Source organism: Mastigoproctus giganteus, chromosome 2 (genome assembly GCF_048544385.1).
Source record: "Mastigoproctus giganteus isolate SK-2022 chromosome 2, ASM4854438v1, whole genome shotgun sequence".
In the NCBI taxonomy this organism is placed as follows: domain Eukaryota; kingdom Metazoa; phylum Arthropoda; class Arachnida; order Uropygi; family Thelyphonidae; genus Mastigoproctus; species Mastigoproctus giganteus.
In genome coordinates, this window is record NC_143576.1 from 150294946 (window position 1) to 151337175 (window position 1042230).

At 38.1% G+C, this 1042230-nt stretch overlaps 3 protein-coding genes and 1 long non-coding RNA gene across 5 annotated transcripts; 2 read left to right on the forward strand and 2 right to left on the reverse strand.

Moving 5' to 3' along the window:
- Nucleotides 1-22344: 22344 nt before the first annotated feature.
- On the forward strand, nt 22345-110825 carry Got1 (Glutamate oxaloacetate transaminase 1). The gene is made up of 9 exons (XM_090368716.1): nt 22345-22596; nt 27535-27716; nt 36896-37004; nt 55042-55154; nt 62693-62797; nt 73553-73703; nt 86402-86567; nt 100853-100995; nt 109943-110825. The coding sequence occupies exons 1-9, from the start codon at nt 22488-22490 to the stop codon at nt 110080-110082; spliced, it is 1218 nt and encodes a 405-aa protein (XP_090224842.1). The 5' UTR covers nt 22345-22487; the 3' UTR covers nt 110083-110825.
- Nucleotides 110826-121767: 10942 nt separating this feature from the next.
- Nucleotides 121768-164264, reverse strand: LOC150089660 (uncharacterized). The gene is made up of 3 exons (XR_016546678.1): nt 164189-164264; nt 133185-133354; nt 121768-121880 (listed from the first exon to the last, which is right to left on the reverse strand). It is a non-coding gene; the product is annotated as an uncharacterized LOC150089660 (long non-coding RNA).
- A 124783-nt stretch (nt 164265-289047) lies between these two features.
- On the forward strand, nt 289048-794170 carry LOC150089661 (uncharacterized protein ZK1073.1-like). The gene is made up of 13 exons (XM_090389582.1): nt 289048-289233; nt 414278-414328; nt 507655-507718; nt 542275-542392; nt 605039-605101; nt 639538-639598; nt 652766-652852; nt 676973-677050; nt 737798-737907; nt 738216-738254; nt 752481-752616; nt 769108-769159; nt 792991-794170. The coding sequence occupies exons 1-13, from the start codon at nt 289186-289188 to the stop codon at nt 793146-793148; spliced, it is 1065 nt and encodes a 354-aa protein (XP_090245708.1). The 5' UTR covers nt 289048-289185; the 3' UTR covers nt 793149-794170.
- A 33179-nt stretch (nt 794171-827349) lies between these two features.
- On the reverse strand, nt 827350-990190 carry LOC150089662 (ADP-ribosylhydrolase ARH3-like). 2 transcript variants are annotated; one of them, XM_090389584.1, is made up of 8 exons: nt 989813-990190; nt 974133-974238; nt 912946-913159; nt 891772-891956; nt 887781-887881; nt 845809-845891; nt 829427-829629; nt 828007-828078 (listed from the first exon to the last, which is right to left on the reverse strand). In XM_090389584.1, the coding sequence occupies exons 1-8, from the start codon at nt 989976-989978 to the stop codon at nt 828075-828077; spliced, it is 1062 nt and encodes a 353-aa protein (XP_090245710.1). In that variant the 5' UTR covers nt 989979-990190; the 3' UTR covers nt 828007-828074. The 2 variants fall into 2 exon arrangements, with proteins under 2 accessions (XP_090245711.1, XP_090245710.1); XM_090389585.1 differs by lacking the exon at nt 829427-829629 and having other exon boundaries at nt 827350-828078.
- Between the last annotated feature and the right edge of the window lie 52040 nt (nt 990191-1042230).

The following is a 1042230-nucleotide window of genomic DNA, read 5'->3' on the forward strand; positions in this document are numbered from 1 at the left end:
CCCAGCGATCACCTACGGATCGCCAATCTGGTTCAGGAAGGCCGGAATCGAGGTCAACAGAAGACTGCTGGACATTATCTAAAGAAACAGCTTCACCAGACTAACGAAAGGATGAAGATTGCAACTTGGACTCGGACCTCCACTGGACTAACACAAAAGTAAAGATTGCATTTTATGATGCCATACAGCAATATGGCGCACCGGCTAGACACTCTGCCTAGCGTGCTTTTTACTCCTCTTTCCCTGGCAGGGGGGAGGGGATGGCCTGCTGTCTCCTCCCCCTCCTGCCACCCCTCTTTCTCCTCTGGTGGGTCATGGGCATGCCTCACTATTTCAATAGGGGTCATCTTCCCTATCGACCCCTTACTTCCAATTTCCAAACCCCCAGGCTTCCGCCTCCCCTCCCATCTCTTTCCCCTTACACAGTGCCTGCCTGCCCCACACGTCTAAATTTAAAACACCAAAATTCATGCCAGACCTATTAGGAAATCTTATCACTTCCAGCGCATATCCATTATAGCTCCTCTAAACAGCATATAATATACCATCTATGCCCAAAAGAAAAGAAGAATTTTTTTTAGCTCCTAGCCACTGAAATCTCAGGAAAGTAGTTAGCAGGACCTGCCAGACCAAACTCCTCCAAGTGGCAGAGTACGTAAATGTCAGGTGTCATCAGGGGCCTGGCGGCTAACAAGCCAGATGAACAAGGGGCACAACATATTACACAACACATGACCCATACACTTTTAAACCTCTGGCCTTGACAGCGTACTGTCCTCGATACAAAGAACATACGAGGGGACAGGGTAAATCCCTGGTGCCGTTAGACCCGAAAATACTCTGTACTGTGTATTTTTCATACGGTGAGCACCCACGCTCTGCAGGTCCTCGCGGGAGCTCTTCCGCTGGACGTCGAGTTGATTAGATGCAGACTCATGTATTTACTATCCAGGGATATGCCCTCCTCAATCTATGACTTTACCTTGGACCTAACCAACAGCTGGACGACAGAGAAACAAAGAATAGCGGCTCACATGTTAAAGATTTGGCAGCACAAATGGGAGATGTCGGCAAAGGGTCAGGTTACAAGAAGCTTCATACGGTTAGTCGCAAGAAAGTACCCAAAAACCCCCTCGTGGTTCTACTCAGTCTTAATACAACCTTCCTACTGAGAGCCCAAGGCCCATTTAATGCGAAACTGAACCAACTCGGAATAATAGAAGAGTTCGCATGTACCTGAGGAGAACCTGAAGCCTGGCAGCATATTATGCACGATTGTGAATGCTACGAAAAACACAGAAGTAGACTTATAACTGAGATCCAATACTTGCCAAAAAATCAAGAGCACCATCTGATTTGCACTTGACATCTTCAACAGACGACGAACAGAAATAGCCATCCACAATGAATAGATAAACAAAATAAATAATAAATAAATTCAAACTGGTAATGAACATCAACACGGAGAAAATTAAGGCAAAGTACTAAGGACAAACGCACAAAGAGTATTATTTTTATTTATTTTTTTTATTTATTAACACACAACTGTATATACATTCTCAAGTTATCTTAATCAATTTACATACAATATTAATCAATTTATATACAATATTTATATACAGATTTATATACATGCTCTTATATATACTGTAGTCTTTCTGTACATTGATTGTGTGTGTCCTGATATGAAGGGTGGCTCCTAGACACAAGCCCATCTCCACCTTTTACTCCTGAGAAAGCTCAGAACGTCTGCAAGACAGGCCTGAAAAAAAGAGCATTATGTCAGGCCATTTCGCCACCAGGGATTAACTAACACCTGGATCCACCATTCTCTATGTGTGCTGTAATGCACAAATCCTGCACCTACCGGAAGTAGTGCTATACTGGTAGGTGCCAGCAATCCCGCCCCCAAGGCTGCCCAAACTTGGAGGCCAGCGAAAAAAAAAATAAAATAAAAAAAAATAAAAATAAAAATAAAATAAAAAATAAAAATAAAAATTTTCCAACTAAGAACAATGTACACTTGTTGAAAAAAAAAGCAACATTATACGATTATTTACATGCAAATAGCAAATACATACACTTACATTAACTTAACACTTAGAAACATTAACATTAACATTATCTCCACTTTAGAGTCCATCCACAAATGCAAGCCTGAATTGGGTGTCCAGGAGCAGAAGATCATCTCGCTGTAGACAAGAAACATCCTATAAAGATGACATTACACGAAGTGTTCTGTCGTCAAATGTGCAGCACTTCCCTTAATTGGTATCCTGCAATAGATTTCTTAGCTCCTGTCTTCTTTTAAAAACTTTGGCCGAGAATTCCTGAAGCAAAGCAAAGATGTCCCACCTCTGAACCAAGAGAGGTAAATTATTCTCCGTGAGGTTTGGCAACCTATTTAGTAATTCCTGCCTGTCTGAAGTATACAGTCCGCATTCAAGGATGACATGTCTCCAAGATTCCACCTCACCGCACGAACAGTAGGGGTCAGGTTCTAATCCTCTTTCAAATAGTTTGGCCCTTAAGCCATGTCCAGTGATTAAGTAACTCGTTGTCATGGTGGGAGCAAACCAAGACGACACCCTCCTGTCCATTGCAAAGCTTACGGCTGGAATGAAGCCTCTTGTAATGGTTCCATACTCACTCAAATCCCAACGTTGCTGCCAGCAATTCACAAGCTCGCCCCAAATTCTACGTTTTTCCTCCTTTATGTTGTTATTTGGATTAGAGGTGATATTCAATATTTGTAACGCCCTTCCCTTCTTTAAGTTATATACAATACCTCGGAAAATAATGTGTAAATCCAAGGGGATGGTACCTGCAATAACCTGTAAGGCATTTGTCGACACTGTCCTTGGAGCGCGTATAACTGTAAGCAACATTGTACGTTGCAGGGACAGAAGCTTGGCTTTAGTTGTAACCTTGGTAGCAGCCGCAAACCAAATACCAGCACCATAATCTACAATGGGAAGAAATATCGTCTTGTAGTACAATACCAGAGTTTTTTTGGATAAACCCCATTCCTTGCGGGAAATTCTAACAACTGCAGCTACGAACCTTTTGATTTTTTCATTGATTTTAGTGACATGTACATGAAACCTGAGACGATCATCTAAAGTTAAACCCAGATATTTGGTGTTCTGTACATATGGAATTTGAGTACCATATAGGGTTACCTTTGGCGGCCTTCCATAATCGAAGTGGTGTTTAAACACCATGAAATTGGTCTTGGTGACAGAAATCTTTAGTTTATTCAAACCCGCCCATGCCACTAAATTATTCAAAACTGACTGAATTTTTTGTTCGAGAATTTGTCTTGATCCTCCCTGCACCGCCACCACCAAATCATCTGCATATGCAACTTCGATGAACTCATCGCTATCCTTCGTGAGCCACTGGTCTAGCACTGCATTCCAAAAGAGAGGTCCCAAGACTGAACCCTGAGGGCATCCTCTTGAAACGGTAGTCGTGTATGATAAATGCTTTGCACATACTCTAATTTGTCGATCCTTAAAGTAAGATCTGAGGACTCTGAACAGGTAGTCATCACACTTTGCCAGTTGCAGTGACCTGAGAGCACTCTCCCACCAAAGGGAATCGAAAGCGCCCTCAAAGTCAATAAAAACAGCAAGAACATATTTGCTGTTTGCCTCCTGAATGTAAGTCAGCAGGGTTGAGATTGCGTCCTCAGTGGAACGTCCTTTTTTGAATCCAAACTGGCAATCAGAGGAGAGATTATGTTCTGTAAATAATTTAAAAATCCTTGGGGCAATCATCCTTTCAAATAATTTGCCAAGATTTGCCAATAAAGAGATTGGCCTGTATGCTCTGGGGTTTGTTTTTGGCTTTCCCGGTTTATGCAAGATTTTTAAGAGCGCAAGCTTCCATTCGAGAGGGAAAAGCCCTTCTAGCAGGCATTTATTAAATAAGTTTAATAAAATCTCAGGGAAGAATTCATAAAATTTTCCAATTACTTGATTCTCAATGAGGTCAATGCCAGGACATTTTTTATGGTTCAATTTAGCTACTGCAGCACCTAGCTCAAGCATATTAAAAATGGCAGTTTCGGTTGTCCCCTTATATTCACGATTAATGCGTCTAATTTCCGCTTGATCAGGGCTGTCCATAAACGGCAAATCTTCCGGAAATAGGCTACTCACTATCCCTTCGACTGTAGATTCCCAGTCCGAAGTTTCTTGATTCTCTCTAATTATCGTGTTGTAAATTTCACCACACAAAAGTTTATTTCTTGAAAGCTTATAGATTATACCCCAAGGGTCAGCATTTCCTGTTTCCTTCACCAGACGTTGCCAACAATTTTGCCTGCTATCAGCAATTGCTTTATGGTACCTCTTCCTCAAGTCTCTGTAATCATTTTTCAAAGCCTGAGTGTCTGCGTCCGATAGATGCCTATTCCTTTGGTATGCTTTTCGTGCTTGTTGAGTTTGTTGTCTCAATTCAGCTAGTGTCGAAGACCACCATGGGACAGAAGTTCTTCCTGTCTGTTTTCTTTTCGTCGAGTAGGCCATCGCTTGATATAAATGATATTGAACCAGAAAAACATATTCTTTTGCTGTTAAGGTGTTAATGATTACTTTGTTATCTCCATTAAAAATTGTATTCAGATATTCACGAAACTTGGTCCAGTTCACCCTGTCCATCCGAAAACGCCTTAAATCCCTTATTGTTATATTCACTTGCCTATCCTCCGGTAAAATCGAGAAGGTGATTGCTCGATGGTCACTATTAATTAGATACGGATTGACGTCCCAATTTTGTACCCTATCCACCAGATTAATGGAGGTTAAAGTAGCATCTATATTAGATTCACCATTTGTCGTCGAGAATGTATATGGTTTATTTGGCAAGTTCTTTACACAGAGATTATGATCCAAGATCAGATCAACCAACTGCTCGCCTCGAGCATCAGAAAAGCCGCTGTTCCAAAGTGTAGACTTAGCGTTGAAATCTGCTGTAATTAGTAAGTTTTTAGCTGAAAATCTGCTACATACCCTGTCAAGTCTGTGCAAGGCTGGCTGAATATCTTCTGAGGGAGGAAAATACTGGGAAACCAGATAAAACGAGTGGTCCCTGGAGGAAACCAGGATACAAACTGTGGTAGCAGAACATTCACTTGAGATAGTTGTTATTACTAGTTCACTGTTAAAGATAATTATGGCGGCCTTGGGTCGATCGTCACTTGAGGCAATAATCCTTGCCGAAATTGGATATCCTATAACTTTATACGCTGAACCCCCTACCTGAGAAGAGTAATACGGTTCTTGCAAGCATACAATATCAAACCCCAGATCATCAGCAGCTTTCCTAATCTCGTCCGCCGCTGCACGAGATCTTTGCCCATTAATCTGAAGAATTTTTATTTCGCCGTATTGCAGGTTAACACTTGTTGAATCAATTACCGTTGTATTATTCATGTCTGGTTCTTCGGTCTGTCAATTCAACAGCTTTAAGATACTCAGGGCATTTATTATCCCTGACCGAGTGATTACAATCCCTACCTCTACGTTTACAATTAACACACTGTGGTGGTTCCTCCTTGTGAATACAGTCAGAAAAACATGGCCTCCACCCCCGCAGTGGCCACAAGATACAGCTTTATGGGAACAGAACTGCGCACTGTGACCATATCCTAGACATCTGAAGCATTTGCTTACAAGTGTAAACTTACGAAATCTATGTGACGTGAAACCTAGATAAATTTTGTCACTCTGAATCACGTGTCCCATAAGGCGTGGGCTGAAACCAATAACCCAATTGGTCACTCTGGTTTCGGTGCCAGAGTTAAATCTGAATGTAATCTCATTCTTAACTTCCTCCTGGCTAAAACCAAAGTCTTTTAAATTTTTATTAATTAAATCCTCCAAAATATCCTCCTTAGAATATTCCTTCGGGACACCGTAGATCAAAATTGTAGGATCGGACAATCTGGGTTTTTCTATTGATAATCCTGCTTTTTTTAATGCAGAAGCACTTGAGATCTTCTTGGCATCATCAGGATTTGTTGTCTCTAACAACACACCTTTATTTCTCAAACGACGTACACCCTTGATTTTCATGTCCTTGTGATCTTTTTTAATCACTTCAGTAACTGCCTTCCTGATATCCTGGCTAGACGCCAGGGAAGATTCTGCTGAGGGCCTAAGTATTAGTATGTTTTCGGAATCAGAGATCCCACTTCCGGAATCCATCCTATCTTCACCAGCAATTGGTCTGCCCGAAGAAGCTGCCACCTCCACTGAAGACGTTAGCAGAGGAATCTCTGTTATTTCAGGAGTCTGTCTATTTCGCTTTGTCCCACCACGAACAACTTCCGTAAAAGTCTTATGAGGATGTAGATCACGTTGGATCTGTATCATCTTGTCCAAAAGACCTGCTCTGATTTCCAATTCAGATGCTTTGGTCTTAAGTCGTTCATTGTCAATTAAGATTGCGGTGGTAACTGCCTCTAGATCCGCCCATAGACTATGAATGCGGTTAGAGGCAGACTTAGTTATCTTGCTAGAATCCTTTGATAGAAACTCTCCCAGAGCTTTCCTGATTTTGGCAACCGTCGCATATACAATTGAAGCATTCAAAGACCCACCCAGGTCCAATCCCTCTGTTAGAGAAAGATCTTCAGAAGATTCTGTTGGAATCGAGTTACTATCGACAATGACCATCGGCGGCTCAGAAGCCAACGAAACAGAGGGACTCTCCACCACAATGTTTTTATCTCCTCGAGCTTGAGTAATTCTAGGAGTTTTGGGAGTTTTCTTCCCCCTGCATCCCTTTTTTTTCTTAGATGAATCCGTAGACTCTGATCCAGAAGAATTCTCAATGTCAATATCTTGTGTCAGTATCCTAACTTGGTCATGGTCCAAGTCAGTATCCATGTCAGATAAGTGTAGGCAAAAAAAAAAAAAAAAAACCACACGACTATTGTCTATCCTCTTGTTCTAAACTTGTCTTCTCAATCCTAATAGGATACTCATTAGTACCCTAAAGACAGAGTTATATCAATATGTCTATGTTCAATATGTATTTCACTTATCCAGCTGGATGGAAAGTGGAAGGAAAGTTCTGAAATCTTCGAAAAGCAGTGTCTAGATCTCAGTCCCTAATAGCCTGAGGGCGCCAGAAAAATTCTTGAAATTAAGTATTTTTATAAGATCCTCACCTACCAATAACGGGGTCCCAAGGACCAATAGATGAGGAGAAATATCAACTTTAAGATTGAGAAATGATAGCCCAAGCAAGCCCACAATGTTATCCAGCAGAAGGCTTAAGTAAACTAATGAACAAACGATATTAAGTCAAAATACTGCGATGGCGCTAGTAAATGTTTTCCGTCTCCATGACTAATTTCAAAAAATGGAATATTTCAAGTCGCCATTATCATCCATACAAAGTCTATGGGATAATGGTATCTCTATGGGAGATTTCAGTGATATATGTATAAGCACTATGCAATGCAATGTACGACTATGAAATCAATTACTCAGTTTGTAATATAATCTCATGCAAATAATTCCACAACCCCACGGTCCCAACAACCAAAAAATCACCTATGAACTCACCACAACTTTAACTTCTAGGAAAACATATTTACACATAAGGGGGTTGTCAATGAACGCATTAAATATCTCAAAAAGCAGGAGCACATTCAGAACACATGAGCCACACTGGACGATACAGCGCCCTCCCACGCACAAAGAGTAGACCACGGCGTAATATGCAGCAGAATAAATGGAGCACCAAAATTATTAATGAAACAGCATTGACCTAGAAACCAATGGGAGTGGCGCCAGTCAGGATGTGGTCGCTCCCAGGTCGCACACCAGATAGGACCCACACACAAAGAAGAAGACTAGGCCCCACCAACGAGTCAGGATCGGACTACACTTGATTGCGACTGAAAATTGCCGCTGTGGCGAACTGGGTGGGGCTCCCTTGCCTGGCCCACTTTCTTTCGCCATTCCTGGTGGGGTGAGGGGACGGTCTGTCTCTCCCCTCCCCTTCACCTTTTCTTTTTCCCTCTGGCAGGGCATGGGCATGCCCTACTGATATACGTGAGGTCGCCTTCCCTATTGACCCCATATTTCTGTCTTTTCCCCCCAGCCTTTCATCTCTCTCCCCTACTCTACCTATATATACCCAGCGAAAAACAAATGCCCCACACAACGAGAATTTAAAATGCCAAATTCGACACACTTGGAACCTTTTTCGGCCTAACTAGATTCTAGCGTTTATCCCCCCCCCCCTTTTTTCTTTATATACAGGGTGTCTCAAAAATATTGGTACAAACGTTTATGGGAGGTAGGTAACTTCTAAAGGATTGTGAATCGCATAGGAACCCATAACCGGAAATAACCCCGTAATAACCCCGTAAGTCGGTAGACGGCGCTGTTCATCAGTTTGCGAGAGAGAGAAAATTTCTGGTTTATTAATTCAAGCAGTAGTCGCCGCACAAAGAGCATGCATCGATATACGAACTGTGAGCTGGCAGACATGCACCTAGAGTATGGATTATCAGAGGGCAATGGACGAGCCGCTCAACAAATTTATGGAGAACGCTTCCCAGACAGACATGTAACGGACCACCGTTTGTTTGGGCGTGTGCATCAAAATTTGTGCGCTTATGGGTTTATTTAGAGGTAACAGAAGTAGTGTGGGCAGACCACGTTCGACGTGAACTCCCGTCATGAAAATGCCATCCAGAATAATCCTACTACCAGCACACATGCCGTTGCCTCTGCCTTAGGAGTGTCTCGTTGCTGTGTACAGCGTGTCTAGCACGACGATTCCTTACCCCCTTTCATCTCCAAAGGGTTCAGTTACTGCTCCCCCAAGATCATCCTGCACGTGTGGCTTTTGCGCAGTGGTTTCTCCAAGAAAGTGTTCAAGACTCGAATTTTCCAGCCTATGTTTTGTTCACGGATGAGGCTTATTTCACTCAGCAAGGCTTATTCAATCAGCACAATACTTATGTGTGGGTCCACGACAACCCACAAGGTGCGCGCCCCCATGCGGCACAACATCGTTTCGCAATAAATGTGTGAGCAGGTATGGTCGGTGACTGCTTCGTCGGCCCATACCTCTTACCATCCCGCATGAACTCCGCTAAATATCGGATCTTTCTTGAACAAGTTCTACCAGGGTTACTTGACGATGTTCCAGCAAATGTGAGATGCAACGTTTGGTTTCAACATGACGGGGCGCCTTCCCATTATGGAAGGTGTGTTCGTGACCATTTGAACAGGCGTTTTGGGCGTCGATGGAGTGGCCGTGGTGGACCCGTTGCCTGGCCCCACGCTCACCTGATTTATCGAGCCTTGATTTCTTTCTGAGGGGGGCCCTCAAATCTATCGTGTATGAATCGCCCGTGGAGCCGGAAATGGATCTCTTGGCGAGACTCGTCTGCGCTGCTGCTACTATCAAAGAAACTCCAGGTGTGTTCGAACATGTCCGCCAATGCATGCTGCGTCGGTGTCACGCATGCATCGCGTCTCATGATGGAACCTTCGAGCATCTGTTGTAACATCATGAAATGCATCCATCTCGTACTCCATTGTTAATATTATGTCAAATAAATGTTTGCCACTAATTACTGTCTTATATCATTTCTGCTTCTTGTGCCTCTGCTACTACTTTCCCGCGACGTTTCTGGTTATGGATTCGATTAAGGTATGCGATTCACATTCCTTTAGATGTTACCTACCTCCCCTAAACGTTTGTACCAATATTTTTGAGACACCCTGTATAGGTGGCAGGGCTTGCCAGAGTACTACACTAAAAATACTGGTGTACCTGGTCTGCCTCCACGGGGCCAAGTGTGGGCAACGTTGGGCCTCAACAGGGGTCAAGTGGCTAAACGGCCAGATGAACAACAGAACATAACGCTACACATATCCATTATCCATACACTTTGAAATATCTGGCCTTCCCAGTGAACTGGTACACCCACAATGAAAGCAACGTGGAGATGGGGGAAACCCCTGGTACCCTTAGACACTAAATATACTTTACACTTGCTCGCCCACCCCGGCGGAAGATCTTCTACATAAAATGTAGAGGTATACGGAGTAAGTCAAATCTTTTCTACACACTTGGTGATTCGCACTGATCGATATCTAATCAGAAAATGACCTATGTAATTAACTTCTTGTGAATTTGTAGTGCTCGGCATTCTCAATGTTGAATAAATATCGCTATGTAATGATTCACCTGCGTTTACATAGATCACTTAGGAAAAGGCCTATTGCTTGGGGTTTCATAATGCGTGAGGAATATGGAGGCAATTATCAATAATAAATTGCATTGGTAGTGATGTAATTGCCTCGCCCTCTTCTCCCATTGGCTCGAATAAATATTACTACGAGGGGAAAACGCTTTTAATGTATAGAGAGATAATGCAGTTTAAATTTCGAATCGTCAGAAAAGAGGACGGTGTCCCATTCCTCTTTGGTCCATGGAACATGCATTTTAGCCCAAGCAAGTCGCTTCTTCCTCATTTGTTGGGTCAACAAAGGCGTCTCCTTGGGCCGATAGGCATGCAGACCACATTCCGAAAGCCGTCTTTGGATAGTTCGTGCACTTGTTTCAACACCAGAGGCCATCTCAAAGTCTAGTTTTAGATCAGTAGCACTAGCATGGCGATTACGAAGGCATAGCCGTTTCAAATATCGATCTTGGGAAGGCGTAGTCACTCTCTTCCGGCCTGATCCAGGTTTTCTCTTCACATCGCCGGTTTCAAGCTTTAATTTCAGCAGCCGAGATACTTTTGACTGGTAGCAGCCTATTTTATCAGCGATAGCACGCATAGAAAGCACTTCCTAGGACAGATCCACAGCTACACTTTTTTTCTTGATGTCAACTGACAATATTGAGCCAATGCTATATTTATCGAAACGACTGACGCAATACCTTTCAATTAATGTCTGATGAAATAGAAGCGTTATCTGATGCAATACCTTCGCTTTGCAACAAACAAAATCACTGCAATCAAACAATATCTTATACGTTTCATTACAAATGTTACTTTTTTTAAGGCGATGCAGTATTTTTGTCTGCCACTATATATCATCCACAAAGCTACATGAGCTGTTTTAGTTGTATGCTCTGGTTCCTCCCAGGACTGAACACAGCCTCAGTCCTGGGAGAAACCAGGGAGTAACCAGGACTGAACACAACCTATCTGATAACAGGACATGGCCCTTTCAATGCCAAATTGACAGTCTTTGGTCTGGTAGTTAGCCCTCTCTGCTTCTTTGGAGAGGCAGAGACCTGGCATCATTTGATGCATAGATGCGAACACTATGAGGATCTACGATGCCACCTAATTACCAGGACTAGACAAACACTGCAGGACCAGAAGCTATATCTCCTAGACACGGAGGAGGAATATAGAGCACTTTCGCGATTTGCCCAGGACTTGTTCTCCAGAAGAAGAACACTACTAGCGATTCACTGACCAGACTAATTAAAACAAGATGATGAACACCTCATAACTTGTATGCAAGGCTGACTTCATCCTCAGACCTCCCACGACTTGACTAAGACCGCAGCTTGCTACTACCACCAAAGAACCAAGAACATCATCTCCTGGACACAGAAGATGAGCATACACCCTTCAGCCGATATGCGCAAAATGCCTGAAGAAAACTGAATTTGCCTTCCACAACGACTGACAAACCAGCGCATTTACTTGACCTAACCAAAACTTAAAGGAACAGGAGAATTAATGAGGAAAAAATACCCACTTAAATGGACCAAGAACGAGTGAGAGTGAAACCCACTAGGACAACAGTGAACGGAGGATATCCCCAAATGATGATGGACGGAGTGCAAACTCCAACCCTCCAACACAGGGTTCGACTCGGACTCATATCTAGAACTGAGATAACCAGACTTGATCCTGAAACTAACTGAAAGAACCTTTGAGTTATTTCAGTTAGTTTCAGTTATTTCAGTTATTTCAGAAAACGAAACATAAGTCAACAAAGTGGACTGGAAACCCAAAAATCACAAGTGAATTGAACAGCAGCAATTGCTGCCACATACCCTATTGGCGACCTGTGCTGGGCTCTAACCCAACATACTGTCATTCCCTTCACTGGTGGAGGGAAACGACAGTGCTCCTGTCCTCTTCTCTCTCTGCTACCCCTATTTCTTTTCTTGGTGGGGCTGGGCATGCCCCACTGTTCCGCTTGCGATCGCCTTCTCTATCGTCCCCATTCTTCCGTCTTTTCCGCCAGCCTCCAGCGTACCTTCCTACTCTGCCTATATCGCCAGCAAACGCCCCGCACTGAAATTTTTTTAAAAGTGTCCACATTCTCACCGCATACGTGAACCTTTTTCGGTCCAACTAGATTCTAATGTCCATCACCCCCTCCCCTTTTTTTTTCTTCTTCCATAGGCCCTAGCCACTGAAATCTCAGGAAACTAGGTGGCAGGGCCTGCCAGAGTAAATAATTTCTCATTTCTTAATACTGATGTACCTGGCGTGCCTCCACGGGGACATGTGTGGGCAACGTTGGGCTCCAGCTGGGGTCTAGTGGCTAAATGTCCAGTAGAACAACAATACACAACACTAGACTCATACGATATCCATAAAATTTTAAACTTTAAACTCGCTGGCCTTCCCAGTGAACTGGTACACCTACAATGAAAGAAATGCAGAGATGGGAGGAAACCCCTGGTGCCGTTTGACACTGAATACACTTTACACTCACTTTATCTATAGACGGCTTCATGTGTGGCGCAAGCAACACGAGTCCATGGATTAATCATGCATGGTGCCCACTGTCCAAGGAGATGGCAGTGGTTGCTTAATATGAGGCATGTTTTGCTAGCAAGAACAAAAACTTTGGAGCGTATGGACCAACGTTTCACTGTTGAGGTCTAACGGTAGCGCTTATGAGACTATGTGCACCCTGCCATGTTGCATTTTTTTCCCTGACAAAAAGGGATCTTCTAAGACGGTAATACGCCATGTCATCTGTCCAACGTTGTGCACGAGTCGTTCGAGAATGCAGTTAACGATATCAGCCATCTTGACTGGACTCAAAATTCGCTTGACCTCAATCCAATTGAACACATGTGGGATGTTTGAAACAGGAAGTGAGGCTTATGGATAACCAACTATCATCTGTTTCGACCCTGGAAAGCCTTGCAGGCAGCAGCAGGACTACAGGTCGCTATTGACACCTTCAGATATCTAGTAGAGTCAGTGCATAGGCGGATAGCGGCTTATCCTTGAGAATGGTAGCCCAACACGATATTAGTTAGGTGGCTATATTTCAGTAACTACTGAGCGTATATTATGTCTGTAAATTTCGTGTCGATTTGCCTGTTTGCGGAATGAAAAACCCGAATTCCTTGCTATCCTCGCCTGATGCTGACTTAACGATTCTTTTTGTGAAAAACGCACATGAAAATTCCTCACATTATTATTATTATTATTATTATTATTATTATTATTATTAATATCCATATGATGCAAGGAAGCCTGAGGCTTATACTGCACCAGGAAAAAAAAAAAAAAAAAAGTTCCCAAGTAACCCTGAGAGAGAGAGAGAGAGAGAGAGAGTCAAGAGTAGAAGGGAATCACCAAGAAAGAGAAGAATGATGATATCCAGCTCAGGACCCTGGGTGTGCCAAGCCCATACTCACCAGATGTGAGCCCCCGGGGTTAATTGATGGGATTCGGCCTGGGGTATTTTCAACCCGGTGTTAGTACGAAAGTGATTATATCTATTGCGTATCCCCGAGGGAGAGCAGGGCAGTAATATCGACTATATAGGCCATGACCTGAAAAGAAGCGTAAAAACATCGCGTGGAAGAACAGTGATCGTTAAGCGTATTTAATGATTATATTTGCTTATTTGTTGATTTTCATTTATATTCTGATTATATCACACTGTATGGCTCCATATTACAAGTGCTGTAGGACAGTTTTACATCATTTCACTATATTCCAGACCAGGTGAAGATATAAATCCAACTATTGAATACCTACAAGTAGTCACAAACTTGCTACCTACTGCAAATATCATAGTGTGTGCTGATGTCAACTGCCGGTCAGCCTTATGGCATAGCCGTACAGAAGACAGAGCAGGCACACACAACGGCCAGATACTTTCAGACTATATAGCCACCTCACCCTTTCAAGTGCTAAACCAACCAAATAACCTCCCAACTTTTAGCAGTACCATGTGGGAGAGTGACATTGATATCACTCTTGCCACCAATTCAATAGCTTATAAAATCACAGACTGGTGTGTCCAGCCAGCCTGGACCACATCAGATCACAGAGCCATTTCCTTCAAACTAAACAGGCAATTACAAACAACCCAACACTCTCTGTTGGATATCAAAAGGTATAACCTTAAAAAGGCAAACTGGCAGATTTTTGCAGAACATACAGCAGCTGAGCTGCAAAAACAGGAAAATGAGTGGTCTAGATCAGGCAACTGTAGCCCGGACGAGCAAGCACTGACTATGACAAACATTTTAACAAAAACAGCAACCCTGTCTATCCCACGGAAAAAACCGAGGAAGCAGACAGTTCCCTGGTGGTGTCCCGAACTGACTATACTCAGAAGTAGGGTACACCAGGCACGGAGACATTTTCAAAGAGCCAGAACATCTTGGTCACAAAATGAGGTGGATGCACTGAGAGATTCTTATAAAACTCTCAGGAATCAGTATACAGCCCTCATAAGAGATAAGAAAAAGGAATGCTGGAAGCACTTGGTGGGAACTACTGGAAACAATAACCCTTGGGGAGTTGTCTACAGAATAGTGACCAACAAGCTGCCAAGAGGAGATGTCTTAGAAACTACTGTCAAACCAGATGGAACCCCAACCCTGTGTTGGGTGGATTCTGTAAATAACATCCTAGACAGTATCATTCAGACTGAAACTGGAAATCATTCCCCCACCCAACTCGACATTATAAAAGAAAACACTGAATATGACAATGCCAATATTGAACCTCTGTTCACTATACAAGACTTAGAAATAGCACTATCTAAAACCAAAAACAATAAATGCCCAGGTTTTGACCTCTTAGAGGTTGAGATTATCAAAAAATTAGCAGAAATAGCACCAGATAAATTAATAGCACTATATAATAACTGTATGACAGAAGGTATATTCCCAAAAATATGGAAACAAGCTGTGTTAAGGTTAATCCTGAAAAACCCTGAAAAACTCCCTACTGATCCCAAATCATATAGACCAATAGCCCTACTCCCTGTACTAGGGAAAATATACGAAAGATTAATATACAGCAGATTAGCTCAATATTACACAGAAGCAGGCTTGCATTCCAACAATCAGTATGGTTTTAAGCAGGGCAATTCTACGGAGGATGCCATGCACCACCTACTGACAGCAGTTAAAAACACAGAGGAGAAATATATGCTGGCAATCTCCATTGACTTTGCTGGGGCATTTGACTCACTGTGGTGGCCTAGTGTCCTTAGGAGACTTCGCCAGGCAAATGCCCCACAAAACCTCTATAAGGTAATAAACAGCTACCTTACAGACAGAAGTGTCTCAGTACGCACAAGGTTCCAGGAATTGACACGCCCTGTGAATAAAGGCTGCCCGCAGGGATCAATCCTTGGCCCTTTCTTTTGGAACATTGTTCTGGATGAATTTCTGGCCTTGGATCTGGGCCCCGTGGAAAGCCTGGCCTTTGCAGATGACATAATTTTCCTTGTAAAAGGCAACTCACGAGTGGTTGTAGAGCAAAGATCAAATGCCGCTCTCTTGCAGCTGCAGGAGTGGGCACAAATGCACATGCTCAAAATATCGCCTGAAAAAACCAAACAAATACTTCTAAAAGGTAATTTGGACATAAGAAGACGTCCACAAATCAAAATTAACACAATCACTATAAAAATGGTAACAGAACTAAAATATCTTGGAGTGGTCTTTGATTCAAAATTAACTTTTTACTCCCATTTGATCTACTTGGCGAAGAAAGTGCGAAATTATGCAGGTATGATTGCCAGGATCAGTCGAGCAGACTGGGGACTCAAAAGAAAGACCTTGGCAATCATATACCGTGCAATGTTCCTACCTGTTATCACCTATGGAGCCGGTGCGTGGTTCATCCGCTCGGCCATAGTAAGAAATAGGAATAAATTAGAATCGATACAAAGGACAATACTACTCACTATTACCAGAGCATGTCGCACAGTAAGCACACCTGCACTACAGTTGGTGGCCGGAACTCTCCCACTTTACCTGGAAGTAGCCAAAAGAGGCTTATATTATAGATTTAAAAAGGGCATACCCACAGAATTTCTGGGGATAGCCCTTGATACAACCAATACCTTCAATGATGAAAGAAAAAGAATAGCCACAAAGCTCCACGAGCTATGGCAAACAAAGTGGGAGCAGGAAACCAGAGGTCTGGTCACCAAACGGTTTCTGCCACTGGTGTCAATGGTCAGCCCAAAGCCACCTAAGTGGTATGCCCCTGGACTTTTTACATCATTTATATTGACAGGGCACGGCTCCCTAAAGGCGAAACTAACCTCCTTAGGCCTGACCGATGACCCAAACTGCACCTGTGGCGAAAGTGAAGACTGGGCACACATTCTCTATGAATGTATAATATATGACATCCCCAGAACAGAGCTAATAGCACAGATTGGTCCCCTTCCCAGGGGAGAAGAACATCTCTTCATCACAGAAGAGCAAAATTATAAAGCTTTTACATCTTTCACACAGAAAGTTTTCGAAATGCGCAGAGCAATGCAAAGAATGGCAATTCAGCCCCCCAGCAATTAAACAATAATCAATAGTAAAATTGCCCAAGTTTCCCACCACGCCCAGATGATGACTTAAAAACTGTTAGGGTAGCAGTATTCTGCACCCTGACAGAAACTTGACATAACAAAACTCCCCATGACTACCATGCCATGTGTAGGAACCTGGGGCCCCAAACCAGTGTGGGGGAGGGGGATGGGAATGCATGCAGAGAAAGTGAATGGGAATGAGCAGAAGAGCAAATGTAATTGGCCGAAAGAATACAAAGTTAAAAATAACTTACATTACTTTATATATACTGTACCAACAAACATTTACAAACCACATAAACACTATCACTACATTCTCCCCTGGCCTGCAAAAACAAAAAAAAAAAAAAAAAAAACCTTGCAGCTAGGCCTGCACCACAACTGAAGAATAACAGTAAGTTGCGGTGCCCAGAGAGTGCAGTGCAGAAAGAAAGAGTCGAATAAATGAGATGAGAGCTAGAAGAATGAATAAAAGTGCAAGCGTGAGAGAAAAGAACACAAACCACAAATGCTAAGTTAAGTACACACTAACCCTGGTTTTAATTAGTATTTAAATTTACGCTACCCATCATTGCATCCCCTCCTGGTGTGTGAGAAAAAGATGAATGAGTTGAGTGAAATAATAAAAAAAAAAAAAATAAAAAAAAAAAAAATAAATAAATAAATAAAAAAAAAAAAAAAAATATATATATATATATATAAAAAAAAAATTATAAAATAAGAAAAAAGTATAAAAAAAAAAAAAAAAAAAAGAATGCAAGTAGAGTGAGAATGCACATTACGAATGAAGTAAATGTGTGTGTCCCCCCCTCACCTGGTAGGTTCCCCACTGCCAGCTAACATATCCCACCCCCAGAGCGGGATGGGCAGCTGGACCTTCATACCGGATTCGACACTCCTTGGACATGACACCGACGAAGACATTCTGCGGCTTTGCTGCCAACACGCCATTGGCGATCCGAACTGGGTACTCTAACCTGGTTCCCTTTAAAACCCCATCCCCAGGCAGGGAATGGAGGAGACGGATCTCTGTCTCCTCTCCTCCCTGCCTACCCCCCATATTTCGCCTGGTGGGGCTCGTCTCCACTGACCTCCTTGGGGATGCCTACTCTATCCGTCCCTATTCTTCTATCTGTTTCCTCCCCAGTCTTCAATCTCCCCCCCCTCTCTCTCTCTCTCTCTCACTAAATCGACCTAGTACACCCCCTAACAATGCCGCCAAATTATAACCAACGTCTAAATTCTACCGGTTTTGTGCAAATCTCTAAGATATCTAACACTATCAGCTTTTATCTAGCGTTACATGTCTAAATTTAATAACATCAAAATTTTGCCCGACCTATTTGGCCTTTAACACATCTCTTTAGTGTTCAACTCTAACCAGCGATTTCCTAACAGCAATCCCATTAAGCATTAATGTCAAATGCATAAATTTTTTTTTTTTTTTTTTTAAATAGGCCCTAGCCACTGAAATCCCAGGAAACTAGGTGGCAGGACCTGCCAGAGCAAATTGTTGTGATACTGGATACACCCGGCTAACCTCCACGTGGCAGGGTATGGGCAACGTCGGGCCCCACTAGGGGCCTGGCGGCCAATTAGCCGGATAAACAATGGGCACAACATATCACACTGCACAGACACGACCCACACACTTCAAGTCTCTGGCTTGACAGTGTACTGTCCTCGATACAGTGAAACACACGCGGAGATGGGAGAAATCCCAGGTGCCGTCTGACACGAACATACCTTATACCTTATACCTTATGTATGGCTCCAGCTCCTTGTGCTCAATTACCTAAAGTTCTGTGAAATCGTGGAGGCTTGAGTCTGCTATATCCACTGCAACTCCAGCTCCTTGTGCTGGCATTTCTGTTCTCGGCAGCTCCTCGTGCTGGAATTTCTGCTCTCGGCAGCTCCTTGTGCTGGAATTTCTCTTCACGGCAGCTTCTAGCGCTGCTGGCTTTCCTACAGACTGTGAACAGATGCAGATCTTTCCAATGAGGTTTGGACTTTGTCTGAACTTTAATTATATGTATATTTTATTTTTTATGTAATTTGATTATTTTTCAATTTGTTCATATCAATCTTTTTTGGTCATGGCAGGTTTTTTCCCTCCCTGTACTTGGGCAAACAGGAGAGGGAGTATATAAGAGTACTGCTAAATTATTTGTAACTGACAGCGGGGTTGCCATTGGGTTGGCTGGACCGCTTTAAGTAATAAATATGAAATAAATATCAATGTATGGGTTTAGTTGGCTATTCCGAGGCTGAATCTGTGCTTTGATTAATTAATTAAATTCTGTTTATTAGCTCTTGGTTAGGCGCCCAACAATACATCGAGGCAACAGTTACAAACAGGCCAGTGGTTGCAAGTTTGTCCAGAGGCCTTTTGGACAAAATGACCAGCCAGCTTGGCGTGTCGAGATTCAGCATTCATATTATACAGAAATATACTGACAATGCTGAGCTTTCCCCGAGACAACTAATAAGACAGCTATAGGGGCTGACAGTGGAACTTAAAGAACCATACGTTTAGAAAATTGTATCACTAATAGGAAACTGACATTATTGAGATAAGTAGTAAAAAATAGGTACAAACAACTGGTACAGCACTAAATTCGCGAGCTGTACACATAGTTAATGCACTTCATGAGTACATGAAAACCGGAGTTACCGGATATGTGGAAGATGTGTAATCACACGGCCATCTAAACTGTAAAGTCAGGGTGAAAGGAGAGGAAAGATGTAACATTGTGGTTATTTTTAGTTTGGTTGAGATTTCTTAATATAAGTTTAGCCGTTTGAACAGGAGAGTTTCGTTTTTAGCTATTAAGACAGGGTCTAGATTCAGTACGTTAATAGAGAAGAAAGTGTTGAATAGAAAATGTTTGGCTATTAAACTGATTCATGTTAGTAGAGGGACCAGCATTGGGTTGGATCTTGCAGCTTTCCTAGGAATTCTCCTAGCTATGAGTTCCCACATCTCTGGGCAATCGATATCCGAGTTGTATAGTTTAGTTTTACAAAGAAAGAAAGAAAGGTTGTCGTACCAAATTGAAAGTGAAAAATCCGAGTAGTTTAGACAAGCAACCATGAAAGTCCAGGAAGAGACAGATTCGTACTTGGACTTAAAAAATACTGGTTTTTGAAGAACGTTCAATGAACAATTTAATTAATTTCTTAAATGTACAAGTTAGTGCAACTGCATCATATTATTACACAGCCCATTCTAGATTAGCAAATAATTTGCTAATCTAGAATGGGCTGTGTACTAATATGATGCAGTTGTACTAACTTGTACATGGTCTAATTCTCTCGCCGCCTGAGGCGTAAACCCTTAATGCATTATAGTCTTAATTTCTTAAATATATTATTAAATGTAAGTTAATAATACATTTAAGAAACCAGTATTCAAGAGAAGAGATATTTTTGAAATTTGTGTTGGCCACACCAGTCCAAACAGGTGAAGCATAAAGAATTTTCGCTTAATGAATTCGGAGAAGAATTGGATTATAATATGGGAAGAGTGGATAAGTTGAAGTTTTGTTTTGCCAGCCAAATGGCTCTTGTGAGTTTTTTGGCCAGGTAGTTTAGTTGAGTAGAAAAATTGAATTTGGAGTCGTAGAAAATTCCCAGATCCATATTGTCCGATACAATAGGAATTGTATGTGCATTCGGCGAGGTAGTTATCGGAAAGACGCTCTTTTTAGGCGAAATTTGGAGGTGACTAGATTTTGAGGGGCTGACTGAGAGATTGAAGGATTTGAGGTACGAGGCGAATCCTTGGAGGGTGTTACAGATCAGCCCTTGAGTGCAGGTAGCTGATTGACTTGACTCTGAGGTGGCAATGATTTTAATGTCGTCCGCACAAGATATTACATGCTTATGGGTTAGTAAGAACGGTTGGAGGATTGCAGAGAATATTAATGCCGATAGTGTTCCACCCTGGGGAATTCCAGATGAGCAAATGGAACGATATAATTTGTTTTTGAAGTTTGCTACAAGGACCCTTTCTTTGAGGAGGTTGGCAAAGAGATTTGATAGGTTACCATTCATGGGGTAAAACTGTTCGAGGAGATTTAGGAGAAAGTATGTTACGAGTGCATCGAACACGGAGCTGATGTATGCGTAAATTATGTCGATTCGATTTTTAGAATTAAGGGCCTTCAGAATTATTTGGTTTGTTGCGAGAAGGCTGGTCGATTTATATCTGCTGATAATTCCGTAGTGGATCTGATTGTGATGTATTGGGTAGAGTTCTTTTCTAATTGTTGGGAAGATAGATCTTTCTAGTAGTTATAGGACAGAGGATGAGATTGATATTGGTCAGATATCTTTATTGCTTTTAATGTTTTTGCATTTCGATAGTGGAAAAATTTTGTAGTAAGCCCATTCGGAGGGGAAAAAGTTATTATTTATGGCCTGATAGAAAAATAAGACAAGAAGGTCTAGAATTCAGGCACTAGCAATTTTGATCGTGAAGATCGGTATATTGTCGTGTCCACGGTACCTTTGAAGGGAAGATTTTTGATCGCATCTTTCATCACCTATTCCTATTTCGAAATAGAAATACAGTGTACTGCTTAATTTTTTAATGGATGGTATACATTCTTTAAATTCTGGGCAAGGATTTGTTTCGTTGCTGAAGCGAGTTATGTGTTCCAACCAGCAGTTGAAATCTGACAGTAATGAGTGGGATATTTTGGGGTATATTGTAGAGTCTTTTCTTAATCCTATTAGATATGAATTGCTGGATTTCTTTCCTCTTTAGTTTGTTAAACTTATTACGGTGAGCTAAGAAATTTAGATAGTCATTTTCCGAGTTAGATTTTTTTTACTTTAAAGTTCCTGAAAGTCTTTTGTTTTAATTTGAAAAGGGACTCAAGTTGTGGCGTCCACCAAACATTTGAGTTGAAAGAGGGGTCGGTGATTATTGATGCCGCGATTTTTGAGATTGAGGCCAATCAGGTCGAGAAGAAAGTATATGCCAATTCTGTAGGACAGTTGGCAAAACTATCCCCGGGGTACAGGCTTGAGCTGATATTCATAAACGGATATTCTTTTGTTCAGTATATCATTAACTGGCGGGCTGCCGGTGTTTCCAAATTATGTGCAAAAATTAAAGTGCTATTTCAGAAGTTTTAAATATTGTAAAAATGTTGAAATATTTTTAAAATATAAAAAATACAGAATTTCAAGAATTTTACAGTCTTTCATAGAAATTCGACTGTAGTGTCAACACGTATCTTTTGTCTTCTCAGCGTTCAACACATTTAAGGTACTAGGTACTATAGGTCTGAAACATTTTGTGTTAAGGGTTTTTATTAAAAAATATTTTAAAAAACTGAATTACAGAGGGGAAAAAAGGGATAATACTGCTTTTACCCATAGAGCGTGCTTTGCTGTCAAGCAAATTGCACATGCGTTTTAAGAAACACGCCCACATTAAGTCGTCATAAAAAACAATAAAATAAGAATTTTAACGGAACAGGAAATACGTTTCAAAAAGCGCACATGTAGTAAGTCGTGCTTCGAAGGTCGTAAGAAGGTGAAAATCTGGGAGCTTTAAATTCTCATTCTCCCTACTAAGAAACATCATTGCAAAGGAGCGGGTTGTACTGTGCATAGGTGTAATTTAATTGCCATCTAATTGTAACATACAGCAATATGTCTAGATTCGCATGTGTTGAAGCCGCACCTCCCGTTGAAATTTTTGCCTTAAATAAAGCTTATAAAGAAGACTCTTTTCAGGACAAGGTAGATTTAGGAATTGGAGGTAGGGTTTTAACTTATGAAAAATTTATTGATCATTATTAGCTGAATAGTTGGTTCGTTTTCAGTTATCCGATCGCAAGTTGCATTATATACGAATACTTGTATAGAGTTGTGCTTATGTGTGGTAATTTACATCAATTGGCATAAATCGTCTGAATAGCGTTCGGGAACCATGTAACCACATACGTTTCATTGCTACATCCATAAATTTGTGCAGCAATGCTTTTTTTCTTATTTTTCTTCTTATTTTTTTAAATTAGAAGTAATTTGCGTTTTAAGTAATGAATTAATTAAGTGCCATGTAGTGCCTTTATTTCAATGTAGATGTAATTATTTCGACATTAAAAAAACATCGTGATGATGATGTTGCTCAGAAATGCAAAGAGAAACACACACGCAAATGCACTTTTGGTAATGTTGATCTTATAGTCGGATGAAAACGCATTAATAAATAGTCAAGCAGCAAATCACCTTATCCTGTATATCAAAACTTTGATATAGGATAATATGGTATACTGCCTGCCTTCACAACTCCCCTACCCAACAAAAAAAATCTAGATGTATTCATGAACGAGAGTAATTACACTACCCTTAAAGGAATAATAAAAAATAGAGCCATGAACCCTCATACCCCTTCCCATGTAAGAATGGGAAGGGGTATGAGGATTCATGAAAAATTTATTAAATTTTAAAATTTATTGTATTACCCCTTCCCATGTAAGCATGGGAAGGGGTAATACAATAAAAAGTATTTATACTAAATAATATGATTTCCATCTGAACCATGAATCTCTTTTGGCAGACCGAGCATAACTCTTATTCTCCCCCCCCCAATACATACATTTAAATTATTTACCGTATGTATTTTAATTTTCATATTTTCTTATTACAAAAAAAAAAAAAAAAAAAAAAAAACAGACTTTTTTAACATTGATGTGCTTTCCAAACAATCTGTTTTTTGGAAAGTATATCAATTTGATTTGTTTAGGTCTGCACAAAGAAATCATATTTTCTAATAGTATTAGTAGTAGCAAATGATGCATTCTTATGCAGCATCAGCCAAAAAAAAAAATCCATCACCACCTGTCAACTCCCCCCCCATAGTTTTTCTAGTTCTTTCTTGAAATTTCCCAGACTACCCACTTCCATAACAACCACAGATAGAAGTTTGTTTCAACAGTCAACTACTTAGGAGCTGAAAGCAGACCTCTACACATGTATCCCACAATAATGCTTCCTCAGTTTGAATCTCGGCCCCCTCATTGTATGCAATCTGAGCAAGAGGAAAAATATCATCAACATTGTTTTCTCAGATCATCTTGCTAGTACCTAGTCTCAGATGCTGGGATTTGCAGAACTAAGCCTTTCTTGGTATGAACAACCTTTCTTCTCTACACCAATCTGATTGCCCTTCTCTGCACCCATTCCAGTAGATCCACATACTTCCTAAAATGAGGCTTCCAGTCTTGTACATAGTACTCAAGATGCAGCTTAACCATTGCTTTATACAATGGGATAATCACCTCCTTATCCCTACCACCAAAATTCCTGTATATCATTAGGTACAAAATCCCATGAGCTGTCCCAGAAGCCTGTCTGCACTGCCCAGAAAACTTCATAATTGACTGCACAATTACCCTCAGGCCTTTTTCATTTTCCAGTAATCTAAGTGTACTACACAGTTCATATGTAAACCTAGAAATACTGCTGCCCTTATGCAGTACCACCCATTTGTCAGTGTTATACCTTGATTGCTATTTCCCAGCCCCTCTGCTTAATTTTTCTAGATTTATTGTAGTAGCATACCTTGATTATTGTAATTACTTTGCCAGCCATTGTATAATCTGCAAACTTAGACTTCAAGCCTGATATACCTTCATCAGTATCAATAATAAATATATAAAACAAGAATGGTCCTAGCACTGAACCCTGGGGGATGCCACTAATAACATTAGTTCACAAAGGGTGGTATCCATTGATAACCACTCTCTTTCTTTGTCCACTTGACTATCACTTTATCCATAGCAGTGACCTACCCTTACTGCCACACTGCCCAATTTGTACAGCAGTATCTTCAAACAGGCCTATGGGGCTGGGACAGAGGTATACATTTTCACCCCCTGTTTGAGGCGGTTGTCCTCAGACGGGATGACCAGTTCCGTTTGACACACTCCTGAGCCACTTCCGTTTCCGATGCGCATGTGGGGAATGCCGACCATGTGCCTGGTGAATCACGTGTTTGAGTGCCATGGGCCTGCTACTTAAGGATGTGTCTCTGCAGTAATAGTACACTGTTGAAGAAGGAGACAGCAGTCTCTGAAAGCTTCGGTATTTTAGTAAATTTTAACGATTTTAGCATTGTTTTTAATTGTTTTATCGTAACTTATTTTATTGTAATAGTTAAGGCTCACGATATTTGTATCATAGTATTTTATTATATTTTATTTTATTTTATAGTAAAATCTTTTAATCGCTTGGCTGGTGTTTGAGTGTAATTATTGCAGTTTATACAGCAGTGTTTTATGTGCAACAGCATCAATTTCCTGAAATTCAAGTATGTGATATCAAAATTATTTTCTGCATTCAGTTCCTTTGTTACTGCATTGTGGTATCCAATCAAATTGGGCAGATAAGATCACCCATTAACAAATTCATGTTCTTAATGCAGTAGAACTGCACTCCTGTCTACATGATCATGCATTACTGTTTTAACTAGTGATTCCATTATTGTTCCTGGAACAGGAGTCAAGATAACAGGTCTATAATTGCTCATGTCAACCTTTGTTTGATCCTCCACACTTTGTGAATTAGGGATACATTTGCACGTCTGCAGTCCACAAGAATCCCCCCCCCCCCCTGAATCTAAAGATGCTCTCATAATTATGACTGAGGACTTGCTTGCTTCCTTTGCTGCCTCCCTTTAATATAATTGGATAGATCCCATCCACCCCAGGTGCCTTTTTTGTTAACTTCAAAAATTTCTCTTCCACTTTCCTCTCAATTATCACAAAATCATTTAGCTCTATGTTAGAATTTGATAAACTACTGGCATCCCCTTCCCTAAAGAATTCCTCATGTGTGAACATAGTTGAAAAATACCTATTTAGTCTGTCAATAAGTGGGCAGGATCAAATCATTAACAGTTAAACCATTGAAATCAAGTGGACCAATATGATTCATCTCATTTCTTCTAGTGTTTACATAAGTAAAAAAAGTCTACTGGTTTTCTTTGCATCCTTTGCCAAAGACTTTTCATGATCTGCCTTGGCTTGCCTAATTGTCTTTGAATTTATTGGAAACTCATTTATATTTCTGTAGGCTTCTGTATCACCTGATAATTTATATGCATCCTATATGTTTTCCTTCTCTGCCATGTGTCTCATTAGTTCATCTGATATCCATCTAGGTCTAATCCATGAACAGCATTTCTTAGTTGGTATAAAATGCCTAGTAGCATCTATAATTACTTCCTTGAATGCTTCTAATTTAGAATTTGCTGTTGGTAATGTTGTAGTAGTAGTAGTGGCATGTGATGCAAGAAAGCAAGTGTATGAGCTTATGCAGCATCAACCAAAAAAAAAAAAAAAAAAAAATCACACCATTCCCTCTAAATGCCTGTCCAGTTCCTCCTTAAATTTATTTAACCTATCAACTTCCACAATGACAAATGGAAGTTTGTTCCAGCAATTAACCACTGCTGGCTAAAGGCAAATTTCGGCACATCTATTTTACATCTGTCTTTTCTTAATTTGAATTTATGCCCCCTTAGGTTTGTAATCTGAACAAGTGGAAGTTGAAGGATCCACTTGTTCAGATTATCTGAGACATTTTATTTGCAGATTCTTTGTGCATACGGAATCGCTGACAATAACCAGATCGACAGTATTGTTTTCTTTTGTTGCTCTTTAACATGCTGCTATAGAAAACAGTCGTGCAATAAATTCAGAAAAGTCTTGCAGGTGTGTGAATGAACCATCTATAAGTTTCAGTCAATATACAGAAAATTAAAATTCCCCATTATAAGACATTCTGTATGGCCCTCTCTGTTTCTTTGTATAGTTGTTCATTATACTAATCATCACATTCATTAGGCATATAACATACTGCCACTCTCATTTTTGTTTTCCCCATACACATTATTATTTGGCACATAAAATATAAGTAGACACTGGAAGGTTACTTTCTCCTTTATGTCATTGCCTTCACACAGAGTGATGGCTGTGCTTTATGGTTGTTGCAATTTATTCTTCTCTTTCACAATTCTTATTAGTTCATCTGACATTCATTTAGGTATAATCCATGGACAGTATTTCTTAGTTGGTATAAAAAGCCTAATAGCTTTTCATACCAACTATTAAATTTATATTTAATATTTCAGAAACTATATATCTAATTATTCATTACTATACATTATGAAACACATGAACTCTAATGGCCTTTTACTTTCCCAACAGTGTGAAAGAACTGATCATGACATAAATGATATCAAATATACACGAATATCAGTGAATTGCAGTGTCCATTATATCAGCAACAGTATATCTGGCTAAGCAACCCAATGGTGGGTTACTGTAATTATTGCTTATTTAGGGTAGAAATTAACTCTAATTAGGTACAAAATCACATTAACTCTCATTTTTTCTGTTTAACTCATTAAATAAAAAAAAAAAAACTTCAAACCGGAATACTCTAATTTTGTCAAATGTAACCCACACACAGGAATTCCTCTGACTGTGTGGTCATCCTGGAGTATAAACAGAAAATTTATTTTATTTATATTCATGCAATTTGCAGTCCAGTGTGAACATGTTAAGACTTATTTTATAAAAATTTTGACTAATGAATTTTTTCATTTATTAAATTTATAAAGTGTATGTGTTAAATTTTGTTGATTTATTTCTTCTGTGAAATAAAATATTTCTGTTCTGTTCATGACAAGCTTACCGTACTGATGATGGAAAACCATGGGTATTACCAGTGGTGCACAAGGTAGAGGAGCAAATTGCTGCAGATGAAACCCTAAATCATGAATATTTAGGACAGCTGGGTTATGATGATTTTTCAAAAGCTGCTACAAAATTATTACTTGGAGAAGACAGTCCAGCATTAAAGGAATCCAGGGTAAGACACTACTTCATTTCTTTTGCTTTGCTCTAGTTATCTTCATTCTGCTCTTACTTGGAGGATTACTACCAGAATTGTTCTATGCAAGTGCATGCACAAATTGAAGTGTAACAAGCACACAACTGTATGTTTGTCAAATCCATGCTGTGATTGCCTTATAGCCCCATTCCTGTTCAGTTGATCCCACATTAACTATGCTTATGATCTTTCATTAACTTTTAATGTCTAGTTGAACCTCCCAAATCTATCAATCCATTATCTGGCACCACCCATTTTTTGGTTATCCTTAGGAAAATGGGTAGATCCACCATGAGAATTGGCAAATTTATTTCACAGGTTGGTTTTACTGTTCTCTAACCATATTTAGAAATGGATTAGAATGCCATGAATTGTATACTACTATTTGTGAACAAGGTTTTTGACTGATTGGTAAATAGTAATGGATTACTCAGTTTCTGGGTCTCATGATTTGTACATGAAGCATTACACTGATGCAAAACATTCATTAACCAATTTTTAAATTGTTAACAGTATTGATCAATTTGTATTTGTCTGTATGCCACTTAACAGAAAAGCAAGTGGTGGCCTAGGGAATTGTGGTGGTCGAAAATGAAAATGGCCAGTGTCTGTTGTGGAAAACATTATATTGTTAAAGAAATTCAACAGTCAGATTTATATTGCGTGATTGTATGAAATTTCTGCTATTGTTTCATCAATTTTCCCTTCATCTCCTTCCAAATGTATAGAGTACATTTGGAAATGGAAACAGTTTTATATATATAAAAGTGCTTGGGCAAATTTTTCCACTTGTGTGTTATTTTGGCTAGCATGGTTTAATGTTGTTGTTGTTATTTGGTTTTTAGGAGCATTAGCAACTAAGACCATATTGCTCCAGGGATATGCGATGATCCTCCCACTGTGGTTAAGGTGTGCAAAGAATGGTGTTGAACGAATTGAACCACCTCCTGCCCACAGAACTGTAAAGATTACACAAGGTGGATGTTCATTGTGAATGAAGGGTACAGCCCATTGTACAGGCTTGATGGCAGGTCGCTATGCAATAGTTCACATTGCAATACATTATGGGGAAATGCAAGAACAATATCCAAAAATGACGACATTCTGCACACTCAGACATATGGAGTTCAACAGCAGACAACCCAAGAGACACCCTCTCCTCACTGCTGATCATCATCAATGGTGAATGCTGTGGTGTCAGCAATGCACCAGTTGGACACTGGAAGACTGGAAATGAGTGTTGGTTGGATGAGTCCAAATACTTGGTGCAACACACCAATGGATGTCTTCTTGTGTGGTGCAAGCTATGCGAGTCCATGGACCCATTGTGCATGGTGCCCACTACACAGGCAGGTGGACATTGTTGCTTAATATGGGGCATGTTTTTCTGGCAAGAACTAGGACCCCTGGTGCATATGGACCAGTGTTTCACTGGTGATGTCTACTGACAGCTTTCAGGAGACCATGTGCACCCCTGCCATGTTGCTTTTTCAGACACAGAAACATGATCTTCCAAGATCATAATGCACCATGTCATCTGGCCCACACTGTGCACGAGTGGTTTGAGGAACACAGTATCACTCATGTTGATTGGCCTCCATATTTGCCTGACCTCAGCCTAATTGAATACCTGTGGGATGTTTTGGAATGGGAAGTAAGGTGTATGGACACGCAACCATCATCTGTTCCAACACTGTGGAAAGCTTTGCACACAGCATGACTGCAGATCCCTATAGACATCTTCAGACGTCTAGTGGAGTAAATGCCTCCACTAGTCATTCCCATGGCTCCCAAATCCTTCCCCTCTGTGGTCAGCCAGCACGAAATGACTGCACTAGTAAACAGCTTTTTATTCAGAAGTTGTTTCAAACCAAGTCTGCTCCCTGAATTCACACCCACCAGGGTTGTACTTATGAACAGACACTAGCCTCAGGCCTCTCCATAGAGGGGGGGGGTGCCTCCGTAGCCAGGTGGGCAGGAGCAGCAGTGCATAGCACACGCTTCTTGATTAGACAGGGATTCGAGCCCATGCCCACCAAATACGGAGGATGTGGAAAGGTCAGGGAATGACCACCGCATATCTCCGGAGCAATATGGCCTTAGTTGCTAATGCTCCTAAAAACCAAATAACAAACAAACCGTAGAGGTGGGGGCTCTGTAATCTCGGTTTTTTAAAGCGATTTCTTTTTTAACACCCTGGGCCAAACTAGGGCCCACTTGTAACCAGTGACTGGTGAAATTTACTTAAAGTGTGAATGTCTTATATCTGCAAAACAACAGATGAATTTCCAAGATAAAGGAAAATCATTCTCTCGTATTTCTCTATAAGTACTTGCAGAAGAACACAGCTTGACCAGTACATATTGTCTGCTTTGGGAATATGCCTTAATCTTTTCAACTGGCTGTGGATACAAGAAAACAATTGACCACAGAGAGGTGATTGTAAATGTGTTACGGACACCAATAAATTGTGGAATGTTGGTCCCTTTAGCTCTTAATTTTTTCTTTCTACAGCAGCAGCAGCAGCTCTATTGCCTAAAGGCCAGTGGTGCAAACACTGTGTACCCGGGTCTCTTGAAATTCATTTGTCATATGGAAATTTTATTCGTTTTATGGAAACTAGTTTGAACAACCCATGGATTTGAGAATCAATATAAGCTGAGACCTGGAATGTGGTTGTGTTTTTTTTTTTTTTTTTTGGAGCATTAGCAACTAAGGCCATATTGCTCCGGGGATATACGGTGGTCATTCCCTGACCTTTCCGTATTTGGTGGTCACGGGCTCGAACACTGGTCTAATCAAGAAGCAGTGTGCTACACACTGCTGCTCCTACCCACCTGGCTACGGAGGCACCTCCTGGGACCTGGAAACTAAAATTTAGTTTAATTTAGCAGTTGACGTGTAAAGTTAGTGCGATACGTAAGAGTGCACACATTTGAAGTAAATATAAGTACATATCTATATCTTTGAAAGTAGTGTTATATTTTAATAAATTTTGATTCTGTTGCAACAGCAAATTTAAATATCATTACCTATGTAATGTTTCGTTATGTATTGTGGCTGTGGTATACGTTTCCTTTATTGAAAGCTTTTTGCTTTCTCGCTCTTAAAATATGAATCGATTCAAGTGTACTTTCTTTAATTATTTATAGTACTCTTAAGTATTACTTATAGTAATATAAGCTATATTACTATAATCTCTTTTAAATTTAAAATTGTCAATAAACAATGAATTAAATGAAGCAGTAATTAAAACAATGAAATATTAATATTTAAAAACTCATTAATCATAATAGCAGCAAATTTTGTTGAATCCAGAACATGGTTTATTATTTGTTATTTGGTTTTTTTTTTTTTTAGGAGCATTAGCAACTAAGGCCATATTGTTCCGGGATATGCAGTGGTCATTCCCTGACCTTTCTGCATCCTCCGTATTTGGTGGTGACGGTCTCGAACCCTGGTCTAATCAAGAAGCGTGTGCTACGCACTGCTGCTCCTTCCCACCTGGCTATGGAGGCGCCACAGAACATGGGTACCCTCCCACATGATTGTTGGGCCGAGTTCTGTGATTGGCTAATTATTAGGAATGCATAATTTACCTCATTTTGCATTTCTGGTTGTTTGATTGGATGGAAATTTGCTTCTGATTTTAGCGGGAAATGCAAAATTATCATTTGCTTTATTTGTTGTTGTGCATTGTGCTGCTGGAATTTTACTAATTTGGCTGAATTCCAGAACATGGGTACCCCACTCCCATGTGATTTTCCAGTTTGTACAACAAAATAAGAGACAATTGTACAACAAAACAATGGACAATAATGTACTTTTTAACTGGCAGAAAATTATTCATTATTAACACTGCTAATGTTATTTGTGATGCACTTTTTGCTGAATTAAATCGCTGATCTGAAGTATACACCGAGAGATTAAATATGTTTAGTGTTTTTTTAAATGATACTGTGGAGGAAAATGAGTTTGATTTGTGTATTGACACATTAGTGGATGTTTATAAAAATGACATTAATATCAAACAATTTAAATCGGAAATAATGCAATTTTTAAATTATGCCAAAGAAGAAAATGTTTCAAATATTGAATATACGAGGGAGTATCAAAAAGTTACATAGGTAAAGTAGCCTAGATTAAACATCAGTAGGAAGATGTCGTTTTAATATAAGTTGTCTACATATTCAATAACTAACATGTGAAATTTCATTCCCTTAAGTGATCGTACACCAGATGTGGAGCCCGGAATCAATGGAAGGACACTATGGTTGACAAAGTGATGTATCGCGGAGTGATCAGATTTTTGCATTGGCAGGGCAAGAAAGCTCAGGAAATTGATGAAGAAGTGAAAGCTGTGTACAGGCAGAATTGTCCATCCTATAACACTGTAAAAAAGTGGAAACGGGAGTTCCAGTGCAGTCATGCAAGTGTTTTTGACGAGCCAAGAGAAGGAAGGCCATCAACATCCACAGACAGTGAGACAGTTGCAAAGGTTGAGCAGCTGGTGCTGAGTGACAGACATGTGACAATTCATTTCATCGCAGATGCAATGGGAATTATTTATAGGTCTGCCCACAGCATTTTACTTGACCATCTGCACATGTATAAGGTCTCTGCACAATGGGTTCCAAGATTGCTGATGCCTTTGCAGAAGTAATGTCGAATGCAATGTTCTCGCCAACTGTTGGATTTGTGTAATGCAAATGTTGAACTTTTTTACGGTGAACCCACCCTATTCTTCTGACCTAGCACTGTCAGACTTCTTCTTGTTTCGATAAATGAAGAAACCATTCCATGGACGCTGCTTTGATTCATCTCAGAAAGTCATCAATGAGGTGGAATCGTTGTTTCAGTCAAAAAGTGCAGACTTTTATCATCAATCATTAAACAAGTGATCCATAGATGTGATAAATGTGTTACTATACATGGAGAATACATAGAAAAGGATTAAAGTTCCTGTGAAGTTTCACCTTTCTAGGGCTATTATTTCTATTTAAGGGTACAAACCTTTTGATACCTCCTTGTATCTACAATATTATTAATGATGGACTTAGAACATTTCCAAATGTTGAAACAATTCTGATAATATTTCTCACAATGCCTGTGACAAACACTAGTGGTGAATGGTCTTTTTTTCAGCACTAAAAAGAATAAAAAAACTATTTACGTAATAATTTAATGCAGGACAAAATGTCTGATTTATCATTATTATTTATCATTATTATTCCTAGGTAACAAACTCTATAAATTACAACAACATAATTAATAAATTTACAAAATTAAGAGCGAGAGAAAAAAAACATTTTAACCGAATAGTAACCAGTGTTAGATTCTTGTGAAGTATAAAAAAGTCCTGTCTGCATATGGGTTGCAGATAGTCTGGGGTTTTTTATAAGGCTGGACAGAATATATTAAATATTCTTATGATATTAGTTCTAATTTAATAATGTGTTAATATTTGGTCCCCTACAGGTATTTTTAAAACTATTATTCTGTTAAACTCTTGTATTTTATATATTTCTATTTAATTATTATACTATATAAATAGATTATTTTGGCAATTCCAAATTTTTACTGTCATACTTTATCAATAAAAAAGTTCAGGGGCCTTAAAATAATTTTGTGCCTTGGGCTGCTCAAAACTTGTACGTATGGCCTTGATACCCACTCATGCAAGTCATCCCAACCATCACTGCAATTTTCCACCCAAACTGGGCCTTCAGAGTGGCCAACTCATCAAAATTCACTCAACCAAATCCTGTAGTTACCACTTATAAGAGAACTAAGCAAAGTATGAGACCTGAAAAAACACAGAAATAGAATCTTGGGTACTAGATTGCATCACTCTAGATGAAACTAAGGACTTATCTCAGAACTAGGCTCCTCGCCTAAAGGAGAAAAAATTTTTTTTCTCTTTTAGGCAAGGAAAAAAGAGTTCTTTGAGGTTAAATGTGGTGTTAATGTAGCAGCAATGTGTGCATACTTCATTCTATCCTGTTCAGCTGCAGAAGTAAACATGATTTCACACCATTCTCATTGTCTCCTGTGACTCTCGTAAAACCATTCATTGAGGTGAAACAACTTATCCAACAGTAACCTGATCAATGACAGTGCAATAAACAATCAGATGCTCTGAGTGTCACAGATCTTGAAACCCTGTACATTTGCTTCATTCAGAATGTTAGAAACATAGTCAACAACTTCACACCTTCCAATTTCTTCTTTTCCTAGATGAGCCTCATATCTTGTGCCTGACAGAAACACGAAGGTCAAGCAGTGGACTGTGTTCCACTATCTCTGAAATTTCAGCCTTTCAACAAATGATGCTACTTCAAATCAGACCACATGCATAACAGAAAATTTTAAAATCCTAGTTAACATTGCTCTCTTTCCTATCACCCACACTGAACAATTTACTAGTAAGAGATCTTCCATAAAACTTATTGAGCTCCTGGAACAGTCTTTATGGACTGTTCTAGGAAACTTGGGGCTTCAGTATACAAGATGGACTTAAAATGGAACAGTCTTATAGGAAAATTAGTAGATGAAGATACAACATGTCTAGTAAAAGGACTCATAGTGATCACCACAATCAGAAATAAATAAAAAAAAATGTGTGAATTATGCAAAGATTGATTGATTTAAGAATTCTTGGCACAAGAGCTACTGTGGCTAAAATTCCTGGAAGGTTTTATGCAACAGTTTTGTTCTTATTCGTATTTTGCTGCTAATAGTTTCCAAGAGTCATAGAGTGACTATACCTTGCTTCAGGATAATATTTGGTTTCATATTTGATTGTAGTAATTTATTTTCTTGAGGAACTGAAAAACATCTGCTATATTTTTCCTATCTTTCAGTATGATTTTGAGGGTGAAGAAGTGATGTTTGATTAACTCTTTGAAGCAACTTCAGCACTCATCTGCAAAAGCTGGACAAGTAACCAGTACATGTTCTACTGTTTGTTGTGTGTGACAGATAGGACGTAGAGGGGATTATGCAAAAAACATCACTGTTATTCAACAGTGGCATAAAGTTCTTCATTGCTAGAAATGGCCTACACAGAATGTAGGCCATTTCTATGGTGATAAAAATCCAGTCAGCAGGATGATTATATCAAATACTGTAAGTGAGTCGAATGAAAATAAATTATTTTTATTTTTTTTTTACCAATAACAGTATTTTCAAAAAAATCTTTGCCACAGTTAAGGCATTTATCCCATCTATATATGAGATATTTTATACCTTGTAAAAAACTTTTACTGCAACCAAAAAACTTTTAGAAAAAGTTTTTGGTTGCAGTTGGTACCATTGTTTGACAACCATTTTCAATTCATTAACCGCTTGCTGCTAGATCATTTAGCCTAATATGAATTAATTAGATATAAAAATTATCAGTGTCAGGAAACTTAACACCTTAGAGGTCATTAAAATTACAAAAACATGATGTTATGCTTGCTCACTTCCCACACTACACCAGGTTTCAATCATCTCAAAAATTATTTAATTTTATTTATTGATTTTTTTTTTTTTAAATTTTAAGTTTCCTAATTTAGAGGCCCTTAAAATTTGGAGGACTAGGACATATTTCCCCTGTACCCCTGTGTGAATCTATACCTGGCAGATTTATGCAGAGGCACATGGTTCAAACACATAACACATGTAATGAAAATGTTGACTTCAGTTTACAAGAATTACATAGTATTTTTTTTAGATATTTCATTAATATCAGCTATTTTTGAACTTTTTTTAGAAAGGAGAGCATTGCAAAAATAAATATGAATTGTTGTATGTGCATATTATACCCATACAAATGTTCATGAGTCTATTGATGTGTTGAAGTGTGGACTGAAAAACCTAGAATAACTCAACTGGAAAAACCCTAATCCATCTTCCTAAGACTGGCTAACAACTATCTCAGTTGAAGAGGCCTTCAAGAATTCCTTCATTTCTTCAGTAGGATCGAAGTCCAGACTTCTCCAAGTGAGTGAAGTACTCTCATGAAGAACATAAATACAACTTACTCATAGTTATTAAGCAGACATTAAATTTGTATTCTTTCTGGTGCAGGCTGTAAGTGAAGCATTTACAATACTACCTTTTAATTATTGTCCCAAGGGAGAAATCAGAGACAGGTGTTTTGAAGCTAGTGAGCATCTGAAAAATTCTTTATCCTGAAGGGTTAGATCTGATCTTTGCTTTTAGCAGTGACTGGAAGGGATAGTTCTAGGCCAACTAGTCAGGAGTGCAATTGCAGTAGCACATCCCACTTTGAGTGGGCCATGGTTCAAGCCTCTGACTGCTAAACACAATTAATAAACATATTCGTGATTTATTGTAAACTCCTCTGATCTGGTAGTCATGCCCAAGTATAAACAAGAATATATTATTTTTTACTAGTAACATAATATATAAGAATGTGCATGTTGCTATTTTTAAAATGTATATCAGTTAGTTTTGAAATTATTTTACAAACTATTTCCAAAGTTTAATAGGTTATGCTTTTTTGACCATAAAAGAGTTAGCAAAAGCTTAAGATACTGAAGTTCATGACAAGAAATATGCATTTAGTCAAAGCTTAATAAATAGATGGTACTCACCTCAATAATCCTTTGTGGTTATAAGAATCAAAAAGTGTGAGAAATCATTGGTTACACAAAAACGGTGTTTAAAAATCACGATAAGGAAGCGTGGTTTAAAAAGAGTAATTGAAAAACTTAGCCTAGAGGAGGAGGGGTGCGCCATATCGTCCTCTAGTTGTCTGAAATTAAAATTAAAAAAAGAATTAAGGCCAATAGTCAAGAACGACGGACTTTCGATGGTTCATCTTCAGTTGGCGATAAAAAGAAGAGCGAAAGGGTTGCTGTAGATCTTAATTACCCGAAATGTTGTGCTGGACATGTGGTAATTTAATTCGCATGAGATTCCAAATAGTAGACAAGGTAACCGGAAGTTTTGTGTTTAAGACATCAAGATCAGTGTTGAGACTATGCTATTCTATTACAAGGGTTTCATATAGAAGGAGTACGAAACCCTCTTAATAGAATGTTATAACATAATTTTATAATGTTATATTCATTATATGAATATAACATAATTTTATAATGTTATATTCATTATATGAATATCACATTATTTTTCCATGCTTCTTTCAGGTTATTGGAGTACAGACCCTTAGTGGAACAGGAGCTCTAAAAGTTGGGGCAGATTTCTTGGCAAAATGTTGTGGCTTTAAAGTGTTCTATATGTCTTCTCCTACATGGCGTAAGTTTACTAAATCTTTTTCTAATATAATTAGGAAAGGACATTATGTAATTATTTTCCCATGAAATTTTCTCTCTAAATAACCACTCTTATACCATGAGGGGTGTTTTAGTTAGTTTATTTAGCCTATTGACTAAATGTACTTTCGTTCCGAAAATGTTACCTAATTCTATAGTACATTTAGTCAATAAGCTAAATAAATTAACTAAATCCAGGTTATTTAGAGAGAAAATTTTATGAAACTGTTTCATATTGACTTTTTTTTTAAAAAGACTGATTTTAACAGAATCTCACTGATGTGAACACTTGTTATATCAGAGTTGAGAAAAATGGAATGTATATATTAGCTTACTGTCTTCTCAACCAGTTAGTTAAAAAAAAAAAAAAAAACTTAAGGTGCTAAAAAAAAACTTTAATTAAGGTGAAATTTTATTTGTTTCACTTTCTTATCAGCAGATTGCACTTTGATCAAACATTTACAAATACAGGTGATCAAGAACAATATTCCTCCCTATGAAACTGCAGGAGCTTGTTATTGAGTTAGTAATAAAGAAGAAAATAACTTCTGAACATGAGTCCAGAACTGCTTTCATGCTGAGTTAAGGAATCTTGAAATTTTGCTAGTCGAATAACCACTCAGTTTTTCATTTATTTCATTTCATTTTTTTTTTTTTTCTGTGAAATATTTAACTTCAGAGTGAAAATGTGCCCTGCATCAATGAATGAGTGGGACAGCTGCAATGGTATATACTGTATGAGGTGTGATCAAAAAGTTTATGGAGTGAACTTTTTGGGATTTATGAAATAATGAAGCTTACCATTTATTAGATAATTTTTTTGGATGGATTTTCAAAACCCATCCAAATTAATTATTTGTGTGGGCTGAGAAATGGCAGCTGATTTAATGTTGCCATTTTAATTTAATGAAGTAAAATTTAATGCAAAAAGGACAGTCTGGGTAGCAATAATCCTAGAGTAACATATCTCTGGAGTAGTGGTTCCCAGTCTTTTGTCACTGAAATCACGCTTTAAGTTAAAAAATGAATATTAACAGCACACTGAAATAGTGATTGCCGCCGAACTCAATAGAATTTTCCTAATCTTGCGGCATATGTGAAAAGGATTGTGGCATATCAGTTGAGAACCATTGCTCTAGAGTACCACTGAACTCGATATTATAGATTATGAAAAGGACTTGTGAGTAACAATACAATCAGATATGAAGTTTTCTGATTAGTGTAGACAGGCTGTTTGAATGGTTAATGATGTATAGGAACTTTGACAGCAGAGATAAAGGTGATTATTCTATTATATAAAGGAAAGGTTAGGCCTCGTCTTGAACATTAGCATTAGTAGAGGCATACGATGCAAGAAAGCAAGCATCAGCCAAAAAAAAAAAACCCTCCCATTTCACCCCTCCATTCGTTCCAAATGCCTGTCCAGCTCAGCCTTAAATTTATTTAGGCTATCAACTTCTACAACAAAAGATGGAAGTCTGTTCCACCAATCAACTACCCACTGGCTAAAGGCAAATTTCTGCACATCTATTGTACAACTGTCTTTCCTCAATTTGAATCTGTGTTCCCCTCAGGTTCTTAATCTGAGCAAGAGGAAGAATCCGTTAACGCATTCAGTTGCTCATCCCATTCAAGGTCTTATACATGTCAATCAGATCACCTCACAGGTGCCTACTCTGCAGTTGCTGCAATTTGCAGAACTTAAACCTTTCTTGGTAAGAGCACGCCTTTGTTCACCTCACCAATCTTGTTGCCCTTTTTTTTCTTCTTTGTTTGTACTTCTCTGTACTTGTTCTAGCAACTCTACATCCTTCCTAAAATGAGGCCTCCAGACCTGTACACAGTATTCTAGGTGTGGCCTGACAATTGCCTTGTATAACGGGATAATCACCTCCCTGTCCCTGCTAGCAAAATTCTTATGTCTCATTGACAAGACTCCACGACCTGTCCTGGCAGCCCGTCTGCACTGTCAGCGAACTTCATATTTGACAGCACAATTACCCCCAGGTCTTTTTCACTTTCCACTTCCCTGAGTGTAGTACCGCACGGTTGGTACGTTACTCTGCTACCCGTATGCAGTACTTTGCATTTGTCAATGTTAAACTTCAGTTGCCACTTCTCAGCCCATTTGCCTAACTTATCTAGATCCAGTTAGAGTAGCATACTGTCTTTATTGTCGTTAACAATCCTGCCAACCTTTGTATCATCTGTAAACTTGAACATTAAGCCTGATATACCTTCATCAGTATCATTGATAAATATAGAAAACAACAATGGGCTCAGCACAGAACCCTGGAGAACTCCACTAATAACATTTGTCCATGAAGAGCAGTGTCCATTGATTACCACTCTCTGTCAGCTCCCACTCAACCATCCCTTTATCCATTGTAGCAACTTACCCTTAATGCCATACCTCTCCAATTTGTACAGCAGTCTTCCATGTGCAACAGTATCAAAAGCTTTCCTGAAATCCAAATATATGATATAAAAATTATTTTTTGCATCCATTTCCTTTGCGACCACATCGTAGTATCCAATCAAGTTGTTCAGACAAGACTTCCCCTTAACAAACCCATGCTGTATCTGAACTATTACTGCAGTCTTGTCTAGGTGAACTTGTATCTCCTCTTTAACCAGTGACTCCATTATTTTCCCGGGAACAGAAGTTAAACTAACAGGTCTATAGTTACTTGTGTCACCTTTTGAACCCCCTTTGTGAATTGGTGATACATTTGCACATCTCCAGTCCATGGGGACCTCCCCTGAGTTCAAGGAAGCTCTCATAATTATGGCTAAGGATTTTTCTTACTTCCTTTGCTGCCTCCTTTAATATAACTGCATAGATCCTGTCCATCCCAGATGCCTTTATTATGTTTAACTTCAACAATTTCTCCTTCACTTTGCTCTCAGTTTTTACAAAATCACTTAGCTCTCTGTTATTTTGATAAACTTCTGGCACTCCCCTCATTGAATAACTCCTCATGTGTGAATGAAGGTGTAAAATACTCATTTAGTTTATCAGCTACCTGAGCATGATCATCAATAGTCAACCCATCTATGTTAAGTGGTCCGATCTTATTCATCCCTTTCCTTCTAGAGTTTACATAAGTAAAGAACTCTTTGCTGTTTTTCTTTGCATCCTTTGCCAAAGATTTTTCATAATCTGCCTTCGCCTGCCTAACCTCCTTTGTGACTTGATTACAGACTAGCTTACATCTGCCATAGGCTTCTGTGTCACCTGATACTTTATATGCATCCTATACATTTTTTCTTCTCTGCCATGAGCCTCATTAATTCATCTGACATCCATTTAGGCCTAAACCTTGAACAGTATTTCTTAGTTGGAATGAAAAGCCTAGTAGCCTCCATAAATTAAGTCCATGAAGGCTTCCCATTTAGAATTCAATGTTGGCAACATCATCAGTTGATCCCACCGTACAGAATTTAAAAACTGTCTGAGATCCCTGTAGTTACCTTTACGAAAGCAAAAGCCCTTCCCTTTAGACTCGATGGTAGTTACATCTTTAAGTAATTCCCACATTAGTACATTATGATCACTGTCACCCAGTGGTTCCTTTATCTGCAAATTCTTAATGCATGAATAATCACTGCTGATAATCAGATCAAGAATATTACTTCCTCTGGTTGCCTCTCGAACATGTTGCTGTAGAAAACAGTTATCCAATAAATCCACAAAAGTCTTGCTAGTGTGCGAGTTACCAACCCACAAGTTCTAGTCAATATCTGAAAAGTTAAAATCCCCCATTATAAGACATTCTGATTTACTGGCCCACTCTATTTCTCTGCACAATTGCTCATTATACTCATCAGATTCATTAGGCCTATAACACACAGCTACTCTCATTTTTCCTTTCCAAGTGCTTATGTCACACCAAACAGACTCAACATTGCATTATCCACCTACATCAACTGGATGCACTTCCTTAGATTTTGTGTTTTTTAACTAACAGCATACCCCTCCTCCCTTCCTGTCCTGTCCTGTCTATCTTTTCTGTACACATTGTACTCCCCAAATTCCAATTCTGCACTGCTTATGTCTGTGTGACACTTCATCTCTGGTATCCCAACAATTTGTCTTTGATATCTTGACTAGCACTTCAAGCTTATCAAATTTATTAACTATAATACTAGCATTGGCATACCTGCAAGTATACATGCACCTGTTTCTACTCTTAGTTACCCTAACACAGTCCATGTAATTACTTGTTCCACTATGACAACCAGTAGTCCTTGAAATCCCCATTGCCTTGCTTTCCAGGCTGCTGCTCATTCTAATAGAAGCAGTTCAAGAATCACTTTTGCCTCTGCCTGCAGGCACTATTAACCTTTTAGTCTGTGTATCCCTCCAAGCTAGCAGTTTTCTGACCCACATAACACTGCCTCGATACCATCAGAAAATATTCCTGCACCCTTTCTATTTAAGTGTATCCCATCTCTGTAGAAGCAGTCTCTCCTGTCAACAAGCACAGACCAGGCTGAAAAAAATTCTACCCCTTGAGCCTTGCACAATCTCTCCAGGACTGAGTTAATCGACAAGGCTCTCATCATATACTCCCTCCTATAGTGTCTGGGCAGAATTGCAGTCACTTTCACATTCAACCCTAACTCATGACTTTTTTTCAACATTGACCTGTATTTGTTGAGTAAATCTGCAGATCTCTTACTCTTAATGTCATCAGTTCCAACTTGTACAACAATATCACCTTTTGTGCCCTTAAAAGATGATATCTGCTGTACAACATCAACTTTTGCCCCTGGCAGACATGCCCTGGTCCTGTTCCACCTATCCTTCTTGCATAGTATATTCCCCGTCTCCCTGACAATAGAGTCACCAACAATAACTAGTTCCTGTGGGACCAGCGCATTCTGCCTTGGAGATTGCCTCTGTGTTGCCTGATGCACAGGAGTGAACTCTGCTGTTGAGCTGGGCAGCTGAGAGCCTGATGGGCCCCTCATATTAATTTCTTCGAGCGCATTTATCCTACACCTCAAGCTCTCATAGACGCCCATCAGAATGCTTAGTTGGGACCTAATTTCTTGACACTTTAAACACCTTGCACACACACACACACACACACACACACACACACACACACACACACACACACACACACACACACACACACACACACACACACACACAAAGGCATCCCTCTTGGCTAGATGATGTATAGGAACTTTGATAGCAGAGATAAAGGTGATTATTCTATTATATAAAGGAAAGGTTAGACCTCATCTTGAATATTGCACACAGGCTTGGAGATACCATTTTAAGAAAAAAGATCAATGAAATTGGTAAGGGCACACAGAGCCTCTGCAGGGTGACTTGATCAAGATTTTAAGGCCTTGAACTATATGACAAGGGAATTATTGTGCCTAATCACATGACTATACAAGCGGAACTAAGTTTAAATTGAGAGGGGATAATTGTAGTCTGGAATTGTAACTATTGGAATAAACTTCCATCTATTTTTGTGAACTTTGGAAGTTTATCTAAATTTAAGGAGGAATTGGATAAATACTTGAAAGAAATAAGTGACATTGGTTAGTTTATTTTATTGTTTATTTAATTTAAATTAGTTTATTTTATTTATATATTTTTGGCTGGTGGTATATGGGCTTGATTTCTTGCATCATTATGCTAATACTAATAGCATTAGCATTAGTAGAGGCATTTGATGCAAGAAAGCAAGCTTATGCAGCATCAGCCAAAAAAAAAAAAAAAAAAAGTAACATAAATAAATAAAAATAACCACTTCCACTTCACCCCTCTGTTCGTTCGAAATACCTGTCCAGCTGAGCCTTAAACTTATTTAGGCTATCAACTTCCACGACAAGGGATGGAAGTCTGTTCCACCTACCAACCACCCGCTGGCTAAAGGCAAATTTCCGCACATCTATCCTACATCTGTCTATCCTCAATTTGAATTTATGCCCTCTGGGGTGATTATTCTGAGCAAGAGGAGGAACCTATCAGCATTGAGCATGCTCAAACCATTCAAGGCTTTGTACACCTCTATCAGATCACCTCGCTGGTGCCTAGTTTCCAGACACTGTAATTCGCAAAACTTAAGCCTTTCTTTGTAAGAGCACCCCTTTGTCCCATTCACCAATCTAGTTGCCCTTCTCTGTACTCGTTCCAGCAGCTCTACATCCTTCTTGAAATGAGGCCTCCAGGCCTGTATACAGTACTCTAGGTGTGGCCTGACCATTGCCTTATACAAGGGAATAATCACCTCCTTATCCCTGCTAGAAAAATTCCTATATATCATTGACAATACACCATGAGCTACTCTTGCAGCCCATCTGCACTGCTCAGAGAACTTCATATCTGCCTGCACAACCACCCCCAGGTCCCTTTCATTCTCTACCACTGTCAGTGTAGTACCACACAGTTGATACGTTGCTCTGGGATTGCTGTTTCCCATATGTAGTACTTTACATTTGTCAATGTTAAACTTCATTTGCCACCTCTCAGCCCATCTGCTCAACCTTTCCAGATCCTGTTGCAGCAGCATAGTGTCAGTAGTGTCCTTGACAACCCTGCCAACCTTCGTATCGTCTGCAAACTTGGACATTAAGCCTGATATACCATCATCAATATCATTTATAAATACAGAAAACAATAAAGGACCCAACACTGAACCCTGAGGGACTCCACTAATAACATTAGTCCACGATGAGCAGTGTCCATTGATTACCACTCTCTGTCTTCTCCCCCTCAACCACCCCTTTATCCATAACAGCAATTTGCCTCCAATGCCACACTGCTCCAATTTGTGCAGCAGTCTTCCATGTGCAACAGTATCAAAAGCCTTTCTAAGATCCAAGTATATAATATCAAAGTTATTCCCTGCATCCAGTTCTTTTGTGACTGCATCATAGTATCCAATCAAATTGGTCAGGCAAGACTTACCCTTAACAAAACCATGCTGTGTCCTAGCTATAACTGAAGTCTTGTCTAGATGATCCTGAAGTGCTTCTTTAACCAGTGCCTCCATTAATTTTCCGGGAACAGAAGTTAAACTCACAGGTCTATAATTACTTGTGTCAGCCTTTGATCCCCCTTTGTGAATTGGGGTCACATTTGCACATCTCCAGTCCATGGGTACCTCCCCTGAGTCCAAGGAAGCTCTCATAATTATGGCTAAGGGTTTGCTTACTTCCTTTGCTGCCTCCTTTAATATAACTGGATAGATCCCATCCACCCCAGGTGCCTTTCTTGTGTTTATCTTCAACAATTTCTCCTCCACTTTGCTCTCAGTTATTACAAGATTCTCTAGCTTACTGCTAGAGTTGAATACACCTCTGGCATTCCCCTCACTGAATAACTCCTCATGTGTGAATGTCGATGCAAAATATTCATTTAGTTTGTTAGCTACCTGAGCAGGGTCATCAACAGTTGACCCATCGATCTCAAGTGGACCAATCTGATTCATCCCCTTCCTTCTAGAGTTTACATAAGTAAAGAACTCTTTGCTGTTTTTCTTCGCATCCCTTGCCAAGGATCTCTCGTAATCTGCCTTCGCCTGCCTAACCTCCTTTGTAACTTGGTTACAGATCAACTTGTATCTATCATAGGCGTCTGTGTCACGTGTTAATTTGTATGTATCCCATGCATTTTTCTTCTCTGCCATATGCCTCATTAGTTCATCTGACATCCATTTAGGCTTAAACCTTGAACAATATTTCTTAGTTGGTATGTAAAGCTTAGTAGCTTCCAAGATAAGTTCTTTGAATGCTTCCCATTTTGAATTTGCTGTTGGCAATATCATCAGTTGATTCCACTGTATAGAATTTAAATACTGTCTCAGTCTATTGTAGTCGCCTTTACGAAAGCAATACCCCTTCCCTTTACCCCTAATGGTAGTTACCTCTTTGAGTAACTCCCACTTCAGCACACTGTGATCACTGCCACCTAGTGGTTCATTTATCTGCAGATTCTTAATGCATGAAGAATCACTACTGATAATCAAATCAAGAGTATTACTCCCTCTAGTTGGCTCCCGAACATGCTGATGTAGAAAACAATCATCCAATAAATCCACAAAAGCCTTGCTACTGTGTGAGTGACCAGCCCCCAAATTCCAGTCAATATCTGGGAAATTAAAATCCCCCATTATAAGACTCTCTGATTTACTGGTCCACTCTATTTCTCCGAACAGTTTCTTATTATACTCATCAGAGTCATTAGGCCTATAGCACACTCCTACTCTCAATTTTGATCTCCCAATGCTTATGTCACACCAAACTGACTCGACACTGCACTGTCCAGCGATGTCGACTGGCTTCACTTCCTTGGATTTTATGTGTTTTTTAACTAATAGCATAACCCCTCCTCCCTTCCTATCCTGTCTATCCTTTCTGTAGACATTGTACTCCCCAAATTCCAGTTCTGCATTCCTTATATCTGTGTGACACCACGTCTCTGAAATCCCCACAATATCTGCCTTTGATGTTTTGAGCAATACCTCAAATTCATCAAATTTATTTACTAAACTCCTAGCATTGGTGTACACACAAGTATACATGCACCTGTTCTTTTTCTTAGCTACCCTAACACAACCCATGTGTTTACTTGTACCCCAATGATTCCCAGCAGTCTCTGAAATATCCTGCAACTTATTTTCCAGGCTTCTGCTCATTCCAATAGAAGCAGTGCAAGAATCACTTTCACCTCTGCCAGTGGCTACTGTTAATCTATTAGTCCTTGTATCCCCCCAATCTAGCAGTTTTCCGACCCACCTACCACCTAATAATCTTGATCTCTGTGTGTGTGTGTGTGCCATGACAAAAAATTTCATCATTCATGCTGACAGTGCACGTTGTTTTTTGCTGTGCAAATTATCATTTGTTTCTTTGGATTATCATAAGTTATGTGCAAAATTTGGTATCTGCAGATCCAGCCTAATATGAAGAATCGTTTGTGAAAGTTTTATGTTGCGTGTGTAGGGATTCTTGCTTGGTGTTTGTGCATTATTAGTTAGTGGCTTTGTGTTCAAGTTGGACTGTATCGGCCACCATAAACAGGGCATTAGCAAGAGTGACCAACTTTATTCTGTAGTCACCAAACCTCAAATTTTGCTTTTCTTGACTGGGATTGGGTTTCCCCTGATGTAACTTTGAGTACTGAATGTGTCCTAACCAATGGAACTCTACTATTGTAGATATTTGTGCTGTTTTAAATATGCTGTGCCTCCACTCATCTCCATAGACTCTGCGTGGAAGACATACATCTTTTAAACTGTTTGTCCCAACTGAGAACTGACTTCACCATTGAGTTCAGTGACATTGAAAACCCCTGACCTCAAGTTGTCCAGGTTCGAGAGGATGTTTTTAACTTGGCTGACTTTCCTCCCCCACTGCATCTGTCCTTGCAAAATAGTCCAGAACTAACTTTGCACACTGATTGCATGACCCCATTTTTCAGACTATAGCATGCGACCACTCATTCTCCAGCTTTTGCAGCCCTCATGAGTAAATGGCTAACCAATCATCCGGATTGTAGCTAATCTGAACTTTGGCCTGGCTCCTTATTTCCCACTAATCCAAATTTTGATCTTCTATCAAGACTTGATAATGATCTGCCAACCCTGATAGACATTTCTGAAGACTGAGAAGCCCCTAAGCTTGATGCTGATATGTCACAGCTCTTCAAAGGAACCATCATGAAGTCCTCTCCCTCCAACTAGACCCCCCTTGACATGTGCACCTGTATATGTTGAAGGGACCTCCCAGTGAGGCTGCTGAACCGCCATATTAGCATCACTGAAATGCAATGACCACTGCCTAGGTTCCAGGCTAACATCATAGGAATCTGGCATGTTTGCTGTGCGCCGTGACCTGTGGAAACTCGGAAAGGGGGGCTACTGGTGGTTGAAGAGCCTAGCTTTAACACACCACTTTGGCTCTCTGCTTCGACAAGATGAGTGGTCCTAGATGGCTCGGCTAGTGGGTTTTCCTGCAAGGGTCAACCACATCAATGCCATGCCCCTATAAAGCAGGACAAAAACATAAATTTGCTAGATCCGACTCTCCCAGAGGGGACAGTACTGGAAAAGACCCTCTCCCTCAGAACAACATTAGAGAACCTCCTGAAAGATACCAGCAACAGAATAACTACTGGACTTCGAGGAAAAATAGTGTCCATCTGGACAAAGCTGGAGACAGTCCTACTACAAACCAACCTAGAGTGCGAAACAGCTAAAGCGAAACTGGAGGCACTCCAATCCGTGGGAGCAGACCAAATGCCACAGTGCGCTCCCTCATATGCACAAGCTCTGAGGACCCGACCGATTGCTGACCCAACTCCAACTGCGACTACAGCGATGAAACGCAGGACCCTCCTGTCAACACCACATTTGGTAATACTGCACCCGACCTCCACAGACGAAAACAGTACCAACGAGCAGGTCAAAAATCTAGTGGTCACAAAGTTGGCAGATGACTTCAGAGATACCAAAATAAAATCGGTAAGGAAGACCCGAAATGTAGGGATTATCATTGAAACTCAAACAAAAGAGGACGCAACAAAAATCCTACAAAATGAGAAGATTCAAACACTGACTTGAATCCCTACACCCTAGATGCAAAGGACCTAGCATAAGGATATATAACCTCGACAGTGATCTGACACCAACTGCTCTCCAGGAGGAGCTGTATCACAGAAACCTCCAGCACACACATCCGGAAGTAGAACCCGCCAACTTGATCATTCCCAAGTTCAAGACGAAAGGCAGAACAGCAAATATTTACCACTGGGTCGTGGAGTTGTCACCAGCGGCCTGGGGCACGCTTAGCCAGATGACAGAGTGTTTATAAACTGGGGTAGTCACCGCTTTAGGGAGCACGTAGCTGTCCCTAAGTTTTTCAGATGTTGCTTTGGCCATACCACTCATACCTATGCCCAAACCCAACCCACTTGTGGCCACTGTGCAGAACATAGCCACAACTTCAACACGTGTCCGAATAAAGACAAGCCGCCGACCTGTGTAAATTGCAAATTCCATAAACTACCAGCAGAGTACTCCATTAGGGACAGCGAATGTCCAGTGTACTGTAAAGCAAAGAGCACTCTCCAAATGAGACTAGATTATGGCCACGCGTCCTAAATCCTATAACATCAACAGGGTAAAATTCATACAACTGAATGCACAATGATCCAAAATAGTAGCGGGGCAGCTCGCAAAGAAGGCGAACGAGGCAAATCTCGACATATTCCTCATCCAGGAGCCATATACATATTGCAAGGAGGTCAGGGATTACCCCCTGGTCTATAAGATAGTGCAGGATACCAGAGAAACACCCTGGGCCTGCATATTGATTTGGAATCCAACTTGCAACAATCTGGCAACATTCTCTAGTTCGATGGGGGAGGCCACAATCGATGTCTCTCTGGCTACCAGATCCCTCGCTGGCCACCTAACGTCGTGGACCATCCAAGAAAGCTGGACCACAGGGCCATCACGTTTGAGCTCCAATGCTCCCTTAGTCGACACCAAGCAGTGAGGCAGGCACAGCCAAGATATGCCATAGAGAAGGCGGATTGGCCACTTTGGCAATGGAAGTGGAGGCACTAAGACAGAACTTCCGAGATACGAGGAACTGTACACTGCAACCATACACTGGCGTAAGATGTGCAGTTGGGAACACCTTGTTTCTACCACTGGGAATGATAACCCCTGGGATGTGGTATACAGAGTAACCACAAACAAACTCCCCAGGGGTGAAACCATACCAGCGACGAGAACACGGCAGGGTACTTATACCCGGACCTGGCAGGAAACAATTATTAACATCGTGGATACCATGTTTCAAGACCATCTTGCCCCCTCTACTGCAGAGCAGATAACCCTCTGTGCGGACAATGAAACCTACTGCACGACTTCAGCAGAAAACCCTTTCACCAAACTTGAACTGGAAACAGCTGTCATGAGGATTAGAAACAAGAAGTCTCCTGGCTCTGATCTTTTGGAGTCAGAGATTGTCAAGAAAGCAGTCGAAACCATTCCAGAGGTGCTTCTTAACTTATACAACCACTGCCTCAAAGAAGGCCTGTTCCCCCAGGCCTGGAAAACTGCAAACTTGTGCCTCATTCCCAAAAGTCCCAACAAACAACTGTACCTTCCAGGGTCATACAGATCCATAGCACTCTTATCAGTCCTGAGCAAGCTCTTTGAGTAGCTATTAAGAAACAGAATAGGGGTCCACTACACTGTAGCTAGCCTGCAGTCACCCCAACAATATGGATTTAGGAAGGGATGCTCAACCCTGGATTCCTGGAAAATATTACTAATGCTACAACTACCTCAGATCAGAAATACTTTCTGGTCATAGCAATAGACTTTGCTGGGGCGTTTGACACTTTATGGTGGCCAAGCGTCCTGGCCTGACTCCGGAAGGCGAACCTATGATCAAATCTGTATCAAGTCATCAAATCCTACCTATCGAATAGGTTCATGACAGTCAGCACACCATATTCTTCAGTAACAAGAGAAGTATTCAGAGGATGCCCACAGTGCTCAATCCTGGGTCCACTCCTATGGAACCTGGTTTTAGATGGGTTTTTGAACCTGGAACTCGGCGACATCATCCCCCTAGCCTATGTGGATGATGTAGTTCTGTTGCTGCCTGGGGGGGTCTATGGCATAACTGGAGAACACCGCCAACAGAGCAATAGAAACTCTAGAGAACTGAGCTAACAACAATAACTTGAAGATCTCAATAACTCGAAGACAAGATCTATATTATTAAAAGGAGCCCTAGATACCAGACGACCCCCTCAAATCAAGATACAAGGTAACACAATTAAGCTTACCACCGAATTAAAGCAACTTGAAGTTGTACTAGACAAGAACCCGAGCTGTCCACCGCATATAGTGCACTTACGGAAAAAACTTAGACGATACTCCGCACTTTTTGCGCGAATCACACGCAGGGAATGGGGTTTGAGGAGAACAACCCTCAGCCTCTACTATAAAGCTATTTTCCTGCCAGCGATTACATATGATGCTGGAATATGGTATCGCAAGGCTACCACTGCAGTGAACCAGAAAAAATTGGAGACTACACAGTGACGCCTGGTCTGTACTTGTTAACAAGAGACTCTGCTTCTACAGGGATGGGATACACTTAAATAGAAAGGGTGCAAGAATATTTGCTGATGCTATCGAGGCAGTGGTAGGTGGGTCGGAAAACGGCTAGCTTGGGGGGGGATACAAGGACTAATAGATTAACAGTAGCCACTGGCAGAGGTGAAAGTGATTCTTGCACTGCTTCTATTGGAATGAGCAGAAGCCTGGAAAACAAGATGCAGGATATTTCAGAGACTGCCGGAAGTCATTGCGGTACAAGTAAACACATGTGTTAGGGTAGCTAAGAATAGGAACAGGTGCATGTATACTTGCATATACACCAATGCTAGGAGTTTGGTAAATAAATTTGATGAATTTGAGGTATTGCTCAAAACATCAAAGGCAGATATTGTTGGAATATCAGAGACGTGGTGTCACACAGATATAAGGAATGCAGAACTGGAATTTGGGGAGTACAATGTGCACAGAAAGGATAGACAGGATAGGAAGGGAGGATGGGTTATGCTATTAGTTAAGAAACACATAAAATCCAAGGAAGTGAAGCCAGTCGACATCGCTGGACAGTGCAGTGTCGAGTCAGTTTGGTGTGACATAAGCATTGGGAGATCAAAATTGAGTAGGAGTGTGCTATAGACCTAATGACTCTGATGAGTATAATAAGACACTGTACAGGGAAATAGAGTGGGCCAGTAAATCAGATATTTTTATAACGGGGGATTTTAATTTCCCAGATATTGACTGGAATTTGTGGGTTGGTCACTCACACACTAGCAAGGCTTTTGTGGATTTATTGGATGATTGTTTTCTACATCAGCATGTTCGGGAGGCAACTAGAGGGAGTAATACTCTTGATTTGGTTATCAGTAGGGATTCTTCATGCATTAAGAATCTACAGATAAAGGAACCACTAGGTGGCAGTGATCAGTGTGCTGAAGTGCGATTTACTCAAAGAGGTAACTACCATCAGGGGTAAAGAGAAGGGTTTTTGCTTTCGCAAAGGTGACTACGATGGTCTGAGATAGTATTTAAATTCTGTACAGTGGGACCAACTGATGATGTTACCAACAGCAAATTCAAAATAGGAAGCATTCAAAGAACTTATCTTGGAAGCTACTAAGCTTTACATACCAACTAAGAAATATTGTTCAGGGTTTAGGCCTAAATGGATGTCAGATTGAACTAATGAGACATATGGCAGAGAAGAAAAATGCATGGGATACATATAAAATAACATGTGACACAGAAGCCTATGATAGATATAAGTTGATCTGTAACCAAGTTACAAAGGAGGTTAGGCAGGCGAAGGCAGATTACGAGAAATCTTTGGCAAAGGATGCAAAGAAAAACAGCAAAGAGTTCTTTACTTATGTAAACTCTAGAAGGAAGGGGGATGAATCAGAATGGCCCACTTGATATCGATGGCTCAACTGTTTATGATCCTGCTCAGGTAGCTAACAAACTAAATGAATATTTTGCATTGACATTCACACATGAGGGGTTATTCAGCGAGGGGAATGCCAGAGGTGTATTCAACTCTAGCAGTAAGCTAGATAATCTTGTAATACCTGAGAGTAAAGTGGAGGAGAAATTGTTCTAGTTAAACACAAGAAAGGCACCTGGGGTGGATGGGATCTATTCAAATATATTAAAGGAGGCAGCAAAGGAAGTAAGCAAACCCTTAGCCTTAATTATGAGAGCTTCCTTGGACTCAGGGGAGGTACCCATAGACTGGAGATGTGCAAGTGTGACCCCAACATTCTCAATGCTCTCTCCTCTACATCTTGGGGTGCACACTGATGCACCTTACTATGCATCTACCTTGAACTTGTGCAATCTAAACTTGATTACAGGTCCCAGGTATATGCCTCTGCCAGAAACGGCATACTTCGATCTATCATCAGGCTGTTCATATTGCTACTGGAACATTTTGAACATCTCTGTCCAATGCAAAAAAAGCACATTGAAGCAAATGAACCACCTTTATTTCTCCAACATAAGTAGTCATCTCTGAAGTTCAGTTTACTATTTTCTGGAAAACTGTCATCTTCATAATAGTGTTATCAGAACTAGGTTTGTAGTGTATACAAAAAAATAAAACAACATAGTTTCCATATGTGTGCTCTTGTTGAAATATTATGCACAAGGTTTGTAACAAAAATAATGAGCAGCAAACAATTACACACATTTATGCAAAATAGTAGCATACTATAGTTACCTATCCACCAGAACCACCAGTCCTTTCCATTAAGAATGCTGTGCTGTCACCTGCATATCTCTTGCATTCTCATTGTATAGCCAGAGAAAAATGGCTGCTAATGATGCATCATTCTTCATTGTGCAGTAATTGAATTTCTTGTGGCAGTGAGAAATTCAGCAGTAGGTATCTGTGGATTAATCCATAATGCATATGTCCACTCCACCTGCACAAGTGCCGGTGTCAGAAAATGGGTGAAACAATGCTTGATCTGTTATTAATTCTTTCACATATGAGTTATTAGAAAGCACATGTGCTCATGGCAGTCAGACAAATGCACATGGTAACATAGATGAGTTTTCTATGGCAGCAGGCTCTGTGGAGTGAGTTCCTTCATAAAATTTTTAAAAGTTTAGTAAAAATGAAGTTTGTGCATAAATCCCTTTTAAATATTACTTTGTTCACAGCTTGTCTTTGCCACTCAGCAAGAGTGAAATTATTGTCAAAAATCTAATCAGAATTAAAAAATAATAATAATGAAAAGTTTTTTCCTTTTTTTTTTTTATGCAGCAGTATCATCTACATTTAGTTATGTATCACTTGATTCATTTTCAACTTCTAGATGAGAATTCCTGAGAAATTTATTCAGTTTCAGCTTTGTGAGCCAAAATTTGAAAGTTGAAGCTAACCGATACCTTTCTTTGATTTCAATGCTATTTTTGTACTCCTTTCTATTATAAACTGTCTACAATTAGTTGGAAACAGATAAGATATGACAGCACATTATGGACACATTTCATAATGTGTTCATTTATGTAAAGATTATCTAGAAATATTCAGGTGAAATAACATGTAAGAGTTATCTTGATATATTCAGTTCAGTTGAAATGACTTTCAAAATGTATATGGTGCATACATGTAGTCTTTATGTTCTTTCATTTAACTATTCCTTTATAGCAACCTCATGCAGTTGCACTCTTTTTTTTTCCATTTGATGCCCAAGACATTTATGTGGGACTACATCAGAAGCCTTTCTAAAACTGAAACAAATTATATCAGAGTTATTTCTTGTATGCTTCTTCATGTCGTTATTGTTGTTTCTGTTTTGGATGGTTACTGGCACATCAGCTGTTATGACCATGATGTTCCACAGTACCTTAATTCATGACCACCTTATAATACTAATGGAAATATTCATCCGCATGCTATAATTATCTTGAAACAAGAACTGTAGATAGTAACAGTAAATTGATAGTTGTATGTATATATATAATTTTTTTAATATGTTGATAAAATTCCAAGATAGCTAGAGAAATTTTTTGTTCTTTGGCAGCCAGTATACCACTGCCTCAGTTATCAATGGGCTCTCCATGTTTCAAAACCCATTGTTTTGAACAAACATACATGTTTGCTGATAAATATTAGTATTAGTAGTGGCAAACAATGCAAGAAAGCAAGCTTATATAGCATTAGCCAAACAAAAAAAAAAAAAAAACACTTCCCATATCACCTGCCTACCCCTCTAATAGTTTGTCTAGCTCTTCCTTATTGAAAACGCTAAAGGACTTAGCACTAAACTCTGAGAGACTTGACTAATAACATTAGTACATGAAGAGCAGTGGCCATTAATAACCATTTTATCTCCTGTCAATCAACCATCCCATTACCCGTAGCAACAACCTGCCCCACTGCTCCATTTCATGCAGCAGTCTTTTGTGTAGAACAGTATCAAAAGTGGTGAAGGTAAAGGACAAAACCTATCTGTAAACTACTTTCTGATAAGTGCTAATTGATCAGAATAATTTTGTCAGTCAATCACTTAAACCTATGATGTTATAGTCTGTTATGCCCACGCACACACGCCAATCATTTTATCACATGTCACTCAATTACTCATTTAGATAACTCTTATTCACTGTTACAATATACAATGTTAAGTTTATGCAGCTTACCATGAACTGTGTATATTTCCGAAACAATTAAGTTTATACGCTTTTCCACTCTTGTTAACAGTGACAGTTTTTCCCGTCAACATTTTCAATCCAAAATTGAAAACCACAGGATTGAGTCAATCTGGATTGGAAAGGGCAGAAATGTTTCTGGGCTTTCTTCTCACTATGACTGATTTAATCAGCCTCTGGTAAAGGTTGCTTGACAAGAATATCCAGTTTTTCTCCTGTCAAATTGGAAGAAAAAGTTCTAATATTAGGATGATTTCCCCTCCAAGTAGATTAAAATCCAAAGTCACATATTTTGTTCAGGAAGCAGTGAACATGTTAATCAAGTCCTTTAATTGGAAAATACTTTGGGCAGAGATATGAGTATAAATCAGTATCAAATTCTGATATTGATTTGTACTCTTAAAAATAGTAGCTTGGTCAACTTTTTTCTAACTCTTGCTGTATAAACATTGATTCTCTAACTATAAAAAGTGCTGTAATATTATTTGAAATATATAATTCCTTAGTTTCTCTAATTTCCTAATGAATGAAGGTGGCTAAGACAATTTAGTTTTATTCTAAATATATCTGAATAAAAAAAAAACAGCTGCTCCAGTTCACTTTGAATTTCAGTTCCAAAAAAGGATTTTTCAAGGTTTCAACTTGAAAAATTGTGAAGTCTTAAAAGGTTCATGATGCTCTGTGAAATTACAAGTATAGCAAATTAACTTAAAAGATATGATGATATGCTCTTGAATTCTTTCTTTTCAGCAAACCACAGGCTTGTATTTAAAAATGCTGGGTTTGAAGATGCACAAATTTATCATTACTGGGATGCAGAAAAACGTTGTTTAAATTTTGATGGAATGCTTGAAGATTTAAAAGTAAGTAGAATACAAATGTAATGTTTTTTCCTAATTCATTCATTCTGTATAAATGTTGATTATTCTTTAGTTTTGTTCCAAAAATCAGTAACTTATATACCAGAGTCTGACCAAACCCAAGTGGATGTGGAATCAGTATAATGTAAGTTGTCTGATAAAGTTGATAGTCAGGTATGCTACAGGCATAATTATTGTAGTAATAACAGTATAAAAAATAAAAATGAATATGGTAAAAATCTCTTTAGGCAGTGTCAATGGGCAAGCATCATTATTGGTGACTTGCTTAACCTTTATTGATTTTAATTCATAGTCAAGCAAGCATATTTTTTTTTTTTTTTTTTCTGAATCGCCTGTCTTCTTAGCTATTAGCAGGTAATGATCATAGTGTCATAAAATGGGTAGTGTATGAAAAAATTTCTTTAGAAGAGAACTTCAATTTTAAGAAGGGAACTATAGAGAGTTAAGGAACCTCTTAGGCCCCATCAATTTGGGTGGCAATTACAAGTGGTTTCTGGTTTTTTTTGCTAATGGAATAAGTTCACTTCCTTGCATCATATGGCCTGATTAATACTGTAGTGTTAGTGCAACAATGATTGGTTATATACGTGAATGCATTCATATATATAACCAGAATTATGTAATTAATATTTTGCCTGTTAGTTTGGTGCCGTGTACAGCAGTTGTTGCCATTCATTAAAATTATATAAATTGTTTTGATAGTTGTCTATTATTGTTATTGCTGTGCTGCAAATGAAACCACTGCCATTTTTAACCTCTCTCTCTTCCCCCCTTTGCCATTACCACTGGAAAGCATTAAGTTAGAATTGAAAGATATGCATGGTATGTTGTTGACAACTTAAACAAGGAATGCAAAGTTAGGATGGAGAGCATTGAAAAAGGGAAATTATGAGAACTGGTGGTAGTAGTATTATAGTGGTGATTGAAGATATTGGTTTAGTGCATATATCTCAACTTCTCAAAGGTTTTAGAAATTATTAGTTTGTTTCCCAGTAATTATTATTTTTCTAGTGATCTACAGTTTGAGAAAATTGACTTAATTTCTTACGTGAAAATTCTTTTATATTATATAAATGATTGCCTGTTATTATGATGCATTTGTATATACAGGCAGTTCCCGCTTTACAAGTTCCCAGGTTTACAAGTTATTTTTTTCAAATATCAACAAAATTGAAAATATGAACATTAATTTCAATAAATAAATGCCAAACATTCATAAATACAGCATTTCAAACCATGCGTGTAGCTATATAATACGGTACTACTTCGTGTGCATTTGTCTGTTCAGGCAGTGATAAGGAGGGAGGCCCAACTCTTAAAGAATATTTGAAAGAATTCCATATTTTAGATGCAATCAGAATAACAAAACAAGCACAGGACAAAATTACAGAGAAGAACATGAAGTGTGTTTAGAATAAACTCTGTTATCACTTTATTGATAACTTTGAAGGATTTCATTAACCAACAGAGATCATACAAAATGAAACAAGTGATCGTAAATGTTGCTAACCAAATGCAGCTTGAGATTTCTACAACTGATGTCACTGATCTGCATCAAATACACAATGGAGAGTTCACAAATGAAGACCTCATTGAAATGGCAAAATGTAAAGAAGCTGAGGAAGAAGAAGGTTTAACAGCTGAAACTCCTGTTCATTCTCTCACTCTCAAGAGGATTGATGAAGCTTTTCAACACAGAAAAAGCAATTGAGATTTTTGAGTCACAAGATTCAAATTTTGAGCACACTAGAAAAGTTGCTACAGATTTAAAAAATGCTTATGTATGCTATCGTGAAATTTATAAAGAAAAGAAAAGACTGTCTTGGAAATAAACAACTCTTGAAGCATTTCTGAAGAAGACAACTCCTTGTGCTTCCAACAAACCAACAAGTGTCGAACCAACAATGAATGATGAACCATCAAGTGACGAACCATCAGTAAGTGTGCATTTAGTCAATGATGAAGAATAAACATTCTTTAACATTTGTATGACATAAATAATTTATTTATTATTATAATTTGCTTGATTTTAAAGGCTATGTTTTCATTTCTTTGGATAAATAAATCATTGTTTTTGCTTAAGCTGTTGTTTTGTTGACCTTTACTTAACATTATATTATAATATTAGTATTAGCAATGGCCACATGATGCAAAGAAGCCTATGACTTATGCTGCACCAACCAAAAAAAAAAATAATAATAATAATAATATTTAAATAATAAAATAAAATAACATAATTGCTCTTGAGTGACCCTGTCAAAATAGCTAACCAGATTAGTTAAACATAATTTTCCCTTTACAAAATCATGCTGAGTATCCTTCAGAATTCCATTTCTATTTAAATGATCCTGAATTCCACCTTTGATCATTGTCTCCATACTGCTGAAGTTTGATTTTCCATACTGCTGAAGTTAGACTAACCGGCCGGTAATTTCTTACTTCACTCTTAGAACCGCCCTTATATATTGGAGACACATTGGCACTTTTCCAATCCAACACAATCACTCCTAACTCCAATGATGCTCTCATAATTAGCCTCAATGGTTCAATGCACTCACTTGCTGCCTGGGCGCCTCCGTAGCCAGGTGGGAAGGAGCAGCAGTGCGTAGCACACGCTTCTTGATTAGACCGGGGTTCGAGCCCGTCACCACTAAATACGGAGGATGCGAAAACGTCAGGGAATGACCACCGCATATCCCGGAGCAATATGGCCTTAGTTGCTAATGCTCCTAAAAACCAAATAACAAACAAATAAATAATAAATAACTTGCTGCCTCCCTTAAGATTATAGGGTATATGCCATCAACCCCAGCAGCAGTGCTGTTGTCATAAAATTAGCAGAAGGTATACTCTATGAATATTATGAAAAGCAGAGAGTATACTGTGCATATTAATCAAATTCCATAGGGTATACGGTGTATACCCATATATGCCATATTTCAATCTTTCAAAAGCCAGAAGGTATACACTATTCACCTTAAATCCAGAGGTTATACAGCATATACCCTCCACTACAGCCCTGCCCAGGAGCCTTACTGGCCTGTAGGCTCAAGTTTTTCATTAAATAAATGTGAAATTTCAACATCATTAATTACATTTTTTTTTCAACTTCACTCCCATAATTTCTCATTGACGTAAAGGGTTTTTCATTTGCAAATATCAATGCAAAATAACTGTTGAGTTCATCTGTAACTTCAGCTGGGGTACCAGTTTTGTTGTCCCATGTCCATTACATAAGGGTCTGATCTGGTTTGTTCTCCTCTTCTATGCTTTTATATATGTGAAGAATTACTTATCCCCCCTTAGCTTTCTTTGCCAGCAATTTCTCATAATCTGCCTTTGCCAGCCTAACCTTTTCTGTGGCACTATTACAGATCAATTTGTAGCTGTTATAGGCTTCAGTGCTTTTTATTGCTCTGTAACTTTTCCATGCTGTCTTTTTCTGCTCAAATAATATGGCAACTTCCTTAATCATCCAACTTGGAATCCTCCTTGTGGAGTTTTTTTTTAATGGTATATAAGCATTCAAGGCTTCTGTGATTAACGTTTTTAAGGTATACCATAATTCAATTGTATTTTCTCTCTGTGAGATATTTACCCAGTTAATAGAGGCCGTGTAGCATCTCAATCCATCATAATTTCCTTTCCTGAAATTATAAATTACTGTTACCTCTAGTCAAATTACTTTGGTCAACTTTCATTTTGAGAACGTAATCCTTGTTTTTAACATTATGCGTTACATCTATGGGAAATAAATTCCTGCTTTAAGCGTTTTTGCTTTACGAGCGCACGCTAGAAATGAATTAACTCGTAAAGTCAGGAACTACCTGTACTTGCCTTGTTTTGGGAATCTAATATTTCTTAATCACTGTGAGCCAATCTAGTTATTAGTAATATAGTATTCTGTTATTAAATCAACACTTAATTGCCTTAAGTTTTCCTTTGGAATACATTGTTTATTAGAACCAGTGCATTCCACTTGGAAAGGAAAATCTCAACTTGAGAAGTGATTCACAGTAGAGATAACACACTCCATAACATCTATGGGTCAAAATGTAATTATGATTATTTAATTATTATCACTGAATTATAAATGATTATTGAATAATAATTATTATTGAAATGTATAATTCTGAATTCTGTGTAATTATATGCAATAATTATGTTTACAGCTCAATTGAAATGCTTAAAACCTTTGTTGTGCATATAAGAGTGTTTCACATCCGTGCATATTTCTCAGCCAATTTTTATATAACAGTGTTTATTAGAGTTATATAGAACATGGCCAATGTTATGTGGATATCACAGAAATCTTGTGCACCTTCACTATTGATATCTGTTTTTGTAACAGTACAATATTTCTACTTGCTATTAGTGGTTTAGAAAATCATGATAAAAAAAAAAAAAAAAAATATATATATATATATATATATATATATATAATAATAATAAAAGTAATAACACAGTTTTTGGTTAGTTCCAGAAATGCAAAACTTCATTACTCCTGCAATTATTTGAAAGCCAATGATGCAAATAATGGAAGTTGTGTAGAAAAAAAAAACCCTGTTATTATTTTACCCAGCTGGCAGGTAGTAGCCATTCTCTTTTTCTCTACAGAAATGGTACATCTCAGATGCGCATTGATGGATTGTAAGGAAATCCATAGGTACTGCCTAGACTAGGGTGATTAGACTTCCCGTTTTTAACAGGATTGTCCCCCCTTTCAGCCCCTGATCTCATTGTCCCGAGAAAATGTAAACGGGACACCAAATGCCCCCTTTTTTTTAAAAAAAATTTTTTCCCATTTTTCTTATTTTTCCTCTTTTTCATAAACTCTGACCTAACTATGCAATTTTTTGCAAATTAGTAAAGAGGCTTACTCTATTTCCAGTAGATGGCACTATAATCCAGTAAGATATGATTCAGATGGCTTTCACATAGTTTCCCCAGGTGGCATTATAATAATGCATATGGCAGTCAACTTTTGTTTGTAGCATGGCCAATGCGATAGACATATGCAAATGAATTCTGGTATTTTCTCTGGTGTTTTTTACAGTATTGATATGTTGGTGGTGATGTAAAACATTATTTGAAGGGTCTAGTAATTAATTATAAATTCAGTTTGTTGACAAAAGGTCATGAGATGCCCATACGAAAGTGTAGTTTCACGGACACGTTGAAACAATTCCCTTTCCTAACCAAAAGTCATAATGTTAACGATAAAGTTTTATGCACTGTTTGTACAGCCGAATTTGCTATTGAATATGGTGGTCATTCAGATATTACATAGCACACTGCTAAAAAGAAGAATAAAGAAGCAGTTGCAGCAAAAGTGCAAGCCATAAACTAACCTATAAAAACCTATAAAAATGGTGAACGAAAACTTTGGATCAGTGGCTTGCACATCTACCATCATATGAAACTTATTCTCAAAAAGTTTTACATGTGCAAGAACAAAATATGAAAGTATAGTTGTGAATGTACTGGTTCCATTTGTATTTCGTGAAGTGATGAGTGACTTACGTGATGCAAAATATGTATCTGTTATGGTAGATTCATCAAATCACTCAAGCCTGAAGTTGATCCCAGCTTTGTACCTACGAAAGGAATACAAGTGAAATTGTTGGAAATCCAACATCTCCTAGGAGAAACGTCCGAGATATTAATGGATCACATTCTGTCCTTATTGAAGAAATATAAGTTAACCAGCAAGATAATAGCATTTTGTGGTGACAACTGCAACACCAATTTCCGAGGCATTACGAGAAAAGGCAAGAATAATGTCTTTCATAAGTTATGCAAGAACCTGAAAATGAACATCTTAGGAGTAGGCTGTGCTGCACATATCATGCAGCACAGCCTAATCCCTTTGCAAACAAGTGCTGATATGTTGTCAGTTGATGCGGAATCAATTATTAACAAAGTGTTTCGACATTTTCATGTTTTCACTATTAGAGATGAGGCACCGAAATCCTTCTGCAATTTTGTTGAAGTGGAATACAAGCAACTTTTAGGAAGTGTGAAAATGAGATGGCTTTCCTTGCTACCTGCAGTGTAAAGAATAATCAATGTTTGATGGTCTCAAGTCATATTTTCTATCACAAGATAAATGCCCCAAACTCTTGAGGGATTTTTTTAATAATCCACAGTCCCTTCTCTGGTTTAAGTTCATTCACAGTCAACTTAAAATGTGTAAATAACACTATCAAAAAGATTGAACGAGGGGACATTTGTGGCAGTGAAGTGACACAAGAACTGATTTTTCTGACAGAACAAATGCTCAATAGAAAGGAGCAACTTTTTTTTTTTTTTTTTTTTTTTCTTTTTTACATCTGCTGTCCAGGACCTCAAAAACCAACTGATAGAGGATGGTGTCATCAGAGATGTTGAGTTTGCTGAAACTGTCACTACTTTCTATGATACTTTCCTAGAATATGTGGAAAACTGGGCCAAGCCTTTTGCAGAGCTGTGTGACTTTAAATGGGTTTTGTTAAATATCCCTCCATCTTGGTGTGTTGTTCAACAGTGTGTCCAAAATTGACACCAATATACTAAAAGTAATAGATGAAGACTAACTATTCAATGAAGTGAATCATGTGAAGAATATATGTGAATCTAAGATTGATCATTGGAAGAAATGTGGTGTGGTGTAACGACTAAGGACAGGTGGACTGAGACAATTCAGACAATGAAAAATGAAGATATTAGATTTGAGAACATAATACACATTGAGTTTTATGTTAGGAATACTGGGCACAAATGCATCATTAGAGAGGTTGTTTTCTTTAACGAACACATTTTGGACTGATGAAAGGAACCAGTTGTCCGTTGAAACTGTACAGGCAATACTAATAACAAAAACACATTTTAAAGACATTTTTTGTATGGACTTTTACAATTTCATAAAGGAGCAGCCAAACCTTTTGGAAGAAATCCAGTCATCTAAAAATATGACAAAAATACTAATAGTGTATATTAATCTGCTCAATAAAGATTTGTGTAATTTGACAATGTTAATGTGAGACTAAGACAGTAATAAATATGTAAATAACCTATATTAATTTTAATCAAGCTAAACAGTTATGGCTAGTTGGCATGAAAAGAGTACAAGAGAATCATTTTAACTAGTATGACAATCGAATCATGTCAACCCATCATGAATGTCCTGTTTTTTTGTTTTTTAATCTGGTCCTCCTAGCCTAGATAGAAAACATACATACATGTACTAACTGTAGGTAAAAAAATTCAATGAGAGTTGCAATGAAAGAAATGTTCAATCCTGGCTCTGCTATAGCATTTTGAGAGTGTCAATGAAAAATTGACTTAGGTTTGAAAATTGTCTTTTTAAAAAAGATAACTACTAACAATGCACAAATGAAATTTTATTTTAGTCCTTATCATATTATTCATCATTAAAATAAACACTAGTTAGAAATATTCAAAAACAGCTGCAATGGTTATGGGCTCTGTCTCATCCCCAGATGCCTTTTCATTTTGTCTTGTTTTTTTCCTTTTTCCAGAATGCTCCAGAAGATTCTGTGATTATACTCCATGCTTGTGCACATAATCCAACTGGCATAGATCCTACACAAGACCAGTGGAAACAGATAGCAGATGTTATGGAAGTAAGCACCAGTGAAATATTAAAAAACTTATATGTGTATATGTTTGTATAACGTAGATAAAAATTTATAATTTTATTATATAACTATCTGTCTTTCATCAGATTGCCCATGACTGAAGCTTCTCTAGCTTTTTCTGTATATATATGGTATGATTTATATAAGCATTTATTTTAAGAATATACATTATTTGGGCTATAACACTGGTGGTATAATATTGATATAATTATAGTTGGCTGTATAAAGGCCTCCCTAGCCGAGTGGTCAGGAGCGGGAGTGCAATAGCACACACTCTTTGAGTAGACCGGGGTTCAAGCCCCTGAATACGGTCGATCTGCCAACCCGCACTGGACCAGCATGGCGGATTATGGTCCATTTCCCTCAGCATGAATTGTTGAGGAGGCTTCCATCCTGCAGTGGGTTGATAATGGCTGCACTTTACCTTTTTTTTTTATACCCAGCCAGTCCAAGGGAAAACAGAGGCAGTGTTTTTCTCCCTATTGCAAAACAGATGTTAAATGTCCATTAAAAAAAAAAAAAAAAAACAGTAGTGGAACAAGAGTATAAAAAAAGATAACATGAAATTTCAGAAAATTTGAATTTATTTGGACTGGCTGTAGTTGGTTATCATTGCTGCAAGTAAAGAGGTAACTGGTTTGAGTCTGTTCATTATTATGAAAATTGCATCACCCATTGTGAACTGTGGTTGATGAAAAATCTATTCTTTGGTAATTTGTGATGTGTACAGCTACAATGATAAACTCTTGTGACCTTGACTAATTTCAGAAAATAGAAATTTTTTTTTTTTACTATTTTTAGAATGTCTAGAGAAATGTTATTAGAATCTGAAAACTTGCTGGAATCAATTATTCAAATTTATTTTGATGTAATGGAAAAAAATAAAAGATGGCAATTGATATTATTTGCTGTGATAATGTTCCAAATGATTAAACTTTTATTAATATTAGAAGTGGTGAATAATGCAAGGAAGCTTGCATTATTCACTTATACAGCATCAGCCCAAAAAAAACTACCACCCACACCATCTGCCTATCCCCTCTAATAATTTCTCTAATCCTTCCTTAAATTTATTCAAACTATCCACTTCAACAATATCAGATAGAAGTTTGCTCCAATAATCAGTTACTCTGTGGCTTTTTGAAAGCAAATATTTGCATAGCTATCCTGCAGCCATCTTTTCTTTTATTTAAATTTATGTCTCCTTATGTGCATCATCTGAAAAAGAGTAATATATATTTCTCAATTAGAAATATAAATCCATAGATACTTTTTTTAATCCTGCAGATGTCATGAGTGGTTAAAGTACTGTCATCTTCCTCCTCCATTTTCACTGCTTGCATTAGAGGAAGAAATATCCAATACAAACAGTAAAGGTGAAAGATGAGCTGGTTGTATATTGCTTAGTACATGATAAGCTGTTGTTTATTTGTAGGCTTTACGGTGCAAGGGCAGCAAGGCCATAATGCACCTTACGTGATAAGCCTCGCTCTGACTGAAGCCACATTAGCGACACTTGTAAGTTTTCTTTTTCTGCCTCTATAATAATTCAGAATGCGATGAACAGGACACAGATATACCCATAGAACAGTTATTGGAGAGAAGCAAGCCAGAAAATAATGCATCAATATGTTTGTTTTTGGGACTCGGACATGTTTGGCTAGAACAACTTTCAGCCTTGCTGTTCACTAAAGAACCAGTTACAGACCTACCAACTCTTCCAATTTAAGCAGGAAACTCACTTTTTTTGGTTCTTACTCACAGACAGTTTTCTCTTGATTTGCAAAGAAATCAGGAGGAGAAATATTGAAATTTCATTTGTGCGATTAAATACTAATTATCTTTTCAAAAATATAATATGGAAATAAATATGAAAGTTCATATATTTATTCCTGAGAGCTGGGGGAGCATTCTGTTTAACTGCAGATGAACACAAAATAATTTTACTCCTAATTCAGAGCCTTGAACAGCAGTATCTTTAATCAGAGTTCAGTGCTGGGTCCCTTATTGTTTTCAACATTGATGAAAGCATGTCAGATTTAATGTCTGAGTTTGCTGATGGTACAAAGGTTGATAGAGTGGTTATGGCAGAGAACTAAACAAACACTTGGAGTGAACGGATGGGTGAAATGGGAAAGTTTTATATTTTATTTATTTTATTTATTTTTTTTTGGCTAATTAGAGAAATTAAGCAGGTCTGAGAGATAGTGAGGTTTAACATTGATAAATGCAAGGTTTTGCATTTTGGTTGCAGTAATCCCACAATAACATACTAATTAGGCTATTACTCTCAAAGTAGTGGAGGTAAAAAAAAGACCTGGGAATAATTGTACAGTGTGACATGAGGTTCTCTGAGCAGTGCAGACAAGCTGCTATGACAGCTCATGAAGTTCTGTCAATGATTTATAGGGATTTTGCCAGCAGGAACAAGGTAATAATTATGCTATTATATAAGGCAGTGGTTATACTGCACCTTGAGTACTGCATACATATCTCGAAACCTCATTTTTGGAAGGACGTGGAACTGTTGAAAAAGATTTCTTGAAGAGCAACAAGATTAGTTAGGGGCACAAAGGAATACTCTTACTAGGAAAGATGTTAGTTCTGTGACTTAGAGTCTGGAAGCTATGCCTCTGTAAGGAGAACTGATGAAAGTGTTTAAATGTTGATAAATGTTGATGAATGGTAAATTTTGATGACATCCTTTCTCAGACAATACATATAAGGGGATATTCAATTGAAAGGGATAGTTAGAGGATAAATGTGTGAAAATTTACTTTCAGCCAGAAAGTGAGCGTTGGAGCAAATTTCCATCTGTTGTTGTAGAAGTGGATAGTTTGATTAAATTTAAGGAACAATTAGGCAACTTATTAGAGAGGATGGACAGATGATGGGAGTAAGGTTTTTTTTTTTTTTTTTCGACTGATACCATCAAGAAGAAGTTATGTTTATACTTTGGCACAATTAAATGGATCAATGGAGTATAAAACTAGTTATTTGACAGGAATTGTCATTTACCATGTTTGGCAGTCAGGTGGGCTCAAACCTGGTCAACTAAAATGCACATATATGACTGCACTCTTGCATTAACAACTTGGCTATGTCTGGAAAAAAAATATATATATATATTTTAATTATTTCAGTTATTGGTTATAACTTCATCACTGTTTTCTGTTTAGTTTATACAGATTTATATACTACTCTTAGTGAAAACATTTATTACATTTATTTTTGAAGAACTTCCTTAAGTAGAATACTGCAAAAAAATCAGTATAGTTTTCAAGAAATTATTGAACAGTTTTCTCTCAGTATTTAATCAAGGAGGGGAAACTATTTTGCTTTTTCACTCCATGTGCTGATGTGCTTTCTTGGTGTCGGTAGTGAGAAAGGTGATATTGTCAAACATATGCAAACAAAGGTAAGTGTGCCCTGTACAGATGGGGAATCAGAAACTAGATTTTAGTGGGCAAGGTGAACAAAATAAAAAAAAAAAACAAAAAGATGATCGTTGGCCATTTTCAATAGCCCTTTGAGGAGTACCTGTGTAAATTTACTTTTATTATATGCATATACTTTATACATCACCATCATTCATCATCAGCCATTTTCAGTTCACTGCAGGATGAAGACTTCTCCCACAACTTTCTAGTTCCTTCTGTTTTGAGCAATGGCCATCCATTTGCTGCCCACAAACTCTTGAATTTCATCTGTCCATCTTCGTTGTCTTCCAGGTTTTCTTTTAGCCCTTTTTGGGTACCATTCTGTTATTTTCTTAGTCCATCTGTCATCATGTCTTCGAGCTATGTGTCCTGCCCAAGTTAATTTCACTTCTTTAGTTTTGATAAGAATGTTCTTTACATGAATTTGCTGCCTAATCCATGTAAGCAAAGGTAAGTGTGCCCTGTACAGATGGGAATCAAACTAGATTTTAGTAGGCTAAGATCAGGCTGTTGGATAAGAAGTGTTTCTTCTTATCCAACAGCCTGATTCCTAATATAATTCGTTCCATTATTTACTGTGTAGTTTTCAGCTTCTCTTCTATTCTTTTAGTGATTGCCCAAGTTTCACTTCCATAAGTCATGGTGGGTAGTATACATTGGTTCATTATTTTATGTTTCAGACAAATTGGGATATTGTTCCTCAGTATGTGACTATTTCCCTGAATGCTATCCATCCAAAATTTATTCTTCTCTTGACTTCCAGCCATTTATCATTATTACAGCTTATGACTTGTCCAAGATAAGTATATGAATCTACTTTTCAATTTCTGCTCCTTTAATGATTATATCCCTTCCTGTGGCATACTTGTTTATCATTACTTTTGTTTTAGCCATCTCCTTACTAAATCTGCATAATGGATTAAGATTTTACTCTAATTCTTTGGGGGTCATGGCTTTTAATCACAATGTCATCTGCAAATCGTAAATGGTTTAGGTACTCTCCATTCAAATTGGACTCCTTTCTGCGACCAGTCGAATCTTCTGAAAGCTTCTTCAAGTTTTATTCAACTTAGGAGATATTGTTTCCTTGTTGAACTCGTCTCAGTTTTAAATTTGCTACTGTCTTTGTCTAGTCTGATAAAGGAGATAGTGTTCTCATATATTTTCTTCAAAATCCTAATGTATGGAATGTTTGTGCCTTGTCTTTCCAGTGCATGAAACATTGCCTTGTGCTGTTTGGGGTGAAATGCCTTTTCATAATCCAGAAATACCAGACATAATGGTGTTTTTTATTCATTTGCTTTCTCCATTAGCTGTGATATTACATGAAGGTAATCCCTAGTTGAGAATCCTCTCCTAAAGCTATCTTGCTCATTTGGTTGATTCTCATCAAGTATTTTTTCTAATCTGTTAGTAATGACCCTTGTGAGCAACTTGTAGATGTGGGACAACACGCTAATTGGTCTATAATTTTCAATTTATCTCCTTTCTTATACAGCAAAATTATGATTTTATTATTCCACTCCTTGGGCATCATGCCTTTTCTAATGTATTTTGTCAAGGGTCTTGCCAGTTTCTGTGTCATGTCTCTTTCTCCTAATTTTAACAACTCTACAGTAACTTCATCTTCACCTAGGGCTTTTTAATTCTCTACTTTCTTCAGTGCATGGTCTACCACATCAAGGTTGATACAGTTACCACACAATTTTCCAATAATTGGATTCGTTCTTATTCATACAATAGTGGTCCAGACTCATGGACAAATCTTTGTATCTCAACTGGAAGCAACTATTAAACCAGGCAGCATTAAGGCCATGTTTGCACAGGTACATGAAATAAATATTGATGTGAGGCAAAGAAGAACCAGGTACCCAACCTACTCCTCTTTCATCCTCACCTGCCACTCAGAGAAGATATGCTTCGTGCTGAATCTCAGGCTTTGGCCTGGAACCCTTATCAAACCCTTCCTGGATAAGAACCCATGAACTGCAATAAACTACCAACAGCATCATCAACCTCAATGTCAATTAAAGCTTCCAATCCAACCAAATAGGCGCCTCCATAGCCAGGTGGGAAGGAGCAGCAGTGCGTAGCACACGCTTCTTGATTAGACCGGGGTTCGAGCCCGTCACCACCAAATACGGAGGATGCGGAAAGGTCAGGGAATGACCACTGCATATTCCCAGAGCAATATGGCCTTAGTTGCTAATGCTCCTAAAAACCAAATAACTAACCAAAAAAAAAATCCAACCAAATACATGAGAAATCAATAACTCTACCAAGAACAAACTTGCTATCCTTACTATAACTACCCACATACCAATCAATCCAACTTTCAGCCCAGGTGGGAAGGAGCAGCAGTGCGTAGCACACGCTTCTTGATTAGACCGGGGTTCAAGCCCGTCACCACCAAATACGGAGGATGCGGAAATGTCAGGGAATGACCACCGCATATCCCCAGAGCAATATGGCCTTAGTTGCTAATGCTCCTAAAAAAACCAAATAACCAACTTTCAGCAGCTGAATATGATGACAATTCCCCAGGGCTCTGGACCTGCGTTGGATATCCCTGTACACACCACAATGCACAGTAGACCAATAATGCAGACCTTAAAAAGAGACTTGCTGCCCATACAAACTACAGTTACTAAGGCTACCACCATGTCTTTCAAAATGCATGAAGTGTTTGTAACAAACTAGACACTGTTGAACAGCTTCTGCTCTTGAAATCCCTTAATATTCTCTGTATTGCTGAAACATGGCTTGGGAATGGACAGGACTCCCTTGCCAGTGTTACCTCACAGAGTGTGAGGGATTGCAGTATTCTACAATGCCACCCTCTTCTCATTGGTACATTCTGTAATACTCCATTCCCTTGCATTTGAGGTTGTCATGGTCTCCCTCAAGCTGAATACCACTCTGATAGACATAATAACAGTATGTATTCCACCAAGCCCAAACAATAACATCATTGAAGATGTAATCTCCACTAGTTGGTAAATCACCTCCATGCCTCTGCTGCGCACATCATTTGTGGAGATTTCAATTTTCCTAGGTATCAGCCTACTTAATTGCTGCTCCACAAGAGCATCTAATCTCTTAGATTTGATATTCTCCTCAGCACCATGTGACCTCAAAGACAGTGCTAACAATCTTTCAATCCAATCATTAACCCATTGCCCTACTCCTGCACTTAGCCACACCTAACTTCAATATCAAAGATTCCAAAAAGATAAAAGAGATCACAGCAGCACCCAAATTCATTGATCCACCATGATGTCTCGAAGCTGCATCCTCGATTCCCTGGGAAGCTCTCAATAATTGCAATCTCGAGCTAACTGTGGCCTGGATTCGAACTATCACAAGTTATGGTGCAACAAAAACAGTCTACATCACTCCCTGGTCAAGAGCTTGGTGGACACCTGCATTGAACAACAGCTTTCATGAAAAACAAAATCTGCATAAGAGATGGAAAGAGTCGGACACTGTACAAGATCAGCAGATTGCCTTCTCCAGAGTCCAGGCAATGTTCGGCTGCCAGAAATTGTCTGAAATTAAAAAAAAACATTTAAATGCAACCCTGCAAAAAGGCAAATCATTTTATTACTCTCAGTACATAGGAATTATTAAAACACTAGACCTTGAATTGTGGATAAATTACACTGCATGGTTCTGAGAAACACTGTGGCCTCAACATATCCAGGTAACTTACCTGTCAACAATGTCCCAACTGATGTGCTTGCTGTCATTCGCATCACCGTGAAGCAGTTTATAACTGCTATAAATGGACTACTGCCCACCACAACTGCAGGCCCCGACCTTGTGCCACAATTCATGATCAAATGCCTCAGCACATTTATCATTGATCTATTACTATCAATTTTTAACTATGTCTTAACACAGCACTACTTTCTGGAACAGATATGCCGTGAGGCCACATCCTGAATGCCAGCCTGTGGCCATAATTAAACAGTTCAGGCCAATCACTCACTCTTCCAACCTCTTGAAACTCATGAAGAAGACATTGCTCTCAACCATCACCAATCCTCACAAACCCCCGCAAATTCACTATGCCATTCCAGGAAGACCCACAGTCACCAATTTAACATCCATAACCAGCTCCATTCTCAGAGCACTGGAAGCTAAAGCAAAGCTTTCCATCATGTATGTCGACCTGGAAGCTGCCTTTGACTCAATCAGCCCCTCACTTGTTCACCTCCTAGAAAATTACTTCCACATAAAAGGTGACATGTGGTTTATCACAACTCTGCTTTCTGACAGAACTATTTTTCTTACAATGGATCAAGATATAATCTCAAGAAAGATTACTGCAGGAGTTCCCCAAGGCAGAGTCCTCTCTGGAGGATTATTTACTGCAGTTATTATTCCATTTGTGCAACAGACAGACAGACAGACAGACGGACGGACGGACGGACAGGACAGGACAGGACATAATCTGCCATGCCGATGATATTAAGCTACACACTCAGATTAACCCCGGCAAACGTACCCTAAACATCAATAAAAGATCGGTGAAAATTTACATGACTTAGGATCCTATCTCTATCAATTTGAACTACTCATTAACCCTGCCAAATCAGCTCAAGCACTAACCCACTATAGTCCATGCTTCTCTAGACTGTATTCTCATTTCTGTGGTCAATATGCACACAGACTTGGGAGTTGTTTGATTATAAGCAGAGCTTCAACCCTGACATTGATAAGCTAATAACGAACTTCTGCCAAATGCACTGGACTACCAAACAACAACTACCTCACGCAAGGGATCTGGATGTGACTCATCGGTGTGTATACACTTCTATATGCTGTCATGTTATATGCTTAAGAAATTTGGGCGTCTTCAGTCTCCACCAACATCACTCACGTGTACTCTGCCGAACACTGGCCCCTTCATTGGAAGGGGCCAGTGTTCGGCAGACATCGTCATACCCAGCAATGATACAAACATCGTCATACCCAGCAAAGAACCACTGCGATGGCTACCTCACTAAACTTTGGTTGACTGCCACTTCTGGTAATGGAAAAACACCTCATCCTAACTGCCAAAATGATTACTGAAATGATCTTATAGCCAAACATCTGGGAACTGTGTGACTAGAGAATCCCTCAAGTTGGACTGGGGTCAGCTCCTACACTTACAGCCCACCCTAACAGACTAGCCTTTATTTTCTCCCTAGGCAAATGTGCACCACAATCCCAGCAATTGATGACAACCTCTACAAATTTATAAAAGATATCGGAGGCAGTTCCGTGATGGCCTAACCTCAGCCAAGCAAACTGCACATTAAATATGGACAGTTTAATAATGTATGTATAATAATGTATAATGTCTGTATGATGTATTGTAAATAATGTGTAAAACTTATTTTATATTTGGCTCTGGGGGGTGAACCTGAATTGTCATTGTGGGCTCTGTCCCCCAAGGCGATTCCACACAAACCAGTGTGACACCCCTGGTTGCTGCTGTGAAGGGTATATTGCCCACATCACTTTTGTGCATATACAGGGTGTCTCAAAAATACGCGGCATAACTTCAGGAATGAGTTCAGGAATGCAGACAATAAAAATATTTTATATCAACATAGTTCTGGAAATGCTTGGTTTCCGAGTTTTGAAGGTCTGTCTATGTCACTTAACTGTTCGCATCACCTTATAGTAATTGTTCAAAACGTCCACCTTTGCCTGAATATACAGGCCTCACATCAATGTCTCATGGACTCATGAAGACAATGCCAAATTCCTGGTATGTTTCGCATTGTCTTACAACCTGCCACAGTTCGATTGCGGAGAGTTTCCACATCAGTTAGCCGACCGGGCTAGCCGAGTGGGTAAAGTACCTGCCCGGCAACCCAAAGGCCGCGGGTTCGATTCCCACCTCGGGCTTGGATCAAAGTACTGCAAAAACCTTGGGAGGTGCAATATGGCCACAGAAGCCGATGCGCCAACAACTACCAAATCAAAAAAAAAAAAATCACATCAGTTACCGGAGTCGAATACATCAATGACTTTAAATGACCCCACAAGAAGAAATCTAGTGGGTTTAAATCAATGAGCATGGAGGCCAGGCAGTTGGTCCACCCCTCTACTTCAGGAGTCGTAGATCTTGGTTGTCCTCTGTCGGCAGCACGAGGTGTTAAAGGTCCCATGTTCACAAAGGCAGCGATGGATACTTTCAAACGTTTTCCTGTCTGGACATCTTCATTCTGGGAACCTTTCGTGGTACAAATGACGAGCCTCCAGAGCATTGCCATCCACCAAATCGTACATAAAGTGCATATCCACTTGCTCCTGATTTGATTAGATGGTCAGAATGGAAAACCACCAGATTCTGTCAGTACTTTGTGATGAAGGAAATCGCCTGCGGGAGATAAGACATTCCGGTTAATAACTCGGGAATCAAGCATTTCCAGAACTATGTTAATATAAAATATTTTTATTATCTACGTATGAGGAACTCATTCCTGAAGTTATGCCATGTATTTTTGAGACACCCTGTATACACTTCACGCAGTGAGCAAAAGTTTGGATGTGATTCATAATTTTAATTTGTTTTAGTTTTGTAATTTATTTTCACCTTTTATTGTTCATATATCTTTCCTGCCTTATAATCATTTTTCTATTTGTTTATTTAATGCAGTATAATTTTCCTGTCTACCTTCCTCCCCATACAGAATCTATAAGTATAAAAACCAAGTATTGTAATCATAAATTGAATAGCAACTGATTTATGATTAATACAGTGCTTACTACACAACAAGATCTACAGTGGCAAGGTATAACATTGTAGACCTTGCCATTAATCAGTAAACTTAAAGTTAATTCACATGTTGTAAAGATAGTGGATTTTTTTTTTGTTCCTGAAAGTTTTGTGATAGTTTCTTGTGTAGTTTGTTTCTAGCAGACATAACCAACTCAAAATAGACTAAGTGGCTAGATGAGGTATCTCTCGGTTTGAGATAAGTTCTTGGCATATCTCAATGTTGCGCATTTAAAAATTCTGCTCATAACTGTCTAAGATATTGAAAGTGATGCTTTTATTGCGAAATCTTATTTTTATTATTTTTTTTTTTTTTCATATGTTTGAAAATTGCTAGGGTGTCTCATCCACTATGTATACTTAATGGAGAGTTAAGGAGCATAAAATAAAAAAACAGCCTAATAAAAATTATTTTCTGCTTAAAAAATATCACTGCTTAAAAATGTATTGATTAAGGAGTAATTGTTGCTTTTACTCTTTATTACATAGTTTGTCTTTGTGTTATTTATTTTTTTTTATTAGAACAAGAAGCTCTTCCCCTTTTTTGATTGTGCTTACCAAGGTTTTGCAACAGGTGATTTAGAGAGGGATAGTTGGGCAGTCCGATATTTTGTATCTCGTGGTTTTGAAATGCTTTGTGCCCAGTCCTTTGCTAAAAATTTTGGATTATATAGTAAGTATACTTTATTTTTCTGAGCAAATAATCCATAGTTATTGAATAGAACTTAAAAATTACATTGTTTTGAAACTTAAAAATTTGATCCAGTTAAAATGCAACATATTAAATTTAAGAAATATAAATATTAAATGACTACTAAATTAAATCTTGGAAATATTTGGAAAATGTTCTAAAACTTTCAAATAGGTTTCTCTGTTCCTTACTGTAATGCATATGAGCAACAACTGAACAGGCTTACAAGTATTGCAGTTCAGGTGAGTTTTAGACAAAAACAGGTTGCTTGAAATTTAGTACTAATTTAACTAAGGAATTAACATTTTTTTTTTTTTTTTTTTTTTTTCCGGATTCAAATGTAGGCAAAAAGAATGATTTTCTGGTTCAAGCATTATTAGAGATCAGTGGTTAAAAGAATCTACATTAGGATTAAGAGTAATCAGCTTTGAAATCAATTGCTAGAGGTCCATTGAGAAGGCAGCTTTCTCAAAGGATCTTTAGCATAACAGCTTAAAAGTTCATTATTAAAGTCAATGAGAAAGAAAACATGGTATCAATTTTTAATTCTTATAAATAATTTGTCATATTTTTACACTCTAACTGCTGTAGTCTGCATTGCCTGGTTGGAGTGTTAATGGGTTGTGATGTTTCTGCATTGCAGGCATTAGTCAGCTGTGGTGTCATTTGACAGTGGCCTGCATTCGCAATCTGTGTCAGATGCTGCATATCCCCATTCCAGCATTCTAGATTTACAACTGCATTTGTCTGTGTTCAAGAGACGTTATGCCTAGATTTGCATAAAGATGCTCCAATGCAAAAGTCCTCGTTGGCCCTAATAAAGTGGATAAGCAGTATACTTTATCCCTGTACCTTAATATTAATTCCAAATAAATATTCTAGAAATAAAAGAGAAATTAACTCTTTCTCATCTATAAGCCAGTGGGGTTTAATCTTTAACTAGTGCAATGCAATTTCTCAAACTGCAAAACATTTAAATTTCCCACTTGTGACAGTTTTTTTTACTAATTGGCATTCAGTCCCTTTCTTCCATCTGTTCAATAGTATTCTTACAAATTTGTGACCTGCTGACACAAATTTGACTTGTTTTTGTGCAATTAATTTTTAAATTCTATTTGCTGTCTGACAGGCTGCACTGTGCTATTTATGTAAGACTTTTCAGTATATATTCAATGTGTAATTAATTTTTTATTTTGTAAATAATTTTTCCTTATTACACTTATTTCCATTTCTATTTTTTACACACTGATATTTGATCTTTTAGGTTTTGATAAAACTAATAAAGTTTCAAAATTTTTAATAATTTAATAATTTTCTATAGCAGTTAATTGTTGTTATAATATGTTGCAAATATATTCTTGTTGTATTGAAACTTTTTTTTTTAAAAATCCTGCATGCATCAATTGAAAAAAACTAGAGGTCTGTGAGATGGCACTGTGCCACTAATGCAACAAAAATCATAATGTGTGAGTTTAAAGTTAAACATCTGGATATACAATTTAACTGACCTGGTTATATTTCCTTAACTTAAAGGTAATAGTTGGTTTTACGTCGCATTTTAGGGCAAAAGCCTCAAGTTGCATAGTGAGTTAACATGCTTCACCATAGGAGAATAGTCTTCTCCTGTGGTCAAGAGTTACTTATTTGAGGTAGTGCGGTATCATGACAACTCATTGTGAAGATATTTACAATATGAAATATTCATAATGATGCCAATCTTATAACTATTTAGTAGTTAGCTGCGAGCAGATCTGATGCATTTGCACTAACTTGTAAGCATGTTAACTCACTATGCAACTTGAGGTTTTTGCCCTAAAATGCCATGTAATTCAAATTACTACACACCATGAGGCATCTCTCATATTTTGGAGTTATACTTCGTAATTGCCTTGCCATCATTGCAACACCAGGGTGCCTGCCCACCCACCGAAGAGGAGCCAATCAGCTCTGAAATGGTGCTATCAGTGGGGCCTGATGGACACTGAGTTTCCTCGAATAGGTAACAGCAGTCTTCTCTACTGGGGAAGCGTTGCCTATTCGAGGAATATATGAGCTTTGTGTGTGAGTTGAAGGAGCTGAGTTTCGTCGAATAGGTAACAACAGTCTTCTCTACTGGGGAAGTGTTGCCTATTCGAGGATTATATGAGCTTTGAGTGTGAGTCGAAGCAGCAACTGTCCCTTTCTTCCTTCTACAGCATTTCCTTCCTCTACCCCTCCTACTATCACCTTCCTACGTCTTTATCTCTTTTCTAAGTCTAATAGGGATAGTATGAGGATAACAGAGAACTTTATCCCATACCATATTTCAAAACGTTGCTATCTGGGTAGTGGCATCTGCTGAGAATAAGTAACAACAGTCTTCTCCTATGGTGAAGAGTTACTTATTTTAGGTAGTGCAATATCATGGCAACTCTTTGTGAAGGTATTCACAATATGAGATATACATAATGATGCGAATCTTATAACTATTTAGTAGTTAGTTGCGAGCAGATCTGATGCATTTGCACTAACTTGTAAGCATAGTTGGTTTTACTTAATAGAAATTTTTAATTTTACCTAAAACTTAGTAAAATTATCATGTCTTATAATTCTGTGTTATTATGGTTGTCTTTGTATTACAGGATCTATGTCACTATGTGTATGATATAGGATCTGCATTTTTCTTGTACAGCTACTAAACTATGCAATCTGCACTGATGCACTTCCATTTTTTATAGAAAACCAACGACATAATACTACAATAAACTGGTAAATGGATGCAAATCAATATTAATTGCATCTTTTAAATGCTTAAAATGTGACAAAATGTTAAGTACAAAAGGGACCTTATTAATAGAAAATTTCTTCTTAGCTTATTTTATCTTTAATAAAAATTTAAGTTCCCTTTTGAAATTAAACTAAAATACTTAAAATATAAGACTGTCATTAATTAACTTGTTAATTAATGAGTATGGAGTGGATAATAAAAGATCACCTTTCTCCTAGGTTTAAAATTTTATTCCTCCTCACAATATGCTCAAGCCTTTTCATTGTTCAGTCAAAGTTACATTGTTCTAAGGAGGTTTGTTTCTCAATAATCAGTATATACTGTTGTCTCAGAATCATAAAAGTCTTAAGAATGCAAAGTAAAATATTAGATTCACTAAATCAAATAAATTATACATGTTTAAAGGAAGAAATTATTGTTTACATAAATATAAACATCAGTTTGTACATGAATATTTATAGCATGATTTGCTAAGCATCCCAATTGAGATATTAAATAGACTTTGGTGGGCCTAGCTAGCCATTAGCATTACAAATGAGTAAATTTAATGAATTTCATATAAATAAATATCAAATTCAGTCTTTGTTCTGCAATATCAACCATGGGTTATAAAAGTCACGGCAAACAAAAGTAATTTTATATATCTCTATGTTTTTTTGACAATCGTTAAGTTTTTCACGGAACAGTTATAATTTTGTTTTGTTTTCTTTTTTTTTTTGATGATGATGCTTTGATTCCATAGCTAGCTTTTCCCCTCAACTAATCTCAGGTGAAAGCCAGCACGAGAATGTACAGGGTGTCTGAAAAGTCTGGAACCAATGGTAAAAATAAACATTATGCAATTGGAGTGCATCATTGGCTTGATGACATGTTTCCTCATCGATGGATTGGGAGGAGAGGACCAGTGGAGTGAGCACCATGACCACCTGACCTTAACCCGCTGGACTTTGCATTTTGGGGATTTCTGAAGGTACTGGTGTATGCTGTAAAAATCCGAGATCTTCATTATCTTAGGGAGAGAATTACCAAGGCTTATTGTTGGCGCCTCCATAGCCAGGTGGGCAGGAGCAGCAGTGCATAGCACATGCTTCTTGATTAGACTGGGGTTCGAGCTCATGACCACCAAATACGGAGCATGCGGAAAGGTCAGGGAATGACCACCGCATATCCTCGGAGAAATATGGCCTTAGTTGCTAATGCTCCTAAAAACCAAATAACAACAACAACCAAGGCTTGTGCTGCTGTAAATCCCAATATGCTGAGAAGAATCCAAACAAACATGGTACACTGGCTGAAAAAATACGTGAAGAATCAGGGTGAACACGTTGAACACATATTGTAATTGTGAGAGTAAACATATGTAGTGTAAATCCCATTGGTTTCATACTTTTCGGGCACTCTATAGAATATATCCTATGGGCTATAGGGTATACTCTAAACTATAAATTTTGGTTATTCCATGTCGCTTCCTCTAATAAAGATAGAAATAGTTTTCTGATAATCACTGACAGACTAGCACAAGAAATTGGCCCTGGTATTTAAAGTAAACTGATCGGTAATGGAAGATAATGTGACCTTAGCTATAATATTTTTTTTTTCATTGGTGAAAAATGCTATTTTTATTTTATTTATTTCTTCTTTTATTTTCTGAATCTTTCCAAATATCTCCCTCTGATAAAGTAGAAGCAGTGGATTTCCATCCAAAAAAGTAGAAACAGTACTCTGTTAAAGCCAAGTTGGAGGGGTTTACATAAATCAAATGATAATAACATATGAAATAAGTAAGTGTGGTTTAACTGTGGAGGAGTAAAATAAGATAAAAATGAAAAAAATTCACTGACACTGGGGATAAAAAGTCTGTAAAAGTTAAGTTCGATGTCAGTGGATCTAAAATAGTTTTTCTATATACTTTGTTGTGATGCCAGACATCGGAGTCAAAATTGAAACAGGGAGCCAGCTTGATGAAGTTGTTGATGAATGAAGAATAAAATCTGTTTATTCTGGATAGTTTATGCTGAAGTATGTGAAAAAAATGTAGCTGTGATAGTTTTTGGGTGGAATTTGCCACCTTGGCCAGTAATCAGAAGTACAAAATACTGAATAGCTTTTGTTACCAGCAAACGGTAAAAAAAAAAAAAGGTAAAGTGCAGCCATTATCACCCCACTGCAGGATGGAAGCCTCCTCAATAATTCATGCTGAGGGAAATGGACCATAATCTGCCATGCTGGTCCAGTGCGGGTTGGCAGATCGACCGTATTCAGCAGTCAGGGGCTTGAACCCCGGTCTACTCAAAGAGCATGTGCTACTGCACTCCCGCTCCTGACCACTCGGCTACGGAAGCCACCAGCAAACAGTAACAGGTATTATTTCGGTTTATTGGTACAGTTGATGTTGAGATGACATCAATGCAATGTCACAAATTCTTCCATTCCTATTCCCCCTCCACATATACAAACACAGCTATATGCTTACAGCTAGCTGTGGTTCACTTTCCTGCATAACAGGTTGGGTTCCAAACATTACAGGGCCCTGATATATACAGAAGGGGTTCAAAAAAAAATTTGTATTCACCCAGAAGTTGTGATAGAAAGATGAAATTTTTTTTCTTTTGTGTGCTACCTCGAAATCTGTATAGCAGCCATACAAATTTTGGTTTTGATCTGAAAGTTCATTTTTTTTTTCTTTGCAGTGCTAAATGAAGTGTCATAATGGATAAACTGGAACACAGATCGGTGATTTAGTTTCCCTTTCTGCAAGAGTAAACTTGCAGAAACCCAAAACACTCAAAACAGTCCATGAAGAAATGGTTGCAGTTTATTGTTGTTGTGGTTTGTTATTTGGTTTAGCTGTTGTTCCGTTTAGTTTGGTTTAGCTGTTGTTGAAAAAAAGTAGGGTAGAGTGGAGTTACTAGCTCCTCTAATCTGGAGTCAATTGCCCTCCTCTGATATCTTCTCATTCCCTTTCTTTCCTCTTATAATTATATATAATCAGTTCTCAATCAGCAAGTTATTTTGAATCTAGGCCTTTTCCACTCAGTGTGGGTAGGATTGTGCTTATTGAGAATGCTCACAGTAGTACAGTGCATATAACCATAATCCTCCTCAAATTGAATGTGAAAAGCCCAGATTCAAATCCTGTCAAGGTCGAAAGGTGGTTGTAATATGACAGCTTTTTTATCCATTGTTGTATAATGATTAAGTAATTTAATGATAAGAAAATAAATTAAAATAAAAAAAGATATTATGTAATTGATTAAAGTTGGGGGAAAGTTGTTCAGATGCATATGTTTATATAATAATAATTACAGAATAATGTTCTGTCCTACTTATTTTTTTAGCAATTATGTTCCTTTTTTCTAAAAAAGAGATCTGGTTTGCAAGCTTTTTTTCATGCAGAAACATTCATTTAGCAGTTATTTCTTGCTGGTTTTTCAAACACATTGAATAACACCAAAATTTATATTGTTTTCTTCAGTATGCAAATAACCAACATTTTACATTCAACATAAATGGGAATGGTAGGATGTGGTTTACCAAGATCATCAATAGAAGAGTTAAAAGAAAAGTAGGATGTTAGAAGGTCAGCTTTATCCTTAGTGAGGTGGCAATGGAACAGCCTGGTTTTGACAAAGGTGGGAATAGAGATGATAAAAAGTTGTGACCAGAACACTTGACTACCATTTGTACAAGAAGCAATTTTTCTACTCTTAGCCTGTTCAAAATCTAGTTTAGACTGATTAATAACCGCTTTGCAATTGTTGCGAGTTTTGGTGTAGGCAGAAAATGATCCTGAATATTTGGATGCAAGCCAATTCCAATGTGCAGCATTCTTATTATGAACAGCTTTAGCACATTTATTGAAAAACCAAGGTTTAGATAAAGGATGAGATTTTAAAGTGGAGTGTGGAATAAAGGATTTCATCCCTGCAAGAATAATATCACTGACATTTTTTTTATTTCACATTTAACTCAAACCTTTGAGGATAGAAATGCTGCTCATTATAGCTCAGTGTTTAGTTATTCATAATTTCATTTGCAAGCTTTCTTCTTCTTTTTTTTTTTTTTTTTATTCAGTGTTATTCATCCTCTTTTCTTTCTGGTTAGAGTAAGTAGTGATTTTTATGTGTGTGCGTGTGTACATTCAACATGGCATCAGTAAATTACATTAGTGACAGTATTGTAACTATTAGGTTAATACTACATTTACCATGTTTATACAGTAATACTCAAGATAAGTTTAGTTTAATTTAACAAAATCTTTTAAAAACATTGCATTCTTTCTAAGCAAAAAAAAAAAAAAAAAAAAAGATTGAAGGTGCCAAAAAAGTAAGAATAATACATTAAGTATGCAGGTTTTAAACTTAGATATACACATTGCAAAAAAAGCACGCTGAAAATATTCGTGTATGTGCTCGTATTACCACCATAAAATCCTTGCATTTCCTGCATTCATATATTATTTCTGATGCTTGGACTCTTAACAGAACTAATGTAATATTGTTAAAATTACTGACAGTTATTCTAATTCTTACTCTTTTCTGCTTAATCCTTCCTCCCCCTTTTCCAACATTCTGACAGCAATGACTTATACCATGTTTACTCTTAGATAATATCCTAATACCCATTCCCAACAGCAATATTATCCTTTGCTGCTTCCCTCACCATTACTGAAAGAAGATAATAGAAAAACTCTGCTTAGCTTTAAAGTGATTAATCATTATTATATAAATAATGAATACTTATATTTTTAATGCATTTCATTTTTTGATATAGCCCAGTGGTCAAGTGCAGAAAAGCCATGAGTTAGGGTTGAATTTGAAAGTGTCTGCAATTCTGCCCAGACACGATAGGAGGGAGAGTATGATGAGAGCCTTGTCAATCAATTTAGCCCTGGAGAGATTGTGCAAGGCTCAAGGGGGATAGAATTTTTCTCAGCCTGCTCTGTGCTTGTTAACAGGAGAGACTGCTTCTACAGGGATGGGATACACTTAAATAGAAAGGGTGCAGGAATATTTGCTGATGCTATTGAGGCAGTGTTAGGTGGGTCGGAAAACTGCTGGCTTGGGGGGGGATACACAGACTAATAGATTAACAGTAGCCGCTGGCAGAGGTGAAAGTGATTCTTGCACTGCTTCTATAGAAATGCAATTGAGTAGTAGCCTGGAAAGCAAGGCAATGGGGATTTCCAGGACTGCTAGGAGTCATAGTGGAACAAGTAAATACATGGGCTGTGTTAGGGTAACTAAGAGTAGAAACAGGTGCATGTATATTTACATGTACGCCAATGCTAGGAGTATAGTTAATAAATTCAATGAGCTTGAGGTGCTAGTCAAGGCATCAAAGTCAGATATTGTTGGGATACCAGAGATGCAGTGTCACACAGACATAAGCAGTGCAGAATTGGAATTTAGGGAGTACAATGTGTACAGAAATGATAGACAGGACAGGAAGGGAGGAGGGGTTATGCTGTTAGTTAAAAAACACATAAAATCTAAGGAAGTGCATTCAGTTGATGTTGGTGGATAATGCAATATTGAGTCTGTTTGGTGTGACATAAGCACTGCGAAAGGAAAAATGAGAGTAGGTGTGTGTTATGAGCCTAATGAATCTGATGAGTATAATGAGCAATTGTGCAGAGAAATAGAGTGGGCCAGTAAATCAGAGTGTCTTATAATGGGGAATTTTAATTTCCCAGAGATTGACTGGAATTTGTGGGTTGGTCACTCACACACTAGCAAGGCTTTTGTGGATTTATTGGATGAATGTTTTCTAAAGCATGTACGCCACTAGGAGGCAACTAGAGGGAGTAATGCTCTTGATCTGATTATCAGTTGTTATTCTTCATGCATTAAGAATCTGCAGATAAAGAAACCACTATGTGGCAGTGATCACAGTGTGCTGAAGTGGGATTTACTCAAAGAGGTAACTACCATTAAGGATAAAGGGAAGGGTTTTTGCTTTCGTAAAGGTGACTACAGTGGTCTGAGACAGTATTTAAATTCTATACGGTGGGACCAACTGAAGATGTTACCAACAGCAAATTCAAAATGGGAAGCATTCAAAAGTTGGTGTGAAAAGTCTAGTAGCTTGGAAGCTACTGGGCTTTTTATACCAACTACGAAATATTGTTCAAGATTTAGGCCTAAATGGATGTCAGATGAACTAATTAGACATGTGACATGAGAAGAAAAATGCATGGGATACATATAAAATAACAGGTGACACAGACACCTATGATAGATATAAGCTGGTCTGTAACCAAGTCACAAAGGAGGTTAGGCAGGCAAAGGCAGATTACGAGAAATATTTGGCAAAGGATGCAAAGAAAAATAGCAAAGGGTTCTTTACTAATATAAACTCTAGAAGGAAGGGCATGAATCAGATTAGTCCACTTGATATCGATGGTTCAACTGTTGATGATCCTGCCCAGGTAGCTAACAAAATAAATTAATATTTTGCATCTACATTCACACATGAGGAGTTATTCAAGGAGGGGAATGCCAGAGGTGTATTCAACTCTGGCAGTAAGCTAGATAATCTTGTAATAACTGAGAGTAAAGTGGGGGAGAAATTGTCAAAGATAAACATAAGAAAGGCACCTGGGGTGGATGGAATCTATCCAGTTATATTAAAGGAGGTGGAAAAGGAAGTAAGCAAACCCTTAGCCATAATTATGAGAGCTTCCCTGGACTCAGGGGAGGTACTCATGGACTGGAGATCTGCAAATGTGACCCCAATCCTCAAAGGAGGATCAAAGGGAGGCACAGGTAATTACAGACCTGTTAGTTTAACTTCTGTTCCAGGGAAATTAATGGAGGCACTGGTTAAAGAAGCATTGCAGGATCATCTAGACAAGACTTCAGTTATAGCTCGGACACAGCATGGGTTTGTTAAGGGGAAGTCTTGTCTCACCAATTTGATTGGATACTATGATGTGGTCACAAAGCAACTGGATGCAAAGAATAACTTTGATATTATATATTTGGATCTTAGAAAGGCCTTTGATACTGTTGCACATGGAAGACTGCTGCACAAATTGGAGCAGTGTAGCATTGGAGGCAAATTGCTGCTATGGATAATGGAATGGTTGAGTGGGACAAGACAGCGAGTGGTAATCAATGGACACTGCTCTTCATGGACTAATGTTATTAGTGGAGTCCCTCAGGGTTCAGTTTTGGGTCCATTACTGTTTTCTGTATTTATAAATGATATTGATGATGTTAAATCAAGCTTAATGTCCAAGTTTGCAGACGATACGAAGGGTGGCAGGGTTGCTAAGGACACTAATGACAGTACGCTGCTGCAACAGGATCTAGAAAAGTTGAGCAGGTGGGCTGTGAGGTGGCAAATGAACTTTAACATTGACAAATGTAAAGTACTACATATGGAAAGCAGTAACCCCTGAATAAAGTATCAACTCTGTGGTACTACACTGACAGTGGTAGAGAATGAAAAGAACCTGGGGGTAATTGTGCAGGCAGATATGAAGTTTTCTGAGCAGTGCAGACAGTTTACATAGTAGCTCATGGTGTCTTGTCAATGATATACAGGAATTTTTCTAGCAGGGATAAGGAGGTGATTATCCCCTTGTATAAGGCAATGGTCAGGCCACACCTTGAGTACTGTATACAGGTCTGGAGGCCTCATTTTAAGAAGGATGTAGGGCTGTTGGAACAAGTACAGAGAAGGGCAACAAGATTAGTGAATGGAACAAAGGGTTGCTCTTACGAAGATAGGCTTAAGTTTTTCAAATTAAGTGTCTGGAGACTAGGCACCTGCGAGGTGATCTGATTGAGGTGTATAAAGCCTTGAATGGTTTGAGCATGCTCAATGCTGATGGGATTCTTCCTCTTGCTCAGAATAATCGCCCTGAGAGGGCATAAATTCAAATTGAGGAAAGACAGTTGTAGGATAGATGTGCGGAAGTTTGCCTTTAGACAGTGGGTGGTTGATTGCTGGAACAAACTTCCATCTGTCATTGTAGAAGTTGATAGTTTAAATAGATTCAAGGCAGAACTAGACAAACATTTGGAGCGAGTGGATGGGTGAAATTAGTTTTTTTTTTTTTTTTTTGGCTGCTGCTATATAAGCTTGCCTTCTTGCAGCATGTGCCTTTGCTAATGTAAGAATGCAAAAGCATGGGAATTTAAATGGATTGTGGTCTGAACCTACATGATTGTTAAATGTGGTTTCTTATTTTATTCATTGTCAAAATGAGTAATTGTAAACTCCTGTGACCTAGAAGTCATTCTAGGCTACAAACAGGTATTTGTGGTCTTAGTTCAAATCTTTTATTTCATCAGTTTTATGTTTTAAGTTTCAGTTCATGATTTCATCAGAACATAAGTAAGTGCATAATGATGAAATATTTATATTGATAAAAATTCTATATAAGTTTTTATATTACTTTTTGATGCCTATAAAAGAAAGCTCCATCTAATAATATGACTACGTTGATACATTTGAAATTTAGCAGTATAACAGAAACTATTAATCAATTACTAGTGTAAGCTGTTTCAAAATTAACTATTTAATAATTTGCACCACAAACTAAAATTACTGATAAAATCTGGCTTACTCCTGATTTCTGTTTTGTGTAATTGACTCCTAAAAGATTACTAGCAACATATTTTTCTAAAGGAATACATATTCTAAACCATGTAACTCCCATTTACATGAAGGTATTACTACTGACATATCTTATGCAGCCATAATAAATATCTAATATTTCCACACCTGTTAAATTTCTATATTTGATTTATTTAATGTAATCTATATAACTTTACCCTCTAGCCCATTTTTCTACCAACTTAGTTTTTTATTTACTATGTCAATTATACACAACTGACTGCTGACAGGTTTACAGACTTTATAATCAAAGCCACAATTATATTTCATCTTTTTTTTTTTCTTCTAAGGCCAAATAACAATTTCACTTCAAAATAAATCAGAGATAAATAAGTTCTCTTTAACGTTAATAAACAGAATCTAATTGCTAATCTTATTAATAGTCATCAGTGGTTAATTTAATCTCCATATTTTACAAGTAGGACTAGCCTTGAGTTGCATGAGTTGCTCTGCACTGTATATACCAAATAAGTAGCCATTATGGAAAATACTTCTCTTCTGGAGCAGCACTTTTTATTTGAAGTGCATAATGCAATACCAAAGCAGTTCATGGTGAAGTGCCTTCACAATAATGTACAATCAGTGTAATAATTTTGTAGCTCCCATATTTTGAGACCTTTTGCTGTAAGTTCATTGAGATGAAATTTCACCAGTAATGGCAGATTATGGGCAAGGGAATTTTATTTTAACTTTAATCTTTTTACAGTATCCTTTCTGAATAAATTAACATGTAATGGTTCAGTCTTAACACAACATTCAGGACAGACTCAACACAGGGAGGTCCCTTTGCTTAATCTGTTTCATCAGTAATATAGTGATGCATATCTGGTACGATATTAAATATTTTGCTAATTCACATAGTATTTTTAGATAACTCTGGAATGTTTAACACATAATATTCTAAAATAAATGTCATTTAGTTATTGAAATGAATAATGCAGATAATTTTGAATGATTTGTTGTATTCAACGATGTTGACATTAATCACTTTGGTTGTGAAAAAGTTTAGAAAAATATTAGAGAAATTAGTCATACCTTTAACTAAATGATTTAGTATAGAATTAATCATGTTAAATGAACAAAAATTTCACACAATATATACACTGTTCTTTATTAAATACAAAAGTTTCTGTAAAGCATTTGACCACTGACTGCAGCAGTTTGGTTAAAATTTTTGATTGCAATTAAAAGTAACAAGCTTATCATATTGGAAATGAAAACTGAATATAAAGAATACTGAAAAATTGTATAAAACGCTGATATAAATTACTGTTTTCCCCCTTAGATGAACGTACTGGCAACTTGACAGTGATATTCAAGGATGGCACACCTATTGTGAATTCTCGTGCCCAGATTACTCTTTTGGTGAGAGGCAATTATTCTAATCCACCTTGCCATGGTGCCCGCATTGTTCAGAGGGTGTTAACTACACCAGATCTGTTTGAAGAATGGTAAAGTGAACAATAATTTTAATATTATGTATTTATAGTTTTAAGTGTTCACATTCAAAGTCTTAGAATCTTAGTTTTCTTATGTTTTTAAATGAGCTTTCAAAGTATAAAACCTTCAGTAAATATAACTTTAAATTTACCTCTTATAAACCTGAATTGTGATTTGTGTGCAAATTAAAGTCCTTTACAGCTTGAGAAATGACACACTACATTCATTTTCTGTCTTTACCCCTGTGTTAATAAACAGAGCTTGGTCATATGGCTCTTTAGAAATTATTACATTATCCACAAGTAAACCTAAAGTAACTAAACGTAATTATTATTATTTTTAACTGATTAAAGTTTTTACATTTTTATTCACACCATCCTTACAGTACAAAAAAAATCAGTCTTCTACAACCAGATTTACAACGCTATGAAATATAGCCACTCACAAGGAGATATAGCAGCAGCATTACAATATTTAACTAAAACCTTTGCCAAAAGAAAATCCCCAACATAATTAATACAAAATACTATATCTGAAGTAAGAAATAAAATAAAATAAATAATCCTCCCATTAATAAAATGAACAATAGCTATGCACAATATACCAAAGTCACACTTCCATATCGTAGCCAGTTTGCTTGACAACTCCATAATGTCTTTTCAGGCACTGATATTACACTAGTATATTCTTCATACAATAAATTAGGGACATTCTTCAATAGTTACAAAGAAACATACAAGTACAATATTCAGGACACAAATGATATAATATATCTTATTAAATGCCAGAAAATCTGCAATGTGTGTTATATATGTAGCACAACCGCCAAATATAGATCATCCAAAATAGCAAACACCAGAGCATATTGTCATAATAAAAGTTTATAATCAAACTACTCCATAACTGAACTTAGCCAGCATGCACAATCTTTCATTCACACCCCATTAATAGATTCAGCAATAACCCTAATCAGATTAAATTACAAATTACTTGAATATGACGCTTTAGTCATAGAATTGTTTCAACAGAACACATCGTATGAAGTTTTAAACGCCAAACTACCAGCAAACCTTTTGCCAATATGGCACTTAACATGGGTTAAGTTGCCCAAACGTGATACAGTAGTGCATCGTTGGAGTTAAAAAATCACTATAAAGTCAGCTACATTCTTCTATTACTACAGTAATCAACTGACAATGATAATGTCAGAAGTCTTGCATCGGGACTTTTGGTTTTTAACATGCAATTTCAAATTCCTCTTTTATAGACGACAACCTGGGAAAACGTTGTGCACTTCTTTCTCCTTAGGGCATGTTTTTAAATAGTTTAATCTTAATTCTTTTTACTTTTTGCCTTCTATGAATGCAAATTTTTAATTACAAATTTTGAGGTAAGTACTGCAACAATAAGCCATTGGTAAATAATTTAATGAGAAACTAACAGCACTTTAAGCCCCTAGCTAATTAACACAATTGTCAGTTTAACTGAGTAACTTCACCCAGTAGGTGAATCTATTGTTTATTGAAAGTTTGCCTACTTTGTGATGATATTCAGTTACAAATGATATCAGTGATTTTAGGTCAACGTGTGAATAATGTAGTTGTTTCTAAAGAGCCACAAGCCCAAACTCTCACTGTTACAGAAGGGCAACATTGTACCATCCCTCTGCAGTAAAGACAGAAAAATGAATGCAGTGTGAGTATTTTCTCTCATATTATTTTAATACCCTCATTGAAACAGTACCTTGCATCTATTTATTTGATTAATGTAGTAGGTCTATTCTGCTTGCAAATAGAGATTTTGTTTTCACATAACAAAAGTTGTATTTACAATCAAAAGTTTTTTTTTCCTTCCAAACAGTGCTTAGTTCCTTGGTACAAGGTCTTTAAATTGAGGCTACCTGTTGTCTTTTGGTGGAACCACATAGTTCTGAAACTAGTCACACCAGTGACTTAGTTCTTAATAAATAATAGATTCACCTGCTGGGTGATATTACCGTATTTCCCCATGTATAAGACGCACCTTTTTTCGAAAAATTTGGGGTCTAAAAACTGGGTGCATCTTATACAGTGGTTGTAGATTTTTTTACCTGCATTTCCCACTTTTTCGCGCTTGTTGTCTTTGCGCTCATTGTTTCACACTTGTTACCGGTATATTAGGTTACGTTTTGCCACGTTCTGCCCAGAAATGGCTCAGAAAAGATTTTCGTACAGTGCTGAATTCAAGTTAAAAGTGATCCAGTTTGCAAAAGTGAATGGAAATCGTGCTGTTGAACATAAGTTTGGTCCTCCTCCAACTGAGAAAACAATCCGAGACTGGCTACGGGAAGAAGAAACCCTACTGAAAACACCACAGCAGAAGAAGGCCATGAGAGGCAAGTCAGCAAAATGGCCTGATTTAGAGAGTGGATTGAAGAGCAAAGGGCAATTGGAATTCCTGTGTTCATAAAGATGGTTCAGCATGAGGCAAGAAGAATTGCTGATGAAAAAGAAGTTACTGATTTCAAAGGAGGACACAATTGATTCTTTGGGTTCATGAAGTGGAATGGACTAAGCATGCGTACATGCACCAGACTTGCCCAAAAGATGCCTGAAAGCTATGAACAGAAGGTCCTTGAATTTCATCGTTTTGTTATTTAATGTCGGAAGACACATCAGTTTGAGTTGGGACAGATTGCAAATATGGACGAAGTCCCCCTTCAATTTGATGTCCCAAGTAACAGAATTGTTGATAAGAAGGAAGTGAAAACTGTAACTGTGAAGACAAGTGGACATGAAAAGAGCCATTATACAGTTGTTCTAGCTTGTTGTGCCGACAGAACCAAGCTGCCTCCTATGCTGATTTTCAAACGCAAAACAATGCCAAAATAAGACATTCCTCGAGGAGTGATTGTCCACGTTCATGACAAGGGTTGGATGGATCAGGATGGGATGAAGATCTGGTTTGAGAAAATTTGGAGCAGGAGACCAGGCTCTTACGCAAACTTGCCCTATTGGTGCTTGATCAGTTCAGGGCACACATAACAAAAAATACAAAGAAGATTGCTGCAGAGCAAAAAACAAAACTTGCCATCATACCTGGAGGCTTGACATCCCAGCTCCAACCACTTAATGTCAGGGCGCCTCCGTAGCCAGGTGGGAAGGAGCAGCAGTGCGTAGCACACGCTTCTTGATTAGCCCGGGGTTCGAGCCCGTCACTACCAAATACGGAGGATGCGGAAAGGTCAGGGAATGACCACCGCATATTCCCGGAGCAATATGGCCTTAGTTGCTAATGCTCCTAAAAACCAAATAACAAACAAACAACAAACTTAATGTCAGCATTAACAAACCCTTCAAAGCTGCCATGAGAGATGAATGGAACCAATGGATGAAGTCTTCTTGGGACAATTTGACACCAGCAGAAAGAGTGAAGAAACCAACTATAGGAGAAGTTTGTGCCTGGGTGAAAAGATCCTGGGATAATATCAAGATTGAGATCGTTGTCAAGTCATTTAAGAAATGTGGCATTTCAAATGCCATAGATGGAACTAAGGACGAGGCAATATATGAAGACAGTGATTCGTCATCAGACACAGATGAGGACAAGCTAATGGATGGGAGTTTTGACAGTGATGAGGAGTTGTATGAATTTTATGATGAATAAAACTTGAGTTCAATAACTTTATGTAATACATTTTTTTCAAATTTCTGGCCCCAAAATTAAGGTGCATCTTATAATGGGGAAATACGGTATTCAACAAAAAATTATGTTAGTTAGTTTACAAGACTCATGGATAACAAAGTCATTTCTAAAGAGCCATAAGCCCAAGCTCTGTCACTATCACAGGCTTGAAAAATGAACACAGCCAGAGCATTTTCTCTCAAACTATTTTCAATGTCTGCATCGAAACAGTAACCTGCTTCTGTATGCTTGATTAAAGTCCTTTTATGGTTAGTTTTAAAATAGTTATGTGTATTATATGTGAGATATGTGTAAACTGTTGGACCAAAACATTTAGTCTTAAATGCTAATTGATACACTTTGTGCACCACAATAGTAACTCTGAATGGAAATAACTCATGAAGTAAACAACTCATTTGAAGTCCTGATTAGGGGAACTAACCATGACTTTAAATGAGTTATTAACAAAAAAGATATCTGCTTCACACTATGTTAAAAAAAAAAAAAAAAAAGAAAAGAAAAAGCACTGAAATCATTCTTACGCAGGTCTGATTTTTCCATGTGATTTTCCTCTTTACTGTAAATACAGGTAAACTCCAATACTGTGCACTTCTTTAGAACACAATATCCACTTTCACTCAGTGGATCTCATTTTAATATTTATAATGCATGCGAGTGCTTGCTATTACACTGTGGCTCCATGCTAATCTAATTTATCTAATGCTCTTAGTTTTAACAAGTACAGTGCTCAAATTTTTGCAAAACGTTTACATTCAACAACACCCACATGTTGGATGTACTGCAAAGCTATGTTTCTTTGTTAGATAAATAACATGTGGTATATGGTATTTACACCACATGGGTAGAGTGGCAAGTTAAAGTTAGTTTTAATTTATTCCACATAACTGACCCTATAATGTCTTTTCAAAATCACACTCTAAACATTTTGTGCAGTTTCTTGACAGATGCAAGACATATTTTTGTGCTGGCTGTCTATTGGAAAACATTGATATTTCAAAAGAGATTAAAATTTCATTTTCATCTCTTTTGAAATTGTGTTTTATCCTCATTGTCAAAATGGAAAAGAGAAAGCAGTTTACCTTTTTTGGGAAAGGTTACTGCATTGGATCATATAAAATCTGGAGTAAGCCAAACGGAAGTAGCTAAGGATCTTGGCATAAATGAATCAAACATCAGAGGGTGTAAAGTAAAGGAAGAACTGAGAAATTTTATGGTTGACTTTGAAGAGCAAGATGGACTTAAGCAAATATGTCTTCATTGAACTAATGACCCAAAATTAGAAAATGTGAACCAGTTATTTACCAAGCTCATTCCAAAGGTTTGCCTGTTTCAAGCCCTGTAATTAAGGCTAAAGCCAAAAAAATTTCATAAAGAATCACTCCACTACAGTTTTCAGAGCTTGAAATGGCTAGCTACAATACTTTAAAAACTGGCATGGTATCACTCAAGCTATCAAAACTGGTGAAGTAAGATCCACTGATAACTTGGATGCTAATTCCTTTACAAAAACATCTAAAAGCCACTATTGAAAAGGAAGGCTATGGTTATTCTCCATCAAAAGGTTTATAATTCTGATGAGACCATCCTATGTTACATGGCAGAACATTGGCTAAAAAAAAAGTAACAATCATAAGAGTGAGATCAGTGAAAGAGTACCCATGCTGTTTTGTGTGGATCAAACTGGTGATTACAAAGTAAAACTGCTCTGTATTTGATAAGTGTGAAAATCCAGGGTATTTCCATCAAGTCATTTATGATGTGCTATAAGCATAGCAGAAATGACTACCTACCTATGTGCTATAAGCATAGCAGAAATGACTGGATGACTGCAACAATTTTTCTGGAACGGTTTCACAAATAATTTTTTCATACAGTCAATAAACATTTGCTTCATAAAAAGCACAGACCAAATGCTATTCCTCTGCTTGACAATTGGCATTCCAATTCTCCTTCAGATTCACTCATTAGCAAAGACAAGATCTACATCTTTTATCTACAAAAGAACACATCAGAAATCTAGCCATTGTACCAGGCTATCATTTCAACCTATAACATGATTACAGGGAAGCTTTAGTCAAAAAGATTGTCAATGATGCCATGCCCCTGATAAAAAGCTTAAAAAACTAAGCTTAAAAGATGTTTTTTTCTTGATGAAACAGCATGAGAAACTCATACCAGCATGCATTGAAAAGTGCTAGTTAAAAGGACTTGATGAAGCTTATTCCAGGTTTGAATTGAATCCAGGTGGAGACACTGGTGATACATGTAGCAGTGATGATGAGGAGGAAAAATTTCAAGACTGTGTGGGAAGAAGCAGAAAAAAGCTTTTCAAGCCCTTCTTGAAAAGCTTTTTGAAGAAGGGCTTGACACTCAATGTGATTTTATTGACTCGGTAATCAATTATGCATGTCCAACGTTCAACTATATGAGTGATGCTGAAAGCCTACTAAACATAACTGCTGGACACTCATTTAGATGATGAAATCCAAGAAAAAGATGCCAATAATGATGATAAATAGCACATGCTACTATCAAGCATATAGGAAGCCATAACCGGACTGGAAGTTGGATTATGCTGGCTTGAAACAACAGATGTCTTGTTTGATGCAGCTACAAAGATTTCTGTTTTGCCTTTACAAAAAGGAAGTATAAAGCAGACAATGCTGATAAACTTCTTTTCTGTAGAATTGGATAGTGCAGAATAAACTGTCACTGACTTTCAAGAATAGTGAAAATCATTTGTTAACCAGCATGTGACCTTTTCACCTTCTAGCATGTGACTTTTCATTTCCTGTAGTTTGTAAATAGTGGTGAAAATCTGTCACCTAAATTCTTGGCTAATAATTGCAAGACATATAATAAAGTACTGTATTTTCATGGCAGTAATAAAAAAAAAAAAAAAAAAAATGGCTTCTGTAATTCTGGAAAAAATGGCTTCTGAAACTATAATGCATATTTGGATATATCAGTCTGGTGTAATGATCCCTAACCACCACATTGTATTGGAGTTTATCTGTACTTGTATTGCCGGATCCCAGTGTAGCAACCCTAAATGCTTCTCTGAGAAGGCTTCTGCTTCTTCCATTTTCCTCTTTTCCATACAATATTATTCCTGATTAATTTATTTATTTTATGAGTCAATTTATTTTTTTTTATTCCTTAATAGACATATATATATATAAAGTAGTTGTGAAAGGCAATGTGCTAACATTACGGTACTAGTAACGCTAAGTATGGAGAACAAAGGACGAACGGAACAGAAATCACTATCACGGTGAACAAAGAAGGGTGCTAAGATAAAGGAGAAGTAATAAAAATTAATAAGAATAACTTAGTGCCATTCATCCTGTGACCTCAGCACCTTTTTCAAGGGCCAGCTGTCAAAATCAAAGGAGGAAGCAGCAGTAAGTGGGTAAAGCCTCTGTTTCTGACATGAAATACATGCCACACATGGTGTACATTAAAAGTAGGTAAAGTTAGTTAAAAATGATAAAAAAAAGAAACAGACAGGAAGAAATGTTTATGCTTAAACTTAAAACACTGTATCCTTATGGCCTAAGCAACGAATTTATCAGTAATATCATTACCAGCTCTATAGAAAGCCACTGTATTTATGAGAAATTTCAAATGGTTAAATGTGTAAGCAAACCAAGATGCCACAAAAAATGCAAACCAAGAAATAATTCAAACAATCACAAACTAGGTAGCTTTGCCCAGATTGTAACCAATTGGGACAACAAGGACATAGAGGTGCAGCAGATACATAACCTACTCTTCAGTATGAAACATAGCATTCTAAAAGCACTATTTAAATTCATCAACAGTTATGAATTCAAAACTAAACACCTATTCCACCTGCTATTCGACATTTGTAAATTTAAACTAAACCCTACAAATAATAATATTAATAATGAGTATTCTACCATTATATTAAAATTTCAGAACACCACTATGGATCACATCAATATAAACCATTGCATTAACTCTCACGCCGACCTCCTTCCAGCCAACTGCCAAAACATCAGAATCAAAGCTAGATACAGATATGATAAACCATTTGGCCTTCTTGCTTGCAATTACAAATTCCTTGCTACCAATATGGACAAAGCAGAATTAGACACCAACACATGCATTTGCCACAAGGCAGAACTACAGCCATATGTTAATCCCTGCCACGGGCATATTATAACTGGTAACCTGGAGATTATACCTCACCAGCAACTGAGAAACAATCTTTCTTATGGATACAAATTCAGGTTGTTTAAAAAACCAGCCTAACCACATTCAAAAAGCAGTTACATCATGACCTCCTTAACTATTGCTTCATGCTTGCCTATAAATAGAACACACCTATTGAAGCTTTCCACATGTGGATAAATACTGTGTCATCAAATCTAATAAATAATTACAAAGCCTTAATGCCTCACGGATATCCACTAACCACTATCAACTGCAATATATCCATAATAAAAAAACAATTATCAGAGCTACATGACCAACTTATTATTATTACCCCCATTGACAAAGCTGTTAGTAACTATGCTTTCATATGTAAAGCTTTTTACTTTCACACATTAAATACTGAACTCAGTTCTAGTGATACATACAAGCCAGTGACAAACAATAGCAATATCATAGCAAAAAAGCTAATAGCCACCAACAAAAAACTAAAACTTACTATTAATAATTATAGTTTTCCATATATATACTGCATATCAAAGGTCCATAAGAATCCAGTAGGCTTCAGATTCATTACTTCATGCAAGAACAGTTATGCATACAAACTGGCAAACCTTAGAGCAATTACTGAAAACCTATCATTAACATCTTGCCTAACAGCAAGATAATCAACAACAATATTCCTATTATAAATGCCTTACATAGTAACAATATATCCCATATACAAACCTTTGACTTCAATAGCCTATTTACAAGCGTAGATCAAGCCAATTTGAAGCTTGTCCTAAACAACCTGTATAATAGATACAAACATATAATAGACTGCAAACTTATATATTGGAATAATCTGCTCAATTTGTGCATTTCCAACAACTACATTTTTCAATGGTAAAACAGTTTACCAACAAACCATAGGTACCCCTACGGGCAGCCCAGTGAGCTGTATCATTGCCAATCTATACCTATACTGGTACAAAACATCAGTACCTCCGGATATCTGCATATTCAGATATATTGATGATTTATTTGTAGCAAATTGCTCCAACGTCATACAAAATCTTGCCAATATATACCCTACCGAGCTCACACTAGAAAAAACCAGTGATAATAACAAGGCTGCTAACTACTTGGATTTAGATATAGACCTCAACAACCCCTACACCACGGTCAATATATATAATAAGTGTGATGCCTTTAACTTTAATGTATTCAGCTTCATGCACTGGCATTTGAATATTTCCAAAAAAGTACGTGCCAACATCATCTTATCTCAAATCATCAGAACAACCACTATATGCAATAGCAAACAACTGATAGTTAGCAACATCAGAAACCTGTACTAGCAAGCTTCTAAGCAACCAGTTTCCAAAGGCCTACTTATATTACCACATCAAAAAGCCCTCAGTATTATCAAATATAAAAAAATTGATTAACTGTACTACTGATATCAATATATCATGGCTAACTGATATTCCATACCTGCTAGGCTTGTATATGTATAGTCAATACTCCCAGCCTCTTTGGGGTCTTATAAGCGTAGAAAGCTTGTACCCTCCGATTGGCTATCTATAGGAGTATTCATTTACCATTTATATATTATTTTATCTATCTATTTATTTATTTACTTTTTATTTTTTATCTTTATACCATACATAAACACCTGAAGGATGCTCACAGAACTATGCAGGGTCCTACTATAGGAATGGGTATAGCAACCCCGAACTGTCCTAGCACCATCTTTTTGTCTTCTTCAGTACTCTTTATGCTTTCCTACCCCCTATATTTTTATTTCTTGTGAGCCATTAGTTTACTGAATGCAATACCCGAGATGCTCATTTTCTGCTTTAAAACACTTTCCTCGCCTATGCAAAGTTCAGCAACTTTTTACCCCTACTTTGCTAGCCTATTATTCCTTTCTATCCGTTTAACCTTAAAAGGGTAACCCTACCACTAACGCCTTTTTACATTCATAACAATTTGGTTTAATTAATTTTAATTTACTAATTTAGTTTACTACTTCGCTAAAGTATTTTAATACATCTCCAACTTGCGATGCAAAGGGTAACTAACCCAACTTATTTAATTCATTTTTTTAATTTTAAAATTTCCCAATTTCTTACACCAGGGGTCGCGAGTTAATACCATATACTGTAGCCCACACTCAGCTTAAACCTTTTATTTCTCCACAGCAGTACAGCTCACCACAACTTACACGACCCCAGTAAGTTATCCCATTTCTTGCTTTTTATTCTTGTTATTCTTTTAATCTTTACTTCCAACCTCTGTCAGGTCAGTCATATGCGCACCTCATGATTAAAATTAAAATTTTTTTTTTTAACCTATTTTTAACTAACTTTACCTACTTTTAATGTACACCACGTGTGGCGTGTATTTCATGTCAGAAACAGAGGCTTTATCCACTTATTGCCGCTTCCTACTTTGATTTTGGCAGCTGGTCCTTGAAAAAGAAAAAAGTGCTTAGGTCACAGGACGAACGGCACTAAGTTATTCTTATTAATTCTTATTACTTCTTATAAATTCTCCTTTATCTTAGCACCCTTCTTTGTTCACTGTGATAGCGATTTCTGTTCCGTTCGCCCTTTGTTCTCCATACTTCGCGTTACTAGCACCGTAACATTACCATATTGCCTTTCACAACTACTAACTTATGTAGCAATTAGCAGTTATGGTCGTTGGGTACTTTCTGCATATAGCAGTGTCCCAGGTCCATAAACCATTATTATTTTATTATTATTTTTAATAATATCTTAAACCATTACTTCCTTTAAAACATATATATTAAATTTAATTTAAAATCAAAGTTACAGTTGATGGAAAAATAAAAATAAAAAAACAAAAAATGAATTAGCAAAGTATGACAAATGCACCAAGATGAGCAAAGCAGCAGTAAAAGATGCAAAAGTGTATAAACATGTAAGAATAGATAAGTCTGATAAAGTTTGCATAGATTAGCATTAGTAAAGGCACATGATGCAAGAAAGCAAGCTTATATAGCATCAGCCAAAAAAAAAAAAAAAAAAAAAATCTAATTTCACCCATCCACTCACTCCAAATGTTTGTCTAGTTCTGCCTTGAATCTATTTAAGCTATCAACTTCTACAATGACAGATGGAAGTTTGTTGCAGCAATCAACCACTTTCTGGCTAAAGGAAAACTTCTGCACATCTATTCTACAATTGCTTTTCCTCAATTTGAATTTATGCCCTCTCAGGCAATTATTCTGAGCAAGAGGAAGAATCCCATCAGCATTGGGCATGTTCAAACCATTCAAGGCTTTATACGCCTCAATCAGATCATCTTGCAGGTGCCTAGTCTCCAGACACTGTAATTTGCAAAACCTAAGCCTTTCTTCGTAAGAGCAAAACTTTGTTCCATTCACTAATTGTGTTGCCCTTCTCTGCACTCACTCCAGCAGCTCTACATCCTTCCGAAAATGAGGCCTCCAGACCTGTATACAGTACTCAAGGTGTGGCATGACCATTGCCCTATACAAGGGGATAATCACCTCCTTATCCCTGCTAGATGGAGGTGAAAATTACACAAAGTGCCAAGGACTAGAAGGGTAGGGATAGTAGAAAAGAGAAGTATGGGATAGTAGAAAAGAGAAGTATGGGATAGTAGAAAAGAGAAGTTAATGACAGTATTGTAGATTTGAAAAAGGTGAAAGAATGTTAATATCCTAAAAGTTGTGATGAATTAAGAAAATTATGGGCTGAATTGCAAAGCCAATTTGGAGCTAGGGAACTGTAAAGTAAAATTATTAATACCAAATGATTAAACAAAATAAAGTAAAATAAAATAAAGATGGTAAAGTTGTCATCAGATATGGGTGGGCAAAATTAGTTACAGGTCGAATACAGGGAAGGTAAAAATGCAAAGTCTGATGTCAGCAGAAGTAAATATTGATACATGGTTAGGTATTACATCAGGGGACTACACCTAACCCTGTATCAGAATTGCATTTCTATACTTTTCCATAATCAGATCATCCTCAATCAGATCACCTTGAAAGTTGCAGCATCTGGAGACTAAGCACCTGCAAGGTGATCTTATTGAGGTGTATAAGGCCTTGAATGGTTTGAGCAAGCTCAATGCTGACAGGATACTTCCATTTGCTCAGACCAAGAATCTGAGGGGGACATAGATTCAAATTGAGGAAATACAGTTGTAGAAAGATATGTGGAAGTTTGCCTTTAGCCAGTGGGTAGTTAATTGCTGGAACAGACTTCCATCTGTTGTTGTGAAAGTTGATAGCTTAAATAGATTTAAGGCTGAACTAGACAAATATTTGGTGACCAGATGGGCGAAATGGGAAGGGTTGTTGTTTTTTTTTTTTTTTTTTGGCTGATTCTGTATAAGCTTGCTTTCTTGCATCATATGCCTCAACTAATTCTAATTACTTATGTAGAGATTCTCATTTGCCCTAAAGTTCATAACTCAGGCAGTCTTCGTACTTCCTATGTGCTGCATGTTACTAAAGTCCATGTTAAAAAATTTGCTGATGATACAAAGGATGGTAGGGTTGTTAATGACAGTAGTCCTTACTGGAGGACAGTATACGCTGCTGCAACAGGAGCTAGGAAAGTTGAGCAGATGGGCTGAGAGGTGGCAACTGAAGTTTAGCATTAACAAATGCAAAGTGTGCATATGGGTAGCAGTAACCCCAGAGTAACATGCTAACTGTGTGGCACTACACTCAGGGTAGTGGAGAAAGAAAAAGACCTGGGGGTAATTGTGCAGTCAGATATGACGTGTTTTGAGCAGTGCAAATGGGCTGCAAGAGTAGCTCATGGGTCTTGTCAATGATATATAGGAATTTTGCTAGCAGGGATAAGAAGGTGATTAAACCCTTGTATAAGGCAACGGTCAGGCCACACCTTGAGTACTGCATACAGGTCTGGAAGCCTCATTTTAGGAAGGATGTAGAGCTGCTGGAACAAGTACAGAGAAGGGCAACATGATTGTAGAGGGGAACGACAGGATCCTCTTACCAAGAAAGGCTTAAGTTCTGCAAATTGCAGAATCTGGAGACAAGGCATGAGGTGATCTAATTGAGGTGTATAAGGCCTTGAATGGTTTGAGCAGGCTCAATACTGGTGGGATTCTTTCTCTTTTTAAGATTAGGAACCTGAGGGGGCATAAATTCAAATTGAGGAAAGACAGTTGTAGAATAGATGTGCACAAATTTGCCTTTAGCCAATGCATGGTTGATTTCTGAAACAAACTTCCATCTTCGTTGTGGAAGTTAACAGCTTAAATAAATTCAAGGCTGAATTAGACAAACTTTTGGAGTTTGTCTAATTCGGCTTTTAAATGGATGGGTGAAACGGGAAGGTTTTTTTTTTTTTTTTTTTGGCTGATGCTATATAAGCTTGTTTTCTTGCATCATATGCCTCTACTAATGCTAATGACAGTAGATAGACGAAAAGTTTAATAGTAATAGAGGCATGTGATGCAAGAAAGCAAGCTTAACTAGCATAAGCCAAAAAAAAAAAAATTCACACAACCATTTCCCCTATAAGTTTGCCCAGTTCCTCCTTGAATTTATTTAAGCTATCAACTTCCACAACGACAGATGGAAGTTTGTTCCAGCAATTAGCCACCTGCTGGCGAAAGGCAAATTTCCGCATAAAATAAAGCCAAAAAGAAAAAAATTAGCACATTCATTTACAGCATGGACAAGGTAGTCTCAATGCAGTGTCAATGAAATGGAAATTATTAAGGTAAAAATAAGGATAGGGCTAAAAAATATTTAATTAAGTGTTTTCAGAGTGGGAAAAAAGGTTTTGAAATAAATGTAGATTTTTTGAGTAAATTTGGAAAAATATTTTAGTGTTGGAATTTTGTGGAGATTAGAAGAATTAAAATAAATAGTAACCAGCACATGGTATAGGGAGAGGTATTAAATTGAAGATGGGGAAGGGATAAAGGCGTAGTTAAACAAAGACGAAAATAGCAATAGAATGAAGATAGTTGGAACGTTCATATCACCCTCGTATTGCACTAATAGCTTTACGAATGGGAAGAAAGGTAAAAAGTATAGAAAAAAGTTATTAAAATAAACTGAGCTAGCTGGGGTTGTAAGGCCCAGCCTTTTGGTAAGGGCTCTGGCTTTGTAAGAGTTAGTACAAAAAGGAGAAGAACACCAAATGCTTGTACTGCAGGGAAAAACAGGCGAAAAAATATGTAGTTCAAAACAGGCCTAGAAACAAACCGAAAGTATAATTAATGAATGAAAATTATTTTTGATAGTTGTATTTGTTTTTCCTTTTCTATCATTAATCTGAATAATCATTTGTTTCCTGTAAATGGAATTAGAATTTGAAAATGTTGAATAAATAAACATTTTATGTGGTGGTACAGTTCTACCAGTATTTACACTGAACTGAATAATATTGTTGCTTAATCTTAGGAAAGGTCATATCAAGGTCATGTCATCTAGAATTAGAAAAATGAGGGAAGCTCTCCAAAATAAGTTAGAAGAATTAGGAACACCAGGAACATGGAATCACATAACTGAACAAATTGGAATGTTCTCATATACAGGACTGACTCGTACGTTAAGATTTTTTGCTACTCAAAAAACTCATAAATATTTGAATGTTCATTCTGTAACATGTTTTATATATGATATCTTGAACATGTCTTTTTCAGGCTCCCAAATCCAGTAGTCTTGGGTGGGTTCATTGCTAGATTTTTGAATACTGTGTGAATTTCAAAATAACTTTATTGAGAGTAATAATTGAGAGTAGTAATAATGATTTATAATATAATAGAATATAGGAATTATCGAGCACTTAATAGCTCTCAATTATCTAAAAAAATAAAGGTAATCCCTGTTGATTTATAATATGAGAGTAATAATGTATAGTTTATCATTCCATAGCATTACTATACCATATTTTAATTTTATTATAGTTCTTTATTTTATGTATTGTGCCATATACGATAAATTTTTGCTATTGAGAAATATCCTATAAGCTCCATGGGACATTTCTGAGGAAATTCCACAGTGGGAAACCTCTATGTTGCCACTACTTCAGTAATGCAGTACAAATGAACTTAAATTGGTCAGTTTGATGTGCAAGTTTGACTGATGCGCTTATTCACCAAATGAACCTCTCAGTTAATCTATATAACACTATAGTATATGTCACTCAAAGATTATAATATTTAATGGAATATTAACGAAACAGTATAGTGATTTACTTCATGTGTAAAATTCGCCTACATATTTTTTAAACAATTTTTTAACTTCATTTTAGTAAAGCATGTGAGGGATTTATCTTAACCACTATAAGTTGTTGGCTAAAAATTGTGAAAGTGAATGATTCAACTTTTTCACATTTTATCTCTCCTCAAGGATCAGTGGCTATATACACTGATGAGCCAAAACGTTATGAACAGCTAGTCGTTATGTAAATCGAAGCAACTGCAGTGCATGTGTGGGTCGGGATACGGTATAAAAAACACCTGATACTGAGCTCCATTAATCAGTGTTACTCTTGTTCTTCAGATGGGAAAGGCGGACTTATGCAAGTTTGACAAAGGCCAAATTGTACTGGCCAGACGACTGTGTCAGAGCATATCCGAAATGACATTGCTGGTGGGATGCTCATGGTCAGCTGTGGTAAGTACCTACCGAAAGTGGTCCAAGGAGGGGGAACCACAAACTGCTGGTGAGGTGTTGGATGATCATCGATGCTTGAGGTGAGCGAAGGCTCTCCTGGATGGAACGTGGCAACAGAGGGGTGACTCTAGTGCAACTCGCCGGTAATTGAAATGCTGGTGATGGGAGTAATGTTGTTTTTGTTGATATGGGGGTTTGATGGCGCATAAGCTACTTTGGCTATAATGTGCCTATTCATTTATAATAAAAGGAAATGAAAAAGTTTCATAAATTCAGAATTGATTAAAAAGTCCAGTTTGCTTTAAGAAGTTGAAAAATTCAGAAATATCAATGATGGGAGTAATGTGCCACAACACACAGTACATCGAACCCTGCTGAAAATTGGGCTGTGTAGCTGGCTGCTCTGAGTGCCCATGCTAACAATGGTTAACCGGTGACAGTGCCTACAATGGGCATGTGAACGTCGAAACTGGACTTTGAGTGATTGGAAGAAGGTCATCTGGTCCAATGAACCATGCTTCCTGTTGCACCATGTGGACGGCTGGGTACATATGTGTGTCGTTTACTTGGGGGAAGTGATGGCACCTGGATGCACCATGGGATGAAAACAAGCCAGTGGCGGAGGTGTCATGCTTTGGGCGATGTTCTGCTGGGATACCATGGGTCCAGTCATCCATGTGCTGGGCACGCTGACATCTACCACCTACCTAAACATCATTGCTGACCGGGTACACCCTTTCGTGGCAACAGTCTTCCTCCCTGGTGGTGCCGTCTTTCAGCAGGATAATGCACACTGCCCGGATTGTTCGAAACTGGTTCACGGAACATGAACCAGTGATGAGAAGAGTGTCCCTTGAGACACAATCTCCTCATCACTGGTCATCGTTGACAGCAAATGCTGTGGTTTCAAGAGTACGCTGGTTAGATATTGGAGGACTGGAAAAGGAGTGTACTGGTTGGATGAGTCCACATGCCAGATTCAACATGCTGATAGATGCCTTCATGTGTGGCACAAGCAACATGAGTCCATGGTTCCATCGTATGTGGTGCCCAGTATCCAGGCAGGTGGCAGTAGTTGCTTAATGTGGGGCATATTTTACTGCAAGGACTGGGATCCCCTCATGTGTATGGACTGATGTTTTTGATGAGATCTACTGGCAGCTCTTAGGAGATCATGTGCACCCTGGCATTGCATTTTTTTCCTGGATAGAATGGAACCTTCTAAGATGATAATGCACCATGTCGGAAAGCCCACACTGCACAAGTGGTTTGCAGAACACAGTGAAGATATCACCCATCTTCATTGGCCTCCAAATTTGCCTCGCTTCAATGAATTGAGCATCTGTTGGTTTTTTTGGAATGGGAAGTGAGGTGTATGGACATGCAGCTGTCATCTGTTCCGACGCTGTAGAAAGCATTGCAGGCAGCATGGCTACAGATCTCTACGACATCTTCAGACATCTAGTGGAGTCATTGCCTAGGTGAATAGTGGCTGTTATCCATGTGAACGGTGGTCCAGTGCTGTATTAGGTAGGTGGTCATAATTTAATGATCACTCAGTGTATATCACACGACTAACTGACAGCATAATCTGCACACTGTCCAACCAGAAATCATGGGATGCTGCTCTGATTGCAATAAATTTTGACTGAAATACGCAAATATTTTGTCCTATAAAGGTGATCAGCACCTAGCCTAGAATTAATTTCGAATGTGTATACCATATGATAAGTTCATGGAAAGGGCTAACAGATTTTCAGAGGGGAATAATAGTTGGATGTCACATGCAGAAAATATCTATGCATGTTATTGCTCAGGATTTAAACATTCCCAGATCAGTAATTATCACACCTAACCTAACTTAATTAACAGTGTGCTGAAGAAATGGAAGTTCAGAGGTGACACTATGTCAAGAAACAACAAAGTACATGTAAAGTACTGACCTAATATGATCCAGTGCACCCTAAGGTAGCTGGTTACTTCATCTCACCATCTGAGTTTAGAGCTACAAATGGCCACAGGTAAGCCTCTAATACACTGGCACACTGGGCATTATGTTAACCATAGGCAAGCCTGTAAGTATTTCTGCAACAAATAGATAGTTGCATGCTATGAATCTTCATGGAAGAGACTACAGACCTTAGATTTAAACCACAAACCTTTGATTTAAAAAAATAATAATAAATATAATAATAAAAAAATTTTTTTTTTAAAAATGCACACCTTCAGTTGGTATCGCGCAAGACCTGAAACCCAAACTGTATGGACAGTCTGGGTTTCAGTGGGCCTTTGCACAATCAATGATAGTAGATCTATGAAAATTTCTCCATTGGAGAAAACACGTTACGTTATGTGCTCTTCCAATGTGTTCAGTTATGGAAGATGCCTGGAGAATGCTTACAGCTTGAGTATGTTTCCCAAACTATAAAATTGGGAGGAGTCATGATCTGGGATGCTTCTCATAATGTGGACCAGGATCATTAGTTGCTGTGATGGCACCATGTGAAAGCTTCATCCTGCATTGATGTTCTGAAGAATTCTGTAATGCCCTACTTGATGACAATTTTATAAAAATGTTCCTTTGGAATGTTTAATTCCAAAGAGCCACTTGCATAAATCATAAATTGTGAAAAGATTGAAAAGAAATTGCAAGGATTGTGAATGCATGGTTTGAAGAGAATAACACCAGAACATTGCATCTGCCAAGTATACAGCTGTCCATCCCCAGTCCAAATGAATACCTTTGGAAAGAATTGGAACACAGAATTAAGGACAGGGTCATAATGTTAGTGCAATCCACAAATGCACACGAGGACGAGAGTTTCCTGTGCGGACGTGCCTTTCTGCCGCTCTTGGAACAGAGAAGTTTTTTCTGATTTATTTTCTGCTTTATTAGTTTAAATTGACATATTAACTTATTTCTAGAGTAGCTTTATATTCCTATTTATGGTACTTAAAGTTAAAGTAACTTAGATAGAGATTTGTAGGTATTACTTAGTATCGGAAAGGGTATCAAATCCACGTGTTTACCGTTCATAAACAGCCGCCATTGTACGTGAAAATTAATCAGTAAAATCTATTAATCTTGTCGAACTTCATTGGCAATTAAATTGTACTTTTAACTATACATATAACCACTTAGGTTACGGAACATAAATAATTAGTAAAAATAAATAATTAATACATAACTTGATATGGAAGTTATATAAAGGAATTTCGTAGATAACACTCATTACTGAAACGCGATACAGCATATCCGGAATTCGATAGCATTAGCTTTGTATAGTATAGTGCATAATATAATATTGTCAATTAATCAGTAGATCTATTAATCTTGTTAAACTTCATTGTCAATTAAATTGTACTTTTAACTATATATATATATATAACGACTTAGAGTACAAACGTAACAAATAATTAATACATACTTGATACGGAAGTTATATAAAGGGAACTCGTAGATAACACTCGATACTGAAAAATAAATATAGCGTTATAACTGTGTTAAGATACAAGTTTAAGGTTTTAATTTTGTTCTGAAATTGTAATTTTATTGACATTTAAATCGATATCATGACTCTGACCAGAGCAGCAAAGCAAAAGGCTCAAGCTAATGGGAGTGCTGTGACTCAGGGGAGAACTGAGGGGGGGCAGTTGCCCTCTGAATCACAGCCTTTTAAGATGCACTGTTTGCTTGATGTTTGCGGAGCAATCGGGTATGGGACATGATACTGCCATGGGGGATGTCTTTGTGTGTGCACGATGCAAGGAGTGCAAGGAAATTAGGCGACAACTCGGCGTTGTTATGGGCCTATATGAGACCTTGAAGGACAGGGTGGATGCCCTCGAAGGAAATAAATTGAGGGGCCCATCAAGCTCTCAGCTGCCCACATCAACGCCAGAGCTTGCACTTGGTCATCTTGCAACACAGAGGCAGCCCCCAAGGAAGAATGCGCTGGTCCCACAGGAACTAGTAGTTGTTGGTGACTCTATTGTCAGGGAAACGGGGAACATGCTTTGTAAAAAGGATAGGTGGAACAGGACCAGGGTATGTCTGCCAGGGGCAAAGGTTGATGACGTTGTAGAGTGGATATCATCTTTTAAGGGCACAAAAGGTGATATAGTTGTACACGTTGGCACTAATGATATTAAGAGTAGGAGTCCAGCGGAATTACTTAACAAGTACAGGTCACTGTTGAAAAAAAGCCGTGAAGTAGGGTTGAATTTGAAAGTGTCTGCAATTCTGCCCAGACACGATAGGAGGGAGTATATGATGAGAGCCTTGTCGATCAATTCGGCCCTGGAAAGATTGTGCAAGGCTCAAGGGGTAGAATTTTTTTCAGCCTGGAATGTAATTGTTAACAGGAGAGATTGCTTCTACAGGGATGGGATACACTTAAATAGAAAGGGTGCAAGAATATTTGCTGATGCTATCGAGGCAGTGTTAGGTGGGTCGGAAAACTGCTAGCTTGGGGGGAGACAAAGACTAATGGATTAACAGTAGCCACTGGCAGAGGTGAAAGAGATTCTTGCACTGCTTCTATTGGAATGAGCAGAAGCCTGAAAAACAAGATGCAGGATATTTCAGAGACTGCTGGAAGTCATTCCGGTACAAGTAAACACATGGGTTGTGTTAGGGTAGCCAAGAATAGAAACAGGTGCATGTATACTTGCGTGTACACCAATGCTAGGAGTTTAGTAAATAAATTTGATGAATTTGAGGTATTGCTCAAAACATCAAAGGCAGATATTGTTGAGACATCAGAGACATGGTGTCACACAGATATAAGGAATGCAGAACTGGAATTTGGGGAGTACAATGTGTATAGAAAGGATAGACAGGACAGGAGGGGAGGAGGGGTTATGCTATTAGTTAAAAAACACATAAAATCCAAGGAAGTGAAGCCAGTCGACATTGATGGACAGGGCAGTGTCGAGTCAGTTTGGTGTGACATAAGCATAGGTAAATCAAAATTGAGAGTAGGAGTGTGCTATAGGCCTAATGACTCTGATGAGTATAATAAGATACTGTACAGGGAAATAGAATGGGCCAGTAAATCAGAGAGTCTTATAATGGGGGATTTTAATTTCCCAGATATTGACTGGAATTTGTGGGTTGGTCACTCACACACTAGCAAGGCTTTTGTGGATTTATTGGATGATTGTTTTCTACACCAGCATGTTCGGGAGGCAACTAGAGGGAGTAATACTCTTGATCTAATTATCAGTAGTGATTCTTCATGCCTTAGGAATCTGCAGATAAAGGAACCACTGGGTGGCAGTGATCACAGTGTGCTGAAGTGGGATTTACTCAAGGAGGTAACTACCATCAGAGGTAAAGGGAAGGGTTTTTGCTTTCGTAAAGGCGACTATGATGGTCTGAGACAGTATTTAAATTCTATACAGTGGGACCAACTGATGATGTTACCAACAGCAAATTCAAAATGGGAAGCATTCAAGGAACTAATCTTGGAAGCTACCAGGCTTTACATACCAACCAAGAAATATTGTTCAAGGTTCAGGCCTAAATGGTTGTCAGATGAACTAATGTGACATATGGCAGAGAAGAAAAATGCATGGGATACATACAAATTAATGGGTGACATGGAAGCCTATGATAGATATAAGTTGGTCTGTAACCAAGTCACAAAGGAGATTAGGCAGGCAAAGGCAGATTATGAGAAATCCTTGGCAAAGGATGCAAAGAAAAACAGAAAAGAGTTCTTTACCTATTTAAACTCAAGAAGGAAAGGGATGAATCAGATTGGTCCACTGGATGTTGATGGTTCAACAGTTGAGGATCCAGCTCAGGTGGCTAACAATCTAAACGAGTATTTTGCATCTACATTCACACATGAGGAGTTATTCAGGAAGGGGAATGTCGTAGGTGAAGTAAACATTGGCAGTGAGCTAGATGATTTTCTAATAACTGAGAGGAAAGTGGAGGAGAAATTGTTGAGGATAAACATAAAAAAGGCACCCGGGGTGTATGGGATCTATCCAGTTATATTAAAGGAGGCAGCAAAGGAAGTAAGCAAACCCCTAGCCATAATTATGAGAGCTTCTTTGGACTCAGGGGAGGTATCCATGGACTGGAGATGTGCAAATGTAACCCCAATTCACAAAGGAGGATCAAAGGCTGACACAAGTAATTATAGACCTGTTAGTTTAACTTCGGTTCCAGGAAAATTAATGGAGGCACTGGTTAAAGAAGCACTGCAGGATCATCTGGACAAGAATTCAGTTATAGCTCCGACACAGCATGGTTTTGTTAAGGGCAGGTCTTGTCTGACTAATTTGATTGGATACTATGATGTAGTCACAAAAGAACTGGATGCAGGGAATAACTTTGATATTATATATTTGGATCTTAGAAAGGCTTTTGATACTGTTGCGCATGGAAGACTGCTGCACAAATTGGAGAAGTGTGGCATTGGAGGCAAATTGCTGCTATGGATAAAGGGATGGTTGAGTGGCAGAAGACAGAGAGTGGTAATCAATGGACACTGCTCAACGTGGACTAATGTTATTAGTGGAGTTCCTCAGGGTTCAGTGTTGGGTCCATTGTTGTTTTCTGTATTTATAAATGATATTGATGATGGTGTATCAGGCTTAATGTCCAAGTTTGCAGATGATACCAAGGTTGGCAGGGTTGTTAAGGACACTACTGATACTATGCTGCTGCAACAGGATCTGGAAAGGTTGAGCAGATGGGCTGAGAGGTGGCAAATGAAGTTTAACATTGACAAATGTAAAGTACTACATATGGGAAACAGTAACCCCAGATCAACGTATCAACTCTGTGGTACTACGCTGACAGTGGTAGAGAATGAAAAGGACCTGGGGGTAATTGTGCAGGCAGATATGAAGTTCTCTGAGCAGTGCAGACGAGCTGCAAGAGTAGCTCATGGTGTCTTGTGAATGATATACAGGAATTTTTCTAGCAGTGACAGGGATGTGATTATTCCCTTGTATAAGGCATTGGTCAGGCCACACCTTGAGTACTGTATACAGGTCTGGAGGCCTCATTTCAAGAAGGATGTAGAGCTGCTGGAACGAGTACAGAGAAGGGCAACAAGATTAGTGAATGGAACAAAGGGTTGCTCTTACGAAGAAAGGCTTAAGTTTTGCAAATTACAGAGCCTGGAGACTAGGCATCGGCGAGGTGATCTGATAGAGGTGTATAAGGCTTTGAATGGCTTGAGCATGCTCAATGCCGATGGGATTCTTCCTCTTGCTCATAATAATCACCTGAGAGGGCATAAATTCAAATTGAGGAAGGACGGATGTCGGATAGATGTGCGGAAATTTGCCTTTAGCCAGCGGGCAGTTGGTTTGTGGAATAAACTCCCATTGCTTGTTGTTGAAGTTGATAGCCTAAACAAATTTAAGGCTCAGCTGGACAGGTATTTCGAACGAACGGAGGGGTGAAATGGGAGTAGTGGTTTTTTTTTTTTTTTTTTTGGCTGATGCTGAATAAGCTTGCTTTCTTGCATCATATGCCTCTACTAATGCTAATGCTAATGCCTTAAGGAGAATTGGAATCCAGTACCATCAGCATGTTGTAGACCCACTAATTTCTACCAGAAATTAGTGGGTCTACAACACTGAAGTATGGCCAAAAATTGGGCCAATATGCTATTAATTTCTCTGAATATGTTTTATTCATAACTGCACCATATGACTAGTGGTAAGATACTATGTGTGACACAAAATGATGCCATATTTTTAAACTCTGAATAGGTTTCTGTTGAATCTCCCTTTATATATTTATAGTGTATATATTATGAAAATTGAATATTTATTTATGATTATTAAATGTTGAATAAATTGAATAATTTTTAAGATAACTCTTCATTTAAAATTTTTTAGAACCTCAAGTGAAATATTTAGTAGAGCAGTATCATATCTATCTTCCAAAGGATGGTCGAATCTCTCTATGTGGACTGAATACCAAAAATGTGGATTATGTGGCCAAGGCTATTAATGATGCTGTTATTAAATTTGCATGAATTAATTTGCATGGTGTAGTCTATTTTCATATTATTTTAGTTGTCAGGCTGTTTTGTTTTCCGTCTGTGCCCTCACTTGAGTAAAGACAATATGATGACTTCCAGTATAATTCTTAAAGGAAGTCATCTCATACGTAGAGAATTAATGAAATTAATAATGACACTAACTATACGTAGAAAAACAAGAGTTTTTATGTTTTCTAGTAAACAGTAACTATAAGAATGCGAAATGTTTCATGCACATTTTGATACTGCACTTTTCTGTGTTAGTACTACAAACATGTAACACTGGGACAAAATCCCTCATTGTGTATATTAAACAATTGCCCAGAATGTTTGCTAATTCTTGTATTAGGGTTTACTAGATACAGATTCAACCTTGTTTTACTATATAGTTAGTTTTATTTATTTAATTAAGAATGGTCTCTTAATTTAGCCAAATCTTATGTATTTCAAATGACTTGTGCTAGCACAAGTCACAAATATTGGAAGTATTTGTAAATATATTTTTGCATAAATTAATAGAAAGGTTACACTATTAAAAAGTTCAAGGAGAGAGCTTCAGAAATATCAAAGAAATAGGTAAATTTAGTGGAAGATAATTTTGCTAAATATTAACGTACTTGTAAATAAGTTTTAATTCATATGTTGCAGCAGGCTCTTGCAAGCAAACTCATATTCACTTCTTAAACCAGTAAGCTTAAGAAGCCAGTGAGTTATGAGTATATTAGTCAATGTTTAATAAAGTTGGCTGAAAATTCTTTGAACTTTTTTATTATTATAATCATTATAATAAAAATATGAATGAAATATTGTAATTAAAGCACAATGGAATACCATACATATGAAATCTGATTTTTACATGGCTAGTAAATATTATAACCAGCCATTACATGATTGAAATGGTTTGTTTAAAACTTTATAGTTTGATTTAGGGTTCCAGAATGAATGATTTAACTGCTCACTTACAAAAGAAAATGGGAAAATTTTTCTTCATCTGGATCATTCCACCCCTATGTTTCAGCACATAAATGTTGCTTTTTAATTTACTATTCTTTAATTGAAATATAGTAAATTAACCATAAAGCAACATTTAATGTTAGATTAAAAAATGTAGAACCATGCTGTATAATTCAAATGCAGTCAGATCCTGTTTTAACAACAATTCAACTGTAACAAAAATATTTCTAGGTCCCAGATAACTTCCCATATTATCAGTGCTTTGCCAGTCTCATTTGAACAAAACAGTTTTGAAGAAAAATTTAATACGATAAATTATTTTCAAAATCCACATGTTTACAATGCAAGAAAAACTTTATTCAAAAACTGATTCCAGTGTGAGCATGTATTATAAGTATGGATGTGGAAGGATTTACTTGAATAAAAAAATTAAAGTTTTAAAAGGTGCAATAGAAAACTTCATATCACGTCCTCTACTATGTTTTCCACATCTCTCAATTATGCTTCTTTTTTTTTATGCTCTCAATTATGATTGTGCTTTTTTTAAGCTCCTATAGTGTGCAATGGAATATGACACTGGCACCATTTCACAAAAAGCTGAAATTGAAGAAAACATACCATAAGAAAATAGGGGATGGAAATGAATGGAGCATCATATTTTTATGGTTTCACATCCTTTATTCTAGGAATGTTTCTTTAAGCAGTTCTGAATGTATTTAATAAGATTCTTTCAAAGTGACACTCTGACACTATAAAGAAATTATTTTTACTCTTGTAATATATGTATTTAGTAATTTTATTTATTTGCAATTGATATTAAGGTTTATATTTAAGTGAAATAAAGCAGAAATTACTGTCTGTATATTAGAAAAGTGTAGCAGAATTCATCTGAAAAAATAATGAATAATGATTCTTTTGAAATGATTTTCAGTGTATTTGCAGTATTATGTATATAAATTTTTACATCATCACAGTCTTACATTTTTGATACCCAAGAATGATTTGTATATTCATTGGTGACTAATATATTTCAAGAAAACAATTTTAAAAGATTTAACTTTTGTTTTAAAATGTGGTATGCCATTTTCAAATTCTGAACTTGACCTTTTTTTCATGATCTGAAACTTCTTAATTAGCTATGTATAATGAGGTGAAAAATAATTGCTTGTCATTTGTGTATTATTTGATAAAATAACCTTATTAATAGTCTGTTGCAGCTAGTGTAAGTGTAAATGTAGTGATAAGTTGAGACTTTTCAGGAGTTTCTTTATCACCATAACCAAATGTAGTGATGACTTAACTTGGGAGCTGTCATTCAGTTCTGTTCACAGGTTTAGTTAGAAGAAGTGAAATATCTTATAAAAATGCGAGACTAAATTTTTCCAATGAAAGGTTTTTTTGAAGGAAAATAAATTATTTTATAATCCAATAATAACTCTCTTAGTTTCACCAAATTTTATGCTGAAGCTGCATTAATTGAGAAATCAAAACATAAATTAAACAAGAGTAGTAAAATTGTTGATCATAAGTAAGGCTGTTATCAAATAATTTCAGTTTTTGTTTTTCATAATGATTAATATGTGAGCTATGTAGAGTATGAATGTATATACAGGGTGATTCACTACCAGTGCGACAAACTTGCAGGAGGTGTAGGGGGCACAAAGACGAATCGGAATCACATAGCATTGCAGGGTCCGAAATGCCTTTGTCATGCGGTAGAGGACGTTGAACGGGAGGTCGCGTGAACAGCAATCCCACTGGAAGTCAGCATTTGCGAACCATTTCTGTTGAAGAAACCAAGTAGCAAAAGTCCTCCGGAGTGGATAATCCGCAGGCTCCAATGATTGGACGTGTTGCAGATGGTATGAACTCATTTGGTTTGTTGACAGTATCCTCCATACAGTGGATTGGGAAATACCCAATCGTTGGCTTATCACTCGAGTACTCTTACTCGGATTGCCTTCTGCAAGACGTAGGACATTCTCTTCATTGTCTGGCATCCTCGTCATTCGCTCTCGATTCATGGTACCTCTCATGAAACAACCAGTCTCACGTAACCTTCTGTGCACACGTGCGAAAATCGTATGATGAGGAGCACGCCTGTGCGGGAAACGTCCCTGGTACAAGCGCAGAGCGGCGCGCCTGTTATAGTCCATAGCGCCATACGCGAGGTGCATGTCGGCCAGTTCAACGTTTGAATGAATACTCGTCCATCCTACTGCCTCGGGAACTGGTTCGCAAATGCTGACTTCCAGCGGGATCGCTGTTCACGCGACTTCCCATTCAACGTCCTCTACCGCATGATGAAGGCATTTCGGACCCTGCAATGCTATGTGATTCCGATTCGTCTTTATGCCCCCTACACCTCCTGCAAGTTTGTCGCACTGGTAGTGAATCACCCTGTATATATAATTTTGAAGGTTGTTTCAAATAATGTCTGCTTATATCCACATTGTCTAGAAATCTACAAATAGGTGCTGCCATGTCTTATCTGTATTTCCAAGTAACTGTAGACACAGTTAGACTGGCATTAAGAAACCAGCTTTGTAAATCAGAAGAGAGCTCACACCTGTTAATGTAGTTGTCCCATTTGGACTTACAAATGACAAAACTGAATAAATTCTCTGAAATTCAATCAGATGATGTATAAATAGATATAAAAGATACTACTTCATCAGAAAAAAAATAATAAAAATAAATAACAATGAGCTTTTTTATTTTTTCATGATTTTTTTTTTTACAACTTCCTGTCACTTTTTTAATATTTTCCTTCTAATGTTCACATTCAAGTCAAAATGAGAACAAATTAATATTTAAAAGCCTTTATGTACAATTTTTATTTTTAAAAAGCTTCAAAACTCCATAAGCCCTGATGCTACAAAAAACTCACTGACACAAACCCGTGTATATTTGGAAAATTCACCAACACAGGCCTATGTGTATTCGGCAAACTCAACAACATGAGTTTGCATGTGTTCTGGGAATGTGCATAAGAAAGGGTTAACTCTCAATTTAACACAGCAGTAGTATCGCCCCATCTTTTTAGCACAAGTGATATATCAAGTAGCCTGACAGGCCTCAGAAATAAAAGTTTGTTAATTATAGTTATTTTTAAAAAAAAAATTTTTTTAATTTATTTATTATTATTTTTTTTATTTTTTTTTTCAGAAGAATGCTGGTAACATAAAGCAGAAACTCTGCAAAATTTAAGTTTGTGGAATCATTAATTGCGCAAAACTTTGGCATTATTCTAACACAACAAACTAAGTCAATATTTATGAAAAATACTTTGAGGTTAATGTATTTCAGTAAAAAACAGTAATGATAAATATCTGTTAATTCTGCTTGTATATGTAACAAATATTATAAACATTAATCATTCATATCATCTTTTTTCTCAAGGTTCTTGTACATTCACTGCATAAAAATTTTGCATGACTGAAATACATAAATGATGGCAACGAAAGATTATAGTGAGACTTAAAGTACTGTCTGAATTTACTGAAATTAATCATATAGTGATAGCTTAACTTTATCAGTACTCACCTCATTATCTGTATATTATCTTTTGAAGTTCATTGGAAAGGTGTAAGCATGAATAAAAAAAAAAAAAAAAAAAAAAAAAAAGTGCAGCCATTATCAACCCACTGCAGGATGGAAGCCTCCTCAACAATTCATGCTGATGGAAATGGACCATAATCTGCCACGCTGGTCCATTGCGGGTTGGCAGATCGACCATATTCAGCAGTCAGGGTCTTGAGCCCCAGTCTATTCAAAGAGCGTGTGCTACTGCACTCCCGCTCCCGACCACTTGGCTATGGAGGCCAGTTCATGAATAAGAATTAATTAAAAATAGAATTTAACTACATTAGTAATTCAAGATTGCACCCGGAAGAAGAAGAAGAAGAAGTGCACCACCCATTCCCCCAGTTGTTGTCTATAAAATCACTGTAAATGTGAACCTAAAATCGTAAAAATTGTAATGCTAAGAGTCTAAAAGGGCTTTCATTTAGACTCTTGGCATTACAATTTTTAGGATTTTAGGTTCACGTTTTCATAGTGATTTTAAAGACAACAACTGGGGGAATGGGTGGTGCACTCTTTCCTCTGGGTGCAATCTTAAATTACTAATGTAGTTAAATTCTATTTTTAATCAATTCTTATTCATGCTTTCACTTTTCCAATGAACTTCAAAAGATAATATATGGATAATGAGGTGAGTACTAATAAAGTTAAGCTACTGTTATATAATTAATTTCAAGAAATGATGACAATAATGTTGCCTCACCTCATATGCTCATCTTTTATCATGATTATTTTTATGAATAGTCTATGAATATTACCACCTGTGTTTACTTGTATTGTTACTAAGCAGTGTCACTTGCAATTTTACTAAATTCATTAGGAAAGGAAAAATTCACCATGAACCAGCATATAGTATTCCATCTAATATAATACTTAGCATATAACACATGATTTTTGGACCTAGACACTTTTCATAAGTGTCACTGTTTGCTGAAATACTTGTTTTGGCTATTCATGTTATTTTGGAGGCCATAATCTCCCACATCCTTATTTTTTTATTTTAAACTTTTATTTTGGAAAGCAGTTGCCTTTAGACATATAGAGATCATTCATGGGGAAGTTATATGGTCCCCTGCCAAATTCAGAGAATTGACAGAAAAGAAAAAAAAAAAAAAAGTCAGACAAGCCATGGAGGATGAAACTTTTTATTGCAAAATGAGAAATAAAACATTACCATTCATTTTTTTCAGCTAGATGCCATGAGTCACTTGAGAAGTGTCAGCCGGCAGGACCCAGTTGGTTCCTGTCATAAAGTATATCAAAATTTCCCTTCCCTCACAACTAGTTAGGCACCTCCGTAGCCAGGAGCAGCAGTGCGTAGCACACGCTTCTTGATTAGACCAGGGTTTGAGCCAGTGACCACCGAATACGGAGGATGCAGAAAGGTCAGAGAATGACCACCACATATCCCCGGAGCAATATGGCCTTAGTTGCTAATGCTCCTAAAAACCAAAAAACTAGTTATTTGCATTACATTACAGTTAATGCAAATAATTTTTTATCCATTATGATTTAATACATTTTTGTGTTGCTTTTACTCATCCATTTGCCATGCTTTTAAAAAAAATATATATTTTTTTAAAATTTATACAAATACTAATTTCAGTAGATATATAATGCTGCCATCAAAAATTGCTATTAAATTTAAAAACTTAAGTTTAATGAGGACATATTTATATCAAACTCTATGTTAAAATATTTGCAATGATTTAGAAATTGCAAAAGTGTAATTTGTTTAAACTGCATGTATTTTTAAGTGTAGCTATTTAGCTTAATTTATTTTATTTACTTTGTTTCTTGAATAAATTGTGCATTCTCATTTTGTAAATTTGGAAACTAATATAGTGAATTATGGATAACTAATATGTTTTGTAGTTTGTAGCAAATTATGTGAATGGCTGTTTCTAATAACACAACAGGAACTTAGATTATTACATTAATGTACCAAAGATAAATAATAATTTGTGGCACTGTTTTGCAGATTTAATTTTTTTTTTTTTTTGTTTTGAATATATACTGCTGAATGTACCCACTGAGTTTTGGTGGTAAAGAATATCATATTCATAAATAAGTATGTATATATTGAAACTTTGAAGTGAAGTATTTCTTTAAAATTTGTCAGCCACACTGGAAAATCATGATTAAACAATTGTAAACAAAAAATATTATTATTTTTTTAATGTTTAATTCTTAGAACTTTGAAAAAGTGTGCTTTTTATGTAGGTATGATTTAAATTATTACAGTGATTGATCATTTAGAAAATTATATAGTGTATTGTACTGTTATTTTGCTAATATATTTAGGTACTGTTATCCAGCATTTTACAGTTCTGTTTATTTATAAGTTTTCTGCATTCTAAGCTGGATGTAAATATATTATTATTTTATTTTATTATTATTTTTATTTTTATTTATTTATTTATTTTTTTTTTTGTGGAACTAGTCTCTGATGTGAGAAGGAATGCCAGACTTCTATCCAGTCATAATCTAAAATTGTAAAAATCATTACTGTTGTGCAGGTTGCTGCTATAAAACATTCTTTAACTCTTAATCAGCATCTGTAGTAGGTGCAACTGGGCCCACAACTAATGGTAGGGAGCACTTGGCAGGCCATCTTTTACACCTGGGTCCACTGAATTTTGAATTTATGCCACTGCTTTCAATGAATATAAATTTATTTACTTCTTTGAATGCTTACGTTGTTGTTGTGAATAGTGTTGAATGAAGCTTATGTTTATACTCTGTTAGATTTTGTAGGGAACAATGTGTTTTTTTTTTAGTGTTCTATATTACAGCAATGGTTGAACTCTGTGTATTGTATTACTTACCAGTGTCTTTCTGAAGAACTGTACTTGTTATAAATTAAACTGGAAATAATAAACATACTTAGTTTGTTTCATATTTCTGTTTGATTCCTGCCAAATTTTTCTCCTGCTTATTTCTCCCAATTATGAATATGAATTTTGATTTAAATCTGTTTAAATGTAACATAATAGATCCTGTTATGTATTATGTTACATTTCCACATTACAGTATCCTCATTTTAAACCACAAAAGTCATATGAGTTTAAAAAAAGTTAAAATATGATAAAAGGGAAGGTTAATATAAAGATATCCTAACATTATTTTACTTAGCATGAATGTGGTACTCTTGCTTTGGTAAGTACAGGGGATTGGAGGGGAGGGTACGTCTCCTTGGAGAGTCATGCATTTGCACTGCTGAAGGTGAGTATTTTGAATGTTAGGGTACCTTGATAATCACATAGAAGAACTGTACTTTACCAAGTACAAGGGAAGGTTAAAAAGTTTCTAGCCTCTCATAGAAGGAAAGCTGGAAAGTTGCAAAAACCCATTTATATTTCAACATAGTCCTCCTTAAGTGAACACACTTTCTGGCACAGTCCACTAGCTTTTGTAACCTGTTCAAATAAAATTCAGCTTTTGTTACCTATTCAAATAAAATTCAGAAGATTTTGACTCAAATCAGTTGTTGACTGCATCCATTACAGCATTGTAACTGTCAAATTTCTATCCTATCAAGTCCTTTTTGAGATTTGGAAATAGAAACTAGTTTGGTGGAGCTAAATCTGGTGAGCAAGGTTTGATAGTGGCACCTCATTCCAGGAAATCAACCATGATCACTCCTACATCCCAGAAGAAGGATGACATGACTTTCCCAGCTGACTTCTGCACTCAACTTTTTAGGAGGGAGGAGAAGAGGGATGCTTCCACTGTTTTGATTGTACTTTTGTTTCAGGATCAAAGTGATATTCCCATGTTTTATTCATAGTAATATACTGCTTCCAGAACTGGGCTTCATTAATTTCTAAATGCTGCACAATCTCATGACAACACCTCACTCTTTCTGCTTCTTATCTGCATTCAGTGCTTTAGGGACCCACCTTGAACAAACCTTCTTCACTTCTAAAACTTTCACCACAATATTGTGAGCGTACATCATGGGAGATGTTGAATGTTATCTCAATGTGCTTCAATGTTATTCTGCAGTGTTGCATGATCAATCATGAATGGCATCCACATGTTCAGGTGTCAACAGGGTAACAGGCCTCCCACTGTAGGGTGCATCTTCAAAACACTTTCTCATCCACACTTAAGTTCTGCAACCTATTTTATGACCATGGCCAGTGAAGGACAAGATTCTCTAATGTTTATTACATGTCTTTTTGAATTTATTTTAGCAGCATTCCCTTTAAATGAAAGTACCTGACGACTGCATGGTGTTTGATTCTCTCAATGGTTGCCATCTTAATTCACCTTCCATACTTCAATAGCCTCTGTAAAGGAGAAGAATATAGTTACAAATCTGAAATTTTTTGTGGACACACAAGAAGAAATATAGCACAGATTGGCAATATTGTCTCTCACGAAAACCTTTGCGATTTATATTGGACTAAAAACTTTTCACCCTCTCCCCCCCATATATCCTTATCTTTGCATTATGCTATATTAGTTTGGTGGTTTGATAATGTTTTCTCTTTTTACATAGTCTTGAAGACATAGCCACATTCTGTTTTTGTAATATAATGGATTAAGAATATTTCTTTTTTGCTTCTGCTCTAAAATGTTACAGAAAGCCATTGAGAAAATCAAATGTTTTTTGTACTGAGCAAACTGCCAATGCATGAGTTTCAATCAATATCCGGAAGATACCCCCACCAAAGACATTCTAATTTGCTAGCCCACTCTATCTGTATAGTTTTTCATTATACTCATCACAGTTATTTGACCTATACCAAACCCCTGCTCTCATAGTCTGAAAAACTGCATCTACTGGTTGTACTATTTTAGAGTTTGTGTCCTCCTTAACCAAAAACAACATTCCTTTCCCCTTCCTGTCATGTCTGTCCTTTCTGTAGCCTAATCACAATATTCAAATTCTGCATCTCCAATATCATTGTGATACCATGTCTCTGTTTTACCTGTAATGTCAGCATTTTACGACTTAACCAATACTTCAAACTCATCAAATTTATTTACTGTTATAGTGTTAGTGGGGTGCCTCCATAGCCAGGTGGACAGGAGCAGCAGTGCATAGCACACACTTCTTGATTAGACCGGGGTTCGAGCCCGTGACCACCAAATATGGAGGATGCGGAAAGGTCAGGGAATGACCACCGCATATCCCCAGAGCAATATGGCCTTAGTTGCTAATGCTCCTAAAAACCAAATAACAACAACAACAATAGTGTTAGTGTAAGAAAGTAAATGTGTGCCTGTTTGTGTTTTTGGTAACTCTTAGATAGCCCATATAATTGCTAGTCCCATATAGACCCTCATACTTTTTGGGCTACACTATTCAGGGATATTTATGTGTTGTTGTTGTGGCAGACCCCAGGGTTTCCCCCATTAGCCGCTATTGTACTCCTTGTGTTGAGGCTCACACCAAAACCGGCCATTTGTATGTAGTGTGTTGGGTGCGTAAATGTTATGATGTGTTCTGTTGTTATGTAGTCAGCCGGTACCTGGCTCTTAGCAAGTGGGAAGCAGCAACACCTGGTCACAGCATCCCACCCCCCATCCCCGCCACGTGGAGGTGGCCAGGATCTACTACCTTCATGCTAGTCTATACCGGAACAAAGTTCGAGGATAGTCAAAGTTATGAGAAAAGGAAAATGGGAATAGCTGGAAAAGTTAGGAGTGGTGGGGAAGGAAAGAAGTGCAGCAGGGGGTCAGAGAAGGGACCCACCATAATAAAAGGAAGTTAAGAGAAATTGAGAAAAGATAAAAGAGAAAAAAAGAAAAGGAGGAGGTGGAGGCAATTTTCAGCCTTACACTATGTCAAAATAAAGACAACCATCTTTTCAGTTCCATTAGTATTAGTAGTGGCAAATGATCTAAGAAAGCAAGCTTAGACAGCATCAGCCAAAAACAAAAAAAAAAAAAAACACTTCCCATATCACTTGATCATCCCTTCTAATAGTTTTTCTAGTTCTTTCTTAAATTTATTCAAACTACCCATCTCTACAACATCTGATGGAAGTTTGTTCTAACAATTGACTACCTACCCACTGGCTGAATGAAAATTACCACACATCTGTTCTGCAAACATCCTTCCTCGACTTGAATTTATAACCTCTCATGTGTAATCTGAGCAAGAGAAAGGATGCCATGCTATCAGCATTGAGCTTATTCAATCTATTCAAAACCTTAAACACCTCAAGTCTCCAGATGCTGCAATTTACAGAACTGACACCTTTCTGAAAGCACCCCTTTTGTTTCCCTCACTAATCTTGTTGCTCTTCTCTACACCCATTACAATGGGCTGTGCAATTTTCATGGCAGCAACTGGACCAGCATTATTATTGTTTTCTAATATAGATATCTGATATAGATAACGTCTACCTGATCATTTAATTTTATCACTTCATAACAGCAGTAAAAGGGCTTCTTCTTTATTTTAATTCTAATAAATTACCTTATTCATTGCAAAATAAACACTAACAAAAGCATATGAGACTAGAAACCAGAACCAGGCCTTCTCTGGCACATTCATCCATTAACTGGTGGAGAAAAATTCAAAAGAATTGCTATGGATACTGCATGGGTTATTAGCTATATGTATGCTATGTAAGCCAGTTTAGAGCAGCATGTTGCTTTTAGACTTAGGAATATTACTGAGTTATAATGTTTAATCATTTATAGCATCAATCATTATAAATAAAAATAAACACAAATCAGTGAGATACAAAATTGTATACAAATGTGGCATTATAAAGTGTCATCGAACCATGGCAGTGCCACGGCTCAATGTCACTGTGTAGTGCCACTGATCATTTTGTCAAATGAATAAATGGTAATTTATCCAAAATAATATGGAAAAATTTGGAAATATTCAAATATATATGTGTTTGTATATTCTAATTTAATAGTTATTAACTCTTATAAATCAAATTTAGTGTTTAGCAGCATAAATTGTTGGTTTTTATTTATTTTTATTTTTTTCTTGGCTTAAGTATTGCAAATAAATTAAACAGACACAACACATTTTTTTTATTGTTATTATTATTTTTTTAAGAATGGCAATCTTAACACATATTTCCAAAATAACATTTTGGATGCAATTTTAGATAAACAGTACAAACTCGATATGTATATAATTTTTGAATCTACATTGAGGAGTCATACTTATGTATATTTAATTTTCAACCTTATATTTAAGGTTATGTATAATTTCTATCTCATCTTCTGTTTCTCTGTCTTCATTAAGTTTATTAGGTTTCCTGTGTCCAGACCTAAAATATGCAGTATAACAATTATCCTTTATATTTGTACATGAAGTATTTGTGCAAAAATACAAATATATGCAAACCCTTCATAAATATTCTGTATATTAAAAATTACATCATATTTTGAGATTGCTATGCATTTTTGTCTTTATGTAAACCACAGAGCTTGACTAGGTCTATAAGCTACTTATAGAAAATAATTTAATATAACAATTAAGTCAATAAAATGACTAAATATAATTAAAAACTTAGCATTCGTGGGAGCTGCAAAACTTGTCCATCACTTGGATTAGATACCCTTACTGATACCAATAACAAGAATGTATTACTTAATGTATTACTTCAAACTGCAGAGGGTGAAATCTGTCTTTAATTTCTCTAAGGAATAAAGATAATTCTCAGATGTTTTGTGGTAGTTCCTGTATCATGAAATCTGAGAATTAATGTTATAATTTGAAGTTACAGAAAATAGCAAAGAGACGTCCATGTGAGGAAGATTACAGAGATGAAGGTTACAAAGTTTGAAAAGTAAGCATCTTAAAGGAGAAACAGATGTGACTGAATGTATGTGGTATTTGGGGGGGACTGTCACAAAATGGATGATAGTGGACTTTTCACATTGAAATGGCCATAAAACTGCCATTGCGTTAGTGACTATAATGGCAGCAGAACAGGTAGCTTGATAATAAAATCATTAATATTTGTAGATAAAATGTTTATAAATAAAAAAAGTAAAATAATAAATACCAATCTATCCAAAAGTGCTGGAGGCTGCCACAGACATTCTCTCAGGTATGACAAGCTGGGCTTGCTACCTGCAAGTCTAAAACACCAATGGAACTGATATTCAGGCGACACCTGAGTCAAGTTTCAGCGAAGTTCAATCATTCTGCAACAACCAAATCTGTTTGCACCCTCATTGATAGGGGAACTGTTAATTGTCCTAGATATAAGCCCCATGTGAGAGTCCTGAAACAGCACCTAGTATACTGGTAGTGAACACCCAAGTGCGAACCAACATAAGCAGGGTTCGAGGTATGGTATCCACAACACAGAGAGGAATGCCACCCCTCTGTGTTACCAGGTAATACTAGGTGATAGATGAGTCTCTTCATCCAGTGCAATAACACCACTTTGCTTATTGGAGACTTGAAATAGTGGAACCCATATTTAGCATCCAGAGCAATGCTCCAGCAATCCCTCCATCTCTTCCATCATGCAATATGATTGATGCCTTTTGAAGTTATGATGGACATCATGACAAGATCCAATCTTCCTTACATTTAGAGGGTACAGCTCTAAAATGATGTTTGCAGGCCAGTCACTAGATAGTCCGCTAGACTGAACCTATTGGTAACTCTCTATGAGGCTTCCAGATCAGCTAGTGTATAATCTCGCTGCCTCTACTCTGCCAGATAGTGATTTTGGAAGTCCAAGCAGTGTGTCCAGGAGGAGGATTGTCAAGGAGCTGGGTAATTCTTTCTGTGTATGCCACCTCCAAAAATTTCAATACTTCATACAACATGTCTTCTCCATCTTTTCTTACTACTGAATACATTATGAATACTCAAACTAATAGAACAAACTTATCTGTGAAAAGATCCAAACCGCTCAAACACTTCCTTGTTCATTTCACAAATATATGTGATGTCAGTTCTAATATCAATGATGTCCATTTCCACTTACAGTTTGCCAAGCCCCACCTACTTTTTCTGACAGAATCCCAGTTATCAGTTGATACAAAAAATCTTCATCTTAGTTGTCCTAATCATTTGGTGCATGATTCCGTTTGCTTCAAAGGCAGTACTTGTGCACTTGTCCACTCTGATATTGCTTGTCAGAGACTTAGTAATTTGGAATCTCCTCTTTTCAGTTTTCTCTGGCTTAAATATCTCTACTCCATTCTGTCAGATTTATCTGTTGCCTCTATCATTCTTCCAATTCTACTAATCACACGGAACTGTTTGACTTCCTTTCTTTGAAACTTGACTTTCTCCAGTCAAATTTTCCTAACTATGGGATAATTTTCCTTTCTGATTTTAATGTCCACAACTCCAGCTGGCTTCTGTTTTCTAGTCGCATGTATCCAGCTGGTCAAGATGCTGAGGCTTTTGCAATTACTAATGATCTTGCACAGATTGTTCATTTATCTATTGGGATACCAGACAATCCTAACCACAGAGCCAACACTCTTAATCTATTTCTCACAAACAACCCTTCCAAATACATAGTCAAGGTGAATGGTTCTCTAGGAACCTCACATCACAACTTGGCAATGGTCTCTTCTCCAATGGAGCCTTTCTCTTGTGGCTCCATTGCAGAGGAGACCTATTGTTGTTTGGGATGATCTGATAGATTTCCTTTTCTTCTTTTCTTTGGTTGGATTACTGCTTTAAACCTTCTGATAGTAACAGTAATAGTATTCACCATATAGTGCAAGGATGCCACAAGCTTTTGCTGCATTGGCAAAAAAAAAAACACCAAGTAGATAAGAAAATACAAAATATATGCTTCCCTCCTCACACAAGTAACTATCTAGATGACCTTTGAATTTATTCAAACTGTCAGCATCAACTATCTGTGAGGGCAACTTGTTCCAGGAATCAAAAACTTGCTGGCTAAAAGAAAACTTCATACACTCTAATCTAAACCCCAACCCTTGTAATTTTAATGTATGGCCCTTAGTTCTGGAATTGTTTATAACAGTGAAAATTCCACCTTCATTCATTTTACTAATTCCTCTCAGAGCCTGGTTGCCAAGCTCTGTAGCCCACATAATTAGTCTTTCCTTTTACAGTCATCCTTTTGCCAATCTCTCCATTTGAGTTGCCCACCTTTGAACTCTTACAAGAAGCTCAATATCTTTTTTCAGATGAGGTCACCATACTTAAACACAGTACAGTATTCCAAATATGGTCTTACAATTGCCTTATACGGTGGAATTGTGACCTCCCTATACCCATAGGATAACTTTCGATAAATCATCGATGGGACACAGTGGGCTTTCCTGGCTGCCTGTTTAAACTGTTCAGAAAACTTCATATATGCATGTGTCATAACTCCCAGATCCCTTTCCTCCTCCACTTGCTGCTTGGCACTGATCATTTATGACTCTACCAATCTTTACATTGTCTGCAAATTTCAATATCACACCTTCTATCCCTTCATCGATGTCATTTATGAAAACGAGAAACAACAGTGGTTCAAGAACTGATCCTTGAGAGACCTCACCCTTGATGTTACACCAATCTGAAGAATATCCATTAATCACAACCTTCGGGCCCTGCAAGCATTTGACTCGGTCCCTCTTATGAGGGACCGAGTCAAATGCTTTGCTAAAATCCAAATTAACTATGTCGAAATTGTTCCCTAAATCCAGCTCGTGAGTAACTGCGCCTAAATAGTCTACTAAGTTAGTTAAACATGATTTTCCCTTAACAAAAGGCATGTTGGTCCTTCAGAATGCCATATCTATTGAAATGTTCCTGGATTGCACTCTTAATCATTGCCTCCAAGATTTTTTCTACCTCTGAAGTCAGACTGACTAACCAGTCTGTAATTACTAACTTCGCTCTTAGAACCAACTTTATGTATTGACAATGTGTTGGCCCTTCTCCAATCCAAAGGAATCTCACCCGAGTCCAAAAGTGCCCTCATAAGTAACCTCAATGGTTCAATACACTCCCTCAAAACTATTGGGTATATGCCATCAACTCTGGGACACTTACTTGCCTTTATACTCAAAAGTTTTTCTAATAAACAATCATATGTAATTACAAAATTGCAAATTTCATATGGCTCAGCCACACTCACACAGTCTTCTCGGCATGAAGATACAAAGTACCTATTCAATTCATCCACATTATCACTGGGTTATCTAAGACTTTCCCATATCCAGTGCATAAGGATTCGATCTGATTAGTTTTTTTCTTATCTATATTCACATAGACGAAAAATTCCTTGTCCCCATTCTTGCTCTCTTAGCCAGTGTTTTCTTATACACAGCCTTGGCCCCCCCTAACCTTATTTGTGGTACTATTACAGATCAACTTGTACCTATTTAGGCTTTCGTATTTTTCATTGTTCTATAACTATCCCATGCTATCTTTTTTCTGCCCTATTTGACTGACTGGCCAGCTCTGCAGGTATTCATTTTGGCATCCTCCTCCTAAAATATTTTCTTAATGGTATGTATGCGTTCATGGCTTCTGTGATTTTTGCTTTAAAAGTATTCCATAATTCAAATGTATTCACCCACCCTCAGCAATCCACCCAATTCATAGATGACAATATATTGCCTTAAACTGTCTAAGTCCCCTCATCTGAAGTTAAAACCAATGCCTTTACCTTTAATTACTGCAATATCTTTCTTCCTCTTCCAATTGACAATTGCATGATCACTTCCTGACAGTGGTTTCTGTACTTTTAGCCCCATGATGTCATGTGATTTGTTAGTAATGATGAGTTAAAGAATATTCTCGTCCCTAGTACTTTCTGTAACATGCTGGTAAAATAATAATCATTTAGTTTATTTAAAAAAAAAAATTTCCCATGGTGAATTTCCCACCCACTTATTCCAATCAATCTAGGGCAATAAAATCGCCCATAATAAGACATTCATGCATGCTTGCCCATTCCATTTGCATGAAAAGACTCTTATCATATTCTTCACAATCTTCTGGTCTGTAAATTACTCCCACTCTCATTATACCTTCACTTCCAACTAACTCGCACCACACAGATTCTATGCTGGCAGACGTAACTTCAGACCCAGCAAAAGCTCTTTTCACGCTCAGGCTGCTTTTGGTAAGAACCTTGGCTCCTCCACCCCTTCTGTCTTCCCTATCTCTCCTAAATACATTATACATACCATAGTGAAACTCATCATTTTAACTTAGGCTGTTAGCCCTATTATATCAGCATTCATTATCTTAACCAAAATTCAAATTCAGCCATTTTATTGATAACATTCCTGACATTACTGTAGACACAGTTAAGGCTAAGTAATCATCTATAGTTTACTACCCTAACACACCCCTTGAAGTTATTTAGGTTTGTATCCCAAACTTTATCTTCCCCTCATTTGAAATGTTGCCACCCTCAGAACACCTTATAAACATCGGATGTTGTGGCAACAAACAAGAATTCTTGAGGTGAGTGCAAGCAATACTTTGACCCATATCATCAGATAAATGCAGATCTAAATTACCCTTCTCCCCCTAACTAGCAGTTTCCCTGAACCCTTAGGAGTATCTCAATAATACTAGCAAAAATCCTTGCACCGCCTTTGTCAAATGAATACAATCTCTATATTTGTTCAGATCATGTTAGTAAAATTATTCTTGTAGGGATGAAATCATTCCACACTCCACTCCACTTTAAAATCTCATTCTTTATCTAAACCTTGGTATACCAGTAAAATAAATATGCCAAGGCTGTACAGGATAAGAATGTTGCATATCTCCAGGTTCATTATCTGCCTACACCAAAGCTCAAAACAATTGTAAAGCAGTTATTAATCAGTCCAAACTAGATTTTCGACTAGCTAAGAATATAAAATTTGCTTCTTGTCCAAATGGTAGTCGAGCATTCTGGTTTCTTGCTAAAGCTATTGGATACAACTTTTGCCTATCTGTACTCCAACCTTAGTTAAAACCTGATGGTTCTATTGTTACGTCAGTTAAAGATAAAGCTGACCTGCTAGCAACCTACTTTTCTTCTTAACTCATGTATTGTTGATCTTAGTAAAGCATCTCCTACCATTCCCAGTACACTCCATTCAATGCTTCCTGCAGTCTTCTGTAGCACACGCTTCTTGATTAGACTGGGGTTCGAGCCCGTAACCACCAAATACGGAGGATGCGGAAAGGTCAGGGAATGAACACCGCATATCCCCGGAGCAATATGGCCTTAGTTGCTAATGCTCCTAAAAAAACAAATAACAACAACAGCAGTCTTCTGTCAAAAGAATGTCAGAAGAATTTTGAACAGTCTTGATGCCAAGGAAGTGCCAGGTCCTGATGATATTTCTCCATTTGTTCTCAAAACCTGGGCTCCTGAGCTTACTCCTGTTCTGTGTCACCTTTTTACACTTTCTTATTCCACTGGTGTTCTTCCTTCTGTTTGGAAAATTGCTCGTATCCAGCCAGTTCCTAAAGTAATAGAGAAATCCATTAACTGCAAACTCCTAAACTATCTAAAAAACCTATCTGATCAATGATTACTAGTATGGATTCCATCAGTGTCAATCCACTGGTGGTATACTGGCTTATGTTACCTATCTATGGACAAATTCAGTGGAAAAGATGATATCTGCTCTACAACTTTGGCAGTTGCTTGAGTTTTAAGTAGCTATTTGAAACTCAAGCAGTTGCTCTTGACATTTCAAAGCCTTTTGATCAAGTTTGGCATAAAGGTCTTCTAAATAAACTTCCATCTTAGGGTTTGCCAACTGTCTTTTGTAATTGGGTGTCCAGTTTTCTTGCTGGCCACTCACTACTGGTGATAGTAGATGGCTCCCTGTCTTCTAATTTCTCCATTAATGCTAGTGTTCTGCAAGGTTCAGTTGTTTCTCCCACTCTTTCTCTTGTATATTAATGACTTTCTTCCTTTAACTGGAAATTTTACCCATAGTTTTGCTGACAATAGCACATTGCATTCTACTTTCCAGTTTGAGAAAACTTGCTTTGCGCAAACAGCTTCAACTTCTCAAATATCCACCACCAATTCCTTAAATGTTGATCTCTAGTAATTCTCCAGTTAGGCAAACTCAGTTCTGTCTATATCTCACAAGGATTCTTTTGCTCCTATGCCTATCCTCAATGGGACTCAAATTTCTAGACAAGATCACATATTTCTGTTAATAAATGGTGTCTAATTTCTCTTGGCATATGTACATCACAAATATTGCTTTCTCTGCATCTAAAAAACTGGGTTTCTCTTTCTCAGCATTACTTTTCTTCCAAACAGTTACTCACTCTGTAGAAATCTCAAATCTGCACTACTATTGAATATTGTTCCCAAAACCTCTCAGGCTTCTAGACTCCATTCAGAAGAGAGCAGTCAGGTTAATTAATGACTCATCTCTAACAAAATCTCTCTGCCTCATAGTATTCTGTTTCTGCTGCTTACCTTTTCTATAGACACTTCCATGGGTGCTGTTCTTTCTCCTTCCTCATTCATTCTTTCAACTTCTGTTTTCTGGAACAACCTCTCTTTATAGTTCCTGAAAATTATAATGTACAAGTCTAATGTCAACAACTATCTTCTTAACCTTCAACCCATGCATGGTACTAAGTGCATGGATTGAATAAGTGCTGGAAGTTTTCATAAAAAAAAAAATAATAATAACCTGAATTGCTGTCCTTATTACACTACCAATTTCACATGAAAAGACTTAGACTGGTTATTAAGCTGTATTTATAGCATGATTTAGTTACTCTAAAACAAATGTCAGGGTTAAAGTGTGGAATCAGTCATATGTCAGGGCCATTAAGAGGTCCTGGTTATGGAGTATTAAGGAGGTTAGTGATTAAGTGATTAGAGATTCGTGGTGTCAATTATAGGATCGGTTTTTGGGCCTGGTTCTAGATAATAAAGGACTAAGGGATTAGCAGTAAAACTTCTGCCCCAAAACCAATCTGTGACTTTACAGGGATGAATGAGGTGACATGTTATTTTCTGAGTGCTAATCTAAACAGTATAATCCAAATAAAAAAAAACTGCACATGTACCCTGTACACATGAAAGATGTTTTATTTTAAGCGAAAACCTCCTTAAGAAACGCACACTTGAGATTGTATTTTCAACACTTTTCACAATTTGATAGTAGATGACAAAATAAAATCAAAACCACTTAAATTTTAAAAATCAAAGAGCTAGAAGCGAAGTTATGAACGATGTAATGTTTTATGCTCATGCCCGCTACTTACTCTACCAAATCAACTTTAGTGACTGAGTTAGCGTCATTTAGGAAGTGACTCCATTTGCGTCTCACATTTTTGTTAGTTCAGTCCGAAATACTTACTATGAACAATGTAATATTTTATGCTCACGCCTGCTACTTACTCTACCGAATCACAACGTTAGTGACTGAGTTAAAATCATCTAGGAAGTGACATCATTTCCATCTCATATTTTGTTACCAATCGATTTTAGTTCAGTCTGAAAAATTTAATAGATGCTGCCAAAGATTAGCATTAGCATTAGTAGAGGCATATGATGCAAGAAAGCAAGCTTATGCAGCATCAGCCAAAAAAAAAAAAAAAAAAAACCTTCCACTTCACCCCTCTGTTCGTTCGAAATACCTGTCCAGCTGAGCCTTAAATTTATTTAGGCTATCAACTTCCACAACAAGGGATGGAAGTCTGTTCCACCAACCAACCACCCGCTGGCTAAAGGCAAATTTCTGCAGATGTTTTCACATCAATAATCCTGTAATAAATACACAACCAATAAGCCCAGCATTTTTTAAAACATCATCAGCAATGGAAAAACCTGAGTATTTTCAGTGCTGATAATAAAGAAATATTTGAAAAGTATGAAAACTATCGGTGAAGGTAAAGAAAGTTCGGTAAACTTATACGGGGCAAACTCGTTTTCCGCTACATGTTTCTCCCTGCATTCTCAAACAGATTGTGCGTGTTATCGGTAGTGGCAGTAGAAATCAATAACAATGTATTGATTAGTTTTTTTTTGTTATTAAAAGCAGATTATTGGAGTTCATGAGTGTGTAATGCCTTTGTGGCTGAAATTTACTTGCGGGTATACCCTCCAGACTTCCTCAGTCTTAGGGTGTTTATCTCCCCTTCCCGCTGTTTTAAAATAAGAAAATGACTTCTACAGACAGTGTATGTTATCTGTAGTGACAGTAGAAGTCATTTTCCTATTGGGTTAAAACAATGGGAAGGGAGGATAAACACCCTAAGACTGAGGCAGTCTGGAGGGTGTACCTGTAAGTAAATTTCAGCCCACTCATGAACTCCAATGATCTGCTTTTAATAATGAGAAAAAAAACTAATCAATACATTGTTGTCGACTTCCACTACCGATAACACACATCATCTGTTTACCGAGAATGCTGGGAAAAACTGCGGTAGCGGGAAATGAGTTTGCCTGTTGTGTTGGCTTTCTTTACCTTACTGAACTATTTTATCCTCTGTTGTGGTTTTGTGGCCAGGATTTAAACTCCTTAGTTTATGCAAAGCTCTTAATTCCCAGAGCAAGAGCTTTGCTTTAAGTATAAGTTTCTTTGTTATTTCACTGCTTTTTACATAGCCAAAAAAAAAAAGTTAAGCTGTCTTCACATATGTAAATGCTGTAAATCTTTTTCAAGAATCATTTAAATCCTGAAACATTTAAATCTACTATTTATTAAAAATTGGTCCCTCACCAGATAGGAGATGTTCTCCAGTTTCAGTTGGTCATTCTGAAAAGAATTTAAAAGCTATATAAGATCATTGTAATCACCTTTATGAAAGCGTAATCATTTCCATTTACTCTTGCCAGGAGTTATATCTTTAAATAAATCCCACATGAATAAGTTATGATCACTGGCAACTAGGGTTCCTTTATGTGGAGATTCTTAATGCATGAAGAATCACCACCTGATAATCAGATCATGAGTAATACTTTCTCTTGTTGTCTTACTAAAGTTCTGCCGTAAAAACATTCATCCAGTAAATCCAGAAAAGTTCTGCTACTGTGCACATAACCAACTCATAAGTTCCAGTCAATATTTGAAAAGTAAAATCCTCTATTATAAGACATTCTGATTTGCTTGCCTACTCTTTTTGTCTGTGTAGCTGTTTGTTATACTCATCACAGTCATTTGGCCTATAACATACATCTTCTCTCATTTTTGTTTTCCCACTGCAGTTGTCACACCAAACTGACATTGCATTGGCCACTCACATCAACTGTGTGCACTGCTTTGAATTCTCTGTGCTTCTTATAAAAGACCATAAAGTTCTCCATCTTCCTATCCCTCCTTTCTGTACACAATGTACTGACCACATTAAAATTCTGCATCCTTTATATCTGAATGGCTCCATGTTTCCAATTCATTTGATGACAATGAATAGTTCAAATTTATCAAAAATGTTTACTCCTAGAATTTGTAAAAGCAATTATATGTGCCCTTGTTTTTGCTCTAAATAACCCTAACACAGCCCATTTTTGCTTGTCTCATGAGAGACTCCAGCAGGCCTTGTAATCCTGGGATCTGTCCATATGAGTATGGAGAGGTCTTGGTATTATAAGACTCTCCAAGCTACTGCATGTCCCAACAGAAGAAGCACAAGAATCTGCTAACAAACACTGGTCATGTTGAAAATAATTCTTCCCCATAAGCCTTTCATAATCTCTCCAAGGCTGCATCATATACTCCATCCTATCATGTCTGGCAGAATTGCAGACACTTTCTAATTTAATCCTAACTCTGCCTTTTTCACAATGCTGCCCTATACCTGTTAAGTAAATCCTCAGATCTTTTATTCTTAATATCATTAGTCCTGTGTACAACAATATCACTTTTTGTGCCCAGTATATATATTGGACATGATCTCTACAATTTTCAAAGTAGTGACACTCTTTGCATTTTTGTTTATGATCTTTGAGAATCTAATTCAATTTATAGATGACTTACATGCTAATTTTAAAAATAATATTCATATTATACATAAATAAATAAAATAATTAATTTATAAATTAATTGAAAGAAACCAATAAAAACAATGTATTCCAACAAGGAAACAAGTGTCTTAGTTATAATATCAAAACAATATTAGTAAGTAATGCATGCATTTAATGCATTTGTTTAAAGCAGTAAAACTTTGATTATTACATTCTCAAATAAATGAAGAATCTGATTATGGATTAGATTATTCATAATTATTTGACTCCTCTTCAAAAAAATATGCTGCTGCACTATATTGCATTTAAGCATTACATATATAATGTAAATGCAGTATGCATTTACTGTACCATTTGTTATTGTTAGGTTTACTGATAATTTTTTAATCTACCCAACCATATATCAGTTGACCAACACAGTACACCTTTTCTATAAAAGGTTTGATTTGATTTGATTTGATTTGGTAGTTGTTGGCGCATCGGCTTCTGTGGCCATATTGCACCTCCCAAGGTTTTTGCAGTACTTTGATCCAAGCCCGAGGCGGGAATCGAACCCGCGACCTTTGTCTATAAAAGGTATACTGTAGGAAACTTATTATCTTCCATCTCAGTAATTTTTATTGAAGTGTTATGTGAAAAAAGGATTACAGTATATTCTATTTAGCTTGCTTCACTTACTTCCTCTCGGAAGGGGACTGTGTTGTTGTGCCATTAGTCATTTCACAAAGTTTAATGCATATTCCTGTCCTAATACACCGAGTTATACATTTCTTGTTCTTCTGTGTTCCCTCAGCAACAAGAAAGACTATAAAAAATAAAATGAAGACTTTTTCCTTCATCTTCCAACCCTAGAAAAACAACATAAAAAACTTAAGTTTTATAGAATGTGTGTTAAGCCAAAGAAAAATATTTGGATACAGTAATGTATCTTATTAATGCAATATTTGAGTACTGTAGATATAGATTCCATTTCCTTTTTTTACCTACTAATATCTGCATAAAGATGCTTTCTCTTAGCATCCTTACTCAATTATTCTCTACTATTTAATGATATAATTTTGCTTACTTAGCAGAAAAATTTACATATGTGTAAGTTCAAGTTTAAACGAAGTCCCAAGTCACATATACCAGACAAATATGACAAATATACTGGACACTGCACAAAATATTAGTCACTTGTGTTATTTAGGGCATATATAGCAGATTGAACATTTGTACCTTCTATGCTTGTTTGCTTACGGCACTGAAATTAGAGTATAAGTTTAACACATTTCCTGTATTTACAGATATATCAGCTGGGACTGATGAAACAAGGGTTTATAAAATGAAAGATGGAGTGCAGAACAGATACTAGTTTGTCAAAAAAAGGAGTGATAGTATTTGGCAGGTCTAAATGACATTCTGTTAAATAAGTAGCTGAATTTTCTAGTGTTTCAGAAAGAATAGTAATAACAGTTTTTGAGGAATGATATAGGTTGAAATCAATCAGAAATCAGTGGCAAAATTGTGGTCAAATTGGTGCATGTGCTAGGATCTGCAGCAAGGCAAGACACTTTTTGTGGATGAAGTTCAGTTCAATCATTGAAAGAAGAAGGAATACTTCCCATCAGGGACAAAAGAAACTTTGGGCATTCATTCCATGGCTGACTTAGTTGGGAGAGAGGATTCATATCCCCCAGAATCTCAAATTTCTTATCTATTAACCTTCTGTCACTCACACCTTCAATTTAACAAAGACACTTGCATGGCAATTGTGAGACACCCCTTTTTGTTTTAATTATAAAAAATTAATTTTTAGCTCTTTTAATTAATTGAAAATGGTGATATTAATTTTGTTCTGCTAAAGCCGATTAAAAAATATTGAATCAAAATAAACAAGAGAAACCAATAATAATAATAATAATAATAAAAGTTTTTATAAAATTTTTCAGAATTGTCAAGGTCACTCATCTCCCAGATTTAAACACAAATGCTGAAATGGCATTTGGCAAACACAACATAACATATGTATTTTTATAGGATGTATGAATATTGCTCTCCATCAGAGGATGGAATAATAATGAAATTGCAGATACAAACAAGGTAGTAATCTTTAATAGAAACTACAGGTACAAAAAATTAAGGTAAACTAAATGAATAGAATAAATTAAATTAAATGGTGATATAATAACTTTGTTCTGCTAAACTCAGAAACTTTTAACTGCAACAAAGGCATGCACATACATCTAATCATTGAGGCAGTTATCCTGCAATGTGATAAATGTTGGTACACGCCCCATGTGCGAACCCTGCATTCGCAGCTACAAGCATCTAGTTGTAACCAGTAATTGTCTCTACTGTTGCTTGCACTTGTGTCATGCTTTGTTTGCCTTACATGACCACTCCCAGGCATTCTTTGTTTCACTAACGCTTATGTTCAAGCTGATGAAGAGTCCCCAAGATGCAAAAGCTACTTTGCTTTATTTAATTTAATTTAATTTATTCCATTCATTTAGTTTACCTTCATTTTTTGTACCTGTAGTTTCTATTAAAGGTTACTACCTTGTTTGTACCTGCAATTTCATTATTATTCCGTTCCTTCAGTGGAGAAAAATATTTGTACTTCCTATACTATGGATCCCGGAGCAAGAGGCCTATTTAATTTTATAGGTATTTTTGTCAGCTGTTCACGTTTAGCTGGTGAAACCAAAGATCTGCAGCAAGGCAAGACACTTTTTGCTGGCATCTCACAGACACCACGTTGGGAATGAGAGTTGCCTGGAAGAAAGATAGATGCCTTTGCTCACCTGGCATCTGCTAAACAGCAAACAAAAATTTAATGTCTCGTAATTCATAGTACAGTATATCGAAATGAAAGCAGAAAATACTATATAATCAGTTAGAGAATACTTGAGCACAGGTACTGGGGTAAATTTGATTCTATTTACAGATTTTTAAAAAAACTGAAATATTTAAAAAGTGATATCTGCAGATGCCATACCAGCAGTGGAAGGTTAATTCCATAGATGTTGCATACAGACAAAATATGCCTTCACGTGTGAACAACAGACAAAATTGTGATGGCATAGTGTAGGATAAGGTTACCATTCTTTCCTATTCAAATACAGCCACAAAATAGCCTAAATTTAAGAATATGGAAAATAAAAATATATTCTAAATGATATACCATAGTAAATTAAATAAATGAAATTATGAGTGTGATTAATAATTAAACAAATTATAGTAGATATTAATTAATAAGTTTAATTATAATATTAATTAAATTATTAGATAATTATTAAAGTATATTAATAATTAGTATTAATGTTAGCCATATTGTGCAAGGAAGCCAGTCATTTGCTGCACCAGCCCTAAGTAAAAAGTAGATAAAAATATACAAATTATGCACTTCCCTCCTCACGCAAATAACTATCCTGTTGACCTTTGAGTTCCTTCAAACTGTCAGCCTCAACTACCTGCAGAGGCAATTTGTTCCAACAATTAACTTCATATGGCTGTCTCTGCTAGTAGCAGAGAGACGGCCATGTGAAGGAATGTTATCTTCCTAATTCTTCTTAGTTATTTTCCTAACCTTTCTCAGGTATTGCCAATTTTCTAGACTTATTCTTTAATAATTCCCTATTCTCTTTCTCCTCTAACTTTAAACCTCTAACCTTTCTAATTTCATTTTAAATTTTACATTTATATATCTCAACTTGATTTCATGCTAATTGTTAACATAGAAAATAGGTGAACCAACAACTCCTAGAACAACAATGGCTAGCCAGTTAGTTAGGCAGGCCTCAATTACCGGTAATGCATCCCACACAAAATAATAAAAATTTACACTACCACTCGCAAAACAAAAATCAATCGGAACTTTGGCCTAATATATATATATATATATATATATATATATATATCTTTTTTTTTAAGCAAATCTAAGGTCAGGTACACCAGTGGACCAAGTGCATTTAATTTTTAGGGCTATGATGAGGAAAAACAGTTTCATGCACATGACTTTACAGAAAACTAAGAACATTATGATTTACCCTCATAATAAATTTTAATTGAAAAGATTTTATTTATACATTATACAAATGTAATAATTACAATAAATAACCGCATACATGAATAATCAGTATTTTTCTTTCTTTAATTAACAAAGAATTATCAAAATATAAATACTGTATTACCAATAAAGCAGGACATTTTTTTTTTTATTTATTAATTACATTCACAAATTTGAAAATTGTACAATGATTATAAATGATTTTATGTTGCAAGTCTGTCATTCCAAAATTACATTAGCAGCTTATGGGCCATCAAACCCCCATAACAACAACAACAACAACAAAAATTGCATTGATAATATCTTAATGCATCCGAAGACCAATTTACTGAGGCACACTGGTGCAGTTGCCCCAGTCTTGCAATGTTATTTTTACAGAGATTTAAAAATATGCAGCCAGGGCCACTGACTGCCTAAATGATGATTATATATCATCATAATGTTGTTGATAAAAAAAAGAGAGTTTTGTAATAATTTTTATATATGTATTTTAAAATGTATCAATGCAAATATGCATGCCATGAATAAATTATAAAATATAATAATGTTCACAATAATTATGTATATTATCGTTTTTTTTTTTATTAGGCTATTGCTATAAATGGACGTATAAAAAATCTATAATTCAAAACTAAATTTGGTGCATTTTAATTATACCATGTAGGAACTTTATATAAAAACTAGCTACTGTATATGCAGAACTGGAATATATCACCGCAGGGTGTGATAGCGCCCCTAGTTGTAATACACAGGGTGATGCAGAACCTGATTGGTGACAACTTCCTTTTTAATTTCTGGAAAACAAAACTTTTTTTATTTATTTTAAATTCTACTTGGAATAAATACCAATATTTTATTTCTCTTTTATTTCTTCTGTCCATGGGAATGGCAACCTAGTGTGTTTCGGCCCAATTGGACCAATGGGTATTTGTGACGTCAAGCTGCGACTCTGATCTTAACAGTTAAGAATATTCTTTAATTAATTAATTCTGGCTTTGTTATTAAATCACCAGCAGTTTATTTCCACATTTGAATATTTGTTATTAGTACTTATTTATAATACAGTAGTTAGTATCAAATCAGAAAACAACTATATGTAGCTACTACAGAAATATCACCTGAGGCAATCGTTTCTCTTATCCCGCTCCACAATAAACGTAAGGTTTCTTTATAAGTTAATTTGTTAATAATAAGTTAATATTTATAAGTTAATTTGTGAATAATGAAGTATAGTTAATTTCCATATACTGTATATATATATATATATATATATATATATATATGTGTGTGATAATCAAACCCTTGATGTAATCAGACGCCATTTTTTATCTTTTAGGATGACTCATGTAGGTTAACCAGACATTCCGATTTTTCAGAATTGGCCCGATTTGGGTGTAATGTACTAGTATTACCAAAAAAAAAAAAAAAAAAAAGTTTTGGAACACTGTATTTGACCCACTTTTCATTAAAGCTATTTTTCCGAATTAAATATATGATGCTAAAATTAATAATAATTTTGTTAATTTATCACATAAATTTAGCATTATCGTAATTCATAGCAACTTCTAAATCTAATACTTAAAAAAACATCGATACAACTTGTATGTTCACTTGCCCATTCACTACTAGTTTATACCTTGTGCTATCATATCTAATATATGCTGTTTTCATGCCTTAAATAAACATAAATTTTTATACTCCGGCACGACAACCAAGTCAGTACAAATATTTATCGTATTTAGTAGTCAGGGGTTTGAACCCCGGTCCACTCAAGAAACGCGTGCTGTGCACTCTCGCTCCTGACCACTGGGCTACGCAACTAAGGGCGAAGAAGCCGTTTATAATTGATAAAATAGAGCATCAAATATTTTATTTTCTCCCCATTTAGTAAAATTCCTATGCGTTTATCAGGAAAAATATTCGAAGGAATAGGCATTTAATGTAATACTGATCCCAACTCTGAAAAACTTGTGTTGGAACTATTTTCTGTCTCAATGGCAACTTTGCTGGACCTCCACTGACAGAGGTTCTCTTACGAAGAAATTTCTGTCCAAGTATCCAGGGCTCTGAACAAAAAACTTCGTAAGTGGTTTAGATGTTTACCTCATACCATGATTCTGCTTACAGATAATGGATCTTTAAATTTAAAGCCATTTAATTTTAAATTATCTGATACAGTATCTTGTTTTTGTAGGTAACGAGAAGACAGCGCTGCGTTTCTATGTGCCGCCAGTAAGCAAAATAACATTTGCCGCCCTAAATGTTGAATATTGATAAGCGTTGACCAATCAGAAAACGATATCGAAAAAAATTTCGGGGACCTCTTGAACTGCCACCCGTAAGCGACACTTACCTCTCTTACCCACTTGCGGCGGCCCTGCCAGAAGACTACACACACACTCCCTTAAATTTTACATGATATATTGATCTCCGGCAGCCTCTCAGTATTCTCTTTGGGCACCTTAAACCTGGGTATATGTGTAATTATAAATCATTTCTGGCTTTACAAAATTTTTCCAAGGCAGACTTTACTCGCAGGAAAATTTTGTTAACAAACCTTACCGGCCCTGCTTTTGACAACTAGTGAACATTACTAAGAACAATCAGTTTATATCAGAGGAGAAATCTACTTTGTGTATACTTTTGCTTCTGCAAGATTTGTATGACTCTTTTTGACTTCTTTCTCGCACAGGAATTCTTACTTTGCGAGATTACTATGTTTCATGTTTGTGCTGTCTGTCCACCCTCCTGCCCTCTTCTGTTTTTTCCCTCCTTTTTTTTTTTTTTTTCTGGTACATCAACTTTTGTTAATGGGTGGGATCCTTGCTGGTGCCTTTGGTTTGGGGCACTGAAAACACAAAATTTTGCTGGCACCAGGACCGTGCAAATGGGGAATGCATTGAATGTGCCGCATAAGGGCACCATAAAAGTCTCAACATAAATAAACGAGGGCCCCTTAACCTCTTTTGCATCCGGAACCCCAACTACCTTTGCACAGCCCTGGCTGGCATCCACTAGTTTTGCACTACATTCACTGGGTGCGTAATTTTCGTCCCCAATGCGGGATAGTATGTGATAGCTGTGGCCCGCATCCTCGTAGCATAGACGGGTGGTGGGCTGGCTTTCCAAGTGATAGCCTTTCTGGTACAAACGTGGCCAGACACTGCACAAATATAACATCGCATGCACTCTTGGCCATTTTACAGAGTTATGTACCACCATAGTGCACCATGGTGGAACTTTCGGGAGCCGCTCTACATAAGATACTATATACATATTTAAGATACTGTATACAGTAGACGTATACTGTAAGATACTATATATATGTCTGCTATAAGATACTGTACATATAGCAGAATATAGAATATTCTGCTATAAGATATGTACTGTATTCCGCTTGCTCAGATTACGCAACTAAGGGGACATAAATTCAAATTGAGGAAAGACAGCTAGAATAGATGTGCGGAAATTTGCCTTTAGCCAGCGGGTGGTTAATTGCTGGAACAAACTTCCATCTGTCTTTGTGGAAGTTGATAGCTTAAATAAATTCAAGGAGGAACTGGACAAACTTTTAGAGGGAATGGTTGTGTGATTTTTTTTTTTTTTTTTTTGGCTGATGCTGCATAAGCTCATAAGCTTGCTTTCTTGCATCACCTGCTTCTATTACTATCTTACAGAGAGAGACAGACAATCTTTATTGCAACAATACTCGTGTGAAAATTGCTTCTTTGATTCGTACTATGTAAACAAAAGCTGATTAGTGTAGAGGGAAAAAACTGCATGGGAAATATTAACTCCAGAAAGCAACTTGATGGCGACAGCTACAAGCCTAAAAGTAGGAGCTACTACATTTCCCTTTCTGTGTATTCCCCTTCTGCGTTTGCAGCTACTATCATCAAATTGCTCTCTGGCAGTACATACGTCCTTTGATGTATTGACTACACAAAATCCTCCAAAACCACTTTCAATGTTGAAAGCCGTACCACACCACGTGGCCGTAAAGTACGGTAATCCCATTACTGTCTTGCTTTATTCTATTTTTAATTACTTTGTGTCAGTCTTTTACTGTTGAGTAAAGATTTGTATTATTATTATTCGACCTGAACTTCAAAGAGCAGTAATTGCCGTTCAATTAATTTTTACTTTAAATTCATGCAGAGTAGTGTTCTACCTTTCACACACACACACACGTGTGTGTAGGAAATGATAGGTCTGATAAAGTTTGATAAAGGTCCATAGATGGAAGTGAAAAATACACAAGGTGCCGAAAACTAAAAGGGTGAGGATAGCAGAAATGTGAAGTATTGTAGGTTTGTAAAAAGAGAGAAAGAATGTGAATATCCTATATGTTATGATGAATTAAGAAAACTATAGGCTGAATCGCAAAGCCAATTAGAGGTGAGCGAACTGTAAAGTAAAATGATTAATACAAAATGATTAAACAAATAAAATAAAAGGCGAGATATATATATTTTTTTTTTTATGAAAACCCCAAACACGAAAGGTATCAAAACATATAGTACTTAGTACCGTCCATGGGTTGAAAAAGAAGTATGGGGGGGGGGGAAATGCCGAAAACTTTGCTCTAGAGACTAAACGTGGGTTTCACCACTTCAAACCTCCAATAAGCAAAGTGGTGGTATTGCACCGGTTGATGAGAGTCATCTACCACCTGTAACTATCATCAGAAATGTGTGGGCAATTTAACTAACATCAGATATCTGATGTTAGCTAGAGTAATTGTTGATACATGGTCAGGTATTTCATCAGGGGACTGCACCTGACCATGTATCAAGAACTGAAAAGAAAGAAAGAAAGGCTTAAGTTACGCAAATTACAGTGTCTGGTGACTAGGCACCTGCGAGGTGAACTGATTGAGGTGTATAATGCCTCGAATGGTTTGAACTAGACAAAACATTTGGAGCAAATGGATGGGTGAAATGAGAGAGGGTTTTTTTTTTTTTTTGGCTGATGCTGTAAAAGCTTGCTTTCTTGCATAATATGCCTCTACTAATGCTAACTGCGTTTCTATACTTGTCCATAACAGTGTAAGAGAAGCGAAAAAAGCATAAGAGAATAAAATTACTAGGGATAAAGCAGCACCACTTTGCTGCTTTAACCTTAGTATTTTTATTCATGGTCAGGTCTAGTTCCCTGATGTAATATCTGACCATGTATCAACATTTATTCTAGCTAACATCAGATTTCTGCTATCCCTCTTTTTTTTTTTTTTCGACTTATTTCTGATGATAGCTATTTCACCTTTTATTTTATTTGTTTAATAATTTTGTATTAATCATTTTACTTTACAGTTCCCTCACCTCTAATTGGCTTTGCAATTCAGCCTTTAATTTTCGTATCGTAACATATAGGATATTCACATTCTTTCTCTCTTTTTACAAACCTACAATACTTCATATTTCTGCTATCCTCACCATTTTAGTTTTCGGGACTTTGTGTATTTTTCATTTCCATCTATGGACCTATAATTTCTTACATACATATATTAGTTTAGAAATGAAAAATTTACTGCTATGATGTCTTGTAGAACACTTCAGTACTTGTTCTACAAGACATCATAGAGGTAAATCTTCAATTTCTAAACTAATTTACTTATAACGCAGAACGTATTGAGCCATTGCTGCTCTGTTAGCTATTAATTAATTTCATACATATACTGTATAAACTCTTGCGTCCTTTACTGCGCTTTTGCGCGTGTCATATCCTACTTATTTATACTTTTATTTTCATCTTTCAACTGATACCACATGTTTAAACTTATGATTATATATTATATTTCATATATATATATATATATATATATATATATATATATATATATATATATTTTTTTTTTTTTTTTTTTTTTTGGCTGATGCTATATAAGCTTGCTTTCTTGCATCACATACTTCAACTAATGCTTGTACGTATATATAAAATTCTGACAACTTCGGAAACTGTGTATACCGTATTTCTTTCTAGTTTAACGAATAATCGAATTTAACGGATAGGTCTTAACCTCAGGTATAGTCCAGTAGTTCTCGACCTTTTTTTGCTCGTAGCCCACTTCTGAGTTTCATTCACCTCTGTGCCCCCCCCCCTCATATTGTTTAATTATAATAAATATGTACTTATCAACTGCACTTTTTATTTATAATATAAGGAATATGAATAATAAAAAAGGATTTATTAACTACACTCTTTATTTATAATAGAATTTTATTCATATATTTTACAAGTATTCACAATATACAATTATGCTCCTAACAAAAAATATTACAGTAATATTATTGTCCCTTAGTTTAGTGTCTCACTAATTTCTTTTTTATATCAGTAATAATTTCATTTTTTGAAGTGAACTTTTCGTGGCCCACTTAAAAGTTTCCATGGCCCCCAATTTTACGACTTTTACCTCTGGCCCCGCAGAAATACGTCATGGCCCCCGTTGAGAGCCACTGGTATAGTCCATTATATCGAGAGGTTTTTTTTTTTTTATGTAAAATTAAATGTTTCATTATCGAACAATATTTTGGAGTAACTTGTAGAAAACAAACTCATATTTAAATTTTTTACAAGGTTGCTTTTTTGTTCCGCGCTAAATATCCATTGATGGTCGTTGAATAAGTATAAATGCAAATAACTTTGTGAATATTATTTCAGTATTTTCGTTGAAGCATAGTGGTTTCTCCACTTATTTTTTGTGTGAAGACGGGGTTCGAGTCTTGTCTTAGACTTCAGTTCATTCGAAGATGAATTGGCGGTTCACAGCTGGAGGGGAAGGGAAAATTTTTTCCCTTCTCTCCAACATGTAAATTGGCCAAGAGCAATAGACGTAATTTTCACCAAGATTGGCAAACTGTAAAGGCTGAGAAAGAGGAGGATATTGTTATATTATCTAGGAACTCACCTTATGATGGTAAACAACCATGTGAAACACCTTCACAAGATTCTTTGTACTTCTGCTTAACCAACCTGTTAGAAAATATTATTAAAGAAGATATCCGGGAAGTACAAAGTTATCTTCTGAAATCCGGAAATGCAGTGGTGCTTCCGTCTTATGGTAGGAAGGAATTTACTCGAATTTTACAGAGAAACAACTCTCTGAATGTTCGTAAATTTACTATAGAACTGTAGATTTATTGTCATTCCATTAATTATTAAAATATTTAACATTAAAAATTAATATTTTAGTTAATTCTAGGACAAAAGCCTCGAGCTATGAAAGTTACCTAGATCTATCTATATAGCCTTCATAGCTTTAGGCTATTGTCCTACACGTAACAACTACATTGCTCGACAGAATTAACAGAACACGTAGAAAACATGGTGTGACACGTGCAGCTTGCACTGAAGCGGAACAAAATTTTGGTATGATGGTGTGCCAGGAATAAGGAGACAGACATAAATTTCGGACAGGTATAAGGGACATTTGTAGGGGTTGTATAAGAATTACAAAACGGTCACATTACGTTAGTCGATACAAGATGCTCGAAAATATGGTTACATGATATCAGTACGACGTATAATCCCATCCAACGGCCAAACAGATCTGACAACGGTGAACCATGTTCGATATAAGGGTGTCTATAAGATTCTGTCGCAAGAAATCCCATTCTTCCACCAGCTCACTAAGTGACCGAGTCACCGAAGAGTTAGCTTTCGGCGTGCAATGCAATGCCCAAGGTCGCCCCACTCGATCGGGTTTAAGTCTGGTGATCGTGCTAGCCAAGGAAGTCATTGGATATTTTCTGTTTCAGGATATTACTCCACCACTTGAGTTCTATATGCAGTGCCGTTGTCGTGCATGAAGAGAAAATCTGGGCCAACCGCACCCTTAAAAAAAATCGCACATAGGGTTCGAGACTCTGTTCTCGGTACCTCTTCGCAATTGCGGTATCCCCATCAAAAACATGGAGGGGTGCGGCCGTTAATCATTATACCGCCCTATTTGAGAACACCGCCTCTACCATAAGTGGCCCTCTCTCAACGCATTCCTCATTATCTCCAGATGAAATAACGAATCTGTTTGTAGGCAAAAACGGGACTCATTAGAGAACAACTGTACCTCATTTGTCAGGATCCCAAGTCACATGTTCGTGGCACCAGTTTCGACGAGAAAGCTCTGCGGTCGTTTGAGGCTAATGGGATTTAAGGTATTTGTGTTTGTATCGCGGTCTCCAGGGTTTCCTCTATACGCCACTGATGCAACTGACAAGACATAGCGCCAAGGCTGGCAAGTTTATGTATGTGTAGGTGTGTTTAGTGTATGTATAGCTTCTGTTGAGTGTTGAATGTTGGCACCTGGAATTTCACAGCCAGAGGGGGGACAGCTGGTTCCTTTCCCTCTGACTCCCATCCCAAGCCACGTGGAGGCAGCCAGGTTCTGCTACCAGGAAAACACTTACTGGAGCTAGGGTTAATGGAATACAAACCACTGGCTTCCTTGTGCAGAGTCCACTTGCATTGAGCCTTCTTAACACTGCCCAATTGGAAATGTTTTCACCTGTAGCTGCAGCAACCTCAAGAGACAGTTGATGACAGGACATCGTAGGGTTCCGTCTTGCTGTTAGAGCCAGATAGCGGTCTGTTCTGGTTGACGTGACCCTCCGGCGACCTTGTCCAGCTCTTCTTGTAATGGTTCCTCTCTCCTGAAACTGCTTTCATAGTGCCCAGACGACACGTGACACATCAAGCCAACATGCCACCTGCGACTGCCCTGCTTCCAGTCGTCCTACAAGGTCCTGCCATCTCAAAGGATAATTTAAACGACGATGACTTGCCATCCTAAGTACTGGAGATGCGACTATCCCAAGCAAGCCATAAAACGAGAATAAAGTGATGCGGTCGCAACTCGTGTTTTTGTAGGGACGAGTAATTTGCATAGTGTACGACTCTGTGAGGTGGTAGATCGATTTTTATTGGTTACTCGGAATTTGCATGCCAGGATATCTGTTATATCAAATATTCGCCTTCTGTGATACTGTTCACAGAAGGCGAATGAAAAACATTGTTCTGTTAATTTTGTTGAGCAGTATGTCATTTTCTTCGTCATCTCACATATTGTCGATATATCTCGGCGCTGAGTTGCTCGGGTCTTCATAATGCCCACCGACTAGACTCCAGTCAGAATTGAAACCCTGGTGTGAGTAGTGGCATACACTTTAAATAAAAAGCAATAACTTTTCCCTTGGAGCAGTGCAATACCAAGGCAACTTGTGGTGAAGTGTCTGTACAATAGGAGATTGATGCACTAAGAAGCAAACCTAGTCTCATGGCTATGTATGGAGAGAGACTATGCTCGACATGTAAAATTAGTATTATTTCATTAGCATTAATCATTATTATACAGGGTGTCTCAAAAATATTGGTACAAACGTTTAGCGGAGGTCGGTAACATCTAAAGGAATGTGAATCGCATAGGAACCCATAACCGGAAACGTCACGGGAAAGTAGTAACAGAGGCACAAGAAGCAGAAATGACACAAGACAGTAATTAGTGGCAAACATTTATTTGACGTAATATTAACAATGGAGTACGAGATGGATGCATTTCATGATGTTACAACAGATACTCGAAGGTTCCACCATGAGACGCAATGCATGCGTGACACCGATGCAGCATGGATTGGCGGACACGGTCGAACACACCTGGAGTTTCTTTGACAGTAGCAGCAGCGCAGATGAGTCTCGCCACGAGATCCATTTCCGTCTCCACAGGCGATTCATACACGATAGATTTGAGGGCCCCCACAGAAAGAAATCAAGGCTCGATAAATCAGGTGAGCGTGGGGGCAAGGCAACGGGTCCACCACGACCAATCCATTGACGTCCAAAACGCCTGTTCAAATGGTCACGAACACACCTTCCATAATGGGCAGGCGCCCCGTCATGTTGAAACCAAATGTTGCGTCTGACATTTGCTGGAACATCGTCAAGTAACCCTGGTAGAACTTGTTCAAGAAAGATCCGACATTTAGCGGAGTTTATGCGGGATGGTAACAGGTATGGGCCGACTAAGCAGTCACCGACCATATCTGCCCACACATTTATTGCGAAGCGATGTTGTGCCGCATGGGGGCGCACAACGTGTGGGTTGTCGCGAGCCCACACATGAGCATTGTGCTGATTGAATAAGCCTTCCAAAGTGAAATAAGCCTCATCCGTGAACAAGACATATGCTGGAAAATTCAAGTCTTGAACACTTTCTTGGAGAAACCACTGCGCACAAGCCACACGTGCAGGATGATCTTGGGGGAGCAGTAACTGAACCCTTTGGAGATGAAAGGGATGTAAGGAATCGTCGTGCCAAACACGCTGTACACTGCAACGAGACACTCCTAAGGCAGAGGCAACGGCACATGTGCTGGTAGTAGGATTATTCTGGACGGCATTCAACACACTTTCTTCCATGGCGGGAGTTCGCGTCGAACGTGGTCTGCCCGCACTATTCCTGTTACCTCTAAATGACCCATAATCGCACAAATTTTGATGCACACGCGCAAACAAATGGTGGTCCGGTACTTGTCTGTCTGGGAAGCGTTATCCATAAATTCGTTGAGCGGCTCGTGCATTGCCCTCTGCTAATCCATACATACACTAGGTGCATGTCTGCCAGCTCACAGTTTGTATATCGATGCATGCTCTTCGTGAGGCGACTACTGCTTGAATGAGTAAACAAGAAATTTTCCCTCTTGTGAACTGATGAACAGCACCGTCTACTGACTTACGGTGACGTTTCCGGTTATGGGTTCCTATGCGATTCACATTCCTTTAGATGTTACCTACCTCCCCTAAACGTTTGTACCAATATTTTTGAGACGCCCTGTATAATTATTATAAACCTTCCTGCAAGAACTTTGTATAGAGATTAAACTGACTAAATAATAATAATAATAAAAATACTGTATTATAATTATGAACGAGGTCGTACTAGAGATTCCAGCCCACAAGCTATACTGTGATCGCGCTATAATAAAGAACAAGACAATCCCGCACAACAGACCAGACATACCCTTGTCGACAAGTAGGAAAAGGCTACCTATCTGATTGACATAACGGTGCTGCCCAACACTGGCAACCTTCAGAAAACTCACGAGGAAAAAATCTGGAAGTACATAAGACAGGAGATCAAAGAGATGTGGTATATACAAATAACGACCATTCCGATCATCGTGTCAATCTTGTATAGCGCAAAGACTATGTTCATGTGTTTACTCTCTCTCTCTCTCTCTCTCTCTCTCTCTCTCTCTCTCTCTCTCAAGGACTGTTTCGAAAGCTGGGTGCTTACTCCATAAAAACACCACCATATGCGGACAAGCAGACCGACAGTAGTTTCCAACAATATTGGTAAGAGGTTTTGGCGCGTTCATCAAATGGTCAGACCTTCTCCCCTCAAACTTCCATATCTCTGGGTCACTAAAGTGATATCAGTCGAGAAAGAAATTTTCAACTGACGAAGATACTTAATGGCCTGGCTATAGCAACTGTGGACAAGTGACTGCAACCAAGAAGATAGAGGTGACAGGAAGATATATGTGATGGCTTAGCTACGGTCGGGATGACTGTGATTTTTTCAGCAAGCAAAGGCACATTTGTAAATTTATGGGGACGAGATATCCATGAGGACAAAATATCCATACACAGATCACAGAAGGTTTGTTGTTCTTGCTAGAATTATAATAGGGGACAGCAAGCTTTCAGGAGTTCACCTCAATGCCAAAGCTTTCCTTGTGCATCAGAAAACACAATCCAAGAAGCAAAATGCGTTGGTTTCACAGGAGGTAGTTATTGTTGGTGGCTGTGTTGTCAGGAACACGGGAAGTATATTGTGCCAAAAGAATAGTTTGCGTGGGTAGCACAGTGGTATCATCACCGTTCTCCCCACACCGGGTGGAAAAGGCCCGGGTTCGAATCCAGTCGATGACGCGAGGAACTTTAGTGGGCTTTTTTCACTCCGTGGCTGAGTTAGACGTAGATAGCAAGGTTTTTTTCCCCCAAAAAGTGGGGTTTTTTCGTCCAGCAAACAGGCAAATCGACCAGAGAATACATGCAATTTACAGACAAAATGAATATATGGGTAGATGTAATCATTTACAGGGTACCCTAATATCATAATTTGGTTTTTTTGTGCCAAAAGGATAAGGAGTAGATATCAAGATTCCCCCCCCCTCCCAGAACTGGGATTTTCCGTCCAGCAAAACAGGCAAATCGACCAGAGAACACACGCAATTTACAGACATAAATACGGGTTTATGTAATGAATTACGGGTGACCGTAATATAATAATTTAATAATTTTGTGCCAAAAGGATAAAGGCGTAGATAGCAAGGTTCATCCCCTCCCCCAGAAACTGAGGTTTTTTCGTCCAGCAAAACAGGCAAATCGACCAGAGAACACCCAATTTACAGACAATAAATATAGGGGTAGATGTAATCATTTACGAGTGATCCTAATGTCATAATTTGTTTTTTGTGCCAAAAAGGATAGGTGGAATAGGACCATGGTAAGCATGGTATGGTGAAGATTGTTGACGTAAAGTAACTATTATCTTTTAAGAGCACTAACAGTGATATTGTTGTACACGTTGATACAAACAATATAAGAGTAGGAGATCTGAGCACTTACTTACTTTACTGGGCAATGTTGAGAAAAATTCGAGAGTTAGGATTAAATTTGAAAGTGTCTTCAATTCTGCCTACACGCCATAGGAGGAAGTACATAGCCTTGTCAATCAATTCGGCCCTGGAGAAACTGTGCAAAGAATTATTTCAACATGGTCAGTGCTTGTTAACAGGAGGGACTGCTTTTACAGGGATGGGATACATAGGTGAATGACATTGAACTGATGAGACTAGTGATAGGCTCCCTTGGGTAGCATAGTTGGTATAACCACCAGCAGTCCCCCCTGCACCTGGCAGAAAAGACCCCTGTGTTCGAATCCCATCAGTGACTCGAGGAATTTTTATGGGCCATTTTTCACAATATGGTTGAGTTAATAGTCTTAGGCGAGGGTGGCATAGTTTTTTCCCAGAAACTCGAGATTTTGGTCCAGCAAGCAGCAAATCGACCACAGAACACGCAATTTGCAAATGTATTATATACGGTGCAATATGGCCTAAGTCGTTCATATGCCTAAACTCTCTAAAAAAACAGAACTAGTGACAGAAAATAAAAATGCACAGGATGATTATTAAATTATCAGATACACAGAAATATACAGCAAGTACAAAATAGTCTGCAAACAGGTCGCAAAGGGAATTAAGGTAGGTTACGAGAAATTTTTCGCTGGTAATGCAAAGACAAGTAGCAAAGGGTTCTTTGTTTATCTTAACACTAAAAGCAAAGGAATGAACCACATTGGTCGCTGAGTATGAATGCCATAACTATTGATGATCCTGTTCTGGTTGCTAATAAAATAAATAAATACTTTGTGTTTATATTTACGGATATACAGCTTATAACTGTAAGCTGAATGATTTTGTGGATACTGAGTGAAAAGTGGAAGAGAAATTGTCAAAGCTAAAAGTAAACATGTCATCTGGGGCTGGTGGAATCCATCCATTTATATTAAAAGAAGCAGCAAAATAGATAAAGAAAACCTTTATTCATAATTATGAGAGCATATGTGGATTCAGAGGATGTCCCTGTTGATAGGTGATATGCAAATGTCTCCTGTTAATAAAGTGGAATCAAAAGAAGTGAGTAAATATAGATCTATTAACTAGACCACCAGAGAAAATAAAGGATTCAATAGATAAAGATTTGCAGGATCATCTTGACAGAATGAAATTATATGAAAGTCACAGCATAGATTTTTTAAGGGAAGATATTAGTATTAGTATTAGAAACGGCCGCATGGTGCAAGAAAGCCTATGGCTTATGCTGCACCGGCCAAAAAAAAAAAAAAAAAAAATCCGAACAAAACATGATAAAACAAAAAAAAAAATAATAAATAAATAAAATAAATAACTAAATTCTTCTTTCTTCTTTGGTCCTTAGCTGGCAGCTGGGGGAGGCGGTTGGCCACGCAACCAGTATGCTGCTGTAGGTGCCGCAGGGTTTCGGACTTGCTCTGTGATGTTCTTCCATACCTTACGATCCATGGCTTCAGTCCTGGCCTGGTTAAGGTCGAGACGTCGGCTCTTCAAGTCATCTTCCACTTGCTTGGCCCACGTTTTCCTAGGCGCAGTCCGTTGGATGCTCCATTGGGTGGGTCGTTGTCTCCAAAGGAGTGTGGATGGTATTCTGTTCGTGCCCATTCTACATACGTGGCCAAACCATCTGAGCCTTCGCTTCTGGATTTGGTCAGCAATGGTTGGTTGCTGTTGGCATCTGGCACGGATGGTATCATTAGTGATGCGGTCGCGAAGAGAGATGCCCAAGATCTGCCGCAGGCATCGCATTTGGAATACCTCAAGTTTGTTCAAATCTAATTTGAGACAAATCCATGTTTCCGATCCGTAAAGAAGAATGGGCAGAATCAAAGTCCGGAAGAGTCGGATTTTAGTCTTTGTGGAAATGTTGGTCCTCTTCCACAGACACCATTTGAGCGAGGCGAACGCAGTGGCCGCCTGTCCAATTCTGCTGTGGATTTCCATGGTGGATGCAACTTTCTTCTCCTGGACCAGCGACCCAAGGTATTTAAAGTCCTGCACTTGCTCGATCTGGACACCTTCGAGATAGATGGTGGCTTGCGACCCATCTGTTGTCAGGGCCTTTGTCTTACCAGCATTGATCTTCAAACCGCATGGCCGGGCAATGCGGGCAATGTCGTAGAGGATGTCCGTGGCTTCAGCGTCGTTACCGGCAAGGATAGCACTATCATCAGCAAACATCAGGTCAGTCACATAGTGATCCTTGTCATATTGTATGCAAATAACTAAATAATAATAATTAATAAATAAAAAAAATATATATATATATAAATAAAATAAAATATAAATAAAAAGGAAATTAAACCTATCATCCTATGCGCTTCCCTTATCCGAAAGTACTATCCAGATGACCTTTGAATTTCCCCAAACTGTCGGCCTCTACCACCCATGAAGGCAACTTATTCCAGTAATTTATAACTCGCTGGCTAAAATAAAACTTCCTGCAGCCCAATCTAAACATTTCCCCCCGTAACTTGAATTTATGTCCCCTAGTTCTAGCATCATTTATAATATCGTCTGAGTAATCCGATCGATTACTCAGAAGTAGTAACAAAGAAAACGTATGCAGAAAATTAGAAAGACCTATACGGAACTGGATGCAGAGGTGTGGCATTAGAAGAAAATTAGTGCTATGAATGAAGGGATGGTCGAGTTGCAGAAGGCCCAGTTATTAATGGGCACTGCCCTTCTTTGGCTAATCTTAATAGTGGAGCCTTTCAAGGTTTAGTGCTGCGCTCTTTATTGTTTCCAATATTTATTAATGATATTGATGAAGATATATCAAGTTAAATGTGCAAATTTTCAGATGATAAGACAAGGTGGTTAATGACAAAAATCGGGGTATGATGCTGCAATAAAACCTAGAAAAATTAGTCAGCTGGACTGAGAAGAGTCAACAGAGGTTTAAATTACAAAATGCAAGGTATTGCATATGGGAAGCAGTAATCCTAGACTAACATACCAATTGGGTGGTACTGCTCTCAAGGTAGTGCAGATAGAAAAAAATTTAGGTGCAAGTTCTACAGTCTGACATAGAATGTAGACAGATTGTTAATACAGCTCATAGGTATCTGTCAATGATATACAGGAATTCTGTCAGCAGGAAGAAGGAGGTTATTATCTCGTTGTATAAAACAATGCTTAAGCCGCATCTTGACACTGCATGTAGCTCTGGATGCCTCATTTTGGGAAGTATGTGAATCTTTTGGAATGAGTAGAAATAAGAGCAACAACATTAGTCATTGACACAAAACGGTACTCATAGCACAAAAGACTTCATTTCTGCAAATTGCAGTTTCTGGAAACTAGGCACCTCACCTCAAATGAAGTGCTTAAGGCTTAAATATAATGAATCACATGCCATTCTAATCGTTGCCCAGACGACACAGATAAGGGGACATAAATGTAAATTTAAAACATATGGTATTAGCCATATAAGTGGAAAGAAGCCACAGAATTTTACTGCACCGGCCAAAAAATAAATAAAGTAAATAACAAAATACAAATTATTCACTTTCCTTCTCAAATAGGTAACTATCCAGTCGACCTTTGAATTTCTTCAAATTGTTAGCCTCAACTACCTGCGAAAGCAACTTGTTCCAGTAAGCAACTTGCTGGCTAAAATAAAACCTTCTACGATCTAGTGTAAATCTGTTCCTCTGCAATTTGAATCTATGGGCCCTAGTTCTGGAATTATTTATAACAGTAAAAATTCTGACTTCATCCATTTTACTAACCCTTCTAAGTGCCTTATAAACCTCAATCTTCTAAGGTGCTTCATTGCCAATGCCATTTGTAAAATCGGAGTCTTTGCTCTTACCGTCGCTCCTTCTCCGATCTCACTAGGACATCAGGGCTTTCCTTCGAGAACTTCATTATCTGCCTGTGTTGCAACTTCCAGTTCATTTTCTTCCTCAACTATTTTAAATTCATTCGCACCAATTGTAAAAGTCAAGTGTAAGACCTTGCATTTTACTGAATTAAAACATAACTGCCACTTTTCTCACCATTCTTGAAGCCTGCTCAATTCATTCTATAGGAGCGTTGCTTGTCACTGACCAGTAATGACTCTTCCAATTTTTATATCGTCTGCAAATTTTGACATCACACCCTTTGTCGATCTTGTTTATGAAAATCAGAAAAAACAGTTGTCTTTCTACTGTTGTTTCTGACGTTACACCAGAAACAGTATAGTAAATATATAGTACTGTATAGTAAAAAGAAATAAAGAAAAATATATAATAAAAAGGAAAAGATTAAAAAAACTGTATATAATAAAAAATAAAAGAAAATTATATACAATAAAAAAGAGAAAAAAAGTACTTAAAATTAAAAAGAAAGAAAGAATGTATATATTTAATAAAAAATTAAAAAATAAAAAAAAAACGAACTGCAAGGATTTCGGACATCGTCAACATAAGTTGGTAACCAGACTAAGAGGTGAAACATACATAGATAGATGAGACCAAATGGGCCATCAGTAGATAGTTATCCAAGATCTAAGAGAACATCAGCAAACGGATTTTAATAAATGGTCGTGCTTAGGCGTGAAACATCCAGTAAACTATGGCACGAAATAAGAGTCACCTGGCAAGAAGTAAATATGAGCATCATAATAACATTGTGAAATAGTTGAGATTTAAAAGTCCAGAGAGGATCCTGTAGTCGTAGCTTGAATTTGTGTGGTAGAAATACCATGAAGCAGTAATTTCCTTGTATTGAAAACTTCAGTAAAGAATTGTTGTAGGGCCCGAAAGTATGCAGCTTTTCAATAAAAAACTGATTCATTACCTTCAGATAACCTATCGCCAAATTCCGTAAACTATGTATATCTTGAATCAGAATAATTGTTGCAGTGATATAATATATGTGGCCATGACACAAGACTTCGTCACAAGAGCATAAATTAGTGTTCATGAGGTCTAATTGAATAACTTAAGAGTTTATGGATCCGTGTCCTGTTAAATGTCTGGTAATTAGATTTAGAGAGAACCAACAGTATACATTTTTCTTTGATGCAAATATGACTTGCGAGATGAATGAGCGTGTAAATAGTATCCCAACTAGTTTGCCAGATGTTTGCTAGTTTTTATTATTTATTATTATCTTTATTTTCTCCTAAGAGACACCCGCTTACGGCTATTAACCAGGGGGTGCACATTCATATATACAAATATAAGTTATATACATAATTATCCATTTATGATTTATACATATCGTTGTCTTAATAAAGTATACAAAATATACATTGTCTAATTATATTATATATATCATTGCTTTATTTTACATGACGGGCAGATAGAAAGAGAGCACAAGCATAATTTGTAATTTTACAAGGAATTAGAGAATGTTCACATCTACACCACTATTTACAGCGAGTTCACAGAAAGATAAGACGTATAATGTAAACATAAGCAGCATAAACAGTCCCGACCAGTTCATTCTTCATTTCCTTCATTCTGTTTTATTTTCATCTGTATGCTTCACTCAACATTTATAGGTGGAGTAATGCATTTTGAAACATTTCAGTCCTGTACTTCTATGTGCAAAGCTTTTCTGGGTCTGCTTGAAGATCGTTGTATATCTTAATGGTGTTAAAAGGAAAAAATCGCTGAAGGTTTCCTAGCTGTGTGTGTGCGCGCTACTGAGTGGAGGGAATGGTATCCTATTCGCCCACCTTTGCGTCATACGGGGCCGAGTCAGCAGGTAGTCAGTTTTCGGCGAGTCGAGTCTCCTGGTCAGCAGTTTTGCAAGCGTGAGAACGTTCTTGGTGACAATTATGTGAGACCAAGGCATGACATCCAAGTTGGCATATAAAATGGATCTTGAGATTGTAAATGGCTCCGTAGTGATCCTGTTTAACCATCTCAGCATCCAATACTCTAAACCCAGGAAAGCCTTGATGGTAGCATCTGGGGCAGAAGACCAAATCTGAGATGCGTAGAGTAGGATGGGGATGACGCATCTTAAAATATATTGTTTTACAAGGTCAGGGTTCCTAATACCTACCAGTTCCTGTCTGGAGGTCCATAGTACTGCATAAATTTTCTTCTTTACATGTCCGAAATGGGTTGTGAAGTCTAAGTTTTCGTCCCATTTCAGACCAAGATCAATATGTGTCCTGACTTTTTGGACCTCGCTGCCATTCACGCTTATTGATATGTGGTTCTTTAATACCTGGTTGGTGAAAACCATTTGTACTGTCTTGTGTTCGTTTAGTCGGAGCCCCATGCAATTAAGGTATTCTTGCAACTCGGCGATTTTGGAGTTTGCTTCGTTGTTGCGTTGTAAGGATGTGGTTTGGTCGTTCGAGGTGATGAAAAATTTCAAGTCGTCTGCATATACGACAAATTATTTTTGATTTTGGGTCAGGAAAGGATGCAGTGCTGTTGCAAAGAGTAACAGAGAGGACACCACCTTGTGGAACTACCCTGTTAACTTGGAAGGTCTCTTCGGAAATCCCATTTATGGCAGTGATGTATTTATGGCAGTAAGAACTCGCTATTATTGCTAATACATGCCCAGTTATATGGAAATATTCCTCCAAGATGGTAGTAATAGCCGAGATGGATATACTGTCGAAAGCGGATGCAACGTCTAAGAAGACAATATATAATTGCTGTCTGAAGTTAAGGGCGTGTTGGATTCGAAATAGTCTCCAATAAGATTCGTGGTAATAGATCTTTGTGGGATCACTGAATGAAGGTACTCCGGTCAATGCCCGAAGCAGTGATGGTTTATGGTATTTAAAATGGATTTCTCAAATATTTTTTGAAACGAACATCCAATTGCAATAGACGTGTAGTCTTTGGCGGATTTAGGATTGTTATTTTTGGGAACAGGTTTAACGAAGTACGTATTCCATATCTTCGGAAAGTGGTTTTCACTTCAAATTTTGGGGAAAATGTGAAGGAGCAGATTTATGATGTATACACTGCTGATCTTAATCATGAAGAGCGGGAATTTATCAGGCCCAATTGTGGCTTTATTCCTGAGGCTATTCACAGCGGCTTTAATGTCATATCTAGCGATATTGATTTGAGACACTTCAGGATAGCCTCTGTCTTCAGTTTGCTGATTGCTTCAAGGATTTTCTCTGTGTTGGCTTCGCTGTCAACTTGATTTTCAGCCAGAGGAGTTCCAAAGGTGGCTTGGGTCCATTCTGAGAATATGTGCTCGGGCATTATATCCGTACGCCTTTTCTTATTAGATATTCTGCTTCCTTTCTTTAAATGTGATCGCACCATGTCATAGTGAGCTTGACGTTTCAATCGAATGAACCGTGCTTTAGCTTCTTTATATCGAATATAATCAGGTGGGTGTTCAGCTTTTTTCCATTTTCTGAACAGTTTTTGCTTGTTCTTGAAAGCATATTTTACTTGTGGACTAAACCATGAATTTGGCCCGATCGGAAATTAATGCGTTTTAATGCCCCCTCAAGAGCAATAAAGTGAAGGATATCCGAAAGTGCTTCTAAGGCATCGTCTACGGGGAGTTGTAAGAGATTTTGCCAGTTGAAATTCACGAGCCGTTTCAAAATTACGTCTAGTTTTATATACTTGGTTGAGAAGATAACATCAGCGTTGTTTTCCCACCCCCAGTTCTCTTTTTGACTACAAACTTGACTTCTCAGGTTGGCTTGGATTGAGAGAGGGATGTGATCAGAAGTGAAGCGAGTCGTACTATCAGTTAATGTGATGTCTACAGTATTGTAGTATACCAAGTCAAGGCACTGTGTGCCTCTTGTGAGTGGCGTTTCCAGTTGTTTCATCGAGAGGGTTTCCATAATACCATCCAATTCGCTCTTTGCGTCTTTGTGCTTAGGAAGAGGCATGTTCAAATCTCCCATCACGATAGATTCTACGTTTGGGTTTAAGTTTGCGAACCACAGCATATAGCATATAGTTCATTCCAAATGCGACGTTTTTGATGTTGAACACGTTTTTACTGGCGTTATTCCAAAAATTTTGTAACGAAAAACCGTCATGCGAAAAGCGTTACGGAAGTGACGTCATGTTCAGCTTCCGCCAGAAGCGAATTATTGTAACTTGTATTGTTGCAATCATACCTGTATGATGGCAACAATAATTTATCTTCTACTGGACCAAATTTAATGAAATTTTGCACGGAGCTTCATCTTAGCTCTATACTAGAGGAAAAACTTTCAAACCTCTGAAAATTGCAGTAGTTTTTCTAGGATAGTGAAAAATATGAACATGTGATCGAGGAAATTTTCTCACGTAATAAACTGGATAATGCGGACGTATATCATATCGTTCGAAAGCTAAGGAATTTAGAAACAGAAATATTAAGGTTTTAAGATACAAAAACCTTTCGGAAACTGGGAAATGCGTTAATTCGAAAACGCATCTGGTTTCAAGTCACCTGGTGTTTTAAGCTTGAATGTAATTATTTTTCTTTACAATTCAACTCTGAGGCTGGAAAAGAATTGTGCACATTTATGAAAACATTCTTCAACTTGGACATGTCATCAGATCTTTCGATAAATACTACACGTAATGGAACAACTATAGATGGTGTATTTAGTCGTGAACTAAAATCTCTTCGATATAATTTTTTTTTTTTTTTATATCCTACTTTAGTCATCACAGACCAATACTTTCAGTAACCGATATGTAATTATTATTAATCAAATAAAAATATTATTTTATTATTATCCATGAATTTTATTAATATCTTAAAATTAAAACTGTTTTTAACGCCTGCCGATGACGTTAAATATGCTAGCAGCAGGACACGTACCTGGTACAGAATTTTCTTTTAATATCGATTGTTTTACTGCAAGCAATGCCTAAAATTTCAGAATGCTTTAATCTGAAGAAAAGGCCTTACATGGAGGTCAAGAAGTAAAACTCGAGGACGAGAGGTAAAATGGAGGCATCAGTTCGTGTCTTAATTGCGTGTAATTATTCTAGATTATTCTAGATTAGTCTGTAATTATTCTAGATTTACCGGATCGAAAAATCCGATTTTCTCGGCCTTGTGAAAAAAATCCCATGCATTCCTCACATCATTGACAGTATTCGAATTCAACGTTTACCACTCGGCTTAGAAGGTCAGTAATTATACAGGCGGGCCTCGATTAACGCGATTAATTGGTCCCGCGACCGCATCGCGCAAAACGGAAACGCGTTAATCGAATATAATAACCAATAGGAAAAAATTATAATTGGTCCTTGACCTTCTGGAATGTCCATAAAGAATTTTAAAAATACCCTTTAAATAACTTTTTAACTGTATACAATGTAAAAGATAATGAAAATAATAATAATAATAATAATTATTATTATTATTATTATTGTTAACAGCTACAAAACAGCAAACAAACGTGCCTGAGGGTGCAGCTACAAAGCATTATTACACAGCTTCAAAGCAAAAGCTTGGAGTATACATTTCCCAAAGTAAAGAAAAAAGTAAATGTACAGATAAAATAAAACTAAGTAAAAGTAGGACTCATCCGTCCTATTTAAGCGAACAGGTAGGAGTAAGGCAGAGCACTGGTATTTCTTCGTACACATTACACAATCAGAGTCTTTGAACTTGCAAGAAGAGTCCATTTTAAGTCAGCTACCGGATGAGATTAGCAATTTCAGTTGCCTCTTGAAGTGTCCGGGGGTGTCAAATATCTCCATATTTGCTTTGTTCATTGATCTTGCAGTCCTGTTGTAGAAGTTGTAGTATCCATAATTTGTTCTCGCATAGGATGGTTTCAGCAGTGGATGGTTTCTTAACGCTCTTGTCGGAGCGTTGAAATTTATTTGTGAGACGAGATGAGGGCAATTCAGGGTACCAATTAACAGCTGGTTAAGAAGGAGTAAGTAGGCTTTATCTCTTCTTTTTTCCAGCGTTTCGAGTCCAAAGAATACACACCACTCTTGGTAGGATTTCTCATCGTATTCAAGGCCACTTTTAAAGCAAACGTATTGGATTGCTCTTTTTTGAATATATTCAATTTCTAATTTTTGATAAGCAACATGTGGGGACCAGACCTGTGAGGCAAATTCTAGGGCTGGCCTAACATAGATTTTGTAAAGAAAGATGAAAAGTGCCAACTGATTGAAGTCTCGGTTGATTCTTTTTAGGAAACCTAGTTTTTTGCTAGCTGCCTTCACAATGTTAGAGACATGGGCATCAAAGGAAAATGATTCTTTAATAAAGATACCTAAATTTTTGGCTGTACTAACTTTGATTGCCTTGTTGTTGATACAATAAGAAAAATTAAGTTTGTTTTTCTTGTGTGCATTAGCAAAGCTCATCAGCTCACACTTGTTTTCATTGACTGCCATTTTGTTCTCCTTCAGCCACTGAATAACTCGTTAAAGAGCTTCGTTTAGGATGATGCAGTCATTGGTACGGCGAATTGCTTTATAGATTTTTATGTCGTCTGCAAATACGTTGATTTTGATTTTGCAGTCTCCAAGGGTGCTTGGCAGGTCATTGATGTAGATAAACAGCAAACAAACTAGCAAACAGAGCAAAGAGGGGGGGATAAAGAATTCTTCACATATATAAATGCCAAGAAGAGCAGGACAAACCAGATCGGACCTTTACGTAAGGGAAAGGGGATAGTAATAAATACACCAGCTGCCGTTGCAGATGAACTCAACAGTTATTTTGCATCGATATTTACAAATGAAAAGCCTTTTCTGGCAATGGGAAATTGTGGGAGCGAAGTTAAAAAATATGTAATTAATGATATTGAAATTTCGCAAGATTATTTAATGAAAAAACTTTCGAGCCTACAGACCAGTAAGGCTCCTGGAGTTGATGGAATATACCCTATAATCTTAAGAGAGGCGACAAGCGAGTGCATTGAACCATTGAGGCTAATTATGCGAGCATTACTAGACTCTGGGGAGATTTCCTTGGATTGGAAAAGTGCAAATGTATCTCCCATACATAAGGGTGGCTCTAAAAGTGAAGTTGGAAATTATCGACCTGTCAGTCTGACTTCAGTAGTAGGGAAAATCATGGAGGCAATGATCAAGGGTGGAATTCAGGATCATTTGGATCGAATTGAAATTCTCAAGGATACTCAGCATGGTTTTGTAAAGGGAAAATCATGTTTAACAAATCTGGTTCGCTATTTCGAAAGGGTCACTCACGAACTGAATTTAGGGAATAATTTCGACATTGTTTATTTAGATTTCAGCAAAGCTTTTGATTCAGTCCCACATGAGCGGTTGCTTTATAAGCTGGAACAGGTTGGAATCACTGGGAAAATCCTTAGATGGATAGAAGGATGGCTTCAGGGCAGGAGGCAGAGGGTTGTGATAAATGGCTATTCCTCAGATTGGGTTGATGTAAGAAGTGGGGTTCCCCAAGGATCAATATTAGGACCACTGTTGTTTTTAATTTTCATAAACGACGTTGATGAAGGGATAGAGGGCGTGATGTCTAAATTTGCAGATGATGTTAAAATTGGTAGAGTAGTTAATGATCACTGTCAAGCTGAGCTTCTTCAGAGAGACCTAGATAGACTTCAGGAATGGTCAGAAAAATGGCAGCTGTGCTTTAATCCAACAAAGTGTAAGGTATTACACCCTGGAAACAGTAATCCCAAAAAAACGTATTCACTTGGTGGAGTTCAACCCAGTACTGGAGGAAAGGGACTTGGGTGTTTTTTTTTTTTTTTTTTGATTTGGTAGTTGTTGGCGCATCGGCTTCTGTGGCCATATTGCACCTCCCAAGGTTTTTGCAGTACTTTGATCCAAGCCCGAGGCGAGAATCGAACCCGCGACCTTTGGGTTGCTGGGCAGGTACTTTACCCACTCGGCTAGCCCGGTCGGCACTTGGGTGTTACGATACGGTCAGACATGAAATTCTCTGAGCATTGTAAACAGGTTGCAAGGAAGGCCCATGGTGTCCTATCGATGATCTATCGAACTTTTGCAAGTAGAGAATAGGGACGTGATAATCCCATTATATAATTCTTATGTTAGACCATACTTGGAATACTGTGTTCAAGTATGGAGACCGCACCTAAAGAAAGACATCGAGCTTCTTGAAAGGGTGCAAAGGAGGGTAACTCGCATGGTGAGATCGGCAAAAGGGTGTCCTTATGAAGAAAGACTTCGAATATGTGGGTTGCAGAGTTTGGAAACTAGACACCTTAGAGGAGATTTGATTGAGGTGTTTAAGGCTCTGAGGGGCATCAGTAAAATGAATGAGGACAAAATTTTCAAGATTATAAATGATGCTAGAACTAGGGGACATAAATTCAAGTTACGGGGGGAAATGTTTAGATTGGACTGCAGGAAGTTTTATTTTAGCCAGTGAGTTATAAATTACTGGAATAAGTTGCCTTCATGGGTGGTAGAGGCCGACAGTTTGGGGAAATTCAAAGGTCATCTGGATAGTACTTTAGGGTAAGGGAAGCGCATAGGATGATAGGTTTAATTTCCTTTTTATTTATTTTTTTTATTTATTAATTATAATTATTTAGTTATTTATTTTATTTATTTATTTATTTTTTGTTTTTATCATTGTTTTGTTCGGATTTTTTTTTTTTTTTGGCTGGTGTAGCATAAGCCATAGGCTTTCTTGCACCATGCGCCCGTTACTAATACTAATAAGAAATAATAGCGGGCCTAAGGATGAACCCTGTGGGACACCAATTTCAGGACTGAAAGGATATGAGGTTTTACCTTTAAATGTCACGGACATTTCTCTACCTAATTAATTAAATGTTTATTGCATAAAACAGCGGTTCCCAAACTGCGCGCCGCGGAATATTTTAAATTTTCGAGGGAAATACAGCGATACTCGACATCTGTCGGACAGTGCGCGAACTACTAGCTCGAGGTAGTTCACAGTTTCAACATTTCTTATTAAGTTGTTTGGACCGAACTACTAAGCGGAACTGTTAGGTATTTCTTTTGGTCTCAGTGCGCCTTGAAAAAATTACTGAGACACTAAGAGCGCCGTGAACCGAGAAAGTTTGGGAACCTCTGACATAAAATACACAATGAAGAAATTACTGTTGCGGAAATATTTGAACAGTGTTGATTTTCTCTTTTCATCAATCAATTTCCGATAGCCGACAACAATCTTCTCTGGGCCCTGGCGAAATAAATATCGCAGAGAACATTAAACCTTTTGTTTGAGGTTCTCTGCGATACGAAAGATTTCATCTAATTCTTTTACCATTATCTCCTTCGCGGTAACATTTTCATCTGGCTCATTTAAAAATTTGAATTTTTAAATGCAAGTCTGCATTGACTTTATTAGCAGGAGACAAACACGTCTTCTTCCGATGGTTGATGGAACACGCCGAGGCAGGCAGCAGGCAAACGTTTGTTTATTGATCGTACGACTCGCGGTAAGCTTAACGCGCGATTCAAACCTTTTTCAACTATCGCATAAAAAAAAAAAAAAAGATCGCGTTAACTGGAAATTTGCATCGTGTAAAGTGGTATCATTTTTCAAATAGCGTTAACTGAATATCGCATTAATCGAATTCGCGGTATGCGAAGCCTAGCTGTAATTACTGTGCTTGCTATACGCGATGGCTCGTGCCAAGAATTTGAGAGCAAATGTCAGTCGAGTTTCGGCATCATCCACTTGCAACGGTCGAATTTGTATTGATGGAACCGCAAGGCCTTACTTCTACAATCTCGTATACCGGAACCAGTATACATATTAACGATTGTGCACTGGTTCTGCTTTCTGGTACACCAATACCGGTACACCACTGTCCAAGAATCTTTCTAGTAGCAGTGTCACATAAGTGTTGTCGCTGTATTAAAGATTGTATAAAAAAATATTTTTGTCGTCGTATATGCCATGTAATTTACAAACTTTTGGTTAACTGGTTTATACCATTTTCCTGGCTTCACTCCCAGATTTTCGGTTTTGTCGAACCCGCGTAATCATTTTGCTCACCTCACATGATGTCATCCGACCTCTTCGCTGGTGCTTGCAACGCCTGTAATCCTCAATCGCTGCTGCTGCATTGCTTCCTTTCTAGTAGCAGAGCTTTATAATCAAAGCCTCCTCTGATAAGGTTAAAGGTGTTGTGCACCTGACGTTCCGTATACTTAACTGCAGAATCTTGAGCCTTCTATTTAGTATTCGGAATTAATTTTGTTTTTTGTGTAATTCTCTTCCGCGTTTTCCGAAGAATATACCTTTTAAATTTGTCTACATTTCTTCCATTAGATTGCACTCAGAAAGACATTGAAATACATTAATTGTGGTCACATGGTATTTCAAAAAATTATCTAAACTGTGCTGTGAGTTGTCGTAGTCCCTTTCAAGTTATTGACTCTAGACAGTTGAGCCATTTGTCAAGGCATAAATTCGGGAGAAAAGATATCCACAGAATAGTATCTGTGGGTGCTCATCTACCAAATAAAACAAATGCCTGAATTTTGTACATGTGATTAAAAATGAAAAAAGTACATATATCCATATATCGTGCACAATGTATTGTATATCTATTGTCTATTAATAAATCAATGTAGTGTAAAAACTGACTCTCAGAGGATTGAAAGAAGAAGAAGAATAGAGAGAGGCTCTGAAATATTCAGGTTTTAATGTTATGATATGCAAAATTGTCAGTTTGTAGAAATTGCTGTGCAAAGATAAAAATTAAATGTTTTGTTGTATTCAATAACTTTCTGTTCATTGATATTGATTTGTACGTACCGAATTTCAATTGATGCTAACATCGAGTTTGTATTTATATCTCAGAAACCATCGGAGAGAGAATGGTTTCTGAGATATAAATGTAAAAGATGTGAAAAAAAAAAAACGTATTTGAAATCAGCGTAACTAATGTCAAAAAAAATAAATTTTACAGGTCACAGACACACTTAGAGATTGTTAAACAAAGAAAATATGAAAAGAGTGAGGGCGTGTTTATGACTTTTGTCGTCGCTGTATTAAAAACACAAGATGTGTATAAAATATTTTTGTTGTCATATATATCATTTAATTAAATTACATACTTTTACCTTAACTCTTATGTATTCCTTTTCCATTATTGTCTTTAAGTATTCAACAAGAGTGACAGCACCTAATAAAGATATGTTTTCCTGCCCACCTTTTTGCTGCTTCCGTCGTAACTAGAAAGGTAAGTTTCTAAAAACCTTGAGACAAAAGTGAGCAGTCTCTTGCGCATTCCAAATGACGACAGATGTTGCTGTGAATGTCAACAGTTCACACGTTGGACTTGCTGCGTAGTTGCAGCACCGAAGGACAAATGCAGGAAACTTTAGTACAAAAACCAAACTAGAAGGCAATGCTTATCTCCGACAAGACGGAAATTGCTGACTACAACCGTAAACAGCGAATGATTTTTGGAAAGAGGAAGACATGACGTATCGTTCAAAATTATCAATAACCATAGTTGATTTTATCGTTTAGCAGTAACCAAAAACCAACACTTGTTCAAAACGTTCTTGCCGATAAAACAAATACAGCCGTTGTGTTTTACATTTTTCCCCCTAGTTCGAAATGATTTAGAAAGCAATGAACTTCAGCCACATACGCCTAGGGGCACCACCTCATTATTAGTTAAAGCCGAGAGATTTTTTTAGGTGATTAAAATCACACACGTGAACAATGAAACTTGTTTTATTTATTGATTAGAAAACATGGTTAGTTAACCCTAATTTGGTTGTTACAATATAGTAAAAGTAGTAATAATAATCTCTTGTTAAAACTGTAGGTAATTTCCTCCCAGAAGAGAGAGGAACATGTCTGCGGTGTATTAATTGCGAGAGGATTCCAGAATTCCGGGAGAAGTAGCAATCCTTATGATATAATGGGTGAATAGAAAAGACATAATTATAGTTTAGGTAACATGAAAAGATAGGCTGATTTTCTTCATGAAAAAAAGAGGCTTGGGCATTTTATCTAGGAATCGAAAATAGCAGGCGTCCTTGGATGCCGAAAGCAGTGCTTCCTGAAACTCCCCAAAATGGCACAACAAGATGATTTCACAAGGAACTCTCACAAAAGCTTATGCAAAGACGGGCGTGTCCATGTTCCAATTTAATTTCAAAGTGAACCCCCCCCCTCCCCTTTTAATGCATTTGAGACCGTACACTCACCTGCATGCATTCAGTTTTTGCAAAGCAATAGCGTGTAAACGAATACTGTATTTAAAAAAAACTCTATATAGCCTATGCAATGGGTTGGAAAATATACCGGCACGCAGCACCAATAAATAGTTTATACTAAGAAAAAAAGTATTATTTAAAAACAAGTCATCTGTTTATACTGCAGGGTTACCACACGGTCAGAGGAGTTCACAAGATAGAGAAAGAATACAAGAAACAGCACCGCATTTACGGATTTGAACCCCTGTCACTCAAGGCTCGCACCTGCCCAATCAGCTACTTTAGTTGTTATATTAAATTAGTATTAATTAAAAGTATTAAATAGCGAATTTAGGACAAAACCGTGTCTTTCTATGTATTTTGTGACCAACACAATTGCAGCTGCTCTAAGTAAGACTACGATATTAGTCTCTAGACAGAATAATTAATGTTCAAGATGAGAGATGGATCTAAGAAATGGGGCTCAGTCAGCAAATACTGTAGGGGCCCATGTTCCGTACCAGCTCATAGTTTATGTTAGAGTAGAGTGTTATGGTGGAGCCTCGGTGACTGTAACCACTGTAGCACAGTGGTTACTCTGATATATGCTGTAGGCCTGACGTAGCCCAGTGGTCAGGAGCGAGAGTACATAGCACGCGTTCCTGAGTGGACCCGGGTTCAAGCCCATGAACATATAAGCCCACAGAAAATTTATTTATTTACTATTTTATTATGAAAGATTCCGTTTCCAACTATTTTAAACGCTATTCAAATATATGTATAATTATATATATATATATATATTTTTTTGATTGCTTAGATTACTTAAATTTTTCTGGTATCTATTTTCTATAGGGTATTAAGGTGTATAATGAACAGGAGATTTAGTTAGCGTTTTTATTCTAACCTATTCCTGGGGATCTGTAATGGTATTAAATTATATAATATATAATGAATTTAGTTTTAATTATAATTATTTTTACATTAATTAATCATCATACAATACTAACTAACTAACTAAATAACTAACTATAGAAAATAGATACCAGAAAAATTTAAGTAATCTAAGCAATCAAAATAAAAAATATACATCAAGCACGTATAATAGTCCAATTGCCACAGGGCATTAACGTAGCAAGCGATAAATTAAAAATAATCAATTAGACATTAACAATAATAATAATAACACAAAGTATATATATATATATAGTTATAAAAAATTGAAAGCATTAAAAGAAATTCAATTCATTATTGGCCTTGTTGTCCTCCGTGGTGATTGTAACCACTGCAGCACAGTGGTTACAATCACCATCCTCCTACACTGAATAGAAAAGGTCTGGGTTCGACCCAGAATACGAGTTAAAGATAATTTGTATTTTGTTTTTTGCCACTGAATGAACATATCTGTCCACTTATATTTTTGATGGGGCTTAAATAGGTTTGTTTACCTATTTCTGATGCTGGCTGGTTCACCTTTTATTTGTTTAATCACTTTATATTAATTATTTTACTTTACAGTTTCCTCCTCTCTAATTGGCTTTTCAATCCAGCCTATAATTCTCTTAATTCATTATAACATATAGGATAAACCGGGGGGGGGGAGGAAGAGAAGGGTAACAAGAGTAAAAATATTGCAGTAGAAACTCTAAAATAATTTAGAAAATCTAAATGAAAGAATAATAATTCATTGAATTTTGAAAGCCAATTAAATAGAAATTTAGCGGTACCCCTCTGATGGGTACCAGGTCCAAATTTATGTCAAATATCACTAACAGAGGTGTTAACCACTACAATAAAATAAAACAAAATAAACCAAAAATAGACTGACCATTATGCCCCATCTCGACATTTTGCTCGCTGCATTTCGATCGCTGGACAAATCGCCGCAAAGGAGAATCGGTCGAAAGATCAGCCCGCCATCCGATCCTCAGATCAAACCGCCAATGCAGAAGATTTGAACAGCGGAAGATTTGTCCAGCGATTGAAATGCAGCGATTCCCTGACCATTATTGGCCTTGTGGTCCTCTGTTGAGATGGGGCATAATGGCCAGTCTATTTTTGGTTTATTTTATTGTAGTGGTTAACACCTCTGTTAGTCATATTTGACATAAATTTGGACCTGGTACCCATCAGAGGGGGTACCGCTAAATTTCTTTTTAATTGGCTTTCAAAATTCAATGAATTATTATTCTTTCATTTAGATTTTCTAAATTATTTTAGAGTTTCTACTGCAATATTTTTACTCTTGTTACCCTTCTCTTCCCCCCTCCCCCACCCGGTTTGATTTAGGTTTAATTTTGATTATTTTCGCTCTTGTCTTACCATACTGCTGGGATTATTTTAACTCTTATTCTTATGGTTATATTTCAAGCATCATGTAGAGGAATATGCTTTTTGCTGCCTCTGATGTATGCTGTACTATTTTATTTTATTTTATTATGAAAGATTCCGTTTCCAACTATTTTAAACGCTATTCAAATATATGTATAATTATATATATATATATATAGTTATAAAAAAATTGAAAGCATTAAAAGAAATTCAATTCATTATTGGCCTTGTTGTCCTCCGTCGAGATTGAGCATATTTTTTATAATTTTATTTGGTTCTGTATTGTAGTCGGTTTTTGATTCATTTTTAAGTGATATTTCATATAATTCGGACCGGGTGCTAGTCAGAGGGCGCCACTAAACTTCTTTTAATTGGCATTCTGAATTATATTTTGTTACTTGTTATTGTAATTTTAAGCTTTTTCTAAATTATTATAGGAACGTTTCCTTCGGAAATACCCCTTAGTTGATCATTCCCCCCTTTGTTTAATCTTATGATCTTAGGAAGCCCAAATCTTGGTACAAGCAGTTTAAAATCCCGTCTGTAATAAACTGGAGACCAGGGAATCCTGCCCCCTAAGGAACTAGCATAAAAAAAAAAAAAAAAACTCTTCCCAAGGGACTAGCATAATTAACAATTTTAGGGAAAAAAAATTTAATGTACAAAATATTACGTTTCAAAAAAAAAAAAAAATAATAATAATAAATTTAATTAGATAAAATGTTAAAATAATAATTATTATTAAAGAAAAAGAAATAAAATAATGAAAAAAAAAAAGTGTAGCAAATTCCTGTAGAGCTGAGAAGGCATTTTGATTTGCAATAAGATATCTTGATATCTTTCATTTCCAGGAGAGAAATTATGCACTGTACTAGATAATGTTTGTCTTAAATCTTGGTAAACTGGGCAGAAGAATAAAACATGACACCAGTCTTCGGAGGCGCCGCAGAAACAGGTATCTGACGTTGCTAGATTGTATTGAAGAAGACGAGCGTTCAAAGAACCGTGACCAGTTAGAATGTATAATGTAAGAAGGCTTGAATAGAACCCAAACTGATTTCTTTTTGGGTAGTGAATTTAATATCAGGTATAAAACATCTGTTCCATTGTTCGAGGAATTCCATCTCACTTGCCATCTTTTATGAAGCTCAGTACAACATTTCGCTTTTTCATTCTTTGGATCGGCAGTGGGATCATAGGTCAAATGGAAAAAGTTAGAGGATATCCTTTTCGAATATAGTAAACAAAACCTTTGTACGTAAGATACAGATCCAGAGATAATAAGCCTGCGATGGCTTGCAAAGATGAGGTTCAAACTGTTCTACAAGTTCTCAGGAGATCTAGCAAAAAGGTCCTTTGGACACTGTCTAGTTTGGTTTGAACTGTAATAAGTTTGGTTCTGTGAAACCATATGCTGGCTGCATATGTAACGATTGGAATAAACACTGTGTAGTATAGAATTCTGAGGGTTCCCTTTTTGAAACCCTCAGTCCTGCCGAGAGATTTTGAATAACATGGGCCGTAAAAGTTTTCACTTTTTTGGGAAGATTCTGGATGTGTGGTAAGAATGACAATTTTTCATCAAAAATAATACCAAGATTCTTGAGTGGTAACAAGTGGCAGAGCTACTCTATTAAACTTGACAACCGGAGGTCTATTATGGTCTAGTTTTCTGTGAAATATCATCATCTTGGTTTTAGATGGTGACACTCTTAATTTATTTTTCAGAGTTCAATCCAGCAAGTTATCGAGTACAGAGTTAGCCCGTTGTCCTAATTGGGACCTGGAGTTACCATGCACTAAGATGGAGAGATCGTCGGCAAAGCCAATCATTTGCGCATCGGCTGTGTCGGAGGGAGAAGAGAGCCAATCATCAAGGACGAGGTTACACACAAGGGGGGGGGGCAAGAATGGAACCCTGGGGACACACTGGAGAAACAGCTTTAGATACCGACTGATATTTGGTTTGGATGGAGACAGTACGTTCAGCAAAGTAACTTTTAAACAAAAGGAAGTCGTATGGTGTAGCAATGCGAGTGCTATTTTCTGTTATTGTTATAATGTCTCACTTGCATCAGGGCCACGATTATTCAAATTAATTGCATCCGCCGATCAATCAGTGTGTTGGTTCGTGTATGCTTGGATTTGTCTAATGTTCGAAATGCAGTGATTCCCTGACCATTATTGGCCTCGTGGTCCTCCGTCAAGATGAGGCATAATAGTCAGTCTTTCAATTTTTTATAATTTTATTTGGTCCTGTATTGTAGTTGGTTTTCGTTTCATAGTTAAGTGATATTTCACATAATTCGGACCAAGTGCTGGTTAGCGGCACCACTAAATTTCTTTTAATTGGCCTTCTAAATTATGTTTTGTTTCTTGTTATATAAGACTAAAATGCAACTGGGCATAATATTTTTAGGTGTTACAATTATCTCTATAATATAGGTGTAAAAACACCATAGACAACTCTTAAAAGAAAAACTACGATAGTTGTGTAAAGGGCATCATTTCAACTGTATCTCATATTGTTGTTATTTAGGAGCATTAGCAACTAAGGCCATATTACTCTGGGAATATGCGGTGGTCATTCCCTGACCTTTCCGCATCCTCCGTATTTGGTGGTCACGGACTCGAACGCCGGTCTAATCAAGAAGCGTGTGCCACATACTGCTGCTCCTGCCCACCTGGCTACGGAGGCGTCGCTCACCTTGTGCTCATCCTTCACAATGAGTTACTATGTATTACACTACTTCGAATAAGTAATGCTTCACTAACCGATAAGACTATTGTTACTTATTCTCAGTAGGCACCACCACCCAGACGGCACCGTTTCAAGACGTGTTTGCATGTGTGGGATAATAACTACTATCCACTTGTCTCTATTAGACTTAGAAAAGCAAAAAGTAGAGGGAAAGTTATAGTAAGAGTGGAAGAAGAAAAGAAACGGCGTAGAAGAATGAAAGGGACTGTAACGCCTTCAACTCAAAAACTCAAATTCCTCCAATAGGCAACGCTTCCCCAGCAGAGAAGACTGTTGTTACCTATTCTCGGAAACTCCGTGAATATCAGGCAACCCCTGGTGGCCGTTTCAAGGCTTGTTGGCCTTTCATCGGTGGGTGGGTGGGCAGGCACCCTGGTATTGCTAACATGACAACCCAGTTGTGAAGATAATCGCACAATATGAGAGATGCCAAAAGGTCTACATGATAATGTTTAAGTAAGACTAAAATGCAGCTGGGCATAATATTTTAAACAGTTATAATTATCTATATAATATAGGTGTAAAAATATCATACACAACTCTTAAAAGAAAAACTACGATAGCATTTGTAAATGGCATCATTTCAATTGCATCTCATGTGCTCCTCCTTCACAATGAGTTACCATGTATTGCACTATCACTGACCGAGAAGACTATTATTGTAGGAACGTTTCCTTCTGCAATACCCTTTACTTTACCTCCCCCTTGTTTAATCTTATGAGGTATGGTTTATTTTATTTTCGCTCATTTGGTTTGCCATGCTACTGATATTTGAATCACTTGTTTTGATATGTACTTTAATTTGTATATTAGCAACATGCGGTGGTTCAAGCATTAATTCTGCCCCGATGTTTGCGATTTCCATTATTTTTTTTTTTAATTTTTCATTATATTATAATTAGTTAATTCAATTAATATATATATATACACACACATGTGAAATAAGTAAATGATAAAATGAGAAGAGTCTCACATCAGATTAATCCATCACATGGGAGAAGTGGGCGGGGCAATTACGTCATTACAAATGCGCAGGTAAATAATTACATTGTCTTTCATTGAAAGACAACTGCCTCCATAACGTTCACTAACCTCGTGCACGTGCTTCACTCTGTTATACGTGATCACGCACGGCATCATTTGATGTTCCATTGTAATGTCAGCTGATGAAGGGACCCCATATATTTTGTAATATTTTAAATATTTGTATAGTTTGTAAATATTTTAGTCCTGATCTTTCGGATGCAATAATATTCCTCATGCATTATGGAACCCGAAGCAAAATGCTTTTTCCTATGTGATCTGTGTGAACGCAGGTAAATAATTACATGGTGATATTTGTTCCACCTTGAGAATGTCGCGTTGGGATTTAGCCATTGGGCAAAAAAGGATGCGGATCACGTGCTGCAAGTGGGTGAGGCAATTACGTCACTACAAATGCGCAGGTAAATAATTACATAAGTCATTTCCTAATTAGATATCGATCAAAGTGGCATAGTGTTTGGATAAGGCGCCACCTGTGGTTTCCCACATCTGTGCCATCAATACTCTTGTGATAAATACAGAACCTCTGTAAAAGCCAGAAAAGTGCTGTGTGTTGCATATGTAATTTAATGTTAGCTTCTGTTTTTTGTGCTGGCTTCTTGGCCGCGGGGCCTCCTAGTGGGACGTTGCCCGCCACCACCACTAGGAGTTGAGCTTCCTGACGGAGAAAAAAAGAAAAAAAGCATGAGCGAGGGAGATAGTTGAAGGATGGGAGTAAAAAGGGTGAAGAAGAACATCAGTGCGTTTCGGCAGGTGTCTTTTACGTAGACAAGATTTGACTTACTCCGTCATACCTCTACATTTTACGTAGAAAAGCGTGCGCGGAGCTTGACGAGCAAGGTTTCAAAATTATACCGTTCCTATATATATATATATGCGAAATGAATTTTATTTCGTTGTTGTGAAAATCTAATGTTAAATATTCTATTATAGTATTTTAAAAAAAAAGTAATCATAGTCTTGAGTCTCACGCAGTTATTTTGCAATCGACCGTAAACCATAGAGCAGATTCGGATTTGACCATAATTTCACAATCTCAGATTGGTTGGTTTTGGAGAGTTCTTGACATATCGATTACCTTGATTCATAGCGCTCCGAACTTCAACCACAGCCTAAATTGAGAAAGCCATTTAGAATTTCTCCTCCGATGGAAGTTGAACCACGGTCTCCCGACTATGACAAGTGCGAACCAACTAGACGATTGGCTGTACTGGAGTGGCACCATATTTGGTTCAATTTTGATTAAATAAATACTATCTTGACTCTACCCCAAAGGGATCTTCTATACACTATTCTGGGATTTCACAATCCCTTTGAAACAATGTGCGAACATTTCTTAAGGTATTCTAATTCATGCAGTTTTTTTTTTTTAATTCTGTGTGTGGGTCGGGAGACAATTTGCATAACTAACTACAGCCCCAACTGAAGATGCCTTTTAAGAATTAGTCTGTTTTCCCCAATTGAAGATTAATTTAAGAAGAGGTCTGGGTTTAAATCCTAAACTTTCTTTTAAAGGATTTGAACCCAGAGCTCTTCAAGAGAGCGACATGGCCAAACTAGAAAGTATGATTTCTATAAATTGAGGGTGCAACAATTCAGTTAATCTGGTTTTAGGCTATATAAAAGGAAACTCTGGGCTCATATACATAATACTAGCTACCATAACCTAGGAAAACTCACGCATATGTCAGATTGTGTATTGCGCATGCCATTCATAAACACATTACTGCCACATTAGTTATTGTATGTTCGCAATGACTATGCTTTGACTTACGTTGCTGCTCTGCGTTACAAACGCGTATGTATTGGGAACAGATGTTGAATAAACATTCTTTTATTATGATCTTTTTTCTTGAAATGCGTACATTTAACCTGAAAGATTAACCATATAATATATCTTACTTATAAAACCCAATGCTATAAATAATAAGACATTAATAGATGTTTTAGACTCAACAGTGCCAGTGATTAATTCCTGCTTGGTCGACATCTAATAAAATTGAAAAGTACCATTTACACCAAATGCAGGTGTAACATAAAATTTTCGCTTGACTTTGAAATAAGACAGAAAAGTTGGTAAGAAAAGGAATTATTTGGAGTCCATCTTGAAATTATTTGGTTTTTATCTTTGGTGAGACAATGGGACCCTTCTTCCTCCTCCAACCCATTGGAAAACGTGACATCTGGTCATCTTATCCTAAAACCTTTCTTAATCTTAGACGCTTCTTTCATAATTATCAATTCGTGAATTTACTGCCCTCAAAGTAGGGAAATTGTCCGTTATTCTTTTTTTTCAGGGAAGAGCTCAATATACAATGAAAGTGAAGCACATTTCTCTACTGAAAAAAGGAAAAGATTTTAAATATACTGTACACTGCTCGTCCACTACTCTTCTCGATGATCAGAATATCCAGATAAGAAAGGAAAGGGAGACTGACTTGTTAAGAGAGTTATTGGCCCCTGATTGGTCAATCAAGGGCCCAGTAACCCCACTCTAAAGATTTTCTTGAAATTATACATAAATTCAAATTCTTTATCCCCAAACAGAAAGAAAAAAACGAATTTTTATATTCTGATAACAAATAAATGTATCCATCATGCATCTGTATATCTCTCCCCATATTTCTGTTTATTATACTATCTTTAATATTATACATTAGCTTCTTTGACTTTTCTTTTGATAAAATCTTCTTCCCCCCCGATTATTTTGAAATTGTTTACATTAACAGAGTAGGGCAATTGTATTCCGATTTATTAGGTGTGTTCCGATTTACTAGTATTTCTCTTTTCTACATGTTTACAATATTTCGCAGTTCTCGTTTTGAATAACCTCCCTGTCTCACCGACCTACATTTTTTTGCATACGTTTTTGTATATAACGTGCCTTGGGGAGAAATGCCAAAAGCAGTGTGTGTGTGTGTGGTAAATTCTGCAGAGTTTAATATAGCTAGACATAGAACAACAAGACAGATGCTTTCATGCATGTGGTGGATGAAAGAAGAGTGAGAAATTGAGCGGAAATTCATCGTTTTGATGGTAATCGTTGAATGCTTGAAAAAAAAATAATGAAAAAAAATTAGAGAGCAGATAGCGCTGCTCCTACAGAGGGTAATTATTCTTGGGATAAAAAATGCAGGGATGATTATAAATTCGCAGGAAGTATAAATCAGTTTGCAATCAAGTTACTCAGGAATTTGGACACGCTACAGTAAATTACGAAAAGTCCTTTGCTAAACCCCCACAGAAAAGTAGCAAAGATGGATCTAACAAAATTGTCACTTTTGTTAGTTTGGCCTTTTTTGTAACGATGTAATAGCAAGATTATAATCGCTGAAAAAGTGGGGGAAGCACCCGAGAAAATGATTTGTAGTCTCTATTAAAAATACGTAAATGTATTCTGAAATTTACACAAGTGAAGTGCTCTTTAACTAAGCTATTTACACTTCATTTCGACTTACAATGTGATAATTTCTTCCTATGCACTGTCTGAGCTAAATATATAAACTCCTGGACAGTCGAATTTTAATAACAAGAATTTCTGGTTTAGGTTTCTTTTCTGTATATATCAACAACTGTGTGGAATTTTAGACTATGCGTAAGTGTCTTCCTTAAGTTCTACTAGATGGCGCCATGGAGATGTTTGAATTAATAGAAATGCCCTTGAGTAAACGTTCAATTTGAGAACTGTTCGGGTTCTCAACCAAACAGTCACATTTTTTTCCATCACGCCCTCCCTTCTTTCGTGGATGAATGCAGTGACTATTGTGTCTGGATCCGTGCCAGCGTAAATCCATCATACTCACTGACAAAAATTCAACAAAATACAGCAACCTTTGCATCACGTTGTGATGTAAAATTCTTTTTGACTATCACATTGCGTGGCGTGCTAGCAGTGTAGAAGGCTAATACTTCTACAGTAAATGTTACTTCTAGAGAACACAACAGTCAGCCAGTTCAGCTATATTAGACGAAAGAAAAGGACTGTACCATATTGGCCTGCTACAGGATAGCCCTAGTGATATTATTGATCACCCTAACAGACAGCCTATGAGCTAATTATATATATTTGTATTAATTAAATGCATGTTGTTACAATAAGCAGTCAACTTCTGGGTATTTAGTTAATGGAAGGCGAAGTTAGGAAGTTACTTAGGATAGTAATAGACACTCCTACCGTCGTATTGCACTAATAGCTCAGAGTGTTGAAGAATTTTAAGGGTAGGAAAGTGAAAAGAATATGATTGAAGATATAAAGCTGGTGCTCAGGTAATCCAGGGGGCGCAAGTTCTCGTCCGCATTAGTAATGGCCCTGGACTGGGTAGGTTACTGCAATTTGGAAGTGGTTGTCTTTGTATATCAACCGAAATGCTAAGTTAATGTCTACTCTTATACTTAAATTAAAACTAAAGTTTTTAACTTTTAAAATAAAATTAAACATTAAGAATTAAAAATTAGAAGGTAACTGGCAGATATGTGAAACGGTATCTCTTCAGGATGCCACACCGTTTCACTATTTCAGCGAATTGTGCTGAAATAGTCCACATATACCGCCGCCATTAACGTTTCAATAGTCTCCTGTGCATATAATTTTGTGAATTGAGGCCACAAATTAAAAAAAAAAATTATCTAATGTACAGGAAACTGTGGCATCTACGTTAAGTTACCTGTACTTTTAAGCTGTTGACAAATGCTGCTAGTTATAAATTAACAATTGCTGATCGAAAACAAATATTATAAAGGTGTTGCAAGGACTTAACGAACAGCACGTGGCCGACAGAACCAAAAAAAAAAAAAAATATATATATATATAATTACTATAGTAAGAGTATATAATATGTACTATATAGGTACTGAAAGTGTATTTAAACATAGGCATAACAGTATACATCGGGCCGTAAGGCCAAAAGAACTTATAAAGACTAAGACAGCCTGTGTTGGTCTACATTGCCATACCCTAGAAATAAACATAATTAGCAATAATATAATAAATATATAATATAGAATACAATAATGATTATGTAGCTAATTATTGATACATAGATACATTGAATGGAACTTCTTCCAAGGGCTAACCCCATTCAATATATCCCATCAATAATTAGCAAAGTTATGTTTCTGATTGCTATCTGCCTGTTTAACTTATCTGCCTTTCAATTAATAAACATAAAGGCAATTTATGCTAAACTTTAAATTTAACAGCAAACAGAAGATAACAGCTAGCCCGACAGATAGCTTTAAAACGAATATAATACAGAAAATTGAGGGCCAGCCATAATTTTCATTTCAGTTGTGGTGATATTATTTAATTTATATTTGTGAAAAAAAAGCTAATGCTGACATAAGGAGAAAAGAAGTAAGAATAAGTATAGTAATATTACCTCAAATTTCCCTCGAATTGCTCTAATAGATCTTGAGGTATAAAAATTTAGGGTTAGATAGCAAAAAGTGAAAAGTAAAGAAAATAGCTTTATATAATGGTACTTGGGATATACAGGGAGCGTAACTGCCCGAACCTTTAGTAAGGGATCCTGGTATGACTACAAGGGGTTAAAGGATGGTATTTAATGGACAAAAAAGGTTTATATATATATATAACTATATAAATTAGAATAAGGATTAAAATAAAAATAAAATAATGCCAGCAGTACGGCAAGACCAGAGCGAAAAAGGCGAAATTAAACCTAAATTAATTCAAATCAAGCAGGAAGGGAAGAGAGGGGTAACAAGAGTAAAAATATTGCAGCAGAAACTCTAAATTAATTTAGAAAATCTAAATGTACGAATAATAATTCTTTGAAATTTAAAAGCCAATTAAACAGAAATTTAACGATGTCCCCCCCCCCTGACGGGCACCAGGTCCAAATTTATGTGAAATATCACCAAACAGAGATATAAACCACTACAATAAAACAAAAGTAAACAAAAATAGACTGACCATTATGCCCCATCTCGACAGAGGACCACAAGGCCAATAATGGTCAGGGAATCGCTGCATTTCGAACGCTTGACAAATCGCCGCAAAGGAGAATCGATCCAAAGATCAGTCCGCCACACCGATCCAAAGATCGAACCGCCAATGCAGGGAATTGAACAGCGGTGGTCCTGATGCAGCGAAAATCAAAAATAGAACAGACACGAGCACTCCAGTGCAAAGCCACACTACTGACAAAAGTAATCTTAACCAGTTTATATAAACGATAAATGAACTATGGATAGCAGCACAGGCGCAGCGTTAGCAATTCGCCCACTACTATCATGTGATATAATTATACAAATATTTAAATAATGTTGAAATAGTTGGAAATGGAATATATCATAAAATAAAAAAGGAGGGTACAGCATAACATCAGAGGCACCCTGCCCTGCTCAATCAGCTTCATCTTCTCGAATATCCGCTACCAATTCCTGAAATGTCGATCTCCAGGTAATTCTCCTGTGGGGCAAAGACAACTTAGTTGATTCCAATCCTTCTAAAACTCAGTGTTGTCTTATATCTCGTAAAAAGGATTCTTCTGCTCTTATGCTTATCTTTAGTGACATTCCGATTTCTAGGCAAGATGCTATATCTCCTTTGGGGATTACTCTGACTTCTAATCTCTCTTGGCACAAGCACATTACAAATATTGCATCCTCTGCATCTAAAAAGCTTAGTTTTCTCTTTTGCTCTCGGCGTTACATTTCTTCCAAACAGATGTTCACTCTGTACAAATCGCAAATCCGCCCTACCATGGAATATTGTTCCCACATCTGGGGCGGTGCCCCCAAAACCTCTCTCGGGCTTCCAGATTCCATTGAGAAGAAAGCAGTTAGGTTAATTAATGACTCATCTCTAATAGTCTCTCCACTCGCTGTTTCATAGACTTACTATTTCTGCTGCATGCCTTTTCTACAGATACTTCCATGGGCACTGTTCTCCTGAATTGGCTTCTATAATTCCCGCTCTCTGTTTCAAAATAGTCCGAACACGTGCCGCCGCCAGCCAACATCCATTTAGTGTCCAACTTCAAACTCACAGAGCCAACTTTTCATCTTCCTCGACAGAGGACCACAGTTTATTCATTCAACTGCCGTTTTCTGGAACAACGTTCCTTCATACGTATTTCCTGAAAATTGCAGTCTACAGAAGTTCAAGTATAATATTAACAAATATCTTATTTCGTCTTCTCAACCTCTAACCCAAGCACGGTACTAAGTACTATAGGTTCTAATACCTCTCATGTTTGGGGTTATCATAAAAAAAAAGAAGAAAAGCTGGGTAATATTTGACAGGTGCTCTCAAAATATTCCAAAATGAGCATTTGCAACCTTTATACAACAGTTTTGGTAAACACGACAATTATGGCTGAAATGTTATCAGAAACCCTCAGTTTGCTTCAGTTTATAATTTTAAATGGAAAACAAAACGAAAAGTTCACCACGTACAAACTAATATTTAGTTAAACCGCCTCTAGTCCTAACGACAGCAGCATACCGTAGAGGCATTGACAAGATCAATTTCTGAATATAATCAACTGATAGTTCGTGGTTCCAAACACGAACTATGGCTTCCTGAAGTTCACGAAGGTCTTTGGTTTCTTTCTGGCAACTGCAGATTTCAGACGGTGCCAACAGTTCTCTATAGGATTCAGGTCCGTGCTGTTTCCTGGCCAGCTAACAGTTGTAATGGACCATTCTTCCAACCAATTTTTCATCTGTAACAAACATCAACACATTACTGTTGAACCTCTAATGCAGAAATGAAGTTAAATAGCTACAGAAGTGCCTACTTACACTTTTCGCCCGATAACAAGGAGCAGAGTCATCCTGAAAGATGCAGTTACTAGGCAGGTTCAAATGGTCTCTAATGGTTGGCAGCAATTTGCCTTCTAATATAGCCAGGTATCCATTGGCATTTACGGAACCTTTTATAAACTGCAGGTGACCCACTCCGCTATACGAAATACACCCCATATCATTTGGCTGGTAGGGAATTTCACTGTACACACCATATAGTATGGATGGTATTCTTCTCCACATCTACGGCGAATCGTCTGTCTCCCATCAGAGCCATGTAGGTTGAATTTCTTCCCATCCGAGAAAATAACTGACTTCCACTGCTCGGGGTTTCATTTTGCATGCTCCTTCCACCAAATTTATTGCGCATTTTTTCATTTTTTGCGTGAGGAGGGGCTTCTTTTTAGGATGACGGGCTACAGTCAGAGGCGTCTTCTGACCGTTTCTGCACTTGCTACCACTCCTGTATGTTCTTCCCATTCTCTTTTCAGCTCAGACGAAGAAGCTTTACGGTTTTTAAGGATATGCGCTTCAAAACGCGGTCCTGTTTTGGCGTAGAGACTCGTTTGCGTCCGGTTCCTTTTTTCCTATCAGCAGAACCAGTATTCTTGAGTTTAGATAAAAATCTACTCACTGGCGAATGATTACAAGACACTGTATAAGCAATATGACGGGAAGAACATCCTTCCTCACGTAAAGCAACAATAGCAATCTTTCTTCGTGGTGTCAAATGCGCGTAACGCGCCATCCTGACACAAGCAAGGAATAACTGTAACTCTTGCAGAGCGTGCTTTTATAGCTGAAAATAACAGCTGATGCAATATTACGTCATCATCGACGAGTGTCAATCTTATCTGATGCAATATGTAAGAAATATTGCCATATACTACGTTATTCGGACAACAATTACAATTTTAAGGGATGATGCACTTCCTTTGAAAACCTCTGTACATTGTTTTGTACATTCACACTTGAGCGTTCTTTCAGACTTTTTTTCTCAGACTATTGGCCTAGATAACACGTATTGGAAATTACACTATTGTGTGATCACTGAAAATGGATTAGAAGCAAAATTACATACTTAAATGTGAAAAAGCCCGAGAAGCTAAACAGAAAGAATAGATACTGTTATGTATTGTAATTGATACATCTCAAACTCAAAAGTGCAAGTCAAACAAATTGGAGATGTGAAAATGTCTCTCCAATTTACAGAGATGGTTCTACAAAACGAAATGGATATTTAGAGACCTACAGGGACTATTTGTAGGGCCGGATTAAGGATGAAATTGGCCCTGGCCTTAATTAAATTTGAGGCCCCTTTAATATATACACTGTGCTGCCACTTTATTAGGTACACCCCTTTATTAGGCACGCCATTTGTACAGTCAGAGGCGTCTTCTGACCGTTTCTGCACTTGCTACCACTCCTGTATGTTCTTCCCATTCTCTTTTCTAATTTCTCACACAAATGGCGTGTCCCACAACATTGCAAGTCACATGACCACAATTGTGGATATAAATGCAGCAGAACAACCTTTCTAGTATCAGTTAAGCGTACAAACCGTAGCAAGAATGGGGAAAGAGTGATCTAACGGACTTCGAACGTGGCGTGGTAGTAGTTGCAAGATGTGCTGGACAAAGCATCTCTGAAACGGCAGTTCTCCTGAACTTTTCACGGGTGTATCACAGTTTCAAGGGTGTATCGAGAATGGTGCAACGAACAGAAAACATCCTCTCAACGGCACTCCTGTGGAAGAAAATCGCTTGTATTGATGAGAGAGGTCAGAGAAGGATGGCTGGAATTGTGCAAGCAAACAGACGGGCCACAATGCCCCACATCACGTCAGAATACAACCTTGGTGCGCAGAACAAAATATCGCAATAGACCACTAGTCGCACTTTGTCGCGAATGGGCTACAACAGCCGATGGCCACATTGCGTACCTTTATCAATGAAGAACAAGAGAACACGCCTCCTGTGGGCGCAGGAACACCAGTACTGGACTATCGAGGATTGGAAAACAGTTGCTTGGTCTGATGAGTCGAAGTTCCTGGTGCATGATGGTGATGTAAGGCTCAGAATTTGGCGAAAACAACATGAATCCATGGACCCGTCATGTCTGACGACTACTGTGCAAGGTGGTGGGGGCAGTGTTATGATGTGGAGAATGTTTTCTTGGCGCACGTTGGGTCCATTGATAGCCATAGATTCATGTCTGAATGCCACATCGTATCTAAACATGGTTGCTGACCAAGTGCATCCGTTCATGTTGACAGTTTATCCTCAGTCAGATGGCTACTTCCAGCAGGATAATGCGCCAGTGCACAAAGCCCAAATCACTATGGAATGGTTCCAGGAACATGACAATGACTTTTCTTTTCTGCAGTGGCCTGCTCAGTCCTTGGATCTCAATCCTATTGAACATATTTGGGATGAGCTGGAAAGGGCTGTTCGCTGCAGGTCTACACCTCCATCGAATCTCAAGAAACTGCGTGACACACTCATGTCTGCATGGTACTCCATTCTACACAACGTTTTCAGCATGTTGTTCAATCCATGCCTAGACGAATTCAGGCTGTTTTGAAGGCTAAAGGAGGCTCAACACGCTACTAGGTAGGTGTACCTAATAAAGTGGCAGCACAATGTATATATATATTGCACATACATATAAATACAATATAGGTTTATATATTTATATTGTGAATAATAATTTCTTAATAAAAATGTAAAAAAGAGGTCAAAAATGTTTTGTTTTTTGACTTGAAAAGTAAAGTAATAATAAAAACAATTTTAATAGAAACTTTTAACTAATTTTTGTAAAAAAAAAAGGTTTAAGAATAAAATTTAAACGCTTAAGTTAAATTTAAGTATTCTTTTATATTACACGTTTTTTGGTTTATTATTATTAGAAATTTTTATCGTTACTTTAGAAAATATTTACTAAAAATGAGGACCCTCTTCGGATGAGGGCCCCGGTCATGGCCTTAGCGTTAACGCGTCCCTCCTTATTTGGGAATGGTGATTTCATCCCCGAGCCATATCTGCTATAAATACCCCCACAATTTATTTATATGGGGGTATTTGGACAAAAAATTACGTATAGCATTAAAACCTGCTCGTATGTATTAGTGCCATATACTAGATTATGTCGATCTGTCGTAGCACCAAATTAAAATAATTCCAAATAATCTAGGGCAGAGGCATCAAAACACTAGTCTGCGCGAAGAAGAATGGTGTGACATCACTGAAAGATGTATTTTTATGTATCATCACTGAAAGATATATTCTTATGTTTTCTCCTTCATAGAACAAATACGCGACCTTATTATTATTATTATTATTAATAGCCATAAGGTGCAAGGAAGCCTGAGGCTTATACTGCACTAGCCAAAAAAAAAATTTGATTTACCTGTGATCCAGAGAGAGAGAGAGAAAGAGGTAAAAATAAATCACCAAGAAAGAGAAGAATGATGATATCCAGCTCAGGAACCTGGGTGTGCCAAGCCCATACTCACCAGATGTGAGCCCCTGGGGTTAAGTTTAAGTTATCAGTATCATAACCCCAGGGGTTATGATACTGATAACCAGTTTGACATGCCTGATATACTTGATATCACATATAGTCTTTTTCTGCCGGGATTACTGGATTTGAGTCATATCTGGCCGCACTGTGGTATGCTGCTACTACTGCTGCGTGCCGCCAAAATAACATGATAGATAAGAGTTGCATGCAATTCCACAGCTGCCAGTTTGACTTACCCGGTCTACTTTATACTACTCTATAAATTTGTACCCAGCAGTATTTCAGCGCCGAAAGTGCTTTAATGGGCCTTACAGATCTCTAAGTTTTGAGGTCTAACGTGAATCTGTTAGAGAACACTCTAACCTCTAAATCTTTAACTTCTTAGCAGGAAAAATTATGCAGCCCATGATTCAGGACGCATTGCAGAAGCATTTCATTAGGAATAAAATTATACAAAAAGTACCAAAAAAAAAAAAAAGGTTGATTAATGATCAAATGACCAAAAGTGGTCATGACTATTGCTCTAAATGAACTGAGGTTATGGTTGGATTCATACACGGTTTCAGTACTGTGCCCCCTAGTTATTTTGATATCTGTTAATGACATTGATAAATTTTCTGTTTATACTCCGGCACGACAACCAAGTCAGTAGAGTTTACAATAAATCGTCAATACAAATATTTATCGTATTTAGATCAAGGTATAACACGTTTGATGTTAAAGTTTGTTGAATGTAAGAGCTTGGAAAGGGGGATGGTAAACGATAGTATAAGGTATGCTATTTCAACAAGACAGACAACTTATTTCGTTGGTAATTAGTTGATAATGAATAATACTTAGGAGCAATCGTAAATTCAACAAGAAATTCTTTCACTGATATATGGGAATTTTGCATTTAGAGAGATGAGAACAAGATCGTTCCATTTTATAAACCAGTGATTAGGCTATATCTTGAGAAAATTGTATATCCTTAAGGTCTCATTTCGGGAATAACATGATTCTGCCGGAAAAGGTGCAATGATGAACAACAAGGTTAATTATTCACAAAAAGAAATGTAGAGAGATATTTCGGTTTTGTGAGTTTCAAAATCCTTCGACCAGACATCTGCGTGGGGACATGATAGAGCTACGGTATTTAAGGTAGTAGTAAATAAAATAATGGGGGACAGTTTTTCCCCCGTCGTAGGTTGCCAAAACTAGGGGAAGGACGCATAGCTGTAATAATAATAATATAATATTTATTAGTCTTCATCAAGTACATTACATAAAGAAAAAACAAATAGTAATAATAAGAAGAATCTTTAATAAGAACTTTTCTTTTCTTTTCTTTCTGCCGAAGGGTTATTTAACTGTTGTGACAACTGGCCACCTAATCTTGTAAGCTGGAGAGTTGTCTAAATTTGAGGAAGGGCAAAGGCATACCTGGATATACCTGGATGAAATCAGGTGACTTTTTTCTTTTTAAGTCTAATGCCAAGTAATTCTGGCTTCCTTTCATAATTTTTTCTTTATTAATATTGTTAATACTGTTTCTAAATTTTTTAACAATGTACACATTTATCCGATTTATGCTGGGTTTTACTGGAAATCCATTCATGAAAGGCAAAATACATGCATAATACTACAGTATTAATACTTATAAATTATAAGTTATACTGAAAATAATTCTTTACGTACCTTCTCCGTTTCAGAGGATGGCGAGTAAATACCATGCGTCTCTGACTGTTTTTTGTGAACTATGTGTTCAGTTCCATCCATTTCTTTTACATCTTTCATCGATCTTCCATCTAGATCTTTTTCCGTTCAGTTTACTTTCCAGCGTTAGTGTATCAGTTCATATTTGGCCTTCTTATGAGGGGTCCACCAGTAGCGTCTAGCTATAAAGTGCCACTGAGCCCCCAGTAATACTAAAAAATGAAAGTAAATACCTTTTTGTATTTATTACTGATTTAGGTTTATTTTGTTTATTGTTGATTTACATATATTGTGTATTTATGATTGGTGTTATAAATGATCAAATATTTTCGTAAGTCAAGAACGAAGCGATGTGCCACTTTAAAGATGGCTCTTATTGTATCCATACAGCAAGTAGCCCACACATGCGCATGGACGTTTTAGCGTTCTCTAGCTGGCGAAGTAGTCGAAGCAAAAAGGCTCCCGTCTCTAGTCTCGTGTGCTTTTGTTAGTTATTTATTCGTAAAGAATAAGGTAAGTAATTTATTTAAAAAAAAAAGAAAACTTTCATCGCTGCCATACAATGCTATACTTGACATTAAACGATTATGCAAACCTAATTTAAATATTAAATATTGTGGAAACTATTGTTTTAACAACAAAAAAAAGAAAAAAAGTTGGCACTGCCTGTTGAAATCACCAGGTGTGGACATCTGTGTTTCTACAGGTTTCCACAGTAGCCTATTTTAAGATTATGTATTTTATTTATTATTTCTCGTTTTGTGTTATTTTGAAAAACTGCTTTGTTTAAAAATAAATAAAAAAGGAACAACCTGCTTCTAATTTACTCTAGGTTTCAATTTACCCCAGAAATTGGCAGCTTTTAAATCTCTCAAGTTCGTATTGGGATGTATGCTGCAACGGTTTGGTTGAACACACGCAACTCTTTGTTTAATTCTGCATGGTTTTTTGAATCCACTGTTAAAGACAGTTACTTTATGTGTAACCAACAACTGATCTCAGCAAGTTTGTTGTTATATAGCAGATTTGCTGTAAATTGACCAAGCAGCGAACTGCTCGTAAAATGGACGGACGACGAGATCAACCTGATCCTCTGGTATTATCGATATCCTATGTGTGTATTGAGTTTGTTGACAAAACAACTTTTATGACCGGATAAGGTAGTGCTTATGCGGCCTCCTGGATTTGAACAATATGTAAATTTTACCTTTATATAATTTTATTATTAATTTAGGTTGAAATTGTCAATGAAATTGTCAAATTGAAATGTCATGTGGCTAGAAAATGCACTTCCCCTCTACTTTTCTGTATATCGTACGGAATAATTTCCTTAAAACATGATATGCCATAATATTTTTAAGGAAATAGGCACTTACATTCTGTCCTCTATAGCATAAATTTATATGTTCATGTTTTTAAGTAGTAATATATAAATTAATTAGAATCGAATTTGATTTTTATAATCAAAAAGGCCTTGAAGTCTTTTGCAAATTTTTTATTTGGAAACAGTTTTCTAAGTACGATGAAAAAGCTTCCTAGATACGCTACTTAACGGTAGCGCTTCTAAAAAAATTGATTAAGAAAGCCCTGAACTCACAAGTGATGTAACTTGCTTTAGTGTCCGGCACGTTTACCAGTGTTAGTATTAGTACCGGTTAGTAAGGCTAAATGATGCAAGGAAGCGAACTATTTCTGCATCAGCCAAAAATAAGTAAATAAATAAAATGATAATAATAAAATTGTTATATAAAATTAATAATAATAAAACAGAATATTCATGCTATTCCCATTCTCACAAAGTAATCATCCAATTCTGCTTTAAACCCAGTCCACTCACCGCCTACACTACGTTGGGAGGCAATTTATTCCAATGTTTGACCACCCAATGCTTATAGGTGAACTTGACGAGATTCGATCTTTTGCTATTCTCCGAGATTTTTTTATATTTGTGTCTGCCCTCTGATTCGTGTGTCACTCACGAGAGAGAACAAGATTTCCCCATTCATTTTATTTAATCCCTCCACTGCTTTATATTCCTCAATTAGATTTCCCTGTAGATATCTGTAATTGTCAAACTTTGTAGTCTACGCTTCTGGGCCGTTCTTCTTTGCACTCATCACCAGTCTGGTCACCCTTCGCTGAATCCTTTCCAGAAGGCCTATGTCTTTTTTTAGGTGCACTCTTCAGATCTGAATACTTTATTCCGAATGCTGTCTAATCATCGACTTGTAAAGAGGGATAATGACGCCCTTCTCCCTACTAGCAAAAGGCGCTATAAATAAGAGTTTCACTGTGCGTCCCGAGTCAGAGATTTAGAAATTGGATAACCTCAGTATATATCTTGGTTCTTAATGATTACTCGAAATTGAATGCAGTCAGGAGTGCATCGGAGTGTTTAATTTTCGTTGGCTTTCCAAGCTCGCAGTTGTATGTGATAATCAGGTGGTCTCAGGTAGTAAGCTCGAGTTAAGAGTAACTGATTGGCAGCGCACCACTGAGTTCATATCTTATATGGAGGAAACGGGAATCAAACTTTTCCAATATTCTTTATGGGAAAAGTTTGATTCCCATCGCTGGGCTCTTTTTATAGTAGTAAAGTAAAGTGTAAAGTGTGTTAGTTGTCTGACGGTACCGGAGGTTCCCCCCATCTCCGCGTTGTATTTTTTTAAGTGACACAGAACTCTGTGGAGACCAGAGATTTAAAAGTGTGTGGGGAGTGGTTTGTTGTTTAGTGTTATGTTCTGTTGTTTCTCTGACCATTTAGCCGCTGGGTCCTTATTGGGACCCACCGTTGCCCACACTTTGCCACGAGGAGGCAGGTCAGGCACCCAGTAGATTATTTAAGTACTCTGGCAGGTCCCACTACCTATTTTCCGAGAATTTCAGTGCCAAGGCCTATATATATATATAAAGAGGGGTGAACACTAGAATTTGGAAAGGCTTTTTTATAGTAGTGGGTGACCGAATTTTTCGGTATCGGGCGTCTAACTCGGTCGCATGTTTTTTCGGTTACGGAATTTTTCGGCGCCTTCGCAGCCGGGTGGGCAGAAGCAGCAGTGCGTAGCACACGCTTCTTGATTAGACTGGGGTTCGAGCCAGTGAGCCACCAAATATGGAGGATGCGGAAAGGTCAGGGAATGACCACGGCATATCCCCGGACCGGAGCAATATGGCTTTAGTTGCTAATGCTCCTAAAAACCAAATAATAATAACAATAACTGAATTTTTCATCCCACGTCAGGTAACCTGACCCTCGATAAAACCGATCAGAGCACCTAAATTCCTTCGTCAGCTCACTTTTGTTAGTCGATTTGTATTATAGACGAACCTTTTTATGAAACATCTTTCACCTTGAAACAATGGCAAAAATATTCGCCGATATGATATACTGACACCTATATGTATAGACACAGATATGACGTACATGCTCAAAGTCGTCTCGGCATACTTTCTAAGTCTACATTGACGGTATATAAAACTAAAGCCTCGATTTTACGGACTATAAGATGTAAGGCCTGTTCCCCTAAATCCGATTGTCCTTTAAACCCAAAAGTAATATATGTATATTTAGTTGTCGAGGCTACTAGAATGCTATGAAAAAGTGCTACACTAGGAAATAAAAATAACAAGTTTATACAGAATCTGAATAGCTCTCGAGTACTCTCGCTAGAGGTTCAAATGATATCTTACTGATATCTGACACCCTCGACGGGCCGATGGAAGTTAATGATGAAGGAAAATCCTGGTTATCTAGAAAAATAAATTTCTTTTTCTAAATAGTCTTGGAGAGATAAGTACGTTTGTCTTTATAATAAAATCCTGGTTCTCCTGACACTTTCTGCGTTGTGAATCTTGTATAGCGCACGGGGCACATGAATTTGATTTTGCTTATAGTTTCTTTATAACAGGAACTGTAATACAACTTACAGTATTTCATCAATAAGTTAATTCGATGGTCACAAGGGAGTACAAAATGCTCCATACAGTATTTCGGTTTTTCTATCTGATTATCTGGTACTGTGTTGATAAACGAAATCAAGGCTAACCTTCTCATTAGCTGTAGGTAAAATTCGCTGTATTTTTAATTAAATTATTTTACCTTTTAAATTAGGATAATGGTTCAATTATTGCTGTCCGATATTTCCGAAGTCAGTGCCAAATTACCCAATAGGAAACGTAGGAAAGTGCCTAGGACTTCCCACACCTCCATAGGTTCATTTTTATAGGCAGTATTATTATTGAAAGCAAAATAAATAAATAAAAATACTAGTTCTTATTCTAAGGAAATGATATATCATAATTAACGCAATAATTTCTGCATATAATTGCCAAATTACAAATACATTAACACGATATTTGCACAAATTCCTTAGACATATTTAATAACCTATGAATCGACCCGTCAATATTTTGCACGCAAAAAGAATACAGGTTACAAATGCCTGAAGATGCCTTTGTGACTATATAATTAGCTACGTTTATAACTCCTTTAATAGCTTTAGATTTGATTTTGTGTTAATTTAAAAGTGAAACTTTCGTTAGCATTAAATGGTTGAATCTGATTTTCCCTTCTAGCATGTTGCTGTCCTAGAGCATGTATGTATATTTTTAAACTGAAATTAATAAATGAATAAATAAATAATTTCGATGCTGATTAACGGCTCCTTTGGTTCATACATTGCTCGATTGTTTCTCGTTTGATTTTGATTTTGTATTAATAATACCTGGAGGCTGATGCATGTAGGTTTCTTTACACATGCATGTCATGCGACCATACCGCCCATGTGATTTATGCAGGCGATACTACCCTAAAGCTTAGTGCCTAGGGCGCATCCCCACAGTTAACTTAATCCGTTACTGTCTAGTCTTTTTTGCCTATCTTTCTGGATGAAGAACCTGTATTTTGGAGGAAATATCGCGCAGCCCTTGTCCGAGATCGACTAACTCAACCACGGCGATAATAAGCCTATAATGATTCCTCCCCTCTTGACGGGGTTAGAATCCAGACCTTTCCATACTGTGTGAGCAGACAGTAATCATAACCATCGTGCTAACCATAAAGGCCTTATGTGGAGGAAATAGGTTCCCACGTTATTTCTGGTTTTTCAAACCGCACGACATATATATATACTGGGACGTATGCCCTTCTTAACCAAAAATTTGAAATAAAGGAAAAAGAACGCAGGAGGCGTTCTAAAAAAAAAAAACTCAAAAGCCTGGTCTCCATGTTCCCCGTTGATATCTGAACCTAGTCGCCATGCCTCCCCTTACGATGATACCTGAATACGCCACTATATATATATCGTCCAATGAACGTTTGTATAAACATAATATAATACATAATAAAAAAACATAAAGATCACAGATAATATCATAGGAACTGGCTCAATATGATCTAAGTAGCGATGTATCAAGTTTGTGCCCATTTTTTTGTTCCTTATGTTCCTTTTCATTACTCATTTCATTTTAAGAATCTATTTCGCTTTAAGTTTAAACCAGAGACTCCTTTTTAAAAAAAAATAGGCGAAACTATTGCAATTTTCAGAAATAAAAGGCAAAAATTACTCATTACTGTGCACCTTTGCACTCTTCTGTAATTTGTTAATCTTCTCTAATATTCACCATATCACCTTAATTAGTTTGCCAACTCACTTTTGCTATAGAACAGTAATGCGCAACCTTTTTAACAGCCATTGATAAAAATAAAAAACCCTTCAACGTAGAAAGATAACAGTTTCAAAAGAAGGGGAATTCCCATTAACATAGAAATAATTAGACCATTTAAACTGGGTAATCGAAAAGCACGTTCTGTGACCATGGTAAATAATTTAAATCTACGTCCAATTGTATTGTAACACTGATATTTTAATAAAATATGAAAATTGTAAACATTTTTGCGTTCGCCAGTTGTAGCGGAAAAAAGATCGAACGGGTCCGACCATTCCTCTCGTGTTCCACTTGTACTATTTAACCCGAAGTTTAAATAGTACAATAGGACATCAAATGACAAACAAATGACGTTAGAGCAGGGATTCTCAACGGGGGCGAAAATTGGTTTTTGGGGGGCAAAAAAATCATGGGTATTAGAATGGTTTGTGGCCCTCCAAAGTTCAAACCTACCCGATGACACCTTATTCCTTAATGTTTAATTTTTGTCATTGGGTTTTCTTTAGTAGTATTAGTATTAGTATTAGTAACGGCCGCATGGTGCAAGAAAGCCTATGGCTTATGCTGCACCAGCCAAAAAAAAAAAAAAAAAAAAATCCGAACAAAACAATGATAAAAACAAAAAAAAAATAAATAAATGAAATAAATAACTAAATAATAATAATTAATAAATAAAAAAAATAAATAAAGTATAAATAAAAAGGAAATTAAACCTATCATCCTATGCGCTTCCCTTACCCGAAAGTACTATCCAGATGACCTTTGAATTTCCCCAAACTGTCGGCCTCTACCACCCATGAAGGCAACTTATTCCAGTAATTTATAACTCGCTGGCTAAAATAAAACTGCCTGCAGTCCAATCTAAACATTTCCTCCCGTAACTTGAATTTATGTCCCCTAGTTCTAGCATCATTTATAATCTTAAATTTTGTCCTCATTCATTTTACTGATGCCTCTCAGAGCCTTAAACACCTCAATCAAATCTCCTCTAAGGTGTCTAGTTTCCAAACTCTGCAACCCACATATTCGAAGTCTTTCTTCATAAGGACGCCCTTTTGCCGATCTCACCAGGCGAGTTACCCTTCTTTGCACCCTTTCAAGAAGCTCGATGTCTTTCTTTAGGTGCGGTCTCCATACTCGAACACAGTATTCCAAGTGTGGTCTAACATAAGCCTTATATAATGGGATTATCACGTCCCTATCTCTACTTGCAAAAGTTCGATAGATCATCGATAGGACACCATGGGCCTTCCTTGCAACCTGTTTACAATGCTCAGAGAATTTCATGTCTGACCGTATCGTAACACCCAAGTCCCTTTCCTCCAGTACTGGGTTTAGTTGAACTCCACCAAGTGAATAAGTTTTTTTGGGATTACTGTTTCCCAGGTGTAATACCTTACACTTTGTTGGATTAAAGCACAGCTGGCAATTTTCTGACCATTCTTGAAGTCTATCTAGGTCTCTCTGAAGAAGCTCAGCTTGACAGTGATCATTAACTACTCTACCAATTTTAACATCATCTGCATATTTAGACATCACGCCCTCTATCCCTTCATCAATGTCGTTTATGAAAATTAAAAACAACAGTGGTCCTAATACTGATCCTTGGGGAACCCCACTTCTTACATCAACCCAATCTGAGGAATAGCCATTTATCACAACCCTCTGCCTCCTGCCCTGAAGCCTTCTATCCTTCTATCCTTAGATGGATAGAAGCCATCCTTCTATCCATCTAAGGATTTTCCCAGTGATTCCAACCTGTTCCAGCTTATAAAGCAACCGCTCATGTGGGACTGAGTCAAAAGCTTTGCAGAAATCTAAATAAACAATGTCGAAATTATTCCCTAAATCCAGCTCGTGAGTGACCCTTTCGAAATAGCGAACCAGATTTGTTAAACGTGATTTTCCCTTTACAAAACCATGCTGAGTATCCTTGAGAATTTCAGTTCGATCCAAATGATCCTGAATTCCACCTTTGATCATTGCCTCCATGATTTTCCCTACTACTGAAGTCAGACTGACAGGTCGATAATTTCCAACTTCACTTTTAGAGCCACCCTTATGTATAGGAGATACATTTGCACTTTTCCAATCCAAGGGAATCTCCCCAGAGTCTAGTGATGCTCGCATAATTAGCCTCAATGGTTCAATGCACTCGCTTGCCGCCTCTCTTAAGATTATAGGGTATATTCCATCAACTCCAGGAGCCTTACTGGTCTGTAGGCTCGAAAGCTTTTTCATTAAATAATCTTGCGAAATTTCAATATCATTAATTACATATTTTTTAACTTCGCTCCCACAATTTCCCATTGCCAGAAAAGGCTTTTCATTTGTAAATATCGATGCAAAATAACTGTTGAGTTCATCTTCAACGGCAGCTGGTGTATTTATTACTATTCCCTTTCCCTTATGTAAAGGTCCAATCTGGTTTGTCCTGCTCTTCTTGACATTTATATATGTGAAGAATTCTTTAACCCTCCTCTTCGCTCTGTTTGCTAGTGATTTCTCATAAACTGCCTTTGCCTGTCGAACCTTTTCTGTGGCTCTATTACAGATCACCTTGTAGTTGTTATAGGCTTCAGTACTTTTTATTGCTATGTAACCTTTCCATGCCACCTTTTTCTGCTCAAGTAATGTGGCAACTTCACTATTCATCCAACTTGGAACCATTCTCGTGGAGTATTTTTTTAATGGTATATACGCATTCAAGGCATCTGTGATTAATGTGTTAAAAGCGTACCACAGTTCAATTGTATTCATTCTCAGCGCGATATCTACCCAGTTAATAGAGGCCGTGTAGTACCTTAAGGCATCGTAATTTCCTTTTCTGAAATTAAAACCCATTCCTTTGCCTTTCACTTCTGCTACCTCTCTCGTCATCATCCACCGTAGAACTCCGTGATCACTTCCTGCTACTGGTTCCTCTACTGTCAGCCCTGTTATGTCATCTGATTCATGTGTGATGATGAGGTCTAGGATATTATTTTCTCTAGTACTTTCCCTGACATGTTGATACAAATAACAGTCATCTAGTTGATTTAAAAATTTTGTTCCCCATGTCGAGTTTCCTTCCCATTTACTCTAATCAATTAGAGGCAAATTGAAATCACCCATAATAAGGCATTGACGCTTACTTGCCCATTCCATTTGCATGTAGAGGCTTTTGTCATAATCTTCACAATCACCTGGTCTGTAGATTACTCCTACTCGCATTATACCTTTGTTTCCAACTATCTCACACCATACAGACTCTATACTAGCATGTGAAATGTCTGAATCCGGGAAAGCTATCGTCGCACTCAGGCTGCTTCTGATAAGAAGCATTACCCCACCACCCCTTCTATCTACTCTATCCTTCCTAAATACATTATACAAGCCGTACTGAAACTCATCATCCCCAATTTCCGGGTGGCACCACGTCTCTGTAAGCCCTATTATGTCCGCGTTACTTGTTTTAACCAGCAGTTCGAATTCGCTCATTTTATTGACGACACTTCTAACGTTACTGTATAAACAATTAAGATTTACTGTTCTTGTATATTTAACAACCCTAACACAACCCTTGAAGTTTTTTTAGGCTCTCTTCCCTGATATTAGCTACCCGCTCACGTGAAACGTTTCTGCCCTAGAACATCTAGATAATACGTCCAGTTGGGGTAACAGATAAGAACTCTTAAGGTATGTGCAAGAGTTACATTGACCAATATTATCAGATAAACGCGTGTCAGTATTACCCACATCCCCCCTAACTAGCAGTTTCCCTGAACCTTTAAGGTATCCTCAATAATACTGGCAAAAACTTTTGCACCACCTTTGTTTAAGTGTATCCCGTCTCTACAAAACAAATTCCTTCTACCTACAAGTGTGGGCCATGCTGATAGAAATTTACCCCCTAAAGCCTTGCAGATTCCTTCAAGTCTTGAGTTAATCCACAAGGCTCTTAACATATAATCCCTCCTATCGTGTCTGGGCAGAATTGCAGACACATAGACATTATGGCCTACCTCGCGACATTTCCTCAGCATGGTCCTGTATTTTTCCAACAAATCGTCAGATCGTGTACGTTTAATATCGTTTGTCCCCACATGAATAATAATATTTTCTTTTACCCCTGAGACAACTGATTTTTAACATGTAGGTGTATTATATTAGGAGTGTGTGAGAAATTTTGATAAAAGGGAGATAGTGGACGTGATTTAATTCAACCACCTTTGTTTTTCATAGGCACTGAATGCCTAAGTGCTTTCAGACGTAATGTCTCCGCAATCCTTGAATCCTTGGCATTTGCGCCTCATCGGGGTATGGTAAGCATGGTTTACTGTATTTATTTATTCTTTTGTTTCATTGGTCAATATATGAGGCATGGATGGGATGAGGAAATGTTTTAGTCTATTGTTTCTAAGCGACAATTAGTATTGATTTATTGTTTCCACGTGGAAATTGTTTATTCTTGATACACAGTACTTTTGTGAGTGACATGGGCTATGAGAGTTAAATAAAAATAGTTTATATTTTATTATTTAATTCTTTGTAGTATTCAGCCCATCATCAGTCATGTCAAGTGCTGAAAAGAAAAAGTGTTGAGAGTATCTGGATGAATATCTGGCTTATGGTTTTATTGAAAACCCATTCAACTTAAGACAGCCTATGTGTTTTATGTGTAATATTCTTTTTCAATTGAGGTCATGAAACCATCAAGACTTTTAGATCACTTAAAAAGGAAACATCCTGATAAAGTTGGTAAACACATCGAATATCTTAAAAATTTAAAACAGAATTTTGAGCAACGTAACACTGTTACTTCCTTATTTAAGAAGAATGCACAAACAAATGACGATGAAATGATTGCGTCTTATAAAATTGCAGAAATCATTACAAAAACTGGTAGTGCTCATACAGTTGCTGAGACTGTGATACGACCGGCATTGGAGCTTATAATTTCAACAGCGATGCATCAAAATCCTTACAGTATTTTAAAAGCATTGTCATTGAGCAACGATTCAATTCGAAGACGAATCGATGGGATATCAGTTAACATTGTTTCCAGAGGCTCCGAAGAGAAGTCCAGGACAAACGAAAAGCATTCCAGAGAGCCAGACGCTCCTGGCCTGCCCCTGAAGTGGATGCACTGCGGGAAATCTACAAGAAGGAGGCCAGAAACCAGTATACCTCGCTCATACGCAAGAGTAAACAACTCTCGTGGGAAAATCTGGTCGCAACCACTGGCAACACTGACCCCCGGGGGGGTGTCTACAAAGAAACCACTAATGAACTCCCCAGGGGAGAGGTAATTTCAACCACCATAACACCACAGGGAGATGTTACCAATTCTTGGGAGGCATCTGTCAACAATATTTTGGCCGTAACCTTCCACCCTCATGTAGACCCGCAGACACCCCAACAAATCAAGATGTATACAGAGAATGACGACTACCGAACAGAAGACAGGGAACCGGATTTCACAATAGAGGAATTACTAGCGGCTGCGCACTTTATTAAAAGTAAGAAATGTCCGGGTCCGGACCTCTTGGAGCCGGAGATAGCCCCCAATATGCTACTGAACCTCTTCAATCTATGTCTCCAAACTAGGACCTATCCGAAGGACTGGAAAAAAGCAAATATTAAACTCATAATTAAAAACCCGACAAAACCACCAGACCAACCGACTTCCTACAGACCAACTAACAATCTGCAGTAAACTCTTGGAACGACTCCTGTTAACCAGAATACAGGCTCACTACCTAGAGGCAAACCTAATATCCCCAAACCAGTACGGCTTTAGACCGGGAACATGGACTGTGGATGCCCTGAAGAACCTCCTTACACGTGCAGCTGCCACAGAAAACAAATACTTCTTGGTATATCTCTATCGACTTCGCTGGGGCGTTCGACACCCTTTGGTGGCCGAGCGTCCTGGCCCGGCTCCGGGGGACTGGGATGCCAGGAAACTTCTATGGAGTAATCCAAAGCCACCTCTCCAGTAGACTCATCATGGTGAATGCTCCATATAAAATACCAGAAAAATCAACAGCGGCTGTCCACAAGGCTCCGTTTTAGGACCCACATTATGGAACATCGTCTTGGATCAATCCCTAAATACCGATATTGGACAGGCGTCTTCACAAGCCTTTGCAGACGACCTCATCCTGATGATAGAGGCAAACAGCAGAATCCAGCTGGAAAGAAAGGCAAATGATGCACTTAAAATTCTACAAGAGTGGACCAATATCCACTTCCTTAGGATCTCTGCAACCAAAACGGACTCCATTCTCCTCAAGAGTGCCCTAGATTACAGGATATCCCTAGAGATTAAGATTAATGGTGTCACACTACGACTTTCCAAGGAACTTAGATACCTGGGAGTAATAGTGTATAGTGTTTTTAGGGTCTAACGGCACCAGGGGTTTACCCCATCTCCGCGTAATATACACTGTGGTGTGATACAGAACACTGTAGAGGCCAGAGTTTTAAAAGTGTATGGATATTGTGGTGTGTAATGTTTTGTACCGTTGTTTATCTGGTCTTTTAGCCGTTGGGTCTCAAATGAGACCCACCGTTGCCCACACTATACCTCGTGGAGGCAGACCAGGTACACCAGTATTTTATAAATTTACTATTTACTCTGGCAGGTCCTGCCACCTAATTTCCTGAGATTTCAGTGGCTAGGACCTAAAAAAAAAAAAGTGGAGTGGGGGGAGAAACGCTAGAAATTGGATCAGGCCGAAAGAGTTGTATAAGTTATACGGGTTATAGTTCATTTTTTATTATTTTTTTTTATTTTTTAAATTTTTGTGTGGGGCTTGTGTAGTGTTGGCAAGGGTCAAACGCTAGTCGCAAGATAGCTAGAGAGGGAAGGGAGACTGAAGACTGGGGGGTGAAAGACAGAAATATGGAGTCAGTAGTGAAGATAACCCCAAAAGTCGGCGGGGCAGGCCCATGCCTCACCAGGTGAAGATAGGGGATGGCAGGGGGGAGGGTACAGAGTAACCATCCCCTGCCAAGGGAAGGGAAAGAAAGTGAACCGAGTGAGGGTACCCGGTTCAGATAGCCTAATGATGTTTCGGCAGCAAACTGCATAATGTCTTTGTCAGGTCTTCGTACGCCATTCCTGGGACATGTTGTCCCATCCGTGTGAGTGGTCAAGTCCAGATAATGACTCCAGTTTAAGCCAGTGATCAGATCCAGGTTAAGTTAATGATTAGTTTTTCAGATTGTAGCTGTTAGGTTTTTGTTTGATTGACACATCTAAGGATCTTTATTATGAATGATGAGTGGTTAGTTTGTGGGAAAATTCCTGCTAAGGTTGTGGGTATGTTCTTCTTCTAGTAAAAAGATCCTGCGCAAACTGCGTTAAGGCTTTATAGTTGTCCTCGCTCTCCAGGAGATATTGTTCTTGGTTTATTGGTGAGAAACGTATTCTAGTTATTAAGAGGCAGCGGAGGTCTTCGTATAGTTGGCAGTGGTGCATGAGGTGCTCCCACGTCTCGGGCTGTCCACAGTGGCAGAGAGGGGTGTCACTCAATCCGAAACTGGAGAGTTTTGCTCTTATTGCGCCATGTCCCGTGAGCAGGTAAGATGTCAGCAGACCCGGTGAAAACCAGTTTGGGCTTTTGGGAAACACTAGTTGATTATCCGGTATGAATCTTCGGGTGACTTTCCCTTTTGTCGAAGTCGTCCATGGTGGGTGGGTGAGAAGGCGTTTTTTCTCTAGTTTACGATCGTTCGCCGGATCAGTTGTGTAGTCTAGGCAGGTGATTGATTTGCCTTTGGATAGTTGATAAAGCAACCCACAGCGCACGATCTCCAGGTCCAGGGGAAGAGCACCCAAGAGGACCTGGAGGGCGTGGGTGCTTACAGTACAGCAGGCTCTGGAGATTGTTAGTAGGACTGAACGTTGAATGGTCTCTAGCTTCCTTTTGTTTACTGCTGTTACCGCCTTGTGGAACCAGACTCCTGATGCGTATGTTATTGGTGGTAAGAAGACTGCCTTATAGAAGAGGGCTAGGGTCCTCTTCTTAAGTCTCCAGTCGCGACGAGTGACTCTAGCTATTTGTGCGGAGTATTTTTTGATTTTGTTTCGGAGGTAAGTAAGATGGGGTGTGAATGACAGATTTTTATCCAGCAGAATACCAAGATATTTAAGTTCGGTGGAAAGCTTAATTGTTGTTTCCTGAATCTTTATCTGGGGAGGCCTTCTGATATTGAGAGAACCTTTAAGTAGGATGGAGCAGGTTTTTGTTGGGGATATCTTTAAGTGGTTTTGGGTGGCCCAGTCTTGTAGGATATTTATAGCATGGTTTTCAGAAATCTCTAGTTGAGTTCTTGAGTCTGCCGCCAGCATTAGGATCAGGTCATCCGCATAGGCCTGCGATCTCACATTACCAAGGACGAGGTTTAGAAAGCTGTCGAGCACCACGTTCCAAGGAAGTGGGCCAAGTACTGAGCCTTGTGGGCATCCTCTATAGACTGGTCGTGTCACTGAACAGTACGGAGCACTGACGGTTACTGTTCTGTTTGCAAGATAGGTTTTTATACAATTGTACAAATTAGCTGGTAGTACCTGGGAGTAATACTGGACCCCCACTCTATCCTTCTAGGCACACTTGAAATACATCCGTAAGAAGATACGGGGCTATACAGCCCTTGTTACCAGAGTCGCAAAAAGGGACTGGGGATTGAAAAAAGAATACCCTCAAACTTTTTTACAAAGCCGCCTTCCTGCCGATGGCTACCTATGCTTCCGGAGCATTGTACCCCGAAAGTTACCATGGCTGTAAATTGCAGAATCCTCGACTCTATCCGTAGAGCCATGCTGCTCGCTATAACCCGGGGCTGCAGCACAGTTAGCACCCACGCGCTGCAGGTGCTGGCGGGAACACTACCTTTAGACCTCGAAGTAGCTAAATGTGAAGTATTATATGAACTCTCCAAGGTACCTTCGCCGGCTTCGACGCAGATTAGCATTAGCATTAGCATTAGTAGAGGCATTTGATGCAAGAAAGCAAGCTTATGCAGCATCAGCCAAAAAAATTAAAGTAAAATAAATGAATAAAAAATAACCACTTCCACTTCACCCCTCTGTTCGTTCGAAATACCTGTCCAGCCGAGCCTTAAACTTATTTAGGCTATCAACTTCCACGACAAGGGATGGAAGTCTGTTCCACCTACCAACCACCCGCTGGCTAAAGGCAAATTTCCGCACATCTATCCTACATCTGTGTTTCCTCAATTTAAATTTATGCCCTCTCAGGTGATTATTCTGAGCAAGAGGAAGAATCCCATCAGCATTGAGCATGCTCAAACCATTCAAGGCTTTGTACACCTCTATCAGATCACTTTGCTGCTGCCTAGTCTCCAGACACTGTAATTCGCAAAACTTAAGCCTTTCTTCGTAAGAGCACCCCTTTGTTCCATTCACTAATCTTGTTGCCCTTCTCTGTACTCGTTCCAGCAGCTCTACATCCTTCTTGAAATGAGGTCTCCAGGCTTGTATACAGTAATCTAGGTGTGGCCTGACAATTGCCTTATACAAGGGAATAATCACCTCCTTATCCCTGCTAGAAAAATTCCTATATATCATTGACAATACACCATGAGCTACTCTTGCAGCCCGTCTGCACTGCTCAGAGAACTTCATATCTGCCTGCACAACCACCCCCAGGTCCCTTTCATTCTCTACCACTGTCAGTGTAGTACCACAGAGTTGATACGTTGCTCTGGGGTTGCTGTTTCCCATATGTAGTACTTTACATTTGTCAATGTTAAACTTCATTTGCCACCTCTCAGCCCATCTGCTCAACCTTTCCAGATCCTGTTGCAGCAGCATAGTGTCAGTAGTGTCCTTGACAACCCTGCCAACCTTCGTATCGTCTGCAAACTTGGACATTAAGCCTGATATACCATCATCAATATCATTTATAAATACAGAAAACAATAAAGGACCCAATACTGAACCCTGAGGGACTCCACTAATAACATTAGTCCACGATGAGCAGTGTCCATTGATTACCACTCTCTGTCTTCTCCCCCTTAACCATCCCTGTATCCATAGCAGCAATTTGCCTCCAATGCCACACTGCTCCAATTTGTGCAGCAGTCTTCCATGTGCAACAGTATCAAAAGCCTTTCTAAGATCCAAGTATATAATATCAAAGTTATTCCCTGCATCCAGTTCTTTTGTGACTGCATCATAGTATCCAATCAAATTGGTCAGGCAAGACTTACCCTTAACAAAACCATGCTGTGTCCTAGCTATAACTGAAGTCTTGTCTAGATGATCCTGCAGTGCTTCTTTAACCAGTGCCTCCATTAATTTTCCGGGAACAGAAGTTAAACTCACAGGTCTATAATTACTTGTGTCAGCCTTTGATCCTCCTTTGTGAATTGGGGTCACATTTGCACATCTCCAGTCCATGGGTACCTCCCCTGAGTCCAAGGAAGCTCTCATAATTATGGCTAAGGGTTTGCTTACTTCCATTGCTGCCTCCTTTAATATAACTGGATAGATCCCATCCACCCCGGGTGCCTTTCTTGTGTTATCTTCAACAATTTCTCATCCACTTTACTCTCAGTTATTACAAGATTCTTTAGCTTACTGCCAGAGTTGAATACACCTCTGGCATTCCCCTCGCTGAATAACTCCTCATGTGTGAATGTGGATGCAAAATATTCATTTAGTTTGTTAGCTACCTGAGCAGGATCATCAACAGTTGACCCATCGATATCAAGTGGAACAATCTGATTCATCCCCTTCCTTCTAGAGTTTACATAAGTAAAGAACTCTTTGCTGTTTTTCTTCGTATCCTTTGCCCAGGATTTCTCGTAATCTGCCTTCGCCTGCCTAACCTCCTTTGTAACTTGGTTACAGATCAACTTGTATCTATCATAGGCCTCTGTGTCACGTGTTAATTTGTATGTATCCCATGCATTTTTCTTCTCTGCCACATGCCTCATTAGTTCATCTGACATCCATTTAGGCCTAAACCTTGAACAATATTTCTTAGTTGGAATGTAAAGCCTAGTAGCTTCCAAGATAAGTTCTTTGAATGCTTCCCATTTTGAATTTGCTGTTGGTAACATCATCAGTTCATCCCACTGTATAGAATTTAAATACTGTCTCAGTCCACCGTAGTCGCCTTTACGAAAGCCATACTCTTTCGCTTTACCCCTAATGGTAGTTACCTCTTTGAGTAACTCCCACTTCAGAACACTGTGATCACTGGCACCTAGTGGTTCATTTATCTGCAGATTCTTAATGCATGAAGAATCATTATTGATAGTCAAATCAAGAGTATTACTCCCTCTAGTGCCTCCCGAACATGCTGATGTAGAAAACAATCATCCAATAAATCCACAAAAGCCTTGCTAGTGTGTGAGTGACCAGTCCTCAAATTCCAGTCAATATCTGGGAAATTAAAATCCCCCATAATAAGACTCTCTGAATTACTGGCCCACTCTATTTCTCTGTACAGTTTCTTATTATACTCATCAGAGTCATTAGGCCTATAGCACACTCCTACTCTCAATTTTGATTTCCCAATGCTTATGTCACACCAAACTGACTTGACACTGCACTGTCCAGCGATGTCGACTGGCTTCACTTCCTTGGATTTTATGTGTTTCTTAACTAATAGCATAAACCCTCCTCCCTTCCTATCCTGTCTGTCCTTTCTGTAGACATTGTACTCCCCTAATTCCAGTTCTGCATTCCTTATATCTGTGTGACACCACGTCTCTGAAATCCCAACAATATCTGCCTTTGATGTTTTGAGCAATACCTCAAATTCATCAAATTTATTTACTAGACTCCTAGCATTGGTGTACACGCAAGTATACATGCACCTGCTCTTCCTCTTAGCCACCCTAACACAACCCATGTGTTTACTTGTACCCCAGTGATTCCCAGCAGTCTCTGAAATATCCTGCATCTTATTTTCCAGGCTGCTGCTCATTCCAATAGAAGCAGTGCAAGAATCACACTCTCCTCTGCCAGTGGCTACTGTTAATCTATTAGTCCTTGTATCCCCACCCAATCTAGCAGTTTTCCGACCCTCCTAACACTGCCTCGATAGCATCAGCAAACATTCTTGCACCCTTTCTATTTAAGTGTATCCCATCCCTGTAGAAGCAGTCTCTCCTGTTAGCAAGTACAGACCAGGCTGAAAAAAATTCTACCCCTTGAGCCCTGCACAATCTTTGCAGGGCCGAATTGATCGACAGGGCTCTCATCATATGTTCCCTCCTATCGTGTCTGGGCAGAATTGCAGACACTTTCAAATTCAACCCTAATTCACGGCTTTTTTTCATCAGTGACCTGTACTTGTTAAGTAAATCCGCCGGTCTCCTACTCTTAATATCATTAGTGCCAACGTGTACAACTGTATCACCTTTTGTGCCCTTAAAAGATGATATCCACTCTACAACGTCATCAACCTTTGCCCCTGGCGGACATACCCTGGTCCTGTTCCACCTATCCTTTTTACAATTCTATCACAAACCATTTGACTGAGAAAAAGAGACTTACAAATCACCTCATGCAGACCTGACAAACCACATCAAAGTATCAAAGTATTTTTGTAGTCTGCAGCCTCCAGGGTTTCCCCTATTGCCGCGATTTTTCCTGTAAGTTTTTAAGCCGGCCTGTGTGTGTATGGGGAGGTTTTTGTCTGAGTGTGTGTTTTGTTGTGTGTGTATGCCGGCACCTGGAGACTTTGCAGCCAGGAGGCAGGAACTCATATATCCTGCATCCTGACTCCCGTCCCTAGCCACGTGGAGGCGCCCCAGGGAGTCTAGCTTTCACTAAAGGAGGTTCTAGGACCTCTTTGGAGTAAAAAAAAAAAAAAAAAAAAAAAAAAACCAACATTGTGCCTCGGTCTCTTGCAGGGCTCAATCCTGTCCAAGAGTGAGGAGCGCGAGAGGAAAAAAAAAAAAAAAAAAAAAAACATTGTGCCTCGGTCTCTTGCAGGGCTCAATCCTGTCCAAGAGTGAGGAGCGCGAGAGGAGGAGAAAAAAAAAATAAAAATAAAAATAAAAAATAAAATAAAAAATAAAAAAAATAAATAAATAAAAAAAAATAAAAATAAAAATAAAATAAAATAAATTTATAGCCAATGGCTTCAACCCAGTCCTTTAGGGCTATAACCAAGTTCAATGTTGTATTCTTACTTCTTGTGTTATTTCTCTGTCTCTTGCAGGGCTCAATCCTGACCAAGAGTGGGTTAGCAGTAACTAAGCACACAACAAAAAAAAAAAAAAAAAAACATAAAATAACAATTCTTATTAAACAGGGTAAGGGTACTGTACTGTACTGTGCATATTTCTCTGCCTCTTGCAGGGCTCAATCCTGACCTGGAGAGAAATGGACGAGAAGCTTTAAAAAAAAAAAAAAAAAAATTTTGCCAATGGCTTCAACCCAGTCCTTTAGGGCTATAACCAAGTTCATGTTGTATTTTTACTTCTTGTGTTATTTCTCTGTCTCTTGCAGGGCTCAATCCTGACCAAGAGTGGATTAGCAGCAACTAAGCACACACACACACAAAAAAAAAAAAAAAAAAAGTGTTCAGTTGTTATACACGTAGGTCCTGAACAGTAGGGTGCATTGTTATATGTTTTCCTAAGTACATGCTGCTCACATTGGGCAGTGGAGAGACTCTCTCTTTACAGCCTCGTGTGTGAAGAGTGATTGGCATTTCCTGCCATTCCCTCTCCATTCACCAGCATAGTATCTATTTCTATGTGCACTAGTAACCGTATCAATCAGAATTTAGGTAGAACTTTAACCAGGTCTTTTATGTCAATAAAGCAACCAAGGTTGCTTGTGTGAATGGCTGCAACCTAGTCTCTTAAGGCTTTAACCAAGTCTTTGTGCCTTTGCATACAAACATGGTTGTTTGTTGACAGTAGTCCGTTCTTTTAATCACGTCCTTGGGTTCCTTGTAGGGTTTTTCTTCTTTTAAATAGCTTCTCAGCGAATGTGGAGAGGAGGTGTAACGAAGCTTTAGAGGCTATGAGCTTTGGAAAGTCAGCTGCATTGTTTACGTTTGCACCTAGGAGTAAGGGTTGCTGGAGGTCTGTGTAGAGATGACAATTGAGGATCAGATGTTCCACCGTCTCCTCCGAGCCACAAAGGCAGAGTGGAGTGGGGGCCAGTCCAAGGTTGTGAAGTCTGGTGTTAATACTACCATGTCCTGTTAAAAGAAATGTTGTGGTCAGACTGTATTTCTTCCACTGTAGATTTTTACTGTGGTTATATACCTCGGGAATGAACTTGTATGTTTCTCGTCCGAAGTGAGAGGTATGCCAGGTATTTTGCCAGTCTGAGGTAAACTGGTTGTATAGACGGGTTTTATCCTCCTTGGGCGAGAGCTCCGGGTTGAAGGTATAGTTCCCGATGGAGGCCTGTCGGCCAATCTTGCGATTAAAGGCCAGGTAGAAGAAGATAGCGTCGTAATACACAGGGAGCCTTCCGCTGATAACCTGTAGAGCTTCTGTGGAGATGGTCCTGCAGGCTCGACAGGTGGCAAGTAGGAAGATTCTTTGCGTCTGTAGCAGATACTTTTTGATTTGGGAGTGTAGAACTCGATGCCCCCAAGCACTGGCACCGTAACAAACAATGGGGATATAAAGGCAGGAATAGTAGAGAGCAAGGGTGGAGGAGTTTATTCCCCATAAAGAGCGTGAAATGTTTAACAGCCAGCCAGCAATTGTTCTGATCTTTTTCACGAGGAACTTGATATGTGGGAGAAAGGACAGCTTGTTGTCAATCCAAATGCCTAGATATTTGTAAGTTGTAACAGAAGTGATGCTCTGGTCCATAAGTTTGATTGTGGGAGGCCTGTTGATATCTAATTTTCCTTTTAGGAGTATTTGCTTGGTCTTGGTTGTAGATATAATGAGTTTATGGTTATGGCTCCAGGATGAAAGGTCCTGGAGTATAGAGTTGGCTTTGTTCTCAAGCTCAGAACGTGAGTTGCCAGGGAGTATCAGGGCAAGATCGTCTGCGTAGGCTATTGGTGTGATATCTCCATGAGGGAGATTTAGCCAGCCGTCCAGGACCGCGTTCCAACAGACAGGACCGAGTACTGATCCTTGAGGGCAGCCTCTGGTGACCTGTCTCTTAACCGAGCAAAAGCCCGATGTGACAACAAGGTACCTATCCTCAAAGTAGCTAGTTAGTAATTTGTAGAGTGGACAAGAGACCCCAGCCTCCCTGAACCTCGCAAGGGCGCTCTGCCACCATAAGGTGTCGAACGCCCCCTTGAAGTCCACGAAGATGCCGAGGACATATTTTGTCCGAGAGCTATTGACCGTGGACAGGAGCAGATTAAGTGCATCAGAGGTACTCTTGCCCTGAGTGAATCCAAACTGAGATGAAGAATTTAGGTTTTTGCCATTATAATATATTTTAAGGCGTGCAGCGAGAAGTTTTTCCAAAATTTTTCCGAGAAAGGGGAGAAGGGCAATTGGCCTATATGATGATGCAAGGTTAAAAGGCTTTTCTGGAGATTTGAGGAGTATTTTTAGATTCGCCGTTTTCCATGAAGTGGGAAAAATTCCCTTAGAGAGACAGGAGTTGAATAGGTTCAGTAGTAGAGGGGGGCACGTTTTCCATACTCTTTTGAGGATGGGGACTTCCAGAAGATCACGTCCAGGGCTTTTACCATCCTTTAAGGTGCGGATTGCATTTTCTATTTCCATGTGGTTAATGGGGTCCTCCGTCGTGGCGCTGGAGTAGTTGAGATGTTGGAACCTGAGATTGGTCTGTTCCGTGCTTTCAGGGACTGTTACGTCCTGATATATGATTTCATCTAGTATAGCCTCAATGGAGGAACCCCAGGAGAGAGTCTCAGTGGTGTTTGAGGTCAAAATTGATGTATTGGGAGTGGATGGATGGAGTTTTCCCGCAAGTAGTTTGTAGGGAATGCCCCATGGATCATTAGCAAGGGAGCGCTGTATGAACCTCTCCCAGGCAAGTTTTTTCTCCTTCTGTATTAGATTGAAGTATTCATTCCTTGTTTCCTTATAATGTAAGTACAGTCTTGAGACCTCCGTGGGTTGGAGGGAGTCCCTTTTGGCTCTTTGAAAGTTTTTCCTATTGTATTTGAGTTCTTTTCTTAGGTTTGTAAGGCTGGGAGTCCACCAGGGGACTGCGCGGGCGTGTCTCTTCTTGATTGGGAAGCAGGCTTTTGATGCCTCAGTGATTATTCCTGTTATTTTGTTTACCATTTCAGGCAAGTCAAGTAGAGGAAGGCTGGAAATGACTTTGTTATTTGCGAGTTGGAGAAGTGTTTTATCGAAGAGGTCCCAGTTGGCGTTTTTTGTTTTGAATCTTGGGAGGTCAAAGTTGTGATGCCTGGAGGGGGTCGTGGGCAGTGTGGATAGCATGAATGTGATTGGGTTGTGGTCACTAGGGGACCAGGAGGGGTGAACCTTCCAGTTAGAGAGATTCAGCGAAAAGGATCTATTGGAGAGCGTGATATCGATGTATGACTGCCCAGTTGAGCTGACAAAGGTAGGAGGATGCCCCCTTGTGTTGTGGACTGTCAGGTTATTTTTAATAATGCACTCCTCTAGAAGATCTCCCTTCGGGTTGGATGTGGGGCTGTTCCACAGTGTGGAGGCTGCGTTTGCATCCGTCATGATTAAGATTGGGAGGTTATGGAGTCGGAAGAGTAGTTGTTCTATGTAATTTAGGTAGGGTTCAATTGGCTGAGAATTCTGACTGCATCTCATGACAAACCACATGGGAGAATTCCCCAAAGGGAGAAGTCACCAAACTATTCTTCTCCAACGTTGGAAAACTCTACCCAATGGCTCCAGCATGGTTCACGCCGGGACTCCACGCGACCTTCCTGCTAATAGGACATGGTGCCTTTAAGGCTAAGCTTACAGCCCTGGACATTACAGATGACACTACTTGCTGCTGTGGAGAGTTGGAGAGCTGGCACCACCTCATGCATGAATGCCAGCTTTATAATGACCTCCGCTGCCAGCTCATCACCCGGATCACCTTTTTGCCCAGAGATAGAGAACAACACCTCCTAGACAGGAGGTAGAAATATATTGCCTTCTCCACGTTCGCTGAAGACGTGTACAGAAGAAGACGGGACCTGAACGCACACTAGCCACATAATGGCTAGAAACCAAAATGTGCACAACACTAAAGATGACCTACCGAGCAACCATGAAAATAGATAAAAAATCTGAATGAAGGACGAATAGCAGCTGTTCTGGCTCTCCTTTAACACCCCTTCTTGGCAGGGGGACGAGACGACCAGTCGCCTCGCCCTCCCCTGCTACCCCACCTTTCCTTCTGGTGAGGCAAGGCATGCCTCACTGACCACCTGGGGGAATCTCCTCTGTGTCCCCATATTTCTGCCTTTAGCCCCAACCTTCTGCCTCCCCTTCCCCACTCTACCTATACACGACGCGAACGCCCTACACACTAAATTTAATCTAGCCCAAAAATAATCTTCGCCCAGTCTCGGCTTAATTGTCCCAAGCACTGCCCTGCTCTTGCCATATGAATGCACGCACACGTGCTGTATGCAAACATCCAAAGTAATTACGACTGCATGGATGCGTGTGTGTGGAGATAATCTGGCCGGCTGGACGGGTGTATGTTGGGAGTTTATACTGTCAGTTCAGGGAAGCCCCGGACTTGTATTTTCGATATATTGATACAGTCTATAGAGAGCTTGTAGATAAGCTAATTATACTGGGAGTGGACTCAAATGCTAGTTCTGTGTTATGGCATAGTCATCAGACTGATGCTAGAGGCACTCAGTTTGAAGAGTGTTTAATTAGTAATGACCTGGAGGTAGCGAATTGTCCGCACAACCCAAGCACCTTTTCCACTGTAAATGGTGAGTCGAATATAGCTATTACTGTATGTAGTATGTCAGCCCTAAATACAATACAGGAATGGTGTGTGAGGGAGGGATGGTCGACGAGCGATCACCGGGTAATAACATTCGAAATTGTAGGGAGGTTGCAGAACCTAATCGAAGAAGCGCCAAGTAGACTGATAAGGGGTTCCGTGGACTGGCAGCGATTTCAAACTTGTATCCACAAACGATTGCAGGAAGGGAGAGCAGTTCTTACTGACGGTAACGCTAATTCTAAAGCAAATTTTTTAACGAAAGTCTTAAGAGGAGCTTCGTGCGAGTCAATGTCCAGGAAAGGAAAATATACCCGATCGGTTCCCTGGTGGGGCGTGGAGTTAAGTCGGATGAGAAGGCAGGTAAATGGAGCTAGGCGCAGGTGGAGCAGGGCAAGATGTTCCAGATCCGAGAGCGTGCCAATATATGTAAGAAATTACAAGGATCTCAAGAATAGATATGTGGGAGAAATAAGAATAGCAAAAAAGAAGTCCTGCGAGGACTTTGTAAGTACAGAAGGAAATCGAGATCCCTGGGGTTTTCCGTATAAGATTGTAATGGAGCGGCTGAGAATAGAATCTGTCACGTTCTCTATCCGTACTGCCGACTTTGAGACTAAGACATGGGAAGAATCTGTAAATGCCATTCTAGATTCCTTGTTCCTCCTGGATAACGAACAGAGCGAAACGCTTAACCAGGCCTGTATTAGGGAAGAAAATGAAAGCTAGCTATTTTAGCCAAGAAATGGAGGAGGAGTTTACGATCGAAGAACTAAATGCTGTAATCAAGGAGGCAAAGAACCGGAAGGCTCCCGGCGAGGATGAGATCTTCGTCGAGGTAGTTAAGAAATTTTCAAAGGATCATGCGCATATATTGTTAACAGTATACAATGCGTGTTTGATAGAAGGAGTGTTTCCAGAATGCTGGAAATTAGCACTCTTACGCATTTTGCTGAAGCATAAAGACAAAGATGCGTCGGACCCTAGTTCTTATAGATCAATAGCGCTTTTGTAGGAACTGGGTAAGGTACTGGAGCGATTGATGATATCTAGAATCAAAAGCGGATATGTAGCCTTGGGACTAGCCTTGCCAAGGCAATATGGTTTCCGTAATGATAAGTCAACGGAAGATGCCATCTCTGAGTCCCTGCAAGAAGTACAGTATAGTGAAAGTAAATATGTTATGGATATGTTTGTGGACTTTAGAGGGGGCCTTCGATTCTTTCTGGTAGGAGAGTATATTGGCAAGATTGAGGAACATGAGTTGCCCACAAAATCTCTATAAACTGATGTGAAGCTATTTTTCAGACAGAAAGGTGGTAATCAAGAATAAGTATACTTCCGTGGAGCGGGAGATAGAAAAAGGAGCGCCACAGGGTTCAATTTTTGGCCCAGTGGTTTGGAATATTGTTCTTAATGAAATCCTTAATGATGATTTGGAAGATACTGTTATTCTAGCTTATGCAGATGATGTGCTTTTGCTTATTCAAGGAAATTCTAGACTGGAATTAGAGAATAAGGCAGACAGGGTAATAGAGAAGTAATTGAGTTTGTGGGCTGATAATAACAAGTTGAGTATATCAACAGAAAAAAACAGTACTTATGCTGTTAAAGGGTAGATTGAGTGCCAATAGAAATCCTGTCGTGAGGTTGAGGGGGTGTAATCTGAAGTAGTATCAGACGCAAGTTAAATACTTAGATGTCGTACTAGATGACAAACTTAGTTTTGTGAAGCATGCAAAGTATGTGCGCGAAAAGGTTAAAAAGATATACGAGCGTGTAAAGAGTGTGGTTCGTCACGAGTAGGGTCTGAGAGGGAAGGCCCTCAGGCTGTTGTACCACTGCGTGTTTGAGCCAATAGTTACGTACGGCTGCGATGCTTGGGGAGAAGCTATTAATCACTGCTTTGTGCGTAGACATCTAAGTGCGGCTCAGAGATTGGCAATATTATCCCTAACTAGGGCTTGTAGAAGAGTGTCCAGCGATGCTCTGCAGGTGTTATCAGGGAAATTACCCATTGATCTGGTGGTGGCCAAGTGTTATATAAGACCAAGAATAATCAGCCAGCAGAGTTTTTTGGTATGAAGTCGTGTCCAGAAGTAGCTCATGATTATAGCAAGATAGACGTAAGGAAAGAAGAAAAACGTTTTCTGAGAGAAATGACCCAGATCTGGCAGACTCGCTGGACAAATTCTGAGGCGGGGCGAGTAACATATGGATTTATTCCATGTGTGAATACCAGGCAAAAACAAGAAAGTTGGCCAATCCTGAGACTATATCAGACCATGGTGGTAACTGGCCATGGGCTTAGGGTACGGCTAAGACAGTTCGGGCTTAGTGAACATGATGTGTTTGCGGACAATTAAAAAACAGTGAGCATGTGGTTATTAGATGCCCTCTGTATGATGGTCCTAGGAATGTGATTCAACACAAGATAGGTGGAACAATTGACCTGCACGAAATCTTCAAAGACTTGAGATTTTATCGTGCATTTTTATTATTTATTACTGAGGTTTTTAGAATTAGAAATGTATAGGTGGAATAGGTAAGGAGTTTGTTAGCATATAGAGTTTTAAAAGAAAATTTTAAAGAATAAAATGTTTTTATGTACAGATGTTTATAGTAAAAGTTTATGGCTTTATGGCATGAATGTCAGAAAAGTTAATCACTTTGGAAGGCTAAGCTAAGATTGTTTTAAAGGTGAGATAGTAGAGGACCCACCTTCACGCGGTAGGGGCGGAAACCCCTGTCACAATAGCTAACTGCGTTAGCTAGTGAAGGGGCCAAGTGGTACAAACATGTAAGCCTAAGAAAAAAGAAATAGTAGTTATTTATGTTGATGAGCTTTTGCTCAGATAACATTTTAGTGATATGATGATGATGATGATGCATGGATGCGTATATATTTATACAGGATGTCTCAAAAATACACGGCATAACTTCAGGAATGAGTTCCTCATATGTAGACAATAAAAATATTTTATATCAACATAGTTCTGGAAATGCTTGGTTTCCGAGTTTTGAAAGTCTGTCTATGACATTTAGCTGTTCGTATCAGCTTATAGTAATTGTTCAAAATGTCCACCTTCTGCCTGAATACAGATCTCACATCGACGTCTCATGGACTTGCGAAAATGATGCCAAATTCGTGGCATGTTTCTTATTGTGTCACAACCTGCCACAATTCGATTGCGGAGAGTTTCCACATCAGCTACCGGAGTCGAATACACCAATGACTTTAAATGGCCCCACAAGAAGAAATCTAGTGGGTGTAAATCAGTGAGCGCGGAGGCCAGGCAGTTGGTCCATCCCTCTACTTCAGGAGTCGTAGATCTTGGTCATCCTCTGTCGGCAGCACGAGGTGTAAAGGTCCCATGTTCACAAAGGCGGCGATGGATACCTTCAAACGTTTTCCTGTCTGGACATCTTCGTTCTGGGAACCTTTCGTGGTACAAACAACGAGCCTCCACAGCATTTCCGTCCGCCAAACCGTACATAAAGTGCATATCAGCTTGCTGCTGATTTGAGTACATGCGGGAGACAAGACATTTCGGTTAATAACTCGGGAACCAAGCATTTCCGGAACTATGTTGATATAAAATATTTTTATTGTCTACATATGAGGAACTCATTCCTGAAGTTATGCCGTGTATTTTTGAGACATCCTGTATATATGTATCACTGTTGTGTATATGTGCATATATATGTAAGTTCTTATATGTGTATGTGAACATAAGTTTTTTTTAGATCCTAGCCGCTGAAATCTCAGGAAATTAAGCGGCAGGACCTGCCAGAGTAACTTAAGTCTACTGGGTTCCTGGTCTGCCTCCACAGGGCAAAGGTGGGGCAACGCTGGGCTCCAGCAGGAGTCCAGCGGCTAAATGACCAGATGAACAACGGTACGCGACATTACACAAGTACAATACCCACACACTTTTAAACCTCTGGCATTCCCAGCAAACTGGTACACCCACAAAGAAAGCAACGCGGAGATGGGGGAAACCCCTGGTTTCCCCCATCTCCGCATGACAACAGTATACCTTACACCTTAACATTGAAAAGCAACTAATTGACAAACTAAAAACGAGAAAATTTTCTGTTCAGATTAATGAATCCACAGTTAATGACAATAAGGCCCTTCTAGTGGCATACGTTCGTTATTTCGATAATGATTGTAAATTGCAAGAAGAGATTTGTTTGTAAAATCTATCGTCTGCACGTGTAGCACAGTGGTATCGTCACCACACCGGGTGGAAAAGGCCCGGGTTCGAATCCCGTTGATGACGCGAGGAACTTTAATGGGCTTTTTTCACTCCATGGCTGAGTTAGTCCTAGACGTAGACCTTGTTATCTACGTCTCAGGCGTAGATAACAAGGTCCCCCCACAGAAAGTGGGGGTTTTCGTCCAGCAAACAGACAAATCGACCATAGAACACACGCAATTAACAGACATAAGACGCAGCACGGCAGATGAATTTAATTATTCATGTGGCCTGAATATAATAGTTTGTACTGGATTATAGCCCACCTAAACAAAGTATGTCCCGAAGTTCTTGCAATACACTGTATTGTGCACCGACATCATCTGATTGCAATAAATATTAGTCCAGTTCTTTATCAATCTCTCAGTATAGTTATTAAAACCTTCAATAAAATAAAGTCACATAGCAAATATGATTGACTTTTTAGAAAATTTTGTGTTGATAATGAAGAACAGTATGCGAGGCTTCTTTTACATAAAGAAGTCAGATGGCTTTCTGAAGGAAACTGTCTAACAAGATTTGTAAACCTTTTTGATACGATAGTGTTTTTTAGAAAGCGAACGGCACACAGATTTTGAATAGGAGATCAGCAAACACAAAAACAACTTATACTATATGGCTTGGATTTTTCGAAAACTTAATGTGATATATGAAGTGATACACTTCAACTTCATGGGAAATTAATTACGGTGACTGACTGCAAACGCGCATTAAAAGCCTTCACTGAAAAACTTGAAATATTTGAAAACAATTTAATGAGAAAACTATTTCATGATATACAAAGAGTTAAAGCTGAAATCAATGAATCTCTCACTGAGAATATTCTTAAGAATTATTCAGATCATTTGTGTTCTTTAAAAGGTGAAATGAAAAATAGATTTACAGATTTATTTTCTTTTGAAGTGAAACCATGGACGTTAGATCCAATTGGATGCGCTGCCGGGTCTTCTAGTGAAGAAATTCAAGGACTCGTTGAATCAAAATGTAACGAAGAATGCAAATATAAATTCGAAAAAGGTGAATGGCCGAGTTGTGGGGATAAAAAACAACTAAACTTCTTTATCCAACAATGTGGTCAGAAATGGGCGAAGTACTGCTTTGTTTTCCAATATCATATATGGTTGTAAGTGGTTTTAGTTCGATAAGTAAAATATTAACAAAGGAAAGAAACAGAATTGATATATGTTCAAGAGGAGACATTAGAATTAAACATGCTAACATCATAACAGAACTCAGAACTTTCAGCTAAGAAGCATCAGGCTCAGGGATCCCACTGAATAAAAAGAGTAAGTATAAAGTATTTTCTTGTTTAAAATTTCATGGGGGTGATTAGGAAAAAAAATTGTCTAAAAATGCCCTTTAGGGGGCGATAATTAAAAGAAGTTTGAGAAACATTGCGTTAGAGCGTTTGTGGCCTGAGTTACTATAGCGAGAAAGAGTCTGTGCACCGGGATACGGTTTCTTGGGCAGAGTAGGTGCTCTTATTTTTCGCACTTCCTCAACTAAGCCTGTTTTAATTATCGTAATTTAATGAGCTCCCAAAGCCTTTGGACTCTGTAATAGCATTTCTTGTTGATATATACGACCCTACTACTTTCAACTACTAATTTTGCTGAAAAATTGTACAGCAATACAGATGTGAAATTTAAACATAGAACGCATCTATAAATTAATAACTGAGAGTGCTTGATCACCTTCAAGTGTGGAAGATGTTGTTTCTTTGTTTTACTATTATTTCCTTTTTTTTTTCTTTACTTATATTTTGTAACCGTAACATCCCTGCCCACATATCTGACTGCTTATATATATATATTTATCTTTTGATAAATACATAGCTTTTGATCATTTGTTTTCTTGGGCAAAATGGATGTGTAACTTGTGAGCAATTTAGAGGACACAAAATAACTAACAAAACATTTATTGAGATAAGAAATGAAGGAATCATTAATTCCTTCATTTCAAAGTTTTCACTAAACAATTAACTCTCCTCATCCACTAATGAAAACTCTTAACTGAATACTGAGCTTGTTCAGTTAATCATAAAATCAGTCAGTCCTTTCTCCATCCAGCTCCTTACAACAAATTAGAAAACTCTATACAGTAGTAGTATTCACATTACTTTTCACATATTCACATACTCACATATCCAATATTCACATATCCAAATTTACTATATGAAATTTTTCTATGTAACGTTTCTAGCTAGGCACCCAACGTCAGTTAACTTTTATCTCCTTAATTACTAGGGAACTACACTCTTCTACTTAATTTTCCTATTTTTTTCTTAAGTTATTTATCATTCTTATAATTCAAGTGTCATACTCATGAGTTGAGCAGATTGCCAAACTGTCATGCACACCTTTCTCAGGTTTTTTTTTTTTATTTTAATAGTAACAGCACAATTCTTCCTTTGGGAAGGGGTTGTTCCTAGCTGGACCATTCCTTTCCTTTCCTTATTATGGCGGAGACGCTTATTACTGGAATGTCCCTCCTAGAATTCTTGCCCTACTCTTTATACGCAGCTTAGGGGAAGATTGCCTTCAAAATGTTGGTTACCAAAGGCCTTAATTTTTCCATTTATTGCTTTTCTCCGACATCGGTTTCCTTCCACAATTTTCGACTTCTCGTTTTTGGACATGCATCCATTACACCACGCTACATCGTTACTTTTCCGATACACTACATCACTTTTACACTGCTTCACCCCTTTTTCCCCTCTTTTCTTTTACTTCCCCAAAATTTTCTTATATATCTTTCTCCCAGTAACCTGGTTAAATCATTCTTCTTACATTCTGTTGCATTCTAAGGGCTGAACGTCACGCGTCCTTTCCTGAGAAGATATTGCTTTTCTCAGAATCGTAGAAATTTAATTTTTCCATTCTTCATTTCAAAACTAGCCTTTACGGTTTTTAACAGCATCCTAACGGAACTAAAGTGTTTCATTCACCCTGACCATAATCCGACTTTGAATTCGAATGGGTACGCAGTCTCTTTCAAATGTTTCTCGATTATATTGCTCTTTGCATTCCAGTTGTCTTTCTTGGAACACAATTAACAAACTTTAAATCTCTTCCCCTAGGCAAACTATAATTTTTTTAAGGCCAGGTGTCTTACACAAATAACGACGAAATTAATTAATTTACTTATATGATTAAGAAAACGCCAGTTAGATACTATAATGACACAATTTCTCTTTAAAAATACAACTTCAATATCCAAAAGAATTTGTGAGATGGTGGATTCTTATACTGAAGAAATAGAAAATTGCATCAATCCAGATTGGCTGCCAGATAACAGTAATTTCCCAAGAGAAATCATATACTTCCTTTTTGTCCGGCAAACCTGTAGTAGGAGACTCTCTAGTTTATAGCTTTCACGAAGTCTATTCGTTCAATGTAAATGTTTTTTTTTTTTTTTTTTTTTCATATGAGGAATACGACCTCCTGGAAAGTAGTGTCTGTTTTTCTTTATCCAAACCCAGCGACAATTTATCCCCTTGGCGTGCTGAGTTCAGAGCAGTCCAAGTGCACCTCGTTTATTAGCCATTCAGACGAATTAATGATATATTTAGACGTGTGTTATTTGCAATTGAGTGATAAACAATCCTTGGATCAAAGTAGTCAATAGTTATCTGCGCCAAGTTTGGTGACCAAGTTTGTTAACTTAGTGGTGCTGGCTTAGATCCAACACACGTGACATTGCCGTTGGGTAAATGTCACGTTCCGCTTTTCTGCACCCTGTTCGATGCAACAGTTTAATAATTATTTCAACTACACTGTCTACAGAAGCCCAACTTTGAAAGCACCCAGTTCATTAGTTATTCACAGAACAACTTGAAATGACGTACCCTATTTCCCTATTTAAAAGCCGACATATCAAAGATCCTAGCATAATGACACAAATTCATAAGAAGAGATTAAAATTGTATATTACCATGGAATCTTCACCGAAATTCTTGCATGCTTCCTTGGGTAAAGTAAAAGTGAATAATAAGTGAAACAAAACACATGGAACAATTTTGACTACTACAGAAATTAAAATACCATCGAGAAATTATTTCTGGCATGGTTATTCGCTCTTACTGGAAGTAAATTATTATGGAGGAAAGAGAGAGAAATGTAAATTGCTGATATAATGGAAGATAAGGAAAGACAGTAAACACTGATGACAGCACAAAATTACGAGAAAAACTCAAACTGTATTGTAATTGTGAAGCGCTAAGTATAGAAAACAAGATACGCGATGGCCCAGTGGTTAAGACACTGAACTACCAGCCTGATGGATCCGGGTTCGAATCCTGCCTTGGTGGAAGCGAACGCGGCTCTATTACGTTGGGAAACCGATATAATAATAATATTATTAAATGGTAAAAAAAAAAAAACATCGCGAAAGTTACCCCATTGGACTTACCTTCCCCAAGGTGACAGCTTAGGCGGATGGTGGCGCCATCTGGTGATCACTCACGATAACTAAAATAAATAAGTAAATAAAATAAACCACTGGACATAAGCCGAAGCTAAACAAGTCCACCTTTATAGATGGATGATGTCGCAAAGAAATATTATTCATACTGCATCGAGTGTGGCGCAAGATAAAGTCACTTGCGTTCAGGCCTTATGCAGAGGGGTCGGTTGGAAAAGTTGGAGTCAGTCTCCCGAGCAAGACAGTGGAGCAAGTGGCGCTGTCCCCTGTAAGGCTACCACAAGAGAAGGGCAAGACCATCCAGCCCCATCAACTCGAAGTGCTTCCTGCGCAACTGCGCTAGTGACCACCCAGGAAGGAAGAAAACGCCAACGCATGAAGTAGGGCATTGAAATGAATACGTACATCATGCGAGCATACTATGAAATAACCAGGCTAGAGACCGATATGACAATGTACAGGTCGCGACTACATACCAAGTGGTTGGAACGATACCCGTATATTCAGGTCACTGAACAGCGATTAGCAGACCAAAGAGGGAACATCATTACGAAGAATCTAATAGCTCCTGCCATCTTGGAAAAAATCAAGCAGGATGTCAGCGATCAACTACAAAGAATATGGTCAATATGGAACCAGAGGAGGAACAGCATACCATGGAACAAGAGGAGGAACGGCAAGAAGAAATACAACCCAGAGTAGCTGAAGTGGAAAGAGACGAAGTCATGATCCAGAACAGAAGACGAGTGGAAGAAGGCCCTAACAGAATTCGAAGGAATGGACCCCACAAGAACCCACGTGATACCTAAGCAGAGACCAAATAAAATCCTGTGGAGAGCAACAGATCACCTCAATCAGTAAATAATGCCACATTACCTTGACAACAATGGTGCAACACTGGAGGCTATCCACACAGCCATTAAGCCGACCGGGCTAGCCGAGTGGGTAAAGTACCTGCCCGGCAACCCAAAGGTCGCGGGTTCGATTCCCGCCTCGGGCTTGGATCAAAGTACTGCAAAAACCTTGGGAGGTGCAATATGGCCACAGAAGCCGATGCGCCAATAACTACCAAATCAAAAAAAAAAAAAAACAAATCCACACAGCCGTATACTGTGCTGCCATAGCAGCCACTAGGATTAATGGAAAAGAAACGAGAGACCAGCAGCAGAAGAACCGGAAACGGAAGGACTTGGGAAAGAAGACTATCAGCAGAAGAATTAAGAGTCAAGATAGGTCAGTTGACCCAGTAACAATAGTGTAAACAATCCTCGGATCAAAGTAATCAATAGTTATCTTGCGCCAAGTTTGGTGACCAAGTTTGTTAACTTAGTGGTACTGGCTTAGATACAACACACGCGACATTCAGTGCCAGCAAACAGACTTTGATGAATTACTGAAGGACCACTGTTGGCCTGCGGGAACTATCATTCGGCCTTTCTATGGACGACCCCCTGTTCCTGGCCCTAGGTTACCAGCTAGTGACTTAGCCATCGAAACAAGTGAGCATGAATGACAATTCGTGCGTTTTTCAGATATTCAGCAATCTCTACAGGAAATAACGTCTACAAATGATTCATCTGTCTCTTCAACCTACCAGAATTTGAATGACACTAACTCTTGTGAAAACATCTTTCTACCCGTCACTTGCCAACAATTAAGCCAAACAACATATGCCTTACTGCAGCATCAAAAGATGCAATTACTGTATTCTATATGAACGCACGCAGTCTTATAAAACATAATGATGAAATCCTCGCTCAACTGACATCGTGGAATCTGCATCCAGACTTGATGGTTTTTACTGAGACCTGGTTCTCTCCTGAGATTTCAATCCAAATTCCAGACTACTCTCATTTTCAAAGTTGCAGAGGTGATTCAAAAGGTGGTGGAGTTGCTATTTATGTTCATAGTCATCTGCGATGCTCTGCCTTTCCTATCTCAAATCTGCCTGATCAAGCTTGTGAACTCACTTTTATCCGCATTGCCTCTTTGGTGATCGGGTGTCTATACCGACCTCCCTCAGCTTCAGTTGACAGCTTCCTTGTAACTCTTGATAACACTCTATCTCATTTCACAAGCAAATCCCTAAGCCTTCTACTGATTGGTGACTTTAATATTAACATTCTTCAAAGCTCTTCCTCTCAGGTGCAAGACCTCCTAGATGTCATTACTTCAAATGGTTTCTCTGTTCTTACTGATGGAGATGTCCCGACTAGAATGGGAGAGTCCCAGAATTCCCTTCTTGACTTCGCAATTGGGGAATGCTCTCTCACGTATGCAATACTTGATACAACTCTTTCGGATCATTGTCCCATCTTAATGGTAATCGAAAATGAAATACAAAAATGAAATACAGAAATGAAAGTAAATGAAGCAGAGATCATGCATACTTTCAAATCTGTCACTCCAGACTCTCTCAATCAGCTTTGTCACGACCTGCAGCAGTCAACGTGGGATGGAGTGCTTGCTACAAGTGATCCTGAAATCGCAACTAACTGCTTTTTTAAGCATATCCTAAATAGCTATGAAAAATACGTGTCATATATTAGGAGCCCAGGGAATAAAAAGGCCACTAGTACAAGAGGGAAAATATGCCCGTTCATCTCAAACAAGATTTTTAATATGTTAAAGAAAAGAGACAACCTTGCAAGGACTGCTAGAGCAACAGGAATCGAGGCAGATAAAATTAAATACACAACATACAGAAACAAAGTCACTGACTGCATTCGGTCAAAGAAAAGAAAATACTATAGTTCTCAATTTACAGTAATCATAACAAGCAAGAAAAAATGGACAGTTTGAACAAACTATTACCTGGAAGGAAACTGAAATCACGGAGCTACGTTGGAGATATAGTTGAAAACGAGGTACTCATTTCAGATGACGAGCTAAAACCTACTGCCTTCTGTAACCACTTTCTTTCAAGTGTGAATAACCTCTTTCAAGAGGAACTTGACTTCGGAGACAATGAAATGAGAGAATCTGCCAAGTACTCAATAAGGAAACTCCTTTTTTCTTGTTCCTCTCTCCGATCAAGAGATATTAGAGACAGCGAATCAATTGAAAGAAAAGGGAGCCCCTGGCTTTTATGAAATATCTCCGTCTCTGCTGAAAAAGGTCCTTAGTTCAATTCTTACGCCACTGACGTATATATTCAATCTCTCCTTTCAATCTGGTAAATTCCCTTCTCAATTCAAAATGCAATAATCATCCCTGTTCCAAAAGAAAACCGTTGTAACTCCATCAACAACATTCGCCCAATAGCTCTACTCTCAGTTTTTGCAAAGTTATTCGAAAAAATTCTCCATAGCAGACTCATGGGTTTTCAGCTCATCCATCAACAACAGTATGCTTATCGCTCTAAAAGATACACTGATCTTGCAATTGTTGACTTCTGCTCAAGGATCATTGATAGTCTTGAAGAGGGTCACTATGCTGTAGCACTGTTTCTTGACTTATCTAAAGCTTTTGATTGCATAAACCATACTATTTTACTTAACAAACTCAATAACCTTGGCTTGAGAAGAAAAATTAACCTTCTCCTTGAAGACTACCTTACCGACCGGCCGTTTGTCGTAAGAACAAATCAATCATACTCCGACATCTATTATTTCTCCAGGGGAGTACTTCAAGGCTCACTTCTTGTACATATCCTATTTGTTCTTTACATCAATGAATTTCTCTCTCTCTTCCATCTTCTCAACTAATAGCGTACGCCGATGATATTTCCATCCTAATCAAAGACCCTAATGAGCTTCAACTCAAAATCTCTGCCTTGCTTTCTGTGATGCATAATTAGCTTCAAAAGAATCAGCTTATAGTGAATCCAGAAAAATCAAAATATATGGTGTTTAGAACGAAAAACAAACAACTAAATATTGATTTAGACGTGACATACAAAGAAAAACAACTTGAAAGGGTGAATGAAACCAAGTTTCTCGGAATCTGGCTAGATGATAAGCTAAGTTAAGCAAAACAAATAAAGAAAAACAACTTGAAAGGGTGAATGAAACCAAGTTTCTCGGAATCTGGCTAGATGATAAGCTAAGTTAAGCAAAACAAATGATAACCCTACGAAAGAAAACTTCGTCACTAGCGGGAATACTCGCCAAGGCCTCTGCTTGGGTGTCTCCTTCTCTTCTCAGACAAGTATTCCTTTCTTTAATTGAGCCGCACCCCACCTATGGAATCATCTCATGGGGTACCACCAGCCAAGAAAACCTTGCGAGAGTCAACTCCATTCTCAATCGATGCGTTCGTTCAATTTTGGGCCTTCCCTGGAACGCATCGGTTAGTTCGAGATACAAGGAAGTGAGACTCCTAAGCATCTACCAGCTATTGCAGAAAGCCGAGGCGATCCTTGTTTACAATGCTATGAAGACAGCAGACTTTCCCCCTCTCTTCAGATCCTTTATCATAACCACAGACGAAGAAGAAATATCATACAATCTAAGAAATGAAACCTATCTGAAGATTCCGCTTTTCAGAAAAGCCATATGCCAGAAAAGTATAAAATACAGAGGTGCTAAAACCTGGAACAAACTTCCTGCAAAAATCAAAAATGTCACTTCACTAAATCAATTCAAGAAACTACTAATTGAACACATCACCAGGGATGTCTGATTCAAATTACCTTCCACTCAGCTCCTGGATTTTAAAAAACACCAACATGGAAATAATGTACAAATGTTAAAGGAAGCAGTTGGCAAATAGTTTGTAAATTTTTGTGCATGTATCTCGTCATTTTTCTTTTCTCTCCTCATTTAATTGTAAAAATGTTCACAATGATGTTATAAGTAGTGATGCTTTTCGAAGTCTTCTGTAAAGAAATGTACAAAAAAACTCCAAGTTATTTATGTCTTTCCTGTTGAACATTACCTGAACAACTTCAGAACTGTACATTTTTCAATTGTATATTTGTATATTCATCATTTTTTCAGCGAACACCCCCTAAAAAGCCATTGGCTTAAGTGTTCTCCCTCCCTTTTGATATTGACCCTATCGAATGAATTTAGCTTATTATCTGATATTAAAAAATATGGTGTTATTATACAGAGTTGAATATACATTACTGTACATCCATATTTCATAATGAATATGTTCCGGGACTGTAGCTTGTGTTAAACACTAGAAGACTAAGTGATTGGAATAATTAACGAAGGCTCTACTCTATAATGCTAACATATTTAGTAAGAAAAAAAGAAAAGAGAATCAAATGCTCACTTCTGCGCTGCAGAGATCAGCTACCATAATTTCATTTCACTTCCATGTGTGTTGAGGAGAGCATGAATCAGGTCAGTGACTTTGTGTCGTGAAGAGAATGTGGTCCATATCACCTTCCAGCAGATACTGCAGTATCAGTAGATAAGTTCAGGGAATCACACCGTAATTGGACGGTGTTTCCACCAAAGAAGCGATGAGAAACGGTAGTCATACATGGCTAGAAGGCGAGTCAGTGAAAGCCTAAGTTTACATCACTCACACATTGCTTGTAGATAGTAAATATAGAATACACGGAACAATAACCTACAGCACACGTAAAAAAAGAGAAAGAAAATAAGAGAACTGCCGGCCGAACATCTTATCGAAAGTTTTAAGATAGCTTACTATATTTAAGGAATAAAGAAATCATAAGATATTTCATCAGCGTTGAAATAGCAACACTGAATTGTGAGTTAATAAGAGCAATACCCACCCCTTTCCTTATACATCAGACACAGTTGAATGTTATCGTAAATCCGACAACTGAATGGCAGGTATGAATCATAACTGCATTCCAAGTTACTGTTAAAAAATTTTCGGGTGAGTTAGGAAGGAACTAAACAAAAAAATATTGACAGACATAAAAATCACTGAAGGATGGGAATACTATGAAATGAAACTAATGGCTTTTCTTACTCATACTACTGGTTATTGACAGTATTGCCACAATTGTGGTTATCACTCTTGCGAGTAATGATATAAGACAAAGATTTTGGAATTTTTCTCTTGTTTACATACCATTTTATATAATTTTGAATAAACTATTAAAAACTTATTGTGTGGTAAAGTAACTCTATAATATCCATCATTAATTACTTCTGCATATAAACGAATGATGTCTTTTACTAGTAGCCTTTCTGCTTTAGAACATGGTGTGGTCACTCATTTCTCTAATAAGCTTAGCTAGATACAGTTACTGGAAGTGACACCTCTTTATTCGTTCTGTTCTTCTGTACGAAAGTTAGATACATCCTCAATGAATTCAGAAAGTAGCAGATCCCCCTTCCCTTTTGGCCACTGTTGATCACGTTGAAGGCAGAATCTCTGTCTGAACCCTCACCCACTAGAAACTCTTTCCGTTGCCTGTCATTCGCATGACCAGGGTTATCGAGAGTAAGTGTGGGGGTCCGGCTGCACGTCAAGAAAATTCAACGAACCTTCAAAATCCCAAAATATCACTGGAGGACTTTCCAACTGCAGTCTTGTAAATAGTGGTTAGATTCTAAGGATCAAGCATCGCCCGATTCATTGGCATGTACACTAAGAGTGATTTTTATAAGGATTGTAGAATTTTCCTGTGCATTTAAGTTCTTGTACAGAAATGACAGACTCTTCTTTATACAACAAATATTCATCCCAGTTTAATGACAGGGATTTTGACCTTATTTCATTAGGATATAACGGTTATACGAAAATCAAAATAGGGCAGCACATTGAATGAGTAATTGGATAATGCACTTCTCTAGCATGATAGGCATGTTGCTGAGAAATTTGGCGGAATTTGATATTGAAACCGAGAAATTTAAAGACATTAGTTGTAATACTATATACAATATGTTATTCGGAAGGAACCGAGCACATGAAATGTATTCTGATAAATTTTCCATTTGCTTCTTCAGATACGGTGATTGATTAGAGACTTACAGTTTATAGTATAGAATTTGAAAGGTTGAATGATTTGAATGATGAATTTGAATTTGAATGATGCAAGAAAGAAAGCTTATATAGCACCAACAAAAAAAAAAAAAAAAACTACACACTTCACTCATTCATACCCCTCCAAGAATTTGTCTAATTCTTCCTTGAATTTATTCAAACCATCAACTTCCACAACAACAAATGGAAGCCTGTTCCAGCAATCAACCACCCTCCTGCTTTGCTGCCTCTCTTAATATGATTGGATAGATCCCATCCACCATGGGTGCCTTTTTTATGTTCAGCTTCAACAATTTCTCCTCTACTTTCCTCTGAATTATCATAAAGTCATTTAGCACCCCATTGGAGTTTGATAAACTTCTGCCATCCCCTCCTCTAAAGCATTCTTCATATGTGAATATAGATGCAAAATACCTGTTCAAGTGTCAGCAACCTGAGCAGGGTCATCAACAGTTAATCCATTCTCATCAAGTGTCCTATTATTATTCAATCCCTTCCTTCTACTGTCAATATAAGCATAGAAGTCTTTGCTGCTTTTCTTTCCCAGAGACTACTCATAATCTGCCTTAGCTTGCCTAACCGCCTTTGCGACATAATTACAGATTAATTTATATCTACAATAGGCTTCTGAATCACCTGATAATTTATATGCATCCCATTTCTTCTCTGCCATTTGTCTTATTAGTTCATCCGACATCCATTTAGGTCTTGAACAGAATTTCTTCGTTGGTATAAAAACGTCATAAACTGAAGCAAATTGTAATCTACCTTTCTTATGAATGATGATGGTTCTGTTCAGGATAATTCCAATATTTAATATTTATCTTATTAATAATCTTTAACAACCCTCATTTAACTATTTTACATGTATAATTATGATAATACCGAGATTTTCAGATAGTTCAGTTTTCGCTATTTGGGGCAACTTTTTTCCTCCTATTTCTTCGCATAACTATTTTAATCTGCCTCCTTAGTATCTAAAAGGGAAGTTTTCTCTTTACCGGATGTTGTTTTTCCTTCTCAACAATAACTAACGTTAAACGAATCTGAAATGTGCCTTTGGAAATATTGTTCCTACATCAGAAATTACTCCCCTCCTCTCAAGTTTTTCTTCGGATTATAATTAAGATTAATTAAATTTTCCACTCTCTTCAACATATACAGTAGTATTTGATTAATCAATTATCAAAAAACAGTTAGTAAAAAATATCAGATGTATGAAGTGACCCTCTTAGACTGGCGTGGATCAAACTCCTGTGGTTAATTTGAAAAGACAGTATTTTCTACAAGTAATAACTTTTAAACGGGTTGTTGTAAATATATCTTACATGCGAACTGAGATATCAAAGAGCAGAAAAACTGATATGCAGTCTTCACGCTGCATACCGATCCTGCATTTTATGATATCGACATAACCATAATGAAACATGATGGTTGTATCGATAATAAACCAATGGTAATCAGCTATAATGAACAGAAGGTATTCGAAAAGTTATATTCCACTAAGGTTCTTTCTCACTCAAATTAATAACGTTTGGCGTATTGTAAGGTGATTTGCTTAAAAATTGTTGGATGATTTATTTAGTGTGCCACATCAGAGAGTGAATATTGTATATGGGCTTCGTTGTTTTATAAAAATTTGTAATTTTGCAGTTGTTCTTTACGTTGTTATCCAACAAATAAGCATAATCCAAAATGTGCGGAAAAGGCAACGCCAGAACTAGCGAGAGTTCTTAGTATTTTTACGAATTTTGCAGAACATTAATTTCATTTAGAAATAGTTTTTTCTGTTACAAAAGTATATTTCTACTATACTTAGTTTGGAAACAAGATATTAACATAGATAACCAGAGCATGTTCAGACAAGAACACAGAATTTAATTTTTGATTTCATGTAATCATAATCATTAATATAATGCTAGGGTTCTTAACACTTTTGCCTAGTCATCTACTGTCCTGTCACCTCACCTCCGTTAATCTATTTTCTAAAGCTGTAAAATGAAATACGTGGTTATAAGTTCAATTTTAAAAAAAAAAAAAAAAAAACCTTTGAAGTCACTTTTCTACGCACTACAGCAATTTAAAAATGAATAAGTGAATAAAAAAAGTAAATAAATATCAGAAAAAAATAAACCACCAGAGAATCGCAAATTTAATTCTCGGTTCGGCCATTCACTGTCACAGCAACGTTACTGCTAACTTTACAGGGTTCAGATTTCATATCAAAGAAATGTTTTTACGATACTCCAACAACATCACGACGTTTGTTAAGTCACGGAATTGTCTAATTATTTGTGAACAAGATTAGCGATGTTTTAATAATAAGCGATTATTCAGTTTCTGAATTTCAAGATTCCTTCCTGAAGTATTTGACTGACGTAACGATTCACAGAAAAAAGTTTACTGTCAGGTGAAGATTTTTATATTTCCGAACGACACAGCAACTTATTTTATCTACTCTACTAGCATATACTGCCGTACCGGGGTGAAGTTTTATACTTCAAATAGAGTAAAAAAATAAATAAACTGTCATACATTTGTATATACTCGTATACTGCTGCATAAATCGATACTCCACATTGGGACTTCGGTGAAGCGACTGCGTGAGACTTTTCGTTTTACCCGTTCCAAAATATATTGTGCGCAGTTCAGTATGTTTTTGAAGGGAAAATAAGTTATTTTATTTTTTCCTAAACTGTACAATATGTACTGTATATTTACTGTACTTTCTGTGTACTGTGCTCTGCCTTTCTCTCGAAAAAAAAAATGCTTCGCTTTCACGGTAATGTGTACAGTAGGTTGCAGCATAGAAATTTTTTCGGAAAAATCTGAACGCTATGACTCCAGTTATTTGCGTTGTGCAATGCTTTTCCCAGTGGCTACTAGATGTCGCCCTAGCGGATGTTGTCAAATGCCCACTTTGAGGTCGGTATCAGTGACCCAACATGAGATGAAAGTCTTCCCACTTATGTCTGGTGACACGTTTCCCGCCTCGGGGGTGTCTGAGAGATGCGGAAGTTTAAAAACGCAGATGGCGGTGATACGAAACAGGAACAACATCGACCATCTCAAAGACGAAGAATTATATTTGTGTTGTGGCTATGAGAGACTGCAAGCCAATATATTTGTGTATGTTTGTGTGTACAAGGATAACCAAAAAAGACGCTTTCTAAATTCCAAAAGTTAAAAAAAAAATAAAGTCTGATTCAGTTCTTGGGTTGTAGGGTTTGCTAGTAAGAAATTCGATATTCGGTTGTGAAATTCATACTTTGATGAATGGAAAATAATGCGAAGACCTATTTAGACGCGTAATCTAAGTTGTGTATCATAAATAGGTAATTTTCGTCTTGGTATTGTAGAAATAGCCGAAAAGTGAAATAGCTGCGTTATCCTAATCGTCAATTTACAGAATTCTCCCTTTACAATTTATTCTTCGATTGAATAATAAATCATAAATTTCTTTTGACATGATATATAAAACGATCCACTGCCGTGATATTGGCTGATATCTGCAAATTATGTTCATTGGTATACCTGGAGTCCTGGTTCGTAACATTTTTTATGGTTTTGATATGTTATGCAAACAGGCAACACAATAAAATATCCATAAAATGTAAAAACATGCAATTTTTTTGTTTTTTAAAACTGAAAGAATATGAATTACCCCGAACATGCTCAGCATGGAATCATGAATCGACTAAGTGGCTCACTCAGCCACTGATTGGACTAGAATACCGTCTCTAAAAATTTTTTATATCAATCCTTACTTCGAATTATTACCAACTAGCCACACCTGTTATTTATAAATTATACTTTTTCAAATTACTAGCGTGAAAAAGGTTCCATATTCTGCCATTAGTTTAAGGACGCCGTTAACAGTGATGTAGTTGTAAAAACTGTAGCGATCGAAATCGCGACATCCCCTTCCCTACGAGTTTTCGAATTTCGGGGTTCTAAACCAAAAATATCTCTACCAATGATCACAAATATAGCATTCACAACTTTGGTAGAACAAGAATTTTTTTCAATATCGATTATGTATTTATTTAAAAATAAATAAAACAATTTAAGTATAGTACGAAGTGTGTGATATTTCAGGCGCGTTAGATTTTATTTCTTATATTGATTGATTATTTTCTTTTCTGTGATTACAATCAAAGTAAAAAGTAAATAGCATATTATATTTTTGCAAACTAATTACTAATGAATTAACTAATAATATATCAAAGTATTCTAATTGTTTTCACTTTATTGCACATACCTCACGACGTAATATTCACTCAACTTTTTGCAATAGTTTATATATTTCCTTGTGAATTTTTAATAAAAATTTAAAAAAATACAACACATATTTCATGGATCTTCTGTGATTTAATAAAGTAAACAAATAGCAACACGTTCCCCAGATCGTAGTATGCAGTCAGCATTTTTATAGTGTACTTTACTTATTTCTTCCTGATTTTGATAAAAAAAATTGAAGCACAGCGCTTATTTCACATTTCTGTTTTGACTGATGTAATAAGCAAATAGTAATTTCGTGATTTATATACTTAGTAAAACTGATAATAACAGAGCTTTTCGAAAAGCAACGCACTGCCTAAACAAAGGACATTTTTCTGCACATCCACCATGTTTCTCATTCGTTCCTCTAATAAGCTCACGGAAACAAACATAATATCCAGTGCTTCGATTACAATATACAGGATATGAGTAACCTGTGACATGTATGGAGGAAAAAAAACAAAATAATTTCCGGATTTCTATTTGTATGATTTTAATGAAATTTGGAACGGTTCAACAAATCTTTTTAAAAGCGAAATCTAAAATTTCATGAAAATCTTGTTGAATTTTCGAGTTTTCGGATTCACATAAACGGACAGATATGGCGATTTTACTCATATTCCAATACGGAGGATGCGGAAAGGTCAAGGAATGACCCCCGCATATCCCGGAGCAATATGGCCTTAGTTGCTAATGCTCCTAAAAACCAAATAACAAACAACAACAAACAACAACAAACAACTCATATTCCAATGTACCTAAAATGCAGACCTATTGCGACCTCATTGTTTTTACTTTGATTTATGTCAACCTACGTGGCGCGTTATATATCTAAGCCTTAAATTTTTTTTTTTTTTTTTTTTTTTTTTATGAGAACCCCAAACACGAAAGGTATCAAAACCTATAGTACTTAGTACCGTGCATGGGTTGAAGGAGAAGTATGGGGAGAGGGGAGGGGGATGCCGGAAACTTTGCTCTAGAGACTAAACATGGGTTTCACCACTTCAAGCCTCCAATAAGCAAAGTGGTGGTATTTCACCGGTTGATGAAAGTCATCTACCACCTATAGACTAAAATACGTTAACACTTAAAGATCGCCACCATTTTCGGTTAAATTCAAGCTCAAACGTGAGTTAGTGTAGACGGCGTCACAGTAAAATGTTATTACCTTGCTTTGAATCAGTTTTTGAGTAAAATCAAAAATTTGGCTTTGAAAAGGGTCATTTTACATTGTTTGTATTATATTTCTTCTTGGGAGGACTTCTTGGGAGAGTTTAATTAGCACCCAGGGAAATAGTGATCCCTGGGGACTTATTTACAAGCTTGTGACCAAAAAGATTCCACCAGGGGAGATTTTCACTTCTGTCACAACAGCAGAAGGTCAAAGTACCCTATCTTGGTCTTCTACTATAGATAGAATATTAGACGTAATTATACATCAAGATTCTGATACTAATATGTCACCGGAACAAATTGACATCGTACATTTAAATTCTAACTACACAGGATTGACTGAAGAACCTCCATTCTCTCTGGAAGAGGTCGAATGCGCAATAAAATCCATGCGCTCAGGTAAATCCCCTGGGTATGATAAAATTGAAGTAGATGTTGTTAAAAGAGTCTGGAAAATTGTACCAGCTTCAATATTAATTTTGTTTAATTCATGCCTACGAAGTGGTGAATTCCCTAGAGTGTGGAAAAGAGCTTTGCTCAAAATCTTGCTTAAGAATCCCAAAAAATCGGCTGAGGATCCATCATCATATAGGCTTATAGCCCTTCTCCCAGTTCTGGGAAAGGCGCTAGAGAAGGTTGTTGCCAGTAGATTAATTGCAGCATATGCCGACAAAAGACTTGCTTCTGGAGACCAGTATGGGTTCACCAAAGGACGAGGGACAGAAGATGCATTAGTTAGACTTCTAGATATTCAGGCTGATACAGATTCCAAGTATTTGCTCGGCCTCTTTGTGGACTTCAAAGGGGCCTTTGACACCCTTTGGTGGCAAAGTGCCCTGGCGAGGTTCCGGGAGGCCGAAGTGTCCATAAATATATATAAGCTTTTAAAGAGCTATTTTTCTGATCGTACCATTTCTGTCAAATGTGGACTGGTGGAGGTCTCTCGCAGAGTTACAAGAGGATGTCCACAGGGGTCAATACTTGGTCCCTTGTGCTGGAATCTGGTTTTTGATTCCTGGTTGGTTAAGAGTTTTCCAGCTATTCATATGATCGCATACGCTGACGATCTTACAATATTAATCCAGGGTAATTCTAGGAAAAGCCTTGAAGAATCAGCAAATGTTGTGCTGTTAGAACTCTCCAACTGGTCTTCGACACATAAATTGCAGGTTTCTATTGCAAAAACGTCTCAGATGTTGCTTAAGGGAAAGCTTGACCATGGAAGACCTCCAGTTATTAAATATAGGGAACGAACCATTAAGTACTTATCGAGGACCAAATACCTAGGCATTTATATTGATGATGCTCTCAGTTTCCTACCACATGTTCAGTATGTGAAAGAAAAGGCTAAATTGTTCCTGAGCCGAATTAAACAGATAACAAGACAAGACTGGGGTCTTAGAGGTCAAACCTTACGACTTCACTATAATTGTGTGTTTTTGTCGATAATTTCTTATGGAGCTGGTGCATGGGACTTTAGAGCTAATAAAGTTGCTGTAGTAAAGCAACTGTTACAAGCACAGAGGGCTGCCCTCCTAACCATGTCAAGAGCTTGTCGAACTACCTCCACGATGGCTCTTCAGGTTTTGCTTGGGAAACTACCTGTCCATTTTGAAGTTCAGTACCGCTACCTTAAGTATCACCTTTTGAAGAAAATACCATTGACCTATGATAACATCCAATTAGATCTAAGTGCTCCCATTAAGACTGAGAAGACAAGATTAAGGCAGGCGCCTCCGTAGCCAGGTGGGAAGGAGCAGCAGTGCGTAGCACATGCTTCTTGATTAGACCGGGGTTCGAGCCCGTCACCACCAAATACGGAGGATGCGGAACGGTCAGGAAATGACCACCGCATATCCCGGAGCAATATGGCCTTAGTTGCTAATGCTCCTAAAAACCAAATAACAACAACAACAACAACAAGATTAAGGCAAATGTTTATTGCAAAATGGCAGCAGGAGTGGTCTTCATCTGATATTGGTGCAGTTACAAGGGACTTTCTGCCTGTAGCAAGGGAAATTAAAAAGGAGGAGTTAAAGTGGTTTTCGCCGCGCTTATATGGTATGTTTATATTAACTGGCTACGGAAGTATAAATACTAAACTTCACAAACTGGGACTTTCACCAACAACATCTTGTTTGTGTGGCCAGGAAGAAACTGTTAACCATATTCTTCATCAATGTCATTATTATAACGATCTTCGACGTGACCTACTTAGTGTAGTTCCTAACTTGGACTCCAGCAACAATAAAATTCTGGTTGAGTCTCAGACAGCTTTTAATGCTATGAATGTGTTTGCTTCTCTTGCATTTAAAAGAAGAACCGAAATTAGGTCCTAGTTTTACTGTTCCTGCGATTTCTTGGATCCTTTATTGGATTAGGAAAGAAATATCTCTCATTTTTGATTGGATTCTATATTTGCAACTGATTAGTATCATTAAGTGCTACACTATACTTTCCTGGATTTTATAATAGACTTGTTCTTGATGTGGAACTGTTTTCAGCAGAATAGGTATTTATTGTATAAGGAATTTTGCTCTACTCATCGAAATATTATTTGGCCTTTAGCGTTTCATAGTTTTTGGAATTAATATTTCTTTGTGAGTGACATGTGACCACTGTGACTTTTCATATTACAGACCTTTCCTAGTAACTCTGTTATTAACTATCTTGGATGATTATCTTAGACTTTTTGGGCTCTCTTAGAGCTTGTATTTAGGAAAAACTTTTTAAAACATAATTTTGAACCCTGCCTAATGTGATCTCATCTAGGATTTGGACATGTATATTACTTTTGCGTTAACCCTGAAACATTTTATTTATTGGGCCAGGTTATGGCATTACCCTGGCATTACATTGGACGAATCTGTACATAGTGTCTATTCTGCTGTGTTCCTGAAGAAGAGGATATTGTACATATTGCACATAGTGTCTTTCTGTGGAGCTTTCCAGATTTCGTGGAATTTGCTTTCACTGTGTTTTTTGTTAGAAGATCAATTATTTCTTCAACAACTGAAGACGTTCTGCCTACATGGGGTTAGGCAAACTGTAAATTAAGATGTTTTGCTGATCCTAGTTCCTAGGATGGGATTTTCCATGAGATAGGTCTCCATGGTTAGAGAAGTTAGTCCACTTCTCCACTTCTCCCTACTTTATTCTTGCTTAACTTCTTCTCACTTCTAACTATTGGAGAGTCCCTCTGTTGATTCTCCTCTATTCTATCCATTTACCTCCCCAGATCCCAAACTTCTCCCTCTGTATTCCTCTTTTTCCACTTCATTCTCTTTTTCGGGCACTCTCAGGTGTTATGCCCTGGGCTTGCCCAGCAGGAGATAATTGATCCTGGCCGCCTCCACGTGGCGGGGATGGGGGGTGAGACGTAGTGACCAGGTGTTACTGCTTCTTACCTGCTAAGAGTCAGGTACCGGCCTATAACATAACAACAGAACACATCATAACACTTACACGTCCAACACACTACATACAATTGGCCGGTTTTGGCATAAGCTTCAACACAAGAAGTACAATAGCGGCTTATGAGGGAAACCCTGGGATCCGCCACAACAACACATGAATATCCCTGAATATCCCCCTGTTTGTATTATATTAATGTGATTTGTAGAAGGATAAGAGAAATTTACCTCAATATGATACGTAGAACACTTCCGTATGATACTTTCCAATATTAAAAAAAGAATAAAAGATAATCTTTTATTCGTTTTAATTTCTGGAGAGTATCATACGCAAGTGTTCCACGTATCATATTGAGATAAACTTCTCTTATTCTTTTACAAATATCGATATCAACGTAGAACGTATTGAGCACCATAGCTCTATTGTATACTATCAAATATATTAATGTGAGTAATTCGCACCCTCTTTTCTTGTACCAAAGAAAAATGTCATCAGCTAAAAAAAAGATATATATATATATATATATATATATATATATATATGTAGATGGCTAAAGCGAAGCTGTTAGTAGTTGTTACTGTTGTGAAACATGACTGAAAACTTAAAATGTTCCTCCACACGGCTTCTTTTAAAGGATGTTTTAATACTTAAACTGGAATCTCCGCCTTTGCTCCTCTGGATGAAAACCTATTTACGCCATTCTCTCAAATTCACTTGTTGTTACTATAGCTCTCCCATCTGGAAAACTCAGAACTTTTTTACATTCATTCTTTGATACTCAGCTTTCTCCAATCTAACTTTCCTAACGAGAGAGAGAGAGAGAGAGAGAGAGAGAGAGAGAGAGAGAGAGCGCTTTTGAACTAGCTATTAGGATCTGTAGTCCACTACTGTTTTCCAAACCAATCCGAAGAGGCGCATCAAATAATGAAATAATGAATAATGAAGTTGCAGTGAACCACTAAGCACACCAACAAATCTTCCTTCGTTTTTCCCAAAAAATACAATCTTAAAAAAATATTCAAGTGCATCATCAACAAATATTTTATTTTTTTCTGTATTTTTTCAATCTTCAACCCATATGATCTACTAGAGTACTATAATTTCAAGTTTGGGGTCACCGTTTATATTTGGGGTAACATAAAAAAATTCAGCTTTATTCCGTTATAAAATAAATACTGCAAAACATTGATTAAATAATACCGATTACTAACTTCACCATAGAAGATGAATAGATATCATATAATCTAAGAAACGAAGCCAACCTGAAGGTTCCGCTTTTCAGAAAAGCCATAGGTCAGAAAAGTATAAAATACAGAGGTGCTAAAACCTGGAACAAACTTCCTGCAAAAATCAAAAATGTCACTTCATTAAATCAATTCAAGAAACTATTAATGGAACACATCACCAGGGATGTCTGATTCAAATTACCTTCCACTCAACTCCTGGATTTTAAAAACACCAACATGGAAATAATGTACAAATTTTAAAGGAAGCAGTTGGCAAATAGTTTGTAAATTTCTGTGCATGCATCTCATCATTTTTCTTTTCTCTCCTCATTTAATTGTAAAAATGTTCACAATGATATTATAAGTAGTGATGCTTTTCGAAGTCTTCTGTAAAGAAATGTACAAAAAACTCCAATTTATTTATGTCTTTCCTGTTGAACATTACCTGTACAATTTCAGAACTGTATATTTTTCAATTGTATATTTGTATATTCATCATTTTTTAAGGGAACACCCCCTAAAAAGCCATTGGCTTATGTGTTCTCCCTCCCTTTTTGCTGTTATCTCCCAAAAAAATGTAACATGAAATAGGGATAAATAAATTATTATTTATTCACTCCTTTCAATAAGAAAAACAAAAAGTACAAGTTGTGAGTATTACCTATGGTGTTCACTATCAATTTTTCATCTAAAAATTCTATTGTCTCCAAAGAACATGGTTCGCAGTGATACTTTTTTTGTTTTGCCAAGTCCTCCATCAAAACGGTTTATCCCTTAGTTGGAGTTTCTCAACACAGCTTATCCAAATAATCGCCATTCACAACCTGAATTCACAATGAACCCTACCGCCTCTCCCATCTTTTATAAATGCGCACATGATTTTTACAGCTACTAATCAACGTCATGCTGAAGCATTCCGTTTTTGTCGTTTTCAAATCACTCAAGAAGCTTTTCCTTCGAAGAGACTGCTATAACTAAAATTACGTGCAAATATACACACACATGACCCACTTCTGTCACAAAGGTTTAAGTCTTAATGCTACCAACTGAAAACTGGCTACGTTCAGTCCTGCACGTTTCTCTGATAATAGTTGTGACGTCAGTTGTCAATGTTTTCGTTTTTCGCTGCGAACTACCTTACTCCATCTCTGAAATAAAACTGGGAGTGGGGAGGACGGTGACGATACCACTGTGCTACTACCCGCGCAGACTAAACTTGATATAATAGACGAAATAGAACGGGGCGTAAGCAGGAGTGTATTAATGGAGAATATAACGTTAAATCGTCAACATGTTTATGTTTTTTATATGCAGTTAATGAAATTGCATTCTTAATCTCTCTATTTCTTATTTAGCCTTATTATTTCTGCATTAAATACAGTATATTAAAAATAAAACTTTCTAAATAACGGAAAATCGAAATAATGGCACCTTGAATCACCTTGAATCACCGAAGGTGCCGTTATTCTGAAATTCTAGTGTATTACAAATAGTTTGTAATACAGTAGAATTATAAATATAAACCTGGAAATAATAATAGTAATTTCCAGGTTTATATTGGGCGATTTTAATGAAATTTAGGATGGCTTGACCAAGTTTTCTGAAAGAGCCAAATATAAAATTTTATGAAAATCTATCCATTAGGAGTCAAGCTTTTACCTGCGGGTGAATGGATGGATAGGATGAAGACAACAACTTACACATATATACTAACGCGCCTAAAAACAAGAGATTACACATTGAAGGACAGATGCCAATTAAGAGAATGAAGTTGCAGAACATCATCAGATACTGAACGTATATAAAGAAATAGATGCAAAGTGCACATCTAGCATATATGTTTCGGGAGAAGAAAATTCGTCTGACAGTTGTTGTGTATGTGCGTGTGTTGAGGGGGGGGATTTATACTGTGTTAAGGATGTCATCAAGCTCTTCTCTGCAATTGGAAATTCAGACCGTAGATCCTTTCATTTAACAGGCACAATTTGCTGCCGACAAAGCCACGCAAGTTAGAAGAGAGAGAGAGAGAGAGGTAGATTGAATTATCTTAATGTATCATTGCGCGCTTTTACAGGTTATACGAGGTATCAGCTGGCTAAAATGTTATCTAGATTGGGAGATGAGAGGATTTAATGTGATATCTGAATGATATATTAACGTGAATTGAATGACGTACGAGTATTAATGCACGGGATATTGTGAGGAAAACACTTGCTCTGAGTTTTAAAAGTTTAAAATAAATATCGTACTGAATGACAGCTGCAAGTAGTTCTAAACATATACTGTATCTGCACTAGCAAAATAGTTTAGAAAAAATGTATTCCTTTCTTAAAGCGGACTTTTTCGTCCATCTAAAATAGTGATACGCCTACACCCTTTTACACATTATATCACGTTGACTTAGTGTACACACTTTCGCCCTCGTGGGTAGAACGATTGGTAGGATCACCGTCCTCCTCACACCGGGTGGAAAAGACCTGAGTTCGAATCCCATCGATGACATGAGGAATTTTTATGGGTCTTTTTCACAACGTGGCTGAGTTAGTCGGTCTCAGGCGTAGATAGCAAGGTTTTTCCCCATAAACTGGGTTTTTCATCCAGAAAAACATGCAAATCAACACAATACACATAGGTATATGAATTAACTTTCTGGGGTGACCCTAATGTAATAGGTTGTTTTATATTAAGTTTGTCACTAAGCTTTAATTTTTTTCTTCTCTGTATGAGGTTTATTAACTTTAGGAGCCATAATTTAGAGGTTTTTAATTTAAAATAAATGCAAAACAGCGGTATAATCCGTGATATCAATAGAGAATTCACTCTCAAAATGGCGAACGTAAACAAAAACAGTAATCACTTGACTTCCCATTTTCTTTTTCGATCTCCATGTGCCGTTATTTCGACAGGCTGCTGTAACTCGATTTCCGGTATATAAATTTTATATTTTGCTATGGTAGAGATACGTATCGAGTAATTCCACATTTAATTAAAATATGACCAATGAGAAATCTGGCAATTATTATTTATTTATCCGTTCATCGCATAACTTGACTCTCAGTGAATCGATTTTCATGAAATTTTATATTTTGCTCTTAATAAATATATTATATATTATAAATATATCTCTCTAAAAAATATATATAATATATTATATATATTATATATATTTTTTATACATTTCTCATAGGCTATCCTTATACCGTATATTTTAGCTGAAGCACTTGATTTGTTTGTTGCCGTACGATGAGGACAGCAAGACAAAATTCTTTTTATCTTGCTGTCCTCTTTGTGTGGACCACTTTGAGTATTAAGATTCCTATTATCCTTATCTTTGCATTTTTATACAGTCTTCTATTATTCTCTCCGACTTCTGTTATCCCCTTTCTTTTTGTAATGATCAGGGTATGCATATATCTTTAGTTTATGATATCATTGGTCTTTCAGGCCCATAAATAAGAACGCTGTAATCTTCACTTCTTTTCTGATTGCCCTTCTCGTATGTGCCCTATAATATAATGTAATGGTTCCTTTGTTTTGACCCTCGACTTGGGCACCTGTGCGCTGTGACGGGACCTCTCAGTGACGGTATTGGTTCTCCAGATTAGCATCACTGGGATCCAACGCCCAGAGCCTAGGTTCCAGACTAACACCATAGGAATCCGAAATGTTTACCGTGTGCCGCGACCCGTGGAAACTCGGAAAGGGGAACCTGGTGTTTGAGGGATCCAGCTTCAATACACTACTTTGTCCCGTATTTTTAAAAGACTGGTGGTTCTGGATGGCTCGGCCAGGATCAATCGGCTAGTGGATTCGCCTGCAAGGCTCAACCGTATCAATGCCAAGCCTCTACTCTTATGGTCCGAGGGACAAGATTAAAGCTGGCAGCGATGCAGGTATAGTGTCTGGATAACCCTGGAAGCGTCCGTAGCCGAGTGGTCAGCAGCGAGAGTGCAGTGGCACACGCTCTTTGAGTAGACTGGGATTCAAGCTCCGGACTGTAAATATGGTTGATCTACCAACTCGCACTGGACCAACGTGGCAGATTTTGGTCCATTTCCCTCAGTATGAATCGTTGTGGAGGCAGTGAATTGACAAGGGCTGCAGTTTACCTTTTTTTTTTTTTTTAACCCTGGCATTCCATTTCCGAGTGCATTTATTTCTTGCCAAGTAGTGGACGCCCCATTTGGGCTTCGTGGTGGGTGTGGAGCCCGAGCGCTGAACAAAAACAAAAAACCCATGAGTCCTGGTTAAAGTTATTTCTTCTGGAGCCCAACATGGCCCCTATCAGAAAAATTAAAAGTTGACCCTGCTGATGTCACTTCAACAAAAAGACAAAAAACAGAAGTTATATCAGGCCAAACACCCCGTTACCTGATAATACACTGTACAAGTGAGAAAGCTATAGGGAAAATGTTACCCTTCTTTATCCAGAAGGGTTTGGATGGATTGACAGGCTCTCCTAAATCAATAAAACGGCTTCACTCAGACGACACCCTTTTAGAGACCAGAAGTGAGTGACATTCAGAACAGCTCCTCCGAGCCACACATATAGAGGGAATGCCTGTCACACTTGCGACCCTTCCCCCACAAGACACTGAATTCATCACGTGGTGTCATTGCAGAATGAGTATCCTTGGAGTGTCTTCTGAAGAGGAAATCTGTTATGAATTAAAATCACAAGGAGTGACAGTTGCGAAAATAATATTCATGCGTAGGGATGGGAAACGTGTTTCCATCCCTACTCATGAATATTGTTTAGGAGACGGTGGTGAATTAAAAGTCAGGAATCATCCTGACTTTTAATTCACCACCGTCTCCTAATGAGATAAAAGCTGGCTATACATTTGTATTAACTCTCCGATGCGTCCATATGTTCCACATCATTTACGGTGTTTTTAAGTGCCAGAAATATGGACACTCGCAAATGGCCTGTCGTGGAGCCCTTGCATGCACTCGATGTGCTGTAAAGGACCACGAAACTACATCATGTTCAGCTACACAACCCACGTGCATTAACTGCCAAAGGAAACACCCTACATACTCACGAACATGCCAGGGGTGGAAGGAAGAAAAAGGAATACAAAGACTTAAGGTAGAGCTGAACATATCATATCAGAAGGCAACAAATGCGGTGAAACCCATAAATACAAACAAACCTACCTACGCTCGGAAGGTAGGAGGGAGATGTTCCATCGGAACTCGGACAGAAGTGACAATCCCACCAAAAGATTCATTCTCTCCTATCGCACGCTACGCTACATGTTAAGTTCAAAAACCCGCAGAGATGGATCAATCAGCTGCCACTCATATATCTATACCTCCTAATGCTCTACCAGTAATAAAGGAAATTGCTGGAGAAAAGAATAAGAAGCCTGAATTACTTTCTAGTTCTCAAAAAAAAAAAAAAAGGATGCCGAGGGGAAGGAGGTACCAGATGATTCTTGGAACTCTTTGCGGAGGAAGAAATAGACATAGGTCAGCGTCTATACTTCCCTAAAAGAAATAAATCCAAGACTAAAAAAGTAAGCCGTCAGCACTTCAGAAGCCTCCTGATGGACCCTTCTTCTTCTTCTTCTTCCAATCACATAGCTCCCTGAGGAGCTGTTGTGGCCACCAACTGATTCCTGCAACTGCATCTATCGTGCTATACGAGCAACATCGCAAAGTGTCATGCCCAGAAGTTCACTGAGCCATCCTCCCACCTAGTTGCGGGTCTTCCTCTGCACCTCTTCCCCACGGTTTTTCCTTCCATTATATTCTTCAACAGAAAATTTTCCTTTCTTACTATATAAAAACTTGAGCTTTCTTTTGTTGAAGCTATGAAGAATTTTAGGGCTGCCAATTTTATTCAATACCCACTCATTTGTTCTTCCATCCAAGTAAGAAATACGCATATTCTCTTGTAACACCACATTTCAAATGCTTCAATTTTCTTCCTGTAAACTCTTTTTCAGATTCCATCTTTCACATCCATAAGTGGCAACTGGAAAAATTAACGAATCAGTGATTCTCAGTTTCGTCTTTAGGGGCATGATCTCTCCATAATTTTATCAGATCAGCGACCAACGTTTTAGCAATTGCCTGTCGTCTCTTTACTTCTTTTGAGCAGTCACTATTTTTATTTATTCTTGGCCCTAAGTAATCAAATTCATCAACTTCTTCGATATCTTGCCCATTAACCTTCACTTTACTGGAATCGAGATTATCACCAATCACCATAATTTTAGTTTTACAAACATTCAGAAGCAATCTTTTTTTTACTTGCTTCACATACTCTCCTCAGAGTTTCTTTAGATGATCCTTAGAATTACAAATTAGCACAGTATCATCTGCATAACGAAGGCTGTTTATCTTCAGTCCTCAAATTTTGATGCCAGTCCCTAAATCTTCCAAAGCTTCACGCGTGATATCTTCGGCATAAACATTAAAAAGGTGCGGTGACAAAATACAGCCCTGCCTGACACCGTTACCTATTGTGAAAAAGTCCGTGTTTCCCATGTTCGTTCTCACAGTTCCTTCCTGTTCCTGGTACAGTAACTTAATCAACTGAATTATGTGGATTGGGAAACCCATAATAGTCATCGTTTCCCATAGTTTCTCATGTTGAACACAATCAAATGCTTTTGCATAATCTATAAAAGAACAAAACGACTGGAACATTGAATTCTTTGCATTTTTCAATAATCAGTCGTAGACTTAAGATCTGATCTCTGATTCCTCTACCCCTTCTGAAACCTGCTTGCTCTTCTGGAATTTCTTCTTCAAGTTTTCTTGAGATTCTGTTTAATATGATTTTTTAATAAGAATCTTGCTAGCGTGAGAAATCAGGCTAATAGTCCTGTAATTTGAGCAAATTTTCAGATCTCCTTTTTTGGTAAGCAGATGAAAATTGATTTCTTCCAATCTGAAGGCCACCGTCCCGTTTCCCAAATTTTTACACTCATTTTATGAAAAAACTCGGCGCCCTTCACACCTACCTAGCTTTAATCAGTTCCACTGGGATTTCATCAATTCCAGATGACTTGCCACACGTTAGTTCTCTGATGGCTTTTTCGACTTCTTCCTTCAGTGGAACTGGTTCATGGTCATACTCTTGAAAAAGGGGGGGGGGGCAGATCATTAGTGCCAGCAGGTGCTCGGAAGAGCTGCTCACAGTATTCTTTCCACCTTCCTGTGATATTGTTCTCCTCTGTTAAAATTTCCCCTTTGTAGTCATTAATTACATTAAGTTTTGGTCGGAACTTTTGTTTTAAGGACTAAATCACATCATACATCTTTTTAGTGTTGTTTCGTTCGTTGTAGTATTTGATTTCTTTACACTTTAGATTGATATAATACTGTTTGACCTGGCTTAAACTGCGATTGATGACTTTGCTTAGTTTCTGATACTCTTAGTTTCCTTATACACCCTGGGCTTTTGCAGTTTTTCTCTGTTTAATAAGTTTAAAAGTGGCTTCTGTAATCCAAGGCTTCCTGATCTTTGACCTTTCTCTAATATGTCTCTTTGCTGAATCCTTAATAATGCTCTTTGTATTTTCTCACATTTCCTCAGGCTGCATATCGTCATATAGACTAATAGAGCTTGAAAACGATTGCCTGTTTCAAGCATATAATCGTTTGGAATATTTTCTACATCCAATAGTCTAGGAAAAACCTTATTCATGATCTCTTTCAGCTTCAGCTTGAGAACGATGTGGAGTAGCTGATGATCACTGCCACAATCTGCCCCATGAAGTGTTTTTGCTGTGATTACACTGGAACGCCACCTTTGCATAAGGATCAGATTGATTATATCCTTCTGCATAAGGATATAATCAATCTGATTCCTTGTTTTATGATCGGGAGATTTCCATGTGTAGCGCCTTCTCGGGTGCTGCTGAAAGCAGGTGTTACATATGACAAAATTCAATTAAACTTTTACCACGCTCATTTCTAGTGTCAAGACCAAACCTACCATATTCCGGACTAGAAGACACTATCTTGCCTACTTTTGTATTAAAATCACCCATGAGTATCAAAACATCCTTTTTTGGGACCAGAACAAGAGCTGACTGGAGATTTTCATAATAAACGTCCATATCTTCGTCTGTGGATGTTGGATGGACCCACTAAGCCATAATAATGGCTAAATTCCTACAGTGGAATTGTCGTGGATTCTGGCGAAATGCTGATGACATCAAGACTCTCCTGCAAAAGCACAAGCCATTTTTACCTTTGCTTGCAGGAGGCATATTTGAAGGCAAATGAAAACCCTTTCTTTCATAACACTACTATCATACGTAATGACAGAACTGGGGATAGACCTGCCCATGGAGGAGTTGCCATCCTTTTCGGCAACTAGACCCCCATTCCTACCTGTGTCGTTTTCCACTAACTTAGAAGAGGTAGCAATTGGCCTTACAGTTGGGTTTTTATTAACATCTGTTCCATTTATTTGCCACCTGGGGATGAAATCTCCCAGGCAGACCTTGATAATCTCATTGTGCAGCTGCCTTCTCTTATCCAACTTCTCCGAGATTTCAATGGACATAACACCCTGTTATGCTTATTATCAGTATGATTACTGACAATAAGCTCTCCCTTCTAATTGTGGGAACGAACACCTTCTTCCACATGCCTACACATTCGTTTTCTGCCATTGATCTTTCTATCTGCTTCCCTTCTCTTTCTTCCCTTCACTTAATTGGGAAGTGGGGGAGAACCTGTATGGCAGTGATTACTTCCTTCTGATAACTCCCACTAATTAGTAGATGACGTCTTCCTTTTAGGTTACCACGATGGAAGATTGATCGGACTGATCGAATGCCTTTTAACATTCAACGTCTGACAGAATTTAACATCACTACAGTCAGTCAGGAGCCTATCAATAATGCAGTAATGTACATCACAGAAAGTATTGTTCATGCAGCTGCATCTGCTATACGAAAAACGTCTATCCAGTTTCCACCTTTCTTCCAACCCATGGTGGAATGCAACAAAAAAAATGGCTGAAAACGAAGCTTAGAGATATTCCGATTATATCCTACCACGGCCTATCTAATAGCCTTTAAACGTCCACCAGTCAAAGCACGCTGCATTCGCCGTTAGAGTCAAAAGAAATCGTGGATCCGTTTCGCATCATTAATTACTCAATCCACTAGTACTAAGCTGGTCTGGGATAAAATTCGGAAAATGAAGGAAAAATATACATCTTACCCTTCACTGATCCTAGAATATAATGTACGTACCGTTACAGAGCCAATTGCAATAGCCAATCCTCTTGGGGAAACATTTTCTAACATCTCTGCGATATCATCCTATTACCCAGTGTTCCTGGTACTGAAACATAAAAATGAAAAACGCACTTTTATCAAAGGGCCTTTATCCCTACAACGGCCCGTTCGCTATACAAGAGCTATAACGAGCTCTCACCCTTTCTAAGGCAAGTGCCAGATGGCATCCGTTTTTAAATGATTAATTACTAATTATCGTCCTATCGCTTTGACTGGCTGTTTATGCAAAATTCTGGGAAAAATGTCAATAGTCGTCTTTTCTTGTATTTAGAATCAAATGACCCCGTCTTCAGCGTGTAATGCAGCTTCCGAAGAAACCAGTCCATTTTGGACCATTTAATTAGACTGGAAATATCCATCTGGGATGCTCACTCACTATGAGGCCATCCCGGAAATATCCATCCGGGATGTCCTCACTTTCCAAAAGCATATCAACAGCTGCAGTGCGATGAGGTGTGGCGTTATCATCCATAAACACGAACTCGGGGCCAATGGCACCTCGGAACAGACGCACATGGGGAACGATTACCCCCAGTACAGTAGCGTGCACCGGTTACAGTACCGCCTTCCAGTATCTGAAGTTGTGTACGTCCATCCAAGATAACGCCTCCCCAGACGAGAACATTTCGACCGCCATATCGATCCCTTTCAGTGGTGTTTGCGGGGTGATACCGTGTGCTAACCTCTCGCCAGATTAGCTGACGTCCAGAATTGCTGCTGAGACTGAATCTACTCTCATCAGTAAAGAGTACTTTAAATTATACGATTTTGTGGTTGTAACCTTTAGAAATAGTGTTCGTCCTTAAGTTTTGTACACCAGTGTAGATGAATACCATAACTTTTCAAGGAAGAGATACAGTACTTTGATAATAAAAAGAAATGCACATTGTGTAAGCCACACCGAATGTGGTCTGTGGACGAATATAAACCGGCATATTGGAGCGACTACATGCCCTTTCAGTCTGATGGACTTGCTTGAGTATGGAAGATGCCTGGAGTACACTTACTACCTGAGTGTGTTGTCTCAATCGTGAAGCTGGGAGGAGGAGGAGGAGGAGGAGGTCTGGGAGTGTTTCTCTTGGTGTAGATTAGATCCAAATATGAATTCTGGGTCCTTCATTTGATGTTCTCGACTATTCTATGTCATAATATGTGGAAATTTTTGTGGAATGTTTGTGGCTTACACTTTACAACACAACAACGCTTCATGTTAAAAAGCAAGGAGTATGAACGCGTTATTTCATGAGAATATTTTCCAATTAATGAAAAGTATACTTGAACAGAAGACTCTGACTGCTTCGATGCGTCCTGGAAAACTTTCTGTTAACTTCTGGTAGAAAGCTGGTGGCATTGTTCTCCATTCCTTTAAAGCAATGGTTTTCAACCGGGATGTTTCAAATTAAAAGTTAGTGTTAATTTTATATACGCTCCACCTGTAGATCCCTATCTTTACCTACTATGATGGGTCCCAGTTGCTTTACTGTATTCTCTAGTAAACAATAAAGAGTTATTTATTTATTTAATATCAAAACCTTGCAGTGGATTGCACAGAGCTTTATCAATCAGCTATGATGAATGGGAACGCTGGATTAGGACAAGGCCACGATGTCTCCCTCTTCGTTAGTGGAACACAGGAACGCTTTAAAGCAGAGGTTCCCAAACTTTCTCGGTTCATGGCGCCCTTAGTGTCCCAGTAATAAAAGAAATATCTAACACAGTGGTTTTCGACCTTTTAATATATACCTATATAATAATTTTATTCCTTATGTAGAGGTGCTAAATAATTATAAATCACCACAAAATTAAAAAGATACGGTACAATGGACACCATACACCTTTTTTAAGTAACTTAAACCGAAATTACACGGCACTCCAAGAATGTTGTTGCGGCACCCCGGTTGAAAACCACTGCTTTAAAGGAATGGAGAACAATGCCACCAGCTTTCTACCAGAAGTTAGCAGAAAGTTTTCCAGGACGCACCGAAGCAGTCATTACAGTCAAAAGTTGAGAGTCAAATCGAAAAGCTTCCCGATTATCCTGCATAATGTTTAGCAAGTGCTAAAGAACTACCAATGCTGAGGAAGGCGCAGTGGTAGTGAACCTGGACCCTCTGCCTTCGCTATATTTTGTTTACCGTTGAGACACTGTGTGAAGTTAGTTGGCTGTTTACCACGTAATGCACCCCTTTTAAGAATTACATTAGGAAAAAATGTAATTCTTAAAAGGCTTTCATTTTCACATCAAATATCTTCCCATAATCCCATAATTCCGCCTTGAAATTTATAGAAAAAAAAGTCAGTTATTAATACCAACTGCAGATGTGGGCTCTATTATCTTTTTAAATCCAAGTTATTCCTTGGAAGACGTAATTGAGGCACCATGGATTGGTGAGCTGTATTACCTGTGTAGTTGACAACTCGCAAATTCAGCCATCGATTTCGTGACTCAATTAACACAAATTCTCAAATTATCTGAGTCTGCTTATTCAGCAGGTTTCCCTACCTATTCACAATTATCTTAATATCCGTAAGATATTTAATGAAAACACTTGGCAGACGTAGCCAGAATAGAAGAATTTCTTGCCTATTTACATAAAAAACCCACACTCTAAATGAAATTTGATTTAAATAAGTCAGTATATGCAGTCAATAATTATTAATAATGAATTTAAATGCATAGAAGCTGATCTGGCTGCTATTAGATATTATCTACATTTTCTGAAATAACAAATATAAGTTTCGCTCTCCTAGTTACGAGTACATTCCATCAAATGCTTTTAAATTTCTCGTTTTGATAACGGCAGTTTGCCTCTTTTATGGAAACGAGAAACGAGTTTGCCGTTCGATTTGAATTATTCTACTAGCTATACCACTGATTTTTTTTATTTTTTTATTTTATTCATTCTCAAGCTACAGGTTGAGAAAAACAGATTCCAAAAATAACCAAAATCTGCTTCAATAAAACTGCTTCCATATAGATAATTTAGAGATGTTTGTTGCAAAGTTCAAATAAATTGGTTGCGTGACTACTGGGAAAATTTGCAGATGTCTTCCTTACCAGTCTAGTAAATTATTACATAGATGTAACAGTAATTTAAGCTATAAATGTTCAAAAATGGTTTCTTTCACGATAAAAGTCGAGTTCATGTGTCCAGCGGAGGTATTCGGTCGTTAAATCATAAATACCGCATCTAATGGCTTATAAATTCTAACCCAAATCGATGCTATCTAAAAGTAGTATCTCAATGTCGAATCTGAACCTGCCTCATCAGAAAGGTGTATAAAACAGGAGGAACAGAGGCTACGAAGTTTTATATAAACACATAGACAGATGGACATATAAGGTGATTTCCAATGATCTTTCTGATTAAAAAAAAGATATATATATAATTTCCATTTCTTATCGCTTTCCCATTTTTGAAAATCGTTCGTCAAGCCAAGAAAGCTTTTTGTGCGCTCTCACAACGAAATCTGTCTGTAATTACTGTTAGATAATTTTGTAATAAGTAAGAAAAAGATCCTACAAGTGAATATTCTATTCGTGAGTAGTATCGAACATTTACTGGCACTGGATGCATCTGCAAAGACCTACTACTAGTACAGAAACAATTTTCAGTGTTCAGATTTGCTTTCTTTGTAAAGAAAGAAAATCTGTATCTGTTTCCATCCTGGACGTAATTTACTCAGCAAACAGCGGGAAAAGTGCGTGAAAGGTTCTGAGTGAAGGTCTTGTCTTTCCCCTCTTACAAACTGCAAGTGTTACAGCACATAACAAAGAAAGAAAAAGTCCAACGTTATGAATTTTGCAGATAGATAATGCACTGGCTTGATGATAATAATGCTCACCTGTCAAAGTTTTGTTTCTTCTCAGGTTAACTGGAATATCGTTTGTATATGGAGAAGTGAAAATCCGCATACCTACATTGAACACCTCATAGATAGCCCCAAAGTTAACGTGCTCTGCGCTGTTACCATTCAGAAAGTGTACAGCTTGCTCTTCTCAGCTGCATCAGCGATTAATACTGCTATGTTCAACGATATATTAGAGCTGTTGCTGGTGCTTCAGTTATAGGAAAAACCAGATACTTTATTTCAAAACTATTACCACTCTTACCCTCCACATTTTCACGATGAGGTTACAACATTCCTGAATGAGCAAGTGCGGAAGCTTCATTTCTTGGTCGACTCATTCGTCGAATCTAACTTTCCGCCCCCTTCCCCAGTTTTTCGTCTGGGGAAATGTAAAAAGTGAAGATTTTATTCCATAAATGCAAAAACTCTGGATTAGTTCGTTAACTTGATTTACTTAGTTAACCTTAGTTAGTTAGTCTACTTAGTTAACTAAGTTAGAATAGAGTGCCTCCAGAATATGAGATCATACTCTGGAGGCACTCTGAAATCATATTCTGGAGGCACTATGCCACGAGTTACCATGGGATAGCAGTATAAATAAAACGCACTGTTCCAATAGAGAAATATACACTGGTGTTCAAAGAAAGTGCATCACCCCTTAAAATTATAATTGTTGTCCGAATAACGTAGGTATATGGCAATATTTCTTACAGATTGCATCAGATAAGATTGGCACGCGCAGGTGATGACGTAATATTGCATCAGCTGTTACTTTCAGCTATATAAGCACGCTCTGCAAGGGTTACAGTTATTCCTTGCTTGTGTCAGGATAGCGCGTTACGTGCAGTTGACGCTACGAAGAAAGAGTGCTATTGTTGCTTTACGTTAAAAAGGGTGTTCTTCCCGTCATATTGATTATAGAGTGCCTTGCAATCAGTCGACAGTGAGTAAATTTCTATCCAAACTCAAGAATACTGGTTCTGCTGATAGGAAAAAAGGAACCGGATGCAAACGAGTCTCTGCGCCAACACAGGACCGCGTTTTGAAGCGCTTATGCCTTAAAAACCCTAAAGCTTCTTCCTCTGAGCTGAAAAGAGAATGGCAAGAACTTACAGGAGTGGTAGCAAGTGCAGTAACAGTGAGAAGACACCTCTTCAAAAATGGACTTGTAGCCCGTCGCCATAAGAAGAAGCCCCTCCTCACACAAAAAATGAAAAAGGCCCGATTAATTTGGTGTAAGGAGCATGTCAAATAGACCCCCCAGCAGTAGAAGTCAGTTATTTTCTCGGAGGAGAAGAAATTCAACCTACATGGCTCTGATGGGAGACAAACGATTCGCCGTAGACGTGGAGAAGAATACCATCCAGATTGTATGGTGTCTACAGTGAAATTCCCTACCAGCCAAATGATATGGGGTGTAAATTGCTGCCAACCATTAGGGACCATTGTCAATACACTGATAGGAGTCTCACTCCTATACCACTATATGCATCTGAAATCTGGTCCTCAGCACCTGCCTCTCTGAGTAACAGATTCTTGTCGACGGAATACTGGATTCTGCGGTGGCTGAACCGTTTGGGAGGGAACCCGTTCACAGTCTCCCAATCTATTCTTCTAGTCAATCTAGGCATGACCCCCTGGAAGCTCACTGTTCTTAAAAAAAATTGTGCACATTCTCTAAGCTGCTAACCCGTCAGATTGATGCCCCATCGATAGAGGATATTATCTCGTTTCCCAAAGCAAGCAATAGAAACTACCAGAGCGGGCAACGTCCACTTAGCATGAAGCTCACTATCCTGAACTTCCTGAAAGGAATCTTCCCGTGTAACATGATTCAACACTTCAACACCTTCTCCATAGATCCAAATAACTTTGAAGAAAATAGAAGATACAGAAGCCAAATTATCGATGAAATCTTGACCAAATCACCAGAATTATTATAAAATGGGAGCTTTATTTCTATGAGAAATGTAAATAATTTAATGCAAAAATAAAAAGCAAAGCAAATTGTAACGACAGAAAAAATATGTAGGAAAAACTGTATTTGTAATTACAATATTAATTTAATATCAATTTTATTTTCAAGTTACCGCTATTAAGTGAATATAATTTTCTAAACAATGTCATTATTTTAAATATCAAAAATTTGTATAAAATTGTACGATGTATTTGAAAAATATATATTTGTACGCCCTTCTAGCCCACTGGCTGTTCAGGGGGTGAACCTAAGGTTAATAAACAGATAATAATAATAATAATAATAACCTACCAGGTAACTGCACCTTTCAGAACGACTCTGCTCCTTGTCATCGAACGAAAAGTGTAAGTAGGTACTTCTGTAGTTACTTTAGCTTCATTTCTGCATTAGAGGTTCAACAGTAATGTATTTACATTTGTTGCAGGTGAAAAAATGGTTGGAAGAATGGTCCATTACAACTGTTAGCTGGCCAGTGTTTCCGGACCTGCCCGGAAACACTGGATAGAAACAGCCCGGACCTGAATCCTATAGAGAACTGTTGGCATCGTGTGAAATCTGCAGTTGCCAGAAAGAAACCAAAGACCGTCATGAACTTCATAATTCGTGTTTCGAACCGTGAACTATCAGTTGATTATCTTCAGAAATTGATCTTATCAATGCCTCAACGGTGTGCGGCTGTCATCAGGGCCAGAGGCGGTTCAACTAAATATTAGTTTCCACCTGGTGAACTTTCCATTTAAAATGATAAACTGAAGAAAATTGAGGGCTTCTGATAACATTTCAGCCATAATCGTCATGTTTACCCAAAACTGTTGTATAAAGGATGCAAATGCTCATTTTGGAATATTTTGAGAGCACCTGTCAAATATTACTTGGTTTTGCCTTAACTATTAATAAATAGCTTTTGTTTATATTTCTATTTGTGATGCTAGTCATTAATGTTACATACCATCGCGAAAAAGGGTTCGAAATCTGAAATTCCTAGGTGATGCACTTTCTTTGAACTCGTGTACTTCTCTAATTGTGAGCGTTAGGTGAACAGTAGCTACTGGCTATCATTAATGTTCCCCTACTATTTTTGGGTTCAGATTGAGTAAGCTCTTCAGGTTCCCACGCAAGAAATTTTTGTTTAACTAAGCCATACCATTTGCAGTTATTGTTATTTGATTTTTTTTTAGGAGCATTAGCAACTAAGACCATATTGCTCCATTGGGATATGCGGTGGTCATTCCCTGACCTTTCCACATCCTACGTACTTGGTGGTCACGGGCTCCAACCCCGGTCTAATCAAGAAGCGTGTGCTACGCACTGCTGCTCCTGCCCACCTGGCTACGGAGGCGCCATACCATTTGCAGTATTTCGAAGTGTAGTATTGGTACAGCTATATGCCACCTTTGTCTTATTACGGAAAGAGAGAGAGAGAGAGAGAGAGAGAGAGAGAGAGGTGGGTGTGTGCGTGTTCTTTGTTCTCTCCGGATGAGAGCATCAAGAATTAATTTCAAGAATGAATCATGAACCATCTGTAAAGAGAATATTGTAGATGATAATGTATATAGTTTGCACCAAATCACATGTTTACGGCAGAAGAGAATAAGGAATAGTGGCATAGTGTTTTGTGGAAGGTGCCACCAGTGGTTTCCCACATCTGTGCCATGTTACTTTGTGAAGATTTACAGAATCTCTGTAAAAGCCAGAAAAGTGTAGTGTCTGGTTTGTGTTAGAATGGTGTTTTCGTCTGTTGTTGTGCCTCTGGCTGCTTGGCCGCAGGGCCCCTACTGGAACCCCACGTTGCCCGCCACCACCACTGGGAGGTTAACCAGGCTTCCCATTACACTCTGGCTGGCCTCTGCTAGGGTCGCCTGAGCTTCCTGACAGAGACCTAAAAAACAAAAAATAAATAAGAAATAAGAAAGAGCAAGGCATGGAGAAGGGGGCATGCTAGAAATGGAAACAGGTAAGAGTGGGGTAGGGAACTGGCCCCAGGGGTAGAAAGTCATAGGAGACAGATGCTCCCATGGGAGTGCCATGTGAAGCCCACATGGCGAGTATCAATCCTAATCCCAGAAGGGGATAGTATGACATCATAAAAATCCCACGACGGAGAGCTCGTCGTCAGCAGATCTTACTGGGGAGAGATGGCCCGAGTTTGCATTTTGCCAAGGTTTGACTGAAAAAAGCAGGCTGGAACTTTATAAGTGACTGGGAGCTGGTTAGTTGATGATTTGTGGAGGGGTTGATGCCAGGATAAGGTGCTTTCGCTTGAAGAGAGAATTAACAAATGTGGAAAAGGCTGTGAAAGCTTGTTTGGAATTGATTAGTGCACTAACAGGTTGCATGGTAGTCAGGTTAAGATCTATGAGTAGTTCTTGCCGAGGTCAAGATAGATAGTGCAAGAAGAGATTAAGTGTTCCCAGTCTTCGGTTACTCCACGAAAACATTGATCATCTTCAAAAAGGCCCAGATCATGCAACTTTTTCTTGGTGGAGCCATGTCCAGTTAAGATGTTTGTTGTTGTTTGTTTGTTATTTGGTTTTTAGGAGCATTCGCAGCTAAGGCCATATTGCTCCGGGATATGCGGTGGTCATTCCCTGACCTTTCCGCATCCTCCGTATTTGGTGGTGACGGGCTCGAACCCCGGTCTAATCAAGAAGCGTGTGCTACGCACTGCTGTTCCTTCCCACCTGGCTACTGAGGCGCCGTCCAGTTAAGAGATATGATGTCCCCAAGCTTGGTGTAAACCGTTGAAGGCACTTCTTATCAATCGACGAGACTAATGGCAGAAAGTTCCTGGTAATGTGACCCTTGTCCCCAGTTGACCAACGAGTCTGCCAGATGGAGATGAGTTCAGCCCAAATATATTTTCTCTCTGCTTTGATGTCAGTGTCAACCTGTGTTTAAATGCCAAGGAAGGAGGCAACTTGATTCTTGCGAACACAGTAAATTAAACCCTGGAAAATGGCACGAAGATCTAAGGCAAGCTTACCAGTGAGTACTTGGAGAGCTGCAGTAGAGGTTGTTCTGCAAGCGTGGGTTATAAGGAGTAGGATGATTCTCTGTCTCTGTTCAAGATGGGCTTGGATGAATCGGCTTCTGGTCCGGTGGTACCAGACTTCTGCACCAAAGTGGACAATTGGAATGAAGATGGTGGAATACGTGAGCTGAAGGGAACTACCCTTCAACCCCCAGTCTCTCGTAGTGATATGTACGAGCATGGCGGTAAACTGCCTTGTCTTGTCTCTGGTTGCCTTCAGTTGAGAGATAAAGGAGTAGTGTTATTGAGGGTGACACCAAGAAATTTCACAGAACGGCGGTTGGTGAGCGACTGCTCGCTGATCCTTATAATTGGAGGGCGACGGATGTCAAGGTTTCCCTTCAGCATGATGGTACTGTCCTTTTTGATGGACATAGTAAGCTTGTGGATTGTCCAGGCAGCCAGATCAGACAAAGCAATGTTGGCCTGGGTTTCCAGTGTTGAGTGTGATGGACTCTCGATGAGGAGAACGAGATCATCTGCATAGGAATGGGTAGAAGTGTGTTGGAACTGCTTCATTAACCATTCATCAAGAACCATATTGTAGACCGCAGGTTCCAGGATGGATTCTTGAGGATATTCCTTTGTAATTTCCTTGGTAATGCAATGATATTTTGTTTTCATAGAGATCTTTCTGTGCTCAGAGTAGTTGGTGAGACACCTGTACAAGCCAATTGAGCACTCTGATTCCCTAGCGAGCTTGAGAACACTAGGCCACCACACGCTATCAAACGCACTATGGAAATCGCCAAAAATAGCAACCACATAAGTAAATTGTGATGACACAACAATGTATGAAATGTTTAAAAGAGCATCCACGGTGGAGCAACCTGGCTTGAACCGATATTGACTTTGAGCATTCATCCGTTTCCTGTCATAGAAGAATCGTAGCCTAGTAAGCAGAAGCCGCTCAAAAACTTTGCCTAAGATGGGAAGCAGGACAATCTGACGGTAGGATTTGGAAAGCTGTGAAGGATTTGCACTTTCTCTGGGATCAGGCGAATGTTGGAATGTTTCCATCTGGTGGGGAAGATGCCATCTCGAATACAGGAATTATACAGTTCGATTAGCAAGTTAGGGTGATTAGCCCACAGACATTGAACAGCTTCACCCTCAATGAGATCAAGGCCTGGGGTTTTGCCAGGTTTAATTTTGGAGATGACATTATCAATTTCAGCATGTGAGAAGTCTTCATTCATAAATGAGAAGTAACTGTCATTCAGATTGATTATGTCTTTTTGGTCTTCAATATTAAGGTCTGGATGATCTTGACTCACTAGGGCATCAAAGATCTTATTCATGGTAGCAGATCGGGTTGTGGTTTCAAGAGACCATTGAGTTGTTATAGAATCAATGATGTCCGCAGTAGAGATCTTGTTATGGACGATCGTATAAATAATGCATCAGGGATTGGTGTTTCCATCCTTTTGGACCAGATTCTTCCAAGCATTTTGCTTTTCATAGTAGATCAGGTTTGTTGTTATGCAGATTTCACGATACAAGGGCAACTATGGCCAATATGTGTCTGTAAGAGTCACTATATTCATTTTAATGATTTATGGATATATCAAAGTGTACTTATTCCAAGATGTTCAATATATATAAAGAGCTGGCTTAGGTTTGTTTTGTCACCAAGTATATGAAAGAGAGTTAGAGGAGCTTGCAGGTTTCCTAATGATTGGAAGGAGGTGGTACGAATGGCTGAATAGGATCGACAATCAATCAGGATGTGCCGTACTGTAAGTTGTGTCTGACAGACAGAGCAGAGCGGGGGACCTTCTCCTAGAAGTAAATGTTGGTTGGTGAGGAAGGTATGTCCAATGCGCAGTCTTACAACTTCATTAGCAGTAATATAACTTCTTCTAATTTATTTGTACGTGAGCTAGAACGCCACGAACATAGATCTTTTTTTATTCTGCGGAGTTTATTGCAATGTTGGTCCCTCCAAAGTTGTTTCCAAATGGAAGTATATTTGATACGAAACACATCCCTATAATCTGTGAATGATACGAAATGAAAGTTATCTTGCATATTAAGGTCTGGATTTTTTGCAGCTTGGTCTGCATGATTATTTTCTGGAATTCCAGCATGATGGGAATCCAACAGATAGAAACTTGTTTTCTTGCATTATGCAAAAGTCTGAGTTGTTTTTTGAGATGTTGAATCAAGGAGTTTGAGGAATATTTTCTATTCTGCAGAGCTGTTACTGCACTAAGGGAGTCAGTATACAGGGTGTTTCAAAAGTGATGATCAATAATTTAAAGGTGAACTGTACACACTACAATATGTAAAAATAGGCTAGTAAACGTGGGTCCTTAAGTCAATCGTTTTAGAGATATTGCACATTTCTAGTTGGGATCCCCCACTGACAGGGTGAACTGTACAGAGTTGGGATCCACCACTGACTTGTTTGTTTAGGTTAGGTTATGCTCATTCTCTCCGTTTCCTTTCTCTCAATGCTCTGAGACGTAGCAGGCATACTAGTACATGCCAAAGGTTAGTCAATATGGAAAGAGGTTACAGCAACGAAGAGTATGTGGACATGCACTTCATGTATTGTAAAGCCAACGGCAGTGCACTCGAGACTGCACGTTTGTACCAAGAAGCATTTCTCCGCCGTAGGCAGCCCAACAGGTGCACATTCATCAGGGTACATCAACGCCTTAGAGCATATGGCGCTTCGCACATGGAGTACGAGCAGGTAGGCCCAGAAGCATAACACCTGATGTTGAGGAAAGGGTGTTAGAAAGAACATCCTGTAACATTTGTAAAATCCTGTGGTGTTGAAACCAAAAATTAAAAATGTATTATCTTATGTTTAATAAAACCACCAATAAAACCGCAAAGGATTCACAGTTTTTTGCTAAACTAGTGCTCCCATAGTCAGTGGCAGGTCTTAACAGAAAATGTGCATTATCTCGAAAACGGTTCATTTGCGGCCCGATGTTCACTGGGACTTTTTTGCTTATTTTAGATTGTACTTTTCATCTTAAATTATTGACCATCATTTTTGAAACACCCTGTAGATTAGAGCAGGTAGAAGCCGGTGCTAGGCAATATCTCCAGTGATATCATCCTTAATAGCATATAATTCTGCTGTGAAAATACTGCAAACATGAGGCAATGAGACAGATATAGTATATTCCGGTAAAACTACTGCGGCACCTACAGAGTTTTTCGATTTTGATCCATCTGTGTAAATCTGATGACTATTTCTATTTTCAAAACTGTGCAATTCGTGGCGCTTCTGTATAACGATTGGAGAGATCTCTTTTTCCTTCCTGTTTGTAAGATATGATATTGACAAAGTAATAGTCGGCATCCAAGGAGTTTCCGAGTTTATATCTACTGCAGAAATGTATTCCCAAACTCGAGCTAAGTGGCTGAGACGCAGTCCTACTGGTTTATTTTCATTTGGCTTGCGATCATAAGTACTCGTCTATAGTGGGTCATGAATAATGGACCAATTTGGATGTGATGGTTGCCTGTATATTTTTGCCGCATACATGCACAAGTAGGTAATCTCGTCGACGGTGCAGCGGTGGTTCTGATACATCTGCATACAAGCTGTAAATCGGTGAAGTTCTAAAGACTAGAGCTATGCGGAGAGCATTATGGTAAATGGTATTTAGGCGATTTAACATGCTCTTAGATCAGGTTTGTATATTGTCTGCGCAATGCCTTGAAGCGGTCAAGAAGGCTGTCCACCAGATGATGTGGGCTAGTCCTCTTCCTTTTCTGTAGGTCCTTCCGTACCTTTATAAGGGCTGATCTGAGTGTGGAATTTCTGTTTCCACCAAAGAATACTCTTTGGGCGACATCAGCGCTTTCTCATAGAAGCATTGGAGGTACACAGGAGGAGTGTTTGAATGTATTCTGCTCTTTGTTTTCCACTCATAAGTTGATAGTGCTCAGGTGGATTTGCATTAATCATAAGGAATATAAAAACATGGGCCACCTTCCGTAGAACTCTCTTTTCTGAGGTCTCCTGTATACAGTTTTTTTTTTGTCGTTCTTGTGTCCACTGAGTTGAAAGCTCGGTATTGATGCTGAGGGCTGATGTTGCCAAAACCTTTTAATTATCATTCTTGGCATACTGAAGGCTGTGGCTAACTCAGGTTGTGGGTGTCCTGCCACCATTCTACCAATAGACATTTGCCGCTCTACAACCTCCGAACGTGTGCACTGCAGTCTACAGAAATGTTATACCTAATTCGATGCATTTTGTACGGCGTTACATTCGGAATATGGAAATCAGGCGGACCATGAAGATCCTTTTATAACCCTCTGATTTGCATATTCCTAAGATTAAAATAATACTCTGACATTGTATTCCATGTACCATATTAAATTATTTTATGGCAACCAATTTCATGTAAAATTTACGCGAATGCGATAAAAATCATGGTTCAACCATAAGTACAAAAATCAATACGAGTAATTTATCTTGTGGATACCAGTGTACTAAAGGTATACTGCAAGGCTTCAGAGGAATTTTCACACATTGGCTCAACTCCTTTGTGGCCGAATGAATTCACCAGACATCTAGGAACTGACAACAAACTCTCGGACTATCCAACGAACCCGGTGCAGTGCAACACCTTGTCCACGATCTTCACTACAAAACCTGCAATACCTAGGGTCAGTGTTTCCGGCAAATACGGTCGGACCGTATAACTCCTTCGGAATCGATGCCTCAGCTTTCTGCAGCTCGAAGTGCTACAGACAAGACACCCTGAAAGAACTGTACAAAGTAGAACTATTGGCTGCACCACCTTCACAGTTTTGAAACTTCAATGTTATTTCATGTCAGCTTACTTGTAAATACAATGTGTGTTCATATATTTTTTAATATTGTTTATCTATCTATTATATAATTTGAATATTTATTATGTACACCCCTCTAGCCGAACCAGGCCGTTCCGGGGGTGCCCACTGATGTGGAAATAAAAAGATGTTAATAATAAATAATAATAATTTTACATAATGATGAGAAATTCTGGATTCGTTTTGGTATGTAAATATGTGTTGTAAACTATCTACTGTTTTACATATCTGAACGCAATTCAATAATGTTCTTTATAACTAAATGAGCTTTCGGATAACGTACCTGATGGCTCATTTAGATTATAATCACCGTCCTCCCACTCTGCTTGGAAAAGTTCTCAGTTCAAATCCCGTCAATGCGAGGAATTTTTTATGAGCATTTATTCATATTATGTCTGAATTAGTTCGTCTCATGCGGCGATTTTTTCCCCTCGGAAACTCGGGGTTTTTTGTCCAGCGAGCTGAAAACTGACCAACGATTTCATGCAATTAAAGAAACGATAAAAATTAATTTTTATCGTTTAAAAAATTTAATTGCATAATTAATCACAGGAAAGTTTGTTATGGACTTATTATGAGTTAATCGGTAATTTCGGTAATGTGAAATTCAAAAATCTTGGTTTGAAATAATTGTTCCTAAGTGTTATTCTCTGAATACTGGGTTGACCTATCAGATGGGGAGCCACATGGTTTATATATAGAAGACTTTGGTTTTTCACTACCCATAATATGTACCCGAAGCACTAGAACACGGGCAATTGAAGGATATATCGGAACTGGATTACCTTCGAAGTAATGGAAACCAAAGTCCTAGAAACATTTCAAAACTTTCCACTCCCCGTTTTGATTTTGGTATTCACGTCACGTGACTTTCGAGTTGTTTTTAACATTTTATTGTTTTAAAAATCTAGGTTTGCTCGTACATTTTTTTGTCTTTGTACTAATCTTAGATTTTTATGTGAACAGGCTAATCCTCTGCAGTATAATCTTCGGAAAATATCCACCCCCCCCCGGATAAACTTCATATATTTATTTCTGCTCATACCAAGTTGGAGTCTATTAAGTCTATTAGATTATATTCTTTGTACGACATTTTCGTGAATTCACTTAAATCTTGGAAGTTATGCAGAATAATTCAGTTAATCAGTGCTAATGAGAGGAGAATCATCCCAAGACAACTGTTCCATCTACTCTTCGGCTATTCCATTCGGGATAGCAAAAAAAAAAACTAGTTACTTAGAGTTGGTGATGTGAGGAGAGTGTTCTCACTTTTTTTTTTTTTTTTTTTTTGATTTTGTAGTTGTTGGCGCATCGGCTTCTGTGGCCATATTGCACCTCCCAAGGTTTTTGCAGTACTTTGATCCAAGCCCGAGGCGAGAATCGAACCCGCGACCTTTGGGTTGCCGGGCAGGTACTTTTACCCACTCGACTAGCCCGGTCGGCGAGTGTTCTCACAATAATCTGTGAAAGATGTCTGAATTAGAATATTATACAGGAAGTGATTCATCATTAACGTTACAAAGAATTAGTGCAACGTTCTTTTCGACCTTAATGTACCGTAATTATCGATAGTCAACGATTACTGAGTGCTTACTCAATAATCGCTGTTTCATACACGAAATTCAAATAGATGTGTTACAAATATCATTCATGTTCTTTTAACGAGGTCACTTTTTCTTATGTAACAACATGTAAAAGTATAAGCAAACCTGATTATCAGCGTAAACAAGAGTTGCAAGTATTCGAAGTAGTCCCCGCTTTGTGTAGTTAGATTTACTCGAGTTGAAGACTTAATGATGTAAAAATGAATTTTAGTTTCCTTCAGACCTGTACAGCGTGTCTTGAATTATCAACATTTCGGCTTTGTTCAGAACTAAATGACATTCTGTAATAATCGGGAATTCTCATGCAATTGTAAAGAATTATTGACTTTGAGGGTATATACAAAGCACTTGTCGTTTTAAAAATACCCTTCCTAATTACGACAGCTGATAAGTAGTTTTCTTTAAACAGGAAAGGTGGGATGGGGAGGGTTACCTAGCCCTGGTTGAAATGACTTTGTTAATTAACCTACATTAGACAACTCAATAAATTTTAGACTTGTTCCCTTTTTTTTTTTTCGAAATTACAATGTAATTTCGAAATACATTTCTACCGCATGCATGGAGCATAATCCTACAACTATCTGAGCTGCCGAAGCAGTTGCATGGCCCCAAGAGCTAATGTGATACAAACCACTGGTATTCTTGCGTAGAGTCCACTTGAGAATGGAACGATTAAACGACACTTCGGAAAACAAAAGACAACTGAAGCAAAATTACGACTGCACAACATCACTTCAAAACCAGCCCTCTTCTATAGCTGTGAGACTTGGGTCATAAATAAGAAATATGCACAAAAACTAGAAGCAGCACAAATGAGATTTTTAAGACCATTATTAGGCTTTACAAGACTAGGCCACCAAAGAAATTTAGATATCCGCGAGAAATTAAAAGTAAATAACATAGTAAATGACATAAAACGGTATCAGAAAAAATGGATCAGCCACATAGAATGAACCCAGACCGGATCCCAAAATTAGCCTTTAACTACAAACCTACAGGCAAGAGAGATGTTGGTCGACCAAGACAACGATGGCGAGATCATGACCACCTCCAAGAGCTACAACGGAACAGGTCTTAAAAGACCTCAGCCGGACCAATTTCATGATGATGATGAAAACCTCTATTGATTTTAGGAAGCAATCTTTAGCGACATAAATACAAACAAGACATCTCAGCAAACTACATACGTTACTGAAATCCAATTGAACTCGCCTCGGTGTGACTAATACCCCCATAGGAATGTACAATATACCCAATGTTACCGCCTTTGCATACGAACAGTATGGATACACTACATCAGAACGTCAATCAAGATTATATTCGCTCCCTACCCACACGGGTACAGTGCAACGTGCCCGCACATGGACAAAATTTCACTGAACACGCTAACAAAAAACGATGATAATTATAAACGGGTGACGAATCTTTCGTCATACAAATTATCGGAACATCAGATGTCACTTTTGGAGAAAGGGTTGAATTACAATTTACCCCCAACGGACATTTCCAAAGAAACAGGTAGTGGTAGAATTGGAATTTTTGTCTGAGGGACACTCCACATAAGGAATTATTAATCTAACTGGTTAACCGAGTATTAACCAATATAAAGGATCCAAAATTACCTAGGTTAAACAAAAATGAAAGCATAGCTTTGTGGAAATTATGGGAAAACAAGGACATTGTAATACAGAGGGCGGACAAGGGAGATACTGTAGTAGTCCTAGACAAGACATAGTACACTAATAAATTGAAGAATATTATATCGGATAGCACCACCTATCAAGAAGTTGATACCACGGTATTTGAGAATCTGGTAAAACAATATAATAAATCCCTGACCGAATACAGGAAAATGGATTATATCTCCATGGCACAACTAAAACATCTTAAGGCGAGAACTAATAACTTACCTATATCAAGTAAAACTTCACAAGATGGTCATCCCATCAGACCTATAGTCTCGTATAGAAACTCGGCGTTTGCACCCTTGGCCACATTTATATTACATAATTAAACTTTTAGACAAATACTGAAATTCAGTATAAAAAACTACTACACTTTATTTATTAACTTAAAGGATCGTATAAAATAGGAGATGGGAATAAACTATTTTCACGGGATGTCGTATCATTATATACTAACGTTAACATAGAATATGAATTGGATACGATGCGGGACTTATTTAATGACAACACAGTTAGTATTAACCAGACCAAGTTTCCGAAAAAAGAAAGTTTTAACTTAGTCAAACTTTTAATCCAAGCGAATTACATCTCCTTCAAGATAAAATCTATAAACAAATTTTCGGTTTGCCCATGAGGCTGAGTCTCAATGGATGAGATTTATTTAAACAAGATTGAACATATATATATATATTTTTTTTTTTTTGGTAGTTGTTGGTGCATCGGCTTCTGTGGCCATAATGCACCTCCCAAAGTTTTTGCAGTACTTTGATCCAAGCCCGAGGCGGGATTCGAACCGGCGACCTTTGGGTTGTTAGACAAGCACTTTACCCACCCGGCTAGCCCGGTCGGCTGAACAGATATATGACACAGTTTCTACCTAGGATTACGTTTTATGGGCGGTACCTGGATGATATCCTCATCATTACGGATGATTATACAACAAATAATGTTTTACAGACTTTTAATAACCTACATACTAGGTTAAAATTTACATTGTAAAATGAGAATGAACAGACTAGAACGATCAATTTCTTAAATTTTACGCTCACAAGAGAGGGGGACAGTATACAGTTCAAGGTCTATCGTAAAGCTACCAATACGGGAATGTTCTTACACGACGACAGTTACCATTCGTTTACCTACAAGCGATCTATTATATTTAATCAGTTTATTAACGCTTATAAATACACCACAACACAGACCGCGTTACATATAGAAATTGAGGAACTAACGAGCAGATTTTTAAACAGGGGATATCCTCTTACCACTATTGATCGTAAAAGACTACAAGCTAAAGACAGGGTGGACAGCAATAAACACAATAACATAAATTAGTAAAAAAAAAAACATTTTATTACAATTCCATATATAGAACAATGGTACAGGCAACTTAATAAATCTCCTCAGGGATACAGAATTTAAAATAATAGCGAAACCAACACAAAAATTGTACTCCATATTGAAAAATCGTTCCGTACGTTCTACCCTCTTCTCCCATAGAAACTCATGACCTGGTATATATTTGCGGGCATTGTGATTCCTCTTATGTGGGATCGACCATATGTCTTTTGAATACGAGAATAAAAAACCATGCTACATCGGTACGAGCGTTATGAGCCACGCCGTCAGAATTGTCCTTTCATGCCATAAATGAGAATCACACTTTCCTGTTCAATGAAGCTAAGGTTTTAAACATACAACACAATTATACAAAACTGCGTATTGCAGAAACCTTAGAAATGAGACTACATAGTAACTCGATGAACATACGGCGTCCGTTTCTCATTTCAGATTCATGGGATTTTGCACGCATGCGTAGTAACGAGTAATCTCCTATTAATATCGTAGAGTACACACACATGCCTCGCATTCTTCCTGTGAAGTAGTATTCTTCCTGCGTAGTAACGAGTAATCTCCTATTAATATCGCAGAGTACACACACATGCCTCGCATTAGTATTCTTCCTGTGAACAAGACGAATGTCGAAAAGCTTGGTCCCCTTAAGGAACGAAAGTTTCATTCTTAATTTTAGCAATTTTTATTCCACGATATAATTTTATCACCGTCAATTTTTTTATATTATATAGTTGACAAAATGTCTTCAACACTCGAGATTTCGTGGAGAGTTTGATGGGTCTGGGGTCGGGTTGGAGCTTTCGACTGTGATCCCGGCGCGTCTGATCGTTCATGTACTAAGAGTGATGAACACATTAAATTATTTTAAAGAAGTTTTTATGCATTTTAAATCGGTCTTGCGTGGAGAGTAGAGCGTGATCCTATGAAGCACTGAGGTAAATTCTTTTTCATTTATATTTTATAGACAAAAGCACGTTACAATTGGCAGTGGAGATCAGTGTTAAGAGATTCTACGAGATTCTACACTGCTCGACAAAATTAACAGAACAAATTGTTTTTCATGAATATTTTATTGTGAACAGTGTCGCTGAAAGGGGAATATTTGATATAAGAGGGGCATCCTGACATTCAAATCTGAGTATCCAATAGAAATTTATCTATCACCTTACAGAACCGCACCATACAAATTATTCATACCTATAAAAACATTGATTGCGACCACATCACTTCATTCCCGTTTTTTGGCCTGCTCAGTGTAATAGCCACATCTTCAGTACTCAGGATGGCAAGTCGTCGTTTAGATGATTTTTTGAGATGGCAGGCCGTCGCAGGCAGATGTGGCACGTTGGCTTAATGTGCCATACAGTGTCGTCTCGGCACTATGCATCACAGAAACCATTACAAGAAGCATCACAGAAACCATTACAAGAAGCATCACAGAAACAATTACAAGAAGAGCTGGCCAAGGTCTTCTGAAGATTACGTCAACCACAACAGAGAGCTATATGGCTCTATCATCAAGATGGAACCATACGATGTCCTGTTATCAACTGTCTCTTGAGGTTGATTTTTTCTGGAGGTGGAGACTCGGCCAGATATATTCATATCCTAACAACAGATCTGCATGTCATTATTTCAATCAGGCCGCCTGAAATTCATATTTTAAGAGGCATAGGCTGCAAGAAGAAGGCTCACGATGCCACAATTGAAGTTATTAAAGTTAAAAGTAACGTGCAAAATAGAAGCAGGAAAACAGATTTCTACACTTCCCGCGGTTCGCGCAGCGTCCCAACATCATTATTATGAAACACGTCTCGGAGCAGACGAACCGTGAACTATGCAGTGGTTGTCCTTGGAAATCGAACTAAAATAATTTACTTTTAAATCATGATTCGCACAGATTTAAAATATCATTAAATTTCGCAGTGATCTAAAATCTAGTAGACTCAGTAGCAGCACTTTGTTTGATTACTTCACTTCAAAAAAGGGCGTGTTGTGAAACACTGAAATCTACAGCTACTTTTTTTGTATTAACTTTTAGAAGTATGTCAAAATAAAACTTATTTTATAATTATTGGTGTTCATTTTATTCTAACCGGTCCCAGTTGATATAAATCAAGGAAATTTTATTGATTATCTATTTTGTTTTGTATGAAAATTAGTATGTATGAAAACATTTGTATGAAAAACATTTGTTTTCATACAAATCAATCAAAGAATGTATTTGATGATGCCTGGATATAAGTTGCACCCATTCCTTGGTTGTTAATCTAGCATAAAATCTTGCAGCTAAAAGTAAAATGTGCAATAATACGATAGTTACATCAATAAACGAACAGCATAAAGAATTATGCGATAAAACCGAGACATCAAAATCCCATAAAATGGAATAAGTGCACAAACTGACATCTTTTACAGAACAGATGTCCTTGCTTAACTGACCATTCAGGAAACAAACTGCACGCACGTGGAGTGAAAACCTTCACTCGCTTCTGAGGTCAGTGGCACAGACCTTGTTTACCCCCTTTAATACGTCACAATTCACTTGTTCCCATGCCTACGAAAACCTTCGTCTATCTAATCATCGTGCCCAGATTATAGAAACCCACCAATTTCCCCAGGCAGTTCCTTCTCTTCGCTCCCTTTCTCCCTCGTTGACGTGCGTGTATTAATATGGTGTCCTTCATTGCTGTGCATGTGTGTCTGTGTGTGTTTACAAGTAAAAAATCTATCCGTGTTGGGAGCTGCAAGGCCAACAGGTAGAAGCTGAGATAACATTGTCAACCTACATTACAGAGTGTCTATTTATGTTATTCTAAGAGGCCCCATGATGTTGTCCTTCCATTCTCTGTCTCACCGCTCAAGAATGTGAAATATGTGTAAAGCATCTGGAAACTGCACTTGACTGTTTCCTTTATGTACCAAAATTGTGTTAACGAGTTGCTAGTATCAGAATCCTACAAAAAGAAATACCATCTGGAGAGTGCAAATTGCAGTGATAGATGGGATTGTAAACAGCTCTGGATCACACAAAGAATCAATGCAAAGAAAAGGAAATTGAAACCTTTATATTTGTATTATTTGTCCTTCTAGCTTTGAATGAAAAAGTAGTTCGTCAGTTTCAAAAACATCTCCGGTAATACTAATGCACCTCCCTTGAAAATAATCAAAATAGGTGTTAGTTAGTAATTGCACCAAGTTACGGAAAAAGAAACCCATAAATACAGCAGAATCTTTTGCTAATTGCTAAGACCATTTTGCAAAAGCTTTAATTATCAGTAAAATATATTTTTAAGTTTCAGATTTTTAAAAAGCTTTTTAGCTTTTTAAAGTGCCTACTTCTTTTGGAGAATTACAACACACACACATTCTCTCCTCCCCTCCTTTCCCATGTACTATTTTTATCACTTTTATAGACCCACGCAGTGGAGTAGCTACTACGGTGCAAGAACTAGCAAATCGTAAGAGCCCATTAATTGGGGAGCCTATAGGTTCTTATAATTTTTTATTAAATGTTATAGAAAGAAAACTATATCAAATTAATAATATTATTATTATATAACAGCAAAGAACCACTACGATTTCTGGTAACCGTGTCTAGTGCTGAAGGTCATTTAGTAAATTAGACACTATAGGGCAAACCAAATTAAATGATCATGCTATACTAGCTATTGAACACAAAAAAAGCCACCAAAATGGACCTTAAAGAATTAGTGATTTTGTGACTGTAAATGCAAGGAAGATGAATTTTTAAATAAGAACCAAATTTATAAATTAGACTAATGAATAAGGTCATAGATTATTAAATTGTTTATGTGCCAACTTTTTTTTACGAATTTGTTGAATATTACTTAAAATGTGCATTATAAATTATATTTTGACGAGTAGGGCATTGGCATTTTTTCATGTTGATAAAAATGGCGAAAGGGAGCCCTTCGGTGATTTCTACATAGGGGCCCAAAAATTCATTCTAGCTTACGCCACTGTACTCACATCCAGAAACTTATAAAAGTACCCAGGTAGGGACACTTTCAATCAGTCAGTATAGTCTCATCCAAAAGAACAACTTTTTTTTTTTTTTGCAATTTCCGCTTCTGAAAGGAGGGTACCATACATCTACAGTATTCCACCTACAGAAGAGCAATATTAACATCACAGAAATCTTTCGATAGAGAAGCGAGCAATAAATCTATAAATAATGTTAAACAGAAATATATTATATTAGATGTAAGACAAGAAAATGCTCATTTAAAAATGTTGGAAATGTAGAAATATAAGAACCCGAAGGGAACCATCTACAATAGGTTGCAGTTACTGAACAAAGTTACTAAGCAAACAGACCACAGAACTTTAAATTCTGTGGTCTGTTTCTGTTCTGTGGCCTGTTTGAAATTCTTTAAACTTTTTACTATGGTAGATGTGTTGTTGTTTTATTTTATTGAATCTACTTGAACAATTGCTTAGTAATCGTCAATTATCAGTTGTCGTTTGAAGTGAGGCTTCAGTTCCTTTTAATTCTTTAAATTCCCAGAAAACAAACAAACTATTACTTAGATGTTAGGAAAAATGGTTATAATCTGCAGCAAAACTCGCAAAAGTCCTACAGTTGCCAGCATTGAGTCGTAACTGTTCGCTATTTATCTGAAACTTTGCCGATATTAATTCCTCCTCTGACACCGCAGAATCGCAGCTTATCTGGAATCGCATATCCCTTTGGTTGAACAAGAATCACTTTTTTAAATCCTTAGAACTTTTCTCTCAAATTAAGATAAAATTCGATAAATCTTATCAACCTGTACAACATAAACCCCCTTTTTGACGAAGTACTTTTTCGTGTTAAAGCTGCTAAATCAGGGTTTTACTATAAAAAAAAATAAAATAAATTGATATGTAGAAGACAATCTCTAGAGATGTGCAGTGTGTGACCGGTTAGTTACATCCTTTTCATGTTATAGCCTCTATTATTATTATTTTGTGGAGCATGAAGTAGGCTTTCAGCATAGGCCACCGAGTTAGGGCATATGATTCTTTGGAAAGAGGCATCATATTTGTGACAGTATCGATTTACTCGAACTTCACAGAAAAGCGTTGCCTCTGTGTTAGGAGAACAAGGACGTTAATGCATGATACTGATGTCAGGATGCATCGATCAATTGAAGGTCGTTTATTGTATTCTTTAGGTTGTTGACCAACGCTGGGCAATGTTCGAAGCATCGATATCCGACAATCCTCCTTACAGTTTCGAACTGCTTCAATGTAATTACAAATGTTATTGGTCGGAGCAAGAAAGATGACTTGGAGAAGAAACGAAAATAATACCATTAAGATACTTAGAAAAGGAGGTAATTTTGAGTATTTTATGTATGAACTGAATGTGACAGGATATAATTCCTAACGATTGTGAGAAAAAAAAATATTAGCAATAAATCCAATGACCCAGTGAATGAGTATTCATGTCTATCATTATGACATGGCTTCTGTAGAAAAATGACGAAATCCCATGAATGAAATCTCTCCTCTCAGCCTAACCGCAGCGAAAGCCACTATTATAAAAAGACAAAAGCGTCTTCTTGGCCTGATGTAGTCACTATAAAGCAATGACCTCTTTTGACAAAATGAGCTCTTTTCTGTCGCAAATGCAATATAAATGCATGACAGAGCGTATACAATAATGTCCTCTACAATTAGCATTAGTAGCTTACTCTGCATTCAGACATCCCCCTCCAGGGTGCTACTTTCCTGTAACACAACACTGACTGTGAACTAGTATAACAATAGTAGGGTGGAGTGCTAATCTGCGATAGTTAATAATTAATGAAAGGCTACGAGAATAAGATGAGAGAGAGAGAGAGAGGATTACTGTTTTAAATATTTCAGAATTTCAGCTGTAGAATTTTCAGCTATTATCTTGTGGGGGAAACAGAACTTTGTTTAAATTATTATTTTTCCTTTATTTAGAAGAAAAACTGAGGTACTCTTCTAAACAAAGAAGAGAAATCAGTTTACAATAGATTTGAACAAAGACTGAACAACATTGCCCACAGCGATATAAAGACACTGAGTTTATTAATTGAGCAGTTAACAGACTCGAAGTATATCAATATCATTACTCTGAATGTGTGGAATTTGGTTGTCACTTAAAGGAGAGTACTTTCCCCTCTCCAACTGACACACAGGTGGATCGAAAAACTGCTAGCTTGGGGGAGATTCACAGAAAAGTTAAAAGTAGCAGCAGGCAGAGGTGAAAGTGATTCTTGCCCTGCTTCTATTAGAATGCGCAGCGGCCTGGAGGGTGGCGTCCTGGGAGTTTCAGGGACTGGTGGGAGTAATGATGAAACAAATAAATACATGGGCTGTGTTAGGGTAACTAAGAAGAATAGGTGCATGTACACTAATGCTAGGAATATTGTAAATAAATTTAATGAATTTGAAGTGATGGGCAAGACATTAAAAGCGGATATTGTTGGGATATAAGAGATCGTGGTGTCACACAGTTATAAGGAATGCAGAATTGGAATTTGGGGAGTACAGTGTGTACAGAAAGGATAGATAGGATAGGAAGGGAGGTGGGGTTATGCTGTTAATTAAGAAAAACAACATCTAAGGAAGTGCATCCAGTTGACAGATGGTCAATGCAATGTTGAGTCAGTTTGGTGTGACATAAGCACTGGGAAAGCAAAAATGAGAGTAGGAGTGTGTTATAGGCCTAATGACTCTAATGAGTACGACGAACAATTGCACAGAGAAATAGGCCAGTAAATCAGATTGTATTATAATAGGGGACTTTAACTTCCAAGATATTAACTGGAACTTGTGATTGGTCACTCGCACATTAGCAAGATTTTGTAGATTCATTGGATGATTGTTTTCTGCAGCAGCATGTTCGAGAGGCAACCAGAGAGGATAATACTCCATCTAGTTATCAGCAGTGATTATTCGAGCATTAAAAATTTGAAGATAAAGGAACCACTAGGTGGCAGTGATCACAGTGTACTGATGTTGGATTTACTTAAAGATATTACTACCATCAGGAGTAAAAGAAAAGTTTCTGATTTCATAAAGGTTGACTACAAGTGGTCTCAGATAGTTTTTAAATTCTGTACAGTGGGACCAGCTGATGATGTTACCAACAGCAAATTCTAAATGGGAAGCATTCAAGAAATTAATCGTTGAAGCTACTAGGCTTTTTACACCGATTAAGAAATACTATTCAAGGTTCAGGCCTAAATGCATATCAGATGAACTAATGAGACATGTGGCAGAGAAGAAAAATGCATGGGATACATATAAATTAACAGGTGACACAGAAGCCTATGGTAGATATAAGCTGGTCTATAATCAAGTCACAAAGGAAGTTAGGCTAGCAGAAATCTTTGGCAAAGGATGCAAAGAAAAACAGCAAAGAGTTCTTTACTTATGTAAACTCTAGAAGGAAGGGTATGAATCAGATTAGTCCACTTGATATCGATGGTTCGACTGTTGATGATCCTACGCAGATAGCTACAAACTGAATGAGTATTTTTCATGAAATCTATATATTATAGTTATATTAAAGGAGGCGGCAAAGGAAGTAAGCAAACCCTTAGCCATAATTTTGAAAGCATCCTTGGACTCAAGAGAAGTCCCCACGGGAAGCCATCCGAAATTTGATCAAAATTAAACAATTAGAAATCCGTAAATATTTCTTTTTTTCCATACAATTTGTACGTCAAAACGAAATTTATAGGTTAAATGTAGTTTAATGCAGTTAGCTTGAGGCAGTCTGTGCACGATTCATGTTTATTGTTATAAAACTCGTGAACGTGGTTGAAAGGTAAGCTCTTCAAACTTTTACGGAAAGCTTTATTAAGCTAAAGGGCTTAGTTTTGGAGAACGTAAAAATATGATTTTATTAAATGTTCTCTAAAGTTATCTTCTTCTTGGATTTCTCCGTTGTATCAACGGTTATTCTCGACATAACTTTTTTTGTTATATTCTAATTTTGTTCCTCCAATCTTTCTGTTCTCCCAGTCCCCGTTCTTCAATTTCTTCTCTTCCATAGCCGCCCTCACTTCCTCCATCCATGTGCTTTTAGGTCTTCTTCTCTTTTTACTTCTAGGGTGGGGCGGTATCCATTCCATTGTTTTTTTTTTTTTTTAGTAGCCTCACTTCCTTCATTCTCATAATATGTCCATACCATTCTAGTCTTTTCTTTTCTATTCTGTCTATGATGTTTTTTGAACGTCCATTGCTTTTCTTATATAAAAAAAAAAACTGCAGCCATTATCAACCCACTGCAGGATGGAAGCCTCCTCAACAGTTCATGGTGAGGGAAATGGACCATAATCTGCCACGCTGGTCCAGTGCGGGTTGGCAGATCGACCATATTTAGCAGTCAGGGGCTTGAACCCCGGTTTACTCAAAGAGCGTGTGCTAGTGCACTCCCTGCTAGTGCACTTGGCTAGGGCTTCGTTCCTAACTCTTTCGAATTTAGATCTTCGGGCGGATCTTCTCCAAAAATCCATTTCGACAGCTAGTAATTTATTCTTTGGCCTTTCCTTTATAGTTCAAACCTCAGATCCATATATACTGGTGTGCAAAACTTAAGGACCAGTCAGATTTTCACCTGTAGCTTCTCATGGGAGTGGCCTGGATATGGGAAAGCATACCAAAGGAACCTCGTGAGGTATAGAAATGATGAAGGAAACAACAACGGAAACAAAACGGTACAGAGGTCATTTATTCAAAAATGGCAACATAGCACTGGCTGCCATGATACAGATGCATCACTGCCAGAGATGGAACAAAGGGAAGAGATGGTCCTCAGTAGCAGATATGGCGGCGCCTCCGTAGCCAGGTGGGAAGGAGCAGCAGTGCGTAGCACACGCTTCTTGATTAGACCGGGGTTCGAGCCCGTCACCACCAAATACGGAGGATGCGGAAAGGTCAAGGGAATGACCACCGCATATCACGGAGCAATATGGCCTTAGTTGCTAATGCTCCTGAAAACCAAACAAAATAACAAATAAAAAATAACAAGCAGATATGGCCACCCCTTATGTCGATGCAGGCTTTGCACCGCCTGTCCATACTTAGAACAATGTTGTTAAGTTCTTACGGTAACATCGTCCATTCCTCTGTCAGAACCATCTTCAACTGAACATATTCTGGTGGGTGTGGACGTGCCGCTAGGCACGTCCACACCCACCAGAAAATGCTCAGTTGAAGAAGCACACCCTCCAGAGCGTCCCATATGTGTTCGATGGGATTTAGATCATTGAATGGGCAGGCCAATCCATACGAACAATGTCCTCACTTTCCAAAAGCATATCAATAGCTGCAGTGCGGTGGGGTGTGGCGTTATCATCCATAAACACAAACTCGGGGCCAATGGCACCTCGGAACAGACGCACATGGGGAACGATTACCTCAGTACAGTAGCGTGAATAAGTCCCGGTTACATACCGCCGTCCAGTATCTGGAATTGTGTACATCCATCCGAGATAACGCGTCCCCAGATGAGAACACCTCGACCGCCATATCCATCCCTTTCAGTGATGTTTGCGGGGTGATACCGTGTGCTAACCTCTTGCCAGATTAGCTGACGTCCAGAATCGCTGCTGAATCTACTCTCATCAGTAAAGAGTACCTTAAGTAAAGATTTTGTGGTTGTAACCTTTAGAAATAGTGATGGTTCTTAAGTTCTGCACACCAATATAGTAGAATACTCTGGAAAATTGGGTTATATATTAATCGTTTGGTTTTTGAAAGAATATTATTGCTCCATAATACTGGGTTCAACATTCCTAAAACCTTTCTTCCCTCATTAATTCTTGCAATCTCATCTTCAGATGACCCTGCCATTTGCATAATAATTCCTAGATATTTAAACTGCTTCGCATTCTTTATCTATGTTCCATTAATATTCAAAATGTCCCCTGTTGAATTAATATATTCTGTCTTACTGACGTTTATTGTCCAACCTCATATTTTATATTATTTCAGTAGCTTTCTACACATATAGTCAGCATCCTGTGCGATCATTACGTGGTAATCTGCAAACAAAATATTTGAAAGGTGAATGTTTTGATCCGCACATAACCCCATTGACGTGCATCTTTGGGACCAAGGCTCCAGAGTTACTCCCAGGTACAACTTGAATAAGGTGGGGGATAAAAATAACACCCCTGTGACAAGCCGTTTGATGTTTTAAATTTTCTTGATATTTCTGACCCACTGAGAAGATAGCTATCAAAAACTATAAAGATAACTATAAAAAATCAATTAATTTTAAGAAAAAAATTAATGCGCCTGAAATGTACGCACTATGTACAAATACCAAATTTGTAATGGAAGTATGTTATCGAATGTTTAGACATTACTTAATAAGAAAAGGTTAAATTGATATTACATTTTCATCGTATGTTTCGTTGTTCCCTGGAAAGGAATAAGATCAATCATACGCCCGACCACACAAATCTATTCATGTAAATTAAAGTATATTTCACGCATTAATGTAGAACGAAAAGCCGGATCGAAGCCAAATTTTCAATCTATGTTCTGTTAGTTCTTTGGAAAACTTCGGGTCCAGTTACGATTTCAGTCCTCGTTCCCTCTCCCACTACAAAAATGAAATGGCATAAATTAAAGCATTTTTTCATTCTATGTTTTTTATGTTTTCACATTCGACAAGAAAAATTAGGATTTCTACCAAATTTTCAAACGATATTATGTTAGTCCCTAGAACGGTTCTAAGTTCAGTTCCGATTTCATAGTATTTCCTCCCCAGCTCCCCCTATAAAAATATTACTATAAATTTGGAACAGGAGCTATGATCCATTTCAAAATTTCAATGCTTATTTAGAATAATTGAGAAATCTTTTTAACAAATTTTCATGTCAGCGTTGACTTATTTTGTTATAAATCGGGAATTGTTACTATTTGCTAATGAGGCTGAAATGTAAAGCACTGCGTACATTAGCTGTTTTGTTTATTTGTTAAAACTTGTTAGTTATGAGCTTTTTTCATTTCCTGCGAATTATATATTTTTGTATTGTGAGTCCAGGAACAATGGTATATTTAGGAGTACGGGATGTCCCCTCCTCTTTCCTTCACAAAGCATTAGCTTTTTAAATATCATATTAATATTATGCTTCAGGTATGGATTAGAATATGTCCAATACATGGATTCGATGCTTAATAGGAGGAGGCAAAGAAATATTGCAATAATAATCTTCAAGAATTTCCCAATAGTATTGTCTTAGAATGGTTGTAAAATTGCGCTTGTTAATTTAATTTAATTTATTAGGTTTTTTTTTTTTTTTTTTTGTATTTAGTCCTTGAGTTTCAGATATATTTGCCATTTGTACCTTTTTGGTTATCTAGTAATGCCTTTAGTAATTCAAACTCATTTTAGTTATCTAAACTGTGGTAGTAAATCCTGCCCTCCATAGGTCAATATACTAACTGCACCGTGATTATCAACTGACCTGAAAATGCAACACCTGAACTACACACTTTATCGTGAACTTCTCAAATTTCCACTTAAGCACTCTAGCCTTGACTTATTTCTCTCCGTACCATATACAACCCAGCCAACAGCTACTCTCTGCTACTGAAAGATTGCAGCTCATTAGCCTTCCTGTACTTCCTCCGTTATCTAGTGAATCTAGTGAATGCGACTCATTTATTTTTACATTTTCACCGGGTTCATCGTTCTCTCTCTCTCTCTCTCTCTCTCTCTCTCTCTCTCTCTCTCTCTCTCTCTCTCTCTCTCTCTCTCTCTCTCTCTCTCTCTGGTATAGGATCATAAAGTTGTTAAAGGATTCATTCATTACTTGTATTATTTTATCATATATTAAAAAAGTATCGTAACCAGTTCTGGCCAGGATGTATTAAATTTTAAAGCGAAGAAAGGGTAATGTAATCATATCAAGGGAAATACAACATCTGGAATTCCTTGTAAGGACACTTACATAAGGAGGACAGGGCATCTTTTCATGAAACATGCGAAGTGAATCGAGATGATTTCCTCGTTCAAGCTTGGTGATATTACGTATAAAATACTTGTCAACGCGGATAAAGCTTTGTAAATTACGTTTCCTCATATCAAAAGGAATACCTACAAGTTGAAAAACTACTGATATGCTGTTATCCTATATAAAGCCATTGTTCTAAAAATCCTTGAATTCAGCTCATTCATCTGGAATCCTCACACAAAGACTTTAATTAACAAACTTGAAGCAGTCCAAAAAATTTTTGTCCGTTCCTTATGTTCCGTAACGCTCTATTTTATCACTCAGTGTACTATGAATCGCTGTGTGATTACTTTCATCTGAGGTCTCTGTACTAGAAGAGTTATTGCTGACATCACCCTTCTAACCAAAGTTTGGAACCTACGAAGTATCTGATATCCTTAGTGAAATCAACTTCCATGCTCCTTGTAGACAAGTCAGGAATCTTACGCTGTTTCGCCTTGACTCTACCATCACGGACCTTATGAAGTTCAGTTCACTAAACAAAAATTAGCAAATCACTCTCTGATTGACTTTTTTGACAATTCCCAATCAGTGGTGAACTCCATTCACAAGTATTCCTCTTCTCATGAACTGCAAAGTGACTAGCTCTCATTTAATTATTATAGTATATTAATTTTTTTATTTTTTTTTCTTATTTAATTAATTTATTTATTATTTGTTTTACCGGTAACTTAATTTAATGCATACTGCTTTTGTACATATGATTGTAATGTTTGAATGTACGGTATATCAATGGTTTATATTACTATTAGATTTCTTCTTATTGTTATCAACTCTGTTCATTGTTCTGCTATCAGATACACACTTGTGGCATTCATACAGCGTCTATATTTCGCCATCAAACTGTGATGAAAGTGTCTTGTATTTTTCTCGCTCTATAAGACAATTATGATAAAAAAAAAGTCGCAATAGAGTCGTAGATAGATTTTTTTTATTATTACTGGGGTTACCGTTTTTTTTTTTATTACGGGTTACCGTTTTTTTTTTTTTTTTTATGAAAACCCCAAACACGAGAGGTATTAGAACCTATAGTACTTAGTACCGTGCTTGGGTTGGAGGTTGAGAAGACGAAAGAAGATATTTGTTGACATTAGACTTGAACTTCTTCAGACTATAATTTTCAGGAAAGTCACATGAAGGAAGGTTGTTCCAGAAAACGGCAGTTGAATGAATAAACGAGGAAAATTAAAAGTTGGTTCTGTGAGTTTGAAGTTGGACAGTAAATGGATGTTGGCTGGTAGCGGCAAGTGTTCGAAATGTTTTGAAACAGAGTGCGAATTATAGAAGCCAATTCAGAAGAACAGTGCCCATGGAAGCATCTGTAGAAAAGGCATGCAGCAGAAACAGAGTACGTCTATGAGACAGCGAGTGGAGAGACTCTGTTAAGAGAGGAGTCATTAATTAACCAAACTGCCCTCTTCTGAATGGAATCTACAATCCTGAGAGAGGTTTTGGTGGCACCATCCCAGATGTGGGAACAATACACCATGGTAGGGCGGATTTGCGATTTGTACAGAATGAACAGCTGTTTGGAAGAAAAGTAACACCCAGAGCGAAAGAGAAAACCAAGTTTTTTAGATGCAGAGGCAGCAATATTTGTAATGTGCTTGTGCCAAGAGAGATTAGAAGTCAGGGTAATCCCCAAAATAGATATATCATCTTGCCTAGAAATCAGAGTATCACCAAAGATAAGCATAGGAGAAGAAGAATCCTTTTTAGACAAGACTGAGTTTTAGAAAGATTGAAATCAACTAAGTTGTCTTTGCCCTACTGGAGATCGGCATTTAAGGAATTGGTAGCGGATATTCGAGAAGTTGAAGCTGATTGAGCAGGGCAAGGTTTCTCAAAATGGAAAGTGGAATGCAATGTGCTATCATTGGCAAAACTATGAATAGGATTTCCAGTCAATTGAAGAAGGTCATTAATATACAAGGGGAAAAGAAGGGGAAGAGATGAGGAAGAGTTGACCGGAACTTAGGTCTGGAGACTGAACATGGGTTCCATCACTTCAATCCTCCAATAAGCAAAGTGGTGGTATTGCTCCGGTTGTATTGCCTTGTAACAAAGAGGGGCGGCATTCGTCCATGTTGTGTGGGCGCCACATCTCGACCACTGCTTACGTTGTTTCACACCTGGGCGGTCATCCACAGTGTGCTTATACATGGAGGTTATACCCAGGATTACTACCAGTCCCACCATCGTGAAGGTGCAAGCAGAGGATTTGGCTGTCGCAGACCGTCCAGACATCTCAGAAATTGGATTCACTTGACTTGAATGTCACCCGAATATCAGTTCCATCAACGCTTTAGACTCCCAGGTAGCAAGTACAGCTTGTCTGGTATATTTGAGAGAATGTCTGTGACAACCTCAAGGAACAATTCATGTTTAACCCGATTAGCGGGTTAAACATGAATTAATCTATTTTCATTCTATGATTGTAAATTAATTAAGAAATCTTTATTGCAATAATAATAGAAATCGATACATTGCAATATTGCCCTTAGCGGCCACCAGACGAGGGCTTAACAGTGATAATGCAATATGATAATAAATAGAGAACACTGATAAATCAAACATAAGGAAATACATACTGTATATGGACGCATAAAAGGAAGTACAGCTCAAGACTCGAATACAGTAAATTGTGATGTACGCATACAGTTATATACGTACATCACAATTTACAAAGAAGATATACAGTATATAATAATATAAAACTGGCAACGATCTTTGCACTGAACAGAAGTAATTAATTCATCATTGCTCACTGGAATATTGAAAAGTTAGTAAGCATCTTCATATCAGATGGTATTGTTGGCTTGCGGCATTAAGACGAGCTTGGAGGAGAAGGATCAGGGACAGGGAAGTGCAATTCAAGGATGCGGCGTCTGTATTCCATGTCACAATCAAAATTATTAAGGTTAGCGTCCAAAGACAGGACACATGATAGGAGCATAAAAGGCAGAAACCTATCGGATTCTGGAATCCTCACTGGAGACGACTAAAATGTGGGCATAGCGTTGGAGTCGCTCTGATGGAACGCTGGGGGACTCTCCAAGAGCACAAATCCCAGAATGATGGTGCCGAAATCTCGCCAACGATCATTGATAGTCGTGATAAGGCGTTTCACCCTAATCAGGGTGGGGAGCCTATGAATTTGTATCAAACTGGCCATTTCAGTTGTCCTTAGCTGTGGAGGAAGTTTTGTTTGTTTATGTCCCATTTTAAGAGCCAAAACTCAGCAGGAAAAAAGTGGCATAATTTTGCTAGGGACAGCGAATGCCCATACCCCTGCAGCATATGAAAGCGGAGAGTGTACTGTGTTTTTTATATATTTTCTAGTAGTTGTGACTTCATTAATATAATATAGATGCTGTTTGGCAATCCATCGGAGTTGAGCTGCCAGGGCGAGCAGCTTGTCTATGTGGTTACTGAAGCAGATCTTAGTATCAAAAACAACCCCGAGCTCAGTATGCTTATTGACGATGGGAATATGAGAGTTACACAGTGTTGGCTGAATATAAGAAGGCATTTTCTTTAAGAAGAATATCATAAATGCAGAATTTTTTCTGGTTTTATTTTTTATTTTTAACCCCACAACTGGTTGTGGTAATTTTCAAATTCCACGAGTGTATTATTCATTGATGCTGTTATCAGAGATCATTATGTGGACAAATCGGTGTAAGAATTAAGATAAAATAAAGGTACAATCTTTATCTATAATCGATATTAAGGTAAAATAAATTAACTTTGGAGAGAACATTTCCACTTTGGGAAATTAAGATAGTTTCTTTTCATTTGATCCAGTCTCTTCTTAAGTTAGTTCACGTTGAAGGTCATTGACTTTTCAGTGATGATGAAGAGGTGACTGGCACTGTTCCATTCGCTGCTTAAATTATCGAAAAATTCAGGTCTGCGATGGTAATTCCAGCAGAATTCTGCTCTGCAACTTTCCCTATAGGCTCCCCTTGAGATGTTGTGTTGATGTGTCAACAGGAGGCACTCTTCGTCCCTGATTCTTCTGTGTTTCAAGTACATTGTAAATGTTGTTAATGATATCCTTCGCAGCAATGAATAAGAAGTTGCACACTGTGTGCTGTTTGTTCAGAGTGAAGCAGGTACCAGTAGTCCTCCCGAGTGTGGGAGTGGTTGCAGGCGAGCCTTGCAGCATCCATGACGTACTCAACCATTTTGTTGTTAATGGGACAGGCCAGGTACGTGTGTTCCAGGGTTCTGGAGTGGCGCAGAAGAGGTAATAATTTGAGGCAAGTAATCCGAAACCGTGTAGCGCTACTGGGGTGGGAAAGATGTTGTGCCGCAGTTTCCACTGGATGTCATAATTTCTAAAGTGCCATCAGTCTCTAAAATACCTCTGCATTATCATTGATCACAAATGGGGCTTTATTCTACCTCTTTACTGCGTCGAGGAGAAGATTAAAGGATATGCCGCATTACTAGCTCGAGTTACCGAAACAGATTGGGATATCAAGGGAAGAGCTCCACTGCTCAGGTATAAATCTGTTTTCCTCCAATTGTCTCTTTTGGGGCCCTAGTCTGGTTTTCCAGAATAGATAAAGTAACAATTGCAAACCAACTTAGTCAGATCCAGACTCTTTCTCCTTAAAATGATTAGGGCCTGCCATACAATCTCTACCGCAGCCCTACAAGTTATCACCGGTATGCTACCTCTGTACCTATATATCGCCTTCTTTGGACTGACACACAGCATACGTCAACATCAATCAGTAGAATTTAGAGGGCCCACTACCATGCCCGATCAGAAAATCAAGGCAGAAAAGAAGCGGCTATGGGTCAAAGTACACAAACTTTGGCAAAATCGGTAGCCTCTTAGTAGTAAAGTGGAAATCACCCGGAACTTCATTCCTGATATAAGCTTCCTCACTCCCAGATATGTGCGTCACACACATATCTGGCCAATTTGTAGTGATACTGTTCTTCACAGAGATACGAGGCGGAGTTGAACAGACGTTCTAGGTGCCGCCCTTTACAAACACATGTCCACATCCCATTAACCCCAAACCACTGCAGAACTCGTCGAAACTGGTACGATGAACATATCACTTAGAGCTGTGACTAATGGGATACAGTTCTGTCCTCTGAGTCCCATTTTAGCCTACAAACAAAGGTGGTGATTGAACGTGACAGTCCATGGAATTATTCTTCTTCAATCATTCTTAAGAGTAATAGACACTGTAGATGAGGGCTTGATTTTATTTGTGTTAATCGTATTTATCCGTCGCTTATTATTCAAAAGCTTGGCATTTATTAGAACATCGCTTATATTTTGATCTTCTTTAACGATAATGTCGATAGATGTGTTCGGTATGTGTATTATGCACCAGTGACCTGTATGAAGATAGAGAAGGACTGCTGAATAAGATATATAAGGATGTGATGGATGGTGAGAGATAAATGATATTCTGAAGAAGTCAATTTTTGAAGATAAGAAACTGTGAAAGAATAAGATTCCTAAGTAGGAGAAAGCGTCAGATTCAAAGAGTTCACAGTTCGCATCATCTATGAGTCCCAGGTCCTCTTCAATACAACATACAGCAACGTGCAATTACAGAATAAGTACAGCGGTGGACAAAGTAATGGATATGAAAGTAATAGTGTTTGTAATGGTTGCATGACGCATTTATGAACATGCAGTGTTTATTTTATTTTTTTGTTTGTTTCTTCCAAGTAATTCTGTGAAGGAAAGATAAATTTTTATTTAGTTGTGAGGAAAAAAGTATGAAGAAAATGGCCAACCTTATCTCAATCGTTTGTTCGTATTTAGCAGGGACATTGGTGACCAAAACTGCTGATTTCTTTAATGTATCCAGAGCAACTTTATCGAAAGCGTTCTTCAGTTACCAAGTATGGAAAAACAAAATCTGATACGACGAATTGTGGCAAAAAATCCAAACTGACTGAAAGAGACCTCCGGACTCTGAAAAGGATTGTAGATGAAAATATAAAACTACTGCCTCAAAATAATTGCAGAACTTAATGTGAGTTTCAGCGAACTAGTTTCTAGCAAAACAGTTCGGTGAGAACTTTATAAAGCTGAAAATTATTGGAGCCACTATTTCTAAGCTACTCGTTACCGATGGAATCGTTACTGATGCTAGAAAGAGGATGCAGTCGTGTGAGGAGCACAAAAACTGGACACTCGATGGTTGGAAACGTCTTGTTTTGTGACGAATCATCATTCACACTTTTTCCAACATTAGGGAGAGTCTAGTGAATGCCAAAGGAAGCACAACATTCTGACCGTCTTGTGCCAACTGTCAAACATAAAGAAGGATCAACAATGGTTTGGGCAACAATATCTTGGTATTCTTTAGGTCGTATCATCACATGAACGGATAAATTAATGCCACTGATTGCCTTGATATTCTGAGTGACTAGGTTCATCCTATGGTTCAAACATTGTCACCCACAAAGTGTCATGTTTTAAGATGGTAATGCTTCAACACACACAGCCAGATGTGCCCAGTCTTGGTTTGAGGAACATAAAACAGACTAAGAATCTCCCATGGCCTGCACAATCACCAGACTTAAACGTTATTGAGCCATTGTGGGCATATTTGGAGAGGCGAATGAGAAGCAGATTTCCTCCAACATCATCACACAATTAGCTTGAAAAGTTCCTCCATGAAGAATGGTTCAGTGTTCCTTTTAAAACATTCCAAGATTTATTTGAATCTGTTCCACGTGGAATAAAAGCGCTTTAAAAGCAAAGGATGGCCCAACACCATATTAGTGCATATCTGATAAAAAAAAAAAAAAGCTCACAGCACTCATATGAGTCAGTGTACTACTTTTCATGAAAAATATTCCTTAAATCATATTTATTACAATGCCTTATCACGTTCTCTGTATCCTCAACCTCTCCACATGAACAAAATGGACTGCTTTCAGTGTTAAATTCTGTCGGTCTACTCTTCTGACTGCCCTGTCATAAGCATAATTACAAAGAGTCCTAGACCCAGCCAGCTTAATTTTCATTACACTGCATTGTCTAACCCTAAAAAAAGGCATATGTGACCCAACCCGATGTTCTTGCCATAATTTTACAATTTAATTTTGGAATCTCGTCCTTTCTATTTTTAAGTCTGATTGCTTGTGTATTTTCGGCAGGGCTGTCCCCAAAATTTGTAGGATCCTGTTCATCAATTATTTGCAGGGCCCTGGAGTCCTGTGAAAAACTTATACGGGGTATTTTTTAATAGTGATTTTTTTATTTTTTCAAATTTCACAGCTCTTAGAGTGACGATAATGTGGGTAAGTAGATATTAAGACGGTGGTAGGCTCGTTGATATAAATGCGAAAAAGGCGCCGATAATATTATTATTTAGACCATTTGAGCGCAGCGTCCTGTTCGACAGAACCGGTTGAACATGCCTGTGGCAGGCGCTGAATTTCTCGAACAAGATTTTATGTCCATTATTTTTCATTGATACTTTATATTTTGTGGCAAATTCCAAAGCTCTTTAAACTACCATCAGATATACTGGCTATTGGCTATACATGCATATATTGGCTATACATGCATATACTGGAAAAATATATATTGGCTATACATGCATATACTGGCTATACATGCATATACTGGCTATTGGCTATACATGCATATACTGGCTATTGGCTATACATGCATATACTGGCTATTGGCTATACACACATTAATGTATATTCGAAAGAAACATAAGATGTACGTATATTTGGAAATGTGTGCCTTTCAGGAATTTTTTTATTTATTTATTTTTGTTTTGGTCACTGGGTAGCTGGTGAGCTAAAATATAATTAATTTTTTTACTTCAAAACATGTCCACCTCCATCAGGAAAAGATGGGACACCCCTTGTATTGATAATTATTACATTTGTGCTGCGCGTTGAGATACGCTTATATTATATAAGTTTATACACATCACCATAACCTTCTGGCTGATGTACGGATATATGTTAAATGCCAATAATCGCTTCAATAATGTTCCAGTACAATACTGCGAGAAGTTCGAATTGTGGTGGTTCGCATAACACCAGGTACATACACACACTTGCGCTGTTATAGAAAGCGTGTTCTTAGTCACGTAGACGCGTTTTCTTTTAATTCATTCAAAGAATGCTCTATTAAAGTGCAACTGGTTTTCGGGTTGTTTTCTCCAAGTTGTCAAGACTATAAAGCCGCCCCCTGTCGAGACCAGTAAGATTCAATAAACTAGTGTCCAGTCACACAGGTTTGTTTTAAAGCCCGTTGAAGCAGAAACTAGTCTAGCAGGCAAACGTAAAAGTTTAATGTACGCACTAATCCAGTATAGATAAAGGTACGTTACCTTTGACAGTAGAGGAGGTCCAAGACTAACACTCGTTAAAGGAGCATTCATTATGAGCACGAGGGGTTATGTTACACTGCGTGGGTTGTGTTACATTAGGGAGGTAAGCTATCCAATTCTGCCACGGCTCAACTGCCTTTAAATTGTGTGGCAGTTATACAAGCATCCTTCTAAACAATGCATAAAATTAGTGCGAGTATATCGTGGAACCAGATATACTCGCACTAACATCATTGGCTGGCACGAGTTCGACTCCCTCTAGTCAATTTATGGGATCATTTCGAATGTATTGTTCAAGATTAAAACATTCATACGTTGAGCATATACGCCGTAGATACGTGTGCATATAATTAATAAAATCATAAGGTGTGCGGGGGGCTTTTATTGGCATTTTTTTTTTTTTTCACAATGTGCCTAGTTAGTCAGTCTCAAGCAAGAACTGTAGGGTGTTATCTCCATGAAACTCGGGTTTTTCTTCCAGTAAACAGGCAAACCGACCGAAAATACACGATAATTGAGACACTATATCGCTTTAGAGCTTAACGCACACTCTACGCTCCCCCACTTAATGAAATGCTATATAAAGTAAGCAAATCGTAGCAAATCTGCCCGAATGCAAAACCATTATGTGCCTCTTCAAATAATAATAAATTCAAGGTTTCAGAAAAGGCTCTTAGATATTCACCCTATAAGTAAACTTTAAAACCAACCCTTTAATTGGCATTTGTTCAGAACACTTAATCACCTCTAATATCCTTTCATAATTAAATCTTTAAAAAACGTTCTATCTCTCTCTTTCTTAATATATGAGGTACAAGTATTTTGAAATGAAGAGCCATCAGTTTGGCAAGCTCGTTCCTAAAATTTGGTACCATTTCAATCTTGCGTTTTAATGAATTAAAATCAAGCTACTGTACTTAACAGACTCACGATTTCTTCCTTATTTCGTAAAATGTCTTATCCTCAAAGCTTGCTTTTTCATACTTACGGGGAAAAAAATACCACCGATAAAAAAATCCCGCTTTCGCAAGAAATTTTAGCTACGCATGCATTAACTCAGCCAAACTATGACTTTGGATGTAATCAGCAAACAGATTTTTCTGCTATGTACGTCTTCTGCGTTTTTCATATTTTGTGATACTATTCGCTTTTGTACTAAATCTAGCTAACTTAGAAGTACAGTAGAGTGTAGAGTGTGTTTAGTGTCAAACGGCACCAGGGGTTCCCCCCATCTCCGCGTGCTATACATTGAGGGTGTGAAACAGAACACTGTCAATGCCAGAGGTTTAAAAGTATATGGATTTTGTATTTGTGTAGTGTCGTGTACCGTTGTTCATCTGGTCATTTAGCCGCTGGGCCCCTAATGGGACCCAACGTTGCCCCACTCCGCCCCGTGGAGGCAGACCAGGTACACTACTGAGTTATTTACTCTGGCAGGTCCTGCCACCTAATTTCCTGAGATTTCAGTGGCAAGGACCTAAAAAAAAAAAAAAAAAAAAAAAAACGCTATAGATAGGGGTCAGCCAAAACAAAGGGAGTACTAGTTGGGCGATTTGATGTTAAGTTTTTGGATGTAGGGCTCAAACAATTTGGGCCCTACATCCAAAAACTTAACAACATAAAATCGCCCAACTAGTACTCCCTTTGTTTTGGCTGACCCCTATCTATAGCGTTTTTTTTTTAGGTCCTTGCCACTGAAATCTCAGGAAATTAGGTGGCAGGTCTGCCAGAGTAAATAACTTAGAAGTACATCCTGTCGGTTCAAGAGACCGATGCTTTCTGCTAGCACACTTTAATTTATCCAGATCAGAGGTTGCCCGACTTTTATACTTTGCGCCCCCTTAAAATATTTCCTAAATTTCACTCGTCCTCCTCATCTTCCAGAACAAGTGCAAATAAACAGGTTTGATATCAAATTTAGATATCAGTATACATACTTTTATAAATTAATATATATTTCAACACGTTTTGCCCTCGTGGGTAGTACATTTGGTAGAATCGTCCTCCTCCCCACACCGGGTGGAAAAGCCTTGAGTTCGAATCCCATCGATGACAGGAGGAATTTTTATCTGTCTTTTTCACAACGTGGTTGAGTTAGTCAATCTCAGGTGAGAGTAGCATCTCTTTTTCTGCCGGAAACTCTGATTTTTCGTCCAACAAACAGAAAATCGACCTCAGAACACATGCAATTTACAGAATATACATGGAGTAACATGGCCTTAGTCGCCGATGCTACTAAAAACCCAATAACAACAATCAACACGTTAATCTCAAAGACGGAAATAAAATTCGCTTCATACCTGGATTTCGTTTAAAAAATACTTCATAAAAATAACACTCGCCCCACATTTTGGGAACCTCTGACCTACATAATAAATACTTTATATTCGTACATTCTACTTAGCTGAAAAAGACGAACTCAGCTAGACTTCATGGGATCAACCAACTAGCCTTTTCCTCCTGTAATGTTACTCATCTATCCAATGGTTGAAACTGATCCTTTCAAAACGTTCAATTACAAAACCGCAACATTTTTTCTCATTATAAGATCGTACATGTTTCTCTGTCAAGATAACCTTCACAACAGTCGACCATCACTGCTGCTTATATTCTTCCATTCCATGCGTTTATGTGTACATGTGCGTTCGCTCGTTATGACTATAACTCTCAATTCAAATAAATAATAGTCAAACATAAACAAATTTACCTGCAAAAAGATCTAAACCTGCCGATCACTTCCTCGTCAATTTAGCAAATATACGTGGTTTCAGTTCCAATCGCGAAGATGTCTGTTTCTACTACAGTTCGCCATGTCCCACTTACTTTTTCTAACATAATCCCAATTATCGGCCCTCGTGGATAGCACAGTCAGTAGGATCACTGTCTTTCCCACAGCGGGTGGAAAAGACCCGAGTTCGAATCCTCTCAATGAAGGACGGAATTTTTATGGGCCTTTTTCACAACGTGGCTGAGTTACTCGGTCTCAAGCGAGGACAGAATGATTTTTTATTCCGGAAACTCTGGTTTTTCGTCTAGCAAAACAGAAAACCGACCTTAAAAGATGTGCAATTCACAGACAATATATACAGTAGAACCCGGATAAGAAGTTTTTCAAGGGACTGGAAGTTTAGAAATCCTTACGCGGGAAAACTTCTTAGAAGGGAAAATGACCTATGAAATATTAACTACACAAAGAAAAATGAAAAGATTCACATACATAAGTTAAAGATCATTTTTAAGTACTATTTCCGAATTTATAAATACATAAGTTAAAGATAATTTTTAAGTACTATTTCCGAATTTATAAATACATAAGTTAAAGATAATTTTTAAGTACTATTTCCCAATTTATAAATATTTTATTCTGCCTATGGGAAACATTTTTAAATTGAGGATTTCTAATTGCCTAACATTCTTCTCATTACCAAGTTGGAAGGATGAGCTCCTTTGGAGTTTCAACATACCTTAAAAGGTCACAATTACAATAAGACACAGCAACAATCCACTAAGCAATTCTGAACTGTTCACAACCATCAGAACTTAATGATTAACGTGATCTACGTATCCAATTATGGATATCGATGAAAACAATTGCAATATGTCACTTCCATTATATCAAAATATTTGTACTAAAAAGGTTTTAGCGCTGAAAGCCTCAGACTAACGAAAATTCACTAATGGAACAAGTTAGTGCCAAGCATCATTTTAGTTCATAGTAAACCACCGAAGTAGGTGAAATGGCATCGTTTTTGTAAAATCTCCTATTTTGAATGCCTTCACAACGAGTTGCCCTGATATTGAACTACCTTGAATAAGCAAAGCTCCGACAATGGCTTCTCGAATAGGCAACACTTCGCAAATAGATTCTCTGCGGATACCATCACCCCACAATACCTGGGTGGTGGTATCCGCCGAGAATAAGTAACATTAGTCTTCTCCATTGGCGAAGCGTTGCTTATTGGATGTAGTGCAATATCAGAGCAACTCGTTGTGAAGGCATTCACAATATGAATTATAACAAAAACGATGCCATTTCACCTAAATGTTATTTTAGTTCGTAGTAAACCACTGAAAGTGGTTTACTACGAACTAAAATGATGCTTGGCACTAACTTGTTAGATTACCAAATGTTTATTTTGTTTAATATTTTTTTAATATTAAAAATAAATTATTTCTATATTTTTAAAAAACGTATTAAGTGGGAAAACGTAATTATAATAATAGAGTGTGTATTCTTTATCACGAACTTTTTATGCGGGAAAACCTTTTACCCGGGAAACTTCTTACGCAGGAAAATAATACATTACAACATATAGAGTTGAAATTAGGACTTAAGAAACCAAACATAGTACAGGGGAAAACTTCTTATGCGGGAATTTCTTATCCGAGTTCTAGTGCATATCGAGCAATATGGCAACCCAATTATCGGTTGATTCAACCACTGCTCATCTAAGTTGTCCTAATTATTCGCTGTACGATTCCTATGGCTTCAAAAGTAATACTTGTCCATATGTGACATGTCCATTCTGAAATTCCTTCTCAGACACTTAATATTTGTAATCTGCTCTTTTCAGTCATCTCTGGCTTAAAATCTCTACTCCGTTCTGTCAAATTCATCCGTTCCTCTATCATCTCCCAACTCCACTCACATGGAACGCGTTGACTTCCTTTCTTTGAAACACAACTTTCTCCATTCCGACTTTCCTAACAGTTAGGTGATTTCTCTTGACGATTTTAATGTTCACAACTCCAGCTGGATTCAGTTTTCTTGTCACACGGGACTTGCTTTTTTTTTTTTTTTTTTTATGAAATCCCCAAACACGAAAGGTATCAAAACCTATAGTACTTAGTACCGTGCATGGATTGAGGGAGAAGTATGGGGAGAGGGCCTGCAGTGGATTGATAATTGCTGCAGTTTACCATTTTATACCAGAAGAACACCATTTGATATAAGCAATGTTCCTAGATAGCTTGCGCAGTTTAAAGGAGTCACTGACATTTGTGACCAGCCAAGAAGCGGACGACAAAAGTCTGTGTTCAATAAAGAAAACCCTAAGATTTTGGATGAATCTTAGGGTTTTCTTTATTGATGAATAACACACATGTAATAATGCAAGCAGTATAACATTCAAAGAAAAGTGTATGAACCATTCTAGAAGCATTAAATTATAGGAAAATATGCTGAAAATAGGTAACCAAGCTGTTGACAAGAGAAATGAAATTCCCTAAACAAGACGCCGACCGGGCTAGCCGAGTGGGTAAAGTACCTGCCCGGCAACCCAACGGTCGCGGGTTCGATTCTCGCCTCGGGCTTGGATCAAAGTACTGCGAAAACCTTGGGAGGTGCAATATGGCCACAGAAGCCGATGCGCCAACAACTACCAAATCAAAAAAAAAAAAAAAAAAACCCTAAACAAGAGATCTGCCAAGACCTGTTTCCAGAGCGCAATAACTTTCAAGGACATTTTTTAAAGGCCTGATAACAGGTGATGAGGTGAATGGACACATCTATCATGTACAGTGAATAAAAAACCTCGAATTGCCAAATCATCACAAAAAATGATGGCCTCAGTGTTTAGGGACAGAGAAGGTCCAATTTTGGTTCACCTTTTAGAGAAAGGTTAGTCTATAAATAAGGAAAGATAACGCCAAAAGCATGATAAGGTTAATAGGGCTATAAAACAAAAAATAAAGCTTCTAACAGCACACTAAATTACATTACATCATGATTATTCCACGCCATATATCCATATGATTCAGATGAAAATTGCAGATCTAGGGTGGAGAGTTCATCCTTCATATAGTACAGACATGGCTCCGTCTTATTTTATTTTTATTTTTTCTATTTGGAGAGATATATTCTTGGAAAGCATTTCTTGATTGATGAGGAGCTGAAAAAGCTAATGCCAGGCTGGCTGAATGACTGCAGAGATGGACTTACTTTCGGGGCCGCCCTACATTAAAGATTTACAGTGATAGGCTGGCTTCAGCAGCAGGGTCCATCCTTTTACCACGGTGCATATGTGATTTGGAAATAACCATGTCAAAAATGTATTGATTTATCAATACATTTACAAGCTGGATTTACAAGGTGGTCATAAAATAATGAATACATGCTTCCCAGTGTTATATAATAAATTATTTGAAAATTAAATGCACTGATGACGAAGCCAAAAAGCTTCGAAACGATCGTCTGGGTGGTGGTACGCTGAAAATAAATAACAGTAGTCTTCTCTACTAGAGAAGCGTTATTTATTTGAAGTAATTCAATAGTAGCTATCTTGTTGTGAAGGCAACCACATTATGAGATACAATTTAAACGATGCCTTCTACGCTACAATCGTAGCTCAAATATATGGGTTAACTATGGTGTATTTACACCGATATTATATAGTTAATTATCAAAACCCATAAGGATTATGCCTAGTGCATTTAATTTTCAAATACATTACCACCACACCCTTCTGGCATCTCTCATAATGTGGATATAACTTCGCAACTGAGATGGCATATTGTATTACCTACCCGCCCACTGATGACGAAGCCAAAAAGCTTCGAAACGATCGTCTGGGTGGTGGTACGCTGAAAATAAATAACAGTAGTCTTCTCTACTAGAGAAGCGTTATTTATTTGAAGTAATTCAATAGTAGCTATCTTGTTGTGAAGGCAACCACATTATGAGATACAATTTAAACGATGCCTTCTACGCTACAATCGTAGCTCAAATATATGGGTTAATTATGGTGTATTTACACCGATATTATATAATAAATTATATAAATTTGAACTTTTATATCTGTTGCCTTTATACTTTTATGGCCAAAGAAGCATATATATATATAGTTATCATACAAGATTATATAGATCGCAATATCAAAAATTCGCTCTGTCCATTGCAAAAATGAGTGAGAATCTTATTGAAAAATTGTACGACATTTTAAACAAAAATACTTTATATGAGAAATTTTCTGTCGATTTGAGCAGACTAATAAAAAAAATCTATTTTATGGGCCGAAAAAGAAGAAATTCAGAATTTTTTTATATTTGAAAAATAATCCTATCTGCTAATAAATTAAAGGTTAAAGTCCGTTTTTGCTTGTGAATCGCGCCAATCTAAGCAATCAATTAATTGATTATTCAACGTGCGTTTCTTCCCACCTTCTTCTATCGACCTCTTTCGGTTCTGTGTAAATTCTACAGTTAGAAAATAAAATTCAATCAGAAACTTAATACAGCTCCACATACAACTACATATGTGCCACAGGTCACGTGCATCTAGACTGGGCTTAAGTATTTATCATCAGTGAGTGGTCTTGATTTCAGCATCTGTCATCATCTCATCAAACACTACTACGTTTACCAAGTAAAATTTAACGCACATCTGCCGATAGGTGGCAGTGGAGGCAACACGATCATTCAGCCAAGGACAGTGATAACCCTATGTACAGTGAGAGGCGCCTGTCAGACGGCGCAGACGCGGAGTGGATTATTTCGCCCTATAGTGCTTATGCTGAGTGCTGCTTGCGTTTGTGAGATTGTTTTTGCTAGCAGTACAGAGACGTTTGTGAAGCGAGATGTCGGAAGTGGAAGATACGTTTCCTGGTGCGGAGGTGGAGGAAAAGGTAAGCAAATATTTTCGAATCTTCTTCTCTTTCTCTCTCTCTAGTTGCTATGGATACAACGCGCTCACTGTTACGGTGATTTTCCGAGAGAGAGCGTCCCTATGAGAAACCTAATTGGATCGGTAGATAGAACACACACAGTTTAAAGCCGATTAGGATATGGTGCACCTTTTTAATCATTCACTACGCGCTTTTACTTTGCTGCTCAATCTCTTATAAAATAGTAAGAAAGCAATGCTCTAAAAATGTGCATTCTCCAATCCGAAAATAGAACTCGCGTTCACGGCGATAAAAAAAAAAAAACACCCATTGTGATGCATATTTTAGGCGAACACGGGTTCGTTTCATTCCCCGAATATCGCTCAGCTTCCACTGAACTGTGCCCCAACTTATTTTTATAACCCCGTCTTTTGATGCAATGACTCAGTTAAATTTGGACTAAAATGGTTATTGGCAGTAAAAAAATCGCTGTTGAGTTGTGCAGCATATTGATCGTGTTCTGCCATGGGTAAGGGGGGAGATAAGGAGAAAATCGCCTATACTGTAATTGTTGCATTGTTCCACAAGATGCTGTGACGTAACATTTTTAGCAATTGCACCCAGTCTTTTCGTTATAAAAGATGGAGAATGCCAAGTTCAGTAGAAGCTAAACCAAAACTTTTTTTTTTTTTATTTAACTATTCGCTTATTCATCTGTTCACTGATAGATGCAGCAATGGGTAAGGGGTAATACTAGCTGTACCAAGGATAGAAATGAATAATATTTTTTTCTTCAGTAAAAGCACTAATGCAAAATTTCTTAAAATAAACAAATTAGTTAAACTAATTACATTTAGTGATTCCTTTTCCGCAATATTTCAGAAGCTCTGTAGTCCGCGAAACAAACTATCTTTTCGCGAATTCCGTTAAACCTATTAGAATCAACTGCGCTCATGGATAGGCAGAAAAGCTCAAGATCGATGACTAATGTAACATACCTCTGTGGTTACATCAGTTCTCCCAACAACTCTCTAGTATAACTGTTCGAGAAATTCTTGATACTAACCACTTTTTGCATCATCTTTAAAATGGTATACATAGTTTTATTAAACTATGCCAGTGAAAGCATAAAGGAAATATATTTTATTTAGGAATATATAACAGTCACTAAATAGTAACAACCGGCGCAATAATCTGAAGCAGTACTAACCGCACTATAGACAACTTCAGCCACTTCAATTTCATTAATCGTTACTTTAAAATATATTTTGAAGGTGATAATTTGAATAAAGCAATGTTTGATCATTGCTTTATTCAAATTATCACTTTCAAAATATATTTTTAGTATCGTACCAGAAACTAATGCATATTGGTTATTGCCACCCACTGCAAATGATTCTTTGCATGCCGCTTGAATAATATAAGAAGCAGCTAACGTATTATATTATGCTCCGAATTATTAAAAAATGAAAAGAAAAAAGTCACAGCATAGTCCCCTACTTCGCCCCCACTTGTAGTTCCTCCACCCACACGTCTGTCCTCTTCCTCCAAACCGGTTCTTAATCTCCCCCATTGCATCTTTTCACAACTGCACAGTACTACGCCATGCAGAACTTCATCGAAGGTCTGAGAAGTCTACGGAAGTGATGTCATTAACAATCTAGTTTTTGGTCGGTCATTAGTGCATGCGGATTGCATGAATTAATGCTGACCTACCCAACTCTTCGAAAACTAACATTGTAAAATTGTAATCAACTAACTCACGAAAAGATATTACAGCATAAGAGGGACGTCCTTTTTAGCAGGGTACTTTTGAAATTAGATGCATGTCTTCAGAACAAGCAACTGAACGCGTAATTTCCTAATACTGTACTGTAATCCAACTGAATACAATCACTTTACATAATATACCGATTTACAGAGTGCCTCTGAGAGAGCTCAGAAAAGTAATTTGATATCATGAAATATTAAGCGAGTCTCGACTGAAACTTTCTCAAGGAAGTAAGCTCTTCAATTCTCATATGTGCCCTCCAATCTGAACATGACCTAACAAGTTATCAGTGTCTTAAATCGGAATTAGTTTTTATTGCCACATTTTTAGTCACCTGGTACTTTTGCATATTGAATAGCATAGCAACGCATCAACTAGAACAATCTTGATACGTTCAATCAACTGCTTATTTTAAGTTTTAGGTTATATCAAAAATCTGCTGCTTCTCCTTTGCAATCATAATCAATAAAGGTTTGGCTGTTTCAGATTATCGCCAAGGCAGCTCGGACTGGAATGTCAGTGTTGCCGGTTTTAAATTGCTTGTTTTCGAAAACCAATTAGTTTGGTCATGTGGACATGTTTATGTAAGGATTGCCTCCTAGAACGTCAGTTCAACTCTACTTGGTATCTGTGTGAAGAACAGTACCACTGCAAAAAGGTCAGATATGTGACCAGTGTATTATGTGTGTTGAGTTGTTCTGGCCACTTGGCTACCCAGAATCATAAGTCACCCAGAGAGATGATTCTGAGTACTCGTCCGCACCACGAGAAGGTGAGCCAGGTCCACTAGATAACTCTTTTATGTCAGATTCTCTTCACCTACAAGAGGTATTGATAAACCAGTGGGTGAAGTAATTCTCTGGAGGCCCACTCCACCCCAATTGTTTGATTCAGCATGAAAAATTCATGCTCTACTTCTTGGAACTTGATGACTCAGTCCTGTTTGACTAGCACTCTGGCGAATAGAGTTCCCTCGTTGATTACACAACTTAAATTAGAATCTCCCAAACCAACTTGTCCCGAAGAGATTCGTGTTTACCACAGAAAACGGAATCTCTGCATTAGTGATGTGTAAAAGAATTATGCGATAAAACTCTCTGGAAACGATGAGTAATGTTTTGGTTAATGCCGTTGTTCAAGTTACGATAATTGCTTTTCTTAAATGTCTGAACTTCTGTACCACAACTAATAATATGCTTTAAAGAATATAACGAGATTTTATAATGCATATGCCCAGCAACGACAGATTGGACGAAAAGAAAGATGTTCCTACTAGGAATGAGATGAAAACAAGATATGCAACTGTATATATAATAGGGGGGGAAAAGTTAAACTTGAACCAACAGAATTAGCCTTTTAGAAACAAAACAAAAAAAAAATACCTAATGAGATGACTAGAATACGTGACATTTTACCTAATAGTATTTGCATGTATAGGATGCCAGACCAGTAAGAAAAGGATATAATGACGCGCAGATATATCTTAAGAAAGAACGATCGATAGCATGCAGAATAAAAGTTTTTTTTTTTTTTTTTTTTTTTAGTTTTACTCTTAGTTTAAAATAATTCAGCAAGAGTTTTTTTTCTTTCTGTTTTTGAGAATTCACGAATAGAATAACTATACCTCTCTCACTATTTAAATAAGAAAAGGCCGTACTAAAAGAACAGAATCTACGAACTCCGAAATATCAATTTGTATATTTTTTTACCTTAAATTATTCGTTGAAGTAACTCTTTCAACCATGCTTAGAAATTTTAAACGATAAAAATAAAAGAAAACTTATTTTTAACAAATTGACCTAGCCAGGCATTGCATATATTTTAAATTATTTTTTTAAGAATACAAAACTTAGTATTATAGTTTAACTCTTAACATTTACTACCACACGTTCTGATAAGTTTCAATAAAGTCAAATTTCTGAAAATATTTTATTACTAAATTAAAGGTATTAATAAATGGTCAAAAATAAGGTTTCAATTTGACGTTCAGTTATTGCTTTATTTAAACGGTAAATTCCCTTCCAGATGATACGCTTTATTTTTTTATTTTTAATTCTCATATAACTTCGTTAAATTCTTCTGTCAAAGTAATCAAGGAATAGTTGGAGGGAAAAAATGCGTTTGGATTTGATCTCATACATCCAGAGTAATAAAACCAAAAATGAAACTTATTTATTACACCAGACTTCCCAACCAGTGTCGCGACACTTCTGTGTGCTGCGAGATTAGGAAAAACTCAACTGAATTCGATGCAATCTCTTTAAGGTAAGGTGCCGCAAATATAACGTCTTTAAACTCCAATTGTGACTCAAGTGACAAAAGGTTGAGAGCCGCTACATTACACTTCTTATTCGACTATTATATCAAAAAAAAGTAGGCGCTTCCGTAGCCAGGTGGGCTGGAGCAGCAGTGCGTAGCACACGCTTCTTGATTAGACCGGGGTTCAAGCCCGTGACCACTAAATACGGAGGATGCGGTAGGTCAGGGAATGACCGCCGCATATCCCCAACCCAGATAAAGGGTGAGGGTTGGCGTCAGGAAGGGCATCCGGCCGTAAAAATTTCATGCCAAAACAGTAAAATCGCTGCCTTATATATATATATATATATATATATAATGGGAAAAAGGCGAGGACAAAAAAAAAATTCGACTATTATATCAAAATATTTATAATAATCTTATTTACAGTGTCAGTTAGTCGCTTGTAATATGCTCAATTGCATTAGTAACATAATTTTGTATTTAAAAATTAACTCATTAAATTCTCTTTTAATGTCAAACTATTTCCGGTTGTGACTTTTCGAATGATTTTTGATTTACCTTTGTAGATGCAAAACTCGAAGCTGGTATCGTGAACATACGCATTCAAGAACAATTTTGATAACGTATAATATATTCTAAATAGGCCGCATACTCTGAGTGTTCTGTAGTAGGTAGTGTAATAAAATGTTGCCTTGCCATGCATAATTACGTAGGGAGTTATTCACAAGTTACATAATGCGATTTTTAACTTTTGGAACACATCATAGCACTTTGTAACAAATAGCTTTGGCTCCTTCCCCATTTATTACGAAACGAAATGCAGTACGCCAATTCAAGTCGCATTATTTTGTGATAAACCTGTTACATGACTTTCGTGTAAACCTCCATCTCGGTACATTCCATCTTAGTCTTTTTATCTAACTTTCCTTGCACTTACGTAATTTGCGAATGGCTCACTCGTTTATCAGTTTTCAACTAATGGTGTCAGACTGATTACAGTGATGTTTTAAATCCACATATAGCGTTTTTTGTATTTCAAAATTGGTGTTTTTTATTATTATATTTTTTTGATATAATTCATACATTTCTAAATAAAACTGTTCAAGATGTCCTGTATGTTGAAACGTGTAAAGAAATTGTCTTGTGCCCTCAAACGTCAGTTACAATGATACTGGGAAATAGAAATTATCATTTTAAATTCACAAATACCTTACGCATCCCCATGAGAAAAATTTACCATTATATCACTCAAATACCACTGAACAACAAATTTTAAACTTTTGATTGTTTTCTTCCTGAAATATCTTACATCTCAAGGATTTTGATGAGATAAATCTAAATTTGAAGTCAGATATTGCCTACCATCCACAGATTTAGAGAGAAATTCAGGTTACACTTAAAATTTTAATTAAATTTTAACAAGTATTACAACAGCATAAAAACAGTCATATTTTTTCTTTCGTTTGCTTTTTTTCCCCCTAATGATGGGAAGCCTGTCTAATCAATATCCTGCAGTAGTCTGCCGTATATTGCCTCACTAGTAGTATGCCGGCAGACTATTGACGGGATTCGAACCCGGGCTTTTTCCACCCCACATCGGATGGAAGAGGCATGGGTTCGAATCCTGTCAATGACGCAAGAAATTTTTGGGAATTTTTCCCTTCCTGTCTTAGTTAGTCGGTCAGAAACTTGTTTTTCATTCCAGCAAAACAGGCAAACCGACCAGAGAACGCGCGCAAATTGTGGACATAAATACAAATGTGTGGTTGACGGTTGTTCTCCGATATGACCCTAATATGACAACTCAAAAAAAAAAAAAAAAAAAAAGTCTGCCGGCATTCTGGGCTTCTACCTTCGTTGGTGACGTTTTTCCATTGTAACAATATCTTGATGAAAGCGTCCAAGGTGACCAGAATTATCTGGGAAAGTATAAATGTTAGTGGAAGAAGCATAGTTTTGAGATATTGCAACCAGAGATTTTCGCAGGCTTGTAATAAATTGGATCTAAAGGCATGGGCAGGTATGTCAAAAACTGGAAACTGGTAAAATAATGAGCACCTGGAATGTAATGTGCCTTTAATAAACCTGCCTGGAATGTGATCTGCCTTTAATTTCTTAAAGAATTGCAGATTACTCTCAGACGTTTCGCGGTACATCCTGTACCACTTCTTCGGTGACTGTAAAGACAGAAGAACTGGTAAATTATGGTGATATAATTTACATAAAGTTGTTTTGTAAATTACACTGATGAAGAATATCAAGATTTCCTAGAAAACCTCTAGTACATCCTAAACTGGGCCAAAAGAAAAGGTATCAATCAATGTGTTATGGTAGATTTCAACGCCAAAGTTGGAACAGGTAGGGTTGGCAACACTGTTGTCCTTTTCGGACTGGGAACAAGAAATGAAAGGGGAGATGCACTGGTTGACTTTTTTTATACGAACACCTGGTTCAAGCTACCACCACGAAGGTTATACACATGGAATGATGCCCAATCAAAGATTAATTTAAATCAGATCGACTACATCATTACCAACCAAAGATTCCGAAACATAATCAAAAGTGTCAAACCTATCCTGGAGCTGTTATCGGCTCAGACCACTGCTCCCTAATAGGGAAGCTGGTTATAAAATTAAAGACAATCAAAAGTAAGGGACAAAGAAAAACTTAGCCAGCCTGTATATGGTTGTACTTTCACAAGTACAACCGATGCCAGTGTACAGATCTAAACTAACTGTACATCTCAAAGCCACCGACTTGGAGCTCAACATGTCCAACTGTGCTCAAATAATCTTCAGGGATAAAATGCAAAGGTTGAATGTCATTATCCTCCTAAATGGTCATCCCATCCACAGAGTCCAGCATCATGATCTTAGAATGATTTAGGATGTTCGGCTTTCCTTCGTCTAACATTTTGCCAGTTCAAAGAGAAAAATCCTCTCTACCCCATGGAGAATTAAACAAGAACTAACTGGTGTCTATCATTGCACGATGAACATTCAATATGTGGTAAGGTGCGCGCTCGCAGTGGCCCTCTATTCCGGTAATTTGAGCCTCTAATATTGGATCCTGCGGTGGCTTAACTGAATTCTGGGAAGGCCTCTTACCATCACCAGGAACATCCTTCACATCTCCTTGGATGGACTCCTGAGATGAAACTGCTAAGTATTCCATCCCCTTAGAATAGACTCCTCGATAGTGTCCTCTGATTCAATTCGGATGTTGTCACTACTCTTTCTAGGCTTCTCTCACATAAAATCGAAGTCCCCAGCATTACAGATACTATCATGCCCAGTGAGTCTTAGATCACTCAGAAGCGTAACTCGTCTCTTCAAGTCCTAAGAAACAAAAATCAAGTTCCTTCAGAGGTTGTACCCTCAGAATTCTTTGTACCCACCATGGAATTCTTTGACAGGCTGAACATTGACTATGAGCGAATGCCCGAAGAGAAGGCCCACCTGAATATATTTATTCAAACAACACGTTCCTTTTTTCCAGTCCCGTTCTAGGTTGGTTCTGTTTCCCACCCCTGATGCTCATAGGTGGTCTTTTTTTTTTTTTTTTTTTTTTTGTGTGTGTGTTTTTTCCCCCTCTTACAAGGTAAGGTGACATTGCCTTATATAACACTTTACTATTCACATTACCTTTCCTCATGTAGATTATTATTATATAAGATACTGTATATTGTATTATATTATCCTCTAAAATATGCTTACATTTCTGGGAGAAGTGTGTACTTCAGATTAATTAAAAAAAAAAAAAAAAACATCCTGGACTCCTATCTCAAAGAGAACAGTCAGGTTTTTCAGTGACCCTTGTCTTACGAACTCTCCATTGTCTATCACACATACGTTTAGTTTCTTCTGCGTGTCTTTTCTGTAGATATTTCCTTAGTCACTGTTATTTTGAATTAACATCAATAATTCCACTATTTTCTTCCAAACCAGTTTAAACACGTGCCAAAACTAGCCAATATCCATTTATAGTGAACGTTAAAGTTATCGAACTGACTTTTTTTTTCACTTCTGTTGTTGGGAACAACATTCCTTGGTATCGCATGTATTTCCTGAAAATTACAGTATACAGAATTCAAACCCAACGGCAAGTATCTTGTTTTCTTAGCTTGCAGCCCACATACACTATTAAAGTACAATACTATAATTTCTCAACAGTTCGAGCAATGCGACACCAATTTAACCATTCAACATATTTTATGTGATTGTACCAGTTTTAGAAATGCTCGTTTTACTGCTTTTACCCATCTTACTGAGCCATATACACTCAGTCAGATTTTAAATGACAATGACAATGTGTCAGCAGTTAAATTTTTCAAATCGATTAATATACAGGGTGTCCCAAAAAGGTGTAACCAATTTTAAATGTTTGTAACAAATGTAATTTGCGCTAAATGTGAGAAAAATAGTTGAATTTTTTACTGACATTCAACATGTGCACCACTTGTCACACGAACAGAAAGGTGTAACCAATTTTAAATGAGCAATATAAACATGTTGGAGAAAATGGAACAAGATGAACGTATAATGACATGGATATGTTTCGGGAAAGGTGAATAAGCAAAATGTCAATTTGGGGGACTGAAAACCCACACTGCGCGCAGGAGTATCAGCGAGATAGCCCAAAGGTGAATGTGTGGTGTGGCATCATGGTTGATCGTGTTATTGGAACCTTTTTCTTTCAAGAAGCGACTGAGAGCGAATAATTACCAGGACATGCTTGAGCTTTATGTGTATCCTCAATTGGATGGACTGCCAAATAGGGTTATTTTCCAACAGGATGGAGCGCCACCACATTGGGCTTTGAGTGTGATGAGGTCTCTTGATGACAAGTTGCCTGGCCGTTGGATTGGGCGTGATGGTCCCATTGCGTGGCCACCACGCTCATCAGATTTATTCCCTTGTGATTTCTTTTTATGGGGATTCATCAAAGACACAGTCTACAAGACCCCTGTTGCAGACTTAAAGCGCAGGATTACAAATGCAATTACCATGATTAAGCGTGACATCCTTGAAAAACATGGGATGAACTTTATTACCGATTAGATATTGTTCGTGTGACAAGTGGTGCGTCAGTAAAAGCTTCAACTGTTTTTCTCACATTTAGCGCAGGTTTTGTGTTTCTATCATTAAAATTACATTTGTTACAAACATTTAAAATTGGTTACACCTTTTTGGGACAATATGTCCCAAAACTATACACATATGTCCCAAAAATATACACATATGAGTGTATATTACTGTATATACACTCATTGAAATATACAATTTGCTTTTATCATTGTACTGATTTTATTTATTGATATGTCTGTGTATATATATATATATATATATATATATATATATATATATATATATATATATATATATATATATATATATATATGCACTTTTCGACGAAGTAACCTTTTTTAAAAGTTACCAGTCTTATCTTTTTTTTTATTTTAATCTTTCCATGGCGCACTATAATCTTGCTGTTTTTGCGCCACAAATATCAATATCAAATCAAACTCAACAGTTCTGGATGGGATTGCTTTGTTTTTTTCATTTATTTATTTTTTTAATGAAATATAAATCAGTCTTGTACTAAAGAAACTTAATACAACTATATTAAAACACTTATAAGAATTTGTTATTTTTTCATAGTTTATCCGTAATTAACATGTTGCATCGTTTCATATTCCAGAACTCTCAATACAGTCTATACATTTGCAGATTTTCAGGTATACTGCATTTACTCTTGTTCAAAGAATGCACAAAATTAATACTGATTTATAATTAATAGCTTATTAATAAAACTTACAAGCTCAAAAACTTAACATTTACATTGCAATAATATTTTTTGCTTATAATGGTTTTTAAGATGATTTGTAAATCGTTTGAGACAATTTCAACCTGCGATTTTCCTGTTCTCTCCCGCCTGTTTCTATATGCCTAACTCCCCATTGCTCCCCTCCCAGTTCCTGGCGGAAAATTTGCTGTATTTATGTAACCTCTTTGAGGAAAAGAATGCGATATGTAGTTTGATTATTTGCGATGAGTAATTCTAACAACGCAATGATTTCGTCCTCTTTTGAAGTGTTTCCAAATTGCTGAGAAAGAGTTCTTCGTTTCAGAAGACAGTAGTCTGAAGAATTCAAAAATACATTCGAAGTGGTATTTTTCATGGGAATGTAAATTGCACATGCTGCATAAAGGAACAGATATTGCGAACATTACACCAGTGTTTCGCAAATTCTGTACGTCACTCAAAGTAAAATCTGTCATCTTAAGATGGGAGATCCGTCTTAAGGTCCATTATCAAAAATAAATTTTATTCCAAGCAGTTCGTTTAAATAATGCAAAACTCATGTTTTGCATTATTTAATACGCAGTTTCTTGTGTATTATAAGTTTAAAGGTGTACACTGTACACCTCGAAATTCAAACACTACCAGAAGTGTGCAGTATTTTATGCCGACCGGGCTAGCCGGGTGGGTAAAGTGCCTGCCTGGCAACCCAAAGGTCGCGGGTTCGAATCCCGCCTCGGGCTTGGATCAAAGTACTGCAAAAACCTTGGAAGGTGCATTATGGCCAGGGAAGCCGATGCGCCAACAACTACCAAAAAAAGAAAAAAAAAAAAAAAAGCAGTATTTTATCATAATCAAGTCAAACAACACCAGAAAGAACACTTCTGGTGGCGTTTGAATTTTAATTGTCTATCATTTTTAATTTCCTTTCAAATCGTACATCTTTTAACATCATTTTAATAAATATCACGCTAGTGTTTTCTTAGAGAATTTGATTGAGATTCCGAAATCTTTTAACCTATTCTTAATTTTCAGTTACTTAATCCGTCTTATAGTTCATAACCAGTTTAGCTACAGAAATTATTTGAAGCTTGTAAAAATGCACGTGCCAGGATTTCGTCTCACTTTTGTACCTGCTTCAGTTGACTTCGTGGTTAACTCAGTAACTACGATTCACTACACATTTGTCCATAAGGGATAATTACTACTTCGAAGAAAAGGAATTTTCTTTTTCTCTCATTTAAATGCAAACTGCCTCTTTATAAGCTATTTTTAATAATTTCAGAAAATACAGGTATTGTATGAATTTCTTACAAAAACAGAACAAGCAAGCTTTAAAAATGGGTTTATATTCCTCTTTTTAACTACAGTGACAATTTTTTGCCTAAGTGGTACCATCGTTAAAAGTGACCATTATTCCAAATCGGTATCATAGCCATTTGTTATATACTTGCGTTTGATTATCTTCCTTTTGTATGTGTAAGGATATTCATATTGCCTAACAACAAGGGAAACAGTAACGCAGTATTGTCATCGATTTTAGGTGTACATCAATACACCTTACAGTCTACAAAGCTGTGTTATTACTTTACTACAAAGCTTATTACTATTATAAAAATATTTCGAGGCTCAGACCATCTTACAGCGAATGCATTTTTTAAAGTGATCTCTAAAAAATGGATGCTTAGAATAATATATTTTGATCGTAAGAATGTTGGTCGCTCAAATATTTTTTCGGCAAAAAAAATATTTTAAAAGGTTGAAATTTGGTGTAAGTGTTTTACGTAAAAGTATTGTATTTACAGAAACTATTTTTACGTAATCTCCGTCTTTTTATAACTTTATTTCACTTAAACACAGGAGATAATATCCCTTGTCAGTAGTTCTCAGCCTCTCAGATCTAAATTTATACTTTACTTCGGCAACAGCTTTGTTACCATCCCTAAACTTCTGTAGATGAACAATCCGTTCAACGGGCGATCAAAAAAAAAAAAAAAAAAAAGATCAAGATCAACAGTATACCACGGATATACTGTTGATCAAAGCAGGTTTGCAATTTCTCTCCTTATTTGCACTGGTCGTGTATTGCCATGCAAGAAACGGACACCTTCCACATCCTTTGCTGAGCAAGCTCGCTGTAAATGGCTATTAAGCTTATTCTGGATAGTGATGTGTGGCTCAGAATGGTTAGTCCCTTGTCTGTAATCTCCGTCAAAATCATACATTTTGGTTTCTGACTCAAAAGTAGCATAATCACGTGTAATACTGGCGACAGTCCATGAAAGTAAGATTTCCTCCATCTGCCTCATTGTGTCAGAAACTTATACTCAGTTTCTTTCCTCAGATCCTTTAGTTTGATGCCACTCGTTGTAAAGTACATCTTGAGAATACCTTCAGGTGGTTAATTACTGCATTCACACTTCTTTTTCGCTAATTTCTGGCTGTGTTGAAAACTTCTTGTATTGAACACGCTGATCATGGAGACCATTTGACTTGAACACGGTGCACACTGTTCCTGTTGAGGTTGGGTGACCACTACGTGGCTAATCATGGAGACCAGCTTATCCATATTCTTGATATTCGCATTTCATTGAGCTTTCAGATGTAATTCTATCGACCGTCATTCCTTTTTTGCGACATTTGTCATTATTATATTATTTATATTCTCCGCCATAAATATTTCTTATTTATTTCTCCCAGATATAAGAAAACCAACACTGAAAAGCATGTAAACCATGGTCAGCTAAGAACGTATTACCTTGGAATTTTTAAACAGATGCTTGGGAAAGGATCTTTTGTCCCTTCTTATTGGAAATACAATATATCCAACAAGTACGATCAGAACAGAATATAATGGAAATGCTTTCCTAAAAATCAGATTCTATCGGCATCATTAATATAATCAACCATGTTTTTACAAAATTGCCATTTTCTCTGCATGCGTACAACTGGTTACACCAGGAAAGTATTCTGAACATTTGACTTTAATTCAAGGAAAATAATACGTGAAATAGTCACGTTACTCGCTATTTTAAATAGCACGCATTAACAGTGTTCGCGTAAAGTATGAAAAGAAATATCGACTACGACTTCGTCGAATATTAATTCGATATAATGTGCAGTGAATTCAAATAATTTTTTATATAAAACATCAAAAAGCATTCTAATATATTGAGTTACAAATCATTATGTGGAGTATTTATAACTTAAATATTAATGAAGGGAGGACGTAATTTTTCCATGTGAAAGAGTTTAGTGATTTTTTGTAGTTTTCAGGCATGCAATACCCCCACGTCTAGCATAATATTTTGCTAAACAAATCATTACAGGCTGCGTTTCTGGATCATGGGTTCATCCAAATCAGCGGTTCCCAAACTGGTCCGTAGACCAATTCCAGAGGTCTGCGATACGATCCTCTGGGAACTGGTCAAATTATTCGTTCTGTGTATAGCAAATTGATAATAGATAAAGTTATTATTATATATTTATGTAAAAATAAGAATAAAGTTGAGTTGTTTTAAACATAAAACTTTGAATTTTCTTTTCAGAAAACCCAGTGTTCACACACACACACACACACACACACACACATATATATATATATATGTATAAGTTCCGGGAACTTTTTTTTTTCATTATTGAAGGAGTCCAGAGATCTCAATAGTTTGGGAACCACTGATCTACATGATTCCATATCAGGCCAAATTTGGGATTTAATTCAAATACTAATATGCGCTACCATAGCTTCAAGTAAAAAAAGATAACAGATAGTATTTATTAAAATTTCGAACTTTCATTATAGGTGTGTTAAGGTTTTGTCGGTAGCACTGATGATTTATGATTCAGTGTTTAAGTTTTGCATGTCCTTATTAATTGTTATTCTATCGGGCTTTTGAAGATGCCAAACTGTCTTCCACCATTATTGTACTTTCTCTCTGTACTTCTGGTCGTTTCTCAGTCGAATGCTGAGGCGGAGTGTATAAATCTAAACTGAACTACACAAAATACTACCAGAAAACGTAGATAAATAAATAATTTACGTTAGTACTCAAGAAATGTATTGTTTTTTGAATTCATTTTTCAGATCATTTCTCTTCCCAATCGGGAAAGAGGAAATCCTTTTTAAAAATCCTTAAAAAGGCAAGTTTCCCTATTTAGCGTGGGTAACGAATTGCAATTTCTAGTTTAGCTGCTCACATAATTTATTTTCCAAGCAAATACCGAACGAGCATCCACATCTTAAAGCGTCAGATAATTACCAAGTGCGGTTTTAGTCACATGAATAGCAGCAATGACAATGCGTTTGTAAACCCGGAAGAGATTACCTGTGAAAAACGATCAGTCAACAAATCCAATATTTGAGAATCTACATGTATTGCCTGTCAGCTGATGATTTTATGTTGCAGGGGGATAACTCAGACTAAAATTATCATGTTAGTGATATAAAAAGAATAGTCCTCATGGCGCCGTGGATACAATTACTGCCCTTCCCACATCGGGTGAGAAATTTTTTTGGGAGAAGCAATTTCCTCGAAATGAGTTTAATTGTAAAGTTGCTTGACATGAATTTAATAAATAACCTTTATTGTAAGGTACATACAGACACTATAACTTACCAAAAATCCCTTCACTGCACCTGTCCAGGTGTTAACAAGTAAGCAGAGGTGTCACCCCACCAGAAGTTTTATATAGAGTAATATATAAAAGCTGTAATAAAATAAAGTATTAATAAAAAAATTAACAGATTAAATTAATTAAAAAGAAAAGAGAAAGAGTCCGAATACATGAGCTTCCTTGAACTGGGTTTTCTTTGCCTAGCTGGTACGATCTGAAATAAGCTGAGGATTGTGGATTATAGATAGAGGATGCGACATGCATACTGTTGTCATCTACAAATTCACAAAAATCAGCATCCTAAGATTGAACTAGCTGGAGCTTTTTATAAGGGAGGAAGCGACGTATTAAATGTAACAGTGAAAGAAAAACAGGAGCTTGAAATTGGAACAAAGAGTTGGTTGAACGATTTTCCAGCACAGGCAGTACCAAATACTGAGTGCTGAGGTTTTCCCGGCGATCATTTGGATGATAAAAATCAGTCTTCTTTCATGCATTGACAATTTCGATGAATTTAATGCTTTGGTGATCGGTGTTGTGTGCCACTATAGTGGTACTATGACGTACTACCCCAAAAAGTTTTGGGACTCTCCTTGCTGGGCCAACACGGATGACAATATGAAGTTCTTCCACGAGATAGTGACAGTATATCCATTTTATTGTGCAGTCCTCAATTGAACTTGACCTCGCCTCTAAGCAAGGTTGACTTACCCTTTATGATTTCTTTTTCACGTGAATAATGCATTTGATAGAACCAGTTCTACAGTGTCAAAAGGTTTAATCCGCACATTGACAAAGAGGTTCTGCAACGGGTTGTAAGGCTCAAGTAATCAGGAAAATGGGGCGAAAATGCGTGGGAAATGGTAGAAACCTTGAAAAACCACACTCACACCTCCCTTTTTGTGCTACAACGATTTCTGGCGAAGTACAACATGGCCCTGTTTCCATATCCCACCTTATTCTTTAGATCTAGCTCCCTGTGATTTCTTTTTTGATTCCAAGACTAAAATTAAACCTAGTGGGGAAGACAGTGGTATATTAGAGATTGAACATGAGGAAAACTGCTAAGGGGAAGTGCCGGTCTTCTAAGAGCCGATTAGTGAAACCATTTTTTTTTTCTGATTATAGTCCAGGATCTTTTAGAATAGCATATTATTATTTGTTTATTACGAGGGTTGTTTAATAAAGAATTTTTTTTTTTTTTTTACAGCATACCTATACTAATCCATAGTTCGATGGTACTTTTCGAAGTAGTCCACATTTGATGAAATGCACTTACTTCAACGTTTCTGCCACTTTTCAAAAACTTGGTGGAAACCATATTTTGACATGCGTTTGAGAATCGCCTCCGATGTCTTTACTTTTTCTGATGATTGGAAATTTTTTTTTTTTTTTTCCTTGCAGCTCCTTCTTTAACTTTGGAAATTTAAAAAAAAAAAAAAAAAAAAAGGTCAGGGCTGTATGGTGGATGAGGACACATCTGACATTTAATGCTAACTAAGTACTCGATACCAATATGAGCAATGTGAGGTCTCGCATTGTCGTGATGAAGCGTAATGTAATCCCGCAAAGTATGCAGTACAGTTTCGTAGTAAGGTCCCGTAACAGTCGTGTGACGTGGCACAACGTGCTGATAAACCATTCCTAGAATGTCCTGCATAAGCCATAACTTTTGCTTTTTTCGGTGTTGGCGATAACGTAACTTACAAAACAGAGCTTTGTTGCTTATTCTCTAGGTCGAATCCGCCGTTATCACTTTGTGCAGAACATCACCATCTTCAGTAACCATCCGTTGCAGCTCCTAACAAACCTCCATACGAACTTGCTATTGCTCATGTGTGAGTAGTTAAGGAACCCAGCATGCACAAACAAGTGTTATGTGTAAATGGTCATGGAGAATACCATGTATGCTTCCTACTGATATTCTCAACATATCTGCCAGTTGCCTTACTGTTATACAAGATCTTCTCTCACGATTACAGAAGCAGTGTGTATGGTTTCTGTGGTGACAGCGGTGGTTGGAACTCCGGAATCGCCGATTTTTATGATTGAATCACGTCCATCTTTAAACGTTTTAAACAATCTGCAAGCCGTGCTATATGGAAGTGTATATGTATTAACCACAAGCCTCTTTTAACATTTCATGCGCTTCAGCTGATGTTTTCTTGAGACGAAAACAAAATTTGAGAGCAGCATACTGTTTCTCGCGTATCACGCCCATTGTTACGTAGCCGAAACTGAACAGGCATAAACTTGACCGCTCGCCAAGGTCACGCCGTGCGCAGTTGCTATGTGATGCAGCTTCGTTTGGTCTGAAATTCCGCAGCTCAGGTAGAAATAGCAAGCGGTATGGTTATTCATGAAAAATTATGATGATTTTTTACTGAACAACTTAAAAATTAGATTCACCCCATATATTTATTTAACATCATCGTGAGAGATAAATTCAGTGGTTTCGCGTACAGTTATGTGGTAATCCTAAAATAGTAGTCTAAATTCATTTGGAATTTGTATTTAACAAACGTTGCTATATTAGCCCAGTGGTCAATCCAAGTAAGGAGATGCATGCTAGATTCCACGTGATACAAAAATAAAATAATGGCAATATTCTTGTAGTTCCTATCTATTGTGATCCATTGTGGGTTTCTCGGAGTATGAACAGCAGAATGTCTTTATGAAAGAAGCAGTTAAACGTTGAGAATTGTTGCATGGGTATATGCACCGATTCTCATGAGCTAAAGCGCACCAAAACGGGAATACATCTTTAAATAAAAATTTTAAATAATTGGAACCAAATGTTCGTCATTTATAAAACAAAACAGTTTATCTGATCCCTTAAAGGAAATAGTTCCCAACGTGTTATAACGTGTAAATCCGATAATCAGATTAAAAAGGCATTAATTTTCTCATAAATTGTATGGAGAGATATCTTAAATTGTGGAGGTGTTGTCTGAAGAATTGGTTCACTTTATCAAATGTATGTATCACACTTATGTACAGAATGCCTTGACAAATTAGTCTTCACGAATGGTCTTCACGAATGAAGATCCTGATTTAATGAAACTGGATGTTACATATAGCATGATAATATAACAGCAATTTACTTGTCGCTGGAACGAAGTATGTGGCTTTAACTCTGTGTTTTGTTCACACTTAAGAATCGAGTATGAACGTTGACACAACTTATAGCTTACCTTCTTAAAAAATAATAATAACAAAGTAACGAGTCCCGCCCTACTCATCTAATCTTGACAGACTAATACAAATTGTGACATCAACTTGTGTATACATGGTTTTTGTATTTTCTTGGCGGAGAAGATTAACTTCTGGAACTGTCTTTTCTTTTAGCATTTCTCTTCAAGAAATACTGTAATATACATCCACACGCATTTCATCCAATTTGATTGCCAAAGTTTTTACAGATTTTCTGATTAAATGCATGAAATTACCATGATAGCCTCTTCCTTTTGTTTTATTACCGGTGCAACGCCATTCTTGTAGCCTACCAATAACAACAGCATTATCCACACAGAATGCTATACACGCGTATCTTATAGCATTCTGATTCTGGAAGCGTCAGAGCCCATATACCGTCATTTGGAGGACCACCTTCTATATACCGCCTTTTGAAGGACTATTTCTACGTACGGCAGGTGATGGTTAGAACTCCATTTGTTGAATGTGAGAAAGCAGTTTTTCGAGGTTGTCCTCAAGGTTCCGTCCTGGAGCCTACACTTTAGAACTGAGTACAGTACTCGACGAGTACCTTGTAATGCACCGTGTGGAAGGCACGGACATCGTGGCTTATGCAGACGATATTGTTATACTGATAAACGGCGATTCACGCCAAGTATTGGAGTGGCGGACAGATGCTTCTCTGACCCAATTGATATGGTTTGCATAAGCTGCAGGTTTCCGAAGAGAAATCCATTGCCGTTCTTCAGCTGGACCAGGCCACCGGTTTGCCGCTCTGGAGATTTTTCTCTTAGAGTGGTAAAAAAGACTACTTACCTGGGTGTGTGTGCCTAGGAGGGCGTATGACCTTCGTAGTGCATGCTACGTACTTAAGAGACAAAGTGAAACTGTTGCATGCCAAGCTCTAGAGTGATTCGCGTAGATTGGGGCATAAAAGGGGGGGCGCCCTTCACCTCCTTTATGATAACATCTTTATCCCAATCTTGACTTACGCGGCTGGGGCTTGGGGAGGGTCAATTGAACATTCACATATCCGAAGGATCTTGTCGTTTGCTCAAAAGTTTCCTTTTCTGGGTATCGCCACAGCCTGTACGATGCCAGGGCTGCCAGGAAAGCTGCTGGGACCGTCTAGTACAATAAATAAAAAATAAAAGAGCCTGTAGGATCCTTGGCCACTGACGTGTTCTGCGTCCTCGCTGAAAAGATGCTAGCTGGGTTAGTGGTGGCGCAGTATGCCCTTAAGAAAGGAATCTCTAGACAGATTTTTGGCGTCTGGTTGTGCCCGGTGGAGCAGGCTGCTGGATTGCTCGATTTAACATCTGAGGAAGACCTAGAAAATATTTCAGTAGCCACCAGACTCAAAACAGCTGGAGTCTCTTCAAGCCTACCAAAATTCATCAACCCATCTATCCTGATCCGTGATGTCCCAAGTAAACTCACTACTGCGGAACTGGCAGAGGAGCTGTATTACAAAATTCTGATGGACCTGGGACACACACTGGAAGAAGTTAGCACTAACATTACCTGTAGGTTTTCTATGGGGACAACTGCTGGGACAACCACGCACCGGGTAATCAGCTTAGCGCCTACACCCTTCAAGAGCATAATGTCCCTTCCGAGGCTATTTATCGGATGTAGCTTGCATAAATTCGAACCGTTCACCGTGGTACCGAAGTGCTTCCTCTGCCTTGGGTATGGTTATATATCCTTGCACTGCTCTCGCAAGTCCCCAACTTGTGGCCAGAGTGGACATTGCATGCTGAGTGTCCAAACAAGGAGGACCCACCCTGCTGCGCCAATTCCAAAAGAAGGCGTGGAGTTTACAACCACTCAGTAAAGGATGCAGCGTGCCCAGAATATCAAAGAGCCTTAGAAATGGCAAGATTAAGGACCGATAATGAGTAAAACTTGTCTCACCCTAACTCAGCTCCCCCCCCCCAGATTGCTTTGACAGTTACTATTCAACAATCCAACCAAACTCGAACTCGCCCACTCAAAATAATGCAAATAAATGGGCATCGCTCGAGAGCCGTTGCTGGTGAAATTCGGAAGGCAGCGGAAGACAACGCAGTGGACGTCATCTGTGTCCAAGAGCCGTTCGCGGCAATCACATGCTGGAAACAGCCACATGATCATGGGATACTCACTAGAAACAAGGCTGATCTAGCCTACCAAAGAGGACTCAAAGACTTCTATTGTTATAGTCAATAGAGAGCTGGACATGCTGGTAATCCACGGACTTTGTACACAGTTTGCGACATGCGTCCAACTCACCAAGAAACAATATTCATTCTACCTTATCTTACTGTACTGTTCACCCTCAAAAGACATTGAAGAGCTGCCGAACTACCTGGAACACGCATTGGATTTCTTAGGTAACAAGAGCACTGTAATTACAGCTGATGTCAATGCTAATGTCCACCTACTGGCATTCTCTCACTCTACTCTTGATCTTAGAGGGCTACTAATTGAGGACCTTATCCTCTGTAACAGTACATAATCAACCCAACTAACTGACCACATACTCCAGCAGGAGTCAATGAAACATAGATGTAACACTCACAACAAATGAACTACGCACCTGGGTAAGCAACTAGGTCACCATCCCAGACTGCACAATGAGTGACCATAGGGTCATACCCTTCCACCTAACATGCCGACTAACCGATCGTCTACGGAATTGAGGGAGTTTGTAAGATTCTCTATCGAATCCATTGATTGGAAAGCCTTCGACGAAACCATCCAGCTGGACTTCCGAGAACTGAACCTCGCAAAAGTTGAATGTCTAATGCCAACTGAACTCATACAGAACTCTCTGACAAAAGCAGCCTACCGCTCAACTAGTAAGAAAAAACCGCACAATAAACCGTGCTCTTGGTGGAACAGGGAACTTGCCAATCTTAGAAAACAAACATCAGGCTAGAAGACAGTATCAAACCCACCGAGATTGGCCTGCTGAAGATGTGGCCCAATTCTATAATGACTACACCCACAAAAAGAATACTCATGCAACAGCTATTGCCACGAGGATGAGAGAAACCTGGACTGCCTTTGTCAAAGAGTTTGTTAATGCAAACCCCTGGGTACTTCTGTACAAAATCATAAGGGAAAAGATTTACACTGCAGACATACACTGATCAATCAGGACTACCCACCAGGAAACAACAAATCGGACAGACTCCACAAATGTTATTCTTGCCAGGCTCTTCCCTAATGGCAACTCTTCTGAACGTTTACTATGCAGGAGCTGGAATCAGTCCTCAAAAGAATCAACACGAATAAATGCCCAGATATTAACTGTATTGAGTATGTCTTCATAATGCGCTTCTGTAGACTTAAACCAGAACACCTACTCCTGCTTTACAACAAGTGTCTCTCTTCCTCGCGCTTCCCCAATGAGTGGAAAGTGGCACTGATTAAACTCATACCCAAGCCCAATTAACCGCTTACCGACCCGAAGTCGTTCAGGCCTGTTAATAGCTAATCTTGGCAAAATACTAGAATGCCTAATGGCCTTAAGGATCACCAATCTCTTCACTGGAAAAGAGCTCATCTCTCCTTCACAGTATGGCTTCATCCCAGGAAGGTCTTGTGAGGAGGCACTTACCGATCTTGTTTTCCACCTAGAAATGTCTCAGTATAAATACTAATTATCGATCTTTATCAATTTAGAGGGGGCCTATGGTGGTAGAGCGCCCTGGACCGCCTCCGGTCGGCTGGATGTTCCCTCAATTTGTACAAACTGTTCAGATCCTATTTCTCCAACAGAAAAATAATAGTAAAGTCAAGAGATCACCAAATGCAGCGGTCCATCTACAGGGGATGCCCCCTGGGTTCCATTCTGGAGCCCCTGATATGGAATATGGTCTTACAAGACTGGCTACATAATACCTTTGACAACACAAAAACTCAAGAAAAGAATCCCCACTTCCATTCTGGATATGCAGATCTCCCTTGAGGAAGATATAACTAAAGAAAAAACAGTGTTTCAACGAGCTCGTCAATTTGTGGCAGACCAGATGGGACACCTCGAACCTCGGAACTGTGACTAAAAGATTCCTCCCAAACGCAACATTTACAATGACAATGGGGAAAGTGGTTCTCACTGAGCCTTTAAATATCTTTCCTGGTAACGGGGCACGGCTCCCTTAATGAGAAGCTATTTCAGCTGGGATTCTCAAACACGGATCGATGCGGATGTGGGGAAAAAGAGAACTTGTTCCATACAATCTTCGACTGCACTCAATATGAAAACTATTGTGACAAACATTGACCAACTTATTACGACGACTGACAACCTGAGGGCTTTCCAAACATTTGCTAAGGAAGTTTTCACCAGACGCAGACACCTAAATCTGACTAAAACTAATGACCATCAACCTAGGACTTGAGCTAACTGTCAAATGATAAATGTCCTATTAAATTTTTATTATTATTTTTTTTCTCTTCACGTTCTGCTCTGGGTCTGGGACTAGTTCCTGGATCCGGAGTAGCAATAAGCACTCTCCTGCTACTCTTTCCCTCTCCGTCCCGCGCGGGATAAAAATCCTTGTGCGGGATGAAATTTTTTTATTATTATTTTTTTTTTTTTCTCTACCTGTTTCTGGCACCCGATCGAAGCTCCCTTCCTTTCCCCGATCGGGATGCGGGATTTAAAGATATATTTTTGTTCTTGCGTTGCTAGCCTCGCCTTTTTTCGTTCTTGTGTTGCCAACCTCTCACCCACTCTCATTTTTGGTTTGTTTTTTTTTTTTTTCCTAACAATTTATCCTGGACTGGGGCTCCCCTGGGCCAGGGAGTCCTTCTCCATCTTCACCTTACTCTAGTTTTATTTTCCTCCCTGGGAAACTCGTTTCCCAAGGGAGGAGGGCGAGCAGATAGTGGGGGAGGCCTTGCCTTCCCGCGGCTAGGGACGAGTACCTGGAAGTCTAGGTGATCACTGCTTCCACGTAGCCAAAAGGCCAATACGCAACACTACAGAACATACACACAATTTTTCTGTACAGACAATACAGACAATTTTCTGTCCTATCACTTTTTCCCGTGCGGGATGAAAAACTTTTATTTTCCCTCTCTGCTTCCTTTCCCCTATCCCAGTTCAACCGGCACAGGACCCTCTGTCCTGTGCGGGATGGATTTTTTTTTTTTTTTTAATTACACGACACACACACTGGCCTTACCGCGACAGAGTTTGTAGAAACTGAACAGAGCAAAGAGGCGGAGATTAATTTCTGTTCTAGGAGCTGCCCATACAAAAATAAAATACACTACAATACAATTAACATCTAAACCAGGGGTGGGCAACTTTTTTCTTCAAAAAAGCGGGCCGAATGAAATTTTCGCATCATGATGCGGGCCGGAATAGATTGAACGATTTAATAAAAAAAATCAGAACTTAAAAAATGTTATATTACTTGAATTACCAAATTATTAATGTATTTTTAAAAAAAAGTAAATACAATATTTAAATTTGTCAGAGCTCTATCTGTTTTGACAAAATTTTCAAAGTATTTTGTTGCTTACGCAAACCACATTTTAAATTTTCTGCTTCAATTTTCATTTGTTCCGGTGAAAATAGCTTATATTTTACGAAATGTTTTTTTTTAAAAATGCCTTTTTAGATTATATTCTTTAAAAACGGAAATAGTTTCGTTACAAACCAAACAAACAGCTTTATCGTCTATATTTGCAATTAAATATCTGAATGTCCAATTATCATTGAAAATGCGGCATTCGGCATCAATTTTTCTTTTTTTTTTAATTGGCTCATTTTATGGGCTATAAATTATATTAAATTAAAAATTGTAATAATTAGAAAAGGCATAAAACATAAAATATCTCGCACCAATATTATTTTTTTCAATAAGAAGTCAAACCCAAAGGAACTTCGTTCAATCGATGCTACAATAATAATTAGGAAATAACTCTTTGACGCTGCGTAGAATCATTTGGTTACTGTTGTACTAGCCGCGATTCCCGATTGAACCGAATTAAGCCGAACGTTTACGGCGAGTGTAGTCAGGTATGGATTTTCTATATTTATGCATTTACCGAGGGGGCCCGGATTCAACATCGTCGCGGGCCGGCTGTTGCCCATCCCTGATCTAAACGAATGCTGATCAATAATGAATTGGAGACCATCTGGCAATTGCAGTGGACCAATTTTGAGAAAGGTCGTCATTTGTGCACCTTCGGTTCATACTGTGAGCCGGGAACGACGTTCTTGGCTCCAGTTCGAGCCTTCGGCGTGTGCTGTTCTCCCTGGACATGGCCTGAAGTCAAGGTTGTTTTGGTTGGGACTGTCCCCAACGGAGCTATGTGCTTGCGGAGTACCGAACACCAGCCTCCACATCGTGCTAGTGTCCGCTTTATGAGCACATTAGAGAAAGGCTGGAACGAGGGACGCTCGCTCTCATTACACGACACACACTGGTGAAGTCCACCTGTGTACTCCGTAATTGATGTAAAACTTCTACAACGGGCCTGAAAAGTGTGAAATGTACTTGTTAGTCAGGCCTCTTCACCACCAGAGAGCAGTCACCATATGGGCAAATGCTCCTTGGTTCCCGACCCTGTCACGAGGAGCCTGGCCTATATCTACTATTCTGTCTGTATGACATGACTAACACACTATACCGCACCCACCAGAAGTGCAAGCCTGGTGGGTGCCAGCTTTCCCGCGCCCAGGTGGCCCAACCTGGATGCCACAAAAAAAAAAAAAAAAAAAAATATATATATATATATATATATATATATATATATATATAAAAATAAATAATAATTTAATCCCAAAAGAAGTAAGGCGATGCCCAGCTAGATGTATCGACCTAACGCCTTGTGGTGTGGAGTGTGATAGGCCCGTCTTTTACAATCACAGAAAGACTGTTATAATAAAAATGAATTAAAGACTGCTTATCTAACGTTTAGATGGTTATTGTTTTAACTTTGAACCAAAAGAAAAACTTAACTTTTTGTTTTGTATTTGGTCTGACGTTGCCTCCGAAATTTGGTAAATTGCTAGCTGCAGTATGGTCTATAGATAGATTTGTTGATTGTATCTGGCTCCGCTTAGATAAAGTGCAGCAAGTACATTCTATCTGCGCTCATGTAATAATAAAGGGATCCTCTAGAGTTTAAATTATTATTTCTTTTGACAGTTTTTTTTTAATTTTATTAAAACTAAAGCTTTTGTTGGATCTTAGTGAAGAATACAAGTATATAATAAATCAGCAGCTTAAGCAGATACCATAGAAAAGTGCATAAAATCCACTTGATAGATGGGAGGCGTAGAAATGCCATTTTTCGCACTAGCATATCGGAAAATTTTATATTAAAAAAAATTACATAAGAAACCTCATATTGCTTAAAGAGTACTTTTGAAAACTTGCTGACACGTATAAGTAAAAATGCATAATTTAAGGATTTGAATCCTTAACCCTTCCCAAGCTACCCATCCATGTTAAATTATACTTCATTAAAATTGTGTTACAATCGTCATTTAATGATAATGAACGTTAAAATGACATTGAAATTCTTGTATAAAGCGTATTGGAACCGTGCGAAACACTTTCTGGGCATTTTGGAGTACGTTTACGCCTACAAAAAAAAAAAAAAAAAAACTAACTAGCCTTCATGATGTAAACCACGAAGTACTTGTTAAGAAAGTGCTGATTTCAGTAGACACAAATAGTATAGAGGACTCTAAAGGAGGTCATGTCTCAACTTCTCTCTCCTTCTGCAGCCAAAGTCAAGTATACGACATTTCGTTTTGGGACGAGAAACATAAAGTTTAGTATTCCGACAAGGGCTCGAGACTATGGATCTCTTTAAACAAGCAAGCTAATTATATTAGCAAATAAAAAAAAAAAAAAAATCGTAACAAAAGTTTCAGATTTTAAAATAAACTGATCTGTTGATTCCAAAAATGCCAAAATTATGTCTCTGTTCCTTTTCCATTCAAAGATATACTGAAATTTCAAAAATTTAATGAACTATCAATTTCAAATATCATATAATAATACATATGTTTGCCTAAAAATAAATATTATTAATTTTAAAGTACTTTAATGAAACATAGTATGTTACTGCATCTATTCTATTTTTTATAGAAATTCTTGCCACTTAGCTTTTTGTTAGTCCATTTTTCTTTCCCTTTTAAGAAATCGGCAGTAATCTCTCGTGGCAGTATCCCAGCGACCGTGGTACCGCTTTTCCACAATCGATATAACCAAATGATGGAGGCATTCCCCTATCTCATCACATTTGTACATCTCTAAAATGTTGAGGGAAAAACTGAGATGGGAATGAAAAAAATTAATTTTCAAAGACATTCGGCAGCCCATATCTTCATATCATTGAAGTAAAATTGACACAAGATTCATAATTATTTTCTTTCCTTCTTCCAAGAAATCCATACACACGATAATTAAGCTGGTAATTTAGTTTAGAAACGCTTCCCTTAGGAAGAATTTACTTCTTTATCCAAAGCCTCCACCTTCATATGTAAAGGTGGTAAAAGAATCTTTCTTTGGTTTAGATAGAACATATTTATATATTACTTGCCCCTGGTAAAAATTTCTCCCTCAGTTCGCACTACTGCATAATACAGGGTGGGCCACACAATATTTTCAGAAATACACTGCTCGACAAAATTTGGAGAACACTTCTTATGCAACCCCTATAAATATCCCTTATACCAGTCCGAAATTTAACAGTCCTGATACACTACCATACCAAATTTTGTCCCGATTCATCGCAAGCTGCACGAGTCACACCACATTTATTACGTGTTCTGTTAATTTTGTCGAGCAGTGTAGCTTTAATACAAATACACGTCATATGAACAAAGATCTGTAATATTTTAAGTATTCAAAGTGGCCACCACCCACGTTGATAGCTTTGCAAGCTGCCCTGGATACTTTAAATTGCTTTATCGCGAAAGTCGTGATCATTGTCAATTTCTTCAAAAGCATCCTCGATGTAACTTTGGAACTTGAATTGTTCTGGGTTTGCGTGCATACACTTTGTTTGAGCACTCCTCAAAAGAAGTCCGTCGCTGTATGGTCAGGCGACCTTGGTAGCCATTCTAATACTGCTCTTCGTCTGATGACACGACCGAAAAAAACTTCATTCAAGTAATTAAGAACGTTAACCGCGTAATGGGGTGGTGCCCCATCATGTTGGAAGTACAGTTCGTTAAAATCTTCATATTCCTGTAGACGTGGTAAAAGATAATTTTGTAACATTTATAGATAGGACATTCCAGTAACAGTGCCTTCGAAGAAGTATGGGCAACTTACCGAAAGAAGTACCTCCCCAAACACACACTCCCGATTGATTTAACTGTTTTTCAATTATGAGGTGGAGATTTTCTGTATCCCAGTACATACGCAGTTGTGCCTGTTAACGTGACCCGATAGCTTGAATTTTCTTTACTCAATCAATACAATTTCATGGAGTATTTGGAGTTCATCTTTCAGTTGATTCAACACACTCTTGCAAAACTCTAATCGTCGGTCATATAGTCTTCGAGCAAGCCGTGATTTAAACCTGGGATATAACATTTAATTTCCTCCAAAATGCGTACCAAGGAACGACATTCAATGCCCAACTCAAGATCCTCTCTGTGCCGATTTTCCAGGACTTTGCACCATTGCTTGCGCCACAGCACGTGTTCAGTGGAGGAGGAAAGTTCAGCTCCTAGAGGAGGGTTCCCTGCACTTACTGCTGGACAGATCTTTCCAAATTATGCCAGAACACTGGGGATTGTCAGTCGCCCAACTGACTACAATGATTAATCCCAATGTGGCGGTATTTGTGGGGTTGATTGAGTGGTGGTTAGCGCATTGGGCTGTCATCGGGCACCCTCACTGACGGTGGTGGCGTTGTCTTGTGGGCTGGGAGATTTCCCTACCCATGCGACCTTATTAGTATGTAATGCGGTATTAGTAGTAGTAGTGATTGGCCCTGCTGCCAGTTAGATCAGTATTGTAATAGAACTGTGAGATCTATTTATAGATGGTAGTGATTTTTCCTACTCCGAGCTTAGACTAATGACTGAAGTGAAGCTCTACATGTAGATTTATACAGCACTGTGCAGACTTTAATTAAACGAGTGATGGTTGTATGGTTAGTTAATTTCTCTAGTTGAACTGTTGATTAAGTCGCCATTTTGTTTTGAATAAGATAGTAGTGACCTACCTCCTCGTGGTGGGGTGTGATGGCCCGGCCCCACCGCGAGATTATGGGGTATATTGCATATAATCCCTTATATTTATTATGCCTTCAATTTAACTGTTTAAAGGAAAAATCCAAAAATTTTTAAATGAAAAATAAACAGTTAAAACGAAATGGTATGACATTTTTCACACGAAAAGTAGATTAGATTAAATATATATGAGCAGCTCTCTCTCTCTCTCACACACACGCAATTTAGATAAATTGTATGTGACAGAGAGAAAAACTCTGTATAATTTAAATCTGCTATATCTTTACATCTCTGTATGTGATGGGCACAAACAAGAGATCAACTTAGAGCAAAGTGAAGATCAGCAATCTTAATTTATTTATGATCTGTTGTAGTGTCGTATCTTCTGTGTTACTTTATTTATAAATTGTGCCCCGAACAACAGAGGTTTCTGTATTGATTCCATTAATTTCAAGGTTGGATTACTGAAAATTTCAAGCAGTATTTTAATTCTAGGACTTCAGTTTGTGACGTTAGAATTATCTGGATTGGAAAAAGAACTGGTAAGCTAAGCTGAACGGATCGCTTCTGAGACGTTACGTGTACAATGACGATCCGATGAGATAATCTCACATACTTTTATAACCAATTACCAGACGCTAATACACGTGATCTTGCCACGCGCTCATGATAATGGCAAGATGCCAAGGGATTTTTAAAAGAGGTTGTTTTGCGGACTAAGTGAGGAGGGAGGGAGGGGGGAACGGATGCTGCCCATCTAGTGTAAGCTACAGGAAACTTATGGATGACCTTCCTGTTTGAAATCGCAAGTACCGTACCAGAACAAAATACTAAGAGTTGAAGCTCACTAGAACATCATGCTAGAATCGAATGTAATATTAGATACATAGGACCGAAAAAGTTATTTTTAACTCTGTTTTTTATCCCCTTATTGTTTATACTCTGCGATAATTTCGAAAAGAGAGGTGTTAAAAACTTCATGTTACGGTAATTACATAATGCAGTCAGTTAAGCTGGATGGATATTTTTGTAACATGTGCACCTTAGAACACACTCGCTACTACACGGTTACCCAGCAATAAGAAATAAATAAAGCAAAAAATAAATAAATAAGTAAATTTTCTGTTTATACTCCGGTACGACCACAGGGTCAAAGGAGTTCGCAAGATAGAAAGAATTAAATCTACGGTCTCCCTACTTTAAACTTTGCATCTTAGTATAGTATCGAATTTGTTTCAAATGTAAAGGTTATAGCTTGAACTTCTCTTCATGTGAAATACGCGCGGTCTATCATTATCCTTTTTATTGAATTTATTTTATTTTTTGCTTTAGGCTATATTTGAAGCATTTCATTCTTAAGACCGACTAATTCTTTTAACGGTAAAAATTTTAACGATCTGTTTTTCCCTTGGTATCGAGTAATAATATTTGTCTTTTATATGTTTTAATTTGGGCATCCGGAGTAGAGATTTGGTTTCTTCATTAACCCTCTACACCAGCCTTCAGTAAATTAGGCTATAAAATTCTAAATGGAAACAAGGCACATTAAGTCAATTAACATTCATTAGCTTTCTAAAAATAATAGATCGTTTCCTCTTCCTCCCGTAATACATGTTGTAATTATGAATATTATAATTCTACAACAGATTAAAATTAAATATCATGCAGAATTTGTAATTAATGCAACTTGTCCTCAGCACAAATACTCCAACACGTAGAAGGGTGCCCTTCATTATTTCTAAAATTAATGCCTGCGTGATGACCTTCAAAGTTGTAAACAAAGTTTGATTGGCGTTTGCAGCATTTCATTCGTCTAAATTAGTAGGAAATCGTTGAATAAGGAGTTTTATCTCCTTATTCATACATTTCCCACTAATTTAGACAAATGATACATTTTTAAAAACAACAGAGATACGTAATGAAAACAACTGAAGCGGAAATAAGTGCTCTACTATTTGTAATTAGTATACGATTAAACGCCAAGTGCATTGTTCACGAGCAGTTTTTCGTGTTAATGTACTTCTTGGCATTATTTGCAAGTCCTGACGTCAGAAAGGAAACATTTTTAAGCGCGCGCAACATAGATGACGTCGAAAGAAGTCGTAATCAATACGCACCGTCGCACTTGACGAAGGTATTGCGCACGAAGGTCCGCCACTGTAGCCAACCCTGTTCGACTTCATCGCTTAAAGATGGAAACTAATGGAGATATTTAGGTTGTTTTATTATCATCTGCTAATTCAGAGTACTGCGATTCCTAAGCAACACCCATTTTAATTGATGACTTCTAGCACTAGGCGTATGAATGTGCCTTATTCATGAGGATTAGAGGGCTATTGAGCTTCTAGAGTTGAATGGATTTAACCCCCTCAATATTTACTGGAGAAATCTGAGCTTCATTTCGTCGATGGCGGCAAGAGTTTGTACAGGCACGTTCAAAGGCAAACCTATCTTTGAATACAAGCAATATACGGATGTAATAACAGTAGAAAGGACTAGGAATTTGGAAATAGGTAACAAAAATAAATGGGGTTTATTAATTTATGGAAACTAATATTGCTCTAAAGGAATATAACCGAAAAATACCTGTATCATTCAAATTGTGTGCGATATAGTAATTAATCTTATTTTTCGATAAAAAAATTTTCAATATTTGAAATGTTCTTAGCTGCAATAGAGAAAGAAGGAAGTTTGTTACCCGGCGAGAGTAAAAAAAATTTAAATGCCTCTGGGAAGAGTAGCATTTTCAACTTGGCAAGGTATTCTTGCCTTGAGCTGAGACAGGCTTCTCACAGATTGTATCCTCAGGTTTTTGGCAAGGAAAACGCTGTTTCTATTTACGGACATCATGATAAAAGGGAAGCATTTGATTCGGCTTCTGGCACGTTATTTCAGCCAAAGACCTGAACTGCGAAGAGTTCAAACTGCAGGTTGAGCTTGACTTTGTGAGATGAAGCGAGAGCCAGTTCACAAACCAAGAAATGGGGCTGTCATTGTTTTTTTTTTTTTTTTCATTCAATTAAAAATCAGACTCTGGTATTAATAATTTTTAAAGTTGTATGGCTTTTGTCCTTCAAAGAAAGTGGAGGAAAACCTACTATATGGAACAAAAAATACCAGAGTAGAAAGTAACACAATACTTCCGAAGCTATTATATAGCTTCGGAAGTTCTCTAATTCTTTGCAAATATTGCAAAGAATTAGTCAGAGAAACTGTGCTCAATATTATGACGGCGTGGTAAAGAAGATAAGAAATCTTTCTAAAGAGATCACGTGAATTTTAAAAAAAAGTATTAGAACAGTATTGCAGTAGTTTAATTTCCCTGAGGTTCATTTTCTGTAAGTTTATATTGTGTACACGGGCCAATATTTTCTCTCATTAATCGACGTCGTTTTGAATTAATTCAAACAACATATCGCCATCGTGCCCACTAGCATTCTCCCTCTTTAGGTGAGTAACAAAGGCATATCTTTTCAGTGTGCCTCTTGAACACAGTTGGCAGAAAAGTGGTGGCATTTAGAGAAAGAAAAAAAAAAAAAGGATGAAGTCATTTGATCTCTCTCTCTCTCTCCCTCCCTCAGTAGCGTTTATGCACTGACAAATAAATTCGACCCTGGTACCGTTGCCAAGGTTTAACTCACGTGTGTGCTAAATATGGATCATTCTGTAGAAAATCTTTTGAATGCATGTTCGGGGGGAAAAATAACGTTACAAAGCATACACAGTAGGTCTTGTAATAGTCTTATATTGGGCGTGATTAGAAAGGAAACCGCTTATGAAACAAGATTTCAATTGTGTTGTGGCTGATGATTTGACTTGGCATTTACTTTTAATTCACAATACTAATAGCAATTTTTTTTAACATTATCTGTAACTTAACTGGTCGAACTATAAGATGGTGTTTATCTTTCAGCCTTCGTATTCCTTGAGGAAGAACATGGAAGTGCATGATTTTGATAAATCAAAATTCCACAGCGGATTTAGATTCTTCATGCTTCAGTTTTTATATGGTTATAAAAACTGAAGCTGGCTTACAGAGCGGATCTTGCATTTCAGTAGAACTAATATTCATTATTCTATTTCAGATGGAAAAATATAAATCAACAACCGTTTGTAAATGAATCCGACTAAGTGATTTCATTATTCCAAACACACAGAAGAAAAGAAGCTGAAAAAACTAGAAATCTTAACGCTGGTAAAATGTGTTGTATAAACGGAAGTTACATCAGAAACTGAAGAAAGAATTAACTTTCAAAGTAATTTTAACCGAAGGACTTTTTGGAATCATTAATGTGACTGCTCCGAAGTATCATAATTTGAAGACTGCATTCCCATAATATTAACAACAAAAAAGCAAAAAAATTAAAAGTACCTGATTGTTTCACAACCTCTCGCAAAACAAAAAAAAAAAAAAAAAAAACACTGTACGATCATTTCAAATATGATGACTCTACTCTACGTCTTTATACACTGAGTTATGACCACCTACCTAATACTTCGTAGGTCCTCCTTTTGCCCTCAGTACAGCAGCTATCCAACGTGGCATTGATTCAAAAAGATGTCGGAAGCGTTCGGGCGGTATGGCCAACCAAGCTGTGTGTAATGCGGTCAGCAATGCAGGTATGGAGATGATTGGTGTATCTAGACGCCTAATATGCCTTTCCATAGCGTCCCACAAGTGCTCTATGGGATTGATATCTGTGGAGTTCGGAGGCCAATCGATATTCTAGAAGTCAGAACTGTTCCTCCAACCATTCTTGCACAACACATGCCCGACACCACATCTTGGAAGACTCCATCGCCAAGTGTAACATAGCGGGGTGTACACAGTCAGCAAGCAATTGACAATAGCAGAGACCACTGATACATTGTTCCACATGCACCAGGGGTCCAAGTTCCTGCCAGTGAAACATGCCCCACACCATACAACCGCATCCACCGGTCTGCACTTTTGATACCATGCATGATGGATCAAGAGCCTCATGTTGTTGATGCCAAATCCGTACACGACCATCCATGGTGTGGAGTAAATAACGTGACTCATCCGACCAGCACACCTTCTTCCAGTCTTCTAACGTCCAACCTGCATGCTCTTTGCACCAAGCGAGTCTTTTACGCCGATGAACCTTGGTTAGGAGAAGATGCCGTAGGCGTCGTCTGTGCTGGTATAGCCCATACGTGCGACACGTGGTCATTCCAGATATTGTTCCTGGTTGGCCCATGTTGTATTGGGTAGCCAACTCTTCAACAGTGCTGTGCCTGTTTGCCTGTATGAGTCATCGTACCCGGTGCTCACCGGCGAAAGGTTGATGTTAGAACATCACCTTTGCAGTTTTGCCGTCAGGTCGTTGTTTGACCATTCTGAAGCCAGTCCTGGTACACTTTAACTACGGCGGCTCTCGAACACCCCACCAGTTCAGCCGTTTGGGAAATCGAGGCAGCAGCTCGTCGAGCTCCCACAATCTGTCCATTATCAAAGTCCGATAAACCCTTCCTTTTACCCATTACGCTTGGAATTTTACTACCTACTGAACCACTGACAGCTTATCTATGCTACGTAGGTCGACTAACTGCCACTCTCGTACCTTACGTGGTCAACGGGTCGCATTCAGTTCTCATAGGGATGGTCATAATTCAGTGATCACTCAGTGTATATAATAATTTGATTTTCAAGAAATTAGGACGCATACTACTTTGAATTGTATGATAAGTAATTAATTTAAAAAGTAGCTTTTTTTTTGTCATACAAAAATTTGCATAACAAAAGAATACTATTTTAAATCTTTAAATTAAAGAAAATTCTAAATTACATGCATAAAAGTTACAATCAGCTAGAACCTTCGATCAGTGAAAGGAAGAAAATTATTTTGTGCCGTTAAGAAACTAAAACACGTGTGGTAGAGTACATGGGAATCAATGCATCAGCCAACCCTGCAATTGTTCTAACGTCTCACTACTACCAAATTTTTCTCGCGGTACAGACGGGCGGAGCTTACAAACTTTGGAAAATTCCCAAGCTAATTAACTGTTATGTCTTACGGAATTTTATGTGAAGGTCATTCTAATCCTGGCTGTCAACCTTGACTAATAAGATGGTTAGGGCATGCACGAATAGGTTGCCGTCACATGTCGACGCCCTGAAATCTGTCAGCCTTACATAAAATCTATGATTTAGCCATCGGTACTCTATTAGTTGCAAGGAATTTGGAAGCCAAACAAAGCTTCCAAGGAGATAATCGCACTTTCTCTTCTGAAATTTGCGCATTTGTGGGCATGGTTAAAGTTGGGGACTACTTTTTATAATTTGTTCTAAAAGAAATAATAAATATAGCAGATGATGGGTTCTCTGTCTCAGTGATCATCGCAATTCTTTCATGAAATTATTTATGGACCATTGTGATATAAAGCAATTTCATAGTTTAACGCATGATTAATAAGTGTGTGTGTGAGCGAATTACTGATTATCATACTCTATTGTATTTAGATTGAAAAAGAAGTGTGCCTCTTTTAAAAAATCATGATCATTTTGTCTTGATTACCCAAAACATTGAGCGATAAGGTTTACATGATTCAGATATTTAATAGGAAATAGATTACTCTTTATAGCCAAACCACTCTCACAACGAGATGTCATGGTGTTTACAAGGCTACTTCGCACAAATTCTTTAATAGCTTGTCCTTAAAATTTAAGTAACACTTGAACCACACAAATAAATACAACAAATTTATTTGTGCTGTATTTATTTTTGTGATTATAGTGATAATTAAATTACCGCTATAATCATAAACACTATAACGCTAATAACAACGTTTTCATTCGCACAATAAATTATTACTTTTAGCTCGTCCCTCAAAGTAACAAAGGGCTCAAAGATCTATTTACTTGATTAACTTCAAACTCACAGAGTTTGAAGTTAAATTCCTTCAGTTTCCATCTTTTGGAAAAACCTCACTTTATACATATTTCCTGAAAATTACAATTTACAGAAATTCAAGTCTAATATTAACAGGTATCTTCTTTCATCTTCTCAAACTTCAATCGATGCACTGTACTATAGGTTTTAATACCTTTCGTGCTTGGGTTTTCATAAAAAAATATATATTTTTATATAAAAATGTGTACAGTATGTACCTATTAGCCCTATTTGGCATCCAGTAATTCTTTTATCTGATTAAGAAAATCTAATCAGATGTTTAATACCGCTTTAAATTAGCAATGTAGTACGCACTTCTGCAAGCTGATCGATTTTTTATGTTCCGGTAATTAGAAATAAACATGGAAAGCTCTTTACGCACATTAGCATTAGTAGAGGCATATGTTGCAAGAAAGCAAGCTTATCTTGTTTCTTGTCAATTAAAAGCATCAGTCAATTAAAAAAAAAAAAAACCTCATTTCACCCATCCTTTAAATCCAAACGCTTGTCTAGTTCTGCCTTGAACTTATTTAAGTTGTCGACCTCCACTACGAAAGATGGAAGATTGTTCCAACTACAATAGACTTTCATAATAGCGGCATCTTTGGGGATTCAAGATGCCTTTATTTCGAATTTTCCGTTATCTAGAAAGTTTTATTTTTAATGTATTTAATGCAGAAATAATGAGGCCAAATAAGAAATAGAGAAATTAAGAATGAAATTTTATTAACTGCACATAAAAAACGTAAACATGTTGGCGATTCAATGTTATTCTGCCATTAATACACTTCTGCTTACATACACTCCTGCTTTAATATTGAAGATGAGGTGTGGGGGGGGGGAAAGAAGTGTCCTGAAAAAATATACATATGCTTTACTCTTCTTTAAATTTTATTTTGAATATGTATAATAATAATGATAATAATTCTTATTTGTTCTGTTCCCTTATAACTATAGACTTCTATTTCTTACACCCCCACTTACACATCTGACCTTGCTTCACAGGAGAATTCCAGATTCAAGGGAACTTCTCAATTATGTATAATTCCCTTCGGAAAGGCTAAGTGTTCAGGAATAACAAACTCACAAATTAATAAACAACAAAGTTTATTTACATATATATATACAACATAATATACAATTGAATAAAAAACTTGTAATGTGCATACAAAGTTAAATCAAGGATACCTTGCAAATATTATTCTTATATTAACAATCAATATGCTACTTTCATCATTATACTCTGTGTTCTCACCATTCTGTTACAATACACTGAAGAACAATCATAACTTTCCTAACGTCTCTATTTGTTATTAGTCTTTCAGATGAACCAACAATTTTTCATTAATACAAACACTATATTCAATTATCTATCCTTAAAACATAATCAGAGATTCTCATAGGATTCAATAATCTGTCCTTAAAACATTCAGAGATTCTCATATAATCCTTACTACCCTTCTAACACATTATACTCATTTGAACAACAATTTAATCTATTACTCATCCTTCGTTTTTCTTGCATTTTACAATAACTTTTTTTAATTAATAACTATACTGTTTCACTAACAGTCCTTGTTAACTTACAGTACTTAATAATATCTCACCTACTTCTATCTTTTTTCTTTCCTTTCCGGGGAGGTTCCAACCTTCCATTTTAGGCTCTCAGGGTACCTTCTGGGGATCTCCTTCATCTGCTATACCTGAATTTGCTACAGATAATTTTTTTAGGAACTCCTGGCTGCATGGGACTGGCGTTCTTTCTCCACCTTATTCGGGCTACTTCTATCTTTTCCATTCGCTGCTTCCTTCCTTCTCATCGAGCTACTAATTCCGCATTTTCGCTCCTTCTCTCGAGCTACTGATTCTGCGGATTTCGCTCCCTTTTCTCTCCACCTTATTAAACCTATCACAAGGAAAAACTCATAGGGCATCTCATACTAACTCCTTCTCCACTCCACTTTATTAAAACTTATCGCAAGGAAAAACTCATAGGGTGCTACCCTCGTTTTTCCGCTCCACCTATTAAGAACTCTTTCAAGAAGAAAACTTCCCAGGGCGCTACCCTCTCTTTTCCCACGACGACCAAACACTCCACTGTTAACTTACACATATTTCCTACCACAACAGAACCCTCAACTGTCCATGTTAACTCATTTTTACTTATATCGACGAAAATCTCGACTACTGTGTCCGCTGACTATTTCATTTTCCCTAGCACAAACAAAAATCTCAACTTTGTCTCCCTCCTAACTCATTTCCATAAAATAAGGAGAGAGTGGAAGTTGATAAAATGAGAAAGATTGGTTAAGACTCAGAACAAGGGGAGATTTAACACAAAGGGGCGGTACGTAATTGAGATGAAAAAAAGCGAGTGAACAGGGAGAGAGACCCACATAACTCAACTCGGGGTTCTGACTGCTCTCTCTCCCTATTCACTCGCTTTTTTTCATCTCAATTACGTACCGCCCCTTTGTGTTAAATCTTCCCTTATTCTGAGTCTTAACCAATCTTTCTCATTTTATCAACTTCCACTCTCTTCTTATTTGCCCGTTTTTTATTTTCTCAAGCTGGTTCCTTATTGCTCGATCTAACTTCTTATTTTAAGAAGTTTGTAAAATTTCTCAGGCTGTCTGTACCTTTTGAAGTCAGCCGCTTATAGTTATACTTTAGCAGACTAATTTCCCACGATCTATAAAACTTGCCATCACCGACAGCCAGACAGACTTAAATCTAATTCCCAGCATTTGTTCCGTATTTACTACCCTGTCTCTTCTCCAGGTGTCACCGATTAAAGAAATGTCCCGACAGCACATGGTCCACCGCGCCATTGTTTTCCAGAGTTAACACCTTCTACTAATAGCAGTAGCTACTCGTTTCTATTGTTTTGTTTGTCTGTGTGAGCTTGGAGTCGAGTGTACCTAGGTTGCTAATAGCTTTTCACTTACCGCTCCCCTTGTATAGACGTTGTCTAATTTAATCTCTTGCGAGTGATCTTAGTAATATTCATGACTTGTAGGGTTTCGCTCCCCCATATTGCCATATTATAAGTTTTACTTTATATTAATCTCACTTTTCTGTAAAATAATATATTTGTAAGATTTTACATCTTACAGAGGAACACTTCAATCTCTAACATGGAACGAACCAATATAGTCTATAACAGGGGTGGCCAACGAGTCGGTCGCGGATTTAATTTCGGTCGATCACGACGAATTTTAAATATACAGTCATCCCTCGATTTGTGCACCTTGTGCAATGAAATTTTTGATATGGTAGATCGCGGCACATTTTGAAGGAAAAAAAGTAGATCGCATCAAAAAATTAAGTTGGCTACTCCTGGTCTATAACATTGCGTGTGGGGAATGTAACTCTTTTTACATCGGTTCTACCCAGAATTATCTTTCTATGCGAATTCAACAACACCAGGCATCTGAATTTCCTTTCACGCCATCCAGGAGAACCATGGTTTTTCTTTTTAAGGAGGCGAGTGTAATTAATATACAAAATAAATTCATAAAACTCTTAATAGCCGAAATACTATAAATGAAATTAAATTCGATAACCGTACGTAGACCATTCACCATTTCGGACTCGTTGACCTTTACGCGCATGTGTGAATAACTCTTATTTGCATTGGTTAACAAAAATAATCTCGTCGCGTGTTCCTTATTTTAATTGAATTCGATTTTATAAGAGTGGATTTTGTTAAGTGTGTTACTTTACTTTTTGTGAGCACGGATCGCAGCCGAAATAATCTGGTCACTTATAAAGAAGTTTAGTCAAAAAGATTTGAATGTAGAATTTAAGAATTGTCTTCGGTTTCCAGTCTGTTAATTGCTCGTTGGTTTAGTTTTGGATGGGTTAGTGTGCATCAGCTACACTTTGCTCTTCCTTCTTGGCAGTGAGTGGATAATGGGAACTGAATACAAGATTAGGTTTTAGAAAATCGGGTTAAATTAACAATATTTTAATAGTTTATATCACGTTTTTAACTTGGGCCTTTTACATACTATATTAACTGGATCAATTGGATGTGAGCGTTGGGTTGAAGAATTTTCTTACAGAAAGGTATGAGATGTTCTCTTATATTTAACAACTTCTGCTTACGTCCGTTCTGTTTCTTTATTATATCAAGTTTAGCCTGCGCGGTAGCACAGCGGTATCGTCACCGTCCTTTCCACACCGGGTGGAAAAGGTTCGGGATCGAATCCCGTCAATGACGCGAGGAACTTTTATAGGCTTTTTTTCACTCCGTGGTTGAGTTAGTCGGTCTCAGGCGTAGATAGCAAGGTCCCCCCCCCCCCAGAAACTGGGGTTTTTCATCCAGCAAATGGAACAGAGAACGCGCGCAATTTTCAGACAAAATACACATGGGTATATGAATTAACTTTCCGGATGGCCCTAATGTAATAATTTCAGTTATATCAAGTTTGTCACTAAGCTTTAATGCTGTTATTTTTTTCTCTGTATGAAGTTTATTAAATTTAGGAGCCATAGTGAAGGAGGGTTTTTGATTTAAACTGAATGTAAAACAGCTGTATAATCCGTGATATCAGTACAGAATTCGCTCTCAAATTGACGAACGTAAACAAATACAACAATACGTAACTTGCTGTTTTCTTTTTTTCGTCACCGCAAGCCATCTGGGCTGTATGTATACATCCGATCTCAATGTGCCGTTATTTCGATAGTCTACTGTATCAACCGCCCGATGCCTAAAGGCAAATTTCCATTGTCTTTCCTCAATTTGAATTTATGTCCCCTCCAGTGAGTAATCTGAGCAAGAGAAAGAATCCCATTAGCTTTGAGCTTGCTCAAACCATTCAAGGCCTTATACACCTCAATCAGATCACCTCGCAAGTGCCTAGTCTCAAGACGCTGCAATTTGAAGCACTTAAGCCTTTCTTTGTAACAGCAACCCAATCTCGTTGGCCTTCTCTGTACTCGTTCAAGCAGCTCTACATACTTCCTAAAATGAGGCCTCCAGACCTGTATGCAGTATTCAAGGTGCGACTTGACTATTGCCTTATACAAGGAGATAATCACCTCCATATCCAGAGCTCCTCTGTAGCCAGGTGGGAAGGAGCAGCAGTGCGTAGCACACGCTTCTTGATTAGACCGGGGTTCGAGCCCGTCACCACCAAATACGGAGGATGCGGAAAGGTCAATGGAATGACCACCGCATATTCCCGGAGCAATATGGCCTTAGTTGCTAATGTTCCTAAAAACCCAACAACAACCTCCATATCCTGCTAGCAAAATTCCTGTATATCATTGACAAGACACCATGAGTTACTCTTGCAGCCTGTCTCATTTTACCATATTTACCCCAGGTCTTTTTTTATTCTCCACTACCCTGAGTGTAGTACCACAGAGTTGTTACGTTATTCTGGAGTTACTGCTACCATGTGCAGTATTTACATTTGTTAATATTAAACTTCAGTTCCCACCTCTCAGCCCATCTGCTCAACTTTTCTAGATCCAGTTGCAGTAGTGCACTGTCACTACTGTTATTAACGACCCTGAAGCCTTCGTATCGTGCAAACTTAGACATTAAGCCTGATATACCTTCATCAGTATCATTAATAAATACAGAAAACAACAATGGATCCAACGCTGAACCCTGGGTGACTCCACTAATAACAAAAGCCCACGAAGAGCAGTGTCCATTGATTACCACTCTGTCTTCTCCCACTCAACCATACCTGTGTCCATAGCAGCAACTTGCCCTTAATGCCATACTGCTTTAATTTGTACAGTAGTCTTCCATGTGCAACAATATCAAAAGCTTTCCTAAAATCCAAGTATATGATATCAAAATTATATTTTGCATCCAGTTTCTTTGTGACTACATCACAGTATCCAATCAAATTTGTCAGGTAAGACTCTCCCTTAGAAAATCCCATGATGTGTCTGAACTACACTATAACTGCGGTCTCGTCTAGATGATCCTGCAGTGCTTCTTTAACCAGTGACTCCATTATTTTCCCCAGAACAGAAGTTAAACTAACAGACCTGCAATTACTCGTGTCACCCTTTGATATCCCTTGTGAATTGGAGACACATTTACACATCTTCTTTTCCTGAGGACCCCCTTCTTTGTCAAAAGAAGCTTTCATAATTATGACTAAGGGTTGCTTACTTCCTCTGCTGCCTCTTTTAATATAACTCAATAGATCCCATCCACGGTCCACTTCAGGCGCCTTTCTTATGTTCAACTTCAACAATATCTCCTTCACTTTGCTCTCAGATATTACAAAATCATTTAGCTCTGCTAGAGTTTGATAAAATTCTGGCCTCCACTTCACTACAGACACTCCTCATGTGTGAATGTAGATGGAAAATAGAAGAAAAAATATCTTTATTGTACAGTAAAAATACAATAATACTCATTCAGTTTTGTAGGAAACCCAACCCGGATTATAAACAATCGAACCATCAATATCATATGGACCAATCTGATTCATCCCCTTCCTTCTAGAGTTTACATAAGTAAAGAAGTCTTTGCTGTTTTTCTTTACACCTTTACAAGTCACTTTTACAAAAGCAAAAACCCTTCCCTTTACCCCTGATGGTAGTTACATCTTTGAGTAAATCCCACGTAAGCACACTGTGATCACTGACACCTAGTGTTTCTTTTATCTGCAGATTCTTAATGCGTGAAGAATCACTACTGGTGATCATATCAAGAGTATTACTCACTGTAGTTGCCTCTCTTGCATGCTGCTGTAGAAAACAATCATCCAATAAATCCATAAAAGTCAATATATGGGAAGTTAAAATCCCCATTATAAGAAAATCTGATTTACTGGCCCACTATTTCTCTGTACAGTTGTTCATTGTACTCATCAAAGTCATTAGGCCTATAACACAGCCCTACTCTCAGATTTTGCTTATGGCACACCAAACTGATTAAAATTGCACTGTCCACCCATTCAAATACACTTCCTTAGATTTTGTGTTTTTTAACTAACGGCATAACCCCTCCTTCCTTCCTATGCTTTCTGTACACATTGTACTCCCCAAATTCCAATTCTGCATACCTTATATCTGTGTGGCACCACAGATATAAGTTCTCTGATATCCCAACGATATCTGCCTTTTGTCTTGACCAGCACCTCAAATTCATTAAACTTATTTACTAACCTCCTAGCATTTATGTACATACAAGTACACATGCACCTGTTCTTATTCTTAGTTATTCTAACACAGCGCATGTATTTACTTGTTCCATGATGACTCCCAGCAGCCCTTGAAATGCCCAGTACCTCGCTTTCCAGGCTGCTGCTCATTCCAATAGAAGCAGTACAAGAATCACTTTCACCTGTGGCTACTATTAATCTATTATTCTGAATCCCCTCGCCCAAGATAGCAGTTTTTCCACGCACCTAACAGTGCCTTGATAGCATCAGCAAATATTCTTGCACCCTTTCTATTTAAGTGTATCCGATCCCTGTAGAAGCAGTCTCTCCTGTTAACAAGTACAGACCGGGCTGAAAAAAAATTCTGCCCCATGTGCCTTGTACAATCTCTCCAGGGCCGAATTGAATGACAAGGATCTCATCATATACTCCCTCCTATCATGTCAGGGTAGAATTGCAGACACTCAACTTTAACCCTAACTAGCGACTTTTTTTCAACATTGCCCTCTACTTGTTAAGTAAGTCTGCAGATCTACTCTTAATGTCATTAGTGCCAATGTGCAGGGCTGTGTGGAGGGTATACGCCGTACACCCTCAGGATTTTTTAGGTGAATAGCGATACCTTCTGTTTTTTACCTCCTGCTAATTTTACGATTACAGCACTGCCACGTGTACAACAATATCACCCTTTGTGCCCTTAAAAGATATCTACTCTACAACGTCATCAACTTTTGCCCCTGACAGACACACCCTGGTCCTGTTCCACCTATTCTTTTTGCACAATATATTTCCCGTCTCCCTGACAATAGTCACCGAAAATAACTAGCTCCTGTGGGACCAGCGCTTTCTGCCCTGAAGATTTCCGCTGTAATTGTTTGTTATTTGGTTTTTTTAGAAGCATTAGCAACTAAGGCCATATTTCTCCGTGGATATGCGGCGGCCATTCCCTGACCTTTCCGCATCCTCCATATTTGGTGATCACGGGCTCTAACCCCGGCTCCGCCGTAATCTTCAGGGCTTTAACGTAGAGTAGGGGTTCTTAACCTGGTTTTCGCGAGCACCACTATGCTGTTTAATAAATAAATTGCTCTCGACCGATCCTAAAATGGGTGCTCGCGAGCAACTTCGCTTAAGCTAATTTATATCAATTTATCTTTTGTATTTAAAAAAGGTGCTTTCTGTTTCTCAACTTTCTGCAATATTCTACAAAAATCTATGCGAATCTTCGCTAGAAACTCCTTTCTTTTGTTGGTGCTGGAGGGAAATTATATATTTAACGATGTTTTAATCTCAAAAACAGTCAAAGTTTGACGGTATTCTTAAAAGTTTTTCTTATTAATTATTGTTAATTTGACATCTAGATGATAATAGTGGAACTGATGTAATTTTCTTATGTCAGCCGTTTGGCTGGCTATCGGAAGTCGAATTGTGAAAGACATTACCAAACATGCCATAGGAATTTTCATGAAGCTTTTCCCAAAATTAGTGATATTGGAAAAGCTAAACCTCAAGAAGAAAAAAAAAAAAACTTGAAAGACAGAAAAATATTTTAAATTCAAGTCAAGCTAATAGTAGTAAAGTGTTAGCGAATGAAGTTACCTTTATTTTATAAAATATAATTGCAAAACATTCTTTGCCTTTCACTAGTAGTTTAATAATAAAAGTTGTGTAGTGTTATCATTAGAAGTGCTTGCTAGCGTCTTACCAGAAAAACAGAAAGCTATCTTGATTAGCTCCACCAAAAATAGTCCTTTAAGTAATGATACAGTTTCAAATCGAGTTCATAAAACGGCAGATATAATATTCAATGAATTATTAGGTAGAATCGAAAGTTGTGTATTTTTTTTCATTGGCACTTGATGAGTCCTCTGTATTTTTCTGGCATATCACAACTCATGTGCTTTGTTCGTTTGATTCAACATGATGGCAGCTGTGAAGAAGATTTTTTGGCTATTTTGCCGCTTACTGGTCATGCAACTGGAAAAGATGTATATGACACACTTATGAAATTCATCACAGTGCAGAAAATACTGAGTAAACTTGACTTGTATCAATTGTTATTGATGGTGTGCCTTCCATGATAGGTAAAAATATAGGCCTTATTGCTTATCTTAATAGAGATGGAAGGATACCTAATTTTGTGCATTATCACTGTTTGATTCATATTGAGGCCTTGTGTTCACGAATTAAAGGACAAAAAGAAATTATAGGATGTCTTGAAGTCTTTGTTAAAGTCATCAACCATTTTATCGCTAAATCCCTAGATAAGCAACTTCTAAAAATATTTTTGGAAGATCTTCAAGCACCGCATTCTGATCTTATTACCTGTACAGAGGTTCGTTGGCTTAGTCGTGGAAAGGTGCTCTCTAGAATTTGGGATGTGTTTGAAGAAGTAAAAGCTTTTCTAATAGAAAGCAATAAAGAAAGCCTTTTTTTAATGAAATTTTTACTGAAGATTTCAAGATTACACTTTCATTCATGGTTGACATCTTCAGCCATTTAAATTAGTGAAATTTGAGGCTACAGCGAAAAGATAAATTTGTGGTAATTTTATAGGAGGAGATTATTGCATTTGAGAAAACTTCAAGTGTTTCAGAATCAAGTTTTTAAAGGAAATTTGCTTCCTTTTCCTACTCTTAAAAATGTCTGGAGGAAACTTCTAGGTAGTACACATCGTTTGTAATGAATGTAATCACAGACCTTAGTGACCAATTCCAAGAAATATTTGAATACTTGAAAGAGCATCTGCCAAAAATTTGAATTAACGATAAATTACAGAAATTTTGAAATCAGTAACTTGGAACAGATTTTCAATCAAAATGAAGTAGCTGCTCAGTTAGAACTTGTTGATATGCACAGTCGTCTTTAGCTCTGAAATGTCTTTTCCAGCACAAAACTATTTTAAAATTCTGTGGTTCTTCTGACTGCAAAAAATTTCTTTTATTGCAAAGAGAAATGTTCAAATTATTTTATATTTGGATCAACATGCACGTGTGAAAGTGCTTTTTCATTAATGAACAATATCAAAAACAAAAAAAGACAAGATTGTTGCCATCACATTTGGAAAATTTGCGATTATCTCTTCATAATAGAGAAATTAATTTCAAAAACTTGGCATCATCTCTTCAAAGTCAAGGTCACACTGATAAGGTAATAAATATATTAGCATCCGAAAAAGTTTAATTGAGAAATATAATTCTTGTATGCGTAATACGGCTAAAAATTAATTAGAAAAATGCATTTTTAATCTTTAAGCAAAAAATTTATATTTTAATATATGGTGCTCGCACGTATTGTAAGCTGCAAAATCTTTTTCGCTTAAAGCAAAAGGTTAAGAGCCCCTGACAGAGTATAGAATACGTGATTATTAGCCTTATTTTGAAACCATTAAATCATTTAAAAAATCCCATGATAAACGATGTAGCTTTACATAATCATAGATTACTGAAGTATAATACGTGCTCCAAAGTTAAAACTGTATAGTACTTTTTCTTCTATTACAGGATCAAAAACTGGCTATTATCACATCAATATAGAGAGAACAATGCTCAATGAACATATTGAATGTTGCATAAAACTACGAATACACCAAGCCCTACAATACTTAATTTTCACATGTTTTGTTACCCAAAACTTTCATTGTTGGAACGCATATCTTAATTAAGGTAAGTCCATTAAAACGGTGCCAAAAGTGCAAGCCTTCTTCTATATTAAGGAGAGTAGTCGAGGGCTTAAGCCATGAAGGCACGCAAGAAATAAGTATGTATATCAAACTTAACTGTAGTTGGTCCATGCTCTGTTCATTGTTGATGGTCATTAATTTGAAATTCGTTAACAGCGCCGTTAATTAATTTATGGAAAAAAAAGCAGTTCGTGCAGCTTCCTCTTTGTCATTTTGAGAACTGAGCTTGTGGAGAAGCTCTTCTGTATTATTAGTCTCTAGTTTTTTTGTTTTTTTTAAATGACAGTCTGCTTCATTCTGCTTTTTTTTTTCTTTCTATACCGTGAAAACCGGCAAGGCGCGGTCATGATTTGAAGCTCTGCAGAGTATTATTTTCCTGAGTTTCTGACCGAATAGGTACAAAAACCAAGTTTAACTAAACCTTTGATTGTAGAAATATATGCTCATTATATATAGTGAAGCTGCTATTGTATTCCTTTTCGAGCTGCTAATTCTAACTGTCATTGACTATTGTGATATTATTTGGTCTCCTTCCCAGAAATAACTTTCTGGCCTACTCGAATGTATTCAAAAATGGATTCATTTCTTGTGTTTCAAGGATCCATCGCAGAGGTTACAATGCTCTATACAAAAGGTATCGTTTAATTCCTCTTAATTTACGACGTAACCTTCAGTCTTTCTGTTTTGTTCATAATTTATTCCACATTTTTTATTAACGCTCCTGCTCTTACTCACTGAGTGATCATTGAATTTGACCACCTACGTAACACCCTACTGGTCCACCGTTCGCACGAATAACAGCCGCTAGACATTGATTCCATTGGATGTCTGAACGCGTCCGTAGAGATCTGCAGCCATGCTGCCTGCAAGGCTTTTCACAGTGTCGGAATAGATAATAGTTGCTCATCCGTACTCTTCACTACCCGTTCCAAAACATCCTGCAAGTGTTGAAATGGATCGAGGTCAGGCGAATTTGGATGTCAATCAAGATGGATGATATCTTCATTGTGTTCTTCGAAACACTCGTGCACAGTGCGGGCCCAATGACACATGACACAGCGCATTATCGTCTTGGAAGTTCCCGTTTCTATCTGAGAAAAAAATTAAACAGTAGGGTGCTCATGGTCTCCTAAGAGCTACTAGTAAACCTCACCAGTGAAACTTTGATTCATAAGCAACAGGGGTTATAATTCTTACCAGAAAACATGGCTCATATTAAACAACCACCGCCAGCTGCTTGGATAGTGGGCACCATGAACGATGGGTGGTTCGTGGACTCGTGTTGCTTTCGCCCGTACACGAAGGCTTCCATCGATGTATTGCACCACGTATTTGGACTCATCCGACCAACACACTCATTTCTGGTCCTCCAATTTGCAACCTACGTGCTGTTGACACCCACTGCATTCGCCGTTGACGATGATCAGTGGCGAGGAGAGGGTCTCTCTTGTCGTCTGCTGTGGAATACCACAGGTCTCAGTTTGCGGCGCACCGTCATTTGGGATATTGTTCTTGCACCCCCATATTGTATTGCGATGTCAACTACAACTGAGCCCTTACAATGCGCGGTTCCTTTTGCTCACTGCGACATCCACATTGAGTTATCTTTTACGGCTTTGTCGGTGGAATATGATTGGACCCGTTCGACAATATTCTTTGTACACAGTGGGCCGTGAGCAACCGACAAGACATGCCTTTTCTGATATGGAAGCACCCAAGACGCACGAGCTCCCCCAATCATGCCCTTCCGATGCATTTACTACGTCCCATAAATGTTACTTTATCATTTTAGCTTGTACGACCCAGATGCAAATTACCACTGCTCTAGCGTACGAAGCTGCTCGGCTTTTTATAGTTCCATTATGGATGGGGTAGTCATAATTCAGTGATCACTGAGCGAACTCTTATTCCTTGCACGTTCCTCACACCTTCAGTACACGTTCTCCTTGCCTCTTCTTCGAACAAACTGTTCAACTATGAGTCCGGTATTTCATGGTAAAAAAAAACTAATTAATAATGATATGATTGATATTTTTGTTCCCTAGAATTTGCATTATTCCAAATAAATAAGTTAATTACCTCTTGTAATCCAATACTTCGAGAAAAAGAAAACTTGGTAAAAAGGTCACCTCTTAATACTATAATGGTCTGGTGGTAAAATATATTGTAAATAAAAAGCTTTGAACTTTTTCTGGATGAACGAGCAGGCCATGAAAAATTTTATGCATAGATTCCTCTGAGATCTGAATAGATAAATAAACGGACAAACTTTTTTTGTTTACTACATGAAACTCTAGAAAAGCTTTTACCTTGTGATTTCTTTTAATTAAGAAACTATGCAAAGATTAATCTCCTACAGCGATGAGTTATAGCATTCTCTAGTAAATTTTAATAATTATTTTCCAGTATAGCCTTCGAGCTTGTCAAGAGTTGTCTTTATTATTAGTAGAGAGAAAGTGAATTGTCATTATCAGGATAATGACATTTGCCTTTTATTCTTGACTTCAGTTAATCGCGCAAATGTTTTCTCCAGATGAATAATCCCCTCCCTCCTCCTCTACGATCATGTCAGTACACATCAATATAGAGCAATCTACAATACCATGAGTTATTTAACGTTCCACAATCGATATAGCATTATATCTCTTTCATATAGATATGGATGAATAAGGCTTTTGAGATCGTATTTTTGTGACTTGGGCTCAAACGCCTTACATCATTGTGATAAAATATAAAAATATGAGGTTTGTTAATATATATCAGTTTTCACTAGCCCTGTACTAGGAGAAGCCAAGGACAACATTTTCATGATTATTATTCTGAACAGATGCCTTCCACTTCACTAGAAATTCCGGTTTTTAACGACGCAAAACCTTTGGAACTACACAATGGCTTAAGATTTGAAACTACATCATGGCATGTTCGTCATGGCTTGCGATGATGCTGTTCGTTAACATAGCGTAATCCAACGATTTTTCGTTTCTTTTCTTTCCTTCTCTCATGATCTTTTTCCTTTTCATTTTCTCTCCTTAACCTTTATTCTCTTTATATTTCACACACGACAGATATTTTTAATTTATTAAAAATAATACAATTACTAAAACGGTACAGTGCATCTGTATAGAACAGTTAACGATCATTCGGAACAACACCAGACATCTGTCTCTTTCATGATGGACTTTGACATGCCCTTCGTGTTATGATACTTCTGTTTCACATAGCATAGTCTTTGCGCTGCTCACGCACAGTCCGTTAATGTTCCCTTGCATGACATTTGATATATGACAGTGCAGTCAAGAGCGATGCTTGATCTGTGTACTATCATTGCCACTACGTGCTGCGATACATAAGTGAACACCCTGCTGGTCTAACTTAGGTCACTCAGCTTAGGTTAATGGACACGTATTATAATTTGAACAAATATTTAAAAGTGGCCCTTAAAAACACTGTTCGTCATTTCTCTCTACGGAGTTTCAGTAAAGCAATTACCTCTCCCTAACATGGCAGACTTCTGGATCATCTTTCACACAGAAGTCGGCTCCGAATCATAAACAACTGAAATAAATAAAACTCGCTCCTGTGTATTCTAAATATAAGCGTAGTTAAATGTTGGTATAAGAGCCTAAAATAGGCTTCCCACTCTTCTGAAAGCATCTATTTTTAAGATACTTTACCTGTGTTGCCCAAAGAAACTTTCAAGAATATCGAGAACAGAATGGATTTAAATCTTTTCTGCTTGTTTACACCTCCAGTTAAAATTCGACAAATAAGCTTGACTTAAAGTGCAATTTAGCATTTTATAGGCAGATGATTTTAAAGGATAAATTGCGCTTTGAATCATCCCTCATACCTAGCACAGGGACCCACCATTGATGATCTTTCACACCGTTAAAAACCTAAAAAACCCAGTGACGAGTTACTTTTAAATTCACAATATGCGAGGTTCAAGATGGTAAAGCAAATTAGAATCTCAAGAAAATTTCGGGTACGAAGCGTCATGATACTAAAATTATTAAGCATTATTGTACTATTAGGAAGCCTATTTACGTAGTTAGTAATGAGCAAACTCAGTTTACTACTTGTGTGTCGGTCTCATAATGTGGAGGCTTTTCGCCACGACTTGCCTTGGTATTGCACTACTCATTGCTTCAATGGTGAAGTATCTGTCTGCTTTTGATTTAAACTGTAAGCCGTTATTACCCAGACCGCGATTTTAATTTCTGGATAAAAAATTACTCCGAATCTCATAAAAAGCCTCTGAGCTCTTGAATTCTTCTCAAAGAAGGACAAATAAAAGAATAGAAAGAAGAGATACACAAGATATGAGAAAATACAGAAGTCAGTCTTTGTTTCTCTGGAGAGAGACAAGTTAACTATTACGGTTTCAATTTTGGAAATAAAAAAAAGTGCTTTTCTGATAGATAGTGTGAATATCACTATCTATAAAATTCTGTTTATGCTCCGAGACGACTACATGGTCAGAAAAGTTCACGAGATAGAAAGAATACAAGAAACAGCACCGTGTTTAGTAATCATGCAGACATGGACCACGGTCACTGAAAGCATGTGTACTTACGATCACCGGCTACGACGGCCGTTCAAAAATTATTATTTTTTTTTTTATTTATTTTTTTTATTATTATTATTTTTTTTTTATTTTATTTTTTTGTTTATTCTCCATGGCGACCAGACTCAAAGGAATTCACAACGTAGAGAAAATACAAGAACGTTATACTGTATTTAGTAGTCGCGGGCCTTAATCACGTCGCTCAAAGCGCATGCACTTTTGTACCCTCGCACTTGGCTACGGAGGATACACATGAAACGAGAAAACGCGGCATGAAACAAAAAAGGCTAAATTATCAATTTCAGAGTGCCTCAAGTGTAGGTCCACCACAACGGTTTCAACTGTTATTGAAATTTCGTTGAGGGTAAGTAGGCACCGTGAAGGTCTGAACAACCTAGTGACCAGCGCCTGGCCAAGGTATTTCCGCGCCCCAGAGAGAAAGATTTTTCGCCGCTCTTTATACAGGCAACCCCCCACCGTATAACACGGTACTTCTACAAACACGGTTTCGCTCTAACACAGTAGAGAATTTAAAACCTGCATAACGGGGTATTTTTGAGCTTTTGTGTGGGAAAACCCTGCTATTATGTTGGATGTAATTTTTCAACATTTCCACTCTTTTTTTGAATCCCCGCTGTTGACTCGCTAGTCAAAAAAAAAAAAAAAAAAAAATTGAGAAATCCCTGTATTTTATTTTGTTGGGAAATCCCCGTGTTACGTTCTGTGCTATTGAACTCGTGCTTGTTGAACTTGTGGGGAAAATCTAGATTTAAAACTTTTGGATAGCACACCAGGCCATCCAAAAGATTTAAATCATCCAAACGTTGAAATTATGTTCCTACCACCACAGTTGTACTGGGTTAATACAACTTCTTTAACTTCTTTCATTCAGCCATTAGATCCTTTAAAACTCATTACATCAGAAAATCGTTACAATAGATTTTGGAAAAAAATGATTCTGAATCTATTGAAGTAATGGGGCATGGAAACATTTCTCAATTGTGGACTGTATCAGAATCATGGCTTTATCGCTGAAAGAAGTAAACCGTCAACGTTAAATGCGTGTGGAAAAATGTATGGCAAAAGTCAGTTCATTCAGGAAATATGGTCGAACCGGCAGAAAATGGAATTGGTGCGATAGTAGAACTTGCTGCTTCAGTAGGAGGGGAGGTTTTGATGATATGACTACTGAAGCCTTCGTGGGTAGCACAGTTGATAGCATCGCCCTCCTCCCCACACCGGGTAAAAGACCTGAGTTCGAATTCAATCGATGACGGGAGGAATTTTTATGGCTCTTTTTCACAACATGGCTGAATTAGTCGGGCTCTGTCGAGGGTAGCATGGTTTTTTCTCCCGGAAACTGGTTTTTCATCCAGCAAAACAGAAAATCGACTATAGAAACATGCAATTTATAGAAAATATACACAGGGTAACATGGCCTTAGTAGCTGATGCTCCTAAATATATATATATATATATATATATATATATATATATATATATATATATATGATTAGTGAAGAAGTTCAAGAATTACTGGTAGAAAAAGAGGCTGGCAAAGCGGATTTATTGGAAATGGCATCGGGGGGTAAAACCAAATCAATTCAGAAGATGATACCGCAGATAAATTCTAAACTTCTAAATTTTACACTATAAAGCATACGGGAAGGTATAAGCCGAGCAATTATAATCTTATTTTTGAATGCAGATTCTTGAATGAAAGGATTCCAAAGTTCAAAAGGGAGCTTTAAAAATGCTTAGTTCCATACAATAAAATTCACAAAGATTTATCAAGCAAAAGCAAACAAACCCAGATTACTGATTTTTTTTAAAGCAAAAGATACACAAAATCTAAATGATGTATTTTTGTTAGCTTTTGCAACGTAGCCCCCTTTTTGTACTTTTTCTTAGTCCCATATAACACGGTTTCGCACAACACGACATTTTATAGGAACCCAACTGCCGTGTTATACTAGGGTTATCTGTATATATTTTTTCGCCTCATTGTTCTGTTTTTGGCGCCCGGGCAAGAGCCCTGCTAGCCCGTGCCTTAATCAGGCACTTGAATGAAAGGATTCCAAAGTTCAAAAGGGAGCTTTAAAAATGCTTAGTTCCATACAATAAAATTCACAAAGAGGAATATAGCCTGTTTGTATAACAACAATGAGAAAACTAGGTTTTTTACTTAGTGCATCGATCCACTATTGTGATACTCTCGCCGTACCCACCGACGAAAGACCAGCAGTAAGAGTAGAAGCCGCGTTATGGGCAATGGCATATACCTTAAATGAAAAGCAGCACATCTCCATTGGAGCAGGGTTTTTATTTAGAGTAGTTCGTTAAGCAACTCTTGACGAAGGGATTCCACAATATGTTATCAATGTACTAATTAGTAAACTTAGTTTTCCCGTTGCTGCACACATAAATACGCAGTGCCCTGCTTGTTGAATTAGAGAGCACCGTACTGTGATAATGGTTCACCACATTACTTCATCATTACTGAAAGCACTTTGTCGTACCTTATGCTGATATCATCTTGAGACTCGTGGCATGACCACGAATCTCACAATGGTTCTACCACAAGATATAATCCCCGTCCTAGTCGCCATTTTTCCGAAAGATAATGCATAGCCACAAACTTAGAGCACATGTATAGAAAGCACTGGCAAATGTCTCCAGAGGGTCACATCTGCCACCTTCTTCACTTGTTACTACAATGCGAGAAGCGCGTATCACTGTTTGTAGAGGATCATATAATATTGGTGCTCTTTGTACTGTGAAAGAACTCATTCTGATTTGCAACGATAATTATTCCGTGCTTTTATCAAGGTGCTTGTTCCCGTACATTATTTAGCTCATTCTTGGTGGGCCAATTTTAGTGGCGAACAGTCTTGAGTTAAAAATTCAATTCAGTTTAAACAAAACTCCTTCAAATTGAGTCTTTAGTGAAACTTGAAAGGGTTATGATATGGGGTGTCGGTAACATCCTTTTATTACGGCGGCTCCCTTCTCTGACCTCCCTGCTCTTCTTTTCCTTCCCCACCCATTCCCAACTTTTCCGGGTATTCCCACTTTCCTTTTCTCATAACTTTGTCTATCCTGCAACTTTGTTCTGCTATAGACTAGCATGAAGGTAGCAGAACCTGGCCGCCTCCACGTTGGCGGGGATGGGGAGGTGGAACCAGGTATCGCCGCTGCCCACCGGCTAAGAGCCAGATACCAGCAGACAGCACAACAGAATACAACATAACATTTACACACCCAACACACTGCATACAAATGGCCGGTTTTCGCGTGAGCTTCAACACAAGAAGTACAATAGCGGCTAATGGGGGAACCTTGGGATCCGCCGCAACAACACATGAATATCGTGTGGTGTCGGTACGGTAGCTCCCCCTCCTTCGGTTCTAGCATGCACGCGAGAGTCTTAGTTGGTATGGCTTCTTGTAATATCACTTCCTCATACCAACATATTAGGCGCCGTCATAGCTGCGGGCATCTTTATTAGCCCACTTGCTCCCAGCTGTCATTTGTGTGTATCTCTGCACTTGTCCTTGATAGGCAGGAAATAGAAGGAGGAAATTTCTTTATGGTCATTGTTTAAACAGGGCAACGCTGAGCGCGCTCCGGTCTTCCTCGTAATCAAACACACAACCGTACAAGTTCGAAGCATTTGTAGCTGCCCCTGTAAGTGCAACACTTCCTGTATATGTCATAGTAAACGTCCGCAGAAGAAAAACTTCCCCGTAATAGAATATTTCTGCATAACATGTCTTTTAATTTTGTGAAACATTTTAAGCCTAGCTTTCATGCAGATAACGAAAGTCACGTGTTTTTAATCAGTATGTTTACTTGAGAGTTAGGTCAGCCACGTGGAAGCATACTAAAACAAGTTGGTTGCACACACACAGTACTCTAGGTCAGGGAAGTCAAACTCAGAGGGCTTTGGAGGCCACGCCAATGGCTCTCAAAGCACGCACACCTTAGGGGCCTCACTAGTGCGAACACAGAGCTCTGGTGTGATATTTACTGTAAGATATACTATAAAATTTAGAAAACTTTTTCTCCATGAATAGCGAGACGTATATATAATTTATGAAATTGCATTGAAATATAAAGTTCAGTGTTTGGTATCACAGTATCAGCTTTCAGTATCACTTTTTTTTATAGAAGTATATAGTATTGTGAAAGTTAATGTTGGGTCTCATTTCATGTTTTTAGTGACACTTGGCCGAGGCTGAGATCAAGTGATTATCTCTTTCTAATACGGCCTCTCTATAAGTAGGCTGGTCTACTATTGTTGCCTCTATTTCACAAACGACATCGATGAAGGGATAGAGTGGGTGGTGTCTAAATTTGCAGATGTTAAAATTGGTAGAGTAGTTAATGATCACTGTCAAGCTGAGCTTCTTCAGAGAGACCTAGATAGACTTCAGGAATGGTCAGAAAAATGGCAACTATGCTTTAATCCAACAAAGTGTAAGGTATTACACCTGGGAAACGATATGGGAATACTGTGTTCAAGTATGGAGACGACACCTAAGGAAAAGTGACTTGGGTGTTACGATCAGACATGAAATTCTCTGAGCATTGTAAAGAGGTTGCAAGGAAGGCCCATGGTGTCCTATTGATGATCTATTGAACTTTTGCAAGTAGAGAAAGGGACGTGATAATCCCATTATATAAGGCTTTTGTTAGACCACACTTGGAATACTGTGTTCAAGTATGGAGACCGCACCTAAAGAAAGACATCGAGCTTCTTGAAAGAGTGCAAAGATGGCTAACTCGCCTGGTGAGATCGGCAAAAGGGCGTCCTTATGAAGAAAGACGTCGAATATGTGGGTTGCAGAGTTTGGAAACTAGACACCTTAGAGGAGATTTGATTGAGGTGTTTAAGGTTCTGAGAGTCATCAGTAAAATGAATGAGGATGAAATTTTCAAGATTATAAATGATGTCAGAACTAGGGGACATAAATTCAAGTTACGGGAGGAAATGTTTAGATTGGACTGCAGGAAGTTTTATTTTAGCCAGCGAGTTATAAATTACTGGAATAAGTTGCCTACATGGGTGGTAGAGGCTGACAGTTTAGGGAAATTCATAGGTCATCCGGATAGTACCTTCGGGTCAGGGAAGCGCGTAGGATGATAGGCTTAATTTCCTTTTCTTTTATTAATTATTATTATTTATTTATTATTATTTTTTTATTTATCATTTTATTCGGTTTTTTTTTTTTTTTTTTGGCCGGTGCAGCATGAGCCATAGGCTTTCTAGCCCCATGTGGCCAATACTAATACTATTGCGGGTAGCGGATTGCCATCTATTGTGTGTGTGTGGGGGGGGAGTCTCAGGTTTGATTCCTTCGCAGACCTGAAAATTTTCTCCCCCCCCGTGGCCTTTTATTTAGCGGAGTTAACTAATCTCAGACGGGGTTAAGAGGTTTTCTTCTCATATGTATACAAATAGGCCTGAATGAATACACGGTTTATAGATCTCATGGCCTTAGCTTGAGCTTATCTTAAAAAAAAAAAAAAAAAAAAACACGATCTGTATACACCGCATTTAAATTTATATAGTAATAACAAAACCGTATAAAAGGTTTAAATGAGTTATACTTTTGAGCAGATATGGAGGGAATTAAATGCCGAACGCGTGTTATCAGTTAAGAATTCTTGCGACAAAAAATTATTTAAAAGTAACATTTTCTTAATAAAATGCAATAAATAATTTAAAAACAAATTTTATATCTCGCACCAAAAAAAAAAAAAAAAAAAAATTAAGAATCACGAGAAATTAATTTCATTATATAAAATGGCTCTCTATACACAAAAACAATTGTCTTTAGCCTACGTACCAGAAAACGCCGACCTGAACAGAACCCCATCATTCTTTTTGTTTTCAAAAAATTCGCTCAAATTTTATTAATAAAAAAAAAAAAGTTCTGTTCGTACTCCGGCACGACCACATATGTCAGAAGGGTAACCGATTACTTTGATTAGATTATAATTTATGGCATTTTGCAGTCAGTTGTGCCAAAGCACTATCAACAAACGCATGTACTACTGCTTTCTGGCAATAACCACTCGACTACATCAAGCTTATTTTAATTCAATTTCATATTTAAATTTTTAATAATGTAAATAGCAATAAGAGCTTAATATACAACGGTACATTAAGAAGCTCTATAAATCATTTAAGTGTCAAATTTAAATTTTTATTGAGTTAATCCTTGTTTTACAATAAGATATGAAAGATCTGATATGAAAGGGAGAGAGCAAATAATGCCAAGTAATAGACAACACAAAATCAAAGGAATAAATAGCTTCTTGCGGCTGATAAATTCTTAAATAGCATCGTCCAAGAACCTGTAACTAAACCTAATAACAATGAAAATATAAATAATAGTGCAAATTGTCACCATTACCTTGCTTACGGAATTCTGATGATAATTTTTAATGATTCATTCTGATTATGAAAATTTGCCTTTTAATTCTCGAAACGTACATATTTTATGTTTACAGTGTACTATTTATGTCCAAGTTTCGTTTCTTAATGACTATTTTTTGCGATTTCTAAATTTAAATTTTGTCCAATCGACTGCTCTTTTCTCAGTTTAATCTAAAACCTTCATATGTATACTTAAAAATATCATCAGTTTGAGAATCAGTTTACTCAAAATCTCACTTTAACTGTCGTGAACGAAACACTTTTACATCTGATTCATCATTATTAAGAGAGTTGTTGAAGCCTGCAATTGGACCACTATTATGATTTTGAATAGAACTGAATGCTCGAACGAATTAATATAATGGATATTTAAAGATTAATGAATTCTTCAGTAAAGAATAACTGAAGAGTAGTTACAAAAAAGACATCGCTTTCATTTGTTTATATAAATTTCTCAGAAAACATTCGCAGTCGGTAGGCTGTTGATATCGCTCGGCGCTCAAGGTGTGATCTTTAAAACTGATGCATTTGAAAATACAGCTCACATCAAGGCTAATGTGACTTGCTGCATGCATAATTTCCATATCAGGGTTTAATCTGGCAGGCAGCGGCGCCATTCTAAAGATGCCGGTTGAATGCACACAAGAAGTACTTAGAAATAAATGTAGTAACCTTCCGCTGAGGAATATCCAGACATCACCGTTGGCAAATAATTACCTGATAAGAGCGGTGAGCAGGAGTAGAGAAAGAAATTGCGAAATATGTAAAATTTCTCTAATAACAATTAGCCAACAAAATATATCAAAAATCTAAAATATATAAAATTGAGCGCTAATGGAATTAACTGTGTGCCAGTTACCCATAGATAGCTCCACGATACTATAATTTAAGGATGAACCTTCACTCCCTGGTGAGATAGCATCTACTGCCCTCGATAATGTGGCATGAAAGTCTCGCATCGTTGAACAAAGTATCTTATCTTACAATTCAGTATTCAAAATATTGTTGACGTGAAGCAGTTTCCTAATGAAGCAAAGATCGATTAAATGTACCAGAGTAAATTTTCAAGAATCGATATTACACAAAACAAAACTCCTTAGCTTTACTCCAGCTATCTGCTACATTAAAGAATGTAAGCGAAATTTCAGGTTAATTATATCTTAACACCATCACCTAGCATCATTTTGCAATAATGAAGGGGAATTGGATATATAATAAATTAACACTATTGTAACAAAAAAAAAAAAAAACTGCCATGTCACATGAGTGATCCCGCTGCCACAAAGAGTAGGAGAAAGGAGACCCTGCCTCATGCTTGAAGCATAACAACTGATAAACAACAGCTAATGATGTTAAAGAAAGTTCTTAATTAAATAGGAAGAAGGATCTGGACGACGAGATTTATTTACATTAAGGGTTCAGGGAAATTGCTAGTTACTGGGGGAGAAGAACAATATATACTCACGATTATCTGATGATATAGATCACATAAATGCACACATCTCAGGAATACTAGTTTGTTGCTGCAACAGCCGATGTTGACGAGATGTTCTGGGTGTGCCAGCGTTTCAAATGAGGGGGAAGATGAAGCTAGGGAAAGAAGCCCGAATAACTTCAAGGGATTTGACAGGGTAGTAAACTATAGAAGATCTTAGTCTTAACTGTGTCTACAGTAATGTCAAGGGTGAATTTGAACCGGGAGAATACCGTTAAGAAAACTAAGGCTAAGAGAAACCTGGTGCATGAAATTAGGGATGACGAGTTCCAGTATGGTATGTATAATGTGCTTAGGGAACATAGAAGGGGGTGTAGTCAAGTTTCTTATCGAAAGCAGCCTGAGCGCAAAAAGAGTTTCCGCTGAATCAGAAGCTACGTCTGCTTGATATAATCCGTGTAGTGTGAGTTAGTTGGAAGCAAAAGTATAATGACAGCGGGAGTAATCTGCAGACCATGCGAAGAAAACTTGCTATGGGAAACAAAATTTTTAAATAAACTAGGTGATTATTATTTGTACCAGCATGTTAGAAGAAATACTAGGGGTAAGAATATATTTGACCTAATCATTACTCATGAATAAGATGGGGCTTAAAGGGGTTAAATACAGAGCTTAAATTACAGGAACCATTGGCAGATAGTGATCACGCAGTCGTTAGTTTTAAGATGAAGAAAATGTTGCAGTAGTTAAAGGTAAAGACATGGGTTTTTAATTTCAGAAAAGAGGACTATGACAGTTTAAGGTACATGGCAATCTATTAATTGGGCAGATTGCATAGGGAAGATGAATACATTATAATCATGGAATAGCTTTAGAGTAGTAATCACAGAAGCCATAAAAGCAAATATACCATTAAAAAAATATGGCACGAGGGGATGCTGAGATGAATGATACGGAACTGGCCAGTCTAATACAGCAGAAAAAGTTAGCATGGGAAAGTTACTGAAGCCTGCAACAGCTGCAAGTTGATCTGTAATAGTACCACAGATAAGGTTAAGGAGGCCAAAGCTGAGTATGAGAAAGCACTGGCTAAAAGAGCAAATAATGGGAACAAGGAGTTTTTCATATATGCTAATACAAATAAGAAGAAAACTAATCACATCGTAACCTTGTGTACTGGGAGTGGGAAAGTCTTAGATAACCCAGCTGATGTTGCTGATGAATTGATAGATACTTGCATCGGTCTTTACTGACGAAAGACCCTTCATGATGAGATGATGAGGCTGTGCTAGTGAGGATGAACTATATGAAATTAATGATTTCGAAATTACAGATGACTTTATTAGAAAAACTTTCGAACGTAAAGGCAAATAATGTTCCTGGAATCGATGGCATATACTCAGTAAATTTGAGGGAAGCGTTCAGAAAGTGTATTGAACCAGTTAAAGTTAATTATGAGGGCATCATTGGACTGAGGAGAGATTCCTTTGGATTGGAGAAGTGTCATCGTATCACCAATACATAAAGGCGATTCTAACAGTGAAATCAGTAACTACAGACCGGTTAATCTGACTTCGGTGGTAGGGAAAATCTTAGAGGCAATGAAAAAGAGTGCAATCAAGGGACATTTAGACAGAAATGGCATTTGCAACATAGTTTTAAGGGAAAATTACTTTTAACTAACCTGTTAAGCTATTTTGACACAATTGCTCATGAGCTGGATGTAAGGAACAATTTCGATGTAGTTTATTTGGGTTTAGCAAAGCATTTGACTCAGTACTTCGTGAGAAGTTACTGTATAAGCTCGAACATGTTGGGATTACTGGAAAGATTCCAAGATGGATTTCAGGGTGGCTGCAGGGTAGAAGGCAGAAGGTTGTGATTAATGGATAATCTTTTAGATTGGTGTAACGTCAGAAGTATGGTCCCCCAAGGATCGGTTCTTGGACCACTTTTTTAGTTATTTATTTATTTATTTTGATTTTCATAAACGACATCGATGAAGGAATAAGGGGCATGATATCAAAATTTGCAGACTGTAATGATTGGGAGAGTCGTTAATTATTAGTGCCAAGCAGCGCTCCTTCAGGATGACTTTAATAGGTTTCAAGAATGATCAGAAAAGTAGCATCAGTGTTTTAATGTAGCAAAATACAAAGCAAAATATTCTGGGGTTGCTATTTCCACTTTGGAAATAGCAACCCCAGAATCACTTACCCACTTGGTGGGTAAGTGATTCTGGGTTAAATTAAAAGCAGTAGAGAAAGAAAGGTCTCTGGGGGTTATGATAAGTGCAGATATGTAGTTTTCTGAGCAGCGCAAACAGGAGCCCAAGAAAGACCTTTGTGTCCTACTGATGCTTTATCGAACAATATCCTGTAGAAATGCGGAGGTCATAATCTTACTATACAAGGAAATATTAAGATCACATTTGGAATACTGTGTCCAAATATTGAGACCTCTGGGGAGAAAATACATTGACCTCTTGAAAGGGTCCACAGACTGGAAACTCGCATGATGATATCTGCCAAAGGGCAGACCGTACGACGAAGAACTTCGATTATGTGTGCTACAGAGCTTGGCAACCAGATGCCTTAGAGGGTACTTGATTAAGTTTTATAAGGTTCTGAGAGGGGTTAGTGAAGTGAATTAAGGCGGAATTTTCACCGTTAAAAATAATGTCAGAACTAGGGGCCATTAAACAGGAGAAGAGATTTTAGACTGCAGTGTAAGAAGTATGCTTTTCTCTTTTCCAGTAATCAAAGAAACTTCTTTTATTACTGGAAAAAGTTGTACCCGCAGGTATTTAAGGCTGACAGTATGAAAATATTGTAAGATCAACTGGATAGTTATGTGAGGAGGGAAGCAGATAATTTCTGTTTTCTTATATATATATATACTGTATATATATATTTATATTATAATTTTTTTTTCATTGGCTTCCTTGCCCTATACGACTAATTCAACCTTTCTCGAAATTCGCACAGTTAATAGTTCTAGGAATCGGTTGGTAATCTTTTTCCTTGTGTGCGACCCCCTTTTTTTTTTTTTCTTCGTTTATACAGCTATATTCACTATTGCAACTTTGACAGGCGTAACCGAAATATAATACAGTATATGGAAAATTTAAAAAGCGCCATCGCAGACATCTGCAGAAAATCTTCTCATGCGTCACCTGGTGGCAAGTATGCATAGGGTTACCGATCCCTGTTCTAGAACATATGCACTGATAGAATGATGGCGCCTCCGTATCCAGGTGGGAAAGAGCAGCAGTGTGTAGCACACGCTTCTTGATTAGACCGAGGTTCGAGCCCGTCACCACGAAATACGGAGGATGCGGAAAGGTTCAGAGAATGACCACCGCATATCCCGGAGTAATATAGCCTTAGTTGCTAATGCTCCTAAAAACCAAAAAAAAAAAAAAAAACCAACAACAACAACAACAAACTGATAGAATGATGGGGGGGGGGAGTTATAACTACTAATAGTACTAGCTTATTCGCTAATGCCGACCGGGCTAACCAGGTGGGTAAAGTGCCTGCCTGGCAATCCAAAGGTCGGGTGTTCGAATCCCGTCTCGGGCTCGGATCAAAGTACTGTACTGCAAAAACCTAAACCTTTGGAAGTGCATTATGGCCACAGAAGCCGATGCGCCAATAACTAACAGGAAAAAAAAAAAAATTATTCGCTAATATATAATATTCAGAAACTACCCAATATTAAATATACTTCTTATACTCCATTGACTTCACATTTTCAACACTTACTATCTGCAAGAGTAGTAATGCAACCCAGCTGATATTGAAGTTCAATAAAATTCCATACTTAACTGCAACTGTGAGTGTCGATATCATCTGTGGCATAATCATCTTTTTGACTGAAACGTAAGGAGACAGTATAATCTGAGGCAAGGAATTGATTCAGATTGTACCTACTGTAACTCAGAATTTTTTGTTCAGGTCATAACTTCAAATCTACGAGGTTTGCTAAATAAAGCTGTAACATATACACAATTTCCTCTGAAGTCAATTATTATTGAGGCAACTAATAGAATAGTTATTGTGGTAATGTATGTAGAATAACATGAAAGTAATTAGTGGTTTCGATTTTCTTGAAGCATCGATAATATTCAGATATAAAGCATTAGTCGCCTTCCTAAAACAGAACTGGAATAATTCATTTTTCATTGGTCTTCTGTGCAAGGACAGCTGTGCAACATCAAACATTATCGTATGCATCAACATCAGCAACTCTGTCAGTCGTCACTCGTAGATTGTCCTCTGTCAGAGGAAAGGTCAGTGAGAAGCGCCATTAAGTTCTTTATTGAATTTATGTGCTACGATCAAGGTCATATGTAGGGGAAATAGACATTTTTCATTGCTGTCATCTCAAAATCATTAATAAAACTGCTGTTCTTCATAGTTAAATTTCTCTTAAACAAAACTTCTTCAGTTTGGTTTCTGTTTAAGTGAAAGCTACAAAAAATGGCCAAAAAATATATATATATATTTATTATTATTATTATGTTAAAAGTTCTGTAAAGTACACTAGATGGTGTATGCGTCACCAGTCCTATTTGCATAGATTGAATCAGTCTTCAGCTCTTTCACTACGCTTATAGCAAAGTCCAAACTCATAGAATTTTACTGCCGGCCTCTCTTATGGGTAAATAACTTCCATCACGTAAGATATAAATAAAAGTACTGTGTGATGAAAACACACGAAACTTCTCATCCAAGGATAAACACTCGTTATCTTCGAATGTGTTTCTTAATTAATAAGATTAATTTAAGATATCCAAAGAACAGAAAAACAAGTCTTTTGTAAAACAATTTCGCTTTATCTTATTTCATATTGAATGAAAATAGTCTACTTCCGATACGTAATACTTGAACAATGAAACAAACCAAGCTGTTTCTTCAGATAACGTACCAACTTCAGATTGTTAGTATACAGCCAACTTCATTAATTCCCATGCATGTTAAGTGAATTGGTAAAAAGAATGCAGCAGAACCTGTTTAGAGTAATCACAAATCACGTGAGATTTCGTTTCTTTAAACGTTCTTGTTTATATTCCGGTACGACCACTAGGTCAGAGGAGATTACAATTATTTTTACAATAAATACAATCATTAACCGTATTTAATAATTATTGAAAACCTAATAAAATTTGGAATTAGTGGCATTATCCACAGGTATTCCCTGAGTTGAAACACGATGAAGGAAAGGAACACTTTGCTTTGCGAATCAATTTCGTTAAAGAAAAAGACAAGTCCATATACTGAACTACGATCTGTGAGTTATCACCACAACTTTTCTCTCCCTGTTGCATAACAAATAAGCAGTACTTATCGCTTATCATAAGAGAAGAGGACTGATTATTGACATTAAGTGACTAAACCAAAATAGCTGTCCTATTTGAAATATAGACAATTGAAGAAGGGCGCTCAATTATCCGATTTCTGTATGGCAAGGAAGTAAACCTACATAAATCGATCATCAACTAAGAACAGCATATGATCCAACATTTACTTTCCTTTGGACGCGAATCAGTGCAATTAGTTCATACAGAGTTAAATGATAGCTATGTTTTGAATGGAAGACGCTTTCCCATTCACCAGTTATCATCATTGCCCCTTCATCTGTTCAGGTTAGACAGTGCATTGAAACCTGATTGATGGGAATACCTTTGAATTTTACGAGAGAGATATTGCTGTATTTGTAACGCAGTGAGACAAGCGCTTGGGTGTGATGGGCGGCTACGCTGAAAAGTAGTGCACTAATGCGCCTACATGTGTGCGTGTCGTTTCATTGTTTTGTAATTTCACGAAGCATGTACCTTTTTTTTCAAATGGCCTTCGTATTTATTGCATTGGAAATGCAATTCCACAAAATTGACAGCCGTTTTTTGATTTAAGAGCAACTCGTGACGGTAAGGAATAACCGTTTTCTTAGCCAATTTATTAGTATCCTGCTACATTAGTATGATTTAACGTTTAGAAAATTCTAGGACAATCTCGGATTTTTGACTGTATCTCTAAAAACTAATCAAATACTGCTTTTTTTTTCCAAGTCTCATTTCTTTCGAGGGAGACAAAGATATTCTTTTGAATTGAAACTTGAAATATAGCATCCACATAATGCATAATATTAAATATATTATCATCCACATTATTTTCTAGCTATGAGTATATTTATTGCTATTGCTTATGTGTGTGTTTAGAGGAGCACAGTACTTATTACTTATACCAGGGTTTCGATCCATTATGTGCAAGGATGAAACGCTCGTTTCAACCTGTTAGTCTTCCAAAGAGGGAAATGAGAATTGCAATAGAAGAATGAAAGTGGGTCGTTGAAGGAGAATGGAGTCACCTCCCTAAACCCTAGTCCCAAAACTTAGCATTGACGTAGTTTACTGCCGGCGGTTTCACCCTGTATCATCGGTGGGTAGATAGGCACTGTGAAGATCTGAAAAACAATTCAGTGACAAGATAGTGTAGTAGGTAAAATAATTCAAATTTACAGAAAAAGCCTAATGCTACGGGCGCCTACTTACCCACCGATGAGACCTGAAAAGGGTCGAAACACGTTTAAGTAGGCACTCGTGCACTTTATAATATGGGTAATGGCATGCACATTAAATGAATACCAATATACTTCTTCACTGGAGTAGTGCAATACCGAGACCAACTTGTGGCGAAGGGCCTCAACAATATGAGATCGTTGCACTAAGTAGCAAACCTAGTTTTATTTCTACGTACAGAATGAGTGTCATATTCACAAAATTTTATCGTTCTTTTATAGCATGGGGTTTTTACCATTTACTGTAGATCCCATTTTAAACTTCTTCTCTTTATATTATGCATTATCTCTTAATAGTTACGAATTTCAGATCTTGCATTAAATTACTAAACATTTAAATTTAGGAGTGTCGACAAATTTTTATAGTGCATCATATGAGATAACTTTCAACTTTTATTTTAAGTGTGCAATAATACTCATATGCATGTTGTAATTGCAACAAAAAGTAAGTCTATAAAGAAGTTAAATCGAGTTTACTTTCTTTATGATACATGTAGAGTTTAAATAAATTTAGGGCTAAATCACTCTTGCTACAATTGCTTGCTTGCCGATGGGACTCAATAAAGAGTCGAAACAGGGTATGGGTAATGCATTAACCATACACCAACCTTTTCTCAAGCTGTGGTCCGTTGACCTCTGGAAGTCCATAGAGATACCGCACAGTGTTCGCGAATAATGTCCGAAACTTAAATTTAAAAACTGGAAAAAAAAAATATAGAACGTGGAAAGAATTTTGTTAAGCTTGTGGGTCCGCTAGAAGATTTAAATCTAAAAGGGTGTGGTTCTTGTCACTGAAGTTTGAATAGCAGTGGCACTGTTACTTTAAATAAATAACAGTGTACTTCTTCATTGGAGCAGTGTTTTTATTTAGATTAGTGTAATACTGAGGGAAATCATTACGAAGAAATTTGCTAAATTGAGAGAGAGAGAGAGAGAGAGAGAGAGAGAGAGAGAGAGAGAGAGAGAGATATCAACAAAAGCTCCTAATTTCATCTTTTCAACTCCCACCACAACAAAAAATGGTCTGATGAAGCATGCGTGATTTATTTTAGAGGTACTATTAGACACATGAGTTATCGCAGTTGGGAAAAGCTGGTACTACTTGTGCTATAACAACTGGCAACATCTTTGCTCTTAAAAAACTGATCTAATGTTAAAAAAACTGATCTAATGAACAGATATTCAAGCTTTAACGGAGGAAACTCTCAAATTCAGTAGTGTAACTAGTAGAATGAGAAAATTAGATGACCATCTCAACTGCTATTGTAGTATCAATTGGATAAACAGGAAATACAGTACAAGAAAAAAAAATATTAACTGGGGCATAGTCATTATGTACTTCTTAAATGCCAGCTATGATTTGTACTTAACCAAAACTTAAATTGATTTCCATCATGAAACGTTCTTTAAACCCAAGATAAATCACAACTTTCTTGCCCTGTGTTTTTATCTGAAAAGTTGATGCTACAGTTGAAATTGAAATATTCAAAATGTTTTTGATTTTTTCGGAATTTTTTCTCTGTTTTCCTTTAGAAAATCTTATCTCTGCGTAATATAATATCATAGTTTTTGTCGCATACAGGCCACTACATAAATTATTCAAACATGATAAAAAAACTGTTTGAACTGAGCAACTGTTTTTCAGAAATCTTCTTTTTTTTTTAATTCGGTAAATTGTAAGCTGCAAATGGAGTGGGTCTAGTTATCCTCAAATTCTGTCGTCTGAGAATTTGCGAGGATACGTAATGTGAGAGAAAACTGTCATATTCCGAAAACGTAATAAAATATAGAGATGGTTACCTAACCAGATATCTCCATACCTTCTGTCAGAAATCTCTTTTCTTGTCCAAGGAGTTAATCTTAAGGGTTCTGTGACTTTCGGTTTTTTTATGTAAAACAAACCATCGTACTATGATCCCTTAATTTGGTGTGTTAAGTAGTGTTTAATTAATCAATTAATCAGTAGTGTTTAATTGATCGAAACTGGTTAAAATATACAAAGATATCGACATCATTCTACCTTTAACCAGTTTAAATTAATCGTTAGTTAAAACTCTGACCATTCTACAACCTTAAATTTCTGTTAAACAGTATTATATTTCTGTGTGATGTAGCTCTTGTTTCTGCTTTCAACACAGACACTACAGTCTGTTTACGTGGTGCAATGTAAATAAATAAATAAAAATAAATAAATAAAATAAATTAAACAATTAGATTCGCTACAGGAAAATGGCGTTATAAGCGTGCATTGACAAATTCTTGGGTAATCAAGGCTCACCAACATCATGTCAAGGCCAGTGCGCGTGATAACAGACACTAAGCATTATTACTATGTACCAACTTAGAGATAGTACTGGGTGATTCCTTACTATACGAACTGTCTTTGAATTGACCTTGAATTGAATTAAATTGAACTTAGTATAACCTTGAATTTATGCTCCTGAACAATAAAGATAGATCCAATATATAAAGTTCTATTGGCAATGAATTCTTTCCACGAATATTTCTCCTCTTACAGCGTAAACTATGCACAGCATATAAAAATCGGCTTTAAGCAATTTAAAGGAAAAAATTAAACTGTAAACACACCCCTAAAATAATACAGATCATTGTCATTTGATTTTCAAGAAGGAAAGCAGCCATGTAAAATGATTCGCTCTGTTGCGAAACATCTGCTGTGTAATGACTTTGTCGTATTTCAAATTACGGCCAGTTGACGCTAATAACGCCCTAATCGCACGTGGTCAACGAACAGCTCTATCTCATTTTGGAAAGCGTTTCAAAGACACAAGATTCTGTCACTTGTTATTTAACAACTTAATGAAACCTTATGTGATAAAGAAGGTATTGGCCTGGATTTAACTAGGATTTGGAATGTTAGTTGCGCATCTTTTAGAAGTCATTAATGAAAGCCGAAACCGTACCAAGTCCTGTTACTAGTTAAGTTTCTAATGCACTTCATAATTTATATTGCTATCTTTTCGTAATAAAGTGATGTTTATGTTAGAAGCGGCGTTTAGAAACAGCTGTTTAAACCATATCGTTAATAGCGCTTATTACACATCAACTTCCTTTCTTCTTCCTTTAAAAACAATGAAAGGGCGAGGGTGGAACACTGCAGCCTATCTTTATCCTCTCGACATATTTCAGTAGTAAGCCAAGGTGCCGCGAGAGGGAATCATGGGCTTTACAGAGTACAACGGTTATTTTTAAACTTCCTTTGATCTATAGCTAGAGTTAGAATAGGTAGTCTTGCTGATTATGATTTTCTTTTTTATCTAGTAAGCTGCACAATACCGCCGGCGCATGAGTAGTTATATGAGAACTAGTTGTAGCGTATGTCTGCACAGCAGTCCACAAAGTGGGAAAACGTCTCTTCATAAAATTTGAGAGGAAAATAATTTAAGAAAACCTTTAATACAGGGAAATGGCGAGCATTTATCAACCAACGGGTAGTAAACCAATGACAATCAACAATTTTTAAGCCCGAAAACTATTCCTGCACATCAGTCAAAAAAGAAATGTTTATGCTTGAATAAATATGCCGCCACTAATCACATATGGACTGGCAGTTGTTATCAATACAAAACAGGAAACTAAACTATAAAATTGTTTTTCTTTAGAAATCCCAATGGCATGTGGGATTCATGATATTAGGATTCAATTGGAATTCAATTCATGGGTGCCGAAAAAAAGCAATCTCCTATTAGCATCACATTTCTTAGGAAACTTTAACATTTGTTTTCGTTTGATTAGATTGCTTTCAACCGCTGAATTAAGTATTCTCTTAGTTCTCTTTACACTTCTGTGGATTTAAACCACAAATCCAAATCTCACAGCTTCTTGGAGAGTAGTAGGTGTGTGTGTGTGCGCGCGCGCAAATCACAAGACTGTTTCAGTCATAAATTGTTTAATTAAAGTAGAAAAAGAAATCGAACGCATTTCTCAATCTCTCGCTCTCTCTCTCTCTCTCTCTCTCTCTCTCTCTCTCTCTGTGAATTCTTGAAGATGGATATTCAATATGGTTTTCCCTTTCATTGGACTTCGTTTTGGTAGTTCAAAATACAAAGAAAATAGCAAAAGTTGTGTTTTTATTTTTATAACATTTCTTATGAAGCAAACCACTGATAAACTAACTAATAAAGAGATATATTATTTTGTCATAAGTGGAATTCTTTATATAAAAAGTTTATTCTTATTTTAAAAAAATCATTCTTATGTACACTGTACTTGGCTATGTAACCATTATGTACATTTTAAAATACAACACTGTAAGCAACATTCTTGCACTCATCTAACCGGCTGTTAAAAGACGGGTTCACTGAAAGGTTCTCTCCATATATTACATCGCGCTTATGGGCAAGAGTCCGAGATTTTGTGACGTAGTAGTTTAAGCAACTGACGTGACTGCTGAAATTCAAACCGAAGCCCCACCCCCCAATTATTATCGAAATTATCATCAACGTTTATAGGAATTTTCATAACCGATTGTTTTTGAGGCTCACTATTTGTCAGCCTTACCTTGGATGTCAAAAAAGCAGAAGGTTTTAAATGATGAGACAACGTTTCTGATTGTAATAAGGCACGTTGAACTTTCCTAGGTCTACCGTACTTACTCTCAGTGATTTCAGCATATCATGTTTTAAGCAACGATGAAAGAAAAGCGAACTGGTGATAGAATAACTCCCTCACCCCAGCAAGTCAGTGCCATTTTGAGGCAATCATCTTGAAGAATGAATGAACAAAAATGACCAGTGAATAAGAATAGCTTCGATAACGGATTGATAGTGTTAATGCATGACTTTCTTGGAATGTAACAAATTCAAACGTCTTTCGTAAAAGTGATTATTTTGAACATTTTCGTTTCATTAGGTTGTTTTCAACTGCACTAAGTAGGCATTATTTTAGTTCCCTTTAATTACTGATTGTCAGTACACAAATGTAAAAAAGTTACTGATGTCATTATTTTGAATCATTTTCATATACCTTTTAGCAGTACCAACGTCATAGCAGTCTTCAGAAAATTGAAAATCTTTAAACTATGCATATATCTATATATTTGAATGATATTCTATATATATATATTATGAAACAAGTTAGCTAATGTACACATTGCGTTACATTTTAGAATCGCTCGATTTTTTCTTAAATTAAATGTTTTTTTTATTTTCTGTGATTAAAAATATAGTTATTTCCTTATCAGTTAATTACTGTTATAATTAAAATTTTATAGAACACTTAATAAAACTCTATAGTTTACTTTTTCTAAACTTGGCTGTTCAGTTTAATTACAATTGCATAATATTTATTACTCTCCTCTTGTATACTTTTTTTTTTCGTCTATATATATATATATATATATATATATATATATATATCGGTATATACTCGTATATTATCTCTTCACAAGGGACCTCACGTTCACGAGTCTTACAAATGATGCATGCACGAACTGTCTAAAGCTTGCAATACTACAAAACTGCATTTAATCTATGAATTTCTTTTCTTCCATCCAATTTCTCTGGAGAAAGAAAATTGCTGAATTTCTATTGGTTTAATTAACAAATATAAATTCAATATTTAATTAATTTGAAATGGCTTTAAAATATCTTTAAAAGGCCCAAATATAAAATTTTATAAAAATCCGTCCATTGGAAGTAGAATTGTTACATGCGGACGGACAATCATGGTAAAGATATTTATTATATGTACAAATATATCAGTACTTATATATATATTTCCCATATATATTTAACTACCGCTTAATGAATATTTAAGTGTACATAGAATGATAAAAAAAATAATAATAATCAAGACAAGTGACTGTCGGTGGACATTTTTCCACCAATTTTTTTAAATTCTTTATATTGTAATGTATATTTCATGGATCAAAACTGACTGGTTCTAATTATTAAAAGTTTCGTGCAACTAATGTTGTTGTAGACGCCTGGTAAAACCAGAAATATTTAGAAAACTCTAATACACTATGATAGCCTCAATTAGGCTTATTCGACTGCAAGCATTTTCAAATGGCTTTCGAATTTTCAATCTTATGTCCAGTATTTCGATATAATTATTAGTTTAATTTTTCTTGGCGATTGCTTTTCAATTTTAGCAATATACAATTGTTGTTAAATAATACGTTTAATAAATAAACGTGCATATTCACTAGGTAAAGTTGCTATACCCCTATAAATGGCTAGTCCGTGTACTCTAGCTTTCGTAATTGAAAACCTTGCTCAGCCGCGACCGCATGTCATGGACAAACTAACTTGACAGCCTTCTCCATCAGAAGGAAGTAGAGTTACATAACTGTTATGTTAATAAGGCATGGTGTTCGTTGGGACAGGAGTTGCCGTCTGGTTGTCAGGCATAGCTTTTCATAAAAGCATGTGGCAAATTCCCTCAGCAGCTGCGCAAGATGCAAAGCTGCTCAAATTGAATGTGTATGTAAATACACATATGCGCGCGTGTACTACATACAGTAGTGGTATGTGTGCGTCTCAATCCCCGTTTCATTTTTGTGACTTATTAATATCCAACTGTCTTGAAGATAGCGAGTATAGACCTTCAGCTCTCCGTAGACACTCGATAATAGTGATGATGTAACTCTTATCTTGTTTTTTAAATAACATTTGCAAACTTACGATACTTGATACTCTTTGGAGCCTTCTTTTCTTATCCGAAGTAAGGCGTGTCCTTGGTAGTCGCTTCCTTTAAGATGGAATGATTAGAACTCAAGTGCAAGAGATAATAGGAAAGAGACTGAGCCAGGAAAGACCTTTTAGATTCAACTGTATAGACTAGATATATATTTTTAATTTTAATAACTAATTTAACTTATCCCTTTATTTTTTAATTTCTTAATGAATTATAAATAGTGACTGTATTTCCTCATTCAGTGAAAGTCATTGTAAAGCTATTTTGTAGCTTTACAATGACTTTAGTTTTAATATGGTAATAGCATGATTTCAATTAGTCGTAAACCGACTAATTGAAATCATGCTATTACCATATTAAAACTAAAGCAAGGATTCATTCTGTATAATTAATGAAGAATTCCATTTTTCGTTTCGTAGGGCACTCCCTTCTTCTGGCTATATTAATATTTCGTGGGATCGTTTTATAACTACTATTCCCGTAGGATCTTCAAGCTTTTTATCGAAATTTAGCTGAAATTCACTTTATAAAACATCATTGAACTACTTAAGGATACTTCGAATGCAAGCAAGTGTAAAAAAAGAAAAAAATTGCGATTACCGATACTGGAGGTCTGTTGTATATACTCCATAGACGTGGTACACGGGGTATTTGTTTTATGTAAGACAACTTGTTCTGAATGCTTTTTCTTTTTTTATCAGAAAATAAATTGTATGTGAGACGCGGTATGCATCTGTACTTAAAAGATAGCCCTTGCATATCCTATGACTGCAGTGGAAGGGTGGAGTTACGACAACTATGTACAGAAAATAAATAGCCGCCAAATGCGTTTTCTAGCTGAAGGTTCTTTCTGGACTAGAGATCATGTTGGAAGCATGAAATGCTGGAAATTATCGATCATTAGTTCGTGAAGTGCTAGTTCATGCGTGTATATAATCATTAAGGACCAAAATATGCTTTAGAATAATGTCTATTAACCACGAAATAGCAGAAAGAGAGAAGGGAGATGTTGAGCTTAATGAGAAAAAATAAAAAGTATAGAAAGGCGCCTGCATACTTTATTGACTGGTTTCCAACCTTTTTTAGCCCAAGGACGAGCTTGACATCTGAATAAATATGGCAGACTTTGTTCATTTATTACACCACTATGGATACGATTGTCTGCGGATATCCGCATGACACATGACTAGTCCCACTTCTCAACTTTGGAATTAGTGCATTGATTGATTACTGTACATTAATGAAGATTTAACATTTAGTAATGAATTTTAATTTTTACACGGGGTATTTATAAAACCACTCTTCACAACTCGAACTACTTAAATGAATTTTATCAGTCGCAATTAAGTAATTGTAAATACCAGGAAATTTAGAATTGGTTCTGTTTCATTTCAGGACATTAGTCTCGAGTTGTAACCGTGGGAGAAAGCTTACAGTTATAGTCATTACATATAACTGTCAATTTATTTGCATAAATGTTTTTATTATTTCGCATATCAGTTGATCTTTGCAATACCACAGAATGGCTAACGATGTGCTGTCGAGTGGTGGTTGAATCGTTCAAAGAAATACTTGTTGGGAACTTAGTCAATAAATGCGTTTTTCGATGTATCGATTGAGTTTTATCATTCTTTCGTTATGCATTCCTATATTTTAATCCGTATTTCGGTTAAGTTTGAAAAATGTCAATTATTTCATTATGTCTGTCATTTATAGAGCTCTAAAAATGCACATTCGTTTAGATATTTCAGATAAAGATTTATTTTATTTATTTTCACTTTACAAATCTAATAGGCAACTGAGCCGACATTTTTTCTAGTCTTAGACTTTTAGCGTGTTGCACAATGTCCTCTCTCTCTCTCTCTCTCTCTCTGCCTCTTGTTTATCGTAGATACCATTACGTTTTTTGTTGTTGTTTTTTTGCAATATTGCTATGATTGTGTCCAATCAGAGTAAGCTGAACTTTGTGGATTTTGCTGTAACCGTTGATTACATGGCATAATCAATAAAGACAAATACGTCGATGAATTTGATACAGTTCCATATTTTTGTTATTACTGGCTTGTGAGCCTCTTAGGCTATAGTTCTAATCTGTTATGTGTGTGTTCCTGGTCGATTTGCATGTGGTATGATCTGGAAAAAATCCCTTCACCTTAGATCAGTTAACTACAGCCCCGATTTGAAGAGGTCTTTAAAAGTTCCTCCTCTGGATGGATTCAAAAGCAGTCTTCTCCAAACGAGTGAATGCCTAGAGGCAGAAACTGCTATATGTACTATCCCAAAACACTGGATATTTGCAACATAAATCATATAATTAAAAATATATTAATGCAGAAATAGGATTCCTCATTCATCTCTGAACTTGTGCAGTTGGTTTAAACAGTGAGGGCTCTTCTACGTACTAAACGTAACTTAGATAAGCAATCTGCACATGACTTTCAATAGTCAACTGTTTTATTAATTGTGCATTTTAATTACAAAACATTTTTAGAAGTTCAAAGTCTGAGTTCTCCGCTTTATTACCATAAGAATATTTAGTTTCCCCATCCCAATCAGTGCCAAATATTAATCCCTTCAGAAACAGTATCATGCGATGCTTACGCATTTTTCGTTTTTGAATGCGATGAGCAAAAGCACTATTTGTCTATTCGCGTTAAGTTTTCATAGTAATTCAACACAGCTTCTGCTTAAGTTGAATTAGTTAATCAACTCATATCGCAGACTATGATTTTTTTTTAGACATCTTATTGTATCTGATTTGACTATTTGAAATCGCGGAAAGGAAATAGCAGTTTTGCTTTAGGTTCTTAAAGGCTTCTTTAAGTCTTTATTACCTCAAAATACATTTTGATTACTGTATATTGATTGTATTAATCTAAATGTTTGAATAATCTTGTTTTTAATACCTTCGGTGGGGGAATATTTATTTAAATTATACTTTTAAATGGGGAAAAAATGTTCTTGTTTATACTCCGGCACGACCACCAGGTCAGTGCAGTTTACAATAAATCAAAGAATACAAATTGTTATTCGTGTTTAGCAGTCACGGGCTCGAACGCCGATCCGCTCAAAGAGCCTGCGCTACTGCACTCGCGCTCCTGACCATTCGGCTAAGAACAATTCATAAAATAATAAAACTGTAAACCGAACTAGTTCTTTTAGATGAAAGGGAAACATGCTAAAGAATAAATACTGGCAACAATAGGCTGCCTTGTGATACAATGCTACGTGTTCTCAGTGTCGTTAATTGCGAGTGAACGCTGGCTAGATGACGTCTTGTTGAATTGCACTTGCACGAGTACAAATGGAATCAACTGCTGAACAATAGCAATGCTCTGTTTGCGTGAGGAAAATTACAGAAACATACCATATCATGCAAGAAGCCTATGGTGAGACTTGCTAATATTTTCCTCCTGGATGAAAAAGCTTCTGAGAAGAGAAGAATATGTGGGAAATTTGAAACTGGTTTAAGGAAGAGATTGGTACGATGACTGCTATAGAACGCGTACTTTATGGAGCAGAGACATGGGAATAGAGAACGGGGAAATATTAAATGATTGAAAAATTGAGATGTGGGGAAATTTTGAGATGAGTTGGGATATGTAAAAGCTAAGGTGGATCGATAAAGTTAGAAATGAGTTTTTGAAAAGGGTGAGGAAGAAAGTAGGTTTGAATGAAATATCAGAAATTCCAAGAGAAATTGGATTGAACATGTGTTGTGAAGTGAGAGATTGATGACGAATGTGGTGGATGAAAGAGGTGCAGAAGGAGATTTGAGGAAAACTATGATAGATGAATTGAGAGGGGATGGTTGATAATAGGATGGCTGAGGATAGGGAGATAAGAAGAAAGTAGCTGGGTGCATGCATGGACCTGCCCTTGGCAGAACACAGACAATGAATAAAAAAAAAATAAAGGGACTTCGTAGTATAAGAGCATTTGAACAAACATTTGTGCAGACATAATTACACGCAGCGCAATATGGCCTTAATTGCTAATTCACCATATTATTAATGATAACAACAACAAAGTTGCTAATTCAATTTCCAGCCTCTCCGACACTAAAAAATGAAAACCAAATACAACAAAAAGTGCTGGAAAGGTGAAGACTATTTGTAATGCCGAAACATACCACAGTCAATGGACAATATTATTTCGTCGCTTTGTGCACAATAGTGCAATACTTCCGACGAAACAGACTTCACGGACATTTTGCTTCATCGAGGAAGTGAATCCAGTTGACATGGGTGGCCAGTGCAATGTTGAGTCTGTTTGGTGTGACATAAACGCTGGGGAAGGGAAAATGAGAGAAGAGGTGTGTTATAGGCCTAATGACTCTGAGTACAGCGAACAGTTGTGTAGAGAAATAGTAGGCCAGTAAATCAGAATGTCTTGTAATGGGGGATTTTAATTTTCCAGATATTGATTGGAACTTTTACTTTGATCAATAAATCAACAAAACTTTTGTTGATTTATTGGCAACATATTCGAGGGGCAATCAGAGGGAGTAATACCATTGCTATGATTATCAGAAGTGATTATTTATGCATTAAGAATTTGCAGATAAAGGAACCACTAAGTGACAGTGATCACAGTGTATTGATGTGGGATTTACTTTAAAGAATTACGTAACTACCATCAAGGGTAAAGGGAAGGGTTTTTGCTTTTGTAAAGGTGACTACAGTGGTCTCAGACAGTTTTAAATTCTATACAGTGGGATCGACTGATGATGTTACCAACAGTGAATTATAAATGGGAAGCCTTCAGGGACTTAATCTTGGAGGCTGCTAGGCTTTTCGTACCAACTAAGAAATACTGTTGAAGGTTCAGGCCTAAATGTATGTCAGCTGAATTAATGAGGCTCGTAGCAGAGAAAAAAATGCATTGGATGCATATAAATTATTAGGTGACACAGAAGCCTACGGCAGACATAAGCTAGTCTGTAATCAAGTCACAAAGGAGGTTAGGCAGGCAAAAGCAGATTACGAGAAATCTTTGGCAAAGGATGCAATACTTATATAAACTCTATAAGGAAGGGTAAGAATCAGATTGCAACAACATAGATGGTTCGACTATTGATGATCCTGCTCAAGTAGATGATAAACTGAATGAGTATTTTGCATCTACATTCACACATGAGGAGTTATTCAAGGAGGGGAAGTTAAATATAAAAAAGGCACCCGGGTGGATGGATTCTACCCAGTTATATTGAAGGAGGCAGCGAGGGAAGTTAGCAAACCTTAGCCATAATTATGAGAGCATCCTTAGATATTCATGGAAGGTCCCCATGGACTGGAGATGTGAAAATGTATCCCCAATTCACAAAGGGGGCTCAAAGGCTGACACAAATAGTTATAGACGTGTTAATTTGACTTCTGTTCCTAGGAAAATAATGGAGTCACTGGTTAAAGAGGAGATACAAGATCACCTAGACTATGTTATGTTATTTGGTTTTTAGGAGCATTAGCAACTAAGGCCATATTGCTCCTGGGATATGCGGTGGTCATTTCCTGACCTTTCAGCATCCTCCGTATTTGGTGGTCACGGGCTCGACCCCGGTCTAATCAAAAAGCGTGTGCTACGCACTGCTGCTCCTGCCCACCTGGCTACGGAGGCGCCCACCTAGACAAGATTTCAGTAATAGTTCAGATACAGCATGGGTTTGTTAAGGGGAAGTCTTGTCTGAACAACTTGATTGGATACTACGATGTGGTCACAAAGGAATTGGATGCAAAAAATAATTTTTATATCATATACTTCGATTTCAAGACAGCTTTTGATACTGTTGCGCATGGAAGACTGCTGTACAAATTGGAGTGGTATGACATTAAGGGCAAGTTGCTGGAATAGATAAAGGGATAGTTGAGTGGGAGATGACAGAGAGTGGTAATAAATGTACACTGCTCTACGTGGACTAATGTTATTAGGGATTAGCGGAATCCTCCAGGGTACGGTGTTGGGCCCATTGTTGTTTTGTGTATTTATCAGTGATATAGATGAAGGTATAGCAGGCTTAATGTCCAAGTTTGCAGATGATACAAAGGTTGGCAGTATTGTTAATGACACTAAAGACAGTATGCTACTACAACAGGATCTAGAAAAGTTAGGCAGATGGGCTGAGAAGTGGCAACTGGAGTTTAACATTGACAAATGCAAAGTACTGTATATGGGTAGAAGTATTTAAAAAAAAAAAAAAGACCGGGGGTAATTGTGCAGTCATATGAAGTTCTCTGATTAGTGCAGATTGGCTGCCAGAGCAGGTCATAGAGTTTAGTCAATGGTATATAGGAATTTTGCTAGTAGAGACAAGGAGGTGATTATCCCTTTATATAAAGCAATGGTCAGGCCACACCTTGAGTACTACGTACAGGTCTGGAGGCCTCATTTAAGGAAGGATGTAGAATTGCTAGAAAGGTTTCAGAGAAGGGCAACAAGTTTGGTGAGAGGAACAAAGGGGGTGCGCTTACGAAGAAAGGCTTAAATTCTGCAAGTTGCGGCATCTGCAGGCTAGTCACCTGTGAGGTGATCTGATTGAGGTGTATAAGGCCTTGAATGGTTTGAGCAGGCTCAATCTTGACAGGATACTTCCGCTTGCTCAGACTAAGAACCTGAAGGGGCATGGATTTAAGTTGAGGAAAGACAGTTGTAGAATAGATGTGCGGAAGTTTGATGATTGCTGGAATTGACTTCCATCTGTTGTTGTGGAAGTTGATAGCTTAAATAAATTTAAGGCTGAACTAGACAAACATTTTGTTACCGGATGGGCGAAATGAGAAGGTGTGGTTTTTTTTTTTTTTTTTTTGGCTGTTGTATAAGTTTGCTTTACACTTACATTCTAATGCATATGCATTAAAATGGTACCCCCTTAATCCGGACAATTAAATATATCACGTTACTGTGCATACACCTCTTTTACTTTCTAAGCAGTTCTCGTATTTCATGCAATTTTCTTATCGATCATTATTTCATGAGGTGATAGTTCATGCGCGTATATTTTCATTAAAGACAAAAAAAAAGGTGTGTGTGTTCTGTGTCTAGCGAGGATACGTTCTAGGGATAACTTAAAGCAGGACAACACTGCTTAAATTATATACAAAAATAGGCACATATGAATAATATGGGTGTGGTTTCCGGAATCAACCGCGAAAGCGTTTTCCTTTACCACGAACGCCTTATCCGACCTAGTAACCAATAAATAGTGCCTACACGTGTGAGAGATCAGCACTTCTATAGTGACCATTAGTGTTGGAAAACCGCCATGACATTTGCAATCGGCAAAAACCACAGCAATCTTCAGAAAAGGGCGAATCTGATATCTGAAGCCATAACTAAGAGTCATCGAACTACGATCGTGTAGTCAGACATCCTGGCGACATTCTCTTCAAGAGCCGCGCAATCGCAACTGAGCACTTCAAGTGATATGGATGTTTGCTCGTGTGACCCACTTTGCACATTTACAGAATATCGACTAGTTTCAATGTGACGAATGGAGTTTTCACGTGACGCCTTGCTGTTACTTTTAAAACCAGACCATATTTTTAAATGACATACAATCCACTTCTAGTTAATGACTAATTAGTCTAACGCTTAAATGCCTTTTGAATATAGTACACAAGGTATTTAATCTAAATTATTGGTAATTTTGACATAATTTATCCTGTATATGTATGCCTACGATACCACGCAAACCTAATTTAGAAAACCTAAATCATTATTTTTATTTAAAAATAAGTATGCCAGAATTCATGTTATTAATATGCATGCTGGCATACTTATTAATTACAAATGATACTCGCACTGTAGAGGTAAGATATCCACTTTAAAACAACACTGCACTCAACCAAATTCTATTTTAAAGTCTTATCACATTTATGATTTACTGAATTAGTACCTCAAAGTTAGAAACCTACAGTAAAGCTCCAATGATGAAGTCAGAGCACAAATAGAAATATTCAAGAAGCTTCAGATTTATCTTAGCTACCTTTGTTTTTAACCGAGGATAGCTAAGACAAATCTGAAGCTTCTTGACTGCTACCTTTTGTTTAACCAAAATTAAAAAGACGTAACAGGTTAGTGGATTAGCATCATTTTCGTACATAGTGAATTACTGAAAATGGTAAAATGGCACAGTTTTTATCATCTCATATTGTTAATACCTTCATAACGAGTTGGCTGATATTGCATTACCTCGAATAAGTAACGTTTTACCAGTGGAGAAGACTACTGTTAGTTATTCTTAGTGGATGCCCCACCACCCAGGCGGCCGTTTCAAGGCCGTTTGGCCTCTTCGGCCAAAATTAAAAAATAAATTTCGATACCCTAATCTGTCTTCCGAAAGGCGACCAGAGACTTCTGTTGTCAAATTTCTGAGCCTCCCAAACATGGATTTTTACATATGTCATCTTGCGAAGATGATATACAATTGAAATGTCCGAAAGGAAGAAGAATATACACTAATCCAAGATTCTTAACCCTATCTAATTACTCAAGTGGAAGTAAATTTCGTGATTCTAGACTTAAACCTTTCTACGAGGCAAGCTCGACTGTCGAATTCCAGTTTAGTGGGATGGAACGTTTTTGCACAGCACACAACAATATCTGGATTTTCTCTATGACAGATCTCGCTTTTTGCGGTAATATTGATGGCCTAATGGATGCTCTTAGTCACAAGTATAACCTTGAAAACAGGCAACTTTTTATAGGTTCCCCCCTCAAAATTAGTTTAAAGCCAGTGCTGATGCATAATGGAAATACATATCCATCTGTGCCTGTTGGACATGATATCCTTCTGAAAGAGACCTACGAATTATGAATTTCTCCTAAAAATAAATTACTTTTTAAAAGTAAAAGATGGAAATTTTATCGTGATCTTAAAGTGCTTGCACTTTTATTGGGTTTGCAACTTGGTTTCAAAATGTCTGCTGTTTCATTTACGTATAGAATAGCAAAGCAGGGAGTTGACGAAAAACTTCGTAAAAGCGCTAGACAGAGGAGGACGTATTTTTGAATATTTGAAACAAAAATTGAATTTGCTTAGTGACGTGAAGAAGGAATATTCATTGGTCCACAAATCAAGATGTTTATGAAAGGCACTTTTTTAAAACAGCATGGAATGCCTGCAAATCATTTTTTTAAACCACAAACCTTCAATCTTTGCTTACAAAAAAGTAGTATGCCTGCAGGCACTCAGCAAACGTTTTATGAATACACGTAATTGCAGAAACAATATGCTGACACTTCAGTTGCCTAGAAGCAAATTCTATACAAACCAACAATATACAGTTTCGAAGAAACTGAAAGATTTTCTTCGAACTGATGAATTTCTTAACTGGAAAATCAAACCTAAGGCAAATAACTTTAGGTTTGCACCTTCGTATTTAAGTGAAAAGTGTGAGGTTATTGGATTTCAGAAAACAAGTTATAACAGTAGTTTTAAATAACACTAAACAAATACAAGCAACCTGCTGTTATTTCTGTCCTTACTCACTAGGCTAAGCACCGACTAAAATAAAAGTTAAATTCCTTTAATAAATTAATTTATTAAACGTTCGATTCATAAATGAAGATAAGGTAATAGTGTTTCGTTAATGTACTAGCATTTATTATAAGGTTCAGTTCTGAAATGTTCTGTTAGAATTCTCTTATTGTCAGCATAAATCTATCGCACTCTCGCTGAGAATTGGTCAAGGTCATCTCCTCTGCTACACCAAGCAAAATCTTAACCTAAATATCTTTATCTACATACCACTTGACCGCCACGGAAAACTGCTGGAGATAAAAGTATCCATTCGTGTTATCTCGTGAAGCTCTCTCTCGTTTTGCTGATGTCATGAAAGCAGAAAGATGAGTAATGTCAGAATAGATCCTACATAAGTTCAGTTTTGAGAGGAAAGGATGGATATCCTTGATCTTGGACCACTGTGGAAAAGCCCAACGGTATAAGATTACAATCGGGAAAGAAAGTAAACTGAGAAACTTAAACATGATTAGAAGAGATATATGAAACTTGTTCGTGAACAGGCATTTAATTTTTGCTGCTCATTTGAAAGTAATTAGACGTTGCAATACTAAAAAGCAACGGTTCTTAACCTTTAGGCGGTTACAAATACCCGAATTTTAGGAAAAACATGACGGAAATCCAAACATATCGATGCTGTTTAGGTACTCCAAGATATTGTTTAAAATTAGAGCGTCAAATTGAAAAATAAATACTTAAATTTTAAACAATTTTTGACAGTTTTTTTTAAAATAAAATTGTATGCTTTAAATCATTTAACTGAAAGATGAACAAAATAAACAGCTATAAGGAAAGCTTTAAATTTTTTTCTGGAAAATATAAACACATTCATAGCTACAATATTCATATTAATGTAAACGTCTTATTGTCTGGCTAGCACACGTTTACCGATGTTTAGCATTAGTAAAGGCATACAATGCAAGAAAGCAAGCTTATGCAGCATCAGCCAAAAAAAAAAAAAAAAAAAAAAAAAAAACTCTCCCATTTCACCACCTCTCCATTCGTTCCAAATGGCTGTCTAGCTCAGCCTTAAATCTATTTAGGCTATCAACTTCCACAACAAGAGATGGAAGTCTGTTCCACCAATCAACTACCGCTGGCTAAAGGCAAATTTCCGCACATCTATTCTACAATTGTCTTTCTTCAATTTGAATCTTTGCCCCTTCAGGTTCTTAATTTGAGCAAGAGGAAGAATCCCATCAGCATTCAGCTTGCTCATCCCATTCAAGGCCTTATACACCTCAATCAGATCACCTTGCAGGTGCCTACTCTCCAGGTGCTGCAATTTGCAGATCTTAAGCCTTTCTTGGTAAGAGCACCCCTTTGTTCCCCTCACCAATCTTGTTGCCCTTCTTTATACTTGTTCTAGCAACTCTGCATCCTTCCTAAAATGAGGCCTCCAGACCTGTACTGTAGGTGTGGCCTGACTATTGGGGATAATCACCTCCTTTTCCTGCTAACGAAATTCCTATATATCATTTACAAGACTCCCTGACACCCGTCTGCACTGCTCAGCGAACTTCATATTTGACTGCACAATTACCCCTAGGTCTTTTTCACTTTCCACTTCCCTAAGTGTAGTACCACAGAGTTGGTACGTGCTTCTTGGGTTATTGCTACCCATATGCAGTACTTTGCATTTGTCAATGTTAAACTTCAGTTGCCACTTCTCAGCCCATTTGCCCAACTTATCAAGATCCAGTTGGAGTAGCATACTGTCTCTACTGTCGTTAACAACCGTGCCAACCTTTGTATCATCTACAAACTAGGACGTTAAGCCTAATATACCTTCATCAATATCATTGATAAATATACAAAACTACAATGGGCCCAGCACCGAACCCTGGAGAACTCCACTAATAACATTTGCCACGAAGAGCAGTGTCCATTGATTACCGGTGGTCTCCCACTCAACCATCCCTTTGTTCATTGTAGAAACTAATCATTAATGCCATACCTCTCCAATTTGTGCAGCAATCTTCCATCTGCAACAGTATCAAAAGCTTTCCTGAAGTCCAAGTATATGATATAAAAAAATATTTGCATCCAGTTCCTTTGTGACCACATAGTAGTATCCAATCAAGTTGTTCAAACAAGACTTCCCTTTAAATAAGCCATGCTGTATCTGAACTATTACTGCAGTCTTGTCTAGGTGATCTTGTATCTCCTCTTTAACCAGTGACCCCATTATTTTCCCGGGAACAGAAGTTAAACTAACGGGTTTATAGTTGTGTCACCTTTTGAACCCCCTTTGTGAATTGGTGATACATTTGCTCACCTCCAGTCCATGGGGACCTCCACTGAGTCCAAGGAAGCTCTTATAATTATGGTTAAGGGTTTGTTTACTTCCTTTGCTGCCTCCTTTAATATAACTGGATAGATCCTGTCCACCCCAGGTGCCTTTTTTATGTTTAACTTCAACAATTTCTCCTCCACTTTGCTCTTAGTTATTGCAAAATCACTTAGCTCCCTGTTAGAGTTTGATAAACTTCTGGCATTTCCCTCATGTGAGAATGTAGATGCAAAATACTCATTCAGTTTATCAGCTACCTGAGTATGATCATCAATAGTCGACCCATCTATGTTAATTGGTCCAATCTGATTCATCCCTTTCCTTCTAGAGTTTACATAAGTAATGAACTCTTTGCTGTTTTTCTTTGCATCCTTTGCCAAATATTTTTCATAATCTGCCTTCGCCTGCCTAACCTCCTTTGTGACTTGATTATAGACCAGCTTATATCTGCCATAGGCTTTTGTGTCACCTGCTAATTTATATGCATCCCATACATTTTTCTTCTCTGCCACGAGCCTCATTAATTCATCTGACATCCAATTAGGCCTAAACCTTGAACAGTATTTCTTAGTTGGAATGAAAGGCCTGGTAGCCTTCAAAATTAAGTCCTTGAAGGCTTCCCATTTAGAATTCAAAGTTGGCAACATTTAGCTTTATACTGGAAAGCTGAATCCCCAAATCTGATTCCATGATTCAACAAATACTTATAGTTAGATTTAGCATATGTAGTAAAAATCTTAAATGCCTATTGATACGCCGACCGGGTTAGCCGAGTGGGTAAAGTACCTGCCCGGCAACCCAAAGGTCGCGGGTTCGATTCTCGCCTCGGGCTTGGATCAAAGTACTGCAAAAACCTTGGGAGGTGCAATATGGCCACAGAAGCCGATGCGCCAACAACTACCAAATCAAAAAAAAAAAAAAAAAAAAACCTATTGATACAACCAGGTCATAAGAAATGGCATTAAAATCTTCGGTGGTTTCAAATAATTCGTTTTTATACGTAAGAACCAATAGCCAGTTTTTCATCGCAAAAAGCTTTCAAGGGTATTTTTCCTAACCAAGTTAAAATCCAGTTGATCTCTATTCCAGTTCTTGATTCGTCTTTTCCAAAAAGGAGTTTACAATTCAGCCATATTCAATTTGAGATACCATTAGTTCTCAAATAGGCGCACTATAGCCACTGCAACTTATGTGACACGCACACACACGCGGAGAGAGGGTAGAGTTCTCAAATGAATCTTTTAATGAACACCATCTTCTACTTGAAGTAGTTAGTTGCTCCTTGCAGGCTCACACTTACTTCAAATGCATTAAGAAACAGGCCATATATGTTAACATTATCTATAAAATATCGTTGAAAACGTTCTAGCTCAATGAAAGTGCAGTAGGTCGAAAAATATTCCTATTTCTTCTTGCATTTAAATAAGCATGTCATCAATTTTTCGAAGACAGCCAACGTAATTCGCAATGGAAGAAATACTACTTACCTTCTCTATCTGTTTCTTGGCAAAGATTTTCAAATATCTGGAATTAAATGCCCGAACTTTAATGTGGTTAACTATTTTAAGAAACTTTATACAGCGTTACCTTTGTTCATTTAGCTTGTGAAAGTCGTAAGTTGTTGTTGTTTGGTTTTTAGGAGCATTAGCAACTAAGGCCATATTGCTCCGGAATATGCGGTGGTCATTCCTTGACCTTTCCGCATCCTCCATATTTGGTGGTGACGGGCTCGAACCCCGGTCTAATCGAGAAGCGTGTGGTACGCACTGCTGCTCCTTCCCACCTGGCTACGGAGGCGCCCGAAAGTCGTAAGATGACAAGATGATTGCTTGTCATCTTATAGCTGTTAGATGCAACTACGAACACCAACAAAACATGGAATCTTTAGCTTCTCTAGAGTTATGGAGGTTTGTGAATATAAAAATGAAAAGTGACTCTTTCAAAAGTCTTGGTTTTTAATATTATGGTGTTTAATTGATCAAATTACTGAGTGGCAATGTCGGCAGTAATGAATAGCAACTGGAGACCCACCTTTCATATTATCTCTTTTTTATTTGTCTAAAGTGGCCTAGTTCGTTTTTTTTAAGGTGATATTTGGATACAGATATACAATCCAATTCTGATGAAACAGGGCAGAGTGGCAATGTCTGCATAGAGGTGAAAGGAACATGGCATGAAATACAGGAATGAAAAAGAGGTCGTAACCGGAGAGTTTGCCCCCGCAATAAAATACAGCTGTTCTTTAGGAAGTATAGCTTCACTTCTCTCTATCAGATTTTTCTATTCGCGAAATTTTACTTCAAATAATCACCGCTGTATTATAAAAAAAAGGAAGAAAGAAAGAACGACTTAATATCCAGCAGAATTTTAAGGCAGAAAATCGCAATCAGGAAAAGAGGAATGAACTGAAAATGGTAGGGAACAGATAAGGACAAAAACTAGCGAAACATCTTTATTGAATCAAAATAACTTTATAAACTAAAATGCCATTACAAAATTTAAAAACCTTTAGAGAGATTGGAAAACCAAAAAAAAGTGACTGGAGTATAATTGATCTAAAGGTAAATAAATTACGGACTTCCTGTTGCTTTGTGATGGACTTATCTTACCCTTCATAGATAGTGCCGAACTTTCCAATGATTAGATGAAAATATTGAATGTTTAGCACATCCGGAAGTGGCCAAATTGTTCAGCAAACAATTCTGATATCAGGCTTAATGTCGAATGTAATAAATAGTAATCGAAACTTCTCTATTTTTGACCAGATAATAGTAATATTGCCATTATGGCAGCTCACTGTCCTAAAAAAATATTATCCCCAGTATAATTCTCCTCCCACCAAAAAAACTTAAGGATCTGATAATGGATTTTACAAAAAACCAAAAGAGTTTCTAGCATAGAATGTCATTCCCAGTACATCCAACGAATTCAACACGTAATGTTATTCATCTTATATTTTTCATCATCATAATATACATTAAGATATTTCACATCATTTCAGTTATTTTTTGAAAAGAAAATTTCATTCCGTTAAGTATTCTCAGAGCTGATTATTACTTGAGAATCGTTTGGACGCAAATTAAAATCACTTCAGGTTCATGCAATAATGGCATTTATGAACCATCTATTTGAAAGATGTACGAAATAATCAATAACAAAAGTAGGCCATGCGTCCTTAGTTGTTGACCAGTAACATTGTTAGCTACTACTCTGCCTTGATTACTGTGCTCGTGTTTCATGAAATATTGAAAAAAATACGTCGATTTATTCGCCCGAAATTTCGAAAAAATAGAGCGAAACTATTATGGCACCAGATATTCAACTTGCAGTTTTCCTGTGTTTTTATTGCAAATTTAAAATAATAATAATTTTGGAGTTCAATGGTGTGTTTTCGCAATGAATTTTCTCAGAATTGTAAAAGCGCCAGCATCAGATAAGGAAACAGTCAGTTTATTACCTGACTTGATCTGTAAGAAGTCTATTAACCCTGACAAAGAAACAAAAAAAAATATATATAAGACAGTAAATTGAATATGTAAATAATTATTAAATACGAAAAAAGAATTCTTCAAGACCACGGCCTCTATCTATTTTTATAAGTTAACCACCTCCACTGGGTATCGCAGAAGCAAGTAAAGCATGAATCTATGGCAGAGAATGACACGTGGGAATCATCTAATAATCATATGACTAGAAACTATAACAATGTGCTTTAAGTTTGGGGTATACTGTAGAGCAGCGTTGGCCAACGAGTCGATCGCGGATTTAATTTCGGTCGATCACGACGAATTTTAAATATACAGTCATCCCTCGATTTGTGCACCTTGTGCAATGAAATCTTTGCGATGGTAGATCGCGGCACATTTTGAAGGAAAAAAGTAAATCGCATCACAAATTAAGTGGCCACTCCTGCTGGAGAGAATAGAATGGAACAAGATAATTAAAAGTGGAAACAGCTAAATGTTTCATTCAGTACGTTCATCAGATGGAATCGTAAAAGTTGTTGAAAAACCAAGAATAAAGTCTCATTGAAAAAGAAAATATCTAAAAAGAACCAAGTTGAATGATCAACAGAATAATACCTGCTAAAATATTTTTTGTAATACTGTAGAATTCTCACTTAGGTCTATACGCGTGTCAGTATGGGAATAAAATGCGAGAAACGATGGGCAGTTGCTCTTCAGTACACTGCAACATCAGAGAAACAACTAGATTATTTACCATATACAATGAATCAAAAACTTTCAGATTTGATTGTTATGATTGAATGCTTGTTACCCTGAAAATATTTAATCTTTTTACGAAGTTATGAAATAATTTGAGTATTTCATAACGGCGCCCACAGAATTTCTTCCCCTGCAAAGGTCGTTTCTCCACAAGAGTAATTGTGATGATGCATAAGCTGTTTATGTAGAGTAACGAGTTTAAAAAACGAAGGCTGCATTTTATGAGTTGTCAGTGAATGTTAACCGGTCAGTTGGCCTCAGTCGGACATCTACAGTTTTCTCATACTTCAATCATATAGTCTTATTTTAAAGTTACCAGTCAGTTTGGCTCCCCATTTAGTTTTACATAAAAGACAAAACTGATTACGGTGTCATTATGAGTTGGCGTGTCCAGAAAATTCCAGTGGGGAGGTGGTCGACACATGGCAATGGGAACAACGTAACGCCTGTAATACAGGTACATCGAAAACCAACGGGCTGTGTTTTATTATTTGGTGTCTCCTGGAATAAAATAAATGCGATAATGGTAGTTTTAAAATGTTAAAAGACGTTTAAACGTTTAGTTCGTCGCATTCACGCGTATTCTGTTTTTTTTTTTTTTTTTTTTTAAGATCTTTGCTCACTGTTATCTCATTTAAATGAGTTTACTTCAAGTAAACCTTTATTACTTATAAATAGTTTATAGAATATGAAGGGTACGATTAGTGTAAGACAAAGGTAGTCAGTTCACTTGAATAATGGCTGGCATCTAATGGTGACGGATTCTTCAAATTTAAAGATTCAGGTTTAAAAAATTTTGTTTTGGTTATTTCTGTTTCAGTTATTTTTATTATTTTAAATTATCTCTATCTTTAAAAAAGAACATTATTCTGTGGTAAATAAGGAACAAGTAACTTTCCAAGAACAATATATTTTTTTAAAGTCTGGCCAATGATTTAATTCTCCAGAATATGCTGCAGTTCGTTAGCATGCCCTTCAGATTGTATTATTAATTGAACAAAATAATAGGTAGTTTAATTCACGTAAAATTTAGGTATATATATTTTTAGTATGCATTTTAGGTATACATCTTGTATATGTCTCATTTCAGTTTGAAATGAGGCATATACAAGTATTATTAAATTAAATATATCTATAGATCATGAGAATTCTTTTAATGTATTGTATTTGTAATTTTTGTTTGTAAGACCTGTTTGCTGCATTAAAATCCAGGAACATTTCGAGAAAAACAGTGCTAGAGCAATCATCCTACCAGATACATTACTTGACGTCAATTTTTATTTTGTTTGTTCATATTTAAGAATTTTTCTCATCTCTTAATTCAGAATCAAGATACTCTGAAGAAGAGTATAGTTAGGATTTCGAATTTTATATACAAATATTTAATATTTCATGGTCTGTCGGTTTCAGTCTGTTTAAGTAGAAATAGGAGGCGAATAAAACTTCATGAAGAGAGGAACTGTAATATTCCCCAAATTCTGGATATCAGTAACAATTTTATTTCCAAGCGTGCTGCTTTTATCAGTACGTACTTCTATTTCTGTTTTTCTTTAAGTTGCACTTTAAAAAATAGCTTAAACCAATTTGTGTTGTTTACTGTACTATTACTTATTAAATTATATAAAAAAACACACTTAATTTTTTTTCCCGAACATATGATTATTTTGGATTATTGATCGTTTAAGATTATGGGTGGCTCTTTCAATACTCAACATTGACTGATTAATTATACATCTGTAGAAATATAGATCGAATACACTAACGGCCAGCTATTCGTCATCAATCCATCCGGAAAGTTTATGCAACCGACACATTAGAAGAATCATATATGTTATATATATATATATATATATTATATATATATATATATATTTATATATATATATATATTTATATATATATATATATATATATATTTATATATATATGATTTATATATATATATATTTATATATATTTATATATATATATATATATATATATATATATATATATATATATATAAATATATATATATTTATATATATATATTTATATATATATAAATATATATTTATATATATATATATATTTATATATATATATATTATATATTATTTATATATATATATATACTTAGTATGTTTTTTTATTTTTATTTTTTGAATATTAGATAATGTTAAGATAATGATAAGAACGCCTAGATAATGCGTTCTCACCATTATCTAGGTGAGAAAACTGAGAATTACAGAGAATCAATACAAAACAGTCACTTGTATTAAAATATATACAAATTTTGAATTAACAAAACAGGGTAAAGAGCAATTTCTTATACGTAGACTGTAAAATCAGTATTGTGATTATCCAGTATCTAACAAATGATTATCAAATCTGCAACCCTATCCATCCGTTATGATATCCAAAAAGTTAATTAATGTATGCAGTATATTACATTTCAGACATTAGATTTTTATTTCCTAATTTCCCATTAATTATTAATTGGTTAATTAATAATATATAAAGTAGTTGCTTTCCCTTCAACGCACATAATTCCCACGGAATATTCACTCCATTTAGTAATACTTTAAATAACAGCACTTGAAATGCAACACGTATTTTAGGCACTGTAATTTAAAAATTAAATATAGTATACTCTCAACGCTTTCGCAGTTTAATTCCAGAATTTTGATAAAAATTGAAATAACACGTATTGATATAATAAACAAACGATATAATAACAATTTATATATTTAGTAAACTGTAACAGAATTTACTGGCAAAAAGCAACGTCTCTTATGCAACAACCGAGAACATTATTTTACCCGGAACTTCTGTTCCTGGTAAAATAATGGAGTTGCTGGTAAAAGATGCATTGCAGGATCATCTAGACAGGACTGCAGCAATAATTCAGATACAGCATGGGTTTGTTAAGGGAAAGTCTTGTCTGACAAATTTGATAGGATATTATGATGTGGTTACAAAGGAACTGGATGCAAAAAATAATTTTGATATCATATATTTGGATTTCAGGAAAGCTTTTAACACTGTTGCGCATGGAAGACTATTGTACAAATTGGAGCAGAATGGTATTAAGGGTAAGTTGCTACAATGGATAAAAGGATGGTTAAGTGCGAGAAGACAGAGGGTGGTAATCAATGGGTGCTGCTCTTCTTGGACTAATGTTATTAGTGGAGTCCCACAGGGTTCGGTGTTAGGTCCACTGTTGTTTTGTATATTTATCAATGATATTGATGAAGGTATATCAGGCTTAATGTCGAAGTTTGCAGATGGTACAAAGGTTGGCAGGGTTGTTAATGACAGTAATGGCAGTGTGCTACTGCAACAGGATCTAGATAATTTGGGCAGATGGGCTAAGAAGTGGCAACTGAAGTTTAACCTTGACAAATGCAAAGTACTGCATATGGGTAGAAGTAACCCCAGAGAAACGTACCAACTGTGTGGTACTACACTTAAGGTGGTAGAAAATGAAAAAGACCTGGGAGTAATTGTGCAGGCAGATATGAAGTTTTCTGAACAATGCAGACAAGCTGCCAGGGCAGGTCATGGGGTTTTGTCAATGATATATAGGAATTTTGCTAGCAGGGAAAAGGAGGTGATTATCCCTCTGTATAAGGCAATGGTCAGGCCAAGCCTTGAGTACTGCGTACAGGTCTGGAGGCCTCATTTTAGGAAGGATGTAGATTTACTTGAGCGTGTACAGAGAAGGGCAACAAGATTGGTGAGGGGAATGAAGGGATCCTCTTATCAAGAGAGGCTTAAGTTCTGCAAATTGCAGTGGCTGGAGACTAGGCACCTGCGCGGTGATCTGATTGAGGTGTATAAGGCCTTGAATGGGTTCAGCACGCTGAATTCTGATGGAATCCTTCCACTTGTTCAGATTACGAACCTAAGGGGGCATAAATTCAAATTACGGAAGGACAGATGTAGAATAGATGTGCGGAAATTTGCCTTTAGCCAGCGGGTGGTTAATTGCTGGAACAAACTTCCATCTGTCGTTGTGGAAGTTGATAGGTTGAATAAATTTAAGGAGGAACTGGACAAGCATTTGGAGGGAATGGTGTGATTTTTTTTTTTTTTTTTTTGGCTGATGCTGCATAAGCTCATACACTTGCTTTCTTGCATCACATGCCACTACTACTATATTTCGTTTCTGCACATCCGCCATATTGTCCATTCATTCTTTTAATAAGCACGCAGCAACGAACAGTCAGTGCTTCAGCTACAATATACATATATGGATAATTTATGTGATAGATAAGAAAAAAAGAATTGCTGCATTTCTATTAGACCGATTTTAACAAAATTTAGGACTGGGCAAATCGTTTTCAAAAAATCAAATATAAAATTTCATGAAAATCCATTCACAGGGAATCGAATTATATGCGGACGGACGGACTGTATTGACAGGAGTTTGGAGGGGGGTTACTAAGATTCAGATTATTCCTCTCTGCACTGTTTACAGTGCAGAGAGGAATAATCTGAAAGGGGAGGTGGAAAGGGAGGCTGTAAAATACGCATGCTAAGTATGGATTAGAGAAATTTGCTTACTGTACCTCCTCGGATTGGCACACGCACTCGATTTTCCATGTTCTCTCTTGCTCTCAGTTATATTCTTCGCCTGTTAATTATTCGAATTTGTCTAAGGAAGGCACCATACGCTGCCTAAAGCTACCACAATTAACTAATAATTGTGGTAGCTTAAAGTAATTAATTAACAGAACTAATTTTTTATCAGTTTTAAAGTATATTTTAAAATTTATTTTTGTGTACACTGTTTCATTTTTTATTCAGCTATATATTTTATTTTATATTAAGCTCTTACTAACTCGTTTAGCCGTTGTTTCAAAGAACTTATTTGTGATAATTTTATTTCTTATAATTAAATATAAATTTCTTCTACGAGTATTCCGAAAATAATACTAGTAGATTAGCTTTGTTTTGAACAATCCTAGCAAAATCGACATTGTTGTTTGCTTCTCGGGGACCTAACCACACAGAAAAAATATCCATCTCGTAGAAAACGAAAACCTTCTCCCCTCCACGAAATCCTATACTTTACACTTTACTACATCAATGGGGTTAACAACTAGTATTAATTCCCTTCTACTTCCAAGCATATAACTGGTTGCTTGCATACTGTCACTTAAGCAAGTGCTGATCAGAAGACTCAGGTCAAATACGCGCTTGGGAAGACAAGTTCATAACCTTGTTCATAAATTCGACAAGGAAAGGTTAAAAGAATAATGGAACACGTATTAAAGATTTGACCTCTTTCTGCCATCTGAGTGCAAAGACTGTTGTTTAGGAAGGCGGGATTGCAGGGAAGATACAAAAGATATAATTACGTATCAAGATTTTGTCTGGACGTTAAAAAAATGCAGAAAGGTCGTTACCCTACAGGTCGATGTCGCCTACATATTTGAAAGTTAACTCCAGTTTTTTTTTTTTTTTTTTTTCAGATTTGATGTGGGCATTCGACATCGATTCAGTAACATCTGGCAAACATCCAGTTTTTTTATTTTATGTATCCCAGAAATCTTTTCATGTTTATTCACTTTTTTTTCTTGATTTTCAATTCTTCTTGACTTCTACTTCTTAAGAGTGATTATTCATTTAATCTACGCGTTCTATATTATAAGTACTTCTTTTACAACATGCAGTAAGACGAAGACTGCACATGTCTTTTGAATGAAACTGAAAATGACGCTAGAAGCAAAATGAATAAAGTATAATATAAAACGTAAAAGATTTATTTTATCTAGAATAGTCAGGCGGTATTTTCTTCCGTTTGCTGCGGATCGGAATTTATTAATTTCCGAGTCATTTTGCATTTGATTAGCTTATATTTTAGCATAAATATTGCATACCTAAAAATCGTAAATATTAGTTTTGTTTTGGAATCCTGGATTAAAATAATTTTTTTGTTTACGAATACTCTGTACAGTTATGTAGGTGGTGTTAAAAGTGTTTGTCTCGTATTTCTTTTGAAGGCTGGCCATCAAATCGAAAATGCTATTTGTGTTCATGGATAAAGGTATACGATTGCTGTAAAAATAACTAAGTTTTCTTTCTTCGTAGTTATAACGGGAATTATAAACACCGAATGACCCCTTTTATTCATGGTTCATGAGATCATACGTATTTGTTTTTAAAAATCTATTCCACATTCGTAAATACATAGTAAAAGTCACCTGAGGTTTGATTCTCGCTGTAATTTCAGGAATTCTTTAATAAAGCGTTTACCAGACTCTGGTTTGTTTTCTCTCCTATACATTGAAACTAGTTCAGAATATATGCATATATCTAACACAGTCTTGACAATCAAGGTCTTAGACGTCTCGAACGGCTGTTGAGACACCTTGCGAACCACATCAGCGGATGTTTTCTGAGTTGTAGGGACTTAGCAGATAACTTCTGGTTCTCAAGTTCCAGTTGCATCAGTAGTCTCCATTTCGTCCCATATTGGCAGAACCCATAACTCTGTTCGAAACATTCAAATCCTCTTCAAAAAATTAGCTTTCGAAGCCTCATCCGAGCATCAACCAGCTTAACCAAGGCTTCAATTCTTTCCTCCATCTCAATAGATTTCCTAGAGATTGAACAGTCTGTCTCTTGTTTTTTCTGGAGGACTCGCGTCCTCCAATTCCTCAGTAGACGACTCGGTCTCTTGAGAAGGCATGTCCTTTTGCACTGCACTTTTGGTTCGAGTTTTGGAAGAAGAAGCCCCTGGCAAGTCTTGACTGGCAACCTCTACTACAGAAGGCTTTCCAGCAACCTTACACAATCTCCTCTTCCTAGAGTCTTTATCATCTTTGGATTTGGTTCGGCTATTAAGGCTGCCTTTTTCCCTGCTACATTCTTCGCTCTGAGTTCTCAAAATTTCGAGAGCACCTGCCTACAACGGTTATACGAGTCTCTTCATCCAAGGCATAAAAAACTTCAGCCGTATCTGGACTTTTTTCAAAATATTTATCAAGTTCTTCCTCTTCCTGGGGAATCAAGAGAGTTTGTCTGCTTCCTGTCGTCGCCATATTATTAATCAAAGCAATAAACTAAGAATGGTATATATTGGCCGCCTCCTCGCTGCAGTGTTGGGTACCAAGAGGCATCCTTCCCAGTGACTGCTGCTTCCTGATAAATAAGTGACCAGTCTCCAATACAACAACATAACCCAATACCACTCATACCAAACCTTACACCATTCACTGGATTGACTTAGGCAATGTTTTTGCTCTATGCAGAAGACTTGCGGTATTGAGGGCGACTTCAAGCACCGCCGAAACCAATGCTACACACATGTCAGATATGAATGAGGTGTATTTTGTTTTATTTTACATGGAACATGAATCAGTCATGAGTAAGCCCAAAAAGACTCATAAACCCAGCTGAAATGGTAGTATGGCAGTCAAGACTGCAGCGAAGTAGTTTCGAATATCCAGAAGAACTCTGAGAAATCGCCTGCAGAATGGAAGCAAGGAGAAAAGAAATTAATGACCTAGAATCTCCAGAATATAGGAACTGCCAAACTTAAGTGAACCTTATTTGGTACACCTACCAATTACTAATTTTCGCCACTAGAAAAGATATTTCGAAACTGCTAGAAAGTTTAAAGCTTTTAGCATGAATGTTTCATCTTTATCCTGTGGGTATTTACTTTTTTTTTTAAATGTGGACATCACTTTTTACGTGCTACGCGTAACATTCTTTCCGATAACCATTTCGTTACCTATAATCACGTCTTCATAATTTAGCACGCATATGATGATTCCCACAAACGGAGATGATAAAATTCTACGATGGCTAGACCAGGTTACACATCATTAATTTCCAATTTAGAAGTCTTAATTTTTACCTGAGCGCGTTGTGCCGAATCAACTCAGTTTTGCTTTCGTGATAATTTAATTTTCTACGTTCAAAGAATCAGTATAGTTGGTTTTTACATTTTTAGATCTTTCCTCGAATATTTTGTTAGACACAATAAGGGACTGCTCTGTAATAATAGATTACGTACTAAACCTGAAGCAAATAGGATTTTAATAACGGCTAGTAAAATTTTCCATCTTCAAATAAATTATTCTGTCTTCTTGTTTACATTATTTATTGCATGGTTACGTTATCTCTGGTAGTTGAGAAGAAATTGCCTTTAACAAATGAAAAGATTTAGCCGTTTACTGGAGTTTTTGAATCGTCTGTATAATAAACATAAATCTCTAATTCCTCGAAGTAAAAGGGATTAGAATTATGCAGATTTGGATATAAATACTAGCAATAAAATTTTAATAGAAGTGAAAAAATAAATTCTAGAAACACGGTAGCTGTGAACGAAACGTAGTCCGCTTTTTCTTCTTTAATCGTAGTTTAAATCAGGCAATATCAAGTCTTGAAGTCACAGCAGTTATGTTTTAGACTTTTATTAATACATATTCGTAAGAAAGAGTTCGAATGATTTGGGATGCATTTATCACTTTAATTGCTTTAGAAACACATCCAATCGTAGTCCCTGCTAGTAGAACAATGCCAGTGATGTACGACAAGGTGGGCAAGTCAAGAATTTCTTCTGGAAGCAAAATAAGATGAAATTTAAATAATGTTGTTGCAATTACATTACACATCAAATTATTCGAACCCATTTTAATATACCAATAAACTAAATTCTACACTAACGAACTATACTAAATTCTTTTCTCAACTGAACGAAGTCCCAATGGCTAAGCAAGGGGTCCCGCGATTTGTTTTTCCACGTCTAATCTATAACTGTTGACCAAAAGGAAGATCTAACGGACTAGTGGCATTCCACTGCCAATCAAACAGACTACTTTTTGCCCTTCTGTGAAGGAAATTAGCATAATTAAGATCAAAAAGTCAGCATGACTATCTAGCCTAGCCAATTCTTAACGTACTCAACCATAATAGTTTAAAAAAATGCGTGTCCACATTTCGACGTATTGAAACGATATTTGGCAATAATTTCTTGAATTTTCCACGATTAGCCGTTTATATTATGCATGAGTAGCACGAGGGCGCACCCAATTTTTTTTTTTTTTTATTTTTGTACTGAGGATCACAGTCGCTGCTTTGACCTATAGAAAATTATTCTGATTTTTTATTTAGTTTTTATCCAGTCACTGCGGATTGAGGGGACAGAAATCCGGCAGCCTCCCCCTCTCCGAATGCGTCCCTGAATCATAACACACGCAACAAGTAGTTTGATGATGAATACCTTATGACTATACTGATTGTCTCTGTCGTCTTTTTTTTTTTTTTTTTTTTGCTGCAGTGGCAGCTATCGGTTCTACGGTAACTATGTTGTTATGGCAACAAATGATTTTATGGAAACTACGGTTCTGTGGCAACAAATGATTCTATGGAAACTATGGTGTTCTGTGGCAACAACCTGACAATATCCAATAATGCAAACTAGCTGCTAAATCCAAATACTCCTTCCATAGTAATTTTTGTAGTAACTGTATAATCTGTGCATCTAAGAGAGGAAGGCGAGTGTATTTGGTTTGAGTTGAATTGCAGAAACACAGAAACAGATGCGTCACATTTACTTCGTTGTGTTTTTTTTTTTTTTTTTTTTCGCAACCATTTACGATAATCTCAAATCATAATGTTATGAAAATTGGACTTCCGTTTGAAAGTAGCAGTTTATTACATGACTCGCAGTTTAAGTCCTACATCATTTATTGATTTTTAAGAGAGATAATAATCTGTTATTAACTCATAGAACTTCGTGGATCGTAGTTTTAATTTAATACGTTTATTTATTTATTTATGTGAAGATGGTTTAGAAGGGTTTCCATTCCAAATAGAAGTGAAAACTAGCTTCCTGTTTTTAATTACTATAATTTAAAATATGTAGCCATTTAGGAAATAATTTTTATTTCTTTTTCTGTGGAACTGTGATCTTCAGAACTAACTATCTCTATTAATGAGCGATTTCTACAATTTTTGAAGCCTTGAATACTTGTTATATGAATCACTGGCAATAGTCAGGTGAAGGATAAACCATTTTGATCTTCCAGTAATTTGTTTAGAAATGGACATTATTTATCTTTCAATAAACGCTACTAGGAGGATTAATGCTATTAAGTTACTCTTAAATGTTTTCAAAATATGCATTTTTCAAAGTTGGAAGTTTAAAAACCACAAGACGGTCAATGGCAGCTACTGTGATCACTTTCTACGACCTTCACATCTATGTGTTCTGTCTATAAATATGTATTCTGAACTCCACTAGAGGAATTACGAAAACTATCTTTTTACAAGTCCAGCTAACTCAGTTTCGCTTGGAAAGCCCTCAATAAATTCCTTCCCACTCCGTAGAATTTAAAGAGAAAAACTGGAGTACATGAAGCAAACTGAGATCCTCAAGATTATTTATCAGTTTACTCATAATCCAGTAAATAAACTTAGAATTATGAAAGTAATTCTAAAATAAAAAAAATATTGAAAATAAAAAAAATAAAAAAATATTGAAAATAAAAAAAATATATTTTATGCGCATATATTGTTATGTTGACGAATATTAACATAACAATATATAAAATTTTGTATAATACGTCACAAGAAAATAAAAATATATAATTAACATGAAGAATGTGAGAGAAGGACAATATTTAGTTCATATTGAATTAAGTTGAAATATGAATAACTCTAATTAAACCACGTGTTTTGTTATGAAATCCCCAAACACGAAAGGTATTAGAACTTGTAGTACTTAGATGGCAATTTTCAGAAAATACTTGTGAAGAAAAGTTGTTCCAGAAAACAGAAGTTGAAGGAGTAAATGACGGGAAAAAAAGTTGGTTTTTTGTGAGTTTAAAATTGGACAGTAAATGAGCGCTGACTGGGTTGCAACACGGGCTTGGAGAGGGGCGGGATGAGAATTGTAGATACCAATTCGGAAAAACAGTGTCCATGGAAATACTTATAGAAAAAGCATGCAGCAGCGACCACGTCTATGACTAAGAATGGAGAGCCTTTTGTAACAGATGGATCATTAATTAACCTGACTGCTCTCTTGAATGGAGTCTAGAAGGCTCAGATTTGGTTGCACCACTAGAGATGCGGGAACAGCGTTCTATGTTTGGGCGGATTTCAGATTTGTATAGAGAGTGTATTTATTTAGAAGAGCAGTCACGCCGAGAGTAAAGAGGGAAAACCCAGTTTTTTTTTTAACATGCAGAGGAAGCAATAGTTGTGATATTCTTGTGCCAAGAGAGTTTAGAGATCAGGGTAATCCCTAACAAATGTCTGATCTTCTCTAAAGATCTGAGTGCCATCGAAGATAAAACATAAAAGCAGTAGACTTCTTTTTGTGAGATAAGACAGGAATGACTTTTAGAAGGACTGAAAATAACTAAGTTATGTTTCCCCATTGGAGAATTTCTTGGAGAGATCAGCATTGAAGGAACTGGTAGTAGATATTCGAGAAGATGAAGTTGTCTGTGCAGAGCAAGGTTTCTCAAACTGGATGAACGAATGTAATCAACTCGAATTTGCATAATGTACACCCTTCTAACCTAACGAGGCTGTTCCTGGTGTGCTCGCTGATGTGGAAATAAAATTATGTTAATAATAATAAAAACACGTGCTATCGTCAGCAAAGCTATAGAGAGAAATCGGAAATAATGATAGGAGAATGTTATCAAGTGTATTTTGTGTACAAAGTATTACAATAAGTAATTTAAACTCCTGTATAATAGAGCTGTCTAAGAGACATCTCTGGATTCCATGTTTAATCCAGTTGTCAGGCCTAATCAGGAAAAATCTAAGGAAAAAGGAATCAGGAAAAAGTTGGGCAGATTCTGGGAGCAGTCAGTGGTCCTGACCCTCTGTAGGATGGCCGGCTACCAAACGTGTCAAAGGCTCCCTTAAAGTCAATAAAAAATTGCGAAAGTGGCCCCAGAATCTTTTGCAAGTTTCAGAATTGTGGTCAGAGCTTCAATCGTTGAACAATTTGGCCTGAAACTGAACTGGAGGTGGAGCTGCAAGAACTTTAGCTTCGTATGCAGACAGGAGGCGAAATAGCAGGAGTCTCTCAAACACTTTACCCAGTATTGGTAAAAGTGTTATAGGACAATAGCTGATATCCTGCCAGTGGGATCCTTTGGTAGAAGTCTTTAAGTTTGCAAGCTTCCAGCGCGATGGAAATATGCAATCTTTCAGGCAGGTGTTGAAAAGCTGAATGAGGATAGCAGGAGCGACAGTCCAAAGATGTTTGACAGGCTTCCCCTCAATGAGGTCAGGCCCAGGAGCCTTGCCATTCTTGATTTTGTTGATGGCCATGGCCACTTCCTCTTTAGTAAAAGAATCTTCAAGAGCGGTAGGTTGGAAGTTTTGGTTGTGGGTAGTGACTTGATTAGGAAGTCTGTGTTTAGGGCAGCATCATCTTGGTAAATCAAATCATCCAGAATTTTTTGTTCATTGTGTCCAGCCAATTTGTTGTCTCAGGAGAGCCATTATTCCATTATTGCGGATGAAATTTATGTCTGTAAGCCCAATTTTGTTCCTGACAAGTTTATCCACCAGGCCCCAAGGTTTCCACCAGTGTGCGCCATGAGTTTTTCTTGGCATGGTAAATCCTATTGCAATATTCTCTGCGAAAGGCTCTGAATATTTCTTTTTATTGATCTGCAATGTAGGGAAGCTCAGGCCTGCGTTTACGCTGGTATGCTCAACGTGCATGCTTGAGATCATTTCGTAGGTTAGTAAGATCCTGCGACCAGCAGGGGACGAACCTTGGACTTTTAGAACATTTCTTCATCGATGCTCAAATATATATATGTAGTGGCATAGTAGTATTTAGGGTTAGGCGCCACCTGTGGTTTCCCACATCTGCGCCGTATGTACTCTGTGATGGAATGCAGAACTACTGCATAAGCCAGAAAAAAAGTATAGTGTCTGGTTTATGCAGTATTGTGTTATGCTCTGTGGTTGTGCCTCTGGCTACTTGGCTGCAGGGCCCCTAGTGGAACCCTACGTTGCCCGCCACCACCACTGGGAGGTGAGCCAGGTTGCCTTGATACTCTGGCTGATCTCCGCCAGGGTCGCCTGAGCTTTCTGGACGGAGACCAAAAAAAAAAAAGGGAAGAGAGTGGGGAAGATAGTAGAAGTGGTGGAGTCAAAGTAGGCAAAAGGAGGAGGATGAGGAAAGAAGGCATCCTCCAGCGGAAAGAAGAGGTGGGAAGGGAGAAGTAGAAATCACTCCTGGGAGCCCACCGAAGGCCAGGGAAAGGAAGACAGCTTGCAGAACAAGAGCGTTCTGTAAAGTTGGGTAGGTGCAACGGGAAGTGTCTGAGTTTGATATATATCAGTTCAGTGCCGTCATTCCAACGCGGAAGATGTCCAGTTAGGTGTTCATTCAGTTCTGAAAGTGACCGGTGATGAGAAAAGAGCATATACGAGAAGAGATAATAGCGGTTTCAGGAAACAAATCATAGCGGTTTCAGGTGTGGATGTCTATGTTGCGGGTTCAGATGTGGAGAGATGATACCAACGCCTTTTGAAGACTGCTGAGGCATACCTGCTAAAAGCTAAAACCGCTTCTTTTGATTTTAACAGGTTGCTTTCCGGACTGAGTGTGGTTAAATTTATATCCAATAACAGTTGATTGCGTAAGTCCAGGTAGATGTTACACGAGTGCATTACGTGGTGCCAGTCCTCCACAAACACAATGGGCATCGTTTACAAGCCCAAAGTCCTGAAGTCGCTTTTTGAATAACCCATGAACTGTCAGAAGAAAGGTAGCGTGTAAATTAGGGAAGAACCAACCAAGTCTTTGTTTATTGAAATAGGAGACTCTTGGTAGTACTGTCTTTGGCGGAATCATCCCAACGGATTTGCCAGAGGGAAACAAGTTCCTGCCAAGTACGCCGGAGTTCTTGTTTCGGATCTGCATCGACAATAGTTTTTATCCCCAGGATTGAGAAATTTTATTCACATATTCTGAAAGGGTTAATCCTTAACCGATTAAGGGCTAACATGTTCCGCTGAGAGGACAAAATTAAAAATTATTATTTTAGGGTTACCCGTAGTTGATTACATAAACCAGTATTTATGTCTGTAAATTGCGTGTGTTCTCTAGTCGATTTTCCTGTGTGCTGGACGAAAAATCGCAGTTTCTGGGGAAAAAACCTTGCTATCTACCCCTGAGACCGACTAACTCAGCCATGGAGTGAAGGAGTGAAAAAAGCCCATTAAATAAAGCCCGTTCGAATCCTGGGTGGGGAGGACGGTGACGATACCACTGTGCTACCGCCCAGACCGCCGAGAGGACATAATTATTCGACATAAACTAGAAATATATGGTAATTATACAAATTGCAGTAAAATGTGCTGTAGCTTTTTTGTTGTTCTTTTCGCGCCAGAGACTGTCTCTATGACTATGAGACATATGTTTTCTGTGGTGGATATGTCTGTTTTTCTGGATGGAAAAAAGGTTTCAGGACAAAAAAAAAAATGAACCCGGCGTGTGTTAATGTGGGGGTGAACCCTCCCACCCTTTTCCAACGGTGTAGAAAGACAGCGATCACAGCCACTGTGCTACACAAGAGGTTTGATGTACCCATTTGCCAAAGTTAAGAAAAATAACTATTAAGGAAAGTATTTTTTTTTTCTCTGTCTTCATCCAAAAAGTGTTTTAGATTTTGTACAATGATTAATATTAGATCTTGTTGTATAAGAGGACCTATCCTGTCGTAGAACAAAGATTATTTATATTACAAAATAATCGAAATGAAAACCAGCCGGACTTAGAAGTCGGAGTAACCAGGATGTCCATTTAGCTGCTTAAATAAATAAATAAAAATTTGCATTTCGTGAATGAAAGTTTTAGTGGCTGCAGAAAATAAACTTATTCTGTGGTCTCTGAGCAATATAGTTATGATGAAATTAAATTTTGTTATGGTGACAAATGTTTTTAATAAGGTTTACTAGTTTTTTTTTTTTTCCCACACTAGTACTCAGTGGCTATTACTTTTCTTGCAGCGAATTCATTGTTAATGAATTCCGGGCTATCCTTATTAACACATTGCACAAGGTTACACGTCCGGATGTCTCAATTTAATAGCACAACGACTTAAAATATATTATCACAGCACACAATACAGAAATCGCCAACGTGCCCGAGCAATTCATAGCAATTTGCATACGTATTTTGTCTTTGTGTGGAGTTTTGACAAGAACAACCACCCTGGTAATTAGCTTTCAGCTAGCAATTACCTTACACTGCAATGAGAGCAGTCCTCTGCTGTTTTTGCTTTCGTAATTTCCTGCCACAGATAAGAAGCGCGCCTTCGATCAGGATTGTAAATTGTAGGTTCGAAGGCATGGTAGTTTCATTCCTTTACACTAATGAGTTATTTGACTTTAGTGTATTCGTTTTCCGTCCATCTACCAGACATTCATTTAAGTGAAAAAAAAAAAAAAAAAAAGTGACAGTTTCATTATTGGGCCAAATGATTCTTTTTTTTTTTTTTTTTTTTTTTTTAAGTGCGAACGTGCGATTTTTCAAATTCTGTATTGAAATAGAATCTTCTTCCTGTTATTAGCTTAATTTCTTGGTGAAATACTATGAGAACACTAATTATAAATATTTCTACAGCTGTATTAAACATTTACAAGACATTACCACCTTCTTGGATAGTGGAGTCTTCTTAGTCTTCCAGATGATTAAAAAAACATGTAAACAAATGCAAAAAAATGAAATGCTCTGCACTTTTTTGCAGAGCAACATATAACCAGCATTAAGAAATTTCTCTTTTACTATCAAGGGAGTTGGCTCCAAGTGCGGTACTGTTTTGCAGACCGCTGGATCGATGCCAAGAAACCAGTCACCCACTGACACCGAATCTGAAGAGCAAAATGGATCAATACTAGTTCCAGTCATAAAACATCTAGAAATATTTTGAGAGATGTCGAGCATTCCATGACACTATTGACGTTGTAAGAGTAGTGGACACAATAATCAGAAACAAAAGACAAAACAATTCCTGTAACATTTAATTAGAGTAATAAATTTATGAGATTAAGTTTAACATAGTTACAAGCATCTTTCACTTTTACACGGTATGCTGCTATCATCTTGAAAGCGTACGGTTACAAATAAGAGCGCAAAAAAAAAATTCTTCACGTATTTTTTACGTATTTTCCTAGACAATATATTGATCTGTTTCATTTTTCCAAGGAAGGGTATACATCTAGGCAAAATGTGATGAATCTCCCTTACAAATTTCCATCGTTAGATTGCATTAAGCTCCTCTGTTACCTTCAAAAATTCAAAACAAATCTACAATGAAAATCGTTGTTATGATTAAATCTTAAAGACTTTGAGAATTTGAAAGATATTTTGTGAACAAAAACTTAATTTGACAATTGCCAATGGTCAATACTTATCACGTCTAGTGATGGAGGCGCCATCTAGAGGTTAGTGGGAACCTGAAACTGAGTCTAATATCTACGTCAGAAGCAGCTTTCATGAAAGATGTGTAAACATTTTTTCACCTATAAGAGCATTTATCGGGGATAGATTTATACTTTTGCTTTGCATTATTAAAGGAGATGAGTGGCGATTGTGGTTATCCTTGTATAAACTCCATAATGAGCTCAGATAATTAGTTGTTGGTTTACGGTTTAGTTAACAATGTTCATTAAGAAATAAATAATTGTGCAGAAATTGTACGATAAATAAAGACATGGTACGAGTTTAGAAAAATAATTCTCTTGCGTTTATTTGAAATACTTATAATTAAGATTGCATGGGTTGCAGTCTTCTAACAATAATTATCATTATTGTTAGATTTATTCTTCTCTCCAAGTTTTCCTAAAATATCTCCGAGTTTAGTTACTTGATATGTTATTTTTCATAGTTTCTATACTTAGATATGAAGATATTAATTCGAAGCTACTAAAGAGGGTTTAGGGCTGAGAGCCTCAGACTACATGTAATTTACTAGACGAACCAGTATGTGCAAAACATCATTTTAGTTGGTAGAAAATCACGAAAGTAAGGGAAATCGCATCGTTTTTGTTATATATCATATTGTGAACGCCTTCACGAGTGGCCTCGAATAATTCCATTTGGTAATTTTGAAACACTTTTACCCTGTAAAAGACGTATAAACGATGAAAATAATTGCGTTTTTTGCTGTGGCAGTTACTATGCACAAAGAGAATAAAATATTCCAGGGCATCCAATGTGGTAACTGAAAACCCTTCCCATTAATAAATATTGTATTGAAGCAAAATGGAAATGCTCCTTTAGCTGCGGGAGATGCAGTGGTGTATTTGGGCCGGAACGACGTTTCGGTACTTTTTTCTAAATTTCATAACAGAAAATCATTAAATTTATACACCTAATATTATGAAACAATGGCATAATCAAAGGGGAGGGAAAAATATCTATTTTACCCATTGCTACTAAAAACATATATTAATAGTAATCTTTAAAATTAATAGATTTCTTTAAAAATTTATTTAAAAACAAAAATATAAATTTCGCAATGAAACTTGAACGTTTCTAACTAAAGTACAATGTGTTAGATAAAGAGATCCGACGAATGAGATATACTGTGATGCGTGCGAACGTTGCATTTTGATTCGCCATGAGCTGAAAGCTAGAACTGGTTGTTCTATGAACCGTGAGTCTGAAGTCTGATTCAGTTACTGTACAGTCGATGTGGCGTTATCATATAGTCTTATGGAGAACGAACGTTCCGGTACTATTTTTTTTTTTTTTTTTTTAGCAATACAACTCTGGAGAGATGCTTAGCTGCAACAACAAAATAAATAAAATTATAAAATTGTTTCTTCCACTTGATTTATTTCAATTACGTTAAATAAGTTATCCTTCATATTGCCTATACGAATTTGTATTTGTATTTCGGCTTCCCTTTACAATCCCGATTGATCCACTTCATTCCCATTTGCAGCAGCAACGTTTGAAAATCATGCCCATGTCTTAACTGATTTTATTTAGAGCAGCGACAGCGAGATTATTCTCTTTATTATCCAATTCCATATTTATTATCCAACTCATTTATTATCCAGCTCGCAGATGATCAGTCGATCATCTGCGAGCTCTCAGTCAGGACTTGTTAGCCACATTGCCAGACCACAGCTTATTTGAATTTACTTATTCGAAGCGTGTTTCCATATGTATCGGTACTTATGGTGCGGATAGGTAAATATTTGCTATTCCGATACTTATCAAGTGCATAGCTAATGTATTAATTGCACGCGTGCTCATAAAATTTTATCACTATCCCACTATAAATATGAAACATTCCACAACAAACATGGAATTTCGAACATAATCAAATCAATTTCTTCGTAACACTGCAGATATTTCGACTTTAATTACTTTAATGTCCACCAGCTCCTTAAATTGAAAATTCCCGCTGCATGCGTTAACGAGCAATAAAAATTAAATTTTTGTCAGTTGCCAGATTTTGTTATGAAAATTAACTTAAACAAAACGAGTTTTCACCTCTTTTTTTTTTTTTTCTTTTCAAGTTGAATAACTGCGTTTTTTTTTCCCACTTGACAGAATTTCATGCCAGGGGAAAATAATATGGAAATTAATAATAATAATGCTTACATCCGAATAAATACTGACATTGATGTAAACAGGAAAAATTCTGTTCTTGTTAAAAGTGACACATTTATATACTAAATTTAGAATTTGTGTAAAAGTGCTTAAAGCCATTTCAAAGATTTTGAAGTTATTCTCCTTTTTAGTGGCATTCGCAATGAGTAAAGCGGGTTAGGACCTCCACATATTTTTTTTTTACTCAATGAGTAAAGCGCCTGATGTCTTCACCATCCTGTCCACCCGTCCGTCCGCATGTAACAACTCGATTTCCAGTGGACGGATTTTGGGAACCACTTCAAATTTCATCAAATTGACCTAATAGAAATTAATTTTTTTTTCCACAAAAAAAATATATCGAGTTATCTATATATAGCTCATTAATGGAAATATGTTTCAGATGTTTGGGCGCTACTTGATAAGTCGAATCCACACTAAATTTTCAACGTGTTTCTGCTAGTCTCTGGGAACGTGTTAGGATCAAGCCCAGTTCTACAGCATCCCACCTAGTTCTTTTTCCTAAAGAAATCTATATATATAGATGTTCGAGAAGGGAATGAACCAAATTTTAAGAGTATGATTCTTGGGAAGGTTTCAAGTCCGTTGCCATGCCTCTTGACTTAATTTTGCCAAAAAGTATAGTTCGGGAATTATTCCAGCAGAAAAAATTCGCATCAGCATAAAATTTTCGGCGTATTATGTTTTTCCCTGGAGAGGCTTAAGGCTGGTTGATCACATCGGTCCCCATTTCCGCCCTACAGAAACATTGCTCTAAATTTGAAATAGCAGCTGCGATCCTCTTTTTTTTTTTTTTAGAATTCATTTAGAATATTCTTAGAGAACTTTACCAAATTTAATGTTGTGACAATTGTAACGAATTCGTTACAAATTTAATGTTGACAGATTAATCAGTTTCCCTCGTCATTTGTTTGTTTTATGCTAATCCTAAAAACGTTTGTCGAAATATATATAGCCTTGTTTAGATTATATGAGCAATGATAAAGCAAATGTAACTTGCTAGCACTTAGTCTGGATCTTCTGAAGATTCTAATTCTCAGGAAATACAGAAGAAAGAGATAGAAAAAATGAATGCAGAGGGAGAAAAGTTTAATGTAAGGTGGTTGTTGTAGTTATGGGATTTAGTGAAAGAGGAGTCGCATTTTATTCAGTACACTTGAGAAATTTATCGATTAATCTGATTATTTTTCTCTTTTGGATAGTCGAGGGTTTTTAATTGTTTGTGTGGGATTATTTATGAGGAAATGGTATGCATTGGTAAGAGGTATCTTAGATAAAAAATAAAAATATTGCTGGTGAAGTTTATTTTATTTTGATTCAGAGAAAACTATCAATGTAATGCAGTATGTAATTTGTGCAGCCAAGACAATTTCGATGACATTTGATGTTAAGGCAAGTAAAAATGTGAAAAAGTTTGAAAATAATGGGTAATAAGTCTTTTCGAAAATTAAGACCGTATTGGTTCTTAAATAGCTAACCATGTCATTCGCTCCCATTATAGAATGATCTGAATGTTGGTATTTGAGGAGCTCTTAGTGGGTATTTGAATAAGGGTGTTTTTTTTTTTTTTTTTTTTTAACAAATTCACATCAGCAGAATTATGGGTGGGATTTTCAATCAGTGACCAAAAGCTATTTATATGTAATATAAAAAAGTAAGTGAAAGAACAGAGCCCTGAGGTACTTCAGCATTTCCAGAGAAGTTAAAGACACTCATCTAGAGACTGAGAAGTGAGTTGCACAAAAAATAAACGTTGTGTTGGAATGGGTAATGAGATTATTAATGGTACCATACACATAAAATGTACTAACCCTCAACAAAACGTGGTCTTCTTAACACCTCCAGAATACTATTGCTACTATTCGATTATAAATTGGTATTTATTTTATTACTATGTGGTATAATATAATACATATTACACTTTTAAAAATATCCAGAAGTTACCGGAAATAGGGAGGGACGAATGGTCTTCGGATCAAAATTTTAAAATGTTTCAACAATCAGTTTACATTAATTTTATGGCTAATTTAAAATATAATTTGCATCAAGAACTAAACTGCATGCTACTGTTTAACCCAGAATCCAATTTTTTTTTCTCATAATGTTTGATTGATCTATAAAAATGAGTGCAATTTTAACATAACGGGGACAAGTAACAAGTTTTCGTTCTAACCGCTGAACTGGCTTACTTAGACTCTGAAACTTGTTTATAAATAAATAGCCCATATGAATCGTTGATCCGTATTTATGAAATGTATTTGACTCCACAAAGTCAAAAGCAGTTAAGTTTTTAAATTAGATATATCATTACATCTCTCTCTCATTCTTTGTTTTCCACAATTGCCTAGAGCCGTGCTTGTTTTATAATCAGAAAGTGTTTCCTCTGTTAAAGACGTTAAACCCTCCATTTTACTGATGCTTAAAATCTAGAATAAGGTGTGTTGATGTCTCAATATTGCATATACATTCATTGCATTGGAAAGTATGTTAACGAATTTTATAACGCAAACTTAGCAATTGCGTATTGGTAACACCCCCTTGAAATTCTCTAGTGTGTGGTGTTTGAATAGCTTGAAGTCAGTAATGGAACGTGCAATAAATCGAATTAATGTTACATCATCAAAATGGAAATGAAATTTTCCACACTTGTATCTGACAGGTTTCTTGACATTTCGTAATGATAGTGCCTCGCTGTACTACATGTTAGCGTATATGGTAGATGCGTTTGAATACTCGTAGTCTCCCGGATCTTGTAGAGTGATAAAATTCTTACGAAACGTCCTACTCAGGGGTCATACGGTTTCCTTTTTGTTAAGAAGTATTAAGTATACTCTTGGGTACGCCCCAAATCTGCGATCCATTTACCTCTTTTTCTGCATGTTGACTGCATCATTCGGCCTGAAGATAATTAATCAAAGTTTTATTCTTGATAAGCTCCAGACACTTGTAATCTATCACTCAACAGAAAAGGGAATTTTTATTACACACATATACATAACGATTGCTACGATTTCTGAATTAAAACTTCCTATCAGACGCTTCGCATCGCACCCCTAAAAAAGGTGTTTTCTTTGAAACGTTTTTTTTTTTTTCTTAATTAAAAAAAAATTACAAACTTAATAAACGCAAAATTAACTTTGAAATGGAAAGCTAGACTTGCCTTTGATTGCATGAATTTTTAACATGTACTAAATAAATCATATCTTAACTCAAGTACTACTGTAATAAGATGAACATGGGAAAATACTATTATTTTAATTTTTGCATGAGCCAGCCGTTTGCGCGTGCTTCCTTAATATAAAAGATGAACTCGCCAAGCGTGGGATCTATTAACAGATGCTGTCAGTCTAGTATTCTTCTCATGCTTTAATTTTTTTTTTTTTTTTTTTTTGTCTTATCATGAAAACAGTTCTGGCAAGAGTACAAAGGAACCCCCGAAGAAATAACGCAAACATGGCGTTTGACTTTGTAGAATGAGAAGTGCGACAAGCCATTTCTGGGCAAAGAACGATTTTTTTTTTATTATTTATTCTGTCTCTCTCTCTCTCTCTCTCTCTCGCTCTCTCACACACACACACTATGTAGTGAGAGAAGAGGCAAAAATTATGTAAGAACTAAAGGAAAAGCGAGCGAAACTGAGAGCAATTTATTTAAGCTGCTGCCATCTATTTGAATTACTCTCAGCGTACCGTCGCTCTCGAGTGTGAGTGTGTGCACGCAAATGCTTGAATAAAAGAACTTCTTGTAGCGAGAGTAACTGCATGTGATTCGTATCGATCTTTTTGTAGAATATACCTCTCAGCCTTCCGGCTTTTTTGCAAAACCGCTCTGAAATGTAAATGTGTATGCAAACGTTGCCCCATCTTTGAGCTGAAAGAAGTGGATGACGAGAGACTCGTTGCTTGCGGATACTTTTTTTTTTATGGGAAAATACTTATTACTTTATTCGCAATCAAGTTCCAGAAACTTTATGCAGTGGATACGAAGTATATTTATTGTCCTAAAGTAAATGCAGTGGATACGAAGTATCTTTATTGTCCTAAACTAAAATCTTTCAACAACAGCGCCACATTGAGCAGAAGAAAATCTAAGCTCGGAGACTATGTAGAAAGGTGTTATTTTTACCAAAATTGAACAAAATGCAGTTCTTTTGATGTACTCTAAGAAGAAATTTCATGATACGCATGATATGTAGAATTTTCTGAAGAGCTCATATCAGGTCGTTACGTGCTGTATATCATCATTCTCTTTCTTGATGATTTCCTTCTACTTCTAACTCTTGTCCTTACTTTTTGCAGTCTCTCTCTCTCTCTCTCTCTCTCTCTCTCTCTCTCTCTGCTACTTGTCCCACCCGAATTGTGGACAGCTGGAGAAGGCGTGGGGGAAGGAAATTACCCCAACTATTTAATCTTTAGATAAGGCATACAACTTAAGAGCTGGGAGATCTAGCGGTGGGAACTTGTTAGTAATCAAGGTGTCAGGTCCGGAAAATGAGTAATCAGGGCCTTCTAGATCGTCAACCAGCGAAAACCCCGAAGTGTAAGCAAGAAGCCAAGGGCAGTTGTCGGAAACAGAAGGAGAAAGATAGGTAGCTCGAATATTAGAACAGTGAATAGGATGGACAAATTTGAGAACTTAAAACCGGAAATTGGATAAAAAAAAGTAAAATAGATATTGTGAAGTGGTGTGAGATAAGACTAAAGGAGAGATGGGTACTTTAGAGATGATAGGATAGGAATTTTGTATTCTGGAAGTAATGAGAGGAAGAATGGTTTGAATAAGCACGTGTCTACAAGTGTGGAAGAGGTGGAATATATTAGCGATAGGTTAATAGTTTCAAGAATGAAGGCAGAACTTATACTACTATTATTCCTATTAGTTGGCATATCAGTCTCCTTTTCCTCATGCAGAACATGAGGAAGAGGAGATTGAATAAATTTAGGAGCAACAAGAAAATAACTGAGAGAAATCAGGCAAGCAGAGTTTTGGTGATTATGGGTAAATGAGAATGCGGTGGTTGGAGAAGGAAAATGTGCTATAATATGGACTACGTAGGCGGAATCAGAGAGGTTTGGTTGTGGAGTTTTGTGAACTGAATTGATCTAACAATGATAAATATTTGGTTTAGAAATAAAAAAAATAATAATAAAAAGAAATATCCATGAAAAATGGGTGGAGATTGCAGTATATTTCATCTGGACTCTACCTTAATACATGAAACGGGTACAAAAACAGTGAAGAACTCGCACGCATACTCAGGACCAGAATTCGTATATTCTAATCATAATATTCTAATAATGGTTGTGAAATTATAAGTTTAAAAGGATAATAAGGCTAAAGAAAGATGGACTTGGAGAGAATGAGTAGAGGGAAAATTGAAGGAAAGGCTAATATTGGAAAGGGATAATCAGATGGATATCAGCGTATAAATGATAACCGGATTAGTTTAAGAAACAATTTAAAGAAAATAGCTGAAGCGGAAATAGGATACAAGCAGGGGGGGGATATAAGAGAAATTATGAAAAGAAGGAAGTGAAAAAATATTAAAAGTAAAGATGGCAAGAAGATTTAAGAATAGGCTTAGGCGAGCAACAGACGAAGTAAGAAGTGGGGGTATGTAGTATGAGAGTGAAGAATGCATCAGAAAAAGGGAAGAGATCAGGATGTTACAGAGGGAATCAGAAGGTATCGAAAAAACTAAAAAGGAAATAAGAAGATAGGTGTATGTACAAGGGAGTATGTTGTCCAACCGGCTGTAGGAAAATGATTTTTATAATGTAGGAATAATGAATAAAGACTACTTGAATGGGAGCAGTCATAATGGATCAAGAGGTGATTACAACAAGGAAAATAAGGCAGTAAGTATTTAAGGAATACGAGTGAAGTTTAAGATTACTAGGGAAACTATTCATAAAGGAATTAACAGAATTATGCCTCCTTAATACGAGGTTTTTGCTCTCTATTAAAAGTTTGAGAAAAATATCAACACTGATTGACCAATGCTTCTCTCATAGACCCAAACATCTGCATACTGTGATTCCCAAAAGCTCTACATATACAAACCTACTGGACACCCTATTTAAAATTCAAACTGCTCTCAACAGTAAATCTCAGCTGAATCATCTTTCTTGATATTTCATCTGCTTATGATAAGCTCTCAATTTTCGCTCTCATCTACATTCTAGAAAAGTACTTGGAGTAGACCTCCAGAAATTCGCTTCGGATCGCAGTTACAGGCACTTGTTGGCCGAACTGTTCCGCTATTGTATGGCCCCTGATGTTGACTCATACTGATGTCCCCCACCTGCTATCTGCTATGAGGCGCAGAACGGCACGTCGCAGGTACGCCGACGAACAGTCTCACAAGAAAATGCGAAACCGTATACCGAACACTTAATGCACGTCTGTGAAATATTCTGACTTATAAGCATATACTGTACGCGCTTTGTACATATGAACGTGTACTTGGTGTACTGTCTGCCTCAGAACTATGTATATACTCATCTACAGCATGGTTTAATGCTGTAGATGAGTTCTTTTTAAGTTAATTTCATGTTATGTTATCTTTTTGTTATACTGTACATGTTTTCATATTACCCCATAACCTTGTCAAGCCCCTGGCCTCCTAGCTGTGGCGGGCACATTATTGTACAGTAAAGATACAATAAAGATTTCTTCTTCTTCTACTTTGGCATTACAGGAAGCCTGCTAAAAACCATCAACCTCATCCTTACACCAAGACAACTCATCATCAGCTATAAATCCTTCTAACAGGAGTGCATTATAACGAGAGAAATACACAGGGAGGTGTCCTTTCCGGTCTACTATTCGCCGCTGCCCTTGAACCTTTCCTCGCAAGGTACGCTGATTTCCCATCATATGCAGACTACCTCAAATTATACATAACATCTAAAGCGCTGAACAAACTTACCTGATAAATCAGCGAGTTTCCGTCATGATCGACAGCCTTGTAGCCTCTCTACTGAAAATAGGTCTGGAACTAAACGTATCGCAATCAGCTCAAATTACCTTTACAAAAAAAAAAAAAAAAAATCAAAAATGACATCACAACGGATTACAGATAAGGAAAGTGAAGTCTCACACCGATCTCGGCAGGCCTCACTTTTCAAACCCATTTTTCGACCATGAAATCGAAGACTTTCTCGGCGATATGGGCAATTCGACAAGAGCTGACGGGATTACTCAATGTCAATGTAGATTGGAGGATACGTCCGGCAGTGCCTACAACCTATCGCACTATATGCATCACCAATCTGGTTGGTCTTCTGCCCCGACGTCATACGTAAACAGATTCCTGGCAGTCGAGTACTGGGTAATGCGATGGATGAACAGGGTCACGGGCAACGCATTCACCATCTCCAGGGCTGTTTTATATACCAACTTAAATATCACTTCCTGGAGAGTTCACATAGCATCCAGGAATATTCTTCCTCTTTCTCAGATGCTAACCGGTGTGATTGTCGCCCCCAGTCTTCGAGGACTTATCTCTACTCCACGTGCCGGACGCAGTAATGACAACCCCTACCTACCGTTGCATTCTATACTGTCCACCTGTGCTGTCTGAAGAATTTCTTCCCTAACAACGTAGTCAACCTTTTCAATTCATTGGCAAGAGACCCTGTGAAATACTCCGAAAGCAAGCAGTACAGAGCGAAGAGCCTCTCTGAAGCGCACGACTTACTTCAACTATAATCTTATCAATAATTGCATTTTGTGTACAATATTGTAAATACATGCAGTTGTGTAAATAATTGTAATCGTGCATATTTGTACACCCTTCTTATATTGTTAATAATTGTAATCGTGCATTTTTGTACACCCTGCTAGCCGGTCGGCTGTGTATAAGAGGTGAAAGCAAACACTTGCTACTTTAATAAACTGATCTGATAAATAAATAAATTAATTAATGTACACTGAAAGGACAGAATTCATCGGATACCTGGTTCCTGGGCAATGCAACGCTGTCATCCCTCTCGCTAATAGACGAACCCACCGCTTGTCAGGTATATAGGTTTACTACATTCACGTAGACGGCAATTCGATGTCAGTATAGATAAACTTCGTGAGTTAACCGACTTTGAAAGAGGGATGATAGTGGGTGCCCTACGCATGAGTCACTATCGCAGAGGTAGTACAGAAATTGCACTATCCCCGTTCGACTTTATCAAGAGTGTATCGGGAATACGCCATTTCCGGAATAACATCTCATCATGGACAGCGCTGTGGGCGGAGAAAGGTAGTGGATGAATGGTCATCGACGTCCGCCTCGCATTGTTTCAGCCAACCGGAGAGCTACAGTGGCCCAAATCACCGCCGACTTCAACGAAGGAGGTTCCAGAAACATCTCCGCCATCAGGTGATCGTTAGCCGCAATAGGTTATGGGAGCCGCCGACCCACCAGAGTCCCATTGCTAATACCACGACACAGGACTCGATGCCTCAACAGGGTGAAAGAACATCGGCACTGGATCTCGGATGATTGTAGAAGGGTCTCCTGGTCCGAAGAGTCCCGTTTCCAGTTATTTCGAGAGGACGGGAGAGTGCGTATCTGGAACTGTTCAAGCAGGTGGATGGTCGGTAATGGTTTGGGGCGTGTTCAACTGGCACACGTTGGGACTTCTGGTACGTCTAGACGCATCTCTGAACAGTCCAGGTTACGTGTCCATCCTTGCAGACCATCCGCATCCCTTCATGGTCATCGTGCACTCACAGGGCAATGAATTCTTCCAGCAGGACAATGCGCTTCCCCACAGAGCCGTGATGACTAGAACATGGTTCGAAAAGCATTCCTCAGATTTTACCACCATGGAATGGCCTCTCCGTTCACGGACATGTACCCTGTGGAGCATTTTTGTGATGCTGTGGATGCTGTGAAAAGTTCCGTTCGAGCTTCGGATCCTCCACCCAGGAATGCAACAGAATTGTGGACAGCTGTGGAGCAAGCATGGTCGGAAATACCTGTGGAACGCTTTCGAGAACTAGGGACTCAATGCCTTGCCGTGTGAATGCCCTTATCTGTGCGAAAGGTGAGCCTACCCGTTACTAGGTAAGTATCCCATGATTTCTGTCCACTCATTGTATAATCAAGAGGAATGGTCAGAAAATTTTAAGACTACAGTAATGATACCGATATAAAATAAAACCATACTTGTGAAATATGTTTTTAAAACTGTAAAATTGATACGGAACTTTTGGAAGGAGCTTTTGAATGAGTAGACTAGGATAAATTATTGAATGTACTTTGAATATAGTGGAAAGGATTGGGACACTCTAATGGGTAGTAAAAATATTGGGGACAAAAAGTAATACGCAGTTAGAATAGAACAAGATGACAATGATAGTGTAGATTATTCCCCGACTTTAATATATGAAGCCTGGTACGTTATGAAGCAAAGACTTGGACATTAAAAATGGAAGGTATTAGAAAGTTTTGAGATATGGTATGGAAGAGGACAGAAAAGATAACAGTGAGGAATTAGGATGTTTTGAGAAGGGCTGGTGAGAAAAGTTGTATGCACTGAAACAGTCAAAGGCGGACATTGGACTGGGCATGTGTTTACGAGTTGAGGGATTGGTGAAGGATGTAATGGAAGGAAAAGTTGAAGGGAAGAAGTCCAAAGGGAAATTGAAGAAAACTGATACATAAATTTATAGAATTTATAGGGGATGGTGGATAATGGCGAGATGAAGAGGAGTTCTGAGGATGGGGAGATATGGAGAAGTGGTTGTTGAGTTATATGCTTAGACCTGCCCTAGCCAGAACACTGATGACGCATATAACAAAAATTTGGTCGAAAATGTAAATATTGTACAGAGTGCTTCAAAATTCCTTTCTAGTTCAGTTATGTTGTTTTCAGTTTAGTTTCTGGTTGTTTTTATCCTGGGTTACTTTATTTCGAGAACACTTTTTGAAAAATGCCAACCAAATGGGAGTACATAACTGACGAGTGAATAGTAAAAAGCATATGAGTTCGTCAAAGTGGACGCTCGTAAGACAATAAAATAACTCTTAGACGACATACGAACAAAATTCAACAAAGCCGCCCTCCTGGAAAATGATCTGATTTTTGTGAAATGATTAACGGCTTCCATTCAATGAATATGGGAACGGAAGCTGTTTTCAAATACAGTAGTGTTAAAGACAGGCCGATGTCTGGATGGTCATGACAAACTTGCAAAACGGTGATGCACTCTGAAAAGTTATTAATAATGTCTTAAAAATGGAAAGAATTTAAGACATTTATTTAAAAATTCATTTATTTTACAGCAGGGGTGGCCGCCTGCGGCACACTTGCAACTTGTTTGTGGTCTGCCTTCTGATGCAATTTTTTTAAAAAAAAAAGTATACAGCTGGTTGGAAAAGTCAGAAATGAAGTTCAACACACACAGCAGAGCTTTCTAAAGTGTGTCACGTCATGTCCCAAAGGTCTCTCTCTCTCTCTCTCTCTCTCTCTCTCTCTCTCTCTCTCTCTCTCTCTGTGTGTGTGTGTGTGTGTGTGTGTGTGTGTGTGTGTGTGTGTGTGTGTGTGTGTGTGTGTGTGTGTGTGTGTGTGTGTGTGTGTGTGTGTGTTGCACTAGGTTACTTTCTATTCGTCACTTATTTGACTTACCATATGACTGGCATATTTTTCATTTATATATATATATAAAAGTAAATGATTGATTAAAGTACAGTTATCGGTTAATATATAAAAAAAAAGTTACGACAGTTATTTCTTCAAGTGATTCATGGTTGAAGATTGTGAGCTCTGGATACTCTTTCTTTTTGAAAGTTAATAACCGACCTAGTGTGGTTACAACAAACTTGGTTAAGTTTGAGCCTGGTAATGCACATCTGCCCTCCCTCTTACTTTAATTTACATATTTAGCCCAAAACAAAGGAAATCTTGCTATTGTATTAAAGTTGAATAGTAATATTTAAGTTTTCATTACAGTAATAAAGAAAGTTACGATGTATACACTTGCCTATCCCAACCAAGCAAAATAAAAATTATTTTGGCGCCGACGCACTATGTACATACCAAAAATAATTCACACCCCAACCAGAATTTTTAATTATTCGTTACCCTGCATTTTTGTTCCTTATATTTGAATTGGTGGTGAATTCAACTGTATTCAGCTTCCTTTGTTTCGGGTCAAAAACATGTATAGAAGAGTAAAAGAGGAAAGATTTGCATTAATAAGCACAGTTAACCAGGACCATCTGAAATAGATTACGTCATTTAGTCGAATTTTCCTGGGAGTCTTTCAAAAAGAACGAATGTATCCAGAGGTCATCGGCCACTTAATATGAAACACAAGAAAATATAAATGTAAACTTTAATGTATTGCTCAGTAATTTCATTTTAATCAATCAATTATATTGATATGAGCAGCGAAAGGAAACCAGAGTGAACAAAATGATGCTGTAATATAATTACAAAAATTTAAGACATCCTTTGGGACACTTCAAAATATCACGACCTTTGTAAAGTTCTGCTAAACTATAAAATAGCGATGTTTCGAGATTCTTTTGGAATCCTGTCATTGGGCTAAGGGAAGGGGTAAAATTCTAGCTAATAAAATTCACTTAACTAAAATACCATTTAAATTACAAAATTAAAATAAATTAAATACATTATGAGAAACGATTATCATAATATCGAAATTAAATTATACTGTGCACAAAAGAAACAGTACATTTTAATACAGTTATTAAATACCCCCAAAATATTGCTGCTCATAGTAAGTTTCTATGCAAACTTACAGTTTGCAAACTTAGTTTGCATAGAAACAGGGGAGCATAATATAACAGTTATTTTTCTAATTTCTTGAGAAAGAAAGACACTACACTCCGTGTAGTTTCGGAAAATAGTTTAGAAAAGTGAAAAAAAGGGTTTTTGACTTTACATCCAATAACCCAATAGTTTGTGATGATAGATAGACAACGTTTCAAACGCCCTATGGAGATCATTTTTAAGTCATCTTTCAACCGTTTAAATTTGGAAAACGGAGACAGCTTTGTTTCCGTCTTGCCCAGTGAACAGCAAATACAGAATGTTGCTAAAAACGAAGAAATACTATGTGAAAGAACGTATAGATGAAAATGTCTTCATATTCAACTTAAACTATCTCAATAGGAGTTCGAAATGATGTCTATTGGCAAAAATTGCTTGATTATTGGATATCACACTAAAAAAAAAAATCGCTTCAGGAAACTTAATTAGTTGCCCAAACTACGTTGAGTGTAGTTTTTTCATGTATTAGTATTTTGTATTGGCAACATTATGCAAAGAAACAAAGCTTATGCAACACCAAAAAAATAATAAATAAATAAATAATTCATTTTTCCATTCCCTACGATAATTTGTTCAGATCTTTAAAGTTATTCAAACTACGCACTTTCACAACACTAGGTAGAAGTTTATTCCAATAAAAGAAGATGAAGACAACAGCCTCATCTTGAGAGATAAGAACAGGCTTTCAAGCTTAGCCCAGTGTAAGTTTTCGCACATCTATTCTGTGACTATAGTTTTCAGTTTGGTTCCCTTGTGTGCGTTATATTCTCTGAGAAAGAGTAAAAAGACCCTCAGCATTGCATTTAGTTGACTTAACCCTGTTAGAGCTTTATGCACTACATTGGGTCGGTTTCCAGAGACTGAAATATACACAAACAGTCTTTCTTGCTAAGATATCATTTAATTCCCATGATTAATCTCGTTGCTCTTTTCCTTACCCTTTCCAATAGATCGATATCCTTCTTAACATCAGGTATCCAAACTTGTATGTAGTGTTTCAGATATGACCTAACCACTACCTTATGTAACGAGATAATCACCTCTTTTTTCCCGATGACAATATTCCTCTTTATCATTGACAGAATCGAAAGAGCTGTTCTAGCAGCCTGTTTTCACAGAGAATTCTGTTTAGAGAATTTCACGTCGGACTGTACAATTACCCATAGATCTTTTTCACACTCCACTACTTTGAGTTTTTACGGTCGAAATGTTTTATTCTGGAATTACTGCTACCAAAATGTAGTACAGTACTTTGTATTTATCAATGTTAAACCTCGATTGCCATTTTTCAGCCCATCTGTTTAGTTTATCTAGCTTTTCTTGAAGTAGCATACTTTGATTACTGTCATTAACCACCTCTTATAATCAATTTTCAGAGGCTATTTACAACAAAAATGTAAGACCGGACTGTGGCTTCTCCCTGTGCTCTTAACATTTATATAAATAAAATCCTAAAAAGATGGAAATCAGTTGTAAAGAATGGGATCCAATTAGCATAGGATTTAAAATGAAATACTAATCTGTGTGCAGGTGACCAAGTTTTAATTGCTATATTTAGATGAACTTCATATTGCAGCAAATCGCTTGAACAAAATAGCTAAGAAATATAGAATGACAATATCTATAACAAATATAGCAGCGATGGGGATTTGTGGAAACAATATTCAGAGTAAAGATAGAACTTGACAATCCGACGTGCCAATTGTGGAGCCCCATGCGCCATGATCCCAAAGGTTGAACGTCGGCTGAAACGGTTGGTCCGGACCGATCGGCGCGCTAATGTTGCTCAACTGGCCGTCCAAATGAACCGTGGAGTCACCAGAAAGGTTTCCAACACGACAGTGCAGTGAACCCTCTTGTGCATTTGGTTCTGAAGCAGACGCTTGGTGACAGCACCCATGCTGGCGGCCGTTCATCGCAAACGACGCGTCAGTTTGCACAGCAATACTGGACACTGGACCCGGGCCGAAAGGCAACGGGTGGCGTTCTCCGATGAGTCACGATTCCTGCTCCACCGAGTGGATGGACAGTGATGTATTAGGCGTGAAACCTCCGAGAACAGACATTGTCATTGTATACAGGGTGATTCACTACCAGTGCGACAAACTTGCAGGAGGTGTAGGGGGCACAAAGACGAATCGGAATCACATAGCATTGCAGGGTCCGAAATGCCTTCGTCATGCAGTAGAGGACGTTGAACGGGAGGTCGCGTGAACAGCGATCCCGCTGGAAGTCAGCATTTGCGAACCAGTTCCCGAGGCAGTAGGATGGACGAGTATTCAAACGTTGAACTGGCCGACATGCACCTCGCGTATGGAGCTGCGGACTGTAACGGGCGCGCCGCTCTGCGCTTGTACCAGGAACGTTTCCCGCACAGGCGTGATCCACATCATACGATTTTCGCACGTGTGCACAGAAGGTTACGTGAGACTAGTTGTTTCACGAGAAGTACCATGAATCGAGAGCGAACGACGAGGATGTCAGACAATGAGGAGAATGTCCTACGTCTTGCAGAAGTCAATCCGAGTACGAGTACTCGAGCGATAGGCCAACGATTAGGTATTTCCCAATCCACTGTATGGAGGATACTGTCAACAAACCAAATGAGTTCATACCATCTGCAACGCGTCCGATCATTGGAGCCTGCGGATTATCCACTCCGGAGGACTTTTGCTACTTGGTTTCTTCAACAGAAACGGTTCGCAAATGCTGACTTCCAGCGGGATCGCTGTTCACGCGACTTCCCGTTCAACGTCCTCTACCGCATGACGAAGGCATTTCGGACCCTGCAATGCTATGTGATTCCGATTCGTCTTTGTGCCCCTTACACCTCCTGCAAGTTTGTCGCACTGGTAGTGAATCACCCTGTATAATTGCCTATTGTGGCACCTAGACAAGTGTCCATCTCCACCATATATTCTGTATTAAATGAAATCTAAAAAAAAAAAAAAACAGGTCATCAGGGAGAAACAACACTGCCACCAGGGGGAAAAACACCCACAGGGGATGTTTTCCACTTGGTACCCCATTCCCAGGCTCAGAGCCCAGGGACGGGGAACCAGACGGCAAGCATTACTACTTTATTAACTGTGCATCAAGCACCAACTCCGCTTCCAATGGATGGACTGCAATACCATTGGGATCCACAACCATCCTCTGGCCCCGAGAACAGACAGGTATGAGGTATTTTGAGGGTCTAACGGCTCCTGGGATTTCTCCCATCTCCGCGAATGTTCTATGTATTGGTGACAGTACCCTGTCAAAGCCAGAGATTTAGAAGTGTGTGGTTCATGTGTAGTGTTAGATGTTGTGCCCATTGTTTATCCGGCTCATTGGCCACTAGGCCCCTAATGGGACCCAACGTTGCCCACACCTCGCCACTTGGAGGCTAGTCGGGTGTTACCAGTGGGTCAGTTTTACTCTGGCAGGTCCTGCCACTTACTTTCCTGGGATTTTGTGGCTAGGACCTAAAATTAAAATTGGAACGAGTGCGGTTGATTTTAGTTCAGTTATACCAAAGCGCTAATATGGGGTTTCACGTTGAAGGCCTGTTTCTGAAGTGCCTAAAACGTCGGGCGAATTTTTTTTTTTTTTTTTTTTGTGTATTTTAAATGTGGATCCAAGAACAGACACCTGGACACGATTGTTGGCAGAAGGCAGGCTGGTGGGGGGGGGCGGTGTTATGGTGTAAGGTAAGGTATGTTGGTGTCTAACGACTCCTGGGATTTCTCCCATCTCTGCGGATCTATATTGTATCCGGCCAGAGATTTGAAGGTGTTTGGGGGTCATGTGTATGGGTATATTGTGCTGTGCCCTTTGTTCCTCTTATTAGCCGCCAAGCCCCTAGTGGGACCAGATATTACCACACCGTGCCACGGGGGGGGTGACCAGGTGTACCGCTGATGTTAGAGTACTCTGGCTGGTTCTGCCACATACTTTCCTGGGATTTCAGTGGCTAGGACCTGATTTGAGAATGAGATGATAGCTGTTTCTTGAGCAACGGTTGTAATTTTAACAGAGCATAGGGTTGTTCGCTGATAACTTGTTCTAGGTCCAAATAGGTAGGGCAATAATTTTGATGTGTTTAGATTTAGACTTGTGGGGTATATATATATATATATATATATATACACACACAGTTGTGTACAGTAATAGGGGGCAGAAGACTGGATGGTAGGAAACAGATCCCTCACCATTGTGGCATGCCCAATGGTGAGGGAAGAGTGGGTTGGCGGGAGAGGCGAAAAAAATCCTCCAAAAAAAGAGAGGGAAAAAAAAGACAGATACCCCGCAAGTGCAGGGTATCTGTCTATGTATCGGTACGGCCAGCATGGCCAGTCAGTAGGAGCCGACAACTTGGTGGAAATCCAGCAGCGTGAGTGCTGCTGTGGTGTGGGGGTCATGTGCATGGGTATATTGGGGGTCATGTGCATGGGTATATTGGGGGTCATGTGCATGGGTCATGTTCAAGAAGGTCTAGTCCAGGTGTCGTCATTGGGTTCATTCGGCGAGTCTGTCGCATCCAGACTGAAGGCTGGTCCAGTAGTCCATGATAATGAATAGTTGGGAGGTCAAAACTTGGAGTCCAAGATAGGATGGTCAAGTACAGGGATCGACGTTACGGCTCTTTTTGATGAGATGTGTCACGTCCGGTGGGGAGAAGTTGGTCCAGGAGTTAATAATGAGGAATTTCTTAGTTATGTGAGGACCCTGTCTTTGATTGCACCGCTAGTGTTGTCCTAACCAAGTGGGGAGACCAGTTGACTACTCGAGATGTGAGGGGTAAAGTTGGGTTCTGTACTCCGGATGGTTTGTTGGTCCAAGGCGTTAGTATCCATGGCTCAGCGATGTTCAGCAACAATTGGCAGCCATGGTTGTTTTGACCTATTGATTCGGATACTATGATGGTGGTAGCGCTTTCTGCCTAGTGAATAAGTCCATTGCAAATTGAGTGAGGGCTCGGTAAGTTTTTTTCATTCTGTATGGTGAGGTGTTCTTGGTTTTGGTAGTTGAAGCCTAGTTTCGTTATTAGGATCCTCATTAAATCCTCGTAGATTTCACAGCTGTGGGCAAGGTGCTCCCACGTCTGATCCTCTCCACAGTGGCAGTAGGGTGAGTCTGTAATTCCGAAGTCATGTAGTTTTTTCTGAAAGGAGCCATGTTCAGTGGACATGTGGACATGTGTATATGTAAAGGGCGGCACCTAGAACATTCGTTCAACTCCGCCTCGTATCTCTGTGAAGAACAGTATCACTACAGATGGGCCAGATATGTGTGTGACGTCGGTTTGTGTGTATTATGTGTGTGTTCTGTTGTTCTGTTCTGGCCGCTTGGCTACCCAGAAGCATCAGTCACCTGGACAGATGATTCTGGGTACTCGTCCACACCACGGGAAGGTGGGCCAGTTCCAGTATATCACGTAACGTCTCGAAAGAGACTCTGACTCACCTGGTGTTGCCAGCAGGTGGGCCAGGATCCTCTGGGGGCCGATTCAAGAAGGACTTCAGCAAAAAAAAAAAAAAAAAAACATTCACCCGTGGTGCAGGTTTTGGTAAAAAAAAATAATAATAATAAAAGAAAATAAATAATAAATAAAAGAAAAGAATATATAATAAATAAAATAAAGAAAAAAAATATATAGATATTAAAAAGGAAGAAAGAAGAAAAAAAAAGAAAAAATAAAAAAAAAGAAAGGAAAAAAAAAGAAAAGAAAAGTGGGAAGATGAAGGACCAGGTCTGAAAGGGCCTCCTCACAGGACCTACCTGAGGTAAATCCATATTGCGCAGGCGAGATCAGATTCCTAGAAAGAAACAGATTTGTAATGCGCAGAGCTATTAACCGTTCTAGGATTTTTCCCATGTTGGCCAGAAGTGCTATGGGTCTGAAGGATCTCGGCTCTGTAATTGGTTTATTGGGCTTGGCGATGAGACGGAGTAGTGCATGCAGTCTTCCAGATTTGTGGGAAACAAGAGTGAGAGAGACATTTGTTGTATAACAGTAGCAGGAGCGCAGGATTAATTTTATGTAGTGTGATGATAAAAGCATATTCCACCATGCCCAGTCCTGGGCATTTTTTGATGTTAATCTTCTTAAGAACTGCTTCAAGTTCCAGTTTTGTGAATGGGTCAATTTGCACTGACGTTTGATATTTTTCATTGTCACTTCTGATTGTACTGTGTTCTGGAAGGTCGTCCAGGGGGTTATCATCAGGAAAGAGTTTGTTGAGAATTGCGTTAATTGAGTCAGTCCAGTTAGAGGATTCCTGCTGACCAGATCTGATTGTTCCAAAGACGTCAGTTGCGAGAGTCTTGTCTCGTGCTAACTTGTATAGTAATCCCCATGGATTCGTTTTACCTGATTCATTTACAAAGTTGGACCAGGTCTCTTTCTTTCTTTTTGCTATTTCCCTGGTATATGTATTTTTCTTATTTATGTAGTCTCTATAGAGCCGGGTGACATCAGGAGCTGGCCAGTCTCTGTGGGTCTGTGTTCAGTGAGGAGGTAGGTGCCATAGAGTCCCAGTGAAAACCAGCCAGGGTGTTATGGCCTGGGGAATGTTCTCATGGCATGGCTTGGGTCCGCTGATACCTCTGGAGGGCACCCTAAACGCAAATGGTTACCTATTGATCGTGATCGTCGCCGTTCACGTACACCCGTACATGTCGACCGTGTTCCCTGGGAGCGATGGTATCTGTCAGCAAAACAATGCGCCATGCTACCAGAATTGTCCGTGAGTGGTTTGAGAAGCACGATGAAGACTTCAAGCTACTCCCTTGGCCACCGAATTCCCCATATCTTAACACAGTTGAAAATCTATGCCCCTTGGCCACCGAATTTCCCAGATCTTAACACAGTTGAAAATCTATGGGACCACCTCGATCGACACATCAGACGGATCGATCCTCCACCAAGGAACCTACAGGAACTCTGGGATGCACTGCAGTCTGCATGGTCACAGATACCCGTAGCAACCTTCCGCGGACTTATTGAGTCCCTCCCACAGCGGCTGCCTGTGGTGCATGCTGCGAAAGGCGCATATTCTAGATACTAAGTAGGTGGTCATAATAATGTGACTGGACCCTGTAGATTGTTATTGGAATATAAATGCAAAGTTAAAAAAAAAAAAAAAAAACTTTCAGTAAACACAATTATTTGCCAAGCTACGCTTAGTGCATCATTTCCATGTTTATAACTTAAAATATTTATCAATTATTTTTTCCAGGATGAAGTACAAGTATATTAGAAATATATGGCGGCTAAACGCTAAATTTATAACATGATGTTACTCATAACAGCCTCATTCATAACGATTAATTTTCATTGTTTTGTCTTTGCAGATGTATGAAATGGAAACTCCGAAATGTGGAAAAATCGTTGTCCACGTTCAGGTAAGATTACGACTATAAATTGAAATTAAAAAAAAGTAGTATTTGTCAAGTGGCTGAGTTTAAATGCTTATAATCGGATAAGAATATGATATCTTACCATTAGGCTTATTTCATACTTCTGAAAATTTCTTAAATGACCGATTGTCTTCTATAAAATCCAGTGTTCCTGAGGTTAAGCTAAATAACGAAAGTATTATTTGGAATTCTACTTGATTCCAAAGCCAAAATGTGAATACAATGAAAATAGCCACATAACTACGTTGTGTGTGTAATTGTATTATTATTTATAAGGGGTGAAGAAGAGCATTCCATCCAAAATATTTCTTACACATGCTCACTCATCAGGCTACCGTTCCAGATATTTGACCAAACATCTCACAGTGAGTTCCATCATATGATAGTCTAAAACTGCATGAGATTTCATGTTTTGAAAAGCCAAAGTCTGTGAGCTTCCCCGCCCCCTTTGCCAGGGGGCGGGGAAGCTCACAGACTTTGGTCAGAAAAATGGCAGCTATGCTTTAATCCAACAAAGTGTAAGGTGTTACACCTGGGAAGTGGCGCCTCGGTAGCCAGGTGGGAAGGAGCAGCAGCAGCAGCAGTACGTAGCACACGCTTCTTGATTAGACCGGGGTTCGAGCCCGTCACAACCAAATACGGAGGATGCGAAAAGGTCAGGAAATGACCACCGCATATCCCGGAGCAATATGGCCTTAGTTGCTAATGCTCCTAAAAACCAAATAAAAAAAAAATTAAAAAAAAAACCTGGGAAACAGTAATCCCAAAATAACTTATTCACTTGGTGGAGTTCAACTAAACCCAGTACTGGAGGAAAGGGACTTGGGTGTTACGATATGGTCAGACATGAAACTCTCTGAGCATTGTAAACAGATTGCAAGGAAGGCCCATTGTGTCCTATCGATGATCTATCGAACTTTTGCAAGTAGAGACAGGGACGTGATAATCCCATTATATAAGGCTTATGTTAGATCGCACTTGGAATACTGTGTTCAAGTATGGAGACCGCACCTAAAGAAAGACATCGAGCTTCTTGAAAGGATGCAAAGACGGGTAACTCGCCTGGTGAGATCGGCAAAAGGGCGTCCTTATGAAGAAAGACTTCGAATATGTGGGTTGCGGAGTTTGGAAACTAGACACCTTAGAGGAGATTTGATTGAGGTGTTTAAGGCTCTGAGAGGCATCAGTAAAATGAATGAGGACGAAATTTTCGAGATTATAAATGATGCTAGAACTAGGGGACATAAATTCAAGTTACGGGGGGAAATGTTTAGATTGGACTGCAGGAAGTTTTATTTTAGCCAGCGAGTTATAAATTACTGGAATAAGTTGCCTTCATGGGTGGTAGAGACCGACAATTTGGGGAAATTCAAAGGTCATCTGGACAGTACTTTCGGGTAAGGGAAGTGCATAGGATGATAGGTTTAATTTCCTGTTTTGTTATTAATTATTATTATTTTTTTTTTTTTTTTATTTTTATCATTGTTTTGTTCGGATTTTTTTTTTTTTTTTTTTGGCTGGTGCAGCATAAGCCATAGGCTTTCTTGCACCATGCGGCCATTACTAATACTAAAGCGATTTTGAGTACTCAATTTGTGACAGATGTTGAGATCCGATAAAGAATATTGTAATTATACCAGTATTAAGCATGTTATGATGCTGCACCTAGATGTTATTTGATTACCCTTATCCTTCTTCCAAACCTCTTGACAGTTTAAGAGATCACACCAGTTAAAGATCATTGAACGGTTAAGAGGTCTGCTGAAGCGGTAATAAAGCTCATGATTATGTATAACTCTGTAAACGAATTTTTATTATATTAACAGATGAACACAAAATATGAAACGAACTAGCACATATAAAATGGGCTCTGTTGCTATACTAGACTTTTCTGGAGCTGCTTCCAAAGAAATATTAATCACAAACCAAACAAAATGTCAGCTCAAGAAGATAAAGCAGTTGCGTGCACTTATCTCTCTCATGTCAACACTTCGGTCAGAATCAGATAGAGCTACAATAAACCGTACTTACCTAACTCAGTAGTTCCAGACGCAATAAAAATCACCAGTATCCGATATATTTTGCAGAATTCAAGTAAACGTTAATAAGAAGGCAAGCATCTGAGGAGAGAGAGGTAGAGAGAAAAAAAAAAAAAGACGCGGTGGTCAAAGATCATTTTACAAGGTCAACTGAGTAATATTCACCAACCCTAAGTACATGTTCGGTGATCTTGACACGTGGACTATAAACTCACACATTGACATTATCCAGTTGCTACCTACTTGCCTGTTTCCGAGCGAATTTTTAGACTTTGAAGAGGTTGAGGAAATATGTAGTCAGGTCCAGCTTTTTAAACAAAGAGAGAATCCAGAAACAGATTAAGAGCTGTGAAGACTTAGGGAAAATGATATCGGGATTATATAAATTTTTAAGGTAACTGTGTAGAGGTAAACATGATTAACGTCTCTGCCCAGAGGAGTTAGCCATGGTCAAGAATAAGTAGGATGACTTTCTATGCACAATATAAAAATGCCGTCTCTGTACTGCTTTGTTTACAGTTTAATGTGATTACGCTTTCTAGTCTTAATCTGATTGTTCTTTCTTTCTGCTCTTTCATTAAGCTTACAGAATATGGAGGTGTTTATTCACTATAAAGCCATAAAATTAGTCATAAAGAGGAACTAGTAACTAATAATTACTATTAAGTTCCTTAGTTCTGTATCGAAGAGTTGCGGTGAGGATGATTAGATTTCTTGAAAAGGTGTTCGACCAAAAAAGAACATTTCTTACTGTTATTTATTTTTAGGGAACAATTCTTGGAATAAAAGTTCTAAATGTCATTACTCTTCAGCCTCAACTCAGTATATTTTTCTTTAAATCATCCGAAAGCCGAATAATTACTTCGTGTGCAAATCTGTGTGAACACAATTGTTTTTTCCATTCCTCTAGTTTTTCTGTGAAACGACCTTCGTTAAGCTTTCCGGTTCAACTTGTTAGCGTGCAGTACCAGCTTCCTTTCCCAGGCTAAAGCTCTGATTGATATCCAGAGATTCTAACAGTCAATTATAATTATTGATATTCGTTAACCGTAACAGTTTGGCATCATACTTAAAATTAAATATATAAAAGTTGTCAACTTATTTCAGTAACATGTACTGATGCAAGGGTTACAGAACTCCTGTCTGTTATAATGCAAAGATTAAGCACAGTGTTGTAGAAAATACGAAAATAAATCCATTATAAAAACTTACAATAATAATAATAAAACATTAGAAATGCTTATTTTTAATATTCTATAGACATACCGAATTTAAAATCTATTATGTTCTGAAGGTTTTTAGAATTAACATTTTTCAACAGGTGATTGCGTTAGGCGATCCCCGGTGAGGATTGCGTTCCCCCACCCCCAACAATTGGAGTTTTCATCCCATCACAACAAGAAGTGGACCGGAGCAAAGCACCATGCCAACGAGGTGAGGGAGCATACAGACGTCCTTGACACTCTTATATCGCACCAATAAAATTAAAGAGTAGGAGAGTCCAAAATCGAGTTTGTACTGGGATAGGCTCACAAGAGTTTGTATGCCCCTGTCCATATACTGATACAGGGACACATTCTTAACAGCCGAATCCATCGTAATCCTCAGCATTCACCTCGCTGAATAATAGTTAGAATAATGGAAGGGGAATCCAGAAAGTTGTATCTTTATTGCAGGCAGGGAATGGTTACATGATTGCCTGATGCAATAATACCCATAACAACGACAATGCTAGGGGTTTGTTTGTTTGTCTGTTAATTGACTGATATATGTATATATGTAAGTTAGTAATCGTGAAAGGCAATGTGCTAATGGTTAGGAGCAATATGGCCTTAGTTGCTAATGCTCCTAAAAACCAAATAACAAACAAACAGCTAATGGTTACTTGACTGGTAACGCTAGTTATGGAGAACAAAGGGCGAACGGAACTGTGATCGCAATCACGGTGAACAAACCCGGGAGCTAAGATAAAGGATAATAATGAATAATAAGAAATAATAAGAATAACTTAGTGCCGATCGTCCTGTGATCCCTTTTTGAGGGCCAGCCGCCGAAATCAAAGGAGGAAACGGCAATAAGTGGGTATAGCTTCTGTTTCTGACATGAAGTACAGCCCCACGTGGTATACTATGATGTAGGTAAGGATTGTTTAAGTCAGTAAAAATAATTTGTTTAAATAAATATCTTAGGTCAGTTAAAATAATTAGTTTAACTTTAATATTAATATTGATAATGCAGCGCTGTATTTCATGGCTGACCATAGCCTAATTTGTCTCTATATATTTTCAGTTCAACTTGTTTTGTCAGTGGTGTGGTTTTGCCATGTACTAGGCTTTCTGTTTTATTAATTTTCGCTGCATGAGGACCACTGCTATGCAAATCTATTGCATCGGCGGTTTGATCTTAGTATCATTCCGTCGTTGCATGGATTTGTTTAGCGTTCGAAACGCAGTGATTCCCTGACTATTATTGGCCTCGTGGTCCTCTGTCGAGATGGGGCATAATGGTCAGGCTATCTTATTTTATTTTATTAATTTTCAGTTTATTTGGCCATGTAATGATGTTAGTTTACGTTTCCACCTTAGTGAGATTTCACATAATTCGGAAACGGGTGCCATCGAGGGGTGCCGCTAAATTTCTCTTAATTGGCTTAATTTCTAAATTATTTTAGGAACGTTGCTTCGACACTACCCTTTTCTTCTTTAATCCCCCCATATTTTTTGTTTGTTTGTTATTTTATTTGGTTCAGTTAATTTTCACTCTACTGATCTGCCATGTTACTGGCAATATTTTATTTTAATTTAGCTTATTATACGCAACATGTAGTGAATTGTGCTTTTCTGCTACCACTGATGTTAGCTTTTCCTATTATTTTCTTATTTATTTTAATATATAATTCGTATTTCTCTATTTAATTTTTGGATTAATTTGATCATAGATTTCAGCTGACATCAGATTCTGCACATTTTCCGTGCCTGTATTCGACCATTATCCAAATGTTTTCCCCCCACATCTGATGACAGCTGTACCACTTTTTATTTTTATTTGTATTTTACTGTACTAATTTTACTTTACAGTTCATCCACCTTCTATTGGCTATGTAATTCAGCCCATAATTTTCTTAATTCATCATAACATTTAGAATATTACCATTCTTTCACCTTTCTTTTATCTACCACATTTCTTGTCTACTATCCTCACCCTTCCAACTTCTGGCACTCTGTAATTTTCACATCCATTTATGCATACGTTACTTCAATATATTAATACAAACTTATATATACTCTTGTATCCTTTAATGCTGCTTTGCGCTTTTAGGCGCATCTGTTATACCTAACTTATTAACCTTTCATCAACTGAAACTATTTCATCAACTAAAAACCTTTTTTCATCCACTGTAACATTTAATATATATATATATATATATATATATATATATATATATATATAATTTAAAAAAAAATAATAAATATATATATGGATCTAATTTGTCGTGTTATTGAAATCCATTGCCATTTACAGTCTTATTCATTCTGTCGGAATTTTATCGGTTTTCTTTGTTCTGATAACTCAGCCCAAAAATATAATCCAAAACTTCCTCTTTTGACTTTACTTGACTTAGGTCGAACGTAGCCGAGTGGTTACGAGCTGAGTGCAGTAGCATTCATTCTTTGAATGGACTGGGGTTCGAGCCCGTGACCGCTAAATACGATTAACGTTTGTATTGATATTGTAAGATGTAGATCTTACAAATTAAAATAGAAATATCTGTTTTACTAAAATAAATCCAGAAAGGGCGATGGAAAGTGAGAATTAGCATTAATGCCTGTGTATTAAGTTAAAGATATTAAGATTGTTTTGAAGAAACACTGGATTTAGGAATGGACAGTTTTAGACGTGTGAATTAAAATACAAGAGAACAAACAGAGACAGCGCAATGACTAAGAAAGAGGGTGGAACTTAATTGAAGTTAATAATTTTATTTTAATTATTCTCCCACAATATATAATAATGCAGTATCGCTGAGGAAACGGATAAAATAAAACAGGTTCGAAGTAAAATATTCTGTAATAAACTTGGGAATAAGATAAAAGTAATAAATCACAATAGCTTTCGGACAAATGACGCCCTTCTTCAGTTGTAAACGTTATTACAAAAAAGTACAGAATGTCATGTGCTCAGCTAATGGTGGTTATGCGAGGGGAAAACCCCGTGATACCGGTGCAGGCAACAATTAGTTGTTGAAGTAGAGGCTTGCGGTTGTAGCTGCAACCTTGGCTATGCGTGTGCCAACGCTTGTCATTTTGGAGGATGGTTGCTTCAGTGATGGGGGTGGATACGACCTCCTCTGTTGCGATTAAAGGAATCGCTACAACACGAAATGTGGAGTGATTCGAACCAGACACGACGGCTGTAGTGGTGGAATCAGTCGATAATCTCGACGTCGCGGCGTGGGTCGATATCGTGCTGTGTAGACCAGAAGTGCTCAACGATTGCTGAGTGTTCCACGTCCGCGGAATGGATTGCTTTCTCGTGCTCAGAGACTCGATTTTTTAGTCTTCTGCCAGTTTCACCAACGTGGCAGTCACTTCAGGAATTGCGGTACACCAAGCTGCACTGTAGGAGGGTTAGAATCGGTGTCGTATCCCTCGAAACGAGGGACCGCAATCTTCTGCTCGGAAGCTGCAAGCACTTTATCCCGTAAGCCTGTAAGACCCTAGAAAGTTTGTATTGATGATTTTTTGTGGTCGTGCCGGAGTACATGTATAAACACAAACATTTAAGTCCTCGCGATTAACACAGTGATTACATTTGACATTCCGCACAGTGTGGAAGAAGCTAGGATTCGAATTCTCCTCTTGACGTGAGGTACTTTAATCATAGTTTCTCAAAACGTGGCCGAGTTAGCTGGTGTCTGGGAAGAATTGCGTGGATTTCTCTCCCGGAAACTAGTTATTTCTCTAGTAAATAAGTAGACTGACCGAATAATGCACGCTGTTACAAGAATAAACTGACGCCTCAAAGTTTCAGCTGCTTTGGTGCTTACGATATACTACCAAACTTAGCTTAAATCTCCCTATTTCATTTTGTTAAATTCTGACTCCAATTGTCTCCTGAACTGCTGTTAATTTTGGAGGAAATATTCAGCACGATATCCAGAAAAAGAAAGTAATAATGAGTCATTCTCTCTCACACAATCTCGCCCCATTCCCTATCACAGGTCCGTGACCACCAAATCCGGAGGATGCGGAAAGGTCAGGGAATGACCACCGCATATCCCCGGAGCATTATGGCCTTAGTTGCTAATGCTCCTAAAAACCAAATAACAACAACAATCCCTATCACAGGCTTTACGTTTCTCTTATATGCATTTTCTCTTTATAGTCACATTGTTCTTTTGGTTTAATAGTTGCAATCCTCCTCATATTATCTTTTTAAGCCAGTAACTATACGTCCAAATCAAGCGAGCCGGCTTAGTTTTTCCATTTATTTCCTTAATTTGTCTTTTATAGTTATATTATATTTTTATAGTTATTATTAGTTAAAATTGTTGTACAGCAAACTGTAAAATTTTAGTACAGGCGTTTTTACTAGTTTGTTCAAACATTTACAAGTATTTTCAATGAAATTATTTTTTACATTCATTAAAATTTTGTGAAAAATGTTTATAAATTGAAGTTTACCATATTCTGTTTCCGAATAAAATTTTTGGTTTCTTATTTACTTTTTTATTTCCTTTGCTGTATTGCGGGCCGATCTGTTTGGTTTTCTTATATACTAATACAATAGAAATATAATAATTTTAAAAAATCTGAAATAAAATAACAGATACTTAAAAAAAATCATTTCTGTTCATAGCTTGATAAATGCTGTAGTATAGACCACTTATTTATCATTAAGAAACCCTTTAGGTTAGGGATAGTGGATGTAGGTAAGAGTATTATAATTCGGTTTATATTGAACAAACTGTTTCCCCCCTCCCCATTGTAATTGGTAACTCTTAAATCTTTTCTGCATACTTTCTAGCCATAAACGAAATTCCTGGAATTTGCTTATTATTATTATTATTATTATTATTACATTCTCTGTCAAAGTCACCATTAATGATTCTGAGTAGATAACGCTGAAAACATGCCTCTCCTATAACGTCATATCAAGGAAGTGGGTATAGGTAAGCAGCAAAAAAACTCACTGGCGGTTTCGAAGGGCTTGGAGATTAATTACTTTGATGAAGTTTCCGGGCTTGTTATCGAATGGGGCGTTTCTTTTACATCAGCAGTTCCAGTGACTAATTTGTGCTAAGACAAATATCTAAAAAAAGAGTACACCTAGATGAGTCATATTAACAGGTATTTTTTTTATTCGTTATTTATCTTTAACAATGTAAACTACACACAAATGTAATTCATAAATAAATAACCAACAAAAAATTGTAGGTTATTTACATTTATTTCTAAACATTGTTAATAAAGCGAATAGATTGCTTTATTCATTCTTCGTTCAATTCCTGTTATCAATAATATTTCGCTCATACTCACTATCTTTACTTAAAAATCATGGACACTTTGCACTTGGGTACGATAGTGTATGTACTTATCTTCTGAATGCAAAACGGATATTCTATTATTTTAATTTGTTTTTATTTTATTTGACAGATTTTCTTTTTAATATTTGGGGTTGTTGATCTCAAGAAGAGGAGTCATTCTTTCCTCTAAGATTTCCTTTTTCCTTGTGTTCAAAGAGAAACAATTCTTGTAACACATGTTTGTAAGTTGCGAATACTTTTACAGATCAATTATAGAAATACCTTTAGTATCATGCAGGGTCTGAAGCGGTAAATCTCAGAAATACCCATGACATCACGTTACAAGCAGTTTATTTTCATCTGTTCATAATCAGTTGTCAATAAATCCTTATGCATATTTACGGATCTCTCTCTCTCTCTCTCTCTCTCTCTCTCTCTGTGGATGATATAGTTAAATTGTCAGTATCTAATATCTTCTGTTATCATAGGGAGGTAGGATATAGTCCTACTTCTGACTCTCTCTCTCTCTCTGGGTAACTCAGAAATTTTTTTGGCTGGTGCGGCATAAGCCTCAGGCTTCCTTGCACTATATGACTAATAATATACTGCAATATCGCGGTGATCGATATGCGAAACCATAAAAATGTTATGCAGATAAATTTAGGTAATGGGTTTTTCATAATTCTGTTTAATTTTATATTTTCTTCGCTCACTTTTGCCAGTGGAAATTTCGCGCTAAGAAAAGTTTGATGTATTCTGTGGTCGAAATAAAGGGATTTACCCGGATTTACCCTTCATCTAACGGTTAATGCAGATTATTAATTTCCACGTGTACTCGGTTCATTTCTGTTGAATACAAAAACGGAAAGGATTCATGTTTTGAAATTTGTAAAACCCCCAGAATTTGCAAAATTGGTCGCGGTCCTGGTATCCTTGAACAGATACATAAATTGCATCCATTCGAATCCACACGCTCCCCACAAAAAATATACGTCCACTTCTTAACTCAGCGCAGTTGATGTGGCTGTCGCAGAAAAACAATAAAATAAATATTTAAAAAGAAATAAATTAAATAATAAAATTAATAAAAATAGCAGATGAAGTTGTAAACTCCTCTGGTCTAGGTGGTTCTTTTTTTGGGGGAAAGAATAAGCTTGCTATGATAAATCAGCTGCAGCTTTGGATGCAGTGTTAGAAGATCTAATCTTTCGTGTTGTCATGCTATCTAAAATTTAAAATATTCCTTCAAAATGATTTAAACTCTAAAACGGTTAACTGTGATCATTACCAGTAATCAACAGCTCGGCTAAATTACAACAAGCAAAGGCTGACATATTTATGGGAGTTCTAGAAGAAAGATTACGCACAGTTGCTGTCCCCGGGTACATGTGCGGTCTCCATCATGCTGAGCCATTCAAAATAAACACATATATCATTCTGGCTCGTTCTCACGTGTGGTTAGTGGCATTATCAGCGTATCCATTCTCATATCCAAACAAAAAAAAAAAAAAAAAAAAAGCAGGGGAAATTGTGCAGAACCCTGAACTAAATTTAAAGTTGTTACTAGTACGATTGTAATACTCTCCAGATAACCAGTTCTTATCTGTTGTTATGAACTCAGTCATAATCGCAGGGTCTCGCACTCTGGGGATGAACTCATCTTTCCCCTCCCTACTTTCAGATTTGTGAAACATATCACTTAGCCTTGACGCTATAGTTTTCGATTTAGTAACGCGATCCTTGTGGGACTGGTTACATTTATTCATCTGAAATCATTCACTACGAGAGCAAGGCGTACAATATCAGAAAGGAAGGGAAGTTACATTTTCTTATTTTTCTCTGGAAGATGTAACTTCAATGTGCAGAATATGACCTTGCGCAGTGTGGGGCACAAGAAACAAAAAAAAAAAAAATAATAAGTTAGCAGAAGCTAAATTGTTTTTACAGAGTAAAAAATAATAACTTTGGGAGCTGATGGCAGCTGGCGTTTTGAATAAAAGTCCATACAAACACGTGTCCAGTTCTGAACGGCTGTTTAAATTTAAAAAAAAAAAAATGGCTGTGGAGTTTTCAATTAGAAAAAGGTATATAAATAAGAAATATGCATATAAGTAAAACATTTATTAAAAAATTTTGTTATTTTAATATTCATCCTGTGCACAATTTTTTATTCGTTCTTATATTGAGATAATCTAATTGCCCTGTGTATGCTTCTGCAATGTCTTCTAACGAACAAATTTCATATGCTGTTACCCTCTCCTCTTTCTCAAAAAAGGTGTGAAGACTGTATTCGCTCTTCTATGATGCACCTACCACAGATAGGCTGGCTAAATAATCGTATGTACCAAATTTTTTGTGTGTATTGCGTTTAAGGGACTACATTCAATTTTTGCGTGTAGTCCATTCCTGCATAGATTCTTCAGGTACTAATAACCTTTCTAGATAGAGGTGACGAGCGTAAAATGCCTTATCACTTGTATATCCAGTCTCTTGCAAATTTCTGCTGAATTTTTCAAGAGGTTTCTGAGTGTATAACAAATGGAATAATGGATAGATGAAATTGTTCTCTGTAACGTTGCTAAGCTGACATAATGTGGACGAAGATGATTTAATGGTGCAAATAGCCCACTTAAATTTATAGCCCGTCTTCACAGCCACAACAACACTATTGTGGCTGTGATGACATTAAAATTATTTTTGGCCTGTTTTCTTTTTTTCCTTTCAGACGTATCAAAGGCTGTCTGCTGATGAGCTCTCTGCAAAATCAGAAATAAAAAAGAAACATGGATTGCTGCAGATTAAGTATGCTTCTTTGTAGGCGTATTGGATCCATTTATTAGCACTAAAATTTGAGTTTTGCTTCATTGAAGAATCAGTTTCATGGTATTTCTCTCCCTTCAATAATGAACTAGCCGTGATTATTTCTAACAATTTCAGTAAATACTGTCGAGCTTATCTATGATGTTAATCTTATTCACAAAGGCTTTTAACGTGTATTATACAAACTTTCTAAGTTTTTTTTTTTTTTTTTTTTTTTCGTAAAAAAATGTACACAATCAATTCTATTGCCCATTTCGTGTTATTCTATACCAAAGGCATTCTGTGGTTGAATCATGGCAACTAAGAACTATAGAAACTGTAATAGCAGTTTGCTTAATTTACAATTGTTGTATGGCAGTTTTAGATTATTACATCCACACTGTTTCTGCATGTTTACCGTTATTCACGTTATCTAATAAATACAAAACCTAAAATTGTAATCTGTTTACCATTTATTTGCATATTTTTTCCCTTTTCTTTTTTTCCATTCGTATTTCTTTCTTTAAACTTAGATGTTTTAAAACTGACACTGGATGGTCACATTATTGCATTAAAATTAAGATTTTCACCATACAGACAGTAAATATACAGACGCAAATATGGCGCGTCGTAAACTGTTTCCACAGTCCCACGATGCATAGACTCCATAGGTCCATATCATTTAAACTCTCCATAAACAGGTTTTCCAGGTGACTTCAGTCTGGACAGCTATCTGTTTCGCATATGCGCAGCTTCCGGTTAATACAAAAGAAAATTTGGCTGCAAAAAAAAAAAAAAAAAAATATATATATATATATATATATACAGTATATCTTGTTGAAAGTGGTACATTTTAGTAAACAATACCAAAAAATTATGAAATATCTAAAACGTAAAATTTTAATTGGATTCCGCAGATTTTATCATTTTTGTAGGAAAAAATTCAAATCCAAACAGTTGAGATATAGTATATTAAAACACACACACACACTTATTTCGTACGATTCAACGCACAAATGCCAGACTGTTCGGGGTTAAATCGGGACACCTAGAACACTATCCATAGTGATATTTTTATCTTGTCATTTACATAGAGAAAAATAAATATGCCTACATGTGTCCTGTATGAACACGGAAATTGAAGACAACACAATGAATATCCTCTTAGCATTTGCTTTCACAGAAGAATTTTTTTGCATTTTTATTTCTATTGCTAGCTATGCTGCCTTTATAGTAGTTAAGCCTAGTGTTTTTTTTTTTTTTTTTTTCTTCCTCGACTAATAGTGATTTGCTTTGATTTTTTTTACTCTACTGACATAAAAGAAATACAAAGTTAGGGTATTAGGACATATAACTTTTAATGATATGTTAACTGCTTTGAAACTTTTAAGAGCTGTTGTTAGAGAAAGGACTTGACGTGGTTTTTTATATATATAACAATTTAGTGTAGAAATTGAGCTTGTATTCCATATTAGTTTAATAAAACCTATTTTGTTAATAATGTCACTTGGTATAATAGTGTCATTTATTATTATTATATGTATAGTACATAATTTACCGTATGTTCTAAGAGTTACTTTAAAACGGCTGGCCCCCTTTTTTTTATAATGCTACCATTTACGGAAGCCAGACAGTATGGATTCGCTCTAGTCAGTACTATGAAACTAAACAGATAGTATTTTTCATGGTTTCTAGGGAAAAAAAAACAAACGTGGATAGTTGTATTGAGTTAAATTAATTAAATAGCTGGTCTGGAATAATGCTTCAAACATATTTACTGGGTGAACTGTTTTGCCAGTATAGCTGATGGTCACTCGCATATTTACTACCTCCTGGTTTTAACTTTCTCAAAAGTACCTTTTGTATTATTGATCTCTTCATGTTATTATTCTTAGAAATACATTAGTTTCTTGTTCGAAGACTAATTAGCTTAATAATTAGGCGTCGTTGTGAAGAATTTCAGTTAGAAAAAGATATGATTACCAAGATAATTGTTGGACAACACAGCTGATGAACATCACAGCTTTACAGAAAAAAATTTCATAAAATGCTAATAAATTCCTCCTTTATCATCAATAGTATGATAAACTATCCATTCAGAAAAAAAAAGTCACAAAGCTTTTACAGAATATAATTAAAAAATAAAGCTTATATAGTGAGATTATGACCTCCCTATCACTACAGAATAACGTTCGATAAATCGTCGAACGTTATGCTATAGAAATAGGGAGGTCTTAATCAACAATGTAAACAAGCAGCCAGGAAAGCTTGGTTGTGTCTGTTTACACTGTTCAGAAAACTTAATTTCTGCCCGTATGTAATTCCCAGATCCCTTTCTTCTTCCCTCTTTAATTAAAACCTCCACCAAGTTTATAATTTGTTTTGGGGTTGCTGTTCCCCAAGAAAAAGGCTTGTATTTAGCTGCATTAAAACATAGTTGCCACTTCTCTATCTTCGAAGTCTGTTGCAATCATCTTGAAGGAGCGCTGCTTAGCACTGATCATTGACTCAGCCACTCTTCACGTCATCTGCAAATTTTGACATGCCTTCTGTCCCTTCGTCAATGTCATTTATGAAAGAGGTTAAGCGCTTCAAGGCTATACTGCGTCTGTGAATTTCTTGTATTGGTCGATTTCTCTTTGCAAATCGACCACAGGGTACAAGGAAAAAAAAAAAAAAAACCACTAGCTTCGGGTAGATAAAGCCATGTAACTAAAAGCCATGTAAATGCAGCTAAATAAATGTTTTAATGCAGCTAAATAACTCTCACCTGAAACCGACTAACTCAACTAAACGAAAAAAGTCCATAAATTCTTTCCACTATTGGCGGAATAAAAATTCAGGCCTTTTCCATCCAGTGCAGGGGAGGGACAGTGACTATATCTACTGTGCTACCCTCAGGGGTTGTCCTCATGTGTTCGTTATGTAGTGCTGTATTGGACGAGCTCCTTGACATGGACCTGGGCCTCTTTCCGCCCAGGCCTTTGCTGACGATCTCGTCTTCACCATTGCAGCTGACTCCAGAGCATCCCTCGAGGTTTCCGGTCTCCAGTCTTGGGGGATCCGTGCAGCCATTCAGACCACCACAGATTAAACACGCTGGTTCTACTATAGAGATGAGTATCAAGTTAAAGCATCTTGGAGTCAATCACCGAATCGGAATTGTCCTTCCGACCTCATCTCAAGTACTACGCAATAAAGTCAGGAATTATATAGCTCTGATCGCTCCTGTTAGCAGGAGGGACTGAACAACCGTTCTATTGCCCTCTTATACAAGGCTGTCTTCACTCCACTGGTAGCTTATGCAGCCGGGATCTGGTGCACTCACACAACAATAATCTGTGTCCAGAGAAAGTCAGCTAACAATCGCACGTACTTGCTGCACGGTGAGTACCCCGGCCCTTCTGGTCGTGGCGGGCGTTCTTTCCTTGGATCTGCATAGTATTATGGGTCAGGTGCCGCCTGTGGTTTCCCACATCTGCGCCATATGTACACTGTGATGAAATACAGAACTACTAAATGGGGATGATAGCATAAAGGCTTAATTGTCGGTACTCATCTCAATTGACCTGCTCTGTTACATGGTGTTAAGGTGGAATAGAATTAAAACTAATTTAGAATATAGATTAAAAATAATAAATAAGGATGAAAATATTAAAATATCTGTGGTTAAGATTTGCCCAGGGAAGAAGTGCGCCATCCTATTCCAGGTTGTCATTTATGTGAAATATTAACATGAAAGCTAGATGAGGCCAATAGTAACGAGAGACTTTCGTATAAACGTCTTCGGTTGGAAATGATAGGTAAAAGGAGAACTATGCATTTAAAGAGTCCTGATTTCCTTTGATGCATTTCGAAACACGTGGGAACCTCACGTGTGTCAGTTTCCAAACCGATGAAAGATTTGTCGGGAGTTTTGTATTCAAAACATTAAAATTAGTTGTTATGGCAACACCATTCTGTAACGAGTGCCTCGTATTGAAAAACTTTGTAACTGGATTTTTAATTAATAATACGAACAACTGAATCAATTTTTGGGTTATGGTTATGGAAGTTAACGTGTTGAGTGAGTTCGGTGCTGGCGTGATCAGTTTTGAAACTATTAAAATAGTAATAAGCACGTGTGTTGGAGGTAAATTTTTTTATTGTAAAGTATTTTGCAGTGGTGCTTCCGATATAGCATGCGTTGCATCCTGGTTGACACTTAATTAAATAAACGACATTATTGATGTCGCATATAGGGTAACTGTGTGTTTATTTGTAAGCATCTAACATAGACCCTAATTTATTATACGAAGAAAACATCAAGATTATATCGGTGTTGGCAAATACTTTACGAAGTTGTTGAGCAAGTCTACAAAATGGCAAGGGAGGACGATACGTGTATTTTGTTTATTATCTCGGTTAGTGTTTTGGTTGTGCGGATTGTTAATTCTGTATTCGGAAACGGTATTGTCAACTGTATCTTACAAACTTCTTTGTAAGATTTTAAATTTCTGTGACTAAATCGTCATGTGAAGAATTGTATTTTATGGCGTTATGAATCTGAATATACAGAACGGATTTTTTTATAATAAGTGGATGGTGTGAGCGGAAATGTAGGTGTTTTATCTGTGTTCATATCTTTTCTATAATTGTACCTAATTTTGTACCTGTTTTATATATTGTAAGGTTAAGGAAGTTGATTTTATTGTCTTTTTCTATTTCGAGGGTGTATTTAAGTCGATCGTGTATGGTATTGAACTTAATAAAGAGATTGTCAATGGAAGGTTTGTCTCCAATACGTCATCAGCATAACGCATGTAGAGCTTAATACCTGTGGGAAATGGTTGAAGTTCTTGGAGCTCGATAGTGGTTAAATAGATTTCAGATAAGTGGGTTGAAATTCCTAGTCCCATAGGGAGACCAAATATTTGTTCGTATATTTGGTCCTGAAACCGGAAATATCTGGCTTCAAGTAGGCATCCATCGACAATCTCTTTATTAAGTTCAATATCATACAAGATAGACTTAAATACATCCTCGAAATAGAAAAAGACAATAAAATCAACTTCCTTAACCTTTCAACATATAAAACAGGTAAAAAATTAGGAACAAAAATCTTATAGAAAAGATACAAACACAGGTAAATACCTACATATCCGATCAACACCATCCACTTAATCTAAAAAAAAAAAAAAAAAAAATTCGTCATATACAATCAGATTCATAACGCCATAAAATACAGTTCTTCATATGACGATTTAGTCACAGAACTTCAATATCTTACTAAGACGTTTAGTGCTGGATAATATCCCTTACGACTAATTCATCACATAATTCCCGTTGCCGAATCCAGAATTCACAATCCGCACAACCAAAACACCAACCAAGATAATAAACAAAATACTCGTAATCGTCCTCCCTTACCATTGTAGACTTGCTCGACAATTTCGTAAAATATTTGCCAACACCGATATAACCTTAACGTTTGCTTCGTATATTAAATTAGGGTCTACGTTCGATGCTTACAAAGAAACACACAGTTATCGTATATGCGACATCAATAATGTCGTTTATTTAATTAAGTGTCAACCAGGATGCAACGCATGCTATATCGGAAGCACCACTGCAAAATACGGTACAATAAAAACCTCCAGCGCACGCGCTTATTACCATTTTAAAAGTCTCAAAACTGATCACGCCGGCACCAAACTAACTCAACACGTTCACTTCCATAACCATAACCCTCAAATTGATTCAGCTGTTCCTATTATTAATTTAAAATTCAGTTACAAAATTTTTCAATACGAGGCACTCGTTATAGAATGGTGTCGCCATAACACAAATTTTAATGTTTTGAATACAAAACTCCTGACAAATCTTTCACACCGGTCTGGAACCTGACACACGTGTTTCGAAATGCATCAAGGGAAATCAGGACTCTTTAAATGCGTAGTTCTCCTTTTACCTATCATTGCCAACCAAAGACGTTTATACGAAAGTGTCTCGCAGTAGTAGTGGCATGTGATGCAAGAAAGCAAGTGTATGAGCTTATACAGCATCAGCCAAAAAAAAAATCACACCATCCCCTCCAAATGGCTGTCCAGTTCCTACTTAAATTTATTTAACCTATCAACTTCCACAACGACAGATGGGAGTTTGTTCCAGCAATTAACCACCCGCTGGCTAAAGGCAAATTTCCACACATCTATTCTACATCTCTCTTTTCTTAATTTGAATTTATGCCCCTTAGGTTTGTAATCTGAACAAGTGGAAGGATCCCATCAGAATTCAGCGTGCTCAACCCATTCAAGGCCTTATACACCTCAATCAGATCACCGCACAGGTGCCTAGTCTCCAGCCACTGCAATTTGCAGAACTTAAGCCTCTCTTGGTAAGAGGATCCCTTCATTCCCCTCACCAATCTTGTTGCCCTTCTCTGTACACGCTCAAGCAAATCTACATCCTTCCTAAAATGAGGCCTCCAGACCTGTACGCAGTACTCAAGGCGCGGCCTGACCATTGCCTTATACAGAGGAACAATCACCTCCTTCTCCCTGCTAGCAAAATTCCTATATATCATTGACAAAACCCCATGACCTGCCCTGGCAGCCTGTCTGCATTGCTCAGAAAACTTCATATCTGACTGCAGAATTAATCCCAGGTCTTTCATTTTCTACCACCATAAGTGTGGTACCACACAGTTGGTACGTTTCTCTGGGGTTACTTCTACCCATATGCAGTACTTTGCATTTGTCAAGGTTAAACTTCAGTTGCCACTTCTTAGCCCATCTGCCCAAATTATCTAGATCCTTTGCAGTAGCACACTGCCATTACTGTCATTAACAACCCTGCCAACCTCGTTACGACTATTGGCCTCATCTAGCTTTCATGTTAATATTTCACATATATGACAACTTGGAACAGGATGGTGCACTTTTTCTTTCCTGGGAGAATCTTAACCAAAGATCTTTTAATATTAAAAGCCCTTATTTATTATTTTTAAAAGAATTTAATTTTTAATCTATATTCTAAATTAGTTTTAATCCTATTCCACCTTAACATCATGTAACAGAGCAGATCAAATCAATTGAGGTGAGTACCAACAATTAAGCCTTTAGGCCGCCGTAGCCGAGTGGTCAGACCGCGGGTACATTAGTACTTGAATAACTCGGGTTCAAATCTGGGACTGCTGAATATGGTGCTGCTTCTTATATTCTTTCTACCTTGTGAACTCCTCTGACCCTGTGGTCGTCCCGGAGTATAAACTGAAAATCTATTTTATGCTATCATCCCCATTTAGTCTAATTCATATGCGGTACTTCAAGACGTTATATTAATCACATATATACAGAACTACTGTAAATGCCAGAAAAGTGTTCTATGTTGAATACGTAGTATTCTGTTTGGTGTCCTGGCATTTAGCCGCAGGGCCAAAAAAACCAAAAGCCAAACTATTATATTTAGGCCACCCGAATAATTAAATTCATCTGCTGTGCTATATTTTATGGCTGTTAATTGCGTGTGTTCTGTGGTCGATTTGTCTGGACGAAAATCCCCTGAGACCGTCTAACTCAGCGACGAAGTGAAAAAATTCCATTAAAGTTCCTTGCGTCATCGACGGGATTCGAACCCGAGCCTTTTCCACCCGGTGTGGAGAGGACGGTGACGATACCACTGTGCTACGCGCGCAGACTAGCCGCAGGGCCCCTGGTGGGACCCCACGTTGCCTGCACACACCGCTAGGAGGTAGCCAGGCTACCCATTTTTCTCTGGCTAGTCTCTGGCACGGCCGCCTAAGCTTTCTGACAGAGACGAATGCAAAAAAAAAAAAAAGTTAAGAGTGTGGGTATTCCCCCAGGTACAATGGAATGCATCTATCAGGCGAAAATAGAGAATGAGCGTGGGATAAAAGTTGCTGTGCAAGGGATCACAAGCACGATCTTCTTACTCTGCTCGTTCAGGTGAGATCATGATGTCAATTTCAGTGGTGAGGTAGTTAAAGTCCTATCTAGTGATCTGTGTCTAAGTCAGGTTTTTTTTTTGTCCTCGCTTTTTCCCATTATATATGGGGTCAGCGTTTTTATTGTTTTGGCATGCAATTTTTTACGGCCGGATGTCCTTCCTGACGCCAACCCTCACCCTTTATCCCGGCTGGGGATATGAAGTGGTCATTCCCTGACCTTCCACATCCTCCGTATTTGGTGGTTACGGGCTCGAACCCTGGTCTAATCAAGAAGCGTGTGCTACGCGCTCCTGCCCACCTGGCTACGGAGGCGCCCATCTGTGTCTAAGTAAGTAGGGGATATAAATAGGAATGCAGCTGTGGCTGTCCTATACTGGATCTTTTTAGATTTCGTGGTTTAGTCTCATTTGCTGGTAGGCCTCTGCATTGATTCCAAAAATATATAGATGGTTGTCTTCTCTTGGTTTAGATGACCCAGATAGCGACTACATCCATGGTAGGCTCGTCCGTCGTGCGAATAAATCCTGTGCATAGCGCGTAAAGGCGACATAGTCTTCTCTTTCGAGGATGTGCTGTACTTGGTTTTTTGGAAGGTAATGTATCCTAGTCAGGAGGGAGGCATCTCAAGCCTTCATATATTTCGCACTCGTACATCAGGTGGTCCCAACTTTACAGGGAACCACAGAGACATTGTGGGTTTTCGGTGATCCCGAGTGCAGTGAGCTTTCCTCTCATAGATCCATGACCAGTTAACAAAAGGTGACGTATAGGCCAGGGGAGAACCATGTGGGAGATTTCGGGTATACTGTTGATATTGTAGGTATGAATTTTCTGGTGACTTCTTTTGTAGAGTGCGTCCACCTAGCCTGCCAGACCTGCTGCAGGTATGCAGTGAGGCGTTACTTCTCAGCCTTGATGTTATTTGAGGGATCGTTGGTAAAATCCAGACAGGATTTGGCTTTACCTTTGTAAAGCATATAAAGCAGACCACATTTGACTATTTCTAGATCTAGAGGTAGCAACGCCGGCCAGAACTTGCAAGGCATGGGTGCTGACCCTGCAGCAGGCCCGAATGATGGTGAGCAGGACGACGCGCTGAATCGAATCAAGCTTCCTCTTGTTAACTGCTGTGGTGGCCTTTGAAAACCTGATGCATAGGTGATTATGGGGATGAGCATAGCCTTATAGAAGAGGGTGAGCGCGCATCGATTCATTCCCCAGTCCCTACGTGCGATTATTTCCACGAGTGCATTATATTTTCGAATTTTGGTATGTAGATATTTCAGGTGTGGTGTGAAAGATAGGTTCCTATCTAAAATCACTCCAAGATATGTCATCTCTGTTGTTAACCGGATAGTTCTCCCTTGGATTTTGATTTGTCGTGACCTCGTTACGTTCAGAGAGCCTTTAAGCAGGATGGAATTTGTCTTTACTAGTGAGATCTCCAGGTGGTTGTGCCAGGCTCGGTCCTTTAAAGTGGCGAGTGCTCTATTTGCTGCGGCTTCCAGTTGGAATCTAGTATCTGTGGCAAGGGTAAGGACTAAGTCATCTGCATACGCTTGAGACTGGACATTCTGCAGGTCTATGTTCAAGAACTCATCAAGTACGATGTTCCATAGTAGGGGCCCCAGGACACAGCCCCGGGGACACCCTCTGTAGATTTGGCGCGTAACTTTGCTATACATTTTGTGTGTCACAAGTTATCTTGAAATTTTCGAACAGGCGTCCCCCTATGGGTACATTGTATCCACCTGTGAATAGGTTCTTCCAACATGATAATGCTCCATGTGACACTAGTAGAACTGTAGAGTACTCGTTTCAAGAACATGAGTGAATTCGGCCTGCTGCAGTGGCCTCTTCAGTCACACGATCTTAATCGAATTGGGCACCTGTAGGATGAGATGGAACGAACTTTTCGGAGTAGATCCTCTCATCCGATTTGCAACAACTATGAGAAGCAGTTGAGTCAACATAGTCCAGCATTCCTGTGGCACCCTTTCCAACACCTGACCAAGTACATGCCTCGATGAATTTAGGCTGCTCTGAAGGCTAAAGAGGGATTTAGCTACCTAAATCTCTCTACCCACTATTAGGTAATTGATCTAATAACGTAGCAACTCATTGTATATTTAATAATAATAAATCTCAATTTCAGAGGTGGATACTTTTGTTCTACAGTTCTAAATTCTTTTCTCCTTGCCATTATTTTTCTTCATTGAAAAGCCATGTGCATAATCAGATTAATAAACTATTGGGATGGTCTGTATTTTCTCGTCAGAATACTAGTTCATTAATACATAAATAACGTTTAACTTCATTTAATGCCTAAATGAAGTTAAACGTTATCAATGGTCTTCACTCAAAATGGTTGCCGACCCCTGGTGTACAGGTTACACAGAGGCGTAGTTACCACGGTGCTAGCATGGTACTACTAGGATAAATTGAAATTCAAAGAAGGATTGTTTCTTTGTGAATGTAGTTCTGAATTGGGACAGTGTATGCACTGCTTTTTCGTTACAAGCGTATTTTATTATCAAACGCTATGGAAGCTTTTAACACTAGATTTAAATTTATACCTATGTTCAAGAAGGGTTTACCAAAAGATCACGTGTTTGATATCCGTTAGGTGGGATTTTTGTGGCAGTACTTCCTAAGCGAGCACAGGTGCACAGGAAAAATGAGTTCATCTATTGACATGAAAGTTGATACGTGCATAAAAAAAATAAATAAAATAATAAATAAATAATTTTCGAAAGGATCCGAAATGATCTTCTAAATTTATAGCAATGTTTTTGTATGGAAAGCAGCTAGGAGCTGTGGATTGGATCTAAAACCTTCCTGGAATTGATACCAAAAAGCATGAGCTTAAAATTCCGTATCAATCCGATTTTTCGCTTCCTAGTAATGCCTGAGCATTTGAATCATACTTTAATTGTTTCTGACTCAAGATATATATGAAAAATGTTTAAAAACATAAAAAAATGAGATCAATATAAAATTTCATAAATTCTGTTTATTGAGAGTCAAGTTGTTACATACGGATGGACAGACACGGAATTGGAATGGTAGATAATATGCGTTTTACGCATTTGCGAACGCCCCTAAAAGAATGTGCAAATTACCTTTTCATGTTCAGGTTTTTATTTTATCGTAGTGAAAAGACACGGACACTTTCTTTCTCTTAACCCCGTTTAGTAATTATGCAACTTAATTTACCCAAATGTTTTTTTTCCATAGTCCCACTTCAGGTCTTTAAATTTTCGTTAAGATTGAAAGTAAGGTAAAAGCAAAACAACTGCACAGTTTTATGTAAGCAAAAAAAAAAAAAAAAAAAATCGACGCTATTATTCATAAACGAGGTCCAGTGCCCTAATATTCATCTCTTTATCTATGTCTTTACATTATACCCCACACTAGGGATGTTTTTCTATCTATTGCTATATTTTTAAATGACTATTTTTTATTGTACGATAATAGAATTCTTACGGTATTAATCTGTTCAAATACATTGATAACAGGTGAATTCAGACAACAGGAGGGACAAGCAGGGCTCTTATAATATATAGATTTCTTTTGCAAAACTGCAATCGAGGAAGATTTAATCAGTCTGGGACGAAAATGTTTTTTTTTTTTTTTTTTTTTTTGTTTTTGTTTTTTCTCCAACCCACCCGCAATCAGGTGAAATAGCTTTAGAAATGCTTGCAATTTAGAGGACTGCGTATAGGGGAAAATATAAAACACGTGACACACGTCAATCGTTGATAGCACTAGAAGTAAAAATATTTGTTGTGGGGAATATTTTTTCTCTCATCTCTTCAAGACTAATTAATGAGTGTGTCACATGATAATTCAGTTGCTTCTGTCGTTTTTAATATTGAGCTGCTCATTTGATTTTTTTCCAGGAATCATTCATGATCATTTCTCTTTCGAACTACTGTTTCATGCAAACGTACAAAACTGTATCCTGAATGTCACTTCATTAGATACACCTACTCTCTTCTTGAAATGGAGCGCTTCCTCAATAACGGTGTCACATGTTCATACTATGTGATATAAAGCAGGTATCCATGCGGCCAGGATGCATTTCGCATCCCTATGCATTCATAGGGATGCTGTATTCAATTCAGTGGGAGAATAGTCGAGATAAAAAAAAAAAATGACTATAAACATGCCATGATAGTCGGTGCCAGACTTGCAGATATGAGTATCTTTGAAACTGCTGCTGGAGTTTCATGTACCGTTGTGTTTGAAGTTATGTCGATATTAGTCCAATAATCAAATAACATCCAACGGTGACCCTGTAGTCGGAAAGAGCTCGTTAAATCGAATGGCCAAAGGGGCTGACAAAACTTATGCAGAGTAACATAAAGGCTATAGTCTGTCAAATAACAACTCGATGGTAACCAAAGAGGTATTTCAAAACGCGTAACTCGTCGTACCTTGTCACGGATGGGGTATCGCAGCCGACGACACGTTTCACTCCTGTCAGCAAAAATATAAGAAGATATGGTTACACTGGGCGCAGAAATACCAACGCTGGGCTGCGGATGATTGAAAAAAAATGTTTCTGGCCTGATATACTGAAACACACTCATCTTCATTCTTCAAAAATGTTTTGCAAAATATTGATCAACAACTAATTCTGCTGTGCGTGCAGCTATTTCCTAATTAAATCCCAACGGCGAACCGACGGATATTCAGAAAACTTGCCGGTTACCCTTTTGCTGTCCTCTGGGTGACCAAAATAAGGCGTGAGCACCTTATGCTGTTTGTACCGCTTGTTCGAATATTTTATTTATTTTATCCGTTTACGTGACTGGTTAAACACAGAAGGAAAAAAAGTCGTTTGCCATACACGTGATATGGAGGGATTCAAAAGACTACGATGGTGATTGTTACTTTTGTAATGTGAATATAATTAGATTTCTCAGTGAAGAATAAGCACAAGATTTTTTTTTTAATCGTAACCTGAATTCAGCGATGAGACGAATTCCGGTACCTCTACAAAATGCACATCTTTGTTTCTTTAGAAATTGAAATAGAATGCGATGAAGGTGCAATTAGCAGAAACTTGAACTTCGGCCGATTCTGAGTTTACACACCGATGAAGAGATATCTTAGCCGAAACTGTTTACCCAAGATGGATTGAATAACCTCATTAAAGATCTAACCTTCTCCAAAGATAAAGCCGAACTTGTCGCCGAGAATAAAGAATAAACTCTTGGTTAAGAAGAATGTCTCACTATCAAAAAAAAAAAAAAAAAAAAAAAAAAAACGCCGACAATCTGTACAGTAAATGGTCTGCTCTGCTACCATGACATCAGTGGAGTTAGGGAATTGTTACTTCTGCTACACATTAAACTGAATGACAACTCTTCATCGACTCCTCACATCGAAGTTTGAAAACTGTTCTCTTGCATAACAAGAACTTAAAGGCTTCCATCCCCATTGCCCCTTCTGTTCTTTTAATAGAGACATACTATAATATGGAGACACTGCTCGAAGCAGTTTAATACAGCACTCATCAATGGAATATCTGCTGTAATCTCAGCACCCATCAATGGAATCTGCTGTGATCTGAGTCATTTGTATGTTAATGGGCGTGCAAGGAGAGTTAAAATATTGTTGTGATTGTGGGATAGCCGTGCTACCATAGACCTTTATATCAGAAGTGCATATGAGCCAGAAACAAGTAGTGTGCATTATGTTCCATTAGTGGATCCAGTGAAGATTTTCAATCCATATCCCCACATTAAACTTGGCCTAATGTAGTGTTTTTTGAAAGTGAAAGACGATCTTTGTGGGATCTCAAATCAGAGTTTTTGCAGAATGAAATCTTTGAAAAATTCAACGTATTAGAACTAAAAGCATGAAAGGATTTCAGATAGCTTTGTGAAAACATTTAGTAAGCAGAGGTTTCCTACATATAAAAATGGAGTTCAGAAACTGCTCGTAAAGAAATGGCTTGTGTTGCTGAAACTCGATTTCTTCCATTTTCATTTAGACTTCTTTCCCAAAACCCTTGGTGAAATGATGAACAGAAGGAACGATTCCACAAAAACGGCAATGTCAAACCGCTCTCAAGGTTTCTTGAACGAATATGAATAGCGGTTTTCCACTGCCTGTTTTGTTTTTGTTTTTTTTCCTCCCAGCAAAAACCATGCAATCCTCACTCAACTAATTCGGTTTGTTTGATTTATGCCGTTGCAAACCAATTGTAGGATACATGTGCCGTTTACCAATACAGTAAACTGATACTTCATGAGCATACTGTAAAGCTGCCTTGGCATAAATCGAACAAAAGTGATAACCAGCGAATCGATGCCTGACTGACAAAGAAATAAAGATTCGTATAATTTATAAACGCATAATATTTAGTACACCTCTAGGATCAGAACCTTTGATAAGTTCATTAAACACTTCGTACGTCAATTTCATGTTTTTGAAATCATGTTTATAAAATTTCATTAAAAATTCATAAATCATGCGAATCTTCTTAAATATTGCTAGTCAAGGTGTCGTGGGTTTTGATGAGTGGGCAATGCTTTAAAGTTTTCAGGAAAATTGATCAAGTATTTTTATTAGTAATGCCATATCGTTATGCCCACCAGTGAGTATTGTAAATCCTCATGAGCTGGTGGTACAACCGCTAGTTCTTTTTGAGTTCGGTACTGTATTCGAATAAATAATGAATTTCACTTCCTTTCCTCCTGCGGACTTTCAGATTCAGCCTGACATTTTATCTGCATGAAACAGCCTAGTAATAGTTGCGATTTCCATTCTCCTATTAGTTCAGTAGTATAGTTTTATTTATTTTGTTTTTCTCATTTTGAGTACCTAGCTTTTTTTTTACGCTATATGTTTCTTTCACTACCCCATGAGTTCATAAGAATTTGAAAATGACTTCGACTATTACACAATACAAAAGTTATATAATGGTCACTACATTCCGTTTATAAGGAATCACTTGTAATCTAATTCATCCAAACAATATGAATGACTCGTATGATGCTAATATTCTTAAATTATTACCTTATGCTCCTGTATCACCTGGCCTCCTATTAGCTACTCTGAATTACATTAAGATAAATCGATTCTCTCGTTGTAACCGAAACTGTATAATGCTTAGTGGATTAAATCAAAGTTGATAGTTATCGCTAAATGAATTTCTTCAATCAATATACTTTGTAACATATCCAGGAAGCAGGTGCATTACATATCCCATGCTAAAATAGCATGAACAACTCATTTTCCAGCGAATAGAGAATGTAGACAAAATATGAATAAATTCTGGTAGAAAATTTGTTTACAGACGTAAGTTTCAGCTATTTATTTACAATGAGGTATTGGTGGCACTGGGTTCCCAATTTGAATAGAATGAGTTAACAATTATATTGGAAAGCGTAATGTTTCGTACTCTGATATGTACACCAGATTACTGTGCTCTTTTTCATATTCTATAGTTACTACGAATGTTTAGTGAGGTATTGTGTACAGCAGGGGTCAGCAACCTGCGGTTCTTTAACTTTTAGCCCACATGAAGCAAAGTTTGAAATGGAGTTAGAGGACTTAAAAATTAAGGACATGTGGAGTGCAAGACTAAAATGCCTTAAAACTGAAATTGAGAATTTGTAGAGGCAAAAGGCTACCCTTGCAATTCTACATAAATGGATGCCGATAGATGAATTGAAAAAGCAAGACCAAATTAGCATTAGCATTAGTAGAGGCATATGATGCAAGAAAGCAAGCTTATGCAGCATCAGCCAGAAAAAAAAAAAAAAAAAAACTTCCACTTCACCCCTCCGTTCATTCGAAATACCTGTCCAGCTGAGCCTTAAATTTATTTAGGCTATCAACTTCCACAACAAGGGATGGAAGTCTGTTCCACCAACCAACTACCCGCTGGGTAAAGGCAAATTTCCGCACATCTATCCTACATCTGTCTTTCCTCAGTTTGAATTTATGCCCTCTCAGGTGATTATTCTGAGCAAGAGGAAGAATCCCATCAGATGAGCATACTCAAACCATTCAAGGCTTTATACACTACCTTAAGTGTGGTACCTGCTAAGTGGTGTGATATTCTGGGATTACTGCTACCCATATGTAGTACCTTGCATTTATCAATGCTAAATCCTAACTGCATCATCCCAGCCCATCAATCAGGGTTGCTGTAGAACACCCTGATTCATGTAATCGCTGCACTGCCATTCTGAGTATCATCTGCAACCTTCGACATTAAGTTAGATATGTCTTCATCAATATTATTAATATATATTGGAAACAATAAATGATCCAGCACTAAATCCTGAGAGACTACAATAATAACATTAGTTCAAGAGCAATGCCCATTAATAACTACTCTCTGTTGTCTTCTGCCACTTGACCAACCCTTTATTCATAACATTAACTTGCTCCTAAGCCACCCTGCTCTAATTCATACAGAGTCTTTCAAGTGGAACAGCATCAATCTAATATTATTTAAATAAAGACTGTAAATAACAATCATAATAATGTATCTTAATACATTATTATGATAATAATTTACATTATCATAATTTTAAAAACATGTTTTTAAAACAAGAGTCAAATTACTCACCTCCTCCATTATTATATGCTATGTTAGGAAAACGCCAAACATTGCCCAATCCAACTGACATTGAAATGCATGAAAGAAGAAATTCAATTCCATTCCCCCACTGACCACGTTCAGCCTTTTCATTCTTGTCAGAAGATGGCGTTGTGTTCGATGCGTGGTTTAGCTTACCGGACACGTATATAAATTTGAAAATATTTGCGTTGGACTTCTCTCAGTTTTTTGTTCGACGAATTTCTGCAGGAAAATATTTTCGAACATGAACTATATCAAAAAGAATATTTAAGAATTAATTAAAAAGAATATTAATAATATTCTTTTTAATAATAAAAAATATAAAAATAAGAAACCGTCTGAACAATGCGAGTCTCTCAGCATGCTTAAAGATGGAAATTACGGCATACTTCCCTGATGCTGAGAGACTCGCTCAAGAAGTTTAGCAGCAAAAGTCACATTAATTAGAAATATTATTAATAAATAATATTTCAAAAAAAAAAAAAATATATATATATATATATATATCAATTAGATATATATCTAATTATATATATATATATAATTAGATCAAAAATGGTCTTCACTCAAAAAGGTTGCTGACCCCTGGTGTACAGGTTACACAGAGGCGTAGTTATCACGGTGCTAGCATGGTAACTACGGAGGCCTCCAGGCCTACCCCGGCCTCCAAGAAGCGTAATAAGAAATCATTTCCGAAATCAGAAATGGAAACCAGATCCCGAAGTGAACGAAAGGAACTACAAGACCGATCTTCCCAGCAAGGAGAAATTGATGATGAAGAGACGCCACTGGATCCCACTCTACCTGAGGGTCCCGTTTTAGAGAAGATTCTCTACCTGAGAACTGCACTAGAAACTTTAATGAAGACAACCAACAGCAGAGTCAGTACAGCTCTGCGCGCAGACATAGTTTCCCTATGGACGAAGTTGGAAACCATTTTACTTGCAACGCACCTCGAACCCCAGGAGGCAGTGGCTAAACTCGAGGCATAACTTGACGGTAGGAATAATCAAATGCAACAGCGCGCCTCTACCTATGCAGACGCGCTGAGGATTCCCAGAAACTGAGCAAACAACTGAATCAGGAAACTCAACCAAACGGAAAACTCTTCTACAAAAACCACATCTGGTCATTGTTAGACCTACCTCCACAGAAGATCTTCACACAAGTGAGGAAGTAAAAAATATAGTGGTCGCAAATTTAGCAGAAGACCTGAAAATGACAAAAATTAAATCTGTGCGGAAGACACGTAATATTGGTGTCATCATTGAAACTGAGACGAAAGAAGAAGCTAACGAAATCATTAGTAACCCCAAAATACAAACACTTGGCCTACAGGCTGCACTCCCGAAAAGAAAGGGGCCCAGCATAATAATTTATGACACCGAAACCCCAGCAACATTCCAGGATGAACTATACAGAAGAAACCTCCAGCAGGACCACCCCGATGTTGAATCAAATGACCTCCTTTTCCCGAAATTTCAAAAAAATGCCAGTGGGAAATTCTACCGAGTAGTGGAGTTTCCCCCCGCAGCCTGGAGAACAATAAGTCAACAAAATAGAGTGTTCATAAATTTGGGCAATCACCGCTTCAAGGAGCATGTGGCTGTCCCCAAATGCTACAAGTGTTGTCGTTTTGGACACACGACACACATGTGTACCTAAGCTCAACCCACATATGGACACTGTGCTGAGAGAGTCCACGATTTTAACTCGTGCCCTAAAAAAGAAGACCCACCCACTTGCTAAAACTGCAAATCATTGAAAATGCAGGCAGATCATTCCATCCGGGATAATAAATGTCCTGTCTACACAAAAGCTAAGAGCACATGCCAACTAAGGCTCGATTATGGGGACTTACCTAAACCATTTAATACTATCACTGTAAAATTTGCACAAATTAAAGCCCAACGAGCTAAAGAAGTTGCAGCGCAGTTGAGGAAAAAGGCAGATGAGGAGAACCTCGATATCCTCTTTCTTCAAGAGCCATACTCGCATAGTAAAGCAGTCAGAAGGTATCCGTTGACTTATAAGATCGTTCAAGTGGACGGGGAGACCCCATGGGCGGCTATTCTGGTCAGGAACCCTGATCTCACTGTCACCAAAATACTACATTACAGCCTTCCCTGGGCAGCCTGTGCCCATATCATCATCCATTTGGGGGAATTTTACGCAGTTTCTCTTTACTCTCGGCCGGGGGAGGATATTCTCCTGATTATTAGATACTTACAAAGCATCTCTCTGGAATTCCCAAATGCGAAAATCATCGTTGCCGCCGACGTAAACTGCAGGTCACCAGCGTGGTTCAGTGAAACTCAAGATAGACGAGGCACAAACAATAGACAAAGACTGGAAGAATCTCTCAAACAGTTGTTTCTCAATTCTCAACCAACCAAACAACCTACCGACCTTCTCTAGTACAATGTGGGAAGCCACAATTGATATCACCCTGGCCACAGGATCCGTTGCACGACACCTTTCATCCTGGACAGTTAGAGAAAGCTGGACCACTTTGGACCGCCGTGTAATAACTTTCCAACTGCACCGATCAGTAAGCCGACAACCAATTATAAGGCAAACTCTACATAGATTTGCAATTGACAAGGCAAACTGGCAGCAATTTAAGGATTCACTGATCATGGCCGCCCACTCTCTCAGCACAGTTGGACTGGACCCGGACCAGCACCAAAAGGCAATTGTAAGCCTAGTCACTGAAAGCTCAAATAACTCTATTAAAAGGAAGAACCCTTCTCTTGGAGCCATACCTTGGTGGTGCCCAGAGCTCCAACAACTGCGACGGGAGGTTTACACCCACGAAAAAATTTTCAACGCGCAAGACGGACATGGCCGGAAGTGGAAGTAGAGTATCTCAAGCAGTAGTACTGAACGGCAAGAAATGAATACACAGCTCTGATTAAACAAAGAAAGAAGCGCTGCTGGGAGCACCTAGTCTCCACAGTTGGAAATTCTGCTCCATGGGGAGTGGTCTACAGAGTGATCAAAACAAACTCCCCAGGGAAGAAGTCATCCCAGCCACCAAGACGCCACAAGGCACGTACACAAAGACATGGTCCGAATCTATAAATAACATCCTTGATGCCATGTTCCATCAACACACGCCACCAAGCACCCCAGAGCAAATACTACTATGTGAGGAAAACAGCACGTACACACGGCTCAAGTGGAAGACCGCTTCACCAAGGAAGAACTGGACACCGCTGCAGCAAAAATAAAAAACAAGAAATCTCCAGGAGAAGATATGCTGGAGCCCGAGATCGTAAAGAAGGCTGTTGAAATCATCCCAAATGAGATCTTAAACTTCTTCAACCATTGCATTGAAGCATGCCATTTCCCAGCAGTATGAAAGATCTGAAAAATTAAGCCTTATTCTCAAGAATCCGACAAAACCACAAGACCTTCCGGAGTCATACCGGCCCATCGCTCTTCTATCCATACTAAGCAAACTTCTAGAACATCTTCTAAACAATAGAATAGAAATTCATTACTCCAAGGCTGCCCTTCACTCTGAAAACCAATGCGGCTTTAGAAGGGGAAGCTCCACGGTGGACACCTTGAATATCGTCAAAGCAGCTACCACTACCAGCCATAAATACTTCCTTGTCATTTCAGTCGATTTTGCCGTGGTGTTTGACTCCCTCTGGTGGCCAAGCGTCCTCGGCAGACTCCGGAAATCAAAACTACTAGCTAATTTGTACAATTGTATAAAAACTTATCTCGCAAACAGAACAGTAACCGTCAGTGCTCCATACTGCTCAGTCACATGACCTGTCTATAGAGGATGCCCACAAGGCTCAGTACTTGGCCCACTGCTCTGGAACGTGGTGCTCAACAGCTTTCTAAACCTCGACCTTGGTGATGTGAGGTCACAGGCCTACACGGATGACCTGATCCTGATGCTAGCGGCAGACTCAAGAGCACAACTAGAGATCTCTGCAAACCGTGCTATAAATATCGTACAACACTCGGCCACCAAAACCACTTAAAGATATCCCCGACAAAAACCTGCTCCATCCTACTTAAAGATTCTCTCAATATCAGCAAGGCCTCATCAGATAAAGATTCAGGAAACAACAATTAAGCTTTCCACTGAACTTAAATATCTTGGTATTCTGCTGGATAAAAATCTGTCATTCACACCCCACCTTACTTACCTCCGAAGCAAAACCAAAAAATACTCCGCACTAATAGCTAGAGTCACTCGTCGCAAATGGGGGCTTAAGAAGAGGACCCTTGCCCTCTTCTATAAGGCAGTCTTCTTACCAGCAATAACATACCCATCAGGAGTATGGTTCCACAAGGCGGTAACAGCAGTAAACAAAAGGAAGCAAAGACTATTCAACGTTCAATCCTACTGACAATCTGTTTCCCAAAAGCCCAAACTGGTTTTCACCGGGACTGCTGACATCTTACCTACTCACGGGACACGGCACAATAGGAGCAAAACTCTCCAGTTTCGGTTTGGGTGACACCCCTCTCTGCTACTGTGGACAGCCAGAGACGTGGGAGCACCTCATGCACCACTGCGAACTATACGAAGACCTCCGCTGCCTCTTAATAACCGGAATACATTTCTCGCCAATAAACCAAGAACAATATCTCCTGGAGAGTGAGGACAATTATAAAGCCTTAACGCAGTTTGCACAGGATCTTTTTACTAGAAGAAGAACATACCCATAACCTTAGCAGGAATTTTCCTAGAAACCAACCACTCTTCATGCAGAATAAAGATCCTTAGATGTGTCAACCAAACAAAAACCTAACAGCTACAATCTGAAGAACAATTAATCATTAACTTAACCTGGATCTGACCACTGGCTTAAACTGGAGTCATTATCTGGACTTGACCACTCAAACGGACGGGACAACATATCCCAGGAATGGCATACGAAGACACGACAAAGACATTGTGCAGTTTGCTGAGAAACGTCATTAGGCGATCTGAACCAGGTACCCTCACTCGGTTCACTTTCCATCCCTTCCCTTGGCAGGGAATTGGTTACTCCCCCCCCGTCATCCCCTATCTTCACCTGGTGGGGGCATGGGCCTGCCCCACCGACTTTTGGGGTTATCTTCACTATTGACCCCATATTTCTGTCTTTCATCCCCCCCAGTCTTCAGTCTCCCTTCCCTCTCTAGCTATCTTGCGACTAGCGTTTGACCCTTGTCAAAACTACACAAGCCCCACACTAAAAAAAAAAAAAAAAATTTTTAACTCTACCTCGCATAACTTACCTCTCTTTCGGCCTGACTCAATTTCTAGTGTTTCTTCCCCCGCACTTTTTTTTTTTTTTTTTTAGATCCTAGCCACTGAAATCTCAGGAAACTAGGTGGCAGGACCTGCCAGAGTAAATAGTAATCTCTAAAATACTGGTGTACCTGGTCTGCCTCCACGAAGTTTAGTGTGGGCAATGGTGGGTCTCATTTGAGACCCAACAGCTAAAAGACCAGAGGAACAACGGTACAAAACATTACACGCAACAATATCCATACACTTTTAAACCTCTGGCCTCTACAGTGTTCTGTATCACACCACAATGTATACTACGCGGAGATGGGTAACCCCCTGGTGCCTTTAGACCCTAAACACACTATACACTATAATCTTCGGATATTTCCCAAAGACGGAGATTGTCTGTTTACTGTATCACTAACATGGAATGTAGCCTCATTTGAAAATCAGACACGTTGCAAGAAGTTATTATCCTCGTCAATGAGGTTCAAAAGGTTATTTGCAAATTTTTCACATTTGAATGGTCATCAGGCTTCAGTTCTTGAATAATTTGTACCTTGTAGGCGTGTGACTTCAAACGATTGTGTAACACCTTGTGAACCGTTTACCTCAATATGTAGTTGGCGTGAAGCTTGTGTCATTGATTTTATTGGCGACCGCACGAGAGCAGTTCGAATGTTTACCAGCATCTCATCGGAAATTGGTCTGCTACTGCTCCTTCCCTTTTCCACTGTTCCACTTCCAAGAATTTTCTTATCCACGACTTAACTTAACATCAGGTGGATTCTTTCCATACTTCGTTCTGAGTAATCGCTGCACACTCACAGGAGATTTCATTTCTTCAAGCCAAACAACAAATTGTGCCTTATTTGTCACAGACGCCATCTTCACTAAACAGCTGCTGCACTCCCCTGGTGGCAGATACGATAAACACAAGCAGCACAGAAACTATGCGAAAGTACCTATGGTAAACAGATATTAGCTTCTCCATTAAAACGTTATAGCATACTATAATCAAGTTAATCATTTATGGACACTGTTTGAGCTTGTGCATCATCATCACTTAAACTTACAGGAAAACTTAAGCTTCAAAGATTACGCAGAAATGGATGCGGACATTGAATGTTTCAGGATATGCACGAATGAAGAGGAACTCATTTCAGACGTAATGGAATCTTCTGAAATTTGTAGTGATGAAGACGAGGAACCTACTGTGGTTGAACAAGAAGTTTCAGTGAAGGATGCTTATCAAGGATTAGAACTTTTACGCCGATTTCTTTTCAAGCGAAGCCCAACTGCGAAAGTGAAATAACTGCTATCGCGCCTTCATAATTCTCTTTTAAAACATGCTCTTTCATTGAAACAGCATGTTTGGCTATATCCTCAGTTCTCAGAAGATCCAGTTTCCAAATATTCTTCGAACTGTAGCCTAACATAGCTTAAGTATCTCTATTAACTGCTAATAAATAGCAATGTTTTTATTAATTAACTCGCCTCTGAGACTGCTCAGTTGTGTATCCATGGGAAGTGAATTAAAAGAGGAAGATGAAAAAACCATGTCTTCTTAGTAAACTTTTTTCATATTTTGATTCTTTTCGCATGAAAACGTGATTGATCAGTCTTAGAGGAGAGTTAATTAATAAGAGAATTATAACTTGGTTTTTAAATTAAAAATGGATTAAGATAGAAGAGGTAAAATCATAATATTAATGCATTTGCTTATTAACTTGTTGATATTTTGGTGGTAAATCGAATTATTACATTTAAAGCGCTTGGTTTCCGATGTTTTACCTTTTAGAGAATAAAAAATAATTTTTATCATTAGGTTTTAGAATTATAATGCTGTAAATCTGTAAAAGAACTATAAAATGCAGACAGATATTTGGTTACAAATATCTGTCTGCATTTTATAGTTTTTTTACATTGCAAGTTTGTAAACCGGCCATACCGACCAGTTAGCATACTCATTTCTGAAAACTCACAGTATTCATTTACTCAGAACTGTGCTTTGTTCTCTCCTTTTTCCATGTGCTTCATATCCACTGTTCTCCCTCCCCTTTTTTTGCACGATCCTACTTGACTCGTGTACAAGACGAACTTATGCGCCCTCTGTACTATTCTATTTCTTCAACTAGAATTCATGGTGTGAGTTGTTTGTGCGTATTTGTAAAGGTGTGTTTACATCTTGAACAAGTTCAGGAGTGAGCAGATGTGTAAGGAGTATTTACATATGTACAGAGAAAGCTGTGCCTGAGCTCAAACTGAAACAATAATAATAATAATAAAATTCTTTATTCACAAAATTTTGCAAGGATACGATTCCCGTTACAGGCATCCAGAGGAATCTAACAATCTAATTGGCGACATTATATTTACTTACATACAAACTGCTAAACATAGAAAAACTGCATAGAATGCATAGAACTTCCATTAAATACATACATCTATATAATACATAAAACAACAATATAATACGTATAACATTCATAGAATACATAAATAACAGCGAATATATCGCTTTCTCCAACAACATAAGATTAACCTAAATAACTTTGAGATATCGATAATTGCATTTGAACTGGATCTTCTGAGAACTGATGATATAGGGTTGTACCGTAAAGTACGATCCAGGTATAACCTGATAGACCGACTGGGGCAGTCTGGACATCTTTCACTTGGAGTCAGTTTTAATTTTAATGACAGTTACGGGAATGGTGACGGCACGTGAATATGGATTTTATCTTTATTTCCCTGTAAGCCGAATCACTGGACTACAGATCAAAATCAATGCCGGTGGAGCTCAGTGCACCGAAGATCCTGTTGGGAAAGTGCAGCTTGAAGGTTGAGAGCTTCTACAGGTTTGAGCAGAGCACTGGAGGGCACGTATCTAGAATGCAGCGATCGTGCTCTCCGAGTGAAGAGAATACTATATCTGAACTTTGACGTGCACACATAGTTTTCAGCCAATCTGTTGTTCGACAGATTAATGTGTCCCGTAGCGTATATGCCATGCTATGAGAGCTTGTCACGTGTTACTGACGCATTTCCTCGCTCATTTGATCATATGAACCTGTCATATGTTAACAGTCCGTGCACATTTGATCATGATAAAGCTCCATGAACATGGAGCTAAATGTAAATGCACCTTAATATCACAAACTATAGCGGTGGAAAATATTGGTGTCTCAAATAGTAAGAGAGCGAAAACCCAAAATAAGAAACCCATAAATAGTTACTTGACAAAGAAATTTAACAACTTTAATCTATCTAATGATGGCAATCCCACTTTCGATTCAAAGAGTGACGAATTTTCAGATATACTGATGCAAGACGACTTGCATTTAAGGGCAGGACTGAATTTACACCTAGATGAGTATCCCAGGATCCTTAATTCGGCAGGGCTCATGGCCTTGGTCCAGGTTTCTATGCCATTAATTACACTTTCTTTTTAAATGTATGCAGTTGTTTTAAAACACAGAACATACCTCAGCCATCAAACAAATCTTAAAAATTTAGTGTTTGGAGAATTATTTGAAAATTATCATTGCATCCCTCTGAACGAATACGTATATTGTGTCTACGACTTAAATTTATAAATGCGGCCCTGTTTAAGGGATAGCTCGATCATCCTTTAGGAAAGGAAAAATAGAGAAAATCAATAAAATAAAATAAAAATACCTACTTGAACTGATTTTTTTAAAATTTCTTTGCTTTTTGAAATTGTTTTATCATGGTTTTTAATTAATAAATTCCATACGCACCTATGCGCCTTCTATATTGACCCCCACAATTCTTCTTGCGATATTGAGGGAGCACATGGATTGTGAACTACCGTATGTAAAATAACTACCCGCATCTGTCCTTTCGCTGAAAGTAATACAGTAAAATCATTAGCACGCGGCAGTTAACGTGCTAAACGAAACGAGAGGTTCATTCGTCTCGGAGTCATTCTTTTAGAAAATATAGCATTAAAAATAATTATCATAAGAATAATCATATTTGTGTACCTTGATTCAATGCCTTTTCTAAACAAACGATCTTTCACAACTAATTCCTTTAATTACTCTGTCAGAAGAACAGTTCTTTTAAAATACCAGTGTTTCGATTTTTCTGAATTTTGAATGCACGTTGATGCATTACAGAGAGAAATAGTTTATTAAAAAAAAAAAAAAAAAAACATATTCCATATTATATCAGTTCTGTGTATGGAGGTCCTTAGAGTTGTTACATGCATGGACATGTTATCAAACCTTCCCCACTTCTGCAGAACACTGAATCTGTTTTAAATATTTTTTTCTTACTCATAATCAAACAGATTCATTACGAGTGATAACATGCAACGTCATGCAAGTATCTATCATTCTCCAAATATTGTTGTTATTATTATTCAGTTTATTGCTTTTTACATTCATCCTCTGTACAGCTTACAAACTAGGGAGTGGAGGTACAAATAGGATAGAATAACCAAATATTTATTGATACACAATAATATTTACGCTTATACAAATTGTTATTCGAAAGAAATATACACCTGTACACAATTAAATTAATATATATAGAATTGGATAATTGGGGCTCTAAAAAGGAATATACTAGAAATCTGGGTAAGTTGAAGGCAATGTTCACTAAGGCCGCCATAGCCGAGTCGTCAGGCGAGAGGGTGCATAAGTACACGTGCTTTGAGTGACTGGGGTTCAAGCCCGTGGCTGTTAAATACGGTGCTGTTTCTTGTATTTTCTCTATCTTCTGAACTCGTCTGGTCGTCCCGGAGTATAAACAGAAAATTTATTTTACTGTACAATGCTTTGTAAAATGAAGTAAGACATAATATTGGTTCTTCATTACTGGGTATCGTCCTATGGGTTTTTGATATGCCAAGTAAGGCCGCCGTACAGATTCTGCAGGCTTTATTCTGTAGTTATAATGCATAAAGTACTTCATTGAACTTCTATTTGATTTTGGTTAAAGTATCTATTTACTTTAACGCTAAAGTTGGAAAGATATTGTTGAGATAGTGAAAATTTTCCAGCCTCATCCTTAAGAGAAGGGGATGATTCCGTGCACTCATGTGAAGAGATCTGGGGCCTGTGACAATATCATTTATGTTAGGAACATCTATCCTTTTGGTCAGCAGTTTTGACAGAATGCCGATATTTTTTTACCTAGAACGATGAGCTTCCGATGAGTAATGTCGATATTGGCATATACTATTGATGAGGATTTAGTGAACGGCTTCCCTCCTATTCGATTAGCCATTCTTAGGATCCAATGTTCAATGCCAGATATCTTATTTTGATGGTTTACCGGTACCAAAGACCAGATCCCGAAGCGTATAGCGGATGGATGTGAGACATTTTGTTATATTTTGGCATATTAGTGATACGTTATGCCATCTGAACTCCTGTCAGATTGCCCAAATTTGCTTCATATGTTTTGTTTCCTGTCTGACGGAAATGCTCCTCAAAAGTGAGATTCTCATCCCGGGCTGGCCATATAGTCGTTGGATGAAACCTTTAGTATCATATTTCCCATGACGAATGCTTGGATATCGTTTTGATAGTACCTCTTCGTGAAAGCATCTGCAGTTTTTTCATGGTTTAGTTGCGGCGTATTGTAAGTCTGTGGTTATAATTTTAATGTTTAACATGTTTCCTTATCTGCCACGGATATATGAATCAGCGAATTTATCCATAATACATAACACCACTGATGGCACTAATATATCACGAATCTGTCAATTTTTTTCATTTGCAAAAAGTATATTTTTAAATATACACTAAAGGAAACTAAAACCGGCCCATCACGAAAGAGCAATCTGATTTTGACCAAAATTTATAATGATGTTAATCGGAGTCATAGGAATAAATTAGTATCATTATTACTTTGAGAATGTCATAAACCTAGTAGTGACCCCGTTTTTGGTGATTATGGGTTATGCCCATCCACTTATTACCAAAATTACCACTCTTCAAAATGTGAATTATCCCCCCCCCCACCCCGTTGCAGTTTACTCGGCACGATACATCGCTGTCTTCCGTTCGTTTGGCGAGGTCTGGGTTCGATTCCCGTCTACGACTGTAGCAGTTTCTAAACTCTCATTCGAGACTGTAGTTAGCCTCAAAGACTGTAGTTAACCTCAAACTGAGGGTTTACCCTGTGAATTATTCCGGGTTTTTCAGCCTACTCTCAAAGCGGCCAGTGAACACAGTTGTACTGACATAATACACTTACGGTTATGAGCGCACTCTTAGGAGTCGTTCACACCAATATTAATTTTGTCCTTCCATGGCCTTCACGATCATCACATACTCAAATTAAATATTTTGGGATATGACTGGAAGATGCATGACTTCAAATTCAATTCCTGCACTTTCGATCCCTCAATTGAGAGCCCAAGTGGAATAGACCTGGAATGACATACCCCATGATGACTATGAACAGGGTCCGTTCTTGTATTTAAACACGTGCAGGTCGCACTCAGTATTAATTTTGAACAATGTAAAGATTTTTTATTTCATATTTCAAATGAAACTTACTGTAACCACTTAAATATTTAATCGTTTATTTGTATATCTCTTAACGTTATCACCAACTTTGCTCAAAGTCGGATCACTCTTTCGTGGTGTTTCGATTGCCGATTCCTTTAGTGCATTTAATGTATTTATGTTTTATTAATTACTTGCAACTCAAGTTATATTCTACACAAGTTAATTTAGTCAAGTGTTTTACAAAGTAGTCTTTGTCATGCTTTTTCTTGTCTTATATTAAAGTGCAAGGCCGCCAGATTTAAAAAAAAAATTAAAAATGGGACTCACCTGCCAAACCGGTAAAGTGCGACACGTGCTAGTGAGTAGTGCGCATGCGAATCGTAAAAACGTAACTGCCGGGTAAGTTTTTAAAGTATCTTTCGCAAATTGCTATTCTTTGATTTACATTGCTGTTGTATGTTACAAATTCGTGTCAATCGGAGGAGACAAATGTTGAATAAGTAAACATTATTTTGTTATGATTGGTTTTTTAAGTACTTTTAACCCGAAAGGTTATCCATAGAATACGTCTTGCTTATAAGACCGAATGTTACAAGTACAACAAAAGTATTTTAGTCCCAATGGCTTCGACGATTTATCGTCGACCTGCCAACTTGACCAACGTTTAATAAAAATTTTAAAAAATAATAATAAGTGCCACTTACATGAAATGCGTGTTCAACATAAATTTCATGTTAGATGTGCATAAAAAACGGTACTACTTGGCTTTCCGTTTCCTCTCTGTCGGGAAAAAGGAACACCTTACTCAAAAACGAAACGTCTGGAAAAAAAAAAGAAATTTATTACATCGTGTGTTAAGTTACAACTAACGTGAATGATTATCATAAGTATGGGTTACTGTAAATGAAGTAAAAAAAATTGTAAATTTTCAACAATGAAAGCACACATATTAGATCACCATATAGGCATATAAAGGGGAGAATCCCTGAAACTAGGTCACCTATTTCTATTTCTGTGCTCCTCAAATGTCTTTCATATGTATATGAAGTGCGTTCTCTGATCTTTGCGGGGGAGAAACAAAAAATGCAACCCTCTGAGTTAGTCCGATCTACTAAGTCGGTCGTGGTGTGAAAGAAGCCCACATATTTTCTTTCAGCATCGAAAATGGACTATTTACAACTTCAGTTGACAACTAGAATCGAATCCAGGTATTTTCTACATGGGATGGAAGAAAGGCGGCTTCTACTACTTTAGGAAGAACCTAGCTCAGATGCAGTTCAGTAGGTAGTAAAATTTCCTAGCGTGATGGGTAAAAGCAAGGAGTTATCGGACTTTGATAAAGGACAGATTGTGGGAGGTCGACGAGCTGGTGCCTCGATTTCCCAAACGGCTGAACAGGTGGGGTGTTCGAAAGCCACCGTTGTTAAAGTGTACCAGGACTGGCGTCAAAATGGTCAAACAACGACCAGACGGCAAAACTGCATAGCTCAGCGAAAGGTTGATGTTGGAGGTGAGCGCCATGTCCGACGACTCGTACAGACGAACAAGCGCAGCACTGTTAAAGAGTTCACTACCCAATACAACATGGACCAACCCGGAACAATATCTGGCATGACCATGCGTCGCACGCTCGCACGTATAGGCTATACTAGTAGACGACCCCTACGGCATCCTCTCCTAACCAAGGTTCATCGGCGTAAAAGACTCGCCTGGTGCAAAGAGCATGCAAGTTAGAGACGTTAGAAGACTGGAAGAAGGTGTGCTGGTCGGATGAGTCACGTTATTTACTTCACACCGTGGATAGTCTTGTACGGATTTGGCGTCAACAACACGAGGCTCTTCATCTATCATGCATGGTATCAAAAATGCAGGCCGGTGGATGCGGTTCTATGGTATGAGGTATGTTTCACTGGCAGGAACTTGAACCCCTGGTGCATGTGGAACAACGTATCACTGGTCTCCGCTATCGTCAGCTGCTTGTTGACTGTGTACACCCCGCTACGATGGTGTATTCCAAGATGACAATGCGCCGAGCCATCGGGCATTTGATATTCAGGAATGGTTTGAGGAACACAGATCTGACTTTCAGCATATCGATTGGCCTCCGAACTCCACCGATATCAATCCATAGAGCACTTGTGGGACACTATGGGAAGGTTATCAGTCGTCTGAATATACCAATCACCTCTATATCTGCATTGCTAGCCGCATTACACATAGCTTCGTTGGCCATACTTCCCGAACGCTTCCAACATCTTGTTGAATCAATGCCACGTCGGAAAGCTGCTGTACTGAGGGCAAAAGGAGGACCTACGAAGTATTAGGTAGGTGGTCATAATTCAGTGATCACTGTGTATATTAGGCCAATTTCTGCACTGTCAGTTATTGCCATCTAATCTCCTTAAGCTAAAACCTCTAGCTTTATCATTTATTGTCACATTGCAATTTTCATGAAAAGCATTTACTTGCTTTTCGTGAAAGATTTACTGCAAATGTATTACTCTACACAGAAATTTATATTATATCCTCCGTAGGGAGGGATTCATCACACCTCGTTGGTCTTCTAAACCTTCATTTCTCAGATAACCTATTTTCGCTTCCACAAAAATGGCCACGCCCATGTCAAAATAGTTGTTTGCTTTCCTTGCTGGAAACAGTCTATTGCTATGCAGCGTGCATATCATACTGAGGTTAGTGTGCGCGATTCATGCAATTCATATTTCAATGAAGATGTAGAAAGAATTAACCTGTGAATTAACTAAGTATTAAATAGCAAATGCTTAATGTCCGGTACTCACCTTGAATGTAATCTGCAATAGTTTCATGAAGAGACTGATGGCTAAATTTAAGGTGGAATAATTAAATTAATGAATTAAGACGGGATAAAAATTATTTTTATATAAATTATATATAATTTTTTTTTCACTTAAGTTCTAGATTAACTACTTTCTACCTTATGACAACCAGGGACGGAGTAGTGCACTTCTGCTTCCTTGCGCTTATCTTAAATTCCATTAAATTAACTTATTTTTATTCCGCCTTAATTCATTAATTTAATTATTCCACCTTAAACTTAGCCATCAGTCTCTTCATAAAACTATTGCAGATTACATTCAAGGTGAGTACCGTACATTACGCATTTGCTATTTAATACTTAGTATATTATGACGGTATTATAAGAATTCTATAACTTTTATGCCTGTGAATTAATTAAATGTGCAAAGAGATTTTTCTACGAAGTTCGGCGGAGGAGCTCGATGTATATCAACAAAATTCAGAATATCTAAGATTCGTACTTGTGATGAAAATATATGAATACTTCAGTTGTTGTAATCAGAGAAGTCAAGAAGTCTGTGATGGGCTCACTTTTGTCTTTGTGTATGTGTTTGTGTGTGCCTACGTGTAGATGTGAAGGTTAAAAAGCAATGAGTGAGTTCTAAGATACGATAAATCGATAAGCCAAAAAAGTTAATAAAATAAAAACATTTCTATTGTTTTAAGTTTGTAAATTTTCGAGAATTATAAAAAAATGAATTTAATTACTTAAATGTATTAAAGTCTGGCCTCTTGAAGAACTATGGGCCCAGGTACTGTATACCCGTAATCTCTTCCCCCTCTCGTTGGGCCTTGTTGCAAATCAAGTCTAAGATTTAAAGTAAGTTTCGTTTCCTGCTGGTTAAAAAGAAAAATCTGTAAGTTAAAGAATAACGTTCTTCTGTTACTTTTATTTTTAGGACAATGACCAGCAAGTCGGAGGGGGGTGATTTCGAAGAGTTAAGGAATCTGACCGCCATAATTTGGTTCTTTCAGAACGGGAAAGCATTCAAAAATCTCGCGAGGAACAGAATTTGTAGTTACGCTTCTGTCGAAAAATATTATTTTTTATGTTTTTAATTAGTTAAATCTTCCTGTAAATATTGTTTCCACTGACAAATCTACGGTTGCAGATTGTAACAATGTTAATCCCACGATATCGAGCTCTGGGGGCAGATAAAATCTTAATGCTGTTGCTGTGGAACACTTCAGGATCAACCCACAAGTAAACATGTTTTTGTACTTTTTCAAAGCAAAGACGTATACGAGCCATTCATATCTGATGAACAACCAATCGTGGGAAGATCGATCTCGAGTAAGTTGAATAATTTATTTGTGGCACTTAGAAGAACTGTAGTTATAACTTGCTTATGGAACATTATTACGATGTAGGTCATTTCCCTACGTTTGCTCATCGTCTTGTTCAATTCGACTTCTCATCTCAATGGATGAAAAGAAGTTGAATTGTGCAAGGCAATCCAAAAGCATGATTCTGTAGGCTCTCTTGATTTAACTCCATTAGACTTCTTGTAGGGATTATGGCAGGCTGGGATCGCATCCTGTATATTATATACTGGTATATAATATACAGGCCCTGATGGGAATAAATTTGATCTATTTTTATCTGATTGCATTTTTCTTGCACCTAAATTTACAATTTAGTTATATATATTAATGCTGGTAATTAGTATTGTTTATTATACTATATATAATCATTATCATATTGAATGTATATTATATTATTACATTATTCATATCATTAGTATTTTTCATATTCTTTCAGTATTATTCTTTCTTATACTTCTATTTTCCTTTCCCTTGTTCTTCTGGATATATATATATATATATATATATATATATATATAACCATATAAATAAGAATAAGAGTTAAAATAAAATAATGCCAGCAGTATGGCAAGACAAGAGCAAAAATAATCAAAATTAAACCTAAATCAAACCGGGGGGGGGGTAAGAGAAGGGTAACATGAGTAAAAATATTGCAGTAGAAACTCTCTAAAATAATTTAGAAAATCTAAATGAAAGAATAATAATTCATTGAATTTTGAAAGCCAATTAAATAGAATTTTAGCGGTACCCCCTCTGATGGGTACCACCGCTGTTCAAATTAAGGACCACCGCTGTTCAAATCTTCTGCATTGGTGGTTTGATCTGAGGATAGGATGGCGGGCTGATCTTTCGATCGATTCTCCTTTACAGCGATTTGTCCAGCGATCGAAATGCAGCGATTCCCTGACCATTATTGGCCTTGTGGCCTCTGTCGAGATGGGGCATAATAATGGTCAGTCTATTTTTGGTTTATTTTTGTTTTATTTTTTGTAGTGGTTAACACCTCTGTTGATAATATTTCACATAAATTTGGACCTGGTACCCATCAGAGGGGGGTACCGCTAAATTTCTATTTAATTGGCTTTCAAAATTCAATGAATTATTATTCTTTCATTTAGATTTTCTAAATTATTTTAGAGAGTTTCTACTGCAATATTTTTACTCTTGTTACCCTTTTCTCCCCCCCCCCCGGTTTGATTTAGGTTTAATTTTGATTATTTTTGCTCTTGTCTTGCCATACTGCTGGCATTATTTTATTTTAACTCTTATTCTTATTTATATGGTTATATTTCAAGCATCATGTAGAGGAATATTCTTTTTGCTGCCTCTGATATATGCTGTACTATTTTATTTTATTATGAAAGATTCCGTTTCCAACTATTTTAAACGCTATTCAAATATATATATATATATATATTGCAGTAGAAACTCTCTAAAATAATTTAGAAAATCTAAATGAAAGAATAATAATTCATTGAATTTTGAAAGCCAATTAAATAGAATTTTAGCGGTACCCCCTCTGATGGGTACCACCGCTGTTCAAATTAAGGACCACCGCTGTTCAAATCTTCTGCATTGGTGGTTTGATCTGAGGATAGGATGGCGGGCTGATCTTTCGATCGATTCTCCTTTACAGCGATTTTTTTTTAGAGAAATATATATATATTTCTCTAAAAAATAATAACGGGTAATCTCGATACATCTAAACAGAAGGGATTTACAACTAAAAGTACAAATTCACAAAAATGTGTAAAAAAGAATGTGGGTGTAATGAGTGTCATCCAATCACTACACGTCAAGAAGTCAAAGACAGCATTTCTTTTTGAGAAATGCTAATTGTACGAACGACGCTTTCCAAGAATCTGGATCACTATCCTACTGGATCAAAAGCCGTAGCAGTATTTACAAAGCCGTTGGCACACTTCTTGATCCTCGCTAACGATGAAATAACTGATTCTTCCCATGCAGCATTAACACAAAATTCCACAGATTCATGCAATCATCAATATTGGCCAGAAGATTCAGTAACGTCTCCACGCATAGGAAGTTCCACAATAGTGTTCTTAACGAAGGCACACCGAAACTATGCAGCATAAGAGCTTGCAAACTCAACGGGAGCCTTAATTTTCCAGATAGCTACCTCAACATCCAATATCTTACTCTAAATGGACTTATATTGGACTCTGCAGCCAAAATCCAAATTTTTGCGCCATGGGCATCAGCCGTCGTACGTAAAAAATGAACAAGGTATGTAAGAAGTTGCCGTCGGTTACTTTCGGCATATATAGTTTAAAATTCCAATACGCTTTCAGAATCCCTCCTGTCAGCTAAATTGTTCCTTAACATTCAACCTAGAGTAGGAAATCCCAAAAACTTCAAACAATGGACAAACATTTGCTTTCACTAGGACTTGAAATAGGATTGTGAGAAAGATATTAAATATGGTATAATTAGATTGCAGTGGATTAAAGCTAAGACCTAAGCAATTTGAATAACCTATCAGTTCATTAACACTATTTTGAATAAAAGCATTGAAAGAAGATACGTTCGTGTACACTTGACTCAATAAAATCAAATCTGTGTAGGAAATACAATACGGATTATTTCGCTAAACGGAGCCAGAATAGTAGAAGAGAGTAACGCCATAATCTTCCTCCCGTGAAGAATACTTAATGGAAATTCAACCGGATTACAATCACTGACATTAGAAAAAGATAAAAAAAAACCCTTTGATAACGTGTCTGTCGCCAATGACAAAACAATGCAATAGAACTGTCAAGAAAGGCGAGATACGAACAGAATCGAATGCGGAAGAAACATTAAAGAATATCGCATGTAAATCAACTCGAAGGTTCCAGTTAAATGTATCTTCCATATTAATTGTAGACAATTAATTGTTGATCTCCTGTTCATACCATAATGAATGCTTTCAAACCGCTGAGCAAAAAGTTGATTTTACCTGGGGCGGCTCGTTGGTAGGCACTGCGGAACTGCAGTCCCCCTAGCTTTTTAAATCTAAATATATAGTCAACGGAGTTATATGAAATTTTGTGAAGAATAATGCAATGCAATGAATATTTTAATTAACAGGTCCCGCATATAGTATACTCATCCACTATTTCCAATAATCAAAAAAGAAAAAATAATAGTAATAAAATAATTGCTTTATTTAATTAAACAGAGCCCAGGCCATCCAAGCCAGACCATAGCCTAAGGCTTTGGTTCATGGAAAAACAACTATTTCCAATAATAAACGAATAAAAACATGAAATAGTCTTCAACTTTCAAATTTAACCCTAGGCGGAACTGTGTGCTAGACAGTTCCACATTTTGCTGCCAGTGGTTGAGTCAATGTCTGGTCGGTGGGTTGCCAATATTTACATGTCTTATAACCAAGGCAATTTAATGTAACTTTAAGAAGCAGCATCCCCCATACATCAGAGACACGAGCCGCCACTGGATTTTATAAAGGTGTTAGCAACAGCTTCTCAAGGACTTTCAAAACCGGGGAACAAATGGAAATAGAGCCATAATCAGCCACACCACTCAGATTAGGAACCATAGGAACTACCTTACATCTTCCATATGCCGGGAACCAATCCTAAACCTACAACCTGTTTAAGCATATGTACAGTACCTTATGTAGGATGGTACCTGAAAGTTGAACTCCGCCTTTGTACACTGTGATGATTACAGAGCTCTGTAAAATAAATAAATCTTTATTGTGAAGCACAAAGTAACAGCACAATATCCTATCACGGCGACGAGCGCCAGGGGTTCACATGTAGTAGATTGAGAAAAACAGAATAATATGTGGCATACAAATACAAGACAGGTTACAAAAAAAGGCTACAAAATACAAATACAAATGTTAAAAAAAACAAAAAAACTTGCCAATTATTCAACAAGGCTCTGGTGATGACAGATTTGAACATGGGAATAGGAGCATCACAATCCTCTTTTAGAAGGTCAGGGTTCAAGGGCCTTGATAAAGTTGTATCTGTCCTTGTTACTTATTAGCCTGTCAAAGTTAGCGTCCACACAGTTCAAAGTGGCAAGCATCTGCTTGAGAAGAAACCTGTCAGTGAGGGCAAGCCTGTTGTGGTGAGCCACAAGTGCAGGTGACGATCATAGGCTAGGCTGTGGGATCCTTCACGAGCAAGCGTTCCAAATATTCGGAGATTATATCTGGCCTGTGATGAGTTTGGCTGTGAAGACCAGCCTCTTTTCCACGATGAGGAACTTTACCCTCGGGATTTCGAGTACTTGTGCTATCATGGTGGTTGTGGTAGCAGGAGGCAGACGAAGCGTGTTGTTGGCCCATTTCAATAACTAGTATTCAGCGGTGTACAACCGCTTAAGGTTTGTAGGTGCGGCTGAGGCCCATATTTCTGAACCATAGAGAATGGCGGGGTAGATCATGGAGGTGATGAACTTTTAACAGTGAGGGGATGTCCGACGTATAGCAGCTGCTGCTTTGATATTCACCGTAGACGAGAAATTTTGGTGTTGATTTTGTCGATCTGGTTGACAAAGGACATCTTTTGATTAAACAAAAAGCCTAAAAAAATGTGTGTAATATTATCTTCGTGCAGTATGTGTGTTGTGTTTTTTTTTGGCCGTTTTGTCACCAGGCAGGCGATCACCTGGAAAGCCTGCCCAATGTCCGTTTACACCACAGGGAGGTAGGCCACAACTACGCATGTACTGTTTAAGCATAAAGTGTGTTATTGTCATACGGCACCAGGGGTTTCCCCTCTCCGCGTTGCTTTCATTGTGGGTGTACCAGTTCACTGGGAAATGCCAGAGATTTAAAAGTGTGCGGGAATTGTTCATGTGTAGAGTCGTGTACTGTTGTTCATCTGGTGATTCACTCCACGGAGCGTACGTGGAGGCAGACTAGGAACTCAGTAGACTCAGTTTTACTCTGGCAGGTCTTGCCGCTTATTTTCCTGAGATTTCGGCGGCTAGGACATTATATATATATAGAAAATTATTTTAATGTTATGTGCAAATCTTTAATTTAACTTATGCCAATAATGAAAATACCGTGTACCCTGGGAGCGATGTATGTTGAATAAAGGGGGGAAGAACGGAAAAGAGTAACGTTATAAACAAAGTGCGAATTTGGAAAAATGCAAAATTTGAAAAGAATGACCAAGGTAGAAATAGCAGATTTTTGAAAAGAAATAGCATTGCAGTATCTTTCATAATTTCTGTGTCTTCTTCAGAGGTCATCCACCTAAATTATGAAAAAGAACAGCAATACTCTTACTTCTGTTCCTGACATGTTCTGTATGTCAAAAAACACGTGTACGCGGACACGTTGTAAAAAATAATTTAGAATATAAATTTTGAATAAATAAAATACAAGTTAAGCCAAAATATTATGCCAAAGTATAACATACAGAACATGGATGACCTTACAGAAGTACGTAGCCCGCCAAAAAGAGAAGACAAAGGAAGCGAGTGTCCGAATGACAAGAATGCCAATAACTTACCGCTACGTGACCGGTCGACAAAAAAGAAAGAGCCGGAGGCTAAACCGTGTATATATGTGAAGAAACGCTAGCGGCACCTAGCGTTAGACGAATTTTGGTGTATGTATATTTTGTAATTTACGTAAGCGGTGGAGCTACGCTAGGTTCAAGTTAAGTACATGATACTCAAACATCCTGTTTGAGTATCATGTACAGAATAATTACAGAACATGTCAGAAACAGAAGTAAGAGTATTGCTGTTCTTTTTCATAATTTAGGTGGATGACCTCTGAAGAAGACACAGAAATTATGAAAGATACTGCAATGCTATTTCTTTTCAAAAATCTGCTATTTCTACCTTGGTCGTTCTTTTCAAATTTTGCATTTTTCCAAATTCGCACTTTGTTTATAACGTTACTCTTTTCCGTTCTTCCCCCCTTTATTCAACATACATCGCTCCCAGGGTACACGGTATTTTCATTATTGGCATAAGTTAAATTAAAGATTTGCACATAACATTAAAATAATTTTCTATATATACATTATGGTTGTAGGGTACCTTTGCTCTTGCAGTGTCCCTGATCCATAATTCATATTATTGATATTTCATTTTATCTCTATTCAAATTCAAATCCATTTTCTTTATTTACCTAATTTTAATTTTTTATTCATAATTATATATATATATATATATATATATATATATATAAGCGTTAGGTTAGTGACGATGCACATATACATACACATATGCGTTGGCGTGGGGTTTAGTTTGGTCGCTAAGTTTGTTATGCCGAATTAGGGCGTAAAGGATTTTTGGTACATTAAGTTTTTGTTGTGTGGGGCTTTCGCTAGCCTAAAGATAGAGGTGGTGGGAGACAGAAATATGGGGCCAATAGGGTAGGTAGCCCCAGTTTTCAGTGAGGCATGCCCATGCCCCACCAGAGTAGAAGATGTGGGGTGGCGAAGAGGGGAGGGAACGAAGGTCGTTCTCCCCGCCAAGGATGTGGGAATAAAAGGTGAAGGGGAGCTAGGGTGCCCTCTTCAGGTCGCCGTCAGTCTGTTGGCAGTTATGCTGCTTTTAGTCTCTTTTCAGTTTTCGGTGTTACTCATGGGGGAAATCACCGTCCTGGTGTCTCTTCCAGTGAACAGCGTGCTGCTTTTAGTCTCTTCTCTATTTTCAATGTCACTCATGGGGTAATCCCCGTCCTAACGTCTCTTCCAGTAGTCAGCGTTCCATTCGGTCAAGTTTGGTGTCCCGCGAATTTTTGTTTTGTTTCATCTGGTAACGTTTCTTGTCAGTCTCTATGTTCATTACTGTAGATTGCAATTAGCATTTTCCTCCTGGCGAATAGATCCTGTGCGAAGAGGGAGAGCGCCCTGTATTCTTCCTCTGAATACAGGAAGTGGGACTCCAATCCCTTCGGAACGTATCTGATTCTTGTTATGAGTATCCCTCTGAGGTCCTCATATTGTGGACATTCATAAGCTATGTGGCTCCAGCTTTTGCTCTCCCCACATGATCGTCGGTGAGGCCCAGCCCGAAAAAGCTTTTCATTGTAGGGGATAACAAAAAAAAAAAAAAATATATATATATATATATATATATATATATATATATATATATATATATATTTTATATGTTTTCTAGATATATTAAAAGGTTGATATAGTAGAATTTGGTAGTGTAAAAACATCGGATTAGAAATGAGGTAACAAGCTGAGTAAGTTAAGGTGCAGTCTGAGAATGACCTGTAAGTCAAAACAGCCCAAGTAACGTGCAAAGGCCAAGGCCGGCACTGTGGCAAAACCTAGAAGTACATTATATATATAATATAAGGTGAAAGTAAAGCATAATGAGATAAAAAGTAATAATAGTAGTAGCATAAAATGTAATGAACTAAAAAACATAAATTGAAATATAATAGGGCAAAATTATAAAATGTGTTACAGTGCCGGCCTTGGCCTTTGCACGTTACTTGGGCTGTTTTGACTTACAGGTCATTCTCAGACTGCACCTTAACTTACTCAGCTTGTTACCTCATTTCTAATCTGATGTTTTTACACTACCAAATTCTACTATATCAACCTTTTAATATATCTAGAACATATCAAATTAATACAGACCGATGTAATGCATAATCTAGATTACATAGATGGCATTAATCTGTTCTGATTTTATTAATAACCTTAAGTTATCTATAATTTTAAAATTTTTAAATAATTCATCGCCTAACATGGATATATATATATATATATATATATAGAAAAAAATGAAACTAATTTCAGAAAAAAATTGAATTAAACAGGAACCAACCGCCGACTGATCAGTTAAACTCGTATCTTCGTTAGAGCCTTTGACAAAATATAACCTATCATTAGATATGTCGACCATATCTAATGGTCGACATATCCGTAATATGAGGCTGAGACAGATGAATTCTTAAATCTTAAGAAAAGATCTATCCACTCACCGGCGTTTAACATGCTATTCAGACACACGGAGCCTGAATAGCATGTTAAATGTATGGTGAAAATCCTCTTGCCAGAGTGAGCACGAACAGCAGTAAACCTCTGAATAGCCTCACCCTCGCACACAGTTGGTAGAATCGCTGTCTTTTCCCATACAGGTTAGAAAAGACCCAAGTTCGAATCCCGTCGATGACGTGAGGAATTTTTGTGTGCTCTTTTTACAGTTTGGCTGAGTTAGATCACCTCAAGTGAGAGTAGCATGATTTTTTTTCTTCAGGAAAACAGATTTTTAATCCATCAAACGGGCAAATCGATTACAGAACACGCGCGATTTACAGACGTAATATATATACGGCGCAATATGGCCGGCCTAAGTCATATTGAACCATCATATTCGCCTAAAACGCTATAACAAACAAGCAAACTGAATATATATCTCTCTCCCCCTCACTGTTGTTAGGGGATTGATATTGATTGATATTTAGGTAATAAATATCAATCAATATCAATCCCCTAACAACAGTAAATAATCTAACAAAATATCCTAACAACAGTAAATAATAGTGATCAAAAGTACATGCTGGCAATATCTATTGACTTCGCTGGTGCATTTGATACCCTCTTGTGGCCAAGTATCCTCAGAAGACTCCACCAGACAAATGTACCAAAAAATCTATATCAATGTATAAACACGTATCTTGGTAACTGACGTGTAGTAGTTAGCACACAGTTCCAAGAAATAAAATGCCCAGTTACAAAAGGTTGCCCACAGGGTTCAGAACTAGGTCCATTCTTTTGGACCTGTGTGCTTGATGAATTCCTTACAAAAGATTTAGGCCCTACAGATAGGGTCGCCTTTGCTGACGACCTTGTCTTATTGGTAAAAGGTAACACCAGAAGGGTGGTGGAAGAAAGAGCAAATGTGGCACTCAAACAACTGCAGGAATGGGTGCTAACCCACATGCTCAAAATCTCGGCAGAAAAAACTAAGTGTATCCTACTGAAAGGAAATCTAAATATAAGACGACCACCAGTGATAAAAATAGGTAATACCCCAATTCACATGGTCCAAGAATTGAAATACTTAGGCATAATTCTAGACTCCAAATTAACTTTCTATCCACACCTGTCATACTTGGCTAAAAAAGTTCAAAACCTAGCCGATTGGAGTCTGAAGTGCAGAACCCTGGCACTCATTTACAGAGCAGGGTTTTTACCTGTAATTTCCTATGGTGCTGGCGTATGGTTCCATCGCACAACCATAGTTAGAAACAGAGCAAAATTAAATAGCATTCAAAGAACAATCTTATTAACAATAACTAGAGCATGCTGTACAGTTAGTAATAATTGCGAAAAAAAGGCCTATATTATAGACTTAAAAAGGAATCCCCATGGGTTTCCTAGGCATAATTCCAAACCTTGCCAATGACATTAAGGCAGAGAAACGACAAATTGCCACACGACTACATCAGATATGGCAAACTGGATGGGAGCAAGAGACCAAAGGTGCTACTACCAAAATGTTTTTTTCCACAGGTGTCTATGGTTAGCCCAAAACCACCTAAGGGGTATGCTCCAGAACGTTATACCACATTTCTGTTGACAGGTCATGGATCCCTTAAACCAAAATTGCACTCTTTGGGACTGGCCGATGACCCCCACTGCACCTGTGGCGAAAGTGAGGATTGGGCACACGTTCTATGTGACTACGTAATCTATGAAAATCAACGTAGACAGTTAATCAAAGAAATTGGACCCCTTCCTAGTGGCCAAGAACACCAATTCATGGAGGAGATCTTTTACAAGGCCTTCACCAAGTATGCTCAAACCATTTTGGAAATCCGCCGAACCTTGCAGAGATAGGCTCTTCAACCAGTCCCTGTAGCAAATAAATAGACCAAATATATAACCAGCTCATTTCCCTCCCCATGCCCAGTGAATGACAAAATCTCTACATGACTGAACAAACCTGAATTGACTCAGAAATTACCGGGACTTTACCAGATTTGACGCCCTGCCCCTGGGACTCCTTTGGCTCATTGCCAGTGGACCATATAGGTAGGAAAATAACCAAATGCGACTGATAGGAATAAAGGCAGGCTGGTACTGCCCTCATCACAGCATACGTCCAACCAAAACAGACTGAGTTCCCAAACATGACAGCACTCACGAAAAGGACTTTAAAGAGACTGGTATAGACATGCAGCCAGGGTTACCTATCAGCTGGAAAAAACTAGTAAGCTGCAGTTTTCTGAAGTATGAATGAGAATTGGATTGAATGAATGAGAATTAGATTGAATGTAAAGGCGAGAGTATGAAAGGAAATGCTAGGAACGGTTAGTGAATGATAATTTATGCCTCTGGGTGTGTGAGGGGCGAATGTGTGAGAAGGAGTGAGTGCTGAAAGAATAAATGTGGAAATTGAGTAAAATTAGCGAATGTCTGTGGAGTCTGTGGAATGGGCTGTGTGAATGTAAGGGTGTAAAAGTGTGTGCCTGAATGAGTGAATGAATGCGAGAAATAGTGTGTTGAACGTATAAATGTCGAAAGCAGAATGTAAAAGAATGACAGGAAGTTTGTTTAAAAAAGAGAAAAAAAGGAAAAATTTAGCATTAGTATAATTGTTATATAAATGTGTGTTCTTTTTTATTATTATTATTTGTATGTCATTTAAATTGTGTGAGCTTTCTTTAAATTACTGCTTGTTTAAATTGTTGCTTTGTCTTTAAAGCAATGGTTAAACAAGCATTACATTATTTTAAAAGCAATAATTGGACAGGCGAGACTGATAGCTTGGTGTCAGTTTTGTTTGTTTAATAAGTCGCCCCTCCTTGGTGAGAATGATGGATGAATGGGAAAAAAAAAAGTATAAAAAAGTTGTAAAATATAAAAACTATAATGTTGCCTAGAAATATAGGGGGGGGGGAAACTATAAAATGCAAAGAAAAGAGAAAAGAGAAAAGAAAAAAAAACAAACTATAAAATGTAAAAAAAAAAAAAAAATTTTTTTTTGTATGTGAGCGAATAATATAAATTGCATGTTCTGTTCCAGCCTCTCCCCCAGATGGATGGATGGCCATGGGAATCTTATGGACCAGAAGGTCATCCATGCTGTTGGCTGTTCGTAGCCGGCATGCTGTCCCAGGTGGGATACAACCACCAGCTCATTTCAGCTGCTGCCATTAGGCGTTCCTAGCCACGCTCCCTTGCGTGGTCCTTTGTCTCCACTCCCCGGGCGGGAGGGGGAGGTTACCTCTGGTCTCCTCCCCCTTCTTTCCACTCTGGTGGAGCAGGTCTGCTCCACTGATTTGGGGGTCATCTTCTCTATGGACCGCATATCTCTGTCTTTTCTCCCCGCCTTCAGTCTCCCTCCCTCTAACAACTACTAGCGTTCGAATCATTGTTAAATTGCTTGAGCCCTACATCCAAAAACTTAATGACATCAAATCGCATAACTAGTACTCCTTTTGGCTGACCCCTATTTATAGCGTTTTTTTTTTTTATTTTTATTTTAAATTTTTTGTTTTTATTTATTTATTTTTTAACCACTGAAAATCTCAGGTAATTAGGTGGCAGGACTTGCCAGAGTAAATAACTATAATACTCGTGTACCTGGTCTGCCTCCACGGGGCGGAATTTGGGCAACGTTGGGTCCCATTAGGGGCCCACCGGCCAAATGACCACAGGAATAACGGTACACGACACATATAAAAGATCCATACACTTTTAAACCTCTGGCATTGACAGTGTTCTGTTTCATACCTACAATATAGACTACGCGGAGATGGGGAAAACCCCTGGTGCCGTTTGATACTAAACAAACATCTCTCTCTCTACCCATCCCTGGTGGGGTGAGGGGACGGTCTGTCTGACCTGCCCCTCCCCTCCCCACCACCCCTTTTCCCTCTGGTGGGGCATGGGCATGCCCCACTGATATACCTGGGGTCGCCTTCCCTGTTGACCCCATATTTCTGTCTATCCCCCAGCCTTCTGTCTCCCCCCGTACTCTACCTATATCGCCAGCGAAAAGTGAATACCCCACACAACGAAAAATTTTAAATGCCAAACCCGACACACTTGCAATCTCTTTCGAACTAACTAGATTCTAGCGATTATCCCCCCTATATATATATATATATATATATATATAACGAAAAATTATATATATATATAGGTCCTAGCCACTGAAATCTCAGGAAATTAGGTGGCAGGACCTGCCAGAGTACTTATCTAAAAATACTAGTGTACCTGGTCTGCCTCTACGGAGCCAAGTGTGAGCAAAGTTGGGCTTCAGTAGGGGTCCAGCAGCTAAACGGCCAGATGAACAACAGAAAATAACATTACACATGTACAAAATCAATACACTTTTAAACCTCTGGCACTGACAATGTTCTGTTTCACACCCACAATATATAGTATGCGGAGATGGGGGAAACCCCTGGTACCGTAGGCGCCTCCGTAGCCAGGTGGAAAGGAGCAGCAGTGCGTAACACACGCTTCTTGATTAGACCGGGGTTCGAGCCCGTCACCACCAAATACGAAGGATGCGGAAAGGCCAGGGAATAACCACTGCATATCACGGAGCAATATGGCGTTAGTTGCTAATGCTCCTAAAAAAACCAAACAACAACAACAACCTGGTGCCGTTTGACACTAAACTCTCTCTCTCTCTCTCTCTCTCTCTCTCTCTCTCTCTCTCTCTCTCTCATGAAAAAATAATTCCGAGCCTATAATAATAAACCGCATTCACAGGCGATTGGTCCAATGGATGCGAAATCTTTAGATTAGTGCTTTTCTGGTCAGTACGTCCACAGTTGCGGCCCGCCTCCTCGTGGCATGGACGCGTACTAGGAAGTGACCTGACCAGAAATATATCTTAACAACAGAACAACACACAAACCTAACACTACACTCATTTCTAGCCATTTTACTGAGTTCTGTAATCATCACCGAGTACTACGGCGGAGTTGAGCTAGCGTTCAGGAGCCATCCTACCTAAGATGCAACACATGTCTACATGTCCATTTTGTGTTCGGAACAATATTATTATTATTATTATTATTATGTAATAAGAACGTCGTTAGTGTGATATAATAATAGTGTTGGATTTTTATAATTATTATATGTAAAAAATAAAAGGGCAGGTATAAACTTTGATCAATATAAATACTTTGAAAAATTATTATTATTATGTAATAAGAACGTCGTTAGTGTGATATAATAATAGTGTTGGATTTTTATAATTATTATATGTAAAAAATAAAAGGGCAGGTATAAACTTTGATCAATATAAATACTTTGAAAAATTATTATTATTATGTAATAAGAACGTCGTTAGTGTGATATAATAATAGTGTTGGATTTTTATAATTATTATATGTAAAAAATAAAAGGGCAGGTATAAACTTTGATCAATATAAATTAAAACCTACTTTTTAAAATATGAATAATTAGCTTTAACGAACTGTTGTGGTCCACTACCTTATCTAGTTTAGCGTGTTAGCCTATTGTGCACAGCTGTAGGGAAAGAAAGGGAGCTTTGCCACAAAGCGCAGCATGCATGCGGTGAAGCTTCATCTCCAGGGGTTATTGATAAGAAACTAAATTAGTCTTCGAAATTGAAAGTTCAGGTAGTGAAACCTCTAATATGCGAATATAACCAGACAGGTTTGTGCTTGTCCATTAATGAAACTAATACCAGGACCATAATAAAAATAAAGCAAAGCAACAATCATCAACAGTGCAAACGCACGGCTCCCCTCCCGAGGAGTCTCCCCAATCAGGGAATGTTGTTGTTGTTGTTATTTGGTTTTTAGGAGCATTAGCAACTAAGGCCATATTGATCCGGGGATATGCGGTGGTCATTTCCTGACCTTTCCGCATCCTCCGTATTTGGTGGTCACGGGCTCGAACCCCGGTCTGATCAAGAAGCGTATGCTACTCACTGCTGCTCCTGCCCACCTGGCTACGGAGGCGCCTCATCAGGGAATGAGTGTCATAATGAAATAAAGACAGGGAATCCATAAGCACCGCTTCTTCAAGGGAACCATCACCACTTGCGAACTCAGAAATGGATTGTATTTCAGTCATTATCCAACCAAATGTCTAACTCTAATTGTAGACTTAATTTTCGGCATTACTTTCGTGTTACATTTAGTGTTCTTTTTTCTACAACAGACTTGCAGAAATAACTAGGTTTAGTTTTGTAGTGAAGTTATTTTTTATATGATCATAACGGTCTGTTGTAAAAAAAAATTAATCAAAGGGGATAAGTTCCTTATCCCCTTTGATTTGTATGCTTCTCTGTCACACTCTTTTTCTCCTTAGTTTGAATGCTCGTGAACAACCTATGTTTTTTTTTTTTTTTTCATTGTTTTAACTTATTGTCATTTAATCTGCTTTAATTACTCGATTATAATTTATTTATTTACGTTAATTCTGATCATGATTTAGTTTTCAATGATAATTTGCATATTTGCGTTTGGTTTAGACCCTTGATTGGCTCGGTTGACTTGCAAATTCGCAGTTCGTTTATTTTCAGGGGCGTATTCAGAGGTGGGCAGAGGGGTCATATGCCCCTCCTTAACCAAAATTTGAAATTAAAGAAAAAGAGAAAGAACGCAGGAGGCGTTCTAATAAAAAAAAACAAAAAAAAAAAAAACTCAATCTCTGGTCGCCAGCCCCCCCCACCCCTTACGATGATACCTGGATACGCCACTGTTTATTTCATTTGCTTCTTTAAGTCATGAGGACATTGACCATGGTATACGTTATGATTCTGAATTTAACTTGTTCATTATTTTTTACTGTGTTCGAACCATATAGAGACATCCGTTGACATTTGGCTGGAAGACACCGGCTGAAATACGATCCATTTCGGAGTTCACAGTACTAAGTCTCTCCCCACGAAAGAGGTTGTGCTTGTAAATTCCTTGTCTTTATTTTATTTAGTAGCACAGTGATTATAATCGCCCTCTTTTCACCGATTGAAAAAGGTCTGAGTTCAAATCCCGTCAATGAAGCGAGGAACTTTTATGGACCTCTTTCACACAGTGGCTGGGTAAATCGGTTTCGGAGAGGATAGCAAGGTTTCTTTCTTCCGAAATCTCGTTTTTTCTTCGCGAAAAGCGGCAAACTGACAAGAGGACACACGCAATTTACGGAAATATACACATTGGATGAATGAGTAACCCCAATATGAAAAATTGCTTATTTATTTATGAAAACTGGCGCTCATACTTGGTAGTTATGTTTTATTTTATTTTGATCATCTTGGAATTCAGGTAGCAAAATCGCAACTTGCGAAATATAATCTTAATTGTAACAAGTATGAGCGCCACTTTTCATAATAAATGAATAATTTTTTTTTTTATTTATTATGAAAAGTTTTTGCTTTTGTGGTATATTTAGTGTTCTATTTTCTACAATAGTCTTAAAAGCAATAGTCTTGAAAGTCTAAAAATATTCGCTTCCACCAATAGCGTAGCTAGAATTTTTGGGTCCCTTTCTCTATTTTAATTAGCACGAAACGCCAATGTTTTACAAAATATACATTGAAGTAATATTCAACAAATCTAAACCATAAAGTTGGGACATCAAAATAAGCAACTTACACTGTGCTGCCACTTTATTAGGTACACCCCTGCTGTGCACACAAATGATTTGTCCCGCAACGTTGCAAGTCACATGACCACAGTTGTGGATATGAATGCAGCAGAACAACCGTTCTAGTATCAGTTAAGCGCACAAACCGTAGCAAGAATGGGGAAAAGGAGTGATCTAACGGACTTCGAACGTGGCATGGTAGTAGGCGCAAAACGTGCTGGGCAAAGCATCTCTGAAAAACGGCAGTTCTGAACTTTTCACGCACCACAGTTTCAAGGGTGTATCGAGAATGGTGCAACGAACAAAAAACATCCTCTCAACGGCACTCCTGTGGAAGAAAATCGCTTGTTGATGAGAGAGGTCAGAGGAGGATGGTTAGAATTGTGCAAGCAAACAGACGGTCCACAATTGCGCACATCACGTCGGAATACAACCTTGGTGCGCAGAACAAAATATCGCAAAGGACTACTAGTCGCACTTTGTCGCGAATGGGCTACAACAGCCGACGGCCACATTGCATACCTTTGCTATCAATGAAGAACAAGAGAGCACGCCTCCTCTGGGCACAGCAACACCAGCACTGGACTATTGAAGATTGGAAAACAGTTGCTTGGTCTGACGACGAAGTTCCTGGTGCATCATGTTAATGGAAGGCTTAGAATTTGGCGAAAACAACATGAATTCATGGACTCGTCATGTCTGATGACTACTGTGCAAAGTTGTGGGGGCAGTGTTATAGTGTGGGGAACGTTTCCTTGGCACACTGGTCCATTGATACCCATAGATTCACGTCTGAATGCCACATCGTACCTAAACATGGTACTGACCAAGTGCATCCGTTCATGTTGATAGTTTATCCTCAGTCAATTGGTTACTTCCAGCAGGATAATGCGCCGGTGCACAAAGCCCGAATCACTATGGAATGGTTCCAGGAACATGAAAATGACTTTTCTTTGCTGCAGTGGCCCGTTCAGTCCGCGGATCTCAATCCTATTGAACATCTTTGGGGTGAGCTGGAAAGGGCTGTTCGCTGCAAGCCTACATCTCCGTCGAATCTCAAGGAACTACGTGACACACTCATGTCTGCATGGTACATTTCTGCACAACATTTTCAGCATCTTGTTCAATCCATGCCTAGACGAATTCAGGCTGTTTTGAAGGCTAAAGGAGGCTCAACACGCTACTAGGTAGGTGTACCTAACAAAGTGGCAGCACAGTGTATGTTCTTATTGTTTATACTCCGGCATGACCACCAGGTCAGTGGAGTTTATAATAAATCTTCAGTATAAACATTAATCGTATTTAGTAATCACGGACTTGAACCCCGGTTTCCACTCAAAGAGCACGTGCTATTGCATTCTCGCTCCTGAGCACTCAGGAGCGAAAAAACACCAATTAATTCTTCAAGGTCCATTTTTATATGCTTTTATGTGTTTAGTAGCTAGTATTTTTTTACCTTGTTTTTTATTTGCCTTGTTGTCAATGGCTGAAGAAAATTTTCTAGGAATTTGAAACTGGTACAGTACTGAGCTTGTCGGTCTCAGGAAAAGATGATTATGTTGCAGAGTTTTTTTTGGTGCTGAAAACTCCAGGTTTTTTGCTGTGAAAAAACAGCTGAACTTTTGAAAACATGGCCAACACACACACACACACACACACACACACACACACACACATATATATATATATATGTTTGAAATAATTGAAAACTGAATCTTACATTAAAAAGGGGGGGTAAAAAAATAAAAAATATACTTTTTATTCTTTAATCATTATTCTCACTTAAGTTTATATATATATATTCTTGTTGCCAATGGCTGAAGAAAATTTTCTAAGAATTTGAAACTGTTACCGTACTGAGCTTGTCGGTCTCAGGAAGAGGCGATTATGTTGCAGAGTTTTTTTTTTTTTTTTTTTTTTTTTGTGTGTGTGTGGTGAAAACTCCAGGTTTTTTGCTGTGAAAAAACATAGCTGAACTTTTGAAAACATGTATAATATATACATTTGTATATTTGTATCATAGTGGTAGCGGACATTTCGATATTTCTAACGACCAATTTTTCCGCAGCTTCCGGTTTCCTGCTGTCTAAACCCCATTACCCTTTTTCCCCTTTAATCTTTCCCACCTTTTAATTTTGAATATACATGGATCACTTTAATGTCATATAACATCGATAAATTAACATCCTGTTGAAATGTTTTATCGAAATGGCAAATGGACAGTATTATACCGTATCATCCTATTAAAAAAAACACACCTCCTTCCATTTCTAAGGTTAAAATATTCAATAGTGTCACAATGAAGAAAAAACAACATTTATATACTGGCCCGTATGGAATGAACTCTGAAATTTTACTTCGGGATTTCGTTCGCGTTTCAGTTCCGGAATCGATTAGCAAAGTGTTTTGCATCCCTCAAGAGTGATGTTAATTCCAGGACTCATCGAACATGATACTTGACGTCATCTGCTGACATGAGCCATCAGGTTTTGCAAACATTAGTTGAATGCAGAACTAACCTGTGAAAAGCAGTAGTAATCCGTCCACTTTGCAAATGTTCGTGACGTTATTTAATGAGCCTGAAATTTTATCATGATTTCATATTTTGATTTAAGTTCGTTGATTACAAGACTAGTTTATTCCGCCGATACCTAGGAAATTTTAATGGGTCTTGGAGAGAAGTGGATCGACACATTTACAATTAAGGTGAGTTAGTGCCCAACTTTCCTGGATTGTATAGAGGATTCTCTCTCTCTCTCTGTTTTTTCATCTTGAAAACAACACACGTGACGTACTAATGCTTCATGGTTTTAGGTGCATTGACGCTTTTTTACATATTCAGCATTCTGTTGCTTACATTACACTGAGTGGACTGAAATCATGGGATACCTATCTAGTAACGGGTAGGCCCACCTTTCGCCCGGCTAAGGGTAGTCACACGGCGAGGTAGTGAGTCCACTAATTCACGAAAGCGTTCCACAGGTATTTCCATCCATGCTTGGCATCCCTGCACTGCTTGCCATAATTCCGTCGCATTCCTGGGTGGAGGATCCGAAGCTCGAATGGACCTTTCCACAGCATCCCAAAGATGCGCCACAGGGTTCTTGTCTGGTTAACGGAGAGCGCATTCCATGGTGGTAAAATCTGCAGAATGCTCTTCGAACCATGTCTAGTCCCCACGGCTCCATGGGGAGATGCATTGTCCTGCTGGAAGAGATCATTTCCCTGTGGGTGCACGATGACCATGAAGGGATGCAGATGGTCTGCAAGGATGGACACTTAACCTGGACTGTTCAGAGATGCGTCTAGACGTAACAGAGGTCCCAACATGTGCCAGTTGAACCTGCCCCAGACCATTATCGACCATCTGCCTGCTTGAAAAGTTCCTTGTTAATCGGTTGCATAGCTTCGTGCGGTTTCCGCTAGATACGCACCCTCCTATCCGCTCGAAATGACCGCAAAGAGACTGATCGGACCAGGAGACCCGTCTCCAAGCATCCAAGATCCATTGTCGATGTTCTTTCGCCCAGTTGATGCATGGTCCTGTGTCGTGGTGTTAGTAATGGGACTCTGGTGGATCAGCAGCTCCCATAACTTAGGATTACACGTGTTATTTTGTTTAGTTATAATCCTAATAACACGTTTGTGTTATTAGGATTATAACTTACTGCGGCTAATGATCGCCTGATGGTCTTGGTGGAGACGATTCTGGCACCTCCATCGTTGAAGTCGGTGGTGATTTGTGCCAGTGTCGCTCTCTGTCCATGATGAGATGTTATTTCGGAATTGGCGTATTCCCGATACACTCTTGATACTATCTAACGGGTACAGTGCAATTTCTGTACCACCTCCGCGATAGTGACCCATGCGTCGGACACCCACTATCATCACTCTTTCAAATTCGGTTAACTCACGACGTTTATCCATACTGACATAGAATTACCAATTACCATCTACATGAATGCAATGTACCTGCCAAGCGGTGGGTTCGTCCACTAGCGAGAGGGGTGATAGTGTCGCGTTGCCCAGGAACCAGTATCCTACGAATTCTGGACTTTCAGTGTAGATCCCTGGTATGAAGAGTTGCAGTCCTTGCAAGATATATGGTAAACTAAATCATTTAATTAGAACGTGAAAGAGGAGACTTGGTGATTATTAAGGGCTGCATAGTTTCATTGTGGGTTTGGCTATGATTTGGAATTGCGTGTCTTTGAAAATACTGCTTGGTTATTTGAACCGTTGTTCAGTACATGGTAAAGCAATAAAATATATTTTTTTATGTTGTTATTGATGACTGGTGTGGTATTTATGTAAGCATTTTTTTACTTGTAACCCTATTTTGTTTTTAATAGCTTGGTTAACCTCTTATTTTGATATCTCTTTCTTAATGTTTGCATTTCTGTGTTTAGGACTGATTCGGATGTTGAGTGTTTGTAGGCATTGAGAAATTGATTTAGGATAATGGATCATTTATAGGCAAAGAGATGATAGCTATTGTAATGAAGATGCAGTCACGTGTTGGTGGCCTTTCTGTATAGGCTAAATTGAATTTTGTTTAAGTCGAGTGAGAGTGAAATTAAAAAAAATAACGATTTTGTTTCAGTATTTTTGGTTTATAGTGTATAAGTTTAATCTTTCATGGATATTATTAAAGTTCTGTAAAATGTCCTGTATGGTCTCCGCATTTATGATGCAAAGTATAGCATCGAGATATCAGTAGTAGTATAAGGTTGGGGTTCTAACCGAGTACGCCTCTATGAATTTTGGCGTCAATTTTCGTGCGTGCTGCCGCGTCGGTCGCTTGTTTTGCCGTTTCGGTTTTGCGCGTGTGCCGGTGAGGCGAGCCGAGGTTTAGGCTTAGCTGTTGCGCCGAGGCTTAGTTGCGGAGTCGGAGGAAAAAATATTTTAGTTCTTATTTCGCCCGCTAGATGGCGCCACTTATTTTTCGCATTAAATATATAAATTTTATTTTCGCTTTGCCGAGGCTCGAACCCATGTCGTTGCTACTGGTGGTCCGGTGCTTATCCCCACGGCTACCCTTTCAGTTGTAAGAAGATGTGTAAATGTAGCTCTTATAGTTAAGAGTGGTGTGAGTGTGACGTAGGAAGTTGTATTTCGCCTTGTTCTGATTGGAGGGGGATATGAACCGAAGTTCTGATTGGTTTGGGGGTATAAACCGACTTCGACTCTGAGTCTACCGGTGATTTTCTGGTCTGTTGATGCCGTAGAAATCGTCTGTTTTTGCCGCGTTGGTTTTCAAGGTAGCGTTGGAGGGTGCGCAATGAATTGTGGGTTCGCGCACGCACGCACACACACACACACACACACACACACACAAGCCCGAGTTCTCGCGCACACACACACACACAAGCCCGAGCTCTTGCGCTCACACACACACACACACACACACACACACACACACACAAGAAAATAGAGCAGTAGACATTCTTTCCCAAGACAAAGGTTTTGGCGGGAAAAACGTGGACGCTGTAGACATACGGGCACTTGGGGGGTCACAAAAGTTCGAGCACGACGATGGCCACGACAACAGAAGCCCACGAAACAGTGCCGCCATCTAGCGAGTCATTCTGAAAGCTGAAATCAAAGATTTTATTTTATTTAAGGTGTTTAAATTTTTTTTTTTTTTCCTAGGTAGCTATGACTTTGCCGTTTAAATATATTTCAGTGGCTTTGCAATATGTGGCGCCATCTGTGGAAGCAATCTGAAAGCTGAAAATTAAAAGATTTTATTTAAATATATATATATTTTTTTTTCCCTACATACTTCTTGAACGGAGATTGCCACGACATCGTAACAACCAAGAAAATGTGTCGCCATCTAGCGTGTCATTCTGAAAGTTGAAATTAAGGATTTTATTTAAATATATATTTTTTCTCTCACATACGGATACTTGGTGTCACAATACTTCTTGAACGGAGATTGCCAAGACATCGTAACTACCAAGAAACTGTGTCGCCATCTACCGATCTATTCTGCAAGTTGAAAAGCTGAAAAATTAAGTATTTTTATATGTTTAATGTTATGTTATGTGTTTTTTTGATGGTTAAATTTTTATATGTATATATTTTTACCCATAACTATTTATGATGGTTCCTCTTCAAGTTGAATTTTGTATCCTGATGCTTAGTCTATCTTGAAAAAAAAAAAACCTGAAAAGTAAAATGTATTGATGTGTATATATATTTATTTACCTTCTTCGTGATATGGTGGTGCCATCTTCAGATTCTTTCCACAACTTTGAATTTTTTTTTAAATCTATATTCGAAATAAAACTTAATTTCTACTTTCTAAGAAAAAAAGACAGACAATATTTTTCAAATAGATATGTTTATTGATAAATAATAAAAAAAAATAAAAAAAATAAAAAAATTACAAGATAGTGGGGTCATCTCTATTTTTACCCCATCTTTAACCATTAGCATCCAAACCCGCCATATAAGATGCAAAGAAACAGGGGTCGCGCCATAAGTACTCCTGGTTTTCGTAGAAGTCCATCTGGAAAAGAAAAAAAGAAATGTTACAAGATTACAACGATCCGCGCGTCGTTGGAAGTTTTAGTGGTGTTAATGCATTACAAAAACATACAAAATTACCCAGACATATCGTGAAAGAGTATTTGTCATCTCAACCTGCTTATGTCAGACACAAACCTCAAAGAGTTAATTTTCCTAGAAACCAAATAATAGTTCCTGGTATACACCATACGTTTCAGTGTGACTTAGCAGAAGTTTCCAATCTGTCTGATGCTAATGGCGGAGTGCGTTATTTACTCGTCTGTATAGACGCTTTTTCTAGATACGCCTGGGTGAGAACACTTAGAAATAAAACATCGAAGCAGATGGTAAAAGCATTCAAATCAATTTTCAAGGAAGAGACGCCATTCAGTCTTAACAGTGACAGAGGTAGAGAGTTTATAAACAAAGATGTGAGGGCCCTATTTAAATCTCTCAACATTAATTTTTATACTACTAGATCGGAGAAAAAGGCTGCAATCGCTGAACGTTTTATTCGAACTCTGAAAGAAAAAATATTTAAATGGATAACTTATTCTGAAAGTAAGAAATATGTGCATGTTCTTCCCGACATTGTAGCTACTTATAATCGAACGCCACATCGAGCTATAGGAATGCCACCTGCCGATGTCACTTTGCATAATGAAGAAGACGTCTACAGGAAATTGTACTTGAAAAAAACCAAAGAACAGACTCCTAAATTTAAAGTGGGGGATCGTGTCGTTCTAAGTACAGGTTCGAATCTTTTCCGCAAAGGATTCTGGGGCAGTTGGACGCGTGAGATTTTTACTATATCTCAAGTATTGAAACGAAGAAAGCCAGTTGTGTACAGAGTACAAGACAAAACAGCCGACACGATCGAAGGTACCTTTTATGAGCAACAGTTACAACTTGTTAATATTCACGACTCGTTACCAATCGACGTGTATCTTATTGAAAAAGTACTTAAGGAGCGACGTGTGGGAGGAGAACGTCAATTCCGTGTTAAGTGGTTAGGATACCCTGCTTCCTACAACAGTTGGGTTTCGGCTAAAGATGTTCTTCTTAACACTACCGAGTAATGCGTGCATGGATTTCCATCCCCAGAATACGCAAGCTAATTTTACTATTATATTGCCCGACACTATACCTCTCAAAGGCAAGTGGGAGGTAGCACTTGCAGAAATACACGTACCTAAGTCATGGGACAATATTTCCGAAGGTTGGGCCGAGTTTGCAATTCTGCAGAAAGAACCGACAGTTAGGAACCCTGAGGTTTACATGCTGAACGATGAGTACGAAAATTCGTCTAAATTGATTGAACATATGTGTGGTCTTAATACCAATTTAGAGCTTAAAGTAGAAGAGACAGAATTCAAAGTGAGATTTACAATTCGCGTTAAAAATGGCTGTGAGTTGCGTATGACTTTACGAACTGCCAGAATTCTAGGACTAGTACACAAAGTAGTAGTGAGTGAAGTTGTTGACAAATCTAGAACTTTTAAAGGGGAGTACATAGGAAAGTGGATACCTAAAGGTAAAATAGAGTTACCACCATTAAAGCCTAACAGTGAGTGTGCTGATAGGAAGCTTGTACTCGTACAACAGCCGACTTGTGATGTTCGCGAGCATAAAATTCCTTATGGTAATTACGATAACATCTCCGAAATTCTAAAGGTTATGACTTTTATAGCCCCCGAAATTAAAGGTTCTGTTAATGCCCGTGGTTTTGTTTCTTTCGAAATAGAAAACGGTGTGCGTCTTCGCTTCCCTGAGACAGGACTCGGTGAGTTACTCGGTTTTGAGCGTATGCCTGATGGTTTCGAAGGAACAGCGAGATCGAAATTTCCCGGAGATATAAATAGAGGTGTAGGCTCTTATTTTGTTTATAGTAGTGTGATAGAAGACCAGGTTGTGGGTGATATCAGAGCGCCTCTTTTGCGAGTAGTACCGTTCGGAAACAGTGGTGAATTCTTACATTTGGATTATTACCCTGTACTGCTCTCAAACATTCAATCCATTTCTATTCAAATTCGCACAGACAGTGGTCAGTTATTTCCATTCAGAGGTGGTAAACCTCTAATTAAGTTACATTTTCGACCCCAATGAACGCGTACGTTGATTACTACTCAGTGCAAGCGGGGGGAAATCCTTACTTTGCAGGAGCAGCGATCCAGAGATGTCAAGGTTTAGGCAGTATATTCAGATCTGCATTTACATTTCTCTCTCCTCTTCTGAAGCCCGCAGCCAAGTTCATCGGTCGCCAAGTGCTATCGGCAGGTCGTAATATGATCGATGATGTCATTTCGGGAGCACCCGTGAAACGCTCGTTTATAAATCGAGCTTCTGAAGTAGGACATGCCATTAAGCAAAAAGTCCGTAGTCAGAGTGGAGGCAAGCGTCGAAAGAAAAAAAAATATCAGGACATCTTTCAATGATGGGTGAAGTTATGATGTCAGAACTAGACCTGTTTGCTCAGCCTGCCACTAATCTATGCATCGAGCGATCTTCATACATTACTTTTTTGCCTTTAGCTTCAGTGGATATGCCGGGGCCAATAGAATTTTCCATACCGGGAACATCAGAAGAATATCTGGACCTGGGAAAAACTTATTTGCGACTCAAAGTACAGTTAACTCAAAGCGACGGAAAAGAATTACAGTCGAGTGTAGGTGTTGTCAACAACTTTTTTCACTCCATGTTTAAACATGTGGATCTTTTCGTTCAAGACAAATTAATAAATCCTAGCAGTGATACATACCCCTATAGAGCTTATTGAGAAACGCTTTTGAATTTTGACAGAGGAGCAAAAAAATCTCAGCTCACTACAGAACTGTTCGTAAAAGACAATGTTTCCAATGTTTCACAAATGTTTTCTCAGCCTGACAGTGGTATGAATCAACGTATGAAGTTTTTTTCGAAAACCAAAACTGTGGAACTTCTGGGTCGTCTCAGACTAGATTTGTGCCATCAGGCCAAATATATTATTAACAATTTATCGATCCGCCTGAGAATGGTTCGCAGTTCGCCCGAGTTCTGTCTGTTGTCTCTCGACAATACTGCTAAAATTCATATACGCGAAGCCTGTCTTTTTGTGCGTAAAGTTAAACTTAACCCCAGCATACAGTTAGCCCACATGAGTGTTCTTGAAAAACATCCTCTTGTATATCCCATTAACAGAGCTGATGTAAGTTACTATTCAATACCAAAAGGCATGTCAGACTCTACCCGAGATAATATATATCTAGGCCAGATCCCCACTCGTTTAATAGTCGGTATTGTGTCCAGTGATGGTTTCAATGGCTCCCTCAAAACCAACCCATTCAATTTTGGTCACTACAACCTGTGCTATTTACTTCTGACGGCTGATGGTGTGCAGCATCCTTCCATTCCGCTAACACCCGATTATAAGAATGGACATTACACCCGGTCCTACCTGTCTCTTTTCACATCGCTAAACAAATGGAATTCAGACTGTGGAAACGACATATCAATCTTGGATTATACAGAAGGGAATGTGCTTTATGCTTTCGACCTAACTCCCGACAGTAACGCTGTCGGCGCGCATATCACTTCTTTACGGCGAGGCGGTGTTCGACTTGAACTGAAATTCGCAGATCTTGTATGCCGAATTCGAAAACATTCTTTCTGTGACTAAAGACCGTTCAATCCTCGTGAATTATGAACACTGATCAGATTTTGAATGTTTTAGAAGCAGACAGTGAATCGAGAAAACATCTGATCGGTGTCTGTGCCAGGGACGAGTTACCGTCAAAAATACAGAGGAAACCAGCATTGTTAGTCATTAATACGGACTTTTCGTATTTGCCCGGTACTCACTGGGTTTGCATTTTTCTGGGAAAAAACAGCAGTCAATATTTCAACAGCTTTGCACGACCGCCGACACCGGACATTGCAGAGTTCCTTAACCAAAACAGTAAGAAATGGAGTTATAACAAAATGGTGATTCAACATCCAGAATCTATAGCGTGTGGACTACATTGTATTTTTTTCCTGACTCATCGGTGTAGAAATATTTCTGTCAAAGATTGTAAACAAATATTATTGTAAAGATTTGTGGGCAAATGATTTGTTAGCCACATTACATGTAATTGAACCTTTACTTACAAAATAAAATTTTATTTATTTTTAAAAAGTGTCTGTTTTATTGAAAAAAACTTACCACAACGAAATCCACGTATGCTTACGTCTCAAACGATGAGGCGATATTAAAGCCGTATATCTGCGCTTGACCTGCTTACGAGGCTTTATAACTTCGCTCTTGGAGTACCGTTGCTCCGACGCTTCAGAGGAGGGGATTGTGGGTAGCGACGCCGCTACGTTCGATGCGCTGGTCTCGATATCGCTTGATGCCGACGAGGACGCTTGTTTTGCGGCATTAGTTTTCAGGCCTAAATATGACTGTAGTATCTGAAGATACATTTTAACTTTAGACTCGGGCTGCAAATCCTGTCTTTTTAAGATTTCAGACATTTTCTCGTCTAAAGAGAGCATCTGTTTTTGTTCTGGCGGTGCAGCTACAAGCAAGAATTTACGGAAAGATTCACTCATCTTCTGATTAAACTTGTGATGAGTGGAACAACTATGCTTGCTATCAGGGGGAACAGTGAACCTCCTTGTTGAAGAATTAATTTCCGCCTAGTTTTAAATGCTACTTTTTTATCTGCTAGTGTTCTGAGCAGATGTTTTTTGCGTTGTAACTTGTTTTTCACTCTCTCTGTCAATGGAATGCTACCTTTGACTATGTTTTTACATATTTCACAGAGTGAATTTATTTGTGTTTGATTTGAACTCCTTAATAAAGCGGTTGCCTGTTTCGGTCGAACTTCCGACAGATACGTTATAAAGTTAGCATTGTTTTTTAGACGCAGAGCCATATGGGGATGTAAACAATCGTATGTCCTTCGTTTGGTAACACGTGTGAGCGCAGTCTCAATCTATCATCAGTGTTCTGACAAAAATCAAACAGTAAATATGAATGAGGCTCGCGTGTTGCATGCTTATATATATCGACTAAAACACGTGATCTCCCGGGGAAAACTTGACTTGCTAGGTGTGAGATTTGTCTTGAGTCGCGAGGGTTTTTAAAAACAATCAGATAGTGCAAATTCAAACTAATAGTACGGAACTGCGATCCTTGCGAAAACAGGTTTTGTGTTAACAAAATAACACTCAGATTTCTGTGATGTGATCCTTTTATAAATATTTCCGAAACGACAATACTATCCTTTGCTTGGTTGATGAGATCATCTAAAACAAGTAAATTTTTTACCGATGGATCGAATTCGGGGATGGTTAAACCCTCCACGAACTCGATTTGCGAGTAACACCGAAACTTATCTTGAAACTCTGAATAGCAATAGACGATTCTTTGAGGTGGTGGCGAAATTAAACTTTCACTATTTTCTAATAGCGACAATACAAACGTTGTCTTTCCACTCTGTGTTGCTCCCGAGACTATCGCTGTGAATGGATGGTGAAACATTATGTAAATGAGCGCGCGCTAGTCTGGACCAAGTATTTATGTGTGTGTTCGCGCGCCTGATGCGAGAGGTAGGACTAGCAACTGTGAAGGCAGAAGGTGACGTCTCCAGAAAAACGAAACATTGTCCCCTTTTTTAAAAAAAAAAAAAGCTGTGAGTTATGAAAAGGTTTTTTTTTTTTGGAAGTTGTCTTTTCCATGAAACCATTCTTGACACGGAAAAAAGTGTATTCCTCCATCTAAGCGCGCCCGACACTTCGTGACGGGTGGGAGGGGTGCCGCGATCCCCCCGTGCGCGCGCCCATCACAACGTGATGGGTGGGAGGGGTGCCGCGATTCCCCCGTGCGCGCGCCCATCACAACGTGATGGGTGGTAGGGGTGCCGCGATTCCCCCCACGCCCCGGCGCCCTGCGATTCCCATCCGAGTGCCGTCACGAATGTGACGTCAGTGGGAATAGGATGGGGAAGACGTGCCCGATCGACTTCGCCGACATCCTGAAAAAAAAGGAGACGTCACCAGAGGTAGCCATTGAAAAAACTGCTTAGTGTCAAAAACATGGGGATTTCACTGGGTTTTTTTTTCTAATGTTGATAGTATGATGACTAGGTGGTTAGCTTTCGCTATGTGTCTTGGAGTGTGTGTCGTCTCCTACCACACGTTTAGCGAAAGTAAAGCCAAACCCTTTTGTTACTGAGGACTCAAGGAGACGAGAAGTACGCTTGTCTCTCCGGACAGAAAACGGTACTTCGACAGAAAAAAAAAAGAGACAGATAAAAGTTACAAAAGAATATTCTATTTTATTCTTAAAACTAAAGAAAGATACAAAATACTTACTACTAAAGATTCCCTAATCTAGATAACCACGCTGCAGTAGCCATCATCTGTTGTCAACCCGTCGTTACTTTGATCGGTCCAGATGATGGGCACTGTGGAAGCACCGGACGTCGAAAAACCGCTCTCGTCAACGGCATAGGGATTCCAAGGACCAACATCATTGTCTTCTTCTTCTTCTTCTTCTTCTTCTTCATACTCCCCGACGACTATTATATCCGGTGACCGAGCCTCACGATCAACGTTTGCCGATCCTGTTGACAGTTCTGATGTCGATCGTGAGGAGTTGGATGCTGATATGTCGCCATCGTATGAAGGATGCCAACTTGCAGAATAAAGGCTATCATCCAGTGATAGAGATGAATTGCAAAAGGACTGCCCCGTACTAATGGGAGTTGAACTCCGTATTTTCGTAAAATATTTTGGGTCATTGCAGTCAAAGGACTCACAACCGTCAGCAACTTCCCAAAGGTCTATATCACTGTCGGAAACCCAAGGGTTACAACACTCTGAACTTTTATCAGAAGTGACAACTGACCCCGAACATAAGCATAAACTGTACGTACACAACATTGTATGGAAAAAAAAAACGTGAGAGTAACATGAAGAAATAAACACAAAAACTAGCCCTTTTAAACTCAAACAGGTTCAAATGTTAATCTAATACAACCAATCAGATTGGTATGGAAAGGTGAAATTTTAACCAATGAGATGGGTTCATGAAGGTGAGTACGGGGCGTATCGGAATTATCGTATATAATACTGTTGCTAAAACAACTTATTAGTTAACATGCTCCTTTTTACTTGACGGCAACCAATCTGTGTTTTAGATTCAAGAGTATGTGAACGTCACAACCAATAGGAAATTACTACGGTATGAGAGTGAAAGTCACAGTCTATAGGAAATCACTATGGTATGAGAGCGAAATACTTAATCATCAGTAAGGGCGTGACATCTTTGAAGGTAATCTTTGAAGCTGAATTATCTTTTGTTTTTGTTACTACAAAGGCTTCGGAACGATACCAGCTAAAGCTATGTGCTGTTATATAACCTTTGTACTACATGTTTCTATTTGTTCCCAACCATCGCCTTTGAAGTTGAGCTAGCTTTTACTATTCTAAATTTAAACAAAGACTCGGGAATGACATCACCCCTAGTTATATGACATGTGCCTACCCAGTTCCCGACCGACCGATCGACATCTTTTTGTCACTCTACATTTTGAACAAAGCCTAGGGAGCGGTAGCACAGGCACATGTCGTACAAAGGCTCTGGGAGCGGTAGAGCATACTTGGAGGGGTGGTATCTCCTTTAGTCTTTGTACGTCTTGTGTCTAGCTGTGACCAAACGAAGCCTTTTGAAGTTGAGCTATCTTCTGCTTTAGCGTTCTAAATCTGAACAAAGACTTGGGAGCAACACCTGCGCTAACTATATGAGGCTATATAACCTTTGTACGACATGCCTCTACCTGTTACTGATACGTCACGAGTTTATGAGCCAGTAACAATACGGCTAGAATCTAAACACATGCTGTTATAGCCCTTGGACCACATTTACAGTTTGGAACTTTCTCAGTGTGGTTGTAAATTTTTCCACTGTTGCAGTTTTTTTTTATCCAGAATGTCAAGACACGAAATCTTTGATGATATAAGAAGACCAAACGTAACTTTCTACAGGCGTCTGAGCCATAGTAGCACAGTTCGTGTTTATTGTCACGAATTCGAGCCACATGTTACGATTGAGACAACTAATACGCACATGATGCTATCCAGAAACCAGTGGGAAGAATTCAAAAACAAAATGACTGATATCTTGCTTTCCGTAAGAGCCAGATCTAAAGATGAAATCCATCTACCGGGGATCCGAATCAATACAGATGTTGGTGCTTGTGATTTCTATTGGAAACAATTCTCGCTATCTGCAGAACGACGAATGACTCTCCACCTTTCTGAACTTGAAGCTATATCTAATAGAATCATAGACATAGATTCTTTTCTTCAACGTCTAGAAGACGAAAAACCCGCATTTCTGTTAATGCAATCAGTTATACTGGAACATCTTGATTGTGTTAGAGAACGTATAAAGAACGATGTGTTTACTGGCTCTATCGATGTTTCGTTTAACGACGGGTATGCTTACTTCGTAAGAAATGCTGAACCATCTACAAGTGTTAAAATTTTTTCTGCTAAGTGCTCGAAAGAAGGTGTAGTTACTGAGTTCAACGATTATGCTTTGTACAATGCTGTAGTTTCGATGATCGAAGAACTTCAAACTGCTTACACTACGAAATATACGAAGTATCCGTTCTGATCAAAGCAATGTGCATATGTAAGTTTTTGTGTTGATTTTTTGTGATTAGTAACAACATCTGTAAAACTTACCAATAAAAACATGTCTATTTGAAAAATATTGTCTGTCTTTTTTTCTTAGAAAGTAGAAATTAAGTTTTAATTTTCCATTAATCAATAACCTTTTTTTAAAAAATTGAGAATTTACTTTTAGGAAAGAAATGATTTCGAATATAGATTTTAAAAAAAAAAAAAAAAAAATTCAAAGTTGTGGAAAGAATCTGAAGATGGCACCACCATATCACGAAGAAGGTAAATAAATATATATACACATCAATACATTTTACTTTTCAGGTTTTTTTTTTTTTCAAGATAGACTAAGCATCAGGATACAAAATTCAACTTGAAGAGGAACCATCATAAATAGTTATGGGTAAAAATATATACATATAAAAATTTAACCATCAAAAAAACACATAACATAACATTAAACATATAAAAATACTTAATTTTTCAGCTTTTCAACTTGCAGAATAGATCGGTAGATGGCGACACAGTTTCTTGGTAGTTACGATGTCTTGGCAATCTCCGTTCAAGAAGTATTGTGACACCAAGTATCCGTATGTGAGAGAAAAAATATATATTTAAATAAAATCCTTAATTTCAACTTTCAGAATGACACGCTAGATGGCGACACATTTTCTTGGTTGTTACGATGTCGTGGCAATCTCCGTTCAAGAAGTATGTAGGGGGAAAAAAAAAAAAAAAAAAAAAAATATATATTTAAATAAAATCTTTTAATTTTCAGCTTTCAGATTGCTTCCACAGATGGCGCCACATATTGCAAAGCCACTGAAATATATTTAAACGGCAAAGTCATAGCTACCTAGGAAAAAAAAAAAATTTAAACACCTTAAATAAAATAAAATCTTTGATTTCAGCTTTCAGAATGACTCGCTAGATGGCGGCACTGTTTCGTGGGCTTCTGTTGTCGTGGCCATCGTCGTGCTTGAACTTTTGTGACCCCCCCAAGTGCCCGTATGTCTACAGCGTCCACGTTTTTCCCGCCAAAACCTTTGTCTTGGGAAAGAATGTCTACTGCTCTATTTTCTTGTGTGTGTGTGTGTGTGAGCGCAAGAGCTCGGGCTTGTGTGTGTGTGTGTGTGTGCGCGAGAACTCGGGCTTGTGTGTGTGTGTGTGTGTGTGTGTGTGTGTGTGTGCGTGCGCGAACCCACAATTCATTGCGCACCCTCCAACGCTACCTTGAAAACCAACGCGGCAAAAACAGACGATTTCTACGGCATCAACAGACCAGAAAATCACCGGTAGACTCAGAGTCGAAGTCGGTTTATACCCCCAAACCAATCAGAACATCGGTTCATATCCCCCTCCAATCAGAACAAGGCGAAATACAACTTCCTACGTCACACTCACACCACTCTTAACTATAAGAGCTACATTTACACATCTTCTTACAACTGAAAGGGTAGCCGTGGGGATAAGCACCGGACCACCAGTAGCAACGACATGGGTTTGAGCCTCGGCAAAGCGAAAATAAAATTTATATATTTAATGCGAAAAATAAGTGGCGCCATCTAGCGGGCGAAATAAGAACTAAAATATTTTTTCCTCCGACTCCGCAACTAAGCCTCGGCGCAACAGCTAAGCCTAAACCTCAGCTCGCCTCACCGGCACACGCGCAAAACCGAAACGGCAAAACAAGCGACCGACGCGGCAGCACGCACGAAAATTGACGCCAAAATTCATAGAGCCGTACTCGGTTAGAACCCCAACCTTATACTACTGATATCTACCATAGTATAAGGCAATGGTTAGGCCACATCTTGAGTACTGTATACAGGTCTGGAGGCCTCATTTCAAGAAGGATGTAGAGCTGCTGGAACGGGTACAGAGAAGGGCAACAAGATTAGTGAATGGAACAAAGGGTTGCTCTTACGAAGAAAGGCTTAAGTTTTGCAAATTACAGAGTCTGGAGACTAGGCACCGGCGAGGTGATCTGATAGAGGTGTATAAGGCTTTGAATGGTTTGAGCATGCTCAATGCCAATGGGATTCTTCATCTTGCTCAGAATAATCACCTCAGAGGGCATAAATTCAAATTGAGGAAGGACGGATGTCGGATAGATGTGCGGAAATTTGCCTTTGGCTAGCGGGTGGTTGGTTGGTGGAACCGACTTCCATCACTTGTTGTTGAAGTTGATAGCCTAAACAAATTTAAAGCTCAACTGGACAGGTATTTCGAACGAACGGAGGGGTGAAATGGAAGAGTTTTTTTTTTTTTTTTTAGTTGATGCTGCCTAAGCTTGCTTTCTTGCATCATATGCCTCTACTAATGCTAATGCTAATAGTAGGTGACACGTTGAAGAAATGGTGTTAAATGTATTATTTCAATAGTGGTAAAGTATATTTCTGCTAGTAAACTACTCAGATTTAACCCCATGGGTAGTCTGAAAAACTTACATTAAGAGTCCTCTGAGACATTAAGGAACTAAAAGAATTTTTTTACTTCCCTGAAGCGGATGGAGCTTTTCAACTAGAGTTATGATCACTGGAAAGTGAAAACGCGGGTATTGAGACGGAATTTATAGCATGCAGATAATATTTGTTTTTAAGTGTTAAAGAATGAATTCATTATGTAAATTGCTTTCAAAGCATTTAATTTGGTTTTTAAAGTACGGATTTATTGTCTTCTCTCACTCAAAGCTTAGGGTTGGCGATTCGTTGTATTTTGGGGTCGGGGTTGGGGTCCGCGGGACTCCAATTCTGGGGTGCATTCGATCATTGATTTTGTCTGCGAGTATGAGGAATACATGTAAGCTATTTGTATAGTTGATTCAACAATGGAGAGTATCAACACAGAAGTGTTCTACAAGACATCACAGAAGTTATTATTATTATTATTATTATTATTATTATTATTAGCCATATGGTGCAAGGAAACCTGAGGCTTATGCTGCACTAGCCAAAAAAATTCCCGAGTTACCCTGAGAGAGAGAGAGAGAGAGAGAGAATCAGAAGTAGAAAGGAATCACCAAGAAAGAGAAGAATGATGATATCCAGCTCTGAATCCTGGGTGTGCCAAGCCCATACTCACTAGATGTGAGCCCCCTGGGTTCCTCCTTTTCTTAACTAATATGTAAATAGGAGGCACTTCCCTAAGAACATGTCACGTGTAACTTACACTCTGAAAAAATTACTGCCCTTAAAACAAAATATATTTGTTTTAAGGGCAGTAATTAATTTTAATTTATAGGCACTTAACCATAGGCATTTCATTTTAGTTTGTATATTGCCATTTCATTATAATTTTGGGAACCAACCATTATCTTTCTGAAATATAGAGGGCGCTATTATCTACTATTTTTAGTAATTTAAGTACAGTATTGTATTTTTATCTTAATGAGTAGCATTACTGTCCGTTGTTTCATGTAATATTTTCCTTTTTATTTCTTATTTCAGTAAGATTGAATTATTATTTTTTTTTATTCTAATTATTCTTATAACTGGATAATATTCTTACAACTGCATTTCGTTATTTTTATCATTATTAACCATGGATGAGGTATGTTCAAACATGTTAATAATGATATTTTTATCATTATGCAGCAAAAGCCTCAGGCTTCCTTGCACCATATGGCTAATAATAATAATAGTGCAAGGAAGCCTGAGGCTTATGCTGCACCAGCCAAAAAAAAATTTCTGAGTTACCTAGAGAAACAGAGAGAGAGAGCAAGAGTTAGAAGTAGAAGGGAATCACCAAGAAAGAGAAGAATAATGATAACCCACTCAGGACGCTGGGTGTGCCAAACCTATACTCACCAGATGTGAGCCTGTGGGGTTGTAGTAGTAGTAGTAGTGGCATGTGATGCAAGAAAGCAAATGTAGCATCAGCCAACAAAAAAAAAAAAAAAATCACACCATTCTCTCCAAATGCCTGTCCAGTTCTTCCTTAAATTTATTCAATCTATCAACTTCCACAACGACAGATGGAAATTTGTTCCAGCAATTAACCACCCGCTGGCTAAAGGCAAATTCCCACACATCTGTTCTACATCTGTCTTTTCTTAATTTGAATTTATGCCCCCTTAGGTTCGTAATCTGAACAAGTGGAAGGATCCCATCAGAATTCAGCGTGCTCAACCCATTCAAAGCCTTATATACCTCAATCAGATCACCGCACAGGTGCCTAGTCTCCAGCCACTGCAATTTGCAGAACTTAAGCCTCTCTTGATAAGAGGATCCCTTCATTCCCCTCACCAATCTTGTTGCCCTTCTCTGTACACGCTCAAGTAAATCTACATCCTTCCTAAAATGAGGCCTCCAGACCTGTACGCAGTACTCAAGGCGTGGCCTGACCATTGCCTTATACAGAGGAATAATCACCTCCTTTTCCCTGCTATCAAAATTCCTATATATCATTGACAAAACCCCATGACCTGCCCTGGCAGCCTGTCTGCATTGCTCAGACAGGCTGCCAGGTAATAGAGATTGTATCTCTGTTATACTCCAGCTTTGTCTTATGTAGACCTAATTTCTATTACAGCTACATTAGACTATAGTTGAACTTCTTATTTTACTTTTAATCACTTATAAGTTTCTTACATTCTAAATTTGGACATCTTTTGGCCATATCAGAACCTTTATTCACATTTCAATATATTTTCACAATTCGATTTGCTTACTATCAAAAGTCAGAAATCACTTTTCTGTAATTGTGGAATAAATATTAGCATTAGTAGAGGCACATGATGCAAGAAAGCAAGCTTAGGCAGCATCAACTAAAAAAAAAAAAAAAAAAACTCTCTTCCATTTCACCCCTCCGTTCGTTCCAAATACTCGTCCAACCCGGCCTTAAATTTATTTAGGCTATCAACTTCCACAACAAAGGATGGAAGTGTGTTCCACCAACCAACTACCTGCTAGCTAAAGGCAAGCTTCCGCACATCTACATCTCTCTTTCCTCAATTTGAATTTATGTGCACTTAGTTGATTATTCTGAGCAAGAGGAAAAATCCCATCAACATTGAGCATGCTCAAACCATTCAAGGCTTTATACACCTCAATCAGATCACCTCGCATGTGCCTAGTCTCTAATCACTGTAATCTGCAAAACTTAAGCCTTTCTTCGTAAGAGCAACCCTTTATTCCATTCACTAATCTTGTTGCCCTTCCCTGTACTCGTTCCAACAGCTCTATATCCTTCTTAAAATGAGGCCTCCAGACCTGTATACAGTACTCAAGGTGTGGCCTGACCATTACCTTATATAAAGGGGATAATCACCTCCTTATCTCTGCTAGAAAAATTCCTATATATCATTGACAAGACACCATGAGCTACTCTTGCAGACTGTCTGCACTGCTCAGAAAACTTCATACCTGTCTGCACAATTACCCCAGGTCCTTTTCATTCTGTACCACTGTCAGTTTAGTACCACAGAGTTGATACGTTACTCTGGGGTTACTGCTTCCTATATGTCGTACTTTATATTTGTCAATGTTAAACTTCATTTGCCACTTCTCAGCCCATCTGCTCAACTTTTCTAGATCTTGTCTTCTTTCTAATTACTTGTCTTCTCCCACTCAACCATCCCTTTATCCATAGCAGAAATTTGCCTCCAATGCCACACTGCTCCAATTTGTTCAGCAGTCTTCCATGTGAAACAGTATCAAAAGCCTTTCTAAGATCCAAATATATGATATCAAAGTTGTTCCCTGCATCCAGTTGCTTTGTGACCACATCATAGTATCCAATCAAATTGGTCAGCAAGACTTTCCCTTAACAAAACCATGCTGTGTCCGAGCTATAACTGAAGCCTTGTCTAGATGATCCTACAGTGCTTCTTTAACCAGTGACTCCATTAATTTTCATGGAACAGAAGTTAAACTAACAGGTCTCTAATTACCTGTCTCCCTTTGATCCTCCTTTGTGAATTGGGGTCACATTTGCACATCTCTAGTCCATGGATACCTCCCCTGAGTCCAAAGAAGCTCTCATAATTATGGCTAAGGGTTTGCTTACTTCCTTTGCTGCCTCCTTTAATATAACTGCATAGATCCCATCCACCCTGGATGTCTTTTTTTTATGTTTATCTTCAACAATTTCTCTTCACTGCCAGAGTTCAATTTACCTCTGGCATTCCCCTCCCTAAATAACTCCTCATGTGTGAATGTAGATGCAAAATACTCATTTAGTTTGTTAGCCACCTGAGCAGGATCATCAACAGTTGAACCATCAATATCCAGTGGACCAATCTGATTCATCCCTTTCCTTCTAGAGTTTACATAGGTAAAGAGCTCTTTGCTGTTTTTATTTGCATCCTTTGCCAAAGATTTCTCATAATCTGCCTTTGCCTGCCTTATCTCCTTTATGACTTTGTTACAGACCAGTTTCTATCTATCATAAGCTTCCATGTCACCCATTAATTTATATGTATTCCATGCATTTTTCTTCTCTGCCATATGTCTCCTTAATTTATCTGACAACCATTTTGGCCTAAACCTTGAATAATATTTCTTAGTTGGTGTGTAAAGCCTAGTAGCTTCCAAGATTAATTCTTTGAATGCTTCCCATTTTGAATTGCTGTTGGTAACATCATCAGTTGGTCCCACCGTATAGAATTTAAATACTGTCTCAGACCACCGTAGTCACCTTTGCGAAAGCAAAAATCCTTCCGTTTACCCCTGATGGTAGTTACCTCTTCTTGGAGTTCTATCTGTGATGATGGGGGAGCTCACTGGTACACACTGCTTTGCTTATACTATAATTTAATGAAATCAAAACTAGACTATGAAGCCCCCGTGTACAGCTCATGTAGACCAAGTGTTATCAAATGGCTTATCTTCATACACGCAGTGCCTTATGAATTTCTTTAGATTCATACAGAACATTGCCTTTACAAATCTTATATGTTGTTAAACTATGCCATTAAATTCTGAAGTCTTCCTCATCATCCTATTTGGCAATATCTTTTTAATCCACAGTGGGAGAACCTCTACAGAAACAAACTCCCAGTAAATAAATCAGCTGGAATAAGAGTACAAAAACTACTTTCAAAATGGGGCCTAAGCTTTGACAACATATATGGGATAATAGCATAATAAATCCACCCTAGCACATTTTTGCTGCTTACTGTGACACTTATTTTCAACATTTGGGAAAAATTGCTCTGACAAATGTCAATATAAAACAGATGCATGCAACCTACACAATACAGTTCTCTAATATATTCAAACATATACAGATGGCTCTAAAGCAGATACCCGAGTGGGTGCTACAGTGGTCCTTCCACACACTGTGATCTCACAGTTCCTCCCAAATGAATGCAGTAGCTATTCTTCTGAGCTGCTTACCTTGAAATACATTGAAACCTCTCCTCTTCTGAATTATATCATAAACACAGATTCGTTAAGAGTAATGTGCTCTCCAACGAAAGCACATGCCATTTCATCCCATCATTCACTAGAAGCTCATCTTGTGAAGCTCAAAAAGAAAAGAAGGCAAGTAAATTTCTTTTGGCTCCCAGGACGTGCATGCATTGATGAAACAAAGTGCTGATTGAGCAGCAAAGAATCCTACAAATACAAATCTACAGCTTTATGAAGTTCCACATTCTGATTACAGACATATCATCAAACAGACTCTCAATACTTAGTGGTCACAAATCTGGCAGAATCAACTAAACAATAAACTTCTGCAAATAAAACATGAATTTCAGCCATGGAATTATTCTCCATATGAATCGGCATGAAGAAGTCATTTTAATAAGATTGTACATTGGTTATACTCATCTCACACACTTGTACTTACTGGTGAAAGCAAATCCTCCAGAATGTCTCCACTGCTCTTGTCAACTCACTGTGAAACATTTCCTTATAGAATGTTCACAATACCGTATGCCATGACAAACAGCCTTCCATCTCCCTGTGAGAATTCAGAATTCCCTGACTTCATCACAAATCATAGGCGATAACTGTAACATTGAAAACATTAACTTATTTAAAACATCAGGACATTTCAGTTAGATATAAAAAGTCAGATAAAAAAAAACATTTAAGCAGCATCATTGTCTCATAATACTAATAGATAGGTGCAATATGGCCAAAGTTACTTTTGGGCAAAAAAATCCAAAACAAATATACCGAAAATACCACGTCTTGTCACCAACAATAACAATCGAATTCGGGAAGTTGGATTTTCTTTTAGCAGCCTCTGTGAGTTCTCTGCAGCGTTCAACTTGTGCCTGTTGTTAACGAATGTGGAACAATGTGCACAGACCTTTATTTTATTCAAATCTTGGGTTTCCTTATTAGTGCACAGAACTTCTGAAGTCATTTAGAGCATTGCACATCGGTCATTAGTAATGATTTCCCACACCTTTTCAATCAATTCTGGCATTCAAACTATTTTTGCTAGGGCCTGAATATTCGTTGTTGTCCATTGATTCTCTTCCTTAGGCAAAATGTTTATGCCGCTTGAATGCATGTGCATGAGACAGACAGTTCTCTTCATACGCTTGCTTGGTTATTTGAATTTTTTCAATGGCACTTTTGCCCAATCAAACAACTTTGTTTGCTCTTTGTTCCATTGTCCCTCCACAACAGACAGAGGGAGACAGGAAGTTCAGCTCGCACTACATTCTGAAATGGTGGCAATTTCCACGGACCTTGACAGCAGTGCCCAAGGAACAAATATTCTTTCATTCATGTTTACTTCTAGTAAATGGCACTCATCTCATAACATCAGCTCCATTTACCAATTGCTGTACTGTGTTTTTGGTACAAAGGTCCAGAAGAATATTCAAAATTCCTAACATTTTGAAAAGATTTGAGATTCAAAATTTATCACACGTTTCTATGGGGTGTGTGAAGGAATGTTGGGCTGTGAATTGGATGTAAAACCTCTCCAGTGACTAACAAAACACTTTGGACATTTGGTGTTGTTCTGACTTTTGAAGAATACTTTTAATAATATATATCCATTGGGGTGGAAGGGAAATAGGGGACTATGGTATTTTACTTAGTCTTAAAAGGTTCCCAAGGACGAATGAAATGTGTGCAGAAAATTTGGTACTGATCTGACTTTTCCTTATTAAGTATTTTCATCACTGCAGTTTATGTACAGAGAACTCAATTTCTGAAAAATAAATAATAATAATAAAAAAACTAGAACTTTTGTTGGTCTGATTTTAATGAAATTTGGAATAGCTCAACAAATCTTTCTGAAAGACCCAAAGACAATATATGAAATTCTGTCTGCTAGGGTCAGTGTTATGTACAAACAGATGGATAGCTGGAGAAGACTTTGGGTGCTCTGAAAATGGCTATGGGATTTTGAATAGTAAAAAATAATAAAAAAAATAAATGAGAATAAGCCTAAAATACCTAATAAAATGGTTATTCCTATTAGGTACATGTCTGCTTACTACTGTTTATTATTTTTTAATTTTTTCCCATTCAAACATGCTTAGCTCCAACACGCAATCACACAAGTTTTACTTTTTTTCTTATTTTTGTCCTTAGAATGTCTCAGAATTTTTTTGTGCATACTCTTGAAATGCAACGTCCAACGAAGCACACCTTGTATATGATGCACTCTGTTGCGTTGAAATGAAATTTTTTTTCTTCACACATTTGAATATCAACTGCTAAGAAAATTTCTCATTCTGTGTTTGTATGTTGAAGAAACTTCAGTATCAGAGAAATAGTGAAATACAGCATTTACAATTGTAATTGATGACAAAAGTCACTAATTCCAATGTATTTACAGTACAGTCCCCTTTGTACTATTTCATACATTGCACTGTATGAGAGTAAGCTATCAAAATGTTTTTATTTTATGTCAGATTGCATACTTAACACAAAATATTCAGTACAGCAAATCATATATGGTAAAAACCTCAATTTAATAAACTATATAAGGGATAAGTCTGCTAAATCAGATTAACTGTTAATTTTCAAAAACATATATTTTATTCCAGTTGCTAGAACATTATGAAAAATGCTGTGCTATGAAATAAAAAGGGAACATTAAATGTAATCTACATTTTACTGCACTTATAAGTTGTGCAACAGGACAATCATGTCCACTGCTATCATTAGGCCAACTAAGCAGTTGCCTAGAGCGCAGACCTCAGAAAGGTGCAGTACTGACCTCAGGCTATACTTCCCTTGGAGTTTTGGGGCACTGACTTCATGATTTCCCTAGGGCACCAGTTGCTGGGGGCTAATCTAGTGCTGCCCCTGAGGAGAATACATCCTGTTATTAAGTAGGGGAGCATGAAATCTTGCTGTGTAATAAAATTATATTATTTTTATTACTGTGCCCTGAATTTTACCATTAGAAATATGCACTGCAATCAATCATTTGCCAATCATAGTTTTAACATATGGCATTGATAAGGTCTGGAAATGGAAATAAGAAATCTATAAAAGTAAACAGTTATCACAAAAGTCCTTTCAGTATGTCTTTCCTTAATAACATTTTAAAATAACTAATCTAATTTTTTAGTTATAAAGTAATTTTAAATATGTGTATTTTACATGAAACGTTTTGTGAGAATATTTGCCGATGCTATCAAGGCAGTGTTAGGTGGGTCAGAAAACTGCTAGCTTGTTCAACTAATAGATTAACAGTAGCTGCTGGCAGAGGTGAAAGTGATTCTTGCACTGCTTCTGTTGGAATGAGCAGCAGCCTAGAAAACAAGATGCAGAGTATTTCAGAGACTGCTGGGAGTCATTGCAGTACAAGTAAGAACATAGGTTGTGTTAGGGAAACTAAGAATAGGAACAGGTGCATGTATACTTGCATGTACACCAATGCCAGGAGTTTGGTAAATAAATTTGATGAATTTAAGGTGTTGATCAAAACATCAAAGGCAGATATTGTTGGGATATCAGAGACGTGGCATCACACAGATATAAGGAATGCAGAACTGGAATTTGTGGAGTACAATGTGGATAGGAAGGGAGGAGGGGTTATGCTATTATTTAAAAAACACATAAAATCCAAGGAAGTGCAGCCAGTCAACATCTTTGGACAGTGTCGAGTCAGTTTGGTGTGACATAAGCACTGGGAAATCAAAATTGAGAATAGGAGTGTATTATAGGCCTAAGCTCTAATGAGTATAATAAAAAACTGTACAGGGAAATAGAGTGGGCCAGTAAATCAGTCTTTTAATGGGGAATTTTAATTTTCCGGATATTGACTGGAATTTGTGCGTTGGTTACTCGCACACTAGCAAGGCTTTAGTGGATTTATTGGATGATTGTTTTCTACGTCCACATGTTCAGGAGGCAACTAGAGGGAGTAATACTCTTGATCTGATTATCAGTAGTGATTCTTCATGCAATAAGAATCTGCTGGTAAAGGAAACACTAGGTGACAGTGATCACAGTGTGCTCAAGTGGGATTTACTCATCAGGGGTAAAGGGAAGGGTTTTTGCTTTTGAAAAGGCGACTACCGAGGTCTGAGACAGTATTTAAATTCTATATGGTGGGGACCAACTGATGATGTTACCAACAGCAAATTCAAAATGGGAGGCATTCAAAGAATTAATCTTGGAAGCTACTAGGCTTTACATACCAACTAAGAAATATTGTTCAAGGTTTAGGCCAAAATGGATGTCAGATGAACTAATGAGACATATGGCAGAGAAGAAAACTCATGGGATACATATAAATTAATGGGTGACATGGAAGCCTATAATAGATATAAGCTGGTCTGTAACCAAGTCATAAAGGAGATTAGGCAGGCAAAGGCAGATTATGAGAAACCTTTGGCAAAGGATGCAAAGAAAAACAGCAAAGAGTTCTTTATCTATGTAAACTCTAGAAGGAAAGGGATAAATCGGATTGGTCCCCTGGATATTGATGTTTAAACTGTTGATGGTTAATCAACAGTTGAACCATCTGTTGACTGATAGGTATAAACGAATATTTTGCATCTACATTCACACATGAGGAGTTATTCAGGGAGGGGAATGCCAGAGGTGAATTAAACTTTGGCAGAGAGCTAGATGGTTTTGTAATAACTGAAAGGAAAGTGGAGGAGAAATTGTTGAAGATAAACATAAAGGCACCTGGGTTGGATGGGATCTATTCAATTATATTAAAGGAGGCAGCAAAGGAAGTAAACAAACCTTTAGACATAATTATGAGAGCTTCCTTGGACTCAAGGAGGTACCCATGGACTGGAGATGTGCAAATGTGACCCCAATTCACAAAGGAGGATCAAAGGGCAACACAAATAATTATAGACCTGTTAGTTTAACTTCTGTTCCGGGGAAATTAATGGAAGCACTGGTTAAAGAAGCACTGCAGGATCATGTACACAAGACTTCAGTTACAGCTCGGACACAGCATAGTTTTGTTAAGGGGAAGTCTTGTCTGACCAATTTGATTGGATACTATGATGTTGTCACAAAGGAACTGGATGCAGAGAATAACTTTGATATCATATATTTGGATCTTAGGAAGGCTTTTGATAATATTGCACATGGAAGACCTGCACAAATTGGAGCAGTGTGACATTGGAGGCAAATTGCTCTTGTGGATAAAGGGATGGTTGAGTGGGAGAAGACAAGACAGAGTGGTAATCAATGGACACTGTCTTCGTGGACTAATGTTATTAGTGGAGTCCCTCATGGTTCATAGTTGGGTTCAATGTTGTTTTCTGTATTTATAAATGATATTGATAATGGTATATCATGCTTAATGTCCAAGTTTGCAGATAATACAAAGGTTGACATGTTTGTTAAGGACACTTATGATAGTATGGTGCTGCAACCGGATCTATAAAAGTTGAGCAGATGGGCTGAGAATTGGCAAATGAAGTTTAACATTGATAAATGTAAAGTACTACATATGGGAAGCAGTAACCCCAGCGTAACGTATCAACTCTGTGGTACTTCACTGACAGTGGTAGAGAATGAAAAGGATCTGGATGTAATTCTGCAGGCAGATATGAAGTTTTCTGAGCAGTGCAGACGGTCTGTAAGAGTATCGCATAGTGTCTTGTCAGTGATATACAGGAAGTGGAGGAGAAACTGTTGAAGATAAACACAAGAAAGGCACCCGGGGTGGATGGGATCTATCCAGTTATATTAAAGGAGGCAGCAAAGAAAGTAAGCAAACCCTTAGCCATAATTATGAGAGCTTCCTTGGACTCAGGGGAGGTACCCATAGACTGGAAATGTGCAAATGTGACCCCAATTCACAAAGGAGGATCAAAGGCTGACACAAGTAATTATAGACCTGTGAGCTTAACTTCTGTTCCAGGAAAATTAATGGAGGCACTGGTTAAAGAAGCACTGCAGGATCATTTAGACAAGACTTCAGTTATAGCTCAGACAGAGCATGGTTTTGTTAAGGGGAAGTCTTGCCTGACCAACTTGATTGGATACTATGATGCAGTCACAAGAACTGGATGCAGGGAATAACTTTGATATTATATACTTGGATCTTAGAAAGGCTTTTGATACTGTTGCACATGGAAGACTGCTACACAAATTGTAGCAGTGTGACATTGGAGGCAAATTGCTGCTATGGATAAAGGGGTGGTTGAGGGGGAGAAGACAGAGAGTGGTAATCAATGGACACTGCTCATCGTGGACTAATGTTATTAGTGGAGCCCCTCAGGGCTCAGTGTTGGGTCCATTATTGTTTTCTGTATTTATAAATGATATTGATGATGGTATATCAAGCTTAATGTCCAAGTTTGCAGACGATACAAAGGTTGGCAGGGTTGTCAAGGACACTACTGACACTATGGTGCTGCAACAGGATCTGGAAAGGTTGAGCAGATGGGCTGAGAGGTGGCAAATGAAGTTTAACATTGACAAATATAAAGTACTACTCATGGGAAACAGCAACCCCAGAGCAACGTATCAACTCTGTGGTACTACACTGACAGTGGTAGAGAATGAAAGGGACTTGGGGGTGGTTGTGCAGGCAGATATGAAGTTCTCTGAGCAGTGCAGACGGGCTGCAAGAGTAGCTCATGGAGTATTGTCAATGATATACAGAAATTTTTCCAGCAGGGATAAGGAGGTGATTATTCCATTGTATAAGGCAATGGTCAGGCCACACCTAGAGATATACAGGTCTGGAGGCCTCATTTCAAGAAGGATGTAGAGCTGCTGGAACGAGTACAGAGAAGGGCAACAAGATTAGTGAATGGAACAAAGGGGTGCTCTTACGAAGAAAGGCTTAAGTTTTGCAAATTACAGTGTCTGGAGACTAGGCACCAGCGAGGTGATCTGATAGAGGTGTATAAAGCCTTGAATGGTTTAAGCATGCTCAATGCTGATGGGATTCTTCCTCTAGCTCAGCAAAATCACCTGAGAGGGCATAAATTCAAATTGAGGAAAGACAGATGTAGGATAGACGTGCGGAAATTTGCCTTTAGCCAGCGGGTGGTTGGTTGGTGGAACAGACTCCCATCCCTTGTGGTGGAGGTTGATAGCCTAAATAAGTTTAAGGCTCAGCTGGACAGGTATTTTGAACGAACAGAGGGGTGAAGTGGAAGTGGTTTTTTTTTTTTTTTTTTTTTTGGCTGATGCTGCATAAGCTTGCTTTCTTGCATCAAATGCCTCTACTAATGCTAATATTTCTCCTGGGTTAAGGAGATGGTTATCCCCTTGTATAAGGCAATGGTCAGGCCACACACTGAGTACTGTATACAGGTCTGGAGGCCTCATTTTATGAAGGATGTAGAGTTGTTGGAATGAGTGCAGAGAAGGGCAACAAGATTAGTGAATGGAACGAAGGGTTGCGCTTACGAAGAAAGGCTTAAGTTTTGAAGATTACAGTATCTGGATACTAGGCACCTGCAAGGTGATCTGATTGAGGTGTATAAAGCCTTGAGTGGTTCAAGCATTCTCAATGCAGATAGGATTCTTCCTCTTACTCAGAATAATCACCTGAGAGGGCATAAATTCAATTTGAGGAAAGACAGTTGTAGGATAGATGTGTGGAAGGTTGCCTTTAGCCAGCGGGTAGTTGATTGGTGGAACAGACTTCCATCTTTTGTTGTGGAAGTTGATAGTCTAAATAAATTTAAGTCTGAGCTGGACAGGTATTTGGAACGAATGGAGGGGTGAAATGGAAGTGGTTTTTTTTTTTTGGCTGATGCTGCATAAGCTTGCTTTCTTGCATCGTATGCCTCTACTAATGCTAAAATTGTATTGTAGCATTTTTTAAAAAAACTATTTCATTTATAATTGTTATAAAAAAAAAACATTTAAATGTTGTAATATTTTATTTCGTAATAGCATAGCATACTGTAATATTTTGTTAACTTTAAAATATTTTGTAATCCTTTAGCCATAACTGTTGTGTAGGATATTGACTTACATGTATTGGCTATTAGAGAATCAGACAGAAACATTGGACTACAAAAAAGAGGGCAAAGAACCTTATATACAATTGCAGTACGACCTATGAAAAAATTAATGAAATAAAAAATTAAAAAGAGATAATGGTAATGATTGAATTAAATGAGTAAATTAATGCAAATAATTTTAATTTGTATTGTATCACACAAAAGCAACAAAAATCTCGACTAGTGGGAAAGATAATCTTGGTCATGCCTGAAGGTATGCTGAATCATACACCGGGAATGTAGCAGTGCAGTATGCTGGTGAAGTTACCCATCAAATATGTTATCGATCACTTCCTAATATAGAGTGTAATTAATTAGGAATGTGAAAGGGAGAGTAATTCTTAGAGAAAAGGGGGGGTTAAATTCCAAATAAAAAAAAACAGTATGAAAAATTTTGCGGTAAGCCCTCTGATTAGTAGAAAGCTTCAAGGAAGAAAAAAAGAGGGAAAGGGCGCGGAGTCTAAAACGTTTTAGTAAGGAGTACAATCGGGAAACGTTTTGGTAAGGAGTATGGTAGTAAAAATAATTATGGAGAAGGGAAGTTTTTTTAGTGTAATCAAGGCCCCAATGAAACGAAAAGATAAAGAGCGTTAAAGTGGAAAGATAATGGTAAACATCTGCCTATAAGGAGAGAATCATTGGGTTGTATCAAAGCTGTTTAGAGAATCAAGAAATCCTGATCGTATATGCCGGGAGTGGCCATTTCATTGAATATATACAGTGTCGCCAGGATGTATGCAGCCCATGGATGCCAATGATCGTAATCATCCTGAAATCCAGAACCCTTGCTATATGAGAACATCTCTAAAACTCCAGAAGGAACTGCCAGTTGAAATTCCAACAAGAATGGAAGGGTATCCCAAGTAAGTGAATGACTAAATAGTTATATTAGGGGGCGGAACAAACTATTAAAATTGTAAGAGTGAAATAATGAGACTGATTATGATTATGGAAATTGTAATGTGTAGCATACAAAGTAATAAGAATATAGTGAGAACTCTACATCTAACAAATTGATTACAATTATACACAAAAAACGCGCCTCTGTAGCCAGGTGGGAAGGAGCAGCAGTGCGTAGCACACGCTTCTTGATTAGACCGGGGTTCCAGCCCGTCACCACGAAATACGGAGGATGCGGAAAGGTCAAGGGAATGACCACGGCATATTCCCGGAGCAATATGGCCTTAGTTGCTAATGCTCCTAAAAAAACCAAATAACAACAACAACAACAAATATACACAAATACTTTACATATGTACCCAAAGAAGAACAAATAGCAGAGTGTATATGACGGATTATTTACTGTAGTTAAAGTAATGTTAGTATAAAGTGGGTTGAATTAAGTTGGTAGTATACTAGAATAGGTAAAAAAAAAAAAAAAAAATCAATGAGAAGTAAAATACTCTTAGAACGAATCAAGTAGTAGTAGTAGTAGTAGTAGTAGTGGCACATGATGCAAGAAAGCAAGTGTAGGAGCTTATGCAGCATCAGCCAAAAAAAAAAAAAAAAAAAATCACACCATTCCCTCCAAATGCCTGTCCAGTTCCTCCTTAAATTTATTTAACCTATCAACTTCCACAACGACAGATGGAAGTTTGTTCCAGCAATTAACCACCCGCTGGCTAAAGGCAAATTTCCGCACATCTATTCTACATCTGTCCTTTCTTAATTTGAACTTATGTCCCCGTAGGTTGGTAATCTGAACAAGTGGAAGGATCCCATCAGAATTCAGCGTGCTCAACCCATTCAAGGCCTTATAGACCTCAATCAGATCACCGCGCAGGTGCCTAGTCTCCAGCCACTGCAATTTGCAGAACTTAAGCCTCTCTTGGTAAGAGAATCCCTTCATTCCCCTCACCAATCGTGTTGCTCTTCTCTGTACACGCTCAAGCAAATCTACATCCTTCCTAAAATGAGGCCTCCAGACCTGTACGCAGTACTCAAGGCGTGGCCTGACCATTGCCTTATACAGAGGGACAATCACCTCCTTTTCCCTGCTAGCAAAATTCCTATATATCATTGACAAAACCCCATGACCCGCCCTAGCAGCCTGTCTGCACTGCTCAGAAAACTTCATATCTGACTGCACAATTACTCCCAGGTCTTTTTCATTTTCTACCACCTTAAGTGTAGTACCACACAGTTGGTACGTTTCTCTGGGGTTACTTCTACCCATATGCAGTACTTTGCATTTGTCAAGGTTGAACTTCAGTTGCCACTTCTTAGCCCATCTGCCCAAATTATCTAGATCCTGTTGCAGTAGCACATGGTATGACTAATTAAAAGTGTATGTGTATGACTAATTAAAAGCATATGATTTCTAAAGGGAAGTTCTGTTATTTGGTTTTTAGGAGCATTAGCAACTAAGGCCATATTGCTTCCGGGATATGCGGTGGTCATTCCCTGACCTTTCCATATCCTCCATATTTCATGGGCCTGAACCCCGGTCTAATCAAGAAGCTTGTGCTACGCACTGCTACTCCTGCCCACCTGGCTACGGTGGGCAGGAGTAGCAGTGCGGGAAGTTCTTTGTGAAACAGATTAATTGTTATGATTAAAGGTCCCCTGATCGAATATATTGATGTATACGTACCATTATACAAATGTTAATTGTGCACATAATAGGCTATGTACTGTGTATGATATGAGTCAACCAAGTGAGACTGAACATTGATAATCAAGAAGAGAATGTCTAAGTAATGAATACATAGTTACTGCTATACTGTTGTTGATAATTGATTAACCTTAACCCTTCAAGTGTGTGAGAACCTATGAAATTGTCAAATATGTATATAGATATGTATCTACATTGTAATTATTCATCAGTGTGTCTTAAAAATTGTTTTTTACCAAATTTATTGCTTATAGTTATTCATAGATACTGACACTTGCTTGCTGCTATAAAGAAAAAAAAAAAAAAAAGATTGTATTAAATCTGAGGGGGAATACCTAACCCTCCTTGAGCCAGTAATCCCTGAACTATCTCAGAATCCTGCAGTCAGATAGTGCAGTGGAAATATGAAAGAGGAGGGGAACTTTTATAGCTTAAGTCCAGTAGAGCTCCAAATTAACACCTCTATAATACTGATAAAGAAAGCAAAACCCCCACAATTGTCGATCCAGCTAAAGAAGCAAAAACAAGTTCCCACAGTTGTTAGAACTAGAACTAGTAAGGGCTGCATGAATATACCATATTAAAATTGTAATTTTCAGTCACTTATTGAAACAGAGTATGGTATCAAAAGTATTGGGGCACCAAAGACAATGTATTCTTTGCAGGCAAAATAATTTAGCCTCCCCCTCAGTTTTATATTTGTATAATAAAATGCCTGAAAATTTCTGTATTTCTAAATCTCTCATTTTATATGAAACACTTAATGATTCAGTTTTATTTTACAGGGAGACCTTGACAATCTTGAAAAGAAGGCAATTTTTCTAACTGTACATGATATTGGTAGTAATCGTAAGTAGTTTTCCTCAATCATATAAGTTGATAGTTGAATCTCAGTTACTAGAGGTAATGGTCTGGGAAAGCACGTATAATACAAAACACGTGAAAAAGCTAATCGTATGTGTTTTATTGAACAATGAAAAATGTCACTTAAGGGCTCAGATTACAGAAATTTCAGTGAAAATAATAATAATAACAACACTAAACTTGGTTTTTATGGTATAATGAATTGGGGGTGGATGTCCATTAAATCTGGAGGTTTTTTTTTTTTGAGATCATTTTGTTGCCGACTTTTAATTTAAATCATTCTATATATTGATATATTAGAAACGCTGAATAAAGTTAAATAATAATAAAAAATTCAGTGTCAGAGCTTAGTAGCTGAAGTTGACATACTAATGAATCTTCAGAGTCAGACTCTTTAAACTCCATAAGCCTAGCTTTGTCTTTAATGTCTAACCCTTTTTCAGGCCATATCACTCACAGACATGGGAAATAGACACGCCATAGTTGAATTCTCTAACAGCTTTAATTTTAGTGTTGCTAACTTTCTATCCTGTGTGAATATCGCCTCTGCATTTTTATGTTTATTATGCTGGTACTTGCTGGCCATATGGTCAAATCACTATCACTGTAAATGTATTAGAAGTGAATAAAGATGTAACAAAGCAAGCTTATGCATTGGGGGAGAAGAATCAGTTGTATATTCCGTCTAACAATTCATGTAATCTTTCCTTAAATTGATCCAAAATATATTCACTCCTGTAACACCAGATGGAAGTTTGTTCTTACAATCATTTACTCTCTGGCCAAAAAAATTTTTTGTACATCTTTCCTACAATCATCCTTTTTCAGTTTTAAATTTATATTGTGTGCATGCGTGCGGCCCAAGAAAGAGGAAATCAGAATTTAGCTTACCCAATATCCATTTAAAGTCTTATGCACTTCAACTGGTCTCCTCACAAGTGCTTAGCTTGCCAGTGCTGCAGTTTGCAGAACCTGAAGTCTTTCTTGGTAAAAGTGCCCTTCATGTCCCTGGTTAAACTTGTTACTCTCTGAGCCTGTTCAAACAGGTGCACATCCTAAAGTGAGGATACAGTACTTAAGATGTGGCCTAACCATTGCCTTACAAACATGCATAAAATGGCCTAGGGTCATTTTCAAAATATATACAATAAAGGGCCTGCCATTTATTATATATATATATATATATATATATTTTTTTTTTTTTTTTTTTTAATTAATGGAATTTATGACATAAATTTAGAAAATACTTTGTGCATTGCTACGACAAATACCGATCCAGATATTGATCCAATGATAAAAATAAACAGTATCAAATCTCTCATTAAATATAAAAATAATAATATTGCAATTTTTGTTACTGGAATAAATTATGTATAAATATTACAATAAATATCATAAAACTGTTTATGACAATTTTTTCATTATACACCATTTTAATAAAACTAAAAATAATCATAAAAATTGTAGAAAGCTAAAAAAAAAATTGGCCCCCTTGGTGTGCACTTGCTCAAAAAATATCAGTGTAAATCCTACTCAATACACATGCTGCATAAGCTTGCTTTCTTGCATCAAATGCCTCTGCTAATGCTAAGATTTAAGGTAATTCATAAAACGTTTTGATCAAAAGCCTTATATGCTCTGTTCCACAAAATCTTCTTTGGGATGCAAATTGTTTGCAACTTATAATGCAAGGAAGCAAGCTAATACAGCATCACCTGGGGGAATATATTCACAATTGTTTGCCCCCATAATGGCGCCTCTGTAGCCAGGTGGGCAGGAGCAGCAGTGCGTAGCACACGCTTTTTGATTAGGCCGGGATTCGAGTCCATGACCACCAAATACGGAGGATGCAGAAAGGTCAGGGAATAACCACCCCATATCCCGGGAGCAATATGGCCTTAGTCGCTAATGCTCCTAAAAACCAAAATAACAACAACAACAAACAGCCCCCGTAATAATTTGCTTAAGCCTTTTGATATTTAATTTATTCAAACTACCCACTTCCACAGCACTAGCTGGAAGTTTTGAAAGTGGGTAGTGTGAATAATTTAAATGTATTTTAACTATTGTATTCTATCAATAATATACTGGCTACCATTAATAGCCAATGTATGAATAGTCTTCTTGCTTGCTCATGTTCTAAAGTCCTTTCCTTATAGTTTTTCCAGAGCGACAGTATGGCTTTTTTTTTTACATTTATAAAAAAAAAAAAAAAAAAAAAGTTATTTTGGTTTGTTTAAGTATTATTTTGGAAACTTCACTAAATTTCAGGAACACCAGATTTCTGTTTATGATCTTATGGAATTTTTCACAATACTTAACATATTAATTTCCATATAAATTCACTCAGTTGTGAATTAATTCTATTCTCAGTCACTATGCAAAATGCTAGTTTCCCTTTGAGGTCAGTCACTGCTGGATAATTGAAAATGTCTTTAATAGGTACCGTTAGCACTAATTTAAATTTCCATGCCCATCAGTACCTCTGCTGCAAATGTAATTGTTGTTTCTGGTATGTTGTAAAAATTCTCCTTTACCTCACTCACCCCTGTGCATTATGGCCCAGTTGCCCTTGTGCCATTATGCCCAACAAAAGACATCCCCCACAGAGTTTCCTCTGGATAATCAGATTCATTGTAATTATGACAATGCAGACATCTTCCTTCTTAGGATTTTCTTGGTGATCAAATAGGATTCCTCAATTTTGTTCATTTAAAAATTTCTGAGATTTAAAAATGGTCCCAACACTTTAAATGGCTGCTATTGTGCTTATGCCTCAAATTGACAGGCCTCATGGCTTTGGCAGGATAATCAATAACTGCACTGCTTTTGACTATTAGGCTTTTTCCTATCACTATATAACTTCTGGCCCAACATGGTTTTTACTGATTTGTACACCACCAATTTAGCCAACACAAAGAAAAACAAAATTTGTCTCTATTTGTACCTGATTTCTTCCTGACCTTTCCAAAGAGTTGCTGATTTATTTCTCGTCAGCAATCTACATATTTGAAATTCCTAATGATATAAAAAAAAAAAAACAAGTAAACTGCAGCCATTATTAATCCACTGCAGGCTCCTCAAAGATTCATGCTGAGGGGAAAAGAACCATAATCTGTCATGCTGGTACAGTGCAGGTTGGCAGATCAGCCATATTAAGCCGTCAGGGGTTTGAACCCCGGTCTACTCAATGAGTGTGTGTTACTGCACTTCTGTACTTAACCACTCGGCTATGGAGGCCGCCCTAATGAGAACTCCCAATCGATTTTTTTTTTTTTTTTTTTTTTTCACACACACATAATCCAAGATTTCAGCTATCCTTGTTTTGCTATTTATATTTGCTCCTTCAGCTATCCCAGAGGATAATGCACCTGTCCTCACAAGTTTTGGAATGTTAGATAGTATGGTATCATCTTTATCACCAGCCACCAATTATCTTTGGTGATGCCTTGGAATTCAGGAGCATCAGTGTTTACTGTTTTCTGAACGTATAGATTCTTTCTGCTGAGCTCCATACTATTTTTTTTTTTTTTTTTTTTTTTTTGTTACTACAGATACAAAAACAAATTTTATAACATCTAGCTATATAAAACTATTATAATTCTTACTTTGAATTACAATTCATACTACTTTCTTGCAATTAAACTTTATATCTATATCTCTTTTCCCACATATGTATATATATTAGTGATATATATATATATATATATATATATATATATATATATATATATAAGTGATATTAAAAGAGCAAAGAAATATAGAAAAAGAGTAAAGAAAGGAAAGAAAAAAATTATCTTTGTATACATTAAAATAATTTTCCACCTAGTGATATTTATTCAGCCAATGGGAGAAGAGGGATGCGGGTTACGTGGTAATATGTAACAAATACTAAAATATGTAACAGAAGCTTCTGTTTTAGCATGGTCATGCTAGATAAACCTTGTGCACGTGCTTTGTTTATCTACCATGACCATGTGATACCATTCTTGATTTCCATATGTAATGTATTTATGTATTCATAGCTGAGGGAGAGTCACACATGGTGTCGAAAGTTTCTTTAAGCATTCTGTTTTATTTTATCGAAAGAAGCGAATGCAGTGAGCAGGGGATGAAGTCCCGTAGTTTTACATTAAAAAACATTAAATTAAATTATACACAAGTGTACAAATAAAAAATGAAAATTGATAAATATATTGTCACATATCACACAACCCTGGTATCGTTATCAAGAATAAAGCAGCAGAATTGCATGAAAAGTTGACAGTATAGAGCCTCTGTTCCTAATATACAGGACATGCCAAAACAAAGTACAATTAAAAATGGTGAAATAAGGAGAATTCAGTCAGCATTTGAAATATATAAGGTAAAAGTCTTTACTCTTTTTTCTATACTTATTCACTTTTTTAATATCACTTATATTCATTATAGTTGTTGGATCATTTCTGTATGTAAATATTAAAAGTGAAGCCAGCTTCACTTTTAATACAGTAGAATGCCAATTATCTGAACATCAGTTATCCGAACCACCGCCGCTACCCCAAAAAAAAAAAAATTTTACAGTATCTACTTTTAGTGCACTGGTTGTGTGCCGAAATATTACTCCTGCCAATTAATGCATTCGTTTCTGATTATTTATTCGAAGATATATGGATACAAATAGTCCTCATTTGTCATTACAGGAGTTAAAAATCTTATAAATACAGGAGTTTGGTGGTGCCACAGGAACTAGTAGTTGTTGGTGGACTCTATTGTCAGGGAAACGGGGAACATATTGTGCACAAAGGGTAGGTGGAACAGGACCAGGGTATGTCTGCCAGGGGGCAAAGGTTAATGATGTTGTAGAGCAGATATCATCATTTAACGGCACAAAACGTGATATTGTTGTAAACGTTGGCACTAATGATATTAAGAGTAGGAGACCGACAGAATTACTTAACAAGTACAGGTCACTGTTGTAAAAAAGCTATGAATTATGGTTGAATTTGAAGTGTCTGCAATTCTGCCCAGACACAATAGGAGGACGTATGATGAGATTCTTATCGATCATTTTGGTTTTGGAGAGATTCTGCAAGGCTCGAGGGGTACAATTTTTCTCAGCCTGGTCTGTGCTTGTTAACAGGAAAGACTGCTTCTACAGGGATGGGATACACTTAAATAAAAAGGGTGCAAGAATATTTGCTGATGCTATCAAGGCAGTGTTAAGTGGGTCGAAAAACTGGTAGATTGGGGGGGGGATACATGGACTAATAGATTAACAGTAGCCGCTAGCACAGGTGAAAGTGATTCTTGCGCTGCTTCTATTGGAATGAGCAGCAGCCTGGAAAACAAGATGCAGGGGATTTCAGAGATTGCTGGGAGTCATTGCGGTACAAGTAAACACATGGGTTGTGTTGGGGTAGGTAAGAATAGGAACAGGTGCATGTATACTTGCATGTACACCAATGCTAGAAGTTTTGGAAATGAATTTGAGGTGTTAGTCAAAACATCAAAAAAGGCAGATATTGTTGATATATCAGAGACGTGGTGTCACACAGACATAAGGAATGCAGAACTGGAATTTGGGGAGTACAATGTATACAGGAAAGACAGACAGGATAGGAAGGGAGGAGGGGTTATGCTATTAGTTAAGAAACACATAAAATCCAAGGAGGTACAGCCAGTGGATATCGCTGGATAGTGCAGTGTGGAGTCAGTCTGGTGTGACATAAGCACTGGGAAATCAAAATTGAGAGTAGGAGTGCGTTATAGGCCTAAGGACTCTGATGAATATAATGATGTGCAGAGAAAGAGTGGGCCAGTAAATCGGAATGCCTTTCAGTAAATCGTGTCTTCCTTTCAGGTTCCCACGGTGGAAGATTGATCAATCTAACTGGACTGCCTTCCAACAGCAAGCAAAATTTGACCTCAGTACCGTCAGTCAGGAGCCTATCAATGATGCAGTAATGTACATCACAGAAATTATCGTCCAAGCAGCTGTGAATGCTGTTCCAAAAACATCTGCCCGGTTTCCAGCATTTCCCAAACCTTGGTGGAATTCACAATGCACAGCAGCAAAAAAAAGGCTCAAAACAAAGCATGGGGGATATTCCGCCGATATCCTACCACGACCAACCTTATAGCCTTTAAACGCACACGAGCCAAAGCACGCTACATCCGCCATCAGAGTCAAAAGGAATCATGGATCTATTTTACTTCATCGATTACCCAGTCCACTAGTACTAAGTTGATCTGGGATAAAATCCAGAAAAATGAAGGGAAAATATACATCCCACCCTTCTTCAATCCTAGATTATAATGGATGCACTATTGCAGATCCAACTGTAATAGCCAATTCCTTTGGGGAAACATTCTCTAACATCTCTGCAACAGCTCCGTATTCCCCAGAGTTCCTGGTCCTGAAATATAAAATTGAAAAACAACCACTTAATTTTAAGTCTGAGCCTTTATCCCTACGAGGCACTTACTATACAGGAACTGAAAAGAGCCCTCACTCTTTCCAAAGCAAGTGCTATTGGACCAGATGGCATCCTTTATGAAATGATTAAGCATCTTTCACCAAAATCTATGGATCACTCCTTCTATATAACAGAATCTTTATTGAAGGACAGTTTCCGGATTCCTGGCACAAGGCAACCATTCTTGCCTTTGCTAAGCCAGGAAAGGATCCAAAAGTCACTAGAAATTATCGTCCTATTGCTCTGACTAGCTGTCTGTGCAAAATCCTGGAGAGAATGGTTAATTTTCGTTTAATATGGTATTTAGAATCAAATGACCTTCTCTCCAACATTCAGTGCGGCTTCCGAAGGAACCGGTCCACTTTGGACCATCTTATTAGACTGGAAACATCCATCCGGGATGCTTTCCTAAAACGCGAACACCTGGTGTCAGTGTTCTTTGACATGGAGAAAGCGTACGACACAACTTGGAGATTTGGCATCTTAAAAGATCTGCATAGCCTTGGTCCTAGGGGGCAACTCCCCATTTTTATTAAAAACTTTCTAGCCAATCGATGTTTCCAAGTTCGTATGGGATCCTCACTCTCTTGTTCCTTTAGCCAAGATGAGGGAGTACAACAAGGATCAGTTTTAAGTGTCACGCTTTTCGCCATCAAAGTAAATTCCATCGCAGAACAACTTCCTCCAACTGTAAACAGTGCCCTCTGTGTTGATGACTTTAGCATATTTTGTCAGCCATGCAACATGAGGGTTACTGAAAGACAACTGCAAAAAGCCATGGATCGCCTTAATTCCTGGGCACTTGCTAATGTCTTCAGGTTCTCACCGGAGAAGACCGTTTGCGTACATTTTTGTCGTAAACGTAATCTTCGTCCTGAACCTGAATTAAGGCTCGGACAAAATGCTATTCCAGTAGCGGCGGACACAAAATTCTTGGGACTCGTATTTGATAAAAAGCTGACCTTTCTGCATCACATCTGTCAACTCCGCACAAAGTGCACAAGAGGGCTGAATATTCTGCGTTCTCTTTCCTCTACATCCTGGGGTGCAGATCGATGCACCCTACTACACATCTACCGTGCACTTGTACGATCCAGACTAGATTACGGGTCCCTGGTATACAATTCGGCCAGAGACAGTGTACTTTGATGGCTGGATCCTGTCCATCATCACGCTCTCCATATCGCTACTGGAGCATTTCGAACATCTCCTGTCCAGAGCTTATACGTCGAAGCAAACGAACCACCGTTATCACTTCGACGTAAGCAGTTGTCTCTAAAATACGCTTTAAAACTGAAATCCCTGCCAGACCATCCTATGTGGCCATTCGTTTTTGAGCCACGATGGGAAAATTTGTACAACACCCGTAAGACTGCCAATCGTCCTTTTGGTATTCGTCTCCAAGAGCTACTCAAAGAACTTAATATCAAGGTAGACAAAGTTGCCCAAACACTAAAGCAACCCCTTCAACCCTGGCATGCTCATGTTCCAACATGTGACTTCTCCCTTAGAAATTGGGGAAAGTCGGACACTCCATTATCTGTCTACCTGCAGCTTCATTCAGCACACCGAACTGAACATTCTGACTTCGCGCCAGTTTACACAGACGGTTCGAAGTCGGAATCATATGTGGGATCTGCTGCTGTCTTTACAGACACCACTACATTGGAGCAGATTTCTTCTGAATGCAGAATATTTACTACAGAGCTGCACGCTATAGAGTTAGCCTTGGATCACATTAGTAAATGCCAATACCAGCGGTTCATTTTACATTCCGACTCTCTCAGCACCTTACAGGCTTTAATAACTGTGAGATGTAATTCTCATCCAGTTCTGTCTAGCATTCAGCAGAAGATTCACGTCCTCCATTAATATCTGCTTCTGCTGGATTCCCAGCCACATTGGGATTAGGGGAAATAATTTGGCTGACACCGCAGCCAAATCAGCAATTCCCAATAATAATCGCTGCCTGTCAGTTCCCTATACAGACTACGGGCAAATAATACACCAGAAGAGACACACCCAATGGCAGGATTCGTGGAATAGACAGACTACAAATAAATTATATCGTATAAAGCCTGTAATTGAACCGTGGCAGTCTAGTCTGCACAGGAATCGTAAGGAGGAAGTTATTCTTGCCCAGACCCGCATAGGACATAGTCATTTGACTCATTCGTTTTTGCTGAGGGCTGATAACCCTCCTATGTGTGAGTCCTGTGGCACAATTTTAACTATCAGACACATTTTAATTGACTGTCCGGATTTTAGAATATCCGTTTTACCGCTTTTAATCATCTGACTGAGCTGTATACACTGTCAGATTTTATCCAACAATGACCATGTGTCTGCTATTTTTAGCTATTTTAAATCAATAAAGGTTTTTACTTGTATTTAAAATTTACATGTTATTGTTATTTCTTTATTGATTTATCTTTTCTACATTTTATACCTTTGTTATTTTATACATTGACATGGTGACCTAAGTAATTTGGTCAGTGAAATTAAAATTTTTATATATCCCTGGTTTTGGCGCATTATAGCCTTAGTTGCTAATGTGCCAATAAAACCCAAGAACCAACCAACCAACAGAGGTCTGAGACAGTGTTTAAATTCTATACAGTTGGACCAACTGATGATGTTACCAACATTAAATTCAAAATGGGAAACATTCAAAAAATTAATCTTGGAAGCTACTAGGCTTTACATACCAACTAAGAAATATTGTTGAAGTTTTAGGCCTAAATGTATGTCAGATGAACTAATGAGACATGTAGCAGAGAAGAAAAATGCATGGGATACATATAAATTAATGGGTGACATGGAAGTTTATGATAGATATAAGCTGGTCGGTAACCAAGTCAAATAGGAGGTTAGGCAGGCAAAGGCAGATTATGAGAAATCTTTGGCAAAGGATGCAAAGAAAAACAGCAAAGAATTCTTTACCTACATAAACTCTAGAAGGAAGGGGATGAATCAGATTGGTCCACTGGATATCGATGGTTCAACTGTTGATGATCCTGCTCAGGTGGTTAACAAACTAAATGAGTATTTTGCATCTGCATTTACACAAGAGGAGTTATTCAAGGAGGGGAATGCCAGAGGTGAACTAAACTCTGGCAGTGAGCTAGATTATTTTGTAATAACTGAGCGGAAAGTGGTGGAGAAGTTGTTGAAGATAAACATAAGAAAGGCACCTTGGGTGGATGGGATCTATCCAGTTATATTGAAGGAGGCCGCAAAGGAGTAAGCAAACCCTTAGCCATAATTATGAGAGCTTCCGTGGACTCAGGGGAGGTACCCATGGACGGGAGATGTGCAAATGTGATCTCAATTAACAAAGGAGGATCGAAGGGCAACACAAGTAATTATAGACCTGCTAGTTTAACTTCTGTTCCAGGGAAATTAATGGAGGCACTGGTTAAAGAAGCACTGCAGGATCACCTAGACAGGACTTCCGTTATAGCTCAGATACAGCTTGGTTTTGTTAAAGGGAAGTCTTGTCTGACCAATTTGATTGGATACTATGATGTGGTCACAAAGCAACTGGATGCAGGGAATAACTTTGATATCATATATTTGGATCTTAGAAAGGCTTTTGATACTGTTGCACATGGAAGACTGCTGCACAAGTTGGAGCAGTGCGGCACTGGAGGCAATTTGCTGCTGTGGATAAAGGGATGGTTGAGTTGGAGAAGACAGAGAGTGGTAATCAATTGACACTGCTCTTCATGGACTAATGTTATTAGTGGATTCCCTCAGGGTTCAGTGTTGGGTCCATTATTGTTTTGTGTATTTATAAATGATACTGATGATGTTATATCAGGCTTAATGTCCAAGTTTTCAGACGATACGAAGGTTGGCCAGGTTACTAATGACAGAACACTGCTGCAACAGGATCTAGAAAAGTTGAGCAGATGGGTTGAGAGTAAAGTACTACATATGGGAAGCAGTAACCCCAGCGTAACGTATCAACTCTGTGGTACTACACCGACAGTGGTAGAGTATGAAAAGGACCTGGGGGTAATTGTGCAGGCAGATAGGAAGTTTTCTGAGCAGTGCAGACGGTCTGCAAGAGGAGCTCATGGTGTCTTGTCAATGATATACAGGAATTTTTCTAGCAGGTATAAGGAGGTGATTATTAGCATTAGCATTAGTAGAGGCATATGATGCAAGAAAGCAAGCTTATTCAGCATTAGCCAAAAAAAAAAAAAAAAAAAAAAACCCTCTCCCATTTCACCCCTCCGTTCGTTTGAAATACCTGTCCAGTTGAGCTTTAAATTTGTTTAGGCTATCAACTTCAACAACAAGTGATGGAAGTCGGTTCCACCAACCAACCACCCGCTGGCCAAAGGCAAATTTCCGCACATCTATCCGACATCCATCCTTCCTCAATTTGAATTTATGCCCTCTGAGGTGATTATTCTGAGAAAGATGAAGAATCCCATTGGCATTGAGCATGCTCAAACCATTCAAAGCCTTATACACCTCTATCAGATCACCTTGCCGGTGCCTAGTCTCCAGACTCTGTAATTTGCAAAACTTAAGCCTTTCTTCGTAAGAGCAACCCTTTGTTCCATTTACTAATCTTGTTGCCCTTCTCTGTACCCGTTCCAGCAGCTCTACATCCTTCTTGAAATGAGGCCTCCAGACCTGTATACAGTACTCAAGATGTAGCCTAACCATTGCCTTCTACAAGGGAATAATCACCTCCTTATTCCTGCTAGAAAAATTCCTGTATATCATTGACAAGACACCATGAGCTACTCTTGCAGCTCGTCTGCACTGCTCAGAGAACTTCATATCTGCCTGCACAATTACCCCCAGGTCCTTTTCATTCTCCACCACTGTCAGTGTAGTACCGCAGAGTTGATACATTGCTCTGGGGTTACTGTTACCCATATGTAGTACTTTACATTTGTCAATGTTAAACTTCATTTGCCACCTCTCAGCCCATCTGTTCAACCTTTCCAGATCCTGTTGCAGCAGCATAGCGTCAGTAGTGTCCTTGAACGACCCTGCCAACCTTTGTATCATCTGCAAACTTAGACATTAAACTTGATATCCCATCATCAATATCATTCATAAACACCGAAAACAACAATGGACCCAACACTGAACCTTGAGGAACTCCACTAATAACATTAGTCCACGTTGAGCAGTGTCCATTGATTACCACTCTCTGTCTTCTGCCACTCAACCATCCCCTTATCCATAGCAGCAATTTGCCTCCAATGCCACACTGCTCCAATTTGTGCAGCAGTCTACCATGTGGAACAGTATCAAAAGCCTTTCTAAGATCCAAATATATAATATCATAGTTATTCCCTGCATCCAGTTCTTTTGTGACTACATCATAGTATCCAATCAAATTGGTCAGGCAAGACCTGCCCTTAACAAAACCATGCTGCATCTGAGCTATAACTGAATTCTTGTCTAGATGATCCTGCAGTGCTTCTTTAACCAGTGCCTCCATTAATTTACCTGGAACAGAAGTTAAACTAACAGGTCTATAATTACTTGTGTCAGCCTTTGATCCTCCTTTGTGAATTGGGGTTACATTTGCACATCTACAGTCTATGGGTACCTCCCCTGAGTCCAAAGAAGCTCTCATAATTATGGCTAGGGGTTTGCATACTTCCTTTGCTGCCTCCTTTAATATAACTGGATAGATCCCATCCACCCCAGGTGCCTTTTTTATGTTTATCCTCAACAATCTCTCCTCCACTTTCCTCTCAGTTATTACAAAATCATCCAGCTCACTGCCAATGTTTACTTTACCTACATCATTCTCCTTCCTGAATAACTCCTCATGCGTGAATGTAGATGCAAAATACTCGTTTAGATTGTTAGCCACCTGAGTAGGATCCTCAACTGTTGAACCATCAATATCCAGTGGACCAATCTGATTCATCCCTTTCCTTCTCGAGTTCAAGTATGTAAAGAACTCCTTTCTGTTTTTCTTTGCATCCTTTGCCAAGGATTTTTCGTAGTCTGCCTTTGCCTGCCTAATCTCCTTTGTGACTTGGTTACAGACCAACTTATATCTATCATAGGCTTCCATGTCACCCATTAATTTGTATGTATCCCATGCATTTTTCTTCTCTGCCACATGTCTCATTAGTCCATCTGACAACCATTTAGGCCTAAACCTTGAACAATATTTCTTAGTTGGTATGTAAAGCCTGGTAGCCACCAAGATTAGTTCCTTGAATGCTTCCCATTTTGAGTTTGCTGTTGGTAACATCATCAGTTGGTCCCACTGTATAGAATTTAAATACTGTCTCAGACCATCATAGTTGCCTTTACGAAAACAAAAACCCTTCCCTTTACCTCTGATGGTAGTTACCTCCTTGAGTAAATCCCACTTCAACACACTGTGATCACTGCCACCTAGTGGTTCATTTATCTGCAGGTTCTTAATGCATGAAGAATCACTACTGATAATCAGATCAAGAGTATTGCTCCCTCTTGTTGCCTCACGAACATGCTGATGTAGAAAACAATCATCCAATAAATCCACAAAAGCCTTGCTAGTGTGCGAGTGACCAACCCACAAATTCCAGTCAATATCTGGGAAATTAAAATCCCCCATTATAAGACTCTCTGATTTACTGGCCCACTCTATTTCCCTGTACAATATATTATTATACTCATCAGAGTCATTAGGCCTATAGCACACTCCTACTCTCAATTTTGATTTCCCTATGCTTATGTCACACCAAACTGACTCGACACTGCCCTGTCCATCGATGTCAACTGGCTTCACTTCCTTTGACTTTATGTGTTTCTTAATTAATAGCATAACCCCTCCTCCCCTCCTGTCCTGTCTATCCTTTCTATATACATTGTATTCCCCAAATTCCAGTTCCGCATTACTTATATCTGTGTGACACCACGTCTCTGATATCCCAACAATATCTGCCTTTGATGTTTTGAGCAATACCTCAAATTCATCAAATTTATTTACCAAACTCCTAGCATTGGTGTACACGCAGGTATACATGCACCTGTTTCTATTCTTAGCTACCCTAACACAACCCATGTGTTTACTTGTAACGCAATGACTACCAGCAGTCTCTGAAATATCCTGCATCTTGTTTTTCAGACTTCTGCTCATTTGAATAGAAGCAGTGCAAGAATCACTTCCACCTCTGCCAGTGGCTACTGTTAATCTATTAGTCCTTGTATCCCCCCCAACTAGCAGTTTTCCGACCCACCTAACACTGCCTCGACAGCATCAGCAAAAATTCTTGCACCCTTTCTATTTAAGTGGATCCCATCCCTGTAGAAGCAGTCTCTCCTGTTAACAAGTACAGTCCAGGCTGAAAAAAATTCTACCCCTTGAGCCTTGCACAATCCCTCCAGGGCCGAATTGATCGACAAGGCTCTCATCATATACTCCCTCCTATCGTGTCTGGGCAGAATTGCAGACACTTTCAAGTTCAACCCTAATTCACGGCATTTTTTCAACAGTGACCTGTACTTGCTAAGTAATTCCGCCGGTCTCCTACTCTTAATATCATTAGTGCCAACGTGTACAACTATATCACCTTTTGTGCCCTTAAAAGATGATATCCGCTCTACAACGTCATCAACCTTTGCCCCTGGCAGACATACCCTGGTCCTATTCCACCTATCCTTTTTACAAAGCATGTTCCCCGTTTCCCTGACAATAGAGTCACCAACAACTACTAGTTCCTGTGGGACCAGCGCATTCTGCCTAGGGGGCTGCCCCTGTGTTGCCTGATGACCAAGTGCAAGCTCTGGCGTTGATGTGGGCAGCTGAGAGCTTGATGGGCCCCTCAGTTTATTTCCTTCGAGGGCATCCACCCTGTCCTTCAAGGTCTCATAAAGGCCCATAACAACGCTGAGTTGTCGCCTGATTTCCTTGCACTCCTTACATCGTGCACACACAAAGACATCCCCCTTGGCAGTATCATGTCCCGTACCCGACTGCTCCGCAAACATCAAGCAAACAGTGCATTTTAATAGACTGTGATTCAGAGGGCAACTGCCCCCCTCAGTTCTCCCCTGAACCACAGCACTCCCATTAGCTTGAGCCTTTTGCTTTGCTGCTCTGGTCAGAGTCATGATTCCAATTTAATTCAATAAAATTTAAAACAAAAATTAAATCCTTAAGTTATATCCCAAAACAGTTATGTTATATATATATATTTTTTTTTTTTCAGTATCTAGTGTTCCCTTTATACAACTTCCGTATCACGTGTACCACTATAGTTATGTATTAATTATTTGTTACGATTAAGTCGTTATATATATTTATAGAGTTAAAAATACAATTTAATTGACAATAAAGTTTATCAAGATTAATAGATTTACTGATTAATTGACAATATTATATTATGCAGTATACTACACTAAGCTTATGCTATCGTGTAAAAATGGCGGGAATTCACGAACGGTATTTCTACGGACTCGTAAGTATTGATTAGCTTCGAAATCTCGCTATCTCAATTTAGAATAAACTAAGGATCCTGACTAGGTCTATAATCTACTTATAGAAGATAATTTGATATAACAATTGGTTAATAAATCGACTAAATTTGGTTAAAAGACCTCTCGTTCAATTTGTGACACGTGGATTTGATACCGTTACCGATACTAAGTAATATCTACGAAATCTCTGTCTAAGTTAAACTTTAAACTAAGTATCGTAACTAGGAATATAAAGCTACTCTAGAAAATAAGTTAATATGACAATTTAAACTAATAAAGCAGAAAATAAATCAGGAAAAACTTCTCTGTTTGAAGAGCTTTAAGGAGCAATGGCTGCACAGGCTAACCTCGCACCCAGACCCCATGTATAAGGCAATGATCAGGCCACACCTTGAGTACTGTATACAGGTCTGGAACCCTCATTTTAAGAAGTATGTTGAGCTGTTGGAACGAGTACAGAGAAGTGCAGCAAGATTAGTGAATGGAACAAAGGGTTGATCTTACAAAGAAAGGCTTAAGTTTTGAAGATTACAGTGTTTGGAGACTAAGCACCTGCGAGGTGATCTGATTGAGGTGTATAAAGTCTTGAATAGTTTGAGCATGCTGAATGCTATTGGAATTCTTCCTCTTGCTCAGAATAATCGCCTGAGAGGGCATAAATTCAAATTGAAGAAAGACAGTTGCAGGAGAGATGGTGGAAGTTTGCCTTTAGCTAGTGTGTAGTTGATTGGTGGAACAGACTTCCATCTTTTGTTGTGGAAGTTGATAGCCTAAATAAATTTAAGGCTGAGCTGGACAACAGGTATTTGGAATGAATGGAGGGATGAAATGGGAGCAGGTTTTTTTTTTTTGGCTGATGCTGCATAAGCTTGATTTCTCGCATCGTACACCTCTACTAATGCTAATGTTAAAAAGATTTTAGAGTTTTTTTCTGAAAATGGTTGAAGAAGAAAGTTTTCCCAAGGATGGCACACCCAGGGTCCTGAGCTGGATATTCATCATTCCTCTCTTTCTTGGTGATCTCTCTCTCTCTCTCTCTCTCAGGGTAATTTAGAAATTTTCTTTTTGGCTGGTGCAACATAAGTCTCAGGCTTCCTTGCACCATATGGCTAATAATAATGTTTACAATGCAGATGAAACTGGTCTTAATTAGAAGTCACTCCCTCTTAAATCACTTGCATCGCGACATGAAATGACTTCTCCTGGTTTCAAAGCTAACAAGCAAACAGTGTGTTGCAGTTATGGCATGTGCAAATGCAAGTGAACAGCATGTTTTACCATTGTTGGTGATTGGAACATGCAATAATCCAAGATGCTTTAAAGGTGTAACTTGCCTACCAGTACGATATAAAGCACTGAAAAATGTTTTGATGAATTCCAACATTTTTTTTGGATTTGTTTAGCCAAGATTTTATTCCAAGTGTGAAGAGGCATTGAAAAAATGAGGGTAAAACTGGTAAAGTTTTGCTTATTATCGATAATGCACCATTCCACCCTTTTCTTGAAAAACTGAATTCAATTGATGAGAACTTCATTGTCTGGTTTTTATTGCCAAATGTTACAGCCCTGCTGCAGCTAATGGATCAGGTAGAAAAACTAAAAAAAGATATAGAAAAAACAATTCTTGCATCTCTTGTTGCTGCCAAATGGAGATGAAGAAAGCATGGTTGAGTTTTCAAAGAAGCTCAACATTAAGGATTGTTGTGTATGTTAGCAGATGCCTGGAACATGTTGTCGGAGGGAAATCTGAAAAAGGCATAGCATAAACTTTGGGGTGCTGCCATGCCTCATGCAAGGTTTGAATGACGATGTAGGTGAGATTGTAACTTTATTTCAAGGGATTCCTGGGTTTTCCGAGTATGTGCAAGATGATGCAGAGTCATGGTTAAACAACAATGCCAATGAACCCCAGGGGCTCACATCTGGTGAGTATGGGCTTTACATACCCAGCGTTTGGGCTGGATATCATCATTCTTCTCTTTCTTGGTGATTCCATTCTACTTCTCTCTCTCGCTCTCTCTCAGGGTAACTCGGGAATTTTTTTTTTTGGCTAGTGAAGCATAAACCTCAGGCTTCTTTGTACCCTATAGCTAATAATAATAATAATAATAATGATCCTGGTTATTATATTTTAACTGAAGAAGAAATTGTTGCATTAGTCCAGGATGAGCTGACTTTAACCAAGGTGTGATTTTGATGACAAAGAGGAAGTGGGGAGTGAACCCAATCATGTGGAGGCTTTCACTGCACTATAAACTTCAATGGCACGATGTGAGCAAAAGTCTGAATGCAGTTTTACTGAGACACTATTAGAGAGGATGAGAGACCTCGCCGCAAAAAAAAAAAACAAAACAAATCTCACATGGTTCAAAGAAAAATTCAAGATTACATATTTTAAAAAATAAGCCTTCCCAAGATTCATTACTCTTATTTGTGTGCAATTACTTGAGTTTGTTTATTTCTGTTTATGTTAAAAAGTGTGATTTATTGTTGAAACCATGAAAAACAATTTTGAAATTTCAAAATAAATATAATATACATTGTATCTTCAAAACGTTTTGGTTATTATTTACAAACCATTTCCAAAATCATTTATTTTTTATAATACTTTTTCTACTTTTTATAATACTGAGACACTGCTATTAGAGAGGATGAGAGACCTCGCCTCAAAAAAAAAACAAATCACACATGGTTCAAAGAAAAATTCAAGATTACATATTTTAAAAAATAAGCCTTCCCAAAATTCATTACTCTTATTTGTGTGCAATTACTTGAGTTTGTTTATTTCTGCTTATGTTAAAAAGTGTGATTTTTAGTTGCAACCATGAAAAACAATTTTGTAAGTTCAAAATAAATATAATATACAGTCAGTCCTCGTATAACACGTGTTTACACTACACGAATTCAATCATACACGATTTATAAATAGGGGAACGATATCTTATATAACACGAACCGAATTCGCTTATGGACGATTCGCCTTTGTATTTACAAGAAATGGCAGTCAAACGCGGAATCGCCCCAACCGAACGCAACACGATAGGAATGAAGAGAAGATTCTGAAAATATATTTGTTTTTTATATCAGTGAAGGGGAAACACATTTCACCATAATAACGTAAAATTCCAGCTATCGGTATTATCGCAAATGCAATTAGATCAAGTTTACCACCAGTTTATAACAGATTCCACTAACAGAAACGCAACTGGAAATTGTTTTGTTAGTAACCCCTAGAAATGTGCTTCAGTAAAATGTGAGGTGCTAATAGTGTATCTCTGCCTTCACGGTATTGTTTATTCAGTTGCTACACACGCGCAGCTTTGTTTATGTGTATCAAACGTGCCTCCTCGTTTTGTAATTGTGCTTTATTCCCTAAAAATGAGTAAAATACTTAAAAGGTGTGAAAAGGAAGCGTCCTGGTGAAGACACTGCAGATTCAGAGAGAAAAACAAAAGCAATATCGATAAACAGAGGCAGACTGGATCAAAAATTCTTACCCGGGAAAATTTATAGTGGCCTCATACTATGGTTTATGGCCAAAATCACACCAGCCTCCGGCCCACCGGGGTTTCCCCAGTAAGGTTTATGGCCAGTCCGCCTCTGTCGATAGAGAAAAAATATGAAATTGTGAAACACTTTGAGCGAAATGAAAGACCATGTGATATTGCATGTGCTACAGACCTAAATGAGGCAACGCCGAGAATTACAAAGAATGTAGAGAAAATAAAAACAACTTTCATAGCAGGAACAACTCAAAGTGTAATTAAAATCCATTAGATTAAAACACAAAGAACTGGAAGAGATGGAACGGCTGTCATCTGTTTGGATAGAAAATCAAACAAAAAACAAGTTTGCTTATGATAGAAGCAAAAGCATTAGCAGTATTTTATTACGTAATAGTCTTAATAAAATACTTACATATTTTATTACGATTATTTATTGTGTTTGGTAATGTTTTGGTTATAAATGTGTGTTCAATCTGGGGTGGTCGGCACTTAACCCTATTTTTCCCATAGGGCCTGTTGTTTATATTGCACGATTTTGCATTGCACGAAGGTTTCTAGGAACACAACTATCGTGCTATACGAGGACTGACTGTACATTGTATCTTCAAAATGTTTTGGTTATTATTTACAAACCATTTCCTAAATCATTTATTTTTTATAATACAGTGGATTCCAGTTATTTGGGCCACCGGTTAATCGGGGCAGCCGTTTATTTGGGGCAAATCTTAAAAAACAGAAACCAATCGAGAAAATAGCCAGGGTTTACTTCGCTTAATTGGGACAGCATGCCGTTTAATCGGGGCAGGAGACCACAGCACTGGAGATTACCCTATGATTGTCTCCAACGGTACCACATGGTTCGGTCGAAATTCTGGAGGTCACAACCATAAAACAAAAACAATTAGCAGTCACTTGTTTATTGGGCTTTTCTATTAGTGAAATCTATCATAAACGGACAGTAAACTCTATCTTACTGAATTTGCGATAATACCGACAGCTGGAATTCTGTGGTTACTATGGTGAAATGTGTTTACACTTCCATGAAATTTTCAATCATATAAAAAAATTAATTTTCAAATCTTCTCTTCATTCCTATTGTTAAAGCTTTGTAACTCGTTACTCCATTCTCATTTGTGCGTATTGTGTTACTTGCAATTTGTGTGTGCCATGTTCTTTGTTATTGATTGCGTATCTTTTTACTGTTTTAAATTTCAACCCCCACCCACAAATGTCAGTGAACAGAAATGTCAACTAGTACGTATTAATTAATCTGATTATCACATATATTCTTCAGATTTTCACGTATCATTTAATTTTTTAATTGGTAAGGTAATAAGGGTAAATTTGTGCTTAATATATCTTTGCTTTTATAGCCTGTGGATAATATTCCTCCTGTTTTCGCTAATTAGAATCGCTGTTTAATAGAATTAAAATTCAATTCACAAACATGATCACAATGACTGACACTTACTGCACATCATATAGTGAACGGTACTTTACTATGTTGAGTTCATCGTAACGTGATTTGATTGTACAGTGAACTAATTGTAAAGGGGAGTACATTGTATTTTTAACTATTTATGTAAAACTTCGGATAATTGGGGCAGCCGCTTAATCGGGCCAAAATGCACTAGTCCCGATATGTCCCAAATAACCGGAATGGACTGTACTTCATATTTCAAAATACAGTAGTAATAACTGTGCATACAAAATTTAATTGTAGGCTTAATTACACTTTGTTTTTATAAACTGGATATTCTCATATATTTTTGATTATCCGAACTATTTGATTAACAATTAGTTTGAATAATCAATGTTCTGCTGTATTTCTTCACTTTTAATGGAATATATAATTTATGCAGTGGTTTTGAAGTTTTCTTAACAATCAATTTTGAGTATGCTTTTTGAGACAACAAAGTAAAATAAGTGATATGTTTTTTTCTAAATTTTTAATAGCACTAGTATTACCAAACTGGTAAAAATTGGCCGGGCGGGACCATTACATTTATTTAGTGCATCCATAAACCAATACGATAATTTTTTTTTCTTTCTTTTTTTCTTAAATTTGATTTACAGCTATGATATTTCCTTATTAATTTAGTACAATTGAGAAATTTCATAAAATAAAATAAATTTAAATTAAATACACTTAAACTCTCAAATGCATAGTTTTTGGGCCAGATCATTGTTGGAATTTAGAATGAAATCTTACTCAGATGGTATCACCTTGTCTATTACTGCTTGATTGCATTTTGTTCTTACTGTGAGTTGAGTTGTTTAGAATTTGCACTGAGGTAACTAAAGCTCTGAAGCATCAGTGTATTATATCTGGTTATAAGAATAATCAATAGGAATCATAGACTTGTATTGCCTAGGATGGATTACAGCAACTGAACTCTTCCTCTGGGGTATATACATATACAAATCTAACCCTGCTTACTTTGTTTTGCACCTTGATGTTCAGTAGGCATTTAAATTATTTGAGCTTTTCACATGGAGGATATACCCAGCATACTAACAGTCTTACCAGTATAGAGGTTTAAGCAAGTTTGGTTGTAACAGAATTATTGGGCTTTGTCAAAATTTTGCATAAAATGTAATTCTCATATGTGGCATGAATATTGGTCCTATCTATTTTTGAGACTTCCAAGTAGCAGCCTGGTTAAGCATTGCAATATGCTCTGCCCTCCTTGCTTATTACCACCAGAAAAATGCCCATACCAAACTCAGGGAACAATATCAACAAATGAGTTAGACTATATATATTTCCTGAAAATTATGATCTACAGAAATTCAGATGTAAGGTTCGGTTAGGATCTTTTGATAAGGTTTCTGAATTAGTTGGATTATTGGCCTTTTTTTTTTTTTTTTTTTTTGAAAGATCAAGCAAATGTTAGAAGCTGTAAAAGCATTCCTATACCTGACTGTGTGCACACCAGTGGCGGATTTCCGCACAAGCGCACGCACGCCTGGGGCCTCAAATTTCCGGTCTCAAAAAAAAAATTGTTTCATTTTAAAAAAAATTTATACTCATCTTTATTACCATTACTGAATAAAACTATAATTTGAAATAAGAAGTTAGTAAATTCTTATGCGAATATCCCTACATATTATATGAAATATCTATGCGAACTAAGTGAATCTGAAGTAGAATACATATTATCATTAATGCTTAAATTAAACACTTTCAGTTTTTTCCTAGTGGAGGTAATTCCATGAGTGAAGAACCCTGTGACAATATTGCTCAAGAAACGATATTACATTTGTTCGCGGAGGCAGTTCAAAACTATTTGCAACTAATCAGGAACCAATAAGCAAGTGCAGTAGTCTTTTAAAGCCTCTGAAATCACTACTGCGCTGGCTCACATATAACGGAGCATCGTCTTTTTTAATAACTTTCGGAACAAACATTTCGCTCACGAATCGTTACAAATTACTAGTTTGGTGTTTTAGTATAGGAGTATTTTTGTTTTGTTATCAAGTAAGTATCTGTAATATCTTATGTATTGTTTATGTATTTATCAAAACTGAATTGTTTGATGAGGCGTGACATTTATAGCAAGTGATAATTGTGAATTTTTTAATTCCCAATTAATAAAATATGTATGAAAGAATTGCGCAACCAAAATGATTAAAACCGCAACACCAAATCTAGAGCGCGTGCTATAGTAAAAACGTGAGCGTGGAATGCACACTGTAGTGGCACTGAAAATATTTAGAGGGGAATCTCAAAATTGAATTGCGCCTGGGGCCTCTCAAGTGCTAAATCTGCCACAGGTGCACACTTATAAGAGGTTGTTGCATTTGCCTCATCCTTTATACTGTCCTTTTAAATCAGTCAAATTTTTACTAGAATAGGACAAAATTTACATGGGAAAGCTATTTTTAGTGTTGGGAACAGCTGCTGTTCTGCTTGGGAGAGGGGGGAAATAACCAGATTAACTTTAGTATTAGTTCCTTTTTTTTTTTTTTTTTTTTTAACATTCCAGCGACACCATCAATAATATTCAGATTTCCAAAAAGAATAAGACCTTTACAGAGATAGAGATATGCCAGGAACATCTCTGCCTCTAGCTTCTTTTGGCATAGTCATTCAATTTCTTCCTTGGCGCTTGAAACTTTTGCATTTATTTCTTCTGCTTTATTTTTCTCTCCTGAAAATTTATTTCCTTAAAAACTTGTAACTCTACAGATCCCAAAATATCCCCTTTTCATTCATGAATACTGTCTCTCTACATTTGAACTGATTCTCCAAAACTTGCATAAAAATCTTTGCTTCATTTCAAAAGAAGAGATTAAGTCCATTAGTCCCTTAATAATGTTCTTTTCCTGTTGTATTACAATATATATTTTTTTTTAATGAAAACCCCCAAACACAAAGTATTAGAACCTGTATTTCCCAGCCTTCAACCCACGTATAGGTTGAAGGCTGGCAAAGCAGAAAAGAAAAATGTTTATGTTTTTTATTTTTATTTGTATATATTTTATTTATGCAGAATAGAGATGAGATTTTTCCTAAATGAGAATTTAATAATAGAATTCTGAGCGTTTTCAGGATTGTTTCAAAAAGTAAAACCATTCAAAATGAAAAATATAAATGCAACTGAAAACATTAGGCCTTATTATGGTTAAATAATATATCTGCACATCCTTCTGCTCTAAATTTATCAAGCTTATAGCTCTCATAAAACTTATGGATTGGGGAGTTCACATTCAGCTATAAATATTTATATTGAAGGAAACAATAGAAGAGCTTTTGTTTCTTTTAATGATTCTAAGTGAGCAGAACATGAGGAAAGAAAAGGTAGTGGCAATATTGAGAATTATAAAAAGTGATATTTATAACTGAGCTGAAAGTTTGAATGAAATGAAGCATAATACAATATGAAGTTCAAGGAGAGTCTGTTAAATGACTGTATTCTTACTGATTTAGATGGAATCAAAGATTGAAGATAGTCAATGTGTTGCAGAACAGGAGGGAAAAGGATATTAATTGGTGGGAGAAGATATAAGAATGTAGGTGAAGGTGGACATCATGTGGCAACAAAAGACATAGGAACAACAGCTTGAAAGAAAATATCTATAAATGATCCTGCTCAGGTAGCTAACAAACTAAATGAATATTTTGCATCGACATTCACACATGAGGAGTTATTCAGCTAGGGGTATGCCAGAGGTGTTCAACTCTGGCAGTGAGCTAGATGATTTTGTAATAACTGAGAGGAAAGTGGAAGAGAAATTGTTGAAGATAAACATAAAAAAAAAGACATCCAGGGTGGATGGGATCTATCCAGTTATATTAAACGAGGCAGCAAAGGAAGTAAGCAAACCCTTAGCCATAATTATGAGAGCTTCCTTGGACTCGGGGGAGGTACCCATAGACTTGAGATGTGCAAATGTGACCCCAATTCACAAAGGAGGATCAAAGGCTGACACAAGTAATTATAGACCTGTGAGTTTAACTTTTGTACCAGGAAAATTAATGGAAGCACTGGTTAAAGAAGCACTGCAGGATCATCTAGACAAGACTTCAGTTATAGCTCGGACACAGCATGGTTTTGTTAAGGGAAAGTCTTGCCTGACCAAGTTGATTGGATACTATGATGCAGTCACAAAAGAACTGGATGCAGGGAATAACTTTGATATTATATATTTGGATCTTAGAAAGGCTTTTGATACTGTTGCACATGGAAGACTGCTGCACAAATTGTAGCAGTGTGGCATTGGAGGCAAATTGCTGCTATGGATAAAGGGGTGGTTGAGGGGTAGAAGACAGAGTGGTAATCAATGGACACTGCTCCTTGTGGACTAATGTTATTAGTGGAGTCCCTCAGGGTTCAGTGTTGGGTCCATAATTGTTTTCTGTATTTATAAATGATATTGATGATGGTATATCAAGCTTAATGTCCAAGTTTGCAGATGATACAAAGGTTGGCAGGGTTGTTAAGGACACTACTGATGCTATGCTGCTGCAACAGGATTTGGAAAGGTTGAACAGATGGGCTGAGAGGTGGCTGTTGTTGTTTGATTTTTTAGGAGCATTAGCAACTAAGGCCATATTGCTCTGGGGATATGCGGTGATCATTCCCTGACCTTTCCGCATCCTCCATATTTGGTGGTCATGGGCTCGAACCCCGGTCTAATCAAGAAGTGTGTGCTACGCACTGCTGCTCCTGCCAACCTGGGTATGGAGGCACCTGAGAGGTGGCAAATGAAGTTTAACATTGACAAATGTTATGAGGCCTTGAAATGAAGCCTCCAGACCTGTATGCAGTACTCAAGGTGTGGCCTGACCATTGCCTGACAAGGGAATAATCACCTCCTTATCCCTGCTAGAAAAATTCCTGTATATCATTGACAAGACACCATGAGCTACTCTTGCAGCCCATCTACACTGTTCAGAGAACTTCATATCTGCCTGCACAACCACCCCCAGGTCCTTTTCATTCTCTACCACTGTCAGTGTAGTACCACAGAGTTGATACATTGCTCTGGAGTTGCTGTTTCCCATATGTAGTACTTTACAGTGGTAGAGAATGAAAAGGACCTGGGGGTTTTTTGCATAATATGCCTCTACTAATGCCAATGCTAAATGAATTAAGAGATGAAGAGGGGGAAAAAATAAGAAAAATAAAGAAAGTTGAATTGCACAAATACAGAAGCTTCCTTTGATACTCTTATTAAATTTGCTAATTCTGAAAAGGAATTCAAAAAATATTTTTGATTCTAAAATAAATGAAGGATAACATTTTTAAATGACAATGCAATGGGATCTTTACTCAATATTTGTCAAGATAGTCTTTTTTTTTTTTTTTTTTTTAAAGAAATCAGAATTTCTGATTTCTTCAAACAAGACAGTATATTTCCAAGACATTTGGAAAGATTGCTTTTATGTGTTAATACATTAAATATCATAACATTTAACAGAATAAAATTTATTGTTTAAAAAAATGTATTACTCAGATTCTGTTCAACTTGAATTATGTATTTCAATTTTCGTTAAATTTTCTTTTCCATTTCATATTCTTTGTGTCCTGATAATTTTTCAGTTGACATAGGAGTAATAGGGGACAGTGGTAGTTTAAATTTTTACATAATTATATTCTATAATTAGGACTTTCTACTAATTTAAGATAACCTGTCCCCCTATTACTCCAAATTAGTTGAGGTATTACTATATATTGGGGACATTGTTTTTCTAAATAAGCATCTATAATTTCACTTCCCTTTTCTAAAACATGACCAATTTTACATCCTTGTAAGAACATTGATAAAAACTACTCATCATCCACTTGCTGTTCAAAAATTTTTATATTATAATTATAAAAATTAAATTTTATATTATAAATTTAATTTTGATAAATGTTGTCTGGTGATATTTTAACTTCAACAATGGTTATAACAAGGTCCAATAATAGCATTGACATTAGTTAAGGCATACGATGCAAGAAAGGAAGCTTATGCAGCATCAGCAAAAAAAAAAAAAAAACCCTATCCATTCACTCTAAATGCCTGTCTAGCTCAGCCTTAAATTTATTTACGCTATCACTTCCACAAGAAGAGATGGAATTCTGTTCCAGCAATCAACCATCCACTGGCTAAAGGCAAATTTCTACACATCTATTCTACAGCTGTCTTTCCTCAATTTGAATCTATGCCCTCAGGTTCATAATCTGAGCAAGAGGAAAAGAGAAAGAATCCCATCAGCATTGAGCTTGCTCAACCCATTCGAGGCCTTATACACCTCAGTCAGATCACCTCGCAGGTGCCTAGTCTCTAGTCACTGCAATTTGCAGAGCTTAAGCCTTTCTTGATAAGAGCACCCCTTTGTTCCCCTCACCAACCTTGTTGCCCTTCTTTTTTACTTGTTCTACATCCTTCCTAAAACGAAGTCTCCAGACCTATACACAGTACTCAAGGTGTGGCCTGACCATTGCCTTGTACAATGGGATAATCAATTCATTGTCCCTGCTTGCAAAATTCCTATACAGCAACTCCCCGACTTATGTAAGGGTTGCATTCCGCGGAATGCTACATAAGTCAGATTTTGTGTAAGTCGGGGAATTTCCCCATGCTTGTGCAGCACTCGCAACTGTGCTTGCTGAATTGATTGAATCAAAAAAGAAATGTTCGACGAACATGTAAATAGAATTATTTATTGTATTTTTTATCCAATTTTTTAACCCATGTGCAGGAAAAATGACAAAAGCATGCAATTTAAAAAAATTTAAAAATTATAAAATTACAAAAAGAGAGCAGAGAGGCATAATGTCAGTAAATTTTTCCTCTCGAGCATCATTGCCAGAATCAATGTCTTCAGCTGATAAGTACGCCGCTGCGGAGTTTGAGGGCTGTGGAGATTTAGAAACCGCTCAACCTTACGAAAGAACATATTAATGGATGACTGAACAGTGGCTTTTTTCTTTTCATCGTAGATTTCTTTGTAGCAAGCAAGCATATTATTCACCCCTCTGTTAACCTTTAAGAATCATTCGCTGTCAGGATCCATCTTCTCAAACCTTGCCATTGCCGATGCAATTTCACGAAATGCCATTGCCATCTCTCAAGTGATGAAGTGTCTCGGCTCCTCACTTTGGTTCATCTTGAGCTTCATCAGCAATTTCTTCTTTCATTATTGCTGCCTGCAAGTCAATAAGTTCTTCATTAGATAATTCCTTCCCTTCTTCCTCTATTAACTCCTCCACATCTTTGCCATCAACCTCCAACTGAAGTAGCTCTGCAACCTTTACAATCTTATCTGTAACCGTTTCATATGATTTGTTTTTTTCAAATCCTTCAAAACCTTTTACGTGCCGTGGGCATATTTTCTTCCATGTGCCATTTAAACAACTTTTAGTAATTTCTGCCCAGGCCTTATTAATGTTTAAGATGGCATGGTAAATATTGTAAGATTTCCAAAAGTCTCTTAACGTAAAATTTTTCTCACTGTCTACTGCAGACAGTGCCTGAGCAAATGTTGTGTGTAAATAGTATTCTTTTAAATTCGAAATAACAACCTGATCCCATGTTTGGCGGTAGAAATATGACTCTCACATTCAAATTGAAATCATCTAGATGCGTAGGATGTCCAGGAGCATTATCTAATAGAGCAAAATTTTGAAAGGAACTTCGTTGTCTTTACAATATTTTTCAACCTCAGGAATGAAGCAGCATTTAAACCAATCCTCAAAGAGAGATATATAGTTTCCATGCTCTCTGTTTTGATCGGAAATGCACGGGTAGGGTGATTTATTGATGCCTTTAAATGCATGAGAATTTCCAGAATGGTACACAAGCAGTGGTTTTAATCTGTAATATCCCGCTGCATATTAGCCCCAAGCAAGAGCATGGCCCTATCTTTTGACACCTTGAAACCTGGCATTGTATTTTCCTCTTTGGCAATGTATGTTCCATCCGGCATTTTTTTCCAATACAGAGCAGTCTCGTCAATGTTAAAAATTTGCTGCATTGAATAGCCGCATTGATCAATAATTTTTTCCAACACGTCACAGAATTTCTCTGCAGCTGCAAAATCGGCACTGGTGACTTCACCACATACTTTAACGTTGTGGAAACCAGCGCGATACTTGAACCTATTAAACCACCTGTTGCTTGTCGTGAACTTGGATTGGGGTTTGCCGTACTTATCCTTAATATCTTTATAAATATTTGTTGCTTTTGCTTGAATGGTCATTAGACTCAGGGGCGCGCTCTCTTCTGAATCTGATTTTCGATCCATATTATTAACAGCTGTTCCATCTTCGATATAGCACCTGAACGCTGTTTTGTGATCACTGTTGATCTTAAGTGCATTGATCCTTTGACATGTTCCTTTATACGTGCACTGTCCTTTAAAATAGTATAAAATAGTTTTTAAATAGTATGAGACCTAATTCCCTTGCAATAGATTACAAACATTGCCCTGCTTCGTACTTCTTTTTTTTTTTTTTTTTTGGTAGTTGTTGGCGCATCGGCTTCTGTGGCCATAATGCACCTCCCAAGATTTTTTGCAGTACTTTGATCCAAGCCCGAGGCGGGATTCGAACCCGCAACCTTTGGGTTGCCAGGCAGGCACTTTACCCACCCGGCTAGCCTGGTCAGCTTCTTACTTCTAAATCATTTTCATCTTCATTTCTAAATCAGTTTTGTTTTGTTTTGTTTTGTTTCCTGGCACTGCCACCACTTGCACTTTCTGTTGGTCACTTTCCCTTCATCATGGTAATACGTAAATAGGAATGAAGAGAAGAAGTTTCTGAAAATTTGTATTTTATATGATTGAAGATTTCAGTGAAGAGGAACACATTTCACCATAATAGTGTAACAACCCACACAATTGCAGTTATTGGTATTATCGCAAATGCAATAAGATAGTTTACTACCCATTTATAATTAGATGCACAAACAGAAAAGCCCAATAAACCGAAAAGTGCAAATTGTTTTATGGTCATTGTTGTTTGTTATTTGGTTTTTAGGAGCATTAGGAACTAAGGCCATATTGCTCTGGGATATGCGGTGGTCATTCCCTGACCTTTCCGCATCCTCCGTATTTGGTGGTGACGGGCTCGAACCCCGGTCTAATCAAGAAGCGTGTGCTACGCACTGCTGCTCCTTCCCACCTGGCTATGGAGGCGCCGTTTTATGGTTTGCCTGCTCAGATTAAGAAACTCTTCAGTTTCTTAATCTGAGCAGGCAAAAGTATCCCATCAGCATTGAGCCTGTTCAAACCATTCAAGGCTTTATACACCTCAATCAGATCACCTCACTGGTGCCTAGTCTCCAGATGCTGCTATTTGCCGAATTTAACCCTTTCCTTCATAAGCACACCACTTGGTTCCTCTCATCAATCTTGTTGCCCTTCTCTGTACTCGTTCTAGAAACTCTACATCCTTCCTAAAATGAGGCTTCCAATACCTGTACACAATACTCAAGGTGTGGCCTGACCATTGTCTTATACAAAGGGATAATCACCTCCTTGTCTCTGCTAGCAAAATTCCTATATATCATTGACAAAACTCCATGACCTGCTCTGGCTGCCTGTCTGCATTGCTCAGAGAACTTCATATCTGACTGCACAATTACCCCCAGGTCTTCTTCATTCTCCACCTCCCTGAGTGTAGTACCACACAGTTGGTACATTTCTTTTGGGTTACTGCTACCCATATGCAGTCTTTTGCATTTGTCAATATTAAACTTCAGTTGCCACTTAGCAGCCCATCTGCCTAACTTTTCTAGATCCTGTTGCAGTAGCATACTGTCTTTAGTGCCATTAACAACCCTGCCAACCTTCGTATCATATGCAGACTTGGACTTTAAGCCTTCATCAATATCATTGATAAATACACAAAATAACAATGGACCCAGCACTGAACCCTGGGGGCTTTGCTAATAACATTAGTCCATGTAGAGCAGTGTCCATTTATTACCACTCTCTGCCGTCTCCCACTCAACCTTCCCTTTATCCATTACAGTAACTTGTCCTTAATGCCTTGGCGCACTATGGCCATAGTTGCCGATGTGCCCAATAAATCCCGAAACAAACAAACAGTCCTTAATGCCATACCACTCCAATTTGTACAGCAGTTTTCCATGCGCAACAGTATCAAAATCTTTCCTAAAATCCAATTATATGATATCAAAATTATTTTTTGCATCCAGTTCCTTTATGACCACATTGTAGTATCCAATCAAATTGATCAGACAAGACTTCTTCTCCTTAACAAACTCATGGTGTGTCTCAGCTATTACTACTGTCTTGTCTCGGTGATCCTGTATCACCTCTTTAACCAGTGACTCCATTATTTTCCCTGGAACAGAAGTTAAACTAACAGGTCTATAATTATTTGTGTTAACCTTTGAACCCACTTTGTGAATTGGGGATACATTGGCACATCTACAGTCCATGGGGACCTCGCTGACTCTAAGGATTATCGTAATCTATCTTCGCCTGCCTAACCTCCTTTGTGACTTGATTACAGACTAGCTTATATCTACCATAGGCTTCTGTGTCGCCTGATAATTTCTATTCATCCCATGCATTTTTCTTCTCTGCCATGAGCCTCATTAATTCATCCAACGTCCATTTAGGCCTGAACCTTGAACAGAATTTCTTAGTTGGTATGAAAAGTAGCCTCCAAGATTAAGTCCCTGAAGGCTACCCATTTAGAATTCACCATTGGTAACATCATCTGTTGATCCCACTGTATAGAATTTAAAAACTGTCTGAGACCACTGTAGTCATCTTTACGAAAACCCTTTTCTTTACCCTTGATAGTAGTTACATCTTTAAGTAAATCCCACATCAGTACACTGTGATCACTGTCACCTAGTGGTGCCTTTATCTGCAAATTCTTAATTCATGAATAATCACTGCTGATAATCAGATCAAGGGTATTGCTCTCTCTGGTTGTCCCTCGAACATGTTGCTGTAGAAAACAATCCCCCAGTAAATCCACAAAAGTCTTGCTAGCACGTGCATAACCAATCCACGAGTTCCAGCCAATATCTGGAAAGTTAAAATCCCCCATTACAAGTCATTCTGATTTACTGGCCCATTCTATTTCTCTGCACAACTGGTCATTGTACACATCAGAGTCATTATGGGTGATTTCAATTTGTCCCTAATTGACTGTAGAAAGTAGAAGGGAAACTCACCATGGGGATCAATTTTTTAAATCAACTTAATGATTATTATTTGCATGTCAGGGAAAGTACTAGGAGCAATAGTATTGTAGACCTGGTCATCACCCACAAATCAAATGATTATCATAGAGCTGACATTAAAGTAACCATTAGCAGGGGAGTGGTCACAAAGTTTCAATGCTGAGAAGAGAGAGAGGTAGCAGTTGTTAAAAAAATAATGGGTTTTAATTTCAGGAAAGGAGATTTTGACAGCATAAAGCTGCATCCCCACTACGCCGGCTTTTGCTGATTGGCAAGGTTGTGTGGCAGTGCCAGAGTAGTGGTGATGTGCAAGTTGGCTTGCATCACATGGTTTAAAATGCCAAACGGCATGCCAACCAGTTTACAGACTGCTGTCTGTAAACATAAAAAGAAGCCAAACCGAATTGTGCAGTGGGGACCTGTAGTTGTTGATGGCAATCGGTATTAAATATCTTTTAGTGATTTTCGGTTTACTTGAGTGAAAATTGTGTAAATTCTCATATCAAGATGGCTAAATAAATAAATGAAAAGGTGACTTTAGCGATTTTTGGTCCAATCTTATTCAATAAATGCTCAAATTCAGCACTTGACATTCTGAAAAAGTTTCTAAAATTACTATTGCACCTATTTTCAAGATTTAAGGCGTCAACATCATCCTGAATCAAATTGACCATTAAATCACTTGCATTATATGTATTCCTATTATGCAGACTTGGATGGTGCATCCAAAATCTTGGTTTCTTGTATTTTCTTTTCTTTTCTTTTTGGCAATAACTACAAACACGGCTGCAGCAATAAGCACATCCTCATCATTGAACATTTTCTTCTTCACTGAGTTGAATGGCCTGGTTATGCTGATTCCATAAGGATGTAACAAAAATATAGACAAAGCCAACAGGCAGTGTTGTTCGGCTGTGCCGATTGTCAAAATCAACACAGTGGTGACACAGCTTAAGGTGCTAAATGGCTATTAACTGGGGAGATAGCTCACAGTGTAGAAATATACATTAGAATTATGGTATACTTTTAAGGCTGTAGTCACAGATACTGTAATATACCAATTAAGAAAATATAGCACAAGGAGGATTTGAGAGGGATAATTAACAAACTAGCAAGTTTAATTGAGCAGAAAAAGATGGCATCGAAAAGTTAGTGATAAAAGGTACTGAAGCCTATAATAGCTACAAATTGATGCATAATAGTAAAAGGCTGGAAAAGGCAGATTATGAGAAATCGCTAACTAAGAGCAAATAGTGCGGATAAGTAGTTTTTCACTTATGCAAATAGATTAGACTCTTTGTGTAATTTGTGTGGAAAGTCATAGATAATTCAGTTGATGTTGCAAATGAAGTGAACAAGTACTTACATCAGTTTTTACAGACGAAAGTGAAGCTAGGCAGCTTGAAATTAGTAATATTAAAATTTCAGATTATTTATTAGAAAAACCTTCGAGCTTAGGCAAGTAAGACTTCTGGAGTTTAGCATTAGTAGAGACATGATGCAAGAAAGCAAGGTTATGCAGCAACAGCCAAAAAAAAAAAAAAAAAAAGTTCACATTTCACCCCTTCGTTCGTTCCAAATACCTGTCTAGCTCAGCCTTAAATTTATTTAGGCTATCAACTTCCACAACAAAGGATGGAAGTTTGTTCCACCAATCAACTACCCACTAGCTAAAGGCAAACTTCCGCACATCTTTCCTACATCTGTCTTTCCTCAATTTGAATTTGTGCTCTCTCAGGTGATTATTCTGAGCAGGAGCAAGAATCCCATTGGCATTGACTGCTCAAACCATTCAAGGTTTCATACACCTCAATCAGATCACCTCGCTGTTGCCTAGTCTCCAGACACTGTAATTTTCAAAACTTAAGCCTTTCTTCGTAAGCGCAACCTTTGTTCCATTCACTAATCTTGTTGCCCTTCTCTGTACTCATTCCAACAGCTCTACATCCTTCTTAAAATGAGGCCTCCAGACCTGTATACAGTACCCAAGGTGTGGTCTGACCATTGTCTTATACAAAGGGATAATCACCTCCTTATCCCTGCTAGAATAATTCTTGTATATCATTGACAGGACACCATGAGCTAGAGCTACTCTTGCAGACCGACCGTCTGCACTGCTCAGAAAACTTCATATCTGCCTGCACAATTACCTTCAGGTCCTTTTTGTTCTCTACCACTGTCAGTGTAGTACCATAGAGTTGATACGTTACTCTGGGGTTACTGCTTCCCATATGTAGTACTTTACATTTGTCAATGTTAAACTTCATTTGCCACCTCTCAGCCCATCTGCTCAACTTTTCTAGATCCTGTTGCAGCAGCATACTGTCATAAGTGTCCTTCACAACCCTGCCAACCTTCGTATTATCTGCAAACTTGGACATTAAGCTTGATATACCATCATCAATATCATTTATAAATACAGAAAACAACAATGGACCCAATACTGAACCCTGAGGGACTCAGTAGAGCTGAGTCACTAATAACATTAGTCCACGATGAGCAGTGTCCATTGATTACCACTGTCTTCTCCCACTCAACCATCCCTTTATCCATAGCAGCAATTTGCCTCCAGTGCCACACTGCTCCAATTTGTTCAGCAGTCTTCCATGTGCAATAGTATCAAAAGCCTTTCTAAGATCCAAATATATCATATCAAAGTTATTCCCTGCATCCAGTTCCTTTGTGACCACATCATAGTATACAATCAAATTGGTCAGGCAAGACTTTCCCTTAACAAAACCATGCTGTGTCCGAGCTATAACTGAAGTCTTGTCTAGATGATCCTGCAGTGCTTCTTTAACCAGTGCCTCCATTAATTTCCCTGGAACAGAAGTTAAACTAACAGGTCTATAATTACTTGTGTCAGCCTTTGATCCTCCTTTGTGAATTGGGGTCACATTTGCACATCTCAGTTGACAGCATACTCTCTGTAATTTTAAGGGAAGTGGTAAGAGATTGCATTGAACCATTAAGACAAATTAAGAGGGCAACATTGGACTCAGAAATCACCTAGGATTGGAGAAGTATCAGTGTATTGCCAATGCATAAATGCATTTCTAAGAGTGAAGTGAGTAATTACTATCTGGTTAGTGGGGGTTTGATCAGCATTGATCCCAGTATCAATTCTTGGGGAACCCCAGGGATGGAGACTGGGACTAATGTTGTTCTTGATTTTCTTAAGTAACATCAAAAAGTTACAGAGGATGTGATGCCAAAATTTGCATAGTTTCCATCGCCTTTACAGATACAACACTAGAAAACTTCAAGCTCTTCCTCTACACAATAAGTACAGTAAAATACAATATTACAACATGTAATGTTTTTTATTTCATAGTATAACACCTTTTATAGCACTTTAGCAACTTCCAGTGGCTATAGGCCATCACTATATTTAATTATCACCTATTCAGTTTTAAAATTTATTTTTTACCTTATGAATTTATTCTAAACTTTATTCCAGATTCATCATTCCATGACTTTGTAGAACATCCCTGTATGTCTGAAATAAAGCCCAGGTCTGTATTTATACATGTTGATGTTCCAGGGCAGGAAGACAATGCATCTGACTTACCAATTGAGTAAGTACCTATTTCAAGAACTTAATTACACCTTATATCTATATTATATCTGACTTTGCTTCCTTTTTTTTAACCCATACTTAAAGAAAGTACTGCAAATAGTACAGTAGGGAACCCCTAGATCTTACAAACTTTTCTTGACTAGTGCTGGATTATGGAATTTTCTGGTTTACGTGGAGCAGACCCTGTATAATATACAGGGTGAGGCAAAAGTCAGGGCACAGATCGAAAAATTATATTTAATGAGCTAATATTTTTTGTTTGTTGCAAGAAGTTGTTTTATAACCCCAGGGGGCTCACATCTGATGAGTATGGGCTTGGCATACCCAGGATCCTGAGCTGGATATCATCATTCTTCTCTTCTTGGTGATTCCCTTCTACTTCTGACTCTTGTTTTCTCTCTCTCTCTCTCTCTCTCTCTCTTAATATATTTTTTTTTTTTTTGGCTGGTTAACGTAAGCCTTATGCTTCCTTTCACCATATAACTAATAATAAAAATAATAATATGCATCATGGCTGAAATAACAGATTGAATTTTTTCAGTAAAACTTTACTACAAATATTCAATTGTGATGATAATCATCAGAAAGCGCCTAAGTGACTTTCCATCATTCTGAAAACATGTTCTCTATCAAGTGGTTGTTTTGGGGAGATGAAAGTGTTGCTAATCTGCCTAGAAGCCGACACATCTTCAATTCAAACAGATGTGTTATGTGTCAGGCATGCTCCAGATTGAATTTCCCAAAAATCCAATTCCCAATTCAAACTTTCAGTGAGAAGAATTTTAATAGATATAAAGGATAACTTTCAAAAATGTTATACAGTAATTATTGAGGATGATCCAAATAGGATGGATGTTGTTATTGTTGGTTTTTTTTTTTTTTTTTTTTTAATAGCCACAGAGCTTGTCACTCATCTGTGTTGTGTATTTTGTCTGTACAAGCATGTTCAAAGGCTGATTTGCATGTTGTGCAAGCCGGAATGGGTGGGGGAGTAATCTCTCTATCTGAGATCAGATAACTGTAGTCCTGATTGAAGAGTACTAGATATTCCTCCAGTTGCTAATGAAAACTGAACCCAGACTGCACCAAATGAGTGGCATTTGGTAATGTACTGTGCTGACTAAGTTCCTACAGAGGAAGATGATCTAGACCACATATGGACAACCTTGGGCCTGCAGGCCAGATGTGGCCCACAGCGACCTTTTATGTGGCCCGCAGCCAGTATAGACAGTATATTTAATATACTGTAAAGTGTAAATTCTGCTATGAAAGATAATTTTGTAGAAGTATAAGTGTTTGTTAAATAAAATAAATAATATAATAAAAATTATAATATAATATAATAAAAAATCATATATATGCCTAAAATGAAATAAAATTAAGTTAGCTATTTAGGCAAAATTAACTCTGTTCTACTTGACATAATTTTAACATGTATAAGTTCAAATCATTGTTTTAGATAAGTTTACCTGCATATCCTTTCCCTCAGCTTCTCTTATTGCCATTAAAAAGCTGACATGTTTTCTACTTTTCTCCTGACAACTCATTCAGTTGGGCTGGAAAAATCTTTCTTTGTTTATATTTTTGCTTTTTTTTTACCTAGAATTTTTGCGGAACGTAAAGGTCTTTGCTCTGAACTTTTTTTAAGTTCAGAGCAAAGTTTGTGGCATTTTATGTTTTCTTGCAAACTTGAACTAATCAGAATCTCGGGTAAATGAGCTATGTGTTTAGACTGGCAACTGCACTTTTGACTCCTGCAGTCATAATATTTTCATTTATGGTACTTAGTTCTTACTGTGTTTGTGCATTTACTTCATAAGTTTTATCATTGATTTTCAATGAACAATAACCCTTACAATGTCTTTGACAAAAGACAAAAGCTACCATATGAGAGAGTGTCAAGAAAGGTGGACAAATGATTATTTTTTTTTTTTATTGAATCAAAAAACAAACCTGTGTGCTTAATCTGTTCTGAAGCTGTTTCTGTCTTCAAGGAATACAATATGAAACACAGTGAATGTCGTAAACTTCAAGGAGAAATTAGAAAGATGAAACTAGAAAAATTGATGAAACAGACTAAGAGCTTGACTACATTATTTTTGAAAAAGCAGAAATTTTCTGACAACATTTTGCTTGCGAGATTGCTTGCAAAAATTGCCAAGCAATCAAAAAGTTACTCTGATCGTGAATTTGTCAAGGAGTGCTTAACCTCTGTTGTTAATATTTTGTATCCAAAAAAGAATGAAGAGTTTGATGCCATTAGCTTGTCCCAAAGAACGGTTACAAGACACATTGAGGAAATTTATTATGCAGATATAGAAAAAAGCTTAGCAATACTAGCTTCTAAGGTGCCTCCATAGTCAGGTGGGCAGGAGCAGCAGTGCGTAGCACACGCTTCTTGATTAGACTGGGGTTCGAGCCCATGCCCACCAAATACAGAGGATGCGGAAAGGTCAGGGAATGATGACCGCATATCCCCGGAGCAATATGGCCTTAGTTGCTAATGCTCTTAAAAAAAAAAAAAAACCAAAATAACAAAGCTAGCTTCTAAATTTGAGTTTTTTTCGCTGGCTCTCAGTGAAAGCACTGATATATCAGATACAGCCCAGCTGGCAGTTTTTATTCGTGGGATTTATAGTGCTTTTTCTGTTACTGAAGAAATGCTTTGCCTTCAAAATATGAATGATACTACTACAGGTGATGATATTTTCAAAGGAAATAAAAGCATCCATGAAGAAATTTAACCTTTCTTTTGATAAACTCAAAAAGTGTGACAACAGATGGGGCTCCGGCAGTGATTGGAAATAAGGTGTGTCTAATTTCCAAAATAAAATCAGAAATATGTTTCCTCAACTTGGAAGAAAAAGATTTTACTTCTTTTCACTGTTTGTTACACCAGAAGAACTTGTGCATTAAATCTCTTAAATATGCAAATGTGATGAAAGTTGTTGTCTCAACCATTAATTTTATAAAATCAAAGGGACTCAACCATCACCAGTTCAAGCTATTCCTTGAATAACTTGAATGTGGAACATTAGTCTATTGCTGTGAAGTTCGTTGATTAAGCAAAGGAAAAACTCTTCAGCACTTTTTTCATCTTAGAGAAGAAGTCTGTATCTTTATGGAGATGAAAGGAAAATCTGTTCCAGAACCAGAAAGTATTGAATGTACACGTGATCTTGCATTTCTTGTTGATATTATGTCTCACTTAAATGAGCGAAATCAGAAAATAAAAGTACAAAATCAGTTAGTTCATGAACTTTATGCTCATATAAAAGAATTTCAAACCAAACTTCAACTTTGGGAAAGACAACTTGGAGATGGTGGCACTTACCACTTTTCAACTTTAGCCAATCACAATAGTTCTGAGTATATTTCATATGCTGAAGAGTTATTAGCCATTAACATAGAATTCGGTGTTAGATTTCAAAAGATGCAGATTTCACACTATTTTAAAATCCTTTTAATGCAGATATTTATCAGGTGAGAAAAGAGCTGCAAATGGAACTAACTGAACTTAAAAGCAGCGATCATCTTCAACAGAAATTAACATGTTTCCCTATTAGAATTCTATGCCTCTCTTACGTTAGATTACTTTCCACGAATGATCAAATTTGCTAAAAAAACATGCCTCAATTTTTGGAAGTACCTATAAATGTGACCAGCTATTTTCAAGAATGAAATTCACCAAGTCTAAAAAAACAAGATCAAGATTGACAAACACGCATTTAGAAAGCAATTTGAGGGTGGCAACAACTTCTATTCCCACTAACCTTGAAAATTTGGTAAAAGATTCTCAAGTGCAAGTATCTCACTAAGTAAATTGGATACATTTTTTTTTTTTTTTCTAATAAACTTTGTTTCTATAATTATACAATTATCATTATTACAATATATATTTTTGGAATTTGATGAATGGCAATTAGATATATGTAAATATTATTTTTCTACTATATCATTTCTTAATTCATAATTTTTATGATTTATTTATAATAAAATAGTTCCAATTTTATTATTTTATGTTACAAGTTACGACTATTAGATAAATTTGCCATTCTTATAGTAGTGTGGCCCAAATCAGGATGGACTTAGTCTTGTTTGGCCCTGCTGAACAAAAAAGGTTGTCCATACCTGATCTACACAGAATCAAATTTGGAGGAAGCCGACCCAAATTTGCAAAAATAACAAAAATTGCCTAATGATATCTTTATCATTAGGCAATAGCATATAGTGGAAAGAAACCTTAGGATTTTGCTGCACCAGCCAAAACAAAGCCCTCCCTATGTATTTCTCGTCTCCTTTCTCACGTATATGTCAACAGAGCTGATGTTTGAATTTCCCCAAGCCTCTATCACTTATGGACAGATGTTCCAATCGTTAATAACTTACTGTAGTTAAGTGTACAAGAACACTAAGTCTTAATTGTTTATACAGTAATTTCAGAAGTGTTGTTAATAAAATGATTGAACTTGAACTGCTGGTTAGGACAAGTAACGCTGAGATAATAGAGCTTACAGAAACATAGTGAAACCCAGAAATAGGGGATGATGAGTTTCAGTATGGTATGTACAATGTATTAAAGAAGGATAGGGCAGATAGAAGGGGTGATGGGGTCATGCTTCATATCAAAAGCAGCCTAAGTGCAATAAAAGCTTTCCCAGATTCAGACGTTTCACATGTTATTATTGAATATGTATGGTGGGAGATAGTTGGAAGCAAAGGTATAATGAGAGTGGAAGTAATCTACAGGCCAGGTGATTATGAACATTATGATGAGAGCTTCTACATGCAAATGAAATTTTTGTCCCCCATCATCAACTTGATGGGGGACAAAATTTTTAAATCAAGTTGATGATAGTTACTTGTATCAACATGTCAGGGAAAATACAATGGATAAGTATACTCTAGATCTCATCATCATCCATGAACCTGATGTCATAATAGGTCTGACAGTACAGGAACCAGTAGAGCAAGTGATCATGGAATTCTATGGTGGATGAAGAGAGAGGTGGCAGTAGTTAAAGGCCAAGTAATTTCAGGAAAAGAAATTACGATGGCTTAAGGTGCTACATGGCCTCTATTAACTGGGTAGATATCTCACAGAGTGAATACAATTGAATTATGGTACACCTTTAAAACATTAATCACAGAAGTTTTGGGTGCTATATACCATTAAAAAAAAAATAATCCATGAGGAAGATTCCAAGTTAGATGAATAATGAAGTTACCAGATTACTTGAGTAGAAAAAGACTTGATTTTAACAGCTTCTAACTTGCTTTTAAAAAATGTTGCTTCTAACAGCTACAAATTTATCTGTAATAGTGCCACAGAAAAAGTTAGACTGGCAAAAGCAGATTATTATTATTTTCTTTTTTTTTTTATGAAAACCCCAAACACAAGAGGTATTAGAACCTATAGTACTTAGTACCGTGCTTGGATTGGAGGTTGAGAAGATGAAAGAAGATATTTGTTGACATTAGATTTCAACTTCTGTAGACTGTAATTTTCAGGAAATAAGTATGAAGGAAGGTTGTTTCAGAAAACGGCAGTCGAATGAATGAGGAAGATGAAAAGTTGGTTCTGTGAGTTTGAAGTTGGACAGTAAATGGATGTTGGCTGGTGGCGGCACGTGTTTGGACTGTTTTGAAAGAGAGAACGGGAATTATAGAAGCCAATTCAGAAGAACAGTGCCCATGGAAGTATCTGTAGAAAAGGCATGCAGCAGAAACAGTACGTCTAGGAGACAGAGAGTGGAGAGACTCTATTAGAGAGGAGTCATTAATTAATCTAACCACCCTCTTCTGAATGGAGTCTAGGAGACAGAGTGGAGAGACTCTGTTAGAGAGGAGTCATTAATTAACCTAACCCCACCCTCTTCTGAATGGAATCTAGAAGCCTGAGAGAGGTTTGGGGGCAGCGATCCAGATGTGGGAACAATATTCCATGGTAGGGCGGATTTGCGATTTGTACAGAGTGAACAGCTGTTTGGAAGAAAAGTAATGCCAAGAGCGAAAGAGAAAACCGTTTTTTAGATGCAGAGGATGCAATATTTGTAATGTGCTTGTGCTAAGAGAGATTAGAAGTCAAGGTAAGCCCCAAAAGAGATATATCATTTTGCCTAGAAATCATCACCAAAGATAAGCATAGGAGAAGAAGAATCCTTTTTGCAAGATATAAGACAAGACTGAGTTTTAGAAGGATTGAAATAAACTAAGTTGTCTTTGCCCCACTGGAGAATTACCTGGAGATCGGCATTTAAGAAATTGGTAGCGGATATTCGAGAAATTGAAGCTGATTGAGCGGGGCAAGGTTTCTCAAATTGGAAAGTGGAATGCAGTGTGCTGTCATCGGCAAAACTATGGATAGGATTTCCAGTCAGTGGAATGCAATGTGCTATCATCGGCAAAACTATGGATAGGATTTCCAGTCAATGGAAGAAGGTCATTAATATACAAGAGGAAAAGAGTGGGGGAAGGAACTGAACCTTGAGGGACACCAGCATTAGTGGAGAAGTTAGAAGACAGAGAGCCATCTACCATCACCCTCAGTGAGCGATCAGAGAGAAAACTGGATAACCAATTACAAAAACAGTTGGCAAACCATAAGATGGAATCCTATTTAGAAGATCTTTATGCCAAAGAAGACTGAAAGCCTTTGAAATGTCAAGAGCAACTGCTTATGTTTCACCAAACTTTTCCATTGAATTTGTCCATAAATGGGTAACATAAGCCAGAATATCACCAGTGGATCGACACTGAAGGAATCCATACTGGTGATCGTTGATCAGATGGAAGGTTTCTAGGTAGTTTAAGAGTTGGCGGTTAATTGATTTCTCCATTACTTTAGAAAGAGTAGAAATAATTGCAATGGGACGATAATTGGATGGGAGGGCCTTGTCACCCTTTTTAGGAACTGGCTGGATATGGGTAAATTTCCAAGCAGAAGGAAAAACACCTTTGGAATAAGAAAGTGAAAAAAGGCAGCAGAGAACAGGAGTAAATTCAGGAGCACAGGTTTTGAGAACAAGTGGAGAAATACCATCAGGACCTGGAGTTTTCTTAAATCCTTCTGACATCCTTTTGGTGGAAGACCGCAGGAAGTATTGAATGGAGCGGTAGCATTAGCAAAGGCACACGATACAAGATGGCACCTCCGTAGCCAGGTCGGAAGGAGCAGCAGTGCATAGCACGCTCTTCTTGATTAGACCGGGGTTTGAGCCTGTCACCACCAAATACGGAGGATGCGGAAAGGTCAGGGAATGACCACCGCATATCCCGGAGCAATATGGCTAAGTTGCTAATGCTCCTAAAAAAAAAAAAAAAACATGATGCAAGAAATCAAGCTTATATAGCATCAGCCAAAATAAAAAAACCCTTATTTCACCCATCCCCTTGCTCCAAATGTTTGTGCAGTTCTGCCTTGAATCTATTTAAGCTATCAACTTCTACAACGACAGATGGAAGTTTGTTTCAGCAATCAACCACCCGCTGTCTAAAGGCAAATTTCCGCACATCTATACTACAATCGTCTTTCCTCAATTTGAATTTATGCCCTGTCGGGTGATTATTCTGACCAAGAGGAAGAATCCCATCCGTATTGAGAATGCTCAAACCATTCAGGGCTTTATACACCTCAAACAGATCACCTCGCAGGTGCCTAGTCTCCAGACACTGTAATTTGCAAAACATAAGCTTTTCTTCGCCAGAGCTACCCTTTGTTCCATTCACTAATCTTGTTGCCCTTCTCTGTACTCGTTCCAACAGCTCTACATCCTTCTTAAAATAAGGCCTCCAGACCTGTATACAGTACTCAAGGTGTGGCCTGACCATTGCCTTATACAAGGGGATAATCACCTTATCCCTGCTAGAAAAATTCCTGTATATCATTGACAAGACACCATGAGCTATTCTTGCAGACTGTCTGCCCTGCTCAGAAAACTTCATATCTGCATGCACAATTAACCCAGGTCATTTTCACTCTCTACCACTGTCAGTGTAGTACCACAGAGTTGATACGTTACTCTGGGGTTACTGCTTCCCATATGTAGTACTTTACATTTGTCAATGTTAAACTTCATTTGCCACCTCTCAGCTCATCTGCTCAACTTTTCTAGATCCAGTTGCAGCAGTGTACTGTCATTAGTGTCATTAACAACCCTGCCAATCTTCTTATCATCTGAAAACTTGGACATTAAGCCTGATATACCATCATCAATATCATTTATAAATACAGAAAACAACAATGGACCCAACTCTGAACCCTGAGGGACTCCACTAATAACATTAGTCAACGATGAGCAGTGTCCATTGATTACCACTTTCTGTCTTCCCCCCTCAACCATCCCTTTATCCATAGCAGCAATTTGCCTCCAATGCCACACTGCTCCAATTTGTGCAGCAATCTTCCATGTGCAACAGTATCAAAGGCCTTTCTAAGATCGAAATATATGATATCAAAGTTATTCTTTGCATCCAGTTCCTTTGTGACTACATCATAGTATCCAATCAAATTAGTCAGACAAGACTTCCCCTTAACAAACCCATGCTGTGTCCAAGCTATAATTGAAGTCTTGTCTAGATGATCCTGTAATGCTTCTTTAACCAGTGCCTCCTTTAATTTCCCTATAACAGAAGTTAAGCTAACAGGTCTGTAATTACCTGTCTCCCTTTGATCCTCCTTTGTGGATTGCGGTCACATTTCCACATCTCCAGTCCCTGAGTCCAGGGAAGCTCTCATAATTATGGCTAAGGGTTTGCTTACTTCCTTTGCACCTCCTTTAATATAACTGGATAGATTCCATCCACAAGAGGTGCCTTTCTTGTGTTTATCTTCAACAATTTCTCCTCCACTTTACTCTCAGTTATTACAAGATTATCTAGCTTACTGCCAGAGTTGAATACACCTTTGGCATTCACCTTCCTGAATAATTCCTCATGTGTGAATGTCGATGCAAAATATTCATTTAGTTTGTTAGCTATCTGAGCAGGATCGTCACCAGTTGAACCATCAATATCAAGTGGACCAATCTGATTCATCCCCTGCCTTCTAGAGTATACACAAGTAAAGAACTCTTTGCTGTTTTTTTTTTTTGCATCCTTTGCCAAAGATGTCTCATAATCTGCCTTCACCTGCCTAACGTCCATTGTAACTTGGTTACAGACCAGTTTTTATATCTATCAGTCTTCTGTCACATGTTAATTCATATGTATCCCATGCATTTTTATTCTCTGTCACATGTCTAATTAGTTCATCTGACATCCATTTAGGCCTAAATCTTGAACAATATTTCTTTGTTAGTATAAAAAGCATAGTAGCTTCCAAGATTAATTCTTTGAATGCTTCCCATTTTGAATTTGCTGTTGGTAACATCATCAGTTGGTTCCACTGTATAGGGTTTAAATACTATCTCAGACCACTGTAATCACCTTTATGAAAGCAAAAACCCTTCCCTTTACCCTTGGTGTTAGTTACCTCTTTGAGTAAATCCCACTTCAGCACACTGTGATCACTGCCACCTAGTTGTTCCTATATCTGCAGATTCTTGATGCATGAAGAATCACTACCGATAATCAGATGAAGAGTATTACTACCTCTAGTTGCCTCCCGAACATGCTGCTGTATAAAACAATCATCCAATAAATCCACAAAAGTCATGCTAGTGTGTGAGTGACCAATCCACAATTTCCAGTCAAATATCTGGGAAATTAAAATCCCCCATTATAAGGCACTCTAATTTACTGGCCCACTCTATTTCTCTTCACAATTACTCATTATACTCATCAGATTCATTAGGCCTATAACACACACCTACTCTCATTTTTCTTTTCCCAGTGCTTATGTCACACCAAACAGACTCAACATTGCATTGTCCACCCACATCAATTGGATGCATTTCCTTAAATTTTATGTGTTTCTTAACTAACAGCATAACCCCTCCTCCCTTCCTGTAATGTCTGTCCTTTCTGTACACATTGTACTCCCCAAATTCCAGTTCTGCACTACTTGTCTGTCTGACACCATGTCTCTGATATACCAACAATATCTGCCTTTGAAGTCTTGACTAGCACTTCAAGCTCATCGTATTTATTAACTATACTCCTAGCATTGGTGTACATTCAAGTATACATGCACCTGTTTCTACTCTTAGTTACCCTAACACAGCCCATGTATTTACTTATTCCACTATGACTCCCAGCAGGCCTGGAAATTCCCATTGCCTTGCTTTCCAGGCTGCGGCTCAATTGCATTTCAATAGAAGTAGTGCAAGAATCACTTTTGCCTCTGCCAGCGGCTACTGTTAATCTATTAGTCCTTGCATCCTCCCAAGCTAGCAGTTTTCCGACCCACGTAACTCTGCCTCGATAGCATCAGCAAATATTCTTGCACCCTTTCTATTTAAGTGTATCCCATCCCTGTAGAAGCAGTTTCTCCTGTCAACAAGCACAGACCACGAGGAGAAAAATTCTACCCCATGAGCCTTGCACAGTCTCTTCAGTGCCGAATTGATTGACAAGGTTCTGATCATATACTCCCTCCTGTTGTGTCTGGGCAGATTTGCAGACGCTTTCAAATTCAACCCTAACTCGCAGCTTTTTTTTTTAACATTTACCTGTGCTTGTTAAGTAATTCTGCCGGTCTCATACTCTTAATATCATTAGTGCCAATGTGCACAACTATATCACCTTTTGTGCCCTTAAATATCCTAACACAGCCCATGTATTTACTTGTTCTGCAATGACTCCCAGTAGGCCTTGAAATCCCATGCACTTTGTTTTCCAGGCTGCTATTCATCCCAATAGAAGCAGTGCAAGAATCACTTTCACCTCTGCCAGCAGCTACTGTTAATCTGTTAGTCTGTGTATCCGCCCCTCCCCCAAGCTAGCAGTTTTCCAATCCATGTAACACCTGCCTCAATAGCAATAGCAAATATTCTTGCACCCTTTTTGTTTAAGTGTATCCCATCAATGTAGAAGCAGTCTCTCCTGTTAACAAGCACAGACCACGAGGAGAAAAATTCTACCCCATGAGCCTTGCACAGTGTCTTCAGGGCCGAATTGATTGACAAGGTTCTGATCATATACTCCCTCCTATCATGTCTGGGCAGATTTGCAGACACTTTCAAATTCAACCCTAACTCGCAGCTTTTTTTTTTAACATTTACCTGTGCTTGTTAAATACCGTATTTGACGACATATAAGATGCATGGGCATATAGGATGCACTCCCCTTTTAGAAAGGAAAATTAAAGAAAAAAAGTTTGTATTTAGGCATTTAATATTTATTCTAATGTGTATAATAGAAAAAAGCTCATCCTAAACATGTGATCAGAACAGCAAGAAAAATACTAATACTGTATAATAATACATTATTAAATTATTATTATTATTAATTTACCAATACAGCAATTTAAAAGAGAAATAAGAGAATCTTAGGTATATTGAAAATGAACAAAGGAACAGTGAGAGAATGGTAAAAAAATTAGTGTTCTGCAAAGGGAAAGTTCAGTCATTTTCAAAACAAAAAAAATCATCACCTTCAAATCCCAAAAACTCTTCCTTGCTACGGTATCACTGTCTTCAAATAATGCATTGTCTTCAGTGCCATCAAGGGCATTACTAATCATTACTAATACCATTTATATTTCTCCAAGATTCTTTAACCCATTCCCACCACTGCACACACCTGCGCAGTGGTGGGCCCCTTCTTTCTTCCCGTGGGTGCGAGGTCATGATCGGGTTCTCCCATTCATTTGTTCTACTGTTCTCTCATATGTTGCTTAAATGGCTTGTTTATGGACACATCCAAAGGCTGCAATTGGCTTGTCAATCCACCAGGAATGACAACTGTCTGTGTATTCAATTCCCTCACCCTCTTTTTAATGACTTCAGATCTATGTGCTCTGAACTGGTCCCAAATGAGAAGAAATGATTTCCTCAGGAGACCACCAGACACCTTTCCCATATTTTTTGGAGCCATAAATTCATTCCACATTCATACATCCACCCTTTTGGATGAACATGAACAAATACACCTGCTGGAATTTTTTACTTAGATGGAGTTTTTCTTTTAAATACTAAAAATGGTGGTAGTTTTGTGCCATCAGCAGAGCAGGCCAAAACTACTGCATAATGAGTTTCTCATGCCCAGTGGTTTTTATTGACACCATTTTAGACCCTTTGATGTTCACAGTTTTGTTGGATGGTGCATCGAAACCACTGGGCATGAGAAACACATTATGCAGCAGTTTTGGCCTGCTCTGCTGATAACAGAGCAGACCAAAACTTCCTATTTGGCCAAGTTCAAAAAAGTTCATTTTCATGCCTTTATTATTAATTTATGAAATTCCAGTATTTTTTTTCATAATTGCTGGTAATTTTTGTGCAGTTGATGTTTTTGTATGCATTGATTCCTCATCCTTTGCATGAATCGGTAACACCAACCTTCTGTTCCAGAAAAATTTGGAATTCATCGTCCTTCTGCTAATATCCTGGCCTTGTGCATAATCATTTTGGTTGATACACTTCTTCCTACATTTCACCTACTACCCACTTTTTTACATCTTCAAGTTCTGGCCAATGTGGGGCAGGACGATGAAGATTGTTTACTTTTTTTAGCAGTTTGAAGTTCTTTTTCTTGTTTCCGCCATATGCATATCATTTTTTCCATAGTCAATGGCCTAAAAAACCTTTCTGCAGCTCTGTTACCATGTTTTTTTAGCATGATCTATTATGTTTAGCATTAGTTTAGGCATATGATGCAAGAAAGCAAACTTATAGAGTATCACCCAAAAAAAAAAAAAAAAAACCCTTCTCATTTCACCCATCCAGTCACTCCAAACGTTAGCCTTAAATTTATTTAAACTATCATTTCCACAATAGCAGATGGAAGTCTGTTCAAGCAATCAACTACCTGCTGGTTAAAGGCAAACTTCTGCACATCTATTCTACAACTGTCTTTCCTTAACTTGAATCTATGCCCCATCAGTTTCTTAATCTGAGCAAGTGGAAATATCTCATCAGCATTGAGCCTGCTCAAACCATTCAAGATCTTGTACACCTCAGTCAGATCATCTCGCAGGTGCCTAGTCTCCAGATTCTGCAACTTGCAGAATTTAAGCCTCTCCTGGTAAGAGAACTCCTTTGTTCCTCTCACCAATCTTGTTGCTCTTCTCAGTATTTATTTTAGCAACTCTGCATCCTTCCTAAAATGAGGCTAGTTAGTTATTTGGTTTTCAGGAGCATTAGCAACTAAGGCCATATTGCTCCGGGGATATGTGGTGGTCATTTCCTGACCTTTCTGCATCCTCCATATTTGGTGGTCATAGGCTCGAACCCCAGTCTAATCAAGAAGCGTGTGCTACACACTACTGCTCCTGCCCACCTGCCTATGGAGACGCCGAAATGAAGCCTCCAGACCAGTACGTTGTACTCAAAGTATGGCCTAACCATTGCCTTATACAAAGGTATAATCACCTCCTTGTCTCTGCTAGCAAATTCATATATATCGTTGACAAAATGACCTGCTCTTGCAGCCCATCTGCACTGCTCAGAGAACTTCATATCTGACTGCACAATTACCCCCAGGTTTTTTTCATTCTCCACCTCCGTGAGTGAATCTCCACCTCCACACAGTTGGTACATTTCTGTTGGGTTACTGCTACCCATATGTAGTTCTTTCCATTTGTCAATATTAAACTTCAGTTGCCACTTCTCAACCTATCTAGCTAACTTTTCTAGATCCTGTTACAGTAGCATACTGTCTTTACTATCATTAACAACCCTGCCAACCTTTGTATCATCTTCAAAATTGGACATTAAGCCTGATGCACCTTCATCAATATCATTAATAAATACACAAAACAACAATGGGCCCAGCACCGAGCCCTGGGGGACTCCACTAATAACACTAGAGCAGTGTCCATTTATTATCACTCTCTGCTGTCTCCCACTGAACCATCCCTTTATCTATTGCAGCAACTTGCCCTTAATGCCATACTGTTCCAATTTGTACAGTAGTCTTCCATGTGCAACAGCATCAAAAAAATCCAAGTACAGCAGACTCTCGATTAACCGGGACACTTCAAGACTCCAAATTACAAAAAAATCAACCAGAAATCATAAAATTCAAATAATAACTGGAATAGGTATAAACACATTTTGCAAGTCGTAAATAAGCGACAAGTGGCATTATAAGTCATCATTGGGAGATTAGTGTACCTGTTATCTTGCAATCCCTGCTGTCTTCACACCCGCCTCTCAAAAAAAAAGAAGAAAAAAAGAGAGACCAAATGTTTAGTTTGTTTTAGTGCGTCATGTCGATTGTTGTGTTCCACTGCAGCACAAAAGGACAAATTTTGATTTGTTATTTATGTCAGGGATGTCTGAATTTTTTTTTTATAATAAATTTTTTTTTTTTTTTTTGTTTAGAAATTGTGAAAATGATGGGTAAACACAAAAGAGTTGCATTTTCAGTTAAACAAAAACTTGAAATTATTCAAAAGTTTGAAACGGTGCATCTGTTAAATCTCTAAGGAACCATTATAATGTTGGTGACCAAACCATACACAACATTATAAAAAATAAAGGGAGGCTATTAGATTTAAAGTTGACATTGAAAAAAATAAAGGGAAGCATCGTATTGGACACGCAAGTAGTGCGTGGTAAGTTTTTTTTTTAATTTTTTATTTATCACCATATTTTTTACGTTGGTTGCTGAACATTTTTCGATACAGTAAGTCCCGGACTTGCACAACTATGTATTTACATAAATTTTTTTTTTAGGGATTGTAAAATTTAAAACAAACAAAAATAATAAATAAATAAAATAAGCAATCAATAACGACAATCATGGTACGCACAAATTTCCCAAGTGAGATACAGAGTAACAAGCAAAAAAATAGGAAAGAAGAGAAGATTCTTACAATTTATTTATGGGTTTTTTTTTTTTTTTTTTTATATGACTGAAGATTTCAGTGAAAGGGACACATTTCACCATGATAACGAAAAAAACCTACACAATTCCAGCTATCGTTATTATCGCAAGTGCAATAAGATCAAGTTTACTACCCATTTATAATTAGATGCACGAACAGTAAAGCCCGGTAACCCGGAAGGTGCAAATTGTTTAACGGCAGTGACCTCCAGAATTGTGCTTTAGTAAAATGTGAGTTCGCATGAGTTGATAATAGTGTTTTTCCCCCTTAACCCCGTGAAGTTCTTTTCAGAAAATTTCATTTTGACTGTTATGTGACATAAGCATTGGGAGATCAAAATTGAGAGTAAGGAGTGTGCTATAGGCCTAATCACTCTGATGAGTATAATAAGAAACTGTACAGTGAAATAGGGTGAGCCAGTAAATCAGAGAGTCTTATAATGGGGGATTTTAATTTCCCAGATATCGACTGGAATTTGAGGGCTGGTCACTCACTCAACTAGCACGGCTTTTGTGGATTTATTGGATGATTGTTTTCTACATCAGCATGTTCGGGAGGCAACTAGAGGGAGTAATACTCTTGATTTGATTATCAGTAGTGATTCTTCATGCATTAAGAATCTGCAGATAAATGCACCACTAGGTGGATGTGATCACAGTGTGCTGAAGTGGGATTTACTCAAAGAGGTAACTACCATTAGGGGTAAAGGGAAGGGTTATTGCTTTCCTTAAGGCGACTACGATGGACCGAGACAGTACTAAATTCTATACAGTGGGACCAACTGATGATGTTACCAACAGCAAATTCAAAATGGGAAGCATTCAAAGAACTTTTTTACCGCTCAAAGGACATTTTTACTGCTCCTGGAACAGAGAAGTTTTTTCTGATTTATTTTCTGTTTTATTAGCTTAAATTGGCATATTAACATATTTTCTAGAGTAGTTTTATATTCTTATTTACAATACTTAGATTAAAGTAACTTAGAGATTTTGTAGGTATTACTTAGTATCGGAAAGGGTATCAAATCCACGTGTTTACCGTTCATAAATAGCCGCCATTGCTACGCGATACAAAATATCTCGAAATAGATAGCATAAGCATAATAAATATAGTATAGTACATAATATTGTCAATTAATCAGATAATTAATCTTGTTGAACTTCATTGTCAACTAAATTGTACTTTTAACTATACATATAATGACTTGGGTTACGTAACATAAATAATTAGTAAAAGATAAATACTTAATACTTAACTTGATACGGAAGTTATATAAAGGGATTTCGTAGATAACACTCGATACTGAAACATAAATATAGAGTTATAACTGTGTTGAGATATAAGTTTAGGGTTTTAATTTTGTACTGAAATTGAAATTTTATTCAAATTAAATCGAAATCATGACTCTGACCAGAGCAGCAAAGCAAAAGGCTCAAGTTAATGGGAGTGCTGTGGCTCAGGGGAGAACTGAGGGGGGGGGGGGGCAGTTGCCGTCTGAATCACAGTCAATTAAAATGCACTAATTGCTTGATGTTTGTGGAGCAGTCAGGTACGGGACATGATACTGCCATGGGGGATGTCTTTGTGTGTGCGCGCGATGCAAGGAGTGTAAGGAAATCAGGCGACAACTCAGCATTGTTATGGGCCTATATGAGAGCTTGAAGGACAGGGTGGATGCCCTCGAAGCATTAAAAGTGAGGGCCCATCAAGCTCTCAGCTGCCCACACCAATGCCAGAGCTTGCATTTGGTCATCGCGCAACACAGCGGCAGCCGCCAAGGCAGAAGGCGCTGGTCCCAAAGGAACTAGTAGTTGTTGGTGACTCTATTGTCAGGGAAACAGGAAACATGGTTTATAAAAAGGATAGGTGGAACAGGACCAGGGTATGTCTGCCAGGGGCAAAGGTTGATGACGTTGTAGAGCGGATATCATCTTTTAAGGGCGAAAAAGGTGATATAGTTGTACACGTTGGCACTAATGATATTAAGAGTAGGAGACCGGCGGAATTACTTAACAAGTACAGGTCACTGTTGAAAAAAAGCCGTGAATTAGGGTTGAATTTGAAAGTGTCTGCAATTCTGCCAAGACACGATAGGAGGGAGTATATGATGAGAGCCCTATCGATCATTTCGGCCCTGGAAGGATTGTGCAAGGCTCAAGGGGGTAGAATTTTTTTCAGCCTGGTCTGTACTTGTTAACAGGAGAGACTGCTTCTACAGGGATGGGATACACTTAAATAGAAAGGGTGCAAGAATGTTTGCTGATGCTATCGAGGCAGTGTTAGGTGGGTCGGAAAACTGCTAGCTTGGGGGGGGGATACAAGGACTAATAGATTAACAGTAGCCACTGGCAGAGGTGAAAGTGAATCTTGCACTGCTTCTATTGGAATGAGCCGCAGCCTGGAAAATAAGATGCAGGATAGTTCAGAGATTGCTGGGAATCATTGGGGTACAAATAAACACATAGGTTGTGTTAGGGTAGCTAAGAAAAAGAACAGGTGCATGAATACTTGCATGTACACCAATGCTAGGAGTTTAGTAAATAAATTTGATGAATTTGAGGTATTGCTCAAAACATCAAAGGCAGATATTGTGGGAATTTCAGAGACGTGGTGTCACACAGATATAAGGAATGCAGAACTGGAATTTGGGGAGTACAATGTCTACAGAAAGGATAGACAGGATAGGAAGGGAGGAGGGGTTATGCTATTAGTTAAGAAATACACGAAATCCAAGGAAGTGAAGCCAGTCGACATTGCTGGACAGTGCAGCGTCGAGTCAGTTTGGTGTGACATAAGCATTGGGAGATCAAAATTGAGAGTAGGAGTGTGCTATAGGCCTAATGACTCTGATGAGTATAATAAGACACTGTACGGGGAAATAGAGTGGGCCAGTAAATCAGAGAGTCTTATAATGGGGGATTTTAATTTCCCAGATATTGACTGGAATTTGGGGACTGGTCACTCACACACTAGCAAAGCTTTTGTGGATTTATTGGATGATTGTTTTCTACATCAGCATATTCGGGAGGCAACTAGAGGGGGTAATACTCTTGATTTGATTATCAGTAGTGATGCTTCATGCATTAAGAATCTGCAGGTAAATGAACCACTAGGTGGCAGTGATCACAGTGTGCTGAAGTGGGATTTACTCAAAGAGATAACTACCATTAGGGGTAAAGGGAAGGGTTATTGCTTTCGTAAAGGCGACTACGATGGACTGAGACAGTATTTAAATTCTATACAGTGGGACCAACTGATGATGTTACCAACAGCAAATTCAAAATGGGAAGCATTCAAAGAACTTATCTTGGAAGCTACTAGGCTTTACATACCAACACAGAAATATTGTTCAAGGTTTAGGCCTAAGTGGATGTCAGATGAACTAATGAGACATATGTTTGTTTGTTTGTTATTTGGTTTTTAGGAGCATTAGCAACTAAGGCCATATTGCTCCGGGATATGCGGTGGTCATTCCCTGACCTTTCCGCATTCTCCGTATTTGGTGGTGACGGGCTCGAACCCCGGTCTAATCAAGAAGCGTGTGCTATGCACTGCTGCTCCTTCCCACCTGGCTACGGAGGCGCCAATGAGACATATGGCAGAGAAGAAAAATGCATGGGATACATACAAATTAACACGTGACACAGAAACCTATGATAGTTACAAGTTGATCTGTAACCAAGTTACAAAGGAGGTTAGGCAGGAGAAGGCAGATTACGAGAAATCTTTGGCAAGGGATGCAAAGAAAAACAGCAAAGAGTTCTTTACTTATGTAAACTCTAGAAGGAAGGGAATGAATCAGATTGGTCCACTTGATATCGATGGGTCAACTGTTGATGATGCTGCTCAGGTAGCTAACAAACTAAATGAATATTTTGCATCGACATTCACACATGAGGAGTTATTCAGTGAGGGGAATGCCAGAGGTGTATTCATCTCTGGCAGTAAGCTAGAGAATCTTGTAATAACTGAGAGTAAAGTGGAGGAGAAATTGTTGAAGATAAATACAAGAAACACACCTGGGGTGGATGGGATCAATACAGTTATATTAAAGAAAACAGCAAAGGAAGTAAGCAAACCCTTAGCCATAATTATGAGAGCTTCCTTGGACTCAGGGGAGGTACCCACAGACTGGAGATGTGCAAATGTGACCCCAATTCACAAAGGAGGATCAAAGGCTGACACAAGTAATTATAGACTTGTGAGTTTAACTTCTGTTCCTGGAAAATTAATGGAGGCACTGGTTTAAGAATCACTACAGGATCATCTAGACAAGACTTCAGTTATAGCTCGGACACAGCATGGTTTTGTTAAGGGGAAGTCTTGCCTGACCAATTTGATTGGATACTATGATGCAGTCACAAAAGAACTGGATGCAGGGAATAACTTTGATATTATATACTTGGATCTTAGAAAGGCTTTTGATACTGTTGCACATGGAAGACTGCTGCACAAATTAGAGCAGTGTGGCATTGGATGCAAATTGTGCTATGGATAAAGGGGTGGTTGAGGGGGAGAAGACAGAGAGTGGTAATCAATGGACGCTGCTCATCGTTCACTAACGTTATCAGTGGAGTCCCTCAGAGTTCAGTATTGGGTCCATTATTGTTTTCTGTATTTATAAATGATATTGATGATGGTATATCAAGCTTAATGTCCAAGTTTGCTTCGATACGAAGGTTGGCAGGGTTGTCAAGGACACTACTGACACTATGCTGCTGCAACAGGATCTGGAAAGGTTGAGCAGATGGGCTGAGAGGTGGCAAATGAAGTTTAACATTGACAAATGTAAAGTACTACATATGGCAAACAGCAACCCCAGAGCAACGTATCAACTGTGCTACTACACTGACAGTGGTAGAGAATGAAAGGGACCTGGGGGTTGTTGTGCAGGCAGATATGGAGTTCTCTGAGCAATGCAGACGGGCTACAAGAGTAGCTCATGGTGTATTGTCAATGATATATAGGAAATTTTCTAGAAGGGATAAGGAGGTGATTATTCCCTTGTATAAGGCAATTGTCAGGCCAAACCTAGAGTACAGGTGACCCCCGCTTAATGCTGATAATGCGTTCCGGAAAAACAGAGCGCTAAGTGAATCCGCGCTAAGCGAGCGCCGAATTCCCATAAGTTAACATATGTATTTGTGAGTTGCGGTTGGTGCCATAGGATATTTCCTAATCAATAATAAACAGTAGTGAAAATATGCACAAATGTCGGTCAAAATATTTAATATTAAAATATTTGTACATATAAAATATTCTGCATGACATACGTATATAATTATATGCTAACTACTTACGTATCAAAATTAAACTTAAAATTCCAATTAAAATCATGAATTTAATTGATCTAAATTGATTGATTTAATTTAATTATGAAAAATGTGTCGATTTTGGGTTGAACTTTGGCCCCTCTTCCGATTTAAACTAAAAGCGGTATTAATTTTAAATCCCCCGCAGTGTAATTACCACCCGACAATAAAGTCAACCGATCCTTCGCCGCTTTGAAACCTGGCATGTGTTTTTTTCTTCTTTCAATATGAAACTTCTTTTAGGAATTCGTTTCCACAAAAGTCCTGCTTCATCTATGTTATAAACTTGTTGAGAAGTATAACACACAATATCCCTCTTCAATAATTTTAACAAGTTCTTTTTTGAAAGTTTTGGCTCCTTGATCTGCACTTGCGGCTTCTCCCTGGATTTTAAATCTATTCAACCAGCCTTTACTAGTTTTAAATGGTTCCAATTTTTTTTTTTTTTTTTTTTTTAGGTGAGTTTTCTTCAGATTATCATATAGGCTAATCTCTCTCTCTCTTTTATTATTTATAATATTTAACTTAACTGAATTCTGCATTGGATATTATCTTCAATAAAATTAGTTAGTCTTTCCATTTCAATCCTAACAGCCGGCCTAGCCCTAGTTGCTTGCAGTGAAACAGTTATCTTTCCCGCTGCTAAAATTAATTCTTTATTATTATTTTTTTTTTATAATTGTTCTTACAGTTAAACTTGCAAGTCCTAAATTATGGCACACATCCGCTTGTCTTTGACCGGAATCGATTCGCTTCAAAACGTCTAATTTGATTTTCAAATTCAGTCTTTTTCCTTACATTTATAGTCTTCGTATTGCGCTCAGATGTTGTTGCTTTTTCATTCTTATCGGCCATTATTAACTCTTCGAAAATGTAACTGCGTTGGTTGCATTAATTATGATACAATGTTCAAGTAAACTGTCGGTTTCGCACGATGTCCAATACGGTACTGAGTGATCACTAGACTTCGGATAAATGCATATAACGCGAATATTATAAGCAATATACGTGATCATTTTTATTAAAATGTGGATCTCCGAACTACGTAACAGGTCACTGTACTGCAATTAAATTAGCGCGCGAGAGAATTTCACTGAGCGTAGGAATATTTCTCAGGTCAGCGTGGGAAACGTTTTAACCGTATTTTTATATTCATTTTCAAGCTATCGACTCCATCAAATGAAACGATTTCGTTAAATATGCCAAAAATGCAATCTGTAAAAGAGCGTTATAGTGATCTATAACAGCGTTATAGTCAGATACTGGTTATAATATAAGAACAGCGTTATAGCGATTCAGCGTAAAGCGAACCGCATTATAACAGGGGTCTGCTGTACTATATACAGGTCTGGAGGCCTCATTTCAAGAAGGATGTAGAGCTGCTGGAATGAGTACAGAGAAGGGCAACAAGATTAGTGAATGGAACAAAGGGATGCTCTTACGAAGAAAGGCTCAAGTTTTGCAAATTACAGTGTCTGGAGACTAGACACCAGCGAGGTGATCTGATAGAGGTGTATAAAGCCTTGAATGGTTTGAGCATGCTCAATGCTGATTGGATTCTTCCTCTTGCTCAGAATAATCACCTGAGAGGGCATAAATTCAAATTGAGGAAAGACAGATGTAGGATAGAAGTGCGGAAATTTGCCTTTAGCCAGCGGGTGGTTGGTTGGTGGAACAGACTTCCATCCCTTGTCGTGGAAGTTGATAGCCTAAATAAGTTTAAGGCTCAGCTGGACAAGTATTTCAAACGAACAGAGGGGTGAAGTGGAAGTGGTTTTTTTTTTTTTGGCTGATGCTGCATAAGCTTGCTTTCTTGCATCAAATGCCTCTAGTAATGCTAATGCTAACGTTATCATGGTGCTGACTAAGAGAATAAGTGACAGCGCTACTAGTAAATCTACCAACAAAAGGAAAGCCTTTTGGATCAGAAAATGAAACTAATAAATGTGTAAGAAAATGGCCAAACATTAACAAGTATCGCACGGAATTCAGATTTGTCAATGATAATATAGTTGCAATATGTTATTAGGTATTCTTGAGTTACATAAAACTTACGAAGTAAAAAGTCCTGGAACGTATGTTGGGGACTTTTGTATTTTTGGATTAACCAGGATATCTATTATCCTGGATTTGTTTTTTACCATCTATCCCGGAAAATCAAGAGTGTACTGTATATGATATCAAAATTATTTTTTGCATCCAGTTCCTTTATGACCACATCGTGGTATCCACTCGAATTGGTCAGACAAGACTTCCTCTTAACAAACCGATGCTGTGTCTGAACTATTACTGCAGTCTGGTCTAAGTGATCCTGCATCTCTTCTTTAACCAGTGACTCCATTATTTTTTCCGTAACAGAAGTTAAACTAACAGGTCTATAATTATTTGATCACTCTTTGAACCCCCTTTATGAACTGGAGATGTCCATAGATGTCCCTATGGACATCTCCAGTCCATAGGGACCTACCCTGAATCTAAGGATGCTCTCATAATAATGGCTTAGGGTTTGCTTATTTCCCTTGCTGCCTCCTTCAATATAACTGGATAGATTTTTACAACCTAACTCTTTTTTACATCATCAGTTGATCCCGATGTATAGAATTTAAAAACTGCCCGAGACCACTATCACCTTTACGATAACAAAAAACGCTTCCCTTTGCCCTTGATGGTAGTTACATCTTTAAATAAATCCCACATCAGTCTGTGATCACTGTCACCTGGTGGTTCCTTTATCCACAAATTCCAAATGCATGAATCATCACTGCTGATAATCAGATCAACAGTATTACTCCCTCTCCTCTGGTTGCCCCTCGAACATGTTGCTGTAGAAAACAATCCTCCAATAAATCCACAAATTTCTTGCTAGTGTGTGAGTGACCAATCCACAAGTTCCAGTCAATATCTGGAAAGCTAAAATCCCCCATTACAATGCATTCCGATTTACTGGCCCACTCTTTCTCTGCACAACTGTTCATTATACTCTTCAGAGTCATTATGCCTCTAACACACTCCTACTCTTATTTTCCCTTTCCCAGTGTTTATGTCACACCAAACCGACTCAACATTGCACTGTCCACCCATGTCAACTGGATGTACTTCCTTAGATTTTATGTTTCTTAACTAACAGCATAACCCCTCCTCCCTTCCTACCATGTCTATCCTTTCTGTACACATTGCACTCCCCAAATTCCAATTCTGCACTGCTTATACCTGTGTGACACGATGTCCCTGATATCCCTACAATATCTGTCTTTGATGCCTTGATCAGCACTTCTAATTCGTCAAATTTATTTACTATACTCCCAGCATTGGTGTACATGCAAGTATAAATGCACCTGCTCTTATTCATAGTTACACTAACACAGAACATGTATTTACTTGTTTCATGATGACTCCCAGCAGCTCTTGAAATCCCCAGTAACTTGCTCTGTAGGCTGTTGCTCATTACAGTAGAAGCAGTGTAAGGATCCCTTTCATTTTGAATCCCCCCCCCCAAGTTAGCAGTTTTCCAACGTACCTAACACTGCCTCGATAGCATCAGCAAATATTCTTGCACCCTTTCTATTTAAGTGTATCCCATCTCTGTAGAAGCAGTCACTCCTGTTAGCAAGCACAGACCACACGGAAAAAAATTCTAACCCACGAGCCTTGCACATTCTCTTCAGGGCCCGAATTAATTGTCAAGCCTCTCGTCATATACTCCCTCATATCATGTCTGGGCAGAATTGAGCCGACCGGGCTAGCCGAGTGGGTAAAGTACCTGCCCGGCAACCCAAAGGTCGCGGGTTCGATTCCCGCCTCGGGCTTGGATCAAAGTACTGCAAAAACCTTGGGAGGTGAAATATGGCCACAGAAGCCGATGCGCCAACAACTACCAAATCAAAAAATCAAATCTGGGCAGAATTGCAGACACTTTCAAATTTAACTCTGGCTTGCAGCTTTTTTTTCAACATTGACCTGTACTTGTTAATTAAATCTGCAGATCTCTTGTGCTTAAGGTCCTTAGTGCCAACATATACAACCATATCACCTTTTGTGCCCTTAAAAGATATCTGCTGTACAATGTCATCATCTTTTGCCCCTGGCAGACATACCCTGGTCCTATTCCACCTATACTTTTTTGCATAATATATTCCCTGTCTCCCTGACAATAGTCACCAACATTAATTAGTTCCTGTGGGACCAGTGCCTTGGAGATTACCGTTGTGTTGCCTGATGTACAGGAGTGAGCTCTAGCATTGAGTTTGGCAGCTGAGAGCTTGATGGGCCCTCATTAATTTCCTTGGTTAATCTACATTAATCTACCCTACACCCTATATTAATTCTCATTAATCTACCCTACACCTCAAACTCTCATAGACACTCATCAGAACGCCAATTTTGCACTTAATTTCCTCAGTCCCTGCACCTAGCACACACACACATTCTCCTTTGCTAGATCATGTCTTGTTCTAGACAGGTCTGCACATATTTCACATTTCATGCATTTTTTTTTTTTAGGCTGTGATGGGTTGGAGAATCTCCCCCTTCAGTTCTCCCCTGAGCCACATCACTCTGGCTAATCTGTGAGTGTTGCTTTGCTGCTCTAGTCTGTCATGATTCCATTTAAGTACAACTTAATTAACAATAAAATTTAATAAGATTAAGTAATTTTACTGATTAATTGATAATACTGTACTAAACTAACTTAACAGCTTTCTAATACAGTGCTGCGTTTTGCTATCTAGTTTTATATTTAACCTTACATTATCTAGTTTGAGAAATACATTACTTTATTCCGTATTGTATAACAATGGTGGTTTGTTTGTTTGTTATTTGGAGCATTAGAAACTAAGGCCATATTGCTCCGTGGATATGCAGTAGTCATTCCCTGACCTTTCTGCATCCTCTGTATTTGGTGGGCGCGGGCTCGAACTCCGGTCTAATCAAGAAGCGTGTGCTACACACTGCTCCTGCCTACCTGGCTACGGGGGCGCCGTATTTTGTAACAATGGTGGCAAGTTACAAACGGTAAAATCTACAGACACTAAGTATTAACTTTCAAAATCTCTTATCTAAATTCAAAACAAACCAAGGAGCTGGACTAGGAGTATAAGCTACTTATAGAAAATAATTTAATACAGTCTGTCCTCGTATAGCACGATAGTTGTGTTCCTAGAAACCCTCGTGCAATGCAAAATCGTGCAATGCAAAATCGTGCAATATAAACAACAGGCCCTATGGGAAAAGTGGGATTAGGTGCCGATCACCCAAGATTGAACACATTTGGAATCAAAACATTACCAAACACAATAAATAATCGGGTAATGACAGAGATTCAGAAACGGGTACCCCTTTCAAAATGGCGGCGATACAGCCGTGATTGACGGGTGTTGACTCCGCCTATCGTCACGTGATCTCATTCAGAGATGGATGCAGCCGGCACGGGAGAACACGCACTGCGTGCCACCCGTGCCACGTAACTAACGGTAATGGAAACACGAGGAAACACGTGTTTTGATTACGGTAATGGAAACACTAGGAAACACGTGTTTTGATTACACGTGGTTGCGAGATACTTCTATTGATTATTGGTATTGTTTATTGTTCCAACCCCTCACACACAACCCCCTCACATAAAAAAGAAAATTAAAAAAATTATTAAAAATTAATAAAGAAAAAGAATGGCCGCAATCAATAGCCGTACTTGTTACTTGTGGTGTTTTGATATCACGTGGTTGCGAGGTATGTCTTTTGTTTATTGGTATTGTTCTCCGTGCCACGTAACTAACGGCACTGGAAACACGCGACGATATGAAACCATCCTCGTGTATTTTTATTGTTCATCACATATTTGTTTCAGGAGCAAATATACGTGGGAATTAATAAAGAAAAAGAATGGCCGTGGTGGCCGTTACTTTGTGGTGTTTTGATATCACGTGGTTGCGAGGTATGTGAGCTGAATAATTCCGGGGGTGTGGGGGCGGTAGCCCCCAGAAAAAAAAGTAAAAAAAAAAATAAAAATTAATAAAGAAAAAGAATGGCAATTTAAAAAAAAAAAAAACCAAGAAACAAAAAATTACAGGACGAACTGTAATCAGCCAATCAATAGTAACCAGCCAATCAATAGTAACCAGCCAATCAATAGTAATCAGCCAATCAACAGTAATCAATCAATAGTAATCAGCCAATCACAATGTGAATGGCTGATTACTATTGTGCCATTTCCAGGCTCTGGTGGTCATTTTTAGTCTGTATTTCATTTGTGCGGGTGTCCTGTTGCTGCTGTGTAAAATTCGACTCCTACCGCGCAGAGTACGTGTGGCGAAGGAAAAATTCCAGCAGCAGCGATCTGACGCTTGAATTTTTAAAAGCAGTAAGTACTGTATATAACCGAGGATTGAAGGTGGACACCCGACCAATGAGGTGAGTGGTTTTTCTTTGTGCCAGTTCAATCTGATAATTTTTCTTAGAAATAGCATAGAAAAACGTGCATTTTTTTATCCTCCTAAGAGACAAGTGATTGCATTTCGTGTAACTTTTTTTGTTTTATATTAATATTTTGTTCATTTGCGGTTCCTTTTCTTTCGCGAAATTTCGTTGTCCCCTTTTCAGCTATATCAGACTCATTCAAATATCACGTGACTTTTTATTTCGCGAAAAAACGTGCATTTTTGTAACTTGGATTTACCATTTGTTTTCTGCCGCCATTTTTGTTGCTGTGCCAAGTGCCGTCTGCGTGTCACTTGAAATCCATCGGGCGAGGAGAGGAGGGGAAACGCAGTGAGTGGGCGGAGTCACAACCCGCCAATCATTGCTTTTCCCCTCCTCGCCGCCATTTTGAAAGGGGTACCCGTTTCTGAATCTCTACCCGGGTAATTTTAATCGTTATAAAATACTTATTTTATAACGATTAAAATACGTAATAAAAAATAATATTATATTTTTATTATAATATAATGAATAATAAAAAATATTTATTTTGGTAGAGATTCAGAAACGGGAATTATTCAGCTCACATACCTCGCAACCACGTGATATCAAAACACCACAAAGTAACGGCCACCACGGCCATTCTTTTTCTTTATTAATTCCCACGTATATTTGCTCCTGAAACAAATATGTGATGAACAATAAAAATACACGAGGACGGTTTCATATCGTCGCGTGTTTCCAGTGCCGTTAGTTACGTGGCACGGAGAACAATACCAATAAACAAAAGACATACCTCGCAACCACGTGATATCAAAACACCACAAGTAACAAGTACGGCTATTGATTGCGGCCATTCTTTTTCTTTATTAATTTTTAATAATTTTTTTATTTTTTTTTTTGGGGGCTACCGCCCCCAGACCCCCGTCTATGTGAGGGGTTGGAACAATAAACAATACCAATAATCAATAGAAGTATCTCGCAACCATGTATAATCAAAACACGTGTTTCCTCGTGTTTCCATTACCGTTAGTTACGTGGCACGGGTGGCACGCAGTGCGTGTTCTCACGTGCCGGCTGCATCCGTCTCTGAATGAGATCACGTGACGATAGGCGGAGTCAATACCCGTCAATCACGGCTGTATCGCCGCCATTTTGAAAGGGGTACCCGTTTCTGAATCTCTGCCTTTATTTTTTATTTAAATAATAAAAATTTATTAATAAAATAGTAAAAAAATTATTATATTAAATAAAATAGTCGTAATAAATACTTACGTATTTTATTACGACTATTACGTAATAAAATATTGCTAATGATTTTGCTTCTATCGTAAGCAAACTTGTTTTTTGTTTGATTTTCTATCCAAACAGATGACAGCCATTCCATCTCTTCCAATTCTTTGTGTCTTAATCTAATGGATTTTAATTACACTTTGAGTTGTTATGAAAGTTGTTTTTATTTTCTCTGCATTCTTTCTAATTCTCGGCGTTGCGTCATTTCGGCCTGTAGCACGTGCAATATCACATGGTCTTTCATTTTGCTCAAAGCGTTTCACAATTTGATATTTTTTCTCTATCGACAGAGGCGGACTGGCCATAAGCCTTACCCTGGAAATCCCGGTGGGCCGGAGGCCAGTGTGATTTTGGCCATAAACCGTAGTATGAGGCCACTATAAATTTTCCCTGTTAAGAATTTTTGATCCAGTCCGCCTTTGTTTATCGATATTGTTTTCTTTTTCTCTCTGAATCTGCAGTGTCTTCGCCAGGACACTTCCTTTTCACACCTTTTAAGTATTTTACTCATTTTTAGGGAATAAAGTGCAATTACAAAACGAGGAGGCACTGCTTGATACACATAAACAAAGCTGCGTCCGTGTAGCAACTGAATAAACAACACCGTAAAGGCCGAGATACACTATTAACACCCCACATTTTACTAAAGCACATTTCTGGGGGTTACTACCATAAAACAATAAAAACAATTTCCAGTTTCGTTTCTGCTAGTGGAATCTGTTATAAACTGTTAGTAACTCGATCTAATTGTATTTGCGATTATATCGATAGCTGGAATTGTGTTGGTTTTTACGTTATTATGCTGAAATGTGTTTCCCCTTCACTGATATAAAAAACATAAATACATTTTCAGAATCTTCTCTTCATTCCTATCGTGTTGCGTTCGGTTGGGGTGATTCTGCGTTCGACTGTCCTTTCTTGTAAACACATAGGCGAATCGTGTATAAGCGAATTCGGTTCGTGTTATATAAGATATCGTTCCCCTATTTATAAATCGTGTATGATCGAATTCGTGTAATGTAAACACGTGTTATACGAGGACCGACTGTATAACAATTAAGTCAATAAAATGGCTAAATATAATTAAAAACTTAGCGTTCGCCAGAGCTGCAAAATTTTGTTCAACCCATGGATACCCTCGTACCAGACTTTAATTTATATCCGATAGTGTAACTCAGCCTCTTTTCTCCTGTAGCCATTTTCTGAGGGTAAAATACTTTAAAATAATGTCAAATAGCAAGATTAAACAATATTGTTATGAAACGGGGTTCTGATTAAAAACAACTTATATACAATTAACATTGTTCTTTAATTTATTTCAGTCACCCACAATGATTCCAATTCATTTAGTTTTGGTATGTCAACTTGACTTTCACTTGATTTTCAGGTCTAGTGTCTTTAATGAAGTGTTTCTTCATTCTTAGTTATATAAAATATTGGTTTCCTCAATAGAAAACAAAATTTTCAAGACTTTCAATGAACATCCATCCAAATAAACTAAAAAAGAAACTCTTATGGAATGAAATCTTGTTCAGAACCGATCTATCGCGCAAGTAAGAAAAACAGTCATTTGCGATATTTCATACAAAAAAATAGTCATGGCTAACTCATATGTGTTGTATATCCCTATATAACTATGGATTTTTTAAGAAATTGCTTATAATTTTCTTAATTCGTTTCTTGACCTCAGACGAACTTTAACGCACAAGCTTCATTCATTTCAGGCCAGTTAAAAAAAATAAAATAATAATAATAATAATATATATATTATATTTTTTTTAATATATAGTTCTAAAAAAATACTAATATGAAGGGAATTTTTTGAATTTTCAGAGGAAAATATTTCAGAGGACAAAATCCCATGAGCTGTCCTGACAGCATGTCCTTCACTGCTCAGAAAATTTAGTGTCTAATTGCACAGTTACCCCGAGGTCTTTTTCATTCTCCACTACCCTATGTGTAGTACCACACAGTTCATAAATTACTGTGAGATTACTGCTACCCATATGCAGCACTTTGCAGTTTGTCAATGTTTAACTTCAACTGCCATTTCTCAGCCCATGACCCAAATTTCCTAGATCTTTCTGCATGAGATCACCGTGATGACTATCATTAACCACCCTGCCAACCTTTGTATCATCTGCAAACTTAGACATTAAGCCTGATATACCTTCATCAGTATTATTGATAAATAATGAAAACAACAATGGGCCCAGCATTGAGCCATGGTGACTCCACTGATAACATTAGTCCAAGAAGGCTATTGCCCATTGATAACCACTTGTCTGCTTCCACTTGACCATCCCTTTATCGAAAGCAGTAACTTGTCCATAATGCCACATTGCTCTAGTTTGTACAGCAGTCTTTTATGTGCAGTAGTATCAAGAGCTTTCCTGAAATCCAAGTACAGTCAGTCCTCTCGTAACATGTGTTTACACTACACGAATTTGATCATACACTATTTATAAATAGGGGAACGATATCGTATATAACATGAACCGAATTTGCTTATGCACGATTCGCCTTTGTGTTTACAAGAAATGGCAGTCGGACACAGAATCACCCCAACTGAACACAACACGATAGGAATGAAGAGAAGATTCTGAAAATGTATTTATGTTTTTTATGTCAGCGAAGGGGAAACACATTTCACCATAATAACGTAAAATTCCAGCTATCGGTATTATTGCAAATGCAATTAGATTCAGTTTACTACCAGTTTATAACAGATTCCACTAGCAAGAACGCAACTGGAAATTGTTTTATGGTAGTAACCCCCAGAAATGTGCTTTAGTAAAATGTGAGCTAGTGAGGTGTTAATAGAGTTGTCTCTGCCTTTACGGTGTTGTTTATTCAGTTGCTACACTTGCACAGCTTTGTTTATGTGTATCAAGCGTTCCTCCTCATTTTGTAATTGTGCTTTATTCCCTAAAACTGAGTAAAATACTTAAAAGGTGTGAAAAGGAAGCGTCCCGGTGAAGACACTACATATTCAGAGAGAAAAAGAAAAGCAATATCAATAAACAGAGGTGGACTGGGTCAAAAATTCTTACCTGGGAAAATTTGTAGGGCCTCATACTAGCGTTTATGGCCAAAATCACACCAGCCTCCGACCCACTGTGCTTTCTCTGGTAAGGCTTATGGCCAGTCCGCATCTGTCGATAGAGAAAAAAATATGAAATTGTGAAACACTTTGAGCAAAATGAAAGACCATGTGATATTGCACATGCTACAGGCCTAAATGAGGCAACGCCGAGAATTACAAAGAATGCTGAGAAAATAAAAACTCATAGTAGGAACAACTCAAAGTGTAATTAAAATCCATTAGATTAAGACACAAAGAATTGGAAGAGATGGAACGGCTGTCATCTGTTTGGATAGAAAATCAAACAAAAAAACAAGTTTGCTTACGATAGAAGCAAAAGCATTAGCAATATTTTATTACGATTATTTATTGTGTTTGGTAATGTTTTGGTTACAAATGTGTGTTCAATCTTGGGTGGTCGGCACCTAACCCTATTTTTCCCATAAGACCTGTTGTTATATTGCATGATTTTGCATTGCACGAGGGTTTCTAGGAACACAACTATCGTGCTATACGAGGATTGACTGTATATGATGTCAGAATTATTTTTTGCATCCAGTTTTCCTTGGTCACTGCATAATAGTAAGCTATCAGATTGGTTAGATTCTTCCACCCCTTAAGAAAATTCATTCTGTGATTGCAGTACAATTGTGTGCCTGTCAGGATAGTGCTACATTACTTCTTTAACCAGTTATTCCATTATTTTCCATGGAACAGATGCTAAGCTAATTGGTCTGTTATTACTCGTGTCGTGTCCTTTATGAATTGGGGGATACATTCACACATCTCCAGACCATATGGACCTCCCCTGAATCTAACAATGCTCTCGTAATTTTAGCTAAGGATTTGCTTACCTCCTTTGCTGCCACACTTAATATAATTGGACAGCTCCCACCCACCCCTTTTCTTTACCCTTCTTCAACAATTTCTCCTCCACTTTCCTTTCAGTTGTCACAAAAGTCATTTAGCTGCTTGTTAAAGTTTGATAAACTTCTGTCATCCCAATCCCTACTCTTGAGCTGATTATCAGCCTTTATTAGAAAGAAAACATTTATCCACTCTGTCCAACCTATAAATTTCAATCATCATCATCATCAGCCATTTTCAATCCACTGCAGGATGAAGGCCTCTCCAGCAACTTTCCAGTTCCTTCTGTTTTGAGCACTGGCCATCCATTTACTACTCAAAAACTCATGAATTTCATCTATCCATCTCCACCTTTGTCTTCCAGGTTTTCTTCTAGCTTCTCTTGGGTACCATTCTGTTATTTTCTTAGTCCATATGTCATCATGTCTTCGAGCTATGTGTCCTGCCCAAGACCATTTTAGTTCTTTAGTTTTGATAAGAATGTCCTTTACTTGAGTTTGCTGCCTAATCCATGTGTTTCTCTTCTTATCTAACAGTCTGATTCCCAATATAATTCGTTCCATTCTTCGCTGTGTAGTTCTTAGCTTCTCTTCCATTCTTTTGGTGAGTGGCCAAGTTTCACTTCCATAAGTCATGGTGGGGAGTATACATTGATTCATTATTTTACGTTTCAGACAAACTGGGATATTGCTCTTCAGTATGTGACTATATTTCCTGAATGCTATCCATCCAAAATTTATTCTTCTCTTGACTTCCAGCCATTTATCATTATTACAGCTAATAACTTGTCCCAGATAAGTATATGACTCCACCTTTTCAATTACTGCTCCTTCAATCATTATTTCCCTTTCCGTGGCATACTTGTTCATCATTACTTTTGTTTTAGCCATATTCATCTTTAGTCCAAAATCCTTACTAACTGTGCATAACTGATTAAGATTTTCCTCTAATTCTTTGGGATCGTGGCTTATGACCACAATGTCATCTGCAAATCGTAAATGGTTTAGGTACTCTCCGTTCACATTGACTCCTTTCTGCAACCAGTCTAATCTTCTGAAAGCTTCCTCAAGGGCAGCAGTAAACAGCTTCGGAGATATTGTGTCTCCTTGTCGAACTCCTTTCTCGATTTTAAATTTCCTACTGTCTTTGTCTAGTCTAATAAAGGATGTAGCACTCTCATATATTTTCTTCAAAATCATAATATATGGAGTATCTATGCCCTGTCTTTCCAGTGCCCGAAACATTGCCTTATGCTGTATGGAGTCAAATGCCTTTTCATAATCCACAAATGCCAGGCATAATGGTGTTTTATATTCATTTGCTTTCTCCATTAGCTGTGATATTACGTGAAGGTGATCCATAGTTGAGAATCCTGTCCTAAAGCCAGCTTGCTCTTTCGGTTGATTCTCATCAAGTATTCTTTCTAATCTGTTAGTAATGACCCTTGTGAACAACTTGTAGATATGGGATAACAAGCTAATTGGTCTATAATTTCCAATTTCTGATTTATCTCCTTTCTTATGCAGCAAAACTATGATTGCATTATTCCACTGCTTAGGCATCACACCTTTTCTAATGCACTTTGTGAAGAGCCTTGCCAGTTTTTGTGTTATGTCTCTTCCTCCCAATTTTAACAACTCTACAGTAACTTCATCTTCCCCCGGGGCTTTCCGATCAGGAGCGCATTAAGGTCGATTGAGGCCCCAGGCACAGAAGAAAATATTGGGCCCCTTAAGAAAAAAACGAGAGAGATAGGGAAAATAAAAATACATGTTAACCATTTTTTTAAATAAATGAAAAATATTATGTACTATTAATGTTTTATTTCCAATAAAATTTGAATATAATATATGTATAATATAATTAATAATAGCATAATAATAATCACAAAGTTTTGAACTAATAGTTGAACTAATATGTTCAACTAATTTGTTGGGGTTTTGCGTGGGCCTTTCAGAAGTCGAGGCCCAGGGCGCGCGCCCTGTGCGCCCGCCGTTAAATCCGCCTCTGTTTCCGATTCTTCATTTTCTTCAATGCATGTTCTACCTCATCAGGAAGAATATCGGGTATGTCATATGTGTTGTTACTTTGCAATCCATCTTCCCCACTGCTGGTATCATTCCCTCTCTCCTTGTATAATTCTCTATAGTAGTCTTCTGCTATTTGAATTATGCCTTCTCTGCTGTTTATAAGTACACCATCGCTATTCTTCAGTTTCAGTATCATTTGTCTTTCTGTATTACTGCTCATGGCTGCTGATTTAAATCCTTTGTTTTCCCTTAATGCTTGTTCTACTTTTCTTGTGTTAAATCTTCTTATGTCCTCTCTGAGTCTCTTTCTAATGGCTTTGCATAACTCAGTATACTCAATTTTCTCCCTGTCAGTGTTTTTCTTGCTCTTCATTTGTCGTCTTTGGTTCATCATGACAAGTGTTTCTTGACTAATTTTTTCTGCTTTGGATTTCTGTTTCCCTATAGGTTTCTTGGGCTTTATCACTTTCAGAAAGTTGTAATATTCCTCGTCGATATCTTGGTCCTGAGCAGTCTGCAGAAACTCAAACTTGTTCTTAAGTTCCAGTACATACTGCTTTTTCTCCTCCTCTGCTATTTCAAAGGCCTTTGTATTATTTACTCGAGTCAGTTTTTTCCTTTCCTTTCCTACATCTATATCGTGTACATCTTACCATTCTGTGATCATTTCCAACATTTACCTTATTCAGGACGGTAACATCATTCACAATATATCTTCTGTTAGTGAGGATGAAGTCGATTTCATTAGTTGTTAATCCATTTGGACTCTTCCATGTCCACTTTCTGTTCACCCTTTTCTTGAAAAAAGTGTTCATTACTGACATTCCTTGAGATTCTGCAAATTCCACAAGTCTTTCACCTCTTTTATTTCTTTCACCAATTCCAAAATTTCCTATAGTTCCTCTTTCTGCGCTGTTTTGCCTTTTTCCAACCTTAGCATTGAAGTCCCCCATAATAATAGTGTAGTGGGTTTTCTGCTCATCTAGAAGACTCTCAATTTCAGTGTACATTTCTTCAACCTCTTCATCATCATGGCTCAATGTTGGTGCATAAATCATTATAATCTTTAGCTTGTACCTCTTAGAAATCTTGAGTATTAGTCTTGACACCCTTGGTGATGTACTGTTGAATTCCAAAATGTTGTTTTTAAAATCTTTATGGACCAGAAACCCAACTCCACCTTCACTCCTTTCACTGTTTCCATTGGTGTACAACAGATTTCCACTTGATAAACTTATAAGTGATTCATTTCTTCTTCTTGTTTCAGCCAAACCGATGATATTCCAATTCACATTTTCTAATTCCTTTTCCAGCTCTGATATCCTGTCTTCACCGATGAGTGATCGTACGTTATAACAGGCCAAGTTCAATTTCCGTGCATGGCAGCCTGGTCGTACCCAGAGATTCTTAGCACCCTCTGCTTCCACTCTGATCCTCTCGCTGCCGTAAGAGGGAGAGTGAAAGCTGCTGGGGACTGAGGGCCATTTGTATTGTTGTGCTCTCATTGCTGGAGGGTTTGGTCTTTTCCTCTTCACGCTGACCAGGCGTCTTGAAGAGAACCACTCTACACGTTCGTTGCCACCTAAGTGACGTAACAGGGCTTACCATCGAGAAGGTGTGCATGAGTGGATTTTAGGGAGGCAGGCCAACCGGACTTCTCCTAAATCTTCTGTAATAGAGAGATATTGGATCCATCAGTGTTTTAGGCTGAGTGTCTGATAACACACAGGATACCTGTTACCCTCTAAGCCCCTATAAATTTCAATCAGTATCTAGCAAATTAAATTTCCCCATTGTAAAATATTCTGATTTACTATCTCATTTTATTTATTATTTATTTTTTTATTAAAACGTGAACAGTAGATAGATTTTCAACAAAAACTATTTACATTCTATGTACAAAGGAAAGATAAAGAAAACGTTTTAGAATGAAATACAAACGTTTCAATATTTCAATTTCATGAATTAAGAAAACAGTTTCTTGGCATTGGATCATTCTCATATTAAGTGTCACACGTTGAAGGTGATGGACTATTCAGTGATGGTGAAGAGGTGACTGCCACTGTTCCATTCACTGTTAAGATGATCCACAGTTTCTGGTTTTTTGCTGTGGAATTAGAGTAGAAGTCTGCTCTGCAACTTCCTCCGTAGGCTCCACTTCAGATGTTGCACCGATGTGTCGACATGAGGCACATCGTCACTGCTTCTTGTGTGCTTCAAGTAGAAGTTGTAAATGACGGCCTTGGCCGCAATGAATAGGAAGTTGCAGGTGGTGTGTGCTGTCTGCTCAGAGTGAAGTAGGTACCAGTAGTCCTCCAGAGTGTGGGCGTGGTTGCAGGCAAGCTTTGCTGCATCCAAAGCGTATTTGACGAGTTCCTTGTTCACAGGGCATGCCAGGTATTGTGTTCCAGGGTACCTGGAGTAGTACAGAAGAGGCAGTAGTTTGAGGAGTGTAACCCGAAGATTTGTAGCTTGACTGGGAAGGGAAGGATGTTATGCCACAGTCTCCACTGGATGTCTGCATCCGATTTGGAACATTTTGTCCTGTACGGAAAGTTCCACTGAAAGTTTGATGGTGGCTTGTGGAGAGGAGTATAGGGACAGCTTGGCAGGTGGATGATGGAAAAATCGTGGTTGTATGGCCAGACATGATTAGCTGATAGACTTTTTTGGAGGGTGCAGGAGACAGGTACCGTGTCCTCTGGTGATGTGATGACGAAGGTTGGTGTAGGCGAGGATCCAGTGACATTCCAATCCCTTTAGTTGTAGTGATGTCTGGAAGAGCTTGTGTGATCGCTGATTTTAGATGCATGTGTTGCTGCTTTGCATTTATGGTTTTAATGGGCAAATCTTCTGATCCTTTCCATTCAAGGCTTGGTGTCAGGAGGTCGCCTATGGTTCTTATTCCTGCCCAGTTCCACGTAGGGAAGAAGAGAATATCATCATTTGCAGGGTTTATTATTCTTTTATTGTAGAAGAGTGGTTCTGAAAGTATTCCGGGAAGGGATGTTCTCTCAAGATTATGGTGAAGGTTTAGCTTTTTCCAGCGGTATAGTGCATCTTTATAAAATGCCGGTAGTTTGAGTGGTGCTGGTGCCATATCCATTCTCAATATTGTTGAAAGAGATAGTCCACTAGTGGCTGTTGCTAGTAGTTTATCTGTAGTGTCGAAATGTGGGTATTTTGTTTGCAGCGTCTTAAGAAGAAAGGTGATCCGGAATGCTGTGATTTTGTCGTCAAGAGAGACCAACCCTTGACCCCCGTGAGTAAGTGGCTGGCTAAGTTTGGAGCAGGACATCCAGTTGGTTTTGTTCCAAAGGAAGCTTCGGACAGATGCCTGGATTTGGTGGAGGAAGTCAACAGGTGGAGTGAGAATTTTGAAGGTGTGTGCCAGAGAATGCTTGCCGCCATATGATTGACCACAAGCACTCTCCCTCTCAGCGAAGATGTGGCACACACACGCTTCTCCATTTCCCGAGTGCTTTGTTGAAACGACTCAGCAATTTGGGCCAGTTCTTCTGGGAGAAAAGGAGGGTATTGCCGAGGTACACACCTAGGTATTTCTGTCCCTCGCTGGACCATGTACATTGGATGGGGGAGTCGGTTCTAGTTTTCCAGTTGCCAGCCCACAGGCTGCTGGTCTTTCAGTGGTTGAGTTTTGCGCCTGATGCTTGAGCATAGAGATCATGAGCCTTTTGAATGACTTCAAATTCGTTCTTGTGGCGTATTGCAATTGTGACGTCATCTGCGTATGCTGAGTAGGTTATATTTAGGTGGGGTTCTGGTAGCAGTGTTCGTCGGGATTGTATACTGGTGGCAATTTTATTAAGGAATGGTTCTATGGCAATTGCGTAGAGTTGTCCAGAGAGTGGGCAGCCTTGTTTTATCCCTCAGGAATACGGAAAGTGGCAGGTGAGCTGGTTGTTGAGTTTCAGGCAGAATTCAGCTTCCTTGTTTAGCAGATGGATTGTTCCGATGATGTAAGGTCCATATCCAGAGGTTTGAAATAGGTAGCTGTGTTCAATGCTGTCGAATGCCTTTTTCTGGTCAAGGCTAATTAGTGCTAGGAATTCTCTTTGGCTGTTGGCGATGGCTTTGGAAATGATTTTACAGTCCGTATTCATTAAGGAAATCGGGCGCCAGTTTTGTAAATTGGTGCGATCCCCTTTCTTGGGAATCAGTCGAGCAACAGAGGTGGTGACCGAAGCTGGTAGTCCATGGGACTGAGCTTCTTCAAGCATTCGAAAGAGTAGCACTCAGAGTTGATCCCAAAACGTTTGGAAGAATTCAGAAGTCAGTCCGTCCAGACCTGGTGATTTATTTTTGGAAAGGGCTTTGCATGCTGCTGTTAGTTCTTGTAGGGTGATTTGTTTCTCCATACTGCACTGGGCCGTATGGGAGATTTTTTTAAGTCCTGAAAGGATTTCCTTCGTTGCCTTTGTAGAGGTTTCTTGAGAACTGTAAATTTCTCTATAAAATCCTGTTACTTCAGAGAAGATTTCTTCTGGGTCTTCAGTGATATTTCCATTTTGCAGCTGAATGGCAGTGATGGTGGTTGATTTCTGATGTCTGATTTCTAATGAGAAAAATTATTTGGTCGGGGCCTCAGATAGATTTATGTGGGTGTATCTCGATCTGAGCAGGGCGCCTTTTGCAGAGTGTTCTAAGTGGGGTTTGTATGGCTTGTAGTGTTGACTGATAGGTCTGACTGTCAGATGGGAGAGTTTTCAGCCTTTGCTCAAGTTGATAGAGGTTATTACTCTTTTGTTGACTTTTCTAATGGCTGTAGGTTTGCGAGAATGATTTCAGTTTACTTTTAAATCTAGGCCACCATGTGTTCATGGGCTCCAATCTGTCTTTGGATTGGGCAAGGTTGGATGTCAGGTCTTGCAGCTTAGAGATGTATTCCTTGTCTTGAAGAAGGCTATTGTTGAACATCCACTAAGCACCTCCACTTTTGTAGTGATTGGGTGAGAAGGAGAGCTGTAATTTGATAAAGGAGTGATCTGAGATATAAGATGGCAAATGTACTATCTCATTTTATTTGTCTGTATAGATATCCATTCTACTAGTAAGTAATTTGGCATATGGCATACCCCTGTAGTCCTTTTTATTTTCTCATAACAGACTGAATCCACATTACAATGGCAACATATATCAGTTGAGTGTACTGCTTTAGAATCGATGCGGCTTAACCAAGAGCATACCTTCTCTTTGCCCCCCCCATTGTCCTGTGTATCCTTTTCTATACAAATTGTACTCACTGTATTCTACATCCCCTATATCAGAGTAGCACTATATTTTTGATATTGCTATAATGTCCACATTTGGTGACAACTAATACTTCATATTCATCAGTTCACTATCCTCCTAATAGTATATAAGCACGTATCTGTGTACTTGTTTGTGCTCTTAGTAACTGTCAATGCAGTTCATGCAATTTCTTGTCCCATGAGAACCCCACCCAGTAGCCTTCCCATTTTTAAATATGTTTTAGAATCTGATGAAAAGTCAGGTGATGATCTAGATAAATCACCTGAAGCCTCCACATCAACAGATTCTGATTTTATTTCCACTTTCTCCTCTGCAGAGCCATACTAAATTATGCAAAATGAATTAAATGATCTTATCAGAGACCTTGATTTACCAAAAATTAAGGCAGAACTTTTAGGCTCAAGGCTGCAACAGTGGAATCTCCTTCAAGATAATGTTAAAGTGTCTGTATACTGGTGCCACCAAAAGGATTTAACCCAGTTTTTTAAAATGGAAAATAACCTTCTTGCCTGCACTAACATCGATGGTTTAATGGGCTTGCTTCATATTGACCACAACCCTCAAGACTGGAGATGCTTTGTAGATTCTTCTAAATTGAGTTTAAGCAGTGCTGCTACATAATGACAATGTACTACCATCAATCCAATAGGCTGTGCAATTCATATGAAAGAACCAGTCATTAACATGAAGCTTCTTATTGAATCTGTCAACTTGTACAAGTTGTAGATTTGCAGTGACTTCGGAGTTATTGCAATCTTGTTAGGAATGCAGCAGGAAAAACAAAATTTTGCTATTTTCTTTGCAAATGGGACAGCATTAACATTAGTAATGGCATGTGACACAAGAAAGAAAGCTTATACAGCATTAGCCAAAAAAAAAAAAGTACCCTTCCCATTTCACCTATCCATTCACTCCAAAAGTTTGTCCTGTTCTTTCTTGAATTTAATTAAGCTGTTGTTGTTATGTTGTTATTTTGGTTTTTAGGAGCATTAGCAACTAAGGCCATATTGCTCCGGGATATGCGGTGGTCATTTCCTGACCTTTCCGCATCCTCCGTATTTGGTGGTGATGGGCTCGAACCCCGGTCTAATCAAGAAACATGTGCTACGCACTGCTGCTCCTTCCCACCTGGCTACAGAGGCGCTTAATTAAGCTGTCAACTTCCACAATGGCAGATGTAAGTTTGTTCCAACAATCAACCACTTGCTGGCTAAAGACAAATTTCCATGCATCTATTCTGCAACTGCCTTTCTTCAGTTTGAATTTATGCCCCCTCAAGTACGTAATCTGAGCAAGAGGAAGAATCCCAACAACATTGAGCTTATTCAAACCATTCAAAGCCTTATACACCTCAATCAGATCACCTCACAGGTGTCTAGTCTCCAGACTTTGCAATTTGCAGAACTTAAGCCTTTCTTCTACTCTGAAAATGACAATATCATACACCAACATGGAGTGGGGATCCTAGTCACCAGGGGTATCTCCAAAAGGGTCCTCAACTCTGTGCCACATTCTGAGCAAATAATGTTACTCCAGCTGAAGGGACAGCCTTTAAATGTCAACATAACTCAAATGTATTCTCTGACAGCTGATAAGGAAGATGTAGAAATTGAACATTTTTATACAGAGTTGAAAGAAGCAGTCAAAGTAACAAAGAACAAGACCTAAATATTGATTAATCAGCATATCTGGGGCAGTATTAAAAGCACCAAGACATACCTCAGTGCCGATATTGATTCCAACCAAAATCCAGTCATAACTGTGAGATCAAGCTGAGAATGAAGGCTATTAGGAGAAAACATCCAATGAAGAAAGTTGACTTAGAGAAGTTAAAAAATCCAGAAACGTATCAGTTAATGAAGATATGCCTTAACGAAAGAATGCAACACATCCATAAGCAGGAGGAGAGGAGAGTGGAAGATCTTTGGACGAGTTTTAAACCTGTTCTGATTGAAACAAGCTCAGAAGTTTTAGGTTGTCAGAAATGTCTGAAGAAGGACTGGATGAAAAATTAAAATTTCAAACTCATGGAGCAGCACAGAGCATTTAAGAACTGCAGTGCACTAAGGTACAAGGAGATGAATGGACTGATTAAGAACAAAATTAAAGGAGCTAAAGAGCGCTGGATCACAGAAAGATGCAGAGAAATGGAAGCACTGCAAGAAAAGCACGTTGATTACAATCTTCACAAAGATTAGAGATTTCAGACCAACTTCAATCCAAAATGACAAAGGTGAGATTATCATGGAAGAATCAGAAAAACTGGACATGTGGATTAGCAGAAGTATGACCATACAAGGAAAGACTTCAATTATATTGGCTACAGAGCTTGGCAACCAGGCACCTTAGAGGGGATTTGATTGAGTTTTATAAGGCTCCGTGAGGGATAATAAAATGAATGGAGGTGGCACTTTCACCATTATAAAGAATTCCAGAACTAAGGCCATATATTCAAATTACACGGGAAGAGGCTTAGGCTAGATTATAGGAAATTTTGTTTTAGCCAGCGAGTCATTGATTACTGGAACAAGTTGTCTCCACAGGTAATTGAGGCTGACTTAAGAAATTCAAAGGTCAGCTGAATAGTTACCTTCACATGGAGGGAAGTGTATAATTTGTACCTTCTTATCTAGTTTTGTCTGTGGCTTCCTTGCATATAGCTATACTAATACTAATGATTTTGCTGATGGTAGTATACACTAAATTTCACTTTAAATTTAGGAAATCCTGCTCCTGTAAACAGCCCCAACCTCTTGAATATACACTGCCAGTTCCTTAAATGATCACCAATTGAAGAAAATTTAGTTATCATCAATCATAAATCCAAGTTCCTCTTAGATTTATGAGTGAGGGAGACAGAGGAATCATCAAGAAAGAGAAAAATGATGATATCCAGCTCAGGACCCTGGGTTTGCCAAGCCCATTTTTAATATTAGTACAGTGGACTGCCGATTTACGATATTAATCCATTCCAGAGACACCATTGTATTGTGAAAATATCATAATGTTCATTGTTTTTTGGTAATTCATTCCAAGACCTCAGGAGTTGAAATTTTCTGTATATAAACTAAGTTATTTACTTCTAGAAATGATGATTTTTATAATGGAAATTGTATGTGTTGATTAAAACTAATATATTGATTAAAGCACAACACAAAATATCACTTCAACTAAAGGATGCAAAAACAAAACACATGGCCAAAACGTTTACAAATGCTGCTATTGGCTGAGGACCATGTGGTTCGATTGGAGGCAGTCTTAAGCCTATCCCATCGTAAAGTGAAATAAGTAGGCACTGGTTAGTGGAATCACCCGCTTTAATTTCAAAAAACCAATATAAATCATTAAAATGCACTACACTTTCATCGTTAATATATGTTCAGTTATAAGAATAGATTTTGAACACCTTTGTGATATTTTTCTAAAGCACATTTCTGGAGGTCACTACCAAAAAACAACAAACAATTTGCAGTTTCCAGTTTATTGACCTTTTCTTTTAGTGCATTCTATTATAAATGGTTAGTAAACTTGATCTTAGTGCATTTGCGATAATACCCATACCTAGAATTCTGTGGGTTTTAGATAATTATTATGGTGAAATGTGTTTACCCTTCTCTGAAATCTTTATAATCATAAAAAAAAAACTAATAAATTTTCAGAACCTTCTCTTCATTCCTATTTTTTAATATTCATAAACTTTTTACTCCATATCTCACTTGCATGTTAGTTGCAATTTGTGCATATGTTCTTTGTTATTGATTGCTTATCTTTTTTACTGTTTAAAATTTTACAACCCTCCACCCAAAACAAAAATGTCAGTGTACAGAAATATCAACTAGTTAGTATGTGCATTAGCATTAGTAGAGCATGCAATGCAAGAAAGTAAGCTTAGGCAGCATCAGCCAAAGAAAAAAAAAAAAAAAAACCATTTCAATCCTCGATTCGTTCCAAATACCTGTCCTACTCAGCCTTAAATTTATTTAGGCTATCAACTTCCGCAACAAAAGATGGAAGTCTGTTCTACCAATCTGGCTAAAGGCAAACTTCTGCACACCCATTCTACAACTGTCTTTCCTCAAATTGAATCTATGCCCCCCTCAGGTTCTTAATCTGATCAAGAGGAAGAAAACCATCAGCCTTCAGCTAGCTCAACCCATTCAAGGCCTTATACGCCTCAGCTATCAGATCACCTCACAGGTGCCTACTCTCCAGGCACTGCAATTTGCAGAATTTAAACCTTTCTTGGTAAGGTACCCCTTTGTTTCCCTCGCCAATCTTGTTGCCCTTCTTTGTACTCATTCTAACAACTCTATATCCTTCCTAAAATGAGGCCTCCAGTCCTGTACACAGCACTCCAGGTGTGGCCTGACCATTGCCTTGTAAAATGAGATAATCACCTCCCTGTCCCTGCTAGCAAAATTCCTATATATCATTGACAAGACTCCATGACCTGCTCTTGCAGCCCGTCTGCACTGTTCAGCAAACTTCATATTTGACTGCATAGTTACCTCCAGGTATTTTTCACTTTCCACTTCCTGAGTGTAGTACCTCACAGTTGGTACGTTTCTCTTGAGAGAAACGTATATTGCTACCTATATGCAGTACTTTGCATTTGTCAATGTTAAACTTCAGTTGCCATTTCTCAGTCCATTTGCCCAACTTATCTGGATCCAGTTGGAGTAGCATACTGTCGTTACTGTTGTTAACAACCCTGCCAACCTTTATATCATGTACATGGACATTAATCCTGATATACCTTCATCAATATCATTGATCAATACAGAAAAGAACAATGGGCTCAGCACCGAACCCTGGGGAACTACATTAATAACATTTGTCCACAAAGAGCAGTGTCCATTGATTACCACTCTCTGTCGTCTCCCACTCAACCATCCCTTTATCCACTGTTGCAACTACCCATAATACCATACCTCTCCAATTTTTACAGCAGTCTTCCATGTGCAACAATATCAAAAGTTTTCCTGAAATCAAGTATATGATATCAAAATTATTTTTGACATTCAGTTCCTTTGTGTATCCAATATATCCAATCAAATGGTCAGGCACGACCTCCCTTTAACAAACCCATGCTGTGTTTTAACTATTACTGCAGTCTTGTCTAGATGATCCTGCAATATTTATTTAATAGGTGGCCCCATTATTTTCTCCGAAACACAAGTTAAACTAACAGGTCTATAGTTACTTGTGTCACCTTTTGAACCTCCTCTGTGAATTGGTGATACATTGTTGTTGTTGTTATTGGGTTTAAAGACACAAGGGCAACTGAGGCCAAATTGTGTCTATTCATCGTTAACTTGCATGACCCTATCTTTATAGTTGTTAAATTATATACTTTTGTTTAGGCCAATACATTTTAAGTACATTAAAAGTTCTTCAATATTTGCATCGTTTCCTAGGATATGAGATAAATCAGGTGATACGTTAAGCTTGGAAACTGATTGAAAAGTGTTTGACCAGATGGTTGAATGCAAGGGACAATCAAGCAGAAAATGGCGGACCGTAAGCCGACTGTTACAGGATGAACACTGAGGCGGGCTTTCTCCCAATAGCAAGTAGAGATGGGTATGATGCGTGTGTCCAGTTCTTAGCCTTGCCAACACCACTTCCTCACGTCTGTTTGATCTGAAGCAAGAGAGCCACAGCTTTGGTTTTTGCTTTATTTGGTAAAGTTTGCTGTTAATATTCCTTTTCCATATCTGTGACCAGTTGTTGAAACATGCTTTACGAATAACAGGCTTGTAATCAGAGTATGGAACCTGAGGATGTTGTGAGAAAGTGGATTGAGGATGTTTAGCGGCTAAGTCTGCACTTTCATTTCCCGGAATGCCAGAATGGCCAGGGATCCAGCAAAAGCTGATTGATTGATTCGATATGCTACAGAAGTATAGTTGAGAGTGAATTTCCTTCAATGTAGGATGAGAAGAGGAGAAATTCTTCCTTATGGCATAGATAGCACTGAGGGAATCCATGTAAATTATTGCGGGTGAGATGCAAAGTTCAATAATCTTACTAAGTGCCAACTTGATGGCATAAAGCTCAGTAGTGAAGACACTGCATGATAAAGGTAGTGTGGCTGAAATTGTACTTGAAGGAAAAACAGCTGCAGCACCTACCATACTGTCAGATTTCGACCCGTCGGTATATATTTTACGGGCATGGGAGTTAAGAGTAGCATGAGCTGAGTGCAACTGTCTCATGTTATTGGGAGGTATGACATTCTTCCCCCACTGGAGAAAATGTGTATCATGGGAGGCACAAACATACGTCCAAGGTGGAACAGGTGCAGTTGTGTTCTGAAAAATATCAGCTAAATCAATGTTCCAACTCTGAATAAGATCTTTGATTTTGAGTGAGGCAGGTCGATTTTCATGTGGTTTATTCTCATAAAAAGAATCCCACTGAGTGTGATAAAGATACTCCCAACTGGGGTGAGATGGAAGACTCTGGATCTTAGAGGATTTAATGGAGGCTCGTGGGCTTCAATATAAAGGCTTTGCATGGGAGAAGTCCTGAATGCGCCCAGAGCAGTCCTAAGGGCACTGTGCTGGATGACATTTAGCCGATCTAATGTGCTTTTCCTAGCTGAGTCATATACGGGAGAACCATAATCTAAGCGTGAACGGATCAGAGATTTGTAGAGGTGAAGTAAGGAGTACCGATCAGCTCCCCCATGACATGGATGAGATTGATCGAAGCATGTTCAACTGTTTTAGACAAGTAGTTCGTAGAAACGTGATATGTGCTTGGAAGTTAAGCTTACTATCTAATATCAGGCCCAGAAATCTGATGCTGTTTACTACTGGTATCGGACTATTGTTTAGCCGTAATTCAGGATGGTGGTGGACAGCACGTTTCTTACAAAAGTGAGTGGTGGTAGACTTTTGTTCAGCTAGTCGATATCTGTTGCGTGACATCCAGGATTCAATTCTATTAATGGCAAGTTGGAGTTGACGTTCAATGGTGTTCATGCTTTGAGATTGGCAGGAAATGGTGAGATCATCCGCGTACATATAAGCCTCCACAGTTTTGGGGATGTCTCTGGTTATGCTGTTGACTCGAATTGCAAATAACGTTGCGCTGAGTATAGATCCTTGTGGTACTCCTTCTTCCTGAATATGGGGTGTAGACAGTACGTTCTGATAACGGACCTGAAAAGAGTGGTGGCGCAGGAAATTCTCAGTTATCTGAGGGAGATGACCCCTTAGCCCTAGGTGATAAAGGTCCATAATAATACCATGTCGCCAGGTGGTATCAAATGCTTTTTTAAATTTTTAAATTGACCATGACTAGATGTTGCTTCATGACAAAGGCATTGCGAATATTCGATTCAGCTTTGATAAGGACATCAAGAGTGGATCTGTTCTTACGAAAGCCACTCTGATGATCTGTTAAAAGGTTCTCTGCTTCTAAGATCCAGGTAAGCCTCGTATGTACCATTCTTTCAAAAATTTTCCCCATGCAGCTGGTGAGAGATATTGGCCTATAATTGTTAACTAAAGAAGAATCTTTGCCTGGTTTTGGTATGGCAAGTATGAGAGAATGACGCCAGGAAAGTGGATAAGCATTTTCTGAGAAGATTCGATTATAGAAGATCAATAGGGTACATAAGTCCTCTTCAAGTAATTGTTTCAGCATGATGTAATGTACGTCGTCTGGGCCGGCAGCACTATTTGAAGATTTATTTAAAGATTCTTTGAGTTCTGTTATATTAAATGGTTGATTGTATGGAAGTGAGAGCCGTGTGGAGAAGTTAATTTTGCGGCGTTCTGCATCTGCCTTGATGCGCTGAAAGGAGATGGAGTAAGAAGCAGAAGCAGATATTGTAGAAAATGATTCTGCTAGCGCATTGGCGATTTCCTTAGGTGCCAATAGATCTTTCCCATTCCAACAGAGTATTGGAGATGGTGGTCGAGTGAATTTTCCATTTAGTGCCTTAATTCTTCTCCAAATGAATCGTGAGTCAGTGTCTTTGGTGATAGTTGAGGCAAATGAGATCCAGGAGTCACGTTTGGCTTTTCTCCTAATCTGCCTTGCTTTGGCTTTAAGTCTTTTGTATTCTATTAGATTACTGGTTGTAGGAAACTTACGGAATTTGTTCCAAGCACGGTTTTTCTCACGCTTTGCATTAGAACAATCTGTATTCCACCAGTTGTTATGGTGGGAGTACTTGTGAGGTTGTGACTTTGGGATTGAATTTTTTGCTGCATTTAGTATCTGATTGGTAATGTAGTTAGTTACGTCTTCAATTGGATGTTGTTGAACATAACTCCTGTCTAACCGAACCTGGGTACAGTAGCTCTCCCAGTTTGCCTTCATGAACTTCCAGGTGGATCGGAACTCGAGATTTTTAGTTACCCGTGTTTGTAATGAGCAAAGGATTGGAAAGTGATCGCTGTTTAGAGGATTGTTTAGCACTGACCACGACATACTTGGGAGAATTGCTGGTGAGCAGATTGACAAGTCTATTGCAGAAGTAGATCCTGTAGATAGGTTTATATATGTGGGAGATCCAGAATTTAGTATAGTTAGGTTGTTGTTATTCATGAATGTTTCGATTAATTTGCCTCTTGTGTCAATTGCAGGCGACCCCCATAATGGATGGTGGCCATTGAAATCACCAAAAAGGCAGATTGGAGATGGTAGTTGCATAATCAAATTATCAAGTTCTCTATTTGAAAATGGTTGAGAAGGGGAAATATATATAGAAGTTAGGGTAATTGATATACCAACTGAAATACATGCTGCCACAGCTTCTAGACTAGTTTGTAACTGAATTTGCCTGGACGGTATGTTTGATTTTATAAGCACAGTTACTCCTCCGCGAGCAGGAGACTCAGAAATCCTGTCTTTTCTATATATTGTATAGTTTTTAAATTTTGGTGAAGCTTCAGATGATAAGAAAGTTTCTTGTAGACATACTCCTATCGGATTGTATTTAATCAGTAAATCTTTTATGTCGTCAGAATTGCTTTTTAGTCCTCTACAGTTCCACTGTATAATATTAGACATTATTTGAGTTTAGTTGTGATCGATTGGTCTGACTGTTTTTTAGAAGTGGAGCATTTCGGTCTGTCTTGCTTTATTTTATCTTTTTTCGGGAAATAGGGGCTTACAGAATCCATGGTGTCATTTGCATGGAGTTCTAAAATGGGCTCCCCATTATCTAAACGCTCATCTACTTCCATACTGTTGGTGGGAGTTTCCTTTTGTTTTGAACCTGTGTCAGATTTCCTCTGCTCTGTGTCACATATCCTTTGCTCTGTGTCATATGGGACCGATGCAGTATCACTAGGGATACTGATTGGGGTATTTGTAGCTTCGCTAGTTTTATTTTGAGGATTTTCTTTTTTTGAATTTGAAAGAGTAGATTTAAGCCAATTAGCCATTGAGGTATTAGGCGGGATTGATACATCTGTTTGTGCTCCAGTAGATACATAGTTTCTAGTGCGAACAGCGTAGGATCGACTGCTAGGCATACTCAACATAACTTGCCTACGTGCCTCAGGAAAAGTAACTTTATTTTCTATTTTATATTTTTGAATTTTTTTCCCTGTAATCCATAATTCGCAAGATTTGGAAAAGGCAGGGTGACTTCCCTTGCAGTTTGGACACGCAGCGGTTGCGGCCGAGCAATCAGCTTGAGTATGTTCTTTAGATCCGCATATGGGACAGATGGAGTCACCTCTACATGCCTGCTGTGAATGACCATATTTCTGGCATTTGAAGCAACGAACAGGATTCGGAATATATGGTCTAATACGACAATTCAAATAGCCAGCTTTGATTGAGGATGGTAAGTCTGGAGTACGGAATGTTAAAATGATGGTTCTAGTTGGAGTTAGATTCCCATCTTTTCTACTCATGATTCTTTTTACACTTGTTACCTTTTGACTACTAAGTTCTTGGAGTAGTTCTTCTTCGGAGACTGTAATTAGGTCCCACTCACTGATCACACCTCTTGATGAATTTAAGGTTCTGTGGGGAGTAACTGATACTGTCAGCCCCCCAAATGATGTTGTATTTAACAGCTGCTCAGAATGTTTTGAGGTGGCTGTTTCGATCAGGAGGTCTCCGGATTGTAGTCGCTTCACCATTTTTGGTGACCTTGCAATAGACTCTAAACACTTTTGTATCAAGAATGGTGATAACTTGCCTACAGGTTGGGCAGATAATGAATGTACCACCAAGAAATTCGGTATCTCATTTGGACATTTTGCTTCCGTTCGAAGCCTTTTTGGGTGAACACAGTCATGGTCAATGTCGGAAGTCTCTTGTCTTGAGCTTAATGGCTCTAAAGGTGGATAACTATTTGTATCCATGTTAGCTCCTTTTGGCCCTGGGGGTTTACCTTTACCACCCAGGTTACCAGCCCCGCCACGGGGAGGCAGGAGCAGTGCCGCTTGTGGCCAAGCGTAGAGGTTAGTATAGTTAGTAGGAGTACTAAATTAAAGAAAAAGGTTCTTTCCTTCTTCTGGGCTCACTTCTTAGAGTTTTTAAGAAAATGAAGCTACTTAACGAAAAGGTTTAATAAGTAAGGGAGAAAACAAAAGAGAACCTAGTCGCTTATCAAAAATCGCTCTTTAAACGCACGAGAATCGCTTGGCCACGGAAACGCTTGGCACCCGGGGCTGGTGATACATTAGCACACCTTCAGTCCGTGGGAACCTCCCCTGAGTCCAAGGAAGCTCTCATAATTATGGCTAAGGGTTTGCTTACTTCCTTTGCTGCTTCCTTTAATATAACTGCATAGATCCCATCCACCCCAGTTGGTCAGTTTATCAGCTACCTGAGCATGATCATCAATAGTCAACCCATCTATGTTAAATGGTCTAATCTGATTCATCCCTTTCCCTCTAGAGTTTACATAAGTAAAGAACTCTTTGCTGTTTTTCTTTGCATCCTTTGCCAAATATTTCTCGTAATCTGCCTTCCCCTGCCTAACCTCCTTTGTAACTTGATTAGAGACAAGCTTATATCTGCCATAGGCTTCTGTGTCACCTGATAATTTATATGCATCCCATACATTTTTCTTCTGTGCCACAAGCCTCATTAATTCATCTGACATCCATTTAGGCCTGAACCTTGAACAGTATTTCTTAGTTGGAATGAAAAGCCTAGTAGCCTTCAAGATTATGTCCCTGAAGGCCTACCATTTAGAATTCAAAGTTAGTAGCATCTTCAGTGATCGCAGTGTACAGAATTTAAAAACTGTCTGAGACCCCTGTAGTCACCTTTAAGCAAGAGCAAAAGCCCTTCCCTTTAGCTTGATGATAGTTACATCTTTAAGTAATTCCCATATCAGTACATTGTGATCAGTGTCAACAAGTGGTTTCTTCATCTGCAAATTCTAAATGCATGAATAAACACTGCTGATAATCAGATAAAGAGTATTACTCCCTCTGGTTGCCTCTCGAACATGCTGCTGTAGAAAACAGTCATCCAATGAATCCAAACAATTCTTGCTATTGTGCGAGTGACCAGCCCGCCAGTTCTAGTCAATATCTAGAAAGTTAAAATCCCCCATTATAAGACATTCAGATTTACTGGCCCACTATTTCTCTGCACAATTGCTCATTATACTCATCAGATTCGTTAGGCCTATAACACACGCCTACTGTCATTTTTCCTTTCCCAGTGCTTATGTCACACCAACAGACTCAACATTGCATTTTTCACCAACATCAATTGGATGCACTTCCTTAATTTTGTGTTTCTTAACTAACAGCAAACCCCTCACCTCCTCCCTTTCTGTACACATTTTTCTCCCCAAATTCCAATTCTGCACTGCTTATATCTGTGATGCAACATCTCTCATTTCCCAACAGTGTCTGCCTTTGATGTCTTGACTAGCACTTCAAGCTCATCAAATTTATTAACTGTACTCCTAGCATTGGTGTACATGGAAGCATACATGCACCTGTTTCTACTCCTAGTTACCCTAACACAGTCCATGTATTTATTTTTCCCCTATGACTCCCAACAGTCCTGGAAGTCTCCATTGCCTTGATTTCCATGCTGCTGCTCATTCTATTAGAATCAGTGCAAGAATCACTTTTACCTCTGCCTGCGGCCACTGTTAACCTTTTAGTCTGCGTATTGGCCCCCCCAAAGCTAGCAGTTTTCTGACCCACCTAACACTGCCTCTATAGCATCAGCAAATATTCTTGCACCCTTTTTATTTAAGTGTACCGCCCTCCCTGTAGAAGCAGTCTCTCCTGTCAACAAGCTCAGGCTAGGCTGAAAAAAATTCTATCCCGTGAGCCTTGCACAATCTCTCCAGTGCTGAATTGATCGACAAGGCTCTTATCATATACTCCCTCCTATCATGTCTGGGCAGAATTGCAGTCACTTTCACATTCAACCATAACTCATGACTTTTTTTCAACATTGACCTTTACTTGTTAAGTAAATCTTTAGATCTCTTACTCTTAATGTCATTAGTTCCATGTACAACAAATCACCTTTTGTGCCCTTAAAAGATGATATCTGCTCTACAATGTCATTAACTTTTTCCCCTGGCAGACTTACACTGGTCCTGTTCCACCTATCCTTCTTGCATATATACTTCCCATCTCCCTGACAAAAGAGTTACCAACAATAACTAGTTCCTTTGGGACCAGCACATTCTGCCTTGAAAACTGCCTCTTTGTTGCCTGATGCACAAAAGTCAGCTCTGCCATTGAGCTGGGGAGCTGAGAGCTTGATGGGCCCTTCATATTAACTTCTTTGAGGGCATTTATACATATTTATCCATTCCCCTCCCTGGATAATATTCAGGGAGGGGAATGCCAGAGGTGAATTAAACTCTGGCAGTGAGCTAGATGATTTTGTAATAACTGAGAGGAAAGTTGAGGAGAAATTGTTGAAGATAAACATAAAAAAGGCACTCGGGGTGGATGGGATCTATCCAGTTATATTAAAGGAGGCAGCAGAGGAAGTAAGCAAACCCTTAGCCATAATTATGAGAGCTTCCTTGGATTCGGGGGAGGTACCCATTCACTGGAGATGTGCAAATGTGACCCCAATTCACAAAGGAGGATTAAAGGGCGACACAAGTAATTATAGACCTGTTAGTTTAACTTCTGTTCCAGGGAAATTAATGGAGGTACTGGTTAAAGAAGCACTGCAGGATCATCTAGACAAGACTTCAGTTACAGCTCGGACACAGCATGGTTTTGTCAAGGGAAAGTCTTGTCTGACCAATTTGATTGGATACTGTGATGTGGTCACAAAGGAACTGGATGCAGGGAATAACTTTGATATCATATATTTGGAATATAGATTCGCTATAATGCTGTTCTTATATTATAACCCATACTCACTCTAACACTGTCACAACCCACTATAATGCTCTTTTACCAGCATACCGATTGGATTTTTGGCATGCTTAATGAAAACATTTCATCTGGTGTAGTCAATAGCTCGAAAATGAATAGCAAAGTTTCCCACGCTGACTTGTGAAATTTTCTCCCACGCTAATGTAATTGCACTATTGTGACTTGTTACGTAGTTCCGAGATCAACATTTTAAAAAATGATCAAGTATATTGCTTGTAATATTTGCGTTATATGAAGTTATCCGAAGTCTAGTCATCACTCGGTACAGGGTTAGACATCGTCCATAACGGACAGTTTGCTCGAACATTGTATCATAATTAATGCAATGCAGTTACATTTTCAAAGATTAATAATGGTGGATGAGAATTTAAAAAGGAACAACGTCTAGATGCGGTACGAAGCCTACTAAGGTAAGAAAAGTACTGAATTTGAAAATTTAATTATACATTTTGAAGCGAATCTATTCCGTTCAACGACAAGTGGATGTGTGCAGTAATTTAGGACTGACAATTATAAAAAATTAAAGAATTAATTTTAGCAGTGGGAAAGACAGCTATTCCACTGCAAGCAACTAGGCCAGATGTTCAAATGGAAACTTCTAAATAATTTTATTGAAAATAATAAACAATGAACAATTCCGTTAAGTTTAATATTATTAAAGAAAAAGCGATTAGCCTATATGATGATCTGAAGAAAGCTCACCTTTAAAAAAAAAAAAAAATGTGGAACCATTTAAAGCTAGTAAGAGCTAGTAAGATAGATTTAAAATCCAGGGAGAAACTGCAAGTGCAGATCAAGGAGGAGCCAAAATTTTCAAAGAAGAACTTCTAAAAATTTTTGAAGAGTGGTGTTTAACTTCTCAACAAGTTTTTAACATACATGAAACAGGACTTTTTTGGAAACAAATGCCTAAAAGAAGTTTCATATCGAAAGAAGAAGAAAAAAAACATGCCAGGCTTCAAAGCGGCGCAGGATTGGTTCTTTATTGTTGGGTAGTAATGCTGTGCGGGATTTTAAAGTAAACCTCCTTTTAGTTTACCAGGAAGATGGCCAAAGTACAAGCCAAAATCGACCAAAGTTATGAAAATTCGGCAGACCAGGGCCATCGGATTAATAAATTCATGATTCTAATTGGCACTTTAAAGTTTAATTTTGATACATAATGTAGTTACTTACCACATAATTATATACGTATGTAATGGAGAATATTTTATATGTACAAATTTTTAATATTAAATATTTTGACCGACATATGTCTGTCTTTTCGCTGCTTGTTATTGATTAGGAAATATCCTATTGCATAGACCACGACTCACAAATACATGTTATGTTACAGCAATACGGCGCTCGCATAGCACTAATTCACTTAGCGCTGTTTTTCGGGAACAAATTATCAGCGTTAAGTGGGGATCACCTGTACAGTCTGTCCTCGTATAGCACGATAGTTGTGTTCCTAGAAACTCTCGTGCAATGCAAAATCGTGCAATATAAACAACAGGCCCTATGGGAAAAGTGGGGTTAGGTGCCGACCACCCAAGATTGAACACACATTTGGAACCAAAACATTACCAAACACAATAAATAATCGGGTAATTTTAATCGTTATGAAATACTTACGTATTTTATAACGATTAAAATACGTAATAAAAATATAATATATATTTTTTATTATAATATAATAAAAATAAATATTTTTTATTATTTGTTATATTATAATAAAGTATTTTTAGTATTTTTAATACTAAAGTATTTTTTGCGAATAAAATACGTATTTTATTCGTAAAAAAATTATTATATTAAATAAAATAGTCGTAATAAAATACTTACGTATTTTATAATACGTAAGTATAAATTATAATACGTAAGTCGTAATAAAATGCTTACGTATTTTATTACGACTATTACGTAATAAAATATTGCTAATGCTTTTGCTTCTATCGTAAGCAAACTTGTTTTTTGTTTGATTTTCTATCCAAACAGATGACAGCCATTCCATCTCTTCCAATTCTTGCGTCTTAATCTAATGGATTTTAATTACACTTTGAGTTGTTCCCACTATGAAAGTTGTTTTTATTTTTTCCGCATTCTTTGTAATTCTCGGTGTTGCCTCATTTAGGTCTGTAGCACGTGCAATATCACATGGTCTTTCATTTCGCTCAAAGCGTTTCACAATTTCATATTTTTTTCTCTATCGACAGAGGCTGACTGGCCATAAGCCTTCCCCGGGGAAATCCCGGTGGGCCGGAGCCGGTGTGATTTTGGCCATAAACCGTAGTATGAGGCCACTACAAATTTTCCCAGGTAAGAATTTTTGATCCAGTCCGCCTCTGTTTATCGATATTGTTTTTTTTTTTTTTTCTCTCTCTCTGAATCTGCAGTGTCTTCGCCAGGATGCTTCCTTTTCACACCTTTTAAGTATTTTACTCATTTTTAGAGAATAAAGCGCAATTACAAAATGAGGAGGCATGCTTGATACACATAAACAAAGCTGCGCGCGTATAGCAACTGAATAAACAACACCGTAAAGGCAGAGACAACTCTATTAACACCTCACTAGCTCACATTTTACTAAAGCACATTTCTGGGGGTTACTACCATAAAACAATAAAAACAATTTCCAGTTTCGTTTCTGCTGGTGGAATCTGTTATAAACTGGTAGTAAACTCCATCTAATTGCATTTGCGATTATATCGATAGCTGGAATTGTGTTGGTTTTTACGTTATTATGGTGAAATGTTTCCCCTTCACTGATATAAAACACATAAATACATTTTCAGAATCTTCTTCATTCCTATCGTGTTGCATTCGGTTGGGGTGATTCCGTGTTCGACTGCCATTTCTTGTAAACACAAAGGCGAATCGTGCATAAGCGAATTCGGTTCGTGTTATATAAGATAACGTTCCCCTATTTATAAATCGTGTATGATCAAATTCGTGTAATGTAAACACGTGTTATACGAGGACCGACTGTATTTGGATCTTAGAAAGGTTTTTGATACCGTTGCACATGGAAGACTGCTGCACAAATTGAAGAAGTATGGCATTGGAGGCAAATTGCTGCTATGGATAAAGGGATGGTTGAGTGGGAGAAGACATAGAGTGGTAATCAATGGACACTGCTCTTCGTGGAATAATGTTATTAGTGGTGTCCCTCAGGGTTCAGCGTTGGGTCCATTGTTGTTTTCTGTATTTATTATGGATATTGATGATGGTATATCAGGCTTAATGACCAAGTTTGCACACGATAGAAAGAATGGCGGGGTTGTTAAGGACACTAATGACAGTACGCTACTGTAAAAAGATCTAGAAAAGTTGAGCAGATGGGCTGAGAGGTGGCAAATGACGTTTAACATTGACAAATGTAAAGTACTACATATGGGAAGCAGTAACCCCAGAGTGGCTTATCATATCTGTGGTACTACACTGACATTGGTAGAGAATGAAAAGGACCTGGGGTTAATTGTGTAAATTAAAGCAGATATGAAGTTTTCTGATCAGTGCAGACGGTCTGCGAGAGTAGCTCGTGGTGTCTTGTCTTTGATATACAGGAATTTTTCTAGCAGGGATAAGGATGTGATTATCCCCTTGTATAAGGCAATGGTCAGGCCACACCTTGAGTACTGTATACAGGTATGGAAGCCTCATTTTAAAAAGGATCTAGAGCTGTTGGAACGAGTACAAAGAAGGGCAACAAGATTAGCGAATGGAACGAAGGGTTGCTCTTATGAAGAAAGGCTTAAGTTATGCAGATTACAGTGTCTGGAGACTAAGCACCTATGAGGTAATCTGACTGAGGTGTATAAAGCTTAGAATGGTTTGAGCATGCTCAATGCTGATGAATGAGATTCTTCCTCTTGCTCAGAATAATCACCTGCGAGGGCATAAATTCAAATTGAGGAAAGACGGTTGTAGGATAGACATGCGGAAATTTGCCTTTAGCCAGCGGGTAGTTGGTTGGTGGAACAGACTTCCATCCCTTGTCGTGGAAGTTGATAGCCTAAATAAATTTAAGGCTCAGCTGGACAGGTATTTCGAACGAATGGAGGGGTGAAGTGGAAGTGGTTTTTTTTTTTTTGGTTGATGCTGCATAAGCTTGCTTTCTTGAATCATATGCCTCTACTAATGCTAAAAGTGATTTTTTAATAACTGAAAGCAAAGTGGAGGAGAAATTGTTGAAATTAAACATAAGAAAAGCACGTGGGGTGGACAGGATCTATCCAGTTATATTAAAGGAGGCAGCAAAGGAAGAAATCAAACCCTTAGCCACAATTATGAGAGTTTCCTTGGACTCGGGGGAGGTCTCCATGGACTGGAGGTGTGCAAATGTATCACCAATTCACAAAGGGGTTTCAAAAGGTGACAGAAGTAAATATAGACCTGTTAGTTCAACTTGTGTTCCGGAAAAAATAATAGAATCACTGGTTAAAGAAGCACTGAAGGATCATCTAGACAAGACTGCAGTAACAGTTAAGACAGCATGGGTTTGTTAAAGGGAGGTCTTGTCTGACCAATTTGATTGGATACTATGATGTGGTCACATCATAGTATCCAATCAATGTGGATAAAGGGATGGTTGAGTGGGAGACAACAAAGAGTGGTAATCAATGAACACTGATCTTCGTGGACAAATGTTGTTATTGGAGTCCACCACCCAGGGTTCGGTGTTGTGCCCATTGTTGTTTTGTATATTTATCAATAATATTGATGAAGGTATTCCGGGATTAATGTCCAAGTTTGGAGATGATACAAAAGTTGGCAGGTTTGTTAACGAGAGTAAAGGCTGTATGCTACTCCAACTGGATCTAGATAAGTTGGGAAAATGGGCTAAGTGACAACTGAAGTTTAACATTGACAAATGTAAAGTGCTGCCAGTGGGTAGTGATAACTGAAGAGAAACTTACGAACTACGGCTACTACACTCAGGGAAGTGGAAAGTGAAAAAGACCTGAGGGTAATTGTGCAGTCAAATTTGAAGTTCACTGAGCAGTGCAGATGGGCTGCCATGGCAGGTCGTGGAGTCTTGTCAATGATAAACAGGAATTTTGCTAGCAGGGATGGCGGGTGATTATCCCGTTATACAAGGAAATGGTCAGGCCACACCCCGAGTACTGTATACAGGTCTGGAGGTCTCATTTCACAAAGAATGTAGAGCTGTTGTGACGAGTACAGAGAAGGGAAACAAGATTAGTGAATGGAACAAAGGGTTGCTCTTATGAAGAAAGGCTTAAGTTTTGCAGATTACAGTGTCTGGAGACTAGGCACCTACGAGGTGATCTGATTGAGGTGTATAAAGCCTTGAATGGTTTGAGCATGCTCAATGCTGATGGGATTCTTTCTCTTGCCCAGAATAATCACCTGAGATGGCATAAATTCAAATTGAAGAAAGACGGTTGTAGGATAGATGTGCAGAAGTTTGCCTTTAGCCAGCAGGTAGTTGATGGGTAGAACAAACTTCCATCCTTTGATGTGGAAGTTGATAGCCTAAATAAATTTAAGGCTGAGCTGGATAGGTGTTTGGAATGAATGGAGGGGTGAATGGGAGCTGGTTTTTTTTTTTTTTTTTTTTGGATTATGCTGCATAAGCTTGTTTTCTTGCATAGTATGGCTCTACTTATGCTAATGCTCATGATCACAATGACCGGTGCTTACCGCATTAGCATTAGTAGAGGCATTTGATGCAAGAAAGCAAGCTTATGCAGCATCAGCCAAAAAAAAAAAAATAAAATAAATAAATAAAAAATAACCACTTCCACTTCACCCCTCTGTTCGTTCGAAATACCTGTCCAGCTGAGCCTTAAACTTATTTAGGCTATCAACTTCCACGACAAGGGATGGAAGTCTGTTCCACCAACCAACCACCCGCTGGCTAAAGGCAAATTTCCTCACATCTATCCTACATCTATCCTTCCTCAATTTGAATTTATGCCCTCTCAGGTGATTATTCTGAGCAAGAGGAAGAATCCCATCAGCATTGAGCATGCTCAAACCATTCAAGGCTTTATACACCTCTATCAGATCACCTCGCTGGTGCCTAGTCTCCAGACACTGTAATTTGCAAAACTTAAGCCTTTCTTCGTAAGAGCCCCCCTTTGTTCCATTCACTAATCTTGTTGCCTTTCTCTGTACTCGTTCCAGCATCTCTACATCCTTCTTGAAATGAGGCCTCCAGACCTGTATACAGTACTCTAGGTGTGGCCTGACCATTGCCTTATACAAGGGAATAATCACCTCCTTATCCCTGTTAGAAAAATTCCTATATATCATCGACAATACACGATGAGCTACTCTTGCAGCCCGTCTGCACTGCTCAGAAAACTTCATATTTGCCTGCACAACCACCCCCAGGTCCCTTTCATTCTCTACCACTGTCAGTGTAGTACCACAGAGTTGATACGTTGCTCTGGGGTTGCTGTTTCCCATATGTAGTACTTTACATTTGTCAATGTTAAACTTCATTTGCCACCTCTCAGTCCATCTGCTCAACCTTTCCAGATCCTGTTGCAGTAGCATAGTGTCAGTAGTGTCCTTGACAACCCTGCCAACCTTTGTATCGTCTGCAAACTTGGACATTGAGCTTGATGTACCATCATCAATATCATTTATAAATACAGAAAACAATAATGGAGTCAATACTGAACCCTGAGGGACTCCACTAATAACATTAGTCCACGATGAGTAGTGTCCATTGATTATCACTCTCTGTCTTCTCCCCCTCATACCATTCACTACATATCATGTAGTGAACGGTATTTTATTATGAAGAGTTCATCGTAAAGTGATTTGATCATGTTGTGAACCAATCATAAAGCGAGGTTCCACTGTATTGGCAATATGATGAAAAGAAGCAAGGTTTATACAGCAGCAGTTCCAAAAATAAATAATAAAAAATTGCAGATTGTTTCCAATAGTTTGTCCAAACTTTCCTTGAATTTGTTCAACCTAACCCCCCCCTTCACAACACTAGGTGGAAATTTATTACTCTTTGGCTGGAGAATAATCGGTTGTTGGAATAACTTCAATCCTAAATTCAAATGCTGTCTTATTTTCTCACAGAAAGGAGTCTGCTGCTTGTATGCTCATCTGCAATATCACTAAAATTTCTAGATAATATCACATAACTTTGTTGTGAGTAATTGGCATAAGCATATCATAAATATTGCTCTTTCATTACTTTATTTTTAAACTGATGTTAATCTATTATATATTATCAAACCTCTTCATGAATATTCATAGTAATTCAAAATGTTCCCTGAATCGCACATTGGTATTTAAATTATATTTAAATGATTTGTTCTATGGCCACAAGGTTTCTTGGGGCATTGATGTTGATTTTGGTGTGTATGCATGCCAAGTGGGAACTGGCTCAGCCACTTCACTAATGTGTCTCATCTGACGGTGGAATTTCGCAGTTTGAACAGCATGCTAACATCAAGTTTCCCCTTTAAACTTGGGAAAAGTGCTACAGAGATGCTGCATGTATTACAGAAAGTTTACGGGGATGATTATTTGAAGAAAACAGCAATTTATGAGTGGTTTGATGGTTTAAAAACACAGAAAACACTGGAAGATAAACCTCACAGTGGATGCCCTTCAATGTCACAAAAGCAAAGGAACTCACACAAAATGATAGGTGAATGACCATTGTTGAGATTGCTCACAAAGTGGCACTGTCTGTGATGTCAGTACACACAATTCTGATGCAAGATTTAGGGATGCATTGCGTGTGTGCCAAGTTTGTTCCTTGCTTGCTGTCAGATGATAAAATGGACTGCAGGAAAGCCATTGCAGGTGATTTGTTTGAAAAATATAGACAGGAGCCAAGCTTCCTAAGAAAAGTGGTCACTGAGGATGAGAGTTGGCTGAGGCCAAGTTGGAACACCTGGATGGCACAAAAAATGTCCCCGTGAGCCAAGAAGTCTCAAGCAACAAAATCCAGTGCCAAAGTCATGCTGTTAGTTTTCTTTGTTGATGAGGGCATAGTGCCCAATTTGTGACTGGGGAAGAAGCATTACTGTTCCGTTCTACATTGACGTCTTGACATGTTTGCATGAGAATGTTTAACTTCAGCAATTGAAGTGAATCAGTGAAATGATGACCACCTCAAAAATGGAAGGATGGCTGGATCCTGAATTTGATAATGCACCCAGTCACTCGGAAATTGCAGTCATGCAGCAGCAGCCTCTCTACACTACCCCCCCCCAATCTTGCACAGTCTAAGTTCTGAATTTTTCCTAAATTGAAAATGGTTTTCAGGGTCATTGTTTCGCTACAGTAGATGACATCACCTTCAAAGTACTTTCCTTCTGTATGTGCAGAAGGAAAGTACTTTGAAGGTGATTAGGTCCAACTGTTCACTCAATGAACTTTTATAGTAAAATTCTGTGAACTTTTTGAATGTACCTTGTATGTTTTTTCATGATATTGGCCTTGAGTTTTGCATCTGCAAAGATAAATTATCACTTTTAAAACCAAGGAATTGAGGTTATGGTATTACTGAGTAATTAATGGATTAATTTTTAAAACAAAACTAAGTAATTAAGTAATCAGTTACTTGATTGATTACTTATGGACAAATTGATGCTCAGGATTTAGATTTTTAACAATCTGGGTGGGACCAACATCAAGAATATTTGTCTTTTAGTAATCTGTTGTATTTAATTTTTTTAATATTTTTATTTACTTTAAAATTTACTGTATGAATTCTATTTTATCAGCAATATGTTATTAATTATTTATCTGCAAATTATTATCTGCAAAACAAAATTTAACAATTTTGTTTTGCAGATTAGTAGAAAAAAATTCTTTAGTGTAATCTAAAAGTTGTAATTTTAGATTGAACTAAATATATTTTGAAAAACGTTATAAGCTGTCTCTGTTCTAAAACCATAAAGGGGATATATAATATGGTAGAAATAGCATTTTAGAATCTGTCAGACATTTAGCTGAACAAAGTCAAAATAGACAAATTCATCTTAGGACACATTTCAGTTTATTCCTCCAGGCTCTTCATAGAAGGGAATTCCATTCCTTTGGGGGAACTCTATGATATGGCAATAAGTAAGAACAAGGATGCAGACATCAATTCCATCTGGATTAATGCTTTTAAACATAAGATCATCCACCTGGATCTCTGTTAATGCTAATTTCAAAATCATTTATGAGAACTGGTATGATTATTAGTACTGTGATGTCTGCTGGCATAACTGCAGGATAGCCTCAGTTAAGCATTTCATATCTGCCACCATAGTCTGATTGTTCTTGTGGATTTTTAGTATGTCAGCTACTCAGGCCACAGTATACATAGTTTGTCATGTATCATATCTCTAATAATGTGTGTTTGTAGATCAATTTCCATATGTGGCTGGAAAACCTAGACTAAAGTGTGTGGGGGTGGAGGTGGACCCTACTTCCTCCACCTGAAATTGACTAGCTACAGCTCCAGCCAAAGGGGCCTTTATGAATTCATCCAATTTTAGATGGGATTCAAATCAAAACCTCTCCAGGTGAGTGAAAAATGCTGAAACCACTCTACTGTCATGGAGGATAATTTAGCATCCACTTTTTTTGCTGGACTTGATGTAAATCTGTAGCCTGACCTCCAGGGACAAAATTGACTTAAATTTAATCATTACTCACAGTAGCTCTTCCAGTATGTGTTTTCTTTCACATTGCTACATTATTTTCTAGGTTTTTTTTTTTTTTTTCTGCATTGCTGCTGAGGAAGTTGAAAGTAATGCTTTGATAGAGCATATTGGACAAGTATATAAGCTTCTGCAATAAAGACATTCTTTGTATTAAGACTATAATTTTTGAATAAATATTTTAAAGAATTAGCATAAACATTAAAAGATACCTTATACTTTCACATGTGTGCTCTCTTCTGGTGAGGGGGTTGATTTAAAATTCGGTTACTACATTCTTGCTAACAAAGAGCAAAACACAAAGGTAAAAGACTTAATCAACAGAAATATTTGACAAACAGTTATCTTAAATTCATCTGTTTACATTATTCAAATCATTCATCTAATTAGTGCAGAAAATATATTCCATCATGTAATTTCTATTTCTTTCTCTCTCTCAAGGTTTCCATTTCCAACTATTCAAATGATTGGAGAGGATTTGGTTACTGTGTTAGATAATCTCAAGTAAGTACTAATTTGTTCAATACTTTACTATGGTAAAAAACATATCACTAAATCTATTAAAAATTATGGTTTAAGTGTTCTCTGTATATTTTGTAATAGCTCTAGTGTGTTTAATTTTAATGATTTCAAGTGAACACACTACCAGTAATATTAATATATTACTTGCAGCACTGCAGCTTGTTGCAATTGATAATGACATCTTATACATTGAATCACATATGAATAAGTGCAGGAGTCAAAACTTAGAAGGCATGCAACTAATTGCTGATATATTTCGAAAAAAGAGTATGAAAGGAAGACAACTCAGATAAGAAAATGAAAACAAATTGATGAAGCACCAATTTCCATAGGTTTTTGCCTGTTCCCTTCTTTTTTTCATGTATTTCAATGATTTATAGTCTTGCTGTAAAATCACTATGTAATACAACATGAAATTAAAAGAACGACCACATTTTTGATATTATTAACCATAATTAAACAACCATATCATATTTTCTGGTTGCATACTGTTATTTCCATATGCAAAAAAAAAAAAAAAAAAAAGTAATTACACAGCAAACCAATAAATTACTTTAGGTAAAACTGAACTAAAGAAAAACTACTTTCACCACAGCAAGAACTCCTAGACTTCCACAAAGTTGGCAAAATGTGGCAGCTATTGTTAAACAAGAAGGCTGTATAAGCACATTCTACAGATGAATGATTCTACAGGTGTGTGTACTTCCCCAAAGAAATCATGCCTGTGATCTTTTAATTTTTGTCTTTCTTTATTTAAGTTATTACTTTTTTTTTTGTTTGAGGGTCTGCAGGATGTGCTCCTGCAGACATCCATTGTAACAATAATCTATAGCATCATGCCAAGCTTGCAGAATTTTAAGGGTTCTTACTGTTGTAAGGGTATGCTTTCTTTAGTTCATTTTCATTTCAATTATTTTATTGGTTAGTTAATTTTGTGTATGTGTGCGCGCACACACATGCATCACCCAGGGGCTCACATCTGGTGAGTGTGGGCTTGGCACATCTAGGGTCCTGAGCTGGATATCATCATGCTTCTCTTTCTACTCTCTCTCTCTCTCTCTCTCTCTCTCTCTCTCTCTCTCTCTCTCTCTCTCTCAGGGTAACTCGGGATTTTTTTTTGGCTGATGCAACATAAGCCTCAGGCTTCCTTGCACCATATGGCTAATAACAATAATAATATTGTTATTATTGTTATTAAATATGTTAACAGTAGATAGTTAACTTGCAAAATACAATGTCGTTTCAGCAATAATTCAATGTTGGCAGAAGAGTCATTAATTTAATTTAATTTAATTATTGTTTAACTATATATGTTTTATAAAAAGTTATAAAAATTTATTATGCCATGTTGAATTACATTTCAAGCATGTTTGATTTTTCCTTAAAATAATTACATTTTTTTCATTTTCTGTGATTAGTATAGGTAGAAAGTAAATTACTAATTAGCCTTTACCATTAATTACACTAATTAACTAATATACAAAACTAATATTTTCACTTCAATGCATGTACCTAACAATATCACATGCCTTTATTCCTCTGGATTTCAATAAAAATTGAAATGCAACACTTCATGCATCTTCTGTAATTTATAAAATAAACAATAGTAATAATCCATTATTTATATATTTAATATGTTGATTAAAAAAATAAACTCTTCAAAAGTAGCCACTTTCATAACCATAATCCTTTAACCAAGAATTTTTTATTTTCTGCATATTTGTCATTATTGCCCATTGATTTCTCCAATCAGTGCACCCAAACAAATATAATGTCCAGTGTTTCATCTACATATATGAATACAGCAGGCCCCCGTTATAATGCGGTTCGCTTTACGCTGATTCGCTATAACGCTGTTCTTACATTATAACCCGTATCTGACTATAATGCTGTCAAAACTCACTGTAACGCTATTTTACTAGCATACAGATTGAATTTTTGGCAAATCCGTCTTCAGTCCAGTCTGTTTTGAGCTTTTTTTTTTTTTTTTTTTGGCAAAAGGAGAAAATAGCCACCATGAAATTAACTACAGTAATTATTTTTATAATTTCTATCTATGTACAAAATTGAAACTTTCAATATGCTCTTATTTTCTTGGTGTGGATAGTTTCAAGGGAGAAATTCTTTTTTAGTACACAAGTTGAAAAAATTTACCATCCAGTGTCATATGTTGTTATGAAGTCTGCATTTTCTGTTCTGACCTGTAATAGAAAGATACTAAAAATAAATTTACTCCCTATCTCTTCTTTTGTTTTACTGTGGGAACTATAACTTGCGAAATGTTTTTCACACAATCAATCCCATGAGTGCTAAATGCGGTGCTGTTTCTTGTACAGTATTCTCTTGTCTTCTGAACTCCTCTGACCTTGTGGTCACCCGAAGTACATAAAATTTGTTTTACTGTTTTGGAAATTCCATAAACATTCTCCATGAGTCACACCATAATTGATTTACAGTACTTTTCCTGCAATAAACAACCATTTGATTTTACTGCACGGTAAAATCGAACTTTTCAGATAAATAAAACATTTGTCACCGTCTTCAGCTCACTTGCCAGAGGAATTCTAGATATCATTCAGTGCATACAGTGTTAGACATACAGACAGTTTACTGTACTCGAACATCGTATCACAATCAGTGCAACGCAGTTACATTTGCAGAGAGTTATGGCGGATAAGAATGAAAAAGCAACAATGTCTGGACACGGTGCAAAGATTGGAAAGGTAAGAAAAACATTGAGTTTGAAAATTAAATTAGACGTTTTGAAGAGAATTGATTCCGGTCAAAGACAAGTGGATGTGTGCAATAATTTAGGACTGGCAGGTTCAACTGTAAGAACAATCATAAAAAATAAAGAATCAATTTTAGCAGCTGGAAAAACAGCTGTTCCCCTGCAGGCAACTAAATTGACCAGGGCTAGGCCGGCTATTATGATTGAAATGGAGAAACTTCTACATAATTTTATTGAAGACAACATTCAACGTAGAATTTCGTTAAGTTCAATTATTATTAAAGAAAAAGCGAAGAGCCTATATGAAGATTTAAAGGAAGCTCACCCCGAAAAAAATGTGGAACCATTTAACGCTAGTAAGGGCTGGTTTGATAGATTTCGAAAGCGCTATAACCTGCACAACGTAGCAATACAGGGAGAAGCTGCAAGTGCAGATCAACAAGGAGCCGAAACTTTCAAAAAAGAATTTGTTAAAATTATTGAAGAGGGATGTTATACTGTTCAACAAGTTTTTAACATAGATGAAACAGGTCTTTTTTGGAAACGAATGCCTAAAAGAAGTTTCATATCGAAAGAAGAAAAAAACATGCCAGGCTTCAAAGCGGCGAAGGATCGGTTAACTTTTGTTGTTGGATGGTAATGCTGCTGGGGATTTTAAATTAAAACCCCTTTTAGTTTACCATTCCGAAAATCCAAGGGCTCTTAAAGGTTTAGCTAAATCAAACCTACCTGTAATCTGGAAGGCTAATAAAAAAGCTTGGGTAACCAGGCCGCTTTTCATTGATTGGTATGTTGAGTTCTTCTGTCCTGCAGTGGAAAAATATTGTGCAAAAAATAACATTGGTTATAAAGCTATTCTAATCATGGACAATGCGCCAGGACACCCAAGCAAAGAGAGCTTAGAAGACTTGAACAATCACATAAAGTTTTTTACATGCCTCCAAACACTACGTCTCTGATCCAACCAATGGACCAAGGAGTAATTGCAACATTTAAAGCGTACTACATAAGGAACACCTTTTCCCAAGCTATTAAAGCCATCAACACTGAAAATGTACCGAGCTTAAAGGAGTTTTGGAAATCCTATAACATTAAAACCGCCATCTACAACATTTCAAGTGCCTGGGATGAAGTGACTCAGAAAACCATGAATGGAGTGTGGAGGAAAGTTTGGAAAAATTGCATAAAGCATTCCCAGGAACCTGATGATTCTGTTGAAAATGTTAAAACACAAATTGTTGAGCTCGGAAAAGAAGCAGGATTACACGAAATTAACGAAGACATCGTACAAGAGATGATCGACAATGACAGGGATGGCCTCTCTAATGAAGAACTAATGGAAATTATAAAAGAACAAGAGCTTGCTATTGAGGGAGATGATAATCAAGATACTATAGATGAAGGACCGATGAAGTCGCTGACTGCAAAAGGACTTAGTGAAGCTTTTGAACACTTCGAAAAAATGTGTGATTATTTCCGGGAGAACGACCCTGACATGGAACGAAGTGCCAAGGTAATAAGAAATTTGAAGAAAGAAATGAATCCCTACATGATGTTGTGCAATGAGAGGAAGAGGGCCAAAGCACAACCCAAAATTGACACATTTTTCAGTCCAAAGATACAAAAACACGAGAGCACAGGGCCATCGAATTAATAAATTCATGATTTTCTTTAGTTAATTACCTCATAATTATATGTGTATATAATGTAGAATATTTTATATGTACAAAATTTTGAATATTAAATATTTTTAATTGACATTGGTGCATATTTTCACTACCATTTATTATTGATTAGAAAATATCCTATGGAATAGACCGCAACTTACAAATACATATGTTACCTTATGGGAATGTGGCGCTCGCTTAGCGCGGATTCACCTAGCACTCTGTTTTCCCGGAACAAACTATCAGCATTAAGCGGGAGTCACCTGTAACCTCTATTAATCCTGTACATATTAGCATTAGTAGAGGCATATGACACAAGAAAGCAAGCTTATGCAGCATCAGCCAAAAAAAAAAACGTTCCCATTTCACCCCTCTGTTCGATCCAAATATCTGTCCAGCTGAGCCTTAAATTTATTTAGGCTATCAACTTCCACAACAAAGGATGGAAGTCTGTTCCACCAACCAACTACCCGCTGGCTAAAGGCAAACTTCCACACATCTATCCTACATCTGTCTTTCCTCAATTTGAATTTATGCCCTCTGAGCTGATTATTCTGAGCAAGATGAAGAATCCCATTGGCATTGAGCATGCTCAAACCATTCAAAGCCTTATACACCTCTATTACATCACCTCGCTGGTGCCTAGTCTCCAGACCCTGTAATTTGCAAAACTTAAACCTTTCTTCGTAAGAGCAACCCTTTGTTCCATTCACTAATCTTGTTGCCCTTCTCTGTACTTGTTCCAGCATCTCTACATCCTTCTTGAAATGAGGCCTCCAGACCTGTATACAGTACTCAAGATGTGGTCTAACCATTGCCTTATACAAGGGAATAATCACCTCCTTATCCCTGCTAGAAAAATTCCTGTATATCATTGACAAGACACCATGAGCTACTCTTGCAGCTCGTCTGCACTGCTCAGAGAACTTCATATCTGCCTGCACAATTACCCCCAGGTCCTTTTCGTTCTCCACCACTGTCAGTGTAGTACCGCAGAGTTGATACGTTGCTCTGGGGTTACTGTTTCCCATATGTAGTACTTTACATTTGTCAATGTTAAACTTCATTTGCCACCTCTCAGCCCATCTGTTCCACTTTTCCACATCCTGTTGCAGCAGCATAGCGTCAGTGGTGTCCTTAACAACCCTGCCAACCTTTGTATCATCTGCAAACTTGGACATTAAACTTGATATCCCATCATCAATATCATTCATAAACACCAAAAACAACAACGGACCCAACACTGAACCCTGAGGAACTCCACTAATAACATTAGTCCACGTTGAGCAGTGTCCATTGATTACCACTCTCTGTCTTCTGCCACTCAACCATCCCCTTATCCATAGCAGCAATTTCCTCCAATGCCACACTGCTCCAATTTGTGCAGCAGTCTTCCATATGCAACAGTATCAAAAGCCTTTCTAAGATCCAAATATATAATATCAAAGTTATTCCCTGCATCCAGTTCTTTTGTGACTACATCATAGTATCCAATCAAATTGGTCAGGCAAGACCTGCCCTTAACAAAACCATGCTGCGTCTGAGCTATAACTGAATTCTTGTCTAGATGATCCTGCAGTGCTTCTTTAACCAGTGCCTCCATTAATTTACCTGGAACAGAAGTTAAACTAACAGGTCTATAATTACTTGTGTCAGCCTTTGATCCTCCTTTGTGAATTGGAGTTACATTTGCACATCTCCAGTCTATGGGTACCTCCTCTGAGTCCAAAGAAGCTCTCATAATTATGGCTAGGGGTTTTCTTACTTCCTTTGCTGCCTCCTTTAATATAACTGGATAGATCCCATCCACCCCAGGTGCCTTTTTTATGTTTATCCTCAACAATCTCTCCTCCACTTTCCTCTCAGTTATTACAAAATCATCCAGCTCACTGCCAATGTTTACTTTACCTACGTCATTCTCCTTCCTGAATAACTCCTCATGCGTGAATGTAGATGCAAAATACTCGTTTAGATTGTTAGCCACCTGAGCAGGATCCTCAACTGTTGAACCATCAATATCCAGTGGACCAATCTGATTCATCCCTTTCCTTCTTGAGTTTAGATAGGTAAAGAACTCTTTTCTGTTTTTCTTTGCATCCTTTGCCAAGGATTTTTCGTAGTCTGCCTTTGCCTGCCTAATCTCCTTTGTGACTTGGTTACAGACCAACTTATATCTATCATAGGCTTCCATGTCACCCATTAATTTGTATGTATCCCATGCATTTTTCTTCTCTGCCACATGTCTCATTAGTTCATCTGACAACCATTTAGGCCTAAACCTTGAACAATATTTCTTAGTTGGTATGTAAAGCCTAGTAGCCTCCAAGATTAGTTCCTTGAATGCTTCCCATTTTGAGTTTGCTGTTGGTAACATCATCAGTTGGTCCCACTGTATAGAATTTAAATACTGTCTCAGACCATCATAGTCGCCTTTACGAAAACAAAAACCCTTCCCTTTACCTGTGATGGTAGTTACCTCCTTGAGTAAATCCCACTTCAACACACTGTGATCACTGCCACCTAGTGATTCATTTATCTGCAGATTCTTAATGCATGAAGAATCACTACTGATAATCAGATCAAGAGTATTGCTCCCTCTTGTTGCCTCACGAACATGCTGATGTAGAAAACAATCATCCAATAAATCCACAAAAGCCTTGCTAGTGTGCGAGTGACCAACCCACAAATTCCAGTCAATATCTGGGAAATTAAAATCCCCCATTATAAGACTCTCTGATTTACTGGCCCACTCTATTTCCCTGTACAATATCTTATTATACTCATCAGAGTCATTAGGCCTATAGAACACTCCTACTCTCAATTTTGATTTCCCTATGCTTATGTCACACCAAACTGACTCGACACTGCCCTGTCCATCGATGTCGACTGGCTTCACTTCCTTGGACTTTATGTGTTTCTTAACTAATAGCATAACCCCTCCTCCCTTTATGCCCTCTCAGGTGATTATTCTGAGCAAGAGGAAGAATCCCATCAGCATTGAGCATGCTCAAACCTTTCAAGGCTTTATACACCTCCAACAGATCACCTCGCCAGTGCCTAGTCTTCAGACACTGTAATTTGCAAAACTTAAGCCTTTCTTCGTAAGAGCAACCCTTTGTTCCATTCACTAATCTTGTTGCCCTTCTCTGTACTTGTTCCAGCAGCTCTCCATCCTTCTTGAAACGAGGCCTCCAGACCTGTATACAGTACTCAAGGTGTGGCCTGACCATTGCCTGATACAAGGGAATAATCACCTACTTATCCCTGTTAGAAAAATTCCTGTATATCATGACAAGACACCATGAGCTACTCTAGCAGCCTGCCTGCACTGCTCAGAGAACTTCATATCTGCCTGCACAATTACCCTCAAGTCCTTTTCATTCTCTACCACTGTCAGTGTAGTACTACAGAGTTGATACGTTGCTCTGGGTTTGCTGTTCCCCATATATAGTACTTTACATTTGTCAATGTTAAATTTTATTTGTCACCTCTCAGCCCATCTGCTCAACCTTTCCAGATCCTGTTGCAGCACCATAGCGTCAGTAGTGTCCTTAACAACCCTGCCAACCTTTGTATCATCTGCAAACTTGGACATTAAGCTTGACATACCATCATCAATATCATTTATAAATACAGAAAACAATAATAGACCCAACACTGAACTCCACTAATAACATTAGTGGAGTTCAGTGTTGTACTCCACTAATAACATTAGTGGAGTTTTTGTACGTAAACTCCACTAATAACATTAGTGGAGTTTACGAAAACAAAAACCCTTCCCTTTACCTCTGATGGTAGTTACCTCTTTGTGTAAATCCCACTTCAGCACACTGTGATCACTGCCACCTAGTGGTTCCTTTATCTGCAGATTCTTAATGCATGAAGAATCACTACTGATAATCAAATCAAGAGTATTACTCCCTCTAGTTGCCTCCCGAACATGCTGATGTAGAAAACAATCATCCAATAAATCCACAAAAGCCTTGCTAGTGTGCGAATGACCAACCCAAAAATTCCAGTCAATATCTGGGAAATTAAAATCCCACATTATAAGCCTCTCTGATTTACTGGCCGGCCCACTCTATTTCCCTGTACAGTTTCTTATTATACTCATCAGAGTCATTAGGCTTAGAGCACACTCCTACTCTCAATTTTGATCTAACAATGCTTATTTCAAACCAAACTGACTCGACACTCCACTGTCCAGCGATGTCGACTGTCTTCGCTTCCTTGGATTTTGTGTTTCTTAACTAATAGCATAACCCCTCCTCCCTTCCTATCATGTCTATCCTTTCTGTACACATTGTACTCCCCAAATTCCAGTTCTGCATTCCTTATCTCCTTATATCTGTGTGACACCACATCTCTGATATCCCAACAATATCTGCCTTTGATGTTTTGAGGAATACCTCAAATTCATCAAATTTATTTACCAAACTCCTAGCATTGGTGTACACGCAGGTATACATGCACCTGTTCCTATTCTTAGCTACCTTACACAACCCATGTGTTTACTTGTACCCCAATGATTCCCAGCAATCTCTGAAATATCCTGCATCTTGTTTTCCAGGCTGCTGCTCATTCCAATAGAAGCAGTGCAAGAATCACTTTCACCTCTGCCAGTGGCTACTGTTAATCTATTAGTCCTTGTATCCCCCCAAGCTAGCAGTTTTCCGACCCACCTAACACTGCCTCAATAGCATCAGCAAATATTCTTGCACCCTTTCTATTTAAGTATATCCCATCCCTGTAGAAGCAGTCTCTCCTGTTAACAAGTACAGACCAGGCTGAAAAAAATTCTATCCCTTGAGCCTTGCACAATCTTTCCAGGGCTGAATTGATCGACAAGGCTCTCATCATATACTCCCTCCTATCGTGTCTGGGCAGAATTGCAGACACTTTCAAATTCAACCCTAATTCATGGCTTTTGTTCAACAGTGACCTGTACTTGTTAAGTAATTCTGCCGGTCTCCTACTCTTAATATCATTAGTGCCAATGTATAAAACTATATCACCTTTTGTGCCCTTAAAAGATGATATCCGCTCTACAACGTCATCAACGTTTGCCCCTGGCAGACATACCCTGGTCCTGTTCCACCTATCCTTTTTACAATGCATGTTCCCCGTTTCCCTGACAGTAGAGTCACCAACAACTACTAATTCCTGTGGGATCAGCGCATTCTGCCTTGGGGGGGTTGCTGCTGTGTTGCGCGATGACCAAGTGCAAGCTCTGGCGTTGATGTGGGCAGCTGAGAGCTTGATGGGCCCCTCAATTTAGATCCTTCAAGGGCATCCACCCTGTCCTTCAAGCTCTCATATAGGCCATAACATCGCTGAGTTGTCTCCTGATTTCGTTACACTCCTTGCATTGCGCACACACAAAGACATTTCTTATGGCAATATCATGTCCCATACCTGATTGCTCCACAAACATCAGCAACAGTGCATTTTAAAAGGCTGTGATTCAGAGGGCAACTGCTCCCATCTACCTCTCTATATGTTAGGAGTTTCAACTGGCACCACCCATTATGGGGTGATCCTAAATTAGATAGATGGGGTCGACTCATTGAAAGCTTTTTAGAGGCTAAACCTTGTCATACTCAATACTGACACATACACTCACGTTCAGCTCCCAACTGGGCATACCTCAGCAATAGATCTCTCCATTTGTTCTCTAGTACTGGTCCTGACCATAGAGTGGTATGTTGTTAATGATCCTATGGACAGTGATCACTTCCCGATTGTATGCAACATATCAGGGCCGTGCCGAGGCATTTTAGTACCTGAGGCAAGAATGAAAAATTGCGCCCTCCCCTAAAATATTTTTTTAAAAAAAGTAATAAAAAAATGACTTATTTAAAATACATTTCTTGTCCGCATTTTAATAAAAAATTAAAATGTGGAATTAAAACTAAACACCTTGGTCTTGAGCCTACAACCATCCCTAATTACCAACACATCAAGGAATGGTAGGGTCCCCTCTGCTTCCACCTCCGAAGTAAATTTTATAAAAGGGGATAAGCTATTAAGTATATCAAGTACCTGATCCTCCCTCCCCTTTTGTATAATGGTGAATGTGTCATCAACAAATCTTTTCCATTTGTGCATGGGAAATTCCAAACCCTCAAAAATTCTGACATACAATTCTTCCATAGCTAAGTTAGCCGCTATGGCACTAATGGGGGAACCCATGGCTGTGCCATGGACCTGCCTATACATGACATCTTGGAAAACCATGGTGGTACTGGATAAACAAAACTCCACACCTTCACAAATATCATTAATACTTAGAGGAGACCTAGTACTTAACAATACATCCTCTTCTAATGCCATTCTAACATATTGGACTCCAAATTTGATAGGGATACAAGTGAACAGTGATGTAACATCGAAAGAAATCATACTTTCAACTTCTCGTATAGTCTGTCCTTTTATAAAATCCACAAACTCTTTGCTATTCTTGATGACAAAGTTGGAGAGTCCTACTATGGGTGCGATCAACTTAGCTAGGTACCTTGATAGGGCGTACGTGGGACTATTTACGAATGATACAATTGGCCTGAGTGGTATGCCCACTTTATGTACCTTGGGGAGCCTGTAGAATCTGGGTAAGCAGCATCCAGCAGCATGTAATGACGTATACCTCCTTGGATATCCATCCTGACTTGTGCCAACGCTGTATAAGGTTATTCAGTTGTCGCTCCAAATAACCAACGGATTTCTACGGGTGACTTTATACATAGTGGTATCTTGCAATAGTTCCAAGGCTTTATTAAAATATTGTTCCTTGTCTAAAATAACTGTAGCTCTACCCTTGTCCGCGGGCAAGACTATGATTTTGTCATCTTGTTTAAGTTCCCTCAAAGCCCTTTTATGACTAGTACCAAGGTTGGTGGGGACCGACTTGGCCTGGCTCAGGATAGCCGCTGTTCTAATGCATACTTCATCAGCCTGGATCGCTGGTAACTTATAAATGGCTCTCTCAATGCCCATAGCTATTTCCACGATGGGAGGTCTGTTGGGCATCAGAGCAAACTTGGTACCCAAGCTTAAAACCCCCTCCTGTTCCTTGGTTAGCCACTTTCTACTGAGATTACAAATAAAATTAGTATTAACATGGTCATGTGTAATCACTGTCTCCTCTAATAATCTATTAAATTTGCTAATTTGACTCTTTTTATACACATCTGAAACCTTAGTCATTTTCTCCAAGACTAATTTCATTACCAATGATCGATGCACAGCAGATATATTACTAACACATTCTAGAGCCATACCAATTTGTCTTCTGGTAATCCTTAGATCATCATGTAGTTTACAGATCCAAATACACAAAATCCTTTTTTGAAACCAATTGGTAGCTCTAACTAAGCAATCCTCGTCAAAAGGCATCTTTATGCGAAACCCATGTGGAAATAAGCCATGTGCTTTACATCAGTACGCAAATCTTAAATGTTGTTTCTGTTTGGCCTCTGTCATGCTGTATCTCTCAAGTTCGCGGATACGCCGCACTACGGAGTGGCCACAGCTATTAAGGATATCTCCAAATAGGCCTACAAGGCTGGGACAATTCATATTGAGCAATTAGACTTCACACCAGCCGTTATTTAAATAAATAAATTTCAATACTGCAACTAAGACACTTTATTTACAATAAAATAAAATAAAATTACAAGTATATAGAATAAAAATAAAAACAATTTTTATGGTTTAATTTACAATAAAATATGAAATAAAATATAATAATAAAAGCGATAAAAACAGTGAAATTATATACTAAAATACTGTAACAACTGTAGCTTTCGGAGACAGCGGTCTCCTTTTTCAACAGCATACTTCTGCTGTGGGGCACATCCTTAAAAAGCAGATCCACAGCACTCGTCACATGGTTCCTCGGGAACGTGGTTGAAATTTCCCATTAGCGCACCAGAACCGGAAATGGCTCGGGAGTGCGCTAGCTGAAACCGTTCATCTCTTCCAAGAACAAAGGTTTCAAAGAGGGGATGTAAGCGTACACCCCTGTTCCTATTAATGGTATTGCTAGCTGCCCCAATCCGTGGATAATAATTTGGGAGTGTCAGATACGCTGTGTTCAACTCCCGGGATGGAGGTTGCACACATTGATATCCCGTGTCAAAGACCCCATAATGAAAGAAGCCAACAATGGGGTGGTATATGAAATTAAATGCCCAGATTGTGGGGTGTGTGTTATGTGGGTGAGACGGGGCGATGACTGAAAGATCGCCTGGGGGAGCATATGAATGCAATAAAGTCCGCAAATTACGGGAAGTCTGCCGTGGCAGAACACTTCTGGGAGAAGCAACATCAAATTTCCCCAGAGGATGCTATCATCACGGATCATTCACAAGGGTTCTGGGACCGTAAATGGCTTGAGAATTTACGTATTGGGGCAGCTAGCAATACCATTAATAGAGACGGGTGTGCGCTTACATACCCTCTTTGAAACCGTTGTTCTTGGAAGAGATGAACGGTTTCAGCTAATGCACTCCCGAGCCATTTCCGGTTCCGGTGCGCTAATGGGAAATTCCAACCATATTCCTGAGGAACCATGTGAGGAGTGCTGTGGATCTGCTATTTAAGGATGTGCCGCACAGCAGAAGTATGCTGTTGAAAGAGGAGACCACCGTCTCCGAAAGCTACAGTTGTTACGGTATTTTAGTATATTATTTCACTGTTTTTATCGCTTTTATTATTATATTTTATTTCATATTTTATTGTAAATTAAACCATATCAGTTTTAGCTTATAATTCCGTTTTTTTTTTATTCTATATACTGGTAATTTTATTTTATTTTATTGTAAATAAAGTGTTTTAGTTGCAGTATTGAAATTTATTTATTTAAATTAACGGCTGGTGTGAAGTCTAATTGCTCGATATGAATTGTCCCAGCCTTGTAGGCCTATTTGGAGAGATGCCTCTACTAACACTAAATGCTAATTTCATGCAGTTCATACTCATAGAGATATTTATTTTTCCCCAATTTATACAGATGGCTCTAAATCTAATTCAAACATTGGAGCAGCCACAGTGTTTCTAAATACCACTATTTCAGCATCCCTTCCACCTGAATTTAGTATCTTCTCAGCAGAATTATATGCAATTAAACTAACCTTAGAAAATCTCTGTTCTAACTGTTCATTAAAATTTGTTATTTTCACTGATTCCTCTCAGCTCAATCATGGCATTATGTAACTCCTCAGGTAAAGCTCACCCTGTTCTGGATGAAATTAGAAGCTTATTACTGCAAATTTAGAAACACCACCAACTGGTTACTTTCAGTTGGATTCTGGCAGATTCTGGGATTTTTGGTAATGAACCGGCTGATAAAGCTGCAAAAAATCAAACTACCACAAATCATTTATACTGCATGCATAACAGAATGGACAGCACTCTGGCAGTCTCAAACAAATAATGAGCTCTTTCAATTTAAACAAGATCCTAAAATTTGGTGTTTCAATGTTCATACATCAAGACGAGAGGTAGGTCCTTTCAAGAGAAAGAATAGGTCATACCCATTTGATCCACCTTCATGTACAGGGTTGCCATAATTAAAGTATCCCTATTCAGAGCTCTCTGTAGCTCTTAAGTAATAAGTGGAATGCCACCAAAATTAGTAAGTAAACTATTCAGGGCATGGGGAGAAGGATCCCTGTGAAAAAAAAAAAAAAAAAAAAAGTTCCAAAATCTGCCAATAGGGGATAATATGGTGCTGTACAAGAGGACAGACGTGACAAAGTACCAACAAATAAATAACTAAGACAAACCTTAATGAAATTACAAATTTTTATTTGTGCTCTTTGCAAAAAAAAAAACCAAAGAAACTGAATTGCACTAAAGTTAAATCCAAACTAAAAAATAAGACACCTAAGAGAGCAGAAAATTTGCATAAATCTGAGTTAATTTAATTTAATTTAATTATTCCAGCAGCAAAGAGCAATAAAGGCACAATGCAAACATCACGAGCGTATTCTGTAAGTTTGCTGTTAACAATGCATCTCACTCTGCCTGGTTCTTCTAACTGCTGCAGCTGATAAAGGACCTTGACTTAAGTTCTTACAGCATTAAATTCAAGCAGAGCAGCTGCTGCATTGCGTTCATTAACATAGAAGAATTTTGCTTTAATTGCAAAATTTTTCTAGCTGCTCTGCTTGAATTTAGACACTGTAAGAACTTACGTCAAGATCCTTTATCAGCTGCAGCAGTTAGAAGGATGATTAACAAATTTGAGGAAACTGGGTCCTTTGTTGTTAAGCCTGTAAGGGGAAGGAAGCCTGTTTCACCTCAGGTAGTAGAGGAAGTTGCAAAGGCTATCATCGACCGATCCATGGATACAGCTGCTGGAACTAGTTGCAGCACATGGGGAGTAGTGAGGCAATTGGATGTTCCATATTCCACTGTGTAGAAAATTCTTTGGAAACTAATCCACTATTATCCATACAAGATCAGTTGCCAGCAGCAGCTGCAAAGAGATGATGCTGAAAAACGAATGGCATTTGCTCTAACATTTTTGGCCAGAATGGAAGTGGACGATGCCTGGCCATGGAACATTCTTTGGGGAGATGAGGTCCATTTTTTATCTTGATGGGACTGTCAATACTCAAAACTGCAGAATATGGGCTTCAGAAGCACTGCTTGCTATTCTGCAAATGCCATTGCACCCGAAAAATCAGTCTGGTGTAGTGTGACTTCAAATTCCATCCTAGGGCCATGCTTTTTCGAGGAATTGCACCCAGCGGGAGCAGCCACCTGTTCCGTTACAGCACAAAGATATCATCACATGCTGAGCAGTTTAATTATTCCTCAACTGCAGCAAAGAGGATGCCTGGATGAGACAATTTTTATGCAAAATGGGACTCCTCCTCATATCGCACGACCAGTACAGCAGCATCTCTGGCATCACTTTACTGCAGAAAGAGTCATTAGTCATTTGTTTCCCATTGTATGGCCACTATGTACGCCTGAAAACTAACCTCCATCAGCGACATCATCGACTATCATGAGTAAACTGTGAGTTTGAAGCTGTGAAACCATGTCCTCTGGCAGTTTAGGTCAGTTTCTTTCTGTTTTTTTTGCAAAGAGCACAAATAAAAATTTGTAATTTCATTAAGGTTTGTCTTAGTTATTTATTTGTTGGTACTTTGTCATGTCTTTCCTCTTGTACAGTGCCATATTATCCCCTATCGACAGATTTTGGAACTATTTTTTTTCACAGGATCCTTCTCCCCATGCCTTGAATAGTTTACTTACTAATTTTGGTAGCATTCCGATTATTACTTAGAGCTACAGAACTCTGAATAGAGATACTTTAATTATGGCCACCCTGTACTCACAGGAGATGATTAACCACAGTGTCCACATTGTTCTATAAATCTGACTGTTAAACACATTCTCATTGAATGACCATACTATAAACAAGGCAGAAAGTCAACCCTGCTATCATTGGTTAACCTCCAGAAATCGATAACTCTAAAGAATGTCATTGGTGACATTGAAATGTGCAGATATCCGGGCGTACTGTGGTGAACATGTGCTCGAAGGTGCTCCTGAAATTTAACAGTTTTAAATAGTTTTGTAAAGCTATTCAATGGTGATTTTTCGTCTACCAGGGACTAAGCTCACAAAGGATCTCTAGATCTCGACACGCTGCATCAGGTCATCAGATTCAGGTAATTTTTATAATTTTTATCGTTGTTTCCATCTCTGACAAAGAAAGTCACTCCTGCCAGCTCCAGTTGAAGACAAGGTCAGTGCACCCCCCCCCCCCCGCTGATTGTCTCCTGCTCACTGCTTAATGCTAGTTACCCCAGGGCACACTTTTGAAGAGTGACCTTCTTACAGTTTACTCAGTTTAACGTAAAAAGACAGAAGGTATTTTAATCTTTCGCTGACCTTGTTAAGCCTGCCTTGACATTACATTTCAGTTTATTCGGCATGGGCGAAAATCTGGTGTCTCGGATGTCTCAAGCAAGCAGATTTTCTACTTGTATGTTCTTCCTGTAAACAGGTATGTCTCTCTGCAGACCTTGTAGCCCATATTCGGATGTCAAAAAGCTTGCAAAGAAGATTAAACTTGCTTGGAAATGTGATGCCTGCAAAACAATCAATAATGACAGCGATAAAGTTGACACAGCGCATCCCACCTTTTACAGAAAACATTCGGAACAGACTGATCCCATTGGCTGTGATTAGCTGAGAATCCTTGTGAACCCAATTCAAGTCACAGTCATGGAATTGGTATCTGGACTAGATTAGTTAAAAGATGTTCACATGCGTCTGACAGAGAATGTAGTCGCAAAACTCGAACATCAGCATAAAATGACAACGGAAAGTAATTCCACCATCATAGATGTGTTTGTCAGCAGTTCCTAAATCATGATGTCAAGAGTCATTGAAAACGAGTTAAGGAACCTCCAGGAGACCTCATTTCGAAAATGGAATCTGGCTTCAATATGATGAAAGCGAACTTTGAAGAACTGCATGATAACATCACATTTCTGCACCGATGTAACAAGGACATTAAGCTTATTCTTCTAGACGTCTACAATAAAATCAAACTGAATAAGTCAGAGGATTCTAGACTGCTTTCCAACCTTCTCAACGCGCAGGACCTAATTAAGATTTATGAAAATTATGAAAAGACCAATATCATGTTAATTTGTCCTGAGTGTAAAAGGAAATCTGGTCACGTTCCTTCCCCTACAAATCTCAGAAGAAACAATTCCGCTGAGACCTCGATCGACATCGCCTATCAGGCTCAATCCACTGGTCTCCAACAGCCCTCTTCAAAGGCAAGAATGAACAGGGTTCTTCCCGGGGAAAAAAGCATTCTCAATCACAGGAAAAGACAACTGATGAATATCATCCGCCGCCCAGGATCAATACCGAGCCATTCAAGGAACAAACTTTGGGAGCGAATAAGTTTTGAACTCAATGAACGATTTTTTCCCCCCCTCGAAAACCAGCGTCAGAATCCAAACCTTCTCTTACCCCTCCTCACATCAATCACAGAAGGACAGCACGACCCATTCTCTCCCGTCTCAGGAACAAAACTATCCCATCCAAGACTCAGAAGTAAGCCAATGTGCTACATTTGCAGATGTCCTTAAATCTAACCATTCAACCATCCAGACACCTTGGAAGAATGCCCCCCTAGCTTACGGATTAGGCCGCGCATGCACTGGAGGAAGAGGAGCAACCAATTCCCAGCATGCAAAGTCTACAATCTGAGGCACCGGAGCCTCTATCAACCAAATCGCACCCCGAAATTTCTGTACCACAGCAAATCATCCTGAAATTATTCATCTCGCTGCCACATTGAAGAAACGACCAAACAAGGACACCAAAAATTTCCTCGGAAGATGACGCCTTGCAAAGGAAAACATAAATGCACAAAAAACTAAGTAACTGCACCAGAAAAACCAAACTACAACATGAAACCCACAGTTGGGATCGCTAACTCAATGAAAATACATGCAATTCTGCTGAAAATCTCTTTCCTCCAAGTGGATCATGAAAAATCAATTTTTGTCTCCAGGCTTTCTCCACAGACAACTGTCTGTGGAGAAAGGTCTTATTTGATGGTTGGGTTTTATTGGCGCATTAGCAACTAAGGCTACAATGTGCGTGGTCTTATTTGAATGAAGACTTAGGTATAGACACAGAAGTTACCAGGCTCACTACCAAACAACCATACTACGCATCATTCAAAATCATTACAGCAGAATCTAACTATAAACTACTCAGCCTTACATCATCTTGACCTCCAGGGGCACTTGGGAAACACTTCTAAAGTGTACCTCTATCAGGATGCGGTATCCTCAACTGATTGAAACCACGAATTATGAAAAGAAAACCTGACTCAGACCTGCCATCAAGTCAAAGTTCGGGGAGGAACATTCAGATTATACTGAACAGGACCTTCATAAAGGTTCAAACACTCTCACAGAAGCTTGCCAGCAACATGATCACCCGCCACTAACGCCTGAGGGAGGACATATGAAGAGTGAGGTGAGAACTACCTCCAGAACAAATCATAGATGATTGATAAAGGCCATCAGAGCTCAAACAAGGACATACATCCAAACTTCTTTAATGTGCACAATTTTCTATCAAAATGTCAGAAGTCTGAGAAATACACTTCGGACAATGGAAATTCTTCTCTTGTCAAGTTTATATGACATGATTTGTATCACAGAGACATGGCTGTCCCCCAATGAAGAAGACCACGCATTCTCTCAACCTGCTTGCTTCTCAGGCATTTTTGCCTCCAGGGAACGGACGACTGGTGGTGGTGTAGGCATTCTCTTCAACACACAAAAATTCTTACTGACTAGCTCAGCCACTCCAAAAACAGAACTGTTTGAAGCTGCAAGAGCCTCACCCAGCATTCAAGGCCACAGACTTGATGTGTGCACAAGCTACATTCCCCCTCCTACAGTAAAGACACTTTACAGGAGGTCTCCAAGTGGATCATTAATCAGTGCCACCCCAAAGCAACATTACTTGTGTGTGGAGACTTTAATATTAGCTCAGGCCAACACAGTCTTCACAGATCATTATCTTCTAATCTGGCTGCAGTAGGTCTGACCCTCCAGAATTTTTCCCCTACCAGAGGCACTAACCTGTTAGACCTAATCTATGCAACAGACACCCTCACCGTCGACAGCCAGCCTGAAACAGCCTTCATGTCAGACCATCTACCAGTAGCCCTCATTCTTCCAATCACATCCAGGGCATCCTGGCAACATCAGGCATCAGTTAAGAAGACAGTGATTAGCCCTTCACTCCTCAATCCGCAGAAATGCTGCTTTGCAGATCCATTTTTCCTTGGGAATCCCTAAACCAATGTCATCCGCAGCTCAGGTTGCACTTTCTTATCTTCTGGCTGCAGTCTATTGTTTGAACTTCAGCATCAAAAACAGTTTCAATCTCCTATGGGAGCAAAGCATGGTGGACCCAAGAGCTCAGCATATTAAATTTCAGAATAAACAAAGGCTGCATGCAAAATGGAAAGCAACATCAGACCCACTAGACAGGATTGCTTACTCAAGAACCCGTGCCCAGTTCAATAGAAGAAAGTCTAAAGCCATGGAAGCATACAATCGACAGAACAATCAAGATCGGGAAAGCACCATTTAAAGAAAGCCATGATGAATTCTCTCAACTTAATCTGATCGAATGGCTAGACTACATCACAAGATTTAAGCCAAAGTCAGCGTCAGACCTCAAGGGCATTCACAACAGTTGTCAGCGAGATGTCCTCGCTTCCATCATTGTCATCATCACAAAAAGAGAGCTTATCCAGGCCATCAATGATATCCCACCAACATCTTGCACTGGATATGATGGGGTCCCACAATTGATCCTTAAGAGCGTTAGTCGATGCACTCCTAAGAATCTTTAATCAAATCCCCACAATGCAAAGTTTCCCAACAGCCTGGAACCACTATACAGGGTGTCTCAAAAATACACGGCATAACTTCAGGAATGAGTTCCTTATATGTAGACAATAAAAATATTTTATATCAACATAGTTCCGGAAATGCTTGGTTCCCGAGTTATTAACCGGAATGTCTATTTCCTGCAGGCGATTTCCTTCATCACAAGGTACTGACAGAATCTGGTGGTTTTCCATTCTGACCATGTACTCAAATCAGGAGCAAGTGGATATGCACAGTTTGGCAGATGGCAATGCTCTGGAGTCTCGTCATTTGTACCACGAAAGGTTCCCAGAACAAAGATGTCCAGACAGGAAAATGTTTGAAGGTATCCATTGTCGCCTTTGTGAACATGGGACTTTTACACCTCGTGCTGCCGACAGAGGACGACCAAGATTGTCTACATATGAGGAACTCATTCCTGATGTTATGCCGTATATTTTTGAGACACCCTGTATTGTCTGGCCAATCCCCAAAACTCAGGAATGACTTCAGTTTCACAATTCAAGCCAATAATGAAAGCCTCGTGTCTCCTCAAAGTCGTGGAGAAGTGCCTTCTTCCCATCCTAACCAACCAGGTTCTGCCATGTGAATCATCATTCATTCATTATGCCTTTAAATGCAGGTCTACCATTACCAACCTGCTGCAAACCACTAACACCATTCTGGGGCTCTACAAGATAGGGCTGAGATGGCAATTGTTTATCTGGATATCCAGTCTGCATTCGACAGCATAGACATCCATCCCCTCCTGAAACTTTGTGTGGAGGGATACCAGATAAAAGGAAATATACTGGAATTCTCAGTCGCTACTTATGACCAGGGTCCTTCACCTGACTGTGAATAAAAAATCATTCAGAAGGAAAGTTTGTGTAGGTGTTCCCCAGGGCGGACTTCTATCAAGGCTCCTCTTTACGGCTGCCATCTACCCATTCCTGTGCCAGCAAACAGAATTTATCAGTTATGCAGATGACTTGAAGCTTCTCTATCGGATATACGGGACTGCCCAACCTGATTCTGTTTCTGAAACCATAATTAACAGCCTTAAGAAACTGATTACATATTTGGAGGCGCCTCCGTAGCCAGGTGGGAAGGAGCAGCAGTGGTAGCACACGCTTCTTGATTAGACCAGGGTTTGAGCCCGTCACCACCAAATACGGAGGATGCGGAAAAGTCAGGGAATGACCACCGCATATTCCCGGAGCAATATGGCCTTAGTAGCTAATGCTCCTAAAAAACCAAATAACAACAACAACATATTTGGCATAGTTTTCTCTTAAGATAAATCCAAACACATCTGCACAAATGGTATTCTCACTCAAATCAAACCCAATGCAACTAAACCTTGAAATCCATGGAACCCCCCATCACCTCAGTAACCAAGCACAGAGATCTTGGCGTTATCTTCAACCCAAACTCAGTTTCAAATGCCATGTTGCAGATATTCACAACAAGGTCTGCAGATCCAGATGGCTTGGCAAACAACACTTCCTTAATGTCACAGAGCCTGAGTACACGCTCCAATACATGTAGCTAGTCATCACCTACGGTTCAGAAATCTGGGAATTGGCAATAAAAACCATTGCATCTGATGAGTACTGGCTTCTTCGGTGAGTCCTCTTCAAGCATAAACTGCCACCACTCACGCGTACTTCAGATATCACCCAACTTCTAAATTACAGAAAAGTTTCCAAACTGATATTCACCCTCCGCTTGCTTGTGTCAATTAAAATGATAGTGGGTGAAGTCAATACACCAAGTTTTTGGCAGATGTGCAATTGGAGGATCCCCCTGAAACCTTTAAGAGCCCTGCCCTCTCTGCAGTCTGTGGTGTGGAGGCTCAGGATATGCAATAGATTCCTGCCCATGGAGATGCTCCACAATGTCCAGGAGATGGATGTGGACTACAAAAAGTTCATAGAGGACAAATCCTACAGAAGACGCATCATCAGGGAACAGCTTTTGTCTTCAGCCGAGTTTTATGTTAAACCCCTAGCATTGTCGCTGTTATAGGTATTATTGCATCAGGCAATCATGTAACCATTCACTGCCTGCAGTAAAGATATTAATTAATATTAATAATGCAAATATTTCTGAATTTCTCAACTTTCTGAAGCAAATTGGAGTTTTTAATTGTTTCTGATCTCAGCCTTTTCTGATGTTACAAGAATTTCTCATCTATTTATACAATAAATGAATAGGCACATTATAGCCAAAGCAGCTTATGCACCATCAAACCCCCACAACAAAAACAGAAACTTTGGTAGCAAGTATAAGGAAGTGATTATCCCTTTGTATAAAGTCAATGTTAGGTTGCATCTTAAGTATTGTGTACAGGTCTGGAGGCCCCACTTTAGTAGCAAGAATGTAGATCTGCTAGAATGGGTGCAGAGAAGAGCAAGCTGAATGTCATTCTTCTGCTTTCTGAGACTACACACACACACACACACACACACACACACACACACACATGAGGGGACATAAATTCAATTTGAGGAAGGATGGTTGCAGGATACATGTGCAGAAGTTACCTTCAGCCAGTGGGTGGCTGATCATTAAAACAAGTTTCCATCTTGGAGGTTATGGATGGGTGAACTGTGTAAGTTTTTTTTTTTTTTTTTTGGCTAATGCTTGTATATTAGCTTGTTTTCTTTCATCACTTGCCATTACTAGTACTACGTTCAGGAAGTCCTCACAAAGTCTACATATTACGTAGACTTTGTGAGGCATTTGCGTAAAAATAAAGACAAATGCCAAGAAAAAGTCAGCAAAGGAATTTTGTTCTACTTTCTTCGCAGCTGGAATTCAACTCATTGCAGCATCAGTGGCAAAGTAACATTACCACACTCCTCAAATAAACCCTTCGTACTCAGGCCACAAACTTTCAAATATCCCTCGTAGAATTGGACACATCTATATATAAACTTTTTTCATTGTTATCAAGTTCTTAATTGATCCTAAAAGTATGGTCCACATATTTTTGAGTGCCATACATAAAGGCTGCCAGCAACAAAAAAAAAACACAGCTATAAAAGACCATTATCAAAAAGGCCTCTTGCAGGGGTGGTCCCAGATAGGACTGTACTCCCATTTACGATCGAATTAATGTGGATTTTTTTACTGCCATGTGATGATTAAACTTAATGATTTCCAGAACACTACTTTAGCCTCCCAACTGCTTTAGCTTTCCCCACTTTAGAAAATCCTAGGATCACCCCTGATTTCTTTTATACGATACCATTATGAGTAAATAAATAATTGTAACTCACAGGCCATATAAAATTAAACTGGTATTTTAATATAATTGTATAATTTAAAGATCATGAAACTACATTAAAGTAATATAAAAATAATTACAAAAGTAATTACTTCATTAGCAGACAAACCTACCAGTTACGCTTTATGTTAAATATTCTAAATGTTTTTTACTGACTAATTTTTATTTAGTTGGTTTTTCATTAATTTAATCATTAACTTACTTTAAACTGGAGAAAGTATATGCATAAAAATTTCTTTCTGGTTCAGTGTTTGCTTACAAACTCCAGTGCATACTTATAGTCAACGGTGTGCTGGAGTCAGCTTGCACGAGCTGATTGTTAAACCGAAAATGGCTATAAACTGTAGAGTGGCACTCAATTCAATCCACAACGGCTAGCGGCATTTGGGCAATAAGCTTGTATATGGTAACAGGGAAAATCCAGCTGGGGCATTCTTATTTCAACACCCTTTGTGCTTCCTTTCCCCTGCTCTCTTCCCTATGCGACAGCCTGTCTAGGGATTATTTCCACTAGCAATTTTACAAGAATATTATTTCCAACAAACATCTGCTTAATTTTCCCTGAGCTGCTTCTCCTTAAGGTATATGGTAATGACATTCCCATGTAATGACGTCTGTCAAAGATTTTGCGTTTCTAGAACTGTTGTGATATACTGTCACATGTCGGATTTCATCACTATAAATTTATTGGGAAAAGAGTTAGTAGATTGGGATGCAACTCCATTTGTAAAATCATGGTTGAATCACAACAACAAATTGACTATGGATACAAGAGTTCAGCAAAAGTCAACGAAAACATTTTGTGAGAATCAGTTGGTTATATGGAAATTATAATAAAAAAATAAATATTTTATTATTGTTTGAAATTCTATTCCAAATTGTTTTTGTATACCAAATTGTTGTAAATCAGTAAAACTTACTATAAATATATATACACATATTCTTGGTTTTTTTGTAGTGAGGCAGTTGTTAAAAATTTACCAGCACACCACTGCTTGTAGTGCACTTTGTATGCAGTGCTTTCTGTGCAAACTTCATTTTTGTAGAGTTTCAATTTTGAGTGCTTTTTGCTATGAGCATCATAGCTGAATTACTCAGGAAATATGTATACAGTAGAGAGTCGATAATCTAAACGGACTGGGATTGGGGATAATTCGAACTTCCGATTTGTTCGGATTTTTGAACTTATAAAAAAATACTGTTCTGGAGACTAAAAAAAAATATTTAGTAAGTTTAGAAATAAAAGCACCAAGTTGTACTTTTTTTTTTTTTTTTCATAGGTAATCAAACAAATGGAACTTTGAGTTGCAATAACACATATACACCTAATTCTGTTTTTACACAATAGATACGTTCCTGAAAAATACGTGTAAAAAAAGACATTGTATTTATGGAAGAAAAGAAGATTGGTTCCCGATCTAAAAAATCAGTAAAAATAATTAAAAAAAAAACACATAAAAATATTCGTTTTAAGCTTATTATTTTATTTCAACAAAATACACGTGTAATAATATGTAATGAAAATGTATTAAAGTAAATTTGTATGCATATGAAATGAAAAAAATTCTTCATGAACAAAAAAAATCTGTTTTACACATAACAAGATTTTATTCATTTTCACTTTCTGATAATAAACGGTGCATATGTTTATGTACGACTGGAATATCACTAGAAATGTTGTGGACATCGTCTTCTTCCTCTATTAATGAAATTCTTTCTGTGATCTCTTGAGCAAAATCAGCACGAGTCTCCTCTGGTGCTGATGTTTCACCGGTTTTACGAACAAATTCAGTTATTAATCATTGTGTTCGTGTTTTGGTTAGGCCGTTATATAATTCTCTGTAAGAGGCTGTCAACAACTTCAGTTCACGTTGAAACTTCCCAGTGCGTTCCTCATTAGGGTCATGTTTGACAAAATTATTACCTAATTTTCTGGCCAGTTTTATTAAATCTGCATTTAGAACAGGATCATTTTCTTCATTATCACTATGTTCTGTGGGATAAGGAGTCCCAAGGACAACCTCTAATATTTCATCTTCGCTTAGGGCTTTGTCGGTTAACAATTCATCAATATCTTCAAACGATAGATCATCGAATCCTTCTCCACCAATTTTGTATGCCATTGTAGTGATGTTGGGAAATTCAGTCGTATTAGGGATGATGGGATCTTTGCTTTTTACACATTGTGGCCAAACCGCTTTCCAACATGCATTTAAAGTTGCTGGTTTTAATTCAGTTAACGCTAATCCAACTTGACTGATACAATCCATAATTGAGAAATTCTTCCACACATCAATGACTGTTAGTGTTTCATCATTCAGTTTGTCCAAAACATGTTGGAATGTTCGTCTTACGTAGTATGTTTTAATTGTCGCAATTATACTTTGGTCTAGCGGTTGTATCAAAGATGTAGTATTAGGTGGCAGAAATAAAATTTGTAGGTTTGGGTGTTCCAAGACAGGATGGCTGGGTGCATTGTCAAGAATCAGAAGAACTTTAAACTCGAGACCTTTCAAATTCATATAACGTCTGACTTCTGGGACAAAACATTGGTTGAACCATTCTGTAAAAATAGTAGTGGTCACCCAGGTCTTCTTGTTTGCCCTCCAGTGAACAGGCAGTTTATTGATATCTACACCTTTCATTGAACGTGGGTTTAGGGCTCGATTTACCAGCGGTGGTTTCAACATACAATCTCCTGAAGCTTTGGAGGAAAATAATAAGCTCACACGATCCTTAGCTACCTTAAAACCACCAGCAGTTTTTTGCGATTTGGCAACATACGTTCTGTTCGGCATTCGTTTCCAGAAGAAACCAGTTTCATCTGCATTCCACACTTGATCAGAAGTGTATCCTCCATCTTCAATAATTTTTGCAAGTTCCTGCGAGAATACTTTAGCAGCCAATTCATCTGCAGATGCAGTTTCACCTTTAATTTTTATATTATGAAGAGCATTCCTTTTAAGAAACCCTGTCATCCAACCTGTACTCGCAGAAAATTCATACTTTCTGTTTAACTGAGATGAAGTGCTTGGCTCCTTTTCTTTAATCTGTCTGTAAATTCTTAATGCTGTTTGCTTGATGGCATTTCCATCTACTGGTACTCTTTTTTGTGACTGATCTTCTATCCATATTACCAGGGCCTTTTCCATTTTTCCTTGACAATATCTCTTGTATATGATGATGAATTAACACTTACTTTTGTTCCAGAACATACCGACTTCCTAATTGCAGCTTCATTTTTCTTAATAATTCTTACGGTAGCTTCATGTACACCAAAATGCTTTTCTACAGACGTAGCCCCTTGTCCAGTTGCAAGACGATCTGAAATTTGAATTTTAAGTTCCAAAGAAATCGCTTTCCTTTTCATTTTGGTAATAGGCGAATTATTCGACATCATATAAGGGCTACCGAAAAATATCTCAGTTATAATTAATAAAAAAAGGTATGAAAAATTTGTAAACTTACAATTTATTGACTATCGGCAAAATTAATAAATTTATATGTGCACAAATTTCACTAAAGATTCTTTCACTTTGAAATAGAGCTTACTACTAAATGTCTTCCGAAGATACAATGCACGAATACCGTAGATGTGCACCAAATTCAATAAAAAAAAAACATTGATTCATAGATACCTAGACGTGCACATTGGTAAGCAAAAGCACGCATTTCAAAACGCACATACTAGCTGTTATCCAGTCTATTGGTGCGTGTAATATAGAAATGATATGCCACAAATAAAAAAAAAATTTCTTAGAATTTAGGCAAAAAAAAATTCATAGAAATCGTGTTAAATCAAAATTACTCACGTAAAAAGAGAATGAAATATTTATTTTGAATTCGTGTTAAATCAAATTCGTGTAAAAAAAGTTTGTGCAAAAACAGAATTAGGTGTATATAGGTTTAACGAAAATAATTACTTATTTTTTTGGTGCACCATTTTAGAACTTCCTTTCTTTGCTCTCTCACCCTGTTCAGCAAGACGAGTTAGACGGCATTCAGTTTGTTGCTCATACCAAGCCATCGCGGTCTCCAGAGCGGCACATGCGTAGGCCCAGTTTTGATGTGATTTTCTTCATTGTAGTCTTCGTCCATATCATTTTCAGGAGCTCCAGTTTCTTTTACATTCACAATTTTGTTTTCATTTAAAACAGGAAACCCTGTAGCATCAATATCATTTTCAGGCCATGCCCTTGCATCACCTTTGCACCTCCGTAGCCAGGTGGGAAGGAGCAGCAGTGCGTAGCACACGCTTCTTGATTAGACGGGGTTTGAGCCCGTCGCCACCAAATACGGAGGATGCGGAAAGGTCAGGGAATGACCATCGCATATCCCGGAGCAATGTGGCCTTAGTTGCTAATGCTCCTAAAAAAAAAAAAACAAACAAACAAGCGTCGCCTTCATCGCAATCTTCAACCCTAGGGATTGACTGAAACAAGTTGATCATCTCATTCTGTACTGTCCCTCATCTCCATCAGTTTGATTCTGCTCATCTCCTACAGTTTCTTCTGCAGTATGCCACAGTTCTTTCCAAACATTTTTTAAATTCTGTGCAGAGAGTGATTCCCATGCATCAGCTAACATGTAGCAGCTGTCCTTCAGACTGAGCTTTTTCGAAAAAGCTACAATGCTTTCTTCGTTGCTTTCTGCTAAAAGTAAACTATGCAAGACTTATTTTTTGTAGATTCTCTTCAACTTTTCGACGACTCTCTGGTCCATTGGTTGGAAGAGTGCAGTAACGTTTTATGAAAAAACATTACCTCTAATCTGTCGTCCATTTTGTTTAATGCTTCCACTGAAGGATGTAATGACACGTCTAGGATAAGCAAGACCTTGCCCATTTTGCCTTCTCATTCACAATACTTCTTGACATTCGGAATAAAATCATTGGTAAACCCCATCAGATTACAAAGTGTTAGTTTAATTAGTACTGTATGAATATTAATTAAGCTAATATTTAAGGGTAAAATTATTTTTATTTTGCTAAACTGTTGATAATATTCTTCCGATTTTCGCATATCATTTAATTTTGTTAATTCGTAAGGTAATAAATGTGTAAGTTTGTACTTTATATCTTCATTTCTATAGTCTGTGGATAATATTCCTTCCATTTTTGCTTATTAGAATTGCCTTTTAATAGAATCAAAATTCAATTTGCAAATGTCATCATAATAACCAGTCCTTTTTTATGGCACCAGCACAAAAAATAAATAAATGCTGGCTCATTCGGATTATTGACGTTTCGAATTATTGACATTCGGATTTTCAAAGCTCTACTGTATATATAATTTTTTAATAATGAGACTGCTCTTACCAAGCATTATTTTTTCATTATCCAATCAATTGTTATAAACTGATCATTTTCAAATTTTATTGCCTTCTATCCCAAAGCAGTGTATAAAACACATGTGTTTTATAGTGTGTGTGTGTGTGTGTTTTTTTTTTTTTTTTTTTTTTGGCACTCCCACTTAAATACACTGATCAGCAAAATTAACAGAACACTTATAAAACATGGTGTAACTTGCGCAGCTTGCGATGAAGTAGGACAAAATTTGGTATGGTGGTGTACCATAGAATAATGATGAAATGAGGAGACAATGAGAAACTTCAGACGGGTATAAGGGACATTTATAGGGGTTGTATAAGAATTACCAAAAAAGGTCATATTATAGAAGTCAGTACAAAATGCTCAAAAATACAGTCACATGGCATCAGCATGGTGTATAATCCCCTCCGATGGATAAACAGGCCTGACAGAGTGAACCATGCTCGATATAAGGAAGATTCTGTGGCAACAAATCCCATTCTTCCACCAGCACAGACCTTAGCTCACTAAGTGACTGAGGATTTGGCTGTTGGTGTGAAATGCAATGCCCAAGAGGATCCCATGTGTTCGATCGGATTTAAGTCTGGTGATTGTGCTGTCCATAGCAGTCATTGTATATCTTCAGTTTCAAGATATTCCTCCACCACTTGAACCTTATGTGCAGTGGCATTGTCGTGCATGAAAAGAAAATCTGGACCAACCACAAAAGGTTGCACACAAGGTTCAAAGACCTGTTCTCAGTACCTCTGTGCAGTTATGGCATCCCTATCAAAAACATGGAGGGGTGTGGCCATTGATCGTTATTCTGTTCCACATGAGAACACTGCATCCACCATCTTCTAGCATCTTTAATGTTGGAGGGATGGTACCCATTCCTCATTATTTGCAGATGAAATGACATGTAGAATCTGTTTTGGCTAAAAAGGGACTCGTCAGAGAAAAGACCTCTACTCCATTTGTCAGGGCTCCAAATCACGTTCATGGCATCACCTTTGACAAGCTCTGCTGTGGTTTGAGGTTAATAGGATACAAACCACTGGCTTCCTTGTGTAGAGTCTACTTGAATTGAGCCTTCTTAATACAGTCCGGTTGGAAATGTTTTCACCTGTGGCCACAGCAACCTCAAGAGACGGTTAATAACAAGACATCATAGGATTCAGTCTTGCTATTAGAGCCATACAGCAGTCTGTTCTGGTTGACATAGCCCTCGTGTGACCTTGGCCAGCTCTTCTTGTAATGGTTCCTGTCTCCCACTGCCTCCATAGTGCCAAGACGACACTGCACAACAAATTAAGCCAATGTGTCACCTCCACCTGTGGCTACCCAGCTTCAAGTCATCCAATGGCCTGCCATCTCAAAGAATCATCTAAATGATGATGATGACTTGCCATCCTGAATACTGGAGATGTGGCTATCCCACTGAACAAACCAAATAACAGGAATGAAGGGTTGTAAACAGTGTTTTTACAGGCATGAATAATTTACACAATGCAGCTCTGTAAGGTAGTAGATAGATTTATATCTGATATTTGGAATTTGCATGCCAGGATGCTTATTATATTATGTCAAATATTCACCTTTGGTAATGCTATCTACAATAAAATATTCACAAAAAACATTTTGTTCTGTTAATTTTGTTGAACTATGTATAAAGCTGATCACATACAGAGTTTTTCAGAATGAATATTTTTCATTTGCACTATTTTCCAAATTCAGATGTACTTGGTTAGGCCTTAAATAATGAAGAAAAGATTGTTATTCAGTCAGATTGGCATTTAGTGCAGCATCGTATAATTCTCTAATTGCTCCATATCCTTTAAGGAATGTTATTGCACCGATTTGGAATGTTATTGTTTGGCAGCTGAATTAGAAAGTTATTTCCATAAGTACTTTCCACAAGATAGCACTATGACTTGCCATACTGATAGAAGCCGTTACTCAATTCAACTGAAACAACCTCTCCATTGAATTGATACATACATACAATCACAAACAAGACTAAGCACACTCTTTGTTTAGAAGTGGATGAGGGTCATTTCCAATAATTGTTATTACAAAACCATTATTTATAATAAATGTACTGGGACTTCCTTTCATAATTCTGTACAGCTGTGTAAGTGATGATAAAAAATTAATATAAAATAAAAATTTGCAAAATAAAAGTGAAGCCAAATTTACATAATAATTAAGTAAACATGGCAACTAAAGAGCTTTAGCAGCAAAAAACTACCAGTTGAATTTTACAAAGCTTTAAAAATGTAATACTCATTTAAAGTTACTCTTGGCTGTGAAAGACTATTGTTTTCTGAAATACAGGCACTCCCCGACTTAAATAATATTTGGCTTATGTAAATTCAACTTTACATAAGTTTTTGTCGGCCAATGCAAACTGAAAAAAAAATATGGAAATGTATTTTGCATCCTGTAGGAATAAATGGAGGTATTGTGAAAATATCATAATTGAACCCAGTGATAGTTTTTTTTTTTTTTTTTTTGATCACTGGTAATTTGTTCCAAGTAATTCATTCCAAGACCTCAGAAGTTGAAATTTTCAACTTCTATATAACTAAGCTATTTAACTCTCTAAAAGGTCATTTTTATAATGCAAATTGTATGGGTTACATAAATTTAAGTCAAATAAGCACAACGCAAAAATCACTTAACTGAAGATGCAAAAACAAAACATGCAGCCAATACATTTACAAATGCTACTATTGGCTGAGAGGAAGGGCTAAGCAGACCAGCCAGAGAATGCACTACACTTTCATCGGTATCATACATTCTATTATAAGATCAGTTTTGAACGCCTTTGTGATATTTTTCTAAAGCACATTTCTGGAGGTCATGACCATAAAACAATGTGCACTTTCTGGTTTATTGGGCTTTTCTGTTAGTGAAATCTATTATAAATGGGTAGTAAATTCAATTTTATTGCATTTGCAATAATACCAATAACTGGAATTGTGTTGGTTTTTATGCTGTTATAATGGTGAAATGTGTTTTCCCTTCACTGAAATCTTCAATCATATAAAAAACATAAATTTTCAGAATCTCCTCTTCATTCCTATTTACTTATTACAATGATGAAGGGAAAACAACCAATGGAAAGTGCTAGGAAATGAAACAAAATTGAATTAGAAATGAAGATGAAAATGATTTAGAAGTGTAAAGTATTTGATGTCCAATGGCACTAGGGGTTTCCTCCATCTCCACAGCAGGACAAAGTGTGTCATCTGTTGCAGTGTTCCTCAAGATGTCATCTTGTGCTACCCCAAGATGACAGGTGTGCTGCAAATTTTGTTGAAGCTGTATACCTATAAATAACACTACGCGTATTATCATTAGAAATTGCCCCAGGGGTTTAATCTGGGGCGCGACTTGTTATGAGTACCTGGCATGCAAAGATATCAGTTATTTTTGACAGCTGTTGCAACAAAACAAAAACAAAACATTCATGTTTTGAAAAAAGTACAGGAAGCTAGCTATAAAGTAGCTGAACTTATTGTAAAGGCCAAAAAGCCACACACAATAGCTGAAACTTTGTTAATGCCAGCTTGGAAAGAGATTGTAAAAATAGTCCTGGGCCCAGAAGCTGCTAATGAAATTTCAAAAATTCCACTCCCAGCTGACACAATCAGTCAGCAAGTCAGTGATATGTCCAGTGAGATTGAAGACACTATGAAGGAGAAAATCGACAGCAGTCAGAAGTTCTCACTTCAGATCAACGAGTCCGGGTGAGTCACCGGTGAAGAAATATTTCGTGTTACTAATGAATATATGCGCCAAGATGAATTAAATTGGCGGCGCCTCTGTAGCCAGGTGGGAAGGGGCAGCAGTGCGTAGCACACGCTTCTTGATTAGACTGGGGTTCGAGCCCGTCACCACCAAATACGGAGGATGCGGAAAGGTCAGGGAATGACCACTGCATATCCCGGAGCAATATGGCCTTAGTTGCTAATGCTCCTAAAAAAAAAAAAAAAAAAATTAAATTGGAAGGATTGTGTTAGTGTTTGCACAGACTGAGCTGCTTCCATGACAGGTACAGTTAAAGGCTTTGTAGCTAAAGTGTGCTAAGTGAATCCTGACATACGACGTGACTATTGTCTTGATTGTTGCCAAGTCTTTGCCATCTGCTCTGAAAGTTGTGCTGGACGAAGTAGTAAAAGTTGTTAACTTCATCAAATTGCAGCCCTTCAATTCTTGGCTTTTTTCTGTTTTTTGTCAGGAAATGGGATCTGACCACACCACACTCCTGCTACAGACAGAAGTACTGTGATTGTCACATGGTAAGGTGTTAACATGCCTTTTTGAACTTAAGGAGAACGTACAAACATTTTTAACAGTTGAGGGGCATGAGTATGCAGAGTTATTTGCAGATGGCGGCATATCTTTCCGATATTTTCGTTCACTTGAATGAGCTGAACTGAAGAATGCAAGGCAAGAATGAAAATATTTTTATGAGTATGGATAAGATTCAAGGCATTCAGAATAAGCTGGATTTGTTTGAGATGTTCCCAACTGTATGGCTGCTTGCTGCTGGTAATAAAGTGGTGATGGACTTCATTAAAGAACATTTTAGATAACTTGCAGCAGAAGTTCAAGGATTATTTTGGAGAGAGCATTGAAGATTTCGACTGGGTTCGTGATCCTTTTGTTGCGGATGCAAAATCTCTTCCGATGAATGTACAAGAGAAACTAACAGATCTGAAGGCGGACCGAACATTGCAATTAAAACATCATTTGGACACATTTTGGTTGTCAATAAGGAAAGAATACCTGGCTAGCTCTGAGATGGCAGTTAATGTGTTCTTGCCATTTTCAACTACATATTTGTGTGAACTGGGCTTTTCAACCTTGACTGAAATTAAAGCATCAAAGACAGAAAGATTCCGATGCATTGATGAAGAAATGAGGCTTGCATTGTCAATGATTCCACCATGCATCAGCCGTCTGTGTTCAGCAAAGCAGGCACTTCAAAGGTACGCATAGTTATTTGGTTTAATACTAATAGAGGCACCTCCGTAGCCAGGTGGGCAGGAGCAGCAGTGCGTAGCACACGCTTCTTGATTAGACCGGGGTTCGATCCCGTGACCACCAAATACAGAGGATGCGGAAAGCTCAGGGAATGACCACGGAAAGCTCAGGGAATGACCACCGCATATCCCCGGAGCAATATGGCCTTAGATGTTAATGCTCCTAAAAACCAAATAAACAATACTAATAGACTTTTTTTTTTTTTTTTGTTTGCTTTGCTTTTGTACAGTGATATTTCTAATTTGACTTATAGCATTTTTATATTAACATTGCTGCAAACTATGCTTTTTTGGGGGATTAACATTTTGATGCCAGGGATAACTTAAGGTGTGCCGCGAAGGAAAAGAGGTTGCGGAACACTAATCTATTGCACTGGAATGAGGTCTTGCTGATTCAATAGTGAATACTATTTTAAAGGATGGTGCTTATAAAAGAACATGTTAAAAGATCAACAGTGATCACAAAACAGCATTTAGGTGCTATATCGAACCCAAAGCCAAGTTTGATGGAAAGCAACAGGTGATTTAATAGGCCCAAGCATCATGCTGGTTTCCACAAAGTTAAAGTAAAATTTTTGTAATTTTGTACACTTTGACATTTTTCCTACACTTGAGATAAAAAAAAATTGAATAAATAATTCTATTTACATATTCGTTGGACGTTTCTTTTTTTTGCTTCAATCAAATTCAATGCACATTGTTGCGAGTGCTGAATAAGCCTTTAAGGAAATTCCAACTTACATAAAATTCGGCTTACATAGAGTTTGGCGGAAGGCAAACCTTACGTAAGTTGAGGAGTGGCTGTATAAAAAGTTTACTAATGATATACTGAGAGGCTTTTATTTCTTTATTTTCCATATATATGCATTTAGTTATGTTTATTGACTAACATACCTTGTATACACTTATTTATTCAACAACAGAGTCAAATTAGTGGTTGGATTTGGAGAAGGTGCAGGAGCCAACATCTTAGTCAGGTTTGCTGTAAGTTTTTTTTTTTTTTCTATTTCATTATTTTAAATAATAACACTGGCCAACATTATTTTTACCTTCACCGGTATAACAGCTTTTGCAGTCAGTTTTTATGTGTCAGTTTTGAAAATAATTCTTAATTTTACTTCATGTCACAATTTCTACAAATATAGTTTTTGTATTTACCCATAGTACAGTGGACTTTCAAAATAACTGCACCTTCGGAGATTCGAGGTGCCATCATTTCGAATTTTTCGTTATCTAGAAAGTTTATTTTTAATGTATTTAATGCAGAAATAGAGGCCGAATAAGAAATAGAGAGATTAAGAATGCAATTTTATTAACTGTACATAAACATGTTAATGATCCAATGTTATATTCTGCCATTATAATAATGTGCCAATAAAACCTAACAAACAAACAAACAAGCCATTATAATACGCTCCTACTTACACCCCGCTCTATTTTCTTTATTACATCACATTTAGTCTGCATGAGTAGCACAGTGGTATCGTCACCATCCTCCCCACACTGAGTGGAAAAGGTCAGGTTTGAATCCTGTCGATGATGTGAGAAACTTTACAGGCTTTTTTCACTCCTTGACACATTTAGTGGGTCTCAGGTGTAGACAGCAAGGTTTTTCATCCAGCAAAACAGGCAAATCTACCAGAGAACACATGCAATTTATACACGGTGTCTCAAAAATATTGGTACAAACGTTTAGGGGAGGTAGGTAACATCTAAAGGAATATGAATCGCATAGGAACCCATAACCGGAAACGTCATGGGAAAATATTAGCAGAGGCACAAGAAGCAGAAATGACACAAGACAGTAATTAGTGGCAAACATTTATTTGACAAAATATTAACAATGGAGTATGAGATGGATGCATTTCATGATGGTCCAACAGATGCTCGAAGGTTCCACCATGAGATGCGATGCATGTGTGACACCGACGCAGCATGGATTGGCGGGAACAGTCAAACATACCTGGAGTTTCTTTGACAGTAGCAGCAGTGCAGACAAGTCTCGCCATGAGATCCATTTCCGTTTCCACAGGTGATTCATACACGATAGATTTGAGGGCCCCCACAGAAAGAAATCAAGGCTCGATAAATCAGGTGAACGTGGGGGCCAGGCAATGGGTTCACCACGGCCAATCCATTGACGCCCAAAACGCCTGTGCAAATGGTCACGAACACACTTTCCATAATGGGCAGGCGCTCCATCATGTTGAAACCAAATGTTGCATTTCACATTTGCTGGAACATCGTCAAGTAACCCTGGTAGAACTTGTTCAAGAAAGATACGACATTTAGCGGAGTTTATGCAGGATGGTAACATGTATGGGCCAACTAAGCAGTCACCGACCATACCTGCCCACACATTTATTGCGAAGCGACGTTGTGCCACACGTGGGCGCACACCGTGTGGGTTGTCGTGAGCCCACACATGAGCATTGTGCTGATTGAATAAGCCTTCCCGAGTGAAATAAGCCTCACCCTGTGACCAAAACATAGGCTGGAAAATTCAAGTCTTGAACACTTTCTTGGAGAAACCACTGCGCAAAAGCCAGACGTGCAGGATGATCTTGGGGGAGCAGTAACTTAACCCTTTGGAGATGAAAGGGATGTAAGGAATCATCGAGCCAGACACGCTGTACACTGCAACGAGACACTCCTAAGGCAGAGGCAACGGCACATGTTCTGGTAATAGGATTATTCTGGATGGCATTCAACACTTTCTTCCATGGCAGGAGTTCGTGTCGAATGTGGTCTGCCCGCACTACTCCTGTTGCCTCTAAATGACCCATAATCGCACAAATTTTGATGCACACGCACAAACAAACGGTGGTCCGGTACATGTCTGTCTGGGAAGCGTTCTCCATAAATTCGTTGAGCGGCTCATCCATTGCCCTCTGCTAATCCATACTCTAGGTGCATGTCTGCCAGCTCACAGTTCATATATCGATTCATGTTCTTTGAGCGGCGACTACTGCTTGAATTAGTAAACCAGAAATTTTCCTCTCGCAAACTGATGACCAGCGCTGTCTACCGACTTACAGTGATGTTTCCGGTTATGGGTTCCTATGCGATTCACATTCCTTTAGATGTTACCTACCTCTCCTAAACATTTGTGCCAATATTTTTGAGACACCCTGTAGACACAGTAAACATGGGTATATAAATTAACATTCTGGCTGACCCTAATGTAATAGTTTGGGCTATATCAAGTTTGTCGCTAAGCTGTAATGTTGTTATTCTTTTCTTCTCTGTATGCGGTTTATTAACTTTAGGAGCCATAGTGAGGAGTTTTTAATTTAAAATAAATGTAAAACAGTGGAATAATCCGTGATATCAGTACAGAATTCACTTTGAAAAGGGCAAACGTAAACAAATACAGTAATCATGTGACTTGCCGCTTTCTTTTTACGGCACTGCAAGACAGCTGTGCTGTATGTATACGTCCGATCACAGTGCACCTTTATTTGCGGTGCCATTATTTCGACAGCTACTGTACATGAATCTTACTAAAATTTAGGGCAGTAGATATAATGTTGATCTGTTGTATTAACTGCAAATAATAATGTTTACATCTGTCTTAATAGATGACAGTAATGTTAGGGAACTGTGTTAACATGTTCAACCTTGTCTGCCTTTCTCTTTCTCTCACAGTAACAGGCAGTTGTGGTGAGAGTACATATACAGTTCCTCTGCATGGCTATTGCATATTGTTTGTTTCTTCTGTATTTTGTTTGGCATTGCATTGTTAAAATTGCATAGTCAAGCTGTTATTGCTATTATTCTCTTTTTAGTTGAATTGTTAAAATGTTTTAAGCAGAAGCAAAGGAAGTGTGTGAATCACCCTGATAATTTCTGTTACATGTGGATGGTTTACAACAAAAACTCTGAGAAAGTATGCCTTTTGCTGTTCCTGTGGTGTGGCAAGTTGATGACCACATGCTAGGTTGTGGACAAACTGAATAGATATTTTGCATCTATGTTCACACATGAGGTGTTATTCAAGGAGGAGAGGGCCAGATGTTTATTAAACTCTAACAGAAAGCTAAATTATTTTGTAATAACTGAGAGCAAAGCGGAGGAGAAATTGTTGAAGTTAAACATAAGAAAGGCACCTGGGGTGGATGCAGTGCCGCTGCAAGTGGGTAGGCGAAGTAAGCATCACTTACGGGTGGCAGTTCAATAGGGTGCCAAAAAAACTTTTGACATATATGAGTAGGACCTCTGTTTAATTAACAAAATTATTTATAGTGAAATTTTCTATTTAGCGATACGTGCAATGTCACATTCTTTCATTTCTCTCAAAGGGTTTCATAATTTTGTTTTTTTGTTTTACCGGGGAAATCCCAGTGGGCCGGAGGCCGGTGTGATTTTGGCCATAATCACTTGTACGAAGCCACTACAGGTTTTCCCCAGTAAAAATTTTTGACATCCTATTGATATTGCTTTCCTTTTTCTCTCTGAATCTGTAGTATCTTCATCAAACAAGCTTCATTTTTATACTTTTTTCAAGTAATTTACTGATTTTTTGGGAATAAAACACAATTTCAATATAAAAAAGTAAAAAAATGAGGAGGCACGCTTGATACACATAAACAAAGCTGCCCGCGTGTAGCAACCGAATAAACAAAGCAGTAAAGACAGAAATACACTATTATTCCCTCACACTAGCTCACATTTTATTAAAACACATTTTGGAGATCGCTACCATAAAAAAATAAAAACAATTTCCAGTTGCATTCCTACTGGTGAAATCTGTTATAAACGGGTAATTAACTCGATCTAATTGCATTTGCAATAATACCGATAGCTGCAATTGTGGATTTTTATGTTACTATGGTGAAATGTGGTTCCGCTTCACTGAAATCTTCAATCGTATGAAAAACAAATACATTTTCAGAAACTTCTCTTCTTTCAGTTTGGGTAATTTCTGAGTTCAACTGCCATTTCTTGTAAATACAAAGGCAAATCGTGCCCAAGCGAATTCGGTTCGTGTTATATACGACATCGTTCCCCTCATTTATAAATCTTTTATGACCGAATTCGTGTAGTGTAAATGCATGTATATGAGGACTGACCATACTATATACTGTATTTTAATTTTTTCTCAGGGTAAGTATTTTCTGTGTTACCATGTGTAATTTATTTGTTAGCATATGCTTATAGCTTCAATTCTTTTTACAGTTTCAGTTTTTTAGCATTGCTTATAAATATCACGAAACTTACCTCCTAATCCGTATGATTAAAATATAATGAAGAAATTAAAAAAATTCCCCGAAGGGGAAAAAGTGCACTCTTTTCCACTTGGATCGTCATACATAAAAATTAATGATTATGAAACTAAGAATGAGAAGAACCAAGAGCCCTAACGTTGGACTTTTGCAGTTCTGTCATCAGTTGGTTCATTTAATCTGGAAAGAAATTGAGTGTTATAAAGGCTAACTTTAGCTCCCGTGGTGCATGGTTAGCACGTGCATGCCGTAAATTTTACATGTTATCCTGCGAGGTTCAATCAGAAAATCATTCAATGGCTAAAGCTTCATGTATTAATAATAGTTTATAACTGGAATTCAGTTTTGTTAATATTATTGCAGAATCTGTTTGAGTGTTATAATTATGTGAATGCGAATGTTGACTGAGTTCTGTGGCTGAATAATTAGCATGGAGGCTGGTTTGGTGATATAAGCTCTGTTATTTGTAGTTTTAGTGGATCCAAATTTGGCGATAATACTACCAATTTTGCATGCATTAGGGTACCTACAAATACTCCGGATTGCCTGCACAGGCCAGGTTTGTGCAGTCAAACCGGAGCATGTGTATGCAGCGCAGCACCTGAATGGCCATCTGGCCCAGTCTGTGTAAATTTGAGCGAAGACAGATATTGCCCTGCAATACCATGTAGATATGTAGATTATTATTATTATTATTAACAGCCATATGGTGCAAGGAAGCCTGAGGCTTATGCTGCACCAGGAAAAAAAAAAAAAAAAAGTTCCCGAGTTACCCTGAGAGAGAGAGAGAGAGAGAGAGAGAGAGTGTCAAAAGCAGCAGAAGGGAATCACCATGAAAGAGAAGGATGATGATATCCAGCTTAGGACCCTGAGTGTGCCAAGCCCATACTCACCAGATGTGAGCCCCCAATGTGGTTTTCCCAAATATGGCACACACAAAGAACCTTTTTGAAGGTGCACTCAATGCCGTAAACAAATTTCCTACTTGATAAAATTGTTCTATAATCATTAGCTTCATAAATTCTGATTGTAATTATTATTATTATTATTATTATTAGCCACATGGTACAAGGAAGCCTGAGGCTTATGCTGAACCAGCCAAAAAAAAAAAAAAAAAAAATCCCCAAGTTACCCTGAGAGAGAGAGACAGAGAGAGAAGTAGAAAGGAACTACCAAGAAAGAGAAGAATGATGATATCCAGCTCAGGACCCTGGGTTTGCCAAGCCCATACTCACCAGATGTGAGCCCCCGGGGTTAAATTGGGCCTCTGATGTCAGTAATTTCCAGATTCTGGGTTATGAGAATGAGCAAACAGCATGTTAGACAAAAAACCAAACAGAGTGAACGAAACAAATAATTCATATTTAATGCACCTTAAATTCTTTTTCACTACCCTTACTTAAGCTGTATGAAGAAATTCTTCTTCGCTACCCTTAAAGATAATACTATATTACTCCATTTGAATTGTTACAATATATTTTTAAAAACGATTGTACAGATACTTTTTCAAATGTAGCAGTTGCACTAAGAATTTTTATAACTTTACCAGTTTCAGCTGCCTGAGGCGAACGGAGTTTTTCAAAATTAAAATTAATCAAAAATTATTTACTATTGACAATGTCTGAACAACGACTTTTTAATTTGGCAATAATTTCAATAGAAAATGACCTTTTGGAAAAAATAAACATAAATGAAATAATTAATAAATTTGCATTTCTTAAAGCAAGGAAACATAAATTTGTATAATTTTTTTAAAAATTATAATTTTCCTTTTATTTTATTATTGTGATAGAATATGATTACTGTGATTTAGAATTTAAAGTTGCCGACCGGGCTAGCCGGGTAGGTAAAGTGCCTGCCTGGCAACCCAAAGGTCGCGGGTTCGATTCCCGCCTCGGGCTGGATATCACGATGGTGCCGAACCAATCGGTTGGTTGGATATCCCGGCCACGATACACGAAGGAAGCAAGAAAAAAAAACTGGTTCCTTCGTGTATTGATCACATCATACGAAATAAATAAATAAAATAAAATTTAAAATGTATTTCCAGAATTTCAGAATGATTTTGTTATTTTTGCTTGTTTCATTATATTATATGTGAGATATTTTGTAATTATTTTCTCTTTTAATAAATGAATGCTATTTGATTTCACTTACTGGCGGCACATAGGGTCACGGCGATCCCTGGTGGATGGGATCTATCTAGTTATATTAAGGGAGACAGGAAAGAAGCTAAGAAAACAACCATAATTATGGAGTATCTTTGGATTGAGGGGAGATCCCTGTGAACTGGAAATATGCAAATGTATCTCCCAGTTCACAAAGGGTTATCAAAGATGACACGAGTAATTACAGACCTGTTAACTTAACTTCTGTTCCTGGAAAAATAACGGAGTCCCTGGTTTAAAGACATAATGCAAGTCCACGTAGACAGGAGTGCAATTATATTTCAGCCACAGCATGGGTTTTTTAAGAGGAGATTTTGTCTGACCAATTTGGTTGGGTACTATGATTCAATGACAAAAGAACTGGATGCAAAAAATAATTTTGATATCAACTTGGATTTCAGGAAAGTTTTTGATACTGTTGCACACAAAAGCTGCTGCTATGATGAAGGGATGATTGAGTGGGAGAAGGCGGTCAGTGGGCACTGCTCTTTGTGGACTAATGTTATTAGTGGAGTCCCACGGGGTTCAGTGCTGGGCCCATTGTTGTTTTCTGTATTTATTAATGATATTGATGAGGGTATATCATGCTGAATGTCTAAGTTCGCAGATGGTACAAAGGTTGGCAAGATGGTTAATGACAGTAATCAAGATATGCTGCTGTAACAGGATCTGTAAAATTAGGCATATAGGCTGAGAAAAGGAAGTTGAGGTTTAACTTTGTCAAATGCATGTACTGCATATGGGTAGCAGTAATCCCAGAATAACACACCTAGTGGTACTACACTCAGGGTAGTGGAAAATGTAAAGGACCAGGAGGTAATTGTGCAGTCTGATATGAAGTTCTGTGAGCAGCACAGATAGATTGCCAGGCAGCTCATGGGGTTTTGTCAATGATATTCAGGAATAAGGAGGTGATTATCCTATTGTATAAGGCCATGGTTAGGCTGCATCTTGAGTACTGCATATAGGTCTGGAGGCCTTATTTTAGGAAGGATATAGAGCTGCTAGAACAGGTACAGAGAAGGGCAACAAGATTGGTGAGGAAAACAAAGGAGTGCTCTTACCAAGAAAAGCTTCAGTTTTGCTAAAGCATCTGGAGATTAGGCACCTGCGTGGTGATCTGATTGCAGTGTTTAAGGTTCTGAATGGCTTGAGCAAACTCAGTGCTTATTGGGATTCTTCCTCTTGCTCGGAGACTATGCTGATGAGGGGCATCAGGAAGGATGGTTGCAGAATAAATGTGTGGAATTCCTTCAACCAACAGGTGTTTGATTGCTGGAACAGGCTTCCATTCATTGTTGTGGAAGTGGATAATTTAAATAAATTCAAGGAAGAACTAGACAAACTATTTGAAGGAGTGGATAGGTGAAATTGTTTTTTTTTTTTTTGCTGATGCTGTATAAGCTTGCAACATTTGCCACTATTAATACTAATACTAAATCACTATAGGTACTAAATGGAATTTGAAAAAACAGAATAACTGAATTTACAATTTACTTTTAAAGTATGATTGTTATTATCTAAATCAGTTGTCAAACTGGAATTTATCAGTTGTAGAAATTGAATGAGTTTTAAGCCAGTTCCAGCAGAAGAACTGAAGGTGTTAGCATCAGGTGTCTAGTAGAAAAATTTTAGTTTCATTTTTATTTATATTAGTTTAAATACCTTGTAAATTTAATTTCTGTAATTTAAGTTTAATTTCAGTAGTTTTGAAATTAATTTCTGCAATATTTTTTAACATTAGCATTAGCAGTGGCATATGATGCAAGAAAGCAAGCTTAAACAGCATCAGCCAAAAAAAAAAAAAAAACTTTCCATTCACCTATCCATTCACTCCAAAAGTTTGTCCAGTACTTTAATGTGTACCTTTTCTAAAGCCATTTGTTCACAAAATGGAGCCACTCAAAGGTGAACACTTTTGGACAACACAAGATGTTCTGAGAGTAATAGATTGCTCTCATGCTCCAACAAAACGAGGCTGCTGAGGGTACTTTGAGGGGAATATAACTATTAAATATTGCTCATTTTATTGTAACAATTAATGTTTGCCTCTAGTTTCTGAACAACCTTTGTTCTATTTGGACATGTATTATGGTGCGAAAAAAACCTTATAACTGAGAGATTGCCCAATAGTAAATAAAGTACAAATATATAGGGGTGGGTGTGTGTGTGTTGCTTTTAATGAAGTAATAAATTTTAAGTTGTCAATGCCAGGTATACAAAAAAAATTTCATTGACCCTTATAGGTAAAACATGCTCTTTATTGCTCTCTATAGCAGCTGATCATTTTAGGTGTGTAAAAAAAAAAAAAAAAAAAAAAATATATATTCACCATTATAATAAGCAAAAGCAAATAATTAAAAGCAAAGGAAGTATAATTTCTGGAATGACCACTCTAAAGAAGTTCAGCAGTCCATAATGGAAATAGTATTTTTCTTATGTGGATCAAGTCACATCTACAGTGAAGTTTTTTTAGAACAGTGAATTGTCCGCTACATGGTATGGTGGCAGCAAGTAGCACATCAATTCATTCATGGGCATTTTCTCTCACTTACTAAGAGCAGTCTTATTATAAAAACAAAAAACTTAAAAAACAACTGTTTATATTTTATGTCTAAAAAATATTTTAGACATTAAATATGAATCTATTAGTCTTCCATTTTCCAGTTTGAAAGACCATTAAGTGTGTAAAGTCTTAAATGTTTGCATATATAACGTACTTTTGCTTATTATGTATATAAATACTTAAAACACACACACACCGTGTATTAAAAAACTTGAAAGTTACCAATGTCACTTCCCATAGAGCAGTAGAAATCTTGAGTGTGTTTTGTGTTCTCATCTTTCTTCTTGTGAAAACAAAAATTATTTCAAAAACAATTTGTGTAAGATAGATGTTCACATAACTAATGGGAGTAAAAGCAAGTAACCTTGAACTAGAAACAGGCATGTAATTTAGAACTTTGCAGCATTATCAGCAAACTTTGAGGTCAAAGGATGCTCTTCAGTTGCAAAGTGGAATAGTTATGAATGTAGCACCTGATTACTCTGTAGAAACTAAAAAAAATCATTTCAAAAATTACAAAAATCATTACAAAAAGTTTGTATTCAGGAAAGTAAAAAATATTTCAGATTTTTAATCCAAAATAATTTTAATGATTAAAGATTAAAAGAGGAATGTTATTTTAGAAAGGTATCTGTCAGGTCCTGCACTGCCACCAGCACTAAAAGATTAATGAAAATTTTCTGTCTGAAACCATTAAAATTAGTCAATTAGGATTATTCTGTTGTGCACTGTCTAGTAGGTATGTTTGTTCAAAAACAGAAAACTTTAAAAATTTAAGTATTTGTTAGAATTATTTCATTATGGATTTTAGTATTCCTCAAGTATGGTATTCACTTTAATCTGCATCATTAATCACTTTTACTTGGATAAATATAAAGCGGCCTCCATAGCCGAGTGGTCAGGAGCGGGAGTGCAGTAGCACACGCTCTTTGAGTAGACCATGGTTCAAGCCCCTGACTGCTGAATACGGTCAATCTGCCAACCCGCACTGGACCAGCGTGGCAGATTATGGTCCATTTTCCCTCAGCATGAATTGTTGAGGAGGCTTCCATCCTGCAGTGGGTTGATAATGGCTGCACTTTACCCTTTTATAACCAAAAACTTTATAAAACTTTATGGTTCTGTGTTAACATACAAAGTCCACTACAGATCTTTTGTATGCAAACCTAATTTATCCAAAGAAACTTAAGTACAGTAGAACTTCAATTATCCACCAGGGTACGGGACCATGATGGATAATCAAATAGTACATTAAAATCATTATACATACAATACATTAGACTAGATCATCTAACTTGTTTATTTTATTACATAATACATAACTTAATGAAATTTACTTAAACTTTATTTACTATTTATTTTTTACTGGGCCATCAAAAAATCATAGTACAGATATCTACGTGCATACCAATTTTTACTATTTTGACTTACATTGGTCTAGTAACGTCATAAAAAAATTTAAAAGAAAACATTATTACATACATACATACATACAACTTTGTTCTAATGTCATTAAAGAAATTTAAAGGAAAACAATATTACATAATTAAATTTCTTTTCTAAAAAAACAGTCAATTTCTTTTATTTCATTACCCCTCGAGCCTTTTGGGAGGCAATGTTACAAATTTTACGCAAAAGTAACACTTGCATAGCATCTATTTCTTCTTGTACCTCGAACCACTCAATGCACTTTGACAACATAGTTTCAGCTTCACAGTGACTAATTATGTTTGTTGTTCCATCAGAAGTAGCTTTTTCTTCTTCTTCAGTTTCAGAATCATCTGAAATTGTCGTGACTCTTGCACAATTTCATTGTCATCTAAAATTTTGCATCCGACGTCCATTTTGTCCATATCCAGCCCATTAGCATTAGTAGAGGCATATGATGCAAGAAAGCAAGCTTATGCAGCATCAGCCAGAAAAAAAAATTTCCACTTCACCCCTCCGTTCATTCGAAATACATGTTCAGCTGAGCCTTAAATTTATTTAGGCTATCAACTTCCACAACAAGGGATGGAAGTCTGCTCCACCAACCAACTACCCGCTGGCTAAAGGCAAATTTCCAGACATCTATCCTACATCTGTCTTTCCTCAATTTGAATTTATGCCCTCTCAGATGATTATTCTGAGCAAGAGGCAGAATCTCATCATCATTGAGCATGCTCAAATCATTCAAGGCTTTATACACCTCTATCAGATCACCTCGCCGGTGCCTGGTCTCCAGACACTGTAATTTGCAAAACTTAAGCCTTTCTTCGTAAGAGCAACCCTTTGTTCCATTCACTAACCTTGTTGCCCTTCTCTGTACTCATTCCATCATTTACTTCCTCCATCGAAATATTTTTAAAACCAGGAACATTTGAACATAACTACAAAATTTCAGTTTCTTTTGGAATGGTTTCTGTATCAGTTGAATATATTTCTGACCACAACTTATTCCAGCCTCTTTGTATTGTTTGAACTGGAACATCATTCCAGGCATCGGCGACATCGAAAATTGAGTCTTTTATAGTGTAGCTTTTCCAAAACTCTATCTAATCTAATTTATTTTCTGCCGAAATAAGTTTTTGAATGATGAATATTTTGTGATAACGTTTCATGCTTTCAATCATGCCTTTGTCCATCGGTTGAATGAGAGATGTCGTGTTTGCTGGCAGAAAGTGGCATGATATTTTTCAATCATTGCTTTTTAAATCACATACATGTATGGGATGAGTAGGCACATTGTCCATAAGTAGCATTGCATATTGTGGTAAATCTTTTGATGCCAAATGTGATCTTACACATGGTACAAATATTTTATGAAACCAATTGGCGCATCTTGGCTCATCCACACATTGTTTTGTGAGAAATATTTAGCTCGCAAATCATTTAAATTAATATTTTTAAATGATCTAGGCTTTTTTGGTTTTCCTATAACAGCCAAAGGCAATTTATAACTACTGCTGGCATTAGCACATACCATTATAGTGATGTGATCTTTTTGCATCTTATATCCCAGTGCCATATGCTCAGTCATTGAGGCCAGGGTCTTTTGAGGTAGTGCCTTTCAATTAAGGCCAGTCTCATCACAGTTGTATATTTGATCTGTAACCAAACTTCGATCAGCTATTTCCTTCTGTAGTTTTTCACAATAAACAGAAATTGCTGCATTATCTGATTCTCACCCTGAATCAACAACTGTTGAATACCATGGTGAAACTTAAATTTGTCTAACCATTCAATGCTAGCCTTAAATGAAGAATCTTTGCGTAGTTTTTTATTGATTTCAATGGCTTTTATGATTATTATAGGTCCTGACAATGTAATTCCTTGGCTACGTTTTTGAACAAACCATTGAAGCATTGCAGTATCCAATTTTTCATTTTTAGCAAGCTTCACTGTTTTATGACTTAACATTACCATCAGTGGTTTCCATTTTTGACATGTGGTTTTCAATTTTGTCTGCATCACGCTTTATATCATTTACTGTTGTTCTTCCTATTCCATAAACTGATTCTATACTTGTAGCACTTTCACCTTTTCTTAGATGATTGATTAGTTCAATTTTTTTTGTGATTGGGATTTTTTTTAATCCCAACACTACTCGCTTACATTTATCTGTCATTTCAATGGGTTTACTAAATAAAAATTATTAAAATATGAAACAAGAGGTATGTTGGGGCCCACTATATATTAGTAGCAATGACATGAGAAAGCAAGCAATGCACAGCATCAGCAGAAAAAAAAAAAAAAACTTCCAAAATCACCTGCCCATTCCTTCCATCACACCCAATAGTTTATTTCTTCTTTGAATACAATGAGTTGTAAACAAAGACTGAGTGACATGTGGCGCCAATATCACAATGCATTACGGCATAGTGAAATTAAGTGACAGTTAACAGAGACTGCCGATAAATAGGGTGACAGACAATTGAGGTTCTGCTGTAGTGTATAAAATGTACCGTGTGCTTGCTCTTGGTTTTTTTTTTTTTTTGCTACTTGCATTAGAAGGTTAAGTTGGCCATATACCAGAAGAGTTTTTCCAGAATTAATATTTTTTGTCTGTGATTAAATTAAATTCTGCTTTTTAAAACTGGTGCTTATTAGCATATCAGATAACTATATATATATATATATATATATATATATATATATATATAAACTTATAACTGCAATTAGGTAACTATCAAAATACCTTTGTTCCACATAGCTAGCTCATCCTTCCAGAGTCCTTGGCCTTATTCTAATTCACTGTGTTTCAACAGGAGTAGGTGTTATGGAATATTTCAAAGACAAGGTGAGTCTATATTATATTTTATTTACCTTTAAGATTGTGCAGTACTGTATTATAGCTCCATAGCAATCGATGAGTTAATCCATAATTAATTTATATTATCACGTACTCAGTTCCTGCATAGAAAATTGTCTCCGGTTCTTTGACTATCAATGGATTTCTGTAATAGTGATGTAAGATTATGCAGTTTGATAACACTGATTGATAACACAGTAAGATTCTCATTACACTGATTAGTGTAATGAGAATCTTACTTTCAGTAACTCAAAATTAGTAGCTTACATAGATGAAATATTTGAAGTGTCTAGAATATGAGCTACCAAAACTAAGCAGAGTGAAATGTTGATAACCTTAGAAAATGGGTAGCAAAAAGACAGAAGGAACTCAAAATAGCTTGTGAACCCTACTTACATCACAGGATGTTTTCAATGGTAATGCATAGAAATCTAGTAAAGTTTAAATTCCATGGAAAATCTTTGATGTCTTGGACAATTAACTTGTGAAAGCTGAGAGCAGATATCTGGAGAGGTTATTTTAGTAGGTTTGAATCTGTTTCTCTGTTTTATTCGTTGCATTTTCCTGTTCTGTTTTTTTTTTAATTGTGTGTTTGAATTAAGTTCACTTAATTTAAAGATTTAACTTGTATTATTTAAATCTAAGATTTTAAAGATTTAACTTGTATTCTTTCCTTTATAATTCAGAAGAATTTATATGCATTGCACTCCTCAAACCTAGCTAGCTATTTTCTGACCTAGTTTAGGGAAAAAATAATGAATATATGCTTTTTCTCTGGTTCAGATACTTAGCAGTTCCCCAGAAAAATCAAAATAATGTAGAAAATCTTGCATCTTATATACTGAAATGTTTTGTACTTTCACAAGTCCAGTTGTTGACATAGTGGATGGTCACAATGATCTCTTATTATCATATGAAATATAATATTATTTCAGATGGACAATAATAATATAATTTAATCTATTATTATCAAGTATCTTAATTGTTCAAAAAATTATACCATATGGATTTCTATCATGCATACTTGTGAAATAACCATAATATTCCAAGTTACAACTAATAAATTTATTTTTCAAAATAATTATACAAAAAATTAAGATTTACATTTGCAAAATAGATGTTTACCTTTAAAGTGGTACTGCTGCATATGTGGCAAAGAAATTATGGAACTGACCTTGCAGTGTTCTGGCTGAACAAATGGCTGGCCTTTGTAGCAAAAAAAGTCTGTCTAAAATCTGTGCCAGTATTGTTAGAATACAGGATTTAACCAAGACATTCAAAGAGAAAGAGTCAGTTCAACTTGAATATATGAGGGGTGTTTGAAAAGTTCATGGCCTGAGTATGAAGGGTTTATATGAGCAGTATGTCAGCATGTTACTTTTCAGCAAAGTCCACTCAGAAGTCAATATGCTTCTGCCATCAATGTTGCTATGTGTTGATTCCAGCTGCAAAGAAAGAGAGAAAATCTTTATTGCAACCTGATAGAAAGATGGCTACAGAGCACTGAATGTTGCAACTGACCTGTCACAGCACACAGGCCAGGGATTAACAATGGCAAGACAAAAAGTGAAAAAAAAAAAAAAGGGCAAAGAAAACTTAGTCCAACTGTTGTTGTTGCATGGAAAGCACTTGCTTTCTATAGCTTTTATCACATGCAAATTTGTGAAGATCATCATCAAGTTTTGTAGGCCTGGGAGAGCATCTGAAAAGAAAGGAAACGATCTGTCAGGAAAAGTCTCGTATTCTGAGGGGTCAATCTAGAAGTAGTCTGCAAGACAGAGAGAAGGATTCTCCAGCAGCATGTATTCCATATGAATGGCTCGTAGACAAGTCCCACAAGCATTTTCACTGTGATGGCCAACCTCTGAGAATCAATAAGCTCAGAGAGACGAGGAACCCCATTGTTCTTGCTTGTGGCAGCAGATTAAATTTCCAATTGGCCCATTTCAGTAGCCAATATTCAGAAGGATTGGTCTTCAGAGAGAACATCATCTTGGTCTTCCCAGGATTGATCATCAGGCCAAAGTGCTGTAGAAAGGATGCAATTTCCAAAAGACTGTTATTAATGTGTTTAGTGGTCACGGTGAGGTTGGGACTGGGCCCAATTGAGGTAAGAATCTTAAGGTCATCAGCATAGATGATTTCTTAGTTATTCTGCACCAGTGGAGCAATAATTGTTGTGAACAACGATCCAGAGAGGATACCACCCTCTGTTACTGGGACTCCCGCAGTAACAGCCCTCCAATAGCATCTTCCTCCAGTGTCAAGTCACAACAACCTCTTGACAAGGAGAGCGGGTAGAAAGTACAGCATGTCTCCCTTGATGTGATAGTATGATTGTAAAAACCACAAAAGAGAAAGGGACATTCACGGCATCAGACGTGGCCTCAATATCTAAATAAGTTACGGCAAGTTCATGATTGCTCTTGAACGCTGCTAATATGCCATTTGTGGCTGCAAGGAGAATTGTAGTCATAGATTGCTGTGAGAGAGCATAGTGAATTCAGGGGAGGATTATCTGCAAGTATTTGTGTGGTGAGGACTGGTAGCAGCATTTTTTCTAATAACTTCAGGAGTGTTGAGTCTTTATAGGTTTGGCAGCAATGTTTAATTAGTGATGGGTTATGGATCTTGGGTATAGGCCTGACACTATAGCTGTTTCACTCAATTGGAAAGGAACTGGCCTTCAGGATGTCATTGTAGACAGACAGCAGTGGTTGAATAATAAAAGGGCTGAGGCACTTAACGATGAATTGGAGAACATTATCAGCTCCTGCAACAGCAGTCGGAGGCAATGAATTGATAGCTTCTATAAGTTGAGGTGTAGTGAAATTAGTATTAGCAATGGCCACATGGTACAAGGAAGCCTATGACTTATGCTGCACTGGCCAAAAAAATCCAAATAATAATAAGAGGAAAATTTAAAAAATAATAATAATTAATAAGAGACAAGGAAATAGACAACCCATGTAGGTAAATTATTCCAGTAATTTATAACTCGCTGGCTAAAATAAAACTCCCTACAATCCAGTTTAAACATCTCCCCCCCGTAACTTGAAATTATAGCCCCAAGTTTTAGAATCATTTATAACCATGAAAATTTCATCCTCATTCATTTTACTTATGCCTCTCAGAGCCTTAAACACCTCAATAAAGTCTCCTCTAAGGTGCCTAGTTTACAAGCTCTGCAACCTACATATTCGGTCTTTCCTCATATAGATGCCCTTTTGCCGATCTCATCAGTCGAGTTACCTGTCTTTGGACCCTTTCAAGAAGCACAATATCTTTCTTTAGATGCAGTTTCCAAACTTGAACACAGAATTCCAAGTGTGGTCTAACAATAGCCTTATATAATGGGATTGTGATGTCCTTATCTCTACTAGCAATTGTTCGATGAATCATCAATAGGACACCATGGGCCTTCCTTGTAACATGTCTGCAGTGCTCAGAGAACTTCATGTCGTATCATAACACCCAACTCCCTTTCCTCCACTACTGGCTTTAGTTCAACTCCACCAAGTGTATAACTTATTTTGGGGTTACTGTTCCCCAGGTGTAATACTGTACACTTTTCTGGATTAAAGTATAGCTGCCATTTTTCTGACCATCCCTGAAGTCTATCTAGGTTACTCTGTAAAAGCTCTGCTTGGCAGTGATCATTTACTACTCTACCATTCTTTACACCATCTGCAAATTTAGACGTCACGCCCTCTATCCCTTCATCGATGTCATTGCTGAAACTCAAAAACAACAGTGTTCTTAGTACCGATCCTTGGGGAACCCCCACTTCTTACATCAACCCAATCTGAGGAATAACCATTTATCATAAACCTCTGCCTCCTGCCCTAAAGCCATCCAGCTATCCATCTAAGGATTTTCCCTATGATTCCAACCTGTTCCAGCTTATAAAGTAACCACTCATGTGGGACTGAGTCAAATGCTTTGCCGAAATCCAAATAAACTATGTCGAAATTATTCCCCAAGTCCAACTCTTGAGTGACCCTGTAAAAATCCTGAATTCCACCCTTGACCATTGTCTCCATGATTTTCCCTACTACTGAAGTTAAACTGACTGGTTAATAATTTCCCACTTCACTCTTAGAACCGCCTTTATGTATTGGAGATACATTGGCACTTTTGCCAATTCAGGAGATATGGAATCTCTCCTGTCCAGTGATGCTCTCATAATTAGCCTAAATGGTTCAATACACTCACTTGCTGCATCCCTTAAGATTATGGGGTATACAAATATGCCATCAACCCCAGGAGCCTTACTGGCCTGTTGGCTCAAAAGTTTTTTCATTAAATAAACATGTGAAATTTCAACTTCATTAATTACATTTTTTTCAACTTCACTCCCATAATCTCATTGATATAACGGTTTTTTCTTCTGTAAATATCTATGCAAAGTAACTGTTGAGTTCATCTGCGACTTCAGCTGAGGTATCTAATACTATTCCACGTTCATTACATAAGGGTCCGATCTGGTTTGTCCTCTTCTTTGCATCTATATATGTGAAGAATTCCTTATCCCCACTCTTTGCCAGCAGTTTCTCATAATCTGCCTTTGCCAGCCTAACCTTTTCTGTGGAAATATTACAGATAACTTTGTAGCTGTTATAACCTTCAGTACTTTTTATTGCTCTGTAACTTTATCATGCCGTCTTTTTCTGCTCAATTAATCTAGCAACTTCCTTATTCATCCAACTTGGAATATTCCTAGGAGTAATTTTTTAATAGTATATAAGCATGTAAGGCATGCCATAATTCAATTGTATTCTCTCTCTGTGCGATATCTGCCCAGTTAATAGAAGCCCTGTAGCACCTTAAGGCATCGTAATTTTCTTCCCTGAAATTATAACCCATTCCTTTGCCTTTAACTACTGCTACCTCTCTCTCTCTCTCTCTCTCTCTCTCTCTCTCTCTCTCTCTCTCTCTCCCTCCCTCCGTGATCACTTCTGTTACTGGTTCCTGCACTGTCAACCCTGTTATGTTATCTGGTTCATGGGTGATGATGAGGTCTAGAGTAGTCTTATCCCTTGTACTTTCCCTGAAATGTTGATACAAATAACAGTCATCCAGTTGATTTAAAAATTTTGTTCCCCATGTGGAGTTTCCTTCCCATTTGCTCCAATCAATTAGAGGCAAATCAACCATAATAAGACACCCATGCTTACTTGCCCATTCCATTTCCATGTAGAGGCTCTCATCATAATCTTCACAATCACCCGGCCTGTAGATTACTCCAACTCTCATTATACCTTTGCTTCCAACTATCTCACGCCATACAGATTCTATATTAGCATGTGAAACATCTGAATCCGGGAAAGCTTTCGTCACGCTCAGGCTGCTTTTGATAAGAAGCATGACCCCCACCACCCCTGCTATGTGCCCTATCCTTCCTAAATACATTGTACATACCATACTGAAACTCATCATCCCCTATTTCTGGGTGGCACCACATTTCTGTAAGCCCTGTTATGTCAGCGTTATTTGTAACCAGCAGTTCGAATTCACTCATTTTATTGACTACACTTCTGACATTACTGTATAAACAATTAAGACTTAGTGTTCTTGTATAGTTAACTACCCTGACACACCCCCTTAAAGCTATTTAAGCTCACATCCCTTGGAATTAACTACCCACTCATTTGAAACATTTCTGCCCTCAGAACATCTTGCTAACATGTTCTGTTGCAGTAACAAACAAGAACTCTTGAAGAATATGCAAGCATTACTTTGGCCAATATTATCAGATAAATGCATATTGATATTACCCTTGTCTCCTAAAACTAGCAGTTTCCCTGAACCTTTTAGGTATCCTCAATGATACTGGCAAAAACTCTTCCACTACCTTTGTTTAAATGTATCCCGTCTCTACAAAACAGATTCCTTCTACCTACGAGTGCGGGCCAAGCTAATAGATAGAAATTTCCCCCCAAAAGCCTTGCAGAGTCCTCCAAGTCTTAAGTTAATCCAGAAGGCTTTCAAGTATATAATACCTCTTTTCATGCCTGGGCAGAATTGCAGACACATAAACATTGTGATCTAACTCGCGGCATTTCTTCAGCATGGTCCTATATTTGTCTAAGAAATTGTTAGATTGTGTTTGCTTAATGTCATTAGTCCTCACATGAATAATAATATTCTCTTTAACCTCCTTAAAATCTGACACTCTGTTGGTTGGTTGGTTGGTTGGTTGGTTAGTTATTTGGTTTTTAGGAGCATTAGCAACCAAGGCCATATTGCTCCAGGAATATGCAGTGGTCATTCCCTGACCTTTCTGCATCCTTCGTATTTGGTGGTGATGGGCTCGAACCCCGATCTAATCAAGAAGCGTGCGCTACGCACTGCTGCTCCTTCCCACCTGGCTACGGAGGCACCCCACTCTGTTGGTGACATCATTAATAGTTATCCTGGCAGACATACCCTCGTTCTAGTCCACCTATTCTTATTACAAAAAATATTTTCCTGTTTCCCTGACAATGGAGTCTTCTAATAGAACTAAGTCCTTTTGAACCAGAGTAGTTTGCACTTGGTTATTCTGTTCTGGGGCCCAAATCAGGAATGCATCACTTGGTAGGTTACTTTTTTTATTATTATTATTATTATTAGCCATATGGTGCAAGGAAGCTTGAGGCTTATGCTGCACCACCCAAAAAAAAATTCCCAAGTTACCCTGAGAGAGAGAGAGAGAGAGAGAGAGAGAGAGAGAGAGAGAGAGAGAGAGAGAGAGAGAGAGAGAGAGAGAGAGAGAAGCAGAAAGGAATCACCACGAAAGAGAAGAATGATGATATCCAGCTCAAGACCCTGGGTGTGCCAAGCCTGTACTCACTAGATGTGAGTCTTGAGTCCCTGACGAGCTCCCAGTTACATTATTCACAAGGGCAAGCACCCTTTTTTTTTTTCAGTGACTCAAATTGTTCTAGCAATGCACCAAATTTTAACTTAAGATCAGTACACTCCTTACAATGGTGACAAATAAAAGAATCTCCAGGTGAGCTATGATTATCTAGGCCAACCTTGGAATACATGCCACAAATTATAACTGTGAAGAATATCCAGATAAGACATGTGGTCTAGCATGTCAAGTTTTGGGGGCAGGCAGCACACTTGACGGTTGAAATCTTGTAATGTGGTCCATTCATTGGTCAGGATCAACAAGAATTTGATTACCAAGGCACCTATGACGATAAGGAAATTTCCCATATGAAGCTGAGTGATGAAGAAATTAGCAATTACTGATGATTTTAGTACGTTGAAGTGGTCCCATGCTTTTGAATACAATATTTGATCACCAACATCATTTGTCCCCTTCCAAATTTTGAGAAGTTGTTGTTTCAGTTGAAAGGTTGCATTAAGGTCTTTATTCCACTACACTTTCAAATGGAGGCGATTTTAACCTTTTGGAGGCAGAAAAGTTTGCAACAGTATTAATCCAGTTCGTAAGAATGGTTGTTGCAAGCGTGACTTCACAGTTCGAGGACATGCCAAGGAATGAGTGTAGCAGCCATAAGGCATTTTTCAGTATTTAGAAAATTTGGACTGATGATTGTGGATGTTTTACTCAGCTTACAAACAGATTCACATGACTTATGAACAGTCCCTTTGCATGGAGGCAGTAAAATTTGCAAAACTAGAGGGTCATGATCAGAGTTAAGATGTTTGGGGGGGGGTCATACAATGTGCATTGTGTGAATGAGAACATGAGGTCAAGCTGATTAGTTCCTCTGGTGGGCATGTCATTGACGAGGAGGAGGATTTGAGTGGATTTAATATCTTCAATTAGGTGCTTCCTCAGAGATTCACATTGAGTTGGTATGTTGAAGTAGCCCATCACAATATGAACTGTGGATGGGTGGAGGTGATTTAAGATCCAATTAGCAAACTTCAATAATAATAATAATATCCTAAGTGGGCATTGGTGAACATTGACTGCAGATGTCAATAATGGCTTTATTGTGAGCGAGGGTTAAGATCAGTGTTTCCAAATTGGTGGACTCACTGGGCTTCTTTTAATTAAATTAAACTTTGACTGATTAAAGAAGGTTGCAACTTCACCATCCCATCAAAACCCTGTAGAAGTAAACTCAGCTTGAAAAACCTGCAGGTGGAGCAATGGCAAAGATCAGATTCTAACCACGTCTTGGTAATGGAAAGAATGCTGATTTTTCTTTCAAGGAGGATCACCTTCGTGGTGTCAATCTTGTTACATACACTATGAACATTTTGATACACGAGAATGAATGAATCCGCGAGGAGAACCTTCTTTTTGATGGTAGGTTGCACATTCTTTGTCAGGGATTGATATGACCTCTTGGTGATAAGAATTTCAATAGGGAAGGATATAGGGGTTTTGCATTCTTCCTGCTGTCAAATGAGGATGCACACTCAAACAAATGAGTTTGGGAACTCAGAGCTTGATCGACTGCAGAGTGACACCCACACCTTAGCTGAGGCACTACCAGGAGCTAGCTAGAGTTAAGGGGGCCTGAAAGTTGGTGTAATTCAGTGTGGGGAATCTAGTTTTGATTCTCAAAGTAGAGGCAGATTATAGCCCCCAAGGGCCAGGAAGCAGGTTTTCTTATTAAGATGAAATGCCCATGTTATCACAAACAATTTTGAAAGATGCATAGTTCTTGCTCTTGGCTGGCAGCTGGCATACTGCAGCATGGACATTTAAATCTTGCAAGAAGGCTGAGATAATTTGTTGAGGAGTTGTCTGTGGGTCCAATCGGAAAACAAACATGCTTCTCATGGGGTGGGCCATTAGCCTAATTCTGGACACGGTTGCTCTTCCTTACAACAAATAGACCTTAAATGATGTTGGCCAGTTGAAGAGGTTCTAGTTATATGGGTATGGATCTGCCTTTGGTGGAAGACCAGCTGACAGGCTGCAATTTCAGCCCAGGTGGGCTGTCTCCTTTTTTTGGAATAGGCCTGGGCAGAAATTTTTCCCAGAGATGTGGTTGTCATCACGTTATCATTGGCATCTGACTTGGTGGTCAAATTCTCATTATGTAGTCTTACATGCTTGGCAACCAAATTTATGGAAAGGTTCTCTGTGGGGTCATACATAGTTGGTAGAATATTCAGTTTCTACACATATTCCTATTAAATTGAAAGGCTCACCATCAAGCTGGGTGCAGGGGACATTGTTAATGATTTCTTGGGGGAGGGGGATTGGCTTCATTGACCTTGGTGCAATTTTTGACATGTGAAATTAATGGTAGACTACACTGCAACAGTCCTGTTCCAAGTGAGGAGAAAGTGGAGAAAGTTTTCGGCGTTAATTTCTGTAATGCAAAGTTGGGTGTTTGGGGCAGTGGCAATTCTCTCAGATGGGCTGCAAGCTTGGACATGATGCAAATTCACATTTGAGTAACAAGGCGCCTCCGTAGCCAGGTGGGCAGGAGCGGCAGTGTGTAGCACACGCTTCTTGATTAGACCAGGGTTCGAGCCTGTGACCACCAAATATGGAAGATGCGGAAAGGTCAGAGAATGACCACCTCATATCCCCAGAGCAATATGGCCTTAGTTGCTAATGCTCCTAAAAACCAAATAACAACATAACATTCGAGTAACAAGGCTGTTGTGGGAGTCAAGCTTCAAGAAGAGAGACGATAGATTTTTTTTCTTGAACACCTTGGAGCATTTCAGACCTTAACTCAGCAAGCTTGGTCATCAGCGACAATTCCCAGTCTTTCAGTCCTTTTTTTCTCCATATAATTTTCTTCCATATCCAGAAAAAAATTACTTTGTTCTTCCCATTCGATTGGAGATGCCATGCAACCTGCAGCAGTGGAAACATAGGGTGCCAAGGGTGTACACATAGAATTTAAATCCTCACTCATTATGTGGAGATCAACAGTGGAATTCAGTTGGGTTCTAGCATTTTTTTTTTTTTTCCCTAGGTTTTCTGCTGCTTTGAGAGAAACACCATGTTGTTTGATATACAAAACTGACTATACCATTTTTTGATGAGAGGATTGCCCAGTTCTTTCCAAACATCTCAGAGTGGTGACTATAGAGCAGACAGGACAGAAACAGCGAGTTTAGAGTTGACATTTTAAAAATTTGTGAAATTCCACTACACTTACTGAAAAGGGCCTCTCACACGGCCCCTGCAAAGAATAGTGTGCAAAGCTTGCTTATGGCAACCCTGATAGATTTGGGAGCTTTTTGAAGCAGACATATTTCATTGTTTAAAGGCTGCATGGTTATATGGTTGTTCTTTGAAGATGCTTTCTGCAAAGCAGTCACACAATTTCTTTTAAACAGACAAACAAAGCCTGGTCTCCCAGTGCACTAAACATTTTGCAATGTTTGTGATGATCAACTATGTGCTTAGGGTTGAGGCATGGAAACAGTGGTCAGCAAACAGAAAGTTAATGGCCGTAGTCTTTGTGGGTGCTTCTCATTGACCTTGAAGTAGTCTGAGCTAAACAACATTCTGTTCAAGATCAAAATTATTGCTGCTAATATGGAAAGAGCAGGTCTGAATTGTGTTAAAGCTTGGTAAAGTCGGTACAACAATTTAAAAATGAAATCAAATGCTACCTTTTAACTTCATTTCAGAGAAGACAGGTTCATCGGAAAGTTCACAGAATTCTGAAACTGGATGTACATAAAGTCTTCAGACTTTGGCAATAAAACACACAAAATTTTCTTTATATATACAAAGCACTGAAAACCCACAAGTGTATACCACTCGAGTTCTTCCTTGGATCTCCAGGAATACATCCACTGCAACAGTGATTCATGTTAGGAAAATGAATACCAGTCAGGTATTTCTTCAAAGTAGGAGACTTTGGCAATAAAACACACAGAATTTTCTTTATATATACAAAGCACTGAAAACCTACAACTGTATACCACTCGAGTTCTTCCTTGGATCTCCAGGAATACATCCACTGCAACAGTGATTTATGTTCGGAAAATGAATACCAGTCAGGTATTTCTTCAAAGTAGGAAAAGGTGAATGTCCAATGGGATGGTCAAAGATTTCAAAGCTACACTCATGCATTGCAGCCATGGCAGTGATAGACTTTTGAGCAGTTGCATTGGGCTGATGGAACAAGACTCCTTTGCTGAGTTTTCCTCAAAGTTTGTCTTTGATTTTTTTCATGCAAATGGCTCATACGGTCTTCAAAATGTGCCCCTGTGACTCACTGGATTTCCAAAAGGTAATAGTTAACACTAGTAACGCTCCATCAATAGCCCAAAAAACCAATGCCAGCAGAAGGAATAGACTTGGCTTTCTTTGAAAGGGAGAAGAGCTGTGTTTCTAATGTATGGACTGCTACATCTCCGAATGAAAATGATGCGCGTACATTAGCATTAGATGAGGCATATGGTGCAAGAAAGCAAGCTTATACAGCATCAGCCAAAAAAAAAAACCTTCCCATTTTGCCCATCCAGTCACTCCAAATGTTTGCCTAGTTCAGCCTTAAATTTATTTAAGCTATCACCTTCCACAACAACAGATGGAAGTCTATTCCCACAATCAACTACCCGCTGGCTAAAGGCAAACTTCTGCACATCTATTCTATAACTGTCTTTCCTCAATTTGAAACTATGCTCCCTCAAGTTCTTCATCTTAGCAAGTGGAAGTATCCTGTCAGCATTGAGCCTGCTCAAACCATTCAAGACCTTATACACCTCAATCAGATCACCTTGCAGGTGCCTAGTCTACAGTTCACTTGGCACATTATAGCCTTAGATGCTAATGTACCATAAAATCCTAAAACAAACAAACAAAAAGCCTAGTCTCCAGATGCTGCAACTTGCAGAACTTAAGCCTTTCTTCGTAAGTGCACCCCTTTGTTCCTCTCACCAATCTTGTTGCCCTTCTCTGTATTTGTTCTAGCAATTCTACATCCTTCCTAAAATGAGGCCTCCAGACCTGTACAAAGTACTCAAGGTGTGGCCTGACCATTGCTTTATACAAAGGGATAATCACCTCCTTGTCTCTGCTAGCAAAATTCCTATATATCATTGACAAAACTCCATGACCTGCTCTAGCAGCCCGTCTGCACTACTCAGAGAACTTCATATCTGACTGCACAATTACCCCCAGGTCGTTTTCATTCTCCACCTCCCTGAGTGTAGTGCCATACAGTTGGTACATTTGTCTTGGGTTATTGCTACCCATATGCAGTACTTTGCATTTGTCAATGTTAAACTTCAGTTGCCACTTCTCAGCCCATCTGCGTAATTTCTCTAGATCCTGTTGCAGTAGCGTACTGTCTTTAGTGTCATTAACAACCCTGCCAACTTTTGTATCATCTGCAAACTTGGACATTAAGCCTGATATACCTTCATCAATATCATTGATAAATACACAAAATAACAATGGGCCCAGCACTGAACCCTGGGGAACTCCACTAATAAAATCTCATCCATGGTCACAAACCTTGCAAGGAAATTTGCTGGATCTGCTTGAAAACAATGCAAATGTTCATTTGACAACTATTTTTTGATTTTGATCTGCTCTCAACAACTTTGGGAACAGTTGTGCTGACACCATTTTCATAGCAAGTACCTATGTTATTAATTGGTACCCATGTTCATACGAGATGCCGGAAATGTACTGAACTGTCACCCATTAATCAGTCATCAACAGATCATGCATGCTGTCAACTTCTTGATGGACTTTGCAAGCCTTTCACAGCTTGGATCTGGCTTTTCATTCCTCATTTAAATTCTGATACCCATTTATTAACCATGTAATAAGAAAGAACATCCTCCCCAATATTATAACCATATCATCATGAATTTCCTTTGACATCAGTCCCTTATTTTTCCAAACATTGGATGACTGCATGGTAACTGATTTTGTCCATCTTTCCTCATTCACACAACTTTGTTGACTTCAGGACCTGTAATTAAAATAAAGACTATTAAATGGCATGAAACTTGCTGGGTCACTATTTGAAGTGTTATATATTAAGCACAGAAAATTTCAACACTGTACACTATCCTTTCATACTCAGACCATAAACTTTTCAAATTCCCCTTATAAAAGGAGCAAATCTTGATCATCTTATGTAGAATTTTGTGTTAAGAGAAAGAAATTCAAATGACCAAACAGACAGCTTTCTCAGTTCACGGTGCCCTTAAATGTCCCAGTAATTTTTTCACAGCACCCCTAAGCCAAAATAAATACCTAACACAACCTTTTAATATATACCTATATTATATAGGTAATATTAAATGGTTTCAACCTTTTAATATATACCTATATAATAATTTTATTCTTTATATAGAGGCACTAAATAAAGATTAATTATAGAGCACCAGAAAATTAAAAAGATACAGTACACTGGATACCGTACACATTTTTATAATGAAATAAATGTATACATTTCAAAAATAATAATAATAATTACTTTAAGTAACTTAAACCCAAATTGCACAGCACCCCAAGAATGTTGTTGTGGCATCCCGGTTGAAACCACTGAGCTAAGGTAAAGAAAGACCACACGAGAAGCATGCAAAAGTTTGGTAAAAGTACTTTGCCGTAACGACATTTGTATTGTTGCTCGCTTGGTAAACAGACGGTGGGTGTTATCAGTCTGAAGTAGAAGTTGAATCCCACGGGAGCTTGAAATCCTCCCAAAATGGAGGAGGGCAACCTGACCTTTTTTCTTTAGAATCGCTAATTGAATTAACTAACTGAATCACGAACAGAGTCATATTGGAAGTTCTGTTCATAACGTAGTTTCACCGGTAAACTTTTTTGAAGTTTGCCATGCTTCTCGTGTGGGCTTCCTTTTCCTTTACCTTTGCATTTTTTTTTTATTAATAAACAATTTATCCACTAGCCCACCAGTAATTCTAAATAAAAAAGGTGAGGTTACCCCTCCACTTCAGGAGGGTTTCAATCTACCATGGGATTCAATTTCTACTCCTGACCGATAACACCTGCTGTATGTTTACTGAGCGAGCAACAATACAAATGCCGTTACGGCAAAGTACTTTTACCAGTAAATTTCATCGAACTTTTGCGTGCTTCTTGTGTGGGCTTCTTTACCTTCGCCAACCACTGCTCTAGACCTTTAACATCCTTGATGGAATAGGTAACATTTCAAGAGCCTGGAATGATATGACAACAACTTATATGAGCGGAGTTTGGAAAAATCTTCTAAAAAATTCCGAGTTTAACAATGAAGGCTTCAAAGAAATTGTAAACTTAGCCCAGAATTCCAGCTGGTCCTTCATTCTCCAGAATTACTGGAGAACGAAGATGTAGATGAGCTTGTGGATAAATGAAGTGAAGATTTAAAAGCAGAAGACCTAGCCCAGTTGAACACGCAAATAGTTGAGGAGTTAAGGGAGAGCCGAACCCATTGAGGAACTGGAGCAACCCAAGAAGCAGTTCAAATTAAAGGAAATGGCAGAAGTGTTTCGTAAAATTCAGGAAGGTCTCTATGTTTGATGGAATGAATGAAAACACCTAATCTTTCTCGAAAATAGAAAGAAAGGTTCAAGATTGCTTATCGCGAAATTTATGAAGAGAAAAAAAAAAAATACGAAACAGATACTACCTCACTGAACTCTACACAGCCTACAACTCCCTGTGATTAATGTGTCTTATTAATGCTTCAGGTTCATTTTAAGTTACCTTCAGTTAATCACACCTGGAGTGTATAAACTTTGATTCATTGTGTGGAATAGACCAGTTTTCGCCGACCAGGCTAGCCGGGTGGGTCAAGTGCCTGCCTGGCAACCCAAAGGTCACGGGTTCGATTCCCACCTCGGGCTTGGATCAAAGCACTACAAAAACCTTGGGAGGTGCATTATGGCCACAAAAGCCTATGCGCCAACAACTACCAAAAAAAAAAAAAAAAAAGAAAAAGACCAGTTTTCTTAAATATGTACACTTTGGTTTTGATTCCCTTAGTAGCCCTTATAAAGCCTATACGGCATATGAAATACATATCAGTTTTTACAATACAATAACATGCCTTTTTTTTTTTTTTTTCTTCCTTTTATGTTTTATTTTCTTATGTGCCACTCTGGTTAATTCACTGCTGTCCCCAGATAAAGTTTTTAATTGTCATGGTTATATAACTATTTTACTTCATTCTTCTGAGGATATTATGACCATATAAGGTCAGAGGATGAAGGGGTAATGACATAAAATCCTTCGGGCATAGGCAATGACAACACTCCTACTGATCTTTTGTGTATACTGGAGGCGTTGAATACCCATATGTAACTGACCCATCCATCGTTATTCTGTTTAATACTGTATTACACATTGTTCTTTCTGTAACCAGTATTTAAAAAAGTTTCAATATACAGTTTGCTATAAAAAAATGACAATCTCAAAAGTTTACTTTTTGAGAATTCAAAGTTCGATGAATTTTATGAACTATTTTCATCTAATTAAGAAGATGAACAAATTCTTGGGTTTGTATTCAAGAAAAAATATGTAATGAATTATAAATATTTGTATAGGTTCATGTTTTTAAGTCCTAAACATGTACCGTTTAATTAAAGTTTAGGATTTTATACACCACGTATATAATCAGCATATTTAAATAAAATTAAATGCAACGAGGCATAATATTTTAAGAGTTTAAGATTCTATATCTATATAATATCGGTGTAAATACACCATAATCAACTCTAATGTGAAAGGTATCATTTCATCTGTATCTCATATTGTTTGTTTGTTATTTGGTTTTTAGGAGCATTAGCAACTAAGGCCATATTGCTCTGGGGATATGCGGTGGTCATTTCTTGACCTTCTGCATCCTCCGTATTTGGTGGTCACGGGCTCGAACCCTGGTCTAATCAAGAAGCGTGTGCTACGCACTGCTACTCCTACCCACCTGGCTACGGAAGCGCCCAGACTCAGGGGATGTCCAAGGGCTCAAAGGGTGACACAAGTAATTACAGACGTTAGTTTAACTTCAGTTCTGGGGAAATTAATGGAGGCGCTGGTTAAAGAAGCACTGCAGGATCGTCTAGACAAGACTGCAGTTCTAGTTCAGACACAGCATGGGTTTAAGGGGAAGTCTTTGCTGACCAATTTGATTGGATACTATGATATGGTCACAAAGGAACTGCAAAAAACAATTTTGATATCATATACGTGGATTTTAGGAAAGTTTTTGATACTGTTGCACATGGAAGACTGCTGTACAAATTGGCACAGTATGGCATTAAAGGCAAATTGCTGCTATGGATAAAGGGATGGTTGAGTGGGAGAAGTTCCCCAGTGTTCAGTGTTGGGCCCATTGGTGTTTTGTATATTAATGATATCGATGAAGGTATATCAGGCTTAATATCAAAGTTTGCAGATGATATAAAAGTTGGCAGGGTCATTAATGATAGTATGCTACTGCAACAGGATCTAGAAAAGTTGAGCAGATGGGCTGAGAGATGGCAACTGAAGTTTAACATTGACAAATGTAAAGTACTGCATATGGGTAGCAGTAACCCTAGAGTAACAATCAACTGTGTGGTACTACACTCAAGGTAGTGAAGAATGAAAAAGACCTGGAGGTAATTGTGCAGTCAGATATGAAGTTTTCCGAGCAGTGTAGACAGTCTGGAAGAGTAGCTCATGGTGGCTTGTCAATGATATATAGGAATTTTCTAGCAGCAATATGGAGGTGATTATCCCCTCATACAAGGCAATGGTCAGGCCACACCGTGAGTTCTGTGTACAGGTCTGGAGGCCTCATTTTAGGAAGGATATAGAACTACTGGAATGAGTACAGAGAAGAGCAACGATATTGGTGAATGGAACAAAGGATTGCTCTTATGAAGAAAGGCTTTAAGTTATGCAAATTGCAGTGTGTGGAGACTAGGCACCTGTGAAGTGATCTGATTGAGGTGTATAAGGCCTTGAATAGTTTGAGCAAGCTGAATGCTGATGGGATTCTTCCTCTTGCCCAGATTAATCGCCTGAGGGGACAGTCAATTTGAGGAAAAACAGTTGTAGAACAGATGTGCGGAAATTTGCCTTTAGCCAGCGGGTGGTTGATTGTTGGAACAAACTTCTATCTGTTATGTGTGAACAGAGTAAAGGAAGTGTATAACTACACTGAAATCATGCAGGTGTCTAAGATCCTGCATGCCCACCTTTAGGTTGAACACCAATTATATCATGATACAACAGTGCTATATCTTAATAACACTGGTCAACAAAATGAAACTGTTTTTTCATCAAAGATAATTGTCTGAACCAGTTTTTCATGCCGATTTCAAATATATACTAAATTTTTTCCTAGTTTATGTGGTTTTTGTATATGATGAAACTATACTAAAGACAGTTTTATTACAAAGCATGGCCCCGGGTGCCAAGTGATTGTGATCGAGCGTTTTCTCTGTGCTTAAAGTGCGATTATCTAAGAGCAATTTATAGTTCTTTTTATTCTCTGTCCTTAAGAAATTTATTTATTTAATAACAGCTCCTGTTACAAAATTTCTTGTACAGAGCAAAAAAGAAAAACCATCTTTCTTTATATTTCTTACTAACACTTACTACTTTACGCTTGGTCACACCAAACACTGCTCCTGCTTCCCCATTGCTGGGCTGGAAACCTTGGCAGAAAAGCTAATCTGCGAAGGGCCAAAAGTAGCAAACATGGATCAAAATGTTTCTGCCTCTAGAGCCGACAAGCTTCTTGGCCAGAGTTAGATATTGAACATTACGACTATGACATGTCACAATCCAAGAGGTTGAAAACCACTTCCTCAGCGTCAGATTTTCCTGCATTTCTTGTAATGCATTCTTGCAGATCAGCCTCTCAGTAAGCTTTCTCCGTTTCTTATCCAGAAACACCTGAAAAGTCTCCTGTGACAGTCAAGAGACTGCAATCAGGGGACCTACTAGTGGAGACAATAAACCATGGACATTCGGAGAAACTGCTAAAACTTAAACTTTGCTTGAATTCCAGTAAAGGTTTCTCCCCATGCAACCCTAAATACATCTAACGGTGTTATATCCATCTGGGATCTATTGAATGTCACGGAAAAGGAGATAACGTAAAGAGCTTCAAGATCAAAATGTCATTGCAGTGAAAAAGATTATTACTAAAAAAGACAATACACTCACACCTACAAGGAATATTATTCTCACTTTCAATACGCCAAATCTACCATCATCATTAAAAGCAGGCTATCTACTTTGCCACATTAGGCCCTACATTCCTAATCCATTGAGATGTTTTAAGTGCCAAAAGTATGGCCACTCTCAAACGGCATGCAGTGGAAACCAAGTTTGCTCCAATTGTGGGTCCTCTGATCACACTGAAAGTGATTGCTCAGCAAAAGAAATGGCCTGTCCCAACTGTAAATGCAACCATCCTGCTTATTCAAGGACATGTGACAAATGGAAAACTGAAAATTGTCAAATATAAGATTGAAAATAAAGTAAGTTTTCAAGAAGCAAGGAAAGTAATTGCTCCCAGTATGACTAAGCATACATATGCCAGTACTGCGCAAAAATATCAATCAGTGGCCACCCAAACTGATGTTACAGTCCCTTCAAACACTTCATTCTCTGACTGGGCTCGGGCTGTTCCCTCTTAGCAACAGTCCAATATCCCTAAGCAGTTGAACCAGGCAAGTAATACTGCACTTACAGTACCAGCTACATCTCCTTCCCCAGTGATTGCTTCTACATCGAATAATCGAAGCTCACATTTAAAAAAGAATATCCAAGAAACATCTGTGGATACAATTGACTCATCCAGACAGGAAGAACCGATCTTAGAAATATATGTGGAAGAAGAAATGGACACCGATCGACCACTCTTCTCAAATAAAGACGAACCAAAGCCTGAACGTCACAAGCCAGCCACATTAAAAAAAAAAAACAGTCAGATACAGCTTCTTTTACTAAACACCAGTAATGCCTTATATTCTACAATGGAATTGTAGAGGATTTCGTAGCAGCTTTAATGATATTCAAGTCTTAATTAACCACTACTCTCCGGTTGGTTTCCGTCTACAGGAAACCTATCTATCTCCTCAAATTTCCGCCAACATAAAGAACTATGCCATCTATCGACAAGACCATAATACTTCAAATGCTGCCCGCAAGGGCATGGCCATCTTGATCAGCTCAAAGATCTCGACCAAGCAAATTGTTTTGCAAACCAAAATTGAAGTTGTTACCATACATTTGATAACCCAGATTGCATTAACACTAGTATCAGTCTATCTTCCGCCAAGTCATACCTTCTCTTACCAAGATCTTGAAAACCTGCTAATGCAATTACCTTCCCCTGTCTGTCTCTTGGGTGATTTCAATGGCCACCACCCCTTATGGGGATCGACAAAATTAGATACACATGGCTGCCTAATTGAAACCTTTCTGGATAAGCAAAAACCTTAATGTTCTTACTGGTGCACCCACTCACATACAATTACCAACTGGACAAACTTCTGCAATCGATTTATCAGTATACTCCCCGATTATGTTTCCAATCATAGAATGGTCTGTTATGGACGATCCTTTGGGCAGTGACTATTTTCCGATTATTTGTGATCTGCTCACTACACAACCAACTGGGTAAATTTTCAATCAGTTGTCACCTTGGATGAGCAATATATACGAACACAGTCGATAGCTGAAGCCACAGATTAAATCACTTCACACCTACTATCTGTAGCTAAATGTTCAATTCCATTGTTGAATTCCCAGTCCCGATGGCACCTTAACTATTAATGGAATGAAGACTGCACAAAAGCAAAGAAGTTAAAAAATAAAGCATGGAATTTATTTCGTAGATCCCAACCACAACTAATCTTATCAACTACAAGAAGCTAAGAGCGAAAGCACGTCTCATTCAAAGGCAAGCCAAGAACAATTCTTGGATTCAGTTTGCATCTACCATAAACATAAACACTAACTCCAGGTTAATATGGAAGAAAATCAGGCAGATTTCCAGCAAATTTCCAACCACCCCTTCACTAATTCTTTCACGGAATGGGCATGAACTCTCTGCTCCTGAGGACATGGCAAAACCTTTGCCCAAGTTTCAGCAGCATCAACTTATTCTCCGGATTTTCAGAAAATAAAGACCAAGACTGAACAATGAGCCATCAACTTTTGAACCTCAGTTTTCCTTCAGTATAACCAGTCTCTTCAATATCATGAAATTCTACCTGCCATTAAAACCACATGCAACAGTGCCGCTGGGCCAGATGGAATATCTTATATTATGTTACAAAACCTTGGTGACAAAAATTTACAAATACTGCTGGTCTACTATAACTGAATATTTATGGAAAACATTTATCCCAGCTCTTGGCATCATACCACAGTTCTTGCCTTTTTGAAACCTGGAAAAGACCCTACTAGTCTGTGCAATTACCCACCAATTTCCCTCTCCAGTTGCCTCAGTAAATTACTTGAAAAAATTATCCATAATTTACTTGCTTGGATCATCGAAACACAACACCTAATGAGTAATAATCAGCATAGCTTTCGTAAGAACAGGTCCTCCTTTGATCTCATGATCAAGGCCGAGTCTGCAATTCGCAATGTCTTTGTAAAAAATGAACATCTTGTTTTGGTTTCCATAGACATAGAGAAGGCATATGACATTACCTGGCTCCATGGCATTCTCAGTGACCTCCATGCTCTTCGTCTACGAGGCAACCTTCCTATATTCATCAGGAACTTTCTCCAGAATCATTTGTTCCAAGTTCGATACCACAACTCGCTTTCCATGACATTTTTACAGGAAGGTGTGCCACAAGGTTCTGTACTGAGTGCAACTCTCTTTGCCCTTAAATTTGTTTCCATCACAAAAGAACTTCCAAATACAGTTGAGACCTATCTTTATGCAGATGATCTCTCCATTTCTTGCCACTCTCAGAATATGAGATCCATTGAATGGCAATTGCAGATATCCTTGAATAAAGTCCAAAGGTGGGCAGGACTCAATGGCTAGCATCTATCTTAGCAGAAAACGGTTGCAATCCACTTTTGTAATCAATGAAAAATACATACAGATCCTGAACTTCAGATGTCAAACTTTACCATTCCAGTGACTAACAGTATCAGATTCTTGGGATTAATGCTTGACAGAAAATTAAATTTCTTTGAGCACTTTAAATCTGTGCATACTTCCTGCCTCAAAAAACTGAACATAGAGTTTTTCTGCTCCCTTGTCTTGGGGAGCAGACAGTACATCTTTGCTGCTTTTATATAGAGCATTGATCAGATCCCGTTTGGATTATGGTGTTCCAATCTATGATTCTGCCTGAAAGAGTATACTATGCTGGCTGGATCCTATACAAATGTGCATTGCAGATTGCCCTTGGTGCATTCAGGACATCCCCCACCCATAATTTATATATTAAAGCATGAGCCCCCTCTTTGCCTCCGCAGGAAAACACTACTTCTTAAGTATGCAACCCAAATACAAAGTTGCTGTCAACATCCTATTGAGCCATACCTATTTAATCCATCACTGCAAAACCTCTATAGAAATAAACCCAGTAAAATAAGACCAGCAGGCTTATGCCTAATTGAAATAACACAGAATTGGAATGTTCCTAATGTCAACAGGCTACAAGTAATGAAATGCTCTCATCCACCTTGGACACCTCCTCCTCAATTAACTTGCGATACTTATCTTCACAAGTAGGAGAAAGAATCACCTACTGTCACTCAACGTGAAACAACTCCATGCAAGCCATATTCAGAAATATGCTAATTTTATTGCCAATATATACTGATGGCTCCAAATCACATTCAGCCATTGGAACAGCAGCAGTATTTCCCACTACAATCATTTCTGCTGCCATTCCACCTGAGTATAGCAGCTCCTCTGCAGAACTTCGTGCAATAAAATTAGCTTTAGAAAACCTGAATCTGTACCCATCTTTAAAATACATAGTATACACTGACTCTCTAAGCTCAATTAGAGCAATACAAAACTTTTCTTACAAGGTTCATCCTATGTTAAACAAATCGGAAACCTCTTATTACAAATTGAGGAAAGTCATCAGTCAGTGACCTCTTGCTGGATCCCAATGCATTCGGGGATAAAGGGGAATGAACTTCCTGACAAAAATGCCAAAAATCCATCAACTTATGATTTAACCTTCGCTTCTCATTCCAATCTCTGATTATAATCATATCATACAAACATGTCTTGCACAGTGGAAAGAGCTATGGCACACCCAAACCAATAATAAACTTTATCAGTTGAAACAGGATGCACAGCTTTGGCGCTCTAGCACCAAAACAGTACGAAGAGAAGTAGTGAACCTGACTCACCTTCATCTACTTACAGGAGAGGATCCTCCTCAATGTCCACACTGTTACACACATTTAACAGTCAAGCACATTCTCGTTGACTGCCCTCACTATCATCAGGACAGAACATCCATCCTCCTTTCCCTATAAAAATTTCGAGAACCAAAGACATTAAAACATATTATTAATGACGATGCAAACATCAACGAATTTTTCTCTTTTTTGAAAAAAATTGGAATCTATCATAAATTCTAAAAGATCTCTCTAATAAAAAAATGAAGTGATTATATCTGAAATTTGTTTTTATCATTTTTCTATGAATAGGTGCACTACAGCCCCAGCAGCTCGTGCGCCATTAAACCCCCATAACATACACATACACACATTACAAAGCATGAGACTAATTACAATTACATTTCAAGATCTAAACCTAATATGCTTCACGCACAGTTAAAATATTACAGCACTATTATAAAAAAGATATGCACAAAATAAAAATCTTGTGTGGATGATTTACTTTGGTACACCTTGGAATGATGTGGTACAGCATCTAGCAGTATTCTGCCAACATATATACATTCCAGAAACCTTGGTAGTGGTTTTTTCATTTAATTTAAGGTCTTAATAGAATCATTCCCCTTGCCCATCACTCACTGTAAAAAGAGTTTTGGGAAATGTCTAAATGCAAATGTAAGAAATGAAGTTTCAGTGACACTTGACATCCCATTTCTTTATATGCATCGAACAGTTTCTGAACTCCATCTGTGTATTCAGGAGACCTGTGGTTTCCACAAAGCCATTTGAAAGCCTACCTTACTACTATGTCGAGACATTTTTCAAAGCTTTCGTCCTACAGAAGCTCTATGATTTGAGGTCCACAAAGATTTCCTTTTTCACTTACTCAGCACTTGAGAGTTCTCACTAAAGTAATGAAATCCTCTCAAATTTATCTTACCTATCACTTTCACAAAACTCTTCATTAGGCCAAGTTTAACGTGGAGAAGTGGAAAAAAATCTTTTGAATCTGCTAATGGAACATGCTACATACCACTCATTCTTGGCTCTTACGTGATACTTTTAGGCTGGTCAAGTGTGATGTAATGGTCTGCAGTAGAATGGCTGTGCCCATTAATATACCAGTGATTAATAATGTTACCAAAACTTTGTTTGTGTGACTTCATTAATACCTGGGACCTTCTTCATTGCCAAATTCTATTCTTCCAATCTAAACTTTCCAGAATTAACAGATTTGATCCTTCATTCATCATTACCTCAGTCAAGCTTAGCCACTTATTTTGCTTTTGACTCATTCATATTAAATTTCTAACTTCAGTAGACCTATTTTAAATTTCAACAAACTTCTTTAAATGTTTATTTTATTCATTTTGTTAAAACATTTATGTTGTTATTGTTGTTATTTGGTTTTTAGAGGCCATATTGCTCTGGGGATATGCGATGGTCATTCCCTGACCTTTCCGCATCCTCTGTATTTGGTGGTCACGGGCTCGAACCCCGGTCTAATCAAGAAGTGTGTACTACACACTGCTGCTCCTGCCCACCTGGCTACGGAGGTGCCGCAGTTATGTTGTATTGCACCTGTCTTGTTTGGTTAACAATACATGATTTTATATATATAAAATTTCTTTTCTGAGGAAGTGAGTAGCAAAACCTCCCATTGTTGAAAAGTAAATTATGTTGAGTGATAGCCTGGCTTGAACACAGCAATCATCTTTTGTTGAAATGCAATTAGATGTTTAATGTAAGTGAAAATATAGTATCTTTTCCAATTTTTACTTTAAAGGTGATTATTTCTTAAAATGTAGTTGTAAAAGGTGAGTATTTCTTAAAATAAATAAGTTTAACTGTTTCAGATCATGAACTGGAAATTAACTAATGTTGGAATGAACCCTTCTGCAGAACAATACCTTGTGCTGCATAAATTTGGAGCGGTATGTATATAAATATATACACCCACAACATTATATATATATATATATATATAGAAACCTTAATTTTATTAATAAAGGTAAATCATATACAAACTACCAAACTTTCATCATTTGCTATTCCCAAATCTCTCATACATTTATTTATAATTACTATCTTTGGGAACAAAAACCAGATAGTCTCAACAGAAGCTAGTCTACATATTGATGACTAACATTCTAAACCTGGAGTATCGCATTCAGAAGGGCCAATGGGCTGCATCAATGATTCTCTGGGACCAACAGCATGTAGCAACAGGAAGATAAAAGAAATGCATTTGTTTAGCATATTAATCCTTCTAAAAGATGTTTTCTCACTAGCGATACTTGTAAAGATATAATTTATGGATTTGTATTGAAATTTTATGAAATTTAGTATATTTCCTTTAAGTGTCATTATGTACTGTTATTTTATTAAGGTAAAAGGTAACAACAGTTGGGCTGCGTGACAAACATATGTGGGTGTGTTTTTAGTAACTTTGCTCTTGAGTAATTCAAGTCAGTGATATTTTGAGAAAATGTATGTATTTAAATCTGGAACCATATTTAACTGCACAAGTGACACCCTTGATAAAAAAAAAAATATATATATATATATATACTATGTACAGATGCGACAGTAATGCAGCACATGGAGGTGTACGTGTTTTAGTATCTAATAGTAATTCTTCTAAGCAAATCCCCTTAAATTAATTTAGAAGTTGTTGCTGTGCGAATAGAACTTGGAATAATTTTATCATTTGTTTCTATTCATCTTCCATCGAACCAAACATATATACTCAGAGACTTTGATGAAATATTTGCCCAGATACCGCCTCCTATTTGTTTGATTATAAGAAACTCAATGCTAAAGCATGACATATATCATTTTTAATTTTATCATTTATTTCTATTCATCTTCCATCAAATAATTTTATCATTTGTTTCTATTCATCTTCCATCAAACCAAACATATACTCAGAGACTTTGATGAACTACTTGCCCAGATACCGCCTCCTATTTGTTTGATTATAAGAAACTCAATGCTAAAGCATGACATATAAGTAGAAAAGCCAGAAAAGATTCACAGATACAGTTCACATCACGAAGGGCATCACAAAAAACACTGATACTAGATTAATCTGGAGAAAAATCCAACTTCTGAATGGCAAATATCCAGTCATCCTCTCCTATACTAATCTGTAATGGACAAGAACTGTCTTTTCCCAAAGACATAGCAAATGCTTTCACTGAAGCTTTTGGCAAAGTTTCAGCAGAAAATTCATATAATGCTCCATTCCAACAAATTAAAGAGGCAGCAGAAGGGCATAAGTTAAATTTCAACACTAGTCTCTTTGTCTTCCCAATAATCAGCCTTTTACAAAATCCGAGTTAGAGGAATCTCTTAACAGAGCTCCCAATAGTGCAGCTGGCTCTGATGGTATATTTTATATTATGCTAAAACACTTGAATGATACAGCTTTACAAACTCTTCTAATATTTTTTAACAGAATTTTTCAGGAACATATTTATCCTTACTCTTGGAGACATTCACTTGTATTAGCTATCCCTAAACCAGGAAAAGATCTCTCTGATCCGATTAGTTATTGTCCAATTTCCTTAACTATTTGCTTGGGGAAAACACTGGAGAAAATGGTTCTTAAGCTCTTCACCTGGTTTCTAGAGTCATGTAATATCTTGCATAAAAATCAGTATGGCTTTCGGCAAAATAGATCTTCATTAGATATGATGACTAAAGCAGAATCAAACATCAGAAATGCTTTTGTCAGAAATGGCCACCAAGTTATGATAAGTTTGGATTTAGAAAAGGCTTTTGATACAACATGGCATTTCAATATTCTATGGGATTTTCACACCTTTGGACTACAAGGCAGGCTTCCATTGTTTATTCAAAGCTTTCTCCAGGGCAGAATCTTTCAGACTAGTCATCTAAATGTTCTTTCTAAAATTCATATACAGGAGAAGGGGATTCCTCAGGGATCTATTTTGAGTCCTACTCTATTTTTTAATAAGAATAAACATATTATTCGTGATATTCCAAGCACAGTAGTATTATTTCACTATGGAGATGACATCATGATTTTGTGCCAAGTTAAAAATATGAATTCTAATCGAGAGAGAGCTTCAGATCGCAATCAACAAAATAAAGCTGTGGATGTCTCACAATGGCTACTGCTTAACAGCACAAAAATCCAACTGTATTCATTTCTGTAAAAAACATAAGATCCACCCTGACCTGAATGACAACTTAAAAATTTTACCATACCTCTTTCCAATATCACATTCTTGGCCTAATCCTGGACAATAAATTAAGCTTCTAACAACACATCACATATCTGAGAACCATTTTCTTACAAAAATTAAATATCCTCAGAGTATTATCTTCATCAACGTGCTGACCGATATACTCTGCTTCGACTATATCGGGTATTAATCACATCTCGCTTGGATTACGAAGCTCCAATTTATGACTTGGCCAGGAAAAGTGCACTAATTCAGCTAGATACTATCCATCACAGTGCTAAGGATTGCTTTAGGAGCAGTCTATATTTGATCCTTGAGGTTGTCACAGACATTCTCTCAGATATGCCAGACAAGCTGCACTTGCTACCTGGGAATCTAAACTGTGACACTTAGGTCAAGTGGACCCAGTTTCGGCGAAGTCCTGCAGAGGATTTGGCTGTCTGTGACAGCCAAATCCTCTGCTTGCACATTCACGATGGTGTGACTGTTAGTAATCCTCGGTATAACCTTGCACAGGCACACAATGGGTGACCACCCTGGTGAGAACCAATGTAAGCAGTGGTCGAGGTGTGGCACCCACACCACATGGAGGAATGCCGCCATTCTGTGTTACCAGGCAGTACTAGGTGTTAGATGACTCTCATCAACCGGTGCAATACCACCACTTTGCTTATTGGAGGCTTGAAGTGGTGGAACCCATGTTTAGTCTCCAGAGCTAAGTTCCGGTCAACCCTTCCCCATCTATTCCATCATTCAGTATGATTGATGACTTTTGAGGTTATGATGAAGATCGTGGCGAGATCCAATCTTCCTTACATTTCATGGGTTCAGCTCTAAAATGGTTCGCAGGCTGGCCGATAGGTAGTACACCGGACCAAACCTGTTGGTAACTCTCTAGGAGGCTTCCAGATCAGCTAGTGTATAATCTTGCTACCTCTACTCTGCCAGATAGTGACTGGAGGGAGTCCAGTGTATGGGGGGGAGGCATTGTTGAGTTCACGTTATGTCAAGAATCTGGGTATATTCTTACCATGTGTACGCCATATCCAAAATTTCATTACTTCATACAGCATGTCCCACACTTTTTCTTACTATTGAATACACCATGAATAGTCGAACTAATAGAGTAAGCTTATCTGTGAAAAGATCTAAACCTCCCAAACACTTCCTAATTCATTTCACAAATATATGTGGTCTCAGTTCTGATCTCAAAGATGTCCATTTCCACTTGCAGTCTGCCAAACCCCATGTACTTTTTCTGACAGAATCTCAGTTATTGGTTGATTCAACTACTGCTCATCTCAGTTGCCCAAATTATTCGCTGAATGATCCTTTTGCCTGAAAGGTGGTACTTGTGCATATGTCCGTTCCGATATTCCCTGTCAGAGACTTGGTAATTTGGAATCTTCTCTCGCTTAAAATCTCTACCTCATTGTGTCAAATTCATCTGTTGTCTCTACCATTCTCCCAACTCCACTAATCACTTGGAGCTCTTTGACTTTCTCCAGTCCAACTTTCCTAACAGTGAGGTAATTTTCCTTGGTGATTTTAATTTTCACAACTCCAGCTGGCTTTGGTTTTCTAGTCACACCGACCCAGTTGGTCGAGATGCTGAGGCTTTTGCAATTACTAATGACCTTGTACAGATTGTTCATTTACCTACAAGAATACTGGACAATCCTAACCATACAGCTAACACGCTTGATCTTTTTCTCATAAACAACTCTTCTAAGTACACAGTCGAAGTGAGAAGGCCTTTAGGCACCTCAGATCGATCACAACTTGGTGATTGTCTCTTCTGAAATGGAGCCTTTATCTCATGGCTATTCCCAACCTTGTATTGTTTGGCATTACAAGAATGCAAAATGGGATGACCTGCGAGATTTCTTTTCTTCTTTTCCTTGGTCGGATTACTGTTTCAAAACTTCTGATGTCACTGTTTGCTCAGATCGTTTCAGTGAAATTATTCTTGCAGGAATGGAATCCTTTATCCTACACTCCACTTTAAAATCTTGTCCTTTATCTAAACCTTGGTTTTCCAATAAATGTGCTAAGGCTGTTCAAGAGAAGAACGTTGCATATTGTATTTGGCTTGTTTCTAATTCTTCAGTTTCATTTTCTGCCGACACCAAAGCTTGCAACAATTGTAAAGCAGTTATTAATCAGTCCAAACTAGAGTTTGAACAGGCTAAGAGTAGAAAACTTGCCTCTTGCCCTAATGGTAGCCGAGCATTCTGGTCTCTTGCCAAAGCTATTGGCTGCAACTTTTGCCCATCTCTGCTCCCACTTCTGTCCAAACCAGATGGTTCTGTTGTCACTTCAGCCAAGGATAAAGCTGACCTGATAGCATCCCATTTTTCTTCCAACTCATGTATTAATGATCTTGGCAAAACACCTCCCACCATTCCCAACACACTCCATTCAATGCCTCCTGTGGTCTTCCATCAAAAGGATATCAGAAGGATTTTGATGAATCTTGATGCTAAGAAAGCTCCAGGTCCTGATGGTATTTCTCCACTTGTTCTCAAAACCTGTGCTCCTGAACTTACTCCTGTTTTTTTTGCTGTCTTTTTTCACTTTCTTATTTCAAAGGTGTTTTTCCTTCTGCTTGGAAATTTGCTCATATCCAGCCAGTTCCTAAAAAAGGTGACAAATCCTTCCCATCCAATTATCGTCCCATTGCAATCACTTCTACTCTTTCTCAAGTAATGGAGATATCGATTAACCACCAACTCTTAAACTACCTAGAAACTTTCTGTCTGATCAACGATTGCCAGTATGGATTCGATCAGTGTCGATCCACTGGTGATATTCTGGCTTATGTTACCCATTTATGGACTAATTCAATGGAAAAGTTTGGTGAAACACAAGCAGTTGCTCTTGACATCTCAAAGGCTTTCGATCGTGTTTGGCATAAAGGTCTTCTAAACAAGCTTCCATGTTATAGTTTGCCAACTGTTTTTTGTAATTGGTTATCCAGTTTTCCCTCTGATCGCTCACTGAGGGCGATGGTAGATAGCTCTCTGTCTTCTAACTTCTCCACTAATTCCAGTGTCCCTCAAGGTTCAGTTCTTTCCCACACTCTTTTCCTCTTGTATATTAATGATCTTCTTCCATTGACTGGAAATCCTATCCATAGTTTTGCCGATGATAGCACATTGCATTCCACTTTCCAATATGAGGAACATTGTCCTGCTCAATCAGCTTCAATCAACTTCTCGGAAATCTGCTACCAATTCCTTAAATGCCAATCTCCAGGTAAATCTCCAGTGGGACAAAGACAACTTAGTTGATTTCAATCCTTCTAAAACTCAGTCTTGTCTTATATCTCGCAAAAAGGATTCTTCTGCTCCTATGCTTATCTTTGGTGACACTCCGATTTCTAGGAAAAATGATATATCTCTATTAGGGATTACCCTAACTTCTAATCTCTCTTGGCACAAGCACATTACAAATATTGCTTCCTCTGCATCTAAAAAATTTGGTTTTCTCTTTCGCTCTCGGCGTTACTTTTCTTACAAACAGCTGCTCACTCTTTACAAATCACAAATCCGTCCTTCCATGGAATATTGTTCCCACAAACCTCTCTCAGGCTTCTTGATTCCGTTCAGAACAGGGCAGTTAGGTTAATTAATGATTCATCTCTAACAGAGTCTCTTCACTCGCTGTCTCATAGACGTACTGTTACTGCTGCGTGCCTCTACTACAGATATTTCTATGGGCACTGTTCTTCTCAATTGACTTCTATAATTCCCGCTCTCTCTTTCAAAACAGTCTGAATATGTGCCACCAGCCAACATCCATTTACTGTCCAACTTCAAACTCACAGAACCAACTTTTCATCTTCTTCGTTTATTCATTCAACTGCCGTTTTCTGGAACAACCTTTCTTCATACATATTTCCTGAAAATTACAGTCTACAGAAGTTCAAGTCCAATGTCAACAAATATCTTCTTTCATCTTCTCAACCTCCAACCCAAGCACAGTACTAAGTACTATAGGTTCTAATACCCCTCGTTTGGGGTTTACACAAATATATATATATATATATCATTGAATTATATTAAATATTAACATAAATTAAATTATAATAAAGTGAATAAATAAATAAATAAATAGGCGTTCATTAGAGGCAGCAACATGCAATTCCTCCATATGAAGCTGAAATACATCCAATATTATAAATTAAATCAAATAAAACATAAGCCAGTAGTATGGCAAAAACTGTAGAGTGAAAATTAACATAAAAATAACCCAAATAAACAAACGAACGAAAAAATGAACAGACATAATAGTAGCCCGATAACGCTTGTATAATTTCGAGTTTTAAATCTGATTAATAAAAACTATACAAATTTTAGGATAATGCCAATTATATAATAATTTAGCGGTACCCCCCCCCCGAGAGGTACCAGTTCCGAAAGACGTGAAATATCACCAAAAGAGGGTTAAAGGAACTACCAAACGATAACAAAATCAAAATAAATTAAAATAAATATAGACTGACCATCATGCCCCATATCGACAGAGGAAGACGAGGCCAATAATGGTCATGGAATCGCTGCATTTCAATCGCTATACAAATCGTCGCCATGGTGAAAAGATCGAAGTACCAATTCACCCTCCCTCCTCCGATCGATCCACCAGTGCAGAGGATTTGCACGGCGGTGGTCCTTATGCAGCGAAAAATAAACTATAGAACAGACAGCACTCTAGAGCAGAGCCACACCACTGACATACTGTAAACTGAATCAGCTTATATAGAAGAAAAAAGAAAATAGATGGTGACACAGGCATTGCTAAATTAGCATATCGACCCATTACTATTGAATTATATTAAATGTTGACGAAAGTTAAATTATAATAAAATGAATAAATAATCAAGCATTCATTAGAGGCAGCATTTAACTTTCGTCAACATTTAATATAATTCAATAGTAATGGGTCGATACGCTAATTTAGCAATGCCTGTGTCGCCATCTATTTTCCTTTTTTCTTCTATATAAGCTGATTCAGTTTACAGTATGTCAGTGGTGTGGCTCTGCTCTAGAGTGCTGTCTGTTCTATAGTTTATTTTTCGCTGCATAAGGACCACCGCCGTGCAAATCCTCTGCACTGGTGGATCGATCGGAGGAGGGAGGGTGAATTGGTACTTTGATCTTTTCACCATGGCGACGATTTGTATAGCGATTGAAATGCAGCGATTCCATGACCATTATTGGCCTCGTGGTCCTCTGTCGATATGGGGCATTGATGGTCAGTCTATATATTTTAATTTATTTTGATTTTGTTATCGTTTGGTAGTTCCTTTAACCCTCTTTTGGTGATATTTCACATCTTTCGGAACTGGTACCTCTCGGGGGGGGGGGGGGGGTACCGCTAAATTATTATATAATTGGCATTATCCTAAAATTTGTATAGTTTTTATTAATCGGATTTAAAACTCGAAATTATACAAGGGTTATCGGGCTACTAATTATGTCTATTCTTTTTTTCGTTTGTTTGTTTATTTGGATTATTTTTATGTTAATTTTCGCTCTACAGTTTTTTCCATACTACTAGCTTATGTTTTATTTAATTTATAATATTGGATATATACAAACGGTACTAGGAAAGTTTTGCAATACAGCTTTGTTTATTTAATTTTTTCAAAGTAATTTCCTCTACATTCAATACACCTCTCCATCCTCCGAAACCAATCTTTAAACCAGTTCTGCCAAGTTTCACTAGGGAGTAAAGCACACTCGTTGTCCCAAGCCCGTAGAAGGTCCTCATCACTGGAAAACCGCCTCCCTTTTAGCTTCATTTTCACATGCGGGAACAGTGCAAAGTCGCAGGGAGCAAGGTCTGGACTGTAGGGAGGGTGCTCGAGAAGTTTCAGTCCTGTCGTGGTCAAATATTCGGTGCAGGCTTTGGCGTGGTGAGCTGCAGCATTATCGTGATGGAGGTACCAGGTGTCCATTCTTGACTTTGGCCGCAGGTTCTTCATAGATCCAATGACTTTAGGCAGGCATTGTTCAGTATACCACTTAGCTGTGACTGTCTTCTGCGTGTCCAAAATGACACGTTCCACAATTCCACTTGATTTGAAAAATACAGCTATCATTTTCTTCTTTACAGATCGGGATTTTCTGACAATTACGGGTGTGTTGTCATCATCAAAGACCCAAACTTTGTTTTGAGCCTTGGTCGGCAGATCGTAATAGTACAGCCAAGTCTCGTCACCTGTCACGATGTTGTTCACATACCGAGATTGTCCCTTATCAAACTTTTTTAACATCTCCCGGCACCAAGTCACACGTCGTGTCATCTGCTCTTCAGTCAGTTGATGCGGCACCCAGAGAGAACAAAGTTTCTTCACGTGCAAATGATCTTGCAGAATCGAACGAATTGCTGGTGCATTTAGGCCCAAAGTATTCTCTATCTGTTGGTAGGTCACTCGCCTGTTTTCGTCAAGCATTTTCCTCACAGCAGTAACGTTTTCCTCCGTAACTGACGTTCGTGGCCTTCCCGGCCTCTCAGAATCCTCCAGAGTGAAATTTCCCCTTTGGAATTCTCTATACCACCTGAATATCGTTGTACGATGTGGACAATCATCATCTAGTGCAAGAGTCATTTCTTCTAAGCACTGGTCTATGGTTAAACCACGCACGAAATTATACCGCAAAACTGTCCTTATCTCATTTCGTGACCACGATGCCATCGCAAGCACTTTACACTCTCACTACTAATGAATAACTGAGCCCATCGACTTGGCGCGGCGGCTATTATGCACGTATGAACATGTCTCAACATGCAGCAACAAGCAGCTTCCTGTGATTCATTGTTGCGTCATATTGCAAAACTTTCCTAGTACCCTTTTGTATATATATATATATATATATATAAATTGAGGCACACGAACCTCCACTCCATCTTCAATCTTCAGAGGAAAACGTTGCTGAACTGTGTAGCAAAAATATGGAGCCTTCCCTTTCATCCTATCTGGTTATACTTATTTGAGCCCCAGTGGACCACCTTTTATGACAACAAACCTAACAAAAACAAGGCAATTGGAATAAGGTTATTACAGTTAATACAACACTGGAATTTACATATGGATAAAATCTGTCAGGAAACAAAGAATTATGACCCTCCATGGTCTGATTATATACAACTCTGTGATTTTTAATCTCAGAGTTGTATATAATCAGCGTTGATACAACTCTGTAATTTTTCACAGAATGGAAAAAAAACAAGAAATAAATCTCACCATCAGGAAACTCCATGCTGTACATTAGCTAAAAATTCTCATTATTTTCATATATATACCAATGGCTCAAAAACAAGTACAACACTAGGTGCAGCTGCAATTTCCTCTGGCTTTTCTAGTTCTGTTTACCCTTCTGAAGAAATGTTTGATTCAGCTAGCTCTATATCACATGACTAATCTGTCCAGTAAGCAAACAATGATCTATTCTGACTCTCTGAGTACAATAACAGCATTAAAAAATTCATCCAAGCCAATCCACCCTGTCTTGAAGCAAATCAGATCACAGATATTTGCGTTACATGCTGTGAACTAATTAATGACTTTCTGTTGGATACCACGTCATGTAGGCATCAAAGGAAATGAATATGCAGATCAAGCCGCTAAACATCCAACCACTGAATACACTCTTAACTAGAAATTTGTATACATACTACAAATCAGTTATAAAAAATATGTGTGAAGAACAATGGTTGCAGATCTGGCAGGACAGCAATAAGCTGCTTCAATTTAAATGGGAATCTCAGTTGTGGGCATCAAGCATGAGATCAAATAGGCAAGAGGAGGTGGTCCTGGCCAGGACCACCTCCTCTTGCCTATTTGTGTATTGGGCATTGTATTAATGTTTGAAACAAAATTTTTGCATCGCATTGCTCTCTCATCTGCAAGAACCTTTAAAATTATGCAATCTGATTGGAGACAATGCAAATGTAGCCGAATTCTTTGTTCTTGAAGCAGACATCATTATTTAACAGATTTTAACTTGCAACTGCACTACTGAATGAATCAGGCACAATATGGCCTTATAGTAGCCCTTGTGCCATAAAACAGCATACCAGCCAACAACTAAAGAAAGGTTCAAGGTCAACTTTTGTGCATGCTGTCTCGCCGTTCACACCTTGTATATATGGCCTTGTATTGTATATATTCTGATATGCCAAAAAAAAAAAAAAAAATTTCTTCAAAGAAACTAACTTTCAGTTTTCAGGGGGTACCTTGCTGTGTCTCTTATCTTTTGTCGAACAAAGTTTTGTACAGATATATAACTGAAGGTGATCAACCAGTGATTACTTGTGGTTTCTGTCCCGTGCACTAACCAGGACAAAATTTTTTCTGCAAGCTGTGAAGTGGTTTGTGTATCCAGATTGGATTCACCAGTGGTCAAGCTCTAGGTTTTAAGCATTGAGCACATTGATCATTTACAGTAGTCTTCTTCTACCATCTGCAGAATCATTATGCTATGGAGTGGATGTGGCATTAGAAGGTAAGCAAATATGAGATGTTAAGAAAACTCATGCTTTGTTCAGTGAAGGAGTTGGATTTGGTGGCTGTTTTTGAGGTACGATGCTAACTGTTAGTGCCAAAGTGCCCTTCCACAGTAGCACAAACCATATGTGGTATTCAAAGTGAGTTACAGCCTACTGTAGGATTGCTAATAATTATCGCTGCCATGCTTGTATCATTCTCTGCATTAATAATTCTGTACAAGTTGAGATGAGTTACTCCTTATGCTTCAGGGTACATAGATCTTGTATTGGTAACTATGCATATCTTTCTCCTCCATTAATTTTTGTAGTATCGAAATTATGACTCATCGTGGACTTTGTTTTTAATATTTTCTAGGGCTCTTATATACTGGAAAGTCGGCATTCCTTACTGAATGGTTAAATGGTTTCTTGGATGAGTTGCAATTAGAGCAGAGTGGAGGTTGATATCTTTTCTGATTCTTTTTGAATAAGTGCCTGCTGTCTGCATAGATAGCACTCTTGAACATCCAGTAGAGCAAGGGTCGGCAAACTTTTTTTTGGAAAGGGCTAGATTGTAAAATTTTTAGGCTCTGCGGGCCAGGTAGCAAGCTCGAAGATATTTACTTGGGTAATTCTACTCATAGAGCAACAAAAAAAAAAAAAAAAAAAAACTGGTTCAAAATCTTTTTATTAGGAAGTGATATTTTACATAATATTTATACACATGCTGACACTTACAAAAAATGAATAAAATATTTCCATTTATTAATAAACGTATTATAGAACTGGTTACATTTTGTACTAATGCGATGAATGTAATTGTTTTTTCTGAGATAATGTTTCATCATATTCGAGTTTGAAGTTAGTACTTCCTATCATTAAAGTTGTTTGCAAATGGTCATTCGTTAATAATGATCTTTATTGCGATTTTACATATTTCATTTTCGAAAATGTCTTTTCACATTGGTATGTACTCCCCAATATAGATATAAATTCCCATGCATATGATTTTAATTGACCGTATTTATCTTCCGAAAGATATTTATTGAATTGGGTTAGATCCATTTCTTTAAAAGCTTTAACACCTTTAGCATATCATCATTTTGCAGATCAGTCACTTCCAATTGAAGGTCTGATAGAAGCTCCTCAATTCTACAGCCAAATGGATTTTGAAATATGAAAATGTCTTTTGCACTTGCATCAAGATCCGAAAAACGCTGTTGTAACTGTAGTTTAAGTTCAGAAAATATATCCACCGCGAATTTTTTTGGGAATGGGGATTTCGCTAATATTTGAAATTTTTTATAGTGTGGAAAATGGTGAAACGTGGTAATGTGATTTGTGTTTCAAACAATGCAAATTTTTGACGATATCATTTTACGATAGAATACATTTCATATATGAGCACTGTTTTCCCTTGTAATTTTAAGTTAAATTCGTTAAGATATCCCACAATGTCTGTAGAAAATGCTAATTTCCATAGCCATTCATTGTTAGATAACAGTGGTTGTGGGCAGTTTTTCTCATTTAGAAAAATTTCTATTGCTTCTCTGAGTTCAAAAAATCTCAAAACTTTTCCATTGCTGAGCCATCGAACTGCTGTATGGTAGGGCAAATCAGGATATTCGTCTTCAATCTCTAATAAAAAATCACGAAACTGACGATGGTTAAGTCCACAAGAGCGAATAAAGTTAACCGCTGACACAGCTGGTTCAATAACACACGACAGATTGAGGTGTTTCCCACAAAGAGCCTGCTGGTGAATAATACAATGAATTACCAGAGGTTTTGAACATTTAGCTTCTTCACAAGCCTTAAAAATTTATCCAACTAATCTTTCCCAGTTCCACACATATTTTTACCACCGTCAGTTGTGACATATTTTAAATGATTCCATTGCAAATTGTACTGTGTTAGCATTTTTTCGACTTCCTTGAAGGTATCTTCGCCTGTAGTTGTTCCATGCAGACTATTCATAGAAGCTACTTCTTCAGTAACCTCAAACTCAATATTGACTCCTTGAATAAACAGCAACAATTGGGCAGTATCAGTAATGTCTGTAGACTCATCAAGAGCCAACGAAAACCACTTGAAATTTTTTCCCTTGTCTTTTAATTGACTCTTGATGTGGCTCCCAATGTCCTCAACTCTTCTAACAGTTGTTCTCGCCGAAAGACTGACAGATCGAAACAAATCCATTTTCTCTGGACACATTTCATTGGCTGCCACAAGCAAACATGATTTAATTAATTCACCATCGGTAAATGGTTTCCCTTTCTTGGCTAATAAATGAGCTATTCGTTAGTTTACTTTAGTTACTGCTTCATTATCATTTTTTATTTTAACGAATAAATTGTGTTGTGATGATGCATTACGATTTAAACTTTCCAATTTTAGCTTCCGTTGATTTTCTGTTAGTTTTGAATATTGTGCCGCATGCTTAGTTTGGTAATGACGACGTATATTGTACTATTTTCGCACAGCTATTGTGTCATTACATAATAAACATGATACTTTGTTATTTATTTCTATGACAAAATAATTCACACTCCATTCAGCTTTAAAAGCACGACATTCAAAGTCCACTTTTTTCTTGATATTTGGTCTTGAGGGTGACATGGAAACGGTGGGTAATAAATAAAAGAGGAAAAAAAGATCGCAGAGCGCCGTGACAGACAATACCACGTGCGCCCCTAAAGCAAAACTGAGAGAAATGCTGGCAACACTTGTTCTACGGTAGATGACAGAATGCAAATATGCGACACCAGTAGCGCCACATGCAATCATTATTCTCGACTATTGGCTATTGCATTGCATAATTTGATTTATTTTGAATTTTTTTCATGTAAAAAACAATATTAACCCGTGGGCCGGATTAAAAAGAGGTGGTGGACCGGATTTGGCCTGCGGGCCGTAGTTTGCTGACCCCTGCAGTAGAGGATTGTTCAAAGCCAAGACACTTGGACACTTCATTGCTGCTATAAATTATAAAGCCTTATAATGAACAGTCTAAAAAGATTGTCTTCTGTTTGATAAGCACTTTTTTTTTTTTTTTTTATCCTGGATGATATTTCCAGAGTTTCTAGAGTAACTTGCTGTCCTCTGTGGCACATAAGAATATTATATTGTTTTTTTGTTTAGGTGTAGGATTCTTGCCTGATTGTAACACTATCTACATTTTCATAGATTGTTGGTGAGCTTACCTGCTGCTTTTAGTTTCTCATTTTCAATAAGAAGGTTTTATATTTTTTTCCAACTTATTCCAGCATTGTTTCAACCACGTAATCAAAGCAACTTTGTCACATGGTTTCCTTCTATGCTTTAAAATTCATCCAATTCCATTCTTAAAGAACTGATTTGATTTGATCCAGCAGATTTCCTGAAGGCAGGTCTGGGTAGGGCTGTATTGCCTGCCTCTGAAACAGTATCATTTAGAATCATCATAGGAAGTCTTATTGACACTGACTTTTTGAAAATTTGCATAAGGCTTCATCATAGCAAATATGGTAGGAAAAAAGACAATAGAACCAGTAAACAGAGTAGGCTTCAAAGGACCATAGAAGACTACTGTTCAGAAAAACTTCTGCGGTGATGGAGAGTTGTGACTACGTTACCACAAGTGGTGAATTTCAGTGAATTTTTTGTGGGGGATCCATGATTAGGAATTAAGATGTTACTTATGGGGGTTTTGAAGAGGTCCTTCAAGTAGTGGGCATGACTAAAAGGTTCCTTTGTCTCCACTCTCAAAATCCAAGTTAGCAGATGCTTCAGACAAAGGGCTATAAAACTAATTCATAAGTCATTCTCTGGACAGAAGTTAATTAAAAAAAAAAAAGTGTCCTCTTGTAAACTGAGATGTAACCCATCCCTCTGCCGTTTCTCACCCTAGTTTTGAAAAGAAGTGATGCAGACATTTACACATTCGCATTGCTGCATCAATGCTATATCTAGACTGCAGTGCATTATTATAACAACACAGAATAGGAACAATTTATAACACCATGCTGTATGGTTTTAACTGTTTTTAATTCAGTTTTTTACACTAATTACAGAAATGTTATTTATTTTTTTCCCCTATGACATCGTTTTTTTCACAAATAGCTTAAGTCGATGTCATGAGTTGTATTAAGTTAAGAATAAATTCTGGGAATTTGTAAATCTTCACATATTGGCAACATTGCCTTCAGTCATTTGTTTCTTGACTTAAGAGCTCCATGTAGCAGTGTTTATCTATGTGAGCTTGGTTTACTTCTGAGGTTATGTCAGACTTGTTCTGAAAGGTGAGAAAAATGTCTTCATGCAAGTGTTTGAATAGTCCAAACTTATTTGGATTGTTCAAACACTATAATATTTGTGGATGTTATGTAGTCCTAAGTAAAGACAAGATATTACAAAATTTATAAAAAAATGTGTATTTTTTACAAATTGCTGAACCTGTGTTGAAGCACTGAGATTGTGGAAAAAATGGCAAAAAGAAGCTATGCCATTTGCAATTACCATGATTTGGCAGGAGCCTACAACCCACTATGATGGCTGTTACTTTTGCTTAGTTAATGTAGAGGGATACAATGCATAGAGTAAGAAGGCATTGCATATCCTAATATTCCATCTACCATTAGTCAACAACTTGAAGTTGTTGACTAATATTAAGTATGAAGAATATGGTTGGTTTGTCTGTGCTGACTTTAAAGTAATAGGCATGTTAATTAGACAGATCCGACCAGGCTAGCAGGGCGGGTAAAGTGCCTGCCTGGCAACCTAAAGGTTGCGGGTTCGAATCCCGCCTCAGGCTTGGATCAAAGTACTGCAAAAACCTTGGGAGGTGCATTACGGCCACAGAAGCCGATGCGCCAACAACTACCGAAAAAAAAAAAAAAAAAAACCCAACTTAGACAGAAAATCTGGCTACACAAAAATGTCTTGCTTTTTGTGAGTGGAACAACTGGGCAAGGAGTAAGCACTGGGAGGTCAAGATCTGGCCAAAGAGGGACAGTCTGTTGCCTGGACCAAAAAACAGTTCATAAACCACTGGTAGACCTCCAAAACTTTGTCCTTCCATCAAAGTGGGTTTGATGAAACAGTTTGTGAAAGCTTTACCTCAGGAAGGTCCCTGCTTCAATTTCCTTTGTACCAAATTCCCATTGATCACCCAAGAGAAACTAAAGCAAGATATTTTTGTTGGACCTCAAATTTGCAAACTGATGACAGACCAAGATTTTGAGGGAACTATGAATAAAAGAAAAAAAATGCTCGATTAGCTTCAGGTTGTTGTTGAGAACTTCTTAGGAAACAACAAGAATCGAAAACTACAAGAAATAGTTTAAATTTATTGAAAAACCTTAAGAAGCTGGGCCGCAACATGAGTGTCAAGGTACAATTTTTACGCTCCCACACTGACTACTTCCCAGAAAATCTAGACAGTGTTACTGAAGAACACAGTGAGAGGTTACACCAGAGCATTAAAGACATGGAGATGAGGTACCTGGGGAGGTGGAATGTCAGCGTGATGGCTGACTATTGCTGGATGCTGAAGAGCTCAAAGAAATAAAAATATGACCCATTGTAGATCAGTTTTTAAAATGAGAGGTGAATGTTCAGTGAACTTTTTAACACACTGCCCCTTTTAATAGCATTTTAAACATACTGGTGTTCAAAGAAAGTGCATCACCTAAGAATTTCAGATTTCTAACCCTTTTTTTGCAATGGTATGTTACATTAATGACTAGTATCACAGGTAGAAATATAAACAAAAGATATTTATTAATAGTTAAGGCAAAGCTAAGTAATATTTGACAGGTGCTCTCAAAATATTCCAAAACGAGCATTTGCAACCTTTATACAACAGTTTTTTGGTAAACATGACAATTGTGGTTGAATGTTATCAGAAGCCCTCAATTTGCTTCAGTTTATCATTGTAAATGGAAAACAAAATGAAAAAGTTCACCAGGTGCAAACTAATATTTAGTTGAAACACCTCTGGCCCTGATGAAAGCAGCACACCGTCGAGGCATTGACAAGATCAATTTCTGAAGATAATCAACTGATAGTTTGTGGTTCCAAACACAAATTATAGCTTCCTGAAGTTCACAAAGGGTCTTTGGTTTCTTTCTGGAAACTGCAGATTCCACATGATGCCAACAGTTCTCTATAGGATTCAGGTCCGGGCTGTTTCCTGGCCAGCCAACAGTTGTAATGGACCATTCTTCCAACCATTAACCTGTAACAAATATAAACACATTACTGTTGAACCTCTAATGAAGAAATGAAGCTAAAGTAACTACGGAAGTGCCTACTTACACTTTTTGCCTGATGACAAGGAGCAGAGTCGTCCTAAAAGATGCAGTTACTTGGCAGGTTGAAATGGTCTCTAATGGTTGTCAGCAATTTGCCTTCCAATATAGCCAGGTATCCATTGGCATTAGCAGAACCTTTTATAAACTGCAGGTGACCCACTCCACGATATGAAATGCACCCCCATATCATTTGACTGGTAGGGAATTTCACTGTAGACACCATACAGTCTCAATGGTATTCTTCACATCTACAGCAAATCGTTTGTCTCCCATCAGAGCCATGCAGGTTGAATTTCTTCTCATCCGAGAAAATAACCGATTTCCACTGCTCGGGGGGTCCATTTGACATGTTCCTTACACCAAATTAATTGGGCATTTTTTGTGTGAGGAGAGGCTTCTTAGGACGACGGGCTACAAGTCCATTTTTGAAGAGGCATCTTCTGAGTGTTACTGCACTTGCTACTGCTCCTGTATGTGTATGTTCTTCCCATTCTCTTTTCAGCTCAGACGAAGAAGCTTTATGGTTTTTAAGGCATAAATGCTTCAAAATGCGGTCCTGTTTTTGTGTAGAGACTCATTTGTGTCCGGTTCCTTTTTTTTTTTTATCAGCAGAACCAGTATTCTTGAGTTTGGAAAGAAATCTACTTGCTGTCGTGATTACAAGACACTCTATAAGCAATATGACGGGAAGAACATCCTTCCTCACATAAAGCAACAATAGCATTCTTTCTTCATGGCATCAACTACACTTAACTCACCATCCTGACTCAAGCAAGCAATGACTGCAACTCTTGCAGAGCGTGCTTATATAGCTGAAAGTAACAGCTGATACAATATTACATCATTACCCATGCGTGTGTCAATCTTATCTGATGCAATCTGTAAGAAATATTGCCACATGTTTATGTTATTCGGACAACAATTGCAATTTTAAGGGGTGATGTACTTTCTTTGAACAATAGTGTATATTTAAATATAAAAGTCTGGTAAAAGTAATAGTTTGTGATAATTTCAGTGCTAAAATAAATTCTGTTAAAATTAATAAAAATTTGTGAAAAATCATTTTCAATCATGATATTTGAAGAAACCTGACATGATAGAAACAGACAGAAGTCGTTTCTGAAATCAGCATGTGATTCAGAAACACTCTTTTCTGAGAAATCACTTTAAATTTTTTTCAAAATGATTGTAGTGTAATCACTAATTCCACCTCAATCACTGACCTAACAGATAAATTGGTGCTCATGTAGCCTGGAATGAGATCTATCCAACATCTACCAGATGATCTGCAGTTCTTAATGAAAATATGGGAGCATCAAAAGACATAGCCACATACACAGTTGACAGGTAGAGGGAGTCTGTGATATGTATTGTCATATTCTGTGGTTCCACAACAAATAACTTTTTCTTTTTGATATGCAATTTGCATTTCTTCTTGGTGACCATTGGCCTGTTAAGGTAGCTATAACGATATGATTTTTTTCCCTGTGGCCATTGTAACAATCATTTGTATTAATATTGGGTTGACAAAGAGTGTACTCTAAAGTAATGCCTGTGTGTTTCAGTTCATTAAAAACAGCCTTATGCATCCTTAATTGTATATTTTTAATTGCCAGTGTCATATTGGAAAATTTAAATTAAAAAAACCAGAAAAGTTGGGAATTATAAAATCTTTTTTTTTTTTTTTTTTTTTTAAAGAAAAGGGGAATGCAAAATATAGTTATGGATGATTATCAGAATTGCCTATCAAGGTTGCAAATGTGAATCTCAGCTTCTTTTTTAAAAATGTATACAGTAGCAAACAGACTTGATTTTGAACTGTTATATATTGTTAACACCCTGTTTAAAAAAAAAAAAACTGTAATAAATAAAATAAACTTTTTTTGGTAAAAAGTAAATCAACTAATCTCCTAGAGTTTTTAAATCGATTTAAAAACTCTAGGAGATTAGTTGATTGTTGAGTTTTTGGCATATCACCGACTTAGGTCTTATTGTGCCATTCTGTATTATGGCTGTACAAATCTATTTACAGGCCAATTTCATGTTGCATTGCTGAAAATAGCCTACTCCTTCCAACTGTGATCAGCTAACTGCAGCCCCCAATTGAAGAAGCCTTTAGAAATTTCACTAGTCTATGGTGGTACTCAAACCCAGACCTCTCCAAACGATGAGTTAATCCTAAAAGTTGTGGGCAGTCGATAGCTCCAGAAACAATTTTAAATAATCCAACAATCACATGTTTGTGATAAGGAAATTAAAATATTTACACCAGTATACATAGATGAACAGATGTGATGTGATGAGGCTTTTTGTAACAAAGTTATTTTATAAAATTCTGTACCAGGTACAAGTGTCCTGCCACTAGATATTTAATGTGTTTTACATTTAAAAGTCATTGGCTGGTGCTAAAAACGTTTTAATTTTCAGATATTAATAAAATTCATGGATAATAATATAACAATGTTTTTATTTTATTAATAATAATTACATATTGGTTACTTAAAGTATTGGTCTGTGATGACTAAAGTAGGATATATGATTTTTACATTAAAGAGATTTTAGTTCACAACTAAATATACAATCTATAGTTGTTCCATTACATGTAGTATTTATCGGAAGATCTGATGACATGTCCAAGTTGAAGATTGTTTTCATAAAAGTTCAGAACTCTTTTCCAGCCTCAGAGTTTAAGTGTAAAGAAAAAATTTACATTCAATCTAAAAACACCAGGTGACTTGAAACCAGATGTGTTTTTGAATTAATGCATTTCCCAGCTTCTGAAAGTTTTTTGTATCTTAACACCTTAATATTTCTGTTTCTAAATTCCTTAGCTTTCCAATGATAAGCTATATTTCCACATTATCCCATTTATTATGTGAGAAAATGTCCTTGATCACATGTTCCTATTTTCCACTATCCTGGAAAAACTACTGCAATTTTCATAGGTTTGAAAGTTTTTCCTCTAGTATAGAGCTAAGCTAAGCTGAAGCTCAGTGCAAAATATCATTAAATTTGGCCCAGTAGAAGATAAATTAAACTGGAATAAATTTTTGTCACACTTTTCACATGACTGTTTTTTGTTCCAAAATTTTTGGAATAACATCAGAATTTACTTTACTTTATCAACAATATGTTTTGAATTTATGCACTGCCAAAAGCATATGCCTCAGTAGAAGAGATAATATACATTTAAAAACTTGAGGTGTCAAAGAAATCTCTAAATAGTGTCTTCAAAAGTCCCAGTTTCTTATCTAAAATTTTAAATATTACATGTATATACAGAGACAAACTGCTGAAAAGTATTCTCAAATCTGAAACTTCTGTAACTGTTCTGATGGTGTAGTTACATTCAGTATTGTAACTAGAAAAACTGGACCCCAATGCAAAGTTGGTGTGGGCCCCCTGAAAATATTTGTTTTGGTAAAAATAAATCCTAAAAAAATTGCCCTGGAAGCAGCAGCTATGAAAAAAATTACAGAAAAAAATTATTGTTCGTAGACAATAAATTTTATCATAAGCATAACTAAAAAACTTACATTTTTACTCAAATTTTTTTCTGTTTTGGGCAGGAGGGCAGTGGACTCTCTTGTTCGTGGACCCCAATGCACTGCATTGGCATAGTTATGAGGGGATATCAAAAGGTTTGTACCCTTACCTAGAAATAATAGCCCTAGAAAGGTAAACTTCACAGGAACTTTAATCCTTTACTATGTACTCTCTATATATAGTAACACATTTCTCCCCTCTATGGACCAGTTGTTTAATGCCTTGATCACAGAAGTCCACACTTTTTGCCCAAAACCACAATTCCACTTCATTGATTTCTTCATTTCTCTAAACAAGAAGTCTGACAATGCTAAGTCAGGAGAATAAGGTGGGTGCTGCAGTAGTTTGAAGCCAAACTGGGCAACAAAGTTCATGGTGGCACTGTCTGACAGAAGACAGACACCTTTGATTAACATTCCAAGCCTTTTCACCTTCAAAGCATTGCACAACTTTTTAAAAAGATATCTGAGTATTCTCCGGTAAGTTTGAAACCACAAGGTAGGTAGTCTGTTAGGATAATCCCTTTTCTGTCCCGAAACACTGACAGCATCACCTTCTTCGCAGATGGAGTGGTTTTTGCCTTTTCGGGAGGTGGGGAGGTGTGCTTCCACTGCTTTGACATTTCTTTAGTCTCCAGATCATACTGGTACACCCAGCATTTGTCACCAACTGATCAAAAAAGTTCTCAACATCTGAATTACACAAATCCAACAGTTTCCTAGAACACTGCATTCGACATTGCTTCTGCAAAGGCGTCAGTAATCTTGGAACCCATCGTGCAGAGACCTTACACATATGCAGATTGTCATGTAAAATGCTGTGGGCAGACCCATAATTAATTTCCACTGCATTTGTGATAAAATAAATTGTCACACAGCTGTCACTCAGCACCTGCTGCTCAACCTTTGCAACTATCTGTGGATGTTGATGGCCTTCCTTCTCTTGGCTTGTCAAAGACACTTGTACAATCGCACTGGAACTCCCATTTCCACTTTTTTTACAGTGTCATAAGATGGACAATTCTGCCCATACACAGCTTCCACCTTCCTCAGATTCCAGGCTCCACCTCTGGTGTACAATCACTTGCAGGAATGAAATTTCACATGTTAGTTACTGAATACGTTGACAACTTATATTAAAAACGGCATCTTCCTACAGATGTTTTATCTAGGTCAGAGTACAAACTTTTTGATACCCCCTCGTTACATTAACCCCCACTGGTTACATTATTTTATTTATTTTATTTTTTTCATATGTCTGTCATAAAAAAACAATGACAGAAATTTATCATAATTTACTACACAACTATTACCACTGATGAAACTAGAACTTCTACTGAGAGCAGAATAAAGAGAGCAGTGCATCTTCCTGTGAAAGAATCCACTTATAGTATTAGGATATCTCAATATCTCATAGATACATCAATGACATAAGATGTTTTGGAAAGATTCAAATTCTCTAATAATTGAATGAAAATACTTCTATCTAACCAATTCATTGCAGAATTTAACTACTTTACTCTTTCAAGCAGTGAAAATGGTTTTAAACATAGTTTTAACATATCTACCCCCAGGGGCTCACATCTAGTGAGTATGGGCTTGGCACACCCAGGGTCCTGAGCTGGATATCATCATTCTTCTCTTTCTTGGTGATTCCCTTCTACTTCTCTCTCTCTCTCTCTCTCTCTCTCTCTCACTCTCACTCAGGGTAACTTGGGAATTTTTTTTTTTTTTGGCTGGTGCAGCATAAGCCTCAGGCTTCCTTGCACTATATGGCTAGTAGTAATAATAATAGTTTAAAATAACTTTAATGATACATTAATCTTTACTTTAAAGTTGATAAACATAAATAGCAACTGCTTTCTTCTTCTTAGCTGAACAGTCTCCAGGTGACAATATTAATAGAGAATTAATATTGTCACTTGGAATGTTTTGCCTTAATTTCATCACTGAAGATGATCCTGGAATGGCTAGTTTCTAAAACACTCTTAATTCAAAACTCTGTAATAAATTATATTAACAAGAAAGCACTGTTTTCATTCAATTATTCTGAAGAACCAACTTATTAGAAACTCCTTTCTATTCTTAAAAATAATACTTTCTTTTTTTATATTTGGAGTAATTCAATAGTAACAATTCTTTTTCATAACCACACAATGATTTATAGGATATTGAGGTAATGAATACTTTGAATGAAAAAATAAATATTTATTTCATCAAGTACAAAACAGATGAATTTTTTTAAAATGGAGTAATTATTTGAGACTGAATACATTTGGAGAAAACAGTACTTAGACAGGCATATGCGAGCACAAATTAATCATAGAAAATGTGTAAAATTTGTCTGAGAGACAAGGTAAAACCCAAACCACAGCAATTAAATAGCATTTTTTATGATAAACATTAGCAGAATTATAACCGAAGAGTGGCTTCAAACCTCTGTTAATAAGTTTGCTACATTCATAATTTAAAATCTGAAAGGTATATTTTATTTTTAGGTGTTACCTAAACTAATATACAATGAGTAAAATTTCAGGTATCCTGCCGATACCAATCATCAGACCTTGCTGCTAACCGATACCTCCTGCCAGATGCTCAGACCTAAATGAGATAAAGCAACCTCACAAAGTGGATTATATTTGGAAGGTGTCAGAAGGACGTTACATAATCTTATTGCAGTATAGCTATTTCTGATGTGGTTGAAGACAAAGGATTCAGCATTAAATATTAAAAGATTGTCTTTTACAGTCACCAATTAAGATTGGATGACTAGAATATTCTATACAGTCAACTTAGCTGTCATGTTAGTTTTATTCTCATTTAGGTATGAGCGTCTGGCAAGAGGTATCGGTCAGCAGCAAGGTCTGATGATGGATATCAGCAAGATACCTGAAACGTTACTCATTGTATATTAGTTTAGGTAACACTTAAATAAAATATATTAAAACTCTATGTGGTATAAGAGTGGTAATTTAGATATATTATAATTTAAATGTTGGCAAATATTAATTAAAGAAGGACACCTTTCCCCCCCATAATTCAAACTCCATGGTATATTTTAGCTGGTTATAAAGAAAACTAAAATTAATAACCCCATTTTGTCCAAAGGCAATATTCCAAAATTTTGCCAGTTTGGTGAAATAAACTAAAATTTAATCACATGAATGAATGAAGAATAATTATCTAATTAGCCTGAAAAATGAGGAAACAGAGCACATCAAGGCAAGGGGAAATTCAGAGATGCTCACTAAGTCAATAGCTATGACTATACACAACAACAGAGTTTTTTCCAGCATTTCAATATGTTGGGGAAAACTTCCACTCTCAAATACAGTAAGGATATTCTCATATGCTGCTGAACCAAGGAAATAAGTCCATATTTGGACTGTTAGTCAATATTTACCTGCAAACCTTTGCAGACATAAGATATTACTGCCAAAAAGATCATTAATAATATAGATAGAGAAAGTATAAAGTGTGGTTTGATGAACGATACTGTGTTTTTCCTCTATAGGTGAAAAACGTCACATGCACCATCAGCTCGGTGGTTTTAACTACAAATTGTGGATCCTCATAATAATTGTAAATTGTATAATTTTTAGACCCATTTGAGCAGCTTGCCTCCCCCACGTTGCTGGATTTTGTAATGCAGAGGACTTCCATGTTGTTCATCTAAACAGTGCAAGATACGGAGGAGGAGGAGAGAGGTACATGGGGATATTGCTTATTCACTATGTAGGTTTGATCAGCTACTTAATTTGTACAATAAAGGAACATCCAGTGTCAAAACTATTTTCCTGTCACATTGAATGTGTTTGAAAGGGATTGAAAAAAAACATGACAGCTAAGTTGACTGTATAGAATATTCTAGTCATCTAATCTTAATTGGTGACTGTAAAAGACAATTTTTTTTAATATTTAATGCTGAATCCTTTGTCTTCAACCACATCAGAAATAGCTGTACTGTACTGCAATCAGATTATGTAACGTCCTTCTGACACCTTCCACGTAGACTCCACTTTGTGAGGTTGCTTTATCTCATTATTGAGGCAGTTTTTTTCCAATATGATAACAGTGTGTGTATATAGCAGTTTATAAGCTAACATTTGCACTTCTGTAGTAATGTTGCACTATGAAGGTTGGCTAAAATTGCAAAAAAAAAATTTCTTTTTTTCCCTTCTTTCTTCATAAGTTTTTCTCCTGTCTCATAGCTATTTAGTGGATCCCTGCTAGTAGCTGTGTTCTCCCCCCTCCAGTGAAATAGCCAAACTATACTTAATTTTATCATCAGGGATTGGCTCTCGTATGGCTACTTTTCTGCTTTAAAACATTTCTGCTTTAAGTAAAGTAAAAATAGTCACTTAAACCTTTACTCACTCACTGAAAGTGAGTGCAGGAGTAAGTGACTATCAAACAGCTGTAAGGGCAATCTTTCTTCTTTTGGCAAGTCAGCAAGCTTTCACAATGTAATACTAAAGCAACTTGTTGGGTAGAGGTGAGGAAAACTTTAAAAGGACTTTGTTGTAAAATGGATTCTCATCCAACTAAATTGGCCTTACTCCTACAACTTATGACTTCTTAGACAAAGATTGTTGAATAATATGAACATGATTATTTGCTATTATGTGTTCTCTGCCAAAAGTAAGATCTTGATTTATAAATGTTGAATATTTCTTTTAAAAAAAAGTATTTTTGTTAACTATAAGTTGAGTATAATTTCATTTGATGTATATAAATTATAAACTCTTTTTAAATATCAAAGTTACTTATATAATTCAGTTAAAAATGTATTTATGAAAATTGTCATCATGTATACCTAAAGTGTACTTAATTAAAATTGTATGTGCATGTGCTTTTTTTATTTTCTTTAATATTCATGATAGTAATCTCTGAATAACTGTTGTTATACAAAGACAGGAAAATAAATGCTGGCCATTCCACATTGATTTGCTAATTCTAAGTTTTTCTTTAGGAAGAACAAAATGGTATATAAACTGTTAATATAAAAAATACTAATAAAACTCTTTTCCATAAACAGTTTTAACGATTTATAGAATTATCTGGAAATGAATGATTTTTGTTTAAATAAACACTTAATTGATTATCAACTATGGATATGGTGAATATTAATGAAATACATCGAATTATATACATATTAATTTACTAGTATTTAATGCTTCGAGATAATCATGGCTCTTGCTTTCTTATCTCTACTTTTTCCATGTCTTGTGGCCCCCTCTTCAACATCTCGTGTGTGTGTGGTACCAACTGAACTCAGGAGGTAAAACCTATTTGCATGCTGCTAGCTAGCCACTTTTTTTGCCAAATAATATGCAATAATAATAGCTTGCCATGAAAATAATCAAGCTTGTATTGCTACCACCTGCTTTTAATATAAACCATACTGCAATTCTCTGCACATACTCTTCATTTATTTGCTGATATTTCCTCAATATCAGTTCTAGATTTAGTGTAATGGATCGCACAATTTTGCATGCAGACATCATAGTGTCAAAGAAAGAATGATGTTAATTATGAAATATAGTGTATATTAGAAATTATTACATCTCATTTTAAATAACCAGTGATTTTCATTAGTATTAGTCTTTATCCGTTTAATTTTATGTAGCTTCCAGATGATTGCTTATGCAAAAACTTGTGAATTCCTGTTGTTTCGAATATATATATATACAAGCATCCTTGCTTTATGCAAATATATTATTCGGTCCTTTATAATAATTTGCTAAGACAAATGTTATATAAATTGATCAGCATCCTTAACTAAGAGAATAACCAATTAGGGTGAGGTATCATGGAAGCATGATTCAGATTGGACATGTAAAACTTGTGGGCTGTCAAAAACGTGGGCCACATTTTGCCCTCTACACTCTCCACTGCATCCCACTTCACTGTTATCAACATTCTCAACTGTGAAACATTTAACAAAATTTTAGCTACTGAACAACTTAAGTTAAAACATTCTGACGCATGATTCGTTCAGACTGCACTTGAGTTGATTTCCCCCCTCCACTGTGCAACCTAACGTGACCAACTATTAGTTACATTGGAGCTCTTGCAATGGACACATTATGGTGGTTTTTTTTTCATTTGATGTCTATGTTATTATATTATCATTCTTCTGTTAAGTGCATAGTTTTGAATTAAAGTGTAAAAATTTTTTAACACAGAAAAAAATTTCTAGCTCCTTATTCCTGTTGGAAATAGATTGGCCAATATACATGCTGAAATGTAATTAATACTGAAGTTATTTTAACTTCAATGTTATGTACAATGAAGTTAAAAATAACTACCTAACTAATTAAAATTAACTACAGTTATGTAGTTAATTTTAATTATGTAGTTTAATATTAGTTATGTAGTTTAATTTTAATGTTACATACTTTAAGTCATTCTAGTGAAAACTTCATTTTTATGGAACAAGTTAATATTTCTAGAAAAAGGGCTATGCCACTTTCTAAACCTGGTAGTATAAAAAAAAAAGTCCATTGGAAAGAATATTGAATTTTTCAGATGATACAAAGGTTGGCAGGGTTGTTAATGACACTAAAGACAGTATGCTACTGCAACAGGATCTAGAAAAGTTAGGCAGATAGGCTGAGAAGTGGCAACTGAAGTTTAACATTGACAAATACAAAGTACTGCATATGGGTAGCAGCAACCCAACAGAAATGTACCAACTGCTGTGTGGTACTACACTCAGGAAGGTAGAGAATGAAGAACACCTGGAGGTAATTGTGCCATCAGATATGAAGTTCTCTGAGCAGTGTAGACAGGCTGCCAGAGCAGGTCATGTAGTTTCGTCAATGATATATAGAAATTTTGCTAGCAGAGACAAGGAGGCGTTATCCCTTTGTATAAGGCAATGGTCAGGCCATACCTTGAGATTGCATACAGGTCTTGGAGGCCTCATTTTAGGAAGGATGTAGAGTTGCTAAAACAAGTACAGAGAAGGGCAACAAGATTGATGAGAGGAACCAAGGGGTGCGCTTACGAAGAAAGGCTTAAATTCTGAAAGTTGTAGCATCTGGAGACTAGGCACCAGTGAGGTGATCTGATTGAGGTGTATAAAGCCTTGAATGGTTTGAGCAGGCTCATTGCTGATGGGATACTTCCACTTGCTCAAACTAAGAACCTGAGGGGGTGCAGAAATGTGCCTTTAGCCAGCGGGTAGTTGATTGCTGGAACAGACTTCCATTTGTTGTTGTGGAAGTTGATAGCTTAAATAAATGTAAGGCTGAACTAGACAAACATTTGGAGTGACCAGATGGACAATATGGGAAGGGTTTTTTTGACTGATTCTATATAAACTTGCTTTCTTGCATCTATGCCTCAACTAATACTAATGCAAGATTACCTGTTTAATCTGTAATCAGAACCCAAGAGATATAATTTAAAACACCACTATGAAACCCACCATTCTAAACATAATGAATATATAGGTGAAATAAGAGAAGATAAAGGATTTTAGATGAGCTCTTAGTAAATAGTAAAGCCTATTCACTGGAGTCGAGACAGTGATTGGGGCTAGCTGTGTTGTTGCAGCACTCTTAATGAAAAATTCGAACTGCTTTACTGAAGGTGAATTCATAAAGCAGTGCATGGTTAGAGTGCCCTGAGAGAATTCAAGCTTTTATGAACACCGTTACTCGAAGGATCAGTGAGGTAGCAGCTAATATAAATGAACAATTCATTTAAAAATGTAAAACTTTTATTGCATTTGACTTGCAATTGAAATATTAGTGGCGGGTGTTAGTGGTATAGTGCAGTCAGCTGTCTTTATCCATGCATGTAATGGAAGTTTTAATATAACAAAAGCATACATCTCGAAAGTTACTGTTAGTATATATTTGTATTCTTACATTAAACTGGATTTATAACTTATACGTGTATGTTATTAAAAAACCATGGACCCCAGTACACCAGGCCCATTCGTTACTATAACAATTCTGCTTGATCTTCTTCCTCTTCGTGAAATAACAAGTGGTGAGGATATTATCAAGGGAGTAGATAGCCTTTTGGAAAAGTATCATCTTGCGTTATAAAAATTAGTGTTTGGTTAATCTACAAATCTATCCTTGAGAGTAAGTTTCACCATGTTCATTGTATTATACATTCTGCTAAAATGTTTAACAATGGAATGTAATGAAATTTGTAAAAAAAAAAAAAAAAATCTTAAATTTCATATGTTCGCATGGATTGAATCAGTGACAATTTGCTTTCTTGCTCAGTGAAATGGAATGAATTTGAAGGATGGCCTTACTACACAGAGTTTCACTGGCTCTTTTGTTGTAATGTTTTAGTAAAATAATAAGAGGAGTATACCTCAATATAGTGCGTAGAACACTTCCGTATGATACCCTCCAGAAATTAAAACGGAAAAAACGATTAAATCAACAACTTACCGGTAAGTTGTTGATTTTTTCGTTTTTTCCGTTTTAATTTCTGGAGGGTATCATACGGAAGTGTTCTACGCACTATATTGAGGTATACTCCTTATTATTTTACTAATATTATCAACGTAGAACATATTGAGTAGTACAGCTCTGATTCATACTATCTAGTTGTAATGTTTTGAAGTGAGCTAAGCAGTTTTAAAATGCCCTTTTGGACTTTGTTCTCCTTTCATTCGAAGGATCTGCATTTAAAAAAATAAGATTCTAATTGCTCAGATAAGTTTATGCCTTCCCATATGCTTTTTAGTGTAAAATTTGGAACTTCAGAATTTTCATCTGCACTCTCATCCTCTGAATTGATTTGGTTCACAGCCAATGCCATTTCCACCAAATCTGCTTTGTTAGCCTCTTTTTCTACCAGTAATTCTTGAACATCTTCAGTAGTCGTATCATCAAAACCTCCCCATCCTATCGACTTAGCAAGTTCTACTATCACACAGATTCCATTTTCTGCCAGTTCAACCATATTTCCTGCATGAACTGACTCTGGCCATACATTTTTCCAACATGTATGTGTTGATGGTTTTACTTCTTTCAGCGATAAAGCTATGATTGCGATACAGTCCACAATTGAAAAATGTTTCCATGCCTCCATCGCTTCAATAGATTTGGAATCAATTTTTTCCAAAATCCATTTTAACGATTTTCTGATGTAATGAGTTTTAAAGGTAGATATAATGTCTTGATATAATGACTGATTTAAAGAAGTTGTATTAGGTGATAGGAACATTGCATCAACATTTTGGATGACAAATCTTTTGGATTGCCTGACTTGTTATCCAATAGTAATAAAACTTTGAAATCTAGATTTTAAATGGTTTTCCACAGCTGACACAAAACAATTTAGAAATCATTCTTTAAATAAATTGGCAGTTACCCAAATTATGCAATGTTCCTTAGGCATAATTTACAGCTGGAATTAAATCACAACAAATAAATTATTCCAATATGGTTCTTAAGAACAAAGTTTAGTAATACATACCCGAAAAAACTTATAAACGATCAAATAAAAACCAAAATAACCTTACGAAAACCTTAAAAGTCACGAACTGCAAGCTTCAAAATCACAATTTTTTATGGTCTTAAACAAGCACAAGTTGAATAGCACAAAACCTAACACTAGGATTTCTCAATTTTTTTTGTATAACTAGCAAGTCAACAGCAGGGATTTACAAAAAACAATGGAAACATTGAAAAATTACATCCAGCATAATAAGCATGGTTTACTTCACACAAAAGCTCAAAAATACCGTGTTATCTGAGGTTTGTTGCAATTCTCTAACCATGTTATAAGTACCATGTTATGCGAGGATTACTGCACTTTAGCAATTGTGTTAGAGCGAAACCATGTTGTAGAAGTACAGGATTATATGGGGGTTGCCTGTACGTACCTTTTTGCAAACAAATATTTTCGCCTATGAATGTTAATAAAACTGCATAAATATCAAGACTGACAGCCAAACATTTATCATTTGTGCTAAAATTATCATCATTACATGACCCTAATATTGACAAACTTGTTCACACAAAAGATGCAATTCTCTGGCAAACAAAACTAAGTTTTGAAAGACTTCAGTGGGCTGTTCATTTTTCAGTTGATGTTACTGCATCTTTCCTTTGTTTAACAAATTAAGTAAGTAAACTGGAAATTATTTTCTTTACTACAAACCTGGTAGATGGTTCTCTGCCCTCTAACTTTTCCACTAATGCTGGTATATTCTCCAAGGTTTAGTTCTTTCTACCATTCTTTTCCTCTTGTATATTAACAATTTTTTCCTCTGACTGGAAACTCTATCCATAGTTTTGGTGATGATAGTGCATTAGCAGAGAGGCATATGATGGAAGAAAGCAAGTTAATGCAGCATCAGCAAAAAAAAAAAAAAAACCTCCCATTTCCCTCATCTATTCACTCAATTCTTCACCAGCTCAGTCTTAAATTTATTTAAGCTATCAACTTCCACAACAAGAGATGGAAGTCTGTTCTGCAATCATCTACCTGCTGGCTAAAAGCAAATTTACACACATTCTACAACTGTCTTTCCTCAGTTTGAATTTATGCTCCCTCAGCTTCTTAATCTGAGCAAGACGAAGAATCCCATCAGCATCCAGCTTGCTCAACCCATTCAAGACCATGTACACCTTGATCAGATCACCTCGCAGGTGCCTAGTCTCCAGATGCTGCAACTTGCAGAGGTTTAAGCCTTTCTTCGTAAGCACACCCCTTTGTTCCTCTCACCAAGCTTGTTGCCCTTATTTGTACTCATTCTAGCAACTCTACATCCTTCCTAAAATGAGGCCTCCAGACCTGTACACAGTATTCAAGGTGTGGCCTGACCATTGCCTTGTACAATGGGATAATCACCTACCTGTCCCTGCAAGCTAAATTTCTATATATCATTGACAAGACTCCATGACCTGCCCTGGCAGCCCATCTGAACTGCTCAGCGAACTTCATGTTCTTTAAGTAAATCCCACATCAGTACACTGTGATCACTATCACCCAGTGGTTTATCTGCAAATTCTTAATGCCTGAATAATCACTGCTGATAATCAGATCAAGGGTATTATTCCCTCTGGTTGCTTCTGGAACATGTTGCTAAAAACAGTCATCCAATAAGTCACAAAAGACTTTCTAGCATGTGAGTGACCAATCCACAAGTTCCAGTTAATATCTGGAGAGTTAAAATCCCAAATTATAAGACATTCTGATTTACTGGTTGTTGTTGTGGGGGTTTCATGGCGCATAAGCAACTTTGGCTATAATGTGCCTATTCATTTCTATTAAAGGAAAAGGGAAAGAATCGTACTGCCTGAAATGTCCTTAATCAGAAAAGATTAAAAATTCTAATTTGCTTCAGAAAACGGAAGAATTCAGATATATTTGCCTTGTCACCTATCAAATTCTCTAGGGTTATTGGTTGTTGAAGGATAACCAGTGATTGCAGGGTGGAAATTCTGTCTTGTTTATAATAGGGGCAGTCAATGAGAATGTGTTTAACAGTCATATTTATATAGCAATGTGGACATTGTGGTGGATCATCTCCTGTCAGTAAATGAAAATGGGTCAGGTAAGTATGACCTATTCTTACTCTTGAAAGAATTACTTCTTCTCGTCTTGATGTCCGGAGGGCCAGATTTTCAAACCTGTTTAATCTGAAAGAGTTTATTATTCATTTGGGAATGCCATAGTGCTGTCCATTCTGTTAGGCATGCAGCATGAATCATCAGTGCATAGTCTGAGGCTGGGACAGGGATATTGGTTAAATCTAAGCTGGTTGGATTTTTTGCAGCTTTATCAGCCTGTTCATTGCCTAAAATACCAGAATGTGCTGGTATCCAGCAGAAGGCGACCAGTTGGTGACGTTCTTTAATCTTTAGTAATAATTTTCTAATTCCAATTATAACAGGGTGAAATTTATCTGAGGAACTACACAAAGCGTTGATTGAGCTGAGGGAATCAGTGTAAACTACTGATTTTAATGAGCAGTCAGGAGGGAGATTTTTTAAAGCTAGTTTGATTGTGAATAACTCAGTTGAGAAGATACTGAATTCAATAGGAAGGGCTGCTGACACAATTGTATTCGGAAACACTGCAGCTGCTCCAACTTTTGAATTTGATTTAGAGCCATCTGTGTATATTGGTAAAAAATCAATATACTTTTGAGTGTGAACAGCATGAACTTGTCTGATATTTGATGATTGCAAAATATTCTTTCCCCACTGACAGAGGAAAGTGTCACAGGTCGGTATAGGAGTTTGAACCCATGGTGGTTGGGTACAAGTGGCTACTTGTTGTACGGAATGGATGGATATATTCCAAACCTGCAGTAGTTCAAGAAGGCGATGACCAGCTGGTTTTACTATGCTAGGTTTATTTCTGTACAGATTTTCTAATGGTGGATTGAAAAGATATGGCTGAATGGGATGCGAGGCACAACTTTGTATCTTGACAGAATACTTTAGCAATAGCAATTTCCTACGTAAAGATAGTGGCGGTTCATGAGCATCAATGTAAAGGCTATGTGCTGGCGATGTTCTGAATGCGCCAAGTGCAATCCTCAGTGCACTGTGTTGTACTGGATCAAGCCAGCGTAAAGCGCTCTTTCTGGCAGAGTCATAAATGGGAGCTCCATAATCAAGACGGGATCTGATTAATGCCCTGTATAATCGAAGAAGGCAGGTACAGTCTGCACCCCACGTTTGTACAGATAAAGATCTGAGTATGTTTATCTTTTTTAAGCAGGCAGTACGTACTTTTTTAATGTGCTCTAAAAAATTTAGCTTGTTGTCCATGATTAAACCTAGAAATGTAATGTTACTAGTAACTGGGATGGAAATATTAGAGATGTGAAGTTCAGGATCCAGATGAAATTTGCGTTGTCTACAAAAATGGATAGCAACTGTTTTCTGCTGTGATAGCCTATAGCCGTTAAGGCTGGCCCATTGCTGTATTTTATTTAATGATATCTGAAGCTGTCGTTCAATAGATCTCATATTTTGGGAATGACAAGAGATGGCAAGGTCATCCGCATAAAGGTAAGTTTCTATAGTATTTGGAAGTTGTTTAGTGATAGAATCTATTCTTAGGGCAAAAAGAGTGGCACTCAGTACTGATCCCTGTGGAACACCTTCTTCCTGAATGTAAGTTGCAGAGAGGGCATGTTGGTATCGAAATTGAAAAGATCTAGTGTGTAGAAAATGCTTTATAAATATAGGAAGGTTGCCCCGCAGACCAAGAGAGTAAAGGTCTCTTAGTATGCCATGCCACCAGGTGGTATCAAAAGCCTTCTCTATATCTATGGAAACCATTACTAGATGTTCATGCTTAATAAAGGCATTACGAATGGCAAATTCAGCCTTAACCATAAGGTCCAGGCATGACCTGTTTTGATGAAAGCCATACTGACTATTGCTCATTAACTGTTCTGACTCAATGATCCAGACGAGTCTACAGTGGACAATTTTTTTCTAGAATTTTGCTGAGGCAGCTTGAGAGGGATATTGGTCTATAGCTATGGGGATTGGTTGGATCTTTTCCAGGTTTTAGGAATGCCAAAACAGTAGAATGATGCCAAGAAATTGGATAGATATTTTCTAGAAAAATACGATTGTAAAAGAGCAGAAGGAGATGCAATGCTCTGTCGTCAAGATGTAGCATGACGTAATAGATTCCGTCTGGTCCGGCAGCACCATTGTGGGCTGTTCTGATAGCATGCATGAGTTCGGAATATTGTAGGGGTTTGTTATACGGCAGAAGGAGAGCAGTTTGGAAGTTAACAGAGTGCTGTTCTGCAGTGTTTTTAATTCTCTGGAAAAGTGGAGTATAAGCTTCTGTCGCTGAGATTTCAGCAAATGTGTTGCCCAAAGCATTTGCGATATCTCAAGGACTAGATAGATCTTGCCCATTACAGGACAGAATTGGTGAAGGTACGGTAGGGAACTTACCAGAAAGCTGTCTAATTTTTTTCCATATTATTTTGGTGTAAGTGTTTTTGTTAATGCTTGATGCAAAATGGATCCAGGATTCTTTCTTAGCTTGCCTTTGTATGAAGCGTGCTTTTGCCTTTGACTTCTTATAATTTATTAGATTGGGTGTTGTTGGATATTGCCAAAACAAATTCCAGGTTTTATTTTTTGCTTTTTTGGCTTTTGTGCATTGCTCATTCCACCAATAATTATAATGCTTACGAACCGAGGGATTTGATAGTGGTATTGTTTCTTTAGCCACATTTAGGAGATGTGACGTGATGTATTCTGTCACATCATCGATAGGCTGGAGATGGATTTTTTCCTCATCAAAAGATATTGATGACTGGAATTTTGCCCAGTTTGCTCGGGCAAATTTCCATTTTCTGCAGGGTTGAGCTGGAGGAGTCTGTGCTATTAATAGGTTGCATACAATTGGGAAGTGATCACTACCCATTATATCATTTAAAACATACCACTCTATGGTCGGAACCAGTAATGGAGAACAAATGGAGAGATCTATGGCTGAGGTATGTCCATTTGGGAGCTGAACGTGAGTGTGTGTGCCAGTATTGAGTATAGTGAGGTTTACTGCCTCTATTAGGCTCTCAATGAGTCAACCTCGTCTATGTAATTTAGGATCGCCCCATAAGGGGTGGGGCCCGTTGAAGTCCCCTAACATACAGAGAGGTGGAGGTATCTGTATAAGGAGATCTTCAAGATCTTTTAAACAGTAGGTATGGTTTGGCTGTAAGTACATTGATACTAAAGTTATTTCAATATGGAGCGTTATACGCACAGCAACAGCTTCTATTTCAGTGTGAAGTGGAATATGTTTAGTTGGGATCATTGAATTAATCAGGATTGGTACACCACCATGGGCAGCATTTGCTGTATTACGATCCCTTCGATAAAGGCAATAGTTCTTTATTGAAGGAGAAATTTGCAAAGTTAAGTAAGTTTCCTGAAGACAAAGGGCAACTGGAGAAAATCGATTTATTAGATCTTGGATATCGACTGTATTGCAACGAAAGCCTCTGCAGTTCCATTGTAAAATACAAGGCATTATTTGTGTTTAGTTGATGGAGCTGATTCTGACTGCTTTTTGAAAGTGACTGGTTTATGGCGTTCCAATTTGTGTTTTGTCCTTTTTTTGGAAGACTGGCCAACCAGTGTCCATTTCTTCTTCTTCGGCATGGATTTCTAAAAGAGGATCTTCCTCTATAGATGTTCCATCTGTGTCCATGGTTGTGTCTCGATTATTTTTGATTATATTTGAATTTGTAATACATGGTGTGATAGCACTCATTGGAGGAGGAGATTCTGCTGGTATTGTAAGAGGAGTATTATTTGCTTGGTCTGAGAGTTTGGGTTGTTGTTTAGGTACATTTGGTTTTTCCACAGAGAGGACAGTTCTAGCCCAATCTGAAATTGAAATATTAGTAGGAACTGTAACATTAGTTTGAGTAGAGACTGTTTGGTATTTTTTAACTGCATTAGCATAGGAAATATTTTTATTCATAGTAGGTGCCACTAGTCTTCTCGCTTCTGGGTAACTCACTTTGTTCTCGACCTTGTATTTTACAATTTGTTTCTCCGTTTTCCATTTTTCACAAGTTCTAGAATAGGCAGGATGATCACCTTTGCAATTTGGACATGTCATTTTAGTAGTCATACAGTCACTTTGTATGTGATCCGAGGAACCACAGTTGGGACAGACAGGAACTCCTCTGCATACAGTTTGTGAGTGGCCATACTTTTGACATTTAAAACATCTTATAGGATTGGGAATGTACGGGCGGATACGGCAAAGTAAATAACCTGCTTTTACAGAGGACAGTAAGTTGGGTGTATTGAACGTGAGAATAATGTTTCTAGTTGGGATAAGTTGATTATCTTTTTTTGTCATTATACGTTTGGCTTGAATTACATTTTGTCCCTGCAGCTCTTGGGTAATTTCTTCCTCTGTGACATTTAACAGGTCCCAACTGGATATGACACCCTTAGATGAATTTAGGGTTGTGTGAGGAGATATTTTTACCGGAATGCCCGCAAAGTTTGTTAACTGTAAGAGTTTCTCCGAATGCCTGTGGTTCATAGTTTCCACTAGCAGGTCTCCTGATTGTAATCTCTTGACAGTCTTAGGAGATCCTGCAATACCTTCGAGATGTTTTTGTATTACGAAGGGAGACAGTTTGCTCATTGGCTGACTAGTAAGGGAGTGGAAAATTAAAAAGGATGGGCAGGGTTGCTCCATCTGATTAGTCTTCTGTCTCTTTGGATGATCATTTTCTAAGTCGTGATTGGGGTCATGAGTGTCTGTTCTTGAGCTCGAAGGCTCTAATGGTGGATAATTATTTTTATCCATAATGGCTCCTTTTCGCCCTGGTGGTTTCTCCTTACCACCCAGGTTACCAGCCTCGCCACGGGGAGGCAGGAGCAGTGCCGCTTTGTGGCCAAGCGTAGAGTTAGTACGGTTAGAAAATCTAAATTAAAGAAAAAGGTGATTTCCTCTTCTTCGCTCTCTTCTTATTTCTTATAAGAGACTAGAGCTACTTAACAGAAAATTGAATAACTGCAAGATAAAACAAAGGAAAACTTATTCGCTGGGAAGAAAAACGCTTGATATATGCACAATAATCACTTGGCCACGGAAACGCTTGGCACCCGGGGCCTGATTTACTGGCCCACTCTATTTCTCTGCACAATTTCTCATTGTACCCATCAGATTCATTAGTCTTATATATATCCACCTACTCTAATTTTCCCTTTCCTAGTGCTTATGTCACACCACACTAACTTAACATTGCATTGTCCCCCAATGTCAGTTGAATCACTTCCTTAGATTTTATGTTTCTTAACTAACAGCATAACCCCTCCTCTCTTCCTGTGCTGTCTGTCCTTTCTGTACACATTGTACTCCCCAAATTCCAATTCTACACTGCTTATATCTGTGTGACACCATTTCTCTGATATCCCAACAATTGTTATACATGCAAGTATACATGCACCTGTTCCTACTCTTAGTTACTCTAACACAGTTGACATATTTACTTGTTTCACTATGACTCCCAGCAGTTTGAGAAGCTTTTCCCTGCACGAATAGCTTCAACGTCAGATATGCCCCACTAATTTCTTTTTTGCTGATCTCCAGGTAATTCTTTAAGGGGACTAATAACTTTAGTTAATTTCAAACCTTCTGAAACTCAGTCCCCTTTTATTTCTCTCAAAAAATGAGTCTACTACTTCTATGCTTATCTGTGATGACACTAAAATTTCTAGACAAGATCACATATCTCTATAAGGATTACACTTACTTCTAATCTTTCTTGGTGTAAACACATCACAAAATTGCTTCCTTTGCTTCTGAAGAACTGGGTTTTCTCTTTGGCTTTTGACATTACTTTTCTTCTAAACAACTACTCACTCTGTACAAATCTTAAAGCTCCCCTACCATGGAATATTGTTCTGGCATCTCAGGTGGTGTCCCTAAAACCTCTCTCAGGCTTCTAGACTCTATTCAAAAGTCAGGTCAGGTTAATTAATGACCTGTCTCTTGCAAAGTCTCTCCACCCTTTGTCTCATAGATGTTCTGTTTCTGCCACATATATCTTTTCTAAAGGTGCTTCCATGGGCACTGTTCTTCTGAATTGGCTTCTATAATTGCCCCCCTCTCTTCCAAATCAGTCTGAATACAACCACTCAACATTCATTTACTATCCAATTTTAAACTCACAGAATCAACTTTTTTTTCTTCCTCATTTATTCCTTCAACTTCAGGTTTCTGAAACAACCTTCCTTCACATGTATTTCTTGAAAATTGCAAACTACAGAAATTCAAGTCTAATGTCAACAAGTAACTTGTCTTCCCAATCTTCAACTCTTGCATGGTACTAAGTAATATAGGTTCTGATATCTTTTGTGTTTGGGGTTTTCATAAAAAAAATCATATGTATATAATTTTAAGAAAGAGAAAAGGAAGATAGAAGGGAAATGTATGGTCGAGGGCCACTTATAGACAGAAAGCACCCAACAACACAATGTATATAAATGTTATGTATTGATAAAAGTTGTTGAGATGAAAAAGGAAAATTGAGGGAAGACAAAATGGAAAGATGAGAGGAGGTAGTATAGTTACAAATTGAAAAAGTAAAAATAATAATAATAATAAAAGATAAAAAAAAAAACAATACATTTAAACATAAGATAGAAATATATACCGTACACATATATAAGTATATTGTATCATAACAAGCAATCCTGGTGTCTCTTCATGTGTCAGCCACCAGAATTGCATGAAAAAATGACAGTATAGTGTCCTCTGTTTCAAACAAAGTTTCCAGTTTGTCTTTCTCTATTTTTCTCTTCGTTTCTCAACAACTTTTATCAATGCATAACACTTATATATTCTTAATACAATTAAGTATTATCATATTGAAATTAATTTGAACGTTTATGGTGAAGCTTTGCCTTGTTCATTGAGCGGCCCTTCACAAGATTTGAGTTTGATATGCCTAATTTAGATCACAACTATTATTGCAGCCTTCACCACCATTTTTTTTTAAATGTAAAACTAACTGGAAAGAACAAAATGAGATAATGGGGAAACAAATAAAACATCAGTGTTTAATGCATTAAATTAATGTGTATTTTGTGCATGAATAGAAAAGGAAATGTAAATTATGATAATAAGAAATCTTTAAATGCTGTTAGAAACAGAAGAAAAAAATTTTATTAGCAATAACTGACATCAAGTAGAATTTGAGGTACTCCAATATAAACGTTTCTGGTTCAGTTATCCTTGCTACCAACCTTGCTTCCCTATGCCGAGGCTACCCATTATTATTTCTCTTCCCCCACTATACACTTATTGATAAATGTGAAATGACACTACCATATCATTTTTGTTAACTATTAGATTGCTGAATTTACATAAGAAAGGCCATTGGTGTCATGGGTTACTCCTAAAACAATGTTTGTACTTATCCTAATATAGGATCAGTGCAAACATTCATTCGGGTATGCTCAAAAACTAAACAACTAATATATATACCCTTTTGACGGCTAACATTTATCAATGCATAACACTTAACTAAAGAAGGCTCTGGACATGATATATTCGAAATATATCATGTCCAGAGCCTCTACGTTGAAGCCAATATACCATCATTATCACTTTGTTAGAAACTGTTGTCTCTACAGAATGCTTTCAAACTGAAATCCCTGCCAGACCACCCCAAGTGGACACCAGTTTTTTTTTTAACCAAGATGGGAAAATCTTTCCAACCGTCCCTTTGGCATGTGTCCACAAGCTGCTTGGAGAGCTTAACATCACAATAGACAATGTTGCACAGTCGTCAGGGCACCTATTAACCTTCTCTATTAACAATTGAGGACAGGCAACCACTCCAAATTCTGTCTACCAACAACTGTATGCTGCCCACAAAGCTTCTTGCCTGTCTTCACTGATTGCTCAAAGTCAGAGTCATCTGTCAGGTCTCCCACCATTTTTCCAGATAACACTATCGAAAATCTCTGATGCAGCATGTACTCAGCAGAGTTGTATGCTATGGAATTAGCCTTAGGACATATACCACAATTACCAAAGATATATGGTGTATACACACTTTAAGCTTTATCAGGGATGAGATACAATGCTCATCCTGACCTGGGTCCAGCATGTGTTACATTCTCTTTTTGAATGTTCATTGGACATTTGTTTCTGCTGTATCCCAAGCTACAATGGGATCAAGGGTAATGAACTGGCCAATTCTGCAGCCAGGTCACCATAACCACAGAAAAACCATAGCCTGTAAAGATTACAGGCAATTAATACACAACAGATTACCCTCCCAGTGGCAACAATCTTGGCATGGGCAGGTCCCAAACAAGCTGTATTAGACAGAGCCCATATACAAACACTGGCAGTCTAGTCTGCATGGGAACTGAAGAGAGGAAGCTATTCTTGCTTACCTCTACATAGGACACAGTCATCTTATGCACTCATTCCTGTTGAGGGCAGATGACTCCCCTGTTTAAGGAATTTGCACATTATTTTTTTTTTTAATGGTAACCCCAAACACGAAAGGTATCAAAACCTATAGTACTTAGTACCGTGCATGGGTTGAAAGAGAAGTATGGGGGGATGCTGGAAACTTTGCTCTAGAGACTAAACATGGGTTTCACCACTTCAAGTCTCCAATAAGCAAAGTGGTGGTATTACACCGGTCGATGAGAGTCATTTACCACCTGGAGATGGACACAAACAATTTTATTTTTTACTGCTTTTAGTTATCTGACCAAATCTTATACTCTTGTCAGATTTTATCTGACAAAGACTGTGTCAGCCATTTTTACTCTTATTTAGAGTTTATCTTTTTACATATATTTTGTTATATGCCTTGACATAGTGACCTAATTCATTAAGTCACTAAAATCTGTCTGGGTGGTGGTATCTACTGAGAGTAAATAACAACAGTCATCTCCATTGGTCATCAAATGAACTAATGAGACTCGAGACGGAGAAGAAAAATGCATGGGATGCATATAAATTATCAAGCAACTCAGAAGCCTATGGCAGACATAAGCTAGTCTGTAATCGGGTCACAAAGGAGGTTAGGCAGGCGAAGGCAGATTCCGAGAAATCTTTGGCAAAGGATGTTAAGAAAAACAGCAAGGATTTCTTTACTTATATAAACTCTAAAAGGAAGGGGATGAATCTGATTGGTCCACTTGACATTGATGGTTTGACTGTTAATGATCCTGCTCAGATAGCAAACAAACTGAATGAGTATTTTGCATCTACATTCACACATGAGGAGTTATTAAGTTTGAAAATGGCATAAGGTTATCAAATTGTAGCAGGGTCCTTAATGATTTTGTAATAACTGAGAGCAAAGTGGAGGAGAAATTGTTGAAGTTAAACATAAGAAAGGCACCTGGGGTGGATGGGATCTATCCAGTTATATTAAAGGAGACAGCAAAGCAACTAAGCAAACCCTTAGGCATAATTATGAGAGCATCCTTGGACTCAGGGAAGGTCCCCACGGACTGGAGATGTGCAAATGTATCCCCAATTCGCAATGGGGGGATCGAAGGGTGACACGAGTAATTACAGACCAGTTAGTTTAGCTTCTGTTCCAGGTAAAATAATGGAGTCACTGGTTAAAGATGCATTGCAGGATCATCTAGACAAGACTGCAGCAATAATTCAGACACAGCATGGGTTTGTTAAATGGGGGGTCTTGTCTGACAAATTTGATAGGATATTATGATGTGTTACAAAAGAACTGGATGAAAAAAATAATTTTGATATCATATATTTGGATTTCAGGAAAGCTTTTGACACTGTTGCGCATGGAAGACTATTGTACAAATTGGAGCAGAATGGTATTAAGGGTAAGTTGCTACAATGGATAAAAGAATGGTTGAGTGTGAGAAGACAGAGGGTGGTAATCAGTGGGTGCTGCTCTTCATGGACTAATGTTATTAGTGGAGTCCCACAAGGTTCAGTGTTGGGTCAACTGTTGTTTTTTTTTTTTTTTTTTTTTTGGTAGTTGTTGGCACGTAGGCTTCTGTGGCCATAATGCACCTCCCGAGGTTTTTGTAGTACTTTGATCCAAGCCCGAGGCGGGAATCGAACCCGTGACCTTTGGGTTGCCAGGCAGGCACTTTGCCCGGTCGGCTGTTGTTTTGTATATTTATTAAATGAAGGTATATCAGGCTCAGTGTTGAAGTTTGCAGATGATACAAAGGTTGGCAGTGTGCTACTGCACCAGAATCTAGATAATTTGGGCAGATGGGCTAAGAAGTGGCAACTGAAGTTTAACCTTGACAAATGCCAAGTACTGCATATGGGTAGAAGTAACCCCAGAGAAAGGTATCAACTGTGGTGATACTACACTTAAGGTGGTATAAAATGAAAAAGACCTGGGATTAATTGTGCAGTCAGATATAAAGTTTTCTGAGCAATGCAGACAGGCTGCCAGGGCAGGTCGTGGGGTTTTGTCAATGATATATAGGGATTTTGCTAGCAGGGAAAAAGGAGGTGATTGTCCCTCTGTATAATGCAATGGTCAGGTCATGCCTTGAATACTGTGTACAGGTCTGGAGGCCTCATTTTAGGAAGGATGTAGATTGGCTTGAGTGTGTACAGAGAAGGGCAACAAGATTGGTGAGGGGAATGAAGGGATCATCGTACCAAAAGAGGCTTAAGTTCTGCAAATTGCAGTGGCTGGAGACTATGCACTTGTATGGTGATCTGATTGAGGTGTATAAGGCCTTGAATGGGTTGAGCACGCTGAATTCTGATGGGATCCTTCCACTTGTTCAGATTATGAACCTAAGAGGGCATAAAGACAGATGTAGAATAGATGTGTGGAAATTTGCCTTTAGCCAGTGGGTGGTTAATTGCTGGAACAAACTTCCATCTGTTGTTGTGGAAGTTGATAGGTTAAATAAATTTAAGGAGGAACTGGACAGGCATTTGGAGGGAATGGTGTGATTTTTTTTCTTTTGGCTGATGCTGCATAAGCTCATACACTTGCTTTCTTGCATCACATGCCACTACTACTACTATTGGTGAAGTGTTCCTTATTCGAGGTAGTGCAATATCATGGCAACTCGTTGCAAAGGTATTCACAATATGATATAAGCAGATATTAGCATTAGTAGAGGAATACGATGCAAGAAAGCAAGTTTATGCAGAATCAGCCAAAAAAAAAAAAAAAAAAAAAACCTCCCATTTCATTCCTCCATTTGTTCGAATGCCTGTTCAGCTCAGCCTTAAATTTATTTAGGCTATTAGCTTCCGCCACAAAAGATGGAAGCCTGTTCCCCCAATCAACTACTTGCTGGCTAAAGGCAAATTTCTGCACATCTATTCTACAACTATTTTCCCTCAATTTGAAACTGTGTCCCCTCAGGTTCTTAATCTGAGCAAGACAAAGAATCCCATCAGCATTCAGCTTGCTCAACCATTCAAGGCCCTATACACCTCAATCAGATCACCTTGCAGGTGCCTACTCTCCAGGTGCTGCAATTTGCAGAACTTAAGCCTTTCTTGGTAAGAGCATCCCTTGGTTCCCCTCGCCAATCTTGTTGCCCTTCTTTGTACTCGTTCTAGCCCTTCCTAAAATCAGGCCTCCAGACCTGTACACAGTACTGTAGGTGTGGCCTGACCATGGCCTTGTATAACAGCATTATCACCTCCCTGTCCCTGCTAGAAAAAATTCCTATATATCATTGACAAGACTCCATGACCTGCCCTGGCAGCCCGTCTGCACTGTTCAGCAAACTTCATATTTGGCTGCACAATTATCCCCAGGTCTTTTTCACTTTCCACTTCCTTGAGTGTAGTACCACCCAGTTGATACGTTTCTCTTTAGTTACTGCTACTCATATGCAGTACTTTGCATTTGTCAATGTTAAACTCCAGTTGCCACTTCTCAGCCAATTTTCCCAACTTATCTAGATGCAGTTGGAATTTGGCGTATTATAGCCTCAGTTGCTGATGCGCCAATAAAACCCAAATCAAACCAATCCAGTTGGAGTAGCATACTGTCGTTAACACCCTGCCAACCTTTATATCATCTGCAAACTTGGACATTAAACCTGATATACCTTCATCAATATCATTGATAAATATGCAAAACAACAATGAGCCCAACACCAAACCTTGGTGAACTCCACTAATCACATTCGTCCACAAGGTGCAGTGTCCATTGATTACCACTCTCTGTTGTCTCCCACTCAACCACTCCTTTATCTATTGTAGCAGCTTACCCTTTATTCCATACCTCTCCAATTTGTATAGCAGTCTTCCATGTGCAACAGTATCAAAAGCTTTCCTGAAATCCAAGTATATGATATCAAAATTATTTTTGGCATTCAGTTCGTTTGTGACCACATCATAGTAACCAATCAAATTGGTCAGGCAAGACCTCCCTTTGAAAAACCCATGCTGTGTCTTAACTATTACTGCAGTCTTGTCTAGATGATCCTGCCATGCTTCTTTAACCAGTGATTCCATTATTTTCCCCAGAACACAAGTTAAACTAACAGGTCTGTAGTTACTTGTGTCACCTTTTCAAACTCCTTTGTGAATTGGTGATACATTTGCACACTTTCAGTCCATGGGGACCTCCCCTGAGTCCAAAGAAGCTCTCATAATTATGGCCAAAAGCCTGATTACTTTCTTTGCTGCCTCCTTTAATATAACTGGATAGATCCTGTCCACCCCAGGTGCCTTTCTTAGGTTTAACTTCAACAATTTCTCCTCCACTTTGCTCTCAGTTATTACAAAATCACTTAGCTCCCTGTTAGCATTTGATAAACTTCTGGCACTCCCCTTATTGAATAACTCCTCATGTGTGAATGTAAATGCAAAATACTCATTCGGTTTATCAGCAACCTGAGCATGATCATCAATAGTCAACCCATCCAATCTGATTCATCCCTTTCCTTCTAGAGTTTACATAAATAAAGAACTCCTTGCTGTTTTTCTTTGCATCCTTTGCTAAAGATTTCTCATAATCTGTGTTTGCCTGCCTAACCTCCTTTTGGCTTGATTACAGACTAGTTTATACCTGCCATAGGCTTCTGTGTCGCCTGATACTTTATATGCATCCCGTACATTCTTCTTCTCTGCCACTAGCCTCATTAATTCATCTGACATCCATTTAGGCCTAAACCTTGAACAGTATTTCTTAGTTGAAATGAAAACCTTAGTTGCCTCCAAAATTAAGTCCCTGAAGGCTTCCCATTTAGAATTCACTCTTGGTAACATCAGTTGATCCCACCATACAGAATTTAAAATCTGTCTGAGACCTCTGTAGTCACCTTTACGAAAGGAAGAGCCCTTCCCTTTAGCCTTGATGGTAGTTACATCTTTAAATAATTCCCAAATCAATACAGTGTGATCACTCTCGCCCAGTTGTTCCTTTATCTGCAGATTCTTAATGCATGAAGAATCACTACCAATAATCAGATCAAGAGTATTACTCCCTCTTGTTGCCTCTCGAACATGTTGCTGTAGAAAACAGTCATACAATTAATCCACAAAAGTCTTGATAGTGACCAACCCACAAGTTTCAGTCAATATCTGGAAAGTTAAAATCTCCAATTATTAGACATTCTGATTTACTGGCCCACTCTATTTCTCTGCACAATTGCTCATTATACTCATCAGATTCATTAGGCCTAAAACACACACCTACCCTCATTTTTCCTTTCCCAGTGCTTATTTCACACTAAACAGACTCAGCACTGCATTGTCTACCAGCATCAATTGGATGCACTTCCTTAGATTTCATGTGTTTCTTAACTAACAGCATAACTCCTCCTCCCTAATGCACATTGTACTCCCCAAATTCCAACTCTGCACTGCCTATATCTGTGTGACACCATGTCTCTGATATCCCAACAGTATCTGCCTTTGATGTCTTGACTAGCACTTCAAGCTCATCAAATTTATTAACTATACTCCTAGCATTGGTGTACATGCAAGCATACATGCACCTGTTTCTACTCTTAGTTACCCTAACACAACAGCCCATGTATTTACTTGTTCCACTATGACTCTCAGCAGTCCTGGAAATCTCCATTACCTTGCTTTCCAGTCTGCTGTCCATTCTAATAGAAGCAGTGCAAGAATCACTTTTGCCTGTGCCTGCAGCCACTGTTAACTTTTTAGTCTGTGTACCCCCCCCAATTCTAGCAGTTTTCCGAACCACCTAACACTACCTCGATAACGTCAGCAAATATTCTTGCACCCTTCCTATTTAAGTGTATCCCATCCCTGTAGAAGCACTCTCCTGTCAACAAGCACAGCCAAGGCTGGAAAAAAATTCTACCACTTGAGCCTTGCACAATCTCTCCAGGGCCGAATTGATTGACATGGCTCTCATCATATACCGTATTTCCCCATGTATAAGATACACCTTAATTTTGGGGCCCGAAATTTGAAAAAAAATGTATCACATAAAGTTATTGAATTCAAGTTTTATTCATCATAAAATTCATACAACTCATCACTGTCAAAACTCCCATCCATTAGCTTGTCCTCATCTGTGTCTCATGACGAATCAGTCTTCATATATTGCCCCGTCGTCAGTTCCATCTATGGCATTTGAAATGCCACACTTCTTAAATGACTTGACAACGATCTCAATCTTGATATTATCCCAGGATTTTTTCACCAAGGTACAAACTTCTCCTATAGTTGGTTTCTTCACTCTTCCTGATGGTGTCAAATTGTCCCCAGAAGACTTCATCCATTGGTTCTATTTGTCTCTCATGGCAGCTTTGAAGGTTTTGTTAATGCCGACATCAAGTGGTTGGAGATGGGTTGTCAAGCCTCCAGGTATGACGGCATGTTTTGTGTTTTTTTCTTTGCAGCAATCTTCTTTGTATATTTTGTTATGTGTGCCCTGAACTGATCAAGCACCAATAGGGCAGGTTTGCGTAAGAGCCCACCTGGTCTCCTGCTCCAAACTTTCTCAAACCAGATCTTCATCCCATCCTGATCCATCCAACCCCTGTCTTGAACATGGACAATCACTCCTTGAGGAATGTCTTCTTTTGGCATTGTTTTGCGTTTGAAAATCAGCATAGGAGGCAGCTTAGTTCCGTCAGCACAAAAAGCTAGAACAACTGTATAATGGCTCTTTTCATGTCTTGTCTTCACAGTTACAGTTTTCACCCCCTTCTTATCAACAGTTCTGTTACTTGGGACATAAAATTGAAGGGGGACTTTGTCGATATTTGCAATCTGTCCTAACTCAAACTGATTTGTCTTCCGACATTGAATGACAAAACGATGAAATTCAAGGACCTTCTGCTCATAGCTTTCAGGCAAGTCTGGTGCGTGTACGCATGTTTAGTCCATTCCGTTTCATGAACCTGAAGCACCAATTGTGTCCTCCTTTGAAATCAGTAACTTCTTTTTCATAAGAATTCCAATTGCCCTATGCTCCTCAATCCATATCTTCAATTCCCTCTCTAAATCAGGCCATTTTTCTGGCTTGCCTCTAATGGCCTTCTTATGCCATGGCGTTTTCAGTAAGGTTTCTTCTTCCCGTAGCCAGTCTCGAATTGTTTTTTCAGTTGGAGGAGGACCAAACTTACGTTCAGCAGCACGATTTCCATTCACTTTTGCAAACTGGATCACTTTTAACTTGAATTCAGCACTGTACGAAAATATTTTCTGAGCCATTTCTGAGCAGAATATGGCAAAACGTAACCTAATATTCTGGTAACAAGTGTGAAACAATGAGCGCAAAGACAACAAGCGCGAAATGCAAGTAAGAAAAATCTACAACCACTGTATAAGATGCACCCAGATTTTAGACCCCAAATTTTTTGAAAAAAAGGTGCGTCTTATACATGGGGAAATACGGTACTCCCTCCTATCGTGTCTATACAGAATTGCAGACACTTTCACATTCAACCCTAACTCGCGACTTTTTTTCAACATTGACTTGTACTTGTTGAGTAAATCTGTAGATCTCTTACTCTTAATGTCATTAGTTCCAACGTGTACAACAATATCACCTTTTATGCCCTGAAAAGATATCTGCTCTACAATGTCATCAACTTTTGCCCCTGGCAGACATACCCTGGTCCTGTTGTTCCACCTATCCTGCTTACATAGTATATTCCCCGTCTCCCTGACAATAGTCACCAAAAATAACTAGTTCCTTTGGGACCAGCGCATGCTGCCTTGGAGATTGCCTCTGTGTTGCCTGATGCAGAGGAGTGAGCTCTGTCGTTGAGCTGGGCAGCTGAGAGCCTGCTGGGGCCCCTCGTATTAATTTCTTCGAGGGCATTTACCCTACACCTCAAGCTCTCATAGACGCCCATCAGAATGCTGAGTTGTTGCCTAAATTCTTGACACTCCAGACACCTAGCACACACACAAAGGCATCCTCCTTGACTAGATCATGTCCTGTTTTAGAAAGGTCAGCAAACATTTCACACATTTTTTGAGACTGTGGTGCGTTGGAGAATTGCCCCCTTCGTTTCTCCCCCGAGCTGCAGCACTCTCATTAGTCTGTAATCTTTGCTTCGCAGCTCTAGTCTGGGTCATGATTTCCGTTTAAATACAATTTAATTAACAATGAAATTTAATAAGATTAATAATATTTTTGATTAATTGATTAATTAGCTTATTCTATAATAAGCTAACAAATACAGTGCTTCGTATTACGCTATCTACTTTTACTTTGTACCTTCACTAATACATTAAGAGTTTAATATCTATATAATATCGGTGTGTAGATACACCATAGACAACTTAAGAAACTACAAAGTAGTTGTTGTAGGCATCATTTGCTCTTTCTCATATTGTGCTCTGCCTTCATGATGAGTTGCCATGATATTGCACTACCTCGAATAAGTAACGCTTCACTAATAGAGAAGACTATTGTTACTTATTCTCAGTGAGTATCACCACCCAGACATGTTTCAAGGCTACTGACCTATCATCAGTGGGTGGGCAGTTACCCTGGTATTGCAGACATATACACCTTTTGGCATCTCTCATATTGTGTGATTATTTTCACAACTGGGTCGTCATGTCTGCAATACCAGGGTACTGCCCACCCACTGATGATAGGCCAATAGCCTTGAAACATGTCTGACATGTCTGGGTAGTGGTACTCACTGAGAATAAGTAACAATAGTCTTCTCTATTAGTGAAGTGTAACTTATTCGAGGTAGTGCAATATCATGGCAACTCGTCGTGAAGGCACAGCACAATATGAGAAAGAGCAAAATATATGTATATACACGTTAAGCTATTTCTTATCGACTACAATATGGCGGCTAGTTCAACAATATTGGCGCCAACACCCGGAGTCGTAACTTCCAAAAATTGCTGGTTAAATTCAAAATAAGCAGCTAATGAATGCTACTAAACCTATTTAATATCTCTGTAAAACACAATGTACTATGATAAATAACGAAGAATACATAAAAATTAAAAAATACTTATCCCTTTACAGCAGCAAAAAATCCATCTATGATTAAAATGATGCAGCTGAACTAACCCATATGTCAGTCACTCAAATCATAACTGTTATCTTTTATATAACCTGGTTTTGGCACATTATAGCTTCATCTGCTGATGCACCAATAAAACCCAAACCAACCAAACTACCAACTCCAATCAAGGACCAGTCTTCTTTCATAATAGCATCTGGTAGGTTCTCACATTGAAACTAAGAGAACTGATGCTGTAAAACATCTGTTTCTTTATCTTTAATGACACCGAGAAATATTGGGAACTAAGCCACAAAACAATTAATTTTAAAATGATGCACTACCAATTACTGAAATTTGTGCACCATGACTCACATGCAAAAGAATAGAATCTTCTCTTGTTTTAGATTCAGCATAATCTCAGCCATACACTAAATAAGACTTCTGATTTAGTCTGCTGTGGCAAACAACTTCCAAAATGGAAGCGGAAGATTTTAAAAGATTCCCTCACATCCGGGGAGTATGGGATTGGCATGCCTAGGGTCCTGATTTGGATATCATCATTCTTCTCTTTCTTGATGATTCCTTCCTCTCTCACAAGGTAACTCGGGAATTTTCTTTGGCTGGTACAGCATAAGCCTCAGGCTTCCTTGCACCATATGGCTGCTAATAATAATAATAAAATTTGTGCATAACATCTTTAACATATATGAGTAACAATCTCTGTAAATAGATATCAGGCATGTTCGATTGAAGAGCTACGTTTTGATTTTTGAATATTAGCAAAAAAAAAAAAAGGAAAAAAAAAAGCCCACTCCCATTTCACCCCTCCGTTCATTTGAAATACCTGTCCAGCTGAGCCTTAAATTTATTTAGGCTATCAACTTCCACAACAAGGGATGGAAGTCTGTTCCACCAACCAACTACCCGCTGGCTAAAGGCAAATTTCCGCACATCTATCCTACATCTGTCTTTCCTCAATTTGAATTTATGCCCTCTCAGGTGATTATTCTGAGCAAGAGGAAGAATCCCATCAACAATGAGCATGCCCAAACCATTCAAGGCTATATACACCTCTATCAGATCACCTCGCAGGTGCCTGGCAGTCTCCAGACACTGAAATTTGTAAAACTTAAGCCTTTCTTCGTAAGAGCAACCTTTTGTTCCATTCACTAATCTTATTGCCCTTCTCTGTACTAGTTCCAGCAGCTCTACATCCTTCTTGAAATGAAGCCTCCAGACCTGTATACAGTACTCAGGGTGTGGCCCGACCATTGCCTTATACAGGGGAATAATCACCTCCTTATCCCTGCTGGAAAAATTCCTGTATATCATTGACAAGACATCATGAGCTGCTCTTGCAGCCCATCAGCACTGCTCAGAAAACTTCATATCTGCCTGCACAATTACTCCCAGGTCCTTTTTATTCTCTACCACTGTCAGTGTAGTACCACTGAGTTGATACGTTGCTCTGGGGTTGCTGTTTCCCATATGTAGTACTTTACATTTGTCAATATTAAACTTCATTTGCCACCTCTCAGCCCATCTGCTCAACCTTTCCAGATCCTGTTGCAGCAGCATACTGTCAGTAGTGTCCTTAACAACCCTGCCAACCTTTGTATCGTCTGCAAACTTTTGCTGTTTCCCATATGTAGTACTTTACATTTGTCAATATTAAACTTCATTTGCCCCCTCTCAGCCCATCTGCTCAACCTTTCCAGATCCTGTTGCAGCAGCATACTGTCAGCAAAAAATCCATCTATGATTAAAATGATGCAGCTGAACTAACCCATATGTCAGTCACTCAAATCATAACTGTTATCTTTTATATAACCTGGTTTTGGCACATTATAGCTTCATCTGTCCTTCATCTGTTCTTCTTCATTGTGTCCTTAACAACCCTGCCAACCTTTGTATCGTCTGCAAACTTTTGCTGTTTCCAATATGTAGTACTTTACATTTGTCAATATTAAACTTCATTTGCCGCCTCTCAGCCCATCTGCTCAACCTTTCCAGATCCTGTTGCAGCAGCATACTGTCAGTAGTGTCCTTAACAACCCTGCCAACCTTTGTATTGTCTGCAAACTTTTGCTGTTTCCCATATGTAGTACTTTACATTTGTCAATATTAAACTTCATTTGCTGCCTCTCAGCCCATCTGCTCAACCTTTCCAGATCCTGTTGCAGCAGCATACTGTCAGCAAAAAATCCATCTATGATTAAAATGATGCAGCTGAACTAACCCATATGTCAGTCACTCAAATCATAACTGTTATCTTTTATATAACCTGGTTTTGGCACATTATAGCTTCATCTGTCCTTCATCTGTTCTTCTTCATTGTGTCCTTAACAACCCTGCCAACCTTTGTATCGTCTGCAAACTTTTGCTGTTTCCCATATGTAGTACTTTACATTTGTCAATATTAAACTTCATTTGCCGCCTTTCAGCCCATCTGCTCAACCTTTCCAGATCCTGTTGCAGCAGCATACTGTCAGTAGTGTCCTTAACAACCCTGCCAACCTTTGTATCATCTGCAAACTTGGACATTAAGCTTGATATACCATCATTATATCAATATCATTTATAAATACAGAAAACACCAGTGGACCAAACATTGAACCCTGAGTTACTCCACTAATAACATTAGTCCACGATGAGCAGTGTCCATTGATTACCCCTCTCTGTCTTCTACCCCTTTATAAATAGCAGCAATTTGCCTCCAATGCCACACTGCTCCAATTTGTGCAGCAGTCTTCCATGTGTAACAGTATCAAAAGCCTTTCTAAGATCCAAATATATAATATCAAAGTTATTCCCTGCATCCAGTTCTTTTGTGACTGCATCATAGTATTCAGTCAAGTTGGTCAGGCAAGACTTTTCCTTAATAAAACCGTGCTGTGTCCGAGCTATAACTGGAGTCTTGTCTAGATGATCCTGAAGTGCTTCTTTAACCAGAGCCTCCATTAATTTTCCTGGAACCGAAGTTAAACTCACAGGTCTATAATTACTTGTGTCAGCCTTTGATCTCCTTTGTGAGTTGCTGTCACAATTGCACATCTCCAGTCTATGGGTACCTACCCTGAGTCCAAAGAAGTTCTCATAATTATGGCTAAGTGTTTGCTTACTTTCTTTGCTGCCTCCTTTAATATAACTGGATAGCTCTCATCCACCCCGGGTGCCTTTTTTTTTTTTTTTTTTTTATGTGTTTATCTTCAACAATTTCTCTTCCACTTTCCTCTGTTATTACAAAATCATCTAACTCACCGCAAGAGTTCAATTCACCTCTGGCATTCCCCTCCCTAAATAACTTCTCATGTGTGAATGTAGATGCAAAATACTCATTTAGTTTGTTAGCCACCTGAACAGGATCATCAACAGTTGAACCATCACTATCCAGTGGACCAATCTGATTCATCCCTTTCCTTCTAGAGTTTACATAGGTAAAGAATTCTTTGTATCCTTTGCCAAAGATTTCTCATAATCTGCCTTTGCCTGCCTAATCTCCTTTGTGACTTGGTTACAGACCAGCTTCTGTCTATCATAAGCTTCCATGTCACCCATTAATTTATATGTATCCCATGCATTTTTCTTCTCTTCCATATGTCTCATTATTTCATCTGACATCCATTTTGGCCTAAACCTTGAACAGTATTTCTTAGTTGGTATGTAAAGACTAGTAGCTTCCAAGATTAATTCTTTAAATGCTTCCCATTGTGAATTTGTTGTTGGTAACATCATCAGTTGATCCCAATGTATAGAATTTAAATACTGTCTCAGACCATTGTAGTCGCCTTTAGGAAAGCAACAGCACTTCCCTTTACCCCTGATGGTAGTTACCTCTTTGAGTAAATCCCACTTGAGCACATTGTGATCACTGCCACCTAGTGGTCCCTTTATCTGTAGATTCTTAATGCATGAAGAATCACTACTGATAATCAGATCAAGAGTATTACTCCCTTTATTTTCTTCCCACACATGCTGATGTAGAAAACAATCATCCAATAAATCCACAAAAGCCTTGCTAGTGTGTGAGTGACCAACTCACAAATTGCAGTCAATATCTGGGAAATTAAAATCCTCCATTATAAAACTCTGATTTAATGGCCCACTCTATTTCCCTGTACAGTTTCTTATTATACTCATCAGAGTCATTAGGCCTATAGCACACTGCTATTCTCAATTTTGATCTCCCAAAGCTTATGTCACACCAAACTGACTCTACACTGCACTGTCCAGTGATGTCGACTGGCTTCACTTCCTTGGATTTTGTGTTTCTTAACTAATAGCATAACTCCTCCTCCCTTCCTATCCTGTCTATCGTTTCTGTACACATTGTTCTCCTCAAATTCCAGTTCTGCATTCCTTAATCTGTGTGACACCATGTCTCTGATATCCCAACAATATCTGCCTTTGATGTTTTGAGCAATACCTCAAATTCATCAAATTTATTTACCAAACTCCTAGCATTGGTGTGCACACAAGTATACATGCACCTGTTCCTGTTCTTAGCTACCCTAACACAACCCATGTGTTTACTTGCATTGCAATAACTCCCAGCAGTCTTTGAAATATTCTGCATCTTGTTTTCCAGGCTGCTGCTCATTCCAATAGAAGCAGTGCAAGAATCACTTTCACCTCTGCCAGTGGCTACTGTTAATAAATCTATTAGTCCTTGTATCCCCTCAAGCTAGCAGTTTTCCGACCCACCTAACACTGCCTCGATACATAAGCAAATATTCTTGCACCCTTCCCATCCCTGGAAGCAGTCTCTCCTGTTAACAAGTACAGACCATGCTGAAAAAACTTCTACCCCTTGAGCCTTGCACAGTCTTTCCAGGGCCGAATTGATCAACAAGGCTCTGATCATATACTCCCTCCTATCGTGTCTGGTCAGAATTGCAGACACTATATTGGCATAAGATTTAAAGGAAATGAGCAAACTACTTTATTCAAACCAGAAAAGAGAAACAGACTTTCTGCATGAGTGAGGATAACAAGCTGACAGTAATATGCTTGCTTAGTCTGTTTAGGATTGCTTTCACCAGAATTTTACAATTCAGAAGTTCTTTTTTTTGGGGAGTTTGTAATTTGTCTTCTTTCAAAACTTCATTTGGATCATGAACCAGATTTAGACATGTCAATGCTACTCACTAGTGAACACTTAGTTACCTTTCAGTTTAGTAACTCTGAAAAGTGTTCACATGGCCTTTCTCACTAGTTGTAACTTATTCTTTAAACAGACTTGTGTGCAAATTGCTTCCAAATCTTTTTTACTTAAATGTCATGCATTATTTAACTGTTTGAATCTATCTTCCCCTTTAGCACTTCTTTCCAGACAGTAAGTAGTAAATGTCCACTGAATATTCATCTACTTTCAAAGACAGTCATGCAGCCCTTCCTTTTCAGTACGCAAATTAATGAGATGACAAGGGCAACCTATTTAACATCAAGTGGTCAATATCCCTCTTTTAATATCCTTACTATTCCAGCTTTTAAGTGTACCATAACATGGACATTATCAACACTAAGTAGAAGACAGGTTTGTTTGTTTTTTTTTTTTAAGGAATCCCAGATGCTTTCAGGTTCTTCAGAAGATGTCCAAGGTTATACCCTGTACTTTCCGATGCCAGCTGCTTTCAATTTGATCTTTTTTTTTCTTTTCTTTTTTTTTTTTTTTTTTTATTACTGCTATCTGTAGCAATCATTTTTGATTGATACAGATGGCACATTTTTAAAGGTTATCACCTCTTCTTTCCCTGTCTGTGCAATCACACTAACAATGTCTGCTGTTTTTGCTATTGTGAAACATTTTTGAAACCATACCTGCATAACTAGCACAACTCAGAGAAAGATTGTGTTCTGTGATAAACAAAGTGAATAAATATTCAGCATATTGGGGGGATACAAGGACTAATAGATTAACAGTAGCCACTGGCAGAGGTGAAAGTGATTCTTGCACTGCTTCTATTGGAATGAGCCGCAGCCTGGAAAATAAGATGCAGGATATTTCAGAGACTGCTGGGAATCATTGGGGTACAAGTAAACACATGGGTTGTGTTAGGGTAGCTAAGAAAAAGAACAGGTGCATGTATACTTGTGTGTACACCAATGCTAGGAGTTTAGTAAATAAATTTGATGAATTTGAGGTATTGCTCAAAACATCAAAGGCAGATATTGTGGGGATTTCAGAGACGTGGTGTCACACAGATATAAGAAATGCAGAACTGGAATTTGGGGAGTACAATGTGTACAGAAAGGATAGACAGGATAGGAAGGGAGGAGGGGTTATGCTATTAATTAAGAAACACATAAAATCCAAGGAAGTGAAGCCAGTCGACATCGCTGGACAGTGCAGTGTCGAGTCAGTTTGGTGTGACATAAGCATTGGGAGATCAAAATTGAGAGTAGGAGTGTGCTATAGGCCTAATGACTCTGATGAGTATAATAAGAAACTGTTCGGAGAAATAGAGTGGGCCAGTAAATCAGAGAGTCTTATAATGGGGGATTTTAATTTCCCAGATATTGACTGGAATTTGGGGGCTGGTCACTCACACAGTAGCAAGGCTTTTGTGGATTTATTGGATGATTGTTTTCTACATCAGCATGTTCGGGAGGCAACTAGAGGGAGTAATACTCTTGATTTGATTATCAGTAGTGATTCTTCATGCATTCAGAATCTGCAGATAAATGAACCACTTGGTGGCAGTGATCACAGTGTGCTGAAGTGGGAGTTACTCAAAGAGGTAACTACCATTAGGGGTAAAGGGAAGGGGTATTGCTTTCGTAAAGGCGACTACAATGGACTGAGACAGTATTTAAATTCTATACAGTGGGATCAACTGATGATATTGCCAACAGCAAATTCAAAATGGGAAGCATTCAAAGAACTTATCGTGGAAGCTACTAGGCTTTACATACCAACTAAGAAATATTGTTCAAGGTTTAGGCCTAAATGGTTGTCAGATGAACTAATGAGGCATATGGCAGAGAAGAAAAATGCATGGGATACATACAAATTAACACGTGACACGGATGCCTATGATAGATACAAGTTGATCTGTAACCAAGTTACAAAGGAGGTTAGGCAGGCGAAGGCAGATTACGAGAGATCCTTGGCAAGGGATGCGAAGAAAAACAGCAAAGAGTTCTTTACTTATGTAAACTCTAGAAGGAAGGGGATGAATCAGATTGGTCCACTTGAGATCGATGGGTCAACTGTTGATGACCCTGCTCGGGTAGCTAACAAACTAAATGAATATTTTGCATCGACATTCACACATGAGGAGTTATTCAGCGAGGGGAATGCCAGAGGTGTATTCAACTCTAGCAGTAAGCTAGAGAATCTTGTAATAACTGAGAGCAAAGTGGAGGAGAAATTGTTGAAGATAAACACAAGAAAGGCACCTGGGGTGGATGGGATCTATCCAGTTATATTAAAGGAGGCAGCAAAGGAGGTAAGCAAACCCTTAGCCATAATTATGAGAGCTTCCTTGGACTCAGGGGAGGTACCCATTGACTGGAGATGTGCAAATGTGACCCCAATTCACAAAGGGGGATCAAAGGCTGACACAAGTAATTATAGACCTGTGAGTTTAACTTCTGTTCCCGGAAAATTAATGGAGGCACTGGTGAAAGAAGCACTGCAGGATCATCTAGACAAGACTTCAGTTATAGCTAGGACACAGCATGGTTTTGTTAAGGGGAAGTCTTGCCTGACCAATTTGATTGGATACTATGATGCAGTCACAAAAGAACTGGATGCAGGGAATAACTTTGATATTATATACTTGGATCTTAGAAAGGCTTTTGATACTGTTGCACATGGAAGACTGCTGCACAAATTGGAGCAGTGTGGCATTGGAGGCAAGTTGCTGCTATGGATAAAGGGGTGGTTGAGGGGGAGAAGACAGAGAGTGGTAATCAATGGACACTGCTCATCGTGGACTAATGTTATTAGTGGAGTCCCTCAGGGTTCAGTATTGGGGCCTTTATTGTTTTCTGTATTTATAAATGATATTGATGATGGTATATCAGGCTTAATGTCCAAGTTTGCAGACGATACAAAGGTTGGCAGGGTTGTCAAGGACACTACTGACACTATGCTGCTGCAACAGGATTTGGAAAGGTTGAGCAGATGGGCTTCGAGGTGGCAAATGAAGTTTAACATTGACAAATGTAAAGTACTACATATGGGAAACAGCAACCCCAGAGCAACGTATCAACTCTGTGGTACTACACTGACAGTGGTAGAGAATGAAAGGGACCTGGGGGTGGTGGTGCAGGCAGATATGAAGTTCTCTGAGCAGTGCAGACGAGCTGCAAGAGTAGCTCATGGTGTATTGTCAATGATATATAGAAATTTTTCTAGCAGGGATAAGGAGGTGATTATTCCCTTGTATAAGGCAATGGTCAGGCCACACCTAGAGTACTGTATACAGGCCTGGAGGCCTCATTTCAGGAAGGATGTAGAGCTGCTGGAACGAGTACAGAGAAGGGCAACTAGATTGGTGAATGGGACAAAGGGGTTCTCTTACGAAGAAAGGCTTAAGTTTTGCAAATTACAGTGTCTGGAAACTAGGCACCAGCGGGGTGATCTGATAGAGGTGTACAAAGCCTTGAATGGTTTGAGCATGCTCAATGCTGATGGGATTCTTCCTCTAGCTCAGAAAAATCACCTGAGAGGGCATAAATTCAAATTGAGGAAAGACAGATGTAGGATAGATGTGCGGAAATTTGCCTTTAGCCAGCGGGTGGTTGGTGGGTGGAACAGACTTCCATCCCTTGTCGTGGAAGTTGATAGCCTAAATAAGTTTAAGGCTCAGCTGGACAGGTATTTCGAACGAACAGAGGGGTGAAGTGGAAGTGGTTATTTTTATTTATTTATGTTACTTTTTTTTTTTTTTTTTTTTTTTTTTTTGGCTGATGCTGCATAAGCTTGCTTTCTTGCATCAAATGCCTCTACTAATGCTAATGCTAATGCTAATATATGGCCACATCGTCACTGCAAAATGCTACATATATTTCTGTGCACTGCATGTTGTCTTTCTGATTACTTGTTTGCAAATGTCTGGTTATGTTGTGTTTTGCACCACTTGAAATTGAAAGATAATCTAAATACAATAAAAAAGCAAATCTGTCACCTTTTTCCCCAATTTTGCAATAGACAAATTTTGCATATCCTAAAATTTTACATCATAATTCTTGGCATCTTACTGAAAAAATTGTTAATTAGCTTCAGACTGCACGCAAGTATGATGAAATAGTTACAAATTACAGAGAACAATATCCATGCTTTCCTATTTAGTTAACTCGTGCACCTGATTGCCAATTTGTTAACAAAATAAGCAGAAATTCTGATTTTAAAATAGCTTTACTTTTTTTTTTTTTTAAGAAAAAGATTGAGAAAAAAATTTTGTGATGGTAAGATAGAGAATGGACCAAACTGAGTCAGAAAGACTGATTTTTCCATTGTAGCCTGGAGAGTCAGCAGCTATATAAATATCTGAACAGCACCAGTTTTTATGTGAACATTTATCATACAAAAAATTTCTCATTGATATGGTTTAAATATTCAAACGCAGATCAGATATACTAAAATTGAGAAACATTACTTACATAGGATCCAGACCTTACAAAAAAATAATTATACACACACATGTATAATGGTGGCCACAAACTATAATTTCATTATACCATACAATAATGCACTATAATGGTGTCATGTTTAAAAAAAATCAGATAACCAATTGAATTCCATTACGGAAAAAAGTCAGATAACTAGATATACTGGATTGTCAGAAAGAGAACCAAGAGCTTACTGTATTTTAAAGATTTTCATATATGAGGACTGTTCAAAAAATAATGATCATAATTTTTTGTGAACAACCATACTGCTTGCTATTTCTAGCTGTGCTGCAAAATTTAAGCCCAAACTAAGCTGCATCACATAGCAACTGCACAGTTGTCTCGTGTGTGCACAGTGTGTCCTTGGTGGTTAGTCAAGTTTATTCGGCCTGTTCCGTTTTTCCTATGTAATAATGGATGTGACATGAGAGAAACAGTATGCTGCTCTCAACTTTTGTTTCCATCTCAAGAAAACATCAGCTGAAGTGTAATGTTGAGGCTTATGTGAATCTATGCTGCCATATAGTACAGCTTGCAGGTGGTTTAGAATGTTTAAAGATGGACATGATTCAATCACAAAAAATGGCAGTCCTGGAGCTCCAGCCACTGTCAACACAGAAACCATAAGCACTGCTTCTATAATCATGAGAGAAGACTGTCGTGTAACAATAAGGCAACTGGCAGAGATGTTGACAATATCATTAGGAAGCATGCACAGATTCTCCATGACCATTTGCATACTGACACATGTTTGTGCGCACTGGGTTCCAAAACTATTCACACCTGAGCAACAGCAAATTCACATGGAGGTTTGTCAGAAGCTGCAACAGATGGTTACATAAGATGGTTCATGGCTTCGTTTCAACCCAGAGTAAGCAACAAAGCTCTGTTTGGAAGTCTACATCATTGCCAACACCAAAAAAAGCAAAAGTTGTGGCTTCTGCAGGGACATTATGGTCACCTTTTTATGACATTCAAGGAATGGTTTACCAGCATGTTGTGCCACGTCATATGACTGTTACGGAAACTTAATACAGAACTGTACTGCACACTTTGAAGGATCATATTCATCACAAATGACCACAACTGCATGCAGGTAGGTGGATGCTACATCAGTACAATGTGAAACCTCACATTGCTCATACTGTCAGAGTACTTAGCCAGCATTAATGTGAAATGTATTCCTCATCTTCTGACCTTGCACCAGCATTTTTTTTTTTTTTTCCAAAAGTTAAAGAAGGAGCTGTAAGGGGAAAGGTTTCCAGTCTTCAGAAGCTGTAGAGCCATCAGAGGCAATTCTCAACAAATGGCTTCCACTATGTTTTTGAAGAATGGCAGAAATGGAGTAAATGCATTTCATCAAATGGGGACTACTTTGAAAAGGATCAAAATATGTTGTGGAAAAAAAATATGATCATTCTTTATTGAACAGCCTTTGTATTGTTATCTTATACATGTACTATGTATTCTTTTGATTTTAAAAAAACACAGATAATTCTTTTATATAATAATTGTTTAACTTTCCACTTGAATGATTTTACAAATTTTAATTTAACAGACATAAGAGTTCCTTCCTTTCTTTTATTTCAGCAACTTGAAGCTGTAGAAAACAAAGAAAAGCTTATTCAAGACTACACTGAAAAGTTAAAGAATAAAATTAATCCCAGAAACCTAAGGCGTTATGTCGAGGCTTATATGAAGTAAATATATTGATTCTACTTGATTTCGATTAATGCTTCACAAGCATAGTATTTTAATTGTGCATTATAATCCTAAAAAAGTTACTTATTTATAAATTTATTTTTTAAAATGTAAAACTGATATATTAATATAATAATACAGTTGCCTTTCTCTGTTTATTTGAAGTAGAAAATACAACTGTAACAACTGCATATACTGTTGCAGTTATTGTTATAGTTGTAATAAGTTTTATTTTTGAGTTATTATTTACGTGATATACAGTATTTCTGTGTATGCGTCATTATATTAATTTTTTTTCTTCCTCAAGCCGTAAAGATATAACAAGTGCCATAGAAGCTAATCTCAAGTGAGTGCCTTTCCTTTCTTTTAGTTTAAACTTGAACAAGAACTGATAATCCTTATATGAAATCTGTGAAAATACAAGTGATATTCATTTAACATGATCTAAGCCCAAATTGAAAACAATCCACAAATTTGATACACACTGCAGGGGCGGAGAGCACATTCGGTTTAAGAAATATGAGGATTGTTTTAATGCATGCTAGAACTTTTCCATTTATGGGGATTACATTCCTGAAAACATCCATGTACACCAAAGTTAAGGGCTTATAGGAAGAGGATACCAGTTACTGCCTTACAAGATATTATTGCATAAAATATATTTTAGTAATCTTAATGATAGTGATTTTTTTTTATGAATCAGAACTTTTAGTTCTAAATATCATGGGAACAACTGGCCAAGTTCTACTGATTAAGCTGTACCAGAGCCATAAATAGGCAGGGCATTTAGAGTGCAGGTCTTGATGTGCTAAGAGCAAGTACACACTTGACCTTTGCACATCAAGACCAGCAGCAAAAAAAGGGTAGGATTATAAAAATATAATATACAGTATGCATTTATTGTTACTTTTTTAAAACTTTTAAGTACTATAAAATGAGCAAGTGTGACATGCATTTTACAGTATTTCATTATATATTCATTAGGGGACATAAAATTTTTATTTTGTCCTCAAATGAATATATAATGCCTAGTTATGGCTCTGCACTGTACTATAAAAATTCTGAGTCCATGACACATTACTTTGTGGAAGTTTCATTTGAGAATACATATGAGAGGTGCAAACCAGACGAACATAAGACAATATTTAAATTGTATTACACTCAGAAAATCCAAAAAGATATAGGGTTTGTGGGAACAATTACTTTTATTATGTGGAATTTTTCAAATTTAAAATATTCATACTGCACTCTAATGGAAGTTGTGAAATAGTAATATTTTATATCTGTTTTAGACTATCAGTATATATTTTGGAGAAACAGGAGAATTGGTTTGAGTGGGCTGCATATAACTGGACAATATTCTGGTTTGAGATAGTACCCTTTCCCCAGTGTTAAAGTATCTTTCTGTTAAATAAAATTTAAAAAATAATAATTCTCTGTTTACATTTTAAGCAGGACCACATAAATTATGAGTTTACAAGTAATCATTTGAAATGAATATCATCAGTAACTATATTTTATGGGTATGTGCATTTAAACCATAGTCAACTCAAATGTGTACCATGTTGACAACTCAGCTACATCAGGCAAACTTCTAGTATGGTGGGTCTTTTATGAGGATTTTTAGGCTGTTATATGGATGTAAATGCCAATAAAGCGATAAGTTCTGTAGTCAAATTTCAACAGGCTTGTTTATGTGATAAATATTTTCCCATTAATGGGCAAAAAGCTATAATCGTATAGGATGATTTAGCAGGGCTTCTGTTCTTTATACATACTTTGACAATAAGACTGGTGGTGAAAAGTGAACAAAATCTGTCTTTGATGTAAGGACTAAGTAAATAAGTATTTTTTAGGACTAGGCAGCTCCTAGAACGTTAGTTCAACTCTGCCTTGTTTCACAAATAAATAAAATCTATTTAACAAAAATGAAATTTTTCACATTTAGCAGTAACAATGACATAGTTATCAGCAACCAATACTTAATCCCCAAAATAGAGGAAAAAATTATGATGTACTATTAACTAAACATTTTTTTTAAAAAAAGTTGTAACATCAACTTCTTTAAATTTAAAATTACTAACATTGTTATTTACATCTTTACCAAAATTTACAATGTAGATACAAATAAGTATACGACTACTAACAAAATGAGTGCTGAAGTCAAAGCTAAATTTGACTTCAACAGTGTATCTAACCTTTACACAAATGTTGAATACATAGCCATCAATGCACAATCATAAATGCCTACATCCTTTATACACTTAATCCAGCAGCTGAATTGAGTGCACAGGTACAAATGGTAAGACAAAAATCATGAAATATACAGTTATTTACAAGAGGTAAAATCTACTTAAAGCTTATAATACAACATGAATTTATTGCACTTCGTTACTTATACCAGGGTCATTTGTGTTGACCAGAGAAGCTGGCCTATCCTGGAAAGTGTTCCTGGCAAAGGTCTGCAAAGATTGATCCTGAATGAGGAGATATTCATTGTCCAGAGCAAAACTGTTCGGTGACAGTCTGTTTATTGAGGATCTTAATTTTTCCCTAAAGTCGTCATAGAAAGGACAATGATACAATACGTGCTCCCAGCTCTCGCTTTCTCCACAGTTGCACAAGGAAAGTCTGACCTGAAAATGTTTCTGGTTCAAAGATCCATGCCCCATTATGATGTAAGATGGGTGAGATGTCAAGAGAAAACTGACAATTTTGCTTCTTATTAATAAGAAAGGAAACCTCGGGAATAAATGTTCTTGTCACCAGCCCGGCTGTAGTAGTATCCCAACAAGTCTGCCAAATGTTCACAAGTTCATTCCAGCAACGAGATCATTCATTTTTACATCGATCTGTAAATTTAGTATTATGGCCAAAAAGTCAGTAGGTATTCTCTTTTTAATACGGTAACAAAGACCCCTATAAGCCACATAAAGATCTAGAGGCATTTGGCCAGCTATAACTTGCAGAGCCACCATAGAAACAGTCTTCAGTATAGATAACAGCATAGTTCTCTGAAGTGAGGCAAATTTTTTTCTGTATCTGAACAATTCCCACCCTATGAAACCATGCACCAGATGCATAAGTTACCATAGGGAGAAAGACTGCATTATAATAGAGTTGCAAAGTTTTCCTTGAAAGTCCCGAGTCGGTGTGTGATACTCTCATCAAATCTCCAGAAAATCTGATTTCTATTATTAAGTTTGTGTCATGTGGAAGAAAATAAGATTACTGTCATTGATGACACCCAGAAGCTTAATCTGAACGACCAATGGAAGTCAGATGTTATTTATTTTCACTAATGGCGGTCTGTTAACATTCAGCTTCCCTCCAAAAATTGCCATATTAGATTTTGTTGCACTAATCTTAAGTTTGTTCTCTACTGTCCAATCAAAAAGATCCGCCTGGACAATATTAGCTTTCGATTTAAGTGACAAACAAGTATTTCCTGGAATAACAATTGTTAGGTCGTGGGCATATGCGATAATTTTTACATCTTCAAATGGTCTTGAAATCCACTGATGCAATACAAGGTTCCATATTTGAGGACCTAATATAGAGCCCTGAGAGCAACCATGACAAACCTTCTTTTGTAATTGATCTAACAAAGATAGCTCGATCCATAAAGTAACTTCTAAATAGAAGAAATAACTGGCTGGAGCAGCCCGCAAGTCCAAGTCAATCGAGGGCACCCTCCCACCAAAGGAAGTCAAACACTCCCTCAAAATCAATGAAGATAGCAAGAGTATACTTACTGGATGAATTTGCGATGTTACGCACAAAATTTACCAAAGCATCCTCAGCAGACTGTCCATGACAAAATCCATACTGATAAGGAGAATGAAGATTATTATCATCCAAAATACTATAAAGATGAAGTGACATTAGTCTCTCCAGCGTGGCGCCTCTATGGCCAGGTGTGCAGGAGCAGCAGTGCGTAGCACACGCTTCTTGATTAGACCAGGGTTTGAGCCCGTGACCACCAAATACGGAGGATGCGGAAAGGTCAGGGAATGACCACCGAATATCCCCGGAGCAATATGGCCTTAGTTACTAATGCTCCTAAAAAAAAGTCTCTCCAGCAACTTTCCAAAGTTTCGCAATAGAGCGATTGGTCTAAATGAAAGAGGATCAGAAGCCAGGCTTATTTGGTTTAGGGATGAGTTTAACTAGAGCCGTTTTCCAGCAAGAAGGAAAAAGGCCCTCCAGAAGACATTTGTTTGTTTATTGCAAAATAATTACAGGTTTTAAGTTAGCCATATGGATGATGATGTTTTCAATTTGATCCAGGCTGGGACATTTTTTCACGTTAATTTTCTTGAGAACTGAGAAAAGTTGAGATTCAGTAAAAAAAATCAGTCACAGAATCAGAGACATATATTGAGTTAGCATGGCGAATTCTTTTGAGTTTCGAGATCCTGAGACAAATCGGCATCTTGAAAAAGATTGTTTAATATAACATTTACTGTTTCTGTCCAGGAAGATGTTTCCACTGTGTTTTCTGTTACCATTCCAAAGATTTCAGATGAAAAGACTGTTTCTAGAGATCTTGTATAAAAGACCCCATGGGTCGACATTTCCAGTTCCCTGAACAAAATCAATCCAGGTATTTCTTTTACAAGTTGCAATTTCTTTAACATAACGCCTTCTTATATCTCTAAATTCAGAATAATACCTTTCAGCCTCGTCGTGTGGTGCCGATCTATGTCTCTGATAAGCCCTCCTCGCTCGATGAACTTGCTTCTGAAGGTCCGACAGATCAGACAACCACCACAGGCATGTTCTTGTTGTTATACATTTTTTTCCTGGATGCTTTAAGTATCGCCTTCTGAATAATGTCAGCCAAAACAGAGGCATTTATATCACAAGGTAGAGAACTCTGACCAGGAAACTCAGTATTAATAGAGAAGTCAAATACAGGCCAATCAACATCTTTTATCGAGAAGTGGATCAAATCTGGTTGTAACGAAGTACCTCTGGACCTGTACTGTTGAGAAATCTTAAAGAATATTGCACAATGGTCACTTAATGTCCAAGACGGCTGGAGAGTCCAGCTCGAACAGGAGTTAGCAAAACTTGAATTTACCAGGAAGACATCAATATTCATTTCACCTGAATGACTAGAAAAGGTGAAATAAGGTTGTGGTCAGTTTAAAATATTAAGGTTCAGGGAAGTTACTTATAATAAAATCCTCAAGCAGCTGACCCCGAGAGTCAGAGGAACTACTGTACCACAAAGGTGATTTAGCTTTAACATCAGAACAAATAACAACATTCTCTGCAGTCATAACATTTAATGCATGTTCTAAATAATTCAGTGAGTCCTCAAAATCATTAGATGGTGGGCAGTACAAGGATATTAGAAAGAAGCTCAGCAAGTTAAAAGAAATGTGTATGCAAGTAGCGTATTTACTACATAAACCATTTATAATTGTGATTTCCAAACGCCTATTCAAAACAACAATGCAACTCTTGGGAATTTAAAAGGCTGGATGACTCTACTTGCCAAGGAAAAACCCCAAGACCCTTGAGTCCGTACTAAATTGCACTTTAGTGCAATAGGGCTCCTGTATGGTTATTAAATCTATATAATTTTGCTTAGCTGAAAGCCTAATTTCATCCATAACTGCTCTGGATTTATGCCCATTTATTTGCATTATGTTAAGTCTACAACGATCTGAAACAGAAGATCCAAAACCAGAATTCAAGTCAACACTAATAGAACTTTCTACAGAGCCACTATTAGCAAAATCAGAGAAATTGATATTCACACTATATACAGATGAATAAGAGATGTTACAATGCTCAAAATTCTCCTTAGAAAGAAAATTTACATTATGTACAATTGAATGAGATCCACTACTCATCTGCAGTCTTGCAGATGAGTGGTAGATCTTGCAGTTTCTAAAGCTCTCAAATATTCAGGGAAGTTACTGTTCCTAACTGACTGGTTTTCCCGCTTCCTTCTTTTACAATTTATGCAACTAGCTTCTTTTTTTTTTGGCTGATGCTGCATAAGCTCATGCACCACATGCCACTACTACTATTTCAGCTGTTCTCTTTCTCTCCTGCTGAACTCTCATGTATGATTGTTTTGTCTTTATCTTCGTTAAATCACAAAGGAACTCTTTCTTCTTCAAATTCAATTAAGTTATTGTATTTTTTGTTTTATTATATCAAATAATAAATCAGCAAACTCATCATCTTTTTCTAACATTTCTTGAATAACTGAAATGTTATTTCAACTCTTGTCCTAATTTTGCATATACATTTGAAGAATTGTTGGTTTCATTTTTCTTTCAACTGAAAATAAATTAATTATATTTATAAATATAGTTAGGGAAGGATGTTACGTGGTTGTTTTTCATTACGATTATTACTATATTCAATAATCACTCATATACTATGTGAAATTAATAATATAGTTTATTGAGCTAATCACCCAAACCAGTATGCACATCATGTTCTGGCTGCATCAGCAAGTAGGAGTGTCAGCAGCATGGTCTGGTGATGGGTATCGGTAAGATGCCTGAAACATTATCTTAATCGTATAGTGGTTTGAGTGATTAGCTTAAACTATATTATTCACATGGTATATGAGTGGTTATTAAATATAGTAGTTTATTTATAAAATTTTAATTATGATAAATTCTTAATTTGAAAAGGATATACAGCAAAAGCATCACATCTGCTGCAGTTGAATTGTATTTCCAACAATACAAAAAAATTTTTAAAATTTATGATATCATGCTATTTCCAGTTGGGAAATAACATGAGGGAATAACATAGTTTTATTTTATGTTTTGTCAAAAATAAAGGATCACATTTTAAAATTAAAGAATCACAAAAAGAAAAATATTCACAGTTCTTAAAACTGTTTCATTAACCAACATAAACAGAAAAAAATGATGGACTAGACATCAATTGGTGCTGTTGCAGAGAACTACTCACCAAACTATTTTGGACAGAATATCTCGAATTTTCAGACCAGAATCTCTGAAGGATCAGAGGCATCCCTTGTTTGATGCATTATTGATATAAGCCCACATATCTATTTTATTTAATGCACTTTACAATTACTTTTTAATTGTGCTGTCTCCTGCCATATTTTTAAAATGGCAGTAGACAGCACAATCATCTCCATTTAGGTAATTATGAATAGTATGAGGTAAACTTAAAAGCAGAACTATGAGAAACCCACCCTCTTTTTGAATATATATATATATATATATATATATATATATATATATATAGATAGATAAGTAGTAGTAGTAGTGGCATGTGATGCAAGAAAGCAAGTGTATGAGCTTATGCAGCATCAGCCAAAAAAAAAAAAAAAAAATACACAGCCATTCCTTCTAAATGTTTGTCCAGTTCCTCCTTAAATTTATTTAACCTATCAACTTCCACAATGAGAGATGGAAGTTTGTTCCAGCAATTAATCACCAGCTGGCTAAAGAAAAATTTCCACACATCCATTCTACATGTCTTTCCATAATTTGAATTTATGTCACCTTAGGCTCGTAATCTGAACAAGTTGAAGAATCCCATCAGAATTCAGCGTGCTCAACCCATTCAAAGCCTTATACACCTCAATCAGATCACCGTGCAGGTGCCTAGTCTCCGGCCATTGCAATTTGCAGAACTTAAGACTCTCTTGGTAAGAGGATCCCTTCATTCCCCTCACCAATCTTGTTGCCCTTCTCAGTACACGCTCAAGCAAATCTACATCCATCCTAAAATGATGCCTTCAGACCTGTACACAGTACTCAAGGCGTGGCCTGACCACTGCCTTATACATAGGGACAATCACCTCCTTTTTCCTACTAGCAAACTTCCTATATATCATTGACAAAACCCCATGACCTGCCCTTGCAGCCTGTCTGCATTGCTCAGAAAACTTTATATCTGACTGCACAATTACTCCCAGGTCTTTTTCATTTTCTACCACCTTAAGTGTAGTACCACACAGTTGGTACGTTTCTCTGGGGTTACTTCTACCCATATGCAGCACTTTGCATTTGTCAAGGTTAAACTTCAGTTGCCACTTCTTAGCCCATCTGCGTAAATTTTCTACATCCTATTGCAGTAGCACACTGCCATTACTGTCATTAACAACCCTGCCAACCTTTATCATCTGCAAACTTCGACACTAAGCCTGATATACCTTCATCAATATCATTGATAAATATACAAAACAACAGTGGACCCAACACCAAACCCTGTGGGACTCCACTAATAACATTAGTCTACAAAGAGCAGCACCCATTGATTACCACCCTCTGTCTTCTCCCACTTAACCATCCTTTTATCCACTGTAGCAACTTACTCTTAATACCATTCATCTCCAATTTGTACAATAGTCTTCCATGCACAACAGTGTCAAAAGCTTTCCTGAAATCCAAATATATGATATCAAAATTATTTTTTGCATCCAGTTCCTTTGTAACCACATCATAATATCCTATCAAATTTGTCAGACAAAACTTTCCCTTAACAAACCCATGCTGTGTCTGAATTATTGTTGCAGCCTTGTCTAGATGATCCTGCAATGCATCTTTAACCAGTGACTCCATTATTTTATCCAGAACAGAAGTTAAACTAACTAATCTGTAATTACTCTTGTCACCCTTCGATCCCCCTTTGTGAATTGGGGATACATTTGCACATCTCCAGTCCGTGGGGACCTCCTCTGAGTCCAAGGATGCTCTCATAATTATGGTTTAGGGTTTGCTTAGTTGCTTTGCCGCCTCCTTTAATATAACTGGATAGAACTCATCCACCCCAGGTGCTTTTCTTATGTTTAACTTCCAATAATTTCTCCTCCACTTTGCTCTCAGTTATTACAAAATCATTAAGCACCCTGCTACAATTTGATAATCTTCTGCCATTTTCAAACCTTAATAACTCCTCATGTGTGAATGTAAATGCAAAATACTCATTCAGTTTGTTTGCTATCTGAGCAGGATCATCAACAGTCGAATCATCGATATCAAGTGAACCAATCAGATTCATCCCCTTCCTTTTAGAGTTTATATAAATAAAGAAATCCTTGCTTTTTTCTTAGCATCCTTTGCCAAAGATTTCTCGTAATCTTCCTTCGCCTGCCTAACCTCCTTTGTGACCTGATTACAGACTAGCTTATATCTGCCATTGGCTTCTGAGTCGCTTGATAATTTATATGCATGCCATGCATTTTTCTTCTCTGTCAAGAGTCTCATTAGTTAATTTGATAACCATTTAGGCCTAAACCTTGAACAATATTTCTAAATATAAATATAAATGTTTATATTCAGTGTATATGGAAGGGATGTTGACCTGTCAATTGTAATTACTGTGGTAAATTGAGAAGGCCTGTAAGACCTTCTCAATTGAGAAAGCCTGTAAGGTGAAGGAGATAACCTGAAATAAATTGATTAACAAAGAAGAAAATAATTGAGAAATAAATTGTTAATCGATTTATTTCAGGTTATCTCCTTCACCTTACAGGCTTTCTCAATTTTTCCATGATAATTACAATTGACAGGTCAACATATCTTCCATATACACTGAATATAAACATTTGTCTATATTTCATTATGGTTGCCAGGTTCCTCTACTGTAACTAGTAGTACCTAGATCCATAACACAGTTTAATAGATGTAATACGTTGTTTGCTTACTTATTTATTTTTATCAATATTTTATGTATATATACCTCCAATATGAGATATATGGGAAAACACATCACAAAAATGAACTTTGTGTAGATCATGAATTATGCCATGTCACCACAATATCAACTGCTTTCTTTATATCAAGAGAGATCATAACTAGCTATTTATTTCTAGGAAGGCATTCTTAGGGTTGGGGGGGGGGGTCTTTTTCATGTCTAGTCACCATGGATGAAACTTGGATCCATCACTATGATCCCAAAACTAAATAAATGTCAAAGCAATGGAAGCTTGCAGAATCAATATTTCCAAAAAGGCAAAGGTGCAACCAAGTACTGGCAAGATAATGCTGTCAGTTTATTGGAATCGGCATTATTCCAACTCCTAATAAAGTTACACTTTGCTGTAAAAGAAAGATGAGGAAAGCTGCCAAAAAGTGTTATTTGGTTTTTTTTTTTTTTTTAGGAGCATTCGCAACTAAGGCCATATTGCTCCGGGATATGCGGTGGTCATTCCATGACCTTTCCGCATCCTCCGTATTTGGTGGTGACGGGCTCGAACCCCGGTCTAATCAAGAAGCTTGTGCTACGCACTGCTGCTCCTTCCCACCTGGCTACTGAGGCGCCTTACCAAAAAGTGTGCACCTGCTCCACGATAATGCCACTGTGCATTCCTTGCATGCTGTTTGTTATGTTGTTTGTTATTTGGTTTTTAGGAGCATTAGCAACTAAGGCCATATTGCTCCTGGATATGCGGTGGTCATTCCCTGACCTTTCCGCATCCTCCGTATTTGGTGGTGACGGGCTCGAACCCTGGTCTAATCAAGAAGCGTGTGCTACGCACTGCTGCTCCTTCCCACCTGGCTACGGAGACGCCTTTGCATGCTGTAGTGAGGTGTGCCCAAGAGTGTAGGTTTGAAATATTGCTGCATCCTGCTTATTCTCCTAAATCCGCACTCTTGGATTTCTTCCTCTTTACTGCACCGAAGTCTTTTCTTCCTGGAAAACACTTTTCTGCTGATGAGGAGGTGATTTCTGCTGCCGAGTTGTAGTTCGGAAGACAGTCAGAGGACTTGTACAAAAACTGGCCTGCAAAAGTGTATTTTGAGAGGTGGCAAAAATGTGTCATTTTGTCTGACCCTGTTGAAAAAGTGTAATACATAGTATTTGTTTCAATCTTCTGTCACAACTAGTTTGGGTACGAGAGTACATGTGAACAGGTGAAGTTTTTACGACTCCAGCTAATAGAGAAGTTTTTCTTAAATTTTTGCTTTTTTATTGACTTAAATTGGCATATCAATTTATTTTCTAAAAGCACTTTATATTCCTAGTAACAATACTTAGTTTAATTTGAACTTAGATACAGATTTTGTAAGTTATTACTTAGTATCGGTAAGGGTATCTAATCCACATGTTGTATAAGTTTTGCAGTTCCCCTGAATGCTAAGTTTTTAATTATATTTAGCTGTTTTATTGACTTAATTGTTATATTAAATTATTTTCTATAAGCAGCTTATAGACATAGTCAAGCTCCATGGTTTATTTTGAATTGGTGGTTTATTTAGATAGTGCAATTTTGAAAGTAATTAATACCTAGTGTCCGTAGATTTACCGTTCATAACTTGCTGCCATTGTTATACAATACAACGTATACCCCGAACTAGATAGCGAGTATAGTAGTATCAATTAATCAGTAAAATTTACTGATCTTATTAAATTTCATTGTCAATTAAATTGTACTTTTTTTAACTAAATACATATAACGACCAAGTTTTTACAAACATAACATTATAAATTAATACATATAACTTGACAGGAGATAAGATATCATATAACTTAACTTGGAAATAATATTCAGTACTGAAATACATATATAGTATTATAACTGCATTGGAATTTTATTTGAAATTGAATAGAAATCATGCCTAAGACCAGAGCAGCAAAGCAAAAGGCTCAAACTAATGGGAGTGCTGTAGCACTCCCATTAGTTTGGGAGGATGTTGACTGATTGCAAAAGCTGAAGCACATGGAAGTATTTATAGAAAAGACATACAGTGGAAACAGAATGGTGAGTGTAAGAGACAGGTCACATGTTAACCTAACTGCCATCTTTTGAATGGCATCTAGAAGCCTGAAAGAGGTTTTGGAGGCACAACCCCAGATGTGAGAACAACTTTCCATGGTAGAAAGAGGAAACCAAGTTTCTTAGATGCAGAGGAAACAATATTTGTGATATGTTATGACAAGAGAGATTAGAAATCAGAATGCATAGGAACTATAGACTCCTTTTTGCAAGCCATAAGACATTAATGAGTTTTAGAAAGATCGAAATTAACTATGCTACCTTTTCTCCATTGGAGAATTATCTGATATCAACATTTCGGTAATTAGTGGTGGATATTTGAGAAGTTCAAGCTGTTTGTGCAGGGAAAGTTTTCTCAAAATAGAAGGTGGAATGCAATGTGCCATCATCAGCAAAACTATGGATAGGATTTCCAATCAGTTGAAGGTAATTAATATATAACAGAAAAATAGTGTGGAAGAGAGAACTGAACCTTGGAGAAAACCAACATTAATGGAGAAGTCAAGACAGAGAGCTGAGAGCAATCTACTCTCACTTGCAGAGAGAAACTCAGTTGCAAAAAACAGTCGCTAATCAGTAATCTGGAAGCTTGTTAAGAAGACCTTTATTTCAAACACAGTCGAAAAGCCTAGGAAATGATAATGAAATGCTGATGGAATAAGAAAGTGTAAAAATACAACATAGAACAGGAGTATGCATTGGGGCACAGGTTTTCAGAACAAGTGGAGAAATACCATCAAGACCTGGCACTTTCTTGGCATCAAGACTGTTCAAAATTCTTCTGACATCCTTTTGACAGAATATCACACTGAATGCAGTGTTCTGGGAGTAGCAGGTGGCTTAACAAGATAATCAATACATGAGTTAAAAGGAAAGTAGGATTTTAGTGGATCAGCTTTATCTCTAGCTGAAGAGGCAATGGAACCATCTGGTTTTGACAGAGGTGGAAATAGAGATGGGCAAAAGTTGCAGCCAATAGCTTTGGAAAGAGACCAGAATGCTCAATTACCATTTGGACAAGAAGCAAGTTTTCTACTCATGTCCTGAAAATGATCATGGAGATTTGGATGCAAACCAATTGCGATACACAATATTCTTACTTTGAACAACCTTAGTATATTTATTGAAAAAAAACAAAGGTTCAGATAAAGGACAAGATGGAATGTGGAGTAAAGGTTTCATCCCTACAAGAAATAATTTAATGACGTGATCTGAGCAAACATTGACATTAGAAAACTTAAAACAATAATCCAATGAAGGAAAAGAAGAATAGAAATCAGGAGGATTATCCCATTTTGCATTCTTGTAATGCCAAACAACACAATGTTGAAAATGGCCACACAAGAAAGGTTTCACTGGAAAAGGTTTTTTGATTTGATTTTGGTAGTTGTTGGCGCATCGGCTTCTGTGGCCATATTGCACCTCCCAAGGTTTTTGCAGTACTTTGATCCAAGCCCGAGGCAGGAATCGAACCCACGACCTTTGGGTTGCTGGGCAGGTACTTTACCCACTCGGCTAGCCCGGTCGGCACTGGAAAAGGGAACCAACAGAAGTTGTGATATGAAGTGCTTAGAAGACCACTTCTGTCGACTGTGTACTTGGTAGGGTTTGAGAGAAAGAGATCAAGAGTGTTGCTCTATGGTTAGGATTGCCTGGTATTCTGGTGGGTAAATGAATGGTCTGTGTGAGGTCATTAGTTACTGTAGAAGCTTCAGCATCTTTACCAACTTAGTTCATGTGACTAGAAAATGGAAGCTATCTGGAGTCGTGAATATTAAAATCCTCAAGGAAAATTAGCTCACTGTTAGGAAAGTTGGACTGGAGAAAGTTGAATTTAGAGAACAACAATAGAGGCAGTAGATAAATTTAACAGAATGGGGTAGAGAGATTTTAGGCTAGAGAAGTTTGAAAAAGACTTTGAGGGTTTTCATTTAAACATGCAAGTTGTTGAATTTTAATTGTGAACCATCTCAGCTGAGGATGGCTTATTAAAGAATGTACATAAAATAAAATATTGTTGGTAACCTTTTGTGTTGTTTAGCAATGGAGAGGATTTATGTTTCATATGATTCTTTGAGCAGAATCATCTTATCCATGTGGTGCTGGGGCTGTTTTATGGTCCACAGTTGCTTCTTTTTTTGCACCAGGAGAGAGAACTTTTCTTCCTGGATTTCCAGTACTGCTATTTGGAAGCAGGAGAAGTGTTATCTAGTGAGCAGTTGGCTGAAGTAATTGGTACTGGAGTAAGTATTACAAAGGTGGCCTTTTTTTCTAAGCCTTAAGTTGATTTCTTTTAGGTTGAAAGGTAATAAAGAAACTTTTGTTTTAAAAAAAAAAAAAAAAACCTATAAAATTATAAGTAATTTCTTAACTAAAGAAAGGATTCATCTTTATCATTTTAAATTCAACCTTCACCCACACACCAGCTAATTTTGCTTAACTTGTTTATAACATAATGAACCATCAAATCAGTCATGACTTATCACAACAAAAAACAAAAAAAGAAAATCTTCCTTTAGAGAAAGAAGTATATAATCACAAGAAAAATGTTCATTAAAATACTTGGCATCTCAATTTGTGTGCCACTAGTACCCTAACTACTAGTATGGGATACTGGTCAAATCTGGGTTTTGTTGACATGCTATTTTATTGACATAATAACAAATATTTAATCTTATTTCCACTGTAAAATATAACAGAATATAAAGTATAGCTTCTATGTGTTTTTCAGTATAACAATGTATAATTAATAGTTTGGTTTTAAGAAGGTAAATAATTCTGTTAATCCCCCACACTGGTTATAAATTACATATGTATTGATACGAACTATTTACTTAGAGCAATGGATGTGATGCTGGTCAGTGGGGGAAGAGCAGCACACCTTCAGGCCGTCCAAAATCTTTATGCCCGTATGGACAAGCAGAAAACTTCCTTTCTGAAGTTGGACAGTGTGGGAGATGTTTTTGCACAGGCAGTATGTAATCCTTTGAGTTCTCAAAATTAAGGGTATTATACATTTTGCTTGTGTATAATAGTTTTCATATTAAGTATACTTCCAATCTTAAAATAAAAAAAATAAGCCTATTATGTAAATGATTCAGATGTGATAAAGCTTTTGCTATCTGTAATAACTACTCATCTTAACTCATCTCTTAGGAAATGGGATAGAATAGGATATTAGTATCTGGTAGATCTCTTCCAGATACTCATAACTAAAAATGCTGAAAATATCATGTATGCAAATAGCTAGTTTAAACAACCACTAAGAGAGTTTAAACTAGACTTGCTGGCTCCTTTACTGCTTAAATCAATAACCTACTTTCCTGATAAACAGTTTCCAGAATGATCACCTTTGCTTTCCTTGTTAATGGTTTTTATTATAGTAATCTTTTGTTTTGCACTGTAAAAAAACTTCTGAAAAACAAATTTTATTAAAATCATAAGAATATAAATTATTTCATAATTCATACTAATTATAATGTTAATACAACATTAATAAAGTGAGGCCTTGTTATGAACAGCTCAAATTCAAATAGAAATTTCCCTTAACAGCCTTAGTAAAGAACTGCATGCACACCTAGAATGTTTCACTACTACTAAAATGAATCAGTCAGAAATAGCAAAAAATGCTTAAAAACATTTAACATTTAATTTTCTCTTAGCTGGCACCAGTTGACAACAGTTTCAAGACTCGGATACATGCAATACACACCTCCCCTAAGTACTTTTTTTTTTTTTTTTAAGCTCAAAAATATTAATTTTTTCAACAGTTCACAAAATAAATATTTGCCCATTACTGACTAAAGAATAAACCACTATACTGGCCAAGTTTTGGAGTAAACATTTGCCATCCTCTTCATCATACAAAGGGTACTAGGAAAGTTTTGCAATATGATGCAACAATGAATCACAGGAAGCTGCTTGTTGCTGCATGTTGAGACATGTTCATACGTGCATAGTAGCCGCCGCGCCAAGTCGATGGGCTCAGTTATTCATTAGTAGTGAGAGTGTAAAGTGCTTGTGATGGCATCGTGGTCACGAAATGAGATAAGGACAGTTTTGCGGTATAATTTCGTGCGTGGTTTAACCATAGACCAGTGCTTAGAAGAAATGACTCTTGCACTAGATGATGATTGTCCACATCGTACAACGATATTCAGGTGGTATAGAGAATTCCAAAGGGGAAATTTCACTCTGGAGGATTCTGAGAGGCCGGGAAGGCCACGAACTTCAGTTACGGAGGAAAATGTTACTGCTGTGAGGAAAATGCTTGACGAAAACAGGCGAGTGACCTACCAACAGATAGAGGATACTTTGGGCCTAAATGCACCAGCAATTCGTTCGATTCTGCAAGATCATTTGCACGTGAAGAAACTTTGTTCTCTCTGGGTGCCGCATCAACTGACTGAAGAGCAGATGACACGACGTGTGACTTGGTGCCGGGAGATGTTAAAAAAGTTTGATAAGGGACAATCTCGGTATGTGAACAACTTCGTGACAGGTGACGAGACTTGGCTGTACTATTACGATCTGCTAACCAAGGCTCAAAACAAAGTTTGGGTCTTTGATGATGACGACACACCCGTAATTGTCAGAAAATCCCGATCTGTAAAGAAGAAAATGATAGCTGTATTTTTCAAATCGAGTGGAATTGTGGAACGTGTCGTTTTGGACACGCAGAAGACAGTCACAGCTAAGTGGTATACTGAACAATGCCTGCCTAAAGTCATTGGATCTATGAAGAACCTGCGCCCAAAGTCAAGAATGGACACCTGGTACCTCCATCACGAAAATGCTCCAGCTCACCGCGCCAAAGCCTGCACCGAATATTTGACCACGACAGGACTGAAACTTCTCAAGCACCCTCCCTACAGTCCAGACCTTGCTCCCTGCGACTTTGCACTGTTCCTGCATGTGAAAATGAAGCTAAAAGGGAGGCGGTTTTCCAGTGATGAGGACCTTCTACGGGCTTGGGACAACGAGTGTGCTTTACTCCCTAGTGAAACTTGGCAGAACTGGTTTAAAGATTGGTTTCGGAGGATGGTGAGGTGTATTGAATGTAGAGGAAATTACTTTGAAAAAATTAAATAAACAAAGCTGTATTGCAAAACTTTCCTAGTACCCTTTGTATTAAAAAAAATAAAATATTTGCTCCATCTCTTTTAGAAACATTTAGTGGGATTAGAATTAAGATTGTCATCCTAATTTACTCCATTTTTCATAAACACTTCAATCAGGTCCCCTTTCAGGTGCCTCATTTCCAGACTGCAATTTGCAGAACTGAAGTCTTTTATAGTAAGGATAGACTTTGTGTCCCTGACTAATCTTGACTTGCTCTTCTCTGCACCCCATTCCAACAGATCCACGTACAGCTACTCCCCAGCTAACGTAATCCTCGACTTAGGGAAATTTGACTTTTCCATATACAGCCGCTTCCTGGCTAACGTAATACTCGACTTATGGAAATTTGACTTTACGTAAGATTTTTCTGGCCGGTGCAAACTTAAAAAATATCATGGAAGCGTATTTTTCATCCTGTAGGAATAAATGGAGGTATCATGAAAATATCATAATATGAACCTAACAAAACATTTTTTTTTTTTTTTTTTTTGTTAATTCGTTCCAAGACCTCGGAAGTTGACATTTTCGCAATATAACTATGCTATTTATCTCTCTAAAAGGTCATTTTTATAATGGAAATGGCACTACACTTTAGGTCATCGTTATCATATGTTCTGTTATAAGAATCAAATTTGAATGCCTTTGTGTTATTTTCCTAAATTTCTGGAGGTCACTACCATAAAACAGTAAAAACAATTATCCGGTTCATTGGGCTTTTCTGTTAGTGCAATCCATTATAAATGAGTAATAAACTCAATCTTATTGAATTGCGATAATATTGATAACTGGAATTTGTGGGTTTTTACGTTATTATGGTGATGTGTTCCCCCTTCACTGAAATCTTCAATCATATAAAAAACATAAATAAATTTTCAGAATCTTCTCTTCATTCCAATTTACTTATTTAATGGAGAAGGGAAACGGACCAACAGAAAGTGCAAGTGCTAGCCCTGCTAGGAAATCATTAAGAAGCAGGAAAACGTTTGTCATCTATTGTATGGGAATTAAGTCTTGTGGCTTCAACAGTGAGCACTATTTCAAAGGTCAGTGTGCATATAAAAGAACACATGTTAAGGGATCAACGCATTTAAGATCAACAGTGATCACAAAACAGCATTCAGGTGCTATATCTAAGATGGAAAAGCTATTAATAATATGGATGGAAAATCAGATTCAGAAGCAAGTGCCCCTGAGTCCAGTGGCCATTCAAGCAAAAGCAAGAAGTATTTATGAAGATATTAAGGATAAGTAACAGCAAACCCCAAGCCAAGTTCGTGGCAAGCATCACACTGGTTTCCAAAATGTTAAAAGTATGCAATGAAGTTGCCAGTGCCGATTCTGCTGTTTGTTTGTTTGTTATTTGGTTTTTAGGACCATTAGCAACTAAGGCCATATTGTTCCGGGAATATGCGGTGGTCATTCCCTTGACCTTTCCGCATCCTCCACATTTGGTGGTGATGGGCTCAAACCCCAGTCTAATCAAGAAGCTTGTGCTATGTGCTGCTGCTCCTTCCCACCTGGCTACGGAGGCACCCGTCGATTCTGCAGCTGCAGAGAAATTGTGATGTGTTGCAAAAAAAAAAAAAAACCTAAATCTCCACAGCAGCGTGCTTATCAGCCGGAGAGTTAATTCTGGCAACAATGCTCGAAAGGTAAAACTTGCTGACATTATACCTGTCTCCTCTCTCTTTGAAATTTTTGTCATTTTGTACACTTGGGTAATTTTTCCTATGCATGAGATAAAAACTGAATAAATAATTCTATTTACATGTTTGCCGAACATGTAATTTCTTTTTTGCTTCAATCAAATTCAGTGCACATAGTTGCGAATGCTGCATAAGCATTTAGGGATGTAGAGTTCCGTGAAACACAACCCTTACGTAAGTCGGGGAGTGGCTGAATTTCCTAAAATGGGGCTTTCGGACCTGTATACAGTACTCAAGATGTCACCTAACCATTTCCTTATACAATGGAACAATTGTCAGCCAGTGTCTAAAATGGATTTAAACAGGCCAAAATTTCCTGGAATTAGGAAACTGAATGAAACTGAATTAAATAATAAATAAATAGATATAAAGGATATTACTGCATTAAAAATAATAATAACTACAAGTTATTTTTTAAAAATTTGATTTCTGACATTTTCACCCTGTTGGGCAATCAGATAAAAATAAGAAAAAAATTAATACTTAACTCATTTATGCCCGAGGTCTGAATTTTTTATGAATTACACTTATATGAGAAATAATTACAATTAAAACCTAATTAACCCCTGGCTTGTAGCCGTGAAGGGAGTTGTATACAGCAATGTGCTTTCTGTATATAATAAAGAATTCTTCTAATGACATGAGAAATGCAGTTTTATTCATTAAAACATGATGTACAATGAAAATGCAAGGTGTCCTATGTATATAGGATGCTAGGAAAATACTTCAAAAAAAAAAAATTTATTTTATTTAAGTGTTACTGAATATGGTAAGCCTTGAAGCATTTTACATGTAACCCTCTATTGTATTTCTCACATCTTGTTGTTTTCATGTGACAATGCACACATGTTTGATTTTCTTGGGGAACAATACAATGTGCATGCATATCAAATTGATATGTATATCAATTGATATCAAGTTCAATATCGCTCTAATAAAATCTAACTATAGTTCTACAATATCAGACATATGGTGCAAAGAAGCCTGAGGCTTATGCTGCACCAGCCAAAAAAAAAAAAAAAAAAAAAAAAAAAGAAGGTGCCTCTGTAGCCAGGTGGGAAGGAGCAGCAGTGCGTAGCACACGCTTCTTGATTAGACCGGGGTTTGAGCCCGTCACCACCAAATACGGAGGATGCGGAAAGGTCAGGGAATGACCACCGCATTTCCCGGAGCAATATGGCCTTAGTTGCTACTGCTCCTAAAAACCAAATAACAAACAATAACAAACCAAAAAAAAAAAAAAAGATGAATTATCCAGCTCAGGACCCTGGGTGTGCCAAATCCCATACTCACCAGATGTGAGCCCCTGGGGTTACATAAACCTAATAGCTCCATTGCACTTCTTTGCTTTTGCATGCTGGCAGGCATTCGATCAAATATGTAATACACCAAGAATACTGATTTTCCTCAAATACCAGTTGTGTATGTTGATATATTCTATTCCATTCGGTCTACTCCTCCCATGTGTTCGTTGTAAACTTTTAAGTACATGCTTTTTAGATACTGATGAATAATGTGAAGCCTGAATAATAGGTTTAACCCTCACTGCATTCGAACAAAGGCTCAACATTATTATCATTCCAGCTACACACCAATACTTCATTTGCATTTGTTATAAAGTCAAACAAGCCTCTATCCTTTTTTTTTTAATCTCTTTTAAATTTGCCATTAGCTTTATACTAGTAAAAAATTTGTCAAAACATACACTGAGTGATCACTGAATTATAACCACCTACCTAATACCTCGTAGGTCCTCCTTTTACCCTCAGTACAGCAGCAATCCAATGTGGCATTGATTAAACAAGATGTCGGAAGCATTCTGTAGGTATGGCCAACCAAGCTATGCATAACGTGGTCAGCAATGCATGTATGGAGGTGATTGGTGTATCCAGACGTCTGATATACCTTTCCATAGTGTCCCACAAATGCTCCATGGGATTGATATTGGAGGAAATTTGGAGGCCAATTGATATTCTGGAAGTCAGAACTGTGTTCCTCAAAACATTCCTGCACAAGTCCCCAATGGCTCGGCGCATTGTCATCTTGGAAGACACCATCGCCATTCGGGGTGTACACAGTCAGCAAGCAGTTGACGATAGCGGAGACCAGTGATACATTGTTCCACATGCACCATGGGTTCAAGTTCCTGCCAATGAAACATGCCCCACACCATACAACAGCCTCCATCGGCCTGCACTTTTGATACCATGCATGATGGATCAAGAGCCTCATGTTGTTGACGTCAAATCTGTACACGACAATCCACTGTGTGGAGTAAATAACGTGACTCATCTGACCAGCACACCTTCTTCCAGTCTTCTAACATCCAACTTGCATGCTCTTTGCACCAGGCGAGTCTTTTACACTGATGTACCTTGGTTAGGAGAGGATGCCATAGGAGTCATCTGCTGGTATAGCCGATACGTGCAAGCATGCAACGCATGGTCATGCCAGATATTTTGTTCTGGGTTGGCAAATGTTGTATTGGGTAGTCAACTCTTCAACAGTGCTGCGCCTGTTCACCTGTACGAGTCGTTGGACCCAGCACTCACTTCTAACATCAACCTTTCGCTGACCTTTGCAGTTTTGCTGTTGGGTCGTTGTTTGACCATTTTGACGCCAGTCCTGGTACACTTTAACTAAGGTGGCTCTCAAACACCCCAAATGATACTTTGAGAATTAACAAATAATGAAACAATTACCTATGTGAATAGGGTATGTATGAAAATCGAAAATTTGGCTTATTTGAAAAGTGCCAACAACAAACCTATATCCTATTCATATTATAAGTCACAAACAACACTGAGTATATTCTCTCCAAAGGCTCCTGGAACATGTGGGCATAGTAGTTTTCCATTTTCTATGAATATTTTTTTAGGCTGACTAGCTAAAAGATGCTGGGCATAAATAAGTTAAAAGCATTTAAGTAAAAAAAAAAGCATTGAAGTTTTAATTTTTACAATTTTTTAAAAATTCCCCAAGAATTCACACCACAGGAGAAACTTCACTGCTGTGAGCCCACATCTTTGATGTTGTTTGTTTGTTTGGTTTTTAGGAGCATTAGCAACTAAGGCCATATTGCTCCGGGATGTGCGGTGGTCATTCCCTGACCTTTCCGCATCCTCCGTATTTGGTGGTGACGGGCTCGAACCCCAGTCTAATCAAGAAGCGTGTGCTACACACTGCTGCTCCTTCCCACCTGGCTACGGAGGCGCCTCACACACATCTTTGATGAACTCATTGAATGAAAGAGTTAAATAAATTAGCAGTAGTCATTTTATTTCATAAAGTTATTTAACTTGCAGCATGTAAAAAATGCACTGAATGAAGTCTTTTACAATGACTGAAACGTTCTACATTTCACTGTATTAAGCAAAATGTAAGTGCTGCAATAATTAATTATTCCTCCAACTTATCAGTATTACTGATGTACAGATGGGAATACTAGACATATACAGTTATAATCTGAAGCTAAATACTGAAAAGACAGTGGGAGGGAAATTGTTAGTAAACGAAAAGTAAAGAAAGCACCTGGAGCTGTGGAATCTATCCAATTATATTAAAAGGAGCAGCAAAAGAGGTACTGTCCAAACACCTGTCCAGCTCAGCCTTAAAATTTATTTAGGCTATCAACTTCCACAACAAAAGATGGAAGTCTGTTCCACCAATCAACTACCTGCTGGCTAACGGCAAACTTCCGCACATCTATCCTACAACTGTCTTTCCTCAATTTGAATTTATGCCCTCTCAGGTGATTATTCTAAGAAAGAGGAAGAATCCCATCGGCATTGAGCATGCTCAAACCATTCAAGGCTTTATACACCTCTATCAGATCACCTCACCGGTGCTTAGTCTCCAGACACTAATTTTCAAAACTTAAGCCTTTCTTCGTAAGAGCAACCCTTTGTTCCATTCACTAATCTTGTTGCCCTTCTCTGTACTCATTCAAACAGCTCTACCTCCTTCTTAAAATGATGCCTCTAGACCTGTATACAGTACTCAAGGTGTGGCCTGATCATTGCCTTATAAAAGGGGATAATCATCTCCTTATCCTTGCTAGAAAAATTCCAGGTTATTGCTTCCCATATGTAGTACTTTACATTTTTCAGTGTTAAACTTCATTTGCCACCTCTCAGCCCATCTGCTCAACTTTTCTAGATCCTGTTGCAGTAGCGTACTGTCATTAGTGTCCTTAACATCCCTGCAAACCTTCGTATCGTCTGCAAACTTGGACATTAAGCTTGATATACCATCATCAATATCATTTATAAATACAGAAAACAACAATGGAACCCAACACTGAACCCTGAAGGACTCCACTAATAACGTTAGTCCACAAAGAGCAGTGTCCATTAATTACCACTCTGTCTTCTCCCAGTCAACCATCCCTTTGTTCATAGCAGCAATTTGCTTCCAATACCACACTGCTGTGTCTGAGCTATAACTGAAGTCTTGCCTAGATGATCCTGTAGTGCTCCTTTAACCAGTGCCTCCATTAATTTCCCTGAAACAGAAGTTAAACTAACAGGTCTATAATTACTTTTTGACGTGTATAAGGCCTTGTATGGGTTGAGCACGCTGAATTCTGATGGGATCCTTCCACTTGTTCAGATTACGAACCTAAGGGGGCATAAATTCAAATTAAGAAAAGACAGATGTAGAATAGATGTGCGGAAATTTGCCTTTAGCCAGCGGGTGGTTAATTGCTGGAACAAACTTCCATCTGTTGTTGTGGAAGTTGATAGGTTAAATAAATTTAAGGAGGAACTGGACAGGCATTTGGAGGGAATGGTGTGATTTTTTTTTTTTTTGGCTGATGCTGCATACATTTGCTTTCTTGCGTCACATGCCACTACTACTACTAGCTTCGCCCTTTGATCCTCCTTTATGAATTGGGGTCATATTTGCACATCTCCAGTCCATGAGTACCTACCCTGAGTCCAAGGAAGCTCTCATAATTATGGCTAAGGGTTTGCTTACTTTGTTTGCTGTCTCCTTTAATATAACTGGATAGACCCCATCCACTCCGGTTGCCTTTTTAATATTTATCCTCAACAATTTCTCCTCCACTTTCCTCTCAGTTATTACAAAATCATCTAGCTAACTGCCAGAGTTTAATTCACCTCTGGCATTCCCCTTCCTGAATAACTCCTCATGTGTGAATGTAGATGCAAAATACTTGTTTAGTTTGTTAGCCACCTGAGCAGGATCATCAACAGTTGAACCATCAATATCCAGTCGGCCAATCTGATTCATCCCTTTCCTTCTGGAGTTTACATCGGTAAAGAACTCTTTGCTGTTTTTCTTTCATTCATTTGCCAAAGATTTCTCATAATATGCCTTTGCCTGCCTTATCTCCTTTGTGACTTGGTTACAGACCAGCTTATATCTATCGTAGACTTCCACGTCACCCATTAATTTATATGTATCCCATGCATTTTTCTTCTCTGCCACATGTCTCATTAGTTCATCTGACATCCATTTTGGCCTAAACCTTGAACAACGTTTCTTAGTTGGTATGTAAAGCCTAGTAGCTTCCCAGATTAATTCTTTGAATGCCTCCCATTTTGAATTTCCTGTTTGTAACATCTTCAGTTGGTCCCACCGTATAGAATTTAAATAATACTATTTCAGACCACTGTAGTGGCTTTTATGAAAGCAAAAACACTTCCCTTTATCCCTGATGGTAGTTACTTCCGAGTAAATCCCACTTCAGCACACTGTGATCACTGCCTCCTAGTGGTTCCTTTATCTGCAGATTCTTAATAGAATAGAATAGAATCTTTAATTGCAGCAATGATAGACATACAGTTAGTCCCGTCACGGCATGGTGGTGCCAGGGGTTTACAAAACATATTTACAAAAGATACATGAGAAAAACATAAGTTACATCAGATTATTAACAAAGCACAGTTTTACATTTTCAGTTCGACGAGAATACCCTTCCTGTATTTTTTATTATTGACCACTTCTTGGAGGTCCCCGTCGATGGCTTGCAGTGAGGGCGGCATTTGCTTTGGCAGGAATCTGTCGGTTAGTACTAGCCTGTTACGGTTTGCTAGCAGCTGTGCTGAAGACCAGAGATAAGGGGGAGGAATGCGCCAAGAGCAGCGATCCCAGAAGTTTGGCTCTGTAATTTTACCGGTGGCCATCTTGATGGTGAACAGCAGCCTTCTTTCTCCGATGTAGGACCGGAGCCTGTATAGTTGAAGAGCTTCTGCTAACTGTGTTGATCCAAGAGCTGGGGGAAGGTGGAGTTTGCTGTTGGCCCATTTTAGAAGCCAGAATTCGGCAGAGAATAATGCATGAATAATCACTACTGATAATAAGATCAAGAGTATTTCTCCCTCTAGTTACCTTCCGAAAATGCTGCTGTTGAAAACAATCATCCAATAAATCCACAAAAGCCTTGCTAGTGTGTGAGTGACCAACCCACAAATTCCAGTCAATATCCCGGAAATTAAAATCTCCCATTATAAGACTCTGATTTACTGGCCCACTCTATTTCCTTGTACAAATTTTGGCGAAGGTAAAGAAAGCATGCACGAGAACGACGAGAAATGTCGGATAACTTATGCGGAAAATTAGTTTCCCAATAGGGCACTCTAGCGCTGCTTACTCTGTAAACAGACAGTAGGTGTTATCAGTCTGGAGCAAAGTCAAGAACGAAATATTGATTGACAGGTAGGGGTGGCAAATGATGTGCTGATTGGTGCGAAAACACAACACACAATAACATCGGTTTAGTATCACTTTAGTAGCTCTAATGGTAACTTTCTAATCGCACATGCCCTAACCTTTTTTCACCATTACAGTATTTCGTAATGGTGAAAAAAGGTCAGTTTACCTCGAATTGAATCCCATGAACCCCTCCCAAAGTGAAGGGGGCAACCTAACCTTTTTTCTTTAGAATCAGTCATATTTAGAAATACATTCATAAAAAAAATAAATTTTTTTATATGACTGTATTTTTATTTTCTTGTTCAATAATATGCCCTCATGGTGAAAAAAGGTCTGGTTACCTCCACTTGAATCCCATGGGAGCTTGACCCCCTCCCGAAATGGAGGGGTAACCTAACCTTTTTTCTTTAGAATCATGGGTGGACTAGCACATAAATTGTTTATTAACAATTTTATAATATTAATTAATTATTATTAATAAATATTAATTTTTTATTACTGTACTTTTATTTTTAGACACTCATGAGGATACACATGTATCATAACATCAATCAGCACCTTAAAAGATTCATCGCTACTATTACCTGTTTACTGTTCATTACAAAACTATTATGCACCGTTCTTTACTGGTAAATACACATTATAATGCCAACCAATGACTACATAGTAGCTTGTCGTCTGTCGCACCCACCACCAATCATTTCATCGTTTGCCACATCTACCTGTCAATCAATATATCCTTCTCGATTTCTGCTCCAGACCGATAACACCTACCGTCTGTTTACCGAGCGAGTAGCGCTAGAGTCCAGTGTCAGGAAACTAATTTTCCGCATAAGTTATCCGACATTTCTCGTTGTTCTCGTGCAGACTTTCTTTACCTTAGCCCAATTTTTTATTATACTCATCACAGTCATTAGGCCTATAACACACTCCTACTCTTAATTTTGATCTCCCAGTGCTTATGTCACACCAAACTGACTCGACACTGCACTGTCCAGCGATGTTGACTGGCTGCACTTCCTTGGATTTTATGTGTTTCTTAACTAATAGAACAACCCCTCCTCCCTGTCTATCCTTCCGGTAGACATTGTACTCCCCAAATTCCAGTTCTGCTCATCTCTGATATCCCAACAATATCTGCCTTCAATGTTTTGACCAACACCTCTAACACAGAGTGAAACTTGCTCTGTGATATGTCATATTTCATTTCATGACATATCACAAAGTAGACTAATGCATACACCTGACAATAAATTTATTAACTAGAGATGAATAATGAAATTCAAAGCAAGAATCTGTAAAACTGTTTTAATTAAATTTAATGGCAAAGACAGCCAAGTGGTCAAGCTGGAGACCTGCAGTGGCACATGCATTTGAAATGACATGTGGTTCATGCTCACATGTTAAGTATGGAAAATTTTGTTTAACTAACCTGAAATATTATGACCATGTCGCAGGAAATAACTTTGTTTTATAAGAACTTTAGCAAAGCATTTGACTGAGAAAGAGAAATATTGCTTTATATGTCGGAACATATTGGGGTCACAGGTAAGATTCTTATACAGATTGTGGGATGGTTAAATGGCAGGAAGGCTGTAATGAAATGGTTGTAATTATTGATACTCTTAAGAAAGGGTTATGAAGAAGTTGGATTCCTCGAGGATTGGACACTTGGGCCATTCCCATTATTCCAGCTACTGAGCTTGGTAACAAAGTACCTTAGGGGCCAGCCAGATTATCTATTGGGGCACCAAATGAGAAGGATATCAATAGAATTCAATTATGAGAGCATATAATTTAGGGGAGACTATTCACAGAGAAAGATGAAAGGGAAAAGTGAGTAATTATGCATCTCTAAGCCTGATTTCTTTTCCAGGTTACAGAATAGAACCAGTGCATCATCATGACAGAAATGCAGCTATATAGCCAGGGTGGCCAACCGATATGGCCGGGATTGTCCCGATTTAGAACTTCAAGTTCCGCTTCCCGATAATGCCATCATTTGTCCCGATAAAAAGGGAAAAAACTTATTTATTGATTTTACGTATTTTCAATTAATTGTTATTGGAATCTAACCAATGTGTTAAAAATTAATTCTAATAAGAGAAAAATTAGAAAGTCTAAAGGCATTTTGTTCGTCACTGAGTAATAAAGAAAAGAAAACATGGTGATAAAAAATTCTCAAGAAATTTTGAGAAAAAAATTTTCTCAATTTCCAGAGGCAAATAATTTGTCTAATTGTAAGCTCCATATTAAGCATTGCACATTCAAATGCTTCATCAGAAAGTTTTCAGCTTAATGAAAACTGCTTAGCAGAAAGAGAGAAACCGTCTTTCATTAGAAAATTTAGAAGCCGAACTTATTGTGAAAGAAAACTATATGTCCTGATCAGAATTTAAAAACTTTTTGAAAACTTCAGAAGGAGAAAATTTTAAAACTAGCGAAATAGACTATAAAATATTTAAGGGCAACGGCCTCATGCTATGAGGTAGAATGACTAACGTGTAGGTTAGTGCAAAAGCATCATTTTAACGTAGCCATCTACCAAAGTAGTTAAATTTGCTCTTAAATATTTTATAGTCTATATCACTGCACACCATCAGGCATCTCTCATATTGTGAAGTTATACTTCATAACTGGGTTGTCACCATTGCAATACCAGGGTACCTGCCCACCCACCGAAGAGAAGCCAACAAGCTTTGAAACGGTGCCATCTGGGTGGTGGTATCCGCTGAGAATAAATAACAGTAGTCTTCTCCACTGGTGAAGTGTTATTTATTCAAGGTAGTACAATACCATGGCAACTCATTGTGAAGGCATTCACAATATGAGATATAACCAAAACGATGCCAATTTAATTAATTAATTACTTTGGTAGATGGCTACGTTAAAATGATGATTTTGCACTAACCTACATGCTATAACTTTGGTAATTTACCATTCTATATATATATATATATGATCTGCTTCCTCAACTCTGATATAAAGCTTCTGCAGAATATTATTTACTTTCAACCGTACGTTCAAGTAACGGTTGAATGTAAATTACAAATGAATATGGGGTGCTGAGAAGCACAGTGGTGTAAGTCAGTAATTTTATATGAGATGTTCATATTTCCTGCCTTCTCTAGGTGTCCACTGTTTAGTTTCATAGCAAAGTAAGTCAAAGTTGCAGTTCTAACCAAGAGCAGTAAGCACTTATTTTGAATAGTTAAACAATATGAGCAAAAGGTTTAGAATCATAGTGAAGTAAGTCTGACTTACACCATTCTGTTCCTAAACAGCTTGTATGATGGAGGTTATGTTTCAAGTTTGTATTGTCGTAGCAAGGTGTTTTTTCATATTTCTTTTAAGTTGAAATCTCAATAAATGGAGGATTTTAAGTTGTCTTTTAAGTTGAAATGTCAAGAGGCTAATTAAGTAGAAAAAGCATGCCAGGAAACTTCTTTCAGCCCTAGAAACATAAAAGGAAAGAGTCAAAAAGAGCTATAGCCAGAAGACTTTGCAATTCAGGTGAGGCATATGTGAACTCAAAAGGAACACAAGTTGAGTGTAAGCAGTTTGAAAACTTAGATTGTGGTTGTAAAAAAGATGCATAAGGTCCTTAACAGAAGAGGAAAGGGGAAAGCAATTTGATAATTTTATATCCATGGCTGATTTTTCTCGACAGAATACATCATGAAACTATAATGCAAAGATGGTTTCAGAATGGCAGTTAGGGAGGAAAGCAATGTACAAATCTGTCTGACATTCAAAAAGAAAATACCACAGTACATGTTTGTAAAAAATTCTTTCCGACACTTTTGTTGTATCTAATGGAAGGGTGACAAGAGCTTTAGAAAAAGTAAGGGAAAAGTCTGCAGGAGAAGATTTAAGGGGTAAGCATGTAGCAACACAAAAGATAACTGACAAAAAAAAAAAAAAAAAACAGTTATTTATCCAGCATTTCAAAGTCATTACACTCGAAAAGATAATCCGAACAGGAAGTTCCTTAGCCCTGACTTAAACGTAAGAAAAATGTATGTGCTTTATTGTGAATGGTGTGAGCAAAGGGAGACAAACCTCTTAAAGAATATTACTATAGATGTCTTCAACACAGAATTTAATTTGCATTTTCACATTCCTCGAAAGGACACTTGCAAGGCCTGTGGCAAGTATAAACAGTCGATTGACATAGAAAAGGGCAGGTGATTTGGAGGGGCAACATGTTTTGCATTTGGCAAAAGCAGAGAAAGCAAGAAATCAAAACTAAAGGGCTGATGGGGGAAAAGGCCAGAGGAAATTCTAACATCTATGCAATCACGATAGATTTACAAAAAGCCCTGCCATTCCCAAAATTAACTGCTTCTGAGGCCTACTATAAGTACAATATGTACAGCTATAATTTAGGTTTGCATGACGTCCACAAATAACCTTGACTACGTGGACGTTTGGGATGAGATCATTGCATCCAGAGTTCACAAGATTGCTTCTTGCCTGACTAAGCATATTAAGTTGAACAAAAAAAAAAAAAAAACCCACGTGATGGTGTACAGTGACACAGGTACTGGCCAAAATCAGAACATCAAGGTATCCTTATCGTTAATGAAACTGATTCAAGAAACTTCAGTCGAAGTCATAGACCACAAATTCATAGTTTCTGGCCACTCTTACTTTCCAAACAACTCAGACTTTTAACTGATTGAGCAAGCTGGAAAAAAAAAAAGTTATCTATGTTCCAGATGGATGGTATGATACTGTGAAGTGTGCCAGAAGGCATAACAGATTTATGGTTGTAAAGATGCAACAAGATGACTTTTTGAAAACAAAAGCCCTTGAAAAATGCATAATAAAATGGAAGAAGAATGTTGAAGGCAAAAATGTAAACTGGTTGAAGATATATTGGCTCCATTATGAAAAAGGAAAACCCGTTCACGATTTTCTACAAGTGTACATTGGATGAAGACATCCCTTTCAGGGAACTGAATGTCAAACCCAATAAGGAGGGTTAACCGAAGAGCTTGAAAAGTACTGAACAAGAAAAGTTGTACAGTGATCTTACAATGCTGAACTTTCTAAAGAAAAGAGACATGCTATACCTTCTCAAATACATCTCTCCGGTTCACCATGCCTTCTTTAAAAGTAGTAGAAGCTCAAAAAAAGTTGATGATCTAGGTTTGTTATCTGACTACGAGGAAGAAGAAGCTGAAGCATAAACAGTAGTTTGTTTGTGGTGACAGTGTTTTATGATTATCGAATTAGTGATGATTATTTTTTAATTCTGCAACCATCTTTTACATAATTAAATTTATTATGTTCATCTTTAGCTTTTTTATGATCATTCTACAACAACTAAGACAATCTTAACTATTTTAACAAAAAAATCCCGATGTGTCTATTGCTCAGTTTTTTAAAGTTTTGTTAAAGTGTACTTTTTACAGGGAAAAAATATAATCTCTTCTGTATGAAATCATAGTTTTGATAACACAGTCATTGCCTTACAGTAATTTACCATTTCAAAATAGGTAAACTACTTAGAAACATAATGGTGTAAGTCAATTATATAAACACTGCTGACCAAAAAATTAAATATTAACAAAAAATGTCAAGCTCACATAAATTTCTCAAGTTTTTTTAACCTCTAGGTGTATCACAATTCATTGAATTAAATTTTTTCAGTTTTTTATGAATGCAAACACAAAACACCTTGTTCTCAAAAATCAGAATAGACTGACTTACACCACTATGAATCCCAACCTTATATTCAGTGAAGGTATACAAGTTATAATTATTTAACATTTGAACACACAAATAGAACTCTAAATCACTCTGAAATGGAATAATTTTTTACTTAGCATTTTAATAACATTCTACTGGATCTGATCATGCATTGAAAAATTTGCTATTTGGTAACTAATATTAATTAATGCTTTTTTTTTTTTTTTTTGTTCCTTTTCTTTTTCTCTGTCATGATATAGCCTGAGAAATTAGCTCAAAGTTTACTGCTGTTTGTTAAGGGTCTTGGATTTTGTAAGTATTTATTTTTATGAAGTTTTAATTTGTAATACTACTATTGTTCAGAAAAAAACATTCAATGAAAAAAAATTTACTCTTAAATTTTAAAAATAATTAACTTTAAACTGCTAGAGGGAGGGTTGAGAACCTGCAGCTATGGAGACAAATGTAACTCCAAGCACACAAAAACTGCAGCTTTTATTGCATTTTCTACATTGAGAAAAAATAAAATAAATTACTAATTCAAATCAAACAGGACTATGAAGCCTTGTAAGTCCTATTATTATAATAATCTTAAATTATAGGTGAAAACCTAATACCTTTTTAGTAGGACTGTTAATCTCTCAACACTCAATCGCGAATGATTATAATATGAACTTACCCCGGTGAATAGTCAAAAATAAATCGGGTTAAAATAGCTATTAATTAAAATAATCATGGCTTGAACTCTAATATCACGTCAAGGGAATCAGAAAGAATTACAGAAAGACGGCAGCCACCAACCTCCAAAAAACCAACCAACATCACAAGCCATCATGAGAATTGAAAAACAATTGTCGCAAAATTCTAAAAAACGACGAAACACATAAATTAAACTTTAAAAAACGGTTTTAAAGTTTAATTTGTGTGAATTAATTTATTTGTTTTGTCGTTTTTAGAATTTTTCAACAATTGTTTTTCAATTCTCATGATGGCTTGTGATGTTGGTTGGTTTTTTGGAGGGTGATGGCTGCCGTCTTTCCGATTCCCTTGGGTGATATGAGAGTTGAAGGCATGATTATTTTAATTAATAACTATTTTAGCCTGATTTATTTATGACTATGCACAGGGGGTAAGTTCATATTATAATCATTCGCGATTGGGTGTTGAGAGACTACTAAAAACGTGGGGTTTTCACCTATAATTTAAGATAAATAAAATAAAATATTTTCCTTCATTCACTTATTAGTTAAAAACAAGTAATGCAAGTTATACAAGTATATGACACTAATTATCTTCTGTTGTATTATTTGTAGTTTATTACCCCAGGGGTCACATCTGGTGAGTATGGGCTTGGTACACCCAGGGTCCTGAGCTGTATATTATCATTCTTCTATTTCTTGATGATTTCCTTTTACTTCTCTCTCTCTCTCTCTCTCTGTGTGTGTGTGTAACTCAAATTTTTTTTTTTTTTTTTTTGGCTGGTGCAGCAAAAGCCCCAGGCTTCCTTGTGCCATGTGGCTAATAATAATAATAATAATTTATTTTTGAATAATCCTGTATAACAGGATTATTCAAGGTGTTGCAACTCCCTCAGTTTGATTTTTTTTTTTTTTTTTTTCTTTTTTAAAAAAAAAAAAAGTTCCTGACTTCTGTACTAGAGGCACCACCATAAAATTTACATATTAAGCCCATTTATAATTAAATAAAGAAAAAAAACATTAAAAAAAATTTATAAGCATAACAAAAAATGTTCAATTACCATTGATTTTTAGCTTAAAACAAGTGGTTACAAATAGCTACTGCGAGGCAGTTGCAGAGAAACTGGACACTGTTGTTGTGCTTGGATTTTTCTGGTGCAAAGACTACTTAGGCCATATTGCGCCTATCATAGTAGTTAATACTAATTTTATTGGCTTCTATGGAAGCAGTTAGAAACAGTTATAAAAACTTATTCGTTTCAGAAAGAAGAAAAATTTTGTAAGGTTTGAATTTTCACCTATGATATGGCTAAGTGATAATTCCTGTAAGTTTGTGAGAGAAGTGAATGAAATTAGATGGGAATTGTTATACAAGGTGCATTCCAGGAGTATGTGTTTTATTGTGAGTGGCCTGTGGCAATGTGAACACTGTGGAGGGTCATTACCTGATAACAGGAATAGATTCAAATGAGTGTGGCCTATTCGGGCTTTCACCAGGACTACCTCTTGTCTATTTGTGCAGAAATTGGAGGCCCGTGATTGTGGTACAGTTTTAATTTCAAGGAGTTTGTTATGAATATGTGTTTGCCACTGAAGTGTCCATCGCTCCTTACACATATTTTGTAATCAGTGAACGGGACCAGAAAATTCATTGGGCTGTGCTGGATGGATGTTTGGCAGCATCATCTGCAATTTCGTTTCCTGGTATTCCAGTAAGGCCTGAGATCCAGCAGAAGACAACCTTTTGCCGATGATCTCTGAGACGAATCAACTCTGATCTGATGAGCTGTAGTAATGGATGAGTAGGTGGGGAAATCTTTTGCATTGCTAATAGGGCACTTTGCGAGTCTGTGTAGATTATGCTCTTTTCGATTGAGAGATGGAAAATGTTTTCCAGAGCAAGCTTTATGGCATATCATTCAGTGGTGTAACTACTGCATTCTGTCGGAGGCAATACAGAAATGATAGTGTCATGGAATACCACTGCTGCACCTGATCCACTCTTGGACTTTGATCCATCAGCATATATTTTAGCGAAGTCGGGATAACATTGTATATGTGCAGTGTGCAGCTGTTGGGGATGTTCATACCCATTAAAGAGTATTTTCCCCATTGATGGAAATAATTGTCACAAGATGGCATGATGACAGACCATGGAAGAACGTGATCTATAGGTTCTTGGTGGACTTGATTGAGTTGTATATACCAGTTTTCTGCTAGTTCCATTAACCTAATACCTGCAAGCCTGGTTGCTTGTTTTTTTTTTTTTTTTTTTGTTAGTTGTTGGTGCCATCGGCTTCTGTGGCCATAATGCACCTCCAAAGGTTTTTGCAGTACTCTGATCCAAGCCCTAGGTGGGATTCGAACCCGCAACCTTTGGGTTGCCAGGCAGGCACTTTACCCACCTGGCTAGCCCAGTTGGCCTGGTTGCTTGTGGTTTGTTTCTATAAAAGGTTGTGAGTTGCGGATCATTAAATATTGACCAATTAGGATGGGTCGACTGGCTTTGGATCTTGGTTGCTTAGTTCAGTAATAACATCTTTCTTCTGATGTTTAGAGGAGCTTCATAGACTTCTACATAGAGACTTTGCACTGGAGATGTTCTGAATGCACCTAGAGCTATTCTAAGAGCTGAATGTTAAATAAGGTTGGGGCAAGATAAAGCACTTTCCCTAGCAGAATCAAAGACAGGCATGCCATAATCCAGACAAGATCTGATTATGGATCTATATAAGTGAAGCAAGGTGTAACAATCTGCTCCCCAGGTTTTGTTGCTGATAAGACTCTGAGTATGTTCATTTTTTTTTAAAGCTGTCCGGAGATGTTAAATGTGTTTTTGATACTTTAACTGACTGTCAAAAATTAAGCCAAGCAGACAAATACTATTTGCTATTGGAATAGGATGGTTATCTAATTGGAGTTCAGGATCAGGATGCATTTAACATATGGCACAGAAGTGAATGGCAGTAGATTTCTGGCTGGATAGTCTGCAACCATTTTGTTTCATCCAAATCTAGATCTGATTTATTGATATCTGCAATTGTCTCTCAATATAGTTCATGTTTTGAGAGTGGCAGGAGATTTTTTGTTATTTGGTATGTTGAGGGTCTTGCAGCTCCTGGGATTTCTCCCATCTCCGCGGTGTTCTCTGTATCGAGTGACAGTACCCTGTCAAGCCAGAGATTTAAAGTGTGTGGATCGTGTATAGTGTAGTCTGTTGTGACCATTGTTCATCTGGCTTATTGGCCATTGGGCCCCTGATGAGATCCGACATTGCCCATACCGCGCCACATGGAGGCTAGCCAGGTGTTACCAGTAAGGAATCAGTACTCTGGCAGGTCCTGCCACCTACTTTCCTTTTGTCTTGGCGCATTATGGCCTTAGCTGCCAATGCGCCATTAAAAACCAACCAACCAACCTACTTTCCTCAGATTTCAATGGCTAGGATCTATAAAAAAAAAAAAAAAAAAAAAAAAAGACATTGCTTTAATCGCTGTTGGTGCTTTGTTTGGTCATAGAGATTTGCCTTAAGAGCAAGAATGGATTGTACGCTGGATGAGTTTTATTTTTGGCTGAAAAGGGTCGGGCAAGCAATTTTGGTGTAGTTACAATTTTGACATGTGGGGCTGTGCGCTGTGAAGGTAGACAGATTTGGGTGGGAGGAAGGAAGGCTGGAGAGTAGAAAAAGAAGAAAGGGACCAATAGAGAAGGTGGCCCCCAAATGTTCAGTGGGCATGCCCATGCCACACCAGAGGGTCCGTAGTGTATCCCAAATGTGTGATTACCCTTCCTTTGGCATGTTGGTGCAGTAGCCCATGGCCGACAATCTCCAAGTCCAGAGGGAGACATCCCACAAGGACCTGGAGAGCGTGGGTGCTCACCATGCAGCATGCTCTGGTTGTTGTGAGGAGAATTATTTGTTGGATGGTTTCCAATTTCCTTCTGTTAACAGCAGTGCTTGCCTTAGCGTACCAAGCTCCCGCTGCATAAGCCAGTGCTGGGATGAAGAATGCCTTGTAGAGGATGGCGAGCGCCCTCTTCTTCAGACCCCAGTCTCTGCGTGTAACTCTAGCGAATAGGCCGGAATATTTCCTGAATTTTACTCTGAGGTAACTAAGATGCGGTGTGAAGTTGAGGTGTCTGTCGAGGATAATGCCAAGATACTTGACTTCTGTTTGGAGTTTAGTGGTTGTTCCATTTTTCTTGATCTGGGGGGGCCTCCTGGGATCAAGGGAGCCCTTGAGGAGTATTGAATGTGTTTTTTCCGGTGAGATGTTCAGTAGGTTCCCATTTGCCCATCCTTGCAGAACAGAAATAGCCTGATTTGCATGGGTCTCCAGCTGTGTCCTGATATTAGCCTGCAGCATCAGTATAAGATCATCGGCGTATGCCTGCGTTATTATATTAGGGATTTCCATATTGAGGAATTCATCCAGCACACAAGTCCACAGAAGGGGCCCCAGAACTGATCCCTGGGAGCAGCCCCTGTGGACCTGCCTGGAGAGAGTAGCAAAGGGAGTAGTCACTGTAATCCTTCTGTCATCCAAGTATGATCTAAGGCAGCAGAACAGGTTGCCTGGAATTTGGGTGCACAGAAGTCTGGCCAGGATTCCGGGCACCAGAGAGAATCAAAAGCGCCAGCAAAGTCTATTGATATGAGGAGAAAATACTTCATGTCGCAGTTTTTTGCTGCCTCAATTATGTTTTCCAAAGCGTCTGCCGCTGAGCATCCTCTTCCGAAGCCGAACTGGTTCGGCGACATCATGTTCGCTTCCTGAAGGTGAGTCTCTAATCTATGGTATAGAAGCCACTCAAAAAGTTTGCTCAAGGTAGAAAGCAAAGCTATGGGTCTGTACGATGTTGGCTTATCCTGAGGTTTGGTTGGATTCTTAAGTATAAGTCTTATTCTTGCTGTTTTCCACTTATTAGGGTAATAGCCTTCTGAAAGACCGCGATTGAAGAGATTTAGAATGATGTCTGGTATCTTCTCTACTGCCTTTTTGAGCATCTCTGGTTCAATCCTGTCGTCACCAGGGGCTTTCCTGTTTTTAATGTTTGCTGCTGCTATGCTCAGCTCCATGATTGTAAAGGGGGCCTCAACTGCCGTGGTACAATAAGAGGAGTTTTCTTCATAGAGTTTTCTCTGTTCCTCAGTCTGGGGTTCAGTTTGAGGTAGGAAGATGTGGTCTAATATGTTGTCAATTGATGATTTCCAGGTTGTGGTATAACTTCCCGGTGCAGTTTTGGTGGCTGTAACCACTTCCCCTCTTGGGAGCTTGTTAATGACAACTGTATAAACAATTCCCCATGGGTCAGCATTGCCATTTGCACTGACCAGAGTTTCCCATGTTTCTTTTTTCTTCTGCTTAATCTTGGCTGTGTAGTTATTTCTTGCCTCGCGATACCTCTGCCTTAGCTCGTCCACCTCCACCTGTGGCCAGGTTCTGCGTGCTCGTTGGAATGCTTTTCGGGCTCTGTTTGCTCTGTGTCTGAGGTCAGTTAGTTCTGGTGACCACCAGGGAACAGCTCTGGGGGCCGGGTGTTTCTTTTTTATGGCTATGTCCGCTGCGTCCATGATTAATTTTGTCACCTGCTGCTGGTCATTTTAAGTTTTGGCCTTCAGTATGGATGTTTTCTGCTCCCATCATCAGCGTCCGTTGGAAGAGATCCCAGTCGCCTTTGGGAATGGCATACCTTGGCAAGAGAAATCTGACGATCTGTCTTGGAATTAGGGTTCGGTGCAGACTGAGAGTTATAACCCTGTGATCAGATGTGGTCCAATGGTCCTGTACCTCCCAGGGGGTGGGGTGTCCTGCTATTGTGCGGCTTGCAAGGGTAAGATCAATGTTTGCTTCCCACATTGTACTTGAAAACGTGGGAAGTTGATTTGGTAGGTTCAGGATAGTAAAGTTACTGCTTGCTATGCACTCCTCCAGTCGCTGTCCATTGTGTGTACCTCTCCTATCTGGCGTCTCACTATGCCAGGTCGGGGACCTGCAATTTGCATCCATTCCAATAATAATTTTGGTACTCGTAAGCTGGCGCTATAGGATTTGCAGATACGTTGTGATGGGGAGAATGTCCTCTCCCGGTCTGACATAGACCAATGAGACGTAAAATTCCCCGTGATGAGGCAATGTGGGCACATACTGCCCAGTTTGTGCAAAGGTCGGTTATTTTTGTAACCGTGAGGTCTGGGTTACAAACCACGACAGCCACCCAAGGAGTGTCTCCTTCCACTTGGACAATCTTGAACTTTAGGGGGTAACCTCTCACTCCTTTATTATGTGTATACGGCTCCTGGAGTATGAGCACGTCCAGGGTTTTTTCATTAGATTTCTTAACTAGCTAAGCAGCAACTGCCTTAGAGCGCTGTGCATTATGTTGTGCAATTTTTATCCCGAAGTGATTGTACTGTTTTGGATTACTCCCCATAATTTATCCGTAGCTGTTGTGTACTCCTTGCTTTATTGTATGTTGGGCAGGTGCTATCCCTTGTAGAGTGGTCATGTGGCAGCTTCAGGGCCTTGCAGTTGATGCAGACTGGGGCTTCAGCTTTGTTTGGACAATCTTTATATTTGTGGCCATCTTTGGCACAGTGGCCACATGTAGAGTGCGTTTGCCTGCAGGTGTGTGTCGTGTGGCCAAAACGACAACATCTGAAGCATTTGGGGACAGCCACATACTCCCTGTAGCGGTGACTGCCCCAATTTACATATACCCTTGTCTGTTGCTTTATGGATTTCCAGGCAACTGTGGACAGCTCCAAGACCCAGTTGACAGCACCCCCAGTCCTGGCGCTGAACCTCTGTGTGATGTGCTGCTCTGGCGTTCCGTCCTGTTGCAATTCATTGAGATTTTTCCTGTAGATTTCTTGGACTAACTCTTCAGTGGTGATATCATTATCTAGGTCATGTATCATTATGCAGGGCCCTTTTTCCCTAGGCGGTTCGGCAAGCAGCCCCAGCGAGAATATTTTGGAGTTTTTTAATATCCCGTGTCTTGTTCCATTTCAGTGTGAATGATCACGCCAACATTTCTCGTTTTCCTGATGGATCTTATTTTTGTGTGTTTAAAGTCATTCTTCAGATTGTCCATGACGGTCTGTTTAACTGCTTCACTGGACTTTTCAGGTGCTGCTGGTTTCAAAACTACCAGGTGGGGTCGGGTTAGCAGGGTTTTCTTCTGCCCCGTTTTGGGGCATCCTGTGTCCGTATTCACACTTGTGATATTTATGTTGTTCCTCAGCGCCTGTGAGTATGTGGGAACGTGCTGTGGCATTTGGTTTGTTCCACTGATTTGGAGGACCTCTAGCTTGGCTTGAGCAATCTCCTTTTCAAGTTGCATCTGGACTAATATCGTCTCCATCTTCATCCAGATGGAGACTATCTCTGCCCTAAGGACCGCTGAAACCCTGTTTGTTTGTTCCTTGAATAAGCTCTCTAGTGCCATTCGCAGGGCAAGGGACTGTTCCAGGGCTGTGCCCGGCGGTAGTGTCGGGTCTAACGAGGTTCCCTGCAATTTGTCCAGGGGTTTCTCCCCGATGTTGTCTGCCTGTATCACAGGTTGTTCAGCAGGATCCTTATTCTCGCTTTCAGAGCGAGTCACTCTTTCCATATTTCGTGTCACATATTTTTTGTGTTTTCCTTTGGCTGTAGTGGAGCCAGATTGTGCGAGGTCAATGTCCTCACTTTCTATAATTTCAAAGTTTCTGTTGTTTGCCATCTGTGGCTGCGATGCTCATGATTTTCCTGCTTTGTCGTCCATTTCCGTTGTCGGAATGATTTATGAAATCCATTTTCTTTGGTCTAAATGTAATGGTAGTCTTAATTTCTTTTAATTTCGCTAGAATAAGTGGAGCCGCACTATAGCTTTGTTGCCTGGAGGATTTTACTTTCTATTTTTCAGGAAGGCGAGTCGTTTCCTATTTTGCCACAGGTCAAGCTCTGGGCAGGGATTAACTCGGAGAGTGCCTGAACTTTTGACTGAGCGAGCACTTCCAGGAAAGCGTTGAGGGTGGGGAGATTACCCACAACTTAGTGTCCTCGGGCAATGAATGGCGTTGTTCGTGGCCCCGAGTACCAAGCAATATTAGTGACCACAGCGCCTTTTCATAGTGATTATCTGATACGCTTTACTGTATATACGTTTCTCCTGAGTTTCACAAGTCCGTTAACTCTTGAGCATTATAATTGAATAGATCTTTCAAATTATATAACCCAGAAAGGAAAGTACCTTTCTTTAACCCTCTTTTTATTTTTCGTTAATACTAACCTTCTCTTCGCTTGGGTCACTAGGTGGCACCGTTCTTGCCTCCACGTGGCAGGGCTGGTAACCTGGGAGAAAAAGATAATCTTCCGGGGCCAAAAAGAGCACGTCATGAGTAAATCAAACTCGGACTTATCTGGGCTGCCAGATGCACCCCAGACATCAAAAAAGAAAGATAGTTCTATTGCAGGAACTTCAAAACGGCAGAAAACTGACTCTGACATCTATCCTTCTCCAGCTTTCCTGATCATGCACTCAACTGGTGAAAATGCAATTGGCAAAATCTCGCCATTTAGAATACAAAAGTAATTAGAAAGCAGAGCTGGAGCTCCTAAGTCTGTAAAAAGACTTAGGTCAGGAGATATTCTGATCGAGACCTCTAATAGTAAACACTCAGAGCGGCTCTTGAATATTAATCTCTTTGCTGGAATACCAGTTACTGCGACACCCCATAGATCACTGAACACCTCTAAAGGGGTGATTTCTGACTGGGATTTAATAGATGTGTCCGAAGAGGAGATGCTTGAAGAACTTAAAGAAGAAGGCGTTATAAAGGTCAAGAGAATTTCCACCAGAAAAGAAGGAGTTCTGACTCCTACACGCAATCTCATTCTGACCTTTAATACACCACATCGCCCAGCATCCATTAAGGCTGGATATCTGGTCTGTAATGTCAGACCTTATATTCCAAACCCACTACGGTGTTTCCGATGTCAGAAGTACGGATATTCCCAGACAGCTTGCCAGGGAACTCCTGCTTGTGCAAAGTGCGGGTCAGTTGAACACAACTGCGAAGCCTGTACTGCTCCCCAACCGATATGCTCAAACTGCAAAAAAGATCATCCTGCTTACGCTAGAACATGCGATCGCTGGAAAACTGAGAAACTTATTCAGATTTATAAAACCAATCATAATGTGTCCTATCAAGAAGCAAAGCGAAACGTCTCACCACCAACCCTTGCAAATAGATCTACGTATGCTCAAATCACCAAAAAATTCCAATCAACCGCATCGCAAACTGAACTAACAGTACCCCCAAAAGAGTCTTTCTCGAACTACGTAAAAACACTGTACAATGCAACTCAAACTCAGGCAGTCAATACGCCAGTTTCTATACCAATCGAAAATCTCCACTCCCCGGACGAAGGGCACAAAGAAAAACAAATCTTTACTTCTGGTCACCAACAGAAAATGGATACTAAGGAAATACCCCCAGATGACCCGGTCCTACACATTTTTGTAGAAGAAGACATGGAAACAGAAAGGTCCTACTTTCGAAAGAAAGACAAAAACAAGAGTGAAAAACAGAGAACCTCAGCACCAAGAAAACGCTCGGAAAGTCTAACTAGAGATAAACAATGAACACAATAATTCAATGGAATTGTCATGGTTCCCGTGCCAATATTAATGACCTATACGACCTTACCTCTAAATACACACCAATATGTCTCTGCCTCCAAGAGACGTATTTCAAACCTCAAGACACACCAAAACTGTCTTATTACAATATCTTTAGAAAAGATAGAACCGATCAAAATACTGCACATGGTGGTGTAGCTGTTATAACAAACCCATATGTTCCTGTCAAACAGGTCTTACTGAACTCTCCCCTCGAGGCAATAGCGATCCGTGTAGCTGGTGACATCCATATTACAATCTGCTCCTTATATATTCCACCAACCTTTTCCATCCAACAAAATGATCTAAACAACCTCATAGCTCAACTCCCCACACCTTTCCTCATTCTGGGAGACTTAAATGGTCATCACACACTATGGGGTAACAACAATATCAACCAAAGAGGAAAACTACTTGAAAAATGTTTAAATGATAACAACCTTCTCCTTCTAAATGATGGGTCACCTACTTATGTTCACCTTCCTTCTGGAACATATACTGCAATAGACCTGTCTATCTGTTCAGCAACTTTGTATCCTACTCTAAAGTGGATGCCAAACAATGATCCACTGCATAGTGATCACTTTCCCATTACAATTGAATTACTAAATAAACCCTCTTATCATCTTACTAGAATTCCTCGGTGGCTAATTGATAAAGCAGACTGGGAGATGTATAAAATATTAGCTAAACTGGACCCTGAAATTATACAAAAATCCCCAACCAGGGAAGCGGTTGAGTATGTCACAAAAACTATACTACACGCAGCAGGACAAGCTATACCAAAATCCTCCTCAAAATTACCTGAACACCCAAAAATATGGTGGAATGACGAATGCTGTGCAGCAAAAAGAGACCAAAATAAAGCTTGGAATACTTTTAGGCACTATCCAACCACAGCTAATCTCATTCAGTTTAAACGCGTTAGAGCAAGAGCCGGGTATGTTAGACGCAGTAATAAAAAGGCCGCTTGGATTCGCTTTACTTCAACCATCAATCAAGCAACTCCCACACATAAAATTTGGAAAACAATCAGGAAAATGAGTGGTAAATATCAAACGACACCTCAGCCTATCATGGAATGGAGAGGGCAGACTTACCATTCACTATCCACGAACTACATAGAGCCTTGTCAACATCTAGGCGTAGCGCTGTAGGACCAGATAATATCCATTATTCGATGATACAGGAATTAAGTGCTGAATCACTGCAGTCACTTCTTGATCTGTTCAATAGGCTCTACCGAGAAGACACATTCCCTAAACAATGGCACCACGCTACAATCCTTGCATTCCTTAAACCAGGAAAAGAACCGACAAACCCTACTAGCTATAGACCCATTGCCTTGACCAGTTGCCTTTGCAAAATTCTGGAAAAGATGGTGAACCGTCGACTGATATGGTACCTGGAAAATTTCAATCTCTTACATTCTGCACAATTCTGCATTCGACAGAACAGATCAACACTAGATATACTAGTAAAACTAGAGAATTCCATTCGGAATGCATTCCTTAGATCGGAACACCATGTAATGGTTTGCTTTGACATCAGCAAGGCCTATGATTCCACGTGGAAGTATGGAATACTCCGCGAATTACACCGCCATGGACTTCGGGGCCATCTCCCGATTTTCATACGCAACTTCCTAGACAAGCGAACTTTCCAGGTTCAATTTAAAACTTCACTGTCGGAACTATTTTTTCAAGAAGGAGGAGTTCCCCAGGGCTCTGTACTTAGTGCTACACTCTTTATAATTGCGATAAAACACCATTGCTGAACAACTTCCAAACACTATCGATAAGGCACTGTTCGTAGATGACCTTAGTATTTCTTGTCATGCGAAAAACATGAATATGATCGAGAGACAGTTACAAGGGGCAATAAATAAGATCAGTACATGGGCACAAACCAATGGTTTTCAGCTTTGTCCTCAAAAAACGGTGTGCATCCATTTTTGCCGACAACGTAAATTGCACCCACACCCGGAACTACAACTGAAGGGACAACCAATAGCAGTTCAACCCAGCATACGATTCTTAGGAATCACCTTAGATCATAAGCTTACATTCCTGGAACATATTAAAAGACTTAAGAAAATCCTGCCAACACAAATTAAATATCATCCGGGTTCTCTCAGCAACAAAGTGGGGAGCTGATCGCCTTACCTTATTACGGCTATACAGATCTTTAATAAGATCAAAACGTGACTATGGGGCACCAGTGTATAGCTCAGCAAGGCCTAGTGTCCTTCGCTGGCTTGATCCTCTCCATCATAGTGCAATACGCATTGCTCTAGGAGCATATCGCACGTCTCCAATATAGTCTATATGCCGAAGCTCACAAACCCCCTCTCTCTATCAGAAGGCAACAACTTATATTACGCTATGCATATAAAATAAGATCTATGCCTGAACACCCAAATTGGGAATTACTTTTCACCTCCCAACACAGCAGGTTATACCATAACTGCCCTACTGCTAACCGACCGTTAGGTATAAGAATAAGACATCTTCTAGAAGAACTTAATCTAAGTTTTGATAATATCTCAAATACCCCTCCACTATTCCTTGCTCCGTGGAGCATTACTCCACCTTTATGTGATAAATACCTTAATAAATGGGATAAATCTGCACTACATAAAGAAAATTTCTTGCAATTGTACCTTGCAGTGGTGGAGCAGTTTCCAAACTTTGTTGTAGTTCATACAGATGGGTCAAAGAATGACACCCACGTTGGAATTGCCGCAGTTTTCCCGAACATAACATTGGCCTACCAACTGCCACATGAGTTCAGTATATTTTCTGCCGAATTATTGGCAATTCAGGTTGCACTGAAGCATATCGAGACCTCCAATATTGAAAACAGTATAATTTTCTCTGATTCTCTAAGTGCACTTCAAGCCCTGGAAAACACCATGAACATCACCCACCCAGTCGTAAAAGAAATAACAAACTCTTTATATACCTTATCTGAGCTTGGAAGAGCCATACATTTCTGTTGGGTCCCAGGACATATGGGGATTCCAGGAAATGAATTAGCGGACAATGTCGCAAAAGCGGCCGACTTACCACCTGATGTACAGTGAAGAGTTCCACATCAAGATTATAGACGAATAATACAGGAAAAATGCATGTACCAGTGGCAATCAACATGGCGAAACCAACTTGAAAATAAGCTTCGAAGTATCAAGCCAAATCTTGAGCAATGGCCTTCAAGCCCTCAGTGCAATTCGACAACAGGAGGTAATACTAGCTCGTCTCCGTATAGGTCACACTAATATTACTCATGGTTACCTTTTTTAAGAGGGGAGATTCACCCCCAGTGTGATCACTGTAAAACAGTGCTTTCAGTGAAACATATCCTTGTGGAATGCACAAAATTTGCATTAGAACGCCAGAATCACTTCAATCCAGCCACAACTGAAGAACCACTAACGCTTAGTTAACTTTTGGGCAATAAAACAGATGTCCCAAAGATTTTTACCTTTTTCAAAGCAATCAATGTATACCACCTCCTTTAGCTAGTCAACAATCAGTTTCCTGACTCTCGATCCATAAAGAAATAGCATAAATACTAACCTATGTATGGCGCATTATGGCCATAGACGCCCATGCGCCAAAAAAATCCCCAAACAAACAAACAAACAAGCATTGTTCGTTCAAGAGGGAAATGTGGACATTTTAGTTCTTCTGTGCATAATTATTACCAGAATAGCAAAATCAGAAGTCACAGAACTGTTGGGACACGACCAGTGCCTTGTTTAGAAACACACACAGACTCACCCTCCCCAGTCAAGAGTACACTTCAACTGCGGTGACAGAGAAATATGTAGTTTGCCACCCTCTCCAGTGCTAGAACAATGCCGCCATGGTGAGCTGACACATTGTTACCAGCGTTGAATCGAAAACAAGTTGAAATGTACTAAATCACCCAATATAAAGAGAAACAAATCTCACCACTGTGATCCACTGATGAATATTACCCCTTGGGTACACAATTTGGATAACTGGCTTAATTTAAAACACATATTCCGAACACAATTTTGCGGAGCGGCTTACAGCACATCCGAACGGTAAGGCAGCCATATTGGCGATCATTGGCAGGAGGTGCAAAAGTTAGGTGGTGCAAACGTTTTTGCCAGTATTATTGAGGATACCTTAAAGGTTCAGGGAAACTGCTAGTTGGGGGGGGGGGGATGTGGGTAATACTGACACGTGTTTATCTGATAATATTGGTCAATGTAACTCTTGCACATACCTTCAGAGTTCTTATCTGTTACCCCAACTGGACGTATTATCTAGATGTTCTTGGGGCAAAGACGTTTCACGTGAGCGGGTAGCTAATATCAGAGAAGAGAGCCTAAAAAACTTCAAGGGTTGTGTTAGATTTGTTAAATATACAAGAACAGTAAATCTTAATTATTTATACAGTAACGTTAGAAGTGTCGTCAATAAAATGAGCGAATTCGAACTGCTGGTTAAAACAAGTAACGCGGACATAATAGGGCTTTTAGAGACGTGGTGCCACCCGGAAATTGGGGATGATGAGTTTCAGTACGGCTTGTATAATGTATTTAGGAAGGATAGGGTAGATAGAAGGGGTAGTGGAGTAATGCTTCTTATCAGAAGCAGCCCGAGTGCAACGATAGCTTTCCCAGATTCAGACATTTCACATGCTAGTATAGAGTCTGTATGGCCTCCGTAGCCTAGTGGTCAGGAGCGGGAGTGCAGTAATAAATAAATTTTCTGTTTATACTCCGGGACGACCAAACGGTCAGAGGAGTTCACAAGATATACAGAATACAAGAAACAGCACCATATTCAGCAGTCACGGGCTTGAACCCCGGTCACTCAAGGCACGTGTACTTATGCACCCGCGCGCCTGACCACTAGGCTACGGCACACGCTCTTTGAGTAGACCGGGGTTCAAGTCCCTGACTGCCGAATACGGTCGATCTACCAACCCGCACTGGACCAGCGTGGCAGATTATGGTCCATTTCCCTCAGCGTGAATTGTTGAGGAGGCTTCCATCCTGCAGTGGGTTGACAATGGCTGCACTTTACCTTTACGGTGTGAGATAGTTGGAAACAAAGGTATAATGTGAGTAGGAGTAATCTACAGACCAGGTGATTGTGAAGATTATGACGAAAGCCTCTACATGCAAATGGAATGGGCAAGTAAGCGTCAATGCCTTATTATGGGTGATTTCAATTTGCCTCTAATTGATTGGAGTAAATGGGAAGGAAACTCGACATTGGGAACAAAATTTTTAAATCAACTAGATGACTGTTATTTGTATCAACATGTCAGGGAAAGTACTAGAAAAAAGACTATCCTAGACCTCATCATCACACATGAATCAGATGACATAACAGAGCTGACAGTAGAGGAACCAGTAGCAGGAAGTGATCACGGAGTTCTACGGTGGATGATGACGAGAGAGGTAGCAGAAGTAAAAGGCAAAGGAATGGGTTTTAATTTCAGAAAAGGAAATTACGATGCCTTAAGGTACTACATGGCCTCTATTAATTGGGTAGATATTGTGCAGAAAATGAATACATTTGAACTGTGGTACACTTTTAAAACATTAATCACAGATGCCTTGAATGCGTATATACCATTAAAAAAATACTCCACGAGAAGGGTTCCAAGTTGGATGAATAGTGAAGTTGCCACATTACTTGAGCAGAAAAAGATGGCATGGAAAGGTTACAGAGCAATAAAAAGTACTGAAGCCTATAACAGCTACAAGGTGATGTGTAATAGAGCCACAGAAAAGGTTCGACAGGCAAAGGCAGTGTATGAGAAATCACTAGCAAACAGAGCAAAGAGGGGGGGGGAATAAAGAATTCTTCACATATATAAATGCCAAGAAGAGCAGGACAAACCAGATCGGACCTTTACGTAAGGGAAAGGGGATAGTAATAAATACACCAGCTGCCGTTGCAGATGAACTCAACAGTTATTTTGCATCGATATTTACAAAAGGTAAGGTGTAATACCTTACCTTTTGTGGCAATGGGAAATTGTGGGAGCGATGTTAAAAAATATGTAATTAATGATATTGAAATTTTGCAAGATTATTTAATGAAAAAACTTTCGAGTGTACAGACCAGTAAGGCTCCTGGAGTTGATGGAATATACCCTATAATCTTAAGAGAGGCGGCAAGCGAGTGCATTGAACCATTGAGGCTAATTATGCAAGCATCACTAGACTCTGGGGAGATTCCCTTGGATTGGAAAAGTGCAAATTTATCTCCCATACATAAGGGTGGCTCTGAAAGTGAAGTTGGAAATTATCGACCTGTCAGTCTGACTTAAGTAGTAGGGAAAATCATGGAGGCAATGATCAAGGGTGGAATTCAGGATCATTTGGATCGAATTGAAATTCTCAAGGATACTCAGCATGGTTTTGTAAAGGGAAAATCATGTTTAACAAATCTGGTTCGCTATTTCGAAAGGGTCACTCACGAGCTGGATTTAGGGAATAATTTTGACATTGTTTATTTAGATTTAAGCAAAACTTTTGACTCAGTCCCACATGAGCGGTTGCTTTATAAGCTGGAACAGGTTGGAATCACTGGGAAAATCCTTAGATGGATAGAAGGATGGCTTCAGGGAAGGAGGCAGAGGGCTATTCCTCAGATTGGGTTGATGTAAGAAGTGGGGTTCCCAAAGGATCAGTATTAGGCCCACTGTTGTTTTTAATTTTCATAAACGACATTGATGAAGGGATAGAGGGCATGATGTCAAAATTTGCAGATGATATTAAAATTGGTAGAGTAGTTAATGATCACTGTCAAACTGAGCTTCTTCAGAGAGACCTAGTAGACTTCAGGAATGGTCAGAAAAATGGCAGCTGTGCTTTAATCCAACAAAGTGTAAGGTATTACACCTGGGAAACAGTAATCCCAAAAAAACGTATTCACTTGGTGGAGTTCAACTAAACCCAGTACGGGAGGAAAGGGACTTGGGTGTTACGATACGGTCAGACATGAAATTCTCTGAGCATTGTAAACAGGTTGCAAGGAAGGCCCATGGTGTCCTATCGATGATCTATCGAACTTTTGCAAGTTGAGATAGGGACATGATAATCCCATTATATAAGGCTTATGTTAGACCACACTTGGAATACCGCAGCTAAAGAAAGACATCGAGCTTCTTGAAAGGGTGCAAAGAAGGATAACTCGCCTGGTGAGATCGGCTAAAGGGCATCCTTATGAAGAAAGACTTCGAATATGTGGGTTACAGAGTTTGGAAACTAGACACCTTAGAGGAGATTTGATTGAGGTGTTTAAGGCTCTGAGAGGCATCAGTAAAATGAATGAGGGCAAAATTTTCAAGATTATAAATGATGCTAGAACTAGGGGACATAAATTCAAGTTATGGGGGGAAATGTTTAGATTGGACTGTAGGATGTTTTATTTTAGCCAGCGAGTTATAAATTACTGGAATAAGTTGCCTTCATTGGTGGTAGAGGCCGACAGTTTGGGGAAATTCAAAGGTCATCTGTACTTTCGGGTAAGGGAAGCGCATAGGATGATAGGTTTAATTTCCTTTTTTTTTTTTTTATTAATTATTATTATTTAGTTATTTATTTATTTATTTTTTTTTTTATCATTGTTTTGTTCGGATTTTTTTTTTTTTTTTTTTTTGGCTGGTGCAGCATAAACCATAGGCTTTCTTGCACCATGCGGCCATTACTAATACTAATACTAAAATAAGATATGAGTCCACTGTTTTTGGAATGGTTCAGTTAAGTGATTAATTCTAATTGTGAATAGAGTGGCACTGAGAACGGACCCTTGAGGAATTCCTTCTTCCTGGACAAAGTTTTTAGAGAGAGTTCCCCGATAACGAACTTGAAAGGATCTTTGTTGTAGGAAATTTTGGATGAAATACGGCAAATTTCCTCTCAAGCCACGAGAATGTAGATCCTTTAAAATGCCCAAACACCATGTGGTGTCAAAGGCTTTCTCAATATCCAGACAGACCATAACGAGATGCTCCTTTTTTGATGAATGCATTTCTGTTGTTTGCTTCAGCTTTAATCATAAGGTCAAATGATCAGTTTTTTCTGAATCCAAATTGATTGTTATTGATTAAATTTTGGGGCTCAATATACCAAGTCAGATGGTGATGAATCATTTTTTTGAGGGTTTTGGTCAAACAGCTGGTAAGTGAAATTGGTCTGTAGTTATGAGGAACAGAATAGTCTTTACCAGGTTTTGGGATAGCCAGAATGTAGGAATGATGCCAGGAGCTTGGGAATGTATGTTCAGTGAAGATTCGATTGAAGATGATCAGCAGTGATGAGTGTGATTTTGTATCTAAATGTTTGAGCATTATATAAAATATCCCATCAGGGCCAAAGGCTCTGTTCCTTGTGTTGGTAAGAGCATGCTGCAGTTCAGCCATGGTGAATGGTTGATTATATGTTAATGCACATCTGTCAGTGAAATTCAGTTTGGATTTTTCAGTTACATCTTTAATTTTTTGAAATGATTGGTCATAAGCAGTTGAGGAGGACAACTGAGAAAATACAGATCCTAGTGCATTTGCGATTTCTGCAGGGGTAGAGAGTTCCTGTCCATTCCAGTTAATTTGTGGAGTAGATATTGGAGGAATTTTGCCATTTAACAATTTTATCTTATTCCAGATCAATCTAATGTCTGTATTTTTATTAACTGAGGAAGCGAATTTAATCCAAGATTCTGTTTTTTTCTTTTCATCTGATATAACGGGCTCTTGCTCTAAGTTGCTTATAATTAATAAGATTTGAAGTGATTGGATGTTTGTGGAATTGATTGCATGCTTTGTTTTTCTCTTTTTTTGCATTGTTGCACTCTTCGTTCCACCAATAATTTAATTTTTGCCTTTTCCTGACTTGGTATTGTGAAATGGCAGCGGTTGCAGCTGTTCGAATTTGGTTTGTTATGTGTTCAGTAACATGGTTGATAGAAGAGCACTGTATGATATGTTTATCGAACGAGACAAGCCCGCTGAATTTTATCCAGTCAGCCTTTGGAAATTTCCATTTTACTGATTTTTTTTTTGGTAATGAACAAGAAGTTTGAACTTTGCATATTATTGGGAAATGATCGCTGTTGTGAAGAGTTACCCACTCGATATTTGGATAGAGCACTGGAGAGCCAATGGAAAGGTCTATTGCGGAGGCTGATCCAGTAGGAAAATGAACATAGGTAGGAGAGCCAGTATTCAACCCTGTCTGTCTATCAACATTTCAATAAGCTTTCCACGCCTGTCTAAGCTGGAGGAACCCCATAATGGGTGGTGAGCATTAAAGTCACCTAGTAGACAGAAGGGAACTGGTAGTTGCAACACAAGATCTTCGATTTCCTGAATAGAATATGGACAATTAGGTGGAAGATAAATTGAGACCAATGTAACAGTGATTCTAATTACTATGTATATGGCAACAGCTTCTAAAGAGGTTTGCAATGGAACGCATCTGGAGAGAACTCTTGAGTCCAACAGGATGGCTAAGCCTCCATGAGCACTATTAGTGCCAGATATATCTTGTCTGAAGGTAGTGTAATCTTTGACTGTAGTGGAAACTTGGGGTGTCGAGTTGGTTTCTTATAGGCACATGGCAAACAGGATTGAAGCAGTGAATTAGTTCATTGATATCATCGATGTTGCTGCGAAAACCTCTAAAATCCCATTGAATGATGTGTTCCATTATTTGGTTTTGTTTGTGGAAGATGTATCTGACTGCTTTTTATAACAGTCTAGTTTTGATTTTTCTTTTCGGGGAAAAGTGGGACGTCCTGATTCATGGCTATCATCCATATCATTTTCTGCATGTATTTCAAGCAATTCTTCTTGACTGATAGTATCATCTCAACAGGATACAATATTCGCTGATTTTCTGCTACCTGACAATGCGGGGGGGGGGGGAAGGTCTATAGGATTCAATTGTGAGTGGTGTATTATTGCTTTGATCTACTGAATTTGGTTTAGATGGAGGCTGGACCAAGAGTACTGATCAAGCCCAGTCTGATATTGATATTTTTGGAGAGATGGATACTTCTGTCTGACATGCCACTGATTTGTGTCTGAATGGTAGAAGTATAAGTGCGTTTTGGTATACTTAAGTTGACCTGTTTTTTTCGCTTCTTGTTAAGAGACTTTATTTTCAGTTTTATATATTTTTTTCTTATCTTCCATAGTTCCCAATCTTTGGAGTAAGCTGGATGCTTGCCACTACAATTAGGACACTGTGGTGTTGGAGCCTTGCATTCTTGTGTGTGATTTTTGCAGCCGCAGTTCGGACATTAGCATCTCATGGCATATTGTCTGAGAATGGCCGAACCTTTGACATTTATAACATCTAAGTGGATTTGGGATATATGACCTAATGCGGCAATTCAAGTAACCTGCTTTAACAGAACCCGGTAGATTTGGAGTACTGAAAATTAAGATTATTTTTCACGTGGGAGTTAAGTTGCCCTCTTTTCTGATCATGATTCATTTTGCATGAGACACATTTTGATCGTTTAGCTCCTGGACAATTTCTTCATCAGAAATGTTTAATAGATCCCATTCGGAGATCACTCCCTTGGATGAATTCAGTGTGTTGTGTGGGGTAACCTGATTGGTATTTCACTTAAGTTTTAATAGTAACTCAGAATGTCTTGAGTGAGATATCTCTATTAGTAAATCTCCTGATTGGAGACGTTTAACCATTTTTGGTGAACCTGCAGCATTTTCTAGGCATCTCTGGATGATGAAAGGGGAGAGCTTGCTCACAGGTTGGGATAACAAAGAGTGTACTATGAGGAAAGCCGGAGATTCCTGCTTCCTAGCATCCTTTTTAAGTCTCTTTGAAAGAGAGAAGTCATGGTTGGTGTCATTGTCATGTTGAGAGCTCTTGGGCTCTAAGCATGGAAATACATCAGTTTCCATTTCTGCTCCTTTTAGCCCTGAGGGATGGATGGCACAGCCCCGCCACATGGAGGCAGGAGCTGTGCCACTAGTGGCCAAACGATTATCGAAGTTAGTTGTTGTTGTTGTTATGGGCGTTTAATGGCGCATAAGCTTACTATGGCTATAATGTGCCTATATCGAAGTTAGTAGAGTGATTAGTATTTTTTATAAAGATTAGGAAAAGAAAGGTGGATTCCCTTTTTGGGTTCTTACTTCTGACTTTGCAAACAACCACTTGATGTGAACAAAAGAGGAGAAAATCACGCAAGAAAAGAAATAAAACTATATTGTTTTCAAAGATCACTATAAATCACACAGAGAAAAACGCTTGGCACTCGGGGCCAAAACTGGATGCAAAAATTAATTTGATATCACAGATTTCAGCAATGAATGAATACTATGAATAAAAAGATAGTTAAGTGGTAAGACAGAATCATTATTAATGGCCACTACTCTTCATGGATTAGTGTTACTAAATGGGGGTCCCTCAACATCAGGAGTTGATGTTGGGCCTCTTACTGTTTTTAATATTGATTAACAATATTTGATACAACTGTCTAATAATATTGATGTATCTACGTTTGTTAGTGATACAAAGGTGAGTTGTTGGTTAACAACAGTAACAGAGTATGTCACTCCAAGAGACATGGATAAATTGAGCATATGGACTGAAAAATTACAAATGAAGTGACAGATGATAAATGCAAGGTACTTCATTTGTATAGCAGCAATCCCAGACTAACATACCTTTTGGGTGGGATTAAACACAAAGGTAGTGGAGAATGAAAAAGACCTAGCAATAATTGTGCATTGCAGATAGGCTGCCATGACAGCTCATAGGATTTTGTCAATGACTTAAGGGGAATTTTGCCAACAGGAACAAAGTGATTATCCTGTTGCCCACAAAAATGTTAGGCCACAACTTGGGTACTACACACAGGTTAGAAAACCTCACTTTAGGAAGAATGCAGATCTGATGGGATGGTTCCAGAGAAGAATAACATGAATAAATAAGAGCAGAAAAGGACACTTACAAATAAAGACTAGAGTTCTCTAAACTTCAGCATTTGTAGTGGAAGTATATCAGCTTAAGTACTTAACGTAACGGTAATGGAGGCATGTGATGCAAGCATTATGAGCTTATGTAGCATGAGGCAAAAAAAAAAAATTTCCCACATCCATTCCCTCTAAAAGTTTGTCCACTTCCTCCTTGAATTTATTTAAGCTATCAACTTCCACAAGCCGTAGCCTAGTGGTCAGGTGCGCTGGTGCCTAAGTACACGTGCCTTGAGTGACCGGGGTTCAAGCCCGTGAATACTGAATATGGTGCTATTTCTTGTATTCAATCTATTATGTGAATTCTTCTGACCGTTTGGTCGTCCTGGAGTATAAACAGAAAATTTATTTATTTATTTATTAAAATGGAATTCCAGCAATTAACTACCCACTGGCTAAAGGCAAATTTCTGCACATCTATCCTACAATTGTCTTTCCTCAATTTGAATTTCATGACCCCTCAGGTTCGTAATCTGAGCAAGCGGAAGAATTCCATCAGAATTCAACGTGCTCAACTCCTTGGTAAAATGAGGCCTCCAGACCTGTGTGCAGAACTCAAGGTGTGGCTTGACCATTGCCTTATACAAGGGGATAATCACATTTTCTCTGCTAGAAAAATTCCATTTTATAACTTCAGTTGGTTCCACTGTGTAGAACTTAAAAAAAATCTCCGAGACCAATGTAGTCACCTTTACGAAAGCAAAAACCCTTTACTTTACCCCTGATGGTAGTTACACCTTTAAGTAAATCCCACATCAGTACAGTGTGATCACTGCCACCTAGTGGTTCCTTTATCTGTAAATAATTACTGCTTGATGTTCACAATATTAAATTAATACACCAACTGTTTAAATTAACATAGTTTAATATTTACAAAAATAATGGATATTACAAAGTAATCTATTTACAATGACTGACTTACTATACATTATAATAAAATACAATAAAATAAAATAAAAAGTTAAAATACAATAAAATATAAATACTTAAAAGCGTTAAAACTGCTTATGTTATGTTATGTTATTTTGGTTTTTAGGAGCATTAGCAACTAAGGCCATATTGCTCCAGTGCAGTGGTCATTCCCTGACCTTTCCGCATCCTCCATATTTGGTGGTGACGGGCTCGAACCCCGGTCTAATCAAGAAGCGTGTGCTACGCACTGCTGTTCCTTCCCACCTGGCTACGGAGGCGCCGTTAAAACTGCAATTGTAGCTTTCGGGGGTGTACAATGTGTACACATTGTACTCCACAAATTCGAATTCTGCATTCCTTATATCTGTATGATAACATATCTCTGATATTCCAGCGATATCTGCCTTTGATAATCAAGGTTCAAATCATTTTATTCTTTTTCAATAAATGGCATGTGTGAATAATATTGCTGGAATGCAATCAATATTTGCAACTTTTTATCTACTGGAATTTATAATTAATTATTTCATTCAGTTAAGTGTTTTTGATGTATATTTGGACTATTATTGAATTGATTTAGTAAGGTATTACACACTGATAAAAAAATATATATACAATGATTTGCTACCTTAAATTTGGTTTCCAAATTTGAGAAGTGCTAAACTAATTAATAACACAAGTACTTCATGGTAAATATAATAATACCTTCCTTAGGTATTCATAAAAATTATCTTGTTAATTGATAGCAATAAACAGTTTCACAGATTAAAATTTGATGGCCATAATTTAAATCTTAATAAATTTAAAAAACAATCCAAGTTAAAAATAACATTCATATCAGTGTTGCTTTATTTACCACAGTAACTTCAGTCACAATGCCAGGAGTTGAAAGACAGCGGACTTTCTCTGGGGGTGACCCAAAATCTTTAGGAGCTATTGGACGACGACGCACCTTATCTATGGAAGAATATGACATGCCTAGACCACGGCGCCTTTCTCTGACTATCCCTCAAAAGTGAGAGATAGTCTTCTAGTCTCATGTCTCAACACTAATTGCTCTAGAAGCACAAGTTAGCCTGACTGACAAACTGATAGCTGTGAATCATTTTCCAAGATGGCTTCTGGAATAGTTTTCGAGACAGAGAACAGTCACAGAAGAATGTCTGCAGTCACTCATATTGCATTTGTTTGTGCAGTTCTTTTACTAATTACCGTACTGACTTTTTTTGGGATCTGATGAACTAGGGAACTGTAAATATATTTCTACAAATATAATGTGTATTTTTTTTATCATCATATGAAAAATAGCTTGTATATCTCTTCATATAACATTAATAGTAATACCTCTGTAGGGATATCGCAGCTTACAGCGTCTGGTTCCTCAACCAGCTTAAAATTATGCAAGAGCCAGTTCAAGATGTAGTAAAAATAGATCTTGTGGGGTTGAGACATTTTATCATTGCTATATTTGGGAGAAGCCATTTCATTATCATACAATTTTCCACTGACATTACCTTATACCTCTAGAATATTTTGCCTACAATAGGCAGTACTCGTGGGATGCCACTATTTTTGCCCTGTACATTAGTATGGAAATGCTTGATTGACCTGATGCAAGTAACTACTCTCATGTGATAGAAAAGTTAATGCAATCTTTGTCTACTAAGTAATAATCTGTGTGAATTTTTTCACCTTTTTTTGTAGTTGCTTTCAACAGAAAGGGGAAATTATTTTCCTGGTGAATACTAGGAAATTTGCAGTGTTTAAGCTGCTTATAATCATAACTAGATGCACATCTTTTTTTATAATATACACATGCATACATACACACACACATTACACCTGCAATATATATATATATATATGCAAATTAAGTGTTGCCTCATGTTGCTCACCAGGCAACTAACTATACCAGAATGTACAACAGTTGACTTTCTAAATATATCTGTTATTACTGGTTGCCTATTATTTGTGTATTTTATTTCTCTTGTATGTGAAGGCCCAGTAGAAAAATAAAAGACATCAGTTTTTAAACTTTCAACAGTGTGCAAGTCACTAAAGAATATTTTATTTAGCAACCCTAACACTCATTATAAAAACTAAATATCACATCATGAGCATAAATAAATAACAGAAAAGTGCCTACCCGATTTTTAAAAGTATAAATACGGTTGTTTAGTTATATACATAATTATACACCATAATTGTCAGTAATTGAATATTGTTTTTTTTTTTTTTTTTTTTTTAATCCAGTTGAAAATGAAGCACATTAAAGAAAATAATTTATTACATTTTAGAGTAACAAAAAATATTTTTTAATTTCTTTATAATTTAAATATAAAATTGTGACTATCTTTACAACTGAAATGTGATCATCTGAGAAAATTAAGAGGAATCATTCTGAATTTTAACATCTAAATAGCTTTGTCTTTTATGCTTAGCAATTTCAATGATATTAATATAGAAAAAATTTGTCTATGGAATACTTGCACTTCACATGCTAGCAGAATTCTTAGTTACTAATTAAAGATTACATATTAGGATCCAACCCAGTTAGATGTATTAAGAAAAAATTACTCATTAGCAGACATACATAGTTTTAAAGCATACTATACCAACATAAAAGGGCCTAATGTAGAAGGCATAATTATATTCAATTATATTCAGATGTTTAAATGATATAAAATAATTTTCACTTAGACCATTTTCTATCATAAATACAGATTGAGCTCCATGTTTAACATTTTCAGTTCAGTCTCAGTATACGGCATGGATGGCCTTCTTATCCTTCCCCTTCCATAATAGGGCATTAATAATAGAATTTTAAAGATTACCGCCAGAATTTCAGAAAACAAAATTTCTGTTTTACTGAAGGACCTTCAACTCACTCCTGTCTATAACAGAACTACCTCATGAACTCTGTACAATATTTAAGAAACCCCAAGTCAAAAAATATATTTTTTTCCTTTTTATTAAAAAAAAAAAAAATAGCAACAGATTTAAACAATGACACAACTGAAAACTCAACAGAAACAAAATCTCAATTTTCTTAAAAATAATAAAAATATGCACATGAGTAAACTCAATAAATGTAAAGGTTGTGTAACTTTGGGAATTTCAGAATATAAACAAAAAAAAAAAAAAAAAAACCTGATACTAACACAGATCCCCCACTAATAAAAAAGTTTCTTAGTATCTCTAGAAATTTTGACTCTGTAAAGCTTAATTCAAGACCTCTCCCCAATTACATCTGGTGGCTTAAAATCACATAAATGTCTCCCCTTGCTTCTCATAGCAGAGCAGGCTTCATCCTAACAAAACTATAGCTAAGTAATTAGTTTCTCTTCTTAGAAATTTTTTACTCTCAAACTCAAGAAATCTCTGACAGACAGACTAACAAGCTCTGATGTTGAATCTATTTTATTCCCCTGACTGAAGCCAAAATGCATCTAGCCTATAAAATTAATCCTTCTACTGGTCAAAAAATTCACACTATTATTTTAATGGAACCCAAGTTTGTCATTTGTATCCACCTTATGTAATTATATGTAGCAGTATGTATGCATGGGCTGATTTTCATATTGTGGGGGGGGGCTGAAAAACTGAATAACTCACAGTGAAAAGCTCTACCATACTCCCTTTACTTGAGGGTGGCAACTACAGCCTTGATTGAAGAGGACTTTAGAAATTCCTCCAGTTGTCGATTGAAATCAAACACAAATTAGCAGGATACATTGCTGTCCACCACTTCTCCAAAGAAGTGACAAACAGCAATATATCCTACTAACAAAGCTACCACAGAGGACTCCTCTCCTCTGCTGGTCAATCTGCCCTCTTATGAATACTGTTATATATAATAGATATCACTGTTAAGCTATATACATTCACTATAAAATTATATGTTCCACCAAAAAAAGAGCTGAGTACAGAACTCATTAACATTTTGGAAAATACAATGTAAGACAAAGAAATGATTGAAAAAAAAAAAAGCACTCTTGCCTACAATTACTATATGGTTTATTTGTGCAGTACAGAAACACTGTTAGAGCAAGCAGCAATGAGCTACTGTTTGACAATGTCCATAATGCACAAATAAGTTTGACAATCAATGACCCCCCCCCTATCTACTTTAAGGTGTGAAATAAGCAGAAATGCTTAAATAAAGAAAAATCTTGGTAATGTCAGGTTCTATATGATTAATTGTTCCATTTAACTTTGATTCTTTAAGATTAAAATAATAAAAGATGTAAAATCATTATTTCAAACTACTAAATGTACAAAATGGGTTGCAAAGAAACACGGGTTAGGAGTTAAGATTATCTACCTTTATTAAGAGTATTAATGAAAATAAAAGAAAAGTTACATGACCTGTCAAAAATGGACATGGACATTTTAACAAGTTTCCTTTTGCTATTTTTACCCTTCCTAAATGGAATATTTTGGAGGGTAATGACACACATTTGCATTTTCCTTGGTCAATGGGCATTTGTAGTAAAGGAGAAAGTCATTACAATAATGCCTATTTAACATATTAATGGTAGTGCAATGTATATTAGCTACTATTATTCATTTAAATTTTAAATTTTTTTCAAAATTGGCATGCTGTGAAGTACGTAAAATTTGAATGTTATGCATATTACAGATGCTCTATCAAAGTGAATATCACCTTCTGTATTTAAATGGTAACATTCATTATTATTTTCAAAAAATAAATCCTTGAAATGAATCATTCAAAAATACATCTTTGTAAGACTGCTAGAACTGTGATATATAATATGGATCGATTATGTTGACAGATCATGTGAGAGAGCTATATAAATAACTTGAACTAAAAACAAACACAATTCCAAGTTCCATAGCATCAGTACCCATCAGGTTCCCATGCTAGTATTACTACAAGTTAATAGCATAACAAATGTGGTTGCACATAACTGGATGGATTCTCTCATGCAATAATAGGAAAACAATTTAAAAAAATGTGAAAACTATACCAAGTAAAAATGTTTATATTTACTTAATTTTTAAATCACTTAATTTTTATCTTTAGCATTAGCAAAGGCACATGATGCAAGAAAGAAAGCTTATATAGCATCAGCCAAAAAAAAAAAAAATCCCTTATTTCATTCATCCACTCACTCCAAATGTTTGTCAAGTTCTGCCTCGAATCTATTTAAGCTATCAACTTCTATGAAAGTTTGTTCCAGCAATCATCCACCCGCTGGCTAAAGGCAAACTTCTGCACATCTATCCTACAACCGTCTTTCCTCAATTTGAATGTATGCCCTCTCGGGCAATTATTCTGAGCAAGAGGAAGAATTCCATCAGCATTGAGCATGCTCAAACCATTCGAGGCTTTATACACCTCAATCAACTCACCTCGCAGGTGCCTAGTCTCCAGACACTGTAATTTGCAAAACTTAAGCCTTTCTTCGGTAAGAGCAACCCTTTGTTCCATTCATTAATCTTGTTGCCCTTCTCTGTACTCGTTCCAACAGCTTTACATCCTAATCTTCAACCATAGTTAATGCTGGCTTGTTATTTTTGAGAGGAATCTCTTAGGACCAGCTCCTCTGTTTAAATTGACAGGGGATAATTGGATAAATGCAGAACAATATCCAAAAATTTTCCTTAATTCCAACAGTGATTGCCTGTTGGAATAATTTATTCTAGGTTTAAATTTGGAAGATGGGGTAGAAAGAAATAAATGAAGTGGAAGGAGGTGACATTATTTATTCTCTTTTTGTTTTGGGCTGATGACAGATGAGCTTGCTTCCTTCAATCATTCTCTATGTCTGAAAACCTGCAACCATGGAACATGGAGATTGCTGGTTTCTGGACAATAAATCCTAACTAATCATAAAATGCCAAAATTCAAGCAATAAAAGAAGAACACATTGGCAGTGCAGTGCAGCCATCTACTTTTGATAATTTTTCAACATGGTTAACTTATTTTTATTAACTATATTATCTTATTCATTTTATTATTTTGTCCCTTGGGCTACTAGTCAATTTTTAAACAAAATTCTTAGTACCACGAAGTTACTAAAGCAATCAGCTTGGTAATATCCCATTAAAAGAATAAAATAATGAAAGGAAAATAGGTAAAGCTCCAGATCTTGGGTACTAGTCCATATTTCAACAAACAGACAGGAGCAAAACAGTGATTGGCAGGTACCACTCACTGCTTTCCCCGCCCACTGTCCTCCTAGGTTGATATGCCTAGGGTGTTTATCCCCCCACTTGCCACTGTTTTAAAATTGGGAACTCGTTTTCTGATTTTAAAACAGCAGGATGGGGGGGATAAATACCCTACCTAAGCTAAGCATCCCCCTTGACAACAAAACCATCAGAAACAAAATGCCTTCACAATAATCACCCAATCATAGAACTCGACCATACAATCAAGCACACTGCGCGGAGACAAGTGGTACCCAAATAATAGATTTTAACTGAAAAAATAAACAGAAGCAAAGTATTGCATGATACAATATTTTTTACTAAAGGCTGAAGATGATACCACCCACACATAGGAATAAAAGCAAAGGCTTTTAGATACCCACCTTGTAAAGGACACACTTTAATGCTGCTTCTCTGGCAGCCTTGGGGAAAGTGTTCTGATAGTAGTGTAACGCCTTCAGTTGCCCTACAATCACTCTGAGAGGAAATATAAAAAAAAATCTAGAGGAAAATACATTATTAATACAATATTTTAATTTGACATTACTAATACAGCTACCCCCATCTCTTCTATGCAGTATGATTGATTCATTTAAGGTAATGATGGGCACCATGGCAAGATCCAATCTTCCTTACATTTCGAGGGTACAGCTCTAAAACAGTGTTCAGAGAATGGCAGCTAGATAGCCCACCAGACAGACCCTATAGGCAACTCTCTAGGAGGCTTCCAGATCAGCTAGTGTATAATCTTGTTGCTTCTACTCTGCCATATAGTGACTGGAGGGAGTCCAAGTAGTGTGTATGTGGGGTGGAAGTGTCAGGGCCACGTTATGTCAAGGAGCTGGGTATATTCTTGCTGTATGTATGCCATGTACAAAAATTTCATTACCTCATATGTCCTCCCCACCTTCTCTTACTACTAAATTAATCATGAACAGTCAAACTAATTGCACAGACTTGTCTGCAAAAAGATCTAAATCTCCCAAACACTTGTTCATTCATTTCACAAATATATGTGGTCTAATTTCAATGACTTCCACTTATAGTCTGCCAAGCCCCACATACTTTTATAACAGAATCCCAATTATCAGTCAAGAACTGCTCTTCTCAGTGGCCCTACGTATTTGCTGTATGATTCCTTTCACTTCAAAGGTGGTGCTTGTGCATATGTCTGCTCTGATATTCCGTCAGAGACTTAGTAATTTGGAATCTCCTCTTTTCGAACTTCTCTGGCTTAAAATATCTCTATCCCATTCTCACAAATTCATCTAATGACTCTATTGTTCTCCCAACTCCACTAATCACTTGGAACTCTGATTTCCTCTCTTTGAAACTTGACTTTCTCCAATTCAACTTTCCTAACAGTGAAGTAATTTTTGTTGGTGATTTCAATGATCACAACACCAGGTGGCTTCCGTTCCCTAGTCACATGGACCCAGATGGTCACGATGCTGATGCTTTTGCAAATACTAATGACCTCGCACAGATTGTTCATTTACTTTCCAGAATACCAGACAATCCTAACCACACAGCCAACGCTCTTAATCTTTTTCTCACAAACAACCTTCCCATGTATATGGTTGAGGTGAGTGGTACTCTAGGCATCTCAGACCCCAAATTGGTGATGGCCTCTTCTCCAATGAAGCCTTTCTCTTATGGACATTCTCAATTTTATATTGTATAGCATTACAAGAATGCAAAATTGGATGATCTGAGCAATTTCTGATCTTCTTTTCTTTGTTGGATTACTGGTTTAAGTCTTCTGATGCTTGCTCAGATCGTGTCAGTGAAATTATTCTTGTAGGGATGAAATCCTTTATCCCACACTCCACTTTAAAATCTCGTCCTTTATCTAAATCTTGGTTTTCCAATAAATGTGCTAAGGCTGTTCAAGATAAGACTGTTGCTATCGGAAGTAGCTTGCATCCAAATCTCCAGGTTCATTTTGTGCCCACACCAAAGCGCACAACGATTGTAAAACAGTTATTAATCATAGAAAACTTGCTTTTGGTCCAAATGGTAGTTGAGCATTCTGGTCTCTTGCCAAAGGTATTGGCTGCACCTTTTGCCCATCTCTATTCTCATCCCTATCAAAACTGGATGGTGCCAATTCGACCTCAACCAAAAATAAAGCTGACCATTAGCATCCTACTTTCATTCTAACTCATTTATTGATGATCTTAGAAAACCACCTCCTACCATTCCCAGTACACTCCATTCAGTGCCTCCCTATAGTCTTCTGTCAAAAGGATATTAGAATTTTGAAGTCTTGATGCCAATAAAGCGCCAGGTATTTCTACACTTGTTTTCGAAACCTGTGCTCCAGAGCTTACTCCTGTTCTGTGTCACCTTTTTTACACTTTCTTATTCCACCAGTGTTTTCTTATCATTTCTGAGGCATTTGACTGTGTCTGGCATAAAGGTATAAATAAGCTTCCATCTTGTGGTTTGCCAACTTTGTAACTGGATATCCAGTTTTCTCTCTGACTGCCCACTTCAGGTGGTGGTGGTAGACAGCAATCTATCTTCTCCACTAATTGTGTTCCCTAAGGTTCACTTTTTTTTCTCTCACTCTTTTCCTTTTGTATATTAATGACCTTCTTCCAGTGACTGGAAATCCTGTCCATAGTTTTGCTGACAATAAAACATTATATTGCATCTTCCAGTTTGAGAAACCTTGGACTGCACAAACAGCAGCTTCAACTTCTTGAACATCCACTTCCTTAAATGCTGCTCTTCAGCTAATACTCTAGTGGGGCAAAGATAACTTATTTGATTTCAATCCTTCTAAAAAAAACTCAGTCACGTCTTTATCTCACAAAAAGGATCCGAGTGTTGTCAAAAATAGAAGACAGAACTCAGTCCTGTCTTGTATCTTTGACAACACTCAGATTTCTAGACAAGATTGCATATCGAGGGTTTAGTGTCAAACAATGTTAACTACAAAATTGCATTTTTGTTTTCAGACAACTTTAGTTTTACCTTATACAAATAACAATGCATATGATGTCATAGAACTATATCTCTGTAGTACTTTACAAGTTAGCTTAGGCTGCAAGTACATATCCAGTAAACCAAGAAAATGTCAAATTACTTTTTTTGATTAATTACAAAAACATCAACTACAAAATGATTTTGTAGTTAACGTTGTTTGACACTAAACCCTTTATCTCTATTAGGGATTACCCGAAGTCATTCTAGTCTCTGTTGGCATAATCTCTTTCACTCTCAGTGTTACTTTTCTTCCAAACAGCTATTCACCCTGTACAAATCTCAAATCTGCCCTACCATGAAATACTGTTACCTCTCTCAGGCTTCTGGACTATTGAAAAGAGGACAGGTTAATTAATGAACCATCTCTTACAAAGTCTGTCAACTATGTCTGATAAACATTGTTTCTGCTGCTTGCCTTTTCTGTAGATACTGCCATGGATACTGTTCTTCTGAATTTGCTTCTATAATTTTCCCTCCGTTAAACCAGTCCAAACACATACCACAGCCAATGGGCATTCTTTTATTAACCAGTTTCCAACTCACAGACCAACTTTTCAACTTCCTTTTTCTTCAACAACCTCCCTTTGTACATATTTCCTGAAAATGCTTGTTTGTTAACAGGAGAGACTGCTTCTACAGGGATGGGATACACTTACATAGAAAGGGTACAAGAATATTTGCTGATGCTATCGAGGCAGAGTTAGGTGGGTCCAAAAACTGTTAGCTTGGGGAAGGATACACGGACTAATAGATTAACAGTAGGCCACTGGCAGATATGAAAGTGATTCTTACACTACTTCTATTGAAATGAAATTGAGCAGCAGCCTGGAAAGCAAGGCAATGGGAATCTCCACGACTGCTGGGAGTCATAGTGGAACAAGTAAATACATGGGCTGTGTTAAGGTAACTAAGAGTAGAAACAGGTGCATGTATACTTGCATACACACCAATGCTAGGTGTATAGTTAATAAATTCGATGAGCTTGAAGTGCTAGTCAAGACATCAAAGGCAGATACTGTTGGGATATGAGGGACATGTTGTCACACAGACATAAGCAGTGCAGAACTGGAATTTGGGGAGTACAATGTGTACAGAAAGGATAGACAGGACAGAAAGGGATGAGGGGTTATGCTGTTAGTTAAGAAATACATAAAAATCTAAGGAAGTGCATCCAATTGATGTTGGTGAACAATGCAATGTTCAGTCTGTTTGGTGTGACATAAGCACTGGGAAAGGAAAAAGAGTAGGTGTGTGTTATAGGCCAAATGAATCTGATGAGTATAATGAGCAATTGTGCAGAGAAATAGAGTGGGCCAGTAAATCAGAGTGTCTTATAATGGGGGATTTTAATTTCCCAGAGATTGATTGGAATTTGTGGGTTGGTCACTCACACACTAGCAAGGCTTTTGTGGATTTATTGGATGATTGTTTTCTACATCAGCATGTTCGGGAGGCAACTAGAGGGAGTAATACTCTTGATATGATTATCAGTAGTGATTCTTCATGCATCAAGAATCTACAGATAAATGAACCACTAGGTGCCAGTGACCACAGTGTGCTGAAGTGGGATTTACTCAAAGAGGTAACTACCATCAAGGGTAAAGGGAAGGGTTTTTGCTTTCATGAAGGTGACTACGGTGGTCTGAGACAGTAATTAAATTCTATACGGTGGAACCAACTGATGATGTTACCAACAGCAAATTCAAAATGGGAAGCATTCAAAGAATTAATCTTGGAAGCTACTAGGCTTTTCATACCAACAAAGAAATATTGTTCAAGATTTAGGCCTAAATGGATGTCAGATGAACTAATTACACATGTGACATAGAAGAAAAATACATGGGATACATATAAATTAACATGTGACACAGAAGCCTATGATAAATATAAGCTGGTCTGTAACCAAGTTATAAAGGAGATTAGGCAGGTGAAGGCAGATTATGAGAAATCTTTAGCAAAGGATGCAAAGAAAAACAGCAAAGAGTTCTTTACTTATGTAAACTCTAGAAGGAAGGGGATGAATCAATTGGTCCACTTGATATCGATGGTTCAACTGTTGATCCTGCTCAGGTAGTTAACAAACTAAATGAATATTTTGTATCAACATTCACACATGAGGAGTTATTCAGGGAGGGGAATGCCAGAAGTGTATTCAATTCTGGCAATAAGCTAGATAATCTTGTAATAACTGAGAGTAAAGTGGAGGAGAAATTGTTGAAGATAAACACAAGAAAGGCACCTGGGGGTGGATGGAATCTATCCAGTTATATTAAAGGAGACAGCAAAGGAAGTAAGCAAACCCTTAGCCATAATTATGAGCTTCCCTGGACTCAGGGGAGGTACCCATGGACTGGAGATGTGCAAATGTGACGCCAATCCACAAAGGAGGATCAAAAGGAGACACAGGTAATTACAGACCTGTTAGTTTAACTTCTGTTCCAGGGAAATTAATGGAAGCACTGGTTAAAGAAGCAGTGCAGGATCATCTAGACAAGACTTCAGTTATAGCTCGGACACAGCATGGGTTTGTTAAGAGGAAGTCTTGTATGACTAATTTGATTGGATACTATGATGTAGTCACAAAGTAACTGGATGCAAAGAATAACTTTGATATCATATATCTGGATCTTAGAAAAGCCTTTGATACTGTTGCACATGGAAGACTGCTGCACAAATTGGAGCAGTTTGACATTGGAGGCAAATTGCTGCTATGGATAAAGGGATGGTTGAGTGGGAGAAGACAGAGTGTTAATCAATGGACATTGCTCTTCGTGGACTAATGTTATTAGTGGAGTCCCTCAGGGTTCAGTGTTGGGTCCATTGTTGTTTTCTGTATTTATAAATGATATTGATGATTGTATATCTGGCTTAATGTCCAAGTTTGTGGACGATACGAAGGTTGGTAGGGTTGTTAATGACACTAATGACAGTACGCTGCTGCAACAGGATCTAGAAAAGTTGAGAAGATGGGGTGAGAGGTGGCAAATGAAGTTTAACATTGAAAGTACAGTACTACATATGGGAAGCAGTAATCCCAGAGTAACGTATCAACTCTGTGGTACCACACTGACAGTGGTAGAGAATGAAAAGGACCTGGGGGTAATTGTATAGGCAGATATGAAGTTTTCTGAGCAGTGCAGATGGTCTGCAAGAGTAGCTCATGGTGTCTTGTCAACAATATACAAGAATTTTTCTAGCACGGATAAGGAGGTGATTATCCCCTTGTATAAGGCAATGGTCAGATCACACCTTGAATACTGTATACAGGTCTTGAGGCCTCATTTTAAGAAGGATGTAGAGCTGTCGCAAGAGTACAGAGAAGGGCAACAAGATTAGTGAATGGAACAAAGGGTTGCTCTTACGATGAAAGGCTTAAGTTATGCAAATTACAGTGTCTAGAGACTAGGCACCTGCGAGGTGATTTGATTGAGGTGTATAAAGACCTGAATGGTTTCAGCATGCTCAATGCGGATGGGATTCTTCCTCTTGCTCAGAATAATCGACTGAGAGGGCATAAATTGAAATTGAGGAAAGACGGTTGTAGGATAGATGTGCGGAAGTTTGTCTTTAGCCAGCAGGTGGTTAATTGCTGGAACAAACTTCCATCAGTCGTTGGAGCAGTTGATAGCTTAAATAGATTCAAGGCAGAACTTGACAAACATTTGGAGCAAGTGGATGGGTGAAATAAAGGGGGTTTTTTTTGTTTGTTTTTTTTTGGCCGATGCTATATAAGCTTTCTATCTTGCATCATGTGCCTTTGCTAATGCTAAATTGCAATCTACAGAAATTCAAGTCTAATGTTATCACATATCTTCTTTCATCTTCTCAACCTTCAACTCATGCATGGTACTTAAGTACTATAGGTTGCTCTTGTGCTTGGAAATTTCATGAAAAAAAAAATTCATTTTATTCAGAATGAGAGTCTGAATGACAATCTTTTGGTATAATACAGGTGTAAAACTATTATCGTAAAAGCTTTGGGATACAAGACAAGTCAGTTTTCAGTTTTTTTATGCATATACACTACTCTATCATGTACCGTATCGTCAGCCAAATGTGCTCTTTAATGTTTGTGGTGAAAATCAGGAAAGAAATTCTGCATCTGCATTTAGGTACCTGTAATGATTTTTTAGCTTGCTGATTAATTTTGACAAATAATACAGCTATACAATATGCAATTAAAAAGGCAAAAATAATGAACATGGTGTAATAACCAGCAAAAACGTGACATAACTGGTAACAATGAAGCAAATTTTGTTCTCTAGATTTAATTCTATTGCAATGCAAATAAATACAGCCAGGGGAGGTTACCCTCACTCACTTTAGAAAACTATAAATATTTTACTAATATGATTAATTAAAAAACTAATATCAATAAGAATTTATTTTCAAATAGAAATAAATGTAAGGAATAGCAACTCCCCTCTAATTCACGTTGCTGAAGTTTAGAATGAGCCAAAACACTTCCCACTAGGACTCACAATACTGGTCAAAATCTCAATACCAGTATTTCAGTATTTTTAATTTATGAAACTGAGATACTGGTATTCAAAAAAAAAAAAAAAAAAGAAACATTTTTCGCAATAAACTTTGATGAGAATTAGGTGCAATAAAGTAAGAAAAAAACAAGTGATTACTTGAATTCATGTTTTTAATCAAACTTTTATTACAATAATAAATATTCTAACAAAAAAATTTTTAACATACAGTTATAAAACAAAAAATTATACATATTGAAACTGCAAATTTGGTTATGTCTAAGCAGCCACACTACCTGTTCGAATAAAGTGAGCTCTTAAGAAACATAAGCAATCAATAGTGTTATCGTTTAAGCTGGATCTAATTTTGGTACATATTTAATTAGCGGCAGAAAACGTCATTTTGGATTCTGTTCTGGTTGGTGCTATTGTACTGAGATAGTCGTACACAAGTTGCAGTTTACCCCCCACTTATTCCCTCATCTTCAAAAAATCTTATTTCCTTTTTATCAAAAATAAAAAATATTTCCTTTTATGGCACTATATCCGTATTAACAAAAGAAATGGACTGACGTTTAAGCTTGGTGAGGAAACCAAATCTCAGTTATGTGGGGGTTATTTATTTATTAATTTTTATTTCCCTGTAGCTTAGTATTGCCATCAGTGGCCATTGTTATGATTTTCATACAGCAGCTCCCCTCAAGCACTAAGGCCCACAAGCTACCTGACTGTGTTAAAAAATTAGAATTTCCAGGAGCTGAGGGATATTCTCACATAAGACACACACACATATATATTATATAATATCATATGTATATTATATGTGAGCTTTTTTTTTTTTTTTTTTTTGATTTGGTAGTTGTTGGCGCATTGGCTTCTGTGGCCATATTGCACCTCCCAAGGTTTTTGCAGTACTTTGATCCCGAGGCAGGAATCAAACCCATGACCTTTGGGTTGCCGGGCAGGTACTTTACCCACTCGGCTAGCCCGGTCGGCTATATATGTGAGCTATCAATTTCTCAAGAGCAATGAAAATTATTGCTGTATTTGTATTAACTTTTTTCTTTTTTTTTTTTTTAGTTAGTTGATGGGGCATCGGCTTCTGTGGCCATAATGCACCTCCTAAAGTTTTTGCATTTTACTCTGATCCATGCCCAAGGCAGAATTCGAACCCGCAACCTTTGAGTTGCCAGGCAGGCACTTTACCCACCTGGCTAGCCCGGTCAGCTTGTATTAACTGTATTTGTAATTATTGTATTAACAAAAGTCTTATCATACAAAACTACTTACAAGTGTATACATAACTGGCATTCATTTATATCTAATCTATTCATTTTTCTCATTTAATCTGTTAATACATGCTATCATTTCCATAAAATTTCTCTCAATTAACAATATCAACACACACTCTCTCTCTCTCTCTCTCTCTCTCTCTCTCTCTCTCTCTCTCTCTCTCTCTCTCTCTCTCTCTCTCTCTCTCTCTCTCACAGAGTTCGGAGTTGGGTCCACTGTTGTTTTGTATATTTATCAATGATATTGATGAAGGTATATCAGGCTTAATGTCGAAGTTTGCAGATGATACAAAGGTTGGCAGGGTTGTTAATGACAGTAATAGCAGTGTGCTACTGCTACTGCTACAGGATCTAGATAATTTGGGCAGATGGGCTAAGAAGTGGCAACTGAAGTTTAACCTTGACAAATGCAAAATACTGCATATGGGTAGAAGTAACCCCAGAGAAATGTACCAACTGTGTGGTACTACACTTAAGGTGGTAGAAAATGAAAAAAGACCTGGGAGTAATTGTGCAGTCAGATATGAAGTTTTTTGAGCAATGCAGACAGACTGCCAGGGCAGGTCACGGGGTTCTGTCAATGATATATAGGAATTTTGCTAGCAGAGAGAAGGAGGTGATTGTCCCTCTGTATAAGGCAATGGTCAGGGCACGCCTTGAGTACTGCGTACAGGTCTGGAGGCCTCATTTTAGGAAGGATGTAGATTTACTTGAGCATGTACAGAGAAGGGCAACAAGATTGGTGAGGGGAATGAAGGGATCCTCTTACCAAGAGAGTCTTAAGTTCTGCAAATTGCAGTGGCTGGAGACTAGGCACTTGCGCGGTGATCTGATTGAGGTGTATAAGGCCTTGAATGGGTTGAGCACGCTGAATTCTGATGGGATCCTTCCACTTATTCAGATTACGAACCTAAGGGGGCATAAATTCAAATTAAGAAAGGACAGATGTAGAATAGATGTGTGGAAATTTGCCTTTAGCCAGCGGGTGGTTATTTGCTGGAACAAACTTCCATCTGTCGTGATAGGTTGAATAAATTTAAGGAAGAACTGGACAGGCATCTGAACTCCTACACAGTTCAGAGGACTTACCTTCCTTCTCTTTCATGGTGGGATTCCTTCCACAGAGTGCGGTGATGTCGTTCTCTTTGTTTAGTTGAACTCTCCATCTCTGCTGTATAGCTCTTCCAGTACTGTCTTATTTCAGGATTTCGTGAACAGTTCTCTGTTAATACTGAAGGAAATTACCACACTAGTAGTAGAAGCCAGGGCACTATCTGACTGCCTTGTTATTCAACTTCTGGATTAACTTCTAGCACATAAACATGCCCGGTGGAACTCTTTACTATAGAGCTGGACCCGAACTGAACAGAGAACTACCACTGCAAATCTGCAACCCCTCCAAACAACAACCGCAAATGCCTCTTTTGGCGTGAGCACCTTATTTATTTCCTTCTCATTTATTTATTCAGCTGATTGCAAGTTACAATCACTCCTTATACTACTTTTTTTATACGCAAACTTACATATAAAAATTTTACATATTTCCCCTATCTAATTTAAACCTGACCCAACCAAGGTGTTATTCTTTAAACTCACTCTTCTTCCTTTGGTGGGAAAAACAGAATATTTTTCCCACACAACGAAACACTTTCATCTTTTACCTCTAGATCACCTTGTTCAATACCTTTGAACTGCTCCATACCGAAACCCTTTTCCAAAATGCACTGTGTCACATTCTCAAGGTGTAATAGCGGGATTAAACTATTGTTCAGAAGCTTTTAATTTTAATCCTTCCGCATCTGCCATACCATTGTTCACCACATTCCTTATTTGCCCTACCAAGCCTACTCCTACTAATTGAAATATTTCCATAATGCTGTTTTCATTATTCATTGAGCGCTTTACTTCCACACACACACTATACATACTAAGAGAAATATATTTGTTAGATTTTGTCTTACAGTTTCATGAAGTTTTCAAGTTTCTGTTGTATTTGTATTGTGCATAACAACCCCTCTGTTACAAATTCTGTGATATTAATGATTTATTGTTGTCAATTTTATAAATTTTATGTGAATAAATCATAAACAATTATTTTTGAAATTAGTACTGAAAAATCGGTATTTTTGTAACAATACCAGGATTTCAAATCCTAAATAAAATGACTGGAATTGCAGTATTCGGGATCTTGGAATCTCGGTATTGTAAGCCCTACTTCCCAACCATCAAAAATTTTGTAAAGGCACCCTCCTGTTAGTAGCAATTATTAAAGACCAATGAAAAACGAATACACATATACACACAGCATGCATGTCACAGAGACTGATAAATAATGGAACTGACCATAACACAACACTTGTAGCAAACTTTAACCGTAAGTATTTATTCTATACACTAAAGTTATGGCCGCATTTATGAACAATTTAAGAAAAAAAAAAAAAAAAAAGAACTAAACTTGATCTAAACAACAATAAAGTTGGGTGTTAACAGAAAAATCTCCATTTGATCAAACAAACAAAAAAAAAAAAAAAACATGGGAGTTTAAAGCCAACAACTGGTATCTTAATAGGTGTCATGTTTCTTAATAAATAAACTAATTACACATTAGTTACTGTATTAATTTACTGTATTTTTCCTCCATTTTAATAAATAAATTTGGTTATACTTCTGGCGTTTAAAACACCTCAGTATATTTGGAATATAAATCCTTACTGGACCATTTAAGTAGCCTGCCTTGATGGAATTTGGAAGCCATGTGGTGTTGAATGTAAGGATAAGAACTTGTGTAGGAAAGAGATTCCCATCCTTTCGCATCGATATTCATTTGACAGTTGTCACACCTTGATTTTTCAATTCAGAGCAGATTTCTTCAGGAGACATGAAGATCCCACTCTAATAATATTGATGTGGATTTCAGAATTTATTGGGCATGTTTGGCACAAGAGGCTTCAACTAAAAAATCTCCAGATCACAGCCTTTTAACAGATACTGAGGATCCTGCCAACCCTTCTAATCCTTTCTGGATGAAGAAGGATAATATTTTCCCAATTGCCTGCTCTCCCATGGAATGCATAATGGGGAAATGTGGCGTCAGTGATCTTGTATCTCTTCTGGGTCTTGTTGCACTGGTATTATCAATGTCATCTGATCAGTTAAGTAGAGGCCCTTGTTGGGGCTCCAGAATAAGATTTAAATTACTCATAAGAATAAAATAAAAATTTCTAATGCCCTAAGAAAAAACATCACCCATCTTGAGTGGTATGTGGAGAACGCAGGTGCTGCGTACGCAAACTGAATGCCAAGTTCACATAGACCATCATACCTAGATATGATGGTCTAAGTCAGCAGTTCCCAACCAGTGGTTTGTGATAGTGTTCCATGGGGTTGGCACTAAAAATTCTGTAATGGCATCTGCTTAGATTTATAAAGGTATATTATTGTAAACTACAAAATATAACTAATAATAAACAATAAAGTAAAATAAAATTAAATAAAAAGTAAAGAATTGCCAAGGAAAGAAACCACATCTCCCACAATTCCTTATAGTTACTTTACCATCTTACAGTATATCATATTAAATAAATGTTTTCATTCTCAAGGATCATTGTTATGTATAGGTACTTTTTTTTAAGAACCTATAGTACTTAGTAATGTGCATGGGTTGAAGGTTGAAAAGATGAAAGAAGATACTTGTTCACATTTGACTTGAACTTCTGCAGATTGTAATTTTCAAGAAATACGTATGAAGGAAGGTTGTTACAGAAGTTGAATGAATAAATGAGGAAGAAGAAAAGTTGGTTCTGTGGAATTGAACTTGGACAGTAAAAGGATGTTGACTGGTTGCGGCACGTGTTCGGACTGCTTTGAAAGAGAGAGAGAGAGACAGGAATTATAAACCAATTCAGAAGAACAATGCCCATGCAAGTATCTACAGAAAAGGCATGCAACAGAAACAGAAAGTCTATGCGACAGACCGTGGAGAGACTCTGTTACAGATGAGACATTAATTAACCTAACTGCCCTCTTTTGAACTGATCTAGAAGCCTGAGAGAGGTTTCCCACCCCAGATGTGAAAACAATATTCCATGATAGGCCAGATTTCCGATTTCTACAGAGTAAACAACTGTTTGGAAGAAAAGTAACGCCTAGAGCAAAAGAGAAAATCCAGGTTTTTAGATGCAGAGGAAGCAATATTTGTAATGTGCTTTATGCCAAGAGAGATTAGAAGTCAGGGTAATCCCCAAGATCTTGCCTAGAAATCGGAGTGTCATCGAAGATAAGCATAGGAGCAGAAGATTCCTTTTTCCAAGATATAAAACAGGACTGAGTTTTAGGAGGATTGAAATTAAATTATCTTTGCTCAACTGGAGAAATACCTGGAGATCATCATTTAAGGATTTGGCAGTGGATATTCAAAAAGTTGAAGCTGTTTGAGCAGGGCAAGGTTTCTAAAACTGGAAGTTGGAATGCAATGTGTACTATCATTATCAGCAAAACTATGGATAGGATTTCCAGTCAATGGAATAAGATCATTAATATGGAAGAGGAAAAACGTGGGAGAAAGAACTGAACATTGGGGAACACCAGCATTAGTGGAGAAGTTAGAAGATAGAGAGCCCCTCTATCATCACCTGTAGTGAGTGGTCAGAGAAAGAAACAGCTGGCAAACCACAGGATGGATGCTTATTTAGAATACCTTTTTGCCAAACACGATCAAAAGCCTTTGAAATATCAAGAGCAATGGCTTGAGTTTCACCAAACTTTTCCTTTGAATTTGTCCATAGATGGGTAACATAAGCCAGAATATCACCAGTGGAACAACACTGATGGAATCCATACTGGAAATCATTGATCAGATGAAAGATTTCCATATAGTTTAAGAGTTCGCAGTTAATTGATTTCTCCATTACTTTGGAAACAGTAGAAGTAATCGCAATGGAAGTCGCAGTAGAAATAATCACAATGATAATTGGATGGAAGGGATGGAAGAACTGGCTGGATATGGGCAAATTTCCAAGCAGAAAGAAAAACACCTTTGGAATAAGAAAGTGAAACAAGATGACACAAAACAGGAGTTAGTTAAGGGGCACAGGTTTTGAGAACAAGTGGAGAAATACCATTAGGAATTGGAGCTTTCAAAATTCTTCTGATATCCTTTTTACGGAAGACCACTGGAGGCATTGAATGGAATGAACTGGAAACGGTTTTAAGGTGATTTACCAAGATCATCAATACATGAGTTGGAAGGAAAATAGGATTCTAATAGGTCAGCTTTATCTTTGGCTGATGTGGCAACAGAACCATCTGGTTTTGACAGAGGTGAGAACAGAGATGGGAAAAAATTACAGCCAATAGCTTTGGAAAGAGACCAGAATGCTCTGCTACCACTTGGACAAGAAGCAAGTTTTCTACTCTTAGCCTGTTCAAAATCTAGTTTGGACTGATTAATAATTACTTTACAAAGTCTAAATAATATATTTTAATTTAATTTAAATATAAATTTATTATATTTTTAATATACTAATTTTAAATTTAATGTCATTTAAAATTTTTTTTATTTAATTTAATTTGATTTAATGTCATGGTTTAATTCTCATTTATTTGTCATACATTTTTTTATATTACCTCATAACCTTGTCAAGCCCCTGGCCTTCTGGCCGTGGCGGGCATTATTTATTTATTTATTTTTTTTTTTGGTAGTTGTTGGCACATAGGCTTCTGTGGCCATAATGCGCCTCTCAAGGTTTTTGCAGTACTTTGATCCAAGCCCGAGGCGGGAATCGAGGCTATGTCTTCAGGAGCAGAGAGTTCTTGCCCATTAAACGAAAGAATTGGCGAAGGGGTGGTTGGAAATTTGCCAGAAATCTGCCTAATTTTCTTCAATATTAACCTGGAGTTAGTGTTTCTATTTATGATAGATGTAAACCGGATCCAAGAATTCTTCTTGGCTTGCCTCTGAATGAGGTGTGCTTTTGCCCTTAATTTCTTGTAGTTGATAAGGTTAGCTGTGGTTGGGGATTTACGAAATAAATTCCATGCTTTATTTTTTAACTTCTTTGCTTTGGTGCATTCTTCATTCCACCAATAGTTAATGTGCCATCGGAACTGGGTATTCGACAGTGGAATTGAACAGTTAGCTGCAGATAGTAGTTGTGAAGTAATATAATCAGTGGCTTCATCTATCGACTGTGTTCTTATAAATTTCTCATCCAGATTGACAGCTGACTGAAATTTGGCCCAGTTGGCTCGAGAGAACTTCCATTTCTTGCAAGGTTTGGCTACTGGCGGTGGTGCAGTGAGCAAATCACAAATAATCGGAAAATGATCACTGCCCATGGGATTGTCCATAACAGACCATTCCATGATTGGATACAGAATAGGGGAGCATATCGAGAGATCGACTGCAGAAGTTTGTCCAGTTGGTAATTGTATGTGAGTAGGTGCACCGGTATTAAGAATGGTAAGGTTTTGCTGATCTACGAAGGTTTCAATCAGTCGGCCATGTCTATCCAGTTTAGTAGATCCCCATAAGGGGTGGTGGCCATTGAAATCCCCTAGGAGACAGATAGGGGAAGGTAGCTGTATTAGCAGGTTTTCAAGATCTTGGTAAGAGAAGGTATGACTTGGTGGAAGATAAATTGATACTAATGTTAACTCAATTTCGGTTACCAAACGCACAGCAATGACTTCAATTTCAGTTTTCAAAACAATTTGCTTGGTTGGGGTTTTTGAATTGACCAAGATGGCCACACCCCCACGAGCGGAAGTGGAAGTATTACGATCTTGTCGGTAGATAGAGTAGTTCTTTAAGCTGGCAGAAATTTGGGAAGTTAAATAGGTTTCTTGTATACAGAAACCAACTGGATTGTAGCGATTAATTAAGTCTTGAATATCATTAAAATTGCAACGAAATCCTCTACAATTCCATTGAAGAATATAAGGCATTATTGGTGTTTAGTAAAAGAAGCTGTATCTGACTGTTTTTTTGATGTGACTGTTTTATGGCGTTCAGGTTTCGGTTTGTCTTTTTTGAAGAATGGCCGACCGATGTCCATATCTTCTTCCACATGTATTTCTAAGACTGGGTCTTCCTGTCTGGATGAGTCAAGTGTATCCATGGATGTGTCTTGAATATTCATTTTGATGTTTGAACCTCGATTATTTGATGGAGCAGCAGCATTGGTTGGAGGAGTAGGAGAAGGAGATTTCGCTGGTACTGTAAGAGCAGTATTGCTTGCCTGGTTCAACTGTTTCGGGATATTGGACTGTTGCTGGGAGAGAACAGTTCATGCCCAGTCAGAGATTGAGTTGTTTGAGGGGACTGTAACATCAGTCTGGGTGGCCACTGATTGATATTTTTGTGTGACACTGGCATATGTACGTTTTGTAATACTGGGAGCAATTAATTTTCTCGCTTCTTGAAAGCTTACTTTATTTTCGATTTTATACTTCACAATTTTCTTTTCGGTTTTCCACCTGTCACATGTCTTAGAATAGGCGGGATGGTTGCCTTTACAGTTAGGACAGCTCATTTCTGTTGCTGAACAGTCATTTTGAGTATGATCGGTGGACCCACATTTGGGACAGACTGGGTTTCCTCTACATGCCGTCTGAGAGTGGCCATACTTTTGGCACTTATAGCACCTCAATGGATTAGGGATGTAGGGTCTAATGCGGCAAAGAAGATAACCTGCTTTTATGGAAGAAGGTAGGTTTGGAGTATTAAAAGTGAGTATAATATTCCTAGTAGGTGCCAGTGTGTTGTCCTTTTTAAATACGATTCTTTTTACTGCAATTACATTTTGCTCCTGAAGTTCTTGACATATCTCCTCCTCCGACACATTCAGTAGGTCCCAGCTGGATATAACATCCTTAAAAGTGTTTAGGGTACCGTGGGGAGAAACTTTTACTGAAATTCCAGCAAAATTTGTAATTTTTAGTAGATGCTCCGAATGTTTCCTGCTGATTGTTTCTATTAGTAGGTCTCCTGATTGCAGTCGCTTGACTGTTTTAGGAGATCCTGCAAGACTTTCGAGATGTTTCGGAATAAGAAACGGAGACAATTTGGTGAGAGGCTGATCCGTAAGTGAATGCATTATGAGAAATGCAGGAAAATCTATGTTTGAAGAGTTGGTCTTAAACCTCTTCGGCTGAGACATGTCATGTTCACTTTCTGTGTCTGGCTGAGAGCTTGTCGGCTCTAGTGGAGGAAACATATTGTGTTTCATAATTGCTCCTTTTGGCCCTTGGCAGATTAACTGTTCTGCCAAGATTTCCGGCCCCGCCACGGGGAGGCAGGAGCAGTGCCAGGTGTGACCAAGCGAGAAGTAGTAGGTGTTAGTAATAAATATATAAGAAATAAAGAAAGGTGACTTTCCTTTCCTGCTCTGTAAAGTAGTTTTTTAACAAGAGCTGTTACTGAATAAATAAATTGTTTTAAGGACAGGAACGTAAAAGAACTATAATATCACTTTTTGAAAATCATTTAAGCACAAAGAATTTGCTCAGTCACAATCGCTTGGCACCCGGGGCCAAGTCTGAAGGTAGAGAAGATGTATTTCGGTTATGAGTACCAAAATAGCAAGGATATAGTCAAGATGCCTTCGGTGCAGTGTTTGTTTCAACTCAAAATTTCAAAATTAATTAAATACTTCCCTGGCTATTCTTGGTCTAGGTCACAATAGCACAATGAATGTTTGCACTAAAACTGCTAAGTAGTCACATTATAAACACCTTACTTGTCAACTAGAGTCGGTACTTAGCTCAAGTTGTTATAGCTGAAAAAGTCAGCATAGGGTGTTGGATGAGAACTTAATAAAAATTTGGAATATTCTACAAAAACTTTATTTGCTCAATGATGTTTCCAAAGTAGCCACGAATCAACATATTTTGCTGGATCGAAGCGGGTCAGCAGCGGGCCTACAATTTTAAGAAACGGTAGTGAAGTAACTGTTTTTGTCATCAACGAAGCTCTGGTTGGCTAACCATCGGATTCATTCGTGAAAATCCTTGTTCACATTCACTCGATGAAATTGGTATCCTACTCAGAGCATTCATCAAATGTTTCAATTCTTCCGAAACCATCTTTTCAATTAAGTATTCCCGAAATCCACAAATTGTATCTCTTTCATTTAACTGTAATTGACAGTTATTTGTTCATTGACCTAATTGACAATTTTCTAACTTAATTTTCACCAAATGCCAACATGTCACATTTAGAAGTTTTCCTTCTCTCGTAATCGGTATTGTCACTAGTTCTTAAATTTGAATTTTTTCTTTTCTTTTTTTTTTCTTTTTTTGAAACTATCCAAAATGTCAGCGTCAATCGGATATTCAGGTACTCTGACCATTAAACAGAGACAGGGAAAATTTACGGAAAAATGTGGATAAAATTTGTCGCGGTAAAAGAAAATCACTCTCTAATTCTTGAACAGGATGCTTACAGTTGATTCACAGCAGTGTCCAACCTACGGCCTGCCTGGAAAGTGAACTAAAACAGCATTTTAAATTTTGTTATCAAAAAAATTTTCTCATTAAATTTTTGTTCAGTAAATGTAATTGTGTATTGTACTTAATAAAATTTTCGAAGATATTTTCAATTTTACTTTTATATGCAACAAGATATGGAAAATGTAACACACTAAAGAAATCTAACTTTGAATTTTTTTTTGAATATGGCCTCTGTACGGGAAAAGTTTGGATACCACTGGTGTAGAAGGTGGACCAGAGCCCATTGGGGATACCCCTTGATCTGCTCACTGCTGACCAGCACGACTTCTCTGTATGTGGGACAGGTGGTTGGATAGGTTTTACCAGGTAACACTAAGTTGTAGAATGGTAATCCCTTTAGCTCACTTAATTTGCGCAGCAGCACTAATTGCCGAAGACCAGAAATGCGAACAGTGCATACCGAGTTAATTCTCTCCTAATCCGTTTGCTATATGAAAATTTTCTCACTCAATGGAGAGTATTTTGAATGTAACTTCCAAGGGGAATTCAAAATAATTCGCTATAAAAGGACTTCATTAAAGAGAGTTCCGACTGAGTAATTTAGAATTATAAAAATAGTTATACAGTTTTATATAGAAAATATCTTAACAACAGACAGTGAAAAATGCAAATTTAGTTAAATCATTTTAAGCTTATTTGAATAGTAGGTAAACATGTGAAAAAAATTTATGGAATATTACAAATTTCGAAGTGCATCCAAATGTCACACATCACTGTTAATAAAGATGCTGGTACGGCATACAGTTGCGTACCGTCCCAAAAAAAAGCACTGTGTATATATATATATATATATATAATTTTTTATAAGAATTTAACAGTATAAAACATGATAAATTAGTTAATTAATGGTTTATGGACCAGGGACACTGCTAAATTTAAGCAGAAAGAACCCAACGACCATAATGGATACATAAGTGGAGAGTATAAAGGTAGGTAAAGCAGCAGCCATTATCAGTCCACTGCAGGATGGAAACCTCCTCGAACAATTCACATTGAAGAAAATGGACCATAATCTGCCACGCTGGTCCAGTGCTGGTTGGCGGATCGACCATATTTAGCAGTCAGGGGGTTTGAACCCCTGTCTACTCAAAGAGCATGTACTACTGCACTCCCGCTCCTGACCACTCGACTACGGAGTTTAGGTAGATAGTGTCAAAGTGGCTAACGTAACTGAAATTGTAATTACGGAGAACAAAGAATAGAAAGATGATAATAATAAGTAATTAGAAGTACTTAATATGTGTCCTATGATTTCAGTGCCATCTTCTGGGGCTAGCCGCCGAAATCAAAGGAAAAAAACCCCCTCTCTCTCTCTCTCTCTCTCTCTCTCTCTCTCTCTCTCTCTCTCTCTCTCCTGTTAACATGCACAGACCTCGCTGCGAAAAATTCTACTCCACAAGCCTTGCAGTCTCTCCAGGGCCAAATTTATTAACAAGGTACTTGTTCCTATCATGTCTGGGCAGGATGGCCTAACAAAGGCCGTACTTCTTGCCATTTTTTCCTATGATTTCGGAGGCTAGCCCCAGAAGAAGGCACTGAAATCATAGGACACACAGCATTAAGTACTTCTAATTACTTATTATTATCATCTTTCTATTCTTTGCATAATTACAATTTCAGTTACGTTAGCACTTTGACACTATCTACCTACTTTTATACTCTCCACTTATAAAAATTAAAATAATTTTCCTCCTAGTGATATTTATTCAGCCAATGGGAGAAGAGAGAGATGCGGGTTACAGGTAATGCATAACAAATAATAAAATATGTAACAGAAGCTTGTTTTACTGTGGTAAAACAAACTTCTGTTTAAGAGTGGTTACGTGCTATGTTTATCTAACATGACGACGTGGTACCATGCTTGATTTCCGTACGTAACGTATTTATGTATTCACAGCAAAGAGAGAGACAGTGTCGAAAGCTTGTGTATTTTATATTACTTTATCAAAAGAAGCGAGTGCAATGAGCAGGGGGGGGAAGCTCCCTAGTATATATTATATATATTTATCCCCCACAACATTTGCATTTGATGACTTAATCAGTACTTCTGATTCACCAAATTTATTTACTATGTTCCTAGCATTAGTGTACATGCAAGTATACAGGCATCTGTTGTTACTCTTATTCACCCTAACACTGCCAATGTATTTACTTTTTTCATGATGACCCACAGCAGGGCTTGAAATACCCAACTCCTTGCTTTCAGCCTGCTGCATGTTCTAATAGAAGCAGTACAAGAATCACTTTCACCTCTGCCTGTAAATCTAGTTAATCTATTCGTCTGTCTATCACCCCAAACTATCAGTTTTTGGACTCACTGAACACTGCCTCAATAGCATTAGCAAATATTATTGCACTCTTCTATTTAACTACTATTGCACCCCCCCTCTCCCCTGTTAACATGCACAGACCATGCTGAGAAAAATTCGACCCCACAAGCCTTGTAGTCTCTCCAGGGCCAAATTGATTAACAAAGTGCTCAACATGTACTCCCTCTTATCATGTCTCGTGACGTTTTTCCAATATTGCCCTGTACTTATTAAGTAGAGGGCAATGTTGTTGAAGTTCTTATTTGGTTTTTAGGAGCATTAGCAACTAAGGCCATATTGCTCTGGGGATATGCGGTGGTCACGGGCTAGAACCCCGGTCTAATCAAGAACCGTGTGCTACGCACTGCTGCTCCTGTCCACCTGGCTATGGAGGCACCTCTATATATTGTGATGTATTAATTTCCCGCATAAGAAGTTCCCCAAGTAAAAAGTTTTTCAGCATGAAAAGTTCTTGTTCACCACTTTGAATAAGCAAAGCTTCACCAGTGGAGAAGACTAATGTTACTTATTCTTGGCGGATACCACCACCACCCCTGGATGGTGGTACCTGCCAAGAATTCACTGGCGAAATGTTGCCTATTCTAGAATCCACTGTTAAAGCATTGCTTATTCTAAGTAGTTCAATATCAGGACAATTTGTTTTGAAGGCACTCACAATATAAGATATAACAGAAACAATGCCATTTCATCTACTTCAGTCAGTGATTTTCTACGAACTAAAATGATGCTTGGCACGAGCTTGTTCTATTAGCAAAATTTCCGTAGTCTGAGGCTTTTGGCACTAAAACCTTTTTGTATAAACATTTTGATATAATGGAAGTGGCATATTGTAATTGTTTTCATCAATATTCATAATTGGATAGCGTCGACCAAGTGAAGCACAGAGAAGCATTTGCTGTTAAGTTCTGATAGTTGTGAACAGTTCTAAATTATTTAGTGGATTGTTGCTCTGTCTTATTGTAATTGTGACCTTTTAAGGTATGTTGAAACTCCAAAAGAGCTCATTTTTCCAACTTGGTAATGAGTTTAATGAACAGAATGTTAAGTAATTAGAAATCCTCAGTTAAAAATGGTTCCCATAGGCAGAGTAAAATATTTATAAATTCTGAAATAGTACTTAAAAATGATCTTTAACTTATGTATGTGTATCTTTTCATTTTTAAATTTGTAGTTAATATTTCATACCCTTAAGTCATTTTCCTTTATAAGAAGTTTTCCTGCATAAGAAGTTCTAAATCTTCAGACCCTTGGAAAACTTCTTATCCGGCTGTATAAAGAAACTAATCACATTAGGTAACACCAACTTAGGCTTCTGAAATGTCATGGTTATCAGAACCATATGCACTGGGAATGCAAAAAGGGCACTGCTGTTACATAACTGCTCCATTTCTTGCACATCAAGACAGATGAAATGGGATACAAATATTAAAATGCTAGTATTTGTATAGTTTGTCTGATAAGTCACTCCCTATTTTGAAATTATCACAGCTTCATGTCATGTTTTAACCTATTTTAATGAAACCAGTGTTAAATGATTCATAATTTATTGAGGTTTTTACATCTACATTTTAAAATTCCACATATGCTCTGGCATTTTTTTAAACATTTCCTTAAAACCGGTATATTTGCTACTTCCAATTGCAAAAAGTTAATTGGAATGATTGCAAGCATACTGGTGATTGTTGATTTCAATTCATTCAAATTGCATACATACAAGTTTTTACATACATCGTTTGTATGTATTATTATTAGCCATATGGTGCAAGGAAGCCTGAGGCTTATGCTGCACAGACCAAAAAAAATTTGAGTACCCTGAAAGAGAGAGAGAGAGAGAGAGAGAGAGAGAGAGAGAGAGAGAAGTAGGAGGGAATCACCAAAAGAGAGAATGATGATATCCAGCTCAGGACCCTGAGTGTGCCAAGCCCATACTCACCAGATGTGACCTTTGTTGCCTAACTGCCCTGTTTCTTGCAAATCAAGACAGATTAAACAGAATAAAAATATTCGGCTGCTTGCAGGCACTCATCTGATAAGTCGCTCTCTATTTTTAAATTATCATAACTTCTTTATGTTCTAACTGATTTTATTTTAATAAAACCAATGTTAAATGATTCATAATTTATGAATTTAAAATTCCATATGTACCCCAGCATTTTCAACATATTTCCTTAAACAAACTGGTATGTTCACTACTGCCAACTGCAAAAAGTTAATTGGAATGACTGTGAGAACACTGGTGATTGTTGCTTCCATTTCATCCAAACTGCGTGGTTTTTTAAGGTAAACTCTAACTTAGCCCACACCACATAAAAAAAATCACAAGCCATCAGATCCGAGCTACAGGGAGCAATTCATGCATACTGCATCTGCCAATCAATCACCCTGGGAAATGATTATGTAGCCATATATTATTATCTCTCTACACATTAAAAAAGTTTTTCTCCTAGTGATATTTATTCGAGCCAATGGGAAAAGAAAGCAAGACAATTACGTCACCACAAATGCAATTAATTATTGACAACTGTGAACAGAACATTCATCAACCTCGTGTATGTGCTTCACTGTCTAATATTTGACGTTCCATTGTTTGTTTGTTTGTTTGTTATTTGGTTTTTAGGAGCATTAGCAACTAAGGCCATATTGCTCCGGGATATGTGGTGGTCATTCCCTGACCTTTCCGCATTCTCCGTATTTGGTGGTGATGGGCTCAAACCACGATCTAATCAAGAAGTGTGTATTACGCACTGCTGCTCCTTATACAGGGTTAACCATATCCCCGTCCGCTGGGGTACGTACCAGCCCCAACTGGGTTCAGCAAGTTAATTCTATAATTTTTACTCTAATTACAGAGCTGAAACTCGCTATAGTTGGAGCCAGAACTGTTTTCTTGAATTTTCAAAACCTTCTATTGAATTTCACGCAAATGACAAAAATGTGACATCAAGTATGCAATTTTTTAGGCCTTTTTCAATTAATTTTTTTACCCCCGCCCTAACCAGCCTAGAGCTTATGAAACCCGACACTTGATTCGTTTCTTGGTGTAAAGCACGCGAATTTCTTTTTACGGAGAGGAGCAGTTCTGATAAACAACTCCGCGTGAATACGAGCGAAGCGTGGGAGGTATATATCACGTTACCAGTACAAATACATCGAGACGGTAAGGGAGAAGTATAAATAAACAAAAGACGAACAGGAGCTACTGTTTTTGACATAAGAGGCAATAAAGCCATACAGTACAAATAACAGTTTATGGAAGGTGAACAGATCGTATATCCTATCTTCAACGTGTATTGCTCCTACGAACAGAAGATCAAGGAAATTCATCTGTTGGAAACGGGAAAAACTGGTGTAAAACTGATATTTCACTGCATTATACTGATATATCACAGATAACACTGCAATGCGCATTTGATAAAAAAAAAAAAAGTTCGCTTTATTGTAATTGTTTTTAGTAAACAATATCAGAACAGCAGTTTCCATCTTCTAACCAAATTTCGAGAAAATATTTCCACCCATAGCTGCGAGCTGCGTTATAAACTTCTAAACTTCGAAACTGGTGCATCAAAAGAAAGAAAAACAAAATCATCCGCTATGAATTTCTTTCTTTCTTGAAATGTGTATTGTTCATATTTGTGAACTGCAATATTTGTAACAATACAAAGCTAACAGATTACAACTAACGGCTGCTCAAAAAGTATCGTTAGAAGATATTTGCTTGTTACGCTTTGATGTCATAATGTTAGAAAGTAAAAATGCGAAATATTGTTCTCTAAAACAATTGCAGTTTCGGCATCCTAGGATGAAGCTGACTTAGAGCTGCAATGCTGTTTTTTTTTTTTTTTTTTTATTATTATTATTTATTTTCTTTATTTATTTTTTGTTTTTGTATGGGCGGCTCCTAGAACCGCTTAGGAATATCCCATGTTGGATGAAGACAGATGAAAAGGAAGGCAAGAGAGAGAGAAAAAAATTTTTCATCCCGCACTGGAGAAAGTGACAGGAAAGAAAAACTGTTTGTGAGCTTATGTGTGTGTTCTGTATTGTGATGTTGTATTTGGGCATTCTGGCTACCTGGAAGCAGCGATCACCTGGACGACTGCCTCCAGGTACTCGTCCCTAGCAGGAGGGCAAGATCTCCCCTACTAACTGCACGCCCTCCTCCCTGGGGAACTACTAGTAGTAGTAGTAGTAGTAGTGGCATGTGATGCAAGAAAGCAAGTGTATGAGCTTATGCAGCATCAGCCAAAAAAAAAAGTTCCCAGGGAGGAAAGAAAAACTTGTATAAGATAAAGAGAGGGAAGGAGAAAAGAGGACAAGCACTATCCCGGCCCAGGGAAGCCCCAATCCAGGATGGATTGCTAGAATAACACAAGAAAAAAAAAAAAAAAATAATAATATAATAAAATAAAATAAATAAATAATAATAAATAAAATAAATGAAAGTTAGCGCTCTAGACCTTTGACAATCTCTTGGCCTTCTGCCCACCAAAAGGGTATTTTTTATTTCTCTCTCTCTCTCTCTCTCTCTCTCTCTCTCTCTCTCTCTCTCAGGGTCGGACTAGAAAGGGTGGACTCCCTCCCCTAAGGAGTTTTTTCCCCTCAAGTGAAAGAAGGGAATTGGAAATTTCATGAAAATGAACCCTGTTTTTCTTCATTCGGTGAACGGCTACTCTGTCAGTGCAAGAGAAGTGAAATTACATTTGCAGCTCAGAATGGAATTCAAACATTGAAACACATGACATTTTATGGTGAATTTTTTGGGCGTTGTGTGATAATGAAAATTCAATTTTTCTCTGGAAATTTTTTGATGATATCAAATGCATATCAAGGAAATATTTAAGTATTCAATAACAATTACTTACAATTTCCCAATTCCTCACTACGAGTAACGGATTGTTCTCACAATCTGTTACTAGCTGCGCATTTTTTTTTTTCGTTTGTACACCAGTGAGATGCATGTGAAGTTCCTTCGATATCAGTTTTCGAAGTTTATAACGCAGCTACGAATAGAAATACTTTCTTGAAATTTCATAAGATCAAATATACATCCATGAAACTGCTGTTCCGATTTAGTCCTCTAGAAACAATTACAATAAAGCGAACTTTTTTTTTTTTATGAAATGCGCATTGTAGTGATCAGTTTTACGACAGTTTTTTTCTTTCCGCTTCCAGTAGATGAATTTCCTTGACTTTTTTTTTTTTGTAGATAATACATATTGAAGAAAGGAAATGCAATATTTTAGTTTTTCAAAACCAATTCGTTGCGATTCTTTCGTACAACAATTACGAAAAGCAATAAAGCTACTGTTGTGAGCGAGCCATGCAAATTAGTGTTCGCAAGTAATGATGCTCAACTGTTTGTTTTCCACGAAAGTTGTTTACAGTTTCATTTTCTCCTTGGATCACCTTGGTAACGCTAATGACGTAAGCTTGACCAGTCAATTATCTCTCTGCGTGCGTTGATTCGTTTTAGCCAGAGGCGCCGAGCTGACGCGCGAATTTTGAACTAATGCGTTTTATTTTCAAAGCTTGGATCTTGTTTTGCCGACATCAAAATTTAATAAATTGAAATGTGATCGTACATTTTTGCTGTTTTAGAGTGAATTAATAGTTTTTGCTGAGTGCTAAAGGTAGGAAATCAAAGAATATACTTCTGTTTATGTATATTGAGAGTTTCAATTTGGAAAATTGAGTAGAAATTATGAAAATTATTAGTTTTCTTCGGGGGAAGCAACTTTCGAGTTAGGGTTAAAAATTAGACAAAAACAGGGCGGACCAGGCTCGGGTTAAACAATGGTATACGCAGTTTAAGGAGACAGGATGTCTGTGCAAGGGAAAAAGTCCTGGTCACTCGCCCGTATCAGATGCTAATGTGGAACGCATTAGGGAAACATTTCTAAGGAGCCCAAGGAAATCCACTACGAGGGCAAGCAAAGAACTTCACATCCCACAAACCACAGTTTGGCGTGTTTTGCGGAAGCAATTACTAATGAAACCATATCGTCTAACCCTGTTGTAGTCTTTGAAACTAGATGATCTGTGCGCAAGGAGTAACTTCTGCACTGCAGAGCCGCATGGAACAAGATGACACGTTTGCTGACAGAGTGATTTTTTCTGATCGTGTTCCACATATGTATCTGCATACATATGTGGAACACGAGCGGGACTCTCCAAAAGTAAATGTCTTTTGCGCCATATCTCAAAGGAAAGTTTATGGTCCATTTTTCTTTTGTGAAAAGATTGTAACTGGGGAGATTTATTACACTTATGGCTTCTACCCCAACTACAGGACGATAGTGCGAACTTCATCCTACAGCAAGATGGTGTCCCATGCCACTTCCATCACATAGTCCGGAATTTTTTAAACCACCATTTACCGCAGCGATGGATCGGACGTGGGAGTGCTGCAGATCAGCAGATCAAATCCTGGCTGCCTCAGTCTCCTGACCTAACGCCATGCAATTTCTTCCTGTGGGGTTTCATAAAGGATAACGTTTTTGTGCCTCCCTTACCTGCGACTATACCAGAACTGAAAGATCGGATCACCAAAACCATTGACAGCATCACTCCTGACTTACTAAGCCATGTGTGGGAAGAATTCCTTTTCCAAGTTGATGTCTGCCGGATCACTAAAGGCTCTCATATTGAACATTTATGAGGTATGTAAAAAAACTTCATTACTATACTTGCATTCTGGAAATATTTCTTTCTTCCTATGTCTGCTCATGTGTGTACAGGAATTGTTTGAAACCCCAGACTTCATTTTGAATAACCCTGTATTAATGAATATTGTATATCTGTACAAACAGTTTAGTACTTTGTAAATATTTTAAATATTTGCATAGTTTGTAGTTTAGTTAGTTAAATGAATCCCGTAGTTTGTAGTTTAGTTAGTTAAATGAATCTTGTAGTTTACTTAGTTAAATGTAGTTTGTAGTTTAGTTAAATGTTTTAGTCCTGCTCTTTCGGAGGCAACAACATTCCTCTTGCATTATGGGAACCTGAAGCAAAAGGCCTTTTCCTAAGTGACCTATGTGAATGCAGGTAAATAATTACATAGCGATATTTATTCAACCTTGAAAATGCTGCATACTACAAATGTACAGGTAAATAATTACATAGGTCATTTCCTGATTAAATGCCGATCACAGTGACGTACTGCTTTTTTGTCTGGTGGCAACAGGGGTCTCCCCCAGCATTTTTTACTCTGTGTAGAATACAATACTCTGCATAAGGCAAGGGTGTGTGCTAGTGTGTGTTTTGTGAAGTATTATATTTGTGAAATGTAGGGCGTTGTTCCCTGGCCACTTAGCCTGGGGGGCTGTGGAGGGCCACTAACCCCAGTTTCTGTCACCCCACAGGGAGGTGAGCCAGGACACATTAGGAGATAAGAAAGCTCTCGTGGGCTGAACCTTGCAGTAGCCTAGGCATCCAAGGAGAGCCCAAAACAAAAAATTTATTGGAAAGGAGATAACGGGGAGATAGGAAGAGGGTGGGATAAAAGGAGTAGAGAACAAACAGAGGTGGCAGTGTTGAGGCACTTGCCTGATTTTAAAGGGGAGACTAAGGGGAGCCCTGGTACAAGATGCCCATCTTGGTCCAGAGAGTGGGAGTTGAAAATGGGTGATGGGATGAGCCACCAGGCAAAAAGGGGTAGGGACCACATAAGGTGGGGGAAGGGGTTGGGAGAAAGAGACTCAACCACCCCATGTGGTAGGAATAAAATAACATAGGGAAAGAGATTCCTATGATGGATCGTGCTTTTTTCAGTTCTGTCCCACACTGGCCTGGGGGGTTACCATAATGGCTAGTGTCAGCATCCCACATCATGCCAGCTAGGAAAAGCTACAGCATGGTGTCAGCTTGGATAACCATGAGGCCCCTGAGGGTCTGCATAGCCATCAGTCTGTCAGGTGAAGAGGCTAAGATAGAATATGCAATTAATAATAACTTTCATTCACTTAACATTCACTCAATTTTACTGTTTATAGTTTTTTCTTACACTTTCTATTTTCTTTTATATATTAGATTAGATATCTATCAGTGCATATCAACAGGTGTGTCTTTTATGTTGACTTACTCCATCATACCTCTACATATTATGTAGAAAAGCGTGCGCAGGGGTTGGCGAGCAAAGCAAGCACAGGGCAGAGCCCCCTAGTTATTATTAGTCATATGGTGCAAGGAAGCCTGAGGCTTATGCTGCACCAGCCAAAAAAAAAAAAAAAAAATTTCTGAATTACCCTGAGAGAGAGAGAGAGAGAGAGAGAGAGAGAGTCAGAAATAGAAAGGAATCACCAAGAAAGAGAAGAATGATGATATCCAGCTCAGGACCCTGGGTGTGCCATGCCCATACTCACCCACGGAGTTTGGGCATCATTTGCAAATTGGGAGGGGGTGGATGCTTCATCATGCATAAAATTAAAAGTTTCAGTGTTGTTCCACTGAGAAATAACTGGCTACATATGATCTTGCAACATTGATATATCTTTTGCCATTCCACACTAAAAGGTCCAACTGTAGATGATATTATACCACACAACTATTACCTTTGGATTACCCTCAGCCTTTTGAACATATGTCTGGATTTTCTGCTATCTAATAACAGCTTTTGCATTGATTAATAAAACAGCCGATGTAAAACACATTGGCTGTTTTAGCATTGGTTGTTTCACTGTTGCACTGATTAAACAGCCTTATCACAGCAAACAATATTATCAAACAGCTCTGGCCACCCTTTGTTCCACCCCAACAATTTCTGCAAATTTCACTTTTCTGTTGAAGTAATTAGGAAACAAATAACATGGCCTCCATTGTGTGAAAGACATTTCTTTCTTGAGGATGGTCACAACTGCATAATGGGAGAGTCCACTTTTACAAGCTCCTTCATGCACTGATTTCTGTGGGCTCCTTGAGAGTTCCAGTCACTGTTGCAATGTTGTTGGCACTCTGCAAGGTTGATGCCTTCCTCTTATTTCCCTATCTTTGACACAGCCTGTTATCATTGATTTCTTATGGCAATTTTTTATTGTTTTTGTGTGCAGTGTTGCACAGATTCCACATTCAGCATTCCACCACCTTTGAACTCTTATAATGGATCCCCAAACCTTGTATCAGGCTGCAATTTTGGCCCTCTCTTGCACACTCAAAACTGGAGGCCTGATTTACCTGCAAAAGAAACTATGATTAACTTTCTAAGCCTCAAGGAACACTGAATCATTTAAAACTGTTTTCATCAAAGCTGATTAAAAAAAATAAGGAATTTACAATAATTTGAAAATAGATACATCAGCCATTGATAACTTGCTATACAATATTCACAATCATTTAAGCATCATCATAAACCATGTTCAATGCAATTTTTTATGCAATCCCATGAAGAAATTCAAAACAATAGTTTGCATCTACAATAGGTATAAGAGTGGCAAGCCACAAGTACCAGAGGCTATGAATCCTAAGATCCATCATGTGAATGAAGATGCATAGATGCAAGACAAAGTTTGTGCTCAAGCCGCAAGCATACCCTTGAATTTGCCAGCCTCAGCAATACACAAAGTGTTACATGCCAACTTGAATGTCTTCAAAGTTGGCATGTAGAGATTACAGTATGATTATAGTAAGGAGCTTACGAACTCAGAAAAATGTCTTCACTTTGCACAATCTGAGGTTGCTCCCAGTGGCCTACAATTTCCTAGTTAATTTACATATTAACACTAACACTGAGCCTCTTCTGTCAAACAAAACATCCTAAATGCTTAAAAACCAGTGCAGAAGCTAAAGTCATTTGGTGGGTGATGTGGTTTCACAAAAGGCTATCACCAAACCATTCCTCTTTGAAGCAAAAACATCAGGAAGATTGTAGATATCCACTGAGATTGACTGTGATATACTTTTATATAATTCCACATGTCACAGATGTGGAAGTCAAAATCTAAGAGCACACAATGAAATGATATTGGAATATGCTATACAGTGCAATATATCCTGGAGATAATGCACCAGGATAGATTGTCACCAAAATACACTGATGATAATATATCCTGGTGGAAAATTCTGAAACTCACATATCCATAGGTTATCATGAAGACGTGATAACCTATGTGCAAAATTTCCAAAGTCCACTGATAGCTACTGTAGAAACATTTAATCCTGAAATGACAAAGTTTCTTTATAATCAGTTGTATATAACTTGAATGAATCTTGATCCATCCAACTGTTTTTAACCAGATAGTTATGAATAGGTAGACAATTTTCTGTTTCCTGACAGTTAACTCCCACCTCTCCCATTCCTATACTGGGTGATTACTCCTAATATAGATCTTGATATATCAGCATTAAACTGGTAATAATATTTCCCATGAATACATAAAAAAAAAAAAAAAAAAATAGAAACATGTTCAAAATTTTTCATATTTATTTTTTGTGCAGTCCCTTACAAATTATTCTGCATAATAGTCTATAATATTTTTAGTGTGGCTATAAAACTTTCAGTGTCGGAGTACCATGGATAACTTACTGTTTGTCTGTAATTACTTTGAACAACTTATCAGCCAATTCTTGAGAAATGGTAAGACCCTCACATTTTTCTTGTAAAATAACTGGTATAGAAGAAATTCCATAGTAGGATCCTGCTATACTTGATGCCATTGATGCTATTGTGTCTGTATCACCACCAACAGAGATAGAAAAGTAGAGTGTTCTAACAAAAGGATTATCAGTCTATAGGAAAAACAGTTTTCTTTTTTAAGTTAGATAATTAAATAATTATAAAATTTCAGAAATTAAATAAACAAACAAGACAAAATTAAGGTGGTTGAAAAAATAATGACTCAAAATATAATTTGTAATTAACTATAATAACATGAATAAACATTAATAAAATACTGTGGCATTTAAACATTTGCTAGACTATATTTCAAAGAAGAAAATGTGCCACAATAAGGTCAAGAGTAATTTATATTCCAAAGGTGTTCTGGAATCTTATACAATCAAAAGTTGTAATGAACGAACAGAAAACATCCATGCTGACCCGACTTAGAAATATTAGAGAATGTGAAACATTCATACAACGCAGCAACTGGTTGACAATGCTCTCGCGGAAAAGAGGATATTCTTGATGATATGACTCATGATCTGTTAACTAGTGTTTTGTGAATAACTGCCTGCACATTTTTCTTGTAACAAAGCATAGTGGTGCACACAAAGTTTACATCCTTACATACAGTAAATGCAAAGACCTGCACTTAGAGATAACAAAAAATAAGACTTTCTCCTGCTGGCTTCTGCACAAAGTTGTGGCTGATTCCCATTTCATACGTAGGAAAAAAAAAAAAAAAAAAAAGCAAAGCTTTGCTTATAAAATTATTCATACCCAAAGTTCTAATGAAATGAAATGATTTTTAAAAATACTTTGCATGGTTTGTAATGACTTTCATTATCATATAGCTTTCACAGGCTACAGGCATAACTATTTGTAGAAAGCTAGAATTTCATTACTACAAAATTTTTTTTAAATTTTATTACTTCAATCAGTTGAAAAGAGGACATATCTATAGCTCAATGTTACCATGTGATCAAACCAAAATTAACATGGCTGTCAGTAGATGTTGAAAATCAGGCATACACTGCATAACTTCTGGTAGCACTGTCACATTTACAGCTCTACATGGTACTGCTGTGTTGTTTTGAAGGTATCACAGATATGTACAGATAATAAAAATAGAATTAAAAAAAAAAAAAAAGGAAAGCTGGAATGAATGGCTGATATGTTATTGCTTCGTTGTAGTGAACATTCCACACTGAATTGTGCAGTCAAAAAAGGTAATCCCAGTTAGCAAAGCTATATTTAACCCCAGGGGCTCACATCTGGTGAGTATGGGCTTGGCACACCCAGGGTCCTCAGCTGGATATCATCATTCTTTCCTTTCTTGGTGATTTCCTTCTACTTCTCTCTCTCTCTCTCTCTCTCTCTCTCTCTCTCTCTCTCTCTCTCTCTCACTCACACACACACACACACACACACACACACACACACACACACACACACACACACACACACACACACACACACACACACACAGGGTAACTCAAATTTTTTTTGGCTGGTGCAGCATAAGCCTCAGGCTTCCTTGCACCATATGGCTAATAATAATAATAATATGTGAAACAGATACTTAAAGCTATATCTGTTCTCATACAACTGCTTGCAGTGCAAATCCAAGAAGGTGCATGTACTTAATTATCTTTATAATATCGGTGTAAATACACCATTTATGGTGTATTTACACCAATATTATATAGATAATTTATATCCTTGAACATATAATGCCTTGCTGCATTTAGTTTGACTTAAACTTAATTATCTGTAAATAAAACACAAAAATTGCACACAAAATGGAGTGTTCAACTCAGCACAGTTGAAAGAAGAGACAAGATTTTGTTCAGAGAAGTAACATTTTGTAATTTGTTCAGAAAGGTAAGATTTTGTAATTTGTTCAGAAAGGTAAGATTTTGTTTTGTAATAGGTTAATTTTGTTCTGAATAATGCAAAAACAAATTCAGTAATAAATACATTAATTAACACCCTTATTTGACAGCCCTTTTTTAACTTTACAGCTCTTTGCTAGACAGTGAAGCATAATCATAATTCTTAAATAAAATATTTCCTCAAATCATTCATAGTCTTAATTCTAAAGACCAAAAAATAATTAGTTTAATAACTGTGGTTATTAAACTAATTGTTTGATGATCTAAAATGGTTTAATTTCTATAACTGAGAGAAATTATATATGTGAAGTTTTCTGAGCAGTGCAGAAAGACTGCCAGAAGGACAACTCATGAGGTTTTGTCAATGGTATACAGGAATTTTGATAACAGGGATAAGCAGGTGATTATCCTTTATATAAGGCAATGGTCAGGCCACACCTTGAGTACTGCATACACATCTGGAGACCTCATTTTAGGAAGGATGTAGAGTTGCTAGAACAAGTACAGAGAAGGGCAACAAGATTGGTGAGTGGAATGAAGGGGTCCTCTTACCAAAAGATTTAAGTTCTGCAAATTGCAGCATCTGGAGACTAGGCACCTGAAAGGTGATCGATCTTATTGAGGTGTATAAGGCCTTGAATGGGTTGAGCAGGCTCAATGCCAATCGGATTCTTCCTCTTGATCAGATTATGAAGTTGAGCGAGGATAAATTCAAACTGAGGAAAGACAGTTGTAGAATAAGTGTGCAGAAATTTGTCTTTAGCCAGCAGGTAGTTGACTGTTGTAACTTCCATCTGTCATTGTAGAAGTTGATAGCTATGTATATATTAAGTGGAATAGCATCATTAATACATAGCCATTTCTGAATAAACAGAATATTTATAAGGCAGCATCGTTTTAAGTTATATCTCATATTGTGAATACCTTCACGAGTTGCCATTATATTGCACTACTTCAAATAAGTAATGATTCACCTAAGGAGAAGACTAATGTTACTTATTCTCAGATAGGTACCACGTATCTGAGAGTGGAGCTTTAGGCAGCTTGAGGCTTTAGCCCTAAATGCATCTTAAAAGTTGATAGCTTAAACAGATTCAAGGCAGGACTTGACAAACATTTGGAGTGAGTGGATGGGTGAAATAAGGGATTTTTTTTTGGCTGATGGTGTATATAAGCTTGATTTCTTGCATCATATGCCTCTACTAATGCTAATGCTATTTAGATTCTAAGTTTGAGGGCATGCACTGTTTTATACTATTAAAAGACTTTTCATTAGAGAGAGAGAGAGTTGCCAAGCAAATCCACTAATCTGATTTATAAATAATTTTTGAAAATACTGATATTAAACATATTGTCCATTCTTAATAACAAAAATGAGGCAGTTCTATTAATCAATACATCAGATTACCCAAACAAATCATTACCATCTGAAATTTTCAACCTGACTGCCTATGGAACCAGAAGAGTGTAGAATTGAAAAGAAAAACAGCTTTTAAAGGCATTAGCAAAGGTATATGATGCAAGAATGAAAAGTTATATAGCATCAGCCAAAAAAAAAAAAAAAAAAAAAAAAAACCCCTTATTTCACCGATCCACTCGCTCCAAATATTTGTCAAGTCCTGCCTTGAATCTATTTAAGCTATTAACTTCTACAACAGAAAAGTTTGTCCCAGCAATCAATCACCCACTGGCTAAAGGCAAACTTCCACACATCTATTCAACAACCGTCTTTCCTCAATTTGAATTTATGCCTTCTCGGGCGATTATGCTGAGCAAGAGAAAGAATCCCATCAGCATTGAGCATGCTCAAACCATTGAAGACTTTATACACCTCAATCAGATCACCTAGTCTCCAGACACTGTAATTTGCAAAACTTAAGCCTTTCTTCGTAAGAGCAACCCTTCGTTCCATTCACTAATCTTGTTGCCCTTCTCTGTACTCGTTCCAACAGCACTACATCCTTCTTAAAATAACACCTCCAGACCTGTATACAGTACTCAAGGTGTGGCCTGACCATTGTCTTATACAAGGGGATAATCACCTCCTTATCCCTGCTAGAAAAATTCCTGTATATCATTGACAAGACACCACGAGCTACTCTTGCAGACCATCTGCACTGCTCAGAAAACTTCATATCTGCCTGCACAATTACCACCAAGTCCTTTTGATTCTCTACCACCGTCAGTGTGGTACCACAGAGTTGATACGTTACTCTGAGGTTACTGCTTGCCATATGTAGTACTTTACATTTGTCAATGTTAACTTCATTTGCCACCTCTCAACCCACCAGCTCATCTTTTCTAGATCCTGTTGCAGCAACGTACTGTCATTAGCGTCATTAACAACACTGCCAACCTTCGTATCGTCTGCAAACTTGGACATTAAGTCTGATATACCATCATCAATATCATTTACAAATACAGAAAACAACAATGGACCAACACTGAACCCTGAGGGACTCCCCTAATAACATTAGTCCACGAAGAGCAGTGTCCATTGATTATCACTCTCTGTCTTCTCCCACTCAACCATCCCTTTATCTATAGCAGCAATTTGCCTCAATGCCAGACTGCTCCAATTTGTGCAGCAGTCTTCCATGTGCAACAGTATGAAAGGCAAGTTATACACATGTTCTTTTAAAGACTTGAAAAGGGCAATCATTTTAGGTATACAACAAACTGAAGCATTGTGGCATCAAGCTTCAATATATCATTAGCAGTGTGGTTGGCCTACTGATGAGAAATTTGACAGATACCAGAAAAAGGCTGGTAATTGTTTGATTAGAATTTTGGGGAGGGGGGACTCTTCATAGTACTTTTGCATGCTTGATCCTTTTCACTACTAGAAACTGTGTTGCACAATCATCTTAGCTAATGCTAAGATGATTGTGAAATGTAAAATGTAGAAGACATATTATGCAAGAAAGCAAGCTTATATAGCATCAGCCAAAAAAAAAAAAAAAAACACTTCCCATTTCACCCAGCCATTCACTCCAAAAGTTTGTCTAGTTCTGCCTTGAATTTTAAGCTGTCAACTTCCACAACAACAGATGGAAGTTTGTTCCAGCAATCAACAACCCGTTGGCTAAAGGCAAATCTTAATCCTAAAGTTATTGTAATAATCAATCATTCACATAATTTTCAGCACCATTTAGAACAAGAGTCATTGAATATTTTTATTTTTGCAAATATCATTCCAATTCATAATAGGAATTAATATTGTGTCATAACAGTATTCCAACTATGGAGGACATTATTTTATAGTTTGAAGGCCAATGGCTACCTTTTATGTAACATCTATTACATATTTACTGGATTCTGATAATTTTTAATTCCATAAACCTCTGCATGCACATTTTGATCAGGTATTGGCAAATAATGGCAAAAAGCAAGCTTATGCACGATCAGTAAAAGAAAAAAAAAAAAAAAAAACTTCCCACATCACCTGTCAATCCCTCCAACACTTTGTATAGTTCTGCCTTGACCTTATTCAAACTGCCCACTTCAACAATGATAGATGGAAGTTTATTCCAAGAATCACTACCTGCTAGCTAAAGACAAAGTTCCACACATTTATCCTGCAACCATCCTTCCTCAATTTGAATTTATGCTCCCTCATATGTATAGCCAGAGCAAGATGAAGCAAGCTACAAATACTGAGCTTAGTCAATCCATTCAGAGTCTTAAACACCTGAACAGAACTGAAGCCTTTCTTGGTAAGACCACCCTTTTGTTCTTCTCACAAATCTCACTGCCCTTTTCTGCACCTATTCCAACAGATTCACATTCCTCCTAAAATGACACACCTCTAAATCTGTAAGCAGTACTCAAGATGTGGCCCAACCGCTACCTTATGCAAAGGGATAATCATCTCCTTATCCCTCCTTGCGAAATTCATGTATATCAACTGACAAAATTCCGATGAGCAGTCCGAGTAGGCTATCTACACTGCTCAGAGAACTTCTTATCTGACTGCACAATTACTCCAAGCTCTTTTTCATTTTTCACTACCCTTAGTGTAGTACTGTACCACACAGTTGGTATTAGCATTAGCATTAGTAGAGCATTAGCATTGGTACATTAATCTGCACTCATTGCTACCTATATGCAGTACAGTACAGTACCTTGCATATATCAATGTTAAATTTCAATTGCCATTTCTAACCCATCTGTTTAGTTTTTCTAGATTTTGTTGCAGTAGCATACCTTGATAAATCATTTACCACACCTCCAACCTTGCACTTGGTCATCACGCAACACAGCGGCAACCCCTAAGGCAGAATGCGCTGGTCCCACAGGAACTAGTAGTTGTTGGTGACTCTATTGTCAGGGAAATGGGGAACATCCTTTGTAAAAAGGATAGGTGGAACAGGACCAGGGTATGTCTGCCAGGGGCAAAGGTTGATGACGTTGTAGAGCGGATATCATCTTTCAAGGGCACAAAAGGTGATATAGTTGTACACGTTGGCACTAATGATATTAAGAGTAGGAGACCGGCGGAATTACTCAACAAGTACAGGTCACTGTTGAAAAAAAGCCGTGAAATAGGGTTGAATTTGAAAGTGTCTGCAATTCTGCCCAGACACGATAGGAGGGAGTACATGATGAGAGCCTTGTCGATCAATTCGGCCCTGGAAAGATTGTGCAAAGCTCAAGGGGTAGAATTTTTTTCAGCCTGGACTGTACTTGTTAACAGGAGAGATTGCTTCTACAGGGATGGGATACACTTAAATAGAAAGGGTGCAAGAATATTTGCTGATGCTATCGAGGCAGTGTTAGGTGGGTCGGAAAACTGCTAGTTTGGGGGGATACAAAGACTAATAGTTTAACAGTAACCGCAGGCAGAGGTGAAGGCGATTCTTGCACAACTTCTATTAGAGTAAGAAGCGACCTGGAGCGAGGGGTGTTGGGGGTTTCAGGGACGGATGGCAGCCATCATGGAATAGTTGGGTATATGGGATGTGTTAGGGTAACAAGGAATAGGCATAGGAGCATGTATGCTTGCATGTATACCAATGCTAGAAGTATAGTAAATAAATTTGATGAATTTGAAGTGTTGGTCAAGACATCAAAGGCGGATATTGTTGGGATAGCAGAGACATGGTGTCACAAAGATATAAGGAATGCAGAACTGGAATTTGGGGAGTACAATGTGTACAGAAAGGATAGACAGGACAGAAAGGGAGGGGGTGTTATGCTGTTAATTAAGAAAAACATAAAATCAAAGGAAGTGCACCCAGTTAATATAGATGAACAGTGCTCTGTTGAGTCAGTTTGGTGTGAGATAAGCACTGCAAAAGCAAAAATAAGAGTAGGAGTGTGTTATAGGCCTAATGACTTGAATGAGTACAATGAACAATTGTACAGAGAAATAGAGTGGGCCAGTAAATCAGAATGTCTTATAATGGGGGATTTTAACTTCCCAGATATTGACTGGAACTTGTGGGTTGGTCACTCACACACTAGTCAGACTTTTGTGGATTTATTGGATGATTGTTTTCTGCAGCAGCATGTTCGAGAGGCAACCAGAGAAAGTAACACTCTTGATCTGGTTATCAGCAGAGATCATTCGTGTATTAAGAATTTGCAGATAAAGGAACCACTAGGTGGCAGTGATCACAGTGTGCTGAAGTGGGATTTACTCAAAGAGGTAACTACCGTCAGGGGTAAAGGAAAGGGTTTTTTGCTTCCGTAAAGGGGAGTACAGTGGTCTCAGACAGCTTTTAAATTCTGTACAGTGGGATCAACTGACGATGTTACCAACAGTAAATTCTAAGTGGGAAGCATTCAAGGAATTAATCGTGGAAGCTACTAGGCTTTATATACCGATTAAGAAATATTGTTCAAGGTTTAGGCCTAAATGGTTATCAAATGAACTAATGAGACTCGTGACAGAGAAGAAAAATGCATGGGATGCATATAAATTATCAGGTGACGCAGAAGCCTGTGGCAGATATAAGCTAGTCTGTAATCAGGTCACAAAGGAGGTTCGGCAGGCAAAGGCGGATTACGAGAAATCTTTGGCAAAAGATGCTAAGAAAAACAGCAAGGATTTATTTACTTATATAAACTCTAAAAGGAAGGGGATGAATATGATTGGTCCACTTGACATTGATGGTTCGACTGTTGATGATCCTGCTCAGATAGCAAACAAACTGAATGAGTATTTTGCATCTACATTCACACGTGAGGAATTATTACAGTTTGAAAATGGAAGAAGGTTATCAAATTGTAGCAGTGTGCTTAATGATTTTGTAATAACTGAGAGCAAAGTGGAGGAGAAATTGTTGAAGTTAAACATAAGAAAGGCACCTGGGGTGGATGGGATCTATCCAGTTATTTTAAAGGAGGCGGCAAAGCAACTAAGCAAACCCTTAGCCATAATTATGAGAGCATCCTTGGACTCAGGGGAGGTTCCCACGGACTGGAGATGTGCAAACGTGTCCCCAATTCACAAAGGTGGATCGAAGGGCGACACGAGTAATTACAGACCAGTTAGTTTAACTTCTGTTCCGGGTAAAATAATGGAGTCACTGGTTAAAGATGCATTGCAGGATCATCTAGACAAGACTGCAGCAATAATTCAAACACAGCATGGGTTTGTTAAGGGAAAGTCTTGTCTGACAAATTTGATTGGTTATTATGATGTGGTCACAAAGGAACTGGATTCAAAAAATAATTATGATATCATATACTTGGGTTTCAGGAAAGCTTTTGACACTGTTGCGCATGGAAGACTACTGTACAAATTGGAGCAGAACGGTATTAAGGGTAAGTTGCTACAATGGATAAAAGGATGGTTAAGTGGGAGAAGACAGAGGGTGGTAATCAATGGGTGCTGTTCTTCGTGGACTAATGTTATTAGTGGAGTCCCACAGGGTTCGGTGTTGGGTCCACTGTTGTTTTGTGTATTTATCAATGATATTGATGAAGGTATATCAGGCTTAATGTCGAAGTTTGCAGATGACACAAAGGTTGGCAGGGTTGTTAATGACAGTAATGGCAGTGTGCTACTGCAACAGGATCTAGATAATTTGGGCAGATGGGCTAAGAAGTGGCAACTGAAGTTCAACCTTGACAAATGCAAAGTACTGCATATGGGTAGAAGTAGCCCCAGAGAAACGTACCAACTGTGTGGTACTACACTTAAGGTGGTAGAAAATGAAAAAGACCTGGGAGTAATTGTGCAGTCAGATATGAAGTTTTCTGAACAATGCAGACAGGCTGCTAGGGCAGGTCATGGGGTTTTGTCAATGATATATAGGAATTTGGCTAGCAGGGAAAAGGAGGTGATTGTCCCTCTGTATAAGGCAATGGTCAGGCCACGCCTTGAGTACTGCGTACAGGTCTGGAGGCCTCATTTTAGGAAGGATGTAGATTTGCTTGAGCGTGTACAGAGAAGAGCAACACGATTGGTGAGGGGAATGAAGGGATTCTCTTACCAAGAGAGGCTTAAGTTCTGCAAATTGCAGTGGCTGGAGACTAGGCACCTGCGCGGTGATCTAATTGAGGTCTATAAGGCCTTGAATGGGTTGAGCACGCTGAATTCTGATGGGATCCTTCCACTTGTTCAGATTACGAACCTACGGGGACATAAGTTCAAATTAAGAAAGGACAGATGTAGAATAGATGTGCGGAAATTTGCCTTTAGCCAGCGGGTGGTTAATTGCTGGAACAAACTTCCATCTGTCGTTGTGGAAGTTGATAGGTTAAATAAATTTAAGGAGGAACTGGACAGGCATTTGGAGGGAATGGTGTGATTTTTTTTTTGGCTGATGCTGCATAAGCTCCTACACTTGCTTTCTTGCATCATGTGCCACTACTACTACTACTACCTTTGTATTATCTGAAAACTTAGATGTTAAGCCTAATATGCCTTCATCAATATCATTGATAACGACAAAAAACAACAATGTGCACAGTACTAAATCCCGGATGACTCTGCTAATTAACATTAGTTGAAGAAGTGCCCATTGATAACCGCTCTGTCTTCTTCCATTGAACCATCCCTTTATCCATAGCAGTAACTTGCCCTAATGTTGCATTGCTCCAATTTGTACACAAGTCCTTTACATGCAATCTCTTTTCTTGTCTTTTCTGAAATCTAAATACGTGATAAAAAAATTATCATTTTTTTTTGTAGTTGTTGTTATTTGGTTTTTTAGGATCATTAGTAACTAAGGCCATATTGCCCCGGGAATATGCAGTAGTCATTCCCTGACCTTTCCACATACTCCATATGTGGAAAGGTCAGGTATTTGGTGGTCACGGGCTCAAACCCCAGTCTAATCAAGAAGTGTGTGCTATGCACTGCTGCTCCTGCCCACCTGGCTACGGAGGCACCCATTTTTTATTTTTTTTTTTTGTATTAGTAGTGGCAAATGATGCAACAAAGCAAGCATATAGAGCTCCAGCCAAAAAAATAAAATAAAATAAAATAACACCACATCATCTGTTCATCCTCTCCAATAATTTCTCTAGTTCTTCCTTGAATTTATTCAAGCTACCCACTTCCATAACAACAAATAGAAATTTGTTCCAATAATCAACCACCCACTGGGTGAAGGCAAACTTGTACCCATTTATTCTGCAACCATCATTCCTCAATTTGAATTTATGCTTCTTCATGTGTGTAGTCTCAGGAAGAGGAATAATTCCAATAACACTGAGTTTACGCAATCCATTCAAGGTCTTAAACATCTTGATCAGATCTCCTCCGAGTCTCCGGACACTGCAATTTGCAGAATTAAAGCCTTTCTTGGTAAGGACACCCTTTTGTTCCCTTTTGCAATCTTGTTGCTCTTCTTTGCACTCATTCCAGCAGATCTAGATCCTTCCTAAAATGATGCCTCCAGACCTGTATACAATGGTCAAGATGCAGCCTAACCATGGCCTTATACAAAGAGATAATCACCTCCTTATCCCTGCTAACAAAGTTCCTGTATATGACTGACAAAATCCCACAAGCTGTACTGGCAGCCTGTCTGCACTGCTCATAGAACTTCATATCTGACTGCACAAGTATTCCCAGGTCTTTTTCATTTTCACTACACCATGTATCATCACATCTTAAACATCTTCCATGTTTACTAGAGTTTCTGTACTTTAGGATGATAATCTGAACACTGTTTTAAATCTACACTCTTCAATAGCTAATAGAAATAAACATCAAGATCTGCAAACTCACCTTCACAGGTTCTCTAATTTTTTTTCATTTCCATAAAATGTTATCTCATCCAAGGATGAGAGAATCCTTGGATTCAAGGGAGGTCACTATGGACTGGAGAAGTGCAAATGTATCCCCAATTCACAAAGGGGATTAAAGGGTGACATGGGTAATTACAGACTTGTTAGTTTAACAGTGAAAATAATGGTGTCACTGGTTAAAGAAATATTCCAGGACCATCTAGACCAGTGCTTCTCAAAGTGGACAATGTCACTCCCTGGGGGCATTTGAACTATCCATGGGGGCGTTAGGCATGAAAGGCGTGATGGGGGGGGCGATAGGCATGAAAGGGGGCGACAGGGGGCGGATGGAGCATCATCAATGATTGGCCATTACAAGGGTTTTATGGCTTATTTAAAAAATGCTGTGCCAAATATTATTACTGTTCATTGTGTCATTCACCGTCAGCATTTAGTTGCGAAAAAACTTGGTGATCAACTGCACAATTCTCTACAAACTGTTATTACTGCTATAAACAAAATTAAAGCACATTCTTTGAATGATCATATATTTTGAAAGCTTTGTGATCAAAACAGTGAAGATTTTGAACAATTGCTATTTCACTCCGAGGTTCAGTGGCTGTCAAAAGGCAACTGTCTCAACAGATTTTATGAACTCTTTGATACTGTTGTCGAGTTTTTTGAAGATAGGAACAACGACCGTAGTAATGATCTCAAGAAAATGAAAACTGATATGCTTATCTTGCAAATTTATTTACTAGATTCAACTCAATGAACTTACATTTACAAGGACAAGGTGTAACTCTTATTAAGACGAAAACTAAAATTTCAGCATTCATTTCAAAATTAAAGCTTTTTATGCGCAATGTAGGACAACGTGAATTGTATCAATTTCCAAATCTGTTGGAAATAGAGAAAAAAGAAAAACATAGCTGATGAAGCTCTACTAACTCTTTGTAATCATCTAGAAATGTTGCACAGAGATATGCAGGAAAGGTTCGAAGATCTCCTTAATTTGAAAATTCCAGATTGGGTTATAAATCCTTTTTTAAATAATGACGATGGTGAACGTTTTGTAGAAGAAGAATTGATTGAGTTACAAAGTGAAGTTGAACTGAAGCCAAAATTTCAAAATTCATATCAGGAATTTTGGTTACAAAAGAAAATCCCTGACCATCATCCTGCATTGTGGGGAATTGCAAAAAAAATTACTTATTTCTTTTCCAACATCATATCTAGTCGAAACCAGTTTCAGTGCTGTATCTCAATTCCTGACAAAACAAAGAAATTGTCTGGATGTTGTTAAATGTGGCGATCTGCGGCAGATCTTGGGCATCTCTCTTCGCGACCGCATCACTAATGATACCATCCGCGCCAGATGCCAACAGCAACCAACCATTGCCGACCAAATCCAGAAGCGAAGGCTCAGATGGTTTGGCCACGTATGTAGAATGGGCACGAACAGAATACCATCCACACTCCTTTGGAGACAACGACCCACCCAATGGAGCATCCAACGGACTGCGCCTAGGAAAACGTGGGCCAAGCAAGTGGAAGATGACTTGAAGAGCCGACGTCTCGACCTTAACCAGGCCAGGACTGAAGCCATGAATCGTAAGGTATGGAAGAACATCACAGAGCAAGTCCGAAACCCTGCGGCACCTACAGCAGCATACTGGTTGCGTGGCCAACCGCCTCCCCCAGCTGCCAGCTAAGGACCAAAGAAGAAGAAGAAGAAGAAATGTGGCGATTTACGACTTCTACTTACAGATATTAAACCTAATATTGATAAGCTAATAAATCTCCACCAAGCTCATCCATCGCATTAAATATTAAAATAAAATTAACTATTTCCATTAATATCATGACTTATTTATGTAATTAACTTTAATATTTATGACTTAATTTAAGTGACTATAACTGACTTTATTTATGTAGTTGTAATTTTTTTATGAAGAAGGAATAAAGTGCAGTAAATAGTTTTCTTTATAATTCACACACATACATACAGGGCTGCATTTACATTTTTGGAGGCAAACAGACAAATATTCCTTTCAGTTATTTAGCTTCACTTTATATTGGTGGGCTAAAAAAAAGCCCTAGTGAGGGCTTTTTTTTATGGGGGGTGATCAAACCAAGGGGGGTGACCCAAAAAAGTTTGAGAAGCACTGATCTAGACAATAATGCATTTATACTGCAGTTACTGCATGGATTTGTTAAAGGATGGTCTTCTTTGACCAATTTGATTGGATACTATGATGTAGAAAGAAAAGGAACTGGATGCAAAAAATAATTTTGATATCATATAGCTGTATTTCAAGAAGGCTTTTGATACTGATGCACATAAAAGACTGCTGTAGAAGACAAGAGTGGTTATTAACGGGCACTGCTCTTCATCAACCAATGTTACTTGTGGAGTTCCCCAGGGTTTAGTGCTGGGTCCATTGTTATTTTCATCTTGGCAAATATTTTTTTATATATACGATAACTGAAATATGGAAATTTTCTCATCATTATATTACATATACCCACAATGTTCATTTAGTAAGAAATAATTTAATAATAATATTTACAGAATATTTTAATATTTAAAAAAAAATTTCTCTGCAAGGGGAAATATAAATCAATTTATGTTGCTAAGAATATTTACACTGAAAATTAAAAAAATTAAGATTATAACAACTTGTAATAATCTTATAAAAATGTAATGGCACATTTACTTTTTTTATAAACATTAGGCACATCTTTTCAGAAATAATTCAATTCACCAATGTTCTTTGCAAGCATATTTTAAACATACATTACTTATTTTATTTTTTTTTGATCCCTCTTTCTAGTTCTCTAGGATGACAATTTGAACATCAACAGTTAAAAGAAATAAATAGCAATATCTGCAAATTCAGCTTCACAAGTTCTCATATTTTTACTCAATTTTCATAACATGTTATTTCATCCAAATAGACGAATCGATTGGCAGCAGTTCATCACCAAACCTGTGAATACAGTTCTAAAAAAGTGACAAACAAAATAAATAAATAAAAAAAAACACCAATTCTCAACAAATGGTAGTAGTAGTAGTAGTGGGTGGTGGCAAATGATGCAAAAAAGCAAGGTTATACGGCATCAGACAACAAAAAAAAAAAAAAAAAAAAAAGGAAAATAAAGCCAATAACGTCCCATTTCACGTGTCCTTCCCCTCCTCCCCGAACAGTTTATCTAGTTTTACCTTAATATTGACCGGAACTTGTGGGTTGGTCACTCACACACTAGCACGGCTTTTTTGGATTTATAGGATGACTGTTTTCTACACCAGCATGCTCGGGAGGCAATTAGAGGGAGTAATACTCTTGATTTGATTATCAGTAGTGATTCTCCATGCATTAAGAATCTGCAGATAAAGAAATCACTAGGTGGCAGTGATCACAGTGTGCTCAAGTGGGATTTACTCAAAGAGGTACCATCAGGGGTAAAGGAAAGGGTTTTTGCTTTCGTAAAAGTGACTACAAAGGTCTGAAACAGTATTTAAATTCTATACAGTGGGACCAACTGATGCTTTTACCAACAGCAAATTCAAAATGGGAAGCATTCAAAGAACTTATCTTGGAAGCTACTAGGCTTTACATACCAACTAAGAAATATTGTTCAATGTTCAGGCCTAAATGGATGTCAGATGAACTAATGAGACATATGGCAGAGAAGAAAAATGCATGGGATACATATAAATTAACATGTGAGACAGAAGCCTATGATAAAGTTGATCTGTAACCAAGTTACAAAGGAGGTTAGGCAGGCGAAGGCAGATTATGAGAAATCTTTGGCAAGGGATGCAAAGAAAAACAGCAAGGAGTTCTTTACTTATGTAAACTCTAGAGGGAAGGTGATGAATCAGATTGGTCCACTTGATATCTATGGTTCAACTGTTCATGATCCTGCTCAGGTAGCTAACTAACTAAATCAATATTTTGCATTTACATTCACACATGAAGAGTTATTCAGGAAGGGGAATGCCATAGATGAAGTAAACACTGGCAGTGAGCTAGATGATCTTGTAATAACTGAGAGTAAAGTGGAGAAGAAATTGTTGATGATAAATACAAGAAAGGCACCTGGGGTGGATGGGATCTATCCAGTTATATTAAAGGAGGCAGCAAAGGAAGTAAGCAATCCATTAACCATAATTATGAGAGCTTCCTTGGACTCAGGGGAGGTACCCACAGACTGGAGATGTGCAAATGTAACCCCAATTCACAAAGGAGGATCAAAGGCTGACACAAGTAATTATAGACCTGTGAGTTTAACTTCTGTTCCAGGAAAATTAATGGAAGCAGTGGTTAAAGAAGCACTGCAGGATCATCTTGACAAGAATTCAGTTATAGCTCAGACACAGCATGGTTTTGTTAAGGGAAGGTCTTGCCTGACCAATTTGACTGGATACTATGATGTAGTCACAAAAGAATTGGATGCAGGGAATAACTTTGATATTATATATTTGGATCTTAGAAAGGCTTTTGATACTGTTGCACATGGAAGACTGCTGCACAAATTGGAGCAGTGTGGCATTGGTGGCAAATTGTTGCTATGGATAAAGGGATGGTTGAGTGGCAGAAGACAGAGAGTGGTATTTAAAAAGCTATCACTTTGTCTCGTCAGGATGGAATTAAGAATACTGAACACTGTTGCAGCTGACTGCCTGAGGGGAGCTATTGGCACATAAATGTGAGACAATAGAGTTGGCACCGCAGCATATATATAGAGTACATGTCTAGGCTATTGAATGTGTTTTAATATGTACAGTAAATTTTCGACTTAAACTTAATTGAAAACAGTGTTATAGTGAAACTCATGCTGTTTGAAGCCATGCTAAGCAAGGTATTGCTGTATATCTATTTATATAAATGAGCCTAAAATTCTTCAATGATATACTGTTTACTTTCCTACTACTAAATATTTTCCACACTCTGAGCTATTAGTGTAATATGAGGGCAGGAGTATCTATTTCTATCCTAATTACTTTCCTAATTTTGCCTCTTTTTAGCTAAATAGCTATACAATTGCCTATAACCACAATACACAACATGTACACAAAATATAAAAATATATACTTATATAAATTTATATATTATATAAATGTGCATACATTAACTTTTAATCAGTGCATACTAATTTTTAAAATTTTCTCAATTCAGATATTCACGAATAACCATGAACTGCCAATAAAAAGCTCACCTCAAAGTTATTTAATGGCTCCAAACTTCGAAGAAATGAGTAAATAGCAGTTGGAACAGATAATGGTGCAGTCACATAATTTCCTAAACATCATAATTCAGATCAATTACTGATGATAATAAAAAAAAAATTAATATTAAACTAATGATCATACAGGTAAAAAGCAATATCTCTAATTACAACAGTGTATACCAATTGAGCTGTATAATATAAGCTTACCTTTTGATATTACAATTCTCAAGAAAAATTTTAAAAATCGTAAAATATTTCCTTAAACATAGTCCAATACCACAGAAACCTATATACTGGTTGTGTCATTTCTGTATTTTGAACAATGTACTATAAATTTGGAGCAATTTAAAGTGATTAATTATTAATTAATTACTTAATTTTAAAGCGATTAACTGATTTAACAGGCAAAAAGAATGGAAAATTAGATGGTATGACTAATTTGGTATTCTTAGACATCGCTCTGTTTAGTTCAAGAAATTTACAGTTAAATTACCCAAACAAGATACCTACACAGTTTTTTTCAATAAAAAGTGTGGTTTTAACTTTTGGAAATTATCTATTAGTTCAGCATAGCAGTATACCATTTGATCCTTGGATTTGCAATTAAACCACTCAAGGATCCAATAATCAGCCACTGCAATTTTGTTGTTAATTATCTGATATCCAGCAGATAAAATTATTCATGCATATACAGGGTGTCTCAAAAATATTGGTACAAACGTTTAGAGGAGGTAGGTAGCATCTAAAGGAATGTGAATCGCATAGGAATCCATAACCGGAAACATCACCGTAAGTTGGTACACAGCGCTGTTCATCAGTTCACAAGAGGGAAAATTTCTGGTTTACTTATTCAAGCAGTAGTCGCCGCATGAAGAGCATGCATCGATATACGAACTGTGAGAAGGCAGACATGCACCTAGTGTATGGATTAGCAGAGGGCAATGGATGAGCCACTCAATGAATTTATGGAGAACGCTTCCCAGACAGACAAGTACCAGACCACCGTTTGTTTGCACATGTGCATCAAAATTTGTGCGATTATGGGTCATTTAGAGGTAACAGGAGTAGTGCGGGCAGAACATGTTCGACACGAACTCCCGCCATGGAAAAAAGTGTGTTGAATGCCGTCCAGAATAATCCTACTACCAGCACACATGCCGTTGCCTCTGCCCTAGGAGTGTCTCGTTGCTGTGTACAGCGTGTCTGGCACGACGATTCCTTACACCCCTTTCATCTCCAAAGGGTTCAGTTACTGCTCCCCCAAGATCATCCTGCACGTGTTGGTTTTGCGCAGTGGTTTCTCCAAGAAAGTGTTCAAGACTTGAATATTCCAGCCTATGTTTTGGTCATGGATGAGGCTTATTTCACTCGGGAAGACTTATTCAATCAGCACAATGCTCATGTGTGGGCTCACGACAACCCACATGGCGTGCACCCCCGTGCAGCACAACATCGCTTTGCAATAAATGTGTGGGCAGGTATGGTCGGTGACTGCTTAGTCGGCCCATACCTGTTACCATCCCGCATGAACTCCCCTAAATATCGGATCTTTCTCGAACAAGTTCTACCAGGGTTACTTGACGATGTTCCAGCAAATGTGAGACACAACATTTGGTTTCAACATGACGGAGCGCCTGCCCATTATGGAAGGTGTGTTTGTGACCATTTGAACAGGCGTTTTGGGCATCGATGAATTGGCCATGGTGGATCCGTTGCCTGGCCCCCACGCTCACCTGATTTATCGAGCCTTGATTTCTTTCTGTCTATTATGTATGATAGACTCAAATCTATCGTGTATGAACTGCCTGTGGAGACGGAAATGGATCTCATGGCGAGACTCGTCTGCAGGGCTGCTACTGTCAAAGAAACTCCAGGTGTGTTCGACCGTGTCCGCCAATCCATGCTGCGTCGGTGTCACACATGCATCGCGTCTCATGGTGGAACCTTCGAGCATCTGTTGTTACATCATGAAATGCATCCATCTCCTACTCCATTGTTAATATTATGTCAAATAAATGTTTTCCACTAATTACTGTCTTGTGTCAATTCTGTTTCTTGTGCCTCTGCTACTATTTCCCGTGATGTTTCCGGTTATGGGTTCCTATGCGATTCACATTACTTTAGATGTTACCTACCTCCCCTAAATGTTCGTACCAATATTTCTGAGACACTCTGTATGACAGCAGGGAAAGCAGTTTTCAATGAACCAACTTTGTTTTTACGCGAATGGGATAAATTTGAAAAATATTCACTTGTGCTATTGAGGCAGTGATAGGTGGGCTGGAAAACTGATAACTTAGGGGAAGGATACACAGAATTAAAGATTAACTAGAGCAGCAGTCAGACACAAAAGTGATTCATGCACTGCTTTTAATGGAACAAGCAGCAGCAGCATAGACAGCAAGGTGTTGAGGATTTCAAGCCCTGGTGTGGGTCATCACGGAACAAGTAAATATATGGGCTGTGTTAGAATAACTAAGGGTAAGAACAGGTGCATGTATATACTTACATGTACACTAATGCTAGGAGCATAGTAAATAAATCTGAAGTATTAGGTCATCAAATGCAAACATTGTGGGAATATTGGAGACATGTTGTCTCACACCGATAATGTGTACAGAAAGAACATAGTGTTTATTATCAAGCGGCACCAGGGATGTCCCCTAAAATCCAGGAGTTGAGGAAAACTGGGGTTTCCCAACTCCGCAATTGGTACTCTATGATGTGTACAGAACTCTGTAGAGGCCAGATGATGTGGTTTTTTTTTTTTTTTTTTTTTTTTTTGGTAGTTGTTGGCACATCGGCTTCTGTAGCCATAATGCACCTCCCAAGGTTTTTCCAGTACTTTGATCCAAGCCCGAGGCGGGATTCGAACCCGCGACCTTTGGGTTGCCAGGCAGGCAGGCACTTTACCCACCTGGCTAGCCTGGTCGGCTCGAGATGATGTGAGTTAGTGAGTGTTTGTGAAGTGTTATTGTAGGGTTGTGTTATGTTGTTCATCCAGCCACTTAGTCTAGGGATCTATGGAGGCTACAAACCCCTAGTTACCATCCTTCCCCATGTGGAGGCAGGCCGGGAATAAACACTGGCAAGGGGAACCCTGGTGTTGCCTGAGCTTCCCAGGGAGGGCCCAGGAAAAAAAAAAGGGGGGGGGGGGTAAAAATGGAAGTGGAAAAAGGGTGACAGTTGGGGATACCATGAAACTGGATGCTCATTCTCCTCAAGGGGGAAGGGGCATTAATAAAAGGTGGTGGATTTGTCCACCAGGCAAGAAGGGGGGATGACGAGGAGTTCCACCTAGGGAGAGGAGGTGGATGCAGGTGGAAACATCCACCCAGAGAGAAATGGGGTAGAGTGGGGAGGGGGTGTACTGACTGGAAGAGACCATCCCCCCCAGGGGAAAGGAAGCAAAGGTCAAGGGTAAAACCCAAGAGGTTGCCACATGGATGCTGAGATCCCATGTCAAGATGGAAGATGTCTGCAACATTCCAGACACAGGGGAAACTAACATCCTGGTCATGGAAATGCATGGCCAACAGGGAAGTAAAACTCCTGGGCATGAGTTGCAAAATATATCCTGTATACAGGAGGACAGGTGTGGCTATGCTCTTAGTTAAGGAACATAATAAATCCAAGGCAGTGCATCCAGTCAGCATGGCTGGCCAGTGCAATGTTGAGTCAGTTTGGTATGACGTAAGTATTAGGAAAACAAAAATGAGAGTAGCAGTGTGTTATAGATCTAATGATTGTGATAAGCATAACAAACAACTATACAGAGAAATAGACTGGGCCAGTACAATGGGCCTATGGCAGATATAAACTATTCTGTAATCAAGTCACAAATGAGGTTAGAATTACAGCAGATTATGAGAAGTCTCTAGCAAAGAAAACCAAAAATGCAGCAAAGACGTCTTTACTTATATTAACAGTAGAAGGAAGGGGCTGAATCATATTGGTCCACTATGTCAATGGTTTAACTGTTGAAGAGCCAGCTCAGGTTGCTAATAAACTGAATAGATATTTTGCATCCACATTCATCCATGAGGGGTTGTTAGGGAGGGGAATGCCAAAGTTCATCAAAAGCTAACAGTGAGTGAAGGAAAGTGGAAGAGAAATTGCTGAAACTTAACATAAAAAAGGCATCTGGGGCTGATGGGATCTGGCCAATTATATTAAGGGAAGCAGCAAAGGAGATAAGCAAACCAGTAGCCATAATTATGAGAGCATCTTTGGATACAGGTGAGGACCCTATGAGATGTGCAAATTGTATCTCAAATTGACAAGAGATTAATCAAAAGCCAACATGAGTAAACTGCTCTGGATAAAGAGATGGTTGAGTGGGAGAAGAGAGGATGATTATTAATGGAGCTGCTCTTCATGGAGTAATGTGAACCCTGGGGGTTCAATGCTGGACCCACTGTTGTTTTTTATATTTATTAATGATCATGCTTAATGTCTAAATTTCCAGATGATACAATAGTTGACAGGCTGGTTAATGACAGTAATCAAGGTAAGCTAATGCAACAAGATCTACAAAAATATTAGACAGATGGGCTGAGAAATGCCTGTTGAAGTTTAACACTGACAAATGCAAGGTACTGCATATGGGCAGCAGTAATCTGAGAGTCACGAACTAACTACGTGGTACTACACTCAAGGTAGTAAAAAATGAAAAAAACCAGGGGGGGGGGTCATCTGAACAATGCAGGTAAGCTGATAGGACAGATTATGAGGTTTGGTCAATGATTATTCACGAACTTTGCTAGCAGGGATAAGGAATTGATAATCCCATCATACAAAGCAATGGTTAGGCTAAATCTTGGGTACTGCATACAGGTCTGGAGGCCTCATTTTAGGAAGCATGTAGATCTGCTGGAACAGTGCAGAGAAGGCAGTGGTGTAGCTAGGGGGGGGCAGTCCGTCCTGGGCGGCACTTTTGTAATACTACTGCGAATTTTCCTCACAATTGCTGTAAGTGTTGCTAGTTGTGAGAAGAGTTTTTCTAAATTAAAATTGATTAAGAATTACCTAAGACCTACAATGGGTACCTTGCATTTAAGAAATCTTGCCATACTGTCTATAGAACAGCAACTGAGTAATGAAATAGACTTCGACAATGTCATCGATGATTTTGCTAACAGAAAAGCAAGAAAAATAAAATCTTAGAATGTTGGAATTAAAGTTTTACTTCTAAAGTAAACATAGTGTTTTAATTTATTTCCCTATACATCGTTTTGACTTTTTTGTAGTAATTTTGGTGTGTATTGAGAGGGGTGGCAAATTCAGGGACCGCCCCGGGCGGCAAAAGCTCTAGCTACAGTACAGACAGAAGGGCAATGAAATTGGTGAAGGGAACAAAATGGTGCTCTTGCAACGAAGGCTTTGGTTCTGCAAATTGCAGTGTCTGGAGACTAGACACTTGCAAGGTGATCTTATTGATGTGTTTACTGTTTTGAATGGATTGAGCAAGCTCAATGCTGATGGCATTCTTCCTCCCGCTTAGATTACACACACGATGGGGCATATTTTCAAACTGAGGAAGGATGTTTGCAGGATAGATGTGGAGGTTTGTCTTCAGCCAGCAGGTAGTTGATTGGTGGAACAAACTTCCATCTGTTGTTGTTGTGGAAGTGGGTAGTTTGGATAAGTTTAAGGAAGAACTATATAGATTACTGGAGGGGATGGACAGGTAATGTAGAGGGTTTTTTTTTTTTTTTTTTTTTTTTTTTGCTGATGCTTTATAAGCTTGCTTTTGTGCATGATATACCACTACTAAGTCAATTTTCACTTGGCAGAACGTTTCTCAAAAACTGTTTGTTCAGCCAAGTTTTGAAGGCAAGTTTGCTAATGAGAACACTCAAGAATTTAAAGAAATCAGTTGATTATTTTGAGTTCAGAGAAAGACAAACTGGTCAGAATTTTTTGCATTTGAGAAATATTAGTAGTAGCAGTAATAGATAACTCCCTCTAAAAGTTTTTCCAGTTCCTCCTTGAATTTATTTAAGCTATCAACTTCCACAATAACAGATGGAAGTTTGTTCCAGAAATTAACCACCTGCAGGCTAAAGTGGATGGCTAATTGCTGGAACAAACTTCCGCACATCTATTCTACAACTGTCTTTCCTCAATTTGAATTTATGCCCCCTCAGGTTCATAATCTGAGCAAGTGGAAGATTCCCATCAGAATTTTGCATGCTCAATTTCGCAGGTCCCTAGTCTCCACCACTGCAATTTGCAGAACTTAAGCCTCTCTCCGAAAGAGGATCCCTTCATTCCCCTCACCAATCTTATTGCCCTTCTCTGTACATACTCAAGCAACTCTACATCCCTTCTAAAATGAGGCCTCCAGACCTGTACACGGTACTCAAGGCATGGCCTGACCATTGCCTTATACAAAGGCTTATTCACTTCCTTTTCCCTGCTAGGAAAATTCCTGTATATAATTGACAATACCCCATGCTCTGGCAGGCTGTCTGCATTGCTCAGAAAACTTCATATCTGATTTCCCAATCACTCCCAGGTCTTTTTCATTTTCTACCACCCCACGTGTAGTACCACACAGTTCGTATGTTCCTCTGGGGTTACTTCTACCCATTTGCAGTACTTTGTAAATACAGGTAAATTTTTCAAAATCTAGCCATCCAAAACCCAAATTCTCCTGATTTGATTATATGAAAGGCGATCAAAAATTTCTGAAAATTTTTGATTGAATTTTTGAAATTTGAAACTTTTGAATTTCTCATCTCTCATTCTCATTTCTGAGAATGAGAGATGAGAACTGAGGTTTCTGATGGTGGTTGTTATTCGGTTTAACGACACAAGGGCTACTAAGGCCAAATTGTCTGTTCATCGTTAATTCACATCATTATGATGCAGTCACAAAAGAACTGGATGCAGGGAATAATTTTGATATTATATACTTGGATCTTAGAAAGGCTCTAGATACTGTTGCACATGGAAGACTGCTGCACAAATTGGAGCAGTGTGGCATTGAGCCAAATTGCTGCTATGGATAAAGGGGTGGTTGAGGGGGAGAAGACAGAGAGTAGTAATCAATGGACACTGCTCATCGTGGACTAATGTTATTAGTGGAGTCCCTCAGGGTTCAGTGTTGGGTCAATTATTGTTTTCGGTAATTATAAATGATATTGATGATGGTATATCAAGCTTAATATCCAAGTTTGCAGACGATACAAAGGTTGGCAGGGTTGTCAATGACACTACTGACACTATGCTGCTGCAACAGGATCTGGAAAGGTTGAGCAGATGGGCTGAGAGGTGGCAAATGAAGTTTAACATTGACAAATGTAAAGTACTACATATGGGAAACAGCAATCCCACAGCAATGTATCAACTCTGTGGTACTACACTGACAGTGGTAGAGAATGAAAAGGACCTGGGGGTAATTGTGCAGGCAGATATTAAGTTCTCTGAGCAGTGTAGACAAGCTGCAAGAGTAGCTCATGGTGTCTTGTCAATGATATACAGGAATTTTTCTACCAGGGATAGGAAGGTGATTATTCCCTTCTATAAGGCAATGGTCAGGCCACACCTTGAGTACTGTATACAGGTCTGGAGGGCTCATTTCAAGAAGGATGTAGAGCTGCTGGAACGAGTACAGTGAATGGAAGATTAGTGAATGGAACAAAGGGTTGCTCTTACGATGAAAGGCTTAAGTTTTGAAAATTAGTGTCTGGAGACTAGGCACTAGCGAGGTGATCTGATAGAGGTGTATAAAGCCTTGAATGGTTTGAGCATGCTCAATGCTGATGAGATTCTGCCTCTTGCTCAGAATAATCACCTGAGAGGGCATAAATTCAAATTGAGGAAAGGCAGATGTAGGATAGATGTGCGGAAATTTGCCTTTAGCCAGTGGGTAGTTGGTTGGTGTAACGGACTTCCATCCCTCGTTGTAGAAGTTGATAGTCTAAATAAATTTAAGGCTCAGGTGGACAGGTATTTCGAACGAACGGAGGGGTGAAGTGGAAGTTTTTTTTTTTTTGGCTGATGCTGCATAAGCTTGCTTTCTTGCATCATATGCCTCTACTAATGCTAATGCTAATGTAAGGGACTGTAATGTAAAAAAAGGACATTCAACCAGAAAATGGCAGATGAGATGGAAAGCTCAATAATCGTACTAAGCGCTAACTTAATGGCATACAATTCAGCTGTGAAGATGCTGCAAGCTAGGGTAGTATGGATGAAATTGTACTTAAAGGAAAAACTTTTCCAGCACCTACCATACTGTCAAGCCATTTGCATAAATTTTACAGGCATGGCTGTTCATAGTAGCATGAGCTAAATGTAACTGTCTGATATTGCAGGGAGATATAATATTTTTCCTCCACTGGAGGAAGTATATCTTGAGAGACAGACATATATGTCCAAGGTGGAACATGTGCAGTTGCGTCTTGAAAAATTTCATTTAATTTGACATTCCAACTGTGAACAAGCTCTTTGATCCTGAGCGAGGCAGGTCTATTTTCATTTGGCTTGCTCTCATAGAAGGCTTCCCACCGAGTATTATAAAGATAATCCCAACTTGGGCGTGATGGTAGACTCTGGATCTTAGCAGCGTAATGAAGCAGTAGTGTTTTTCTACACAGGTGTAATGGGGGATCATGCACTTCAATATAAAGACTGGATCAGAGAAATCCTGAAAGCTCCTAGTGCAGTCCTCAGAGCACTATGATGGATCACATTTAGCCGTTTTAAAGTAGTGTTCTGGATAGAGTCATACACTGGCCAACCATAATCTAGCCATGAACAGATTAAAATTCTATAAAAATGCAGTAAAGTATATCAATCAGCTCACCACGACATTGACGAGACCAATCGAGGTATATTCAAATGCTTCATACAAGAAGTTCTCAAATAAGTGATGTGGGCTTGGAAATTTAGTTTGCTGTCTAATATTAGTTCAAGAAATTTAATGGTATTAACAAGCGGGATTGGAGTATCGCTTATTTGTAATTCAGGTTCAGGATGGAGAGCTCGCTTCTTGCAAAAGTGAATGACAGTGCATTTCTTTACTGAGAGTCTGTAACTGGTCCGTGAAGTCCAGGATTCTATTTTGGTTATGGCAAGTTGGAGCTGCTGTTCGATGGCATTCATACTTTGAGATTGACATGAAATGGTAAGATCATCTGCATACATATAAGTTTGAACAGTTTTCGGGATATCTCGTGTCATGCTGCTAACTCGGATTGAAAACAGTGTTGGACTAAGTATTGATCCCTGTGGGACTCCCTCTTCCTGAATGTGAGATGTAGAAAGTACGTTTTTATATCAGACCTGAAAAGAACGCAACTGAAGGAAATTTTGAATTATTTCTGGCAAATGGCCCCGAAGCCCCAGATGGTAAAGGTCCCTAATAATACCATGACACTATGTAGTATCAAATGCCTTTTCAAGATCTAAACTGACAGTGGCTGGATGTTGTTTCATGACAAAGGCATTGCGGATATGAGTTTCGGCTTTGATAAGCACGTCCAGAGTTGATCTATTCTTCTGCAAGCCATACTGTTGTTTTGGAAGGTAGATTCTCTGACTCCAGGATGTAAGTGAGTCTAGTATGAACCATCCTTTCGAAAATTTTTCCCATACAGCTCGTAAGAGATATTGGCCTGTAATTTCAACACAGGAAGGATCTTTTCCTGGTTTTGGTAAGGCGATAACGAACAAATGGCACCAGGAAGAAGGAAGGGCATTTTCAGAGATCTGATTATAAAAAAATTAATAGGGATCTCAAGTCTTCAAGTAAATTCTTTAGCATAACATAATGAACATCATCTGGACCTTCTGCACTATTGGAAGATCTGTTTAATGGTTCTTGAAGTTCTATTAATGTAAAGGGTTGGTTATATGGGAATGAGAAGTGCATGAAGAAGTTGATTTTATACCATTCTGCACTTTCTTTGATGTTCTGGAAGGTGGACGCTTATGAGGCAGAAGCAGAGATTTTAGCAAATAATTCTGCTAGTGCATTGGCAACTTTTTCAGCTGTAGATAGGCCTTTTCCTTTCCAATGAAGTATTGAGGCACTCGAATGAATTTTCCATTAAGCACCTGCATTCTTTTCCAGATGACCCATGTATCCGTGTCAAAAACAATCCATGAATTCCGTTTTGCTTTCCGCCTAACTTGTCTAGCTTTTGCTTTGGGTCTTTTATAAGCAATTAAGTTACTAGTTTTTTTTTTTTGTTTTTTTTTTGGTAGTTGTTGGCGCATAGGCTTCTGTCGCCATAATGCACCTCCCAAGGTTTTTGCAGTACTCTGATCCAAGCCCAAGGCGGGAATCGAACCCGTGACCTTTGGGTTGCCAGGCAGGCACTTTACCCACCCGGCTAGCCCTTAAGTTACTAGTAGTGGGATACTTGCAGAAATTATTCCAAGCATGGTTTTTTTCCTGTTTGGCAATTAAACAATCTGTATTCCGCCAGTGACTTACAATAAGGCGTGGATTTTGGAATGGAAGCATTAGCTGCAGTCAGAATCTGATTGGTTATATAAGTATTTACTTCATCAATATGTTTTCTTTGAACATAAAATCTGTCTAAGAGTATTTGGGCAGAATAGCCACCCCCAGTTTGCCTTTTTAAACTGCCAATTGGATTGTTGAACAAGATTTGGAGTTACCCATGTTTGTAGTGAGCAAATAATTGGAAAGTGATTACTGTTAAAGGGATCGGTTAATACCAACCATGTCATGATTGGAAAGATGGATGGTGAACAAATTGACAAGTGTATTGCAGAAGTGTACTCCTACCTACATATGTCTACCTGTCGGTAGACATATGTAGGTAGGAGATCCAGAATTTAATAAATTAAGATCATTATTGTTCATGAATTCCTCCATCAATTTGCCTCTTCTATCTATTGTAGCAGACCCCCACAATGGATGGTGTCCATTAAAGTCACCAAAGAGATAAATTGGAGTTGGGAGTTGTGAAATCAGGTTGTCAAGTTCTGAATACAGAAATGGTAGAGATGGTGAAATATAGATGGAAACAATGGTAACTGAAATACAAACTACAGTAAGAGCTGCCACAGCTTCTAGAGTGGTTCGCAATTGGATCGGCCTGGATGGAATGTCAGAGTTAACAAGCATAGCTACTCCGCCATGGGCAGGAAAGTTTTAATTCCTCCTATTTCATCTGTATATCACATAATTTGAGAATTTTGGTGAAACTTGGGATAACAGGAATGTTTCCTGTAGGCATAAACCTATGGGATTGAATTGAGTTGGTAAATCCCTTAAGTCAACGGTTCCAGGGAGTTAGCACTAAAAATTCTGTAATGGCATCTGCTTAGATTTACATAGGTATATTAATGTAAACTACAAAACATAACTAATAATAAACAATTAAGTAAAATAAAATTAAATAAAAAGTAAAGAACTGTGAAAGAAAGAAATTACATCTCCCACAATTCTTTATAATTAGTTTACTATCTTACAGAATATCATGTTAAATAAATGTTTTCCATACTAATTTTTTTTTTCATCCTCAAGGATCATTGTTATGTATAGGTACTTTTTTTTTTTAGAACCCATAGTACTTATTACTGTGCATGGGTTGAAGGTTGAAAAGATAAAGATGCTTGTTGCCATTAGACTTGACTTCTATAGACTGCAATTTTCAGGAAATACGTATGAAGGAAGGTTGTTCAAGAAAACAGAAGATGAATGAATAAATGAGGAAGAAGAAAAGTTGGTTCTGTGAGTTTGAACTTGGACAGTAAAAGGATGTTGACTGGTTGCGGCACGTGTTCAGACTGCTTTGAAAGAGAGAGCGGGAATTATAGGAACCAATTCAGCCCATGCAAGTATCTATAGGGAAGGCATGCAACAGAAACACAAAGTCTATGAGACAGAGAGTGGAGAGACCCTGTTAGAGATGAGACATTGATAAACCTAACTGCCCTCTTTTGAATGGAATCTAGAAGCTTGAAAGAAGTTTTGGGGGCACCGCCCGAGATGTGGGAATAATATTCCATGGTAGGCCGGATTTGCAATTTCTACAGAGTCAACAACTGTTCAAAAGAAAAGTAATGCCGAGAGCGAAAGAGAAAACCCATTGTCTAATTGCTTTCTCTGCATCTAAGTTTTTTAGATGCAGAGAAAGCAATATTTGTAATGTGATTTATGCCAAGAGGGAGATTAGAAGTCAGGGTAATCCCCAAGATCTTGCCTATAAATTGGAGTGTCATCGAAGATAAGCATAGAGGCAGAAGAATCCTTTTTGCAGGATTTAGAAGGATTGAAATTAAGTTATCATTGCCCCACTGGAGAATTACCTGGAGATCAGAATTTAAGGATTTAGCAGTGGATACTCAAGAAGTTGAAGCTGTTTGAGCAGGGCAAGGTTTCTCAAATTGGAAGGTGGAATGCAATGTGCTAACATCAGCAGAATTATGGATAGGACTGATTTTTTGATTTGGTAGTTGTTGGCGCATCGGCTTCTATGGCCATATTGCACCTCCCAAGGTTTTTTTGGCAGTACTTTGATCCAAGCCCGAGGCGGGAATCGAACCCGCGACCTTTGGGTTGCCGGGCAGGTACTTTACCCACTCAGCTAGCCCAGTCGGCTAAATTATGGATAGGATTTCCGGTCAAAATGTGCTATCGTCAGCAAAACTATGGATAGGATTTTCGGTCAATGAAAGAAGGTCAGTCATTAAAATACAAAACGAAAAGTGTGGGAGAAAGAACTGAACCTTGAGGAACACCAGCATTAGTGGAGAAATTAGAAGACAGAGAGCCATCTACTATCACCTGCAGTGAGCGGTCAGAGAGAAAACTGGATACCCAATTACAAAGAACAGCTGGAAAACAATAGGATGGAAGCCTATTTAGAAGACCTTTAAGGCAAACACAATCAAAAGCCTTTGAAATGTCAAGAGCAATGGCTTCAGTTTCACCAAACTTTTCCATTGTATTTGTCCATAGATGGGTAACATAAGCCAGAATACCACCAGTGAAACGACACTGACAGAATCTATACCGGCAAGCTTTGATCAGATGAAAGATTTCCAGATAGTTTAAGAGTTAGTGATTAATTGATTTCTGCATCTGATTTTGACAGAGGTGGGAACAAAGATGGGCAAAAATTGCGGCCAATAGCTTTGGCAAGAGACCAGAGTGCTTGGCTACCGTTTGGACAAAAAACAAGTTTTCTACTCTTAGCTTGTTCGAAATGTAGTTTGGACTGATTAATAACTGCTTTACAATGTATAAATAATACTTAATAGTAATTTTTATTATTACACAATGTTTTTTATGAAAACGTTATTATGTTGTTATTTGGTTTTTTTTTTTTTTTTTTTTTTAGGAGCATTAGCAACTAAGGCCATATTGCTCCGGGATATGCGGTGGTCATTCCCTGAAGGACCTTTCCGCATCCTCCGTATTTGGTGGTGACGGGCTCGAACCCCGGTCTAATCAAGAAGCGTGTGCTATGCACTGCTGCTCCTTCCCACCTGGCTACGGAGGCGCTTATGAAAACGTGGTACTGGAAATATTTTCTAATAAAAATTCAGAAATATTATACGATTTCAGAGAATATAGGCTTAGTGGTTCGCATTAAAAATATTACGTTGAAAGGGGTTTGATATAAAAATATTATGTTGAAAGGGGTTTGGGAGTCTAAAAAGGTTGGGAACCACTGCCGCCTTAAGTCATCAGAATGACTGCTTAGTCCTCTGCAGTTCCACTGTATGATGTTATACATTATTTAGATTTATCTGAGGATGATTCATCTGACTGTTTTTTGTAGGGGGGGGGACATTTTTTTTTCGGTCTTTCTTTGGGAATGTAGGGATCCAATATCCATGGTATCATCTGCATGAAGTTCTAGAATGGGCTCCTTGTTACCTAGCAGCTCATCTACATTCATACTGTTTGTGGGCAATTCCATTTTTTTTAGAGACTGAGTCAGATTTTAATTGTTCTTTTTTTCAACTGGGACCAATAGGGTATGAGTAGGGATGCTGATTGGAGTATTAGTGGCTTCGCTAGTTTTTTTTGGAGGATTATCTTTTATAGAGGTTGAAGGTGTAGATTTAAGTCAATTTGCTAGAGAGGTGTTAGGCGGAACTGATACATCTGTTTGAGCTGCAGTAGAAAAGTTTCGAGAGCGAGCTGCATAAGAACGATTACTAGGCATGGTCGACATAACTTGTCTATGTGCCTCGGGAAACGTCACTTTATTTTCTATTTTGTATTTTCTTCCTGTTATCCATAGCTCACAAGTTTTGGAAAAGGCTGGATGGCTTCCTTTGCAGTTTGGACAAACAGGGGTTTTGAGTGAGCAATCCACTTGTGTGTGATCTTTAGAGCCACAGATGGGACATGTGGCTTCACCTCTACATGCCTGCTGTGAATGACCATATTTCTGAAATTTAAAGCAGCAAATGGGATTCAGAATGTAAGGTTGAATCTGACAGTTTAGATAGCCAGCTTTAATTGAGGATGGAGTGCTGAATGTCAATATGATGGATCTAGTTCGATTGAGCTTTCCATCTTTTTTTTTGTCATAATCCTTTTGACATCTGTTACTTTCTGACTGCTGAGTTCCTGCAGTAGTTCTTCTTTGGAGACTGTAATTAGGTCCCACTCACTAATGACACCTTTTCATGGATTTAAGGTTTTGTGTGGAGTAATTGTTACTGTCAACCCAGCAAATGTTTTGGTCTTTAACAGCCACTCAGAGTGTTTTGCAGTAGCTTTTTCAATCAGGAAGTCTCTGGATTGCAGTCCTTTTACCATTTTTGGTGATACAGGAATAGACTCTAGATGTTTTTGAATTAAGAAAGGTGATAACTTGCCGACAGGTTGAGTGGATAGCAAATATATGACCAAGAAAGTTGGTGTATCTTCCTTTCGCTTCCCTTTGAAACCCTTTTGGTTGGTTAGTCATGGTCTATGTCAGGATGTTCTGATCTGGAGCTCAAAGGCTCTAAAGATGGATGACAGCTTGTATCCATGTTGGCTCCTTTTGGCCCTGGGTGTTTATCTTTACCACCCAGGTTACCGGCCCCGCCACGGGAGGCAGGAGCAGTACCGCTTGGTGGCCAAGCGTAAAGGTTAGTACAGTTAATAAGAGTATTAAATTAAAGAAAAAGGTACTTTCCTTCTTCTGGGCTCACTTCTTAGTCCTTTTAAGGTGTGAAGTTTAACATTGACAAATGTAAAGTACTGCATATGGGAAGCAGTAATCCCAGAGTAATATCAACTGTGTGGTACTACACTGACATAAGGTATAAGGTATGTTTGTGTCAGACGGCACCTGGGATTTCTCCCATCTCCGCGTGTGTTCGCTGTATCGAGGTCAGTACACTTTCAAGCCAGAGACTTGAAAGTGTGTGGGCCATGTCTGTGCAGTGTGATGTGTTGTGCCCATTGTTTGATCAGCTTATTGGCTGCCAGGCCCCTAGTGGAGCCCGACGTTGCCCATACCTTGCCACATGGAAGCTAGCCGGGCGTGTCCAGTACCACAAGTTTCTCTGGCAGGGCCTGCCACCTAGTTTCCTGGGATTTCAGTGGCTAGGGTTTAAAAAAAAAAAATTCTTTTTTTAATTAAATAAATAAAATTAATTTTTTTTTTTAAATTTCACATGTTTGACATAAATGCTTAATGAGATTGCTATTAGGAAATCGCTGGTTGGGGTTGAACACTAGAGAAATGTTTTAAAAGGCCTAATATGTCGGGCAAAATTTTGATGTTTTTAAATTAAGACATGTGAGGCTATACGCTAGATAAAAGATAATAGTGGGAGGGAGGGGAGGCTGAAGACTGGGGGATAGAAGTAGAAGTAAGGGTCGATAGAAGAGATGACCCCTGCTAAGCAGTGTGGAATGCCCATGCCACACTAGAGGGAAGTTTGGATGGCAAGTGGGGGAGGTGCCAAAAAGTTACCTACCCCTGCCAGGGATAGGAGTTAGAAGAAGGCTGGGCTAGGTTTCCAGCCTAGGTCACTGTATAGCTTAGGCAGCAATCAGCTGCTGTCCCGGTCTTCGTTCCAATATCTTGGTTGTCCTTTCCTTGTGGTGCTGGTCAGTTTGTTACATCCATGTGTTTGGTCTATGACTATCCTTTCCTTGGGATTAATTTCCTTTTCTCTCATCTCTGGTTTAAGTCAGGTGTGCGGTACCAGTTGTCACTAATTCTTGTGGAGAGTTGTGGTTGGTGAGTCAACTGTTGGGTTGGGAGGAAGCTGTTTGTGGTCGCTGTTTCTCTAGGTGTTTCGAGGTCACAAACTTGGGGTTTTCCTGTTTGTCGCAGAAGGTGGTCACTTTATTGAGAGCTTAGGTTTTCTTGACTTGTGGGGTGATAAGATCTTAGGGTCCCAATTCATTCTTCCCCTAGTGTGGTTGTGTCGTTTTGTTGTTTGCACTTAAATCTCCTATTCGTAATTCCTTTTGTTGTAATTTATTTCGCCTCTTTCCTAGTTGGGGTTTGGTGATAGCGCATTAGCAACTAAGGCTATAATGTGCCAAGACCAGGTAATATATAAAAATTTAACATCTCAGTGACCTAATTAATTAGGCCACCATGTCCAGATATATAATAACAAATATATAAAAAAGATAAATTAATAAAAGAAATAACAATAACATATAAATTTTAAATACGATTAAAAACCTTTATTGATTTCAAAAAGCTAAAAATAGCAGACACACTGTCATTTTCGGATAAAATCTGACTGATTGTGTATACGGCTCAGTCAGGTGGTTAAAAGCAGTAAAACGGATATGGCTAAAATATGGACAGTCAACTAAAATGTGTCTGATGGATAAAATTGTGCCACAGGACTCACACATAGGAGGGTCATCAGCCCTCAGCAAAAAAGAATGAGTCAAATGACTATGTCCTATGTGGGTCCGGGCAAGAACAACTTCCTCCTTACGATTCCTGAGAAGACTAGACTGCCACGGTTCAATTACAAGCTTTATACGATATAATTTATTCGTAGTCTGTCTATTCCACGAATCCTGCCATTGGGAGTGTATATTTTGATGTATTATTTGCCTGTAGTCTGAGGGGACTGACAGGCAGCAGTTATTACTGGGAATTGCAGATTTGGCTTCGGTGTCAGCCAAATCATTTCCCCTAATCCCGACGTGGCTAGGAATCCAGCAGAAGCGGATATCATATCATATTCACGTTCCCGGAAGAAGTGAATCTTCTGCTGAATGCTAGACAGAACTGGATGAGGATTATATCTCACAGTTATTAAAGCCTGTAACACGCTGAGAGAATCGCAATATAAAATGAACCGTTGGTATAGGCATTTACTAAAGTGATCCAAGGCTAACTCTATAGCATACAGCTCTGCAGTAAATATGCTGCATTCAGAGGAAATCTGCTCCGATGTAGTGGTGTCTGTAAAGACAGCAGCAGATCCCACATATGATTCCGACTTCGAACCGTCTGTGTAAACTGGCGCGAAGTCAGAATGTTCAGCTCGGTGTGCTGAATAAAGCTGCAGGTAGACAGATGATGGAGTGTCTGACTTTCCCCAATTTCTAAGGGACAAGTCACATGTTGGAACATGAGCATGAGCATGCCAGGGTGGAAGGGGTTGCTTTGGTGTTTGGGCAACCTTGTCTACCTTGATATTAAGTTCTTTGAGTAGCTCTTGGAGACGAATACCAAAAGGACGATTGGCAGTCTTACGGGTGTTGTACAAATTTTCCCATCGTGGCTCAAAAACGAATGGCCACGTAGGATGGTTTGGCAGGGATTTCAGTTTTAAAGCGTACTTTAGAGAACTGCTTACGTCGAAGCGATAACGGCGGTTTGTTTGCTTCGACATATAAGCTCTAGACAGGAGATGTTCGATATGCTCCAATAGCGGTACGGAGAGCCAGATGATGGACAGGATCCAGCCAGCGAAGTACACTGTCTCTGGCCGAATTGTATACCAGGGACCCGTAATCTAGTCTGGATCGTACAAGTGCACGGTAGCGTCGCTTGCCATATATGGCCTGGGCAAAGTCTGAGAAGGCTCTGAAAGTCTCAGCACTCTCCAGAAGGTGGTGTTCATTATTTCTCGTGATGAAATGAATCTTGGTGATTAATACTAATCTGAGGTCCTCATAGTGTTGGCATTTGAGCACCATGTATTCCCAGGTCTCAGGGGACCCGCAGGCACACAAGGGGTTCTCCACTAGTCGGAAGGTGGCCAGTTTACTTCTGATGGCACCATGTCCTGTCATCAGATATGTAGCATGAAGACCTGGGGAAAACTAGGTCGGTAGCATTGGGCAGACTGTATTTATCTCAGGGATGAATTTTTTTGTTATTTGTCCCTTTATTGTTTGGGACTATAAGCTAGAAGAAGCTTGACTGGTGCTTTTGCACCGACCAAGCAAATTCACAAATTCATCATAGCTTGAACCACCTCCAAGTCAAGGGGCAGGCTTCCAGTCATCACTTGTAGTGCGGGGGTGGAGACTGTGTGGCAAGCTCTTGTCATGGTGAGTAGTGCCGGTCTTTGGATGGTGAGAAGCTTTCTAGAATTTACCACAGTTGTGGCTTTGTTGTACCAGACTCCACAGGCATAAGTCACTGCAGGGATGAATACAGCTTTGTATAAGAGGGCAAGGGTGCACCTCTTCAGCCCCCAGTCTTGTCTTGCCACTCTATTTATCATCGCTGCATATGTTTTCAATTTCTTCTGTAGATTTTTTAGGTGTGGTAGGAATGTGAGTCTTCTGTCCAGGGTGATGCCTAGGTATTTTAGCGCAGTTGTTAGTTTAATGGTTTTGTCCTGTATTTTGATTAGCGGCGGTCTTGTTGGAGCAAGGTGCCCTTTTAGCAAGATGGATTGAGTTTTGATCGGTGATATTTGTAGACGATGTAGCTTGGTCTAGTGTTGCAGAACAGTTAGGGCGTTGTTGGCAGCAGTTTCAATCTGCGTCCTAGAGTTTCCGGCTATGAGCAAGGTGAGATCGCCACAAAAGGCCTGCGCTCGGACATCGCCCAGATCCATGGCCAGAAATTCATCCAGCACATAGTTCCAGAAGAGAGGTCCAAGCACAGAGCCCTGCGGGCAACCCCTATGTATTTGTCGTTCAAGTTTGGAAAAGGGTGTCTTAACGACAACTTTTCTATTTGAGAGGTAGCTTTTGATGCAAGAATACAGGTTTTGGGGCAATTCCGCCCTCCTCAGCCATGCAAGGACGCTCGGCCACCAAAGGATGTCAAACACACCAGCGAAATCAACTGAAATAAGCAGCAAATATTTGCTCTGACAGTTTTGAAGTGCCACTAGTGCGTTGGTTGTGCTTCTTTGTGCCCTGAAACCATATTGGTTTGGCACTGGAAGCTGTGCCAAGTTGTAATACTTTTCTATTCAACTTCAAGGAGGAGTTGATCAAAGACCTTGCTCAACACCGAGAGCAAGGCAATGGGTTGATATGACTCCGGTAGGTGCGGTGGTTTGCTGGGGTTTTTGATTAGAAGCTTTCTTCCAATCTGTTGGGAATTGTCCCATTGCCAAATTGTGATTATAGAGGTTTAGCAAAAGTTCCGGAGCAAACTCGACTACCTTTTTTGCAATCTCGGGTCCAATCATATCTTCTCTAGGCATTTTCCTATTTCTCAGTTTGCTGATGGCTAGGTGCAAGTCCAGCATTGTGAAGAGAGCTATTGTTGTTATTGTTATTTGGTTTTTAGGAGCATTAGCAACTAAGGCCATATGCTCCGGGATATGCGGTGGTCATTCCCTGACCTCTCCGTATTTGGTGGCGACGGGCTCGAACCCCAGTCTAATCAAGAAGCGTGTGCTACGCACTGCTGCTCCTTCCCACCTGGCTACGGAGGCACCTTGTGAAGAGCGCCTCATGGCAAGTACGGCTGTACTCATCATTGTCGCTGCAGAGTTTTTCCTATTCAGGGATATTTTGGTCTTTTGGGGGAGTGAATGTGGCCTCCAAAATGGTGCCAACCATGTCTCTACAGTTGGTGGTCATATGTCCTTGGGGCTTCCTCAGTGAGGAAGCCCCATAGCCTTGGGGCTATGGGGCTTCCCATACTTTGTACTCTGGGAGCTTGGTTAGCGCTTGGTTGAGCTACTGCATTGCTGGTATATCCTCTCCTGGACAACAATAGAGGGAGATGAGGAACATCTCTCCAAGAGGTGACACAATGTGGGCACAGGCAGCCCAAGGTGGACAGAGGTGAGTGACTTTGGTGATTGTTAGGTCCGGGTTCCGCACAATGATGGTTGCCCAGGGGGGTTACACCATCTGCCTGTACAATTTTGTACCTTAAGGGATATCCCTGGACTTTATTTGCACCTGTGTGGGGTTCATGAATTAGTAGAACATCGCAGTTTTCTTCTTCTACCTTTTTTGTGATTTGGCCTGCGACTGCATATGCTTTTTGGGCATTTATTTGCATACATTTTAGACTCTTGTTGTTATATCCTTTATCCAGAGTTCCCATAATTGATTCTTTCCTGGTGGATGCTCTTGGCTTTCAGGTAAGTGGGACAATTTGTATTGCAAAGGGAGTGTGTATGCAGCATCTTCAGGTCCCTGCAGTTCACACCAACTGGGTCTTTACCCTTGTTTGGGCAGGAGTTGAAGCTGTGTCCCTTCTCCCCGCAGGTCACAGGAAAACATGTATGTGTTGTATGCCCAAGTCGGCAGCAGCTGAAGCACTTTGGGACTGCTACATGCTCCCTGTATCAATGTGCTCCCCAGTTTATGTATATTCGGGGGTGCCTCATTATGATTCTCCAGGCATCCAGGGTTAGTTCAATTACCCAATTTATGGCGCTACTGTTCCTGTTTTTTGTCTGATATTTTGGCCGTCTGATATTTTTGCTGTTGCTGGGTCAACCTCTGGTAGGTCTTGTTACAGGTTTCATCTGTAAATCTCTTCTATAATGGTGGTTGATGTTGTGTCCTTTTCCAGGTCATACACCACGATGGACGGGCCCTTCTGCCTTGGTGGTTGAGCCACCAATCCAAGGGTGGGTATTTTGGCATTTTCTAAGATGCATTTAGCATCATCTCTGGTTACACTTTCAATTATCACTCCCGTGTTTTGGGTTTTGGCAGTCATAGAGAATGAAAAGGACCTGGGGGAAATTGTGCAGGCAGATATGAAATTTTCTGAGCAGTGCAGACGGGTGCAAGAGTAGCTCATGGTGTATTGTCAATGATATATAGGAATTTTTCTAGCAGGGATAAAAAGGTGATTATTCCCTTGTATAAGGCAATGGTCAGGCCACACCTTGAGTACTGTATACAGGTCTGGAGGCCTCATTTCAAGAAGGATGTAGAGCTGCTGAACGAGTACAGAGAAGGGCAACAAGATCAGTGAATGGAACAAAGGGGTGCCTTACAAAGTAAGGCTTAAGTTCTGCAAATTACAGTGTCTGGAGACTAGGCACCATCGAGGTGATCTGATAGAGGTGTATGAAGCTTTGAATGGTTTGAGCATGCTCAATGCTGATGGGATTCTTCCTCTTGCTCAGAATAATCACCTGAGAGGGCATAAACTCAAATTGAGGAAAGACAGATGTAGTATAGACGTGTGGAAATTTGCCTTTAGAAATTTGCTTATGCTTATGCAGTATCAGCCAAAAATTTTTTTTGGCTGATGCTGCATAAGCTTGCTTTCTTGCATCAAATGCCTCTACTAATGCTAATATCACATGCTCTTCGTTTTGCTCAAACCATTTCAGAATTTCACATTTTTTTCTCTATGGACAGAGGCACACTGGCCATAAACCTTACTGTGAAAATCCCGCTGGGCCGGAGGCCAGTGTGATTTTGGCCATAAACGCTAGTATGAGGCTGCTACAATTTTTCCCCGGTAAGAATTTTTGACTCAGTCCACCTCTGTCTATCCATATTGCTTTTCTTTTTCTCTCTGAATCTGTAGTGTCTTCACCAAGATGCTTCCTTTTCACAGCTTTTAAGTATTTTACTCATCTTTAGGGAATAAAGCACAATTACAAAATGAGGAGGCACACTTGATACACATAAACAAAGCTGTGTGAGTGTAGCAACTGAGTAATCAACACCGTAAAGGTAGAGACACACTATTAACACCTCACTAGCTCACATTTTACTAAAGAACATTTCTGGAGATCACTACCATAAAACAATAAAAACAATTTCCAGTTGCGTTTCTGCTGGTAGAATCTGTTATAAACTGGTAGTAAACTCAATCTAATTGCATTTGTGATAATACCAATAGCTAGAATTGTGTCGGTTTTTACATTATTATAGTGAAATGTGTTTCACTGATATAAAAAACAAAAATACATTTTCAGAATCTTCTCTACATTCCTATCGTGTTGTGTTCAGTTGGGGTGATTCCCCATCGGACTGCCATTTCTTGTAAACACAGAGGCAAATTGTGCATAAGCGAATTCAGTTCATGTTATATATGAGATCGTTCCTCTATTTTAAATCGTTTATGATCGAATTCGTGTAGTGTAAACACGTGTTATACGAGGACTGACTCTATTTAGATTTTAGAAACATAACGTTTTAACTTAATGCATATAACTTAAACTTGATACGAAATTCATATAACATTAACTCGGTGAACCCACGAGGCAGACGGGCATGCCCCACCAAGAGGAAAAGTGGGTGGTGACAGGAGGGGAAAGAGATAGCAATATGTCCCCCCTGCCAGGGAAAGGAGTGAAAGCAGGCCGAGCCAGATGTCCAGCCTTTGGTTGCCTAATGGCTTGTTGGCAGCCAATTGCTGCAAACGGTCATGTATTAGTCAAGTTCGGTTCTAGTTTGTCACATTTCGCTTTTCTTGCTCTAAGATGGTATTTTGTCTAGCTCCTGGTAATGGTACAATAGCATCAATGTGTGGGCTCTTGTGTATGGCAATCCTCTCATAGGTTGCATTTATATTAGAGGTGATTAAGTTTTAGTCATTGTGTTGTCATGTTCCAGTTTTCTTGCGTTGAGATGGTCCCAATGGTAGGTAGGGCCATGTCCAAAGAGTCCATTTCACAGTTTTGCATTTCTTGATGTTAGGATTAGGTGATTTGTCACATTTTAGTTTTCTTGTTCCCAGCGGAAAGGCTGGACAGATCCAGATGATGTTTCCACGTTTGTGTTTCTTGGTGGAAAGTTTCAGTCATTTGGTCACTGCTGCAATTGCAGTTGCAGGAATGTCCTCCTTTCAAAGAGATCTTTGGCAAACTGAGCAAATGCCCAGTATTAGCATTAGCATTAGTAGAGGCATTTGATGCAAGAAAGAAAGCTTATGCAGCATCAGCCAAAAAAAAAAAAAAAAACCCACTTCCACTTCACCCCTCTGTTCGTTCAAAATACCTGTCCAGCTAAGCCACCTATTTAGGCTATCAACCTCCACGACAAGGGATGGAATTCTGTTCCAACAACCAACCACCCGCTGGCTAAAGGCAAATTTCCGCACGTCTATCCTACATCTGTCTTTCCTCAATTTGAATTTATGCCCTCTCGGGTGATTATTCTGAACTAGAGGAAGAATCCCATCAGCATTGGGCATGCTCAAACCATTCAAGGCTTTATACACCTCTACCAGATCACCTCGCTGGTGCCTAGTCTCCATCCACTGTAATTTGCAAAATTTAAGCCTTCGTAAGAGCACCCCTTTGTTCCATTCACTAATCTTGTTGCCCTTCTCTGTACTCGTTCCAGCAGCTCTACATCCTTCTTGAAATGAGGCCTCCAGACCTGTATACAGTACTCTAGGTGTGGCCTGACCATTGCCTTATACAAGGGAATAATAACCTCCTTATCCCTGCTGGAAAAATTCCTGTATATCATTGACAATACCCCATGAGCTACTCTTGCAGCCCGTCTGCACTGCTCAGAGAACTTCATATCTGCCTGCACAACCACCCCCAAGTCCCTTTCATTCTCTACCACTGTCAGTGTAGTACCACAGAGTTGATACGCTGCTCTGGGGTTGCTGTTTCCCATATGTAGTACTTTACATTTGTCAATGTTAAACTTCATTTGTCACCTCTCAGCCCATCTGCTCAACCTTTCCAGATCCTGTTGCAGCAGCATAGTGTCAGTAGTGTCCTTGACAACCCTGCCAACTTTTGTATCTCTGCAAACTTGGACATTAAGCTTGATATACCATCATCAATATCATTTATAAATACAGAAAACAATAATGGGCCCAACACTGAGCCCTGAGGGACTCCACTAATAACATTAGTCCACGATGAGCAGTGTCCATTGATTACCACTCTCTGTCTTCTCCCCCTCAACCACCCCTTTATCCATAGCAGCAATTTGCCTCCAATGTCACACTGCTCCAATTTGTGTAGCAGTCTTCCATGTGCAACAGTATCAAAAGCCTTTCTAAGATCCAAGTATATAATATCAAAGTTATTCCCTACATCCAGTTCTTTTGTGACTGCATCATAGTATCCAATCAAGTTGGTCAAGCAAGACTTCCCCTTTACAAAACCATGCTGTGTGTGAGCTATAACTGAAGTCTTGTCTAAATGATCCTGCAGTGCTTCTTTAACCAGTGCCTCCATTAATTTTCCTGGAACAGAAGTTAAGCTCACAGGTCTATAATTACTTGTGTCAGCCTTTGATTCTCCTTTGTGAATTGGGGTCACATTTGCACATTTCCAGTCAATGGGTACCCCCCCTGAGTCCAAGGAAGCTCTCATAATTATGGCTAAGGGTTTGCTTACTTCCTTTGCTGCCTCCTTTAATATAACTGGATAGATTCCATCCACCCCGGGTGCCTTTCTTGTGTTTATCTTCAACGATTTCTCCTCCACTTTACTCCCAGTTATTTCAAGATTCTGTAGCTTCCTGCTAGAGTTGAATACACCTCTGGCATTCCCCTTGCTGAATAACTCCTCATGTGTGAATGTCGATGCAAAATATTCATTTAGTTTGTTAGCTACCTGAGCAGGATCATCAACAGTTGACCCATCAATATCAAGTGGACCAATCTGATTCATCCCCTTCCTTCTAGAGTTTACATAAGTAAAGAACTCTTTGCTGTTTTTCTTTGCATCCCTTCCCAAGGATTTCTCGTAATCTGCCTTCGCCTGCCTAACCTCCTTTGTAACTTGGTTGCATATCAACTTGCATCTATCATAGGCTTCTGTGTCATGTGTTAATTTGTAAGTATCCCATGCATTTTTCGTCTTTGCCATATGCCTCATTAGTTCATCTGACATCCATTTTGGCCTAAACCTTGAACAATATTTCTTAGTTGGTATGTAAAGCCTAGTAGCTTCCAAGATAAGTTCTTTGAATGCTTCCCATTTTGATTTTGCTGTTGGTAACATCATCAGTTGGTCCCACTGTACAGAATTTAAATACTGTCTCAGTCCATCGTAGTCGCCTTTACGGAAGCAATAACCCTTCCCTTTACCCCTAATGGTAGTTACCTCTTTGAGTAAATCCCACTTCAGCACACTGTGATCATTCTCAGATTTATCTGCAGATTCTTAATGCATGAAGAATCACTGCTGATAATCATATCAAGAGTATTACTCCCTCTAGTTGCCTCCCGAACATGCTGATGTAGAAAACAATCATCCAATAAATCCACAAAAGCCCTGCTAGTGTGTGAGTAACCAGCCCCCAAATTCCAGTCAATATCTGGGAAATTAAAATCTCCCATTATAAGACGCTCTGATTTACTGGCCCACTCTATTTCCCTGTACAGTTCCTTATTATACTCATCAGAGTCATTAGGCCTATAGCACACTCCTACTCTCAATTTTGATCTCCCACTGCTTATGTCACACCAAACTGACTCAACACTGCACTGTCCGGCGATGTCGACTGGCTTCACTTCCTTGGTTTTTATGTGTTTCTTAACTAATAGCATAACCCCTCCCCCCTTCCTATCCTGTCTATCCTTTCTGTAGACGTAGTACTCCCCAAATTCCAGTTCTGCATCCCTTATATCTGTGTGACACCACGTCTCTGATATCCCAACAATATCTGCCTTTGATGTTTTGAGCAATACCTCAAATTCATCAATTTTATTTACTAAACTCCTAGCATTGGTGTACACACAAGTATACCTGCACCTGTTTCTATTCTTAGCTACCCTAACACAACCCATGTGTTTACTTGTACCGCAATGGCTCCCAGCAGTCTCTGAAATATCATGCATCTTGTTTTTCAGGCTTCTGCTCATTCTAATAGAAGCAGTGCAAGAATCTCTTTCACCTCTGCCGGTGGCTACTGTCAATCTATTGGTCTTTGTCTCCCCCCAAGCTAGCAGTTTTCCGACCCACCTAACACTGCCTCGATAGCATCAGCAAATATTCTTGCACCCTTTCTATTTAAGTGTATCCCAACCCTGTAGAAGCAATCTCTCCAGTTAACAAGTACAGTCCAGGCTGAAAAAAATTCTACCCCTTGAGCCTTGCACAATCTTTCCAGGGCCGAATTGATCGACAAGGCTCTCATCATATACTCCCTCCTATCGTGTCTGGGCAGAATTGCAGACACTTTCAAATTCAACCCTATTTCACGGCTTTTTTTCAACAGTGACCTGTACTTGTTGAGTAATTCTGCCGGTCTCCTACTCTTAATATCATTAGTGGCAACGTGTACAACTATATCACCTTTTGTGCCCTTAAAAGGTGATATTCGCTCTACAACGTCATCAACCTTTGCCCCTGGCAGACATACCCTGTTCCTGTTCCACTTATCCTTTTTACAAAGCATGTTCCCCGTTTCCCTGACAATAGAGTCACCAACAACTACTAGTTCCTTTGGGACCAGTGCATTGTGCCTTGGGGGTTGCCTCTGTGTCACGTGATGCCCAAGTGCAAACTCTGGCGTTGATGTGGGCAGCTGAGAGATTGATGGGCCCCTCAATTTAGTTTCTTCGAGGGCATCCACCCTGTCCTTCAAGCTCTCATATAGGCCCACAAGAACGCTGAGTTGTTGCCTGATATCGATACACTCCTTGCATCACGCACACACACAAAGACATCCCCCATGGCAGTATCATGTCCCGTACCCGATTGCTCTGCAAAAATCAAGCAAACAGTGCATTTTATAAGGCTGTGAGTCAGAGGACAACTGCCCCCCTCAGTTCTGCTCTGAGCCACAGCACTTCCATTAGCTTGAGCCTTTTGCTTTGCTGCTCTGGTCTGAGTCATGATTCTATTAATTTATTAATTAATTATAATTAATTATGTTATGTTATTAATTATGTTAAATATAATTAATTATGTTACGTTTGTAATCTAAGTCGTTACTACAGATCCTAGTAATTAGCCTGCAGTGCAGGTCCTCACAGAGACGGCAGGTGTAAAGTAAATGTTCCCACGTTTCTCAGGAGCCACAGGGACACAGTGGGATATCGCTAAGTCCAAAACCCTGAAGCTTGTCTCTAAAGACCCCATGGCCAGTAAACAGATAGGTGGTATAGAGCCCAGGGGCAAGCCATGGCAGGTATTTAGGATATACCATTTGTATTGGTTTTGTTAAGGGGAACTCTTGCCTGACCAATTTGATTGGATACTATGATGCAGTCACAAAAGAACTAGATGCAGGGAATAACTTTGATATTATATACCTGGATCTTAGAAAGGCTTTTGAAACTGGTGCACGTGGAAGACTGCTGCACAAATTGGATCTGTGTGGCATTGGAGGCAAATTGCTGCTATGGATAAAGGGGTGGTTGAGGGGGAGAAGACAGATAGTGGTAATCAATGGACACTGCTCATCGTGGACTAATGTTATTAGTGGAGTCCCTCAGGGTTCAGTATTGGGTCCATTATTGTTTTCTGTATTTATAAATAATATTGATGATAGTATATCAAGCTTAATGTCCAAGTTTGCAGACGATACGAAGGTTAGCAGAGTTGTCAAGGACACTACTGACAGTATGCTGCTTCAACAGGATCTGGAAAGGTTGAGCAGATGGGCTGAGAGGTGGCAAATGAAGTTTAACATTGACAAATGTAAAGTACTACATATGGGAAACAGCAACCCCAGAGCGACGTATCAACTCTGTGGTACTACACTGACAGTGGTAGAGAAAGGACCTGGGGGTGGTTGTGCAGGCAGATATGATGTTCTCTGAGTAGTACAGACGTGCTGCAAGAGTAGCTCATGGTGTATTGTCAATGATATATAGGAATTTTTCTAGCAGGGATAAGGAGGTGATTATTCCCTTGTATAAGGCAATGGTCAGACCACACCTAGAGTACTGTATACAGGCCTGGAGGCCTCATTTCAAGAAGGATGTAGAGCTGCTGGAACGAGTACAGAGAAGGGCAACAAGAGTAGTGAATGGAACAAAGGGGTGCTCTTACGAAGAAAGGCTTAAGTTTTGGAAATTACAGTGTCTGGAGACTAGGCACCAGCGAGGTGATCTGATAGAGGTGTATAAAGCCTTGAATGGTTTGAGCATGCTCAATGCTGATGGGATTCTCCTTCTTGCTCAGAATAATCACCTGAGAGGGTATAAATTCAAATTGAAGAAAAACAGATGTAGGATAGATGTGGCGAAATTTGCCTTTAGCCAGCGGGTGGTTGGTTGGTGGAACAGACTTCCATCCCTTGTCGTGGAAGTTGATAGCCTAAATAAGTTTAAGGCTCAGCTGAACAGGTATTTCGAACGAACAGAGGGGTGAAGGGGAAGTGGTTATTTTATTTTTTTTCTTATTTATTTATTTATTTTATTTTATTTTATTTTTTTTATTTATTTTTTTTTTTGGCTAATGCTTTCTTGCATCAAATGCCTCTACTAATGCTAATGCTATTGTAGGCAGAAATTTGCACGTGATATGTCCTTTGCTGGATACTTCCCAGTGCCTGCCAAGTCAGCTGGAAGTGAGCACAGAAGTGATTTCTTTCATTTTTAAGGTCATTTGAAGGGTTGGTTGTAAAGCCAACAAGTGGCCACGCAGCCTTTTGTCAGCTGATAAAGTAGTCCATGTTGGATAATCTCCAGGTTTATGGGGAAGGATCCTGTAAGGGCTTGGAGTGCGAAGTACCGACTGTGTTACAAGCTCTTGAGGTGGTTAGTAATATACATCATTGTATTGTCTCCAGCTTTCTCCTGTTTACAGCTGTTGTGGCCTTATGGTACCAAATTCCAGATGCATATGATATTACCGGTAGAAAGATGGCTTTATAGTAGAGGCTGAAGGTTTTTCTCCTCAGACCCCAGTCCTTGTGTGCTATTCTTGTAAACAGTGAGAGTAGACTAATTTTCTTGTGTATATGTTAATATTTGGTATATACGATAGATTTTTATCAAGAATCACTCCGAGGTGTTTCGATTCAGCAGTCATCTTGATAGTTACACCCTGAATCCTGATTTGGGGTGGCCAAGTGATATGCAAAGTTCCTCTGAGCTGAATGGATCTTGTTTTCTCTGTTGAAATTTTTAAGTTATTGCTTGCAGCCTAGTTCTCAACGGTGTCAATTGCACGAGTCGCGATAGTCTCCAGTTGGCCTCTGGTATCTCCAGGAAACATCAGAACCAAGTCATCCGCATAGGCCAAGGAAACAACATCACCGAGATCCAGGTTCAGGAAGCCATCGAGAACCATGTCTCACTCTTTAAAAATTACAGCAGTGAATTACAGGCTCTGAAAAAGCAATAAGTGTTTGCCGTTTTATTTACCTAATTGCTATTTTATATTGTACTTTATAAGTAGCCTTATAGTTCTAGTTACTCAGGTTATTTTTAATTTCGATAAGAGTTTTTGTAGATTACTACTTAATATACGTAAAACCGTTGTTTCATTCGAATCTTGCAGCCACTGTTTTGTATAGAAAGTGGTAATGAATTTAAATTTTTAATTGTGGTAACTAGGTAGCTCTAACGTAAAATTATATAGCGTAATACGCATCATTGCATTTAGGATTCTATCAGATAGTGTAGTACTGACAATTAATTAATTAAATTTATTAATCTCATTAATTTAAAATATAATGCTCCAGACTAGAGCAACAAAGCAACAGGCACAAAGTGGCAGGAGTGCTATGACTCGGGGGAGAACTGAGAGGGGCAATTCTCCAATGCATCACAGCCTAAAAAAATGTGCAACTTGTGAAATGTTTGCTGAACTCTCTAGAACAGAACATAATCTAGCCAAAGAGGATGTTTGTGTGTGTGCCAGGTGCAGAGAGTTTCTAGAAATTAGGCGTCAACTCAGTGTTCTAATGGAGGTCTATGAGAGCTTGAGGTGTAAGGTTAGATGCCCTTGAAGAAATTAATATGAGTGGCCTGTCAAACTCTCAACTGCCCAACTCAAAACCAGAGCTCACTTCTGTGCATAGACGCCTCCGTAGCCAGGTGGGCAGGAGCAGCAGTGCGTAGCACACGCTTCTTGATTAGACCGGGGTTCAAGCCTGTGACCACCAAATACAGAGGATGTGGAAAGGTCAGAGAATGACCACCGCATATCTCCAGAGCAATATGGCCTTAGTTGCTAATGCTCCTAAAATCCAGATAACAACATAAAATAACTTCTGTGCATCAGGCAAAACAACGATCTCCAAGAGCGGCAATCTCCAAGACAAAATGCGCTGGTTCCAAAGGAACTAGTTATTGCTGGTGACTATTGTCAGCGAGACGGGTAATATATTGTGTAAAAAGGATAAATAGAATAGGACCAGGGTATGTCTGCCAGGGGCATACGTTGACGATGTCATGAAGCATATATCATCTTTTAAGGGCACAAAGGGTGATATTGTTGTACACGTTGGCACCAATGACATTAAGAGTACGATATCTACAGATTTACTTAACAAGTACAGGTCAATGTTGCAAAAAAGTCGTGAGTTAGGGTTAAATTTGAAAGTGTCTGCAATTCTGACCAGACAAGATAGGAGGGAGTACATGATGTGGTCTGTGTTTGTTAACAGGAGAGAGTGCTTCTACAGGGATGGGATACACTTAAATAGAAAGGGTGCAAGAATATTTGATGATGATATTGAGGCAGTGTTAGGTGGGTCGGAAAACTGATAGCTTGGGGGGGGTATTCACAGACTAAAAGGTTAAAAGTAGCCACAGGCAGAGGTGAAAGTGATTCTTGCACTACTTCGATTAGAATAAGCAGCGGCCAGGAGTGACGGGTGCCAGGGATTTCAGTGACTGATGGCAGTCATCATGAAACAGGTGGGTATGTGGGATGTGTTAGGGTAAGTAAGAATAAGAACAGGTGCATGTATACTTGCATGTATAATAATGCTAGGAGTATAGTAAATAAATTTAACGAATTTGAAGTGTTGGTCAAGACATCAAAAGCGGATATTGTTGGGATAGCAGAGACGTGGTTTCACACAGATATAAGGAATGCAGAACTGGAATTTGGGCATTACAATGTGTACAGAAAGGATAGACAGGATAGAGAGGAAGGAGGTGTTATGCTGTTAATTAAGAAAAACATAAAATCAAAAGAAGTGTATCCAGTTGATATAGATGAACAGTGCACTGTTGAGTCAGTTTGGGGTGACATAAGCACTGCAAAAGCAAAAATAAGAGTAGGAATGTGTTATAGGCCTAATGACTCGAATGAGTACAATGAACAATTGTACAGAGAAGTAGAGTGGGCTAGTAAATCAGAATGTCTTATAATGGAGGATTTTACCTTCCCAGATATTGACAGGAACTTGTGAGTTGGTCACCCACACACTAGTAAGACTTTTGTGGATTTATTGGATGATTGTTTTATGCAGCAGCATGTTTGAGAGGCAACCAGAGAGGGTATACTCTTGATCTGGTTATCAGCAGTGATCAATCATGTATTACGAATTTGCAGATATAGGAACCACTAGGTGGCAGTGATCAGAGTGCACTGACATGGGATTTGCTTAAAGATATAATTATCATCTGGAATAAAGCAAAGAGTTTTTGCTTTCGTAAAGGTGAATACAGTGGTCTCAGACAGTTTTTAAATTCTGTATAGTGGGATCAACTGATGATGTTACCAACAGCAACATCTAAGTGGGAAGCATTCAAGGAATTAATCGTGGAAGCTACTAAATGTTTCATACCTATTAAGAAATATTATTCAGGGTTTAGGTCTAAATGGTTGTCAAATGAACTAATGAGACTCATGGCAAAGAAGAGAATGCATGGGATGCATATAAATTATCAGGCGACAAAAATCCTATGGCAGATATAAGCTAGTCTGTATTCAAGTCACAAAGAAAGTTAGGCAGGTGAAGGCAGATTACGAGAAATCTTTAGCAAAGGATGCTACAAAAAACAGCAAGGATTTCTTTACTCATATAAACTCTAAGAGGGAGGGGATGAATCAGAATGGTCCACTTGATATCGATGGTTCGACTGTTGATGATCCTGCTCAGATAGCAAACAAACTGAATGAGCATTTTGCATCTACATTCACACGAGGAGTTATTAAGGATTGAAAATAACAGAAGGTTATCAAATTGTAGCAGGGTGCTTAATGATTATTTTAATAACTGAGAGCAAAGTGGAGGAGAAATTGTTGAAGTTAAACATAAGAAAGGCACCTGGGGTGGATGGGATCTATCCAGTTATATAAAGGAGGCGGAAAGGGAAGTAAGTAAACCATTAGCCATAATTATGAGTGCATGCTTGGACTCAGGGGAGGTCCCCACAGACTGAAGATGTGCAAATGTATCCCCAATTCACAAAGAGAATCAAAGGATGACACAAGTAATTACAGACCAGTTAGTTTTACTTCCGTTCTGGGTAAAATAATGAAGTCACTGGTTATAGATGCATTGCAAGATCATCTAAACAAATCAACAGCAATAATTCAGACACAGCATGGGTTTTTTAAGGGAAAGTCTTGTCTGACAAATTTGATTGCATATTATGATGTGGCTACAAAGGAAATGGATGCAAATAATAATTTTGATATCATATACTTGGATTTCAGGAAAGCTTTTGACACTGTTGCGCATGCAAGACTACTGTACAAATTGGAGCAGAATGGTATTAAGGATAAGTTGCTACAATGGATAAAAGGATGGAAGAGTGAGAGAAGACAGAGGGTGGTAATCAATGGGTGCTGCTCTTCGTGGACTAATGTTATTAGTGGAGTCCCACAGGGTTCGGTGTGGGGTCCACTGTTGTTTTGTATATTTATCAATGATATTGAAGAAGGTATAGTGTCGAAGTCTGCAGATGATACAAAGGTTGGCAGGGTTGTTAATGACAGTAATGGCAGTGTGCTACTGCAACAGAATCTAGAAAATTTGGGAAGATGGGCTGAGAAGTGGCAACTGAAGTTTAACAGTGACAAATGCCAAGTACTGCATATAGGTAGAAGTAACCCCAGAAGAATGTACCAACTGTGTGGTACTACACTTATGGTGGTAGAAAATGAAAAACACCTGGGAGTAATTGTGCAGTCAGATATGAAGTTTTCTGAGCAATGACGACAGGCTGTCAGAGCAGGTCATGGGGTTTTGTCAATGATATACAGGAATTTTCCTAGCCGGGAAAAGCAGGTGATTGTCCGTCTGTATAAGGCAATGGTCAGGCGATGCCTTGAGTACTGCATACAGGTCTGGAGGCCTCATTTAAGAAGGATGTAGATTTGCTTGAGGGTGTACAGAGAAAGGCAACAAAATTAGTACAGGGAATGAAGGGATCCTCTTACCAAGAGAGGCTTAAGTTCTGCAAATTGCAGCAGCTGGAGACTAGGCACTGCGAGATTATCTGATTGAGGTGTATAAGGCCTTTAATGGGCTGCGCACGCTGAATTCTGATGGGGATTCTTCCATTTGTTCAGATTACGAATCTAAGGGGACATAAATTCAAATTGAGGAAAGACAGCTGTAGAATAGATGTGCAGAAATTTGCCTTTAGCCAGCGGGTGGTTAATTGCTGGAACAAACTTCCATCTGTTGTTGTAGAAGTTGATAGTAAGGAGGAACTGGACAAACATTTAAAGGGAATGGTTGTGTGAATTTTTTTTTTTTTGTTTTGGCTGATGCTACATAAGCTCATACACTTGCTTTCTTGCATCACATGCCATGATTACTATTACTATGTTCCGGAGGAAGGGGGCCTAAGAAAGAGGTCTGTGGGCAGACCTCTGTCTTAGGCCTGTTCCTCTCAACAAGTTTCTAAGGATTTCAGAGACTGCTGGGAGTCATCGCGGAACAAGTAATTACATGAGCTGTGTGAGGGTTGCTAAGTATAAGAACAGGTGCATGCATACTCGTATGTACACCAATGCTAGGAGTTTAGTAAACAACTTTGATGAATTTGAGGTGCTGGTCAAAACATCAAAGGCAGATATTGTTGGGATATCAGAGACATGGCGTCACACAGCTATAAGGAATAAAGAAATGGAATTTGGGGAATACATGTGTATAGGACGAGGACAGACAGAATGGGAGGGGCGGAGTGGTTATGCTGTTTGTTAAGAAACAAAATCTAGGAAAGTGCATCCAGTTGACATGGGTGGACAGCACAACTTTCGGGCAGTTTGGTGTGACATAAGCACTGGGAAAACAAAATTCTCAATTACCAAAAATTACCAATTCTCACACTTGTTTTTGCAAAAAGTGAATTGTTTACAAAAAGTTTCTACAGTGAAAGACAATTATGAAAATACTCTTCTTTCAATACAGGATCATATCTGATTTTTAACATGTTTTTTCTAAATTTCTCTATAAAAAAATATTGTTATGCAAATTCATCATTTTACAAGCTACACCATCTGGGCAGGTGTGTGTGTGTGTGTGTGTGTGTGTGTGTGTGTGTGTGTGTGTGTGTGTGTGTGTGTGTGTGTGTGTGTGTGTGTGCGCACTTGCAAGAGAGAGAGAGGTGTTGATTTGCCATATCATTGAATACTGCATGTAGGGAGAGGAAGGATTTGAGTATAATCATTCCAAGTTGTGGAAAATGTAGGGATCACAATACCAAATTCTTTTGTCACATCTTTCAAAAGTTAAACTTTCTGATTCAAGAGAATCCCCACCTCCAGAGTTATATTTACAATAAGGAGTAGACAGTGTCATTTATAATTTTCACATAAAGTTTGTCTTCAATAAACCAATACATGTTATGCATAGAGGGTCTCTGAAAATAATTCACTATATAAGGAATTTCTTGTCAAAACTATTTTGTTCAAATGAGCCTTACAAATATATTACAGCAAAATTTTCAATAAAGCAGTATTTAATAGAATGGGAGTTTACTGTACAGAAACTGAAGTAGTTAGAAAGCATATTAAAACGTGAGATAACCATGAGTTGTACAAAAAAATAAATAAATAAATAAAACACAGTAGACATATCAACTGTAAACAACAGAAAAAATACATTGGTGTTCAAAGAAAGTGCATCACCTAGGAATTTCATATTTCTAACCCTTTTCACGATGGTATGTTACATTAATGACTAGCATCACAAATAGGTAAGATCGCTCATCGGTAAAAACAGGAGTTCAGAACTGGAAAAGGAACTAGAAAATGTGAATTGGGATATCATCGGTTTGGCTGAAACAAGAAGAAGAAATGAATCACTTATAAGTTTATAATTTATCAAGTGGAAATCTGCTGTACACCAATGGAAACAGTGAAAGGAGCGAAGGTGGGGTTGGATTTCCGGCCCATAAGGATATAAAAAACAACATTTTGGAATTTAAAAGTACAATAAGTGTGTCAAGACTAATACTCAGGATTTTTAAGAGGTACAAGCTAAAGGTTATAATGATTTATGCACCAACATAGAGCCATGATGATGAAGGGGTTGAGAGTCTTCTACATGAGCAGAAAACCCACTACACTATCGTTATGGGGGACTTGACCTGATATCCCAACAATATCTGCTAAGGTTGGAAAAAGACAAAACAGTGCAGAAAGGGGAAATATAGGAAATTTTAGAATTGGTGAAAGAAATGAAAGAGGTAAAAGACTTGTGGAATTTGCAGAATCTCAAGGATTGTCAGTAATGAACACTTTTTTCAAGAAAAGGGTGATCAGAAAGTGGACATGGAAGAGTCCAAATGGATTAACAACTAATGAAATTCACTTCATCGTCACTAACAGAAGAAATATCGTGAATGATGTTACTATCCTGAATAAGGTAAATGTTGGAAGTGATCACAGAATGGTAAGATGCACACTTGATATAGATGTAGGAAAAGAAAGGAAAAAACTGACTCGAGTAAATAATACGAAGGTCTTTTGAAATAACAGAAGCGGAGAAAAAGTAGTATGTACTGGAACTTAAGAACAAGTTTGACCTTCTGCAGACTGCTCAGGACCAAGATAACGACAAGAAATATTACAACTTTCTGAAAGTTATAAAGCCCAAGAAACCTATAGGGAAAAAGAAATCCAAAGAAGAAAAAATTAGTCAAGAAACACTTGTTATGATGAACCAAAGGCGACAAATGAAGAGAAAGATAAACACAAACAAGGGGAAAATAGAGTATACTGAGTTATGCACAGCCATTAGAAAGAGACTAAGAGAGGACATAAGAAGATTTAACACAAGAAAAGTAGAACAAGCATTAAGGGAAAACAAAGGACTTAAATCAGCAGCCATGAGCAGCAATACAGAAAGACAAATAATACTGAAACTGAAGAATAGCAGTGGTGTACTTATAAATAGCAGAGAAGGCATAATTCAAACAGAAGAAGACTACTATACAGAATTATACAAGGAGCAAGGGAATGATGACAGCAGTGGGGAAGATGGATCAAATTAGTAACACATACAACATACTTGATATCCTTCCTGATGAGACAGAACATGCGTTGAAGAAAATGCAGAATCAGAAAGCCCTGGGGGAAGATGAAGTTACTGTGGAGTCGTTAAAATTGGGACTAAAAGATGTAACACAAAAACTGGCAAGGCTCTTCACAAAGTGCATTAGAAAAGGTGTGATGCCTGAGCAGTGAAATAATGCAATCATAGTTTTGCTGCATAAGAAAGGAGATAAATGAGAAATTGGAAAAATTATAGACCAATTAGCTTGTTATCCCACATCAAAAATTGTTCACAAGGGTCATTACTAACAGATTAGAAAGAATACTTGATGAGAATCAACCAAAAGAGCAAGCTGGCTTTAGGACAGGATTCTCAACTATGGATCACCTTCACATAATATCACAGCTAATGGAGAAAGAAAATGAATATAAAACACCATTATGGCTGGCATTTGTGGATTATGAAAAGGAATTTGACTCCATACAGCATAAGGTAATGTTTTGGGCACTGGAAAGACAAGGCATAGATACCCCATATAGTATGATTTTGAAGAAAATATATCAGAACGCTACCTCCTTTATTAGACTAGACAAAGACAGTATCATATCCTGAAAGAGGCCTCTGAGGTCGGGAAAACTCATATCTAGGAAATAAACTCATACACCGACCATTGAACAAAATTTACTGTAACTAAAATTTTTACAAATAGTATAAAAATATAATATAAAACAAATTATTTACAATAAACTAATGATTGTATATTGCGGAATATTAAAACTGTAATAAAAGATCGTTTACAATAAAATAAGCTAAAATATAAAATTAAAAGCGCTAAAAACCTGGAGCTTTCGAGAACGTCAGCTCTCTTCTTCAACAGTAATATGACTTTCTGCAACATCTCCTTAAATAGTAGGTTCACAGTACCTCCACACGTGGTATTTCTCCACGTGGTTCAATCGGCACATGGTCAGAACCAGAAGCGGAAATGTCTCAGGTACGTGGCAAAGAAAATCATTCATCCGAACTTAATACAATTGTTTCAAAAATAGGATGAACACGCATGCCTCTATCTCTATTCATGGTATTCTTACTGGATGAACCAATCCGTAAACCCTCGAGCCATTTACTCTCCCAGTATCCGTGTGCACGATCCAAAATAATAGCGTCCTCCGGGGAGATTTGATGGTGCTTCTCCCAAAAATGTTCGGCCACGGCAGACTTACTGTAATCAGCGGTTCTTATGGCATTTAAATGCTCCCCCAGACAATCCCTAAGCCGTCGTTTTGTTTCCCCCACATAACACTCCCCACAATCCGGGCATTCTATTCTATAAATAACTCCGCTACTGAGATCTTTTGGTATACGGTCTTTGACCTGAGACACAGCTGTGCACAGCCTCTGCCCAGGAAGCTGTACACAGCGTGTCTTATAACCCCGTAAAATTCTTGCCAGATGCTCAGTAAGGCCCGGATAGTAGGGGATGTATGCGGTGGCTACCGGGACGAACGACTCCCTACGCTCAGACACCCCTCTACTATATCTATCCAGGATCCTCTGGAGGTATCCGCACTTTCTAAGTTCTGCCGTGACACGATTAATTTCTTTCTCTTTATCCTCAGAAGTGGTACAGTGTGATCTTACTCTGTCAAATAAAGCTTTTGCTACGCTATTCTTGTATTGTCCAGCTTGTGCTGAATTATAGTGGGTGTATTGACCTCTACACATGGGTTTTTTAAAAACTGACGTCTTAAGCCTAGAACCCACCCTAGAGACCAATACATCCAAAAACGACAGAGTACCGCCCGTTTCCACCTCTGAGGTGAATTGTATAAATTGGGAGAAGCTATTAAGCCAGCAAACAGCATCATCCTCCCTCCCCTTCTGGACCAGGGCAAAGGTATCATCAACATATCTTCTCCAATTCCTGATAGGAAACGAACATCCACTAAAAACCCTACTTTCCAACTCCTCCATAGCCAAATTGGCCACGGTGGCACTAATGGGTGAACCCATGGCCGTACCGCGAACCTGCTTATACATAGTTCCTTGAAATAACATGGTAGTGCTAGCTAGACATAATTCTACCCCGGTACAAATATCTTCCACACCGAGCAGTGATCGTGATTATTTTGGATTGTGCACACGGATACTGGGAGCGTAAATGGCTCGAGGGTTTACGGATTGGTTCATCCAGTAAGAATACCATGAATAGAGATAGAGGAGGCATGCGTATTCATCCTATTTTTGAAACAATTGTATTAAGTTCAGATGAACGATTTTTTTTTTTTTTTTTTTTTTCCTTTGCCAAGTACCCGAGACATTTCCGCTTCCAGTTCTGACCATGTGCCGATTGAACCACGTGGAGATACCGTGAACCTGCTATTTAAGGAGATGTTGCAGAAAGTCATATTACTGTTGAAGAAGAGAACTGACGCTCTCAAAAGCTCCAGGTTTTTAGCGCTTTTAATTTTATATTTTTAGCTTATTTTATTGTAAACGATCTTTTATTACAGTTTTTAGTATTCCGCAATATACAATCATTAGTTTATTGTAAATAATTTGTTTTATATTATATTTTTATACTATCTGTAAAAATTTTAGTTACAGTAAATTTTGTTCAATGGTCGGTGTATGAGTTTATTTCCTAGATAAAAGACAGTATCAAATTTAAAATTGAGAAAGAAGTTCGACGAGGAGACACTATCTCTGAAGTTGTTTACTGCTGCCCTTCAGGAAGCTTTCAGAAGATTAGACTGGTAGCAGAAAGGAGTCAATGTGAATGGAGAGTACCTAAACCATTTATGATTTGCAGATGACATTGTAGTCATAAGACACGATCCCAAATAATTAGAAGAAAATCTTAATCAGTTATGCACAGTTAATAAGGATTTTGGACTAAAGATGAATATGGCTAAAACAAAAGTAATGATGAACAAGTATGCCACAGAAAGGGACATAATGACTGAAGGAGCAGTAATTGAAAAGGTGGAGTCATATACTTACCTGGGACAAGTTATTAGCTGTAATAATGATAAATGGCTGGAAGTCAAGAGAAGAAGAAATTTTGGATGAATAGCATTCAGGAAATATAGGGAAATATAGTCACATACTGAGGAGCAATATCCCAATTTGTCTGAAATGTAAAATAATGAACCAATGTATACTCCCCACCATGACTTATGGAAGTGAAACTTGGGCACTCACTAAAAGAATGGAAGAGAAGCTGAGAACTACACAGCGAAGAAAGGAACGAATTATATTGTGAATCGGACTGTTAGATAAGAAGAGAAAGACATGGATTAGACAACAAACTCAAATAAAGGACATTCTTATCAAAACTAGAGAACTAAAATGGTCTTGGGCAAGACACATAGCTCGAAGACATGATGACAGATGGACTAAGAAAATAATAGAATGGTACCCAAGAGGAGCTAGAAGAAAACCTGGAAGACAACGGCAGAGATGGATAGATGAAATTCATGAGTTTGTGGGTAGTAAATGATGGCCATTGCACAAAAGAGAAGGAACTGGAAAGTTGTTGGAGAGGCCTTCATCCTGCAGTGGATTGAAAATGGCTGATGATAATCACAAATAGAAATATAAAGAAAAGATATTTATTAATATTTAAGGCAAAGCTAAGTAATATTTGACAAGTGCTCTCAAAATATTCCAAAACGAGCATTTGCAACCTTTATATAACAGTTTTGATAAACACGACAGTTATAGCTGAATGTTATCAGAAGCCCTCAATGTGTTTCAGTTTATCATTGTAAATGGAAAACAAAATGAAAAGTTCACCAGATGCAAACTAATATTTAGTTGAGCTGCTTCTGGCTCTGAATTGATCTTGTTATTGCCTCAACAGCAGCACACTGTTGAGGCAATAACAAGATCAATTTCAACTGATAGTTCATGGTGCCAAACACAAATTATGGCTTCCTGAAGTTCACAAAGGGTCTTTGGTTTCTTTCTGGCTGCAGATTCACACAATGCCAGCAGTTCTCTATAGGATTCAGGTCCAGGCTGTTTCCTGGCCAGCTAACAGTTGTAATGGATCATTCTTCCAATCATTTTTTCACCTGTAACAAATGTAAACACATTAATGTCGAACCTCTAATGCAGAAATGAAGCTAGAGTAACTATATAAGTGCCTACTTACACTTTTCATCCAATGACAAGGAGCAGAGTTGTCCTGAAATATGCAGTTACTTGGCAAGTTGAAATGGTCTCTAATGATTGTCAGCAATTTGCCTTCCAATATAGCCAGGTATCCATTGGAATTTACGGAACCTTTCATAAAATGCATTTTGTATCGCAGGTGACCTACTACATGATACTAAATGCACCCCCGTATCATTTAGCTGGTAGGGAATTTCACTGTAGACACCATACAGTCTTGATGGTATTCTTCACCACATCTAAGGCAAATTGTTTGTCTCCCATCAGAGCGATGCAGGTTGAATTTCTCATCCGAGAAAATAGCTGACTTCCACTGCTTGGGGGTCCCATTTGACATGCTCCTTACAGCAGATCAATCTAGCCTTTTTTAATTTTTTGTGTGAGGAGGGGATTCTTAGGATGACAGGCTACAAGTCCATTTTTGAAGAGACTTCTTCTGACTGTTATTGCACTTGCTACCACTCCTGTATGTTCTTCCCATTCTCTTTTCAGCTCAGACAAAGAAGCTTTACAGTTTTTAAGGCATAAGCGCTACAAAACATATTCCTGTTTTGGCATAGAGACTCGTTTGCATCTAGTTCCTGTTTTTATATCAGCAGAACCAGTATTCTTGAGTTTGGAAAGAAATCTACTCACTGCCAACTGATTACAAGACACTCTATAAGCAACATGATAGGAAGAACATCCTTCCTCACATAAAGCAACAATAGCACTCTTTCTTCGTGGCATCAACTGCACATAACTCGCCATCCTGACACAAGCAAGGAATGACTGCAACTCTTGCAGAGCTTGCTTATATAGATGAAAGTAACAGCTAATGTAATATTACATCACCACCTACGCATGTCAACTTTATCTGATACAATCTGTAAGAAATATTGACATATACTTACATTATTCGGATGACAATTACAATTTTAAGGGGTGATGCACTTTCTTTGAACACCAGTGTAAATGGTATTTTCTGGAAGGCCAGCTCACTTCCCCTAGAGAGGTAAACTCTCTGGTTAGGAACTCCTGATCTACTGTAATAAAATTGCATTATACTGATGGGGAGTGGAAGCAAGTTATTACGTATGTATAATAAATATATACAGAATTAGAAATTCACTTTACCCACCTAAGAGAACTGCTATTTCTTCTGGTGACATATCTTGCTGATTCTTTTCAAAAATAGTTTTCAAAATTTTTAACTTGTTGCAGTAAATGCCATCAACCTGCCTTGAAATAGGGAAAAAAATTTAATTAAACAAATATGATGGTTCATAACAATTAAACTGCTATTCTGGAAGCAGGAAAATTCTTAGAGAATTCTATATCAATATTTTATGTTCTTAACTCAAAATGTATAAAATTACTTAACTTGATGGATTTTCTATGAAAGAAAATAATTTCACCTTCACCTCCAGGTGCATTTTCAAAAACTAAGAAAACAGTTTATATATTTATATTTAAATAAAATATAATATTATATTATATTATAAGTATATATAAATGTACACTTTATAAATGTTATACTTGCATAAGCTACAGCTACATCATGAATTATTTCTTCTATTTTGTATAAAATTGATCAGACAGAGAGAGAAATGAGCAGAAAACACATTTTGATATTCTAATAATTAAAAATCTGTTCCACTCCAGAAGTTTACAGACAAAGCAAAAACTCAAATTTTATGAAGTATAAGAAGTCACCTTCAACATATAACTGTAAATAAAGTTTTCACAGTTCATTCTAGCAAGAAAAATATCAAGGAGAATATAATTATAAAATTAAAAATTTACTTATTGCAAGGGAGTAGATGCACTGATATATATTTTAGACCGGATTTCTTACCTTCCTAGCCATTTGTTTATATTGTGTGGAATTTTTCATTTCTGAATTTAGGACAAAAAACACTTAAGCATTATGTCTTAGTCTTTTTTTGTCCTAAATCACTTTTTAACTCCACTCCCGCTAGCATATAATTAATTCTTGGATTTCTGATGCTCCAGGTTAAACATAAGTTACAATTTTTCAGTTGTTTTTTGCAACCAATTTAAGTCATTTTGAAACAAAATGGCCTGATTTTGGTCATTAACTACCCATCCTACTTCTAAATAATCATCATACTTCGACACTTCGCCTATAATCCTCCTTGTCAAAGTCAATAAGCAAGATCAGAAACAGGAAAGTACCAAGCACTGATCCCTGAAGAACTTTAGCATTAACATTAGTAGAGGCATAATGAATCCCATTAGCATTGAGCATGCTCAAACCATTCAAGGCTTTATACACCTCTATCAGATCACCTCGCTGGTGCCTAGTATCCAGACACTGTAATTTGCAAAACTTAAGCCTTTCTTCATAAGAGCAACCCTTTGTTCCATTCACTAACCTTGTTGCCCTTTTCTGTACTCGTTCCAGCAGCTCTACATCTTTCTTGAAATGAGGCCTCCAGACCTGTATACAGTACTCAAGGTGTGGCCTGACCACTGCCCTATACAAGGGAATAATCACCTCCTTATCCCTGCTAGAAAAATTCCTGTATATCATTGATAAGACACCATGAGCTACTCTTGCAGCCCTTCTGCACTGCTCAGAAAACTTCATATCTGCCTGCATAATTACTCCCAGGTCCCTTTCATTCTCTACCACTGTCAGTGTAGTACCACAGAGTTGATACATTGCTCTGGGGTTGTTGTTTCCCATGTGTAGTACTTTACATTTGTCAATGTTAAACTTTATTTCCCACCTCTCAGCCCATCTGCTCAACCTTTTCAGATCCTGTTGCAGCAGCATAGTGTCAGTAGTGTCCTTGACAACCCTGCCTACCTTTGTGTCGTCTGCAAACTTCGACATTAAGTTTGATATACCATCATCAATATCATTTATGAATACAGAAAACAATAATGGACCCAACACTGAGCCCTGAGGGACTCCACTAATAACATTAGTCCACGACGAGCAGTGTCCATTGATTACCACTCTCTCTCTCTTCTCCCCCTCAGCCACCCCTTTATCCACAGCAGCAATTTGCCTCCAATGTCACACTGCTCCAATTTGTGCGGCAGTATTCCATGTGCAACAGTATCAAAAGCCTTTCTAAGATCCAAGTATATAATATCAAAGTTATTCCCTGCATCCAGTTCCTTTGTGACTGCATCATAGTATCCAATCAAATTAGTCAGGCAAGACTTCCCCTTAACAAAACCATGCTGTGTCTGAGCTATAACTGAAGTCTTGTCTAAATGATCCTGCAGTGCTTCTTTAACTAGTGCCTCCATTAATTTTCCTGGAACAGAAGTTAAACTCACAGGTCTATAATTACTTGTGTCAGCCTTTGATCCTCCTTTGTGAATTGGGGTCACATTTGCACATCTCCAGTCTGTGGGTACCTCCCCTGAGTCCAAGGAAGCTCTCATAATTATGGCTAAGGGTTTGCTTACTTCCTCTGCTGCCTCCTTTAATATAACTGGATAGATCCCATCCACCCCGCGTGCCTTTCTTGTGTTTATCTTCAACAATTTCTCCTCCACTTTACTTTCAGTTATTACAAGATTCTCTAGCTTACTGCTAGAGTTGAATACACCTCTGGCTTTCCCCTCGCTAAATAACTCCTCATGTGTGAATGTCGATGCAAAATATTCATTTAGTTTGTTAGCTACCTGAGCAGGATCATCAACAGTTGACCCATCGATATCAAGTGGACCAATCTGATTCATCCCCTTCCTTCTAGAGTTTACATAAGTAAAGAACTCTTTGCTGTTTTTCTTTGCATCCCTTGCCAAAGATTTCTTGTAATCTGCCTTCGCCTGCCTAACCTCCTTTGTAACTTGGTTACAGATCAACTTGTATCTATCATAGTCTTCTGTGTCATGTGTTAATTTGTATGTATCCCATGCATGTTTCTTCTCTGCCATATGCCTCATCAGTTCATCTGACATCCATTTAGGCCTAAACCTTGAACAATATTTCTTAGTTGGTATGTAAAGCCTAGTAGCTTCCAAGATAAGTTCTTTGAATGCTTCCCATTTTGCATTTGCTGTTGGTAACATCATCAGTTGGTCCCACTGTATAGAATTTAAATACTGTCTCAGTCCATCGTAGTCGCCTTTATGAAAGCAATAACCCTTCCCTTTACCCCTAATGGTAGTTACCTCTTTGAAACTAATTTCAAACTTAATTTTACCCCCACCCTCCTCATATCATATAGCTTCTCTATACCATTATTCTTGATTATATATATATATATATATATATATATATATATGTGTGTGTATGTGTGTGTGTGTGTGTGTGTGTGTAGAAGAAAAGAGGCTTAAAAAATTATTTTTTTTTTTGATTCAGTTCTAATTAAACTGAGAATGTTTAGAATGTTTTGAGAATGAGTTTAGAGAATGTTAAACTACGGAGTTTTATTAAGTGTTTCAATTAATTACTAAGATTATATCAATTATTCCTAAGATTATACCTTATTAATTAATTACTAAGGTTATAACTGTATACAGTTACAGTTATAATCTTAGTAATTAATTGATAAGGAGATAAGTATATTTACTCTTCACCTCTATTAATCAGAAAAAATGAAGGAGAAAAGAGCATTTAATTTAAGAAAAAAAAATCAAATGTACCTGAAATGTAATGCACTGCATACATTCTTTCAGAAATTCTATTTGGAATACATGCCTTGATATCCTTCTTAGTTCTAATTAGTGTCCTAATGAGTTTAAGTTCCATACACCTGTTTTATAATAGAATTTGACTTGTCTACCTTAATGGGATTCTTCAACTTCAATCCTCAATTAATAATTTTTTTTTGTCCCTATATTCTTTCAGAAATTCCATTTGGAGAGAGGCCTTGATATCATTCTCACTTCTAATTACTGTACTAATGAGTTTAAGTATGAGAAGGATATCAAGGCCAATTTCCAAGTAGAATTTCTGAGAGAATGTACAGACAGAAAAATTGTTTCTAGAGGATTAAGCTGAAGAATCCCATTAAAGTAGGTAAGTCGAATTCCATATTAAAACATGGCAGAACTTAAACTCATTAGGGCACAAAAAAGAACCATTTTAAAAATGTGCCAAAACTGACATTTTCAAAGGCATAAATCAAATTATTATTCACCTTTCATCTGATGTATGTTTCTCCACATGTTCCATCTTATCAATCAGGCCAACTAAAAATTGAAGTGGATCTAACTGAGCTGTGGAATCCATATGAAGAGCTTGATTCACAGCAAGGCACTGGAGTATTGCACCATTATATCCATCTTTGTGAGCATGAGTAATTCTAGCACTTTTTCCTGCCAACTGATAAACAAATAACAATAAGTAAAAATCACAATACATATACTTATGCTAAATGTAAAGAAATTGATTTAATCCTCTAGTGAATATCTTGTACCAACTATTAAAAAAAAAAAAAAATTGAAAAATTTTATCTATTAGAATTACTTGTTTGTTTGTTTGTTATTTGGTTTTTAGGAGCATTAGCAACTAAGGCCATATTGCTCCGGGGATATGCTGTAGTCAGTCCCTGACCTTTCCGCATCCTCCTTATTTGGTGGGCATGGGCTCGAACCCCAGTCTAATCAAGAAGCATGTGCTATGCACTGCTGCTCCTGCCCACCTGGCTATGGAAGCGCCTATTAGAATTACATCAGTAAATTTGTGTTCCTCCGTATGACATTCACTTTTGACTTTCATCATTAACTAGAAAGATTAAATAGAAAATTATAGCTAAAAAAATCCTGTAGTTTCATTTTGCTGTACAAAGTGTGCTGCATACATGCTCTGTTCCCACAGAACTTTAATTTCAAGTTTGAATTCACTTGCTTTAAGTTGCTAAACACTGGAAGTAAAATAGTTTTTTCTGATAAAAACATTGCTATTACTAAAGATTTCATTTGTTTTTATTATCCAATGTAGTGTCAGAATAAATAAAAAATTTAAATAAACCATTTTAAACTATTTCTTGCTTTTTATACAAAAAAAAACTTAACAGTATATATATATATATATACACCAAGTGCCAGCTTGGATTTTTTTGGACACATAACCAATGGGTTAAGTAATCAGCAACAATCTTAACAATATATGAGAAAGTCAAAGTATACAAAAGGGTAGGCTGAAAAATAATGCCTTCCAGTTCATAACCTTCACACTAAGGAGAACAGCAAGTTCCAACTATGTTTCCTCTAATAATAATTTCTAGGTAACAATTTCTAGTTAGTAGCACACACAGTAGCATTTCTGTATGTTGTTTATTCACAAGTTATGCCATTTTAAATGGAACCATCTTTGAACGTGCAGTTAAAACAAGAAATTTTTGGAAAAATGGACCACAATCAATTTGAGTCTGGTATACACTGAGACAACAGACAAGCTCAAAAAATGAATAAAACAAGAAAGAGCTGGCAAAACATCAATATTGTTTCAATATGATGACATTCAATTTTACTGTAGCCATGCTCTCCCTTGGATGCTCTCATAATTATGGCCAAAGATTTGCTTCTCTCTTTTTCTGCCTCTGTTAATATAATTGGATAAATCCCAATCTGCCTAGGTGCGGTATTTACATTTAGCCTCAGCAACCTCTCTTCCACCTTCCCCTCCATTATCACAAAATCATTTAGTACACTGTTAGAATTCTACATACTTCTGGTAACCCCATTCCTAAAGAATTTCGTACATGTGACAGTAGATAAAAAATATCTATTCAGTTTGCCAACAACCTGAACAAGCTCATGAACAATTATACCATTCATACCCATCAGACCAATGCAATTTATCCCTTCTTTCCTAGTTTATAAAAGTAAAGAAGTCTTTTCTTTTCTTTACATTCTATGCCACAGACCTCATAATCTGCCTTGGCTTGCCTATCCCCTTTGTGACTTGACTGCAGACTAGTTTATACCTACTATAGATTTCTCTATCCACTGATAACAAATATGCCCCCAATGTATTTTTCTTAACTGACACTTATCAGTTCATCTGAAATCAATTTAGGCCTAAGCCTTGAAGAGTATCTCTCAGTTAGTATAAAAAGCCTAGTGTAGTTAGTACACTTACTTTCCCAAATGCCTCCCATTTATAATTTGCTGTTGAATACTGTTTTAGAATTTACTGTTATAGTAATTGGATTTGGGCTGCCAGGTGTCACTTGGTGAAGACGTAGACTTCTGTAGCTGCTGCAAGCTGATAAGTTTTCTTTGAAATTTTATTGTATTTTTGATTAGTTAGCATATTAATTTGTGTTTTACAAATAGATTAAATAGGTTACTGGCATTCGTTAGCTTATTTTTTAAATTTAGCTAGTGATTTTGTAAGCGACAACTCGCTACTTCTACTGCTATCGTAGTGGCACTTTTGGCAGGAATATTTGGCAGGAGCTACTGGTTACAGTAGTGTAACCAGTAGCTCAGAAGAATCATCATCATCAGCCATTTTCAATCCACTGCAGGATGAAGGCCTCTCCAGCAACTTTCCAGTTCCTTCTGTTTTGTGCAATGGCCATCCATTTACTATCCACAAACTCATGAATTTCATCTGTCCATCTCCATTGTTGTCTTCCAGGTTTTCTCTTAGCTCCTCTTGAGTACCATTCTGTTATTTTCTTAGTCCTTCTGTCATCATGTCTTCGAGCTATGTGTCCTGCCCAAGACAATTTTAGTTCTTTAGTTTTGATAAAAATGTCCTTTACTTGAGTTTGCTGCCTAATCCATGTGTTTCTCTTCTTATCTAACAGTCTGATTCCCAATATAATTTGTTCCATTCTTCGCTGTGTAGTTCTCAGCTTCTCTTCCATTCTTTTGGTGAGTGCCCAAGTTTCACTTCCATAAGTCATGGTGGGGAGTATACATTGGTTCATTATTTTATGTTTCAGACAAACTGGAATATTGCTCTTCAGTATGTGACTATATTTCCTGAATGCTATCTATCCAAAATTTATTCTTATTTTGACTTCCAGCCATTTATCATTATTACAGCTAATAACCTATCCCAGATAAGTATATGACTCCACCTTTTCAATTACTGCACCTTCAATCATTATGTCCCTTTCTGTGGCATACTTGTTCATCATTACTTTTGTTTTAGCCATATTCATCTTTAGTCCAAAATCCTTACTAAACTAACTGTGCATAACTGATTAAGATTTTCCTCTAATTCTTTGGGATCGTAGCTAATGACCACAATGTCATCTGCAAATCGTAAATGGTTTAGGTACTCTCCATTCACATTGACTCCTTTCTGCGACCAGTCTAATCTTCTGAAAGCTTCCTCAAGGGCAGCAGTAAACAGCTTCGGAGATATTGTGTCTCCTTGTCGAACTCCTTTCTCGATTTTAAATTTCCTACTGTCTTTGTCTGGTCTAATAAAGGAGGTAGTGTTCTCATACATTTTCTTCAAAATCATAATATATGGGGTATCTATGCCTTGTCTTTCCAGTGCCCGAAACATTGCCTTATGCTGTATGGAGTCAAATGCCTTTACATAATCCACGAATGTCAGGCATAATGGTGTTTTATATTCATTTGCTTTCTCCATTAGCTGTGATATTACGTGAAGGTGATCCATAGTTGAGAATCCTGTCCTGAAGCCAGCTTGCTCTTTTGGTTGATTCTCATCAAGTATTCTTTCTAATCTGTTAATAATGAACAACTTGTAGAGGTGGGATAACAAGCTAATTGGTCTATAATTTCCAATTTCTGATTTATTTCCTTTCTTATGCAGCAAAACTATGATTGCATTATTCCACTGCTTAGGCATCACACGTTTTCAAACGCATTTTGTGAAGAGCCTTGCCAGTATATAGCGTATATACTGGTATATAATATAGTGTAACTTGATAATGTATATCTCGAATTTGATAACTAAGGTATAACATAAAACTATGTAGCGGAATACGTATTACTGCATTAGCTTAGTATAGTATTGTATAGTCACGTATAGTATAGTAAATTAATCAATTAAATTTATTACTCTTATTAATTTTCATTGTTAATTCATTAAATCTTATTTAAATGGAAATCATACCCCAGACTACAGCAGCAAAAGCAAATGTGCACAAAGTACTGGGAGTGCTGTGGCTCAGGGAGAGAACCGAAGGGGACAATGCTCCAACACATCACAGCCTAAAGAAATGTTCAACTTGTGAAATGTTTGCAGAACCTTCTGGGACAGGACATGATGTTGCCAAGGGGAATGTCTTTGTCTTTGTGTGTGCTCGATGTAAGCAGTGTGAAGAAGTTAGGCATCAATCAGCATTGTTATGGGCCTTTATGAGAGCTTGAAGGGCACGGTAGATGCCCTCGAAGGACTTAAATTGGGGGACACATCAAGCTCTCAGCTGCCACATCAACACCAGAATTTGCACTTGATCATCAGGCAACAAAGTGGCAACCTTCAAAGCAGAATGCATTGGTCCCACACTAGCTAGTTATTCTCGGTGACTCTATTGTCAAGGAAATGGGAAATATATTGTGCAAAAAGAAAGGGTGCAAGAATATTTGCTGATGGTATCGAGGCAGTGTTAGGTGAGTCAGAAAACTGCTAGCTTGTGGGGATTCACAGACTAATAGATTAATAATAGCCACAAGCAGAGGTGAAAGTGATTCTTGCACTGCTTCTATTGGAATGAGCAGCAGCCTGGAAAGAAAGGTATGTGGATTTCAAGGGCTGCTGGGAGTCATCATGGAACAAGTAAATACATGGGTTGTGTTAGGGTAACTAAGAGTAAGAATAGGTGTATGTATACTTGCATGTACACCAATGCTAGGAGTATAGTAAATAAATTTGATGAATTTGAAGTGCTGGTCAAGGAATCAAAAGTGGATATTGTTGGGATATCAGAGAAGTGGTGCCACACGGATATATTTTCCTCCAAGGGCTCACATCTGGTAAGTATGGGCCTGGCACACCCAGTGTCCTGAGCTGGATATCATCATTCTTATCTTTCTTGGTGATTCCTTTCTACTTCTCTCTCTCTCTCTCTCTCTCTCTCTCTCTCTCTCTCTCTCTCTCTCTCTCTCTCAGGGTAATAGGGATTTTTTTTTTTTTTTTTGGCCGGTGCAGCATAAGCTTCAGACTTCCTTGCACCATATGGCTAATAATAATAATAAGCAGTGCAGAATTGGAATTTGGGGAGTATGATGTGTACAGAAAAGATAGACAGGACAGGAAGGGAGGAGGAGTTATGCTGTTAGTTAAGAAACACATAAAATCTAAAGAAGTGCATCCATTGTGGACAATGAAATGTTGAGTGTGGTGTGACATAAGCACTAGGAAAGGGAAAATAAGAGTAGGTGTGGATTATAGGCCTAATGAATCTGATGAGTATAATGAGCAATTGTGCAAAGAAATAGAGTGAGCCAGTAAATCAGAATGCTTTATAATGGAGGATTTTAACTTTCCAGATACTGACTGGAACTTGTGGATAAGTCACTTGCACACTGGCAAGACTTTTGTGGATTTATTGGATAACTGTTTTCTACAGCAACATGTTTGAGAGGCAACCAGAGGGAGTTATACTCTTCATCTCATTATCAGCAGTGATTCTTCATGCGATAATAATCTGCAGATAAAGGAACCACTAGGTGGCAGTGATCACAGTGTACTGCTGTGAGATTTACTTAAAAATGTAACTACCATCGGAGGTAAGGGGAAGGGTTTCTGCTTTCGTAAAGGTGACTACAGTGGTCTCGGAGAGTTTTTAAATTCTATAGAATGTGATCAACTGATGATGCTACCAACGGGGAATTCTAAATGGGAAGCTTTCGGGGACTTACGGAGGTTACTAGGCTTTTCATACCAATTAAGAAATACTGTTCAAGATTAAGGCCTAAATGGATGACAGATGAACTAATGAGGCTTATGGCAGAGAAGAGAAATGCATGGGGTGCATATAAATTTTCAGGTGACACAAAAGCCTATGGCAGATATAAGCTCATCCATAATCAGGTCAAAAGGAGGTTAAAGCAGGCGAAGGAAGATTACGAAAAACCTTTCGCAAAGGATGCAAAGAAAAGCAACAAACAGTTCTTTACTTATGTAAACTCTAGAAGTAAAGGGGATGAATCTGATTGGTCCAATTGACATAGATGGTTTCACTATTGATGATCATGCTCAGGTAGCTGATAAACTGAATGAGTATTCCGCATCTACATTCACACATGAGGAGTTATTCAAGGAGGGGAATACCAGAAGTTTATCAAACTCTGGCAGGGAGCTCAATGATTTTGCAATAACTGAGAGCAAAGTGGTGGAGATATTGTTGAAGTTAAACATAAGGAAGGCATCTGGGGTTGACGGAATCTATCCACTTATATGAAAGGAAGCAGCAAAGGAAGTAAGCAAACCCTTAGCCACAATTATGAAAGCTTTCTTGGACTCGGGGAAGGTCCCCGTGGACTGGAGTGTGCAAATGTGTCCCCACAATGGGGGATCAAAGGGTGACACAGTTAATTATCCATTAATCTAACTTCTATTCCTAGGAAAATAATGGAGTCACGGGTTAAGGATATTGTTGTTATTTGGTTTTTAGGAGCATTAGCAACTAAGGCCATATTGCTCCGGGGATATGCAGTGGTCATTCCCTGATCTTTCCGCATCCTCCGTATTTGGTGGTCACAGGCTTGAATCCCGGTCTAATCAAGAAGCGTGTGCTACGCACTGCTGCTCCTGCCCACCTGGCTACGGGTTAAGGAAGCGATGCAGGATCATCTAGACAAGACTGCAGTTATAGTTCACACACAGCATCAGTTTGTTAAGGGGAAGTTTTGTGTGACAAATCTGATTGGATACTATGATGTGGTCACAAAGGAACTGGATGCAAAGAATAATTTTGATATCATATCCTTGGATTTTAGGAAAGCTTTCGATACTGTGGCACATGGAACACTACTGTACAAATTGGAGCAGTATAGCATTAACGGCAAGTTGCTACAATGGATAAAAGGACGGTTGAGTTGGAGAAGACAAAGAGTAGTTATCAATGGACACTGTTCTTCATGGACTAATGTTATATGTGGAGTACTCCAGGGTTCGATGTTGAGCTCATTGTTGTTTTCAGTATTTATCAATGATATTGATAAAGGTATATCAGGGTTAATGTCTAAGTTTGCAGACAATTCAAAAGGTGGGCAGGGTTGTTAATGCCAGTAAGGATAGTATGCTACTGCAACAGGATCTGGAAAAGTTGAGCAGATGGGCTGAGAGGTGGCAACTGAAGTTTAACATTGACAAGGGTAAAGTACTGCATATGGGTAGCAGTAACCCCAGAGTAACATTCCAACTGGGTGGTACTACACTCAGTATAGTGGAACATGAAAAGGACTGGGGGTAATTGTGCAGTCAGATATGAAGTTTTCTCTAAGCAGTGCAAAAAGGATGCAAGAGTCTCTCATGGTGTTTGTTAATGATATACAGAAATTTTGCTAGAAGGGATAAGAGGGTGATTGTCCCCTTGTATAAGGCAATGGTAAACCCACACCTTGAGTACTGTGTACAGGTCTGAGGGCTTCATTTTAGGAAAGATGTAGAGCTGCTGGAACGAGTACAGAGAAGGGCAACAAGATTGGTCAGTGGAACAAAGTATTGGTGTTACCAATAAGGATTATTATGTTCTGAAAATTGCAGCTTCTGGAGACTAGGCACCTGCAAGGTGATCTAATTGGTGTATAAGGCGTTGAATGGATTGAGCAAGCTGAATGCTATGGGATTCTTCCTCTTGCTCAGATTACTCCCCTGAGTTGAGGAAAGAGAATTGTAGAACAAATGTGCAGAAATTCACCTTTAGCCAGCAGGTGGCTGATAGTTTGAGCAAGCTTCCATCTGTTGTAGCGGAGGTCAGCAACTTAAATAAGTTTAAAGCAGAACTAGACAAACATTTGGAATGAATGGATGGGTGAAATGGGAAAGGTTTTTTTTTTTTTTTTTTTTTTTGGCTGATGTGGTTTAATCTTGCTTTCTTGCATCATATGCCTCTACTAATGCTAATTACATCAGTTGGTCTCAATGAATATAATTTAAAAAATCTCTGAGACCGGTGTAGTCCCCTTTATGAAAGCAAAGGCTCCCTTCCCTTTACCCTTGACAGTACTTACATCTTTAAGGAAATCTCATATTAATACAGCATATTCACTGCCACCTAGTGGTTTTTCACCTGCAGCTTCTTAATACATGAACAGTTACTTTTAATAAATATATCAAGGGTATTGCTTTCTCTCATTGCCTGTCTAACATGCTGGTGTAGAAAACAGACATCCAATAAATCCAGAAAAGTCTTGCTACTGCGTGAGTGACCAAACTCACAAGTTCCAGTCAATATCTGGAAACTTAAAATGTCCCGTTATAAGACATTCTAATTTATTATTATTATAACTTTTTCTCCCTTATGGGATTTTTTTCTGCCACATGACAGGTACTGATACCAAGTGCATGGGGATTTGGTTTGGCTCTGATTTTTATGGCACATGGGCAACTAAAACTGCATGGTGTGATTGTTTTTTCGGTTACTACAGGGAAATCGAAAAATCACTGTGCACCTATACCTGAAAAGATAAAATTGCCTCATTCTTAATGTTAATGTTACAACAACTGGTCTAAGTGACTTTTGACAGAGATATTCCCCCCCCCCCTCCGCACACCCCTTTTTTCATTCTCAGGCAGTTTCAGTCCATTATTCCTTTAATGAAATCAAGTTTAGTCATATTACAACTGTTAACGTGAAAGTGAGGTTATCACTTAAGGCACAAGTGTTTTTGGTAAAACAGGTACTTTTTAACGCAGGTAAATATACAGAAGAAGTCAAACAGAAGTCTGCGAAAAAATTCCCTGACATCCAAGTGTCACACTGCAATACAGTGCAACAATTAAAAGCCAAGTTTTATAAAAACAGATCAGTTATGGATGCATGGAGATCAATCAAATCATGAGGGCTAACTGAGGGAAAAGGAAAGTGCTGGATATTTCAAAGGCATAGATACCCAATATATTATAATTTTGAAGAAAATATATGAGAGTGCTACCTCCTTTATTAGACTAGACAAAGACAGTAGGAAATTTAAAATCGAGAAAGGAGTTCGACAAGGAGACACAATATCTCCGAAGCTGTTTACTGCTGCCCTTGAGGAAGCTTTCAGAAGATCAGACTGGTCGCAGAAAGGAGTCAATGTGAACGGAGAGTACCTAAACCATTTACGATTTGCAGATGATATTGTGGTCATAAGCCACGATCCCAAAGAATTAGAGGAAAATCTTAATCAGTTATGCACAGTTAGTAAGGATTTTGGACTAAAGATGAATATGGCTAAAACAAAAGTAATGATGAACACATATGCCACAGAAAGGGACATAATGATTGAAGGTGCAGTAATTAAAAAGGTGGAGTCATATACTTATCTGGGACAAGTTATTAGCTGTAATAATGATAAATGGCTGGAAGTCAAGAGAAGAAGAAATTTTGGATGAATAGCATTTAGGAAATATAGTCACATACTGAAGAGCAATATCCCAGTTTGTCTGAAACGTAAAATAATGAACCAATGTATACTCCCCACCATGACTTATGGAAGTGAAACTTGGGCACTCACCAAAAGAATGGAAGAGAAGCTGAGAACTACACAGCGAAGAATGGAACGAATTATATTGGGAATCAGTCTTCTTATCTAACAGTCTGATTCCCAATATAATTCGTTCCATTTCGTTCCAAACTCAAGTAGAGGACATTCTTATCAAAACTAAAGAACTAAAATGGTCTTGGACAGGACACATAGCTGAAAGATATGATGACAGAAGGACTAAGAAAATAACAGAATGGTACTCAAGAGGAGCTAAGAGAAAACCTGGAAGACAACAATGGAGATGAACAGATGAGATTCATGAGTTTGTGGGTAGTAAATGGATGGCCATTGCACAAAACAGAAGGAACTGGAAAGTTGCTGGAGAGGCCTTCATCCTGCAGTGGATTGAAAATGGTTGATGATGAAGTAGTTATAACAGATAATAAATTTAACTATCTAATGCCACCCACATGGATCGAACTCTCACACTAGCTATCTGTGCCAAATCACCAATTCTAAAATCTCTATGAATATTACTGTTTCACGTTACGATCTACGTGACAAGTAAAATAATTAAAACACGTACATAGTCCTATAATTTATAGTTTATAATCCTCTGCTGATACTGATTACAGTGCTAAATGTTACATAGAAACTTCGAGTATCTGCTATATCGATATGAAAACAATGGCGGCAGATTCGAGTGCTACTCTCAATTCAATGCCGGCAGAAATTTACTGTGGTTTTCTATGCAATTACAAGGCCGAGTAAAGAATAAATGCACCAAAGTAATCATAAAATCACAAAAAATATTATACTCCTAAATTTAAATCAAAAGTTACACAAAAATAATAATTTCAATTCAATAAATAAAAAAGTCGACAGCTACTTTGAACATGTCTGGCTCCTACTAGCCTCGTCAGCAGACCACAAGAAACAAAGACAGGCAAAGACACTTCATGGCAGTGCACTACAATAACTTCCATCAAGACTACATAGATAAGAAGCTGTTGGGCCATGCTTCCAATGCATGGCTCAACAGCAGACCACTCTTTCCTGAGGCCAATGCATTCATGCTCACTATCCAAAACCAAATAATCAACACCAGTAAAACTACAGAAAATACATCACAAAGGACCCTAAAGTGGCAGAACAACACATCAATGATGCCACTTTGCCCAAAAAAATATTGAGCACATCATCATGGGATGCAGGGTGATGGACTCAATAATAGATCAGGAGCTAGCAAAGAAATACTAGTTGACCAAAGAAAGTATACCATATTACAAGTATGAACCTCAGGCCATACCAGAGACCCCTACCCAAGCTGTACTGGGACCATGCTATAAGAATAGACAAGATTATCCCACACAACAGACTTGACATAGCCCTCACTGACAAGAAGGAAAAAACTACCTACCTGATTGACATAACGGTACCCAACACAAGAAACCTCCAGACAACCTAAAAGAAAAAGTTCAGAAAGTACACAGACCTTACTTAGAAAGTCAGAGATGATGCATATAGAAAATATGGTGTCCACATGGTGCCAAACAGTCTACATAAGAACCTAGCAGCAATAGGCCTCACAGAGAACACCAACAAGGAAGGCCACAATCCTGAACACTTGCAGGATAGTTGTTGTTGTTCCTTGAACAATATTAATAGCTGGACATAACTACCCAATGCCAGTACTCATCGTGGCATGGAAAAAGCCCATAAGGAGAAGAAAGTTAAATTAGAATAGAAAAAAAGAAAGTTATGATAAAATTATAATCGATTTCCTTAAATTACACACTTCTTTTTATATTTATATAAAAAAGAAAAAAATATATAAAAAAAGAAAGGTAATCTTATCTTGGAAAATGCAGCTAAATAAAAAGTATTTAAACAATTTGTTCCCCCCCCCCCCCAGTTATTACTATTACATTACTAAACTACTTGGAGATTATAAGTGCCAGGATGCAGAATTTTATGCTCATGGAAACGGATAAGTATTTTGGAAATTTTTACCATCTTTTTGATTAATTAACATATTAAATTGTGTTATGTACTACTAAAACTTTACTATTCCTCTGCATTACTTGTTATGTACTACTACTCGTACTACTATTGTACCAGTGTTTCGCTGCAAATATTGTAGCACATAACAAGTAGTGCAGAGGAATAGTACGATTTTAGTTGTGATAAATAATTGGCTTGAATGTTCTAATCACCTGTCAGGCAAATATCTTTTTTGTGTTTAGATAAGTAGGAATTTTTCAGCAAAGATATAACCAATTTAACATTGCGATTGTTATGGTATAGCATAACGTATATTATTATTATTAGCCATATGGTGCACCAGGCAAGGCGCCTCCATAGCAAGGAGGGCAGGAGCACCAGTGCGTAGCACACGCTTCTTGATTAGACCAGGGTTCAAACCCATGACCACCAAATACGGAGAATGCGAAAAGGTCAGGAAATGACCACTGCATATCCCCGGAGCAATACGGCCTTAGTTGCTAATGCTCCTAAAAAACCAAATAACAACAGCACCAGTCAAAAAAAAAAAAAAAAAATTCTGAATTACCAAGAGAGAGAGAGAAGTAGAAGGGAATCACCAAGAAACAGAAGAATGATGATATCCAGCTCAGGACCCTGGGTGTGCCAAGCCCATACTCACCGGATGTGAGCCCCCAGGGTTGATATATTGAGCTTAAGCATAAGGTATAAGGCAAAATTAAATGGCAGAATTTTATCACTGCATTTAGGAATCTATTAGCTTGGTGTAATATTGTCAATTAATCTATTAAATTTATTAATTTTAATTGTTAATCAATTAAATTGTATTTAAATGTAAATCATTAGCAATAGCATTAGTTGAGACATATGATGCAAGAAAGCAAGCTTATATGGCATCAGTCAAAAAAAAAAAAAAAAACCCCTTTCCCATTTCACCCATCCGGTCAACACCAAATGTTTGTCTAGTTTAGTTCAGCCTTAAATTTATTTAAGCTATCAACTTCCATAACAACAGATGGAAGTCTGTTCCAGCAATCAACTAACTGCTGGCTAAAGGAAAACTTCCGCACACCGATTCTACAACTGTCTTTCCTCAATTTGAATCTATGCCTCCTCAAGTTCTTAATCTGAGTAAGTGGAAGTATCCCATCAGCATTCGGCCTGCTCAAACCATTCAAGGCCTTATACACCTCGATCAGATCACCTCGCAGGTGCCTAGTCTCCAGATGCTGCAACTTGCAGAACTTAAGCCTTTCTTTGTAAGCACACCGCTTGGTTCCTCTCACCAATCTTGTTGCCCTTCTCTGTACTCGTTCTAGCAACTCGAAATCCTTCCTAAAATGAGGCCTCCAGACCTGTAAACAGTACTTAAGGTGTAGCCTGACCATTGCCTTATACAAAGGGATAATCACCTCCTTGTCTCTGCTAGCAAAATTCCTATATATCATTGACAAAACTCCATTACCTGCTCTGGCACCCATCTGCACTGCTCAGAGAACTTCATATCTGACCACACAATTACCCCCAAGGTCTTTTTCATTCTCCACCTCTCTCTGAGTATAGTACCACAAATTTGGTACATTTCTCTTGGGTTACTGCTACCCATATGGAGTACTTTGCATTTGTCGATGTTAAACTTCAGTTGCCACTTCACAGCCCATCTGCCTAACTTTTCTAGATCCTGTTGCAGTAGCATACTGTCTTTACTGTCATTAACAAACCTGCCAACCTTTGTATCATCTGCAAACGTGGACATTAAGCCTGATTTACCTTCATCGATATCATTGATAAATACACAAAACAACAATGGGCCCAGCACCGAACTCTGCGGGACTTCACTAATAACATTAGTCCATGTAGAGCATCGATATCATTGATAAATACACAAAATAATAATGGGCCCAGTACCGAACTCTGGGGGACTCCACTAATAACATTAGTACATGTAGAGCAGTATCCATTTATTACCACTCTCTGCCGTCCCATTCAACCATCCCTTTATCCATTGCAGTAACTTGTCCTTAATGCCATACCACTCTAATTTGTACAGCAGTCTTCCATGTGCAACAGTATCAAAAAGCTTTCCCGAAATCCAAGTATATGATATCAAAATTATTTTTTGCATCCAGTTCCTTTGTGACCACATCGTAGTATTCAATCAAATTGGTCAGACAAGACATCCCCTTAACAAACCCATGCTGTGTCTGATCTATTACTGCTGCCTTGTCTAGGTGATCCTGTATCACCTCTTTAACCAGTGACTCCATTATTTTTCCCGGAACAGAAGTTAAACTAACAGGTCATGCCCCAGACTGCTCTAGTGGCAGAGAAGATTGCTGGCAAGGAGAGAGGAATCGTTCACATATATAAATGCAAAGAAGAGAAGGTCAAACCATATCAGACCCTTATGTCATGGATGTCGGTTAGTATTAGATACCCCAGCTGAAATTGCAGATGAACTCAACAGTTACTTTGCCTTGATATTTAAAGAAGAAAAACCCTTTGTGTCTATGAGAAATAATGGGACTGAAGTTGAAAAAAATGTTATTAATGATGTTTAGATTTCATATGTTTATTTAATGAAAAAACTTGAGCCTATAGGCCGGCCAGTAAGGCTCCTGGGGTTGATGGCACATACCCTATAATCTTAGGGAGGTGGAAAGTGAGTGCATTGAACCATTGAGGCTAATTATGAGAGCATCACTGGACTCAGGAGTGATTCTGTTGAATTGGAAAAGTGCCAATGTATATCCAATACATAAGGGCAGTTCTAAGAGTAAAGTGGGAAATTACCAGCCGGTCAGTCTAACTACAGTAGTAGTAGTAGGGAAAATCACGGAGACAATGATCAAGGGTGGAATTCAGGGTCGTTTATATGTAAATGGAATTCTGAAGGATACTTAGCATGGTTTTGTAAAGGGAAAATTGTGTTTAACTAATCTGGTTAGCTATTTTGACAGGGTCACTCAAGAGCTGGACCTAGGGAATAATTTTGACAGTTTATTTAGATTTCAGCAAAGCATTTGACTCAGTCCCACATGAGTGGTTACTATATAAGCTGGAAAAGGTTGGAATCACAGGAAAAAATCCTTAGATGGATGACTGGAAGGCTTCAGGGTAGGGAGTAGAGGGTTGTGATAAATGGTTATTCCTCAGATTGGGTTGATGTAAGAAGTGAGATTCCCCAAGGATCAGTATTAGGACCACTGTTGTTTTTGATTTTCATAAATGACAACGATGAAGTGATAGAGAGCATGATGTCTAAATTTGCAGATGATGTAAAGATTAGTAGAGTAGTAAATGATCACCATCAAGCAGAGCTTCTTCAGAGTGACCTAGATAGAGTTCAAGGATTGTCAGAAAAATGGCAGCTATGCTTTAATCCAGCAAAGTGTTAGGTATTGCACCTGGGGAACAGTAACCCCAAAATAACTTATACACTTGGCTTGATGCAATTGAACTAAAGCCAGTAGTGGAGGAAAGGGACTTGGGTGCTACGATACGGTCAGACATGAAATTCCTCGAGCATTGTAAACTGGCTGCAAGAAAGGTCAATGGTGTTCTATTGATGATTTATCGAACTCTTGCTAGTAGAGATAAGGACGTCATAATCCCATTATATAAGGCTATTGTTAGACCACACTTGGAATACTGTGTTCAAGTATGGAGACCGCACCTAAAGAAAGACATTGTGCTTCTTGAAAGGGTCCAAAGACAGTAACTCACCTGGTGAGATTGGCAAAAGGGCATCCATATGAGGAAAGGCTTCAAATATGTGAGTTGCAGAGCTTGGAAACTAGGCACCTTAGAGGAGACTTTATTGAGGTGTTTAAGGCTCTGAGAGGCATAAGTAAAATGTATGAGGGCAAAATTTTCACAGTTATAAATGATTCTAGAACTAGGGGTCATAATTTCAAGTTAAGGGAGGGAGATGTTTAAACTGGACTGCAGGAAGTTTTATTTTAGCCAGCAAGTTATAAATTACTGGAATAAATTACCTACATGGGTGGTAGAGGCTGACAGTTTGGGGAAATTCAAAGGTCAGCTGAATAATTACCTATGGGAGAACGGAAATGCATAGGTTGTCTATTTTCTTGTCTCTTATTAATTCTTCTTATTATTATTTTATTTTATAGGAATACCTCGCATAGCACAGTTTCGAACAGCGCGGGTTTCGCTATAGCGTGGTTTACAAATTGAAAAAAAATTAATTGCGTTACGCACCAATACATTTGATATGTATGTATGTATTATAATGCCAGCACGTAAGCCAATGCGTTATGGATTCAAGGCCATTCTGACTGTTGTCGAAACTCCAATTATATACGGACTCTGCTAGCATACATACATTAGTAAATACCCTAAATTCCAAGCAGTGAGGTCATTGATTGTGCGTAAGCTGTACAAATATTTTTCGCTGTGTATTTTTATTAAAGATTATTTTTTAAAAACGTTACACCTTTTTACAGTACACACTTCACTTATATTCTTTTGGTATGTACATACTGCAATAAAAATTATTTCTACTGTACTTACTAATAATTTTAATTTTTATCATTTTTGTTTCTTTTTTTTGCAAGAACTTCGTGTGCATCAATTTATAGTAAACAAACACCTATATATTTTTGCAACTCGACCCATATAATTAAATTGTCAGAACGCATTACATTAAAATACATACTAATAATACCTCAATCAGCACGGTTTCGCATAGCGCGGTATTTTTTTTGGCACAAATTAACTGCGCTATGTGAGGTATTCCTGTATTATTATTTGTTTTGTTTTGTTTTTTGGCTGGTGCAGCATAAGCCATATGCTTCCTTGCACCATGTGGCCATGGTGCTTCCTTGGCATGGACAGGAGAAATGCAAATATATCCTTAATTCATAAAGGGGATCAAAAGGCAATGTGAGTAATTATAGACCTGTTATTACTCTGTCACATCTGTTCCAGGGAAAATAATGGAGTCACTAGTTAAATAAGTAATGCTGCAAAGCAACGGGAATAAAGAATTAGGAGTGCTGTGGCTCGGGAGAGAACCGAAGGGAGCGATTCTCCAATGCATCACAGCCTAAAAAAAATGTGCAACTTGTGAAATGTTTTCAGATCTTTCTGAAACACACAATCTAGCCAAGGCTTAGGATGTCAGTTGAAATATTGGGCAAGTGGGAGAGAAGATAAGTGAATGGGATGCACATAAATTATCAGGTGATACAGAAATCTATAGTAGATATAAATTAGTCTGTAATCAAGACACAAAGGAGGTTAGGTAAGCTAAGGCAGATTATGAGAAGTGTCTGGCAAAGAATGCAAAGAAAAACAGCAGATTTCGATGCATATATTAATAGCAGAAGGAAGGGACTGAATTACATTGGGCCGCTTGATGTCTATGGGTTTACTGTTGATGAACCTGCTCAGGTTATGGACAAACTGAATAGGTATTTTGCATCTACATTCCCACATAAGGAATTCTTTAGGGAAGGGGATGCCAGAAGTTTATCAAACTCTCATGATGAGCTAAATGACTTTGTAATAACTGAAAGGGAAGTGGAGGAGAAATTGTTGAGGATGGATATAAAAAATGCGCCTGGGGCGGATGGAATCTATCCAATTATATTAAGGGAGGCAGCAAAGGAGGTAGGAAAATCCTTAGCCACAATTATGAGAGCATCCTTGGATTCAGGGGGTGCCTATGGACTGGAGAAGTGCAAATATATCCCCAATTCATAAAGGGGATCAAAAGGCAAGATGAGTAATTATAGACCTGTTATTACTTTGTCACATCTGTTACAGGGAAAATAATGGAGTCACTGGTTAAAGAAGTAATGCAGAACCATCTCGACAGGATTGCAATTATACTGCAATCACAGCATGGTTTTGTCAAGTGGCGGCCTTTTCTAACTAATCTGACAAGTGGTTACTATGACGTAGTGATCAAGGAACAAGATGCAAAAAATAATTTTGATATCATATACTTAGATTTCATCAAGTTGTTGTTGTTATTTGGTTTTTAGGAGCATTAGCAACTAAGGCCATATTGCTCCGGGATATGCGGTGGTCATTCCCTGAATGACCTTTCCGCATCCTCCGTATTTGGTGGTGACGGGCTCGAACCCCGGTCTAATCAAGAAGCGTGTGCTACGCACTGCTGCTCCTTCCCACCTGGCTACGGAGGCGCCGATTTCATCAAGGCTTGTGATACTGTTGCAGACTGCTGTAGAAACTGGAGCAATGTGGCATTAAGGGCTTGTTTTGTTTTGGGATTTTATGGCACATTAGTGTCTAAGGCTATAATGCGACAAGTTAAAAAGATGTAAAATATAAAACTATAATATTACAATTATTTGTATATTATTGTAAAAGAGTATATGATATAAAATGTTCATAAAGCATAAAACGATAAAAACATTCTAGATAGAGTTATTTAGATTAATAAGTTGTAAAAACTTAAAAATAGCTGACACGTTGTCATTGTCCGATAAAATCTGTCTGAGTGTATAAAGCTCAGACAGATGGCTAAAACATAAATGACGGTCATTATAAAAAGACAGACACTCAATTAAAATATGACGGACTGTTAAAATGGTGTCGCAATTTCTACACATAGGATGGTCGTCGGCCCTCAGCAGATAGCAATGTGTCAAGTGACAATGTCCTATGCGGAGTCGAGATAGAACAACTTCCTCTTTTCAGTTCCTGCGCAGACTAGACTGCCAATGTTCAATTACAGGCTTAATCTCGTATAACTTGTTTGCAGCCTGTCCATGCCATGAGTTGCCATTGGGATACTAGTTTCTTTCGAATTACTTGCCTGTAGTCTGTATAGGGGACTAACAGGCACGAGTTAAAGAGGTTCGCTGATTTGGCTGCAAAGTCTGCCATATCATTTCCTGGATCCCAATGTGGCCTGGGATCCAGCAGAAATGAACATCAAATTCAGATTGTGCAAGGAAGTGCAGCTTCTGCTGTATCCGGGTCAGGACAGGATGAGGGTTGAACCTCATCAATGATAAAGCCTGCAATTAACTCAGAGAATCGGTATATATAATATATTTTTTGTACTTGGTGGTTTGTAAATGATCTAAGGCTAGCTCAACCGCGTGCAGCTCTGCAGTGAACACACTGCATTCGTTGGAGATCTGCTCAGATGCCGTGGTATCTGGGAAAACAGCTGCAGATCCAACAGACATTTCTGACCTCGAGCCATCTGTGTAGATGGGCAAAAAGTCAGCATGTTTCGAGCGCTGTGCTAAAAAGAGCTTCTGGTAGATGGTGGATGGAGTACTGTCCTTTCTCCAATTGTTAAGGGAGAAGTTGCAGTTTGGAACACGAGCATGCCAGGGTGGAGAAGGTTCAAATCATTGAGTAGCCTTTGGATACGTATACCGAATGGTTGACTGGCAGTCTGGCGAACGTTGTACAGATTTTCCCAATGTGGCTCAAAAACGGGTGTCCACATCGGATGGTCTGGCAGGGATTTCAGTTTCAACGCATACCATAGAGACAACTGTTTCCTGCGAAGTGATAACGAGGGCTCATTCGCTTCGACATATAGGTTATGGACAAGCGAAGTTCGAAATGCTCCAGTGGAAATACGGATCGCCTGATGGTGGATGGGATTCAACCATCAGAGTACGCTGAGTCTAGAGGATGCATATACCTGGCACCTGTAATCTAACTTAGATCGTATGAGTGCACGATAGAGGTACAAAAGGGTACATCGGTCAGCGCCCCAAGAATGTGAGGAGATTGCACGTAGGATATTCAAGCCTCTCGTGCACTTCGCACGTAATTGACGGATGTGTTATAGAAAGGTCAACTTTCAATCAAATATAAGCACCAAAAATCTAGTGTTTGCAGATAAGGACCGGGTTGGGGCCCCTGAAGAAGTAAATTTATCAGGATTCATGGAGTTTGTGAAGTGGTTCAGTGTCCGGGCTCCCCACCCACCACGGAGCCCAAAGGGACACCCATTACCCGGCATGCAACAAATGCGCTCGGGAGTGGAACGCCAGGTCTACCCAGACACCATACCTGCACCGCCGCCAACCTGAATCCTGACCCTCGGACCATGAGGGTAGGGGCATGGCATTAACACGGTTGACCCTCGCAGGCAAGTCTACTAGCTGACTGATCCTAGCCAGGCCTTCCAGGACCACCCGTCTTGTCGAAGCAGGGGCCAAAGTGGTGTACTGAAGATGGGCCCTTCAACCACCAGGATACCCCTTTCCGAATTTCCACAGGTCGCAGCGCACGGCAAACACGCCAGATTCCATTGATGTTAGCCTGGAACCTAGGCTGTGGGCGTTGGATCCCAGTGATGCTAGTCTGGAAGTCCAGCAGCATCACTGGGAAGTCCCCTCACCACGTACTGGTGCCCACGTTGAGGGGGGGGGATTAAGGGCAAGTTACTGCTATGGATAAAGACTTGGTAAAATGGAAGAAGACAGAGTGGTTATTAACGGGCACTGCTCTTCATGGACTAATGTTATTAGTGGAGTTCTCCAAGGTTCAGTACTGAGTCCATTGTTGTTTTCAACATTTATCAATGATATTGATGAAGTTATATCAGGCTTAACGTCTAAGTTTGCAGATGATACACAGGTTGGCAAGGTAATTAACAACAGTCATCAGGGTGAGCTACTGCAACAAGATATAGGAAAATTGGGTCGATGAACTGAGAAATGGCAGTTGAAGTTTAATATTGACAAATTCAAGGTACTGCACATGGGTAGCAGTAGCTCCAGGGTAACTTATCAATTGTGTGGTACTACACTCAGGATAGTGGAGAATGAAATAGACCTGTGGGTAATTATGCAATCATGCAATAAAATCTTTGAGCAGTGCAGACATGTAGCCTAACCATGGCCTTATACAAGGGGCAATCACCTGCTTATCCCTGCTAGCAAAGGTTCTGTATTTCATTGGCAAAACCCCATGAGCTATATACATATACATGGCCTTATACAGGTCTGGAGGCCTCACTTTAGGAAGGATGCAGATCTGCAGGAATGAATGCAGAGAAGGGCAATCAGATTAGCGAAGGAAACAAAAGGGTGCTCTTACCTAGAAAGCTTCAGTTCTGCAAATTGCTTATACCCCTTGTATAAGGCTATGATTAGGCTACATCTTTAGTACTGTGTACAGATCTGGAGGCCTCACTTTGGGAAGGATGTAGATTTGCAGGAATGGGTGCAGAGAAGGGCAACCAGATTGGTGAAGAGAACTTTAGGAATATCTGCAGGAATGAGTACAGAGAAGAGTGACCGGGTTGGATAAGGGACAAAAGGGTGCTCTTACCTAGAAAGGCTTCAGTTCTGTAAACTGCAGCTTCTGGAGACTAGGCACTTGCGGATAGATCTGACTGAGGTGTTTAAAGACTTGGCTGAATTGAGTAAGCTGAATGCTGGTATTCTTCTACTTGCTAAGACTACACATACACACATGAGGGGACATAAATTCAAGTTACGGAATGATGGTTGCAAGATGCAGAATGCTTTCAGCCAGTGGGTGGTTGATTGTTGGAACAGGCTTTCATCCATTGTTGTGGAAGTGGATGGGTTGAATAAATTCAAGGGGGAACTAGACAAATACTTGGAGGGTAAGGATGGGTGAATCAGTTTTTTTTTTTTTTTTGGCTGATGCTATATAAGTTTGCTTTCCATGTCTGCTACAAAACCATAACTATTTTTCCCCTCATAATACATTTAAAATTAATGTACTAAATTACTGACCTCAATCAGCTGGTCTTCAGACATACCATAGCAGAATAGTGGCAATGGTGCAATTCTCATTGCTGCTCCATTGCCATATGATCCTGAACCACCAAATTGTTCCCTAGCTGGTTTATATACATCTTGATATTCACTAGCCTTTAATTCTTTGAATACATCTGTAACATGATATCCATATCCACGCTTTGGCTGATTAAAATATTCCACAGTGAACCTGAATAAATATGAATACTCAATATATCAACCAAACACAAGTTTTATTTTAATTTATAGCAATAAACACTCAACATTAAACACAACACTTGAAGGGCACAGGGGAAGAACAATGAGAATCCAATTTTGATTGATTTTAAAATTAAGAGTTGCATCTAATGATACATCAAGAAAGTTTTTATCAGACAGACAATTAATAAAATGAAACATTAATCATTATCAAGAATAAAATACTTGCTTTCTTGCACTCTTTTAGCATTAGCAAAGGCACACAATGCAAGAAAGCAAGCTTATACAGAATCAGCCAAAAAAAACCCCTTCTCATTTCACCCATTCCACTCGCTCCAAATGTTTGTCTAGTTCTGCCTTGAATCTATTTAAGCTATCAACTTCTACAACAACAGATGGAAGTTTGTTCCAGCAATCAACCACCTGCTGGCTAAAGGCAAACTTCTGCACATCTATCCTATAACTGTCTTTCCTCAATTTGAATTTATGCCCTCTCAGGCAATTATTTTGAGCAAGGGGGAAGAATCCCATCAGCACTGAGCATACTCAAACCATTCAAGGCCTTATACACCTCAATTAGACCACCTTGCAGGTGTCTAGTCTCCAGACACTGTAATTTGCAAAACTTAAGCCTTTCTTCATAAGAGAAACCCTTTGTTCCATTCACTAATCTTGTTGCCTTTCTCTATACTCGTTCGAGCAGTTCTACATCCTTCTTAAAATGAGGCCTCCAGACCTGTATACAGTGCTCAAAGTGTGGCCTGACCATTGTCTTATACAAGGGGATAATCACCAACTGCCAATATTATGATTTTACAATTACAATTTGCAAATAAACAATTCTAAGTTTAGATTATTGATACAATAGAACTAGAAGTTAATTAAGTAAATACATAGAGATTAAATTCTTATCTGCTGACAGACTCCGCTTGCCGATGCTCCCAGAAACCCGATGTGCATGTAGGCAAGAGGCACTTGCCAGCAGTTAATTTATAGGTCAGGGATTAATTCCAGTAGCCAATAGAACTGTGCCAGGTTTTCTATCCTAGTCCAGGGCTCGTTGTGTGTAGTGGAATCCTGAGGTGACCTTTGCTCTCCTACTCTGGACATCAGGGTTGGTTTGCAGGCTGGTCCTGGTGATCTAGAAGTGGCTGTATGTGGGTTACTCCTCCAGACAAGTGGCCTATTTTCTTTTACTGGGTTCTCATTTCTTCTTCTTGGAAGAGTTCTTTTTAAAAAGATGAAAATATTGCTGGTTGAACTCAACTCCCTGTTTTCTAATGAGGGCTGAGGCTCGAAATATTTTTATGAGAAAAGCTTCTTTGAATTTCCTTCTCTTGTACTGACTATCTGTAGAAAGGATTCTCGTGTTCTTGAAATCCCAAGTGTCACCACACTGAAAGCATGGAAGGCTGTGTCGGACTGTAGAATTCTCCCATATTGTATATCTTTTATGTGCTCTTTTAGTCTGCATTGTGGACATCTCCACACCTAAAGTCTATTTTATAGATTGGACTTCTATGATTGTAGGGGTTGTTGGACTGTTATTTTATGATCTGCTTGATGGAGGCTGAACTTCTGAAAAAGGTGAAGATAGCGAATTTCTTGGCTTCTTTAGCTATTTTTAGCAGTGACTGATGGTATGTAGGGTATACATACCATCAGTATGTATACCATATAAGTATAGAGTTTATATAAGTATACATACTTATATAAACTCTAAAAGGAAGGGGAAGAATCTGATTGGTCCACTTGACATTGATGATTCGACTGTTGATATCCTGCTCAGATAGAAAACAAACTGAATGAGTATTTTGCATCTACATTCACACGAGGAATTATTAAGGTTTGAAAATGCCAAAAGGTTATCAAATTGTAGCAGGATACTTAATGATTTTGTAATAACTGAGAGCAAAGTGGAGGAGAAATTGTTGAAGTTAAACATAAGAAAAGCACTTGGAGTGGATGGGATCTATCCAGTTATACTAAAGGAGGTGGCAAAGCAACTAAGCAAACCCTTAGCCATAATTATGAGAGCATCCTTGGACTCAGGGGAGGTTCCCACGGACTGGAGATGTGCAAATGTATCCCCAATTCACAAAGGGGGATCGAAGGGTGACACAAGTAATTACAGACAAGTTAGTTTAACTTCTGTTCCGGGTAAAATAATGGAGTCACTGGTTACAGATGCATTGCAGGATCATCTAGACAAGACTGCAGCAATAATTCAGACACAGAATGGGTTTGTTAAGGGAAAGTCTTGTTTGACAAATTTGATAGGATATTATGATGTGGTTACAAAGGAACTGGATGCAAAAAATAATTTTGATATCATATACAGGTGGTGCCTCGCAATTCGACGTACCACAATTCAACAGTCTCGCAATTCGACGTACCGCTATTCGACATTCGGATTTCGCAGGCCAGCAAAAACGCTACATGATATTGAACGATAGAATTCTTTGCTGGACTACATAACTGCGTTTAACGTTACTAAATAGCACTAAATAGTGACGGCTGCTTCATACATTTTAACCAATGGTAATAAAGAGCGAGAGTAACATTTAACCAATGATAGATAAAGCGGGAATAGATCCCTCAATCGTTCAGGTACGTTAGCCGCCCTCAAAAATAGCTACAGGTATGCCATCAGTTCTTCCTCAGTTATGAGACAACATTATCTCGTTAATAATCGTAGTCTGAGTTCACGTTTGCTCTAGTTGTTTGTGCTGATAATTCTGCATTTCTCATAAAGTAAAAAATTTTGTGCTTTGACAGTTATTTATTTTTTGAGTGAAATTTGATAATGGGTCCAAAGGGAAGTGAACAGCGGAATAATTCAGGAAAGAAACACACTTGGTTGAGCATAGAAAAGAAGAAAGAAATTATAGAAAAAGTGCAGAAAGATAGAACAATTACAGATGTAGCTCAAGAGTATGGCGTCCCTAGGTCAACCGTGGCAACTTTTTGGCAACAAAGAGACAAGATTATAGGTGCTAGGGTGTTCGCTGGAGCAATAAAAATTTCTGACAGAAACAGATCTTTAATCAATGAAGAAATGGAAAAGCTGCTTCTTACCTGGATTAGAGAAAGATGGATGAAAGGAGATCCAGTAACTCAGGCAATGATCTGTGAGAAGGCTAGGTTAATTTTTGAATTGCAGAAGAAAATTCCAGGACGTATCTCAGATCAAACTGATGAATTCAAGGCAAGTCGTGGGTGGTTTCACAGATTCAAAGGTAGAACAGGTATCCATAGTGTTCTCAGACATGGGGAAGCAGCTAGTGCAGATAAAAAGGCTGCAGAAGAGTTTGTGAAAAAATTTGAAGATTTAATCATGAAGGAAGGCTACTTGCCGCAGCAAATTTTTAACGGGGATGAAACTGGGTTATTTTGGAAGCACTTACCAAATCGAACATACATCATGCAAGAAGTGACGCTCCCAGGACATAAGCCTATGAAAGATAGGCTTACCTTGTTATTGGCAACAAATGCAAGCGGAAACTTTAAAGTAAAGCCACTTCTCGTTTACCACTCTAAAAATCCTCGCTGCTTTGGGAAGAAAATCATCAAGTCCAAACTGCCAGTGATGTGGAGATCCAATGCAAAAGCCTGGGTAGACCAGAAAGTCTTTAAAGATTGAATTTTTGAGGAGTTTGCCCCGAGCGTAAAAAAATTCCTCATTGACAACAATTTACTTTTGAAAGCACTGTTGATTCTTGACAATGCTAGTGCCCACCCCCAAGACCTGGCAAACATTCTTGAAATTGACTGATTTCATCAAAATCCAGTTTTTGCCTCCAAACACCATATCACTGATCCAACCCATGGATCAAGAAGTAATTGCCTGTTTTAAAAAAACTTTACACCAAGGCTTTGTTTTCACAGCTTTTTGACGTGACTCATTCTTCTGATAAGACACTGAAGGAGTTCTGGAAGACTGAGTTCAATATTCTTCGCGCCATTTCCTTTATTAAAACTGCCTGGGAGGGAGTGACACAGAGGACCCTTCGTGCATCATGGAAGAAACTCGTTTCTTCCTTTTTTCGGGATGACAACAATGCAGTCCAAGCTGCTGAAGAATCAGAAGCAACTGCAGCCATGCGAGAAATCATTTCGACGGTGGAGAACATCGACATAGGAGAAGTTGATGAGGCTGATGTGGAAGAGCTTGTGGAGGATCACGATGACGAATCAACCGTGGAAGAACTCAAAACACTCAGCGAACAGGAAGCAAAAGAGAGAGAAAAGGAAATTTCACTTGAAGAAGACAGGGAAAAAGGGCTGATGCCAACAGCTGCCATTAAAGAAATTTTATTCCATTGGGAGAAGGTGCAGTCTGCTTGTTTAAAATGGCACCCCAACACTGCTGTTGTAACTAGAATGACAGACTTGTTTAACAACACTACTATGCATCACTTCAAGGCTATCTTGAAAAAGAGGGACAGACAGTCCACCCTTGATCAATTCCTCATCCCCATTCAAGCCAAGAGGAGAAGAGAAAGGGTAGAACAAGATAAATAAAACATCCTTCCAACATCTAAGGCTCAATGAAATGTATGTACACCTAATTCTGTTTTTACACGATAGATATGTTCCTGAAAAATATGTGTAAAAAAAATTCGTGAAAAAAAGACAAATAAAACATCTTTTTTTCACGAATTTTTTTTACATGTATTTTTCAGGAACGTATCTATCGTGTAAAAACAAAATTAGGTGTACATACATTTCATTGAGCCTTAGATGTTGGAAGGACGTTTTATTTGTCTATATTTATTTATGGAAGAAAAGAAGATTGGTTCCGGATCTAAAAAATCAGTAAAAATAATTAAAAAAAAACACATAAAAATATTCGTTTTAAGCTTATTATTTTATTTCAACAAAATACACATGTAATAATATGTAATGAAAATGTATTAAAGTAAATTTGTATGCATATGAAATGAAAAGAATTCTTCATGAACAAAAAAAAATATGTTTTACACATAACAAGATTTTATTCATTTTCACTTTCTGATAATAAATGGCACATACATTTGCGTACGACTGGAATATCACTAGAAATGTTGTGGACATTGTCTTCTTCCTCTATTAATGAAATTCTTTCTGTGATCTCTTGAGCAAAATCAGCACGAATCTCCTCTGGTGCTGATGTTTCACCGGTTTTTACGAACAAATTCAGTTATTAATCGTTGTGTTCATGTTTGGTTAGGCCGTTATATAATTCTCTGTAAGAGGCTGTCAACAACTTCAGTTCAAGTTGAAACTTCCCAGCATGTTCCTCATTAGGGTCATGTTTGACAAAATGATTACCTGATTTTCTGGCCAGTTCCAGACCTACTTTTATTAAATCTGCATTTAGAACAGGATCATTTTCTTCATTATCACTACGTTCTGTTGGATAAGGAGTCCCAAGGACAACCTCTAATATTTCATCTTCGTTTAGGGCTTTGTCGGTTAACAATTCAACAATATCTTCAAACGATAGATCATCGAATCCTTCTCCACCAATTTTGTGTGCCATTGTAATGATGTTGGGAAATTCGGTCATATTAGGGATGATGGAATCTTTGCTTTTTACACATTGTGGCCAAACCGCTTTCCACCACGCATTTAAAGTTGTGGTTTTAATTCAGTTAACACTAATCCAACTTGATTGATATAATCCTTAATTGAGAATTTCTTCCACACATCAATGACTGTTAGTGTTTCATCATTCAGTTTGTCCAAAACGTGTTGGAATGTTCGTTTTACATAGTATTATGTTTTAATTGTCGCAATTATACCTTGGTCTAGCGGTTGTATCAAAGATGTAGTATTAGGTGGCAGAAATAAAATTTGTACGTTTGGGTGTTCCAAAACAGGATGGCTGGGTGCATTGTCAAGAAATCAGAATAACTTTAAATTCAAGACCTTTCAAATTCATATAACGTCTGACTTCTGGGACGAAACATTTGTAGAACCATTCTGTAAAGATAGCAGTGGTCACCCAGGCCTTCTTGTTTGCCATCCAGTGAACAGGCAGTTTATTGATATCTACACCTTTCATTGAACTTGGGTTTACGTCTCGATTTACCAGCAGTGGTTTCAACATACGATCTCCTGAAGCGTTCAAGGAAAATAACAAGGTTACACGATCCTTAGCTACCTTAAAACCACCAGCAGTTTTCTGCGATTTGGCTACATACGTTCTGTTCGGCATTCATTTCCAGAAGAAACCAGTTTCGTCTGCATTGATCAGGAGTGTATCATCCATTCTTGATCAGGAGTGTATCATCCATCTTCAATAATTTTTGCAAGTTCCTGCAGGAATACTTTAGCGGCCGATTCATCTGCAGATGAAGTTTCACCTTTAATTTTTATATTATGAAGAGCATTCCTTTAAGAAACCCTGTCATCCAACCTGTACTCGCAGAAAATTCATATACTTTCTGTTTAACTGAGATGAAGTGCTTGGCTCCTTTTCTTTAATCTGTCTGTAAATTCTTAGTGCTGTTTGCTTGATGGCATTTCCATCTACTGGTACTCTTTTTTGTGACTGATCTTCTATCCATATTAACAGAGCCTTTTCCATTTTTTCCTTGACAATATCTCTTGTATATGATGATGAATTAACACTTACTTTTGTTCAAGAACATACCGACTTCCTAATTGCAGCTTCATTTTTCTTAATAGTTCTTACGGTAGCTTCATGTACACCAAAATGCTTTTGTACAGACGTAGCCCCTTGACCAGTTGCAAGACGATCTAAAATTTGAATTTTAAGTTCCAAAGAAATCACTTTCCTTTTCATTTTGGTAATAGGCGAATTATTCAACATTATATAAGGGCTACCGAAAAATATCTCAGTTATAATTAATAAAAAAAAGGTATGAAAAATTTGTAAACTTACAATTTATTGACTATGGGCAAAATTAATAAATTTATATGTGCACAAATTTCACTAAAGATTCTTTCACTTTGAAATAGAGCTTACTACTAAATGTCTTTCGAAGATACAATGCACGAATACCGTAGATGTGCACCAAATTCAATAAAAACGTTGATAATTCATAGATACCTAGACGTACACATTGGAAAACAAAAGCATGCATTTCAAAACGCATGCACTAGCTAATCTATCACACTAATAAATAGCTAATAATCACACTAATCTATTGGTGCAATATAGAAATGATACTAACATGCCACAAATAAAAAAAAATTTCTTAAAAATTTAGGCAAAAAAAATTCATTGAAATCGTGTTAAATCAAAATGACTCGCGTAAAAAGAGAATGAAATATTTATTTTAAATTCATGTTAAATCAAATTAGTGTAAAAAAAGTTCGTGCAAAAACAGAATTAGGTGTACTCATTATGTATTTTGTAATTTTGTTTGTTATATGGTAGAATATAATAGTAAAGTCAATAATACTGTGTATTTCTCTCCGACAACGAATTAATCAATTTACCATAAACTTATATGGAAAATATTGACCTGCAATTTGCCAACACCACCTCGCACTTTCTTACTACTCTTTAGTCAAGGATCATTATTTGCTCTAATTACAATGATATAACCCTATGCAGTGTATGCCTTCCTGCTTGTCCTTATCATCATGTTCATTTTCCCTAACTACACTTGTCTCCGGCTTCTTGACCATGTCACTTTATAAATTATCTCCCACACACAAACCAATTTGCCCACATCCAACATTTACTGCCATTTTCCATAAATCAGTTATTTGTTCTTGATAGGTTGAGATCATCTCTTTTAAACCTTCACTCTGAGCTCCCAGTTTTATTGCCACTTTTTCAAGGGCACCCCACCTAGATAATTTGCCAATCACACTTTTGCTTATTCCAACATTCTCAATGAACAGATTTTCTTGTGTACTGATTCAGAGCATTCCTGTTAACTCAGCAACAAAGCACAGAAATAAATGACCCTGATTTTTAGATGTGCACTCCCTCACTTCTTCAGCATCTGATTTTGAGATTACTTCATTTGCCTTAAAATCTGGGTTAAATGCAACATTCTCATCTTCAACTGCATGATCCACGTTAGAAAGGGGGGAACTAATCTCCTCGATCCACTCAGTCCCTCCAGATCACAAACAGTTATCAAGCTCTGCTCACCGCCTATAAAATCTGGATCCAAAATTTGCATTCTTGTACACCTTATCAAGAGTTCTTTCCTCTTCCGAGGGAAACAGTCTTCTCCGTGTCGTACTCCTGGTATTTCTAACTACACCTGGATATCGATTGTTAATGGAATTCGGACTGAAACCTGTGCTCACAAGTTTCATACAGCCCAAATCACCCAAATTTTTGCTGTCTTTCAGATCTCTAGTCAAAATTCCAGCCTCATTTTGAGTCTCATCTTAGCTGGACAGAGGGCCATCTTCTAGGGGAACCCCAGAAACCACATCTTCCAATTCCCTGTCCAGTACTGTCATCTCCTCATGTTCAGAAGCTCTAGCATCTCCTTGTAAGCAGTTACAACAGAATATTCCAACTGCCATTTCTAGTATCTATATAATTACTAGACTTGAGACAAAAATTATATCCTCAGATAGTGTTTAACTTCCTGAATACAATCCACATATCCATTATCTGTTATACTGCATTATTATTCATAAAATTATCATTTAAATCAGAGCGTATTTTAGAATGACTTTCACTGACAACATCCATTGTCATCCCTGACAGGAGTCCATTATTTATGTAAAACACTGAACATTTTAAGCTGTTCAGAATTGCCAGAAGACTGGTGCATATAAACCGGCATGAAGCAACCATCACCGATCACAATCATCAGTTACTCTTCCAATATGTTCAAGAACTGGATAGAGTATCCTCAGCTATTTTATATAAAAAAGTGTCATATCCTTAAAGAGTGTGATAAAAATATTAAAAGTCTCAAAGGAATAGCCAATGTTTCTTTACCACTGAAAATCTTATTTTGGCTCACATCACTCAGCAGTTGTAACTAAAAGCATTAATGAGCTAAAAGGATTACCTGCTGATCTTATTTAAAGTCAACAAAATAAAAAGATGCTCAGCATTTAAAACGGTTCTATTCAAATCCTGATACCAAAGTTGTTTCAGAAATTTTCTGGCAGAGAGTGTACTGAACCACTGAAGTTAATTATGAGTACATCTTTGTACTGAGGGGAAGATTCCTTTGGATCAGAGAAGTGCCAACACAACAATATATATAAAGGTAGTCCTAAGAGCAAAGTTGGTAACTGCAGACTGGTTAGTCTGACTTTAGTGTTAGGGAAAAATCCTAGAAGCAATGATTAAGGGTGCAATACAGGAACATTTAGATAGATATGGCATTCTGAATAACACACAACATGATTTTTTTTAAGGGAAAATCATGTTTAACTAAATTAGTAAGCTATTTTGACACAGTTACTCATTGAGCTGGATGTAGGGAACAACTTCAACATAGTTTATTTGGATTTTCGTAAGAGAAAAATCCAGCTTATACAATAACCTCTCATGAGGTTATTGTATAAGCTGGAACATGTTGGGATTACTGGAAAAATTCTAAACTGGACTACTGGGTAGCTGAAGGGCAGAAGGCAGAGAGTTGTGATTAATGAGTATTCTTCACATTGGTTTAAAGACAGAAGTGGGGTCCCCCAAGGATCGGTTCTTGGACCACTGTTGTTTCTGATTTTCATAAATGACACTGATGATGGGATAGGCTTGATGCCAAAATTTACAGATGACGTAAAGAGTGGTAGAGTCATTAATGATCAGCACCAAGCAGCACTTCTTCAGGATGACTTGAACGGGCCGCAAGAATGGTCAGAAATCATATAGCTGATTGAAATATCAGCTATATTTCAATGCAACAAAACAAAGTGCAAAGTCTTACACTTGGGGAATAACAACTCCAAAATAAATTATACACTTGGTGGGGTTGAATTAAAAACAGTGGAGGGAGAAAGGATCTGGGAGTTATAATACAGGCAGATATGAAGTTTTCTGAACAGCGTAAACAAGCAACAAAGCCCATGGTATCCTATCAATGATTTACGAAACATTATCCTGTAGAGATATGGAGGTCGTAGTCCCACTGTATAAGGCAATTGTTCAAGTATGGAGACCTTATCTGAAAAAAGACATTGAGCTTCTTGAAAGGGTCCAAAGACAGGCAATTAGCATTGCAAAAGGGTGACCATATGAGGAACGACTCCATATTGTTGTTGTTATTTGGTTTTTAGGAGCATTAGCAACTAAGGCCATATTGCTCTGGGATATGCGGTGGTCACTCCCTGACCTTTCTGCATCTTCCATATTTGGTGGTGATGGGCTCGAACCCCGGTCAAATCAAGAAGTGTGTGCTATGCACTGCTGCTCCTTCCCACCTGGCTATGGAGGCACGACTCCATATGTGGCAACTGGGCACTGGACACCATAGCTTGGCAACTGGGTACCTCAGAGGTGACCTGACTGAGATTTATAAGGCTCTGAGAGGGGTTAGTAAAATGAACGAAGGCAGAATTTTCACTCTTATAGAGAATTCCAAAAATCTGAGGCGGGGATATAAATTCAAATTACAGAAAACAGATTTAGACTAAATTGTATGAAGTCTAAGTCTTCTTTTAGCCAGCAAGTCGTTGATTGCTGGAACAGGTTGCCTTCACAGGTTGAAGCCGACAGTTTGAATAAATTCAAAGGTCAACTGCTGAATAGTTACCTATGTGAGGAGGGAAGCATATAATTTGTATTTACTTATCAACTCTTGTAATTTTTTTTTTTCTGGCCAATGCAGCAAAAGCCCGTGGCTTCCTTGCACTATATGGCTATTACTATTACCATATTTGACAGCATATAAAACACTTTTTTTTACGAAAAAATGCCCTGAAAAATCACCCTGTATCCTATATGCAGCAGTGAGCCCTCCCTCATCAGCATCGTGGTGTCCGGGCAGGTTGTATTTCGATGTTCAGTCAGAATTTTCGTTTCTGAAGGATAACGGGACACCCTAGGGTACTTTTGGACTCGCAGAGTGCTTTGGAATCAGTTCCAAGAAGTTTCAAAAGCCAGGGAACACAGGAAAAGCCTTAGAAGGCGATGGAAGCTTCAAGATTCTTCTCCAGGTTTCTCAATAGTTTGCCGATCCTTTAAAAGGTGGCACGATCAGCGGGCCAGCTAGTTCTGTGCGGTCTTTCATGATGTTAAGTGTGTCTCTATGTACGGTAGTGTACTTAAATTGTATAATCACAACAATGAATTGTAATCATTGTGGGTGACTGAAATAAAATAAAGAATGGTGTTAATAATATACCAGTTTTGGCTTACTGTGCTGATGGCACAAAACTACCACCATTTTTGACATTAAAAATTTTTACTGGTGTTATTAAAAAAAAATTGTAACGAAAAACCATCGGGCGAAAAGCGTTATGAAAATTTATTCCAGTTTAATTTATCTTCTACTGGACCAAATTTAATGAAATTATGCACGGAGCTTCATCTTAGCTCTATACTAGAAAAACTTTCAAACCTCTGAAAACTGAAGTAGTTTTTTCAGGATAGTGGAAAATATGAACATGTGATCAAGGAAATTGTGATCACGTAATAAATGGTGGTCCTGGTGGTCCCTTAAGGAAACCATCTCTTATCATTTGGGACTAGTTCAGAGCCCATAAGAACTGAAGTCATTAAAAATAGGGTGAAGGAATTGAATACACGAGTAGTTATCGTTCCTGGTGGACTGACAAACCAATTGCAACCTTTGGATGTGTCCATAAACAAACCACTTAAGCAAAATATGCAAGAACAGTGGAACAAATAGATGGAGGAACCAGATCATGACCTCACACCCACAGGAAGAATGAAGAGGCCCACCAATGCACAGGTGTGTGAATGGGCTAAGAAATCTTGGAGAAATATAAGTGGTAAAATAATTATAAAGTCTTTCAAGAAGACTGGAATTAGTAATGCCCCTGATGGCACTGAAGACACTGTGTTATTTGAAGATAGTGATACCAACATCAGCGAGGAAGAATTTTTGGGATTTGAAGGCAATGATTTTTTTGGTTTTCAAAACGAGTGACATTTTCCATTTGCAGAACACTGTTTTTTACCATTTCCTCACTGTCTTTTTGTTCATTTTCAACTCTAGTGGTAGTCTGCTTCATATAAAATATTTTCTAATGTAGCTAAGATTCTTTTATTTCTCTTTTAAACTGCTTTATTGGTCAATTAATAATAATAATAATAATAAGTAAATAATGTATTATTATACAGTATTAGTATTTTTCTTGCTGTTCTGATCACATGTTTAGGATGAGCTTTTTTCTACTATACATACACATTAGAATAAATATTAAATGCTTAAATATACTAAAACTTTTTTTTCCTTAATTTTCCTTTCTAGAATGGGGGTGCATCCTATATGCTCATGCATCATATATGCTGTCAAATACTATACTTTTCAATACAACCAAAATGAAGAAACAATCAAAGAATCACATGACCAAAATGTTCATTTGGACAAAGACGCAACATGGAACATTCTAGTCCAGACCTTGGCAAATTTTTTTTAAGTGGGCCACATCAAGACATTTGGAAGTGCTTGCGGGCTGCAGTTGTTGGAATGCAGCATCTATCTAACAGTGATGTTGTTGTTATTTGGTTTTTAGGAGCATTAGCAACTAAGGCCATATTGCTCCGGGAATATGCGGTGGTCATTCCTGATCTTTCCACATCCTCCGTATTTGGTGGTGACAGGCTCGAACCACGGTCTAATCGAGAAGCATGTGCTATGCACTGCCGCTCCTGGCTACAGAGGTGCCTAACAGTGATGAGAAAGTCACCTTGTAGTTGGCCTCAACAAGATTTATCAATATTTTTAGAAGCAATACAATCAATAAATATAAGAAACATAAATAAATTAACAACTTTATTTTAATGGGATTTATGAAGCTGTTTACAATCATTAATCATCTTATTCCAGTTGAGCATTAATTCTGAAGTAGGAATTCTCAGAATACAAAGAAGGTTGGTGTCCGTCAGGAATGCTCGGTGTTTATTTTTATTAATGTTCATCACAGAGAATGTTTGTTCGCACTTATAGGTGGAACTGAAAATTGACTTCATTTTTCTGGCCAAATTTTTCAGGTTACAAAACTTTTTTGAGTCAAGAATGTTATAAAATTCTCTAATATCATTCTGATTATGAAGTTCTTGTATGCTGAAGTCACATTTTAAATCAATGAGCTCAAGCTGAACTTCAGCTGGTGCATTATCAATGCTCGAAGAGAATGGATCCCACACATTCGATAAATATGATTCAATATTTTGAAAGTCGAGAAATCTGGTCTTAAATTCTTCAATTAAGTTTTTGATTAAGTATAACCAATAAATTTTATTTCTGAAATATTTCTTAGAGATGCCATTGTAGGAAAATGTACCAGGTTTTTAGAACTCAATTGGCAAAAAAACAAGCACAGTTTAAGAAGGCAAGAATTCAAACTGATTATTATATAGTGTGCAAATTTATTTTCCCCTTGTAGCTCTTTGTTCACTATATTAAGGCATGTAATAATATCCACCGTGAAAGCAAAATCGCAGATCCAACCTTCATCTTTAAGCTCGGTGAAATTGCAGTTATTTTTCATTTCTAAAAATAATATAATTTCATCTTTCAGCTCCCATACTATATGAAGTACATTTCCTAAACTTAACTACCTTATGTGACTTTGATAAGGTACATCGGTGGGCTCACAGTGAAGGTCTTCTAGAAAGTTTATGAACTGTTGGTGATTTAATCCCTTGGATCAAATGAAATTTACAATCTTTATAATAGGTGCTCCACATTGAGTACAGTTTTTCATAAGACTTGCTGATGAATAATACAATTAGTTTGTGTTTTGGATCAGTCTCATTAATTTTGTCTTGAAATCAATTTCAATAATCCGTTATTTTTACCAGTCAAATACGGCGCACCATCCATTATTACACTAATAATTTTATTCCATAGTAAATTAAACTTCTTTAGACAATTTTCTACTTTTTCAAAAATATTTGATCCAGTTGTGCAGTATTGCATTGATTCCATGGATAACAACTACTCAACAATTCCAAAATTGGATGGGATCTATCCAGTTATATTAAAGGAGGCAGCAAAGGAAGTAAGCAAACCCCTAGCCATAATTATGAGAGCTTCTTTGGACTCAGGGGAGGTACCCATAGACTGGAGATGTGCAAATGTAACTCCAATTCACAAAGGAGGATCAAAGGCTGACACAAGTAATTATAGACCTGTTACTTTAACTTCTGTTCCAGGTAAATTAATGGAGGCACTGGTTAAAGAAGCACTGCAGGATCATCTAGACAAGAATTCAGTTATAGCTCAGATGCAGCACGGTTTTGTTAAGGGCAGGTCTTGCCTGACCAATTTGATTGGATACTATGATGTAGTCACAAAAGAACTGGATGCAGGGAATAACTTTGATATTATATATTTGGATCTTAGAAAGGCTTTTGATACTGTTGCACATGGAAGACTGCTGCACAAATTGGAACAGTGTGGCATTGGAGGCAAATTGCTGCTATGGATAAGGGGATGGTTGAGTGGCAGAAGACAGAGAGTGGTAATCAATGGACACTGCTCAACGTGGACTAATGTTATTAGTGGAGTTCCTCAGGGTTCAGTGTTGTGTCCGTTGTTTTCGGTGTTTATGAATGATACTGATGATGGGATATCAAGTTTAATGTCCAAGTTTGCAGATGATACAAAGGTTGGCAGGGTTGTTAAGGACACTACTGATGCTATGCTGCTGCAACAGGATCTGGAAAGGTTGAACAGATGGGCTGAGAGGTGGCAAATGAAATTTAACATTGACAAATGTAAAGTACTACATATGGGAAACAGTAACCCCAGAGCAACGTATCAACTCTGCGGTACTACACTGACAGTGGTGGAGAATGAAAAGGACCTGGGGGTTATTGTGCAGGCAGATATGAAGTTCTCTGAGCAGTGCAGACGAGCTGCAAGAGTAGCTCATGGTGTCTTGTCAATGATATACAGGAATTTTTCTAGCAGGGATAAGGAGGTGATTATTCTCTTGTATAAGGCAATGGTTAGGCCACATCTTGAGTACTGTTATGTTTGTTATTTGGTTTTTAGGAGCATTAGCAACTAAGGCCATATTGCTCCGGGGATATGCAGTGGTCATTCCCTGACCTTTCCGCATCCTCCGTATTTGGTGGTGACGGGCTCGAACCCCGGTCTAATCAAGAAGCATGTGCTATACACTGCTGCTCCTTCCCACCTGGCTACGGAGGCGCCCACTCTTGAGTACTGTATACAGGTCTGGAGGCCTCATTTCAAGAAGGATGTAGAGCTGCTGGAACGGGTACAGAGAAGGGCAACAAGATTAGTGAATGGAACAAAGGGTTGCTCTTACGAAGAAAGGCTTAAGTTTTGCAAATTACAGAGTTGAATACTGCCAGAAATTACTGCCAGAGTTGAATACACCTCTGGCATTCCCCTTGCTGAATAACTCCTCATGTGTGAATGTCGATGCAAAATATTCATTTAGTTTGTTAGCTACCTGAGCAGGAACATCAACAGTTGACCCATCAATATCAAGTGGACCAATCTGATTCATCCCCTTCCTTCTAGAGTTTACATAAGTAAAGAACTCTTTGCTGTTTTTCTTTGCATCCCTTGCCAAAGATTTCTTGTAATCTGCCTTCGCCTCCCGAACCTCCTTTGTAACTTGGTTACAGATCAACTTGTATCTATCATAGGCTTCTGTGTCACGTGTTAATTTGTATGTATCCCATGCATTTTTCTTCTCTGCCATATGTCTCATTAGTTCATCTGTCATCCACTTAGGCCTAAACCTTGAACAATATTTCTTAGTTGGTATGTAAAGCCTAGTAGCTTCCAAGATAAGTTCTTTGAATGCTTCCCATTTTGAATTTGCTGTTGGTAACATCATCAGTTGGTCCCACTGCATAGAATTTAAATACTGTCTCAGTCCATCGTAGTCGCCTTTAGGAAAGCAATAACCCTTCCCTTTACCCCTAATGGTAGTTACCTCTTTGAGTAAATCCAACTTCAGCACACTGTGATCACTGCCACCCAGTGGTTCCTTTATCTGCAGATTCCTAATGCATGAAGAATCACTACTGATAATCAAATCGAGAGTATTACTCCCTCTAGTTGCCTCCCGAACATGCTGATGTAGAAAACAATCATCCAATAAATCCACAAAAGCCTTGTTAGTGTGTAAGTGACCAGAACCCAAATTCCAGTCAATACCTGGAAAATTAAAATCCCCCATTATAACTCTCTGACTTACTGGCCCACTCTTATTTCCCTGTACAGTTTCTTATTATACTCATCAGAGTCATTAGGCCTATAGCACACTCCTACTCTCAATTTTGATCTCCCAATGCTTATGTCATACCAAACTGACTCGACACTGCATTGTCCAGCGATGTCGACTAGCTTCACTTCCTTGGATTTTATGTATTTCTTAACTAATAGCATAACCCCTCCCCCCTTCCTATCCTGTCTATCCTTTCTGTAGACATTGTACTCCCCAAATTCCAGTTCTGCATTCCTTATATCTGTGTGACACCACGTCTCTGAAATCCCCACAATATCTGCCTTTGATGTTTTGAGCAATACCTCAAATTCATCCAATTTATTTACTAAACTCCTAGCATTGGTGTACGCAAGTATACCTGCACCTGTTTCTATTCTTAGCTACCCTAACACAACCCATGTGTTTACTTGTACCGCAATGGCTCCCAGCAGTCTCTGAAATATCATGCATCTTGTTTTTCAGGCTTCTGCTCATTGTAATAGAAGCAGTGCAAGAATCTCTTTCACCTCTGCCAGTGGCTACTGTCAATCTATTGGTCTTTGTCTCCTCCCAAGCTAGCAGTTTTCCGACCCACCTAACACTGCCTCGATAGCATCAGCAAACATTCTTGCACCCTTTCTATTTAAGTGTATCCCATCCCTGTAGAAACAGTCTCTCCTGTTAACAAGTACAGACCAGGCTGAAAAAAATTCTACCCCTTGAGCCTTGCACAATCTTTCCAGGGCTGAATTGATCGACAGGGCTCTCATCATGTACTCCCTCCTATCGTGTCTGGGCAGAACTGCAGATACTTTCAAATTCAATCATAATTCACGGCTTTTTTTCAACAGTGACCTGTACTTGTTAAGTAATTCCGCAGGTCTCCTACTCTACATGTCAGTAAACACATACATATACAGTAGATCGTCGATTAACCAAACGTCAATTATCCGAACAAGTGCCGCCGCCCACAAAAAAGAAAATGACAGTATCCACTTTTAGCACACAGATTTTTAAGCTGAAATATTACTCCCGCCACTAAATGCATTCTTTTCTGATTATTTATTCAAAGATATATGCAGTATAGCACAGAAATAGTCTTAATTTGTCATTATAGGTGTTAAAAATCTTATATATTCAGGAGTTAAAAAGCTTTTAAAGTCTTTTCTGAAAATGGTGGAGGAAGAAAGTTTTTCCAAGGATGACATTTACAAAGTGGATTGAAGTGGTCTTAAATGGAAGTCACTCCCTATTAAATCACTTGCATCGCAATGTGAAATGGCTGTGCCTGGTTTCGAAGCTAACAAACAGCAGGTTACAGTTATGATATGTGGAAATGCAAATGGACAGAATGTTTTAGCATTTTTGGTGATTGGAAAATGCAAGAATCCAAGATGCTTTAAAGGAATAACTTGTCTACCGGTACAATATAAAGCACAGAAAAATGCTTGGATGAATTCGAACATTTTTTTTTTTTTTTTTGGATTAGTTTAGCCAAGATTTTATTCCAAATATGAAGAGACATTGAAAAACATGAGGGTAAAGCTGGTAAAGTTTTGCTATTTATCGATAACGCACCATCCCCCCCACCTCTTGAAAAACTGAATTCAATTGACGAGAACTTCATTGCCAGGTTTTTACCACCAAATGTTACAGCCTTGCTGCAGTCGATGGATCAAGGAGTTATAGAAAAACTAAAACAGATGTACAAAAAACAAGTCGTGCACTGCTTGCTGCTATCAGAGAGAGAGAGAGAGAGAGAGATGAAGAAAGCGTGGTTGAGTTTTCAAAGAAGCTCAACATTAAGGATTGATGCTACATGTTAGCAGATGCCAGGAACATGTTGCTTGTGGGAAATCTGAAAAAGGCATAGCATAAACTTTAGGGTGCTGCCGAAGAGACGGTCACGTATTTGCAAGATTTGAATGAAGACACAGGTGAGATTGTAACTTTATTTCAAGGGATTCCCAGGTTTTTCAAGTGTGAGCAAGATGATGCAGAGGCATGGTCAAACGATGCTGATGATACTGGTTATCCCATTTTAACCGAAGAAGATATTATTGTATTAGTCCAGGATGAAAAATGTACTGGCTTTAACCAAGGTGATTTTGTTGACAAAGAGGAAGCGGGGCCCACTCACGTGGAGGCCTTCGCTGCACTAGAAACTGCAATGGTGTGAGCAACAGTCTGAATGCAGTTCTAAGGAGACACTACTATTAGAGAGGACGAGAGACCTCGCCGCGAAAAAAAGACAATCTCGCAGGATTCAAAAAAAAATTCAAGATTACATATCTTAAAAAATAAACTTCCCAAGATTCATTATACTTTTATTTGTGCAAAATTACTTTAGTTTCTTTATTAGCATTAGCATCAGTAGAGGCATATGATGCTGATGCAAGAAAGCAAGCTTATTCAGCATCAGCCAAAAAAAAAAAAAAAAAAAAAAGAAACAACCACTACTCCCATTTCTCTCCTCCGTTCGTTCGAAATACCTGTCCAGCTGAACCTTAAATTTGTTTAGGCTATCAACTTCAACAACAAGCGATGGGAGTCTATTCCACAAACCAACTGCCCGCTGGCTAAAGGCAAATTTCCGCACATCTATCCGACATCCGTCCTTCCTCAATTTGAATTTATGCCCTCTCAGGTGATTATTCTGAGCAAGAGGAAGAATCCCATCGGCATTGAGCATGCTCAAGCCATTCAAAGCCTTATATACCTCTATCAGATCACCTCGCCGATGCCTAGTCTCCAGGCTCTGTAATTTGCAAAACTTAAGCCTTTCTTCGTAAGAGCAACCCTTTGTTCCATTCACTAATCTTGTTGCCCTTCTCTGTACTCGTTCCAGCAGCTCTACATCCTTCTTGAAATGAGGCCTCCAGACCTGTATACAGTACTCAAGGTGTGGCCTGACCAATGCCTTATACAAGGGAATAATCAAATCCCTGTCCCTGCTAGAAAAATTCCTGTATATCATTGACAAGACACCATGAACTACTCTTGCAGTCGTCTGCACTGCTCAGAGAACTTCATATCTGCCTGCACAATTACCCCCAGGTCCTTTTCATTCTCTACCACTGTCAGCGTAGTACCACAGAGTTGATATGTTGATCTGGGGTTACTGTTTCCCATATGTAGTACTTTACATTTGTCAATGTTAAACTTCATTTGCCACCTCTCAGCCCATCTGCTCAACCTTTCCAGATCCTGTTGCAGCAGCATAATATCAGTAGTGTCCTTAACAACCCTGCCAACCTTGGTATCGTCTGCAAACTTGGACATTAAGCCTGATACACCATCATCAATATCATTTATAAATACAGAAAACAACAATTTTTTTTTGATTTGGTAGTTGTTGGCGCATCGGCTTCTGTGGCCATATTGCACCTCCCAAGGTTTTTGCAGTACTCTGATCCAAGCCCGAGGCAGGAATCGAACCCGCGACCTTTGGGTTGCCGGGCAGGTACTTTACCCACTCGGCTAGCCCGGTCGGCGAAAACAACAATGGACCCAACACTGAACCCTGAGGAACTCCACTAATAACATTAGTCCACGATGAGCAGTGTCCATTGATTACCACTCTCTGTCTTCTGCCACTCAACTATCCCTTTATCCATAGCAGCAATTTGCCTCCAATGCCACACTTCTCCAATTTGTGCAGCAGTCTTCCATGCGCAACAGTATCAAAAGCCTTTCTAAGATCCAAATATATAATATCAAAGTTATTCCCTGCATCCAGTTCTTTTGTGACTACATCATAGTATCCAATCAAATTGGTCAGACAAGACCTGGCCTTAACAAAACCATGCTGTGTCTGAGCTATAATTGAATTCTTGTCCAAATGATCCTGCAGTGCTTCTTTAACCAGTGCCTCCATTAATTTTCCTGGAACCGAAGTTAAACTAACAGGTCTATAATTACTTGTCAGCCTTTGATCCTCCTTTGTGAATTGGGGTTACATTTGCACATCTCCAGTCCATGGGTACCTCCCCTGAGTCCAAAGAAGCTCTCATAATTATGGCTAGGGGTTTGCTTACTTCCTGTGCTGCCTCCTTTAATATAACTGGATAGATCCCATCGACCCCGGGTACCTTTTTTATGTTTATCCTCAACAATTTCTCCTCCACTTTCCTCTCAGTTATTAGAAAATAATCTAGCTCGCTGCCAATGTTTACTTCACCTACGACATTCCCCTTCCTGAATAACTCCTCATGTGTGAATGTAGATGCAAAATACTCGTTTAGATTGTTAGCCACCTGAGCTGGATCCTCAACTGTTGAACCATCAACATCCAGTGGACCAATCTGATTCATCCCTTTCCTTCTTGAGTTTAAATAGGTAAAGAACTCTTTTCTGTTTTCCTTTGCCAAGGATTTCTAATAATCTGCCTTTGCCTGCCTAATCTCCTTTGTGACTTGGTTACAGACCAACTTATATCTATCATAGGCTTCCATGTCACCCATTAATTTGTATGTATCCCATGCATTTTTCTTCTCTGCCATATGTCTCATTAGTTCATCTAACAACCATTTAGGCCTAAACTTTGAACAATATTTCTTGGTTGGTATGTAAAGCCTGGTAGCTTCCAAGATTAGTTCCTTGAATGCTTCCCATTTTGAATTTGCTGTTGGTAACATCATCAGTTGGTCCCACTGTATAGAATTTAAATACTGTCTCAGACCATCATAGTCGCCTTTACGAAAGCAAAAACCCTTCCCTTTACCTCTGATGGTAGTTACCTCCTTGAGTAAATCCCACTTCAGCACACTGTGATCACTGCCACCCAGTGGTTCCTTTATCTGCAGATTCGTAATGCATGAAGAATCACTACTGATAATCAGATCAAGAGTATTACTCCCTCTAGTTGCCTCCCGAACATGCTGGTGTAGAAAACAATCATCCAATAAATCCACAAAAGCCTTGCTAGTGTGTGAGTGACCAACCCACAAATTCCAGTCAATATCTGGGAAATTAAAATCCCCCATTATAAGACTCTGTGATTTACTGGCCCATTCTATTTCCCTGTACAGTATCTTATTATACTCATCAGAGTCATTAGGCCTATAGCACACTCCTACTCTCAATTTTGATTTACCTATGCTTATGTCACACCAAACTGACTCAACACTGCCCTGTCCATCAATGTCGACTGGCTTCACTTCCTTGGATTTTATGTGTTTTTTAACTAATAGCATAACCCCTCCTCCCCTCCTGTCCTGTCTATCCTTTCTATACACATTGTACTCCCCAAATTCCAGTTCTGCATTCCTTATGTCTGTGTGACACCACTTCTCTGATATCCCAACAATATCTGCCTTTGATGTTTTGAGCAATACCTCAAATTCATCAAATTTATTTACTAAACTCCTAGCATTGGTGTACACGCAAGTATACATGCACCTGTTTCTATCCTTAGCTACCCTAACACAACTCATGTGTTTACTTGTACCGCAATGACTTCCAGCAGTCTGTGAAATATCCTGCATCTTGTTTTTCAGGCTTCTGCTCATTCCAATAGAAGCAGTGCAAGAATCTCTTTCACCTCTGCCAGTGGCTACTGTTAATCCATTAGTCTTTGTCTCCCCCCAAGCTAGCAGTTTTCCGACCCACCTAACACTGCCTCGATAGCATCAGCAAATATTCTTGCACCCTTTCTATTTAAGTGTATCCCATCCCTGTAGAAGCAATCTCTCCTGTTAACAAGTACATTCCAGGCTGAAAAAAATTCTACCCCTTGAGCCTTGCACAATCTTTCCAGGGCCGAATTGATCGACAAGGCTCTCATCATATACTCCCTCCTATCGTGTCTGGGCAGAATTGCAGACACTTTCAAATTCAACCCTACTTCACGGCTTTTTTTCAACAGTGACCTGTACTTGTTAAGTAATTCCGCTGGTCTCCTACTTTTAATATCATTAGTGCCAACATGTACAACTATATCACCTTTTGTGCCCTTAAAAGATGATATCTGCTCTACAACGTCATCAACCTTTGCCCCTGGCAGACATACCCTGGTCCTGTTCCACATATCCTTTTTACAAAGCATGTTCCCCGTTTCCCTGACAATAGAGTCACCAACAACTACTAGTTCCTGTGGGACCAGCGCATTCTGCCTTGGGGGCTGCCTCTGTGTTGCAAGATGACCAAGTGCAAGCTCTGGCGTTGATGTGGGCAGCTGAGAGCTTGATGGGCCGCTCAATTTATTTCCTTCGAGGGCATCCACCCTGTCCTTCAGGGTCTCATATAGGCCCATAACAACGCCGAGTTGTCGCCTAATTTCCTTGCACTTCTTGCATCGTGCACACACAAAGACATCCCCCATGGCAGTATCATGTCCCATACCCGATTGCTCCGCAAACATCAAGCAAACAGTGCATCTTAAAAGGCTGTGATTCAGAGAGCAACTGGCCCCCTCAGTTCTCCCCTGAGTCACGGCACTACCATTAGCTTGAGCCTTTTGCTTTGCTGCTCTGGTAAGAGTCATGATTTCGATTTAAATGTCAATAAAATTACAATTTCAGAACAAAATTAAAACCTTAAACTTGTATCTTAACACAGTTATAACGCTATATTTATTTTTCAGTATAGAGTGTTATCTACGAGTTCCCTTTATATAACTTCTGTATCAAGTATGTATTAATTATTTGTTACGTTTGTACTCTAAGTCGTTATATATATATAGTTAAAAGTACAATTTAATTGACAATGAAGTTTAACAAGATTAATAGATCCACTGATTAATTGACAATATTATATTATGCACTATACTATACAAAGCTAATGCTATCGAATTCCGGATATGCTGTATCGCGTTTCAGTAACGAGTTTTATCTACGAAATCCCTTTATATAACTTCCGTATCAAGTTATGTATTAATTATTTATTTTTACTAATTATTTATGTTCCGTAACCTAAGTGGTTATATGTATAGTTAAAAGTACAATTTAATTGCCAATGAAGTTCAACAAGATTAATAGATTTTACTGATTAATTTTCACATAACAATGGCGGCTGTTTATGAACGGTAAACACGTGGATTTGATACCCTTTCCGATACTAAGTAATACCTACAAATCTCTATCTAAGTTACTTTAACCTAGTACCGTAAATAGGAATATAAAGCTACTCTAGAAATAAGTTAATATGTCAATTTAAACTAATAAAGCAGAAAATAAATCAGAAAAAACTTCTCTGTTCAAAGAGCGGCAGAAAGGCACGTCCGCACAGGAAACTCTCGTCCTCAAAACGTCTTTTTTTGTTTTTATTTTTTTTTGTTTATTTTTTTTTATTAAACATTATTTTTGTTTATGTAAAAAAACTGGGATTTATGATTGAAACCATGAAAAACAATTAGGTAAGTTCAAAATAATTATAATATACATTGTTTCTTTAAAATGTTTTGGTTATTATTTACAACCGTTTCCTAAATCAATTATTTTTTATAATACATAATTTTTCAAAATACAGTAGTAATAACCGTGCATGTATAAATTTAATTGTAGGTCTAATTACACTTTATTTCGTATAAACTGGGTATTCTCATATGCTTGATTATCCGAACAATTTGATTAACAGAATCATCTTGGTCCCAATTAATTTGGATAATCAACGTTCTACTGTAATCAGGTTTAACTTAATCAAGAATTTTTCCTAATTAGTATTAGTATTAGTAATGGCCGTATGGTGCAAGAAAGCCTATGGCTTATGCTGCACCAGCCAAAAAAAAAAAAAAAAAAAAAAAATCCGAACAAAACAATGATAAAAACAAAAATTAAATAAATAAATAATAATAATTAATAAATAAATAAAAATAATAAAATGAAATTAAAAATTAAATAAAAAGGAAATTAATCCTATCATCCTATGCGCTTCCCTTACCCGAAAGTACTATCCAGATGACCTTTGAATTTCCCCAAACTGTCGGCCTCTACCACCCATGAAGGCAACTTATTCCAGTAATTTATAACTCGCTGGCTAAAATAAAACTTCCTGCAGTCCAATCTAAACATTTCCCCCCGTAACTTGAATTTATGTCCCCTAGTTCTAGCATCATTTATAATCTTGAAAATTTTGTCCTCATTCATTTTACTGATGCCTCTCAGAGCCTTAAACACCTCAATCAAATCTCCTCTAAGGTGTCTAGTTTCCAAACTCTGCAACCCACATATTCGAAGTCTTTCTTCATAAGGACGCCCTTTTGCCGATCTCACCAGGCGAGTTACCCTTCTTTGCACCCTTTCAAGAAGCTCGATGTCTTTCTTTAGGTGCGGTCTCCATACTTGAACACAGTATTCCAAGTGTGGTCTAACATAGGCCTTATATAATGGGATTATCACGTCCCTATCTCTACTTGCAAAAGTTCGATAGATCATCGAAAGGACACCATGGGCCTTCCTTGCAACCTGTTTACAATGCTCAGAGAATTTCATGTCTGACCGTATCGTAACACCCAAGTCCCTTTCCTCCAGTACTGGGTTTAGTTGAACTCCACCAAGTGAATAAGTTATTTTGGGATTACTGTTTCCCAGGTGTAATACCTTACACTTTGTTGGATTAAAGCACAGCTGCCATTTTTCTGACCATTCTTGAAGTCTATCTAGGTCTCTCTGAAGAAGCTCAGCTTGACAGTGATCATTTACTACTCTACCAATTTTAACATCATCTGCAAATTTAGACATCACTCCCTCTATCCCTTCATCAATGTCGTTTATGAAAATTAAAAACAACAGTGGTCCTAATACTGATCCTTGGGGAACCCCACTTCTTACATCAACCCAATCTGAGGAATAGCCATTTATCACAACCCTCTGCCTCCTGCCCTGAAGCCATCCTTCTATCCATCTAAGGATTTTCCCAGTGATTCCAACCTGTTCCAGCTTATAAAGCAACCGCTCATGTGGGACTGAGTCAAAAGCTTTGCTGAAATCTAAATAAACAATGTCGAAATTATTCCCTAAATCCAGCTCGTGAGTGACCCTTTCGAAATAGCGAACCAGATTTGTTAAACATGATTTTCCCTTTACAAAACCATGCTGAGTATCCTTGAGAATTTCAATTCGATCCAAATGATCCTGAATTCCACCCTTGATCAATGCCTCCATGATTTTCCCTACTACTGAAGTCAGACTGACAGGTCGATAATTTCCCACTTCACTTTTAGAGCCACCCTTATGTATGGGAGATACATTTGCACTTTTCCAATCCAAGGGAATCTCCCCAGAGTCTAGTGATGCTCGCATAACCAGCCTCAGTGGTTCAATGCACTCGCTTGCCGCCTCTCTCAAGATTATAGGGTATATTCCATCAACTCCAGGAGCCTTACTAGTCTGTAGGCTTGAAAGTTTTTTCATTAAATAATCTTGCGAAATTTCAATATCATTAATTACATATTTTTCAACTTCGCTACAATTTGTGATAATTAAGAAATATCTTAATTATCACAAATAATAATTTGTGATAATTAAGATATTTCTGGAATTTTCTGCAGAGAATTCAGAAAAAACATTTTCAACAACACATTAGGAGTTTCAACTGTATATAAGTACTATATGTATTTATTACATAAGTATTAATTACTATATGTATTTATAAGTATTAAGTACTATATGCAGTGCTTTTCTTTGGGACGGTATGGAACAGTACGGCATACCAGCACCTTTATTAACAGTGACATGTGACATTTGGATGCAATGCACTTCGAAATTTGTAATATTCCGTAATTTTTTTCACATGTTTACCTACTATTCAAATAAGCTTAAAATGATTTAACTAAATTTGCATTTTTTACTGTTTATTATTGTTAAGATATTTTCTATATAAAACTGCATAACCATTTTATAATTCTAAATTACTCAGTCGGACCGCTGTTTCATTATTATGAATTCCCCTTGGAAGTTATATTTAAAATAGTTTCCATTGAGCAAAGAAAATTTTCATATAGCGAACGGATTAGGAGAGAATTAACTCGGTATGCACTGTTCGCATTTCTGGCCTTCAGGCAATTTAGGCAATTAGTGCTGCTGCGTTAATTAAGAGAACTAAAGGGATTAGCATTCTAAAACCTATCCGACCACCTGTCCCACATACAGAGAAGTCACGCTGGTCAAGAGTGAGCAGATCCCATTGGGCTCTGGCCCATCTTCTATTGCAGTGGTTCCAACCTTTTCCCATACAGCTGCCATATTCAAAAAAATTCAAAGTTAGACTTCTTTAGTGTGATACATTTTCCATACCTTATTGCATGTAAAAGTAAAATTGAAAATATTTGAAAATTTTATTAAGTACAATACACATTTACATTTACTGAACAAACATTTAATTAGAAAATATTTTTGATAACACTACCTGACAAAATTTTTTTTTCGTCATACCTCTGGAACGAAAGTTGGTTATTCTGAACAAAACTATTATCTTTTACTTCTGTCACAAGTACATCAAAAGATATACGCATTTTTTTTAAATTCCTTGTTTTTATACAATATCAGCATACATAGTTGTAATTATTACACACAATATGTTACTTGGACATGTTTCCCACTCAATGGCTTCCTTTTATACTCCAGATTGCTTTCCCGTGTAAGGAACTAACAGTAATCTCCCATCATGGCAGAGTCACAGCAACCTTGGTATCGTTTTTTCCATTGCAGATACATCCTGGTGAAAGCGCTCCCCTTGTTCATCACTGACATCTGCTAAGTTTTCAGGAAAGAAATCCAGATGGGAATGAAGGAAATGCATTTTCAATGACATTCGGCACTCTATGTTCTTGTAACATTTCAGCAAGTTTGTCACCAGTTGCTCATAGTTCTCTTCTCTCTTTCTGAGGAATCTGTGTACCACAGCCTTGAAAGATCTCCATGCAGCCAGTTCAACATCATTCAGGTTTCTTTGAAATTCTTCATCTTTTAGGAGCTTTCTTATTTGAGGACCTATGAAAATTCCTTCCTTCAGCTTTGCATGAGATAAATTTGGAAACATTTTCTGTAAATATGCAAATCCTTGGCTTTCTTTATCCAATGTCTTAGTGAAATTCTTAATCAGTCCAAGCTTGATGTGTAAAGGAGAAGAAAAACCTTTAATGGATCAACCAATGGAACATACTTTATATTGCTTTTGCCGGGAATATATTCATCTCTCTCTCTTGTCCCAGCATTGTACGACGTAGTGTTTGGCTATTGCACGACTATTCCACAAACACAGGAAACAACAGTATTTAGTGAATCCACCTTGCAACTCAACAAGCAGTCCAATCACTGTGAGTTCACCACAGTGAATATTCCAACCATAGTCATTGTAACGTATAGCAGTAAGAATCTGGGACATACTATTGTAAATTCCTTTCAGGCCAACAGCATGAGCAAGAGGAATCGATGGTAAAGTATTTCCATTATGAAGCAATACTGCTTTCAAACTTAGCTTTGATATATCAATGAACAAACGGCATTCAGAGGTATTGTGATCAATGTTCAGTTTGTGCATAAGACCAATGCAGTTTTTGCAGACACACATGTTTTCCATTGCAAAATATCTTGAAAACTCTTTATTTCACTTACGGCATATTGTAATGTTTGTACCTTTGGCTAGTCAGTTCCACTGTTGTAGTCTGCATCTGAGTAATTCAGCCTTCTCTTTGTAAGCCTAAGTCTCTAATCAAATCGCTTAATTCTTGTTCAATGTAGTGTGAGGCCTTTTGTTTTTCTGGCTCGTAGTCCAAATCATGTGAAGTACATGGTTCCGCGACATCTGGTAAAGCGATTTCTTCTGTACCTTCATCACTACTTCCAATACCCCAAGATTTTGGTGGCACAGGTACCAGCAGTTCTTTACTGGATGGCACTGGCCTAATTGCTGATGGGATATTTGATGCGGTGTTTGCTCTTTTTGGAAATACCTTTTATTTTTGCCATGCAGAAATAGCAGTCATCGAAATGATTCTTGGGTTCGCACAACACCATAGTGACGGCAAAAGGTAATGCTCTCAGCTTGCCATATAACCAGTCTTAAGTTCGTTGTAGAAGTAATACAATAGATATTTGGAGCCCAATTTTTTTCTTGGTCACCAATCTTGCAGCCGAAGGTACAATGAATATGAAATTTTGTGACATTGTATATTTTCTTCCTCTGAGTTTTTGGGGTGAAGTGTCCACAAACATTGCAGAAGTTGTCTGGGTGAGTGACGCAAGTTCTGTGCTTTGTCTTCTCCATTTTAACAATGCATTAACCTAAAAACAATAAAAGCAATTGGTAACTGAACAGAAGGTGAATTCTTGTAGCATAGTTCATCATACACTATATATTTAAAATATATTGTGTGTGATGAACGGTGTAATAAAATTAATAAAAATACTAACTTTTCTGTAAAAATGCATCAAAATCAAAATATACTATACTGCAAGAACAGTTATGATGTATAGGTAGTTCTCGACTTTACAAGTTAATTCGTTCCCAGCGCACGCTTGTAAAGTGGGAATTAATTTCCCATAGACATAATGTTAAAAATAGGGGTTACGTTATCAACAATGAAATTAGTTAGCTAATTAGTTTATGTTTAAACAATGATTGATTAATCCAAAGAAATGAAAACGTAGCCTGTAAAATCAAGCAAATTGTAATAATAGAGAAATTATTTATAACTTAGAATTGTTAAAGAATGTTTATTCTTCATCATCATCATAGACTGATTATGCACTCTCGTTGATCACTCATTATTGGCTCGGCACTGGTTGGTTTGTTGCATAAGGATTCGTCTTCTTCAGAAATGCTTCAAGAGGCGTTTTTTTCCAAGATAATCTTCTCTTTTAATTATAAATTTCACAACTGCATATGCATAAGAATATGCACACACAAATTGCAACTAACACGATTCGCATGGAGTAAGAAGTTTACAAAGCTTTAAAAAAAAAAAAAAAAGGAATGAAGAGAAGATTCTGAAAATTTGTTTTTTTATCCAATTGAAGATTTCAATAAAGGGAAACACATTTCATCATAATAACATAAAAACCCACAGTATTCCAGCTATCGGTATTATCGCAAATGCAATAACATTGAGTTTACTACCCGTTTATAATTAGATGCACTAACAGAAAAGCCCAATAAACCGGAAAGTGCAAATTGTTTTATTGTAGTGACCTCCAGAAATGTGCTTTAGAAAAATATCACAAAAGCATTCAAAACTGATTCTTATAACGGAACATATGATAACGATGAAAGTGTAGTGCATGTTAATGATTTGAATTGGTAACTAATACAATTTACAAACCACGCTCACGACCTTTTATATGGCCTTAAGATCACACTCATGACCTTAAAAATGACATTTTAGAGACATAAATAGCTTAGTATACAGCGAAAATTTCAACTTCCGAGATCTTGAAACGAATTACCAAAGAAACAATTTGTTATTGGGTTCATATACGATATTTTCACAATACGATGGTGTCTCTGCACGTGGTTTGGATGCGGTATTTATGAATGTTTAACATTCATTTCTTGCAATTGGTGTTCATATTTTCAATTTTGTTGATACTTGATACTTGGGGGAAAAAAACTCGTAAACCTGGAAACTCATAAAGCAAAAACTCATAAAGCAAGAACTGCCTGTACTTGCTTAACTTTTAGAGCAATAAACAAAACCAACCAAAAGTTAATAAGTTTAAAAATTGTATTTCAAACAGTAATGATATTTTTGTACAGAATCCAGTTCAGTTATCTATCTATATCTTAACACTGAGACATGATAGGAAATTTTTATGATTGATTTTAAATTCCATACATAAAACTTGACCAGAAACAACCATTGATTTGCTGGAGATAAAAATCATGTTAGGTAGTGTAATTAACAAAATTTAAAATGCTGTTTTAGTTCACATTCCTCGCGGGCCGTAGGTTGGACACCGCTGTAAATCAACTGTAAGCACTCTGTTTGAGAATTAGAAAAGTGATTTTCTTTTACTGCGACAAATAATCATCTTTTGTTTTGCAAAAGTGCGTTATCCACATTTTTCGGTAAATTCTCCCTATCTCTGTTTACATGGTCACAGTATCTGACCATGTAAACAGAGATACATGGTCACAGTATCTGAATATCCGCAGGGACTGAGGACTCAGCCGTACTATCCTGTCCCTCTACTACAAAACTATTCATCCCTGCCATCACGTATGGCTCCCCTGTCTGGTACGTGAGGGCAGGTCTAGAAGCGAATAAAATGATCCTTGAAACCATTCAGAGGACCATCCTACTTACCATGACAAGAGCAACTAGAACGATTAGCACAGCTGCCCTCCAGGTCCTGGCAGGGGTTCTTCCCCTGGAACTCAAGGCTACCTGCTGTGGTCTGCTCTACCATCTTGCTAGAAACACATCGGCTACAATATATGACCTCACCAATGACATCACTAATGACTGCAACTGTGAGAAGAGAAGAATCACAGACCACCTCAACCAGATTTGGCAGAGGAGATGGAACGACACAGAAAAAGGTGCAGTGACTAGATGATTCCTCCCCACTGTCACCAAGCTTTACCCCAAGGCACCAGTGTGGTTTCACCCCGGTTGGAATACCACCTTCCTCTTTATAGGACACGGCCCATTTAAAACTAAGCTTCGCCAACTTGGCATCATAGATAACGTGGACTGTCCCTGTGGCAACCCCGAGTCCTGGAGACAATGTTTGACTGTGATCTGTATGACGACCTACAACTATGCCTAATAACGGAAATCCAATATATATCAGACAACCAAGAATCCAGACTGTTAGACACTCAAGAGGACTACAAGGCACTCGGTCAATATGCGCAGGATCTATTTTCCAGAAGGAAAACAATGATAGTAATACACCAAAGGCAACCCAACTAGGACTGCAGGAGGTCAAACAAAAATGTGATGTGCAAATAAAACCATAATGTACAAAGCTATTCCACAGCTATCCCACTCTGTGATACCCAGTTTGAACACCAATCCAAAATTCCCACACCTGAAAGTAAACAGAAGAAAACTCCAATTCACTGCACAACAAAGGCCCGATAATAAAAATTACAGAACCCCAGACCCCGGCTTGCCAGTACAAGACCTTGTTCGTTGAGTCAGTGGTGATACCACTGGACCTGACACCACCATTTCCATTACAGTGGAGATACAACAGGTGATATGGCCTGTTGGCAACCCAAAATCGCACTCCCTTGTGCAGACCTGTTTTTTTTCTTTTTGTTTTTGTTTTTTGTTGGTTTTTTTTCATGGGGATGGGGGAGGAGAGTTTTTCTCCTCCCCTCCCCATATTTTCACTCTGGTAGGGCATGGGCATGCCCACTGAAACTGGGGATCACCTTCCTATCCAACCCCTCTTCTTCCTATTTCACCCCTCAGTCTTCACCCTCCCCTCCCAACACTTTCTCTTGTACAGCGACTGCCCCACATGTCCAAATTTAAATCACATCAAATTTTGCCCAACCTTTCAGGCTCTAGAAATAGTTCTTCCAGGGTAAAACCCCATGCAACGCTTTCTAAATGCAATTTTACCAAAAGCAAAGGTGATTGCTCCAACTTTTATTTTAGGTCCTAGCCACCAAAATCCCAGGAAAGTAAGTGTCAGGACCTGCTAGAGTACAATTAGTCTCTTGGTACACCCGGCCAGTGTCCCCATCGCTAAGTATGGTAACACCGGGTCCCACTAGGGGCCCAGCAGCCAACAGGCTGGATGAACAATGGGCACAACAAACTACATACCACATGACCCACACATTATTTTTAAACCTCTGGCACAGACAAGGTACTGTTCACTCGATTTTTTTTTTTTTTTTTTATGAGAACCCCAAACACGAGAGGTATTAGAACCTATAGTACTTAGTACCATGCTTGGGTTGGAGGTTGAGAAGACGAAAGAAGATATTTGTTGATATTGGACTTGAACTTCTGTAGATTGTAGTTTTCAGGAAATACGTATGAAGGAAAGTTGTTCCAGAAAACGGCAGTTGAATGAATAAATAAGGAAGATGAAAAGTTGGTTCTGTGGGTTTGAAGTTGGACAGTAAATGGATGTTGGCTGGTGGCAGCATATGTTCGGACTGTTTTGAAAGAGAGAGCGGGAATTATACAAGCCAATTCAGAAGGACAGTGCCCATGGAAGTATCTGTAGAAGAGGCATGCAGCAGAAACAGTGCGTCTATGAGAAAGCGAGTGGAGAGACTCTGTTAGAGATGAATCATTAATTAACCTAACTGCCCTCTTCTGAATGGAATCAAGAAGCCTGAGAGAGGTTTTGGGGGCACCACCCCAGATGTGGGAACAATATTCCATGGCAGGGCGGATTTGCGATTTATACAGAGTGAGCAGCTGTTTGGAAGAAAAGTAACGGCGAGAGGGAAAGAGAAAACCAAGTTTTTTAGATGCAGAGGAAGTAATATTTGTAATGTGCTCGTGCCAAGAGAGATTAGAAGTCAGGGTAATCCCCAAAAGAGATATATCATTTTGCCTAGAAATCGGAGTGTCACTAAAGATAAGCATAGGAGCAGAAGAATCCTTTTTGCGAGATATGACAAGATTGAGTTTTAGAAGGGTTGAAATCAACTAAGTTGTCTTTGCCCCACTGGAGAATTACCTGAAGATCGGCATTTAAGGAATTGGCAGCAGATTTTCGAGAACTTGAAGCTGATTGAGCTGGACAAGGTTTCTCAAAATGGAAAGTTGAATGCAATGTGCTATCATCGGCAAAACTATGGATAGGATTTCCAGTCAATGGAAGAAGGTCATTGATATACAAGAGGAAAAGAGTGGGGGAAAGAACTGAACCTTGGGGGACACCGGCATTAGTGGAGAAGTTAGAAGACAGAGAGCCATCTACCATCACCCTCAGTGAGCGATCAGAGAGAAAACTAGATAACCAATTACTAAAAACAGTTGGCAAAGCATAAGATGGAAGCTTGTTTAGAAGACCTTTATGCCAAACACGATCAAAAGCCTTTGAGATGTCAAGAGCAACTACTTGTGTTTCACCGAACCTTTCCATTGAATTAGTCCATAAATGGGTAACATAAGCCAGAATATCACCAGTGGATCGACACTGACGGAATCCATACTGGTGATCGTTGATCAGATGGAAGGTTTCAAGGTAGTTTAAAAGTTGCCGGTTAATTGATTTCTCCATTACTTTAGAAAGAGTAGAAGTAATTGCAATGGGACGGTAATTGGATGGGAGGGATTTGTCACCCTTTTTAGGAACTGGCTGGATATGAGCAAATTTCCAAGCAGAAGGAAAAACACCTTTCGAATAAGAAAGTGAAAAAAGGCGGCAAAGAATAGGGGTAAGTTCAGGAGCACAGGTTTTGAGAACAAGTGGAGAAATACCATCAGGACCTGGAGCTTTCATAGCATCAAGATTCATCAAAATCCTTCTGATATCCTTTTGATGGAAGACCACAGGAGGCATTGAATGGAGCGTGTTAGGAATGGTGGGAGGTGTTTTACCAAGGTCATTAATACATGAGCTGGAAGAAAAATGGGATGCTAACAGATCAGCTTTATCCTTGGCTGAAGCGACAACAGAACCATCTGGTTTGGACAGAGGTTGGAGCAGAGATGGGCAAAAGTTGCAGCCAATAGCTTTGGCAAGAGACCAGAATGCTCGGCTACCATTAGGGCAAGAAGCAAGTTTTCTACTCTTAGCCTGTTCAAACTCTAGTTTGGACTGATTAATAACTGCTTTACAATTGTTGCGAGCTTTGGTGTAGGCAGAAAATGAAACTGAAGAATTAGAAACAAGCCAATTACGATACACAGAACATATGCGGAGATGTTCTGTGTATCGAGGAAGAAATCCCCAGAGGCATCTGACCCTCAACATACCTATACCTGAATATCCAAATGACACCAATATTTTGGACAGTTTCAAAAAAAAAAAAAAAAAAGAAAGAAAGAAAGAAAAAAAAAAAAAAAAGAAAAGAAAAAAAATTCAAATTTAAGAACTAGTGACAATACCAATGACGAGAGGACAACGAAGGTATTAATCCTTTTAAACATGAATTGTTGGCATTTGGTAAAAATGAAGTTAGAAAATTGTCAATTACAGTTAAATGCAATTCGTGGATACCTAATTGATAAAAAGGTTTCAGAAGAATTGAAGCATTTGATGAATGCTCTGAGTACGATACCAATTCCACTGAGTGAATGTGAACGAAGATTTTCCCAAATGAATCTAATCGCCAGCCCAACCAGCACTTCATTGATGACAAAAACAGTTTTTTCACTACTGTTTCTTAAAGCTGTTTGATCCAGCCAAATATGTCGATTCGTGGCTGCTTTGGAAACGTCATTCAGCAACCGACATACAAAGAGGAGGAAAAGAAGTCGGCATAGGAATGAGAACTTAAAATTTTGGAATATTCTACAAAAACTTTATTATGAAATTATTTTTACTTATTTTACTCACATTTTACTTATTTTTTTATATACTTGAATAATAAATTTATGCTTAATAAACTGTGTTAATAAACTTAATTTGTTGTTCTTATTCTAAAAACAATTACCACTAAAGTAACAATATCAGGGAGAAAAAATTTTAGAGTACTTTTCATATCCATTTAATTTAAAATTTTTCCTGATAGCAAAGAATGAGTACCGGTACCTATTTTTTTTTTACAAAAAACGCACTGACTATATGTATTTTTATTTAGTTTTATTTTAATTTACCTTTTATTTTACAAGTACCTATTTATTTATTCAATTGTTAATACATCTGATGTGGTCAGCATTCCTCCTTTTATATTCTAATCTACTTATCTATATTCCGTTACGGTCATTGGGTATTTCTGCTATTACAGGCAGTGCCCATTGTCCAAAATCCATAACAATTTTTTTTTTAATTATCATTCTTTTTAAGCCGTTACTATTCACTACGTGTTAAGAATACATTATATATATATTTTGAAGACTAAATGCACAAGGCATAATATCTTATGGGGGAATATAGATAATTATATATATAAAATTATATGGGTAGGTACAGATAATTACATATATATATATATATATATATAAAATCAAGAATAATGATATAGAAAAGCTATATGATATTGAGGGGGGGTGAAATTAAGTTTGAAATTAGATAAGTCTGAATTACAATAACACAACTTATGGATTAGGGACACTGCTATAGCAAAACATACCCTACAGCCATAATGTGTACAGTCAGTCCTCGTATAACACGTGTTTACACTACACGAATTCGATCATACACGATTCATAAATAGGGGAACGATATCTTATATAACACGAACCGAATTCGCTTATGCACGATTCGCCTTTGCATTTACAAGAAATGACAGTCGAACGTGGAATCACCCCAACTGAACGCAACACGATACGAATGAAGAGAAGATTCTGAAAATGTATTTGTTTTTTATATCAGTGAAGGGGAAACACATTTCACCATAATAACGTAAAAAGCAACACAATTCCAGCTATCGGTATAATAGCAAATGCAATTAGATCGAGTTTACTACCAGTTTATAACAGATTCCACTAGCAGAAACGCAACTGGAAATTGTTTTTATTGTTTTATGTTAGTAACCCCTAGAAATGTCCTTTAGTAAAATGTGAGGTGTTAATAGTGTATCTCTGCCTTTACGGTGTTGTTTATTCAGTTGCTACACGCGCGCCTCCTCATTTTGTAATTGTGCTTTATTCCCTAAAAATGAGTAAAATACTTAAAGGGAAGCGTCCTGGTGAAGACACTGCAGATTCAGAGAGAAAAATAAAAGCAATATCGATAAACAGAGGTGGACTGGATCAAAAATTCTTACCCGGGAAAATTTATAGTGGCCTCATACTATGGTTTATGGCCAAAATCATACCAGCCTCCGGCCCAACGGGTTTCCCCGGTAAGGTTTATGGCCAGTCCGCTTCTGTCGATAGAGAAAAAATATGAAATTGTGAAACGCTTTGAGCGAACTGAAAAAACCATGTGATATTGCACATGCTACAGACCTAAATGAGGCAATGCCAAGAATTACATATTGCTCCGGGGGGGGGGGGGGGGTATGCAGTGGTCATTCCCTAACCTTTCCGCATCCTCCGTATTTGGTGGTCACGGGCTCGAACACGGTCTAATCAAGAAGCATGTGCTACACACTGCTGCTCTTGCCCACCTGGCTACGGAGACGCCAAACAAACCCATGCTGTGCCTGAATTATTACTGAAGTCTTGTCTAGATGATCCAGCAATTCAACTTTAACCAGAGACTCCAACATTTTCCCAGGAACAGAAGTTAAACTAATTGGTCTGTAATTACTCGTCACCCTTAGATTTCGATTGCGAATTGGGGATACATTTGCACATCTCCAGTCCATGGGCACTTTCCCTGAGTCCAAAGAAGCTCACATAATTATAGCTAAGAGTTTGCTTACTTCCTTTGCTTCCTCCTTTAATATATCTCGATAGATCCCCTCAACCACATGTGCTTTCTTATGTTTAATTTCAATAATTTCTCCTCCCTTTGTTCTCAGTTTTAACAAAATCATTTAGCTCCCTGCCAGATTTTGATAAACTTCTAGAATTTTCCTCCCTTAATAACTCCTCGTGTGAATGTAGATACAAAATACTGATTCAGATTATCAGCTATCTGAGCAGGATCATCAACAGTCGAACTATCGATATCAAGTGGACCAATCTGATTCGTCCACTTCCTTCTAGAGTTCATATAAGTTATTGTTGTTATTGTTGTTATTTTGATTTTAGGAACATTAGCAACTAAGGCCATATTGCTCCGAGATATGCGGTGGTCATTCCCTGACCTTTCCGCATCCTCCGTATTTGGTGGTGACGGGCTCGAACCCCGGTCTAATCAAGAAGCATGTGCTACGCACTGCTGCTCCTTCCCACCTGGCTACGGAGGCGCCGTTCATATAAGTAAAAAAGTCCTTACTGTTTTTCTTAGCATCCTTTGCCAAAGATTTCTCGTAATCTGCCTTCGCTTTCCTAATCTCCTTTATGATTTGATTACAGACTAGCTTATATCTGCCATAGGCTTCTTTGTCACCTCATAATTTATGTGCATCCCATGAATTTTTTTTTCTCTGCCACGAGTCTCATTAGTTAATCTGACTTCCATTTAGGCCTAAACCTTGAAAAACATTTCTTAATCGGTATGAAAAGCCTAGTAGCTTCCCCGATTAGTTCCTTGAATGCTTCCCACTTAGAAATTTGCTGTTGGTAACGTCGTCAGTTGGTCCCACTGTACAGAATTTAAAAACTGTCTGAGACCACTGTAGTTGCCTTTAGCATTAGTAGAGGCAAATGATGCAAGAAAGGAAGCTTATGCAGAATCAGCCAAAAAAAAAAAAAAAAACCCTTCCATTTCATCCCTCCTTTCACAACAAAAGATGGAAGTCTGTTCCATCAATGAACCACCCACTTGGTAAAAGCAAACTTCCGCACATCCATTCTACAACTGTCTTTCCTCAATTTGTATCTATGCCCCTTCAGGTTCTTAATCTGAGCAAGAGGAAGAATCCCATCAGCATTCAGCTTGCTCAACCCATTCAAGGCCTCATATACATCAATCAGATCCCCTCTCAGGTGGGTGCCTACTCTCCAAGGCACCTCCGTAGCCAGGCGGGAAGGAGCAGCAGTGCGTAGCTTGATTAGACCGGGGTTCGAGCCCATCACCACCAAATACGAGGATGCAGAAAAGGTCAGGGAATGATCACCGCATATTCCCGGAGCAATATGGCCTTAGTTGCTAATGCTCCTAAAAACCAAATAACAAACAATGATGTCGTCACAAAGGAACTAGACGAAAAAAAATAATTTTGCTATTATATACTTGGATTTTAGGAAAGATTTTAGGATTTTAGGATACTGTTGTACATGGACGAATACTATACAAATCGGAGCATTATGGCATTAAGGGCAAATTGCTGCTATGGATAAAGGAATAGTTAAGTGGAAGAACACAGATAGTGGTAATCAATGAACACTGCTCTTCGTGGACTAATGTTATTAGTGGAATCCTCCCCCCATGGTTCAGTATTTGGCCATTTTCTGTATTTCTTAATGATACCGATGAAGGTATATCGGGCGTAATGTCCAAGTCTGCAGACAATACGAAGGTTGGCAGAGTGTTAATGACAATACACTACTGCAACAGGATCTAGAAAAATTGGGCAAACCAGCTGAGAGGTAGCAACTGAAGTTTAATATTGACAACAAACGTAAGTACTGACTACGGGTGTGAAATGTAAAGTACTGCATAACCCCAGAGTAACATATCAACTGTGTGGCACTCCACTCAGGGTAGTGGAGAATGAAAAAGACATGGAGGTAATTGTGCAGTCAAATATGAAGTTTCCTTAGCAGCAGATTGGCTGCAAGAGTAGCTCATGATGTCTTGTGAATGATATACAGATATTTTTCTAGCAGCGATAAGGAGATGATTATCCCCTTGTATAAGGCAATGGTCAGGACACACCTTGAATATTGTGTACAAGTCCAGAGACTTCATTTTAGGAAAGATGTAGAGCTGCTGGAATGAGTGCAGAGAAGGGCAAAGAAATTGGAGACCGGAACAACGGCTTGCTCTCACGAAGAAAGGCTTAAGTTCTGCAAATTGCAGGGTCTGGAGACTAGGCACCTGTGAGCTGATCTGAGTGAAGTGTTTAAGGCCTTGAATGGTTTGAGCAAGATCGATGCTGATGGGATTCTTCCTCTTGCACAGATTAATCATATGAGATGACAAATTCAAATTGAGGAAAGACAGTTGTATAATAAATGTGCAGAAATTTTCCTCTAGCCAGCGGGTGGTTGATTGCTGGAACAAACTTCCAACTGTCATTGTGAAAGTTGAAAGCTTAAATAAATTCAAGGCAGAATTAGACAAACATTTTGAAGAGAATGGAGGGGCGAAATGGGAAAGTTTTTTTATTTGGCTCATGCTGTATAAGCTTACTTTCTTGCATAATATGTCTCTACTAATGCTAAGGGGCACATGATCAGTAGCAATAGAAAGGATGCAAGAATATTTGCTGATGCTATCAAGGCAGTGTCGAGTCTGAAAACTGCTACCTTGGGGGGATTCACAGACTAATAGATTAACAGTAGCCACAGGCAGAGGTGAAAGTGATTCTTGAATTGTTTTCATTAGAATGAGCCTGGAAAGCAAGGTGATAGGGATTTCAAGGACTACATGCAGTCATCAAGGAAAAAGTAAATACATGGTCTATGGTAGGGTAACTAAGAATAAGGCCAGGTACATATATACTTGCATGTACACCAATCCTAGGAGTATAATAAATAAATTTGATGAATTTGATGTATGAGTCAAGACATCAAATGCAGATATTGTTGGGATTTCAGAGAAGCAGTGCCACAGAGAAATAAAGAATGCAGAATTTGAATGTGGGGAGTACAATGTATACAGAAAGGACAGACAGGATAGGGAGATAGGAGGATTATGCTGTTAGTTAAGAAACATAAAATCTAAGAAAGGGCATCCAGTTGACATAGGTGAACAGTGCAATGATGCAAGAAAACAAGCTTATATAGCATCAGACAAAAAAAAAAAAAATCTTTGAATTTCACCCATCCACTCGCTCCATATGTTTGTCTAGCTCTGCCTTGAATTTATTTAAGCTATCGACTTCTACGACAGATGGAAGTTTATTCCAGCAATCAACCACATGCTGGCTAAAGGAAAACTTCCACACGTCTATCATACAACTGCCTTTCCTCAATTTGAATTTATGTCCTCTCAGGCGATTATTCTGAGCAACAGGAAGAATCCCATCAGCACTGAGCATGCTCAAACCATTCAAGGCTTTATACACCTCAATCAGATCATCTTGCAGATGCCTAGTCTCCAGACACTATAATTTGCAAAACTTAAGTCATAAGAGCAATCCTTTGTTCCATTACCTAATCTTGTTGCCCTTCTCTGCACTCACTCCTGCAGCTCTACATTCTTCTTAAAATGATGCCTCCAGACCTGTATACAGTACTCAAGGTGTGGCCTGACCATTGCCTTATAAAAGAGATATCACCTCCTTATCCCTGCTAGAAAAGGTCCTGTATATGATTGAAAAGACACCATGAGCTACTCATGCAGACATCTGCACTGCTCAGAAAACTTCATATCTGCCTGCACAATTACCCCCCAGGCCCTTTAAATTCCCTACACTGACAGTGGTAGAGAAATACTCATTCGAGTCATTAAGCCTATAACACACTGTTGCTCTTATTTTTGCTTTCCCAGTGCTTATGTCACACTCAACATTGCACTGTCCTATGTCAACTGGATGCACTTCCTTTGATGTTTTTCTTAATTAACTGCATAACCCCTCCTCCTCCCTTCCTATCCTTTCTGTACACATTGTACTCTTCAAATTCCAATTCAGGATTCCTAATATCTGTGTAACACCACGTCTCTGATATTCCAACAATATCTGCCTTTGATGTCTTGACTAGTATTTAAAATTCATTAAATTTATTTACTATACTTCTAGCATTGTTGTACATGCAAGTATACATGCACCTATTCTTATTCTTTGTTACCTTAACACATCCCATGTATTTATTTGTTTCATGATGACTGCCATCAGTCCCTAAAACCCCCAGCATATGTCAGTTTAACTTCTTTTCCGGGGAAAATAATGGAGTCACTAGTAAAAGAAGTAATGCAGGATCATCTAGACAAGACTGCAATTATGGTACACACATGGCATGGGTTTGCTAAGGGGAAATCTCATCTGACAAAAAAAAAAAAAAAAAAAAAAAAAAGTGATTGGATACTACGATGTGGTCACAAAACAACTCGATGCAAAAAATAATACTGATATAATATACTCACATTTCAGAATAGCTACTGATACTGTTGCACGTAATAGACTACTATACAAATTGGAGCAGTATGGCATTAAAGGCAAGTTGCTGCTATGGATAAAGAAAGTGATGTTTGAGTGAGAGAAGACAGAGAGTGGTAGTGAATGAATACTGTACTTTACGGACTAATATTATTGGTGGAGTCGCCAGGTTCTATGTTGGGCCATTGTTGTTTTTTACATTTATCAATGATATTGATGAAAGTATACGGTAGACTCTCGATTTTCCAGAATAGATGGAAAAATAAAAATCCCAGATAATCGATTTCCAGGTTAATCCAAAAATACAGTAAGTCTCCAACGTACGTTCCAGGACTTTTTACGTTAAGTCGTGTTTTACGTAACTTGGGAATGATTAATAAAATGTTGCTCCTGTATCTGTTATATGCTAAAATTAGAAAAACCACATAATATCCTCCGAAGAATGAAGAAAAATAATTATATATTTTTTATATATTAGTTATATATATATAAAAATTAGTTATATATATATATAGAAAAATAGTTATATATTTTTAATTAGTTCAGTTCAAAACTTCTTCTGGGCACAGCAGTGAAGTTGCTGGAGTGGTACATAAGAAAAGAAAACATTAATGGAAGAAACTGTACAGCAAAAACTGATATGTATTTTTCAGCATTGGTTATTATAGTTGACTTCATTGGTCCCGATAACTTCACCGCTTTTCATATTCTTTCTCCTTTATTATTGTGTTCACTGTTGACACTGAAAAATTTAAATTCCGCGCGACACTTGTTCATGACTGACCATTTTCAAATTTCCTATTTTAATTTTCTGCTACGAAATTGATTGCTTTCTTTTTTTGATAGATTTACTAGTACCGTCACTTATTCTCTTAGTCAGCACCATAATAATGGTCAAAAAGAAATTTTCTATAAAAAAACCACACAGGGTTAAGGCGAAAACTCACTATTATCACCCCATGCGAGCTCACATTTTACTAAAGCACATTTCTTGCGGTCACTGCCATAAAACAAAAACAATTTGCACTTTCTGGTCTATTGGGCTTTTCTGTCAGTCCATATAATTATAAACGGGTAGAAAATTCGATCCTATTTGGGGAACATATTGTGCAAAAAAAAAAGGATAGATGGAACAGAAACAAGGTATGTCTGCCAGGGACAAAGGTTGCTGACGTTGTGGGGCAGATATCATCCTTTAAGGGCACAAAGGTTGATATTGTTGTACACGTTGGCACTAATGATATTAAGAGTAGGAGACCAACAGAATTACTTAACAAGTACAAGATAATGCTGAAAAAAAAGCTGTGAGTTCGGGTTGAATTTGAAAGTGTCTGCAATTCTGCCCAGACACGATAGGAGGGAGTATATGATGAGAGCCTTGTCGATCAATTCGGCCCTAGAGGGATTGTGCAAGGCTCAAGGGGGTAGAATTTTTCCCAGCCTGGTCTGTGCTTGTTAACAGGAGATGGGATAATCTTAAATAGAAAGCGTGCAAGAATATTTGCTGATGCTATCGAGGCAGAGTTAGGTGGGTCGGAAAACTGCTAGCTTGGAGGGATACACAGACTAATAGATTAACAGTAGCCGCTGGCAGAGGTAAAAGTGATTCTTGCACTACTTCTATTGAAATGCAATTGAGCAGCAGCCTGGAAAGCAAGGCAATGAGAATTTCAAGGACTGCTGGGAGTCATAGTGGAACAAGTAAATACATCGGCTGTGTTAGGGTAACTAAGAGTAGAAACAGGTGCATGTATACTTGCATGTACACCAATGCTAGGAGTATAGTTAATAATTTCGACAAGCTTGAAGTGCTAGTCAAGCCATCAAAGGCAGATATTGTTGGGATATCACAGCCATGGTGTCACACAGACATAAGCAGTGCAAAACTGGAATTTGGGAAGTACAATGTATACAGAAAGAATAGACAGGACAGGAAGGGAGGAGGGGTTATGCTGTTAGTTAAGAAACACAAAATCTAAGGAAGTGTATCCAATTGATGTTGATGTTGGTGGACAATGCAATGTTGAGTCTGTTTGGTGTGACATAAGCACTGGGAAAGGAAAAATGAGAGTAGGAGTGTGTTATAGGCTTAATGAATCTGATGAGTATAATGAGCAATTGTGCAGTGAAATAGAGTGGTCCGGTAAATTAGAGTACCTTATAATGGGGGATTTTAATTTCCCGGATATTGACTGGAATTTGTGGGTTTGTCACTCACACACTAGCAAGGCCTTTGTGGATTTATTGGTTGATTGTTTTCTACAGCAGCATGTTCAGGAGGCAACTAGAGGGAGTAATACTCTTGATCTGATTATCAGTAATGATTCTTCATGCATCAAGAATCTGCAGATAAAGGAACAACTAGGTGGCAGTGATCACAGTGTGCTGAAGTGAGATTTACTCAGAGGTAACTACCATCAAGGGTCGCCGACCGGGCTAGCCAAGTGGGTAAAGTACCTGCCCGGCAACCCAAAGGTCGCGGGTTCGATTCCCGCCTCGGGCTTGGATCAAAGTACTGCAAAAAACCTTGGGAGGTGCAATATGGCCACAGAAGCCGATGCGCCAACAACTACCAAATCAAAAAAAAAAAAAAAAAAAAAAACCATCAAGAGTAAAGGGAAGGGTTTTTGCTTTCGTAAAGGTGACTATGGTGGTCTGAGACAGTATTTAAATTCTATACAGTGGAACCAACTGATGATGGTTCCAACAGCAAATTAAAAATGGGAAGCATTCAAAGAATTAATCTTGGAAGCTACTAGGCTTTTCATACCAACTAAGAAATATTGTTCAAGGTTTAGGCCTAAATGGATGTCAGATGAACTAATTAGACATGTGACAGAGAAGAATAATGAATGGGATACATATAAATTAATGGGCGATATGGAAGCCTATCATAGATATAAGCTGGTCTGTAACCAAGTTACAAAAGAGGTTTGGCAGACGAAGGCAGATTACGAGAAATCTTTGGCAAAGGAAGCAAAGAAAATCAGCAAAGAGTTCTTTACTTATGTAAACTCTAGAAGGAAGGGGATGAACCAGATTGGTCCACTTGATATCGATGGTTCAACTGTTGATGATCCTGCTCGGGTAGCTAACAAACTAAATGAATATTTTGCATCGACATTCACACGTGAGGAATTATTCAGGGAGAGGAATGCCAGAGGTGTATTCAACTCTGGCAGTAAGCTAGATAATCTTGTAATAACTGAGAGTAAAGTGGAGGAGAAATTGTTGAAGATAAACACAAGAAAGGCACCTGGGGTGGATATAATCTATCCAGTTATATTAAAGGAGGGGAAAAGGATGTAAGCAAACCCTTAGCCATAATTATGAGAGCTTCCATGGACTCAGGGGAGATACCCACAGACTGGAGACGCACAAATGTGACCCCAATTCACAAAGGAGGATCAAAGAGAGACACAGGTAATTACAGACCTGTGAGTTTAACTTCTGTTCCAGGGAAATTAATGGAGGCACTGGTTAAAGAAGCATTGCAGGATCATCTAGACAAGACTTCAGTTACAGCTCGGACACAGCATGGGTTTGTTAAGGGGAAGTCTTGTCTAACTAATTTACTGGATACTATGATGTAATCACAAAGGAACTGGATGCAAAGAATAACTTTGATATCATATATTTGGATCTTAGAAAAGCCTTTGATACTGTTGCACATGGAAGACTGCTGCACAAATTGGAGCAGTGTAGCATTGGAGGCAAAATGTTGCTATGGATAAAGGGCTGGTTGAGTGGGAGAAGACAGAGAGTAGTAATTAATGGACACTGCTCTTTGTGGACTAATGTTATTATTGGAGTCCTTCAAGGTTCAGTGTTGGGTCCATTGTTGTTTTCTGTATTTATAAATGATATTGATGATGGTATATCAGGCTTAAATGTCCAAGTTTTGCAGACGATACGAAGGTTGGCAGGGTTGTTAATGACACTAATGTCAGTACACTGCTGCAACAAGATCTAGAAAAGTTGAGCAGATAGGCTAAGAGGTGACAAAAGAAGTTTAACATTAACAAATGTAAAGTACTACATATGGGAAGCAGTAATCCCAGAGTAACGTATCAACTCTATGGTACCACACTGACAGTGGTAGAGAATGAAAAGGACCTGGGGGTAATTGTGCAGGCAGATATGAAGTTTTCTGAGCAGTGCAGACGGTCTGCAGGGGTAGCTCATGGTGTCTTGTCAATGATATATACAGGAATTTTTCTAGCAGGGATAAGGATGTGACCATTGCCTTGTATAAGGCAATGGTCAGACCACACCTTGAGTAGCGTAAACAGGTCTGGAAGACTCATTTTAAGAAGAATGTAGAGCTGTTGGAACTAGTACAGAGAAGGGCAATAAGATTAGTGAATGGAACAAAGGATTGCTCTTACGAAGAAAGACTTAAGTTTTGCAAATTATAGTGTCTGGAGACTAGGCACCTGCTAGGTGATCTGATTAAGGTGTATAAAGCCTTCAATGGTTTCAGCATGCTCAATGCTGATGGGATTCTTCCTCTTGCTCAGAATAATCGCCTGAGAGGGCATAAATTCAAATTGAGAAGAGATGGTTGTAGGATAGATGTACGGAAGTTTACCTTTAGCCAGCAGGTGGTTGATTGCTGGAACAAACTTCCACCTATCATTGTAGAAGTTGATAGCTTAAATATATTCAAGGCAGAACTTGACAGACATTTGGAGCTAGTAAATGGGTGAAATAAGGGTTTTTTTGGGTTTTTTTGGCTGATGCTATATAAACTTGCTTTCTTGCATCATGTGCCTTTGCTAATGCTATATAAGCTTGCTTTCTTGCGTCATGTGCCTTTGCTAATGCTATATAATGCTTTCTTGCATCATGTGCCTTTGTTAATGTAAAAGAGCCACTAGGTGACATTGATCACAATGTACTGATGTGAGATTTACTTAAAGATGTAACTACCATCATGGGTAAAGGGAAGGGTTTTTGCTTTCATAACGGTGACTACAGTGGTCTCAGACTGTTTTTAAATTCTATACAGTGTGACGAACTGATGATGTTACCAACAGCAAATTGAAAATGGGAAGCATTCAAAGAATTAATCTTGGAAGCTACTAGTCTTTTCATACCAACTAAGAAATACTGTTCAAGGTTCAGGCCTAAATTAATTTTAGATGAATTTATGAGGCTTGTGGTAAAGAACAAAAATTAATGGGATTCATATAACTTATCAGGCGACACAGAAGCCTACGGTTGATATAAGCTAGTCTGTAATCGAGTCACAAAGAGGTTAGGCAGGTAAAAGCAGATTACGAGAAATCTTTGGAAAAGGACGCAAAGAAAAACAGCAGAGTTCTTTATTTATGTAAACTCTAGAAGGAAGGGGATGAATCAAATTGGTCCACTTAACATAGATGGTTCGACATTGATCCTGCTCAAGTAGCTGATAAACTGAATGAGTATTTTGCACCTATATTCACACATGAGTTATTCAAGGAGCGGAATGTCAGAAGTGTTTATCAAACTGTAAAAGGGAGCTAAATGATTTTGTAATAACTGAGAGCCAAGTGGAGGAGAAACTGTTGAAGTTAAACATAAAAAAGACACCTAGGGTGGATGGAATCTATCCAGTTATAATGAAGGAGGCAGCAAGGGAAGTAAGCAAACCTTTACCCATAATTATGAGAGCATCCTTAGAGTCAGGAGAGGTCCCCATGGACTGGAGGTGTGCAAATGTATAACCAATTCACAAATGGAGTTCAAAAGGTGACAAAAGTAACTACAGACCTGTTAGTTTAACTTCTTTTCCGGGAAAAATAATGGAGTCCCTGTTAAAGAGGTGATACAGGATCACCTAGTCAAGAAAACAGTAACAGCTCATTCACAGCATGGATTTGTTAAGGGGAAGTCTTGTCTGACCAATTTGACTGGATACTATGATGTGGTCAAAAAGGAACTAGATTCAAAAATTAATTTTTAAATGATATACTTGGATTTCAGGAAAGCTTTTGATACTGTTACATATGGAAGACTGCTGTACAAATATGAGTGGTGTGGCATTAAGGGCAAGTTGCTGTAATGGTTAAAGGGATGGTTGAGTGGCAGATGGCAGAGAGGAGTAAAAAATGTACACTGGTCTAAGTGGACTAATGTTATTAGTGGAGTCCCCAGGGTTCGGTGCTGGGCTCTGTTGTTTTTTGTAATTATAAATGATATTGATAACGGTATATCAGGCTTAATGTCCAAGCATGCAGATGATACAAAGATGATAGAAATACAGTATGCTACCAACAGGATGTAGAAAAGTTAGGCAGATGGGCTGAGAAATGGCAACTGAAGTTTAACATTGACAAATGCAAAGTACTGCATATGGGTAGCAGTAACCCAAGAGAAATTTACCAAATGTATGGTACCACACTCAGGGAGATGGAAAATGAAAAGGATCTGATGTAATTGTGCAGTCAGTTATGAAGTTCTCTGAGCAGTGCAGATGGGCTGCCAGAGCAGGTCATGGAGTTTTGTCAATAATATATAGCAATTTTGCTAGCAGAGACAAGGAGGTGATTACTCCTTTGTATAAGGCAATGGGCAGGCCACACCTGGAGTACTGTGTACAGGTCTGAAGGCCTCATTTAAGGAAGGATGTAGAGTTGCTAGAATGAGTATAGAGAAGGGCAACAAAACTGGTGAAGGAAACAAACGGATGCTCTTACGAAGAAAGGCTTAAGTTCTGCAAGTTGCAGCATCTGGAGACTAGGCACCTGTGAGGTGATCTGATTGGGGTGCATAATGCCTTGAATGGTTTGAGCAGGCTCAATGTTGACAGGATATTTCTGCTTGCTCAGATTAAAAACCTGAGGGGACATAGATTCAAATTGAGGAAAGACAGTTGTAGAATAGATGTGCAGAAGTTTGCCTTTAGCCAGCAGGTTGGTGATTGCTGAAATAGACTTCTATCTGTTGTGGGAGTTGATAGCTTAAATAAATTTAAGACTGAACTAGACAAACATTTAGTGACCAGATGGGCAAAATGGGAAGGGTTTTTTTTTTGTTTGTTTGTTTTTTTTTTAGTAGCTGATGCTGTATAAGCTTGCTTTCTTGCATCATATGCCTCAACTAATGGTATTGCATTTGCGATAATACCGATAGCTGGAATTCTGTGGGATTTTATGTTATTATGGTGAAATGTGTGTCCCCTTCACTGAAATCTTCAGTAATAAAAAGAAAACCTTTAAGAACCTTCTCTTCATTCCTATTTTTAAGCTTGTTACTCCATATCTCGCTTGTGCAATTTGTACATGCAGTGATCGTCAATACTGATTGCTTATTATTATTCTGTTTTAAATTTTACAATCCTAAAAAGGAAAAAAAAAATTCAATGAAAAAATTTAATGTAAGTTCGAAGTTACATAAGTTGGAAACTTACTACAGTATATCCAAAAATGTTCAGCAACCCACGTACAAAATATGACAATAGATAAAAAACTTACCAAGCACTACTTGTGTGTCCGATATGATGCTTTCCTTTATTTTTTACAATTTCATGCATGGTTTGGTCACCAACATTATAATGGTTCTTTAGAGATTGCACAGATGCACCATTTTTAAACTTTTGAATAATTTCAAGCTTTTGTTTAATTGAAAGCGCAACTCGTTTCCGTTTACTCATCATTTTCGCGATTTGTAAACAAAAATAATTTTTCATTATCTCTGAAATAAATAACAAAAAAAAATTTTTCTCTTTGCGGTGCGACTAAACACAACAATCGAAGCAATGCAGTAAAACAAACATTTGTTCTCTCTCTTTCTTTTTTTTTTTGAGCGTCGGGAATGAAGACAGTGGGGGTTGCAAGATAATGCCCTGCATGTCACTTATTTACGACTTGAAAAACATCTGTTTCATCATCGTCATCAGCCATTTTCAATCCACTGCAGGATGACGGCCTCTCCAGCAACTTTCCAGTTCCTTCTGATTTTAGCACTGGCCATTTACTACTCACAAACTCATGAATTTCGTATATCCATCTCTGCCTTTGTCTTCCAGGTTTCCTTCTAGCTCCTCTTGGGTACCATTCTGTTATTTTCTTAGTCCATCTGTCATCATGTCTTCAAGCTGTGTCCAGCCCAAGATCATTTTAGTTCTTTAGTTTTGATAAGAATGTCCTTTACTTAAGTATGCTGCCTAATCCATCTGTTTCTCTTCTTATCCAAGTCTGATTCCCATTATAATTTGTTCCATTCTTCACTGTGTAGTTGTCAGCTTCTCTTCCATTCTTTTAGTGGGTGCCCCCAAGTTTCACTTCCAGAAGTCATGGTGGGGAGTATACATTGGTTCATTATTTTACGTTTCAGATAAACTGGGATATTGCTCCTCAGTATGTGACTATATTTCCTGAATGATATCCATCCAAAATTTATTCTTCTTTTGACTTCCAGTCATTTATCATTATTACAGCTAATAACTTATCCCAGACACGTATATGACTCCACCTTTTCAATTACTGCTCCTTCAATCATTATTTCCCTTTCTGTGGCATACTTGTTCATCATTACTTTTATTTTAGCCATATTCATCTTCAGTCCTAAATCCTTACTAACTGTGCATAACTGAATTAGATTTTCCTCTAATTCTTTGGGGTTGTGGCTTATGACCACAATGTCATCTGCAAATCGTAAATGGTTTAGGTACTCTCCGTTCACATTGACTCCTTTCTGCGACCAGTCTAATTCTCTGAAAGCTTTCTCAAGGGCAGCAGTAAACAGCTTCGGAGATATTGTGTCTCCTTGTCGAACTCCTTTCTCGATTTTAAATTTCCTACTGTCTTTGTCTAGTCTAATAAAGGAGGTTGCATTCTCGTATATTTTCTTCAAAATCATAATATGTGGGGTATTTATGCCTTGTCTTTCCAGTGCTTGAAACATTGCCTTATGCTGTATGGAGTCAAATGCCTTTTCATAATCCACAAATGCCAGGCATAATGGTGTTTTATATTCATTTGCTTTCTCCATTAGCTGTGATATTACGTGAAGGTGATCCATAGTTGAGAATCCTGTCCTAAAGCCAGCATGCTCTTTCGGTTGATTCTCATCAAGTATTCTTTCTAATCTGTTAGTAATGATCCTTGTGAACAACTTGTAGATGTGGGATAACAAGCTAATTGGTCTATAATTTCCAATTTCTGATTTATCTCCTTTCTTATGTAGCAAAACTATGATTGCATTATTCCACTGCTTAGGCGTCACACCTTTTCTAATGCACTTTGTGAAGAGCCTTGCCAGTTTTTGTGTTATGTCTCTTCCTCCCAATTTTAACAACTCTACAGTAACTTCATCTTCCCCCGGGGCTTTCTGATTCTTCATTTTCTTCAATGCATGTTCTACCTCATCAGGAAGAATATCGGGTATGTCGTATGCGTTGCTAATTTGCAATCCATCTTTCCCACTGCTGGCATTATTCCTTCGCTCCTTGTATGATTCTATATAGTAGTCTTCTGCTATTCGAATGATGCCTTCTCTGCTATTTATAAGTACACCGTCGCTATTCTTCAGTTTCAGTATCATTTATCTTTCTGTATTACTGCTCGTGGCTGCTGATTTAAATCCTTTGTTTTCCCTTAATGCTTGTTCTACCTTTCTTGTGTCCTCTCTGAGACTCTTTCTAATGGCTTTGCATAACTCAGTATACTCAATTTTCTCCTTGTCAGTGTTTATCTTCCTCTTCATTTTTCGCCTTCGGTTCATCATAAAAAGTGTTTCTTGACTAATTTTTTCTTCTTTGGATTTCTTTTTCCCTATAGGTTTTTTGGGCTTTATCACTTTCAGAAAGTTGTAATATTCCTCGTCGATATCTTGGTCCTGAGCAGTCTGCAGAAGCTCAAACTTGTTCTTAAGTTGCAGTTAATGCTTTTTCTCCTCTTCTGTTATCTCAAAGACCTTTGTATTATTTACTCGAGTCAGTGTTTTCCTTTCCTTTCCTACATCTATATCAAGTGTACATCTTACCATTCTGTGATCACTTCCAACATTTACCTAATTCAGGACAGTAACATCATTCACAATACATCTTCTGTTAGTGAGGATGAAGTCGATTTCATTAGTTGTTAATCCATTTGGACTCTTCCATGTCCACTTTCTGTTCACCCTTTTCTTGAAAAAAGTGTTCATTACTGACAATCCTTGAGATTCTGCAAATTCCACAAGTCTTTCGCCTCTTTCATCAATTCCAAAATTTCCTATAGTTCCCCTTTCTGCACTGTTTTGTCTTTTTCCAACCTTAGCATTGAAGTCCCCCATAATAATAGTGTAGTGGGTTTTCTGCTCATCTAGAAGACTCTCAATTTCGGTGTACATTTCTTCAACCTCTTCATCATCACGGCTCGATGTTGGTGCATAAATCATTATAACCTTTAGCTTGTACCTCTTAGAAATCTTGAGTATTAGTCTTGACACCCTTAGTGATGTACTTTTGAATTCCAAAATGTTGATTTTTAAATCTTTATGAACCAGAAACCCAACTCCACCTTCACTCCTTTCACTGTTTCCATTGGTGTACAGCAGATTTCCACTTAATAAACTTATAAGTGATTCATTTCTTCTTCTTGTTTCAGCCAAACCGATGATATTCCAATTCACATTTTCTAATTCCTTTTCCAGCTCTGGGTACGACCACTCCTGACCACCTGGTCATACCCAGAGATTCTTAGCACCCTCTGCTTCCACTCTGATCCTCTCGCTGCCATAAGAGGGGGAGTGAAAGCCGCTGGGGACTGAGGGCCATTTGTTTTGTTGTGCTGTCATATGCTGAAGGGTTTGGTCTCTTCCTCTTCACGCTTACCAGGCATCTTAAAGAGAACCACTCTACACGTTCGTTGCCACCTAAGTGACGTAACAGGGCTTACCATCGAGAAGGTGTGTATGAGTGGATTTTAGGGAGGCAGGCCAACCGGACTTCTCCTAAATCTTCTGTAATAGAAAGATATTGGATCCATCAGTGTTTTAGACTGAGTGTCTGATAATACACAGGATACCTGTTCCCCTCTAAGCACCCTTATATAGGTATAAACATCTGTTTATACTTATTCTAATTATTACTTGAATTTTATGGCTTCTGGTTGATTTTTTTTTTTTTTTTTTAATTTTTTTATTTGGAGCCTTGCAGTGTCCCGGTTAATCTGGAGTATCGAAGTGTCCCGATTAGTCTGCTTCCCCGGTAAATCGAGAGTCTGCTGTATATATTTCAGGATTAATTTCCCAGTTTGCAGTTGATACGAAGATTGGCAGAGTTGTTACCAGGTACCAGTAATGACAGTACACTGCTGTAACCATATATGGAAAAGGTAGATTGGCTGAGAAGTGTCAACTGAACTTTACCATTCACAAACAGGAGTTCTGCATATGGGTAGCAATAACTCCAGAGTAAAGTACCAACTGTGCAGTACTATACTCAGGGCAGTACACCTTGAGTACTGCATACAGGTCTTGAGGCCTCTTCTTAGGAAGGATGCAGAGTTGCTGGAATGATTTACCGTTCGTAACTTTCCCGCCTTTGTGATACGATAGTTATATACCGTACCAGATAGCGTTAGTTGAACTTCGTTAGCAGTTAAATTGTACTTTTAAATAAATACATATAACGACTTAGATTACAAACGTAATATAATTAATTATATTTAACATAATTAATAACATAACATAATTAATTATAATTAATAGAATCATGACTCAGACCAGAGCAGCAAAGCAAAAGGCTCAAGCTAATGGAAGTGCTGTGGCTCAAAGCAGAACTGAGGGGGGGCAGTTGTCCTCTGACTCACAGCCTTATAAAATGCACTGTTTGCTTGATGTTTGCAGAGCAATCGAGTACGGGACATGATACTGCCATGGGGGGATGTCTTTGTGGGTGCGCGATGCAAGAAGTGTATCGATATCAGGCAAGAACTCAGCGTTCTTGTGGGCCTATATGAGAGCTTGAAGGACAGGGTGGATGCCCTCGAAGAAACTAAATTGAAGGGCCCATCAAGCTCTCAGCTGCCCACATCAACGGCAGATCTTGCACTTGGGCATCACGTGACACAGAGGCAACCCCCAAGGCAGAATGCGCTGGTCCCGAAGGAACTAGTAGTTGTTGGTGACTCTATTGTCAGGGAAACGGGGAACATGCTTTGTAAAAAGGATAAGTGGAACAGGACCAGGGTATGTCTGCCAGGGGCAACGGTTGATGGCGTTGTAGAGCGAATATCATCTTTTAAGGGCACAAAAGGTGATATAATTGTACACGTTGGCACTAATGATATTAAGAATAGGAGATCGGCAGAATTACTTAACAAGTACAGATCACTGTTGAACAAAAGCTGAGAATTAGGGTTGAAATTGAAAGTGTCTGCAATTCTGCCCAGACACGATAGGAGGGAGTATATGATGAGAGCCTTGTCGATCAATTCGGCCCTGGAAAGATTGTGCAAGGCTCAAGAGGTAAACTTTTTTTCAGCCTGAACTGTACTTGTTAACAGGAGAGATTGCTTCTACAGGGATGGGATACACTTAAATAGAAAGGGTGCAAGAATATTTGCTGATGCTATCGAGGCAGTGTTAGGCGGGTCGGAAAACTGCTAGCTTGGGGGGAGACAAAGACCAATAGATTGACAGTAGCCACTGGCAGAGGTGAAAGAGATTCTTGCACTGCTTCTATTACAATGAGCAGAAGCCTGAAAAACAAGATGCATGATATTTCAGAGACTGCTGGGAGCCATTGCGGTACAAGTAAACACATGGGTTGTGTTAGGGTAGCTAAGAATAGAAACAGGTGCAGGTATACTTGCGTGTACACCAATGCTAGGAGTTTAGTAAATAAATTTGATGAATTTGAGGTATTGCTCAAAACATCAAAGGCAGATATTGTTGGGATATCAGAGACGTGGTGTCACACAGATATAAGGGATGCAGAACTGGAATTTGGGGAGTACAACGTCTAAAGAAAGGATAGGAAGAGAGGAGGGGTTATGCTATTAGTTAAGAAATACATAAAATCCAAGGAAGTGAAGCCATTCGACATCGCTGGACAGTGCAGTGTCGAGTCAGTTTGGTGTGACATAAGCATTGGGAGATCAAAATTGAGAGTAGGAGTGTGCTATAGGCCTAATGACTCTGATGAGTATAATAAGAAACTGTACAGGGAAATAGAGTGGGCCAGTAAATCAGAGAGTCTTATAATGGGGGATTTCAATTATCCAGATATTGACTGGAATTTGGGGGCTGGTCACTCACACACTAGCAAAGTTTTTTTGTGGATTTATTGGATGATTGTTTTCTACAGCAGCATGTTCGGGAGGCAACTAGAGGGAGTAATACTCTTGATTTGATTATCAGCAGTGATTCTTCATGCATTAAGAATCAGCAGATAAATGAACCACTAGGTGGCAGTGATCACAGTGTGCTGAAGTGGGATTTACTCAAAGAGGTAACTACCATTAGGGGTAAAGGGAAGGGTTATTGCTTCCGTAAAGGCGACTACGATGGACTGAGACAGTATTTAAATTCTATACAGTGGGACCAACTGATGATGTTACCAACAGCAAATTCAAAATGGGAAGCATTCAAAGAACTTATCTTGGAAGCTACTAGGCTTTACATACCAACTAAGAAATATTGTTCAAGGTTTAGGCCAAAATGGATGTCAGATGAACTAATGAGGCATATGGCAGAGAAGAAAAATGCATGGGATACTTACAAATTAACACATGACACAGAAGCCTATGATAGATACAAGTTGATATGCAACCAAGTTACAAAGGAGGTTAGGCAGGCAAAGGCAGATTACGAGAAATCCTTGGCAAGGGATGCAAAGAAAAACAGCAAAGAGTTCTTTACTTACGTAAACTATAGAAGGAAGGGGATGAATCAGATTGGTCCACTTGATATTGATGGGTCAACTGTTGATGATCCTGCTCAGGTAGCTAACAAACTAAATGAATATTTTGCATCGACATTCACACATGAGGAGTTATTCAGCGAGGGGAATGCCAGAGGTGTATTCAACTCTAGCAGTAAGCTACAGAATCTTGAAATAACTGGGAGTAAAGTGGAGGAGAAACTGTTGAAGATAAACACAAGAAAGGCACCCGGGGTGGATGGGATCTATCCAGTTATATTAAAGGAGGCAGCAATGGAAGTAAGCAAACCCTTAGCCATAATTATGAGAGCTTCCTTGGACTCAGGAGAGGTACCCATAGACTGGAGATGTGCAAATGTGACCCCAATTCACAAAGGAGGATCAAAGGCTGACACGAGTAATTATAGACCTGTGAGCTTAACTTCTGTTCCAGGAAAATTAATGGAGGCACTGGTTAAAGAAGCACTGCAGGATCATTTAGACAAGACTTCAGTTATAGTTCGGACACAGCATGGTTTTGTTAAGGGGAAGTCTTGCCTGACCAATTTGATTGGATACTATGATGCAGTCACAAAAGAACTGGATGCAGGGAATAACTTTGATATTATATACTTGGATCTTAGAAAGGCTTTTGATACTGTTGCACATGGAAGACTGCTACACAAATTGGAGCAGTGTGACATTGGAGGCAAATTGCTGCTATGGATAAAGGGGTGGTCGAGGGGGAGAAGACAGAGAGTGGTAATCAATGGACACTGCTCATCATGGACTAATGTTATTAGTGGAGTCCCTCAGGGCTCAGTGTTGGGTCCATTATTGTTTTCTGTATTTATAAATGATATTGATGATGGTATATCAAGCTTAATGTCCAAGTTTGCAGACGATAAAAAGGTTGGCAGGGTTGTCAAGGACAGTACTGACACTATGCTGCTACAACAGGATCTGGAAAGGTTGAGCAGATGGGCTGAGAGGTGGCAAATGAAGTTTAACATTGACAAATGTAAAGTACTACACATGGGAAACAGCAACCCCAGAGCAACATATCAACTCTGTGGTACTACACTGACAGTGGTAGAGAATGAAAGGGACTTGGGGGTGGTTGTGCAGGAAGATATGAAGTTCTCTGAGCAGTGCAGACGGGCTGCAAGGGTAGCTCATGGAGTATTGTCAATGATATACAGGAATTTTTCCAGAAGGGATAAGGAGGTGATTATTCCCTTGTATAAGGCAATGGTCAGGCCACACCTAGAGTACTGTATATAGGTCTGGAGGCCTCATTTCAAGAAGGATGTAGAGCTGCTGGAACTAGTACAGAGAAGAGCAACAAGATTAGTGAATGGAACAAAGGGGTGCTCTTACGAAGAAAGGCTTAAGTTTTGCAAATTACAGTGTCTGGAGACTAGGCACCAGCGAGGTGATCTGATAGAGGTGTATAAAGCCTTGAATGGTTTGAGCATGCTCAATGCTGATGGGATTTTTCCTCTAGCTCAGAATAATCACCTGAGAGGGCATAAATTCAAATTGAGGAAAGACAGATGTAGGATAGATGTGCGGAAATTTGCCTTTAGCCAGCGGGTGGTTGGTTGGTGGAACAGACTTCCATCCCTTGTAGTGGAAGTTGATAGCCTAAATAAGTTTAAGGCTCAGCTGGACAGGTATTTTGAGCGAACAGAGGGGTGAAGTGGAAGTGGGTTTTTTTTTTTTTTTTTTGGCTGATGCTGCATAAGCTTGCTTTCTTGCATCAAATGCCTCTACTAATGCTAATGAGTACAGAGAAGTACAAAGAGATTGGTGAGTGAAAAAAAAGGAGTACTCTTACCACGAAAAGCTTCAGTTCTGCAAATTGCAGCATCTTCAGATTAGGCATCTGCAAGGCGATCAGATTGAGGTGTATAATTCTCTGAATGGTTTGAGTAAGCTCAAGGCTGATGGAATTCTTCCTCTTGCTCACATTATACACCTGAGGGAGCATAAATTCAAATTGAGGGAACACAGTTGCAGAATAGATGTGTGAAAATTTGCCTTTAGCCAGCGAGTGGTTGATTGCTAAAGTGAAAGTTGGTCATCATCATCATCAGTAATTCAGTCTTATGACTAGTCAGTTCCTCTGCCACCAGAGAGTAATGAGCTGTCACCATCTTTGTCTCTCCTGTGCATTTGTTTTAGTTCCTCAAAGTTTTGAAGTCCTGCTTCATCCAGCAACGTCCCAACGAAGGTCTTATTTGGTCTACCCTTGGGGCATTTTCCCTCCACAGTCCCCTCCATTGTGTCCAGAAGTAATCCACCATTTTGAATCACGTGGCCCACCCATTTTAGTCTAGTTGATCTTATTCTACCAAAAATTTTCTTTTGTTATTGGACACATCTTAATACTTCCACATTTGACACTTTTTCAGTCCATTTAATTTTTTTCCATCCTGCACCAGCACCACATCCCAAAGGCCACAAGTCTCTTTTTATCTCACTTTGTTAGAATCCATATCTCTGCTGCATATAGTGCGACTGACTAGATAAATGCCTTTATTATCTTCTTCTGAATTTCTTATGACATCTTCTGTGTAATTAAGGACAATTTATACTTGAGTGGAAGTTGATAGCTTAAATAAATTCAAGGAAGAACTGTACAAACTTTTGGAGCGAATGAATGGGTGAAATGAGAACGGGTAGTTTTTTTTTTTGTTTTTTTTTTTAGCCTCTTCTTTGGGAGAAATGTACAAAAAATACATACTGCGTTATATCTCTTTAATCAGAATTTTTTTAAAGGGAACCGATTGTTAAGAGTTTGGCAGCTTACTACAAGTACAAACCCCAGGCAGTACTAGAGACAGCAACCCACAAGCTATACTGGGACCATCACTGTTTACAGATAAATCAACTATTTAAAATAATAACAGTGTTACACACCCTGTTTATACTATACCAGCTTACACATTTTCAGCTGACCAATTCTTTTTTCTAATTATGCAAAGACATCACTCTCATATATAAGTCATGACTAAATGACTCTATAGTTCAGTAAGACAAATAAAATTGCACCATGATTAAATGTGCATGCACATGTGGAAGCATATGCACAAAGAGAAATTTTCATCAGTTTTCAGTTTAAGCATCTTTGATCTAGGGATAAGCATAAATTTCAGCTGTTTGTTTATCTTCAACAACTTTAAATTTTAGTATTTAATTCAGTTCTGTTATTCATTAACACACACAAAGAGCAAACAAGTACCAAGTTAACATTAGCATTAGGAGAGGAACAAGATGCAAGAAAGCAAGCTTATACAGCATTAGCCAAAAAAAAAAAAAAAAAAAAAACCATTCCCCTTTCACTGATCCATTCATTCCATATGTTTGTCTAGTTCCGCCTTGAATTTATTTAAGCTATCAACTTCCACAACAACAGATGGAAGTTTGTTCCAGCAATCAACTACCCGCTGGCTAAAAGCAAACTTCCACACATCTATTCTACAACTATCTTTCCTCAGTTTGAATCTATGTCCCCTCAGGTTTGTAATCTGAGCAAGTGGAAGAATCACAACAGCACTGAGCCTGCTCAATCCATTCAAGGCCTTATACACCTCAATCAGATTGCCTCGCAGATGCCTAATCACCACAAGTTGCAATGTGCAGAACTTAAGCCTATCTTCATACGAGCATCCCTTTGTTCCCTTCACCAGTCTTGCTGCACTTCTCTGTACTCATTCCAAAAACTCTACATCCTTCCTAAAATGAGGCTTCCAGACCTGTACATAGCACCCAAGGTGTGGCCTGATAATTGCCTTATACATGGAGATAAACAACTCCTTATCCCTGCTCGCAAAATTCCTGTATATATCATTGACAAGACCCCATGACCTACTCCGGCAGCCTGTCTACACTGCTCAGAAAACTTCATATCATGGCAACTACTCATATGTTAAGCATTGGCTTAAAATAAAAAATATTTATAAATAATAATTTTTAAAAAAATTATACATAAAAGTTATTTATAAATAATACCAAAGATTGCGAGAAACCTTTTGCAAAGGCTTCTTTACTTATATAAACTATAGAAAGAAAGGGATGAATTACATTGGTCCGTGATATCGATGGTTTGACTGTTGATGATCCTGTTCAAATAGCTGACAAACTAAATGGGTATTCTGCATCTACATTCACACATAAGGAATTCTGTAGGGGAGTGGAGGACACAAGCTCTAACAGGGAGCTAAATGATTTTGTAATAACTGAGAGCAAAGTGGAGGAGAAATTGTTGAAATTAAACATAAGAAAGGCACCTGGGATGGATGGGATCTATCCAGTTAAATTAAAGGAGGTGGCAAAGGAAGTAAGCAACCCCTTAGCCATAATTATGAGACCATCCTTGGACTCAGAGAAGGTTTTCACGGACTGGAGATGTGCAAAGCAAATCTATCTACAATTCACAAAAAGGGGATCAAAGGGTGACACGAATAATTAAAGGCCTGTTAGTTTAACTTCTGTTCTGGGGAAAATAATGGAGTCACTGATTAAGAAACATTACAGGATCATCTACACAAAACTGCAGTAAAAATTCAGACACACCATGGTTTTGCTAAGTGGAAGTCCTGTGTGACCAATCTGATTGGATACTACGATCTGGTCACAAAGGAACTAGATGCAAAAAATAATTTTTAATATCATACACTTGGATTTCAAGAAAGCTTTTGATACTATTGCACAAGCAAGACTACTGTACAAATTGGAGTAGTATGGCATTAAAGGCAAGTTTCTACAATGGATAAAAGGATGAATGAGTGGGAGAAGGCAGAGAATGATAATCAATGGACACTGCTCTTCATGGACTAATTTTATTAGTGGAGTCAACCCAGGGTTCAGAGTTGGGCCAATTGTTGTTTTGTTTATTTATCAATGATATTGATGAAGGTATATCAGGCTTAACATCGAAGTTTGCTGATGATACAAAGGTATCATCAGTTATCACACTGATGATACCTCAAAGGTATCACACTACCAGTTACTGTTATTAACAACCCTTGGCAGGGTTGTTAATGACAGTAACTGGCAGTGTCCTCTGCAACAGGATCTAAAAAAGTTGGGCAGATGGGCTGAGAAGTGGCAACTGAAGTTGAACATTGCAAAGTACAAATACAAATGCAAAGTACTGCATATGGGTAGCAATAACCCAAGAGAAACTTACCAACTGTGTGGTACTACACTCAGGAAAGTAGAAAAGATCTAGGGGTAATTGTGCAGTCAAATATGAAGTTTGCCAAGGAGTGCAGACAGGCTGCCAGAGCAGGTCATAGAGTCTTATCAATGACATACATATAGGAATTTTGCTAGCAGGGACAGGGAGGTGATTATCCCGTTATACAAGGCTGTGGTCGGGCCACACCTAGAGTACTGTGTACAGGTCTGGAGGCCTCATTTTAGAAAAGATGTAGAGTTGCTAGAACGAGTAAAGAGAAGGGCAACAAGATTGCTGAGAGGATCCAAGGGGTGTGCTTACGAAGAAAGGCTTAAGTTCTGCAAGTTGCAGCATCTGGAGACTAGGCACCTGTGAGGTGATCTGATCAAGGTGTATAAGGCCTTGAATCGTTTGAGCAGGCCTAATGCTGACGGGATACGTCCGCTTGCTCAGAATAAGAACCTGAGGGGGCATAGATTCAAACTGAGGAAAGACAGTTGTAGAATAGATGTGCAGAAGTTTGCCTTTAGCCAGCGGGTAATTGATTGCTGGAACAGACTTCTATCTGTTGTTGTGGAAGTTGATAGCTTTAAAAAATCCAAGAAATAACTAGACAAACATTTGGAATAAATAGATCAGTGAAATGGGAATGGTTTTTTTTTTGTTTTTTTTTTGGTTAATGCTGTATAATCTTGCTTTCTTGCATCATATGCCTCTACTAATGCTAAAATATGAAAATTTTTAAAACTAGTAGAAAAGGAAAGTTCTTACTTGACTGCCATATCTTTAGCATCAAATACTTGTTTCTCAATTAAAGACTTTGCAAGGGACCAGGTCATTGCAGTGTCATCTGTATATGGTTGAATTTGAACTTTACCTGTAAGAGTTAATGGTAATCAATAGCAGCCGAAATAATCAAAAATATATTAAAAAAGTGCAATTTAAAATGATTCATAAACAAAGGGAGAAAGGAAAAATTCTCTTACTCTTTAGCAGTTACAAGAACAGACCGAAGTTCAAAGCATTCAAAGAACTTATCTTGGAAGCTACTAGGCTTTACATACCAACTAAGAAATATTGTTCAAGGTTTAGGCCTAAATGGATGTCAGATAAACTAATGAGACATTTAATGGGAAGCATTCAAAGAACTTATCTTGGAAGCTACTAGGCTTTACATACCAACTAAGAAATATTGTTCAAGGTTTAGGCCTAAATGGATGTCAGATAAACTAATGAGACATATGGCAGGAAAGAAAAATGCATGGGATACATACAAATTAACACGTGACACAGAAGCCTATGATAGATACAAGTTGATCTGTAACCACGTTACAAAGGAGGTTAGACAGGCGAAGGCAGATTACAAGAAATCTTTGGCAAGGGATGCAAAGAAAAACAGCAAAGAGTTCTTTAATTATGTAAACTCTAGAGGGAAGGGGATGAATCAGATTGGTCCACTTGATATCGATGGGTCAACTGTTGATGTTCCTGCTCAGGTAGCTAACAAACTAAATGAATATTTTGCATCGACATTCACACATGAGGAGTTATTCAGCAAGGGGAATGCCAGAGGTGTATTCAACTCTGGCAGTAAGCTAGAGAATCTTGTAATAACTGAGAGTAAAGTGGAGGAGAAATTGTTGAAGATAAATACAAGGAAGGCACGTGGGGTGGATGGGATCTATCCAGTTATATTAAAGGAGGCAGCAAAGGAAGTAATCAAGCCCTTAGCCATAATTATGAGAGCTTCCTTGGACTCAGGGAAGGTACCCATGGACTGGAGATGTGCAAATGTGACCCCAATTCACAAAGGAGGATCAAAGGCTGACACAAGTAATTATAGACCTGCGAGTTTAACTTCTGTTAGCATTAGCATTAGTAGAGGCATTTGATGCAAGAAAGCAAGCTTATGCAGCATCAGCCAAAAAAAAAAAAAAATTAATTAATAAAAAATAACCACTTCCACTTCACCCTTCTGTTCATTCGAAATACCTGTCCAGCTGAGCCTTAAACTTTTTTAGGCTATCAACTTCCACAACAAGGGATGGAAGTCTGTTCTACCAACCAACCACCCGCTGGTTAAAGGCAAATTTCCTCACATCTATCCTACATCTGTCCTTCCTCAATTTGAATTTATGCGCTCTCAGGTGATTATTCTGAGCAAGAGGAAGAATCCCATCAGCATTGAGCATGCTCAAACCATTCAAGGCTTTATACACCTCTATCAGATCACATCGCCGGTGCCTAGTCTCCATGCACTGTAATTTGCAAAACTTAAGCATTTCTTCGTAAGAGTAACCCTTCGTTCACTAACCTTGTTGCTATCCTCTGTACTCGTTCCAGCAGCTCTACATCCTTCTTGAAATGAGGCCTCCAGACCTGTATACAGTACTCAAGGTTTGGTCTGACCAATGCCTTATACAAGGGAATAATCACTTCCTTATCCCTGCTAGAAAAATTCCTGTATATCATTGACAAGACACCATGAGCTACTCTTGCAGCCCGTCTGCACTGTCCGAGAACTTCATATCTTCCTGCACAATTACCCCCAGGTCCTTTTCATTCTCTACCACTCTCAGTGTAATACCACAGAGTTGATACGTTGTTCTGGGGTTGCTGGTTCCCATATGTAGTACTTTACATTTGTCAATGTTAAACTTCATTTGCCACCTCTCAGCCCATCTGCTTAACCTTTCCAGATCCTGTTGCAGTAGCATAGTGTCAGTAGTGTCCTTGAAAACCCTGCCAACCATCCTATCGTCTGCAAACTTGGACATTAAGCTTGATATACCATCATACCATCAGTGTTGGGTCCATTGTTGTTTTCTGTATTTATAAATGATATTGATGATGGTGTATCAGGCTTAATGTCCAAGTTTGCAGACGATACAAAGGTTGGCAGGGTTGTTAAGGACACTACTGATACTATGCTGCTGCAACAGGATCTGGAAAGGTTGAGCAGATGGGCTGAGAGGTGGCAAATGAAGTTTAACATTGACAAATGTAAAGTACTACATATGGGAAACAGTAACCCCAGATCAACGTATCAACTCTGTGGTACTACGCTGACAGTGGTAGAGAATGAAAAGGACCTGGGGGTAATTGTGCAGGCAGATATGAAGTTCTCTGAGCAGTGCAGACGAGCTGCAAGAGTAGCTCATGGTGTCTTGTCAATGATATACAGGAATTTTTCTAGCAGGGACAGGGATGTGATTATTCCCTTGTATAAGGCATTGGTCAGGCCACACCTTGAGTACTGTATACAGGTCTGGAGGCCTCATTTCAAGAAGGATGTAGAGCTGCTGGAACGAGTACAGAGAAGGGCAACAAGATTAGTGAATGGAACAAAGGGTTGCTCTTACGAAGAAAGGCTTAAGTTTTGCAAATTACAGAGCCTGGAGACTAGGCATCGCCGAGGTGATCTGATAGAGGTGTACAAGGCTTTGAATGGCTTGAGCATGCTCAATGCCGATGGAATTCTTCCTCTTGCTCAGAATAATCACCTGAGAGGGCATAAATTCAAATTGAGGAAGGACGGATGTCGGATAGATGTGCGGAAATTCGCCTTTAGCCAGCGGGCAGTTGGTTTGTGGAATAGACTTCCATCGCTTGTTGTTGAAGTTGATAGCCTAAACAAATTTAAGGCTCAGCTGGACAGGTATTTCGAACGAATTGAGGGGTGAAATGGGAGTAGTGGTTGTTTTTTTTTTTTTTGTTTTTTTTCTTTTTTTTTAGCTGATGCTGAATAAGCTTGCTTTCTTGCATCATATGCCTCTACTAATGCTAATGCTAATCATCAATATCATTTAAAAATACAGAAAACAATAATGGACCCTATACTGAACCCTGAGGGACTCCACTAATAACATTAGTCCACGATGAGCAGTGTCCATTGATTACCACTCTCTGTCTTCTCCCTCTCAACCACCCCATTATCCATAGCAGAAATCTGCGTCCAATGCCACACTGCTCCAATTTGTGCAGCAATCTTCCATATGCAACAGTATCAAAAGCCTTTCTAAGATCCAAGTATATAATATCCTGCATCCAGTTCTTTTGTGACTGCATCATAGTATCCAATCAAATTGGTCAGGCAAGACTTCCCCTTAACAAAACCATGCTGTGTCCGAGCTATAACTGAATTCTTGTCTAGATGATCCTGCAGTGCTTCTTTAACCAGCACCTCCATTAATTTTCCGGGAACAGAAGTTAAACTAACAGGTCTATAATTACTTGTGTCGCCCTTTAATCCTGCTTTGTGAATTGGGGTCACATTTGCACATCTCCAGTCCATGGGTACTTCCCCTGAGTCCAAGGAAGCTCTCATAATTATGGCTAAGGGTTTGCTTACTTCCTTTGCTGCATCCTTTAATATAACTGGATAGATACCATCCACCCCCACGTGCCTTCCTTGTATTTATCTTCAACAATTTCTCCTCCACTTTACTCTCAGTTATTACAAGATTCTCTAGCTTACTGCCAGAGTTGAATACACGTCTGGCATTCCCTTCGCTGAATAACTCTTCATGTGTGAATGTCGATGCAAAATATTCATTTAGTTTCTTAACTACCTGAGCAGGATCATCAACAGTTGACCCATCGATATCAAGTGGACCAATCTGATTCATCCCCTTCCTTCTAGAGTTTACATAAGTAAAGAACTCTTTGCTGTTTTTCTTTGAATCCCTTGCCAAAGATTTCTCGTAATCTGCCTTCACCTATCTAACCTCCTTTGTAACTTGGTTACAGATCAACTTGTATCTATCATAGGCTTCTGTGTCGCGTGTTAATTTGTATGTATCCCATGCATTTTTCTTCTCTGCCATATGACTCTTAGTTCATCTGACATCCACTTAGGCCTAAACAGGGGCTCACATCTGGTGAGTATGGGCATGGCACACCCAGGGTCCTGAGCTGGATATCATCATTCTTCTCTTTCTTGGTGATTCCCTTCTATTTCTGACCCCCCCCTCTTCTCTCTCTCTCTCTCTCTCTCTCTCTCTCTCTCAAGAGAGAATCAGAATTTTTTTTTTTTTTTTTTTTTGGCTGGTGCAGCAAAAGCCTCAGGCTTCCTTGCACCATATGGCTAATAATAATAATAATAAACCTTGAACAATATTTCTTAGTTGGTATGTAAAGCCTAGTAGCTTCCAATATAAGTTCTTGGAATGCTTCCCATTTTGAATTTGCTGTTGGTAACATCATCAATTGGTCCCACTGTATAGAATTTAAAAACTGTCTCAGTCCATCGTAGTCACCTTTACGAAAACAATAACCCTTCCTTTTACCCCTAATGGTAGTTACCTCTTTGAGTAACTCCCACTTCAGCACATTGTGATCACTGCCACCTAGTGGTTCATTTATCTGCAGATTGTTAATGCATGAAGAATCACTGCTGATAATCAAATCAAGAGTATTACTCCCTCTAGTTGCCTCCCGAACATGCTGATGTAGAAAACAATCATCCAATAAATCCACAAAAGCCTTGCTAGTGTGTGAGAGACCAGCCCCCAAATTCCAGTCAATATCTGGGAAATTAAAATCCCCCATTATAAGACTCTCTGATTTACTGGCCCACTCTATTTCCCTGTACAGTTTCTTATTATACTCATCAGAGTCATTAGGCCTATAGCACACTCCTACTCTCAATTTTGATCTCCCAATGCTTATGTCACACCAAACTGACTCGACACTGCACTGTCCAGCAATGTCGACTGGATTCACTTCCGTGGATTTTATGTATTTCTTAACTAATAGCATTACCCCTCCTCCCTTCCTATCCTTTCTGTAGACATTGTACTCCCCAAATTCCAGTTCTGCATTCCTTATGACACCTCGTCTCTGAAATCCCCACAATATCTGCCTTTGATGTTTTGAGCAATACCTTAAATTCATCAAATTTATTTACTAAACTCCTAGCATTGGTGTACACTCAAGTATACATGCGCCTGTTCTTTTTCTTAGCTACCCTAACACAAACCATGTGTTTATTTGTACCCCAATGATTCCCAGCAGTCTCTGAAACATCCTGCATCTTATTTTCCAGGCTGCGGCTCATTCCAACAGAAGCAGTGCAAGAATCACTTTCAACTCTGCCAGTGGCTACTGTTAATCTATTAGTCCTTGTATCCCCCCCAATCTAGCAGTTTTCCGACCCACCTAACACTGCCTCGATAGCATCAGCAAACATTCTTGCACCCTTTCTATTTAAGTGTATCCCATCCCTGTAGAAGCAGTCTCTTCTGTTAACAAGTACAGACCAATCTGAAAAAAATTCTACCCCTTGAGCCTTGCACAGTCTTTCCAGGGCCGAATTGATCGACAGGGCTTTCATCATATACTCCCTCCTATCGTGTCTCGGCAGAATTGCAGACACTTCCAAATTCAACCCTAATTCATGGCTTTTTTTCAACAGTGACCTGTATTTGTTAAGTAATTCCGCCGGTCTCCTACTCTTAATATCATTAGTGCAACGTGTACAACTATATCACCTTTTCTGCCCTTAAAAGCTGATATCCACTCTACAACGTCATCAACCTTTGTCCCTGGCAGACATAATCTGGTCCTGTTCCACCTATCGTTTTTACAAAGCATGTTTCCCCGTTTCCCTGACAATAGAGTCACCAACAACTACTAGTTCCTTTGGGACCAGTGCATTCTGTTTTGGGGGCTGCCACTGTGTTGCGTGATGACCAAGTGCAAGCTCTGGCATTGGTGTGGGCAGCTGAGAGCTTGATGGGCCACTCACTTTTAATCCTTCCAGGGCATCCACCCTGTCCTTCAAGCTCTCATATTGGCCCATAACAACGCTGAGTTGTCGCCTGATTTCCTTAGACTCCTTGCATCCCGCCCACATACACACAAAGACATCCCCCATGGCAGTATCATGTCCCGTACCCGACTGCTCCACAAACATCAAGCAAGTAGTGCATTTTAATAGGCTATAATTCAGAGGGCAACTGACCCCCCCCCCTCACTTCTCCCCTGAGCCACAGCACTCCCATTAGCTTGAGCCTTTTGCTTTGCTGCTCTGGTCTGAGTCATGATTTCGATTTAATTTCAATAAAATTTCAATTTCAGTACAAAATTAAAACCCTAAACTTATATCCCAACACAGTTATAACGCTATATTTATGTTTCAGTATCGAGTGTTATCTACGAAATCCCTTTATATAACTTCCGTATCAAGTTAAGTATTAATTATTTATTTTTTACTAATTATTTATGTTACGTAACCCAAGTCGTTATATGTATAGTTAAAAGTACAATTTAATTGACAATGAAGTTCAACAAGATTAATTATCTGATTAATTGACAATATTATGTACTATACTATACTATATAAAGCTTATGCTATCTATTTCGAGGTATTTTGTATCGCGTAACAACGGCGGAAATTTACGATCAGTAAACACGTGGATTTGATACCCTTTCCAATACTAAGTAATACCTACAAAATCTCTATCTAAGTTACTTTAATCTAAGTATCGTAAATAGGAATATAAATCTACTCTAGAAAATAATAATAATAATAATAAATTTTCTGTTTATACTCCGGGACGCCCAAACAGTCAGAGGAGTTAACAAGATAGTCAGAATACAAGAAACAGCACCGTATTGAGTAGTCACGGGCTTGAACCCCGGTCACTCAAGGCACGTGTACTTATGCACCCGCGCGCTAATAAGTTAATATGCCAATTTAAGCTAATAAAACAGAAAATAAATCAGAAAAAACTTCTGTTCCAGGAGTGGCAAAAATGTACGTCCGCACAGGCTACTCCATATTATGATTTTGAAAAAATATTTTAGTTCTTATTTTGCTCGCTAGATGGTGTCACTTATTTTTCGATTTTAATGCACATGGGAAACAGCAACCCCCAGAGCAACGTATCAACTCTGTGGTACTACACTGACAGTGGTAGAGAATGAAAGGGGCCTGGGGGTGGTTGTGCAGGCAGATATGAAGTTCTCTGAACAGTGCAGACGGGCTGCAAGAGTAGCTCATGGTGTATTGTCAATGATATATAGGAATTTTTCTAGCAGGGATAAGGAGGTGATTATTCCCTTGTATAAGGCAATGGTTAGGCCACACTAGATTACTGTATACAGGCCTGGAGGCCTCATTTCAAGAAGGATGTAGAGCTGCTGGAACGAGTACAGAGAAGGGCAACAAGATTAGTGAATGGAACAAAGCGGTGCTCTTACGAAGAAAAGCTTAAGTTTTGCAAATTACAGTGTCTGGAGACTAGGCACCAGCGAGGTGATCTGATAGAGGTGTATATTTATTTGTTATGTGGTTTTTTAGGAGCATTAGCAAGTAAGGCCATATTGCTCAGGAGATATGCAGTGGTCATTCCCTGACCTTTCCGCATCCTCTGTATTTGGTGGTGACGGGCTAGAACCCCGGTCTAATCAAGAAGCGGGTGCTATGCACTGCTGCTCCTTCCCACCTGGCTACGGAGGCGGCAATAGAGGTGTATAAAGCCTTGAATGGTTTGAGCATGCTCAATGCTGATGGGATTCTTCCTCTTGCTCAGAATAATCACCTGAGAGGGCATAAATTCAAATTGAGGAAAGACAGATGTAGGATAGACGAACGAACAGAGGGGTGAAGTGGAAGTGGTTATTTTTTATTTTATTTTTATTTTTTTATTATTATTTTTTTTGGCCGATGCTGCATAAGCTGGCTCTCTTGCATCAAATGCCTCTACTAATGCTAATGCTATCTGCTTGCCCTCCTCCCTAGGGAAGGAGTTTCCCAGGGAGGAAAAGAAAATAAGTGCAAAGTGAAGAGGAAGAAAGGAGAAGAGAGGAGGTGGACTCCCCCGGCCCCAATCCAGGATAATTGTTAGAGAGCGAAAAAATAAAAAAATAAATAAAAGATTGAGAGAGAGGGTTTGCTGGCCTGGCCTGGGGAATCCCAGCCCAGGAGAGAGTGCAAGAAAAAAAAAAATAATAAATAATAATAATAATAGTAATAAATAAATAAATAAAAAAGAAAAAAATTTTTGATCTCACACCCCAGCTGGGAACAGAAAAGAGCGATGACCAGGGTGCCAGCAACAGAATGTTTAAAAAAAAAAAAAAAAAAAAAGTTGTTTCCATCTGCATAGGGAGTATCCAGCACCAGACAGAGAGGAAAGGATAGCAGTAGGGTGCTATTGCTGCCCAGGCTCCAGTGGGTGATCCTGGAGCCAGGGCAGATTGTGAAAAAAAAAAAAAGGGGGGGGGAGGGTGAAGTCTTTCAGTCACCAAATGCAGCACATCCAACAGTATGAGGACTCTATCAGTATTCTATCAGTTGGTTGGCATTAGTCGGCAGTTTAAGTCCCTGGGGTCTGGTTAGCATAAGTTTTCCTCTTCTCAAATACTTCTGCGGGAAAGACCTGGAATACCTTCAGTTTGTGTGGGGTGTCTATTAATTGGTATAGTTGTTCCTCGCTGTAGGTTGGGATTTCCCTCTTTAGGTTGTTTCTTTGCCCCTGGTAGAGGAGCACGTGCCTCCAATTTTCCACCTGTTCGCAGTGACAGCGGCCTGTGTCAAGGAGTCCTAGCTGGTGCAGTTTGCTATTTAGTGACCCATGCCCAATGAGAATGAAAGAGGACTGGAGGGTTGGGGAAAACAACTTATTGGTTGTTTGGCTGTAGTGAAATTACCTGTGGAAGGAATACCCTGGTTACAGCACCCAACGGCGAGGTGTCCCATCTGGTCTGCCACAGTTTTACCATTTGATTATAAGTGTTTTTTCTTGTTTAACTTTTGTGTTTAGATTGATCTCTACTCCTGCTATTGCTGTTGGAATGCATTTCTTGATTCTGTAGGATAACCCCTGAAGATAATATGGAGGTCCAATGGTAGGGCACCAGCCAATACTTGTAATGAAGCCATGGAGACTGTGCAGCAAACCCAACAGGAGCCCAGCAGCATTGATCTTTGGATTGAAGCTAATTTTCCTTTGATTTTACCATTCGTGGCCCGGTGGAACCAGGCCCCCGCTGCATATGAAACAATGAGCAGAAAAACTGCCTTATAATAGAGGGTCAGGGTGTGCCTTGAGACCCCCACTCGTTCCTTGACACTCTAATTGTACTAACATAGTGTTCGTAGTGCATAACTGCTCAGAAGTCAACTTAAGTCACAGACTACATTGTGCCAAGTACTAATACTACCAATGGCCATGAAACAAATCTATGCCATCAGGTTGCCTCTTGCCAGCTTCATGGTCAAGAGTACACATTTTATATTACAAAGGGTACTAGGAAAGTTTTGCAATATGACGCAACAATGAATCACAGGATGCTGCTTGTTGCTGCATGTTGAGACATGTTCATACGTGCATAGTAGCCACCGCGCCAAGTCGATGGGCTCAGTTATTCATTAGTAGTGAGAGTGTAAAGTGCTTGCGATGGCATCGTGGTCACGAAATGAGATAAGGACAGTTTTGCGGTATAATTTCGTGCGTGGTTTAACCATAGACCAGTGCTTAGAAGAAATGACTCTTGCACTAGATGATGATTGTCCACATCGTACAACGATATTCAGGTGGTATAGAGAATTCCAAAGGGGAAATTTCACTCTGGAGGATTCTGAGAGGCCGGGAAGGCCACGGACGTCAGTTACGGAGGAAAACGTTACTGCTGTGAGGAAAATGCTTGACGAAAACAGGCGAGTGACCTACCGACAGATAGAGGATACTTTGGGCCTAAATGCACCAGCAATTCGTTCGATTCTGCAAGATCATTTGCACGTGAAGAAACTTTGTTCTCTCTGGGTGCCGCATCAACTGACTGAAGAGCAGATGACACGACGTGTGACTTGGTGCCGGGAGATGTTAAAAAAGTTTGATAAGGGACAATCTCGGTATGTGAACAACATCGTGACAGGTGACGAGACTTGGCTGTACTATTACGATCTGCCGACCAAGGCTCAAAACAAAGTTTGGGTCTTTGATGATGATGACACACCCGTCATTGTCAGAAAATCCCGATCTGTAAAGAAGAAAATGATAGCTGTATTTTTCAAATCGAGTGGAATTGTGGAAAGTGTCGTTTTGGACACGCAGAAGACAGTCACAGCTAAGTGGCATACTGAACAATGCCTGCCTAAAGTCATTGGATCTATGAAGAACCTGCGGCCAAAGTCAAGAATGGACACCTGGTACCTCCATCACGAAAATGCTCGAGCTCACCGCGCCAAAGCCTGCACCGAATATTTGACCACGACAGGACTGAAACTTCTCGAGCACCCTCCCTACAGTCCAGACCTTGCTCCCTGCGACTTTGCACTGTTCCCGCATGTGAAAATGAAGCTAAAAGGGAGGCGATTTTCCAGTGATGAGGACCTTCTACGGGCTTGGGACAACGAGTGTGCTTTACTCCCTAGTGAAACTTGGCAGAACTGGTTTAAAGATTGGTTTCGGAGGATGGAGAGGTGTATTGAATGTAGAGGAAATTACTTTGAAAAAATTAAATAAACAAAGCTGTATTGCAAAACTTTCCTAGTACCCTTTGTATTATTAGCCATATGGTGCAAGGAAGCCTGAAGCTTATGCTGCACCAGCCAAAAAAAAATTTCTGAGTTACCTCGAGAGTGAGAGAGAAGTCAAAGGGAATCACCAAGAAAGAGAAGAATGATGATATCCACCTCAGGATCCCGGGTGTACCAAGCCCATAATCACCAGATATGAGCCCCTGGGGCTGAGGTGCTCTTCAGGCAATCTCCACACCAAAACATGTCTATCAGAATGAAGCACTCCATGGCACCTTCTGCCAATGTTTAAGAGTTCATGAATATTGGGAATGACACGGCCAAATGCCAATTGATATTGGCAACCATAATGTAGGGCTTATGCATAGAGCAGCTATGCATAAGCCCTATGCAGCTATCCCTACCACTGAACACAATACTACAACTGCCAGTGATCCTTCAGTATGTATCCTGATGGATGGATGGATGTTCCTATAGCATCCACTCTATGCTGATTTCGTAGATGACTGGGTTGAGGTACAAACCACCATCTTTATAGTTTGATGAACACATTCCCTGAGTTCAATCACATCTTTCTTTCACTGAGATGCCATATACAGTCTTCCGTTATTGATTAACATCCAATAGAGTGGATTCAAGGAGGTTCAACTAAGTTGCAGTTGTACACACAGAAAAGTAAGCGACACATTCAAACTCCATCACAGGTTGAAAGTCTGCAAGTTCCAATCTACACCCAAGACACAGGCAGCACAAGAGATTCATGTCAGTATGTTTAAGCTTATACATGGTACACAAATATTCACAGAGCATAGAGCAGGGAGGGAGAGGGGGTATTTGAATACTTAGTCATATACCACGTATTTAGACTTATACATATAAGTTTATCATTTTCCAGTAGATGAAATAATCAAGTTAACATCATCTCCAATAATCTGCCTTACTCATTTGTTTACAGTAGGATCAAAGAGTCACGTTTCTGATAATGAATTCAACCAATAATAATACTAGTCAACATGATTTTTACCTCCAAGAACTTAAATGCTGTTTTTAACCAATTTTTATGCACAGATTTCGAAAATCACCATGATAGTTTCATATCACATCACAGTTATTAAATATAGAGGGAGTTACGTTTTACCAAAATATGCCAATTTTGCATAATCTGGTCAGTAATGTATGACATACTGATTTATTTTAAAAGATAAATGCTAATTCTCTTAATTTTAGCAATCAATTCTGGCGTTGGTTCAAATTCTGATACAACAATTTACAATTTGAGGAGAGCACACAACATTTTTGGTGAGGATTTTTGTAGGCTGTGCCAAGGTTTTCCAAGTAGGTTCTAGGTTAGAGCAGTGGAATATACTCACAGCAGGAACAAAGATTTCAGTTTCGAAAAAGACAAAAAGTTATTGAAATATTTTGCTACGAAGGACAGTATGTTTTTGCAAAGACATTACAGGACTTCTGAAATAACTTGATATCCTGCATAAGTCAGATGAATGGCATTTATTCAGAGGTGCCTCAAAATTAAGTTTAAAAGCAGTTTTGCTTCATAATGGCAATGAATTTTCATCAGTTCCTGTGTTTCATTTAGTTAGACTTAAAGAAAATCATGAAAGCATGTCTAAGGCTCTACATGCTATAAAATGCTAGGATTATGGTTGGAACATATGCTGTAATCTTAATTTTATTGGTTTACAGGGGAATTTCACAAAATATTGCTGTTTTTTGTGTTTATGGGACAGCCATGTGACAAAAGAACATTATGCTGTGCAACATTGGGACAAGCTTGACAAGTTCATAGGACAACGTTCATACCAGGACAATGTCATGTAAAATATATTCTTTTAGGGCAATCAAACAAGGTTCTTCTTCCACCACTGGACATCAAACTTGGATTGATAAAAATTTGATCATAGTAATGTTAAATAAAGGTCAACAAAACAATAGTTCATGCTTAAACAATGATTTAATTATCCAAAGAAATGAAAACATTGCCTTTAAAATCAAGCAAACTCTAATAATAATGAAATTATTTATGTCACACAAATATTAAAGAATGTTTATTCTTCATCATCATGTTATGCTCCTTGCACTTTAACGTTATGCCAACCAGCTCTTTTTTATAACAATCAAACCATCCAGTACTCACAGTGAAAGTTTCTTTACAGTTGCCCCCTTTTTTTTGTCTTTAAGCATCTCAAAAATGGATAATGCTTTTTGCACAAATAGCAGCATAGGTAAGATGAAGTGCTTACGTAATATTTCGCACAAAGATCTTTAACAGTCATTCTGGCTGCATGTTTGCTTATGATCTCATATTTTGTTTCTAATGTAATAGTAATCGTGGCATGTACTGCAAGAAAGCAAGCATATGAGCTTATGTAGCATCAGCCAAAAAAAAAAAAAAAAAAAAAATTCACACAACCATTCTCTCTAAATGATTTGTCCAGTTCCTCCTTAAATTTATTTAACATATCAACTTCCACAACGACAGATGGAAGTTTGTTCCAGCAATTACAACCATCCACTGGCTAAAGGCAAATTTCCGCACATCTATTCTACAGCTGTCTTTCTTCAATTTGAATTTATGCCCCCTTAGGTTCGTAATCTGAACAAGTGGAAGAATCCCATCAGAATTCAACGTGCTCAACCCATTCAAGGCCTTATACACCTCAATCAGATCACCGCGCAGGTGCCTAGTCTTCAGCCACTGCAATTTGCAGAAATTAAGCCTCTCTTGGTAAGAGGATCCCTTCATTCCCCCTCGCCGACCGGGCTAGCCGAGTGGGTAAAGTACCTGCCCGGCAACCCAAAGGTTGCGGGTTCGATTCCCGCCTCGGGCTTGGATCAAAGTACTGCAAAAACCTTGGGAGGTGCAATATGGCCATAGAAGCCGATGCGCCAACAACTACCAAATCAAAAAAAAAAAAAAAAAAATCATTCCCCCTCACCAATCTTGTTGCCCTTCTCTGTACTCGCTCAAGCAAATCTATATCCTTCCTAAAATGAGGCCTCCAAGACCTGTATGCAGTACTCAAGGTGTGGCCTGACCATGCCTTGTACAAAAGGACAATCACCTCCTTTTCCCTGCTAGCAAAATTCCTATATATCATTGACAAAACCCCCATGACCTGCTCTTGCAGCCTGTCTGCATTGTTCAGAAAACTTCAGATACTTCATATCTGAAGTTTTCTGAACTGCCAGGTCTTTTAATGATCATAGATTACTGATGGTTCCTTGCGAGGGAGAGTAAGCAGGAATGCAAGAGAAAATCCCTTAGTAGTAAACATTATTAAGGTTTGTTGTTTGTTTGTTTGTTTTTTAGGAGCATTAGCAACTAAGGCCATATTGCTCCAGGATAAGCGGTGGTCATTCCCTGTCCTTTCCGCATCCTCCGTATTTGGTGGTGACAGGCTCGAACCCCGGTCTAATCAAGAAGCGTGTGCTACGCACTGCTGCTCCTTCCCACCTGGCTACGGAAGCACCTACATTATTAAAGACAATTACAGGTATGCTGATTATATGTTATCGAAATATAACTATTTCACTATGATTTCTGACATTTTTTCCGAAGTTAAATGAGTTATAGAGAACATATATTTTTTTACACTTGCATTACAAACTCGAATTATACGTATATATTCCTTTATTTTAACATTAAACATTGGTACATCTTTTGATGTAGATGTGATAGAGATTTGTTATGGTGATTTTCGGAATTAGTGCATTTATTTCCTCCAGAATCACACACATATTTTCATTGGAGAGGTATGACAAAAAATATTTTTTGTTGGCTAGTGTAATGTTTCACAGTAATTAATGTAAAAGAAACCTCGTTTTAGGTAGGCCACAGACCTGTTGAAAAGAACAATGTGAAGAATAACAGGATTAATTGGGAGAACACAAGGATATTCTTGCCAAGCAAAAGTCTACTGGGTTTCTGTTAATTGTAGCATCTGGAAACTAGGCATCTGTGTGAGACCTTAAATGAAATGTATAAGACTTTAAAAAGATTTCCGTAGAAGTAAAAACACTTATGACATGGTCATCTTAGAACATGCACATATGAGGGCATGAATTTAAATAGAAAAAGTATAATTTCAGAAATACACATGCAGCAATTAACCAGTGGGAAAAAATGTCCACCTAGTGTTTTTTAAATAGTTAGACTAAATTTAAGGATTTTTTTTTTTTTTGGCCTGATAAGCTTTGCTTCCTTGCCATTTTGTGATTACCAAATACATTCATTCTAAATTTACCATTCTTCATTCACAAAAATTATTACAACCATGCCACCCCTGGGGCTCACATCTGGCGAGTATGGGCTTGGCACACCCACGGTCCTGAGCTGCATATCATCACTTTTTTTTTGGTGATGCCCTCCTAATTTTCCCTCTTCCTCAGGGTATTCAGATTTTTTTTGACTGGTGCAGCATAAGCCTTAAGCTTCCTTACACTATATGGCTAATATAATAATAAATCGGCCGTTGTCCTCCCCAGGGGTAACGGAATGGTATTTTCGCCACTATCATTGCACCGTCAGCTGGAAACCAGGTTGGGGGCAACTGGCCATAAGACATACCGAGGAAACCCCCGCGTACCAGAGGATGATGGAGGCCGGTGTGATTTTAGCCATAAACGCTAGTATGAGGCCGCTACAATAAGATAAGAATTTTTGACCCAGTCCGCCTCTGGAACTGTGAATAATCTGTAGTACACTAAGTACGTTGAAGTGCTTAGATCATCAATACTGTCCATTTCAATTTATGTGCGCATCATGCCACTAAAATATCACCTACTTAGTGTTCTCCCCCCCCCCCAAATTTCCAAACTTTCGGATGTTGGATACTCCGTAAACACCGGGACTTGCAATTTCCAATCAGACTCTGAATATGACACTACAATTAGATAATTACTCCAACATTTGTATTCAATATTTAAATAATGGTATGCTTACCTGTTACATTTTCATTCATTAACTTCAAAAAATAATTAGTTAGCACGCTCTTGGAAACTCGTAAATCTTCTTCAAATGGAGCACCCAAGCAATCGCCTAGTAAGCTGCCAACTAAACATCCGCGGAATTTACCAGCTAATTGGGACGCAATGCTCACAGCGGCCATAGCATTTGAATTTAAAATTAAATTGGTGTAAGGTAGAGATAAAAATTAAGATAATTCTGCACTTTAGTGTTGTGAGTCACGATCAGTCCGCAAATCACCGCCAGCTCCTGGCATGAATCGAATTCTAACGGGCAGTTCCGACTTGACTGAGCATGCGCGACATTGACTGTATACGTATACTAGCAATGTAGTACGTACGTGCAGTATGTTTTTTTTTTTTTTTTTCATTTTCAGAAAGAATAAAAATTTCCTGACTACATAACAATTTGAGGTGATCCTGCACTTCAGTGTCGTGAGTCATGGTCAGCCCGCAAGTCACCGCTAGCTCCGCTATTCTGACGGGCAGCTCCGACTTGCTGAGCATGCGCGATACTCACTATCTTCCGGTTGCCGCTCTATCTACTAGTCTGTGCTGGGAATTGTCACGGAGCATGCGCCACACTCTCCGTACAGTATCTACCGGTCTACATATTCGGACAGAACAGTTCCGACTTTACTGAACATGCGTGACATTCACTATACCTGCCGGTCTGTGTTGGGATTGTCACGGAGCATGCGCAACGCCCACTGTGTCTGCCAGTCTGTAATATTGGCAATGTATTACGTAACACATTATTTATTATTTTTTTTTTTCGTTTCACAACGAATAAAAAACAATTTCCTGACTAGATAAGAATTTCATTATAAAAATAAAAATAGATAGTTATGAAAACGATAATAGAAATAGGTAATTATTATTAATTTTTAATTATTATTTTCAAGTAATTATTTTGTATTGCCTGAAAATAATAATAAGTATATTTTGTGACTATTTGTATATATTTGCAATAATTTGAGAATTATTACACTTAAGAAATATTGAATTAAACAAAATTAAAAATATAGTATTTAATACAATAGATCCAATGATTTTAACTTTCTATCTATATACAGGGTGTCTCAAAAATACATGGCATAACTTCAGGAATGAGTTCCTCATATATACACAATAAAAATATTTTATGTCAACATAGTTCTGGAAATTATTATTATTATTATATTTATCGTATTGCATTATTATTATTATTATTATTATTATTATTATTATTAACAGCCATATGGTGAAAGGAAGCCTGAGGCTTATGATGCACCTGAAAAAAAATTTCCCCAGTTATCCAGAGAGAGAGAGAAAAACAAAGGTAGACGGGAATCACCAAGGAAGAGAAGAATTATTATGCTTGGTTTCCGAGTTTTGAAGGTGACACTTAACTGTTCACATCACCTTATAGTAATCGTTCAAAATGTCCATCTTCTGCCTGAATATAGTAGTAGCATTAGCATTAGTAGAGGCATTTGATGCAAGAAAGCAAGCTTATGAAGCATCAGCCAAAAAAAAATAAATAAATAACAAATAACCACTTCCAATTCACCCCTCTAGTCGTTCGAAATAACTATCCAGCTGAGCCTTAAACTTATTTAGGATATCAACTTCCATGACAAGGGATGGCATTCTGTTCCACCAACCAAACAACCGGCTGGCTAAAGGCAAATTTCCTCACGTCTATCCTACATCCGTCTTTCCTCAATTTGAATTTATGCCCTCTCAGGTGATTATTCTGAGCAAGAGGAAGAAACCCATCAGCATTGAGCATGCTCAAACCATTCAAGGCTTTATACACCTCTATAAGATCATCTCGCTGGTGCCTAGACTCCAGACACTGTAATTTGCAAAACTTAAGCCTTTCTTTGTAAGCGCACCCATTTGTTCCATTCACTAATCTTGTTGCCCTTCTCTGTACTCGTTCCAGCATCTCTACATCCTTCTTGAAATCAGGCCTCCAGACCTGTATGCAGTATTTTAGTTGTGGCCTGACCATTGCCTTATACAAGGGAATAATCACCTCCTTATCCGTGCTAGAAAAATTCCTATATATCATCGACAATACACCATGAGCTACTCTTGCAGCCCTTATGCACTGCTCAGAAAACTTCATATCTGCCTGCACAACCACCCCCAGGTCCCTTTCATTCTCTACCACTGTCAATGTAGTACCACAGAGTTGATACGTTGCTCTGGGATTGCTGTTTCCCAAATGTATTACTTTAGATTTGTCGATGTTAAACTTCATTTGCCACCTCTTAGCCCATTTGCTCAACCTTTCCAGATCCTGTTGCAGTAGCATAGTGTCAGTAGTGTCCTTGACAACCCTGCCAACCTTCGTATCGTCTGCAAACTTGGACATTAAGCTTGATATACCATCATCAATATCATTTATAAATACAGAAAACAATAATGGACCCAATACTGAACCCTGAGGGACTCCACTAATAACATTAGTCCACGATGAGCAGTGTCCATTGATTACCACCGTCTGTCTTCTCCCCCTCAACCACCCATTTATCCATAGCAGCAATTTGCCTCCAATGCCACACTGCTCCAATTTGTGCAGCAATCTTCCATGTGCCACAGTATCAAAAGCCTTTCTAAGATCCAAGTATATAATATCAAAGTTATTCCCTACATCCAGTTCTTTTGTGACTGCATCATAGTATCGAATCAAATTGGTCAGGCAAGACTTCCCCTTAACAAAACCATGCTGTGTCTCAGCTATAACCGAAGTCTTGTCTAGATGACACTTTAAGGGCACAAAAGGTGATATAGTTGTACACGTTGGCACTAATGACATCAAGAGTAGGAGACCGGCAGAATTGCTTAACAAGTACAGGTCACTGTTGAAAAAAAGCCGTGAAATAGGGTTGAATTTGAAAGTGTCTGCAATTCTGCCAGACACGATAGGAGGGAGTATATGATGAGAGCCCTGTCGATCAATTCGGTGGGGAAAGTTTGTGCAAGGCTCAAGGGGTAGAATATTTTTCAGCCTGGACTGTACTTGTTAACAGGAGAGATTGCTTCTACAGGGATGGGATACACTTAAATAGAAAGGGTGCAGGAATATTTGCTGAAGCTATCGAGGCAGTGTTAGGTGGGTCGGAAAACTGCTAGCTTGGGTGGAGACAAAGCCGAATAGATTAACATTAGCCACTGGCAGAGGTGAAAGAGATTATTGCACTGCTTCTATTGGAATGAGCATAAGCCTGAAAAACAAGATGCAGGATATTTCAGAGACTGCTGGGAGTCATTGCGGTACAAGTAAACACACGGGTTGTGTTAGGGTAGCTAAGAATAGAAATAGGTGCATGTATTCTTGCATGTACACCAATGCTAGGAGTTTAGTAAATAAATTTGATGAATTTGAGGTATTGCTCAAAACATCAAAGGCAGATATTGTTGGGATATCAGAGACGTGGTGTCACTCAGATATAAGGAATGCAGAACTGGAATTTGGGGAGAACAACGTCTACAGAAAGGATAGACTGGATAGGAAGGGAGGAGGGCTTATGCTATTAGTTAAGAAAAAAAAAAAAACCAAGGAAGTGAAGCCAGTGGACATCGCTGGACAGTGCAGTGTCGAGTCAGTTTGGTGTGACATAAGCATTGGGAGATCAAAATTGAGAGTAGGAGGTGCATAGGCCTAATGACTCTGATGAGTATAATAAAGAAACTGGACAGGGAAATAGAGTAGGCCAATAAATCAGAGAGTCTTATAATGGAAGATTTCAATTTCACAGATATTGACTGGAATTTGGGGGCTGGTCACTCACACACTAGCAAGGCTATTGTGGATTTATTGGATGATTGTTTTCTACATCAGCATGTTCGGGAGGAATACTCTTTATTTGATTATCAGCAGTGATTCTTCATGCATTAAGAATCTGCAGATAAATCAACCACTAGGTGGCAGTGATCACAGTGTGCTGAAGTGGGATTTACTCAAAGAGGTAACTACCATTCGGGGTAATGGGAAGGGTTATTGCTTTCGTAAATACGACTGCAATGGACTGACACAGTATTTAAATTCTCTAAAGTGGGACCAATTGATGATGTTAAAAACAGCAAATGCAAAATGGGAAGAATTCAAACAACTTATCTTGGAACCTAGTAGGCTTTACATACCAACTAAGAAATATTGTTCAAGGTTTAGTCCTAAATGGATGTCAGATGAACTGATGAGGCATATGGCAGAGAAGAAACATGCATGGGATACATACAAATTAACACGTGACACAGAAGCCTATGATAGATACAAGTTGATCTGTAACCAAGTTACAAAAGAGGTTAGGCAGCCGAAGGCAGATTACGAGTAATCTTCGGCAAGGAATGCGAAGAAAAACAGCAAAGAGTTCTTTACTTATGTGAACTCTAGAAGGAAGGGGATGAATCAGATTGTTCCACTTGAAATCAATGGGTCAACTGTTAATGATCCTGCTCAGGTAGCTAACAAACTAAATCAATATTTTGCATCGATATTCACACATGAGGAGTTATTTAGCGAGGGGAAAGCCAGAGGTGTATTCGACTCTAGCAGTAAGCTAGAGAATCTTGTAATAACTGACAGTAAAGTGGAGGAGAAATTTTGAAGGTAAACACAAGAAAGGCAACCGGGTGGATGGGATATATCCAGTTATATTAAAGGAGGCAGCAGAGGAAGTAAGCAAACACTTAGCCATAATTATGAGAGTTCTCTTGGACTCAGGGGAGGTACCCACAGACTGGAGATGTGCAAATGTGACCCCAATTCACAAAGGAGGATCAAAGGCTGACACAAGTAACTACAGACCTGTGAGTTTAACTTCTGTTCCAGGAAAATTAATGGAGGCACTAGTTAAAGAAGCACTGCAGGATCATTTAGACAAGACTTCAGTTATAGCACGGACACAGCATGGTTTTGTTAAGTGGAAGTCTTGCCTGACCATTTTGATTGGATACTATGATGCAATCACAAAGGAACTGGATGCAGGGAATAACTTTGATATTATATACCAGGATCTTAGAAAGGCTTTTGATACTCTTGCACATGGATGACTGCTGCACAAATTGGAGCAGTGTGACATTGGAGACAAATTGCTGCTGTGAATAAAGGGGTGGCTAAGGTGGAGAAGACAGAGAGTGGTAATCAATGTACACTGCTCGTCGTGGACTAATGTTATTAGTGGAGTCCCTCAGGGCTCAGTGTTGGGTCCATTATTGTTTTCTGTATTCATAAATGATATTGATGATGGTATATCAAGTTTAATGTCGAAGTTTGCAGACGATACAAAGGTAGGCAGGGTTGTCAAGGACACTACTGACACTTTGCTACTGCAACAGGATCTGGAAAGATTGAGCAGATGGGCTGAGAAGTGGCAAATGAAGTTTAACATTGACAAATGTAAAGTACTACATATGGCAAACAGCAACACCAGAGCAACGTATCAACTCTGTGGTACTACACTGACAGTGGTAAAGAATGAAAGGGACCTGGGGGGTGGTTGTGCAGGCAGATATGAAGTTTTCTGAGCAGTTCAGACGGGCTGCAAGAGTAGCTCATGGTGTATTGTCAATGATGTATAGGAATTTTTCCAGCATGGATAAGGAGGTGATTATTCCCTTGTATAAGGTAATGGTCAGGCCACAGCTAGAGTACTGTATACAGGTCTGGAGGCCTCATTTCATGAAGGATGTATAGATGCTGGAACGAGTACAGAGAAGGGCAACAAGATTAGTGAATGGAACAAAGGGGTGCTCTTACGAAGAAAGGCTTAAGTTTTGCAAATTACAGTGTCTGGAGACTAGGCACCAGCGAGGTGATCTGATAGAAGTGTATAAAACCTTGAATGGTTTGAGCATGCTCAATGCTGATGGGATTCTTCCTCTCGTTCAGAATAATCACCTGAGAGGGCATAAATTCAAATTGAGGAAACACAGATGTAGGATAGACGTGCGGAAATTTGCCTTTAGCCAGCGGGTGGATGGTTAGCATAAATAAGTTTAAGGCTCAGCTGGACAAGTATTTTAAACGAACAGAGGGGTGAAGTGGAAGTGTTTTTTTTTTTTTTTTTTTTTTTTGGCTGATGCTGCATAAGCTTGATTTCTTGCATCAAATGCCTTTGCTAATGCTAATGTTAAAGCTAATGATCCTGCAGTGCTTCTTTAACCAGTGCCTCCATTAATTTTCCAGGAACAGAAGTTAAACTAACAGGTCTATAGTTACTCGTGTCGCCCTTTGATCCTCCTTTGTGAATTGTGGTCACATTTGCACAACTCCAGTCCATGCGTGATTCCCCTGAGTCAAAGAAAGCTCTCATAATTATGGCTAGTGGTTTGCTAACCTTAGCTGCCTCCTTTTATATAACTGGACAGATCCCATCCACCCTATGTGCCTTTCTTGCATTTATCTTCAACAATTTCTCCTCCACTTTACTCACAGTTATTACAAGATTCTCTAGCTTACTGCCAGAGTTGAATACACCTCTGGAATTCCCCTCGCTGAATAACTCCTCATGTGTGAATTTCGATGCAAAATATTCATTTAGTTTTTTAGCTACCTGACAGGATCATCAACAGTTGACCTATCGATATCAAGTGGAACAATCGGATTCATCCCCTTCCTTCTAGAGTTTACATAAGTAAAGAACTCTTTGCTGTTTTTCTTTGCATTCCTTGCCAAAGATTTCTCGTAATCTGCCTTCGTCTGCCTAACCTCCTTTGTAACTTGGTTGCTTATCAACTTGTATCTATCATAGGCTTCTGTGTCACCTGTTAATTTGTATGTATCCCATGCATTTTTCTTGTCTGCCATATGTCTCCTTAGTTCATCTGACATCCACTTAGGCCTAAACCTTGAACAATATTTCTGTGTTGGTATGTAAAGCCTAGTAGCTTCCAAGATAAGTTCTTTGAATGCTTCCCATTTTGAATTTGCTGTTGGTAACATCATCAGTTGGTCCCACTGTATAGAATTTAAATACGGTCTCAGTCCATCGCAGTCGCCTTTACGAAAGCAATAACCCTTCCCTTTACCCTTAATGATAGTTACCTCTTTGAGTAAATCCTACTTCAGCACACTGTAATCACTGCCACCTATTGGTTCATTTACTTGCAGATTCTTAATACATGAAGAATCACTACTGATAATCAAATCCAGAGTATTACTCCCTCTAGTTGCCTCCCGAACATGCTGATGTAGAAAACATTCATCCAATAAATCCGAAAAAGCCTTCGAGTGTGAGTGACTAGCCCCAAATTTCCAGTCAGTATCTGGAAAATTAAAATCCCTCATTATAAGACTCTCTGATTTACTGGCCCACTCTATTTCCCTGTACAGTTTCTTATTATACTCATCAGAGTCATTAGGCCTATAGCACACTCCTACTCTCAATTTTGATCTCCCAATGCTTATGTCACACCAAACTGACTCGACACTGCAATGCCCAGAAATGTCGACTGGGTTCACTTTCTTGGATTTTATGTATTTCTTTACTAATAGCAAAACCCCTCCTTCCTTCTTATCCTGTCTATCCTTTCTGAAAACATTGTACTCCCCAAATTCCAGTTCTGCATTCTTTATATCTGTGTGATGCCAGGTCTCTGAAATCCCCACAATATCTGCCTTTGATGTTTTGAGCAATACCTCAAATTCATCAAATTTATTTACTAAACTCCTAGCATTGGTGTACAAGCAAGTATAAGTGCACCTGTTCTTTTTCTTAGCTACCCTAACACAACTCATGTGTTTACTTGTGCCCCAATGATTCCCAGCAATCTCTGAAATATCCTGCATCTTATTTTCCAGGCTGCAGCTCATTCCAATAGAAGCAGTGCAAGAATCACTTTCACCTCTTCCAGTGGCTACTGTTAATCTATTAGTCCTTGTATCCCCCCAATCTAGCAGTTTTCTGACCCACCTAACACTGCGCCGAAATCATCAGCAAACCTTCTTCCACCCTTTCTATTTAACTGTATCCCATCCCTGTAGAAGCAGTCTCTCCTGTTAACAAGTACAGACCAGGCTGAAAAAAATTCTACCTCTTGAGCCTTGCACAATCTTTCCAGGGCCAAATTGATCGACAGGGCTCTCATCATATACTCCCTCCTATCATGTCTGGGCAGAATTGCAGACACTTTCAAATTCAACCCTAATTCACGGCTTTTTTTCCACAGTGACCTGTACTTGTTAAGTAATTCCGCTGATCTCCTACCCTTAATATCATTAGTGCCAACGTATACAACTATATCACCTTTTTTGCCCTTAGTAGTAGTAGTAGTACTTGCATGTGATGCAAGAAACCAAGTGTATGAGCTTATGCAGCACCAGCCAAAAAAAAAAAAAAAAAAATCACACCATTCCCTCCAATTGCCTGTCCAGTTCCTGTTTAAATTTATTTAACCTATCAACTTCCACAACGACAGATGGAAGTGAAGTTTGTTCCAGCAATTAACCACCCACTGGCTAATGGCAGATTTCCGCACATCTATTCTACATCTGTCTTTTCTTAATTTGAATTTATGCCCCCCCATAGGTTCGTAATTTGAACAAGTGTAACGATCCCATCAGAATTCAGCGTACTCAATCCACTGTAGGCCTTATACACCTCAATCAGATCACCGCACATGTGTCTAGTCTCCAGCCACTGCAAATTGCAGAACTTAAGCCTCTCTCATGGTAAGAGGATCCCTTCATTCCCCTCATCAATCTTGTTGCCCTTCTCTGTACACGTTCAAGCAAATCTACAACTTCCTAAAATGAGGCTTCCCGACCTGTACGCAGTACTCAAGGCGTGGCCTGACAATTGCCTTATACAGAGGAACAATCACCTCCTTTTCCCTGCTAGCAAAATTCCTATATATCATTGAGAAAACCCCATGACCTGCCCTGGCAGCCTGTCTGCATTGCTCAGAAAACTTCATATCTGACTGCACAATTACTCCCAGGTCTTTTTCATTTTCTACCACCTTAAGTGTAGTACCACACAGTTGGTATGTTTCTCTGGGGTTACTTCTACCCATATGCAGTACTTTGCATTTATCCAGGTTAAACTTCAGTTGCCACTTCTTAGCCCATCTGCCCAAATAATCTAGATCCTGTTGCAGTTGCACACTGCCATTACTGTCATTAACAACTCTGCCAACCTTTGTATCATCTGCAAACTTCGACACTAAGCCTGATATACCTTCATCAATATCATTGATGAAGGTATATCAGGCTTAGTGTACAAATACAAAAATATACAAAACAACAGTGGACCCAACACCGAACCCTGTGGGACTCCACTAATAACATTAGTCCATGAAGAGCCGCATCCATTAATTACCACCCTCTGTCTTTTCCCACTCAACCATCCTTTTATCCATTGTAGCAATTTACCCTTAATACCATTCTGCTCCAATTTGTACAAAAGTCTTGCATGCGCAACAGTGTCAAAAGCTTTCCTGAAATAGAAATATATGATATCAAAAGTATTTCTTGCATCCAGTTCTTTTGTAACTACATTATATAGGCCTCACATCGACGCCTCATGGACTCGCGAAGACGATGCCAAATTCTTGGCATGTTTCGTATTGTCTCACAACTTTCCATAATTCGATTCTGGAGAGTTTCCACAACAGCTACCGGAGTCGAACAGTTGTCTGCCTGGCCAAATGTACAGTTCCCATTGGAGCCCAATATTATAAAAAAATATTAATAAATATTCATTTAAATTACATAATATAATTTGTACCAGTAGTGGCATGTGATGCAAGAAAGAAAGCTTATAAAGCAAAAACCGAAATAAAAAAAAAAAATAGCACATGAAGCTGTCCATCTCTACCAATAATTTGGCTTGTCTTGCCTTTTATGAAAGCAAAAGGCTGTCCTTATACCATTAACAGAAGTTATGTCTTTAAGTAAATCCCACATTAGCACACTGTGATCCTGCCACCCGGAGGTTTACTTACCTACAAATTTTTAATGCATGAAAAAGAGATGCTAATAATCAGATCGAGTGGACTTCTTCCTCTTACTGCCTCACCAACATAATGCTGAATTTTCTACCGTATTATGTTACAGAGACAATAAAAGGAAGCAATACTCTCAATCTGATTATCAAAACCGCTTTTTCATGCATTATGAATTAGCTGGTAAAAGAACCTCCGTGTGCCAAGGATCACAGTGTGTTCACGTGGAATTTAAATCCACAAAAGTCTAGATAAAGAAAAGTGATGTTCTGAAGTCGTTTCTGTTATAGTGTAGAGTTTGCCGGACGCCATACTACTTTGGGCAAACCCCAAACACTAATATTAGATCCAGAAGGACTTGGATTAATATGGAAGTCTAGTGGTTTCTTTTAGGACAAACATCGTGGTCTAGGCCTTACTCGGATTGAAGTCGAGAATATGCTGCAACATCAGAGATTCTGTTGTGTCTACACTATGGGCTCCTTTCTAGATAAATGGGCTCAAAAGCGCAGCATAACTGTGGATCCTTTGAATAATTTTAGCACTATGGGTTGCGTTGTATTGAGAAAATAGTCAAGAGGCAAAGGGGGTAAACAAATAAAACTTGGTTTATTATATATGCACAACTTACACAAAAGCAGTTTAACAAGTTCATGACTAGGTGTTGTAAAAGTAGTTGATTCATTCACCTTAGTATTAAGTTTTACTAGGTAAAGAATAAAAGTATCATGATGTATATATATTTGCCAAAATCTTCGTATTCTTCATGTGATCTTCTGTGAACAATTAGTTGTTTTTGGACACTACATGGACAGGTTTTCTAGACACAAATGTACGGATAACTATGAAAACCTGACATGTGATCTCGTCTCATAATGGCCAAAAACATAATTATCCTTAGTCAGTACAATTGTCAATATTTTCTAACAGTAATCCATTGCAAAGTGAACATTACTCAGTGTATGTCTCTGGGAGGAGAGATGTTAGTATGCTACCTTAGGCAGGGGATGTGGTAGATGTTGCTGTTTAATAGTTCTAGGTAACTCGTCATTAAACTAGGGGGCGAACTTACCCGAAAATCTCCAGGGTGACTGGCATGGCAATACGGGCTCTCTATAATTGGCCATTGAATGTGATCTTTATTGATTTTCTCTTTCTAGCAGGTTTCTCCCCAGCTCCTTCACGTGCGTCCGTACCTCCACAAGTTAACTCACCTACTTCCACTCTCCTTTTTTCCCCTATTCTAAATATATATAGGTTCCTCTCCCGTTTCCAGTACTGATCTCTGGATTGGTTAGCAACCTCTTTCTGCAGGGAAAAACAAATCTAAGGCCTCGTGATCCGTAATTAGACACGTTTTAAATGGAAAACTCTTTGAAAGAGAAACAAAACCATTAATCGATACCCGGTGGTGTTTCCTGGTTGTACTAAGGCATTCTCTACATTCAAAGTCTATTCATCTCAATCTATTTCCTGACGAGAGTCAACTCGACATAGTCAGCTCAAATTTCACCCAAAAGTACCTTCCTAATTCCGATCTGCTCACTGACAACCACAGATTTTGCGATCGTATACCTGAACTATACTTACGCGATGCTTAGCTGGCCCTATTGAGTGTCTCCCTCCTGAAGTGAATTGACCGAAAGCAGCAGAGTGAGATGGAAACTCGATTACTGCTTCCCTGTTGTGAAGATACAAGAGAATCAGGCAAAACAACTTTCAACAAGGCCTTATTACTTTGCACATATAGTGACTAGCAAAAGTGTAGGTGATTGTTCATGCGGATATATCAAAAAGGCCTAAAATGTAACATTTTCATATTCCTCACCCGCCCGGCAAGATTTTCAGCATGGGGGAAGAAAATCACCCATGCTTAAAATTTCTAGTTCTGCATGAACCCCAAAGCTAGATTGTGTATGGAATCTTTCGATAGGGGGGATAAAAGAAGAACCAACATTTCTCCTCTAACAAACTTGGATTACTCTTACCTAATATACATAATACAAAAAAAATATATTAACATAACAGTTTTGTATGTATTTGGGTGCCTATGGACAACAATGTCATTTGTCACACAAAAAAAAAATCTCTTCTTTTTTCTTTTTTTTTCACCTTACCTGGGACGTGACAATTTCTTCTGCAAGATCACATATAAACAAGCACTAATATTCTCTGTAATGTTCGGATTATGAAATGGTAAATGTCTATAAGTTGTTAAACAAAACAAACAAAAAAAAATGTCTCTTGAAACACGCACTCTTCTTTATTGAGTACGTTTTAAAAACGTTCTCTTGTTGCTAACTGTTAATCTTGCGAGACCATGCTCTGATCTCTAGAAAAAACGCTACTCTAGCGGTCCAAAGGGCACTAAAGCGATTTCCTCTTCTAGAATTGGCTGCATGTAGCTGCTTCGACATACCTTTCACTCCATGATAACATGATATGAAACAAGGAGAGAAAAAAAACGAATTAGCATCTGCTCTTGCCCTTAAAGTCTTTTACAAAGTATCATGTATATGTAACACTAGGCATGAGTCATGTTTATGACAGTTGGTATATGGGCAGATAATACATTAGACATACAAAGTTATTAAACATCTATGTTGATATACATTTTGATTAAACATAAAGTAGATTAGTTATTCTTTGGACTATACAATTACAGTACATAATGAAACAATGTTGAGAGTAGTACGCATCTAAGATGGTTTAATCGTAACATAGAATAATATAGTTGATTACTTGATAACATAATTATTGGTATGATTACATGACTACATGCAATTCTATAATTCTGCATATGATGGGGGGTAGATATATATATATATATAAACTCAATCAGTACTCGATTGGGTCCGACAGGAGTTATATGCCTGCCTGTCATTCATACAATTCGAACACTAACGCAGTCATTTATACTGACTATCAATTGATAATGCAATTAAGTAACATCTTAAGCATACCTTCCCCTTCTCCTTTTTTTTTTTTAATGTTTCCCTTTGTCTGGGAGAACGGAATCGTTCTTCCCTCTTCTCATGGTCTTCTTTGAATATTTCATTGGATGACTAATTCCAGGAAAAATCATTCCCATCATTCCGCTTGTTCCACAATTGGTCTAGCCTTCACTAGTCCCATTACCTCCAGCCACTGAGTATATATGTTGGCGAAGTATACTGCACAATCCTCAGTCGGGTTGTTCCATGGACAGGGGAAGATATGTTCTTTTGGTGCCGGGAGGGACTTTCTACTGGGGCAGGAGAAAATTAGTATGTCCACAACTGACCTAAGTGGGAAGTTTTCTTCTAAAAATTTGGTTTTGCTGGCGCTCTGAGTCAGTATTGCTTGATAGGGTTTTGTGGTTTCGCTTAGCCATGAACCAAGGCGACGGGTATTATTAATTCCTGAGTTGGGGGGTCAGAGCAACCCCCTTGGCCTTCCCAACCTAAAACGGCTATCTCTTTGGCCACTGAAACTCCCTCTGCACCTTCAGAAAAAGCTATGTCATTGAATACCCACTGGACAAAAGGAACTTGGAATGCTCTACGGGGACGCTTTGGGAATGACGATGGAGTCGAGAAAGGCTTCGTGGGCGTTGGTGGAAATGGGGGTGGCAATGATCCAATGTGGTTGGCCGAAACCTGTGCCTTCCAGTTAAAGAAATCTCCTTGGTATTGGCTTGAAGCACGGCGAGGGATACACATATTTCGGGCATAGTCCTCATGGCTTTCATCTTGTAGGTATGTGTCCTTACTTGGCAGGTTTTGCTGACTGGGTGCTTGGTCTTGATTTCGGGAGGGCTTAGTCCCCCGCTACTGTTGAAATGGTGCAAGGAGGTAGGTCCACAATGCAATTATGATTCCACACAAGTTCTGGCAGAATATCATTGATGCTGCTACGAGTGGGGAAGAGAAGTAAAAAGAAAATGACTAACAAGCAAGAAAATCATACTTTACTTTTAGATGGGAGAGAGAGAGAGAGAGAGAGAGAGAGAGAGAGAGAGAGAGAGAGAGAGAGAGAGAGAGAGAGAGAGAGAGAGAGAGAGAGAGAGAAAAGAACAAGAGTCACTTTTGACATCTACTCATCTCAGGTATTCTTCTCTTTCATCCTTCCAGTTCTCGCTTTCTGTCACATATATTCCATTCTCGATTCGCTTTCATTCCTTCTCAAGTAAAAAAAAAAACTTGCACTATTTACGAAGACAGGCCATACAGGATGAAACTACAAATACTCCTAATAAAGCCATTAAGAGGAGCATAATAGGTATCTTTATCCAAGAAAAGAATCCTCCATCAATGAATTGATGAAACCATACTAACCAAGGTGATTGTCCTGGTGCGAGACTAGATAGGTAGGACATTTGTGAAAAGTTAGGGTGGCTAACTTGTAATGCTGGGTCTTCTAAACAAAATTCTAAGTCTTTGCATGCTGTAATGGTTCGGGCAACAAGACAGATTCTCATTGTGACATTTGATATCTGTCTTGAACTGGATAGTGTAAGTGGTTGTTTCTTGGGTTAATTTAACTGACCTTGTGGCCACTAATATACTTTGAAAGCTTACCGAAACTGTTCCAGATAGGCATGTTGAAAATGCTTGAAAAGTAAGAGTAGCTAGTGTGTCACATGAAAAACATCCAATTCGTCGAGTAATATCTTCAACAAATTTAGGGCATACTGTGTGAGTTTCCAGGTAAAAATCAAATTCAAAAAATGACAAGTCCAAAGTCAATGGGACTGATTGTAACATTGTTGATGTGGGCCTGCCTGAGGGCTCTGTTTCCAGCAGGTGTGAAATTTGAGTCTTTGGAAGTTTATCGATTTTGTTTGCTACCATTTGTTCTAAGTAAGATTCTCTTTTTTGACATCGCACCTTTTCTTCGTAAGATTGACATTGTATCATCCAGTGATCGAAAATGAGCTGTTTCGAAACACTGCAATTTGCTAGTGTGTCACTGATTTCTCCGTATTTTGGCTGGAAACTACAGCTGCCTGGTCTAAATAAGCCTCACTATTATCAACCACTCTCAAAATCAAATGATGTTCAAGGATATCGGTGGACTGATTGAGTGTTCCCAAGACTTAAATCTCGATGTTATTTCGTGTAATTGAGAAATTCTTTAGAGAAATAGTCTCAATGGTCTCATTAGCATGTGTCTGAACTTCGACTATGTAAGAGCAAGAAACTCCTGCAATTTTTCGGATACCATACTCAATAGTATAAGCAGGATTGGCTATCAATGATGAGGCAGTTCGAACCACTATCTCCTGCAATGTAGTTTGTGATTTCTGGCCAACTCAAGGATTCTTTGGTTATCACCTCAAAATGGTAGCCAGGGATGCAATGCTGGCCACACGCACAGTAGGTGTTCTGTGGGTAAGCCACTTGACATATGAGATGTAATTCCGTGGGGAAAGTGTAATACATCCGTTTTGTCTACCAATGACACTGTACTTGTTTAAAGGTTCACTGCAATTGGAAAAGAGATTGTTCAGTGTCAGATACGAACCATAGGCAATGTTTGTACTCCAAGTTTAACAAAGTCACCCAGACTTTAGTGGAAATTTTACAGGGTCTAAATAAGTCAGCGTGGCATTCTTTTATTTTGGCATGTAAAATCTGGTGATTGGTACACGTAGAATCTATAAGTATAAGGGCTGATAGGTATAAAATGATTTGCAGGGGTGCGATCCGCAAAATTGGTCTTGGCTCCATGTGGACATAGTGACATAATGACATAGTGTTTTTTGACAGGCAGCACCTGTGCTCTCGCACAACTCCGCATTTGAATCTCTTGTGAAGTAAGACAGTACTGTCAAGGCCAGATAGCATATGTCAGTGTATGTTCATGTTTGCTTAGTGCGGGTTATGTTATTCATCTGGCCGCTTAGCCTAGGGTCTGTGGAACACCACAGACTGCAAGTTACCGTCACTGGCACTGGGAGCCGGACCAAGTAAGTGGGAAGAGAACTCTGGTTGGCCGACCCCGGGATTAGCCTGAGCTTCCCAGGGAGGGTCAAAAAAATTAAAAAAAATTTAAAAAAATAAAAATAATAAAAAATAAATAAAAATAAATAAAAAAATAATATTAAATAAATAAAAGAAATATATAAAAATAATATTAATAATAAATAATAAAAAATAAATAAATAAAAATAAATAAATAAATAAAAATATATATATATATATACAGGGTGTTTCAGTTAAACGTTTCAGAACTTCTAAGAGGGGTAGGGTACATCCTGACAACTCGAAATCATATAGCAATGTGGGGTCGGAAATGCTTTCCTGAAGCGGTGTTGTACACAGAAGCACCATAAAAAGAAAAGAGACCGTAAGTGAGAAATCGTTTTAATAATACATGAGAAGAAGCAAAAGGTACATGGATTAAAGTATGTGTTCGAAGTTTCTTCAACCTCGTATTGCTTTCGCACAGTGGTACCTTGGAAAATGTGCTACAAATCCCCTTTTTCCTGCTGAAGTGTTGTTTTCCGATGAGGCATCCTTCACAAGGGAAGGAATTTTCAACACGCATAACGACAATATCTGGGCGGTCGAGAACCCGCATGCAATACGACGTCGTGCAGCACAGATTCGATTTTTCGGTCAATGCATGGGCCGGTATTATGGGAGATCACCTCATCGGACCTTACCTGTTACCGTGTCATCTAACCGGACCCATCTACTTGATCTTTCTGCAGCAAGTATTGCCACAACTTTTGAGAGATGAACAGATTTCTGCATCGACGCAACAGACAATGTGGTTCCAACACGATGGAGCCCCTGCCCATTATAGCGGAGATGTTCGTAACTATCTGGATGTCACATTTGGTCAACAGTGGATCGGACGTGGTGGTCCCGTGCGTTGGCCTGCTCGGTCACCCGACCTATCATGTCTTGATTTTTATTTCTGGGGTCATATGAAATCGCTAGTTTATGACACCCCTGTTGACAATGCTGAGGAGCTGGTTGCAAGAATCGCAGTAGCTGCCGAAGAAATTCGAAATTCGCCTGGAGTATTCCAGAATGTTCGGATGTCCATGCGTCGGAGATGTGAGGCGTGCATTGTAGCCCGTGGAAGAAACTTCGAACACTTACTTTAATCCATGTACCTTTTGCTTCTTTTCGTGTATTATTAAAACGATTTCTCACTTACGGTCTCTTTTCTTTTTATGGTGCTTCTGTGTACAACACCGCTTCAGGAAAGCATTTCCGACCCCACATTGCTATATGATTTCGAGTTGTCAGGATGTACCCTACCCCTCTTAGAAGTTCTGAAACGTTTAACTGAAACACCCTGTATATATATATATATTTTTTTTTTTTTTTTGAAATAGGAGAAGGGGTGAGAGATTGAGGAGAAGAAAGAAAGTAAGCAGAAGAAAGAGGGTGAGGTAGGGTGGGCCACCCCAAAGGGGAGCCCACCCTACCTCAGGAAGAAGAGAAAAGATTGTGAGGTCAAGTGACCCACAAAGTCAGGATGCCTAATAGCATGACCCTGCATTTGATAAGTCAAATGCCAGTCCCACTCCCAGAGGAGTATTTATGTGTGTTCCTACACAAGTAGGAAAATCAGTATTGTCCAACACCTCGAAGAGAAGAGGTGCCAGCAAGTGAGTGGGTCCCACATTGGGCAAGAGCCCAGTGTCAGCAATTTAATCTTCTTCAGCCAACGGTGACTTGTAGGCATTGAGCCGTGTCCCACACTGGGTAGAGGACTTGAATAATCTTCTCTTAAGGGATGGGAGGAGGCAAACGGATTCATGAAGCTCAAGGATTGCTTGCAGTTCTTGTGTCTACTGTAGAAAAGTCCTTTTTTTGGGTTGGTGGGTTTGTCAGATAGCTTCCTTTGTGAACGTCGAGAGATTCCTGTGAGGTCAGGATAAAGATCAATATCCTGTTGGTGTTTTCTTTGATTCCATTCAGGTTATGTTCTGTGAATTGAGTTTTGGGTTCATTATAAGATGGGGGTGCGCTTAACAGTTTGCTGTAGGTGAATTTGACACATTTCAAATACTGTCAGGGCAAAAGTAGTGAAGGCTTTGTAGTTGGTTTCGTCAATTATGTAGAGATGTTGCTGCTCACTGGATATATTTCCAGTTCTGGTAATTAGGAGACTTCTAGGTAAATCATAAAGAGGGCAATTATACATGAGGTGAATCCAGTCTTTATTGTCACCACATGTGCAGAGCGGAGAATCGGTGAGACCCAGGGCATGCAGCTTGGCCCGAAACGATCCATGACCAGTGAGGAAGAACGAGACGTGAAGGCCTGGTGAGTACCACGGAGGAGGTTTTGGTGCAGTTATCATAACTTGTGGAAGAAATTTTTTGTTGTTTCACCTTTGGCTGTTTGCTCCCAAGATCTTTGCCAATGCTGGAAGAGCTTAGAGTAAATCTGTTTGATTTCGTTTTTTGGGTCATTAGCTACATTGAGGGTTATATCCAGAATGGTGGTGGGAATTCCTCTCTTTATGCGGTATGCAAGGCCGCGACAAATAACCTCTTGGTACAGAGGAAGAGTACCTGCTAAGACCTGCAGGGTGGGATTACTGAATGTGCGGCAAGCTCTAGTCACAGTGAGCAGGATATTGCATTGAATTGAATGCAGCTTTGCTTTATTACATGCAATGATGGCACGAGGGAACCATACGGCTGCACCATAGCACACAGCTGGTAAAAAGATGGTTTTGTAAAGTAGCATGAGAGTCCTCCTTTTCAAACCCCAGTCTGCTCTGCTAATTCTTATGATTATGGCAGTATAACGACGTATTTTGTTGGAGAGGTAATTAAGATCAGGTAAGAATATTAATTGGGAGTCGAAGGTTACTCGTAGATATTTTAGTTCTGTTTTGAGTAGCAATGTCTGTCCAGAGATTTTAGGGCGGTCTTCTTATGTCCAAGGATCCTTTGAGGAGGATAGTCTTCGTTTTTTCCCCAGAGATGACTAAGTTGTGGCTGTTTGCCCAATTTTGGAGGATCGTTAAGGTACGGGTGGCAATTTGCTCAAGCTGAGTTCTAGAATCAGCTTTGATAAGGAGGATGATGTCATCTGCATATGCAATGCAGTCCACAGGACCTAGATCCATGAGAAGAAATTCATCTAGTATTAAGTTCCAGAAGTAGGGCCAAAGAACTGGGCCCTGTGGACACCCTCTAACAACTGGTCGGGAGGTTTTCTGAAAATTTGATTGAATGGTTACTGAGCGGTTGAAGAGGTAGTTCTGTAGACAGCGGTAGAGGTTGAGCAGAATATTGAGTTGACGTAATCTCCTGACAATGCTGGGCCACCAGATGGAATCGAAGGCACCAGCAAAGTCAATGGAGATAGCCAGTAGATATTTTTCTGTGGTTCAGTTTGCTGTGTTGAGGAGATGTTCATAGCGTCTTCAGTGGAGCATCCTGACTTAAAGCCATACTGCTTTGGAGAGTCTAAGTTGGCTGTCTGGTAGTAGGTGGATAATCTGGATTGAAGCAGCCACTCCATTACCTTTCCCAAGACCGGAAGAAGAGCAATGGGGCGGTAAGATTTGGGTTGCGTAGGATCTTTATGTGGACCTCTTAGGATGAGTCGAAGCACTGCCTGTTTCCAGGAATCAGGAAAAATTCCTTTTGCAAGGCATTTGTTGAACATTGCTAATAGGTAGTTTGGGAGATGTGTTGCTGCTTCCTTGATGACCTCAGCCTCAATATTATCATGATCAGGGCATTTATTTATTTTTGTTCTGTCAAGTGCTTTGTTCATTTCCTCAGAGGTGAAAGGAGGTTCTATTTTATTGTTGGAGAAAGCCTGGTTGTCTTGTTTAATTTGCTTTTGTTCGTCATTGACACGACTCTCATCAGTCTGAAGTAGGGCATTCAGAATATTATTCATGGATTCAGCTCATGTATGTGTTGGATGGCCATCGGGAGTTAGGGTTGCATTTACCATCTCTCCTCTGGGCAGTTTGTTCATAAAAATGCGATAAACGACCCCCCAAAGGATCTGTGTTACCAGTAGTTGTCACAAGGTTCTGCCAAGACACTTTCTTTTTCTGCCAAATGAGGCTTGTGTAGTCGTTACGATATCTTCTATATATTTCGCATAGAGCCTGGACCTCAGAAGGAGGCCAGGAGTGCCTCGCTCTCTGTAAGGCTTTTTGGGCAGTGTGGACTTGGCACCTTAGGTTTTCTAGTTCCCTGCACCACCACCACCACCAAGGGACTGCTTTTAGGTGCTTCTGACGTTTTTTCATAGTTCTCTCACATGCTTGTTGGATTGTGGTTGTTAAGAGGGAGAGGTGCTCCTGTGGATCAAGATGGTTTAGATGGGATGTATCCATGTGTAGTTTTGATTTTATATTGTCCTTGAAGGCATTCCAATCAACTGTTTTGGTAGAGTATCTGATGATATCGTGGTATATGGGAGGAGTACTATCAAGTTGTCTAGATAGGTGGAAGGAGATGGCCCTGTGGTCTGAGGTGGTCCAGGCCTCATGAACCATCCATGATGAGAACATTTGTGCTATGGAACGTGTGGCAAGGGTAACATCAATGTTGCTTTCCCACAGGGTATTGCTGAAGTTAGAAAGATGATGTGGTTTGTTAAGGACCTCAAATGGAGAAGATGAAAGGAAATCTTCTAGTCACTGTCCATTCTGGGAAATTACGTGGCCATCCACCCGGCTATGCCACAAGCGAGATCTACAATTGGCATCCATCGTTACTAGGATTTTGCTGGAAGGTAAGAGAGTTATGACTGACTGGAGATATTCAATATATGGTGCAATATCAGTTCGTGGTCAGCAGTACAACGAGACTACGTGCAGAGAGCCTTGTTGGCAGATAATGTGTGCACAAACACTAAAGGGAGTGCATAAGGAGTCGATCTTTGTGACTGTAATTGTGGTATTCCTAATAATGATGGCTGCCCATGGAGTATCTGTGGTTGTCTCAATGATCCTATATGCTCGAGGGTAGCCCTGTACCCATCCCTTGTGGGTGTCAGGCTCCTGAGCACAGAGGATATCAATTTCGTCTTCATCCATTTTCATTCTAATTTGTTCGACCACATTACTGGCTCTTTTGGCATTCCCTTGGGGAATCTTGAGGACGTTGGTGGAATGGCGATTATGGTGTACAGCCATAGTCGGTTTTGTTCTGGATGGTTCTCAATACTCTTAAATAGATTGGACATTTGACATCCCGGACGGAGTGATTCCGATCCATTTTTGCTGCTTTGCAGTTGGCGCGTTAGGGGCTCGATTTTTGTTTGGACAATTGTTGTAGGTGTGTCCACGTTCGGCACAGTGGCCACAGGTGAAGTCTTGTCAGGCACAGACATGGGATGTGTGTCCGAATCGGAGGCATATAAAGCACTTAATGGTATGTATGTGCTCCTTGAACCAGCAAGAGCTCCAGCCAATAAATATTCGTTGTTGTTGAGATAATATTTTCCATATCTTCGGGGAGAGTTCGACTACCCAATTGCAACAAGTATCCGATCTGTATTTGGTCGAGTACTTGACTTTAAATTCACTTTGAATTTCATGTCTAGTGATATGATCAGCAAGGTTCCTGTCATATATTTCCTCAAGGAGGTTATCTTTGGAAATTCCTTTATCGACATCGAAGATTACAATATATGGGCCTTTTGGTTTGGGTATCTCAGCGCTAAGACCAAGTTCATTTATCTGTACGATTTGGATAATGTTTTCTGCATCTTTTTTGGAAGCAGTCTCAATGATGAACCCAGAATTACGGATTTTTCTGAGGCTTTTAATTTTTATGGTTTTCATTTGAGGTTTCAGGTTGGTAGTAACAACCTCCTTGACAGCCTCGCTGGAAGTGAAGCAACCTTCCCGGATCTCACGAAGGATGACTTGGTTTTGTTCTCTATTCTCTCTGGTATTGGTAGGGGCAAATAGCTTATTTGCCATTGGTTGGATCCTCAGCGCATCTGAATAGGACTGGGGGCGCTGTGGCATTTCACTTGGTTCCCGGTTCTTTGTCTGGTGATAATCATTAACCGTAATATTCGGTGCACTGTCCATAAGGTGGCAGCCAATAGTGGCTGGTGGTAAGGCAGTGTGATTGGGAGGATGGGCATTAATTTTTGGCCGCTGTACCATAGCATCATAAGTTGATTCTGAGATAAGTGTAGGGAGAAGTGCTGGCCGAGCCTGGCAGTTTGATTGTGCTGTCAGATCTGGGAGGAAAGAGTTCTGAGTGCTATGGCTGGTCTGAGCTGGACTGCTGAGGGCCTTTGTCAGGGTGTAATTTGTTTCCCTCAGTTGTTCATTGATTGCTCTTAGTTGTTCATTCTGTAGTATTAAGTCATGTAACATTTTCTCGAGGGTACCCCAGCAGCCTGTAACTTTTTGGGCAGCTGGTTTGGTTACTCTACTTCCTTCAAAGTGAAGGCAGCATTCCATTATGGACCTGAGGATGATAATTTTCTCCAAGTGAGAGAATCCTTATCTAGTGAGGACTGCATGAAATTCAGTTCTTCTTCTAGGTTCTCCCAGAGAGCAGCTGAAGGAGAACAGGTTTTAGTAGATTTCTTGACTTTTCTTTTGGTTTTTAGCCGTTTTCGCTCAGCTGGAGGGGTTCATATTGATGTCCACACTCGCGACCTCCTCATCAACAATAATAATATTACTATTATTTGAATCCCGTTGCGAGGAAACATAAGTGCCTAACTTAGCTGGTTTGTTGTTGAGCCGTTTAATCAGAGCTGAGTTTGGGCAGGTGTTTTCAAGTAATTCCTCATTGCTCGAGGTGTGTCGTTCTCTGCATGAAGGGCACAATAGCACAACTACGGGAGTACTGTTTCCCGTTTGAGATTCAATTTTTGACATATTTTATTTAATTTTATTGTTTATTATTACTATTTTATTTATTATTATTTATTATTATTTTTTTCATCATTACTACCATTATTACATTATTTATTTATGTATTATTATTATTATTTTTTTTTTGAAGTTGTTCAATACAGCTAGAATTTATAGCCAATTAGCAGGAAGCATCTTAGTGCCAACTCGAAAAACGTAGGTTCGCTAAGTGAACAATATGGTGGCGAACAAAGGAGATTGGCGATAAACATGGTAAAAGGTAAAATGAACTGCTAGAATTTAAAATAAAGACATTGTATGTGAGGTGACCAGTTTAAAAGTTTCCTGGGAGAATTCCGCTCCCAGTCAATTTCACAGTTTACAGGTTTCACTGCCTCAGTGACACTATCGCTATGGGGACCCGTGGGTTTCCATAGGGAAGGTACAACGATATATTCATTTGATTGTAAAATGGCCTTCCCACATTAAATAAAATGATAAAATTTTACCTGCAGGTAGAGTAAACTATGCTGCATCCACTGAAATGGTCGTCACAGTCCAGAGAATTGATAATCCAAAGTAGAAACTGTAATTTATGGGAACACTCTAAACATCGTTGCAACACAGGGAATGAACAGTAGCACCACCATGTGGATATGTTCTAAATATTCTTAGACTCTTCCTCTAGTTGTTCTAACAGCTGCACCAGTGGAAGGAAAGACCTGCCAGGCTTGTGACACACCAGGCAATCCAAAACATTTTCCACATGGCACTAACTAACATGAAAAATACCTTGAGTGTTTGCGCTCCGGATTTAATGATGAACATAGAGTACCAAATAGTTGTTGCCACCAGAATACCCAAACCTAGGTATATTAAATAAGATATGATAGGTGGGAGACAGTGTCTATTGTTTATCAATTCCCAACAAAAAATGCATAACAACCTCTTACATTCATCTCTTCCTGCCAAATGTAACGTTCCTTCTACTACTTTCCCTTGTTGAGATATAAAAAAAATTTTAATGATCCTGTGGTTAACATGAGCTCGCGAGGAACTTCTGCCTGAAATGGTTCTTTGTCTATTACAAAAGTTCTTTCATTGCGAAATTTCCTTATTATTAAGGTGTCCTTCTCTAACATAGTAAAAACTGTGTCCGTAAACATGACTTCTAATCCATGTTCCTCAAAATGAGCTTGCTCGTCTGATAACATATGTCTCACATGTCTAACCCGATGCAAATCTTGAATGTGTGGTGTCAAACAGATTTTGTAGGAAATCATCACTGGCGGATTCCTGATGGTCTGTAAACCACACTCCATTAGCCAATATGTTTTGGCTGCTTGTGTCTGACATACACATGAAGCTTGCTGATTGCACTCAGTTTCGTAACAATATTCAATGCTTCCTTTGCATATTTCCTTACTACATTCATAGATCTCCTCATTTATTTGACACTGATAAATGCCTGAAGTGCCATTCACTTTCAAAGATACTTTTAGCATAAAATGGTCCGGTGGGATCAAAGTGTCATTTTCCAGAAGAATTCTATTAGTTATAATTCTATTCTATTAGAAGAATGTTATTAGTTAAGAAACACATAAAAACCAAGGAAGTGAAGCCAGTCGACATCGCTGGACAGTGCAGTGTGGAGTCAGTTTGGTGTGACATAAACATTGGGAGATCAAAATTGAGAGTAGGAGTGTGCTACAGGCCTAATGACTCTGATGAGTATAATAAGGAACTGTACAGGGAAATAGAGTGGGCCAGTAAATCAGAGTGTCTTATAATGGGAGATTTTAATTTCCCAGATATTGACTGGAATTTGGGGGCTGGTTACTCACACACTAGCAGGACTTTTGTGGATTTATTGAATGATTGTTTTCTACATCAGCATGTTCGGGAGGCAACCAGAGGGAGTAATACTCTTGATTTGATTATCAGCAGTGATTCTTCATGCATTAAGAATCTGCAGATAAATGAACCACTAGGTGGCAGTGATCACAGTGTGCTGAAGTGGGATTTACTCAAAGAGGTAACTACCATTAGGGGTAAAGGGAAGGGTTATTGCTTCCGTAAAGGCGACTATGATGGACTGAGACAGTATTTAAATTCTATACAGTGGGACCAACTGATGATGTTACCAACAGCAAATTCAAAATGGGAAGCTTTCAAAGAACTTATCTTGGAAGCTACTAGGCTTTACATACCAACTAAGAAATATTGTTCAAGGTTTAGGCCAAAATGGATGTCAGATGAACTAATGAGGCATATGGCAGAGAAGAAAAATGCATGGGATACATACAAATTAACACACGACACAGAAGCCTATGATAGATACAAGTTGATATGCAACCAAGTTACAAAGGAGGTTAGGCAGGCGAAGGCAGATTACGAGAAATCCTTGGCAAGGGATGCAAAGAAAAACAGCAAAGAGTTCTTTACTTATGTAAACTCTAGAAGGAAGGGGATGAATCAGATTGGTCCACTTGATATTGATGGGTCAATTGTTGATGATCCTGCTCAGATAGCTAACAAACTAAATGAATATTTTGCATCGACATTCACACATGAGGAGTTATTCAGCGAGGGGAATGCCAGAGGTGTATTCAACTCTAGCAGTAAGCTACAGAATCTTGAAATAACTGGGAGTAAAGTGGAGGAGAAACTGTTGAAGATAAACACAAGAAAGGCACCCGGGGTGGATGGGATCTATCCAGTTATATTAAAGGAGGCAGCAAAGGAAGTAAGCAAACCCTTAGCCATAATTATGAGAGCTTCCTTGGACTCAGGGGAGGTACCCATAGACTGGAAATGTGCAAATGTGACCCCAATTCACAAAGGAGGATCAAAGGCTGACACAAGTAATTATAGACCTGTGAGCTTAACTTCTGTTCCAGGAAAATTAATGGAAGCACTGGTTAAAGAAGCACTGCAGGATCATTTAGACAAGACTTCAGTTATAGCTCAGACACAGCATGGTTTTGTTAAGGGGAAGTCTTGCCTGACCAATTTGATTGGATACTATGATGCAGTCACAAAATAACTGGATGCAGGGAATAACTTTGATATTATATACTTGGATCGTAGAAAGGCTTTTCATACTGTTGCACATGGAAGACTGCTACACAAATTGGAGCAGTGTGACATTGGAGGCAAATTGCTGCTATGGATAAAGGGGTGGTTGATGGGGAGAAGACAGAGAGTGGTAATCAATGTACACTGCTCATCGTGGACTGATGTTATTAGTGGAGTCTCTCAGGGCTCAGTGTTGGGTCCATTATTGTTTTCTGTATTTATAAATGATATTGATGATGGTATATCGGGCTTAATGTCCAAGTTTGCAGACGATACAAAGGTTGGCAGGGTTGTCAAGGACACTACTGACACTATGCTGCTGCAACAGGATCTGGAAAGGTTGAGCAGATGGGCTGAGAGGTGGCAAATGAAGTTTAACATTGATAAATGTAAAGTACTACACATGGGAAACAGCAACCCCAGAGCAACGTATCAACTCTGTCGTACTACACTGACAGTGGTAGAGAATGAAAGGGACTTGGGGGTGGTTGTGCAGGCAGATATGAAGTTCTCTGAGCAGTGAAGACGGGCTGCAAGAGTAGCTCATGGAGTATTGTCAATGATATACAGGAATTTTTCCAGCAGGGATAAGGAGGTGATTATTCCATTGTATAAGGCGATGGTCAGGCCCCACCTGGAGTACTGTATACAGGTCTGGAGGCCTCATTTCAAGAAGGATGTAGAGCTGCTGGAACGAGTACAGAGAAGGGCAACAAGATTTGTGAATGGAACAAAGGGGTGCTCTTACGAAGAAAGGCTTAAGTTTTGCAAATTACAGTGTCTGGAGACTAGGCACCAGCGAGGTGATCTGATAGAGGTGTATAAAACCTTGAATGGTTTAAGCATGCTCAATGCTGATGGGATTCTTCCTCTAGCTCAGAAAAATCACCTGAGAGGGCATAAATTCAAATTGAGGAAAGACAGATGTAGGATAGATGTGCGGAAATTTGCCTTTAGCCAGCGGGTGGTTGGTTGGTGGAACAGACTTCCATCCCTTGTGGTGGAGGTTGATAGCTTAAATAAGTTTAAGGCTCAGCTGGACAGGTATTTTGAACGAACAGAGGGGTGAAGTGGAAGTGGGTTTTTTTTTTTTTTTTTGGCTGATGCTGCATAAGCTTGCTTTCTTGCATCAAATGCCTCTACTAATGCTAATGCTAATGCTAATTCGGGGTACCCATTTCTTGAGGCAATTTACACAGTTTATTATTGAACAACTATTTTGGGGAATCAATTCTCATATAGACAAGGATGGTTTGGTCATCTCTCACACATACATTCCCTGTTTTACTTGGCAAAGTTCAACCTTGGCCTGACACAACCAGAAAAATGTCCCTAGGACAACCATTCTCAGAAACCATCTTGTGTTGAGCATCATACTTGTAAAAGCACACGAAAACCAAACTTAAAGGGAGAAAAAAAAACTGTTACTCATGTGCATCTTTATTGCATCCCAAAAAAAAAATTTCGTTCCCCTTCTTTTGTTTGTTTTTACTTTTTTTTAATCTCTCCATGCATCTCTAATGAGATCCACCAAATCGAACCCTTTGTCGTCATATTGTGGGTCTAACCTCAAGGCGAGCGGACCGAGCATCCACTGTAGTGCTCTGTCTACTCCACTCGGCTGTTCATTCTGATTAGTATTTCCCTGTTCATTGGAGGGATTATTTTCTTCCGTTGTTTCCCTTCCATCAGGAGCTGATTCAGAAACTAACACTTCACTTTGGGTTGGTGGGTTGATAGTTACTGTTGTGGGATGTGGGTCACATGGTCACAACTGCGCAAGTTATAACCGTGTGACTGGGTTGGTTCATGGGCAGTTTCAACTGACACTTCAGGCTGTTTTATCTTTGCTTCTCTATTCTGATCCTTATTTAGGAGGGGCTTCGAGGGAATGGACACAGGAACAGTTGCAGCTCTAGTTAGCTGGGCTATCCCAGGCCTGGGGTATATTGGTGGGATCCAACGGCACTCTTCCACAAGGGGGTCATCAAAGTTCCTGGTTTCATTAGTTACTGTCTCCATACATGCTTGATCTGATAATTCACTGTCCTCCAATTCCTCCACTCTGAGTTCGGGGAAAACTTTCTTATCAATTACTTTCGTCAATCTATCTACATGCACTAATTGTTGTCCTTTGAAATATACAAATTCTGTATTTCAAAGTTGACCGGTGAGGTCTGATTGATCACCCGGTGCTGTCCGGGCTAGCCAGGTGGGTAAAGTGCCTGCCTGGCAACCCAAAGGTCGCGGCTTCGAATCCCGCCTCACGTTTGGATAAAAGTACTGCAAAAACCTTGGGAGGTGCATTAAGGCCACAGAAGCCGATGCGCCAACTACCAAAAAAAAAAAAAAAAAAAAAAATGATCACCCGGTATGGGCCTGTGCTCAAGCGCGCCAGTTTCTTGGTAGTTTCCACCTTTACCTTAGGGGTGAACTGATAAACAAGGTTTTCTACACGGGTGTTCTTATCTACTGCTACTGTGGCTCTTTGTTGCTCTTGTTCCTGGATGGCTTCTTCTAAATGTTCGGAAACAATCTCTTTGTTTCTATGGAGTCATGCACACATCTGTTCTGAGTAGTTCTCCAGAGATTCATATGAATGTCTCGCTTTAGCATGCCATAAATCTGAAGGTAACACTAGATCTCTTCCATAAATTAAGAAATTGTGTGATTCTTGAGTGGAACTGTGAGTGGCAGCAAGGTACGCCGTGACCGCCACGGTGACCATTTCATTACAATCTGCCTGAGCATCGTTCACCACATGTGACAAAATGTTTGCTAAGGTATGATTTAAATGTTTCACTTTAACATTGCACTGGGGGGGAAAAGAATATATTTGGAGTTGGTGGATGTTCAATTTTTCACACACTTGTCACAGCAATGAGGACATGAAATTAGTACCTTGATCTGTCAGTATGTATTTGGGAATCCCATGTCTGGTAATTACATTGTTTATAAAAGCTGTAGCCACTTCATCGGCCTTCTGAGTTTGGAGTGGAATCACTTCAGCGTAATGAGTGAAATTATCCACTGCTAACAATAGATATTTATTTTCTTTAAGAGACATTGGAAGAGGTCCTAATATATACAGAGACACTCTTACCCAAGGCGAGTTCTTGACTGGAACTCTCATCAGGGCTGCTTTAGCCCAGGGGTTGTACCCTTTATGTTCCATACACGATGGACATTATTCAATGTAGTTCTTCACATTGCTGGCGATCCCGATCGAAAATAAATTTTTCCTAACCTTCTCTAATGTTTTCTGGAATGCCAGGTGTCCTCCACTGTGAACATTGTCCTGATATGACCTTAATATCTCTGTCTTCAAACTATCTGGGACTACAAGCTGTTCAGTTGGCTCTTCTCACGTAGCTCCAGGATCAGATAGAGTGTAGTGATATAGTATTCCCTCTTCAGTAAAATAAAAAGAATCTGGGATTTTCACTGATGCCTGGGGTATTCCCTCCAACTGTTCAATTAACTTTTGTAGAATTGGATCTTCTCTTTGCAGGCTTTTAATCAAAAATTTGGTTTGTTGCTGGGGCATAATCAGTGATTCCATAGTTCAATCAGCTGATATTGGAGCGGCTAACTCTGTAGTCTTAGATTGCTTTGGTCTTCTCTGTTTTTCATCCTCCTCTAACACTGGTCGGGAGAGAAAGTCTGCATTTCAGTGTGCTTTACCGGGGCACTGAAATGCAGTGTGCTTTACCGGGACACTGAAATGCAGTGTGCTTTACCGGGACAGTAAACAATTTTGTAGTCATATTTCTGCAATAACATACTCCATCGTGCCAATCATGGTGAGGGATTTTTCAGGTTGAGCAAAAAGCTCAACGGTTGATGGTCTATTATCAGTATGAAATGATTGGACACCAGAAAAGGTCTAAATTGCAAAACTGTGAAAACTATATGAAAACCAATGCTTTCTTTTCTGTCATACCATACATAATTTCAAATATTTTTAGGAGCCTAAAAGCATAGGCGACTGGCTGTCTCGAATTCTCATCCACCTGTAATTCCAAACATGCTGCAATGCAATATGATCAGGCGTCCGATGAAACGAGAAAGGATTTTGAAAAATCCAGATAAACCAACAGCGGTGGCATTGTCAAAACATTTTTTAGCTGGTCAAAACCCTATTGAGTGGAGTTGTTCCAAACAAAGGGTGTATCCTTTTTGGTAAGTTGGGTTAATGGACATGCGATTTCACCATAATTTGGTATGAACTTTCTCTAAAATCCTGCCATTCTAAAGAATGATAGGACTTTTTTGACTGTCCTTGGCCCCAGCAGCTAAATGACCAGAGGAACAACGGTACATGCCAGCACACATGTACAAAATCCATACACTTTAAACCTCTGGTTTTGAGAGTGTTCAGTTTCACACCCACACTGTATACTTCATGGAGATGGAGGGGGGGGAACCCCTGGTGCCGTTTGACACTAAACACACTCTACACTCTGTCCTTGGGGGTCAACAGTCTCGAATCGCGGCAACATTAGCAAGATCCAGACGAATACCCTCTCCGCTGACTAAGTGACCTAAATACTTTAGCTGTTGCTTCAGGAACTCACACTTTTTTCGGGTTCAATTTAAGGTCATTCTCTCTTAAACCCTGAAAGACTTTCTGTAATTTTGTGAGGTGGGAATCAAACTCGGAAGAAGCGATGATTGTGTCATCTAGATAGGCAAAGATTCAGTCTTTTTGCAGGTCTTGCAATGTCAAGGTCATAGTGCGCACAAACGAACACGGGGCGTTTGTTAACACAAAAGGCATTTTTCGGAAGTGGAAAAAGGGTTTCACCCATGGTGAAGGCTGTTTTATGACGATCTGAGGGGTGAACTTCAATTTGGTGAAATCCGCTCTGCATGTCTAATGAACTGAAATAACGTGCCTGTCGTAAGACTTCCAGAATATCTGCCATACTAGGGATCATAAAATTGTGTGAGATAGTTTTGCGTTTAGCTTGTGAAAATCTATACAGAGACGATAAGTGCCATCCATATTCTTCACTAAAACTATAGGGGCAGAATAAGGTGAATTGCTGGGTTCGATGATATTTGACTCTAGAAGGTCATTCGTTTGCCTTTGAACTTCGTCTTTCAACAGAAAATGAACACTATACACCATATGCTTCACTGGGATATTGTCTGTCAATTTAATTCTCTGTTTGAACACTTTAGAGTCACCTAGCTGAGCTGGAGATTTTGTGAAAATGTCTCTGTATTCATACAATAGGTCTCATAATTTGTCTCTTTGTTCAGTTGCCACATGGTCGAGATCAAAGTCCTTTAAAGTCACAGGAGATACTTTTTTCTTGCCTCTCTCACCTCACCTGTAAATGTAACTGAATTATTCCTAACGCTCTCTAAGTTAGCAATACCCATCCCCTTTGGGAGGTGAAGAGGTTGGGTCATCAAATTATCCACTAATACTGAAATCTTCCCATCAGGTTCTATCTCATCTACTCATCACCTGACAGCCAAATCGTCACGACTTAAATTAAAATTTGGTTCTGTTAACACTAATTGTTCGTTAGATGTGGCAAGCTCGTTAAAACAGGCTTTTACTACTCATTCTGAAGAAGCCAGTATCAAATGTTTACAAGTTAATTTGGCTACTGATGGTTTAGAATTTGAAAACTCACCCTGAATACCTTCTTCTTTCGAGAAAATTCTCAATGGGACTGAGCGTATAGTTCCTTTACCTAGATCTATCATAAATGAAAATCATCTTAAGACGTTTATCCCTAATATTGCATTGTGCTGCCCTTTAAAATTGCTAGAAGCGCCAAAAACATTTTCCTGGAAGGTTGCATTATCCAATTTCAGACTTGCTGTTATCTCACTATGTATAGGGACAACATATCCAGAAACCCTGATTACTGTGCAGTCTGGAGATCTAGGATTTAATAATCTATCATGCTTGATTTTATTATATAGATTAGTACTTAAAAGAGAGACACTTGCTCCTGTATTGACTAAAAATTTAGCTGGAATGTTTTGAATAAATCCTGAGATTATTGGTAATGTTGTGTCATTATCCAAAATGTACACCCCATGTTGCACATTTTTCTGTTGGGTATAAGTTTACTTACTCTGTCTAAATTTTTACATGGGGAAACTATATTATGTCATTGATAGTTCCTTTTAATTTGTCCTGACTTCCAACTTAGTCATAAAAAACTATCTCTACCTCGCCCATAACTTCCACTATCTACCTGATTAATCGGCTTACCTAAAATCGCTTTAGGGTGTGTCTGATCAGAAGTAAATTCATTTCTAAATATTCCCCTTCTTTCCATTGGATATGAGTTCATATTTCTTCTATTTTGATCGTTATCACACTTTCCATTTGCATTACTACCTCTATTCCCCTTAAAACTACAGTTTTGCCTATCAACCTGGGGTGCCCTAATTTTTGGTGATGCAGTGTATTCACTCAGCCCCTAATTTGTGTGCCGATAAGGAGAAGATAATGGTTTGGGGTGGTAGGTGCTTTGTCAACCGCGACACGTAAAACGATTCCCCCTCTGTCTTGTTCCACAAACATTATTTGGCAATACATGCTTCCCAGCATAGCGTGTAGCAGGAGAGCATCTCCAGTAAGATTCATTGGCCTGCGCGGTCAAGGCTATAGTGTCTCTTTGCCTGTCTGGCTGTGAATATTGTAAACTAAACTCTTCATAAGTGCGGGGGAAGGGGGACACATAAGCTACTGTGTTATAACTTTGACAGCGGTCTATTTCATTAATAGGTGCGACTCGGATCTGAATTATTATGAGTGGGATTGTTTATTGTCAGTGCATTTAATGTTTGTTGTAGGTTCTGTATTTGGTCTTGTAATGGCCTAACAATACTTTTAAAATGCTTTTCTTGCTGATTTCTGACTCCATACTGTCGACTTGACCAAAAACAGCATTAATTGGTCTATTTCTTGTTTCTACGAGTTCATTATTAGTTTCTTCTCTTTTTGCTATTGTAACCGCCTCTGAAAAAGTTAGGGGATTCTGTGAAAGTACCATTCTTTTAATTTTATTCGAAATTCCCCTGAGAAATTGAGCTAACATAGCTTGATCAAGTATATTAAAAGATTCTGGAGAAATGCTCTGAGTTTTGAATGCTAAAAGGGCTAGGTTCTTTACTCTGGCACTGTAACTGGTTATTGACTCTGCCGACCCTTGTATGGCCATTGCAAACTAATGTAAGCAGGTTACTAATGGTTCTGTTTTCTCAAACTGTGCTAGAAAAGCATTTTTGAATACGCTATAATTTTTTTCTTTGTGTAAATCGGTTGATTGGGCCAAAAACTCTGAAGCGAGGGACCGAAATGTTGCCTTACAGACCACTATTAACTTGCTGTCCCACCATAGGGCTAACTCTCCAACACTCTCTAACATTTCAAAGAACAATTGTAATGAGGGGCCCCTCATCAGGTTTTCCAAAAAAGGTGGGCACTAGGCTAAGGTAGCCTGCAATATTAGCCAAATGAGGCCTAGCAGGCTCGGAAGGGGATTGTTGTCTCTGCTGCATTTCAAACCACAGGGCTGAGAGGTCCACCATAGTCTGGGGGCCCTGACCTTCCATTTTGAGTGTCTTGTGTCTAGATAAAATTAAGTGACCTTATTAATATTTCGGGTGGAAGTGGGGTCCCACAAAATAGTGTAACTAACCTTTCCGTTGAGCTGAAAGAAATTATAAGGTTAATAATCACAATACTAAAATAATAAGTGTTTCAACATATAGCAAATGTTAAAAAAAATTTTTTTTGTTAATAAATAAACTAGATCCAAAACGCTTCTAGTTGCTAACTGTTGACTAATATGAGTGTACTTGATATGAGTGTATACTAATATGAGTGCACGTCTGTGTTATATGTATTGCTGAAAGGGGAAACAATATTAGAGAAAATGTCTCTGACTATTCTCTACGCACACAAAACTACTACAGCTAAACCTTTTTCTTTTCTTTCTATTACAGCAGAAATCCCTTTTGTTTCTTCTATTGTCACTTTGCTCTTCTGCCTACAGCAATCAAAACGTTTATGGGCATTCATGTAAAACAGTTTTTTATCGCAAAAACACACTTCATCCTGGTCGCGATTAGCACCAGTTGTTCCGAAGTCGGATCTGTTATAGTGTAGTGCTTGACCGACACCATACTACTTTGGGCAAACCCCAAACACTAATATTAGATCCAGAAGGACTTGGATTAACCATATCCCCGTCCGCTGGGGTACGTACCAGCCCCAACTGGGTTCAGCAAGTTAATTCTATAATATTTACTCTAATTACAGAGCTGAAACTCGCTATAGTTGGAGCCAGAACTGTTTTCTTGAATTTTCCCACTTAAATTTTCAAAACCTTCTATTGAATTTCACGCAAATGACAAAAATGTGACATCAAGTATGCAATTTTTTAGGCCTTTTTCAATTAATTTTTTTACCCCCGCCCTAACCAGCCTAGAGCTTATGAAACCCGACACTTGATTCGTTTCTTGGTGTAAAGCACGCGAATTTCTTTTTACGGAGAGGAGCAGTTCTCATAAACAACTCCGCGTGAATACGAGTGAAGCGTGGGAGGTATATATCACGTCACCAGTAAGGGAGAAGTGTAAATAAACAAATGACGAACAGGAGCTACTGTTTTTGACCTAAGAAGCAATAAAGCCATACAGTACCAATAACAGTTTATGGAAGGTGAACAGATTGTATATCCTATCTTCAACGTGTATTGCTCCTACGAACAGAAGATCAAGGAAATTCTTCTGTTGGAAACGGGAAAAACTGGTGTAAAACTGATATTTCACTGCATTATACTGATATATCACAGATAACACTGCAATGCGCATTTGATAAAAAAAAAAAGTTTGCTTTATTGTAATTGTTTTCAGTAAACAATATCAGAACAGCAGTTTCCTGGGTTTGATCTTCTAACTAAATTTCGAGAAAATATTTCTATTTATAGCTGCGTTATAAACTTCTAAACTTCGAAACTGATGCATCAAAAGAAAGAAAAACAAAATCATCCGCTATGAATTTCTTTCTTTCTTGAAATGTGTATTGTTCATATTTGTGAACTGCAATATTTGTAACAATACAAAGCTAACAGATTACAACTAACGGCTGCTCAAAAAGTATCATTAGAAGATATTTGCTTGTTATGCTTTGATGTCATCGCAAAGGGAGAAATTCTGTTTTAGCTCAGAAGCCGAATAAATTCACTATCCACGATCATAATGCTGTTCTGAACTGCAAAAAACAGATAAACTCCGCTGACAAATAGACTTACTCCCCATCACTTTTATTGTTTTACTGTGGTTTTTGGCAGATGAGTCGGTGAAATAAATGCAGTGCGGTTTCTTGTATTCGCTCTCTCTCTCTCTCTCTATTTCGGGATCTCTGACCATGTGGAACATAAACTGTCTGACCATGTGGTCAGACAGTTTATGTTCCCCAGAAAATTTGTTTGTCGGAATGCTGCCCATCAATTATCAACTCTTTTACCGACCTTCTAATGTATGTTGTGTTCAAATAATCCACTTTGCGAAATTCGAAAGTGCTACATCAATTAGGAGCAAAAACGGTTTCCCCCAACACAATGAATTACTTTATATGCATAATAATGATTTTACTGACTGGAAGAAAGTGTCCAAATAAAATAATTGTACAAGGCGAAAAAATGCGGTCACTCAAAGGATAAGCAATACAGCGATGTTTGAAATTTATAATGCAGTTCACTAGCTAATATTTCCAGAGGAATTATTCTGGATTTTTTATCAAATGAGCACCAGAACAAAATCGGACTAATTAGTAATTCCGCATCCTAGGATGAACTGACTAATTAGAACTCCAGCATCTGTGATGAAACGTCGTGCACACCGATATCGTTTGCTACAGCAATAATATAAAGAAACGAAGCAAAATATTGTAACAGAGCTATAATGCAAAATAATGTTAGAAAGTAAAAATGCGAAATATTGTTCTCTAAAACAATTGCAGTTTCGGCATTCTAGGATGAAGTTGACTTAGAGCTGCAATGCTGTTTTTTTTTATTATACTGTTTTTTAATGTTTGTGAGGTTATGTGTGTGTTCCGTATTGTGATGTTGTATTTGGGCATTCTGGCTACCTGGAAGCAGCGATCACCTGGACGACTGCCTCCAGGTACTCGTCCCTAGCAGGAGGGCAAGATCTCCCCTACTAACTGCACGCCCTCCTCCCTGGGGAACTACTAGTAATAGTAGTAGTGGCATGTGATGCAAGAAAGCAAGTGTATGAGCTTATGCAGCATCAGCCAAAAAAAAAAATAATAATAATATAATAAAATAAAATAAATAAATAAATAATAAATAAAATAAATGAAAGTTAGCGCTCTGGACCTTTGACAATCTCTTGGCCTTCTGCCCACCAAAAGGGTATTTTTTATTTCTCTTTCTTTCTCTCTCTCTCTCTCTCTCTCTCTCTCTCTCTCTCTCTCCAGGGACGGACTAGAAAGGGTGGACTCCCTCCCCTAAGGAGTTTTTTCCCTTCAAGTGAAAGAAGGGAATTGGAAATTTCATGAAAATGAACCCTGTTTTTCTTCATTCGGTGAACGGCTACTCTGTCAGTGCAAGAGAAGTGAAATTACATTTGCAGCTCAGAATGGAATTCAAACATTGAAACACATGACATTTTATGGTGAATTTTTCGGACGTTGTGTGATAATGAAAATTCAATTTTTCTCTGGAAATTTTTTGATGATATCAAATGCATATCAAGGAAATATTGAAGTATTCAATAACAATTACTTACAATTTCCCAATCCCTCACTACGAGTAACGGATTGTTCTCACAATCTGTTACTAGCTGCGCATTTTTTTTTTTTCGTTTGTACACCAGTGAGATGCACGTGAAGTTCCTTCGATATCAGTTTTCGAAGTTTATAATGCAGCTATGAATAGAAATATTTTCTTGAAATTTCGTAAGAAGATCAAATATACATCCATGAAACTGCTGTTCCGATTTAGTCCTCTAGAAACAATTACAATAAAGCGAACTTTTTTTTTTTTTTATGAAATGCGCATTGTAGTGATCAGTTTTATGACAGTTTTTTTCTTTCCGCTTCCAGTAGATGAATTTCCTTGATTTTTTTTTAGTAGATAATACATATTGAAGAAAGGAAATGCAATATTTTAGTTTTTCAAAACCAATTCGTTGCAATTCTTTCGTACAACAATTACGAAAAGCAATAAAGCTACTGTTCTGAGTGAGCCATGCAAATTAGTGTTCGCAAGTAATGATGCTCAACTGTTTGTTTTCCACGAAAGTTGTTTACAGTTTCATTTTCTCCTTGGATCACCTTGGTAACGCTAATGACGTAAGCTTGACCAGTCAATTATCTCTCTGCGTGCGTTGATTCGTTTTAGCCAGAGGCGCCGAGCTGACGCGCGAATTTTTGAACTATGGAAGTCTAGTGGTTTCTTTTAGGACAAACATCGTGGACTAGGCCTTACTCGGATTGACATCGAGAATAAGCTGCAACATCAGAGATTCCGTTGTGTCTACACTTTGGGCTTCTTTCTAGATAATTGGGCTCCAATGCACTGCATAACTATGAATCCTTTGAATAACCTGTTTAGCACTATTGATTGCATGTATTGAGAAAATAGTCAAGAGGCAAACGGGGTAAACAAATAAAACTTGGTTTATTATATTTGCACAACTTACACAAAAGCAGTATAACAAGTTCATGACTAGGTGTTGTAAAAGTAGTTGATTCATTCACCTTAGTTTTAACTTTTACAGTTTTACTAGGTAAAGAATAAAAGTATCATGATGTATATTTATATGCCAAAACCTTCGTATTCTTCGTGTGATCTTCTGTGAACAATTAGTTGTTTTTGGTCACTACATGGACAAGTTTTCTAGATACAAATGTACGGTTAACTATAAAAGGCTGACATGTGATCTCGTCTCGTAATGGCCGAAAACATAATTATCCTTAGTCAGTACAATTGACAATATTTTCTAACTGTAATCCATTGCGAAGTGAACATTACTTCTTGTACGTATCTGGGAGGACTGTTGTTAGTATGATGCCTTAGGCACGGGATGTTGTAGATTATGCTGTTTAATAGTTCTAGGTAACTCGTGATTAAACTAGGGGGCGAACCTACCCGAAAAGCTCCAGGGTGACTGGCATGGCAATACAGGTTCTCTATAATTGGCCATTGAAGGCGATCTTTATCGATCTTCTGTTTCTAGCAGGTTTCTCCCCAGCTGCTTCATGTGCATCCATACCTCCACAAGTTAACTCACCAACTTCCACTCTCCCTTTTACCCCTATACTAAATATAAAGAGGTCCCTCTCCTATATAGAACCTCTTTCTGCAGGGAAAAACAAATCTAAGGACTCGTGTTCCCGTAATTAGACACGTGTTAAATGGAAAACTCTTTGAAAGAGAGAAACGAAACCATTAATCGATACACGGTGGTGTTTCTGGGTTGTACTAAGTCATTCTCTACATTCAAAGTCTATTCATCTCTATTCATTTCCTGATGAGAGTAAATTCGCAGTAGTCAGCTCAAATTTCACCAAAAAGTACCTTCCTAATTCCGATCTGCTCACTGACAACCACAGATTCTGCGATCGTATACCTGAACTATACTTATGTGATGCTTAGCTGGCCCTATCGGGTGTCGCCATCCTGCAGTGAATTGACCGAAAGCAGCGGAGTAAAATGGAAACTCAATTACTGCTTCCCTATTGCGAAGATTCAAGAGAATCAGGTAAAACAACTTCCAACAAGGCCTTATTACTTCACACCTATAGTGACCAGCAAAGGTATAAATGATTGCTCGTGAAGATATATCAAAAAGTCCAGAAATGTAAGCATTTTCATAGTGACCAATGCAAGTTCCAGTCAATGTGTGTAAAGTTAAGCTGTAGAACAGAGTTTTTTGAGAATGGCCTCGTACATGGGTGGTTGTGGCACGCCTACTCGTGTTGTCGTCTACTTGGCAAGCTTTCCAGGTGATTGCCATCCTTGTGTCTATGTGGCCAGAAATCACTAAACAACACACAAACTGCACAAGCATAAAATTAGATACATTTCTGGCCTTTTACAAAGTTATGTATTCATCACAGTGCACCAGGGTGGAGGTGATTGTCGTTCAGGTGCAACCCTACATAAGATACTATACGTATATACCCTGTAGCTTTGAGGGAGATAGTGTTTTGTGCACAGTGTTAATTGTAATGCAGCTACGGGGTGTTTCACCCAACTCCGCGTCAAGCAATGTGACAATACAAATTCCGTAAAGGCCAGATTTATGTAAGTTAATTAGTATTCGTGCAGTGTTAGTGTGGGTTATATTTTTCATATGGCCTCTTATTCTAGAGGGCCTGTGGTTTCACACAAAAACTTATAGTTCACCATCCAGCGCCATGAGAATGAAGGCCGGGCAGTAGGGGGTTTAAAGCATTATCGGGGTGAACCCTGTGGTAGCTAAGACTAAAGACAGCGGGAGCCCAGTAAAAAATATACATAAATAAAAAAGTGAAACTTATAAAGGAATTCTGGGGAAATAGCCAGTGGAAGGAATTTAAGGTGGGAGAAGAAAGAGGGGGGTCAGTAGTGAGGTTACCATCTGGTTGAATGGAGTGTGAAGGTGGCCTACCAATGAAGGATGCTGATCCTAACCTGGTGATAGCAGTTGATAGTTGGCAGTAGGATCATCCACCAGACAAAGGGAGGGAACCCAGGATGGGGGAAGAGAGAGAACAGCCACCCCAGGTGGCAGGAATGAAATATGATCATAGGGAAAGGGTCCCTATGTTGAATTCTATTTTTGGACATTGGCCATGGGTCAAACCTTACTGTCCAGTGTCTGGATCCCACACCATTCTGGCTTAGTAGGTGGGCATGTGGCCATATAGGGTCAAAACTTGCCTACCAGTCAATCCGGCAGTGGGAAGTAAAGAGACATATTTTGTTTCACCCATATCTCTCGTTCGCACTCTGCATTCATTCTGATTTTATGCTTTTTTCTTACATTTTATATTATACGTGTCTGCGCGGGTAGCACAGTAGTTTCGTCACTGGTTTCCCCACGCTGGGTGGAAAAGGCCTGGGTTCAATTCCGTCGATGACGCAAGGAACTTTAATGGGTTTCTTTACTCCATGGCTGAGCTAATCGGTCTCAAGTATAGATAGAAAGATTTTTTTGACCCCCGAAACTGAGGTTTTTCTACAGCAAAACAGGCAAATCGAGCAGAGAACACACGCAATTTACAGTCATAATTCATATACGGGCATATGTAATACATCATGGTTGGCCCTAATATAATAATTAATTATTAATTTTATATAATACAAGTTTTTTCTTTTCTTTTTTTTTTTCTTTTTTTTTTTTGTTATATGGTTTTTTCCATTACATCCATCCTATTTCTCGCACTGGGAGGAATGCAATGGTGTATAGCGAAATTTAAGATAGAATACTATAAGGTTAACTTAAATAAATTGATTAAAGTATAAAAACAGCTCAATTAAGGGTTACTGTTATTAAAGTTTAATATGAATTAAAGTTTGTGTTCATTCTCACTCACACCCATGCTTCTATTCATTCTTTCAAGCATTTGTTTCACCTATCACTTTTTAAATTCCATTTGCTCTGCACTGTATCCTCACGCCCCGCAACATACCATTACTATTCAGTTGAGGTACATTCCCTAGATGCATATCTTACATGCCAATGAGGTGTGCAGTGAGTGTATTGATGTTATTAGTAGCTAAATTCATTTGTATTAGTGTGTATAGGCTAAACATTTATACTTAACAATGCAATCTCATATTCTCAATCATATTCGTACCTTCATTCACTCCGTTTTACCAAAATTTTCACTCACTCCCTTTTTCTTCCATGTTCGGTCACTCTCTTTCACCATAACTTCACATTCTTTATCTTTCACCACAATTTCAATTTCACTCTATCACATTCGTTCAGTACTCAGCACTTTCAATCAATTCTTTTGCACTCATTCATCAATTCAAGCATTTATTTCATTCTTCTTCTTCTTCTTTCATTCTAAATTGCGTCCGCTTGCAATACGCTTACTGTTATTATTCAGCTGAGTTGCATTCCTGGCTGCCTATATATTTCCTTCCCTTTTATACTTACTCAGCGAGAGAGTGTGGGGGTCCCAAAGGTCCCTACTTGTGGCAGGGTAATCCTGGAGAAGGTGAGCAATCAATTCGGTTAAGTCCAATCTAGGTATCTTTCAGGGTGCCCGTTACAGCTACCCTGTAAGATTAAAATGTCATCATCTGAGCGTTGTGGGAGACATGGGCAGTTTTAGTTATTGGTTATTGTTTGGCTGTGGGGGGGGGAGGCTGTAAGACCTGTTTTTGCATATTTTTTCTTACTTCAAATAATTGTTCTGTAAAGTTGGTGAAGACTTTATACATATTTTCTTCCACCATGAAAATGTGTTTTTGGCTCCCAATCTCTGCTATCAAATATGTTCTTTGGATTTCATACATTGTACATTCATAAGAAATTTGTGCCCGGTATTCACACTTGTCACAAATTAAATTTGGATCATCAGCCAGCCCGAAGGAAGTTAGTTTTGCCTTTATGGAGCGGTGAGCTGTCAATATAAAGGTAATAAAAAGTCCAGGGGTGTACCACTGGTGCCTTTGGGCTAACCATTGTCAACTGTGGCAGAAACCTTTTGGTAACAGCACCTCTGGTTTCCTGCTCCCAATTTGATTGCCATTGCTCATGGAGTTTTGTGGCTATTCTTTTTTCTCTCTGCCTTGATGTTATTGGCTGGGTCAAGGGCTTATTTAAAAAAAAAAAAAAAAAAATAGAACATTTGGAGAGAAAACTTTAACTAGGAAAAAAGGAATTCTGTGCAGAGTGCTATCCCCAGAAATTCTGTGAGTATGCCATTCCTGAATCTGTAATATAGGCCTCTTTTTTGGTTATTTACAAATAAAGTGGAAAAGCACCAGCTAGCATCTGCAGTGCATGTGTGCTCGCAGTGGAACATGCCCTGGTGATAGTGAGAAGTATTGTTCCCTGATTTGTGTTTAATTTTTTCCTGTTTCTGACTCTGACTGTGTCGGTACATGACGCCCGGCTCCATAGGTGATAAGGGGCAAGAACTCTGCTCGGTATATGATTGCCAGGATCTTTCCTTTGAGACCCCAGTCAGCCCTACTGATCCTGGCATTCATGTCTGCATTTCGCGCTTTTTTTTTTTTACCTAATATTCCAAATGGGGATAAAAAGTTAATTTTGAGTCAAATGTAACCACTGGATTTTTTACTTTTGATACCATTTTTAAGGTTTTTCCATTAACTTTAATTTGAAGGGATCTCCTTATAATTCCTTTCAAAAGTATCGATTTAGTGTTTTCAGGTGTTATCCTGAGCATGCACAATTGTGCTCACTCCTGTATTTGCACAAAGGCGGCATTGAATCTTTGCTCTACACTCATGTGTTTCCTTTTACAAGGAAAATCAAATCGTCCACAAAGGCTAGGCTCTCCATTGGGCCCAGATAAGTGTCTGCGCGGGTAGCGCAGAGAAGTACCTCAGCAAAATTTTTAATGATTGCAACTTCCAAGATGTCAAAACCAGGACATTTGTTATTCTTGGTTTTAAGTAAAGCTATTTGTGATTCTTCTATTGTAAATAGAGGCTCTAAGATGACATTTTCATATTCTGTGTTTTACTTAATGATGTGAACTTGAGTAGGAGAATAATCCCCAGCCACAGTCTGGATAATATTATCTAATATATTGTTAACAGACCATGCCCAATAGAGGGTTGGGATTCCATCTGATTTTAGTGTAATTTCAAGCAAATCTCCTCTTGAGAGTGTGTTGTTTACTATTCTGTAAACGACTCCCCATGGGTTGGTGTTCCCAACAAGTGCTACCAGGATTCCTTTTTCTTTCCTCTTATGAAGAAGGGGAATTGATTCCTGAGAGACATATAAGAATCTTTCAGTGCTTCAACCTCATTTTGGGACCAAGATATTCTGGATCTCTGAAAATGTCTCCTCGCCTGGTGTACTATTCTCCTGAGCATGGTCAATTTAGGGCACCATCAGGGAACTACCTGCTTCCTGTGTTTTTTCTGTGAATTAGACAGGTTTGATGCTCTAGTAATCACATCAGTCCTAGTCAGTATATGGCCGTCCGGACTTTAATTGTTGTTTGATCTAGACCGCTCAGGTTCCTGTTTCTGCAGCTCTGCTGCTGCTGCTGTGAATTCAGTGATGTTCCAGTTTGGTTTCTTTATATATGCTCTTGCCTAGTGTGGGAACAACTCACCTTCTGACGACTCTAGTCATTCAATGGTGCGCGATAATATCTGCTTACCCTATCAGGGTAGGATCTTTTTACCAGAATATTCCTTCAGTGGTGGGACACGCAATTTGACATTCAGCTTTGACAAATTCGGGTTTACCCCATTAAGCGATCTGACTTCTTTGTGGGGCACCTGACTTCACAAATTTTCTTCCTTTCTCTAGCCTGGGTGGGCTCCCCCAACCTCAGGAATCCTATCCTCATCCCCTTCCTACATTCCTTAATCTGAAGGATGCCTTCTTTCCTCATCCTCCCTTCCCAACGCCACCACTTTTCATTCCATCTACACTGCTCATCCCACCCACCTCTTCTGCATGCTTTTTCCCTCCTACCTTAACTCCATCTCTTCAGGCTGTTACCCCTAACTCTTCTTTAAATTTATTTATTTATTTATTTTATTTTATATTTTTATTTATTTATTTTATTTTATTTATTTTAACTTTTAATTATTTTATTTTTTTAATGGGCCCTATTTGGGAAGCTCAGGCTATGCCCCCCTGGGGTTGGCCAGCCAGAGTTCTCTTCCTACTGCTTTGGCTCAGCTCCTTGTGCCAGTGAGGATAACAAGTGGTATGTGTTGGTCCATGTACCATAATCTAAGTGACCAGACGAACAATAAGCAAACACGAACATACACTGTCTGGTTTTGACAGAGTACTGTGTTGCTTCACAAGAGATCCATAGGTGGAACTGTGGGAAACCCCTAGTGCCTCTTGCCAAGTGCCACAAACCCATTTTATCTATGTGGTCTTGATGGAGGTCATTGTAGTGTCTACCATGGTGCATCTTCTTTTCCCATCTTTCTAGCTTCGTTTGTTCCATATGGGCAGAAGAGGACTCCTCACTTTGAGTGTGGTATGCCACTTGTCTGTATTCCTTGTGGCCTGGAAGTGTGCTTCTGCTGTGTTTTTCTGGAAGGACTCCTTCAGATTAGATACGAGAGGGTATGAAAATGATCGTATCCTTCCATAGATAAAACATCAGTAGGAACATGCCGTTTTTAATATAAGTTGTCTACTTATTCAGTAACTAACATGTGAAATTTCATTCCCATCCGTGATTGACCACCAGCGGTAGAGCCCGGAGTCCTTGAGGAAGGTTTGCACGACAATCTTTGACGAGCACGACTATCTCGATGTTGATGGCCTGCAACGGTTGCAAAGGGTGAAAGGTTTGAAAAGTTGGCCTGCAACTGTTGCAAAGGTGCAAAGTTTGAGTGCTGGTGCTGAGTGACAGACGTGTGACATAGTGTTTTTTTGACAGGCGGCACCGGTGCTTTCGCACAACTCCGCATTTGAATCTCTTGTGAAGTAAGATAGTACTGTCAAGGACAGAGAGCATATGTTAGTGTATGTTCATGTTTGCTTAGTGTGGGTTATGTTGTTCACCTGGCCGCTTAGCCTAGGATCTGTGGAACACCACAGACTGCTTGTTACCGTCATTGGCACTGGGAGCCGGACCAGGTAAGTGGGAAGAGAACTCTGGCTGGCTGACCCTGGGGTTAGCCTGAGCTTCCCAGGGAGGGCCAAAAAAATAAATAAATAAATAAAATAAAAAATAAATAAATAACTAAAAAAATATATAATAATAATAATAATAAAAATATATATATTAATATATCTTTATTGCAGGCGGTGATTGGTTACATGATTGTCTGATGCAATAATACCCATAACAGCGACAATGCTAGGGGTTTAACATTAAATAACTTACACAGGAAAAAATTACTTAAAACATATATTAGGACATAAAACGTATAATTACATATTTTACATATAAAATTAATATTAACATGTGAAATGAAGACACATGAAAAGCGATGAAAAGAGGATGGCAGTCACTCGGTTGAAGACGAAAGCTGGTCCCTGATGATGTGTCTTCTGTACGATTTGTCCTCTATGAACTTTTTGTAGTCCACATCCATCTCCTGGACATTGTGAAGCATCTCCATGGACAGAAATCTATCCCCTATTCTGAGCCTCCACGCCACAGACTGCAGAGAGGGGAGGGCTCTTAACGGTTTTGGGGGGATCCTCATATAAATAAAAAAATAATAATAAAATAAAAAAATACTAAATAAATTTTTTTTCTGTTTTCTTTTTTTTTTGAAATAGGAGAAGGGGTGAGAGATTGAGGAGAAGAAAGAAGGTAAGCAGAAGAAAGAGGCTGACGTACGGTGGGCTCCACCATTGGGGGAGCCCACTCTACCTCGCCCTCTTTCTTCTGCTTACCTTCTTTCTTCTGAAGAGAAAAGATTGTGAGGTCAAGTGACCCACAAGGTCAGGTTGCTTAATAGTATGACGCTGCATTTGAAAAGTCAAATGCCAGTCCCACTCCCAGAGGAGTATTTATGTGAGTTTCTACACAGGTAGGAAAATCAGTATTGTCCTACACCTCGAAGAGAAGAGGTGCCAGCAAGTGAGTGGGTCCCACATTGGGCAAGAGCCCAGTGTCAGCAATTTAATCTTCTTCAGCCAAGGGTGACTTGTAGGCAATGAGCAGTGTGCCACACTGGGTAGAGGACTTGGGTAATCTTCCCTTAGGGGATGAGAGGAGGCACATGGATTCATGAAGCTCAAGGATTGCATGCAGTTCTTGTGTCTATTGTAGAAAAGTTCCTTTGTAAACGTCGAGAGATTCCTGTTAGGTCAGGATAAAGATCAATATCCTGTTGATGTTTTCTTTGATTCCATTCAGGATATGTTCTGTGAATTGAGTTTTGGGTTCATTATAAGATGGGGGTGCGCTTAACAGTTTGCTGTAGGTGAATTTGACACATTTCAAATACTGTCAGGGCAAAAGTAGTGAAGGCTTTGTAGTTGGTTTCGTCAATTATGTAGAGATGTTGCTGCTCACTGGATATATTTCCAGTTCTGGTAATTAGGAGACTTCTAGGTAAATCATAAAGAGGGCAATTATACATGAGGTGAATCCAGTCTTTATTGTCACCACATGTGCAGAGCGGAGAATCGGTGAGACCCAGGGCATGCAGCTTGGCCCGAAACGATCCATGACCAGTGAGGAAGAACGAGACGTGAAGGCCTGGTGAGTACCACGGAGGAGGTTTTGGTGCAGTTATCATAACTTGTGGAAGAAATGTTTTAGTTGTTTCACCTTTGGCTGTTTGCTCCCGAGATCTTTGGATCATTAGCTAGATCGAGTGTTATATCCAGAATGGTGGTGGTGGGAATTTCTCTCTTTATGCGGTATGCAAGGCTGCGACGAATAACCTCCAGGTACAGAGGAAGAGTACCTGCTAAGACCTGCAGGGCAGGATTACTGACTGTGCGGCAAGCTCTAGTCACGGTGAGTAAGATATTGCGTGCGTTGAATTGTATGTAGTTTTGCTTTATTACGTGCAATGACTTGCTAAGACTGACAGGTGCATACTCCTCTGATTATCGAAGGCTCTTTCATGTTGACATCTGTTATTAACAATCTTTACTATTTACCAAAAAACAGAGATAACAGATGGCAGTATGAACTAGCAGATTTTAGTACAAGTCATTCTTGAACAGATACCCTATGTTGACGACCTACAAAAATGTGTGCTCCCTGGTGTGTGTTTGTGTGCGCACACTGACTAGGAAGTCCGCACATAAAAATATATACTTACTTGGAAAGGGTGAAATCTGGATATCTTTTCAACTCTCCAAATTTGATTTTAATATATATTTCATAATTTAGTTGTTAATAAACGTGGTAGATGACTTTCATCAACCGGTGAAATACCACCACTTTGCTTATTGGAGGCTTGAAGTGGTGAAACCCATGTTTAGTCTCTAGAGCAAAGTTTCTGGCGTCCCCTTCCACCCCATACTTCTCCTTCAACCCATGCACGGTACTAAGTACTATAGGTTTTGATACCTTTCGTGTTTGGGGTTTTCATTAAAAAAAAAAAAATGATGGCACTAGGGAACCATATGGTTGCACCATAGCACACAGCTGGTAAGAAGATGGTTTTGTAAAGTAGCATGAGAGTCCTCCTCTTCAAACCCCAGTCTGCTCTGCTAATTCTTACGATCATGGCAGTATAACGACGTATTTTGTTTGAGACGTAATTAAGGTGAGGTAAGAATGTTAATCGGGAGTCGAAGGTTACTCCTAGATATTTTAGTTTTGTTTTGAGTTGCAATGTCTGCCCAGAGATTTTAATTTGGGGCGGTCTTCTTATGTCCAAGGATCCTTTGAGGAGGATAGTCTTCGTTTTTTCCCCAGAGATGACTAAGTTGTGGTTGTTTGCCCAATTTTGGAGGATTGTTAAGTCACGGTAGGCAATTTGCTCGAGCTGAGTTCTAGAATCAGCTTTGTAAAGAGGATGAGGTCATTTGCATAGGCCATGCAATCACAAGACCAAGATCCATAAGAAGAAATTCATCTAGTATTAAATTCCAGAAGTAGGGCCCAAGAACTGAACCCTGTGGACACCCTCTTACAACTGGTCGAGAGGTTTTCTGAAAATTTGTTTGACCAGTTACTGAACGGTTGAAGAGGTAGTTCTGGAGACAGTGGTAGAGGTTGAGTGGAATATTGAGTTGACGTAATCTCCTGACAATGCTGGGCCACCAGATGGAATCGAATGCACCAGCAAATTCAATGGATTTTTTTTTATTTATTTATTAATTTTTTATTTTTATTTTTATTTATTTTATTTTATTTTATTATTTTTTTATTAATTTTTTTATTATTATTAATTTTTTTATTTTTATTTTTATTTATTTTATTTTATTTTATTATTTTTTTATTAATTTTTTTATTATTATTAATTTTTTTATTTTTATTATTATTAATTTTTTATTTTTATTATTATTTTTTTTATTTATTTTATATTATTTATTTTTTTTATTTATTTATTTATTTTTTAATTTTTTATTTTTTAATAATTTTTTTTTATTTCATTTTATTATTTTTATTTTTATTTATTTTATTTTATTTTATTATTTTTTTATTAATTTTTTTATTATTATTAATTTTTTTATTTTTATTATTATTAATTTTTTATTTTTATTATTATTTTTTTTATTTATTTTATATTATTTATTTTTTTATTTATTTATTTTTTAATTTTTTATTTTTTATTTATTTATTTTTTTATTTCATTTTATTATTTTTATTTTTATTTATTTTTTATTTTTTTATTTATTTATTTATTTTTTTTTTTTTTCGGCCCTCCCTGGGAAGCTCAGGCTAACCCCAGGGTCGGCCAGCCAGAGTTCTCTTTCCACATACCTGGTCCGGCTCCCAGTGCCAGTGACGGTAACTAGCAGTCTGTGGTGTTCCACAGACCCTAGGCTAAGCGGCCAGATGAACAACATAACCCGCACTAAGCAAACATGAACATACACTAACATATGATATCTGGCCTTGACAGTACTGTACTGTCTTACTTCACAAGAGATTCAAATGCGGAGTTGTGCGAAAGCACCGGTGCCGCTTGTCAAAAAACACGATGTAACTATGTCACTAATGGAGATAGCCAGTAGATATTTTTCTGTGGTTGAGTTTGCTGTGTTGAGGAGATTGTTCATAGCGTCTTCAGTGGAGCATCCTGGCTTAAATCCATACTGCTTTGGAGAGTCTAAGTTGGCTGTCTGGTAGTAGGTGGATAATCTGGATTGAAGCAGCCACTCCATTACCTTTCCCAAGACCGGGAGAAGAGCAATGGGGCGGTAAGATTTGGGTAGAGTAGGATCTTTATGTGGACCTTTTAGGATGAGTCGAAGCACTGCCTGTTTCCAAGAATCAGGGAAAATTCCTCTCGCAAGGCATTTGTTGAACAGTGCTAATAGGTGGTTCGGGAGATGTGTTGCTGCTTTCTTGATGACCTCAGCCTCAATATTATCATGACCAGGGCATTTATTTATTTTTGTTCTGTCAAGTGCTTTGTTCATTTCCTCAGAGGTGAAAGGAGGTTCTATTTTATTGTTGGAGAAAGCCTGGTTGTCTTGTTTAATTTGCTTTTGTTCATCATTGATGGGACTCTCATCAGCCTGAAGTAGGGCATTCAGAATATTATTCATGGATTCAGCCCATGTATGTGTTGGATTGCCATCGGGAGTCAGGGTTGCATTTAACATCTCTCCCCTGGGCAGCTTGTTCATAACAATATGACAAACGACCCCCCAAGGATCTGCGTTACCAGTAATTGTCACATGGTTCTGCCAAGACACTTTCTTTTTCTGCCGAATGAGGCTTGTGTAGTCGTTACGATATCTTTTATATACTTCCCGTAGAGCCTGGACCTCAGCAGGAGGCCAGGAGTGCCTCGTGCTCTGTAAGGCTTTTTGGGCAGTGTGGACTTGGCACCTTAGGTTTTCTAGTTCCCCGCACCAACAAGGGACTGCTTTTAGATGCTTCTGACGTTTTTTCGTAGTTCTCTCACATGCTTGTTGGATTGTGGTTGTTAAGAGGGAGATGTGCTCCTGTGGATCAAGATGGTTTAGTTGAGATGTATCCATTTGTAGTTTTGATTTTATATTGTCCTTGAAGGCATTCCAATCAGCTGTTTTGATGGAGTATCTGATGATATCATGGTATATGGGAGAAGTTCTATCAAGTTTTCTAGATAGATGGAAGGACAGATGTGTGACGATTCATTTTATCGCAAATGTAGTGGAATTATTTATGGGTCTGCCCACGGCATTTTACATAACCATATGTACATGTCTAATGTCTCCGTACCATGGGTTCCAAGATTGCTGACGCCTTTCCAGAAGCAATGTTCATATTCGAACTACTGCAGGTCAATGCGGCTTCGAAATGCTGCAGCATCCACCCTATTCTCTTGACTTAGCACCGTCAGACTTCTTCTTGTTTCGAGAAATGAAGAAACCATTGCGTGGATGCTGCTCTGATTCTTCTCAGGACGTCATCAATGAAGAGGAATCTTGGTTTCAGGCCAAAAATGCGAACCACTTCTATGATCAAGGCATTAAACAACTGATCTATTGATGGGAGAAATGTGTTACTATACATGGAGAGTACATAGAAAAGGATTAAAATTCCTGTGAAGTTTCACCTTTCGTGGGATATTATTTCTAGGTAAGGGTAGGAACTGTTTTGATACCCCCTCTTTTCTCTCTGTTTTCTGTTGCTCGATGAGGTCTATTCAATTCCGGTCCTCCTCCTTTCTGAGCTATTGTCACTTTCTCCACGGCTGACTTTGGGTAATGTTGGTGGCTTTTGTTCATCATTGTCCTTGTCTTTCACATAATATATATCCAGCTCAGTGTTAGTTCAATCTATGATCTTGAAGGAGTATGTTAACTCTGGACTGCAGAGGAGTTTATAGCTTTAACTGTTTTTCTTCTCTCCAGCTTTGCTTTGAGCAGTCTTCTGAGTCTCTGATGGTGTTTTTCGGTCAGACAGTCCATGACCTCTGTGTTCTCTAACTTCTGAGCTTACATCATCCCTGGGTATTTGTAGGTCTCACCCATTTAACGCCAGGGGCTCACATCTGGTGAGTATGGGCTTGGCACACCCAGGGTCCTCAGCTGGATATCATCATTCTTCTCTTTCTTGGTGATTTCCTTCTACTTCTCTCTCTCTCTCTCTCTCTCTCTCTCTCTCTCTCAATGTACACACACACACACACACACACACAGGGTAACTCAGAAATTTTTTTTGGCTGGTGCAGCATAAGCCTCAGGCTTCCTTGCACCATATGGCTAATAATAATAATAATAATAATAATAATAATAATAATAATAATAATAATAATAATAATGACGTGTCTATTTCTTTAACATCCTGCAGCTGGTAATTTTGGGTCGATTAATTTTCCCTCATGCAATCCTTTGGTCTTGCAATGGTCTAGACCTAAATCCAAACTGATATGATTCCTAAACTCTTCAATGATCCGGAGTAGTTCCTATAGTTGTTTCTCGGTTGCTGCGTAGAGCTTGATGTCATCCATGTATATCAGGTGGGAGAGAGTGTACAAGTTTTTCCTTCCTTCTTTGATGTTATATCCATACTTGCTGTTGTTAAGCATGGCGAATAGCAGGTTGATTGCTAGACAGAAGCACTGTGGACTCATGTCATGTTAAGTGCTCCAACTTAAACATGCCACCAGGTCAGTAAGCCCATATGCACTATCTGCGTGGGTAGCACAGTGGTATCGTTACAGTCTTCCCCACACCGGATTGAAAAGGCCCGGGTTCGAATCCCGTCGATGACGCGAGGAACTTTAATGGTTTTTTTTCACTCCGTGGCTGAGTTATTCGGTCTCAGACGTAGAGAGCAAGTTTTTTTCCCCAGAAACTAGGGTTTTTGTCCAACAAACAGACAAATCGACCATAGAATACGCGTAATTAACAGACATAAGATGCAGCATGGCAGATGAATTTAATCATTCGGATGGCCTAAATATAATAGTTTGTTTTTTTTTTAGTTTTTAGGCCCATATGCACTGTCTTGCCGGTAGTAGAGTGGTATCGTCACCGTGCTCCCCCCCCACACCTGGTGGAAAACGCCCGGGTTCGAGTCCCGTCGATGACGCAAACAACTTTAATGGGCTATTTTTGTGGATTTCCAGGGTGCCTTTAACAGGGACTCACATCTGGTGGGTATAGGTTTGGCACACCTAGGGTCCTGAGCTGGATGTCATCATTCTTCTCTCTCAGGGTAACTCAGAAATTTTTTTTGTCTGATTCAGCAAAAGCCTCAGGCTACCTTGCAGCCTGATAATAACACACACACACACACACACACACACACACACACACACACACACACACACACACACACACACACACACACACACACACTGCTATTCTCAACAACAGCAAATATAGATATAACCTTAAAGAAGAAGAAGGAAAATATAAGGCTAACACACATTATATGGCATTTATAGAGTACGTACTCTTTTCTTCACAAGGCGCAGTTATGGGAAATTACAGGTGGTGCCTCACTCCCAAACACTATTTACGCTATGTACACACCTTCAGCACATGGAAGAAAGGATCTCCGTCATTGGAGAACCCAGCCTCCCAAAGCCTGGAGCCAGCATTTGTATCCGCAGCAACTATTATCGATTTCCCTTTGAAGAATCTGTACCTTGTTGCAAGTACTATATTGAATATAAGAATCTACGATGTGGTTATGCTTAAAACCTTACTAGGTTCAGGGTATTTAGCATTAGCATTATCATTAGCATTAGTAGAGGCACATGATGCAAGAAAGCAAGCTTATGCGGCATCAGC

Coding starts and splice junctions, on each gene's coding strand:
- Got1 (XM_090368716.1), top strand. CDS start 22,488: ATGTCTAGATTCGCATGTGTTGAAGCCGCACCTCCCGTTGAAATTTTT. Junction 86,568..100,852: donor CCAGATCTGTTTGAAGAATG/GTAAAGTGAACA, acceptor GCTTAATCTTAG/GAAAGGTCATATCAAGGTCA. Junction 100,996..109,942: donor CTCATATACAGGACTGACTC/GTACGTTAAGAT, acceptor AAAATTTTTTAG/AACCTCAAGTGAAATATTTA.
- LOC150089661 (XM_090389582.1), top strand. CDS start 289,186: ATGTCGGAAGTGGAAGATACGTTTCCTGGTGCGGAGGTGGAGGAAAAG. Junction 289,234..414,277: donor GTGCGGAGGTGGAGGAAAAG/GTAAGCAAATAT, acceptor TTGTCTTTGCAG/ATGTATGAAATGGAAACTCC. Junction 605,102..639,537: donor ACTGTGTTAGATAATCTCAA/GTAAGTACTAAT, acceptor ATTCAACAACAG/AGTCAAATTAGTGGTTGGAT.
- LOC150089662 (XM_090389584.1), bottom strand. CDS start 989,978: ATGGCCGCTGTGAGCATTGCGTCCCAATTAGCTGGTAAATTCCGCGGA. Junction 913,160..974,132: donor GCTAAAGATATGGCAGTCAA/GTAAGAACTTTC, acceptor ATATTTATTCAG/GTTCACTGTGGAATATTTTA. Junction 887,882..891,771: donor AAACATACATCAGATGAAAG/GTGAATAATAAT, acceptor CCCTATTTCAAG/GCAGGTTGATGGCATTTACT.